Below are 1,153,433 nucleotides of genomic sequence, written 5' to 3' on the forward strand. Positions count from 1 at the left end.
GCATCAGCCCCAGACAGGGGTTGCTGGGTGGATCCCAGTCAGGGTGCATGTGGGAGTCTGTCTCACTATTTCCCTCCTCTCACTTAAAAAAAAACAAGAACCCCCTCCCCCCAAAAAAGCCCCCAAACAACTGGTGAATGCTATAGGAATGTAGACCCCTGGCCATGTGAACACATACAGAACTCTATTTCTTCTCTGAGAGATTTTGCTCAAATGCTCCAAACTTAGGCACAGCAGACCATGTGACATGTGACATGTCAATCTTTCAGTGTATTTGCTCAGAAAGTTTTCGTGCAGATATGAATTTTATGTGGCTACAAATACAGAATCCTGGGCAAGAGGAAATTATTGACAGCACTGCCATCACTCCTGAGTTAGTTTATGGCTTCGGTGTTACTGTCCGAGACAGCTCCCTGTCGGGCACTGCAGGGCAGATGGGCATGAAGATGATTTTAATAAACGAGATGGGGGTTCCGCCTCATTGGCCAGGGGCCTTCTACCTGCAGCCTCGCTCTGCAGATCATGCCAGTGTTCCAGAAGTAAGAGGGAGGAGTTCTCCAAGCAGAAGTCAGTGCTGCCACCAAGCCCAGGGATTTCTTCCACCCGGAAGGCACAAGGCATCTCGGAGCCTTTGGCTTTCAAACTGGGGCCCCGATTTAGACTTCGGTGTAAATAAACATTACTAATGAAATTTGTTTGATAGCAAATCTCCAAAAATCATCTTTTCTTCCCAAGGTACCGTGGGCAGTTGAGGGTCCAGAAAAGGGCAGTTGGACCCATTATGCTGAGAACCCCAGCTGACAGTGAGGAAGAGGAGAACCAGATTCCCACCCTCTCTGCATCTCGGGACTGCAGCCTGGCTCTCAGGACCGCACCGCATCACAAAACTATACTATTTTGAAGACATTGTTGAAAATGCTTCTGTTCCAAATCATTAAAATAGACGAAAGAAAGGGTTTATGCTTCAAGAAGGCATCTTATGACATTACAGCTGTGTCCTAATCTGTCTGCTATGTTACTGGTGCATGAAAGGAATGCCATTATTGTGTTGGAGACCTGGGTCCCTTTGCTATACGGGAGCATCGTTTATTTCATCTCCATTACCATTACAGGATGACGTGACTCAGTGAAGACTGCAGGCACTTTTTGGAAGAACGCTGTGAACTTGTTTTGGGAACTCCCTGTGAAATGGACCCGTGTGTTTAGGTGCCTGTGTTTGCATGGTCAACAGAGACACAACTGTGCTGGTTCTATAGGACTGGGTAAAAGATTCTAAACAGAAAAAATCAGGGGAATAAAATGTGTGCTGCTTGCGTGGAAAGGAAAGCCAGAGGTGACGGGGAGGGGGGGGGGGTGTCTGCAAACAAAGGAGAATCTTCCTCAACTGTGTTTGCAGAGACTGAACATGGTTGTATGAGGCACTTCACCTTGAACCCTAGTGAGGAGTCTAATGAAAAATCAAAGGGACATTGGCCTCAGACTGTGAGGCAGTTCCACCAGATGGCTCTTGAAGGACAGGATAGGGAGCCTTGAGCCGTCCTAGGATGTGTTTCCAGAGAGAAGCGAGAGCAGAAGCCATCGAGCCCGGGGTCTGCTCTGCGCAGCCCACCGCACACCGCATCGCTTCCACATGCGGCCGGCGCTGATTTCCTGAAGTGACGGAGCTGCTGCAGGAAGGTGCAGCCCAGATGTGCTTCCCACGCAGTCTGGCTGGAGCGGGAGGCAGACACGCCCTTTCCACTGCCTATCATGTCACCTTTCCACAGATTTTTTAAAAAATTTATTTATTTATTGATTCATTTGAGAGAGAGAAAAGGGGGAGGAGCAGAAAGCATCAACTCCCATATGTGCCTTGACCAGACAAGTACAGGGTTTTGAACCGGCGACCTCAGCATTCCAAGTCGACGCTTTATCCACTGCACCACCACAGGTCAGGCCCCTTTTCACAGATTTTATTCCAGGGAAACCTGCTCCTCACCTGCCAGCCCTGTCCTCATACCCTTTTGGATGGGTCTTAAATCTACTAATCCTTGAGTTACCAAGGGGCCTTCTATTCTACCACAACATCTCGTGAATCTGTCCCCTCCCTCCCTCCTCACTGCTGGGCCCCGCCCTGGTGTAAGCCATCAGGACGTCTGTCTCTGGTCTCCAGTGCTGACGTCTGTCTATCCTTCGTGCCCACGCCAGTCCCCCACACCCTGTGTGCTCCAGTCACGGGCTCCCCTTGCTGCTCCCTAAACAGGTCAGCATCTTTCATGCTGCCCCCTTCCTCATTTCCTCTTAGGGAGAGGTAGTAGCTCTTGGCTATGTGCATTCTATTTGTACCTTTGCGCCCTGCCTTGTGTCCCCTGGTTGGTTCCTGTCTATATCTTCTACCAGAAGGTGTCCCCTCTGAGGACAAGAGCCATGGTTGTTCCTCTCTAGAAGCTCAGCAGCGAGCACAGCTGCCTCGTGGCCGACCTCAGTAAGCACTTAGAGACTTACATTTCCCAGGCCGTGTCTTCCGGCAGACCCGCCCCTGGGTTTTAGCAGTCCTACCCCGTTCCCACCTGTCTTCCTTGGGTACATGCACCCCTGCCTCCTGACAGTTCTTCCTTCCTTGGTGAGCTGATTGCTGGGTGGTCATTCCTATTCTGTCGTAACAAGAGGCTGGGCTGTGGAGGGGGTGGGAGGGGCAGCAGGGATTCGGGTCTGGCGCAGAACACTGTGTGAGTGGACTGGCAGAAGGTCCGTGGGCTTGCCAGCTGGTACCATGTGTGAGAGCCAAAGGGAAAGTTCGTGTCTTCCTGCCCAGAGCTCAGAGCCCTGAGTGCAGTCACGAGCCTGAGTGCCAAAGGCTTAGGAGTGAGAAGTGGCACAGTTGCCTCTGCTTCTTGCCTGACCAGGGAGGGGCCATGCGGATGTGGTGTGTGTGTTTGTGTGGGGCGGTGTCGCCAGTCACTGGGCATGTCCTGACAGCAAATAACATGCCTCCACAGCAGAGCGAGAGGAAGAGCCCCTGATCCAATTTGTAGTTTATCTTTTGCTTTGATCCCAATGTTTTCCCTTTGTTTCTGACTCGATGCATTCGTCCGCAGGCTCAGTGAGTTCACTCTGGCAAAGTCTTGCATGAATAGAAGCGTTTAGCTGCTTGGTAGATCAGCTCATAGTCATGTGCATGCATCTGTGTGTGTATGTGTGCCAGGATGTGTGCATGTGTGTGCACACGTTCATGGATTATCCTTAACCCCTAAACGAAGAACCTTCCTTCCAGGTTGCTTTGTGCGGGTGGAGAGCAGAGAGCCAGTGGAGCGGGTTGGAGCTGGTTTAGGGAAAGTCTGGGGGCAGCCACACCGCAGTGCACAGACCTTTGCCCTGCGGGGAACAGAGGTAGGCACTTTGGTTGAAAAAGAAGTGGCTAGGACTTTTTCTGGACTTCATTCAAACTCTCTTCCATTGCAGTTTTCAGGCTGAAAAAAACCCCCCCAAAAAACTAGTCCAGTGGTTCCCATCTGAGTGTGTCTCAGTATCACCTAGAGTTACTCCCTAGGCAGTTTTATTGAGATTTAGTTGACATAGAACATTGTATCAGTTTAAGGTGTACCACATAGACATTTGATATCTGTTGAAATAAATACACAATAAGTTCAGTTAACATCCATCAGCTTATATAGTTACAATTCCTTTTCTTGTCATGAGAACTTTTAAGACTTAACTCTTAGCAACTTTCAAATACACGATATAGTATTGTTAGCACCACACATAAGTGAGATCATATAGTATATTTGTCTTTGTCTGACTTATTTAGCAGAATGTCTTCAAAGTCCATTCATGTTGTCTGAAATCTCAGAATTTCCTTCTTTTTATGGCTGAACAATATTCCACTATATATGTCGTATTTTCTTTATTCATTCATCTGTTGATGGACACTTAGGTTGTTTTCACGCCTTGGCTATGGTAAATAACACTGCAATGAACATAGTGGTGCAGATATCTCTTTGAAATACTGACTTAGTTTCCTTCGGATATGTACCCAGAAATAGAATTGCTGGATTATATGGTAGTCTTATTTTTAATTTTTTGAGAAATCTCCCTACTGTTTTCCATAGTGGCTGCACCAATTTACATACCCACCAACAGTGCACAAGGGTTCTCTTTTCTCCACTTCCTAGACGGCACTTGTTATTTCTTGTCTTTTTGGTAATAGCCATTCTAACACAGTGGTAGTCAACCTGGTCCCTACCGCCCACTAGTGGGCGTTCCAGTTTTCATGGTGGGCCGTAGCGGAGCAACCAAAGTATAAATAAAAAGATAGATTTTAACTATAGTAAGTTGTTTTATAAAGGTTTATTCTGCCAAATTTAGCGAAAATTTGACATTTTAAAGTACTTAGTAAGTAATTATTATTATATGCTTTAACTTGCTGTAACTCTGCTTTATAAATTTTATAAAGTAAAGTTACTTCCCTACTTTATAAATCACCATTACTGTGGAACCGGTGGGCAGTTAGAAAATTTTACTACTGACAGAGATACAAAAGTGGGCGGTAGGTATAAAAAGGTTGACTACCCCTGCTCTAACGGGTGTGAGGTGATATCTTATTGTGGTTTTAATTTGCACTTTCCTGATGATTAGTGATGTTAAGCACTTTTTCATGTACTTGTTGGCTATCTGTATATCTTTGGAGAAATATCTGTTCAGTTTCTCTACTTATTTTTTATTTTGATTTTTGTTATTTAGTTGTATGTATTCTTTATATATTTTGGATATTAACCTCTTATCAGATACATAATTTGTAATATAGTCTCCAGTTTCAAAGGTTGCTTTTTCATTTTGTTGATGGTTTTCATTGCTATGTATTACTTGTTTTAAAAAAAAATTTCCATTCATAGAGAAAGAGAGAGAGAGAGAGAGAGTGAGAAAGTGGGGGAGGGAGAGGGAGAGAGAGAGAGGGAGAGAGAGAGGCATCAAATCATAGTTCCATTTAGTTGTTCCATTTAGTTGTGTACTAATTGATTGCTTCTTGTATGTGCCATGACCTGGATCGAACCCTCAACCTCAGTGTGCTGGGATGACACTTTGTCCACTGAGATACCCAGCCAGGGCTGATAGCAGCACTTATAAAAATGAAGATTCCTGGGGTCCTTCTGGAGGTAGGGCTTGGCACTCTGTATTTAACATTAGGCTGGACCACCAAGAGCTGCCTAAGGCCTCAGAGCTAATGAAGGAAGATCCAAGACTAGACCCTGAGTCTTCTGACTCCATCTGGGGCGTTTCCTCTTACAGCCCGAATGTCCCTGGGGCTTAAAGCTGTGGGAAACAAGGCTCAGAGTGAATGCGGGAGAGTGTGTTGAGCGGATCTCTTACTCTGCAGATCCACCTAATTAAATTACTTCCCAAAAGGGGGGCTCAAGGGGCTTGAATTCCAGAGTGGGCAAAGATGGCTAAAATGGACCATTTGCCCTGGAATGACCTAGCTCCTGCTGGCACTGTCTTTGACACTAGGAAGCATTCCAAAGTCCTCTGTGGCTGCCTTTACCTGCTCTCTCATGAGACCTGCTCTGTTCTCTTGGTGACTTGGAAAAATAGGCTTGGATTTCTTTTCGGTGTATAGCTCTCCTCCAATGGTGGGATTCAAATAATTTAACAGCCAGTTCTCTGCCCTAATGACCGTTTTAAGTATAAAAAAATGATATACCGGAAGGTAGTTTAATATTTCATGCATTTAATACTTAAATAAGAACAATAAAAGAGATACACAAAACTAGGTTATAAGAGTTTTAAAATATTAATGAAAAAAATATTAAATAATACTTGACAAAAAACAATAAAATTTTTATTTAAGATATTTCCATATTGCTTCTTGATTGATGTCCTCACTTGCACTTTTTATCACCTATGGATGGAATGAACATTACTATGGGTGCTTAGAATACGCTGTTGTACAGATGAACGTTAAAAAAAGAGTAAGGAATGTAAATATGTAATTTCCACATTGGGCAGCTGCCCAGGCGCCCACCTTAGAGAGAACCCTGATTACAGGTGCCATTTTAACAACCAGTTCGCCGAACTCAACAAAAAATTAGGTATTGGTTCTGCCGAACCGGTGCGAACCGGCTGAATCCCACCTCTGTTCTCCTCTCTCCTTTCTTCCCTCCTTCCCTCTCTCTATCCATCCTTTCTCCTCCTTCTTCTCCTCTTTTGTCCTCTTTCTCTCTCTCCCTCTCTCTCAGCACAGGTAACAGTCATCTGCAGATCACTCCGTAGCTCCTGCCAGGTGGCTCTAGGCAGAAAGATAATTCATATACTATACAGTTCACTCATTTAAATGTATAAGTCAGTGGTTTTTAGTATATTCTCATTTTGCCACCCCTCAAGGAAACCCCATACTCATCAGCAGTGACTACCCACCCCCTTCCCAGCCCTGGGCGATCACTAATCTACTTCCTGTCTCTCTAGAGCGACTTATTCCGGACATTCCATCTAAATTCCATCTAAACCAGTGGTCCCCAACCTTTTTCGGGCCACAGACCAGTTTAATGTCAGAAAATATTTTCACGGACCGGCCTTTAGGGTGGGACGGATAAATAAATGTATCACGTGACCAAGACAAGCGTCAAGAGTGAGTCTTAGATGGATGTAACAGAGGGAATCTGGTCATTTTTTAAAAATAAAACATCGTTCACACTTAAATATAAATAAAGAGGAAATAATGTAAGTTATTTATTCTTTCACTGCAGACCAGTACCAAATGGCCCACGGACCGGTACCGGTCCGCGGCCCGGGGGTTGGGGACCACTGATCTAAACCACACAGTATATGGTCTCTTGGGACTGACTTCTTTCACTTATCAAGTTTTCAAGGTTCATCCCTGAGAGTGTCGTACTTTGTGTCAGTACTTCACCCCTTTTTTATAGCTAAATAATATTCCAGCATACGGATGGATCACATTTTGTTTATGTATTTATCAGTTGACAGACACCTGGGTTATTTCCACCCTCCTGTTGTAATTAAGCCTTGATTGCTGTTGGCACATCAGTGGGAGGGATTTACCCCCCCCCCCAGGCCAATCTGCTGCAAGGACTGGCTGCAACTACCTTGGAGGATCAGCTGTGCAGGGGCCCGCCCCACAGAGCAGCCCTGTGGCTTCAGCAGTGCTCTGGTGCCTGCTGAGTTTGCCTCTTGAGAGTGTCTCTTGTGGAGGTGGTTGGGTGGTACTTCAACATGGTCTGAAGCTGTCCACTCAGTGTGTTGGCTCTGGGGCCTTCCGTTAGGTGCAGAACAAGGTCCACTGCCACCTGTTTCCTGCCTGGATCCACCTGGCAGGAGCTACGGAGTGATCTGCAGACGGCTGCTACCTCTGCTGGGCTTGGAGGTGTCCAGCTAAGGCCAAACAGAGAACCAGGGCCAGCTGCTGGTAGTGCCGGGCCTGGGGCCACTTAGTGAGAGGTATGGGGCACACTGAGTCCAGATGCTGCTTGTTTGAGAGATTTTAGGAAAGTCTGATGCATGAGCCAAGACAGGCCAAAGCTACTGGAAACAACTTGGGTGGGCCTGCACTTTGGGTGGGCAGAGTCTCAAGGATTCACTAGGGCGGGGGAACAGTGTGACCCAGGTTGATGGAGACTCAGATATGGTGCCTGCCTGCCGGCTCTGTTTGGGGTAAGGCTCAGAGAGGGAACCATGGCCTCTGCCAACACTTCTGTCTCAGAGAAAACTGCCCCTCCAGCTCTTGCTCTGATGCTAGACAATTTAGTTCCTCCCCAACTGTCTCTGGTGCCTTTCAAGCTGCTGTCCCAGCGCTGGAGCCCAGAGGAAGTGAGTCTGAGTAGGTGCATGCATGGGCCCTTTAAGAGGAGCTGCCTAGGATTTTAGCAGCCCTCTGCCTCCCTCAACCTCAATCTCCGCTGATTTTTACAGCCAGAAGTTACGGGGGATCTCCACAGCGGAGATATCCCTCTTGATTTTTATCTGCCACATGTGGGTGAAACCAGCCTTTTCCACCCTTCTACCATTTCAATGTGGCTTCTTTAAACCCCTAGTTGTAGGACTTCCATTAAGCCAGGTTGCAGGTGGTTCTGAATGATGATTGTTCTGCAGTGTGGCTGTGATTTTGATGTGGTTGTGGGAGGGTGTGAGTACCGCGTTTACCTATGCCGCCATCTTGACCCTATTAGGAAGAGTTCTCTATAGACTGTATTGTAGATACAAGTACCTGTCAGCTCTATAATTTCTCAAATATTTTCTCTCAATCTGAGGGTTGTGTGTTTCACTTAATTTTTTTCTTAAGTGAGAAGTGGGGAGGCAGAGAGTCAGACTCCCACATGCACCCTAAGCGGGATCCACCTGGCAAGCCCACTATGAGACAATGCTCTGCCCATCTGGGGTTGTTGCTCTGTTGCTCAGCAACCAAGCTATTTTAGAATCCAAGGTGAGGCCATGAAGCCATCCTCAGCACCCAGGGTCAGCTTGCTGCAATTGAGTCATGGCTGTGGGAGAAGAAGAAAGAAAGAGAGAGAGAGAGAGAGAGAGAGAAGGGTGAAGAAGCAGATGGTCATTTTTCCTGTGTGCCCTGACCAGAAATCAAACCTGAGATATCCATATGCTGGCCAACTGGCCAGAGCCTGTTTCTTTCACTTTTTCACAAAAGTTTTTAATTTTGGTAAAGTTCAATTTATTTTTGTTGTTGCTTGTATTTTTTTTTTTTTTTTGTTATATGTGAGAAACTATTGCCTAATCCAGGGGTCGGGAACCTTTTTGGCTGAGAGAGCCATGAACATGAACGCCACATATTTTAAAATGTAATTCCGTGAGAGCCATACAATGACCCGTGTACGTTATGCATTATCCAATAAAAATTTGGTGTTGTCCCGGAGGACAGCTGTGATTGGCTCCAGCTACCTGCAACCATGAACATGAGCAGTTGGAAATGAATGGATTGTAATACATGAGAATGTTTTATATTTTTAACATTATTATATCTTTAATTTTTATTAAAGATTTGTCTACGAGCCAGATGCAGCCATCAAAAGAGCCACATCTGACTCGCGAGCCATAGGTTCCCAATCCCTGGCATAATCCAATGTCATGAGATTTATCTATATATTTCCTCCTAAGAATTTTATAGTATATTAGTATCTTTGATACATTTTGGTCATTTTGTATATAGTGTGAGGTAGGGGTCCAATTTCATTTCATTTCCAGCACCATTTGTTGTACAGTTCTTTCCCTCATTAAATTGTTTTGGTACTCTTGTTAAAAATCAATTGAGTGACCCTAGCCACTTGGCTCAGTGGATAGAGTGTCGGCCCAGGGTATGGATGTCCCGGGTTTGGTCCCAGGTTTGATCCCAGGTTCGATCCTGGTCAGGGCACACAGGAGAAGCTACCATCTGCTTCTCCTTCTCCCCCTTTTCTTCCTCTTCCCCTCCCACAGTCAGTAAGTAGCTCAATTGGTTCAAGCATTGGCCTGGGGCACTGAGGATAGCTCGGTTGCTTTAAGCATAGGCCCCAGATGGGGGTTGTTGGGTGGATCCTGGTTGGGGAGCATGTGGGAGTCTATCTTCCCCCCTCTCCCTTAAAAAAAAATCAGTAGAGCATAAAGGTATTGATTTAGATGTCTATCCTTATACTATCACAATTATTGTAGCTTTCTAGTAGGTTTTAAATTGGGATTGTCCACTTTCTTGGTCCCCCTTTCAGCACACACAGCAAAGGCTGGGATGTGGCTTGAGTGGAAGGGCTTGACTAGGTGGGCTGTGGACATACAAGGAGACGTAGGGCTGTGGGAATCACAAAGGACCAGGATTCAGGGGACCTAGTCTTTAACCCTTGCACTGCCATAGCACTATGCAACCTCAAGTAAGTCACTCGGTATTTCTGGGTCTCTGTTTTCTATTTTGTAGAGTGAAGGCTCTAGGCTGGTTGATTGTTAAAGGGATTTTCAATTCTAATAGTCTGGAGGCATGGGACACTCCATTTCCATAGCCAAAATCTTCATCATAGAAACCCTGATTTTATTGCAAAGAATTCATTAGACCTTCACTTGCTTGGAACTTCGGTGTGAGACAGGAAATGTACAAGATGATACTGCATTATCTTGTCTTACCAGGTAGCAGTGAACCTATCAAAGACTGCCAAGGTCGGGTCTAAAAGACTCAAGAGCCAACCAATAGGGGTTCTTTCTGGCTCCAAATGGAACACTTTGGAGATCAATAAGATAATAAATGTGATGCATTGAAATACACTAAATATATTTAAACTTCTGAGTATATAATAATCTTTCAGAAACCCCAAATATTTGCCACTGCTGGGTTTCGAGATCTCTGAGAGAACCCCCAGCTTGCCTCTTCCTGTTGGCCTGGATTTCACAGCTGCTCCACTTCGCCCTCGATGCCTCTGCCCCGGGCGTCTGTTCCAGCACTTTGCTTCCAGGTAGCTTTTAATGCTTCACTGTTCTGTGTTCATCTGTTTGGAGGAAGCGTGGGGGAGCTCCAGAGTCACTGGTAGGGGTCTGCGAAGCACTCCTTGCTAACAATAAATAACGCCTCACTCTGCTACGCATCATTGCTTCCCTTTGTTTCCCAGTTAGTAGCTTCTGTAAGGTGACTAATCATGCATTTTTTTTCAGAGTGCTGATTCTGTGGTCCTGTGCTTTTTCAAACAGAAGTTCATGGATTTTGGGGAGGTTAAAAAGATGACCTTTTATGCAAGGGGTGTGGCCAAAGGGCCTGAAGGGTGGGTGGTCGTGAGGACCTGGACTCCAGGCCCTGCTCCTCCACCTCTTCTCTGCCTTCCCCTGGGTCTCAGTTTCTTTATGTGTATAAACAAAACATCGAGGAATATATTGCTGACATGTGCAACAATATGCACTGTGTTAAGTGAGAGAGGCTAGACCCAAAAAGCCACATACTGTGTGATTCCCTTTATGTGACTTTTTGAAAAAGGCAGAATGATAGGGTCAGAAAATAGATCAATAGCTGTCTGGAACAGGCAGACAGGGAGAGGGGATTAACCATACAGGGACATCAGGTGACTTTTGGATGGTAGCATTACTCTCTGTCCTGATTTTTGGTATAAGTTGGTCAAAATTCATAACACTGCATTTAAAAAGGATGACATTTACTGTATGTAAATTATAGCTCAATAAACAAACGACATGTAAACACCCATATTCACTATTGGATCAGAAAAATCTCTAAGCTCCCTCTCAGGGATGATATTCAGAGTCTTGACTGAGGGCAGGGTCACAGGGCAAGAAGGCAGGGGACGATTCCAGGGCCTTGTCTCACTCTTAAACTTTCCTGCCATGATTCCTCCGACTCCTGCCCAACTCCAAAGTCTTTCCATGATGTGAAGGGAGAAGGAGGTTAAACAGGCTTTATTTATTTGATTGGCCATTTTAGAAACAAGGTACACGTGTTATCTGTGAGCGCGTGAGACATTCTGAGAGGCCAGGCTGTGCCCAGCCCTCCATCCCAGGTCTGAGGTTCGAGTTAGTGGCCTGAAATGGAATGTAATTTTTTCCCCTTCTTTTCCAAGTGAGAGGAGGGGAGATAGAGAGACAGACTCCTGCGTCCACCCTGAACAAGATGCATTTGGAAACCCCCGTCTGGGGCCAATGCTCTGCCACCTGGGGCCATGCTTACAACCAAGCTATATATATACATTTTTAGCACCTGAGGCGGAGGGTCCATGGAGCCATCCTCAGCACCGGGGGCTGATGCACTTGAACCAATCAAGTCATGCCTGCGGGAGAAGAAGAGAGAGAGAGAGAGAGAGAGAGAGAGAGAGAGAGAGAGAGAGAAGAGGGAGGGGGAGCAGTGGAGAAACAGATGGTTGCTTTTCCTGTGTGCCCTGACCAGGAATCGAACCTGGGACATCCATACGCCAGGCCAATGCTCTACCACTGAGCCAACCAGCCAGGGCTGGAATGTAATTTTTATTTATTTATTTATTTTAAAATTTCCCACTTACTGATTTTGAGAGAGAACAAGAGAGAGAGAGAGAGAAAGAGAGAGAGAGAGAGAGAAGCATTAACTTGTTGTTCCATTTAGTCATGTACTCATTGGTTGCCTCTCACACGTGCCCTGACTAGGGATCAAACCCTGATCTTGGTGAGCCTGGAGGATACTTCGTCCACTGAGCCACCTGGCCAGGGCCTGAAATGTAATGTTTTTGAACAAGAGCTCAGAATCCAAGTCCTGGTGAAGCAGCCAGGAAGCTATATCAGACTATGGGAATCCACATAGATGGACAGTGAAGACTTATTCAGGGTCTGGAGGAGGAGCCCCTGGCCTTCTATTCTGCTGTTTACTGAGGCCTAATGCAGGATTATTGATTGAGGCCGTGCAAGTGACAGACAGTAAGGGAACCAGGCCCCAGCTGGGGAGAGGAAAGCAAAGGGCTTGTCATAGCAAGAGAGGCTCCTACCTACACAGATAAAGCCCACAGACTCCTGCTGGCACTCAGGGTTGGTCTTGGGGGCAAGCTGTCCAGTGGGGCTTTGTAAATGTGTTCCACCTTCGCCACCCCTCAGTGCCTCTCTCAGGGACAACAGTAGCTAAACCCCAGCACAGTTTCATGAGCACTTACTTTGTGCCAGGCAGCGGCTAAGCCCTCTGTATTAATTTGCAACAAACTTAAGATTTCAAAATTTTATTCCTCTTTTACAAATGAGGAAACTTGTGCTCAGACTGAGGTGTGTGGCTCAGCCTGTCCTTCAGAAGCTGGTTTTGTCTGCTGAAGTAAGCCAGTCCTGGCTGGGCTAGCTCCACGGCTCCCAGGAGACTAAGCCCACGTCACTGAGGGACATGGAGCTCTGCAAAACGGAGAGCTCAAGCCGAGCTATGCCTCCCCACCCCCAAAGCCTCTCCTTGGCCAGGGAGGCCTGCCCCTGTGTGTGCGGGGTCTGGGACAGATCCTGTGGCTCCCACCTCAGGCACTAAAGGAGCCCCAGTAAGGAGAGGTGGGAATTCATGGGAGTGCTTTGGCTCAGGAAGGGGGGTTGAGAGAGCTCTGTGGTCCAGTAGAGACATGCTCCTCAGAGGGCTCCTTGAATGCTTCTCTAAGCCACAGAGTTTGGAGATTGCCACATCCCAGGAAAGGTCCTAGGATCACAGATGCCCATCAGAGGCCTTGATGGTCCCTTGGAGGCTGGGACCAGTGAGTAATTGGAAGCTGGCACCAAGGGAAGGGACAGACTCATACTCTTTATGCTAGAGGTCCCCAAAAGCATGTGCATAGAGAGAAAACAGGGTGATTTCAGACAGTCTCAATAGGCACGGCTTTTAGCATTATAAAAGCGGCCTCAAGTCCTCACCTCCACCCTGGACCTAAAGCAGATCTCTGTTCTTGATGGCTAGCAGGATTGTGTGTGTACACAGTGACAGCTTGCTAAACAAAGATTCTGGAAATAAGCCAGATGGCTTGAATGGGTAGGAGGAGCTCCAGGTTCCCTGGAGGTGGTGGCCATGATTGAGGAAGACGGGGAAACATGGTGATTTTGTGGTGGGCCAGGACCTGAGAGCGGGATAAACCGAAGACCTGACATTTCAGGTGTTGTGACAGGTGTAACCTTGGCCTTGACCTTGTGGGGCAGGATGTCCTGCTCTGGGAGCTGGCCTAGGGGTTGCGAGACAAGTTAGCTTCCGTGCAGATGTGACTGAAGAGTCATTTCCACGCCTCTGAGGTCATTTCTGCTTCCAGGAGCAAAATTTCTGCTACTGCAGCAAGCTGCTAGGTGCCAGCCCCCTTGTCAGAGGGACAGAAGTAGCGTGTTTGCTTTTTACCGTGTTCTCTTCCTCCTCTTGAGCCTGACTTCAGGCTCCTGAACACCCACTGCTTTGGCATTAGTGGGAAATGAGACTCTCGCTCAGGAAACCAGGACCCCGTGTAAGGAGCACCGTCTGTTTGCGGCAGACTTTGATCTTGGGACTTTATTTAAGAGCAGCGGAGTGGTATCTGGCCACTGCTGCTGTTCGTCAGGCCACTGGACTTTGCGGCTGAGCACAGACAATGGGGCATAGAGACCACCCAGCCACGGAGACCCTGGCAGAGCCAAGGGCTTCAGACCTCTGGTGAGGCAACGGTCCCAAGCTACCAGGATGAGTCCCACACCCCAGAGATCTGGCTCCCTTGAGCTGCTCGGCACCCTGCCTGGAGTGATTCCCCTCACTCATAGGTGGTGTGTGTGCATGCGTGCCTGTGTTTAATGGGGCAGGGCGAGCAGCGGGAGGTGGGGATGGGTGGTAGGTTTTCAGGTACATCCTGCCCAGCGATCCCCCAAACCAAGGAGCCACACAAAATTAGCTGGATTATAGTGGGTTCAAGTAATTTATTTTTAGATTGTACCAGCATGTTTGGTTCTGGGGTCCAATCCCCAAATTCCAGAAAAATAAACTAATAAGAACCACATGCACTACGAAAAGGCCATTCCGACGTGTCTGTGATCATGCGGTGAGTGGGCAGAGAATATAGACCAGGAGCCCTGGGAGGGGACAGGGCCTCCCTTCCCAGTCAGATGACAGCCCCCGGCTCGGAGCCCTCGTTGGGGTGGGAAGAGGACTGAGGCTGGGTCATGTGGACCCTGTCCCTTTATGGCCCTGGGCCTTTTATTGCTACATTTGCTACGTTGCTACTTTTTGGCCCCTGGGTTGTGCCCAGGGAATGCCTATCACCGGGCGGTATTAATGAGTAGGCTGCTGGCATCTGCTGTTGCCATAGTTACATGAGCACAAGCCTCTCTCCAGAGGGTCCCGTGGTGAGTTATCAGGGATTCATTTGGCCACTACCGGACTGCGGAACATGGTCCTTGCTACATCCTCAACTCGGCCAACCCCTTGGACACTGGTCACACGTTATCGCCTCCACTCCAGGAGGGCTTTCTAGCTCCTGGACCTTGCTGGAACACCTCCCTTCGATAACATTCTGTAAGACCTAAACACCAACAGCCCTCAATCCTTTCCAGCTTCTGGAAAGGCTTCCGAGTGGTATCTCTTAAAGTCCGTGTGTTCGAAGCACAGCGGGAGGGGTGCATTTTAGGAAAAACGTCAGCTCCCACAAGCAGCGGCCGTCGGGGGGCAGGCTCCTGGATCAGCCTTCTCTTGGTGAGGTAGTTTGAGCACACCAGCAACCTGCCAGGGGACGGGCCCCTGGAACATGTCCCTAGGTGTTCACTGGTCCAAGAAGCATCTCCGAGTGGTGAGAGTTCCCTCCTGGGTGCTGGCCTGTGCCTGCCCTTGGCACTGGTGGGCGTGGCCCTGCTGCTCCTGGGCTGCAGCAGCGCCTTCCCCGCAGGTCAGAGCATTCCTTTCCGGAAGGACGGGAGCCCCCTCCCTGGTAGGGCAGGTCCTCCGGCTGCTGCGAGGCATTTACTTGTGCCAACCTCCAGTCTCTCTTCCCTTGTGGGCACATACCCGACACTTTGTGTCTGTCTGGATGGGTGGGTGGTTACTTCTAAGCCTGTCCTGAGGCTTTGGCCATGGGGCTGCCAACATACTTGCCCATGGGCCCTTAGTGGGAAGAGTCCTGAGCCCAGAGACTGTGCCTGTCAGGGGAGCTGAGGAAGTGTCTGGAGGCAGGAGAGCATGCATGGTTGCAGAACTGCCTTCAGAAGTCTAATCTGGTCTGAATTGTTGGCTGTGTAGACCAAACCCAATAAGGAACTGGCCAAGACTGGATTTTCCAACTGTATTTTCATCCTAAGGTCTGCACAGTAGACTGACCTCGGACTGGCCACCTTGGGCAGGGCAGCCCCATTCCACTCTTTGCTGTTAGATGTGATCTACTAGGAGCACATGGTAGTGGCCACAGGACTGAGTGTGCCTGGCTGGGAGGTGAAGTGAGAGGGTTATTGCTCTGGGTTTGAATCCATCTAAAGTACCCTTAACTCAATTGAGCCTGTTGGCCGGTCCTCCCCTCTGGATGTCCCCAGAGGTATTGGGAAGCTTTCCGCCTGCTCTATCTTAAGGCTTTACATCACCTCCACGGCGGGCCAAGTCTTAGGCGAGCAGTGCTCAGGAATCAAAGCCAGGGGGTCAGGAAGTCAGCCCTGCCCTGCCCGCTGCCAGGGGAGAAGCAGGAAGCCTCGGGGCCCGTGCTCTGGGTAGCTGAGGGCACGGAGGCACCTGCTGTTCTGGAACTTTCTTGGTCCACATACCCTATGATGTCAGCACAGCCCGGGGACCAGCGCCAGGGAGGAGCTTCCTCTGGGCAATGCCGTGCACAGAGGAACTTTAACTGCAATTTGGGTCTGAAACGGGAGGTCTGGGAGAAAAGCAAGATAAAAAGAGGAGATGGAAGGGAGTAATGCTCAAAAGATCCTGTAAAAACAGGCCTTCATTTTACTTATGAGCCATATCTGCCAAGTGCCAGGCTCTGTGCTGAGGGTGCGTGGAACCTATAACACCACCTTTGAGACACCCTGAGACCTGAACATACGTCATCTAGTTTGTACCTCAAAGAGAGAGCAACTACTGCCAGCGGGGGAAACTGAGGCATGGTGGTCAACGAACAGACGAGGGCATAACCGTAACCAAGACTCCCGCTGCCCACAGTGGCCCCACTGGGATGCTGGTGCTCCGGGAACAGGGCTTGGCAGAATCAGACCTGGGGCGTGGCATGGGGGTGGGGGTGAAAGGCAGGTCATGGAGCACCCAAGAGGCAGGGTCTGCAAACGAGCTTACGTGCCTTTGGTCACCAGCTGGTGAACTGATCTATAGGAGTAAAGAAATGTCAGTGATCACGTCTTGGTTTCTATGTCTGATGTTTATATATTCCCAAGGGAGATTTTTTCACGTATGGCCAAAAATAGATCAAAGGAGGATAGTCATAGCGGGTGGGGGAGTGTCTGAATTCAGAAACACGTTGCTTAATACTGCTCTAGCTGTGGGTTCAGGGGAGCCCCGTGATAATGACGATGGTGAGAGCGGTAGCTACCATTTGCTAAGCACCTACTATGCGTCAGGCACCTGACTCGGTGCTCTACATACATGACCTCATAGCCAAGTTGGCAGATGGGCATTTTGAGACACACACACACACACACACACACACACACACACACACACACACAGGGAATAATGTGGATCTTTTGCTGGTATTCACAGGTGTTGGTTTCTGTCTATCTCTTCCTTTGACGACTGGCATTGTTCAGCGGGTGCCTTTGCTGGGCTGTCAGAGGGCCATCTGGCCCCGGCCTGGTCCTTCTGTCACAGACTTCCCTCCAGCTTCACACACCACTAGAACCTGGCCCAGCAGGAGCCTGGCCACGCCCACCAGGGTGCCACAATGGGGGGGGCTGCCAGCCCTGTGCCTTCCGCCTTCTACCTGGAGGGGAGGATCCCAAGGGCCCCTGAGTTCATGGCCATGTTTATTTGGAGTAAAACACGAGGGAACAAACCAAGGAACAGGGGCAAAAACCAATAAATTCCGAAGTTATAAAGTTTTAAAGAGACAGTCAGAACCTGTTCAGTTACAAGCTCTTTCATCTCCACTGGTGTTCCTTCTGGTGTTGGGCCCTGGAGACACCGGACGGGGCCGAGGGCAGCCGGCAGGCCCGCGGAGACCTCTTCAGGAGTTGGCCTCTCTGGGGATCGACAGAACTTGCAGCGATCCCCGAGCCTGCTCAGTGCGGATGACGTGATTAGGACGTGTTGCGTGAGAGCGGGTGGCCACAAAGACGGGGGAGGCGGGGGGCTATGGGGACACAGTGGCAATAACTGCGGTGGTGGCTTTGGGTGCACCAGAGAGACAGCGGGGGTGGGGCATAACACAGGATGTGCTCGGGGCCAGCTGGTCCTTCTTGCGTTTGCTGGACGGCATGATCCCCAGACGGTGGGAAGAGTGACGATAAGAATATATCTCAAGTGACGGTCGAACATCCCACAAGTGGTTCTCCCCTGAACGAGTTAGGGACAAGGACCTCTTAGAGAATGGGGTGTCGGCGCACAACTGTACAAGGACAGGAGGGTTGTAAACAGGGGCCGCTGCTGGGCCAACCTCAGGCTCTGTGGACTTTCTCTCAGGTCCCCCCCATTCACCCACTGAGTCTCCACACGGTCACCCTTCATCGCCCTCACTCCTTCTCTTTCACAGTGACCAGGTCGCCCCGTACGGAGACTCTGTCTGCGGATGTGGAGCGCCGCCGCCCGCCCGCGTAGTCCTCGGGCCCCGGCCCTGCGCTGGGAACGGTCAGGACGACTGCATCAGGCCGGTGAGGCGCTTGCCCGCCAGCGACTTTCCCTGCAGAGACAGGTGACAGAGAGGCACGCACAGGTGCAGGCACGCGCACACACACACACACACACACACACACACACACACACACACACACACGGGACAGAGACAGAGAGCCAGATAGGTGAATTAATTGTTGCACAAGCCATGGAGGCCAAACAACTTAGCGAACCGACCCCTTTGATCTCTGGGTTTGGGAGCCTGAGCTGCAGACATCTGGAACAACCAGGAGTCTGGGCAGGTGAGGGAGGGAGGGTACGCTGCTGGTATTCTTTTTGGGGGGTGTGAGAATTTTACTTACCCCAAACCAGGCATTTCAACTCTTAAGTAGAGCATCTCTTAATGCAGGGGTCCCCAAACTATGGCCCGCGGGCCACATGTGGCCCCCTGAGGCCATTTATCCGGCCCCCACCGCACTTCCGGAAGGGGCACCTCTTTCATTGGTGGTCAGTGAGAGGAGCATAGTTCCCACTGAAATATTGGTCAGTTTGTTGATTTAAATTTACTTGTTCTTTATTTTAAATATTGAATTTGTTCCTATTTTGTTTTTTTTACTTTAAAATAAGATATGTGCAGTGTGCATAGGGATTTGTTCATAGTTTTTTTTATAGTCTGGCCCTCCAACGGTCTGAGGGACAGTGAACTGGTCCCCTGTGTAAAAAGTTTGGGGACCCCTGTCTTAATGCCTGTGGGCTATCCCTGAACTTGATTTTATTCAAGCAAGGAAGGAAAAGGTGGATTGGGGAGTAGCAAGATCAGGGAGGGTGGACTGACCCAAACAGATGCAGGCTAGGGGCCTGGGTGGTTAGAAACTAATGAATGAATGAGTAGTCGTGAGAATGCAGAAGTCCTAGGCACCCTGTCTGAAGTGCAGGCGAGACACACAGCCTCTGGGTCCTCTTGATGACCCAGTTCTGGACAATGAAAGTGGTATTTGCCGTGGGCGGCTCAGAGAACAGGTGAACAGGGGCTCCCCGTGGGCCCGGACCGCGTGTTTTTGTCGTCTTCTAGATCCTCGGCTCCCTCTCTGCAGGACTGAGGGCCTCCACACCAGGAATTCTACACGCCCCTCCCTTAAAATCTTTGTCGCAGTTCTTCCTGAAAAGCAAGAAAATGAACTGGACTGGGAGGCCAGGTGCACGAGGCACAGAAGGCCTGGGAGAGGCCAGTTGTTCACATGCCTGGGAGGAGGTGACGGTGTCTACATCCCGCTACCCTCTTCAGAAATCCATGGTATCGGACAGGGGCCTGGAGGAGAGAGTGGCTGGACCCCGGCCGATTGATCACGGTGTCTGAGAGAGCACCTGGAGCCCGGCCTGTTATTGACAGGGAGTTGGCGACACCATCGCCATCCACGAAGGGCAGCGCACAGTGGCTCCTCAGACTGAGCGACCCCGTTTGCAGGGCCCAGACGTTCCTCCTGTTCATTTCCAAGCGGGGCGGGTGGGGGTTGTGAGAGCTCAGCGCGTTTACTGGGCTTGGCTGCGTGGAAGCTGGATGTAATTAAAAAAATTGATCAGGCTTGTGAAGCCTGGTGGGGTACTCAATAAACCTGCTGATTGATGAATTGATGGATAATGGGCATAGCTAACAAACGAACGACACGGGCTGTGACTTTGCGGGATGCAGCACCGTGTGTCGTCTGGCTGAGGGCTCGGTGGAGGGGCGTGGCTGCCTGACTCTGAGGATTGTGATGGCGTGGATGGGAGCTCGTCCAGGACGGGAACCGCTCTCAGGAGCTACTGGGAAGTCTGCATCGACCTCCTCCTGCTCTCTCTCTCCTTCCTTTCGCCAGCATGACTTTCACTCCTCATTTTCACTAGTGAGACAGACTTTTCATTTTTTTTCTTCCCATCTTAAAATACACTCATACACACAATCTCCCCATCATTCATATGAGGCTAAGGATTTTTAAAAATCAGATAAAAAAAAAAAATCCTAGAGGGATACAGTGGCAGTCTTTGCACACCACTAAGAGCAGGGCGGCTGCTCCCCTGTGTAGAGCGGGTCCGGTGCAACACCAGCTCTCAGAAGGCAGAGGCTGACCGTCCGAGGCTCCCTCCGGCCCTGGATGCTACGGCACACTCAGCCGGCTCTCCTTGACTGCCCTTTCTTGGATGGAGCTCCAGGCATTTGTCATTCAGTTGGTTCACCTGGGATTGTGCCTTCTCAAAGCAGGCCTGAAGGCAGAGAGCATGGTTTTGTGTGCGTGTGTGTGGTCCTCTCTGGGGAAATATGGGGCTGATGAGTCTAGGGACCCCATGGCTCAAGAGCTGTAACAACCTTCTCCACCCCGTTTACTGGTGTCCAGCCCTGCTCATATGAAAGGCACCTAGGAATGTTTCTCTCCTCTTGGTGCTTCTTATCACTGCGGTACCCATATACCAAATACCAGCTCCCCGTCCCCCTCACTTCCATCCCTCCTCCACCCGGGCCACAGATTACACATTATGTCCCCAAATACATATGTTCCAGTTTTGTCACACACACAGCATTTGGGGCTCTGATTTAACTAGTAAGTGTGAACAACAACAACAAAAAATCACTGAAGCTTCTGCATACTAGTCTGTCCAATGGTATGTTAAAAGCCCAGAGACAAAGGAAGGTGAGGTTCGCCAGGCACCCAGACCCTCATTACAGCTTCTTCCTCATTAGTGAGGTCATTTTGGCTGGAGAGGGGGCTGTGGGCTGAGGGAGGTTGGAGACTCTATTTCTGGAGGGTTGTGTGACTATTTGTTTTAGCTGAATTTGACCCTGAGGACCCCCATCCTCCATAACTCCCATGTCTATAGAGTGGGCTGGGCTTGGAGGCTCTAATTAATCTCTTCCTGCCTAAATCCTGGAGCTAGCACCACTGCTATGACTCCAAGGACCTCTGGCCAGCCCATCAATCCTGTCCCTCCCCTTCCCCTCCGCTGCTTCTATTTCTCCAGACTTCAGGGGCAGGGGGTGCAGATGGCCGGCCTAGAGAACACGCCCTGAGATTGTTCCAACCTCTCAGCAACCCAGGTGGTGCTCTTCGGCATTCTCTCTCCCTTTCCCCACTTCTGCACTCATGCATTTATCGAATGCCAGTTCCTGCTAAAGGAGGTCGTGAGGGTGAGGGTTGGCTTTGGGGGGGGGGGGGCGGGGAGGTGAGCCCAGCTCAACCCAGCTGCAATCTGTCTTCTGTGCAGTGACCTCCCGGATGAGGCTGGAAGGTGGTTACTCATGCAGGACGCAAGCAGAGCTAGATGCCTGGCCTCGGGCTTTGGGGAAGAAATCCTGCAATCACTCTGGCTCAGCAGCTGCCTCCCTTCTGAAGAACTGATATTCCTGTGGTTCCCGGGGATCAAAGTGAAATCTGACAGCAGAGGCTACCTGTGTTCCGAGAGGAGCTGCCCCAAGGCCTGTGCAGCGAGGGGCTTGCTGGGAGCTCCCGAGCTACCTGCTCAGCCCAGAGAGAGAGAACTCCTACCCACGCCCTCTCTTCTCCTCTTCGCCTCCGTCCCTGCCTCCAGTTTGGGTGATTGTGTAGGAAACGGTCAGGAAGGGAGGAGTAGTTTTGCCTCTGCCTGCCATCTAGCATAGTTACAGGGAGAGCCTGTTTTTTCAGGGTCTGAATGTGTGATGTTCCTCAGTGCCGGTCAGTTGGGAACAGATCGTGGTGCCAGGAAACTGCAGCCAGCTCAGCCTCAGGCCTTGGCATAGCTGAGCGAAGCAGCTGAAGGTGGTGGGAAATGCTATTAGCAGGCAGCCTTTGTCCAAGTGAAAAAATATACAGTGATTGAGGACTGAGCTGCAGAAGGTGCATTCCAGAGACATCAAAGCTTTGCATACAGACAAAGCGCTTTTCACCTTCAAGACCTTGGGCAAAGTTTAATCCATTGGAATTTGGGATCCTTCTCGGTTTCATGTGCTGGGCTCGCAAACACCCACACGTTCCATTCCCACCCTGGCTAATCATTTTAGCTCTGTGGCCATCTTGACGGCTAGAAGCCTGCAAGAAGGTGGTTATGGAATCCTTTGTTTCTAAAAGAAAAGGCACAAAAGGAATAAGCTTCCTTTTGGGCAGTGCTTTAAGGAAAATCAACATGCTGATTGACATGCTGTGGCTCTGGGCATTGCACCTGCAGATACTAGTCAACAAGCATGCACTATCCGGTTCCCAAGACCTGTCACTACTTACCTGGAAGACTGATGCTAAACTCTTTGGCTGGGACAAGGGCTGTGTGGCTCAGTGAGTAGCCCTGAGGTCAGATGGTATATTAGGGGCAGCAAAGCCAAGCACTATGGGCGTAAGCAGGACCCTTTACAATGCTAAGGGGACGGGGGAGAAAAGACATCTGAGCTGCTGATGGGACTATCTTGCTGATTTGCCCAGATGACTTAGGACCAAAGTTACAGCTCTCGGGTCCATCAAGTCTAAATCTACGCCACTATGGGGATAGAACTTGACTGCCGTTGCCTCTGGGGGAGAGGATGAAACTGACAGGATTGGGGCATGAGAGAACTTTCCAGGGTGATGGGGTATAGGTTACACTGGTTCATACATCTGTCAAATTCATTGGCCCATACATTTCAGATGTGTTCCTTTTGCTATACGTAGTTTTATCTCAAAAGAAATAAATTAGAAAAAAAAAATCCTAGTTATCACATTTCGCTTTGAAAGTCTTCACTCCTTACTTTTTCAGTCGCTGTCCCAGGAGCCTTTTAGCTAAATTCAGTGCTCTCCCTTCAGGATGGGAGGAGCCCGGGTCCTCCTGTTAGGGGGTCTAGAATTTGCAATGGAATGCATTGGGAACACTATTTCTAGTCTCCATTGATTTCCACTAATCACCCTGTTGTGACACACAGGCATTTTCATCCTTGCTAATGAAAAATGGTGTTTTGCTGAAGATGGCTCGCCAAGTGACTTCAGCAGATGAGAAGTGGGAGGCCCCAGAGATGAGCTGTCTGTCCTCCCAAGGAGACTGAAGGTCATTGAGGAGTAGATGACGCTCAAGTTTATAAATGATGAGCAGATGTGGAATCACAGCCCTGGGGGAACGTGCTGAGAAGAGAAGTCAGGAGCCTATGAGCCAAGTGGAGAGGTAAGGGCACTGACTTGGGTTTGGCAGGAGGGAGAGAAGCCAGGGACCCGCCTAACTTCATCAGGGGACTTCCCTGGAGGTTGGTGCCCCTGGGGCCCCTTCTCTACTGAGCAAAGCAAAAGAAATAATTTCAAAGGAGAGCATAATGGACTTCTGTGGAGGCTCCTTTCTCAATAATGTTTAAAATTGGGGAGAATGCCACTTGCTCGGGATAGTTTAGAAGTCTGAGGGACGCTGGCAGGGATGGTAGAAAAATCCATACTTAATATCGAATAGTTTCAAAAAACTTTCAACTCTTGATCTCTTGTCACCCTCTATTAGACTTTGTGAGGCAGGGCGGGCTGATGAAATGGGAAAACCAGGTGATGAGACAAGCCAACGATCGCAGGCTGCTGACCCTCAGTGCAGCTGGCCCAGAGCAGCGTGGGGCGCTGGTGCGGTTGTGTCCGGCTTTCTCACTCTCCAACAGTGAGGGGCAGGAGCCCAGTGGCCAGATCCATTCCCGGGGTCTATGTTACTTGCTAAGCTTTCTGATCTGTATGTTGAGCTAAATGGCATTTTATTTGGTTTAAAAATATTCTCTATTAGACTTTTAAAAAGTAAGATACCACAAACATAAAGTAACACCCAAATTAAAAAAAAAATCAAGAGATAGGTGAAAATTAAATTAATAAAATAGGTTCATAGGCTAAAGAATTAATATACATTCATGCACATTTAAACCTGTTAAAAAATAAAGACTATGATTAAAATAAAAACAATGGATTCTTCTGCAACAACCAACCCATCTTACCTATAGTATTATGTGATAAACAACCAAGTTTTGCCACATAAACAAACAGGTTTTTCCATTCTGTGGAATCTGCCGGCTGTCACGACTTCTGAAAGCAATGCTCACATGATGTCCCTGGGACCACAGCGGGTTCAGACACCTTGCTCTAGCCTGTATTGTCAACTATCAGTGCTTTTCATTTTTCCTTTCATTTTTTTTAATTTAGAAAAGGTGAGTTGCCAGCCCTTCTATCTGAACTAAATTGGAAAGGACCAGCCTATCCCCTAATCTCCCCAGGACTGTCCCTTTGAATTTTTTTATTCCCGCCCAGTAGGGTGGCATCAACATCTCATGTACACTCCCTTCTCAAGTGTCCTCCTCTTCAACTCACCCAAACCTTGGTGGTGGCAGGGTGGGGATGGTCCCTGTACAGAGACACAGGTTAGCTGCCAAGGACAAGCTGCTAACAGTCACCAGTGATTGAACATTAAGCAGCTATTGTGTGCCAAGCACACTAGACATGTCACCGACACTTGTGTTAATGTCCACACCACCCTTGCCACTTCGGTATTACATTATCCCCACTGGACAGACGAGGACACAGGCTCAAATAGAGCCTGAGCTGCTTGCCTGAGAGCATACAGCTGGTCAGTGGCAGAGCCGAGCGGGCTGGCCTTCATGACCCCTATGCCTTCTGCTTTGCACTTGACCATCGCTCTAAAAAAAAGCAGGCAGATGGCAACGCTCAGGGACTAAGAACTCCTCCATGTCCACCCACACCACACCAGTGATGGCTGCCGAACAGGCCAGGTAAAGCCGCCACTCGTGTTTGTGGCCCTGTGTTATCGGTGCCAATGCCTCTGGGATCCCCATAGCAACCGTTCCGGGGAGGAGAGAGGCAGGTGTGATGTTTACCTTTCTAAAAGGGGCTGGCAGAACTGCCTTACTCCAACTAGAACCAAGTGCCTAAATTGGGCTGTCTCAGCCAGGCTGGGGAAGCCCTCCCTGGCTGTTGTTCCCAGCATCTCTGACTCCTGTCTCCCACCATCCTCATCACTCACAGGGCTCTCTGCAAAGGCTGGCCTCTGCCTGTTAGTTTTGGTGAGTGGCGGGAGACCTTCCTTCCTGGTCTCCAGCAGTGCAGGGACAAATCTGGAACCCGGCAGGCATGCCAGGAGTGACAAAGCCTCAGCAGCTGTGCCCCACTCTGGTGGCACAGTGCCCAGCACAGACACCCCGGCCTCTGTTCCAAGTCGCGCACTCCCACTTTCCTGTTTGCTGTTTCTCATTGTGCAGGAGAAATGCCCCCTTTTTACTACCGGATCTCTCGCATCCCCTTCCTCTAGTTCCGACTGAACAATGCCGGTGCTCTTTCTACGCTCCGCCTGCAGGAAGTCCAAGTCGGACTCAGGGGTGGAGCGGAGGCGGGCAGTTGCTCACAGGTCCCTCAGCAGCGTGCCTTCTGGTAGCTGTGCAGTGCCTGCTTCTTCCTCTCCTCCTCCTCCCTAAATCTACTTTGGCATCTCATTTCTGGTTCATTCTAAATTAGGCAAGGTCAAAAGATGCAAAGGAAGAGAGTCATGGTTGTGTTGCTATTGGCAACAACTTGATGCTACATTTTTCCAACTAAGAAGTTCAAATGACCCCTGACTATGGCTACCGGGGTGAGTGGCACAGTAGTTCAGAGGACAAGACAGCAGGAGAAATCACGTGCTTGGCAGTGTGTGGTTCTCCCAAGGACTCTAAATCCACCCTCCTTAGGTAAGCACGTCTCATCCACAAACATATTCACCCAAACATATCCATTGGGGGGGAGGGTCCTTGGTTAAGCCAGCTGCCACGGCAGAGATTTGAAGTTACAGGCGGTCAACATGCTGACCACCCCCTACCACCCAGAAGCATAATCTTTCCATGAGTGTCCATCTCCATTCGGACACATATGCAAAGAGAGCCGGCTCCTTTCTCTTTCCTCCCTACCACCGGGAATGCAGTTTGGCGGGCATTTACCAGACATGTATTTCTAACCTGGAAAAGTGCAGCAGGTCAAGTGGCATTTTTGAAGAGATCTCTGGATAGAAACTTGGGTTGATGGAATTCCTAGCTATGGAGAACCTTCCTACTTCCCTACACATCCTTTTCACGTGTTGCTGCAATGCTTTTGGTCCCTGTGGGACAGTGGCTGGGTGGTTGCCCAGCCTTCTTCCCTATGAAGGGGCAGGCAGAGCTGCTTACTTCCATTAGAACCAACTATACAGAATGTGAGATTGCCGAGTTTCCCATGGGCTTTGGCTGTGGGCCGCGGAGGAAGGGTTATGGGAGCTGTGTCTGCCGTGGAAGCTGGATCTGGGAGACGAAGCCTAAAGATGCTGCTGTCAAATTTAAAAGCATCTTCAAAGGATGTGGGCCTTTCTGCTAGGGGTCCAGGAGAAGTGAGTTAAAGGACCAAGACCTAAAGACGCTATTGTAACACTGTCTTTGGGGCAAGGGATTCGGTGTCATCGCTGGACCCTTCAGCTTCTTGTTTCTTAAAAAGAAAATACTATGGGTGCAAAAAAATGGGCAGGAAAAATGCCGACACCAAAAAATGGGTGCCGCCGACTGTCCATGGAGCGAGGGTGTGAAACAGGAGTGGCGGGTGGAGACAAGGCCACGGACTAACAGATCCATCTCTTCAGATTGCTGGAGCACCTTCTGTGCAGAAGGATCCCAGAGGAGGTTAGAGAGTGCGGACGCCGGGGTCACTCACCCACTGCTGGAAGGAAGCCGCCTCGCGGGTGAAATGCAGCGGCCATTCTGACTCTGCGCCAGCAGCACTAGGCAATTGTGTTTTTAGGAAGGGAAGTGAAGAATAACTTATCCAGCTGAAACCATGAAGACCTGTGGCTTTAGGGGAGCCCCTGCCCAGACACGCACACAGCTGCAGCAGGCATGCAATCCATGCACACAGGACATGCAGGTCTGCAGCGTATGTTATAGACATACCATACACTGAACACGGAGGCGTCCATCAGGCAGGTAGCGCAGGCATCCAGGTGGACAGCTGTGCACATGCCCATGTGTACGTGTGCACCAGAACCACTCACATAAGCATCTCATGCAAGGTGCAGAAGCAACCCATGTGATTGGTAGTAGAAGCTCTAGTATCTGGCTCCTAAGATGCCAATCTTTGACAAACACTGCAAACTGAAAGCATTTACCTTAAGATACATATATAAAACCTGAATTCTCTCCAGGAAAAAGCCATTAGTGTCAGTGGAAATGACCTCCCAGCTTCTGTTTCTGTCAATACTACAAGCAGTAGGAGCGTGCACCCCAGGGGTCTGGTTTACTGGGATTTCCAAGCATCCCCTGTCACCTGCTCCTGACTCCTCCAACAGCCCCACCTTGTAGTTCATAATTAAAAAACAAACAAACAAACAAAACCAGAAGCCTTTGTCTATCTGGCAGGTGGAGCAAGTGGGCTTGGTGAGGCCATGTTGCTCAGGGTGGCCCCAGGCTGGCAGAGGGCTGGAGGGGACGGTCCCGGGGAGTGAGGCTTCTGCTGTGCTGAGTGCTGCATCTGAAGAACTGGGTTCTATGCTCCTATCACGGGAGACCTATTCCTGATCTGTATCAGGAAGCAGGAGAACTGGGTTCTATGCTCCTATCACGGGAGACCTATTCCTGATCTGTATCTGGAAGCAGGAGAACTGGGTTCTATGCTCCTATCACGGTAGACCTATTCCTGATCTGTATCAGGAAGCAGGAGAACTGGGTTCTATGCTCCTATCACAGGAGACCTATTCCTGATCTGTATCTGGAAGCAGGAGAACTGGGTTCTATGCTCTTATCATGGGGAGACCTATTCCTGATCTGTATCAGGAAGCAGGAGAACTGGGTTCTATGCTCCTATCACGGGAGACCTATTCCTGATCTGTATCAGGAAGCAGGGGGGAGGGGTCTTGGGGTCCTGCAGCTCAACAGGGGGGCAAATGCCTGATCCTGCATGCAACATTCAGGTGGCCTCTCCACCTCCTGCCACCACACAGGGGGGGGGGCCCACAGCTCCCACAGCTGCCAGGAAGTGCTTAGGGGACCCGGGAAATTGACCACAGGGCAGACGCTGGCTTGTTGGGCACCACAGTCCCTCCATTCCCAGGGACAACAGAGAAACTGGCTCTCTGGATCAACTTTAAAAATAAACCCACAATAATAACTGGTATTTGGCGAGTCGTTCATTGAGCTGGTCACTGTAATAAATAAATGTGCTTTGCACACATTGTCATAGATGAGAGATACCCACCCACCCATCCTGAACTACATGATACCTACCTTGCAGAATATTCTTGGAAATCAAATAAGGTCATAAGAGCTAAGCATGGGCTACAGATAATCATAAGAATGAAAATAATAATACAAAAAAAACACAACTATGCTTGAGCACACACACTACAAACACTGTGCTAGGCACCTTATGTATATTTTCCCATTTAATCATTTACTCTTCTCTCTCCTTCACAGAGGAGGAAACTGAGCTGCCCAAGTCACCCAGCTAAGTGGTGAGGCTGGAGCAGAGGCAAAGTACCTCTCAGGCCAAGCCCAGCATGAATGCAGACAAAACAACCATCTCCAAGAAATAAAAGCCAACGAACTGCCACTCGGGGCGGTAGGCTTTGTTATACCCATCAGGCAAGTGAGTAACTGCTGGGGTCTTACTACAATGTGAGGTGGAGAAACAGGATTCAACCAGGGCTGCCCATCTCTAACTCAGCCCACCTGTCTGTATGCTGGTGGGTGCAAAAGGGGCGTTGTTTTCAGTGGGCAAAGCCAGAGGGTCTTCAGTAGGGACTGAGAATACAGTTGGGGGAAACATCGCTGCCAGGTTTTTGACAATATTTAGCCCCGGCTGGTTGGTGGTGCTCAGTCACACCCCACATGGCTGGTGACTGACAGATTCAGGAGAGTCTGGATGGCTCAGGGCAGGCAGCCATGAAGGGCCAATCGGAGCCGCTTCCAGGGCAAGATGCACTCGCTGTGGTCCTGGGCAGGATGGGAGAGAAGAGGGCCCTGCCACCAAACCTGAGCAAAGCAGCTGAAGGGCAGTTTAGGGTCTCTGGTGGCCACCCCCCCGCCACCTGCACCCCTTCCTGGAGATCTTCTGATAATGCCCTGTAGATCTAGAAACAACCCAGGAAAGCTATGATTGAGAGCTGGCAAATGATGAGCTCTGCAGCTGTCATTACAAAGGAAACCTCCATCCAGCCTATGACCGCTGGGTGGTTATCACTCACAAATGCTAATGACCGACTCTTTCACATATTTAGAATTATGGTTGCCCTGGTACGGAAACTTCCCGCATCCTCTAGGAGAGAGAACCCATCAGAATTTCCCCGCTGGTTTTGCTGCACATTACAAGGTTGGGTTGTGTTTTTTATTGGCTGCTCCATCTCCATTTCTCAACTTAATCTGCAATGATGGAAAGGCCAGGCCCTCGATCTTCACTCAATGGTCCATCTTTCCCCATTAGGCATGGGGGTTCAGAAGCACCCTGCTCTCAGTGTAAATAAGAAAGGCAAGGGGAAGGGGCAAAGGGCTCTCCAACTCTATGAAAAAGTAGGGGTGTCCCCTGGACCCCCACATCTCTTTCCCCTACTTCTTAGATCCAGGCACCAATCCTTTCCTGACAGTTTTAAAGGATGTTTGAGAGAATACAGTAACAATTGACTCGAAGTTTTCTTCAGCTTTAAAATATGTCTTACTAAAACTTTACTGACATGATCTGGATTACCACGTTTAATGAAAGACCTCAAAGAATTTGAAAGCAAAAGATGAGGAGAGGAAAAAAGCCAAAAGCTATAATCACCGTTATTATACAACCCCATGATGAGCTGAGACAGCCCTGGTGAGGCCTGGGAGAGGGGAGAGAGTGTCTTTTGAATCGGGCTGGTCCTCAGGACTGCTGGGAAGAACGTGTGACCTGAGAGCCCTTCCCTTCCCCTGAGTTGGGTTGAAGAAGAGTCGCTAAGTCAGGACCCAGGAGAGGGGACCCAGGGAGGGCAGTGTCCCCTTGGTCTAAGGCTTTGGGGGTTTGTTCTGCTCCTTGCCAGCCAGAGATGCTTTTGGTGGCAACGTGCCCACTTGAAATCTGCAACTGGCTTTATCACCTTTTCTGCTTTCAACAAAACACCTTTTCTGGATGGGAGTAACGACAGGCCACGCCTTCTCCTACGCAGAGCCATGGCGCCTGCGCACACGCCCACCCAGCGGTGCTCAGTCAGACTGCGCCACAGCCGGGCAGTCTCCCTGTGCCAGCGGGCACTGTGTCCTCTGCTCACTGACCTCCATTCAGGCATTCGGGGTGGGGGGTGGGGAGAGCCCTGTTGTCCGGATCTCAGCTGCAGCAGCAGCAGCAGCAGTTGGCTTAAAAAAAACAACACCCCGAAACGAAAACCCTCAAACAGGCAAGGATGAGATGTGGAGGGCAGTAATTCCACTCCTGGACAGCCTCCCTTTGCTTTGTGTTTCGTCCCCTAGATTTTCACCCTCGAGGCAGTGTCTCATCTGACTTTAGGATCCCTCCCCTCCAGTCTCAGCAAACTTCCTCCTTAGGATCCAGTCTACTTTCCCAGGGCTTGTTTATAAACCAGAGAATAAAATGTGGGAGGATCCATTCAACGGAGGTTTACTGCCTTGGAGGATCCCAGCTGGAAGAGATGATGGAACCCCGTGCAGAGCCCTGCTCTACAACATCCTTGGCCCTTCAGCTCCTGAGCACGGAGCTCGCTGTCCCTCGGGGTGGCATAGCCCACTGTTGGGAAGCTGCTACTGTTAGACTACGCTTCAGTAGAGTGACCCTCCCCATATCTTCTCCCCTTTTGTTCTAGCTTTGTCTGGAATAATCCAGAAATGCTTGCTCACTCTGGAAGACAAACAAGTACATCTCACGATGGTTACGGAGTCTCCTTAGGGGCTAGACTTGATCTGCTTCACTCTCTGATGCCCCAGTTACTCCTTCTGAACTTCTTCTTGACTGCGGAAGTTCCTGATAGAGTGTGGAGGCTTAGAACCAAGACTCAGTGTGGTCTAGAGCAGAGAAACCTTTGTTTCTCATGCACTCATAAACTAATTACTAAAGAAAAAGGGGCCCTGACCTCTTCTCCCTTAGTAACTAATTTATTTGTGCCATGAGATGAAAATGGTTGTATTTAGTCAGGGGCACTGACCTTAGTAATTAGTGTGTGTTTGTGCCATGAAAAAAAAAAAAAGGTTGAAAATCACTGGTCTAGAGTGACACAGGAAGCCGTGAAATGCTTCTCTGTTTTTTGACCATGTCATGTTTGTCATCGAAGCTTAAAGTTGTTTTTAAAAAACGAAATGCATCCTGCTTTTGCTTATATTAAGCTTGCAGTCAACTACAACCCGAGAATGTTTTTTTAACTTGAATTTCAGTGAAGAATTCGCATGTCATCCTATAGTTGTGAGACTGAATTACTATTTTTTTAAACATAAATTTTATCTAGTTAAGTTTTATCTAGTTGTTTTTGACCCATCATTCCACCTCAAGGGGATACTTTTCAAATATAATTTCATTATCTATGAAATGAGCAATGCCTTCCAGGTTGGAGTCTTTGACTGGGAGGGCATATTTGTCTCTACATCCAAGTCGTCAGAAAGCATGTTGGACAGGCCAGGGTTGTGGCTGAACCCTGGTGGCCACAACCAGGAACGGTCTTTCCCACCGGCATAGACCTATGGGTGTGCCCTCTTTTTTTTTTTTTTACTTTTATTTATTCATTTTAGAGAGGCCAGAGAGAGACAGGAGAGAGAGACAGGGGGGAGGAGCTGGAAGCATCAACTCCCCTATGTGCCTTGACCAGGCAAGCCCACGGTTTCGAACCGGCAACCTCAGCATTTCCAGGTCGACGCTTTATCCACTGCGCCACCACAGGTCAGGCGAAACTGGGTGTGCCCTCTTACCAGCCACTGAGACACTGTTGGATGTATTGCTTCACCTAATTCCAGGCAAACATAGAGGGACTAAAGGTGAGGGGGAGAGGGGCAGAAATGGACTTTATTTTTAACCTTATTGCACTAATATCAGGTCACAAATAACTATTTTCTGAAGCAGAGGATGAAGGTATGATCACTATCCTTCTATAGTAACCCAGGCTGATGGGAGGGGTGGAAAGTTCCTGCCAAATATTACACCAACAAAGCCCATTCCTGTTTGGGGCTGTGGTACCATTACTCAGGCCCTGACTGTGACTAGGGGCCGTGGAAGAGCCACTGCAATGGACTCGGATCCAAACCGCGTCCCCTGCCAGCCCCTGTGAGGCAGGCTGCGGGCAAGCTGTGTGCGTGTGCGCCGGGCAGGAAGCTATTTCGGGAGGTGACCTGCAGCCCTTCGCCGTAACAGAGCCTGCCTCCCAGCCCCCACTCGGGAAAGACATCCTTCTAGAAGGAGCTCTCACTTTCCAAGTGGCTTAGGGGGTTGTGGGATTTCAGCCCGTGTCCCCTACACTGCTGGGTGGCCAACACTCCCAGCCCTGTCTGCCTTCCCGTCCATTAAGGAACTGCTGAACTGACAGCCAAGGGCCTTTCCCTCCTTGGCCTTTGGGTAACATCACCAACCTGAAAATCCTACTGCTCTGAGCTCCTCTCATTGTCCCATTCACCATTCTGCTTCATGGCAACGTTTTAACAGACTGTTCCTATGTACAGATTTGTATCCTGTCCTCCTCCCAGAATGCTATGCTTCCCAAACTCAATTACAACCAAAGATACTCATTTGCTGCTTTAAAAAGGGGAAGATTAGGCCCTGGCCGGTTGGCTCAGTGGTAGAGCGTCGGCCTGGCGTGCAGGAGTCCTGGGTTCGATTCCCGGCCAGGGCACACAGGAGAAGCGCCTGTCTGCTTCTCCACCCCTCCCCCTCTCCTTCCTCTCTGTCTCTCTCTTCCCCTCCCGCAGCCAAGGCTCCATTGGAGCAAAGTTTCCCCGGGAGCTGAGGATGGCTCTGTGGCCTCTGCCTCAGGCACTAGAATGGCTCTGATTGCGGCAGAGCGACGCCCCAGATGGGCAGAGCATCGCTCCCTGGTGGGCATGCCAGGTGGATCCCGGTCGGGCACATGCGGGAGTCTGTCTGACTGTCTTTTCCCGTTTCCAACTTCAGAAAAATACAAAAAAACAAAAACAAAAACAAAAAAACGGGGGGGGGGGGGAGATTCTGAGTAGTTTTCATCAGGAGCTCATTTTAGAAGGAATGGCAGGTGGTCTCCCTTCTAAGTCTCTGAAGTCCTTAGACCTGGGGCTCTGTGACTTCTAACTCTCCAGTTTGGACACAGGCAGAGTTGGGTCTCTCCTCTCTCACCTTGACTTTGGCAGCTGTGTCCCTTTCCTAGGTTCCTGCTGTTTCAAAGCCTAATGCCTGGCGGTTTCTCTGTCCTGCCCCTTGGGTGGTGCCATTGTCCCCTGGCAGGACAGGGGAGGCTCCGTCCTCTGTGGAAGTGGGCGTCCTTTTCCCCAAGTGGTCTGCCCTTCCTGCTGTTCATCCTGCCGAGGGCCCTGGAGTCACCTTCACTCTCTGTCTTCTCACTGGACAGATGGGAGCCCGGAGCTGTCAGAAGTCTGACTAGACGAGTGACAGGGAACAGGCTGAAATCCCACAACCCCCTAAGCCACTTCTAAAGTGAGAGCTCCTTCTAGAAGGATGTCTTTCCTGAGTGGGGGCTGGGAGGAAGGCTCTGTTATGGCAAAGGGCTGCAGGTCACCTCCCGAAATAGCTTCCTGCCTGGCGCACACGCACACAGCTTGCCCCCAGCCTGCCTTGCAGAGACTGGCAGGGGACGCGATTTGGATCCGAGTCAGTGGCTGTAAACACACAGCTGTGCCTTTCTGCCTCAGAGGACCTTGGTTTTCACATGACCGCTCAGCACACGGGGGTCTGGGGGGGGGCAGAGAGGGCCTGGGCAGGGGGAGAGGAGGCAGGGGGCAGCCCTGCAGAGCCTTGCTCACCCTGAGTGTCCCTGCGGGTGGGGGGGCTGAGTCACCGCTGTGTTTTTTTTCTCTAAGTGGCACTCTATGGGGAGCACGCCTTTGACTGCTTTTGGTTGACAGGCTGAACCATCAACTGCAACAGCTGGCGAGGGGGGAGGGAGGGGTGGTCCTTTTCCCCCAAAAGTGGCAGGGCCTAGGGCTGAGTTACTCAAAAATGACAATCACTGTCCCTTTCTGATGAACAAAAACTTCACCCCCCCCCCCAGCTGCGGAAGAACCTCCATCCCCGCCATGTTGGATCGTGCCTTCCCTTTGTCTTCTCTGCCTCCCTCCAGCCAAGCTGATTCGCTTGTCGTATGTTTCCTAGTTTGTTTACAAAAAACAGACATTTTCAGTTACAAACCTATGATGTTAAATATGCTTTCTCAAACTTTACTTGGAGCCAAGATGGAGAGAGGGAGAGCCCAGAGGAGACTTAACCTACCACTGACTGTAGCCGGGACTGCACAGGCTGGCTAACCTTTTTTTGCCCAGTTCTAAGACAGGACAGGGACAAGCTGGCCCAGAGTTCTCCAGGGAACCGGGCAGTGTGGCGACAGGTGAGTGGCAAGGTGATGCTGAGGTCCCCAAGTGCTCACATTTCGTTCCTTCCTATGCCCCACAATGCACCGCGATGCGGCCGCACCCACACCTCAACCCCCGCCTCCCCACGCACCAGACTGGCTGTCCATCCTGGAGGGAGGGGACTGCAGAACTGGCAACCTTGCCCTCCTGGGCTCACAGTGTGTGAGGGAGCCCTGAGCCGTGCACTGGTGGGGCGAGCCTGTGCCTTAGGCAGCCTGAGACACCCTTAGTTCTGGTGCTTTATCCTCAAATGCCCTGGCTGAGGGCTGTTCTAGCCATGGCTTCCTTCCTGGCCTCAGAGGCTGGTGGGCACTTCCTGGGCAGGAAGGCAGCTCCTCTCTCATTCTGAGAATGATTAATTAGCACAGCTCAGAAAATGGAGGATGGAGAGAAGCACAGATGTATAGACATAACCAGCTGGAAAAGTCCAAGCCATTGTACAAAGGAGAAAACCAGTGCTCAGAGTGGGCTAGTGATTTGCCTGAGGCCACACAGCTAGTAGGTTAAGGCTGGACACAGCAGCCACCCTGCACGAGGACTGCCAAGGAGATGGAGAGAGCCCCAGGAGAAGTCCTCGCTGCCCCGACGAGGAAGACTTTCATGCCTCCCCTCACAGATACTGCTGTGGAAGTCCACTTCTATCACCAGGCAGGCTGGCAGTCACTGCTGGACCTCAGGTCTCTCATATGGGAGACCCTGGCGGTCTAGTCAGTGGCCCAGTGGTCCCCAAGGGGCCCAAGGACTATTTGCAATCAAAACCAACCCTGCATAAAGATTTTTAGCCAATCGTCCCTTGCTGAGGGCTGGAAAGTATGTTTTTTCAACTGAAGTTGAAGCCCTCTGGAGGTTTTGCTGGGTCTAGGTATTTGAGAACTCATTCCAACAGAGTGCATGGCTGTTCCCTGTGCTTGGCTGAGGGGGAGGGGTCAGCAATGTCCGCCATCCTCCGGGAGGGAGCTGCTAATGCCAGCTTGGCTGAACACCCTGGGTGTCTGCCCTCCGCCTCGCCTGCCAGGAACCTCAGTCGTCCACTTCTGGTTCAGCACCTGGGCTTGGAGTGGAGGCTTCTCGCAGAGCTAGGTGGAAGGGCGTGTGTGGGGTGAGCTGCTGGCTTTTTAGCTCTCATTAGCTCCTCCTAGGCTTTTAGCTGGGGAGAGAGGAACGGGAGAGGGCGAGCAGGTAGGGGAGGGGGAGGGGTGACAGCTGCCTCCCAGAGCTTCCTGGTCGCTGTCTGACTGGCCGCTGCATTCCTTGGCAGGCAGGACAGAATGCCTGTCACAGAGATGCCACTTGGCACATGCCAAGCCCCCCTCAGCCCCCGGCCCTTGCTGTTTCAATTCCAAGGAACACCTCGACAAAGCTCAACTGTGCCGTTGTGTTAGGAGGGGGTGAGCATACCTGGTCCCTGTCCTCATTTCTGCTCTTCCCTGTGGCCTCTGTATCGCTGGCTCGGACACCAGCATCCCCGGTTCCCGTCTTTGGAACCCAAACCTACACTGAGGAGGCTCTCGAGGGAGCGGTCGAGGATTCAGTTGAGCTCCCAGGCAAAGGCGTCCTGGGAGGCTAATGCCAGCGTCACCTGGAGCTGCCACTTCTCCCGACTTAAGCGCCATCACTCTGTGGAACTGTACACAGGAGCAGGGGACTTTCTCTAGCCTCTCCTCCCCAGGTTCCAGTTCTCATTGGCTGACTTTGGCCACTACCCCAAAAAGGACAATCTAATTATTGCTGTTGAGTCTTAGCTAAAGGCCCTTTGCTTACTCTGCCTTCTCCCATCCCCCCCCCCCCCCACACACACACACAGCAGAGTCAGCTCCTGGTGCGGCCCTCCCCCCTTGGTGGTAGACCAGAAATAATGAGCATGCGTAAGAGAGAATAGGGAAGGGCGAGCCTGGCAGCTCTGGCCACCCTCACCCCCTCACCTGTCAACTGCAAAGTCAGGAAGACGACAGGGAACGGCAGCTTGGTCTTTAGTTTGAGAACCTTCCTCCTCCCCCAGTCAGCAATGCCTGGGACTTCCCCACAAAGAACCCGAAGAGGAGATGGCAGGTGATGGAAAGGGAACCCACAACGATAAGCCAGATGTTTCCTGCTGTGGCTTCACGTTTTACAGCCACTGGGAAAGGAAGCTTCCCAGCAGATAGGGCCAGGGAGAGACGGGCTCCATTCATTTGACCAGAGGCCATGCATGTTGGAGGCCCCCTTTGAGAAGCTGCTATGTGTTACAGCTCTTCCTGAGACTGGGGTTCCTCAGACCAGGACCACCACATACAGTGGGGTGAGTCATTCACTGCAGAGGGCAGCTGAGGGTCGTGTAGGAGCTGAAATCCAGCCTGTGCTTTGCTTGGCCAGCTGTGCTTGTGTGGAGCTGGGCCTATCAGAGGGAGTCCTGTTTTCTGCTTTTGATAAAAGTACAATAGGGGCTAGTTGTGCCATGCTGTAACTGTCCGTTATGTCTGGTTCTGAACCTGGGTCTTCCTGTCAAATAAGCGGGACTTTATGCGGGTGCGGTGGCTCCTGGCCGCCAAACCACACAATGTTTGGCACAGCAGATCCTTAGGCATTTGCTTTGTATGTTCAAGTTCTGGGTGACTCAGAGGGAAACTTCTACCAGAAAGAGAAGCTCACACGGCACTACCTCTTTTGGGGGGTTGCCAGGCCCCTTCTGCACCCAAACAAGCATGACCCTAGCCACTTCCATGAACTTCAGGATCTCGTGTAAGAGGGGGCATCTGTCACCTTGAACAAGTAACTCCTCCACTTATGATAATACACCTAAGATTTGGAAGGAATAATTTGCTTTCTCCCAATGTTTCTCCTTGACCAAGGCATGGGGGGAATTTTGGGTTCAGATTTAGTCTTATAAGCTAGCTAACTGAGCTAACCAACCACCTAGATCAATATTTCTTACCAACAATTAGTCCTAAATAGCAGCTGAACTCACATCCTTGATCCGCAAGCTGCCCTTCATTTTTCCATTGTTAGCCCCCTGACGTGGGTGGTCTTTTCATATGTCTTTCCCAGCACCATGAGAATGCTATTGAACTAGACTTTTATTGAGTTTTATAGTTCACAGCAGGCAGCAGATGAAATATTCGTGTAGACCTTTTATAGAAATCAAGCTCTTTATGCATATCATATCTAGAAAAATGGCTATCCAATTGCAAGACATATTGGTTGGTTAATTCCATTTGATTAGAACCCTGAGCTCTTGAGACCCGATTCTTGGGATCCAGCCTCACATGCCCTGAGAGTTGCCATTGTTCTACAGTCATGGGTTCTTCCCTCAGACTCAGTCCCTTGTGGGGATGTGGGGTTTTCCCAAGAGCACAAGGAGCAGGGGTGGGTGAGTGCAAGTCCGTCTCCATTTCCACCACTGGAACTGGAACATCAGAATGCACCGCCCACTAGAGTCTTCATAAAAGAACAGCAGGAAATTTAGGGTATTATTTTTTTGAAGTTTGGGTCTTTCATCACATAGATACTAAGAATTTCAAGAGCTCGGGAGATTCTCCTCCCTCATCCGGCCCTGAAACCACCTCTGTAAATTCTCTCATGGGCACACTCCAGACACGGGGAAGGTGTCTGGTGCTGTCTCATTCCAAACGCTTTGTTAACAGACCTTGGAGAACCACTGAAGCAACACCGCTTCTGGGAAGAAGGGACATCAATAAATGCTCTTCACAGTTTCATCAAGATCATTCTTGCCTTTCCTGATACCCACTTCTCATGCACTGCAGCCTGGAGATGGTTTAATGTCTCGTCCGAGAACCAGTCTCCTTCTCTCGCACCCTTGGCGCAGGGGGTCAGCTGGAAGGGCCTCCACGGGCCCTTTGTACTGACAGCCTAAGTGGCCTCACAGTACATGCTGAGGTTGTTGACAATATTTCTAAACATCCTTTATCCACACATCTAGGCCTCAAAAGACAGAAGAATGGGTTCCTACCACTCTATCAGACCACCAGGAGTGGAGGGACTTCTATAGGCCTCGCCTTTTGATGACATTGGCACCTTCTTGGGGTGGGCAGCCACATGGCCATGGCAAACTAGTCATGAAGACAGACAGGGGACCGGCAGGGCTTAGATTCTGCAAGTCCTGGCTTCTCATGAGGGAAGACCAAGGAAGAGAAAAGGTGAGCACCCACGTATTGTCATTGCCACCCACTAGGGCCACTAGGATGTTTACAGGTAGCGAGTTCACAGTGATGTTTAAATTCGGTTAAAGTGCATCTAGCTATGGTAGGTGAACAACTAGGTTGCTTTCAACCCAGAATGCTTAGATTTTTATGTTCAAAGGATGAAATAAAGATACTAATCACACAGTAGTCAGGTTTTACGGGGACTTTCCTCTTCAACAGAGTGGGAAAAAGGCAAGTTGGCATGAGCAGGCTTCTACCCTTAGGAAGAGAAGTGTGGCCAGTTCAGTTCGTGGGATCCCTGCTCTCCGGCCGCCATGTTGTTGGTTCCTTCTACTTTGAAATGAACAGTGCCGTCTGGGGACTGTGAACTCAGTGGAGATGGGTCTGTGCTGTGCTGAAGACCAGAGTACAGAATCTCTGCCGGGCACCAGGGGGAGGACCTATTCATTCAGCCCTCTCATCTGTCACCATGGGGTCTCCTATGTGCCACTCGGCTGGTCTCCACCCCATACAAACTGCAGGTGCATGGGGTAAGGCCACTTCCCTACAGGGACAGTGAACCTGTAGCCCATCTTGACGCCTGAAGGCTTTGTCCCCAGGAGCAAGGGGCCAGCACCAGGACCTGTTTCTCCCTCCACCCCGGGGCATCCTGCCCTCCTCTCCCTGTGACACTATGCAAATGAGGCTCACGAGGGCGGTAACTCATGCAGAGGCCACTAACACACACCAGCTAGACCACATCGCCACAACCCATGCAGCACGGCCACCTCCTGCACACGCCAAAGCCGCCTACGCAGCCACAGCAGCCGCCCACGACCCGCTCCCGGGTGACTGCCGGAGATCACAGAGGGAAATTTGGAATTTCTTTTTCTTTTTTTTTTTTTTTTAGATGAGCTACGGTGCTGAGCCAATTTATTTCACGAGACAGTTCGGTGGCCTTCTCCCCGGGCTGCTGCAGAAGATGCACAAACCGCGCAGCCCCCAGGGCAGCGGGTCCGTCCTCTGAGCCCCGCACAGAAGGTCAAAGGCGCAGCTCGAGGCTGGGCGGCCCTGTGTGCACCTTCTGCAGAGGGGGCCGCTCGGTCTTTTGCAAATCCATCTCTAGAAGTGAAGCTGCAGACACTTGCAAAAGAAAAGGGATGTGTTGAGGGGGAAAGCACTGGACTCCCTCCCACCCCGAAGGAAATGACAACAGAAAAGAACGGAGAAAACCAGAGAAACGAAATCAACGTGAGGGAACAGAGCCGGCTGAACTTACCACACTGCGAGTGAACTTTTCTAAGGAGGTTCTACGACCTTGCTCACTTTCTGGCTTTAGGAAAAAACAAACAAACAAAAAAGAAAATGGTAGGGAGAAAAATACAGAAAAAAAAAAAAATCTTCAGCTTCCACGTGGTTTCTCAACAGCGCAGCGGCAGCTAATGGATGGAGAAGCGAAAGAGGGCGCAGAAGACGGGACAAGAGAAGCGGCCAGTGCTGGGTGCGGGGTCAGTGGGAGGCAGAGAACAGAAGCCCGCAGGAAAGGGCGCCGCCTCCTTGGAGCAGTGAGGAGAGGGGTGTGTGCGTGCGCTTCTCCGGGGGCCGGACTGCTGCCTCGGGGCTGAGGGCAGGGGCCCGGCAGCCCTGCGTGGTCCACAGTCAGCCGCTGGAGCTGCCCGCTCACTGCTGTCCATTGGCACTGCGCATGTGCAGGAGCCCCTAGCGCTGTGTCCCTGATCCCAGGGGCCAGGCATAGAAGAGGTGAGCTCTCAGAGCCCGCAGGGTATGTGGGGGATGCTATGGGATGCCAAGAAGGGTCTGAGGGTCTGGGTTATAGCTTTGAGTGTCTCCTGCCCAGATGCAGCTAGAAGATTTGCTGACCTCAGTGACTCCTCATGGCTCCCTAATGGCCCTCAGTCTGTGTTCTTAGAGTTTTTTTGCGAAGTGTCTCGGGCTTCAGAAGGAGTATTCTGGAAAGAAATGCTCTCTTGGTACCCAGGCAGGCAACCCCTTCCAACGTTTGCTCATGACAGGCTGCAGGAGGCTCAGGAATCTTTCTGGGGTCTCTTAGCCGAGGGCCCCTAACAGGGGCAAGAGCAGGCAGACCGTGAACACGCTCTAGGGCTAGTCGCTCACTACTGCCAGAGGAGGAGAGGGTATGGCATGCAACTGACCCATTCTCCAACTTTCCTGCTTATTCAAGGAGTTTGGGGAGAGAATTATACCCCAATATCTGCTAGTTTATCCTAGAGCCCTGGCCCAGGGCTCTGAGCCCAAGACCAGGAAATCTGGAGAGAATACACACTCACAAGGACACAAACATACACACACACACACACACACACACACACACAGCAAATAATGGAAATTAAGGAGCTGAAGAAGGAGCCAGGTGTCGGTGGGTGTTCAGAATGTGCCGGAGCAGGGGTGGGGGTGGCCACCTGTGCATGCAGACAGGTCAGAGGGCTCCTCTGTTAGGCGTGCCCCGTCCCCTCAGCTGGCTGCCTGAAGACAGACAGGACACGGCAGCAGAAAAACACAACATAGACTACCCAGCACTGCAGACCCGGGCTGGTCTCTCTCCTTGCACAAGGGACCGAAGGACCCATGCTTGGCCCAGAGTGCCACACCAAACCTCTCTAGGGACAACAGAACTCAGCGGGCAGCCCGGTGGCATACATTTGGCTCGAGGCAGGCCAGTCCCACCCAGGCCCTGCAGCTGGCATTCTGGGCCTGTCATTCCTGCGCTCTGGCTTCTGGGTTGCTGCTCACACTGGCCAGACTCAGTCAGGTTGCTCTGACCTGCAGCGTGTCTCCAAAGCTGCCCTAGAAAATCACTGTCACTGGTACTTAATTGTACCAGAGGAGCCGTCAAAACGCAGCTCACTTGCGCCTTGGGAAGCTGGAACATCAAAGTGACTACTCTTGTCTTTGGAAATACTAGCATGGAAGGTGAGTTGGGGGTGCGGGATCAGGGGCTGTGTCTCCAGATTCCATCAGAGACTTTTCTGAGCAGCGAAGCGAGGCCCATGCTGATCCCCTCTCTAGCAGGAGGCTGTGACTCTCACATACCTTTATGCCCGGGACATTGGTGCCACATGGTAAGCCCATCCCTGAAATCAGAAGTGCTCTAGGCCTACCGAAAAGTGCCGTGTCACAAACCCAGTCTACACCTGGAGACTCACAGGTTGAAATGGGGCCAGGGAGGAGGGGAGTGAGTTTTGTCACTGTTTTTCTTGGGAATCAACGTCTGGCTGTCGAAAGGGTGCCGGCAAGAGCTTTGTCACAAAAAATCCCTTAATTTGGGGGCTGGTAGGATAATTTTAACTTATTTCATTCGTAACATTTTACAAGGAGGCCTTGGGTTCCTGTCTCACTCTAGTGACCTTCTCTGAGAAGGTCCTGTTACGGGAGAACCTGTAGGCACAGGGTGTCAGCCCCGCTCCCTGAACTGGGCTGCATTTTCCCTTTGTGCTCAAACCCACAGGAGACCGAACAGCCTCTCACTTCTGCTGGGGCTGCAGACAGGCCCAGAGGCGCGAGACTGCTGGAGTCTCTGCTTTTCCCCACGTTGTGATCAGTTCAGGGTCCTGAGCCACAAGAGATGAGAAACACTTACTTTGACGTTCTCCCATGAGATCTGGGCTGGAGATAACCAAAGTCTCCATAACCTTCCTTGAAAAAAATGGGTATCAGAGACATCTGTGGGGGTGTCAGCTCCCTCCTTCAGAGCCCCCCCACTTCCATCCTCTTGCCAGAGAACTGACAGGAGGCCAGTATTCACACTTGCCATCACATTTAGTGCCACCTGATGAAAAGGGATGCAGCCGACCAAGAAAGTGGGGTTTCGGACAGTCTGGGTACCCCAGAAGTCCTATACAGTCCCCCAGACTATCGGGATGTCCCTGAGGGTAGGAGAGCAGAATATATAGGCTTGTCGAGACTCTGGAGTCATGCGGCACCAACCAGATAGGCAGACAGGCTCCTGGCACAGAGGCGACAGTACGCAGAGAGAGAAGGGCGGCGTGGCTGAGAGGGCGCGCAGATGGACACCCACATGCCCGGGGCTGGGGCTGGGAGGCTGGGAAGGGAGAGGAAAGGATGAAGGTGCTGATGTTCCTTAAGTGGCATGGCACAGAAGTCGTGGGATTCGGTGCAGGGAGAGACACACGTAACCACACGTGGACCTCAGATCAGAGCAGAACAGTGCAGAGGGTTTGCAGGCACACTGGAACCATGAACCATCTCTCTTGCCTCCCGTTTCCCAGACCTCATGCCCCTCCCAGCTCTTCCCTCTCTCCTCCCAGGAACCCAGCTGAGTTCGTTCCTGCTTTGGTCACCCTTGTAGGCTGAGGGTCCCCAACGCCCCAAAATCCAGGTGCCAAGGGTTGCCAGGAACCATGACATAACATAAGTCCAAGTGGAGGAGAGGGAAGGAGCTGGGATGTGGTTACTTCTTGGTTAAAAGAGAACAAGAACACGTGGGGAGGGGGAGGGAGAGGAAGGGGGTGTCAAAGAAGAAACAATCCAAGCAACGGCATGGGTACCAGACGGCCCCCTTGAAACCTGTAAGTTTCCTGTCTTCTGAGGGGCTGCCCCAAATCCTCGCCTCCTACCCATCTCTGAGCTGGTCAGCGAAGAGACAGCCTGTGGGGCGAGGCCTGGACTCTGTGGTGAGAGGTCCTCTCTGGTGCCTAAGGGACTCACTGGTGTCACTGCCAGCCTGGCACTCCTGCACTGAGCCCCTGTGGCCTTAGTGTTTGGTCACACTCCCTGCTGTGGGCAGATGGAAATAATGAGCATGTGGAGACAGCACCGTGGACCTCGGGGTGGTGACAACCCTCACTGTCTTGAGTTGGAGTGGGAGCAGAGAGAGAAGGGAAAGAAGATAAGAGAAAGTAAATAAACCCCCCAGGGATGAAGTTCTCATTTTACACCAGCAGCAAGCAGCAGGCGGGGATTGAGAGCGCTAAGGACGGCAAGCCTGCCCTTCCCACAGATACCTTCTTCTTGGCCAGCAGCAAGTCCTGGTAAGCGTTGGACCGGAGGAAGCGGGCATAGCTGTCACTTTTCATCAGCTTGTAAATGTGTTCCTGGGAAAGAAGGAGGCAGAAGACACAAGAAGGAACTGTCAACTGATGCTACAGGGAATTACCACCCAACAGTCATGGTTTTGGGAAAGAAAAAACACACTGAGGATATCCACGTGCACCCAGGGACACTTCCACCATGTTTGTTTTGTCTGTGTGCCCTTCAGAAACACCAAGCAGAACGTATTCTATCCTTAGAGTAAAAGGCGTTGGAGGATCATGTCCTGGGTGCCGTGTTAGGACGCAGTATTGCTTAGTGATTAAACCACAGGCGGAGCAACAAGAAGGGACAAACTATTGAGGCACCGACCACTTGGGTGAATCTCAGGGAATTACAATAAGTGAAAAAGCCCCAGAAGGCTTACATACTGTATGAGTTTATTGATGTAACCTTCTTGAAATGGACAACAGGTGAGTGGTTATCAGAGGTTAGGGATGGAAGAAGGGTGAATGGGGGGAGGTAGGTGTGGTTAAAAAGACAATAGGAAGGATTCTTGCGGTGATGGAATTAGCTCTGTATCTTTTTTTTTTTTTTTTCTGAAGTTGGAAACGGGGAGGCAGTCAGATAGACTCCTGCATGCGCCCGACCGGGATTCAACTGGCATGCCCACCAGGGGGTGATGCTCTGCCCATCCGGAGCGTCGCTCTGTTGCAACCAGAGCCATTCTAGCGCCTGAGGCAGAGGCCATGGAGCCATCCTCAGCGCCCTGGCCAACTTTGCTCCAATAGAGCCTTGGCTGCAGGAGGAGAAGAGAGAGACAGAGAGGAAGGAGAGGGGGAGGGGCAGAGAAGCAGATGGGCGCTTCTCCTGTGTTCCCTGGCCAGGAATTGAACCCGGGACTCCTGCACGCCAGGCCGACGCTCCACCACTGAGCCAACTGGCCAGGGCCAAGCTCTGTATTTTGACACAGCTTATGCATGTGGTAGAGTTGTCCAGAATTAAACACACACGTTACACACGAGTACAAGTAAAATTAGGAAATCTGATAAATTCAGTGGATGTAACAATGTCAAGTATATGGCTCTGATCTTGTACTCCGGTTTTGCAGATGTTACCATTAGGGGAAACTGGACAAATGGTATATCTCTGTATTATTTCTTTCAACTGCATGTGAATCCAGGAGCATCTCAAAATAAAAAGTTTAATTAAAAAAACAAAAAACTGCACATGCAATGATACAATACAACTGGGTCAGTTGTGTATGTCCAGGCCACCATTTCATCCTGGAAGGGTGCCCTTGGAGCCAGATCATAGGGTGCATGGTAAAGAAGCTGGGCCTGAGGCTCACGCTCAGGAGGGCGGGTGCTGTGGCATGCTGTCTTCTCCTCGCCTGGGCCCGTGGAGGTATGTACATTCTGGCTTTGGCAATGAATTTCACCCTCGACAGCCAGCTAATCCCTATAGCCCCCTGGCCCCTTCCTGAAAGATCTGTCCTCACTAAGGGCAGAGAAAGCCCAGTCCGTTAAAAGAGGGTTTTTCCATTGAAAAAGGGTTATTTACTGGTTGAAATGGAATACTGCTCAGCTGCACAGGAAGGCCTGGTTGTCCTAGGAGAGGGCCTGTGAGGAGGGGTGGGGGATGGCTAGGCAGAGCTGGCCCAGGACGGAAGCATCCTCCCTGATGTACACTCAGTGCACCCTGTGAGGCTGCACAAGAGCCCCAGTGCTCGGGAGAGCGGGCAGCTGCTCAGGCCTGGTCACCGATGACCTCTTCCTTGGGTGCTCTTCCCAGGGGAGGGGTGGGCAGGAGGCGCGGTGTAGAGGTACCTGGCCAGACTGCTGACACATCCCAGACCAAGCTGGGGCATGACAAGGGCTTACCAAGACCCTCTCCTTACCCACCACAAAAGACAGTGAAAGAAGAAAGCCAGAAACCTCTGGTCACATGTGCATCCCTCTCTGCCCACCTTCCTTTGGAGCACAGCAGACCCGTGTCAGCATCAGCTTCAGTCTTCCTCATGTTTGCAAAAGCAGGGTGCAGCCCTGCTCAGGGGGTACAGCCCTCCTCGGGGAACGGGCCCCCTGCAAGGAGCCACGCGCAGTTCAACAGTAGCTGGCGTCTGAGATGACTTTGATCGCCCAGATGTGTTCTGATTTAATGCATTTAGTGAGAACATGTCTCACTAAGTGTTTTTGTACAAATTTCAGACAAAAATCCAGCCCACTCTAGTTTTAAGTTCCTCCAGGGAACAATATGTTTTGATCTCATATACGCATAGCATCCAACACAGGGTCAAATGTTAGTGGGACTTACATTGTTTCTTGGTTCACTGAAATGCTTGTTGGAATTTAACATTCAGCAAGTTTGCGAGCTCGATACTCGTTTTGGTTTACGGCCGGATCAATTCCTGCTCTGTAGGGAAGGAGAGTGTGGGGGGGTCACACTCAGCCCCCAGGAATTTCATCTGTGGGCATCTCGGCTGCCCCTCAAGGTCTCAGAGCCCAGCCTGAGAGACACCAGGGCTTTTTGTCTCTTTATATCGTTCTAACATTTAAATCTTTGGTACAGATGTTAACTCAGAGTACAGACGACTCACTGTCTCCTTACTCTTGTCTCAGGCATCCCTTGTGTCTGGCCAACACAGCCAGGTGAAGGTGACCCCTGAACCATCTGGAGAGGCCTATCAGTCACACCCGGATCCTCTCTAAATCCCGGTCCAAGGCGACAGGTCCCTGCTTCTTGTTCTGACTTCTCAGTGGGATCTAAATTCTCAGCTACGCCTCACAAAATACTTGGTACCAAGAGGAGAAAGGAAGTCTCTCCTAACTCAACCCTTCTGGCCTTGGCAACCAACACCACCCCCAATCCAGGGACTTCCTCCAGCCTCATCAGGGGCGGGAAGAGCCTAGTCCATGAAAAGACCTAACTTATCAAGTAAAAAAAGAACAGGATGAAGCAGATGCTAAACATTTTATCGGAACCACATTTCAGCAGTTATTTGCTATGCGTCTAGAAGGTGTCAGGCACTAGGATTACAGCCGGAAGAGACAGACGAGGTCCCTACTGTGTAAAGCATAGATTCCACTGGGCAAGACCGCTGCACAGAGCCCTTTGACTGCTGCTCCCGAGGTCGTCTCAGACCCTGGCCACTGTGTGATGTTGCGTGGCTCCTTGCAGGGGGCCCGTCCCCATTAGTAGGGCTGGGCCCTGCTTTTGTAAATATGGGGGCATATTTGAGCTAAAGGCTACAGAAGAATGCTGTGAATGGGTGTAAAGGAGTGTGAATGGGATGACCAACCCTGCTGGAGGGGGAAATCGCTGTCTTTCTACCAGAAGGGTCCTCAGCAGGTTGGGAAGATCTTAGCAGACAGAAATGGGAGTTGAGGCTGGGACAGTCTGGTCTTGCTGCTGGACACTTTGGTCAAGCAGAGCATAAAGGACAATCCAGGGGTCAGGAGGAGGGAGCAGCAGACAATGGTGGTCTACTCTCTGCGAGGGGAGTGGTCAACGTGGGTCCGAGGGGCAGTTTGGGCCCCACTGTCATCCGCCCCAGGTCACATGGCCAGCTGCAAAGCCAGAACTGAACCACGGTGGCGATGGCATGGGAGTGGGAACATGATGCGTTGCAGGTGGGTTGCAGAAGGTGATCTTGCTCTGCCAAGCGGGTTGCTAGCCCTTGGCCATCACTAGGACAGTCTCAATTTACGCTATGGGGGAACAACCACCAAAAAGCAACAACAGCAGATGCAAGGCCTGGCCTGAGAAAAGCAGAATCAAGAACCTTTGCAGGTCTCCCGTTCCCCCCGCAGGGCCACGACTTCAGGCCCCTCCGGGCTGGGCCTTCGTTTCCCACAGTCTGCGGATCCCGGACTCCTCTACCCGCCGCCCCTCCCCCAAGCAAAGAACCGGAGCCTTTGATGTAGCCAGTTATGGAACGCTGTTCCTTCCTCCTTGCCAGCTTTGTCTTGGAAACACAAAGACAGTAAACAGGGGTGGGTGAATGGCGCACTGAGGTTTTTCTGGGAATGAGAATTAAGATAGGACTCAGGGTCTTTGGCTAGTTCCCAAATGCAATGAGTTTATCACTGCCAGGGACAGCAAGTGTACAAAGCTCTTGGCAGTGACCTCTATTGATTTATGGGGGATTCTGGTTTGTTTCCCCTGCTCTGCAGACAACCAATCTTAAAGGGAAATGTATATCCAGAATCTACAAAGAGCAAGGGAGCCACTGGTGGAACCAGCCAGCCCCTCCAGGAGGGGTCCTGACGGCCAGAGAGGAAGAAGTTTGCTCTTTTCCTCTTTGCTTTTTTTTTTTGGTCTTATCTTTCTCCCTCCTTCTTTCCCTTCCTCTCTGTCCTTTTTTCTTTCTCCTCCTTTCTTCTCTTGTTACTTCCCTCCCCCCTCCTTCCCTCATTCTCTCCCTCTCTCTCTCTCTCTCTCTTTCTCTCTTCCTTAAAAAGAGATGCTTGAGTTGGCTGTGAACACGCAGAACGACCGGGGTCCACGTCCGTCTTCCTGTCACGGGGGCAGCACCACTCCAGGGTGAGGGTGGTTCTCTGTAGGTTGAGAAATGGATGCTCCTGGGCTCTGAGTCATTTGTCATCCCGGCCAGCTTAGCCATATTTCTCAGAGGGGAATCTCTTCTCCACCCTCGTCTCCCTCCTTGGGTCTGGCCCCGGGGGGCTGGCGGTGGGGGAGGACCACAACCAACCGGCATCTGTAGGGTCCACCGCAAGAGTGGGAGCCAGAGGGAGTGAGCAGTGCCAGCTGTCTCGGAACGGCATCTGTCACAAGTCACTGTTTTGCTGGGACAGTCCTCACTTGGGAACCTCCTTTAGTTTTAGACGAAACACAGCGGCCCTCACAAGCCATCAGACAGATGCCTGAGGTTTGGAACCCCCAGCAGGCTGGAGCAGCTGCGCTACCTGAGAACATCCCGATGAATCCTCTTTGCTGTGGGTTCCGAAAACAGTTCTCATCTCACCTCCCAGCTTCAGAACACCCTCCAGGACTGAGGGGGGGGCACTCGGCTGGAGTGTCGCGCAGCTGCCAAGAGCCCTTCTTGTGACTGTCAGGCGTCCTATTTTTCTTTCTGCAGATGGATGCGCCTTGTCTCTGCCCTCCATCCCCGAGCTTCCTGGCACAACACGCAGGAGGAAGGTGAGGCTGGGGCGGGGGGCAGACATCGCTGTGAGGGGTGCTGGAAGGGGAACTGGGCAGAATGAAGCCCAAGGCTGGGATGCAGGTCTTGACTCTGGCTTTTTTTTTTTTAATTTTTTTTTGTTTTGTATTTTTCTGAAGCTGGAAATGGGGAGAGACAGTCAGACAGACTCCCGCATGCGCCTGACAGGGATCCACCTGGCACGCCCACCAGGGGTGACCACCAGGGGGCAACGTTCTGCCCCTCCGGGGCGTCGCTCTGTTGCGACCAGAGCCACTCTAGCGCCTGGGGCAGACGCCAAGAAGCCATCCCCAGCGCCCGGGCCATCTCTGCTCCAATGGAGCCCTGGCTGCGGGAGGGGAAGAGAGAGACAGAGAGAAAGGGGGGGTGGAGAAGCAAATGGGCGCATCCCCTATGTGCCCTGGCCGGGAATCGAACTCGGGTCCCCCGCACGCCAGGCCGAGGCTCCACCGCTGAGCCAACCGGCCAGGGCCCTGACTCTGGCTTTTTAAAAAAATTTAATTTATTGATTGATTTTAGAGAGAGAAGTATGGAAGGGGAGAGAGAGAGAGAGAGAGATCAATCTATTCGTGTATGTGCCCTGACCAGGGAGCAAATCTACAACCTTTATGTATCGGGACGATGTTCTAACCAACTGAGCCGCACAGCCAGGGCCCGACTCTGCCTCTTTCCAGCCCTGCCTACCGCACAGTTAAACAAGGAAACATTAGTGGAAGCACTATAGAAACTTTATACGTGTAAGGTAATAATAATCATTGGCATTCATGGTGTGACTGTCCTTGCCCGAGATGGCACGGGGGTGAGACCGCCGTCCGAGGTGGCGCGGGGGTGAGACCGCCGTCCGAGGTGGCGCGGGGGTGAGACCGCCGTCCGAGATGGCGCGGGGGTGAGACCGCCGTCCGAGATGGCGCGGGGGTGAGACCACCGTCCGAGGTGGCGCGGGGGTGAGACCGCCGTCCGCAGACTCCAGGGCGAGAGGGAAAGTCAGCAGAGTCCAGCTATGTGTTTTTATTGTTGCTGCTGTTTGTTCAGAGCAAACCCATTTTACAGACGAGGATACGAAAACTCTAAGGGGTTAAGTGACTTGCTCAAGTACAGAGCTAGACTATGAACCCGGAACTGTATGACCCCAAAGCTCACAACCTTCCCTTGCAACATGGTGCTTTTCAATGTTCTTGAGTTGGGGTCTCCAGGGGAGTTAGTGTTGCCTGGCGGAAACAAAGTCCTCAACGTGCGTTCAGCAACCATGCAAAGGGCCTCTTCCCGAGTCCTAGTCTAAGCTATCCCATAGTTGATGCAGCCGCTGCTCACTATTCCCTTTCGGGGACCACCGGCTACCACCATTGTCAGTGATGGTAATGCACAAGTCACCCGGGGTGACACAGCCTCTGGCTTCTCAACTCACAGGTCATGTACAACTTGTCTTTCATACTGGAAGGAAAGTCCCAACCTGGCCAAGCTCTGGGGGCTTCCTGGGGCCCTTGGGAAGTCATAGGTGGCAAGTCTGTCTTAAAGAAAGTCATCTAGAAGATCCCTGAGTCTCACTTTTCAAGAGACTCTTGACTACCTTACACCCAAGGTCTCCAGACCTAAGGCATGGCTTGCTGAAGTCTAAGGGAAATGAACATTTTTTTTCCAAAATAGGTCCTGCAGAGGGACAGAGGGTGGCGCTGCACTGTGGTCAAGATGTGGCATGGAGGCCCTGGCCGGTTGGCTCAGTGGTAGAGTGTCGGCCTGGCGTGCAGGAGTCCTGGGTTCGATTCCCGGCCAGGGCACACAGGAGAAGCGCCCATCTGCTTCTCCACCCCTCCCCCTCTCCTTCCTCTCTGTCTCTCTCTTCCCCTCCCGCAGCCAAGGCTCCATTGGAGCAAAGTTGGCCCGGGCACTGAGGATGGCTCTATGGCCTCTGCCTCAGGCGCTAGAATGGCTCTGGTTGCAACAGAGCAATGCCCCGGATGGGCAGAGCATCGCCCCCTGGTGGGCATGCCGGGTGGATCCCGGTCGGGCGCATGTGGGAGTCTGTCTGACTGTCTCCCCATTTCCAGCTTCGGAAAAAAAAAAAAAAAAGACGTGGCACGGAGCTCGGGCCAGTGCCTGCTTAATAAACACAGGAGAGGCAACAGGAAAGATGCTGTGGCAACGTGGACACCCACGTGAGTCAGAGACAGTAGCTATTTTTCCTCAAGGATGCAGCTTTGGATGACCATCCTGGGTACATGTGGATCTTAAATGAGAAGCCACCATTTGGGTTTCTTGGTCCATGGGGGACCATTTTCGTGTAATGCAGCATTCTAATCACAGGAGAGTGTGGGAGTAAATTATTGCTTGCCACTACCCTGCATAGCATCCATATAAACGTGTTCAAATTAACTGAAAGGGCTCAGTACACTGATGCTGTTCAACCCCTCTCCCTAGATAAGAGTAACTTCAAAGACAGCTTTACATATTGCCTTTTACCTACCCAAACACCTGGGGTATTAACTGAGGTGTTTTCCTTTTCTTCTTCAAGGTTATGGGCTTGGTGCAAGAAATCTATGCTCTGAAGCCTCAACAAAGACATTTTGGAATTTGGTTCCCTGCTGCCTTCTCTCCAGAAATGACCAGTCTGTGTGCTAATAAACAAGACCTGACCACAAACAACGGATTTGTTCTTTTCAAAATGCATCCCTCTCTCTGCGGTTCATCTCTCCAAAATAAAACCACCCACAGGATGAAACGAATGACTCCGGAGCAAGCAGAGCCATGACATTCTTCATTAAAATATGTCTGGCATGGGAAGTCTACCAGGAAACACCCTCCGATCGAGGATTAGGACCAGGAAACTTGGTGCAGTCCCGTGATCCTGGCACACAATGCCACCGCCTCCACCAGTGGAGCAAAGACGAGGAGCGCTCACCAGGCTGACGACCTCGATTTCCGAGTCAGTGAGGTTAACCATAAACCCGAGCTCCACTGGGCTCTGGAGTTTAAACAGAGCGAGTGTCAGAAGCCTTGTGTTCCTTAATCTAGTGGTTTTTAAATATCTAAGTTTGGGTACTCATAAAAACTTTTGATTTAGGGCTTCCTGTCTGCTCAAGGTGGGTGTAGACGTGAGGGTGTATTTCTCAGCTCTGGTGTTGTCCAGACCTCCCTTTGGCCTCGAGGTTGTTCCCTGATCATTCCCTGCACAGATCATGGCCAAGGAGAGTTCTGGTAACTTAGACTGAGGTCTGCTTAAGGGAAGGGACCCTCCTAGGTATCAGTCTGTTGCAGGAGCCTAGAACATCTGTACCTTATGGATATTCCAAATTTTGCTGAATTGGCACATTGTAGAAATTTAATTTAGCCTGTATCGATTGATCACCTACTGTATGTGCTCCCTACGGTGGTTTGGCAAGGTTTTTCAAAGTGAAAAGGCAAGGGACAAATTGTCCCCCCTATTTAAATGATGGCTGAGAGGGTTATAATTCTGGGTTGAGCTGTCAAAGAAAAATTTTTTTAGACCTAACCATGTGCAGAACATTACTTTAGTGTTGCAGGGACTTATGAAAGGAATAGAAGACCAAATGCCTACTCCCATCAAAGAACTTTTATATCCAGAGGTGCTGGGGCTCAGACCCTGCGGGTACAGGGCACGGAGGGGCATCGCAGCAACTCCTGTGGATCAGGAAAATGGCGGGCCATGGACAGCTAGGGAGCTTCCCTGAGAACCTGTAGGGAACAAAGCCAACTGGCCTGGTTGGTCCCCTCCATTCAACTGTCAATCCATTTGATGAACAGATTTCCAATCCAATCCAATCCAATCCAATCTCAATGAAATGTTTCCTTAGGACTGTTTTTTTCTGTTTGTAAGGAATGAGGTGCTCTTAGACAAGCTCTGCCTACTGGCAAAAAGCCACTGGGCCTTCTATTTCCTTTGCAGTTTCCCTCAGCATAAGACTTCATAGTCCACAGAGCCAGGTCTCCCAACTTAAAAGGGTAGAGAGTGGATGTTCATGAGATGGATGGATGGGGAGAGATACGGATTGACTGGACCCAGTGACACAGTTCTTGGAACATCCTTGGATACTCTGAGCCTTTTTAAAAATGGGAGCGAGGCAGCTACTGCTCCAGTCAGCTGACTCTCACCTCCCTCCTGTCCCTGGGGAGGCTCTGGGAAGAGGTGAATGCCCTGAGAGGAAGCCTTCAGTTCACAGGCTTCCTGTGGTTTCAGTCTATCCTCCAAAACCCGCCAGCAAAGCTCTGGACCGCATGCCCCGAGAGGCAGAGGTCTCTTGACTGTAGCTCACTTTGCCCACCACCATCTGATTCACCCTCTTCTAGCTCAAAGCCTTCAAAGCTTTCCTACTGTCTTCAGGGTGAAAAAGTCCATATTCCTTAGGATGACACTCCAGGCCCCACAAATTGGGTTCGTATATACTTTTTCTACATACCCTCCACACCCTTCAAGAGCAGGCATCTGCTTGAGAGAACTCCTTTTTGACCTAGCTTGTGATTTCGAGACCTTAGGAAATACTAAAGCCATTAAGTTTTGTGACTACCCATGTACACATATGTAGCTCTTTTTACTTATTCAAAGAATTTTCTGGGCTATTAGCTCATCTGATTTCTCAAAAAACCCTTAGAAGGTTGAAGAGAAGACATCATTTTCATTTTACAGGTGAGGACTCTAAGGAGAAAGGTGTTGCCTGAGTGCACACACTAGGGGGCAGTGCAGGTCCTCGATGCCCCACAGCTGAGAACCGAGATCCCACTCCCTGGCACCAAGGACTGAGTCCTTTAAAAAAAAAATCATGGCCCATTTTTATTTTTCTCCTCATCACAAGGCTTTTATTTTCTAGGAAATTGGAACAACACAGCAAACAGCTGAGGGCTATGGTCACAGCCCACAGACCTTTATGGAAGATTTGGTCTTGGATCAAATTAAAAATAAATAAATAAATGAAGCCAAATGGATCAGCAGAACACAAGTGTAAATGCCAGGCCTGTGCTGACAGGGTATCTTGTGAAATATTTCCACAGGAAGCAAACCCAGGCAGTTAACTCTGCTATGACAATGCATGTGATCAAGTGCAAAGCAAATCCGCAGACAGGACCTGTACCCCACGCCCAGTCCCCATTTCAAATGAATACATGAATCTAGCCGGGCCTTCCTCTGGCTGTCGACCTCTACTAACAGGGCACATGCTCACACTTCCACCACCATTCTGAGAACTGTAGGGGACCTCTGAGAACCACTGTGACCAGCTGAGGAAGCCACTCAGAGGTCCTGATCCCAGGTGGGGTAAGTGTCACCATTCCCACTTTGCAGATGGGCAAACAGAGACGAGCAAGTTAGAAGAATTTAAATGGATAACCTCAGATAAAGTGTATGGCAGAAGCAGGGTCAGAGCTTGCTCTTCAGCTCTGGGACTTTATCTGGAAACATCTGCATCCCAGCTGTGTAGCTGGTGCAGGACACAGTGCTGGCCAGGAAGGCTAAGGCGGGGCGGGGTGGGGGTGTATATCTTGGTGCCTTCTCCTTGGTCCTCTCTGTAACTCTCGGCATTATTAGAGCCATATTCTCACCAACTGAGCTAACCAGACTCTCCACTGCATTACCCTTTACCCCGATGCTGTTATCACACCAAGACAAGTCTCCTCTAATCTACTCTTTCACATAAACCGAAGATTAACCACTCCTAACCCTTCATCTTCTACCTTCCTGGATTTCTTGAAGCATTTTAATGATTTTCAAACATGGGGGTCTTTTTTTTTTTAACATTTATTTTTAGATTTTATTTATTTATTTTAGAGAGAGGAGAGAAAGAGACAGAGAGAGAGAGAGAGAGAGAGAGAGAGAGAAGGGGGCGGGGAGGAGCAGGAAGCATCAACTCCCATATGTGCCTACATAGATTAAAACACAAATACTAGGTTTAAATCCTCGAATTTAAAAAGCTACTAAAAACATAACAACAGAACAATCCTGACTGGCCACCACTGAGTGATGATAGTAAACCACTCATTACTTTGGAAACTGGCAAATAAAGAAACATTTATCCTATCCATCCTATATTACTAGGTAATCAAATAATAAAGGTATTCTATCATTTGTATTTCAGTTAATAAAAGAAGAAAGAATAATAAGATGAATAATAAGATTAGAATACTACCACTTTATAGCCCCTAATTAACCAGTGGATAGAAGCCACGAACACAGGCAGCTGCTAATGTCACAAAATGAGAGACAACCGGACAGTACGATCTTCTCACAAAAGAGCACACTGCAACCTACAAGGTAGTGTTGCCCACAAAAATTAAACGTAAATATGAATAAATGTCTAAATCAAGCTGCCTGTTTATAAGAAATACAGATAGTACAAGAATATGTTAAATAGCACCACAAGATGGTAATCAGAACAATCAGACGGTGGGTCTCTCTAAGGACAAAGACTCCAGTTTCTCCATCAGATAAGCTGCAAGGTGGCAGGGAGAGGGCGGGGGGGGGGGGGCACAGAGACCTGCTGATTAGAGGTGCTTCCAAGACATGTCATTTCTCCTGGACTGTGCGGCCCTTATTGGGATTCTAATTTTATGTAAGAGTTAGAAAAAGGCATTTAGGGAACTGTTAGAAATTCGAACGCTTGCCTGACATTTGATGATAGTAAGAGATTATTGCTAATTTGTTAAGATGTGATAATGGTATTATGGTAATGAAATGACAGGGTCCGTTTCTTTTAGGAATACACACCCAAGTCTTTATAGATAAAGTTATATATATATGTGTGTGTGTGTGTGTGTGTGTGTGTGTGTGTGTGAAAAAATATACATGTGAAAATACATGTATGTCTACATTTGCTTTCAAATAACCCGGTGGTAGGAGACACAGTAAAGGGGGAACACAGAATGCGGTCAGTCTTGTGCGGATGCTCGCTGAGGCTGGAGGAGGGTCCTTAAAGAGGTGTTTGCTCTGTTCTTTCCACTTTCTAACATTTACAGGCTTCATGATAAAACATTAAACTCAATCCTTCCCAATGTTATGCTCGGGGAGATAACACCAGGCTTAGCAGTAGCAGCCCCTCGCTAATGTTTCGGGAATGATGAAGAGATGAGCTTCATGCTTTAGGCCAGTCCCCTAAGGAGCTTCTCCAGCCCCCACGGAGTGTCTCCACCCCTCTCCCCACCAGGACAGTCTGTCTGTGCTTAGGGGCATACACACCTACAGGTGCACAGATCTGTCACAACAAAATAAAAGACTTCTCATGACAAACGATGTTGCTTAGAAGCTGCAAAGGGTATGAGGGACCAGTGACTTCATGCCAAGACACTGAACGCCATGGAGCAAAAGCATCCTGGTACAGGCATGCCGTGGAGTTCATGGCCAGGGTGAAAGAAAAGATCATTATACTGTTGAGGTTGGTGGGCGTTTCCATCCTGAAGTTCTAAGCAAACAATAGGGCAAATCTGGATGACAAAGGACACTTGGTTGTGTGTTCATGCCATTATCTGTACCAATGCCTCAGTTTTCTAAAGTACATAATAGAGTCATCCCCCCCCCAGCCCCATTTATCCACGGGGGGATACGTTTCAAGACCCTTTTGTGGGTGCCCCAAACCGTGGATAGTAACAAACCCTAGTCAACCTCCTCAGCTTTGGTGGAAATACAGCAGCCCCTTCTTCATCGGCAGACACAGCCTCTCCAGTAATTTTCCTGTTTCCAGTTCAAACCTATTCCTGAATCTGTGAAACCACCCTCACTTGCAATAAATGGCTTGGTGTCATTCATTTCAGGGGATCCCTTGCTGAAGTCTGCGTATGGACTCACGCTTTCTGGCACAACACATTGATTGCCATCAGTCGGAACACGTTCTCTGTTCGTGTCTTCCACCCACAGATTTAAAGCCTTTTCCATCTTAACTAAGCACTTATCACGCACGGCGGCTGCAACTTTTGCAGCCTGAGGTGCCACAGCAAAATGAGCATGCATTTCTTTTCCCTTCTCCACAATTTCACGGGTAGAAGATTCATTCTTACCACAGATCTTAGCAACCTCAGCATACAATGTTTTTTCTTTCCTGATTAAGTGGAGAACTTTTACCTTAAAAAAAAAAAAAAAAGCACATTGTGGCTTCCTCTTCAGCACGTCTGAATTGCCGACATGGCTACTCTTGTGCTGTGGGGTCATGATCAAGTGAAATAAGGGTAACTTGAACAAAAGCGCTGTGATACCATGACAGTCGATCAGATAGCCGAGGACAGCTACTGTGGGACTAATGCATGAGGGGAGGGTGTCCACAGCATGGATACGTGGACAAAGGGGCGACTCGTGTCCCAGATGGGGTGGGGCGGAGGGGTGTGAGAGTTCATCATGCCACTCAGAACAGCACACAATTCAAAACTTATGAGTCGTTTATGTCTGAGATTTACCACTGACTATTTCAGGACTGCCGTTGACCAGCGGTCTAAGTGGAACTGCGGAAAGTGAAACTGAAGATTGTGGGGGGGGCTGCTGTAAATGGTGACTCTTTGAGGAGCACTATACTCCAGACCCCCCCCCCCCCCCCGCAATGTGATCAGGTGCCACAAAGAATGACAAAGCCCCTGCCCTCAAGGAGGTCACAGGCGAGTTAGAGAAAATGACAAGGAAACAGGCAATTTCGCCAGTGGATGAAGTGCCTCCAAGGTGTGAGTGTGGGGCTCTAGGGCTTAAGGAAGCCCCCAGGAGAGACCCCCCAGGAGGGACCCCCCAGGAGGAACCCCCAACCCTGCCTGGCACAGCGTGGGCGCAGGCGCGGGGAGGCTGGCGGGAGGAACAGAAGCCACGGGAGCCAGCCTAACCTGCAGGCAAGGGCCGGGAAGTGCCACTTCCAACAAGACGCATCCAATCTTCCTGGCCCTCAGGTCTGTCTCCTCCTACCATCCTACACCGGGGACAGAGCTGAAGGGTTTGCTCTCATCTCAACTGTTTTCATTTCTCTCACCTGTGGGGTCCCCTAGGGGGCCTGAGGAGTTCGCCTTCCCACAGACATCACAGCAGTCCCCAGATTTATAGTTTTACTTTCCGCAGTTTTTTGGTTTTTTTTTTAACCCATGGTCATTCGTGGCCTGAAAATATTACATGGGAAATTCCAGAGATGAACAATCCAGAGGTGTTAAATTGCCAGGGTTCTGAGCAGCATGAGGCAATCTCGCTCTGTCCCACCTGGGACGTGAATCCTCTCCTCGTCCTCATTGTAGATGCTCCCCGCCTGGTAGTCACTTAACTGTCTCGGTTATCAGATCGACTGTCCCGGTATCGGTATCGCAGTGCTTGTGTTCAAGTCCCCCTTATTTTACTTAAGAGCGGCCCTAGAGCGAGAGAGCAGTGTGACTGGCCATCCGGACGCGTCAGAGACAAGCTACAAAGGGCTTCCCTTAAGTGAGAAGGTGAAAGTTCTCACCTTAAAAAGAGAGAACAAAGAAGGTTGTTATGCTGAGGTTGCTAAGCTCGACAGGAAGAATGAACCTTCTGTCGTGAAATTATGAAAAAGGAAAAAGAAAGACAGGATCGTTTTGCTGCCACACCTCAAACTGTGAAAGTTACAGCCACCGGGTGTGCTCAGAGCTTGGCTAAGATGGAAAGGCATTCAACTTGTGGGTGGGAGACACGAACAGGACACGTGTTCCCGCTGATGGCCGTGGGTTGAGCCTGTGCAAAGACTTCAGCGAGGAAGCCTGTAAAATGAGTGGCGCCAAGCCAGTCAGGGATGGCTACACAGATTCAGGGATGGGTTGGACTGAAAAATATAGAAACTACGAGAGAGAGAGCACCCAGTCACATAACTTTTAGTATAGTATATTGTTATAATTGTCCTATTTCATTATTAATTATTGTTAATCTCTTACTGTGTCTAATTTATAAATTGAACTCTATCCTAGGCATGTATGTATAGGAGGAAACAGTATATATAGGATTTGTTCCTGAGGTTTCAGACATTCCCTGGGGGTCTTGGAACATATCCCCTGTGGATAAGCAGTGGGGGGGCTGCTGCCGTTGGAAATCACTATGGACGCAGTGTAGGGAGGTGGTTTGAGTGTGGGCTTCATGGTTCGGTGTGGGCTTGGCCCACGGCCCTGTCAGTTCTATACCCACTTTGATGATACTGTTATGGATTCTACTACCAATTTACTACAGGACTTCAGATTTTGTAAAACCCTTTGAAGTTTTTCCTGGAAAAGATAATGCATAGAACTGTAAATTTCTATTTCTATGTAATAATGTAACTAATCTAAGAAAACATTCCCCCGCCCCTCCGGAATTTCCTTGTGCACCTACCTGGAGTGGTTTCCATTGATGGCCTTACAAATAATAAAACCCGGAGCCCTAACTGCTACACACAGGTCTTGAACTCGTGTTAGAGGGTGGGGTGGTAGAGCGGACACATGGGCACCTTTTGCTAGAACCGTTTGAGTAGTTGAGCAAACCTGGGCATCTTCATATGTGTATCTCCCTCCATCTTTGATGTTTTGACTGGTTATCTCGTAGCTGTGGGAATCCAGGTTGATTGCACTTGGGGCCCCTGGAGACAGGAACTCTTGCCAGATTTCTTCCACCCTCTTGGCCACATCCTGTAGGGGTTGTTTCTTGAGATCTTGGACAGCCAACCAGAACCTGAAGTGGAAGTGTGAAGACAGTCAGTTCAGGGGACTGAGCCTCTGGACTCTACTGGGCATGGTCCCGGAATTGACACCCACGAAACCCCTTCTGCGGCATCCTCCAGGCTTGCCTGATGCCACTACCCAGGTCACGAAGACCATAAGGACTGCTGAACATAGAGATGGCGCTCTGCTCTTATGGAGAATCAGAGAGGTGTGCGCTAGAGGGTCACTGTGCTCTAGTCACCCAGAAGAGACTTCTCTCTTCTACACTGAGGTTTCTCGGCCACAGCATTGTCACCGTTTTGGGGTTGAATAATTATTGTGGGGACTGCCCTGTACACTGTAGGATGTTTAGCAGCAACCTTGGCCTCTCCCCTCCAGGTGCCAATGGCAAACACTCCCCAAGCTGTGACAAACAAACATGTTTACAGGCATTACCAAATGCCCCCTGGGAAGTAAACTCCTTCGTGGTTGAGAACCCCTGCTCTACACAGATGCCATGAAACAGACGAAAGAGAGCTCCTTTGTCATACCCGGTTGGGATCAGTGAGAGGCATTGGCATGAAGGAAAGGTCACAGAAACAGAGCGAGTCTTGGAATCATAGAGAACATCTGAGCTGGAAGGATCCAGCTCTGCATGCTACAGGCGCGCTGATTCCCAACGTCAGTGTCCAGCATGGTGTCTGCACGTAGTAGGCACTTGATAAATGGCCGTGGATGAAAGATGACCTCTTCTGGAACACAGCCGATGGGCATGCGTGGGCAGCTTCTGCCAAAAGACTCTCCAGAAGCTCCGGAGAGAAAAACCTCCGATTGACATCCACACGCGCCTCTCATCAACCCCTCAGTGTCAGACTGGCAGCGGTGCTGGCTGGGTGTGAGCTCCTCCTTTCTGCTGAGGGCGGCAACCAGAGCCAAAGCTTCCCCAGGTCCTGAGGATGGTTTCCAAGGCAGCCCTGGGGTGGGGGCAGGAGGGGTGGTTTCAGCAGGGCCCAGGTGTGGGCGGCAGGCTTTGTGCCCTGTGAACAAGACAGGCCAGTTTCCCTATCAATGAGACAGGAGGACAGGTCCCTGGCCATGCGATTCCCACAGCCTGAGGAATCACACACAGTCAAGTCAACGAAAGGGCAGGGACTAGAGAACCTGAAACACAACATGGTGGAAAGTGCATTCAATCTGTCATCAAGTTTCACCCGAAGTAAGATGTACTTTTTTTTTTTTTTTTAAAGGTTAAGCATGTTTTTCTGTTGCCTTTCAGAGACCTCTTTGGAGTGAAGTGTGTGGCCCAAAAGTACCACCCAGTGGCCAACTGAGGTACTGCGGCTCCATTTCCGCAAGGAGAGAGGACCGTGTTTGCGCGCGGTGAGCTCCAACTCGCTCTTGATTTGCCATCTGGGATTCTAATAATCGCCTTGAAGAAACCCTCCCGGCTCCCTTGGTGATTATGAAGAGCACATGGGAAAGGAAGGGAAAGAGACTTAAGGGCTGCACTCAACCGGGAGATGAGGCACGGTTCTGTCCCCGTGTGGCTATGCTGCTGTCTTGGAATCTTATCTTTCCCGGTGTCTCTTTCCCTCACCTGTAAAATGGGTACAAAGAGGGTGGAGGGATAACGCGACGTGCGTTTGAAGAACTTCCTCTTCAGGAGTAAGTTTGAAATGCGCATTCGGGTCCGTGGGTGGGAGCCGTGGAGGGATCAGTGTGTGGTCACATGCTCAATATCCGGGGCCAGTATGATCCCTCACATGCCACCTCTCTCTTCTCCATTGGCCTGGGCAGAAGGTGCCCGGGGCTCTTGCCACTGCTGCCCCCTACCGTTCAACACCAACCCTCCTCCTTTCTGCCGCAGGTCTTCAGTGCTGGCCGCCCCACACTGCCCGGGAGAGGAGAATGGGGATGGTTTTCTAACCGGAGTCTGGAGAGGTGGAGGTTGGGGTTGAAAAGAGCTGTAAACCTCACTGTGCAGGGGGGCCTTTATCGGGGAGTGGTCTCCTCCCTCCCCCAGACCCATTCCTGGTGCCTTAGGTCTCTCTGCTCCCCCCTCAGTGTGCCAAACAGCGAAGCAGGTGTCAGAACGTCGAGGGTGAAGGTGGTCCCCTGGTGATGGCAGTCGGTCCCTTTTCACCTGGAAGACAGTGTTGGACCAGCAAGTGACGTTTAGGAAACCAGCTCTAAAGGAGAAGCTGGTGTCGGCTTTCCAAAGGACTGGAAGGAGGGCGAGTGGGCAGCTCACTGGAGACCGGTGCGTCCCTGCAGCCCCGGGCTGGGCACAGGGGAGGAGGGCCCTCTCTCGGGGAGTGGCCGCCGGCCGTGTTCCCTGGCTGGCAGCCACTTCCCTGGACCAGTGTCCTTTGTCCTTCGAATGCCACCAGACCTTTAGCCTCTCACAGAAGCGGGTGACACCCCGGGGGTTTCCTGCTCCCTCAGTCAGCGTTTTCCTGCTGTCATCCTTCTTCCAGCCTGCTCTGACGGGGAGCCCTTGAGCCCGTCTGGGAAGGCCCTGCGGGTCCAGCAGCTTCTGCATGTGGCTGTCTCCCCATGGTCCCTGAGACCTGGGGTCCCTTCCACAGAATGACTTAGCCGCTGCATCAATGCATGTCACCCAGCGGGGTACGGAGAAGGTCTGCAGCGGACGTACATGGACATTTTGGAAACAAATTTAATAAACTTTTACATTAAAAATTAAAAGATTCCTTTTGTCAATAAGAATGTAAAAAGAGTGCGAGGAGAAACAATGGTGCACTGTAGGAGAAGGGAGGGGCCGGAGGATGAGGAGCAGGAAGAGGAGGAGGGAGAGGAGGGGGAGGGGAGGAGGGAGAGGAGGGGGAGGGGAGGAGGGAGAGGAGGGGGAGGAGAGGAGGGAGAGGAGGGGGAGGGGAGGAGGGAGAGGAGCAGAGGAGGGGGGAGGGGAGGGGAGGAGGGGAGGGGAAGAGGGAGAGGAGGGGAGAGGAGGGAGAGGAGGGGGGAGAAGGGAGAGGAAGAGGAGGAGGGGAGAAGGGAGAGGAGAAGAGGAGGGAGAGGAGGAGGGAGGGGAGGAGGGAGAGGAGGAGGGAGAGGAGGGGGAGGGGAGGAGGGAGAGGAGGGGGAGGGGAGGAGGGAGAGGAGGAGGGAGAGGAGGGGGAGGAGAGGAGGGAGAGGAGGGGGAGGAGAGGAGGGAGAGGAGGGGGAGGGGAGGAGGGAGAGGAGGGAGAGAAGGAGAGAGAGGAGGAGGGAGGGGAGGAGGGAGAGGAGGGGGAGGGGACGCCATTCTCCAGACAGGCGTTTTCTCTCCCGAGTGCACGGACACCCTCTCGGCCTTCTGTCAGCCTTGCAGATGAACTGCCTTGCTCCTCTCAGGTGACAGCAGAAACGCTGTCACAATGGCGTCCTGACATCCCATATGTGTTTACCATCACCGGCTTCGAGAACCTCTGTGTCGATTAGAAATTCAGAACAGGCTCGGGTGTGTGTTTGCCATCTGTGAGCCCACAGGCCCGAGCTGCGGCTCTGAGCCTGGCCGCCCGGCCGCTCTCTCCCCGAAAGAGCCCCACAAGCTCCCCACCGCCCGGGTGCCGTGGCTGGGAGGCCCGCCGAGGCCAGTGCAGCTTCTGTCCTTATCAGAAGCCTGCAGGTACCCCCGCCCCCACCCCCCGGGCCAGCAGCCGCCTCGAATCCAGCCAGCCTGCACTAAGCCCCCCGTGGCGTGTGGCAGAAGGGCTGTCGTGACTGGCAGGCCGCTAGGACTCGCTGCTATCAGGGAGACCACCTGTCCTGCCTGGCCCGAGTCATCAAGCGCAGGCAGGCGGCCCGGGTGCCGGCATGTGACCTGCGTCCCCGGCTCAGGAATGCAGGCTGTGTGGGGAGGCAGCCTGGGCTGAGACGCCACTGGACGGGCTGGCAGGCTGGGGCCGGCTCCCGGGCCGGGCTGAGACGCCACTGGACGGGCTGGCAGGCTGGGGCCAGCTCCCGGGCTGGGCTGAGCAGCAGGGGACTGGATGGGCTGGCAGGCTGGGGCCGGCTCCCGGGCCGGGCTGAGCAGCAGGGGACTGGACGGGCTGGCACGCTGGGGCCAGCTCCCGGGCTGGGCTGAGACGCCACTGGACGGGCTGGCAGGCTGGGGCCGGCTCCCGGGCTGGGCTGAGACGCCACTGGACGGGCTGGCACGCTGGGGCCAGCTCCCGGGCTGGGCTGAGACGCCACTGGACGGGCTGGCACGCTGGGGCCAGCTCCCGGGCTGGGCTGAGACGCCACTGGACGGGCTGGCACGCTGGGGCCGGCTCCCGGGCTGGGCTGAGACGCCACTGGACGGGCTGGCAGGCTGGGGCCGGCTCCCGGGCCAGGCTGAGCAGCAGGGGACTGGACGGGCTGGCAGGCTGGGGCCGGCTCCCTGGCCGGGCTGAGACGCCACTGGACGGGCTGGCAGGCTGGGGCCGGCTCCCGGGCCGGGCTGAGACGCCACTGGACGGGCTGGCAGGCTGGGGCCGGCTCCCGGGCTGGGCTGAGCAGCAGGGGACTGGACGGGCTGGCAGGCTGGGGCCGGCTCCCGGGCCGGGCTGAGACACCACTGGACGGGCTGGCAGGCTGGGGCCGGCTCCCGGGCTGGGCTGAGACACCACTGGACGGGCTGGCAGGCTGGGGCCGGCTCCCGGGCCGGGCTGAGCAGCAGGGGACTGGACGGGCTGGCAGGCTGGGGCCGGCTCCCTGAGCCCGGGATGCTGACAGGAAACGGGCTTTGCTCCTCACGGCTGGCCGAGACAAGGGAAACCATTCTTCATCTTGCCAGCGGGTCTGGGCAGCCCCTCCATTCCTCGCTTACACAGCTTTCCACAAACTAGGATTTTCATGGGTTACAAGAATCCAGCTTTTAGTTCATTTGCAGAGGAAAAGCGAACTCCGCGCCAAAGAAAGGGTTTCTGTGCCCTCTGCTGGTCGACAGGGACTCGGGAACGGGGAGCCCGCTGGCTGAGGCTCTGGTGGGGCTGAACCCTTCCGGTGCCAACATCTGTGAGGCCACCAGCACCACACCGCAGAAGCTGAGCTACGTTTGCTGGGCAGTGGTTGAAATGTCACAGACTGTCACGGCATAGCGTCCCCTCTGTCCCGATTATTCACGTTGTTTGGTTAGTGGTGAATCCCACCGGGTCTGGTGAAACTTCCGAGGTCTTTCCAGGACTTGAGGCCACTGTCAGAGAGGGGGCTCTCGACGCAAACCTGGCGGCTCCCCTGTGCTCTGTTTAATTGCCGCTCCCCTCGGCTGCCACAGTGTGGAACCAGGATAATCAATCTGCAGGTTGGAAGAACAACCCTGCTCTCTGGAGGCAGCGCAGCTCATAAAAAATGTACGGGGGGATGCTCTTTGCCATGGGTTTTGATTTTTAACTCATGCCCTGCCGTGTGGCAGAAGGTGTCAAGCCAGAAAGGACAAAGATTTGTGCAGGGGACAAATCGGGGAGATGGAGAGGGGGCAAAGGGGGCAGGGGTCCTGCCATCATTCTGGGAGAATGCGCAGAGCAGGGAGAAGGGCGGCCGCAGATAACTCCCGGGAAGTCCCTGCTTCCGAACCGGGAGGCGCCCCCCCTTGTGGGGGAGAAGACCTGCCCTCCAAAGGCCCCGAGCAGACAGCTGTCTCCAGGGGCCCGCCCGGTCCAAATGGAACCTGGGCTCAGCTCCGGGTGCCACAGACAGTATACCGTCTGCAGCACAATGCTCAGGCCACCCCTGCATCGCACAGGCTCATCCCCCCAAAACATGAGCGAAGGGGTCTTCGACTTACATTGTATTATCATAGACCTCTTTCCTTAAAGGAGCCAGGGTGACCCTTTGCTGTTGTAACAGCAATATTTTATGTTTCTCTAGAGCGCATCTGTTCTGCATTCTGAAGCTCTGTTATAAACTCAACTATTTGGCTCCTTAACTGGCACTCCAGGTGCTATGCAGAAATACAATGTTCTTAGTACCCCTCCCACGGGAGAGATGCAGGGAGCGCAGGAAGACAGGCGTGCTCACACGTGCTCACACACACTCTTTCATGCCAGAGTGAATGGACCCGAGGCCCTTCGCAATGTGTCCAGTTCAGCTCTGGTCAGTTTCCTCCTCTCTTTCCCTCCCATTGCTCCCATGCCAGTTGCCGGGGATCTTGACCAAACCCCAAAAGGGACAACCCCAGCAAGGCCAACACAACAGACGGGCAGGACCCGGGAGTTGTGCCACAGAGCACAGCCCCAGGGGCCGCACCACAGAGGAGGCACACCCGGACAGGGGGTAGAACTTATTCTGCTCTGAGTCCTCAGGACTGAGGTCATGGTAGGTGCTAAGCCAACCTCTGTGGCTGAAGGAACGCACACCCAGGGAAAGGGAGAAAACACCTGGTTGTGAATGACTGAAGAGTCCTGAAGTTGTGTGATTTAAAACTGAGTTTTGCCCCATATATCCAATTACGCTGAATATCATAAAAGTGGAATGGGGACCTCAGGGGAGGATTTTAGAAGCTCCTGGGCTATACTGTTTGCCTCTGGCCATTCTATATTTTCTTTATCCTTACTCCTGACAAGTCTCAGAGGGGACCTTCTAAGCCTGGATGTATGCATTCATGTGTAGATTAGTCACTGGCACACTCACACGTGTTCACACGCACCCTTTCCTCCGGACTAAAGGCAGCCCTCCTGGCACGGGAGGAAGTTGCTGGCAGAGAGGCTCAGGGGTAATGGCAGGCTGAGGCGCTGAGCACCTGCCAGGGACACACTCTGCCGTGCACTCTGGGCCTTACACGTAATATGGATTTTGTGAAGCTAGTCTGAACGGTTCTGTGGGTGTGGCTACACACGAGAGTGGGCAAAGCAGTGCGGAGGCAGCAGGTGCGCCTGCTCCTGGGCCCCTCACAGCGGCCAGGACTCTGTGGCCACTCTTCAAGTCTCTGTAATGGTGCAGGTGGCAGAGGGCCATAGGCCACTCATGGGCTGGCTGCGAAATAGTCAGGTGAAGGAGGCCTGCACCACTGCATCTTGAGGACACATGGGGGATAGGATGAGTGTCCCCAAGGGGGAGGTGGGAAGGACTTCCCGGGGTGGCTCATGGGGACCAAGCTGGGGTTGGGACCTGGGGCTGAACTGGCCACACAGAAAGGCTGTCCGGATGCCTCCTGCTGGTCACAGAGAGCGTGGCTTTCCAAGTAGGACCCACATCCAGGCACAGCCTGCGGAGCTGGTCTGAACTCCTCCCTACTGAACTTTAGAAGTCAAGCCTTTGGTTACAAATACTGATTAGGGACTGAAGCAAAGCTCTGAGGCATGTTTAGCATGTAACACCTCAGCACAAGGAAGGAATTTTTGTGTCATAACCTGGAATCAGATATCCAACCGTGTCTGGTTCACACAGGGCACATGGCTGCCTAGAAAGACATGGGGACATTGGCATCTACACAGCCTCCGGACTTACGGCTGGAGGGTCCCAGCCCCGCCTTGGCTCACAGGGTCGTCCAGTGCAGAATACACCCTCTTCCTTTTTCATTTATCAGTATCCAGTGCATTCTCCTACTCGGGCTTACATCCACCTCTCCCTTTTAAAAACTCTTCTAAAATGGTTTGTAGAGTTTCTACTTGTTTAGAGTCGTTTAATGAGTTTAATAGTTTCTTGTGTTTTTCTCTCAAGGACCTACAAGGTTGGTGTGGGCGGCGATCATGCACCCTGACTTCCTTGCGCCTACGTCCCTCGGCAAGGTTTTGTGGGCCTTGATGTGCCACAGGTGCGTAAAAAACGTCACCTGGTTGATGGACGGGGCTGATGCAGCCTCAACTCCAAATAAAGAATATGGACTTTGCATATTAACTCTGGAGGGGATAGTTTATACCCACAGTATTCATTCTGACTTCTAAAAGTTCAAAAACATTTAAAAAAGTTAATAAAGCCACTCTTTGAAAAAAAGAAATGCCATTGGAAGATGGAAATGAACCGATGTATAAAAGAGAACCAAGAAACAGCAGAGTTCCACCTTCCCTGCTGAGAGGTCCCTAGCTGGCTAAGAGTACTGCTGGTCTTAGGTAGGTTACACACTCCACAGGTCTCTGCTTCTAAGTCGAATACAGTGAAAGCCCAGATAAACCTAAGTTCCCAATTTTTCATCACCATGAGCCCTTTTCTTTGTAATGTATCCCCTTTCCTGCTTCTCTCAATGGGCCTCATGTTTCGAAAGCTTTTCTCCCCTACTGAACGGTCCTTGTTCATATATGACTATATATATTTTCCCCCTTGCCTTGACGAGCCATAGGTCCCGTTGGCATCAGGTGGCCACAAGAGCCACCACTTGAATTGATAGAATTCCCCCCCCTCAAAGAAAAGCATGTTGCAATGAGCTTTCGCAGTGATGCCTGTAGTTATTAAGTAATATTTGCTCTTGTTTTTTGAGATTCTGAAATGAGGCCTCCAACCCCTTTCTCTTCTGGTTGGCTTGTCAACCATTCAGGACCCCTGACTTGGGACGTTCTGAAGGAGTGGGCACCTGAGCTGGCTTTCACTGTGCAACTCCACAGCTCTAGGGGTTCAGGTAAAGGGTAGTGTCATCAGATCCATTTGACTGTTCTTGTTACCGGAGACCTGTTTCCGATAACTGGACGAATGTCATCTGCACTTAAAGAGCAAGAAGTGCTGGTGTTGGCAGGTGCTAACATAAAGCTTGTTCATCACCATTTCAGCCTCTGCCAGGTGAGCTGGAATTTGAGTTTGAAACTATAACATGTTCTTGAAGAAACAAAAGTAGAAACAGAGGCTAATTATGCAAATCCCCATGCACGCTCTGCGCACAGCTCGAACCTCTGAGAGATTTACCTGAGGTTTTCTGAACTGAATTCGGACTCCAGGAATCGTAGAAACTGGTCCCGCCCCACCTGGTCCTTCAGCATCTCATCGAAAGAGAAGGCCCATCTCTTTACTCGCTGCTGGCTGGGCTCTTTGCTTTTGGAGAGGAACAAACATTTAAAAAATGATCAACACCAGGCAGAAATCTGTGCCATATTCTCTCCAGCAACACAAATCTATTTTGCTTCCCTACACCAAAGGGACATTTTGCAAATTTAAGTGATAGACTCTATAAAAACCTGTACGAACTCTAACGGCACACTCTGTACCCCAGCCTCAGCCGGTGGTAACACGTCTCTTGAAGGAAGGCATTTAGGTCATGGTCATCAGGAGGTGGGCCAAGCGGCTCTTGTTTACAGAAAACACAACCACCCTGATCGGCTTCCCTGGACCACTCCTGCCAGTTACAGGCCCAACTCTTGACTCCATCATGTTTTACTTTTAAACTGAGGATGCCTTGTGAATCCAGCCTTTCATCAGAGGTATAGCCCCCCACTTCTCACCCCTTCCTCAGCCCACAGGGGAGAGACAGAGTCCTGTTTAGAGCCACGTGACAGCTGTTCCGGAATGAAACGGCTCATCCAGGAGAACACCTACTCACTTGTCTAGAAGCGGGATGTTGTGCTTGTTTATTTTATTTTTTTATTTTTTTTGTATTTTTCTGAAGCTGGAAACGGGGAGAGACAGTCAGACAGACTCCCGCATGCGCCCGACCGGGATCCACCCGGCACGCCCACCAGGGGCGACGCTCTGCCCCTCTGGGGCGTTGCTCTGCCGCGACCAGAGCCACTCTAGCGCCTGGGGCAGAGGCCAAGGAGCCATCCCCAGCGCCCGGGCCATCTTTGCTCCAATGGAGCCTCGCTGCGGGAGGGGAAGAGAGAGACAGAGAGGAAGGGGGGGGGGGGTGGAGAAGCAAATGGGCGCTTCTCCTATGTGCCCTGGCTGGGAATCGAACCCGGGTCCCCCGCACACCAGGCCGACGCTCTACCGCTGAGCCAACCGGCCAGGGCCTGTGCTCGTTTATTGATTTGAGCCCTGCCTTCACAGTGTGTGTGATGCTCTAGGCATTTTACATCTGTTTACTCACTGAGTCCTCACAACTGCTCTGTGAAACAGGGACGAGCGTGATCAACACTTGACAAGATGGAGAAACTGAGGCCTAGTGATAATTTGCCCCAGGACACTCTAGGAAGTGAGGGAGCCAAGACTCAAGTCCAGACAGCGAGGCTCCAGAGTGCGGCTCCTAACTGCTGTGCCGCGTCACATCCTCGGACCAGTGCAGTGGGCAGGGGTTGGGGGGGGTCTTATTCTTCTGGTTTTGGAAGATGCAAATATTTCCTCCAGCTTCTGTCTCTCCAGTGACACTTCACCTGCTGTATTTATTTTCCTGACCCTTCAAACAGCAATAGGATCCTAGTTCACAAGCCACATGCTGTAATCACCCACTCAAGGCGTGGTCTACGGACCTTCAGGGGAAGGGCTGGCCCCATCTCGACATGTGGAATCAGAATCCACAGTTTAAAAATATCCCTGGGTGATTTAAGTGCACATTAAACTCTGAGAGGCATTGGTCTAGCAATACTTATTTTTCCTCTTTTAAAAAACTGACACATACGTCTTATTATTTCTAACAGATACTAAGTAAATAAAATCGTTTCCTTGTGTTACAGAGTTGACATGTTCTCAATATTTATCTCAGAAAATCACACTTAGTAAAGCAGAACAAAAGCATGTGTGCTGAAAGGTTTGGAAAAACAAATAGCTCCAGACCAGTGCTGCCCCATAGAACTTTCTGGGGTGGTGGAAACATTCTACATCTGTGCTTCCAATATGGTAGCCACCAGCCGCATGTGGCTCGTGAGAACTTGAAATGTGGATATTGTGACCGAGAAACTGAATATTTAATTTTAAATAATTAAAGTTTAAATTTAAGTGGCCACATGTGACTAGAGGCTACTGTATTGGAAAGCACAGGTCTGGACTTAATTGAATCAAGGCCAACCCTTCTATTTCTGCACCGCTAGACCTACCAGTGCAGCAAGAGCTTCTCATTCTGAGACCGTGTGCTTGGGCTTGGGCGGCTCTTGTGCACGGCTCTGCATCTGCAGGCTCAGCCCAGTGGAGTCATCACAGTACAAGACTAAGTCCACCAGGTGAGACAAAGCGCCAGGCCGGGCTTGCTACAACGAGCCAAGAAGACAGGTCCTGGATTCTCTCCAACGCAAGCTACAGAACCAGTCCCACTCACCAGAGCTCCAGGAGACAAAAAGTACTGCTTATGCAGACCCCCCCCGCCCCCTCGGGTTGAGGCTAGCAGCAAATGTAAGCCCCAGAGAGCCACAGGATATCGTGTGTTTCTGCCAGGGTCACGCTGTCACCTGGGATGGGCTCAACTATCTGCTCTCTGTCAGCCAAGGTTGCAGGCTCTGCAGGGACAGTGCTGGTGGCAGCTGTGCCCCAATGAAAGGCTGTGCCCGGAGAGCCAGGGGTGGAAAGTCCCTCAGTGTTTGTAGCGATCATCTCTTGGACACACACCCACTACCGGTGCCACTGCTTTCCGGTACCCAAGCTAAGAGTCCTCATTCCATCCACCAGGTTCATTGGTGGTAGCAGGCGTGGGAGAAGAGCCCTTTTGGGGGTGGGCCAGAAATCTTGGGGTGTCATTATAGATGGAGGATCAGAGGCCTAGGACAGAGATGGGGACAGGTCTGGACTTAATTGAATCAAGCCTAACCCTTCTATTTCTGCACCGCCTAGAAAGCGGCAAGGCAGAAACCAGGTCTGGAGACACAGGGCACCCTGGTGTGGTAGCTTCCTAGGGTTACTGTAACGAAGAACCAGCAAACTGGGCGGCTAAACAGTAGAAAATGATTGTCTCACAGTTCTGGAGGGAGGAAGTCTAAGGTCAAGGTGTTGTCAGGGCTTTGCTCTCCCTGAAGGCTCTGGGGGAAGACCTGTCCCTTGCCTTTCTCTTAGCTTCTGCTGCTGCCAGCCACACACGGCCTGCCGTGGCGTGCACATGCATCCCTCTCACCTCTGTCCCCATGGTCACATGGGGTTCTCCCTGTGTGTTTGTGCCTCTGTTTCCTCTTCTTACAAAGACACCAGTCATATTGGAGCAGGAACCCACCCTATTCCAGTATGACCTCATCTTAACTGATTGCATCTACAACAGCCTTTTTTTCATACAAAGTCACGTTCTTAGGTTCTGGGGAGGGCATGAATTTTTGGGTGGCATGATTCAACCTAGAACATCTGGGGTCCTTCAAATATCCATTTGTCACAATCAGTCCCTTTTCTGTACCTGGGTGCTCCACCCCTGCTCCTTTTTTTCTGGTACATTTGGCTACTGGAATCTACTGTATGAAAAGCTCTTTGGATAAAACTCTATGTGTGTGTCACTTGCATTAGTTGAATATTTCCAAGCATCATCCCCTTTAAGGTTCAAGATCAGATCTGCTGCTACTACTGGAAGGTCTCTGCAGTTATAAAAATAATCCTGTAAACTAAAATATCTCTGGACATTCATCCCCAGGTGACTGGTCCAATGACTTTCCCTTGGCCCAACTCAGACAGATAATCCCTGGAACTGACGGCCCTTTTCATTTCCATCCGTTGTGTAGAAATGTGTCCTTATGACATGTTTTTGTTTTTTTTTAAAAATTTTTTTTCCTGTATTTTTCTGAAGCCGGAAACGGGGAGAGACAGTCAGACAGACTCCTGCATGTGCCTGACCGGGATCCACCCGGCACGCCCACCAGGGGGCGACGCTCCGCCCACCAGGGGGCGATGCTCTGCCCCTCCAGGGCGTTGCTCTGTCGCGACCAGAGCCACTCCAGCGCCTGGGGCAGAGGCCAAGGAGCCATCCCCAGCGCCTGGGCCATCTTTGCTCCAGTGGAGCCTCGGCTGCGGGAGGGGAAGAGAGAGACAGAGAGGAAGGAGAGGGGGAGGGGTGGAGAAGCAGATGGGTGCTTCTCCTGTGTGCCCTGGCCGGGAATCGAACCCGGGACTTCTGCACGCCAGGCCGACGCTCTACCACTGAGCCAACCGGCCAGGGCCGACATGTTTTTATTATAGTTCTGTAGCATCATTTAGCCTTTCAGGGTTTCTGTCATTGTCTCTCCAGCTGTCGTGTGAGCTCTTGGAGGGCAGAGACCACGCCTTGTGTGCCTTCATGGGCACAACAGTGCTTCTCATGCAGCAAGTTCAGCACTAAGAGGAACCCAATGAGAAAATGTGCATCGCGATGTGGGTGAGGTGTCTTTATCCTGACAGCGTTTTTCAACTGCTAGCTGGACGTCTTAATCTAACTCTCTTGGGTGCTCTGTGCCCGCTGATCTCACCAAATTCCTGACCCCGGTGGGCAGACCAAACCAACACATAACACACAAAGACAGGTATCTCCCCCAGGAGTCTATTTCATTTCTGCTGACCTACCAACTCAGAACACAGCACCTAGTAGGTTCTCAAAATAGATTTGTTGCATTTAATTGCAACTAAGAAAAAAATGGCTTAGTTTACTGGTCATCTCTAGCCTTTGTTTCATGGACAGCAACCATCTCTAGGCTGAATTGGGATGGCACTGACCCCCAACTGTGCACCTCCAAGAAAACAGGGTCCCAGGCACTGACTCCCAACTGTGCACCTCCAAAAAACAGGGTCCCAGGCACTGGACCCCAACTGTGCACCTCCAAAAAAACAGGGTCCCAGGCACTGTCAGCACTCGAGTGGGCGAGAATGTCGACCAGGAGAAGAACAGGCCTCCACACTCCCCTTCAGCTCCACTATGTGTAGATAAGCTGGTTCTGCTTGAAGGTGCACAGAGGGCTGTAGGTGTTAGGTTGGGCACTAAGATCAGAGTAGAAGCCTGAGCAGTGAGAGCAGAACCAGGGCACCAGCTGTAGGGCAGGTAGCACCCTCCCGGGGACTAAGTGCTGACAGGCTGGAATAAACCAATGGGTCAGGTGACCACCACCTCCCCAAACCATCACGTGCTTCTTTGCTGACTTTCAAGATAGGAGGGGGAAATCCAGTGTTACCATGGTGAATGAAGTTCACGTGCTTACCTCTCCTCCTTTCCCAAGCACCAATAGAGTGGCCAAAGAAATAGTCACTTCTCCACCTATCCTCCATCCGACCTATACTTTTTGAATGTTTACTGTGTGCCAGAGCTGGGTCTAGGTGCTAAATAATTTTAAGTCCTATTCAGAAAGAGAACCAGGGAGGAGGGTGTGATATAGAATGACTGGATGGATGGGGTGGCCACTATCCACTGAATGGTCACAGAAGACCTTCCTAAGGAAGGGACGCCAGGGCTGAGTGAGACTTGAATGAAAGAGAAGCCAGCCATGTGAAGATCTGGTGAAGTAGCCCAGGAATAGGGAACAGGTATTCAGTGAAATAAAATAAAAGGAAGAAAGAAAGAAAAGAATGAAGGAAGGGAGAATGGGAGGGAGGGAGGGAAGGAGGGAGGGAGGAAGGGAGGAAGGGAAGGAGGGAGGGAGGGAGGGAGGGAGGGAGGAAGGAAGAAGGAAGGAAGGGAAGGACCCAAAGAATGTAGAGGTAAAGAAATGTACTATTAGCAGATAACAAACTGAGAAATTCCAGGAAGGTTATGAAGTAGGTGAACTGAATTGGTGACAACTGATTGACAACTGCCTCTAGGATTTCAGTGGGTCCATCTGAGAAGAAAGTAGTGGGGTGTGCCCAACAGAAGCCTAGGAAAACCCCAAGTTCTGGACAGCAGAACTGCAGCTACAGGCTGTTGGTGGGCATTGGACAGGGGGCATATTGAAGAAACTCAGAAATGAGGAACAGTCTCCACATGGCAGAGGGGTCTACTAAGCCAAGGGGGAATGCTTTCTGCCAGCTTCTAATATGGGCAGCAAGACCAGGGTAGTGCCTCTGTAACCCAGGAGTGGAACAGCAAACAGAGAGGGAAAAACACATTTGGCCAAGCAGGGAGACTTCTAATGACATGCCAGCTTTCCCTGTTTCTCCTTGGCTTCTGCAGGTCTCCCCAGGTTTCCGGGATTCCTCAACAGAAGAAAGAGGAGGGGACTTACTGGGGGAGCACCATGTAGAAGAAACTGAAGGACTTCAGAAAACCCATCAGAGCACCTGGCAGCAGGGATGTCCCTGAGGGAAGGGGGGGCTCCGCTACCCATGGACCTCTGTCACCACCAGTCCCACTCTGAGAGAGGAACCAGTCTTTCAGTCTGTTCCTGGGCCACATGTCCAGGACCCGGAGAGGACCCTCACCAACTTACCTGTGCCCTCCCGTGCATACACACAGGTGGAGCCCTACAGTCCTGTGAACTGATCCGAGGAGAGCCAGCCCGGGGCGACTTCTGTGAACCACACCAGGAATTTTCAAACTGTGCGGTGTCTCAGAATTGCCTAGAATTCTTGCTGAAAACACAGATACCCAGAACCACCCCGAGGGCGTCTGTATTTTTAATGAGTGTCCTAGGTGATGCACCCAGTGTTTTGAGAACCGGTGACCTACACAATTGCTGAAAGAGCCCTCACCAGCTACTGACATAGTCTATCTGGACCAGGGTGCACATTAGAATCACTTAGAAGGATGTCAAAAAAAATTACCAATACCTTATTTCCAGAAATTCTGATTTAATTGGTTTGGGGAGGGAACTGGACATTTAAAAAAAACAACCAAAATATATCATCCCAAAAGATGTTCCAGTGACTCTAATATATGGACAGAGTTGAAAGTTGAGACCTTCATTTATGAAAACCCATAGTTCCCCAAATTGCTGCGTATACGAAAAGACCAATGTGCTGTCAACAGTGATTGGAGTAATGAAGCAATGACTAGAAACACTTCTCTGATCCATGACCCCCTGTGAAGCAGGCTAAGGTGCCAAATGAGGAAGAATATGGAAAAAAAAAATCTGTATTCCACCCTCAGGGTGATTCAAGAGGGTAAGCCTTAACAGAGCAGGGCAGGCTACTAAGAAAAGGAGTCCAAGAAATAATAAGAATTCCTAGAAATGCAAAGCATAGTTGTCACCACCCCTCCCAACACTCAGTAGGAAAAGAAAAACTCACTCAAATATAAAAATCACAGAATGAAGGCCCTGGCTGGTTGGCTCAGTGGTAGAGCGTCGGCCTGGCGTGTGGAAGTCCCAGGTTCGATTCTCGGCCAGGGCACACAGGAGAAGCGCCCATCTGCTTCTCCACCCCTCCCCCCCTCTTTCCTCTCTGTCTCTCTCTTCCCCTCCCGCAGCCGAGGCTCCATTGGAGCAAAGATGGCCCGGGCGCTGGGGATGGCTCCTTGGCCTCTGCCCCAGGCGCTAGAGTGGCTCTGGTCGCAACAGAGCGACACCCCGGAGGGGCAGAGCGTCGCCCCCTGGTGGGCGTGCTGGGTGGATCCCGGTCGGGCGCATGCGGGAGTCTGTCTGACTGTCTCTCCCCGTTTCCAGCTTCAGAAAAATACAAAAAAAAAAAAAAAAAAAAAAAAATCACAGAATGAGCATCACTGAACACAAACTGTGACTCTAAAGAGTAATTCCAAAGTTTTAGCCCTGAATATAGAATAAAAGGGTAACAGGGAAAAGATAAGAGACATGGTTCTCCACCCCAGAAGCCCAGAATTTCCTCAAAAGGACTTCCTGAAAAGGGAGGATAGAATGGAAAAAGAATAGCAGTGATTTGAAAATGGGAAGAAAACATCCCGAGTTAAAAAAAAAAAAAAAGATTTAAGTTCTTGGATCAGACTAGAAGGAATGACCGAGTATATCTGTTTATTAAAAAGTCAGGTCCAAACAACTTAATATGTACAGCGTTTCCATTCTAACAACTTAATAGCTATCTGACGTACATACACATGGAAAGAACAATGAATGTGTTTACTCCATTCTTAGATGAACACCTGCACTGTCGAGCCTGCACATCTTCCCAACCTTTGGAGTCAGTTTAGACCCCGCCACCCTCGCTTCCTGTTCCATGCTGATATTTGTAAAAAGTGCTTACATTTTATCTCAGCCAACTGCTCTGAAAACCCAGATTTGCAGAGATATGATATCACTGGAGGGACTGGAATGTGACCTAATGTTGAAAGCAGTGGACGACCCTAACTAGTAGTTTATACAGCATCTGACATACGACACATCATTGTGTTTCCCTCAAAGATTTAGACTGTCCTATGGTAGCCCTCTGAGGTCCCTGCAGTGGCTCGGGGTACCCGGGTGCAGTCTGGGAACCAGGGCATTGGACTATAAACAAAGTTCTTTCTATTATAGAAAATGAAGAATGGGTTGGAGGAAGAGAGATTTTCTTCATGACGTATGTCTGACTAGTTTAAATTTCTATGATGCGCACTTATGATCTTTATTTACTTTTGTAAGGTTTTTCCATTTCAAGAAAAGAATCTGGAAGAAGAGCCAGAGTGAAAGCGAGTGAGAGAGATGTGAGGAAACGAGAAGCAGAGGGGTGTCCGGCCGCACATCACTGAACTCATGTCACTGAGCACAGATCTGTCCATGCGTTTCCTCCTGCACTTGGGAACAAGGTCTAAGTCCCTCGGGCTTCGGTTCCTCCGCTGCTAAGCAGGCACCCTAGCTGCCCTGATGGGTGTAAAGCTACTGGATGGAGTCACCCCTGTCAGTGACTCAGAGGAGCAGCGATGAAGACCACGGCTCTGGAGCCTCCTGCTCGGGGTCCAATCTTAACTCTGCTACCTACTCGCTGCATGACCTCGAGCAAGTTCAGCAACTCCTCGGTGCCTCAGTTTCCTCATTTGTTCAATGGTGAGAACAATCATGTTTACTTGTTGTGGGTTTCCATGTAAGACACTCACTATGTGGCCAGTGCCAAGTAAGTGCTGGCTGTTATTATTACTGATTCTGCTGTCTAATGTGTGTGTGTGTGTGTGTGTGTGTGTGTGTGTGTGTGTGTGTAAAACAACCACAACAAAGTGGCCAACAGAGTTTTTTCCTCTGGCAATCTGAGCTAGGAAATATGAGTGGCTGTCCCTGTCATTGTGACATCCAAAGGGTCAGACAGAGCTCAGAGAGAAGGTGCAATGGATCCACGTACAGACCAAACTACACTGTGATAAAATATCCCCTAATTTTTGTGTGCAGTATATAAGGAGGTAGAAACCACGAGTTAGCAGACCCCAGTGGGGAGGTAACTTGAGGGGTTTCTGTCCAAGTAATAGTCAAATTAAGATTGGGGATAATGTCATTTCATGAACTCATTAATTTTTTCCACATTTATCCCACTCTCAGACATTTAAAAAAATTTATTATTATTATTATTTACCTCATCTCTATGTCCCATAAAGCGATGTCATCACTGACCCAGGGGTTGGACGGCTCGACGGGCGTTATCAAAGGATCGTAGTCCACATACTGTTCCGTGTAAGCAATCAAGCTGCAGGAGGGAAGCAGAGCAAAGAAGGCCACTGATTTCCTGTTAAAACATTTATTCTGTTTTACATGAATATTATATCAGTCTTAACATAACACTAAATTAAAGGGGGAAAAATGACCACCCCGCCTACTCTTGTCAGATGGAACAGTTTCATTTGCCTTTGTCCTCTTCTCATTTGAATATATTTTGCATTACTGCAATCATCATATACCAGACGAATGTATCTTTTTCCCACTCACTGTCTTCCTGAACCTTCTCTGCCTCCCTCCCCAGTTATGCTTGCCTAACTGATACACTGGTTCAAACCTGCTTGCATACTGCTCTCTGCCATAGACCACGGATCTCAAGACATCCGGGACTCACAGAGGATGCTGCCGTTCCTCCAGGCTGCCAGCCCAGCATTTCCAGCTGGAGGACTTTCTTATTGTAAAAGCTTTAAAATCCTTGCGGACCACAGGAGTTAATATAGTATAAGCATGTTTCCAAAAGGCAACATAGTAGTTTTTCTAGTTATAATTTAAATAGCCACATCATCTTTGTAAGCAAAATTTTACCAAAATGCATGCAGTTAAAACAATAAAATAGTACTAACTGACTTCATGGACCAAAAAAGCAATAGAAATGTTTTTATTCCTCCCTATTCCTTCTCACAGAGGCATCTATTTCTTGCCCTTCTGTTTCTTTTAACATTTACCTGTATATTTCTAAATTACATGTTCTTATAGCTGTTCTTGATGATCAATTTTAGATGAGGATTTAACTTTCTATTCACCAGTCTCCAATTCCCCCCACCATTTACTCCCATAATACTCCAAATAAACAATATAACCATTTTTGTTAAATCAATAGTCAGTGCCCATGTTACTGAACTAGATAAAAATTGTTTGCTGCTGAGCTAAGTGGCATATTACTTTTTTCAAGTGTTCCTCAAACCTATAAAACATCTAGCAATAATTTTTCCATATTTTAAACACAGCAGATAATCAATCAGTTCTGTGTTCCTGTCTCCACAGTTTTGAGTCCTTTGGCTCTACTCTGGACTGTTTGTTCTATAGGCTTGATGCGAAATCATCATCCTGGGGCTTCCTTCTGTCTGTTGGTTTTACTCCTTGCCTGTGTTGAAGCACATCCTTTAATAGTTTCCTAAGAATGGTTTTACTTTATCTTTATACTTGACTATCAGAACTGCAGAATTTTGAAGGCATTGCTCTACTTTTTTTTTTTTTTGCATTTAGTGTTACTATTGAGAAGTCTGGATCCATTTTGATTCTAACAGTTTCTTTCCTCTTTGGGAGCTTAGAATCTTCTTTTTATTGCTGTAGTGCTCTGAAATTTTACCAAGGCCCTTGCTGGTTATTTTTGTTCACTGTGCTGGGTACACTGTGCAATATACTTCCCATAAATATTATTTGTTTGCTAAGGTTATGCCATCGATTTTTCCTTTCTATAATGCTTTTTAGTTAAATGTCGGACATCTTGAATTGATTGATAATTTAATTTTCCCTCCCAGTTTTCATCTTTCTGTCTTTTTGACAGTTCTTCCAACTGTTCTCTTTCCTTATTTTTTAATTTGAGCTATCATTTCCTTAAGTTTCCACAGTTCAGGTGTTTTTATCATAGTATCTATTTCTTGTTTTATGGTTGGAATATCTTCTCATATTTCCAAGGATACTGCTTCTATGTTTTTATTTTTAGTTTCTTCTATTTCTTGAGTAGTTTTCAGTTCCTCGAAGATCCCTTTATTTACACCCCTTCACATTGGGGTTTTTCTTGAGTGTCTGGAAAATCTCTGACATCCATCTGTCCTTGAGTGAGGTACCAAAACCACTGGAGGCTCTGTGTATGTGTGGACAGGACCTGCCCACTGATGGCTTCATTGTTGGGTCACTGGGCAGCTTGCCAGTCTCTTCACTGGTGCTCCCAGCGGGGGACCAGGTATCTTTCCTCCAGAATACTTATTTTTCTGTAGAGTGGGATAGACATGCTTTTTCTGGAAGACCCAGATAATAAATATGTTAGGCTTTGTGGGCCAGGTGGTATCTGTGGCAACTACTCAGCTCTTCTTTTGTAGCACAAAAGCTGCCATAGACAATTCTTGAATGAATGCATGTGACTCTGTTCTATTGAAACTTTATTTGGAAAAGCAGGAGTGGAGTGGATTTGACCCACAGGTTGTAGCTTGCCAGTCTCTTGCCTGTGAGCATAGACATCTAGCTCCTGGAGGGCTGAGAACAGGACAGGGCGGGGCCGAGGGTCCCACAGTTCAGTATTAATTCTTTGGATAATTCTTTTGTTTTCAGCTGGCCCTTTCTAATATGATGTACCTAAGATCTGAGCCAATGTGGCTCAATTTCTCCAGAAAATAAACTACCTATCCCTTATGGTGGTGGTTACTGGGAAAAGATAGTCTCCTAGTAGAGCGGGGATCTAGCAATCCAAAGGCCCCAGAGACAGACTTTAAGCATCTTGATAGGATTAGCCTCATTCTTGCCTTCCATTGTGCCTGGTGCCTTTAAGAGCCAAGGTCACATTTTACTGGGCCCTAACACATTGGTTATAATGATCCTCACTCTGTTCTCATCCATTTTTTTTTAAATTAAAAATTTTCTGGCATACAGAAAGGTATAAAAGTAAAAAAGGTAAAAAAAAAAAAGGTATAAAAAGGTAAGAATACCACCCTTGAACTCATCACCTAATTAAAAGAGTAAAACATTACAAATAGAGAGAGAGAGGCCTCAGCTTATGCTCCCCAGTTCCTTAGGCTTCCAATTTCCAACAAATCTCTTGATACAATAAATTCAATAATTTGTTGGCTTTGAGTTCACACCATTTTAATTCATTTACTGCTATGTTGCCTTTCAGGAGGGAGAGAAGAGAAACATATGTCCACAATATTGGCTTGAGTAAATTTATGGTAATTTATATAATCATTTCCTTTCTATTAGACACAGACTTCTAATTTCTTTAGCATACATAGTGCTTTGGTAGAATATTATTTTTCACACTGGAGTTTCCATCTTTTGGGTTATTTATTTAGAATTGACCACTATAGTAGAATTATTGGGCCAAAAGGTATGAATATTTTTATGCTTATTGATCCACTTAAGGGAGGAAAAGAACCCTTTTCCCAAAGCACTGCCAACTTGATGTTATGTTTCCTCTGCAAGTGAAAATTCAGGGCTGTTACTCCTGAGACTGAGTCGCAAAGGGCAAGTGCGGGCCAATTAGCTTACTGCTGAAAATGTGAAAAAATCAGCCAGCAATTTTCCCTCATTGCCAGTCAAAGTGTGGTTCACAAACCAGTAGCATGGGCGTCCCCTGGGAGCCCCTAAGAAATGCAGAATCTTAGTCCCCGCCCTGGACCCACCGCCTTAGAATCAGGCTATTCCTAAGTGGCACTGCTGTCCTCCCCAGAGTTCAACTCTGCAATCCCTCGTATTCTGTGAGCCAACACATGCTCCTTTTAGCTGACCCAGATTCCAGTTGGGGCTCTATTGCTTGGAACCAAACTAGTACAGTTGAAACAGGGATGAGGGTGTTGGGAATGTGAAGGCCAAGTTCATCAAGGCATCCTTTGTAACGCTGGCCAGAGAGATTCCTCTCCCTTGGAACATGCACTTCCTTGCAGTGTACAGACAGCAAGATGAACAGGCTGCCCGATAAAGAGGCCAGGCAGGCAACGGGGGAGGTAGCAACGGTTGGGACAAAATACCGTTTGAGTCCAAAGTCAATATCAGTAACTATAGAAAGACTTGAGATAGGACAGGAAAGGCACAAAGGAGGAGCACGAAAAGAGCTTTGCAGAATGCCTGGCACACAACCCACAACCGCACACAAGCAGCACTGCCCCACAGAGCCGTGGGTGTCAGCGGCTTAACAGCAGAATGGAGAGGTGTCACAGACTGAACAGTGTCCCCCCAAATTTTATATGTTGAAGTTCTAATCCCCAATGTGACTTTTTTTTGGAGACAGGGTTTTCAAGGAGGTAATTAAGGTTAAATGAGTTCATAAGAGCCTAATCTGATAGAACTGTCCTTCTAAGAAGAGGAAGAGATGCCAGAGCTCTCTCCTCCGCGCGTGCACAGAGGGGAGGCTATGTGAGACGCAGTGAGACGGTGGCCGTCTCTAAGCCTGGAAGAGAGGCCTCACCAGGAACCGGCCCTGCTGGCACCTTGATCATGGACTTCCCGCCTCTAGAACTATGAGAAAATAAACATCTGTTGTGTAAGTCACCCGGTCTCTGGTATTACGGTAGACTATACTGATTAATACAGGAGATGAAAAAATAAAACATAGGAAATCCAGAGGAAGTCCATTAGAAACAATATTTCTCATCAAGTGATTTTAACATTCTTGTCCTCTTAACCCTGCTGCCTTCTGAATAGTATATGGTTTTGTTATTTTCAAGTGTCATTAGCAGATGCTGATATAACAACCATTGGCAAATGTGCTACCCATCATCATCAAGTGCTTTGGAACAGATCTTGGGTGGAGGTGTGGAGCTGGCTGATTTGTCCACAGACTGCTGCCCACCTCCTTGTAGTAAGTGGCAGAAATTTGCAACATGGTGGTGAGGGGTGGTCAGTCAGTCATTCAGCTGACACTATCAGCATCTATTGGTGTCATGTCATGAAATAGCGAACAGCTCTCTGTGTCACAAGGAGATGCTAGTGCTGAGCTAAGAGCAGTCATGGTTTCTAACTACATTAACCAGTCATAGGTTATTATATATCTGTATATTATATAAGGGGGTTATTATATATACATTACATATATAATGGGGGCTATTACTACAGAATCTTTCCAACTTAGATTGCTAATTACATCTAGCTCTGATAAACTTGGAGAAGGAAATAATAAAAAGAAATTTACCAAAACATTTAGTCTAAACACTTGAAAAATTCTGAGAACTTTTTAGATTTCATCCTCTCTCCCTAACAACAACAGAAAAAAGACTCATAATTTTGCTACAAATTGTATAGACTGTGGCAAAAAAAAAAAAAAGTGCGACAGGTGAGTTAGAGGAAGAGATGCTGTCTATTGTGGATTGAGGGGTGCCTAGAAAGAAATCTGTGAGGTAATAGAAAGCATAAATATTTGGCCTTTGACCCCAATCCCTGACACAGGGCTCCTGAAACCGTTGGCATTTCCTCAGTGATAGGAGTGTCTATGTTCCAATGAGGTAACTCTTGGTCAGCTCCTATATGGGGGCTGGCCACCAGAAAGATCAAGCTCGGATTAGAAGCTTGGAATTTTCAGCCTTATCCCCCATTCTCTTGAGAAGGGAGAGGGATGGAAATGGAGCTCGTAGTTGCTTGTGCCTATGTGAGGAAGCCTTCATAAAGTCCCAGCAGTATGGGGTTCAGAGAGCTTCCAGGTTGGCGGACACAGCCAGCCATGCACGCGGAGGGCGGTGTAGCCCAGCTCCACAGAGGCAGAAGGTCCTGCACTTGGGACCCTCCCAGACCGTGCCTTATGAACCCTTTCCTCTGGCTGTTTATCTGTATCCGCCAATAGACTGGTGAACAGAAGTGAGGGTTTCCCCGAGCTCTGTGGGCAGCTTTGGCAAACGGATCCACACCGAGGAGTGGGTAGTGGGAACCTCCGGTGTGCAACCACACCGGACAGGTGTTGTGGGTAACCTGGAGACCTGCTATTGCCACTGGCAGCTGGTGGGAGGGGTAGTCTCGTGGGACGGAGCCCTTCACTTGTGGCATCTGACACTTTCTCCAGGTAGAGAGGGTCAGAATTGAGTTCAATTGTAGGACACCGGCTGGTGTCACAGAATAGTTTGGTGTCAGAAAAGTTTTGATTGTGGTAGTAGTATGAGAGCAGAGGAAACACAATGGAGGGGAAGAGTGGGTTTTTCCTACCCAGATCCCAAGAGTGAAGTATGTATATGGAATGTGATCTACAGAGCGGGTGAGAGGGAAACGGGAGACACTGTTAGGCCCCTGGAAAGCCGGCCAGTGAAGGATGGCCTGCAGTGATTAGGTGAGGGAAAAGGAGGCATGGGATGCAAAGCATTATGGGATCATGACATCATTCCATTGTAGAAATACAATAAAAATGTGCTTTAGCGCTCATTAGGGAAATCAGGGTCTCTGCATGTGGAAAGGAGTGGACAGGAGGGTATGTTAGTGCCCCCTTTGCAGTTTCTAAATGATGATGCATCGAAGGAAACGGACAGGAAGAAGATCCGACTAGGAAGGGAAGTGAAGAGCAGAGCAGCATTGCGGAGACGAAGGGAGAAAGTTTAATTCTCATTAATTCATTGATTTATTAGTCTAATTTGTTTTTCACATTGTAGAAGGTGGGGGAGGAGAGAGAATGCAAAGAACTCCTTAATCCCGGGTCACTTGGAGAGAATGTAATCGACAGAGCATCTCAGAATGAGTGAGGGGATGTGAAGGGGAACTTTGCCCCTTGGAAAAAGAGCCTATGCCAGGCCAGGTGTTTCAGCCCTTCCAGGTCATAATCTGAATACAGTCACCCTAGCTATAACGATACCTCTGATCTTTTCTTTTCTGTCACCTAAGATGGACAGGGAGAAAAGAGAAGCAAGGACCCCACGGTGTCCGGAATCACATAAAAGCAAAGCTGTAACGACCTCTTTGGCTCCTTTCTTTCCTCCCCCCAAACTATCATTAGACATTAAGTTAACTATCATTAGACATTAGACACGGACTGCTATCACCTTAGCAGGCTTTTAATAGATCCTTAGGTTATGCAGTCCCTTGCTGTTTTATCTCATTTTATTAATTCCATTTCATGATCAGGGAGGGTAAGAGGCAGAGGGGGAACCAGCATCCAATTTCAGGGAGCAGCAGTGATCTCGAGATGGGCAAGAGGATGATAAAAAATCAACTCATCTATCAGCTGGGATGCACAACCAGCTCTCAGGGCGGGGTGAGGATGGGCCACGCAGAGGAGCAGCTATACGATGCCACGGTCTAATCTCTCCGTGCGTGGCAGGGGGGTGTGACTCCCACAGTGACCTGCTCAGTGCCTGTCCGGGTGGGGAGAAGTCTCTGGGCACACCCAGCAAAACACAGAGACTTTCCAGAACATTTGGACTAAAATGTAGATGTTTGCATTTTCAAAGTCAGTTAGTCAGGTGCTGTGGGGATTAGATGAATTAAATAGGGGCTCTTTGAGGATTCTTGCATAGAGCAGTAAGACCTCTTTCATTGGGCAACTTAAACTGGTGAGAGAACACGGGTGAGACACGTGACCAAAGGGTCTCTTTCCGCAGTGAGAAACTACCTCAAGGCTCATTGTCTGTCATTCAGAAGAGCATGTCTCTCAGAGAAGACGCTTGCATTAGGATCAAGGCTAAGGAACTTGGCTATTTGAGTTCCTTGTATGATAAATTAATGTAAAAAAACCTGAAGTCTGTTACTCCAGCCCTTGAACCTGGTCTGGGCTTGTGTCTTGCTTTGGCCAATAAAATGCAGTAGAAGTGACCGAGTGCCAGTTCCAAGCCTCAAGAGGCTAGACATACTAGACTGCTCTCTCTCTCGGAATCCTGCTATCCCCGTGTGAATAAGGTCGGACTAGACTGCTGGAGGATGAGAGAACATGTGAGGAAAGCGCAGCTGTCCCAGCTGAGGTTATTCTAAACCAGCTCACATCAAACATATGAGAGAGCCCAGCCAAGATTACCAAGCTGCCTACCCAACACATGATTGCATGCAGACATCAGGGGGAGCCAAACAGAGGCAGCTGGTACACAGACACACGAGCAGCAGTAATTTACCTGTTTTTTGAAGCTGCTATGTTTTTGAGGTAGTTTGTTACACAGCAATAGCTAACTGATACACCTGGTCTGCCACCGCTTGGAAATGGGAATTGGTAAGGGAGGAACAAGGGCTACTGGAGACAAGTATGCTGACAGGAACAAGAAAATAAGCCAACAACTAAAAAAGCAGAAACAGAGATTCAAAGTACATAGTGGTCTGGGGCTGGTTAGGGAAAGGGGACCAGTTTGTGGCACTTTATAAGACCCTGACCACTGACAGAGTTTTAGAGTACAGTATAAGAACACTGACCCTGATTCATCCAATAATATTAACTGAAATGTGAGTCCTTACTTTAAGAAGGCGAGTGCAAGAACCATACTGAAGACAGATTCTCATTTAAAATACTTAGAAAAAAAAAAAAAGCTCCAGGTGTTGAGCATTCTTTACCTGGAGAATTCATCTGTGTGTGCAAGCACTGTACTTTCCACAGCAAAAATTAGGTAACATCTCAGACTGGCTTTTGTACTGTTTCCAGATGTAAATGGCATCCTTGGGAAATGTAGTTTGGCTGCCATGATGTTGGCATTTTGGGAACATTTAACCACTCCTGGGGATAATGGGATGGAACAGTTGAAGCTGAGATGACCCGAGAAAATCTGAGCAGAAGAGTAGCCCCTTCATGCTTGGCCCTGCCTGCCCCCAAAACACCACATTATTGGTGCCAAAGGAGGCAGCCACTGGGACAGACAGGGTGATGGCAGGGCCAACCTTAGGCAGTACACAGGGCTCTCTGTTTAGGAGATGGGGAAGAGAGAAGGAGGGAAGAGCCACAGTAGCCCAGAGCTGTCACCTGCAGGTCTAGCCTCACTCCTTGGCTTGCCCTTCGGTCCTCTGAACACTGTGCACCCAACTCTTTCCATCTAACGCACTTGAATTTGCTCCTTTTCCAAAGCACCATTTAGTACCACACTGGAAAACAATCATCCTTCACATCTACTGGATGTATACTAAGTGCCAAGGCCTGGACCAAGCTCCTGCCATGGATCAACACGCTAACCCTGTAAGGTAAGTGCTACCGCTCTCTCCCTTTAAAGAGGCAGGATCCAAACGCCGTGGCAGCTACCCCCTAAATCCTGCTGTTCTGCCTGTTAGTTTGCAAAGTTTCCTTTTTCCCTTCCTGGCTGCGCCTGGCTGCACCTTTTGCAGCCCTGGCTCTTGCCTTTTTTGAACTGGACTTGCACCCTCAGCAGCCCTCCCACCTCTCCCAACATCAGTGCTCAGGGAGCCAAGTGAAAAACGGGGTGGACCGGTTCCCAGCGCGGATAAGGTCCTTTGCTCGACGGTGTCGGGCTAATTACCACCGCTCGCCAGGAGCAGGCCCAGGAACCCGATCCGGCGGGGGGGATGCGTGCGCCCACCTGAGACAGCTCAGCTCTCCCTTGGAGAGGAGCGCAGCGGCACCGAGGCCAGCTGCCAGCGCCACCTCCCTGTCCCCCACCCGGCAGAGACCAGAGACGCTGACGGACCAGGGCTCAGGGCTGCTTTATCTCCTGCGAACACCCGCTCCCCACCCGCCTCCCCTCAATCTGGGAGTTTCCTTGTGGCTCTAATGAAAAACTCTTGTGTCACATTGAAAAGTTGCCAGTTACTGCTGCTGGGAATAAGATCCGGTCTTGGTCTCGGTCCCTGCCGGGCAGAGACCCAGGAAAGCTTCACACTGGGGAGGGAGGTGTGGCCGGCAGGAGTAGTCTCTTCCAGGTGAGCAGCCTCTCAGGCAGAAGGTGGCAGCAGGTGGGGCCCTCCCTGACAGCGCGCAGACAGACAAACAATGGGCCCTGACAGGCGCCCCTCCCCCACCTCGGCTGCTCCCTGTCTCTCTTCCCTTCTCAGCACTCCGCCCACCAACTCCTCAGAGACCTGCTCAGTCCTCTTGCATATTATTCAAAATGCAGGTTCCTCAGACCTACCTGGAACCACTGAGTCCAGTTCCGCATAGCAAGGGTTTAGGAATCTCCATTGTTCATTCCCCTCCCCCACCTGGATCATCATGCTCAAAACCACTGGACCCCGCAGCAGACCCCAGGAAAGGCACCCCCCCCCCTACCCCCCTGGGACTGCAGACTCTGCCGTGCTCTTGGAGGGCCAGGCATTGCGACCCTCACAGTGCACCAGGACAGCCATTCTTGGCCCCGGTTCATAGAGAAAAAACGCTCGAAGCTCCTCACACCAGTGGAATCGAGGTCATCCCAGCCGTCTCTCACAGGTACTCTTCTGGGACAGAGGCACTCACAGTGAGACTTGAAAAGCAATTTTAGAGCCAGGTACTGCAAAGCTCCACGCTATGCTAGTGGGGGAGGTGGCCCCGCAGCCGACAGAGTTAGCGGGAACTGGGACTCCAGAGCAGTTGTTGTCCTGGAGTAAGCTGAGCCCCGGCCAGGACCACCTTCTGGAGCCTTTGCATCAGTCAGTCTCAACGGGGTCGATCCTGCCCTCCCAGGCGACAGCTGGCATTGTCCACAGACATGTTTGGCTGTCACAACTGTGAGGTGGGGTTTTGGCATTTAGTGAAACGAAGTCAGGGATGTTGCTAAATATCCTATGATGCACCGGACAGCCTTCTGCAACAAAGAAGTATTCAGCTCAGAAGGACAACAGCGAGACTCTTGAGAAACCCTAGGATATATACCAGACACCATCAAAGGCATGAACCCAGATCCAGGGTCGTCCTTGGCTACCCGAAGACTGAGGTTTAGGCTTTTGGAGTACGATTTTCTCAGCTTCAGTTTGTTATTTATTTAGAAGGAAAGGACCGGCAGAGAAAGGCTTACAGGTTCAACACACACCCAGTTCTCCGTGGGAGCTGGGCGTAAAGACTCATTCCACTTTGATAGCTAATAAATACTAGGACCCAGCTTAAGTCCTTGATCCCTCAGCTATTGGTCATCACTTGAACACCTAAAAAAAAAACAACCAACACAGAAAAAACCGTTCAGTTTGCCAGCTGCCTGATCAGATTTATTCCATACAGATTCCCCAGGTGGTCTCCCCTCTTCACCGAGAGTTCAAAAAACAGACCATTTAGTTGACAAAATTGAGTTTCCCACGAGTTAACGGAGCGGAACCAGCCCCTGTGCCGATCGCGGTGGCGGAAGCCCGGCTGGAGGGGCCGCTATTCTCTTTCCTGGTGATTCGTCGCAGTTCAGTGGATGATGGTGTGTGGAGGCGGAACGCCTCCCGACGGTCCAGTCCCCTCCTGTTTGCACGGCGAGCGCACAATTTCCTTCCCCCTATAAAGTGAATCTGGGCGTTTTATAGCTGAAAAGGGAGCCATTCCATTTAAATTAATTGAGGGGCTGAAGGCAAAAGTGCGCTATGGAGCTTTTATGGATATTTGACCTTGATCAGCAAGGTCCTGCTCCCCCCCCCCCCTTCCGAAAAGCTGTAGCGACAGAACACCATACACTGACTAGAACACTCTTGGTATCACTCAGGGGAGGTCTGCTGTCTTAGTTGTACTCACTTGGGCCCTGTGGGTTTTTTTTTTTCTTTCACCCATCAGTTAAAGAAATGCCTATGGCGGGCCTCCTGGCAGGGTACACACGTATCAGCCACAACTCTGTAACATTTCTCTTTTGTTAAATTAGAAGGAAGTGGTCATTTTATTCAGGGGAAACATACCTTTCTGCCACTTTCGACATTTTTAAACAATGTCTGTCAATCTGTGCATTCAAAAATATTATCTGGGGAAAGACAGAACAGAGGTATTAAGGACAAACTAGAATTGTTTTCCCCCTTCTACCCCAGGAACCCAAATCTTGTACTTCCACCGAGATCCTAACACCTCCTCTGGGCAGGCTCCAGCCCCCAGTTTGCCCTTTGGAAGATCCTGCCACCTTGAGGATTCCCAATTATCCTTCCTAATTTGTTTTCCAGCACTGTGTTAGAGCCTCGGTCTTGATTCCCAGAAGGGATTGCGAATGGAGAGGCAGTATATACTCTACAAAGCTTAGCGACGGCACGGACAGGCGACACACACACCGTCAGGCCTGGTTTGACTAATCTCCGGGGATCCCTCTCTGCACACCGTTCTCACCTGCATCACACCCGCGTGCTCCCGTTACTTGACTTGAATCATCAAACAGCTACTTTTATATACATCTGTGTCCTTTTTCCCACCCAATAATAAACTTGTCAAGGGCGGGCACCTAGCAGTTTACTCCTTGGGGTCCCCCCATCAGCAGCCAATAAAGCATAATGTAAGAAAGAGAGTCTGCAGTTACTACATTCGCTGTTAAGTCCTCATCAGGTAAGATAACTTTGAACCAAACAATGGCTTTGGGAGTAGGGCTTGCTTCATTCGTAAACTTTCCTTTTGGATCACAGCCACCAGTCGGTGGTCCCGGACTGGCTTACTCTGAAAGCACATGACAATTCTCAGGACCCTGTGACATGGGTCACTCCCCGCTCCAGCTCCTGTGGAAGACCTGACAATAGAGGCCGCCCTGCGGCGTTGGGGTAACGCATTTCTGTCCTTCTCTCATAACTGCTGAGGGAACGTGGTAGAGAATTTTCCCTCCCGTACTGCCATGCGTTGTTCACACACGGCGCTCAAAGTCACCTACAGCTGGTTCCACTGCGCTTCCCAGGAACTGAAAGCTCAACTCAGCTTCCAGAGGTGGACACAGAAAGGGTTTTCAAATTGGCCACACCTCCTCCCGTAGGGCAGGAGTCAGTCACCTGTTTCCGGATGTCCTCTTTCGTAGTTTTCCTGATTGGCTGACTGGGTACGTGCACAGGGCTCTGCGACTGGGACTCTTCCGTCACACCGTACACTGACTAGGGAGGAAGCAAGAAGGTAGAATCACGCACCCTCAGAAAGAAGTGAAGGGAGCCTTAGGGGTGGGCTATCTCCCCCACCCATCCGATGCTTCCGGTCCTCTCTGTGACATCCCAACCACAAATGGGCAGCCTCTGCTTGAATTTCTCCACGATGGGAACTGTCTCAGAGGCAGCCCTGTCCTGTCTGGGTTCCCGCTGCTAAAACATGCTTCCCTTTATTGAGCTGAAATGGACTCCTTGTACATCAGTGTTTCTCCAAACATGGCCCATAGACCCTCTGCAAGGAGTTATCTGGGAGTACTTGGCAAGGGTGCTCATTGCCGAGCCCTGCATGGATCTGCCGAGCCCGAATCTTTGGGGGTGGGGCTTACAAATCTGGGCTTTTATCAAAAGCCCCAGGTGATTCTGAGACACAAAGTAGTTCAAGGACAATTGCTGCAGATTATGCACAAAGGTCCCCTCTTATCTTTTCTGTTGGCCTGCAGGTGACAAGCTCATCTGGGGTACACTTGAGATGGCAGGGTTCCAGATGCTTTGCTTTTATGCTAAACAGTTTTCTGGCCTCAGTTTCTCCACCTGCCCACTTGTTACGGCTACTTTTTAAGCTGTTCCTCGTGTTAGAGACAGATTAAAGACAACCTTTGCTTTGGGAAAGAAACAAACCCCCCCCCCCCAGGTATAAAATGTATAGTTGAAATCAAGAAAGGCTCACTGAAATTCTGGAATAAAATTCTAATATAATTAGGGGGAGGGCCTTAAAGATTAAATGAGGCCATTTTAAGGTTAACATTATAAATATAACACAGTGGGCATCACTATCTCAGTGAAGACTAAAATGTGTATGTAGATTCAAGAAGTTGCGATATATGTCATGTCATATATATTATATGAGAAATTAGAGAGGATTGGTTGTCAGGGGATACCTCCTTAACCTTTTGAAATTAGCGGTGTTGAGGACAGACCTGTTCTCCCGCAGAACGATCCCTGGCGCTGTTGTGAGGGTGGAATGTACCGACGGTGGGGCGGAGCGAGTGTGGCGCCCTTGGATACGCTGTGCTCACTGCCCCGTGGGTCCAGTGAAACACCAGTGATCATCAGCTCATTCACAGCTGGACAAGGCCGTGATTTGAGTTGGGATGACCTAGCTATGCTACAAGACTTTCAATGTACTAAGCTCACTTTCACCTGTGGGATTTCCATACTTTTCTTTCTTCCTTATCTCTTCCCCATAGCCAACCGCCGTTCGCCCTTGAGAACCACCGCACACTTGGGCTAGCTTTGGAAGCCCGCGGAAAACCCCGGTCTGGCGCCCCCTCCTGGCGCTCCTGGACCATCCTGCACTTCCCTAACGCCGCCTGTTGGCTTGTTTCGTCTCCCACCAGGCTGTGGGCTTTGTGAAGACTGCGTTTTAGAAGCGTGCTAAGCCCACAGGAGCCACTCCACAAATATATGTAGGATAAATGAATAAAATGGTTTCAAAGGACGAAATGGGGTAGAATGAACATATAGCAAATTATTGTTTGAACAGTAGCAGAAATGAAAGGCCCAGGCACATCGAGACTTTCCGATTCAGCTAAGCTAGCGAACCTTTTTAACCTTTTGCGGGTTCTTCAAACGTCGACATTTCCTGATATCCATTTCTGTGGTGTTCACACAGCCTGGCTGAGGGGGAAAAAAAAAACACTACATAAATTACTGAGTGAAAATCACTTTTCCAGTTCAGTCCAAGCGACACCATCAGAACCAATCGCTAACTTTCCCATTACGTATAATGCATGATTATCTCCATTTGACCATTTACATTTCTTTTCTTTTCTTTCTTTCTTTCTTTTTTTTTTTTTTATTTTACAAAGATGTAGATGTGTTCCTCTATAAAGTTCTCAAATGAAACATAAAAGCTTATATTATCTCAGGACGGTAGGTAGAGGGTATCGGGCACAGCTTAGAAGAGCAAACCCTGGTTCCAAGTGGCAAGCTTGCTTCAGTCAGTCTTTGTTTTCTCACAGATCTAACCCACTAAAGACACTCCAATGTCAGGAGGGGGAATCATTTCTTTAGTTTTGCTCTTAACCAGTGCTTTAGGGTGGGAGGGGGGCTGAAAGAGTCTATTCATTTTAGTTCTATTTCATGAGGGAAAAGCAAGATTTTTTAAAAATAACGTGAAATTAGAAATACAGTCAAACATCATTATTCATGGGTTTTGTATTTGTGAATTTGCCCACCTGCTAAAACTTACAAAGAAGTTTATGAATACTTGCTGTGCATTCATGGCCATTTGTGGACATTTACAGAGCAACAAAAGATTTGAGTTGTTTCATATGCACGTTCCCAGCTGAGGTTGAACAAGGTGATGCCCGGCCTTCTTGTTTCAACTTTTCATACTAGAAATAAGTGTCCTTTTCAAGGTCTATTTAGTGCCGCTATTTGTATATCCCTGTAGTTTTTTGTTTTGTTGGTGATTTTGTTGTTTAAATGGCCCCCAAGCATGTGCTGAACTGCTGTCTAGTGTTCCTGAGTTCAGGAGGCTCTGATGTGCCTTACGGAGAATATGTGTGTCACATAAGGTTCATTCTGGCATCAGACATAGTGCTGTTGGCTGTGAGTTCAATGTTAACGAACCAACAATGTACATTAAGGTGTCTTTAAATAGAAACACATGCTAACCACGGTTATGCCTCGATCAACTGATGCAGGGGTTCAGCATTCGCTGACTCACTGTTCACGGCCACTTTATGGGATGTAACCATGAATAACAAAAATTGGCTGCATTCTGAATAGAACATTCTAACACAGGGGTCCCCAAACTTTTTACACAGGGGGCCAGTTCACTGTCCCTCAGACCGTTGGAGGGCAGGAGTATAAAAAAAAAATTATGAACAAATCCCTATGCACACTGCACATATCTTATTTTAAAGTAAAAAAACAAACCGGGAACAAATACAATATTTAAAATAAAGAACAAGTAAATTTAAATCAACAAGCTGACCAGTATTTCAATGGGAACTATGCTCCTGTCACTGACCACCAATGAAAGAAGTGCTCCTTCTGGAAGTGCAGTGGGGGCCGGATAAATGGCCTCAGGGGGCCGCATGTGGCCCGCGGGCCGTAGTTTGGGGACCCCTGTTCTAACATTTAGAGTCAACCACTAGTAAATATGGACATTGCTTATTTTGGAACTGTAAACTTCTGGGGCCCACAGGTCCCAGCTGAAATTCCCACAGCTCCCCTATTTCCAATTCCCTATTTGCATGGATGGGTAATTTATAAAAGGGAGAACTGACATATATTCCAGAAAACCTACTGAGATTATATGAATGAATGGCAAAACCATTGCACAAAATTTAGCAATTTTTTTAAGAATGAGACATCTGCTGGTGAAAGATAGTCATTTCTTCCAGGCGAAAGAAGTGGCAAAATAAGAAAGCCCAGAGAACCAAGTGGAGCCGTCTCACCACTGGCCTGTGGACATCCCAGAAGGCCCGTTCTTGACTGTCCAAAATTTTTCTTTCTGTCTTGTCCTTTTTCCGATCAATCCTGAAAGAGCAAAGGAAGGGAATCAAATGCTTTCGTCTTCTGTTTCCCCTGTTTTGAAGAGCTGACAGCATGCAGGATGACGGTGCCTGAGTGGTCCCTGCCCTGTGCAGAGCTGTAAATATGGTGGACAGGCCCCTCCAGGAAACCTCAAGAAGTTCACATGTGGGGAGCAAACTTGCTTTAGGCTAGACCAGCAATTTTCAACCTGTGTGCTGCAATCATTTTTTAAAACCTGCAACACCTGACTATTGAGTCAGGGGCACTGCCCTCTTTTTCTTTAGATTGTCAAATAAAAAGATGACAACAGCCAACACAACAATAGCCATCCAGTGTGAATTAATCAAAATCATACCTATTATTTTTTGTCAAATCAGCAAAAAATATGTTTTTTGGGAGTGCCTCAGAATTTTTAGTAATTAGTTTATGTGTGCCATGAGATGAAAAGGGTTGAAAATCGCTGGGTTAGACGGCACATTACTGTACACGTATAATGAACGTGGTGGGCCGAAGGACTACAGCACGGGACCGCACCTGTCCACTGGAATGGTTAAGATCTGGATTATTAAGAACTGAATCACCCACTGACATGCCCCCCTGTACCCCATCAAAGCGGATGTCGTGTACTCGAATTCTAGGAAGAAATAATCAACCATAGACTTGCAGCGTTTCATCCTCAAATTTGAGTTTGCTTTAGATTCAGAGTCAGTGGAAATGTCTTCAAAAATGCTGCAGTTATGTGTTTTAAGAGTCACTTAAGCCATCTGGCTTTCTAAAAGCAGAGTAATAGCGCTTGCGTGTGACAAGAGTCGGAAGGCAAGCCTCATGGGCCTCCGCTGGGGGAGGCCTGGATTGCAAGGGGGAAATTGCAGGTGACGAATACATATTCTATGTTCAGATCAGGGACGTAGATAAGAGGCTTTAAAATGAAAGGGCCTGTTCTACTTCGTATTATCTCTCAGGAAAAATAGTAACTCAGATAAACTGCCGTGTCACTCCTGGTTGCCGGCTCCCTTGGGAACACTTTAGTTTACTGGACTGAAATAAAGCCATTATCATCCGGTGATTTTTGTGATAATTACTGTGTATTTAAATGGCCCACAATTATAATGTAATCACAGAGTTAATCAAAAGACTTAATCAAGAAATACCACATATGTATTTCTTCTCCTTTTATAACAGCGGTTCTCAACCTGGGGGTCGAACGACCAAAACACAGGGGTCGCCTAAAGCCATTGGAAAATACATATTATACAATACATTTTTAAATATTTCCAATGGCTGTAGGCGACCCCTGTGTTTTGGTCGTTTGACCCCCGCCGGGGTCACGACCCACAGGTTGAGAACCGCTGTTCGTTCTATAACATGCGATGCCGTGTGACTCTGAAAGTACAAATCAGCGGTCCCCTTTGCTTCCCTTGTCACCCACTCAGCCACCCTCCCTCCTGTTTCCTCCATCCTCAGGGGCCTGGGCTCCTCCTGCTGCAGCTCAGCATCCAGTGCCTGGGGCCCCCCTCCCTCGGGGGCTGTTGGGGGCACAGGTGTGGACAGCAGGTGGCAGAAAGGCAGACACTGCAGAGGGAGGGTCAGAGTCATGGCACTGTGCAGGCCACTGGACCCAATGAGCTCAGGTCATTTTCAACCACACCTGTGATCAGTGCCCACCTACAGAGCTCGAGACTCGGCCCTAGGCAGTGTCCTGTAGCACTGCCCGGAGAATGCAGAGGGGGTCCTCTGAAGATCCCCCAGGGGGGTCTCTTCTCAGGTCCAAGTAGTGCCTAGAGAAAAGGTACTCATCTTCTCCCTGCTGGGCCTCCCTTTCTCTCCCCTCCTCTGACCCATTCCTTTTATTAACCCTTCTGGCGAAACCATGGTCCACAGCTGGAAAGGACAAGACGGGACCCAACCTGAGTAAGTCCACGTCCCAGAATTAAACAGATCTGGTCAACCATGTTTGTGGGCTGGGGGACACTCACCGCTCACTCTGTATCCTGAGAGAGGGGGGAATTTCCACTGTACTCACTGGGAGGGGAAAACATGGAAAAAACACTCCAACTTTTCCCCCCCACTTTCATCTTTTGTCCTCCCGGGAGGGAAGAGTGACTTAACTTATTGGAGGATTTGAGAGAAGAAATCGGACACCTGTCGTCTGTATGAAGTCAAGTTACTGGGATCAACTCTGCCCTGTTGGGGGCGCCTGCAGACACCCAGCTCTGCCCGGGATGGGTAATTTTAGTGCCAGGGTAAAGATCTATGGCCACAGACCCAAAGCCATGTGCTATATCTAGCTTTTATCAGTAATAATCTGACATTTTAGACTTCAAATATCTGACTTCTGTGCCTTACTTTTGATTGGTTCTGAACCTCTGGGGGAGGGGCTGTCTGTTGGCCTTCCTAAAACTCGACCATGTTGTCCTATGAAGATGAAATATCCAGATCTATAGGTAAAGTCAGTCTGATGTTTTTCAGCCTCTGAGCACAGAAGAATTGAACATCTCCTTGGAGAATAAATACGTCTTCACATAACCAAAGTTCTACACGTGGGAGGGACCCCATTGTCTACTGGACTACACATGTTTGAAATTATTTTAGGGTGTCATTGGTTACAAAGATGACCTTGATTTCCTTTTAGTTGCTCTCCTGAGAGACGACAGTGACAAACCACAGCTGGCCAGCTGTGGCAGGAAACCTCACTTTGGCCACTCATACCACCTCCAAATTACAGACATTTTTTTCCTCCTCACAAGGGTCTCTATTAAGTCCACCTACTTTACTTGTGCTTCTGCTTGCATGAAGATGAATTCCCACTTCCTTGCAAAGGCCCTCTGGAGTCTGGCTAAGTTTTCCTAACGAGAAATGAAAATGAACAGGAAGGCATTAATCATCGTAGGTTTGTACATCAACATCTATGCTTATTATAGGGCAGCCATCTATTTTGGTTACTCCCAACAAAATAGGGTCCCCCTTTCCATCCACTGGACGTGAACCCAATTTGACTTTGCACCAGACCCTTCTGTACAGAGCAGAGCTATTAATATTCATTTACCCACCCATTAAGTCTAAAGTCTCCGGATTCACCTGATTCCTCTTTTCTTGTATATTTTAGAAGAACACAACGCATGCAGCACTTGCCATACAGGCTACTGGAGATGGGGAGAGTGTTTTGCGGCTGTGCATGCAGGATTTGGGGAGGGGTTAAAGGCACTCTCTACAACCTACTGGACAGCTCTGAGAGCAAAGCTAAGAACAGATTTCTCAAGACTTGTCTCCCAGCAGGGGTCTTGGAAGGGGGCAGGAAAAAAGAACCCAGGGGACTTGACATTAGTATCTTTGAAAGTCCAAATACAATAGTTGGGGGGAAAAAAGGAATATCTATGTTTGTGATGTTCATAAAAGGAAGAACCCAAAACAGAAAGAAAGAAAAGGTTGCCTTAAGAGGAAGAGAGAAGCAGCCTTTTTTTCTCAGTCTGTAGGCTCACCTAGTGGCACAGTAGGACTGTCAGGAGGGCCATCTGACAGGTCCCCTAATGATCTGCTTAATTCTGATGGAATGCAAGGCTGGAGCCCACATTACGCTATGTATTTTCATAGAGCTCATGCCAACACTAATTGATTACTCTCATTAGGAGGTTATTAATATAAAAGGAGCTTCAGTTGAAGATCAACACATGAAAACTCAGTCATTATTAAGGCTTGATGTACAAGGACCTCAAAGACACTGTCCTTTTGGTTCTCCCATTGTTTATAGGAAGCAAAGCTGGTAACGCCTAAAAGTCAGTCAATTGGAGAGTGGTTATATAAATTATGATGCAGTCATGCCATGGAATATTAGGCAGCCATTAAAAATGATCATATAGATGATTATTACTGACATGAAAAAATTCCCAACATACTGACAGTATAAGATTGGGGAGAGAAGTGGCTTACACAGTGTTTATGGTATGATTCGTCTCTTTGTAAAGAAAAATATATGCACAGAAAAGCCTTCAGGGAGAAGTATTGCAGGTTATTCTCTTTCCTTTCTTTGCTGTTTGAATTTTTGTTTTTATCAAGGGCCTATGTAATGATAAAATTACTGTAATTTGAAACAAAATATTTTATTTATTTATTTACTTTTATTCTCTAACCACTTTTAGGCAGAACTTCAACCTGAAAGAACACTTTAATACCCTATTCTTCATAAATACCAAAGCAGAATATTGTATGGCAAGAGAAGAGGAAATTGAATAAAATACATTAGGAGTTGATGCTGTCTTGCTTCTGTTGGGGACCTTTTATAAAACATGGAAAATACAGGGGAGACAGAGGATGAAGGGTCCACATGCTCCTGCAGTCTGGGCTCTTCTAGAGGTCCTGTTAGGGAAGGGATGGAGTCATGTCGAGGCTAAAGCATTGTGCACTCAGAGTAGGAGAGCAGTCTTCTGCAAGAGGGGTGACTGCGGGCACAGGAGGGCAGCTGGGGTCAGGGCCTGGGTGCTCGGGATGCTCAGAGCCACAGAACAGCCGTTCCAGGGTTTGCTTGGGAAGATGTTCCAACATATTTATATATAATAGCTCCCACTGATAAACATACTTTAGCCAGGTTCGTGAGGCTCTATGTAAACCCCTGTACTGCATCCTCCACTCTTTCCCCCCCATACACAGGCCCTGTGACGCCAATGGCATGCACATTCCCCTTGGGCGTTGGAGCAGGGAGCACTGACTCTATAGGTCGGCTTGGGTACAGGTACCCAAGAGGGACAGGTCTGGTAGAGTGGGGATATCATGCTTGTTTTGGAAGACAGAGGAAGCAAAAGCAGATAAGACATTTCGAGAGTGGGAGGATCTGAAGCCCTTAAAGCAGCCCCCTCTCCTAGCCGCTGGTGGGACAGTCATTTCATGGCTCAGCAGCACCTCCTCTGGACAGTTTGTGAAAAGTTAGCTCATTTCCCTCAGACTCAGCAACCCAATTAAGAATTTGGTTTGGGGGAAGATTCTGCCAACAAAAATTTAAAATATTTTAAAAATTATCTGTGAATCTCCAATTCTCTTGATATTGGCTCTGTTACATGGGAATGGGTATGAGTGTTTCATCACTGCAGAAAGTTCCATCAACAGTGTCACTCTACAATGTTCAAGGCAGAGCTGAGCCTGGGATTTCCTCTTTGCTGAAGTGTCTAAGTTCTTTGCCCATTTTTAAGTTGAATTGCTTTCTTACTGCTGAGTTTTGAGAATTCTTTATATAAAGATGCAATTTTATTGTGGTGGTCAGAGGAGCTGAGAACAAAGGAGGGGAAATAGAGAAGACTTCCTTTCCACAGTCTCAAAAGAATTGAGGAGTGAAACGGAAAAATATTAGCTAAAACACTTGTTGCAGATGGGTTTGTACTCTCCTCCCACACTGACTCTGGAAAATAATCGTACTTACTGCTTCGTAGTCTGCCAATTCCAGCCTTGCTTTATTCTGCATTGTCCTCTTACAGAGATAGATGGCTAAGGGAAAAAGAAAAATTATAACCCAGAAAAAACCAATGTAGTGAAATCATAGGTCCTTCCATCCATCCATCCATCCATCCATCCATCCATCCACCCACTCACCCACCATCCATCCATCATCTATCCATTCATCCATCCATTCATCCATCCACCCACCATCCATCCTAGCTGGCTAAATGCTCAGCACTGTGCTGTGAAGAATATACTTCTATGTGGAAACCTATCCATGATACCACATCTCTAGAACTCTTTCTGCAGGTCAAGATCAGATGAGGACCCCATCCTCTCATCCCGACAACACCCCTCCATCCTCCTCACTCTCTTTCACCCTAAACATCTCCCATCAGGATGATCCTTCTCAAATATAACCATGCTACTCTCCTGCCTGCCTACCCGGTCTGCATTGACTCCTCAGTGGCCTCAGAAGGAAGGTTGTGTTCCTTAGAGTAGCATGTTTGGTTCTTTAAGATCCAGTCTGCTTGTCTCTTCCCTTCCTCACTCAGGCATGTGAAGCTACCAGATGTCTTTTAGCTCTACTCCTCTGCGTACGTGTCTGCTCCACGGGAGCCCCTTCCCTTTCTCTCTCCTTTCCCTCTATCTGGCAATCTCCTACTAATCTTTGAAGACTCGGCTTGGTGTTCCAGATAGTTCGGTGTCACAGCTATCTATTTTCTTTTTTTTTTTTTTTTTTTCATTTTTCTAAAGCTGGAAACGGGGAGAGACAGTCAGACAGACTCCCGCATGCGCCCGACCAGGATCCACCCGGCACGCCCACCAGGGGGCGACGCTCTGCCCACCAGGGGGCAATGCTCTGCCCCTCCGGGGGGTCGCCATATTGCGACCAGAGCCACTCTAGCGCCTGGGGCAGAGGCCACAGAGCCATCCCCAGCGCCCGGGCCATCCTTGCTCCAATGGAGCCTTGGCTGCGGGAGGGGAAGAGAGAGACAGAGAGGAAAGTGCGGCGGAGGGGTGGAGAAGCAAATGGGCGCTTCTCCTGTGTGCCCTGGCCGGGAATCGAACCCGGGTCCTCCGCACGCTAGGCCGACGCTCTACCGCTGAGCCAACTGGCCAGGGCCCACAGCTATCTATTTTCAACCATGGAACCTGACTGTAGTATAATTGTGGGTTTACTAGTCTGTGTCCTGCTCTAGGCTGAAGGCTCTTCAAGGGCAGGGACTATGTCCTACTCAGCATGAGTCCCTGTGCCTAGCACCAGGGCCTGGTCTGCCAGTGGAGTAAATGAACAGTAGAACAGGAAGACAATTTTGGTCTCTCTGACCAAGCTAAAAGAGGGTCATAGCCTTCATCATCCCTTTTCCTACCTCTGTTCCTTCAGTACCTCCCTCCTCCTCCAGGACCAAGTAGACCAATCCAGGGAAGGGAGGAGATGAGTGAACAATAGAATAACCAGAAGGGAAGACTAGAGAGGACCTATCTGTTGTTTGACAACTTAAGTACACTAGGATGTCTAGTCACCTCCTTGCTGAATTAACCAACTTCCCCAATGGGGTCTGAAACATTTTCTGATGTCAGCCTAGGCTACGTTAGAACCCCGTGGTTAGTAGCCTACTCTGGAATGCCCAAATTCTGCTCACACCAGTCAAGTTGCATGTGGATGACAGTCAATTGTGTTTGCTCTCAAATCTGTTTATGTTAGGCACACCTGTTACTTTAATAATGCAAGTGCACTAAATATTCCATACACTGATGCAACTAATGTGAAAGGAGAGAGAGTTGTTTCTGTGAAGCTGAATGGTTTGGAACAACTTGATAAAGGAGAATTGGCTAAGACCATTGCTGGTGAATTTGATACAGGTGAGATAACTGAGTAAATGAGAAAAACATAAAAATTTTTTAGAGAGGTAAACATACAGGTTGCTTCAAAAGTGTTTATAAATTCTTGATGTACTTTAAGATGTAGAAACTGGATGGTTTATTTTGAGTATGATTTATTGAAGGAAAAATAAAACCCTCAAATTATTGAGACCCTTAAAAGGCTGCTAAATGAATATTCCTTTGTATTTCTTACACAATTGGAAGGTCACTAAGGTGTGTATAGATTATTTTTCATGATTCTCTACCAACTATTTCAATGAACCAAGCAGCAGCTCCAGCTCTCTGTTGTGTCTGACAAAGGTACCTCTTTTGGTCTCTTGGACCACCAGTTAGGCAGCCTGTGGAATTGGGGCACCCTGAGGCAGGAAGCCCGGCACATTACCAGCCCCAGCGGGCCTGGCCTGGATGACCCGGGAGCAGTGCAGGTCATAAAATGGCAGCTGCTTCGACAATGCTGCCTTAGACGGTATTTGATATTGGCTAAATGTGAAACTCAGGAAAGTCTAAGTCAGACTGGGGCTTTATTTAGACAGAATTGTCCTGAAAAAATTTACAACCCATCTGGGTCAAAATGGGCCAGCTAGGTTATGAAGTACAAAGTGCCATGCAGGGAACGAAAAGCCTGTACCGTTCCTGACGACCATGAGTTACACGGGTGGGTGCTTTCAGCCCACTTCCTGTGGCTAATGTCACATGTTAGGAACTTTGTTCACCAAAAACTAGGGAGGCCGAATGCAGCTGTTGAAGGAACCTCTTCTTGGCACAGACCTTCCCTGGGCTTGTCTGCACTACCCTGTGCTCTAACATCTAACTAATCAAATGACCACCAGCAACAACAGTCAGTCCTACAACCGGGAACCTGAGGGACTTGCTCAGATATTGGTCTTTCTTGGATACTTAATTTCTCATTGAACAACCTTTGTCTTCTTGCCCTCATACCTCTCATTGAACAACCTTTGTCTTCTTGCCCTCATACCTGGTGTTCCCACCTCACCGGCATCTCACGTGGATGACCCACTGCCATCACGGCTCACCGTGTGTCACCATGACAAAAATAGAACTTGTCACAGAGAGCTAACTGATTGTTGCCAGGGGGAAGGGTGTTCGAGGGATTGGGTGTAAGAGGTGAAGGGATTGAGAAGTACAAATCGGTAGTTACAAAACAGCCACGGGGATGTAAAGTACAGCACAGGGAATATAGTCCATACTATTGTGAAATCTATGTGTGGTGCCAGGTGGGTGCTGGAAATATTGGGGAGGCCACTTTGTAAGGACATGACTGTCTAACCACTGTGCTGTAGACCTGAAACTAATACAAAGAAATATTAAAAGTAAACTAATTGAAAGATAAAATAAAGATGCAAATAGTAAAAAAATAAATAAATAAAACACATTAAAAATTTATAAACAGCCTAACCAGGCAGTGGCACAGTGGATAGCATGTCAGACTAGGACACGGAGGAAGGTTGCTGGCTTGAGTGAGGGGTCACTCGGTCTGTTGTAGCCCTGCCCCGGTCAAGACAGCAATGAGAAAGCAATCAGTGAACAACTAAGGTGCCACATCGAAGAATTGATGCTTCTTATTTCTTTCCCTTCCTCTTTGTCTGTCCCTATGTCTCCCTCTCTCTGTCTTTCTCTGTCTCTGTCACACACACACAAAATTATAAACAGAATGGATTCATATTCTACATATGTAATTAAACATTAAAAAAGGTACTATTTTAATGTACTTTAAAAAACTGACTTCTTTTCCAAAATGTCTCTACTAGTGACATAATTATTTATTTCAATCTTCTAAACTAGGGAACATATAAGGCATATATTTATGCATTTTCCTCATACCCTCTAATTACTTTTTAGGACAGTGGCATTTTGGCATTGAGTGTAACATTGGCAACCATCAAGTAAGGACCATTCATCAAAAGATGAGAAAACTGAAGGCTAAGAAAGGTGACTTGATTTACTCACCAGGTAGTTAGTGGTGGAGATGGAAATAGAATTAAGGTCTAGTTCAGAGCTTTTTTCACTATGACATTCATTGCCTCATTTCCTATTCATTTTCCAATTTAAAAATTTACTGAATGTTTCTTATGTGCCAAGCACTGTTTTAGGTGCTGGAGAAATCACCATAATAGCAGCTACCACTTACATGGAGCTCACTGAATGTCAGGCACCGTTCTAGGGGCCTTCCAAATGTTCACTTACTTAATCCTTAACATAAGCCAATGAAGTGGGTTCTGTTATTTATAGATGAGAAAACCTTTTCAGGTCATTTCCCATTAATGGGGCTCCATTATGGCTCCCTAAGATTGCTGAATCCATTCTAAATGTCTCTGCTTGACTAGGAAGGCTTTTTTATATGCGTCATACCATTTTTAAATTTTTATTTATTGGTCTTAGAGAAAGAGGAAGGGGAAGGGAGACAGAAGCATCAATTTGTCGTTCCATTCATTGATGCATTCATTGGTTGATTCTTGTATGTGCCCTGATTGGGGATTGAACTTGCAACCTTGGGGTATGGGGACAATGGCTCCAACCAACTAAGATACCCGGCCAGGGCTTGTAGGCATTTTTATAAACCTACCTCTCCCAAACTATTCAACCTTCTCAGTCATTCTTCACCAACATAAAACCTTTGAATACTCATATCAGACTCCTCACAAGGCCCTTCTTACCCCATCATGCTGTCTTTCTGGAATGCTTGGAGGGGAAGACTGTGACTCACTCAAATCTGTGACAGAGCAGTTGACACAGAGTAGGTGATCGGTAAACGTTTGTTGAATGAATGAAAGTTTCTGGTTCTTTGTCAATCCAAACCATGCCTATTCTGAATTCTTAGCTCCAGTTTCACATCCTCCCTGGCAAGAGGGCCACACACAACCAGTAATATCAAACATTACCGTAGGAGTGACAATGCTAACCCCCACCATGGTTTCATTGTCTCCTTATCACGTGCCACACACCAGACCTTGCTTGCATTCTATTTAATTCTAACCAAACAACACTAGGAGACAAGAGTATTGTTATTCTGCTCTTAATATGGGGTGTCTGAGGCACAGAGAGGTTAAGTAACTTGGTAAGATCACACAGCTAGTGGAGCTGGTCAATGCTGGGCCCAATGTGCTGAATTTCTCCTTGGTAAGTACTTATTTTCTGACTAAACTGCTTTGGAAATGCTGGTGATTGATTTTTGGAATCCTGCAGCCTGACTTCTCCATTTGATTTGCCAAAATCATGGCATAGGAATTAAAAATAATTTTGCTTAAATGAGAGCTGATATAAACCATTATTTCTATCCCTGTTTATGCTGCATAACTAAGGTTCTAAAATGGAGAAAACCTGTAGAGAAAGGAAAGTAATACCTGTTGCAATCAGCATCAGATGGTGTATGCTTTATATTCAAGTAAATATTTTAATTTTTCTTGGGCCTGGTTCCCCCACCCTCATTGTTGCCTGGACAAATACTGGTTTCAACATTCACAGGAGCACACAGCTGCTGCAAGAAACTAAGCTACAATGATTCAAATTCCAAGTTGGGCTTTTGTTAGCAAAATTTTAGCCCCTGAAACACTTGTTTTAGGAGCAGCCAAATGTAGCTCCCATTCTGAGCCAGAAGTCTCGCTGGATTCATGTATCACATCATTTAGGAAACAACTCAGTTCCAGAGGGCCCCAAACGGTGCCTGCAATCGCTGATGAGACAACAGAGGGGCCGTCCTCTGAATAAGGACCATTTTCCAGGCTTGGAAACAGAATATCCGTAACCATATTAGGCAATGACTTGTCCGCATTCTATCCCTGGGACTGGTTACCGATCGCTAGTTACCCCTCCCTCAAATGTGTGATCAGACGGTGTGGCTTATCACACAGGTTCCAAGCCAGAATACCACCCAGCTACAGCTGCCTCTGCCTTCCTGTGTGAACAATCCTAGAGAGCCTGGGAGAAGCTGAGGTCTCATCAAGTGTCCCAGGGCCAAGGAGAGCCACTGCGGACCGCCCAGCAGCTCAGTCAGTAATGAGGACACTGTGTAAAGGGACAGGGGCTGCCGCAATGAAACCATGCATGAGACCATGAGAGAAGCGTGAGCCTCAGAGCCACTCAGATTTGAGTTCAAATTCTGCTGTCTCTACTGAGTGTCTGATAAGCACCTTTAATAAAGAACTGGAACCACCAGCAAATACACAGACCAGCTATGCCTCAGGCATGCCCTGGGGGGTGTGGGAATGAACAAGGTGGACCAGCCCACCCGCATGGGGCTTCCAGACAAGTAGAACACAGTGTGGTGCATGTGAGGATGTGGCCTCTCTGGGCCTCGGGCTCTTTATCTGAAGGAGAGGGGCAATATCACTTCTTTAGAGGATTGGCGCATAGAAGTATTAAACAGTCTCCCCAAAGAGTATATGGTAAGCGTCTAGTAGAGCTCTCTCTTTATAAAGGAAACTCCCTGCTTTCCCAGCTCCCAACATCACCTACTCTTTATTTTCCTAGTCCAGGGTGTCTTCTGTATACCCCGCTCTGGTCAGTCTTCATTTTCCCTTAAATTCCAACTGTCAAAACCACCCCTGAGTTATTAATACGTCTTAACAAGTCTTCGAGACTAGACTGGGTCAGGGGGAGATGGCCTGTTGATCTAGTCCTCCCAGGAAGAAACAGTCCACAGCCACTGCCCTACGGCGTTGCTGTGAGACCCTATTTTCCACAGCCCTGCAGGATGAACATACTGGCCCCCTGTGATGGCCTTCTTCCTTCCTCCATTTCCTTCCAACGGCTGCATCTCTCAGTGTGCTCAGCCCTTCTTCATTACGTGCGACAGGATGTTGATTACATGTCAACTGTGTGACAGAGAATCTCCTCCCTATGCACACTGGTCACCAGACACCAAGCATCTATCTTCCACGCGCCCCGGACTAACACTCAGTGTGGGCTGTGGCTTCGCTGCTCACCGTAGTCGGTGTTTTCAGGCTCCCAGCAGTTCGATGGCCAGAAGTACGGAGCCTGCAAAAGAGAAGAGATGTCAGGACTCAGCAGCAGCATGCCAGCACTTGCCCTCCTATGCCTAGGGGTCAGGTCCTCTGCACCCAGTGAGGACCCCTCCCTAGGACAGGCTCTGCCCCCTCTCCTTCATGATGACACCACAGCCCAACCCCCATCCTGTTCTTAATGCAGCTGAGGCCAGTCAACATTTTGATCAAGGTGCTGAGAAGTGACTCCAGGTGAACAAAATAAATGAGAAACTTGGTTTATAGGGCCAGAATTTCTTACCCCAAGACAATAGAAGTCTAACTACAGAAGTCAGACTGGCACGGTTTAGTGGGTACAAGCCCCAAGTTCCTGAACTGTGTCCCTCCAAGTTCATATGATGAAGCCTTAATCCCCAGTGTGGCTGTATTTGGAGTAAAGAAATAATTAAGGTTAAATGAGACTCTTAGGATGGGACTCTGATCCCATAGGATTAGTGTCCTTAAAAGAGAAAACAGCAGGTCCCTCTTCCCCTCTCAAGCACAACAAAAAGCAGTTGTCTGAAAGCCAGGATGAGCATGCTCACCATAAATCAAACCCTACTGGCACCTTGATCTTGAACTTCCAGCCTCCAGAACTATGAGAAATGAAGGCCTGTTGCTTAAGCCACCCAGACTGGGGTATTTTGTTCTGGCAGCCTGCGCAGACTAAGATACCCTTTGGCCCTGTCTGAAGAACTCTGCTTCCAAATCCTTCGGTTTTGACCTTGACGCAATCCCTTATCCTCTGCCCCGGATCTAGGACAGGATCTGAGAAAAGGAGTGGAAATGGTGTGAAGGTTTAGTGGGTAGTGAATAGAAACTTCACACCAGGATGTCAGCATGATTCAGTAGAAAGATCAAGGACTTTGATCTATCAGTCAGCCATCAAGCTGACTTAGGTTCAAATCAAGGCTGTCTCTTAGATTTACTAACTGCCCCATTAATTCTCTGAACACTTCAGTTTTCACATCTGTAGAGTGGGTGATATTTGTCCCTTTCCTCCCAGAAGTTTGTTCTTCAACAATAAATGAGGAACTATGTTTGTTCTTCAGAATAAAAGAGGAACTATGTATAAATTGTTCAATAAATAGTAGGTTCTCTATGAGGGCTTTTTTTTTGTATTATTTGGGTGGAGCAATAAATGGCTCAGACAGAAGTTTTCTTGGTTTTCCCAGACCTGGTGGGCAGTAAGGGTTGCTCCCTTAAATACGCTCAGTGTTCGCATGTGGTTCTAATGTGAGATCAGAGGGTGATGGGAAGAAACGTTCTTCAGGAGGAGGAGCAGGCAGGCCCACCTGGAAACGATAAAAGGTGCCATCGTCCTTCATGCTGAGCACATGGTCCGAGATGGGAAAGATGTAGCCTTGGGCAGCTATTAGGCTTCCCAAGTGTATTGCTTCAACTGCGGAGACAGGGTATAAGAGAGAGGAGCAATTAGGAAGCTATCAGAGTGCAGGGCTGCTTGGCTGAAATGTAAGCTGTGAGAACAAAAAGGCAACCGGAAGTCATCTGTCATCACCTTAGACAAACGCACGACTGATTGATGGATGGATAGCTTTATGATATGATTGCATTGGGCCGGAGGGAGATGGCAATGCTTGGGAAGGGCTGCCGCATGCCTGGGACTCCTCTGGGTCCCCGCTCTGAGAATCTGACATTGTTTTACTCCCCCTCCCCCACCAACCAAAGACCTGCAGAGAAAGTGCTCACAGTTAAGGCCATGAGTGTTGGCGTAGATAAACCCGCACTTAATTGAGATTATTTCACATAAAGTGCTTAGCAGTGTCTGGTGCTCAGTAAGTGTGGGCAGGCCAGAGTCCCATTCTTATTCTCATCATTTCTTATCATCCGCAGCAATGAGCACTCAGCCTCACCGCCCTGGAGACGTTGGACTCACTCTGCATTCCTCACTGCCACAGTCCCTTCTCTTAGGGACACAAGGCACAATCTCATTTTTGTGTAGAGTACTGTGGCGGGCAATGGTGCCGGGAGGCCAAGCTGATAAAAATATTTGTATTTTTGCCACACTCAACATGTTGTTTTGTTACTTTAGCACCAACCACAGACAGATAAATCATTAAGAATTTATATTTATTCTGATTAGAGCTAAGAAAAATAATAAGTTTAAATGATTCTACCATGCACAATAATATAAGTTACCCTTCACAAATATGAAAGTACTCTTACTGGTAAAAATTGATTTTTGAATGTGGAAATTATTGAGACAAAGAGGAGTCTCTAGGAATTATTAATTTGACAAGCTCTAATTTGTGTGTGTGTGTGTGTGTGTGTGTGTGTGTGTGTGTGTGTGTGACAGAGAGAGGGACAGATAGGGACAGACAGGAAGAGAGATGAGAAGCATCAATTCTTTGTTGCGGTACCTTTGTTGTTTATTGATTGCTTTCTCATATGTGCCTTGACCGGGGGGTCTACAACAGAGCCGGTGACCCCTTGCTCAAGCCAGCAACCTTGGGCTCAAGCTGGTGAGCCTTGCTCAAACCAGATGAGCCCGCACTCAAGCTGGTGACCTTGGTGCCTCGAAACTGAGTCCTCCATGTCCTAGTCCGATGCTCTATCCACTGCGCCACCGCCTGGTCAGGCAAGCGCTAAATTTTTAAAGCGATTTGTGTTGGCTTTATATGCCAACTTTTCAAGAGGCTGCTTAGAATCCAAACATTTTGTTTATTTAGACCCGCCTGTCCTCCTTCAGAAGGAACGGACACTTACAACTGGTGGAATAAAAAAGAACAGGGTTTTATTTTCCTTGCTTAGTGATGGCCAGTTTGTGCTTTAAAGTCTATATGGCTTTAAGAATCATGGGTCCAGCAAACACGAACAGCTCCATCACCTGCAGCTGCTCCTTCCCAGGAAAGGGAGAACACTGTCCACTAAGCAGGGGCCTCTCCTGTCACCAGTCTAGGAGCTGGAGCTCACACCTCATTCTTTGAGCATTGGGGCTTCTGCTTAGAAGTGTGGCAGATGGGAAGAAGGAAGGGAGAGAGGGGTGGAAGTTAGACACGTCCAGCTTCCCAGGGCCCGAGTTTGCCTCATTCCCACCCTTCTACTCCTGGGCGCTGGATTGTTCTGAACTCCTGCTCAGCCGCCGCCCAGAGGCCCAAGCAGTTCCCAGCGCCTGGATGTTCTCTCGGGGCATCAGAGTCTAACAGACCTCCACAGACACGACCTTCGCATTCCGGATCTTTCACAGGAGCTTCTTGTACTAGGGCCAGGGAGGGTTCGTGAGCCTGCTCGCCTACCACTAGCTGGGGCAGGGTTCTCAGAACACTACTACTCACCAGTGCTATTAGTACTACTGCCACTACAACTACTGACGACACCAATAAAGTATGTCAGTAATACAATGACTTAGAAGGCAAGGAAAACAGTGCTCTTGGAAAAGAAGAGGCCACCATGAAGAAAGGTGGTCTTTAGTTTAGCATCATAACCAAAAACAATGTTGACTTTACATACATGTAACTAAGTGGGGAGAGACTCATTCAGTCCAATTTCTATTAGTGGACAATCAGAAGTCCAGGCTGCATAACACACAGGCTAGTTGTTTCAGGCTGTTTCTTTTTTTTTTTTTTTTCTGAAGCTGGAAACGGGGAGAGCCAGTCAGACAGACTCCCGCATGCGCCCGACCGGGATCCACCCGGCACGCCCACCAGGGGCGATGCTCTGCCCACCAGGGGGCGATGCTCTGCCCCTCCGGGGCATCGCTCTGCCGCGACCAGAGCCACTCTAGCGCCTAGGGCAGAGGCCAAGGAGCCATCCCCAGCGCCCGGGCCATCTTTGCTCCAATGGAGCCTTGGCTGCGGGAGGGGAAGAGAGAGACAGAGAGGAAGGAGGGGGGGGGGGTGGAGAAGCAAATGGGCGCTTCTCCTATGTGCCCTGGCCGGGAATCGAACCCGGGTCCCCCGCACGCCAGGCCGACGCTCTACCGCTGAGCCAACCGGCCAGGGCCAGGCTGTTTCTTTGAAAGGATTAACACATGTAGTTTTCCCCTGTGGATAAAGAACTGGGTGAGAATTAAGAATTTTCACGAGTCGTGAGAGTGGCCATTAATCAAGGTGGAGATAAAGGCTACTGTCACTTTCATGAATGACCTGCTTTTCTGGCACTCAGGTTTCTGGCAACTACATTTTATCAAACTCTAGGTAAGTTGGATTGTTTAGTAGTCAATAGCAGGGGTCCCCAAACTACGGCCCGCGGGCCGCATGCGGCCGGCCCCCTGAGGCCATTTATCCGGTCCCCGCCACACTTCCGGAAGGGCACCTCTTTCATTGGTGGTCAGTGAGAGGAGCATAGTTCCCATTGAAATACTGGTCAGTTTGTTGATTTAAATTTACTTGTTCTTTATTTTAAATATTGTATTTGTTCCCATTTTGTTTTTTTACTTTAAAATAAGATTTGTGCAGTGTGCATAGGGATTTGTTCATAGTTTTTTTATAGTCCGGCCCTCCAACAGTCTGAGGGACAGTGAACTGGCCCCCTGTGTAAAAAGTTTGGGGAACTCTGGTCAATAGTATATTAGCAGCATCAGATTAAAATATAGCAATGCCTGAGCTGACACACTGACCCCAGCAAAACAATCACAGCTGAAGGCCAGACACCTAGAAAGGGCACCTGAAAAAGACTTTAAAAAGCATAGTATTTGGAGGCCATTTAATTTAGGGCAAATAGGTCTAATCCATAAGACCCTCAGAATACACATGTGGGTATTTATAAATATGAAATATAGACAGCAAGAATACTCAGTTAAGACGGGGAGTGAATAATAAATTCTGAAAAGTATTAACTAACAACGCATGGGTCACAAGCTCTACTTATCTAGAATTTTCACTTTTCTGCAACTCCCCACTTTCTAATTATGCCATGAAAACAAATTTTACTGCTTATTTACTGGTGGGAGGACAGATTTGAAAACTGTTTTATTGGCCAGAGTTTTGTTGTTTTATTTCTGGTAAAATTTTCCTAATTGAAATGCATAATTAAAGTTGAAAAAAAAAATCATTCCTTCACTTCTTGCAGAAGCAGAAAACAGAAGGCATCTTAGCAAATAATTAAACATCTTAATTGTGGATCAGGCAATCTAATTTTAATAGCCGGCTCTAGAAGGCTGTTCAGTGACAGTGCTACAACTTATCTTTAATTGCTGTGGCTAACGAGACTTCATCTCATTTCACACATTATTATACTGGTCTCGTTGGCATTCTCAATGGTTGCTCATTTTCTCAAAGGGTGATTTAAATTTAAAGACAGACATTCAGTGGAGAAAAATAAATTAATTTTATCCGTAAGTAGAGTGATTCCACATCTTGGAATTCACATGGATAAGCCCAGTTCTCAGGAGGGTAGGAGAATCCAGTCTGGAGCCTGGTTATGGGATGTTCACTGATGACATGGGGGGATAAACTCAGGGTTGATGGTCAAGTACCTGGGTCTTCGATGGAAAGGTTCTTCATAAGCCATTGCACAATGTCAGTACCTGCAATGATAAAACAATTCGACTGAAGACCTCATAGGTGTTAAGCCCTGTGGCAGAAGAAATATGGTTACATAAGAGACTCCTTATTCAAATTAGCACACACCTGGAGACCTAGGTAATACTGATGCTTTTCTATCCTAACAAACTCCACCCATTGGTTTATGTCTGATGACTCAGAATGATCTTGTGTCCACATTTCTAGGAAGCACTGGTAGGGGACTTCCTGCGAATACAGATTTTGATGACTTCCCCAAGAGAGGCTGGTGAAGTTTTATCACGCCTGGCCCTCAGACCGTTTCCTGTGGGAAGAGGCCTGTTCAGTTCCCTCCTCATAATGACGAGGGCTGACCAGGTTCCTGAAGAAATCTCTACTTTCTTCTGGCATGGGCCCACGCTGAGAGAAAGCCTCCCTGGGGTCTGTGAGAGACACTTCTATATATTCACCTACTACATGGGCAACAGCTAGAGGACACTCCAGCCTTTGCTGCAGTTTGGTATGGGCTGCGTCCTGACAGCAGAAATGAGGGGTGGCACTTCTAGCCCCAGACTGTAAACACTCCCACGTGGCCCTCCACAGCTCCACACTCTGTTGTTTCCCGTCTGTTAGCTGAATGGACAGGACTTCCAGGGCCCAGGCACCGGCGGGGCCACGTGGGAAGGAGCCTGGGATTCTGAACAACCGTGAAAACAGATACCCATTTTGGGCTCTGACCTGATGGAAAGTTTGTCATGTTAAGCCTCAGAAATCTGGGGCTTACCTGTTTTGGCATCTAGTGTTCTCTTAACTAATCTAAAATCTTGAGAGTTAGAGGGGACTTTTTAAAACTTATTCACTCCAACGCCAGCCAAACACGAGCCCCACAGCAACACCCTGGACAAGAGGTGCTGTAATCTCTGTTTAGAAAGATCCGGGAACCTCGGAGCTCACAGATCCCCTCCTAGTCAGCCTGTCCCAGTTGAACTCTCTTGGATTTCTTTGAGCAGAAACTTGACTTACGCTGTGACTACTCTCTTTTGCTCTAGTTTGGCATTCTGACGCTAGAGAACCAAACCTAGGCCTTCTCACTCTACGAGACAGTTCTGCGAATATTTGGGCAGTTTACCTAACACGCTGTCATCGTCTCCTCGAGTGTCTCCTCCATGTGAAACGTGCCTGGGTCCCTCAGCTGTTCCTTTGTGTTTCCTAGGTCCTGGAGCCCCTTACCCCTGTGGTCACCACTCTCTCCTGTTTGCCTCCCTTTGAAAATGCGGCGCCTAGAACCAATGTTTCCTAGGGCCACGCAGTTCACCCTGGGGGTAGAAAAGTCCAGTTTTCTGGAGGATTCTGAACTTCTGATCAGTCCACCTTTGTCACCCCCCAAATCTCACTTTAAACCAGTGCAGACCTTTGATGGTGGCTTTGCCACTTCATGATGGGATGTGTGATGGAAAACAGCCCCCAATGGCAACATTTCTAGCTATCTGAGTCCTGGCATGGGTCTGAGTCTCAATGGGAGGGAGAGGGCCTGCCAGTAGCCCTCCTGCGATGGAGTCCCATCTGAAAGACTGGAGAGCCAGCAGGAGGGTTAAATATTATGTCCATTAAAAGATCTACCGTCCTTTACCCAGAAATAAAGTTTCCTGAAGTTTGACTGGTTGCCAGAGGGGAGACCGATCCAGGCCTGAACGCCTATAGATTTTGTTTCTCCTGGGCTCTTTGAAGGTCAGTGAACCCTGCACAATAAACTTCCAGGGTCCATCCTTCTCTCTTTCTATGTGCCCCCGACCCCTGGCCTCAGACCAGCCGTCACCGGCGTGGCCCTGTAAGGCCCCCAACACTTCAATCTCAAAAGCAAGACTTCTAAGCTTTCCCCCATCCTTGCCCCGGGCTGACATCTATGAGCTAAACTTTCTATCCTAAACCCTCCTCCTCGTTCACATTCTTTGAGAGAAAGGGAGCGCATGTCTATGTGTGCTTGTGCGAGTCGGGTCCATTTCCTCCAAATGATACAAGTTCAACATTTGTCCTCGGAAATGAAGAACAAAGCAGAAACCAAATAAGAACCGTAATCCCAAGTTGGGGGCGGGGGAGAGACTCTAACCTGTTTTTTCCTCCAAAGAAAAATAGTTCTTTTTTTTGTGGGTTGCCTGGAAACGGGGAGGTTTCCAGCATCAGCAACAGCTCTCCCCGGGGCGGACGGATTATCTTTCTGCTGAGCTGGCTGAACTGTTATTTATCACCTGCCAAGACTGATTACTCACCCTGGGACAATGACAGCCCTTCCTTTCCCCTGTTAATTACTGTCATCATTAATATCCATGTCACTAATTAGTATTCGCTCACATTGAAACTCCTTCCTCACTGTCATATCCGTTCCCCCTCCACCCCGCCCCAGCCGGCAGCACTATTGTCTGGGTTCCTCCCCTCTTTCGGCTCTGTGGGCTCGGTGTCTAGCCTAATTGTCTCCCCAGACCACCAGAGCCCCATCTGCATTCACAGAACCGAAGGATCCCGTGTAAGCTCTCTTTTTTGGCAAAAAAAAGGGGAAGTCACAGAGGCCCTTTCCCTTTTCCACAGGCCTCGGTTCCTCTTCCCAGGCACAGCCACCGTGACAGTCAGTGTCTTCATCTGGGGACTGGTGCGACTGTCCTCGGACCCAGGTTCAGAGGTGGGCCGCCACCCCCACTGCCCTGGGCCACTGCCCTCAGTCAGCGGCGGCCCCCCCTCTCCCTGCTGTCCCTCACACGCTGCTGGCACGGCGTGGGGACATCAGCAAACAGACAACGCCTAGGGCTGTGGACACTCGTTCTGTAGGAGTAGGGGAGTCTAGGCTTCCGAGGACTAATCCAGAAGGGGCCAGCCTCCAGCCTGGTGGCAGAAAGTAAACCATTGCGTGTTCAGTCCCAGGAGCAAGTAAGGGAGCAAAATCTTACTATTATGTCCATTAAAAGTTCTACAATGATTACACTGTAGAATCAGACAAGCCTAGTCCAAATAACCCTCAGGAGAACGTATTTTTCTCTTTTGTCTTCCCTCCTTCTTTCCTCTCTCCCCCGATCATTCTTTCCTTCTTATTCTAAAAAAAAAAATTTCAAGAAAATGATTTCTCTGGTCTATCCAAAATTAATCATCGCCCTTTGTAATCCCTATTGGGTTCTGGTTCTTATCTTAGGCTGCCCTGCCAACGACTTAAATCAAAATGAAAACCTTAGGACCAAATGTGGGATGGTTACCCGTTATTCCCAACGATCCTAAAACACTTGGTTTAAAGTTTTCTTTTAAAGGCAAATTTATCAACGTGTATTCCAGGGATATCCATGAAATACACCAGAGAGCACCAGAAGACTGATCCACAGTGTGAGAGGTTCGTTAGTGTATTTATGTACAAGTTTATAACACACAGCGGTGCTACTGTTTCTATATGTGTTGTATGTATGTATTCAATTATACCATTTATATATATAATTATGTTTATTGAAAGGGTGTTTGGGTACAACTCAAAAGTTCTTTAGTAGGGGAGTGAATACATAAATTATGGGTCATCGTTCAGCAACTATTTATTGAATACCTATTGTATTAAGTAAAGCATATTGAGAACAGTACATATTGTAAAATGACATTTTTATAATTGTATTTCTATATAATATTTGTATTTCTATCTATATATTTGTATTTCTATATTTGTATTGACTTTAAATACATGTAACTATATATTTACTATATTTATATTTCTATTTTACTACTTAAATATGTATAGATATATACAGATATGGAGAAGAAAAGTTCTGGATATTTAAACTGTTAACAATAGGTTGTCTTGGGGAGAGGGGTTGAGCCACATTATAGGAAATTCCCATTCTTCACATTTCCTTATTATTGGCATTCATAGAAGACTGATACTATATATTACTTTTGCACTAAGAGAAATACGTTTCCTTCTGAGGAGCAGAGAGGGAAGAGTTGGCCTCTGAGACAGAGGTGGAGAATCCCGGTTGCAGATGAAGAGTGGAGAGGATACGGGAACACCTCCAGGCCCCAGGATCTCTGCTCCCCAGGGAAGGGGCAGAAGAAAGTGAGGGCAGGACTCGCAAAGCAGCCTTTTTCCTGAGGAGTAACGAGTGGGAGGCGTTCCCATAGGTCTCAAATTATCTATCTCTGGCCACCTGACCAGCCCCAGGGCCTCAGAGTGGGTACCAGGCTGTTCACTACAGTCCTGGACTCAGGGTGACAGCCTGCACCCCTTCCTCATGTCACTTACTGTTCCCTTGTGCAGAGTGAGACTCAGTGATCTCTTCCTGGCCACTTCCCAAGTCGTATCAGCTCTAGATTGATGTAAACTGGATTTGAGGAAGCCGGTAAGATCTTCCAATATTGTAAGGAGCTCCCTTTCAGGTTTGGGGGAGACTCTTGTTATAAAAGGATTCCATTCTGGGCTTTGTCTTAAGGTGCCCTGAAGATTTAGGGATATACGGAACTTCCTCCCAAGTAAGTCAGAACACAGGCAGGTCCTACCAGAAACTTTCCCCCATTCTTCCCAAGGTATTGTATCACTCTGCGCCCAGATTAGATGATGGAAATTTGGAAAAAAGACAGGTTCCAGTCCCCTGCAAATTTCAAGTTACCTGAAACTTAGTAGCTTATATATCACAGTACTGATAGCCGAAGCCATTGATAACGTACTCATCAACCCTCCCCGCTGGGGAGAGTCACTTCCCTGTGGGTAAACAGTCTCCCGAGCCCAACAAAAGATAAGATGGCTCCAGCTGTGAGCGATCCCATGGCTCTCCTCCGTCAAGGTCATGGCTCAGTCTGACAGTGGATCCTCACCTACGTGCTGAGGTCTCAGCTGCACCTGCGAGTGCAGAAGGCAGCTTTATGCTCTCTCTTCTTCTCATGTAGGAGCCACGTGCAGGGCAATGCTCGTGAAGGGGAGTGACTCTCCCAAGTGCCCACTGTGCACCAGGCTGGAGCTGTGCACTTGACCCTGTTGTCACATATCCTCTTGACAATAATTGTGTAAAATATAATAACTGTTATATCCATTTAAAAAATTAGGCCCAGAGAGGCCCAAGGCCACATACGAGTACCTATCTGAGTGAAGGTTGACATCCAGACAATCTCATGCCAAATGTTATTTCCATTCCACCGTTCTGCCTCTCTTATTTCTGAATAATTTTCAGACTACTATATAGAAGAATAACTGGAAAATTGATATTCTGCTTTCATTTTTTCCTCTAATGCAGAAACATTAATTTAGTGATAATAATTGCTACTACATTATATCTATCTATCTATCTATCTATCTATCTATTTTTTTGCTATTATATGCTACTTAGCTAATCATTTATTGAGCACTCTCTATATTCAAAGCTTTGGAAGAATTCCTTGTTATAGATAAATTGAAGGATACTCTAAGTAGGACAGTCTTTATAGTTTTAGACCTTCCTTTTATGCTTTAGTTTAAAAAAAACACCTTTTTTTTTTTGTATTTTTCTGAAGCTGGAAACGGGGAGAGACAGTCAGACAGACTCCCACATGTGCCCGACCGGGATCCACCCGGCACGCCCACCAGGGGCGACGCTCTGCCCACCAGGGGGCGATGCTCTGCCCCTCCAGGGCGTCGCTCTGCTGCGACCAGAGCCACTGTAGCGCCTGGGGCAGAGGCCAAGGAGCCATCCCCAGCGCCCGGGCCATCTTTGCTCCAATGGAGCCTTGGCTGCGGGAGGGGAAGAGAGAGACAGGGAGGAAGGATAGGGGGAGGGGTGGAGAAGCAAATGGGCGCTTCTCCTATGTGCCCTGGCCGGGAATCGAACCCGGGTCCCCCGCACGCCAGGCCGACGCTCTACCGCTGAGCCAACCGGCCAGGGACAATAAAAACCACCTTTTTTTAAATGCAACTATTAAACTAGCAGAGAAAGCAAGAGGAACTGTTAAACTGGGCTTTGGAGGCGGGCACAGTGACCAGCGGCTAGGAGACAGAGGAAGAACAGGCGAAGGGACAAGTGTGAAGAAAGATCTAGTGGCATGTTTGAGGTGTCTAGTTCAGTTTTTTCAAGGAAAAGCATGACGAAGGTAACAGGTCCACACTTGCTTACCAAGCACATGCAGCCACAAGTTCGCAGCGTTCATGCGGTCAGGCAGACCCGGGTTCGATTCACGCTATATCATTTACAAGCTGTGTGACCCTGAGCAGGTTCCTTGACCACCACCCACCTAATCTCCATTTCTTCATGAGTCAACTGGGCGAAGAAAATACTGACAGGATAGAACAAGATCACACAGACGAAGCTCTCGCCACAAAGCCTGGCCCGTGGCGTTGCTGAAATGGGACTGTTTTATTATCGGGTCACTTTTCTCATCTGAGCCTTTGTTTCCTCATCTGAAAATGAGGATAGTGATAACTGGACCTGCCGTGTAGGCTCTGAGGGGCCAAGGAAAGTCTGCGAGTGCCACGCTAAACACAGTGCCTGCTACAGAATTCACACGCATTAGCTACCGGGACAGCCCACGTGTTAGGAGCCTTGTGTTGGAGCCAAGTGTCTAACCGAGTCATCGGCATGGCGGAGAGAAATAGGAGCAACTTAAAATTCTTGTGGTATTTGCCTGTTTTTCCATGTTAGGCCTTAGAGACTCTCAAATGTCTTCTGGTGCTTTTAGGAAGGGTTCTGCTGATGGACAGCTTGTCGGGCGGAAGGAGAAACATAGGAAGGAACAGCAGCAGGGCAATTCGAGGAACGGATGGGGCCTTCCTGAGGGAGCAGGACCCACTCCCGGCGGCTTCTCCGGCCCTGCCCCCTCTGGAGTCCGTGTCCCGGGACTTGACGATAGAAAGCAAAACAGGTGCCCTCACTCCACTGTCATTCAGCTGAGTGTAACAAATCCTGCCTCACATCATTCTGGTTCTCTGACCTCCTTACATCCCCTTCTCCCTCCTTTCTCTCCTCTTCTGCCCCGTGGACCCCCTTTCCACTCCCAGGGTGCACCCTGCTCTCCATTCCCCTGCAGGGCTTCTGCACACACTGTTCCCCCACCCCCACCCCCACCCCTGGCTGGTAGTGCGCTCCCCTTCCGCTAGTCCACCTCTCCCCTCCTGACTTCTGTCGTCTTTTGGCTCTGACTTCTCAGGACAGCCTTCACTGTTCTCCACAGCAGGTCTGCATCTTCTGGCTTTCATTTGCATAACGGGGTTCCTTCTCTCTGGAGCACTTACCTCGGTTTGGATTTAGACAGTCACGATGTGATTGTTTGATCAGTGTCTGCCTGCCCTCCATATTAGCTTCCTGATGCTGCCATAATGAAGTCATAAAGTGACTTAAACAAGGGAAATAAATGTGTTGTCCCACAGTTCCAGAGGCCTGAAGTCTGAGATCCAAGCGTCAGCGAGGTTGGTTCATCTAATGGCTGTGACGGAGTCTGTTCCAGGCCTCTCTTAGCTTCTGGTGTTTTGCTGGCAGATTTTGGTGCTCCTGGCCTTCACCCTGTGTGCACACCTCCAAATCCAAGTTTCTTTGTTTTTATAAGGATACCAGTCATCCTGGACTGGGGCCCACCCCAACTAGCTCATCTTAACTCATTACATGTGCAACGACCCTATGTTCAAATAAGGTCACACGTTCTGAGGTTTTAGAGGTTAGAGCTTCAACACATGTATTTTTAGAAAGACACAGTTCAACCCATAACAGTTGCTAAACTACAGCTCTAAGAGTGCAAGTGTCTGTGAGGCTGTTCTATTTCCGGCACCAACAGAGGCCTGGCAGAGAGCTGGGGTTTTATAAATACTTACTGATCAATGGTTACAGTCAAACTGACATCATGCAGTATGTACTCATCCACTTGTACATATTCACTACATTAAAAAATGTCTCTCAATTTTTGGGGGGCCCATGAAAACTTCATCACAGACCAGCACCAACCTTAGATGGACATTTGCAACCACTGCTTTAGATAAAAGGTTCAGGGTTTTTATCCAATGGCATTGGTTTCTTTCAAAATACACTTTTTTAGGCAGGGGGCAAAAAGAAATCTCAACAAATAAAGGCATTAAAACATATTAGGCAGCTATGCCCTGGCCGGTTGGCTCAGCGGTAGAGCGTCGGCCTGGCGTGCGGGGGACCCAGGTTCCTATTCCCGGCCAGGGCACATAGGAGAAGCGCCCATTTGCTTCTCCACCCCCGCCCCTTCCTCTCTCTCTCTTCCCCTCCCGCAGCCAAGGCTCCATTGGAGCAAAGATGGCCTGGGAGCTGGGGATGGCTCCTTGGCCTCTGCCCCAGGCGCTAGAGTGGCTCTGGTTGTGGCAGAGCGACCCCCCTGGTGGGCAGAGCATCGCCCCCTGGTGGGCAGAGCGTCGCCCCATGGTGGGCGTGCCAGGTGGATCCCTGTCGGGCGCATGCGGGAGTCTGTCTGTCTCTCCCCGTTTCCAGCTTCAGAAAAATACAACAACAACAACAACAACAACAACAACAAACATATTAGGCAGCTACCCAGACTGTCTGTTTTCCCTCATTCAACTCTGGCTGTCACCTGAAGAGAAAAGCCACTAGAAGGCAAGGTGAGGGCTTCAAGCGGCAGTTGGTCAGCCTGATGTCCCTGCTGCTGCTGCCGGCTCCCTGGCTTCCCCCTGCAGAGTGTAAGCTGCCCTGTGACTGGCTGCAGTTGTGTGTGATTCTCACTTCTGAACAGAACGTTTTCTGCAGCTGACTTGGTTTTGAACAGTTAAAGGAATTAAATCCAGAATATGGTTTTGAACCATATAAACAAGGAATATGGTTTTGAGCCCAGAGACACCAGGTATCACCGCCTTACCCAGTCCTAAGCCTGGCCCCGCCAGGGCCACCTCCCTGGGTCCTCTTTCAGGCCTGGCCAAGCGGCCTGCCGCCCTGTCCTGCGCGGGCATGTGGCGACTGCGCCCCCAGCGCCCGCGTCCCACACAGCAGGGAAGACACCGGCCCATGGAAACCCCGGGTGGGGCCTTCCTTCTCGCTCCATCCCCTGCGCTTCCGCCTTCTCTGAAATGTAAAGCTTCCGTCCGCATTATGAAAAATAATAGGGGGCAGGAGACCAGGCGAGGTTATTACCAACTCATAAATCAACCGGAGGCTCCGAGGGTTGTGGTGAGGCGTCCGGAATGGGCTCCCCCGGACTGTTATCTCACCCCAGCCCCGCGATTGATTCATAACCTCATAACCCCCCTGCGTCCCAATCCCACGTCTTCTGTGTAATTGTCAGCAGCCGAGTACATGATTTGCAAGAGGATGTGGGCAGCGGCAGATGTGGGGGTGGGGGAGAGATTAGTTTTGTCAATCAAAAGCGTCCTGGGCGAGGTGCAGAGCGCTGGGGATTTAGCCCAGTGATCAGCTTATTAAGGAAAAGGCTGACTGTGGCCGCACCGCTGGGGCCGCAGCGCGGGGAGCGGAGGATCGCGCCACAGTGGGTGTAGCGTCTGTTCTCCCAGGGCGGCCGCTGCTGCTGACTGCCCTCTACTCCAGCCAAAGGCAGAAATGAAAGACAAATAAGCAGAGCTGCGGCCCTGGAGAGATGTGATCTAGGGCCCGGGGTCCAGTGGCATCAGAGAGCATTATAAATGTTTTGAAGGCTGCTGGGTGCTCCCCGGAGGGCTGGAAGGCATCAGGGCTTTATATAGCCTTCTCGTGTTGTCTGGTGGTCACCTTATCTGTGCGGATTTGAGTCTAAAAACATGGTCTGTGGACACTTTACATTTAAATTAATCTATGGGGCTAAGACTTTCTTGGGGAGAGCAGGAGAGGAGAGTCAAGCGGTCGTCTCAATGACGCCCAGGCCTGCAGGCTGCAGTAGCTTGCCTGGAATGTCACCCACTACCTAACCACATTACTAGGGCAATACTATGGATACATGTCCAGAGCGTGCTTGAGGGCTTGCGACGGCCAAGTGCGCTGGATGTCTGTGCACACCTTGGGGCAGGCGAGGCGTGCACAGCAGGGAGGGTGAGCAGGCCAGGGAGCAAGCCGAGTCTGGGACACCGGGTCTTAAGGCAAAGGTTTTATTGATGATGCACTAATTCCAGTTCCAGTTCTCTGGAGCTCCATCTTGGTGAAATGAACTTAAGTTTTTGTAATCACTCAGACCTGAGTTCAAACCCCGGCTCTGCCACTTGTGAGCGCATCACCTCGGATGAGTTACTCAGTCCTCCTGAGCCCCAGTTTACCCACCTGCAAAACGGGGCCAATCTCAGAATCTACCCTAGATTCTGTTCTAAGCATAAAAATGAGGACATGGAGGCAGACACTGAGTGCAGTCCCTGCCCTGACTGGGCACACCACGGACTGCTGGTTATTCTCCCGCCCTTTCCACTTACAGCTGAGGCGCACCTCCCTCTGCCCACAGTGGGAGCTCGCACAGAGCTGATCTCCTGGGCAGAGATCCCCAACGTGGAATTACGCCTTCCTCCCCGCCTGTCCCCGGGACAGTTCGGAGCTCATTCTAGTCTGGCTCTCTCCAGTTTCTCCGTTTCATTCAGAGAGAGGATCTCATCCTTTCCAGTGTCAGTCTGGGATCTTCTCTGTCATTGATCTGCTCCCAGTTCAACTTCCAGTTCATGATACAAAAGATCAGAAAACCCCCAAAGAACCCCGAGATCTCCCCTTCTCCATCCCAGCTACAGCCACACCCTTAGCCTGGCTGGTCCCACAGGAGCGGCCAGGACGCAGGTGGCCTGGGTGTGAATCCAGGTCCCCCGCCCACCAATTCTGTGACCTCGGGGATGTGCCTTGCCCTTCCTCAGCTCCAGTTTCTATAAGACATGAGACAAGCACAGTCTGAGAACACGGACACGAGGGTGATGCTGGTAGGGGGTTCAGTCCCGTGTCCTTCAGCACACAGCAGGTGATTAGTAAATGTTGACTTTATCATCATCAGGCCATTATTCCAAATGGAGCATGTTCATTCATTTACCCGATGAATAAGACGGCCCAGCCCCTAAACAAAGAGGTGCGCTAGTGTGGGCTTCCAGGGCTCTGATTGGGGTATTTGCGGGGCACGATGTGGCCACAGACAAGGAGTGGTCAGTTTCAGCTGACTCGATGTCAGGAAAAGGTTCACAGAGAGGGAGGTTCTTAGGGTCAATGGGAAACAGTGAGAAGAGACAGATGGAGGAGGGAAGTATTAGATGTAGAGTCAAGGACTCTAACAGAGCAGCCTGCAGCAACCACACTAAGGACACAATGTGACATCGGACATTTATATCCAGATCAAGGAGAAGGCTGGACAGCAAGTCTCTGAGAATGGGAAAAGGGTCTTAGGAGAGCAAATGTCACCAGCAAGCGCTGGCTCCACCTATGTGCAAAGCACTGTGCTGATCTCAGCAGGGGCTGAGATCCAAGCATGACTCAGAAAAAGAACCAGGCTCAAGCGCTAAAGGGAAACGACCTCAGAGCTGCTGAGCAATGATCTCATGGTTTCCCGGCAGCAGGAGGCTGCCCCTTCCCTCCATCCCTGTTCTCATTCTGGGGCTCCTGGCCCCAGCCAGCCGTGAACCCTCCCTGCAATCTGCCCTGGTGGGTGGTGCACTGCTGGGCCAGTCCGCAGCCACTACTCCTCGGCTATGGGTCACTGTCCTGGACGGGCTTGTGTGCAGGACAGCAGCGCACCACTGTCTCCCCAGCTCCCCATCTTTCATGGGTGGACCAGAGGCTTTGGGCTTCTCTGGGGTCTTCTGATACCTTGCCTCCCCAGGGCCCTTCACCTTGACCCCACCCTGAACAACAGCCCCAAATGCTGAGGGCAGAGGTCTGGGCGGGCAGAGGGTGCGAAGTTGTCAACAACCACAAGACAGAAGTGGTGGCAGGCGTGACAGGAGCCGGTCAGAGGCTTGTGTGCCCTGCCCCTGCGGAGGGCTGGCGAGGGCCCTGGATAACCAGAGGCAGGTAGGATGGCACTCCCTGTCCCAGTCATCAGTGAGAAACCAGGACGCTGTCCACACTGCCCGCCTTCCCTGCCCCATTCACTCCTGAAATCCTTAGTCCTTTCCTTCTTCAGGCATTTACGTGAGGGGTCAGGTTCTGGCTTTGGAGGACTTGAGAGAAATGTGCAGGCAGCCACCTGAGACAGAGGGGAACTGGGGGGGGTCCCCAAGTCAGACCTCCACATTTGTCTCTCTGGCTTCTGCAGACTGACTCTAAGATCAATAATGCACCTCCATGAGGGGACAGGGAGGGACATGGTGGCCTGCAGGGGCTGGCTTCCTCCTCATCACTTCCCAGTCTCTCATCCCAGCTCCTCTCTCTTCTAGATAGACCATCACATTCCTGACCCCACCCTGCACCATCTGTGACTGTCTAATCCTTATTAACACACCTGCTACACACACATGTACATTCACACCATCCCCATGCATACACTCAACTCACACTCACACATTCACACCCGCTCAATACACAACTGCAGCACACCATGTATCACACATGCTCATACACACACATACCATTTTATACTTCACAGACATCTAATTGTTTCTTTAATGTCCCCATCCCTAAAATACAGAAAAGTGACAAGAAGAAGCTTAGGTTCAGAACAAACTTGGAGGAAAGAAACCTAAGGAACACAGAGCACAAGCCAGATCTCAGCAGTTCTCACGCGACCCACGACGACGAGTCCGTTTGCTAGGAACCTTGACTGCCCGCACACAGCAGCCAGAGCAAAACCAGGGGCCGGACTCAGCCAGGAAAGGGAGGTGTGAGCACGTTCATCTTCCAGATGCAGAACATGCCGCCTTCTGTTTCAAGCGTCTAGATGACCTGGGTCCCCTGTGGTTAAGGGGCGGTCTTGGCACTGAGGGGCAGAGGACGTGAGGCCAGACGGGAAGTGGAAGTCGAGAAAGGAAAGCGTGAGTGCTCCGGCACAAGCAGGCCCACTGACTGCGGAAAGCACGGTCCCGTGGACGCTGTGGCTGCGAGGTCCCGGACGGGAGCAGTGGGGCCCTACCAACACCACAGGTGGGGGGAGGGCAGTGAAGGCGCCGTAGTCCATGGTGTAGTCAGGTGAAGGGATGGGGGAGCAGCAAGGAGCTAGAGCATCAGCTGGAGAAGTTCTCACCGTGGTGGGAGGAGAGAGTAGTGCCTGGAGCCCAGAGGGGGTGGGTGTTCTAGGAGAGGGTGGGGGGACAGGAGCCACTGCGTCCGGGAGAACACAGCCACTATCAGACCAAGGTCTACCAGGGAGTAAGTGCTGTGAGCTCTTCTCTGATCTGCTGGTGCCACCCAGTGAGCCCGCCGATGCAGCCCGCAGTGACAGCTTTAAGGGAGCAGAGCCAGGAGAGGAGGCTGGAGGGTGGAGGGTGGCTCTGGAGGGACAGATGGAGAGGAGCCAGTGCAGGTGTGGAGGAGAGAAACATCAACTGCACAGGCCGATCCACAAAGCGTTGTGCAGGGGACGTTTACTATTCAGCACGCTCTACTTCAGGGGGAGTCAGGGCAGGAGGGTTTTGCTCTGACGTCCTGCTCTGATTCTTTTTTCTTTTTTGACAGAGACAGGAACACTGAGCTGCTCCTATATGTGCCCTGACCGGGGAATCAAACCAGCAACCTCCGTGCTCCGGGATAATGCTTCAACCAACTGAGCTATCCGGCCAGGGTGATTTTTAGAAAGACAGAGAGAGGAAGGGGGAGAGAGGAAGGGAGAGAGAGGAAGGGAGAGAGAAAGGAGGGGGAAGGGAAACATTCATTTGTTGTTCCAGTCGGTCGTGCATTTTTTGGTTGCTTCTCATGTGTGCCCTGACCAGGGATCAAACCCGCAACCTTGTTGTTTTGGGACGATGCTCTTAACCAACTGAGCTAACCGGCCGGGGCCAGGATTCTGATTCTGTACACCTAGAAGGAGATGCGGTGCTCACAAGGGCTCCATACATACCGGCCCTCAGGTCACTGTCACGACGCCCCTGAGACTTAGCACAGAGACGGCCATTTCACACCCGGGGAACCAAGGCTGGGGGAGCCTGGTTGTTTCTTCATTTATTCATTCCAACAGCATTTGTTAAGCTGCTACTGTGCCCAGTGCGGCTCCTCCCGGTGGGAGCAGTCCCCGCCCTGTCTGAGCTCACACCCTCATGGAGAAGCTACACAAGTAACCAGGCAGTCACACGAAACCAAGGAAGAACCGTGCAATAAGGAAGATAAAAATGGGGCAAAGAGGAGAAGGGGGCAGGGCCTATGGAGATCAGGAGGGAAGCTGGATGACATCTGCATGGAAGCCTGAACGGCAAGAAGGATGCTGTTGGGTGAGGATTTGGAGGAAGTGCATCCTCAACAGAGCGACAGCGGTGCTCAAGCCCCGAGATGGGAACTGGCAGAAGGAAGGCGCGTGTAACTGGAGACTGAGGACCAAGGGCAGTCCGAGACGAGACGAGCCTGCTCAGGCTGGGGTCACGCCCCCCTGGGGAGCCTCCGGAGGGCTCTGAGAAGGGGAGGGGTCTGCAGGGCTGCTGGGTGGAGAAGGGGCGGCGGAGGGACAGGAGGAGAAGCGGAGGGACCAGCCGGGAACCGCTGTGGGTGGGCTGGAGGGACTGAATGCTGGCCGGGCCCAGTGGCGGCAGTGAGACCGAGAGACGTGAGTGGGCTCAGGGTCTGCCTTGGAGGCACGGCCCCTGCTCCTCTCAGAGGGACGGGGGCGTGGAGTGTGAGAACAGGAGGGGGCGGGATTGGCTCCCGGGACTCCAGCTTAACTGGATGCAGGGCAGGGCTTCGGCTGACTGAGCTGGGGAGCAGGGTGGGAGGGAACCCGGCTCACTTGTTGGCCCTGTTTTCTCTGAGATACGTAGACCGTGTATAGTAGCCATCCAAGTAGAGATGCCAAGTCTGCTGCTGGACATGTGAGTCTGGATTTTTGGGCAGAGAGCAGGGTGGAGATGTTAACTTAGTCACTGATGTGTAGGAACGTACCTCCAGCAGCGAGGCTGGGGTGAGGTCACTAAGGAGATGATGCAGAAAGAGAAGAGAGGGGAGCTGGAATCCAGCCCTCAGCCTGTGGACAGTGCTGTTGGCAGGGGACCCTGTTCTTCCTCAACCTGGAACGCCTCCCATCACCCTGAGTGCCCAGGCCTCTCTCTTCTGTGACTTACCTTATGATCACGGTGCTCCACCCCCTCCCTCAGGAGACAAGAGAAACGAGCCCAAGCACCAGACCTCCAGGCCCTCCCAGCGCCTGCTGTGAGCGCCGCCTCCCTTTTCCTGCTCTTGTCTCGATTCAGAAGAAACATCCACCTGTACCACTGCTTCCAGCACCTGCCGGCTCTGCCCAGGGACCAAAGGGACCGCTAAGGATTTCCGTGTTCTCTTCTGATTTTTTTTTTTTTTTATTCTGAAGCTGGAAACGGGGAGAGACAGTCAGACTCCCGCATGCGCCCGGCCAGGATCCACCCGGCACGCCCACCAGGGGGCGATGCTCTGCCCACCAGGGGGCGATGCTCTGCCCCTCCGGGGCATCGCTCTGTCGCAACCAGAGCCACTCTAGCGCCTGGGGCCGAGGCCAAGGAGCCATCCCCAGCGCCCGGGGCCACCTTTGCTCCAATGGAGCCTTGGCTGCAGGAGGGGAAGAGAGAGACAGAGAGGAAGGAGAGGGGGAGGAGTGGAGAAGCAGATGGGCGCCTCTCCTGTGTGCCCCGGCCGGGAATCGAACCCAGGACCCCTGCACACCAGGCCGACGCTCCACCACCGAGACAACCAGCGAGGGCCCTCTTCTGATTTATAACAAGCTTATACTTGCTTCCTGGCTTTGCTGTCACCCAGTTACAGCAGATGCCCTGACAGCACGTCGTGTGGCTCTGAAGCCAGCCTGTGACTGGGCACTGCTGGGTGGACACAGTCGGTCAGCCTGGGGCGTGACTTTAAGCTCCAGGTCCCACCCATGTCAGAAGACTTCAAGAGGGGCATGTTGTCAGGAGCTAGGCGTATTTCTAACGTGCAAACCTCACTTCAAACGGGTCAACTCCACACCGAGAGAGGCTGGCTTTTGTTCTGAGAACATTCTGAGACTATTCCGAAATGGAGAACCCAATAACTAGGAAAAAGACAGAATAAATATAAAACCCATTGCGAGTTTCTTCTTCTTCTTTTTTTTTTTTTTTTTTTAAACGAGAAAGACAGACAGGAAGGGAGGCAAATAGGGAGCATCAATTCATGGCTGCAGAACTTTAGTTATTTACTGATTGCTTTCTCATACGTGCCTTGACTGGAGCGGGGGGTGGGGGGGGGGCTCCAGCCAAGCCAGTGATCCCTTGCTCAAACTAGTGACCTCTGGGCTCAAGCCAGTGACCATGGGGTCATGTCTATGATCCCATGCTCAAGCAAGGGACCCTGCACTGCTGGTGAGCCCATGATCAAGCTGGTGAGCCTCTGCTCAAGCCAGCAACCTCAGGGTTTCAAACCTGGGTCCTCAGCATCCCAGTCCAACACTCTATCTACTGTACCACCACCTGGTCAGGTGCAAGTTTATTCTTTCTGGCTCTGTTTCCTCCTCATGGCCCCTGGCCCAGGTGCTGGCTACATCCAAACTGGATTAGATTTGAGGCTGTGGACAATTAAAGACTTTGCTGGAATTCACACAGAGAGGACAGCAGACAGTGAATGAGGAGAGAGCTGTGTGAGGAAACCCCAGCGCGGGGTAGCTGCTGTAAAGGATCACACAGTTAGCTCCTGACTCCTGAGAAAAGTCAGACAAAACAATAAAGCCTTTGCACTCCTTTCTTGGCCTGTCAGCCTCTCCGTTAGTGCCTGTGAGGGGTTCTTAATGAGAGACCCTCCCCCACCTCTGTCTCCTCAGCTCTGCCTCCCTGACTCACTGTGATGGGCACATCACGGATTTTAAATAAACATCTGATCAACATATTAAGAAATGTTGATCAAAACTGATAATTTGCATTTTTAGGATAGCTAATAACTATGCTGGTTTTTCTTCCAAATGTTGGTTTTGATGGAGTTGGTTACTTCTTGGGGCCACTTCTGAATCTTGATAGTAAGACAGACCAGATCTTTGGTGTGGAAAGTTATCTTGTTATTTGTTATTGCAGATGATAATGTATGTTAAATAAGAGGGGTTGGCCCTGGCCAGTTGGCTCAGTGAATAGTGTTAGCCCGGCATATGGATGTCCCAGGTTTGATCCCCAGTCAGGGCACACATGAGAAGCAACCATCTGCTTCTCCACCCCCCCCCCCTTTTCTCTCTCTCTTTCTCTCTCCTCATCCTACAGCCATGGCTCAATTGGAGCAAGTTGGCTCCAGGTGCTGAGGATGGCTTCATGGCTTCCACCTCATGTGCTAAGAAGAGCTCAGTTGCTGAGCAATGGAGCAACACCAAGACTGGCAGAGCATTGCCCCCTAGTGGGTTTGCAGGGTGGGTCCCAAGTGGGGCACATGCGGTAGTCTATCTCTCTGCCTCCCCTCCTCCCACTGAATAAACAAAAAAGGGGAGATTAACACATGGCCTTATTTCAAGTTACTCAGGACTAGAACTCCCTGCTTGCCCTGGTTCTCCTGGTGGTACTACAGTCAAATGTGGTCAGAGCTCTGAAATATCACTGAGAGCCCGGGTTAATATTGAGGTTGCGCAGCTCCGCCTGCAGGAAGAGCTAAAGGCTAGTGTCTGGCCAACACATGAGAAAAACACTGTTCATCTTTCCAAAACTCTGTTTCAGCGATGGCTATATCCATGCTGACCAAAGGGTAGTAGTCCAGAAGATTTAGACTTGGAATTTCTTGAGAAAAGACTTGTGTTTAGTTTTGAGGGATTGGGATTAGGTTCAGCAGCACATGACAGAAAAACAAAACACAACAAAGTAACAGTGGCTTAAACAAGGTAGAAATGTATTTGCTAAAAGAAGTCTGGAGGCGGCCATATGGGGGCCTCGGGAACCCATGCTTCGCTGTTTCTCTTCCACCCACCTTCCATCCCCAAGGTCGCCTTATAGTTCAGAATGTTTGCCGAAGCACCAGCCGTCACAGCCCAGCTTCAGGCAGGAGGAGGGAGAGGCAGAAACACTGGAGAGTACCTTTCTCAAGAGAGACACCTTCCTTTAAGCCTAGTCTCCAAAGACCCACGCCCTACTCATACACTGTGTTGCGCAGAGTAGTGTCTCCAAAGATGTCCGGGTTCTATTATTCCCTGGAACTGTGCCTATGTACCTCACACAGCAAACGAGCTCTGGTTACATGAAGGCCCTTAAGAGGGAGAGGAGTATCCAGGCAAGACCAGTGCAATCAAGAGGATCTTTGTAAGGGACAGGGAGAAAGAGAGAGAGAGAGAGAAAGAGAGAAGGGAGGAGGAGGAGGAGGAGGAGGAAGGAAAAGAGGGAGGGGTGGCAGAGAGGTGGGGGCAAGGAGAGGGCACCAGCTACCTGCTGACTTTGAAGGTGGAGGAAAGGCCACGACCCAGGGAAGGCAGGCCACCTCTAGAAGCTAGAAAAGCTTAGGAAACAGATTCTTCCCTAGAGCCTCCAAAGGAAACATAGTTCTGCTGTGATTTTAGACAAGACCCATTTCTGCCTTCTGACCTCCAGAATGAGAAGGTAATAGGTTGGTATTGCACTGTGCTAAGCCACTAGGTTTATGGTAATTTGCTGTAGCAGCAATAAGAAAAACATAGTTATTTTCTTACCTCCTTAAGGTAAGTCTCTACAAGTGAAATTTCTGGGTCATGTTCAAGTCTCGGAACCTATTGCACAACTGGACTCGAGAACCTGCTGAGATGGATTCCCCTTCCCCTCGGGGGTGGGGACACTCTTGCTTCTGTCTCTGTACCCTAATCAGCACCAGAGATCTGCGGCTGCTCATCCTTGCTCATCTGATTGGGAGAAAGTGATAGCTCATTAAGAAAATGACTATGTTTTTAGAAGTGGGCTTTCAATGATTCTAATACCTTCAGTGACCATTTATATTTCTTCCATTGGGGTACCCATCTTTTTACATCAATTAATGGGAACTTATTCAGTATTAAGGATAGAACACTTTCTCCAAAATTTGTGCCATCTGATGTCCCCTTGTCATTTGTTATTCACATTTAAGATGCTTTTAGTGGTAGAGTTTTTAAATATTTTATGTTCAATATCACCAAGTCTTTGTTTTACAGCTTCCATTGGTGCCAGGCTTGCAATACTGTCAGGACATTTTAAGGGATGAGTTTTTGTAAGTTTTTGTTGAATTCATTTCTCTATTCATTCAACCAATACCTACTGAATGCTTCTGACATGCCAGGCACTGTCCTAAGCACTGGAGTGTCATCTAAAGCATGGAGCTATACCCAGAATAAGAACATTGGTCACTAGAGGGGCTATGGTTTGAAATAACTACAAACTCAAAAACACATCCAGCTATGGCTCTGGACAGTTGGCTCAGTGGTAAAGCGTTGGCCCAGTATTGGATGTCCTGGGTTTCATTTCCGATCAGGTTACACAGGAGAAACGACCATCTGCTTCTCCTACTCTCCTCATCCCCTCTTCTCTTCTCTTCTCTTCTCTTCTCTTCTCTTCTCTTCTCTTCTCTTCTCTTCTCTTCTCTCTCTCTCTCTCTCTCTCTCTCTCTCTCTCTCTCTCTCTTGCCCTCCCATAGGCATGGCTCTATTGGTTTGAGCACATAGGCCCAGGGCACTGAGGATGGCTCTGTGGAGCTTCTGCCTCAGGTGCTAAAAATAGCTCAGTTGCGTGCATGGCCCCAAATGGGCGAAGCATTGGCCCCAGATGGGGTTGCAGGGTAGATTCAAGTTGGGTCACATGCAGGAGTCTGTTTATCTCCCTTCCTCTCACTTGGAAAAGAAGAAAACACACACACACACACACAGACACAAACACACATTTGGCTAGATTGAAAGACCCGCCGCGCAGAAGACCTGGACACTGAGCGGAGATGTGAGTGATGCCACCAGGTCTCAGGTCTCAGGGCATTTCACAATGAATGAAATCTACACGAGCATGGCGATGTCAAGGAAACAGCAATGTGAAGTTCCATGAATGTGAGGCTTGAAATGACACTAAAAAAAGAATTAACAGCCTTTGTTCTACATCAGCCCCAGCGGAGCAATCATCATTGATATAACTTTTCATTTCATTAGGAAGTTAAATGCAGATATTATCTATCCCTCAGGACTCTTTTTAGACTCTCTGAGTCAAAGAAGCCCAGCAGGAGAAGAACTGCCCTTCTTTTCCGGTTTTCCCAGAGACGGGCTTCTAAGTGAGAAACAGCATCTCAGGCCTATTGCCCCTTGGCGGGACCCCATCAACGCTAGAGAAATCGACATGTCCTGAGGCTTGCTGACTGCACACTGAACAAGCTTCTGATTACGGTATTTATTTGTTTCTTTTACTTCTTTCTAGCCCACATTTTTCTTTTGACTGAAACATAATACATCCCCAGAAAACACACCTTAAAATTAATGCCCGGTAAGAACCGTACAGGACCCACGCCTACAACACGTGGGACATGCTAGCAAAGACTGCACAGGACAGGATACTCAGCCTGCCCTTATGGCCCTAGGAGAGGAGACACGGGCTTGTCAACATACAGGCCAAGAGCCAGGGCTGTCCAGGAAAACCCTCACACAGGTGGCAACCCAAGGAGACCCCGGCCCCTCCATTCACTGGAACTACCTGAAATGCCACCTGTATAGATTCATCACCGGAGTCAATATCCCCAGGAGAGGGACAGGGTCTAGTTCTGCTCATCAGAACTCCCATCTGGCACTGAATGAATGAACGGGTAGGAGTGAAGCTCTCAACTGGCCTGTGGATTCCTGGTAGTGGTGGCTGGGGCAGGGACCCGACTTACGACTTGTACACGATAAATGATTTTGGAATGAACACATTGCAACCAGTTAACTCTATCTCAGCTTACATCTTAGAAATAGGGACTAGCTATTTGCTTTTGAGAGGAGCAAGCCAGCCTGAGCTAGGCAGCCCGTGCACGAGGGACAGGGAAATATTACACAGGAGAGATGTGGGTGGAAAAGAAAAGGTCCTATATAAACAGGGCGTATTTCCGCCTATTTCACAATCCTGTCTAGAGCCAGCCCTGACACTGACGGTTCCTGAAAGAATCTTTCCAAAATCACGTTCCTCCTTCCACACGCTGCTGAAGGACCATCTTCTGAAGGGCAGATGAATTCAGGGTGTCATCAGAGCGGGTTCTTCCCGGAGGCTGCGTGGGAGGGTCTGCTCCTCCGCGCCTCTCCCGCCCTCTGGCGGCTCCTGGCCATCGCGACATTCCTCCGCCGGAAGATGCACCACTCCAATCTGTGCCTCTGCCTTCGTGTGCTGTCTTCTCTGGGTCCACTTTATGTTCCTAATAAGTGAGTCCACTTGTACTAGGCCTCCCACACCTGTTGAAGGGCAACTTCCTCTGTGCGATAGTAGCTTACTTGTTCCTTCGAAACTTCTCAGGTGAGACCCTATCCCACCTTCATATAGGCATCTGCTACCCTGAGTATACGGGGCATTCCCTGTCTCCTGGGCTGGTTCACTGAACTGGACCTGAGCCCTCCTAAATAAAGAGAGAGAGAGAGAGAGAGAGAGAGAGAGAGAGAGAGAGAGAGACTCTCCACATTTCTACAACAGAACTTCAGACTTCTCATTTCTCTAGATTTGGTTTCCCCAAGAATGTATCCACCAACATGAAATTACTGTCATCTCACCCTTTATTATAATATATGATAAATACATTTTATCTTTTTATATAATATGCATATATATATTGTTTATCAGCTATAAAGCTGCATATTACAGTTACAATGAAATATGAATCCATCCTTATGTCTCATTTATCCCTTGGAACAACTCTGTGAGGTCACCCAGCTTCCCCGTGGCATTGTGACAGGTTAAGTCAGACAGTGGCCTCCAAGGAGGAGGCTGTGGGGTGCAGGGTGCAGGCAGTTAGATGTGCTGTCCAGAGAGAATTTAAGAACATGGAATATCAGTGATGCATACCCTGCCGCCTTGCTACCGCACTGCTGCTGGGAACTGAGCCCAGCCCTGGGGGTTCAAGTCCAGTGTTGCCTTCAGAGGCCACTGGGGGTATGGTGAGTGTAGAGGTGTCCACAGGGCAGCATTTCCTACATTCAGCTCAAAGTCAGGAGGAACAAGATCTTTTTTTTTCCAAGTGAATGTGGAGGGTCAGCTCAAGGTGGGGAGGGAGTCACCAAAGGCGTCATATTATAGCTGGGAATTCTGAATTTTGGAGACGCTACTTTATTTCTAGGTACTGGGTATAAGATATGTCTATGAAGCCTTGGAGTTAGTTTAAAATACAAACTATGACTTTCCCCATTTTATTATCCAATAAATCTTATCCTGTTATTGCTCTGGTTCCCAGCCCGTCCTGCCACTTCTCATCTCTGTACTGATTTTCACACTGTCTGGCCAGCTCATTCCTCTCCCCTGTCCCATTCCTTCCACTCACCCACACTTTTTTTTTTTTTAATTCAGTGAGAGGAGGAGAGGCAGAGAGAGAGACTGCTGCATGCACCCTGCCCACCTGGCAAGCCCACTAGGGGGTGATGCTCTGCCATCTGGGGCATTGCTCCATTGTTCAGCAACTGAGCTCTTCTTAGTGCCTGAGACAGAGGCCATGGAGCCATCCTCAGTGCCCAGGGCCACCTCGCTCCAATTTAGTCATGGCTGCAGGAGGGGGACAGAGAGAGAGAAAGAGAAGTGAAGGGGGAGGGGGGAGAAGCAGATGTTGCTTCACATGCGTGCCCTGACCAGGAATTGAACCTGGGACATCCACATGCTGGGCTGATGTTCTACCACTGAGCCAACTGGCCAGGGTACCCCATACTTTCGAACTGTGACAATATCAACCAGCCCATGATGTTTTCTCCTGCCCTTTTCCTGGTTTCACAGGAAAAGCAATCCTCTTCAAGTTTGAAAACAGAATATCAGTACAATAGAATCTGACTGCACTTTTTTTTTTTTTTTGGCAGAGACAGCCTATTGGTTTAAAGCAGAAGTTATTTGAGGGTGAATCCAGGTCCTTGCTGGAAGCCAGAATTCCTGCCTTGAGTTTTCAACTGCGGCTGAGGTGCAATGCACATTTTCACCACACAGAGGCGCAGTTGCTCTTGAAAGTGACAATGCTTCAACAGGCAGTTGTGCGTCTCCAGTTAAGAAAAAAAAAAAAAAGGTGCCAGGATCCAGAATTGTGATTTTGATTTCTTACTTCTTTTAAGTGAATAATCATCGGTGTTCTGAATAACTGTTGAATTTCTTAGTTCTAGAGGTGGAGATATGAAGCCCGTTTAATGTTGGGTATAGTGTTTTCCAAAGGCTAATAATAACAACGAAGGCCGAGGGAAACCTTTGGTTACAGCTACAGCTACTTGTGCAGGTTTTCACAAGTTTCAAAGTGCTCCCGGACCTTCAGGTTACGCGTATTAAATTAACATGTTAGTTGTGGTGGTCCAAAAGATGAACAGAAATAACATCAGAGGGCAGGAAAGCAAAGTTTTGGATTTATTAAAGGGCGGTGGGAAGGGGAAGCAGAGTTAGCTGGAGCCGGCAGGAGCCCCCTTACACCAGGCCTCGCAAATTCTGCAGCACTGACGGCTGGTGGTTAAAGACGTGCAATTAAGCGAGCAGTTCCAGAATTTAGGAGACTATGAATCAGAATCCTCGATCTTCCAAACTGTCTGCAGAAAACTGGAACTCCCCCAATCCTCAGCTTCTCCCAGGATTCACCGGGTGCACAGCCCTGCCTGCAGACGGGTGTAGTGTTTGACTAATACTGACTTCAAGTACTTAACTCCAAAAAAAAAAAAGGCTATGTCGCTGGAGACCCCACAGAGAACAGAGTTATAGAAAGTGAAGTTCGTCTGGCATTGTGAAATCCTCACCACTCTCATGCTAGTACCTTCTGAGGAGTACAAAAAAAAAAAAAGGGGTGGGGGTGGTCGCAAGCCTTGGGTCTGAGACTCAGAGCTCTGCCACTGTCTATTGCATCGTGCAGATTACTCACCCTATGTCTCGGATCCATTGTTGTAAATGGAGGAAGTTGGCTAAGCTGCCTTCTGAGCCCATTCCGATTCTGACGAACAGTCTTTCTCTCTGCACTGGGTCCACTGGTGACAGCCTTCCTGGTCTTCCAGACCATCTCTGTCTTATACCCCAGGTGGCCAAACCGCACCATTTACTATGCCCTGAACTAACCCTCTTTTTCCTTACTTGCCCACTTTTGCTCAACTTCCCCTTTCCTGGAAAGTCTCTCCTCTCTCCACCCCATTTCCAAGTTTTACTGCTATTTCAAGTCCCAGGGCAAGGGCCACTTCCTCAGGGAAGCCTTCCCTGATACCACCCTGGGCACAGTCAGTCTCCCTGTTCCTCACGAATCGGTAGCATTTTATCTATCCTGCTCCCTTAGCATCTACCACTTTATCTCTCATGTCATTGATTTCTAGAACCTTTTTGTGCTACCTGAGTCCTCAGGGCCATGATTTGCCTATGAGCCATCCATCCTACAGGGCCCAGCCCAGTGGCCAGCACACAGCAGGAATCCAGGAAATGACCAATTTAATTAAGAACCATGAATGCACAAACCATTGTATTATGTGTCAAGGATTTGAACTTGACTTAAACATGCTGATGTTCAGCTGACGGGACTTGGTCTCTGGTGTCCTCACATTGTCTCTCTCCTGCAGCACAGGCAGGACTGCAGGGTGGTTAGTGCTCAGACTCTGGAGTCAGACTACCCGAGTTCATAGCCTGGCCCTCCCACTTCCAAGCTAGTGTGAACTTGGGCGAGTCACAGAACCCCTCTGTGTGTTTTGCCTCATGGACACAGTGGAGATAAGGACAGCAGCCACTTTCCAAGGGTGCCCTGAAGATGAAATGAGCTATAGCTTGGGGGAATGCACTTGCAGAAACACCCAATGCAAAGCAAGCTCTGGTAAATGCTAGCTTTGAATAGTATTTGTATGATTAATTACAATACAGACACCTCAGGACTTCTTGCCAATCAGTATCTTTCTTTCTTGGTAAGAAAAAATACCGCCTTGTGTTGATCCCTGTGCCTGTTCCCGCCTCTGGTTAGTTTCACCGGCACCTTCCACGGCCGGCTGGGAAATGCCAGCCAAGCCAGCCGCTCCCTGGGTGGGCTCCCGCTTTGCGTCTTCAGAGTGAGCGTTTGGCAAAGGCCTTGAGTGCAAGGAAAGCAGATTAACTCACTCTCGCTGCAGCCTGCCACCAACCATTTGCTAAATTGCACAATTTGATAATGGCGAGTGCTCCCCCGCCTCCTCCCCCGGCCCGTCCAGGCGCCAGCCTCGCTTCTTATCTGTGTGGTGTTTTGGCTGTAACTCACCCGAGCTCTTGTGACATGCATCCTCTCAGCAGATCTGTGCCTTTATCTGCTGGGATTCAAGGACAGAGAAGACAGCACAAGGGACGAGGAGAGGTGGGAAAGAACAAGCCAGCAGAATGAACATGTCTCCAGTCACCTTCTGTGAAGGGAGGCCTGGGACAGCCTCTCTCTCAGGCCTAGAGCTCAGCCCTCTATCTTGGGTCCGCTCAGTCTGTGGCCTGGCTGTACTATTATTTCCAAAAAAAAAAAAACCAATCGACCAACCAAAGAAACCAACCAACCACATTTTCCTATCTTTCTGACCCTGCTCTAATTTCCTTCTGCCCCCCCCCACCCCCCCATCCCATTTCCTGGTGAAGAGGTTTACTGGGAAGGTGGACATCGGCACTGAAGGAGGAGGCTGTCTGCTCCACGTGCCCCACACACCTGGACCCTGGACTGGGCAGTGGCTTCCACGGGGACGGGCAGCCTGGGGGCAGGAGGCGAGGGGTGGAGGACACGAGGGAGGGCGGTGGAAACAGGGGTAGCCACACCCATCCTCCAGGCTCCAAGCTCTCATACCTCCTCCAGCCACGTTCACCCAAAAGCACCGTCTTAGAGCTGCCAATCAAAAACCTGAGTACCAAAGGATGTGAGATTATGCAGCCCCCTTGCTCCTTATTACAGACGTGGAAACTGAGGCCCAGACAGCTGAGAAAGAGTAACAGTGAGCATCTACATACATGGGTCTGATGATGAGACAGGGGGTGTTCCCAGTGCTTTCCGCACATTAACTCATTTAAGCATCGTAACAAGGTACTATTTCAGGTGTATTTCGTTGGTGAGGAAACTGAGGTATAGCTCTGCTAAATAATGTGTCCAAGATCATCTGGCCCATGAGGGTCAGAACTGACATTTGAGCCCAGAACCGGCTCTGGAGTCCGAGCTCTCCACCAGTTACCCCGCCCCTCCAGGAGTGATTTACTTGTATCTGCACTGTTACTGTAGCGCCAGAGGGTCTAGAAGCATTTCTTGTCTTCAAATCGAGGCTCCCTATTGGCTGGAAAAAAATAAATAAACAAACTCAAGATCTTCAGCCTGGCTTTCTGCCCCTTCTAAACTGAACGCCAAGCCCCCTTCCCAGGCTCCGCTGTGGCCTTTCCCAAATGCACTCCCCCCTCCCCCAGCGCTCAGTGGGCCGAGTGAGGGAGTGGCTGAGACAGGCAAGTGCAAGCCTGACCCGGCCCAGGCCTGCCGACCAGCAGGCCCCAGCAGACGGGATGCTTGACAATGACACAATCAGTAGCTCAGTAAATCTTTCCAGCTCTCTCAGAGCCTGGCGCTTATCACATCACCCAGCTAGCAGGGAGCGTTCCCGAAACCAGACATCGGCGGTTCACCATCCATTTCTTCCCTTCACACCGATGTCAAGCTCAGGGTGCAATGCTGCCCAGTGCCCGCAGGGTGAAGGTCCCCTGCCCTCCTATGCAGCCACACCAGTAGTAACAAACAGTAACAGAAATAGTGACGTGAGCACTACTAACATTTACTGAATGTTTCCCACATGCCAGGCACTGTTTCAAGCAATTTATATGTACCATGTAGCCAATTAACCAGCACTGTGGGGGTACTTACATGACCCCCATACTTTTTCAGCTAAGGCACTGAGAAATTAAGAGCCACAGAGCTGATAGCAGAGGTGGGGTTTGAACTCAGGCACACGCTCTAGCTGCCTCAGAGAGCTCGAAGAGAGAGGCACTTGCTTCTTCCTGAGCTGGAGTCAGGAGTGGGGGGAGGGATCACCTCCCTGCTCAAAGTGAGCAGCTACTGACCCGGTCACATTAGTGCCAGCCCAACATCAGGCCCCTACTGCTACTCCCTCAGAGCAGTGGTGTAGTTTTTACCAAAAGTCCTAAGATACTAGGCAGAATGACTCGAGTTTAACTCTTGGGGGAGGGGGGGAGAGGTTCCAAATGAACTGAAACATTTTGAGAACTTAAAGTTAAGACAATCCACTTCAGTTATAAATACAATGCTTTATGAGTTTTAGGCTTCAGACGCAGTACCGACATATTTGCAAAACTTGTCCCGTTCAGGCTGAGAGAGGTGACAAGAAGGGAAGGAGGCCTGCTTTAGTGCCTGCTGCCAGGGCTGGGGACCCGCCAGGAGCAGGAATATTCAGCCTGGTGCTTCTCAGAATCGAGGACTGGAGTCAGAGCTCTGCACACGAACACGCTCTCGCGATGCTCCAGTGTTGATGATGTTATTTTTAATTCAGTGTTACTAATGTAAAACTAGGAATACACTCTTTACGCTCTTAGGTCCTATACAGCTAGACAACCAGAGGAGGACGTACACACAGAGAGAGACGGATCAGTACAGCTCTAATGAAAAAGCACCAGCTCTGTGACGCACGTCACCTTGCTGACACCAACGTGCCACTGTGGTGCTTCTTAGGGTGAAACCACGGGCAGATGCCATTGTCGTAGGTTGTAAATAACACACGGGCAAAAAAGAGTAGTTTCAGTGCTTCATTTGTGTTGACTCGAATCCTTGAACTCTGAACAAGATGGACCCTCTTCCCCAGAGTCTCTAATATTATTCTTATTATTTTTTACAATGTACTGGTTTTTGCAGAACTAATCCAAGTATACCTTGAACTCCATGACTTAAAACATTTAGTTTCATCAATATAAGGGTCATTTTATAATGACCTTTATATTTTATAATGACCCTTATATTGCTAACTTGGTAGCTCCCAAGATAGAACCCAAAGACGTTTGCCTACAGAGTAAACCAGGTCCTCTGCTACAGGGCAGATCGCCTGGTGATGACTCAATTCTCCCACCATTTTCATCCTTCCAAATTACTGTGAAACTTCCGTTTGTTCCACCTGCTGTGACTTCATTTCGCAGAAATGTATCAATTACCTACGATGCCCTTTTCTGTCCTTTATCATTAGACTGTGACACTCTGAGTAGTATATAACTCTGATGTACTATGTAATTTACACGATGCCAAATTGATTTATTAACGACTCTAAGAAACTATACTCCCGGTCTATAAAAATGCCACTGTACTGTGAACTATCATGACATGAGGGAAGTCTTGCTTTTGCACCTGGTGATAGATTTCAACACGGCAGAGGATGAGTACAAGGCGCACGTTGTCAACTGAATGACAGCCTGGTACGCCTTGCAAATATTTGAAGTTAAGTGATGCCAGTGGAGATGATGTCTAGGTTAACAAGAAACAGGACTGGGAACCCAGGCACTGAAATTTCATGGCAGTACTAAGTTAGAAGGTGATCGTTTATGTTATGTATATATACAATCTTCATAAACATTGAGAAAATTATCATAAAAATTGAAGACAGCGCTGGCAAGTTGGCTCAGTGGCATAGCGTTGGCCCAGCGTGTAGGAGTCCTGGGTTCGATTCCTGGCTAGGGCACACAGGAGAAGCATCCATTTGCTTTTCTGCCTTTCCCCTTCTCCTTTCTCTCTATCTCTCTCTTCCTCTCCTGCAGCCAAGGCTTCATTGGAGCAAAGATGGCCCGGGCACTGAGGATGACTCCAAGGCCTCCATCTCAGGCACTAGAATGGCTCTGGCTGCAATGGAGCAACACCCCAGATGGGCAGAGCATCGCCCCTTAGTGGGCTTGCCAGGTGGGTCCCGGTCAGGCGCATGCAGGAGTCTGTCTCTCTGCCTCCCTGCTTCTTACTTCAGAAAAAAAAATTGAAGATAATTACCAGAAAAAATAAAAACACAACATTAAGAAGGTAGAATTTGCAAATCCTCAAGCCATCTGAGAACCGCCAGGGCTCTGGGGATCCTAGTATAAATAGCCCCATTCCGTCTGAAACTGTTTAGTGCACGTAAGTCTTCACGTGAGAACAACAAAAAAGGGCTCTCCAACATTTTCTTTAAAGAGTATTATTAATTGGATCGATGAGCATGAGTCAGTTTATTAAAACTTAATTTAAATATAACTTTTTTTGGGTAAAGCGAGAGCCAATCCCTGGGCTAGTGGAGTAGAGGGGAAGACTTTCCATCTTTGGGATGTCAGAAAGCAAAGCCAAGCCAGCGGTTTAGTAGCTGATGTTATTTAGCCCAAGGGTCTACCTTCCTGTTTAACACAGACTGCAACAAATACTACAGTTAGAGTAGAGCCAAGTTAAAGACAATGACATGGCGATGGTGTTCCTGATCTGAGAGGCCATGAGATGGTTCCACATAACAGCAATGAGCTCTTTTCCTTGAGCTTCAACTACTGGGGGAAACTTTAACGTCATTGTGTCGGAAAGGCCTTGACATCTGTGTTTCACATAAGGTCAGAGCGTGAAAGGAAGTGATGTTTCCTGACAAAGGGGGCTGGCTACCCCAGCTCTCTGCCTTGAATAACACTGACCATGAAAGCGGCAGCTACAGAGTACAGCTCAAATGAGAGGGACAGAGAACAGCAATACTAGAGTGTTCCGGAGAGAAGCAAGACTTTCCATGGATATTAACCATTAGAGACCCATTACTGCAATACAGTTCTTGGCACAAGTGCTAAGCAAAGACTAGGAAGGTCACACACACACACACACACACCATATGTAGGCACTCAAGCATGGGACAATGCTGTGTGGGACATCCAGTAGAGGACTCAAATCATTCCAGCAGTGTTGATGCTCTACCGAATGAGTTAAAGGTGGTCACCGGTTTTTAAGAGGGGAAGACCTTGGGAGTTGGTATTAGAACCTTATAATACAATACAACATGTTACAATACAAATCAATATAATTAATTATGAACAGAATGTAACAATGTCAATGTAACTAAAGAAAATTGTATGTAGTTTTCATTACCAAATATGACTTTCGTCCCTCTCATGAGTTATTTTCATAAAGTTTGAGTTAATATTACATGCAGAGAGCTGAACAGCGTGGACCAACTCGACCGTGAAATCAAGACAGGATGCCACTGTGGGCAAAGCTAAAGAGGCAGCTGCTGCCTGCCCACCACCTGCCTCACCAAATACACCTTTAAGGAAGCCTATTTTCCCAAATCCGTTACCTGTAACCAACAGACACCTTTGCATGGTGGTTGGTTTGCGAGTCTTGGCCCTGAAACACTCAGGTCAACCCTCCTATGTAGCTGCACATCAACTACAAGGAGAGAACAGACATTGTCAAATGCAGAGAAAACACGACAATGGAACCGTCATGATGGATGGAGCTTTTCCCATCTATGGGATAAATCTGATGGCTGGTGATAGAATTAACACCACCTGTACCCCCCTCATAAACGACTGACAGCCCCTGTACGGTCTTGGTGCACAGCCACCAACACCCCCAGTCCACGGCCTCCACCTGGGTTTGTACAGCAATAGACATGCAGGTGCGACCAAGCGCTGAGCCAAAGTCCTGCTAAGTATCAGTGGCTCCTGCAGTCAAGCGCCCCCCCACCCCCCGGGCCTCTGGATCCACTGACACAACCTCTTTCGTTCCCCCTCCCACTACTGTCTACACTGACATAAAGTCTGGATTCAGGCATCCCCAGAAACCTGAGGATACCTTCAAAAGAAGGGGGCCATGTTGCATAGAAAACAGAAGCTCTGAAAAACGGAGGCGATACTAATTTTTTGAAAGAGGGACCAGGCAGTGACCACAGTCGGAAGCGAAAGCTGACTGCATTTCAGGAAGTAGGAATTACATCTCGCCACCAAAGGGAGTTCCTCCAGCGAAGGGGGCAGTCCAGGAGACCTAACATCGCACAAAGCTTTGGGCATCACAAACCTCTGGCCGCTGGAAGCCGCGTGCGATGACACGAGGCTGCGCAGGGTAGAGGCGGCCAGTCTGTCATCATGTCTAAGCTCTCAGCAGCCCACCTAGGGGAACAGCGCTGCTTTAATCAGAAGGAAGGTAAGGCTTTGGTGACAGCCACCACTGGTGGAGCCAGACTCTGAATCCAGTTCTTCTGAGAGTGAGTTCTTTATACTTTGCTGTGCCGCCATCATTTCAGAGGTTTAAATAGCTAAAGAAATGCAAGGGACAGTTTGCTATCCTGCTAAGAATAGAATGACTAGTCACTTTTTCAGGGAAAGGGACAGGTGAAAAGATATTGTGGAAAGGTCTTCTTTCCTCACGTTTCACACTGCCTCCCACGCTCCCTCAAGATGTATAGGCTCACGAGTGAGCGGGCTTGGGGGGCAGTAAAGCCCTCACCGGGATCAACTCCAGCCTCCCTGATGGTGTCACCCACCTTGCCCTTATGTTCTTACTATAGTGACCCCATCTCAAAAAACTGCGATTCTATTTTTTCGATGAGAATGCATTTCTGTCATAACATTCTGCATTCTTCTTTTAAATTTCTTTTTTTTTTCCAATTACTGTTTACATTCAATATTATTTTGTATTGGTTTCAGGTGTCCACGACCACGAAGGGTTGTGTAACCCCGGCTAGTTTCCTGGTTAGTTCCAGCACCCACCTGGCACCCACCATAGTTATGAGGAGCCCTGAGGAGCCATTGCGCCACCTCACCTGCAGGTGTTGTAAAGTACCAAAAGCTACAGAATCGATATTAATATTTTAAGAGGCTTGGAGAACATTTTATTAATTTGGGTTAAGGTGCACAGAGAAATTTTGTGAATAATCTCTGTACTGTGTGATTGGCATAAAACCAGGATGGCCCTTGGCATTGTATTGTAAATGCAAAGGGAAGGAAAACCTGGATTCCCTGACATTCCACCACACCTGTGGGGAAAGGGGTGAATGGCTAGCCAGGTGCAGGAAGAAAAAAGCCAAAATAAACCTTTTCTTATAGTAATGAGCCATTTGCGGGCATTGGTCCCCACGGAAACTACCTCTCCTATGTGAATGCATATAGTTAATGTGTGTGACTCTGGACAGAGAGATGGCGGATAAACATTAGAAAATATAGGAATGTCTCTTAATATGTAAAGAGACATTTTTCTATCATTGTGTTGACTTGTATATTTTGTTTTCTCCAAAATGATGTATGGCTTGCAAATTGAACATGGTCCTATCATGTTAAAGGGCATATGACTATAACCAATAGTGGTAAAGGGCTCCTAATTACAATTTTTGCTTCTATACTTCCCCCGCTTGCAAAATTATAAAAACTAAATTGAACAAAGGACCGGCGCGCTCTCCCTCAGATTTCTGTCAGAGTTGCCGCCGCTTGGCCAAGCTAGACAACAAAGCTTTGGTGTGTAATCGACGGATTTTGTTTGTGTCTTCATTGTTTCGAGTCCCTCCGGATTAGGCTTGACAGTTATGACAGCATTACTGACTCTACCCCCTGTGCTGTACTTTACGTCCCCGCCACCATTTTGTAACTAAGACCCCATCCTTCCCCCTTCTCACCCAGCCCCTTACTTATTATGATCTTTTTTTTTTTTTTTAATTTTTTTAATTTTATTTATTTTTTACAGAGACAGAGAGTGAGTCAGAGAGAGGGACAGACAGGGACAGACAGACAGGAACGGAGAGAGATGAGAAGCATCAATCATTAGTTTTTCATTGTGCATTGCAACACCTTAGTTGTTCATTGATTGCTTTCTCATATGTGCCTTGACCACAGGCCTTCAGCAGACCGAGGAACCCCTTGTTGGACCCAGCAACTTTGGGTTCAAGCTGGTAGGCTTTTGCTCAAACCAGATGAGCCCGCGCTTAAGCTGGCGACCTCGGGGTCTCGAACCTGGGTCCTCTGCATCCCAGTCCGACGCTCTATCCACTGCGCCACCGCCTGGTCAGGCTTATTATGATCTTAAAACCAGTTTCCCTGCAACTTCCTTTCACCTGGCTCCGCTCTCCTCAACTTCCTATGAACCCTTCAAGTTCTCTTCTCCTCTGGGGTCCCCACTTTCTCCCGCTGTTCCTCTTCTCTGTTACAGATCTCCTGGCCTCACCCTGCTGGTCACTCGCCCCCCTTCCAGTGAGATGCTGAGATTTGTCATTCAAATAGAGACACCACCATATAAACAGCACTTTCGATGTGCTCTGGCTATGTCAGGACACAGAGGACTGTCCCTGTCTTAATTTAGACTCTGTAGTTCCGCCTGTGGCATTCGCAGCCAGCGGTGGCAGCCCTGTCATGCTTTTGGCCTTGATTCTGGCCCATCGTTAGCATCTGATAGAGAAACTGGCTCCACTCACCATAAACACCCATTACCTAACATTTCATTTAATTTGGCCCATCAGTTGAGATCTTTTAAAATTCTGTCATGTGGCCTATTTGTCATGCTTGCCCGGTGGGGCCACATGGAGAGTCGGGCGGCAGGCTGGGCTGCTGGCCGCGACTCCGCCTTCCCGAGGACAGCTCACTCAGGCCCCGGTTAGCAGGAGAGGTGGACCGGCCACAGGGACTTCCCTGAGGCGTGACTGCCATTCTCGGGAGCTAGCTTCTGAAGTTCATTGGCTGCGCTGGTCCAAGACAGAAGGGACGTCCTGGCTCCGGTTCCATCCAGAGCATATCCGACAGACCCCACCAGACACCTTCCCTCAAGCTTCGCGGCCTTCCTCCACCCACCCAGCCTCTCCACCCCTCCGTGGCATTGGGCTCTGTGGCATCTGAAGGGGGTTGCTTAGAATTACTTTCCATTTCTGGCTTTGAATCATTCACAACTTTGATATGTACAACCTTTCTGTCTCTAGTCAAGTCCTCTACAAAGACTCGAACAGGGCTGGGTCCCCGAGAGGACCCTGAGCCCGCGTCCCTCAGCGCCATGTACGCATCACCACTAGCTAACATTCACCGTACGCTACTCTTCGGTCCGGGGTAGGTCCGGGGTAGGTCCACCCCTCCTGGGCTCCAGCGTTTCTCCAGGACATTCCCAGCCAGACTGGGAGAGGCGCCATCGAGAATCCCCCTGAAGTGAACATACCTTAGGTCTTTAACCTTCCTTTTCATTCTAGTGCTTTTGTCACAGGTGCAGTAACAGACTGTTTTGCCTCTGTCTAGAAATCAAATGTGATCTTTTTCAGCCCACTTAGGTAAAATTCATACAGGCTCACAGACCGAGCCGGCTGGAAGCGGTTAAGTGTTTGTTGGTTTCCTGTCTTGACCATTTCAGGCTTCATTTTGCCTTTGATCGGTTTGTTCTGTTCTTTTCAGTAAGATCGTGGCCTTTGGTAGGAAAGATACATTGAAGCAGATACTGAATTAATCTGTGTTCTTATTGGCAAGTTCTATAAAAACGCAGCCTCGTTTAGGAGTAAGCAGTGCTGTCCCCTCTTTGTCCTTTTTTCTGGGTATTGTCTATTCGTCCCTCCAGGAACATCACCCTTCTCCACCCTGCTCTGAGCAGAGAGAAGGACTGCCCTGGAGAGACTAAATCACTGGGTGCCTTGTCTTCTGGTGTCTGAGGTTAGTTCATGGGAGGCAGCCCCAGAGGGGGAGGGAGAGGAAAGACAAGGCGGGTCAACTCCCTCTCTGTCCAGCTGGCTGGGACTGGCGGGTCCACCACCGAGAGCTGCTGCTTCTGTCCAGTGTGCCTTTCCAAGTAATTACTCTCATCGCGTTCCACTTTGCTATTGGAACTCTCTTGTTGTTTTCCCCTCTTTGCTATTGTCCTCTCTTGTTATTTCCCCCCTATCTACCCACACCTTTTAACAATATTTTTACTAAAATCATAAGTATCCCAGTGAACCATCTGTTTCCTCTGAGACCTTCAATTCATCCTTCTTGTCATTCCAAATCTGTGTCGTGTGTGTGTGTGTGTGTGTGTGTGTGTGTGTGTGTGACAGAGACAGAGAGAGGGACAGCTAGGGACAGTCTAGGAAGGGAGAGAGATGAGAAGCATCAGGTCTTCATTGCAGCACCTTAGTTGTTCATTGATTGCTTTCTCATATGTGCCTTGACCGCTGGCCTTCAGCAGACCGAGTGACCCCTTGCTCAAACCAGCGACCTCGGGCTCGAGCTGGTGAGCTTTGCTCAAACCAGATGAGCCCGCACTCAAGCTGGCAACCTCAGGGTTTCGAACCTGGGTCCTCTGTGTCCCAGCCCGATGCTCTATCCACCACGCACCACCGCCTGGTCAGGCCAGATCTGTGTCTTTTTGTTGTTGTCCTTGACTCTGGATAGTTCACAAAACTCTGATCTTTCTCAGCAGTAGCCTGTCAGAACAGTATTCACTCACCTTTAGATGCTTTATGTTTATTTCTCCTTATCTTCCTTGCATTGTTAGATGTATCCTTTTACTACCTGAGCTCTTCAGAAAGCTCCCTATGTACTTTGGATTTATTCAGGTATCTTCCCTTTTCCTTCTCATTAGCGTCACTGGGGAATCCCCAAACTGCCGCAGGAGCTCAAGGTCAGAAGGGACCTGGGAGTTCCCGTAGCCAACCTCGTCTCATTTCATATCTCCCTTACTTGAGCAACATCTCACACAGATGAAACCACTGTCAATTTTGCTCTTTATTTCTAGTAACAAAGTGGTTTAGACACCCTCACCGATGGCGGAGTGTGCCGCAACAAGTCTTTTGAACCTACCAATTACCGAAGACTCGCCCATCTTCATTAAAACGCTTGGGGAGAGCGAGCCAGGGCAGGGAAAAAGATGGAGTGGAAATGATTCTTTAGGAGTTGATCCAACGTGAGCAGAAAAGGAAGATTTAGTTAGCATATCTCTCCCTCCATTATGATTTGATTTTTATATCAGGGATCTGTGTTCTTGACTGTATTTTAAAGTAAAGAGTAAGATTTTGGGTAAAGATAAGACAGCACAGATTGATCCTAACATTTCTATAACTTAATGGTAATTAATAAAATGAACAATGACAGCATCAAAATAGTGAAAACGAATCAGAATTTTTATCACCCAGGAACCAAATAGGGAAAGAGACATAATACAGAGTGCTACACACTTTGAAACCGGCAGACAAGGACCTTCTCCAGAGAAGTGGTGGAGAAAGGCTATAACTAACTGTTCCCGCCTCATTCCTGCTCCTTGAAAAGCAAACCTGGGACGTAGCACGGTGGGGAAACTTTCCTTGTGAATGTGGAAAGGAAATAACTTTTTCTTTTTCTAAAGAGGCAGAGTGGAGAGGGATGCAGGGAGAAATAAAGGTAAGAAGTAAAGGATAGAACTTTTAATGATGGAAATAAATTTATACTATCATCCCATTTTCATAAAAGTGTGTTTTGGCTATCTCTCGAGTCTGCCGAACTTCCACTTACATAGGCATCAAATGAATTCCAATATAGAAACGATACTGAGCACTTATGAGGCTTATGGCTGGGGAACAGAATCAGCACAGTTATCAAAAATGTAATTTTTCTTTTCTCGATTAAAATGTAAGAACCATGATGGGTGAGAATTTTATCTGTTCTGTCTACAGCATATAGCTCCAGGCCCAGCACCTTGAAAATGGTTTGCACAAAGTAGATTCTCAATAAACACTTGCTGAATAAAAAAATAAAAATGAACTGCGAAAATTGGGAGGTGGGGGAAATGGAGAAACAGGAAGTGTTAATATCCTTTTTTCATAGCAGGGAAATAGATACTATATAAAACTAAACTGTGTAATAAAAATACTAGACTTCAGTGACTTTTTAATTATTTTATTATTATTATTTGTATTTGTATTTTTCCAAAGTTAGAAGTGGGGAGGTAGTCAGACAGACTCCCACATGTGCCCGACTGGGATCTATCCAGCATGCCCACCAGGGGGAGATGCTCTGCCCAGCAGGGGCGTTGCTCTGTTGCGGCTGGAGCCATTCTAGCACCTGAGGAGGAGGCCATGAAGTCATCCTCAGTGCCCTGGTCAACTTTGCTCCAATGGAGCCTTGGCTGCAGGAGGGGAAGAGAGAGACAGAGAGGAAGGAGAGGGTGAAGGGTGGAGAAGCAGATGGGCACTTCACCTGTGTGCCCTGACCAGGAATCAAACCCAGGACTTCCACACACTACTCTGATGCCCTACTGCTGAGCCAACCGGTCAGGGCCAGACTTCAGTGACTTTTATCATCTCTTTTGTTAAGGCATCTTTAAGGAAATACTTGGTTGGGTAGTAAAGAAACACTTACATGAGTTTGGAATTCCTCCAGTGTTAACTCAGTTTCCCTTATTCTCTGTATAAGTAAAACTGATCTGAATATGTATATATATATATATATATATATATATATGTAAAATTGTATATATATGTATGTAAAATTTAAAAAGGCACTATGATCTCAATTTTATAGTTTGTCTATCTAGCCAGTGAGCTAGCTTCTTTTTCTTTTTCTGTGTATAGGTGTATGAATTATATATATAATATGTGCATATAATATATGCACATGTACAGGGTGGGGAAAAAAGTTTTATGGAAAACTACTTTTTGTTTGTATGGAAAATAACACAATAATTAATAGATAATACAAGAATAAACTGTTTCACATACTCACAATTGTAAACCTACATTTGCCTAAACCTGTATGGTTTTTTAGAAATGACACTGCAATTTTTCTTTGAATTTTTAAGGAATAAAGCAAGGAATTAGTAAAAGTAGATACTTGTATATCATGTTATTGCCACAAACTGAAAATGTCCAGTAACTGGATTTTGTTTCTTTTAAAAGAAATAATCGACGACAATTATGGGGACAGAGTGTCGGTTGGATGTTGCCTTGCTTATTTACAAAAGCCTTCTTAATCCAATTTACCATGTGTTTTTCCCCACTGCATGTCTATTGTGTTGTGCACATTGTCACAGAATCTCCTGGCTCAAGTCTATTTTAGACTGAGCACGTGACCACTTGCTAGTTAAGATGGCTCCATTTTAGGAGGCCTAATTATTGGCTATTATGACTCTCCTGTAATTTATAGAATCATTCCAAAATGCATCCCATTGAACAATACATTCCGAGATGCGTCTACTTTCCTTTCTCTTTCTCGCGCTATGGACAGGGTGAACTAACAGATTGAGACTGCCAGGAAGCATGACGACTGTAGGGTCACATGTGTCTGTCTTCACGCTTGAGGAGTTTGAGTGAATGACTGAGCATTAGACTCACCACCTGTCTTCTTTAAACAACATGTATTTTCTAAACCATCCCATTCTCAGGACACAGCAAAGAATGTAGTTTTAATTTATGTTTCTTTATTTTCAGTATGGCAGGACATACAGTGGGAACGAACGGGTTTAGGAGTCAGGAGACTTGGGTGCTATTCCTTGTATGCGCGGCTGGTCAACACACCAAATTTCTCTGCAATTTAGCTTATTACCTGAGAATAAGAGGATTAGACTAGATCCCTGGTTCTCAATCCCGCTTGCACATTGGAATCACCTGGGGAGTTTTACCAACTAGTGATGCCCCCTTCCAAATATCTCCAGGAACTTGGACATAGCTGTAATGCTCTGCAGGTCCTTCTCACATACAGTCAGGATTAAGCACCATAGGGCTACTCAACCACCGCACTACCCTTTCCTCACATCTCATCTCCCATCATAATATCTTGCTGTCGGCTCAGTCCTGGCTCTTCAACACTCTGAGAAAAGTGGGGGCCAAACTGTGGCAGAGTCTCATGTGTGTGTGTGGCTTGGAGATCCTCAGGTAGGAGAAGACAGAAAAACACCCTGCCGATCTAAGCAGATGCACTAAGGATACAGTGACATCAGACTCTTTGTTCTACCGACACGTCATGTAGGGCTTGGTATCAACTTCGGAAGCCTGCCACTTTTGATTTGATTTGGCCATTAAGAGAGTCTCTTTTCCCTCCACTTGCTCTAATTGGGATGGCGGAGGTTTGCACCACTGCCAAATGGACTTGCAATGTTATTAGTGTCTGCCTCCCAACCTCTGCCCTTTGGCAGCTCATCTGGGACTTCCACATTTTTCCAGTAAAACTGGTGTGCAGAGTGGAGAGGCTACGTCACCTGCAAGGGCTCAGCTGCCCAGGAGACTTGGGGAGCTTCCAGAGAGAATGTGGAAGACTTTGCACACCCATTCCCCACACCGGGCGCCAGGCTGCCGGGGAAGTTTTGGAAAGTGCCAGCTTGGCTGGACTGTACCACCTTCCTCAGACCCCCTCCCCGGTGGTTCTAGTTAGGGCGGACCACGGAGACACTGGTGTGAGAGAATGGAGAGCGGAAGGGAAGGGGCAGCTGGTCTGCAGCTCACACAGGTCGCTCACCTTGTTGGGGGTCCAACAGCCAGGCCTGCAACTGCCCCACGTTCTCCTGGCTCCTGGGCCAGGTGCGTACTTATCTCTGTGACGATGGAGCCCACGTGTCCTACAGGACAACCACATCACCAAGGGGAGCTGGGAAACTGAGGTGGGTTTCGGTTGGTCTTTATGAGTCTCTGCTTGTCCTCACCGTCCCTGCCTTACCTCCCCCTTCCCTTGCTGACTGCCTGTCCTGTGGACTCTGGGCTCAGATGTGAAGCCTTACTGCTTAACTAGCGACTACAGTTTAATGACGTCAAATGCCTGTCATGAATCTATATAGACAAAGGTGGGCAAAAGTAGGTTTACAGTTGAGCATGCGAGTTTATTCTTGAATTATTAGTATTGTATTTTTGTCTTCTTATTCTCCTTGTTATTATTGTTACTATTTCATATCCTTACTTATGCTTTATCTTTTAGGTCATGATGACTGGTAATTCACCCACTTTTGCCCACCCTTGTATATTCATATGCATACTTACAATGGTATTTGTTATAAGTATGTAAATGAATAAATATACACAGTTGATGCTATGTCCTAGTGGTTCTGCTTCTCTGATTGAAGCCTGAGGGACCTTCTCAAAATTCCTGTCTCATCATGTCACTTCTCTGTAAAACCTTCAGTGGTTTCCCACTGCTCCCAAGACCAGAGTCCCCATCCCCCCCAGCCTCATACCACACCCCGCCCCTGCCTTCTCTCTGCTCCACCGCCATGATCATCTAGCCCCATGCGGGTGCATGTGCTGCCTCCTCTGCTCGGCTCTCTCTCCAGCTGTCTTTACCTGGATAACACTTTACCGGGCAACTCGTCTTCACATCTGGCCTAACTCGCCTGTGGTGACCTTTTTTCATTTTTCTGAAGCTGGAAACAGGGAGAGACAGTCAGACAGACTCCCGCATGCGCCCGACCGGGATCCACCCGGCACGCCCACCATGGGGCGATGCTCTGCCCACCAGGGGGCGATGCTCTGCCCATCCTGGGCATCGCCATGTTGCGACCAGAGCCACTCTAGCGCCTGAGGCAGAGGCCACAGAGCCATCCCCAGCGCCCGGGCCATCTCTGCTCCAATGGAGCCTTGGCTGCGGGAGGGGAAGAGAGAGACAGAGAGGAAAGCGCGGCGGAGGGGTGGAGAAGCAAATGGGCGCTTCTCCTGTGTGCCCTGGCCGGGAATCGAACCTGGGTCCTCCGCACGCTAGGCCGACGCTCTACCGCTGAGCCAACCGGCCAGGGCTGTGGTGACCTTTTATATCACGGTGTACCTCTCCTCTGAGTGTCACTGCATGCACAGTTGTTCATCTATTTGTGGGATTCCTTGTCTAATGTTTCTTTCTTCCTTTGGGTTCTAAGTTCCAGGAGGGCAGGGAGGCCTACTTTTGCTCTCAGTTGTATTTTCCCTATACCTTCTACCTTGATTGGAGCGCAGTTAACTTTTCTTTTTGGCACAGGACGTGTCAGTGGGATAATTGAATAAATAAAAGATGCTAGACAGATGAAGATGGAGGAGGAGCAGCAGGAAATGACCAGGGGATGAGATGTAAAGGAAGTCAAGGCTGGGAGATCAGCTGGGCCTGCCTGGGGCCCATCAGGGTCAGCCACTGGGGCCAAGTCCGTCTTAACAGCAGTCAGGGGCCGTGATTTCTTCCAACAAGAGGGGAGGCATTCCAGTGCAAGATGAATACTTATTGTGAACGAGACAACGCTTTCCTTTTTTGCTAATGATTTTTCAAAGTCACAACAGCTGATATTCTTAACTATTGAAACATTCACAACGCAGTGTTCAACTTCTTTTTTTCTTGCAGTCTGAGTTTCTTTAAAGTAAAAGTAGAATTTGGAAATGTATCATTCCCTTCAGAGTAAATTAGTGAGTCACTGTGGAAGAAAAAACCAATTAACATATTCATGAATTATGGTTCAGTCTTCACCTTTTTATTCAAGGGCAATTTATATTAGAAAAGTTTTTCCTTTTGTAACCCCCATACTGATGGTGTCTGAAGGAGACAGACTTGACTTAGGGTGATGAACACACAATACAATATACAGGTGATGTATAATAGAATTGTACACCTGAAACCTATATAACTTTATTAAGCAATGTCCCTCCAAAAAATTCAATAAAAAAATTAAAGAAAAAGAAAAAAAAGAGAAAGGCTTTCTAGCCTGATTTTAGTTGTTTATCCATGAACTAGCATTTGCTGAGGCATGGTCAAATCTCTGCTTCCAGCTTAGCGCCTCATCCTCCTGAGCCTAGGACACAACTCTAGAGCATGAGGTCTGATTGGAAGGTTCTAGAAGACCTGTGGCCCCCAAAAGAAGTAGAAAATTTGTTTTTAGTTCCAGATTCCGGCACGAGCCATGAGACTTGAAGAGCTCACTTAACCAACTTCTCTGAGTCAACTGGACCAAACGGTCACAGAGGGCCTTAGGAGGCTGCTACCTGGTGATTGTGAGGTTCACCCTTCCAGTCAGCAATCACGGGAAACACTTTACCGGACAAATACAACCACTTTCGGGAAGACGAGGGTCATAGCTACATTTATGACATTACTATTTCTCTCGAGTGTTCCTGAAACATTATTTTCCCCTCAAAACATGTTACTTCTGAACATTTTCCATATAAACATTTAAAACCTAAATATAACAAAAAAAAATTTTTTTCATGAAAGTATCCCAAAACTTTCATGACAATTACGGCTTATAATTTAAAATTTTCACAACTGTCCCAATGTCCTCCTCCTTGTCCCCATGAAAACTTCTCGTCACATCCACACTCAGCACTCCTCCAGACCCCACTGTAGCCGATGTGGATTTCCACAAAGAACTGGGTTCCTTACATGCTTCTGTTTTATTTGGCGTTCATCCACTTTAAGAACCTGTTTATTTGTTATAGATTTTTTTTTTGCAGTTTCCTACACTCCACTGTTCCTACCATCTGCTGTTGAGTCTTTGCCTACACCCATCTGTGTATCCAGTGTGTGCTCTCCCTGGACCCTAACTTCCAATTCTTGTTTGACTTTTAGTATTTATTTGAAGATGTGCAATTGAATCAGAACAATTTATGAAAATAAATTCAAAAGACTCATCTAATTAATGTGACTCCAAGATTTTTATTCACATGGGATGGCCTTCAACTTCATTAATTTATACAAAGCATTTAAAGTTGAATACAAGCCGCTCAAACAGCTCTATTGTGAGATTTTTTTACCCTCCTTGGGTCTTAAAAAATAGCTTGTGTCTAAATGACTAAGAAAACCCAAACTAGCCATAATTATTGGTGGATCTTGGGAAGTAAAAATTTCCCATGCTACACTTCCGTCACCCAGTGTATCCTGCCCTCCACCCCGGGAGCAGCCACGACTACCTTACTTACTGCCTCAGGAAGAGGGGACCCAGCAGGACCAGGGGACCAAATGTCAGTCTTTCTCATCTGAGTCTCAAAAGCCCATTCACTCTCTGGGGGCCGCCCCGGCCAAGGAGTCTATGTGAGAAATGGTGGCAGAGGAGAGAGGGGAAGGCAGCTGAGGGGCCAGGCACCTCTGGGGGCTCAGGTACCCAGTGTATAGTTGACAGAACACAGATTTGGGCATCTGGGACACAGATGACTTGCACCCCTCCACCTCTCAAGGGCAGTGCAGGCAGGAAGGTTCCATAGCTCTTCACACCGAGCTCTACAATCTGAGTTCCTAGCTTGGTGCAGGAGCAGAAATAATGTGTCCAGTAGGTTGGCCCAAGATGCCCAGCAGACTTTCTCACAGCTAAGAGGGTAAATAAGTCTTTTATGCACTTTCAGAAAAAGCACCAGGGAAGCACATGAAATACCAAGAACAATACTACTGGCAACACGAACAACAGGAGACCATTACAAGATATATTGTAGCTTTTACTATGGGCAGACACTATTTTAAATATTTGTATATATTAACTCATTTAATCCTCCCATTATCCTATGAAGTAGGTACTATTATTATGAATAGCTATAACTTATAGATGAGAAAATTGAAGCACAGAGAGTTAAGTAAAATGGCCAGGTCACATAGCCAGTGCGAAGCAGGGTTGGGATGCAAACCCAGGGAGTCTAGCTCCAGAGTCAAAACTGAAGAGGCCTTAGAGTCGGAACACAAAGAATGCAGCAGTGACGGGTGTGGACTAGACACCAGGTGGGACGAGACTGTCTAAGGGACACCACTGTGCAGAGCCCTTGCTGGGTTTATATTGTGTTGTCCCTCTGCTCAGTGACTTTGCTCATATGCAAATGCTTCCCAATGCTTTAGGGAAATCCCCAGATATCATTTACTATGAAAGTAGGTCACCATCAGATATGATTCTGCAAATATTTTCTTATGGAAGGAAGTGAAACCAAAAGATAAGGCGTACCTCCTATGTCAAGACTAGAAATAGAAGGCAGGCAACCGCTGCTGCCCAAGATGCCAGTGACCCTCCCTCCGGGCACTCCCTGCGCATGCCCCTGACCTGGACTAAGAAAGTGCCGGGACCGTTCTCTTAAGAGTTGTTAACAGCCTGACATGCCCAAGGTTCGCCAAGCCCCGGCGGGAATGAGATCTCTTTCAGAACATTCGAGAGAAATGTCTCTATTCAGAACATTCTTGGTGGCAAAAATGAAATGTCAACTTGTGACCAAAGCTTTCTCTACCCTCACTCATGATTAAAGTGTACTAGATTGAAAATAGGTGTCGGCCATGTTAACAAATTCAAGGGCAGTTCGGGAAACGTTCTGCCTTCCGGCTTGTCCCATTGGAATCCTTTGCTCAGCATTCTGTTGAAGATCAAAGCCAGACCTAAACCAGGAGAGAGGAGGTGGGGAGGATCCTGATGGGCCCTGGGTGAAAATCCTGGCCCCATCACCAACCAGCCCGGGGTCCCCGGCAGGGCGAGTCAGTCTCCCCGACCCCCAGCTTCATTCAGGGCGAGTCAGTCTCCCCGACCCCCAGCTTCATTCATCTTCACCGAAAGGGCCCCCCTAGCTACACTTCACCTCATTGTTTGGAGTATTAAATAAGAAACACATGGCCCTGGCCGGTTGGCTCAGCGGTAGAGCGTCGTCGGCCTAGCGTGCGGAGGACCCGGGTTCGATTCCCGGCCAGGGCACACAGGAGAAGCGCCCATCTGCTTCTCCATCCCTCCCCCTCTCCTTCCTCTCTGTCTCTCTCGTCCCCTCCCGCAGCCAAGGCTCCATTGGAGCAAAAGATGGCCCGGGCGCTGGGCATGGCTCTGTGGCCTCTGCCTCAGGCGCTAGAGTGGCTCTGGTCGCAACATGGCGACGCCCAGGATGGGCAGAGCATCGCCCCCCTGGTGGGCAGAGCGTCGCCCCTGGTGGGCGTGCCGGGTGGATCCCGGTCGGGCGCATGCGGGAGTCTGTCTGACTGTCTCTCCCTGTTTCCAGCTTCAGAAAAATGGAAAAAAAAAAAAAAAAAAAAAAAAAAAAGAAACACATACTATGAGTACTGGTTAACCACGAGCGAGCGAGCTTCCAACAACATGGTTCCTTGCTATGTGATTTAAGGAATAGATCCCAATTGCCGGAAATTTCTTTCTCAAGAACTCTTTCACAAGGAGCATGGAGGAGACGTGGCTACCCAGGGCGGAAACGCCCCCACGTGTGCGCGCCCTCTGCTCACACCGATGTACAGCCCTGTCCTCAAAGAGCTTTCCTTATGTTATCCCCAAAAGGATTCTGAAAAGCTAGGCAGTTTGTTTCACAGATTTAACATAAACCTGAAACATTAAAAATGATGTTGAAGTGGACACAAGGATATAATTTCAGATGCATAGGACACCCAAGCTTTTAATGTATTTTTGATAAAACCTTGGAGATGCAAAGCCTTCAGGTTAGGGAAAAAGACTGCAATGTAAGCAAATGAGACGTGAACGCGTGCTCAGGCAGACCACGCTTAGGGAAATACGTGGAAGTTGAAGATTTCCTTAAAGCTATCCAAACCAAGTCCACTCCCATCAAAGGACACCCCCTCATCTTTCTCTGAGCTCTAGAGTGCCCCCCTCCCCAACAGCCTGGGGAGCTACAAGAAAGGCGGGTCCCGGGCTCTGACACATCACTTCTCACACCCTCTCCTTATTCACAATAAGTAACCAGTTTAGTAAAACGAGACACCTGCAAAAAGCACAATTAGGGGACCACTAAGTTACACCACTCAGTAGCATAACTGGTCATTTTCTTGATTTTTTTTTTTTTTACTTTTAAAACCAAAAAAAAAAGTCAAAAATGAAATTTCACTTCTAAAGCATTTTCTAAAATTCAGTAAATATTATATGCATACATTGAAACATATTTACCAAACGAAAAGTATGAACAGTAAAAGCAGGTTTTACTGTTTTCAACTTCAAATATGAAATTTAAGTAGGAATATAAACTACAAGTGGTCACACAAAATGACAGAATTGAAATAACCTAAGTTCTATTTCTTTATCTTTTTTTTTTTTTTTAAGTGAAGGAGAGAGAGAGAGAGAGAGGAACAGACAGACAAGAAGGGAGAGAGATGAGAAGCATCATCTTGTAGCTGTGGCACTTTAGTTGTTCATTGATTGCTTTCTCATATGTGCCTTGACCAGGGGTCTCTAGCTGAGCCAGTGACCCCTTGCTTAAGCCAGCTACCTTGGGCTCTAACCATGGAGTCATGTCTATGATCCCAAGCTCAAGCTGGCAACCCCCACTCAAGCTGGATGAGCCGGCGCTCAAGCTGGAGACCTTGGGGTTTCAAACCTGGGTCCTCAGTGTCCCAGGTTGACACTCTATCCACTGCACCGCTGCATGGTCAAGGTCTGTTTTTCATCTTTACAGTCACTGTGCTATCAGCGTGTACTCTATGGTATAAATAATGCCAATAATTTGAAACATGATTTGTTCCTAATTCTAAACTTTTAAGTATTCACTTTCACAATGAGAGCATTGGCCTGACCAGGCGGTGGCACAGTGGATAGAGTGTTGGACTGGGATGCGGAGAACCCAGGTTCGAGACACTGAGGTCACCAACTTGAGCACGGGCTCATTTGGTTTGAGCAAAGCTCACCAGCTTGGACCCAAGGTCACTGGCTCGAGCAAGGGGTTACTCGGTCTGCTGAAGACCCCCAGTCAAGGCACATATGAGAAAGTAATCAATGAACTAAGGTGTCACAACGAAAAACTGATGATTGATGTTTCTCATCTCTCTCCGTTTCTGTCTGTCTGTCCCTATCTATCCCTCTCTCTGTCTCTGTAAAAAAAAAACAACCCAAAAAACCAGCAACAACAAACAAACAAAAAAATGAGAGCATGTCGCTAAGTGTGTGGGAGGTCCCCTATAACTATTGGCTCTCAGAATTAACTTCCATGTAGAATATGAGGTTATTAAGGACAGGTAATTAAAATGTGCTAATTTGAAGCATATATATATATATATATATATATATATATATATATATATAATAACTCAGTAAAAACTGTGGCGATTAAGAACTCTAAAATCAAAAAAATAATTTTGGGGGAGGAGTATTTTAGCAACATTATTTAGAATTGCATGGTGTTAACATAAAGCAGACTGCCTTTTATTCAGTTTTCTTTTATTACTCTAAAATTCCCTACAGACCTGTCCCCCACCCCCGACCCCTCCTAAATGCCTGCATTTGGAGTGGATGGCTCCCACAGCCATACCCTGGGCTCTCCAAGGATAAATGACTTTCTTTGGGAAGGAGTAAACTAGAAGGAATGAGGTGAGAGAACTTGGCAATGAAGATGAAGTTCTCTGCTTTTTTTCATCCACAATCTTGTTTAGAGCAGGATATGTGATCCATCAAGGGAGGGCGTCAGCTCCACGCAGGAACACCGCGCATTTAAGGCTATTAATAAGGGAATAGATGGTAATTGGATAATAACTAGGGAGCAGTCGGGTGGATCAGGCTGCAGGTTTGTTTACAGGCAATGAGGGGGAAACACATAAGACCCAAAGAGAGCCTGCTGGAAAACACATAAGCTTGAGTAGTTTTCAATGGTCTCCTGTCTGTTAAAAGCCCAAAGTTCGATTTATGAGGCAGGGTATAACCCAAAAGCACAGCAAAGCCAAATTCATCTTCTAAAAGGGAACACGTTCATTTAGCTCCATCTTATAATATGATTTTATTTTATGTTCCTTTAAAATCTCTCCCTCTCTCCTCTCCCATCCACACACATCCACACACGTCCACACATACACATGTGCATATATACATAATTTTTACATGGTTGTAATTACTGTATGTATATACTATATACAGTTATAAACTCCAAAAATTTCATTGTGAAATATATCAATATGTACATAAAAGGAATGTCTACCAATGGATGAATGGATAAAGAAATTGTGGTATATATATATATATATATATATATATATATATATATATACACAATAGACTATTGTTCAGTCATAAAAATGAAGAAAACCCTGACATTTTCGATAACATAGATGGATCTAGAGGGCATTATGCTAAGTGAAATAAGTTAGACAGAGAAAGACAGATAACACATGATTTCACTTATACATAGAATCTTAAAACAACAACAGTGAACAAAAACCAAAAACATTGAACTCATAGACACAGAGAACAGACTGGTGATCGGCAGGTGTGGGGAGATGGGGGTGAAGTGGGTGAAGGGGGTTAAAAGGTACAAACTTGCAGTTACTGTATAAAATCAATAAGTCATTGCATCTAATGTATAGTACAGTGACAATAGTTAATAATACTGTATTGTATATTTGAAAATTGCTATACCTTAAAAATTTTCATCACAAGAAAAAATTGTAACTAGGTGCGGTGATGTTAACTAGACTTACATCACCTCACAATATATACAAATATTGAATCATTATGTTGTACATCTGAAGCAAATATGCCAATTATATCTCGATAAAAATACATACATACACAAAAGTTGTGAAGTATAGATGTATTTAAAGTATAGACATCACCATGCAATTCTAAACAATACTGGTGTTAAATATACAGGGCAGGGAGAAAGTAGGTTTACAGTTATTCGTAGGGAAAATAATACAATAATTAATAAGCAATAATACAAGAATAAACTCTGTTTCACACACTCACGACTGTAACCCTACTTCTGCCCCACCCTGTACAATGATAATTAAATGATATCCCTAGACCTACAATCCGGTTAAAGTGATTCCAGTACCTGTGCCCTGCCTTGCAGGGTTCCTGGCTTTTTATGAGAGCTAGTTCTGTTCTTCGAGTCTCTATTTTCTTTACCCCACGAGAGCTATGCTCTCCCTCCCAGAGCCAGTGTTTATAGATTTAGTTTTCTATTATTTTGTCTGGAGTTGTTTTCATCTATGTTTCTGAAGCTAACAGGGCTGTAATTTCCCTATGCCACACAGGCACTGTCTCGTTTGGATATTAAGGTTGAGTTACTCTCATAGAATGAATTGGAAAATGACCTGTCATTTTTTCTATTGTTTTTAAAAGTTCCTATAAGATTGAACATATTTGCTTATTGAATGTTTGTAAAACCTAGATGCAAAAACTTGGTAATTTATTTGTGAGGATATTTTAAAACATTCATTTAAAAAAGTTATATTTCTAATACCCTCTCGTTTCTTTAAAAATATTAGGTTAAATGTGTGAAAGTGCAGATGTTGCCCAGTTTTGACCTATCTACAGAGGTGGCAGTTTCCTATGGTTTGACCTAACAATTAGCCTGTAGGTGTACATAATAGTTCCAACATCTGCAGTCTTTACGGGTTGGATTTGGCTGGTTGTTCTTTCTTCTGACTTTCATTCATGTAGTTATGTTTTCTTACATTTCTAGCAATTTTTGTTTTTCCTGAGGATTCTTGAGGTCCATATGTATAGTATGCTCCTCCAGAGACGAGATGGAATTCTGCCAGGTAGCGCGGGGCAGGACTGAAAGGGAGACCTTGATCTTGTTGCTTGGCTCTTTTGGACCACACAGGGTTTGGGAAGACACCAGACCAGCAAGGGGAGATTTAGGATTTGGGATTAGCAATTATTTAGGGAGACATTTTTTTTTCTCCTTTTTTTTCACTCTAATAACAGTCAAGACTAAAGCAAGTGTTCCCTTTGCCCCCCTTCTGGAGGCCCTTTACCATCTGGTTCGCCCAGGGGTGGCTCAGAAGTGACCGTCTCTCTCTCGGTGCTGCTGCATGACACCCACATGTACCAGCTCTGCAAACCCAGGTTCTGGGCTGCTGGGGCTGACGCATGTCCTCAGAGAAAGGACTCATCGAACTGACTTCTCTGGGTTCTCACTCCCCAGGTTACAGCCTCTAGAGATGTCCCCGACTTTCCCACCAGTTCCGTGTTCTGCACCAATGGGTGTTCTTTGGGCATCTGGTTAGCCATCTGAGCACGCACAGAAGCCCCAGATTGCTTTGGTCACTAAGTACTATATCCAGTTTATTGAGGAATATGAACTCAGCGAGGTACCGACATGAAATGACTTTACTTGTCCCTAATTACTGTCCTCAAATATGAAAAGTCAAATCTCCTTTGCCCTCGTGTGCTCTTTTTTACTCTCTAGCTTTTTTTGGTCACTTGCAGTTAGTTCAGTTTAAAATATAAATCCCAACTTAACTCTATTGTTTTCCCTCCAACAAACCCTGTCCAGAGGGTCTTGGGGCGAAACAGGGTGAGCTCTGCTTCATTTCTCCTTCTCCACCTCTTCTTCTATCTCTGCTGAGATCCTTCCTTGAGCCTCCAGGGGTCACAGGGATTCTGGGGGTTGGAATTCCATATCTTTCATACTGAAATCTGATCCCTATTTGCTAGCCCTCCTCGACTTGGTTTGGAGGGAAGCAATATGTGGACTTACGGAGTGTTGTTTAGGAGACAGTGAGTGATGCTGTCTCTTTGGACCCCCCAGCCCACCTGCCACCCTAGCAGTTTGCTTATATACATCAGGATAAAGATGGGAATGTTTTTGACAATGTTGATAGTCAAGTGTTAGCTATGATGAACTCAACAAATGTTGCTGTCATCATTAGTTCTCAGGAAAAGAAACTACCCTAGGGGCATATTACCTAAAGAATAGGATATATTGGGGTAGAACTCTGCAGAAGATCCTGCGTCAATATTATTCTTGGATCTGGAAAAAGATGTCTTAAAACCCAAAACTAGATTAAGTGTTATAGTCCAAGTTTTATATAAAAATAGCTTCAAATTTCCTCTGGTTGCAACTGAGGGTAGAATTAGGCTTTATTTCTGCAGAACATGCCTTATTAAAGTCAATATTGTTTAAGAAGAAAGCCTTCATAGATGACACACTGACAACTTCTAAATTTGACTTTAAAAAATTTAAATATATAATACATGCCATAATTATTTTGAAATGTCAGTAAAAAATGTTTTGTGTTGCCATAAATTATAGCCCTATCTGGTACCACTGTACTCAGTAGAACAAAATGACAAAATCAACTTCATAAGGAGCTAGGCTGAAAATTAATGGTCTCCATGTTCACAATCTTTGCACAGACGTACTATTAGCAACATGATTTTGCTAGAGTCTTCCTACCAGCAATACATCCAGCCATTTTAATGTGTAGAATTCTTTGAGACAACAGTTAATCTAATAAAATCAATATCATCGTTGCTAACCCACAACTCTTTGTTATAGGGCACAGTGACCATAATAGTTTCCTGATTTTTTTTTTCTTTAAAACATCTCAGTGACCCCTGATCAATGAGAATTAATCTGGACTTCAGTCTCTTCTTAAATTTTATCACACTCTGAAACAGACTTTTTAATAGAAGTGTTTAAAAAGAAATTCTAAAGCACAAATTAGAGGGTTGCATGGTATATTTTCACTTCTAATAAATGAGCTGTCTTTTCCTTCTTTTAATCCACTTAGCATTTCTTCTCAAAGGGGAAAAAAGCAAACAAGAAAAGTAGGAAAAAGATGAATGAGTCTGACATTTAGAGTAAGATTTTAATGGCACAAAGACCAAGAATATCAGAGTTACGCCTTTTGCTTTCATGATATAACTTGACAGGATTTCAGGATGTTGTTACTAAAATGAACTTCATTAGAAGAAAGTAAAAAGGCATGGAGTTGAAGAAAATGTTTTACAGTAGAGTTATACTTGTTAAGGCAAACACAGCCTAGTCAATATTTACTTAAGCTTTGTTTTTTTCAGAGTTGGCCCCTCAGAGGCTATATCCTTATTTTGATTAGTATCGGCTGTACTACAAATGTTTTTGGAAACCCTCTTTGGAATTAAACTTATGAACCAGTTTATAAGCTCAATGAGAAAACCAGTTTTATTTATTCAAAGGCATACCTTCCATTTTTTAAATTTTTAAATTTTATTTTGTGACAGAGACAAAGAGAGAGACAGAGAGAGGGACAGATAGAGACAGACAGGAAGGGAGAGAGATAAGAAGCATCAATTCTTTGTTGCAGTTCCTTAGTCTCCTTAGTTGTTCATTGATTGCTTTCTCATATGTGCCTTGACTGGGGAGCTACAGCAGAGCGAGTGACCCCTTGCTTGAGCCAGCGACCTTTGGCTCAAGCCAGCGACCATGGGGTCATGTGGATGATCCCATGCTTAAGCCAGCAACCCTGTGCTCAAGTTGGTGAGACCGTGCTCAAGCCAGATAAGCATGTGTTCAAGCCAGTGACCTTGGGGTGTCGAATGTGGGTCCTCTGTGTCCCAGTCCAACACTCTATCCCTTGCACCACTGCCTAGTCAGGACAGAAGCATATTTTCTCTAAACCCACAATGGCACTTTGCATTGGCAATGGGCATTTCCTAAACCTTATTTGCTAACCTGACTTCAAATCACTTTTTATATGTAAAAGAAAGAAAGAAAGAAAGAAAGAAAACTAAAAAATCATAAAATATTACATATAAATATGTACTGTTTGATATTTTAAGAAAACATTCACATTACCATAAAAAAAGTTAAAAAGTTTCCCTAACACTCCAGGAGTTCCTTGAATATATTATCCTAATCACAATACACTCCTTGTTTTTTAGAGGTAAGTGGTGGTCACTGCTACATTTTTCTGATCACTTTTATCACTTATTATATATCCTTCAATACCATCATTCCATGGTTTGTTTTTTAAATTTTATATAAATGAATCACACAACATATAATCTTCTTCATTTGCTTTTTTTCTTCTTCTCAATATCTTGTTTATGAGACACCAACTATGGCCTGTCACCTATTTTTATAAGTACAGTTTTATAGAAACACAGCCACTACCATCGTGGTTTTATCTATGGCTGTTTTTGGATCGCAAGGGCGGAGTTGAATAATAATTGCAACAGATACTGTATGGCCCACACTGCCCACCATATTTGCCGCTTGGCATTAACAGAAAGTTTTCCAACTCCTGACTTAAATATATTATTTGACTCACTATGCTAATATTCTGTTTAAAAATTTTGCAGTGATTTTCAAGAGAGACACTGGACTTGTTTTTCTTTTCTTGTAATGTCTTGGTCTATTTTTGGTATCAAGATAATCTTAGTTTCATAAAAGGATCTGGGCAGTATTCTCACCTCGTCGATGTAGGACTAGTACTCCTTCCTTTAAATCTTTGATGGAATTTACCCAGGAAGCCAATCTGGACTATATAGTTTTGTTCAGGGGCAAATGATTAACTATGAATTAAATTCCTTTAAACAAGTATAGAGTTATTCAATTTTAAAATTCTTTATATGTCAGTTTTGATCATTTCTTATTCATTTTTATTGAATTGATTGGGGTGAGACTGGTTAATAAAGTTCTGTAGGTTTCAAGTGTACAGCTCTATAATACATCATCTGTATATTGCATTGTGTGTTCACCACCTAAACTCAAGTCTCCGTCTATCAGCATTTACCCCTGCCTTACCCTCCCCTACCTCTCCCTACCTGCTTTCCCTCTGGTAATCACTATATTATTGTTTGTGTCTCTGAGGTTTTGTGGGGGGTTTTTGTTTGTTTAATTTCTTCACCTTTTTCACCCAGTCCCCCAACACCCATCTCCTCTGACAGGTGTTAGTCTCTTCTCTGTATCTATAAGTCTATTTCTATTCTGTTTGTTTACTTTGTTCATTAGATTTAACATATAAGTGAAATCATATGGTATTGGTTTTTCTCTGAATGGCTCATTTCACTTAGCAAAATACTCTCCAGGTCCATTCATACTGTCACAAAGGGTAAAGTTTTCTTTTTCTTTTCTTTTTTTTTTTAACAGCCAAGTAGTAGTCTATTGTGTAAATATACCACAGAGTTTTATATCCACTCATCTACTGATGAGCACTTGGGCTGTTTCCAAATCTTGGCTATTGTAAATAACACTACAATGAACACTGGAGTGTGTATATTCTTTCAAATTAGTGTTTCTGGTTTCTTCTGATAATTTCCCAGAAGTGGAATAGCTGGGTCATAAGACAGTTCCATTATAATTTTTTGAGGTAACTCCACACTGCTACCCACAGTGGCTGCACCAATCTCCTTTAGAACAGAGATTTTCACTGGTGTGCCACAAGAATTTTTACAACATGCAATGCCTGACTATTTAGTCAGAGGTACTGACCTCTTTTCCCTTAGATTGTCAAATAAAAAACGACAACAGCCAACACAACAATAGCCATCCAGTGTGAATGAATCAAAATTATACCTGTTTTTTTGTCAGATTGGCAAAAAAAAAAAAAAAAAAAAATTTTTTTTTGGTGTTCTGTAGAATTTTAGTAATTACTATAGTTTACGTGGGCCATGAGATGAAAAAGGTTGAAAACTGCTGGTGTAGAGAGGTCGGTGGAGGCTGCTGAACGGGAGCGAAGGCCGCCATGTTGGCTGATGACTGTTCCGCAGACACAGCCTCCACCAGCACCGTGACAGAGCAGCTACAAATTCATGGTTTCAACCTTGGGTTTGGTACCCGACAGTCTCAGTGATCTAGATGTTTTCTGTATGCAGCTCTACACTCCAGGAGAGAGCAACTTTAGGAAGGTAAAGAGGAGTGAGGATTTCCTGAAACAGTAGCCCAGGCTTTTCCTCTAGAGGAGGTGGGCGGGGTGAAGACTTCGGGGCTGCCGGCACTCTGACTGTGGGTCGGAACACACCGCTCATGGGACTGGCTACAGCTGTGGCTCCACACAGCAACACTGCAGCTGGATTCGGAGTTAGTCTGTGACTTGGTGAGTGTCCGGTGGGGCAGACTGAAGTTCTGGTGTGCTGGCTGACATTGCCAAATATTTCCTGTGTTTCAACTGCTCGCTGTTCCTTGAGTCACAGCAGGCGCTGGCTGGATGCCTTGTTTGATACCTTGAGCAGGTAGACCGTGAGATTTATACTCTGTCCTGGAGTTTGACTGGTGTTAGGGGTCACTGCAACCCCAGCCTGAGCTGTGCTGGCAGTGTAGGACCTAATCTTGCTACAGAGTAGCCACTGAGTGAGCGATTGGCCCATGCAGCGGTGGTTAGGCAGAGGTGAGTTTTTTGGCAAAATGCATCCTAACTGGACAGAACAGTCTGCGGATGCTCCTTGTGTCTGAGCCATGTGAGGACTCTATCATATTGAAAGTGTTGCTTCTTGGCTTTCCCCACTGACTAGCAACAGTTAGCTTGTTCCGGGGCTGTGGTCAGCTACCGCTCATCTATCTGCGTTTCAGATTTCCGTAATTTGTTGTTAACGATTCCTGGGTGGGGAAACACCTCCCCGGGGCTCTCACATATCTGCATGTCTTGACAGTGGTGAAGTATGAGCTGCCTCTTGTACTGAACTATCTTTTCAAGGCTATTTAATCCAAGGATGTTTACTGTCCGTGTTAGATTGTTATAATAACGGCCTCCAAATTGGGGATTACATCTTTTAAAAAATTTGTTATGACTTTTGTGGGGGTTTCAGAAGAGAAAAGATGAATGTATTCAATCCATCGAGTTAACTGGGTAACTTGGATCCAATCTGGAACGAGTCACCCTATGCCGCACATCCAGTCACCAAGTCCCCTCCATCCCACGGTCTACCTTTTTGTTCAGGCGTCTTCAGTCCGAGTGCTCCTGTTTCACAGTGGTCCCCGGAGGCAGAGGTGCTGCCCTTGACTAGCTGCGTCTGACCTTGAAAAAGTGATGTAGGCTCTTGTAGTTTCCTCAGTTATAAAATGGAGATAAGAGCAGTTCCTATCTTGTAGGAGTTTTTGTGAAGACTAAACGAGGTGCAGCTCTAAAGCTACGGTTTCAGACGATGCCGTGTCTGTTGTTAAAACAGCCCTCCTTATTCTCTGCTTAGACCCCCTCATCCACAGATTCCTTAACTAGTCTCCGTGCTCCCTGTCTCCTCCTGCTCCTTCCTTCATCCACTTCTAGGACACAGATGTGATTCTCCTCCCATTTAAACCCTCCGACGGCAGCCCATTGCCATTGGGATCAGGTCCGCAAGGCAGAGCTCCTTTATAAACTGTTGTTAAGGTTAAGTCTCATATCCTTCTAATCCCTGTGGCTGTCCCGCCAACGTGCTCCTCTCCTCCAACACGTACACATGCAAAGGTGTTTGAAGGTCCAAATACATAAACAAGATCATTTTATTGACACCCGGTGTACTTTTCATGCATTTCGGCTTATGAAAACATCTTATTTTCTCCACTTGCAGTGGCTTTCTCCAGTTTTCTACTCATGGGTAAGGCCAAGTTCTGAAATCATTTCATGGGGCATATACTTATAAAGAAGGCTTCCCATGAATTATGTGTTCCTGGGTCAACCTGACATTGCTACTGCTACTCCACTCCAGGAGGTGGAGTTGGTTTCTCCACCCTCTTCAATCAAGGCTGGTCTTGGGATTTGCTTTAAAGAACAGATTATGGTGAACTTGACAGTGTATGAGTTCTGGAGCCTAGGCTTTAAGAAGTCTTGTGGTTTTCGTCTTTTCCCTCTTGGCCCTCTGAGACCATCAGGCAGTAAAAAAGCCCACTCTTCCCTACTGGGGGCTACAAGGTGACTCGGAGGGGAACTGAAACCCCAGCTAAAACTAAGCCCTGCTGCCAAATAAGTGCGTGCGACCCTGTGGCCTCCACTGAACCAGCAGATATCTGGGGACTCATGGCTGAGACCAGCAGAGGAACTGCCTGGATCGTGGTGGAACTGTGATCATGAGAAATAAGACATCGCTATGGTTTGGGGTGGTGGGTTATGCAGCAACAGATGAGTGATACACATCCTCAGAGAAATGTTCTGGACATACTCAGGAAAAACTCACGCTTCTCCCCTCTGGCTTCATCTTCTATTCTAGCACATAGCTCATATAGTTATTATTCTACCTATGTCTGTTTTTCTCACTAAACTAATCGTTTTTGAAAGTAGAGATCGGGGTTCTGTTCATCTTTACATTGCCTGTGACTGTTGTAGGCCTGGTACATAACACCTGTTGACATTCCCCAGGTCATATACTACCAATTCCTAAAATGCTTTCACTTGACCTCTGGAACTCATTGTCAATCATTAAGTACACATATTTATGTCCTCAACCTTTCAGTTAATATTGCTTCATCTTCTTGTTCTTCCTCAGTGGCTGAGCTCCCCTGCAACCCTCTTAGATGGTGTCTGTCTCCCCTCTTATAGCTTACACACCATGGGGTTTGAAGGCAGGTAAGCGATCTTATGGCTTATGTTTCCTATAGCTTCTTTTAGACCATCTTCCCTCCCTCCTTCTTCTTTAAGAAAACACTCAGCTTTGATTCCCATGACATCAGATTAAACCATCTAGACCTCTTGTTGTGAAAGTCATTTATTGACCCCTGGGCCCTCTGCCTCTCATTCTGCAGAGATTGTAACCACAGATCCACACCCACCGCCTCTATCACACCCCCAGTACTGATTTCAATATCCAGATAACCCAGTCTCCCCAAACCATGGCTTCTTAGTTCCTTGACCTTCTCTTTTCCGAAGTTCTTGATCTCCATCCTATCTCAGTCACTTATTGCTATGGTCAGACCTTACTTTTTGTCACCACCAGTATATTGTGACCCTACACATTCCACTAACCAATCACTAACTCCTATATTTTTAGCTTTTTTACTCATCTCCAACTCTAAAACTCCTTGGCCACTGGCCCTACAATGTATTGAAATACTACTACTCTTCACTCTTCCTCACCCATCTCATGGGCTCACTTTCCTCCTTATTTATTCAGTTTGTTTGTTCTCCTGCCTCTTTCTTGATTTATCATACTCTCATATTTGATGTAGCCTTAATTAAGTCCAACTTTCTCTGTGATATGTGCCCAAATCTAGGTAGCTAAATGTGGCTGGAGCCTCATTTAGGAAATGCCTCTCTTTAAATTCATAAATATAGTAATCTCAAGGGAATCCTTAATGCTACCTACCACTCAGAACTCTATTTCCCTAGCTAATTAATCTCTTTACTCGCCTAGATGACTATTTTATAGCTTCTAATCTCTCCCCAGACCTTCAACATTTTACCTTCTTTGCTTCCTCTATTACTAAAAAAAATAGAAATAATTAGAAGAAAACCTCTAAGTGCCTGCTACATTTCCACGCTTATTTGTACCCCTGTCCATCGATTATGGTTTCCTTTCTCTTTCTAGGAATAAGTTGTACATCTTCCTAGCCAAGGATACTCGCCTATCCATGCATTATATTCAATCTCTTACCTCCTTGCTGATATCACTCCTTGAATTTTCCTATTTCTCCTGGGCCACTTTTCCCTCTTGAGTGAGCGAGTCACACCATTATAAACATACTGCCGCTTCCATATTATTTGAAATCCTGTTAAGTCCTGACCCCATTTACCCATTAGATATTACTGCGTTTCTTCTTTTTAAGAAAAATTCTTTCAATGATTAATTGTACTCACTACCTCAAATTGCTCTCTTCCCATTCTGACTTGAATCAGTTCCAACAAGGCTTTTTGCCCTCAATGCTTCGTGCCGTGTGCACTTATCAAGGTCAGCAATGAATTTGATGTTGCTAAATTCAATGATCGATTCTCAATCCTTACGGTGCTTGACTTTTTAACAAATCAACTCCGCTCTTTCTTGAAAGTCTGGCTTCCAAGAAAACATATACTCCGGATTTTCCTCCTTGTCACCAGCTACTCCGCTCCTCAACTTCTTTTTGCTGATTCGTGTCAGCACCCCACCACCACAATCAGGACACAGAACAGTTCTATCACCTCCTAATATTCCCTAGCACTATTCCTCTGTAGTCACACTCTCCTCCCAACCCCCAATCCCTGGCGACCATGGAATCCACTCCTCATCACTGTAGTTTTTGTTTTGTAAAATGTCATATAAACAAAATCATATAATATCCAACCTTTTGAGACAGGCTTCTTTCATTCAGAAAAATGACTTTGAGAGCCATCCAAGTGAGTGCATTCACCAATAAATAGTTCACTCCTTTTCATTGGTGAATGAGCACACAGAACACACAACCCCACACCCCCTTCCCCACAGTAATGCAGAAACAACCTGAAACATTTTTGAAACAACTTCTTTTAGGAGTTCAAGTATAGTGAATTAAACAACTTAAAAGCATTTTGTAGAATCTGAATGTCAGACTTTCTTAAAGCTTGTTTAAAACTAAAGTAATTTCTTTCACATTTCTGTGCTTGTGTGCCCTGTAGGGCCAGTAGTTGCCGCCAGGCAACTTATATTTGAACAGATGGTAAAGAAACAGTGGAGCCAAAAAAATGGTGGGTATTCCTTTATCCTAGCCTTGCAACTGGCCAGCAAGTAAACCCCCCTGCCCCCAAACAGCCAGCGGGGCACCAAAACACACTCACACATTCTCCGGTTCCACAACCAGGATAATCTTTTCCGGTTTTTCCTAGAATCAAAGGCCCCCCCACGAGTCTCAGTCCCGTCTGGTTCCCATCTCCTCTCTGTACACACTGGCTTCTCCTTCAGCACCCTGGCATCTTGGCTGCTTCTTTTCTTCAGCACACTTCCTCCCTCCTCTCATTCTTCAAAAACATGGTATCCTTCTTCTTCTGAAAACTTTTTGGCACGAAAACCCCACTTCCAACACACATTAGCATAACAAAGCCCCTTCCCTAGCAGGAAGGTAATTAGCAGTTTCACCTGGGCAGCATCATTCACGTGGACAGTGCCATTTTTAATAAAGTGAGCATAAAAATCACATTTTACAAACTTATTTGCCCAACATGCACCCTGTAGCCAGATTGTTGATGGGCTCGCCTGTGCGTTCACGTCCTTGTCATTTCTTGGAAGCCTTAATCCATCTACAGAAGGGCTGCTCAGGCATGGTAAGACCATTCTTAATTATCGGCAAAGGGTAGCTGCTTCCTAGAAACCAGAACCAGAACTCAACTTTAAGAAGCATGTGCAAGGTATCATCTTTGCTAGTCACAAATGCTTAGCCACCCCTCAGGTCACAGTCAAGGCTACACAATTCTTCAGTAGCCTTTTCCTGTTGCCACCAAAAGGGAAGAAGAATGTTTACCTGTGACAACACTGGGGATTTTGGAGAGGAAGCTCTTGACTGTTCTGATGGGCACACCCCCTGTCTTGTCATCTTGCATCTTTGTAACGATGTCCTCAATCTGAAAGAGGTTAGAGAAATGTTATTTGTCTTTCACAAAGTCATAGTAAATGATACCTTTATAAATAGCCAAAATGTGACAATGTGGATACCAACAACAGATATCAGGAAAAGCCTCTGCCTGGTCATTCAGTAAACACAGTAGCAGCATCTCCTGTAGAATATGTGTTAGGGGTTATATACGATAGCACAAAGCTGGTCTACAGTGTGTCTGTAAAGTCATGGTGCACTTTTTTTTTTTTAAATTAATTAATTAATTTATTTATTCATTTTAGAGAGGAGAGGGAGATACAGAGAGAGAGGAGAGACAGAGAGAGAGAAGGGGGGAGGAGCTGGAAGCATCAACTCCCATATGTGCCTTGACCAGGTAAGCCAAGGGTTTTGAACCGGCGACCTCAGCATTTCCAGGTCGACGCTTTATCCACTGCGCCACCACAGGTCAGGCTCATGGTGCACTTTTGACTGGTCACAGGAAAGCAACAAAAGACGATAGAAATGTGAAATCTGCACCAAATAAAAGGAAAACCCTCCCAGTTTCTGTAGGATGATATGGCAGCATGTGCGCATGCGCAGATGATGACGTAACACTGTGTATACAGTGAAGCAGCCCACAGCCATGCCAGTTGAGATGTGGACAGTACAGAGGAAAGTTCAGTGTGTTCTGTGGCTCGCTAAATTTGAATCCGTGACAAAAGTGCAATGTGAATATCGGCGTGTTTATAACGAAGCGCCACCACATAGGAATAACATTACTCGGTGGGATAAGCAGTTGAAGGAAACCGGCAGTTTGGTGGAGAAACCCCGTTCTGGTAGGCCATCAGTCAGTGACGAGTCTGTAGCTATACGGCGGTGTTTCCCAACGTGGGGCCCACGCCCCACAGGGGGGCAATTCGGTAGTTAAGGGGGGCAATTTGAAAATGGACTCGACATGACTTTAACTCTTTCGCCCTGGGCCATTTAAATGCAATGCTAGATATCGGTGCCAAATTTAACAAAAAATGCAATTCTTAAATAATTGCGGTAAATAATTATTAAGTATAATTTTGTTTGATGAGACCAAAATATCAACTGGGTGATTGGCGTCGTCAAGTAAACTTTGTCCTGGGTTCACCGCGGAGCATGCCGTCTGCCGCGGGGAACCCCGGACATTTTAAAAACTCGCTAAACAACGCAGTTATTCTCACCTAATTGGCCCATCGCAACTTCTGTAGTGTTTCACATCATTCAGTTGGTGTTAATTTGAAATAAGTGTCAGTCAAAACTGTTGTAAAAGCTTGTTGTTTTAATAAATATACATATATATATTGTATAGATATAATTGGTATTTGATTTTATTTTTATCAATATTAAACTCTTTATTAAGTACTTCTTGCATTGGGGCTAGAAAGCACTAATATTTTATAAATATTATTGGGGCTATAATAGTGCATGCACGACAATTTTAATTTTAGAAGCATAACTTTCCAGAAAATTTTGTCAAGTGGAAAAAATATAGATACCTTTTGATTTGCGGTGGTAGTGTAGTAAATGTGTTATATACATTTAAATAAATATGAATTTTTAGTATATGTTGACTCTATGTCACATTGAATATATTTTAACACATATTTTAATATTAGTTTTTAATTGATCTTATTTTTATTTCTTATAGCCCATAGTAAAATGAGTGGTGCAAGCAAGAAAAAAACTCATCAATATTCAGAGGAATATTTAAAATTTGGGTTCATACCCGCTGTTCACGATGAGCGGATTTCTTTTTGTCTTTTATGCCAGCAATGCTTGACCAACGAATCAATGAAACGAGGTCGTCTTGAGGCGCATTTGAAGGCGAAACATAGTGCTCATATTAATTCAGATTTGAGTTACTTTAAAACTTTAAAGAAAAATTTTGAAAAAAAGAACAACATTAAAGTCTCTATTTACTGCTCATACTTCAACTAATAATCGTGTTCTTGAGGCTAGTTATCAAATTTCTTTATTCATCGCTAAAACTGGAGAAAATCACACTATAGGAGAGAATTTAATAAAACCGTCAATATCAGCATTTCTTAAAACGGTTCTTGAAAAAGATGACAAAGATGTAAAAGCTATGTCACTCAGTGACAATACTGTTAGCAGAAGAATAGACGAAATGAGTGAGGATATTGAAAAACAACTTATTGAAAAGCTGAAAACAAGAAAATTCTCCTTGCAAATGGATGAATCAACTTTGAGAGACAGTGAGGCAGTATTGATAACTTACGTAAGATATATTGATAAAGGACATTTTGCTGAAGAAATGTTGTTCTGTAAAAGATTAGAAAGCACCACTACCTCCAAAGATATATATAATAAGCTTAAAAACTACTTAGATGTCAATGATATACCAATGAAAAATATAACATCTTGTGCTGCAGATGGTGCTCCCAATATGATGGGCAAGAAAAATGGCTGCTTAAAATTGATGAAAGATGCGAATCCAGAAATGATTCTTGTGCATTGTGTTATTCATAGGAAAAATTTGGTAGCTAAAAACATCTTGCCTGTTCTGAATGAAGTATTACATACAGTAATAAAGTGTGTTAATGCTATTAAAGCTAGTGCCAAATGTGAGCGTCTTTTCAAGCTATTTTGTGAAGAACAAAATGAAGACCATGTGAGACTTTTACTTCATACTTAAGTAAGATGGCTATCTAAAGGAAACTGTTTGAAAAGATTTATGGAACTGTTTGATACTCTTAGTGATTTTTTAAGTGACAAACCTGAAATGAAGTATCTGTTAACAATAGATGGTAAAGCATTTGTGAGTTAGTTAGCTGATATCTTTGAAAAACTAAATATATTAAATAAGCAACTTTAAGGAACAAATAAAACTCTTGTCGATGCAAAAGCAAAGATATTTGGTTTCATTACCAATATTGAGTTATGTCAGAAACATATTAACAACAAAAACTTTAAACAGTTTCATTGGCTCCAAAAATATGAAGTAACTGATACCGCTTTACTTGTTATTGTCAATCATTTGAATATTCTATCAGCTGATTTAAAAGAAAAATTTTCTGATTTAAAACAAATTGATTTCCCAACATGGATGATGCAGCCAATGCTAGTGGATTTGTCTGATATATCAAATATGCAGTATCAAGAAGAACTCGCAGAATTGCAAAATGATGAGTCAGTTAAAGCTTTATTTAATATCAAAGGAGCGATGGCATGGCTTTGTGAGGAAACAGAAATCAAATACCCAAATTCAACCCAATGTGCAAGAAAATTATTGCTACCGTTTCCATCTTCATTTTTAGCTGAATGTGGATTTAGTGCTGTAAATGATTTACTGGTAAAAAAAAGAAATCGGCTGGATATAACACAACGTGAAGACTTGAGACTAAAGCTAACCAAATTGGAACCTAATATAAAATCTCTGTGCAGCAAGCATCAAGCACAAGGATCACACTAAATTAAAATAATAAATTAATATAGAAAAATCTGTATTAAAATTATTTGGAATTTAAATTTGTTTTTCATTATATGTTTTGAAATTTTACTTACTGTGTTTTGTTAACAATTTCATAGTGATTTCTTCCTAGAACCTATCATTTATGTTTATTAAGTGAACAAATCAATTTTTTAATGTTAAAAATTATGTATGTTACATAGGGGGGGGACATAAAAATTTTAGAAAGGTTCAGGTGGGTCATGGCACAAAAAAGGTTGGGAAACACTGCTATATGGGATAGCTACCTGAGGAGCCCTAAAAAATCTGTGCGTGAGCCCACATTGAACTGCACTGAACAGGTATGAAACTGGGAGAGTTTTCCTTTTATTTGGTGCAGATTTCACATTTCTATCATCTTTGTTGCTTTCCTGTGACCGGTCAAAAGTGCACCATGACTTTACGAACACACTGTATAAGAGTAACCCTCAGATCAGCAAGCTAAGGAGGGAGAAATATACAAGATTCTGGATGGGACCCAACATGTAATTCAATACCTATGTGGTACAATTCCTCCTCTTTCTTAAACTGGATTTACATATATGTTCAATCATATGAAATTGCCATAGTCAACCTAAAAAATGCAAATTGCCTATAGTTTAACCTAACATATCAACATGTTGCTAGTTAGAAAGTGTAGACAGGGCTGCCTTTGGGACCAGAGAAAGAGCCAGCCAGAGTCACATAGGAGAAGAAGAAAGACTACAAATCAAGGCACAGATAGTTCCGATCTGGAGAAACTAGAGGACAAGACTCAGTGGCTAGGAGTGGTGGTGTGAGGGAGGCCACCTTGAGCCAGGGTGAAGGCCACCTTGAGCAAGGACAGGACTCCCTCCTTTAGGACTACGGAAGACCACACTCTCAGGAGAAAGATCATGGCGCGCTATGACCTAGAGCCAGGTGAAATCTTACAGAGGAAACTGGATACTATGTACATATATTGAGAACAGAACAGAGAGAGGAGATGGACTACCAAGGAGGTAGGTTCCTCAACTGGGAACCAGTTAGAAGCTAAGAATTTACAAGGCTGGGCAGAAACCTTCAGAGTAGGCTACAAAAGAATCTGTAACAAGGACATAGACATTCTTGTTTGGGGAGTCTTGTTGGGGGTGGGGGAGGGCAACTGGAAAAGGGGAAAAGATAATGCTAGTTTTCTCACACATTTTGTTCTCTTGAGTGGTAGAGCGTCTTTGAAACACCAGGATGGGTTTTCTGAGTGCTTCCATAATAGATCCACATAATTTTAAGTCTAGAAATTTAAAGCTGTAGCTTATCTAGTCTAGCATACTAGCAATACAATTTGAGGGTAAGTTGGGTTTCTCAGTTATATGACTAATAGCTTCTTTGAGATAAATAGATAACTTGTTAGGATATGGCATAAGAATAATAATGATATATAATAGGCAAATATATTAAATTTTATTATATACTAGGTACTCTTTTAAGTATTGTACACATATTATCCTACTTAATCTGCACGATTACTCCATAAACTAGACTCTATTGTTATTCTTATTTTCAAATAAAGTAAATAAGCTTTACAAGTTGTATCAATCAGGGTAGACTAAGTTAAATTGTGGTACCAAATAACCCTCAAAAATCACAACAGATTAATAAAAAACAAGTTTATTTCTCTCTAATTCTTCAAGTCTATTGCAGGTCACCAGGGGACTCTGCTCATTGTAGTTATGCTGGGACTCAGGCTGATGAAACAGCCACCATCTCGAAAGTTGATGGACAATCTGACTTTGGGTGATGGGTATACAACATAATTGATTGACAAGATATCCTGGACATGTTCTCTTTGAACATATGTACCCTGATTTATTGATGTCACCCTAGTAAAATTAATTAAAAAAAAAAAAAAGAAAGTTGATGGTCACATGATAGAGGGACAAAAGAAAATTCTGGAGAATTTTGCACTGGTTATTAAATGTTATAGCTCAGAAGTTACACAGAACACATTTACTCATAATTCTTTGGCCAGAACTAGTTACACAGCCCCACCCAACCACAAAAGGAGCCAGGGGGTACAGTCTTCTGGGTACCAGGAGGAGAGGAAAACTGACCACTTGTGAGTAGCATCGGGAACCACCAGAGAGGTCCAACCACCTGCCCAAGGTCATACAGGTACCCAGTTGTGGATTGGAGTTTGAACCCAGCCATAGAACCCAGAACCCAGGCTTCCAACCTTGGGCTGTTCTGCCACCCAATAAGATTCCCAGAAAACCAGCCAAGCAGGGAGACCATTCTACCCTGGATATTACTGGGTTTTCCTGAGAGGTACTACTAGTGAGAGAGAATCTGGAATGTTTGATCCCTTAGGCAGTAGATGAATATATCATGCTAGGAAGCAGGTTATTCTCTGAAGACCTGAAATCCATTAAATGACAGGAAAGGAAAGATTTTCATTCATATTCATGTTAATCATTTATCTAGTACCCTGCCTTCTCTCCTCTAAACTCAACAGAAGAATTTAGAGTAGTTTTAGTGTTTCTGTTAGTCAAGGAGAGTAATTCCTAGAAAAATGGACATTTTTCAGAGTAATCTGTGCTTTGATCTAGTATGCTACCTGAGACTGAACATACAAGTTACACTGTTGCTTTTTATGAAATGGCCTGAAAATCATGGGGAATTGGAGGGAAGCCAATATTTCAATTCAGTTAAAACCCTACTTGTCATTAGATGGTAATAATTTCTATTCTCTGCTGATGTGAGCTGGCTTTAAAGATTCCCTGTGCACAGGGCGTCTCCATGCTTTATCATACCATTGATCTTTACCATTGTTATATAAGTTTTGGATGCATCACATTATAATTCATTATATAAGTTTTGGGTGTACAACATTAAAATTCAATATCTGTGTAAAGAACAAAGTGATTACCCAAGACCTATCTTCTTATGTTGGCTCACAATGTCCCAAGAGGTATATCACTCATTAGAGGCTGCAACTAGATCCAAGGGTCAATTCCCTTAACTGACCAGGGATTATATTCCAGCAATAGTTTACCACATTCTTCTTATAGAAGAATGTTTCATTGGTCCCCAGTTCTTGACTCCTCTGTATTATTAATATACACCTAAATCCTGGCCCTGGTCTCATGGAGGGCAGAGGGTCTGATCCTTGACTTTCTGTCTTGGTCACGTGACTTGCCTGGCTAATGGGACGTTATTGAACATGATTTGAATGGAGGCTTTCAATATACCTGCATGTTTTCTCTTGCCCTCCTGCGTCAAATAGGTGTTATTCCAAACAAGGTGAGAGACATCTGGAGTAGAAGAAACCTACCCCTAGCTAGATCAGTCAAACCTCAGCTGACCTGCAGACTCATGAGCAAGAAATAAATGCTTCTTGTTGTATGGCACTTAGTTTGGGGTCGTGTTCTATGCAGCCAAACTGTCGCAGTTGCCTCCTGATACAACAGGGCTCTGACAAAATGCATTTATTAAAAATTGCTGAAGCTGCAACAAATACTTGGTAATAAGAATCAATAAGCCTGACCAGGTGGTGGCACAGTGGATAGAGCATTGGACTGGGACACGGAGGACCCAGGTTCGAACCCCGAGGTCACCAGCTTGAGTGTGGGCTCATCTGGTTTGAGCAAGGCTCACCAACTTGAGCCCAAGGTTGATGGCTTGAGCAAAAGGTCACTCGGTCTGCTGTAGCCCCCCCAGTCAAGGCACATATGAGAAAGCAATCAATGAACAATGAAGGTGCCACAACAGAGACTTGATGCTTCTCATCTCTCTCCCTTCCTGTCTACCTGTCCCTAGCTGTCCCTCTCTCTGTCTCTGTCACACACCCCAAAAAAGAATCAATGAATCTTAGAAGTCAGATATCCTAGAATCTAACCCATTTTAAGAATGCAGAAATTCCATCTACACTATTTGTCATCTACTTAAATATTCTTAGGGTCTGTCCTACTCCATAGCCCACTTCTGTGTCAGGCAAATTTGTGAGAGCTGAGTTTGGAGTAGGGCCCACTGCAACAGCAGCTATAATACTGTGTCTGAATTTTTTTCCCACGTACTATGGAGAAACACTAGGAGTACAGACTGACCAAAAACTCAAAAGTGAGCTCCCAGGAGTTTATATGAATTATAATGACAAACATTTTCAGGACACCTACATTATGATCAATACTGTCTTAAGTATTTTCAATAAACTAACTTATTTCTCAGTCTTAAAAGTTATTTAATAAACATGTTAAAATTGAGGCTCAGAAAGATTAAGTGATTTATCACTAGCTCACAAAGCTAGTAAATGGTAAAGCCGAATTCTTACCCAAGTCTTCCCGACTCCAATGCCCAAGCTCTGTCTATCAAATCAAAGATTTATCTTTTTATCCTAAACCAGTGCCTGCCAACATGCTTTTTCAGATACAAGCACTTAATAGTGTTTGCATTGAAGGGAAAGTTTAGTTTAGTCCTAAGGGGGTAGAGGAGGAAACAGAAATTGATCTAGGTAATCAGATTATCAACCATTTCAGGATTGATTTGTTCCAATGACTGATGAGCTCAGCATTCTCTCTCTTTGTCCCAAGGGCTTAGTTGAATTTATTTTTTACCAGTAGATCACATCTTCTGGGTTGGGAACAGGGAAGTTAGGTATACCTATGTGTTGTTTTTTTTTCTTATTTTAAATTCTTTAGGCCCTGGCCAGTTGGCTCAGTGGTAGAGCATTGGCCTGGCTTGTGGAAGTCCGGGGTTTGATTCTTGGTCAGCGTACACAGGAGAAGCGCCCATCTGCTTCTCCACCCCTCCCCCTCTCCTTCCTCTCTGTCTCTCTCTTACCCTCCTGCAGCCAGGGCTCTATTGGAGCAAAGTTGGCCTGGGTGCTGAAGATGGCTCCATGGCCTCTGCCTCAGGTGCTAGAATGGCTCTGGTTGCCATGGAGAAACGCCCCAGATGGGCAGAGCATCGCCCCCTAGTGGGCATGCTGGGTGGGTCCCAGTCAGGTGCATGTGGGAATCTGTCTCTCTGCTTCCCTGCTTCTCACTTCAGAAAAATACAACAAAAAAATTCTTTAAAAATATTTTTTTCCATTAACTTGAAAGAGAGAGAGAGAAGCATCAACTTGTTGTTTTGCTTAGTTGTTCCATTTAGTTGTGCATTCATTGATTGTTGCTTGTATGTGTCCTGACTGGGGGTTGATCCCATAACCTCTGGTGCACTGAGTCAATGCTTTATCCACTGAGCCACCTGGCCAGGGCTACTTATATTTTCTTGACTATTCAGGTCTATCTAACTTCTGACACCTTTTGTTCCAGAATAAGAGCAACATCAGTTGCCTGACATTCTTTAATAAGAAGTTCAGTGTCATTGGGGAGCATGTTGGACCTAAGTTTCACTGTGCCAATCAATTAGCAGGTGGCCCTTATCTGACATCTGACAGCTAAGTGATGCAGAGAAGCCACTTGGCCAGCTTGGCTGGTTCTGCCCGAGTGGGTAACAACAACCAGGATACCCTACTCTAAGGAGGTCAAAGCTCCACACTGATACGCAGGTAAAACACTTTTCTAAACAGCAAGAAAAATCGCAATCATTATACCATAGGGTGGGTTTCTTTGAAAAGAGTGATATTATGAGATGGCAGAGATAATTCACTGAACTAGCCATGGAGAATAAGAGAGAAAGAGCAGAAGCAATCCTGTCTTTTCAAACTGAAGTCACAGCAGGACAGCAAGACAGTGGGTCTTAGGCTGGAGAGAAATGCTAGCCGAGCTTTACTGACTTGCTGTGTTGACCTTGGAGAAGTTACTGAACCTCTCAGCACTGCACTTCCCCCATCTCTGCAGAGACAGGGCTGGTTGCTAAACTAAGTTTCTTGTTATAAAATACAAGAGAGCCTGACCAGGCAGTGGCGCAGTGGATAGAGCGTCAGGCTGGGATGCGGAAGACCCAGGTTCGAGACCCCAAGGTCACCAGCTTGAGTGTGGGCTCATCTGGTTTGAGCAAGGCTCACCAGCTTGGACCCAAGGTCATTGGCTCGAGCAAGGGGTTACTCGGTCTGCTGAAGGCCCACGGTCAAGGCACATATGAGAAAGCAATCAATGAACAACTAAGGTGTCGCAATGAAAAACTGATGATTGATGCTTCTCATCTCTCTCTGTTCCTGTCTGTTTCTATCTATCCCTCTCTCTGACTCTCTCTCTGTATCTGTAAAAAACAAAACAAAACAACAACAACAAAACTCAACACAAGAGACTTTTCTAACTTGACAAATGCAAATCTGTGTCTGGGAGGAAAGGGCAGGACAGCCAATCAGGCCTGGGGTTCCCATTCCTCATGTTACCCATCTTCCCGGTGGATCCATGCAGAACGCTTTCCTGGGTTAAGAGATACGAGGTGGGGAAAGGGTGCTGGGCAGGACCAGGGAGTTCTGACGTTTTGAGAAATCATTTTGGACACATGGCCTCAGAAGCCAGACCTAGACATGACCCTCAGAGGCCCTGCCACTGGTACTTCAGGGCCAGCGCCACGCCTGTTCATCTCTGCTCATAGAGACGGCACACCTAACACTAATGACAAAGGGGCAACATCAGCTTTGTTGCTGAAAATTAATTATCCAATGAACTAATTTATTTAGCTCCTCCAATTTTTTCCTCAGTGAAAGATTAAAAAAAATTTAAGAATAAGCAAGCTATGTTGTTATGATTAAAAAAAAAATCCAGCACAACCTTAGCAAAGAAGGCAGAGTATGCCTCAGGCATGAAGGTTCTTTTTATTAAAGTGTTTCATCTTGGCTTTGCAGTCCGTTGCCTATTTCTAGCTACTAATGACTGTCAGTTCAGCTCCTGCATTTCATTAAAGACCCCTCCTGCTTTGGTATCTGTGAATGAGTGAAACCAACTGTTTGGGTACATCTTATCAGCCTAGAGGCAGAAATCAGAACTGGCAAATGGTAATCATATTTCTTAATCCAGAATGTGCATGCTTCACTGGGCATGCTCTGTCCCATATGGGTTCCATAAGATTGGGCCATTTCTCATTTTTATTTTTAAAAAGACTGTGCACCGCTGGTCTCAATTTTTCAACATAGTCAGCTTCACTTACGGTTTTAGTGGACATTTATTGAGCACCTACCCAAGACGGAGGATGGCACCCTGCTGGCTGGCCTAGGAGGTGCCAGTGGGCCCCGTGCCTTGGAAATCAACAAAATTATTTCTTTCTGGAGTGATGCCCATTCATGTATCAGCTCCCTGATGGTGGTGCAGCTGCCCAGGTTGGCTTTGCCCTGGGCAGTGATGTGACCAGGCACCAACACTATGATGAGGAGTGTGCCAGGGGGCACTGTTTCAGTTTCTGCGGCTATAAACGGAGGTAGGAGACAGATGCTGTTCCCCTTCATCATGAACTAACATTTTTTCAGAAAGATTCAGGGATGTAGGCTCACAGTTAAGGATGTGTTGGAGACAGCAGAGCCATGTATGGGTTCTAATGAAGCTAGGAGGTGAAATACTAAGGAGGACCGCTTTCGGAGGTCCACGGAAGGGGAACCAGCAAGGACTCCCTCCCATTTTCATCAATCCACCCAGATGACTGTGATTTCAATGGCAGGATGGAGATGTTCAGATTCCTTGTGCTAACTATGACAATGATTGAAATTCCAGTTAATTTGTTTTCATTTATACTTTTAAATCACTATGTATGTCAAGAATACTTTTGATAGAAAGTATATATATATTTGATAGGAAGTGTGTGTGTGTGTGTGTGTGTGTGTGTGTGTGTGTGTGTGTGTATGCAACCTCCAAACCCGGGGGGTTATCTTTCTCATGTAACAAGCAATCTGTATATGAGTGGCCACTTGCATTACTGCAGCTACTCAATTCTATGTAAAATATCATCTTGGACTTTCCCTCATGGTTGCCAGATAGCTGCCCCAGCTTTAGGCATCACTAAAAAGAAGAAAGGTGAAAAGAAGTGGGGAGTGTTGGTATAGCTGTACTTGTTTGTGTTATCCGGAAAAGTATATTTCCTCCCAGAAGATCCCAACAGATTTCTGGTCTAGTCTCATTGATCAGAACAGGGTCACATGGCTACATGTAGCTTCAAAGGAAGCAGGGAAGAGAGTATTTAGCTTATTCAGCATCTATACCACATGGAAGCACGGGAAGAGAAGAATGGAAATGGGGTTGGTTTAACCAAATAACACTGTCTAGTACAAAGACCCTGTATTAAAGGATGTTCCTAAAGGGTGGTTGGTCAGGCCTTGATTCCTCTCTGACCTGTTCTCTACACTGCAGCATGTGTCATACTCTATGAAAAATACGATCATTTAATTCCCCTGCTTAAAATCTATCTGTGGCTTCTCAGTGTTTATTTTGTTATAAGCTATTACAGAACTCCCTATCCTTCCTCTACATCAATTTTCACTTTAATTTGTTCTCGCATTTTTCATTAAACTGTTTTTCTCGCCACTTAATCCTAATGGTCGGTGCTCAGTAAATGTTTATTAAATGAATGCTGCAGTGAGTGAATGAATGAATAATATGAGTGCTCTATTCTTAAAGAATTTTATCTTGGATTTCAGCGTTGAATGGATGCTTAATATATTAGAATCTTAGGGGTGGTGATACCTGTCCTTTGGTATTTACATTTTTAAGACCATTCTGCTTTGGAAATGGGTTAAATAAACAGAAATCTCAAGAGTCCATAAACCTTAGCAACAATGTTCAAGGAATTGCTCCACCCCACTCATATGCTAGCTGAGCTTGGAGCCAGTTCCTCAAAATACCACGCGTAACATTCATTACCTAGGGCAGTGCCGGGGTAGATGGATGGAGCATCGTTATTTGTTTTGTCTCATGGAGTTTTATTTTTATGGTTTTAATATGACCATATGTAGTGCTTCAGAAATTGCTTTTATGGAAAACATTTCCCCCCATTTCACTGAAGAGAAAAACAGGCAAGAATGACGTTCTAGGTCAGTAAACAAAGGCTTCTTGACGATGCTTTAGGGGAAATTCTTTTCCCCTGAGCCCGGCTGGACTACCCAAGCCTGAGAAAGCACCATTTCTCTTTCATGAGAATCTACTGTTTGCTCAGAAACATGAGTGGAGCGGGTCCTTGGAGCAAACCGCAGAACAAGAAATCGCTGACTGCAGAAGGCCAGCGACAGTGCAAAGGAGGAAAATAGACACTGGCCAATGAAACACTCCAGCAAGATCAGAGAACCTAAAATCTCCTTCTTATAATCATCCCAAATTGCCCTAATTTGAGTATGCCATCTGTTGTTTATTGAGAACCATCCTCCCATTACAGATAAACACACTGATACTTAGAGAAGGTAAATTGTCCAAGGCCAAATGAGACTGGTGAATAATGAGATTACTGGAGGCAAACCCAGGCCGCCTCGCTGCAGAGTTGGCTCCCGGGATCACTACACCAGCTGCCAGCCGTCCTCCTGGGATGGCCTCGGTTCACCGAAGGCTTTAGCTGAGTGGAAGAGGAGGCAGAAGATGGGGCCACATCCTATGGTACAAAATTTAATACACACCGTGAAAGGCAGAAGAATGGTCCCTCCAAAAGATGCCCACATCCTAGTCTTGGGGAGCTGTGAATGTGTTATCTTACATGGCAAAGGGACTTTGCAGATGTCATTAATGTTAAGGACCTTGAGGTGGGGTGATTATCCTGGGTTATCCTGATGGGCTCAGTCTCACCCCATGAGTCTTTGAAGGATGAGGACTTTTCCCAGCTGCAGTCAGAGACATGAAGTATAGAGAAGGGATCAGGGCAGTGGGACTTTGAAGAAGGAGGGAGGGTTTATAAACTAAGAAATGTGGTTGGCTTCTAGAAGCCAGTAAAAGTAAGACAAAAGATGGTCCCCTAGAGCAGGGGTCCCCAAACTACGGCCCGCGGGCCACATGCGGCCCCCTGAGGCCATTTATCCGGCCCCCGCTGCACTTCCGGAAGGGGCACCTCTTTCATTGGTGGTCAGTGAGAGGAGCATAGTTCCCATTGAAATACTGGTCAGTTGGTTGATTTAAATTTACTTGTTCTTTATTTTAAATATTGTATTTGTTCCCGTTTTGTTTTGTGTTTTTTTTTTTTTTTTTTTACTTTAAAATAAGATCTGTGCAGTGTGCATAGGGATTTGTTCATAGTTTTTTTTTTATAGTCTGGCCCTCCAATGGTCTGAGGGACAGTGAACTGGCCCCCTGTGTAAAAAGTTTGGGGACCCCTGCCCTAGAGCCTGCAGAAAGGCATGCAGTTCTGCCAGCCTCCCGATTCTGGCCCACAGAGACCCATTTCAGACTTCTGTCCTACAGAAGTATAAGATCTGTATTGTATTCAGCCATTCAACCTGTGGTAACTTGTTATAACAGTCACAGAAAACTAAAACATACAGTGACCTCTTACTCATGAGTAACTATTTGAAAAATTAGTATTCCGCATTGCTTCCAAAACAGAGTAGTAGTTTCTCCTCCTGGGGAAAAAGTGGGTGAACTTCCTCTAACCCTACCACTCTCTGTTCTTTCTGAGCAGCTTAACAACTGAACTACTGGTCAACTGGGAGTTGTGGCAGTCTGCTTGGGGGAAGAACTCAGGGATAAGGACAGGAGAGATATCTATCTGTAACCTGAAGTAATTGTTTCTGTGGCATTTCCTATGCTTCAAGCGTTGGTCTACCTGGGACCAATTAGATGGGTGGCTCAGAGGTTATTTCCAGGAGCTTCTTAAACAGGTCACAGTAGCTCATTAATTCACTCTAACACCACGTTCTACATACAGAAAAGCAAATATCCTTTTCATTTCACATCTCAAATTTTACCTTGCCACATTCTTTAACCTAGCCCGCCAAGAAGAATTGTACAAGGAATACCACGTGGCAATGTAGCTCAAATAACTAGGCAGGCACTGTAAAATGCTCCAGGTTTGAACAGGAGGCCTTTCATATTAATTCCTACAGAAATATTCCAGTTTCAACGTGTATATCACCTTCCCCTTACTCCTGGAGAGAGGTCAGCATCTTTGTTTCCAAAGAAAAACTGGTCCATTCAGTATCGTGGTGTCCTCAATGGGAACTGGGTCCGGAGCAGGTCTGCCTAGAGCTGGCATGTTGTGTGTGGGTTCTTGACTCCGTGCAGGAAAGATTTCACCACATGAGTCCAGGTGATTTTGAGAGTACTTTTATCAGAGCTGGGGACAGTGAAACAAGGAAGGGCTTAGGATAGAAGAAGCAACAGGAGAGAGCTTAGGCAGTACTCTGCTTTGGCTCTCTGGAAAGTCAGAGAAAAGAGAGCCTTGGAGACAGGTACAGAGGGTAAGCCCGGGACAAGCTGCAACTGCCCACTGCTCCCCTGGTTGCAAGTCTCGTGGGGTCCCTTAGAGTTTAGGAGAGAAAAGTAAAGATACACACACGAGAGGGAAGAAAGGTGTGGGCAGGCTCCATGGAGAGAACCCTTCGTCTTGAGGTTTTTATTTCTCTTCTGGGGGGCAGGAATCCTAGAGGTTCCCAGGAAAGTGTCTTCAAAGAATACTCATTAGTTTTCCAGGTATGTCCCTTCAATATGTTGATTCGCCAAAAGAGCAGATAGGCCCTGGCTGGGTGGTTCAGTGTGTGAAGTGTTGACCCAGCATGCCAGAGGTTTTGGTCTGACTCCTAGTCACCCCCGCTTAGGGCAGATAGGAGAAGCGATTAATGAGTACACAGCTAAATGGAACAACTAAATGAAATAATGAGCTGATGCTTCTTGCTCTCTCTCTTGCCCCTCACCCCCTTTCACATCAATGGAAAAATGTTTTTAAAAATGACTGGATTAGGGGAGTTTGGGATTATTCCCTGGTCAGCGTCACTGCTTTCCTTTTATCTCGGGTCTGCCTGGCTCTGGTTGGGCTGTTTGCTCTCCCGACTTCATCTGTCCTTGTGCTTGGCTGGCACCAACGGCACTCACTGGGTCTCTGTCCTCTGTCTCCCCGACCGGGGAGATTTAAGCTGTTTATTCTCTGGTCAGAGAGGAGAGGTGCTCTCAAGTGTCCTTGGTTAAGGAAGATAAGGTTTTGTGATTCACTAGCTGGCTGTGCATTATTAAAACTCTTTGGCCTTGTTTAATGATCTTGTATCAGTTTCCCCATTTCATTTGCCAAGGAATTTTCCTCACCTCTTACTCCACAGCCTCATTGTAATAGTACCATGTTTTACTCCTGGTAGGGGGAGCAAGGAACGTAAGACTGGGTCCTGCCCCTGACCCCAAGGACATTCCCGATCCCACAATCCCTCATCCTTTCTGACTCACTTCCTTCCTGACTCTTCCTCAACACCTTCTGCTACTCCAAGCTGAACAACTGAGCTGGCAACTGGAGCGAAACTTCAAGCTTGGAATACTTTATGTAAATTATCTCCTCCTCAAAAACCCACTGTGGACTCCTGCTGCCACAAAATAAAAGCCAAGTTTCTGACAATCAAATTCAAGGTCCCTTCATGACTTGGTGTCACACCACCTTTCCAGCCTAACTTCCTGTTCCAGTGGGGATGTTGCTGTATACCCCACACAGCCATCAGGAGGAGGAAGAGAGGGAAAGGTTGTATGTAGAGCACCTGGTCTACGTGAAAAGGACCTGCGCCTTGCCCTCCTTGTGGGCTAGGAGGGGAGGAGGAACCAGGAGGTGGAGAGGAGAGATGAAATGGGGAAAATTATTGGATTTCAAAGGGTGCACTGATCCCAGACTTCCAGTCTCCAAAACTTTAAGGCAATAAATGTCTGTAATATTTGGTTATAGTAGCCTTAGAGAATGAATACACCTCTCATGACTTTACAGATTACAGAAATTGTCTTCCAAGTCTTTCTGTTCAAAGGGTAATAAAAATGATGTCCTCTCACAGTCCCTTCTTCTCCTCTTTCTCTTTCCCTCCACCACTCTCTTTTCTCTCTCTTTCTCTCTCTCTCTCTCTTTTATTATTTTTTTTATATAAGTGAGAGGAGGTGATACAAAGAGATGGATTCCCGCATGCACTCTGACTGGGATCCACCCTGCAACCGCATTTAGGGCCATGCTCCTAACCAGGGTGTTTTTAGTGCCTGAGGTGGAGGCTCCACAGAGCCATCCTCAGAGCCCAGGGCCAATGTGCTCAGGTCAATCGAGCCATGGCTGTGGAAGGAGAGTAGAGAAGCAGAGAAGGGAAAGGAGGAGGGGAGGAGAAACAGTCTCTTCTCCTGTATGCCCATACTTGGAATTGAACCCGGGACTTCCACACACTGGGTTGATGCTCTACCACTGAGCCAAATGGCCAGGGCCTTTCTCTCAATGATGACTAATTATTTCCAGATGAGACAGTGTTCTACATCCAAACTGATGAATTTGATGTCTTGTGGATTGTCTCCTTCCCAGGAAGCCACACACACATGACTTCAAAACTCTGGATTTCTACAAGCTGAGACTATGTCTAACACTAGGACTGGGGATGAATACAAGATACACAGGCTAGGTTCAAAACCAGGAGGGACAGGAAGACACTGTTTTCCAGTATTGGGAATGAGGAGTATATCAGGAATAAAGGTAAACTCTTACACGTAGGGTGCAAATACAGCGATAGAACACCGCACAGTTTGAGAGAGAAATGTTGTAGCAGCACAAATAAGATATTCTGCATTTGAATCAGCTGAAAACTTATAATGTGGCAGCAAAAAAAAAAAAAAAAAGTTAATTTGATCTTAGGATGCGTTAGCAGAGAGAGTGCCATGAATGAGGGGGGTGAGAGGGCCTGCGTCTGCTCTGAGGAGGCCACGCTTAGGAATACCAAGCTCCCTTCTGGCATCAGACTTGAGGGGACAGCCACAAACTGTAGTGAGCACAAATGCATGAGACCTAGATTCTTTTTGTGCCTTAAAATGCAGCTAAGTCAGTGTGGAAGGGAGACTTGTTAACCCTATCAGCCGAATCCTCCCTAGGATGAATTTGCTCATCAGATGAATTAACTCTTACCACGGAACCCAGAGAAAGGAGCATCTACAGGCCTGGGGACAGTGGGAGGTGGGGGGTGGAGTCTGGGGCTTAAACTCTTAAGGCAGGCAGGCTCAGGTGAGGGGTGACAGGTGAAAGGGGTGTGGGTGGCGGTGGGATACACTGGCCCCTTTAGAGCCAGGCTCATGCTGAACCCCACCTTTCTTCAGGGGCCATTGGTCATGGATGCCAGGGGCTCAGCATGAGCCTCTTTGGGGGGGGTCTGACACGGTTGGGGGATTTTCAGTTCTGAGATTGCCAGGCCCGGGAGGGTGGAGAAATACAGAATGAGGGTGCCATGGAGATCTCACCTCACAAAGCCCTCAGAGTGGCTTTTCTGTGTGTGCTTTATCTTTGCTCTGTCACAAGGAAATAGCTTCCCCTCTGAGGGCTCAGACACCTCTCTACATTTCTGCAGGATATACTTAAGAATGACATTTCTCATTTCCCATTTCCCTGAAATCCAAGCACCTCTCTGAGTGCTATTTGGGTTTCTGGGTGTTTTCAGGCCAATCCTCCCTGCTCCGACCTTCAAGGTCAAATGGTGATTCCACAGGGGAGCGGTGGGGGTAAGAGAGGAGAACTGCTCCCCAACCACCTACCCTGTGGCCTTCACCCCTGAGCCGCCCGTCTTGCGGTGAGCCACCCTCTTCCCCAGGTTAGCGTAGGGTTCAGACGACGTAGGCGGCAGTTCTTTCAGGGGCTGACGGCAGCTGAACTTGGTCCAGCACTCACCCAGGCCCAATGCCCCTGGCAGGGGCGCGGCATGAGTCTCAGGGGGCGGGGTGCCGGCAGGCTTGGGGGTGCTTTCCACCCCGGAGCCTCATGCAGAAGGACAGCACCATTAAGGTATGGGTTAGCTCTCTCAAAAATGACCTTTTTGTCCCTAAGAGGCCTCCTTTTGGACACCAGTTACACGCTTTGGACGGACGTTCTCCATGGGCATTTAGGAGCCTGGGGAGCCAGGAGGCGAAGGGGTTGGGGAGGGGAGGCAGAGGCGGCAGGAAAGGGCACAACCTGCGTCTGTGATAATGCGTGTGCCGTGGGGAGAGAGAACTCCGTTTGATAATAACTTTTGACAGTTAAAAAGCCTTTGCCAACATGTAGGTCATTTGGGGATGCAGAGATTTGATGGGAATAGAAATCTGGACTGTGTGTGTGTGTGGAGTGTGTGTGTGTGTGTGTGTGTGTGTGTGTGTGTGTTGTGTGTGTGTACTTGTTACCTCGCAGTGCTGGAAATAAAACTGAGCCAGTAGGCGTTTAGATTTCAGTTGCTTCTTCAGCAGGGAGGAAATGAGGGTGCCTTGAGGGGGTGTGATAGCGAGGGCGCTGGCCTCCCTAAGGTCCCCGAGCACGTTGGGAAGGGCCCTTTCCCACTATCTCTAGCATTTGGCGTGGTGCTCCGCTGGGGCCCAGACTAAAGCCCTTTGGGGTGTGAGTCCCAACACTAGCTGAAGAAAAGACAGTGCACACATCTAGCCACGCAGTGAGCGGCTGGGAGAAAAATGATTCTGATGGTGGAAGTTGTCAATGAGGCAAATACAGCAGTGGGGATGCGTCCAGGGGACAGAAAGAAGCCACAGAGCTCCTGAGAGTCCTGGGCATGTGCAGGAGCATGCATGGCAATGCCCCCATCTGCTGGAAGGCAGCGTTCTTCCAATGACACGCCAGTTAGGTCCCCTCCCCTCCTGGTCTCCCCCAAGCTGCGGTCCTACCCCACGGCCCAGGCAGGAGCCGCTTGCATTCCCAACTGTCTGTTCAGAGTTGGAGAAGCTCAGGGACAAAGCAGCAACAAAGACCTCTATTCAATCTCATGATACGAAGAAAGTTTTTTTTCCCCCTAAATTATAATTTGCTATGAATAGCAGTCTGATTCCTGTGCATCCTCCAAGGATATCCCACTCACAACCGGGGCGGTAGGGGAAGGGGCTGAGACCCACCATAGGGTGGAGCCCCCATGGACCAGGAGGCGGTGAGGTGGCCACCCACAGTGAGATGCTGCTGTGAAGAGCCCAGACGGAGGGCACAGCTGGGGCTCTTCACACCACGGGGAGAGCACTTGCTTAACCGATAAAGCGCCACACAGAAGTCAGCCTTGCCCCTCCCTAGCCGGGCAACCATGGGCAAGTCTGAGCCTCAGTTTCCTTCTGCTAATAAAAGGGTTTCGATGGCTTCTGTGATCCTCTTCGGCTGCTACAATCTCTGAGACTCTGTCCTCCCAACCCACAGCTTGTCCCACGTTCCCAGGACACACAGGGAATGCCGTTCCCCCTGAGGAAGGCTCCTTCCCTGGAGCCTGTATGTCTCTTGCCACTGCCGCCACCCCTTCCTTGACAGGAGAAGGGGACACTCAGCTAAAGAGGAGAGTCTGAGCCGGGGCGGCTTCTGGTTCCTGCCTCTCCGTAGTCTGGCGCTTGCAGAGAGAGTGGCTCATTTCTGCTCCCGGCCCCGGGGTAAAGGAACCAGGGTCCCGCCCCACAAGGGGAGGCTGTGGTTTCCAGCGATGGCCGGAGAGGTGTGCCACCACCCTGGGGTTCCAAATCAGGATGTCCAGTGTTGCTGTCCCCTAGCCCCCAACTCCATTATTCATCTGTCACCCGCTAATAAAGGTGCTATTTGGATCCTCATATGCCTCATCCTCTCTCTCACTTTTTCCAAATTCAGAGGGATCCTGGGGGTGTTATTAAACAGCCTCTCTAAATCCCCCACAACCACCCCGGCGATCACGGCGTGAGGGCAAACCTACCGCCTGGATAGAAATCGCCAACTCTCTCTCTCTTTTTTTTTTTTTTGGCAAAGATTTCAGGACTCTGCAAAACTCCACAGTAGTTTGTGAGCCATCTGGAGCCAGTAGGAGCTTAGTGCAAGTTGTTCTCGCGGAGACGGGTGCGGCCACAGCCCACAGTGTCTGCCACAGCTTCCCTGGCCTGGCCCGTGGAAGCTCGCGGCTGCCAACGGCACCTCCGGAGCAGGCCAGGCTGAACCGTGTCTGGCGGCCCACAGAGCCAGGGTCCACTCTTAAATAATTCACAGGTCGCATCTGGGTATGTCAACACAGCCTGGTCTAATGTGGGCTGACAGGTGATTTCATGCGTCATTTAACTCTTTGCATTGCCGAGGAATGCAAACAGAGATTAGATAATCAGAGTGACTTCACATTTGTAAGTGGCTTTCTATCCACCCCCCCCCCCCCACCAAGAAAAAAAAATATTGCAAACTAACTGTAAAAGAAGCATTCATCTGGGTGGCCCATGGAGAAAACCTAAACTGGGCCTTTGTTACAATAATAATTGGATACAGCTTCCCTTTCTCTACTCTGCGCAGGGTAAGCAGCCTTAACGAGAAGTTTCCAGAGGTCAATGGGAGGTACACTCGCCCTCTGCTCCAAAGCACCCAGAAGCAGTGAAAGAAAAGGAGAGAGAAAGAGTGAGTGGCAAGGAGAGACAGAGAACAAAACCAGGGCTGTGGACCTTGACCTCGGAGCCTTGGTCTGAGAGGAACCTGGAGGCTGCACGTCAGGAGTCCCTGCCTGACACTCGGGAGACGCAGTCTGCAGGCTGTCTGCCCCCGCGGCTGTCTGTCTGCCCCCGCGGCTGTCTGCCCCCGCGGCTGTCTGTCTGCCCCCGCGGCTGTCTGCCCCCGCGGCTGTCTGTCTGCCCCCGCGGCTGTCTGTCTGCCCCCGCGGCTGTCTGCCCCCGCGGCTGTCTGTCTGCCCCCGCGGCTGTCTCCGACGACTGAGCTATCCCACTCGGCCCTCGGTCACGACAATTCAGCTGGCCAGTCCAGCGTGCAGAGCAGAGGGCACAAACAAGCCCCTCACGTTTGTTCCCAGATTGCAAGTGAAATATGACAACAGGCTAGCATCAGAAAGGAAAGGGTTCAAGAGCCACGGGCAATATAGCACAGCTCTCCAGTACAGGTGCGATGGGGAAAGGGAACAGGTGGGCCCAGGTCCCCTTCTCGAGTCTTCTGACCTTCGCTTTGGCCAGGCGGCCTCTTCTCTGTGTCTAGCAGAATCCTGGGCCAGCTGGCGGCCTTGGCATATCCCTCTGCAGACTGACCCTCCGCATGGACTCAGCTTCAAGCCCTGGCGGGCCCTTGCTGGCCCGGGCCGGCAGCTCTGTCTGCATTGTCTATGATACAATAAATTGATTAATTGGGAACAAGGGCAGCCCTGCTCCAAGGCCCCTGCAGACCACTGGCCTTTGGAAAGAGTGCAGACCAACAGAAGCACTCCTGTAGTCTGGGAAGATGAAGCACCAAACACTCTTAAAATGTTGTTGCAGAAAAAAATCTTTGTAGGTGTTTAGTTGCAAGCTGAGACAGAAGCCCTGTCTCCACTGTCTGGCCAGGGGTCTCTCGGTCCCATGCGGGACAGCTGGGAGAGGGTTCGGGGTTGATTCTGACAAGCACGTGATATGAACTTTGGCTGTGGGCCCTGTGGATCCAGAATTAAATATCCTTTCGCTAATGTGGGTTTTTAAACCCCACCACTTAGCGGAGGTATATGAAAAGTTCATGCCCTTGCACATGAATCAAATTCAGAGAGAAACATGGAAAAAGCCTTGATTTTTCAACCTGCCAACAACCTCTCTGGCATGGGAAAGGAAAAATATGCCAAGAAGGTATTCATCCTCCCTTGGGTGCCTGTTTTCTCCAGTTCATGAATGAGCTGGGTGCTGCTGGCCTGAGGGGCGCACACAGGTTCTCAGATGCTTCCGCCGCACTTCCACCCGTCCTGACAGCAGAGGGCGCAGTGAGGCACGCAAGGTTATAGACAGGACAGGGAAAGAGGAGAAGGCTTGGAAAACTTGCTCTTTTGCAGAAGTGTTGTGCCTTCCAGGGGGGCCGCCCTCACACCTGCTGGCTGTGTGTTAAGCGCACATAGTAGGCATTGAATGCATTCGCTGTCATGGACCAAGGCTGGTAACTGTGGGGAGAAATGGACCGGAAAGTTGAAAAGCATTGCCATTTATGACAACATGGATGGACCTGGACAACATTATACCAAGTGAAATAAGTAAATCAGAAAAAGCTAAGAACTATATGACTTCGCATATCGGTGGGATATAAAACTGAGACTTATGGACATAGATAAAAGTGAAATGGTTACCTCAGGGAGAGGATGGGGGGAGGGGAGAAAAGAGAGACAAATATAAGGTGACGGAAAATGATTTGGCTTTGGGTGGTGGGCACACAACGCAACCAACAGCTTAAATGCTACAGAGATATTCACTGAAACCCTATGTACTCTTGTTGATCAATGTTATCCCGTTAAATTTAGTTTCAAAACAAATCCAAAAAGCCAAACCTCACTGTCCGGGTCGGGATCCCAGTGGCGGGTCCCAGCCAGGCTCCCGATGCTGGAGAAACCTTTGCACCTGCAACGTCAGTCCTTCACTAACATTTACTGTCCACCTGCTGTGTCTGATGCTGTGGAGGCCACGCGTGTACATGATGCCAGCAAGTTGCTGACAGTTCACCATGCAGGGGTCTTTATGCCACTTGGAAATTTGATTCTGAGGCCTCACACCTCCGACAGGAAGTTGGATAGTGCAAAGTGGTGAGAAAACAGGCAATTCTTAAGACCTCGTTTAGAGGACAGTCCTGTATGCCCCTCCCCCCCCAGTGCTGCATGCTTTGCACCACAGGTGGCCACCACCATCCTGGTGGTCCCTGCTTGCCCCAAGACCCCTCACTTCAATTCCCCACTTGATGTGCTCTTTCCTGAAAGGGCTCCCATGCTATGGGTTTAGCCAATCCACTAGTGACATTGAAATGAACCTATCCCAAGACCTGTAATTCTAGGACCCTCCTCTTTTCCTAAAATGAAAAAAAAAGTGTGTATTTCTAACCTGTTGATACTTGCCTTCCCTTCCCTTTTTTTTTTTTTTTTTTTTTTTTTACAAGGACAGAAAGTCAGAGAAAGGGTTAGATAGGGACAGACAAACAGGAACGGAGAGAGATGAAAAGCATCAATTATCAGTTTTTGTTGTGACACCTTAGTTGTTCATTGATTGATTTCTCATATGTGCCTTGACCGTGGGCCTTCAGCAGACCGAGTGACCCCTTGCTCGAGCCAGCGACCTTGGGTCCAAGCTGGTGAGCTTTGCTCAAACCAGATGAGTCCGTGCTCAAGCTGGCGACCTCAGGATCTCGAACCTGGGTCCTTGGCATCCCAGTCCAATGCTCTGTCCACTGCACCACCACCTGGTCAGATACTTGCCTTCCTTATCAAAGAATTTGCACAGGGACCTTCTGGCCATCTGATGCCAGTTAAGTCTGCCCAGGAGGGCATCTGCTGGAAGCTGCCCCTGGGTTTATTTTGTGTTTGTTTTTAATACCCCTCTGACTAGGCAATGCTGTGTCTGCTGGCACGCTGCTTGATACCTGGAGTGTGAGGGTCCCAAGAGACCGGGCACGGGGCATCGTTGGAGGTTTTCCTTGCTTATTGTTCCTCACCAAGATCACACCAAATTACCATTAGGGGCAGGAAGCGCCATGGAGCATGTACCCCTCCCTGAGTGTGCATGTGTCTAAGTGCACGAATGTGTGTGCGTTTGTGTGCACATGCATAGAAGGGAGTGTGAGCAAGCAAAAGAATTTGCTGGTGTCTCTCCTCCCTGGTTCTGTCTATAGTGGGTCAACTCAGCCACGAGTTCTCTGGGGATCACTCCATTAGTCCTGCTTACCTTCTTCACTTCTTACCACTAACTGGCTTGGTACTCTAGTCATTTTAGACATTGTTTCATCTCCCTGTTCATTTGTAAGGATGTTGAAGGTAGAGAAATCTGTTGCTCTTTGCACATAGTTTTTGTTTAATACTCTTTCAAACGTTATTTGTTCAGCACCTAGTATGTATCCACTGCTTTTCTACACGGACCTCAATTAACCCAGACAGCACCTCTGCAAAGCAGGTATTTCCATTTTAAACTGATGCTATCAAAGGGCAGAGAAGTAGTAAATCATCGTCAGTGATAAACACCTGCTACGTTGCAGTCAGTAGTGGCAGGGGCAGGTTTGACCCGAGGCATCTGAAATCCAAGGCCAGTACATAATTGTGTTTCCACAGCTATAGTTCTTTCAGTCTTATTCTAGTTGTGCCACTGACTGGTTCACACCCTGACTTGCCTCTTGAAATAAAAGTATGATGTGGCCCTGGCTGGTTAGCTCAGTAGTAGAGCCAATATTGGTCCAGTGTGTGGATGTCTCAGGTTCGATTCCCAGTCAGGGCACACAGGAGAAGTGACCATCTGCTTTTCCACCCTTCCCCTCCCCCTTATCTCTTTCCATCTCTCTCTTCCCCTACCATAGCCATGGCTCAGTGGAGCAAGTTGGCCCCGGGAGCTGAGGGTGGCTCCATGGCATTGCCTCAGGCGCTAAAATAGTTTAGTTGCCAAGCAACAGATCAATGGCCCCAGATGGGCAGAGCATTGTCTGGTAGGGGGCTTGCTGAGTGGATCCCAGTAGGGATGCGTGCGGCAGTCTGTCTCTCTGCCTCCCTGCTTCTCACTTAAGAAAAAGAGTAATAAATAAAACATAAAAGTGTGACATTCACAACAGGGAAAGAGAATATGCCTGACTGGTGTTGTAGACTGCTTACCCTCTGATTTAATTATGCTAAGGAAGTAAGTTGTAATACTTAGCTGCAGCTTACTTTAACTGTCAGAGAAAAGAGGTGGACGACATTTACTGAGCAACTACACAGTACATGTAATTGCCAGGTGCTGGGTTGGCTGCTTCCCCATGATTGTCTTGTGTAGCTCTGGTCACAGCTTGGGGATTAGGGTCATCCCTGCTCTGTAGAGACAGAAAGTGCAGTATAGTTTGCTCAAGGTTACAAAGCTGGAAACAGCAGATGTATTGTAGAATTTAAATTGGGATCTCAATTTATTTTAAATTAACTTCGTGAATACACATAGACATGGTACAACATTTAACAGATAGAAAGGGAACACATTAAGAAGTAAGTCTACCTCTCACCACTATCCCCAGCCAAGTCCCCTTTCAAGAGGCAATCACTGGCCCTGGCCGGTTGGCTCAGCGGTAGAGCGTCGGCCTGGCGTGTGGGGGACCCAGGTTCGATTCCCAGCCAGGGCACATAGGAGAAGCGCCCATTTGCTTCTCCACCCCCCCTCCTTCCTCTCTGTCTCTCTCTTCCCCTCCCGCAGCCAAGGCTCCATTGGAGCAATGATGGCCCGGGCGCTGGGGATGGCTCCTTGGCCTCTGCCCCAGGCGCTAGAGTGGCTCTGGTAGCCGCAGAGCAACGCCCCGGAGGGGCAGAGCATCGCCCCCTGGTGGGCAGAGCTTCGCCCCTGGTGGGCGTGCCGGGTGGATCCCGGTCGGGCGCATGCGGGAGTCTGTCTGACTGTCTCTCCCCGTTTCCAGCTTCAGAAAAATACAAAAAAAAAAAAAAAAAAAGGAGGCAATCACTGTCACCAGGCTCATGGGTATACTTACAGTGAAATTCACATACAACATACATTTCGTATATAACGATCATCGTTACTGTCACTAGTCTGTAGTAATGACAGTGTGTCCTATAGCACTGTCAGCATGTTATTTTCCTGGAGATCATATCCTTAAAGGACATAGTATTCCTTGGTGTAGCTTGACAAGATCTTTGAGGTAATGAGTCTATATTGATCGCCATTCAGTTTATAATCTTTTGTTCTTACAATGTGGCAAAGAATATTTGATTTTTTTTCCCTCCCAACCCACAGACTTTATTCAGGTTTTATCCATTGTCCTCACGTGTAGTAATAGTTTTTGGGTCCACGATCCAATCCGAGGTCACCTGCTGCATTTCAGTTGTCAGGTCTTGTTGGGCCTTCTTTAAGCAGGGTCAGTGCCAGTCTGTCTTTGTCCTCTCAGCTTGGACATTTCAAAGAGATGGGGCCAATTATTTTGTAGAATGTCCTCTATTTGGGCTTGTCTGACGCATCATTAGATACCAATTCTGCATAGGTGGCAGGAATCCTGCAGGAGTGATGCTGTGTTCTTCTCATTGATCTCATCAGGTGGCAGGCGATTGCTCCCATATTGGTGACATTAACTTTGATCACCAAGTCCTAGATCTGGCCTCCAAGTTTCTCTACTGTAAAGTTAGTGCTTTCCCTTTTGTAATAAATAACTAACCTGTGGGGAGATTATGTGAAGTTATGTGAAAACCCTGATCCTTAGAGTACATTGATGGCTCTTGCCTGAATCAAATTACTATGATTGCCGAATAGTGACTTTTAGACTCTATCATTCCTTCTGCATTTATCAGTTAACGTTATATTGAGAACACCTTTTCTTCTCTCTTATTTGTTTACTTCTGTCCATATGGACCCATGGATTCTGATGTATGGGTTATAACCCATTATCATAGTTACCGTGGTTATTTTGATGCTCCGGTTGTCTCAGAGTTGGCCAGTAGGAGCTCCTTCAACCTGACCTCTGTGCCTGTCACTCTTTTTTTTTTTTTTTTCAGAGACAGAGAGAGAGTCAGAGAGAAGGATAGACAGGGACAGACAGACAGGAACGGAGAGGTGAGAAGCACCAATCATTAGTTTTTCGTTGCGCGTTGCAACACCTTAGTTGTTCATTGATTGTTTTCTCATATGTGCCTTGACTGTGGGCCTTCAGCAGACTGAGTAACCCCTTGCTCAAGCCAGCGACCCTGGGCTCAAGCTGGTGACCTTTTGCTCAAAGCAGATGAGCCTGCACTCAAGCTGGCAACCTCGGGGTCTCAAACCTGGGTCTTCCACATCCCAGTCCGACACTCTATCCACTGTGCCACCGCCTGCTCAGGCTGTGCCTGTAATTCTTTGAGCACATTCTTACATCTGGAACAAGATGGCTCAGGCTTACTCTCCCATTTTGCTAAGGGACCCTTGTTCTTTTTAGCGGGGAGTGATGTATTAGAACTCGAGATCCAGAAGCTAAGTGTGCTCATTGCCCCTGAAGTACAAGGCAATGAATACTCATAAGTACACACAACTGCACACAAGTGCAATGTAGAATAAATTCCAAGAAATGGAATTTCTGAGTTATAAGGTACATACCATGATATTTTGATAAATATTGGCAATTTGTTCCTAATACACATTGTAACAATCCACAGTCCCATCAAAAATCTATGAGGGAAATAAGTAAATCAGAAAAAAGCAAGAACTGCAGGATTCCATACATTGGTGGGACATAAAAATGAGACTAAGAGACACGGACAAGAGTGTGGTGGTTACAGGAGGCTGGGGGAGGGAAGGAGGAAGAGGGGGAGGGGGAGAGGGAGGGGCACAAAGAAAACTAGATAGAAGGTGACAGAGGACAATCTGACTTTGGGTGATGGGTATGCAACAGAATTGAATGACAAGATAACCTGGACATGTTTTCTCTGAATATATGTACCCTGATTTATTGATATCACCCCATTAAAATTAATAAAAATTTATTTATTATAAAAAAAATCTATGAGGTAACCTTATTTCCCTACAATGTTGCCAACAATGTCTAAATAAAGCTTTCTGGTTCTTGTTAATCTGAAATCTGGTAGGTTTTTGGAAAATTGGCATCTCTCAGTAGTTTTAATGTTATAATTCTCTCATTCTGAGTAAGAGCTCTCATTTTTCAACTGTTTGCATTGTATTTCCTTTTGGGAAGCACCTACTTACATGTATTCATTGTCCTTTTTATTTCTATTCTTTTTATAAAGCAGCTTATTATGGTATAAGTGGTATACAAAAAATTAGACATATTGAACGTATACAGTTTGATGAGCTTGGAGATATGCCTCTAAACTGTGAAACGAGCACCACATCAAGGTAATAAACACCCCCATCACCTCCAAAGGATTCCTCCTGCTTCTTGTCATTCTTCCATTCCTCAGTGTATGTGTGTGTGGTAAGAACATTTAACATGAGATTTAACCTCTTAACACATTTTCAAATGTATAATATTGAATTAACTATCATTTTTAATATGTAAGAGGACCTTTGCAAATTATTTTTCTCAGTATGTCATTTTTCCTTTTATTTTATGGCATGTTCTGCAAGGCAGAAATGTTTTTTTGTAGTAGATATTAATATTTTAACTTCTGGTTTTTGTACTGCAGTCAAAAATAAAAAGGGCTTCTCCCTATCGGGTTAATAAAAATTTTCCATTTTTTTCCTAGCGCCTTGTGGCTTTATTTTATAAAATTTAAGTAATTGAGTCATCTGGCATTTATTTTGGTGTCAGTTTTGAGGATGGAATCCAGCTTCATTATATTTTTCCCCAAGAGATATCCAGTTGTTCAAGAGCATTTTTAAATAATCTTTCCCCACTGATAAGTAACACTACAGTTATCATATATTGTCCACTTTATCTCTTTTTTGTAAAATTGAATTTTTTTTTGGTGACACTGGTTAACAAAATTATACAGGTTTCAGGTGCACAGTTCTACAGCACATCTTCTGAACACTATTGTGTGTTCACCACCTCCCCAAGTCAGGTCTCCACCACCACCCTTGATCCCTCCCATCTGCGCCTCCAATTTCTGCCCATCCCCCAGCAATCACCACACTGTTGTCTGTATCCATGAGCTTTTTCTCTCTTTTTCATTGATCACCCTGGCTGGTCAGGTTTGGTATTCTATCTACCTATCCATCCATCCATCCACTCATCCATCCATCCATCCATCCATCCACCCATCCATCATCCATCTATCCATCCATCCATCCACCCATCCATCATCCATCCATCCATCATCCACCCATCCATCCATCCATCCATCTATCCATCCACCCATCCATCCATCCATCCACCTATCCATCATCCATCCATCCATCCATCCATCCATCCATCCATCCATCCACTCATCCATCCATCCATCCATCCACCCATCCACCCATCCATCATCCACTCATCCATCATCCACCCATCCATCATCCATCCATCCATCCATCCATCCATCCACCCATCCATCCATCCATCCACCTGTCCATCATCCATCCATCCATCCATCCATCCATCCATCCATCCATCCATCCACTCATCCATCCATCCATCCACCCATCCACCCATCCATCATCCACTCATCCATCATCCACCCATCCATCATCCATCCATCCATCCATTCATCCATCCATCCATCTATCCATTTCTACCTAATTTTTTTTTTAACTTTTGTAGCTTTACAATATATTTTAATGAGCAGGGCCAATCACACTCATTTTTTTATTGTTGTTTTTGTTAAAATTTTCAGGCTGTGCTTGCTTATTTGTATTTAAGCTTTAGAATTATCCTGACTACTTCTAAGAACACCTATGGGTATTTGATCACATTGCATTACATTTATAGTTTAGTTCAGATAAGACATCTTTCGGGTAAACAGGGTATCTTTCCATTTGCTTAAATCATCTCTTATTCTCCTCAGTAGCATTAAAAAGTTTTATTTGTACACATTTGGCACATTTCTTGTTATATTTATTTCTATTGTAGATGGAATATTTTTAGTTACATTTTCTAACTGACCTCTGTAGATGGAAGGCTATTAGAAGCAGTATCTTTGTGCTCCATCATCTTAATGAATTTCTTTATTGTTTTAATACTTTTTCATTTGCTTTTGTGTTTTATAGTGTATCACCTGCCTATAGTGATAATTTTAACACCTCATTCCAATTTTCGTGTTTACTCCTGTCTCTCTTCTATTTGGTCCATGCACTACTATCTCTTTCAGCATCATCTGCTACTACAGATGAAGGTCAGGTGGGTTATAAGGATGCTTCTGTTTGCAGTACTCTTGCCAGTTTTCAAAGGCTTGCTGGCTTCATCCTTTAGGGCACATCTGCTCTGGAGTGTCAATTTTGGAGATGTGTTTCTGCTCACTTTGTCACAATCTCCAGGCTGGTCACAGTCGCTTTCTCTTAGCTCTTCCTGAACTCCTGCTGCAATGCACTTGGCTAGTCTTATGTCACATGTTGTCATTCATGGAGACAGAATCTCCTGGCTTTGCTGAAAATGGAGTGTGTGCTTTCACTCTTGTTTTTCTGTTTAGGATTTTCAAGAGAAACATAGGAAGGGCTTTCTTTCTGATGACATTTTGAAAATTAAAGTGGCCCTGCTGTTTTTTACTGCTCCAGAGTGTACAGCGGACTGCTGCTGTAGGTCTTCTTTCCAGGTGAGCCTGTGCAACAGCTGTTTTACAATCAACACCACACAGGGAGGTGGAGTCAGAAGAAACCCAATCGAGTGTTGAATTCTAAGCCCCTAAGAGTGTCAGGAGACAGTTGGCTACAACAATTAGGTAACATGTCAGGCTTCTGACAATGGAGTAGAGAAGAGGAGCAAACATACTCACTGTCACCAATCACAAGGTCCCAGAGAAGCTTCTCCAGGATGAAAAATCATAGACCCTTAAGAAAAAGATTAATTTAATTCTGGGAGGATAGTAATGTTAGATTAAGTTAAAAAGAGACCATAACAGCTGAGTCCAGAGAGAAAATATTGGAACACTTGGATCTTGTTATATATTTTGTAAAAGTCCTCTCAATCTGTCTTTTTTTTTTATTAAGTGAGAAGCGAGGAGGCAGAGACAGACTCCTGCATATACCCTGACCGAGATCCACCCAGCAAGCTCCCTACCAGGTGATGCTCTGCCCATCTGGGCCATTACTCTGTTGCTTGGCAACCAAGCTATTTTAGTGCCTGAGGCAAGGTCATGGAGCCATCTTCAGCGCCCAACTTTGCTCAAACCATTTGAGCCATGGCTGAGAGAGAAGAAGAGAGAGAGATAGAGAGAGCAAGAGGTGGAGGGGGAGAGACAGAGAAGCAGATGGCCGCTTATCCTGTGTACCCTGACTGGGAATCAAACCTGGAACATCCATACACTGAGCAGACTCTCTACCACTGAGCCAACTGGCCAAGTCCTCAATCTGTAAATCTTGAGCAATCCTATTATTATTAGGAATGATATCACCAACTGAGTGCTCATTATGTGTCTGGTCCAGTGCCAAATGCCCCCCAAATCCCTATGAGGTAAAGCTATTATTATCCCCAGTGAAACTTAGCAAGTTTAACTAACTCTCTTGAGGTCACAGAATCAATAACTACCACAGCCAGCACTTGAACCCAGGTCTGCTTGACCAGTATATCTTTTACTTTAATCCCAATGAGTCATCAGTTACCTAATTTACACAATCACTTCATTGGAGGTTGCATGCAGTCTAAATCTAAAAGCAACACATCCATATAATCTTATGTGACCTTTCTCAGTTATCTATACCCAGTGAACAACTTATGTGCTAGGAGTGATCTGATAGTCACTTTCAGAAGTGCAGGTTTACTGATTTAGCTTTGAGGATAGGGAGGAGGGCAGAAAGACAGAATGTCAATTAATGGCTTCCTGAATACAGTAAGGGGTTATTATTTTTTTTATAAAACAACGAATCTGATATCAGGCAGTGCAGGGCAAGTGCAACTGGTCCAGCTGTACCTATTTGGGGGAAGAGAAGCTTTCCCAGGGAAGTCTGCTACACATCATTGGATAGAACTGTGTCTCCTGGCTACCCCAAGCTGAGCCACAGGAAGGCTGGGACCTCAAGGTTTCTGACCTCTCTGGAAGAAGTAGACAAGATAGAAGAGGTTGTAACAAGGGTGAAGAGAGCCAGTCAGTTGGCTCTCCCACATTGCCTGGGAAAACTTAAGAGGTGGAAGAACTTGAATCCTTCCCAGCTGTGATCTTGAACAACTTACATGACCTCTCAAGGTCTTCGTTATTCATCTGGAAAAACAGAGCTAAGCACTGCACTAGGGCTGGGTGAGACTTTAATGGTCTGATGCTTATAAAATTGCCTAACCCGGTGCCTAGCACATAAACAGCAGTTTTTAAACATTACCACTAGGTTTAATAACATTCTAATCTGTTGAAACTCTTAATTAACTTAGGAGTATCAACCACCCTAGCTAAAAATAAAAGATTCTCCAGGGAAATGCAAGGGGATTTATTATGTCAACACTGAATTACAGTTTTCTCCAGGGAAGCTATTATTCAGTTCACCTACAGATTTCATGATTTATTCAATGTTTCAGCTACTGACTAAACATTTAGCAGGTCCTATACTTCCAAGTTCTTGCTGGAAGCATTTAAAGAAAATACACAGAAATGCCTCACACAACATTCCCCAGCTCAAAAGGAAAAAGCTGGCAATAATGTTATTTCAAGTTTCTCCAAGAGAAATGTATTTACATTTCCAGATTCTGTTATTTCTCTACTGTAGACTGAATTACACAGCTCTGCTTCCCTGCTGCGGTAACTGCATTCGGTGATTACAGTGGAGAAATTCCATCTTGGCTTTTGTTTCTCATTTGTCAAACTGATATTAATGCATGTTTATGACTCTGGTCTTGCTTTAGCAAAGTGAGTTGAATAAATTACTAAAGGCATCCAACTGTGATCTTCAAATGTAAATAGTTCCTACCAACAAACAAGTCGGTTGTGAGGGTGGGAGGAGGGGCAGCTTCAGGCTGGCAGGGCACAGAGCCTAATGCAATTCACACAATTTCCATTATGTGTTTCCAAATGCAGTCGTCTCTGCTCCCATTTATACGTGGTTTTCCTTTCTGTTGTTTTAGTTACCTTCAATCAAACAAGATCTGAAAGTATTAGATGGAAAATTCCAGAAACGAGCAATTCAGAAGTTTTAATTTGCACGCAGTTCTGAGCAGCAAGATAGAATCTCATGTCTTCCCTTCTGGGACATGACTCATCCTTTTGTTCGGTGTCTCTACTCTCTATATACACTGCCTGCCTGTTAGTCACTTAGTAGTCGCCTGCGTTATCACAACTGTGCCGCTATCATACTGCTGATGTTCAAGTACCCCTTACTTATTTAATATGGCCCCCCAAACAGAGAAGTAGTGATGCTGGCAATTGGGATATGCCAAAGAGAATCCACAAAGTGCTTCCTTTTCTTGAAAAGGTGAAAGCTCTCTACCTAATAGGGTATTTTATCATCTCGCATCATCACAAGAAGATGGGTGAGGACAGGACTGTAAGAGATTTTGAGACAGAGAAAGATCAAGAGAGAGAGAGAGATTATGACATTCATATAATGTTTACTACAGTGCATTATGATAATCATTCTATTTTATTATTAGTTATTATTACTCTCTTACTGTACCTAATTTATAAGTGAAACTTTACCCTAGTTATGTATGTAGAGGAAAACACATAGCATATATAGGGGATGGTACTCTCTGTGGTTTCGGGTATCCACTGGGGGTCTTGGAACATATCCCTGTGGATAAGAGCAGGCTACTTATACATTATACCTGCTAATTCTGTGAAACTGCAACTGCACAGGGTTTCTTATAGGAGGAACAGATTCTCTGTATGCCACATCTCTCTCAGTTTTACATACCTTGAAGGAGATTGTCTGGGGAGCCTTAAGGCAAGGCACAGTCAATGCATGTCCTGTTTCTAAATTTCCGTAATACGGAGTGACTTCTATCCGCTCATCTCAGCAGGAAGTGGTCGAGTCAGATAGTGATGAATACATTTTTAAAGGAAGAGCAGTATGGCAGAGGGGTAAAATCACTCAACTCAGGATTGAAAGGCTTGGGTTCAGTCTCTGTCCTTGCCGCTTCCTATCTGGGTCACTAGGGCCGACGCTGTTGGATGCTTCACCCAAAAGTTGTCTCAACACCCTTCTCTCTCACCACCTGTGTAAAGGCTGGACAGCGAAACACCCACTTTCTCAGCCTTTTAAGTATTACAGCTAAGAACTTCCATGTGACATAGTTCTGGCAAGTGAGACATAAGCAGAAAAATCTGAAAGCCAGAGGATGCCTAAGAGAGTTTAACCTTCAAGAGAAAAGGAAACAGTATGGCTCTTCTTTTCTTCATCTTTTGACCGTGGCCATGATGCCTGAAGCCAAAGCAACCATCTTGTGACCTTGAAGGAAAGCCAAGTGCACAGCAGGAAGGAACCAGATTTGTGAGCTGTCCAACCCCTGGGGCAGCGCTCTGCTTCTAAGCCTCTTGTTAGGAGGACCTCTTCCCTCCGCGTACAGACAGTAATTTGTTTTCTGCTACCTGGAGCCGAAACATTCCCAGCTGACACAGTAACTATGGAAAGTTACTTTATCTCCTCCTCTACAAAATTAAGCTCTCAGTAGCATACCCAGAGACATATATACTGTGAACTCTGAATAAAATAATGCGTAACAAAATGCTTTGTCAAGTATAAGGTCGGGAACAAGGGAACCAAGCTCTTAGAAAATGTTTGGTTGCTTTATTTCAACTAATCTGTGTCAACTGTGCTTGGATATACGGTAGTGAAATGGTACCCTGTGTACAGTGCAGGCTCTTAAACTTCTTTAAATATTTTCAGCCCTGGCCGGTTGGCTCAGCGGTAGAGCGTCGGCCTGGCGTGCGAGGGACCCGGGTTCGATTCCCGGCCAGGGCACACAGGAGAAGCGCCCATTTGCTTCTCCACCCCTCACCCCCCTCCTTCCTCTCTGTCTCTCTCTTCCCCTCCCGCAGCCGAGGCTCCATTGGAGCAAAGATGGCCCGGGCGCTGGGGATGGCTCCTTGGCCTCTGCCCCAGGCGCTAGAGTGGCTCTGGTCGAGGCAGAGCATCGCCCCCTGGTGGGCAGAGCGTCGCCCCTGGTGGGCATGCCAGGTGGATCCCGGTCGGGCGCATGCGGGAGTCTGTCTGACTGTCTCTCCCCGTTTCCAGCTTCATAAAAATACAAAAAATAAATAAATAAATAAATATTTTCATTTTCCTTTGTTCTTTTCCTTTGCCTCAGTTTACCTCCTTCATCCTCCCCTGCATATCCATATTTATATTCTCTAGCCTCTTTCTATGCATCACCATGCTGGTAGTTCTTTGTTTTTTGGGGCTGCATTTCCAAGAGCTTAGGAAATATCATATAAAGACAGGGATGGCAGTTTGTGTAGATAAGTGATGTTCTCAGTCCTACCACCTGGCTCCCTGATCTCAGGGCCAAAAAGGGAAAAGCAATATAATCATCAAAGAGAACCATCCTAGGAAGCTTATGAGAGAAATTGCAGTAGGAAGTTTAAGAGTGAAACCAACTCTCCCTAGGGATGTAGAACTATAAAGAAAAGGAGAGAGAAAGAAAAGAAAGAAGAAAGAAAAGCATGCATTTATTGTCTGGTAGGTGTCAGGCTGCCACTGTGCTGGGCCAGCTTGAGGTATGACTTTTGCTGTGGCACTGGACCCCAGGTGTGGAAGGACCTCATGCTTGGTTTAATGCTGGGCTGTCGCCATCTTGAAATCGTGAATGATGTTTGAACAAGAAACCCTGCATTTTCATTTTGCCCTGGGCCCTGCAAAATTAGGTAGCCTCTTTTGACCGTGGTGTTTGTGTCATTTCGACCCATAGTTTCCTTCTAAAGAAGATACTATATCACACACAGATGAAGAAACTGAGGCACAAGGTACTGAATGAAGAAGGCTAAAGATCACACCCAGTAAGGAAGGGGCAGAGTGGGAATTCAAACACAAGTTGCTACAGTTCCAAGGTCATTCCAGCTCCAAAGTTGTTCTTCCTTAAGGCCGGATTCCCTCAGCGGGGATGGCTAAACTCTGCAAATGTCAGGATAGCAGGAACGTGAAGCTCCATAAAAAGCAAACTCTCCAAAGACAAAGAATATGTGCACAGAACCGATCTTTGAGGCTAGTTGGGTTCCGCTGCTTCGTAAGGGGGGAGGAGGTCACTGGAGGGGTTCGGGGAAACACCCCAAATGCTTGGTTTGCTATTTATGTGCCAGCGTCTCTTCTGAGCCCTTGGACATTTAATCCTCATAATCATCTCTTTGCCGTCAGAGTATAATTCATCGATTTACCTTGACATGTGAGGAAATGCTGTCTAAACATTTAGAATTTTGTAAACATGTTCGCGTCTGTGCTTTGCTTTACCCATACCACCATGTGTAGGTCAGTGGAAGCAGGCATTATTAGCTCCATGTGACAAATAAATTAATTCCCAGAAATGGTTAGACCATTGCACCAAGAAACATATTCAGTTAGTGGGCAGAGCCAAAACCAAGACCTGGCCCTTTCATCTTCCACAGAGTCTCCTCCCACTAAACCCCCAGGAAGTCCCAAAAGGCAAAACAAACAAAAAGCACAAAACTTTAATTGACCGCTTGATAGCTTTCTTCACTTATGTTTCTTGGCAAAACGATGAATGATAATAGAACTGCAGGAGAATTTATTCCAGAGTTTTCAAGGGGTGCATTTGTCTCAAAGCTATGGAACGATATTTGCGGGGAAAATGAGGGCTGAGGGCCAGAAAACGATCAACCAAACAAAGCAAGTCTATAATCTCATAGAGCAGCTTCATACTGAACACCAACAGGCACGCCCCCTAGAGGAACTCTGCGGGGGCCATCCTTGCCCATGCAGCGCACGCAAACCGGACCCGTACCTCCAGGCTGTCCCCAGGAGCCAGTGCCCTTTCATGGGCATCACATGGTACCCAAGAACAGTTGCTTCTTTTTTCAATTACCGGAAATCCTAGGGCTGGAGTTTTCTGCTGGGGCCTCTTCAGAATGCTGCCTAAAGAAAATGAAGAAATCGATCTTGACCCTTGTAAGCTTTTGATTTAGCAAGGGAACTGGGAGCAGAACTCTTCGCAATTTCCTACTGCCTCGCTGAAGGTCATTCTTCCTTTTCCCATCAGAAGCAGCGACTTCCCTTACCGCAGGCTCGAAAACCAAAGCACATTTTCATATGCAAACTAACTGTGCATGTCAACGATTGTAATAAAGCCCAACCGTGGGCTCTGGGAGTGACAATGAGAGGAGCACTTGGAAGATGGGGCACGTTCCAGAGATGCTTTTCATCATCGTCCTTAGAAACAAAGATGAGGAGAGAAGAGACAAACCGCAGGAACAATACACGGGAAATTGCCAGATCACCAGGAAATGTCTATCCTGGGCTTGCCCAGAATATGTTTATGCTAGATTCATTTGAGTGAGAAAAATACAATAATATTTTCTCCTCTATTAAAAAAAAACAAACCCAAAAGCTCTCTTGACATTCAGGAGCAGGAGTATCCCACTTCGATGTGAGTGCATTAAACATTAACAATCTTACCATGTTAGTCTCTCCCAGACCAAGTCTCATTAGTATTTAGTCCTGACATTGGTTCTTGCTGGTGAATTATTTAAAAAATGTAATAGTCTGAGATTGTGTGATAAAAGTCACATAGCCACATAATGGAGATTATTAAAGGCCTTTGAAGATGTGAAATAAGCAGGAAGTAGTACATGAGGCTCTTAGTCTCTGTTTTGCTTTCATTAAAACATTTGGTGAAGCGAAGTTCTGTTCCTTTTGTGATAAAATTCTGAGCAAGGCTCGGCACGTGTTACGTTCGTATCCCTTGTGGGACATCGGGACTAAAGAGTTGGACTTGCCCTCTCCGCACACTGGTTAGCTAGAATGAGCACACATGTCACTCCCTTACTTACTAGGATACTTCTAAGACAAGTTGGCTGGGTGCCTGGGACACAGCAGGGTCCTATTTCCTTATTCCATCAAGCAAAATGTCTGATTTAATTTCTGGAAACTGGGAAGTAGACATCTGATTGTTTCCTTCTAAAATTACCCTGGCCCCTGTAAATTCTGAACTCTTTAATATGAAATCTGACCATGGTGGGAGGAGCCAGACAGAGGAATCCCTGAAGGATCTAGTTGCTAACATTCCCTGAAGCAGCCCAAGCAGCCGGTGTCTTGCAAAGCTCAGAGGAGGGTGACTGTGGACACAGGGAAGAAGCTGGTGTGTGTAAATTATGCATACAGCTGTAAAGGTGGACATGTCCCAGTGGCATGGCCCCAGCTCTCTCTGCGGAAGCCTCAAGCAGAGGATTTGCTTCAAAAAGGGCACTCCGTGGAAATGATTCACTTCCTTGCATCTTGTCAAAACTTGGTAGAATGAGAAGGTGGGAGGCCAGTCGTAATTTCTCTTTCTCCGCTCCTTGTCCCCAGTAACTAAGCTAACAATACACATCAGCCTCCTTCGTCCTGACTGAGTGGTAGTAGAAGGCAGAGAAAGCCACGCTCAGGAATGGACAGCTGATGTTCGGGAGTAAAGGTCAAGAGCCCAGGGATCAGCCCACTCCAGAAAGATCAAGCTCAGAATTTCATACCCAGGGGGGTCTCTGAAAATGAACAGTGTAACCTTTGGCTTCCTGTGGAACAGAGGAGAGGAAGGAGCCCTCCGTAGTCCTGGCTGCCGCCACCACCGCGGGCCCATCTCCGGTGCCAGGCGTCCCCTCCGGCAGCCAGGAAGAGCAAGGAGCCCAGCCGCCAGGAGCAGCAGCCCTGGCCCCCCGCTGGACCCTGCACCTGTCTCTGCTCAGCGGTGCACAAGGGCTCCGGGAATACTGGGGCGGAGAAGGTGCGGGAGGGCCATCAATAATGGATGACCTACGTGCCGAGAGGAGGGAACGGGGAGGTGGAATGAGAGACGCTGACCTCTCAGAGCACAGACACAGGTGTTTGTGTGCCCACAAAAGTCCATTTGTACCAATGTGTGTGTGTGGGTGGGTGGGGGTGACAGTGCCAGAAAATTAAGGCTGGGACAACCTGACAGTCCCAATACCCAAGCTATGTCTCCAATCACCAAGTCATTCTTTCAGTTAAACACTGATATTATAATTGGGGCCAATGGCAGAAAAGACGATACAGGTGGCCAGTAATCGCGGGCTCTCTTCTCCACAGGTGATGACCAGAGATGTAAGGGAATGGTCTCTTGCCATCATCGCCAGTGATTTTTCTTCAACAGGGTATATAGTTTAAGAGGACTTACTGCTGCTCTCCGTGCATGTGCTCCTTCAAGTGCGTGAATTAATAATAAAACCATATTTACCAAGTAACCAACCTAAAGTTCACTATACTGCATGAGAACCGGGTTAAGGAAACTTCTCTAAACCAAGGGCAAACATGCAAGCTGCCAACTTCAATTACATTGAAAGACTAGAAAGGCCATTAAGTCACCTCCTGTTTGGGACACAAATGTTTTCACTTGTTCACTATCCATTTAGTCATTTATTCATTGAACAGACATTTATAAAGAGCCAAATATGGGCCAGCCAGTGTGCTAGGTTTTAAGGGCCAAATCAAGGTTGTCGGCCTTGATAGACTTTTTGTCTACAACGGCTTATAGCCTAAGGAGTCAAGGAATCCAAGTTTCCGCCCCCATTTCCCTGTGCCTCTTCTCACTCAGGCCTCTGCAGATGTCGGGAGGGAGGTACTAGCCAGCTGATGATAGGTCCTCCATCCACCTGAAAACAGCTTGAGCTCCACATAAATGGCTTTCTGTTGACTTATAAAGGTTGCGTGGATGAATCTCTGGGGTGAAGGGACCGAGTGAAAGCGAACACATAACACAGTATATGGAGAAGCTAAAAATAGAAACTTAAAAACCAAGAGGACATTCCACACCAGATAAAACCAGTTGCCCATCTCGAAGAAACCAAGCACTAACACTAAGGTTACTCACTCTATCATCCCAATGGAGAGAGGCTTTTTAGAGAACAGATGCTGAGGTTAAATGCAAAAGGTTAAATGAAATGACTTGAAGACTGATATCATTTTGTCTGCATTGAGAGAAATGATCAGGGTTCAAATGTTCCAACCTCTCCAGCTGCAGGTGACACTTTCCTTTCTATTTTGTTCCTTCTGTAACAATTCAAAGGTAAATATTGCACTCCCTTTTTAGATGGTATTGAATATGAATATGTGTACTTTTTTTTGCTGGATTTATATACTACTCATGGCTAAGTGCTCTATATAAGAATCTCATTGGTCAGAGGCTGACTCTCGTCTTAGTCCAGGAAAATCAAGTCCCTCCCTCTCCAACATGGGGTTGGGACAACAAGCAATAGACCAGTTGGGTGCTTGGAGGTAAGATGCCAATGCCTTTGAGCCACGGTGGGGTTGGACCATGTTTGAGGAGAAGTGGGTGAGAAAATAAAGGAATGAAATGAGGCAAGAATGAGGGGGACCATATGTGGTTTTACGTGAGGGAACAGACACACCTGTGCCACATAGCCTGCTGTGTCTTATCGTCTGTCCTCGCCTTTCTTTTTAGACCTTCCCTTGACTTGGGGGAATGAATGGGTTTCTGTTCCTTGCAGTCAAATGGTCCTCAGAGTAATTATGTCTAAAAAAGATACAGTGAGACCTTTCTTTTGAAAACAAAGCCCACCAATAAAAGCAAAGTACTTGGCACTACTGTACACAGGTGGCCCCTTTCTGCAAATCAAGTGTGATGCTTAATTTTATGGGTCAAGTTGACTGGGCCATGCAGTGCCCAGCAATTTGGTCAGACATTATTCTGTTTCTAGAGGAGCTTAATCAGTAGATTGAATAAAGCAGATCATCCTCTCTAATGTAGGTGGGCCTCATTCAATCAGTGGAAGGCCTGAATAGAACAAAAAGCCTGACTCTCTTATGAATGAGAGGAAATATTTCCTGCTTTCAGACTCAAAACAAAACATTGGCTCATCCTAGGTCTTGCACCTGCTGGCCTTCAGACTAGAACTGAAAGACACATCAGCTCTCCTGGTCCTCAGGCTTTTGGACTTGATGAGAGCTACACAGTTGGTTCTCCTGCATCTTCTGCTTGCTGACTCACACTGCAGATCTTGGGACGAGCCAGCCTCTATAACTGTGTGAGCCAATTTCTTATAATAAAGCTCTGTTTGTTTATACACATCCTATTGGTTCTGTGCCTCTGGAGAACCCTAATACATTAGACAAGGTGCTCCTTCTGGTTCGACACAGCCTGGGAGCAATGGCACCTTTGTGCAAACTGCAACAAGAGCTCCTTGTGGTAAGAGGTGGGGAGAAGCAGAGGATGGGGTGGATTTCCAGTCTGACTTGCCCCCTTGCCTCAGCACCGCCATGCAGGGACTAGCCTTCATATCTGCAGGCCTGTAACAGCTGAGCCCAGGGCTGCAAACAGGGGCGTGTGGGCCACATCCACCCTGCCACCCGTTTCTCTAGGTAAGCTGACTGGAACACAGCCGCGCCCACCTGTGTACTATTATCTGTGACTGCTTTTGCACAAGCAGAGTTGAGAATAGCTGCACCAAAGACCATATGGTTCACAAGCTAAAAATATTTATCTGGCCTTTCATGGGAAAAGTTCACTGACCCTTGCCTGAGCCCATGTCTGATACTCATTTTCTTTAGATCCACACTCCTGAGTAATGACAGGAGCCTGCCATTCGGTCCAGAATATACAACTCAAGTATTGGAATTGATTGAGCGCTTGGGCCACTTGGTTAACATTTGCTTATAAACCCAAGGCAGTGCTGGGATCCTCCCCTCACCCCCTGAAAAAGATTGAGCAGTGTGCTCTCAAGAAGGGTAAATCAGGTCTAACGATGAGAATATGTGTGATTCTGCTTCTATTTAAAGGAGGGTGGGTGAGGAGCGAACACAAGCAAAGCTCTAGCCCAGCAGAAGGAACTTGCAAAGCCTCACCCCGATCACAGTCTGAGGAACACTGTGCACCAGTTCTCAGTGTTTGGAAAACAGACCTCATCTGTGGCTTTACTCTTTTTCTGTGCTGCCTTAGTGATCTTCAACATACAGAGGGATCATGCATAATAACGGAGGATGGAAACATAGTATTTCTGAATTTGTTATGCGGTCATGGCTTAGAATGAGCCAAAATAGATGGGGGGGGGGCAGGTTCTGATGGAAATATCTAGAAACACCTGTTCGATGTGACTATGGACCTGCTTTTTGTTTAGAGTTTCTTTAAGAGGGATGAAAGAAATAATAAGCCCAAAGAAACTCTTTTTTTGTGGGGGGAGAAAGAATGAGTTGAAGCGGGATGAAATTTGACAGATGCCGAATAACCACAATAAAAACGTCACCTGAGAAAAACCAGTATGCTCCAAGAGCAGAGAGAAAGAGCATTTCATGCGAGACTAAGAGCTGTCAGCGCAGCGATGTGTTCAGGAGACGCTACAATGTTCTCAGTCCATTAGCTTGGTCAGGGTGTCCGCATCATGTCTAGCAGGACAGCGGGGGGTCTCTCTCCCCAGTTCGGGAGGTGATGACACTCAAATCCTAGTGGACTTTTACAAAGTAATCTCTTACAAGGGTGAGAGTCCCTCCCTCTAGTGAAATGGGATGGTTCACTTTTATGCTCATAAGTAGCTACAAATCAGTAATAGATTGCTTACGTCAAGAATGCTTTGGGTTCAGACCATCCTGCAGAAGGAATTCCTAAACAAGAAGTGGATGGAGGCAAGTAAGGTCTGAGAGCCCTGTAGTTTTACAAATGGCCTGTAGAGGGCACTATTAAGACAGTATGATGGGGAAAATAAAAGCAAATTGAATGTAGCGGGCAAGGGGTGGGGGGGAGAGAGGTTTGTTTTAATACCGGGACCAACTCCTTTCCCTCTAGTCTGCAGCTCTGAATAATTCTTATATGGGGTTCCTCAGCCATTTTAATTCCACTTTCTGTTTGCCTAGGCTCAGGCTTCCTCTGACTCCTTGGCTCTTCCTGGCAGTGGGGCATGTCGCTGTCACTCCTCCTCTGTGCATGTGGTTGGGGAAAGTGAAGTGTTATGACATCTGAGATGCAGATTCCAGCCACTGTGCCAGAGGAGAGGAGAGTAGGGCAGACGACAGGCTGTCCGAGGTGACCAGACAGAGGCATCAAATCTGTGCTTGTGACTCGAATATAAATTTCCCAAATGCAAGGCTCGAATCCCTGGTAGGGATTAACTTAATTCTGTGCTGTCAGGGAAAGCCAATAAACGGGGTGGTGGTGGGGGGGAGCAGGCTCTGCCTCTCCTGGTGCTAGGACCTCCACCCACACCTTCTTCTGCTCAGCACGGTCTGAATTATGCTGCTCTGTAGCATGAGTTCAATCAAGTTATGTTGCTCATGTCCCTTAGACTTGGTTCCTTTGGAATGTGCAAAATAACACCAGATTAAAAAGAAAACGCCACCACCTTGACATATATAAACACACATACACACACATACATATATACATACATACCAGTGCTTGTGTGTGTGTGTGTGTGTGTGTGTGTGTGTGTGTGTGTGTGTGTGTACAGCTAAACATTCATGGACAACTATATCAGGGTTAACAGTAGAACGCATTTTGGGGGCTTAGATGAATCATAGAAAAATGATCAGCACTGGCCCTGGCCAGATGGTTCAGCAATAGAGTGTTGGCCTGGTGTGTGAAAGTCCCAGGTTTGATTCCTGGTCAGGGAACATAGGAGAAGCGATTATCGGCCTCTCCAACCCTCTCCCTTCTCTCTCTCTCTTTTCTCTCACTCACTGTCTTCCTTTCCCACAGCCATGACACGAATGATTCGAGCAAGTTGGCCCCAGGCACTGAGGATGGCTTCATGGCCTCACCTCAAGTGCTAAAATAGCTCAGATGCTGAGCAACAGAGCAGTGGCCCAAGATGGGCAGAGCATCACTCTGTAGGGGGCTTGCCAGGTGGATCCTGGTTGGGGCGCATGTCGAAGTCTGTCTGTCTGCCTCCCTGCCTCTTATTTAATAGGAAGGAAGGAAGGAAGGAAGGAAGGAAGGAAGGAAGGAAGGAAGGAAGGAAGGAAGGAAGGAAGGAAGGAAAGAAGGAAAGAAGGAAAGAAGGAAAGAAGGAAAGAAGGAAAGAAGGAAAGAAGGAAAGAAGGAAAGAAGGAAGGGAGGAAGATCAGTTCTCAAAGTTAAAAAATAAAAGCACCTGCTCTTTCTTTTAGTGACTTTCCTATTATCTGCCTTACTTGGCCCTGTCCCATCAAGCACTCCACAACTAGTACTCATGAGCTCAGTACCGACTTTTGCTTTTTCAAACCTGCTACTGTGAAGTGACAAGGGCACTAAAAGAAATTCTTTCAATGAGATTTCAGTCAGCCTAGCCCTTCACATCTTTGGAGAAGCTAATCTGCTCACCTTTCCCAAGGTATCTTTCTAGCTCATCAGAAAGTTTGGCCCACTGTTCTCAATTCAACAAACACTTTTCAACACTGGGTTTGTGCAAAGAACTCTAATAGATATTGTGAGGTTACAGAGATGAAGGAGACATGAACCAAACCCTTGAAAACTTGAAATTCAGCAGGGAGAAAAGACGTACATACTCATCATACACAGCTGAAAAAAACACATGCTAGAATGCGGGTATAAGAGGAATCCTTTAGAAGCACTATAACAAGAACAATGAATTAGTCCCAGGGAGAGAAGGAGATGGATTTGAACACAACCATGAACAGAATTTTCCAAAGTGAAGAAGAGAGAAAAAGCAGGTCTGGGAACAGGGCAGAGACAAGCAACTGTCCCCCGTGGCTTGCCTACTAAATTCGTGGCAGGATATGGGAGATTGACACAGGGAGGTCACAGAGGAATGCCTTGCCAAGGGCTAGAGCTTAATAATAGAAGAAATGAGAAGTTAAAAAATTGGACCTGGAAGATGAACTGGAAGAATGTGGCCCTGGGCTGGCCAAGGCAGATGGGGAGGAGGGAGTGTGAGCTGGAGCACAGGCAGGGGTGAGGACGGAGTTGAGAGGCCCTACGGTCATCTGGGAGAGCAGAGAGAGGAGGAAAAGTCACACAACCGCACCTCCATATCTTGTCCCTTGAGATGCTGGCTTCCTAGATCTGCAGAATGAAGGGACCTCCTGCATTTAAAACATGCCCGATGCACACCCTCCTCCCCTTGCACGTGTTTGGTGGGGCAGACGATTCAACTCAGCCGTGAAGGTGCTCCTGGTGGGAGTAGACGCTTTGAATGAACTGGCGTGAGGACGCCGTACGACAGGTGCCAACCTGATGTTCCCACCAAGACCCTCGATGAGGACCGACTTCCAAATGAGCACAATGTCTCCTGCTCCATGCCTGGTTTCCCCTTGCGTCTGCAGCAACAGAAGCGACACTGATGTATCAGCACATCAGCCCTCAAAGGTGTCGACTGGAATGGAGTTTCCTCTGAGTCTAAGAAATTTTTAAAGTCTGAGACTCAAAGGTATTTACTGAGCAAGGGTCAGTTCCAAGGGGCTTCCAAAATCCCTTAACCCACAGCTGTCAAAAGGACTGGAGTTGGGGGAGGGAGGGGACCTGCAGGAGGTCTGAAGCCAATGCAGGCATTAGGGCGTTGTTGGGAACGGGGAGGGCAGAACAGAGCTGCCTGCAAATCCGGTGGCCGATAAAGGCAGGGGGAGGGGTGGTCAAGGAGGGGATGTGTCAGTGATGTTGACTTCCTGAGCATGAAGCCAGTCGGCGAACAGGGTGCCTGTGATATACTGGGTATAACCCTTGAATCAGAGATCAGTCCAAACTTAGCCTTTATGCCGCTGCCAAATTCTTTACAAGGAGTCATTTCTTTCTTTCCTCATTTTGAGGGAGATGTATCTTCCTCCGATTTCTCCGTTCCCTTTTTCCTATTTGTGATTTCCCATACCGAGATGAAAAGTTCATTCCTTTTGGAATGAAAAGTTCCATTTAGCTTGATGGTGAAGAATAAACGCATTTTCAATGCCTGTTTTCTTCATTCTTAATGTTCTTGGTATTTAGTCTCAGGAGTGGCAGGAAAAAACAACAGTTCCGACAAGGAGCAAGCAAGAACTTTCAGCAAATCCATTAATTAGGGTCATGTTTACACTTCTTGTCATCAACTAAACATCTGCCTAAATAGGTTTTCCCAGCATATAGAGTCATAACCATCTGTCCGCGTGAGGCAATGTACTCTACTTAACTTTTACAAGTATGTGGGAACAGCAGGCTTTTGTTGTCTGTCGGAAAGAGGGCTTTGGCTGCACAGAGTGCTGGACATGGACTCAGAAGACATGGGCTGTCTCACCTTTGACACCTGGTGACAGACAGGTCTCAGGCAAGAGGCCTCTGCTTCAGCATCTGTAAAAGGGAGCTGGTAACTATTTCCCAGGATGCAAGTGAATGTGCAACTTCTATGACATTAGGCATTGAGAAATTAAACAGTAATTTCTTGAGGAACATCTGCTAAGGGTGGGGGTGCGTAATACTACTTAGCTGTGCTGTCCAGGGAGCATATGACATTCATGCTTCTGTGGAATGGGCAGGTCATCGACAGATGGGCTTCTAAGCAATAAAGGACTCATCCTGACGACAAGCTTTCAACAGCACAACAACAACAACAGAGAGAGAGAGAGAGAGAGAGAGAGAGAGAATGCTAAGCCCATAGGAGCACATGGGAGCCAAAGAAAAGGGAGAGGGAGGAGAGAACATGATTCAGGTTAAGAAATCTGGCCTCAGCCACCACTTTTCAGATCATGTGAGTAGAGACCAACCAGCAGACAGTAAGAGACACAAAAACGAAGCCCCACAGTGGATTCCAAAGACTCTCGGAGCTGCTTTAGGGGTTAACACCACTTCCTTGGTAGAGAGAGTTTAGACTGGTGTCAGAAAACACTGTATAATCCCTTCTAGTTTATTATGTAAACACACCAGTTAGAACCATCACTTCAAAATGTGGGTTAAATTACTCAAAAGAGCCCTTTGCCATCTTCATAGCATCACAACTTCAAAGACTCCCCTAGATTTGGCACTTATAAATACCTCGGCCAAGTGGGCCTCATCTAAGTCTTAGAACCAACATTCAGGTGCTCAGAGTGAGACAAGCTAGGGAAACTTAAAAAAATCTGTCTTAGCTACTCATCTACTGATGGGCACTTCGGATGCTTCTATATCTTGGTTATTGTAAATAATGCTGCAATGAGCGTAAGGTTGTATGGACTTTTTTGAATTAATGCTTTGAATTTCTTTGAATATATACCCAGAAAAGGGATTGCTGGGGCCTAAGGTAGCACAGGCCTGGGCAGAGCAGGCGGCCGCTGCGCCTCTGCGTTCCATCTTCCAACCCCTCTCCTAGTGGCCTGCTACAGACTCGACAGTCCCAACTCTGGCAGAATCACATAGTAAGGGCATTTCAAATGGTTTAAGGAACCTGTTACCCGGAAATGGTAACACATTGACTATCTGTCATAAACTAGTGCTGACTACTGTCACCCAGTTACCAAGCCGCGGGAAGAGTTGTGTGCAGGTTAAGCATGTCTGATGGAGGGAGTACAACGGACCATCCTGCCCTCCCGTCCATCTCTCACGGATGCCACAACTCAAAGGTCCGCACCACGGCCAGCACCCTAGCAGTTCTTTACTCTTACTGATGTTCCAGAAGGTCCCCAATTTTTGTCATTTGACCCAGTTCAAGTCTTGAATGTATGAGTGATCCAGGGCTCAATAACCTTCAATTTTTAAAAATTGATTGATCTTAGAGAGACAGAGAGAGGAAGGGAGAAGGGAGAGTGAGTGAGTGAGAGAGAGAGAGAGAGAGAGAGAGAGAGAGAGAAATCGAGCATTCATTTGTTGTTTCACTTAGTTGTGCATTCATTGGTTGCATCCCGTGTGTGCCCTGACTGGGAATCGAACCTGCAACCTTGGTGTTTTGGGACGACACTCTCACCAACTGAGCTAACCAACCAGGGCTGGGGCACAGTAATTTTTTAAAAGAGAGAAACATCTAGAAGTGCCCTATAAGTGATGATTCCTTTATAACAGCCATAGTGACATTAAAAACAAAACAAAATACAAATAAGATAATTCCAGTCCTGCTTAAAATCTTCCAACTGCTTCTCCTGTATTTTGTATAAAATTCAAATCCCTCACTGTGGGCTACAAGCACTGGAAGGATCTGGTTCTTTTCTACCTTTCCAGATGCAGAGTTTACCGTGTCTCACTCACCAACTTGCAGACACTCTTCTTCCTGTTCCCTTTTAAACATTTCTTATTCATTGATTTTAGTGAGAGAGGAAGCGGGGCAGAGAGAGATAGACACGGAGAGAATGGGAGAGAGAGATGGCAACATCAATCTGTTCCTATAGGTGCCCTGACCGGGGATAGAACTGGCAACCTCTGAGCTTCAGGCTGATGTTCTAACCTAAGCATACCAAGCTCATTCTGTTGCTCCAGGGCCTTTGCACTTGCAGTCCCTCTCCCACAATGGGCTTCCTGCAGACTTTTGCAGATCTGCCTGCTCAGGCCCTGTCTCAAAGTCACCTCCTCACAGAGGCTCCCTCCTCCTCTAGCCCCTTCATCCCACCACCCTCTTATTTTCTCTATTGCAATTACTGCTCTAGTAGTAGACACCCAATCCTATTTGAATTCATAAAACAAATGAGCTCCCAGTGGTTTCTCTTGCCTTAAGAATCTTATTTTACTTCACTTTTTGGCTTGCAACATATGCCTTACTCTTTGCATTAATACAGCAGTAACTACTTCTGTATTCACAGCAACCAAGAACTTTCAGCAAATCTATTAATTAGGGTCATGTTTATAATTCTTGTCATCAACTAAACATCTGCCTCAATAGGTTTTTCAGTATAAAAAGTCATTACCATCTGTCCACACGAGATAATGTACTCTACTTAAGTTTTACACATATGTGAGAACTGCAGCTTTGTATTTCCTTTTGGAAGAGGGCTTTGGCTGCATAAGGAGAGTTGGAGGTGGAGGCAGAAGACCTGGGCTTGGTATCATCTTTGACATCCAGCAGCAGAGAGGTCTCAAGCAAGTGGCCTCTGCTTCAGCCTCTGTAAATGGGAACCGGTAACTACTTCCTAGGACGCAAGTGAATGTGCAACTTCTATGATACTGGACACTGAGAGACGAAACAATCAATTATTTATTAATTTGTTTTGATCTGTCTCTTCTTACTACACTGGGAGCTTTATGAGAGCAAGGACATGGTGTCTCTCTTTATTACTGTGTCCCCAGTGCGGGGGAGTAGTGTCTGGCATATAGTTGGTGCTAACGATATGTGTTGAGTAACTACATTAGCAGTTGGTTGTCACAGTTGTTCTGGAAGATAAATACATCCTCTCCACTTGACGTGTGGAGAGCCTGGCCAGTATGGCCAGGCTGAGACTTGATGCCTGCAACATGCACATCCTTTGTACCATGATGCCATGGCTCATTTTATGGGTCAACTTGACTGAGCCATGGGGTGCTCAGATGTTTGGTCAAACGTTACTCTGGGCGTTGCTGTAAGGGTGTTCTTGGATGAGTTCACCATTTAAAGCAAGAGACGGCATAAAGCAGATTGCTCTCCTGAATATGGGTGAGCCTCATCCTATCAGTTGAAGTTCTGAAAAGAACAAAACGCTGACCATCTCCTGAATGAGAGAGAATTCCTCCTGCCTGACTGCCATTGAACTGGGACACTGTTTTATTTTTTTCCCCCTTGCCTTCAGACTTGAATTGAAAAATCACCTCTTTTGAGGTCTCCAGCCTACTGACCATTTGACGGGAAAGGTGCCATTGGCTCTCCTGGACGTGCAGCTTGCTGACTGACTCTGTGACTCTTGGGAGTTGTCAGCCCCCATAACTGCATGAGCAATTTTGTATAACCCCCCATCCCCCACCACACATACACCTTTCTTTCTTCCCCTCTCTCACTGTGTATCCTACTGGTTCTCTTTCTGAGGAGAACCCAGACTAATCTAATACATATGAATGAGATGGAGAGAATTGTGAGCTTTAATCTCTAGACTACACATACAGCCTGTTTCAGGGGTCATTTGTGCTGTTTCCTTTGCCTTGCAGAGTTTTAATTCTAAAAGAGTATCAGTTGGTTCTTGTCTCCATTCCCCATTGTAACAGAAACATACCCATCTATTCTGGTGTTTGCTGTAATGTTTTAACCCTTCAGTTCTGAATTTATCCACTACCTTCAGCCCTCTCAAAAAACATTAGATCCTTTCCTTTTTGGGCCTTGGATCAGGTAAATATCTTCATTTTTCAGGATGGGGGGGGGCAAAGAAGACAGTACTGACTTCCCAACCCCTTCCTCAAATAATTTAAGACAGGAGTCATATGTTAACTATTTTAAGGGGCATCAAACACACGTCTAAGAGGCACTGCTAGTAGTATAAAAACATCAGTGAATACAGGAAAGAATTGTAGCTAGTTCCCACCGGTTTTCTCTTGCCCCAAGAATTTTGTTTGATCTCTCACTTGGTAGCTTGCTACATAAAGATGCCTTACTCTGTGTCAATACACGCTGACCACCCTGTTCCCCCCTTCTCTATTTTATAAGTCTGTACTTACTTTAGGCCCCCACAATGCCCATCCTCGCACCTTCCTTCTCGCTCTCCTGTCCTCACTCTGCACCAACACCCCATCACCACAGCCCTTCCTTCATCTGTACTGATAGCCAAGGATATAGTTTTGCACCAACAAATGAAAGGCCAAAGGACATAGGTCCATTCCTGGGCCATCAATGGCCTGACTGCCATCTTCCCTGACCCAAGACATATTTCTCGTTAGAGACTAGTGGCTTTGTAGGGTGTCCACATGAGTATGCTCAACCACAGGTCCCCATATTCCTTGCTCTTTATCCTTCTGACTAACTTGGACCAAGGAAGAACTCCATGTGTGGAATTTAGAGGGCAGAAGGGAAGCAGTAACTGCACTAGCGTGTCCTACGGACCCACCAATGGCATGACAAATCCTCCTCCTGCTTCAAGTCTGACTTTCTCTTTTGCTATTAGCCAAGACAAAATTCTGTGCTTTTAAATGGTTCATATACCATTTATTTATTTTTATTTTAAAATAAATTTTTATTAATTTTAATGGGGTGATATTAATAAATCAGGGTACATATGTTCAAAGAAAACATCTCCAGGTTATCTTGTCATTCAATTATGTTGCATACCCGTCACCCAAAGTCAAATTGTCCTCTGTCACCTTCTATCTGGTTTTCTTTGTGCCCCTCCCCTCCCCCCTCTCCCTCCCTCCCTCTTCTCCCTCCCCTTAACCACCTCACTCTTGTCCATGTCTCTTAATCTCATTTTTATGTCCCACCTATGTATGGAATCATGCAGTTCTTAGTTTTTTCTGATTTACTTATTTCATTCCATATAATGTTATCAAGATCCATCCATTTTGTTGTAAATGATCCGATGTCATCATTTCTTATGGCTGAGTAGTATTGCATAGTATATATGTACCATATCTTCTTTATCCATTCATCTATTGAAGGGCTTTTTGGTTGTTTCCATGTCTTGGCCACTGTGAACAATGCTGCAATGAACATGGGGCTGCATGTGTCTTTATGTACCAATGTCTCTGAGTTTTGGGGGTATATACCCAGTAGAGGGATTGCAAGGTCATATGGTAATTCTATTTTTAGTATTTTAAGGAACCACCATACTTTCCTCCATAATGGTTGTACTACTTTACATTCCCACCAACAGTGGATGAGGGTTCCTTTTTCTCCACAGCCTCTCCAACACTTGCTATTACCTGTCTTGTTGATAATAGCTAATCTAACAGGTGTGAGGTGGTATCTCATTGTAGCTTTGATTTGCATTTCTCTAATAACTAATGAAGATGAGCATCTTTTCATATATCTGTTGGCCATTTGTATTTCTTCCTGGGAGAGGTGTCTGTTCATGTCCTCTTCCATTTTTTTACTGGATTGTTTGTTTGTTTGTTGTTGAGTTTTATGAGTTCTTTGTATATTTTGGATATTAGGCCTTTATCTGAGCTGTTTGAAAATATCATCTCCCATTTAGTTGGCTGTCTGTTTATTTTGTTGTCAGTTTCTTTTGCTGTGCAAAAACTTCTTAGTCTGATATGGTCCCATTCGTTTATCTTTGCCTTCACTTCTCTTGCCTTTGGAGTCAAATTCATGGACCTTTAAAACCAAGGTCCATGAGTTTAGTACCTATGTTTTCTTCTATGTATTTTATTGTTTCAAGTCTTATATTTAGGTCTTTGATCCATTTTGAATTAATTTTAGTACAAGGGGACAAACTGTAGTCGAGTTTCATTCTTTTGCATGTGGCTTTCCAGTTTTTCCAGCACCATTTGTTGAAGAGGCTTTCTTTTCTCCATTGTGTGTTGTTGGCCCCTTTATCGAAAATTAATTGACCATATATATGTGGTTTTATTTCTGAACTTTCTATTCTGTTCCATTGGTCTGAGTGTCTATTTTTCTGCCAATACCATGCTGTTTTGATTGTTGTGGCCCTATAATATAGTTTGAAGTCAGGTATTGTAATGTCCCCAGGTTCGTTCTTTTTCCTTAGGATTGCTTTGGCTGTTCGGGGTTTTTTATAGTTCCATACAAATCTGATGATTTTTGGTTCCATTTCTTTAAAAAATATCATTGGAATTTTGATGGGAATTGAATTAAATTTGTATATTGCTTTGGGTAATATGGTCATTTTGATTATATTTATTCTTCCTATCCAAGAACAGGGAATATTTTTCCATTTCATTGTATCTTTTTTGATTTCCCTTAACAATACTTTGTAGTTTTTGTTATATAGGTCCTTTACATTCTTTGTTATGTTTATTCCTAGGTATTTTTTTGTTGTTGTTGCAACCGTGAAGGGGATTATTTTTTTTAGTTCATTTTCTAATGTTTCGTTGTTGGCATATAGAAAGGCTATGGACTTTTGTATATTAATTTTGTATCCTGTGACCTTACTGTATTGGTTTATTATTTCTAGTAATCTTTTTGTGGAGTCTTTGGGGTTTTCGATGTATAGGATCATATCATCTGCAAAAAGTGACACCTTTACTTCTTTTTTTCCGATATGGATGCCTTTTATTTCTTTATCTTGTCTCATTGCTCGGGCTAGAACTTCTAGCACCATGTTAAATAAGAGTGGAGAGAGTGAACAACCTGTCTTGTTCCTGATTTAAGGGGGAAAGCCCTCAGTTTTATGCCATTTAATCTGATGTTAGCTGATGGTTTATCATAAATGGCCTTTATCATGTTGAGATATTTTCCTTCTATACCCATTTTGTTGAGAGTCTTAAACATAAAATTGTGCTGTATTTTATCGAAAGCCTTTTCTGCGTCTATTGATAAGATCATGTGGTTTTTGTTCTTTGTTTTGTTGATATGGTGTATTACGTTAACCGTTTTACATATGTTGAACCATCCTTGAGATTCTGGGATGAATCCCACTTGATCATGATGTATTATTTTTTTAATATGTTGTTGTATTCGATTTGCTAGTATTTTGTTTAGTATTTTAGCATCTGTATTCATTAGAGATATTGGTCTGTAGTTTTCCTTTTTTGTGCCGTCCTTGCCCGGTTTCGGTATGAGGGTTATGTTGGCCTCATAAAATGTGTTTGGCAGTATTGCTTCTTCTTCAATTTTTTGGAAGACTTTGAGTAGAATAGGAACCAAGTCTTCTTTGAATGTTTGATAGAATTCACTAGTATAGCCATCTGGGCCTGGACTTTTATTTTTGGGGAGGTTTTTAATAGTTTTTTTCTATTTCCTCCCTGCTTATTGGTCTATTTAGGCTTTCTGCTTCTTCATGACTCAGTCTAGGAATGTTGTATTGTTCAAGGAATTTATCCTTTTCTTCTAGATTGTTGAATTTGGTGGCATATAGTTTTCTACAGTATTCTACAATAATTCTTTGTATATCTTTGATATCTGTGGTGATTTCTCCTCTTTCATTTTGGATTTTGTTTATATGAGTCCTTTCTCTTTTTTCCTTGGTGAGTCTTGCCAAGGGTTTGTCAATTTTGTTGATCTTTTCAAAGAACCAGCTCCTTGTTTTACTAATTTTTTCTATAGTTTTTCTGTTCTCTATTTCATTTATTTCTGCTCTGATTTTTATTATCTCCTTTCTTCGGCTGGTTTTGGGTTGTCTTTGTTCTTCTTTTTCTAGTTCCTTAAGGTGTGAAGTTAAGTGGTTCACTTGGGCTCTCTCTTGTTTGTTCATATGAGCCTAAAGTGATATGAACTTCCCTCTTATTACTGCTTTTGCTGCATCCCAGAGATTCTGATATGTCGTATTGTCATTTTCATTTGTCTATATATATCTTTTGATCTCTGCGCTTATTTCTTCTTTGACCCACTCATTTTTTAAAAGTATGTTGTTTAGTTTCCACATTTTTGTGGGTTTTTTTTACCTCTTTTTTGCAGTTGAATTCTAGTTTCAAGGCTTTATGATCACAAAATATGCTTGATACAATTTCAATTTTTCTGAATTTGCTGATGTTATTTTTGTGGCCCAACATATGGTCAATTCTTGAGAATGTTCCATGTACACTGGAGAAAAATGTTACTTTGGGGTGAAATGTCCTGTAGATGTCTATTATATCCAATTGCTCTAGTGTTTTGTTTAATGCCAAAATTTCTTTATTGATTTTCTGTTTGGATGAACAATCTAGAGCCATCAGTGGCGTATTGAGATCTCCAAGTATGATTGTATTTCTGTCCGTTTTTGTTTTTAGATCAGTCAGTAGCTGCCTTATATATTTTGGTGCTACTTGGTTTGGTGCATATATATTAAGAAGTATTATGTCTTCTTGATTTAGTGTCCCCTTAATCATTATAAAATGACCATTTTTGTCTCTGGTTACTTTTTCTGTCTTGTAGTCAGCATTGTTAGATATGAGTATTGCTACACCTGCTTGTTTTTGGATGTTATTTGCTTGGAGTATTGTTTTCCAGCCTTTCACTTTGAATTTGTTTTTATCCTTGTTGCTTAGATGTGTTTCCTGTAGGCAGCATACAGTTGGATTTTCTTTTTTAATCCATTCTGTTACTCTGTGTCTTTTTATTGGTGAGTTTAATCTGTTTACATTTAGAGTAATTATTGACACTTGAGGGTTCCCTATTGCCATTTCATATATTGCTTTCTATTAGTTTTGTATCTTGTTTGATTCTTCTCTTTTGATTTTTCTATCATTTGTTTTTGTTTGGTTGTAATCCATACTTCTTTCCTCTGTTACTACCTTTTTTAAGTCATGTGCTTCTGTGGTGGTTTTTTCAGGAGTGGTTACCATAAAGTAATGAAAAGGGTACCTACCATGTTCATTGTAGTACACTATCTTATGAGTGCTTCTGTACTCCATCATCCTTTGCTACTGTTAATCTTTGTCCTCTCCCCCTTTTTTTGTTTTTGTTGTCACAGTTTAAATTCGGTTTTATTGTGTTCTTAGTGGAGCTTTTACTTGTGGTTTTGTTTTGTTTTGTTCTTTGTATCTGGTTGGAAAAACCCCTTTAGTATTTCCTGAAGTGGGGATTTTCTAATGACAAATTCTCTCATCTTTTCATATCTGTGAATGTTTTTATTTCTCCTTCATATTTGAAGGATAGCTTTGATGGGTATAGTATTCTTGGCTGGAAGTTTCTCTCTTTCAGAACTTTAAATATTGGGGTCCACTCTCTTCTAGCTTGTTCATATACCATTTAAATGGGCCATATACTATATCCAATCATAGAAGTAAATCCATCATATTCATAGACCCAGAGATTATGCAGGGCAAGATTAAGGGACCCCCCTTTCAGTTTTGTCTACTTAACTCATGCCGACTGGAAATCAACAGACAAGACTCGTTGCTATGCCTTGTTCCTGGTATGTGAGGCAGTAAATTGCTTTCACTACAGGACTCCTCCTCTATTCTTCTTCCACTTATTATTTAGGCAAAAACATTCAATTTTACATTAATGATTAGGTAACATAGATTAGGGCTTTATAGAAATGACAAATTTCTCTTTTCCTTGAAAAATTGTAATTATTATGCCAGTTAATCACAAAATTAATATTTACTAAAAATATGTTTAGAAAATCAGAATAGTAGAAATAGTAACTGACCCTCCAAATACAGCTTTCACACAAGATACATGAGCATTGTGTTAATTGTAGTATGAAATAAATACAATAATGGGCATATTGACCTGTCCAGGGTTGATTTATGGTGGTGGCTTGTAGTATTCATTGTTACCAACTTCCACTCTGGTGGTCTAGGGTGTTTTCTGTGAGAAGGAAATGAATGTATATTTATTAATTAACTAATAAAGTGGCTAGTCCTGAGCAGGAACAAGGTAAACTGCATTAGTTTCCTGCTGCTGATATAGTAAGTCAGCACAAAGTAACTGGCATAAAGTAACACACATTTGTCCTTGTGCAGTTTTGGAGATCAGAAGTCTAAAATGGAGCTCTGGCCGGTTGGCTCAGTGGTAGAGTATCATCAGTCCAGTGTGTGGATGTCTCAGGTTCAATTCCTGGTCAGGGCACACAGGAGAAGTGCCCATCTGCTTCTTCACCCCTCCCCCTCTCACTTCTCTCTCTCTCTTTCTCTCTCTCTCTCTCTCTTCCTCTCATACATCCATGGTTCAATTGGAGTGAGTTGGCCCTGGATGCTGAGGATGGCTCCATGGCCTCTACCTCAGGTGCTAAGAAGAGCTTAGTTGCTGAGCAATGGAGCAACACCTCAGATGGGCAGAGCATAGCCTCCTAGTTGGCTTGCTGGGTGGATCCTGGTCGGGGTGCATGCAGGAGTCTGTCTCTGCCTTTCCTCCTCTCATTGAATAAAAATAAAAAAGAAAAGACAAAAGTCTAAAATGCCTTGGTTCTTTCTGGAGGCTCTAGACAAGAATTTATTTCCTTGCTCTTTTCAGCTTTAGAGGCTGCCTGAATTCTTTGGCTCATGGCCCCTTCATTCTTCAAAACCAGTAGTAGTATCACTCTGACCTCTTCTCCCATCATTACAGTCTCTTCTCTGACTCTGACACTCCCATCACTCTCTTATTGATTATACTGGACCCATGCAGATAATCTGGGGTAATCTTCCTATTTTAAGATACTTAATTGACACCTGCAAAGCTGATATATACACAGGTTCTGGGCATTTGGTCATGCCCATCACTGAGGGCCATTATTCTGTCCACTAAGTAAGCCTTGGACCTGGAGACAAATTCCTATATCCTTTGGGTTCACTCTTGGAGGCAATGGGAGGTCTGGAGTGATACCAGGGGTGGGCATTGAACTGCCTGAATCATGTGGTCACTAATGGCAGAAAGCAGAATCCCCAAGCCTTGGATGCAGCAATAATGGGCATAGGTTTGAGAGCTCATGGACATGTACTTGAGTGCCAATCACACTGGTGCATGGTGAGATGAATCAGGACTGACCTAAGAGTCTCATATACAGCATGATCCTCTTTAGTCCAGAGGGGAAAGGTGTTTCTGGGCCCAGAATAGACTGGTGCTAGATCTGTTCTTAATCCATTGTCTTGGCTACTGCTGGTTTGCCTGGGTGAAATGACTCTCTGGTAGAGTCCTAACTGGGCATGCCATAGAAAGCAATGGCCCCCTCCCTCAGATCTTCAGGAACAGTGTAGACATTACCATCAATTGTCCTAGTCCAATATTAGCACTGTGTTACAGTGAGGACTGCTGTTCAGTAGCAAATGAATGGTTCTAAATCATCTATACACCTGAGCAGTACATTTCCATATACACACCTGATAAAATTTCACTTCTTGCTGCACATACCAGGGTCAAGAACATCTTTTCTACATCTGCTTAAGCCGAATTAATGATAGCCTTTGCAAATGGATGCAACTCCTGGTACCTACCACACTAAATGCTTTCAGGTCTGCCCACAGCCACCCCAATTTATTTTGAGCAACTACAAAGGTGACATTTCCTAGGTGGCTTTGGGGATAAAGGTTACCATGCCAGATTGTCCTGGAGGCATTAGAAGTGAAACTAATGCCTTCATAAGGCAGGGGTGTTTATCAGCTGCTGGGAACCATATTTTCTCTCATTTCTTATTACTTTAAATGTTAATAGGGTCCTTGCACTATTCAACAGCTTACCAATGCTGGCTACTCAGTGTCGTTTATTTTCTATGTATACACCACTTGCTGTCTCCGCTGTCTATACTCATGCTGGGTTAGCTATTGACCCAATTTAATGTCTCACTGGAAATCTTCCTCTCAGTTGTGATTAAAGGGAAAATACAGCGAGAAGTAGAGGTGATCTAGTTACTTGCATATGTAGAGTTCTTTGATTAAAGAGAAAAAGGTTATGAGGGAAGAGGTTGTCTCATGACCCACATACGCATTATTTCTTTTTAGGCTCAGGTTTCTTACCCATAATGCAAGCTTTGAAAGCCTGAGTTAACCTTCTCAAATCACTCTAGGATGCTCCCTTTCAATTATATGTGCACCTCATACATCTCCAAGCTGATTTCCTTCAAGACGTGTCTCAACTGTAGAGCCACGATTTTAGCTCTAATTCATCTCATTTGCTGGCTACACTGTTTTGGTATAATTTCCAATTTGGGAAAGAAAGACTGGTGATGGAAAGTGTGTGTTACAGTCATCGGGGACAGGAGGATGGGGCTGGACCCACGAGGGAGGGAAACGGGTACAGACACTGTAATGTATACAGACAACACGTGGACACTATTCCCAAATCCTGTGGCTGCAATCATGGCAGTGTATTTTTGACAGACCATTCCTCCTCCACTTTCAGTACACTTCCCAGTGAGGAGTCAAGGAGGGCTGGAAGCTGAAGGGGGGTCCGAGAATATCTAATCCACCACCTCTGTTCTACAGAGAGCAAAATGGGAGCCCAGAATGGTCCACCTATTTGCCTACATTCAGCAGTTTGCTTACAGAAGAGAAACCAACATCTAAGTCTGTTGATAACGAGGCAAGTAGTGTTTCTATATAGTATCCTTTATCCCACCAGTGAGTAATCTCAATTGCATTGGGGATGGTGATATGAGGTCACTCTTGGCAAAGGCCGGGTAACCTTCCTCTGTCTTGAGCTCAGAGCACATATCTTATCAGTGGTTTGGATGAGAGTGTGGCAGGAAGAATTATATGTCCACCCCTAATCCTAATCCCTAGCACCTGTGAATATGCTAGGTCACATGGCAAACAAAAATAATGCTGCATATGGATATCAGGTTGTTGATCAGCTATCCTTAAAATATGAAGGTTATTTTAGATTATGCAGGTAGACTCAATGTAATTACAGGAGTCCTTAAAAATGGGAGGAGGCAAAAGGTCAGTGATGCCATGTGAGAGGGACTCGACTCACTGTTGCTGGCTTTGATGAAGGAAGGGGACCACAAGCCACAGGGTATGGGCAGCCTTCAGAAACAGGAAAAGGCAAGAAAACAGATTCTCTTAGAGCTTCTAGAAAGCCCACACCCTGTTAGCACCTCGTCCTCAACTCAGTGAAACCCATGTCAGACTTCTGACCTCCAGGACAATACAACAAGTGTGTATTTTTTAAGGGACCAAGTTTGTGGTACTTTGTTACAACAGCCATAGAAAATACAAAATTGGAATGACTCCACACAAACCCATCACATGTTAAAAGGCTGTGCTCTTATGTGGAAGGGGTGGCACCGTCTCTAACCAGCTCCTTTGGACTATTGACCAGGTGTGACCCTGGTCATGTCTATAATGGAAACAAGGGGAATGGGTGCAACAGTTCATCAGTCTCTCAAAAGCAGAACCTCTCCTGCCCCTGTCCTGTCCGATGCATTGTGGACACCCCTTTCTCTCGTACCTGAAGGGAAGACAGGGACTTTCCAACCACAACTTTCTCATCCATTATCTAGTATAATGCTTGGCATGTCGGAGGTGCTTAATAAATGCATAGCTGAAATACATACCTAAAGAGAATGCCCTATGTCTTCTTGCAGTTCTCAAGGAAATACATACATACACAGCGCATAAATAAGAGAAAGGCATCCCACTTCACCTCTGGCGCAACGAGGGCTGAGGCTGATTAAAGGTGGAAGTCATGGCCTCTGATGTATTATGGAACTAGCAATTCATCTTCCCCACCTGCCAGACAACAGAGGAAGATGTATTTGAAGGCCTGGTTGACAGGCAGTGTTGGGAGTCCAAACTCTGGTTGCAACAATGAAACAGCTTGTCACAGTAAACGAATTCATTCTCTTTCTCTGAAAGCCTGGCACAGGGCCTACCCCTGGAACTGCTTTTGTTTAAGGCTCAACTATTGCCACCAACCAAGCCAAAATGTGTAGTCATTGTGTGCGTCTGGTCGCATGCTAATAGTGGCGGTGTCCTCGGGTGACACCTGAAAGGCTGGACAGTTGACAATGAACAAACAACATGTCAGAGTCTTTGCCAGTTGTCCTCTCTTCTACCCTTCTCACTGGTGGGTGCCGGGATTCTGCCATATCATTTCCTTTCTCTCTATTTTTCTTTCTGCCCTGGAGAACTCCATTTGTTCTGGCTGTCACCCCATCTCATTCTTTTTCACGAACCAGCACCATGGGCACGAGCCTCATTGAGATGATGACCGACTGTAAGAAAAGTTGCATGGAGGCTGACATCTTGGAAACAAGAGAATTCTGAGTGCAAAGAGGGAAGGGGTGGCACAGGCAACCTCATCGAACTCATCCCTATTCACCAGTTCTCTAATTCTAGCCCCTTTTCCAGGAAAACCCTGAAGATTTCTGCTGAATCGTTCTCTCTGCACAGCATTAACTTTTTGTGTGTGTGTGTGTGGGGGGGGGGGAGGCATGTGGATTATGCTGCTACAAATTCTAGACTATTTTTTTTCCTCCTTCCAAAATGTAAAGTTCCTAAGGGCAGGACATATATACCCTTTATTTCTTCACCCTCTAATTTCCCTGCAAAGTAGTTTGCACACTAAGGACTAAGATCATATTTGATGAATTAAATTAAAGCTATATAGCACTTTACCGAGATAAAATGGGGGTGGGGAAGAGTCCAAGTGTGAGCTCTTTTTAATATGTATTTCTCTATAAAATTAAGGAATTGCTTCTTTGGAGGAAAAAATATTCTGTCCTATTGTAGAACATCAACTATAAAAACATATTAAAATAATATACATTTTTCAAAATCTCATAATTAAAGATAAATCAACAAATTCTTACTTATATACATATGATGACAGTGACATTAAAACACCTGTCCTAATTTATCGTTTAAAATCTAAGAAACAAGATCACAGTCATTGGAGGTCCATGAAGCTTTAAAACATTTTTTAATATCTTAAATACATAACCGTACTGAGGCTGTGGATATAGGACACTGAAGAGTATTTCCTTTCCCATACACACTTTTCCCTAATCATATGTAACAAACAATAGCCCCTGAAGGTTGAACAAGTCACGTTGATCCAGTCAAGTCAACACCCACCCCTTCATTTAAGATGGTTCTTGAACTTGAAATCTCATACCAATTCACAGAACCCTGTGATTTTTAGCATGAAGATTTCTAGTCTATTTCTAATATTTCTTGATAGCCTGTAAGGTTAATCTATATATAAAGCTTACTACATCAAACAGAAATATCTATTGATTACAGTGACTGTGAATAAAGCCATACGTACACCAAAGTGGCGTGACCTCTGATGTTGGCAACAAGGGCTAAGCTCTTAGAACTAATTCATCAAACAGACTTCAAACTAAGGGAGAGCCCAGCACACAATGCACTTTTGTCTTTAATTGTTTCAACAGAGCGTATTGACATGCAACTGAGGATAAGACGTTACATCTAGGACTCAGGAAATAAATCAAGTAGAAGAAAACTTAAACCTTTGATACACATCTAGAAGAAGCCCACACAAACTAAACAGCAGATTGTTTGATTTAAGTCAGTGGACCAAATGATATCATTTTAGAAGTGAAAAGAAAGGTAATTATTGCTTACCAGCTTGCATATTTTATAGACAGAAAAGTTAAGGACCAAAGAGATGACATCCCTAGCCCAAGGATGCCTCATATCTGGGAACCCATACTCTCTGACACAGAAACAATTTTGTATCATAAAATTAGCCTTTGTAATCATAGAATAACAAAGTCCAGATGGATTTCAGAAACCAGGAGCCAATTTTCTTTTCTAAAACATTAAAATGCATTCTTCAGCTAGTTCCTAAAATGACCTATTTCCTATGAATGTAATCATACAAAAGCCACAGCAGCATGGTGAGAATCTGGAAAGAGCAGAGAGGCATGGGTTTCAAGTCTTAAAATGGAATAATTCATTCATTCATTCAAATTTACTGAGCATCTACTATGTGTCAGGCACTCTGAGTGGTACTAGGGACTCAACCCTGAATAACACAGACAGAAATCATGCCCTCATGGAACTTATCGTCTAGTAGAAGACGGACAATAAATACATGAGTAAGATATGCAGATATCAGATTAAGAATAGTGCTATGGAGAAAAATAAAGCAGGTATAGGAAATAAGGAATGCTGGGTGTGGGGGGAGGGGCTGGGAAAAGTTCTTACATAGGACAGTTGTTGTAAATGTATCATTTCAGCGAAGACATGAAAGAGGTTAGGGAGTAGTAAATTATGCAATTCACTGGGAAAAGGCTGTTATAGGCAGAAGGAACAGCAGGTGCAAAGGCCCTGAATAGTTTAAAGACAGCAAGGAAACCAGGATGACTGGAGCAGAGTGAGGAAGCACAGGTGGGGACGGCAGCTAAGGCCAGAGGGACCACGGGGGTTAGGAGGCAACTGTAGTCCCTGCGGGGACTTCTGCTCTGATTCAGAATGAAATTGGATTTCCAGCCACAAGTCTGATATGACTATGGGCCTGTGTATTGGAAACTGACTTTAGGGGAGCGAGAGAAGAAGCTGGGAGACCAGGTAGAAGGATGTTACAATGGCCCGGGGTAGAGATGGTGGCTTGGGACCAGATGGGAGTGGCAGAGGTGATAGGATCTGGATATATTTTAAAGGAAACCCACAGGGATTCACTGCTGGACTAGAGCTAGAACACAGGAGAAACAGAACCACACCCAGGTGTCTGACATGGGCACCTGCGGAGACAGCGCTGACACAGAATGGAGAAGGCTGGAGGAGCATGTGCAGGCGGGAATTTTCTGATGTACATCACTGGGCAAGTTACTTCACCTCCCTAAACCTGTTTCTCTCCTCTGTATTCAGTAATATCTATTTACTTGACAGTTTTGTTGTAAGATTCGAGCAAGGTAACATGTCCGGTGGCATCTTTCCCAACAGAAAGCATGAAACATGGAAGTTGCGGCAGCCTGTGGGAGAGGTTCCACCACGGCTGGTCCGTCCACCCTCTCCCCACTCTCCACCACCCTTCTTCACCTAAAATCTTTTTCTCTCTGAGCCAAGGGTGAATGAGTCACTGCTGCAAGGTCTCTGAGCAGTCACGGGGAACCTACAGTAACTGGTGAATGAAATCCTATTTCAGGTGGAAGTGACTGAAAATTCACACGTCACAGAGCCGGTGCTCGGCACACGCACACAGCCTTGGTCTCCTTGGTTTGAAATGGAGAGTGGGAGAAGGTAAGAAAAGTATCCTGGGCTGTGCTAGTCCATTCCCTCAGGTAGAAACCACCCAGGAGAGAAAGTTCACTGCCTCTCAAACTACACAGGGAAAAATTACCATGGAATTAAAAAATATATAGCATAGGAGAGGGAAGGAAAACTCCCAATACCATATCTTTGGAAAAACTCACATTCAGGTATCCGCTTGTTCTTCTTACAGTAACAAGAGAGGGCCACCCAAGGGCCCAGTGGTGTTGCAGAAGGGTGTGCTCATCCAGAACAGGAGAGGGCTATTCTGAATGTCTCTTACAATGTTCTGGATACAAGAACAGTCTACAAGACAAACCTAAGTGCCAGAAAATGTTAATATATAAAATATAAATACTTTAAAAACCATTTGTAAAATAATTACGGGGAAATTATCACTTATAAAAGTTAAGTCCGATCCTTTGGATAAATGTTCCCACGTGTGTATGCAAGTGTGTGTGAACGTGCTAATGTCACTGAATCATCGGTGGCTCTGCAAACTAATGATAATGATAGAAATAATCATCTTCTATGCCTCAGGCTAGGAACTAATTGGCTATGGGGACAAAAGTACTCTTTTTTTTCCCCCTGCTTATATTAAGAATCACTAATATACAGTGGGCTGAAAGAAGAGATTCAATATTAGGAATATTCTAACAACAGAAGTCTTTCATTCTTTCTCCCAGTTCAAGTAATTAGTTTCTTCTCTGACTTTTAGTAAGTCATTTGCTTCATGGAGTTGAATGACAAAAAAAAATATATTCGTTGCTAATGCTCATAATGGTTCGTATCTTCCTCCCTTGTCACGTCAGCACCCAATCAGCTTACGGGTGACAGAAAAACAGGAGGCAGCCTGGATCTGGCCTGCGGGCTACAGTTTGCTGGCCTCCTGACCTGGGAGGTAAATGAGCCTTCACTTCACTCAGCCTGACAGAGACAGCTGCTCCCTGGCTCAGCCCTGACACGGTTGAGCCCTGGGTAGAAAGAAAAGACTGACACCTGGGAAGGAATCCAAAAATGACTATCAGCTTAATTCTGAGCCCTGAGCAATGAAATAGAGCATTGTTCACGGTGGTGAAGACATGGAAATAACCAAAATGCCCTTCAGTAGAGGATTGGATAAAGAAGATGTGGTACATATACACTATGGAATACTACTCAGCCATAAGAAATGATGACATAGTATCATTTTTGACAACATGGATGGACCTAGATAACATTATACTGAGTGAAATAAGTAAATCAGAAAAAGCTAAGAACTGTATCATTCCGTACATAGGTGGGACACAAAATTGAGACTCATGGACATGGATAAGAGTGCAGTGGTTACCAGGGGGAGGGGAAGGGAGGGGAGGGAGGGGATTGGGGGAGGGGGAGGGGCATAAAGAGAAACAAATATAGGGTGATGGGTATACAACATCATCAACTGTCCAAGTGATGTGGGAGATGTGTTCTCTAAATCTATGTACTCTAGTTGACCAATGTCACCCTGTCAAATGTAATTGTCTAAATAAAAAAATATAATAAAAGTGAACCTCAAATTCTCCTAAAAAATAAGAAGAGGTATCTACAAACTGTTCCCCAATGTCTTGCCATCTCTTTGAGAAAGTGGTCAAATGGGTAAACTTTCTTTCCTGCAAGTGTTTTCATTTCAATGATTATTTCTTAAATCCTGCCCTAAGTACCAAAAATGTACAAGATGATCTAATTTGGAGAAAGCAGCACAACTTGGCTATACCACTGTTAAGGTATAGTGTTAAGGTCTAGTGTCTCTTCCTTTAAAATGGGGAGGGCTTTGAAACCTGACCATCAGAATATGGCAGAAGTGACTCTACGCCCAGGCTTAGGAGACCTGTGGTTTACACTTCCTTTCTCTCAAAATGCTCACTTTTGGGGAAGCCAACTGCCATGCAAGAAGTCTAAGACTACCAAAGGTAAATTTCGTGTTCAGTGGCCATGCCAGCTGAACATGCCTTCCAGCCGCCCCCACCAGGTATGTGAGGGAAGCCATCTAGGATCCTCCAGATTACCCATCTGCCAACTGAAATCACCAAGTAACCTCGACTGACACCACAAAGAGCAAATGAATCTCCCAGCTGAGTTCTGCCAGAACGTGATCCCCACAACCATGCTATATGACATGATAAAATGTTTACTGTCTTAAGCCACTAAATTTTGGGGTAGTTTGTTACATGGCATAAGTAAGCAAAACAACATATATGAAGAGATGTACTCACCCCACCCTCCCCGAAAAAAAAGTGATATGATTGACATTCAGAGAAGGAAAAAGTCAGTATGGGCTGGTGTAGCTAGGGGAAAGCTATAGGAAGTAAAGTCACTGGAGGCTGGTCTTCCTCACCCTCAAGTTCCCCAAGGATGCAGCAGAAAATGCTCTATTTGAACCACTAGGCCTGTGGCTGAGCCAGGTGGAAGCATAACATGGAAAGAGAGAGAGGGCCAACGGGCTCGGCCCCCACACCCTGCCCTGCTGACCAAGTTCCTTGGCTTGCCAGTTCGTTTTCTGACGCCTCATTCATGCAAAGATGCAGCCCAGTGCTACCAACCTAACCAACCCCCTTTTTAAACACCACTCATTTTATCAATACCAGAGTCTTTTCCAAATTCAGACATTTCACCTGCACTTGGTCAACAGTAACGTCCTTGTACAGAGAATTTGAAAAGTAAAATTCCACAATTCTAACAAGACAGCCACCCCTAATGCCAATAGTGCAAGCGTATATGTGATCATCTGGATTTACCAGAAGTCTCTAAGCCACCCACCCCCAGCTCCCTCGTGGCAGGCCTCAGGGAGAGGTGCGTCAAAGCCATCCACTACAGTTGCCCAGCACCAGAACGCAGTGCTGAGAAGTTCTCGAAAACATGGTCTGTTGAAGTACATCAAAGACTCTTCGAGCTGACTGATGGGACAACTGAGACATCATGATGATAAGTGGTTGACACAAACCAGCAGGAGCATTAGCAAGACTGAGATTAATTCTGCCTTCTGCATTTCCCTGGGAGAGACCAAGTGTCGTAAACTTGAAAGTTCTCTTAAACTTCATGATTTCAAGCAGTAAGCTAATTTATTTTTGGATGCTTGAATTGCTTTCACTCCCGGTAAGTGTTCTCTAATTTCTGCGCTCAAAGACAAAAGGTTTGGAAAATCTTTTTGTGAAAACCCCACAAGGGTTGAAATGGAGAGTCATGAACAAGTTTCCTCTTGACCTCATTTCACTCGGTAACAGCCGTTTGCAGGGAGAGTGCTTTCCTCTTCCCTGGATAGTAAGTTGTACTTTAAAGAAATGAATCAGTGAAAACTTTCCATCTCAAGTACTGTGGCTTTCTAACTCTTTGCGCACCAAGAAGGTCCCCTCAGAACCAGGTGCTAGGAAAGGCATCTAAGACTTCGGCACGCAGCCTGCTCCTCCTCACGGTCATCTACCCATGCAGGTCCGCTTACATACTCAACATTGGAAAGGGCTGTTTTCTCTGCTCTAAGTTCAAATGCTTCTTAAGTTTCCAATTTCATGGAGGTCAGTCTGAACAACTGAAACGCCAACAAAAGTCATCACGAGCACCTATCCTGTACAAGCAAATACAGGCCCAGGACCTCTTGTTCACAGCTTTGAAACACAAAGAGCCCTGAAAACAAATCTCATCACTCATTTGGTAACCAGACTTGATGTGAGGTGAGGCTGCTATAGACGGTTGTTATTCGCACCTAGTGTGAACGTTCACATGTTGCTCTGTAGAAGTAGTATGAGCTGGATCTCTGGGTAGGGCCCCGGCCCCTGCTGAGAGTGTAGGTATACAGTGTATGCACAGGGTGACCTTTTTAAAATTAGAAATATATCCAACCCCAAGGCTTTCAGCTGAGTGATAAGGCACCTGCACCCACATGAGCAGGGCTGCCCTAGGGGTGCAGAAGGGGCCAGAGAAGGGAGGGGCTGGAGTGGCAGGGCAGAGACAAAGGGCACCCTGTTACCAGCCGGCAAGTAGCAAAGACACTAGGACCAAATCTACCGACAGTGACAAGGCTCTGTAATCTGCAGGGTCTGCAGAGAGACACCTGCAAAGGTCAACATGACACCCACTGGCTTTCCAGAGGATTCTAAGAACCTTAAAGTAGAATCTCTTAGGAGTATGCAAAAGATGAACTAGTTGGAACCCTCTCTGAACCATCAATTATAAAATTACAGAAGTTACAGTACAAATAAGTTGTCTTAGCTCAGAAACTTAGAAGGGGGAGACAGGCATGTCTCACAGTCTAACCTGCCCGCAACCTTCTCTGCGTGAGAGCTGGTCCTCCCTGTCCTGCCGGGGCTGTCAGTCCACAGCACAGAGGTGCAGGCTGCCGGCAAGTGTCCCCACTCTATGCAGGGACGGCCAGAGTTGTCATCTGGGAGACAGTGTCTCTATTCTTAAAGCTGCAAATGCTAAGGATCAGGTCAGCCTGGAGCTCCCTTGGGTCATCAATGCCACCACAGTGAGAGGACTCGCTTGAGGAGGAAGCCAATACAATGTAACCTAGGGCTGGGGGAGAGAACAGAGACCCGGTGACCACTGGAACCTGGATCCAGGCGTGGCTGACATATTTGAGTCTCAGTCATCTGCTATGAGCCAAAAAAAAAAAAACCAAACAAACAAAAACGCCCAGATTTGCTTCAGGTCGTTTGCGTTGGGTTTCAGTCACAACTCCCCAGGCAACTGGCTCTGGAAGTCTCCTAAATGTGATTATATTTTTTCAGAAATTCAACTTTAAGAAACCTTTAAACAAATCTCTTCCTTCCTCCCTGTTAGGGAATGAATTATGTCTTCCCCAAATTCATATGTTGAAGTCCTAGTCTTCGATGTGACTGTATTTGGAGAGAGAGCCTGTAGGGAAGTAATTAAAGTTAAATGAGGTCAAAGAGTGAGGCCCTCATCCAATGTGCCTGGTATCCCCATAAGAAGAGGAAGACCCCTACTTGCCTTGAGAAGAGGCCATGTGAGGACACGAAGAGACGGTGGCCGCCTACAAGCCAGGAAGGGAAACCTCATCAGGAATCAACCTCGGCGGCCCCCTTCTTGGACTTTCAGTCTCCAGAACGGTGAGAAAATAAATTGCTGTTGCATAAGTCACCCTGTCTGTAGTATTCTGTCATGGCAGTCTGACCAGGCCCCTGTTACACTCTGTGAAGGTTTGGAGGGAGCCAAACCCACCATCTGTCACATTGTGAGGGTCACCTTCAGTCCTATACTCTCTGCCACCAACACCCCCAAAATGAGAATAAGCAGGAAATTAGAGCCTGCCTTCTACAAACTACGAACACTGGAAGGCACCAGTGACTCTAACTCAATAAAGGAAGCAATCCAAGATGTTTTAGGCTGAGTTCTTCATATCTCCTACCAAACGTGACATTACAGCGATTTCACAATCTCATTTGAAATCACCATGAGGGAAGATCAAAATCCAAATGTAGTTTGGAACCATTATGTATCACGAGTCAAAATCATCTTTAAAATACATAGATTCACCTTTGGCACTGATTAATCAAGATAATTTGCTCTAATTCAACTGCAAGAGCAAAAACATTTTCAAGCAAAGTTTAGAAGAATGTAATTTTGACTTTTTGGCTACAAGAGTTCAATTTTGAATAAGAAACACCCACAAACACCTGGTTATAAGATACGGAAGACGGTAAGAGAAGGAGCCTCCTTACATGGAAAGATTCATATTAGAATCTCATCAAGTAACGTCTCAGTGTTCCTTGGAGTGGGTCCTGGTTTACTGAATGGTGGGAATTTCAGGGTCTGGTTTCATTTTTTTCTCATCAATACCTTTGGCATCAACTCTGTTGAATCTCCCTTCCCTGCAGCTGAACAGCCTCTCAGGAAGGCCCCACCATGTTCAGTCACTTTTATTATATAAGAACAGTCTTATTTGTGGAAGCTAAGGCTTCCTCATTTCATTAAAGGTCTGGTGAGCTCATATCAAAACTTCAATCAGCCAATTCATTGTTTCTCTCCTGCTGCCCCCTCTCGCATGAGCTGCAGTGGGGAGGTGTGGCCTTTCCTTTTACTCCCCCCACCTCTCACTGCTCCCTCATCCCCATCACGCCGCTGCTAGGAGCTCCTCCAGGGTGAACAGAAGGGGCAGTGACCTCAGTGGAGAAGGTGTTGGATATCTTTTCACATCAGTGTGTGCTGTTTGCAGTTCTCTTCCCGGCTCTCAAAGCCGTGAGGCACGCACACGGTCACAGGTCACTACTTTCCTGGGGTGCATTTTAGGTTCTTCAGAGGCCCCACATGGAATTGCCCAGACCCACTTTCCTAATATGGTTGAAGAACCACTTGATTGGACATTTGTGGCATCCCCTACCCTCCTCTGTGCACGCATGTGTGCTTGCGTGCACACCCACACACACACACACACACACACACACACACACACACACACACACACACACCCTACTTCAGCATACACTACGTGGGTCACCTTACCCAAAATGACTACCTTTCAGGCAAGGAATCGGCAATAACTGCTCAAACTCTTGGCCTTTCCCAGTGTTGCCTGACTCAGGGAGAACATACACATCTTTCCCTGTCGCATGCTGAAAGCTGAGCTTGCCACTGCTGACGCCTCTCTCCTTGCCTACCGCTTTCAGGGGCTGATTCAGCAACTTCCCAACTACCAAATTCTCCGCGTGGGAGGCAGGCCTCTGTCTCCATTCACACACCCTGAGCTCTTCTCTGTGCTCCACTCTGGTGGGCCGGAAGCAGCCCAGCAGGCATCCACCTGGGGAGATGCTCACCTCTCCTTGTTGCCATGACGCCACTCTTTAGACTAGAGCTCTTCTCCTTTGTCCCTCCTTCTCTCCACCCCTCTCGCCATGGCAGTAGAAGAGGAAATGCCCCAGCACTCTTCACAAGGCCCACGACTCTTTATGAGATGACTGTCTTCAGTCTCCATCTGAGTCACTAGTCATCTCCTCTGTAAGCTAGAGCTGTGACAGGGGCTGGTAGTCTTTGACATCTTTTGTTCAATGACCCCTAGCCATGTCTAGGACTTGCTTTAGAAATTAGATAATCAACACTCATTTTCAACTTTGGAGTATTAATTCCTTCTGATGATGGGAGAAGTCCCATTCAACACCATCATTTCAAATTATGCTTCTGGAAAGTTAGCAGCTCAGTACTGAAAACATCTGACCAAATTCAATGAGTCTAGAAGGCAGAAGTGGACCATGACTAAAACATCAACCTTACAGGGATTCTGCTCTAACTGTAATGACTATTACAACCACATAACAGAGCCTCACAGTCATACTTTATACATGTAAAGGCATACAGAAACCATGCTTTGCTATCATTTTGACTTTCTGATTAAACTACATAGCTATATAAATATTTAAATAAAACATTCTTAAATTTTTATTTGATTAAAGAGCAAATGGCACAGCAGACTCTCTGGTTAAGCTCCTTGCTAGGAGCTGAGAACTTTGGGAGATTTATAAGTTTGCAAAGATTGTTTTAATTAGCTATTTGAAACTCTTATCCAATAACCATTTCCCCGCTCAGTGACTTGACTTCAGAGTTCTAACAGCAACAACACTCTCCACTTCCCCGCAACACAGTGATGGGCTGGGGCCAGCCTCTCCCCTACACTCTCAATCAATCCTGTCAGGGGTAGAACATATTGCTGAGCCTACAACGAGGTTGTACCAGGATAGAATAAGAGTCACTAAGTCAGATGCCTAAGTGACGGAGCAGGGAGTGTAACGGGGGAAGTAAACAGCAGGGAGTTGTAGGGATTGTGGCCAAACCTGACAGCACACACCACACATGGAAAAAGAAAGCAGCAGCTTCCCAGTGCCAACCAGCTTTTCACACGCAGTTCCGGTGTTACCCAGTCATCTGATATGTTTTAAAAGAAAATTTGAAATTTTGTTTATTGTAAACTCTAGTGGTTTTTTTTTAAAACATTGGATCAAAGTTTTTAGACATCAAGCCAAAATGAAACAAAACCCCCATAAATGCTGACATCCGGGAGCTGCCAGTTTGCGACCTTTCTTTGTGACAGTTATTGTTGCGTGAGTTATGCCCAGTCCTCTCGATGCAGACCCCCGAGGCAGTCCCTGCACTTACGGCGTTTGAAAGAGGAGTGTTTCCCTGAGTTCCTTGTCTGTTGTTGGGCTTGTGAACATTGTAAGTAATGAAAATGATCGAGCTTTCATTTTCTCCTTGGCTTCCAGAAAGCACAGGTGCAAGTTTGTGGCCTACTCCTAGCAAGCAGATCTGGACAGAAGATATACTTTCTTGGTCCCATTTTATACCTTTGGCCTCTTTTTCTTTTTCATTTATTTTTAACTTATGTCATATTGCTGTGTTTTATACAAACCACTTTAAATCCTCTTTGGAACAAAGCAAAAATGATTTTCACTACTACCGCTGGGAAATAGACATTACTGATCCCATTTGACAGGTGAATGTAGATCGAGGCTCCACAAGGTTAACTGTCTTGATAATTAATCAACATTTAATTGAGAGGTATGAAGACCTAAAGTCTCTCTTCTGGCTCAAAGTCATGGGCTATCTTGACTATTTTTTTCAGAAGACAGTGAGAGAGACAAAAACATCAACCTGCTCCTGTATGTGTCCTGACCAGGGATCAAACCCACAACCTTTGTTGGTACCTGGTTGATGCTCTAACCAACTAAGCCATCTGACCAGGGCTATATTGTGTATTAAAAACAATGTAGTTAGGCTCCAGCCAGTTGGCTCAGTGGTAAAGAGTTGGCCCGGTGTGTGGGAGTCCCATGTTCAAATCCCAGTCAGGTCACACAGAAGAAGTGCCCATCTGCTTCTTCCCCCTTCCCCCTCTCTTTTTGCTCTGTCTCTCTCTTCCCCTCCTGCAGCCAAAGCTCCACTGGAGCAAAGTTGGCCTGGGCACTGAGGACAGCTCCATGGACTCCTCCTCAGGCACTAGAATGGCTCCAGTTGCAACAGAGCAATGCCCCAAATGGGCAGAGCATCGCCCCCTGGTGGGCACGCTGGGTGGATCCCGGTCAGGCACATGGGGAAGTCTGTCTCTCTACCTTCCTGCTTCTCACTTCAGAAAAATACAAACACAAATAAACAAACAAAAAAACAATGTAGTCACATAATGAGGATCTTAAACTGAGATACGGCCCAGACTTACAGACTGTAGGTGATGGAGAGGGCCTTGGCCAAAGCCACTACACTGTGAAGGGGCACAATAACCTAGAACTCAACAGGATCACAATACAAATGGTGCCCCCTGGAGTTGTGCCGCACATGCCCCTTCTGAAGGCATTCAATCCACTGAACTAACAAGGACAACAACAAACTAGTGGGCTGAACTGGAACCCCAGTTTGAGAACCAGGCTATAAAGTCTGGCCAAACTATAGAACACAATTGAAATGAGTCCTGTGAAGAGAAAGTGGTGCTTCCTGTGGCAAGTCCTAGAGAGGCCCTCACGGCAATGCTGTCTCTAAAATCAGTCAGGCAGGGGGCACCTTTGTGAGTGAGGGAACACACAGAAGTCCTTTGGATCTTTCTGCAACCAAATCCCCGGAGAGCGCTCCAAAATGAATCTGCTGCGCACAAACCTCTGTTCTTTGCCTGGAATTGGATTAGAGCGTGGTTCCAATGCACTTGGATTAAATTATAACTGTGTAAGAGCACAAGATGTTCCCAGGTCTTAAGAAATTAGTAGTTCAATTTCAGTGCTTTGCTCATTCTTTGTTTCTTTTCCTATAAACAACACCAGAGCAGTGGTTTTTAAACATTTTAAGCAGCAGAATTCTTTTTTCCCCCCTAATCACTTCATGCAACTCTGGTGCTCTGTGCTGGGTGACTATTGGAAGGGAGGCTGTGGACTGGCCCTGGGGTGGCTGCCCTTATTTGGATCAGAGCTGTTGTAAAGACAGCATGACCCCTCTTCTCTCTCCTTCAGGGTGGCTAACCCTCAGGCTTCCCCAGCTAATGTCTAATTACTGAGCCTGCTTTAATGGAATCCGAATGTTTAGGAAGGAAACTCCAAGTTGCAAAGAATTGTCAGGTTCCATAGACCACGACTCAGAAACCACTCCTTTTCAAGACATACTGTCAATTTCGCAACTGCCTGGGTGAGGATCTATGAGGAACAATATAACATCACTAGAATAAATAAAAAATACAGTGCCAGCTAATTCCGGTTTCCACAGCAACTTCTAACATCGCTGGCAAGACTCCCACTGAAGTAGGAAGCATCTTCATATGAAAAAAATTTTAAAAAGCACTCCTCTTTCTAATGTCAACACATCTCTGTGACACGTTTTGGGGGCACGCACATCTTAGCAGTGGTTGGCAAACTCATTAGTCAACAGAGCCAAATATCAACAGTACAACAATTGAAATTTCTTTTGAAAGCCAAATTTTTTAAACTTAAACTATGTAGGTAGGTACATTCCTTATCGAGGTAGCGCCCGCACGTGGTATTTTGTGGAAGAGCCACACTCAAGGGGTCAAAGAGCCGCATGTGGCTCACGAGCCGTGTTTGCCAACCAGGGTTATAGAGTATTGCTACAGGTCTTGCTCCAATCCCCAAACCAGTAAGTTGACAGCTGCCTGTAGTTATCAGTTAAGTTCAAATGAAATTCTAAAACTGAATAAAACATAATACTGTTTATGAGAAATAACTGGTTTACTATTTAAAAAGATGTCCCCCACCCATTGATTTGAATGAGAGAGAGAGAAGAAGAGGGAGGTGGGAGGGAGAGGGAGAGGGAGAGGGAGAGGGAGAGGGAGAGGGAGAGGGAGAGAGAGAGAGAGAGAGAGAGAGAGAGAGAGAGAGAGAGAAGCATCAACTTGTTCTACTTATTTGTTCTACTTAGTTGTGTGCTCATTGGTTGCTTCTCATACATCCCCTGACCAGGGGTCAAAGCTGAGACCTCAGCACATTGGGATGCTGCTTTATTTATTGGGCCATCTGGCCAGGGTCATTTTACTATTTAAATTCTTTTTTAAGTGAGAGAAGAGGAGATAGTGAGACAGACTCCCACATGTGCTCCAACAGGGACCCACCCGGTGATCACAGGGTGGGTGTAAAAGGATTTCTGGCAGGCTCAAATTAGACCATCATTTAAGGCTGGTGGTCAACACACTGCACAGGGGAGCAATTAACGAGACCGGGGTAGGGACAAGGACTGTGGAAGGGACGGCTCTGACACATACACTGCTGAGAAGAGACAGGGGGCTGTCTGTGTGAAGAGGGGATAAGACAAAGAAAGCCACAGGTGCACGCAGACCATCACACAAAAGGCCAGGACCTGATGGTGGTGGGGAAAGTCTGCTTCTGGTTATGTCATGTGATGACTTCAGTGAACTGACATTGTCATCACCTAGAGAGAATCCAATAATTAACCTTTTCACGCCAGGGAAAATGAGGCTCGTGTAGAGTCTCTGATTGGTGCTTTTTCAAACACTAGCCTTGTGACTCAAACTGCTAACAGATTTTAACTGCCACAAATTTACCTTACAAATCATTTCAGATGATATCACACTTTTAAAAATATTCAAAGGCTCAAAAAGTTAACTGACCTATTTATAAAATATTTGCAGTTGTGTTGGTTCAGTAGAACCAACCCCCTATGCACACACTGATACCACAATCCAAACATCATCTGTGTGAATTCTATCATGATGCACAACCCACACATTATAACGTTAATAATGTAGATGTCACATGCTATCCACTGGAATGGTAGTGATAAGGGTTCTTCAAAATGTAATGCCAGACAGACCTGTATCAGTAAAGCTAGGTTAGGTTAGGCTGTGGTAACTAACACCCCACAAGTCATAGTGGTTTAAAACAATAAGGTTTATTTCTTAGTTGAGTTCCATATTCACCATGGGTGGCTAGTCCTCAACTTTTCTAATATTCTTTCTCAAGACTCAGTTTGACAGAGTAGCCACCACTTATAGTACTTTTTAAAGTGAAAACAGCTTGTGCTTCACTAGCCAAAGCAGGTGTCATAGCCCACTTCACCGGCCACGTCCACCTCCAAGGAGCTAAGGAAGTAAAATCCTATTGCATAGCTTGGCATACAGCCCAGGGGGCAGGCACCTGTGTTTGTAAATAAAGTTTTATTAGAACATAGCCACACCCATTAATTTACATATTGTCTTACGACTGCTTTCATGGTCCACAAGCCTAAAACACTCTCTGGGTTTCCAGAAAAAATGTGCAGATCTCTGGCCTACTGTATTCATTAGCTTCTACCAGGTTATGTTGTAGTAACAAACAACCTCCCAATCACAGAGGCTTACCAAAACAACGGTTTATTTTTCATTCATACTGCTTGTCAGTTGCAGGCAAGCTATGGCTTTGATGGGGTCTACTTCGCAGGCAGATGGGGTATTCCCTATCACAATACGCCATTCACACAGCAAAGAAAAAGGAACACAGCTGAACCCCCACTATGACTCTTAAAACTTCAGCATGATGTGCACAATTATACCACTTCTGCTCACCATTTATTGGCTTACGAAAGTCACATGGCCCTCATCTTGAATGAGGAAATGCACTGAACACACAGCCCTTCCCCTAGGAGGCACTGTGAGTTCCCTGCCTGGCAGGGATGTGTAATACTTTTACAGAAAGGAAACAGTAACAGAAGTGACCATCTCTTTACCATATGAGCAGTTTAGGGGACAGCACCAGTAGCTGGCACAGGATGCTAACAAGGCACCCTGGCATGCTAGAGTCAGCTCATTACTGTAAAGAGATCCAGGACCAAGAGTTAACGGACTGGATTTACCACAAATCATTGTCTCTCTCTGAACCTCAGAGTCCTCCTCTATAAAGTGAGGTAATTGGACTACAGCAGTATTTTCAATCTTTCCATGCCGTATCAACGCATTTTGAGTTTCAACCCCTCCCCTCACCGCGACTATTGCTCTACTTTGAGTAATTACAGACCAAGACAAGGCATTTGGCTGAAACCATGACATTCATCAATTACAAGGCACTGTTTACTATATCCAAAGGTAATTTTGAGACAATTACAAATGACAATACTTTTCTTCTGGGATTGCTAATTAACACTTGAGCAGATTTGTACAGGCTAACAGAAAGGAGGAAACAGACACACTTGGCTTTAGAGGCAGTTTTTCTAGAATTACAGACACCTAAATTCATACCATAGATAGATATAATGGGATTGGCACTAAACTCACGAGCTGGCAATCATCTGTTACTTCATGTGTCTTATTCAGTAGTGTATTCTGGGGACTTAGTACACAGTTGATACTCATTAAATACTTCTGAACTAACTGATAAAAGGAATCATGTGTTCCATAATACTTTTAAATATTTTTTTTATCTTGTCTGTTGATAAGCCCATGTATCAGAAAAAGAATGGCTGACTTAACATGTGAGTGAATCATTCCGTTTACATTGCAGAGTGAATATAAATTACAGGTTTTGCTTACAGATAATGTTCAATGTTTGTATGGATTTGCATTACTGGCAACATCTCCTTAGCCCTCCAGGGATCTCTGGATCACTGGTCCAAAGAAACAAAGGTAAATCCATCCTGAAAGAATAAATCCAGTCTAACACATGCCTTCTAGTTCAGTTTAAAGTCCTCCTTCCAGGGACATTGTTCATCCAGCAAGTAAAGTATAATTGAGGAATTGAGCAAAATTCTCCCACCTTCCACAATGTTCCCATTGGGGCTAACAATCCGTCTAAAAAGTCATAAAAGATTTGTGTTAAACAGGATTTCAATTTAAATCTGCAGGCGAGCCCTAGCCCTGGATACAGGCTAATTTAACAAATCATTACATCCATACACTAAAAACTAGAATCTTTCTTGGTATCTGCTCACATATTTGATGGTGTCATCAGTTCTTAGTCCTTATTATGCATCAGAATCACCTCATTCAAACTTTAAAAATATAGGCGAGGTGCCTGGCCCCTACTACAGTCTGATTCCACTGTCCAGATATAGGTACTTTGTTTTAAAGCTGGCAGGTGATTCTAATGTAGATATTTCCAAGGTAAAACCCACAGGCATATATCAATGACTATTGTTTCAAGATTAAATGAAACCATTTAATTTTGAGAGTCACAATATTTTTTCCTTCTTTCTCAGATTTAGAGAATTTCTTTTATCATAGTCATTCCAGATGAACTTCTTTTTAGAGAATTTTGCCAATGTTTTCATATTGTATAGGGTTCTTTTACTACCTGATTTACATGTAAAAGCAAAGGTCGCTTCCTTGCAAATTCAAGGTGGAGGGTTTCTAGGAGAATATGCATAGAGCAAATTGGCGGGAGAGGTTGTGAGGATCATACAACAAGGAAACACAGGTATTTTTGACAGGTGCTTATGCCTATCTCCTCACTTGACTTAATGTGTCACCTGTCTGCTCTGCTGTATAAATCCAAAGGCCATAAGATATACAATTGCAGTCTGATCCTTCATTCCATTCACACTGTAGAGTGAAGATAAATGTCAGCAAGGTCAGCCCTTCGTCAGGTTTCATTAGAAGGTAAGCTTTACCAAGATACAATTGCTGAGTTACAGCTGAAAATCTGATTAGGAGATAATCAAAGGAAAAGAGTTGATTGAAGAAGTCAGAAAAAGATCCCAGAAAGTTCTGGAAGGTGTAGTGAAATATGACTTTAGATCACCCAGAGATGTAGTTAAAATACAGAAACCGATTCAGCAGGTCAGGGGCAGGACCTGAGATTCTACATTTCTGACAGTTGCCAATGGTCCAAAGACCAGGTTTTGAGTAGCAAGGCCAAAGAATGAACAGATGAGCTAATTGATCTTTCTGCGGCATTCAGTTGCAACAAATTGATTTGATTTGGAGCTAAGCAGCCAAAGACAGAATTTTAAAAACATATTTCTTAAAATATCTGTGTTGGTCTAAGACAGCAGCTTTCAAATGTTTTGTTCTTTACTCTCTATTGAGGACCCCAAAGAGCTTTTGTTTGTGTGGGTTACATCTTGTTTAATTTACTATATTCAAAATTAAAACTTGGGGATATAAACTTCAGGCATAAACTTTAGTTATAAAATAAATACAGTAAATCCTCACTTAATGCCATCAATAGGATTCTGGAAAGTGCAACCTTAAGCAAAAACAATGCATAATAAAACCAGTTTTACCATATGCTGACAAGTTAAGTTCTTACGACACACTTCTATTCACAAAAACATCACTAAATTTCTAAATAAAGACCCCAAACAGTTCTAGTATTAAACACTGAAATTAATGTAACCTAGATGTACATTTAAGAAAGATGAATAAACAACAAGTAAGATCACTCTTTTTCAACCCACTGATTCCAGTTCAGGGCTGTGGTGGCCAGTGCATCTCCCCGTAGCTCAGGGCACAGGTAGGAACCCACCCTGGGCAGGATGTCCTTCCATTGCAGGGAACAGCATACCCACAGCCATGCCCACGCAGACCCGACAACGTAAACACACCAGTTCATCTCGTGCGCACAGCTTTGGGGTGTGGGAAGAAACCAACATTGAATAAAACGTTATTGAAGAACATGCCCTAAGTCATGGGGATGTAATGTACAGCATGGTGACTATAGTTAACAACACTACTGCATATTTGAAAGTTGCTAAGAGAGTAGATCTTAAAAGCCCTCATCACAAGAAAAAAATCGTAACTACGGAAGGGGATGCATGTTAACTAGACTATCATGGTGAGTATTTCACAATATATACAAATACTGAGTTGCAATGTTGTACACCTGAAACTAATATAATGTTATATGTCAATAATATCTCAATAAAAATTTAAAAAATTAAAAACAAAAATTAAATGAAAACTGAGGAATTCAAAATATTTATTTAAAGTTCAACCCATCAAGTGTTAATATAAATAGAATATTTTTAGGACTAATAAGTATACTCTCCCAACAAAAAATGTAGTGAGGGCTGTGGCCAGTTGGCTCAATGGTAGAGTGTTGGCCTGGCATGTGGATGTCCCAGGTTCGATTCCTGGCCAGGGCACATAGGAGAAGCACCCACCTGCTTCTCCACCCTTCCCTCTCTCCTTTTTCTCTGTCTCTCTCTTCCCCTCCCATAGCCAAGGCTCCATTGGAGCAAAGTTGGCCCTGGCACTGAGGATGGTCCATGGCCTCCACCTCAGACACTAGAGTGGCTCCAGTTGCAATGGAACAATGCCCCAGATGGGCAAAGCATCGCCCCCTGCTGGGCATGCTGGGTACATCCCTGTGTGGGACACATGCGGAGTCTATCTCTCTGCCTCCCCGCTTCTCACGTCAGAAAAATACAAAAAAATTAAAAATTAAAAATAAAAAATGTAATGAGAAGACCACCATTGTCCTGCAATCTTTGCAAATCTCTTTCTTGCCTGCCTTCATGGATCTCAGCTGGATTGTCATATGTACTCCCACATTTAATCTATTATGCTGTCACATGTCATGTGGCATCTGGAAATAACCACTATATACTTGTGAGAGGGCTGTGAGAAAGGCAAGTATGTCTGGGTAATGTTATAAAAATCATTTGACCTCATGGGACCTCTGACAAGGTCTGTGGGCATCCTAGGGGTTGCTGGGTCAACTTTGAGAACTGCTGGCCTAAGGGCAAGGAATACAAATAAAGGCAGCTTTCACTGACAGAGTTGAGAGTCTGCTGGTATCTTCAATGAGTTCCTCTTCAGTGTTGCAAAAGTACCTATTTTGAGGGTAAGACCAGAAATTGACTGGGGCTATTGACCTTCAGAGAGGCAGAACCCATAGATGATTGATGATTGATTGATTGATTATAATTATGGTGGGTGAGAAGTCACATAATCTGCTGTCTACAAGCTAGAGACCCAGGAAAACTGGTGCTGTGATTCAGACCAAGTTCAAAGATCTGAGGTCCAGAGGACATGAAGGTATAAATCTCAGTCCCAGGGCAGGAGAAGATGAAATGCCTTTTGTTTTATTGAGGCCCTCAGTGGATTAGATCAGTGGTCCCCAACCACCAGGCCGTGGACCGGAACCGGTCTGTGGGCCATTTGGTACTGGTCCGCAGAGAAAGAATAAATAACTTACATTATTTCTGTTTTATTTATATTTAAGTCTGAACGATATTTTATTTTTAAAAAATGACCAGATTCCCTCTGTTACATCCATCTAAGACTCACTCTTGATGCTTGTCTCGGTCACGTGATCCATTTATCCGTCCCACCCTAACGGCTGGTCCGTGAAAATATTTTCTGACATTAAACTGGTCTGTGGCCCAAAAAAGGTTGGGGACCACTGGGTTAGATGATGCCTGCCCACATTGAGGAGGGTAAGCTACTTTACTGAGTCCATGGATTTGGATACTGATCTTATCCAGAAACACCCTCATAGATATACCCAAAAGTAATGTTTAATCTGGTCACCCCATGGCCAGTCAAGTTGACATATAAAATAAACCGTTATAGCCCTGGCTCGTGGCTCAGTAAATAGAGTGCTGGTACATCATATGAACCTCTGGGTTTGATTCCCAGTCAAGGCACTCAGGAGAAGAAACCATCTGCTTCTCCACTGCACCCTCTCTCCGTCCTCTCCCTCTTCCCCTCCCACAGCCAGCGGCTTGATTGTTTCGAGTGTGGCTCTGGGCACTGAAGATAGCTCCATTGGTCTAAGCGGATCAGCCTCAGGTGATAAAAATAGCTTAGTACTCGAGCATTGGCCACAGACAGGGTTACCAGGTGGATCCCAGTCAGGGTGCAGGTGACAGCCTGCCTCACTATCTCCCCTTCTCTCGCCTAAAAATAAATAAATAAATAATAAACCATCACACATTTGATGGTGTGTGGCTGATTCTATGTGTATAGGGAATCAAAAGATACATTGAGGAAGTTCTACAAATTAACTTCTAAATAGAATGCAGTAGTTCTTCAAGGATAAGTCATAAATGCGCTACTTTATTATTATTACTATTAATAAGACTCAACAATCATTGTAGCAACTGTTTAGAACTTAGGAACCACACATGAGTTTTCTGGGGAGGAATATCAGATCACTGACTTCATTTAGAATTATTTAATTTTGTGATAAATTAAACATGGTTATAAAAAGCTGAATGACTTTTAGTCAGTTTTATTATTGATTTAGAATTTTCCACGGGCAATGCACCCCATGATTGCCTGCACCTGGGGCTGACGGCACTCCTGGTCTCACCTGGTTCATCACCACATGGGAGGGAGGAGCATGAGGGGGGGGTGCAGGGGGGGGCAGCTTGCTCTAGGTCCCCTTAGAGCTCTCTGTAATGCGGAAGGCCGTGGCCAGGCAGGTTCACATTGGATTGGGCAGGTGGTAGAGGAAAGCAGTGGGCCATTCCCGTTTATTACTGTATCTCAACAGCGGGAGAGCAAACAGGGAGGGGAAAACCATTTCTCCCGGCAGCAGGCAAGCAATCAGGAAAATGGCCCCTCACCATGATAGGCTAGCAATCCTCATGAAGGGAAAGTACCTGTAGCCTTACGTAGGCTACCCACATGTGGCTCCGCCACGCACTCACATGCTACTCATGCAAAATGCTAGCCAGCAAGCCTAACACAGCTGTTTTCCCAACATTCTCCCTCACCTTTCTCCCCCATCAGTTACTTTGTGGCTCTAATTGGCTCCTTGGTGCGAGGGAAGGAGCCAGTGGAGTGATTGTTCTGGGAGCCACTTCCCAGTGGAGTCCCAAGGGATGTCACTGCAGCCAGTCCCCTGGAGACAGGGGAAAGTGGGAAACTCAAGTTAAGAAACAGATTGGCTTAGAAAGTAGTGGGAACTGTTACCCACCTGGTAACGGTTTTCTTGGGAAGTAGGAAGTGTGGCACGTTTGCTTAGAGGGAGGGAGGGAGGGTTGACATGAGGAAAATAATGAAAGTGTGAAACAGAAAAATCTACAAATTTTTTTTAAAAAGCTAGCTAAGTCATAACAAAAGCATGGATGGGGCCTGGGGTTGTCCTGGATGTGTTAATTAATAACCTTCCTTGCCTGGTGTTCTAGCTCTGTTGTGCTTCCTGGGCTATAGATATCAATCAGTAACATCTCTCAGGGAATAAACGAGGCCTTCGGAGTCTCAGGTTGGCTCCGTATGTTTCGCTTTTCCTAGACTGTGGATTTTTCTGACTTGCTAAATATAGCTGCTGTTTCTATCTTCTATATATAATTCGAGTCACTGATTCAGGCCAACACAAATGTTGAGGAATACAACTCAAAGCAAAGCCCTCACAAGCCTTTGGAGAACAACATTCCTGGTTCCTGAGTATCAGGCTGGTATTTTTCTAACAGAGTGAACGGCATTCCCTTTTTAGCTTCCTCTAGCTCTAGAAACTTGAAAGTTGCTTTGTCCCAGACAGGATAGCTGAATCAGTAGCACTGGGTATTAGGGTGAGGAAGATGGGGAAAAAAGGTGATTTTCTTAGAGGAAATGTTTAAATGCCTCTGTGGGGCAGCTGTGTTAGGCTTGCTTGCCGGTGTACCAGCTGCAAGCACTTTGCTTGATTAGCACGTAAGCACCTGGCAGAGGCACGTGTGCGTGGCCTAGATAAGGCTATGGGTGTTTGCACTCGACAGGGATGGGGGTTTGCAGATGGCGATTGCCTGCCTGCCTTCCCCACCACTGTGAGGGGCCATTTTGCTGTTTGTTTTTTGCCTGAGAGGTGGTTTCCCTTGCCTGTGTGCTTGTCCACCGTTGTGAGACTTTATTAAACAAAATGGTCCAACCCTTTCTGGCTACACAGTTTTTTTACCATCTGCCCGAATCCAATGTGAACCTGCCTGGCCTTGTCCACCGGCATGACAATTGGCATAGCGGGCAGGGTTCGGAGCAGGTAGGTACGAAGCTGCCGACACCCTTGAGGGGTAGAATAGAGGAGAGGCTGTTTCTAGTGGCTCTCCTGTTGGGGACCATTGGCTGGGTGTTTTTTTACAATCCTGCAAGAAGAAACTGAGAGCTCTGTGCGTGAGGCTGTGTGAGGTCAAGGGCTGCAAACCCAGCGGCAGCAATGGCCTGAACTGCAGCGAGCACTGGAGAAGGCGGCTGAACGGGTTCGTGAGCTGCCGTTTGCCCTGGAAGTCGAATGTTGGCAGCGGCAGTTGTTGGAGGAACAACTGTGGGTTCAGCTTCAGGCCGAGAGCCAGCAGCCACAGGAGCTGAAGCAGGCGCGGAAGAGGGAGCTGCATTCCTGCCAGCGGAGTGGCTCTGAGTCAGCGGGAAGCAGGCATTTCTGACTCTTCTGAGAGGGAGGCTCAGGCTGCAACTGCCATCTGCAGACTCAGAGCCCGGCCGGTGGTCACCAAGAAGGTAAAGACCCAGCAGCCAAGAGTCCCTCCGGGGCAGCCACAGCCTCCTCCCAGGTACTGGAGCACTCGGTGGTCTGGCCCTATGCCTCAACAGAGCTGATGCAGTTGGGGGTGAAATTCCGGCAGAAACCCCTGGAACCCTGGCAGCCTGCTTGGTGCGGCTACGGGACACAGGGCGTAGCTGGCATCATGCTCTCTGGAGCAGAGGTGGAGAGGCTGGCCACTGTTGCCATGTGCTCCTCCTTGGGCCCGTGTCTTCAGAGCTGCCATGATGGCAGGAATGAGGGGGGAGGCCGGAGGCTCTATGTGAACCAAGTTGCCTGTAATGGACGTTTACCTTGGTGATTTGCACAGACAGCTGGGCTGTCTATCATGGACTGACTCTTGGACTGCAACCAGAGGGAGGCACTGGCTCCCTTGTTGGATGGACATGCTGCCTTTGGACAGTATGAGAGACCCTGATGTGGAGGGCAGCTCCAGTGGACGCCCTCCTGCACCAGGAAGCTGCTCTCACCCAGTTGCACAGATGCACCAAGGACACTGTTTGGTTTCAGTGGACATGGCCCTGGACTGTACAGGCCCCCCACCTATGATGGCTGGCCTTGTTGGCACCGTGGGGTGGGGAGTTGGAGGTGGGCCTTCAGTTAACTCCCTGGGCAGAGTGCTCAAGGAGACATTGTGAAAGGCACCTTTGTAATTTTCCTTTTTTGTATGTATGTAATGTACCTATTGTGAGGCAAGCAACCCTAAAGGGGTGGAATGTGGGGCAGCTGTGTCAGGCTTGCTCGCCGGTGTACCAGCCACAAGCACTTTGCTCGATTAGTGAGTAAGCACCTGCAGAGGCACGTGTGCGTGGCCTATATAAGCAGAGGTGGATTAAGGTCGGTTGAGGTCCCAGGCGCAGAAGAAAATATTGGGCCCCTCACGTTAGAAAAAAGTATAAATTTGGGGTTTTGTGGGGCCCTTCAGAAGTGGGGGCCCAGGGCGTGCACCCAGTGTGCCCACTGTTAAATCTGCCCCTGTATATAAGGCTATGGGTGCTTGCGTTCGAGAGAGATGGAGGATTGCGGGTGCGCAGATTGCCTGCCCGCCACTGTGAGGGGCCATTTTGCTGCTTGTTTGCCTGAGAGGTGATTTCTCCTCCCTGTGTCCCTGACCGCCATTGTGAGACTCTATTAAATGGAATGGCCCAACCCTTTCTGGCTCCACAGTTTGTTTGTTTTTTTACCTGCATTGAATGTGAACCTGTGTGGCTTCAGCCACTGGCATTACAGCCTCCCCTCTCCAAATAAAAGGAGACAAGGTGGTAAAGAATGCATTTAGCTTTCCTATTACATCTATATGAAGGGGAAGGAGTTTATCTGGTTGAGATGGAAATATTCTCCAACTCAAGTGATTTATTAAGCCTCTAGGACTTGCAAAAGGACCTGGGAAGAGGTGGAAATCAATGAATATATGTGGCAAATAGGCAACGGAGAGCCCAAATGAATCGCATTGTCATGTATAATGAGCCTTGGCTTTGAGGTATGTAACCCATTTTCTCACTTGTCATGCCTTTCAATTATGTCTCTCACGCTGCATTATCCGCAAGGCTGCTGGGGGATGTTCAAATCAAGGGCGGCTGCAAAAGTCAAGATCCGAGGAATAGAAATCAGCTTGAATATTATCTGCAGAACAAACTACATCTTAGGCGAATATCAAACAAGGGGAAGTCAATCTAATTCTCCATCTCTGATACGTATGACTGTTTATCCCAGTGTAACTCAGAAGTTTTAAGCACATCCCATGACTGCACCTTAAATAAATGAACTCCAGGTAACTGAGGCAGGATAGTAAGAAGCTAGGGAAATTCCTTGGCAAGTAGAATGGAGAAACTGAGACAAATAGCTGAACAATTTTGTAATGCCAGTGGCGAAGGCCAGGCAGGTCCACACTGGATTTGGGCAGACAGTAGAGAAACTGAGGACCCAGAAAGCATTAGGGTCATTCCGTTTAATAAAGTCTCACAATGGTGGACCAGCACACAGGCAGGGGAAACCGCCTCTCAGGCAAACAAACAGCAAAATGGCCCCTCACAGTGGCAGGCAGGCAATCCGCCATCTGCAATTCCTCGATCTCTTGAGTGTAAGCACTCATAGCCTTATATAGGCCATACACACATGGCACTGCTACACATCCACGCACCAATCAGGCAAAGTGTTTGCAGCTGGTAACCCCATGAGCAAGCCTAACATAGCTGCCCCACAAATTTACAGCCAGATGCAGAATGTCACCTCCCTAGAGATAACACCTAGGCCTCAGTTGTATTTTAGCTTCAGGCCCCAGATGGGTGACAGGACCAGCTATAATGACTAATGACCCCCTCACCCCTGGTGTTAACATGAATATTCTATTGGAACCTTCCCCTAGGACCACCCCTAAACCCCCAATCTTTAAAAACCCTCAAAATAAAGGACCCAGTGCCTTTCCCTTCCCTTTTTTTTCACCCTCCACCTTGAATGTATTTCCTAAACTCTAAGGGTCCCCATGAGACTTGCAACCAGGGGAGCAGTGGGTAGTTGCAGCTTGTCCCGTGCTAAACCCCTGACCCTGTCTCCAAGGCCCCTTTTCTCTGACTTTCCAAAGAGCCAAAGCAGCCCCTCTAGGCTCTCTCCTGTTGCTTCTTCTATCCTAAGCCTTTTTCTGTATCACTGTCCTCAGCTTTACTCACTGTACTTTCAAAACCACCTGGACTCGTGTTGTAAAATTTTTCCTGCCTAAAGTCAAGAACCCTCACAGTACCAACTGGCCCCAGGCAGACCTGAAAGTCCAGGCCCCCTGTCCAGAAACAATACTGTGTCAAGCTCTACATTAAAAATTCTTTGAAGCCCCACAACTACTATCCTATCCTAACCCCAATACACTAGTCAATTTCTGCCCAATTTTCTTCTAAAAGGAGTTGTCAGTTCCAAACAAATGTATTTATTTCTGTGATAAAAATCTTTGGAACCTTTTTTCTTTCCCCCTTCTATCCTCCTATAACATCCCTCGCTGGAAATTTTTACCTATTAAAAATAGCAAAAAAACTAATTATTACTAATCTCCACAATGCAATGATAAATGAAAATGTATTTATCATTAAGCACATTTATTTGTGATGCTAAAAAAATAGAAAGTATGGATGAGAGAGTGTGTGTGGTGAAATAGCTATAACCCATTGGGCTACAGGGACTGTCAAGGAGATAGCAAGACCAACCCCCAATGGAGTTATGGCTCAGAACTGGCAGAGACCAGCTCCATCCAACAGGGGGACCAATCTCACCACCGGGGAACCCCTAGCCTCATTATACACTTGCTGCAATACATTAGCATATTAAATGACATACCCAGCTCCATCAAGATTGGAAATGGAAAGCCCATATAAGGACACAAAATGGCCAATGGGGCTCTTCCAAGAAGTCTCCAAAGATCTTGAGTATTCCTCTCCCTCATTGACTGCCCTATTCCTCAATTAAACAAGTCTCAATAAAAGAAGTAAATCTCACTAGGGAAGGGCTGCCCCACCTGTGGAGTAACGTTTTCTCTGTCCCTCTGCTTCAATACAAAAATCTCTTGCACTTTTAAGTTCTATGCTGGCTCAATTCTAACCACTGTTCTGTGTCAAGCCAAGAATGCACAGTGGATCACAGATGCTCGGGTCCACAGACCCCTGGAATGCCTGCATCATCTTGACACACTCAGACCCCTAATGTTAATATAAAGATGGTTTTAAAAGTGAAAACATTTGAACTACAAAAGATGCAGAAAGAAATCCTATCTGACCTTCCCTTAGGGCAGAGCCTCCAGAAAAGCAGCTGCCACGAACCTTCCTCTGAGGGAGTTTCCTGCAAATTCAGCTGCTGGCGATGGACTGTGTGTTTCCAATTTCATCAAAAAGCTCAACAGAATCTTCCATATTTCCCCATCAAAGCCCTAACCCACATCATTCCCAACCCCCTTATATCTAGAAGATTCTATCTCTTTTATTTCTGGCTATTCGGTGAGTTACTCATTACCGAGCAGCTTGTATGTATGCATATAAATCAGCGATGTCTTTCCTCTTGTCACTCTCTGTTGTTAGTTAATTTGCAGGATGCCAACCATTGGATCCAAGTTGGAAGAGGAAAGTTTTTCTTCCCAACAGAAGCAAAGTGAAGCTTTGAAAAGAAATAGGTCATTATTTGATATTCTGGTGTATTTTGTTCATCAAGTTTCTGACTTCAAAAACTATTAAGGTTGGAAGACAGATGGCGATGGAGTAGGCGGACATACTAACTTCCACCTCCCAGAACCAAAGTGGATTACAAACTAATTTTAAGAACCATCATCTGGAAAAACCAACTTTGGACTAAACTAAGAGGACTCTTCAACCAAGGAACACTGAAGAAGTCACACTGAGACTGGTAGGAAAAGTGGAAACGTGGAGAGGGCTGCCCAGCTCCCCAGAATGGAGCGAACGGCATCCGGGAGAGACTCGCATGGCAGGAAGTGAGTTTAGCAGAGAGGGGAGGGTCCTGAGTCCCAGGAACAAAGCCCCAGCCTGCAGCCCCAGAGCCTAGAAGAGGCATATGGACAGTATCATATTTAGCTGGAAACAAGATAGGATACTGTTTGTGAGAAAGAGACTGATTTCTCAGACCCAGGATTCTTCTTAAAGGGACTGCGCAGAACACCTCTCTCACAACCACTCACCCACGGCTCCAGGGGATGGGAAGAGAGGAGAGGACCGGAGTAGAAGGAAGAGAGTATAATCTAGGAGGCACAGGGAGAAACATTTTGAGAAACAGCCACCCTAACCCCTGGGACAAGTCACTCCCCAAATCTGAAGTGAATATTTCCCCTGGAAACAGCAATACCAGCAAAGGGAAGCAAGACACCAGCCAAAAAAGCTCTTCCGTGGCACTCAGAGCAGAGTCGCTTAGAAGGAGGGAGCTTTCGGGACTACAGTAGTGAGTCTTAGGGTCTGAGCTGCAGCACCCCACCCATATGGCTGGGGACTCGCCCGAGGGTGGGCGGTGGTGAGATGCGGAGGCGTGGTTCTGTTGGCAAGGGCAGAACCCGGCTGGCCACCACTGAGGCCCAGGTGTGAGCTCAGACTTGCCCGGCTGGGGAGGAGGGGATGTGCAAAAGTGGTCAAGCCCAGCTGCAGGCTGCCTGCAATCCAGCCTGTGGGGGAAGGGCAGGAGCCCCAGAAGGGGCGAAGACCCGCCCTTCAGCAAGGGCGCAGGAGCACAGCCTTGCCCTGCCAGCGGAACCGAGGCTTGTGGCCTAACTAGGGAGCTGGCTCCTCCCGTGGGGGTGGGGCCAAAAGCCGAGAACAGGCGGAGTCCCGCTACTGAGTGAGGGCATGCAGTCCCGCCTGGCCTGTGGAGCCAAGGCTTGCAGCCATCTCACAGGCGGGCTCCTCCTGCATTCCAGGGTGAAAGCCTGGAATCAGGCAGAGACCCGCAGATGAGCAAAGGTGCTCACCCCTGCCCTCACGACCGAGCATAACACCACCATGGGGGTGGGGCGAAGGCCAAAGCCACTGAGGCTTGTACACCCGAGCACGTGATCACAGCCACTCCCATGAAGGAGATGCAGAAACCACAGCAACAGCCCCAGTGGGCAGGCACCAGCAACGCCCATACCCGAACGCTCTAGGCAGAGGGGGTGGCAGGCCTGCAGACACACCAAACCTAGGGAACACAGAGGCCACAACCAGTGTACTCCAGTGGCCAAAACCTTCTTTTACACAGACAAAATGAGAAGGCAGAGAAATGCAACACAAATGAATCAAGAGAAATCCCCGGAAAAGGACCTCAATGAGTCAGATATAACCAAATTACCAGATGCAGAGTTTAAAATAACAATTGTTAAGATGCTCAGAGATATTAGAACAACAATAGATGGTCATTACGAACACCTAAATAAAGAGATAGCAAATATAAAAAAGGACATTGAAATAATAAAGAATCAGTCAGAAATGACAAATACAATATCAGAAATCAAGAACACAATGGAAGGAATTAAAAGCAGGATGAATGAAGCTGAGAATTGAATCAGCGAGTTAGAGGACAAGATAAATGAAGGCATGGAAGCAGAGCAGAAAAAAGAAAAGAGACTCAAAAAGTCTGAGGAAACTCTAAGAGAGCTCTGTGACAACATGAAGAGAAATAACATTCGCATCATAGGGGTTCCTGAAGAAGAAGAGAAAGAACAAGAGATAGAGACTTTGTTCAAACATATCATAGCTGAAAACTTCCCTCAATTAAGGAAGGAAAATGTCTCACAAGTTCAAGAAGCACAGAGAACTCCATTAAAGAGAAACCCAAAGAAATCTATACCAAGACACATCATAATTAAAATACCAAAGCTAAGTGATAAAGAGAAAATATTAAAAGCTGCTAGAGAAAAAAAGACTATCACCTACAAAGGAGCCCCTATAAGGATGACATCTGACTTCTCAACAGAAACACTTGAGGCCATAAGGGATGGCAAGAAATGTTCAAAGTAATGTAGAACAAGAGCATACAACCAAGACTACTTTATCCAACAAGGCTATTGTTTAAAATTGAAGGAGAAATAAAAAGCTTTCCAGACAAAAAAAACAACTCAAGGAATTCACTACAACCAAATCAATGCTGCAAGAAATGCTAAGGGACCTGTTGTAAACAGATCAAAGGAAAAAAAGAATATAGCAAAAGAGGAATACAGTTTTAAAGAATAAAATGGCAATAAACAACTACATATCAATAATAACCTTAAATATAAATGGATTAAATGATCTGATCAAAAGACATAGGGTAGCTGCATAAATAAGAAAACAGGACCCATACATATGCTGTCTACAAGAGACACACCTTAAAATAAAAGATGCACATAGACTGAAGATAAAAAAATGGAAAAAATATTTCACGTAAACGGAAATGAAAAAAAAAGCTGGGGTAGCAATACTTATATCAGACAAAATGGACTTTAAAACAAAGGCTATAGTAAGAGATAAAGAAGGTCACTACATAATGATAAAGGGAGCAATCCAACAGGAAGATATAATCATTATAAATATCTATGCACCTAATATAGGAGCACCTAAATATATAAAGCAGACTTTGATGGATTTAAAGGGCGAGATCAACAGCAATACTATAATAGTAGGGGATTTCAATACCCCACTAACATCACTAGATAGCTCCTCAAGAAAGAAAATTAACAAAGAAATAGCAGACTTAAAGGACATACTAGATCAACTCGATTTAATAAATATCTTCAGAACCTTTCACCATAAAGCAGCAGAATATACATTGTTTTCAAGTGTTCATGGTACATTTTCTAGGATAGACCACATGCTAGGGTACAAAAGCGGTCTCAACAAATTTAAGAAGATTGAAATCATATCAAGCATTTTCTCTGATCACAATGGCATGAAACTAGAAATCAACCACAACAGAAAAACTGAAAAATACTCAAACACTTGGACACTAAATAGTATGTTATTAAATAGTGAATGGGTTAACAATAAGATCAAAGAAGAAATTAAAAAATTCCTAGAAATGAATGATAACGAGCATACATCAACTCAAAATTTATGGGACACAGCAAAAGCAGTCCTGAGAGGGAAGTTCATAGCATTACAGGCATACCTTAAGAAGCTAGAAAAAGATCAAATAAACAACTTGACCCTGCATCTAAAAGAACTAGAAAAAGAACAGCAAGTAAAGCCTTCTACTGAAGGAAGAAAAAATAAAGATCAGAACAGAAATAAATGACATAGAGGCTAAAGAAACAATACAGAGGATCAATGAAACCAGGAGCTGATTCTTTGAAAAGGTAAACAAGATCAATGAACCTTTAATCAGACTCACAGAAAAAAAGAGAGAGGACTCAAATAAATAAAATTAGAAATGAGAGTGGAGAAATAACAACTAACACAACAGAAATACAAAGGATTGTAAGAAAATACTATGAAGAAGTGTACGCCAAAAAACTAGACAACCTAGATGAAATGGACAAATTCCTTGAAACATATAATCTTCCAAAAATTAATCTGAAAGAATCAGAAAACTTAAACAGACCAATTACAATAAATGAGATTGAAACAGTTGTCAAAAAACTCCCAAAAAAGAAAAGTCCTGGGCCTGATGGCTTCACAAGTGAATTCTACCAAATATTCAAAGAAGAACTAACTCCTATCCTTCTCAAGCTATTTCAAAAAATTCAAGAGGAAGGAAGACTTCCAAGCTCCTTTTTTGAGGCGAGCATAATTCTGATTCCAAAACCAGGCAAAGACAACACAAAGAAAGAAAATTATAGGCCAATACAGCAATCTATGAAAAAAATCATACACCATGATCAAGTGGTATTTCTTCTTGGGAGGCAAGGCTGGTACAATATTCGCAAATCAATCAATGTGATTCATCACATAAACAAAAGGAAGGAGAAAAACCACATGATAATTTCAATAGATGCAGAAAAAGCATTTGATAAAATCCAGCACCCATTCATTGTCAAAACTCTCAGCAAAGCAGGAATACAGGGAACATACCTCAACATGATAAAAGCCATCTATGAGAAACCCACAGCCAACATCATACTCAATGGGCAAAAATTAAAAGCAATCCCCTTAAGGTCAAGAACAAGGCAGGGATGCCCCCTTTCACCACTCTTATTCAACATAGTTCTGGAAGTCCTAGCCACAGCAATCAGACAAGAAGAAGAAATAAAAGGCATCCAAATTGGAAAAGAAAAAGTAAAACTATCATTATTTGCAGATGATATGACATTGTATATAGAATGCCCTAAAGTCTCAGTCAAAAACCTACTGGACCTGATAAATGAATTCAGCAAGGTGGCAGGATATAAAATTAATACTCAGAAATCAGAGGCATTTTTATACACTAACAATGAACTGTCAGAAAGAGAAATTGAGGAAGCAATCCCCTTCACCATTGCAACCAAAAAAATAAAGTACCTAGGAATAAATTTAACCAGGGATTAAAGACTTGTACTCGAAAAATTATAAAACATTGATAAAAGAAATCAGGGAAGATACAAACAGATGGAAGCATATACCGTGCTCATGGTTAGGAAGAATAAACATCATTAAAATGTCTATATTACCCAAAGCAATTTATAAATTCAATGCAATACTGATTAAAATACCAATGACATACTTCAAAGATATAGAACACATATTCCAAAAATTTATATGGAACCAAAAGAGAACACGAATAGCCTCAGCAATCTTGAAAAGGAAGAATAAAGTGGGAGGTATCATACTTCCAGATATCAAGTTATACTACAAGGTCATTGTACTCAAAACAACCTAGTACTGGCATAAGAACAGGCATATAGATCAATGAAACAGAACTGAGAACCCAGAAATAAACTCACACTTTTATGGACAACTGATATTTGACAAAGGAGGTAAGAGCATACATTGGAGTAAAGACAGCCTCTACAACAAATGGTGTTGGGAAAATTGGACAGCTACCTGCAAAAAAATGAAACTAGACCATCAACTTACACCATTCACAAAAATAAACTCAAAATGGATAAAAGACTTAAATGTAAGCCGTGAAACCATAAGCATCTTAGAAGAAAACATAGGGCAGTAGCTCTCTGACATCTCTCACAGCAATGTATTTGATGATTTATCTCCACGGGCAAGTGAAATAAAAGACAGGATAAACAAATGGGACTATATCAAACTAAAAAGCTTATGCACAGCTAAAGACAATAAGAACAGAATAAAAAAGACAAACTACACAAAGCGAGAATATATTTGACAATACATCTGATAAGGGGGTAATAACCAAAATTTATAAAGAACTTGTAAAACTCAATACCAGGAAGACAAACAATCCAATCCAAAAATGGGCAAAAGAAATGAATAGACACTTCTCCAAAGAGGACATACAGATGGCCAATAGGCATATGAAAAAATGCTCAACATCACTAATCATTAGAGAAATGCAAATTAAAACCACAATGAGATATCATCTCACATCAGTCAGAATGGCGCTCATCAACAAAACAACACAGAATAAGTGCTGGCGAGGATGTGGAGAAAAGGGAACCCTCCTGCACTGCTGGTGGGAATGCAGACTGGTGCAGCCACTGTGGAAAACAGTATGGAGATTCCTCAAGAAATAAAAAATCGAACTGCCTTTTGACCCAGCTATACCACTGTTAGGAATATACCCCAAGAACACCATAGCACTGTTTGAAAAGAAGAAATGCACCCCCATGTTTATGGCAGCATTGTTCACAATAGCGAAGATCTGGAAACAGCCCAAGTGTCCGTCAGAGGACAAGTGGATTAAAAAGCTTGGGTACATATATACTATGGAATACTACTCAGCCATAAGAAATGATGACATCGGATCATTTACAACAACATGGATGGACCTTGATAACATTATACTGAGCGAAATAAGTAAATCAGAAAAAACTAAGAACTATATGATTCCATACAGAGGTAGGACATAAAAATGAGACTTAGAGACATGGACAAGAGTGTGGGGGTTACGGGGTGGGGGGGGAGGAGAGGGAGGGAATCGGGGGAGGGGAGGGGCACAAAGAAAGCCAGTTAGAAGGTGATAGAAGACAATTGGACTTTGGGTGATGGGAATGCAGCATAATCAAATATCAAAATAACCTAGAGATGTTTTCTCTGAACATATGTACCCTGATTTATCAATGTCACCCCATTAAAATTAATAAAAAAAAACAAAAAAAATATTAATAAGTATTATTATTAGATTATTAAGTATACTAAGTGGTATGGCTGCAGTGAGCCAGACACTTTGAAATGCTTCTAATGGACTGGAAATTCATACAATTTCATGGAAAGCAACTTTTCAATATGTAGCAGAGAGCCTTAACAATGTTCATGCCTTTAGGCATAAAATTTCTTCTCTAGGCATCTAAGGGGATAATTAGAGATGCTCTCAAATATTTATTTAAAGAGTTCCTCAACACAATATACATTTGTCTTTACAAACAACTTAAATGTTTGATAGTAAGAGTTAAAGAAAATGTTAAGGGGTAAAATAAAGTCATAAAACTGTGTGTAATCTAAATTATGCTTGATATACAGTGTGTCTGTAAAGTCATGGTACACTTTTGACCGGTCACAGGAAAGCAACAAAAGACGATAGAAATGTGAAATCTGAACCAAATAAAAGAAAAATTCTCCCAGTTTCATACCTATTCAGTGCAGTTAGCTGTGGGCTCACGCACAGATTTTTTTAGGGCTCCTTAGGTAGCTATCCCGTACAGCCTCTACAGCTCTACAGACTCGTCACTGACTGATGGCCTACCAGAACGGGGTTTCTCCACCAAACTGCCGGTTTCCTTCAACTGCTTATCCCACTGAGTAATGTTATTCCTATGTGGTGGCACTTTGTTATAAACGCGCCGATATTCACGTTGCACTTTGGTCACGGATTCAAATTTAATGAGCCTCAGAACACACTGAACTTTCCTCTGTACCGTACCGTCCACATCTCGACTGGCATGGCGGTGGGCTGCTCCACTGTATACACGGTGTTAGGTCATCATCTGCGCATGCGCACATGCTGCCACATCATCCTACAGAAACTGGGAGGGCTTTCCTTTTATTTGGTGCAGATTTCACAATTCTATCATCTTTTGTTGCTTTCCTGAGACCGGTCAAAAGTGCGCCATGACCTTACGGACACACTGTATATACACTTGGAAAGGAGTCTAGAAGGAAAAGCATCAAAATGCCAATAGCTGTTTTCTCTAATTGAATAATATAGATGATTTTTTCCCCTTCTTAATATACAAGCAAAATCAAAGAAACAAAAACTCCATGGACCCAGTTAGCAAACATTGTCTAGAGAGCTGGGTCAAGGGACAGGAAAGGAATTTAAACTTTTTCAGAAATAAAAATATAAAGCAGATAGTACCATTAACTGGGGCGGTGGTGGGGAGATCCTTGTCCATATACAAATAGATGTGTTTCTATCCATATATGTCCAATACTGTTTGAGTTCCCATTGTACACAAAACCCCATACCAGGCTGTTCTTCTCCTTTTCTTGTAAATACATAATTTTAATTGTTGAAATTAGCCACAAGTCATCACTGAATGGGTTAAACGTTGAAATACTAAACCACACAGTCTAATGTTATAGAAATTTCTGCTGCAAACCACAAAGATAACACATTAGTAAGGAAAAAAAATGTGATTAAAGGCTCAACTCTCAGACCATTTCCCAATCTTTCCAATGTAGAGAGTCCTGGGGATAAAATCCCCAAACTCTTAATGTATCAACAAGGAAAGTTAAATATTTATTATTTCTGATTTTAATAGAACTTTAAAACAACTTTAAAAATATTCCCCGAGGAACAGCCTACTGCTTTAAATTTATATCGACATAATTAATAACAATAGGAGAGCCAGGAACTAATCATGAGGCTATAAACTTAATTAACAGCAATAGTTATGAAACGAGTGGTACTTTAATAGGCTGAAGAGCCTCTTGAAAGCGTTCCGTTGCTGCTCAGTTTCTGTGCTCTCGATCCAAATGAGAGTCACTTCCAACAGCCAAGAACCATCATCAGCGCTGCATTTAAACATCAGACCTTCATTTAAGAAATCCCCCAGGAATAAATTTCGGCAAATCCTTCCACTGGTTAACTCGCAGTTGGCTTGCTGTCCATGTGGGTGGGAGATGATGAGGGACATTAGCATGAGGGCCGGAGCTCCAATCACATTAAATGTAGAGGCAGAAAATCACACCGATATAAAGGATTACCTCAATCTGAAAACTCCACAGAAGTGGCCATACCACAGGGACGCAGTGGGGAGGGATAGTGGGAGGAGGGGGGGATACATGGACTCTTCTGACTTTCTGAGATAATCTGTGTTTTACATTGAGATACTTCACCATCTACAGTGAGTTTTATGTGTGTGGATTCATGTTAAGCCACCCCTGAGAGTTATTAGTTAACAATGAAGTAGCCTAAGCAGAGATCTAGAGACAGTGATGTTAGCGAGCTTTTGAAAGATCTCAAAGTTCATGTTCCTAGAGGTGGCTTTCTCAAAAGCTTCAAACACCCCTCTCTGAATCTGCGCCAAGAAGTTCAAAGGGATATGAAAAACCATTTTTCAGTAGGGAAGGGAAGGATATGAGAGATGGGTGGATTGACTCAAAGCCTCAAGGTTTGAATGAAGGGGATGTCAGGCGTGGCTAGCCCAATGACCTAACACCTTCAGAAGGGCACTGAGGTCTGGAACTCCACCTGGGTCTCTATCTTGAACAGCAAGCTGTTGTTGGACCAAGGTGCCCATAGAGGTGCTCACTGGGGCTCCTAAGTGACAGATGGGAGACTCCGGGAGGTTACAGAACAGGTTGTCTGAGTGCTTTCGAATCTGCTTGGTAATAAATGTGACTATGTATTGTAGAATCAGGTCTGAGGCTGGTTTTCATTGTCACAGACCAGCTGGTGGGGAGATGGTAGAGAAAGAAAGACTTAGAGTCCTCATGGCTGACTTCTCTCATCAGAGGTAAATGACAGCCACTGACAAGAACTGCCACATTGGCTTAGGTCACTTCTCAACAGCCCCCCTCCCCCGAGGCTCTCCATCCACCCCCTCACACAGGGAAGGCCGAGCAGTGGGTGAACAAGGGGATGGAGAAGAGAAAAAAAAAAACCCCTACATCCAGGAGCTTAAATTGTAAGAACCATTAGTTCTCTGTTTCGCCAAAGTATTCAATACAAACCAGAAACGATTAAAGGCCATAACCATGGTGCAGAGCCTTAGGGGAAGAACGGAAGCGTGTGAAGTGGAACACCCTGAGCTGGCCCTGTGACAGCAGCCAGAACAGCACAGGACTAGGAGGGACAGGAAACCTAAGGTTACTCTCACAGTTAATGAGCAGGTGCCTTAACTTCTCAGCTGCCATTTTGTGGACTGCCTTTGCCTCCGTCCCAGGTGGTTATGAAGCTCATATGAGAATAGACAGGGAAGAAAGTGTCTGTAAAGAGCAATGGGAAACCCAAGACATCGTGCACATTCTGTGCCAGGTCACTACACGTTAGTTAATCAAGTATTTATTCTGTTTAGACCAGGGGTCTCAAACTCGCGGCCCACAGGCTGCATGCGGCCCGCCGAACAATTTTGTGCGGCCCGCAGACTAACCCATGAAGTTCAAAATATTTTGGATAAAATTAAGTAAGCCTAGGGGCCTACTTGTATTTTTCATTTCTCTAGCATCCTAGCTAGATATTAGCTTAGTTAACAGCAGTTGTGATGCGAACTACAGTTTCTGGTCGTTTTGTGACACTGAGTAAACTGCATGTACGATTGTGCTTGTTGTACTGATTTTTTTTTTTGTTTTCAACTGCAGTGAGAAAAGTGTTGCGTAACAGTTGCCTTTTGTAGACCTAGTGTGGCCCGCCGAAAGGCTGTGATCTTGCTCTGCGGCCCACATGCTGAGTTGAGTTTGAGACCGCTGGTTTAGACCCTCTGCAAAGCGACATATTCCAGGGGTTCCAAAAGTAAGCAAAAAGACATATACAAGAATGTTTAGAACAACTTTAGCCTCAATCTGGAAACAGTCTAGGTGACCATCAAAAGGAGAATGAAATTGTGATATATCCATACAAATGAATATTATTCATTATTTTTAAAAGTACTAATTACTGATATATGTGAAAAAGATATGCTGAGTGAAAGGTTATACCAGGTAGTATATACTATATTACTTATCTAAAATAGTATATAGTATATACAATATGGTTCTAGAACTGCATGAAGTTCTAGAAGAGGGTAACCAACCCATGAGAAAAATCAGGACTTTGGTAACCTTTGCCCATCTGGCATTACACAGGTGTAATGCGTTCATCAAAGCTCAGTTGAATGGAATATTCATAATTTGTGTATACCACCGAATGTAAGTCTCATCTAAAAAAACCCTCCATAAAACAAACACTGAACTCTAATTAATAATATGCAAGCTAAAGTGTTCAGTGGTGAAGTGTAGTGATTTCTGTAACTTACTTTAAAATGCATCCAAAAATAATAATAATGGAGAGATGGATAGATAGACCGTGATAAAGAAAATACAGCAAAATGTTAACAGTAAGACACAGGTGGCTGGTACGTGAGTACGATTCCTTCAGATAATTCTGTTCGCTCGAAAATTATCCTAATAAAATGCTGGAAGGTTCCCGATCGCTCTCCTCTGTCTCTCATTTTGCCAAGCAATTTTAAAATATTAAGAAAATGAAAGTGTATAATAAACACAGCTGCTGTAAGAACACATTTTTTTTTCAATGCATCATGAAAATTGCATTGCCTATAAATCTTGCTTGCTGTCTTTAATTATTGAAGAAGGTACAAAACTCTCTGGCAGTAAGTAGCTCCATTTGAGCTGGAACAAGATATTTTAATGGGCTTTAAGAAGATTTAGAGAAAATAACCCTACTTTGTGATATAATAAGTGCAGGGCAATTTCTAGAATTCATGTAGCTCTCTGTATCAAATGTGCATTCCATATGCAATGCCAGACATGAGTTAAAATTTTGTGGGTTAGTCACAGGATGAAATATGTAGAATACATATGTATATCCATCAACCAGCTATTAACAACTAACAAGTTAGCAGATCATTTTGAGGCCACATAATCATATCCTGGGTTAAGGGTTAAAAAAAAGGCAATTATTTTGTCGATTTCTTTTCTCTTAAATATTAATGCCTGAAACTCAGGGGATGTCTACCAGGAAAGTGTTATCACCTTAGGAAGCAACACTGTAGATGGGAATACACTTGCAATAAAAATGATAAAGGGAGTAGAAATCGTAAATGATTCACCTGGTTCCAGATATCATCTATAAAGATATTAAAAGCAAGGCAAAGTGTTTTCTTCCTAGCATCAAAGTTTATTGCAATCATCCAGAGAAAGGCCTTCAATATCCTTGTGTGTCAACAGTTCCGGTCCCCACCATGCCAGGCTGGTCCTTTAAGAAACCCCCCCAGAACATGCTCTGAGTAGTCACTTGGTTTTCATTTTGGCTCAGTCACTCGCAGATTTCCCTCTCCTACACTGTCTCCCCAAACCGAGGTCGGGATGTGGCACAGCATCGTCAGCACCAGACAGACCTGACAAGTGTCTGGTCATTCATCCATCCCATGAGTATTTATTCTGTCTGCCTGTGTCTACAGCTCTGCCAATGCACTGTCCCAGGTGCTGGGAATATGGTCATAAATCAAATAAAGACCCCCACTTTGGCGAAAGTGATATTTGAACGGGAGAAATTGGCTATAAACACCTAAATAAATACTGCATGGGGTGGCAATGCCGCTCGGACAGAACCCAGGCAGAGTGACCTGGCTTGCCCAACTGTACAATCAGGCGGACAGCATCTCCTCCCAGGTGGGGGGTGGGGCTGACAGTACGGTCCCTCCTTCCTTTTTTTAATCCTTCCCCACAAATTTGGAAATGGAACATTAAGATTTCTGAAAAGCTTATGGGCATCAAACAAAAATAATGGATACAGTGATAAGCAAAGACACCCCAAAGAGAAAACTTACTCCTCAAGGTTGAAGGCCCAGTATCAAAATGTCTGAAGAAAGCACGTATCAGCTCAACTGGGTGATGGTCAGTGTTGGGGAGACAGAGAGGGACTGGGATTGGCAGTGTCCTCCTCCCTGTGGCATCCAGCCTCACAGCAGGCAGGGCAGTGTGGGAGGTCTGTGACCCAGCCCCCGCTAAGATGTGACCCAGTAAGATTCCCTGCTCCATCCGGCCAGCACTGCCCCCCACCACCCCATTCAGAAGTAACCTTATGATCTTAAATCGTGTTCTAACATAAACTTGCCCTAATCAGAGGACAATGTATCTGGTTCACTAGATTTTCTTTCTCACTGCAAAATAACTGGCTGGCCTTCCTCATTTTATACATCAGTCTCTTATGAGTCAGAATAGTGTGTGTCAGTCTTCTAAACACCCATTTGCCGCTGGTTATACAAATCGGAGTTTTGAACCCCCTCCGCTGAGATCCAGACCTCAGGAAATGGTTACGCCTCTGACATGCAGTCACTCTGTGATCCTGTCAGGGCACCAGCCTGTCTTAACTGCTTACCCTCCTCAAAGTGCAAAGTGGAATGACTGGGAAAATTAAAGGCAATGCATGCTAAATGCTCATCAGAACACGGAGCATATAGCAGGTGCTCTGTAAAAGATATAAGCCATCCAGCAAAATATAAGGATTCAGCTTTCACCCCTGCTGGACAGTGAACCTTGCTGTCCAATGTACCACAACACTGTCTCTCCATCCCTTTAACCAACCCTAAGATGTCCATCACCCCTGAATGCTCTGATTGGAATCTCCCTGCATCACAGACATTCAGAAAAGACTTCTAGTTGTGCTCATCACACCATCATCACTAAAAACCATGGTCCTGGAGACAGGACTTGCTCTTCACAGAGCCCAGTTTTGCTGACTCTCATGTCACGGGCAGAGAGGATCACGGTACTGCCGTGCCTCTAGCTTCTAGTCTGTCTCACGCAAGCTTGTGCCCTGCTCCCTTACAGCTAACTGGGAAGCCACAGAGCTAGGCACCATGCTGTCCCTCTAATCACTCTAAAGGTTAATATATAACCACTTTGCCAAACATGCACTAAAAAACATTTACTGAGTCTGGAACTATAAGCATTGTGCTAATTATAAGTACACAAAGAACCAACCCAGATCCTCTGGTGTGGACTTCAATGTAAGCTGTATGTCATATTTGGAGGTTGTGGAATTCATTCTTAATACAGTTTCCACACTTATAAATAATTGTTAAAGTCCTACAAGCCTGCATTCCATAAACAGTTTATTCACCTGTAACATGCCTGTACTCTATCATTATGGAGATAAATACTGGGGCAGCATTTGATAGCCAGAGAATCACAGATGCTCAAGGCCAAGTAGAAAATAAAGGTTATCTAGTTCAGCCCCCACGAAGTGCTCTCTGTTCTGCACATTCCTTCCAACTGCTGTCCACTTACTTACTTAGACACCTCCAATGATAGTGAACACATCTCTCTGCAAATACAAGGGCAAAGATTACAGCACTGAACATGGGGAAGTTCATGTACACCTGAAAGTAATATAATAATGTATATTAACTGTAATTGGGCTGGGTCCCCCTGTGGCCTATGCCAATTCTACCTGGTTTGGATTCACTCCTTCAAGCTCTTCTAGGCCAGAGCCCATTTACTGGTTCAACATTCAAAGAGCTCTCTGGGCAGCATGCTCTCCAGCACCTGGTCAGACGCTGCTGGCTTGTACCCCTCACGGACACTCATATTGTGTCTGGGTCCCCAAGAGGGGTGTAGGCTACACACACTACCAGCCTCAGTCTCGCCAGGACCTCTACATTAGTTGATGTCCCTCTCTGGGGTCCTCAGCTCCTGTTCTAGCACCTGTCCCTTCCATTCTTCTCATTACTTCCTCCCTGTTTGATTCTTTCCTCCTCTCCTGACTTCCCTCAGACACAGTTATCCCCACTGTGCCTGCTGAAACCCTTGGCCCATGGTCAATAAAGTCCCTGGCCTTCTCACCCCATTCCACAGGGTAGCCCTTCCGCCCTCTGACCCCACCCCAGACCTTCTCCTTCCCTAAGGACATTGCTTCCACGTCAGACTTCTCAGGGGGAGGGTACTCATTCTCCCACATTCCAGCTGATGCAGGGCCAGAGGGAAGACTGTTTTCTAGGTTCTTATATGTTCTATTTTCTGACCAACAGTCTTACAGGAACCTGAAGAAGAAAGAGAACAAGTCATGTGGCTATTAGGAAAAGAATGTTCCAGGACAAAAAGTAGTATGTGCAAAGGCCCTGTTGTAGGAGCTTCAAAAGCCTACTTGACATTCAGCTTAAACCCATTCTTTATCCCCTTTGCAGCTGTCCTCTGTCTCTTTCTTAGTCACAGCTCTCACTCAGAAGGACTTTAGAACCTGGATCACAGTCTATCTCCCCACTTGTATCCATCGTGCCCCGTATTGAACAAGTTCCATGTCAATGCAGAAAACCCTTCTAGAAATGCTGTTCTAAGGTCCTGGCCCATCTGATCTTTGCAGACAAGCACTTCAGTAATGCAGCCCCATTGCCAGCGCCTGCCCCCATTAATGCCCAGTATTGCTTTTAAATCACAAATTCTTCTTGCCTTGATTATGGCAACAGCTTCCTAACTGTTCTCCTCATGTGACCTCCAAATAACCCCTATAAACAGTCAGTCAGATCATGTCATTTCTCGGCTCAAAAAACTCTCCATTGGCTTGCAACCTTAGAGTGAACTCTGGATAATTTATTGTGACCTACCACATCCAACTAGATCTGGCCCCTTGCCACCTACCTTTTCAATTTAAAGCAGAGGAAACATTTATTTATAACTTCAAAAGGTTTTAGGATTTGATCTTTTTATCTTATAAAAAAGAGTTAAAACATAAAATAATACAAAAAATGAAACATATTTTGAGTACAAGCTGGCCCAGGGTAGGCAGTCATGCTGATTACAAGTAGGACTTTCTGGACACATAGGGTTGTCACATTTACACAACAGAGTATCTATGGTTAGCATGACAGAAGAACCTTCTCCTCCTGAGCTCATGTCCCACCACTCTCTTCCTCACAGAGAGGAGCAGTCTCCTGCCTCAGGGCCTTTGCACGTACTGCATTCTGCCCCTGGAACACTGTCTCCCTTCATTCCTTCAGGTTCGTATTTAAATGTCACTTTATCAGAAAGGCTTCATCATAACTCTATCATCCTACCCCCACCAACCCTGCCTCATCCCATCCCTCTTTATTGCCTAACTCTTATTTTATTTTTCTTCATAGCACTTTGACCACAGGATTGGGTGTTGTTTTGTTTATTGAAGCTGTTTGCTTATTAGCTGGTATTTCCTGCCACTAATAGAATGTAAGCCACATGAGGGCAAGCAGACTTTGATCTGTTCACTCCTGTATCTCCAGCACGTAGAATAGTGCCTGGCTCATAAACAGGCTTATTAAACTATCATTGGGTGATCAAATAAACTCTAATATACCACACTAACCTCATTCTCTTACTTTCACTAAATCTACTGTTTGACTTTATGGACACTGTCAATTCCTTGACAGTTAAATGAAACCACAACAATGATAACAATTTAAAATTAATGAGGTCCTTAGTTCAGTGCCCAACATAAATATTTTTCATGCATTATTTACTTTAACTGATGGGGTTGATATTCTTATGATTGCCACTCAGTAGCTGGGGAACTAACTCCTCAGTCCAGCCTCGACCCTGAGGTACATCACTCAACAATTCTTTCATAGCAGTGCCCTCTCACCTGCCCCTTAGCCTCTAGTGTTCCCCACCTTGAAATTACCCGCAATCTTGAATCAGCTTCACAGTTCACCTTCTCTTCTCCTATAGGCTGGACACTTGGCTCTGCTGAACTGAAGAGGAGAAGAAATAACCAGGTATTGTGCAGATCAATTCACAGTGTTACAGTCTCTGTGACATGTGGTTTTATGTGTCAACGTATCTAGTTATTCAGTCAAACACAAACCTGTGAAGATATATTGTAGATAGGGTTAACACCTCCAATCAGTTGACTCTCAGTAGAGGAGACTATTCTCAATAATGCTGTTGGGCCTCCTCCAGTCACATTACCCTGAATAAGAAATTCTGGCTTAAGATTGAGGCATCTGCTCCTGGCTGAGGGTTTCCATCCTGCAGGCCTGCTCTACAGACTTTGGAATTGCCAACTTCACAATGGCATAAAAAAATTACTTGAAATAGATCTCTCTTTGTGTGTGTGACTTTGCATGTACATATGTGTGTATATACGTATGCACATATATATCCCTATGCACGCATCCTTTGTGTATCTACATATACATATATGCTACTGGTTTTGTTTCTCCAGAGAACCCCGGCTAATAGTCTCAGTCTTAGTTGGGTCTCCAGTATCTCTTGGTAGTTCTTTTTTTTTTTTGCATTTTTCTGAAGCTGGAAACAGGGAGAGACAGTCAGACAGACTCCCGCATGCGCCCGACCGGGATCCACCCGGCACGCCCACCATGGGGCGATGCTCTGCCCACCAGGGGGGCGATGCTCTGCCCATCCTGGGCGTCGCCATGTTGCGACCAGAGCCACTCCAGCGCCTGAGGCAGAGGCCACAGAGCCATTCCCAGCGCCCGGGCCATCTTTGCTCCAATGGAGCCTTGGCTGCGGGAGGGGAAGAGAGAGACAGAGAGGAAGGCGCGGCAGAGGGGTGGAGAAGCAGATGGGCGCTTCTCCTGTGTGCCCTGGCCAGGAATCGAGCCCAGGTCCTCCGCATGCTATGCCGACGCTCTACCGCTGAGCCAACCGGCCAGGGCTCTTGGTAGTTCTTTTTAATGTCACTGATCCACTACACCTCTCCTTCCTCAAAATCCTCAACTAGCTCTTCACACTCCGCTCTCTGCCCTGTTCTCTTTTAGCAGGTGATATGTTTTCTATTTCATGGACAATTAAAGCTATTAGTGCTACATGTATAACAATATGGTAAAGAACTCTCTTCCAAATTCAACTCCACACATATCAGCATCTCTCTGCTTGTCTTTTTCTCTCAACACTGACCGTAATTCTCGGAAGGGACAGCTATGGCACCCCATGACATTCCGCATCTCCTCACCACAGAAGGTGCCCAACCCAACCAAGCTAAAATGGACATTGGTTGTTTGGCCCAGGCCAGCATTATCCCTTCCTCTGGGAGAATCATTTCTCCCTTTCCATTTGCATCTGTCCAGGCTGTGAACTTAGTAATCCAATCTCAGGACCAGTAGATCAGTGGTCCCCAAGCTTTTTTTGGGCCACGGACCAGTTTAATGTCAGAAAATATTTTCACGGACCAACCTTTAGGGTGGGACGGATAAATGCACAAAATAAAATTATGCGACCAGCGTAAAAACTGTGGTATTTTTAAATATAATTGTCAAACTTACGAGACACTCATCAAGAGAGAGTCTTAGACGGATGTAACAGAGGGAATCTGGTCATTTTTAAAAAATAAAACATCGTTCAGACTTAAATATAAATAAAATGGAAATAATGTAAGTTATTTATTCTTTCTCTGCGGAATGGTACCAAGTGACCTACGGACCGGTACCCGTCCACGGCCCGGGGGTTGGGGACCACTGCAGTAGATGATAAGGAGCTCAGGTTGAATTATTTATAATATCCTACATGCCCATGGGATTGGCACAGGATGTAAATTAGGTCAAACTGAGCTCTTCCCCAGTCAGGTCCATCACTGATGGTGGAGGGGTAAGTCTTATTCCTCATGCATCCCTTTGGGCTGTAAGGATATGACTGCAGATCCACCAATGGCCATTTAACCACACCATGAAGGGCATGAGGTCAACACACAGCCAAAAGGGGAGAGGAAGAGAGAGCCCCGGTCATATTACTTGAGTTCCAGGAACCTCTGAGGGGAGCTTTATTTATCCCTGGACTTCCCACTTCAATAAGCAAATACACTCATGTTTCTTAAGTTAATTTGATCTTGTATCTGTCACTTACATACCAAAGTCCTAACTACCACAGACACAGATTTCCCAGAAATTTGAAACAAGGAACTAAAAAGACTCTATAAGTCATCTGGGGACAGCCAGGGTCAGAATCAGTGTCCCGAAGTGCCACATGTTTAACAACGTGGTAAAGAGCACTTTTTTTTTTTACAGAGGCAGAGATAGACAGGGACAGACAGACAGGAACGGAGAGAGATGAGAAGCATCAATCATCAGTTTCTCGTTGCGCGTTGTGACTTCTTAGTTGTTCATTGATTGCTTTCTCACATGTGCCTTGACCACGGGCCTTCAGCAGACCAAGTAACCCCCTGCTGGAGCCAGCGACCTTGGGTCCAAGCTGATGAGCTCTTTGCTCAAGCCAGATGAGCCCGCACTCAAGCTGGCGACCTCGGGGTCTCGAACCTGGGTCCTTCCGCATCCCAGTCCGACGCTCTATCCACTGCGCCACCACCTGGTCAGGCAAGAGCACTTTTGAGGCTTTAGTCCCTATAAACAGATACCCAAGGGTCACTCTGGAATGAGTGGGGACAACAGCTTGCAGTGGCTAGTGGGACACTGCAATAGCTTACAGTGGGACATAAGGTATCTAGTGACCACCAGGGACATGATTTTCCCCACCAGGGTCAAGATCTGCATGACCAGGAGAGCTTGGGGACAGGAAACCACTGGGTGGGGGGGGGGTATAGGGAAGTTAGGAACGTATTTAAAAATCAGCATAAAGCATGAAAATGTATGGATGTTTTTAACTCAAAAGGATCATGCATCATAACAGTTTTAGAGGGGCTTGTTTTACAAGACCATACCATTAGAGGACATTGGGTACACCAATCTCTTTGTGCTGTTTCCTACAAATGTATCTACAATAATTTCACCCGGAAGGGGAGTTGTAAACACAGAGCAAATGTAGACAAAGAAAAGTGGAAAAAATAGGAAAACACCTTAAATTTTCATCCTAATTTCATGGCACCGAGAGCCATCATGTTACCTAGCTAGAATTTCAGCCTTTCTTGTCTTTTTCTCTCTCCCAATCCCAGCTCCTCGCTCCATCCCTAATCCTGTCAATTCTCCTGTCAGCATCTCCCTGAATTCAGGCCTATCACTACTATTGCCACAGTTTAAGCTCATCTTCTATCACTCACATTATTGCTAAAACTTCATTATTGATTTCACTACGTCTGACTGCACCTCGTTCTATTTTTGCTGAATACCATCATTACCTTTTTCAAATACAAATCTTATCATGTCCTCCAATGGCTTAAAATCCTCCAACTGCTTCTTACTATCAAGAGGATAATGAACACATTTATTAACATGGAACCCTACCTTTCTACTTTTATAGTCATCTTTATAGTTATCTGATATGTTCTTTCTTCCTGGTTTCCTTGGGGAATCCTACTTATTGAGCAAGATTCAGGTCAAATGTTGCTTCTATTGTTCAGCTTTCTTGGTGCCCTCATACAAAATTAGGTGCCCTCTTTAATCCCAGGACACATGTCTTTTTTTTTTTTAATTAGTTAATTTATTTTATTTATTCATTTTTAGAGAGGAGAGGGAGAGACAGAGAGGGAGAGACACACACACACAGAGAGAGAGAGAGAGAGAGAGAGAGAGAGAGAGAGAGGAGAGACAGAAAGAGAGAAGGGGGGAGGAGCTGGAAGCATCAACTCCCATATGTGCCTTGACCAGGCAAGCCCAGGGTTTCGAACCGGCAACCTCAGCATTTCCAGGTTGACGCTTTATCCACTGCGCCACCACAGGTCAGGCCCCAGGACACATGTCTTTATCATTATGGTACATGAATTGTTTTCCCTCCTCACTCAAGATACCAGGGGTTTGTTGAGCACCATAATTTGTTCTTTTCTTCACTCTAATATTATATACTGGGATATTTTTCTAAATCTAGAAACATCTAATATTATTATGAAAGTAAAGTGAGAAGTAAAATTATTGTAAACTTTTCTGTGTCAGTGTGATTGATTGATCATATGCATTCCAATGTTAAGGCACACACGTCTTCATATTTGAGGTCACTTTACAAACACTGCTGCAAAAATTAATTCCTTTGAAAGAAATGCTATCTATCTAATGGGCAACAATGGGTAGACGCTGTATATTTATTTGGTTGGTCTGATTTATAGGATGCCCTCTCTAGCAGTGCTTCTCAAACTTTAAAGTGTATAAGAGTTACCTGGGGAGCTTGCTAACGTGCAGATTCTGACTCAGAAGGTGTGGGGTGGGACTCACTGCTCTCAGCTCACAAGCTTGCAGGTGGTGCTGATACCGCTGGTCTGTGGACCAAATTTTGAGTACTGAAGTTCTACAGGGCTTATGTGAAGAAAGTGGTAGCTCTGAGCCCCCAAGCATGAGATGAAGCCATAGTTAATAGAAAAGTTTCCCTTTCCTACCAGAGAGCCACACAGACACATCTAGTTATATGTTATGGTTTAGCTTGTTAGAAGACAGAAGTCATGTTCTTAGACTGGTACACTTTGATATGACATCTAAACTCTAAAACTTTGCTGTCTGATATAATATGCTAAACAAGAATACACCAATTAAAATGCTCCTTTCTTTAAAAATGCTTTTGCAGGCCAATTTATAACTTGCTGTAGGAGCTGCTAAATGCCTAATTAAAAATGAATTCGTTGGCATTTTCAGTGTGTTTCCTTTGAAATTTCAGAGACTGAGGCTGATTACTTTCACGAATGGGGGTGGGCATTGGTTATGGATTTGGAATGCTAGATATTTTTAGAATAAAGTGTAAATTACATCTAAACACCCTTGACTCTGAAGAATTTGATTTTAAGCAAGAAAATTGGACTCCACAAAGCACTTGTTTCTTCTGAGACTTCAAGATTAACCATAACAGCAGCAAGAATCCCAAATGTTAATGATTATAAGCACAGAAAGACATTAGAATTTGTGGAATGAGCCTAATCATACATTAATGGATACTTACTTAAGTCAAGTATTATATATACATCATATTTCAGAACATCAGCTACCAGTAAATATGATCAAATCAATGTATTGATTAATACAAACAAATATTTATATTTAAGATATATTAAGTGAAAAAAACCAGATTTGATTACACTAAGTTTAGTATAATCTTGTTTTTGTAAAAAAGTATAGAACATATGCAAGAGTAACACTCTAAAGTAAGAGTAATATTAGGTGTTTAGGGTAGTGGTATTATACAACTTTTTTTTTTACCAAAGTGAATAGTTTTTAAAAACTCTAATTTATAACGGGCCCAGACTAAGCAAAGGGTCACTTCCACATGTCCCTAGACTAAACTCTGAGATTATAAAATGCAAACGCTAAACACCCTCCTTATTTTTTGCGGCACAATATAAATACAGAGGCTAAGTCTGACCAGGAGCCTACTGGCATTAGTGGAGAGCCCTAAATGCATTAAAACTGCCTTCAGTGATGGTTCTGTCCAAGACCCAATGAGCAAATAGGGGGAAGTCAGGGACTTGCAACCCAAGATAGGTAAGCCTTTAATATTCTTGTGGGGAAGCCAGTCGATGTGAATGCCTGGGTCAAGGCCTTGAGGGATGCTGAATTCCTCAGGCTTGCTGTCATCCCTTTGTCCCACACAAACCGTGCCCTTTTCTCCCTGCTGTGTCTGTGTGACAGGTAGCTGCTAAAGTCTGTGGAACAGTTGATTGGTTATTAGGCTCAGAGCAGAGCTTATTAATCTAGGCTCCATGGATCAGATGGAGAAGAGTCTACAGATCACTGCAGAAGTTAAATATAAAATTTTATCCATTCATGTACATGAGTTTGTGAATCCATGTCTTTCATTGGCTTCCCAAATTGCAAAGTACCCAGAAAAATATTGTGAATTACAGATGCACAACTTTTTGGAAGTAGAAAAAAATTTCAGCATATCCTTGTTCCCTATATTCATAATGAAAAACACAAAAATTTTGTTATGCATCAACTCAAATATATATATATAATGAAAAGTAAGACCACATAGAGGGAGAGAATAAAAATGGAGACCTCTAAATGACAAACAAATCCACTCTCTTATGACCTGTTACAAATTTGACCCCTGCCTGCTTAGTTTATCTCAGGTGGTTAAGGCAAAATCCCAATAATAAACACAAGTAAAAAGTTCCCCAATACTTTATTACAAAAAGCTCGGATGTTTTTGCTACAGCTAATCGGCCTCTTTTTGCAGGCATCCTCTGTGGCGGTTCTCAGACTTGAGTGAGCCCAGGGATAATCTGGTATGCTTATTAACAACCCAGATTCCTGGGTTCTATCCCCAGAGTTCTGCAGTGTGGGCCAAAGGCTGACATTTTTTATAATCTTCCCAAATGATTGTGATGCAGGTAGTCTTAGCAACATATGTGGAACAAAACTGGCCAGATTAACCTTTTTTTCCATTGCAGGAGCCCCTTCTGCATAGCTTGCCACTTTCCTTCCGGACTTTGGAAGACCTGGCCTTTTAAATTGTTCTTTTCTATTACTAGACTGGGTGGTGTCACCCTGTCTCAACTGTTCCAGTCCAACTTCCCAGGCTGTATCTGCATGAATGATTTTTAAATGGGTCACCCCTTTCATCCGGAACCACAATCCACATGTGTTCTAAGTATAGATACCACTTAACACACTGATTAGAAGTCCAGCACAAACATTTCTTTTTATAACTGACAGGGAATAGTGATTAATGAATAGACACTTTAATTCAATCTATTAGGGGTGACAACCAGAGGTGCGATCAAGACCCAACCAATGACTCTGCTAATTAAGCTTCACCGCTACATTACAGTTTGGTTTTAAATCATTACAAGCCTCTCTTTAAGAGAGTGAGTTACCTGCAACATGTAAAACCAGAAGGCTAGATTTCTTTTTTTTTTTTTTTTTTAAATTTTATTTATTCATTTTTTTTTTTTTTTTTTTAGAGAGGAGAGAGGGGGGGGGAGAGAGACAGAGAGGGAGAGAGAAGAGAGAGAGAAGGGGGAGGAGCTGGAAGCATCAACTCCCATATGTGCCTCGACCAGGAAAGCCCAGGGTTTCGAACCGGCGACCTCAGCATTTCCAGGTCGACGCCTTATCCACTGTGCCACCACAAGTCAGGCAAGGCTAGATTTCTATGCTATTCTGTCACTGACTTCCATGTAAAAACTGGAAAGAGTATCTGTTTGGTTCCCCCCCCACCCCCAGGATTGCTAGGCTGATCATTTGCTTCCCAAACTCGTGTGAAGACTAATGAGAAAATTTCATCAACAAATATGAACTCTTGAAGGGAAAGTCTTTAACAAATTCTAAGGGGTTTTAATTAGCATGCAGTTAAACCTCATTAATTTGGATTCCATAAACACAAAATGTTATAATTTGTTTAAAAACCACAATAAATTTGGACTTTGTGCTAAGAAGAAAGGCCTTTTCAAATAAATGAGAAACAATGCTGTTCAGGAAATATCTAACCTTAATGAGTACTCAGTTTGGAGCTCACAGGAAATGTGATGACCATTTAATCAAGGTGATTTATTCACAGTTGCTCCCTAGTAAACAAAACGAGTACTTAGGGCTTCTCCTTGCCAGTCAGCCTCCCTGACTCAAGACATGGGTTATTACAGGCAAACCAGAGCCGTATCTTGCAGCTGGGAGTGGAGGACTCACATTAACTAAGCTCAGAGATGCCAATTCATGAAACCGTGAATGAAAATGTTCTAACTAAAGTGGCAATCGGACCACCAGGCTCATATTAATAGTGTCTATCGCTCTGGTATAAATCACATGGAAATCAAATCTAAACAGCAGATGGCTCAGTGTTCATGATAGCAGAATAAGAGCAATTTGTAATAAATTTTAATGGCGTGTCCACAATAGGTATGGAGGGGACATGGTACCTGCCTGCTTCACAGCCAAACCTCCCTTTCTTATTTCTGTCAGCACTTCTCCCCCATGGAGCTGCAAACAGGTGGGTTTAATGGGATTGGCCTCAGCTGATTACTACACAGCATTTCTCTTGCCCAAGTAATTGGGTACAGGGTTGGTATGAGATGTAAGTTGGTCCAATCAGTGACGTGAAAGGATTTTATTTTTTTAAGGGGGAAATAGATGCTTTTCATCTACCTCATGACCTGTTCATGACTGTGGCTGAATGTAAGAGTAAATGCAACTAAACTATGATTAAGTAGATTCTATTTCTCCCCCACCCCCCATTCCCAATTAAGTAATAAGAAAGGTAGTAAGTGATCAGGGCTTAAGAAAGTCAGATCTAAAGGTCAATTCTCCTGGCCTTTCCCTCATGAACACAAGATGACCTTCGCAGTTCCAGAAATGGTGACCACATCCAGGTAGTAAGAAGGAGGAAGGTATAAGAAAGAAGAAAAACACTTTGGGAAGCAAAACTTAAAAAAATATATATATCAGCAGACCTACACTTGTGTCTCATTGGTTATGTCATATGTCCACTCTAGATGTTAGGGAGTTTGAGAAATGTAGTATTCTAGCCGAATCATGCAAAAACAAAAACAAACAACCCCCCCCCCCCAGATGTTTCTTTCAGGAAGAAATTAAGGTGTGAAATGTATAAAATTATGTAAACTTTGCAGATATAAATTGAAAAATCATGCAATTTCTTTTTGTCATATAAAAATTATACTAGTCGTAACAGTAATAAAAGAAATATTTTTGCCATGGTCTGACTTTATGGTTAGTCATCTGGGACATACTGGGATCTGACTTCAGAAGAAGGGCAGCAACGAAGGGGTCATAGGAGCAGGTAATGAGGAATCAGCGTCCTTTAGAAGCGAGGCAAAGCCTTCCTTTACAGGGTCTTTGGGTATGAGTCAGCTATGAGTCATCTACATCCTCATAAATGTCTCCATCTCAATTTGCAGAGTTCCATTCTTTTTCTCTCAGTGCCCTAACTATCACTTAAGAAACCTAGAAAGTCTGTGAATTCATTTTATATTATAACTCGACAGGCCACAGGATCACAGCCTACGTTTGATGTTAAACTTCGCTGACCCTATGGCTGTAAAGGATGATATTCTTCGAGGCCAGCCATAGAAATTCCCCTGTTTTCTGAGCATACAATGAGTTAACAATTAAAAACCTTGAGTCTGTTTTCTTTCTTTTTTTAAAGCTCTCTAGCACCATTCTAGATAGCCAGTGCAATCACATTAAAAAAAGTATTATGTGGAAGGAGCCACTTGAGCCCACCAAGAACCACACTCCAAATCAAGAAAACGTTTCATTCCACATGCCTTCAAACCCAACCAGATCAGATCACTTAATCTCAGGTTCTCATTTCCTTGACAGTCTATTATGTGCCAACATTTCTAGCACCAACTACTATTCTTCACTGCAAAAACAGATTCCACTTTAATCAGGCTAAGTAGAGCAAGAGCAAGAAAGGATATCAGGTAGTGCACAGGGTCTCTGGGAAGGCCTGGAACCTGGCCTGGATGCAACAGATCCAGGAAGGATCCTGACAGGAAGAAACATTCAACCACGTCACAGACTGACACTGATGCTTATAATGTGACACCAGTGCTACCCAATTCTAGATCCTGAGAACTGTCATAACCACCTCAGAAAAAAATCATACCAATGTGGAAATAGGTTCACCATTATGTATGAGTGAGGAAGAATGTAGCCCTCACTGCTGTTGATAAACACTTCGGGACATGAGGAAAGCCAGTGTTAGGCTCAAAGCTGATACGGAAGAAGGCTGAGCACAAACAGAAACTGGGTCTTTGAAATACCATTGCACTGCCAGATGAAAGCAAATTGGAAACCCATTCTACCTAGTATTCTACCTTGCATTTTCCAGCGAGGTGGGTGAGTGAATTTGTTATTAGTTATGCCATTTGAATTTGGCTAATTTTGCAACAGGGGATCCTAATTGATTTAAGAGCTACACTTACCACACAGACAGACAGACAGACTGTATCTTTGGGCTAGGAGGTTATTCCTTTTCTTCCACAGTGCTTGAATGAATGCTACCAACTTGTGACTTATTAGGTTTCTATGTTCTGTCCCATGGGCTGCTTGCTCTCAAAGTTAATTAGCAATAGAACAACTAGAAAATGTTCAGCTGGAAAAAAATAGACAAACATAGACCCCCCAACCTAACACCATATATAAACAACATTCTAGATAGATTCAAGATTTAATTGCAAATTACATCATAAAACATTTCAATAAAAATTTGAAGTCTATGTAATCTTGGAGATATAACAAAATGGGAGAACTTACATCACAAAAGGGAGACATACATACTTGATTATTTAAAAATATAGAAAGATACTCAAACCAAAAATAAGACAAGCAATAGAATGGGAAAATAGTTGTGTAACACATATACAGATAATTGTAAATCCTAATATACAGTTTCTACAAGTTGATGAGAAAAAATAAGCCACTTAGAAAAAAGGACAAAGTGTGTATATATATATATATATATATATATATATATATATATATATATATATATATATATATACCGGTAAATGGTCAAAGACTGCCCTCAAATGTACAATAAATGCAAGAAAATATGCCCAACCTCACTAGTAGTTAGCAATAAGAAAATATTTTCTCACAAAGATTTCACAAATATTTAAAAAATGATAACACTTTGTGAAGGTATAATGAGCATGACAGACACATTGCTGGTGGGAATATAGTCAGCCCTTGTTATTTGTGCATCCTGTATTTACAAAATTGCCTACTTCTACCCAGAAATACCTTTTCTGCAAATCTATGCCTTCCACCCCCCCCCCCCCATAAAAGCATTCTTTGTAATGGCAACAAAATAAAACACAGCAAGAATAAGGAACTATCTGAATGTTCACTGATGAGGAAATGCTTGAATATCTAAATATATCTATACTTATACCATGAAAAATTATACAACAAAATAAAAGAATTTATAAATTTACACAGACACACATTTCTTCAAAGTTTTTTCAACTTTCCATCATAGTTCTTGTTACCTACCGTGCCAGTATTTAGCCTTAGCTGGAGTTGACCATTTATTTTGAGTTTCATTTTCAAGCACAACCTGACACATATGTGAGTGTGCATGTGTATGTATGTATGTGTATACATACATATATATACATACATTTTTTAAACCTGGGCGGGTTTTCTATTATGACTTGAGAAAAATTAATTTGAAAATAATGTGTGTAATATAACCCAGATTATAAAAATAAATAACAGAAGCAAAAAGAAAGGAAACCTTTTAATAAGTGTATGTATGTCCGTGTGAGGCGCGTGGAGAACGCGGTGGGAGGGTGCTCACCAGGCCACTGGTCTTCTTCTCTCAGGTAGACGAGGCAGGGGTGCCAGGTGAGATTCACTTTTCTGTTCATCATATCTGCACTCTTATTTACGATGCATACATAGTTTTAGTTTTAAAAAATTTGTGCAGCAAAGGCCGGCTCAGCGTTTCCCAGGCTGGTGTCTCCTCCCACATGGTGGGAACCCCAGCTCTGGGCTGACATCACCCTTCCCTCTACACACTCTTCTGGTGGGAACACAGCGAATGAGGCTGTTCCAGCTGAATGCAGCCATCATCAGTTCTACTTCCACGAGCTTGCTCCCCCATCACCTGGGAGGGAGTTCTGGGTGTTCGCGAACCTTTTCGCCATCCCTGATTGCAAATCTCTTCCTTTCCCACCACAGGTAGTGAATGGCATCCGCTGTGTGTGCGTTTAACCTCATCTAATCTTCGGAGCCATCTTGATTTTCCCTACCTGCAAACTGCTAGGGATAAAGGTCTGCTGTCAGCCCCCTGAACTAACTTGTTTCCTTGTGAGGTTCTTCTCAGGAGAAGCCACCACTGCCAATGAGACCCACGGCCGCGGTGTGTCTGTCTTCTCCATGGCTGAAGGACGAGCTTGGTTGTCTTTACCACAAAATCAACGTTTGCCTTTTCTTCTCTACATTTAGAAAGTCTAGGTTTCTTCCCTCCAAAATCAAACATGTTGTCAGTCTACATGATTATTATAAATGACTGTGACCTTGTTGCCCAAAGTAAAATATTCTATGTCTCATGAAAGGCAAAGAAAGAGGGAAAGAAAGGGGGGGATGAAGGTAGATAGAAATAGAGATAATTAGATGAAAAGTGTGAAACTCCAGGATTCTTTTTTTAAAACATATTTTATTTTCTGTCCAAGTGAAAGGTTCCCATTATATTCTACCCAGATGAGCTCAATGCAACTCAAGAACATGTGAAAGAAAAGTAGCTGTTCTGTCCCAGAAATAAAGTGCTCATTTTTAGTGCAAGGCCCGCCCATGTCCCACCCAGAATCGGCTTCACCATCCACAGCTGCCTCTTTGGCACAACGCCGTGACATATACATCAAGACAAAGTCATGTTCAACATAGCATTAAATAATAAAGTGGAATGGTGTCAAAAAACAACAAAGCTGGACTTTGATAAAGGAAAGACTTTATTTTAAAAAGACTATTTCAAAAGGGGAGGGGGAACTAGGGCAATAGGCAGACTGCTCTGACCATAAGATCTACAAACATCTCAGAGGTTATGCACAGAGGGCTTGATCTTTTTAATAGGGAGGAATAAACAAGGCTAGCAGGAGCCGGGGGACGGGGCAAGCAGGTGGCACGATCTGACAGCTGAGCTGGAAGGGTTTCCTCTGCAGCTAGCAGATTCTCGGGAAGGGCCATTAAGGATGGATTGTTCCAGATTGGAGTGCTTGCTTAACCTCCGGGGGAGGGGAGGCCTGTGGATTTAACTAAAGTCTGGTCAAGTCAAAGTAGTAGGCATCTAAGCATTTATGAGACAAAGAATGGGACTTCGGAGGGTCTGGGTCTGGCTGTTGCAAGTAAAGAAAGGAGTCATCCATGCGCTTTATGTAAGTCGTATGGGGGAGGCGACTCTGCAGTAAGCTGTTTCCCAGAACAAAAAAGAGGAGGGAGATTTTTTAATTGTTATTCTTGGACAGAAGCACAGGGCTCAGGTGAAATTCAACATCTGCAGTTAAGAAAAATTTCCATTTGAACCAAAAATTGCTGCTGTTTAGAAATAAACACTCACCTACCTACAACTGTTTCCTATCTAAACTTTAGGCAATGCAGCTACCAATGTGTCTGTATTATGGTTTTAATAATAATCTAAAAGTCTGCCCTTACACCTCTGTCTCGAGATGTTATCAATGGGAATTGGATGATGATGCGATGTCTTTGGGAAGAAGGGCTCCTTTCCCATTCGATGGTGCTGTTACTTGGAGGGTTTCATAGGATGCTCTGGCTTGCTTGGTGGACCACATCACACAGTGCAATCGAGATGGGAAAGAGAAGTGTGTGTGACTTAACCTCAGTACACTGTGGCTGCGTGGCATCTCTACTCATTTTAGAAGCTCTCAGAAGTAACATCGAAGAGGCATAGAACTAGCATCAGACTCAGAGAAAGCCTTGAACAGCCATCCTGCCCATTTCACAGCTTCCAAGGGGGAATGCACCAGAGTAGGGTTAAGAGTTAGGAAAGCAGCAAAAAGATGATGGTCAGATCATCCCCCCCCTCCCCGAAGAAGAAACCTAGTTTACCACATGCCTGGTAAATAAGCCCCTAGGACTAACGCAAGAAATTATAAAATAATCCAGGGGAATTCTGGTTTCACCAGCTGTGGTGTCCTCTCCCACTTTGCTCCTTTACCTATGTCATTAAATGCAGCTAGTTTACAGACCTGACGGGTGGGGCTTTCAAGAGGGACAAATGGTCCTGACTTTGGATGCTCTCAGTCCACTCAGAAAATGATGTAAACAATCAAGAAGAATACTAACTGATATCTGCTGAAACTTGGCTACCCACCAACAGGGAAGTTTAATTCTTTTATTCATACATGAGCCTACAGAGGGAATTATTTTGTGGGTTGGTGTCCAGCTAAAGGACTAGAGGATCACTCCGAGAGGGCGTATACTCATTTGAGGTTTTTTTGTACCTTCCAAAATTAAGAGCAGTGACAAACATGTATGAAGAAACAAGCATTGATTAACTATAAAGAAGAGAGAAGACATTATTAATTTATTTTTTCACCGGAGAATTTCCAAATGTAACATGCCTGCCAATTAAAAAAATACCTCAACCACATCCAGCTACCCACAACATCTACTCACAGCTCCCACTGACAAAAACACTACCTTCATGGCCCCCACATTAATCATAACACAATCTGCCTCCAGTACCCCATGACCCATCTTCCTGATGAAATTGTTGGCGGTCAACACAAGCAATCAGCAAGGTCAGTTTGGCTGAAGTGAGTCTTTGATTAGGTTAAATGAACAATATAAAAATAAGGTGAGACAGCCAATCATGGGTATTTAGCATAATTAGCACTGTCATGTCCACAAAGCTTTCCCCAGTGATTCATGCCTTACAAGTCTTGGTGGCGAGCCCTTAAAATACAATAGATGAAATAATCAGTTTCAATAATTCTCACATACCATATAGATACCCAAATGATTAATGACTGCATTTACTTGGTCAGTATACTTCTGTAGATTGCTTTATGAAGAGTAATTACACAAGAAAAGAGCAAGACTGGCCTACAATCTTTATTCTTATGCCCTGAAAAACTAACCTAAAAAAATCAATTGCAGGAGAGGTTCAGAATTACAATGTAGGTGTTAGGTGTTCTCAGCACTACATGCTCAAGACTGTCCCCAAAACTGAATGCTACTGTGTAAGGGACAATCAACCAGCAGCCAGGAGAGGGTTTTCTGTGACCTTCAAATTGGCCTGTCCATACATAACGACAACATTTTCCTCACCTAATTCAGGGGCTGAATACAAGCACATCACCTTCTGTAATCTTCAGGGAATTTTGAACAGAAATGTTTTGCAATTAAAATGGCATATTTGTAATGAAATCACTTTTTAAAAAAAAAAATCATTTTTAAAGGCTAGCATCTCAGACTCCAAACAACTGTTTTCCTTTAAAAAAGAGGAGTGTGTACTTTTTATCTGCATTTCATTTTTCTTATTAGGTGCTTAAAGAGAGCTCATATGTTGTTCTTATTTCATCGATAGACAAAATTGCTCACCTATCATGGGAAAGCTCAATTAGGCTTCATGATTAAATGGCATATGTAATATAAAATATATACATTGCTTAGCTCCTCATAGGCATTCAATAATGCTAATCCCTTCCCTCTGTTCTATTAGGTTTTTCTGATAGAATCAACAGAATTTTAGGTAGGATAAGCCTGCAGCATTGAGCTGGTTATGTTAAACACTCAAGGTGGCCTCTGGGGCATTTTATTCACTCAACAAATACTTAGCATCTAATGTACTCAAGCACTGTGTTGGGAGCTGGCGATACCAAGTTAAACATGACCCAGGCCCTTTCTATACATAGCTTAACAACTAATGAGGAGGAGAGATCAGGAGACAGAGTATTTACACTAAGATATGATGTTGGTTAGACATGGGATACATGCCTTGGAACTCTGGGTCACATGTGACAGCAAACTCAACCGCAAGTGGTTTAACTTTGGCTCAAATGACGGAGGAGTGGAAGTAAGAGCTGGCCAGATATGGCTCCACAAAGCTCCCCATGTGCCACCAGGACATCACTTCCCTGTCTTTGCTCTGCTCTGCTGGCTTTTATGTTGGCTCCACTCAGAGAGATTCCCACCTGCAATCCCTGGGCTGTAGCAGCAAAAAGCCTGGCATATCTTACGCTCAAACCTACAGAAAAAAAGAGAGAGAATGTCTCTCTTTCAAAAAAGTAAAAGTTTCATAGTGACTATCGCTGCCTTAAACTGGGTTCTGTGTCCTCTCCCGAGCCAATCACACAAGCTAGGGGCAGGAGATTAGCCAATCACTTTATCTAATCAGGAATCTATCTCTAGAGCAGAAGGCAGGACCAATCGCAACCAAACCAGATGGACTGAATTAAAGGGGGGTTGATTCCAATAAGAGTTACTGGAGCCACAGACACAGAGAGCCCTTACCAGACACCAGGCACTTCTAAACCACTGAGATGTATTTGTTCCTTCCCTCCAATGAACATCCTTAGGAAGTAGATGCTATTATTACCCTATTACCAAATGAGGAGCTTGAAGCATAGGTTGCTTAATAACGTGGCTCCAGGTCTCCACACACGATGAACTACTTTGTCAGGAAAAGGGAGAAGGCCTGTTGAAGGGCATAGGCAAGAGCTGCCCAGGACTAAGAGTAAGCACAGGACACTGTGGGATTCAGCCAGGAATGGAGGAATGGAAGCTGAAACCTGAAGGAGGAGTGAGAGCCAGGTAGGGTGAGGGGGGCAGGCTGACAGAAGGTAGGAGTAAGCATATTAACCAAAAATTGCTGGCAGATAAACAGGTGCCAGAAAATCCATATAAAGAAGATGAAATGTTATCTTTGTTCCTCTGTTTATTGATTTTATTGGGGTGACACTGGTTAACAAAATCATACAGGATTCAGGTGCACAATACTACAGTCCATCATCTGTACACTGTATTGTATGTTCACCACCCAAGTCAGGTCTCCCTCCATCACCAATTATCCCCTTTACCCTCCTCCACCTCTTACACCCCTATGCCCCCTGCAGTCATCACTCTGTTGTTTGTGTCCATGAGTTTTTTTCTCTTTTGCTCAATCCTTCCACTCCCAAACCAACCCCCAGCCCAGCCCCCCACCTTCCCCAACAGCTGTCAGCCTGCTCTCTATCTATGAGTTTGTCTATTTTGCTTGTTAGTTCATTTTATTCATTAGATTCCATATGGTACTTGTCTTTTTGCATAATGCTCTCCAGGTCCAAAACATGAAACTAAGCCACCTTCTTACACTATACACAAGAATAAGTGCAAAGTGGATTAAAGACTTAAATGTTAAATTTGAAACCATAAGAATCCTAGAAGAAAACATAGGCAGCAAAAATCTCAGACAGTTCTCATAGCAATATTTTTTTTTCTGATATATCTCTTTGGGCAAGGAAAACAAAACAAAAAATAAGTAAATGAGACTACATCTAACTAAAAAGTTTTTGCACAGCAAGGGAAATCATCAACAAAATGAAAAGACAACCTGTTGTACATTCACCAATGATACATCTGACACGGTCTTAATATCCAAAATTATAAGAAACTTATAAAACTGAACACCAAAAAACCCCAAATAATCTAATTAAAAATGGGCAAAAAAACATAAATAGACACTTCTCCAAAGAGGATATACAGATGGCCAACAGATATATAGAAAGATGCTTAATGTCACTAATTATCAGAGAAATGCAAGTTGAAACCACAATGAGATATCACCTTATATCTGTCAGAATGGCTTTTATCAATAAATGAACAAGTGTTGGGGAGGATGTGGAGAAAAGAGAACCTCCATGCACTGTTGGTGGGAATGCAGACTGGTGCAGCCACTGTGGAAAGCAGTATGAAGTTATCTCAAAAAATTAAAAATGGAACTGCCTCATGACTGAGTGATTTCACTTCTGGGAATATATCCAAGGAAACCCAAAACACTAATTCAAAAGAATATATGCATCCTTGTTTCACTGCAGTGTTATTTACAATAGCTAAGATTTGGAAGCAGCTCAAGTATCTGTCAGTAGATGAGTGGATAAAAAAGCTGTGGTACATTGGCACAATGGAATATTACTCAGTTGTAAAAAAAAAAAAGAAGAAAATGGAAATCTTACCCTTTATGACAGCAAGAATGTTATCTTGAGAGCAATGAGCAGCCACAAAAGATTATATTTAAGACAGTGACAGAGCATAGGTATTGAGTGTGGGCAGTGTGGACACAGGGATACACAAGACAATGCAAAGAACCAGGTAACAAGGCCTTGAATTAAAAGTTTACCTTGCCCCATTTTTAATTCCTATGTTCCAGCAACTTGATGTACCTAAAAACTGTAAAATATAACTGTAAGACATACAATTGAATATCTATTGACATATAAGTGTGTTTCTTGTAACACTTTAGGGACTAATATTTATCATATATTTTAAACTAAAACAAGTAGAGTACAAAATAGTCTATATGGAATAATTACATTTTGTATTGCATGTGTAAGAAAAGGTATGGAAGGAGGCTTGTAGACCCCTGCACATGAACACAGCTCCTCCTGTGGAGGAGGGGTGGAAACTGCAGTGACAGTTGCAGCTGGCCAGTGCTGGCAATGCCCATACCCGAATGCCCTAGGTAGCGGCAGGCCTGCAGACAGACCACACTTAGGGAACACAGAGGCCACACCCAGTGGACTCCAGTGGCCAAAACCTTCTTTTACACAGACAAAATGAGAAGGCAGAGAAATGCAACACAAATGAATCAAGAGAAAAGGACCTAAATGAGTCAGATATAACCAAATTACCAGATGCAGAGTTTAAAATAATGATTGTTAGAATGCTGAAAGATATTAGAACAACAATAGATGGTCATTATGAACACCTAAATAAAGAGATAGCAAGTATAAAAAAGGACATTGAAATAATAAAAAAGAATCAGTCAGAAATGACAAATACAATATCAGAAATCAAGAACACAATGGAAGGAATTAAAAGCAGGATGGATGAAGCTGAGAATCGAATCAGCGAGTCAGAGGACAAGATAAATAAAGGCATAGAAGCAGAGCAGAAAAAAGAAAAGAGACTCAAAAAGTCTGAGGAAACTCTAAGAGAGCTCTGTGACAACATGAAGAGAAATAACATCCACATCATAGGGGTTCCTGAAGAAGAAGAGAAAGAACAAAGGATAGAGACTTTGTTTAAACATATCATAGCTGAAAACTTCCCTCAATTAAGGCAGGAAAACATCTCACAAGTTTAAGAAGCACAGAGAATTCCATTAAAGAGAAACCCAAAGAAATATACACCAAGACACATCATAATTAAAATACCAAAGCTAAGTGATAAAGAGAAAATATTAAAAGCTGCTAGAAAAAAAAGGCTATCACATATGAAGGAGCCCCCATAAAGATGACATCCAACTTCTCAACAGAAACACTTGAGGCCAGAAGGAAATGGCAAGAAATATTCAAAGTAATGCAGAATAAGAACCTACAACCAAGACGACTTTATCCAGCAAGGCTATCGTTTAAAATGGAAGGAGAAATAAAAAGCTTCCCAGACAAACAAACAAACAAACAAACAAACAAACAAAAAACTCAAGGAATTCATTACAACCAAACGAAAGCTGCAAGAAATGTTAAGGGGCCTGTTGTAAACAGATCAAAGGGGGAAAAGAATATAGCAAAACAGGAATACAGCTTTAAAGAATAAAATGGCAATAAACAACTACATATCAATAATAACCTTAAATGTAAATGAATTAAATGATCTGATCAAAAGACATAGGGTAGCTGCATGGATAAGAAAACAGGACCCATACATATGCTGTTTACAAGAGACACACCTTTAAAGAAAAGATGCACATAGACTGAAAGTAAAAGAATGGAAAAAAATATTTCATGCAAATGGAAATTTAAAAAAAAGCTGAGGTAGCAGTACTTATATCAGACAAATTGGACTTTAAAACAAAGACTATAGTAAGAGATAAAGAAGGTCACTACATAATGATAAAGGGAGCAATCCAACAGGAAGATATAACCATTATAAATATCTACGCACCTAATATAGGAGCACCTAAATATATAAAGCAGACTTTTATTTATTTATTTATTTTTAGATTTTATTTATTCATTTTAGAGAGAGGAGAGAGAGAGAGAGAGAGAGAGAGAGAAGGGAGGGAGGGAGGGAGGAGCAGAAAGCATCAACTCCCATATGTGCCTTGACCAGGGAAGCCCGGGGTTTCAAACCGGCGACCTCAGTGTTCCAGGTCGATGCTTTACCCACTGCACCACCACAAGTCAGGCATAAAGCAGACTTTGATGGATATAAAGGGCAAGATCAACAGCAATAATATAATAGTAGGAGATTTCAATACCCCACTAACATCACTAGATAGATCTTCAAGAAAGAAAATTAACAAAGAAACAGCAGACTTAAAGTACACACTAGATCAACTGGATTTAATAGATATCTTCAGAACCTTTCACCCTAAAGCAGCAGAATATACATTCTTTTCAAGTGCTCATGGTACATTCTCTAGGATAGATCACATGCTAGGGCACAAAAGCAGTCTCAACAAATTAAAGAAGATTAAAATCATATCAAGCATTTTCTCTGATCACAATGGCATGAAACTAGAAATCAACCACAACAGAAAAACTGAAAAATACTCAAACACTTGGAAACTAAATAGCATGTTATTAAATAATGAATGGGTTAACAATGAGATCAAAGAAGAAATAAAAAAATTCCTAGAAATGGATGATAATGAGCATACAACAACTCAAAATTTATGGGACACAGTGAAAGCAGTACTGAGAGGGAAGTTCATAGCATTACAGGCATACCTTAAGAAACTAGAAAAAGCTCAAATAAACAACTTAACCCTGCATCTAAAATAAATAGAAAAATAACAGCAAGTAAAGCCCAGAGGTAGTAGAAGGAAGGAAATAATAAATATCAGAGCGGAAATAAATGCCATAGAGGTCAAAGAAATAATACAGAGGATCAATGAAACCAGGAGCTAGTTGTTTGGACAGGTAAACAAGATCGATAAACTTTTAACCAGACTCATCAAGAAAAAAAGAGAGAGGACTCTAATAAATAAAATTAGAAATGAGAGTGGAGAAATAACTGACACAACAGAAATACAAAGGATTGTAAGAAAATACTATGAAGAACTATATGCCAAAAAACTAGACAAACTAGATGAAATGGACAAATTCCTTGAAACATATAATATTTTTAGAAATCAATCTGGAAGAATCAGAAAACCTAAACAGACCAATTACAACAAATGAGATAGAAACAGTTATCAAAAAAAATACCAACAAACAAAAGCCCAGGGCCCGATGGCTTCACAAGTGAATTCTACCTATATTCAAAGAAGAACTAACTTCTATCCTCCTCAAGCTATTTCAAAAAATTCAAGAGGAAGGAAGAATTCCAAGCCCCTTTTATGAGGCGAGCATAATTCTGATTACAAAACCAGGCAAAGACAACACACACACACACAAAAAAATTATAGGTGTATATCCCTGATGAATCTAGATGCTAAAAACCAGGACAAAATATTAGCCAACTGGATCCAACAATATATGAAAAAAATCACACACCATGATCAAGTGGGATTTCTTCTTGGGAGGCAAGGCTGGTACAATATTTGCAAATCAATCAATATGATTCATCACATAAACAAAAGGAAGGAGAAAAACCACATGATAATTTCAATAGATGCAGAAAAAGCATTTGATAAAATCCAGCACCCATTCATTGTCAAAACTCTCAGCAAAGTAGGAATACAGGGAACATACCTCAACATGATAAAGGCCATCTATGACAAAACCACAGCCAACATCATACTCAATGGGCAAAAATTAAAAGCAATCCCCTTAAGATCAGGAACAAGGCAGGGATGCCCCCTTTCACCACTCTTATTCAACATAGTTCTGGAAGTCCTAGCCACAGCAATCAGACAAGAAGAAGAAATGAAAGGCATCCAAATTGGAGAAGAAAAAGTAAAACTATCATTATTTGCAGATGATACGATATTGTATATAGAAAGCCCTAAAGTCTCAGTCAAAAACCTACTGGACCTGATAAATGAATTCAGCAAGGTGGCAGGATATAAAATTAATACTCAGAAATCAGAGACATTTTTATACATCAACAATGAACTGTCAGAAAGAGAAATTAAGGAAACAATCCCTTTCACTATTGCAACCAAAAAAATAAAGTACCTAGGAATAAATTTAACCAGGGAGATTAAAGACTTGTACTCGGAAAATTATAAAACATTGATAAAAGAAATCAAGAAAGATACAAAGAAATGAAGCATATACCATGCTCATGGTTAGGAAGAATAAACATCATTAAAATGTCTATATTACCCAAAGCAATTTATAAATTCAATGCAATACCAATTAAAATACCAATGACATACTTCAAAGATATAGAACACATATTCCAAAAATTTATATGGAACCAAAAAAGAACACAAATAGTCTCAGCAATCTTGAAAAGGAAGAATAAAGTGGGAGGCATCACACTTCCTGATTTCAAGTTATACTACAAGGCCATTGTACTCAAAACAGCTTGGCACTGGCACAAGAACAGGCATATAGATCAATGGAACAGAACAGAGAACCCAGAAATAAACTCACACCTTTATGGACAACTGATATTTTAAAAAAGGAGGTAAAAGCATACAATGGAGTAAAGACAGCCTTTTCAACAAATGGTGTTGGGTATATTGGACAGCAACCTGCAAAAAAAATGAAACTAGGCCACCAACTTACACCATTCACAAAAATAAACTCAAAATGGATCAAAGACTTAAATGTAAGCTGTGAAACCATAAGCATCTTAGAAGAAAACATAGGCAGTAAGCTCTCCAACATCTCTCGCAGCAATATATTTACTGATTTATCTCCACGGGCAAGGGAAGTAAAAGACAGGATAAACAAATAGGACTATATCAAACTAAAAAGATTTTGCACAGCTAAAGACAATAAGAACAGAATAAAAAGACAAAATACACAATGGGAAAACATATTTGACAATACGTCTGATAAGGGGTTAATAACCAAAATTTATAAAGAACTTGTAAAACTCAACACCAGGAAGATAAACAATCCAATCCAAAAATGGGCAAAAGAAATGAATAGACACTTTTCCAAAGAGGACATACAGATGGCCAATAGGCATATGAAAAAATGCTCAACATCACTAATCATTAGAGAATTGCAAATTAAAACGACAATGAGATATCACCTCACACCAGTCAGAATGGTGCTCATCAACAAAACAACACAGAATAAAAAAGTTAAAAAAAAGAAAAGGTATGGAAGATTCTGGGTGGAGGGATTATAGTATTCTTTTTTATTTTCTTTGCTTTGAAATAAACATGTTACTTCTATAATAAGTTTAAAGGTAACTTTTAAATTGTTGCGTGGAAGTGCCTGACCAGGTGGTGGATCAGTGGATAGAGTGTAGGACTGGGACACAGAGGACCCAAGTTCGAAACCCCGAGGTTGCCAGCTTGAGCTTGGGCTCATCCAGCTTGAGCACAGGGTTGCTGGCTTGAGCCTGGGATCATAGACACGACTTCATGGTCACTGGCTTGAGCCCAAAGGTTGCTGGCTTGAGCCCAAGTTCACTTGCTTGAGTAAAGAGTCACTTGCTCTGCTGTAGCCTCTCCCCCCCACCCCTCGACAAGGCACATATGAGAAAGCAATCAGTGAACAACTAAGATGTAGCAAACGAAGAATTGATGTTTCTCATCTGTCTCCCTTCCTGTCTGTATGTTCCTATCTGTCCCTCTCTCTGTCTTTCTGTCTCTGTCAAAAACAAACAAACAAACAAAAAAATTGTTGCATGGAAGTTATAAAAACAATGCTAATTGTAAACAATTCAAACAATATGCCAAGGCTATACAGTAAAATGGGAAGCAACCCTCTCATCCCTTAGAAAATTCTATTCCTTTCCAAGAAGAAGAGTAACCACTATATATATTATGTCATATACATGATTTCATGACATGTAATTGATTTACCTGGTCTATTTGCTGAACATTTAAGTTGTTTCTAATTTTTTTTAATTGAAAACAGTCCTGCAACAAAACTCCTTGAATATATACCCTTTTGTATATGAGCAAAGATGATTTAAGATAAATTTTTCAGGCCAAAAGGTACATTTATTTAAAATCATGACACAAATAGCCAAATTGACTCTAAAGAGAGGAGTTCCATTTATATTCCCAGCAGCAAACAGTTTATGACTGTTTCATATATTCTCATTAAACCTAGAGGTTATCAATTTAATTTTGGTCAGTGGGCAAACAAATACCATTTTATTCTATAGAACACATTTTGGAAAACATTGTTCAGTAATTATTTTTGCTTTTTGAGTATTAGCCAGAAAACTATTTTTATTTCAAACATTTTTAATAGTCTTTCCAGAATAATAATAACTGAAAAACAGTACAGAATATTAATTCCCTTCTTTCACTTAAATGGACCATCATCTGAATTAATTTTTAGCTAACTAGTTATGGATCTAAATTGATAGTGTCCGACAGGACTATGGAAGATGTATAAAGGTGAAGCTGGAATGTATGGAGATCTCAGAATATACCTGTAAGCTGGTGTTTGGAATGAAACCCTGATCTGTGTAGGAATTATTTGTGAGAGGGACAAGAACAGATATATATATATTGCCATTTTGGAAATGTTTGAAGAATAATTTTAAAAGCAGCCTGCTTGCTCATTACATAATCCCGTGCACAAAGCTCGGAGGAACTGTTTCTTATTCACTGCACAGGCCAGCTCACCAGGAAAGAGAAGAGATACATTAAAGAGATGTTTGGGAATTTGCATGAAGAAAGAGAGGAAACCATAATGGAAACAATGATAGCATCGTGGTGGTGAATATGAGCAACTGAGGGTGGATCAGGCCAATTCCCAGAGGTGGTACAATGAGAACACATGAGCCGCCAGGGCAAGCGGCTTCTTTAGAGGAAACTCCATTTTGCATAAAGATTATACTATGAATATTTATGGACCATATTCTACATCTCTATGGTTCTGACTCTGCTTCTGTCTTCTCTCTGCCCAAAGATATAACAGTTATTGAACTATCATGGAGAATTCAAGAGGCTATGCAGGAATACATAATCTGGAGTCTAAAGTAATCAAACCTCATGGCTCAAGGTCATGCATTTAATCTCATGTTGATGAGTAGAAAGTTTGGTAGTGTTCCCCTTGCATATGAGCATAGTTCTTTGAGGTAGATATCACCCCTGTTTTACAAAGAATAGAAGTGAGGCTTGCTGAGATTCAGATACCTGACCAAAGTCACATAGCCTCTGTGGAGTCAGCCTCTAGGGTGGCCCCCAAGGGATGCCCACCCTGCGGGTACTCTCACCCTGTAACCCTCTCCCCATGAGTGTGGGCTGGATTTAGTGACTCACTTCCAAGGAATAGAACAGAAGTGGTGGTATGTCACTTCTGAGATTAGATTGTAAAAAACACTTGCCATTTTGAGTTTGTGTTTGAGGTTATAAAGATTTGGAAATAAATAAAGAGTGATGAGAGTTGCCCAATATTGTATAAGCACCGAATGTCACTGAATTGTACTTAAAAATAGATAAAATAGCAAATTTTATATTATAGACGTATTTTTTTTTACAACAAAAAAATTTCAAAACAAATTTTTTTTTTCATTTTTCCGAAGCTGGAAACGGGGAGGCAGTCAGACAGACTCCCGCATGCGCCCGATCGGGATTCACTGGGCATGCCCACCAGGGGGCGATGTTCTGCCCCTCTGGGGTGTCACTCTGTTGCATCCAGAGCCATTCTAGCGCCTGAGGCAGAGGCCAAGGAGCCATCCTCAGCGCCCGGGCCATCTTTGCTCCAATGGAGCCTTGGCTGCGAGAGGGGAAGAGAGAGACAGAGAGGAAGGAGGGGTGAGGGGTGGAGAAGCAGATGGGCACTTCTCCTGTGTGCCCTGGCCGGGAATCGAACCTGGGACTCCTGCACGCCAGGCCAACGCTCTACTGCTGAGCCAACCGGCCAGGGCTCAAAACAAATTTTGACAGAAACACTGTCGCTTCCATCTTGGGACTCAGATTCCTCTCTCCGGGAGGAGCTCGCTGCCATGTTGGGAGTAGCCTTGTGGAAAGGCCCAGGTGACAAGGAACTGATGTCTGGCCAAGAGCCATCAAGGATCTGAGGCCTGTCAACAGCCACAGGAGGAAGGTTGAAAATATGTCCTCCCCACAAGCCTTCAGATGATTCGGGAAGGACCCTGAGCCAGAGGTACCCAGGGAAGGCATGCTCAGACAGCTTACCCTCTGCAACTCTGAGATAATAATTTAAGCTGTTAAATTTAGCATAATGTGCTGTGCAGCAATAGATAACTACCCACTGTTAACTGGAAAGCTGGGATTTAGATCCCATTTTGCCTGTCCCCAGAGTCTGAGGTCTGAATTCACTCTTTATTTATTCATTCACTCAAATATATACATAGTGTATTTGTGCCTATGTACCTGGTATTCACCATGCTAGAGGCCATATATGGAGTGACGCACTGACAGTCTACTTTATCTAAACAGGATCCATTCTACATAGCGACTTCAGATCATGGGACCGATCTGCCATTTAAGCAGAACTGAGCAGTTGCAGCAATACATGTCTCCATCCACTACCTCTGTGAACCATGCCTGCTCTCCCCCTTCATTCCTTTCAGGGGTCTTTGTCTCTGCTCCCTGTAGAGAAGTGGCTCTTCCAGATGATAGCAAAACTGGAGGCAAAGACCCCGCAGGGACACCTGGGCACTGGTCTTCTCTCCCAGAAGAAGAAGAGGCCTTTGGCTACAGAAACGGTAATGTCAGTTGCTTTATAATGTTCAGTGAAACACGGGGCATAGATTGGTTGTGTAAGTTCTTCCCAAAGTCTATGAAAATAAAGGGGGAGGGATGTGGCATAGGTAAGAACTGAGCTTCTCGGAGTCAAAAAGAGGCCCTCCTGCAGGGTGGACTCCATGCAGGTCCACAGGGGAGTCTGGAGGGCCAGGGAAACTTTCTGAAATACTCTCTCTGTGCTCTCTGCTTGGACATTTCTCCTCCAAAAAAGAAAGAGATTTTGGAGCTCAGCTAATGTGGCCTTCCCTCTAATACTGCAGTGAGGGTGATGATGCCTGATCTCTTTCCTTCTCCCCTCCTCTTCAGTGGTGTAGGTACCACTACTCTCCTGTTGGTGAAGATGGCCTGCTTCATAAAGGGATTTAGTAGTTAGTCCCTAACTTGTATAAGTAAACACTTATCAAAACAAGATAAATGTGAAGTACATGAGTGCTGACCATTCCTCGGTGAGCTAATAACCACGCTAATACTTGTCATGGAAGAGGTGAATATTTGATTTTAATTTAAATCTGAATCTTTCTAGAGTTTAAACTTTAAACCAATGCCAAACTGTACCAGTGTATCAGTTATGAAGTAATTTATTCATTAGAGGTGCACACTGTGGCCAACCTAATCTTTGTAAGGGTGGCAATGCCATCATGATCAGGAATGACCCAAGTAGGTAAATAGCTCTAGTGTCCTTTTGATTGCTCCCAACAACAATTCCTTTTCTTCCCTTCCCTGCCCTCCCCTCCCCTCTCCTGCCCTCCCGCCCCTCCCTCTCTTCCTCCTTCCTTCCCTCCCTCCTTCCCTTCCTTCTTTAAGCAAAGTACATTCATCAGTAAATACAACCTTTTAGGAGCTATCCCTAAATCACACCATATCCCCTAGCCCTCGATGATCTCCCTAGGCATGGCTAAGTAAGAAGTCATCTCCAGTCTAGTGTCCCAAACAAGCTCTGAGTCGTCTGCTTATTGTGTTAGTCTTAAATAAATCAACCACACTGACAGAATTTTTTTTTTTTTAAGTCTGATACTTAAAGTTTGATATGCTTGAAGGTTTAGGGCTACTGAGGTGAAGGAGGCATAGATGCTGATCTTCACAGCAACTTCAAGATCTGAGGCCCTGCGTCCCACAGTCATAGCAAGAGACCTGGCCACGTCCAGGGAAGTCCCCATCCCCAGCCTTCCTCCTTATGCTTTCTCTATTCTCCCAATCTCCCTCAACACCGCTAAGTTGCTCAAATTTTTAAGAGTGACCAGAGCTGCTTATTTCATGGTACAGATAAAAAAGCCTCAAGTGCCAATTACTTTTGGAGGAAATAAGAAATGAGCAAACTAAATAAATTTAAGTGAAGATAAAAGGGAGGTGTCAGCACCCTTGGTAATGTGGCTAAGGCCAGAGTCAAAGGGCACTGCCTCCCAAAGATGTGCGAGATGAGCATGGCGAAGGCGAAGGCGAAGACTCAGAGAGGGAGGGCTGACAGATGGAAACAGGCAGCCAGTTCACAACTCAGCCTCGGGCCTGTTCCACCAGGTACGTATCAATGATTAAAGCGGCATCTCATCAGCATCCAGTTTCCTACCTATTGTAAGAAAGCAGCAATCGATGCTGAGCATAGGCTAGATTCTCTCATTAGAGAAATCAAAGAATCTTGCACAAAGCAATGGCCATTTAGAATTTCCTAATTGTGACAACAGAATAGATTAATGAAATCACTTTAGAGAATCGAATCACTGAAATGTGCATAAGCTGAAAGCACCGTGCAGAAATGGTTGTATTTAGAAGGCATGTACCAGGGGCCTGCGAGGTAGGAGAGACTAGGCTTTGGGGGCCATGATGTCTCTATTGCAGCCACAGGCAATCTTTATACGGATGGGTGTGGCTAACTTTCTATAAAACTTTACTCATATACCTTTTCACCACTCAAAACTTGTCTATCATTATATCTTATAAAGGGTTAGGTTCTAAAGTTAGCAAAACAATAGTCAGAAATGCTTCTTATAAGAAGTCCAAAACACTAATTCAAAAAGATATATCCATCCCTATGTCCATTGCACCATTATTTACAATAGCCAAGACATGGAACCAACCTAAATGTCTACCAGTAGATAATTAGATAAAGATGATGTGGTGCATACACACAATAGAAAATTACCAGGCCATAAAAAAGAATGGAAGCTGCCTGACCAGGTGGTGGCGCAGTGGATAGAGCATCAGACTGGGATGCAGAGGACCCAGGTTCGAGATCCCGAGGTCGCTGGCTTGAGCGCTGGCTCATCTGGTTTGAGCAAAAGCTCACCAGCTTGAAAGTAGGTTGCTGGCTCCAGCAAGGGGCTACTCGGTCTGCTGAAGGCCCGCTGTCAAGGCACATATGAGAAAGCAATCAATGAACAACTAAGGTGTCACAACGCGCAATAAAAAACTAATGATTGATGCTTCTCGTCTCTCTCTGTTCCTGTCTATCCCTCTCTCTGATTCACTCTCTGTCTCTGTTAAAAAAAAAAAAAAAAAAGAAGAAGCTAATTATTTGTGATGACAATGGATGGACCTAGAGGACATGATGCTAAATGAAATAAGTCAGACAGAGAGAGACAGATACCACATGATATCACTTATATGTGAAACCTAAAAAACAAAACCAAAAACAAAATAAATGAACGAACAAAATAGAAACAAACTCAGAGACGCAGAGAACAAACTAATGGTTGCCAGATGGGAGGGAATTGGGGGATTGGGTGAAAAAGGTAAAGGAATAAAGAAATAAAAATTGGCAATTACAAAATAATCACATATATGTAAAGTACAGCATAGGGAATATAGTCAATAATATTTTAACAACTATGTATGGTGCCAGGCGGGTATGAGACTTATCAGGGGATCACTGCATAAGTGATATAAATGCCTAGTCACAATGCTGTATTCCAGAAACTAACATAACATTGAATGTCAATTATAATTGAAAAAAAATTTTTTTTAAATGAAGAAACTGTCTCAAGAGGTGGGAATGATCAACTCCATTAAATGAAGTTGAAAAAATAGGAAAAAAATTACCTCTTGGATTCTAGAATTGCCTGTGGGAATAGTCACCTAGTAAAGGAAGAGCATATGCCCCCCCACCCCAAGTTCCTCTGAGTAATTCACTCTGACAGCAGAAAAGCTCACACCCCTGGAATTCTCTCTCACGCCAATAGTTTCTCATAACTTAAATGGAAATGAGAAAGGAAGTCAGTGTATATACAACAACGTTGAATAATGCATAGACTCCTTTCAAAGATAAAGTCTCCTGGACCTTCACCATTGTTTTAGATTACTTTTATTGCAGTGTTGCTTAAATATGCATAAAGCTAACACAAGTCCATGCAAAGTGCTTTTGCTTATAGCTCTTATACAATTCCAAAACCAAAATAAATGTTAAAAGGTAAATGCAAAACTATTTATATATATAGTCAGCTGCATTAAAATAACACAGTGGGTCCTGGTGCTCTGCTGTAATGAAATCAGTCTGCAATGTAAACATGTCACTGTCACAGCCCCAAGCTATGGCAAACTGTGATCATGTCCACTGGGCTTTATCAGTGCATACCCACCATTTACAAATCAATCCCCCTTCTTTGCCTTCATTGGCCAGGACAGTGACATGCCACTCAGAGAAACAAACAAAATTCCTGAAATTCAGCAGCAGCAGATGATCAAAGTAGTTGCACATCCACCGTTTTGCAAGGGAATCCCAAATCCCTGAGCACGCACCTGAGCACCCCACTTAGAGATATTGCTGTGGACGCTGGATTACTTAAACCCAGCTATGTTTTGTGTAGTGATTTCTGTCTTCTTCCAAACCTCTCTAGTATTTATTATTTCCACCATTCAGGTGACACTGGCCTTTACTTTACTCTTTCCTCTACCCTGACCACTGCCTCCTGTAGACTAGAGATCAAGGTAGGCAGGCTGTCCTCTGGATGCCCAGGTACAACTGTGCAACTTCAAGAAAGTCGCTTCTCTTCTCTTAGCCTCAGTTTTCCCATCTGCCGACTCCAAGGTCTTTCCTATGTCTTACATCCTCCGTTGCTATGAGCTAAACGAGAGGGAGCTGAACAGAAGCCACTGCTCTTATTCAGTTGTACAGAGAGACCAGCAAAGCATGTTACTCAGAGTAGGCGCCCATGAATACCTGCTCACTTGAAGAGAAACATCAGAGCAAGAGAATATTACAACTCAAACGGACCCGAGAGGTCATTTAGTCTACTGTGCCTAGTTTGTAAATTAATTTACTAGAGTGCCTGCTCGGGGCTGGGCTTTATATAAAATGTTAGAGATATAAAGCAAATACAACAAGGTACTTGCTTTTATGGAGCCTAAATTCCAGTGAGGGAGATAGGTCGGCATGCAATTACATATAAGAGTAAAAATACACATACAGTAACTCCTCACTTAAAGCCAGTGAGACCTGTGACATTAAGCAAAACGACATATGTATAATAAAACCAATTTTATCACAGGCGAGTTGATATTAACAAGAGTTAAATTCCTAGGGCAGCTCATCAATGTCATAACAAAATAATGTTGAATGAAGCAATGCCATCCAAGGACTTGCTGTCTATATAAAATAAAAAATAGTAAACATTTCCATATATGTAAAAAGTGTTTATATTTATATAACTTATATATACTATATAACATATCTAATTCTTGAATATAATATACGTGTAAGTAAAATTGCTATGATGATTTCAGAAGTGTTGGTGGGCATGCAACCCTGACCTGGGGGACCAGGGAAGGCTTCTGGAAGAACATCACTCAGCAGTGAGTCCTGAGGGACCTCAGTGCTATGGAGACCGCAAGGCGCGATGGGAAATACGACCCTCTGGGGCCCACACCTACCCTGAGTTCTGAAGGACACCAACTCATCTCCAGCTGATGGCTGCCAAATGGAGATTTTGGCTCTGGATGTGCCATGTCTTCTTATTTTTCAAGAGAAGCAGGAATATTTGCACTTTTAAGATAAAAACGACTGAATTTTAACTCAGCATCCCTCCTCCCACCCCACAGGGGGCAGGCAATAGTAGTCATCAGCTGCTGCCTCATTACCAGCTAACTAATTAGTGAGGAGGGGAGCTCCCAGTTCCCTGCTGTGTCTTAATAATTAATCCATAAACTGGTTAATCTGTCAGCCCCTTCCCTTGATCTCTCCGCAAAAATCCACAGTGGGCTCTTCCAGTTCCACCAGAGCCAATCCTGAAGGTTGTCTTCAATATTTGCTCTCTCCATACCCCCCTCCGTCACTTCTCAGAGGCTGTCACTTCTACCTTCTCAAGGTCTCTCCTATCTGACCTCCCCTTTGTATTCTCGCCGTTTCTCCCCTGGTGCAGGCTTCCCCACTTCACGTCTCAACTACCAAAACACTCTTCCAACTAGGTTTCCCAACCTATCACCTCTTACCCTCCCCCCAACACATCCTCCCTTTTACTCCCCAAAGGATCTATTTGAAACGGGCTACACACAGTATGTCATTCTTTTTTTTTTTTTTTTTTTTTTTGTGTGTGTGTGTGTGTGTGTGTGTGTGTGTGTATTTTTCTGAAGCTGGAAATGGGGAGAGACAGTCAGACAGACTCCCGCATGCGCCCGACCGGGATCCACCCGGCACACCCACCAGGGGCGACGCTCTGCCCACCAGGGGGTGATGCTCTGCCCCTCTGGGGCGTCGCTCTGCAGCGACCAGAGCCACTCTAGCGCCTGGGGCAGAGGCCAAGGAGCTATCCCCAGTGCCCGGGCCATCTTTGCTCCAATGGAGCCTTGGCTGCGGAGGGGAAGAGAGAGAGAGGAAGGAGGGGGGTGTGGAGAAGCAAATGGGGGCTTTTCCTATGTGCCCTGGCCGGGAACCGAACCCGGGTCCCCCGCACGCCAGGCCGACGCTCTACCACTGAGCCAACCGGCCAGGGCCCAGTATGTCATTCTTTCTGCTTAATAATCTTACTGAAATCCCCACTGCCTGTGAAATTAGGAACACGCCTTGTGTGTGGCATTCAGGGTCCCCCAGGATCTGCACCTGCTGTGCTGCTCTGGAGAACAGGCACACGGAGAAAGCACACCTTTCTGTGACCCTACACAGGGAGAAGTTAACTGGCAGCCACAGGCTTACCTGATTACTTGCCACCCCAAATGTAGCCTGTACCAAAAAGCTCCTTGTCCATGGACCCCGACGCATGCACTACCTTACATGATGCTTTGGACACAGCTGATTTCTCTCTACTCTTTAGCTCGACTTTCACTTATCTTTCTTGCACACTCCTCGTTTTTCTCCTGCCTTCCCAACTGCTCCTTCTGAGTCTCTTTGGCTAATTCCTTGTTTCTTTCCTTCCCTTGGGGGACCCAGGCGCCCTTGGCCCTCTTTTCAATCTCTACACTCATGTCCTTGGAGCTGTCGTCTGGTCTTGTGGCTTCAAAGACCTTCTAGGCTCTGATGATACTGAAATTTCCATCGGCAGCTCTGACCTCTCTTTCTAAGGTCCGGATTTGAATATCCAATTGATATCTTCATTAAGAGGCAGCTCAAACTCAATACTTGAAAGACAACCACCTGTTTACACCACCCTAACCTCCAACCTACTCCTGTGTTTTACTATTTATTCTTTTCAGACATCTCATTAAATAGCATAATCATCTATCTGACTACTCAAGCTAAAAACCTAGGTGACTTCTTAAGCTGAACTGCTCCGACCACCTGAGCTAAAATTGCAACTACTTCCCTCTCTGGGTTCCTCCTCTGCTCTATTTTTTTTTTTCTTTTTACCATATGATGTATCATCCTCTGAATATGCAATATAATTTATATTTTACCTTTTTATTTTCTGTTTGTCTTTTCCCTGCAAAAATGTAAGCTTTTCAAGGGCAGGAATCTTCGACTGTTTTGCTCACTGGTATAGCCAAGCACATAGAACAAAGGCTGCTCCATAATAGGTGTTTAATAAGTACTTGTATGTGAACTAAGGAGTGACACTCGACTCACCTCTTCCCCTCAGAGCCCACGGCTGGCCCAGCAACAGTTATGAATGGACTGCATCTTCAAAGTACACAAAGATCTGACTCCTCCTCATTAACTCCACTGCTAACACCTATTCCAAGTCACCTTCATCATCTACTCGGATTATATTCGAGTAGCCTCTCACCAGACTTCCCAGTCCCACTCCTCTCTTGCCCCCTGGAACCCATTCTTGATGGCACCCAGTAGCTAGAATGGTCATTTAAAGCATACATCAGATCACGTCCCTCCCCTGCTCAAGTCTCTCCAATGCCTTTCCATAACAGATCATGGTCTGCCTACCGCCCCTCCTGCTTTGGCCCCAGCCCATATCTCTGGTCTCGCTTCCTGCCCTCCTCCTCCCATTCACGCCTTCCAGCCACAGTGGCCTCTGGTCGACTGTTGAACAATCAACCTCACTGGTTGACTCAGATCTTTATACATGCTTTAGTCTATACCTTGCCTGGTTAAATTTCCCCCAGACATTCATGGGGCTCCCTTTTCCTATCACTCAGGCCTCTGTTCACATGTCACCTTTTTTCTTGATCACCCTGTCTGGCACCTTCCACCACAATCAAGCATAATCTCTATTCTCTCTAATTAATTTTTCTCCAAAGCACTTGACTGGAAATAAAACTGACTTGATTACTTGTTCATTGACTGTTTTCTCATGAGAATGTAAACTCCAAGGGGACAGAAACCTTTGGGCTGTTCACCATGTATCCCCAAAGTCTAGGCATGCCAATGAGTACATAGGGGAAGCTCAGTGAATATATGTTGACTGAATGAATGGAAACCCAGTCCTCTCTGGGCATGCGCTGTCTATGGGGGAAAGGGTGTGGCCTTGTATTAGAGGAATCGCTATTAATGAAATATTTCTGAGGCCTGACCTTTTACCACAGCAGGGTTCAGGCAGAAGTGCAAACGGCAGCCAAGGACATCCACTGTGGCCACAAGGAATCATTCAGACCAAGTGCTGGGCCCTTACACTAATGAATACTTCAGTCTGTGCTTCTGCAAAGGTCTGTCAAGTGAACAAGACCGATACGAGACTGTGCCTCTGTGGAAGCCAATTTAACTTGAAGGCTAATAAGAGAGCCAGTTCCAATTATGGTGCAGAGGGTAAAGTAAACCTGGGAGAATGAATAACAGAAAGAAAATGATATTCTTCCAGGAGATGCCTTCTCTACTGCCACACATTTATTTTATTGCTTTTTATTCACAGTGGCACTTACACCAAACACTCAGCCTCTAAGAGCAAAGACAGGCAAATTGTATGCTTTTAAGGGGTTAACAAGAAAAGGAGGTATAGAACTTGGCAAACGATTAATGCTAAGAAAAGGTTCCTAATCTCCTTTGTCTTTTTGCTGGAGAGTGAAAGGGAACCCTCCCCTGGAACCTTCCCCTGATAGAGTGAGCTCAGTGGGGGTAGAAAGGCCACTCAGAGTCACAGAACCCACCGTGAGTTCTTGCTGTGTAGACTCCTGGGCAAGCTAGTCAGTTAACCTCTCTGAGATTCATATGCCTCCTCTGTAGAGCAATGGCCTCATTTTCCTTCTTACCATCTTATTCTCTCCTCTAAAGGATTTGTTTGAAACAGCTATGAACAGAGATTATGACACAACCTAATTAATCTACCTGCTAATGTTACTGTGAGGATGGGAAAGCACTCCACAAAGGGTGAACAAGGTGGTATTGTTGCACCCACAACCAGGAAAAGAACAGTTTTAAGTCTCCATATCCTGACTACACTTTGAGTGGTGAGCTCATGATAGAACAAAACAGATGTTGTGTCTGACCAGGTGGTGGAGCAGTGGATAGAGCATTGGACTGGGATGCGGAGGACCCAAGTTTGAGACCCCAAGGTCGCCAGCTTGAGCATGGGATTATCTGGTTTGAGCAAAAGCTCACCAGCTTGGACACAAGGTCGCTGGATCGAGCAAGGGGTTACTCTGTCTGCTGTAGCCCCACAGTCAAAGCACATATGAGAAAGCAATCAATGAACAACTAAGGTGACACAACGAAAAACTAATGATTGATGCTTCTCATCTCTCTCCACTCCTGTCTGTCTGTCCCTATCTATCCCTCTCTCTGACTCTCTCTGTGTCTCTGTAAAAACAAAACAAAACAAAACAAAACAAAAAACAGATGTTGTATTATAAAGTTGTACACCTGAAATGTTTATGTTACTTACCAGTGATATTCCAATAAATTTAATAAGAATTTTAAAAATAATAAAGTCTCCAGGTCCAATATCATGGGGTTACCCTGGAAGCACTTCAGATAAACACCCATTAATTAATCGTTAATCATCAATAATCAAGCCACTGTGCCATGGGAATCATCAATGCACTTGGTCCTGCTCTTGTAGAACTCAACTGGAAAGTTAGATCGTGTTGAGCAAATAAGTTTGTAAAATGTGATTTTTATGCTCACTTTGTTAAAAATGGTGCTGCCCACATGAATGATGCTGGCAGGTGAAACAGCTAATTACTTTCCTGCTTGCGAGGGCCATTATTATGCTAATGTATGCTGAAGGAGGGGTTTTCATGCCAAGAAAAGTTTGTGAAGAAGCAGGAGGAGGAAGGAGGCCATGTTTTTGCAGAATGAAGGAGGAGAAGAAGAGGCAGCCAAGATGGCAGAGCGCTGAAGGAGAAGCCAGTTTGTGCAGAGAGTAAGAAGATGGGGAACCAGAGAGGACTGAGGCTGGTGAGGGGCCTTTGATTCTAGGAAAACTCGGATGTGTCAGTAGCTTTGTGAGCACTGAATGAGTGCGTTTTAGAGCCCTATGTGTTTGTTTTTACTCGCCTGCTGGGTGCGAGGCTAGAATAAAGGCATGGCCCACAGTTTTTGGCTCTGCAGTTTCATTACCATCTGTCCGAATCTAATGGGAACCAGCACCTGCCTGGCGGCTGTGACGGCCGTGACTTCTGGGCCTGCAGATTGTAATAAACAAACTGACGCAATGCTTATCTACTGGCCAAGTGCTCTCAGGGAAGGGCGTTCACTTCCTTGAGGACAGAGAGGAGAAACCTGACCTGAGAGGGACACTGAGTGAGTTTTGAAGGACACTGAGTTAGTTTCCAATGGCCTGCCCTGGACGGTGTCAGAAGGTTAACAACCATGCAAGGGCCTGGGGGGAAGGAGCACTGTGATTTCCAGAAAGGAAAGTGGCCACAAAAGTCATGTGAATGGGCCTGACCAGGTGGTGGCACAGTGGATAGAGCATTGGGCTGGGATGCGGAGGACCCAGGTTCAAAACCCTGAGATCGTCAGCTTGAGTGCAGGCTTGAAACCCCGAGGTCGCCAGCTTGAACGCAGGCTCATCTGACTTGAGAAGAGGCTCACCAGCTTGAGCAAGGGGTCGCTGGCTTGAGCGTGGGATCATAGACATAACCCCCTGATCGCTGCACTTGAGCCCAAAGGTTGTTGTCTTGAAGCCCAAGATCGCTGGCTAGAGCAAGGGTTCATTCGCTCTGCTATAGCACCTCAGTCATGGCACATATAAGAAAGCAATCATTGAACAACTAAGGAGCTGCAACGAAGAATTGATGCTTCTCATCTCTCTCCCTGTCTGTTTGTCCTTATCTGTCCCTCTCTTTGATACTCTGTCTCTGTTCAAAAAAAAAGTCACGTGAATGGAGTCTAACGGGAAGAAGACAGGCACAGTGAGGTCTATGGTGGGTCAAGACCCCCTTTACAAATGCAGATATGAACCATAGTGTGCCTATTACATTTCTAGAAAACAGTGTATTAAATATTTTTTATATTGACTACTGACTTTTTGACACTTTTTTACATTTTTATCCTAGCCTTGGCCCTGTTAATCTTAACATCATTGGGGAGCCATGAAGGGTTTTAAACAAAGGATCACATTATTGGTTCCCCGCCCCCTCCCCTGCTTTAAAATATCCTATGAAATTCACTGGGAATTACATTGATAACTTTTAAAATACAGTAGTGAGGAGGCTTATTCATGGCAAATGAGAAAACGGTAACAAAACCATTGCGAAAATAAACATATTGCTAGTGAGGAGAGAGAAATAATCTATAATTATTTACCTGATACCTAGTGGTGGTTTGACAAGTTGACTTTATGGGACAAGCTGTGTTTCTAATCTCAAGGATTTACAGAGATTTCAGACGGACAAATGTAAGGATTGAACAACTAGAAAAGAGGAGCTACCAGGCATGTCTGCATGTTAACAGTATATCCCATGTTGCATGTTAACAGTATAACCCATACTTTGATGGGCCCACAGCCTGTTGGGAAGACAGGATCATATACATCAACAGTAATAAACTATATATCTCAATTTTCTCAGGAGCCCCCTAAATAGTCCTCCATGTAATTCTAGAACTCCCTGGCCTTTTCCCATGCATGTCCACCAACACATCTCCTCCAGGAAGCCCCTCCAGGTGCCAGGCCCAGGCCCAGGGCTGTCTGTGAAGAATTATGGTCTGGGGGTGACTCTCCACTGCCCCTGAAGGACCGGAAGGACTGGCCAGCTGCAGTTACTCAGGGGGCCTCTTCCTCTGCGCAGTCACCTCAGGTCATCTGTGAGTGGTCACAGTGCCAGGAGCAGAAGCCGTCCCCTCCTTCCACCATGCACACAAGGTCTAAGGCAGGGGTAGTCAACCTTTTTATACCTACCGCCCACTTTTGTATCTCTGTTAGTAGTAAAATTTTCTAACCGCCCACCGATTCCACAGTAATGGTGATTTATAAAGTAGGTAACTTTACTTTATAAAATTTATAAAGCAGAGTTACAGCAAGTTAAAGCATATAATAATAATTACTTACCAAGTACTTTATGTCAGATTTTTGCTAAATTTGGCAGAATAAATCTTTATAAGACAACTTACTATAGTTAAATCTATCTTTTTATTTATACTTTGGTTGCTCTGCTACTGCCCACCATGAAAGCTGGAACGCCCACTAGTGGGCGGTAGGGACCAGGTTGACTACCACTGGTCTAAGGTGTCTCTCTCCCCACACAATTCACAGACTCAAACCATACTCGAGGGCCATGGAAACCATGAAACCACTACCAACAAGCACAAAAATGTGACAAATGTGGTACCAGATGGAGATGTGGCACCAAACCACTTATTTACAGCATGAAGGCTGCAACAAGCCCACAGAGGGTCTTGTTCAACTTCGCCGGGAACATGCAACACTGAGAAACTCAAAGTTTTCGGCACCCGGCACATGCATGCAAAGGAGCAGGAAAGCCCTGCACACATTGGCTTCTGGGCTGCATGCGAACCTCAGTGGGCAGTGAATTACAGATGTGACATCCGGGAGTAACGAGGACCAGATGTGCAAAGGTAGGTTGACAGTTGTTCGCATGGAGAACAACACAACACTTAATAAATAGCAATACAAGAATAAACTGCTCATGTCTTCACAACTATAAACCTCCTTCTGCCCCACCCTGTCTTATTATTTTCTCCCTTTTACAGATGGGGAATCTTTGAAGAAAGGGAAAGGAAAAGGGAACAGGAGGGAAGAGGTGAAAAGGGAAGGGAGAAGAAGAGAGCAGAGAAGGTTTGTAAACACCTTTCTTTGTTTTGTTTTTTTGAGGGAACATTAGTGAGTGTTTAAAATCAGGAAGTCCTTCCAAATCTTGAACTATCCTTTGACTGAAATTTTAAGCCTGTTCTTCGCTTCTCTGCCCACTGCGGAGACAGAAAAAAAGCCACTAATCTCTGTGTACACATGAGCACTTAAGTCCACTGCCAACTTGGAAGAAATCTAATCTAAGGCACCAAGTCACATTCTTGCGGCAGAACTAACAGCCACCTAGTATTAGTAGAATAGTATTGTTAGGGGGACAAGTCACAGGACAGAGCACCTTTGTGTCAGCCACGTTCAGCATTTGCAATTGTGCGCAGCACTGTAGTTTCCCAACATAGGACATATCCAGCAGGTGTCTGGAAGGCAGTGCCCATTTATTTAGGATCAAGATTCTTAATGTGAATTGCACATTTAAAAAAATTAATACCTATAATTGAATAAACTAGGACATTTGCTTAGCAAATAAAAATCACAAAGCAATACAATGGCTTTACATTTTCTTTAGAGTTTCTGAGGTTTCTTATTCATTCTCTTTGAGGCCCTTGTTGTGATTATGAAGCAAAAAATCCAAATAGCCATTTTTTTGGACGTTTTCCATTCAGGGCCAAACTGCTCCTTCCAACTGCACGTGCGTGATCAGTCTTGCTGCCTCTGAGCAGGGTCCTCTCAAGGGCTCAGAAGTAGCTCTGTTGCCCAGGGACAGACATGAGTCCCATGCCTGTATGCAATTCAGATCCCACAACTGCTTCCACTGACTCGCTGAAGCTGGGACACAGTGTTCGGCACCTATTTAAATAGCACTCATTGCCATAGTAGCTAGGCCCCTGGACAAAGTCTGCTATTTTGTACAAGAAAATAGGAAAACAATGTGCATGAAATAAAAAAGGGTTGGAGCTGAGGCCTGTCAGTGATCTTCTTCTTTGGCAAGCAGAAAGGGAAGCTTAGAGTTGGGTCAAACTGTCCCCCCAAAAAAGGTGTCAGTCATATGGAATGTTTTTGTTATCCCAGACAGAAATAGGTCACCTCAGTGCACTCCACATTGGCCAATTCAAGCCCTTGTGAAGTAAGAAATAAAAGGCATAGATACTGAGCAGAAGACCTCTCCCCTCCCAGAAGAGACAGACCCAAATTCCTGGAGAGGATTAACACATCAAAGCCACTTACACAAAGCTACCTCCTTCAACCAAGGACAACTTGCAGGCTCGCATGGAGGTGGGGGTGGTACTATGCAGTGATTATGCAAACTCTGGCTGTTTTTCATCTGTACTAATGCCCAGCAAAATACACTGAGAACACAGGGCAGGAGAGCAGACAGATTTTGTCTACATTGAGAAGGATTCCTAGTCTCTGTCTGGTTCAGCGACGGAGAGAGACGGGATCAGGTGGTGGTGTCTGCGTTGGACTGGGAAAGAGCAAGGGCAGGAGGAGCCCTGACCAACATCTCCAGTCCGGGCTTTGGAGTCAAAAAGCACTGGCTACTCTCACCAGCTGCCTAACGGCCAATTCCTTCTTAGAAACCCATGTCTTCCATTTATAGAAAAGAGATAATAACTATACTCAGAAGGATTATATTTTGAGGATGTTGGGAAAGTGGTCAATACCTCAGAAAACTGTGTACAAATGCTAATTTTTATTATTTCGAATTACTGAAATTTCTTTCATGTGGAACATTTATTTCTTCTTCACAATCCAGTTCAAATATTTCGTACTAATAGGATGTCAAACCCATCGTATTCTTTATAGTACTGTCATTTGCGGTATTAACTATTGATACTGGTTGCAATAAATGTGTTACTGAGAGGTCCTGGACACAATCATTAGTGTTATCAACAGTTTTCTATGAGGGCATTTTAATAGGATTAGACCTGTCACCAAATGAAGAACGTCTTTAACAGAAACAGTCAGATAGGAATACACATATAAATACGTTTAAGAAAAGTTTACATTCGAACAAACAGTGCTTGTGCCAGTGGAAGAAAGATGAGTCTTCTTGCTCTTAGGCAAATAACAAACTTTGCCAAATAACAGAAAAGCAAATTTGACATTTTTGCATCTACTCTATAAGAAATTCAAGACGAATTACATAAAGGAATATACTTATGTTGTCCTCTACTGCCTATTGTTTCAAACAAAGCATTTCTAGGCCTGGGATATCTGTTATAGGCATAGAAAAAAATCATAGTTTACTTGTTGCTGCTACACAATGAATATAATATATATTCAGGGGAAAGCACAAATGAATTATAAACTCAGAAACTAGCAACAATTATACCATTTTAATGGTTTCCCTTAAGTGTGTGTGTGTGTGCATGCGTGCACACACACAAGAGTAGGCAGGCAGGTAGGTAAAATACCTCTGTGGTATGAACAGGTAATCAGTAAATGCCCGTACCTTTATCAGTTTATTAAATACCTTAAAGAAGGTATTTGTAAGCATCACAGACTCTTGCAGTAAATCATGTGCTTCATTCACTCAATAAATATTTGTGGAGAGCACCATAAGTGATAAAAAGGTAAATGTGGTCTAGTTCCTGCCCATAAGAGGCTTCATAAAAGACAAACAACAGCTGACCAGGGCCACAGAGAACGTGTGCGATTGGGCTACGTAGACACAAGACGTAGGAACAATGAGTCTGCTTTAATTAAAAAATTCCTATCAAAATTCAATCTCTGACTCTAATGTTAGGAAGTCTACAGAGGGTACAAACTGGCAGGAAATATTTTAAATGTGTAAACAATCCCATAAATGGTTAGTTTGTTGTTTTTTTTATATCGACCATCTAGAATATCTACCCAGAGAAGACCCAACACATGCAATTATATTTTCCAAGCTGAACAGCCTTTATTCCCAAAGCCTACTACACCCCTTAGTCCCCAAGGTACATGCAGTCACAAAGCGGCACCTCAGATTCATAGAAGAAGAAAAAAAATTCCTCACATCTAATTTAAGACACAAGCACACTTGTCTTGATATTTTTTTTTTCTTCTTTGCTTTCAAACTTCTCTGCAATCTCTTTCTCTACTTGCTGCATGCCCCCCTCCCTGTTACCAGGTTTACTGTATTATTTATGTCCTTTAGAGTACACTGTCCACACTCCCATCTCAGTGTAAACTAATGTACTATTTATGTGCCAAATTGGAACTGCGTGTCCTGCCTTGAGATTAAAGATTCATAATTGTTCTTAGTGAATGAATGATATAAAACCACAGAGAACCAGACAGATATAAAAATGTACCTGCAACTATGCCTATATTATTATGATTATTTATAGACCTACAATACAAGTAACAGGCCAGGCCCAGAGTCCATTAATCATACAAATTATACCAGAGGCTACACTAGGTCTTGGATCTACATGCAGGAGAGGTGTATGCTGTGAATGTAAAAGATAGAAGACAGCTTTGCAGAGACAGAAGCAATTTGGCCACGTTGAGCATTACAATGCAATTACCTAAGCCAGGCTTTCTCTGTCCCCGCAGAAGTGGAGAACTGCCACTGAATACTTTATATCTTGCAGTACTTGGCTTGACCTCATTCTAAGGTTACATAAAGCAAGGCTACCCTACCAGATCAAATAGAAGAGAATTATTGAACCTGTAATTAATAGTATATCTGAGGGCCAGGAAGAATGCATTTCCGAAATCACAGCCACCAGAGTATTTACCTCTGACCTGGGTGGTCTCCATCAAACACTATGGAGCACTTACCATAATAAAAACATGGTTGAAGAAAGTAATGGGTCAAGGTGGGCCATGGGAATGGGATGGGGGAGGGCACATTGTCCTATTGTCCTTTTGTTCCCTCACACAGGACCTGAACAAGAGACAGTATGAAAAAAAAAAAAATCTTTGACAACATTAACACTAGATGACTTACACAGGTGCTTCAAAACACATTTTGTAAAGTTCTGCTAAGCCTTGCTTCTTCTAACCTTAACTGAAAACAGTCCCTGGCAGGTCTCCCAAGGATAGCTCCACCCTCTTAGACACTAGAAAATTGCTGCTGACCTAATCGACAGTGTCTTGTGCTTCCCTGAGTCATTCCTCGCTTCTTTGACAACACAGTCTACACTTTAATTGGCTAGACTATGTCTTTACTCAACTTTCAACATGATGGCTGTTCCCGTGGGGGGAGGGCCCTGCTCACCATTTCTCTCTCAGTAAATTAAGAAGCACAGTAGGGCTGCACAGTACCCTAGAACCAATCCAGCGTTTTAAATTTTATGGGCTTTTTTTTTCCTATTTAACAGAAAAATAAACTTTACATTTTTTGAAGAAAAGAAATTAGGGGAAAAAAAAACCCCTCAACCTGATATTGTTATGGACAGGACAATTTTCATTCTGAATTGTTAGGAAAAGCCAAATGGAACCATAATGTAAAATAAGGTGCAGAAAAGAAACAACTCTCAGTAATTTTCCTTTCTTCTTTTTGTGATAAAATGGTTACTTAGCATAATCTGTGAGTATACACACATTTATTAATGACAATCATTGTATTTGTATAATAACAACAAATTGCTGGTAACTCAAATTCATGGTAATGTGAACTACTCTTACGTCCTGTGTTAGGCTCATGGAGGGCACTCAAACATCGGTTAGAAAATAAAGGACTTTTCATTGTTAGTAGAACTATCAAAGACACAGCTTGCTTGTATTGAAGGTTATCAAGAACCTGATTATTTTACCATATTGTAAAGATAGTTTCAAGAAAAAACTCCTCTTCCGAATCTGGTGTGGTTCATGCCACACAACGCGGGTTGGAATATAGTACATTATGCAGAAGGAATCAGCTTAGTCCCGCTAAGCCATGTTCTATGGCGTGCATCAGTTTCCCGAATCCGACACCTAGAGGCTCCAATCCCAGTGGTGTCAAGTCAGCTTTTTATTCTTCAAAGGCAGACACATTGAAGTAATAAGCAATTTGCTCTCTTGTAGAGCTGTGAATGAGGACAAAAATGAGTGTCCTGTCAGCACCTTATGGTCAGGAAGGCTCTGGCTTTGAACAGTGTCTGCACAGCAATTATAAGCATCTAGTTCAAAACATCAGGCAACAGAGCCTTACGTGGCCCAGTGGCATAACCAGCCGGCAAAGCAAGTTATTTCATCTGCTACTCACCTAGTCACAAAGGTCAAGGGTGGAAATTCCCATTCTCCACATTGAATTAACCAGAAAGACCCAGCAATGGCTTTCTAAGATATGAATTATTAATAGGGGAAAAATAAATCGGAGTATTTTTAATTAAAGCAGCACTACAGAGACACTAAAGGGATGTATTACTAAGTCAAGTTTCTATCCTCCAAACAGACTTTCCAAAATTAAGAGAGCACTTGAGTACAAACAGAGGTAGAGAATTATGAAACAGTAGGTTTCCTATGCTCTGGCTATCTTGGGTATTTGAAACAGATAAAATGAATTTTGAATTTTTAAAATTGATGATGAATCTAAATATGCCCCGGAGGAATAGATTTGGGGGAAGTTCTGAGACAGTACCTCCCACGATAGCCAACAGAATACATAATAACCCAAGATAGACTTTTTACAAACAGAAGTTAGAGAAGCTATGTATCATGAAGGTTAAGATCAAAGTTGCACCCTCTGTCTTTTATAAAGTTTGGAGTGAGCCTCTCAACAAGTGTGTCCATTTTATTCAATTAAATAAACATTGCTTGAGCATCTTTTACGTTCAATCCCAACAGCAGCTGCTATATGTAGAATGCCTTTGTCTGGTCCAACTTATGATTTCTGGTTGTGAAGATTTCATTTACTGGAGGACGCGTGTTAGGTAAGCACTACCCCCAACATGGCAGCTCAAATGAAAGCAGAGATGTAATGCACTGAAGTTTTAGCTGATCACATCAGTTCTTGGCAGTTTTAGTCACCGTATAAATAATGCGGAAGAAATGAACTTGGCTTATGATTCTCCCACCAGTGGAAACCCAAACTTCCTTCTTAACCTTCCATTTATTTCTTCGCCTCTGAAAATCCAGGTAATTACCGGTAGAGATGATCTGCAGGAGAACCAACACAGAGAGCGCCTGACCTAGCAGAACAAATAAGTGTAAAGCTGTGTTCTTCTGACAGTGATGCTGGACTGGTATTGATCCTCATGCTGCAGTGGTTCATGAACCTGACTGTGCGTTAGAATCATCTGGTCCGCTCATTAAAACACTGCCCCCCTCGCCCCGCCTCCGCTCCCAATGTTTGATTCCTAGGTGATGGCCCCCTGCTGACTCAGGGAGCACATTTTGAGAATCACTGTTATACTAGAGTATTCAATTCACAAATAATCTAAAAGTAGAGCCTCTTCAAAAATGGGGTTAACAGCACAGTGGGGAAGGGGGCCCAGCTAGGAGATATAGAATTGGTGCTGGTAGAGGCCAGTATAAAACAGTTGGCTAAGTATGCCCGACTTGCTTTGTGACCAGAGATATGCACTATATGTAGCAGGGGCTCAGAGACAGCTGCCTTTCCTGTCCCTGTTGTCGGGTTGTGTTACTGCTAATCACCCATGCTGCTGCCCATGCCTGTTAGGAATACCTACTGGTTCAACCAACACTGAGCTCACCACGTGCCAGGCACTATTATAAACGGAGCAGTGCTTGCCAGCCCAGCGTGGCTGAGTACAAATTGTGGAAAATGAAATCTAGCCTGATAGCCTTTCTTAACCAAGCCAGCTGGATGTGAAAGATCCCAGAAGGCCGACCAGACCGAGGGCCCGCACTCAGATGCAGATTAAGCATATATTTCAGCCCTAGAAGAGGAGCAAAGGAGATAAAATCGTAAAACAGGATAAAATATTTTTGCTTGCTATTTTTGGAATAATCTGTTCCAAGGCTAGGGCTATTTGTCTTTTTTCATTTCTCAAAGTAGCATCTTAATTCTGTAAGAAACAGTTTGGGGCCAGATTTCTGTTTTAGACTTTTCTGATTATTTTTATGACTAATCTTCTCTTAGCTTTTACCAGATCAGAACAATGTGCTGGATTCCATATGACCAAATGTGGAATATAAATGTTTAGAGATTAGATTTACTGGTGTTAATAAACTTAGGGGAGAGACTTTCTCCAAGACCAGATCATATCGAATCTTTCTTAATCTATACAGGATCATTTCAGGACTATCTCTATTTAAATCTGAAATGTTAAACTATTTATAGAAATTATAAAGGCCTTTTCCCATTTAAAAATTCTGCAGTATTACCTGAGATGTTCACCATCAATATCCTGTCTGGCTGCCTATTCCTGCAATTTAGGTAGTTTGTTACTAGGTAGCAGTAATATGTCAGCATCTCTCAGCCTTGAGTAGGGCTCTTGGTAAAACTACACTGCTCACAAAAATTAGGGGATATTTTATTGCTTCATATTCATTTTGAAATATCCCTTAATTTTTGTGAGCAGTTTACTTGCAGCTTTGTCTTTAATTCCATATGAAGGGTTTGTATATACCACAACAGATACCAAGATAGGAGCCAAGAACAGGAACACAGACCTGGACTGAGAGGGCCCTTCCTCTATGTCAAATATAAGTCTTGATTAAAAACAGCTAAACTTCAACAAACCATAAACACAAGCTGTAAAGATATTTTAATGCAGCTCTTAAAAGAAAGAACTAAAACTCCACTCCACGAGGTCTAGAAGTTCTCAAGTAGGAGGAGGTCAGGATGAATGGCCTCCAGTAATGTAGGCTGATTCCCAGGACGAGGGAAGTCCTAAGAGAAAGGGGTTTCCCTCCTGCAGCAGGTTGGGCTCCTCGGGTGGAGGAAGCAGCCTAGGCGTCCCAAGAGTGGGTTCCATCCAGTAGGCTGTGGATTCGCAACCCCTTAGGGGCCCATCTTATTCTCTAGCTCCTTCCCGTCTTGGCGGGAGGGTCATTTCACAGCCCTGCTGAGGAGTCCCAGCGGAAAGGCGGGGCTGAACTGCTTTCTCCAGTCCCTGAGCAGACAGGCTGGGAGGGAAGCAACAAGAGTGTCTTCTGGGAGTTCCTAATTTTTTATTTATTTATTTTTGTTGGTGATTTGGCCCAAGAAAGGAGAGTAGGAGAGTGAGGTCTGTGCCATGTTTGGGAGCGGGCAGGAGCTGGGCAGCCATGCTGCAGATAAATGTCAGGAAGAGTATCAGATAGCTCAGTGTGCAAGGTGCTGGTTGCAGTGGCCATAACTAGAGTTACTTTGTGAAGAGATGAATGATGGAAAGAAAATGGTCTGCCTGCCTATGGCCGTCCTGAGACGTGGTTTTTGGTGAGAGGGAACCACCAGCAGACCAGCCAGGAGCAGTGGCTGAGGCAGTGAGAGCTGGGAGGAAACCGTCTAGCACCTGTGGTTGACTTGGCATCAGGCTGCCTCCGGGGTTTGTCCGGCACCGCTCTTCTGCCCCAGCACAAGCCGCCCCCACACGTGGCTCACAGGAACCTTACCGACCTCCCTGCTCTCAGGCACCCTGTTTACTACCTGCGTCCTGGGCAGAAAAATAAAATGAACCGTGTATAAAAGACATGCACAGGGATGTTCACAGCCGTTTAATTCAGAAGTACCAGAAATGGGAAATAGTTTAAATGTCCATCAGCTGGTGAATGAATAAACAAATTATAGTTAATTCACGCTATGGAATCAGAGACAGCATTAAAAAGGGGGAAAAAGAACATTACTGATATATGTAACATGGAAAAGTCTCATACACATGATGTTAAGGAGAAGAAGCCAGACACAAAAGCATGCCTATTATGTGACTTCATCTATGTGAAGTTCAAGGATAAAGACAGTCAAAATTATCCAAAGGTGAGGAAAGTCAGAAAAATGATTATCTTGGAGAGATGCTGACTGAAGAAGAGTGTGAGGGGTCCCTTTAGGTGGTGGGATGCTCTATATCCTGACCCGTGTGAAGGTTATAGGGGTGTGTGTGTGTGTGTGTGTGTGTGTGTGTGTACACTGAGACAGAGATGACTAGTGCACTTTGTATTTTCAGCCTCTTCTAATTTAAAATACGCTTTCTTGGTAAATTTTCAGGCAGATGCCAATATTCTCATGGACTCACCACTGTCCATGGCCCCACGCTGGCTCTTTCCCAGCCTCCTGCTCCACTTCCGAGAGCCTGAATTCCCAGCAGGCCTCAGGCTCGCTCTTTGCTCTGTCTTGGCAGCTAAGACAGAGAAGAGTCTGGCGTGTGGGTAAAGGCACGTCAGGGGAAACAGAACACGGCACAGCTGGTTCATGGTCACACCCTCAGCTGGCCCTGTGCACCAGCTGGAATCCTCACCCCTTTGGTGGCTCTGTAGGACCCCACCCTCAGAAAACCCAAGTGACAAGCAGAAAGCCACCCTCTCCTTCTTTCAGAGACTTCCTCATGCACGGGAAGCATGCCTTGTGCTTCTCTCCCCATGGGGGTGAAGGAAGGGACAATGCATCCCGTTTTGGGATTCCTCAAATATGGTTCTCTGTAATGCATGCTTCCCTACTACCCAACCAAACTGCTTGAAAACAAGTGATTTATTTTGCAGCTATGGGACACCAAGCAAATTCGGCTTCATTCTAACTAACATGTAGAATCTGCACAATGACTTTGGGCTTCACATGAGATTTGCCACTTGGAATTATTGTCTTTGTTTTCAACTGAAAGCTCCGTCCACAGGCTCCTCCTATTAGTCCCAAGACAGGGAAGAGGAGAATGTTGGCTGTCACCTGGAGTGGCAAAGAGGGGCATCTCCCAGTGATATTTCACTGCTTGGGATACAAATAGATCCACTCACACCCCATGGGCTGAGTTCATTCATTGCCAGATTAAGAAAGAGTGGGGTCCAGCCCTGCCCGTCTTTGTAGGTCAGTCTCCTCAACTCCTTATCCTCTGTGGATCATTCCAGGAGGCATCTCCCTCTTCCTTCCCCCTCAGCACTGCTAGAGCAGTGCAGTTGACACTTACAAAGCCTGTACCCATGACATCTCAGGACAGTCCCCTCCCTCCAAGAACCTCTGGTCCAGTATCACTGTGAGCATGCATGCGACAGTCGGGCAGTACCTTGTTTCATCCTCAACCACCAGCTGCCAGGAGAGTTTGCAGTGTGCTAAGCCAATATCTAGCCTTCTCCATGCTACCCAAACTTGCTGAAAAGGAGGAATGTGTCTTTTCTCATCTTGTATTTCTATAGGATCAGCCCAGTTCCAGGCCTAGACAATAATATGCACTCAACAAAGTCTTACTGAATATGTAAATCAATGCACACATGAAGAAAGTTGAGACCATGAAACATGAGTATGATTAGCTAAAAATTCTAAAAGTCAGAGTGTGTTCAGACATACCCCCTTCTTGCCTTCTTTTGCTGGCATATTGACCAGAATGTGAATTCCCGGTGTGAGGCATAAAAATGGAAGACAAAGTGAGGGAATTATCCAGGGTTCTGAAAGGATACATAAGATGCGTGTGTGTGTGTGTGTGTGTGTGTGTGTACTCCTGGTCAAAGCAAAGACATTGCCAGGAAAACGTTTAATCGCAGGACAGGAAGTTTCATTTGGTGAATGACCATCCCATGATACACAGTGCAGCTTCTCCAGCAAACCCGGAATAGCTCCCAGGCAGGGGAAACCAGCCATTTAATGAGTCCCCCAGGAAGCAGAACTGTCAGGGACCTGATGGCCCAGGCAACCCCGCTGGGAGCTTTCCTCTCAGTGCACGATTGAATATCCTGAATCCCTTCCCATTTCCTATCCAGTGAGAAAATGTGATGGGTCTATTTCGTGAGAGGGCCTCTGCGAGGGCTATCAGCCACCCAAACTGCCATCTGGCAATGTCACTGTGACCCTCAGACTCAGAGTCATGCACCACCTGGTGGATTAGCTCAGGTGGGATTAGCTCAGGTGGTCCCCTGAAGCTCTTTCCAGGTGCCAACTCCCTCCTGATCTGGGTGTAGCTGAAAGGGCTCCGGGCCGGCAGGAGGGGTGGGGACCGGGACATAAGTCTTAGCCAACTGTCCACACGTCCTGACCAAGTCCACGTCAGACTTGGCTACAGAGAGTGGTATTTCTAGCAATTCCCCCCCAAGACTAAATTACATGGGATATTGTAGGGACCTTTTCCTGAGACCCCCTTCTCCAGTTTAGTCCTGGAAATCTCCTGGAGCTTTCTGGCTTTCTGGCTAGGAGGCATAGGAACTGTTCCAAGAATCACTGAAGACCTGAGCACCCCCTCAGATCACTCTGTAGACCGGCAAGTCTAGCAGTTGAGGGCCAATTATCAAGAGGATACAAAAGAGAGGAGGATGAAGAGCTTTCGAAAGACAAGTGAACCTTTCATGATCCTTCAGAGCCACAGTCATAACCAAGAGGATGCTCCTACTTAACTACTCTATTGAGCAGAAGGGGCAGGAGGGTGCCAATAGGTTATTCCGATTCTAAGAATTTTGGGAGTTGTAGAGTATTTTAAATAAAATTCACCAGTCAGACCCCAAAACCAGGCCAGCTCCTGCTGAAACGTCCATCACCTGTTCAAGGCACGAGGTTAATGCAGAAGAATGGAAAAAATGAGTCATCACGATGGCTCTCTCTCTAGACACACATCTTATTGGTGAGTATTCCTGGCAAGTCTATGCACAGGGGTACCCTCCTGGTGCCAGTAACACTGGGGCTCTACAGAACATAACATGTCACTCAGACGGGCTCTGGCACAGGTTCTCCTGAACTAGAAAGAGGGATCCCAGCGAAGGGAGCTTGCTTTTCCATGCCCACTTTGGAAAGACCCCTGAGTGTGGCTCCAGGGAAGGGGGCCTCCACTTCGGCACTGTTGACACTGAGCTTGGTGATCCTTTGCTGTAGGGGGCTGTTCTGTACACTGCAGGATGTTAGCAGCATGCCCAGTCCCTACCCACTAGATACCAGTAACATCTTCTCTCCCAGCTGTGACAACAGATACTGCCAAATGTCCCCTAGGAGGCCCACACCACCCCTGGTTAAGAACTGCTACTTAGAGCAAGAAGACCCTCAGAGAAAGTGAGAGTTGGGAAGCAGCCCTCGGCCAGATGTCACCAAAGCTCGCTGCCCTTTATTTTCCCTCAGAAGCACTTATCCCCACCTGAGAGGTGACATACTTGTTTTCTCTTGGGCTCTCCTGACTAGACGCTCAGGTCCTCTAGTAGAGTAGCTCTTAGTTCCTGTTGGGATGTCAGTGCCTGGAACAGCTGGCACCCATTCAGTATCCACTGAGTACGTGGAAAGGATTCTAGGACACAGTGCTAGATCTAGTGCCAAGGTGCTAACTTTTTATGTAGCTAAAAAGCATTTTAAAATCACAATTGGTAGTAGTTGCAAAATATCAGAAGAGAGTCAGCAGGGTACAGCCTGAGTTACACCCCCAGATGCCGGGGAGTCCCTCAGTGCCATGTTTCTCAAACAGTAGGTTACATCACATTCTGAGGTAAGGAATTCCATTTTGTGGGTCACAAGCAGCATTCTTCCTAGGGAAAAGGAATGGAACAGAAGCAATACTCCAAAGTATATGACTTATACCAAGACTAAGTTTCTTGAAACTTTTACAGATATATGTATATACTTATAAGATATAATACATAATATGTAATATTATGTAGACAGTATATACATAGAGGGGTGTGTGTGTTCTGGTATAAAAATAAACTTTAGAAACCACAACCTAATTGTTATAGTCCCCCAAAGGTAAGTAAATACCACTCACTAAGCCTCAAGGGTGTTGTAAGGATAAGCAAACATTTGTAAAATACATTGGTTTCCTCTCCTGGAAGGCAATACTAGCTTACACAGAAGAACCATGACATCATCTCGGAAGGACTGCTGAGTGAGGTTCTATGGAAATTTAAAAGAGCTCAAACACATCTTAAATCATTCCAGTTCTTGATTTTTGCAAACAGCACAGCCCATTAGGGAAGGAGTGAAATTGATTTCCTTGGACGCCCTACCCTGCCCAAGAGCCGTTTTCATATCCCTGAGCAGTCTGAATCTTTGTGAAACTTCCAAATTTGAGTTAGCCAGACCCAGAATCACAAAATGCAAGGCCTAAGGGAGCAACCTCGAGGCAGAGGCGAGCTCATCATCACAGAGGAAAGCGGTTAAGAGCAGTTCCTGGAGCCAGAGGCCCTGGGTGAGAATTCTGAGAGACGGTGCCTCGCTTTCCTCCTCCGGGGATTGGTATAATAATAGTACCCGTCTCAAGGGCTGTTGTAAGGATTGAATGAGAAAATGCACATAAAGTAATGAAAGTTCCAGCTAACTGACCTCATGTTTAGAGGTTGTTTTACGTTTCCTCTCCCCTGCCGCTAATGATAATAACCGTGAGCCTAAGGTGCTCTCTCAGGCCGTGAAGCCTTACAGCAAAACCCAGAGAACACGTTCCTTCTCCCCCTGATTCAGAAAGAGCCATCTCCCCCTTAAAAATAAGGTGCCCAATCGTCCTCCTCTGGGGAGGACAGTCCTTCTTTTGTAAGTTCCGTCCTCCCTCAAAAAGTGTCCTCCTACATGTCCTCCTTTTTGATATTGGAAGACTAATCTATAAATGTCTGTATTCAGTCGATGCAGAGTTGATTCATTGAGTGTTATGTGACGTATTTGTATCTAAATGAGTACTTTTTTTTCCTTACAGTTATTATTAAAAATTAATAGGCATGTAAGCATAATTACAATATAAAATATCACAAATGTTTTTATTATGCATTTATCATATTATAGTGTATTATTATTGCAAGGAATAAAATGTTTATTTTATTTATGATAATGTTTTCTTCAATTTATTTTTGTCCTTTTCATTATAAAAAAGTTGGTCACCTTATTAAAAAAGAATCTCTTCACATACCACCCCCAAGGTTTTTTAGCTGAGATATGAAGGAAAGCTATATAAAATTTAGTAAAATACCCATCCCAGTGGTACCTAATCTCTTCAGCACTCGATGGGACCCTGTGTTGAGAAACACTAGTCAATTGCTAGTGTAGACCACCTGTCAAAAATTTCAAGGACTCTTCTTTTCTCTACCACTAGGCTGCTGGTTTTTGAATATTATATTCTTCTGCTTGCATTTTTGCAACAAATGGAAGTTGTCATTTCTGTCTACAATGACTGGCTGGAAAAAAATGATGATGAAGGGATGTATGTTGAGCTTCTTTTCTCTTCAGCATGTGTGCACATGTATGCACAGGAGGGTGTATTCATTCATGTGTTTCTATATGTGTGCACACATGTGTATGCACACATGAATCTAATTAAGGAAAACAATGAGGCTTGTACATACTTGTGCTTTAATAATTTAGCTATATGCATAATGTGAGCAAATAAGAAAAAGTTACCTAGATTTCTTAAATAAAATGTATAAATACAGGGAATTCTGCTGAAGGTTTTTAAATATTGACTTTGCACAATCCAACACAAACCGCTACTCAGCTACACACACACACACACACACACGCATGCAAGCAGGCACACACACACACACCCAATGAACTCATCCATCTTGTGACTATCTTGAATCTGTAGAGAGTAAAAAAATCAGTAAATCTCTTATTAACACCTTATAACCTTAGAGGTGGATCCCTGAGGGTTTTTCTTGCCTGTCATAGGTACAACAGATTGTTCTTGGTTGGACTTGACTCTATCCTAGGAATGAATAAAATACTTTATGAGTATACCAGCCAGGGAAGGCCTACTTATGTAGCAAATAACTCACAAATCTCAGTGGTATTACTAATAAAACTTCACTTCTAATGCATGGACCAATCTAAGGTGGCTACTCCTAGAGGTAGCTCTCCCGGGTGGCTGTCCTAGGAGCCACAAGGCCAGGACCCATGCTTCGCCCATCTCGTGGCTCTATCATCTCCTAGGGCAGTGTTTCTCAAACGGTATTGTGCATAGGTATCACCTGGGAGTCTTGTTAAAACGCAAATTCCAAACCTGTTCCCTGAGTATTCTGCATCCACAGTCAGGAGAGTAAACGATTGTTTGGGTAGGATTACATCACTTTCGCTAACATCCGTTGGCCAGTATCAGTCACACAGCCACGCCCAATGACAAGGGAGTCTGGGTAATGCAATTCAGCTTTGTGTTCAGGAGGAAAAGCAGTTTTATTAATAGTTAGCCGTTCTTTGCCACAATAAGAAGCAATAAACTAAAGAGATTTCAAATATCTAAATCATTAATCCTTCCTACTTGTAGGTTCAATTAAATTTATTCAGGAGAAAGAGCCTAAATAAGCCATTGTGGCAGTTGAAACTCTAAAGCCATAGTCTAAAGTATTTATTATGAATTGTTAAAGCTGTCACAAAGAAATACACTATAAGCATGAACTTTTTAAGCAAGTCATAAGGGACTGTCTAGAGTTTCTTCCTCTAGAGACTGGATAAGTAAATTTTCTTCTTAGAAGTATCTGTATTATAATTCAACAGAGTTTATGTTAACCCTTAACACAGACAGAAAAATGCTCACCCCTTGAATCCAAAAAATATATACCCAATCTTTATGCCACCATTCTACTAAAAGAATTGATTCAGAAAGACAAATGTGTTTCCCAAACCAAAGGGAGAATGAGGAAGAAGGCTCAATGGCTACAAAGAATTGCTTCATGATTGGACTCTGCCTTATCCAAAGAATAACAGCTTCTCAAAAGATAATTCTTAATACATAACTTTACTTCCTGGGCATGGTAGATATTGATTCAAAATAGCCGTAGTGTGGCAGTGGGTGGGGCTGGGGGGAGACTATCTTCTTGTGTCAGGTAAGGCCACCTGTGAGCAAAGGGGAAAGGGGAGAGAGATTTGGAGGTCATTTGGCCACAGAGGGTATAAGAACAAATTAATTATGAGCATCACCATGAAGTGAAACCACCCTCAGGCAAGAGGGGCTCCTGCCTGGGACCCCATGCTTCAAAGGGCTCTGCTCTGGCTCCCTCCCCCCCCCCCCCCCACACACACAGGGCAAGGTGCCCAAGGTTCCCAGGGCACGGGCCCTGGCAGACTTCACTTCTTCCTTCCAGACCAGTGCCGCCCAATGGAAATGTCAGGGGGCCCACAAACACAAGCTACATATATCATTTTAAAGTTGTTAGTAGCTACATTAGAAAGTGAAAAAAAAAAAAGAGGCAGATCAAATTAATTTTAATAATATATTTTATGTAATCCAATATATCCAAAATATTATCAATTCAACATGTAATCAATATAAAACTATTAATGAGATCTTTTATAGTCTTTACTTTTCACAGGAAGTCTTCAAACTCCAGTGTGTGCTTTATATTTATAGCACATCTCAGCTAGTACACAAAGGCCACATGGTCTGGGTCACAGGAGCACAAGTCCACTCCCAGGGCCTGAGGAAGCCCACTCCAATGTCCAAGGAGGACCACAGAGCAGGTGTTTGAGGAGCGTGTGGGTGGAGCCTCAGTATAGGGCTGGGTCCCACCCAGGTGTGCCAGGCACTTCACAGTGCGGGATGGGCAGGGGTGGGAAAAGAAGGGAGGTGGGATGTTGGCCGGGAGCTGGCTCCGTCCCCACCCACCAGGCACTGACACGAGCCTTGAAAGCATCCAAGAATTCCAAATTCAAACCTGGCCTGCAGGTCCATATAAAGGCACATTTGCCAAGATGAGGGGATAGAGCACATTTATTTTGTTGGCATGATTTATATCTTTTAACTATTCAGCCTTATGGCATTTGGTCTCCTGTTGTCTCTTAATACAGGCCCATAATATTAAGAGAAGGGGAAGTCACTTTAAAAATCTGGTAAAAACAATAACAGCAGCAGCATAGACGAGTCACAGAACCTGCCATCATTCAGGGGAGAAGGGAGAACTGCACACTCTAATTCCAAACAAGATAGTGGACTGGCCCTGGCTGGTTGGCTCAGTGGTAGAGCGTCGGCCTGGTGTGCGGGGGACCCGGGTTCGATTCCCGGCCAGGGCACATAGGAGAAGCGCCCATTTGCTTCTCCACCCCCCCTCCTCCCTCTCTGTCTCTCTCTTCCCCTCCCGCAGCCAAGGCTCCATTGGAGCAAAGATGGCCCGGGCGCTGGGGATGGCTCCTTGGCCTCTGCCCCAGGCGCTAGAGTGGCTCTGGTCGTGGCAGAGCGACCCCCCGGAGGGGCAGAGCATCGCCCCCTGGTGGGCAGAGCGTCGCCCCTGGTGGGCGTGCCGGGTGGATCCCGGTCGGGCGCATGCGGGAGTCTGTCTGACTGTCTCTCCCCGTTTCCACCTTCAGAAAAATACAGAGAGGAAAAAAAAAAAGATAATGGACAATCTGAGACATTTGCGAAGCTCTGGGGAGCTCCCTGCGTGATGATGGACAGCTCCCTAACACCTGCCTCTCCCGTGGTCAGAACTGGGCCTCTGTGTTACATTGTTTGTAATGGGCTCCAACAGGTAAATGCCACGAGGTGTCAGATGAGTCAGTGTCCTCAAAAGCTTAGGGTTAAAGATAGAAATTAAGCATTACAATTCAAATATGCCTTCATTTCTTTGTTCATTCCCTCATCCCTAGTAACCAGAAAAGGACCTGGCACATTGCCGGGTACGCAACAAATATTTTAAAAATATATTGTCCTATCTACTACTGGCTCTTTATATGAAAAGCTATAAATCACATGGCCTGTTAGCCCCTCTAACAGAGCTTAGACACTCGCATAGGCTATACTGGCTGCATTCCCTTTCTGTACATTACAAATATTATATATTTTTTAAAAAGCTCAATAAGAATTAGCTATTATTATTAGCTATTAATAAGAGAACTGGTACTCAGGCAGTATGTGCTTGTATAGCTATCCTGATTATTAAAGTATGAAATATGTCCTTAATGGTCAATAAATAGTAACTGCCCTGAGCTCCCCGGAGCCTTCCATCTCCACCACTCAGACCCCTTCCCCAGAAACCCCACCTGACATTTCCCATTACTCAGCAATGGGGGGCTGATCCCATGCACAGATAGGGCCTTCCAGGCAGGTGCTTCACTTGGGCCAGAGTCACCGGTCAGTCAATGCCCCAGCTTTCTAGGCGGCTCAGCATTCTATCACCCCTAGCTATTTACTATACGCTACTCTATTTTGCATATTCTGACTCATTTCTTTTGACAATAAAGTTTTAGTTTCCCCACAATTAAGAAAAAGTCCTTATTTCATGTTGGAATAAGAATTCTCTTTTACCACTGATATGCTCTAAAGTTTTGTAACTTGTGACCACGGCTGGGGTAAGGAAAGGTAAAGAGAGAAGATCAAAAGACATCATTGGGCAAACAGCAAAATTTCCTCCGCAGAGCACTGTGATGTAGGTGAACAGATGACGTTCATATTCAATGATAAGATAAGCCAGAAGAGAGTCTAACATGGTCCCCAATGGTCCCCAGCTCTAGGTATTCATACACTTATATAATCTCCTCCCCTTAAGAGTAGGCAGGACCGCCTGACCAGGTGGTGGCGCAGTGGATAGAGCGTCGAACTGAGATGCGGAAGGACCCAGGTTCGAGACCACGAGGTCGCCAGCTTGAGTGCGGGCTCATCAGGCTTGAGCAAAAAGCTCACCAGCTTGGACCCAAGGTCACTGGCTCCAGCAAGGGGTTACTCAGTCTGCTGAAGGCCCGCCGTCAAGGCACATATGAGAAAGCAATCAATGAACAACTAAGAAGTCACAACGCGCAACGAAAAACTAATGATTGATGCTTCTCATCTCTATCCATTCCTGTCTGTCTGTCCCTGTCTATCTCTGCCTCTGTAAAAAAAAAAAAAAAAAGAGTAGGCAGGACCTGTGACTTGCTTCTAACCCATAATATATGACAAAAGCAATGGGATGCCAATTTGTGATTTATATTACATAGAACTCTAACCCCTGTCTTCCTAGCAGACTCTCTTCCTTGCTGGCTTTGATGGAGCAAGGTGCCATGATGGGGAGGCCCATGTGGTGAAGAAGTAAGAGTGGTCTCTGGGCCACAACCAGCTAGGAACTGAGACACCTCAGTCCAACAGCCATAGGGGAGCTGAATCCTGGTAAAAACTATATAAATGAGCTGATACATGGACTCTTCCCAGTCAAGCTTTGAGATAGGACCCAGTCCTGGGCAATACCTTGATGGTAGCCTCATGAGGCAGAGGACTCAGTTAAGCCATGCCCATATTCCTAAACCACGGATATTGTCAGATCACAAATGTGTATTGCTTTTAGCATCTACATTTGTGATCATTTGAAACACAGCAATAGCTAGCTAACCATTGGCAAATATGTATGGGTTAAAATGTACAAGTATGCATGTATACACATATGTACACATATAAATTTGTGTATGTGTAGAAAATTGTTAGAATAAAAAACTCTCAACAGATATTACCTTGAGAGAAAAAGACTTTGATTCAGAGGGCGAGAAGAAATATTTTACTTTGTACGATTTTAATTTTGTAGCTGTGTTCCTATTTTATTTTTACAAATTAAAAAAAATCTAACAAGTGTACAACAGATTTGAGACCATTTCATTTCAAATACTATAATCTAAGAAAATAGTTTGATTTTCAGAACTTCAATCCTATATTTCTAACTTGGATCAGATTGTTAAGCCAATAAAATATGAATCCACTAGTTCTGTTATGCTAACTTGTTAAGAAAGAGGCCCTTGTTAAGAAAGGGGCTACCTTGCTGATGTCACAGGTGGCCCTCAGGTGAGCGGAGCAGGAGTGAGCTTCATTAAAGAACTCACATTGAGTTGGGGGAGGAGGGACTCTGGTTAAATAATGCTTCTTATTTTTTTTTTATCAGCTGATGCTTTTAACCCCCAGCTGACATCTCTGGAACTTTCCCTCTAAGAACAAGCAGAAGACACTATCCTTCACACTTAACAAAAAAATATTCTCCCTTGGAAAAAAATTTTCTCCTTTAAAAATGACTTATTCATATGAAATGTGTAAGTGGGACAATAAGAAATCAAAATAAACGACTGAATCTGAAGCCATGCCCAACATTTAAAACAGTACCCGGCATAAACCCACACAAAATGACATGATGAACGAATGAATGAATACGGACTAAATCTGTCCGGCTACCAGCCCTCAATCACCGCCACCAAATTTAGGGAGAGAACATACTCACAATAAAGTGAGAACATCTGACAAGGAAGGGGACAGAACTGTGGGAGTGTGAAGGGTGATCACTGCCCTCCACCACCTGGGTCACAGCTGCTAAAATCAATAGGTCTATAGAAATGTGCATTCTTTGTCCCTTATGACATTTTCAAATTATGGGAAGGACCCACTTGCTACCAATTATTTTTTACCTCAAACCTGAAGAATGGCTCTCATGCCTCCTTAGATTTCTCAAACTTCCTCCTCGTTTGGTCTATTTCTGAAGTCATGGACAAACTTCAATAACACGCTGGGCTAGCTAGTGTCACCACAGAGCAAAATCGTCCCCATCCAGAAATTCCTGAATTGGAAAGCTCTTAAGCATGTGAAACAACCTAGTTCCCTATAAATTCTCTCTTCCATATAAATTTGCTCATCTGTATTCAGGATCAACACTGGGAAAATAAATATATAACGGAGCTTATAAATACATCAAGTAATTGAAAGCCCTTTAATTTCCACTTAACTATATGTTTTTGAAAGTAAGAAATATAGTAAAAGAAACAGGAAAGCAGCCCTGGCCGGTTGGCTCAGTGGTGGAGCGTCAGCCTGGTGTGCAGGAGTCCCGGGTTCGATTCCCGGCCAGGTCACACAGGAGAGGCACCCATTTGCTTCTCCACCCCTCCCCCTCTCCTTCCTCTCTGTCTCTCTCTTCCCCTCCCGCAGCCAAGGCTCCATTGGAGCAAAGTTGGCCCGGGTGCTGAGGACAGCTCTGTGGCCTCTGCCTCAGGCGCTAGAATGGCTCTGGTTGCAACAGAGCAGCGCCCCAAATGGGCAGAGCATCACGCCCCGGTGGGCATGCCGGGTGGATCCCAGTCGGGCGCATGTGGGAGCCTGTCTGACTGCCTCCCATTTCCAACTTCAGAAAAAAAAAAAAAAGAAAGAAAGAAACAGGAAAGTACAACAGAAGTTAAGATTTTGAAGGCAGAAAAGTCACAGAGAAGAGGAAATTATTTTATCATTGGTTAAAAACCAGTAAGGCAGGATGGGGTTCCCCTCTCTCTCTCTCTCTCTCTCTCTCTCTCTTTCTCTCAAAAATGGAGATAATAAAAGGTGGGAGCGTGGAGGGACTTACATAGGAAAGATGAATTTTAAAATATTTAGATTAGGTAGGTTGTTAACTCTAGGATCTCTTAGAATATGTTCTCTAAGGAGTTTTGATAAATTTAGTAATATAGGGAATTCATAAAAATGGGTTTTCTGAAATGTGTGATAAATTTATATCAGTGCATTATTACATGAAGCATAGTGGGAATGGCCTGAAAGGGTTTGAACTCTCAAAATAACAGCATGTCAACAGCGGACAGGTTCCTTTGGGGTAACAGGGTGCCGGAGAACCAGGCACAGTGAAGAGTGTGATTCTGAGCCAAACCCCCAGGAAGAGCCAGTTCTGGTGGTCAGCTGCCTGGTCTCCCCGAGCACACGGCTCATCCCAGTGCACTTGCGCTTTTCAGCAGAATTTTCGGAAAACGAAGAGCTGGCATTTGTAAACATGTTCTTGGGTGGAAAGATGCCAGTGCACCCAGTAAGCTATATGAATCCATGCAGTACGTTTTGCCAGAACCACCAGGCCACAACAGACAAACACAGGGCCCCAGAGGAAACCCAGCAACACTCCTTAGAGTCATGAGCTAGGAGAAAGCTATTGGGCATGAAGCATAGCTTTACCTGCATACTGCTCTTTGCGTGGAGCCAGCTTTTAAGAAATCCCACTGCTGCACAGTACCTCTCCTCAAGATGCCACTATGGAACTGCTTACTCCTCCTCCTCACACTCTTGTCCCCAGAAGTGAATCACCTGTTGGGTCAGGTCCTCCAGGAAGTCACCCTTGCATCTCCAGGCTGAAACACCCCCACATGCTGTGACTTTTCTGTGCCTGAGTCTGACTCATGCTCTAGCCATGGTGAGTCACCCTAAGTGAGAGCCCTGGTCTCTTGGCTTTTCTGTCCCTCGTGTGGTTCCTGGCTTCTTGTTGGGACTCCTCAAGTATCAGTCGAGCTGCCACTGCAGTAGGGGTCCCTTAGACAGAAGAGGTGGAATTGTAAGGAGCTGCCTCCTTCCTGGTCCCACCCCAGCCCTGGTGGATTGCTGACTCCTCGTCCTTCTTAGAGATACACAAATTTCCCCCAAGTGTCTGAATAGAAAATGAATGACAACGGCCAGAGTCATACACCCCTTTGTCAGGCCGGCTGAAAAATAACTTCCAACACATTACCTTCATTAACATTCTACAATAAAATATGGTTACAAGTTTAAGTAAGTCATTATTTGTTCAAAATGTACCTTTAACTACTTCAGAGTTATGACCATTCATCTTAAGAGAGACAATAAAAAAGAAAGAAGGAGGAATGCAGGGAGGAGTAGAGAAAGGGGTTGGAAGAGGGGTGGAGAGAGGGAGGGTTAAGTCACTGAACTTCCCACTTCTGACAAAAGAGCATGGTTTGGGGGGAATGCCACTTCATAACTGTGACCCGCTTGCTCCGTGTTTCTGATGTCCAGTCTCCCCATCTACAAAATTTAAGAACATCCCTATATTAAAGGGTTGCGTAGAAGATTCCATGAGATGATTCATTTAAGATGTCTGACAAAGAGAATGTCTCCAACAACAAATTCCAGGTCCCTCTCTCTCCCTCTTCCGACCTCCCACTTCCTTCCTACACCCTCGGTGGTGGCTGGTCAGGCAGAGGCTGCAGTGACAGCCTGACACCTGCTCGGCCTGACACAGGCTCGATGAGAGTCCATCTAAATTTCACTTGATACAAACGACCAGCAAATCAGAGACTTAGCTTGCTTTCTACCACTGCAGAACAGCAGAGTTCTGAAACCCTGTGTCCAGAAGGCAGACAATGTCATCCGCTCCTGGGCTCCCTCATCTCCTCACAAGAAAATGTATTAGCATAAAATACCAAATGCTAAGAGCAAAAGACACTTGAACAGAAGCTTACTCTCTTCCCACCCTCACAGTAGGATTTCAAAGCTTCTACCACTGCAGTTTTGCTTAAGCCTGGGTCTTCCCAAGATGTCCAGCTTTCTAGGTGTTACTTTTAATGCATGTATGTTTAGTGGCTCAACCCAAAACCTCCCGACTCTCACGTACCTGTGGAGCCCAGTGCCCTCCTCAAAATGTGTGTGGATTCCTGGTGGGTTTACAGTCTCTGCTATTTGTTGACTTAGATTTATGGGTCCCCCTGAATCTCATTTGCATCCCATCTCCTGTAGCAATTCTTCTTTGCCACCTCATACTATCTCTAATTTGGAAAGCTTCAGAGTTTTAATTATCCAGAAACAAGGCTCTAGAATGCAGAGTAGTCTTTTACTACGGTTTTGGGGAGTGTGATGGGCAGCTACAAAATAGCAAAGTTCCCTTTTGCCCTGTCTCACACCTTAGGGACCCTCTCCTGGCTCAGCCCCTTAGTCCCCCACTTCAGAAGTCATATTATCCAGACCCATCATTCTTGTTCCATATCTCCATAGTTCATAAAATTCCTCTGACTCCATTTTGTAGAGTAATTCAGCTTTATTTCTATTCTAAAGCATCCTTCCTGATAACAGCAGGGAATGGAGTGGGGACAAGGTCTATTCTTTTCACTCTGAAAAGCCCATCAAAGGTACTTTCCTAAATAAAGAATCAAAATAGGCCCTAGCCGGTTGGCTCAGCAGTAGAGCATATGGGAGTCCCTAATTCAATTCCTGGTCAGGGCACACAAGAGAGGCGACCATCTGCTTCTCCCCCTCCTACCCTCCCCCTCTGTCTTCCTCTCCTGTAGCCATGGCTCAATTGATTTGAGCACATAGGCCTTGGGTGCTGAGGATGACTCCATTGAACCTTTACCTCAGGTGGTAATAATAGTTCAGTTGCAATCATGGCCCCAGATGGGCAGAGCATCAGCGCCAGATGGGAGTTGCCTGGTGGATCCTGGTCGGGGCGCATGTGGGAGTCTGTCTCTCTATCTCCCTTCCTCTCACTTAAAAAAAAAAAAAGAATTGAAATAAATCTGACCCTTCCTTCAAATGGGTAACAGAAGAGCAGTCATTCCCCCCCCCCCACACCATGTAGCACTTTCCCCCCTTTTCTGCTGCACTAATTAAACATTTTATGCTGGTTAATGTAAATTGACAATGTCAAGTGCATGCAAGTGGCAATTATGGGCTAGATCACTGACAGAGTTTTTATTCTTGGAATTTTGACAAGAAATTCACCTCACAAGTTTCATAGCAGAATTCTGCTCTGTCATTAATCTCGCCCTTGAGTATATTATAAAAACATGGTGGCACAGATGAGAGGAAGAACAAAAGAGATGAAATGGTTTGAAGTTAAATAAGCTGGATAGAACCTCTCACTTCCCATGAGTTTCACGCAGAATTTAAGAACAAGAAGAAAACAAAGAAAATAGAAATGCCGTTCTACAGTGTAAGAGAGAACTCACATTTAGTTTTTCTCACTCATTATCCAGCACTCTAGTTGGTAGATATGGTTTAATTCAAGCAAGGCTGGCCATAAACAAAACTCCATGCAAAAGGAATCGTTACTCAGCACTCCTGTAGTTTTGTGAATTGCTACCACTAGAGGAAGAGGACGCGGGACAGCATGCAGAAACTTCATGGGAACAGAATATTTCAATCACAACTTCACCTGCAAAGTCTGTTTGGAGCCACCTAGCTCATGGTGCCCATGCGGAAGATCTCATTCAGCCTCTTCCAAGACTGGTTTTGGGGTCAGAATTGAGAGATATAAGTAAAATTCACCCAGATTCTTTCACTGACCATGGTCACATTTCCAATACTTCCATCAACCCAGAAAAGGTCCACAGCCCTTACTATCACCTCCCCTTTATTTCTCACATCCCCTACTCCTTGTATCCTGCAAGATGCTGAAGAGGGGGTGGCTGTATTAGGCTGCTCCAGCTGCCATGACAAAATACCACCGACTGATGGCTTAAACAACAGACATTTATTTTCTCACAGTTCTGGAAGCTGGAAGTCTAAGATCAAGGTGTTGGCAGGTTTGGTGTCTTTTGAGTCCTCTCTTTTTGGCTTGCAGATGGTACATTCTTGCTGTGTCCTCCTATAGCCTTTCCTATGTGCACACACACACACACACACACACACACCCCCGGCCCCTGGTGTCACTCTATGTGCCTAATTTTTCTCTTTTAATGAGGACACCAGTCAGATTGCATTAGGGCCCACACTAACCTAATTATCTCTTTGAAGGCCCTATCTCCAAATACAGTCACATTCTGAGGTACTGGGGGATAGGGCTTTTACATATGAATTGGGGTGGGGGCACAAGTCAGCCCACAACAGTGGTCAAGATAAATAATTCACCAACAGGACCAAGCCATTCTTCACCTGTTACTACCTCTGATCACTTCTGCCACATGCAATTGAATAGTAGGGATAGGTTTGTAAACCAAATGGCCCTCCTTGCCTTTGGCATTTGGTGACACTCATTTAGTCACTTACAATTTTTAATTTATTCTCAGCTACAGTTGACATGCAATATTATATTAACTTCAGGTGTACAAATAGTGATTATACATGTATATACCTTACGAAAAGTTCACTCTGGTTAGTGCACATCTGACACCTGATGACTCATGTTTATTAGCTTCCAATTTCATAGCTTGTTTTGATGATGAGAGGGGGAAACAGCTATAATTCTCCCTTTATCAAAGCACATTGGGTTTGTCAAAATAACTCCTATTCTTGAACCTGTATACAATGTACTTCAAGGCATAATATGGGCATTACCAGTTGCCCAGGAAGATAGTTTAGATTATGTGATCTTTTCTTTATTTAAAAAACAAATTTCCATCGATTTGAGGCAGGGTGTTGGGGGGGAGGGAGAGAGAGAGAGAGAGAGAAGCATCAACTCATTGTTTCACTTAGTTATTCCATTTAGTTGTGTACTCATTGGTTGCTTCTCTCATGTGCTCTGACCAGGGATCCAACCCACACCTTGGCATGCCAAGATGATACTCTATCCACTGAGCCATCTATTCAGGGCCTGTATATAGTCTTTTAATTCAGTTGAACAATATTTACCACTTACTGAACAACTCCTATTTCCCAGGAATCATTGAGATCTTTGGTACAAAATTAAACAGGTCTTGGTGCTCACCTGTGAGTTGTTTCACAATCTAATGGCTAAAAGGCACATGCATAAAGAACTATAATTCAATATGATAAAAATTATTTTATAAAGCATTTTAAATGGAATTTAAAATTTTGAAATCAGCAAGATTTGTCAACTTTATGGACATTTGCAAAATTCTAAGTTGGCAATACAGGTCACATTAACGATGTCTTCCTGCAACCCTGCCTTATCACTAAGAAAATAGTGATTTCTCTCATTTATTTTTTATGTCCATGCTCGAGGATGCAATAAGGACCCTCGTGAGGACCACACTGCAGAAAACAGGGAGGAACTTTCTCCAGCTGAGTGAGCTAAGTATCTCATTGAAAGTCCTAGAAAAAAATCATAGGCTGTGTGGTGAATACTAGAAACATCATAGAACCAACATGTAGAGTCAGCTGGTAGCTCTGGCACAGGACTGGGGAGTTCAAGGCAACTGCAGTCCACAAGTGTGATCTAAGAAACCATCACACTCAAAGATTACCTTTAGTGTCAAATAGCAGAGAAGGGGCCCTGGCCAGTTGGCTCAATGGTAGAGCATCAGCCCAGGGTGTGGATGTCCCAGGTTCGATTCCTGGTTAGGGCACACAAAAGAAGTGACCATCTGCTTCTTCACCCCTCCCCCTCTTGCTTTTCTCTCTCTCTCTCCCCCTTCTGCAGCCCTGGCTCAATTGGAGCGAGTTGGCCCTGAGAGCTAAGGATGGCTCTGTGGCCTCTGCCTAAGGCACTAAGAATAGCTCAGTTGCTAAACAATGGAGCAACACCCCAGATGGGCAGAGCAGCGCTCCATCAGGGGCTTGCCGGGTGGATCCTGGTCAGGATGCTAGTGGGAGTCTGTCTCTGCCTCCCCTTCTGTCAATTAATAAAAAATAAAATAAAATAAAATAAAATAAATAGAGAAGGGTTCAAAGGGCAGCCACTTGGATAGTATCACATCCCATGCTGCACTGACCAAGATGCAAAGTTCTCTGAGATCCTTTTCACCCAACACCTGCCTCTTTCATCACTTCTCTTCTCAGGATGCCTTGCTCCAAAGAGCTTATGCATTCATTCTGCCTCATGACCCACATCCTGGCTTCACCTTCCTGGGGAAAACCCTATACTTTTGGAGTTCTATTTCTTTTCCAAGAGGCATCCTCAGTGCTGAAATAGAATTTAGAAACACTGTCATGTACTCTGGGATGGTTCATTTAATATCTTAGAGCCTCAGTTTCTTCATGTGTAAAATAAGACTAATTCCTCTTATACCACAGGGCTGTCATGAGGGCAGAAAAGAAAAGAGGGATGTGCTTTGTAATTCATAAAGCATTATCACCACCACAACAGTAGCAGCTAACATTTATCAAAACCTGACTACAGACAAGGCACGTTACACGTGTTAGCTCATTTATCTTGTAAACAACTAGTTGAGGCAGGTGCTATTATTATGCCCATTGTTCAGATGAAGAAAAAAAATCAGAGAGATTAAGTAATTTCCCTAAGGCCACACAGAGAGAAAGGGGCAGAGCTGGGATCTGAACCCAGGCAGACTGGCTCCAGCACCCTTGTTATTTCCTACATTAATGGGACATTGTAAAATTTCTGGACTGTGGCACACATCTTAGGTTCCCTCGCTAAATATCATGCCTTAGTACTTGTTTGTAATTTGATAAATTCATCCAGTTCACTGGCTGCCATTATTACTCCTCTTACATAAAAGGAGTGCGTGTTTATAGAAATTATCTTAAAACACTGTTTTATTTAACCAAGTGATAGGATAACAGGTACCAAAAGATGATAAATATACTTTTGGACATATGGTGTGTGGGCAAGGGGGTTGTTGGGTCTTGAAATATCCTTAAATAGCTTATAATTACTCAAGTGTAAGGCCCCAAAAGAGAAAGGCTCCAAAAAAAAAAAAAACTGGTTGTTAAGTGCTGAACTGTGTCTCCACTCCACCCACTCGAATTCATATGTTGAAGATCTCATCTAAAGTGCCTCAGAATGTGACCCCAGGTTGAGATAAGGTCTTTACCTTATATACCTCTTTTAGAGGTAATTCAATTAAAATGAGGTCACTAGAGTAGACTATAATCCAATAGGATTGATGTCCTCCTGAGAGGAGGAAATTGGGAACACATGCACACAGAGGGAAGACACTTTGGGGACACAAAGACACAGAGAGAAGACAGCCATCTTCGTGCCAAACAGAGAGGCCTGGAACAGCTCCTCCCCACATGGCCCTGAGCAGGAACCAACCCCGCCAACATCTTGCTCTCAGAGTTCCAGCCCCCAGAACTGTGAGAAAATAAATGTTCGTTGTTCAAACCACCCAGCTCATGGTACTTTGCTATGGCAGGTCTAGTAAACTGATAATACCCTTCAAGAGAAGATCTTGTGTTCCTGGGGGCACCAGCCATAAGAGACAGTAAAAGAATGCATAAAGGAATGGTGGTCCTGCATCTTCACATCATTTCATTTAGTCTTCACAACGAGCCAGCGGTTAAGTATTATTATCCCCCACCTACACATGACCGCCAAGTGCATTTTCCTAAAATATTTCCTTCAGCATGTTGCCCGCCTGTCCAAACACCTCCAGTAGCTCCCCCATCTCAAGGAAAAAGCTCAAATTCCTCCCAAGTGGTCTCGAAAATATATTGACATTGCTAAGCCACAGAACAAGAAGCGTGCTATCCCAGCAGCACACGTCCACAGCCCTGTATTGAAGGAAAGCTGGAAGCTCGTCTCCCAGAACAGGGAGGAGGTTCTGTACCGTCTACAACCACCCGTGCTGCTCAGGGACAGGAAGCAAGGTTTTCTATACCAAAGATGCCCTCTGCTTTCAAGTGAGCAACAAACATACACACCTGGAAATCAAAAGATTCTCAAACTTCTAGTGCTGCGAGCCCTAAGCTACATCCCTGTCCCCACGGGCCAGGTCTTCAGGCTTCTCATATTGAATCCCTTCCTTCTGGTTGCTAGGAGTCCACTTCGAGGTGAGTGCTGAGTACCACGGTTCAGTGTTTCAATTGCATTTTCTTTCCTGCCTAGGCATGATGTTCAAATAATCCTGTTTCTTTTTTTTTTTTTTTTTTTTTCCTTCCTAAGAAATCCAGAGAGATTTTTTAGAGACATTACCTAATTCAACACCTCCCATATGACAGCTGAAGAGCCTTACCAGCCTGGTCTGGGAGATAAAATTACTTCCACAAGAAGACACAACAAAGAACATCTTCACCTTTCCAGTCAGCCCTCTTGATGGCCCTGATAATTACAACAGACTGGGAGCCAGCCTTTTGATCTAGACTTCCACTGGTCCCGAGTCTGTCAGTCTCGGACTGTCTCAGTCTTGGTCGGTGTAAGACTTCCATGTCTTTGTTTCCCTGAAGGCTCAGCCTGGAGCCTGGAGGTCAATGAGGAGCCCCTCCACCCAGACAGAGCAGGCTCCGGGGTCAGCCTCGCGGGCCCGGAGAGGGGCCAGCCCAGTGTGAGCACCACACCGAGGCTGCAGCCTTTTGTTTGACCACAGCTCGGACACAGCCCACCCCTCCTGTTCGAGCTCCTTATTTGACTTTTTTCTGCTGTAACTGCAGATTCCATCTTACCTGCTAAAGAATTGTCCATCTGCCCAGTCCCTGCCATCAGTCTCTTACCAGCCACATCCTGTCCGTGCATCCTCACCAACCAAATGAGTCAATATCCCCCCCAAACTCCTGCTACCATTTGATTAGACCTCGAGGGTGAAACACTGTTACATATCACAGCTTCACGTCTAAGTCCCTGCGGCTGTCACTCTTCAGACTGCCCTCCTTGATGCCCAGCCCCTCCCGTCACTAGCTTGCAAACCGGCCTGCACACAGTAATTACTCATGGAGATTATAAATTGCCGAAGCCCAGGCTGTACCCCAGACCAATGATATCAGGATTTCCAGAAGTGGAACCCAAGCGTCGGCATTCCTACAGAGATTCCCCTGGCGATCCTAACGTGTAGTTAAGTCTGAGAACAACTGCTCTAGGCCCTGTCCCCACTGCACCTCAGCTCTTCACTGGCATGGAGCGGAGGTCCCAGCACGGCACAGGCTGCACCCCCATAGGTAATGACAACACCAGAAAATAACACTGCAGTGAGAGGGTGAAGATAAAGTGGTCCCCAGACACCTCAGGAGGTGTGATGATTCCAACAGCTGGCATTAGAGGCAGAGATTGCTAGTTGTTGGACATTTGCCATGGTACGATGGAAAGCAGGTCAGAGCTTCATGGTGCACTAAAAAAATAACCTATAGTGAATCATAATTGCTAATCAGAAAACCCATCATAAGCTTAAGGACTCCAAACCGCTCATAATTACGGTTGGAAACCGAAGTAAACCTCCATCATAGCTCAGCTCACTACCGTGGATTTCAGGACACCCTGGGGCTGGGTCATTTCTCCAGAAATGACACAAAGGCACTGAGTAACCACATGTAATATTACCAATCTGCAAGGTGGGTGGTTAGTTCTGGAAGGCATCTACTGGGTGGGAAGTTGATGAAGCTGACCTTTAAGATCCTCTTTAGTGCTGATGAATCTTTGAGTCCGGGTGACAAGCCCTCAGGCTTCTAGGGAGCGCTAGGAAGAAAGCGACCTGTTATTTGGCTGAGCCACTGTTCTGCTCCGCAAGTAAACCAAGCAGGGGAAACAGAAGCCCCCGCTGTTCAGACAGTGTCACAGGTTGCATCTGGCATCCTGCAAGACCTGAGCTAACTAGAGACAATCATTCCAGTTCCCGACAGCTGGGGGTGTGACTCAAAGTGACAGCCGGGAGGCCTGTGTGGGCGCGCGGGGCCCCTTCACTCAGGAGGTGATACTTCATTTCTCTACCTTGTTTACCCACTGCCCGGCAAATCAACAACAAAGCCTGCAGAGTGAACCATGTTACGGTAGAAGTGTTTACTTTGAGGAGCCACTGAGCCATTTCACCCACAGGTGTTATAAAGTACCAAAGGCTACTATTAATTACTATTAATATTATAAGAGGCTTGGAGAACATTTTATTAATTTGGGTTAAGGTGTGCAGAGAAATTGTGAGCATAGTCTCTGTACTGTGTGATTGGCATCACCAGGATGACCCTTGGCATTGTATTGTAAATGCAAAGGAGAGGAAAACATGGATTCCCAGACATTCCACCACACCTGTGGGGGAAAAGGGTGAATGGCTAGCCAGGTACAGGGAGAGAAAAGCCAAAATAAACCTTTTCTTATAGCAGTGAGCCATTTGCAGGCATTAGTCCCCACGGAAACTACCTTTCCTATGTAAATGCATGTGGTTAATACGTCTGACTCTGGACAGAGAGATGGAGGATGAGCACTAGAAAATATAGGAAGACCTTTTTTATATGTAAAGAGACACCTTTCTACCATTGTGTTGATTTGTAAATTTTGTTTTCTCCAAAATGATGTATGGCTTGCAAAATTGAACGTGGTCCTATCATGTTAAAGGACATATGACTATAACCAATAGTGGTAAAGGGCTCCTAATTACAATTTTTGCTTCTGTTCTTCCCATTTATAAAACTACAAAAACTAGGTAGAACAAAGGTCCGGCGTGCTCTCCCTCAGATTTCTGTCAGAGCTGCTGCCGCTTGGCCAAGCTAGACAATAAAGCTTTAATATGTAAATGACGGACCTTGTTCCTGTCTTTCATGTTTTGGGTCCCTCCGAATTTGGCTTAACAACTTCACTCAGGATCACCTTCATATAGAGGGCCAAATTCTCTCTGGGTTTTTATGGCTCTCCACACCCAAATGGTACATCACCTCTCCCGGGCTTGTAGAGCGGCTCTGAGAAGTGTTTTCTTAGCACGGTGATTAGCAACATGGCCATGTCCTTATAACTCACCAAGGTCCCCCGGTGACAACCAGCCTCACCAGGGAACACCAATAGAGGAGGGATGTGGGGTCCTCCCATTTACTGGGAAAGCAGCAATTAGAGCAAACAACATAACAGCTAAAGACAGGCATTTGCAAATAATAATAATAATAAGAAGAAGACAGTCAGAAGGAACACCTAGTATCTTTTATCTATCTAGAAAGGGAAGATTTGGAAATTTGAGTTAGCTAGGACTAGAGGTAAATTAATTAAAAATAGCTTTCCTGTGAGTTGGCTGCAGCTTGCCACCAAGGCCAAAGTCAGACGTTGGATCCCCATACAGCCCGGCTAGCACCATGCAGAAAGCGCCAACTCCACCCACACGAACAACCCCCTAACCCACATCAAATGGGCCCCCAATGTCTTGTTGATAACAAGAGGGATAGACAAGCAAAACAGTTAACTGTGCTTTTCAAATAAGTGGGTCAGTATTCATCCAAATATGGTTCCCAGTGAAAAGGAGGTAAACTACCTTCGCCTCCCACCACTCTCCACGCACTCTGCTCTCTGCCGGTGGCCCAGTCCTCCTTCTTCCTGACACTCTGCTTCACACTGCGGTCACCAGGGAGTACCAGGATGGAAGGAAGGGCGACCCTGCATCCCAGAGGTTTCCAAACCGTGCTCCAAGGAGTCCTCGGGGCTGACTCAGGGGGATCATCAAGATGCAGTGTTTCCTAACAGAGCACTGTTGGCTTTGGGGTGGGATGACTTCTCCATGGCTGAGACCGTCCCACTCATTTCAGCATATTTTACAGATCTAGTGCCCACCCCCAAAATGCCAGTCATTAGAGGAACCTAAATAGGCCCCCATTTCTTTATAACAGGCCTAGGGATACAGGTGACAATAAGGTCTTTGGTAGACCTGCTCCTATATGTCTTGCTTGTATGTGCTTTCTGCTAAAACTTCCTTCAGACAGGGGCTGATAGTTTACAAAACAAATGCATGCTGCCACTGCTCCACAGGGAGCCAGTCATCCCGGCCCCCAGCTGACCCAGGTGGCCACCGGCAGCTGCTCCAGGACCGCAGCGGCTCTAATTGCTCCAGTGCTTCGGAAGGAACTGCCCTGTGAAGGAAGCCAGTGTCACCCGTGGACTGCTTGTTAGGAAATTCCACTTTGTACTGCATTAAAATTTATCTCCCCGTGACTTCCACTGCCACGCTTGAGTCTGACCTCTCAAGGCCACCAGAAGTACGTCCGCTACCTCTGCCGCACAGCTGCCCCTTAAATGTCTGAAGAGAGCTGCCTTGTCTCCCAATATAGCAAGCAGCCTGATTCATCTCTTACGCAGTTTCGTCACTTGCAGTCACTTGCTCTACCTCGGTCCCTTCACCAACGTTCTCTGTGCTTCTCACAAACCCTGCCAGGTGAGCTGTTCTCTGTGCTTCTCACAAACCCTGCCAGGTGAGCTCACCCTCCTGGGCTGAGGGAGGAGGCCGGCCGTCAGCTTGCGCCCCCACGAGGAGCAAAGGCACAGCCCAGGTTTACTTGTCTCCCAGTCCACGTTCCTTTCATTTCCAACCTGCCATTCCCACACCCGACTCCCAGAAGCCCCTGGGAAGGTTCAGTTAAAAAAATAGAAACATACACGTTCTCCAAACAGATTTAATGAATCAGAAGCACATGGCTCTGATAGAACCGACCCAGAGACTGGCATTTAAAAACTGCTGCCTCATGTGATACTTCACCTCCTCAACTTTCTGTTTCCCTTTCTTGGGGGGGGGAATAAATTTAATTTCTTTTAAAATCAAGCTTCTTCCTAGCATGTGTACCCAAGTGTGGCTTGACCAGTTCACTCCAGAACACATCCACTACCTGCCTTCCCCTGGGCTGGGTGTCCCCCATAGCACCTGAGTTTGTGTCCTGTCACCCAGAAGAGTGGGAAAACCCCACCTCAACGCAGAGCTCCCGCTGTCACCAATGCTGGCATCCAACATGGCCGCTCGCCTGCCCCGGTGTCCCTGTGGCTCCCTTTCCTCCTCGCCCGTCTTCACGGAGCACATCTCTTGCAGGCAATTAAAATGAGGCAGTGCCCTGATTTCAATCCTCCTGTAACCATGCTGCATATTTTCCACTTTAAAAAATTAAGTTTTAATTAAGTTTTCTTAACAAAACACCAGTCTTGCTGATAATGTCAGGAAGGTCTGAGAAAGTAATTACGTGAGCAATCTGTTTTTGACACACTTCATTCTCCTTTGGGACGTTTCTTCTGTCTCCTTTACTTCATTAAAAATCCCCCGTTGTACTAGGAAGAAAGGCTTGCTTTCTCCTCTATCTACCGTCAGAGAGAGAGAGAGCCGGGCTCCCTCCTTCAGGGCACAGCTTGGACAAGTCCACACGGAGTGAACTCTGTGAGGCATCAGGTTACACACGCGAGTCTTCCTTCTACTGCATCCTTTGTTGTGACATCTACCAATGCAGATGGAGGGGCCAGCCTGGTTACAAGAAAGGCGCTTTAGTGGAACCCATAATCTATGCTTCTTACCCCCTTTCTCAGTCGAAATGTTTAGACATTTCATTAAGAAAAGAAATATGCAGAACTCTCATTCCTTGAAGGTATCAGTAATAGAATTAATACTCAATTAGCGATAGGATTAAAACTGTTTCTGTCTGGCATCTTGCAAATGAACACCCATATTTTCTATGCCTGACTCTTAACTCCTTTATATCCATTTCCTAGGCTGCCATCACAAACCATCCCAAACTGGTGGCTTAAAACAACAGACATTTATTCTCTCAGTTCTACAGGCCAGAAGTCTGAGATCGAGGTGTCGGCAGGTCACACTCTTGCCAAAGGTCCTAGGGGTGGATCCTTCCTTGCTTCTTCTGATTTCTGGTGGATCCTGGGCACTCCTCAGTTTACAGACGCAGAACTCTAATCTCTGCCGTTACAATGTCACATGGCCTTCTTCCCTCTGTCCCCGTGTCCTCTCCTGTTCATATAGGGACAAAAGTTATTTAGATTTAGGGTTCACCCCAAATCCAGAATGATTTCATCTCCAGATCCTTAACTACATTCGCAAAGATCCTACTCCTAAATAAGGTGACATTCTCAGGCTCGGGTGAACATGAATTTAGGGGAGGGGACATTATTCAACCCACTACAGTTGTTCTGATGGAGTCCTTTTTATGAGGTAGTACAATAGTGAGATGGGAGGAATTTAAAGCTACAAGAAGAAAAGGAAAAACCAAGATCCCTGAAGTTAACCCACTAAGGGATTAAGGAAAAACACCTCCAGATAGAACCCCCGGGCATGCTTTTTCTGACTCATATTTCCATCAGGGACAAGGCAAACCACAAAGCTCCATGAAGATATTTGAGCATGTTCAGAGCTTAAATTCAGAGACTTTTGATCCAAAATTTATAGACCAGAACAAGGAAATACACAGACCTGCCATCCATAGAAGTGAGCGAGATTTCTGATGATTCCAGCGCCCAGCTTTTAGGCCACCCCAGCTTACACCAAGTGCAGCAGAGGCAAGCTATTCACACCAAACTCTAGCAAAACTGCAGACTAATGAGAAAAACAAATATTGTTTTAAACCATCACTGTTGGGTGTTTGTTATGCATCATTAGATAACTGGAACATTCAACGTCTAGCCCTCTTGACCTTTCTAAAAGCCATTCACTTTTTTAGACTATGGAAAAAGATCTTACTTTTTGACACTGTTTAAAAGTTCAAATTCAACCTGTCCAAGGTAAAACTCAGCTTTACCTCCAATTCTTATTTTATCCTAGTTTTCTATCTCAGTGAATGGTGGTCCAACTTCATCATACTGGGCAAGCTAGAAAATATGTGGGGTCATGCTAACAACCTTGTCCCCAATCGGATTCAATAAATACCAAGTTATGTTGGTTCTACCTCTTCCATACAGCTAGCATCCATTCATAGCCCGCTTCTCTGTGATGTCCCCCTGGGTTACTGTCACCTTTCCCCTGGATGCATAGTGCCCTACCTGATCTTGTTACCACTCCACTCCAATGGCTCTAGAGTAAGCTTTGCAAACCGTAAATGTGTTCCCTTAACCTTTCCTTCTTATAACCCTTCAATGACTTCCCACTCTTCTTAGGGAAAAAAAACTTCAAATCCTTAAAGTAGTTATAAGGTCCTGTATGGTTCTTCCTACCTCCCCCACTCCAGACTCATCTCATCATGAGCTCCCTTGTTCTCTGGACTCCAGTGCAATGATCCAGTAACTCTTCAAGTTGTGCTGTGCTCTCCCTCACCACAGACCATTGGTACCAGCTGCTGCCTCTACCTACAATACAATTGTGCACCACACTCCTTACTGAGTTATCTTCTCTTCATCCTTCAGTCTCTGCCCAAATACCACTTCTTTACAGAAGCTCTTTTCCCTCGGACAATGTGACTCTTCTATTTTATATCTCATATCACACACTACAGTTGTAATTTTACATTCACTTGCGTGATCTTTGATTCATGGTTGTCTTCTCTGGTAGACTCAACTCCAAGAGGGCAAGAATGGTGTCCTTTCTTGCTCTCTATTCTATTCTTGGTTCTTAGCTACATGGTGTGTACATAATAAATATTTGCTGACTGAATGAAGTCTACCTTCAAATCTAGGACAATATCTTGCCCCAAATAGATTTTCAATAAATTATAAATGAATGGAGAATACTATTTCACATCATGCCAAAGGGTTCTTATAGGATAAAAGACTTAGGAGAGAAAAAGTAAAACCTCAGAGCTCAAAAATACAACCATTTTCCAACTGTTGATCCATGAGCTCATGAAAGAGGAGGTTCTCCTGGGGGCGTGGCAAGGTCCATTGGGGAAATGGGGTAAGAAACAGAAGATGCAGCTTTACAAAGTTTTCCTTAAGGACCTAATAGCTTTAGGTTTCTTTGGTCAGTTATGACTCTAAACTGTTAAGTGGGCAGTAGTTGAAAACAACACTGAACAGTAAGACATGATGAGAGAGTGCATGACCTGAATCCATGCACTTCAGACCCATTTATTATAGTTGTAATTTTTCTCTAATTTTTACAGATATTTTAAAAGACTTTATTTATTCATTTTTAGAGAGGAGAGAGAGAGAAGGAGAGAGAGAGAGAGAGAAGGAGAGAGAGAGAAGGAAAGAGAGAGAGAGAGAAGAGGGGGAGGAGCAGGAAGCATCAACTCCCATATGTGCCTTGACCAGGCAAGCCCAGGGTTTCCAATTGGCAACCTCAGTGTTCCAGGTCAATGCTTTATCCACTGTGCCACCACAGGCCAGGCCCTCTAACTTTTGAGAGTAAATGTTTTATAGACTAAATGCACCAAGAAACATGCTATCTCTCTAAGTCACATAATACTGAAATGGTCTGATCACAGAGCAAGCATCACTGGCTAAAGATTCAGAAACAGTGTTTCCAGTTTGCCAATGTTTCAATGGTGATTTTGAAATTTTCCATAGATGAACCCAGTTTTGTCTCTTTCATTTCTTTGGTCTTCTTTATCTACCATCGCTAGAAGGCCAGTGACTAAGAAGCTACTTACTAAGCTAATGTTAATTTGATTCTAATCTGAAGGCAATAAATATTGACAGTAATGAAATATTTGTATTAAGCCTACCTGCTGAGTGAGAAGTATGATATCATAACCTAAACAAACCAATGAAAGACGTTTCTTGACAGGTCTATGAAAGGCTAAGGGAGACTATTCCCTTAGCTCAGACCACATTCCTGTTTGCTGAAGGCTTCATTGCTTCTGCCTTGACATTAATTGCTCCCCAAAAGCTATTAATCATGATGGCAAAATAATCTATTTTAGAACCGATGACCTACAGTACTCACACTCTTCATTTCCACCCAAACAACACAAGGCCGTGAGTCTCTCATGCGCAACACTGCGTCAGAAATTAATGTTATTTAATCAACTGATCAAATGAAAGGCAAATGGAGGGCAGAGAGGAAGAAACAGAGCTAGATGTTAAGTTTTCCTCTTTATCCAGGCCGCCCCCTCCTCTTCCCCAGGTGCGCGTCCTTCTGGTCCCCGAGAGGTTTTCTCTACCACCATCACCTCCCTCCACGTACCACTGGTGCAGTATGAGCTTCACTGTAAGTCCGAGAAACGGGAAAGAAGGATCCTTATAAATGATATTAATTAATATTGACTAGTATCTATCAGAAATTGTGATCAGCTCTGATTTCAGAGTAACAGTCTTCAAGACTCTCCAGTTCATGGCTTCTCCTGGAAAGTGAAGGACCCCTGAAACACCTGCCCCAGCACCTGCTCCCCGCTGCTACTAAATTGGGCCTCACCTCTGTCAAAAGGGAATGAGACTGTCCATGAACGTGAAGCGGTGGAAATCAATTCCTGAAGGAACAAACTGTGGATCCGCTCCTATGAGACCATTACTACAGAGACGAGTCTGTGAAGAGACGGAGCCCAGGGCCCTTGTGACCATCAGCAATTGGCTGGTGAGTCCCCTGGAAGAAAGAGCTCCTCTCCTCAAACCCACTGGAATAACTGGAATAACTGGAATGGCACTGCCCTTGGTTCCCTCGGATTTACAGCAGAGCCACACATGAGACAGATGGAAGTGGTCTCAGAGACCCCTGGGGCCTCCCCTGAGTGATTTTCATGCAGACCTTGTGAAGCAATGATGCAGGGGAGGAGACTGCATCAGTATATTTATTCTAATCACCGAAAAGTTTTCATTTATAATTCTTAGATACTTACACTGCTTAGGATGCCTTATTAGAAAGGAAGTCATTTTTTTGTTTTTACCTTTTTATAACCACAGGAAAGAGAAACCTCTTAAATGCTGTATAAGAATAAATTGTTACCAAAATAGAAGCCGGAGCCCACTAATTACAGTGTTATCCAACCGGCACTTACAAAATCATCATCATCATCGTATAAAGAGAGGAGCATATAATTTAGCCTAAGCTAGTACAATGAACAGGTTTTTAAAAACGTGGCACCATAACAGGGACTAGCCGATGAGTGCTAAATATATCAATTCCTCTCGGCAAGTACTGGCTGAGTAGTTCCCAAGTAGGGAAGTTAATAATAGAGATCAAGAGATAAACAGAGAAAAAAGATACTTCAATATATATTTCATGAATGCCCCATTGTTAAGAAGCATTTATTAAGGATCCAGCATTGTGCTAGATACCTTGGGGTATCCTTTTTTTTAAAATGTAAAATGTGTAATTCAGGAATGGAAGCTGAGTCCATAAGGAATTATATGGAACATGCACATTTGAGGTTATTTCTGGCACTAAAGTTTACCCTGAGTCCCTATTAGGGAATAGAGCAAAATGTGTTCAGGATTGATTCAACACACTGGAGGAACCCATGTGGGGACATAGCTAACACGCGATGGGCTCTTAAAAAGGACATCAGGACCCCTGGCTAGTGGCTCAGTGGACAGAGTGTTGGCCTGGAGTATGGATGATCTGGGTTTGATTCCCAGTCAGGGCACACATGAGAAGTGAACATCTGCTTCTCTCCCTCTTCCCCTCCCGCAGCCAGTGGTTTGATTGGTTTGAGCATCAGCCCTGGGCACTGAAGATAGCTCAGTTGGTCCGAATGCATCAGCTTCAGGTGCTAAAAGTAGGTTGGTACTCGAGCATCAGCCCCAGATGGAGTTGCCAGGTGGATCTCAGTTGGGCGCATATGGGAGTCTGCCTCACTATCTCCCCTCCTTCCACCTAAAAAAAAAAAAAAAAGCCAGGAAAGGGTATCTTCACAGAGTATAAGAATTTACCTTGTGTCAAGCTCTTTGACTGGCCTGTGTCCTTCCTCACTGTCCAGTGGAGGACAAGCTCAAGGAGAGCCACTAGGATGTCAATCGTGAGACTTATCAGAGATTTTGTTCTCTCTCAGCTTTAGAACTTAAAATATTTCTCAGAGAATCAACTTCAACAAAGAGGAGTGGAAACTCAGAGTTGTCCCTACAGGGCCCACTGGGGCCCTGTGACTGGCCACTAATCATAGAGAGAGTGGAGCAACTGCAACAACGGGACAGACTGTCAGATGCAGCAGCTCCAGTGCCGGGTGCAGAGCACAGAGAGAACCCAGGGAGTCGAGGAGCCAGATTCCTACGATCAATCCTCACTGTGAGGGAATCCACATAAAGACTGGGGTTCCTGAGTCACAGATGAGTCAGCAAAATGGGAACTGGGGTACTAAAAACCAGTGCTAACACTCTTTAACTGAGCCAATGTCCCTCCCTGTGCCAATGTCACCATCTAAGTGAGTGAGAGAGAACGGCCCCAGAAACTCCAGGTGGAGGCTCTCATCAATAGAACAGGCTAAGAACAGAGCCACATCTCTGGATGCCTGCTTCTGATATAAACAAAGCATGACAGGGTCTCTGCCCTCACAGAACTTACTGTCTGTACACAGCAGTCAATGGCAAAGCAATGTTCAGATATAGTTTGTCATGTCTTGTACAACAGAAAGAGTTAGGATGGTCACCCTACCTCTCCCCACTCAAAGGGCAGACAGCGGAGGTCAAGTTCATGCTTATGAATGAAAGATGGAGACCGGCCTACCAGCAGCCTACAGCAAAGAACCTCAAAATCATGTGTCTGGCTCACCCCTACACCCAAGGTCAAGGTCAAGCCTGCTCAAAGCCCAGCTGAAAATTCTCAGGCCAAGACAAGAGGCCAGCACAAACACCATTCTGGAAAGGGGCAAAGCCACACGTGATCTTGGATGCCGGCTGCATGCTGGTCGATGTATTGAAGCTTGCTTTTCCATAGGTATGTGCTTTGAGAAACCCTGCTTTAATTCTGTAACAGACTCCTGCCAGCATATCTAATGAGGGCTTTGGAAGTAACCTTTTTACTTACAACAGTCATAATCAAATCCTCCCCTCCACCCTACCTAGACCTCTACAAACGGAGAGAACAGCATGGGTGCCCAGGCTGTGGAATGAGACTTCTGCCATCACCAGCTCACCACCAATTAGCATCCCATGTCAACTCCATCTCACTAACTAGGGTTTTCGTAGAACAAGATGCCAGTCACATCACACCCGGGGCTTGGGTGAGCAACCACTAATTAAAATGATTGTAAAGCCCTTTTCAACTATAAAGACTTGATGTATAAAAGCTGAGCTAGTAATAGGGTATAGTTCCTTTTCCGCCTACAAAAGATCTTGCCTAGAACTCAAGCTAAATGCGAACGTGATTTGAAACTATTCCTGCCCCTGAAGGTGCTCTGCACCTTGTATAAAGATGTGCCTGTTTCCAGGGGAGCAACCTGCATGCAGGTGAAATATCGCTGGTACAGGGTCACAGGCCAGGCCCTCCAAGAAATGCCAGGGCCTTGTTAACTTGGCGTGGGCGAGATAATTTCTAATCTGTACTCTGGAATGACTTGGTGGCATTTACAACTTTAAATGGCATCCTTAACAAGTCTCATTAAATTTAAATAACTGAGAGTCAAATGAGAAAAAAGGGCCTGACCACTCTTGGTGTGGTTTTAAATTTGTAACTTACATATGCACGTGTAGGCAGAGAATACCAACCAAGTAGAGGGAAAATACACCCACCTGAGAAATGTGAAGTGCTCTCCTACTGGGTCTTAATATTTGTCCCAACTCATTATCTTTATACTCTTGGATGCTTTATTTTCCCCTTGCCGTGGGTTTTACTAGTTCCTATTGTTGAACGGATAGGCAGGAAACATAAACAAGCCTTTGCAGCTTCACTGAAACTCTATCAACCGCTTTACTTCCTTATATTTTAATGCTTACTGCCAAGAGTATTTCTTTTTCTTTGTTTCCTTCTTTTTTTTTTTTGTATTTTTCTGAAGCTGGAAACGGGGAGAGACAGTCAGACAGACTCCCGCATGTGCCCAACCAGGATCCACCCGGCACGCCCACCAGGGCGATGCTCTGCCCACTAGGGGGCGATGCTCTGCCCCTCCGGGGCGTCGCTCTGCCGCTACCAGAGCCACTCTAGCGCCTGGGGCAGAGGCCAAGGAGCCATCCCCAGCGCCCGGGCCATCTTTGCTCCAATGGAGCCTTGGCTGCGGGAGGGGAAGAGAGAGACAGAGAGGAAGGAGGGGGTGGGGGGTGGAGAAGCAAATGGGCGCTTCTCCTATGTGCTCTGGCCGGGAATCGAACCCGGGTCCCCCGCACGCCAGGCCGACGCTCTACCGCTGAGCCAACTGGCCAGGACCTCTTTGTTTCCTTATTAAACAAGCTCAAATCAAAATAATCCTGCTTTCCTCATGGAACAAGTTTTCACCATAAAAGCCGAATTAATAGTGATTCATATGGGCCACGGATATGTCCAAACTGCCGGAGCAGAAGGTAGTTTATGCCAGATGACTAAGCAAAGCCATAACAGTGACTGAATTACACAGGGTCACTGCTTGTGAGCAACAGCAGTTCTGTCTGGCTACCTCAAGCAAAAAAGGAATGTGTTGGGAGAACATTAAAGAATAGAGAATGGGCAGAAATGTTAGAAAATGAGGCAGAAACTAAGGGTGGCTGTCCCTGGACTCCCTGCCTCAGGTGTGGCAGTCAGCACCAGCACAGTGGGCTGGACTCCAGGATGCTTCTCTCGCTGCCCAGTGACACCACTGCCGTGAAACTTCTTGCACGCAGTTCTTGGTCCCTACGACACTTCCTCCAGATCCAACGTCCAGAACGAGGGTAATGCTTGGCTAAGCCTCAGTAACATACTCTCACTCTAGCTGCAGGGCAGGAGGACAGAGTATCCAGCCATTTCAGCTTCTGAGATAAAAGGACTCTCTCTCAAAGAAAAATCCAGGTAAAGACCCACTGCAGTGACATACCCGTTCCCATCAGGGAGGATGTAGATGCAATTCTACCGCCGGAAGAGTGCTACCTCAGTGAACTCATGACAGCCATTTTTGTGACGCTGCTGGACAGACATCTCTGCAGAGGTCATGATCAATTCTGCACTTGCACTCTGGTTTTCAATAAGAGGTGACATAACATATCCTCATTCGTGGTATCTGGCAGGTCCTTGGCATTTGATGATTCCAGAAATTTGTCTTCTAAGAGTGTAAACTTTATATGCAGAACCTTCTAATAGCATTAATACTGACTGTACAAGGCTGTAGGAAGGACTTTATGAAATAATCTATGTAAGGCCCCCAGCACAAATGTGCATGTGGACAACTGGAATTCTGATACCAGTGAGGAAGCCCAGCTTGACTCCCAGGGGCTGCTCCTTCATTTGTAATGGCTGAGAATTTGGGGATCCCCTAAAACTTCAGCATGCCCCTCACTGATGTCCACGAGCTACTGCAAACCAAATGGCTTTCCTTTGTTGAAAAGTATCTGGGGTGGGCGATAGATAGAAAACAGGTCCTGGAGCATGGCTGGGATGAGAGAAGTGACAATCTAAGAGAGAAGTGACAATCTAAGATAGCGATTTTCAACTCATGTAAGGTGGCACACTAGCGTGCTGCAACAATTTTTACGACATGCAACACCTGACTATTTTGTCAGGGGTACTGACCTCTTTTCCCTTAGACTGTAAAATTCTGAAAAATTACAACAGCCAACACAACAACAGCCTTCTGCTGTGAATGAATCAAAATTATACCTTTTTTTTTTGTCAGATCGGCAAAAAAAGATATTTTTTGGTGTGCTGCAGAATTTTAGTAATTCGTTTATGTGCACCATGAGATGAAAAGGGCTGACGATCGCTGGTCTAAGGCATACCTCTCCCCATTTCACTCCCAAATTACGTGGGATAACTGTAACTGAATGTTTGTGCAATGATCCACTGAACTGACAATGTGATGGGCAGAATACTCCAATGAACAGAGCAAAAGATAGTCAAAGACTGCTTCCCGAAAGGAGCTTGATGAGTTTCTTTACCTCCTCATAGCTCTGTTCTCTGAGGGTTAAAAAAAATTTTACTGATCACCAACATAAACCATATGCTCACTCCACATTGGCAATATGAGGTGCTCAGGCTACAGTGTCAGTTCCTTCTTTGTTGTGATCAACACAGAGAGTGCCTCTCCTTTTGCAGAGAGTGGAAATGTGAAGTAGATCCACCCAGAGTGTGACACAATTCAAGAAAGGCTGTGTCATCTGCTGTGTTTATGACATGGGCAGAGGAGGTCACTTGAGCAAGGGAGGAGGCTGCTCCTGCAAAACAGGACTTAGCAAAGGGATATGGTAACTGCCGGGAACATGGTGCAACAAATGTCCCTGTGTTCAGTCTCCGGTACACACCACTGTCCACACAGCTGCTCGGGAACAATAAGGAGATGGAGATCATGCAAAAGTGTTCTCTCTCACGAGGTGTTTCCTCGACTCCCTGCCCTCCTCCCTTTTCTAGTTCCACAGTAGATTTAAACCTGAACACAAGACATGCTACTGTTCAGAAAAATAGAGTTGTTATTTTCATAACCCTCCAAAAATGGAACCATAGACCCATCTGTTCTGAACCCGTGCAATCCTGCATTCTCCTCTCCTCTCCTCTCTGAATATCAATATCACTACGGCCACCCACCATCCACCCACCCCCCAAAGAAAAGTTGACGAAAGAGGAGGAAAGAGAAGTCTGGAAGGAAAAAAATGTCTTGGGCTATTTGGAATACATTTTGGCCACTATTTCTCACCTCTATGAACAGCTATGAATAGCTTTTAAAGCGAGGACAAACTTATAACCCTAAATACATAAGACATGCCAGGAAGGAGGGGCAACTCATCAGAGGAAAAGAGGACTCAGAGAAGTCTAGAGCTGGAGAGGAGTTTGGTCATCATTCAAACCCCACCTCACATTACACAGCTGGGAAGACTGAGGCCCAGGTGTGCAGGTGCGCCCACAGTGGCAGCCAGTGAGAAACTGTGCCAGGTCTACAACCAAGGGAAAGTTCTGCCCCACAGGCCAGGAAGTCCTTCAAGACCTCAAAAACCATGACCTTTACCATAAAAAAAAATTACTTAAGGATGAGTTTTTGTGACATTGTATTGAATGCCATAACGAGAACCACATGACGTTGACCTACCCTAGTGGCTGGCGGACTCAGGTGAAAAGATAGTAACTCAACCACTGCGTACATCCAAGAAATACAGATTGAAAATTAAACTACTTATAATACATGCAAGTAGCATATTAAATGGCATGTTCCAGCTTCATTTTCTGAGCCCAGAGATCTAATTAATGATTATGTCTGTGTACGGAGCCAGGGAAATGGAAATGCCTCTGTAGGATTAACTCTGAAGCCTCAACACTGTTGAGTGTTAGAACATCATGCCAGGCGACTCCAGAACAATTAGGTGTGGTCTTTAGGGAAGGGAGTTATTAACACCATTTCTAATGAATGGTACATTGGGCACCACATACGAGAAGATAGTTATAGACCAACTAGAGACAAAAGGACAAATGCCTCAGTGAATGTGGAGTGTGTGTGTGGAAACATGTGACATCTACCCCCTAGAGATGGCCAGTACACTCAAAGGCAAGTGGGTGCAGCAGGTAATCACCAGAGAGCTTCAATGGCAGGGGAACCAGGGCAGTGGTGTAAATGTGAAACTTGAGAGGGTTGATGTACATGGTTAGGGAACCAGTGCTGAGGAATGACCTAGGCAAGAGAAGAGTAGCTACTAGGGATGCCAAATGGGCTTCATTCCAAATGACAATGACAATCAGTTGAAAGTGGTTGCCTAGAACTTTGTGTTGAAAAAGATGCTAAGTGTGTGTTGGGAAAGAGTGTTGTGATCTGCCATGGAGATAACCAGTTCCATGAAGTCTAGACCATAACGTCACTGATAAGTGTAGAAAGACAGACTTGATATGAAAGATGTCTTTTAGAAAGCAGCAATGTGATTTGGCCACCAACCATGCAAGTTTCTTCCCTTGCTTTGAGAGATGAGTGAACTGTTTACTACAATAGCCAAGGAGGGCTTATGGCAGAAGATAGTCAGAGAAAGTAGTGGAGCCACTAAATGCAGGGACTTATCTGATGGTGGAAGAACTGGCAATATCAGTCATATCCATCCAATCAGACCCTGTGGCTCCCCAACATATAATACCTTCCCATCCTCTGAATGGACGAAACACTTAGAAAAGGCATATGTGTAAGGCACAGGTTTTAAAAAAGAAGAGGGTTACTGCAAACCAGGGGACAGTAGCAAAGCCTGGGAGAGGGAAAGTCCAGTAAATCCTCTGAAGGAGAGAACCAGGAAGTATTAACAGACTTCGCTGCTCAGCATGGTCCACATTTACATTGACCAGAGATGTGCTATAAAGCTCGGGGAACATGTAACCACAATCATAGTAAGTAATTCTTCAAAACAGCTGAATTTCTCAATTGTCTATAGGAAAAAAATGAGTGTTAATGCAGCTACATAATGATTGACACATGAAATAAACACAAAAAATATACACAAACTGAGGACTGTCTTCATCCTCTGAGACACTAGGACCAAAGACAGTGCCTGGTACAAATCAGATGCTTAAAGTGATTTAAGAAACAAATGAATCCAATAATTCCCACCACAGAGTTGCTCAGCTCCAATAGGAAAGACAAGTTCGTAAACAAATATAATGCTGACAAAAAGTAGGGAATATTTCAAAATAAATATAAAGCGATAAAATATCCCCTAATTTTTGTAATTATAAGATGATGTCTAAAGAGTTGGCACATAGCTGTGCAAAAAGTTACATGAGGTACAGATGAGGGATTGACTAATCCTGGAAAGTTCTACATGATGGTGGCCTCTGGGATGGGTCTTAATGACTGCCTAGGATTTTACTGTCCATTTTTAAAAACATATCTTACTTTATAATTACAGTTCAAACATCCATGAAGCCCAGTCCAATTGTGGGCCCAGAGTAAGGACCAAAGTAAATTAATCATATCAAATTTATAAAAACTGGTTTACTTCTCTTTGAGTTGCAATAATGGAGGAAGAGATGCTTCAACTCAACACCCCAAATTTTCTTCCCTATATAATTCAACAGAACTGTCCTTTACATTATTCAGCCTAGCTTAATTACCTCTCCAGAGAATTCCCTTCAAGGCACAGTTAGTTGGTTATGGCCTCAGGCCAAACTCCAAGCAAACTCAGATGTGGGAGATGCTAACGTACCTTGCTTTGCATTTGAAGATTTCAGTTATGCTGTGAGAGAGGAGCGAATAAAATCACCTCATAAAGATTACTGTTTAACCCGAAGGGGCACATGGAATTTCACAATTATAAGTTACCACTGGCAGCTTATCAGAAAAATGTCCTTTATAACATAAAACTCCAGTATTAGGGTATATAACACATAAATGATATTTAAATATCTGAATGGAGACAGTAAGGCTCTTCCTGGCATAAACTGATTTTCTCAATGCTGCTAATGCAAACCGGGGAATCCTGAATGACGCAACTCCAACAAGAATGCCCAGAAGAACCTCCAAGCCAGACCTGGTGAGACAGCCATGCCAAAAGCCACAGTCAAACCAAAACATTGCTTTTTAGCAAGATGGGATTGAAAAGAAACAACAGCTGAGAAGCCAGAATAAGAAGATCAAGTGGGTGGGACCTAGGAATCTGGCCCAAGGGAATAATCTAGGAGCAAAATAAAACAAATAGGTAAACACAAGGTCTGAGTCAGGCGTGGGGGAACAGAACACAACCCTGAGCAGGGAGATGATGAAGACAGTCAAGTTTAAGGGGCAGAACAGTGTGAGCTCACTTCTGGGGAGAGCCTAGTGGGCAGGAGAGATGAGGGGATCAAGGAAGTGGCTTCCAAAGGAGACTTGGGTGGGGACAAGAGTCTAGCACTGAGGTTGTTATAAAGGACCGTACCTTACTTCCACGGGTTTACATAGAGACACCAAGTCCAAATAAATTTTTGAGGAGTTTTATTGACTAAGCTGGCTGCCTATGACAGGGTATAGCTGACCCAAATCATGCAGTGTCAAATATAACTCTGAGGCTGGTTATATATCCTTGACCACATACAGATTGGGGGGAGCATGATAGTATGACATAATCATTAACAAGCTTATAACATTTGTCTAGAGGATCTATAAAAAACATTAAAACTTTCAAGGTAACACAATAGTGATGTTGTTGTATGTATCAAAGACATTCACAAATCTTTTAGTGTCTATCTCCCCTCCTTTGCCTGGAGGTATGTTACTCTCAGGATTCCAGGAAGGGAGGGAGAGTTAAAATCAGTGTAGGGTGGTATGTAAATTTTGTCTCTTATTGAAAGGGAAAGGAAGTTCTTCAGATAACCTTTATCCTTTCAGAGAACTATAGTTAAACTAAATGACCCAGTCATCTTTGTAAGTCAGGAAATTCCCATATCCTTCTCCCTCCATTCTCTAAAGAAAGGATGGGGCAAGAATCCTGACTATCCTGACTTTCTTTCCTAAAATACTAATATTAATTTTTGCAATTCTTTGGTACCTTACCACAAGGCTGGTCCCAAATCCTGTTGCCATCCTCTCCCCACCTCACACATCAATTGAACAGCTCTTTTCTGATGAATCCATTGACATACCCGGCATGCACACACACAGTACAGCATCAGCCTCCCGGGTGCCTACGCTAGCAGCAATAGGGATAAATAGGGTCATTTTCCAGGTAACAATAGGAAAACAGTCACTTAAAATTCCCTCCATTTTGCACAAGGTAACAAGCCAGCTTGAGCCTATGGAGCAGGGGTCCCCAAACTTTTTACACAGGGGGCCAGTTCACTGTCCCTCAGACTGATGGAGGGCTGGACTATAAAAAAAACTATGAACAAATCCCTATGTGTTGGGCAGATAAAATGTATTATGCTCACTTTTTTAAAGTGGCGCTGCCCACGTGGAGGCCGTTGCCCAGGTGATATTAATGTGTCTCTCTATGGGCAGGCAGAATCCCTGTAGCCTGGGGCTTGGTTTTGGGATTAAGCCTTTCCCACCTGTTTTGATGTGGGGTGGTACAATCCAATCATGCCTCAGAGAAGTGACTTTGTATTAGAGACTTCCCTATTTTGTATATTGGATTAAGGGTTTGGATTTCTACACTATAAAATGGGGATGGAGCGGGAGCTTGCGCTCTTGGTTCCTGGGATGATTAGCATGAGAGAGCAGAGGGAGCAGAGCAGAGAGCAGCGGAAAGAGGCCATGTGGCCAGGAGAAGCAGCCAAGATGGCGGAGTGCTGAGTGAGATGCCAGTTTGTGCAGAGTTTCTATCTGGGAGAAGGAAGGAGATGGGGAACTGAGGAGAATAAGGCTGGTGAGCTAGAAACCTTTGATTCTAGGAAACTCGGATAAGTCAGTGGCTTTGTGAGCACTGAATGTGAGTGGGTTTTGGAGCCCAGTGTGTGTTTTTACTTGCCCGCCGGGTGCAAGCTAGGATTAAAGACTATGGCCCACCAGTTCTTGGCTCCATTGTTTCTTTACCGACTGTCCGAATCCAATGCGAACCTGCATGGGCCAGGCTGCTGTGATGGTTGCCCTGGCCTTAGATACTGGCTTTACACTATGCACACTGCACATATCTTATTTTAAAGTAAAAAAAACCAAAACGGGAACAAATACAATATTTAAAATAAAGAACAAGTAAATTTAAATCAACAAAGTGACCAGTATTTCAATGGGAACTATGCTCCTCTCACTGACCACCAATGAAAGAGGTGCCCCTTCCAGAAGTGCGGCAGGGGCCAGATAAATGGCCTCAGGGGGCCGCATGCGGCCCGCGGGCCGTAGTTTGGGGACCCCTGCTATGGAACAGTGTGGTGGGTGAAAGGTGGCATAATAAAAAATATATCTTTGCCTTTGTCTCCAGTTCGTTCCTGGTACAGAGCTTCAAAAACCCTTGGGATTTCCTGGGTGTATGGCCAGTAGCTGCGGCCACCATCACAGCCACCTGGATCGCATTTGATTCGGACAGACGGTAATGAAACAATGGAGCCAAGAACTGGTGGGCCATTACCTTTAATCCTACCTGGCGGGCAAGAATTACACACAGTGGGAAAACACTTCCCTTTCCATTCAGGGCTCCCAAAGCCACTGACTCATCTGAATTTCCTAGAATCAAAAGTTTCTACCTCACAAGCCTTATTCACCTCTATTCCCCATCTCCTTCTCTCTGCACAAACTGGCTTCTTCTTCGGCACTCTGCCATCTTGGCTGCCTCTCCTATGCAGTGCTAATTTCAGGAACCAAAAGAGAGGGAGAGAGAAAGAGAGAGCCCCTGGTGACCCATTTTATAGTGTAGAAATCAAAACCTTTAAGCCAATATACAAATAAGGAAGTCTCTGATACAAAATCACTTATCTGAGGCATAAATGGAATTCCTCATAAGAGTGCACCACCCCACATCATGCAGTAGTCAAGGGTGTGGGGAAAAGCTTAGTGTTGAGAAGATTTTAGCATCAAAAGGGTGGGAAAGGCTTAGTCTTAAAAACTAAGCCTGGAGTGACGTCACAGAAATGGCGCCGTGAGCAGCGCGTCCGACAGATCTCCCCAAAATCTCAACAAATTTGTCAACTAGAAGCAGAAAAATTTATCCTCGGAGCATCCACACTGAAAGCAGAGGGACTGTTGCCCAGGAGGGAATATGCCTGGGGTGAGTCAACCCACACGTGCAGCTGCCCCCGCTGCGTCCCGGGGAGTGCGGGCAACCACCGGCGTGCTCTGAAAAGCCACGCGCGCGCGCGCCCCGAGCCGCGTCCCAGCGTCCCAGCACCCCGAGCTGCGTCCCAGGGAGTGCCGGCAACCACCGGCGTGCTCTGTGCTCTGAGAGGCCGCGCGCCTGCGCCCCGAGCCGCGTCCTGGGGAGTGCCGGCAACCACCAGCGTGCTCTGAGAAGCCGCGCGCGCGCCCCGACCCACGTCCCAGGGAGTGCCGGCAACCACCAGAGTGCTCTGAGAAGCCGCGCGCCCGCGCCCCGAGCCGCGTCCCGGGGAGTGCCAGCAACCAACGGGTGCTCTGAGAAGCCGCGCGCCCGCGCGCCCTGGGGAGTGCCAGCAACCACCAGAGTGCTCTGAGAAGCCGCGTGCTCGCGCCCCGAGCCACGTCCCAGGGAGTGCCGGCCACCACCGGCGTGCTCTGGGAAGCCGCGCGCTCGCGCGCCCCGAGCCGCGTCCCGGGGAGTGCCGGCAACCACCGGCTTGCTCTGAGAAGCCGCGCGCCCGCTCCCCGAGCCGCGTCCCGGGGAGTAGCGGCCACCACCGGCGTGCTCTGAGAAGCCGCGTGCGCGAGCCCCGCGTCCCCGGGAGTGCTGGCCACCACTGGCGTGTTCTGAGAAGCCGTGCGCGCGCGCGCCCCGTGACGCAGTCCAGGAGGGGCGCCAAACCTGTCTTTCCTAGTCAGGAGATTCTCTCCGTGGACGGGGCACCTCACCCAGCCATTCGAGCTAACAATCAAGCGTTGGGGGAGGGGCGCGCAGGCAGCCTGAAATACTCTCTGGAGCACAGCTGCGGATCCAATCACTGAAATTAGCTAAACCCACAAAATCTACGCACCCACGGGGCTCTAATTGATAAGATCTCTCCCAGTTCAGCGATCCAAGACAAGAGGCATAATATTTTTCAGTGCCTTTCGCTAAAGGGGCGGGGGCAACTTCTGATTGACAGAGCCTCCATATTCAGGGATATACCTAACAAGAGGGACTTGGCAGATATTAAGATCTATATAGCAAGCAGCGAATAGTGCATCTTCTTTCCAGCCAAAACAGGCTACCAAGTGTGGAAAGCCTGGGTTGAGTGGTCCAACTGAATGATAGGCGCTGAACAGTCACCTTGACAACAATTGACTCCCAGCCCCGCCTGATTACGCTGGAGGCTCTGACTGCCAGAGCCTTACCCAGAGCCTTGCGCTGAGTGAGGATAGAGTGGGGATTTCCCAGCTCTTTGAGCCTCTTACTCCCCAGACAGAAGCAGTGGCAGCCTCATAGCTGGATCACCAGGCTGCTAATTCAGGAAGGGGAGACTAGGGGAGAGACTCCAGGAAAGCAAACTCTCTCTCATTGTTGGACTCTACAAACGCCAACAAGCCTTGACTACCAGTGAGACTAAAGCCAATTATATGACATTGCCATAGAATCCCATCAACTGCAAAATCCCTACCTAAGCGTGACACAGGGGCAGAACCTGGGGTACAGAGTCACCGACCAGGAAGAGGGAGAGAAAAGAAAAAGGAAGAAGTTAACCTCTCAAAATCAAGAAAAATCCACAGACTTTATAACTTGTTCCACTAATTCTTTGTTGTTGTTGTTTCTCTCTTCTTTCTTATTGTCTTTATTTGTATTTCCTCCACCTCGGTCCTTTTATTCTCTGCCCATCTTATGCTACCCTTTTCTTGAACTACACTACCCATAAGTGTTACATTTTATTTCTTTTCTTCATCCTTACTCTCCCTTAGGGTTACACTCCAAAACCCTTAACTCTCACTCTCTCCCCTTTTGTTTTCTTTTTGTTTTTTTTTCCCTTTCCTTTTTTTCTTCCTTTGTTTCTCTCTTTTTCTTATTTTTTCCTTTCTATTCGTTCCTTCTTTTCTCCTTTTACTTTTCCTCTCATTTAATCCTCAATTATGAACAAATTATTTAATTTGGGACTAAAGTTTTTTTTTTGTTTTTGTTGTTTGTTCTTTTTTTTTTTTTTCTTTTCTTTTCTGCTTTTGTTCTTGGTTTTCCTTTATTTGTTTGTTTTTGTGGCATTTTGGGTACTTTTTACATTGCTTTTTAACTCACTAGCATTCCTCCCAACCCAAAGTCTCCATTGTATTTAGTCTTCACTCCACTTAATACAACAGATTTTTACTTATTATTTTTATTTTTTTCTTCTTTAAATATTATTTTTTCTCTCCTTTTTTCTGTTTCCCTCTTATCCCTCTCATTATATCTTTTAGTCGACCATCACTTACAAGCAAATCATTTGATGCTTGTCTAAGATATCCTCCTTTTTTTTTTTTTTTTTTTGCATTTAGTAGGTCCTTACTCCCTTTTTTGCACCTTGAACTCTTCACCCCAAATCAGGCCCTCCGTTATAGGCAATTTTTGTTCCATTTAGCATAATATAATTCACAGGTCATCACGATATTTACCTAAAGAGGTGAGAGGAGGGAAGGAGAAGAAAGAAAAAAGGGGGAAATAATAAATCATTACTTTTTTTGTGTGTGGAGTGTTTTTTTTGTTTGTTTTTTTTTTTTGTTTTTTCTTTTTCTTTTTTTTTCCCTTTTTATTCTTTATTAATTTTAATTAAGAATATCAACAAGACCACCTTCAGATGCCAATAAGAAAAAGGAAATCAAATATTATGGTTACAAAAGATAGGTAACACAAATAGATGTGGAAAAAATCTATGGAGAAAAGATTTAGCATACTGGAAGCCTTGGAGCCAAATGACAGAGAATTTAAAATAGAAATCTTAAAAATACTCAGAGATATACAAGAAAACACAGAAAGGCAATTTAGGGAAATCAGGAAACAACTCAACGATCACAAAGAATATATTACCAAGGAAATTGAAACTATAAAAACAAATCAAACAGAAATGAAAAACTCAATTCACGAACTGAAAAACGAGATAACAAGCTTAGCTAATAGAACAGCCCAGATAGAAGATAGGATTAGTGAAATAGAAGACAAGCAACTTGAGGCACAACAGAGAGAAGAAGAAAGAGACTCAAAAATAATAAAAAACGAGAAAACCCTACAGGAATTGTCTGACTCCATCAGAAAGAATAACATAAGAATAATAGGTATATCAGAGGGAGAAGAGAGAGAAAATGGAATGGAGAATATACTTAAACAAATAATAGATGAGAACTTCCCAAGCCTGTGGAAAGAACTAAAGCCTCAAATTCAAGAAGCAAACAGAACACCGAGTTTTCTTAACCCCAACAAACCCACTCCAAGGCACATCATAATGAAGATGACACAAACCAATGACAAAGAAAAAATTCTCAAGGCAGCCAGGGAAAAGAAGAATACAACATATAAAGGAAGACCTATTAGATTATCATCAGACTTCTCAGCAGAAACTCTACAAGCTAGAAGAGAGTGGACCCCAATATTCAAAGCCCTGAAAGAGAGGAACTTTCAGCCAAGAATACTATACCCATCAAAGCTATCCTTCAAGTACGAAGGAGATATAAAAACATTCACAAATACAGAAAAGATGAGAGAATTTATCAGCAGAAAGCCCCCACTCCAGGAAATACTAAAGGGGGTTTTCCAACCAGATTCAAAGAACAAAAGAAAACAGAACCCCAAGTAACAGCTCCACCAAGAAAACAATAAAACCAAACTTAAACTGTGACAACAAAAGAAAAAAAAGGGGAGAAAGGATGAAGATTAACAGTAGCAAAGGACGATGAAGCGCAGAAATACTCATAAGAAAGGGTACTACAATGAATATGGTAGGTACCCTTTTCATTACTTAATGGTAACCACCCTTGAAAAAACCACCACAAAAACACTTGACTTAAAAAAGGTAGCAACAGAGGAAAGAAGTATGGAATACAAACAAACAAAAACAAATGATAGAAAAACAAAAGAGAAGAATCAAACAAGATACAAAACTAACAGAAAGCAATTTATAAAATGGAAATAGGGAACCCACAAGTGTCAATAATTACACTAAATGTAAATGGATTAAACTTACCAATAAAAAGACACAGAGTAGCAGAATGGATTAAAAAAGAAAATCCAACTGTATGCTGCCTACAAGAAACACATCTAAGCAACAAGGATAAAAACAAATTCAAAGTGAAAGGCTGGAAAACAATACTCCAAGCAAACAACACCCAAAAAAAAGCAGGTGTAGCAATACTCATATCTGATAATGCTGACTACAAGACAGAAAAAGTACTCAGAGACAAAAATGGTCATTTCATAATGATTAAGGGGATACTGAATCAAGAAGACATAACAATCCTTAATATATATGCACCAAACCAAGGAGCACCAAAATATATAAGACAGCTACTTATTGACCTTAAAACAAAAACTGACAAAAATACAATCATACTTGGAGACCTCAATACACCGCTGACGGCTCTAGATCGGTCATCCAAACAGAGAATCAATAAAGATATAGTGGCCTTAAACGAAATATTACAACACCTGGATATGATAGACATCTACAGGACACTTCATCCCAAAGCGACAGAGTATACATTTTTCTCTAGTGTACATGGAACATTCTCAAGAATTGACCATATGTTGGGCCACAAAGACAATATCAGCAAATTTAGAAAAATTGAAATTGTACCAAGCATATTCTCTGATCATAAAGCCTTGAAACTAGAATTCAACTGTAAAAAAGAGGGGGAAAACCCCACAAAATTATGGAAACTAAACAACATACTTCTAAAAAATGAATGGGTCAAAGAAGAAATAAGCGCAGAGATCAAAAGATATATACAGACAAATGAAAATAAAAATACGACATATCAGAATCTCTGGGACGCAGCAAAAGCAGTAATAAGAGGAAAGTTCATATCACTTCAGGCCTATATGAACAAACAAGAGAGAGCCGAAGTAAACTACTTAACTTCACACCTTAAGGAGCTAGAAAAAGAAGAACAAAGACAACCCAAAACCAGCCGAAGAAAGGAGATAATAAAAATCAGAGCAGAAATAAATGAAATAGAGAACAGAAAAACTATAGAAAAAATCAATAAAACAAGGAGCTGGTTCTTTGAAAAGATCAACAAAATTGACAAACCCTTGGCAAGACTCACTAAGGAAAAAAGACACAGGACTCAAATAAATAAAATCCAAAATGAAAGAGGAGAAATCACCACAGACATCATAGATATACAAAGAATTATTGTAGAATACTATGAAAAACTATATGCCACCAAATACAACAATCTAGAAGAAATGGATAAATTCCTAGAACAATACAACCTTCCTAAACTGAGTCATGAAGAAGCAGAAAACCTAAACAGACCAATCAGCAGGGAGGAAATAGAAAAAACTATTAAAAACCTCCCCAAAAATAAAAGTCCAGGCCCAGACAGTTATACTAGTGAATTCTATCAAACATTCAAAGAAGACTTGGTTCCTATTCTACTCAAAGTCTTCCAAAAAATTGAAGAAGAAGCAATACTTCCAAACACATTTTATGAGGCCAACATAACCCTCATACCAAAACCAGGCAAGGATGGCACAAAGAAAGAAAACTACAGACCAATATCTCTAATGAATACAGATGCTAAAATACTAAACAAAATACTGGCAAATCGAATACAACAACATATTAAAAAAATAATACATCATGATCAAGTGGGATTCATCCCAGAATCTCAAGGATGGTTCAACATACGTAAAACGGTTAACGTAATACACCATATCAACAAAACAAAGAACAAAAACCACATGATCTTATCAATAGACGCAGAAAAGGCTTTCGATAAAATACAACACAATTTTATGTTTAAGACTCTCAACAAAATGGGTATAGAAGGAAAATATCTCAACATGATAAAGGCCATATATGATAAACCATCAGCCAACATCATATTAAATGGCGTAAAACTGAGGACTTTCCACCTTAAATCAGGAACAAGACAGGGTTGTCCACTCTCTCCACTCTTATTTAACGTGGTGCTAGAAGTTCTGGCCAGAGCAATCAGACAAGACAAAGAAATAAAAGGCATCCACATCGGAAAAGAAGAAGTAAAGGTATCACTTTTTGCTGATGATATGATCCTATACATCGAAAACCCAAAGGACTCCACAAAAAGATTACTCGAAACAATAAACCAATACAGTAAGGTCGCAGGATACAAAATCAACATACAAAAGTCCATAGCCTTTCTATATGCCAACAATGAAATATTAGAAAACGAACTCAAAAAAATAATCCCCTTCACGATTGCAACAAAAAAAATAAAATACCTAGGAATAAACATAACAAAGAATGTAAAGGACCTATATAATGAAAACTATAAGGCATTGCTAAGAGAAATAGAAAAAGACACAATGAGATGGAAAAATATTCCTTGTTCTTGGATAGGAAGAATAAATATAATTAAAATGGCCATATTACCCAAAGCAATATATAAATTTAATGCAATTCCCATCAAAATTCCTATGACATTTTTTAAAGAAATGGAACAAAAAATCATAAGATTTATATGGAACTATAAAAAACCCCGAATAGCCAAAGCAATCCTAAGGAAAAAGAATGAAGCTGGGGGCATTACAATACCTGACTTTAAACTATATTATAGAGCCACAATAATCAAAACTGTATGGTATTGGCAGAAAAATAGACACTCAGACCAATGGAACAGAATAGAAAGCCCAGAAATAAAACCACATATATATGGTCAAATAATCTTCGATAAGGGGGCCAACAACACAAAATGGAGAAAAGAAAGCCTCTTCAACAAATGGTGTTGGGAAAGCTGGAAAGCCACATGCAAAAGAATGAAACTCGACTACAGCCTGTCCCCGTGTACTAAAATTAATTCAAAATGGGTCAAAGACCTAAATATAAGATCTGAAACAATAAAGTACATAGAAGAAGACATAGGTACTCAACTCATGGACCTGGGTTTTAAAGAACATTTTATGAACTTGACTCCAATGGCAAGAGAAGTGAAGGCAAAGATAAATGAATGGGACTACATCAGAATAAAAAGTTTTTGCTCAGCAAGAGAAACTGATATCAAAATAAACAGACAGCCAACTAAATGGGAACTGATATTTTCAAACAGTAGCTCAGATAAGGGCCTAATATCCAAAATTTACAAAGAACTCATAAAACTCAACAACAAACAAACAAACAATCCAATAAAAAAATGGGAAGAAGACATGAACAGACACTTCTCCCAGGAAGAAATACAAATGGCCAACAGATATATGAAAAGATGCTCAGCTTCATTAGTTATTAGAGAAATGCAAATCAAAACTACAATGAGATACCACCTCACCCCTGTTAGATTAGCTATTATCAACAAGATGGGCAATAGCAAATGTTGGAGAGGCTGTGGAGAAAAAGGAACCCTCATACACTGTTGGTGGGACTGTAAAGTAGTACAACCATTATGGAGGAAAGTATGGTGGTTCCTCAAAAAACTGCAAATAGAACTACCTTATGACCCAGCAATCCCTCTACTGGGTATATACCCCAAAACCTCAGAATCATTGATACGTAAAGACACATGTAGCCCCATGTTCATTGCAGCACTGTTCACAGTGGCCAAGACATGGAAACAACCAAAAAGCCCTTCAATAGAAGACTGGATAAAGAAGATGTGGCACATATACACTATGGAATACTACTCAGCCATAAGAAATGATGACATCAGATCATTTACAGCAAAATGGTGGGATCTTGATAACATTATACGGAGTGAAATAAGTAAATCAGAAAAAAACAAGAACTACATGATTCCATACATTGGTGGAACATAAAAACGAGACTAAGAGACATGGACAAGAGAGTGGTGGTTACCAGGGGTGGGGGGAGGGAGGACGCAGGAGGGAGGGAGGGAGAGTTAGGGGGAGGGGGAGGGGCACAGAGAAAACTAGACAGAGGATGACGGAGGACAATCTGACTCTGGGTGAGGGGTATGCAACATAATTTAATGACAAAATAACCTAGACATGTTTTCTTTGAATATATGTACCCTAAATTATTAATGTCATCCCATTAACATCAATAAAAATTTATTTAAAAAAAAAAAACAAACAAACAAAAAAAAAAAACTAAGCCTTAGGCTATAAGGACCCTGCCTGCTTACAGCCTGTCCCCCACACTATAAGCAAGCAAACATATACGTCATATTTGCACACTTATTTGACCCACACTGGGGGACAAGAATGTCTTTTGTAATTCATAATGCACCCCTTTGGACTACACCTCAGTTTATGCTACCAAGGTGACACAGGTGGGTGCTTAGATAGTTGCAAGGGAGGGGCTGGTCACAGCAGTGATTACAGGGTTAGCAATTTCAGCCCCAGCCTCTGGGGAAGAAGGGAGGCTGGAGACTGAGTAAAGCCACTAATGGGAGTGAAGCCTTGATAAAACACTCCTGAGCAAAGAGGTTTGGGGAGCTTCCTCGTTGGTAAACATACTGATGTACCAGGAGGCTGGTGCATCCCAACCTCAAGGGCATGGAGGCGTCTGCACTCAGAACCCTTCTAGCCCTCACCCCACATTCCTCTTCATCTGCTCGTTCAGTTGTAGTCTTTATAATAAACTGTACAGGGGGTCCTTGGGTTATGACACAGTTCAGTTCTTATGACAATGATGAAACCCGAATTTTGCTATAAGTCAAAACACACCCTAGCCTAACACAAATGGAACTCTTGCACTTTTAACAGCCCAAAATGGTGTAGGTAAGCGTACTGGGGGACGCCAACTCCCTCACTCCTATGTTGCATTACTGTGTATTCTTTCGCCTCACATAACCAAACCTGTTCGCCCACATAATCCATAAGTACAACACTAATGGTGTAAACAGAAACACTCACGTCTCAATTTTCTTAAGTTTTTATGGGAGTGAATGTTGTAAACTCAAAAAGTTGTATGTCAAGACTGTCGTAACCCGAGGACCTTCTGCAATCCTATAAATTGCACATACCTGAGTTCTGTGAGACGTTCTTGTGAATGATTAAAAATGAAGTGGGACTGTGGGGAACCTAAATCTGCATCTGGCTGGGCAGAAGGAGGGGATAACTTGTGAATACCCTACTTGTGGCTGGTGTCTGAAGTGGTGGACTGAGCCTTTACCCTGAGGGGTCTGTGCTAACTTCTGGGAATTAGCACTAGAATAGAATTGAATTGTAAGACATCCAGTGGTTGTTGGAGAATTGTTGCTGGTAAAACACAGTGGAGCCCCATGAAGAGGTGGCGGTCATTTCCCCTCCCCTGAAATCTGGGCTGGCCCTAGGACTGCTTACCTAAAAGAAGCCAGTCAGCTCTTCTGTCCCCTCCAGGACTAATATGGAGCATAAGTGCATGTGCACAGATACGAGGGAGAACAGACAAGCCTTTTTTCTACTTCCTACCGCCAGAATCACGAGTTTCTGAGTGTCCCACAATTAATTACCTACCATCCATCAAGGAGCTGTAAACTTCCACCGATTGTTCCAGGGTTGGCATGTCTGTTTGTAACGAAATGTTTAATTAAGCCTCTTCATCAGAAGCACTGAACGTACACGGGTCTTTAATGTTTTTTAATATCCAACAATTGGGTTTGACAGTAAAACATCAGCCAATCATGTGCTATCACATTGCCAGAAACACAATAAGATATATGAGCAATGCTTAATAAAAGTGAATATTTCTAGTGCCTACTGAGCAATCAGTTAGGTTAAGAACAGAAATAAAAATATGGGCACAATATAACTATTTGCAAATAGTGTCAATGGACATTGGCCAATAATAAACTTAAGTTTGATTAAACACATAAACTACACTTATAAAATCAAGCTTCTCTGAGCTAGACTGGCATAATTTATAACATTTGTTTTAATCCTACATGACTCTAAGCCTTTAACCTTACTCTCCCTAGCTAATAAATACTCTATAATAAGACACAGTCATAAGCATATCTATAACTGTGCTTTTTCCAAAAGTCCAGCTTGCCTTTTTTTTTTTTAACAGGCAAAACTGGAAACAGCTCAGATGTCCTTCAATGGACGAATGGTTAACCAAATAGTCTACATCCACACCATGGAATACTACTCATCCAGAAAAAGAAATGAACTCTTGATTCATGCATGAAGAAATCATGAGGCAATGGTGCTGAGGGGGGTGGGGGGAAGGGACTATCCTAAAACATTACATACTGTAGGATTCCATTCTTTCAATGACAAATTATAGAAACTAAACAGATTCAGTTGCCAGAGGTCAGATATGGGAGGGGGGTGTGTGACCACAAAAGGGCAACTCAAACAAGCCTTGTGTAATGAAACCCGTCTGTACTTGTATCGTGTCAATAACCTGGTTATTACACTTGGTCATGCTATCACACCTGGTTGTGATATTGTACTATACCAGTGGTAGTCAACCTGGTCCCTACTGCCCACTAGTGGGCGTTCCAGCTTTCATGGTGGGCAGTAGCAGAGCAACCAAAGTATAAATAAAAAGATAGATTTAACTATAGTAAGTTGTTTTATAAAGATTTATTCTGTCAAACTTAGCGAAAATCTGACATAAAATACTTGGTAAGTAATTATTATTATATGCTTTATTATTTATTTATTTATTTATTTTTTCTGAAGTTGGAAACGGGGAGGCAGTCAGACAGACTCCCGCATGCGCCCGACCAGGATCCACACGGCACACCCACCAGGGGGCGTTGCTCTGTTGCAACCAGAGCCATTCTAGCGCCTGAGGCAGAGGCCACAGAGCCATCCTCAGCGCTCGGGGCCAACTTTGCTCCAATGGAGCCTTGGCTGCGGGAGGGGAAGAGAGAGACAGAGAGGAAGGAGAGGGGGAGGAGTGGAGAAGCAGATGGGCGTTTCTCCTGTGTGCCCTGGCTGGGAATTGAACCTGGGACTCCTGCATACCAGGCTGACGCTCTACCACTGAGCCAACCGGCCAGGGCCTATATACTTTAACTTGCTGTAACTCTGCTTTATAAACTTTATAAAGTAAAGTTACTTCCCTACTTTATAAATCACCATTACTGTGGAACCGGTGGGCAGTTAGAAAATTTTACTAGTAAGAGAGATACAAAAGTGGGCAGTAGGTATAAAAAGGTTGACTATCCCTGGACTATAGTTTTGTAAGATGTAACCATGGGGGTGGGGGACTGGGTAAAGAGAAATACAGGATTTGTTTGTATTATTTCTTACAACTGCATATCAATCTACAATTACTTCAAAATTAAAAGTTTAATTTTTTAATAAGTCCTGGTGAATTGTGTCATGTGCTAGAAGTCTGCTGACACTTTATGCGAATACTACTTTTTCATCACCTCACATTTTAAAATCATTAGTGTGTTCTACTAGAAAATATTGTTTCCCAAATTCAGGAAACTTGGTTTAAGAATTTATTACTAAGAACTCATAAAACTCAACAACAAACAAACAAACAATCCAATAAAAAAATGGGAAGAGGACATGAACAGACACTTCTCCCAGGAAGAAATACAAATGGCCAACAGATATATGAAAAGATACTCATCTTCATTAGTTATTAGAGAAATGCAAATCAAAACTGCAATGAGATACCACCTCACACCTGTTAGATTAGCTATTACCAACAAGACAGGTAATAGCAAATGTTGGAGAGGCTGTGGAGAAAAAGGAACCCTCATTCACTGTTGGTGGGAATGTAAAGTAGTACAACCATTATGGAAGGAAGTATGGTGGTTCCTCAAAAAACTGAAAATAGAACTACCTTATGACCCAGCAATCCCTCTACTGGGTATATATCCCAAAAACTCAGAAACATTGATACGTAAAGACACATGGAGCCCCATGCTCATTGCAGCATTGTTCACAGTGGCCAAGACATGGAAACAACCAAAAAGCCCTTCAACAGATGACTAGATAAAGAAGATGTGGCACATATACACTATGGAATACTACTCAGCCATAAGAAATGATGACATTGGATCATTTACAACAAAATGGTGGGATCTTGATAACATTATATGGAGTGAAATAAGTAAATCAGAAAAAAACAAGAACTGCATTATTCCATACGTAGGTGAGACATAAAAACGAGACTAAGACATGGACAAGAGTGTGGTGGTTACGGGGGGGGGGGGGGAGGGAAGGAGAGAGAGGGGAAGGGGGGAGGGGGAGGGACATAAAGAAAACTAGATAGAAGGTGACAGAGGACAATCTGACTTTGGGTGATGGGTATGCAACATAATTGAATGACAAGATAACCTGGACATGTTTTCTTTGAACATATGTACCCTGATTTATTGATGTCACCCCATTAAAATTAATAAAATTAAAAAAGAAAGAGACATAGACTGATAGCTGTCGGGGTTCAGAGGGGGTGGAGGCTGGTGAGAAAGGTAAATTAAAGGTGATAAAGATGATTGAGAAGAAAAATGTCATAGACACAGATGACACTGTGGTGATTACAAGAGAGAATGGGGGTGGGGGAGGTAGGGGAGGGGAGGGGGATAAATGGTAATGGAAGGAGACTTGGGGTAGTGAACACACAACACAGTATACAGATGACGTATTACAGGACTGAAACCTGTGTAATTGTATTAGCCAGTGTCACCCAATAAACTCAATAAAAAATTTTTAAAAAACAGAAAAAAAAAAGAATTTATTACTTGTTTTCAAATTGGAGCTTAAGAAAAAAAATTAATTAAATATTAAAATGTATTCAGGCTGTGCTTAGGTGACATAAATCTCATAATATAAAAATTAAAGGTGAATATTTAGTGTAGTAAACAAAATGTTCCTTTCACATTAATTTCAAAGTAAAGGTAAGAACTCTTACATTTTCTAGGAATACTGCTGTTTTCACCCACTGTTCTCAAGGTGGCTTACTAGGTCGGTGGCTTCACATCTAAAGTATTCTTTTTTTCTATTCTTATCACTTTCCCTATCATTTTTAATCTTACATCACATACCCAAGGCCTTCACCTGGGCAGGCCCTAGCGTTCACGGCAGTCTCCTAAAACAGGAAAATGCAAAGGCATAAAATATTTTAATCAGACAATTTTAATGCATCTCTTTCAACTTGGGGATTTGTTAATAAAACCTAAAAGAAAAAAAGGAAGCATTCCACTTTTTCTCTTCCAGGTAATGCATAATCCACACATGCACGCCCAGGCTCACGGCTCCCCTGTACCTTCCCATGGTCCCAAGATGCTAGGGTGTGGAGTCAGGGGTAGGGGCTTAAAGTGGAGTAGTGTGGGGGTCATTTAGTACATTCTCAGTCATTTAAAGACAAGCAAGCACTATGCTTTCCTTACTGATTCAGCTGCATCAGACCAGCCGGACAAACGTCCTCCCGATCACAACAGCCTCCTGGATGTAGCTGTGTACAGTCAGTTGGCTACAGTCAGTCACTTCCAATGCCCCAATTTAAAGACTGCTGTGTACCAAAGACAGAACTCACGTATTTTCTATTTCCTTAGTAAGAACTGCCTAAATAGCATCCTCCCCAAAAGCCTGACGGAATGCAAAGGTACCAGTTAACCAAATACACAATGAGACAAAAATGCTCATGATGCCTCAGGACCAGCCTGTGGGACAGAAAGCCATCATAGGGTCACCTTTGTAGAAACCAACTGCCACCCTTTCCCAAAGGCCCTGGGTGAGCTGGGGGGCACCCTCCAGAAGGCAGGGGACAACTCTGAGTAGACAGAGCCAATCTAGCTGTAACCTCCCTGTGCTCTGGAGCTGGTGGCTGGAGACGGAGTTCCCGTGGAATGACTGTCTTTCTCCCTCAGCGGACGGAGCCGCCAGGGGGCCATGGCCATGTCACTGCATGGTGCCCTCTGCCAGGAGGTCAGCCAATCCCAACAGGCAGCCCTTCTCCGCACACCTGCCGCAAAGCTCTAGTAACAGCAGACTAATGAACATGTGAGGAAAATGAGGACTTCCGTCTCCACAGGGGAAACTGAGAAGAACAAAGAGTCTCACTCAAAACTCTCAGAGAAGTATACAGCAGGTAGCTGGATCCTGCTCGCTCACTGTACATGTTGGGCAGAATGTTGCTTATTATACTTGAAAGTGGGATGGAGTGGGAGCTGGTGTTCTTTGAAAGGTAAGGAGGCAACTCACCAGCACATACTCAGCATCCAAATGCAATACATAAAACAGATAGTTTAGCATTTTTACAGCACTATTGAAGAAGCACAAGGTGCACAGATCTCCCCCAACCAGGTAACCACCATCTGGAAAAGCTCTGTTCAGCGCCTGGTGGGTGGTCTGATCCCTTTTGGTACCTCCCTTGATGCCAGGCTACACTAGCTTCCCCAAGTATTATGAGTGACTCAGCCTGGGATGCCAGCGAGGACTTCCCTGGCAGATTGGAAAGGAAAGGTTGGAGCGCTTTCTAATGCCATTACAAGCATGCGGAGTCTCAAGGGAGTGGACATAATTTATGTTTGTTGACTAGTAAAAAGAGAACCTTTGAAAATGATTATCATTAAAAATCTTTGGAAAATGTCAACTGGTGTCTTTCCATTACAGAGGACAGACTCATTCTGGTCCCCAGTGCTGTCACCTTCTCTTTGCACATTATTTTGTCTGACTTTTGACCTTTACTTAGTATTGGATAAGGGCATGGGGGTAGGAGGGTGGGGCAAAAGGCTTCAGTCAGTTATTCAGACCTTAGTTCCCAACACCTGTGTCACTGGCCTGTTCCAGACACATGGATGTAAACTGAAAAAAGAAAAAAGATTTCTTTCTATAGTGATAGTTATTAAGGAAAGATAAACAATTTGTAATTCAAAAATTATACAAAAGGAAATTACTTTGTATTTCTGTGGCTACAATAATAGCCAGTACTGCAAATGTTTTTCTGTTTCTGTTTTAAAGAAACCAGATTCACCAGCAGTGAATTGCTTAAAGCCTAGGGCAAACTGTCTACAGATTAAATTCTACTTCAAATGCCTGGGACACCCTGCTATTTAGAAGGCATCCTACGGTGATGTTTTTTCCTGTACAGTTAAGAATCCTATTATAGAGCCCTTAATTTAAATATAGATTTTTCAGAGAATAAGTCTTTCCCTAGAATCACAGGCTCATTTGTTGCTATGCTTTCCTGTGTATTGAGTTCATCATTAAGAAACAACTTTGATTAAGCCTATCCTTGCCTGTAGTGGTTTGCTGCCAACTGCACAAGCAGGTTAAATTGATGAGATTGCTGGGAGTTTAGAAAATGAAAAAATTCAGCTGTAGACACAGTGACATTTTTATAACTAATATCGCAAGCTCATATGAAATAAAAAAACATAATACAGCAGAGGAGACTGTACTGGCCCAGAGATTAAATGCCTGTTCCTATGATTAGACAGCAAGCAAAAAGACTCAGCTCTCCACCCACGCTGCAGGTGACCACAAAGCCGGTGACTCCCGGCTTCTGGCTCAGAACTTCATTAGTGCGTTAGCAGGCAGTTTAAGGGGAAATTTTAAGTGGATGCTATAGACTGTGACTCTGTACATTCTGCTACTTATTGATATTTTGGGGTCATTATAGTCATTACACAAAGTAATCAAGCTGTGGCCAATTTTGAAATAAGGTCAAGTCCTTGAAAAGTCCAAAGACAAGGAACATCTATTATGGAGTCAAGAAGAGGGCATTTCCGTCTCCATGTTTTTCATTGGAAGCTTCTGAATGTCTTTCAAAGTTCTGAGCAATATTTATTTCTCAGTAAAGCTACACCACCCTTGCTTTACATAAGGTGCTTGTAAAAAGTTTTGTGGAGGTCACTTTTTTGAAGGTCACATTGCTTAAAGTTCAATGCTGGGTCTGTTATTTTAAGAAACCCTCTTAGGAATTTTATCAGCATTACCAATACTTTCTAATCACAAAAAACAAAAGGTGACTTCTAATTTAATCAGATTCTAAGTCTGATTTTTTGCCACACCAGTTTTCCAAAGTGCCAGCCATACTTTCAGTCCAACCACATGTTCTGTGCGATTCTGGTCTGGGCTGGGTGTCCTCAATGGAACGTGCAGAAATTGAGGCAGAGACCATCTAAGAGGCAATCGCTCTTAGAGAAATAAAAAAGTTGCTTCCCAATCCACAACCAAAGTTTAAAATTGTATTTCAGAATATCTACTAATTGCATGGAAACTTGTCTTTTCCACTATAAACAGTTCTTTTTTCATTCCTATACTGTAAGCTGTTGAGTACTGAAATGTTAAACCCAGAAAAAACATTAATGTTAAAATTTTTAAAAATTAGTTCTATGATGATGAATGTTAAGATCAAAAGGGAAAAAAAATCTTGTTAATCGTTTTAAAGACGAGAGATTTATAAGCGACTTATCCTTAGTCACACAGTTAATTAGTAACCTAACTAGAAAATGTTTGGCTTTCCATTTCATTCCTCTTTTTCCTACATATCCCTTTTTACCTCAGACACATGAAAGATTCTTAGGAAGACTAGGGAGTAAACAAAATGGTAAGCGAGAGCCCTGAGTGCTAGCCTGATTCGGATTCAGAACAGAGAAGGCTATATATAGCTCATGACAAACACGGCGATGTCCCTGCATTTATTAAGCTATAGGCCAAGATTCTCAGAGAATATGTGACAAGGTCAAATCAATTTTACTAAAGAGAGGTGGGAACATGTAATGACATATAAGAAACCTAAAAAGGAAACACGTGTGACAAATGATGGCTTTGGGAGCCTTCAGAAAACCTAGATTTTAATCTGGCACCAAAACATACTAGATGCGTGGCCCCGGGCAAGTCAGTTTCATCTGAGTTCATTTTCCAGCCCCAGAGACTCCTACCAAGCAGAGTGGACAGAGATTCATAATTTATGCCAATTATTATTACTATGATCCCAGCTACAGATTAAGGCAGTGGTTCTCAAACTTTTTGAAGTCGGGGCACATTTACAATCCTACAAATAATTGTTGGCGCACTATATACAAATTTCTGAGAAATATGTTATAATATATAATTAAGTCAAATATTAAAGAAAAAATATAAAGTCCAAGCGTACTTTTATGGTAATTAAGTGAAAAAAATATGACAAAATTAAACATTAGAAAACATTCTGACATTAGAAAACATTTTTATGTTACATTTTTTGAGTTATGCTTTTTAGAATTTATAAAAAAAGAGGGGTTAAAAAATAAAAAAACGACAAAAAAGTTATCTTTTTATATATGTAGATCCATTCTTAGTAAGATTTAGTAAATTTGGCAGGTCCTGGTGCAAATGTGTTAAGTTTTTTCATTCTTGTGTTTATGAGAAACATAAATAATATCATGATGTATTAATAATAAATATAATAATGATGTGTTAACAAAGAGAGTGGTATTTCCGTAATGAAATGGTATCATAGAGTAACTATATTTATTTTTATATCTGGGCACATGCCACGAACCAGCACAGCTAGGAATTCCAGGTCCTGAGTGGGAACAGTGTGGAATTAAGAAAATATGCAGAATTAAGAAAATACGGGGTCAGGAAGGTCCTGTAATTGCTGCTGGCAAGAACAAAGCGCGCCCCAAAACTGCATCTTGCTTTATTTATAGGGCAAAGTGAGGTCATTAGCAAATCAATGGTCTCTGATCACGTTTCCAAGGCAACCCAAGAATTTTACCAAGTACAGAAAACCCCCACTATACATATCATCTTAACTTTACACCAAACAAAGGATGGAAGAAACTTGCCTCCAGTCTTTCCGGGGGAACATAGGGGGTAGTGTAAACAATCCAGCACCACAGCTTAAAAGCCTTTTGCAACCTAATCAGGCAAGTGAGGTGGAGGATTGGGCAGACTGTCAGTTTACAGCAATTCCCCATACTTCTGTCCCCCAAAAATCTAAACTCCAAAATCCCTGTTGGTTTTTTTGGTCCCCAACAGGCACATATTTCTCTGGAATACCATAGGCACACCTGGAAATCTTCTAGGGCACACCAGTGTGCCCTGGCACACACTTTGAGAACCACTGGAATAAGGGATGAGACAGCCAAACCAGAGTCAAGGCAACTTTGGCTTAAGAGATGGACTGGGTTCCAACTCTGCTGAAAGGTTATCCCAGTTTGGCTCATGATAACATGATTCCGATATTCACTATCTTAAAGAGTTTGACAATGATGCTTAGAGAATGCAAAATGGTAACAGAAGCAAAGAGACCCATCATAACAGAAAGCATCAGCCCCCAGCTCTGCATCAGCAACAAGTCCATGATGTTGATGAACTATGATCTTCTGTACAGTAAAGTACATCCTAGACCAGGGATTCTCAACCTTATCACTATTGACACTTTGGAATGGGTCACTTTCTGTTGTGGAGAGCAGCTATCCTGTGCACACTAGTATGATGAGCAGCATCCCTGACCTCCACCCACTAGAGGCTAGTAACATTCTGCCCCAAGTTTTGGAAGACCAAAAATATCTCCAGACATTGCAAAATGTCCCCTGGGGTGACGGGGGGAAAACATTTCCCAGTTGAGATCTATCTTTCCAGACTAAGGCACTATAGTAAGTATGGGTATTAGGAACACAAAGAAGATGAAGATACAATTCCAGTCCTTGAAAGAGTTCTCAATAAAGTGAGAGAGTGACATGAATATGTGAGATATTATGAATAGGCGATGTAACCGAGCACATTCCAGGCAGAGCCTACTAACAACTAGATCCTCAGAACTAGCTTCTCTTGAAGAGCAGTCAGTGACCAACCGGGACTGCCTGGTTGTCCAGTGCTTCCATGAGTGAGGAGGCAGAAAAAACCCCCACCACCTTCCACCCTCTCCTGGAATGATGCTGTGAATATATAGGCCAAATAGTATATCCTTGTATGGAACGTTGTTGGTACTCATGAATGGAGTTAAACTGCACGTCTGTGGAGGTGACCCTGTAGATTATGCAACAACACGATGTGCCTTGAGAGTTGACAGTCCACCTGTGTAGGCAGGCCTATAATGAGAGCAGTTGTCCTCTGCCCCATTCCCATCTAGCATGGCTAAGTCACACAGCCCTCATGGCTGGGGAACAGAGCACTGTTTTTCAGTTGGTTGGCAAAAAATAAAGCATGGTATAAGAAAAGCAAGGCTGTGTTTGCCAGTTCTGACGTCACTATAGGAAAATGAAAAGGCTGAGTCAGAATCTCTTACAGTATTGTCAGGTTGACAGCTCTCAGCCATGGTGAGGTTTTTGAGCTAGTGGTGGAGGTGGGGTGGGGAACTTGCGGGTGGTGGTGAGTCAGTCTTGACGTTGTGTTGGTGAAGAGGCTGCGTGACTCTGAGGGAGGGGACTATGGTGGAAAGCACTGGACCAGCACACATAAACTCCAGGAAATCTAAGCTCTGGCTTCTCACGGTCTTTCTCATAACTGGCTTTGAGTACAGGGCAACTTTCCCTCTGAGGACCTTTGATAACTCAACTTTTGTCAATTAAGGTATAATTAACATACAGTAAGATGCACACATCTTTGGGTGCAACTGTGCACACACAAATGTAACCATGCAAAACAAGATACAGAACATTTTCAACACTCTAGAAAGTTACCTTGTGACCCCTTTTGAGTCCATTCTCCTTCCTGCCACCCAGCAGCCCCTTTCTAATATCTTTCCTCATAGATTTGTTTTACAAGTTCTTGGATATCATTTAAATGGAATTAGAGAGTGTGTAGTCTATTGTGTCATGCTTCTTCCACTTTGCTATGTGTATTTGGAGGTCACTCCTGCTGCTGAGTAGTGTTCCACTGTTTATCTAATATCCTCCTGATGGGCATTTGGGTTGGGTCCAGTTCTCAGCAATTATAAGGCTGCTAGTAACATTATCATACATGTCTTTTTGCAAATATATTTTCATTTCTTTTGAATTCCTTCATCTTTTTTTTTTTGTATTTTTCTAAAGTTGGAAATGGGGAGGCAGTCAGACAGACTCCCACATGCGCCCGACTGGGATCCACCCAGCATGCCCACCAGGGGGTGATGCTCTGCCCATCTGGGGCGTCACTCTATTGCAACCAGAGCCATTCTAGTGCCCGAGGCAGAGGCCATAGAGCCATCCTCAGCACCCGGGCCAACCTTGCTCCAATGGAGCCCCGGCTGCGGGAGGGGAAGAGAGAGACAGAGAGGAAGGAGAGGGGGAGGGATGGAGAAGCAGATGGGCGCTTCTCCTGTGTGCCTTGGCTGGGAATCGAACTCCCGCATGCCAGGCCGATGCTCTACCACTGAGCCAACCGGCCGGGGCTGAATTCCTTCATCTTTAAAATTCAGGTTGTCCTATAAGTGTGAGCTCTCTGTGCAGATACCTTGGGGCGTGCCTCAGAGGTGAAGGGAGGAGAAAACAGCAAATGCAAGACTCTTCTCATTTTGTTTCCACTGGAATAGCTCTTCCATCCGTGTTAAAGATGAGGCACTGTGTACAATGTCATTTGAAGAAAGGGTTTCACACTATATTTGAAAACCACCTAATAGATAATTTTTATCTCCCTTTTAGCTCTAAGAATCTATGATGCTTTAATAGTTCCAAGGACATTATTTCAGAGCTTATATCTAAATTACGTCCTCTAAGTCTTCCATGACAATCTCCTACTCAAATTCTTCTAGTGGACCCTGCGTTGCATGGAAAATACAACACAAATCCATCAGCAAGACCTTCACAATTGCTCTCCAAGTTGGTCTGGATACTTTTCAAGGACTATCTCCAATACTTCCGTTTCCCGCACTGCCTCAATCACAGAAATCTATTGTTCTCACAGAACAGGCAATACCCATCTCTGCACTTTTGCCCAAGCTATTTCTGCTCCTAGAATATTCCTGCTACCTTCATCTGCCAAAGTTCCATCTCTTTGTTTTTCAATCAGATTGAAATTTATTCCCTTCTAGAAACCTTCCTAAACACACCGGGATATTTTTGCACGTCCAGTAGAACCCACATGACGCCCATGCATGCAGTATTGTGGTCACTGGTGCATGGACCTCCATCCTTACTTACAAATCACAAGAGCCTAACACAGCCAGCCTCCCCCTCTCCCCCTCTCCCCGACCCGTGATTCATGCATAGTGCCGAGGACAGTTCTTGCTCATACAAGGCTAAAATCAATAGTGGCTGAGTTTGATTTGTGAGTACAGAGGGTGGTTATTTTCCTAAATCTTTAACCTAAAGGAAGATTCAGGCTGTTCACAGAAAGGGCCAGACCTAAAGGAACCACAGCAGGCCCTTCGCTCACAAGCTTACCTTCCTCGATAACCTTTCAAACGCACGGTCAATTTTGTAAATCTTTCCTGCTACAAAGCTACCCTGGGCACAAATGGGTCCTGGAAAACTATTGCTGATTTTTTTTTTTTTTTTAGGACAATTGCAGGGTGATTTCCTGCCAAGGCCCAATAATATCTAACAAAATAATGCTCCTTAAGTGCTTGCGCTGCTACTTTTTCCATTGGTCCAAGTCGACCACTCTCCGGAACTGTGCTGAAAAGCCTAATCTGGCTCCCTATTGAGTTGTCCCTCAGCTCAGATGCTTCCTTCCTTAGCTTCAGATGCTGTCCCTTCCCTTCCTTTCTGTATCTCTTCAGGAAAATGGAAAGAAAGCCACCTGCATTCATTGAACTGCCTCTCAAAAATCTATCTCATTGCTCTATAGAATCATTTTTGCATTGACCTTGTATCCTCCAACTTTTATGTGTCCTGGAAACCTTACAAAATAACAGAAAAACAGATACTATCCATCAAGAAAACATGCACTGATGCAAAAGAATGGATTAATGTCTTTTGGAAGATACCACTGAAACCTATGTTAAATAATAGAATTTGGGGTAACCTTTAGAGAAACCTTCTGATGATTAATTGTCCCCCCAAATAGGTCTTTATACATTGAAGCCAGTAGTATCTTCTTTATCATTTTGAACTAAAGTATAATGAAGAAATGTAATATTTTCTTACATTGCTAAATAAACTATGCAATATATATATATATATATATTAATTTTAAATATACATAATAGATACAGTTTTACCTCAATGTCTCATGACCTTTATCAGGAGATCCATTACCACGCTGGCCTGTCACACAGAAGCGCCTCAGGATGACTTCGGGATGGTGGTGACCAGGCCTGCTGACCCTGCACTGACCTCAGGGAGATGTTTTTGGACACCGGGTCTGCTGTCCTGCTCTCAGGCTGTCAGGTGCCACCTCGTGTCACTGCCTGCAGCAGGACTCCTGGTCCATCGACTTTTCTGCTTCCACTCAGACAACCAGGTGTGTTCAGATAGTATCCAACATGAAAGTACATCATTTTCCCAGGAAAAACAGATCACTTCTTTGAGTAAAGACCACACATTCTCCCGCTTGTGTAATTCAGATGTAAATGGGCAAAAAAAAAAATAAAAATAAAAATAAAATAAAAACAGCAAAGAGTAAAAACCTCCTAAAGGCAGGGGGTATGTGTGGGAGGGAAGGGAGGTAGATGGAAAGAAAGAACCCACAGAGTAAAGGCTTTGTGATCAAAAAGAAAAGAACATCGCGGGCAGAGTCAGGCAGGAGACGTTTTTCACTTCACTCAAACTCAGAGTCTCCAGGGCCCCCAGTGACAGCAGAAGGGGAAGCTGATGTTCACCAAAGGCTGTAGAAGGCCTGTCTGTAAAGGTGGGGGGGGGTGAGGGGGGGGCCCCACACTCGCAGCCAGATTGCTATGCACACCCGAGGACGAGAACAGGAGTAGCCAGCCTTTAAGAAATGTCGATGATGAAAGTGCCATATTTTCAAGTCCAGTGTTAATCACTGGGAGACACAGAGACACGACACTCTCTCCCATGAGGCTGTGCAGGGCTGGAGGCCACTGGGAGGGGGAAGCAGAGTACCTGACACGGCAGGACAGTGAAGCACCTGTCCACCTGCCACACAGTGACCAGCATCTTCTCAAGAGTAAACCAGACTACTTCACTCCCCTGATACAGTCTCTCCCACAACTTCCCAGAGCGGTCAGGGTTAAAGGCAGACTGCACCATCACCCTATAACACAGCCCCCACACCATGGCCCATCCCTCTTCTTCATGAGTGCTCCACACCTGAAGGCTCCTGGCACTTCTGCTCCCCAACACCCCAAGTGTGTTCCCACCCAGGCCTGGACAACGGCTCTTCCTTCTGCTCGAGGCATGCTGTCCTGAGATCTCTGAAGGGCTGCCTGCATCTCAAACCAAACACCAATTCCCCTCAACGCCTTTCTAACCTGCCCTGAATGTGGTCGTGTATCCTCGTTGTCCTACATTATGCTCTTAACGGCACATATTAGTGCCTGTAAGTATCTCATTGTTTTTTCACTATCTGTCTTCCCTTTGATACAGTGGCTCTCAAGGGACACTGGGCAATGTCTAAAGGCATGTTGAGTCACCTCGAATGGGAGAGGAATGAGGAGGAACTACTGCCATCTAGTAGATAGAGACAGAGGCCAAACAATGCCGTTAAACATTCTGCAGTGCACAGAACGACTCTTACAACCCAGAATGACCCAGCAAAAAATGTCAACAGCGTCATGTTTGAGAAGCCCTGGAATAGAACATAAGCTCCTTAGGCCCAGCACTGTTCCATCACTGCTGTGTCCCTGTGTCTTTAGGCTACTTGACACCCAGCGGGGGCTCAGTCAACATTTCTCAATGGATTAGCCTACTCTTGATTCTGGGTTTTGCCGATGATGTCTGCCATCATCACTAGACCATGTTATACTAATATTGTATTTAATTTGTAGCACAGATGTGTGTATAATATACATATCCACTTATGTGTATGGAGAGCTGCATCAGATAGAAGTGCAGCGTGCTAGACTGTATTACAGTTGTTCTAAAACAATAGTTCTGGTGTCATTACAAACACAAGAGTTAAAAGACCCCTATTAGCTAAGTAGAGCTTTAACAGGCATACAGAACTGATGTTTGCACCTGAGAACCTAGTGCCCTAACTGGGCACACTAGGTCAGGAGTGGCCCTTACAAAATGGTGAACCAACAAGGATTATTCCGGGCAGGATGGGCCACATGTGACAGATGGGCTTAGTGAGACTGACAAATGAGTTAGATTTACGTCATGTTAACCCATCTCAGCTGGCACTGTGTTCCCCAGCTTCCTCTCCCGCAGAGCTCCGGGTCAACATGGACCACACAGGCATTCTAGGTGGGATCTGAAAGGAGGCAGGGAAGCAGCAGGCACAGTCTGTGCATTCGGAAGGTCAGTGCAGCGTGCCAGGTGCTCTCGTGCATCATGTATCTGCTGGCCACCTCGTTGTCAAGAGGCAGCAGAGGGGCTGGTCCAGCCCTTTCCGGATCCCCTCTTTCACTTTCTCTGAGTCCTGGCCAGGGACATGCTTAGTTCTCTGAGGAAGGCTGCTGTACTTCCCCTGGAGGCCGTACCAGCGTGGGAGTTGCCTGAAGGCAGGAACAGACCAATGTGGATTCCAGGCCATCCCTGTGGATTCTGGCTTGTCCTCTGGGGTTCAAGTTTGTCTTTGCTCCTTCCACGTCATGGTCATCTGTCCTTCCCCTTGCCTGCCCTGCCAGCCTCAGGCACCAGCATCAGACACAGATGCAGTAACCTTCCATTCACAGTTTAGCCAGATCCTGCAACTGCGTAAATAAAATCCAGACACTAAACCCTGGTAGCTCGGCTTCTCTGATCAAGCCCTGACTGAGACACTAGGGTTGACAATCCGAGGCCTTCCCACATCCTGTCATATTCGTAGACATGCTGCACATTGACAAGATTGCCACATAATTGAGATCCCGGTGAATGGGACCTTCTTAGAAGGACATCGACTTTAGCATGTAGCTGCCCTCAGCTTGGACTCCAGATAATTAGAAAATGATTTGCTAAATCAGATAAAGTGGTCATCCTTACATAGTGCCTGTGGTTAGGATTCTCTCCTTCTTTTTTAAATGTCACTGATTTTGACTAAACAGAACGGATGCGTGCCTTTACGCGTCACCTGATGATTTTCTTGCTTCTCTTTATCATAATCACTTGTCCCATAAGGTCCCACTCAGATGTCTGGTGAAGAGCCCTTGGATCACTTGGCATGCGTGACTTGCAGTGTTTAATGACTGTCACCCAAGTAATTAAACTTACTGCGATAAACTAAAATGGGGAGGCCAACGGCCCCAATTCTCTGGAATTAATCTTTATACTGACTGTAACTCTATGCATTTCAATACTCTGCATTTGTCTTTATAAACTCCCCAAGGAATCCGTTTTAATAAATATTTTACTTGGTAATTCCTGCACTGTTTTTTTCACTGGTAAAATAAAACACTCCTGGCACGTCATGTTCCAAGGAAGATTTCTCATTGTTTGGCCTCTTCCCCATTTTTCTTGAACCACATTATAAGGGAGACAGAGGTAAACAACCTTAGCAGAATCGGACAGCTTATGAAGGCAAATTTGCTAGTCCAGGGTCAGAAGGTACAAACCACCCAGGAATGGCTTTTAGCAGGTAAAGACTTAGATCTCACCGGGTGCGGCTGACACCAGCCACACAGGAGACGGTGGCAGAGGAGATACTGAATCTCTAGACCAACCTAATATGAATGCTGAGGAAGGCAGAGACAGGAGGGGGAAGGGTAAGGGCAGGAATCAAGCTTTTGGCTAAAACAAGGATGGAAGCTGGCAAGGTTGATAGGCACCTTTGTATTTTGAGCCTCTCCATGAAATACACTAACCAGCTCAGGCCCTAAATCCCTTTTTTTTTTTTTTTTTTTTTTTTTTGTATTTTTCTGAAGCTGGAAACAGGGAGAGACAGTCAGACAGACTCCCGCATGCGCCCGACCGGGATCCACCCGGCACGCCCACCAGGGGCGACGCTCTGCCCACCAGGGGGCAATGCTCTGCCCCTCCGGGGCGTCGCTCTGCCGCGACCAGAGCCATTCTAGCGCCTGGGGCAGAGGCCAAGGAGCCATCCCCAGCGCCCAGGCCATCTTTGCTCCAATGGAGCCTTGGCTGCGGGAGGGGAAGAGAGAGACAGAGAGGAAAGAGGGGAGGGGGGTGGAGAAGCAAATGGGCGCTTCTCCTATGTGCCCTGGCCGGGAATCGAACCCGGGTCCTCTGCACACCAGGCCGACGCTCTACCGCTGAGCCAATCGGCCAGAGCCAGGCCCTAAATCTCTTCTCTGGCAAGGTCACTTCCCTCCCTAGACCCACTGTTAGACACACATACACAGGTAAACATCACCCGACCTGAGCAAGCGATAAAAGCATGAGGACACCAACCACGAGCCAGACTGGCGGTCAGTCACAGCAGCATTCCTGGAGCTCGACTGTTTCTGGGTACACGTCTCCTGTCCTTTGCCAGACAGCGGCCACCTCCTGGGGGTCCTCCAGGATAGGCAGCTTGATGAACTTGAATCACTCTCAAAGTTAGGCAGTACAGGAATATTACCATTTTTGAAAGTAGCTGTGATAGACTGCATTATTGGCTCCCAACTCTTTTTTAATATTTTTAAAACTTTCATTTATGGATTTTAGAGAGAGGAAGCGAGAGGGAGAGAAAGAGAGAAACATCAATCTGTTCGTGTATGTGGCCTGACCGGGTATCAAACCCACAACTTTTGTATATTGGGACAATGCTCTAATCAACTGAGCTATCCAGACAAGGCAGCTGCCCCCAACTCTTCATCCCTCTCTGCACCCATGCCCTTGTCACAGCCTCATCATAAGCAGTGACTTGCCTGGCATATGACTTGCTCTGGGACTGACAGTATGCCAGTTCCAAGCCTAAGGCTCAGCCAGCCCGCTGGTCCAAGGAGGATGAGAGGCCTCTGCAGCACAGCCATCCTGCTGAGGCAGCACCTGCAGCGGGAGGCAGAGCTGCCCATGCACAGCGGGCTGAGCCCACCCAGCCCCCTGCCAACCAACACGTACACGCACAGTAACAACTGACTACATTTGGGTAGTGGTTTGTTACACAGCAATAGCTGACTGTTAGAAGGCCAGGACCTTTTCATACACCAAAACCTCAGGCAGACCCCTCCCATCAATCAGATGGAAGCAAGACGTATGTCCTCAAGCCCCTTGTCCCCACTCATTATGATAGTTTCTGAGGCAACTCCACACAACACAATTTGAAACTAGCACTCTAGCAGAAAGTGCACTAAATCAGAAAACAGAAATCTTTGGTTTGAATCTACCCTACGCCACTCAACCACCCTAGAGATCCAGTTCCTGCATAGAAGAGGAACAAGGGAGTAATAATGCAAATGTGTGGTTATCCCTAAGATTAATCAGATTTAAAAGTGTGTAAAAATTCAGGGTATCTGGATATAAGGTACCATTGCCACCATCATTGCCACCACTCCCACCAGAACTACCGCATGGATCGGGTAGACTTGCCACTCCCTTCTCTCTATTCTAAGTAAGAAGTGGGGGAGTTTGGGGGCTTGACCAAGGCTTTGGCTGGTAGTCTTCACCATCCCTCCCAAGCTCGCCACTGACTTCAAATGAAAAGTGGGACAACACAGAACTATTTTCTACAGTTTGATGTAGAGATATGACAAATTATATATATATATTTTAAAAGTCTGCTTATCTCTTTATGTGTTTCTTACACTTAAAGCAGCAATAAATGACCCACAGAGTTTGGGCGTCCATGAAGCAAGACAGATGCATGCAGGTAAGGGCTCCCAGCCTGGGCTGCTCTCACCTGTCCAAGCCCATTGGTGCCAACAGGTGCTAAAACTTAGCAGACAGACCAGGGTTCTGGTATTAGACCAATCTGGGTTAGAGTTGGAGCCACTTACTAGCTGTGCAACCTGGTTGGCAAGTCTTTTAATTTCTGTGAACCTCAGTTTCCTCATCGGAAAATGATGGTTATACTGTCCATGCGTAGGACTTTTGGAAGGATTAACTGAAATAGTATCCATAAAATGACTAGTGCAATTTCCAAGAAGCCAATAAACAATTACTATTGTAATTATCATTGGACGATGGACTATTTCACGCCCATTATTCTGCCCTCAGAGGACCATAATGATTCCTATGACATGACAGGCCTTCTAATTAAAAGCCTGGGCTTTCGAGATTGATGAATAGGCTTTAGAACCTGGCAACACTGGCACTCAGCTGCTTGGTGACCTTGAGCCTGGTGCAGAACCTCTTCACCCCTGGAGTAGAAGTCAGGTCCCTGCCCTTGAAGACTTGACAGCCTCACAGGGCACATGCATCAAGACAGGTTGTCATAACCACCATCAATGGATGGCATGATATACAAGCACACGTGCTCTGGGAACAAACAAAGAGAGCAGCTAACAAACCACCACAGAGGATGTTGGAGGGGATGAATGGGATGCTGCCAGGAGGGCCGCCCGTCCAGCTGGGGCTGTGATCGCAGACACTCCTTGCCCATCAACATGGTAAATGGCACCATCTGCCCAGTGTGACAAGTTCCATCGGCATAAACCTCCTGCATTTTACAGCCATATTTCCCTAAGACCCAGAGCCCTGCCAGTGGATTCTGGCCTCTCAGAGGGATTAGATCAAAGAGACAATTGGCATGGTAGCCAAGGAGGAGGGCAAAGCTGAGAAACTGGCAGTAACACGAGGCCAATCCAGCTCCTTTATGTCTTTAGTTAGAAATACCCTGGACCTAGATTAAGTACTGGACTGCTGGTTGAAGCTACCACGGCTTCCGGTCTTCATGGGCGTACAGTGATGTGAACAAATGATCTAAATGCTCCTTGGAGGCTCCCTTTTTGAGTCCACCCTGAATGAATGGCTATTTGAAGCTTCCTCAGACCTTGTGCCCTCCCAATGCCCCAATGCTATTGGCCACACACATACAAATATGGTCCTTCCCATATCTCTTAGCCTGTGGAGGTGACAACCTCTATTAGGAAAAAGTATCCTATCAAAACCCCATTGAGAGTGTTCTGAATAATAATATAGAATGGCAACTGGAATTTTTGAGGTCCTACTATGTTCTACATATTTTTATACCAAATTTATTGGGATAAGATTGGTTGAAAGCATTATGTAAATTTCAGGTGTACAACATTATGACATCTGTCTACTCTATGGTGTGCTCCCCACCCAAAGCCTAGTCTCCTTTTAATATACCTTTTTATTTTTATTTTAAAAATTAAGAGGCCTTTAAAAATGTTAATGGCTCTGTTATTCAAATTATATTTTTAAAAGGGGACAAGGAATGTATGACCCATCCTGTCTTTCCATTTGAGATTCCACTAGATTTTCCATTTGTAAATGGCAAATTATATAGAAACGCTGTAAACTCTGCTGGGAGGTGCAGCTCTCTGGCGTGACTTCACACTTCCCTTCCACGGGGAGTGGCCGCTCGCCAGTAAACTTGTCTCTGATCCGCCTGGAGGAAGAACAGCAAGAGCATCTCCCAGGCCCAAGATGGCATCTGCCAGCACTTGAGCGCCGTTCTCCATGTAAGGAGAGTTGGATGTAATTTCTTTTAGCTAAATAGAATCAATCTTTTTAAAGTAACCGTGGAAAAGAAAATGTTACTCATTAAAAGCAAGGGGGGGGGGGGGGAGGGGGCAGAGGGAGACAGGGTGGAAGGGGGAAAAGGATTATAGACCATGACCTTAGGCCCTCCGACCAGGCAGGCAAGGTTAGAAGGTCTTGAGAGTCAGGCAGAGAGTTGGATTTGATGTGGGGAATAATAAGAAAGTATCAGTGGGTCTAGGGAGGGAAGTGACCTTGCCAGAGAAGAGATTTAGGGCCTGAGCTGGTTAGTGTATTTCATGGGTTTGAGAAAGAACAAGGTTAAGACAAGGAGATCAGGGAGGTAGTTAGTGGACGCGACTAGCCCTTCAAAAGATGAAGGCCTGGCAATGTGTGGGCCATGCCTCCTGCCCCCTCAGCTGCACGTGGTCCTTACGACAATTATTTGGGCCAATGGATGTAAAGGATAGACAAAAAGTTCTTTTGCCCGAAACATTTTCTGTTTTTGGTGACTGCTGATTCTACATCCCTACACACCAAAGCAACAGGTTTTGAAGACTGCAAGTAGAAATTCTTCCCTGAAAATGGCACAAGACTATACAAATAGAATGAAGAAGGTACATGGGACCTACACTCTGATTCTCCCATCTGAGTACTAACCAGGCCCGACCCTGCTTAGCTTCCAAGATCAGATGAGATCGGATGCGTTCAGGATGGTATGGCCATAGGCTACACTCTGATTCTCAAGGAGCTAATGGCTAAGTACAGAGGGAACAGGAGAGAGAAAAGGCAGGGGAACAAAAGTGGCTGCCTCTTTCTTATAAGACCCATTAGACAGGACAGACTTCCTCCCATGCCAACCATTCAGGATACTTCTCTCTTTCCCCCTCCTCTCCATGTGTGTATATGTGTATATGTGTATGTGTGTACAAGCATGAGCACGCAGTGAGGTGGAGGAAAGGGCAATGCAGCACGCAGACCATGGTGTCTACAGTGGAGGAACAGAGGCTGTTCTTCGCTGCCCAGAACGCTTAAAGATAAAAGGATGTCTATTCCCACAGGTCCACAGTGTATTAGTGGGATAATTCTGGGCAACATACTCCGTATTGTGTTAAGTCTCCTCATATATAAACCAGGGATGATGTTAATACTTTGTCACCTGGCGAGGATTAAATAAGAACGTGTAAGCAAAGCAGCCAATGAGGATTGAAAGACAGCAAGTCACTTGTTGAATGGTGACAGCCAGGTAGGGCTGAACAAAAGAACTCTAGTCATAGCAGCAACACTGACTTTTAAGAAAGGGAGATTCACAGTATTCTTCAAAAGATGGCACACAGTCCATCTCAGGAAGTTTTATTTTTGTCTTGCTAACCCATTTTCTTGACACTTTGTGATGAGACAGAAGGTTATAGTAAAAAGAATGTTGAGAGAGTCAAGGAAATGCCGACTTGAGGTTGGATTCTCAGAGCGCCTGTGTCATGTGTCATGTTGGGCAAGTCATTTCCCTCTTATTTCACTTCCCCACATGTCTCAGGTCCTCTGGAGGTGATTTTGAAACAAGGTAGCATTGTGAGGTTGGTCAGGTGGGCAAGGGTCAACCTATTTCTAAAGCACTTAAGACAGTATCAGTTCATTGTCAGGAACTATATACATTTCTTTACTTTATGAGAAAACAAATAATGTGCATTCCTGAAAGGGTCACTAATCTGCACTGAGTAACCTACTTCTGCTTTAGATCCCATTTACTTTTTCTGTATTGTCATCATTATCCTTTTGCTCTGCAATTGGGCAAGACAGAGTAAATCTACCCATTTCTGCATTAAAATCCATTACATTTTAGAAGACAATTCTTCTTTATTACTTCTCATAATTGCATTTATAATTTTTTTTTTGTCCTGGCTCCAAAAATGCTTTATCTCTCAAGTTTTAGAGTCCAAAGTCCTATAATCATCATTTTAAAGCCTAGGGAGTTCTGTGATGGCAATGGTAGGTGGCAGCAACGGAGGTTTTGATCCCCTGGAGTCCCCACATTTAAACAGAGAAAATAAACAGAAAAGTAAAAAAAATCATGGACAACATTTTAAACAAAACTAGGTGACAAGGTACCCCCACAAGTACCAAAATACAAGCTGGTAAGAATAAACCCCTAACAGCTCCATGACTAGCCAACACCTATACCCAGACAGACTCTCACAGTAGACAGAAACTACTGGGAGAAAAATCAAAATTGAGCAAAAGAAAAAAAAAAAGACGGAAAAAACAGAAAATATAAATAAGAGTGGGGAAGGAGGAAAAATGAACAAGAAATTTCAGATAGCATGTTTGTTTGTTTGTTTTAAAATATACTACATGTATAGAGGGAAGCTCTGTGAAGGTAGGAAAAGTTGTCAAGTTTCTAAAACTTCTGGACAATGAGCAAAGATTTGAGATTAAATTCCACACAATGTTACTATAATAAAACAAAAAGAGACAACAGAATAATATAACATTTCCACAGGCAATAAAAGACCAAGGAAAAGAATTTCAAAAATCATATCTCCACTGTAACATGCAAATTTACAAATTTGCCAAAGGCCTTCAGAAAATATACAATATATAAAGGAGCAAGAATAAATAAAAACTAGAACAATTCAATATAAGGTGAGAAAACTCGAACTGGGAATTTTAGAAATAAAGACTTAACCAGGGCCCTGGCCGGTTGGCTCAGTGGTAGAGCGTCGGCCTGGTGTGCGGGGGGGGACCCGGGTTCGATTCCCGGCCAGGGCACATAGGAGAAGCGCCCATTTGCTTCTCCACCCCCTCCCCTTCCTCTCTGTCTCTCTCTTCTCCTCCCGCAGCCAAGGCTCCAGCCAAGGCTCCATTGGAGCAAAGATGGCCCGGGCGCTGGGGATGGCTCCTTGGCCTCTGCCCCAGGCGCTAGAGTGGCTCTGGTCGCGGCAGAGTGATGCCCCGGATGGGCAGAGCATGCCCCCTGGTGGGCAGAGCGTCGCCCCTGGTGGGCGTGCCGGGTGGATCCCGGTCAGGCGCATGCGGGAGTCTGTCTGACTGTCTCTCCCCGTTTCCAGCTTGTATTTCAGAAAAATACAAAAAAAAAATAAAAAAAGACTTAACCAGAAGGAATTTAAGAGTGCACTTTAAAATATAATCCCTTAAAATATAATTATAAATAGGGGAAATGGAATGTTTTAAAAATTAAAAGAAATGAAGATAAAAATGTTACAAATAAAAGTGACAAATTTTGAAGATAAACAAGAAAAATACAATAGAAGAATAATAGGAGACTCTGAAAAGGGAAAGAAAAAAACCAGAACCAGGGAACATAACAAATATAAAAAAGAAAACTTCAATGAAAAAAAACTTTCCTGAATTACGAAAACATTTAGAAACTACATATTAACATGTAGTTTAAAAAGAAATTACAAATGTGAGAATAATGACCCAGAACTGCCAACACCAAGATATACATGAGTAAAATATCAAAACTTTAAAGAAAAACAAAAACTTCTTTGGGCTTCTAGGCAAAAAGAGAATGTGACTTAAAAGAGAAAGACAACTGGATTATTGTCAGACTTTTACAGCAATTACTTATGCCAGAAGAAAATTCAGAAACATATTTAGGGTACTCAAGGAAAGAAAATATAAGCCAAGGATTTTTTTTAAATGTTTATTTTATTGACTTTAGAGACAGGAAGGGAGAGAGAGGGAGAGATAGGAACATCGATCTGTTCCTGTATGTTCCCATGACCCGGGATCAAACCGGCAACTTCTGTGCTTCAGAATGATGCTCTAACCAACTCAGCTATCTGACCTGGGCAAACTAAGGATTTTATTTCCAGCAAAATTGAATCATAACCCCTTCCTAAGGAATCCACTAGAGAATGAGATTCAGACAACCAAATGACTACAGAATCGTTGACACAGAGATGGCTGTAAGCATTATATGTATAAAATTAAGAGTTAGCATTAAATGAGGGTTAAAGCAGGAAGAATATTTAACACAGCATGTAATAACTATTATCTGATGGCAAAGATTAGAATAACTAAAGTATTGGGGGAAAAGAAAAATAACATGCACGAAAATGTTGAACTTTTTAGTAAGTATAATTGGTGATGGTGGTAATACTATTGCCTGTATAATGTGGAATAGGAGTAATTACAAAATATTCTAATCTAGCATCCTCTGTGTCTTTGAGAACTAAGGTTATTAAAACAGAAGAAAGGAGCTACAGATGTCGTATTAGGAGGTTAAGTAAAAACCCTGCACTCCTGAACTGTAAATATCAGGATGAACTTACAAAGTATTTTTACATATTTAATTATAATATGTATAAATTAATTATATCCATATATAGGTATTAAAAAAGATACGTAGATATAAACATTTCCTAGCTTCATCATGGAAAAGATGCAGAAAAAAAGAGAAAGTCAGTAACCTTAAGTGCCTCCTCTGTGGTTTTAGTTCTCATTAAAAGACACAGAGGTTTCTTGAAGAAATGGCTGATTCCTGGTCAGGGGAAAAAGAAAAGGTACAAGGTGAGCCTGGAACAAAGAACAAAGGAACCAGAATAGTGGAGTCATATGAAAAGGAATCAGGAACCAAGCTGAAGAGGCTCCCACTGACCAGAAAAAGGGGATAATTTGAGCCTTAAAAAGATAAGATTTGGCATTGTTTGATACACTTCCAATATGTTTAAACCTAGTAGTTCATAATGATATATATTTTTAAAATCAGTAATCTTCTAAACATCACAGGGAAGCAATTTACCATCTTGAAAACTAGATAAATAATAAGAAAGGTGAGCATTAGATCTGCTTTTCATGCAGGAATCTATCACTGGGTAGCTATATAGTAATATACATTTATTCTACATAAATTATTCCAGCTAATAAATAAAAATAAAATGACATAGCATTGCCAATATGTACCTCCCAATAGATCTAGGTATTGTATGGTTGCTAATATGCAAAAGCAATGAAACTAGACATCATGTGCCTTCTGATGAAAGAACTTAATGCCATCTATCCCTTGTCTTGGTAAAAGGAGCCAGCTTGGGTTTAATAAAAACCTCTGTATCCAGCTGCCAATATGCAGGAAGTGCAGAGGAACACACTGAACTGCACCATGAATATGCAACCAGCAAAATCTATACTCCGGGAAGTTCCATTTAGGTAGATCTAGGTTCTTCAATAGATATAATGTATGAAAAGGAAAGCAACAGTAATGGGAACCTGTAGATTGACAGACAAGAAGTTATTATCAATGGAAAAGATTAAACCATAGTATCTGGGTATATGGAACTCAGTTATAAAACTCTATATAAACAAGAAAGCAATCACTGTAAAACTCAAGAGTGTGTTTTTAGAAGGAGGGAGGAGCTGTGGCTGGTCAGGGGAACAGGGAGTGGCTTCTGAAGTGACTGGCAATGTTCCATTTCCTAGGTGGTAGTGTCAAAAATGTCTACTCTGTCATAGCTCACTAAGCCAGGGGTTCTCAAATAAAAGCACTGATGGGGTTTTTCAGGACGGTGTTAAAATAGAGGCTCCACCTCCATAGTTCATGGTTGAATTAGTCTCCATAGAAGCACAAACATAATTTATAGCAAGTTCTAGGACACTGTGGTGTTTCACCATACTTAAGAATCTTTTCACTGAGCTATACTTGTTTTGTATGGGGTTTTCTTTTTGTCTTATTTTTCAATAAAATGTTGGATGGATGGATGGATGGATGGATGGATGGATGGATGGATGGATGGATGGATGGATGATGGATAGAGGGATGTGTTGGGTGAGTGGGTAGATGGAGTTAATGGGGTGGATGGATTGAATGGATTGAATGGAATAGGTGGATTTGGTAGGTGAAAAGATAGGCAGGCAGACTGACAGACAGAACTAGGATAAAAATCATATCAGTACATGAGAAGATCGCCTCGCCACTCATATATAATATTATAAACTTGGTCTTTCTTTGTTCAGTGAGTGTCTCACAACTTACTCATATGTTTGCTGGGTATCCCACTCTGACCTCTGGATATTTTTCTCCCAATCATTACCTGAGAATTTCTCAATCCAAAAAAGAGAAGAGGAGAGAAAAGAGAGGGGAGGGAAGGGGAGGGGAGGGGAGGGGAGGGGAAGGGAGGGCAGAGAAAAAGTTGAAATGTACTTGGCACCCATGTTGAAGACATCTTGTAACAGGTTACTGATAAGGTTGGGCACTGCCTTGATTGTCCTCACAGGAAAGACACTTCATGTTTCTACAACACTGTACTTTTAAATTAAAGACAAATTTACTGTATTGCATCTTTTGACAAGACTTCTCTCCAGACACTGCTATGAAACTATATATTTAGAAAAGACAAATCCTGATCACACAAATTATCAACTAAATATCTACAAGCATTTCTTATCTTCTCAACATTTATCCTCAGACCAAAATGAAAAGCAAAGCGTGCCTGAGAGCCGAGAGTAAAAATGTGGTGTTCAAACATCAGCGACTGAGCTTTAGTCATTTAAGTTTTAGAAACATTTCCTAGAAAACAAAATGCAGAAGTGGTAAATAAAGGAACAAGTATTCTGGAATATAAAAGAGAGTGAGAAACAGAATTTAAAGAAAAATCAAACCTTGGTTATGCAAATAGCAAAAAGCACTCACAAGATTTATCTAGCTATTAAATTCAATTCTCCAACTGTTTATACGCCTGCTGTGTGAAAGGACAAAAATGAATAAGAGCATAATCCTTGCCCTCAGGACATTAAAATTGAATAGGAAAGCACCGCCACGTTTTAAACTCAAAGACCAGGCAAAATGTGAGTGGTGACTTAAGAAAGGTGCCACAAATTTTGGCTCGGGTAAAAAGACAGAGATTCAATTTATTAGAAGCAAGAACACAGCTGGCCTGTGCCACTGGTAGGAGAGTCAGCTACGCATTACCGTATTTCCCCATGTTTAAGACACACCTTAATTTTGGGGCCTGAATTTTGAAAAAAAAAAAAGCATTACATAAAATTATTGAACTCAAGTTTTATTCATCATAAAATTCATACAACTCCTCAGCACTGTCAAAACTCCCATCCATTAGTTTGTCTTCATCTGTGTCTGATGACAAGTCACTATCTTTAACAATGAGCACAAAAACAAGGGCAAAAATGCAAGAAATGCAAGTATAAAAATCTACAACCACTGTATAAGATCCACCCAGTTTTTAGACCCCAAATTTTCCCCCCAAAAAAGGTGCATCTTATACATGGGGAAATACGGTATGTCTGGGATGTCCTGAGATGGATTCGTATAGTTCTCACTTCCTCCTATATAACTTACTGGCTGATGTCTGACATTCAATACATGTGGCCTCATATGCAGTGCCAGGATTTGATTCCAAGGGGCCCATATAACACTCTAATAACCTGGCGGCCTTTTGTGTTTTAGTTCAGTGATTCTTCGACTGGGGACTGTGGACATATTGCTAGACATGTGAATTTTCTACTGACAAATGTGTGTGTGATTTTGCTAAAATAATAATCTAAGAATATTTACACAGGCATAATCAGGTTCTTGTACTCAAAGTAGTCCTGGGCCAACAGCAGGAGCTTCACCTAAGAGCCTGTTTGAAAAGCAGAACCCTGGGCCCCACCCACCCCTCCTGAACCAGGGTGCATTTCACCAAGCTCCCAGCTCATTCACCTGCACACTCAAGCTTGAAAGGCTCTAACTTAGGTCTTATAACCGAGCACTGCTAGGTGACTTCCGTGTTCACATTTGTGCTTATAACCAATTCAACATCAAGAAGTGCCATGCTGATTAATGTAGGCTTACGAGAAGTGAACAGATACTGTCATGCCAAACGAAGGCTGGATAATGTCACAGACCACTGTGAAATGGAAGGGTGGACAGCAGTGGGGGCATTCAAATAATTTAACAACTGATTCTCTGCCCTAACAACCATTTTAAGTATAAAAAAAATGATATACTGAGAGGTGCCCTATTATTTCATGCATTTGGTACTTAAATAAGAACAATAAAAGAGGTATGCAGAAATAGATTATAAGATACAGTTTAAAAATATTAATGGAAAAATATTAAATAATACTTGACAGAAAACAATAAAACTGTTAGTTAAGATATTTCCAAAGACAGCTTGTCAACCCCTGGTTGTTTGGCAATTTTTCTCTTTACTTTATATCTTTGTTTACTGATGTAACAAACACGAGGGAATTAAATGTAGTATTTCATCAAAGGTATAATAAGTTTTATGAAGTGAATAAAAAAAATATTACAAGCATAGTTCCGTCAAATTGCTTGTACCTATGGATGGAATAAACATTACTACAGGCGATTAGAGTACACTGCTGCACAGATGAACATTAAAAAAGGTAAAGAATGTAAATTTGCAATTTCCACATTGGGCAGCTGCTGAGCTGCCCAACTTAGAGAGAACCCTGATTACAAGAGTTCTTGTAATTTTAACAACCAGTTAACAGCCAGCTTTCTTCAGTGAGTGCCCCATGACTTGCTCATATGTTTGCTGGGTATCCCACTCTGACCTCTGGATCTTCTTCTCCCAATCATTACCTGAGAGTTCTCAATTCAAAAAAGCAAAGAGGAGAGAGAGGGGAGGGGAGGGGAGGGGAGGGGAGGGGAAGGGAGGGGAGGGGAGGAGAGGAGAGGGGAGGGGAGGGGAGGGGAGGGAAGGGGAGGGGAGGAGAGGAGAGGAGAGGAGAGGAGAGGAGAGGAGAGGAGAGGAGAGGAGAGGAGAGGAGAGGAGAGGAGAGGAGAGGAGAGGAGAGGAGAGGAGAGGAAGTTGAAACATACTTGGCACCCATGTTGAAGACATCTTGTAACGGGTTATTGATAAGGTTCGGTATTGTCTTGTCTGTCCTCACGGGATCATTTTAACAACCAGTTCATTGAGATTAACAACAATTTAGGTATCGGTTCTCCCAAACCAGTGCAAAATGGCTGAATCCCTCCACTGATTGACAGTCATCTTAACAGAGAAAACTGTGGCACATCTAAGGCACCATAGGCCATGGTCATTTTGAGTCAGGATGTCATTTTAGCAAAAATAACATCATGTTTTCATGTCAGGTTAATGCTGTTATTTTAAGAGTTTGAAGTTTTCCTTGCCTTTCATTTTTAAATGTGTTCTGTTAAAATTTTATTTTCAGTTTTTAAACATTTTATAGATGCATAAAAGCTATAGGCCAGCATAACTAGTTTATATGTAGCTTGGTGTTTGTACACATTTAAATAACATTAGAATAAAAACAGAAATCCATGCCTATATTTGCAAGACTGCTTTCCTTTAAAAGGAAAATATCACTCATACATGGTGAACACTACAATGGTAAAAATAAAGGAAGGGAATTTGTTTTGACGGAGAAGAAAGGAAAAAGTACGAAAATAGAGGCTAGCTGGGAATCCCCAACAGCACCACCTAGAGGTGGAGAAAGCAAAATAGGGAACTGGTCTGTGGGAGGAGAAAGAAACACCTCTCCTACCTTGTACCTTTGGGGTGGCAGAAAACATCAGCCCATAAATAACATTGTCAGGGCGTTAAAAGTCACTGTTGTTCCTCCCACATCATTTTATAACACAAAAGAAAATTAAGATTAAAGGCTACTCAATAAGCCATAAGAAAATGTCTAGAAATAATAATTAATAATAATAGCAAAATAGCAATTATGATATGCCAGGCATTCTTCGAAGCACTTCACTTACATTAGCTCTTTTAACTTTATTTATTTGTTTATTTATTTTTAGTGAGTGAGACAGAGAGAGAGAGAGTCAGAGAGAGAGACAGACAGGGACAGACAGACAGGAAGGGAGAGAGATGAGAAGCATCAATTCTTTGTAGCAGCACCTTAGTTGTTCATTGATTACTTTCTTTTTTATTATTATTTATTCATTTTAGAGAGGAGAGGGAGAGACAGAGAGAGAGAGAGGAGAGACAGAAAGAGAGAAGGGAGGGAGGAGCTGGAAGCATCAACTCCCATATGTGCCTTGACCAGGCAAGCCCAGGGTTTTGAACTGGCCACCTCAGCATTTCCAGGTCGACGCTTTATCCACTGCGCCACCACAGGTCAGGCCGATTACTTTCTCATATGTGCCTTGACCGTGGGGCAACAGCAGACTGAGTAACCCCTTGCTCAAGCCAGCAACCTTGGGCTCAAGCCAGTGACCTTGGGCTTCAAGCCAGCAACCTTTGAGCTCATGCCAGCGTCCATGGGGTCATGTCTATGATCCCACGCTCAAGCTGGTGAGCCCGCATTCAAGCCGGAGATCATTTAATTAATTAATAATGTAGGACGAAGCCACTCCTTTGGTAGACTGTAAAAATGGCCACATTCCTTCACTCACAGGTGGAATCTGTCTCTCCATTATTTAAATCTGCTTGGTCCTCACAGCTTGCTTTGAACAATGGAATATGGAGGAAGTGTTGGTGTGCCATTTCTGAGTCTTGGCTTCAAGTGGCCTCACGTGCTTCTAGCATACTTCCCAGAATACTATCTGTACCCTGGGAACAAGCCCAAGCACATTCAACTCAATCTGAAAAAAATAACAAACTTCCACAATTTGATTTTCTTTATTCAGTGGGTACAATATAATTATGGTTTTCTGTAATTCTTTTTATTTAGGAGAAAAGCTTTCTTCTACTCTTATGTTTTCCCCTAAGTTTTTGTATGTGCAAAATATATGAGACGATTTAGAAAAGATAAAGAGAACAGGAAGGGGTAGACGTTCAGTGGCCAATTGCTGCTGTTGGGAGGAAAAGAGACACAATGCAAAGTTATTGTTTTTCTTTCCTCGTGTTTTAAAGAACTTGGTTAAAATTGCACAAAAGGTATTTATCGACATAGATAGGACAGAAATTTTCCACCAAAATACTCATCTAAAAATCGTTTCAAAGTACTGAGGTTTTGTTTTTTTTTAAACTGTTCCTAAGTGGTAACTACATATCGTGTATGCCACAGCTGACACTCAGACATACACATGTTGCAGGTTGGTGATATTTTAAAAGGTGATTCGAGCTTGGATTCCTGTGGGAAAGGATGGCCCTGGAATGGCTGTAAGGCAGCGGTGAAAGGGCCTGGTTGGCTACGAGACAGGTAAGATTGTACAAGAGCCAGGAAAGGGCTTTTAAATAATTGAGTTTTCAGATTCCTCCTAAGATATTTTGTACCAGTGTTCAACGCTGAGAAGCCAGCCAAATCTTTGGTTCTTCTTCTGAAATTGTGGCAATCTTCTACTCTGGATTTTCTGGGATATTTTCTATTTTATTTTTTACTTTTTTATTTTCATAGAAATAGAGAGAGACAGAAAGAGAGAGAGAGAAGGAGGAGAGAGATGAGAACCATCAACACGTGGTTGCTTCACTTTAGTTGTTCATTGATGGCTTCTCATACATGCCTTGACAGGGAGGTAAGAGGACCTCAGGCTGAGCCAGTGACCCCTTGCTCAAGCCAATGACCTTGGGATCATTTCAATTACCTGTACTCAAACCAGTGACCCTGCATTCAAGCTGGCAACCCTATACTCAAGCCAGCGACCTTGGGGTTTCAAACCAGGGACTTCAGTGTTCTGGGCCAACGCTTGTCCACTGTGCCACCACCAGTCAGGCTTGGAACATTTTCAATTTTAAATATTCCATTCTACTGTCATATTATATAGGCCCTTAGTCACAAACCCCAACTTTTAGGTTCAGAAAATAATCCAGGGTTTCCCAGGCCTTGTGATTTCATCAAGTAGACTTTTAGGAGAAAAAAAAAAAATCTCACTAGATTGCCATCTTTTAAAGCCAATAAAAATATTTTTTAAATAATAAATAAGTTTTTTAAAGTGAATTGTATTTCTGTCACTGACTCATTGTATAATCTTGAGTGAATTACTTAACCCATCTAAGCCTCTATGCATGTACCTATAAATAGAAGAATAATAAATATCTATTCCTTAAGTTTGAGAGTGCTCACTCTAACATCATACACTATAAATGCTCAATAAAGTTGGCCATGATTACTACAGTGACGACTACTATTATCACTTTCATAAAAGGGAATGAGCCCCAAAACAAACAACCCAAGCCACACCCACAGGGAAGAGAGGAGGCCAGTTCCTCACGAGACCCATGCAGAGGCGTTTTAATACACATCTGACTCAACATTTTTTCTAGATCAGCAGCAGCTCCCAAAGAGAGCAACCCCAGACCTACTAAACCAATCAAGTGGATGAAAGGGTCTCCAAAGAAGAAAGAGAAAAAGCAGTCTTTCCTTTGGGAAACCAGTTGTGACGGGGACAGGATCTGGATGTGTGGGCTGCAGACACTGTGTCAAATCTCATTCTCAAATCAGTAGGACCGCCATCGTCAGGACCTTGCACGCCTCTACAGCACTTTTTTTAAAAAAAATTTTTTATTTATTTTTATTTTTTTATTTATTTATTTTAGAGAGGAGAGGGAGAGATAGAGAAAGAGAAGGGGGGGAGGAGCTGGAAAATCAACTCCCATATGTGCCTTGACCAGGCAAGCCCAGGGTTTCAAACCGGCGACCTCAGCATTTCCAGTTTGACACTTTATCCACTGCGCCACCACAGGTCAGGCCTCTGCAGCACTTTTTGTGCCCACCTCCTGGATCCTGATTCAAGTCAGACCGTTTGTCTAACTCCACTGTAGCATTATGTTCCAGGTAAAGCATCCTTTGACTCTGCTCACTTATCACACAGAGGCTCTGTGTCTGCCTCTATCAGACCCTTGCCATGGTGCTATTATTAAATATTCAAATCTAAGCTATTTGCATAGATAATGCAATCACAAATTTATCATACAACCAGGCTCAACATAATAATTAAATAATCATTTTACATCCATAATCGCACACCTAACATAATAATTGTAAACATTTAGCTATATTTCCTGTCCATCTTCTTTTTTTTTTTTTTCTATGCATTCGTACATAGTTTTGGTCAGAGTGTACAGTTGTTTTCATACTTTTCAATTAATGGAGCGTTTTTCAAATTACTTCACTGTCTTCAAGATCATCATTTCATTGCCACATAACATTCCACCATAATTTTTGTTTGTTTGTTTGTTTTGTGACAGAGACAGGGAGAGAGAGACAAAGAGAGGGACAGATAGGGACAGACAGACAGGAAAGAAGAGAGATGAGAAGCACCAGTTCTTCATTGTATCTCCTCAGTTGTTCATTGACTGCTTTCTCATATGTGCCTTGAACGGGGAACTATAGCAGGGTCAGTGACCTTGGGCTCAAGCCAGCGACCTTGGGCTTCATGCCAGCACCATAGAGTCATGTTTATGATCCCACACTGAAGCCGAATGAGCCCTCGCTCAAGCCAGCGACCTCAGGTATTTGAACCTGTGTCCTCTGCGTCCCAGTCAGACGTTCTATCCACTTGCACCACTGCATCACTGCCTGGTCAGGCAAAGAAATGCTTTTAATTTATTTAAGCATGTCCCCCCTATTTGGGGCTATTATGAAAAAGAACTAAAATGAATAATTCCTGTGCATATGGATTTTTCCATACTTTGAATATTTTCTAAAATTCTATTTCCAGAAGTTGCATTACTGGATCAAAGGGGATGGGCATTGTGATGGCTTTGGATATATATATCATCAGACCATTTTTGACAAGAATGTAGATGTTTCTTGTTATAAATATCTATTTTTATCTTAGTCATTTTCCAAGCAAGTCATTCTAGCAAAGTAGCTCTTCACTCACGCTATCTACCTACTGCTGTCTAGGGTATTGCCTCTAAAGAACCCATTCTGTACCAACACAAATTGTTCATAGACACTCAAGAGATCTTACCTTGGTCCAGGATTCCCTGCAAATTTGTCCCTTAGGTGTACCTTGGGGTCTCCCTTTCTCTACAGGGAACTTTCTTATGGATGGAATACTAAACCATGCCTACAACTCAATGGACTAATGCGTTTTCAGTGAAAATATATTTTGAAGTTCATGATAGTTTGAATTTTACTTTGGATTATATGAAAATTATACCCTTTTTAATTATAAAATATTTTCTAATACCACTAATATATAAGAGGACCCACATCATTATAGCTTTGCCAGTGTTAGGAATCATTTTTTCTGTTTATCTTCTTGAGCATATAACAGATAAAAAATGATACACTACCATGTGCAATTTTTAAAAAGCAATTCTTTTATATGTCTACCTGTCTCTAGTAACTAAATCTTTCCAGAGTAAAAACAATCATACTTTCCCCTGTAGCACTGGCACTCAACAAAGCTTTGGCAGAAGTGAAAAGGGAGGAAGGAGAAGACAAAGGGAAGAGGAGAAGAGAAAGACAAGCAAAGGAAACAGGGAAGCTGGAGGAGAGGAAAGGGAAAACAACCCGTCATTCAGGGACTTTGCATACAAGTGTGTGGCTTCAGAGAAAAGATTCAAAAATAGGATTAGGATTCAAGATATAACTAAATCATTGTCACTACTAATTTCTCTTTTATAGTCAAGCAAATAAGGTTATGGCTTCTGAAGGGCCGTCAATTCTATACTTTAAACATTAGGACCCCCTGCCCCCACCCCGCCAAGTTTAACTTTCTTCAGAGCAGACTACCTACCAACAAGATAGATTTGACTTCAGCGTGGTCGTCGATGTGTTCTATTCATGTCACAAGTTAGCACTGTGGACAAGCAACAGGAACAAAACTCCCAAGAGCTAGATGTCTGTCTCTGAAAGCTCATTTAAAAGCCCATAAAGAACTGGTTTGAGCCCAAAGGTTGCTGGCTTGAAGCCCAAGTTGAGTCCAACCTCACTGGTTTGAGCCAGGGGTCACTCACTCTGCTGTAGCATCCTATTTAAGCACATATGAGAAAGCAATCAATGAACAACTAAGGTGCCGCAACAAAGAATTGATGCTTCTCATCTCTCTCCCTTCCTTTCTGTCTGTCCCTCTCTCTCTCTATCTCTCTTGCTAAAGAAAAAAAAAAAGCCCACAAAACAGCCACTTAAAGAAAGTTATATTGTCCGAGAAATAAACTTTAAAGATGTGTAAGCTCCCTCCACCTGTGCCGGAGTTCAAACCTGGCGGGGCCTCTTCCTGGCCATGGGACCTGGTACTTAAGCTCTCAGTGTCTCATCTGTGGAGTGAGGAAAATGAAAGCTTCTATCTCACAGGGCTGTTGTGAGATTAATGAGTTAGAATACGCTTTGAGCAGTAATGAGTACATAGGAAGTGCTCAATAAAAAGGAAGGTAAAATGGTTATTGTTAAATAAACCAACTAATAAAGAAAACACCCATGCAATTCTAAGGGATACAGAGAAGTCCGAAAACCTCTTACAATGTGTACAATGAAAAGAAGTCCACACTTAAGCTGTTCGCATACCAAGTTTCCTTGGGCAGCCCCATGTGTACTGGGGCTCTATGCATTTAGCAGTATTACGGCATATTTAACAGATGTTTTCTGGAATAATTGATCTCACAACTAGAAAGGTAACACAGATGAAAAATGAGGGTATAGGGTACAATTTCATAGAGAATATAAGGATAGGGGGCTCATTCTGTTGAAAGGGAACAGTTACCACTTAGTTAGAATCAATTACGGCTAGTTGGGAATCAAGGTCCAATTTTGCTGAGTCTCTAAGTTTTCAAGAGACACTGGAACTCTGGATTCTTTTGTACAGTCTCCTGATCATTAAATGTTGACAACTCTTTCAATTGTTTCTCAAAAGAGCCTGTGTAGGTCAAGCAAAATATGTCTGTGAGACAAATTTAGCTGAACTCTGACAGTGTGTACTCTTTAAGCTTGAAGAAAAACAATGTCCCTAAGCCAATGTCTCCCACATCCCGCACCTTCCAAAGAACCAATTCCCACCACGGGAAAGTATAGAGAATGTCGGTGCGCAGCAAATGTCCACACACTGCACAGGCTCCAGGGAGTCAAGGGCAGGCCCAGGAGTGCCTGCCACATCTGCACATCACTTCGCCCTTTGGGGGACAGCAAAAAAGTAAGGACAGGCACTTCCATATGAATGAGCAAAGAAGCAAGTGAAATGACAACAAACGTGAAGTTATCCATGCCTGCTCAATTGTATGGTGCCCACTGGGCACACCACCAGGATTTGGGGGAAGAGAGACTCCAAGAGGACCTCAAGGAGGACGAGGGTCCTGAGCTGGACCACAAGGATGGAGGAGCCTTTGGAGAATATGGAGGGGTACGCTTTAGGTAACAGAGGTGAAGGAGCAACAGCACGGCTGTCTCAGGTTATTATAACGTCTCTCCCATCCTTGACAATGAAAAAAATTGTATAGTCCAGTTTGGGTTTTTTTTGGTATTTGTTTTTTTCATTTGGGTCAAGACAAGGTATAAGCTACCTAACACAATTGCCACCAATCATCATAAATATGACCCAAATGTTGGTGAAGTTGACCGTGTGTTCTTTCAAACTTTCCTGAGCCTCTGTATACTCTCATTTCTTGGCTAATGGCACCAGACTAAGAGGTGGTCCCTGCTCAGAAGAAGCCACAATCCAATGAGGGAGTCAACAACACAGATACAAGGTGACAGAAACGGGCATCACCCTGTGGAGCAGCCTGTCCACCCAGCCACCAGCTGGGCTGCATCTAGGGGTGAGTGGGAGTCTGACAGGCAGAGAAGGGGGAGGAAGGGTGTTGCAGGTAGCAGCAACAACACAGGCCAAGGCTTTAGAATGGTGAAAGCTAGTACTTTGTAGCAGCAAAAAGCCCACCCTCCTTTCCACCTCTTCATTCTGGGTTTGCTAATTACCACTTTCCTGCATCTCAGCAAGATGGGAATCTCTGAAGAACCCTAAAGTATCGTAAAACTTGCTCTTTGGTTGTCATCCATTCACATGAAATGGCAACAACGTTGAAAAACCAAGACTAATGTAAAGAGCCTATGTTATATTCATATATATATATATATATATATATATATATATTTATATAACTAAAACTGGTCCCTATAGTCTTGGCACAAGGAAAGGCAATGCTGTTAATAATATCAATTTTGATCTCATTTATTTTGGAATAGTGTGTTCTCTGTTTGGCTTCCAACACAAGAGGAGATAGTCATATATAAAGAATAGAAATTGCACATCAAAGCTCAGAGTTAGTTTTGATTTGAGCTTAGAGTTGTCATACGCTTTGTAGTTTTGTTTTCAACTATTAGTATTAAAATAAACATTTTAAAGAATTTAGTGTTTACTTCTTTTTGTTCTGAAATGGAAAAAATTAAAGGTCCAAGCTAAAGATTTCAACTCTACTCACAACTACCATTGTCGTGTTTCAAAACTGCATGAAAAAGATACTCTAGGCCAGGCATGGCCAACAGTTTTTGCCCCTGGGCCAGATTAGAAAGAAAACTTTTTTCACGGGCCGGACGAAATATTAAAATTAAAAAATGTTAAATACAAAAATGATTCGTTTAAGTAAAAAAAATTTTATTATGTAATTTTTTAATGAATAAATGTGAGTGAAAAAATTTTAATATACAATATTATTTTAATAAAAATATAATTATATACCGTATAAATACCTAAACTATATCACAATCAATCAAAACAATATTTAATTAATAGAATGATCTTGAAGGGGTTATATTGCAAATAAAACAATTACAGTGGTACTGTGAGATACAAACAGACCAACATACAAATATTTTAAGATATGAGCTGCGACTTGGTCCATATTTTTGTTCAAGATCTGAGCAAAATTCCGAGATACGAGTCGTGATTCAGGAGCTGCCATTAGTTGGCGCGTTGGCGCATGGGTCCAGTATCGGCAGTTTGATATGAGTTGACTGACTTACGAGCTTGGTTACAGAACGAATTAAATTCGTATCTCAAGGTACCACTGTATTTCGTTTTACAAACAGCTGGACACGTTTTCAGTTATCAACTGCAGCTATTATCTATGCTACAATGCCACTTGATTCAGCATACCTGAACACAAAAATAACAAATTGTTTGACCTGGGTGCGCACTGGCAAACTCTGCCTAAAAGAATGTGGGTTTCACATTGCCGCTAAACATCAAACAGTTCATATTGAGTACAGACGAGTACAAAAGTTGTAAATCTTTATAATGGAATTTTTTTAAAAAATAAAGAAGTATCGCGAATCCATTTGACCAATTATTGGAAGTTAATCTTAGATTAGTCACATGCAGAATTCTTTTCTGAATATCACTATCTTCTTAAATATTTTGATTTCCAATAATCAAAGATGCTTTCGCTTCTGAGTAGCTGAGATTTTAAAGTAGTGGAGAATATTAAAAATGTAATCATGGGCCACATAAACTCACTACGCGGGCCTGATACGGCCCGCGGGCTGTATGTTGGCCGTGCCTGCTCTAGGGTATAGAGTGGCAGCCCTTAGGCACCCTAATGGATCCTGCATCCATTACCTGCTCTATGCAGCAATATGCTCACTTTTCTCTTCTCTTCATGACTGACTTCAGATGGACTTTGAATCTCCAAGGGGAGGAAAAGAAGGAGATTGTGGTAGCTTGTCTCCAAAGATGGTCCCCAATGGACCACATCTCCTGCGGCCCTTTGTCTAGGCTGCCCTGCGTAACCGACGGGAGGTGGATGCTGCATGACTTTCAAGGCTAGATCAAAAGAAGCCTTGCAGCATCCACGTGGCTCTCTTGGACTGCTCAGCTTCAGAGCCCAGCTTCCAGACAGTGAAGAGCCCGTGCCCCATGTGGAGGCCAACCTGAGATCCACTACCAGCCACATGAGGCAGCTTGGATGTCTAGCTCAGCCAACTTTTCAATTACACTTGAGGGCAAAAACCATGAAAGATCCCAGCAAGAACCTTCCAGGGGAGTCCAGTCTGCCCAAGGAACTGTAGCTTATCACACAGCGAGACACAATGAGAAGACAAACACCAAAAAAAGAAAAACCTGAAATTAAGGAACAGCCTTTTCCACCTGTGGCAACATGGTAAAGTAGATTGAAATGTGTGGCTTGATTGAGGTATTTTGTTTTCAGTCTTTTTAATTGAGTGTATTTATGAATTACCACTGGCCCCTTTGCTGGTGATCACCTAACAATCATTAAGGCATAAAAGGATTCATTTTCTGAGAAAAGACACAGAATTAACAAGCTCTATTTCATGTCTATTTTTCTTATCTATCTTCAAGGTTCAATTTTTAGCTGGGAAAAACTTAAGCCAAATCTTCTGAAACAAACCAAAATTAGCTTGTCTCCCTCAACATCCTTTCTACGGTATAGTCAATAATCAAACACATTGATATGGGCAGGCCACCAGCATCTCCTTTCTTTTAATTTTAGCAATGGAACTGACATGACATTAGAAATGCAATAGTTTTCCATTTTCACGGGAATGGCATTCATTTTTATATTTGATATTTAATAGCAAAACCCTCATGTGCAATATATGATGGGCTACCGTTGGCAGTTAGTTGCCCCACCAGCATCCATCTCCTATGTGTTCCTTGTGAATGCCCTCCACTTTATTTGAAACTTTAAAGTGTCAGCTAAATACCCAACTTTCTGAGCTTTCCTTAAAACCGGCACAGCCATGTGACACTGTTCCAACCATTTAGAATTAAGAGCACATCTGCTGGGAAGTTCTGAAGAGACTTTTGCTATCCTGATAAAGGGGAAGAGAGAGCTATGGTCAGCACCACCACTTCACATCTTGCTCCTGGAATACGGACATGATGCTTGCAGTCACAACAGCAGCCATTTTGCAACCATGAGGCAATAAGCATAAAGATAAAAGCTAACACATTAGGAAGAGCTGTGCAGAAAGCCCAAAAGAACTGGGTCTCTGATGGCGTTGCCATGCAGCTGGTGAAGCCTAGCAACTGCCTATGTCTAGCTTTGTCACGTGAGAAAAATAAACCCTACCTGTCACAACCACCATTGATTCAGTTTTCTATTACCTGCAGCCAAATGCATCCCTGCTGGACAGTGCTAAATGTTTTATTAAATCCAAATAAGCTTTTGTAAAAGTGAGTTTAATCATAGCTGCTCAAATATAACTTTTCTTCAGAAAAAAAAATATTCTAAGGTCCACTTGGTTGATGATGAGGTATGTTTTGTCCACTTCGACCATTCATTTAGATAACTGACACAGCCATACTGAGAACCTGGCCTTTAAATAGCATTTTGCCACAGAGAGCCAACTATTCAGACAGACAATCAAAACAAAACAAAACCATGCCATATTAAAGAGCATTAGACTTTTAAAAACACAGTGGTTAAGAGAAACAGAGTGATCTGTGGGAGGTATTTTCCCCCTGCTTGTTCTGTACTAGCGTAATATCCCTGCCTTTGGAGCACACTTGCAGAAACAACTGTTGTGGTTATCAAACATATCAGCTTTGCTTTTGCATTTAATCACCCCAAAACCCCATTTATTGTCTCTCTACTCCTCCATGGTTATCAGAATCCCCTAATTAAGGCATAATGAAAGTAAACAGTGCCACGGAAAACTACATCTTTTAAAGGAGAGTAGTTAAGGCAAGACAGAATGTTCCTAAAGATAGCAGTAGAGCCAAGAGGAATTGCTAAGGAGTTCTGTTTGTGTGTGTGTGTGTGTGTGTGTGTGTGTGTGTGTGTGTGTGTGTGTTGGTGGTGGTAATTAAAAAAAATCATCTAAATGAAACATTTAAGGAATCAGTTGCTTTGATAAGTGGATAGTAAATTAATTTGGAGACTGCGTATTGAAATCAAGCAAGCACGCCAAGACAGAAAGACCCCTGCACAGATATCGAAAACCCCAAGAGAAGGAAGGCTGACTGTCTCTGAAAAACTGAAGTGAGGCTGACCGACAGCTTTTCGATATCTTGTCTTCCCTCCAAGATTTGTTTTTACCTTAGTAACTATCAGAATGATATGGCATGCAAAACAAGACATATACAAAGAAAAGAAAACCCTTTATTTAAAAAGCCAAAACATAAATAGAATATTAAAGGTAACTGGGATGTGTGGGGCCCTGCAGCTGGGAGGTCCATTTAGGTGTGAGATTCCTGGTAGCTGAGATGAAAAGAGAAACCCTTCCCGTTGCTTCTGTTGCTGGAGGAAAGGTAGGAAGCACATGCATTCAAGAGGAGGGCAGTTGTTTTCCTGGTAGGGATCCTTTTGGTGATTTATGATTCAAGAAATATTAAGGCCCATTGTCTCTCAATAACCACCATCTTTCTTCTCATGGCACACAACACATTTATTGTTCTATTTTTTTATTTTTATTTTTGGTATTTTTCTGAAGCTGGAAACGGGGAGAGACAGTCAGACAGACTCCCGCATGCACCCGACCGGGATCCACCCGGCACGCCCACCAGGGGCAACGCTCTGCCCACCAGGGGGCGATGCTCTGCTCCTCCGGGGCATCGCTCTGCCACGACCAGAGCCACTCTAGCGCCTGGGGCAGAGGCCAAGGAGCCATCCCCAGCGCCCAGGCCATCTTTGCTCCAATGGAGCCTTGGCTGCAGGAGGGGAAGAGAGAGACAGAGAGGAAGGAAGGGGGGGGGTGGAGAAGCAAATGGGCGCTTCTCCTATGTACCCTGGCCGGAAATCGAACCCGGGTCTCCCGCACGCCAGGCCGACGCTCTACCGCTGAGCCAACCGGCCAGGGCCTATTGTTCTATTTTTAATAATACATATATGTAGTACATATGTATCTTTAATTACTTTGTCTGTTTGTCTTCCCAAATAGTAAGTCCCATGATAAGGGAGGGACTGTTTCTGTTTTGTTTATCTCCAGAGCCTGGCTCAGTTTCTGACCCGTTTTAGGTGCTTGATATATAACAGATGAATGAATAAACTGTTTTGTCAAAGATAAAATTTGAAACCCAGAAATCCCCCACCACAAACCCCAAGGTAGAATGCTTGCGTATGTGCATGAGGCGGTGCGTCAGGTATAACGGCTCGGCACCGTCTGCAGTGACCTCGGCAACAATGGAAGGGGGAAAACGCCAAAATGTCCATCGCTAAGACACTGGATTCACCATGTGGAACCTGATGGAGAAGTTAAGTAAATTGGAGCAGAGCAGATCAAAAATATTCTCTGAAAAAAAGCAAATTATCGAACAAGGCTTATAGGAGAACATTCATATCATCTTAAAATATGCAAAACAACACTATCTATAGTTGTTTCACATTTAAGATGCTGGGTGTCTTTGGAGATGGAAGGGGAATGGGATCAAGAAAGGTACACAGATGTACCTGCAATGTCCTGCTTCTGAGACAGGCGGTGGTCATACTGGTCACACACACACGCTTTTCTCTGCCTGGAGTACTTGATAACGAAAAGGAAAGTCTGAGAAAATGTCATAGACTACAAGAACCTAAGGAGACATGTGATGACTGAGTATATGTAATATGGTCATCCGGGTGGGACACTGGAAGAGAAAAAGGACACTAGGTAAAAAAAATGGGGAAATAAGGGGAAAGTATGGACTTCAGTTGATAATACTGTATCAGTATTGGTGCAATAATTGTAACAAATGTATTTTTTTTACATAAGATGTTAATAAGAGAAACTGGGTGCAGGGTATATGGAAATTCTTCTTCACAATTTTTCTATAAATCCAAAACCATTCTAATAGGTCTGTTTTAAAAAGTAAACAACACAAAACCATTCTTCAAGTGGGTCTTTCTTACCACAATCCTTCCCAAAAGGCGTAAGCCGCAATTTACTACTAAGCTTAGCAAAGGCCTTTTTATAGGAAGCTAAGATAATATGGTCTGATTATGTTATTTTTAAAGATTCTACTTATTCATTTTAGAGATATGGGGGGTGGGTGGGAAGCATCAATTCATAGTAATTGCTTCCCATATGTGTTTTGACCAGGCCCCAACAGGCGACCTCAGCATTCCAGGCCAACGCTTTATCCACTGCACCACCATGGCAGGCCAGGTTCGACTCATATAGAAAAGAATTTAGAGAACAGTGGTTGATACAGTATTTCCCTCAAATATCAGATGGCTCAAGTTTGCCTTTTGTAAGGGCTGGATAGCAGTCCAAAGTGATCTCGCTCCCAAGAAGTGAGGAAATCTGAGAATGTGGGCCGGCGGCAAACCGCTAATCAACTGGAGTGGCTTCTTTCTGCTCCCAAACTTCTCTCCTTGCAGCGTCTCTGCCCCGCCTGCTTGGGCCAACTGTATAAGTACAGCCAAATGATTTATATCTTCTCTAAAGTAAAAGAAAGTAAGAAAGATTCCACAACAATGCGAGTATACAACATGGATGCCAGTATATTTACAAGGGATTGTATGGCAAGGGCAGAGTGAGTCTCTGTATGCATAGCAGTGTTCATTGACCAAATACAGTGTACAGGTTGTTGATGAACATGAACACTGGCATGCACTGTGTTCATGAAATCATCTGGCCCTGGCTGGTTGGCTCAGTGGTAGAGCGTCGACCAGGTGTGTGGATGTCCCAGGTTTGATTCCCAGTCAAGGCACACAGGAGAAGCAACCATCTTTTTTTTCTACCCTCCCTCCCCCTTCTCACTCTCTCTATCTCCATGGCTTGATTGGTTTGAGCACACTGGCCCCAGGCACTAAGGATAGCTCCATGGAGCTTCTGCCTCCGGCATTAAAAATAGCTCTGTTGCAAGTATGGGCCCAGATGGGCAGAGCATTGGCTCCAGACTGGGGTTGCTGGGTGGATTCTGGTAGGGGTGCATGTGGGAGTCTACCTCTCTATCTCCTCTCCTCTCACTTGAAGAAAGAAGAAAAAAGAAATCATCCCCTCTGAGGAAGGGATGCATTTTTCCTAACTGGGACAGTGGTACCCAATATGCTTGTGAAGAAACCAAAGGTGTCAGTGGAGTGGAGGGGGCAAAGCCCTATTACAGTGAGGAGAAGACTAAATAAGAGGAGAGTCAGAAGGTACATTCCAGGGTCTGAGCTCAGGCCTCCTAGTAGGCAACTCTGACCTGGCAGAAAGAAGGATTTTTGCTGTGGAGGAAAGTCATGAATCAGAGAAGGTTATAAGAACAGATGTAATAGAGGAAAAGGAGAAGGTACTGCGGTGGGATATGGGTCCTGACTTTTACTGCTAATAAATCCTAGCTGTTTATTCTGTTAATTCATATGTTTGTAGAACTCTGCAGAGTTTCCAAAGTTGTTTCACATTGCATTTGAATTCTTAAAATATCCTGAGAGGTAGGTAATGCAGCATTCCTAGCCCCCTTCTAAACACGAAGAAACTGACGTGCGAAAGGTTTAAGTGATGGAGCTAAAGAATGCACAATATAACGGACCAAGGATGGATCTTGCCTGCAAACAATTCGGTGCCCATTCTACCACTGTCACCTAGGAGCAAGTCGCATCAAAGCACCGAGCCTCTGTTTGTACAGTTGTTAAGTGAAACGTGTAACATCTGCCTTAGACAGACACAAGGATGAACCAAGTCGAGATGTACAAACACTCGGCACACACAAATCCTTTTCCTCTCCTCTCCACCTGGAACTCATCTGACTCCTGGTGGGTCAACTAGATGGCTACTAGGGTCATTTACTCATTCACTCATTTTCAAGTCAGGGTAAACTTCGGTTTAATGAGACTCCAAGAGCATTACTTTGTAGAGAAATTAAGTCCCTTAAAGAATTTTTATTGCCAATAAAATCTGATGTGTTGTATCTGCTTAACATCTTACAACATGCCCCATAAGAGCACCAGTTAACTATAGGCTATTTCCAACCTCCCTACCACTCAGCCCACTTGGGAACTGATGTCCTCCTGTGTGGATTGGTGAAACGGGGACTATCCCTTGGGAACCCAAAGAGCTCCCTCCCAAGCTGAACTGTTGGCTGGGGACAGACAGGAAGCCCCAGCCCTGGCCAGGGAAGGAGGCTGGGACAAGGGATGAGAATCGTCCTGCTCATTCTGCTTTATGCCACAGAATTACCCCTCGATGAAAAGGAAAGGCATTAGCATATGAAAAACATATAAAACAATATAATTATCTGGTTTGGTAAATATTTATTCCCACCACACCATTTCCATCAAAAGATCAGGAAACAAGGCCAGGCAGGTCTCTTTTAAAATTCATTAGTGGTTTCTCCACTAAGGAAAAAAAAATTGGATAGAGCAGATAATCTTCATTTCCCTAACAGGAAAGACATAACGTAGACTAATTAACCCAGTTTTGATCATCAGGAAACGAATACACAAGGTGTAGAAATAAAAACTCAGATCATCTTCTGTTGGCCTAATTCTTTTGGCAATATTTATCGAAATGTACACTAGTGGGTCACGGCATTAATCGTGTCGTTCCGGCTGTGCACCCTTATTTTCCATCCTTTGCCTATTATTGCAGAAAAATGGGAAGGTTTCCCCCATGCTCAGTGGAAATGATCTAGTTTGATTGTGTATGTTTGGCTTATAAGAAAAATATGTGTGTGTCATTCATTTGAATCGAGAATGGGACTGCCAGCTGGGAAGCCTCCCCATTCCCATTTTCATATAAATATGCCATCCGGCTCCCTGAGTGACTGACTTTCAGTCCCCAGTCCTGCTTTTACCTCCTGAACATTTCCTGTTTGCCAGGTACTGGTCTAGGCACCAGGCATTCGACGGTGAACCAATTAAGATTCCTAGTTTCCTTGTGGAAATTAATCTCGACAGGGCAGCTATGAACACGCATGTGACCAGAATAATTTCAAACAAGAGGTAAATGCAGTGGAGATAACATTAGGGTGCAATGAGATAGTATCTCTCGAGGTGGGGCTGGGGCTTCATTAGACACAATGGCCAGGGAAGACCCTTCTGGGAACAATGAGAAGATGACAGTTTTGCAAAGATCTAGAAAAGGGACATTCTAGATGGAGGAACAGCGTGTGCAAAGGCCTGGAGGGGGAACGAGCCCAGGGTGACAAGAACATAATGAGCAAGAAGAAAGGGGCACCAGATGAGCTGGGGAACACAGGCAGAGGCCCACTAATCATGGGGCACACAGGCGAGCCCCCTAGTCATGATGAAAATGCGGATGGTATTTATTCTGAGGGCAGTGGAAAACCACTGGGGAGTTTTTAAGCGAGAGAATGATCTTGGTCTAATTGAAGTCTTCAAAAGATCACCCTGGCGGAGGAGACAGAACTGGGCTGGGACAGCATGGGGTGGGGGCAGGAGAGGGGCAGAGAAACCTCACAGTTGTCCAAACAAGAGATGACGGTGTCTTAATGTCAATAACTGTGAGTGAGATGGTTTCCTTCCTCTTTGGAGCATTTCAATGAATCATTTCAAGTGAAGTCCCACTTCTGTTCCACCAAGTGTAGAAATGTAGGGATGCCTGGTGAATGCTGAGCCAAGATAACCACTCAGCCGGAGAAGGAGCAGCCCGTGGAGTCAGGGAGCCGGACACTCAGCAGCGCATTTATGTGAAAATGGGAACGGAGAGGCATCACAGCCGGAGGCTTACTCTCAATCCAAATGAACGGCACCCATGTTTATTTCTGATGAACCCAACGTGCCCCAAAGATTACTGATGAGCAAAGCATACCATTTCATTAAAACCCCACCACCAAAGGCCTTTCAGACTGCTGGCAACACAGGGGGATGCGGCAACCATATATATATGTATTAGATTTTATTTACTCATTTTTAAAGAGAGAGGGTAAGAGAGAGAGAGAGAAAGAGAGAGAAAGAAGGGAGGAAGGAGCAGAAAGCATCAACTCCCATATGTACCTTGACCAGGCAAGCCCAGGGTTTTGAATGGCAACCTCAGGGTTCCAGGTCAATATTTGATCCACTGCGCCACCACAGGTCAGGCCTATATTTTTAAAAATTAAGTTTCATTTTAAATGCAGAGAGAGAGATGGTTCAAAAAGACTCCAGTCTTCTCTTTGCTCAGCCCACAGCACGCACTCCTCTTCCCGGGTGCATACATACATATTGGATCGCCAGTCCCACCCGGCTTGCCCCACGGTGCCAAGATTTCTCAGACCTTTATTTCTGCCATTCGTAGCCAGAGGCCTGTTTGCTCTGACAAAAACTCTCTCCTTGACCAAAGCAGAGTCAGGCTCCTCTGAGTCTTCTCTGTGATCAGGCCTTCCCCTGGGCCTGCTTACTCCAGTTTCAGTAAGAATCCTGCTATGAAGGTTTAGCAAAAGTCCTTCACCCTCGGTATCTGACCACCCTCGATATCTGATCAAATTAGATTATTCATCTCCCACCTTCGATGTCTTAGCGCCCGGGGCTTTCCTGCAGCAAGGACTCTGTTGAATTGCCAGAATTGTCCAGCCTTAACACCCCTTAATAATTTTCTGTTCGCTGACCCTCCCCCAGACCCCTGGCTCTACATTCCTACTTGTCCTTGTTGTAAAGTCATCTTTGCTCTTTTTCCATAACAAGTACCTGAATAGTTTTTTCTTTAGTAGTTCCCTGAGGATCATGGTTATAGATACAGAGAATAGGGAACAGCAGACATTTAAAAAAAAACCCAAATTTGGAATGGCTGAGCTCATCCACGTGACTTATGTCAAAAGATCTTGGATGATCAGAATTGATTGATCAGAATCAGGAGAAACTATGTTCATTGGTCTAAATGTGGGCCTTTAAAAAAAAATCTGTTTTAGTAATATAATGAAGAGCCGTGAACCTATGACTTAAACCCGAAACTAGAACATTACCATATTTACTTAGGTGCTCGTCCCAACCCCTGCCCTATCACCCTGAATTTTGTGTTTGTTTACCTTATTAAAAAGAGGGGGAGGAAGGGCATGGGTGAAGTTGGCACATTTCTAAATTTTATTTAAAATGTATCATACTCACTGGGTTTTTCTGGAACTTCCTTTTTTACTCATTGTTACTAAGATTTGTCCATGTTGAGTATATCTATCTACACTTTATTCATGTTTTAATACTTCATAATAGTTCACTATGTTCCCTATTTTCTTTTAAATGTGTTCCATCTTATCTGATGAAGGAGACTAAAGTATTCAGAGCAAAATATTTTAAGTCTTCCTAATTCGGTATTGTATAATTATGGTTCTAAGAACACACAAGAATACATACTTCAGGGGAGATGGGGGTTAGGTATTTAGTGGTTAGGACAATTAACTGTTTCAGAGTCCTTACTCATTCTCTATAAACATTCAGATACTATGTAGCTGATTAGAAACTAAATCAAGAGGAAACTTTTACTTTTAACTTTCAGTTAGAAATCTTATATGTATCATCCCATGCTTTAAAGAACCAGTTCACAAGATATTTTTCTCTCACTTAATTGCAAAGGAACTGGTCAATCTCAGCAGTGTCGGGGCAGCCTTGACACAAACCTCCTACATCTCCTGGTCAGCGTTTGGGGGCAGATTTTTGAGGGGGAGGAGAAGTAAACATGGTCTGATAGAGGGTATTAGGTGGAAACAGAGCTGTAGGAGAAAAGAAGAAAACCTTTATCGAAAGCAAAAGACCGCTGAGAACAGTGTCACTGTTCAAGAGTAAAAAACGCCCAGCCTTCAAGCAAAATATCTATACTCCCGCTTTTGTAGGTCAGAGGTCAGATGTGAATGCAGAGAGAAGAACCCTCAGCAATCAGGCTGTCATTTATTGAAAATAACAAAGCCAACCATGGTGGGAGAAAAACTCTGGTGCCTTTAGACCCAGGGAGGGCCCAGGCGTCGTTCGGCAAATGCCTCCGGGGGCCAGAGCACTGGGGACTGGCTTCATCTCCCAGCATCTCACTGGGAGGGAGCTGGAGGTGAATCGGGTTAGCCAGCCGCTCTTCTGGACGTGCACACATCCTCATCTGGGCCTTTTCTAGGACAGTCATCATTCCGTGTGCTTCATTTCTTAGATTTTTTAAAAGTGACCTTAGTATGTCTCTAAGGAAAAAGAGGAGAAATGAATACCACAGCCTTGGTGTGTTGTAAGCAAGATGAGGAGGGGAATCAGACAAATAGGAACAAGCCCAAAGAAGGCAAACTTTTCTCATTAACTGTGAGGGGAAGTGAAGATATGCTGTGAGTCAGGAAATTTCTTCCTCATGAGGGTCCTTTTAAGCCTCTTGAATGCTGGTTCTCATCCTTTTAAGCACAGCCCCAATCTCTGGACTTTTGGAAATAACCTGTGCTTGCTGGAAGAAATGATGGTCAAGGAGAACCTCCGGACAGGGACCCCATCTCATATGTGGTGGTCTCAGGCGCGTTTAGACTGAGACCAAACCGATGGAGCTAGAGATCTCTGGGCTGGAATCTCTGCTTTGCAGATTAATACCTAGAGACAGCAGGCAAGATACTTCACTTCTCTGGGCAAGAATTCCCCTCATATATAAATGAAGGTGATAATAATGACCTAATATGATTAACATAAAATTTCTCAGGGGCAGTCCTGCAGAAGGCACCCAATAATGTTCATTTCTTTGCCATTTGCATTCTTGATTGCCTGCCCTTTTGCCTTACAGTTGCAAAGATAATTACTCTCAGTCATTCTGCATATGTGGAGTCTCCCTTATTCTGTGAGGAAGAAAGTTATTCCAAATAAGGCACGCTAAAGGTAATTAGCACATATCTATGCTGACAGTAAAGATGACATTGCCCAAGGTGGTAGACTTCCCCTTGAAACAAATCAGGAGTGTGGCCAGGGGATTTGAGATTAAACATTGTATATACAAACCTATGATCCTTCCAGAAAGGCTTTCCACCTGGCCAAAATTTTAAAGATTTTCCAGCTTACTTTATTATTTGAGAACAACTTAGGCTTCAGGGAGACAATACTATACTATTCACAATACTATACCTTGAGCTGCTGAAAATTAACTTTGGTCTCTTTATTTCTTTTTCTCTATATCTGTAAGTTTTAGAAGAAAAAAAAATCAATAAGCGAGCTTTGATCAGATATATGCAGGCTTGAGAGATTTCACCTGATGCACTTCCTATTGATTGCTAAAAACAATAAAAGCATGAGCATATGCTCACTGTAGCTGCCATCAATAATCCTGCATTCTCGTGAGTGGAGGAAGGGATCTATATTTTATCTGAAGTGAGGGGAATTACAGGTCCTGTGCTATTTTATAATTCAATTTCTGTATTTTATAGAAGGTGTACCCAAAGCTGAAAACAGTCAACTTCTCAAAGTGGAGTGGTCAAACTGGGATTTGCAGAAGGCCCTGAACGGCTTAATCCAAAATGCTCTAGTATGCCCCTAATTCTAAAACCACAGTGTTTTCAGGAGGAAAAAATGCAAAGGCCTATGTAATGTGGAACTTCCATCACGTGACTACTACCATTTCTGACGATGAGAATTTCTCGCAATTCTCCACCCCGATGCTTAGAGGTACACGTACCAGGAAATGTCTGTTTAGAAGTCTGAATGACTTCCCTACCTAGCTTCCAGACTGCGCCAGTCCCCAAGTACAAGGCTGAAGGGCAGTCTTGTCAAACAACACACAGGCTCTCAGATGATTTTCATAAGTACCTCTTTAACTCATTAAAAAGATCTTGAGCAGAAAGTTATGCAAACAAGAAGATTGGAAATGAATTAGAAAATAGCGTGCAATTCAATGTGGTCAGTTAGTTTTTAGTCTTCAACTCAAACCCACAGCTCCAGAGACGGCTTCATCAGGGGAGCACGGCTGGAGTGGGCGCTCTTAGTGGTCTCTGCAACACCCACGCAGCCTCTTCAGCTCTGTGCTTCCGTGCAAAACAGCCCTCTCTCCCACTCCGAGGGGCAAAATTCTGTCTGTCAGGGTTTCTCAACCTCGGGACATTAACATCTGGGGTTGGCCAACTCTTTGTTGTGGGGGACAGACCAAGGGGATATTTAACAGCATCCCCTAGGTGCCAATATGGTACCCCAAATGTGACAATCAACATTGTTTCCAGACTTGGCTAAGTGTTCCCTGGGGATAAAGTAATCTCTGGTTGGGAATCACTGGTCCATGGCAGTTGTGGAAATTCTGTTCTTTCTTACCACTACTTGATCTAAACATGTGAATGAATCCTGGCTATTGAGACCCCACAGACAAGCTTTCGAGGGGGTTTCTGGGAAAACGTCTTCTAACTCTTAAACAAGAAACATGAAAGGCAAATGGCACTTCTCATTCTTGAAGACACTTATGTCTGGAGGTCTGTGCCCAGGTGTGTGTACACCTGGAATTGCTGTACCCACAATGTGACCATATGAGGGGGCCTGGCCTGAAGCTAATTTGAGCCAGGGTGTTCTGTAACTTGCAGCCAAAGCATCCCGATACAATATTCCTCCTGCACTGCATATTGCAAACACTTAGAAAACAATATTCACATCCAGGATTCAAGAGCCATGACACTTTAAAATATGCTTATTTCCCACCAAGACTTCCTTCCGCTGCTTCTGTCAGCCTTCATATTTCATTACCCTCTAATTCAAAACTGAGTACTATTAAAAGATGATTAAGTGGCTAATTATAACTCCAGTCTTCAGGATGATATTTTAAAATATACTACACTTTTAAGAAATATTTGAAACAAACACGACCAAAGGGTATGAGTTAACTCTTGCTTAGGCTAAATGAGAACTTACTGAATTATTTCCTTTACTTTCTTGTTGTTGTTTTTTTAAGGTAAACAAATATAAGAAGAAAAAGTAGGTGTGGTAATAACTTTTTAAAGTAGAGAAAGTATCACTATTTTAAAACTTCAGTTTTCAGACAAAAGATTTATTGAGTTGAAGACATACTTGTATTTTCAGAACAAAGAAACTCAGAAATCCTATAAGGCTTAATAAAAAAGAAGTCATCAGGATATACTCTGGAGAGATTTATTCAAGGACAAGGGGGAAGATTCTGCCATCTTCCATAAAGACAGAGCAAGTAACTTATAAAGGAAAATATAATTCATCTAACTTCAGACCTTTCTCCTATAACACTGCATGACAGGCAACAACCAAACAGGATTTACACACATGCGAAGGAGAACTGAAATTCAAGAGCACAGAGCTGAAATCAGTATTTGAGGGGGGAAAAAGATGTTTTTGGGAACAAACTCAAAGTGTAGCAACACTGGGCTCTAAAAAAGCATCCCAATCAAAAATTAAACAAAAGCAAAACCTCAAGGGGAAGATACGAGTGTAAAATTAGTGCCTAGCAGTACTTTATATAAAAATAGGTTAAGTATATGATAATATAGTTAAATCAAAATAGGTAATATAAATGTAACCAGTTACACATTTAAAAAGCTTTGATTCGCCAAACAATGGAAGCATGCCACAAAAACAGTAAAACATTTGCATATCTTGAAACTAAAATTCTACATTAATTCAGTTAGCCCCAGAATTTTCAAGACAGAAATGGGGGGTTGGGAGAATAAGGACATAAAAGCCTTCAAAATGCCCCACCTCAATTCTGGGATAGTGTGTGGGTTGGGAGCATGGTAATAAACACTTTAGTTGAGAGAGGATATCTAAGATTTTTTAAAATTTTGGCATATCAGTGGAGAAATATCGTTTGATATCTGGCTGTTAAAAACAGGCAGATGAAAATTCCCAAAACAGATATATTTAATGGAATTAACAAATTACTAGGGGGAGAGGAGATTTACAAATTCTGATAATAAATCCAGTAAAAGTATAAAAAGAAAATAGAAAACAAAATACTGAAATAATAACTGTTGGAAGAAATAAAATCAAAGATATAAGCTACAACCACGATGGGCAGATGAACTTGGACATACGAGCTCAGAACAGCAGTGAAGGGAAGTCTAAGTGTAACCACAGGCTGGGACACTGCAGAGTCCTGGTGGAGGGGACTTGAGGATTTTAACACCATTCCTGAGAACCAGAAAACACTTAAGGGATAAAGACTGACAATGCCTACATGCTAGCTTCATATTGTGATGATGCTAATTTTCCATAATTGGCTAAAATTTTAATGATATTTAAATACAGATACCAATGAGATGGTCCTTGGAACTTAAAAGAAAAAGATTAGCCTGACCAGGCAGTGGTGCAGTGGATAGAGCATTAGACTGGGAGGTAGAGGACCCAGGTTCAAAACCTTGAGGTTGCTGGCTTGAGGTTTGAGCAAGGCTCACCAGCTTGGACCCAAGGTCGCTGGCTTAAGCAAGGGGTCACTCGGTCTGCTGAAGGCCTGTGGTCAAGGCACATATGAGAAAGCAATCAATGAACAACTAAGGTGCCACAACGAACAATTGATGCTTCTCATCTCTCTCTTCCTGTCTATCTGTCCCTCTCTATCCCTCTCTATCCTTCTCTGTCTCTGTCACAAAAAAAGAAAAGAAAAAAAGATTAACATTCATTTAAAAGAAACAAGGATAGAGTAAAAACAAAATCTCAATAATAGTAATGGGTATGTTTGCTATACCTGTGTGCCTTTAAATGTAGATACAAATATATATCCTGCTGTAGTCACAAAACAGTAGGGAACAGACATAGGAAAAGACAGGCAGATTAAAGGAAGAATTAGAGTGCTTCAACGTAAACCAAATTATGCAAGAGCATTTAATAAATATTAAGAGTGGCATTTTGGTCCTGGCAGATTTGCTCAGTGGTGGAATGTTGACCCACTGTGTGGAAGTCTCGGGTTCAATTCCTGGTCAGGGCACACAGGAGAAGGGACCATCTGCTTCTCCTCCCCTCCCCTTTCTTTTCCTCTCTCTCTTCCCCTCCTGAAGCCATGTCTCAATTGATTCAAGGGCGTTGGCCCAGGGCACTGAGGATAGTTCTGTGAAGCCACTGCCTCAGGTGCTAAAATTGGCTCAGTAGAGAGCACTGACCCCAGACGGAGGTTGCTAAGTGGATTCCGGCCGGGGTGCATGTAGGAGTCTGTCTCTCTATCTCCCCTCCTCTCACTTAAATATTTTTTAAATGGCATTTTAACATTATTTTCTAATAGTTTTATAACTTTGGGGTGGGAAAGGGCTTTCTATGTACAGCATCAAAGCCAGAAACAATAAAGAAGAAGACTGAAAGAGATGATGATATAAATTTTAGAACTTGGAAGGAAGAAACAACTAAACAAAGATTAAAAGACTAACGGAACACTGGGGAGAATATCTGCGCTATGCAAAATAGGTAGAAATTAATGTTCTTACTGTGTACAGAGACATTAAAACTCAATAAGGAGAACAATTCAATGGAAGAGTGAACAAAACTACAAAGAGGGAGTTAATATACAAAGTCTTAGAAAGATATGTTAAGATTCTTCACGTCACCGGTAAACAACTATCAATCAATGTAAGGATATATTTTTATTTAATTCCAAAGCATGAAAGGATTGTAAGTAATGAGTGTTGGCACAGCTCTGGGAAAAGAAAATTGTAACGCCCTGTTTGCAAGCATGTAAACTGGCACAATTCTTCTGTGGGATAATTTGGAGATATGTTATATTAATATATCACAAACACATATAATATATGTTATGCGAATGCCTCTTTTATTCCAGCAGTCTTCCATGCAGAAATAAGTCCCAGGTAAAAGGATATCCATTGCAGTGTTAGGATATGGAAAAACTGAAAATAACTTAAATGTTATGCCAGTAGATTATATAAGTAATGGAACATCCATACAATGGAATGTTATGTAACTATTAAAAACTATTTTAATATAGTTACAATGACACAGAGAGGTGTCCGTTAAAAAATAAACAAATAAACAAACGAAAGCATCAAGTATAACATGACCCACTGCTGTTGAATGATCAGAGGAGAAATTCAGATTAAAACTACACTGAGTAGGATAAATGAAAAGAACTTAGATTAATATATGGAAAACATAAAACTAGCAAGATTACTAATAAAGTTAGAGTGAGGAAGACAAGACATGAACAATAAAAAGGTATGGCTACACAATATTTTATCCTCTTTTGCTGAAACAGGGATTTAGCCATGCAGGATTAAAGTGCCTTTGAAGGGTGCACTTGAACTGTCACCTCCAGTGTGCTCTGGTGGTGGCCTCCATGCCCCTTAGTAATGGCATTAAAGAAAAAAGAAGCAAAATACAAACTTGAAAGACAGAGGTAAATTCACAGTGCTCCAGCCAGAACCGCTTGGAGAGAAGGTCTATGTAGGAGTTTGGGGTACATTTTCCTCCCAAAAAGAAAAGACTTAGAGCCCTGGCCGGTTGGCTCAGCGGTAGAGCGTCGGCCTAGTGTGCGGAGGACCCAGGTTCGATTCCCGGCCAGGGCACACAGGAGAAGCGCCCATTTGCTTCTCCACCCCTCCGCCGCGCTTTCCTCTCTGTCTCTCTCTTCCCCTCCCACAGCCAAGGCTCCATTGGAGCAAGGATGGCCCGGGCGCTGGGGATGGCTCTGTGGCCTCTGCCCCAGGCGCTAGAGTGGCTCTGGTCGCAACATGGCAACGCCCAGGATGGGCAGAGCATCGCCCCCTGGTGGGCAGAGCGTCGCCCCTGGTGGACGTGCCGGGTGGATCCCGGTCGGGCGCATGCGGGAGTCTGTCTGACTGTCTCTCCCTGTTTCCAGCTTCAGAAAAATAAAAAAATAAAAAAAAAAAAAGAAAGAAAGAAAAGACTTAGAATAATAGTAATAAATTTTATCAGTTGAATATTTAAAATAGTAATAATAAGTATTTATTGTGTGCCAGTCATTACTCTAAGCATTTTACATCTATTTTTACCCATTTTATCCTCACAACAATGCTTTGAGATATAGATGTTACTATCATCATCATCCTCATTTTATAGATGAAGAAATTGAACCACATCTTGCCTAAGGTGGCAAGATCTAATGAGTGGCAGAGCCAGGATGAGAATCCCATGGGTCTGAATATGGCACCTAAATAATGAACTATTATCAAGTGATTCTCAACCTTGTCCACACTTTAGAAGCCCTTGGGGAACTTTTAAAACTGTTGGTCCAGGCCACACCCACACTACATACATCGTGGTTTCCGGCAGTGATTCCCAAGCAGCAGTCTTTATAAAGCTCCCCAGGTAGGTCTAATGTACAGCCAAATTTGAGAACCAGAGCATGATGCAATGTTGCTGTAGTGATTACACGGATTACAAGACCAACCTCAACTCTAAAGTGATCCACTTAATGTATCTTGACATGAAAATTAACATCAATTTGAAACTAACTTAATTTATAAAACATACATTAAGTTGCTAATTGAATGGAAGACTGGTGATTACCTGAAAGGGCTGTAAACCACTGATTTCCCAGAACACAGCTTCTGCCTCCTAATTTAAAATACATCAAGCTTCCCAGACCTAGATTAGAGCAGTAGTTATGTGAATATGGGATCATGGGGTATGTAAGGTCGGTGGATAATGGGGGATGGTCACCTGGGGAACTCAGAGGCCCGGGAACTTTGGCTAGGACCGCCCACAACCAAGTGTGCCAAAAGAAACTTCCCAAGATCCCTTTGGAAAAGAGTGACACCTCCGTCAGCCAGTGAGATTTCACCATGTCATATTAGCTTGACCACCCTAGAGACCCTTTAAATATCTCTCACGCGGGTCACTCCTTGAGACTTGCCTAGCCTCTGTCCCCGGGGCTAGGAACCTCGTCGGGCAGGATGCGCGCTGTGCTCAATAAAGCCTTTTATTACTCCACACTTCATGGCTCTGGCCCCCTTCTTTCCTTCTCGGTGGGGAAAAATACCTTACAGGGTCCAACAGCACTAAAAGGAGCTAATTATATTGACCAATCACCCTGTCATTATTATCTCTTTAAATGTTTCTTACATTTACCTACTCTTTATATATATATTATATTTACATAGATATATAAATATATAGTATCATATATACACCTATGTACACATACACATTTATATACACAGCAGGTCCTCCAACAAGGTCCTTTTGTTCAACGTAATTTCGTTATAACATTGATAAGGAAAAAAAATCAATCCCCAGTCGGGGCCACTGTCTGGGAGTTTGCACGTTGTCCTTTTGTCTGCATGGGTTTTCTCTGGGTATTCTGGTTTCCTCCCATGCCCCAAAGCTGTGCACGTGAGGTCAAGGGGCGTGGCTCCATTGTCCCTGCCTGAGTGTGGGTGTGCCTGTGAGCACGCCCTGTGACACTAGGACGTCCTGTCCAGGGCTGCTTCCTATAAGCAGCGCTGAGCTGGGGGACATGAGCCAGCCACATAAACTCCAAACTGGAATAAGTGGGTTAGAAAGGAATTATCTTACTTGTTTTTATTCATCTTTCTTATATTTTCATTTACTCATTTTATTTTTAAAATTTTATGTTTCAATTACAGTCCATATTCAATATTTTGTTATTCATCTTTCTTAAATGTAGGTCTAGCTCATATTTACTTCAATGTGTAATATTAGAAGTATTTTGGATTTTTATTTAGAAGCTTGGTGATGTTCTTGTGACCAGAAAAATGTCAGTAGGAACTTAATTCTTGTTTATATCAATTAGCCTATGGTAAAATTGGTTTTGTTAGATGTCATTTCACCTAAAGCCACAGTTTCCAAGAACCTATTAACCATGTTAAGTGAGTACTTACTGTACACACACACACACACACATACACACACACACACACACATCAGCGTGTGATTCCTATGAAGACAGCTAAGTGTTGAAACTGGCTTTTGCCTTGAGGCCACTTGTCCAGCTCCAGAGTCCCTGAGCTTTGGCTTAAGGTTCCACAGGCAGGACCACAGCAAAAGGGGAAGTTGCTCAAATCTAGCCTGTGTTTCCTTTAACAAGGTCCACGCCCACATGTCCACACTTCTCAAGAATAGAGCCTCACTTCTCACAGAGGAGCCACATAGGCTAGCAGAAGCACTACTCAAATGGTTCAGGCTTCTCAGAGAAAGCCCAGGCCTGCCAGAGACAGGGTGGCTAACAGGAGACCCTTCCAACACCACCGTGTCACCACCAAGAGCAACTCATCAGCCTGTGCTCTCTGATGAGTGCAAGGAAACATGCCTGTCTCCAATCCTGGCCAAGGACGGAAAAAGAAAAAAACAAAAAACAACCCTAAGACTTCATCACAACAAACCCAAACTCAGTTTACAGTACAAATTTATACAAAAAGGGGTCCCCAACACCCTACAGCAGAAGATTTAATGTTAAGGGTGACAGTTGGTAATACCTCAGGCATATAGCAGAAGCAAACAAGTTATTTTCTGAAAGAATTCATCTATAACCTAAACATGAAAGAATCTTCACAAATAGAATTAAGAGAAAAATGCCCTGGCCGGTTGGCTCAGTGGTAGAGCATTGGGGACCCAGGTTCGATTCCCAGCCAGGGCACACAGGAGAAGCGCCCATCTGCTTCTCCACCCCTCCCCCTCTCCTTCCTCTCTGTCTCTCTCTTCCCCACCCACAGCCAAGGCTCCATCGAAGCAAAGTTGGCCTGGGCGCTGAGGATGGCTCCATGGCCTCTGCCTCAGGTGCTAGAATGGCTCTGGTCACAACAGAGCAACGCTCCAGATGGGCAGAGCATCGCCCCCTGGTGGGCATACCGGGTGGATCCCGGTCAGGCATATGAGGAAGTCTGTCTGACTGCCTCCCCATTTCCAACTTCAGAAAAATACAAAAAAAAAAAAAAAAAAAGAATTAGGAGAAAAATGAAAAGCTAAGCCTGACCAGGCAGTGGAGCAGTGGATAGAGTGTTGGACTAGGATGCGGAAGGACCCAGGTTCAAGACCCCGAGGTCACCAGCTTGAGCGCGAGCTCATCTGGTTTGAGCAAAAGCTCACCAGCTTAGACCCAAGGTCGCTGGCTCAAGCAAGGGGTTACTCAGTCTGCTGAGGGCCCATGATCAAGGCACATATGAGAAAGCAATCAATAAACTACTAAGGTGTCACACAAAAAAACTGATGATTGATGCTTCTCATCTCTCTCTGTTCCTGTCTGTCTATCCCTCTCTCTGACTCTCTGTCTCTGTAAAAAAGAAAAGAAAAGCTGACAGTTTTAAGTGAATCAACTAATTTAGTTAATTCACACACACACAAAAAGCTAAGAAACCACACAGGCTGATTAACAGCCAGTAGATTCAGATTCACAAAAACTTCAGATAATGAAATTATCAAATTCAGAATATAAAAGAATAGATTCCATGCATCTAAAGCAATAAGAAATTTGCAAATATGGTCAGTAAAAATCCTGTTATGAAAAATATCCAACCAAATATTAAGAAATAAAAAAACCCCACTAGGTTCTAGAAATAGAAAATACTAAAATTGAAATAATAGCAAAAACGGATAAATTTAACAACGAATTAAAATAAGGGCAAAATAAAGACATTTTCAGAGAAAAACTGAGAGTTTTTCTCACTTAAGGGAAGTCTACAAGTTTCTGGTGGAAAAAACTTACCTCAGATAGACAGTCAAAAATGCCAAAATTATTAAACACAAAATGTGGCAAATATGTGGATAAATGTAAATAAAAATCCTCTTTAAACAATAACAAAATCTTATGTGATTAATAATTTTCTTTACATAGACTAAATACACAATAACAATAGCATGTGGCAAGGGAAAGTAATGAGTTAAAATGTTCTAAGGCAGGGGTCCCCAAACTTTTTACACAGGGGGCCAGTTCACTGTCCCTCAGACCGTTGGAGGGCCGGACTATAAAAAAAACTATGAACAAATCCCTATGCACTCTGCACATATCTTATTTTAAAGTAAAAAAAACAAAACGGGAACAAATACAATATTTAAAATAAAGAACAAGTAAATTTAAATTAACAAACCGACCAGTATTTCAATGGGAACTATGCTTCTCTCACTGACCACCAATGAAAGAGGTGCCCCTTCCGGAAGTGCGGTGGGGGCCGGATAAATGGCCTCAGGGGGCCGCATGCGGCCTGCGGGCCGTAGTTTGGGGACCCCTGTTCTAAGGTATTATTTGGGAGAGAGAGAAGGGATTGGCTAAATTCAGACTTTTATAGTAGAATATACATGCTAAAACTTCCAGGATTGTGGCTAAAATACAGAAATCAAATAGGCAACATACTAGCACAGGAAAGAAGATGCTGAGAAAAATAGTACAAATACAAAAAAGAAAAATACAAGAAAGAAAAGAAAAGCAGAACACGTAGAAAGTACACAAAGAAATAAATCCAAATTCATAAAGAATAAATGGAATAGATGATCCAGTTAAAAGTCAAGTGTTGTCAGACTAATTTTTCTAAAAAGAAAGAAAAAAGAAATACTGGATATGAGTCAGTTATGTTAGGGTCATCAGGAGAGAAGGTAGGACTATGGGAGAGGAGGGGAGAAACAGGAAACTTAATTCTACCAGGGTTCCAAAAGCTAAAATAGTCCCATGTGAGCCTTTGCCTTGCCCAGACTTCAACTCTAAATTAAGTCCAATGTAGCACTTGATCTTGAACACACAAAAATCGCCTGGGGATTTATTCAAATGCAGATTCGGACTCAGCAGTTCTGGGGCGGGGCCTGAGAGTCTGCATTGCCAGCAAGACTGCATAGGAAGCAGAACTTACCTCTATGGTCGTCACCATCTCAGTACATGAATATCTATCTATACTACATCTTAGTGTAGATCTAGATATTCATGTGTTTCACTGTGGAGATCCTAGTTTGCTTCATTAAAAAGTGCTGCCCTGCTGAAAAAAGAACCCCAGTGTCTTGAATTCCAAAACACATCTGTGCGCCAGAGGTTTGGGTAAAGGACTGGGGACCCGCAATGCATTTATGTCATTCTTTGATTAATCAGAGCTTTTGCAGTCTTTTAAAAAACATTTGCCTCTAACGTACAAGAACACTGGGATCAGGGAAGAAAATATAATTATTCATTAGTATATTAATTATTCAGTCTCAAAATCTGTTTTCTCAGGAAATTAAGTGCTTAAATAAAATTCCAAGTCATTACTCACTTGGGGTTTTATTTTTGTTACCTGAAGACAAAATAACACCGACTTAATTTCAGATTTTAAGTGGATAGCCAGTGAGTATCTTCTAGGAGAGCTCTCTCCTTAGATACGCCATTCTTTGAAAAGAGAGAGATTCTACATTAGCTTAAAAAACTTTTGACACAATTAAATGAAACATTTTATTTTATTTTAAATGCAAAACGTAAGTCATATGACAGTGCTATTATCTTGCATATTTAAAGAAAACACACTCTCAATGATATCAAAATAGCCAGTTGCTGAGTTTGAAGTAGTAACATGTACAGCTATATATAGACATGAAAACCTGTAGAAAAATCTTTGGTCCCATACAGGGTTTTTCCAAACTGTTATCTACCTTTGATTCGCAAAGCATGAAACCTAGAGAGACAGTAAAGGTAAAAATCTCCCGTGACCTGTCCCTTCCCCACAGTCAAACCACATACATCAGAGATCAAAAGTCCTTCAAAGGCAGCATTAAAGTGGTCACACCAGGAGTTGCTACATTTGTTCCTTTTGAGATCCCTGCACATATTATGGAGAATTTAAAAATCTCCCCTGCACAGAAAGAAGACATACTTCCAAACATTTACGGTAGACACTCTGAACCCAGTCCACAAAGTGAGCTACAGCAACCGTATCAATCATCAGAGACATGATTTAGTAATGAGGGCCACTTCCGAAAGTCATGTGGCGCACAGTGCCTTCCACTCCCTTCTCCTTTTAAAACGGTCAATTTGAAAACCCTCAGCGTCAAAAGGAGGCTCTGTCAAAGGTTTAAAAATAAACATTCTGATGATCCCAGTGATTTTTGAGGGTTTTTGTTGTTGTTTTAAGAACAAGAAGAGAATGGCAATAGAAAGATCACTTTAAAATCATTTTTATTGAATTATTTAATTAAATTTATTAGTGTGACATTGGTTAATAGTATCAGGTGTACAACTTTATATGTCAATACAACATCTGTGCATTGCATTGTGTGCTGATGGCCCAGAGTCTAGTAGTCTCATTCCACCATCATGTATTTGACCCCCTTTTCCCTCTTCATCCTCCCCATTCCTCACCTTCCCCTGTGGTAACCACCACACTGTTGTGTGTGTGTGTGTGTGTGTGTTACTTGTTTGTTGCATTCTGCATCCTTTGATGAATGATTGGCTAAAGAACAGGTGGAACACATATACAATGTAATACTACTCAGCCATAACAAATAATAAAATATTGCCATTTGCAACAATATAGATGGATCTTCAGAGCACCATGCTACATGAAATAAATCAGCTGAAAAAGGACAAGAACCATCTGATTTCACTCATATGTGGGCTAGAAAGATAATTTTTAAAGGGAGAGATTTCATTGGGAAGTATGGATGGACTAAACAAGGAGTGAATCTCCTCCTCACTCTACCACCTTAAACAACACTTGTATTAAGACTTAAGATAGTGTATACTATCAGTCCACCCCTAAACCTATGTTTCTGTAGGAATCAGTCTAAAATTACTTCAAGAAATAGTTGTTGCCCATAAGGATAAAGGTGTTGCCAATGGGATAAAATCCCTGACAGATCCATAAATCTTGACTTATGTCCTATTTTATAAAAACCAGTAATGGAGAGAAAAAATACCCCCCCACACACACACAGAAAATAGAATAAAATAAATAGGCAAGTTGGAAGCCAAAATAAAACCAATGCTAGATTCTGAGATAACATTTTCAAAGTGTGTCAGCTGGCTATGTAATAAAAGTGGTAGTTATCATATTTTAGTGTCAATTCAGAGACTCTCCTTCTAGACAACATATGTTAATCATTGGTAAAATTTCTGCTAAAACCACAATATAAGTAAGAATGTTTACAGTAGATTTTTCAATAAGTGGAAATAAATCTATTGTAATAGTTCTAGCCAGTAATGCCCTAGAGTCTGTAAAAAATAAGAATCATCTGTGACAGCAAATATATTCACATATACAACATACTTGACAATTGCTATATCTTTGATGAGGATGTTTTTATATTTTCAAGCAAGTTTTTTTTTTATTATTCACTGATGCTTCACAAGATAAATACACGTGACAAATCTACAGAAGAGAGATTTCTTTGTGTGCTATTATTTAACAACCAAAGAGATGACATCTATCTAATGATCTCTCGTTTGTGACACACCAAAGCATCTTTTGTTGTGTCAACCAAGACCCTATCTTCCAATTTTATCCCCTTATGTGAGGCTTGGTGGCCCAATGAAATGACATCCCCACAATTCTAGACTGTCAGTAAAACTGCAACACAGCAGTGTGATTCAGTGGAGTCTAACAATCACTGAGCATTTGGTTCTGCTTTCTTACTCATCTCCTTTTATGGGTGAAGACAAAGAAAGAGTTGCCTAATTTTCATGACCTGCTCAAGAACATCAGCGTGACTCTCCTGGTACAAAATGAGTTGAACTCATATTTGAAAAACACATGTTTCTCAGCCATGTAGCAAGAATAAGTAATTTTTTTAAAGGTCTCTTTTTGAGATTAAGCTTGAGGAAAGCTGCCAACATTTTATTTCAAAAGCATTTCCAGGTCATTCCCTACAGTGCCCCAACTTCAACCTATCTGACATCAGTGGCCTTTGAATCCATTGACTTGACCACCTCTTCACAGTCATTTACCTGCCCTCTGGATTTACCTTCCTTGTCATGCAGCCTGACCCAGTGGCTACACAATGATCACTCTCTTGCCTGTGTCCCCAATCCATCTCTGCCTTTTTCTGCTTCCATATTATTCAGCTGGCAAAACTACAACCCTGATTAAATACAATTATCCTTGATTATTTTCCCACACCAGAGAAACTGACCCAATCTAGAGAAAATAATCAACTATACCAGCAGGTCCTATTTAAAGATAGGACACTGATCTCAAAGGACTTTCAGCTCTGCTTAACAATCATACCAACTTCTTTGGCCAACTGACAATCCTACTGTTAGAAAACTATTTTTTATTTATTCATTTTAGAGAGGAGAGGGAGAGACAGAGGGAGAGAGAGAGAGGAGAGACAGAGAGAGAGAAGGGGGGAGGAGCTGGAAGCATCAACTCCCATATGTGCCTTGACCAGGCAAGCCCAGGGTTTCAAACCGGCGACCTCAGCATTTCCAGGTCAACACTTTATCCACTGCGCCACCACAGGTCAGGCAAAAACTATTTTATATATCTACCTTTTCTTTACACTCATCTACTCTTCTCAGTTTATTTTTCTTAGAAAACGGGAGCAAGCAAAAGATAACACAGTATCTTCCCACAGCTATGCATACTCACCTGTACGTATCTGTACAAATCTAGAACATGCAGTGCTTAGTTTCAGCTAAAATGCCCAAATTCCGACTTGATTCACCAGATTCACATCCCCTCTTGCATTCTGAAGGAGTTCCTTTTATTCTTCTTTTATTTCTACCGAATCCTTCCCATCAGTGTTCAAATGTGTTATAATGGCTCTCATCTTTAAAAAATATGCTAAATATTTCTGGCCTCATATCCTATATAACTACTCACTCCCATGCTTCCCCATAGCAAAATATCTCTCAAGAACTATACATCCTGTCTCCAGTTTCTCATCTCTCATTCTCACCCGAACCAATTTCAATCAGGTTTTGCCCTCAACCAACTACTGACACTGATATTGTTAACATTACCATGATCTCATGCTGCTATACCCAACGTTCATGTGTCAAGGTCTTCAGCCCCTCAGTAGCATTCCCACGGTTCTTCACTCCTCCCTTGTTCTTGGCCCTCTCTTCTTGCAGCTTTGAGACACTTCACTTCACTTGCATGATTGTTCCCTTGTCCTCAATGGTTATTCCTTCTCAGTCTCCTCTACTGGTTCGTCTTATTTCCTCAGCACCTAAATATTGGGAGCATCCCCCAAAATCCAACCATATTCCTTCAGCCCTAACCTCTCTTCTGAACTCCAGCCGCATATATGTGATGGCCACCTTCCCCAGAATAAGTCACAACATCTCAAACATTTTCCTCATGAAAATGGCATCATCATTCAGCCAGATGCTCAGGCCAAAGTCCACATCCAATCAGCAAATCATAACAGCAATACTTTCAAAACATATCCTGAACCCAACCACCTCTTACAACCAACACTTACCAAGTGCACCCAAACCCACCTGGACTCATATATAAGCCTCTTAACCTGCCTTCATGTTTTTCTCTTACCTTTTATGGATTACTCTAGGATCATCCATTTAAAACAGAAAGATCATGGCTCTTTCACATTTAAAACCATGATGGCTTCCCGTAAGATGTAAAAAAAGGTCCAGAAGACCCTCGTTATCTGGCTACTGACCACCTCTGTGGCTATATCTCCTCCCAGATTCTCCCTAGCTCTCCTCTCTCCAGCCACAGTGACTTGCTTGCTATTTTCCAGACACCCTATAATGTCCCTTGCCTTCACAATTGCTATTTTTGTCCACTGACGTATTCTTCCCTAGGGTATTGACATGGCTTTTCCCCCTTCACTTCCTTTAATTTCTTACTCAGATATCACCTTCTCAAGAGGGTTTTCTTGACCACCCACCATACCTACAATCATACACCTTGCCATTCTCTATTCTGACCCCCTGCTTTGTTTGTCTCCATAGCGTTTGTTCACTAATGCTATGCTGTATTTTTACATGTTTACTTGTTTATTACCCAACTCCCTCACTAAAATGTAAGACTCATGACTTTGGAGACTCTGTCTCATTCCTCCCTGTGCCCCCAGCATCTAGAGTGAGGCCCTGGTTTATACCAGAAGCCCAAAAAAATGTTTGTTGATCAAATTACCAATATAACAAATATGAGCTATAAGTATAGATAGTCAGGAGAGAAGGAAGGAAGGAGGGAGGGAGGAAGGGAAGAGAAGGATAGAAGGAAGGAAGGAAGGAAGGAAGGAAGGAAGGAAGGAAGGAAGGAAGGAAGGAAGGAAGGAAGGAAGGAAGGAAGGAGGGAGGGAGGGAGGGAGGGAGGGAGGGAGGGAGGGATGGGAGGGAGGGAGGGAAGGAAGGAAGGAAGGAAGGAAGGAAGGAAGGAAGGAAGGAAGGAAGGAAGGAAAATTTATGTTTCAAAAATAGAAAGCAAAACTATAAACAGTGCTACATTTTCTAGGAGTCTCATAATAACAACCAAAAGATTCTATCACTACCACATAAAGTTTATTTTATAATAAAACACCTGTAAACAAAATTCTGCTCATGCTTCCTTGGTGATGCTTCTAATGTCTTTGTAGGCACTTGATAAAAGATCTCTCTTGACTTGTAATCTTAGCTGTGCCCACCTATATGGATAAAACGAGCTCTGACCTAGTGACTGCAAATGCAGCTGAAGATGACCCCGAAGTCAAGGAGAAACATGAGGTTAATGAATAGCTAAAGTGTATCAGTCTCTGCAGAGATCTGTATATGACAAAGTACTCTTTATAAGAAAATGGACAGATGTGACAGATAAAATGAAAGTGGAGGAATATCTGCAATATTCCAGCCTTTCATATTTTTATAGTTCAGGTTACATAAAAGTGTATAGACCATAGTAAAAATAAGGGGGGGGGACAGGAATGCTAAATATAAAGAAAAAATTATTAAAAATTATGAAAATGAAGAGTAAATGAATGAATACTTACAGAGAAATTATTTATATACCATACAAAATAACTTTATTTTAAAATGTTCTATGCAGACCTGTGAACGTCTACACTTTCCCAATTCCTTTATTTGTATAAGAGGAGATTTTAAATTGCCAAAGACCTGATGGAAAGAGGTTTGATGACTGATGTTCCTTTGAGTACCTGGCCCAGTATCTCCTCACAGCACAGGACACTGGTAGACAGAGAAGAGAAAATTCTTGATGCATCTAAATAGTCATGCTTCTTCCATCATGGAGACTTATTCAAAGTGTGCAATTTCGGCAAACAAGGAAGTAGACAGCTGAACAACACATACTCCAACAGAGGCATCTTACTCTGCTCAGACTTACGCAACAAAATCTCACAGACTAGGTGTTTAAACAATAGAAATTTATTTTCTCACAGTTCCGGAGGATAGAAATTCCAGATCAAGGTTTGGCAGGATTTAGTTCCTGCTTGTAGATGTCCAACTTCTTGTGGAGTCTTCACACGGCCTTTTCTTTGTGCTCAGACACAACCATTCTTTCTCTCTCTCTCTCCTAAGGCCACTAATCCAATCAAGAGGGTTCCATCCTCATCAACTAATTTAACTCTAATCAACTCCTGAAAGCCCCATATCCAAACACCATCACTTTGGAGGTTGGAGTTTCAGTATATCAGTTGGCAGGGGGACACAAACATTTAGTCCAGTGGCAGTCAACCTGGTCCCTACCACCCACTAGTGGGTATTCCAGCTTTCATGGTGGGTGGTAGCAGAGCAACCAAAGTATAAATAAAAAGATAGATTTAACTATAGTAAGTTTTCATAAAGATTTATTCTTCCAAACAACAAAAATTTGACATAAAGTACTTGGTAAGTAATTATTATGATATGCTTTAACTTGCTGTAACTCTGTTCTATAAATTTTATAAAGTAAAGTTACTTCCTTACTTTATAAATCGCCATTACTGTGGAACCAGTGGGCGGTTAGAAAATTTTACTACTAACAGAGATACAAAAGTGGGCGGTAGGTATTAAAAGGTTGACTACCCCTGACTTAGTCCATACCGAGAGGTAACATATGCCATGACTAAGTGATAATGAAACATGGGTTCTCCCCTGCAGCATGGGTTCAAAAGACAGTGGCAGGTGTAAGACAATATGGTGCCTGTTGTAAGCACTCTGGAACTTAACAGTTCAATGAAAGTGCACAATAAGAAAAATGACCTCATCCAGCTTTTGAGTGAACCAACACACAACAAGTTCTCTCTCATCAGACTCGCCCAACAATGCCCCTGCTCCTTTTCCAGGGTAGACCCTTCTAAACTGCCTTTGGAGGATTTCAAATGATGGAACAGGCATGTAGATATAGGCCTTCCAAACAAAGGCATGGTGAAAGCTAAAAAATTACCATCCCGCTATTGCCCAAGATCCTTGAGAAAAGAGTACTGAAAAGAAATCCAGCTGTGAACTGCTGACATAGATTAACTGCTTACTTAATGCAAGGCACTGGGTTAACTGCTTTTTCAGAAACAGTCTAATGTAATATTCACAATAACCCATCTTACAGAAAAAGAAACCAAGGCCCAGGAATGTTAAATAATTGGAACAATATTACACAGTCAAAATCATGAAAATCAGGTCTCAAACACTGTGATTTTATCCATAAGACTGTCTTTGAACTGGGAAAGAATTTGTTGAACCAAAACTAGCTAGGGAACCAGAAACGAGTGTCTTAATTTCTCTGGAATTCAGTTTCTTCATCTGTAAAGTGAAGGAATTAGAGCAGATAATCACTAATTAGGTTTTCCTTTCCCATGTTTTAGGATTACTTTTAAATAATACTTGGCTAAAAACAAACACAAAAACACTTTTTATACCTACCTTACAGAGGCTGATTTAAAGAATAAATGAGTTACTGGATGCAAAAAATGCTTCTGATGGTGAAGAACCACGTGATGTTAGAGTGTTGCTATCATCAGTTTGTGACCAAAAAAGGAACTCTCGCTCTAACCAGCTCTCTTAAAATATTTAGCACAGAAACCCTGGAGAGAGAGTGAGGATGAGCACACACTCCCAGTAAAAGAAAACCCCTCACGATGTGTGCTCAACCAGCAGCTGTTTCATTCCATCAACTTCAAAGAACATTTTCTGAAGATGTGTGTCTCACAAGTTTTTAAGACCCTTGTTGAAGCCTCAGCATATCTTGGAAGACTAGGTTGATTACAGCCACGCCTGTTGCAAGTCAATGCCTGCGCTCTGGAAATACTCACATGGAAGATGACAAGCGAAAAAAATATCATGAACTGACAATATGATAAGCAGCATCATAGACCAGCAAATGTTTTCATCGCAGCAGATTTAGTGGAAGTCACTCATATGTATGTCATTCTTGCCTCATGGTACCCAGAGATGATCTGATCCTGAAGTGGAGCCCAATAAAGAGGTCAGCATAGCCTTCAGGAAACTCAGAGAACATGTGTGGAGCTAATTGCCAAGCCAGATGGAAATTCTGAAAAGAACGAAACTCTAACTTTCTGAACATACTGATAACTTGAAGAAATCATGGGTGACAGCTGTTTTATGAGAAGCTGACTTTGTACCATCTGTGAGCATCAAGTCAAAGCATAAAATGACCCTTAAAAGGTCCTTGACATGAAACCTTTGCAAGTCATTCAAGAATTCACTGCAGTTGAAGAATGTCAATTTGGTAACCAGTTAAAATGAGAATAATTAAAGGGGGAAAGGTGATTGTGAAGCCAAAGTCCCTATGAAGTAGCTCAGGGGTGAGTAGTGTAATGGAAAATGGCATCGACAGACCGGTAGGTAGACTTTGCATGTAGTCAACAAACACAGTGGCTCTTACGAAGCCATTGACCTAGGAAATAACTGCATGGGAATTAAGCAAGAGCATAACCATGGACCCCATGCCACCCTTCTCAAAGCAGCTGCAGATACAAACCAGAATACACCCTCCACATGTCACACAGTGCAGACAGAAATGCGCCTCCAGCAGCAAACATTCCTAAGAGGACAGCCTTTGCATACAAAGGCTATATGTCCCAATGCCAACACAGATGATGGCACTGCATTTATCACAGGTAGCATGAGAAGGATGTGTAATCACTGAGAGTGATTATGACGAGGTTTTCCTGGCAAAATAGGGACACAAACATCATCATGAGAAACGTAACTGTGCTCCATGTAGACACGCAGCTCCAGTTCCGGCGGCTGCAGAGGCGGACACAGTGTATGAGGCACGGGCTGAGCCCCAGACTCCAGGGCGAGGTCCTAATCTGGGGGAAGAACATGCACTGAATATAAACTTTCAAAACATGCACAGAAATACTTCTATTCACTGTACACATGTTTAGAAAGAATTCTTAAGGCTGCATGGAAGTCATTGTCAACTGAAGCCATGGTTTTAGGGCCAACTCTAAGCAAAAATACAGCACATTTCATTTTTTTGCGAGTTCAGTTTTTAATTTAAAAATTTCTCTCTATATATAGTGTTCTCAGAAAAATGAATCCACCTCTAAATCAAAATCGAGATCTCTGAGCCAAGGGCAGGCGAGAAAAATATTCTTAGCCCTATCTTTGGTTATCTGTGGAGATGGGCATGCATAGAAATCTCAACATTTCACTGTACAAAAGGCCAAATACATCAAGTCACTATGCCCTTTCAAAATGAGCCTCACACACACCAAATTAGACATCAGTTGCTCTGACAGCCCAACAGCCCCCTTATTCAGGAAACATTACCCCCACTTACAGGAAGATGGCGCCTTTCTCCATTCCCACCGAGGGGTTGACAGTCGTAATGCCCCGCTTTCCACGCACAGTTAACTGATCCCAAGTCAGGTGTGCAGCCAACACCAAGGCAGAGCCTTGCCAGGGTGATACTCTGGACCCGGGACAGGCAATGCACTCCCCTCAGTGCAGCCAGGAGGACAAGGTCGTCCTCTAACTGAAAGCCACCTCTGCCACTCAGCAGGAGAAGCCAGTCATAGAAGGATGCAGAGAGGGACAGAGGCATGGCGTCTGGGTGCTGAGATGTCCCCAAACCTCAGCGGTGCCCCCTGCTCTGCTCTTCGTTACAAAAACCAGGAAGTTCGTTTTTGTTTGGTTTGGCTTGGTATTCACTCTCTGGCAACCCAAGTGTCCCAAATAATCAGAACCCAGACGTGAATGAAACTTTTCCCTTCAAGTCTAAAAGAAAACGTTTACTCTTGGTTACAAACCTATGAAATGAGTCACACTGGACAGTCCAGAACTCTACCCAGAATGCAGCCCGCCTGAAGGTTCACAGGAATGAGGTGGATTGCCATAGGACATTAAAGGTCATGTTTTTGGTGGAGAGAGAACCATTCCCAGATTAGGAAAGAACGTAAATGTGGCGACAATTACACATGTTCCAAACCCGGGCAGACTTCCTGCCACCCGGGGGCCTTGTCAGCAGCATGTGTGAACAGGGCTAAGAACAAGCAGAGGAAAAGCTTGTTGTTGATCAGGAGGCAACTTGCGACCTGGTTCATGTTTCTTAGCTTCTCCGAGCTCCAGTTCCCTCACCTGAAAATGGGAATAGCACCTACACGGCAGGATTGTTACGGGGCAGTGTCTCTCCAAGGGTGCTCCTAGAACCCCAGCATCATAATCGTGTGACATGCTTGGTAGAATACAGATTCCTGGGCTAAAACACAGAACTTCTTCATCAACTTGCTATTTCATTCAACATTGTAAATAAAAAAATTCCCAGGTAATTCTTACGTACACTAAACTTTGAGACCCACAGTTGCAAATATAAGTGCCAAGCACAGTTGCTAGTCCATAATAGCTTTGACTGAGCATCTACTATTTACTTCTACTCACAGCAAACACACAAACACAAATCTCCAGGGCTGCTGAACCTGAGAGACTTTCAAGTTCCAGAGAATGCTTCAAAACAACCCAAAATTTATACTTTAGAACGGGGGGGGGGGGGGGGGGGAATGAAAAGCATTAGGCTACCCTGAGCCGAAACTTGTGTATCAAGATTTCTATAATTTTAAGCAGAGATTCTCAACTTTGACTGAACAAAAGACTCACCAGGGAAAGTTTTAACATTTCTCTCCCCACCCCGCCATGTTCAAAGCTGTACCCTGGACAAATAAATCAGAGTCTCTGGATGTGAAGCCAAAGCACTGGTATTTTTTAAACTTTCTCAAGTGATTCCATTGTACAGGAAAAGTTTTCATATTTTTAGCAAGTATGAGAAAAGCATGTCAACTACATACAGAGATAATGGGGAGGAAACTTTGGGCACCATCAAATGAATCAAGCATGATTAAACAGGAACAGAACTGATTCTCATCCCCTACCTTTTTCTTTAAAAGTCTATCGGTATATTTATACCCACAAATGTGGCAATATTAAATAATTCTGAAAGTACAAGGTTTGGAGAAGATGTAGACTAACTGAATCTCTTCTGCACGGTTGATGGGAGTGTAAACCGATGCACCCACTTTAGAAAGCACTTGCACATTGTCTTGTGCAGTTGGACAACCCCACATCCTGCAACACGGCAGTGGTTGCTAGTCTACCTATAGACACACTCACCAGGGGAACCTTGGCACAGGCATACCACATAGCAGCCCCAGTCACAGAAGCAAAAGCTGGAAACACCCAAAATGCCCAGGGACGGAAATAGGGATGAATCATAGCATAAATCATATGGTAATTTATGGATGAATTGCAATATACTTGCAGAACAAAATATTACACAGCGGGGACAGGTCTGTGGATGAATCTCAGTAATGCAACGTTGCATGAACAAGCAAGTCACAGGAGACTGGATAAAGCAGGAATGATACATCTTCATAAAGTTCAAAGCCAGGCAAAATAAAGCAACGTGTCACTTAAGCATAGCTGCAGATAAAGAGGGTATAGAACAAGAGAATGACAGTGATCAGAATAGCGGTTTCCTCTGGTGGCAGAGTGTGGGGAAGCAAAGGAAGAAGATACGGAGATAAAAGGAAAACACAAATAATGTGCTGGTTCTTGGATTAGACATTGGGTTCACAGGTCTACATTTAAAAAAATAACAAAATTGAAATAGACCATGAATGGACAGTTGGTATGTCATGAACCAAGCATGATGATTATTCTAATTCTGTGCACTGGAGTTCCAAAGAATAAAGGAAAAGAAAATTCTATCAGAAAAGGCAATAGAACCCAATACTGGTGAGAAGGATATTCAGGGGAATTCTTTTTTAATTTTTATAAGTTTATTTGAACCAAATTGATGACATGCCTGGAAGCAAGATGTCACATGCTCCCAGGGGACTTTCAATGAGTCTAAGTCAAATACTAATAAGCTAGACTCATTCCATCTTCTGGGGTTCATCTTATTTTAGAAGCAAGAATCTCAGCTGTCAGGCCAAGGTACTGAACTGTCACCTTGGAGCACAGTGGCTCCTTCACCCTGCCAGCCAAAGGTGGCTCTGGTGTGGCTAATGGAGAATTGTTAAGAAGGAAAGGGGGAAAAAACCTCCAAAATAACGACTCCCCCCAATTCAATATCTAATGTCACCATTCCCTGTTCTTAAAGGGTTGTAGTCTCCATATTTCTATAAGAAATTAATGCCAGAGCAGGCACCATTGAGTATAATGATTCTATCTAATACTTACTGTTGTTTGGGGAGGGAGGAGGTGTTTATTTCACAAAACCTCCCCCAAAGGATAGTTGATAGCAGTTATGAAAATATTTATTCTCTTCTTTCTCTGCTTGTGTAATGTAAAATGTATCTGAACCAATCTGTTTTATCTCAATTTCTTCCTTTTAAAACCAAGTGACAGGGTCAGTCCTCTTCCATCAGAAACTGTGGAAAATACATTTTAATGTTCAGGAAGCATCTGAAGACATAAGCATAAGGTCAGCAAGTATGACGCAGCCGTTGGAGAGACAACAGATCTGTTCAGCAGTTGAGTCAGCGGGTCTTTTAAAGATCAATTTCATAGAGGAATTTTGAAGAGACTATTTCCCTTACACAACATGGCTCTTGTTAATTGAAAGACACTGTTCCAGTTTCACCAAAAATAAATCCTTAGACTCCTACTCTGTATGACATAAAATGAAAACAGAAAAACAGGTTTGCCTGCAGAAACATAATGGCCCTTAGTAGCGGTTCTCACTCAGCCTCTGGGATGCCTACAAACTTCCTGCAAACCGTGCTAAAATACAGACTCCTAAGTGTCGCTCCAGACATACTGAATAGAACTTAGAGGACGGAACCAGGAAACTGCATTCTTGACAAGCCTTCTGGGCCATTCTACACGAGGGACCCCTCAACCAACTTTGTAGAAAAAACTGCCCTATAGCTTGCAATGAAAGCCCGAACAGAAACATGTGCTCTGTCCTGGACATTTGACACACTGAAAGAACCTCTGGGGGTCTGAAATTGTATCCACTCAACTCCATCAATAAGTTTTAGCTTAAGATACTCTGGTGGCTTTTAAGAGTTAATACACTTGCAAAATGGTCTCAGCTTTCTTACCTAAAAAAAAATAACTTTTAAGAAACTAAACAAAGCAACAATACAGTGTTGGGCCAGTTTTAGTCACTTGAAAACGTTACTTTCCTTAGTTTGAGGAAAAGTAAGTTCCCCTGATGTTTGGATTCAAATAAATTATTGCTGAACACTGGCATTAAAAAAATTCAGTAAGAAAATTTTTCACACTGGAAAACATAATTCCTTGAGATCTTTTTTTTTTTTTTTTCCTGAAGCTGGAAACGGGGAGAGTCCTTGAGATCTTAATGGATTAAGACATCTGAATAGGCACAACTCAGATCACTGATGTGCCCTGTTTCCGTGTGTTAGAATGAGTCTCGCACTCCATCTGACATCAAGTCCCTCCGGAACGAGCCTTCTCATCGCCGCAGCCAGACTCTGGGGAACAGTCGCTCAAGAAGTTCATTTGTCCGTATTCATTTCACAAATGTTTCAGATCAGTACATTAGGAAAGGCTGGTGGAGAGGAGGGTTTGAAAGCAAGGAACTGCCACCATGTATGCTCATTCTGGATGTCATTAATAAATTCCTGTAAAAGTTTCTGATAAAACAACACATGAGCATGTTCTATGCTAAATAGCCAATGTACTGAAAATACCTATTGTCCTAAAATCATAATAAGATCACAATGCTATTTGATTAAAAGATATTTGCCAGGCAGCTTTCCTTCTTTCTTTCTTTTTCAATAAGATGCACTCTTCTGGCTTAGAAGTAGATTTTTCTTCCAAGTATCTAGAGCCAGAAAAGCTTTTCCTGATGCTCAAAGCACAGCTTCCTTCACCCCCTGCCTGCCTCCTCCCCACCGCTCCACCTGACTGACATTTGCACAGGTATCTCACAGACCTCCTTTTGCTTGCAAACTTAGCTTCCATTAGAGGAGGCGAGCCGTGCCGCTAACATTTTTATATTGGCTGGACTCTACAGAAGCAGGAAGGGCACTGGAGTTGGAGAAGAACGAAGGTCAATACAATTGTGTTTTGGTTGAGTCACTCTGTTTTACTGAGCTGGGAAAATCAGCAGCCTTACTTCTCCGTGACTTGGTGATAAGAACAGAATTTAGAGCTCACACACTAAAAATCATGACAGTAGTGCCTGATAAGATCCTTATCTCAAAGTTCTCAATTTTATGGAATTTTACCATGAAAAAGTGTCACAGAAATAAAATGTTTCCTTCCTTCTACTAGAAAGTGGCTGGCACCTACGATTAGAACAAACTGCCTGTACCCCCACCTTCCGTTCCCCCACTCCCAAGTGCACTGCCATTCAAGATTCCTTTATAGATGCAGGCTATTGTTTAACTATATTCTTTATTTCTGCATAGTAAATGAAGTTCCAATTATCTATGTCCTAACATTCTCTTACCTCATTCTTTAATTCTTTTATCTCCCAAGAGTTTGAGCTTTACCAAATGCTGTGCTGTTTTTTCATGTGTAAAGGTCCGTAATGATAGTGATTTTTGGATGGACTGTAAATTTTACTATTATACAGTATCTCTTCTGACCCACTTACTGCGTTTTGCCTTGAAATTGTCCCAGGCTGGCACTGCCAGCCCTGCTTCTGTTTTGCTTGCACTTGCCTGGACTCTGCACCTATTTACTGTCAAACCTGGTGCCATTTTGTTCAAGTACTTCTCTTGTAAACAACAGAGGCAGAATGTGCTTGTTAAATGCATATGAAACTCTTATTTCTTCTAATAGGGAAACTTTTGACATGTAATTGCTTATCGCAGTTTCTAATAGGTCATGTGTTTACCTTTGGGTTTTTATTTCAGAAGATACACATGACTCTTTAAAAAAAATTAAACAAGGACACAGAGTGAAAGGTACAAACTTGCCTTGCTTCCATATGTGCTTCAATACACTTTGAAGGATCATATTAATTGCCTAGTAGGAGAGAAAGAGATTTTAGGATCTAGTATCTCCTTCCTTTGTGTCGTCTTCATTGATATCCATTATGAAGTAGGAGAAAATGTATGCCCTTATGTATCACTCCAACCCCTTGGATTTCTTACATCTTGTTACTTTTATCATTATTTCACAATGTCAAGCTTACAGCACTTCAATTTTGTTCAATAAATGTAATTTATCTTTTATGCTTTGCAGATGAGTTAATACTGACAATTGAAAACTAATACAATGTTTCTAATATTACAATTAGGTAAATATTTTTATTCTGTACAGAACCAGATAGCAAGACTAAATCAGTTCAAGGAGACAGAATCCTTTGTCACAATACCAGTTCCAAGCATCAAGTCAAAGGTGTTCTTTTTTCTTACACTTCTACAGTTACTCAGAATTCTTTCACATTTTTAGTTTGCTTCATCCTCGAATTGGGATTTCCTTTGTGCCTTTTTGTTTTTCCAAGAATTTCTAATTGCCTTTCTTTTTTTCTCACTGACAGAATTTATTTTTTAGTCCATCATCAAGATCATCAAGCTGGTCGGTTTGGGACAGCTCTGCTATTTAGCTGTCCTTTTTTCTTTTTTCTTTTTTTCTTTTTTATTTTTTCATTTTTCTGAAGCTGGAAACAGGGAGAGACAGTCAGACAGACTCCCGCATGCGCCCGACCGGGATCCACCCGGCACGCCCACCAGGGGCGGTGCTCTGCCCCCCAGGGGGCGATGCTCTGCCCATCCTGGGCGTCGCCATATTGCGACCAGAGCCACTCCAGCGCCTGAGGCAGAGGCCACAGAGCCATGCCCAGCGCCCGGGCCATCTTTGCTCCAATGGAGCCTTGGCTGCGGGAGGGGAAGAGAGAGACAGAGAGGAAAGCGCGGCGGAGGGGTGGAGAAGCAAATGGGCGCTTCTCCTATGTGCCCTGGCCGGAAATCGAACCCGGGTCCTCCGCACGCTAGGCCGACGCTCTACCACTGAGCCAACCGGCCAGGGCCTGTCCTTTTTTCTAGTGTCACTTCTTTATTTTAGGTTGCCATATTTTCCACTTTCTTAAATTGTTTTTGTGATATAGAAAGTCTTCAGAACAAATTTTTAGAGACTATGGATGGTAGCTAAAATTGCTAGTTGCTTCCTGTCTGAAAAGTAAGGATAAGTCAAAAGACATTTCCCTTCCAGAGTTTCAAGAACACAAACCCAACAGCAAATGAGGCAGATGACTTCAAGAGGGCAAAGCTCAGAGACAAAGTGCCAACAACATTTAGCTGTGATCACCAAGGCCATCCTAGGGGCAAATGTTGTAGCCAGCCACTCTGTGTGGGCTCTTGGGGTGACACATTTGTTTGCTTCTGGCTGACTGCTCCTGGCTCTCACCCTTTCACTTTCTACTACTGGAATCTTAAGGCATTTGCAAAATATTACATCTGTTTTTCACTTTACTGGTAGCTATAAGCTGTAAGCTTATCATCCTAACACATCATAATAGATTCAACATCATTTTGTTGAACTTTCCCTATATCCTGACCTGTGGCTTGAAGCCCCTCCCTCATTTTTGAACCTATTAACGACAAGGAAAGCCCAGGGTCAATGTCATGGCCAGCTCGTCTGTATCCCAAAAGATGGCAGTTTCCAAATTAAAATCTTTCAACTTGCCACTTCCCACTCCCATATTCCTCTTGCTCTCACCGTACCTCTCTGCTTGGGTTTTGTTAAGGTTCTGTTGGAAAAACAATTCTCCTTATTACTAAGAATGAATCAAGAAGGAAGGACTTACAAGTTTTTCTCTGTCTTGAAATTAGAACCACCCAAGACAAATACACACTTGGAAAAATGTTCCCAGAGCTACTACACCTTTTATGCTCTCTCTACTTTCCAATTGAAAACATCAAATCCTGACTTTCTATCATGGCCATCATTTCCAATTTCTGTGAATCACCTCTGGACAATTATTTTAAAAACACTGATAATAAAATTCTTATTAGTCTCTTAATATATATGTAATGCGTGTAGGCAACACAGAACGCAATAGTTACACAGAACTTGCGAGATAAACGGGGTCAGACCTTACCTCTGGGTGGTGAAATTCTAGAGGCATTTATTTATTTTTAGCTCGTCTCTATTTTTTAAAAGAAATTCACAATTGCCTTGTAATTTTTGGTGAAATTTTAAAAGTGTTAACAAAATAGTAATGATACCAGTTAGATCTGTCATTACAGAGATTGAGGAAACAGTTTTATATCTTTATTTCATCTGTTTAGGAAAAAAAAAAGTCTGCCTAAAGGAAAAACGCCCCCGTAACAAAGGACAGTCTACACGGAGAGCAGGCTCACCTAGGTCACCTGTGAGAACCACTGATAAGAGAATGCTGATTGCCTAAAAACTTGTGAATACTTGATGGAATGCAATATGACCCTAAAGCTCCATTCTGATTCAAAAGGAAAATCAGCCCAGAAACTTCCCCATTTCATACTGCTACATGATCTCTCTCTCTCTCTCTCTCTCTCTCTCTCTCTTTCTCTCTCTTACATGCAAGGAAAGGCAGAAAGCAGTAGGGTATCCAGAAAAATGAAAAGAAAAATAAGTACTTTCCACTAAAAGTATATGAAAAGAAGGTGGTATAGACTCAACTTGGGAATAAAAAGGACTTTGGGAGGTAAAGTACCTGGAGAAGTGGGATAAACCGCTCACTAATTCAAATGAACCTAGAACAGACTAAGAAATAATTTGTGGTTCTGAAATTCTTTGATGGAAAATCAAAGTCAAAGTGCCATTTGGTAACCATGTGAACGCGAGAGCATTTAAAGACGGGTGGTGATTAAGCAATCATTTATCCCAGGGCGTGCAACGATGACCTGTTCAGAAGTACGGCTACACAGAAAAATCTGAATCAACATTCTCTCTTCAGTTCAGTCCATTCCGCCTGGAGAATTCCCGGTTCAGCAGAACTTGAGGTCTCATTTAGAGGTCTTACTGCTCTAAGGAACTAAAGTAAGTGCTACCATCTTAATCTATGGCGACTACAGTTCTAGGACATATCCTAGAATGTGCTCTGTGTGCCTGTGTGAGTGGGGGGTAGCTATTGTCAGCTTAATTCAATAGTGGGTTTTATACACACAAGGTGATGTCCCCATCTAGAGTTTGCAAATTCAAACTATGATGGAAAGACAAAGGTCAAAGATCACATTTGGAATAAGCCAATTAGTCATTGTTGCTGCCACATCTGCGAGACATTATTTCAATGCCAGACTCACCCTTGTATAAGAAATAAGACTTTCTTTGCCTGACCAGGTGGTGGCATAGTGGTTAGAGCATCAGACTGGGACATGGAGGACCAAGATTTGAAACCCCGAGGTTGCTGGCTTGAGCACGGTCTCATCCAGCTTGAACGCAGGGTCGTTGGCTTGAGCATGGGATCATAGACATGACCCCATGGTTGCTGGCTTGAGTTCAAAGGTCACTGGCTTGAGCAAGGGGTCACTCGCGCTGCTGTAGCCCCCCAGTCAAGGCACAGATGAGAAAGCAATCAATGAACTAAGGTGCCACTACAAAGAATTGATGCTTCTCATCTCTCTCCCTTTCTGTCTGTCTGTCCCTACCTATCCCTCTCTCTGTCTCTGTCAAAAAAAAATGAGACTTTCTTCACTCTGTATTCTCACACATTACTTACCTCTCTTTTCCCCCATTACCACAGCAGTCACTTGACTGACTAATCTGATAAAGTGTGTTTATATGATGAGTTAACACATGTTGGTGGCTAGAGAAGGACTTATTTGCAGCTCTACTTATTAGTTGTTTGACCCTCAGTGTCTTCATGTGCAAAAGGGGGATAATGCCTCCCCAGTGTGTTGAGGACTAAACAAAATAGGCATGTATATCCCTCAGCTCTGGACCTGGCACCCAGTAAGTACACACTACATAAAAGCCATTGTTGATGACTTCATTACTCTTTCCAGAACATGGACTTCCATGGCTTCATAATCCAAAGTGGCTAGGAAGAAATTCCAGATATCAGCATTTGGCAAAGTAGAATAGTCCCCGGAACAGCCGTAGTTCTTGGTTAACATTATATTATAATGTCATGTGAACAGCTCCCTACTCAAATTATGACTAAAGCTGGTAGTTTGCAGGAAGCCTCTACTATAATGAAAATAAGGATTTACTCTTTGAGCATTTTTCAGCCATCAGATCTAATTGGAGGGCCGGCCATAAGACTAGGGGAATAAAGGTGTTATTTATCTACAGTCCATTTTTTAATATTGGAAGGCCATGAGTTGCTCAGAATGGATGAAAATGACTATGACTTCAATAGAGGGAGATGAATTTCTTGCTATGTCCCGACACAAAGAGGCTTATGCTATGTAACATTTGTCCTCGAATCCCCTGTAATCAGTTGGCAAACTCTGAAATGATAATAATATCTGAAATGTGTAGTCATTAAAAGAGATTTCTAATGATAGCGTGACTGCCTTGAGTGAGGTGGGGGAGAGACAAGGAGAAGGGGCCGTGGGAAGAGGAGAAAGAAGAAGGGGGGAGGTGGGGCAGCTGTTCACTCCGTGCACACACACACACACTGCACCACACCCTGTAGCCTTTCAACTTCCTCTTCCTGCATCAACCAAAATTACTTACTCACTCTTAAGAAACAAAACACAGCACTAAGCATTGGGCCCTAAACTCTCCCCAATTGATGTCTTCATCACAGACCATGTAAATTCTACATCATTAGAAAATTAATTTTAGAAATAAAATGTTTCAGGTTGTGCTGAGGTTGCCAGTTCAAATCCCTGGGCTTGGGCTTGCCTGGTCAAGGCACATATGGGAGTTGATGCTTCCTGCTCTGTCCCCCTTCTCTCTCTCTCTCTCTCTCTCTCTCTCTCACTCACTTTCTCTCATTCTCTCTCACCCTCTCTCTCCCTGTGCCTCTCTAAAATGAATAAGTAATATATTTTTAAAAATGTTTCAGGTTGCCAAACATAAGATTAAAAATAGACACTGGACATGGAAATGTAAAAACCAATTAAAATATAACAAAATGAGAGGCATGTGTATGTGCCATGTCGAAAAGTCCAAAACTGAAAATTCAACATTACAGCCACAATCAGGTAAGAAAAAACAAAATTCAAGGGGCAAATTTGTCTTTAACACTTGCCTGGCAATTAAAAACAAAACAAAAACAAAAAAACCTACTCCCGGGGGAAATGCTGACGTTTACAGTTTGCCCTCCATCACCAAGAATGGATGATGTCAGTGATGTCAGTGTGACCCTGGAGCACAAAGAGAGACTCGAGACCTCCCAGAACTCCAAAACTACCAAAGTCTTTGGGAAGAGTTTGAATATCCAGAGGAGTGAATTACAGCCCATCAGTTGAGTAATGCCCTTGGAGTTGTGTGACGTGGCAGCCTTGATTGGAATCTGTAAGAGTGAAAGAACGGAATCTCAGTGTTTTCAGAGAAAATCTAGAATCTAAGATACAGAAGTCTAGGCAGATAAGACTTGGCGAGGAGACCACATTTTCTGGAGTCAGAGCTGGGGACATACCATCTTGGCATGTGCACCAAGTGCCATCCTGAAAAGTTGTATCTTTGGCTGTGCTGCACGCTGCCTTGCTCTCTCCACCTGAAAATCCCCCGGTGTGCAAGCACTGCCACACGCCCGTGCCTCTGGGCAGGCAGCACTCTCCGCCCAGAATGCATTTCCTCCACTGAGGTCCTAGACCTCCATCAATTCGGTCCATACGCTTTCTCCTTCTCCCCTCTCACATAACAACCCAACCACACCACTCTCTGGGTCCCTGTGGGCCACACTCCCACCAAGGCATCTACTGTGCACATCTCTCTCTCTTTTTCTACCCTAATTCTTGAACTTGCTGATGGTCTAATTCATCTTTATGTTTCAGGGGCCCAGGAAAATGGACTGTCAAATTATAGGTATTTGACAATCTATTTAATGAGACTTACAGTGTTCTGGCACTGTTCTAGCCTCAGGCAAGGCAGTGTGACTCAGACGAAGTTCTTGCTCGTGGGGCAAAAAACACACCTATAAAATAGCATCTGGCAGTGATAAACACCATGAAGAAAAGCGCTGTCAGTGGGGAAGAAGGAAGCTTTTGGATAGGATGGTCAGAAAAGGCCTCTCTCAGGAAATGAAATTTGAACAGTCATTCAGGCAAGATGGAAGCCAAGTTCAGCAGGAAAATATGTGGAGAAAAATATTATAGAATTTCTTCTTAGGGAGATTTAATCTATTTGTCTGGAAGAAATGTCTTGGTAAGCCAGTTGGGAGTAGCAGATGGGACCTCCACAGGGCTGACTCAGAATGATGGAGAGGAGCTGGTCTGCTCCGGAGGCACAGTGGGAAGAAGAGAGACAAGGGGAAAGGTGGGAGGCCCAGCAGTAGGGAATATGGTCCTCTCTGTGGCTTTGCCCCCAGCGTTCAGAAGTCTCTGAACCCACGCAATGCTCGGTGGGCACAGGAGAATCGCAAACGGCACATGTGGCTATAAGAGCCCCACTGTGAGGCAGACCTTGGCTGAGTCTCAGCATGGGCAGGTGGACAGGAGGTTATAGAACGCAGGCAGGTGAGACCCAGACAATCCCAAAACAGGTCCAGGGACTGAGTGGAAGCCCAGAGAGTAGCAGTGGAAGCTGGGGCGGGGGGTGTCAAGGGCAAGTCAGCACTGCCCAGCAGCTCCTTTAAAGAGATTCCTAAATTTAAACTAAGTCATTGTAGCTGCTTAACAGATTGTGAGTATGTAACCAGGAGTTGCTCTTAACGAGTTATGATTCAACTGCATACAGTTTGTACCAGAAACTTCTTCTCAGGGTGTGGAGTTAAATTTTGACTACAAATAATAAGCCAAATACATTATGTACCTCCAAAGTGCTTTACGTATATCACTTCCAATCCATGTAACATTTCTGCAAGGTCCTAAAAAAAATGGAGCTCTGAGAAGTTAGTAAAATTTCCAAGATCACACAATATTCAAATCCAGAACTTTTCCAAATCCAAAGACATGAGCTTTCTTCAACCTTGAGCCACTTCCCAAAGCAAATATTCTGGTCCAGGACTGAGATAGCAGAAAGGGCCAAAATACCTCCCAGGAACCAGGAGGTAAAGACAATCCAGGCTTGAGGGAGAGGGACAAAGACTGGAGGGAAAGTTAAAGTGGTCCAGACCCCAGGTATGGAATCCCATGATACAGCACTCCACCTAGCTTCTACCTCAAGGACCACCCCTACCAGCACCCTGCCCCACCTATATCTCTGACTTCTCCCTCCATCTTCTCATTCAATCACTATTCTCCAGCTGGTCCTCCACTGCTCCTCTCTCTGTCACTCCAACATGTCAAATTCTTTCCTTTGCCTTTGTCATTCCTTCTCCTGGGAACAGTCTTCCTCTTGATCTTGAGAGTTGCCTCCTCTGCATTACCCAAGTGACTCGGAGCAGCCGTTATGGGCAACCTTTCCCAGTGACTGCTGTTGAAGGAGCAACAATCTCAAGTCATTCTCTGCATTACCCTTTTCTTTATCCTTTGCTTATCTTTCATCATAATCATTTATTGGAGGTCCTGGCCAGTTGGCTCAGTGGTAAAACATTTTTTTTGTTTGTTTGTTTGTTTGTTTGTATTTTTCCAAAGCTGGAAACGGGGATAGAAAGTCAGACAGACTCCCCCATGCGCCCGACCGGGATCCACCCGGCACGCCCACCAGGGGGCGACGCTCTGCCCACCAGGGGGCGATGCTCTGCCCCTCCAGGGCGTCGCTCTGCCGTGACCAGAGCCACTCTAGTGCCTGGGACAGAGGCCAAGGAGCCATCGCCAGCGCCCGGGCCATCTTTGCTCCAATGGAGCCTTGGCTGCGGGAGGGGAAGAGAGAGACAGAGAGGAAGGAGGGGAGGGGGGTGGAGAAGCAGATGGGCGCTTCTCCTGTGTGCCCCGACCGGGAATCGAACCCGGGACTTCTGCACGCCAGGCCGACGCTCTACCACTGAGCCAACCAGCCAGGGCCTCAGTGGTAAAACGTTGACCCAGCATGTGGAAGTCCTGGATTCGATTCCCGGCCAGGGCACACAGGAGAAGTGCCCATCTGCTTCTCCACCCCTCCCCCTCTCCTTCCTCTCTATCTCTTTCTTCCCCTCCCACAGCCAAGGCTCCATTGGAGCAAAGTTGGCCTGGGCACTGAGGACGGCTCCATGTCCTCTGCCTCAGGCACTAGAATGGCTCCAGTTGCAATGGAGCAACGGCCCAGATGGGCAGAGCATCGTCCCCTGGTGGGCATGCCAGGTGGATCCCAGTTGGGCACATGTGGGAGTCTGTCTCTCTGCCTCCCTGCTTCTCACTTCAGAAAAATACAAAAATAAAAAATAAATCATTTATTGGCTTATTTCTCCCACCCTCAATCCCAACCAGACACAAACTAGAATACATGCTCCCAGAAACCCAATAAATTGTCTCACTTCCTGCTTCCTCCCCAGTGGATGGCATAAAGTCTACATAGAATAGATACACAACTGTTCGACTTTTATGCCTCTTGAGAAGTTAGATAAATATATAGAATTTGCAATAACTCATTCTGTAAATAAAATTTCTCCAAAAATTCAAATTTGTATTAAATTTAGATTTGAAAAGGTAATAGAATACCCAGCACCCAGATTTTAGCTCCTAATACCACTCTCCAACAAAATTGTAGATTCTACAGTTGGGCAGAAAATATATAAGATGGGCTTGTAGCAACTTCTTTTTTAAATCTTAGTTAGAAAATTCCCAGCAGAAGGAATGACAAAGGCAAAGGAAAGAATTTGACGTGTTGGAGTAACATTGATCAGTAACCCTGTAGTAAGCAACTTTTTTTTTTTTTTTTTTTTTTTTTTTGCATTTTTCTGAAGCTGGAAACAGGGAGAGACAGTCAGACAGACTCCCGCATGCGCCCCGACCGGGATCCACCCGGCACGCCCACCAGGGGCGACGCTCTGCCCACCAGGGGGCGATGCTCTGCCCATCCTGGGTGTCGCCATGTTGCAACCAGAGCCACTCTAGCACCTGAGGCAGAGGCCACAGAGCCAACCCCAGCGCCCGGGCCATCTTTGCTCCAATGGAGCCTTGGCTGCGGGAGGGGAAGAGAGAGACAGAGAGGAAGGCGCAGCGGAGGGGTGGAGAAGCAAATGGGCGCTTCTCCTGTGTGCCCTGGCCGGGAATCGAACCCGGGTCCTCCGCACGCTAGGCCGACGCTCTACCGCTGAGCCAACCGGCCAGGGCATAAGCAACTTTTAACAAAGAGATGTAGAAAGTGTTCAACAAATACACACATACAAAATGAGAGGGGTTTGCCAAAGGCACATAGACAGCTGAAAGCACTTCCAACGGCCAAAGCTGGAAGAATTGGAACAAAACAAAACAAAAAAAGTGGTATTGGATTACAACCCAAAGTATAAAATAAATATTCATGAATTCATACTCATATACATAAATGATTAAATAAATAAATGGGGAGCAGGACAAATCTTTTATAAGATCCCCAATTAATTTAGGTACATGCTCTGCCATTAAGAAGAAGACAACTGTGCAAACCTTAAGTGTGGACTGCACATAGGACTTGCTTCCAAAGATAAGGGGAAAGGAGTAACTTGATAGTAGGGAAACATGGCAAGCACTACGTCTGCCAGATGATCAAGGTCAACAGCCATAGTGATAATTCATGTTACTAGTATGTACTTGTGATTTGATGTGATAAGAATGGCACTTTACCTCTGTCATCTTCCCTCCAAAAAAAACATAACTCCAGTAGACTCATGGGAAAGTCCAAATGAGGGACATTCCACAAAATATCTGAGCAGTACTTCTCAAAACTGTGAAAATCATCAAAAACAAAAGAAGTCTGAGAAACTGTCATAGCCAAGAAGAGCCTAAGAAGACATGACTTACTAATTGTGAGATGATATTTTAGGACTAAATAAGGTCATTAGGTAAAAACTAAGGAAATTCGAATAAAGTGTGGGATTTAGTTAATAATACTGTATCAATATTGGTTCATTAATTGGGACAAATGTACCATACTAATATAAGATATCAATAATAAGGAAAACTAGGTGTCATACACCCACCCAAATGTTAATAATGATTATCTTTTGATGGGTGTGTGGGGAATATTTTCTACCTCTTTTTTAAATAGCATGCCTTCATAGATGATCTCTAATGGGTAAAATAATATTCCTTAACAGCACAAAAGTCACAATAAAAAAGTTCAGAGGGAAATTTTATTATTTAATATTTACAAACTAGAATTTTCCAGAAAGAGGAAATTATTCCTTCACAAAATTATGCTCCACTGAAAAATAGTACTACAATTAATCTCAAACTGTAGAAATTTTTTTTATTGCCATAGATCTTATTTATTCTTCTTTCTAGATTCAATACCTGAGTGATATTCAGGCCCCAGAATCCTTATCAGCTACAAATGAATCCAATTTAATCTTGCTTTAGCTAGAGAACATCACTGACCTGTTTTACTAGGAAATAAGCTAAGTCACTGGTCAGGAAAAAATGACTCTACTTTTGGCTCTATAGCCTATTCCCCAGAGAACTTGATTTCCACTGCATGCTCACCACTCCTCTAACCATTAAATAATAACACTGTTAACACAAGATGTTTCCAATTAAATTACAATGGCTTAAATAAAGCATTTATGTTCTACTTATCTTACTTACATAATAGTGCATCATTTACATTATGATTGAAAAGCCTCTTCAGATGCAGTAAAATAAGCCTACATCTTTTTCAAAAAGAAAAAGAAATCAGCTACAATTATGAAATGTTTTCTAGTAATCATAAAATTTGATCATTTTATTTTTTTCTAACTATAAGACACTCTGATTATGAAAACATACAACATAAAAGCATAAATCCATACTGTAATCAACTGTCCATGATACGATCAACATTGATATCAATCAAGCTACATCTGCTTTTCTTTGGCTACTATTTGCATAACATATTTTTCCACCTTTTTATTTTTCAAACGTTTACTTCCTTATCTTTTAACTGTCTCCTGACATTTTTAAAAACCTATGACAGTCTTTGTCTTTTAATTATAGCATTTAGTCCATTTACATGTAATGCAATTGCTGAAATATTTCGGTTTATTTTATCTAACATTGTATGAAGTCCTTTTGTCCCAAGGTTCAAATTCTCCTCTTTTTTCATTGCCATTGACTCATTTTTAATTATTTTATTTTTAGCATGTTAATGTGGAAGTTTTACTACCTGTTGGGGGATTATTTTAACAACTAAAACATCTGTTATTAACTTATCAAGGAGTGACATTGACTGATATTTCTTCTCCTTCCCAGACAACGCAAAGACCTTAGATCACCTTATCTTTTAACTCCTTCTAGAATGACAGGGGAGCAATAGATAATGAAGAATTAAAGAAAGAGAAAAAGCTGAAGCCCAGCTTCCTATTCTACCTATAAGAGCAGACTTCTGGCCTCCTCAGGGAAAAAAACACAAGTTCCATCATTACTTAATCCTTTGACACAGTCCCTAGTTAAATATGATAGTCAGCATTCACTTTCAGTTCTCATTATGAAAGAATAAAACACTTGATCTTTCCCCATCTTGAAGTCCAACAGCATCATTCTTTTCCTTCTCCTTCCAAATCCTCTCCCTCTATCAGAAAGAAGTGCTTTTCATCACATAAATGTGGAAGGCACTTCCATAGGCAATGCATTGGAGTTTACTTATCACATCATATCACTAGTTAGCAGGAACCAGGCAACACATTTCTCACCACATCTGCAGTTCAAGTCCGTTCCTGCTGCTGCAGCAAAGGAGAGCACTGGTGAGTGCTGGATGCAGACTGTGTGAAAAGAAGGTCCTCTCTGTAAGCATGTACCCTTAGAAGCCCAGCAGACTAAGCCTTGGGAACTTTCCTAGCAGGTGACATTGCTGAGCATCAGGTGGTTGGTCTTGATACCCCCATCACCAAAAAGTCAAGAGTTGAATCACATTCAGAGGGCATGGTATTGGCTAAAATTTTCTTATTTGTCCAAGTGACAAGGTGAATGAAGGTCATTAATCAGCAAGGCCACTATTATACAATTTTGGGGAAGACCTGAAGTCTCTGGCCCTGGACAGTTGGTTCAGCGGTAGAGTGTCAACCTGGCGTGCGGATGTCCTGGCTTCGATTCCCAGTCAGAGCACACAGGAGAAGTGCCCATCTGCTTCTCCACACCTCCCCCTATCGCCTCTCTCTCTCTCTCTCTCTCTCTCTTCTCCCCTCCTGCAGCCATGGCTTGATTAGAGTGAGTTGGTCCCGGGCACTGAGAATGGCTCCATGGCCTTCTCCTCCGGTGTTAAAAAAATGGCTCCGGTTGCAACAGAGCAAGGGCCTCAGCTGGGTAGAGCATCGCCCTGTAGTGGGCTTGCCAGGTGAATCCTGGTCAGGGCGCATGCAGGAGTCTGTATGTCTGCCTCCATTCCTCTCACTAAATAAAAAGAAATAAAATAAAATAAGACCCAAAGTCTGTGGGTAGTAAGAGTTATACAGTTGCCCCTGCACTTGAAACTATACTGAAGACTTCCAGGCAGAGACCCAGCTAGTAGTCACTGCAAGAGAGATCATGAAAAAACTAGTTCCTGCGAAAGATGACACTTAACAGTATTAACAAATGCTCTGTGACTTACAAGCAATGTCCATATCCGATACATGATATCCATCCACTGCTGACTATTCCCAATGGTAAGAAATTCCTCACAGAATATAATCCTACCTGATTTACCCATAGAACCCAAACAATAAAAGTCAGTATTATGATCGAAACTGGCTAATGCGTCATAGCCAGTTTCATGACTCCCAACTGTTTATGTCCTATTTCAATTACAACTTGAGCTGTGAGGAACTGTCAGAAAGACTTCAAAGAGACTATGTTGGGTTTTTTTGATTCACTAGACAACCAAAAGCAACAAAGGGGAAAGTCAGCCCACGTTGATTTTCAATGACATCTTCTGAGAATTTCACCATAGCCACAAAGTCAAACCAGCACTCAGTCTCCAGCTACCGCAGTTACCCACACTAAATCACATCCGATTTCCACACCCATTAGTGGAGCACAGGCACAGGTCTCTCTGTGCTCTTTTTTTTTTTTAAGTAACAACTATGTACATTAACACCATGTTCCAGAAGGATGCATGTCCTTTGAAACCATATTATGAGAATATTTCTCTAAAGGTTTAGTCACTGCACTTGGAACTGTTACATTAGCAATGTTATCATCATTGACAAAAATAAAAGTCACTGTCCACAGTGTTTTGTACATTCAAGTAAATTCTCCTTTCAGAGGTAACCATATGATGAACGGACAAGGAAGAATGGTAAAGCGCTGCCCTCTTAGCTCTCCTGGTTCCTTGTCTTTTTGTTTCCCGCCACTCAAAGTAACTGGTACGTGGGAATGCTGCAAACAGCTGCCTAAATCTAGGGAGAGATTATCCACAAATCAGGCTGCAACTCAAATGTGAATAAGCAAAACCCATCCCCAAGTGTCCAAGGCCGTCTCAGGCTGTGACGGAAGGGCTGGATTCAATCGTTGGGAATGATGAAAAAAAGAATGATTTTCAGTTTAAATTGAAGGGCTGCTTTGGGAAGAGCAAACCAGCCAGGAATTAAAGAGTAGCCTGCCCACTCGCACAAAACGGAGAGGCTGGTCTTACTGCACAATGTAAATCCAATGTCAGTGCCAGCAAGAGCCGGCAGCACAAACCTGCTGTCACCCCATGCAGCAAAACAATGAGCATATATGGCATTTATAGCCTAAAGTCATTTAATGATGTTTCAAGAATTAACAAAAATTCTCCCAACAGAAGATAGTTGGGTGATCTGGCTGAGGAAACAACTGTGCAAAAGGAATACAATGGAGCATATTTTATTCTTCTGATTGGCATGTACCCCCATCTGTAAGATCAGGCTAAACTCATAATTGAGAAACACAGGCATTGAGCTTTGCATGTAATGACTGAGAAAAACAATTGGCTAATATCTTTAAGAGTAGATTGACCCCTCCTCTGACCCCTTCACAAACTATTGTGAAGCTACCCAAGTAGCCCTACACTGACCCCAGCCTCCTCATACTCTGAACCTGAGAAAATGCAGCAGCTTTAGCACGACCTGAACAACTTTTCAGAACCCATCACCAGACTACATCGATAGGGTTAAAATCACCTCATTTAGAGGACTCCCAATGGAAGGGGCTCCCAGGCTAAATAGCATGCACAAACTCATGTGTTCAATGGCATAAACACTGTAATAGATCTAAAGGATCCTTGAACTTGACCTCAGAATGTGTGTGTATGTAAACAGACACGCAAGTTCATGCAAGTAAACAGACAACACAGACATCATTTTTAGAGCAGAGGAGGACATGGTCCATTCCTGGGTCTTTCGTGCTTTTTCATTACATTTGGAGCACAATCCAAATCCCCAGGCTCTACCCGTTTCCTTTCCAGCCTCACCTTCGCCTCCTTCCCCACAGACACAGGCATCCTCTCCGACTTCGAGGCCTCTTCCCGCTGTATGTGTCTGGACCCTTCTCAAGTCACTCTGGTCTCTCTGCAAACATTCTGCCACCAAAGAGGCTGACCTGAGCTTCCCACCTGAAAGAGCTCCTGCCTGTCCTGCTCCAACCTCTTACCTGTGCTATTATTTTCATGGTAGCCAGGCACCACCTGGCATGTCTGTACTTGTTTGTTTTGTCAGAGGACAATGAGACCACCACTCAGTCTCTGAAATCAAACCACACGGCTGAATTTATCGCTCACTCATAATAAGGACAAGCCCATGCTGGCAGAAGGATCATCCTGAGCAGAGCAGATGGCTGACCTCCGAGAGGAGGTTAGAAAGCATAGAGTTCTGTGATTGGTGGATATTCAGAGGCAAAGGTGAACGCTCAGGTAGGGCTGTTGTGGATTGGCTGGAACTTAGGGGCAGGTTTTTCTGGAGAGTGTCCATCTCTGATTGGCTGACTTTCAAAAGTGCGGGGGCTGACACTAGCTGGTTTGAAAACTAGCTTTTACTAAGACAAGTTATTGTTGACCAAATGAACACATTTAAAACTGGTTCTGATAGCTACTTGTCACCATGGCTACAGATCAGGCTTTTTGTAAGTTTGTGGATATTTTTCACTCTAGTATTCTCTGAAGGTAAACTCCATGGCGATCCAGCTTGTCTGTTTTTATTTATCTTATATCGCTAATACCTCCTATGGACCCTGCACATTTACTAGTATCAAGTGAATAAACAAATGGTTTTTTCAGATTACTGAAAATGAGTGCTTTTGTTTTAAGGTTTGCCACTATTCTCACAGCGTAATTATAGTGGTTAAGAGCATGGCTTTATAATTACATGGCACCACTCTGAATTTTCGCTCTGCCCTGAACTAGCTTCTGGCCCACTGAAGCTCCACATCATAAGAAGGGTAGGAAGAGAGAATGACAGTCTCTACCTCCCAAGGCTCCACTGAGGATTATGGAACTACTGCCCGGTTTCTAGCACAATGAGTGTTCAAAAACATGAATTGTGTATTTTACTACCTGGGAAATTTCTAAAAGGCTCAAAGAAGACATTTCAGACCATAAAAACCAGGATAATTAGGTTTAGCGCTATGGAAAGGCATAGAGTAAGGTCTGAGAGAAAAGACTACAAGGGGGTGCTCCTGACCCCAATCCTCCCACCCCCTTCCCTGCCATCCTGTCTTACACACACCGCACCTGGGCTTTCACCTTCCTTCTCCTCCCTCGCGGGACAATCACTCCTAACATTCCCTGCATTAACATCTCTCATGCCTGGAAACACATGAACTGAGTTAAATCATGTTCTCCTAAAAGGAACACTATTTAGCAAGTGCATTATGCTGATATATTTAATTTACCTTGTCCAATTCACTGCTACTTATCATATACCAGAAACTTGAGACAGTGAGACAAAGGACAGATGAGTTTTGAACGGGGCACTCAGACCCTAAATTGGCCCTGCTGGGGAAGAGGGATGTAAGGGTCATACTCTCACCTCCTTTCCTTTCCCCTCTCCTCCATATCTCTCTCTCTCTCTCTCTCTCTCTCTCTCTCTCTCTCTCTCTCTCTCTCACACACACACACACACACACAGGAACATGCAATAACACTCAGCTTCTCCACCCTAGCTCTTGCCAATCAGAATCCCTAGTACCTTTAACTAGGTTTATGGACAACACCAAGGAATCTCAAGCTGAGTCTTTATTCCTTTGGATTCTAAAAACTGACAAGACTGAGTGTGTCTCTTCACATTGACAGTGAGCTATACTCCCTCTAGAAGACACTGCCACACACTACCTGAATTTTGTTATATCATTATTGTACCTGCATCTCATTAATACCTTTAAATTAAACTGCTCTCTATGTAAAGTGTAATAAAGATCCCAGCAAGGGCTGTGGGCAGATGGCCCTGGATTTGAATCCTCTCTCTCTCGTTCATTAGCTGTGTCAGTCTGGGAAGGCTGCCTACGCCTGCTGAGCCGGTAGCCTCAGCGATGCCCATCTTGTGGAACCAGCCTGAGACTTCCAACATATAAGCCACAGGCACAGAGCAGGTCCCCATCAGGTAGCAGCTTAAAATACGCAGGGGTCCCCACAGGCTGCCAGACCATGTATAAATGACTTTGGGAAAGAATTTCAGAATAATACTAATAAAAAAAAAAAGTGACTTCAGGGAACAATTTCAGAGGAAACACTGAATCAGTGGGAAGATAACTTCTCTCGGAGAACAAGAAACAACTGGAACCCACTTGACAGTGGTCAGGCCTGAGGTAGAATTGATTTCACATCCCGAAGTGTAGCTAGCTGTAAAGGAAAATCTTCCGAAGGATTCTCGCCGGCCTCTTGTGAAACTGATCCAAGTGAAGGCACTAGGTGCTAGCCACTTACCTGAATTCTTCACACAAGTTCAACATCAGCCACAGGGAGTGTGATGAATTAATTGCTGCTGGGCGTGCTCTGCCCCGGCGGGTTCTGGGTGAGACCTAAAGCTTCCCCTGGAGCCAAGATTTCATTTGCTCCTCCTCTTATGAAGGCACCACCTGGTGGCTGCTACCAGAAATGACAGTGCAGACTAAGTCTCAACCTCTTCCAGCAACCAATTATTTCTTATTTATTCGCTACACAAATATTTATTGAGCCCTTCTCCCATGCCAGACAAGTGCCGAGTGCTGAATGCGCACAGGAGAGTAAAAGTTAGAGGTAGTTCTCAATGAGCTCACTGTCGAGACATCTGTTGAGTGATCTAACTTGGACCAAGCCCTCTACATCTCAGTCTCCTTGTCTGTGATAGTCTCTCCCTTGTCTCTGGATAATTATTTGCAAATAAATGTCATTCTGCTATGGGAGGGTATCTAGGTCTTTATACCTTATTCCTCCTGCCTCTCATCCATCTTTTCAACCACACCAGACCAGGGCCAGGTCTCATTCCATCTTCCAAATGAAATTTCCTGCTCAAGCCTCCTGAGGAAGGCTTGGGTTTAGGAGGGAGTGCTGTTCATCTTCTTTTTTGTAACTTTTAATTGCTTCCCACGACTCAAGACGGCCTCTGAGTGCTTCCCCCTTCACTCCATGCTTCTCATTTCTCCCTCTGTTTCTGCTTAGCAGCAGAAAAGTGAGGGACAATGGGCTAAGAAATCAGAGTAACATTTCAGTCCTGCTTTTCTCCCAGTTTCATCCCCTGACATTCTAAACAAACATTTTTCAGAACTCTCAGCTCAGAACTTCCTGTGGCATGTTCTGGCGAGGATCCCTTGAGGATGGATTGGATTTAGGGGAACAGTCAAATTTTAAATGGAGTCCCTACTGATGACTCACAGGGGTGACTGAACTGGGTTCACGTCACCAAGAGCCCTGAAATGAGCTGCAGCTAGTAAAGAAGGAATCGGACTTTCCTGGGTAGCTGGAAGGCAGCTGCGCAGAGGGAGCTCCTCCAAATGTGGGTGGAGCTCTGAGGAACTTGCGTGAAATAGGGGTATGCCACACTTTCCCATGTATAAGACGCACCCTAATTTGGGGGGCTGAATTTTGAAAAAAATATATATTACATAAAGTTATTGAACTCAAGTTTTATTCATCATAAAATTCATACAACTCCTCATCACTGTCAAAACTCCCACCCATTAGCTTGTTCTCATCTGTGTCTGATGACGAATCAACTGTCTTCAACAATGAGCGCAAAAACAAGGGCGAAAAACAAGGAAATGCAAGTAAAAAAAAAACCCTATAACCACTGTATAAGATGCACCCAGTTTTTAGACCCCAAAATTTTCAAAAAAGGATGCACCCAGTTTTTAGACCCCAAAATTTTCAAAAAAGGGTGTGTCTTATACATGGGGAAATACGGTACATCCCAAGACCTTTGCTTAGAAAAGTTCAACTCACTTTGGGTGTACAAGTTTTCTCAGTAGTTGATGATCACACGTGAAAAGGGACTAAGGAAATCAATGGGAATGGCAAGTTGGTGATCAGGACTAAGGAGGGCTACAGGTGCTCAGATGTGGCCCTGGTATCCTTGGGAGGCAGGACTGGTCAGAAGTAGGTGGGTCACCCTTCCAGACGAGCGGAGGTGTGCTGGAGGTAAAGGTAGACATAGGTGAAGGCAAGAAAGGAGGTAGAGTCTGAGCTGGAACATGAAGAAATAGTAAGTTTACGTACAAAGAATGAAAAAGCACTGACATGGTGAGCACAGGTATAATTGTGTTTACCTACATGAAACTTCTGTATGTGCCCAGCATGCACGGGTTTTGTAGGCAGCAAAACTTTTCCCTTTTTCCCTTCTAGGTTCTTTGGCTAGTATAATAATTAAATTGATATAAGACAGATTAACAGGAGAGAAATTTAATTTCATACATAAGGGAGCCCCAAAGATCTGAATCAAGGGCAAGTCAGGGAGTTGAGGTTCACACGCCACCCTGAGCTAGGGAATGGGATGGGGCTGGGTAATTCACAAGATAATAAGAAGAACAGGTGTTTGGTAATTAGAAATTTGCCCCTCCAGGTAGATAGGTCATTCAGATAAAAAGTTCCCTCTGGTAATAGTTCTCATTTTGAGCCAGGCTCTCTAACTAACTCCTTTTTAGATAGTTAAGGGAAAGGTAAAAGAATTTTTTCTGAGTTCGCTGGGTCTTGGTTGCCTTCAGTTCAAAATACTGCTATAAAGCCAGTAGCCACGGCCACATCACAGCCACCTGGCCAATGCAGGTTCGCATTTGATTTGGACAGATGGTAATGAAACAACGGAGCCAAGAATTGGTGGGCCATTAGCTTTAATCCTAGCTTGCACCCGGTGGGCAAGTAAAAACACACACTGGGCTCCAAAACCCACTCATTCAGTGCTCACAAAGCTACGGACTTATCCGAGTTTCCTAGAATCTAAGGTTTCTAGCTCACCAGCCTTATTCACCTCTGTTCTCCACCTCCTTCACTCTGCACAAATTCTGAACAAACTGGCTTCTCCTTCAGCACTCCACCATCTTGGCTGCTTTTCCTGGCCTCCTCCACGTGGCCTTTCTCTGCTCTCCTATAGCATAGCCTCCTCCTAGAACATAATCACTCTTCTCCCGGAACAACATGATCTCTCTTCCTTTTACAACCTTTTGGTGTGAAAGCCCTCCCCCAACACACATTAATATGTATATAACCACGCCCATCCCAAGCAAAAAGGGCAAGTAATATTATCACCTGGGAGACAGGCTTCCACGTGGGCAGCGCCATCTTTAACAAAGTGAGCATAATATATTTTATCTGCCCAACAGCTGCACGTGCCAAAACAGTGCATTTTGGGGTGGCCTATTCTGCTCCCCTTCTACTGTCAGATGTAAAACTGGAAGTCAGGAGAACGTGGCTGAGTGAGGAAAGCCTTTGAGTACTATCCTGAAACACTTGGACTTTGCCCTGTAGATGATGGGAAACACAAAAACATTCTGAGCAAAGGAGGAAGCAATCAAAGCAGGGTCTTCATCAGATGGAGCCCCCGGGTAGAGGCAGCTCAGGCGGGTGGACTCAGTCTGACCTGAGTGAAAACCCTGGCTTAACCATTTCCTGAGTCAGTGAGTGCCCCTAAGAGAGTCTGCTTCCTCATCTGTAAAATGGGAATAATAATAATAATAATAATAATAATAATAATAATAATGGCATCATACGGATCTTGTGAGGATCCTGTGTCTGGCACAGAGTAAGCACTTAAATGATGGCTGACGTGTCCCAGCATTTGGGTGGGAACAGGCTGGTGAAAAGACAGAGACTGGAAACCAAGAGACATGGCTTAGGTGGCTGTGCAATTAGTTCTGAAATGGAATGACAAAGCACTCAGCAGGCAGCGGCTTCCTTTCCGTAAGGTGGTGGGAAGGCAGGTGTTACTGCCACAAGGGATTCAAAGGACATTCAGGTAAGGGAAGGGTCAGGGTGCAGGCGTGGAGCCTGGCTCTGGGCAGAAGTGGTGCCATCAGCACAGATGGGGAGGGGGAGCGGGACTCCACATCCCACAGGCTCTGTCTGAGCCTGTGAGACTCAGGAAAAGGAAAGTGGGCTTGCGCTTTCATTTCCATGGAGACTCTGTTCTTCTCAGACACCGCGGCATCAGCGCGGCCTTCCCTGGCCAGCCCCTCCACACGCTGTCACTCGACCCCCCACTTCTTCCTGGAGCACATAGAGCCACCTGACACAGTACATGTTTGTTTGCTGATGGGTTTTCCTGTCTGGCTGCAGGCCCAATAAAACATATGCTTCAAGAGGAACAGCCTTTGTTTTGTTTGCTCCACATTCCCAGTGGTCAAAGCAGTGCCTGGCACACAGTAGATGCTCAATAAATATGAGTTGTTGTTATTAAACAGTTTTCAAAAGTGCCTGGTGCATTAAACTTTCAATAAACATCAGCATTTATTGGTGATTATCTCAAAAAAAAAAAAGATAATAAAGCCTGCAAAAAGAGCAAGGCAGATGGGAAGGGCTGAAGCTTAGAGAAGTCACACTTTGTGGGCAGCGGCAGCGGAAGAATGAATAGAACACCTGGAGTTACCGCAGTTAGAAAATCTGGGTCTCAGGGCAGGGAAAAGAGGTGAGCCCTGCCTCTTGGGGAGGCCACACCTCAACCATGTAGCCAGAGGCTTTTCCAAGAGTGAATCCTGAAAGCAGAAAAGGGCAGCAAAACTAAATAGTTCTTCCTGGGACAGGTCAGCAGCTCTGAAAGGCGGAGAATGGGTATTTTCTGGGAACAGAAGAGGAAGGCGCTTGGACTGAGCAAACTTCTGACTCTAGAAAATTGACCTGCAATGATCTCTTTGGCCCAATCTTCCCCTTTCCTCTTATCAAATCATTTGGAAATACAGATTCTGGCAGAGTTCACAAGAGCTCATTTAGCTGGGAGACCAAATATCAAGCTAATTAGCAGATTCATAATTGACTGCTCCAGATATACAGGGATTTCAAGATCAGCTCGTCTGGCAAATATGCCTACCATGCCTTGAGAAAACCCTTGGCAGTGTCGCTAACACAACCTCGTAGGCTAGGGAGACAGTCCTACACTGCTGGTCGGATAGAAGTCCTCCCACTTCTCAGCCTCTCCCAGGTCACAGGCCAGGGCTCAGAGCAGCTGGGGCCGCTGAGCGCACCTCCCTCCCAGGTAGCGTCAGGACACAGCAGTGTTCCAGCATGCTCTTACAAGCACCGGGCGAGAGCCCCCAAGGCAGCCTTTCCACTCAGATCCAGATGCTGTCCATCAGACAGTGAACAAGGGTGAGCTGTGGCGAAGTAACCCTAGTGTCCACCCTCAGCCACTCCTGAGATTAAAGTGTCAGCCACCTGCAGCCATCACAAAATGAGATGACTACTGATTCCATCTCTACGGGGGTCTTAATTTCAGAGTACGAGTTAATAAACCAAGAGGGGATATAAAAATCCACCTCTCCGAGGCCTTCCTGAAACCACGTGCCAGTACATCCCTAAATATGTCTTTAGTCGACCTGGGAGTAAGGTACAGTTATCTAAAGTCCTGACAACCTGAAAAAATAAAATAAAAATAATATAAATAAAATAAAATCTCGGCAACATGAAAAACAGCAGGCCCCTATTAACGGGTACCTGGAGCCCTGTATTCCTCAGAAAGAAGTCCTAGTGATGTATCCATGTTCCTTTTTCAGGTGCTGAAAACTCCTAATTTAAATGCACCTCAAATGGCAAATTCTCGCAGACCAGCACAATCACGATTAGACTCCAGAATTACCAGGTGAGAGAAATGTGTGCTTACAGTAGGAATGTTCGATGGGAAATAATGTTGACCTTTACAGGAGTCACCTTGAGAAGGAGCACACTTAATACCTGGTGTTACCGCTGCTCCTGCCACTGAAGAGGAGTACGGTCAGGCTGAGTCCCCGCTCGGCTCTGCCTCTGACAAACTGCTGGGCCCGTTACTTACCTTGTCTGTGTCCATAGAGTTACAGGGGCTTGGAAAGAATTACACGAGCTAATTTGCACGCTGCCTGATTCACTGAGGAGTCCAATTTGGGGGTTTTGCTTTTTTATTTTTTTTGTTTGTTTGTTGAATTCTGAAATTGCATTTACAGAGCAGCTTCTCATTCCAGCAAGATAATGAGCTAAGATGACACATTCATCCACTCCTAATACAAGCATCTGGAAATGTCAGATAAGATATATTTTTTAAATGCATAGTTAAACCTGCGATTAAGAGGGGGAGTTACCCGGTGCCAGAAACAAGGCAGTAAGTGGAGGAATCAATTGGGTGGCTGCCCCGGGGGTGAGGGGAGACAGGGAGGAGGTAGGAGTAGGACAAGTGTTGATCCTGCGTCAAAGAACCTGAGGACCAAAGCCTCCGGCCGGTTGATCACAGAGACAGAGTTTTGGTTAAAGTAGAGGTAACATCTAGGCTTCAGGTGCGTTTTAGTCCTAGGCCCAGAAAAGCCGCAAGGCCAGGCGGGGCGATATCGTGGTTGACCTCGGGACCAGCTGTGATGACTAATGACCCCTGCCCTGGAGTTGACCAACCTGGCAGGGGTCGTCAAACTTTTTATAAAAACCGCCCACTTTTGCAGTGCTGGTAGACCTGGTCCCTACTGCCCACTAGTGGGCGTTCCAGCTTTCATGATGGGCCAATCGCAGCACTGTTTGGTTGCACGGTAGGGACCAGGTTGACCAGCACTGCAAAAGTGGGTGGTTTTTATAAAAAGTTTGACGACCCCTGCTAGGGACTGCACCCCTGAAAGGGCATACCTGGAAAGCTAACAAATATTTTATAGGGATCCTATGCTGAGACCCCCAGATAAACACCCTTAAGACAAGGACCCAGGTGTTCTTCCTCTCCCTCCTCCCCACCCCCCTCCTTCTCCCTCTCTTCTCTCCCTCTCTTGGACACATCAGTGCCTTTCCCCCTCTCCTTCCTCTAGGCATCGGGTTTTGTTGTTGTTGTTTGTTTGTTTTGCCTTTCTTTCTCCTAACCTCCCAGGGCTCCTCTTTTGCATCAGTAACTTGCTTCCTAAATGCTCGCAGCTTAGCTGGCTCACTTATTCCACCTCTGCGATTTTCTATATAAACTTTTGCCTGTATTTTAGTTCCTTGACTCTGAATTATTTTTGTAGTCGAATTCACGGACTGAGATCTAACATCTGGTGCCATTTGCCATTAATACAACCACAGGGGAAATGGGCTTAAAAAGCATTCTCCCATCAGCTCTGGTCACTAGTCTATCTCTGGCTTCAAGAGAGGTGAGCAAAATGTTCCTTGCAAAATTCAAATGCTAGACCTTTGCCTCTGGATCACTTGGGGTACAACTTTAGGCTACTTGCATGACCCAGAAATGCCCATCCTGGTAAATTAACATAAAGTCGGTCCTGAGCCAATGATGGCATGGGAAAAGCTAGAGCAAAACTTCCACAACCCATACTGCAGACAATTCCCACAGAAAAAGCAGGCCCACTGAGCTCACTAGCTATAAAAACACATTAGAAAGAAGGATTCTAGCCTCAAGAACTGGAAATAATAGAATAATCTGAAAGAGAATATAATTTTGTTTAAAAGGAAAGAAAAATGAGTCCTCTCAAATGTCAAACACACATTTGATAAAATGATAAAACAAAACAGAGAAGTAAACACTTCTTACAAATATAAGAATAGAAGGACATTCTAAGGTGCACGCCAACCAACCTGCAGGTCCGGCGTTATAGCTCTCCTTGTTAAAGTCAGAAGTGATACAAGAAGGTTACTATAATTACCTTTGTTCAACACCATGTTGAGAGGGTTGGGCAACTTTCTGTAAAGGGCCTAAGTGCAAATACTTCAGGCGCTGCAAACTAGAAAGTCACTGTCCAAACTAGACCAGCCTGCCATCGTAATGCAAAATGAGCCACAGACAATGTGGATGTGGCTGCATTTCAATAAAACTTTATTTAGGTCCTGGCCGGTTGGCTCAGTGGTAGAGCATTGGCCTGGCGTTCAGGAGTCCTGGGTTCAATTCCTGGCCAGGGCACACAGGAGAAGCGCCCATCTGCTTCTCCACCTCTCCCCCTCTCCTTCCTCTCTGTCTCTCTCTTCCCCTTCCGCAGCCAGGGCTCCATTAGAGCAAAGTTGGCCCGGGCGCGCTGGGGATGGCTCTGTGGCCTCTGCCTCAGGCGCTAGAGTGGCTCTGGTTGCAACAGAGCGACGCCCCGCCCTGGATGGGCAGAGCATCGCCCCCTGGTGGCATGCCAGGTGGATCCCTGTAGGGTGCATGCGGGAGTCTGTCTGACTGCCTCCCCGTTTCCAACTTCAGAAAAAAAAAACAAAAAGAAAAAAAAACTTTATTTATAAAAACTGGTGGCACAGTGAAAGTCCAAGCCAGTACATTAATGCAAGAAAAATAAGTACAAATCAAGATGATATTGTGATATAATTCATATGAGGGTCTTTGTCCCTGGTGACTGGCACAGACCTCCTAAAACTCTTGGATTTCCTGAGTGATAGAGGTGAGAGGAGCAGCTTTTGTTATTCATAATAAGCCCCTTGTGGCCATCTTGAATTTATGCTAATGAGATGACTTTTGAAGGATAGTGCTGGTTATCAGAGGGAGAGGGAAAGGGGCTGGAGATTTTCAATCACTAATGGACAGTGGTGGGATTCAAATAATTTAACAACTGGTTCTCTGGCCTAATGACAGTTTTAAGTATAAAAAAACAATATACTGAAAGGTAGTTTATTATTTCATGCATTTAATACTTAAATAAAAAATAAAAGAGGTACAAAAAACTAGATTATGTTATAAGAAAGTTTTAAAATATCAATGAAAAAATATTAAATAATACCTGACAAAAAACAATAAAACTGTTATTTAAGATATTTCCATATTTCTTCTTGATTGGCAGCCTCACTTGCAATTTCTTTCACCTATGGATGGAATGAACATTACTATGGGCGCTTAGAATACTCTGTTGCACAGATGAACATTGAAAGAGTAAGGTATGTAAATTCATGATTTCCACATTGGGCGGCTGCCCAGACATCCACATTAGAGAGACCCCTGGTTACAAGTGCCATTTTAACAACCGGGTCTCCAAACTCAACAAAGTTTAGGTATCAGTTCTGCCAAGCTGGTGCAAATCAGCTAAATCCCACCACTGCCAATGGCCAATGACTTACTGTATTTTTCGCTCCATAAGACGCACTTTTTCCCCCCCAAAGTGGAGGGAAAAATGTCCGCGCATCTTATGGAGTGAAAAATATGCTATTTTATTAAATATTTTAACACACTATTTGGTCCAGAATATTTTTTTCTTATTTTCCTCCTTAAAACCCTATTTTAAGGCAAAAAGAAAGGTGTGCCTGACCTGTGATGGCGCAGTGGATAAAGCGTCGACCTAGAACACTGAGGTTGCCAGTTCAAAACACAGGGCTTGCCGGGTCAAGGCACATATGGGAGCTGATGCTTCTTGCTCCTCCCCCCTTCTCTCTGTTTCTCTCTCTTGCTCTCTCTCCTCTCTTTCTAAAAATGAATAAATAAAATCTAAAACAAAACAAAACAAAACAAAAAAAAACCCTAGGTGTGTCTTATGGTCAGGTGCATCTTATGGAGCAAAAAATACAGTAATTAATCATTCCTATGTAATGCGACTTCCATTAAACCCTAAATGGTGGGTGCAGAGTGGTGGACACATGGAGACACCAGGAGGCTGGTATGTACCAAGGGGGCACAGAGCTCCATTTACCTATGCCCCTATACCCTGTCCTGGGTACCACTGCCATCTGGCATTTCCTGAGTTGTATACTTTATCATAAACCAGTAATAGTAAGTAAAGTCTTTTCCTGAGTTCTGTGAGCCATTTGAACAAATTATCAAACCTGAGGAAGGCACATGGCTACCCGCAATTATAGCCCATCTGGTCAGAAATATAGGAAACCGGGACTTGTCGCCGACAGCTCAAGAGGGAGCAGTCTTGCGGAACTGAGCCCTTTATCCTGTGGGGTTTGCGCTAATCCCAGATGGTTAATGCCAGCATTGAACTAAACCATAGGGTACCCAGTTTGTGTCCATAGAGAACTGGGTGAAATGTGAGGAAAGCCCATACATTTGGTGTCAGAAGTGTTTTGAGTAGGGAAACAGTTTTCCTTTAGTCACAACTTGGAGGAAAGAAAAAGATCTATCATAATCAAGACTATATATCTGTCGGCATAGGAAACGCAAGAGCATCTGCAGATAAATCATGAAAATTAATGAGCTTTCAGCAAGATATACAAAAACAAATATGTTCCTATCCACCAGCAACACCTGGAAAAGATTAAAAAAAAAAAAAGATGCTATTAACATAGTAATAAAAATTTTGGGAGACTTAGGAATATACAACACAGATATGTAGGTAAAAAGTATGGCATATAAAAGTCTAGTGAAAGACAGTAAGAAAAGCTAAATATACAGAGCTATCTCATGCCTGCAGATGAGAAGACTCAGTATCATAAGAGGGCAAATTCTCACAATACATCTAAAAACTGGCTGAATAATTCCCATAAAAGTGAAACAAGGCTTCCACATTCCTGAAACATATTTGGAAGTATCAAGAGCCTAGTACAGCCAAAACATTGTAAAGGTGAAACCTAACCTAGGCGTGTAAGCCTAAAGTCATTAACATAGAGGAGCAGGAACACGGAAGACAAACACACTGACAAAGAACACAAAGCCACAGAACACATCCACATAAGTAAAGCAACGTAGTGTTTGATGGTGGTGAGAATTCAGTATATGGAACTGAGACAACTGGACATCCATATGGAACAAGATAAAAGTAGACTCTAGAGTCATACTGTACACAAAAATCAATTCTGGGTCACTGTAAAACATGACATATTTCAAAACTTCAAAGGAATGCATGGAAACTATTTCTACAACATTGGGATGGAGAGCAGGACTTGATACACAAGACACACACACAAATCACGCACCAGAAAAGAGAAATTGATATGACTATTAAAACTTGGTACTTCTGTTGAATAAATGGCATCATAAGAAAACGAAAACATGAGCCACCGAGCAGGAGGAGAGATTTGCAGCTGACAAAGAATTAATATCTAGAATATAAACGATTCTTACAAATCATTAATAAAAAGGCCAACAGCAGTAGAAAAATTGGCAAAGGATACGAATGGGCGATTCACAAAAGAGGAAACTCAGATGGCCAGTGAACAGAGAAAGAGAGGCGTGGATTGCACTAGTGAGCAGAGAAATGCAAACTGAAATGACGGCACGCCATTCCCTGCCAGTCAGATTGGCAAAAATCAAAAGTATGATAAGCCAAGAAGACATGGGGAAACAGTAACTGCTAACGGGAGCATTATGACAACTGCTTTGGAGAACAGCTTGCCAACACCCACTGAATGGAAGACATGTGTATTCTGGAAGCTAGCAACATCTCCTCTAGGTGTTTGCTTTAGACAGCATTTACCACAGCGCTATTTGTAAGAGCAAAGAGGTGAAACCAGCTTAACCTTCTCTTAGGTGACTGGATAAATCAACTGATGTATTCAAACACTGGAATTCTAGAGGGCAATTAAAACCAATCAACACGGATAAATCTCAGAAACATCATAAGAATATACACAGGATAATACAATTTGTGTAAATTTTAAAACACCTGGGAATCAGCATAGCAGTTTTAGCAGAGGTCTGACTCTAGGATGGGGGAAGGGGAAGGGGAAGGAGAGAGGGAGGGAGAGGAGAGGGGCAGGTGGCAGGGTATAATATAAAACTTTTTTTTTTTTTGAAAGAATGAGGAGGAGGGGAAGATCAAAGAATACATGCCTACAAACACAGTAAAATATTAACGTCTATTTACATCTGTGCTGGGAACATGTGTGTCATCTACTGTTCTGTAGTATTCTATGGGCTTGACATATTTTATAATATGAAACTTTATTTCAAAAAGAAATCATGACCGAAACACACATTCAAGTCTCGTTACATAATTACAAGATGTCCAAAACCCTACATTGTCTTGGGTGGAACCATCTCTCCCTGGTCTCCTCCCCCACCTCAGCTGCTAGACTCGATGCCAATGCCAATGACTTTTTCCTTTTTCCAAAATCACAGCCTCCTACAAAGTATGGATATTTGTCAGACTTGAAAATATTCAAGAGAATGTGCTATAGGCTCTGAAGGCAACTTAAAAAGGATTCCAGAAACGTTTGAGGCAATAGCAACATCAATGGAAGTATCAAAGGATTCCATCTCTCCCAGGGTCACTACCTTAGAACAGAGTAAAATTCGTTTATACTGAAAGTCTGATTTTTTTTTTAATTCAGCAGCAGCAACTAACGTCATTCCTTTCCTGACTGTCAACATTATCCAATATGGAAGTCAACGCACTACACTGAGAATGTGCAAGGAGTGGACATGGTGCCCGCATTATAGATGACACACCACATCCTTACAAAGAGCATGTCATTCAACACAAGGCTCACATTGTGGTTGCAAATTATTGCAGATTTTTGCATCAACCAAGGTGGTATTTTGCCTGGGTATTTTGCTCAGAAAATGGCAATTCTTAATCAAACACTGAACCCCATGGGTCAGCAGAAAGGAAACACTATTTTCACAGCAAAATCAGCCCCAGCATCTGCAGCAAGTCCGGGGCACACTAGAGGGAACAGCGATGGAGTCAGAGGACCTGACCAGCATAGAGTGAGGCATCACTAGCAGCTGCCTGTGTTATTTCTGAATCTGTTCACCTTCAGATCCAATAACAATCAGGAGAAAAGCCCAAAAGCCCCCTCCCACTCTGCAGACAAGAATTCCATTGTTGTCAGTTGATCAGACAAAGCCTTCGTTATGTTTAACAACATGCATTGCAAGATATTCAACAAAGCACAGACTTGTTTGTTCATGAGTATAGACTTATTTCATGAATATGTACTGAGTGCCTCTATGGCCAAACGCTGGGCTGGTAGACAAATGGTGAACTGAAACAGCCACATACCTGCCCTCCTCTAGTGACAAATGAACTACATTGTTCACAAAACAAACGACAGATTTCTTCTAACATGACTTTAATGTCCTCCTCCTTTGCCACTATCTGAATCTGCCCACAAAAGGGCTCCTACTGACCTTCAAAATCTGCCAGATGACACACTATCCCTATAAACCACCACACATTGAGATCTCTGTGTCAATGACTCCTGAATATTACAACTGATAAAATGGGGCCATTAATGTGTAATTCATCTTATTGAAGAATATAACCATGCTTTATTTTACAGAGCTTCTTGGTGATTAGCTTGGTTTACTTGACAAGCGACAGACACTGGAAATAATTGCTACAATTTATTGTTGCTGATGTTATGTCAAGCACTAGTGAGTACTTTCCACTTAACTCATTTAATCCTCACAGCAACTCAACCATGGGGGTATTATTTTTACCCCCAATTTACAGATGAGGGAAAAAGAGGCACACAAGTCTTCGCAACTTGCCAGAAGTCACAACTAATACGTGGTTGAAGTACAATTCAAATTCTGGCCCAAGCTCTGCACCACCACACAAAACAGCCTCAGAAACAGACACCTCCCCCACAAAGAAAAGACGGATGTAAAACCTTAACTCCTAAAGCAAATTGCAAGTTTTAGGAGTTTCTCCTAAGGAAACATCCCAGATACATAAAACATGGTTAACAGTATGTTTTACAGAATTGTTTAAGCAGCAAAAAAAGAAAAAAAAATACTGAAGGAGCCCAAAAATCCAATAAGACAGGAATTAAATTAACTAAATAAATTATTTTTGTATCTTTATAAATTAATGCCATTAAAATACGTTTAAAAGAATATTTGTTGTCAAAGGAAATGGTCATAACATTCTTTAAAGTTCAAAGAGCAGTGTACAGAATTTTTAAAAATTATAAATAACATCATTAAAAAATAATATTCATAGGTATAGAAAACTAAAATATACAGTAAAATTTTAACAATAGTTCTGTGAGTTGTCAAATTACAAGTGATTTTTAATTTATTAACTTTTGGTTGTCTAAATTTTAAATTTTTTCTCTACAAAGCAGAAACTTTTAAAATAGTCAGTTAAATGACAGATGTCAGTGAAATCACTTGTCTGCAAAATTAATCTTAAAAACTGCTTATAAAATACCTTGTGTTACATAAATTTTGTTGGCCTCCAAATCTTTTTGCTGGTTTTCCCCAACCACTTAAAAAATCTGGGTATGTACTTCCAAAACATGAATATTTCATTATTTTGAAATTACTTATACTCTCTGACCTTAAAGACATTTTAAAATTTCATAAGCATAAAAATTTTTTAAAATAAACAACAATCCTAATGTCTTATCCTCACGTCCTAATGCATTATCATACATGAATCCTGAGTACCAACAGAGCATGAACACACTGTGTCCTCAGAGTCCTAGGCACTGATCATGACATTATACAGAAGAAAGTGACTATCACCACTGGGGGAGCATGAAAGCCTTCATAGGAAAAAAAAAAAATCCACAAACTCTTAACGTGAGGATGACGTCAATAGGCAAAAATGGTAGGCATATACGTGTTTCTTCAGTAAACATTAATTTCCTCCAAACTCCTGGTTTTCTGTTTCCTCCCTAGAATTGCCTTCAAAGCTGGACTCTCCTCCTGTTAGCTAATTTGAGGGAGTGTCCTGGGCAGCAGGGAGGCAGGAAGCTGGGCAGGTAAGAGGGCCGTGTGCACAGGGGAGGAGTGGGAGAGAGACTCGCCCTGTGTTGGGAAACAATCAGTGACAGTTTTTGAATGATTATATAACGGGCTGAGAATGTCACTTCTGAAAGAACCTGAGTACTGTATATAGGGTTGAAAGCAGCACGGGGGACAGTAATTAGGAGAGCGCCACAGTGGGACTGGGAAGAGAAAGATAGCAAACAGGGGAATGCAGTGTAGGTGTACTGCTGGGGCAGGACTTGAGGATTGTTTGGAATTGAGGGAGAAGAGGACAAAAGTGGATCCTGATTCTAGTAAAGAGAGGTCACAAGAGGGAACTGTTCAGGGGAAGGAAAATAAAAACTTTTGTTCTGGTTAGATAGAATTTGATGAGCTCAAGGGACATTCACCTTTTGGTTGAAATACGGGACTTGAAATGTAGAATTTTTAAGTCATATCCAAACAGAGGAAACATGACTGTTCATCAACATAACCTACGCAGCATCCAGAGAGCATGTTCAGATGTCATTTCTCAAACTCTGTGTGAGAGACTGCGCTCCGAGGAGTGAAAAATTCTGGGGAGGGGTCAGACATTTGGAAATGGACCGCTTAGTTCTGAAACCAACTTCAGTCAGTTTGGATAAGTCTGAGTTGATTGGCCATTAGTCAGTAATCAGATCTGTAGTTATGAAAGATAAGAGAACCAAGGAAGAAGTGTCAGAAATCAACTGAAGAAGAAAAAGAAGTTTCAAAGAAGGCAGCAACAATAATAATGAATGCTTCAGTAAAGTTAATAATCTGTGTGTGAGTAGGGGTTGGGGGGTTAAGATACTCAGTCATTAAAACTCTTTGGAGGGGGCTTGCAGAGTGGGAAGGGTAACATGTAGTTTTAAGTGTGAAGTCATCAATAGGGGATGAGGAGGTTGAGGCAGTCAGCAGAAGGGACTAAGTTTGAGAAGCTTGGCAACAAAATAAAGGAAATGCATAGAATTAAAGCTCCAAGAGAAAGCGAGGCTAAAAAAGGGTGGTGTTCTACTTAGTGTTAGAGAAACCCAAGCATCCTTACACAAATCGGTAGCAAGAGGAAGAAAGAAAATGCAAGAAGAAAAGAAAAATAATAGATGAACAACGTTCAGGAAGAGGAAGGAAAGGGCAGAGAGGGAAATCCTTTGACAGAATAGGCAAGTTTTTGATATAAGAGGAAAAATTTTTTCTTAAAAATTAAATGGAAAGGAAATCAAAGGAGAAAGTTCCTGTTAGAGTTCCCTGAGACTATCAGGAAAATGAGAATCAAGGTCTCAGGATGGAAAGTACAGCATAGGGAATATAGTCAATAATATTGTAATGACTATGCCCGGTCCCAGGTGGGTACTTGAAATATCAGAGGACCGCTTTGTAAAGTATATGATTGTCTAACCACTATGTTGTACACCTGAAACTAATAAAGAATAATATTGAATAAAAACTGGAATCAAAAAAATAAAATTGAAAATAAAATGAATAAATGAATCACAAGATAATATTGTAATAACTATGGATGGTGCCATGTGGGTGCCAGACTTCTCAGGGGATCATTTCATAAGTTTGTATGAATGTCTGACCACTGTGCTGTATACCTGAAACTAATATAATATTGAAGGTCAACTGTAATTGAAAAATTAAAATTGAAATTGAAAGAGAAACGGCTCAAGGAGACTTGAAGGGAGGGAAAAGGTTCTAACAACTACCAAAAGATGAGTCACAGAAATCAATACGGAGTGCGTGCACGCACATGTACACAAGCACACATATATGCTTTGATTAAAATGCTTTGGGGCCCTGGCCGGTTGGCTCAGTGGTAGAGCGTCGGCCTGGCATGCAGAAGTCCCGGGTTCGATTCTCGGCCAGGGCACACAGGAGAGGCGCCCATCTGCTTCTCCACCCCTCCCCCTCTCCTTCCTCTCTGTCTCTCTCTTCCCCTCCCGCAGCCAAGGCTCCATTGGAGCAAAGATGGCCCGGGCGCTGGGGATGGCTCCTTGGTCTCTGCCCCAGGCACTGGCTGGAGTGGCTCTGGTTGCGGCAGAGCGACCCCCTGGAGGGGCAGAGCATCGCCCCCTGGTGGGCAGAGCGTCGCCCCCTGGTGGACGTGCCGGGTGGATCCCGGTCGGGAGCATGTGGGAGTCTGTCTGACTGTTTCTCCCTGTTTCCAGCTTCAGAAAAATATATAACATAAATAAATAAATAAATAAATAAATAAATAAATAAATAAATAAAAATAAAATGCTTTGGAAGAAACTACTGCTCAGTGGGGAAGAGAATGGTTGGGGGTGGAAGAAGGTACAAAGGGGGGATAAATGGTGATGGAAGGAGTCTTGACTTGGGGTGGCGAACACACAACACAATATTCAGATGATGTGTTATAGAATATATACCAGAAACCTATATAATTTTATTAACCAATGTCACCCCCAGAAATTCAATAAAAAATAAAATACAAGACATATTTATAAGCAAAAGACAAAACAATATACTATAAAGCAAGTATCTCTTGGCCGTGTCTATAGTGTAAGGATATACAGTCAAGGCAGTGGAACAGATGAGGAAGTCCAGAAGGTAGTCAAAATACACATAAGAATAAAACCCAAGAAACTGTAAATAATGCAAGGAAGTCTACATCTAGTATGCATTTTAGGTTTTCCTCCCACGTTAAAGTCATCTTAGCGTGAATGGCTGCTATCTTTGTACATAAGTCTATTTCAAGATAGTGTACAGAGGAGGGGCAATGTAAAACAAAATAAAATTCATTTGTCTGAATGCCTATCAAGACAATTATATGATAAAGAGGCAAGTCTTAGTAAGTATTAATATCTTATAAGGCCCTGGAACACTTGGTAATTAATATTTCAGCAGGAAGAAGGTTTTATTCCGATGGGAAGAATAGCTATCATCACCAAGGCATGGGCTTGGGGGATCAAGGAAACCAAGAACGTGAGAGAATCAGAGAAGAAGCATGGTCACACACAGACTCCTATACACATGGAGCTCATCCAAAAGGGAGACGGTGGAACCGGACAAACACAAGGTGGGCTGCTGCCACCAGGACCGGGTCTTCCAGACAAAAGGAGGCAAAGCCTGCTTCATGGCACCACGCCAGGATTTAGATGTCTCCTGCAAAGCAACCAGATGGACTATAAAATTCTCCAAAGGCAGAACTATCAATTCACTCAACAAATATTTCTTTAACACCTATGTTCCAGACACTAAGCTCAAAGCTGGGGAGAGAGGGAAAAAGAAGACTAGCTTCTTATATTGTTACCTATTGCTGGGGTTGTGGGGGAAGACACTACTTCAAAACTCGGTGGCTTAAAGTAACAAACACTTGTTATCTCACAGTTTCTGAGTAGGCGGTTCTGGCTCAGGGTCTCTGTGATGGGGGGTCCCCAAGAACACTCCCAGGTTCAGGGATCATGAGGAGGATTCACAGGACTTACGTATACTATTACTCATGGCTATGATTTATTACAGCAAAAGGATATAAGGCCAAATCAGCAAAGGGACAAGGGACATGGAGTAAAATCTACAGGAAACCAGGCACAGGTTTCCAAGAGTCCCCTCCCCATAGAGTCACACAAGACAGGCTTAATTCCTCCAGCATCAGATTGTGGCAATGCACGGTGAATTGTCATTTACAAGGGAAGCTCATTAGAGATTCAGTGCCCAGGGTTTTGGCTGGGGGCTGCTCATGCACACACCCCTCTGCCTCTCACATACCGAAGTTCCAGACTCCAAGATAGAAGCAGGTATTCATCATAAATGATACTGTTTGCACAGTTTGGGCACAATGAACCATTCGTCATCAGTTAGAGAATGAAGGGAACCCTTCCTAAATCCAAGTTCCCATGTGCGAGCCAAGAGCCTATCTCGTAAGCGGGCCCTTCTAAGGATAGTCGTCTCAGGCCTGCTATGTTTATTCTTTCCTGCGCGGTGGCTCATGAGGCTGCAGCCAGGCTGTCAGATGGGGCTCCACCACCTAGAGCCTTGACCAGCGCTGGAGGGTACACTTACAAGAGGGTTTGCTCGCATGACTAGAGGCTGGAAGGTCTTCACCATGTGGGAGCATGCCCAGATGGAAGCTGCAGTCTTTAATAAGTCATCTCAAAGTGACACACCATTACTTCTGCTGTTGGTCACAAAGACCAACCCTACTACCATGTGGGAAGGGGAGGGATTAACGACTCTGAATGCCAACAGTTTAGGGATCACTAGGGGCTGGCTGTCCTGGCGGCTGGCTGCCTACCACAGCCCCACCTTCTGGTTCCCAACCATGCACACCTTTCACATGCAATATACATCAACCTCTCCCCTGGTCCCTAAAAGTCTCATCCCACTACGGCGTCAGCTCCAAGTCTAGACCCTCAACATATAAATCAAGCCTAGGGCCTGACCTGTGGTGGCGCAGTGGATAAAGCATCGACCTGGAAATGCTGAGGTCGCCAGTTCGAAACCCTGAGCTTGCCTGGTCAAGGCACATATCGGAGTTGATGCTTCCAGCTCCTCCCCCCTGTCTCTCTCTCTCTCTCTCTCTCTCTCTCTCTCTCTCTCTCTCTCTGTCTCTGTCTCTCTCTCCCTCTCTCTCTCCTCTCTAAAATGAATAAATAAAATAAAAATTAAAAAAATAAATAAACAAAAATTAAAAAAATAAATAAATAAAATAAAATAAATCAAGCCTAGGTGCAGATGAGGCTCCTTGAGTGTAGTCCCTAAACTATGGATCCTTGAACACGACTTCTCTCAATCTTTAATCATGTGCAACTAAAGCAACAAGTTATCTGTCCCCGCATACTCAACCTGCAATGGTGGGACAAGCAGAGGATAACTGCCATACACACTCCTGCTCACGGAGGGGGGATGCGAAGATTGCAGAGGGTAGCGGTTCTGAAACTGCACCAAGCACATGTTTCAAGTTCCTTGCTTAGGTGTTGAGTTGAGGTCTGAGAAGAATTCTCTATGACCCTTAACCTCCCCCTCTGGTTTTGGCCTCTTGGCCATCCTTCTATTTTCATTAAAGGTCATAATTGCTTGCAGCTGACTAGTCTTCTCAGCCTGTTTCCTATTTGTTGATACTTGGGGGTCCAAATGCCTCTTTTCATTTTGTCCTCTCCACACCCCTTTCATTTCAAGCTGACAGTGTCTCTTCCAGTATAACTCTCTTAAAAACTTTGAGTGTCTTCAGTGAATCCTTTCAGGGTTCACTCCATTAGACAAAAGCCACACCCGTAAATCTCTTTGTGATGGTGTTTCCTCACTTTGAGTTTTTGCTGAGAGACAATGTCCTTGAGCTTTTAAGAAGACTTGTTGTTTGATTAAGAGAATGTATAAGACAATCCTTAATCTCTTAAGAAAGCCTTTTGGCTGACTCCATGGTACTCTGAGATACCATCTTTGATGTTGACGATCTTAAGATTTTAGAGGGGAAGGAGTGGGGGGAGGCCGTAGAAGGTACAGGGGGAATAAATGGTGACAGAAGAGACTTGACTTGGGGTGGTGAACTACAACACAGTACAATGTAGATGCATTATAGCGTAGTACACCTGCAACCTATAAAATTTTATCAACCAATGTCACCCCAATAAAGTCAATTAAAAATAAAATAGAACTAATTTTCATAAAAGTGCCCCAAATTTGATCTTTGCTCAGAAGCCATTTCTTTTTCTTTTCTTTTCTTTTTTTTTTTCAAAGTTAGAAGCAGGGAGGCAGAGAGACAGACTTCCGCATGCGCCCAACCAGATTCACCCAGCATGTCCACCAGGGGGCGATGCTTGGCCCATCTGGGACTTTGCGCTGTTGTGGCCAGAGTCATTCCAGCACCTGAAGCAGAGGTCATGGAGCCATCCTCAGCACCCGGGCCAACTTTGCTCCAATGGAGCCTTGGCTGCAGGAGGAGAAGAGAGAGACAGAGAGGAAGGAGAAGGGAAAAGGGTGGAGAAGCAGATGGGTGCTTCTCCTGTGTGCCCTGACCGGGAATCGAACCCATTACTTCCACAAGCCAGGCCGACGCTCTGCCGCTGAGCCAACCAGCCAGGGCCAGAAGCCATTTCTTAATCTTAGCATCATGAGCCATGTGGAGAGGATGGAAATAAAAAACAGCAAGTCCTGGCTCCTTTTTGTCCACTTCTGCCTTCAGTTTCTCTTGTCTTGAAACTCTACTATAAGCCACAAGAAAAAAAAAATAGAAGGTGTTTTCAACACTCTGGTTAGAAATCTCCTTAACTATATCACCCAGTTTCATTCGCTACATTTCCTACTTTCCACATTACTGCAGGCAACAGCATTGCTAGATTTTTGCTGCTATATAACAAAGACTCTCCCTTCTCCAGTTTCCAACATGATTTTCCTCAGTTCCTTTAAGTCCTCATGGGCAGCCTCCTCAACGTGCAAATGTCTATAGGCAATGTTACCAAGGCCCTTCAAGCTTTTAGTAACACGTCCCTCAAAATCCATCCAGCTATACCACTGCACACTGCCTACATTCAAAGCTTTGACCACATTTTGGGTTTCTGTGACATCAGCACCCCACTTCTAAGAATGAAAATCTTCTTAGTTCTCTACTGATGCACAATAAGTGACCCTAGAATGGAACACTTAAAACAGCCAGCATTTTTCGTCTCACCTGGTTTCTGAGGGTCAGAAATTGGGCAGCATTTCAATGGGCGGTTTTGGCTCAGGGTCTCCCAGGAGACTGCAGTCAAGCTGAGGGCAGAGCCTGTAACATCTAAAGGCTCAGCAAGGGGAGGATCTGCCTCAAAGCTGGCTCACCTGGTTGCTGGCCAGCCTCTGCTGTGTACTAGCAGTTGCCACATGGGCCTCTGTCCCCATGTTGCCTGACTGTCTTCATAACATGGCAGCTGGCTTCCCATGGAGTGAGTGATCCAAGAGAAAGAGCTCAGTCTTTCGTAACCTGATCTTGGAGATGACTTATCATCACGTCTGTTATAATTTATTGGTCAAGGGCATGGATACCAGGAGGCAGTGACCACTGGGGGACCCTCTTGGGGAATGGCTACCACAATTTCTATTTGGAAGTCTAATGAGATAAGAGACATCAGCAACTACTTACAACTAAATGTAGTAAAGGCCATAAAGAAACATAGGGCAAGTCAGCAGCAGCGTATCCTAGCGGAGTCGAGATGACATGACAGAGGAGACAACGGTTGGTTTGGGGCCGAAGGGGGTGAATGAGGTTTGTCAGACACAGAGAGGGCCCCCCATGGCTAAAAGCTGTCCATGCATTTCTCCGTGGCATATCCTCCCTGCTGGTAAGTCTGACAACCTCAAACTCTCCCTACAAGCAAACGTGGAATGACTTAATTTAATATCAGTGTTTTTCGAGGACACATTCCCATTAAGATGCATCAAAGGCATGATGGTAGATGACGGATGCTATGCCTGGAAACACTTCTCTAAAGGTCACACGTTACTTGGGGGGGGGGGGGATGATGAATAAAGTGAAAACGCACAGCTTGATAACAAACGTGGGAGTCGGAATAAACGTCCATAATCTGATAAAGTGCCGAACAGTTCAACACAGAAGAGTGATTATTCCAATGAGAAGACAAGAAGAAAGACATGGGAAAGAAACGGGAACCAAAGGACCCTTCACATGAAACGGATGCAGAAGTGGATGGAAAACTAGGTCAGGCAAGCACACTGAAATATTAAAAGCTACTCTTTTTTTCTCATTATAAGAGTGATACAATCTCATCATAAAAACCTGTAATGAATATAAGAAAAATAAATAAAAATCACCTATGGCTCCAAATTCTTGGAATAACCACTAATTGGATTACATATACTGTCCCTCACACACACACACACACACACACACACACACATCATTTTGGAAATATATAATTTTTGGAAACAGCTTTATGTTTTTCATGAATATAAAATTAACACATAAAAGTTAAATTCATATATGGGTAATGTTTTTAGAGTCTAAATATTATGGAGAGATATGAGGTGGAAAGAAATTCACTTGTAATTCTTTTATTCAGGGGAAAAAGCAGTTTACTGTTAACGTTTGGTATTTTTCTTACAGACATTTTTCAATGCAGATTTGGTTTTAATGCAAAAATAGGCTCAGATGTTTCGTTAACTGCTTCTCTTCTTGAACACGTCATGGTGTGGCTCTCTTCCTCTGTTGATACAGGCACAGCTACATTATTATTTTTAATGACGACATATTCCAGAATAGGTACGTACCTTATCTTATTTAACCAAGGCCCCACTACTGAGAGTTCCTGCCACTCCCAATTTTCCACAGTTTCCAACAATGCTTAGCAATTACACTTCTATGCAAACATCTTTTTATTTTATTGATTGATTTTAGAGAGAGAGGAACGGAGAAAGAGAAGAAGGAGAGGAAGAGGGAGATGAGAGAGAGAAGGAGAGAGAGAGAGAGAGAGAGAGAGAGAGAGGGGAGAGCATAGATCTGTTCCTGCGTGTGCCCTGACCAGGGATCGAACGGGCAACCCCTGTGCTTCAGGACGGTGCTCTAACCAACTGAGCTATCTGGCCAGGGCAGATGTAAACATCTTTATATGCTTATCTGTTATTTCCTCAGGATAAACTTCTAGAATCAGATTTTTTATGTCAAAAGACATTCAATTTGTGTGTGTGTGTGTGACAGAGACAGGTAGAGAGATACAGGGAGAGGGACAGATAGGGAAAGAGAGACAGGAAGGAGAGAAATGAGAAGCATCAAGTCTTTGTTGCAGCAAATTAGTTGTTCGTTGATTGCTTTCTCATATGTGCCTTGACCGGGGGGCTACAGCAGAGTGAGTGACCCCTTGCTTAAGCCAGTGACCTTGGGCTTCAAGCCAGCAACCTTTGAGCTCAAGCCGGTGACCGTGGGGTCATGTCTTTGATCCCACACTCAAGCCAGCAACCTCACACTCAAGCTGGTGAGCTGCACTCAAGCCGGCAACCTTAGGGTTTGAACCTGGATCATCTACATTCTAGTCCAGCACTCTATCCACTGCATCACTGCCTGGTCAGGCTAAAAGACATTCACTTTGTAAAAATTTTATGTATCCCTGGCCAGTTGGCTCAGTGGATAGAGCATCAGCCTGGTGTGCAGGAGTCCCAGGTTCCATCCCCAGTCAGGACACACATGAGAAGCAACCATCTGCTTCTCTCCCTCACCTTTTCCTCTTTCTCCTTCTCTCTTCCCCTCCCGCAGCCATAGTTTAACTAGTTGGAGCATCAGCCTCAGGCTCTGAGGATAGCTCAGCTGATTTGAGCATTGGCCCCAGAAGGGGGTTGCCGGGTAGATCCCAGTCAGGGCACATGTGGGAGTCTATCTCCTCTCCTCTTCTCTCCCTTTAAAAAAAAAAAAGAATCTTATGCACATTCCTGTATGTTCATCATACATGTTATAACAACATACACTGACAACAAGAATAGGAAAAGTGACCCAGCTGCCACCTTTATTACTGACTACTCGAAGCAAATAGTCTTAGTTTTCATCTCTTCAGACATGAAAGACAATGAAGACAATTAATATATTAAGACAATGTGTTTTCAAATGTTCAAAGACTATTTAAACTTTTTCTTTATTAATCATGCATTCTTGGGTTTTTTTGGTCAAATTTCCATGGAAGCGTTCACTGTGTCTGCATTGATTTGTAAGTGCCCTCCCACCCGAACGCACATCTGTTCATACTTTCAAAAGCCCGGTAGCAACGTCTTATCAGCAGAACATAAATAGGAACTCACAGCATTAGTTGAAAGAACTAACTTCCAAAAATGACTGACCCACGTTCAAGGTTTCCTGACACCCCCGGGGATGCACACGCTAGGCCGACGCCTCTTCAGGACCGAAGGCAGGCGCTCCAAAACCGGGTGCTCCTTAGAATCACCAGGGGAGCGTTTGAAACTCCTGCCGCCCACTTCCCACCCCTTCAGCATTTCAACCAGGGGCAGGGCGTTTGTGAGGATGCCTAGGTGATTGCAATGGGCAGCAACAGCTGGGAACCACTGGCTGAAGATCTCACCCCCCGGCTCCCGGGACTGCTGCCGGTTCAGAGCCCTCGCCTGTCACCCTCCCCTGCACTGCCCTCGCTCATGTTTCTTCCTGGCCTGCTGTATCCTGTGACCGGAGGAGACCAAGGCGCCCCCCTTCCAGGGCAGCCACTGGGTAGGATGAGGGGGTTCTAGGGCGACAAGGCAGCCCACCTTCTCCTGCCCAGCCCTGCCTCCCATCCTGCGCCACAAGGGTGGACCCTGAGAGATTCCCTAAGAACGTTCTGCTTACTAACCTCAGAGCCTGTTCCCGGAGGGAAACCAACCTGTGTTACATGTGACGTGGGACTTTCTCTAAAATAAAAAAAATAAACGAATCTTCCTCAAAGGCCTGACTACAGCTGAAGGTAGTTATCAAAGCATATTTCAACAGTCTTTTATGGTGGCATTGTTGTTTAACAAGCACAGAGTTTCTGTTTGGAGTGCTGAAAACTTTTGGAACTAGAGGTGATGGGTACACAAAATGGTGAATGTAACTGATACCACTGAATTATCCATTAAAAATGGTGAAAATCACAAATTCTGTGTTGTATATATCGTACCACGATTTTCAAAAATTAATAATGTAATAAACTGAAAACCATTGAATTGTATACTTTAAATGGGTGAATTGCTGATATGTGAATTATATCTCAATAAAGCTGCTTAAAAATCCTCTCAATGCTGTGTGAAGACATGGCTGTCAATGAATGCACAAAACAGTAGCCTCTGACCTATTCATCCATAGGATAATAACAATATTTTTAAGCCCTTATCGGGGGATTTTCTGACACTCATTGTCTCATTCCTTAAAATACAGAAACAAAATGCCTATTGATTTGTACTTTACATGCCTTTGATCAGCAGTAAGTCAGGATTTATGTGCTGAACGGTACAGGAAAAACAAGAAGCAATTTCTTGGGCTTAGAATATCCCAGGGTTAAGAATATTTAAAGAGGGCTGAGATATTCGCAACGTCACTGACTTCAGTTCTGCGGTAGTACAAGCGTTCAATTTAACTGAAGAACAGGCTCAGGTACAGAGAAAACCACCATGACGCTAGCTAGCAGACCACTTCTAAAAGAGAATCACAGCAGACTTATTTATAACAACAATGTTCCAAAGACAGCAGTGTCCAGAGAATGACAGATGCAAAAATCTATCTCCCCAGGAGACACACCAGGCTTTCTGAAGTACTTCACATTTGCAAACTCTTCCGTAATCGCCATTAGCCACTCATCCCCAAGGAGCCCAGAAGTTTTCATTTTTCCATTTTTTGAAAGATTGGCGGGACTCTTTTATCACTATACCTTTCTTTAACAAGAGGCCTCTGATCAATAAAGGCCAAACCTCCAATAAGAGTAACTGTCATTTAAAGTCTGTGGTTTCAGCTCTTGGCCCTCCACAATCAATGTACGACCAGAAACCAACTTGATGTTATATGAAGCTTATACGTTGAAAGAGAACACTAACATCAAACATGCCACTCAAAGCATCACGGAAAAAAAAATAGTGAATTCGGAACTGGAAAACTTGAGCTTCTGCCTTAAATCTGCCGCTCACCACCTGTGTGATCCTGGGCCAGTTGCTCAATCACTCTGAAACTCAGTTCTTTTATCTGCAAGATGGGCTGCATGATGACATTTGTGCTATCTATCTACTAGATTATTGTGAGGTCCAAGGAGATTAATGGATGTCCAAACACTTCAAAAAATCAAGTTCCCTATACTTCTAATCCCTAAAGAGCTACAGAGAAATGTAGTTTAGAGCCACTTAAGTATAACATAGCTGTTTAAATATGTGAGTGCGGAAATGAATTCCACTGGGAAAAAAATATTCAGCCAAGTAATCTCTTCTTGCATCGATTTCATAACCCATCTGAGATTAAACTGATTATGTTGTGAAAGTCACAGATCAAGGTGTGAAAGGACATAAGAGCTAGAATACATCTTTAATTGAGACTAATATAATCCTTTCCACCCGAAACTAGAGTTTGTTGGGTTTGCAGTTTCTGTTGCTGTATGCTATTTTGTTTATTATCATAGAAAGCACTGATATATAAAATAGTTCCTTTTGGGGCTTGGGCATACCTACTTTTCTTTTTTCTTTTTTTTTTTTTCTAGAAAAGACCCTGGAGAGAACTAAATTTCCACAGCACTGCACAGAAATTCTCTAGTGGCTTTAAAAGGAATCCCGGGAGGTAAGACAAAAGTCATCAACTTGCTGATTTTTATATTCCACAAATGTATAACCTCTGAAATTTCAAAGTCGGGGACTTATTCTTCCTTCACTAAGTGATTAGATTGGGACTAATACGTGTTCCAAATTTAGCAGAACCACAAAGACAGTTTAACAACTGCTCCCATTTGTCCATTACCTCACAGGTTGCCAAGAGAGGCCACCAGTGGAGCCAAAAAGCAGAGGCAAGCCAGACACAAACAACAGACCAAAAAAAAAAAAAAAGAATCCTGAACTCCAGAGAGCTCCAGATGATGTTCCTCTTTCAACCACTTTTTTTGTAGGAAGGGCTGGTGGGGGAGGGAGAGAACGCAGGATATATTCTGATGAGTGAAGTCATTTGTGGTATTCAGGCACTGACGTCTTCATCAACTTTAAAATAAACAAAAATCTCAACCTACCGTCCTCTCTCCTCCTTCTTTTCAGCCTCAAATTCCTCAGAACAGTCTACAGCTTCTGCCTCCCATTCACTAACGACATAGTCTACAGTTCTCTGAGGAGTCACCCATCATGATCACGTGGTCACCAAGTTCAGGGGCCTTTCACGACTACTTTTTGACCTCCCTGTGGCCATTCCTTTTTCTGGAAACAGCTCCTCCCCAACTCCTCTGGTACAACAGCTACCCTGGCACTAGGCCTACCCCACCCACTCCATTTCCTGCCCCTGCCCCGCTCCTGGTTCTCGGTTACCTACGTCCCAGCTTCTGCTTTGAGCATCCTCCACTACCCACACTCCCTGGGAGAACTGAGATCTTCTGTGGCTCTCTGTCCAGCTGTATGTGACAACACCCAACCACCTCTCTCTTAAAGATCACACCTACATTTCCAATTGCTGGACCCATATTTCCATTTCTCCCCTCAGCACCTTATATCTGACACAGAACCCATCACCATTCCTACAGAAACAAGCTCCTGCTCCTAGCTTTCCAAGTTTCGTTATTCTTCTCATTTCTCGCTATCATAGCCATCCTTCTACTTCACCTACATGTATGAGTTTCCAAGTTCCACAAATGGCTCAAGATGTTCCTCATATCTACTGCTCCTTCTGCATGGTCTTGCAAAGACATTGCAGTAGCTTCCGGTGTGAATTCTTGTTAGCAGTATCTTCTAACTCTCAAAAAATTCAGTACCACAATCACACATCATTCCTCCTGAAATAATGTCTTTCTCCTAGCCCTGTTCAGAAACACCAGTGCTGCTGCTTTTCAAGTCTAGATTCCTCATCCTAACATCTCACATTTTCCCTAATCCAGCCTTATCTCTGCTGCCACTCAAGAAGGTCACAATGTTCAGATGAGTTTGGGTTCCGACCTGTTTTCCTGAACGTGTCTTAAAGTCTCCAGCTTTATCTGAAATGCTATTTGGAGCCCTACCTTCCCCTGCCCCCCCCCAACTCCCCATCAGTTAAAGTTATACCTTTCTTCAACACCCAGCTAAAATTTCTTCTATAGGAAAATGTATCCTGATCTCTCCTGTCAAAAATGCCTGATACACAAAAGCATTTTGCCCCATTCCTGGGGTCTTACCATGGTCTGTAACAAGGAAGCACCATTTAATTTCCTCTGTTACGCCACAAGTCCCTCCAAGGGAGGAGGGTTCACTATCATGGTGTACTAAAAAGAGCATGAACCTCGAAACCAAAATAACCAGGATGTGTTTTCGCTTGCACTTAGCTATATGACCCTGAACCTAACTGGTTTTAAGTTTCCTCGCCTATAAAAAGAACCTATGAGAATTGACTTACCTCAGGGGTGGGCTAACTAAGACCCACAGGCCAAATGTGCCCATTACACACTTTTATAAATAAAGTTGTTCTGGAATACCACCATGTTCATTCATGTCTGTACTGTCTATCTGCTTTTGCACTATAATGGTAAAGCTGAGTTGCTACAATAGAGACCACAGGGCCCACTTAGACTAAAATATTTACTAGCTGGCCCCTTCTTTATCTCCATGTCACTCTCCTTATATAAGTGGAGAGTTGGTACAGTTATAAGTATTTTCCAAACTTCCCTGAATGTAGGTGTGGCGGGGTTAACTGGGCTCCACTCATTACACGCACTCATACAAAGAGTTCTAGAAGGTGGAAGTGAGATGAGGGCCCTCTTCCGGCTCCTTGTTGAGTGCTGTCAAGAAAGGCCATGGAAACCTGAGACTTTAGAACCTGTGTCCCAGGGTCCTCCTCCAGCTTTCCAAGGGGCGCAAAGTGGCACGGAGGTGGCAGGGCCCCAGCGGCGTTCCAATCCCAGGTTCTGGGGTGGGCTCTGACCTTGGTTCTCTTCTGTTCTGGAAATCTCTTCCTGAGGCTCACCCTTCCAGTGGTTTGATAAGCACCTAATTCTCCACATTAAATCCCTTCTTGTCTAAAATTTATAGCCAAGTTTCTATGTCTTGTACTGAACACTAACTGACACAGAGCAAAATGATAAATATCTAGTTGAGTTACTGAGACGTGAAATGACAATGTCTGTGAAAGTGCCTTATGAATAGTAGAGCTAAGGTTTTCCGTAAATCTTCATCTTGTCCTCCAGGCTCTGACATCGCTCCCCCTCCACCCTTGACTGATCACATCGCCTCCCAACCTCTTCCTTCTCACTCTGCTTCAGGAATCTCATCTCTCCTTCCAGCTGCAATAACCACATAGATCAAGAGGTAACTTATGTGGGGACACGGACATTTGGAAATGTTGATACCAGGCTAACTCTCCAAGACAAATGCACATGCAGTAAAGTTTCAATATAATTTCCAAGATTCATGGGGTTTCTGAATTTTATGCATGGGCCTCTAGGCTATAAAAGCCTAATCTTAAATGTTAATGAATGTCTAAAGCTCTATCTCAAAGCAGATCATTCTCACGAGTTAAGACCGATGTTTACTCCCTGGACTTCCCACAGGCAACTCAAACTCACTGCGGCCACATGTGATTTTACCTCCTCATTGAAATTCTTCCTCTGTTATTTATCATGTAAGTGAATGATTCCAGCACAATCCAAAGGCGTGAGCATCCTTCAGATATCCTTCCTTCCTTCTCCATAGCTAGTCACTCTGGAATCTATCCACATCCCTGGCTCAGATACAGTAATTTGTCTAGCCACCCCATCTCTAATCAAGATTGCTGCAGAAGCTATCAAATTGGCCTCTCTGCTTGCGCTCTGTCCTCTCCAATCCATTTCCTGGACCTTAAAACTTGTACATCAAATTTAATGTCTTTGCTTTGTTTAAAATCTTCAATAACTTCCCACCATCAGCCCTCCCCATGCCTCTCCAAAATGGTTCTATTACGCCTTTGCCATTTGAGCTTTCAGTTCCCAGAACTACAGTCTTTGTCACCCCCCAAGGAGCACATGCTACTCCCTCCCTATTTAATTTCCTCCTGCTACTCACTTTTACCTCCCCCATACACACACACACGCACATGCACACACTCATGCACACACTTCCTCCTGACTAACCCATTATCCTTCAGTTCTCAGCTTAGATGTCACTTAATTCCCTTATTCATTGAATGTTTATTGAGACTCTACTATGTGCCAACCACTGGGCTAGCACTAGAGACAGAGCAATAAAAAGACAGTCACAATCCTTGTCCCGGCAAAGCTCAATGTTTAGGGGCATTAGATGAATAATGACCAGTATGATGATCTCTCAGATGCCACCAGTCCCAACCTCAGGCTGAGTCAGAGTCCCCCCACTCTGAGATTCCATAACCCACATCTGTGGGTCCCCGACCCCATCACCACTATTGGCCCATCCATCCATCCGTCCCAATGACTAGACTATACACTTCTTACAGAGAGGACTGTGTTTTACGCATCATTTCATTTATTGTTGATACCTGATACAGCACTGTATCTATCACTTAGGAATTGCTTAGTGAATCCCTATTGATTAGGAGAGTTCAGTGAGCAAATATCCGCTGAGTGAGTCAGCTCTGCTTAGAAGTGGCCCTATTAGGGGAAGACGGTGGAGACAATGGGGCGGGGGAGTCCTCACTGCTTCCTGTCTGGGCTTTGTCAATGTCTCAAACCATAGGTAACATGCTTCTAACACCGGACTTGCTGCCTGCATTTCCTGTCAAGCAGCCATTCCCAGCAGCCCTTCTTGCCTCCAGGATAAATACTTGTGCGCTCAACAGTGTCCCTAATTAGAGGCACCCCCTGGCAACTCTGGAGGCCTCCGGAGGCCAGTCACCAAGCTGTACCCTTGGTCACTGGAACCTAAACAACACAGAAAGCAGGTAAGCACAGGGGACTTGGCAGCCAGGAGAGGCCCAGGAGCTCAGCTGAGCTAGATTCCCAGGAGCTTTGCTCTGAATTCCCTGCTCGGCAAGCCATGAGAGAGAGAGACAGAAAGAGAGAGAGGGAGGGAGAGAGAGAGAGAGAGAGAGTGTGTGTGTGTGTATGTGTGTGTGTGTGTATAAACTATCGCCATGTTTCTGGATGTATGTGAAACTAGTGGGGGATTGGCAGAAGCAAAGAAAAACTAAGGAGTAAATACATGCTTTATGAAAAATAGTAGGGCAGTAGGGATAAATGCTGATGGGATTTTCTTGCACACACAACAATAGAAGCTAACATTTATGGAACGCCTACTATGTACGAAGTTCTAACCATTCAATTCCCTCCAGAACCCTATGAGATGAGCACCATTATCATCTCATTTACAGGATAGTAAACTGAGGCCCAGTGAGAGGAAGGCGCCTCCCATGGCTGCCCGCCAGCTAATGACGCAGCAGAATGCAAATCTCCCACGTGACTCAGAGCCCAGGGCCGGGAGCTCTGCACTTCCATCGCTGGGGTGAGGGGCGGTGGTCTCACCTCCATCCTGCCAGTGTGCCCGTCTCCAATGCCAACGGGGCCCAGGCCTGTGCCAGCACTCATGGCTGAGAACACGTTCTCTGTGTTAAGGAACAGCTCCTCAGTCTAGTCCAATGATTTTCAACTTTGTCATCTCATGGCACATTAAAACTCATTGCTGAAATTCTGAAGCACACCAAAAAATATATATTTTGCCAATCTGACAAAAAAAAAGGTATAATTTTGATTCATTCACACTGGATGGCTATTGTTGTGTTGGCTGTTGTCATTTTTTCATTTGGCCATCGAAGAGAAAAGAGGTCGGTGACTCTGACTAAATAGTCAGATACTGCATGTTTTCAAAATTCTTGCAGCACATTGGCTGAGAATCCTTGGTCTAGTCAGTTACTGGCATGCAGTAATGAGGGTCTAATGTTGCCAGATCTTCCTATTTTTTAAAAGACAGCAGATGTCCAGATTTTTTTCTTAATTGGGAATGAAGAGAGGGGAGGGTCACAAAGTTTTAGCCAAAGGAACTGAGAGGACTGTAATAATAATGAAGGTGGACTTCTGAAGCAGGGAAAGGTTTGCAGATGCAAGAGTGTGCACAGAGTTTGTGTTGCTAAAGGTGTCTGGAAGGCTGTAAGAACTCTGGAGGCAGGCTGGAGCTGCTGACCAGGGTTTATGGTGACAGAGACGGCTCTGGTGACTCTGGTATCAGGCCATCCCACTTCAACCTCAGTTCTACCTACAAAAAGATGATCTAAAATAGTGTTTTTCAACCACTGGTCTCTGGACCGGTCTACCAGAAATTTCACACCAGTTTGTGAAAGAGTTAACCACCCTGACTGACGTATGAAGATAATAAACCCCATGATCTTAGTCAAATTCGCTTATGCTCAGGGTGATTTCTACCTTAGTGGTCCCCAAAATAATTCTCCTATTGTCACTGATCCCCAAGTGTAAAAAGATTGAAAAACTGATCAAAAACACGCCCTCTTTTCTTTGTGAGGATGATGGGAAACACAGGCTAGTATTAGTTTTCTGGGTTTGTCATCACAAAGTGCCACAGATTGGTGGATTAAACAATAGAAATTTATTATCTCGCAGTTCTGGAGACCAGAAACCTGAGATCAAGGTACCAGCAGGGCCCTGCTGCCTCTGGAGGCTCTCGGGCAGAAATCGGTCCAGGCAATTCTCCTAGCTTCTGGTAGCTCCATGACTTCTGGCTGCACAACTCCACTCTTCACATGGCATTCTCCTTGTGTGCCTGTGCTCAACTGTCCCTTTTCATAAGGACACTAGTCACATTGGATTAGGTGTCCATGTTACTCCAGTATGACCTTGTTTAACTAATTATATTTGTAATGACTCTACTTCCAAATATTTTCAGGTAAAGGGCTTAGGATTTCAACATATGGCATTGGAGGATGGGGAAGAGGGGTGCATAATTCAGTCTACCATATTTCCCCATGTATAAGATGCTCTCATATATAAGACGCATCTTAAGTTTGGGGCCCAAATTTGAAAAAAAATGTATTAGGGTACATAGAGTTATTGAACTAAGTTATTTTATTTATTTATTTATCTATCTATCTATCTATTTATTTATTTATTTATTTATTTATTTTACAGAGACAGAGAGAGGGATAGATAGGGACAGACAGATAGGAATGAAGAGAGATGAGAAGCATCAATCATCAGTTTTTCGTTGTGACACCTTAGTTGTTCATTGATTGCTTTCTCATATGTGCCTTGACTATGGGCCTTCAGCAGACTGAGTAGCCCCTTGCTCAAGTCAACAACCTTGGGTCCAAGCTGGTGAGCTTTGCTCAAACCAGACGAGCCCATGCTCAAGCTGGCGACCTCAGGGTCTTGAATCTGAGTCCTCCGCATCCCAGTCCAACGCTCTATCCACTGCGCCACTGCCTGGTCAGGCTGAACTAAGTTTTATTCATCACTAAACAATGAGCACAAAGACAAGCATGAAAAGCAAGCAAAAAAAAATCTACAACCACTGTATAAGATGCACCCAATTTTTAGACCCCAAATTTTTCAAAAAAGGGTGTGTCTTATACATGGAGAAATATGGTATAACAAAGCTCTAAATTGAGATTTCCTTTCTTCCAGAGTCAGGATTCCTAAGAACAGTATTAAGGCATGTCATCATTTATCTTTGGAAAACTACTATGTTCAAGGCACCATACTAGTCCTATAGGGAATACAAAAATAAGTTAGATCTTAATTCCTAAGGGCCTGTCAATGAAACTGGAGAGAGAAGACATGTACAAAAACTATCCTATGAATAAGTAGGTTATAATTAACTTAAAAGCAATTACAATACCATAAGAATTAAACAGGGAGAAAAGTCATTTTTTAATGTAAAAATCAGAATTGATCCTTAGGTAGTACAGTTGACCCTAGAACGACATGGGTTTGAACTGCACAGATTCACTTACATGCAAATTTTTTTCAATTGACCTGCATAGTTGAATTGACTGTAGTTCAACTGACCCACACAATTCAAACCCATGTCATTCAAGAGTCAATTCTGTGGTTAGGGATCCACATATGCCACAGGCTAGTTGTAGTTACATGTGGATTTTTTGACTGTGTGGGAGGTTGACACCCTTACCCCTCGAGTGGTTCATGGGTCAACTGTATTTGATCCCAGTATTGAAGGAGGCCCCCAATACTGAGAGATGGAGACCTGGGGTTGGGACAGAAAAACTGACAACACTCCAAGAAGATAGAACGGGTTGCACAAAGGAGAGAGAAAGAAAAGAAAAAGCTTGTTGGATTAGATCTGTTTTTCCAGAGAACTCGGTATTTCATGTAATTTTAGAAGGAAAATTGGTAGGAAAACGTTTGGATGTCCAATGTCTCTTTATTGATTTTTCTGTCTGAACTTAAACCACATGTTAATCAAATGGATCTCACAGACTTATACAGAAACTTTCATCCAACAGAAGCAGAATACATAGTTTCCCAAGTGCACACAGAATATTCTTCAGAATAGCTCATCCATTAGGCCTTACACAAGTCTTAACAAATTTAAGAAGATTAAATTCATATTATATAGTCCAACCACAACAGTATGAAACTAGAAATCAATAACAAAAGGAAAACTGGAAAATTCACAAATATGTGAAAATTAACACGCTACTAAATAGCCAATGTGACAAAGAAGAAATCAAAAGAGAAATTTTTTAAATCCTTAAAATACCAAAAGTGAAAACAAAGCATACCAAAACCTATGTGATATAGCAAAAACAGTTCTATAAGAGAAGTTTATAGTGATAAATGCCTACATTAGGAAACAAGAAAGATTTCAAATAAACCTAACATTACACTTCGAGAAACTAGAAAAAGAAGAACTAAAGTTAGCAGAAGGAAGTAAATGACAAAGATCAGAGTGGAAACAAATGAAATAAAGTCTAGAAAATAATAGAAAAGAAAAAATTGACAAAATTTTAGCTAGACTGAAAAAAAAGAAAACTCAAACAAGTAAAATCAGAATTGAAAGAGGACATATTACAACTGATAGTGCAGAAATGAAAGGATCATAAAAGAATGAACAGTTATACACCAAGTTGGATAAACTAGAAAAAATAGATATAAGTTCCTACAAACATACAACCTATCAAGATTGAATCATAAAGAAATACAAAGTCTGAACAGACCAATAATGAGTCAAGAGATTGGTTCACTAATCAAAATAACCCCAACAAAGAAAAGCACATGACCAGATGGTTTAACTGGTCAAATCTACTAAACATTTACAGAAATAATAACAATCCTTTTCAAACTCTTCCCAAAAAAATTGAAGAGAAGGAAACATTCCCAAACTCATTTTATGAGGCCAAAGATACCATGATATCAAAGCCAAATAAGGACACTGCAAGAAAAGAAAATTGTAGGTCAATATCCATGATAAAGATAGATGCAAAAATCTTCAACTAAATACTAGCCAACCAAATTCAATAGCCCACTGAAGGCTCATACACCACAATCAAGTGGGATATATCCCTGGGATGCAAGGATGGTTCAATATCAATAAATGCGATGAATCACAGTCCAAGGTCACTGGTTTGAGCTTGGGCTCATCTGGCTTGAGCATGGGCTCACCAGCTTGAGCACGGGGTCATTGGCATGAGCGTTGGATCATAGACATGAGCCCGTGGTCACTGGCTTAAGCCCAAGGTCATCAGCTTGAGCAAGGGGCCACTAGATCTGCTATAGCCCCCCAGTCAAGGTACATATGAGAAAGCAATCAATGAACAACTAACTAATAGAGCCGCAACAAAGAATTGATGCTTCTCATCTCTCTCCCTTCCTGTCTGTCTGTCCCTATCTGTCCTTCTCTCTGACTCTGTCTCTGTCAAAAAAAAAAATTTAGGCCCTGGCCGGTTGGCTCAGTGGTAGAGTGTCAGCCTGACGTGCAGGAGTCCTGGGTTCAATTCCCAGCCAGGGCACACAGGAGAAGCACCCATCTGCTTCTCCACCCCTCCCCTTCTCCTTCCTCTCTGTCTCTCTCTTCCTCTCCCGCAGCCAAGGCTCCACTGGAGCAAAGTTGGCCTGGGCGCTGAGGATGGCTCTATGGCCTCTGCCTCAGGCGCTAGAATGGCCCTGGTTGTAACAGAGCAACGCCCCAGATGGGCAGAGCATCGCCCCCTAGTGGGCATGCCAGGTGGATCCTGGTCAGGCGCATGCGGAGTCTGTCTGACTGCCTCCCCATTTCCAACTTCAGAAAAATACAAAAAAAAAAATTTTAACATCCTTTCATGAGAAAAACTCTCAAAAAAAGTAGGAATATATTCAACATTATAAAGGTTATATATGACAAGCCCACAACTAACATCATATTCAACAGAGAAAAACTGAAAGTATTTCCTCTAAAATCAGTAAGAAGATAAGGATACCCACTCTTACCACTTTGATTCACCTTAGTACTAGAAGCCCTAACCAGAACAGTGAGGGAAAGAAAGAAAGAAAGTAAGAAAGAGAGAGAGAGAGGGAGAGAAGAAAGAAAGAAAGAAAGAAAGAAAGAAAGAAAGAAAGAAAGAAAGAAAGAAAGAAAGAAAGAAAGAAAGAAAGAAAGAAAGAAACTGAAGGATATTATTCTAAGTAAAATAAGCCAGACAGGAAAAAACAAATATTATATAATCTTGCTCATATGAGGACTCTTAAAAAGAAAAAAAGTTGAACTCAGAACCACAATTGTGGTTACCAGGGCTTGAGGTGTGGGGCATTTAGGGAGGTTTTGGTTTAGGGGTACAAACTTTCAGTTATAAGATGAATATGTTCTGAGGACCTAATGTACAGTAGTGATTCTAGTTAATAATACTGTATTGTATACTTGAAATTTACTAAGAGAGTAGATCCTAAGTATCTATGTATCAGTAACTATGTGAGATAATGAATTTCAATTAAACTTGATTGTAGTAACTTCTTCACAATGCATGCATATAACAAGTGACCATGCTCTATACCATATATAATATTGAATGTAGTATATTAAATATTTAAAAATATATAATTTTATTTGTCAATTATACCTCAATAATGTTGAAAGAAAAAAAAGGTTCTTTTTCTGCCCTACTGACTAAGAAGCCTTACGACTCTTTTTCTTATCAGACACCCTTTTCCAATTCAGTGGCTCTAAGGAGAAGTCCAAGAGAATACACCATGGTAGCTTCCCTTTGAGCTCTTTATATCCAATAAAGTATAATAACACTGATCTTTATAAGAGCATAAGTTATAAAATCCTGGGCCAGGTTCACTATAGCCCATTGATCCTTGTTTTGTCTTAGTCTAGTATTGCTTTGACAATCAAGATATTTGCCACACATGTTACCACTGTTGAAGTAATCATGTCCCCCAAATTTCTTCTGCAATAAGTCTGTAAGATACAAAGGCTAGAACATCAGGGTCAGCATCAAGCTCCACTACTTACCATCTGTACGGCCCAGGAAAAGCCACTTAGCTTTTTGGTGTCTAAGTTTCTTTTCATATAAAATAAGGATAATAAGAATATCTATGACCTAGGATTACTACAAAGATCAAATGAAACAGTAGAAAGTAACATTGTGGCTGGAATACAGTAAGTGATTAATAGATTGTAACTGTTCATTTCAACATTTTTATCACTGTTATTATTATATAATTATGGGTCTGACACCCATTAATTAATCTAGAGACTCTCCAAGAATATGCTGGATAATAAATTCCATCTAAAAGCCACTCACGAAAAAAATATTTTGTCAAGGTGTGTGCTGTTTATGGCAGCTAAAATGTGTTGCCATGACCACAGCAAAGCAGTAGTTCTGATTAAAGAATATAAATCCTAGTGACTTAGATGAAAATTAAAAAGACAAATTTCCCGACAGAAATAAGTTCTCTCTTACCTTACAGAGCAGTTTGTTTGTTTGTTTGTTGTTTGATTAGAGAAGTTTGGCTAGTGCTTTTATGTTAAAACTGGATAGTTTTCTGTTTAATTCTCTCCAATTGTAAAGACAATATCTCTTTAAAGTGAATTGGTGATTTTCATAACAAGCAATCTAACTTCAACTTAAATTACAAAAGAGGCCCTTATATGAAAGGCTCCAACTGCCTTGCCTGTTGTGGTACAATGGATAGAGTATCAACTTAGAACATTGAGGTCCCCAGTTCAAAATCCTGAGCATGCCAGGTCAAGGCACCTACATCAAGCAACAAGCAAGCAATTAACAACTAAACTGAAGCAACTATTAGTTGATACTTCTGTTCCTCTACTTTTTCTCTCCATTAAATCAATAAATAAAATCTTTTTTAAAAAGGCTCCAACTGCCTGACCAGTGGATAGAGTGTCGGACTGGGATGCAGAGGATGCAGGTTTGAGACCCGGCTTGAGCGTGGGCTCATCTGGTTTGAGCGAAGCTCACCAGCTTGGACCCAGGGTCGCTGGCTTGAGCAAGGGGTTACTCGGTCTGCTGAAGGCCCGCGGTCAAGGCACATATGAGAAAGCAATCGATGAAGAACTAAGGTGTCGCAATGAAAAACTTATGATTGATGCTTCTCATCTCTCTCCATTCCTGTCTGTCTGTCCCTATCTATCCTTCTCTCTGTCTCTGTAAAAAAAAAAATTAAAAATAAATAAATAAAAAAAAAAGGCTCCAACTAATCAATAGAAAAGACAAATGCTCTTATAGAACAACGGAGAAAGGACAAGAATGGGAAATTCACCTAAGAAGAAACAGATGAGAAATAAACATAAGGTAAGTGTTCATCTGCATTTATAATTTTTAATATAATTTAAAACAATGAGGTATTATCATGAAGGTTTAAAAGAGTTCCTGATAAATTTGAGGATAGTAGGAATACTGTCCTGTTACCTAAGAAATATGACACTCATACCTACCAGCCTGGCAACACAGATCAAAGGCTTCAAATGCACTTGTAATTCTAAGTTCAGGAGTTTATCCTAAGGAGACAAACACCACTGTGCACAGAAATAGAATGAGTAGGTAAGATCTTGGGCTCTAAAAAAACCAAACATTTAAATTTTGTCTTTTCTACTTACAAGCTATTTAACCTAAGGCAAATTCCCTGCTTCTTCTCGAGCTTCTTGATCTATTAAATAGAAAGAATGGCACCCACACGTCACAGAGCTGTGGGCATGCGGGCAGGAGAAACAGAGAGAACAATCCACAGCAATGTGCCAAGCTCGGCCTAAGGCCTCAACAGCATCAGCTATTATCTGATTGGTTAGGTAAACCATGATGTGTTGACCAAGTAGAATACTGTTTAGCTATTAAAAAGGGTGCTCTAGCCCTGGCCAGATAGCTCAGTTGGTTAGAGCATCATCCCAAACCACAAAGGTTCCTAGTTCAATTCCTGATCAGAGGACACACAGGAACAGATGACAGAGAGACAGTTGCTGTCTCTCTCCCTTTCTCTCTCTCTAAAATCAATAAAGATTTACCATTTTTTTAAAATGGTATTCTAGAGCAAGTGTAGAAACTACAGCCTACCCCATGAGCCAAATTTGGCCCACAGCCTGTTTTTCGTAAATAAAGTTTCATTGGAACATAGTCATGCTCATTCATTTGCATACTGTCCGGGACGGCTTTTTCAGTGCAATTGCCGAGTTAGGTAGTTCAAACAGAAACAGCATGTCCCGTAAAGTCTAAGTTATTTACTACTTGGCCCTTTTCAGAAAGTTTGCCAACCCATGATCTAAAGGAATATTTACTATCATGGGAAAACATTCTCAATCTATTAAGTGAAAAGAAGTTTCACAATGGTAAGAATATTTAAGTCTCCACTTGTGTTAAAATGTGTATATAGAAAAAAAAGTATGGAAGTAGGTACTTTGCTAGGTAACTTTAGCTCTCTGAGTGGGGTGAGGAAGATGTTACACATTTGTTTCCTTCTTTGTGTTTATCTGTAATTTCTGACTTTTTTTTATAGTAAACATGAATCATTCCTGCAATAAGAAAACATTTACAGAAAGAAAGTAAGAAGAAGAAAAAACTGTTTTAATTGTGACACTGAAAGAGCATAAGTAACTCATTTCACAGTAAAACAAAAATGGGCAGATATTTTTAATTGGTGACAGAAATATGGGTTTGTATTCTTGTCTTAGTTTCTTCTCATTCTCTCTCCCAAATAGGAATGTGAAAAATGGGGGAGGGGGGGAAGAAAGACACAGGGAGAGAAATGTGATAGCAGAATTGTTACAGGATTCGGACAGCAGCCAAGCTCAATAAATCTTAAGATAAATGCGTTTGCAACGCTTAGAGCAACACTACCAATCTGTGCACCGAAGATTGAGTTACACAACCTGCCCAGTGTAAGAAGTCAGGCGGCACCAGGTCTCACCTGGGAAAGATAATGAGGTATGTTTCAGGAAGGCTTAATCAACAGGTCTGTCAACCAAATGTTTATTTATTGCTCACTTGATGCCAAGCATTTCCAGTGGCACAGGGAAACACACAAAATGTAACACACACAAAAATAAAAACAGTGGCATGCCATAGAGGCGTGGGTGAGTGAGATTCTTGTCAAGGGGAATCAAACTGGGTTTTTACTCAGATGCTAATGGGGTGAATTATGTTATACCAACCACTGAATCCAAAAAAGAGAACGGTTTCAGGAGGGCCAACACGGAGTTATGTGGTGAGTCTGCAGTAAGTGAGGAGGATTCAGAGATGTCCCTTGGGCAGCTGGATGTGGGCATTCAGAGTTTGGGGAGGGGACAGCATTTTGGGAAATCCCCACAACAGTGCACAGAGAGCAGAAGTTTGCTCCAGATAGCACGCAGAAAAAGAGGGAGTCAGGGATTCATGGCATGGGGAGGCTACCCTAGGGATGAAGACTGAGGAGGAAAGTGTAGAAATCAGGGCAAAACCAGTACAGAGTGCTTGTTACATGTGCTCAATAATGGTCTCCTCCAGCATTGAAAACTTGCCTAAAATAAGTTGTTTTAAGAACTTGTGCAGCTGTAAACAGCAGTTGTGATGAATGACATATTCCCATGTCCCAAAGAACACAAGCCTTCTTTGAAAACACCTTTTCCTACAAATTTTCCTCCCTTCTCTCAGTGGAACCCATGCAGTCTGCCCTTCCTCATTTGGAGCCATATGGCAAGAGGCATATGAATGGGAACCCATTTTTGGTTATGTTTTGTTATGTTTGGGGCTGAAAGGCAAGCAACAGATGTGGCGGTGAGGAAGAAAAAGGGATCCAACAGTACCCTGCACTCAACACAGACACAACTTTCAAGTGATGCCAAAAAAACACTTAGGATGTGAATTTGGTCTTTGGAGGTCAGCTCGTGGCCACCATTACAATGAACCTGAATACCAAACGCCTACACTGTAGCACAGTCCTTCGCTGAGACATGTAAGTGACCAGTTCCAAGGCTGAAGGCCTGGCCCTGCCTCACAGAGAGCGATGGGAAACAGTGTGCAGGGCGCCAGGCCCCAGGCTGGAGGTCTGGCCCGGCTACTAACGGCCGGTTGGCCCCAGACACATGTCTCACTCTTTCTGAGCCTCAGTTTCCTTATTTACAAAGTAAAGATAAATAATATCTCAGGGCTTTCATGAACATAATATGGAAGGTATGAAGTGCTAGAAGTAACTATAAAATGGAAGTTAATATTTTTCTGATTTTATTAAAGTAATATTAAATAAAATTGTATGCATTTAAGGAATACAACATGATGATTTGGTATACACACACACACACACACACACACACACACACACATTGTGAAATATTGCCACAATAAAGTTAACTAACATATGCATCACCTCATGTAGTTATGTGTGTGTGTGTGTGTGTGTGTGTGTTAAGAATGCTTAAGATCTACTCTCTCAGCAACTTTCAAGTATATGATACAGTATTATTAACACTAGTCATGGTACTGTATGTACGTTAGATCATCAGAGCTTATTCAACTTATAACTAGAAGTTCCTACACTTTGACCAATATCTCCCGTTTCCCCCTCCACAGCCTCTGGCAACCGTCACTCCACTCTCTGGTTCTGTGAGTTCAAATGTATTTCTTTTTCAGAATCCACATAGAAGTGAAACCATACAGTATTGGCCTTTCTCTGTTAGGCTTACTGCTACATTTAGCATCATGTCCTCGAGGTTCATCCACGTTGTAATAAGTGGTAGGAGTTTCCTTTTTATAACTGAATACTATTGCATTGTATATACACACTGATTTTCTTTATGCATTCATCCACGGACAAACACGGGTTGTTTACACATCTTGGCTATTATGAATGCAAATCAAGACCACAATAAAATATCAATAGCATACCAGTACACCTGTTAGAATGGCTATTATCACAAAGACAAGAAATAAGTGTTGGTGAGAGTTTGGAGGAAAGGGATCCCTGTGTGCTGTTGTTGGAAATGTATCAATTGGTATAGAAAGTATGGAAAATGTAATGGAAATTCCTCAAAAAAAAAATTAGAACTACCATATGACCCAGCAATCCTCCTTCTGGGTATAAATCTGAAGGTGGGGCTGGGGAATCAGCACCCCAAAGAGCTATCTGCACTCCCATGTTTGTTGCAACATTATTCACAACAGTTAAGATATAGAAACAACAGTCGTTGATATTATCACTGAATACCACACCTCAGCAATCAAAGCTTTTTGCTCATAAGGTTGTGAGAGCTGTTCTAACCTAGAGAAAAGACCAGGAAGAAGCAGCCCCCGGGTGGCTGGCCTGGTCCTTCCAGGTCTTGTAAAAAGGGCACAGACTGGGAAGAAGAGGCTGCGCACGTACAGTGGAGCCCCACCCAGGATTACCCGCTGTACACCTCTGTCCTCGTAGGCAGAGTGGGGATGACAACAGTGAACTTGCAGGGGTGCTGTCAGCATGAGCAATCACATGCCAGAGCACTGGCCCGGTGCCTGACTGAAGTGGGTCCCGGAGAAACGAGAGCCATTTGGACATTGCATCTGAAATGGAGGTAGCTGGCACTTCTCCTACCGGGATATTTCAGAACATAGCTCAACACTTCCAGCAGCTCAATATGCTCCTTTTTTATTTAAAAAACAAACCAAAACCAAAAATATCTTCAATAGTGTCCTGGGATAAACTCTGTGACCTCACAGTAAGGGAATCATACTGTTCAAGAAGTACCTGGCGGGGTTTGTGCATTATCCAGAGCATGTGGACATACCCCAGTTTCTGAGTTATCTCGTGTACCCATTCTCCAGGGAGACCCTCTGTGGGTTCCTGGAAGTGAGTCAACACTAGGCAGAATCACCGGGTCTTGGTTCCTATGGAAATATTTTCCCAACAAGTATGTTCGCAGATGCTTTTTTAGTCTCTTCCAAATTCCCAAAAGTAGAGCCTGCAAAAACGTCTCTATAAAGGGCCAGTTTGTTTGTTTTTATTTTTCAATATTTTAGGCTTTTCTGATCATATGGTCCATCTCCAAGACAGCCTCTCAACCTCTCCGTGGTAGCCATAGACAACTGGTAAACAAATGGCATGGCAGTGTTTCCATAAAACTGGATTTATGAACACTAAAATTTGAATTTCACATACCTTTCACATGGTGTAAAATATTAGTTCTCTCTTTTTCTTCTCCCAACCATTTCAAAATGTAAAAACTATCCTTAGCTTGGGTGCAACACAAAACATGGCCCAGGGAAGGGTTAGGCCCATGGGTGAGTAGTTTACCGACCACAGTCCTAAAAGTGTGGATATCAGCCACAGAGGACAGTGGATTGCTTTTTTGTTGTTGTTGTTGTTTTTAATTTTTTCTGAAGCTGGAAACGGGGAGAGGCAGTCAGACAGACTCCCACATGCGCCCGACCGGGATCCACAGGCACGCCCACCAGGGGGCGACGCTCTGCCCCTCCAGGGCGTCACTCTGTTGCCACCAGAGCCACTCCAGCGCCTGGGGCAGTGGCCAAGGAGCCATCCCCAGCGCCCGGGCCATCTTTGCTCCAATGGAGCCTCAGCTGCGGGAGGGGAAGAGAGACAGAGAGGAAGGAGGGGGGAGTGGAGAAGCAGATGGGCGCTTCTCCTGTGTGCCCTGGCCGGGAATCGAACCTGGGACCTCTGCACGGCAGGCCAACGCTCTACCACTGAGCCAACCGGCCAGGGCCTGGATTGCTTTTTAAACTACTGACCTCTCCTTCCTAGGAAGGCAGTGAAGGTAATGATATTAATATATAATTCCTTTCGTGAAGGCAAAGCTCACTCCACTCCACTCCCCAACTGACAGGTAGCCTTTCACATCTGTTTCCTTGACTAGCTCCTTGGAGGGGCCCATCTGCCTTGCATCATTTTAGCACCTAGGCCCATGCTATTCCTTGGCAGTTTTTCTACCAACCCTATCACTTGGGCACCTTTCCTTGGCCGTTAGGTGTCGCCCCTCCTTCCATGAAAAATGGTGGAATGAGAGGCCTCAGGAGAGGCAACAAGCAGACTCAATTTCTATCAGGCTAAGGGGAGTGCATTTTGCCAGCACTCTCTTAATTGCTCTAAAAACAAACAAATAAAATTTAAAAAAAAGGTATGGTCTTTTACTGTACTAGTTGGCCAGCCATGAGGAGCATGTTTATTAATGATATTACTTGATACTAGAACTGTTATATATTCTAAACTATGATATAACTGGGGACAGCACAATTCTGTAAGGAAGCCACACTATATGGGGCTATGATAAAGGAGACTTCCCTTCATTTATCTTGAATGTACTTGCTTGGTCATTTCCTCTCAAGGTCATTTCCCTGTTTGTGCCCCAAGCGGGGTTTATTATGAGCACCCAGTAAGGAGGAAAGAAAGGTTTTTTTCTTATTTTTAATTAATTAATTTATTTTTTAGGTAAGAGGAGGGGAGATAGTGAGGCAGACTCCTGCATGCACCCTTATCAGGATCAACCTGGCAACCCCATCTAGGGCTGATGCTCAAGTAGCCAACTATTTTTAGTGCCTAAGGCTGATGTGCTCCAACAGAGCTATCCTCAGTGCCCTGGGCCACATTCGAACCAATCGAGGCATTGGCTGCAGGAGGGGAAGAGAGAGAGAAGGGGGTGGGGGGAAAAACAGATGGTTTCCTGTGTGTCCTGTGTGACCTGACTGGGAATCAAACCTGGGACATCCATACGCCGGGCGGACTCTCTAATTACTGAGCCACTGGCCAGGGTCAGGAAGGAAGGTCTTTAACTAAGATGTCCCCCCGCTCCTCACTTCCTGGCCACTGAACGGCTCCTCTCTCCTGCCCTCAAATGGACTTCGGCTTATACGAACCGATGGCCCAGACTTAATTTAGGTTGCCGCGCACCTGCATCCCAGACACTGAAAGGGAAATCAGTGCTTCAGTCTTTCCCTCCCTAGCTATGAAAGAAGTAAAATAAAATTCCAAGATGATTATCTTCCCCTTTTCTAAGGTGGACATTGTGGTAGAGAGGATAACTGCCCCCCCCCAAAGATGCCCATATCCTAATCCCCACAACCAGCGAATATGCTGCCTTCTGCGGCAAAAGGGATTTGCAAGTGTGAATACAGTGAGGATTCTGTGGCGGGAAAGTCACTCCGGGTTATCTGGGTGGGTCCCGTGTCCCCACAGTTTCTGTAAGAGGGAAGCAGGAGGGTCAGAGTCTCAGAAGGAGCTGTGAGGACCGAGACAGAGGTCAGAGTGACGCAGGCTCCTGTGCTGAGGAGTGTGGGCAGCCGGTAGGAAATGGATTCTCCCCTAGAGCCTCCAGAAGGAAGGCAGTCTTACCAAATCATTGTAGATTTCTGACCTCCAGAAATGTAAGAGAATCATTTTTTGTTTGTTTGTTTTAAGCCGCTAATTTTGTGGTAATTTGTTGCAGCTGCCATAGAAAACATACAGGCAGCTACTAAAAATGTTACAGGGCAAGTGTAGTTTCTCACCAGTCAGCCACTCTAGCTCCTGACACCTACCTCTGTGGAATGAAAGGAAAGTTCTACTCCCCTCTTTTGCAGGGAGGGCCCCTAAACTCCAGAACTCCTGAACATTGAAATAAAATGGGATACCAAATGGGAGACTGCAAGGGGCGAGTGAGCAGTTAAGAGAATGCTACAGTCATACACAGAATGCGTTACCCAGGAGGGCTGCAAAGGATGAGATAGGAACGGAATGTGACTTATTTATAGCAAAGCCTGCCTCCCATCTCAAGTGTGTGACAGAAGAGCTGTTTTAAAGTTTTATTCCTCAAACTTGGCTACAGAAAGATCTTGGCTGCTTCTCAGAACTGTGCTTTTGTATTTAGCCTTAAAATATAAGAAGCAACCCCATGGTTAAACTGCAGACAGAAGTGGCGCGGGCCGGAAAAGGGCCATGGGGAGTGGGAAGAGGTTGAAATGTTATTACGCTTTAGTTAGTTGCTTAAGAAAAACAAACAGAGAACAAAATAGCCAATGGCTTGGACAGAGTCCAAATTGAAAACTTCTGAACACCACAGCACTGGGGCTCTCGAGAGAAGGGGAACACTGTAAAGCTGCTCAGACACTGGGCCGGGGACCTGGTTTAGAGGCAGGGAGTAAAGAGCACACGGGCTCTAATTATTAGTGAGGGGGCACCTCACTTGCCCCCATCTCACTTCACTCTCATCCTGTACAAATATCGATCGACTTACGACCTATGCAACTTATGACCATTCGACTTTACGACCATAATCGCTAACCACGACTGCTCCACGTCTGGCAGCGCAAGGGTTGCCCAGGTGGGCGTACGACAGTGCGGACCAGCTTCCAGCAGCACTACCATCTCCGCGTGCACCATTTCAACTGTTGTCCCAGACTCGGTACAGCAATTTGTGTTTTGTGTCTTGGATATTTTTCATCAAACCCCTCCCAAGATGTCTACCAAGAGGAAATTGTCTTTGCAAATATTAAACCAGTTGTACTGGTAATGCAGTGTTTTACTTAAACCTGATGAATGTAAAAATAAGAAACAAAATGGTGTAGAGGTGATACAAATAGCACAAAATGAACAAAGAAAATTACGATATATAACAATAATGTAAGAAAATTATGATAAAATATGATTTAAGAGACTTTTATAACATCATTTCACAGTACTGTACATATAGCCTACTCAACTTACGACCAAATCCTGTTATGACCAGTCTGTCGGAACCAATCGTGGTCGTAAGTCGAGCACTAGCTATAATTCAATGGCACTGAATACTGACAACCACCCAGGGAAGCCCAGCCTATCTATGCAGAAAACAATATTGATCTTCTAGAAAACAGAATATATCAGGAGCTGTGAAACAGTTAGTGCCTTTTGACCTAGAGATTCCAACTTTTGCTATTAATAACAAATAAGAGAGTGAATAATTAAATTATGATACATTAGTCACTTAGAATATTATGTAATCATTAAAACTACAATTATGAGGACATATTGTGGCATAGATTAATACTTAGGATATGATAGGGAAACATAAAATAGTACATCACTATGATTAACCATTAGGTTAACATGTTATATGTTATATATTAATTATATATTATATATTTTTATATATGCATTACTGATAAGAATGAAAAGAATAGGATGAAACAGACCAAAATGTTAACTCTAGTCTATTTGTATGGTAAGAATATGTGCCACTTTTTCTATAGTTTCTGCTTTGATTCTTTAGAATTAAATTATTACTTTTAAAATAGAAAGCAATTTTTTTTTTTTTAAGGAAGAACAAAAATCAGTTGGCAGGAAGCTCAGCTTTTCCAATATCTGACCATTGTGAGTTTCAGATCTAAAAATGTTTTGTTTTATTCCTTCAGGGTTTCCATATGAAGAATGAGGCGATTGCTACATCAGGTACAACTCCTAGATTTAGTAATAAAATATACTGTTTCCTATATGCCCTATGCTTTCCATCACCACACCTTTGGTCATACAACTTCCATCATCTGAAATCATTTCTAAGCTCTTTACAACTGAGCCAAATCTTACTCTTTCTTAAAGACACAGTTCAAGTAATTTCCTTCAAATTTCTTCCTCTTTGGTAAGCCCACCCTGTACACGCCAATTCTCCTATCATTAATTATGAACAGCCTTGAGATCTCCTTATTCCAGTGGTTCTCAAAGTGTGCACCAGGGTGCACTGGTGCGCCCTAGAAGATATCCAGATGTGCCCTATGGTATTGCAGAGAAACCTGTGCCTGTTGGGGATCAAAAAACCAACAGGGTTTTTGGAGTTTAGATTTTGGGGGGACAGAGGTGTGGGGAATTGGCTGTAAGATGACAGTTCACCCAACCCCCCACCTTACTTGCCTGATTAGGTTGCAAAAGACCGTTAAGCTGTGGTGCTGGATTATTTACACTACCCCCCATGTTCCCCAGAAAGACTGGAGGCAAATTTCTTCTATCCTTTGTTTAGTGTAAAGTTAAGACACTATATATGGTAGGGGTTTTCTGCACTCAACACAATTAAGAGTAAAAAAAGAGGAATTCTTCAATGTATTGATGAGGAAATGAGAGTTTGCCTTTCAAATTTATGCCCAAACATTGAAGAAATCACTAAGACACATCAGGCTCATGTTTCTCATAAACACAAGAATGAAAAAACTTAACACATTCATGCCGGGACCTGCCGAATTTACTAAATCTAACTAATAATGTATCTAATGTATCTATATATATATAAAAAGATAACTTTTTGTTGTTTTTTTATTTTTTAACTCCTCTTTTTTATGAATTCTTAAAAGTATAACTCAAAAAATGTAACATAAAAATGTTTTTTAATGTCAGAATATATTTAATTTTGTCATATTTATTTTGTTTAATTACCATAAAAGTACGCTTGGACTTTATATTTTTTTATTTAATATTTGACTTAATTATTATATTTCTCAGAAATTTGTATATAGTGCACCTACAATTATTTGTAGGATTTTTAAAAATCCTACAAATTTTTGTACATAGTGCGCCCCAACTTCAAAAAGTTTGAGAACCACTGCCTTAGTCTCTTTTTAAATAATTCAATTAAACACACACACACACACATACACACACACACACACACACACACACACACACAGCTTTAGCATAAAGCAAACCCAGATCAGATCCCAATACCAGTTATCTACAATGTCTGATCCTCAGGTTCCTGATCTATAACAGAGAGCGCCTGCCACTTACCTAACCAACTATGCTGATGAGTACTTGATTCCGTATATGTACAGCACCCAGCACAGTATCTGGTGCACAGCTGGGAGCCAAAATGTTTATTTTCTGTCTCAATCTGGCACCATTCTTGATCTCCCCAACTAGACTGTAAAGCTGCCTAGGACAGGGACCATGTGATATCCTATTTTTTTATTCCCCATAAAACGGTGTATAGGGAATAAAGTACTGTGCCCTACAGCAAAGCAAAGGTTCAATAAATACACCGCTTATTGATTTGTTTTTTGCAAGGAGCGCTAAAACTCAGGCAGAGATGAATTAAAAAACTGTTCTGGGTTAAATTGTATTCCCAAAAGATATGTTAAAGTCCTAATTCTTCTATCTGTGTAGGTGAGCTTATTTGGAAATGAGATCGTTGCAGATATAATGAGGTACGTGACACTGAGATCTGAATTAGACTGGATTAGGGTGGGTCTTAAATCCAATGACTGGATCAACCACCCTAAGTTTTTTATTTCTAGTTGTGAAGGGAGTCATGTCTTTATTGCTTGAGCTATTTGAAGATTGTCCCAAAATTTACAGTGCAAAATATTCTAATGGATATGTGGAATAATAATATTGTAACTGGGAATAAATATGATATATTACTGGTTTACTGATATTAGCCTGACTAGCCATAAAATAGAGCTAAGTAAGAAATGTACTAACAAAGTAAGCTTACAAAAGGATTCCTGAATACTGTTAAATCCAGTTTGTTGCTCTTATAACCATTATTCAGTACTACTAGTTTAGTGGTCACAGTTATATATTCTGTAACAAATCAGAAGTATATAATCAATCCTGTGTTTTCATCTCTGGTCAAGTTTCTTGTTACAGTTAAAAGGCCTGTTCCCCTCTGGCTGATGCACATCAAGAGTTAACATCAGAATGAGATGAATGAACTCTTACGCCCCCTCCCCTCTCTCTCCCACCATGCTGCCAGTAAGGCCAAGAGGACAACCTGACTATGGGAATATGTGGAAACCTGTTACATAGAACAAAAACCCTAATTTAGAAGTTACTTGCTAGCTTCAGTTCCTATACAACCAAGGAAACAAACTCTGGCCTTCAGATGTGCCAGCTCTGGGAGACGCACTGGCCTTCTATCACTTCCCTGAACAACTTGTGCTGAGTCCCCTCAGCAAAGAACTCTCATCCCATCCTTTTTACTTTTTTCCTTAAGTGAGAAGTGGGAGTGGAGGGGCAGAGAAACAGACTCCCACATGCACCCTGACCAGGATCCACCCAGCAAGCCCCCTATGAGGGGATGCTTTGTCCATCTGGGGCCTTTGCTCCGTTGCTCAGAAACTGAGATATTTTATCACCTGAGGCGAGTCCATGGAGCCATCCTTAGTGCCCAGGGCCAACTTACTCCAACGAAGCCATGGCTGTGGGAGGGGAAGAGAGTGATAGAGAGAGAGAGAGAGAGAGAGAGAGAGAGAGAGAAGGAAGAGGGGGAGGGGTGGAGAAGCAGATGGTCATTTCTCCTGTGTGACCTGACCAGGAATCAAACCCAGGACATCCACACATCAGGTCGACACTCTGCCACTGAGCCAACCAGCCAGGACCAACCTTTTCCTTTTGAGTCTTTTGTTCTAGGTTTGCTTATTTACCCTCCTACTCCCTCCTTATAAAAACCCCTACCTGCACCTGAAGATAAAGATAGGGTTTTGAGGATAGGAGTCCCCCCATCTTCTCAGGTGCCCAGCACTTGAATAAACCTCTTCCCTTCTCACCAGCAACTGTGCCCTGTAATTGCTTTGCATTTTTCCAGTTTCACAATTATCCTCAAAGTTGGGGGAGAGCCAATTAAGATAAAATGCATATAGAAAGCCTTTGATAAATTATTTTTTAAAAATAAAAAAGAAGGCCACATGAGAACAGAAGTAGAAGGCCATGTGAGGGTGGAAGCAAAGACTGGAGTGAGGCAGCCATAGCCAAGGAACACGAGGGGCAAGTGGCAGCCACAACAAGCTGGAAAGGAGCAGGACAGGATTCTTCTTTAGAGCACTGGAAGGGAGCACGGCCCTGCTGATATCGTGATGTCATACTTTTAGCTTCTTGAACTATAATAGAATAAATGTCTATTATCTGAAGCCACACAGTTTGCGGTAATTTGCTACAGCAGCCACAGGAAACTAATACAGAATGTTCAGCAGAGTCAGACTGACAGCAATATATTACTTCCTGACTGTTTTCAGACCAAAAAGGTCTCTAGCACCAGATGAGAGTTCCCTCATTCTTTTCAGACCCATTTCATATTAGAATTACTTGCCTGATCTATTTTCCCCTTCCTAGGTTTCTGAAGAATGAGGCTGGTGTGAATAAATGTCATTCTGATACTGTGGTGACATTACACTTGAGTGTCATCCTCCTCCTTCTACTTACTCCAGGGACTGGTGCCACCAGGCCCCCAGCTACCCAGGGCCAAATTCTGGTCATCAGCCTGAATCCTTCTCTGTTACCCTCCATGCAGATTTCACTTCCTAAATATACTGTAAGTTCCTCTCACTTTTCTCTACCTCTACCACCACCACCATCCCAGACCAATAAACCATTTAGGCAGTGTCTTTTCTAAAACAATTGAAGGGCAAAATAAGATTAGAGAGACACATCCATCTTTTTTCAGAGCCAGTGTTCTGATTTTCTACTTGTAGCAGTGACAAACTAAATGTTTCAGAATAACCCTCTTGTTGAGAGTAACTACAAAGGCTGAAGTGTGTTTTGTTAAATGTGGTCAAAGGCACTGGAGAGCTATCAAGGGAGTAAGAATTTTGAGGCCGAGATCTGAAAGAAAAAGACAGCTAAGAAGGTAAGGCTAGCAATCAGAGCTGTTGTTCCTCTTAAGAGCACTGGCAAAATCGTAAGCAAAAGGCATGACTGAGAAGTTGACCAGTTATTTTTGCATCCTCATGGAGCTTAAGGGACAAAAACTAGGAGATGGAGTGAATATCCAGGGTTTTGGTTGTGACCAGAAGAGCTCACACCCAAGAGGAAAAGTGATCTATAAATATACTAGATATACTAGCCCTAACAAGAACTAAAATCTAGGTACATACACTCTCTGTGGCTGATTAGATTAATGTAATCTGCTCTTAGCCTAACTCAGTGGTCCTCAACCTTTTTTGGGCCATGAACCGGTTTAATGTCAGAAACTATTTTCACAGACCAGCCTTTAGGGTGGGATGAATAAATGCACAAAATAAAATTATGCGACCGCCTAAAAATGGTGGTATTTTAAAATATAATTGTCAAACTTACGAGACAAGTGTCAAGAATGAGTCTTAGACAGATGTTAACAGAGGGAATCTGGTCATTTAAAAAAAATAAAACAGCATTCAGACTTAAATATAAATAAAATGGAAATAATGTAAGTTATTTATTCTTTCTCTGCAGACCGGTGCCAAATGGCCCACAGACCTGTATCGGTTCGCAGCCTGGGGGTTGAGGACCACTGGCCTAACTGAGTGACAGAAAGGAAAAAAAGAAACAAAATCAAATCCACTCTGGAGTAAGATAACATTTCCCCAGAACCTTAAATTATTTCTCTAATGTTAGTTGCATAAACAATGTCCAGGACTTAATTTAAAAATTAGTTACAAGAAGTAATAAAGAGTTTGAAGCATCATGTATAGATTTTAAAATAACTGTGATTAATTTGTTTAAAAAATTAGGTGACAAAATAGAGAATTTTAGCAGGAAACTACAAACTATGAAAAGGAATTAAATACAAATTTTAGAATTTTAAAAAAGCAATAACTAAAGTTATAATTCAATGGGATGGGTTTAGCCATAGATTAGATACCGTTAAGGAAAGAATTAATGAACTGGAGGATAAGTCAATAAAAAATATCCATATTGAAACACAAAAAAATTAAAAAAAAAACACTGAAAAGAGCATAAGAAACATAGGAAATGTAGATAAAGTCATAACCTTTGAAAAGAACCCCAAAAAGAGTAAAAATAGAAAAGTAGGCATCAACAATATTTGAGAAGTAAGTGGCTGAGAATTTTGCAAGCATTAATCGAATTTTAAAAATTGCTATTAACTCTAAGGAAAATATAATAAGTAAGCAAAGAATACCTCATAGTGTAATTGCTAAATCTAAAGTGAAAGAAATCTTAAAAGCAGTCAAATGCAAAGAGAGATTACATTCAAAGAAATGACAATAAAACTGAGAGCTAACTTCCCAATAAAAATAATAGAAGCCAAGAGTCAATGAACGTTATCACCAAAGTCTGGAAAGAAAATAAGTAACAATCAAGAATTCTATATCTAGAAAAAACACCTGTCAAAAAATTAAGATGAGCCCTGGCCAGTTGGCTCAGCAGAGAGAGTGTTGTTCCAATGTGCAGACATCCTGGGTTCAATTCCCAGTCAGGCATATACGATTGACCATCTGCTTCTCTTCCCCCTCTTCCCTTTCTCTCCCTCCGCCCCTCTCGCAGCCAGTGGCTCGATTGGTTCAAGCATTGCCCTGGGCGCTGAGGATAGCATGGTTGATTCAAGCAATGGCCCCAGATGGGCAGAGCATCACCCCTTAGTGGGCTTGCCCTGTGAATTCTGATCAGAGTGCATGCTAAAATAAAACAATTTTTAAAGAAAATAATAAAAAGCAATGAAACAATAATATTGGTAAATATACCTAACCCATGTATTTAGCAAATAAAATAAAATTTTATAAAACAAGAATGGTAGCCCTGGCCGGTTGGCTCAGCGGTAGAGCGTCGGCCTGGCGTGCGGGGGACCCGGTTTCGATTCCCGGCCAGGGCACATAGGAGAAGCGCCCATTTGCTTCTCCACACCCCCCTCCTTCCTCTCTGTCTCTCTCTTCCCCTCCCACAGCCAAGGCTCCATTGGAGCAAAGATGGCCCGGGCGCTGGGGATGGCTCCTTGGCCTCTGCCCCAGGCGCTAGAGTGGCTCTGGTGGTGGCAGAGCAACCCCCCAGAGGGGCAGAGCATCCCCCCCTGGTGGGCAGAGCATCGCCCCTGGTGGGCATGCCGGGTGGATCCCAGTCGGGCACATGCGGGAGTCTGTTTGACTGTCACTCCCCGTTTTCAGCTTCAGAAAAATACAAAAAATAAATAAATAAATAAATAAATAAAAATAAAAAAAATAAATACAAAAAAAAGAAAAAAAACAAGAATGGTAAAGTCTTAGAAGGTTTTTTAAATAAAGCATAATTAATCTGACTATATATCAGGATGCCAGTAACCATCTTCTTTTCAAGACAATTATATTCACCAAAACAGAAATCCAATAACCTAACTGTGAGATCATCCCCAATAAGAATCCTGTCCCCCTATAATTATTTAGCAATTTCCTTTCAATAAATAATTCCATTTATTTCTACTCTGGATATTATTCACCACAGAGGCATGAATATTCTTTTGGAGTAGATGAATGTTTATATCTATATTTCTATCTTTGTATATTTTTTATTCCTTTATTGTAATAACATTTTAGAAGTAGATATGCTGACCAAAAAATTTATCCATTTCCATCTTTTACTTGTATTGGAAAGTTAACAGATTTTTTAAATATAATGCTCCCATCCCTTAATTATTTTAACAGGTTTGGTGTCTAGTCACCAGTATCTACCAGCTTATAGTTTTTCTTGTTCAAACTACTGAGGATGGGGAATTTCCTCTGTGGCCATGCATGTCTTCCATAGTGTAAGGATCCAGGAGTGTCCACAGCTAAAGTAAGAAACTGCCAAAATGTAAACTCTTAAGAGTCGGAAGTGAAATAAAAATTTTTTTAAATGAAGCCTTAAACACACCAGAGGCTTTTCAAATTAGAAAGTTATGCTGATAAAAATGCATCATAAAACCACACTGAGCTAGTGTCCACACTACAAATAGCATCTTTCATCTGTGGACACTGATACCACTAGTCTAGTACTGGTCTGTTCCAAGATAATATGATGGGAAGGTTTTCCCTTGGCAAGCCTAATCCTCACGGAAAAGAAGAACAGAACAGTCTCTTCTTAAGGCAATAAAAAAAATTACTTCAAAATAGTTAAAGAAAGGAATCTTAAAATGCAGATTGAAAAATTAAATTAGTTACCCAGAACATTCTCTGAAGTTTGTCCTTGAATATTTTATTTAATGTTAAATAAAAAAAAGAGAGAAAAGAATGGAAGCAAACCCTGAATGTTCAAGACCAAAATGCACTTACTTTAAACATAGTTACCTGTTTTTAAAGTTTTGCTTGAGTTTTAAAAAAAATTATAAAGAAAGCAAATAAGCAATAAAGGCTATAAAAGTATAAACAAGTGATAAAAGGTCCTTTTGTTTTAGGTAATGAAAAACCTAGAATGTTAGAACTGGAAGTTCTCTTGAGATCACCCAGCCTCGCTCTCCTCTCACGTTGTACGTGACAACTGGCCTTAGCACAGAAACCTAGAAACAACGTGTGCAGGACTGGAATTCAACTAGAGGTAAGGCCACAGTAAATACCCAGATCCCCTGGTCCAGTTGCGCTCTTTCCATGGCACTCCTGCTTTATCTACAGACAAGGGGGAGAGGGGCAAGCCATCCAGTTCTACAGTGAGCATTTGGTTCAAAATTTCATTGGTCCAGAGAGACCTTTAACAGCTCCCAGGTATAACCTGGTAAAAAGACCCTTCCTCATTCCCTCTTGTTACCTGCAGATCCTCCCTACATCTCAACAGTAAACAAAACCTGTCGATGCTGCCCCTGACCATCTCTCAAACACGTCCCTTCTCCATTACCACTGCCACTGGTTGGGGCTTCATTTTCTCCTCACCTGAATTCTTGTAAAATCGCTCAACTATCCTTCCATTTCTCTTCCTTCCATAAGCCCATTCTCCACCTTGAACATTAGACTTTCCTGTTTCAAATCCTTTCCTGGAGAATTTCCTTATGAAGAAAAACAGGGTCCCAATGGTTTTCCTTTGCTTTTGGGACAATACTTGCATGAGTCAGAGGCTTATCAGTAAACAGATGGCACACATAATATAGGATGATTCAAGAAAATTTATTTCAATAAGGATCAAGTACAACACGAGGAAATAGAATTGTGTGGTGCGTGGCTGCTAAAGTGACCCACAGAGATCTCTACCTCCTGCACTCATGCCCTTGCATAAACAGCCTCCCCTAGTGATGGACCTAGTGAATTGCTCCTAACAAAGGGATGAGATGCTATGTCCAACATTGGATTATAAAATAGTGAAACTCTCACTACCAACCCCTAACCCCCTGCCTCCTCTCCCTGGCTCATTCTGATGAAACAGGCAGCCATGTTGTGAGCTGTCTGAAGGGGAGGCATGTGTGGCAAGGAACTGACAATAGGCTTTGTCCAAGAGCCCAGGAGGAAGTGAAGCCATTCTTCCAACAGCACTCAAGGAACTGAATCCAGCCAACAACCACATGAGTGAACCTTCTCAACTGTAGCTTCCAATGAAGCCTCAGCCCACATCTTGACTGTGGCCTTGTAAGAGACCCTGAACCAGAGGACCCACTTAATCTGCTCTAGGATTACTGACCCATAGAAACCATGACATAAATGTGGGTAAACCACTATATTTGGGGGTAAACTGTTACAGACAGAGAGATTACCAATACGAACTGGAAGCACCCCAGGGCCCCAAAGGACAAGTAGAAGAAAGGTATATTAGAACCCAGAAGAAAAGAGTAGTCTGCTTTGAGAGAAGCAATGGCCTACAGTCAAGGGACACAGCCAGGGCAAGACCTTGCCTGGAGGGAACCAGGGAAAGAAATACCTTGACTCTGCGCCTCTTCTTCCCTCCCATCTCTCCCCAGGCTTTTACTGGCCAATTTCAATGGAAAGTCAGAGGTCACAGAAGGCTGGTAGATGTCCACATACCAGCAGCACATAGAGAGGTTGAACATGGGTGTGGAGGCACAAAGGGAAGATGCCTGCACAACATCCAAACTCTTTGCGTGATGTACAAGGTCTTCATGATCTGTACCTAATGTCCCGTCCAGATCTGTTCCTCAACCCTTCATCACAGAAACCTAGCTCCATGGAAACAGCCACTTGAAGTTTCCAGAACTTGGTATACAACATCACAACACTATCCCTTTATATGTGTTGGTCCTTCTGCCTCCTAGAGTTTTTCTCTCTTTCTCTACCAGGTTAATTCTAATCATATTTCAAGAATTAAAGCAGGTGCAAAACCCTCAGGTGTCTTCTATGACATCATTCTCGCTCCTGATATGAACTTCATGACCTTTCTATCTCTTCCCAGACCCTTCAGCTGGCTTCTAAGAGTACTGCGATTGTTAGTCACCCATCTCCGCCCTAATGGCCTGTAGGTTCATTCAGGGAATAGCCTTCAACTTGCATTCCTAGCATCTAACAGCATCTTGCACACAAATTATGCTTAATACATATTTGTGGGTTAGTTTCTAATTTTCATCATGCTTTGGTCACCAGGGTCTGTGGATTCCCTGATTCAACTGTGCTGGCCTCTACAACTGCCTTTTATGAATTCCAGAATGATGCCCTATTCCCAGCTTTCTCCTTACCCTTGCCTCTTCCAGGCTAAATTTCCCCCTTCTTGATGCATGCCACTGCCTATGTAACTAAAATAGTGCTACATTTACATTCTGCAAGTATGCCTAACCCAATATCTATCCAGGACTTTAAGGGTCCTAGATCATTATGGAACATGACCTTGGGGTATCAGAACAACACAAAGGTGAGATCCAAATTCTAGCAGAAAAGGAGTTAATAACCTCCTTAGGAAGCTAGCAATGGCATGCTATTTAACAACCCCTTTGATATACAAGGTCATTGGCTTTTTATTCTTCCTCTAAAACTTTTAATTCATAGGTGACACTACATATTATTGACAACACCCAGTGCTGTTATTTAAACATTGCTGCTGCTCTCTAACATACAGCTGGTACTGCAAAATGTCCTAAACAAATATCTTAAATGTTATTTAAGATATTTCATCTTAACAAGTCACTACCAAGAAAGTACTTTAACTGTTGAATGTGAAATTATTACAATTAAATATTTTTTTCTTCTGATGCCAGACTACAGTGGGTATTATCTTAATCCAATTTAGGTTGCCTAGAAATGTCTAAAACATTTCCAGAAAAGTTCAAAACACACACACATATAGTCACACAACATTGTTCTGACATCAGGGAAGTCTATCAACTTCTGAACTATAATAAAGTTATAGAATGAAACTTCAAAAGCACTGCAGAAAGGTATTTGCACATTGTTTAATCCAACCCCCTTACTTTACAGAAGAAGAAATGAAACCAAGGTAATAGTTTATTTTTTAAGTTCATGATAAGTGCATAGGGTTCATTTTATTATGCTTCTTTCCACCCATGTGAAGACTGAATAGATTATTTTTTGTGTAAGGAGTACTTCATAATTGGGAAGGAAGGAGAGAAAGAAAGAGGAAAGAGAGAAGGCAAAATAAGAAACAGAACCAAAAAGATAAAATTTCCCATCCAGAGAACCAGTGAGTATGGGAGCTGGGACCAGATGTCATATCTCTCATCTCCCTGCCTGGCATCTTCCATCACACTGTCCCGCCTCCTGACCCTAGCCTGGGTCACGCTAAGCTACAATTTTCTCTGTCTACCTACCGTCGAATAACCCAGAATTCTACCAAATCAAATTACCAGTCTAGTCGGAAGTTTGTCAAGAGACATTAGGGAACCAAACAAAATCAGAAAGTACACACTTCAGAAAGCCTATCCTCAGGAAACAAGAATGCCAGCAAGGAGAACGAAGTTTCAGCATCACAAATGTTCAGAGTAAAACCAAATCAATTCTCGAAGAATAACCACAAAAACCAAAGATCTGCCACATAGTCATTTCATTTATTTACTTTCATCAGTGTCTGTTGAGCCACAACAATGTGACAAGGTGGTGTAGAAAGGACTTCAACCGGGGCGGGCAGGCTACCTGGACATGATCACGGGAAACTTCATGGGGAAATGGCTGAACAACTTAAAGCAAGTTACTCATCCTCTCCTTACTTTCTCACCTATAAAATGAGAATGTTGACCTAGAAAATCTTTAAGATGAAGCTACTAAAATCCCCAATTTTAACTTTATGACAAGAGCCTGGTTCTTCTACATCTTGAGAAATCTACAAATAATTATAAAATCAAAAACTCACTTCAAAACACCAACTTTCCCATTTCTTTGCAATGTGTACTCCACCTGGATGTTGTAAAAGACACTAAATAACTGCATTTCAAGCTTAGTTGGGTATCAGATTCTCCTGGAAACATTATCTATCTATCTATCTATCTATCTATCTATCTATCTATCTATCTATCTATCATCTATCTATCATGAGATGTGTTTTATTTTTTTTCTTTTTTGCTTATTCCCTTCACCTTTTTTCCAAGCCCTGCAACCTCCCTTCCCTCTGACAGCTGTCAGTCTGTTATGAGTCTGTTTCTATTTTGTTTGTTAGTTTGTGTTCATTAGATTCCACATAGAAGTGAAATCTAGGGTACTAGTCTTTCTCTGACTGGTTTATTTCACTTAGCATAATCCTCTCCAGGTCCATCTATGCTGTCGCAAAGGGTAAGATTTCCTTCCTTTTTACAGCTGAGTAGTATTCTGTTGTGTAAATGTACCAAACCTTTTTTATCCACTCATCTACTCATGGACACTTGGGCTGCTTCCAAATCTTGGCTATTGTAAATAATGCTGCACTAAACATGGGGGGGGGTACATATATTCTTTTAAATTAGTGTTTCAGGTTTCTTCGAATATATTCCCAGAAGTGGAATCACTGCGTCATAAAGCAGTTCTAGTTTCAATCCTTTGCGATAACTCCAACATTTTAAAACTCAGATTCTTAGGACCCAACTCAAACCTATTAAACAAAAATATCTTTTGGGGGGGAGTCCTTTATGGAACAGCATTTTTACAATTTTTATAAATGATCTGATATACATCCAGGTTCAAACAGCATCACTACATTGGGCAAGGAAATGACCCAGGGTCTTCTGGATCCAGGAATATAAAAAGATTAACAGGTCCAGGCAACTTAATGAATAATTAAGCTTTTCTTTTAAATAGATTTTTAATGGGACCAATACATTTTTCATACACACCTCTAATCTAAAATGTGAATATGGAGAATGAAAAATGAAATTAAAAAAGTCTGTTCAAGTCAATAAATAAATCATGCTTTGGGAAAGTACAACTTCTTATAGTTAATGACAGAAATAAAAAGAGAATAAAGAGTATTCTGAAATGTGGGAGCTGTAGAAACGTACCCACCATTAATTACTCATATGGTAGAGGGTTACCCCCCCAATGGCATTTAAGAGTCACAGCAACATCATGGACATAATCATCCTGCTTATTACTTGGAAGTTTACCCACAAGCTCCATTTCTCTAGATTTGGCTTTTTTAAATGTCAGCATCTGAATCAACACAACATAGTCCAAGCAAAAATTTCACACTGAAAATATCTGACAAGAGAAAGAAACAACAAACAAGAGAGAAAATGAAAATGAAAGCACTGTTTGCACAGTTTCTTTAAATGCAAATTTTTGTTGTAGACCTCTAAGTCAAGGTCTGGTTTTATAGCTATGACCTTGAATAAATTGTTACACAGATGACGTCCATAGCAAATGTTTTGAATTGACCTTGGTTTCAAGGACCAATTTTTAGTTATCCCTGAGGATAGTGTCTTGCAGTAGGTAAGTTGTCACCACAGCCAATAGCTAGTCTGTCACTGAACATAGAGAACAGAACTAGGTGAATATCCCATGTTTCCAACACAACCATGGCTTACGTTAGTCAACCTAACACTAGGTTTAAATGATTCCAAGTCCTGGACCCATATTGGGCAATAAGTGTGATTTCTTTCTTTCTAATAGATTGAACATATCCAATATCCCTTTTATAGCAATAACCAATATGTCAAATAACATGTACACATACCTAGCCTCACCAATCCACAAATCAGTCATGAGGAATCAAAATATATTTCCAATATAGAAAACAAATGATTAGTGGTCATTTCTTTAAAGAACTACAGCAATTGACAACTTTGTTTCTAAATTAAATTTTAAAAAGAGTCCCTTGCTACTACCTAAAAGGTAAAAATCAAGTTCCTATAAACTTGTAGAAAGTCTCCCCTTCAACATAACAGCAGCACCATTCCAGAAGAAAGGTGTTTGATGCATGACCTTTACATTTCTTATTAACCTTTAATAATTCATTGATTCTCAATCTCCTGAATAAGCTAAATATGTTTGTAATGTTTTCCTGTGTCTTAAAAAAAAATGCAACTCACTGCATGAATGTACTTTACTCAACTTATTAACAGCATCAACATTTATACATTTTATGATTCATTTCCTCTCCAGTGTTACCGTCTCTGTTAAGACCTAAAGATAAAAGAAAAAAGAAGCAAGCATTCATTATGGGCCACCTCCCAGCCAAGCAGGATGTAAGATGCCTTATTTACTTCATCTAAATGAATCTTCACAATAACCCCATGAGGTACTATCCTTCCCTCCGGGTTATTTTTCTTCTTTTTATCAATGAAGAAACTGAGGCTCACAGTAGTTACATAAGTGACTCAAAGTCACGCATCCAGAAAGCCACAGAATTATAAATTTAACTCATGTCTGACTCCAAACCGCAAGTCACTACATGCCTGGTATAAGGTCCCTTCATTTGGGGTGAGTTAAAATGTAATAATGAATGAAGTTCTTTCTATCATCCTGTATGACTAACTAACTGGCTAGCCCCATTCAACTATTTTTCCTTTACCACAATTTAATAGGCATCTCTCTTAGAAACAGGTCATCGAAGCATTCTCTTGCAAAGAATTAAGGAATTTGATGCTCAAAGCAGGTATAGTTTGAGAGTTCTATTTTTAGGCAGAAAAAAGAAAACTCAGCATACTGATCATCCAGAAATACCTAGTTCAACACTACCCATATGATTGACAGAGATCGAACAGAGACCTGCAGAATACACAGAACACAGCAGACAACTCAAATATTTAGCGAACTGATTGAACATTATTTCATTTTCTGTAATATGTAATACAGTTAGGTTCAATTTTTACAAACAGACAAACATTAAAAAGGTATATAAGAAGGAATTATTTCCTTATATTCAATAAATGCACAAATAAAAGTTATGTGCCATATTTCCTTCCTTTAAAATGTATTCTTCCAAATGCCCCCAGGTGAATTAATAACATCAATGTCTTTCTATCCCAAGGTCAAAATACCCAGTCATCTTTCATTCTCTGTTCACCTCCTAATTCCTTATTCATTCAGTTTCCAAGTCATTTTTAATTCAGACTTTTTAATCCCTCTACTCAGTTGTGCTCAGTTCTGAAGGGCATGTCCCTTGCTAGATTAGTGTCCCCCTTACCTCTCTCACAGACACAAAAATATCCCCCCAGGAGCCTCCAATCTACCCTGATAACAATGCATTTGTCACACAGGAGGCAAGACTCATGATTCCAAAGAGATATTGATTTTACAATTCCCAGCACCAAAGTTTCCTACGATTAAATTGCCTGTGATCCCACATTCTAACATTTGGACCATCTAACCTGTCTTCCCAACATCTTACTTCTAGTATTTCATCCTAAGGCCAAGCCAACCAGTTCTGGTTGCTGTTCATTTTTTCCAGTTGGTTACTCTGCAATACAAGGCTCACCACTTAGAATGTTCTTCTTGCCACGTAAGCAATATTACCCATTTTTTAAAACTGAGTTCAAAGGTCACTCCTCCACAAGCGCATTCCCAACCAGTTAGTTTTCTGAGATTATATGTATATAACAATCTACCCACACTTCTCTTTTGGAAATGAGAACTTAGATACAGTCATATCTCTCGCCAACTGTAAACATCTAATACATACATGCCTCTGTATCTCCCACAGATACATACACAGTATGTATCTAGACCAGTTCTTGTACACATTATGGGTTTAAAGAACATTCAATTAATAAATATTATGGTGAGGACTTTCTACCAAAGGAGAATATGTCTCCGTCTGTGTTGCTTAGACCATCTTGGAGTTTGTTTATTTTTAAATCACATAATATTTTTCCAAGTATTCAATACCAAGTATGACAAAACCTAATTTCCTTGCATTTTAGACTTAGAGAATCGGAGGATAGAAGAAAAACGATGTTCATTTATCAGTCAAGGCAGTTTAGACAGAAAACATTTGTCGAGCTCTCAACAACTTTGGGTCAGCCCCACCCAGAACACAAGCACACACAGGCAGCATCGCACCAGATGCCTTACTTTGCGGTAGACGATCATATTTGGAGAACTGTCCTCTGGGTCAGCAGTCCCCACTGCTCTTTGATCCCCGGATCCCTGAGCCATTCTGGATGTCTTCACTTATGCTGCAAAATTAAATGAAGAGGCCATTAAGGCATGCAAGAGTTATATAAAGAGAGCTTTGTAACACAAAGAACTAAGTATCTTTTGGCAGGTGGCTTGGAAACAAAACAATGTGATTTCTTATTTGCCTCACTAGTTTCAACAGTATTTTTTTTTTAAAGTTAGGGGGTAACTGTGGTCTTATTGTCCACATACATCTTTTTTAATCCCAAGGCAACGTGTCCTTTATTATTCAGCCCAGAATTGTGCACCCTAGGGGTAATAATATGCCAGTTTTAAGTAATCTCTTGAAGACAAATGAAATCACTCATTTTGATGTTGATTTTGTTTGTTTTACCAAAGCTCATTTTATGATTAATTCTATGCATTAAAATGTGGATATTTCATCAGGGGAATGCAAATCAAAACCACAAGGACTTACCACTTCATACCCACGAGGAAGGTTATAATAACAAAAACAAAACCTCAAATAACAAGCATTGAAAAGGATGTGTGGGTAAAGCAGTACTCTTGTACATTATGAGAGGAAACAGAAAACAGTTTGGTGGTTCCTCACAAAGTGAAACACGGAATTACTATATAACACGGTAAGTCTACTCTTAAGAACTGAAAACAGGTATTCCAGCAAATACTTGAACATGAATGCTCATAGCAGAACTATTCGCAATGGCCGAAATACGGAAATAACTCAATGTCCGTCAATTGATGAACCGATAAACAAACTATCCCTGCAGTGGGACATAATTCAGCCATAAAAAGGAATAAAGCGCTGATATAGCATAGATTAATCTTAAAAAGCACCATGCTAAATAAAAGGAGTGAGACACAAAACGTCAGTGCAATTGACTGAATGTTCATATCCTCTCAAAATCCGTATGTTGAAATCCTAACTCCTAATTTATTTATTTATTTATTTATTTATTTATTTATTTTGTATTTTTCTGAAGCTGGAAACGGGGAGAGACAGTCAGACAGACTCCCGCATGCGCCAGACCGGGATCCACCCGGCACGCCAACCAGGGGCGACGCTCTGCCCACCAGGGGGCGATGCTCTGCCCCTCCGGGGCATCGCTCTGCTGCGACCAGAGCCACTCTAACGCCTGGGGCAGAGGCCAAGGAGCCATCCCCAGCGCCCGGGCCATCTTTGCTCCAATGGAGCTTTGACTGCGGGAGGGGAAGAGAGAGACAGAGAGGAAGGGGGGGGGTGGAGAAGCAAATGGGAGCTTCTCCTATGTGCCCTGGCTGGGAATCAAACCCAGGTCCCCCGCACGCCAGGCCGACACTCCACCACTGAGCCAACCGGCCAGGGCCCTAACTCCTAATTAATGGCATTAGGAGGTAGAGCCTTGGGGCAGTGATTAGTGCTCTTATAAAAGAGATCCCAGAGAGCCCTTTGCTGAACCAGGAAGCCATTTATGAACCAGGAAGCAGGACCTCACAAGACACCAGTCCACCCAAGTCTTGATCTTGGACTTCCCAGCCTCTAGAATTGTGAGAAATAAATTTCTGTTGTTTATAAACTATCCAGTCTATGGTATTCTATTATAGCAGCCTGCTTGGACTAGGATAGTGACATATTGTAGGATTCCACTGACGTGAAATATCTAGAATAGGTCAATGTAGAGAGACAGAAAGCACATTGGTAGTTAGCAGCAGCTGGCGAGAGGAGGGATTGGGGTGACTGCTTAATGAATATGAGGTCTTCTTTAGTGATGATCAAAACATTTTTCAAGTATTGATAGATAGGGGTGATGGCTGCAGAATGCTGTGATGGTATGAAATGTCTGTGTTAAAACGGTTAATTTTATGAGTACTGTTACAAACACAGGAGATGGGCTATGATGAAGGCAGTGATGCAGAAGAGAGGCTATTACAATTTAAAATAAAATCTCATATATTTGTGAATTTCACCTCAATTAAGAAAACTAAATGTTTTTAATTTGACCTTTTAAATGCCATGAAAGTTAGCAGTGAGACAATGACAACCTATGGAATATTTGCATAAAGAAGCAAGTTCGATTCTCAGTATGACACTATATTTGCTGGGTGACCTCAAACAAATTAAATAACCTGTTGGGTGTTGGGTTCCCTTGGTTACTTTTCTTTTTAAGTGTACATGTTGAACACCTGCTATGTACCCAGAACCATGCCAATGCACCTTTCTCTACCCTGCTCTCATCAATATAAGGTGAATTCTACGGACTACCCACAGGTAACGGTCAAATAAACTGAGTGTAAAAGTATCGTATAAAGCCACAGAAGTCCTATACAAATGTTATCACTAATCTAAGAGCCTGCCTGGGTTATTTGCACAAAATTCACAGGCTTTTCATCAAAGAAACTTTTATGAATACCATATCAACAGAAAAGGCCATTACAATTTTTTTAAAAAAAAACTCAGGAAACATTTTATTATAAAACAAGTTGGTACAAAAGGCCATTCCATAAAAATAAATTTGGGCAACAAATGGGGAAGAGACAGGAATTTGTAATTTATGCTAAGAATTTAATTACTCGAAATATCCCATTTGAATAATGCTGTTTGCTTTCTTCATTGTTTATGAATGAGAGGACATTTTAAAGGCTAGATTACACAAAGAGATAAAGAGCATCATTCTATCATCATTACCCACTGCGATATTAGTATTTCTATGATTATAGTACTACATGGAAACACTGATTATTATTCTAATCAGTAGCTTGTAAAGTTAAATGAACAACACACTGCTTTATTTATAAATAACTACTTATTTGCCTACTCCTTTGCCTTAATATAGGATATGACTGAGCATGAAAAACAAAAATTGAGTCCATTTATAATGCCCATTTGTCTACATAACAGAGCCATTTTGGGTTCCTAGTGCTTTATTTTAAAGTGAACACTTTCACTTTAATGAGCATATTATCTTCCACCTAGAAAACTGTGTTATAACAGGAAGGTGGAAAATGACCTAGAAACAATTATGTCAGTCCTCCGCTTGCCTTCCCCTGCCTCTCCGCCCTATCCCCAACTGAAACATTCTGGTGTGTGTGACAGGCTGATGTCCCAGGATCTGGACTTTGGACTGCTAAGTAAATGCAGTCAGGGATTTTAGTGAGTCTAGTATGTAGTAGAAACGCTTCTAGTTTTGATTCCTCCTTCAATTCAGTTTGTAACTCAATCAAGTCATTTATTTTTTCTGTGTCTAGAAACAATCATTTCCAAAATACTTCTTTGTCCTTATGAACAGTTGTTAGAGAGAACTGGATGCAAAACTGACCTAAGTAAGGATTTTTGATTAAATTAGTTGACCATAAAGCCAGTGCTCATGAAATTAAAGGAATAAATTTTCATTCATTACAATATAGTCTGAAATGTTTATTTGCAATGAAGTGCAATAGAAATAGGAATATTTTAAAGTCATTGGTAGAGAAAAACAAAACTTTCTTCATGTTATTTATATATCTACATACATGCAGAGTACATAATTCAGGGACTTTGATTTCAATATTTGAAGAATGCGAGTGTTTTTCTGAAAACACACAACTACATTTCAATAGAAAGAAAATGTGGTAATATTTTTTTCCTATAGTGGCTTAAAGCTAATGAAAGAGGAAAACTGAAAATGTGCTAAGAGTGCATTTCATACTATCCAAGAAGAGACGAGAGGGCAGTGCAGTTTCTCTGCACCTCCATTGGACGTTAGCTGTCACACCCAGCATCCTTAGCATTCCCTCCAGTTCTGACTGAGAAATCAGAATTTCACATTTCTAAATTTCCTTCAAAGACTCATCAGAATGTTCCACACCACTTCTATTCTGTCATCACTGCCTAGCTCCTAGCTCAACCCCTCTATTCATTCATAACAGAGTTCGGTGCTGAACTTCTCAAAAAGTCACAGAACTGGGGTTAAGCTTTCCTTCCCAGATTAGCAATTCCTCCCTCTGAAGCAATTCCTGTAATACCACCACCCACCACTAGGTGCCATAGGACTCAACATTTATTCTCGGAGCAAACACTGAGCATCCACTCACAAGGCTCCATGCTAGGCTCTAAAGAGACAAGGATAAATCAGACACAGATGCTCTCATTCAAGTGTTCACAGTCCAGGAGGAGCGACAGGCATTGTCAGGTATGGGTACTCAGTTAATGATGACACAGAGCAGGAGGAGGTGGCAACTGAGATCAGAGAGGAAGGATGAGTAGGAGTCTGTGGTAGGCAGAAGAGGACACTCAAGCCTAGGTGACAACATAGGCTTGAACAGCTAAAGACCCCAACATGGACACTCAAGGGAAAAAACTCATGAAGATGATCTACTCTCAAGGAGATTAAGCGGGAGAATGGTCAACTGTGGGGAGTGAAATAGCAGGGATTCCCACCTATCTGGATTCATGACCTCGTTTACTGGTTGATCAGCGGTCTCCTCTACTAGAAAGCCAGTTCTGCCTGTGTGGAGTCTTTGTCAACAGGGCTCACCCTCTACCCCTGGCACCTAGGACAGGGCCTGGCACATAGTTGGTTCTCAAATATTGTTGAATGAATGATGGAACTGGTAAGAGTCTACAAAGATGCAGTATACTCCATCTGGAACACTCACCAGAAGAACAAGCCATTAAAACAGCCCATCAAAGAGGACTCGCTATCAACAAAGACCTATGTATGGAATCACTCGTGAAGATTCCCCCCAGGGTTTATTGATATGAATCAGCTCTGAACACGGGAATCCACTTTTGAAATCCATGAGCTACATTTAGGAAAGGAGGAGTATGTGGGGGGGTGAGGAGTATAGTGAGGGGAGATCCTTTGAATAACAGAACAATTAAGCATCTCTGACTCAAACTCTGATTAGTCAATCTCTTGAAAGTCGGGATTGCAATTTACTCCAAACTTACATTGCATTTGCAGCTCAGTTATGACCAATGCCAGCTGTTTTCCTTTGCAATGACAGCTTCTCTGGAGCACGTAAAACCTAGGGCCCAGCAGGTAACCATGCTGAGTGGAGCAGGTAGGAAAGACCCAATGATGTGGGAAGGGGCTTTGAAGTTGGACCAAGAGTTGCATCTCAGCTCTGGCCCCACCAAGGCTGCTGTGGGCCTTTAGCAATTAACAACCCCCCCCCCATCCTAAACTTTCAGCTCTTCTGCTGGAAGAGGAGAACCCTCTACTTTGCAAGGTTGCTTTTGAAGAGAGAATAAGTCACATACATTCCCAAGCACAAAATGAATGTAGCATCTCACCAGCAGTCTTGTTCTCGGGGAGTGTTTGACGAAGTGAAATTCCCAGGCCACCTGCACCAGAATCACAGGAGAAGCCCTTTCCTACCTGCAGGTGTTCTGACCTGTACATATGAGATGAAGCCCAAAGCAGTTCACCAAGCTCCTCAGGTAATCCTGAAGCCGAACCAAGAGGTGGACGACTACGATTACACTACAATCCCACGAAAATCATTGTCCCATGCAGCTAAGAGCCTTAAGACGTCATCCCACTGCTTTTAGTGCCCAGCTATCAAAAGTCTATTCAGGGAAATATCTTGTAGAAGAGGTAATCAAATACTGACTGCAATATAGTGTGAATATTTATGCTGACAAATAAGAATTCTGTTGCTGTTATTTTCTCTCCTCCATATTATATCACATTCACATTGTTTGCCTCAGCTCATAAAAACTCTGTGATTTTTTTTTTTTCTGACATTGGAAATGTTAAGCACTTAGGGGAAAAAAAAGTTTTCAAGATGTGTGCTAGCTCCGTAGTACAAGCTTGGTTATATGGTTCTAATCTGACTAAGTGGGCAGGAGTCTCAAGGGGGAAGAAGGAAGAAAACAGCTGTAAAGAACAAATAACTCTTCCTGTTATAGCAGTCTGCCAACTTGACATTTCTTATATACTCAAAGTTCAGATGTTCAGTGACGGATTGAGCGTCTGTTTCAGGTAACACCCCAAAGATCTTAAAGCAAGGAGACAAAGCTCAGCCCCCAGGGGCCAATTTTGATGATAATGCCCTGTACCCACTGTTTTGCTGGGATAAAAATGCTGGATCGTTTTGAGAGACTTCAGTTGGAATTCAGTGGTTCCCAACAGCTGATTCAAGGATCCGAACCAGATGAGCAACCTCAAAATCACCTGGGGGAGATTATAAAGATGGATGTTCCTGGTTTCCATGCTCCAGTGACTCTGAGCAAGTCGGCCTAGGGTGGTCCCTAGAGGCTTAAGATTTAAATGTTCCCCCGGTGATTCGGAAGCATGGGCCAGGTTAGGAACCAGTGACCTGGATTCATGGAGCCTGACTTCTCCTCACCTGACCCCTCTGTCCCTCCTCCCATGCTGCACCACGCTGAGGTGGGCTCCTTTAACTCCCCTTGTGTTTAGGCAAACACTTCCTAATGGTTAAAGCAAGGGTCATGGGATCAAAGGATTGGCTCTCATCCTGGCCGTGCCACTTAATTGCTGTGTGACTAACCAGGAGCAACTTGTCACCACATTTATTCAGCCATTCTGAGACTTGGTTTCCTTGTCTAGAAAATGAAACACTAATCCTCTTGTATCCATGGTTCTCAGCCTTCTTGCTCATCAGTCCCCTGGGGTGTGCCTCACGGCAGTGGTAGCAAGCGAATATTATTTTTCCTACTCTACAGATGACAACACTGATGCTCAGAACATAGGTAACTTGCCTGAAGTAACACAGCTTGTCAGCCAGGAAACTGAAATTCAAATTATCATTGACTCCAATGCCCACAGACTTCGCAATGTGTCAGTCTTGGTCTTCAGGGAAATCATCTATATAAAGTATTTAAAACAAAATTGTGTAAATATATAAAATTTAAGTATGTACCTAAATATAAAATACTTAGCCCCCAGTGGATAAAGTGTCAACCTGGAACGCTAAGGCCGTCAGTTTGAAACCCTGGGCTTGTCCGGTCAAGGGACATATGAGAGTTGATGCTTCCTGCTAGCTCTCTCTCTCTCTCTCTTTTTCCTCTCTAAAATGAATAAATAAAGTCTTTAAAAAAACCTGCACATTATGTAAACTGAGCCTTAAAGCCCTTTATCAATTTACCTCTTCCTCCTTACTAAACCAGTGTTTCTTTTTAAAAAAAAAATTGATTGATTTTTAGAGAGAGAGAAAAAGGAAAGGAAAGAGAGAAACACTGAATTTTTGTTCTACTTATTTATGCATTTATTGGTTGATTCTTGAATGTGCCCTGACCGGGGATTGAACCTGCAACCTTGGCATGTTGGAACAATGTTCTAACCAAGTGAGCTACTCAGCCAGGGTATTCTTTATTTTTAAATACTGGAAAATTTTTGTTTAATGTTGAATGCTCTTATCCTTAACTAGTTGCTATCCTGCATCACTCAAAATATGAAAAAAAACATTATCTTGTGGAAAAATCATAGCTTAATAAATCAACTTTTTAATTCGTTTCCACATTCATGAATACATAAAAGAGTGTCATATACCAGTGTCGTATATATTCAGTAACTCTACATTGCTACAGCAGACAATTGGTTAGTTGAAATTCTTTTTTATCTTTTGACTATCATCACACAAAAATAAAGTGCATTTTACTTGTGTTCACATTATAGAGTATTTTTCTTCAGGTAATTAACCAAAGCCACATTGGCACCAGAAAGGTAGCAGTATACTTACAGTATTAACCATTACTAAAACAGAAAGTCTTGTTCTAGTCACCTGGTAGAAGCTGTTTCACATCAGAGAGCACAAAATGATGAGGTTATAACTAAAGTTTAGCTATCTGTCACAAACTTGTCCTCTTAAATAAAATAAATGTGTTCCAAATGTTTGTGCTTAAAACCAGGAATAAAGGTCTGATTGTTGCTTTAAAAAAATACTTAGCCCCTACATCCTAGATGTAAAGTATTCAGTAGTAGGTACTGCAACTGGTACACAGTAGGTCCTCAACTACTTTGTGGTTTCTTCCTCCTACTTCCTAGTGTATCAGCGAAGCTGGTTTCCCCATACCAATTCTATCTTAAGACACAGAAACAAATACAATTCTCTCTGGGTTCCCACAGCTGCCTGATAGCCTAAACAAACTAATCTACTAAAGCCGCTTATAAAGAAAGATATTTTTGCATTCCCTATATTAAACTGTAATCCTAAAGATTAAGCTGGGATGGAGAAGTAGAAAGTTCTTCACATAATAGAATGTGCTTGGCCAAACGATGGGACCCACAGTCCCATTAATACAATCACTGCTTGAAGTTCAGGTCCACCCAGTCCTGAATTTCAGGTCTCCTCTAACCAGGGCTTTGGACTCCACACTGCTCTGGACACCTTCAGACTCTACCAATCCCCCTCTGACTTTTCCTGACATTTGAACTCTTCTTTTGTATGCAGCATGCCCACTATGTGCTTCCACCTCCTCTCTAAACTTTAACCTTCTGTAACCCTAATGGAAACTTGGTTTCCTTCAAGCACATCTGCCCGGTAATCCCTTGACCTCACCCCATATATCTCAAGGCCAGGAAGGACAGAAAGCATCTTCCTGGTTGTCAATTACTGTTTTAAATGACTCTCCTTCCATATTCCTACCCAAATTCCTGCTCATGGACACTCAGATCATCAGGCTATGCCACTTCCGGCCCATCCTCACTGACGTGTCCTACCTCCCTCCTGCTTGTGCCCTTTCATTTCCTGTAGACGCCGGGTTCCAGTTCTCAGAGATTTACTCCACCCCTTAGTCAACCTCAGTGACTGTTAACATCAGAGCCCAAGACCTAATTGAAAAACTGGTTTCTCCATCCTTTCCATTTCCTCGCCCGAACCCTTCCTCCATACCTCCTCCCCAGCCTCTGCCCCACATGGCCACATGCTGACCTTATCATCCCCAGTGCCTATGCCACTGCAGGCCACCCCCTCTGCCTACCTTCCCGCCTGACTGTGCCCTCTGCGTTCACTGCAAACAATCTTCAAACTTATTCAGACATCCAAACTATAACTTCTTTTAGTTTCTTCCTTCTCTCACTGGTTCCATCATTATAATCACTCAACACTCCCTTGCAAATACCTTCAACTCCCTCACCTCCCCCTTTCTGTGTCATATTTCCTGGGAAATCTCCAACATTGACAGAGCCTGACTATCCACTATATCACATCCACAAAATATCTGAATATCCAAGTTCACATCCATGCAGTTGAACACTCTGGGGTGGGGTGGGGTGGGGTGAGGAGGAGATCACACTCCCAGGCTGACTAGTGGTATCTGAAATTAATGAGTACAAACTTTATTTATTTTTGTATTTTTCCGAAGCTGGAAACAGGGAGAGACAGTCAGACAGACTCCCGCATGCGCCCGACCGGGATCCACCTGGCACGCCCACCAGGGGGCGACGTTCTGCCCACCAGGGGGAGATGCTCTGCCCCTCCAGGGCGTCGCTCTGTTGCGACCAGAGCCACTCTAGTGCCTGGGGCAGAGGCCAAGGAGCCATCCCCAGCACCCGGGCCATCTTTGCTCCAATGGAGCCTCGCTGCGGGAGGGGAAGAGAGAGACAGAGAGGAAGGAGAGGGGGAGGGGTGGAGAAGCAGATGGGCGCTTCTCCTGTGTGCCCTGGCCGGGAATCGAACCCGGGACTTCTGCACGCCAGGCCAACGCTCTACCACTGAGCCAACCGGCCAGGACCATGAGTACAAACTTTAAATGAGTTAGGTAATACTCCCTACCATATTTGATACATTTTTCTCCTAAGTTGGATCTCCTTTGCTGAATTGGTTATCTCATATGTTCTGCTTGTTCAAACTTTACACACAGTAACAGTTGATGGGTCCACTTTAACCTTCAGGGAAGAAATGGAAGCCAGCAGAGGGCAAGGCTCTCATCTTGGGCTACCCTCCCCCAGAGCTCCTGTTGCTGCTCATTTCCTAAAGAAAAGTTGCTCTATGGATTAAAGTCTCAAATGTTAGAGACTCAAAATCATAAAAATTCTAGAACAAAACATAGGCGGTAAAATCTCAGATATGTCTTGAAGCAATACTTTTTTTCTGATATTTTACCATGGGCAAGGAAAATAAAAGAAAAAATAAACAAATGGGCCTATATCAAACTAAAAAGTTTTTGCACAGCAAAGGAAACAACAAAACGAAAGGAGAGCCCATTGAATAGGAGAATGTATTTGCTGATATATCTGATAAGGGTTTAATATCTAAAATTTACACGGAACTTGTAAAACTCAACACCAAAAAACAAACAAACAATCCAATTTAGAAACGGGCAAAGGACCTGAACAGACACTTCTCCAAAAAAGACATACAGATGGCCAGTAGACATATGAAAAGATGCTTAATGTCACCAATCATCAGAAAAATGCAAATTAAAATCACAATGAGATATCACTTTACACCTATCAGAATGGCAATCACCAATAAATCAACAAACAACAAGTGTTGGCGAGGATGTGGAGAAAAGGAAACCCTCTTGCATGCACTGTTGGTGGGGATGCAGATTGGTGTAGCCGCTGTGGAAACAGTATGGAGTTACCTCAAAAAATTAAAAATGGAACTGCCTTATGATCCAGTGATTCCACTTCTGGGACTATATTCAAAGAAATCTGAAACACAAACTCAAAAACATACATGCACCCCTATGTCCACTGCAGCGTTATTTACAATAGCCAAGATCTGTAAGCCGTCCAAGTGCCCATCAGTAGACGAGTAGATAGAAAAGCTGTCATACATTTACACAATGGAATACTACTTAGCCATAAAAAAAAAAATCTTACCTTTTGCAAAAGCATGAATGGACCTGGAGATTATTATGCTGAGTAAAATAAGCATAATTTTTTAGGCAGAGAAAGACAAGTACGATATGATTTCACTTATATGTGGAATCCAATGAACAAAATAAACTAACAAAATAGAAACAGACTCACAGATACAGAGAACAGACTGACAGCTGTCAGAGGGGAGGGGGTTGGGGGACTGAGTGAAAAAGGTGAAGGGATTAAGCAAAGAAAAAGAAATTTATAGACACAGACAATATTGTGGGGATTGCAAGAAGAGAAGGGGGTGGTTGAAGGGGGAGGAGGGCCGAGGGGGGACAGATGGTGACAGAGGGAGTCTTAACTCGAGGTGGTGACACTCACAATGCAACATACAGATGTTGTACTACAGAATTGTGTGCCTCCAAACCGTATAATTTTGTTAATGTGTCACCCCAATACATTCAGTTAAAAAAATTTTAAATAAGAGCTAAAAAAGAAAAGGAAAAGATGCTCTACTTTTGCTCTTAAGTTGAAAGTCATAGACCATTTCTCCTCTTCTCACCCTAATATCACACCAATGGGGATCTAGTATAATAACAGCGAGTTACAGCAAAAAGACCTCCACAACACAAACTCTCTGAGGGGCACTTAGGAAACCGAAGTCAAGAGAGAAGACGAAAACAGGGGAATTTGAGGCTTGTGGCACCTACAGCTGCAGCTAACATTAAATGCAGCTCAACTCCTAGACGAATGAGATAAAAGCCCACACTGCAGGCCTCGCTATCTCAGCTCCTGGTACCTGACGCAGCGTGTCTGGCTTTCAAGCAGCCATCAGGACCAGACTCAGATATGACACAGACGTTGAAATTATCAGAAAGAAAACTCAAAATGACAAGGATTGAATACGCTAAGAGTTATCATGGAAAAAGTGGGTGGTAATTAAAACAGAGAGACAGAAACTCTTTAAAAAAAAAAAACCTTAAAAAGGGAAATGCTAAAAGTCAAAAATACTGTAACAAATTAAGAATGCTCATTGGTAGACTCAAAACAGCCAAGGAGAGAATCAGTGAACTTGAATGAAGGTCAATAGAAAAAAATGAAACAGAACATCTAAGAACTATGGTACAACATCAAAAGATGTAACATAAATGTAATTGGAACAACAGGAGAAGAAGAAGAAAGAGGAGTAAGGGAAATATTTGAAGGAATAATGACTGACAGCTTTACAAAGTTCATGAAATACATCAAACCACAGATCCAGGAAGATCAGAAAACACCAATTGGAATTCCCAACAAAAATAAAAACTAAAAACCACTCCAAAGCCCTGGCCTGATAGCTTGATTGGTTAGAGTGTCATTCTGGAGAGTGGAGGTTGACAGTTCGATTCCCCAGGCAGGGCACATAGAGGAACAGCTCAATTTTCCTGTCTCTCTCTCTCTCTCTCTCTCCCTGAGTCTCTCTAAAGCAAAACAAAACAAACAAACAACAACAACAAAAAAAACTAGTATCCCTAAGCATATTATTTTCAAACTGCAGAAAATCAAAGACAAAGAAAAAATCTTGAAAGACACCAGAGGAAAAATAACCTTACCTATAAAATAACAAGGATAACAATTGCAGAGGGCTTCTCATCAGAAAAGACGCAGGCAAGAGAGTGGAAAGAAACACTTAAAATATGTTTTAAAAAAACCCCACAAGCCTAGAATTCTACATCTGGTGAAATTATCCTTCAAAAGTGAAGGAAAAAGAATGACTTTCTCAGACAAACAAAAACTGAGCAAGTTCACTAGCAAATCACCCTGCAAAGAAATGCTAAAAGACATTCTTTTAGCCGGAACATTATACAGGTCAGAGACTTGGATCTACAAAAAGAAAGAATAAGCACCAAGGAAGAAATAAATAACGGAAAAATGAAAGCTTTTCTTTTCTAATTCTTAATTAATCTAGGAGAAAGGAGTAATGTTCATAGGAAAGAAAAATAATATTTCTTAAAAGACTACTATATCAGTGTCTAACATAGAGTTCTAGAATAGCCCTAGTCTAAGGTTAGCAATGTAGTCTGGGGGCCAAATCTAGCCTGCTGCCTGTTTTTATATGATCCCTGAGCTAAGAATGGCCTTTACATTTTTAAATTGCTGGAAAAGTTGGAAGAATAGTATTTTATAACACATGAAAAATATATAAAAATCCAATTTCTGTGTCCACAGAGTTTTATAAATAAATGCCCATTTGTTTACTTCCAGCCTATGACTGCTTTGATGCTCCAACAGCAGAGTTGGGGAGCTGCTACACAGACCATATGGCCCGCAAGGCTCAAAATATTTACTACATGGTCCTTTACATAAAAGATTTTGTGAAAATGAAAACATAAACCAAAAAAAAAAATTTTTTTTTTTTGCATTCCGTGAACAAGCTCAATCATTTCATTTTTCAGATGATGAAATTAAGTGCTGGAGAGAATAAGTTATATTCTAATATTATCTTGCTAGTTAGTAATAGACCCAGCCTGAGACTTTGGGTCTTGAGATCCTAAATACCTCTCCGCTCGCATGAGAGTACTTACATTTTTTAATGTATGGGTTCTGCGATTATACTAATGCTCCTAATACTACTGACGCGACGGATGGCAGAAGTAGCGTTTTATTATTCTCTCGCACTTCATGAAAGACTGTGTGACTGCTCGAGAAGATGTAGGAGTGACAGAGACGCTTTGCCAGTTTTGATACACAAGACGGGGATGACTCAGAGATAAAGAGGATGACGCGGTCCCAGGGGACCTGAGAAGAAAGGCTTCTCCTCTTGGCTTCTTCCTCTTCTTCTTCAAAAAAGAATGCCAGGTTTATTCCTTGGAATTTTGTTGTTTTCCTTCTTCATTTTTTTTTTTTAAAGAACAGGTAAAAATCAGTATCTTTTTTAACCCTAAACCTAGGTATTTAAATATTGGTGCATCTCTCCTGTGATCCATAATGCATGAGCTTGGAGCAGCAGTAGTAGGCTTTTCCTCCGCAGAAGATAGCAGACTTGACAAAGGAAAAATATATTCAGAAAGCTCATCAGGCAGAAGCAATACACGTCAAAGAAATAACGATTGAATAGGTTTCTGAGGGGGGGGTTTGTTACAGTGTTACTCACATTATGTAGATGGAAGACAAACACAGCACAATTAGAATGTACCACTTCCTACAATGAGGGTCTAACAACAGAACAACCCTCACGAACTAGAAAAGCTTGATAAAAAAATTTTAAAATGGAACATCCAAGGCAGTGAAGTACATAGGGGACCACCATCCACAAGGAAAGGGGAAAAAAGGAGGCGAGCCAGACATTCCATGCAACTACAGCTTTAACCATTTGGTCAAATTCAACATGTGTTCGTGAAAATACCCTCAGGCAATTTTGAATGTTAAGGGAGCTGCTTAATCTGATAAAGGATATGTATAAAACACAGCACCCCTAATATTTAATAGTCACAATTTGAAAATTCTCCCATGGAGATTGGGAATGAGACGAGAATGCCCACTATGATCACTTCTTTTCATTATATTAGAGGCCGTAGCCAGCACAACAGGCAAGGCAACTAAAGGAAAGGCGTCATGGTTGTAAAGGAAAAAGTAAACACTGTTTTGCTGGTAGTTTGATCGCATACATAGAAAATCCATAATAATCTAAATGGAGCTATTAGAATTAATAAGTATATTGGGCAAAATCACTGGATACAAGATCAATAGATAAAAATTGATTGTACATACCCACAACAAACAACTGAAATGACATTTTTAAAAGATATCACTTAAAATAGTATAAAATAACTTCAAACACTAGGAATATATCTCAAGATGTACAATACTTTTAGAACATAGAGAAATATAAGAAAACACTAACAGAAATAGAAGATCTAAATAAATGAAGAGATATAGCATAGTAATGAATTGACATAATCAACATTTTATATCTGGGTTAGAGAATTAATGTAGTCCCAATCAAAGTCCCATCAAAGAATGATTTTATAATTTATACAGTAATGCAAATGGCTAAGAATAACCAAGCTCTTCTTAAATAAGAACATAGCTAGAGGACATATACCACTGGATATCAAGACTTATTATTAAGCAATATTAATTAAGACAGTGTGATATCAGTATAAGAACAGACAAACTGGGCCCTGGCTGGTGGCCCAGTGACTGAAGCGTTGGCCCAGCACACCAAAGGTCTCAGGTTCAACCCCAGGTCAGGGCACATACTAGAAGCAGTCAATGAGTGTACAACTAAGTGAAACAAAGAGTTGATGCTTCTTTCTCTCTCTCTCTCTTTCTGTCTCTCTTCCTTCCCACTGCCCCCCCCCCCCCAAATCAATGGAAACTTTAAAAAAAAAAGGAATAACAAACACAACAATGAAAGGGGCTAGAAAGCAGAAGGAAACCCACATATAAGTGATCACCTATTTATAACAAAGGTGACATTTCAAAGCAGTGGATAAAAAGAGATTTTTCAATAAGTAATGTTAGGTTAACTGGATATACATGTGGAAAAACAAAATAAATATGGCTCTCCTCTTTACACCATAGATAAAAATCAATATCGGGTGGATATTTTTTCCTTACCTAAAGATTAAAGGCAAAACAAGAGGGTTTCTAAAACTGGGAGAACAGCTTCATGACCTTTGGGTAGGCAAAAATTTCTTAAGCAGGCACAGAAAAAAATAACCACAAAGGAAGTGGCTGAAAAATAGGATTACATTAAAAGTTAAGATCTCCTGTTCATCCAAAGAGAGTCAAATGTCAAGCCACAGAATAGGAAAAGATATTTTAAATACACATGACTGCTAAAAATATGTATATTAAATAAAGAAAACTCCCACAAATCAATAAGAAAAGGATAAACAATCAAATTGAAAAATAAGTAATGAATTGAATGGGAGCTACAAAAGATTAAATAAAAAATTACAAAAAAAATATCAAAAAGGCATGACATCTTTAGTTACTAGGGCAAATTGAAATCACAGTGAGATACCACTACATACCTACCATAATGGCTAAAATTCAAAAGTTTGACAATCCCAAGTGTTGACAAGTACGTAGAGAAATTGAAACACTCACAAACTGATGATAGGAGTCTAAACTGAAACACCACTTAGGAAAACTCTTAGTAAGGACCTACTAAAGTTGAACATATGTACCAGCAATCCAGTCTTAGGTGTATATGAAACAAAAATGTATTTATATGTGCACTAAAAAATACACACACAAAAGTTTATAGCAACATTTTTCATAGTAGCCCAAAACTGGAAATTTCCCAAATGCCTATCAACAGTAGATGAAGAAACAGTTTGTGTAATATTACAGAGTAGATCGCTATACAGCAATAAAATAAATAAACTACTGCTACACATCACAACATGGATGAGTCTCTCAAACAATGCTGTGCCTACAAAGCCACAAAAGAGTATAGACATATATATAATGCCACATATACTTCATATATTTCAAAAATGAGAACATACGGTGATAGAAAATAGGTTAGTGGTTACAACTGTGGGAAAGGGAGTGTGTAGTTACTGGGAGGGCATGTGAGGTAGTTTCTGAGGGAATGGTAATATTCATCTCTTTTTTTTAATAAATAAATTTTTATTTTAATGGGGTGGCATCAATAAATCAGGGTACATATATTCAAAGAAAACATTTCCAGGTTATCTTGTCATTTAGTTCTGTTGCATACCCATCACCCAAAGAGAGATCGTCCTCCGTCACCCAATATTCATCTCTTGATCTGGGGGAAATAATGTGGATTAGTGTTTGATTTGTGTGCTTTTCTGTAAACATGTTATACAGTGGAATTCTATGTTTTAAAAAAAAGAATAGTGCAAAGATTCTGGAAGGATACAGCATCTCTGGTCCGCAAGGTGGCACTTGAGCCATCTCAGAAAGGGCAATGAAAAATAATGATATAATTGCAGGCGTGTTTGCAGGGATGGTGCAGAAGCCAGAGGTTGTGTCTGTCACCACTGCATACACTCACCCTGATGTCTGTGCAGTAGGCACAGACCAGAAGCAATAATCATTGAATGAGAGAGCTGGTGTAGAAGTGAAACAAGATTAGAAACACCCTTGAAGGAATGCCTCACATTATCCAAAAGCAAATAAAACCCAAAGTTCTTCAGCCAGTTTAGACATAGGTACTGTTTCTGGTTGTCCCATATGTTTGTTTGTTCTTGCTATCAAATTTGCTTCCTCTGACAGGGAATGATGGGCCTGTGAACCATCCTGGCCAGCATACACTGTATCACTGGACATATTGACTGGATCGAGGTAGACATATGACTCTAGGCAGGACTAATCAGGGTCCCTCTCTGACATTGAGATTAGGATACTTTAAGAAAAAAAAGATCCATTCCCTGTGTTGAAAGAACGTAACAGTAGAGATATTAATGAATATATACATTTTCTCTAGTGTTACAGAAGGAGAACATCAAGATGATAAGGTATCAAGTAAGAGTGCTGAAATATCATTTAAGTCCCTGGATCCAGCTATGCCTGAATTCCAAGATATATGAGTCAGATAAATTCCTTTTTGCTTGGATTGGTATGAATTTTGCTTTAATTCAGTTGTGGAGTTTTTTGTTTTGTTTTGTTTTTATCCACATCCGAGAGACCCCTAAAGAACCACCACAGCCACCATCATCATCATCATCATCATCATCATCATCATCATCGTCATCATCTATGTGGCATTTAAGTTCCTCAATAGACTGGCCCTAATATGCATTTCTAGTCTTGTCAATCACTGTTTATATTTATATAACTAACGACAGGACCCATCCTAACCACAGGAAACTTTCCCCCCACCAAGAATTTCCAATAAACAAAATTCAACTTAAACCAATCTACTTTCAAATACACTTTTGAGACCCAACTGGTTACTCCTGTTAAGGACAATTAGAAAATATAAGAAACTGGAGATTAAACAGGTTTTTTAAAGTGTGGGAGGGGTTGTAAGGCAGAGAACAGGCAAGAAAAGTAGTTTTTGCAGAGATGCTTTTGAAAGCCAAAGGGAGCCAAAGAAATGGAAACCTGGAACTGATAGTATGCTTTGGCATGAAGCTAAATCGTCTTTGCATTGGGAGAGATACCTGAGAACTTCCTAACCAGTCCTGCCAACCGAGTTATATAAAGTTTGTCCCAGGATTTATCCACTTTACCCTTGAGCCACAGAAAGATCCAGGCGTCCGTTGTCGACTTCTCTCGGTCTGAAAGTCTAAAAGCCATTGAACATTTGGACAGAGAGCTGGACAGAGTGAGGAAATGCCCATTTGCATGGGAATTGTGTGTTGACAGAAATAAAGCAAAATCACTAATAAGTATTCCACTGCAAGGGAGTGATCTCCTGAAAAGAGTAAGAAGTAACTAGAACTTAATTGTGGCCCACCCTTTCATTACCAAGATAAGGTGAGGTGTATGTCACTTGTAATCAGCTTTGTTTTCTCATTTTTCTTTTGGTAAACATAAATATTTATTAAACAGTTTTGCTTGCAACATACATTTTGGCTATCCCTGTTTCCCCTTTAGTTTTAAGTTCACCAGCAGACTTCTCCTGCCTGAAAGATTTTTAAGGATCTGACTCTCGGTGGGGTGGGAGGGGGTACTAAAAATTCTTTGCAACTCTGTCCTTCTACTTACATTGAAACGCCTTGCACACACTTTGCCACCAAGCCATTGGCCCAACTCCTCCACTCACCTTCTTCAATGAAATCTCTCAGTGGGAAGCGACCCACCCTCATTCCATTTATACGTGTCTGTCTTACCACATTCTGTTTCTCTTTTTCCCCCCACGTAATTTTAAACTCCTTGGAAACAGCCATGTCTGATCATTATCATTAGAGAAGTCCTTTGGTGGTAGGACTTATTACCAATGTGGACAAGCAGGCTGAGGAGCAGGGAAGAACAGTGACAGTGAAGACCTTAGACCAGTGAGGTAACCTGGAGTAGGAATATCCCTCCCCTCCCCTCCTCTCTACCCCCAGACTAAGAGTGGACTAGACCAGAGATTTCCAGGAACACTGTCTCCTTCAGTAATGCCCGGCAACAAATCAGTTTCTCAGCCCTCTTCTGCACCTAGGGAGATGCAGATCACTAAGGCTAAATAAACTACTTTGTCTAATGTCACATACCCCTGGGTATGGGCAGAAATAGCAGCCAAGCCCCTAAACTACCTGCCATTCTAAAAGTTAAAGTGCCTTCTCCTAAAAAAAAAAAAATCTAAAATATAATCAATAAATTTATTCTTTGTGAATGCATACTTTCTATTTTGACCCGCTGCTGAATCAGTCTTTGTTTTAGGATGTATGGTCAGCAAAAGAATATAATAGCATCTTCCTGTTTGGTTTGGAATCTGAACACAGTAGCACTTACGTAGCAGCTTAAGAGAAAAAGACACTGGGCATTTTAAAGAGTTGTTGTCTTTCTTCTAGAGAAGTCACAAACAGAAAAAAAAAAAAAAAAAACAGTCAGCTCAAGCAAGGGTTTGGTTTGGATTTGGCAGTGTAGAGCTACAACATTTTTCCAATTGGAATTGATTGTTAATGACTGAAAATGCATGTCAACAACGGGGCCTTCTGAGCAGCACACACTCTTTGCTTTACCACAGCTCACACCCATCCCTGACACTTCCCAACCCTGGGACCAGTGCCAGGTGCCATTCACCATCACACATGGGTATCTGTTTTGCTATTAGAAAAAAAAAGACAAAAGTGTCCCTATCAAAAACGAGTCAGAGGGTCCCATGTTTCAAGAAAAATGGGTTCTTACTCTGAAAGCAAACAAGACTTGGTTTAATGACCGGTTATTTATCCATGCCTCTCACCTAAAAAGCTTATTCCTCTCTTCCACCTGTGAAATGTCTACCTATTTCCCAAAGCCTGTCTCTTCCAGATCGGATTATACAATGCTCTCTCTCTGAATTGCACTAGTTACTATCTTTGTTATCTACTTGCTATTAAATCTGACTTATAAAATTCTACATATTCTTTTCACTTAATATCCTTTATTTTTAATTTTTTGCTTATTTCTATCATCTCCAAGACAACTGAAGTGATGATCTCAAGGCAGGGTTTCTTGTCTATCCACCACATTGTGATGCATCAGAGAGACACAGGGCTTTAGGGTCAGATAAGAGCTGAGTTTAAATCTTGGTTTCTCTACTCACTAACTAACCTCAGGCAAGCGGGTGAATATGTGTTTCAGTTTTGCTTTCTTCATCTGCAAAATGGGAGTAATACCACCCAATTATTCTTAAAAGGCTTTGATTTACAAAAAGCTTTACAAGTCCTGACTGTTATTGCATAAAATCAGTACCCATTGCTATATGACAGATCCAGAGCTTTGTAGGCTTGGCAACTTTTTTGTTTAGAAAACCAGTTTTTTTCTCAAGCATTTAACTATGTGTGTGGCTTTGTGCTAGGGCAGGATGACATATGGTTTAAAAAGAACAGACTGCTGCCCATTGAGAAAGACATTAATATATAATTACAAAATAGGATTTGAGGTGGGTCTAGCTAGGCAAAATCAAGTAAACAATAAGAATGAGGGTTATAACTGTTTGCACCTTGCATTAAGGTCCATGCACCCACACACCGACACACAGGCATCCATACTGCACTTGTCCGTACCTGCACCCAGACCAGTCCGTGCCACACCCACACCTGAAGTAGTCCGTGCATCTGCACCATCCTTCTTCCCATTTTCACCCACCCATAGCTGTCACTCAGAAAGTCAATAACTCAGCAAACATTCACCCTCTCCTACCAGCTGCCAAGAACTGTACAAGATACTAAGGGCATAGGGAAAAAATAACACATGGCCTTGTTCCGGGTGTGGGTCACAGTCTGGCACAAGAGATATCAACGCAGCAGCAGTCCCTAGGTTTTGCATCTCTTCCTGCCAGTGACTAATGGCCTTTAGGCTCCAGGAAACAGATATCATTGGCTACCACAAAGGAAGATCTTTCCCACTCCACCCTCTCTACTCAGGGTCTGGGATACTTGCTTCCTGCAAGCCTTCTCAGATCCAATGTTACAACTATGGAGCAGGATTCTCCCAGGCCCTCAGGAGTTCCTCAAATGCTAGGCTAATATAGCAAGTACTCAGGAATAGTCCAGAGAACCATTACCCCGAAATACTTATTTCCCAACAGACTCCTATTGGTAGAGGTTATCGAGTGGATGTGACTGCCAGTAATCCAAGAGCTGAATCCCAGCAAATGGAAGTCCCTTGCCCCTCCCCTGCCCCTGGAATGATCAGTCTGCCCACTGTTTCCACAGTGGGAGCCATTTTCAAGAACATAGTCTTGAGACAATGAGATGTTGTTGAGACCATTGGTCAGTACATGTGACTGAACCCTGTGAAGGCCTCTATATAAACTTTTCAGATTCCAGGGGGTGGCTGTGGAAATCTACTCTTGCAGTTGCCCAAGCCTCATATGTAAGTTTCTTTGCTTATTAAACCTGCCAGCTACTCATCTAGAATGGCCCACCTTTCTCTTTGGTCTCTCTTTGCCCTCGGTGTATGGGAGCCAGTTTCAGATTTCACCCAGGAAACTCCTGAGGTTGCGAACCAACAACTGATTATCAATATTATTAGCAATTAGTGTGGTGTGACAGGGTCCATCTTTCCGAGTTACCATGCTTCCTCTGCCCAGTACATGTTCTCCTCACAGCCACTCACGCTCAAGGGATATATTTTTTTATTCCCATTTTACAGATGAAGAAATTGAGGTTCAGAAACACAATTAACAGGGTTTAAAATGTCTGTTGTATCCCTGACCAGTGGTGGCACAGTGAACAGAGCATCAACCAAGAACAAGGTTGCTGGTTCAAAACCCCGAGGTGGCCAGCTAGAGTGCGGGCTCTAGGCTTGAGCATGGTTGCCAGCTTGAACCCAAAGATCACTGGCATGAAAAGCCAAGTCACTGGCTTGAGCCCAAACATCTCTGGCTTGGGCAAGGGGTTACAGGGTCAGCTTGAATCTGAGATCTGATCCCTGGTCAAGGTGTATATGAGAAGCAATCAATGCACAACTAAAGTGAAAGCAACTACGAGTTGATGCTTCTCACTCTCTCTCCTCCCAACTAAAGTGAAGCAACTATGAGTTGATGCTTCTCATTCTCTCTCTCTCCTCCCAACTAGAGTGAAAGCAACTATGAGTTGATGCTTCTCGCTCTCTCTACTCCCAACTAGAGTGAAAGCAGTTATGAGTTGATGCTTCTCACTCTCTCTACTCCCTCTCTCTCACTCCTTTTCTCTCTCTTTCAATAAAATAAAGTAAGATAAGATGCCTGTTACACTATTTGAAGAGTCACTGATGACAGTTCTCTGTCAGGGCTCGGGGCTGGCTGGATCTCAGTGCTATACAGATGTCTTGAGTACTTTTGAGGGGTATTACCACTAGTTCACATTCATCCAGGACACTCATCTCAGAAGGCTTTGTTTAATGTGCACTTTCTCCTGCAAGAAAATAACCTAGTGAATAAGAGAACTCTCCCATGCAAAAACTTAAAGATGGCTTTTCCTTTGATGGTTTTACCTAAGAAAAGCCAGGACAGCTGATCTCCACCACAACTCATTTGTAGTAGCCTCAGTTACACGAGCATCTACTTTGCTCATATTCAAATATTTACACATTTTTTAAAGTTGCCATACATAAAAATGGCTGTACCCTATGTTTCTAACACCTAAGTAGAAAGGAAGGATTCATTTTCTAGACACAAAGTAGGTAGCCACACAAGGATGACCAAAAGATGGGTATTTCAGCCTGCTGGAATCTCCTAGTTATCAAATGCACCCTCTCAACACCCTCTCTTAGTGTCCTATCTCATAGGATGGTGCGGGTTCTAATGAACCTTTTTCTGCCTTTTGAGTTTGACTGTGTGTGTGTATGTGTATGCATTCGTGCATGCATGCATGTGTAGGGGTGTGTAAGGGGTGGTGTCTGGACTATTGCTTTCTTTAGCTGCTGCTCTGGTAGTTAGGGTAATTAATAGTGAATTTCCTCCCTCCCCCCTTTATGGGAATGTAGATGTGGCAGAAAATGAATTGCCTCAGGGAGGCAACAGTAAAGCATTTGATAAGCTTCGTGGTTTGTAACATCTCAAGCAGGTACTCTGAGTTGTTATTTAATGTAACTCATTGGGTTTAATGTTCATTTTAACTGCCTACTTGTGGGCATTTTTGCTTTTCTTGCAGTTTGAAGAACTTCGTTTCATGACTGATTATTGCTCTCATTACAGACTTAATAGTGCCAAATTCTGGATTATCTCTTTTCTCTTGACTACTTCGTAAAGCCGCCTCCTCGCCCCCGGAGAAACTGATATTGGTTCAACCAGCACGTACTGAGCACCTACTGGCAAGAACACTGATAGGCATGGAGCAGGTGGATGCAAAGGGAAGGGAAACAGTCAGTGCTCCTGCCCCCAAGTTCTCCGTATGGTCCCAGAGCAGCAGAGTCAATGTCATCCGAGCACTGCTTAGAAATGTACATGTTCAGGCCCCACTCCAGACCAACTGAGTCAGAAACTCTGGGGGTGAGCCCAGCCATCTGTGTTTTTAAAAACCCCACTTCAAAACAAACATTACCTTCATCAATTGTCAAAACCACAAATATGTTGCTAGCTTATTGAGATAAACCTGAAAGTGTCATTTGTCTTTTGAGGAAACAGAGACCCAGAGGCCAAAGACCATATGAGGGAGGTGCAGGAATTGAAACCAAAACTAAGGTCTCCCACCCAACATGGCCAATGTCCATTTCTTTTCTGATGGTTTAATCCCTAAAGCTTATGGGGAGTCCCAAGTATCACTGACCCAAAGTACACAGATTGCTTTTCAAAAAAACCCAGAAAAACTAGTCTTTGAAAGTTAGGACCATTAACAAAAATTAAAACCTAATCTATCAAAAACATCCAGAAAACTAGCACTAATTTTCCAAACCTTTAACACATATCTGAGTTCCATTTACAAGATCTGAAATGTGTGTGTGTGTGTGTGTGTGTGTGTGTGTGTGTGTGTGTGGTAGGGAGGATTCAATGAAAATGTGATTAGAATAAAGTCTAGAAAAACATATAGTACGCCAAAATGTCAACAGTGGTTCACCTTCTGTGGGACCATTACAAAGGATCTTGCTTTCTTTGTAGTTTCCTGCCTTTTCCCTATAGTTATATATTATTTTTGTAATTAAAAACAAATTAAAGCTGGTTTTTGAAAGGGGACATCCATATCACTCAACATGAAAGTTTATTTTGTAATTCTATGTCTCTCCATACCGCAGGATAGCGTATGTATAGTAATTATTTATATCAAGCCATATGTTACAATGAAGACGAAGTTTGGTAAATATATTCCTTGCAGCTGACACTGAAAATGAAGGGGTTAAATGCTTTCCGAGGTTCAAAGCACCATGAAGACAAGCCAACTGTAAGGCTAAAGGAAAATTAATCCTAGCACTGAGATGTCTGAGAGCATCCTTTTTGAGAAATGTTGATGCCACACAGAGCTCCTTACTCATATCTCCCTGACATTTAACCCCTGGCACAAAACAGAATGTTCAGCAATTCCTGGCAAAGTCGAAGGAGTTCAGGGGATAAAATGCAAGGGAAACTCTCAGAGAAATAAGAAACAGAATGATCCCACTTTCACATAAAATTCTGTCCCTGTGGACAATCAGACATACAAAATCACTGGCAAATTATATTGTCCTCAATGTCCTTTTAGAGGGTAACTAGACTTATTGATCATAGCACAGTGCATACAAATGTTGAATCATGATGGTGTACACCTGAAACCAATATGAATTGTATATCAACTGTACTTCAATTTATTTTTTTTCCTTTCACAAGAAATATTTGCTCATTTAAAAAAATATCTATGTTGGTTATCTTATTCCACAAATCGCTCATAAATAAATGTCTCATTTAAAAGCACGGTTGTAATGTTTTACTTGATGAGAAAAAAATTGTCTCTTGAAGAAAAACTAGCATTGTTTTACTGAAACTCTCAGCAATATGTCAGTGAATGTTAAGTTTCTTAAAGGAGACAGAGAAGTTAAGGACCAATGTAAAATTAATATGAATAAGGAAGCACCAGTGGCTACCAACGTCATCAAAATACCTCACAACAGCTGACATTTCTAGAATTTACAGGCACTTTTAGGAAAGGACAAGTTAGTGGTAAGGATATATATGGTATACCCAATTGTATTTACACACAATTCAGCTTGACAACAGTATCAGACAACTCAAAAAGAATCTATCATTTTGGTTTTCTTGTTCAGCATGCAAGCTTTTGCTTATAAAGGTGAATCTCCAAAGAGTGTCAAATTCCCTTCAATCCTCAACTTCCTTTGCTCCCAGGGCTAGTCCCACCTATTGCAAAATTAGTAAATTAATAAGAAGAATAAAAAAATCAAAAGCATAAAGAAAATACAACTTACAGAAAGTTCCACGCTGACTCCCCAGTGCCCACTCCATGTAACTACCCATCTGCCTATGAAAAATCGATGTATAAATGGCTTGTTTAACATATTAAACTAAACCTTACTGTTTTCTTTCTGTCTACTCCTTCTTGACAACACACACACACACACACACACACACACACACACACACACACACACACACTTGTAGCTCAGTCTTTAACTCCATTCGGACACTTGCAAGCTCAGTTCTTATGCTTCCATCTGTCAGCCCTCCCTGGTGAGAAACGGGTTCAGTGTTAGGCTTTACCTAACACTGCTTATTTTGGCAGTTTCACTTTGGGGCTGCTAAAAGGTATTGATTAGAAATTACCTGCAGATCCAGCTCCTAAGCACTGACAAATGCTGAGGGAACAATTCCAAGCCAACAATAAGATCCAAAATATCTTCAATTTGTAGCATGGAAATGCCACTCCTCTCAACAAGAGAGAAAGAAATGATATTCTTTCTTATTCCATCACATTTAAAAAGACAATAAAACACAGCAGCTTTCATTCTGAACAAAATTAAATTTTCTGGGTCACTTTCCCTGTCTCTCTGGGCCACTTTCAACGCAGCCTGATAGAGACTGTGAATACCGTCCCTAGGGCACCCAGCTTAGTTGTCCTCCAGAGCGCTTACCTACCTCAGTTCCCTTTCCTGCCGCAGTTCCCAAAAGCCAGACCTGGACACTCACCCCTACCACTCGCTTTCTTTTCCTCCAAACCACAAATGGGCGAGCTTGTTCGGAGGAAAAGTTAATGACAGTCTGCTTTTGAAGTAAAGCTGCCCTACCTGCGATCCCCAACTGGTCGGAAGACTGGAAGTCCCTAAAAGCACGTACCCTCTGCACGCTGGTCCCAGTCGGTGAGCGCTTCACACCCCGAAGCCCGGGAACATGATTTCTATGCAGACCTGCGCCCATCCCACACAAGTCCCCACGCCAGCTTGCCTTCCACTTATGTAAGCTCGTGCCTCTACAGTCCCAAACTGCGCGCGCGCACACACACACACGCGCGCGCGCACACACACACACACACACGCCCTGACACCTGTCATGCATCTGAAACGGACCAACATCCCACACCCAGGCGATGAAATGACATCAACACATAGGAATTGGGGGGTGGGGGGGGGGCATGCCGTTTTAAAACATCTTTTCTCCCACTTGTTTCTTGCCCATTTTTGTCACAACTAACAATTACCTTAGCAACCAAAGAATTGCCTTGACTCCCCCTCCGGCTTCTGAATTTGTCCTAAAGCCAAGCTTGAGCCAGGTTCATGACAAAGCTAGAGAAGCCCAAGAAACGGGGATCCGCAGCCTCTCGGGGCCCGAGGAGACGTCTGGGTCAGTCTCCGCGATGCTCTCCAACGTCTCGCCCCGTCTTTGCGAGTTTCCGGGGTGGCGAGCGCAGGGGCTCAGCGAGCGGAGAGCGAAGCCGAAGGCTGGCGAGGAGGCGCGACGGGTCGCATGGTGCCAGGGCGCGGGACGCTCGGCTGTCCCCGGCGCGCTCAGGGCCGGCCCGGCTCCCCGCGCTCCCCGCTCGCCCGCTCTTCTTGCCCCAGGCTGGCGGGGTCCGCGGAGGTCGGTCTGCGCCCTCAGCGCCCACCCGCTCCTGCCGCTGTGGAAAGCCGGCGCCGGGCGGAGCTCTCGCCGCAGAGCAGAGCCGAGCGCAGGAGCTGCCCCAACTAGCGGAGCGCCTCAGCTCCGCCGCTTGGAGCCGCGGCAGCGGCGCCCGCTGTCGGGTGTGCAGTGGAGCTGCAGCCCGCGCCGCGCGCACCTGGGCGCTGGCACCTGCGCGGGGACTGAGCGCTCCTGGAGGGCGAGGCGAGGCGAGGCGGGGCGGCGGCCGGGGCGGGGCCGAGACACCTGGGAGCGTCCACCCGGCGGCTTACCTGGTCCCAGAGCCGGGGAAGGTGGTGCAGATAATGATGTGCCCAAGGAAGAGAAACCCTAGAAATCCCAGGCACTTGAGCTGCTGCGGAGAAAACTGGCCAATTGGCTCAGCAAAGCGAGGTTCCTCCCGTCAATTCCGAGAGCTGAGCGCGACTGGGAACTTGAGTGGCGTCAGATTTGTTTTAGGGATTCCTGGTTCCGAGTGGCTTACAGGGCAGCCTTTGAACCTCTCTTTGACGCAGGTAGCTGGCGCCCTCTAAATTAAAAAGGGCCACCGCAATCATAGTGATACTGCTACTAACCCCCTCATTTTTATTGATCCAACATTCACACTACATTCTGTATTTAGAGCGTTCGTGGTTATTTTTATCTGAAACACAAAAGAACTTTTGAGAAAACATTAGCTCTGCAGGTATTCTTGGGGAAAGAAGAAAAAAGTTGAAGACAGAAAATGAGAAAGGGCAACTTGAATTGATGACATTTAGTATGGGAGCTTTGAAATTTGATGTTTAAAGATCCAGGAAGTTGCATGTGAAAATAAAGTAAGATTGTGGGTGCTAACTGGTAACTGTAAGATTGGTGTGCAAACTGGTAACCATAAGACTGGTATGCAATATCAATGTTATCAATATCAACAATAAATTAAAGATTTATTCTTGAATTATATTGGAGGGGGGCACTTGAAATAAAATACCCAAAGGCTTCTAAAGATGGATGACTTAGACTGTCTTTATCCATGTGGGACCGAAGGTTGAAATTTAAGGTCTCCTTTTCTACCTACATCTCTCTTCCCACCATTCTGTATTGATCAATAGTTGTATTAGTTCTTTCACCCAATAGACAATAATTAGTACCTTCCCTGTGTTAGACCCTCTGCTAAACACTAGAAATGGATGCAGAGTAGATGTTAAATATTATACACACACACAAATTGCAATTATGTGAGGGGGTTAAGTGTTACCTAACATTATTGTAGTAATCATTTTTGCATTATATATGCCTATCAAATCACCACATAGTTTGCCTTAAACTTTGTGTTATATGTCAAAAATATCTTAAAGCTGGGGAAAAAACATATAAATGAAATCAGATATATGTATTTACTTATACTGCTATATTTCATGTATTATATCATACTATTTTTAATATATGCTACATAATTTCTTTCTTTTTTTTATCAAGTGAGAAGCAGGGAGGCAAGGAAGCAGAGAGACAGACTCCAGCACCCTGACCAGAATCCACCTGGCAAACCCCCTACAGGGTGATGCTCTGCCCATCTGGGGCCACTGCTCCATTTCTCTGCAACTGAGCTGTTATTTCAGTACCTGAGATGAGGCCATGGAGCCATCCTCAGCACCTGGGGCCAACTTGCTCAAACCATCCGAGCCATGGCTGCAGGAGGAGAAGAGAGACAGAAGGGGGGGGGGGAGTACATGGTTGCTTCTCCTGCATACCCTGACCAGGAATCAAACCCAGGACTTCTACATGTGGGCCAACACTGTACCACTAAGCCAACTGGCCAGGGCCCATAATTTCTTATATACATATGGAAAATATTTAACATTTGATTTCATATGAAATATTTGATTACATATATACACAAATGTATTATATAAACATACACATACGTACATATATTTTGCTATATATGATTTTTATAAATATAATTTTCACATAATTTATGTATATGTAAAATGATAAATATAACTTAATAAAGACAGACCACACTTTTTTCTGCTATTGCCAACAAATTGGTTTATATACCAGGAACCTGAGCAAACAAGTGAATATATTAAAGATATTGGAAGGCAGGTTTCACATAATTGGAGAAGAAAATTACAGATAGAGGAAGGGGAAGATTAGAATAAACCCAGTGATGTGGCTTGAAATGAGAGGTGATGGTGTGAAATTATTTCTAATATAGATAGATAAATAGACAAAAATATAGGTACATGTGTATGTGTATACATGTTGATATATATCCTAAGTCTGCCCATTAAAAAAGCCTAAAAGCAATAGGTTAATGTTGTCTCCCATTAAATCCTGAAAAAATATGAATTTCCTAGTTAGATATTTTAGAAAAGGGTCTTTATCAAAGGCTGGCTTGAAGGCCACAGTATCTACATTATCTGGTGTACTCATTAAAGATTCTTGAACCCCATCTCAAACCTGTTGAATTGAACTTTCTGATGACTCAGAAATCTGCTTTTGAACAAAAATTTATGTTGGTTTGCAAACTGGCTCCATACATGGTAAGAAGAGGCCACAGAAAGAGGCAGACCACTGCTGATTGGTAGGTGGCATGTTAATTAAGCAAGGGAACTTACATACAAGGCTGCCTTGGGTGAATGCAAGGCAAGTAGATCTCCATACCCATCCACCAGAATCTTAAAAGTATGTATGAAGTCCTTAACAGGGTTCAATCACATATACATGCCATACAGATGGTCTCAACAATACTGTATTCTCTTAGGGTTGTGTCCTGGGAACACTGTGGGAACAGTGGGCAGAAGTATATTCCAAGGACAGGGAGAGGGTGAGGAGCCACTGATTGCCTGGGTCCCTTGGTAGACAGGTGTTCAACAAGCAGTTATGTCCTCTTGATGACCTCCTCCAAAAATTTGTGACCAACCCACAACATGTGGGGTGTTTACTTCATAGAATGCCAGCATTTCTGTTACTATTAATTGTGTAATCTCCTTCTCAGGAGGGGTCTATGGCAGGCAAGCTGATTACAACATGAAGTGGATTTTTCTCTTTCCAGTGTGATGACAGGTTAGCACTTGATCTGTGGCTTTGAAAATCCTGTGTCTGGGAATGGTTGTATTTATATCATCGTGCTGGAATGGTAATATTTTGAAAATCAGAAGTAATGTAATGTCACAGTGGAATGTATATTTACAAAGTCCCAGTGCTTAATAAACAGGATGCAGGGATACATATGTGTAAAATTAATGCATATGGAAGAAAATTTATATCGACAATGGCAAGTCTTTAAAAACCTATACCAACCCCCAAATAACCTACTATTCTCCCCACACCAATTGTTTGGACCAAGCTTCATCAGGTCACATCCTGGGCACTATTTCAGGCACCACCCTCCAGGATCTGTGGTCAAAATTGTCAACAGAATTGGAAGCTGCTTGTGTGATGTGATTTGAAGTGTTGGACAGGTCCCCTCAACCAAAAATATCTGCTCCTCACCCCTGGCCTCCCCCTCCTGCCAGATGCTGGGCTCCCCACCCTGTGTCAGAATCAGCCGCAGGCACATTTGGTTAGGACCATGGTAAGTACATAGTTTGAGTGGGCTTCAACAAGAGGGACCCTTTACTGAGGCAAACACAATCTGTTGGTTACAAACTCTATCAAAGTCCCAGACTTATAAGACCAGAGGTAGCCCCCCAATAAAAGGAACATGGAAACTGAACACATAACACCCTCTGTAAAGCACAGCAAAGCTTTCTTCTTATGGAGAGCCATGTTTTAATTCATGTAAAGCCTTTTGCAGGTATTTAAGAACCGGCGCTCCGTTCAAAGGGTGTTCTCAGCCCTCTTCAGAGTCTGTTGTTTGCCAACTCCTCACTGATATTCTAAAAAACATAGGAATGAAATTTATGCCATTTGCCCCAAAGAAATCTTGAGCAAATAACCCTATTTCTCAAGACAACAGAATTGTACCTTATGCTCAAAATAAACTTTCCTGCAATGTCCTTTTGTCCCTTTTCACACCATCACCCCAAACCCAATAGTAATTTTCTCTTTAATCTGTAGAAGATCTTCATCATCCCCAAAAGTTCCCTCAATCCCCTTTGTATCCGGTCATCTCCATCTACCCTCAGCTCCCAGCCACCCCTGATCTGTTTGTTGTCCCTATGGTTTTGCCTTCTCTAAAATGTTACATAAGTGAAATCAGACAGTACACAGTCATCTGCCAGGCTTCTTTTACGTGGCATAATGCCTTGACATTCATCCATGCTGTTACATATATTGGCAGTCCACTCATTTTTAGTGCTTCATTGTGTGATATACCACTATCTATTAAACCATACCAGCCATGTGGTGATAAACAGCATGCTTTTGATATGCTATTTGTCTAGGAATCCATGACCCATTTGAACTTTACTGATATATATAATACATATATAGACTTCATAACAGACACTGTTTCTGTCTATCAAACCCATTCACTATCTCATCCTCATCCCTGACCCCGCCCCTGAATTCCTCCTGTCAGCCACGACTCAGGAAAGAGGACCTATTCCCACTTTCACCCGAGCGGATCTTCATTAGACTAAGCTGACCAGGGTAGTTCCGTTTCTGTGGCCATGTTGTAGTAGTTATGACAAATGAGACTTGATAAAAAATCTCCTAGGGCAGGGGTTGGGAACCTTTTTGGCTGAGAGAGTCATGAACGCCACATATTTTAAAATGTATACATAATTCCGTGAGAGCCATACAATATGTTTAACACTAAATACAAGTAAAATGTGTGCATTTTATGTAAGACCAACACTTTTAAAGTACAATAAGTCTCTGAATTCTCTTTAATAACATTGTTATGCTGTTGCTAATCAATGATGAATAAAGTACTTCTTACCATTAATGCTACTTCTAGTGCTGCATGGTTTTGCTGATGGTTTTGTAGTCTGGTTGATATGTGGTGAGGTTAAACTTCATGCAGGCGTTGAGACTTACATCCATTAAACATGATCTTAGGTTGGTCTTAATATTCCTTAGATGTGAGAAAGACTGCTCACGTGCTTACGTAGAGCCAAACATTGTCAATACAGCAATACTCACATGCTGCAGTGTGTGGTATGTGATGGGAAGTGCATTCCAAGTTTTGACAATCAGCTGGTCCATGGGTTAAAGTTTTTTCATTTCTCCTCACTTGTGTTAGCTCGCCAACTCTGCTTGCTGTCGTGCAAGTCTTTCCAAATCTTCATTCAATGACTTGAACTTATTCATCCACATGTCTGAGGCCTTCAGGTCAGCAGCTTGTAGCTCAAAATCTCTGATGGAGACACCAGGGATGTAACTCAGGTTGGCGCTGTCCACTGCACACTCATGTGGATGGGTGATGAACTTAAAAAGACAAGTGCTCTCGGCCCTGGCCGGTTGGCTCAGTGGTAGAGCGTCGGCCTGGCGTGCAGGAGTCCCGGGTTTGATTCCTGGCCAGGGTACACGGAGAAGCGCCCATCTGCTTCTCCACCCCTCCCCCTCTCCTTCCTCTCTGTCTCTCTCTTCCACTCCCGCAGCCAAGGCTCCATTGGAGCAAAGTTGGCCCAGACGCTGAGAATGGCTCTGTGGCCTCTGCCTCTGGCGCTAGAACGGCTCTGATTGCAGCAGAGGGATGCCCCAAGATGGGCAGAGCATCGCCCTCTGGTGGGCGTGCCGGGTGGATCCCGGTCGGGCGCATGCGGGAGTCTGTCTGACTGCCTCCCCGTTTCTGGCTTCGGAAAAATAAAAAAAAAAAAAAAAAAAAAAAAAAAAAGACAAGTGCTCTCACGAAATTCTCCAAAGTGCACTTTAAATGACTGCAGGAGATTAGATGTGAAGCCCACTAGCTGCTGGAGATCAAGATGTTGAGCAGGGTCACTTGCTGTGCATGCATATTTAAACTCTCCCAGTTTTTCAAAGTAAAAACGACCTGTTTCATAGTCGTTCATAGTCGTTACCCTTTCATAGTAAACGACCTGTTTCAATGTCGGTGATGAAGAGTTACTGCTTGTTGAAGGGATAAGACTGTATTTCCAATGCCTTGCATTTTCACATTGAGCTGGTTAAGATGTTCAGTCATGTCCACGAGATAGTAGAACTTCAGGAGCCACTCAGTGTTAGCTAACTCAGGATGCTCGATGTTTTTTATTTCAAGGAAAGTCCGGATTTCGCTCAGACAAGCCGCGATACGGCTGAGCACCTTTCCTCTTGACAACCAATGCACATTGTTGTGCAGAAGCAGACCAGGATAATTATTCCCAACTTCATCCAGCAGTGTTTTAAACTGGATCATTTAAAGCTCGGGCAACAATAAAGTTGACCACCCAAATGACTGGCAACATCACCTCACCAAGCTGCTCACCACACATCTGAGCACAAAGCGCCTCCTGATGTAGGATGCAGTAAAAACTTAGAATGGGTCTCTTTTCATGTTCATGAAGAAGCACTACAAATCCTCTGTTTTTCCCCACCATGCATGGAGCACCGAAATAAGTTTATCCATCGGTAGATTTTTTTCTTTAGTGAACTCAATGAAAGACTTGAATAAATCCTCTCCTCTTGTTGTCTCTTTCATAGGCAAAACAGCAAGACTTTCCTCACGTAGTGTATCACCGACAGCACACCTTGCAATCACACTGAACTGAGATAAATGGCGTAAGGTCTGTTGACTCATCCAAAGCGAGAGAAAAGAATGGTGCTGCATTTATGTCCTTCACTTTTGTTGCCTCAATTTGATTTGCCATCATGATGGTACGATCGTGAACAGTTCTTGCTGACAGAGGCATGTCTTTTATTTGTTGGATTATCTTGTCTTTATCCGAAAAGTCATCAAAAAGTTCATTGGCAACATCAAACGTGAATGTTTTGGCATACTCCCCATCTGCAAATGGCTTTCCATTTCCACAATTGCTGAAGCACCAGCAAAGCTAGCTGAATTCCAGTCACCTTGTTGGATCCAAACACGGAGTTGCTGCTGACTAGCTTGCACTCTGCACAGTAGCTCTTGACATGCTTTCTTCCTGCTGTCCCCCACTGGATATTTCGATGCAAATGTAGTATGGCGTGTGTTGAAGTGCCGCTTTATATGTGACCATTTCACCGATGCAATTTTATCATTGCGTATTAGACACACTGCAGAACCCGCTCTCTCCACAAAGGCAAATTCCTCTGTCCATTCCTGCTGAAAAGTACGATACTCTTCATCTTTTTTTCTTTTAGCCATCTTCTTCGTCAAAAGGGGTTCTGCAATTATCTAGCTGATTACTTGATTAAAAGGAGGGAAGTTTACTTCCTGACCTCACAATGACCCGTGTACGTTATACATTATCCAATAAAAATTTGGTGTTGTCCCCGGAGGACAGCTGTAATTGGCTCCAGCCACCCACAACCATAAACATGAGCGGTAGGAAATGAATGGATTGTAATACATGAGAATGTTTTATATTTTTACCGTTATTTTTTTTTATTAAAGATTTGTCTGCAAGCCAGATGCAGCCATCAAAAGAGCCACAGGTTCCCAACCCCTGTCCTAGGGGTTCTGGAATAGAGCTTCTTAGCTCTTAATCTCTCTGCTGTCCCAACCTCTTTAATCCCCCCAGTCTCCTGATGTGAGATCCGGAACTCATTTACATAGAAGTCTATAGAAGGCAAGCTTGAGCAAAATTTTCAATGTGCTGTCAGGTTCCACTTTGTTGGCTTCCTATCACACTGACCTCTGTGGCAAACAAATGAAAAGAGCATGATGCATTCTACAAAATACCTGACCAGTGCTGTTCAAAACCGTAGAAGTCATGATAAGCAAAGAGAGGCTGGGAAACTGACACAGATAGGAGGAGACTAAGGAGATATGGTAACTCCGTCATATCCTTCATTGAATCTGGAACACCAAAAGGAAAATTATCCAGACGAAGTGTGTAGCTCAGTTAACAGTGTTGCACCTGTGTTGATTTCTTAGTTTTGACAAATGTACCATGATTATGTAAAGATGTTGACATTGAGGAAAGCTGGGTGAAGGGTATATGTGGGAACTCTGAACTATCGTTGCAATTTTTATATAAGTCTAAAATTATTACCAAAAGTTTTTTTTAAGTTTTAAGATCATAGACTATTTTGATTAATTACCTAAAGAGAGTATCTCAACTGTTTAGGGTAGTTTTGAGAGTTTATGAATTTATTCTTATATATCTTACTGTACAACAGGCACTGTTGAAGTGCTAGGGATATGCCATGTACAAAATAGACAGGAATACAAAAGACCTTTTTATAAAACAAAATACTATTCTACAAAATGGGAGGTAGTTCAGAGAAATGCCTAGGGCTCTGGTCATTCAAGGCCCTGTAGGCCATGGTAAAGGCTAGATATTAAGTGTGAGGGAAAGGTGTTGGGGGTAAAAAAGCTTTGAGTAGGAAAATAACCCAATCATATTTATTATTTAAACTCTGGTTGCTGTGTTTAGAATAAGCTATGGGGGGGGGGGGAGGGAGGGACAGGGTACAGGATTGTTACTGTTGCAGCTACCGAGCATGGCAAAGGTGACGGTGTTTGTCTTAGATTAGAATAAGAGAGTCATGGGAAATAGTTGAGTTCAGGATATAATTTAACTGAGAAACCTTGTTGAGAAATTGAATGGGGATTGTGAGAGAGAGGAGTCAAAGATAATCCCAATGTTAAATACTTGGAAACATGATAGTCCATTCACCAAAGTGAAGAAGAGGGATGGAGCAGGCATGCTGGAGACCAGCACCCAGTCTTGGCCATGTTGGTCTGACACGTCCAGTGGGAAGTTGAATGTTTATTGCAGTACTCTGGGGAAGAGATCAAAGCTAGAAATATAAAATAGGTGGTATTTAAAGTCATGGAATTTAGAGAGTTTCCTGTGGCAGTCACAGTGTCTACAGAAAGCAAAACAGGTCAAAATGCTTGGGAGAATCCTCCAAGCATACAGTTTGTGCTAATTACACACAGTGCCCCCCCATACACACACACACACACACACACACACACACACACACACACACACACACCCTGATACAAGCAATGGGCCTTCTCCTCCCACTGGAAATTGCTGTTCTAGTCGCTCCTATGCGGCATCCAGCTGGAGCATCAGGAACTAATGCATTTTTTTTAACCTGCATTTCAGCAACACATAACTATGTCCATTAGGTTTTATATACACATGAGCAGACAATTAGCATTTAAAATACCCTAATCAGGAATGCTATTCTAAGGGTGGCTGCCCCCAGTCAATCTTTTCACAATTTGTAGGAAAGAATTATGAAAAAGGTCTTTTTTAAATTTCTTTTAATTAACTTAAAATGCTTTCTTTTTCCTATTTTTCTTCATTTGGCCTCCCTCTCTGAAGAAGTCTTTATTTCCTAGCTCTTTCTTTTCAGTAGGTCTCAGCTCCACATTGGATTTGTGACAGACATCAGCCCTCCCCACCAATCCCCACCCTTGGTTGTTCAGGTTTGGGGTTTCCTTCCACTTGACTTCCCCACACAGCTGACATTACAACTCTCCTCATTTGTAAGAAACACGATTATTCTACAGCAAACTGAACAGCAACCAAAAGTAGACCCTAAATTTTTTTGGCCTCAATGATAATGCTACTGAGCTGTCTTGAGTATGTGAGCCACTAGCACAGACACCGTCCCCTCAGTCCCAGGGCAACTGACCTCAAAGACCTGGGTCTGAATGAACAGGTATCATGGGTGTGCCTAAACCTATGACGGTGAGTATACCCTGTTCATGGAAGAGTGTGATGACAGTGTCATAATTAGAGCTTACCTTCATATCTTGAACCACACTCATTTCACCAATGAAAAAGATATTTTTAAGAGCATTATGCTAATTAACAAATCTTCTGGTGTTGATGGGAGATAAAAATAAATGAAGCTGCTTCCTCCACTACACACACACACGCGCGTGCGCGCGCACACACACACACACACACACACACATGCATGGGCTCTCGATGAGAGTATCTGTTATTCCTGGAATAGGTTTTCTGACTAGGGCATTTCAAACATCACCTGTTTGTTTCTCTGTATGTTAATCTTAACTAACCCATATATATCTTGTTGACATGCAGGTAAAAATGCAGGTAACTCATCCCCAAAGGTCTATTGAATCAAAAACTCTGGCATTGGAAACTGAAAACCAGCAATATAACAAGTTCCCTGGGTAATTCCAGTCATTTTGATACACTCTAGATTCAGAGGACTCCCACCATAGAAAGGAAGAGGAGGGGGAGCTCTGCCCTGGCCCCCACCTGCCCTTTCTTTGGAAAACTGTGCGCAAGGCAAGGGAAGAACCAACCACGTTCTTCTCCCCTTCAGAGGCTGAGCCTGTACCAGGCACGGTGGAGACTTAGGGAAGAACTCAGCTGGACAGAGTGACAGAACCCACCCCTTAACTGCAGTTTCCCAAGCCTCTCTAGGCACATGGCCACAAGGGACACAGGCCCGTGTCACTTTCCTATTTCCTGCAGCAGTGGGACCAACCACATGTAATTCGTTTGGGAACCATACTTTCTGAGAAAAGAAAAATGATTCTCTAACCAAGAAAAGGTTTGAGTACTTGAAACACAACTGCCTAGAAACCACAGCTGTTCTGTATCTCAGGTACCTGCATCCTAGTAACTCAACTCCCTCGCTACTTACCATATATTATGTTTGCTTTTCATCCAGATCTCTGTCTTAATAGGCAGTAAAAATCATATCATCCCTAGAACAATTGAGTAAAATGAAAATTAAAAACCAATCCCCCAAGGAAATCATGAGTGTGCTTAGTTTTGAGGACAATCAGTCGCTTACCAGAATTGCATACCAAGAACGAAAACCAGTTCACGTAATGGAAAAAGATTGAGGTTTAAGAAGATATACACATATATTTATACTGACAGAGTATTTTAAGGAGGAGACTTTTTTTTTAAAAAAAAAAAAACCACTTCTGTATCAACTCAAGTGGGACACACATTATTTTGGGATAAACTAGATCTGTTTGTATCTCCTTCCTCTCCATTAATGAAGAATTTCAGTAGTTAAATCCCAATCCCAAGAAACTGCATTTTCATTCTCTTGGGAGGCCTCTAAAATTAGGCAAAATTAAGAGAAGGCATCTATTAGCTGATCTTTTCATGGGGTCAGGGTTTAGCCACTGATTTAATGAGCGAGAGGAGGCCAGCCGGCAGGTGGTGCGTGCAGCCTCCCTAACCCTCCCATTTCCCTGTGTTGGTAAATATCAGAAGTGTTTTCCAAAGGAGATAAACTCAAACTGAAAGATCCAAGAACCACCAGTATACAGCATACAATAAAAGCATTCTTCTAAGTCGGCCTTGCTTTGGAGAGGCTTAGATCGACAAGAAAACACAGACACTGACTTTAGAAGTCCTAGGGGGTAACATTTGCAGTTGCATTTCTGCTAGTGGTTTCGGCCATGAAGAATTAGGCCCAGATAGAACCTGGAATGCCATAGGATCGCAGCTGGAATGGGCTCAGTTCTCCCCGTTCCAGCCCAGCATGCTTCCTAATGCCACTTTTCAAAGTTTTTTGCTACTGTTGGATTTATGCTGCTTTTTAAGCTAAAGGACACTCAGGACTGAAAGGATGACAGGAGCAGGAGCAGGAGCAGCCGGGCCACGTGGGAATCTGCAGCTCAGGTCATGCCTTCTATTAACCTTGAAGGGTCACAGGTAGAAACCACTGTGGTTCCCATGTCTTCCAACTCCCTGTTTCTTGACTGTGGAATAGTTGAAGAATTCAGTGCTTCTGTCTGCATTTGTCAGCAGTGGTAAAAATCTTTCCCCTGCCAAACTGCTATGCATATACTTTCAAAAGCAGCAGCAGAAGAGGGGATGTGACAGTAACCCAGTACCCTCTCTGTGATCAGTTCTGTCACATGGACTATGTGACCTCGACACAGGCCATGGAAGCTCTGACAATATCAGGGCCTGTCATCCAACATCTCAATGTCTAAGGTCATTGGAAACACTAAAGGTGGTCCTAATCTCAAACACATTGACAATGAACTCTAAACCAGTGACTCTCAGCCGATGTATCCCAATAATTATTAAAACATGTAACACCTGACTGTTTAGACAGGGGCACTGACCTCTTTTCCCTTAGATTGTCAAATAAAAGAATAACAATAGCCAACACAACAGTAACCCTCTGGTTTGAATGAATCAAAATTATACCTCTTCTTTGTCAGATTGGCAACAAATATATTTTTTTGGTGTGCTGAAGAATTTTAGTAAATAGTTTATGTGAAGAAGGTTGAAAATTGCTGCAATTAACTAATAAAGATCTTTTCTGTCCCAGGATTTTAAGCCAGTCCGACCCATGAGTGTACTGTCCAAAGTGATGACCAATGGCCCTGGCCAGATGACCCTGTAGAGCCTCGTCTCAATATGCAAAGGTTGGGGGTTCCATCCCTGGTCAGGAAACATACAGGAGTGGATCGGTGTTTCTGCTTTTCTTTCACCCCCTCCTTCCTCTCTCTCTAAAATAAATTAATATCTAAAGCACAGAAAATCTACCCTACGTTCAAAAAAACAAAGTGATTACCTGTGGCATTCTATTTCTGGATCTGCTAGAACCCTGACCCTGTGCTTCCTTGCCACCTGTTTCAGCAGCCATCCTCCTGCCTGGCTGGGGACAACTAACCTGAGTTTTTTTCAGTTTAACCCTCGGCACACTCTAAGGCAGGGGGCCTCAAATGGTACTCATCTGAAAACTAGCTGGGATGCCGGGCACCTTCTGATTCAGTGACTTTGTCGTGTCCTAGGACTCTGCATTTTAACAAAGAGCTTGATTGTGGTTCACGGGTCCCCCTTCCACCCTTTGCCCTGCATTGCTGACCTGAGATAAAGACAAGGCTCATGACAGGGCTAGCAGGGACCTCCATGGCTCTCTGCCCGGCTCCACCCCATCCCCAACCTTCTATGCCCTAATTGCCTCTCCTTTCAAGCCCCTGCTAGGCCGGCCCCTCAGAGGCCTCATGCATCTGAATGGTGTAGGCTCAGCCTCCAGAGAAATGCTAAAACACTGTTGCCTCGCAGGCCTGCAGCTCTGTGCTTGAAATCAGGCTAATTTTCTTTCCAACCCTGCAAACACAAAGGATTCATTTTCCTCCCTTTCCTGACCAATAACACTTATTTACCTTGAGTAACCTGGACTTATAAAACACAGAGGCCTATTTACAAAAATTTCTTGGGGGCAGCTTCTTCCTCAGCCCATAAACACAAAGGGATAAGCCATTCTGTCTTAGGGTCTTAAGTTGCTGCTAATGGAAAACTCAATCAACGATGAAGAGTCCAGAGGCCAGTCAGGCTTCAGGCCTGGCTTCATTCAGTTTCTTCCCATCTGCTTTTTAGTTTTGTTTTCAGTCTCTGGAGCTGGCCTCCCATTGGGTAAGCAGCACCAACTGCACATCTACATTCCACAGGCGAGAGAGTGGGCCTGCATAGCATCCTGAGCAAGAGTCCTTAGAGTCATCCTGATTAGACCATTTCTGCCACATGCCTGCCTCTGGATCAATGACTGCAGACCAGCTGACCACCTTAATCCCACCCCGAAGCTGGGGCGGTGGCATCAAAATCTCCCCAAAACACAGGCCATCTGGAATAGGATTGACACTAAGTCCCCTTAGGTTTGGGGAGTGTTACAACAATGGCTAAAACAGCTACTTCCAGCTCCAAGTTCACCAACAGCATCTCTCTGACTATAAGCAGCACAAACCAGGTACAAACTTAGTCTTTGGTGGTTAATCGGCCACCCATGAATACAGGTGATGGAGACATGACGGGTAATGGGAAGGGCAGGGCTTCCATCAAATGAAGAAAGGATGTACTAATACACAAGTTGCCCTCCTCTCCTTATTCCTCCAATTTGAACCTTGAAGTTTTCCCTGGATAAAAGCCTCTTCACATTTAATTGCTCTTATTCCCTAAGTAACTTTGTATCAATTTTTTAAAAACTGACAGATATCTACTCTTAAAGGTTTGGTACTGGCCCTGGCAAGTTGGCTCAGTGGTAAAGCATCAGCCCAGCGTATGGATGTCCTGGGCTCAATTTCCGGTCAGGGTACACAGGAGAAGCAACCATCTGTTTCTCCACCCTCCCCCCCCCCCCCATTTCCCTTCCTGCAGCTATGGCTTGAATGGTTCGAGCAAGCTGGCCCCAGGTGCTGAGGATGGCTCCATGGCCTTGCCTCAGGTGCTGAAATAGCTTGGTTGCCATACAATGGAGCAGCAGCTCCAGATGGGCAGAGCATCACCCTGTAGGAGGCTTGCTAGGTGGACCCTGGTCAGGGCACATGCAGGAGTCTGTCTCTCTGCCTCCCTGCCTCCCCACCTCTCACTTGATAAAAAAGGGGTGGTTGGTACCTATTTTTTCTGTGAGCATAAAAATATGCTCAAGAAGAACAAATAGAAGTAAAGCAATTTTTAACCTTTCATGTTTTCATACAGTAGTGTGTATATCTACATTTTTTTCCATGAAGAAACTGGTATCCTAGTACTTTAAAAAAAACAAACACCTGTTTTAGCCTGATCAGGTGGTGGCTCAGTGCATAGAGCATTGGACTGGGATGCAGAGAACCCAGGTTCGAAACCCCGAGGTTGCCAGCTAGAGTGTGAGCTCATCCAGCTTTAAGTGCAGGCTCACCAGCTTGAGCACGGGGTCACTGGCTTGAGTGCGGGATCGTAGACATGACCCCATGGTTTCTGGCTTAAGCCCAAGGTTGCTGGCTTGAACAAGGGGTCACTGGCTCTGCTGTAGTCCCCCTCCCGGTCAAGGCACATATGAGAAAGCAATCAATGAACAACTAAGGCGCCGCAACGAAGAATTGATGTTTCTCATCTTTCTCCTTCCTGTCTGTCTATTCCTATCTGTCCCTCTCTCTGACTTTCTCTGTCTCTGTCAAAAAAAAATACCTGTTTTATAACTTTGTGGGGGGATTAAGAACCCAGAAACAAAAAAGGATTGATTCTTTTAAGACAGTCCAACTAATATAACGAAAGCAACATTTTGTCATCTAGGGCCAGAGTGAGTTAAAGCTCAAAGCCGAGCTAGAAGGGAATACAAAATGAGATTCATTAGGGCTCCCAGAGAGTCTAAGGAGAAAACAAGCTCACCAGGGTCCATGAAAGATCTCTGAGAATAGGAACAAGAAGGTGATTAACTCCTGGTTCTTTAGAGTAGGTTCCTCCAAATCCATTCCAGCCCAAATATAGCCCATGAGGATGGCAGCAGAAGTAGGGTGTGAACTCAGCTTTTCACCATTTTAAACTTTGGCTCTTTTTACTCATTTGTAAATATATATGTAAAGTATTGTACAATTTTATAGAAATTTATTCTTTTATTTAACAACTATTTATTGAGCACCTGATGAATGTGCAGGGCACTGTTCTAGGGACTACAGGGTCTGCATACAAAAATGCCACAATGCCTTGCTTCAAGTCTACCCTATAGGAGTGCACACTAGCACATTAAAACCTTCAGGTCATTTGAATTCCATCCACTTGTCGGCCACAGCTCTGGGTGAGTGCTACCACCCAAGGGCTCTCTCTACTCAAGACTTGAGGTGGCCTCACCCGTTCCCCTCCTCCCGCTATAGACTAGGAATGTCCTTTCTCCTTCACACACACCCCGGTCAGAGTGTAAGCAGGTCATTAAGAAATGTGCTTCTCACATGTTAAGCTATGACCCTCTCTTTGGCTTATTTGTATTTTTAGAGAATAATCATTATGAGAAAAAAAGCCCATGCAATCCAATTACCTAATTGGAAAATCACCTGTCTGTAGCCATCGCTACCCAGGTAGGTCATTCCTTCTTCCCTCCCACTGCTCCACCCGAAGGCAGCACAACTTCTGATGTTTCCCAGACTTTACTCATTCTAACACAACCTTTCTATTTTTTCTATACTCTATTATCTGGATTTTTTTTTTTTTAATATTTTTTTTTTCTTTAAAACACTGCTCTAGGATAGTGATTTCTAACCGCTGGCCCATGGGCCAGTCTATCAGAAATTTCATGCTGGTTCGAGAGTTAACCACCATGATGCTGTATGAAGATTGAAGACCCAATGATCTTAGTTGAATTTGCTTATATTCGGCGTGATTTCTGCCTTTGTGGTCCCTGAAATAATTCTCCCTGGTACCCATGTGTAAAAAGGTTGAAAACTACTTGCTCTAGGATGTGGGCTCTCTCTCCTCCTAGGAAGTGAATTAGCATTTAAAACACTCTGACCAGAGATATTTATTCTAGTTGCTCCAAGTCAATCTTTTCTCAATTGCAAAACAAGATTATAAAGTAAGGGTCTTTTAGTTCATTTTAATTAACTCAAATGCCTTCTTATTCCCGTTGTTCTCCATGCTGGACTGTTTTTCAGGTAGATCTTTATTCTGATGTCTAACTCATCAGCAGATCTCAGTTCCGTCATGGACACTCAACCCTCAGGCTCCTAACTGGCCCCCACCCTCGGCTGTTCAGTTTGGGGGTTTTCCATTTATCCTGACCCTGCCCACACTGCTGACATTACAACTCCCCTCATATATAGAGGACATGATTATTCTTCAGCAAACTCTGAACACAGAGGCAAACAAAAGTAAATCCCAATTTTTTTTTGTCCTGGATGATTCTGTTACTGAGTTGTCTTAGGTATGTGAACCACTAGCAAAGACTCCTTCCCCTCAGCTCTGGAGGCAACAAGTCTCAAAGGCCTGTGTCTGAATGAACAGGTGTTACAAGTTCGCCTAAACCTCGAGCAGTAGTACATACCCTGTCGATGCAAGGATGGACTGGCTGCCTGTGTAATATTTCTAGCCGACACATCTTGAACCCCACTCATGACACCAGTGAAAAACGGGATTGTTATGCGATCCAGTGGAAATCTCAATTTTGACTGAAGATGAATGTTTTGCCCACCTTGGCAAGTAGAAATAAAGAAATAATTTAATAAGATTTAGAAAAAAGAAAGAACGTGTAATGTTTCTTAAATTGGAGTGTTGTAGAGCGAAGTAATACCATTTCGTCTCAGAGAAATGAAGCCATCGTGGTCAGAGGACAAGTAGTGATGTTAGCAGTTTCACAGAGAAATCTCTACTGGATTCTCTGTCACAATGCAAAGCAGCCGGTCCCTATTTATAAGCTAAATGTGCTTATGACTCTGCTTTTTACATCTTGTACTTTTCTGGAGACATAAATATTTACTTTTGTGAAGACATTTACAAAACACTTTCACATATCTATTCTTTTTGAGACCTCAAATCAAGCCAGGGCTGGTGAGCTATCTTAGGGACAAGATGAGACTCAGGGATGTTGGGAAGTCAATCAAGGTCATAGCAGCAGAGCTGGGGAAAAAACTCAGATGTCACTGCTTCATACCCATCATACCCGGTCACTTTGCCATGCAGGCCCCAAGGAGTACAGTTTTAAACAAAATTCTTGTTTGCCCAAATCACATCCTTCCTCTTGTGTCCCCACACTGTGGATGGCACCACTACCCAGTCACCTAAATTGAAAACCATGACATTTTCCTAGATATTTCCCACTCTCTCATTATCATATCTCTTTTAACTCACAAATCTGTCCCTTCTCTCTCTACCTACTGTGGCTGTCCTCATCACCTCTCACCAGGACCCTTGTAATAGTGTCTCAACTGGTCTCTTTGCCTATAGTTTGAGAACCCCTCTCAATCCAGTTATCCACCATCCAGCTGCCTGAGTGAGCTTTTAGTATACCGTTCTGAACTTATCACCCTCATGATTAAATGTCTGCAGTGGCTCCTTCTTAAATATACTGGAGTCCAATCTCTCTCTCTCTCTCTCTCTCTCTCTCTCTCTCTCTCTCTCTCTCTCTCACACACACACACACACACACACACACAAAGCTAACTAGATGTTCCACCCTTAATAAATTGCATTCACTTTCCTGAATATGCCAGATAATTTTGCCTGTTTATTCTCCTTGAAAGGGCATTCCCTCCTATACTAACCAATACTGTTTACACATCAAGACCCAGCTTGTAGGTTGCATCCCCTAAGAAGCTTTGCCTGATTTTTCAGTTGAACTGACATTTCCTCTCCTACAGTCACATTGTGTCCTGGACATACTTCTGCTTTGGGGCATGCTGTGCCTTATGACACTCACTTACTTTTTTGCCATTTCCTGCAAAACACGAGCTCCTATAGAGAAGAGAACTGTCTTAATTATCTTTGTATATCCAGTGTCTAATATGGACTAAATATTATAAAGGCATATAATTTATATAATTATAAAGGAATTAACTAATTTCTAGAGTAACTAATGTGATGGTCTGTGAGCTATCACAGACTATGTAAATTATTTCCCCTTCCTTCCTCTTTCTTCATCCAAATGTATTGGTGATTAGTCACCAGTAATTTTCGAACCAGATCTCTTCTTTGTTAGATGAGGTTAAAGAAACCCAGGAGACACTCAGAAATGTGTTAAGTAAATTTGCCCAAGTAAATGGGTAACCCTCTTTTTTGAGGAAAAATAATAGCTCATGAATGACCAATACCTCAACTCTTTATATTTGACCCTTACTCAATAGCCACCAACCCCCTAAGGATTTTTTGACCTGGCAGTCAAGGGTAGCTTGTCAACCCAACCACGTGCTTTCTCAATTTGTTCTTTCTTACTTAGATCAGGGTTTTTCTTTCCGTAGTAAATTATTGATTCTAGATGAAGGGAACAGCGTGCATATACTGTCTACAAGGAGCAACAAGGACACTGACTTGGCCAAACTTGAGGTTTTATTTTAGGAAGCCATAAGAAGTAAGCCTGGGTAGGTAAGGCTAGATGTGACCAATAATACATTAGCACTTCCAGAGAGCTTAGAAATCAGCTTGGCCAAAGTTTCCCAGAATGGGATCTATATATCACCATGGTAGAGTGTAGTTTGAATTCACTTATATATAGAAACCTTTTTAATTTTAATTATGCACTTATTTATGTGTATTAGAAAAAGTCATTAGCACATCTGCCCCATGATTTCCTACATAGTATAGATAAGACTTTTTTTTAGAAAAAATAAAAGACTTGGCCCTGGCTGGTTGGCTCAGTGGTAGAGCATCGGCCCAGCATATGGCTGTCCCAGGTTCAATTCCTGGTCAGGGCACACAAGAGAAGTGACTATCTGCTTCTCCACCCCCCTCTCCCCCTTCTCTCACTCTCTCGTCCCTTCCCACAGTCATGACTTGATTGGTTCAAGTGAGTGCATCAGCCTAGGTGCTGAGGATGGCTCCATGGAGCCTCCACCTCAGGCACTAAAAACAGCTCACTTGCGAGCATGGCCCAAGATGGGCAGAGCATCAGCCCCAGACGGGGGTTGCTGCTGGCTGGATCCCAGTCCAAGCCCATGTGGGAGTCTGTCTCTGTATCTCCCTTCCTGTCACTTGGAAAAGAAAAAATAAATAAATAAAATTAAAGAAATAAATAAATAATTAAAGGACTTAAACAAATGAGTCAGTGTAGAGGGGAAATGTTAAGGAAGTAATTATAGAAGTGAAAAGTCAACATAGCCAATATTATGAAGGCGATACCTAAAGGACTGAAGCTGGAGAAATGCTGAGCTAATACAACACCTCTTCACATCTCAGGCAGGGGAATCAAGACCCAGAGAAGCTACATAATGTGCCCCAGGCCAGGCACATGGAGGACCTGGTATGCCAACACGATGATCAGCTCAGTAATAATTCAGACACTGACTAGTCTGTGTCATTTCAACTGAACGAATTTTTTTTTTTTAAAAAAACATTTTTGTTGCTGTTACATAAAAATATTTTTAAAATAATTTTCCCTCCAGGAAACACTTGCAGGCAGAAAATAAAGGTAGAGAAGAAGAGGAAAACATAAAAAAAAAGAAAAAAGAAAAAAAAAAGAAGAGGAAAACCTGTCTACATCACCGCGGCTGTTCCAAGTAGCCACTCCCTACTGTTCCTGCTTCAAAGACAGTGGGAAAGCCCCGCGTTGGAAACTCCTGTGAAGGACACCCTGAAATGACCAGTGACTCTGAGCCGTCCTCACTCTTCCGCTCTGTCACACTCCAAGTTTTGCCGGCTGGGATTTTTGCTGTCTTGGCAAATGTGATGACAGTGTCAAACCTAATGCTGCCTAAATTTTTGCAGAGACGCTGAGAAGACTTCCAATGGAGACCTATTGCCAACTACTTGGAAAAAGAGAACTTTGCCGACATTAGAAACAAAAACTGTGTGGGGTTAGGCTCTGGGTTTTAGTGAGAAGGATTCAAATGAGAATGTTGGCTATTTCCTTAGGACTTGCTAAAAATAGCCTGGGGGCCTGCTTCCTTCCCTGGCCTTGTGGACGCAGGAGGCTGGAGATGCTCCCCAGACCGGCACCAGGGCTGGGGGCCTGCTTCCTTCCCTGGCCTTGTGGGTGCGGGAGGCTGGAGATGCTCCCCAGACCGGCACCAGGGCTGGGGGCCTGCTTCCTTTCCTGGCCTTGTGGAGGCTGGAGATGCTCCCCAGACCGGCACCAGGGCTGGGGGCCTGCTTCCTTTCCTGGCCTTGTGGAGGCTGGAGATGCTCCCCAGACCGGCACCAGGGCTGGGGGCCTGCTTCCTTTCCTGGCCTTGTGGACGCGGGAGGCTGGAGATGCTCCCCGGACCGGCACCAGGGCTGGGGCCTGCCTCCTTTCCTGGCCTTGTGGACGCAGGAGGCTGGAGATGCTCCCCAGACCGGCACCAGGGCTGGGGGCCTGCTTCCTCTCCTGGCCTTGTGGACACGGGAGGCTGGAGATGCTCCCCGGACCAGCACCAGGGCTGGGGGCCCGCTTCCTTTCCTGGCCTTGTGGACGCGGGAGGCTGGAGATGCTCCCCAGACCGGCACCAGGGCTGGGGGCCTGCTTCCTTTCCTGGCCTTGTGGACGCAGGAGGCTGGAGATGCTCCCCGGACCGGCACCAGGGCTGGGGGCCTGCTTCCTTTCCTGGCCTTGTGGAGGCTGGAGATGCTCCCCAGACCGGCACCAGGGCTGGGGGCCTGCTTCCTTTCCTGGCCTTGTGGACGCGGGAGGCTGGAGATGCTCCCCAGACCGGCACCAGTGGGCATGCTGCCTTCAGGCTCTTGTCAGACTCACACTTGGGGAAGCCTGAAGGTGAAAAGGGAGGTACACACCCAAGCCCTGTTGATTTTACCTCTTAAATCTCTCTTCCCATCAAGTCCATCTTCTCGTCCCGAGTGACCATTGTCTCTCGCCCGGGCTACTAAAGACCATCCTGCCTGCTCTTTCTACCTTGAAGCTTCCCCTGTCCTCCAAATTCTAATCACAGTGTAGCCAGAACAATCTTTCCCACACAAATCTGAACATATCCCACACCATGACGGCCACCACCACCACCAGCTCAAACGGTTCAGTGGCTTCCCATTTGCTTGTATGAAAAAGACCCAGAATCCTCGACGTGGTCCACAAGCAAGGTCCTCCCCGATCTGTGTCCTAGGACCCCTCCAGCCTCCCTTGCTCTCCCCTCCACTCTCCCTGCTCCAAGCCACTGTCTCACTCCAGGGCCTGCTGCTCACCAGCCCCTCACTTCTGCTTATGCCCTGTCTTTCCTGTTCTATCTATCTGATTCCTCATTCAGGTTCAGATCATACAGATCTGAACCCAGTCATCAGCTTTTCAGAGGAGCTTTGCCTGACCCCTCAGACTAGGTCAAAGCTTTCCCCAAGTGGCCTCTCATAGGAGCACTTCGCACTGCCCCATTTGCACAATTATTTAATGATTAATTACTAGCATTAACCCTCCCAGCAGTAGCTCCACGAAGGCAGGAGCCCTATCTGTTCACTCGTCCTTGTCTCCTCCGCCTCTAATTCCTTGCATGGCACATACAGGACATTCCATATTTGTTGAAGGATACAAATGTTAATTCCCTAGACGGCCCAAGCCTCCCTCCCTTGCAGAGGTCCTTACTAAGAGGAATAAAATTGTTACAACTACAGCACCTCCTCAACCTCACCTGGCTGGTGACCTCCCTGGTTTCCTGTCCCTTACCGTCCTCACATCAGTCCTTTCTCTGGGAAACTTTCTGTAGATACTACATTAAGGGGTTTTTTCCATGAATTTCCCTAAAGTGCTGAGAATACATTAGTATTATGCTTTCCAGCACAAAATGGTCTGACTTCTGCCTGGGTCTTCTATAGGGAAGGTCCCTAAATAAACCACATTACCACTTTCCATGTCTCTTTTCAAATGCAAAAGCTCACATATCATTTTCTTCACTAAGCTAAAAATACATATTTTTTAACATCTCAATGCAGACAAAGTCTTAGATGCTCACTTCTTTGTGGAGGAGACTTAAGGAAACAAGGGCAGAGGGAGATTTAATTGCACCAAGGGAAGTGACTCAGAGGTTTCTGATGCCTTGGCTGGATAGCTCAGTTGGTTAGAGCATCATCTCAAAGCACAGAGGTTGTTGGTTCAATCCCTGGTCAGAGCACATACAGGAATGGATCAAAGGTTTCTACATGGAGTTTTAAGGAAGTTTCAAGGGAAGTAGGGAGGGACAGGGATGGTGAGATAAGGGCAGGACCTTCAAGACAATGAAAGGCTGAGAAAAACTGGTGTCAAAAGTGAGATTAACCCTGGCCGGTTGGCTCAGTGATAGAGCGTCGGCCTGGCGTGCAGAAGTCCCGGGTTCAATTCCCGGCCAGGGCACACAGGAGAAGCACCCATCTGCTTCTCCACCCCTCCCCCTCTCCTTCCTCTCTGTCTCTCTCTTTCCCTCCCACAGCCAAAGCTCCATTGGAGCAAGGATGGCCGGGGCACTGGGGATCGCTCCTTGGCCTCTGCCCCAGGCGCTAGAGTGGCTCTGGTCGCAACAGAGCGACGCCCCGGAGGGGCAGAGCATCGCCCCCTGGTGGGCAAAGCGTTGCCCCCTGGTGGGCGTGCCGGGTGGATCCCGGTCGGGCGCATGCGGGAGTCTGTCTGACTGTCTCTCCCCATTTCCAGCTTCAGAAAAATACAGAAAAAAAAATGAGATTAACTTCCTCGCCCACTCTGCCCACACCTGGAACTCCCTGACCTGCAGTGGACTAGCGTTGTGGTTTAGAGTGATGTAGGCCTGGGGCCAGGGTGGGAACAGTACCCCTGACCTGCTCCTCACCACCACCCTGCTTACCTCCTTTCTGTGAGGAGCTGCATTCAACAACTGATGCTTTAGAGATTCAGCCCAGCCTGTGATTAAGGGGTGGTTATGAGCACATTCTTGAATTTTATCTGGTGCTTTCATACAACAATTATTGCAAGGGTATGCAGAAGTCCAACAAAGGTCTGTAAACACTGGGAAATTTATCTGCTTGCTCTGTGACAGTTGGGCCAGCTTCCACATGCCAAATGTTTGGGGCAGGGTCAGATCAAGGCTGCAAACAGTTGCTGGCAGGGAGCTGCTATTTTAAGGCCACAAGTCATGGGAAAGGCTTACAGTTCGAAGCTGGCGTCTATGCTGAGCCCATAACTTTATCTTCAACTTCATGTATCACAATCATCAACAGTCCCATCAAATTTGTGGAAATCCTTGGATGTCTTTGTCGAAAGACCCTGATGTGGCACTGTCGTAGAAGCCCAGAAGATGAATGGGCTCACCTTACAGAAGGGCCAAGCAGCCTCAGACCTCTCATAGAAGGAGGAAGAAAAAGGAAAACATTTAAAACTCTTGTTATATCCTGTTTAAGTATTTTTCAATTTCTGGTCTGGGCTGAGTTTTAGGAATTCTGAGTCTTTTGTAGATCTACAGCTGCAAAATACACAGAATATACATGAAGGTACTTTGTTTGAAAATATAAGTTCAGATTTCCAAAGAGCAAAGAGTTGGGTTTTGAGATGGTTTATCTGGGACAATTTCCCAGCAAAGTGAATGACAGGGAAGGCTCGGGGCCACACTGGCCAATGAGAAATCTATGTGGCTCTACTGTTTCCCATTCATCTTCTATCCATGGATGGGAGGAAAAGTAACTGATCAAGGACAGAGTGACCTCAGGGTTTGGGGGAAGAGCAGAAAGCATCATAGATGAGGGGCTAGTGCTAGGACTCTGGTTTTCAAACTTTAGCTCATAACAGAACCACCTGGGGGTGTCTTAAAAATGTAGATTGCCAGACCTTCCCAGCATGTGGATCAGGCATCTGCATTTACAATGGGTCTTTCATGTGGTTGCAAAGCAGTTTGAAAAAAAACTGTGCTAGGATAGCTAAGATACAATGGGGGGGGGGGGGCTGTATCCAGAATATATTATGTTGTTAAAAGTTTAGGGATAAAAGGTAAAAATTAGGTAAAATATAAATAAATAAATAAATAAATACATACATACATACATACATACATAAATACAGGATATTAGAAAGTTAAGTTCCATTCAAATATCAAGCAAGACTATGGTCGGCCTAGCTAGAGTGTAGCTGCAAATTATCAATTGTAAGTTAGGGACCAAAGTTTGGTTGTTAAGTAAGAGAAAACCCAACTCAAACTGACTTAAATGAAAAAATAAAAATCTATTGGTCCTTGAAAATGGAAGGTATGGTGGTAGAGTTGGTCTCCAAGAAATTCAGGGGATCAAACATCATTGAAATTCAGTTTCTCTGTCTTTGCCTCTTAAATACTTGATTCCAAGTCTGTAGAAAAGAGAACTCATCTTTTCAGGTTATTCCAGAAAAAAAAAGAAACCCCAGGATTACCTTTAACTGGGGTTACATAACTACTTCCGAAACAGTCCCTCTGGTCATAGATTAAAAAACAATATTGCTTAGATCTGGATCATTTTCCACCCCTAGATCTAGAGAGAGGAATGATAGAGGGGTCACCAAACCCCTCTATCATTGGGAAAAGGGAGATAGTGTCCTAAGAAAAAACTCAGAATGCCCTCCCCAGAAAAGAGATAAACACTGGGTAGCAGACACTATAGTAGTTCACTACAATGGCTGAGAAATAGTCTCATCTGTTAAATTATACAAAAATGTTACTGTCAGTTAGTATTCACTTAAGTATAGACTTCTATATTTAAATATGGGTGTTGTTTTATTGTAATGGCCTGCTTTGTTATTAATATTTCCCCAGTGGACTATAACCTCTGTGAGATCAGAGACTGTGCTTAGCTTGCTTTTCCATATGGAGACAAGCAGTCTTCAAAGAGGATGTGCAAAAAATGTGTGTTGCATGAAGACGATAGTAGAATTTCTATATATGTTTCTTGCTTAATATGTTTTGAGACAAAAGGAAGTGTTAGTAACATTCAGATATGAATCTATGGGTTGGCAATGACAGCCTCACTACGTTCTTCAGTCAGATCCCCATCATAATGGAAATGAGGGATCCCAAGAGCAGAGTGTGGACTCCACTTATTAATTTGCTCCTCCAGCTTCCAGCCTTCCACCCTGCACTCTGTCTCTTCTTCCTACTCAGCACCATGCAGACTCACTACCTAATACTGTGACTTGTCTGACTGATCCCAGGACCTCTCTCTCAAGAACTGCCCTCGTCCACGTGGGACACCCACCTTCTTTCTGACACCAGCAAACCGGATGTCAGACACTGGTACGACAGTCTGTTAATCCCCAGTGATCTTTATCTAGAGCCTCACTAATGATGAGCTCAATCTTTCAAAATGTAGATTGGAGAACAGGCTGACCCCATCATCAGCCAACTAGGAACTAGCAAACACCTACTACGTCCAGAGCACCATGCCTGCAAGAGAGACTCACAAGGGAAGGGCCTTGCCCTCAAGGAGCTCAACCAGTTAAGAAAAGAAGTCATGTAACTATAAAGATGGCTGACATGTAGAGAGAGCAGATGGTGGCAACATCTGCTTTCTTCAAAAGGCATCATTCCCCTTCCGCAGTTTTAAAAGGAGCACTGCTGTTAACAGGGCCAGTTCTTCCTACATCCCAGGTTCCTGCAGTTTTTTTCAACATAGTGTTGGACTTAACCCTGCCAGGCCTAGACCAATGTCATTATTTTCTCCATAGTCGGAACCAAAGAAGGCTGGAAATGCACCATGTCTCCCCGAAAATAAGACAGTGTCTTATATTAATTTTTGCTCCTAAAGACGCGCTAGGTCTCATTTTCAGGGGATGTCTTATTTTTCCATGAACAAGAATTCACATTTATTGTTGAACAAAAAAATCAACTTTTATTATTATACTGTAGTCATGTCATCACAAACATCCAAATTCTGACTTCCATCAAGAATTTCTTGTGACTCTATTTCCATGTATAACAATCATCTACCCTGTTTCCCTGAAAATAAGACAGTGTCTTATATTAATTTTTGCTCCTAAAGATGCGCCAGGTCTTATTTTCAGGGTAGGCCTTATATTTCTCAGCTTGAAAAAAAAAATTGCACTAGGTCTTATTTTCGGGGGATGTCTTATTTTCGGGGAGACAGGGTAGTTTATCCAGTGAGTGAGGAAATCAGCCCGTCATTAAAAACTAAGGAATAAAGATTTGATTCCCGCATCAGGCATTAGATGCATCACCTCCCTGGGCTCATTTCAATAAGGTAAGCTGACTGGCTGCATTACTCGTCAGTTTACAACGGTTGCAGGCAATCTCACCAACGCCCAGTTCTGTGTTTGTTTAGGATTTCAATTAATGTCTTCCCATTTAGTCTGGAATAAGGATTGATCTTCCTTCAAGTCATTACCAAACAATCTTTTCCTATCAAAAGTCATGCCCTGGCCAGATAGTTCAGTTGGTTAGAGCATCGCCCCGAAATGCCAAGGTTGCCGGTTCCATCCCCGGTCAGGACACAGACAGGAACAGATTGATGTCTTGCTTTCTCTCTCTCTACCTTCCTCTCTCTCTAAAATCAACAAATAAAAAAATTTTTAAAGCCAAATAAGTTTCTGTATTTATTTCCTTTGTCATAATATGGTCCAGAGACAGCATCAATTCTATTTCCTCTAACCATACTGACTTTGCCAAAGTTGCAGCTCCAACAGTTTTCCTTCCTGTCCCTAAGAAAAAAAATTTTCTCTATCTGAATCTTATATCTCCAGTGTAACACCTCTCTGAGGAACACATCTCAAAAGCGCAGCCACTGTTTGTGAGTATTCAAACTTTTACAAACAATATGGATCAAGTAAAAGGTCCCAAGAGATACCTAAAGTTTTCTTTGAAGTACACAAGGCTGGATACCTAGAAGGAACAAAAGGTTTAGCTTTTCCTTTAACCCTAATAATATCTTTTTTTATTATTATTTATTCATTTTAGAGAGGAGAGGGAGAGACAGACAGAGAGAGAGAGAGAGAGAGAGAGAGAGAGAGGAGAGACAGAAAGAGAGAAGGGGGGGAGGAGCTGGAAGCATCAACTCCTACATGTGCCTTGACCAGGCAAGCCCAGGGTTTCGAACCAGCAACCTCAGCATTTCCAGGTCGACGCTTTATCCACTGCGCCACCACAGGTCAGGCCAACCTTAATAATATCTGATGTTACTCCAGTGACTATGAAAATAGTAAGTTGCCATAAAGAACCTTGGACAACTTTTTGTTTATAAATTGAGTGTAGTGATTCAAGTTTTTCCACAACCTGCTCCTCTCTGAATAAAAAGAACACTTAAGCAATAAAAAGATTTAATCTAACAAATGCAGGGTTTAGAACACTGGTGGTAAGGATCCTTAATGATCTCAGTGAGAATGTCAATAAAAAGATAGGAAACATAAAAATGGAACTAGAAAACAAATAACCAGTCAGAAATGAAGAATACAATAACTGAAATGAAGAATACAATACAGGGAATCAAGAGTGAAGCGGATGAAGCAGAGGATCAAATCAGAGAGAAAATTAGGAAGCAGAAAACACCCAATCAGAACAGCAAAAGAAAAAAGAATCCAAAAGAAAAATGAGGATAGTAGAAAGAGCCTCTGGGACTTCTTCAGGTGCATCAACATTCACTTCATGGGGGTACCAGAAAGAGAAGAGAGAGAGCAAGGAATTGAAAACCTATGTTTAAAAAAAATGAGTCTTGGTCAGCTGGCTCAGTGGATAGAGCATTGGATTGGCATATGAATGCCCCAGGTTTGATTTCTGGTCAGGGCAGATAAGAGAAGCAACCATTTGCTTCTCTCCCCCACCGCTCTCCCTCCTATCCCTCTTTCCCTCCTGTTGCCAGTGGCTCAGTTGGTTCAAGCATCATCCCCAGGTGCTGAAAATAGCTCAGTTGGTCTGAGTGTGTCAGCCTCAGGTGCTGAGGATAGCTCATTTGACTTAAGCATCAGCCTCAGACGGGGGCATTGCCAGGTGGGTCCTGGTTGAGACACATGCAGGAGTGTCTCACTATCTCCCCTCCTCTCACTAAGAAAAAAAAAAAAAGACAGAAAAATTCCCTAAGCTGGTGAAGGAAATAGACATACTAGGCCAGGAAGTATAGAGTCGTCCTAAACAAGATAAACTCAAAGAGGGCCACAGCAAAAGACATCATAATTAAAATACCAAAGGTTAAAGACAAAAATAGTATCTTCAAGTCAGCAAGAGAAAAGCAGTCATCTACGAGGGAGGTCCCATAAGACTCAGTTGATTTCTCAACATGAAGTTTGCAGGCCATATTCAAGGTGATGAAAAGCGAGGACCTATAACCAAGATTAGTCTACCCAGCAAAGCCATCATTTAGAATCAAAGAATGGATAAAGAACTTCCCAGACAAGTAAAAGCTGAAGGAGTTCATCACCGCCAAACCAGTATTACAAGAAATGTTAAAGGTCTTCTTTAAGATGGGAGGGGAGATGGAAGATGGGTGAACAAGGTGACGGGACTACGAAGTACAAATTGATAGTTACAGAATAGTCACAGATATGTGAAGTATTGCATAAGGAATATGGTTAATAATACTGTAATAACTCTGTATGGTATCAGATGGGTACTAGGTTTATCAAGGTGAAAATTTAGTAAGTTATATGATTTCTAGTCACTGGGTTGTATACCTGAAACTGATATAATATTGCATGTCAACTGTAATTGAAAAAATAAAAACTATCTAGCCCTGGCCAGTAGCTCAGTTGGTTGGAGTGCTGTCCTAATACAGCAACATTGTAGGTGCGATCTCCTGTCAGGGCACATACAAGAGTCAACCAATGAATGCATGGAGAACAACAATTGACAGTTCTCTCTCTCTCTCTCTCTCTCTCTCTCTCTCCCTTTCTCTCTCTCTAAAAGTCAATAAATAATAAATTTTTTAAATTATTTAAAGTTAAAAAATAAAATCATCTTTTAAAAAAAGTACCCACATAACCAATAACTGCAAAATTTTAGATTTCTGTTAGCAAGGAGAATGATTATTTTGTGGGTAATCAACAGCTTCTGTAACCAAAACCCAGCAAAAAGCAAGGAAGTGGTGGTAGGAATAAGCATTGACCCAAGAAGCTTTGAGGAGCTCATACAACTCTCACTTTATGGTGGTCTGGTTTTCAACCACTGGAGTTATTTCTTTGGATCTGAACTGAGTATATTGTCTCTAAAAGATCTTGGTTAAAACACACATATATTAATTAGGAAGAAGAAAGACCAATGGGTAAACCATGTCTGTTTGTATAAGTGGGCAAGAATTTATCAATCAGATTAAATATAATTAGATTGGAAACATTAATAATTGTGTTAGACAGCACATGCTCACTATGTTCTGGCATTGTATAAAATACTTTGCATGATTTTTATAGGTTACAAACATGAAAACTGAGGTCAAGAGAAACCAAGTAATTGCCAATATTCACAGAAATAGTTTGGGCAGAGGTAGGACTTGAAATCCAGACAGTCTGACTTCATACTCTTGATATAGGTAGTTAATCCCTGAATTGATTGGGGGAAGCCATGAATTTGGAAATGTATGGAGCATGGGACTAGTTACCTGACCTAGTTCTTCTCACTCTGAGAAATATGAATTGTGCATCTAATAGGCACTGTTGTCTGTGCTATCCATGATAGGTGCAAGTAGAGGAACCAAATACAAATACAACATAGTCCTTGCTCTCATTTACCTTGTAATCACTGAAGGAGAACATAGTCAAGCACACCAAGAACAATCATATTTCTAGTTTCAAGATATCCTAATGAGTACACATGACAGTCATTCTCTGCTCTAAAATTATAGAAGTTTTTTTTTTTAGCAGGAGAGACAGAGAGATAGAGGGACAGATAGGGACAGACAGGAAAGAGAGAGATGAGAAGCATCAATTCTTCGTAGCAGCACCTTAGTTGTTCATTGATTGCTTTCTCATATGTGCCTTGACCAGGGGGATCCAGCAGAGTGAGTGACCCCTTGCTCAAGCCAGCAACTTTGGGGTCAAGCCAGGAACCTTGGGCTTCAAGCCAGGAACCTTTGGGCTCAAGCTAGCAACCATGGGGTCATGTCTATGATCCTACACTCAAGCCAGCGACCCCCATGCTCAAGCCGGTGACCTCGGATTTCGAACCTGGGCCCTCTGCATCCCAGTCCAATGCCACTGCCTGGTCAGGCTAGAAGAATATTTTTAATTTAACACATGGTCACATACAAAACTAAGATGAGGATGTTTATAGACCTGAAGCTGTAGGAACTATCTGAGAGACCAAAAGCCAACAGACCAAATAGAACAGGGAAATGACAGACCAGGACATGCAGTGCCAACTGTGACTAATAAAAAAGTAATGCCAAGTGTTTTCCACATTTAGAAGTGGTACAGTCCAGGGGCTCAGAGTGAACTAAGACAGGAATTTGAGTACCTGGAGGTACCCAAAGGGCTAGGGGACATTGAATCCTGGATGACTATCATTGAGATGCCCCACTAAACAGTACATCTGGTCCATTCTCACTCTCCTAGAAGCAGAGCAGTGTTCAAGCCCCAAAGCGGCTTCTCTCCTTTTTCCGGAAGAAATGTGTAAGCAGAGGCAGCAGGCAGTCTAATGGGGAATATCAGCTGTAAAAATGTACTTACAATAAAGAGTCAACAACGTTTGGAGAATTCCAGCACCTCAGGAGAAGGGTAATAAACCCCACAACAGAAAACATAGTTGAAGAAATAGAAGTTAACAGTACGATCAGAAAAGAAACTTAAACTAAGTTTAACGAATGTCCTCTAAGATATGAGAGAGTGGATTGTATCCTTGAAACAGATGGTTGTAAACAGGAACAAGAAAGGGACTAATTATATACCTTGGACATCAATACAGTCGATCACTTTTTAAAAACCTCAGTAGAAGTGCCGAATAGCAGAATGAACACACTGTAAGGTGATCCATTTTTATTAAAGGATAAAAAAAAATAGAATTTAGGGCTGGCTTTCTTAATGGAGGCTAACTTGCTATAGAACAGGGGTCCCCAAACTACAGCCCGCAGGCCCCATGCGGCCCCCTGAGGCCATTTATCCGGCCCCCACCGCACTTCCGGAAGGGGCACCTCTTTCATTGGTGGTCAGTGAGAGGAGCATAGTTCCCATTGAAATACTGGTCAGTTTGTTGATTTAAATTTACTTGTTCTTTATTTTAAATATTGTATTTGTTCCTGTTTTGTTTTTTTACTTTAAAATAAGATATATGCAGTGTGCATAGGGATTTGTTCATAGTTTTTTTTATAGTCCGGCCCTCCAACGGTCTGAGGGACAGTGAACTGGCCCCTGTGTAAAAAGTTTGGGGACCCCTGCTATAGAAGTTCTAGGTTTTGAGTTTATATTCCACATGCAAGAGAAAACTTTGTATCCCAGAAGTCCCAGCAAAAGTCTCAAATTAACAGCTTATTGGATCACCTGTGAGTCAGTCCCTATGGTTAAAAGAATAGCACACTCTAATTGCTTCAGGTTTAGGTTTCTTGAATCAATCACTTCAGTGAGGAAAGATAGGGATTACCTGGATTGGCCCATCCCTAAAATTGAGGGGTTGGGTCAATCCCACCTAAACAACATAGTTGTTACCTACTGTAGAAGAGGTTTAAAAAATAATTAATGTTGGAGAAACAATCACAGGTTATTTTTAACTTTTTATTATGTATTGTTCTGGGTGTACAGCTTAGTGGTAAGATACTCATACCCTCGCTTAGTGTTCCCCTCAGTATTTTCAGTACAACCCTCCATAGTTATCACAACGTTACTGACTCTATAGCTTATGTTTTAGTTCATTCCCCATGACTGTTTTGTAACTGCCAATTTGTACTTCTTAGTCCCTCTACCCCCTTCTCCCACAGCCCCTCTGCCCTCTCTGTGTATCTGTGAGTCTATTTTGTCAGTTTAGATTGATCTTTATTTAGACTCCATATATCTGTGAAATCATATGGTATTTGTCTTTCTCTTACTGGCTTATTTAACTGAGCATAATACCCTCTAGGTCCATCTATGCTGTTGCAAATGATAATATTTTATTATTTTTTTAATGGCTGAGTAATATTCCATTGTGTAAATATACCACAGCTTTTTAATCTGTGCAGCTATTAATGGGAACTTGAGTTGCTTCCATAGATTGGCTATTGTAAGTAACACAGCAATGAGCACAAGGGTGCATATAGTCTTTCAAATTAATGTTTGAGGTTTCTTTGGATAAATCCCCAGAAGTGGAATTACTGGGTCATAAGGCAGAGACATTTTTAATTATTTGAGAAAACTCCACACTGTTTTCCATAGCGGCCGCACTAATATGCATTTACACGAACAGTACACGAGGGTCCCCTTTGCTCCATATCCTCGCTAGCATTTCCCATTTGTGAATTTATTGATGATATCCATTCTGACAGATGTGAGGTAATATCTCATTGTGGTTTCAGTTTGCATATATCTCTGACAATTAGCGACATTGAGCATCTTTTCATATGTTTATCTGCCTTATGTATGTCCTCTTTGGAGAAGTGTCTATTCAGGTCCTTTGCCTATTTTTTAACTGGATCGTTTGTTTTTCTGGTGTTGAGTTTTATAAGTTCCTTGTAAATTTTAGATATCAACCACTCATCAGCTATTTCACTGGCAAAAATCAATGCTCTCCTGTTTACTAGGTTGTCTCATTTATTTGATGGGTTCCTTTGCTGTGCAGAAACTTTTTAGTTTGATGTAGTCCCATTTGTTTATTTTTTCTTTTGTTTCCCTTGCCCAAGGAGTTATATCAGAAAAAAAATACTGCTAAGAGAAATGCCAGAAATTTTACTAGCTATGTTTTTTCATATGATTTTTATGGTTTTGGGTTTTACATTTAAGCCTTTAATACATTTTGAATTTATTCCTGTATAGGTGTGAGTAGCCTCAATCACAGGTCCTTATCAGTGTTTTCTTGGAGCAAGAAAGTGGGGAAAATTTGCAAAAGGAACCCATTTTACAAAAGTACTCTCTGAAACCAGTGAAATTCTGCTGATACTCTAAGGAGGAGAAAGTAGCTCAGATGAAGAATTTTCTTATAAAAGTCTATAAAGAAAGGGGTCAGTACAAATTAGTTCTTAAAAGCTGGATTCTGGGTGAGTTTTACATTTTTAAAAATTATATTTTGCTCATTTGCAATTTCTATTTTTTCTATAGTAAATTTGAATGGTTTCTAAATGATTTTAAAGGTCACTTCTAAGGGGAGAGTGGGCGATTTATTGAGAAGTACTTGGAAAGCCAGCCCAGAAGACATCACCAGCATATGGATTTTCTCACATCAACATTACTGGAAGGAAATTGGATTTTTAAAATAATAATACTGGATTCATTCTTAGCTTTAGAAGAGAATTCATCACAGGATGAATGTTTCTTCTACATTTAATATATGTTGTAATTAATAAAAATGTGCCTACATATTTTTAGTAACATTTCTATTGCATATACCCTATGCAAATTTCACAGGACACCTTGTCATAAAAGCTAAAGGCTTTATTTGCACTTGGCTGAATGTATCTCCACCAGACTGTACTCACCACCAGTGACCACTGATCATTTAAAAGAGCTTTCAATAGCCTTTTCAGAAAGATGGAGGCTTTATATTCTCTGCTAAGCCCCTGTTTGTTCCTTCAAGAAAATTATTTTTTAAATGAGCATTACTCACTTGAAAGGAGTCCTCCCTTCCTATCAACCTTCTTTACAAAACCTAACAATAGATGGATGAGCCCAGCAGCAGGTGTCACACTATTTCCCCTCTGTCTTCCTTCCCAGCCCTGCTAGGCGCTTAATATTCTAACTCAGACCTTAACAATGAAGTGAATGAAGTTTATAATCATCAAGTGATAGAGGAGGAAATTGCAGCTTTGAAAGGTTAAACACTTTGCTAAGGCCTCTTGACTCCGAGAGTCAAACCTAATTGTTCCTCATTCCAGAACCCATACTCTCTCTGCCTCACTAACGCCACCTTACTGACAGATAATGAGAGTGTCCGTTCATTCACTCATTCATTCACCTAATGTACAATAGTTGAGCATCTACGATGTGCCCGGCACCCTGTGGGCAGTGTAAAGGAACACATCCCTTGGCCCTCATGGGTGAGGGTAACTGAGTGGGATGACAGAGGCAATAGACAAATCAGCAGACAAATACATATATTATTACAAGTGGCGATAAGCGCAGAGAGGAGAAAGAACAGGGTGTGGTGTACAGAGATGTAGGGAGCTTACCTGATCAAGTCTAACCCTGCACAGGTACGAGATACCAAGAAGATAATCTTTTCCTAATAGCGGCCCATACTCAGAGGTAGATGAGCAGTAAGTCTCCTACCAGGTGCTGATTTACAATAAAAACCATTTCTGCTATACATCCTGAGAAAGAAAACTGTCTATGAACTGAACTTTATGGTCTGATGTGATTAGTGGCCCCTTTGGAGAGGTAATTACCATTCCTAATCAATCAAATAAGCTACTTTCTGATAGAGTCCAATGAACTCAAGAGTACTTTCTGGCCCTGGCTGGTTGGCTCAGTGGTAGAGCATCAGCCCAGCATGTGGATGTGCCAGGTTTGATTCCCAGCCAGGGCACACAGGAGAAGCACTCATTTGCTCCTCCATCCTTCTCCCTCTCCTTTCTCTTAATCTCTCTTTTCCCCTCTTGTAGCCAAGGCTCCATTAGAGCAAAGTTGGCTCAGGAGCTGAGGATGGCTCCATGGTCTCTGCCTCAGGCGCTAGAATGGCTCCAGTTGCAATGGAGCAGCACCCCAAATGGGCAGAGCACTGCCCCCTGGTGGGCGTGCCGGGTGGATCCCAGTTGAGCACATGCAGGAGTCTGTCTCTCTGCCTCCCCGCTTCTCACTTCAGAAAATTACAATAAAAAAAGCTTCTGGAAATTTTATTGTACTAGATCTTCCATTTGTCTTTCAGCTCCACTCCACACCTTCCCCCGCCCTCCTGACCTAGAAGCTGGCCTTCATGAACTGCAGTCCTGGGCTCCCTAGCCCTCCAGTTTGGGGTGGGTTTGGGCCAGTGAGAAGCACCAGTAGGAGACTGGAGGGTGAAGGGCAGCAGAGAGTGAGTTTGGATATAAACACACCCCGATTCTCTCTCTGCAGAGATGCCATGGCTCAGCTCTGCCCCTCCACTGAGAGCACCTTCCATGTAGCTCCCTTCTTCTGGTCTAGTAGCAGTTTCCTTTTCTTGCCCGTTCAGTCCTAAGAGTAGTAATAGCTCCCATGCTGAGGACCACACTGCACCCCCCACTACCTCTTATTAATATCCCCAAACTCCACACCGATTTCTACAGTCTCGCTTCCACTGTTTCCACACTACCTTTTGAGTGAGTCATTTCTTTCTTTCACAATGTTGACTAACACATCCACCAGTACGCTCAGCCTTGGGAATTGTCTAGCAACCTATGACCTGTCTCCCAGGGTGTCTAATGATCTTTAACTAAACATTCTTTTAAAAATAAAATTTCTTTTTTTTTTAAAGTATAGTCTAATAGTGATTACCTAAACATTTTTTCCTGCAAAATATGTACCAAGTACGAAGTATTTGCTAGTGTGTTCAAGCAGCAAGTTTGAAAAATACCTTTAATATATGTTCGCCTTTAACATACCTGAGAAGTTACTTTAACAGTATAAACATTAAAAGAGTCATGCATCCTCTTCCACAACCTCGATGAAACCTCAGCTCTCTGTCCTTTTGGGTATTAGGATAGCATCTTTCCTGAAAAGTTCACTCAAAGCCCATGTGGTAATATTCTAGCAGCAGATTTAGCTGCCAAGTCAAAGCAGGGTCACAAAATTTCTCCAATCAGCACCTGAGCACAAGGCAAGTCCAGAATCAAAATCCCAGAGAGAAGGTCTTGGCCTGCTAGATCCTTGTACTCTGTTTATATGAAGGGGGAAGAGCCCAAGCAACATATCTAGCAAGGCCACACATTGGGAGACCACTCATCTCATCAGTGACCAAATCCTATTTACCAGCCAGTATGTTGAGCAAAGCCTCTAGTGTGGATCAGAAGTAAGGAATGCTGGGGTCCCTCTACTAACAGCTGTCTCTGGAGCGTGGACTTTGCTGAGAACGTTCAAATGCTAACAAACCATCCCTTTGGTGTGTAATTTTTTATTAGAGGACTTCAAATACTAACTAACTGCCTCTAAAGTGTAGATAAAAGCCAACTAATACAGATTTCACAATGTCTACATGAAAGTGTTTTTAGAGTAAATTACAAACAATTAAACAAATAAATAGCATTGGGCAGAACAGTGCCATCCATGGGGCTGCCTCTGGTTACTTACTCATCAGTACAAAACAATCATCTTGTCACACTGCACCTATAAGACAAAACTGCATACAAAACATTCATACAAAACCACCATGAACAGCCATAAAACGCCACTGTCGACCATATTATAGTTGTAAATTCCCAATAATCCACTGTCTTACATAAACTACATTTTCTAAGAAAGTGCTCAGAGTTTATTAAATAACCCTATTGCCACCTCAGTGGCATGCTATTCCTTCTAAATTTACCAGTTCTTTTTGTCCCAATAATTTATTAAATAGCTTGCAAATCAAAGTGAAATGCAAAATCAGTGTGAAACGCTCAGGTTCCATGGTGACACTTGCTCCTCACTGGCACCGCCGGCTTCAGAGCTTCCGCCTGTGGAGGAGAAATCACTCTGGCATCCTAACTCACTCAGGGGGAAGCGGGTGGGATCCAGCCTATCAATCTTAGTTCATTCATTATTAAGCAGCTAATTCAAGCATAACTCTCAGGCTGACCTGGGAAGACAGAAAAGGAAAATTTAAGGTGACTGCAGGAAGGCTGTCACCATCTGGCTGAAGAATATTGGCAATTACCCAGTTTTTTAAAGCTGGGAAGAATCTATTTTTAGGAGGCTTATTGGTGGCTAATTGCTTGAGGATGTTAGAACACAATACCTCAAACATTCAGCCAGCTCCTGTTGCTTTCCTTCTGTAACATGGGCCCAGCCCATCACAGCAGGTGCCCATGGACTGTCCATAGTACTCTACGGTGAAGGAATTTCATTGTTTTGTTTGAAAAAGCAGGGTAATTAAATGCTGTTAAGATGAAAAGCACAGACTGTTTACTAAAATGATGTGTATTATAAGGCTCGTGTGTAATGTAGTCATGTGAAAGATAGTTGAAAGAATGAGCTATTAAAATCTCTGTCTTGTAATAAATATAAAAATAACACTTCATGACAGACATTCCACCTGCGAGTTAGAAATCCATTAACTGACTAGAAAGAAATCAGTGGCTCTGGCCAGTGGCTCAGTGGACAGAGTGTCAGCCTGGCATATGGACATCCTGGGTTTGATCCCCAGTCGGGGCACACAGGAGAAGTGACCATCTGCTTCTCTCCCCCTCTCTCCCCCCTCTCTCTCTTCCCCTCCTGCATTCAATGGCTCAGTTGGTTTGAGCATGGCCGTGAAGATAGCTCAGACAGAGTGTGACAGCCTCAGGCACTAAACATAGCTCAGTACTGAGCATTGACCTCAGATGGGGTTGCTGAGTGGATACTGGTTGGGGCGCATGCGAGAGTCTGTCTCTCTATCTCCTGTTCTTTCATCAAAAAATAAGGAAGGAAGGAAGGAAGGAAGGAAGGAAGGAAGGAAGGAAGGAAGGAAGGAAGGAAGGAAGGAAGGGAGGGAGGGAGGGAGGGAGGGAGGGAGGGAGGGAGGGAGGGAGAGAGGGAGAGAGAGAAAGAAAGAAAGAAAGAGAGAAAGAAAGAAAGAAACAAAGAAACAAAGAAACAAAGAAAAAAACAAAGAAACAAAGAAAGAAACAAAGAAAGAAAGAAAGAAAGGGAGAGAAAGATGGAAAGAAATCATAGAAAGTCCTTAAAGAGAAGAAGAGATACCTAAGATGATCTGTCTGAATAGATAGGAAGAAAAGGAGAAAAATATGACAAGGAGGTGCTGGGACGAAGCTGGAGCAGACTACTAAGTGGACATCACAACGCTGACAGAGTTGGACATGAACTTGATAAGAATCCCTAGAAAGGTGTTCAGGGAGATCTTAAGTCTGGCTGAATACAACTGCAGTGGTTTGCTTGTTTTTTGTTTTTCTTTTTTGTTTGTTTTTTAGTGACTGCAATTTTTCTGATACTGTTCCCATCAAGAGTAGGGTCTCTGCCTCCTTTCCTGAGTGTGAGTGGGACTACGACTGCTTCCACCAATACAGTCACCATGTGACTTCTGAGGCTGGGTTGGAAATGGCCATATAGCTTCCACCTGGCTTTGTTGGGATGTCTGCTCTGGGGGAAGCCCACTGTCATAAGAATTAAGAAGTCTAAACACTACTCTTGAGATTTCCCTGCTTAAGCCACGTGGGAGGTCATGTGTAGACACTCTTTTCTGCCAATAAAATAAAATGTTGTCTTTACATCCCAACTCTATATGGTTTGAGAAAATGATGTAGTGGTCAGCCGTACTTCTGGTAAAATAAAATGAGAACGTTGATTCCAGAGGTATGGGTGACTCACTTTACTTTTATCTGACAGCTGGAAGAGTGCTGTCTTTTCTAGCTCTGGAAAGAAAAGAAGACTCCACAGTGACGAGGACAGTTTGGCATCCTTAGAGGCCAACCACGTGATGAGCCACCCTGGATATCTAGCCCAGTCAAACCTTTGGACAACTGCAGCCCCAGTAGATATCTGACCATAATGATACGAGAAACACCGAATGGGAACCACCCAGCCGATCCCATCTGCCCCTGGGATAATCTGTCTTATAGTAATGGTGACCAGAACAGGGATTGATTCAGCGATTTACAGGAGATCTGGCTGCAAATTTTATAAACTAGAATATTCTGTGAATTGCATTAGGCAAACTTCAGTAAGACAAATAACTGAGCTTGCTGTCTGGTTCTTGCAAACTGTCCTCATCACTGTGGAGTCTTCTTTTCTTTCCAGAGCTAGAAAAGACAGCACTTTTCCAGCTGTCAGATAAAAGTAAAGGGAGTCACCCATACCTCTGGAATCAACGTTCTCATTTTATTTTACCAGAAGTACGGCTGACCACTACATCATTTTCTCAAACCATATAGAGTTGGGATGTAAAGACAACATTTTTATTTTAAAAGTATTTTATTTTTAAGCCCAAGCCGAATTGAATCCTTCTTAGTTGCTCCTGAACTTAACCTCTTTCTCCAATAACACTTTTAATCTTAAAAGTTTTACTAACTCTGAATCAGGTTCTGTTGCGACTCATGTGGTGTGTGGATCGCAGCTGAAGACTTTCTGGAAGGGTAAGTTACTACAAGTGAAACACACCAGATAATTTTGAAAAATAAGTTGCAGCAGTTATAAAACATCCACGGCACAGTCTGCAGACAGCCCTACCATGAACTGCACTGGGGATTAACAGTGCACACTAGAAAACAGTATTCCCTTGAGTAGGTTAGGACAAAGGTCTTATACTCATAAAAAGAACGTCTGACAATTGTCCTAACAGGTGGACAGGTGCCAGAGACTTGAGAGAGATTGGAAGGAAACCTGAAATCCAGGTCAACTCTTGTTCAGCATCTAGACAAGATCTCTGTCTATCTGTCTGTCTATCTCTCTCATTCACACACATACAAAGAGAGAGAGAGAGAGAGAGAAGTATCTCAGAGCTATAAAATCAGACTAATATTACTTACTGCAGTTTTTCATGGCGAACCTCTCCTGCTCTGATTTACCCCCAGAAAGCATTAAAAGAACTCAACATAAATCAGGCTGACCAAATCTTTGGTCTCCTCAGCGCAGAAACTTGGCAAAACTACCACAGAGAAGAATGATTTTCATTGCCCTCCTGTTTTTCCCGTTTCCACTCTACACCCCCTGAGTGCACTGCCCCAGAACCCACCTACTGAACTGTCCTCTCACTGACCATATAAGGGTCACTTGTGGATGAAGGGTCTTTTTTAAAGGACAGTTTCCATAGTGGAATTTTTCCAACTCCCTTTCTCCAACCATCAAAAGTTGTCCCTCCAGGTTTTCATTCCCTGCGTGCTAGAAGTCCCTCTGCTGAGTCTCCAATGCCTTAGGGGAAAAAACCCACACTCCATACCTCCGTATTTAAGAATACCCACAATTTAAGCTCCGATCTGCCTTTATAACTATGTTTCTCACTCTTTCTTGCTCCAGACAAAGGCAGATGTTCACTGTTTCTTCTTCTTCTGTTGTTTTTGGTCACCATGTACTTTCCCACAACCATAACTTTGTCTGTGCCTTGCCCCTAATCCAGAATGCCCTCTACCCACTCCAAACATATCCAAGTCCACCTGTCTTTTATGGCTCAGATCAAATCAGATCTCCACAAAGCATTCTTCTCTGACCCCTAACACGAGTGGTTGTGTCCTGCTCTGAATTCTGTATCAGTCATTTGGCCCTTAGGCCGAGCTGTGTTGTAATGCTATTCACTTGTTTATATTTTCTTTCTCAGTGTGGGTAGTGGCAATATTATGCATCTCTGGTGTCTCTGGTGCACCATGCTCCACACCCCGTCTATAGTAGAAAATGATAATGCTGTAGTCTAGAGGACAATCTACATCAAGAACTCCTGGGCCCTGGTCGGTTGGCTCAGCGGTAGAGCGTCGGCCTGGCGTGCGGGGACCCGGGTTCGATTCCCGGCCAGGGCACACAGGAGAAGCGCCCATTTGCTTCTCCATCCCCACCCCCTCCTTCCTCTCTGTCTCTCTCTTCCCCTCCCACAGCCAAGGCTCCATTGGAGCAAAGATGGCCCGGGCGCTGGGGATGGCTCCCTGGCCTCTGCCCCAGGCTCTAGAGTGGCTCTGGTCGCAGCAGAGCGACGCCCCGGAGGGGCAGAGCATCGCCCCCTGGTGGGCAGAGCGTCGCCCCTGGTGAGCGTGCCGGGTGGATCCCGGTCGGGCGCATGAGGGAGTCTGTCGGACTGTCTCTCCCCATTTCCAGCTTCAGAAAAATACAAAAAACAAACAAACAAACAAAAAAACTGCTGACTTGGTACTTTCCCACAGAGGTAATGCATTTCGTTGTTGCTTTCAACAATGCAGTAACTCTTAGAAATAAGTGTAAGAATATATATAGCTTTGGCTCCTCAGCAGCCAAATGAAAAATATTTTGAGGCAGCTCAAATGAAAAATATTTTGAGGCAGCTCAACTGACCCTTTGGACTAAAGTAGGTCTTCTTGAACTCTTACGGTCCTATATGTTCTTGTAATTATGGCAGAAACCTATGCACTTTCTCAAATTGCCTGGACCACCTTTGTCTTCTCTCTGGTGTGGTGTCTTGCCTGTACTAAGTCACCCCTCCAGTTATGGACTTAAAAAAATCTTAATGCAGAGCATGAGATCTGGCCAGCCTGAGTGGCAGTGTGGGGCCGGCTGGTCCACCTGGAAGGGAGGGAGAGTTAGTTTCCTGGGGGGGGGGGTGAAACTTGACCAATGAGAAACAGGAAATGGGAGGAAGCAAGACAGATACATTCTCCCTCCTCTTTTTCACCTGTGAGCTACTCCAGCTTCTCCTTGCACATGTCCCGGGAGAAGTCCTGCATGCTGAATACACACCCGCCACACAGCCTGCTGTGTGCCTTGCTCCGGTGTAGCTCGTTGGGATGTGTTTGGCTAGGGTGGAAATACATTGTTCACATAACGTCCTCTCTTCCTCGCATCACTCATCTTCTTCCTTTACTCTTCCTGCTGTGGGTTTGAGGAAGGATAGTCAACCCTGGACAGAATGATGAGACTTTCAAACATTGATCAGGATGTTAGGCAATGGAGCTCCTTTACCTGGAGCATTCAGGGAAGGCTGTATTTAAGCAAAATTTACTGTCATCATACCAACATGGCTTAAAGCTCAGTCACTTCAAGCTAAACAGTCCATGTCTTAAGAACTGTTTTCTAATGACTAGCAAAAAAAAAATGTGGTGGTCAATTTCTCTTCTTTGAATTTAGGATCGCTTGCATTTTTGAGGAAAATAAAAGAGGTGAGGGAGAGAAAGAAAGAAAAGAAATGTGAGAACCAAGAAAGGGAGGAAGGAAGGAAGGAAGGAAGGAAGTGATTTTATCCCACTACTAAACAAACTTCTTCCGTGGCCAAAGAGAGAGGCTGCATGGGTGAAAAACAAGGCCAAAGGCCAGGTCTTCCCTGCAGGTAGACAGCCCTGGAAAGAATTGCTAATACCCATGAGGAGAGCCTTTGAACTCTCCTATGTTTAGAAGAGCGGGTTGTATTATTAATTTCACAGACCTTGTGTGTGTTTCAGACTCTCCAACAGCCTCAACCACTGTGACCCCTCAAATCCCCTCAGGTTCTCTCATGTGATTATGGACCCCCAAGTGAGCCCTCAGGAAATCCTTGGAGAACCACCCAGACTTTCCCATGCACTCTGCCCTCTTTCCCCTACCCGAGCTCTCAAAACAAAACGAGCTGCTCTCTTTAGAATTTGCTCTGGTAAGAACTGAAGTGAAGAAAACTTTTAATTTCTAGAATCCGGAGACTGCTGCAACGTCACTTTACACAGGCATTCTAGAAGTTAATGTCACGTGTCTTTATACCCCGAATTAGTACAAAGGGGGGTACATTTCTAACTGGGTTGTTTGTGGAGTAGAAATGTTTGTTTACCTACTTGACTTTTGGTTAAACAATAATTTGTTTACAATTTAAATACAGTTGTCTCTTTCAGTAGGTGCCTTAAAGAATGAAGGTTAGGCCCTGGCCAGTTGGCTCAGTGGTAGAGTGTCGGCCCAGAATGTGGAAGTCCTGGGTTCAATTCCCAGCCAGGGCACACAGGAGAAGTGCCCATCTGCTTCTCCACCCCTCCCCCTCTCCTTCCTCTCTGTCTCTCTCTTCCCCTCCCACAGCCAAGGCTTTATTGGAGCAAAGCTGGCCCCAGGCGCTGAGGATGGCTCCATGGCCTCCGCCTCAGTCACTAGAATGGCTCTGGATGCAACAGAGCAACACCCCAGATGGGCAGAGCATCGCCCCCTGGTGGGCATGCTTGATGGATCACGGTCAGGCACATGCAGGAGTCTGTCTGACTGCTTCCCCAATTCTAAATTTGGAAAAATGCAAAAAAAAAAAAAAAAAAAAGAATGGAGGTTAAGGGGAGTAAAGGAAGGATGGATAAGAACTATTTGAGACCAGCTGAGGATTGTATTAAGGGAGGAAACTTCAATTGGACATGAAGCTTCTATAAAGTCAGTGCTATCAGCTTCCATAGGATGGGATAAGCAGGACCAGGACTAGGATAAGCTAATCGAGCATCGAGAGTGCAAAACATAAGGGGGTCCTCACTCTCAGGTGCTGAGCCTGCACTGGTAACACACGGAGCATGAGGCCTCCTTACTCATTGCACCCCAGCACCCACTCCCTGTATCTCATTACTAGCTCTGGTTTTGGGGGTTGAGTTCTGTTAGGGCTACAAGAACGTAGGTAGATCCAAGCACAGGTACTCTTAGTCTTGACAGATGAGCATGGAAAATGGGATTTGTGAGAAGTTAACATATTTACTACTTTAAAAAAAATAGACCTCATTCTCTGGCTGAGAAGACCAAGTGTTCTTGGCTTAGAAGAGAAAGAGCCACTTTCCTGAGACAAGACAGATGGTTATAAAAACCCAGTCTGTCATTTTGACCCCTACCCTGCTCATTCATGCTCTTCTCTCTCTCCCACACCCTGCCCATCACCAAACTAAAAAATATGCATACATAAGTCAAAAATGAAGTAGGGCAGGAAAGTATGTCTGAACTGTTCAATGAGAGAGAGCAGGATTTTCCATAAGAAGTAAAGATTCCAATCAAGGATAAGGGTTCTTGACCCAAACAAAAAGCACCATGGGAGGCGGGGAAGGCCTCTGACCACTAAGTCACCTCCCTGAGGTAGAGTTCACACCCTCCTTGGAATTTCACCCACAAGTTCTTGAGCTTTAAGACACTGTGCTCTCTTCTTTACCTCTTAGTATAAGGATGTGTATTTCTCTTGATAGATTTTAAGCTCTTCAAGTGTAGAAATCACCTCACCTTTGCCCACATTCCATTATAACCCAGCAGAGTCCTTGACACATAGTAGGTGCTGTTTTAAAAGATTGGAAGGTTCTTTATAATAATGGGACACCACACAATGACACTGGAATAGATAAAAGGCAAAATTCTTACCCATGGTTGGGTAGCTCAGTTGGTTAGAACATTGTCTCAATATGCCAAGGTTGTGTGTTCAATCCCTGGTCAGGGCACATACAAGAATCAACCAATAACTGCATAAATAGATGGAACAGCAAATTCTCTCTCTCAAAAAAATAATCAATAAATAAAAACATTTTTTAAAACGTAGAACTCTTTGTTACAGGCTATCCACACAGGGGCTTGCACCTGAGCACAGGGGACAGGGTGACAGCAAGGGGAAGCCATAGAGCATAGCTCAGCCCGGTTCCTCAGGCTCCCTGTGGATGGGTTAAGGCTTCAGGGCAGAGGGGCTGTCCTTATTTGTCTAGTACATGGCTGTGGGATTAATAGGGCCTGTGTACACCGCCCTGGAGTCTGAGCCACACATGGGAAGTGGCTGGCAGGTGGACTTAATCTGCTCCTCAGAAAGGGGAACTTATCAGCCTTAATATTGAGTGAAGACAGCATTTAAAAAAAATAAAATCTATTTACAAGTGCTTAGTAAATATCTGCTGAATTATTGTATTGATTTATAAAACTTGAAATTTATCTGTGCTTACTCAGTCACAGTTAGAAAGCTTAAAGTGCATGTGCCCCTGAAAGAGGGAATACTGCCTCAAACCACGCTATTCTAGAAAAGAAGAGGCTCAGCCAAGAGCCTGGCACAAGAACAGGCTTTGAGGATGTCACCAGTACACAAACAAAGATTTCTTTGCTATTTTCCCAGAACCAACCATGACCTAAAGAAAGGCAATTTAAGGGAAACTGAAATTTCCCTTAAATTTAAGGGAGTGATAATTAGGTCCACCAAGCAAATTCTGTTGTGGACTCTGGAAAACTGAGCAAGATAGACCAAGAAGCAAAAATTGTCCAACCTAAAATGATACAGAATCTCTTTTTATTATTCACTGCCTTTGTTTAACTTGCTAAAATACCCCACCAGGCATTAACTGACACCTTTGCCTTAACTTTCTTTCCTCCTGGGCAGAAATCATTTGCATTACCATTGGACAAGAAATGACTGGTTTTCCACACACTAACATCTACCCTTCAGAGTTGTAAAAATCACTGAATCAACCATAAATAGAAAATCAAAAAAGGATAAATATCTTGAAAAAAACCAGATCATCCTGATGCAGGAGGGACCCGTCGAGCAGCACCCAGCACTGCCTGAAAGGACGTCCGGTCAGCCCTTTGCAGAACTCCAAGTGTTCAATAATTTTTTTTATAACAAACCACATCTTTCAAAACATAATAGAGAACCCAGAAGTAAACCTATCCCTATATAAATTAATATTTGACAAAGAAGGCAAGAACACACAATGGGGTAAAGACAGTCTATTCAATAAATGAATGCTGTTAGGAAAATTTGGACAGATACAAACATACCAAAAAATAAAAGTAGACCACTTTCTTACACCATATACAAGAATAAACTCAAGGAAGATTAAAGACTTAAATATAGGATCTAGAACTATAAACTCCTAGAAGAAAAAATAGGCAGTAAAACTCTCTGACATTGCTCTTAGTAATATTTTTTTCTGATATATCTCCTTGGGCAAGGGAAACAAGAAAAAAAAATAAACAAATGGGACTACATCAAAATAAAAAGTCTTGGCCCAGCTAAGGAAACCATTAATAAAATGAAAAGACAAACTAGTAAATGGAAGAAGCTATTAGCCAATGATACATCTGATAAGGGGTTAGTATCCAAAATTTATAAATAACTCAAACAACTCAACACCAAAAAATCAAACAATCTAATTAAAAAATGGACAGAAGACCTGAATAAATATTTATCCAAAGAAGACATACAGATGGCCAATAGACATATGAAAAGATGCTCAACATCACTAATCATCAGGGAAATGCAAATTAAAACCACAATGGGATATCACCTCACACCTGCCAGATGACTGTCATCAATAAATCCATAAACCAATGTTGGCAAAGATGTGGAGAAAAGGGAACCCTCCTGCACTGTGGGTGGGACTGCAAATGGGTGCAGCCACTATGGAAAAGAGTATAGATGTTCATCAAAAAATTAAAAATAAAACTACCCTTCTCTCCCTGGCTGCTTGAAGATTGGCCACCATCATGGATGACAGAGGAACTATCCAGATGTGGAAGTTCATAAACAAAAGACTACTTCAGTGGTAACAAATGGTTATAGACATCCTTCACCCAAGGAAGACAATAGTACCTAAGATAGAAATTTGGGAAAAACTAGCCAAAATGTACAGGACCACACCAGAAGTCTTTTTTTTTTTTTTAATTTGGATTCAGAACCCATTCTGGTGGTGGCAAGACGACTGGCTTTAGCATGATGTATGTATGAGTCTTTGGATTATTCAAAGAAAAATGAACCCAAACATAGACCTGCAAGACATGGCCTATTTGAGAAGAAAAGGATCTCAAAACAAGACAAAACAAAAGAAGAAACAAACAATATAAAACCAGTGAAAGGGACGCAAGAACAGAATGAAGGAAGTCAGGGAGACTGAAGGTCAGGGTTGGTGCTGGCAAAAAACAAACTGGAGATTAGACATCAAAAGGGGTAAAGATTCTTTAGTGACTTTATCTGTGGTGATTGGGCAGATTTTTCATGAGAAGATTAATAAAATAATAACTTTAAAGAAAATAGAACTACCTTATGACCCAGCAATTCCACTTCTGCGTATTTATCCAAAGAAATCTCAAACACTAATTCAAAAAGATACATGTGCCCCTGTGTTCACTACATTACTTACAATAGCCAAGATACAGAAGCAACCTAAGTGCCCATCAATAGACAAGTGGGTAAAGAGATGTGATACATATGTGCAATGGAATATTACTTGATCGTAAAAAATGAAATCTTACCATTTGTAACAACATGGATGGATTTAGAAGGGCATTACGCCAAATGAAATAAGTCAGGCAGAGAAAGACAAATGCCAGAAGATTTCGCTTAGATGTGGAGTCTAAAGATCAGTATAGATGAACAAAATAGAAATGGCCTCATAGATCCAGAGAACATTTTGATGATTTCCAAATGGGAGGGGAGTGCGAGGGCCGGGTGGACAGGTGAGGGGACCGAGGAGTACACATTGGTAGTGACAAAGTAGTCACGGGGATGTCATGTGCAGCATAGGAGATAGAGTCAATAACACAGAGGTGGGCAACAGTAGGCTTTACAGTAGTTCGTATGGAAAATAGTATAATAATTAATAAAGAATAATACAAGAATGAACTGTGTTTCACGTACTCACAATTGGAGCCACCTTTTTCCCACCTTTGTATTGTGTAACTACGTATGTTGCCAGTTAGGTACCAGACTTATTGGGGGGGTCACTTAAAAAAGTATATGAATGTCTAACCACCATGCTGTATACCTGAAACTATTATAAAATAATATTGCATGTCAACTGAAATTAAATAATAAAAATTAAAAAATTTTTAATGTCCAAATAAAAAAAATTGTTTTTAAAGTGCTGTTCGGAAAACAGGAGTTTAAACAGGCAGTTGTTGTTCACAGCAGCATATTCACAACAGCCAGAAGGGGGAAACCCATGTGTCCATCAATAGATGAATGGATGAACAAATTGTGGTCTAGCCATACAATGGAATATTAGCCATGGAAAAGAAGGAAATTCTGACCCATGCCACCACATGGATGAAACTTGAAGTCGTGATAACTGAAATAAGCTAGGCACAAGAGGACTGCATGTGCTCGGGTTCACTTAAACGAGGTAGCCGGAATAGTCAAATTGATAGGCACAGAAAGTGGAATAGTGACTACCAGAGGCTAGGGGGAGGGAAGAACGTGGGCGATGTTTGAGGAGTACAGAGTTTGTCTGAGAGGATGAAAACATTCTGGAGGTGGAGAGTGGCGGTGGTTGCACAATACTGTGACCGTACCTAATGCCACTAAATTGTATGCTTGAAAATGGATAAAATGGTAAATTTTGTGTTATGCATATTTTACAAGAATAAAAAGAAAAGGAAAGAAGGAAGAAAAGAGAGAAGAAAGGAAGGAAGGAAGGAAGGAAGGAAGGAAGGAAGGAAGGAAGGAAGGAAGGAAGGAAAAGAAAGGAAGGAAGGAAGGAAGGAAGGAAGGAAGGAAGGAAGGAAGGAAGGAAGGAAGGAAGGAAGGAAGGAAGGAGGGAAGGAAGGAAGGAAGGAAGGAAGGAAGAGGGGGGGGAAGTACTGTCGAACAATTGGACCCCCCTTTAGTTTGGGGGGGTTTGTAATTTTGTCTGCTACTATGTATCAGGCTCTGTACTAAATACTGGCATTTAACTTTCACAACACTGTAGAGATTTATCCCATTTATCTGATACATGAGAATACAGAGATTCAGTGAGGTAAAATCAGTTCCCATAAATCACAAGAGTCCAATCAAAACCTGTGGTCTTAACCACTCCTCATTGTGCCTCTTCTTCTAGCCAATCAAATCTTTAACTTCTCAATAAAGCAAATTTCAGAATGACCTGTGATATCTCCAAACTCTTTTATTTTGTGTTTTCAAAGAGGGGGAAATGAAAATAGCTCTCTCCCATAGATCTGCAGTTAAGGCCTGACAGCTTACAGACTGGAGTCCCGGTGAGTTCCTGCTCCCTTTTCCTAAGCCCCGGGCTCAGCCTATGGCAGGGGTGAGAACCCAGATGATCTGTGTAGCGCAGAAGAGAGAATGGACCCTGAAGTGGAGGACATCCAGAAAAGCAATCAGATGTGCCGAATGTGCCTGGTTCGAAGGCACAGAACCAGACACAGAAGCAAAAGCTTGGTGGGGCTCAAAGAAACAGAATTCTGAATCAAGGAGAGGATAAAATAAGCTGCTGAATTTAAAAACAAAAACAAAAACAAAAATAAAACCTCTTTTCTATTGGGTTTTGGAATAAATTTTCTACATTTACACATCCTATCATTTTCATTTTGCTAGGTTCTACCATATTGTAGCACTAGATTGAAAATTCCCTTTAAGACCAGGAAAGCCCTAGGGCTCCCACACAAAGCTGTGGCTAGAGACCTCTGGACCCACAGCAGCCTGCAAGCTGTCCTTAAACCAGGTCAGGCCCTGGGGGTAGAAAAGAAAGCATTGCATTGAGCAGGAGATGAAAAGAGTTATTCCCTCTCCTTCCCGGTCAGAGCGCCCAGCCGGCCTCAGGGATCAGGAACCTAATCCTGGGAGACTCTGTGCACTGCGGGCAGCAGGGTGGGATTGTCCATGGGAGTAGGAAGCCCTGAGTCACCAAACTGATTCCTCTTTTATCCGACTTTGTGGGCGGCAGTGTGGAAAACTGCTCATTTCTCAGCTCCTCTGAGCGAGAGTAACACGAGTTAGTGGCTAAGGAGTGGGGGTGGCCGTTGTGTTCACTTGTAATTAGAACTGAATAAACCTCAGTCTAAACCAGAACCAGCCTCTGCTGGGCGGCTGCCCACGGGCTGCTCCCCGCCAAGCTGTCAGGAAGGGGAGGGCTGCCTTGGGGCTCTCCACACCTGCCCTCTGGCCTGTGCCCCTCCAGCCCCATGCCGGTCAAGCTCAAAAAGTCGTTGGAGGCCTGGCTCTATGTGAGTGACAGGACACGGTGAAAGGTGTTCAGGGAAGATTCGGCCAACAGGCAGGTGGAGAGTGAGCTGTGATGGGAAAGGATGCTGTTGGCCAGGCCCCCTGACACCATGACTCAGGGGCCGGAAGATGAGGGCCTGGGTCAGGGTGACAAAGGAAGGGGCAAGAGGAAAGCACCTGAACTCGGTGGCCCCTGGAATGTGCCGGGGGGAGGGGGCAGTGTTCAAGGAGGACACCAGGGTTCTGAGTTTGTTGGTGACACCTGGGTCACAGGAGCATCTCCGTGGACAGGTGACAGGAAGGCAGGAGGAGAGGCAGATTTAGAGGAGTCTGCAGAGGTGGCCTCTGGGGAGTGGCTTCTTCAGAATTAGTTCTCAAAAGAGAAAAACATCAGAGCCAAGACTAAACACTGGGAATGCACAGAGTGTGGTGGGAAGGAGGGAGGGGTTGCCAAGTACCGGACAGGAGAAAGAAAGGAGAAAGAAAGGGGAAGTTGTTCCGGGAAGAGCCATAAAGGGATGTTGGTGCCTTTGGAAGGTAGTTTGGCTTCTATCATCGCGGGCCTCCATTTTTGTGACTGGAAGATTCTAGAAAAAATGTTTCAAAGGCTGAAGTTTGGTTTCACCCTTCAGACTACCCTGAACTCACCCCTGCGGAGGCATGGTCTCTGCATACAAAGGCCCCCGGGTATGGGGGGTTCCGAGCACGCATGGGGTCTCCAGAGAGGAAGCTGTGTCCGTGCTGTCTCCTTCTGACTCAGAAGTTAGCTGGCCCCGGGGCGAGAAAATCCTCAGCAGAACTGGTAAGCCGCTGGTTTGACTTTAGTGATCCCACCTCACTCGTATCATTTTCCCCACCTCCCAGGAGGACTTGTGTATGGCCCCTGTCATTCCCCACAGAGGCACAAGCATAAAACTACGCCTTACAGAGTGACCCAGGATGGGAGGCCTGAGACCCCGTCCCAAGTGCAGCCCTGAGCTGGGTGACCCGCGTGAACAGCGCTGGCACCCTGGGCACACACTGGGCAGGACCCCAGCCGCTGGTTATTATTGCCACCTGCAAGTGGCCTCCCTGCCGATGTTCTGCGCCAGAGCCTCCAGGGGGCTGCAGAACCGGGTGGTGACAGCAGCCAACCCCCATAGTCTTTCTTCTGGGGACTCCTGGCAGCCTTGGTGTGCTTCCTGTACAGCAAGCCGGCATCAGACGAGGAGGTGCCTCACCTCTCGCCAGCTGAGGCAGGAATCCGCCCACCCTGACGGCCCTCCCTGGTGAATTCTCAGACTCCCCAGATGTCTTTAACATACATGCCTTCAACTACTGCTTTGGTTCCCTGGGCAGTACCCAGGGCCCATCTGTAAACATCACCCTACACTCTTCTCCACTCCCCAGCCCCCAACAGCCTCCGGCATCTCCCTGGGAGGCAATGATGCCGATTTGCATTATCAACACTGAAGATTGGTCCATTTCCTCTCTTTCAAAACGGATATTTTACTTTTAATTTAATGCATTGACTGTTAAGCCATTTTCCTTTGTTTGGAAAGCTTGTTGCCTTTAGTTTTAGTCTCAGCAGTGACTATAGACACAATGTCTAGAGAGTGGTTTTGTTTCCCCAGAGACTGTCATTTTAACCAAACTGCATTTGCAAAGTGAAGGATAGTATTTCTTCACCTGGGAAAGGACCCGTGGAATCATAGTCCAGTCCCGGCAGTGGCACTGGGGTTGGGGCCTAAGAGCATTTCCAATTCCGCTTTCTCCTAGAGGACAAGTGGGCACTTGGTATAATGCCGAGGAGAAACCTGCCTGCTTGAGTCTCATCGGCGACACCTTCAGCACTAACACAGCATTCAAGCTGATTTTCTTTTGTTTTTGTTTCTTTTTCTTAGATTTTATTTATTCATTTTTAGAGAGAGAGGAGAGAGAAGGGGGGGGGGAGGAGCAGGAAGCATCAATTCCCTTAGGTGCCTTGACCAGGCAAGCCCAGAGTTTCGGAACCAGCGACCTCAGCATTCCAGGTTGATGCTTTATCCACTGCGCCACCACAGGTCAGGCCTCAAGCTGATTTTCAAGGCAAATCGGGTATAGAAACTGAAGATACAATACTTTGAAAATCTAGGCCGGTTGGCACACCTGTCCCAGCCCGAGTTCCCCAGAAGCGAGCCTGAGGCAAAGGCTCATGTGTTACTTGTTAAAGAGTACAACCCCAGGGAAGTACGAGCGTAGAGGAGGAGGGCTGAGGCAGGAGAGGAGGGAACACGGTGTCAGGGCCACTGATGGCTCAATCTCAAACGCTAGACTTCTGAGGGACACCGCAAACTGGAAGCCAAGCCAGTCTGTCCCTGGAGGAAAGGAGGATGTATCCGCAGGTGCCATCTCTCTCTGGTCAGAAGTTCACCCCACGGGGCGTGAACCCCACACTTTCGGGTCATGCCTCAGCACCTCAGCGGATCTCACAGCAGAGTCGTGGCTCCCTACCAAGAGGGATGCCCTGGGCAGGAGTTAGGACTGCAGTAAAGCCAAGGTCAAGGGGCTATGGACTTGTGCCCTCCTGAGAGCACCTGGAGTCCTCGAGAATATATCTGCTGGAGCAGTCAAGAGGCCAAAGGTCCTGAAGACTGGTGACATCCAGAAGGTCGGAAATGATTCACGAAATGTATCTAACACAACGTACCACAAGGTGGCTTTCTAAAACTTTCTTCCTACCTGCGTTTTGTGACCATCTCATTACAAGGTCCCCTCAAGCCTTCAGGCTGGCCTATCATTTGATTTGAATCATCATCAACTGGGTGATTTTTTTAAAAAGGAATATAACTGGTGCACAAGGGGGACCCCACACCGGAGCGGAGACACGAAGTGGGGCTGCTTTCCCCACGCCTGCTCCCCAGCAGGCTCACTGGAATATCCTTCCCGCTGGGGCAGTGAGCTGCCTTAATGGTATTTCAGTTCAAGTCCAGAGCTCTTCAGCTACATTCAGTTATCAAAATCATCTCGTTTTAGTCCCTAAAATTCAGTCCTGTTTCTTTCAAACTTTCCATTTCAAGTTCAATTCAAAGCTCCCCGTCCCCCACCACCACAAAGCCCAAGCTAGATTGGAGTATGATGGCAACATGGTCCGCACCTCCTGACACCCTCCTCCACTCCAGTGCTCTTCCCTCTGGTCTTGGGGCGAGAAGAGACGGCAAGAAAATGTCGCTGTCTCCATAAAGGCTAGTGGATGTATGACCCTTCCCATGGTTTGCTCTAGTTAGTTTTCTGGCTGTTTTCTATGGTCTGTACATTGATGGGTGATGGTCACAACAGGTGTCATTGATGTAAGACAGTTTCCCAAGCTGTCTGGGGTATCTCAAGAAGAGTGATTTCATATCCAGGAGGACCCTCAAGTGGAAGTCTAAGCTGTACTTGTGGGAGGTTCATTGCTCCTCGCTGGGATGGTCCCCAGTCAGCCTATCCCTGCCTCGTCGATTCAAGAACGCAATCTATTTTCTGTACCTCTAGGCATGGAAAATTGAAAGGGATGGTGCTGGTTCCTGCCTCGTCTGCTTGTCTCTCATCATCGTCTCTCCCAGGGCTCTTTCTCCAGTCCCGACCAGCAGATGAGCTACCAGCCTTCCCTTGAAGACACTCTCCAGATGTACGAATGACTGTCTCCAGGTCCTGCTCCTTCTGCTTGTCTTAGAGCTTACTCCCCATTGCCATGAGGGGTGAGAGAAAGGTGAGATATCATAGCTTCTCTTCATATCTTCCTGCTGAAAAGACCATGTCTCTCAGTTCAAGTCCTATATTGGAAGATGGTGGGGGGGGGGTCCAGGATGGGATTGGAGGAACATCGGGAGGTTTGGTTGGTGGCGGTATGGGACCTGTTGAAAGCATTGCCTTTCAAGAGGTCATTTTGGAATGTTGCCATTCCCCGTAGCTAGCCATTCTCAGCACGTACGGGGAAACTCAAGGTCTTGTCTTTGGCTGTTAAGGTAGTCCAACCAATACAAGAAAAAGCCCCCACTTGGCATCTATCTGCATCCTGTTACATAAGTATCCCCAGTCACTGACATTTCTTTTCTAATTAAATTTATTGGGGTGACATTGGTTAATAAAACCATATAGGCTTCAAGTATATAATTCTGGTGACTTTTGGTGTGATTTTTGCAGCCTCCACAAATTTTTGTTTTTCTAACTAGTTTACGGCTTTGGCAAGGGAGGTTTGCTGCCTTTTTCTTCATGCTTTCGTTGGTTTTCAGTCCGTTCTCCCTGGCCTTAGCTGTGGGGGTGTCAGCCATCATATCCAAGTTCCAGGCAGCAGAACAGAAGATGGGAAGGCCCGCTCCACCCCTTTTAAGGAGACGTTCTCAAGGGATCACTTGCCCTTCTGCTAAGGTTAGAATCTAGTCCCAGGGATCATCTGGCTACCGGGGAGGCTGGGAAAAGCAGTCTCTGGCTAAGTGCACTGCTGCTCAAACACCATGATGATGATGTCAACCAGCCACTGAAAGTTTCACCATGTCCCCAAAGCATGACCATTCCAGGTCATTCTCTTTCATCATTTATTTTATTAAGGAAGTTTCTCATATTATTTTTCTTATTGAAAAAGCCCTGGATGTTTCTAGAAGGAAGTAAATAGACAAACCAAAGACAACTAGAAAGAATCCCCATACAAAGTCTACCCATCAGAAACAATCACCAAGGTGATGTCAGGTTTTTTTCTGTGTGTCTCTATATCTGTGTTACAAGAATGGGTTGATTACACATCCATAATCCTTTGGTCTGACCAGATAAACAGCTAATTTGGGGGCATCGCTGAGGATTTTCTTACTTCTTTGAAACACACTTTTACTTAAGCAATTCACCTAGTTGGACATGGAGGTTATTTCAACTAATTTTCTTTTGGTAAGAATGTTTCCAATTTTCATTACCATACACAGCACAGGGCTGGAATAATTGTCTAAAAAATAACCCCACATTTAAATATCAAAATAAAAAGATTAAAAACTTACTGCTCTTTAAAAAAGGAAGGGAGGGACAAAAAAGCTCCCCAAAATGCATTAAGAGTCACAAAACCTCCCTGACAGTCTGCTGAAATAATTGATACATGAAAAATCAATGATCAAGAAGCATTCCTTTTCGACCAAAATTATCTTATTGCCAACTTATGTTCAACCATATTGCTTTTGCTCAAATTGCTTTCCGCCAAATCTCCCGGAGCGGAGTTAAATAATTAAACCCGCTTGGAAGGCATGTAGGGCAACCCACTTAAACCAGCATCCTTTTCTGCAAGGTTGGTAGAATGCGCTAGTGCCCTTTTCATTGTAAAAGAGAAGGGAGACTTTTAAGACCCATCTTTTCATTTCCTCATCCCTCGGGTTTTACTCAAACAAGATTCCAGAACCTATAGGGTGGGTGCTTCCTCAGAATATTAAATTAGAGATTTTTCTGACATGCCACAGACCTAAAGAAGGGACACCCAGCAGCCCTGGTTTATTAGAGACAAGGATGCCGACAGCATTCACTCCTTTTGAGTCGTGTGCCAGCAGGAGAAAAAGAGCCCTGCTTCTATCCATCTCAGGATGTCTCCGGAGCAAATTAAATGGAGTCTCTCACACTCGCCTACCGGGTTCATTTCTCCAAGGCGCTCTCACCTTGCGAGGCATGAAAATAACATCGTATGGCAACAATAGTCTGGCCCCTTTGTCCTTGTTGGCCTTTACCTCATTAACTCCAGTAACAGGGCCCTCACCAAAGGTAACGAGAAATCTGTGTTGGGGATAAAAGGACCAACCTGGGTCACAATCGTCAAGTAGGCACTTGGGGGCCAAGCATAGCCCGGATACCCAGCATCCCTTGGCCACCAGGTTCTACAGAAGAGCTTAGTGCTGCAGAGACCTGAGAGGGCTCCCTGCTACGTACGCATGAGCAGCTTTGGTTCTGCTTAAGTCATTTGAGATGGTCATCTTTGTCAACATACATTTTACACTTTCTGATTTTTTAAACAGAATATACAGGGGTGGGCAAAAGGAGGTTTACAGTTGTGAGTACACGTGAAACAGTTTATTCTTGTATTATTATTTATTAAGTATGGTATTATTTACTTGTACAACTCTAAACCTTCTTTTGCCTCCCCCTTGTATAGAACATGATCAAGACTTTTCTCCATAAAGGGGGAGTTCCCTTATGGAACATCATGTTAAACATTTCTTGGGAGCCATTTTTGTCCCAAGAACTCTGCCCAGGCAATACAGATATCAATTAGACAGAAATCCTATGGCAAAAGAATTCAGACTGCTGAGAGAGACAGAACGAATCAACAACTAGCTGTGAAACTTCCTGATAATTAAATGGGTTGTGGAAAGGATGGTTTTCCAACAACAGAAAGTAACATCTAACTCTCCCTGATGGTCAGGGAGATGTTGAGAGAGAAATAGATGTCAAGGACAAGTAAGAAATGCTCTGGTTCAAAAATGATGAGGATGAGGGAGAACATTTCAGGTAGAAAGAGCATGTGCAAAACCCCAGACTTGGAGGGCGTGTCTTGGAGGGAACTCCCAGCAGTTTGGGAAAGGCAGCGGAAGTGAGCATTGGCGAGCGGGCAGGACACAGGCCAGCTCTCAGAGGGGCTAGCTAGTGTGTTATGCTGAAGGGTCTGGATATAACCCTCGAATTCATTTCTCAGAAAGATAATAGATAAGCCTGCGGTGCTCTCTGGGGATTTAATAATGTCATTTATATGTGGCACATGATAAAGAAATATTTTTAAGTTTAAAATGTTTGTAGATTACAAGTTTTACTTTTTAATGCAATCTTGAAGACAGATTCTTTCTTTTTCTATTAATAAGCAACACATGCTCCTTAATTTACCTTATTAATTATGTAAGTGTGGTTTCTCGACCCATACATTTAACATTGACCTCTTGTATTGTGGGTCTTTTGAGATTGAACACACCTAATATAGCCTGGGCTCTGACTACATTTTATAGGAGCAAAAATAGATTAAAACTGCTTTCATGACCTCATGTTGGAATGCTTGCCTTCACTATGAAAAAAAAAGGGAAAAAAACCAACTGGTTTATTTTTGAAAGTTCATGTTTGTTTCTAAACGATGAAATTGGAAAGGGCTTCCTTCCGGAGGCTCTTTCCCCGCTCTTCCTAGCAAAGAACACGTGATGGTTGGTAAGGGTCCTTATACCCAATAAAGTGGGCTCACAGTTGATTCAACAGCCACCAGTGTCACAGACAACTTGGTACACTATAGAAGTTTCATTATGTAACTGAAACTTCTAGATCTGAGGAGATCATCTTGAAGAGATTTAGAGAATGTTCTTACATGTCATTAGTCTTTGCATTTCGACATGCATACCTCACTGGGTCCCACCTTCAGCCATTAACCTATTGTAGGTAAAATTTTAAAATATTTGACCAAAAGTGTAATAAAAAATACACTTAAAATAGTTGAACAGCTAAAACTCCCATTGTGCAAACCCGTGTGCTCCGGTATCCCAGTAGAGCGCATGCCTCGGGGGAGCCCTCCCCGCTCCCAGCTTCTGACCCACCGCGCATGCCCACTCGGAGGGGAGCGCATGCTTTGGCTATAGCAGGTGGGAATTTAAGTCATTCTAAAATTCATATTTCAAATTCCGAAAGATAGAAACTAAAATAGAAAATTTTAAAAAAACTTAAAGGGCATAGGGCCTCTGGGACATTCCCTGGCTGGGTATACTGCTACTAAGGGATTTTAAGCATGGTTCTGTTTGCACATTAAAATGAACTCCCTGGCCGCGACAGTTGGGATGAGTTAAGGACAGGGGAGACTGAAGCCAAAGAGCCCAGGGGCGTGGCTGCTCCAGTGATACAAGCAAGGGGCAAGAAAAGCCTGTCCCTGCGAACAGTAGTGGGAACCCGATGATCAGATCTGGTGAGAACAAGGACTTAGAAATTTGAACAGTTTCATCTATAATCCTGTCTTTTACTGTTTGTTTATTTATTTATTTATTTATTTTTAGAGAGAGAGAGAGAGGAAGGGAAGGAGAGAGCAAGAAAGAGACAGGGACACTGATCTGATTCTGTATGTGCCTTGACCGGGGATCGAACAGCAACCTCTGTGCTTGAGGGCAATGCTCTATAATCAGCTGAGCTGTCTGGCCAGGGCTCATCTATGATTCTGTAAATGCTGATCCATTGGAGCCACCTGAAGTGAGTAGAGCTGTTTATCCAAAACTGAATGCCCACCCCTGCTGTGGATACCAATAATCATAACTGCTTATTTTTTAATCATGTGTTTGTCCTTCCCATGCATTTGTGGTTTTTAATTCTTTTTATGCCTTCCTGTAGCACGAAACTACTCTTTTCTAATTTATAACTTCTAATCTGTTCTGGGTTTATAAAACAGATTATCCCAGTTTGTTAGAATCGATACAAAGCAGTAAGAGCTAAATCATTAGTGGGAGACTCAGGAGCCCTCCTAAAAATAAATGTGTGAAATTAGCGGTGTCTCTTGCCTGCTTGGATGGGCTACTTCTCATAGCAGTCTCAGTGGGGAACAGGCTCCCATTGCCATGCCTGGAGCTTATTCCTGCTGGGGGGACTGGCAGCCACTGTCAAGTTCCTGCCTCAGAGTTACCCTACCCAAGGGGTGACTCGTACACTGATTCCCACGAACAACTGGGTGAGGGCTGCTCCTGGGGAGCACTGATTCTTTGACTCTTCTGGCCTGCCACGTAAGCAGCAGAGTGGGTTCCAGTGGCAAGAGCAGGTCCTCAGGCAGAGGAATGCAGGCGCTGCCCTCGAGGAGTCTGGAGCGCACACTCCGCGGTGAGAGGGGCTAGGGCCGGAGATGCGTCAGAAGCGAGGTGATCGTATCTGTAGATGACTGAAAGTCAACATGTTTTATTATTGTTACCACTATATTTTATCACATTAGAGCCCTCCAGATTCGCTTAGAGCTCTCTGGCTTCTCAGTGCCTCCCACTGCTGCACTGAAAAGCCCAATAAATGCAGGTCGTGATGGTTCATTTCAGGTGTCAACTTGATTGGGCTTAGGGGTGCCAGATAGTTAGTAAACTATTTCTGGGCATGTCTGTGATGCTGTTTGTGGAAGAGAGTGGGATTTGAATCGGTCGCCCACATGAAGAAGATCATTCTCACCAGTGCAAGCGGGCATCATCGAAGCCATGGGGAGCCTGATAGAAGAACAAGGTGGACGAGGAGCAAATCTGCTGTCTGCCTGAGCCAGGACATCCATCTTGTCCTGCCCTCAGACATTGGCTCCCCTGGCTCCTAGGCCCCCAGATTTGAACTGAATCAGACCACTAGTTTTCCTGGTTCTCCAGCTTCCAGATGGCAGATCATGGGACCTCTTGGCATTTACATGAGTAAATGCCCATTTTTCAATATATATATATATATCCTAGTGGTTCTGTTTCCCTGAAGTACCCTGACTGATACACAGATATATTTTCATATTTTACTCACAACCACATATGGGTCATCACAGCAATAGAGAAGGAGGGGGAAGATTGGAACTAAAGACACAGCTGGAAGGAAGACACATAGTTGGGTGAGAAAAGAGGAGGACAGTGAGAGACATTTCCCTCAGGAATATGTAGCATGCAGAGATATCAGAGGAGTACGTTCTTAAAAGGAACAAAGGACGGTGCTTTGGGAGAATGGGAACTTTGAAGACAAACTTTGCACATATCCCACACTATCTAAGACTAGCCGGATCTTCCCAGTGGAGAGGAAATGAGATAGAAATGGGTCAGAGGAAGAGCTGATGGAATCCTACGCTCGCCACAGTGTGCGGGAACCCTGAATAACAAACAGCCCAGACTCGAGCCCCAACCATCGGACAGTCCTACCTCTTCTGCTAGGTCGAAGGCTACACTGTTCTCAACTCAAGCAGGACCTATTCATATAACATATAGTTCTTCCTAAAATCTCCCAGGAATGGAAGACACTTTTCATTCTAAAATACTAACAAATTGTAAAAGGTTGGGTCTCCGTTATGTTTAAATCACTGTGGTCAAAAGAGTTCCTGATTGAAATGCAAATATATTTTAATAAAGTTAGAGTGACTTGTTACTCTTTCTCAACTTATCTTCTTGGCTCACACATTAAAGAAATAACTGCTTCAATGATAAATAAAACACCTACCTCTCTCCTCTCTCTTCTATAATCTTTCCACTATTTGAGATTGAGTTTTTGACACTTTATAGTATTGTAAGCAATTAAATTAAATATAGATACAGCTCTCCTTAGTGTTTTCCAAAGGAACTGCTTGATAAAAATCAGACACAGAACTAGAAGAATCTTGGGGGGAGGGGTCATTTTACCTTGATTGGGCCATTTAGTCTTAATTTCTGATGTTTAGGGTTTTTAATTTCATTAATTTCTACTTTTAGCTTTATTTCCTTCCTTATAGTTGTTTGGGGTTCATTTCACTCTTATTTTTCTCATTCCCTAAGGTAGAATTTGAGATTATTAATTTGAAACCTTTATTTTCTAATATAAATATTTAATGCTGCAAATGGTCCTCTAAACACTGCTTTAGTGGCATTCCACAAACCTTAATATGTTACCTTTTCGTTTTTATTCAGTTCAAAATATTTTCTAATTTCTTGAGACTTATTCTTTGATACATGGATAATTTAGCAGTTTGTTCTTTGATTTGTCACGTCTTTGAGGAGCTTCCTTTTATCTTCGTGTTATCTATTTCTAGTTTAATTTTATTACGATTACAGAACATACCTGTATAATTTCAATTCTTTTAAATTTGTTAACCTTTGTTTTATGACCCGGAATATGGTCCATCTTGGTGACTGTTCCAAGTGCACTTGAACATATATCTGAGCTCCAGTGACTTAGCAATGCGACATCTTGTATATAATCTTATCTCTCATGGCCCTGAGTTTCCATATCTGTTAGATGATTTCTAAAAGTCCTCCTCTGTCCTTAAAATGCACTTCTATGAATAAACAGAAATGAGCCCGCTTCCTGCTTATCTACCTTCCATCAATCACAAAACAGTTTATCTGCTTCTGAATGAATGAACATAGAAAATACAACCTGCTTGCAAAGCCCTATCTTTACTGACCCAGAAGCCATGGGGTTTGAGGAACTGCATACAAAAAAGATTTTTTTCCTGTGAAGCACTTACCACCACCTTTGTGGCATTAAGACAGGAGGATGTGAATCAGTTCATTTTTTTTTTCTGAACTTGAAAAGATACTGCAACTTCTTTAGTCTCTTGTCAGCCAGCCTTCGTGGTACGATTTCTGTTCTAATCTGGAATCAGAGAAGTGATTCCGTCAGCTCCTTGGTGAAGTGCCAACACTCTAGGATTCTGCTGGGTGGTAGTGTGGGTGCTCTGCCCAGTTAGACTGCTGTTAGCTTTTCCGGAAGCCAGAAAACCAATCAGATGTGGGCATCCACTACTTCCCTGGGGCTAGCAGACCTCCACACACCCTGCAAACAGAGGCTCGCACTCTTCAGCAACCTGCAGCCAGCTCTTTATCTCTCCCTCGTCCTTCTCGAATAGGCATTCAGTTTACAAATATTTCACCAGCATCACCATGAAAGCTGAGATGAAATAAAAACAGAAAGGATGGGATTTCAGAACCATATCCCAGAACATGGCCATGAGTAGAGAACTGAAGGAATCAGAGGGGTGAGACCGAAAAGGAGGGAGTCAGCCCCAGTGGGGTAATTTATGAGTCCTCATCCCCAAAACTTGAACCGCAAAGCAGAGTTTTATGTCTCTTGTACCTCCCCACATGCCATTTCGGTGGGCCCTTGGTGCTTTGTAAAAAAGCTGGCGTTAAAAGTTCTGGAATAGAAGGAACATGAACTTATTAAACATCATCTGAAATCAAGAGGCAGATCTCTCTCTTAAAACCTTCAGTGGAGGGAGTTGACAACCAGGACCCTCTGACATGGTGGAATGTTTTTAACTTCTGACACACAACATGGCAGCGGCCAGCAGGGGGCAGCAGCGTGGCAGCAATATTGAGGCAGGCCTGGGGTAAAAGAGAGGCAAATGAAACTTTGTCCATGGGGAAACCATTGTGCTCTGCTCTGGGAAGAGCTCAGGTATAAGCTGGGGTTTCCCATAGTCTAAATGGGAATTTTATTTAAGTTCAAATTTCTCTTAAGTTTTTATTATTAAAGTTTTTGCACATGTGCACGCACACGTACACACACAGAAACAGAGGAAAAGGTTTTATAGTAAACCCATGCGTGCGTTCTCCAGATTCATCATATAGCAGTACTCTGCCATAGTTCCTTGCCTAAATCTATTTTCTTTCTGAGTTTAGAGACAATTGGAGTTTTCAATTATAGATTGTGTATTCTCTAAAAGATGAGACTCTGGGTAGTCCAGCTCTGGCATAGCTCCACATTGCCATCAAGGACCCCGGCGTCTCTGTCTTCCTGCCCTGACACCCTTAGGCTGTAGGGCAGTGGTTCTCAAAGTGTGCGCCAGGGCGCACTGGTGCGCCCTAGAAGATTTCCAGGTGCACCCTATGGTATTCCAGAGAAATATGTGCCTGTTAGGGACCAAAACACCAACAGGGTTTTTGGAGTTGAGATTTTGCGGGGACAGAGTTGTGGGGAATTGGCTGTAAACTGACAGTCTGCCCAATCCTCCACCTCACTTGCCTGATTAGGTTGCAAAAGGATGTTAGGTTGTGGTGCCGGATTGTTTATGCTACCCCCCTGTTCCCTGGAAAGACTGGAGGCAAGTTTCTTCTATTCTTTGTTTGGTGTAAAGTTAAGATGATATGTATCGTGGGGGGTTTGGATTGATGATTAAACATAAGGAATTTTCTCTTGAAGCCTTTTGGATTTCTATAAAAGAAGAATATGTGGCAATATCTAAAAAAGCTTTGAACATTTTACTACAATTTTCAACATCCTATTTATGTGAATTAGGATTTTCTACCCTCAACACTATTAAGAGTAAAAAGAGAGGAATTCTCAATGTATTGATGAGAAAATGAGAATGTGCCTTTCAAATATATACCCAAACGTTGAAGAAATCGCTAGGACACATCAGGCTCATGTTTCTCATAAACACAAGAATTAAAAAACTTAACATATTTGTGCTGGGACCTGCTGAATTTATTAAATCTTACTAAGAATGTATCTATATAGAGAAAAAGATAACTTTTTTGCTGTTTTTTTTTATTTTTTAACCACTCTTTTTTATGAATTCTAAAAAGCATAACTCAAAAAAATGTAACATAAAAATGTTTTTTAATGTCAGAATAAATTTAATTTTGTCATATTTATTTTGTTTAATTACCATAAAAGCTCGCTTGAACTTTATATTTTTTTCTTTAACATTTGACTTAATTATTATAACATATTTCTCAGAAATTTGTATATAGTGCACCTACAATTATTTGTAGGATTTTCAATGCACCCCGACTTCAAAAAGTTTGAAGAGCCCTGGCCGGTTGGCTCAGCGGTAGAGCGTCGGCCTGGCATGTGGGGGACCTGGGTTCGATTCCCGGCCAGGGCACATAGGAGAAGCGCCCATTTGCTTCTCCACCCCCCCCCCTCCTTCCTCTCTGTCTCTCTCTTCCCCTCCCGCAGCCAAGGCTCCATTGGAGCAAAGATGGCCCGGGCGCTGGGGATGGCTCCTTGGCCTCTGCCCCAGGCGCTAGAGTGGCTCTGGTCGCGGCAGAGCGACACCCCGGAGGGGCAGAGCATCGCCCCCTGGTGGGCAGAGTGTTGCCCTTGGTGGGCGTGCCGGGTGGATCCCGGTCGGGCACATGCGGGAGTCTGTCGGATTGTCTCTCCCCATTTCCAGCTTCAGAAAAAATACAAAAAAAAAAAGTTTGAAGAACCACTGCTGTAGGGTAATCTTCAGGACGGCAAGATGGCTGCTATACCTCTAGGAATCACATCAACATTCCAGGGGGAAAGAAGATCCAATTTAAAAAATACATACCAATGGGTCAGTTGTTGCATTTGAGATGAAGACAGGGTAGCAGAGGGACCAGTAAAATTTGAAGGTCAAAAATGAACTTTACAAACCACCTGAGAAATAGTGAAGAATACTATGAAGTTTAGCATAGAAAAAAAGAATGCAACTAACATTTATTGATCACTTCTCACAGCTCCCAATGAGACCAAGCCGTTATACAAATTATCTTATTGAAGCTTCACAGCAACCCAAATGAATAGGAAAAATAATTTTACAGATGATAAAAATATGACCTCAAGAGACCAATAGCGGCCTGACCTGTGGTGGCACAGTGGATAAAGCGTCAACCTGGAAATGCTGAGGTCGCCGGTTCAAAACCCTGGGCTTGCCTGGTCAAGGCACATAGGGGAGTTGATGCTTCCAGCTCCTCCCCCCTTCTCTCTCTCTCTCTCTGTCTCTCTCTCCTCTCTCTCTCTCTCTCTCTCTCTGTCTTTCTCTCTCCCTCTCTCTCTCTCCTCTCTAAAAATGAATAAATAAAATTTAAAAAAAAATTAAAAAAATAAAGAGACCAATAGCTCTCTCAAGGCTACACGGCTGATAAATGGAGCTCCAAAGCTATCCCTTTGTATTCTCTCATTTCCTTATTACTGATCCTGTCGGAGAGAGGGTGGGTCCCTCAATGAAAAATCTATAATCCTCACACTGAAGGCTGTTGTATATACATGATTCTGAACCCAGGAGCACACAGGTGCAGAGTGCTGCCCACCAGGCTGGGGGACCCTCTGGGTGATCACATGTGCTGCCTTCCGGCAGAGGCGCCTGTCCCTGGGCTCAAGTGCGTCTGCTTAAAGAAATGGAGTAAAATTTCCAAGAAGCCAATAAAAGAAATGTATTAAATCCACTGGGCTCAAAGTGACCTTGTGTCAGGGCTTCTGAATTGTCTTCAAAGAGGGAAAATATTGCTTTGTGCACAGCTCTTGGGATAGTTTAATCATGAGCTGAAATTCACATAAAAGCAAAGATAAGAGATGTGATGAAGTCCAAAATTCTTTAACTTTTTTAATGAAAGTTTTCAAAAGTACACAAAAGAAGAGAGGATAATATAATGAGTTCTATGTACTCAACCCTCAATTCAACCATTATTCACTTTTTGTTCCACTTGCCTCATCTATTCCTTTTTATCCATCTTTCTTTTTTGCAAATATTTTTCAAGTAAATTCCAGTCATCAGGTCATTTCTTCCCTAAATCTTTCTATATGTATCCCTAATAAATTTTAGAATTTTCTTATATAAACAAAAAACATTTTCCCGAAGTGGTATTACCTAACTCTATATTCAAATTTTTAATTGTCTCAAAAGTGTCTTTTTATTTTTATTTATTTTTTATTTTAGTGTGAGGAGAGGAGACACAGAGACAGACTCCCGCATGCACCCCAACCAGGATCCATCCAGTAAACCCACTACGGGGTGATGCTTTGCCCATCTGGGGTGATTGTTTTATTGCTTAGCAACAGAACCATTTTTAGTGCCTGAGACAGAGGCTACAGAGCCATCCTCAGCACCTGAGGCCAATTTGCTCAAACCAATCAAGCCATGGCTGCGGGAGGGGAAGAGAGAGAGAGAGAGAAAGGGGCAGGGCGGAGAAGCAGATGGTCGCTTCTCCTGTATGCCCTGACCGGGAATCAAACCCGGACATCCACACGCCGGGCCTATGCTCTACCACTGAGCCAACTGGCTAGGACCTCAAAAGTGTCTTTTTATAATTGATTCCTTCAAAACCAGATCTAAACAAAATTAAGTCCCTGCATTTGACTGGTATGTTGCTTTGAACTCTTCTAGAGACTTGTTCTAGAGCAATGCTAACAAGTCCTCATCTTTAGCTCCTCAAACATACTCTCTCTCATTTCCAAGACTCTGCACTTGCTGTTCTTCTTGAAAGACATCCCTGGGCCCACACACATCACCTCAAACTCTCCTCCACATTCTTCAGCTTTCAGATCAAATGTTCTTCTTTTTATGAAGTTTCTACCTTCAGAGCTTCTCATATTAAATGTAGGCTCTGGTGCCACAGTTCTGGGGCAAGGTATGAAAGTCTGCATTTCTGACAAGCTCCCTGGTTATGTCAGTGCTGTTGGCCTAAGGACTATACTTTGAGTAGTGGGGGACTAGATTATTCCCCATGTCCTCGTCCTCTATCAGAGGCTCTTATCATACTGTATTGTAAGAGCCTTTTTGAATATGTCCACATCTGGAGCAGGGTTCAGCAAACTGCTGCAGCTTTCGGAGCACAGCCATATCCCTTCGTTTATGTCTTGTATATGACTGATTTTGAACTATAACAGCAGCACTGAGTAATGAAAGAGACTAGGTCCCACGAAGCCTAAAATATTTACTCTCTGGACCCTCAAGACAAATGTTTGCTGAGCTTGCTCTCAACTACAAAGCAGAGATCATAGCTCTATATTCTAGAATACCCCAGAACCCAGCCCAGGGTGTTGTACACAGAAGGTACTCAGTAAGTGGTTATTAGATGATGAGTAATGATTGTAGTTGACAATCAGGAGCTTACCACATGCCAGACATTGTACTCAATGTGCTACATGCAGCATCTCCTTTAATTCACACACTAACTCTATGTAGGAAGTAGAGTGTCCTCATGTTTCAGATGAAGAAACAGAGGCTTAGAGGTTTCTGTCCTAATAAACCATGTAATCTGACTCCATTGCATTTTAAAAAAAAAATGTAAAAAGATGCCTATGGAAAGCCCAGCGAAAGCTGTTTATACTGGGATCATTTGGGGCAGCCTGAGTCACTCTCTCTGTGAAAATGGCTACCAATAGGACTAGGCTGAAAATTCAAAACATTCTTCAGATTTAAATCCAAATATGCTGGGTCATACATAAAATAGAACATACACACAGGCACATAGAAGCAACCCCTTTGTAGTAAATACTGTCCAACTGTAATGGGCCGCAGTAACTATTCTAAGAGGCCAAAGCAGGATTTTCATTTAAGAGAATAGCATTATGTAGGGTTGATGCTGGACACGGCCCTTCCCTCTCCCCAGCCTCTGGTGCCACAGTCATGGATCCTGGCCACAAGCTACGGAAGAGAATGTAATAAAACTGAAGCTGAGGTTTTACTAAGGACAGAGGAACTGAGACAGCAGATATTATCAAGGAGAAACAGCCCAAAATGACGTGTATGCATCCCCCTACCCCTGCTTGCCTTCTTACCTGCTGGCGTGCCTGTAGACAGATTCACTGGAGCAACTGCCCAGGGCTTAGCTATAAAACCACAGCCCCGATATTATCAAGGAGAAACAGCACAAAATGACGTGTATGCATCCCCCTACCCCTGTTTGCCTTCTCACCTGCTGGCGTGCCTGTAGACAGATTCACTGGAGCAACTGCCCAGGGCTTAGCTATAAAAACCACAGCCCCCCTCAATCAGGTGCAGAGCTTTTGCTGACCTGCCATCAGTGGTGCTCCCCCTGTAGGTAAGTAATAAAAGCTATGTGGGCTCCATGTGGTCCTCATTGAGGTGTCTGGGATCTTACAACAACACCAGATAGATTTCCCAGGTCTGGACCTCCTGCATTACACATAAGATTGTAAACTATCTGAAGCTCCTTTCTTCCCTTGGTAGTTCTTTCCTGGCTCATCCACCCCGAAACCTCTCCTAGTATAGCACTTTACACAGCCTTAAACCCCTGTGGGCACTTAATAAAAAAAAGAGGTAGTCTTATGTGGCAGGATTCAACAGATAAAACCTGTTAACTTTGAGAAAAACTTTACCTTCATGCCCCATCACCTAGTACCAGATTCCCATCAGATAGAGAAGTGGCAACTAATTTAACCCTTATTATTCTTTTGTTAAAAGTCAATGGGTGTTGCCTGATCAGGCGGTGGCACAGTGGATAGAGCATTGGACTGGGATGCTGAGGACCCAGGTTTGAAACCCCAGTGTCACTGGCATGAGCACTGACCGGCTCATCTGCTTGAGCCAGGGGTCTCTGGCTTGAGTGTGGGCTCATAGACATGATCCCATGATTGCTGGCTTGAAGCCCAAGGTTGCTAGCTTGAGCCCAAGGTCACTGGCTTGGGCAAGGGGTCATTTACTCTGCTGTAGCCCCCCAGTCAAGGCATGTATGAGAAAGTAATCAATGAACAACTAAGGTGCCGCTACAAAGAATTGATACTTCTCATCTCTCTCCCTTCCTGTCTGTCTATCCCTGTCTGTCCTTCTCTCTGATTCTGTCTGTCTCTGTCACACACACACACACACACACACACAAAGTCAATGGGTGTTGATAGGGCTTAGCTAGATTTTCATGGCTATAGTACTAATTAAGAAATAAAATGCACATCTTTTGTTACAATGCAGTGAGAAAGAAAAATTGAAAGAGAAAGAAGAAAGAGATAGATAAACACAGAGAATGAGGGGGAAAGAGAAAACATGAATAAGACAGATAACATCCTGCCAGAGAAACTGAGCAGGCCTGGATGCAGTGGGAAGAATTGGAGGGAGAGAAATCTTAGTTTGCATATTGATTGCTATATTTGTTCAGAGCTTTTAGATTTTACAGGGGAAAAAAAAGGAAACAGGATTATACATTTAAGAAACTCTTGAGTCATATTGATTATCATCATTGAAGAGATTCCAACTGGAGAAAAGAAACGTATTATTCATTATTCTCAATCTACAGAATAACCCTGACATCTAGTCTCAAAAATTACTGTCAAATGAAGTATTTCCCTGCCCTTGTGGAGAAATCTGTTTTGTGGCTCTAAATGTTCATCTCAATCAGTAATCCAGGATTGACAATGAAAGAGTTGAGGTCCTGAAGTAATCCTAGGTATGATCTCCTTGGGATTAAATTTGACTGTGACCAGTCTGTTTTCTAGGGACTTGCTGAGGAGATAAGTATGATGCCTTAAATCTATAGGTAAAAAACAAAACAAAAACAAAAACCCTCAGACTTTTAATTCCAGAGCAGATAGAGTTAAGAGGGACTTGAATAACCCTTCATCTTAAAACAACCAAAAAAGTGGGGAAAAATCTTTTTAAAATGATATTTAAGACACTGTGCATCAGAAAATGAAGGACTTTGAAATTTTGGAGGGCTAACACGACCTAATTTCAAGATTTAGTCTAAAACTACAATAATCAAGGCAATATGGTATTGAAATAAGATTTTAAAATATACAAATGGCACAGAATACAATTTATAAATAGGGCCACACATACATGCATAACTGTGTTTTGACAAATTCACAAAGCAAATGCAGTGAAGAATGGTAGTCTTTTCAACCAATGGTATTAGAACAATTGAATGTTCATAAGTCAAAATATAAAACTTCCATTTAATCCTCCTCTGGCATATACAAAAATTAACTTAAAATAGATCACAGACCCAAGTACAAAAATTAAAACTATAAAATTTCTAGAAGAGAACATAGGAGAAAATCTTTGTGACCTTGAATTAGACAAAGATTCCTTAGACATGATATCAAAAACACAGCCCATAAAAGCAAGAATTTAGTAAATTGCTCTTCTTCAAAGTTAAAATTTTCTGCTCTCTGAGAGACAATGTTAAGAGAACAAAAAGACTACTGAAAGATTGAGAAAAAAAATATTTTCAAAGCATATATTTGATAAATGGCTTATATCCAGGTTATAAAAAAAAACTCAACTCAAAAATAAGAAAACAACCCATTTTTTAATGGGCAAAGGATTTGAATAGACATATCACCAAAGAAGGTATACAGATGGCAAATAAGCACATGAAAAGACGCCCAACATCATCAGTGATTAGGGAAATGCAAATTAAAACCACGAGGAAATATCATTACACACTTATAGAATGGCTAAAACTAAAAAGTGTGACCATGCCAGATGTTGGCAAGGATGCAGAAAAACTAGAACTCTCATCCACTGCTGGTGGAAATGGAAAATGGTATATCACTTTGGAAAACAGTTTGCCAGCTTTTTAAAAAATTAAAATATACCTAACATATGATCTAGCCATTCCAGTTCTTGGTATTTACCCAAAAGAACTAAAAGCATATGTCCACACAGAGACTTATACAGACTGACACATGAATGATCATTGCAGCTTTATTTGCAAGAGCTCCAAACTAGAAACAATCTAAATGTCTATCAACAGGTAACCAAATAAACAAATTGTGTCATATCCACACAATGAAATAAAAAAAGTCACGGGCTATTAATGCATGCAATATGGTTTAATCTTAAAATGATTATGCCAAGTGAAAGGAATACACACAGTATAATTCGATTTATGTAAAATTCAAGAAAATGTAAATGAGCACACAGTGATAGAAAGCAGTTCGGTAGTTGCCTAGAGAGAGGGGGTGGTAAGAGGCAGCGGGAAGGGTTTACAAAGAGGCAGGAATAAACTTTTGGGTTGGTGGATATATTCATTATCTTTATTGTGGTGATAATTTCATAGGAGTATTCATATATCAAAATGTATTTAATTGTACACTTCAAATATGTGCAGTTGATTGTATGCCAGTTTTATTTCAATAACGCTGTCTTTTTAAAAATCCCTGATTTCAGATAAATAGAGGTAAGTTAGAGGTATGTGCAGGTCATTAAGCAAAACTGAATGAAAAAGAGAAACTTGTCCTTGGGGACATTGTGAACAAGATGCAGTTCCTTTTCCTTTTCTTCTTTTTGTGTTTTCCTGAACTAAAGACCACCTCACTCCCCCCAGAGGAATCGGTTTCTTTATGAAGCTTTCCTTCCTGCTGTTACAGTAATATAATGTTAGAGTAAATAAATACATAGAAATATAGAAAATATATAGAAATAAGTTAGGATATAATATTAAAAGCCATTAAAGCAAGTGAATAAGGCTATGCCCTCTGAATAAGAGCTAGTCTAGTATGTAGAGAGAGATGATAGGCAGACTATGCCCTCTGTGCCCGGCCCAGTCAGTGTGTGTGGGAAATGATATGTAGATAAAAAGAGCTCCTGGCAAGGAACTCCCCAAAAGTGGCTTGATGTGATAATCCCATAGATTAACACCTGTTAGAAGTCTTATGCCAGAAAGGGTACTTAAACCGAGGGGGGGCAGCTGCAGTTAGTTGTCCAGACTCCAACGTTGAATGTGGATAGGCTCCACCTCCACGTCACTCTGACCAAGAACAGCCAAGAGGAGCCCTCCGACGGGACCCCATTAAGTTGCACCCAGGCATGCCATAGGATGTGAGTAATAAACTGCCTGGGTGATTTCTGCAACTAACTTGTGTGTTGGTCATGTCTTTCCTCTGGTGGCGATTGGTCTCAGTACCAATAAGTAGAATCCTAACAGCCACTTCAAGAGTAATCTTGAAGAGGCCACCAGCCCTGCTGTTAAGCAGGAGTGTCCCACTGAACGGGGAAGTCAAATCGGGGACACCTGATGGACATAGAGCTCAGGATCTACTGGGACAACTGCCTACACCGGATGTCCTCCTTTCCTGGTGTTGGACAGCGTTTCCTGCTCACCTGGTCCTCAGGGCTCACCATCCCTTTCCCAGGAAGGGTCACCTGGCAGTGACTCCTTCTCCTGTCTTCTCTCTCTTTTATTCCTCTTGGAAACTATTCTCAATTCATCTGTAGTTTGGGAATAAGATGATTTACAGATCCACACAAAAGTGTGAAAAAATACAAATGAAACTAAAAGGACTCATGGCCTTATCTCCTTTAGCTCCACCCCCTCATTCCCTGGTTATTTTTGCATTTCAAAAGAAGCCATTGCTTTCGCCCCAAATACACCTGTGCTACAGGTGGAACTTGAGGCAGCATCCAGGAAATACTGCGGGGTGTAGGGGATTTGCTGTCATCCACTTCATACTTTAAATCAATCCCTGTATATATAATATTCCCTATACCGTCTTATTGGTTTAAACAAATTTATTTGGAATCTGAAAAAAGGATTATTTATTAAGTTTGGCCATTTTTTTTCTCATAAATATACATGAATTTGCATTTGTATGTTCCAGATGGGACTGGACTCCAGGAGGTCAAAATACCAGAAGAGATGCTTCTCGGACTTTTATCAAGCAAAATATGCCAGAAATCTCATTCCCTGAGGGTTGGTCCCAGGAGAAGGCCGACCTAATTTTAAGATACTGAGTTAAGTCTTGCATATGAGCCCTATAAAGTGTCCTAAGTGTTTATAAGACAGCTCAAATTCTCAGAAGCCCTGGGCCTAGAGAGAGGAGAGAGGACTGTCTCAACGATGCCTGTTTTACTTCTAGGACTTAGGTAAATAGTTTTAAAATATTTGTTTTGGGATGTTCTATGTTAAGCCCTTCATTGAGCAATAGGGACCAAGGTTTGACTAGGACAGCCACCATTCCTGGCCTTATTGAATTTACAGTCTAGGAGAGAAGACATGCCCTCAACAAGAGGTTCCAAGAATGATAAGTGTTAGAGCTTGCTGTGAGCTAACCAAGGAGCATCAGAGAAGGCTTCTTAGAGGAGGTAACTTTTGAGATTTAAAACATGATGAGCCTGACCTATGGTCAGGTCATGCAGTGGATAAGGCATTTGACCTGGAATGATGAGGTCGCCAGTTCAAAATCCCAGGCTTGCCGGGTCAAGGCGCATACAAAAACTAACTACTACGAGTTGATGTTTCCCTCTCCTCTCCACCTTTCTCTCTCACTCTAAAAGTCAATAAACAAAACCTTTTAAAAATTAAAAAAAATAATGCTTGACTGGTGGTGGTGCAGTGGATAGAACATCAACCTGGGATGCTGAGGTTCCAGGTTCGAAACCCCAAGGTCACCAGCTTGAGCGCAGGCTCACCAGCTTGAGTGTGGGGTCGCTGGCTTGAGCAAGGGATCATCGACATGATCCCATGGTTGCTGGCTTGAAACCCAAGGTCACTGGCTTGCACAAGGGGTCACTGGCTTGGCTTGAGCCCCCTGGTCAAGGCACATATGAGAAGCAATCAATGAACAAATAAAGTGACACAACTACATGTTGATGCTTCTTATCTCTCTCCCTTTCTCTCTTTTGCTAAAAATAATAATAATAATAATAATAATAATAATAATAATAAAACCTAAACAAAAAACATGATGAGGCAAAGATAGAGAGGAAAAGAGTTTAGAGAGTCCCAGGCCTAGGGCCCAGTATGTGTAATGTTCTTGGAGAAGGAGAAACTATATTATATTTGACATGCTTGGAGATGAGCAACTCTTTTGAATGAGGTGGACCAAGGGAGAAAGTAACTCTAAATGAGGCTGGGGAAGTGAGCAGGAGTTAAATCTTACAGGAACATGTAAAAAAAATGTTGGTTTTAAACCTAAAAATCATAACAAGCCATTGAAAAGATTTGAGTAGTCCAGGGTCATGATCAGATCTGCGTAACAGATTCAGAATCTAACCGTTCACTTGTGAGCACAACATAACCAAACATCCAGAGGGGTGCAGCACCGGGGCTCCTGAGCCTCGGCGCCTGGGCTCCCCACTGCTGTCGCTCTCCTCTATTAGCTATGAAAGCAGTTGAATGTCTCGGAGCTGCAGCTTCCCATCTATCAAAGAGAATCATTAAGTTATCTTCCTCGTATGGCTCTTACAAATATTATATTTACAAGTATAAGTAAGTATTTGGGATCACGCTTGTCATAGAGACAAGGCTCAAAAATGATTTCCACTTACGTTTGTATGACTCTTAGGAATCTCAAATATAACACATCCATACCAACTGAAATGACCATTTTTTAAAATTTTTGATTGATTGATTGATTGATTGATTTTACAGAGAGAGAGAGAAACAGGAACATGTACTCCTGTATGTACACTGACCTGGAATCAAACCAGCAACCTCTGGGCTATGGAACTATGCTGTAACCAACTGAACTATCAGGCAAGGTCGGAAACTACCATTTATAGAGACAGAGCCCCAAATAACTACATCATTAGTATAAGCCTGAGCCATTCTGTCCACACAATCAGGAGACCATAAGGAAAATGAACTGTCTTGAACATTGGGATTAGGTAGAGGAGAGAAAAATCACAAGGATCAAGACCAGAGATAAAGAGGGACATTTTATAAAGGTAAAAGGATTAGTTCATCAGGAAGACACAATCATAAGTTTTTATGTCCCTTGTAATAGAGTTTTAAATGCAGAGAGGAAATTTAACAGAACTAAAAGGCGAAATAGATTTGCAATCATAGTTGGAAATTTTAACACTTCTCTTTCAGTGACAGCTAGACCAAGTAGATATTTTAAAAATCCATGAGAGTGCCTGAGCAGGTGGTGGCGCAGTGGATAGAGTGTCAGCCTGGGATGCTAAGAACCCAGGTTCAAAACCCTGAGGTTGCCAACTTGAGCATGGGATCATAGACATGATCCTATGGTCACTGACTTGAGCAAGTGGTTACTTGCTCTGCTGTAGCCCCCAAGTCAAGGCATGTGTGAGAAATCAATCAATGAACAAGTCAAGTGCTGCAACAAAGCATTGATGCTTCTCATCTCTCTCCCTTCCTGTCTGTCTCTGTTCCTCTCTCTCTTTTGCTTAAAAATAAATAAATAGGCCTGACCTGTGGTGGCACAGTGGATAAAGCGTCGACCTGGAAATGCTGAGGTCGCCGGTTTGAAACCCTGGGCTTGCCTGGTCAAGGCACATATGGGAGTTGATGCTTCCAGCTCCTCCCCCCTTCTCTCTCTCTCGCTCCCTCTCTCTCCTCTCTAAAAATTAATAAATAAATAAATAATAAATAAATAATAAATAAATGATTAAATAAATAAATAAATATCCATGAGAATACAGAAAATATGAACAATGTCAACCAACTCAACCTAACTGACGTTCAGAAACAAAATGACCAAAAATGATAAACATACTCTGAAGTGCCCAGAACATCCTTCAAAACAGCCACTGGCTGGGCCATGAAATAATCTCAAACATATTTAGAATATTAAAATCATAGAGGTATGTTCTGACCACAATTGAGTTCTATTAGAAATCCCTAACAATAAGATGTCTATAAAAGCTCCATATTTAGAAATATTATACAACACACTTCTTAGTGACCCATGAGCTAGAAAGAAATCATAAAAGAAACTAGAAAATATTTTAAATTGAATAATACTGAAAATTCAACAAATTTGTAAAGTGTAGCACTGTTTAGAGGGGAATTTATAATTATAAATGCCAATCATTTAAAAAATGGAAGGTTTAAAATTATGATCTAAGACTAAGAGCTAGACAAAAAAAAAAAAAAGAGCAAATTAAACACAAAACAAAGAAGGACATGATAAAGGTAAGAATTGAAGTTTATTTTTTTTATTTATTTTTTTTTTTTACAGAGACAGAGAGTCAGTGAGAGGGATAGACAGGAACAGGCAGGCAGGAACGGAGAGAGATGGGAAGCATCAATCATCAGTTTTTCATTGTGACACCTTAGTTGTTCATTGATTGCTTTCTCATATGTGCCTTGACCGTGGGCCTTCAGCAGACCGAGTAACCCTTTGCTCGAGCCAGTGACCTTGGGTCCAAGCTGGTGAGCTTTGCTCAAACCAGATGAGCCTGTGCTCAAGCTGGCGACCTCGGGGTCTTGAACCTGGGTCCTTCTGCATCCCAGTCTGATGCTCTATCCACGGCACCACCACCTGGTCAGGCAAGAATTGAAGTTTAAAAATGAAAAGTAGAACAGCAAGGAAAATGTTAAAAGTCACAGTTGGTTTTTTGAAAAATTAATAAAACTGATCAAAACTAGCAAGATTGGAAAGGAAAAAGAGATAGAAAGAAAGAAAACTTAAAATCTCAGTATTGGAATGTAACTACAAATGTTACATACATTAAAAGGATATGTGAACACTAAAAAAAACAACTTTATGTCAACAATATAAGTTACCAAACATAAAAGAAGAGAAAGAAAATCTGTTTTAGAAGAATGAATTTGTAATTAAAAACTTTTTCACAAAGAAACTCCAGGCCAGCACATGAGGCCAACATTGCTATAGCAAAACTTACAAAGATTAAAATAAAGGTAAATTACAGAGCGATACTGCTCCTGAACATAAACTCAGAAATCCTTAACAAAATATAAAACAAATCCGTCAATATAGTAAAATGGCGACCCATCAGGAACAAGGGGGTTTTAACCCAAAATAGTTTGATGGAATTTTCTAAAAACAAATCAATATGATTTATTAAATTAACAGAGGAAAATGTATAATAATATGGATGCAGGAAAAACAACATTTGACAAAATTTAACATGTATTTATGATAACAATTCTCAGCAAACCAGAAAGAAATGGAAATTTTCTGTCTTACAGATTATCTACAAATAATCTATAGCAATGTTGGTTATTCAACATGATTGAACTGTACACTTAAAAATGGTACAGTTTGCATCAGAACTCCCATTTCTGCTCTTAGGGAACTGGACCTAAGACAAACTCTAATATCACATTAATGGACTTTAAAACAAAAATCTTGCTTGCGATAAAGAGGGTCACTTCATAATTTTTAAAAAGGATTTCATTTACCAGGAAGTTTTAAAATATTAAATTTGTATGCATCCAGTAATACAGTCTCAAGTAAGTAAGGAAAAAATTGACAGAACTATAAGAAGAAATATACCAATCCACTATCTCAATAATTGACAAAACAAGCAAAACAAAAAAAAAATCAATAAATCTATAGAAGATTCAGCCAGCACATTTAGGTTGGTTGGTCACTTAACTTCTGTTCTTGCTCCATTCCGGGCATTCTGAGCCCTGCTTTGTTTCTCAGTCAGCTTGAACCCTACAAAGTACATTTGAAATCTCCTTTGTCAGTTGGCTTCAGTTTATATCGTACCCAGGGGAGGCACTGGACACAGATTATAAGGCAGAAGGGAAAGAGAACCCCTTTTTCTATTCTGTTTCTGATGGCAACTCTGGCAACAGCGTCAATAATCCATGTGACTTCAGGTGGCTGGGCTCCTACATCATCTGTCACTGTGCAGGCTCCTAGTTTGCACAGAACAACAGCCATGGTTCTAATGGCAGTAGTGTGTGCTCTAGGACCCTCAGAGGTCCAGGGACCCAAGGCTCTTGGGACAAAGCCTTTTTCACTTTCTCTTCTGGGGGGAAGGGAAATGCTAATTGCTTTCTACAATTACTAAGACTCCCCTTTCTAATTTTTGTTATTTTAGCCCTTCTAACACATTTGTAACCAATTTCCTGTATTAAATTCTCTCTGCTTGAAATGCCTCGAATGGTTTCCTTTTCCCTGAGACACTCCTGACAGCTACAACAATAAAGTATAACATTGCACTTAACACTGGGTTTCACTGGGTCACTGATGATTTAACTGGGTCATACAGTAATTGAAATCAAACAGAAAAGGTTATCTGATCACAATGCAGTAAACCCAGAAATAAACTGTAAAGTATCACTAGAATTAAAACCTGTTTAAAATTAAAAGGTGGTAATAAATGAATTGAAGAAAAATAACAGCTAACTCATAATAGCTTACAGTGACATTGCTCTTACTGTATCCAGGCTCTTTTTTTTAATTTATTTTAATGGAGTGACATTGATCAATCAGGGTCAGGCTCTTTTTAATCTGCATAAAAATCCACCTGAGGTAGACATTATTATTATTTTCTACCATTTCTACAAACAAAGGAATCAATATCCCTAAGGAGTTTTAGTGATTTGCCCAACCTCACACAGCTGACAGGGCCAGACCTAGATTCCACACTTGTAATCAAAATGTTGTACTTTTTCTCATCATAAAGGAAATTAGAACTATTTAAAGCTGAATGGTCATAAAATAGCACTACATATAAAAACTTAAAAGATAAAATAAAACTGAACTTATAAGGATATAAATATATATATATATATAGCATTATATATATGAAAAGATGAAAGGCTGGGAATTATTGAGTTCTAGTTAAAAAATGAGGTAAAGATTTAGAAAAAGTTTAGCAAAATAATCTCAAAGCAATGGAAGATAATAAAGATAAACATAGAAATTGATGAAATAGCAGATAGAAATAATCAAAAACCCAAAGTTAATTTGTTGACAACTCATCAAGTTGATAAAAATCTCTGGAAAAACTCCTAAGGGAAAAAAAAGAAAAGACAAAACAAAACTAGGGAAAAAAGGGAAACACTCTAAATAATGCAGTCATTAAAAAGATAATGAAATAGTATAAACAACTTTGTGCTCGTACATTTAGAGATGAGTGAATACTTAGAAAAATATAACTTAGCAAAACTGACTCAAAAAGAAATAGAAAATCTGAATGTCCTAAAACCATTAAGGAAATTTAGTCAACTTCATAAAATCCAGCAAGAAAAAACTGAACCACAAGTGGCTTCCTAGCTAGTTCTACCAAATTTAAATACAAATAAAATAACAATTCTGTGCAAGCTGTCACCGAGTATAGGAAAAGACAGAACACTCTCCTATTTATAAGACTAATGTAATCTTGAAACCAAAATCTAACAAGGAAAATACTGTAAAAGATAACTCCTTCTTCTGTCATCTCCATTCTGCTATTGTATCCATCCAGGGAGTATTTATTTCACTTATTGTATTTTTGTGCTCTAGACTTTCCATTACCCCCTTTAAATCATCTGTTTCTTTGATTAGCCTTTCTATCTTTTGATTCATTAAAAGAATGTTCATGCTTCTTGAAGCAATTTCTATCATTTGCTTTTAAACCCTCTTCAGATAATCTCAATATCTATCAAATTTGTATGTGTCCAACAAAGCAGTCTCAAAATAATTAAGGAGAAATTGATGTATTTCTCATAATCACCAACATTCCAGTTTGGGGGTCTGTTTATTGTCTTTTTCTACAAAATTAAAATTTTTCTGGTTGTTAATATGCCAAATAATTTTTTATTGTATCCTGAACATTTTATTTTATTTTATTTTTTTAAAGATTTTTATTTATTCATGAGAGGTGAGAGGGAGAGAGAGAGAGAAAAGAGGGGAGGAGCAGGAAGCATCAACTCCCATATATGCCTTGACCAGGCAAGCCCAAGGTTTCAAACCAGCGACCTCAGCATTCCAGGTCAACGCTTTATCTGCTGCACCACCACAGGTCAAGCCTATCCTGGACATTTTAAATGTTATGGTATGAGACTTGATGTCTTGTTTAAATCTTATAAAGAACATTGATATTTTTGTTTTGCCAGAATATAGACCTGGTTGGCTTCAGGCATCAATCTCTGACCATCCTTCTATGAAATGTAATTTTAGTGTCATTTCCATTTCCAAAGCTTTCCCGTGCTGGTCACATCTGTCACGTGCGTCACCCCATGACCAGTCTGGACTTAGGTGGGTCTATTCAGTAGTTCACTTCTCCTGTCTGTGGTAAGCTGTGTGGTCATGCCCATGTATACACAACTTGAAGGTGAGCCTAGGAGCTTTATAGGGTTTATTTCCCAAGCTCCCCGACTCTGTGATATTTCTAGAACTTCCTGGAGCTCCTCTTTATAGTCCACTGGCCAGAAAACTGGGGCTTTTGTATTTTATTCTGCTGTGGATTTCCTACAACTGTACATATAACAGACTAAGTGGTGGAAAGACAGATAGACAAAACAAAAGGGTGGTTTTCCCAACACTTTTGGGACCACAACCCATTTGCTCAGAGAGGGAAGTTTCCCTTCCTCAATGCTAGGTACCTGCAGGTCCTAGAGTGAAATTTCAAGACCAGAGGGAATGTTCATTTAAAACCCTCACAAGTAAGACCACGCTGTCCTCCAAAGAGACTGCACTAGTTTACATAACCTCCAACAAATATGCCATTGCTCGTTCCCTGCCTTCCTTTTATTATGATGTCCTTATGTTTTTATACCCCATTCATGTCCTTTAAAATCACTTTTTTTTAATTTACCTGTTCTCGCCCTGTGCCTACTGTTGTTGTGTTGTTTTGGGGTTTTTTTAGATTATTGGGCTTTTTCTTATAGTTTCATAATAGCACTTTACTTATTGTTAAAATTGGCCCTTTGTTTAGGACAAAAAAAAGTGTGGACTTTGTGCCTAGCTAGGAGTTCACATCTGGAATCTCCTCCATTTACTGGCCACTAGAAAATACTCAGTAGGCTTTTGTTAAGGGAGGAGCAATGATCCTTTGGGCAAGTTATGCAGACTCTCAGAGCTCTAGCTTCCTCGCTGTAAAATGAGAATTGAATCTATCATTCAGGATTTTTCTGAGAAATAACATGGAATAGATAAGTAACTTAATAAATGTTAAGAGGCAGTGATGAGCCTGACCAGGTGGTGGTGCAGTGGATAGAGCATTGGGCTGGGATGCAGAGGACCCAGGTTCGAGACCCCAAGGTTGCCAGCTTGAGCGCGGGCTCATCTGGTTTGAGCAAAAGCTCACCAGCTTGGACCCAAGGTCACTGGCTCCAACAAGGGGTTACTTGGTCTGCTGAAGGCCCGCAGTCAAGGCACATATGAGAAAGCAATGAACAACTAAAGTCTCGCAACGAAAAACTGATGATTGATGCTTCTCATCTCTCTTCGTTCCTGTCTGTCTATCCCTCTCTCTGACTCTCTCTCTGTCCCTGTAAAAAAAAAAAAGAGAGGGGGGGGAGAGACAGTGATGATTACCCCTGCCTTTCTGAGCTCCACTGAGGCCAGTCTAGAGTGAGTTTTTAGAACCAGCCTTGTTTCTATAGCAGCCTCCACTTCCATCCAGAAAAAAACAAACCAGACCTTTTGCTTCTGACCTGGTAGACTGGCCACACACCTTCCTCCCGCCCCAGGGCTGCCTCGCAAATTACTGGCCACAGGTGAACAGTTTCTGGCTTGTTCATCTTTCCACAGCCTGAAACCCCTCATGGTTCTGCATGTTAATCGCTGAGGCTCTTGCGATCTAAGATATCCTAGTTAATAACTGAGATGACTGTTCACCTTATCATTCTTGTCGCTTGGCCTGTGGCTCTACATATATTAAATATGATCTTCAAGACCATTGAGGGTTTGATTATATCCACTTTTTTGCTTCCTTCTCACCCAGAAATCTCCCGTGGATTTGTATGTGTGGTTTTGTTTGTTTTGAGTTTACTTGTTGTTATTGCTGTTGCCTGTCTTCTCCTCTTTCACAATAACTCCTAGCCGGAGCAGTTAAAAGACTTTGCATCTCTTTGAACTCAAGGTTTTAGCAACTTGAGTGTGGACCTCACTCACCCCCTGCAAGACCTCCATGGCTGGCCCCTGCACAGGATCCCCCCAGGAGGCAGCCTTTCAGTGTGAAACGACTTCCTTATGTCCTGTCAAGGTCTGCCTCCCATAGCTTCCGCCCGTGAGTCCCAGTTTTCCCCATAGGAACAACATTGCCTCACCAATGGTGTTGTCTGATATAAAGAACTACTTGGGGGGTGGGGGTTGTTTAAAACAACAACAACAAATAAACCACAACAAAAAACAGATTCTCTAGTCCTCCTCCATACCCAACATATCAAAAGTCAGGGAAGAGCTGGAGATTCCATATGTTTATGAAGCTTCTTAGGTGATTCTTATACTGAAAAACATTTTTCTATAAGATTAAATTTCCTCTATTTGAAAGCTATTAATGTCTATATCTAAACCTTCTCTTTTTCCAAAATGAAATATCCCTTATTCTTAACACCAAGCCTTCCAAGAACTAGTATCCAGATCTCCTTCCAACCTGTTTGTTCTCGGTGCAAACAAGAGACCCTTACTGATTCCCCTATAGCAATATAGGGAAATGATAACCATGTGTGAGAACAGTCTTCACTTACTAATGGATCCATTCTCTTAACAAATGCCTACTGAGCACACATTAATGGCAGTCATGCTTTAGGTGTTGAAGATAAAGAACATGATAATTACAGTACTACTAAAACTCATAAAACAAAAGAAAAAAGAGAGAGTGGGAGGAAGGGAAGGAAGGAGAAATAAGTAAAAGAAAGAAGAAAGAAGGCAAGTAAAAAGGAAGAAGGGAAAGATACAGGAAATGACAAAATGTATGAAGTATCATGAGAGAAACAAATGTAGGGGAGGAGCAATAATTTTCCCTTTATCTTTCTTAGTACTTCATGGAGACCCTGGTAATAACAGAGAGATTAACAAGAGAAAAACAAACAGAAGATTATTAACATGAATATTTACTGTATACACGGGAGATACCCAGGAAAAATGAGTAACTCCCAGAGGTGGCTTCAAATTCAGGATTAAATGCCATTTTATGGGGAAAGGAGAGAAGGTATGCAGATCCCTTGGGGGAGAGTAAATGGTTTTTAGGGAAGATGGATGGGCCCTTAAAAAAATAGATGGGAGGTGTGATGGTTTGTGACAAGGTGTTTGGGTGTGGTGCCAACTTCTAGTCTCCTCTTCTATGATAAGTCAATCTTCCCAGGTTAATAAAAGTCCTGTCAAGGGGACGCATGACAAGTGAGGTCCTTTCGAAGGCTCTGTCCTTAGGCAGATGAGGAGAGTTCAAAGAAAGTCTCTCTGCATTTGCTGATTTTCTAAGTGCCTATTGCTCAAAACAATCAATAGGCCAAAGTGGCATATTTTTGTGTGGCATGTTTGCTCCCTTCCACAAACAAGGAGCTGAAATGGAGTGGTTAGGAAAGACATCTTTGAAAATATGTTATTTAAGCTCAAACCTATAAAGTGAGACGGAGCTAATAATGTAAAGAATGCTGGGGCCAGAGGAGACAGGACAAAGGGAATGTTTTATAGACAAAGACCCTTAGGTGAGCAAGAACTTGGCATGTCCTAAGAGTGTCCCAAAATCAAAGTGGCTGGAGCATGGTGTGCATGAGAGACCTTAAGGTGAGGTTGGAGAGCTAAATAGAGACAACAACACAGGCTTACCATTTAAAGGGACTTGGGTTTTATTCTGTCTGAAGCGTAAAGCCACCAAATAATTTTATGTAGGCCCTGGCCAGTTGGCTCAGTGCTAGAGCATTGGCCTGGCGTGTGGAAGTCATGGGTTCAATTCCCAGCCAGGGCACACAGGAGAGGCGCCTATCTGCTTCTCCACCCTTCCCCATCTCCCTTCTCTCTATGTCTCTCTTACTCTCCAGCAGCCAAGGCTCCATTGGAGCAAAGTTGGCCGGGGCATTGAGGATAGCTTCATGGCTTCTGCCTCAGGCACTAGAATGGCTCCAGTTGCAACAGAGCAATGACGCAGATGGGTAGAGCATCACCCCCTCGTGGGCATACCTGGTAGATCCTGGTCAGGTACATACGGTAGTCTGTCTGTCTGCTTCCCTACTTCTCACTTCAGAAAAATACAGAAATAAAAAATGAAAAAGAATTTTATGCTGAGAATGACCAGTTTTTATTTTAAGGAGGTCATTCTTCAGAACTTCTGATATAACCAAAGTTATGCAAATCAGTATCTTTTTTTCTTCTCCTGAAAATTGCACAGAAGCAATAAAGAAAACTAAAGTCCACAAATTCAATTTCAGCTGTACAGGGAAACAAATATAAATCATAGCCTTCAAAATAAAGACTAGAATTAGAATTACAAGGGGGGGAGTCTATCCTATCTGTGAAAGTGCCATGAAATACTCTTCTTGAAAATGACAGGCTCAGACAAAATGCAAAACTCCATCTCTTATTTACAACACAGGTATGGAAACTGAGATGAAGAAGGCTGGTGACAGGTGGCCTCCAGGGTCTGGCTTGCAGCCGAGAGGCAGTGAGGACGGAGTACGCAAGGGAAAACCCACTGAGCCATGTTTGCAGCATGCAAGCTCTGAGGCAGCAGAGAGTAGAGACTCTTTGAATTATGAAGCCTTAAAAGTTACTTGCTGCCATACCCCAAAGGAATCGCCTACAAAGAGTGTCTGCAAAAATACATCACACTCAAAGGTGAGTCATCTTAAAGGAACTGACACAATATTGATACAAAGATACCATAAAGGGGGAGAAAGATGCAAAAGAGCAGTAAAACTTGCCAGCATTTAAAATTGCTCTCTGAAAATTATTAAATGAAATGGATAGAAATTGTGAACAAGTATTTTGCTAAGAATTCAAATAATTTATGAAGTCATTTCTTCTACAAAGGAAAATCCACAAAGCACAAATGGAAGATATCAAAGAAGAGATGGCCGACTTCAGGAGGAGTTAACATTGAGCTAGTAAAACTCAAGAAATTATCAAAGGAGGGTAGAAAAGCAAAATTTGGAAGGGGCCTAAGAAACATAGGTATCTCAGGAAAACATAATCAGGGACACAGAGGATAGAAATAAAAACAAAGGCTAAAATGAAATGCCAACAAAGGAATAACTGAAAATGTTTTAAAAAAAAAGTAATCAACATAGAGAACAGATCAAAGAAACGCAATATATCTTTAATTGAAAGAAAGAAGAAAACCAAGACAATGAAAGAAAAGAGCATTTAAACATAAAGTTCAAGAGAGCTTTCCTTGATCTTAAAATTTGCATACTGAAATAGCACACTGTATGTCAGAGGAAATGCTATTCTTGGCAACGTAAAAATTATACAATAAAAAAATGGGAGATAAAGGGGGAAAGATGATAGGAGGTAAAATAAGTTCACAGATGGTCTCATCTGTAAAAATAAAAGCCAAAGATATTATTTAAAACTTAAATTAACAAGTAATCCAAATATATATATATATATTCTAGGTCAGCTAGAATCCAAGTCAAACACACATATATAAAATGGTTCAAAAGAAATGCTAAGAAAGATAACCTTGACAAAAAAATCGGGTGATGGAGAAAAGAAAGAGGAGGAAAAGTAAAAAGAAGCATGGTGACTTTATCCTTCTTTTGTTAAGCAATTAATAGTTATTTCAAAAGAAGCAAAAGACTAAGGGTATTAAATAAAATTCTATTATACATTATTAGTTATTAACAAACCAAAAATAAGTATTTTTCTAAATATTAGAAGTACTGCCCAGAGAACCAATGAAAAACAATAGGCCCTGGTTGGTTGACTTAGTTGATAGAGTGTTGACCTGGCATGCAGATGTCCCATGTTTGATTCCCAGTCAGGGCACACAGGAAAAGTGACCACCTGCTTTTCCACCCCTCCTCCTCCTCCTTCTCTCTCTCCTTCTCTCTCTCTCTCTTCTCCTCCTGCAGTCATGGCTCAATTAATTCAAGCGAGTTGGCCCCAGTGCTAAGGATGGCTCCATGGCCTTGTCTCAGGTGCTAAAAATAGCTTGGTTGCCAAGCAATGGAGCAACAGCCCAAGATGGGCAGAGCATCCCCTGTAGGGGACTTGCTGGGTGGGTCCTGGTGGGGTCACATGCAGGTGTCTGTCTCTCTGCTCTTCCCTGTTCTCACTTAATAATAATAATTTTTTTAAATGACCATATGCTAACAAAAGATTTCTAAATACATAAAATCTAATAAAAATTAAAGTAATAGAACTGAAACCAATCACATCAATTAATAAAAATTGCTTAATTTATCTATTAAAATAAAAAGATTTTCAGTTGGGATTACAAAGCAAGAACTACATCTGTGCAGCATACAATATATACACCTAAAAAAAAGTTCTAGCCTGACCTGTGGTGGCGCAGTGGATAAAGCGTTGACCTGGAAATGCTGAGGTCACCGGTTCGAAACCCTGGGCTTGCCTGGTCAAGTTACATATGGAAGTTGATGCTTCCAGCTCCTCCCCCCCTTCTGTCTCTCCTCTGTCTCTCCCTTTCCTCTCTAAAATGAATTAAAAAAAAAAAAAAGTTCTATAGCCAGGTTGGAAGAGGAAGTTTGTGCAAAGATATACTAGGCAAATGCCAATGGACAAACAACAGAGGTCACACTCTTAAATATAAGGTCAGCTAGAATCCAGGCCAAAACACAGTAAGAGGAACTAAGACTAAATAAAATAGAGAAACTTAAATAATTAATAAAGTATATATGAATTGATGTACATCAAACTGTATATCATAAAAATAAAAAATATATCTTCTTTTCAAGCACTTAGAGAACGTTCACAAAAATTTACTGTATATTAAATTCATGAAGAAAACCTCAGTAAATTCCAAATAGTAGAAATAGTACAGACTGGCCAAAAGCAACAAAATAAAAAATGAATACAAATAAAGATAAAAAGTTTCTTCCATTTGCAAATTTTGAAATCTCTTAAACAACTTTAGCATCTAAAAGTAAATACTAAGAGAAAGTGTGGACTTCCTAGAGTGGAGGGGGGGATGTATCAGAACTTACAGAATACAGCTAAAGTCATACTCAGAGGAAAATATTTAACCTTAAAAATACTTACAAAAATAATCACAAAAGAAACATTTGAATTAGGCATCTGACTCAAAAAGTTGGGGGGGAAAGCTGAAAAAAAGCAAAAAAAATTAATATAGACAAAAGCAGAAATCAATATGTTAGAAAAAAACAGCAGGAGCAATAAACAAGTAAAAAAAATAGAACTTTCAAGAAGTAAAAAGTTGATTAACTGCGTGGGGTAAATCGTGTGGGGGACACTGGGAAGGGCTTGCCCCAGGTGCCAGAGGCCCTGCAGGCAGAAAGCCTCAGCTGTCAGCAAGTCTGGGATTGCCTCAGCTGCAGAGAGCCACCGGACTCACGGCCGCTGCCCTTCTGGAGTGGACCATAGCCACTAACTGCTGGAAGCAGGAAGGGAGGCTTGACCATCCAGTCCAGTGGGGGACAACATGGAAGGGCTATTCTAGCTCTAGATCTGCCCAAGAAGTCACCAGGGGTGGTTTCATCGCATAACAGAGCAACTAATTCCTCTGCCAGCTCCTGCCCCCCCCCCCCAGGTATTGGTTCCAGCAGGGTTCTCTAATAAGCATCTTGTGCACTCCACACCACCTAATGGCCCACTCCCCGGGAACCTGCTCTCGTGGCACAGTGCTAGCCGATTGATCAGGAGAGGAGGCACAAGCACACAGGCCCAGGATAGTCAAGGATAAGAGGACAGTACCATAGAGGCAGAAGAAATGAAAAGAATGACAGCATCTTAATATGAATGGAAGGGACAGTTCTCTAGGAAAATGTAACAATACAGCTCACCCAGAAGAAAGAGAAAATCAAAACAGGCCTACTGTATAGGACAGCGGTTCTCAACCTGTGGGTCGCGGCCCCGGCGGGGGTCGAACGACCAAAACACAGGGGTCGCCTAAAACCATCGGGCCCCTGTGTTTTGGTCGTTCGACCCCCGCCAGGGTCGCGACCCACATGTTGAGAACCGCTGGTCTAGGAGAAGGAGAGAAGGTCATCAGAGTTGACCCCAAGGTGGTATCAGGGAGTTCAACAGAGGAATTCTACCAAACCCTCAAAGAACAGATAATTCTGATGCAAATTATCACAGAGCATGGAAGAAGGAGGGAAATATTTGCTTTTTAAAATAAAACCAGCAGAAAATGATAGTCTGTCAAAGCTTGTACAAAACAAACCAAATATAGATCAACTCATGTATGGATAGCAATTCTAAATTAACAACTCATTTAAAACTAATACATCATGAGCCAGTGGAGGTTATTACTGGACTACCCAGATAATTCATTATTATGAAAACTATTAAAATGCTTTATCAGATGAATAGTTCTAAAGAGAAAATGACGTAATTATGGTCACAATGCTTGAAATGGCATTTGACAAAATCAATAAACTAATCTGATGAAAACACAATCAAGTATGAGTACTTCTTAACATGTTTTATCTATTTCACGACTGAAGTAGAGGTAGTGGGGACTGTTTTTGCTATAAAGCAGTCCCACTAACATTAGGAAGAAGCAAATATGCTATCACCATCATTAGTTAATATTATCCTGGAGGTACAGCCAACAGTCAGAAAAGAGGAAGAAATTAAAGTATAAAAAAATTAAAAAGGAGAAGCTAAAATTATCATTATTTGGAGATATTACTCTATATCTGTTAAAAACAAAGAAAATCCACTGCTAACAGTAAGAGTTTAGTACCCTACAGGGATGTAAAATAAATATGCAAAATCAGCAGTTTTCACCTATACATAAATGTAAACAGCAGCTAGTTAGTAGAAATATTGGAAATTTTTTCTTTTTTTTAAGTTGTGACAACAATCAAGATACAATACCTAGCAATAAGCTTCACAAAAGATATACAAGGATATATAATAAAAACATTTAAATGCTCCTACAAGACAGTGGTGGGATTCAAATAATTTAACACCCAGTTTTCTGCCCTAATGGCCATTTTTAGTATAAAAAAAAGATATACCAAAAGGCAGTTTATTATTTCATTCACTTAATACTTAAAGAAGAACAATAAAAGAGGTATACAATACGCTGTTGCGCAGATGAACATTAAAAAAAAAGAGCAAAGAATGTAAATTTGTGATTTCCACATTGAGCGGCTGCCCAGGCGCCCACCTTAGAGAGAACCCTGATCACAAGTGCCATTTTAACAACTGGTTTGCCAAACTCAACAAAATATTAGATATCGGTTCTGCCAAACTGATGTGAACCAACTGAATCCCACTACTGCTACAAGACCCCAAAGGAGCCGTGATCCAGCAGAAATGAGAGGGCTGGTTGGGGAGGTTTCGCACTGATCCACCCAGGTGATGTGCTCTGAGCAGCACAAGAAGTGGTGAGACGTCTCGCCCTGTGGTCCGGGGCTGCAGATATCAAGCGGAGAAGAGGGCCTCGCCTTACCTGAACCGGGATGTGACTGAAGACCCCACAGGAGAGCTGGGCTGGTGCTCTGTCAGCTCAGAGGTGAACAGAGACCATTAGTCGGGCCTGAGCACTGGGCAGAAAGCCCATCACCCTCGGCCAGGCTCAGCAAGGAAGGTGAGTGGGGCTGGGTAAGCAGCAGGGGGAAGGGGATCTCATCGGGTCAGCAGAACAGAGGGCAGGCCAGGCTGGCCCGGCAGCCACATGTCCCATACCCTCTCTGTGCCTCAGTGTGCTGCCTGTAAAATGGGGGCAATAAGAGCGCCTTCCACATGGGGTGGTGGTGAGGATTAATGAGATGATCTATTAAAGTGCTTAGAACAGGACCCAGGTCCTGTGAGCATCATAAAGTATTTACTATTATTGGTAGTGTTATACCACAGATTAAGACAGGGAGGGGGAGGGGAAGGTAGAGAACTTAATGTAGTACAGCACATTTTCAGTTGGTTGAAATCTCTGCTGGCTGGCCATTGGGCCCCCTTCCAGAGCCTGGGAACCAAGTCTTCTGTGGATATTTGAGTGGAAATGCGAAGGAGGCCAGTGCCTCTCAGGAGGGAGGCTGGGGAGACACCATGTGTTTCCCCCAGTTCCCTATGAGGGAGGATCAGTCACTGTTGTTAAGTGAAAGAAGCAGGAAACCTTCTCTGGACCCAGTTTATGTGCCTCCGAATGACCTGGGTGAGTGGGGAGTCACTGCGGGGAGTGCCTGACTTTCCCCGGAGCTCCAGACCCACACATTGCCCACCTCCCTGACACAGCCCCCAGAAATTCCCCTGAGGGACACGCCAAACTGACAGGGGTCAACCCAGACCTCCTCCCCAACCTGCGGCTCCCACAGCGTTCCCCTGCCCGGTAAATGGCAGTTCCGTGCATCCAACCGCCCAGCCCCCAACCTGGAAACCATCTTCAGAGCTCTCTCTTTCACTCCCCGCAACTCATCTACTGGCAAAATCCCGTGAGCAGTGCCTTCAAAATGCCTCCTGCCCTCAGTCCCCTGCTTGCCTTTGACCACAGAAGCCGCAGCCACGACCTCCTGCCCAGACCCCCTGACCACCTACCTCCCTCTCAGCCTTGCCCTCAGGCAGCCAGAGCGGCCCTTCTCAATCAACGTTAGAACAACGCCTGAGTCCCGCCAGAGCCTTCCAATGGCTGTTCTCAGCCTCAGAATATAATTCCAGAGGACAGGGCTTCCTCTGTCCTGTTTACTTCATAACCCCATTACCTAGAGCAGGGTTAGAGCTGTAATAATATTTGTTAAGTGGATGAGTTAATGAACGAAGGAGTGAATGTATACATGAATGAATGACTTACAGTCCTTTCCAAGCTCAATGTCTCTGTTTCACTGGGAATGTGGTCAGGCTAAGAACAGCACTGGCGAAGTTTTTGCATCCTGTATGGAAATAACCTCTCAATATCATCGAACCTGTTGCAAATTATTCAAAATCAGTATAAAACCGGGTCAATGGGCTATATTTTTAATACCCACTTATGCCTGCAGTTGTTCAGCCATATCGTGGCTTTAAACATCTTGAGAGGCAATGTAGGGATATTACCTTTTCACCATGGGCCAGTAATCACAAGACTATTAAATTACACGCTCTACGGTGGGATTTAATAACGGGCCGGCAAGGGCAGCCGGGGTGCTGTGGCGGAAGGAGCATGGCGGGCACGGGCGGCCCGACCTGGCGTGGACCCCGGCGGCAGCACCTGTCGGCAGGCTGCTCGCGTGCATGGCTGCGGAAGCTTTGGGCTGAGGCTGATGCCCACTCCAGCCACTTACTAGCTGTGGGATCTTGGGCCAGTCACTTGGCCTCTCTGAACCCCAGCTTCCTTCTGTTTGAAGTGGTGGGAATAATAGAATCTACCCCACAGATGTGTCATGAGAACCAAATGAGGTGGTACACACAAATCACTTTAGCAAAAACTGGGTCTTTAGTAAGATGGTAAGTGCTCAATAAATACTGGCTGTTATTAACCTAATCTTGGCTCTGTGAGCATTAATTAAAATTTCAAGTCAAGTCCAACACATTTGTTCTTCTCTTTCAACCCCAGCCCCACACCTCTCCCACTACCTACACGAAGACAGAAAACCAAGGATACTCATTGCACAGATATTCCAGTATTAGGAAAGGGACATTTGAGACTATATGGACACTAGTTAGGGGGGAAATGTAAAAGAGTTACAAAACAAGATTTTAAATAAAGCAAACAGACCCACAGGAAGCCTAGAGATTATTTAAAAGGCCACTATTGGAAACCCAAGAAAAGGCTTGTGCCAAAGACCAAAAATGCCAAGCACTCAAAACCAGCAAAGTCAAAGCGAGGGTCCCAGGGAAGGACACTCAGTCCAGGAGGGAGAGGGGAGCCCTGGGTGGGAAGGCCCACAGAGCAGCAGCAAGCGACCGGCAGCCGGGGACCTGCAGCCAAGTGCCTCCCCTAGCAGCTGCCACCTGGGCCCAAGAGACTTCAAAGAGCACTTTGCAAAGGACTCCTGGGTCAATAAGGAGTCCTTTCACTACATCACAAAGAGGACGGGATTATTGTGTGACCCAGGTTTGAAAAAGAGGGAGAAAGCAGCAGAGAAACGGAGCTGAGCAGCGAACACCAGGGGCTGCCTGGGCGGGACAGAGGTCCGGCTGCTCATGTCGCATGATGTGCGGAACCTCTGTCAGATTCGTGAACTACCCCAGAGAATATTAAGTGGTTTCCCCATGATAACAGATCCCTGCCCATATTCCTTATTTTACCATTAATGCTGTAATCTGGATGCAGATAGTCTTCAGTGACTCAGAGGCCTCACAATCAACTGCCTTTATCCAACTCTCAAACTTCCTTTCTTTTTGAGATCTATCAAGTGTAATTAAAAATATTGATTTTTGTCTTCATGTTGAATGAGAGCGTTCAGTGTTGAAAAGAATATCTGCTGCCGAAGGCAACGCTGTGAGTCACTTACCATCAAGTTCAACAATAAAATCAGCAACGAGTGCATGCGTTTACCTTGGCCACAAGGTCTTACGTCTTCTCCACAAAGACAAACAAGGGTTTAGTTCCTCACCTGAAAATTTGAGCAAGCACCTTTTCTGAGCAGAGAGAGCACACAGAGGGCTGGCAGAAGGCTTTCTACTTTCTCTAGAAAGGTCAGTGTGCCAATCCCTGGCCTTTGCCCAGCTTATGTATTATTTGGCCAGTGAGCAAACTGAGAACACTGGTGCCCAATGGGAAGGTCAAGGCAGACCCTATGATGGTTCATTTTTTGTATCAACTTACTGGGCTAAGGGATGCCCAGGTAGCGGCTAACCCGTTATTTCTGGGTGTATCTGTGAGGGTGTTCACAGGAGAGATTGGCATTTGCACTGGTGAAATGAATAAAGATCACCCTCAACAACACAGGTCAGCGTCCTCCAAGTCACTGGCCCTGAACAGAATAGAAAGTGGAGAAAGGGTGAATTTGCTCTCTGCTTGCTCGGGGACATCCATCTTCTCCTCAGATATCAGCAGTGCTGGTTCTCAGGCCTTCAGACTTGAATGGGGACTTGGACTATCAGCTCCCCTGGTCTTCAAGCCTACAGGTTTGGGCTGAAACTACAAGGCCAGCTTTCGTGGGCCTTCAGCTTGCAGATAAATCAAAGGACTTCTTAGCCCCCGTGATTGCCTGAGTCAGTTCCTAATATTTTTCTTTCCATGTCCTATTGGTTCTGTTTCTCTGGAAAGGCCTGACTAATACAGACCCTTTGAAGTAGGTGATCTAAATAATTGTGGTGTGACTGTTGGTGTGTGGCCATGGCAACAGCTTTGGTCTGGGCAGCTTTTCCTGAATTATGAGTGTCCGCGAGCACGTGCTTATGTTAGTTGAATGTGCCTCTTCAGTAGAATCCTATAAAAAAGAAGAAGATGGTACTTTCAAAACCATAACCAGTAAGCTTGGGCAATTTAAAAAATGTAGGATGCTCTTAAATGCCTATTTTAAATCTGAGTTTTATAATTGTGGAGATGCAAATAAGCCCAAAAATGTTATGTCTCTGGTGTGCTAAAACTGATCAAGGAAGAACCATTTACTGCAGTGACATTTAAAAATCAATTATGCAAATTTTGAATGAGTCTCAGAAACTCTGGTGGCTAACAAAGAAGATGATGTCTGGGCCAGAAATAATGCAATGGAAAGCAGATAAAAACTGGTGGAAGCTTCTTTCAAAGTTTATTTCAGAATTATTTAGTAGGAGAAAGATTGGTAGAGGACTATGTCATGGACCACGTGAATGTGTTTAGGCTCATGAAGAGACAGCCAAGCTGAAATGATGCATTTTTACATGTTCAAAAGACACACCTGAACCCTGACTAAGAAACCAAAGTCAACCCCATTTTTACTTCTGATTGGACTAAAGCCATGAATGAATCTGACATTATAATGTGCTTGGTTTGTTCCATCTTAAATGACGTGGGGGCGAAAATGTGTTGATTTGTAAACTTTTCTTGGGCAAACTAAACCAATTTTCAATCAGCTATGTGAGCTGCTGGTTATGGATTTGGTAGTGCTGTCTTCGCAGCGCACTGTGGAGCCAAAGACCACTCCATGTCTGCTGTAGTTATCATTTACTTTAGTTTGTTCTAAATGTTCCCCATTGTCATGTGGACAGTACAGCTTACACTTTCCATGTTTACAATTTTTTATTGATTGATTTTAGAGAGACAGAGCGAGAGAGAGAGAGACAGAAACATGAAATCTGTTTCTGTCTGTGTCCTGACCGGGGATTGAACCAGCAACCTCTGTGCATTGGGATGACAATCTAACCAGCCAGGGCACACTTTCTATGGTTTTTAATCATCTCTCTGTGCTCCCAATTGACATTTTAAAAATTATCCTACTTAAAAATATAATGACATTGCCTTGGTCGGGTAGCTCAGATGGTTAGAGTACTGTATTGTCCCCATATGTCAAGGTTGTGGGTTTGATCCCTGGTCAGGGCACATACAGGAGTCAACCAGTGAGTGCATAGGTAGGAGGAATAACGCATTGATGTTTCTCTCTCTCTCTCTCTCTCTCAAATCAATCAATAATTTTTTTAACTAGAATGACCTTAAGATCTCTCTCTCTACACACACACACACACACACACACACACACACACACACAGAGAGAGAGAACTTTTCATACTTTGTCTTGTCTGGAAACATGCCTTGTAGGTTAATTTAGGAGGAAATTTAACCCAACTTTGGCTGGTGGAACACCTAACCTGAACTGGATTAGAAATCCAAGCCATATTCTATAACTGTATTGTCCTTCCGTAAGCAGTTTGCCCCTCTGCTGCTCCAGGCTGGACACACACCATTCAGAGTCAGCAAAGGAACACCTTATTAGCTCCTATTGCAAGACATAAGAACACAGGGTCAGGACTTGTTTATTTTGTAGGAGGGAATAAAGATCTGGAGGGGTGGTGGAAGGCTGCGAGAGGGAGGGTTGGGGGATGGCCGTGGTGGAGGGCGGGGTGCACTGGGAGCCACAGGATGGACCTGAAGCAGGAGGGAGACAGAGGCACTGAGCTGTGAGGAGCGATGCACTCCGGAAGCCTGCGAACAGTAGAAGGAAATGAGTGAACTGAAAGGAATAACAACTCCTAGACCTCTGACTCGAGTTCTTTGGGATGTTTATTTGAACCCTTCAGAGACGAAAGGCGTAATTGTCCATCTAAGTTTAACCCATGTTCTGTCTAGGAAGGAGGGGGTGAGAGTCCTCAGCAGGCAGGCTGCAGCCATTCCCCAAGACAACTTGGGGTGCTGGACCTTCCCTCGAGCACCACAAAGTGCCCAGCCCAAGTTCCCAAGGCTGGTTCCCCTGACGTGCATACGGCAACTTCAGGGGGGGGGGGGAGAGACACCTGCCTCACTGCCGACAAGTCTGTCTCTATAGGAAGACACCTGTGGGAAGCCTAGGGTACAAATCCCCAAAACCCCCAAGCCTTCACTATCCCCACACACACCCCCTCAGGGCAATCCCTGTTCTGTGTGAAATGCATTTCCTCTTCCAGTGTGACAATGGCCAGCATGAGCTGGGACTGTTTCCAAAGAACTTCAACAAATCTCATTTAGGGCTTCACAACCATGGCAGGAGGCAAGGCTTAGTGGTAGGCCTGGGCTACGGTTGAGGAGGCCCAGGTTCTAACCGTGGGGTCAGGTTGGGAATCCAGGTCTGATTCCAAACCCAGCACTTCCGGTTACACTGCCTGTCTGTCATCCTTGAGAAACGTTTAATTCTAGGCCTTCTCTGGTCTGGACTGCTGGACCTATCCCTCATGATTCTCTCTTTACCTCCCCCCATCGGCTATGCCCCCCAAAACATTCTGTGAAATGCTTTTTAGCAGAAAAAAAAATATTTCAGTGGGTTTCAGGGCCCAGGAACATCGTAGATGAAAACTTCACTGAGCTTTTGCCGAACAAGGCTCTTGCAATCTAACACTATCTGACCCCTTCCCCAACCTTCTGTGTATTGAACAGAACTGGAATGTGCTGTTTACCAACTGAATCACAACAGAGTCTTTGTTATAATTTTTGATCATCACTCTCAGAATTAGGCAGAGCCCTAAGAGGAGAATGCAAATGGGTACAAATGGATTTGCGTTGCTACTCTGCCATTGTGAGTGCTGCTTTGTTAACTGAGAGTACCCTGGATGAAAACACAGTCGGGCGTGCCCTCTGGTCCGTCCTCGGGCGGCAACGGCCAAGGTCTTCCTTTGTTAACTGAAGCTGTCATTCTAGCTTGCTAAACATATAGGGGAAGCCTCGTGTCTTTTTCATTTCCATCCCCATTTCAAGTTCAAGAGGATTTCGGCATTTGGATAAATACAGGAGAGAAGAGCACGGGCAAGGGCGAGAGGAGGGAAATAAGAAGAAGAGGGAGATACCAGACTAATTCATACTCTATGTTTCTTAGAGGGTCACTCTATAATAGAAGATGAGCTAAAAACCAGCCGGGAAATTTAACATAACAATCAGACCTGGAAGGAACCCTAGAGATCACTTACTTAGACCATTCCAGGCTCACTTCCCAGATAAGGGAGCTGAGGCTCAGAGAGGCGAAGGGACTTGCCCAAAGTCATATGGCAAGTTACTGAGCAGCCAGAGCTGGTATCAGAGTGGGAGCCACAAAGGCGCTGTCACACGGCAAGTTACTGAGCAGCCAGAGCTGGTATCAGAGCGGAAGCCGCAAAGGCGCTGTCTTCCCTCAGTGGGTACCAGCTTCCTCAGTAGTCAGTCCTGTGCAGTCTTTCTTCCAAAAGCCAAAGGCCAACTTCAGTTTATTTCAGAACGAAGAAACAAGGAAGTGGGACAGAATACACCCTATTTCAAATAAGCCACTTTTCTGGTTTCGTGCCAATAAGAATTTTCAAGCTGTCATACTCCTAATGTCACTGTGACTTCCTGAGGATTTAGGCCTTCGGTTGTTGCTGGGCTCCTGTCTGGATTATGAGCTAAGCCTCTACTATTGCAAATATTTACTGTCTCCGTCTCTCCGCATCCCATCCCCTCTCTCCACACTTCCTCCACATGTAAACACACATGCTTGTCTATGTTAACCAGATAATCTAGAAGCGATTTGTCTGTTTACTCTGCTTAATTTATAATTGCAGCTGTACAGCTGGCCCCAGGGCATGCCTGAACCAAGCTAAAAGTAGCCCCTGTGAACATTAGAAATCTAACTTCCTGCTCTGGCAACCCCCAATCATATGATGCTTCTTGGCCTTAGACTTTACATAATATCATAGGAACATGAAATAAATGCAAACCTACCGTGGACCTCTAGAAGAGGAGTGTGTTGGTAACGTACAAAGGAACCATGCTGTAAGTATAACCAGGATGTTAAAATGCCCTTCAGATCAAGTTTTTGCTTAGTCCCAAGATATAGCAAGCAGACAGTCACTCTAAAGGACTTGCTCGGGACCTGGTTCAAAGCCAGTCTTGCAGTTATGGAATGCAGGTACATAGTGCTTAAAGGGGATTTCATCACAGTGGAAAAATAAGAGCAAAATAAATGCAAAGTAAACAAAAGAAAGAATATAATAAAGATTAGAGCAGAAATAAAGAAAATAGAGAATACAGAAAACAAACAAATCCAAAACTTGGTTCTTTGAAAAGATTAACAAAGTTCCAAACCTTTCAGTAGATTGGCATAGACAAAAGAGGGAAAACAATATAAAATGAGGAATGAAGAGGGAACATTACTACAAACCTGTTGGGCAGATAAAATGTATTATGCTCATTTTGTTAAAGATGGTGCTGCTCACGTAGAAGCCCATCGCCCAGGTGATATTAGTTGCCCTTCTTGCTTGGAATGGGCATGATTTTATTAATGTGTGTTGGGGGCGGGCTGTGGGCAGGCAGGATTCTTGTATCCTGGGGCTTGGTTTTAGGACTAAGCTTTTCCCACCCTTTTTGATGTGGGGTGGTGCACTCTCATGAGGAATCCCATTATGCCTCAGATGAGTGACTTTGTATCAGAGACTTCCTTCTTTGTATATTGGATTAAAGGTTTTGAATCTACACTATAAAGTGGGGCAGACCGGGAGCTTGCTCTCTCTCGGTTCCTGAGATTAGCATTAGGGAGGAGAGCAGAGAAAGGCCACGTGGAGGAGGCCAGGAGAAGCAGCCAAGATGGCGGAGTGCTGAAGGAAAAGCCAGTTTGTGCAGGGTTTGTGCAGAGAGAAGGAAGGAGATGGGGAACAGAGGTGAATAAGTCTGGTGAGCTAGAAACCTTTGATTCTAAGAAACTCGGGTAAGTCAGTAGCTTTGTGAGTACTGAATGAGTGGGTTTTGGAGCCCAGTGTGTGTTTTTACTTGCCCGCCAGGTGGGAGCTAAGATTAAAGATGATGGCCCACCAGCTTTTGGCTCCGTTGTTTCTTTACTGACTGTCCGAAAACAATGTGAACCTGCATGGGCCGGGTGGCTGTGATGGTGGCCCTGGCTTTACAAAACCTTACAAAAGTAAAAAGGATTATAAGAAAATATTAACAACTGTAAACCAAAAAATTAGATAATCTAGATGAAATGGAAAATTTCTGGAAAGACACAACTACCAAAACTCACTCAAGAATAAATTAAATATCTGAATAAATCTAAAACAAGTAAAGAAATTGAATTATTGGTTTTTAAAAACATAGCAACAAGAAAAAGCCAAGAGCAAATGGCTTCATGGCTGAATTCTATCTATGAAACATTAAGGAAGAATTAATAACCAATCTTTCTCAAACTTTTCCAAAGTATAAAGGAGGAAAAACTACTTGCCCAACTCATGCTATGAGGCCAGTATTACCCAATATCCAACCAAACAAAACATATCACAAGAAAATCACAAACCAGTATCTCTCATAAATATGGACACAAAAACCCTCAAGAAAACACTAGCAAACCAATCCAGTAACATACAAAAGGAATCATACATCACAGCCAACTAAGATTTATCCTAGAAATGCGAGGTTGATTTGCCGTCCCCAAATCAATTAATATAATATAGCATATTGAGAGAATAAGGATAGAAACCACATGATCATATCAGAAGATGCAGAATAAAATCTGAATAAATTAAAAGACCTTTCATGATAACACACTCAACAAACTAGTACTAGAAGGGAACTTTCTAACCTAAAAAAAAAAAAAAAAGACATCTATTGGCCCTGGCTGCTAGTTCAGTAGATAGAGTGTTGGCCCAGCATGTGGATATCCCAGGTTCAATCCCCTTATGTGTTCACACTGAACACATAAGAAGTAATCATTCCCTTCTTTTCTCTTCCCTTCCCTCTCTCCTGCCATAGCCAGTGGCTCTATTGGTTTGCGTGTGGCCCCGGGCACTGAGGATAGTTTGGTTGGTCTAAGTGTGTCAGCCTCAGGCACTAAAAAGAGCTCAGTTGATTCTAGCATTGGCCCCAGATGGGGTTGCCAGGTGGATCCTGGTCAGGCACATGAGGGAGTCTGCCTCACTACCTTCCCTACTCTCACCTGAAAAAAAAATGACATCTATGAATAACCAATCACTAGCATCTTACTTAAATGTGAAATATTGAATGCTTGTTTTCTAAAATGAGGAATAAAACAATGATGTCCTGTTTGTCACTTATATTCAACATTGTGTCAGAGGTTCTAACCAGAACAATTAAGGAAAAAAGGAAAAATGTATCCAGATTGGAAAGGAAAAAGTAAAACTCTTTCTATTTACAGATGACATGATCTTGTATATAGAAAACTATTTATATAAAGAATCAAATAAAAAAACTTTAGACTTAACAAATGAGTTACAGGATAGAAGATCAATATATAAAAATCAATTATATTTCCATACACTTACTTTGAAAAATCCAAAAATGAAATTAGGAACACAATTCCATTTACAATATCATCCAAAAAATACTTAGGAATAAATTTCAAAAAAGAAGTACAACATTTATACTTAGAAAACTACAAAACATTGTGAAAGAAATGAAAAGAAGACCTAACTAAATGGAAAAATATCTCATGTTCATAAGTCAGAAGCTTTAATAATGCTCAGATGGCAATAGTTCTTAAACTGATTTACAGATTCAATACAATCCCTATCAAAATCTCAGCCAGCTCCTTTGCAGAAATTGACAAGTTGATGCTAAAATGTGTATGGAAATTCAATGGACCTGGAATAGCCAAACAGTCTTGAAGAAAAAAAACAAAGTTAGTTTTGATTTGAAATTTTATTATGAAGTTACAGTAATCAAGACAGGGAGTTTACTGGCATAAACTAGACAATAAGTCAACAGAAAATAATTGACAAATAAACCATTACATTTACAGTCAATTGATTTTAAACAAAAATACCAAGGCAATTCAATGTGTAAAGAGTAATGTTTTCAATAAATAGTACTAGGACAACTGATATTTAGTGCAAAAAATAATAATAATTTGGACCCATACCTCATACCATATACAAAAATTAACTCCAAATGCAACAAAGATCTCAATGGGAAAGCTAAAACTATAAAATTGTTTTAGAAGAAAACATAGGAGCAAATCCTAAGTGACTTTGGGTTAGGCAAAGTCTTCTTAGATACAATGCCAAAAGCACAAGCAACAACAAAATAGATATATATAGATAAATTGGACATCAAAATTAAAAACACGTGTATCAAAAGACACCATAAAGAAAATGAATAAAGCTGATAAAGAACTATTATTCAGAATATAGAAAGAACTCTTACAGTGCAATTATAAATGGATAGATAACCCAATATTTAAGGCAAAGAATATGAATAGACACTTCTCATGCAATAGAATATTTTTTGGCAATAAAAAGGAGGGAAGTATTGCCTGACCAGTGGTGGTGCAGTGTATAGAGCATCAACCCAGGACACTGAACCAGGTTCGAAACCCCAAGGTCACTGGCTTGAGTGTGGGCTCAACAGCTTGAGCGTGAGGTCACTGGCTTGAGCCCAAAATCACTGGCTTGAGTAAGGGGTCACTGGTTCAGTTGGAGCCCCTCTGGTCAAGGCACATATGAGAAAGCAATCAATGAACATCTAAAGTGCCACAACTAGGCCCTGGCCGGTTGGCTCAGCGGTAGAGCGTCGGCCTAGCGTGCGGAGGACCCGGGTTCGATTCCCGGCCAGGGCACACAGGAGAGGCACCCATTTGCCTCTCCACCCCTCCGACGCACTTTCCTCTCTGTCTCTCTCTTCCCCTCCGCAGCCAAGGCTCCATTGGAGCAAAGATGGCCCGGGCGCTGGGGATGGCTCTGTGGCCTCTGCCTCAGGCGCTGGAGTGGCTCTGGTCGCAACATGGCGATGCCCAGGATGGGCAGAGCATCGCCCCCTGGTAGGCAGAGCTTCGCCCCTGGTGGGCGTGCCGGGTGGATCCCGGTCGGGCGCATGCGGGAGTCTGTCTGACTGTCTCTCCCTGTTTCCAGCTTCAGAAAAATGAAAAAAAATAAATAAAAATAAAGTGCCACAACTATGAGTTGATGCTCCTAGTCTCTATCCCTTCCTCTCTCTCTCTCAGCAAAAAAAAACAAAAAAGAAAAAAAGAGGGAAGTACTGATTTGTGCTATAAAATAGATAAATCTGAAAACATTGTGCTGAGAATAAGAAGCCAATCACAAAAGACCTCATATCATATGACTCTATTTCTATGAAGTATCTAGAATAGGGAACTCCACAGAGACAGAAAGTAAAGTAGTGCTTATCTAGGGCTGGAGGTGTTAATGGGGGGAAATAGGGAGGAACTGCTATTAGGTATGGGACATATTTTTGGTGCTGATAAAAATGTTCTACAGTTGATTGTGATGATGGTCACAAAACTCTATGAATATGCTAAAACTCATTGAATTGTAGACTTTAACTGGGTGAAGTATATTGCATGCCAATATATCTTAATAAAGCTGTTACTTTAAAAAAAGAAAAAAAGAAACTTATGCAGCCCTTAGCTGACCACCACCTTCCAGTCTATATAGATCAACTAGTGAGACTGCACCAAACTGAAAAGCTTTGAAACAGCAAAAGACACATCCAACAAAATGAAAAGGCAACCTATGCAATAAGAAAATATTTACAGATATCATATCAGATAAGGGATTGGTATCCAAAATATATCATAGAAGGCACTCATAAAATGTCATGTCCTAGTCCTAGCCCTGATGCCAGTCCTATAAGGTAAGACCTCTCCTGACCTTTCAATAGAGTGTAAATTTTAAAATCAAGAAATGCCTCCAATGATTTTCTTTTCTCCTTCCCCAATTACAGTATTTCCTTTTCACTCTCATTCAATATTATTTTGGTTTTAATAGCTTTCCCCCTTCAACTGTATTCCACAATAATTTCCTAAGGGAAAGCTGAGACTTCTGTGTTCCATATCTCTGTTAGCTTTTAAGTGTCTTATTGCCAGGAACACTTCTAGAGCAATAACCCAATTTTTCCAAGGGAGATTGGAAAAGGAAAAGGTACCAGTGAAGACAATTATGCTTGTGTGAAGCGGAGTTAATGTAAGTGGCTTGAAAAGTTTCGTGAGAAAGGGAGTATAAGAAAGAGACTAAAGAGAAGGCCACCTTCCATGCCAGGAGTTACAGCCTGTGGGTGACACTTATCACTGTCACGCAGCCAAAGCAGGGATCTCAACCCAAGCAGTCTACTCAGGGGTTGCATATTCCATGCCTACAGGACCCCCGGCCACCAAGTCAGTGCTGTCTGTATCTAAGACAACTCTGCATGTTACAAAACATAGGAACAAAGACCCTGGTGGGGTAACTCAGTAGATAAAGTGTTGACCCGGGGCATCAGAGGTCATGGGTTAGACCCCTGGTTGAGGCATGCACAAGAAGCAATCAATGAGTGCACAACTAAATAAAACAACTAAGTGAAATGAGTTGATGCCGATGCTTTTCTCTCTCTCTCTTTCTCTCTCTCTCTCTCCCTCTCAAATCAATGGAAAAATTAAAAAAGAAAAAAACAGGGATAGATTGTATTTCCACATAAAAACATGCGCTCTCTTTAATTTCTTGAAACAATTCTTTTGGTCTTTTATTTTTCCATTGTTGATCGAATCATGAACTTGTTATTGCTACTGTAAAAAGAATAACAGAGTGAGTTGGGAGCAGCAGCTGACGCTCAGTGCCAGTGTAGAAATAGGGCAACGATGTGAGGATTGGAGAGTACAAGCCCCATCTAGTGGGCACAGCGTTGTCACTATATTGGAACCCTGGTTGCATAGCCAGGTATTCCTATTGTCAAGAAAAACAGTTATTTATGGGCTACCTTCCTACTTCTAAATTTTGGTTCGCACGTGGGCATGTGTGTGTGTGTGTGTGTGTGTGTGTGTGTGTGTGTGTGTGTTATATTTCTTAACACCAGAAATTTCATCCTCTTAAGAAACCTTTTTATTGAAATCTCTTCCGTGTAAGAACATTGCCACGGCAAGGCTGGCTGTATGCAACCCGGGACTAATTCCATGGGGAGGACTGAGCCCTGCCTTGAAGGTCCATAAGGCAATCAGCATTGGGGGGGGGGGCATATTCTCTTGGAAGAGAGGGAGAAAAGAGCTATAGTCACCAGCCAGCCACTCCCAGATGTTGCCCAGAGGCTGCCCACCAGGTCAAAGGGGGAAGGTTTTGTGATGGAAAGAACTCTGGGGTATCATCAGGTTAAGTGACCATGAAAACCAACAAAGCTCTAAACCATACAGAATCCAAACAGATGTCATTTAATAGAAAAGTATTTATTCCATGGGATTGGGGTACTTCATTATCTCAGTCAGTCACAATCTTCCCCAGGCAGTTATTCCATCCCCAGGGTGAGATGATCATCTCGGTGATCTGAGGTTGCTAACGAGGGCTGTGAAGGACTTGGCCATGATGGGCAGTCTAGAGCAGCAGGCACACAGGGGAATCCTTCTGGGATGCACACTCCATCTTGAATGCTTTCAAAACTATTGCTCCAATAGGCTAGTGCAGGGGTCCCCAAACTACGGCCCGCGGGCCACATGCGGCCCCCTGAGGCCATTTATCCAGCTCCCGCTGCACTTCTGGAAGGGGCACCTCTTTCATTGGTGGTCAATGAAAGGAGCACATTGACCATCTCATTAGCCAAAAGCAGGCCCATAGTTCCCATTGAAATACTGGTCAGTTTGTTGATTTAAATTTACTTGTTCTTTATTTTAAATATTGTATTTGTTCCTGTTTTGTTTTTTTACTTTAAAATAAGATATGTGCAGTGTGCATAGGGACTTGTTCATAGTTTTTTTTATAGTCCGGCCCTCCAACGGTCTGAGGGACAGTGAACTGGCCCCCTGTGTAAAAAGTTTGGGGGCCCCTGGGCTAGTGAGTCTTGTAGCCTAATTTCTCTGGCTTCAATGATACATTCTTTCTTTTGACTGACCTCCTCATTCCCTTCCCACTCTGCTAAGTATGCTTTGCAAATTGATTGGATTTACTGCCTTATTGTATTCTGAAACTTCCCCCTTGTTCCTGTTGTCCAAGCCCCAACTCTGATAGATATTTAAATTCAACAATAGGTTTTGTGAACATTGGTGCGATCTGTGTATATTTGATGCTTGAAATGTCTAAAATGGGGCCCTGGCCGGTTGGCTTAGTGGTAAAGCATCAGCCTGGCATGTGGAAGTCCCTGTCAGGACACACAGAAGAAGGGATCATCTGCTTCTCCACCCTTCACCCTTCGCTCTCCACCCCCACCCCACCCCAGCAGCCATGGCTCATTTGAGCAAGTTGGACCCTGGTGCTGAGGATAGCACCATGGCTTCGCCTCAAGTGCTAAATAGCTCAATTGCTGAGCTACAGAGCAACAGCCCCAGGTGAGCAGAACATCGCCCCCTACTGGGTTTGCCAGGTATATCTTGGTCCAGGCACATGCAGGAGTCTGTCTCTCTGACTCCTTGCCTCTCACTTAATAATAAATAATAATAACAAAGGTGTCTAAAATATTTGAGAGAATTTGGTATACTAGATAATAAAACATTACCTTTTAATTCTGGTTTAAAAAGGAAGATTGAGTAGTTAATTTTAGATTGTGATTTTTTTTTTAAAGATTGTTAAGAGAGCCCTGGCCGGTTGGCTCAGTGGTAGAGCGTCGGCCTGGCGTGCAGGAGTCCCGGGTTCGATTCCCAGCCAGGGCACACAGGAGAAGCGCCCATCTGCTTCTCCACCCCTCCCCCTCTCCTTCCTCTCTGTCTCTCTCTTCCCCTCCTGCAGCAAAGGCTCCATTGGAGCAAAGTTGGCCCGGGCGCTGAGGATGGCTCTGTGGCCTCTGCCTCAGGTGCTGGAATGGCTCTGGATGCAACAGAGCGACGCCCCAGAGGGGCAGAGCATCGCCCCCTGGTGGCCATGCCGGGTGGATCCTGGTCGGGCGCATGCGGGAGTCTGTCGGACTGCCTCCCCGTTTCCAGCTTTGGAAAAATGGAAGAAAAAAAAAAAAGATTGTTAAGAGAATTTTACAACTTTCCTGGAGCACTAAAGGTTAATAGGCACTGGTAAGTCTGGTGCGTGTATTAGATCTGTTAATGTTAAGTACTTGGAAATTGTTTTTAGTTCAGACATATAAAACCTTTAAAACTAAAGGTGGAATATACCATCTTTATAACTAATACCTAAAAAACTTAAAAGAGTTTTATTACCTGGGTTAAGCAGGGCTGTTTCACAAGTTAAATTATTGGACCAAACTCGAATGGAAAAGTTAAGAGAAAAACCAAGTTTTTTCATTTGTAACACTGATAAATCAACTATTTATTTTAAATCCCCCCAAAGAGACCTCGAGGACAGTGGAAAGGGAGCTCCGGCATAGCACAGGGACTTGGGAAGCCTTCACCCTACTGTCCTTCCGTTACTTGCCACGCGACCTTGGCTAAGCCACTCTAGCTCTCTGGTCCTTAAGTTTCCCCCCAGTTATAAAATAAGGGTGATAGCCGAAGTCTCCTTCCAGATCTAACATTCTGGAATTCCATGACTGCTTGCTTCATTTGCAGTTGGTTTTGACAGGCTGCTGACTGCTGGCCGCTTGCTCTCAGGAAGGTGGCCACACCTTGGTAACAGTCCCGCTGGCTGCTTCCCGAGGACTCTTTTCATTCATGGCTTTTGATAGCATCCTACTGACTTGTTTATTTTTAAGCCCAAGGAAAATGTTCTCTTCCTCAAACACAGCTAGGACAATAGGACAAACCATAAACAGGGAAAGCCTCCTGATCTACAAAACATTCTGACTCTTCTTAACCCCCAGATGTTCGACACAGACCGTATCTTGACCCGAACTCTTTGGATCTGGAGTTCATTATTTAGTTCACCTTGCCCACACAAGGTCAGAATTCCTGAGCAAGGAAGTCAATTTCACTCTCAAGTCAGTCCAGTCTAGTCAAGGGGTTCAATCAGACTCTATCTTACAGGTAAAACAACCAATTGCTTGTCCTTCAGGTTGGTTATTAGCTGAGCCAGCTCTTCCGATGGCTAGGATTGAGCCCGTGCAAAACTATGATGCTGGAGGGGTTGTTCCCAGCCCGGGTGGTATCTCCCACTTCCTTCAGGGCTTTCTCGCAAATCCCTCCTTGGCATCCTCTTGTCCCTTCACCTGTGTTCCAACCTCCCTGATTTTGCTCTGGGTCAGTTCTCAGCGTCACCTCCTGTTAATTCTGAACAATTGACTAGATCGGGCACCACCTAACTGCACGGTCTGCAATGTCACTGCACATCGGGAATGCACAGTGGCCCTCTGTGTAACCTTGGACAAGTCATTGACTTCTCTGAGCTTCAGTTTCTTCATCTATGAAAAGGGGCAATGACACCTACTTCATAGGACAGCTTTGAGGATTTCCTTAGAAGATGTATACAAAATGCATAGCAGGGAGCCTAGCACAAAGCACACAGAAAACAGCATCTCTTTTAATAATTACATACTATGAATAACACTTGAATTGGAAAGACCTTCAACACATATGTGGAATTCCCATCAGAAAAGCCAGCTCACTTACCATCTAGCACACCTAGTCCTCAGACAGCCCTGCGTGGGATGGGGCTCAGCCATCTGTACCCAGTCAGACACTGAAGGTGACAAAGGAGGACCCACGGGGCCTCCAGAGAGTGGAGGTGGGGTTATCCGATCTTCATTAGTCACAGTTTTCTCAACCAAATAAAACAGAAATCATTATAATATTGGCTCCACAGCATTGGCCTAAAGATGAAGTGAAATATTTACATCGAATGCCTTCCACAGAACCAGCCGCGTTGGAAGAGCTTGATGGACATTGGCAGTGATTAGAATGCAAGCTTTGAGCTCTGTCTTGTTTCCCAGTGTGCCCCAATGCCCCTCCCAGGGCTGGGTTCATGCCAGCAGCTCGAAAAACCCTTGCTGATGGAGTGAATATGATTCATGTTGCCATTGTCACCTTTGGAAAAAGAAATCAATTCCTAATGGATAAGATTGCATCAGCTTGGACAAAATGTTTCTGAATCCTTAGGTCACAGCAGGGGATCAGTAAAGTCTAAATGGGGAGTGAGAACGCAGTCCAGCAGATGTACAGAAAGGTGGGGCCTTAACCAGCAAATGCCATGATGTCAATAACCTGTTGCCAGGGAGGGTGGTTCCAGTGAAACCTATGGAGCCGAGGCAGACAGGACTGTGTACCTGGACCAGAGGAGACGTCAACCCTTCCTGGCAGGTGCGTCCCTGCAGAATGAAAACGTGCATCCAGCTTGTACAGTTTGATAACACTAACCATGGAGGTTTACCAGCTAACTCCCTTGTCCTGAACTTGGCTCTCAACACAGCCTACTGGCTATGATTCCATTAGGGCTTGCAAATGAGAGGTGTGTGGGTGTACTTGCCTTACACGATGATATTGGAAACTTTTTTAAATTACCTGCTAATATTTATAATCAAGAAAATTTCTCATATAAATCTGGATCTCTAGCTTCTGAATAACTAGAATCTCTCTTTTTTTAAATTTTATTTTATTTTTTTGACAGAAACAGAAAGAGAGTCAGAGAGAGGGACAGATAGAGACAGACAGGAAGGAAGGGAGAGAGATGAGAAGCATCAATTCTTCATTGCGGCACCTTAGTTGTTCAGTGATTGCTTTCTTATATGTGCCTTGACCGGGTGGCTACAGCAGAGTGAGTGACCCCTTGCTCAAGCCAGTGACCTTGGGCTCAAGCCAGCGACCATGTGTTATGTCTATAATCCCATGCTCAAGCCAGTGACCCTGCGCTCAAGCTGGTGAGCCTTGCTCAAGCAGGATGAGCCTGCGCTCAAGCCAGCAACCTCAGGGTTTACAAACCTGGGTCTTCTGAGTCCCAGCCTGATGCTCTATCCACTGCACTACCATCTGGTCAGCCACCAGCATATCTTGACTCACCAACCCCTAAACAGCAACAATCAAGTGGAGATCGCACTGGTTGCACGGGTTAGAAGGGCAGTAGGTTCCCCCAGCCATACGATCCCTATGGTTTACTCCCTTTCACCTCACTGTGTCAGTTCATTTCTTTACCTGCCTGGCCTTATCAGCATTGGAATTTTCCATCCCTGCAGTGGCCCAACATGCCAACCGACTGTCATGTTTCTTTCCTTTTTTAAATTTTTTTTTTTTTAATTTTTGAGAGAGAAAGAGGCAGAGAAAGGCAGACAGGAAAGGAGAAAGATGAGAAGCATCCACTTGTAGTTGCAGCACTTTAGTTGTTTATTGATTGCTTAGCATACATGCCTTGACTGAGGGGTGGGGCTCCAGCCAAGCCAGTGACCTTGGGCTTCCAGCCAGTGATCTTTGGGGTCAAGCCAGCAACCGTGGGGTCATGTTAATGATCCCATGCTCAAGCCAACGACCCTTCACTCAAGCTGGATGAGTCCACACTCAAACCAGCAACTTCTGGGTTTCAAAACTGGGACCTCAGTGTCCCAAGTCAATGTTCTACCCACTGTGCCACCACTGGTCAAGCCAGCTGTCCTGCTTCTTGATGCAAATTAATGAATTGTCACTCTGGCTTTTGCATCTGCCTCTTACAGGTTTGATTAGAGTGAGTCAGTCTCTTAAACAATGGCTCTAAACACTCAGAGAAAATCAAAGGTGTGGACCTGCTCAGTGTGAGGCTCAGCTTCCCCAGAGAGGTTCTGCCTCAGCTGACACCAGGTATTGCTTGAACATCATTCTTCAACTTCCTAATTATCTTCATGAATTTCTCAAAGCCCAGGGAACAAACTGCAAACAGTGACTGAAAGGCAGGGGCGTCGGTCACCTGCTGAGTTGCAAATGAGACACGGCACCCGCTGATCTGTGAACCTTCCGCAGAAGCCAGAAAAGCTCTGCTTGTTTACGGCTGCCCTTGAGGAGGCAGCCTTAGATGTCACCAAATTATCTTAAGGACAACAAACGCTGGTGGAAAATTGCTATTGACAGACTCACTCCTCGTTGGTTTCCTCGCCACCTCTTTGTGGCTTCCTTCATTAGCGCTCCTTTCCTCTCAGAGAAAGCCCGTGATGTGGGTGGCTTCTGCACTTCCTCTCTGAGTCTGTGTCAGCCCCCTAATGAAACGAAGGTGCCCTTCTGCTGCCCCAGGATCTGTGGCCCAGGGGAGGCCACAGATGCCCTCTCAGCTTGCGGCCCATCCTTCTGTTTGATCTCAGCAGGAAAAGGGTCTTTGCAATCCACACTTTTTCTTTCTCTCCTCACATCAGAGCAAAGGCAAATAATAATTTAAACAGCATCCTTTTATAATATGAAAACCTTGGGCTTTCAACACAACTCGAAAGGAAGCCATTCGTCCCTGCCTCGAATGAGCTGTCATTGCTTTTTCACCGGAGGTGATGGACATGCCCTGAGCCAATGCGAGACACTGCCAGTCACAGCAAGCAGATAATTTAATAATTGGCCCCTTTGAAGCTAACAGGGTTGAGTATGGACTAATCCTTTGGTTTTGTGACTGTAGTTCCAGTTGTCTCAGCAACCAGCCTGGACATCCACGCACTTTCACAGGCAGAACACCTCAGCCCCTTCTCCTGTGAAATTCGGTATTGAAAAATGCATACTCCTTGGCTCTGGTCACAACATGGCGACGCCCAGGATGGGCAGAGTATCGCCCCCTGGTGGGCGTGCCAGGTGGATCCCGGTCGGGCGCATGCGGGAGTCTGTCTGACTGTCTCTCCCTGTTTCCAGCTTCAGAAAAATGAAAAAAAGAAAAAAAAAAGAAGAAAAGAAGAAGAAGAAAAAAAGAAAAATTCATGCTCCTATATGTGTGTGTAGAGAGTAATCCTGTATCGTACTCTACACACAGGAAGCAGAGTGTCTGCAGTGTCAACTGCTACGTTAATGGATTCTTTTGCAAATGTCGAGGTTGATTTATCCGCCCAAGGTCTGGTTCATAAATCCACTTACCACCCATCCGTCCCCCGGAGAGACAGAAGAATAAAGGAGCTGGAGGAAAGTAGCTCTTGAGAGCCGCTGGGAATGGTTACTCTTCTGCTCCTAGACCACTTAGATTTCTATGGCTCACTTAACAAAGTTTCCAAATTTTATGGAGTCTTTATTCCTCAGAAATGCCTGAAACATAGCCATCACTTCATTGGCTCAAAAGGCTCAGGACCGAGAAGAAGAATAGGAAGTCCAGGGGCCTGGAGTTAAAAGGAACTTTCCCCTGAGCCCTTGTGACCTCAAGATGCAGAAGGAAGTGAACTGTTGACCGGAAAGGTAGGAGTTTAAACGTCTTTGGCTTCTGAAAATGGGGTGCGCCCTCATCTCTTGTCAGAAGTGGAATAACTGCAGTAGAAAACCCTAGAGAGAGAACACGCTTCCCGTCTCTGCAGAATGTTCGCAGCCGGATTCTTTTTCCACGGTTTAAGATTTCTAAAACCTTTACATTTCCGGCGGAAAGGGGGTGTGCTCAGAGGGCCCAGGACAGTGACAAGTGTGTGCAGGGCGACCCAGATCTCATCGCCACCTCCCAGGACGGGACAAGGACAAGGAAGTTCCTTACAGCTGGAAAGGGCTGGTTCTGTAGCTCATACAAGAGTTAAACTCTAAAAATAGAGTGAAGGTGCTGGAAACAAGGAAATCAAGTGAATGGTGGAAATAATAACCAGGCAAACTCACAAACAAATGAACAGATAAACTTGTGGAATTCCTGAGCCCAGGAGGAGGGCTGGGCTGAAAGTCACGGCTCCCACAACCGCTTTCGTCTCTCGTCCCCCACAGCCGGACTCCTGTGTGGCTGAACGGCCTCAGACATCTTCCCATTCCCATTTCTGTCACTAGCTGAGTTCGCTGCTTTCTCTCCCACACGGGGAAAGTCCCTTCCGGCCAGCCTGCTCTGCCTCGGTGGGCAGAAACATTGTCAGGGCTGGCCACGGACACCTGCCATGCTGCCAGCTCACCTGCCCTGCCTCCATCCACACATCTGTGAGGCCCTCCGGGCACTGGACCGACAGTGAGGCAAACATCCCTCTCTTCCTAATTCCTCAAGGTCACGGGGTCTGTCCCCAGACTCAGCTCCCAGAAAGGAGGGACGGGGTGAGAGCACGGAGGGCCCCATGCCGGCGCCTGGGCTCCACGCTTCCTTCCGACCCCTGGCTGGCAGACCCTTGGACAAGCGCAGGGCAGGACAACCGGCCGTTACAGCGCCGGGATTCCTTCCCAGGCCTGTTGTGTACGGCACCACTTCGGCGTTGGTTTGCAAAAGTGATGTTTCCTCCCAACTGGCAATGTAAAAGTCCATTTGGACATTCAAAACCCACGATATATGTAGCTTTTTACATTGCCTTTTGCCCTTCGTTCTGACAACTCTCCCGGGAATGAAGCCTTTAGTGGTGGGAGCGTGGGGTTAACAGGAAGTTAGGGAAATGAGAAAACACTGCCCCACTGCACTTGCCGAGCAAGGAGCCTCTGGTAACCCAGGGGAACAACGAGGCTGCCTTTTTATAGGAGGCCTTCCCACCCACTATTTACTGTGAGTAGGATGTCTCTTCCTGCTGCCAGTACCCACTGTCCCCATTCCTGCCTCTGTCCCCAAGCACCCAATCGAGAGTCCTTCTTGCGCTCTCAGGGATCCTGGCCGATACGCTCTCGGGGGTCCTGGCCGCTGCGCTCCAGGGGGTCCTGGCCGCTGCGCTCTCAGGGATCCTGGCCGCTGCGCTCTCGGGGGTCCTGGCTGCTGCGCTCACGTGGCCCCACACTCAGGATCTGTCCCTGCTCAGCTGCTGTTCCCCAGTCTCACGCGACCCTTCCTGTGTTCTGTGCCTCTGCTCTCTTCTCGGGCCTTTACACCCTGAGTGACGGCCCTGAGGCTGGTCCGGAGAGAGGCCAGATCGTGGGCACTGCCCCCTTGTCCCAGTCGCACCGGCGAACACCTCTGATTTCCCCTCCCCTGTCTTCTCTGCTCACCACAGAACCACCTCCCTGACGGCTCACTTTGGGGAAATATCACACTCCATTTCCTTCTAAGGGGAACCCCTGGCTTTACTTCCCATGATGAGAAGTAATCAGGAGGCTGAGGGTGTGAACAGGAAGGAGATCAAGTATGTGTGATCCAGCTCCAAGGCCTCTAGACAGCCCCCAGGTTTTCCTCTGGTGGAAAGAGAGCTTGGGTTTTTTACAGGAGCGTTTCCCTCCAGCCCTGTCCTTTGTCCTCAGGACTCGGCCTAAAGATGTCATCCCGGAGAGTTAAGAGTTTTAACGTTTGTTGCTGGTTTACAAGGAATCCTATATGGTCTAATTACGTTGCAATTATTTAGATTTCCATTCTTTTTCTGTAAAATAAGATTTGAAAACACAAAGATGAATGCAGATAAATACTGATAACCATGTAACCAAATGCCCAACTCCGTTGACTCAAGACATCACATAATATTACTCGTAATAAAAACTATTAATTTCAGTGTCAAATATGAGTTAAAGGAACAATGTTTTAATTCATTGATTATGTGATAACACTTTTTTCATCCACATGAAATTTAAAGGATGTCAGGCTGTTCAGACAAAATCTTTCCTACTGGGCAGGAGACCCTAAATAGGAGTTTCTTAGCAAGACAATCACTGCCTCTCAAAATTCTCTTTAAAGGGGTTTCCGAGTTCTCCTGTGCCTCAGGTGATGGATTGGGTTGGGTTGGTTCTTCCATCTAAATGATTGCCATCTATCTCCTTCTTCCCTGTCACCCAGGAGAACCATCCCAAGAGGCAAAAGTGAATTTGGGTCCCAGGGAAGATTTGGGGTTCCTGTTCACTGCGATGAATGACCCTCTAATTCTGAGAATGTAACAAATGTACCTGGCTTCAGTTGTGGGTAAGAACAGACCTAAATAGGGAATCTGGGGCTGTATGTCTGTACAGTGGATGTGTGTGTTCTGCAAACTAGCGATGGGTAAGAAGTTTGCTAACAGGAGACTAAACAGTACAGGGAAGTCCAAGTGTGACCCCTTTGGGCTGGAGCAGATGCGATCCCCGGCAGACACCTGGGGACAGAGTGAGACCAACGCCGGGTTCTTCTCCATGGCAGACACCTGGGGACAGAGTGAGACCACCGCCAGGTTCTTCTCCACGGCAGACACCTGGGGACAGAGTGAGACCAACGGCAGGTTCTTCTCCATGGCAGACACCTGGGGACAGAGTGAGACCAACGGCAGGTTCTTCTCCATGGCAGACACCTGGGGACAGAGTGAGACCAACGCTGGGTTCTTCTCCATGGCGGACACCTGGGGACAGAGTGAGACCAACGGCAGGTTCTTCTCCATGGCAGACACCTGGGGACACAGTGAGACTAACCCCGGGTTCTTCTCCGTGGCGGACACCTGGGGACAGAGTGAGACCAACGCCAGGTTCTTCTCCGTGGCGGACACCTGGGGACAGAGTGAGACCAATGCCAGGTTCTTCTCCATGGCAGACACCTGGGGACAGAGTGAGACCAACGCCAGGTTCTTCTCCGTGGCGGACACCTGGGAACAGAGTGAGACCAATGCCAGGTTCTTCTCCATGGCAGACACCTGGGGACAGAGTGAGACCAACGCCGGGTTCTTCTCCATGGCAGATACCTGGGGACAGAGTGAGACCAACGCCGGGTTCTTCTCCATGGCAGACACCTGGGGACAGAGAGACCAACGCCAGGTTCTTCTCCACGGCAGACACCTGGGGACAGAGTGAGACCACCGCCAGGTTCTTCTCCATGGCAGACACCTGGGGACAGAGTGAGACCACCGCCAGGTTCTTCTCCATGGCAGACACCTGGGGACAGAGTGAGACCAACGCCAGGTTCTTCTCCATGGCAGACACCTGGGGACAGAGTGAGACCAATGGCAGGTTCTTCTCCATGGCGACCACAGATAGCAGGAGTTCGTGATTAGGCAGAAGGTATTTGGAATTAATCCAAAGATGGATCTAGCTTTGGATTAGGGTGCAAAGGAATGGCAATTTAAGAGAGTCTGGATTTGGAGAGAAGCAGCTGAGAGAAAAACCGGTTCCAGGTATGAGGTGCATGGTGTGTGTGTGGGGGAGGGGGAGGAGGTTCAATTTCCAAACTGAATTCCAGGAGGGAGGAAAGTCAGAAAAACATGTTCTTGTGCCAAACTGCGGCCATCAAGAAGGAAGTGTAGCTGGCCAAGCTTCAAAAGTGAGTGAAGGACGTGCAATGAGGAGCCAGACTTCCCTGTGAAGTGGCCACTACGTGGAAATAGCCCAAGTGCCCACCAGAGAGCCATAGTTCACTCTACTGATGCAGAATGAAGGACTTGCCCTCTGACAGCAGGGGTTGGGTAGTCCGGAATGAGTTCCTGTGGAGGAGAGAAGGGAATTGTGGCAGTGTGGCCTGGAAGAGAGGGGGTAAAATGACATGGGGCCTCATCTCAGTTTTGCCATTAAGTAGCAGAGGACCCCAGGCATGCCACTGAAAGGCCTGGGGCCTCAGTTTGCTCATCTGGGCAACAATCAGCCCGTTCATTGTTCAGGCGGGCAACCATCTGATTGAGCGGAGACCTGGGTTTGGTCTGGGAGAAGCCCACGTGCATCTTAAGGTCTAGTATGAAACTGGGTGATCTCTGAATTCCCTCCCAGCACTACAGCTTCACCTGCTATAGAGAAAAAAGCCTGGGATTTGTTGCTGTGAGACAAACCATTTGATTCCCAATGCTGACCATTCATTACTAACTGTGAATTTGGGAAAGTTACTTAACCTCCCTGTGGCTCAGGGAGCTGTCTAAATAGGCACGATAATAAGCTTCCTGCCAGTCATTGTAAAAAATACAGTGACATATTCCCCTTCCATACTACAGGTTTGCTACTGGGAGGCCACTATGTTCCCAGCGCCCCAGCTGCGAACTGGCTAGTTCTTGCCAGTTGAATAAATAAACCACCGTTACCAATCACAACTTCAAACTTGATTTATCCACTCCATCATGCCTCTTATTTCTTGTTGGTTATTGTTCTTTAATAGTTTATTGGGGTCTAATTTCCATACCATAAAATACACCCACTTTGAGTGTATAAGTCAATGCCTTTAAGTAAATTTATAGATCTGTGTAATCATCACAAAAATCTAATTTTAAAACAACTCCCACACCACAAATGCTCACACATCCCGCCATAGTGAGTGTTCCCACCTCCAGGCCCAGACAAACATTAATCTGCTTCCTGTCTCTGCAGATCTGCCTCACAAGTCTGTGTGTGGACAGAATGCTTTTATTTCTCTCGAGTAAATACTGAGGAATGAAATTGATGGGCCATGTGGAAAGCTAATGTTTAACATTTTAAGAAATTGTCAAACTGTTTTCCAAAATGGCTGTATCATTTTACGTTTATTCCCACTACTGATGCGTTAGTGTTTCAATTTCTCCACGGCCCCTCCATACTTGTCATTGTTCGGCTATCTCACTGTGGCTTTGACTTGTACTGCCCTGGTCGCCAATGATGTTGAGTGTCTTTACATGTTCTTATTGGTCATCTGTATATCTTCTTTGGAAAAATATCTATTTGGATCCTTTTGCCCATTTTTTAGCTAGGTTATTATTGAGTTGTAAGAGTTCTTTCTATAATCTAAGTACACATCTGTTGTCAGATACATGATTTCCAAGAGTATTCTCTCATTCTGTGGGTTTTCTTGTCACTTTAATGGTGTCCTTGGATGCAGAAAAGTTTTTAATTTTAAGGCTGTCCAATATACTTTCTCTGTTACTTATGTCTTTGATATCATACCTAAACAAGCCATTGCCTAGCTGAGGTCATAAAGATTGATGTCTATGCTTTTATCTAAGAATATTGTAGCTTTAGCTTTTCCATTTAGTTGTTCCATTTGGGGTTAATTTTTGTATATGGTGTGAGATAAGGATCTAAATTTATGATTTGATATGTGGATATCAAATAGTCCCAGTACCATTTATTAAAAATATATTTCTTTACTGATTGAATTGCCTTTGGTAACCTTATCAAACACCAGTTGACTGTAAATGTGACAGTTTATCTCTCAATGACATTCTCTTGGCCTCTATGTACATCTTTATGAGCATGTCGCTTCCTTGGTTACTATAGCTTTGACATAAGTTTTGAAATTAGGAACTATAAAACTTTCTTCTTATTATTCAATAATGTTGGGCTATTCTGGGTCCCTTGACTTTCCATGCAAATTTTAGAATTAGCTTTTCAAGTTCTGTGAAAAAGCCAGCTGCCATTTTGATAGGGATTGCATTGAATCTGTAGAACAAGGTGGGGATAGTGCCATCTGAACAATATTAAATCTCTGTGAGACAAAGTAGCTTATTCTAGGGCCCTTGAAAAACTCTAGAATCTTGTTACCCCTAATTCTAGACTAATGAAATCAATCTTCTTTATACAGGGTGGGGCAAAAGTAGGTGTACCGTTGTGAGTTCCTGAAACAGAGTTTATTCATGTATTATTATTTACTAATCATTGTATTTTGCCATCTAAACAACTGTAAACCTACCTTTGCCCTACCCTGTAATTACAAAACTGAAAGAGACTCACAAGAAACCCTTTGGACACAGGGAATGATTTCTGTCAACTAAATAAATAAAAATAAACCAAGCTATATACTTATCGATAAATTGAGAGAAAAAATCCCAAGGAAACTACAATAATACTTTTATATGAAACAACCTTTTAGAGATCAATCCAAAGGAGAAATAAGGTTGTCTCCGTGATTTCCTTACTTGTCCTGCTGAGTGCATAACACTGTAGAGGGGACTGCCTGCAGGTGTCTTTCCCAAAATATATGTAATCAATTTGGAAGTAAAGTCAACATTTATATATACTTGATGTTGGTCAAAAACTACATGATTCTGAAGCTGATGTTTAATTTCCTTTGTAATTAGTAAGATATAGCATTAAAAATTGTGTTGCTTTAGGCCAGACCTGTAAAAAGGATAAAGTGTCAACCTGGAACACTGAGGTCACCGGTTGAAAACCCCAGGCTTGCCCAGTCAAGGATCTATATGGGAGTTGATGCTTCCTGCTCCTGTCCCCACTTCCCTCTCTAAAATGAATTAATAGCAACTTTAAAAAAAAATTGTTGCTTTAGCCTTGGCTGTACAGCTCAGTTGGTTGGAACATTATCTTGAAGCACAGAGGTTGTCAGTTTGATCCCTGGTCAGGGTACATACAGGAATACATGTTCCTGTCTCTCCCACTCTCTCCCTTCCTTTCTCTAAAATCAATTAAATAAATATCTTTTAAAAGTTGTATTGCTTCATAAAATAAACCAAATTCCTTCCGTGTTAAATTCCCTGGAGGGCTCTATTTCGATTCCTAAGGCAGCTCAGTCTGGGAAGGCTGACTGCTCAGCTCATGGTGCTAAACTATATACTCTGGTGCTGTACTTAAGATGCTGGGAGTAAGTTAATCCACAGTCACTGCTAAGTGTGAGCTCACCGATAAATGAAGCACAACAAATCCGATTTTTCTCCTGTAAGTGGTTTTGGCTGCTGTCTTTCCCCCCTCCCCTCTCCCCCCTCCTATGCTTGTTATCTTTAAGAAATCAAACCTACTTCCAGAGTAAGGATTTTCACTTCTCTTGTGCTCATTACTATCTGTCCCCCAATCCCCTACTCCCCCCCTCAGCTCTTGTTGCAAACACAGGGGTGACAGACACAGAAATCACCCAGCTGAGTAGCCGGTCACTGTAGCTGTGATGTCTATGCACTAAGCCCAGCTCTTGACTCTTTCAAAGACTTTCTCTCTTAGAATCTCTTGACTCTTTTAACATATAGTTAGGACAGTTCTAGTTAGCTGCATTCCTAGCTACCACAAGTCTAGAAGTAGCTACCCGGTTATTGCAGGTAGGCGCCTGTCTGAGACAGTGAGGGACAGATAATAGAAAAAGAGAAGATTGAAAACCCTGGACTTGAACATCGTAGCAGTCACTGGATGCCGGTGCCAAGAAACTTGTCTCTCAACAGCCTCTTGGGGGCTAAGGGCCGTGGTCCTGAGATTTTGAAAGATTACACCATGCTCAAGATATTCTATTTCAAAGAGTGCAGAAATACATATAATAAAGTTATATATCTATCTATGTACTAAAAAGTTTCAATCAGAAAGGTAGAATGATTTTCTTAAATCATGGACACTCAGAGAAGAAAATGGTGCTATGGAAGCATTACGCTTTTCACACAGCCCATTCTTGGTTACTTGGACTTTGATCCAAGTAAGCCAGATCTTGAAAACAGCTACAGAGCGGAGCGTTAGTTACTAACATCAGTGATATTTGGTGACGTGCCAAAGTCTCTTTCCTAAACACAGACGAATTCTCAGGATGCAGAGAGTGTCACACAAGGGGAGGCGAGACAATAAAAACAAGTCAGACGTGGCACATGCCTGGGCGAGCCTGGGCCCCGTGAGGGGACTTCTGGCCTGGGACATAATTGCCACACGCCACGGTCCCACACAGAGCACTTCAGCACCAGGAAGTGGGCCGCTCCACCTGCTCAGAAGGGACGAGAAAGGCTTCAGAGGGGGTGGAACTCTTGAAATGTGCCTTATTGGGGATGTAGGGATGATGACAAACCTTACTCTTATTCCCCTTGGGGTGTGAACCAATTTAGATAGAACAGGGAGTAAAATATTGTGGGTAAGACCGGATGAGAGAATGGCCTGTGGGAAAAAATATATTTTCTCCTCACATCTCTCTCTGAGTCTAGGCCTCAGGAACGGCACACCATGCACAGGAGAGAACGTGGAAGGTATTTTCACCAAAGAGAAATAGGAATGTGAGGGCGGCTGTCAGACTCCTCTGACTCTCCAGCCAAGGAAATCATGTCCAGTTCATTAACACGGGGTCACTCCAATACATTCAACTAGAAAAAGGATATTAAAATCCCCCAAAAAAAGAAGGAAGGAAGAAAGGGAGGGAGGGAGGGAGGGAGGGAAAAGGGAGAGAAAGAGAGAGAGAGAGAAGGAAGGAAGGAAGGAAGGAAGGAAGGAAGGAAGGAAGGAAGGAAGGAAGGAAGGAAGGAAGGAAGGAAGGAAGGAGAGAGAGAGAAAGAAAGAGAGAAAAAGAGAAAGAAAGAAAGAAAGAAAGAAAGAAAGAAAGAAAGAAAGAAAGAAAGAAAGAAAGAAAGAAAGAAAGAAAGAAAGAAAGAAAGAAAGAAAGAAAGAAAGAAAGAAAGAAAGTCTGACCAAGTGGTGGCGCAGTGGATAGAGCATCAGACTGGGACTCGGAGAAGCCAAGTTCAAAACCCCATGAGGTCGCCAGCTTGAGTGTGGGCTCATCTGGTTTGAGCCCAAGGTCACTGGCTTGAGCAAGGGATCACATGCTCTGCTGTAGCGCCCCCCCGCCCTCCGTCAAGGCACATACGAGAAAGCAATCAGTGAACAACTAAGGAGCCGCAACAAAGAATTGATGCTTCTCATCTCTCTCCCTGTCTATCTGCCCCATCTGTCCCTCTCTCTGTCTCTGTCACACACAAAAAGAGAGAGACAGAGAGAGGGGAGGGAGGGAGGGAGTGAGGGAAGGAGGAAGGAAAGAAAGAAGGAAAGAAAGACAGACATCATGCCTCCTTTCATAAGGAGAAGAAGCAAGCAGACCAGAGAGTTTCTGCAGCCCTCCTCTCTTCCATGGACACAGGGGAGCCTTCCGTCCCATCACTGGCCAGCAGGTCCTGCGGGATAAGCAGAGATCTGACAGGTAGATAGAAGGGAGCATTCCAAGCAGAGGGAAAAGGAAAAGCTAAGCGGGGCGGTCCCAGGCTACCTTGTGCCTTGGGAAACGGGGAGTAATGACTGAGGGTTTCTTAGACTATGTGCTAGCTTTCTGTGCACCCTGACTAAACATTTCTATTCCTCTGCGTCTAAGCCCTATTTCTTATTGTACTCTGTCCAGCATCTACAATCAGACCCAAAGGGTTCCACAGTCTGTCTTTGCCTTACTTAGGCTTCACAGAGCTTTCTGAGTCTGTGAAATGGCGTGTTTCATCATTCTGGGACATTTTTCAGTCCAGAATCCCTCTAATAATTGTTTCTGCCCATACCCCTCCCTGATCCTTATGAGTCTCATTACCTGACACGTCTCACCAGCCAGAATTAACCGGCATGAGCCAAGAGTTGGCCAGATTTAGGCAATTTTAGGATTTGTGCCACAGAAGTGTTCCAAGGATCACTAGAGGAGAAATTGTTTTTGCTCCTCAGTATTGAGGAGAGAACTTGGGAAGATGGAATGGCTCTTTTTTCAAATGACTAACCCATCTTGGTGGGTAGCCCTGGGCAAGTTGCGGTCACAGGTCATAGTTTAAATTCTGGCCTTTAACTGAATAAAAAAATGTTTGACTGAAATATTTTTAGATTGGGAGATTTCAGTCACAACCTCCCCCTGCCCCTTACAACACATACACACTCTTCCAGATTCCTATTGTTTCTTGAAAACCAAGCCATCAGGTAACTGGGCTCACAGGCTCAGCAGTAACTCTGTCCTGAGGCGGACAGGGCTCCTCCTCCGGCCTGGGGTCCCGCAGAGTCAGCACTTGCACGACCGTAAGAGAGAGTGTCTCCGCCAGTTCCCGCCCTTGCCCTGGGTGCCTCAGTCCTCACCTGCCATCACCGTCACACACACCCCTGCTTCTCCTAACAGCAGACAAAGCACCTGAGCAAATCCTTCTCAACCTTCCCCCCCTCCCCCGCTCCCCTTCACTGCTGCTTAAACGGAGTATTTGTATTAATTACAGACAATGTCATTATCCAGTGGGAAAGTGGACATGTGCCTTTCCGTGTTCTGTGTCCCCAGACAGCTCAAAGGGGACCCCAGACAAGAAGCCAGTTGCTAGGAGACCAGCAGGCAAACTTCAAGAGACAAGCAGTTTCTATTTCTCTGAAGTTCTGTAAGCAACCCCAGCCCGGGCCAGCCGACTGGTACATTTAGAAAAATAAAAATGGAAAACACACACACTCTCCGTTCCATAACTTCAGAGGCAAGTTTGCACGTGTTATTAGAGAACTAACGCGACTGTTTGTGAACAGACGGTGAAACAGGGTCTCGACTTTGTAAGTTTTACTTGTAGCTCGGCCGCCTGCTTTCTTTAGGATGAAGATATGGTGTGCTGGAATAAAACCTCCCGTGAAGTTGTAAAGGCTTTTTTTTTCTTTTTTCTTTTCATGTTCCTTCTTCTGGAAATATGACAGGGATGAGTTGGGCCACAGAGAAAAACCTAAAAATTAAAAAATAAAAGAACTAGGCAATTCCTCCACACGGCATTAGCAGTGTCAAGACTCGGCGGTCAAATCCCCTGAGATGTGGGAATCCAGCTGAATGACCCAGGTCCTAAAAATACTCACAAAGAAAATGTGCAGCATCGATAAGAGGTTATGAAATAAAATGGGCCACAGCACGGCTAATTCTGTGCTTCCGGGGGCAGGTGGGGAACAGGATGTTGACAAGTCGAGACTGGGGTCCCTAAGTCTGCAGGAGCTTCCTAGTGTTACACGTTTGTAAACAGGAGCCTGCCAGGCGTCCTGGGCTGGGGAGCCTATGATCCCGGTCAGCATTTCCGGAAGATGGCCATCTAGAATAGGCTGGCTCCGCTATGAATGCAGGACTGCTCCTTCTTGCCTGAAGGAGCCAGGATGATTGGAGGCACAGTCCAGCTTGCAAAGACTTAAAAAAATACATAAATAAATTATACATATCAATATATACTGAATTATTTACTTTCTGCTCCTTTCCACCAAAACTTTGCAGACCTCTGCTTTAAGGCAATGCCTATTTGGGGAGGGGACACAGGGACAGACAGAAAGGGAGAGAGATGAGAAGCATTAATTCTTCATTGCAGCACCTTAGTTGTTCATTGATTACTTCTCATATGTGCCTTGACCGGGGGACTATAGCAGAGCTGTTGACCCCTTGCTTAAGCCAGTGACCTTGGGCTCAAGCCAAGGACCATGGGGTCATGTTTATGATTCCACGCTCAAGCCAGTGACTCCACACTCAAGCAAGTAAGCCCACGCTCAAGCTGGATGAGCCTGTGCTTAAGCTGGCGACCTTGGGGTTTCAAACCCGGGTCCTTAGCATCCCAGGTCGACGTTCTATCCACTGCGCCACAGTCCGGTCAGGCTCAATGCCTAAAATTGAAACATTGTTAGTTCTTCACTTAGAAAAAAATATATATATATATTTACAATATTTGCAAAACCAACGAGAAACATTCATTAACTTCAACGTCTTTGTTTTCTTCTTAGAGTTCAGTGGTGTGTGTGGTACATGTTAGTTATTCACCACAACTTTTGTCCCTAGTAAAATTTGCTAAATCAGACAGATGTATGATTTCTCACTTTATGACTCATAAATTAATAATCTCATTTTATCCTTCACCCGAAAGAGAGGTTATTTCTTTCATTCTTATCCAAGTTACATGTTTCGGCTGCTCTAGCATCCAATTTCAAAATAATTTCTCTTGGAACTTAATAAACATCCATTGTTATCTGTAAATATTGCAGTGTAAACGCCACTGACAATATCGTTACATCTGCCTAAATACTGGACACGTGATACTAATTCAGGCCTTCGCCTCTGCGTCCTTGTCTCTTCGAATCCCCGACTGCCGGCTTTGTCTGGCTCTCTCATCAGTTTCAGTAACGGCACGCGTGCATTTTGATCCCATCTGTTCATTTTCAGTGTTTCCAGGTTGTAAAAATTCACAAAGTCCATTTCCTTGAAGATTTTCTTTTCTCTTTTCAGCCTTTTTTCTTCTCTGAGCACCTCTCTCATATGTTTTATTTTTATCATCATCTTGGCTTGTTCTCATAGCTACGAGGATCTAAAACAATGAAATGTAGTTGTATCTCAAGTGCACACAATTTTAATACGTATTCCTCCAAAGTGCAAATTACCATACATGTAACAATAAAAAGGAAACACTTTAAGCGTGTTACCACTAGACACACACACACGGTAACTATGTCCTGTCTCACATTACAGAATGTTCCTCAGCTGCCAAGTACACCAACTGTCAATGTCGCAGAGCTGGAACCATGAGTTGGAACCAAAAAAAAAGCTAGTAAGTGGACTTTTGGACTTTTCTCACTACTGAGAAGCAGCACTTTGTTGTGCACAACACTAGTCCTTTGATGCTGTCTAAGAAGAAGTACTTGCCAAGTTAATTACAGTAAGTCCCCCCAAGTTACAAACATCTGACTTAAGTATGACTCGTACTTATGAACAGAGTGCCATAAGGGTTATTGGTAACCAACTGCAGTTGGACATCAGTGAAAATGACATTATAGAGTTATTCAAATCCAATCACACAGAACTAACCAGTGAAGACCTTATGGAACTAGAACAGCAGATGACAGCATTTAGGGAAGAAAACAGGGACCCAGGAACTCCAGAACCGGAAGTTCTCTATGAAAGAGATAGCTACTGGTTTTCCTCTCATCGCAGCAGAAATCGCAACATTAGAAGAGTAAGATCCTGATACAGGGCAGTTCACCAAAGCTTACTGCACAGTTACTGAAGGCCTGAGAGGCTGCAGGGTCACTTAAGATGAGAAAAAGAAAAGCTCTGTACAAACCTCCCTGGATGCCACTTCAAGAAACTGACTCCAGCAGCAGAATCAAACCCTGATTCTAACATCAGTCCCATCCTGTCTAACAAGTCCATCTTCTTCTTCATCCAAGATTGTTTAAGGTTGTATTTGAAAATATTTTAAGTGTTTATATGATCAAAAGGGCAAAAATAAATACTATGTTAAGACAAACTATCTACGTTGCATTTAATAGATAAATGTACCTATTCCAACTCACATACAAACTCAATTTAAGAACAAACCTACAGAACCTATTTTGTCCGTAACCCGGGGACTTCCTGTAATCTGTCTTTTCATCACCCTGGGCACTCCCAATGCTGAAGTCCTTCCCATATTTCAGAGGGGTATCCACGCCAGTGTCCAACTCCAACACCTGCTGCTGGACAACCCATAAATCTCCAGGCCGTCCTGTCACAGTCGCCTGTAGTTTTGAAGGCACAGAGCAAAGACTAAGGACAGGCATTTCTGCGAGGCCTGATGATGTTAGTGAGGAGAGCGGTTAGGGTTCCAAGTGACACTGTGACAGCACTGGGTCACATCCTGAGTGACCTAGATGTGCTCTTCCACACTCTGTGTGTGGTCTGTGCACACATGCTCTGAGGGCCCTACTCAGATGGCACCCCTGTTGCCCAGGTGTACGTGTGGCCTTGCAAGTGAGGGGCCCGTTCTCTTGAAGCCCTGGCCTCGGGCTGTGCTGGACATGGAGACGCTGGAGGACCGGCCTGAGATGTTGTGAGCCTTCCTCCAGCCCGGGAAGCCTGGGACAGGTGTTCCCAGGTTCCGAGCACAGTGCCCCAGGGATGTGGCAGGGCAGGGGTCTGCTGAACACGGCAGGGGCCCAGCCTGGCCAGTGGCCTTCAAGCCCTGCCCCAGCAGGAGACACCACACAGGGACAGGGGGAGCAGAACACCTGGAACCCTCCCTTTCTCGGGACCCCAGGACCTTCATATGAACCTGGTAGGAAAGGACAGATCGTCAGTAATTACCAAAATGGAATTTGCTTTCAACCTAGCCAGATTAGACTCGATCCGGAGCCATAAGGGAAGAAGTGACCTTTCTCCCACACCGTCTTGTTGAATGAAATCATAACGCACGATGCAGATACGTTTGGCGAGGCCCGACACTCTTCCCTTTCTCTCCCCACAACCACCTTGGCGGAGGAGCTCGTGGTCTGGGGAAGGGTGGACATCAGGGTCTCACGCACCGGACAACCTTGATGCCTCTGGAACTTACCTTACGGGACAAGGTCTGTTTCTGCATCTGGGTACCATCCCTCGCTGATCGAGCGCTCTGTGGAAGAATTCCTGGTCAGAGAACCAGGCCCCTGGGGCCCCGCAGAGGGCAAGCTCCTCTCTCCGTCCCTGTGCTCAGTCTTCCCTGCAGGCAGGCTCCCTGGGCTCTTTCAGCTTTGGGCGTTCAGGGGTTGTAAGTGGTGGGAAATTTGCCATCCTTCCCCGGAGAGGCAAACGGAGATTCTGGGCAGAACGACTCAGAACGTCCTCTCTTCCCTCTGAACGCCTGCCAGGTTGAGGCAAAGTCTTCATCACCTGCTCGGCGCTCTCAAGACCCCTTTGCTTTCTAAGACTCCCTCTTCTCCCGCCACCCCAGGCACCTGAAGTCTTTGAAAGAAATAGTGCTCTGGAGGTCATCTGGTCAATGAATGGGTCACTCCCAGCCCCAACCGTTAGCTCAGATGTTGACAGAGCTACAGGTTCTGCTCAAATACAGAATGAGGGGCAGGGAGCTCCTGGCTCCCGGAGAGCCCCAGTTTCTGGGCCCATCTTTTTGCCTTCAGGGGTTCAGAACAGCTCTCCTTCGCGTGAAGGCAACGCCCAGAAGCGGACAGCAGAGGGCGCCCGCAGCTTGCTGTTGGCGCTCAGACTAAGATTTGGAAGTAGAACTTCCCCAAGTTTGCAGGCTCTTCCCGCGAAAGTTAGGGGACACAGAAAACACGAAGTTACTTAAGCGAATGCCTCCCGAGAGCCCACTCTCGTTTCCTTCCAAGACCCCCACCGAGGTTGCTCTCACATGTCCACCCACCTTCTCATGGTAGCTGTGCTCCTAATAGCAGGTCGAAACAGCTTTTGCCTATTAAATCTTGTTGGTTTTTTCTCGGATACTTCCAGAGGAAATTTACCTTCATTTATGATTCTTTTGTAGTAAAGAAGCCTTCGCCGCCTGGGAACTTAAACGTTTCCCTCTTCCTTGGGGCCCATGCTGAATGGTTGGTTAGTCTGTGGCCACGTGACCACACCGCGGAGGATCGCTCTGGTTCTGAGGGCACTGAATTGTCTACAAGAAGCACCTTTCAGTAATGAGGCTAATCAACTCCTTAGCTAACGATCTGATTTTGAAAAAGGAGTTCTTAAAGTGAGGCCCCCTGCACTTTGTGCTACGGTCTGTAATCACTGCCAAAGAGGGGTGAGCCCCCACGTTTCTTGAGGCAGCCCTCAAGAAACTAAGGAAAGAAGGGCAGAGGCAGCCCCCACTCCCTCCCCAGCGCCACCCGAAGGCGGTGGGCGCCGCCAGGCCGGGGTTTCTCGCTCGCTTTTTCTGCAGAGGAGTCTGAATTCTTGGCAGCTCCTGCGCGAGGTCCGCAGGTCTGTGGTGCAGGTGCTGCGCGTTCCCGAGATCAGCAGCACGAGGTCCGCTAGGTCCACACTCCGGGAGAGCTCCTGCCCTTCCTCTTCCGCGCCAGCACTGTGGCAACCTGGGTGGTTTCGAGGTCCTCTCTCTGTGGCATCACAGAGGTGCCAGCCCCACAACTTTCAACTCCTGTAAGGAGATGCCACAAAGAAACACTGATAGCTAGTGATGCGGGCAGGTGTTGCGATCTTGCTCAGACACAACAGGGAGCATGGACTGAAGGGTGGGGAGATGGCGCTGGGGACCTGGAGGGGCTCAGGAAGGGGAAGGGTGAGGATGGAGGTTGGGTTAAGTGGGGGATTCTGAACTGGCTGCAGGATGCTTCCCAAGGAGCCCCACTTACAATGATGGATGCCAGTCTGGCTGGCGGTGTGTGGTGGCTGCAGGCGCTGCTCCTGCCTCTGCGCTGTCATCAGTGTCCTCCATGAGGCATGGGAGTCACATCTGCATGTGACACACTTTGAGGGATAACTTGTGCTGAATGCCAGAGTCAGCATTGGTAAAAGGATTCAGCAGACCAAAAGAATCAGTCACTTCTCACAAGATGAAATTTAATTGAAGTAAATGTGAAGTTCTGAGTCCAGAAGGAATACTCTAAAAGGCTGCGTGTGAGTAGGTCACGGGTTTCTGAGTGGCCTGTGAACTGACGTGGGACGGAGCGGGAGACCCACAGACAGGGATCTTCTCCTGCACCACGAGGGGCCCGGGGTCTGGAGGGGGAGAGGTGTTTTCCAGGGCTGGGACATCGCGTCCACTTCTGCCTCTTGCCTTTCAAAGGGCACCCAAGGCAAACAGGTCACCAAGATGGTGAGTGCACAGACGTGGCAATGAGAAGCCCAAGGGTGCTTGGTCCCGGAGGAAAGAATGGTGTGTGAAGTGGCCCAGGAAAGAGGGATTTGGGGATTTGGAGGCTAGATCCAGGCCCGACAGGCTGGGAGTCACCGTGGTCCAGAGCACTGGGATCCCACAAACCTGTGGTCACGCCAAGCTAAGTGACTCAGTGGTCTCCACAGCTGCCCGAGCCTCGGGTTCCTCTGCTGTGAAGCGGGGAGGCTGGTAGCAGAGCCCCCAGACCTGCCCAGGATAGGACGACAGTGAACAGCTGTGAAGTCCATATTAGCAGAGGGCCAGAGACACTATCGGTGCCTGAGCACAGGGACCTCTGGTTACTGCTAGGTAACAGCTAGAGGGAGGTGATGTTTGCTTTAGGTACAAAAGAATCTTCTGGCATTCGGAACTTCCCTTCCACGGAGCATCTCTAGGGCAGGTCCCGGACACTCCAGAGATTACAAGACTGAAGACAGACTGCTTTGTGCCCTTGGCCACCCTGGCTGGATTGACTGCAAGCATTTCCCTCCGCCTCAAGGAACCCCCTTGGTAGGGCTCCCAGCTTTGCGAAAAGGAGAACCGTGCTTGGCCCCTGACTCCCCCCTGCAGACCACCCCCCTGCCTCTACCCTGCAGAATAGCCCATCAAAGGGGAGGGTGAAGCCCCCACAGCTGGGCCCCGGAAGCTGTCCCTAAGCGGGGCAGTGGCTCCCATCAGCCGAGTGAGGGAGGAAGTCAGAGACAGGCTGGCCTTGGCTGGGAAGGTTACAGGCGTGTAGGTCTCGGGGGGAAGGTGTGGGAGCTGTCCTGTTTCTTAAGGTCACAGTAACACCAGGAGATGATCACTGCGAACCCCACCCCCACCCCCTGCCCCCGCTGAGGGCTTTCCGTGATTCCACTTTCTGCGCCAGGTCTCTGTTCAGGACTCGGGCCCAGCTGCGGGGCTGTGGCCGAGCACAGGCTCACGGGAGGGGGACGGCCAGGGGATTACCCTGACAGATGTCCCGCACACCAAGCTCACCCCGGCTGGAGGCACAGACGGCAGGGCGGTCGGGCTGCCTCCCATTCCTCTAGCTGACAGGCAGAGGGTGTCGCGGCCCCACAAACGGGAACCTGGTGCATCGCTGCCCGTCACTGGTGCTGCCGAGGAGCCAGAGGGCTCTCCTCCGAGCAAGCGCCGGCCTCGGGCTCCGCCTCCGGCCTGAACCGCGGCCCCGGCTGGGGCTTCCGGCCCTGCTCCCCCCCAGCACCCCCGGACGCCTGCTCACTCTCTCCCCGTGGCCCTAGCTGGTCTTTGGTTGGTCGCAAGGGGCGCCCAGAGCGCAGAGCAAAGCCCGCGTTCTCAGGATGCGCTGAGAACCCCAGGAGCCAGCTCTCGCTTGAGCCCCCTCAGGACCCAAAACAGCTGTTGACAGTAGTCAGGGGTTTGGGGTGGGGATTCTTGGTCTTTGTAGGAAGAGGGGCTGGGGTGAAGGTGGATGTCCTGTTCCTCTGCCAGTCCCTTCTGATGGCACACCGTGGCACTCAGACCAGCGGGTGGTAAAAATGGAAGGGCTGTTTGTTTGTTGTCCGGAGACTGCGGACACGTGGCTGGGGGAGGGGCAGGAAAGGAGGGATAAGGGGCGGGGATTCGTGCTGGGCCCCGCCCCCATGGCTGCGTGAGGCGTGGGGAGTCCGTCCTCATGGATGCCAGGAGTATTCATGTCCCTCGCGGCTCCTGGTGAAACATCCAATGTCCTAGGCTTTTTACTGAGCTATAGTGACATGTAGCACTACACTAGTTTCAGGTGAGCAACAATATGATCCAATATTTGTGTACATTTTGAAATGACCGTGACAATAAGTTAGTCAACATCCATCGCCACACATGCAGTATTTAAATTTTCATGTGATGAGAGCTTTTAATATCTAGTCTCTTAGCAACTTCCGACTAAACAATCCAGTGCTATTGCCATCACCAGGCTGTACATTACATACCCGCGACTTATTATATAAACTGGATGTTTGTATCTTTTGACGCCCTCCCATCGGCAGTGGCCTCCTGGCAGCAGAAGCTTACTGATCAACCCCGCCCTTGCTCCTGGTTGTTCTCAAACCTCTAAGATGTCTAAGAAGCCTACTTTATTGTTGGTGGCTCCCAGTAGGGGAGGGTCTGCCAAGCCCATCAGTGGGTGGGTCTGTCAGCGCCCAGCTTTGGATGATTGTAAGCCACACCTTCAGGCAGCAGATGTCTTTTTATTTTATTTTTAAATTTTTCCATTGATTTGAGAGGCAGAGAAGCATCAACTTGTTCTACTTAGTTGTTCTATTTAGTTGTGCACTCATTGGTTGCTTATTGTATGTGCCCTGATCGGGGATCAAACCCACAACCTCAGCACACCAGCATGGCGCTCTATCCATGCTGAGCCACCCGGCCAGGGCCTGGCAGCTGCTTTTAAAGTGTGCAGATCTACCGTTCTCACGAGAGGCCTGGGAGATGAACCTTTCTCTCACTGCCCATTGTGCTGAGTCCTGGGGTGATAGCCAGTTAAGAAACTGTTTCTTTCTTTGCTACCAACCCGTTGAACACATGAACACAAGTCTTGCCAGCCATCAGAGCCAGGTGATCAAGGGGCACCCCCTGGGCGGCAGCCATAAAAATCAGGGCACCAGATGCAGGTGGCTTCCCAGGAGATGCCAGCCCTGGAAGCTTGGCAGAGGCATCGTGCGCAGATAGCTCCCACCCTCCAACGTCTTTGGAGAGGATTACAGTTGGCCCTTAGATGGGCATTTAATTAGAAGCCTATGTATGTTTAATTAGAAGCCTGCCCCTCAGGCCACAGCTATGAAATAACCTAATACTCCTTTTTCACAGAAAGACTGGGTGTCTCTCTACCGTGCCCTGGGAGTGGTAGCGGGTTGAGAACTCCATGTGTTACCTCCTGTGGGGTCCATGGGCATAATACCACTGGCCACTAAAGCCAGGCGATCTAGATGTATCTCTTGGGTGTCTCTCTACCGTGCCCTGGGAGTGGTAGTGGGTTGAGAACTCCATGTGTTACCTCCTGTGGGGCCCATGGGCATAATACCACTGGCCACTAAAGCCAGGCGATCTAGATGTATCTCTTGGGCAGAAACTGCAAAAATTGGAGTGCCAGATAAGGGTACAAGCCCCTTTCTGGGAGCTGCCGATGAGCTGGAGTGAGACGTAGGGCGGGGGTGGAGACGGTGCCTGCCGGCCTCCGTCTTTGGAAAGGCACAGCAGGCTTCTCCATGTGTCCAATTAGATGCCTGCTCCGCAGGTCGACACTTTAAGATCAGCAAATAAGATCAGAAGGACTGGGTGCTTTCCAGTCCACTGCCTCTTTGCCTCGCGCCCGGGGCGGGGAGTTCCCATGTGCGAGCCCTTTAGGAACTATTGCTTAGCTTTCTGCAGCCTTGTGGGTCCTATGAACACAAGCCCCCTTCACTTTCAAAGCCAGGTGTTCTGGGGGCTTGGCTCTTAGGTGCAAGTCTGAGAAGCTAGGGTGCCAGATGTAGGGCTCAAACCTTTCACTCCTCAGGAAGATGCTTAAATGTGTGGGTTTCCCCCTGACACTGGGGTGCCTGGCTGGGGGTGGGATTTATGAATAGTTATGTCTCAGGCCTCTCCTTGCCATTTGGATGTGAGTTTTTCTCACTTATCCAATGTGTAGGAGTTGCTCAGCTGGGGGTTTTTTTTTTGGGGGGGGGAGGGTTGTCTTGTTTTCTGCAGAGGAAATTGCTCTGTATGTAGTGGTACATTTGTTGTGTCCATGGGAGGAAGTGAGTTCAGGATCTTCCCGGATCGCCATCTTGAACTAGAACGTGGTATTCTAGTGTGGGCTAAAGGTGTAGGAGTCTGTGAGGTGAATGACCCTCACGTGGGAACCAGAGAAGAGGCTGGCTGGGGGGGGGGGGTAGTGCACATTCTTTGACAAGCTTCTCCTGGAGAGGTGGGGTCTGTTTCTCTTCCCTTTGACTCTGGGTTTGGCAAAACATGGGGCAGTGACATTATGCCGTTTCTGGACCTAGCCTTTAAGTTAACTGGCAGCTTCCACCTTGGTCCCTTGGAGGCCTGAGCAGCATGTTAGAAGCCTAACCACCCTGCTGGAAAAGGCACATGAGAAGCTCTGAGACTAGAGAGAGGGTGTGGGGCCCTGCCAAGCCCAGCTTTCTGCTGGCCCCATCGAGGGGCCAGGAATGAATGAAGCCATCCTGGACTCTCTAAACCAGCCCAGCAGAAAACCACTGGGCCGTCCCAGTCACTGTCACAGTAAGCAGAAGAATCACCCAGCTGTGCCCTGCCCAAATTCCTGCACCATAAAATTGTATAAATAACACTGTGGTTGTTTGAAGCAACTGAATATGCAATACAGGCATGCCTCATTTTACTGCACTTGACTTGGTTGCATTTCACGGATATCGTGTTTCTTACAAACGGAAGGCTTAAAACCCTCCACCATCAAAAGGATTTATGACTCGCTTGATTGCTGCGGTGCGGAACCTGCAATATCTCTGAGGTGCGTCTATAGTTGAAGTGGCCATCGATAACTGGTGCTCTGGCTACAGGAAGAGGACCTGCACAGGAGCCCTGCTGGGGCCTTGGGAGGCAGTCAGGAGGCCGCTGGGTTTCTGCCGGGGTTTACACTTGGGAGCCGGACCTGTTTTGTTCCTCTCAGTCTGTTGCTTTAGCAAGCAGACTGCAAGGACCTTGGGCACGGTTTTCTAACAGATGGGCTTAGAAGTATAAACTGGAACACGCTTCTTTGTCTTTCGGTTGCTGAAAACAGTGACCAACTCTGAAATCCATGGCGCCTCTCTGATCACTGACAGGACACGGCACTGGTGGCAGAATATTACAGCAAGATCAGTGATGAGATCCAACGAGACTGGAGTGTAAAATTAACATCATTGCAGTTTATCCCTAGGAGGGAAGGGTGTTACAGACAATATTTAGAAGTTGGTTTTGAAACAAAGAATTTAATTGGCTTCCACAAAGCAAATGCTTCTTGGTTAAAAAAAAGAAGACCTGGGTGTAACATGGGCTGAGAATTTATCAGCCCCTGAATTAATGGCTCCCCACATGACGACGCTACCCTTCTCTCATAGATATGCCTGCCCCCAAGCTGGGTTAGCCGGCCAGTCTCCACCTATTAGGGAGCAGCTAAGTATCTAGCTACCTCAAGCCAGATACCTGCTCCTATAACACCTTGCCTTAACTCACTGCTACCTGGTCAGAAGAGCTGTCCAGGGGCTTTATACAGCTTAGGGTGGAGTTTCTCAAAGAAACAGGTTCAGGAACCACCCATTCCATAAACTCTTGAAGTGCTTATTAAAATAAAGAGTCTGTGGTCCACCCCACACCTATTAATGCCAAACCTCTGAGTCTAGAGCTGAAGAATAGGAATTTAAACCACTTCTCCAGGTCTAGGAATCTACAAGGGGCATCCCCTTAATAGCTTGGGCTATTTGAAGCCTTTGATACCTCCAGATTTGGTGGAGGGTTGGACAGAGCAGATGTTTTCTTTAACTAAAATTCATTGGGGAAACACCTGTATTGTATGAGAATGTTGAAGCCCTTCAAAGTCCGTCCGTCCACTAAGAGTCCCCCAAAGACATGGTTTCCTCCTCATCCTCTGGCTTTAAGGTCACTATTCGTTGATTCCCCTGGCCCCCGGCCCACCCCATTTATGACCCAGTGTCCATGATGCTCACTGTTCAGGTCCCCTCATCAAGGATCCAGGCCATGCAGGGGACCCATACGTTGGGACCAATACAATCGAGAAAGTACGTATTAAATATTGGCTCTGGAATCACAGGCCTGGTTTGAATCCCAGTCTACCGGTCACCGGCTATTTTACTACCAACAAATCATTTGACCTCTTGAGGCTTCAGTTTCTGGTTTTGTAAAATGAGGAAAATAATAGCTCCTACCTCATAGGACCATTGTGAGGACTCAAGGGTCTAATGAATGTAAAGCAACCATGTCCTTAATACATAATATATGATCATATCATTGTGGCGAAGGGGCCAGAATCCGTGACACATGAGGAAAAGTTAAAAAAATAGGAAATTTTTGTCCCAGCAAAAATCAACATTGGGAAAACTTGGTATTTTTTCAAATATTTTCCAATATATTGATGGTTATTACTTGGAAAGAAAAATTTATTTTGTTCATATAATTTGAAGTGTAAAGGAAGAAGTAGTTATAAAAACTAAAGGAAAGTAGCCTGACCGGGCGGTGCACAGTGGAGAGAGTGTTGTACTGGGACACGGAGGACCCAGGTTCAAAACCCTGAGACCGCCGGCTTGAGCGCGGGCTCATCTGGTTTGAACAAGGCTTGCCAGCTTGAGCCCAAGGTCGCTGGCTTGAGCAAGGGGTTACTCGGTCTGCTGTAGCCCCCCGGTCAAGGCACATATGAGAAAGCAATCAATGAACAACTAAGGTGCCACAACGAAGAATTGATGCTTCTCATCTCTCTCCCTTCCTGTCTGTCTGTCCCTATCTGTCCCTCTCTCTGTCTCTCTCTGTCTCTCTCTGTCTCTGACACACACACACACACACACACACACACACACACAAAATTTAAGAAAAATAGATGTTCCATGAATAAAAGGAAGGCCTTAAAAGAGAAGTGGAAAGCCAAACCGTGCTGCCTGAGGGAGTAGTGGGTTCCCCATCAGTGGATGTATTCAAATCCAGGTGGTTGAACATGTAGCTGGGCTGGGAGGGGAAACTGTGTAACTTCACATGTGGGTCCCTTTCCATCTTGAGTCTGTGACTCATGATTTCAAAGATGGAAGGATGGCATTTTCAAAACAGTGGTTCCTGGTCTCACCCTTCTTGGCTCCAGGCCTAGGAAATCACCATTGATGTTGGGGTATCAAAGACTTAAACGCCCTGGCCGGTTGGCTCAGTGGTGGAGCGTCTGCCTGGCGTGTAGAAGTCCTGGGTTCTATTCCCGGCCAGGGCACATAGGAGAAGCGCCCATTTGCTTCTCCACCCCCCCCCCCTCCTTCCTCTCTGTCTCTCTCTTCCCCTCCCGCAGCCGAGGCTCCATTGGAGCAAGGATGGCCCGGGAGCTGGGGATGGCTCCTTGGCCTCTGCCTCAGGCACTGGAGTGGCTCTGGTCGCGGCAGAGCGACGCCCCGGAGGGGCAGAGCATCACCCCCTGGTGGGCAGAGCGTCGCCCCCTGGTGGGCGTGCCGGGTGGATCCCAGTCGGGCACATGCGGGAGTCTGTCTATCTCTCCCCGTTTCTAGCTTCAGAAAAATACAAACAAAAAACAAAACAAAAAAGACTTAAAGATGGTGGTCAGTATCTCCATACCCCCCTGCCCTCCTACCCCCCAGCATGTCTCTTCTCTTTGGGGTGGAAACTGCTTATCCCAGTGCCTATAAGTGAAGTCCCAGTCCTACTGTGGCCGGACTCTTGAGCATTAAGCGAGACTGCATTTACAGTGCATATTTCAATAGTCATGGCCTCATTGATTTGGAATGTGCCTACATCATAAGTCACTGCTCCCTGGTTTGTCTTTGTACTAACTAAAGCAAGCGTTTGCTAAGCATATTCATTGTGTTAAAAATTGCAGAGCAATACTTAAGTTTGTTTAAGAGAAGAAACTGTGTTTAAATAGGTTAAGCTCTTGAGAAAAAGTACAGGTCGGGTACAAATCCATTCTAGGGACCACCTCCCGGCAACCATTAGCTCCTTCTTGTTTGCTATTTGAATTTGAATAAAATTCCTTTCTTAAATGTATTTTCTAAGAACTTTCACTCCCCAAATCACAGCGTCAGTGAGAGTGGAGGTGTGTGGTGTGTGAATGTGTGTACACATGCATGCATGTGTGTATGTGTGTGTGTATGAAGTATGGGGCCTGGGGTGGGGAAAGTAAATGGATAAGTTGGTTTTGGCGTTGGGGTCCAGAGGATACCAGCCCAAATATCTACCTGGTGGGCCGGTTACCTAACTGCGGTGAGCTGGCAGGATGCTGGGCAGTAGGGAGGGGAGGTGTTAATACTGAGGTGGAGAACACATACGGTCCCAAGCCACTTCTTTTTTTGCAAAGGGAGCTGGATTTTGTTGGTGGATAGCCATTTTATGGTGCTTTTCTTACATGCTGACTTAGAGAGGCAGAGAGGGGTGTGTCTGGGTATCTCATTAAGAGATTCAGGGAAATACTAACAAGATCTTTAAAAAAAACAAACAAAAACGAGAGATCAGTCCATTTAAAAGAACACAGCACTTCAGTTATGGAAAAAACATGATAGATGCATCTCCCTGAACATATAAGATCCCTTACAGAATGTAAAGATACAGGGTAAGACACCCAAAGGGTACTCTTTTTTTTGCCTGGGAGAGCATTCTGTTTGAAAATGGACCACAAGGTACAAACTGAAGGACAGCGAGCTGCCTAGGCGGGCCTGCGCCTGCGCAGGAGCTGATCGGAGGTGTGATGAGATGTGCCCACTTAGAGCAAAGGAAGGAAGCGAGAGGTGTGCTCACAGACCGAAGGCAGTGTGGCTGAAAGGGTGTAACGAGGTGTAATGAGAAGGTGAAAGCTCTCCTGGGTCTCAGGTGTGATAAGTCAGATGAACGAAGGTAAGACAGGAGAAGATGTTGGATTTGCAAGGATGGAGGACTGGAAAAGCACTAACGGGCCAAAGCACTACGAAATAGATCCAAGTGTATAGAGTATAATGATCTCAGAAAAAGCAGCCAGTGTCTCCAGGGGTCTGAGCTGCAACTTATCTAAAGGATATAGAGCAGTGGTTTTCAACTGCCGACCCGCCAGAAATTTTAGAGTTCACCACCCTGATGTTGTATAAAGATAATAGACCCTAGAATCTTCGTACAACATCAGAGTGGTTAACTCTTTTGCAGACCGGCAAAAAGTTTTTGGCACGTTGGTAGTTGAAAACCACTGACGTAGAGGATAAGCAACCCTTCTTTCTGTCCATACAGTAACAAAGTGTTACTTTGGCCTGACTCGGTGGTGGCGCAGTGCATAGAGCGTCGGACTGGGACGCAGAAGACCCAGATTTGAAATCCTGAGGTCACTGGCTTGAGCATAGGCTCACCTGGCTTGAGCATGGGCTCACCAGCTTCAGCACAGGGTCACCAGCTTGAGCATGGGGTTGCTGGCTTGAGCGTGGGATCACAGATATGATCCAATGGTCGCTGGCTTGAGCCCAAAGTTTGTTGGCTTGAAGCCCAAGCAAGGTTGCTGGTCTGAGCCCAAGGTCGTTGGCTTGAGCAAGGGGTCACTCACTCTGCTGTAGCCCCCCCCCAACCCGTCAAGGCACATATAAGAAAGCAGTCAATGAACAACTAAGGTGCCACAACAAAGAATTGATGCTTCTCATCTCTCTCCCTTCCCATCTGTCTGTCCCTCTCTCTGTCTCTCTGTCACAAAGAAGAAAAAAAGTGGTTTGCTTTGTAGCAGAAGGATTTAGGTAAAGATTTCTTATGTACTGCTTGTTTAATTTTTATGGACATTCTTTATAATAGTTGACATACAATATGACAGTAGTTTTGGGTGTCCAATCTAGTTCTTCGATAGTTATATATCTTACAATTTGGTCACCACAAGTCCAGTAACCACTGGCACCATATAGTTATGATATTATTATCCTCTATGCCATGTATTATATCCTGTGACATATTTATTTTATAACTGGAAATTTTTTATGCTTCTTCCTATTTACCTTTTCACCTATCCCCTCCAGCCCTCTTCCGTCTGGCAACCATCAATTTGTTCTCTGTATTTATAAATCAGATTTTTTTTGTATGTTTATTTTTTTTATTAGATTCTACATATAAGTGAAATCAGACCATATTTGTCTTTCTTTGTCTGACTTATTTCACTTAGCACAATGTCCTTTAGGTCTACCCATGTTGCAAATAGCAAGATTTTGGGGGAGGGTGTGACAGAGATAGAGAGAGACAGAGAGAGGGACAGACAGACAGAAAGGGAGAGAGATGAGAAGCATAAATTCTTCATTGTGGTACCTTAGTTGTTCATTGATTGCTTTCTCATATGTGCCTTGTCTGGGGGGCTATAGCAGAGCGAGTGACCCCGTGCTCAAGCCAGCAACCTGGGGTTTCAAACCAGGGACCTCAGCATCCACAGCGCCACCATTGGTCAGGCTGTTCATAACATTTTTAAATGATCCTTTGGATATTTTTGGTGTTGGTTGTCACTTTCCTTTGATTTCTGATTTTACTTATTTGGGCTCTTTTTTTCTTGATGAATATGGCTAGAGGATTGTCAATTTTATTTATCTTTTAAAAGAACAAGCTATTAGTTTCATTGACCTTTTCTGGTTTATTTTAGTTTCTACTTCATTTATTTCCATTCTGACCTTTATTATTTCCTTCCTTCTACTTACTTTGGGTTTTGTTTGTTCTTTTTCTACTTTCTTCAGGTATAAAGTTAGATTATTTGAGATTTTTCCTGCTTCTTGAAGTAGGCTTGTATAGCTATGAACTTCCTTCTTAGAACTGCTTTTGCTGCATCACATACATTTTGGAAAGATTTTCATTTTCATTTGTCACAAAGTAGTTTTTTAATTTCCTGTTTGATTTCCTGTTTGATCAATTATTTGTCTAGTAGTGTGATGTTTAACCTCTGCATATTTCTGTTTTTCCATGTTCTTCCCGCAGTTAGCTGACTGATAGTTTTATGCCCCTGTGGTTGGAAAAAATGTGCTTGATTAATTTTCTTGAGTTTGTAGAGGCTTGTTTTGTGGCCTAATATATGGTCTGTCCTAGAAAATGTTCTATGTGCACTTGAGAAAAATGTGTATTATTCAGTTCGGGGATGAAATGTTTTATAAATGTCTATTAAGTTAATCTGATCTGATGTAACATACAAGGCCATTATTTCCTTATTAGTGTTCTGTTTGGATGATCTATCATTGAAGTAAATGGGCATTAAAGTCTCCAACTATTACTGAATTAACTATTAATTTCTGCCTTTTTATCCACTAATATTTGTTTTATATACTTGGGTGCTCCTGTGTTGGGTGTATAGATATTTACAATCATGATATCTTCTTCTTGGGCTGACCCCTTTATCATTATGTAGTGCCCTTCTTTGTCCCTTCTTTTTTCTTTTAAAAGTCTTTGTTTTAAAGTCTGTTTTGTCTGATATGAGTATTGCCACCCAGCTTTCTCTTCAGTTCTATCTGCATGAAATATCTTTCCCACCCTTTCACTTTTGGTCTGTGTCTGTTAATCTGAACTGAGTGTTTTGTAGGCAGCATATAGATGGGGTTTGTCTATTTTTATCCATTCAGCCTATGTCTTTTGATTGGAGCATTTAGTCTATTTACATTTAAATTATTGTTAGGTATGAACTTATTGCTATTTTGTTAATTGGGTTTTTCTAGTTTCTTTTTTGGTTGTATTGTAATTCTTCTCTGTTCTTTCCTTCTCTTGATCTCTTTCCTGTGGTTTGCTGGTTTTCTTCAGTGTTATATTTGGGTTCGTTTCTTTTAATTTTTTGTGCATCTTTTGTAGGTTCTTGGTTTGTGGTCACCATGAAGTTCACAAAAATCACCCTATGTCTATTTTAAGCAGTGTACTTTAAACTGATAGGCATTTAAGTTCAAACACATTGTAAAATCATTGCATTTTTACTCTACTTGTCCTCTTTTTTTTTCAACATTATCTCCCAGATCTTTTTGTCTTATGTATTCCCTATACTTATTGTACTTCTAGTTGATATTCTTTTTTCTCTTTTTCCAAGTGAGAGGAGGGGAGATAGTGACACAGATCCCACATGTGCCCCAACTGGGATCCACCCAGCAACTCCTTTCTGGGGCTGATGCTCTGCTCATCTGGGGCCATACTCACAACTGAGCTACTTTAGCATCTGAGATGGAGGCTCCATGGAGCCATCCTCAGTGCCCAGGGCCTGTGCATTCGAGCCAATTGAGCCATGGTTGCAGGAGAAGAAGAAAGAGAGAGAGAGAGAGAGAGAGAGAAGGGGAGAGGTAGGGGTGAAGAAGCAGATGATTGCTTCTCCTGTGTGCTCTGACCAGGAATCAAACCCAGGACATGCACAAGTTGGGTCAATGTTCTACTACTGAGCCAACCAGCCAAGGCCAATAATTTTTTTCTTTTAAACTTTGTCCTAGCTTTTTAAATGGCTGATCCACTGCTTTTACTATGTTTTTTTTTTTTTTTTTACCGAGATATTTTCTTTCACCTATTTTACTTCTGGTTATGGCCTCCCCCTGCCCCCTTAAAGAAGACCTTTTACCACTTCTTGTAATATTGACTTACTGGTGATGAACTCCTTTTTGTTCTGCTTATCTTGGAAACTCTCTCTTCTTCAACTCTGATTGATAACCTTGCCTGGTAGAGATACTCTAGATCACGGGTAGTCAACCTTTTTATACCTACTGCCCACTTTTGTAACTCTGTTCGTAGTAAAATTTTCTAACCACCCACTGGTTCTACAGTAATGGTGATTTATAAAGTAGAGAAGTAACTTTACTTTATAGAATTTATAATGCAGAGTTATAGCAAGTTAAAGCACATAATAATAATTACTTATCAAGTACTTTATGTCAGATTTTCGCTGTTTGGCCAAATAAATCTTTATAAAACAACTTACTATAGTTAAATCTATCTTTTTATTTATACTTTGGTTGCTCCACTACCACTCACCATGAAAGCTGGAACACCCACTAGTGGGCAGTAGGGACCAGGTTTTCTACCACTGCTTTAGATTATAAATTCTTTCCTTCAGCCCTTTAAATATATCCTGCCTCCCCCTTCTGGCCCACAATGATTCTGCTGAGAAATCAGCTGATGGGCTTTCAGGGATTCCTTTTTAGGTGAAAATAAAAATCATGCTGCCTTCAAGGTTCTCTATTTTTAACTTTTGCCATTTTAATGATAACATGTCTTGGTGTGGGTCACTGGGTTCATCTTGTTTGGGACTCTCTGTGCTTCCTGCACCTGGATGTTTCCTTTCCCAGGTTAGGCAAGTTTTCAGCCATTATTTCTTCAACTAGATTTTCTGCCCCCCCTTTCCTTCTGGTACCCCTATGAAGTAAATATTAGTACACTGGATGTTTTCCCAGAGGTACTTTAAACTATCCTCATTTAAAAAAAAAAGTGTTTTTTTTTTTTCTTTTTGCTGTTCTGATTGGGTGTATTCCATTATTCTGTCTCCCGGGTCACTAATTTGTTCTTCTGTATTATCTGCTGTTGATTCCCTCTAGTGGACTTTTCTGTCAGTTATTGTATTCTTCAGCTCTGATTGGTTCTTTTTATTATATATATTTTCTCTTTGTTAAAGTTCTCACTGTTTCCTCTATTCTTCCAAGTTCCATTGGCATCATTATGACTATTACTTTGAATTTTCTATCAGGTAAATTATCTCAATTTCAGGGCATTTTTTTCTGTTGTTTTTTTCCTTGTTCTTTCTTTTTGGAACATTTTGTTTGACTTTCTGCATTTGTTAATTAGGTGAGACTGCTACTTCTTCTGGTCTTAAAGGTGTGGCAGGTGGCTTTGTCAGGCTAACTGGAATCGAAGAGGTCACTGTGGTGCCAGGGGTTCTGTGGTAGGCCAACTAATGAGAGCTGGGGCTGGGGCTTGTGCTGGCTGTTCCCTGAGGCCTGTGGTTCTGGGATGTGCTGGTGGGCCAGCTGGCTGGAGTGGGAGCAGGTGCAAGGCAGAGCCATTTGATTGCTGTGCCCCAGGGTAGAGTAGTCTGCACAGGGGCCCTTCAGTGATACCTCTCTTTATGGTAGGTTGCCCCACTGGGGTAGTGTCCTCACAGTTAGTCTCCGTCTCTCCTACCCTTTTCTATGTGGCTTCTCTCTCTCTCGTTTGTGCAGAAGCTGTTTAGTTGGCTCTCAGTTGTTCTTTAGGAGGAAATGCTCTATATGTGCATGTATATTTGGTGTGTTTATGGGAGAAGGAGGTGAGTTCAAGTTCTACCCTGCTATCGTGAACCCTCCTCTAAGTAAGGATTTCTTAACAGTTGGGGGCAGGGGTGAGGGCAGTTGGAAAATTCTGGTTGTCTAGTAAGTTCGAGGTTAGATAGGCTCTTGCAGATTGGGGTTAGCTGACTGAGCTGGATTTGGAAGCCAGTGATTAGAATCCAGCACTCCGAACCTAGAACCCAGTTCTCAGTCTTATAACCCCTGCATGGCCACCCACTGTGGGCCTGGTGGACAGTGCCATCCAGGCCCTTCTGTCCTCAGCAGCACGGTCATCCAAACTGGCAGTCCCCAAAGTTACCAAGGTCTTTCCTTGCCAACCCGGTAACTAGTCTCACACTGTTAATGGTAGGTGGTAAGGAACCCCCAGTCCTGTCCAGGTAACATGAATTAAAATAGTCAAATGATAGAAACTTCCATGCAAAGGGGTCTAAATTACCTTAATAAAAATAAAAAAAAATCTTTTAACTAAATTGTTTCTCCTGCAATGTGTTCTGTGGTCAGCTAACCTGTCAAAATAACACTCACATATCTGAACAGAGCCCTGCCCTGGGGCACTTATTCATTGTAGCTATTAATGGGTATCGTTGTCCTTCTGCTAACCCTATTCTCCAAAAGCCCTGCTTCTAAATAATCACCTGGAGAATTGTAAAAACTATAAATTCTAAGTTCCCACTCCAGACTCGCTAAATTACAGACCCTGGGGATGTGGCTGAGTAAACCTGTGGTTTAACAAAGCCTCCACGTGATGCTGACACAAGCTCAAGTTTGAGAGTCCCCGTCCCAAGATACACAGCAAAGCGGTCAGAGCCCCTGAGCCACAGTAAGCAGAGTGGACGAGCTCGCTGTGGCTCTTCCATCCAAACCCTGCCATCAGTAGTGGGGACTCTCCTAGGAAAACAACGTAAGAGCCTTTCCAGCTTGGAGAGGGAGGGCAAGAGAAGACATGTTTGTCTTCAGCTTCCAGTCACTGGCTTGACACACAGGATCTCGTTTAGTACTGAAAACACTATGTCTATAAGGCTGTTACTACTCCCGCTGATGAGAAAACCAAGCTCAAAAAAGATTGGCTAATTTACCTAAAGACATAGAATACATAATGAATGGCTGAGATTTGAGTCTAAGTGTCTTTTTTTCTTTCTTTTTTTAAATCAGAGTGGGATAATTCCATTTGTGTAAGTCATTGGTGGCATCATTCATATGGGGGAAAGGTATCCAACATTATTGTGGTATCATTCTTTTTTAAAAACACAGTTCATGTTTAACCATGTACAAGGCTTTACTGGTTATGTGTGTTTCTGACCAAAAAAGTGCAAGATTCATCTGTTTTGTTGGACTCAGGGAAGCAGCACCAGCTTGCTGCTGGAATGGACCTACTGTGAGACTGCAGTCTGTTCAGGTCATCACTCCACATTTCACTAGAGGCTAATGACTTAAGCTTGCTGGGCCTGTCTCTTTTGCCCTTGGACTATCATTTTTATCTCCTGATGACAAGTTATTAATCCAATCCAATCCAATCGGTTTATAAACTGCAGCAAATCTGGAGTGCACCGTGCTGGCCCCTCCTGTCAGCTCCTGAAAGAGGTGCCTCCAGCAATGTAGGCCAATGGCACCTTCTCCCAGGAACGCCCAGCCAATCGGTGCCCAGGTCCTTCAGAAAGAATGTATAAATCCTCCAAACCGGGTGAGAATCGGGTTCTGAATAGACTTTTTTTTTTTACCTTGTTAATCAGAGTACCTTGTGGCGTCCAGCCTTACCGTGTGTTGTTAATTCTAGAATTTGTACAGTTGCTGAACCAAATAAAAGAGGCTCTCCCGTTAGCTCCCAATTAGCTGCACCGCTGGAGGGGAACCGTGACGCGGCAGATTTCAGAAGTTTGTTCCATTTGGCTCGGGACTGCATTTTTTTTTCAGTAGATTAACTTTTCTAATTATATTTTGCACTGCCTAATATTAACTGGCATTGGTATTCCCTGAGCATGCAGCATCTAACATTGAGATCGGGGGGACACAGCAGAGACAGTCCAGAAATGCGCTGGTCTCAGGGAGTGACGGTGTTGTTATGGAAAACCCACACATGGAGAATGAAGAGAGAACTAATTATAAAGTGCTCCGGAAATATTAAATCATATGCAGAGCAGGCAAATTAGGGATTCTCTATGGACATGTGAACAGAGAGTAAAAAAGCTTATTAAAATTCTAAAAAGGGGCAGAAACTCTCTGGAATCCTCTTTAGTTAACATGGAGCCGGATGAAAGATGAGACGGCAAGGAGGGTGAGTTACTGGGTGGTCTTGCAAACAAGAAAACCTCGAGCAATAACACTGATGCGTTTTAGAAGAGCGTTTAAAATGGATTTTATTGTTTGAATTTTACAAGTAGTCTTTAAAGGCTTCAAACAAGAACTCTAATATATAGCTTGCCCCAAGTCCCCGAACAAAATGTAAAACAAAATAAAAACTAAACCCGGAAGGATAAGCAAGCCTTCAGAATGCTTAAATGTTAGTGATATTTCTCATTGATAAAGAGATATCAGGCAATGTACAATCTCCTTCATACAAGTCAAAGAGGGAAAGAGACACTTGAGATCTTTACGAAGCACTCTGAACTCTTTCTAGTTCCGTGATAGAAATGTCACCAGAAAAAAAGAAAAAGAAAACCCCATGGGAAAATCACAATCATGACTGAAACCATAGCATAAAAGTCTGGTGGTGGGGTGGGGAGAGGAGAGGAAAGGCCGTCCCATTTCTTGCAGGGATGGAGAGAGGAACGGGAGGACTTGGGGCAGGGGACGTCCAAGCAGATGACACTAGATTGCTGCATGTTCCCTCGGAAGGGGCACACGTGTCAGTTTAATGACAGTTATGAAGGCTACAAGCAGGGCCACCAGGGGCTCCCCTGGGGTCCCTTCACACTGGTGGGCTCAGCGCCTCTGTGCTCTGCAGGACTCAGGGCCCCGGAACTGCAGCCGGGTGTCCAAAGCAGCTGCACCACGAGACGAGAAAAACTGCACACCAGCCGTGTCTGCAGCAGCACCCTCTGCTGGCCGGAAAAGGGTGCGGAAGAGGCCGTGCGTAACGTGCACACTGGGACATGCGGGTTTCACAGGCCCGTTCTGCCGCCGTGGTCACTGCTCCTAACAAGCAAATACTAAAATTCACAATTTAACATTCACTTTTTCTAGTGACAAATACTGGTGAAATCTTGCTTTGGAGGCAAAGATTTGTTAAGTTTTTAAAATGGTCTTTTTGAGTGAGCTAAAAATAAAATTTTGCTGCGTTTTCATTGTAAAAAAAAAACAAAACAAAACAACCAAAACTCAGACATTGTACTTTTGACCAAAATACATACAAATAATATTTTAGGTTGAAGGAATTCTGAAACCCATTAATGTTGGGAGCCAGGAAGCTTAGAAAGGACGATGCCAATTTGGTGAGATTCACTTACGCCAAACCAAAAGGGCTTCAACTCTGCGGAGCACACAACACTGGAGACATCTCTCTGGAGGAGGGCAGGGAGCCTGCACGATGTCGCAGCGCGGGCTGACGTGGCCCACCTGCAGGCACGACCTCCGCCTTGCTCTGGCTCACCCATCTGATAGGATAAACAACCCGGCCTGGTCTCTCTGCAGGACAGGTAGAGACAGCATTGGCTCCTACACAAGGCATTCCAGAGAGGTCGGCCCCTCCCTCCCAGGCCTTTCAGGAATGAAGGGAAGGAAATGCCCCTCCCCAAATTAATCATAAAACCTTTTTATTTTCCTAGGAACAATGACATTGGTCGGTATAAGGCGGGAAAGCTTGGGTTACCTGAAATAGTTGAAGAGTTGTGGGAACAGAGGCAGATGGACCAGGGGAACCTTGTCCTATGCCCAGTTTCTTTTTAAATACATAACAGATAAAGATATTGTGCAAAAAAATAAAGACATTCACATTTTAGCAGTTAAACTTTATTTTACTTTTTAAAATTTTTACTTTGTTTTTCTTTTCTACAAAAGGCAGACAATGATTGTTGATCTGCGATTGTATTGTGTTCCTCCTGAAAGAGGGCAGGGAGGGAGCGAGGGGGAGGTCTGAGAATGCAGTCCAGGCCGGGACAGGGCTCCCAGGCTCACCGGAGGCTGCCCCGCGCCGGCGGCCCTAGCTCAGGTCTATGGTGTTGAAGACCCACTCCGTGAACTTCTTCAGCTTGTCGGAGGCACTCTGGGACTCCTCCTGCAGCCTCAGGTTGTCCTCGCGCAAGTGCTGGACTTCTGCCTGAAGGTGGGCTTTGTCCTCCTTCTCCTGAAGGCAGAGCAGAAAAGGCCTGAGAGGGTGGGCCCACCTGGCCGGGCGTGCGGGACGGGTGCTGAGGCTGTGTGCGGACCCTCTGCCCGCGTTCATGTCCCATGCTAGTGAACACCACGTATGCGAGCCCTGGTCCTGGGGGCTGAGATACTCTAACCCAGGGAAATGGACTTCCCAGGGATTCGCTCTAGTTTTATTTTGGAATACAAATAATGAGTACTTTCTTGTCTTGTTAAAAGGACTGTCGTACATTTCAGACTAGTGTTTTAGCGGTTGCTGTCTGAATCTAGTCAAAGTGGCTCAAGAAACAAAACAAGGCGTGGGTCTCCCCGCAGGACCGCGTGGATCACAAAGGTGACAGGTGGGTCTGGGCTGACCCATTATACAAGGTGGGAGGCTGGGGGAGCGCCGAGGGCCTGGCCGCGTCCGAAGGCTTCCACAGAAAGGGGACAGCTGCAGGCCCTGCACACTGTCAGGGGAACTGGGCTCCACGCAGCCCCCTACACCCGCCCCTCACTGCACTGCCGCTACTTGGAAAGGGCCGTACCACAGCTGGGCCACCTGCTCTGAGAGGACGTGTTTACCTTCTTCAGATCTTCCCGCAGCATCTTCAGCATCCCTTCCAGCTGGTCCACTTTAGAGGCCAGAGTGGGCGAGGAATCCTTACTGCTGGGAACAAGAAACAAAAGACCATGTCGGCAGGGGCCTCCCTGGCTGGGTCTGTTGGCCCTTTTTAACACGAGGCCACGGCTGTATCTGCACAACGGTTTCAATGTCAGAATATTCAGGACGGCAACCCAACGGGCATTTTCACTTTAGAAAGGAAAACAAAAAGAGGGACCTAAAACTAGATTATGTTATAAGAAAGAGTTTTAAAATAGTAGTGAAAAAGTATTAAGTAATACCTGACAAAAAACAATAAAACTGATATTTTAGATATTTCAAAAAAAAAAAAAAGGAAAACGGTAATCTTGACAAAAGGTCATAAAAGTGTAAAAACCACAGCCAATCAAGAGCTCCCTTTATTCAAGACGCCGCATTTTTGTAACAAAAGAATAGAGGACAGTAAGTGAAAAGGTCTCTTCGGAGGCGGCTGAGGTACTTTTCTGGCAGGCACAGCCCTCAAACAGTGAAAGGATTCCTATCTGTTTAGTGGCTTTCAGAGGAGGAGAGGGTGGGGGAAGGGTCCGTGTGAGTTTCACCTCAGGACACCCAGGATAGGGCAGGTCTCTGGATCCCCAGGAAATAGTCTGTGACCCCTAACCAGCTGCAGGTAAGTTCCTGGGCTCATGTCTTAAAAACTTTCCTAAATATCTTGAAAACTTTTCTTTTTTTAAAGACTACGTTTCAAAAGCTTGTCAGTGCAACCGTAGTACCTTACATTCTTTGCTATTACGATCAGTGAACTAGACACACAGTTTTCTTATTTTCGCCCATTTTATTTAAGTGCTCATAATGCCAGGCTAGAGGATGAGAAGGACACACAACTGGCTCGATAAGTGACGTGCTGGGCAAGGGCTGAAGACCCTTGTCAGCTGTTCTTCCCTCACGCTCCTCGATGTGAAGTCAAGCTGTGCCGAGTCTTCAGGCGAGGTCCAGCCGGGCACCACCTCAGACCTACACGTCCGAGGATCTGCGGCCGCCCCCAGGACAATGTACAGCTGCCTCCTCCAGAGGTCAAAGGGGAAGAGTAGTGAATCTTTCAAAATTGTGGACTAAAAGGTATTCTTTACCTTAAACAGCAAAGTTCATGTCTGAATTCCTGACCTAAAATGAGCTGTGTTGCTGTCTTCTGCTATTTCTAGGTCTATACCAAGCCCAAAATGTAAACAATTCACAGAGACATGGAGTGTTACAGGCTGCAAATAAATGGCAGGATAGTGATCTGCAAACTTCTAAGAAAGGACAACCAATTAAAAGCTGACAACAAATGGATTTTCAAAGGTAAGTGTCCAGCTGTGATCACAACCACACAATAGGATACAATAAGCCGGTCAAGTCTAGATGGGTTGCAGGCCAGCTGTGGATGAGGAAGGGCCAAGGAAGGGACAGGAGGGGTGCCCTTCACGAGCCCACCCCCAGCTGCCGGCAGGGCTGACGTGGCCACTGGAGGCTGTCAGGACTGAAGCAATTCTCGGTAGCCTGTCTTGACTTCTAGAGGTTTTCAGAATGGATCCTGTGTCTGGGTGTGCACTGATAATGGACTTGGCTCCCTCAGACTCTCTTTGTTGGGGACCCCCTCCTATGAAGGTATGTTCTGGACTCCCCCGGCCCTCACCTGCAGTCTTAAAGCTGTCAACAGCCCAACTAACTGCCTCCTCTGTCCCCAGCTGTCCCACAGTGACGGTGGATCAGCCTCTGTCCATTGTGCGCCTGACAAGTGGCCCGTGACTTGCAGGCCTTCTGGGCAAACAGCGCTTCCTCGCAGACTTGCTCTGGGAGGTCCGCAGGCCCAAGCCACAGTCTGAGCAGCCTACCTCGCTTTGCCTGTGACTGTCTGTTTCTGGCAAGGTTTCATAATTCCTGGATTCTTAACCATCCTCTAAAGGTTTTAAGGGATGAGATTTCAAACTGATGGAAGTATTCCGCATCAAAGAGTGCTTCCTACGTGTTCCATGGCTGACTGCGGAGACACTTTAATGAACAGTAAGCCCTCACGTAATGCCATGCAAAGGTTCTGCATCGTCCACAACCAATTTTACCGCAGGATAATTGACACAACCAAGAGTTAAATTCCTACAGCATCTCATCAACAATATAACAAAACGATGTTATTTAAGGACCTTGTGTAGAAGAGTATCACACACACGTCCATTATCCTTGCCACCTGAAGCTGAGGAGGGAAATGTCGGCCTCTGCACAGTGACACAGAAGTCCAAGTCCATGTTCTTAACTCACAAGAAAACACTCTGGGTCTCAGTTATAACTTATTTTACATACAATCTGAACTATCCTGTGACCTAGGCCTAATGTAGATTGGAAGCAGCATGTTGGAGTGACTAAGACACAGACACATTTATAAACGTGGCCAACAGGCCACTGTGGATGAGACTCGAGGATTAACTGCAGAGAAATCTGGGGATATTTTAGTGCAAATGATTTTTCTTACCTTACCTAATAAGCCCCAATGGTATAAATGCATTATGGTATTAAATAACAAAAAAAATAAACCATCAACAAAATGAAAAGGCAACCACTGAACGGGGCGAACATATTCACCAGTGATACATCTGACAAGCAGTTAGTATGTGCCCAAAATTCATAAAAAACTCATACAACTCAACACCAGGAAGACAAACAATCCAATTTAAAAATGGGCAAAGTGCCTGACCTGTGGTGGCACAGTGGACAGAGCACTGACCTGGAATGCTGAGGTCACTGGTTCGAAACCTAGGCTTGCCTGGTCAAGGCACATATGACAAGCAATCAATAAACAACTAAAGTGTCTCCACTCCCCTACCCCTGCTCCTCTTTCTGTAAGATCAATAAATAAAATCTTAAAAAAAAAAAAGGCAAAGGACCTGAATGGACACCTCTCTAAAGAGGACATATAGATGGCCAATAGACATGAAAAAAATGCTAAATGTCAAAAATCATCAAAGAGATGAAAATTAAAATCATAATGAGATCACCTCGCATTTGCCAGAATGACTATCATCAATAAATCAACAAATACCATGTGTCTGCTAGTATGTGGAGCATGAGGAGAAAAGGGAACCCTCCTGCACTGCTGGTGGGAATGCGGCTGGTGCAGCCACTGTGGAAAGCAGTATAGAGGTACCTTGAAAAGTTAAAAATGGAACTGCCTCTTGACCCAGCGGTTCCACACCTGGGAATATATCCTAAGAATCCTGAACCACTACCTGAAAGCATATATGCATACCCGTGTTCATTGCACACCTGTGGTCATTGCAGTATTAACTCAAAATAATAGCCAAGATCTGGAACTAGCCTAAGTGTCCATCAGCAGATGAGTGGATAAAAAAAAAAAATCAGTGGTTTATTTACACAATGGAATACTACATGGCTGTAAAAAAGAAGAAACTCTTACCCTTTGCAACAGCCCAGACAGACCTGTAGAGTATTATGCTAAGTGAAATATGCCAGACAAAAAAAGACAAATACCATATGATCTCACTGATGTGAAATCTAATGAACACAGTAAACTAATGAATAATATAATAACTGAGGCACGGACACATGGGACAGACTGACAGCTGTCAGAGCAGAGGGTGTTGGGGAGACTGGCTAAAAGAAGGTGAAGGAATTAGCCAAAAAATATATATACATAAACACAGACATAGTCAACAGTGGGGTGACGGCCAGAGGGAAAGGGGGTGGGGCGGGCAGAGGCGGGGACATGGGGACTGAAAGAGCTGCTGCTAGGAGCAGAGGGCACATGATGCGGCAGATGGTGCACTTGAAACCTGTATGGTTCTGCAAACCAATATCATCCTAATAAATTCAATTAAAAAACGAGCAAAACAAACAACCCCCCCCCCCCAAACTAAGCCAACTAAGCAATTAAGCCGTATCTGTAAATGGTTACTTTTAACTTGTTAAATTGCAAACTGAATCAAGACCTCTGAGGGGCCAGGGGGGAGGTATGTGGAGGAACACTAGAATCTATGTACACCCAATAAATTCAAATAAAATATCAATAGATAAAAGACCTCTGAAACTAAAATAAATAACCAAATAACTAAATAAATAACTAAATAAAAGCACAGCAAAGGACACCATAACAAAATGGAAAAACCACCCACTGAGCGGGAGAACACATCCACGGAGACAGCTGATAAGGGGTTAAAATCCAAACTTTATAAAGAACTTACAAAACTCAAAAACACAAGCAGTTAAAAAATGGGCAAAGGATCTAAACAGACACTTCCTCAAAGGGGACACAGATGTCCAGTAGACAGATGAAAAGATGCTCAACATCACTAATCATCAGAGAAGTACAAATTGAGACCATAATGAGATATCACCTCCCTCCTGTCAAAATGGCTGTCATCAATAAATAAAGCAACGAGCACTGAGGATGTGGAGAAAAGGGAACCCTCGTGCACTATTTATTGGTGGGGATGCAGATTGGTGCAGTCGCTGTGGAAAACAGTATGGGGTGACCTCAAAAAATTAAAAATGGAACTTCCTTTGACTCAGCAATTTCACTTCTGAAAATATATCCAAAGAAACCTGAAATACTAATTCAGAACACTATATGCACCCCTACGTTCACTGCAGTGCTATTTACAATAGCTAAGAATTAGGAGCATCCCAACTGCCCATCGGTGGATGAGTGGATAGAAAAGCTGTGGTACATTTACACAATTGAGTACTACTTGGCTGCAAAAAAAAAAAAAAAAAAAAAAAAAAAAAAAGGAAATCTTACCTTTTGTGACAGCACAATGGACCTGGAGAGTATTATGCCATGTGAAATAAGCCAGTTACAGAAAGACAAGTACCATATGATTTCACTTATATGAGAAATCTAATGAACAAAATAAACTAACAAACAAAACAGAGACAGACTCATACAAATGGAGAACAGACTGACAGCTGTCAGAGGGGAGGGGGTTGGGGACTGGGTGGAAAGGTGAAGGGATTAAGCAAAGAAACAAAATTCACAGACAACAGAGTGGATATCGCAGGAGGGAAAGGGGGTTGGGGAGGTGGAGGAGGGTAGATGGAAGGAGACCTGACTCAGGCAGGTGGACACACACTACAATACACAGATGATGTATCATATTGTAGAATTGTTCACCTGAAGCCCATATAATTTTATTAACCAATGTCATCCCAGTAGATTCAATAATAAAAAAAGAATATCCATAATTGCCACTTCAAGCCATCAAGGGCAGTTTAGTGGAGTTACAGTATTTAGTTACACGGCGCTCTAACTGAGACGTGAAGTGCCTAGCCCTGCGGTGCCCAGCTTCAGTCAGCTAATCCACGTGGCCTCCGTCTCCTCTTCCCCACAGCTGTGGCAGCGTGGGTGGCGTGTGGTGCAGAGTGGTGACCTCAGCACTGGGTGACCAACCTGCTGTAGGACTTCATCTGCGCCAGAGCTTGGTCCTCCAGCTGGTCGCTGTTGGATGCAGCACTCAAGGGGCGATGGTTTTCATCACTAGCAGCAAAGAAGGAGGCTCTCTGGACTGGAAAGGAGGTACGAACCCACTCAGTCGTTTGCAAGCACATCCTGCCCCCCAAAGTCAGCCCGCTGCCCACCCAGATGTTTAATCAGCGTGCAGGGGAGCACTGCAAACCTGCGCTCCTGGCCCCCAAAGGGAGAAACGACTGTTTTCAGCTATAACAGCGTAGCAGCATGGTGATATTCCTTTAAAAAATAGTTGTTGTGCCCTGGCCGGTTGGCTCAGCGGTAGAGCGTCGGCCTAGCGTGCGGAGGACCCGGGTTCGATTCCCGGCCAGGGCACGCAGGAGAAGCGCCCATTTGCTTCTCCACCCCTCCGCCGCGCTTTCCTCTCTGTCTCTCTCTTCCCCTCCCGCAGCCAAGGCTCCATTGGAGCAAAGATGGCCCGGGCGCTGGGGATGGCTCTGTGGCCTCTGCCTCAGGCGCTAGAGTGGCTCTGGTCGCAATATGGCGACGCCCAGGATGGGCAGAGCATCGCCCCCTGGTGGGCAGAGCATCGCCCCTGGTGGGCGTGCCGGGTGGATCCCGGTCGGGCGCATGCGGGAGTCTGTCTGACTATCTCTCCCTGTTTCCAGCTTCAGAAAAAAGAAAAAGAAAAAAAAAATTAAAAAAAAAAAAAATAGTTGTTGTGCCTCAATTTTAGTCCTCCCTTTCTCTTACTTATCAAAGTTGCATTCTGTTAAATGTTTCCCTGGAAACAGGCCTTGTGCCAAATTTCCAGACCAAGGCTTTCAACTCAGTGATGACATCTGATACATTAAAGAGCTAGAATTAAGCTTCCTGAGACTTCTCGAAGTATGTTTTGCACAAGGCACTGGCCACCGTGGTGGGCCGTGACCTAAGTCAGTCCACACCTTGTGTACGTCACGCTGTACCAACTTAACACTTGTGCAAAGAAACAAAATTAAAATTTAAAAAACCTCCTGTTAGAAACACAAAACTTCTACCATGAGAGTGAGCAATAAATTGAAATTTAAAATCCAGTTAGTAGTCAGATTGTGGTCAGGGAATGCTGACTGCTTCGCGGCTGCCTTCTGCATCCTGTACCTCATCAATTCCTCCTGGAAACTGGAGCTTGTCTGAATAGCTACTTTCAGTTCTTCGAGGAAGAGCAATAAAAACAAAACAAAACTAAACAAACAAAAAAAGCCACAAAGAAATCATCTGTTATCATCCTTATTGTATGAAGCACCTACTTAACAGCAAAAAGTTTGGAATGACAACCTTAGAATAAAGTCAGTCTATTCCAAAGAAGGGACCCAAGGACCTCTGTCAACGTACAAGAGGACAACACGACTGTCGGTTTCACATAGGTCAGCACCAGCCCAAGGACCTGCGTATAAGAAGCATGGGCCTGAAGCGGGCACTTGGACAGCAGGCGGCCCAGGAACAGCACAGACACATGTGCTACCACCCTCGGGGTGAGTAAGAAGGGCAAAGGGAGCCTGCACTGTCGGGGTGGGGGCAGGGCCCAGCAGGGCGAGCATTCTGATGGATCCAACTGTGCGTTTAGCAACGATGCCTTTACAACGGGAAGGGCCATGTTCCTTTCAGTCCAGTGACAGCTGGGACTCCCCTACCACCGGCCCCTCCCCATGCACAGGGAGGGAAGCACCCATACTATGAATTCCTAAGGAGAGGAAGAACCAGGTTCCATAGGATGGAATAAGATGGCGTGTGCCCCTGCAGGGCTCAGTCACTGCCAGCTCAGCTGGTTTCTGGCTGCGCCAGTGATGTGCCCTCACTGCATCCAAAGTGGCAGAGCGAACAGAGACGGGACCAGAGCACTCACACGGCGGTGTGGCCCCGCCCAGGTCCTGAGCTGGACTGCCCGGCCCTTCAGTGGACTCACCCTCGTAGGCCTTGGCGGCATCCACCAAGTTGGACCAATCCAAATCCGCAGCGGCGTCAGGCAGGGGCATCAGGCCGGGATCGGGAAGTGGCCTCCGGGTCTCCTGCACGTCGGTGAGGGAGCTGTCCGAGGCCGAGAACTCTCCTGAAGGGCGAGACGGGGGCTCAGAGACTTCTCCTGCTCACAGGCGAGGCACTGAGGAGCTCATGCCTTTACTGCCACCACAGGTTTGTGAAGTCATTCGGTGCCTAGGTCAGCTTCTAGTCTAGTGGGCCACTGGCGGCCATTCCAAAGCCGAGTTCAGCTATATGCTGGCTCCCTCCATCTTAAGTCATTTTTAAAATAACCTCCTACTATCTCGTTTCTAGTCGTGTGACTAATGGACAAGTGAGCTGTCCACCGAGGCAGCGTATCTGCTGCTGGCAGAGTAGTTTGCCCAGTGGGGTCCAGGCAGTGCCAGCATCTCACTCTTCTTCACAGAGTCAAGGGACTCAGGCCGGAGGAAGAGACATTGTTCTCTTTCCCAGGAAGGACACGGTAAGCAGCTATTGGGGTCAGTTTGGGGTTATAGCAGTCCAACATCCAGAGCCCCTTCTAAGGTGACAATTTTAAAAACACAAATGTGAAGCCATCGTAACAACTGACCTCTGCTTTGCGGGGGGCAGGGGGAGTGGCGAAGGAGCCACGCTCTGCCACGTGAGGGCACGCCGTGACGTCACGGCTAGAGTTCACGTGTGCGGAGAATGCGGAGGGAGGGCTGGCGGGGCTCGGAACTGAAAACTCTCTCCACAGGGCAGAAGGCGGGGTGGAAACAGGGCAGAGTGGGCACTTCCACGAGAAGGGCCGCCCCCAGAATAAGACCGTGACATGAAAACCCACACAAACACAGAACGAAGGTGACGCTCTCAGCTGGAACGTGTAAGCAGCTCCAGCAATACCTGTTCACAAGGAGTTAAAAAGTTCCGTCAATTATGAGAGCCCGATAAACCAGAGTATATTTAGTGCTTGTTTTCCCTTTCAAATTACATAAAGAACTGCTCTGAAGTGCAGCTGCTAGTTATTAATGTGCTTAAAATTAGCAAAATTATGAGTAAATGGAAATCAACAATACTGCCAGATATTAAACGCTCAGTTCTATTTAAACTTGCTCCACCAAGGGGAAGTAGGTGGAACAGATCATTTTGCGTGTCACTCATAACTCTGCCCTTTTATATCCGGGGCTCAAATTTCCATATGGGGGGGGGTCACCCCTCTGCAATGCCCAAACACATTTCAGTGGTGGTAGTTAGTACACCAAACGAGGCCAGGGCTGAGGGTTCAGCCCAACTGGGACAGCTCTCGGTAGGACAGAGCTGGCGCTGCCGCCTGACTTTCAGGAGAGCAAGACGAGGTGACGGCAGGTGCGGAGAAGGGAGCTTGTTCTCTCTCCCTCCAAGGCCGGGCCTTTACCCCCAGGCTTCATCGGCCGCAAGGCCAAGGTGTGTGGGTTTTCTGGGCTGCTCCCTAGAAGGCAAACTTCTAGAAGACAGGGCCAACGGTGGCAGACACAGGCAGGGAAGCCTTCACAGATGTTTTGGAAAAGTGCAGGGAAGTTAGAGAAGTGCTCAGGGTAGGCAGAGAGTTGTAGGGGCAATGGAATTTGGGGGAGAGTGGCCGCAGGTGGGACAGAATGGGAGAAAAGGTTTCTGGCATAGTAGGGCACAACTAGGTTTGTTCTAGAATCTGGATGGTAAAAAGTGGCCATTTCAAGTGACATTTTGGTTCTCTGGGATTGACTTCCTCCCAACCTGCAGCTGGGTGGGGGAGGGAGGGGGGAACCGGCAGGACCTGAGGGATGCCTGCCAGTGAGAAGAGGGGAGGGGCAGTGAGCAGCATGGAGACCACGGAGGATCAGTCCTGGTGAGTGTGGGCGAGAGCTCACGAGAGAGGCAGGAGAAAGCAGACCAGGAAAGCAGCAGATTTAAAGAAAACACTGCTCCAAGGAGCAGCAAAAAGAACTGTGAGTACGAATGGACGCATAATTCCGGGGGGCGGGGGGAGGTAGCAGGGAGGTGGGGTTAGAGCTCTATGGATAATGAACAAGCAGCGACACAGGGTCTGTTACAGTATCTGCTGTGCCAGGTCAGAGCAGGGTACACACAGAACCCAGGAATGGAGCTGGACACAGAGAAAAGGAACAAATTTAAATCCATAGTCCCAGAATAGGGCCCTTCATAAAACTGGGATCTAGTTAGGTCACAGAGCACACAAGGCAATTATGAAGCAAAGACAAGAACATGGAGGTAACCCGTCCGCAATATGCCTTCTCCTGACAGACCTGCTCACTGAGTGAATGGAGAGTGAAGACCCAAGGGGTTGGCCCCACAGCCAATACCCTCACAGCCTGGGGAAGACAGGATGAAGGCAAGCCCAGACTCCCTGGTGGCTAGAGGGAGGCAGCAGATACAGCATCTAAGAAATAAACTACTGTTAGCCAAATTTACCCAATCATCACTGAAGCTGGGATGTTTGCTAAAAATATTAATTCTCAAAATAGACCTTTGCATTTAAATTAAAATTGAGCAGGTCTTGAGGAAGGTCTGGAAACCAGTATTTTTAATAAAGATCTGATCAGGCAGCCTTTATACGCATATGGTGCCCAGGTTTTGTGCCTGTCACCCAGGCGGTCCCTTGATTGCCAGGCTCTGCTGGCCAGGGAGCCTGTATTCCTGAGTCCCTAGGACTGGAAGAACCAGAGAGAGAGTTCTTGGCAGTGCATCACCACCAGGGCGCTGCACAGACAGCAGACTGAAATAAGCTCCAGGCTTTCTGTGAAAGAGGCGTATCTGCTTCTTCTGGAACTTTGGCACACGACGAGGGGCTGGCCTGGGAAGGGCTCTCAGGCAACAGTCACTGACAGAAGCCAGCTTGCTTTTTTTCCTCACTCCAGCTCACCCAGTATCTTCCCAAAGAAGTTAAACACTCACCTGGCACCTACCTCTATTTTGTAACTGCCGTCCAGGTGACACCACTAGACTGCCTGCTTCTAGAAGCCAGCAGGGCTTATGCTTGCAATCCCACGAGACTATAATATTTGCATACTTTAAAAGCTGCTGCCAGAGGGCCCTGGCCAGTTGGCTCAGTGGTAGAGCGTCGGCCTGGCGTGCGGGGGACCCGGGTTTGATTCCCGGCCAGGGCACATAGAAGAAGCACCCATTTGCTTCTCCACCCCCCCCTCCTTCCTCTCTGTCTCTCTCTTCCCCTCCCGCAGCCAAGGCTCCATTGGAGCAAAGATGGCCCGGGAGCTGGGGATGGCTCCTTGGCCTCTGCCCCAGGCGCTAGAGTGGCTCTGGAGGGGCAGAGTATCGCCCCCTGGTGGGCAGAGCATTGACCCTGGTGGGCGTGCCGGGTGGATCCCGGTCAGGCGCATGCGAGAGTCTGTCTGACTGTCTCTCCCCGTTTCCAGCTTCAGAAAAATACAAAAAAAAAAAAAAAAAAAAAAAAAAAAAGCTGCTGCCAGAGGATCTGGCTTCCTATCAGTCTGAGTCTAAGTACTGACTGGGTCCTCCCCTCTGGAACACTGACAGGTCTCGGCACACCCTCAACCACAGGGAGTCCCTAAAGATCAAGCTGGCTGCTTAGACATGACTAAGGTATGAGAGAAAAGAGCCAGGGTGGGGAGGAACGATAAGGTTCATCCCTCACGAGGCCACTCCTTTAAGACTTGGAGAAGGGGGATAAATGGCGATGAACGAAGACTTGATTTGGGTGGGTGAACACACAAAATGGTTTACAGAGATGTGTTGTAGAATTGGGCACCTGAAACCTGTATACTTATGTTAACCAGCATCACCCCAATAAAATCAATTAAAATAAAAAAGACCTTAGAGAAGTGGCTGTTTCATCTAGTGTGTAGAAACCAACACAGAGCATTAAGGAAGATACATAGAAAAATAAGTTCCAAACAAAAACACAAGATGAAACCTCAAAAAAGGTTAACAAAATGGAGATAAGATATAACCTGAAAAGAGTTAGATGTAATGGTCACAAAGCTCACTAAACTTGAAGAATGGATGAACAAAGAGAAAACAGAAGAAAATACCAAACACAAGTCACAGAGCCAAAGAATAAAATAACCGAATAGAAAAACACAATGGAGGGGGTTCAACAGCAGGCTAGAGGAAGAGGACTAGTGAACCCAAAGACAGGGCAATAGAACTCAACCAGAGCAGCAAAAAGAAACAGAGAATTAAAAAAAATGTAAAGACAGCTTAAGGGACTTAAAATACAACATCAAGTGGACCAACACTGACATGATAAGAGCCTTGAAAGGAGAAAAGAAAAAGAGGGAAAAAACTTATTTGAAGAAATAATGACGGCCCTGGTCGGTTGGCTCAGTGGTAGAGCATTGGCCTGGCGTATGGAAGTCCCGAGTTCGATTCCTGGTCAGGGCACACAGGAGAGGCAACCATTTGCTTCTCCACTACTCCCCCCTTCCCTCTCTCTCTCCTCTTCCCACAGCCATGGCTCAGTTGGAGCAAGTTGGCCCAGAGCACTGAGGATGGCTCCATGGTCTCGCCTCAGGTGCTAAAATAGCTCAGTTGCCGAGCAACGAAGCAGTAGCCCCAGATGGGCAGAACATTGCCCTGTAGGGGGCTTACCAGGTGGATTCCAGTCAGGGCGTACGTGAGAGTCTGTCTTTTGGCCACCCCAAATGGACCCACACCACATTATAATTAAAATAACAAAAGTTTAAGAATTTTAAAAGCAGCAAGAGAAAAACAATTTATTAGGTACAGAGGGGTGCACATAAGACAATGACCTTATTTTCCAGCAGAAACTCTGCAGGCCAGAAAGCAGTGGCATAATATATTCAAACTCCTTAACAAAGAAACTTCCAACCAAGACTATACGACTTTAACTGTTACTCAGAATTGGAGAGAAAAAGAGTTTTCCAGACAAACAAAGCTAAAGGAGTTCAATACAACTAGATTGGCCTTACAAGAACTATCTAAGAGGTATCTTTATACTGAAAAGAATGGGTGCTGATTAATAACAAGAAAACATGAAAGTATAACTCTCAGTGGAAAAGGTAGTAGATCAACCACTTATAAAATTAAGATGAAGGTTGAAAGACAAAAGTAGTAAAAATATACATAAGAAAAGATAAATTCTGACACCAAAACAAAATATCAGGGGAAAGAGTAAAGTATAGAGCTTTAGAATGCATGTAAACTTAAGTTGTTATCAACTAAAAATAGACTTATAAAAATAAGTTGTTTTGTGTACGTTTTATATCAACCACAATGCAAGAAAACCTACAGGAGATATAGAAAAGATAAAGAGAAAGGAATCTAACCATACCACTACATAAAGTCATCAAACCAGAGGAAGAGAGCAAGAAAGAAGAAACACAGGAGTTACAAAAAGACAGAAAACAATTAACAAAATAGCAATAAGTATATAACTTTTAATAATTATTTTAAATGTAAATACACTAAATGCTCCATCAAAAGACATAGAATAGCTGAATAAGTGAAAAAACAGATCCATCTATCTGCTGCTTTTATAAAAGACTCATCTCCAATATAAAGGCATACACAGACTAAAAGTGAAGTGATGGAAAAAGATATCCCAGGCAAATAGAAACCAAAAGAAAGCTGAAGTAGCTATACTGATAAAAGATGAAAAGAAAAAGGAGGGCATTACAGAATGATAAAGGGGTCAACCCAACAAGAAGTTATAACATTTGTAAATATTTACACAGTAACAAAGGATAATCTAATATGTATATAAAGCAAATATTAAGAGGCCTAAAAGGAGAAATAGCAATACAATGACAGTAGGGGACTTTAATACCCCACTTACATTAATGTCAGCCAGGCAGAATATCAATATGAAAACATTGTCCTTAAATGCCACATTTAGACCAGATGGATTAACAAATATATTAAAAATATTTCATCCAAAGGTGACAGAATACACAATCTTCTCAAGTGCACATAGAGCGTTATCCAAGATAGATCATATTAGGCTACAAAACAAGTCTTAATGAACTTAAAAAGACTGAAATCATATCAAGTATCTTTCCCCATCACATGTTATAAAACTTAAAATTACAAGAAGAAAATGAAAATTCATAAATATGTATACTTTAAACAACATGCTACTGAATAACCAACAGGTCAAAGAAGAATCAAAAGGGAAATAAAAAATGCCATGAGACAAATGAAAATGTAAATACAACATACCAAAACTAATGGAATGCAGCCAAAGCCGTGTTAAGAGGGAAATTCAAAGTAATAAATGCCTTACATCAAGTTATAAGAACAATCTAAAACAACCTAATTTTACACCTCAAGTATCTAGAGCAGGGGTAGTCAACCTTTTTATACCTACTGCCCACTTTTGTATCTCTGTTAGTAGTAAAATTTTCTAACTGCCCACTGGTTCCACAGTAATGGTGATTTATAAAGTAGGAAAGTAACTTTACTTTATAAAATTTATAAAACAGAGTTACAGCAAGTTAAAGCATATAATAATAATTACTTACCAAGTACTTTATGTCGGATTTTCACTAAGTTTGGCAGAATAAATCTTTATAAAACAATTTACTATAGTTAAATCTATCTTTTTATTTATACTTTGGTTGCTCCACTACCCCCCACCATGAAATCTGGAATGCCCACTAGTGGGCGGTAGGGACCAGGTTGACTACCACTGCTCTAGAGAAAGAACAAATGAGGCCCTAAATTAGAAGGAAGAAAATAAATAAAACAGAGATTCAAAAAAAATCAATAAAACTAAGAACTGACTGTTTGAAAATATAAGAAAAAAAGAGACAAACCATTAGCTAGCTAGGCTTACCAAGAAAAAAAAGAGACCAGACTCAAGATCAGAACTGAAAGAGGAAACATTACAACTTATACCACAGAAACAGAGACTCATGAGACTATTATGAATGATTATACACCAACAAACTGGACAATCTTGAGGAAATGGATAAATATCTAGAAACGTATAACCTACCAAGACTAAATCATAAATAAAAAATCTGGACATATTACTAGTAATGAGATTGAATCAGTAATCACAAACCTCCCAATAAACAAAAGTCCATGACCAGAGGGCTTTACAGGTGAAATCTACCAAACATTGAAAGAAAAATTAAAAATTTCACATACTCTTTCAAAAGAAATAGAAGTGAAAGGAACAGTTCCAAACTCATTTTATGAGGCTCTGACCCAAAACTAGACATGGATGCCACATGAAAAGAAAATTACAGGCCAATATCCTTGATGAACATAGATGCAAAAATCCCCAACATAATATTAGCAGGCTTAATTCAACAAGACATTAAAAGGATCATATACCATGATAAAGTGGAATTCATTACAGGGATGAAGGATGGTTCAACATGTACAAATCAATGTAATAATACTACGTTAATAAAGTACAAAATAAGATCATAACAATAGATGCAGAAAAAGCATTTGACAAAATTCATCATTCATTTATGATAAAAACTCTCAACATAGTGGGTATAGAGGGGACGTACCTCAATATAATAAAGGCCATATACCAGCCCAGAGCTAATATCATACTGAGTGGTGAAAAGATGAAAGCCTTTCCTCTAAGGTTAGAAACAAAACAAGGATACCCACTTTCACTACTTTTACTCAACATAGTACTGGAAATCACAGCCACAACACTTAGAAAAGGGAAAGAAATAAAAGGCATCATTAAAATAGGAAAGGAAAACCTAAAACTCACTATTTGCAAATAACACATTCTATCAGAAAACCCTCAAGACTCCAGCAAAAAACTGTAATAAATAAATTCAGTAAAGTGGAGGATGCAAAATCAATACATAGAATTTGTTGTGTTTCTATAAACTAATAAACTATCAGAAAGAGAAAAATATTTTCAAATAATATATCCAATAAGGGGTTAATATCCAAAATATATATAGAACTCACAACTCAATAGCAAAAAACAATTTGATGACAAAATGAGCAGGGGATCTAAAGAGACTTTCCCCCAGACATTCAGATGGCCAAGAGGTACATAAAAAGGTGCAGAGTATCTCTAATCATTAGGAAAAGGCAAATCAAAACCACAATGAGATATCACCTCACACCCATTAGAATGGCTGTTATCAGAAAGCCAAGTATACGTGCCGGCAAGTATGTGGAGAAAAGGAAGTCCTTGTGCACTGTTGTCAAGAACGTAAATTGGTCCAGCCAGTATGGAAAACAGTACAGAGGTTCCTCAAAATAAAACTACCATATGATCTAGCACTGCCACTTCTGGGTATTTATCCAAAGAAAATGAAAACACTAACTTGAAAAGAGAGAAGCATCCCCATGTTCATTGCAGCATTATTTGAAACAGCCAAGACATGGTAACAAACTTAAGTTTCCATCGATGAATGAATGGATAAAGAAAATGTGGTATGTACACACACACACACACACACAGAGAAATATTATTTAGTCATAAAAGAAAGAAGAAATCTTGCTATTAGCAAACACATGCTGGACCTTGAGGCATTGTGCTAACTGAACAGTCTGACAGAGAAAGACCAGTGATGAGGATGTACAGTACAGCATGGTGATAACAGTTAATAATACAGGGTGAGAGGCCTGACCTGTGCGGGCGCAGAGGACACAGCGTCAACATGAAACACTAAGATGGCCAGTTTGAAACTGGGCTTGCCCAGTCAAGGCACATACGAGGAACAATCAACTATGAGTTGATGCTTCTCAGTGCCCCACCCTCACTCTCTAATATCAATAAATAAAATCTTAAAAAAAAATAATACAGGGTGGGTCAAAAGTAGGTTAACAGTGTGAGTACGCGAAATACAGGGTTGGTTCTTGTATTATTATTTAGTAATTACTGTATTTCCCCATGTACAACACGCCCCCATGTATAAAACGCACTTTAATTTGGGGGCCTAAAATTTGAAAAAAAAATGTATTACATAAAGTTATTGAACTCAGGTTTTATTCATCATAAATTTCATACAGCTCCTCATCACTGTCAAAACTCCCATCCATTACCTTGTCCTCATCTGTGTCTGATGACAAATCACTGTCTTCAACAATGAGAGCAAAAACAAGCACAAAAAAGCATGAAATGCAAGTACTGGATCTACAACTACTGTATAAGACGCACACAGTTTTTAGACCCCAAATTTTTTGAAAAAAATGGTGCGTCTTATACATGGGGAAATACGGTACTGTATTATTTTCCATACAAACTGTAAGCCAACTTTTGCCCCACCCTGTACTGTATAGCATAGTTAAAAAGTTGCTAGGAGAGTAAATTTTCAAAGTTCTCACCACAAAAAATTAAAAACTTTGTAACTATGCGTGCTGACAGATGGTAACTAGATTCACTGTGGTAATCAATTTGCAATACAGTATAAACAAATATGGAATTATTATATTGAACACCTGAAATTAATAATGTTATATGTCACCTATACCTTAATTAAAAACAAAAGCAATCATCCCAAGTGGCTCTTCCGGTCCGGAGAGGCTGCATGCTGTGCCCTGTGGTCTGGGTTACCGGTGGAGGCGAAAGGAGGGAGGTGTTGGTGACCGGAGATACCCTGAGCGTGCTGTCATTCTCTGAGCAAACTGAGTGACGGCTGTTTCTGGGGACACTGGCCATCATGAGCAGGGCTATACAGATGTAGTTAAAATCAGACTTACCATGCAACGACTTCATGCCCAAGGTGTAGGAAGGCCTCCGCAGTGGGAGAGACTTGGGGAGAGAAGGGTACGTGCTACTGAAGAGGACGTCGTTGGGCAGGGCCTGGTCCAGGAGCGAAGCCCTGGAGGTGAAGAAGTGCTCCCTCTGGCTGCTGTAAATGCTCTCGTCAGACAGCGTCCTGTGCAAGGCCCGCCTCGAGGTGGGAGTGGTAGGGAAAGGAGACTGAGGCGAGGAGAGCGCGTGGAACTGAAAAACAGGGCCAGGACAATGGGAATGGGGGTCAGTTGTCTGGGTCACACATCCAGACGCGGGCTGGGGGGAGTGAGTGGGTCCGTAAAATCATTGCTCGTGGACACACTCTGTCAAATCCTAGAGCCCAACACCTCTGTCCACATCCTTAGAGCCAAGATGAGAGTTCCTGGTCATCATATCCTCACAGCCCAGCACGCTGCCTATCAGTGCTCCGTGTATCTTTCATCTGTATATTAAGTAGTATCTTTCATCAGCACTGTGTCATGGTTAAGAACAGCTCAAGGCTCAGACAAATGTGGTCTGTTTTTGAATCCTGTGTCATTGACCAAATCATCTTAATTTCTTTGAGACCAATTCCTTGTCTGTGAAATGGGAGCACACACAGCACCTCCGGATTAGTAGGAGGTTAAAGAAACACGAGACTGATCGTGATGCATATGTCAGTGACACTACTAAACAATGTCTTAGCCCCTGGGGCAGAGCCACCGATGGAGCCAGGAAGGATTCCTCAGATGCCTGTCAAATGACAACGTGTTTGATGGGCAACAAGAACATTTGATCATCACAATGTATTAACTCAAATAATAGGTGCCTCTTGATAAACATTTACTACTATAATTATATTTAATGAGCTTTGGCAATAATTTATTTTTTGAGACAGATTTCTACTCATGAAATGAAATCAGGGAAACCATCCTTATAAACGACAAATATTTATACAGTTATAGAAAAATGACACGCGTTCCAGATAGCTGTATCTCTTATTGATGTCTTCTGCCTTTGTGACCAGATTTGATTTTACTTGAGATTTTTCTGCCAAGAGCAACCTCCTGAGAATCCCATTCACTGAGAAATAACAACAGACACTTTAACAATAAATATCCAGCATCCTGGAAAGCCAACAGCGTATTTGGTTCATTAACAATAAAGCTATATTTATTCAGTTCCTCCTAGACTCCCGTTCACCTTGGCAGGAAGAACGGTGTGAGAAAGGTGAAGATGTGTGTAGGAGGGCTGAGTCACTGCTGGCAGGAAGGCCCCTGTCAGACTCTCCACGACACCGGAGGGGCAGAGAGACAAATCACACAGCAATGGCTCCCTTCGGAGTGCTGCGGGTTAACCAAGTCAACATTACCCACAATGTGGTGTGCACAGTTGCTGCATAAATATTAAAAAAAAAAAAAAGTATTCATCAAAGGCATTGTGAATGAGGCTCAGGTGTAGCCAACTGTGTAAAATTGTGCTCACTTTAAAAAATTCATGATGAGCTAAAACCCAAGGTACGCAGGTGCTTGCCTAGAAAACTAAGCTATGATAAATGCTTTCTGAGTCTTTAAGTGGAGGGAATGTCATATGGAAATAATGGCTTCTCTTCTTACTCTACAGAAGAGTGGGCATTAGAGAGATTAAGTGCCTTGCCAATTGTAATTAAGAACAACAAACCAGGCCCCTGCCCTCCATCTGCCAGGCCCAGGACCATCATACGGGCGTCTTCCTACCAAGTCGGGTCTCACTCTCTAGTCATACACTGCTGTCCACCTTTTACAGCACCTCTGGGCTCCGCAGAGGGATTTCCTTCTGCAGTGAGGATTCCCACCCTGGTGTTTTTATAGGAGAGGAATTTTCCACCAATTCTGGCTTCAGCCTCTTTGGGAAATATTAATCTACTTCATCTCAGTAAACAGCTGCCTTCAAGAGGCCCTCTGAGCAGTGTGCTTTACTAAACGTTATAAAACCCTGCAGAAAAGGGAGGGAGGCAGAGTAGGAGGTGGAAGGAAGCCATCTGCCTCTACGCTCGCTGCCCACTGAAAAGGAGCAGCACCCAGTCCTGTCCTGGCTCGCAGCAGGGGTCCTCACCCCAGCCCTCCTCAGTTCCAGTCTTAAAGGTGTGCACACTCCTCCGGTTCCTGTAAGCGCCCTCTCCCTTCACGTGCAGGTCAGACCAGAAGTAGCAAAATGTCCCCGTCCAGGGCTGCCAGACGCTGGGAGAGAACCACACAGAGCTGGCGGTCGACAGGGAAGGGATCTGAGAGACCATCAGGCCAGGGGGTTTCACACTGTACTGCACGGAGCCCTAAGGGGTTCATCATGGCATCGCTGCGCAGGGGGGAGGCCCATGACATCCACCCCTCCCACCACAGAAACACTGCTTTCTCACTTCTGCATATTGGGCTTGCAGGTATAACTTTATTCAGAAAAAGGGTTTTTGAGCTTTAAAGTCGATTGGGCACCAATGATCTACTCTGGTCCTCTGTTTCAAAGCCAAGGAACAAGGCCCAGAGAGGCAGCCCCTTGACCCAGGTCAGTCTCCCTTCTCTCACTTTCCCAGCCCTCCTGGCTGTCACCCGCACCTGCAAAGAGCAGGCATCAGACCTTCCTGAACACTGGGCTGCAGGAGGCCTCTCCCTTTGGTCCACACCTGAGAGTGTGGGCAGGAAAACAGAACTACTGGCTTGCACAACTGTCTGTACACTTGCCACTCTATGGATCCCTCATGGAAAATAAGGGCATCCCATCTCTGCCTGCCATGGAGGTTACAGCTCTGCCATTTTCCTGAAAGCAAGCGCTCTGTGGGCTCTGCGTGCGCCTGCAGCCACCTCCTCTGCGCCCACCTGCCCAGCACGACACTGCCAGATGTCGGCCTCGCACTTTGCTGGCAAGTGAGCCTGGGCGCAACCCTGTCATTTGATGGTTTCTCATAGGTAGCGCTTGCTGGCCAGTAAAGCCAACGTGGTATGAGTGGGTTCCAAGTCTCACAGCCTGAAGCTGGTACCCAAGCCTGAGGCAGTGGCTAGGAGCCGTTTCCAGCTCTTGCTTCCAGTCTTTCCTCAGTAAGTTTCACCAGCAGAAGCATTTTCTTTGCAGAGGGTCCGACAGTAATATAATCACACAAAGAATGTGCACCCCTGTTTCAAAGAAGAATGTTAAAGTAATTCATTTTGGAAATAAAAGCCGAGACCTAAAATCATGGCGAAACAGACATTTGCTTTCAATTATTTCCATTGCACGAGAACAAAAGTGTTAGGCTTGCCCCTTTCCAAAAATGTTGAACCAAGGATTGGAGAAAAGATTCTTATCACGGCAAGTTTTATTTTCCTCTAAATCAAAGGAAAACTGTGAAATAATTTTTATTTTTAAGCTGGTCCTGAAACACTGTAATACACCTCTCTGGGTTTTGATGGATAAAGAAGGAGATTTCAAGTACTATCTTTTGCGAGGTTGCTAAGGAAACCATTCGTACCCTGGGTGATGAGTCAGAACTGCTAAGCACTGGCTTATAGAACAGAAATTACAGAAATCAAGAACGCCAAGTCTTTAAAATGATTTATGATCTTAAATGTTTGTGTTAATAAATCATTTCTTTCACAAAACTACAGAATGGTTGTTGGAGAACATTTCAGTTCTGCGAGTGTTGATTTTAAGTTTAGGAGGTATAGGAGGTACACCTGACCCACCTGGAGGAAAATGCTCACGTGTGCGCCTGCAGAATGGTGCTGAGAAAGCCGGAATGGGACAGGACCACACGGCTCCCCCAGAGGGCACACGTCCTTGCATTCTGATCACAATTGGAGGGTGGTGAGTAGTTAACAGTCTAGCTTCCATTTTCAGTCGGTTCTCAATATGACTAAATTAAGCTTGCTAGTCACTTCAAACAGACTGCAAATCATTTAACTACAAAACTAGTGAACAGAACACATCAAAGTTTATTGCCATGACCTTCCTGGGGGTGGACACCTGTCTCCTGGGGCCACCTGATAGACTGCAGACAGAAGTGCCTTACACTCCCACTCAACACACACCTGCTCCGGGTCCTGGAGCGTGAGACTGCACACCTCAGAGGACAAGAGCGAAGAGCCTGAGGTAGGCTGCAGGGCTCCTCCACGCTGAGGTGAGCGGAACCGCCCTTCCACGTGGCAATGCAAAGCTGTGGCCACTGACACACAGACCTAGTCTCAGAGCAGGTGCTCGGGACCTGGCGGGGAGGGAGGCCAGGTTCTAGAGGAGGCAGTTGCAGTCTGGACTGCTGAGACATGGCGGAGAGAAGGCTTAAGAGCCTGGGAAGTTCTGAAGGTTGGTGTGCAGACTTAGTTTGTGGGGCCAAGGAGCACACATGGTGTGGCCTGGATGTCTGCCCGGCCAGGTCAGGCACGGAGCACTGTGGGCGCACGAGGCAGGGGCTGCTTGTGCGAGAAGGGGAACCCTCTGACAGCAGGCACAAAGGCCCTCACGGAGAGATTTCTGTTGGACAAGGGGCCCGCAGACACCCTGCAGAGCTCTGAGGAGCAATGGCATTGGAGTTATAATGTTCAAGAAAGAGGGTCACATGTGCACTGTGAGTAGGGTACGCTGGAAGAAGAAAGAGCCATGGGGAAGGGAGGGCAGGTGAGTATAAACCCAGGCTAAAGAGATGTGGCTGCAGGCACAGAACACCTGGACAACGCTGTGAACCAATTATCGCAAAGGTTGGGTGATGGTGGGAAGTGGGTCCCAATGAGGTGCCGCGAACCCCACTTCCTGGACGGTGTGACTGCGGTGAGCAGCTCCGTCCCATCTGACCCCCCTCTAACTATTTACCCCAAGCTCTGTCTTGTACCTTAAAGCTCTTCTGGGACTCCGGAGTTGGGCTTTCAAGGTCAATGAGTTTCTTGAGATCCTCCTCAATGGTGGACTTGGCGGCTGGCTTAGGAGAAGCTCGGAGGTCCCTGGTTGAGGCCCGCAGCCTGGTGTGGGCTATCTCATTACCATCACTCTGATGACGCCTGGAATAAAAGGAGAGAGATGGTGGGCACTAAGTCAGTAAGGCTGACTGGAGGGCACCATGGGCTCTGAAGGACATAAGAAGTAGAGAAATGTTACAGGAGAGAAACGGGAATTACTTCTGTTTCAATTACATCAGGAGATACTCAGATAAATTCTTGTTAAAGAAACAAAACGAATTTGAAGCACAAAATAAAATGTCTGATGGAAAAAAATCATTCTTTTACAGGAAACAATTAGCTCTGCTAATAAAAGACCATAGGGTATGAATCCGAAATGCAATCTTTGTACAGACAAAAACAAAATAATTGAATGAATCATCTATTCTTTTCTTTTCTTTCTGTACTACTTTGTAAAAAGTCCTTTCTATTCAGTCCTTTATATACATAGTCACTTACTTTCTAATACTCACTCTGGTGCTGCCTGGCCCAGTAAAGAATTAAATGGGAAGGCTGTGATTAATATCATTAAAGGGACATGGGTGCTTTCTTTCTGCACCAGAGGGCTGATTATTCTGAAGTTCCTTCTTCAGACATACCACAGTCCCCCCTAATCCAAGGTTCTGCTTTCTATAAATTACATTTACCCATAGTCAACTGTAATCCAAAAGTATTAAATGTAAGAATCCAGAAATAAACAATTCTTACATTTTAAAGTGTGTGCCATTCTGAGTAGCGTGACTGAAACCTGGTACCTTCCTGCCCAGGACGTGAATCATCCCTTTGCCCAGCACATCCACACGTGTATATACTACCCACTCACTAGCCACTTAGTAGCTGTCCTGGTTATCAGATCAGTTACCACATTCACAGAACTGATTACACTATATTGTTATAATCATTCTATTTTATTATAGGTTATTGTTGTTAATCTCTTACTGTACCTAATTTAAAAATCAAACTACCAAAGGTATGTATGTATAGGAAAAAAATCTGCAGTAAAAGGTCCAGCTGTCTCAATGGCTGTCTGTCTTGCCTTCCTCAGAACTAGGGGTCATGGGGACACTGCCCAGTTATTATCCGCCGTTTCAGGCATCCACTGGGGATTATGAACGTAACCCCTCTGGATAAGGGGGAATAAGTGTATTATTTCCCAGAAATCTAAGATTCTCAAATCTGAATATATTGCAATACATCTTATTTAAGGAATGAAGTGGAGAAGTAACTTAAGACAAGTTACACTTAGAAAAAATAATCATCACGCCCCTACCAAACCAGTTCTTCCTGACCTCCCAGCCTGGCCACCTCAGTTGTAGAAAATTGCCCCAAACTTTTCTGTCCTCTGCCACGTTAAAAGCAAACCACCAACTGAGAGAAGCAAAAGAATGCTTACTTTCTCGTGTCCATAAATCCCACGGAGTTGATGGTTCCTTCAGGTTTTTTCCACCCGATCAGGTACTTGCTAGTAGCACCCTGGCGAGGGTAGAAAGTCCTCGGACCGGAGGAGGAGGAGGATGACGAGGAGAAGGAAGGGGCAAGCTGAGAGGAGGTGGCAGGATGCAGTTCTTCTTTAGGTGAACTTCTGGCACTGGTGAAGACGACGGGGCTGGCAGAGTGCCGGGAGCTCATGGTACTGAGGAGAAGCAGGATACAGACAGAATGACCCATGACTGCATGTCAGCGTCCAGGGTCATCACGTCACTTACAAACGTGTCACCCAGAGTAGGGGTTATGGCCGGGTTAAAGAACAATGAATAGTAATTAAAATACTAATGGGGATGGCTGGCAGCCTTCCTTGCTTTCTTACTATAATTTAAATGCCTGCTGTCAAAATGAAAGATGGTCAAGGGGCTCAGTCTGCACTTTACATTAAAAAGTAAAACTAGCTGAGGCTGTCAGGGCCACTGTGACACATACTGGCAGCACTTACATTTGTCAGAGTGACGTCTACAGGGGGCAAGTGATGGGAAACCTGCAGTAAAAGGTCCAGCGGTCTCAGTGGCTGTCTGTCTTGCCTTCCTCAGAACTAGGGGCCATGGGGACACTGCCCAGGTCCAAGCCAAGAACAGGAGAGGAGACAGGATGAGGCATACAGCGTTCCATCCACACACTCACGTCCAAGGTCAAAGGGGGACACAGCGTCCCATCTACACACTCACATCTAAGGGGGACACTGAGGTCCCCTTTACCCATGGCATCTGGCAGTAATATTGACTCTCTAAAAAGCTCTTCCTCAGAATGAGTTATCTTACACTATACACGAAAATCAACTCAACATGGATTAAAGACAAGTATAAGATCTGAAACTATAAAACTCCCAGAAGAAAACATAGGAGTAAGTCCCTTGACTTCAGTCTTGGCAATAATTTTTTCGGATTTGACACCAAAAGCAAAGGCAACAAAGCGATAAACAAGTGGGACTACATTGATTTAAAAAGCTGCTTACAGCAAAGAAAACCATCAACAGGATAAAAAGGCAACCTACGAAATGAGAGAAAATGTCTGAAAAGAGGTAAATATCCCCCCCCCCCCATAGAAATATATAGGGAACTCGTACAACTCAAACAGAAAGAAAAACAAATCAATTAAAAAATGGGCAGAAGATCTGAATAGACATTTTTTTCCAAAGACATACAGATGGCCAATAGGTACATGAAAATGCTAAAAATCACTAATCATCAGGGAAATGCAAATCAAAACCATAGAAAGGTATCATCTCCTACCTGCTAGAAGGGCTATTATGAAAAAGAGAAGAAATAACAAGTACGGGCATGGATGTGGAGATAAGGGGACCCTTGTGCACTGTTGGTGGGATTTTAAATTGATGAGACCATTGTGGAAAACAGTACGGAGATTCCTCAAAAAATAAAAAATAGAACTATCACATGATCCAGCGATTCCACTTCTGGGTTTTTATCCAAAGAAAACAAAAATATGCTAAGTGAAACAAATCAAAGAAAAATACTGTATAATTTCACTTATACATGTAATCTAAAAACAGAACAAAACAGAAACAAAAAACTCTCTTAGAAACAGAAAGCAGATCGGGGTTGCCAGAGGTGGGGGCTGGGGGTGAAGCAGGTGATGGTGGAAAAAAAGTATGAACTCCAGTTGTAAGATAAAGAATGCCCAACATGTGACTATGAGTAAAAGATAAAAAACTACTCAGCATAGCCCTGGCCGGTTTGCTCAGTGGTAGAGCATCGGCCTGGCGTGCAGAAGTCCCGGGTTCGATTCCCGGCCAGGGCACACAGGAGAAGCGCCCATCTGCTTCTCCACCCCTCCCCCTCTCCTTCCTCTCTGTCTCTCTCTTCCCCTCCCGCAGCGAGGCTCCATTGGAGCAAAGATGGCCCGGGCGCTGGGGATGGCTCCTTGGCCTCTGCCCCAGGCGCTAGAGTGGCTCTGCTCGCAACAGAGCGATCCCCCGGAGGGGCAGAGCATCGCCCCCTGGTGGGCGTGCTGGGTGGATCCTGGTCAGGCGCATGCGGGAGTCTGTCTGTCTATCCCCGTTTCCAGCTTCAGAAAAATACAAAAATACAAAAAAACAAACAAAACCAAACTACTCAGCATCAATGCATTTTACACTTTGGTTAAAGATCATAAAAGTCTATAGGACTTAAGGAGGTTACTCTTTACACTTTTAAAACCAGAGAGGCAGAATATGAGGGGTGAGAGTTTACTTGCAGGACTTCCACACTTCCAGTGATCTCACAGGATCTGAGTTCACACTGCTTGAGCCCTGAGTTCCCCACGGCAGGCAGAGACCAAGGACAGCAGACTCTTACTCTGACAGACTTTGTCTATGGGACCTCTCTGTACCACCTATGCAACTTTTCTGTAAATCAGAAGCTATTCTAAAGTAAAATAAAATCTAAGAAAAAATACCCAAAACAAAAACAAAAAGAAAGAAAAAAAATAAATAAAAAACTCAAACTAATGGTCCTGAGATAACACATGTAAGTGAAAATTAATCTTAAATCCCCACCTTAGACCTAAAAATAAAATTTCCAGCTGGACTGTGTATTTAAATGTAAATCTAAAGATCCTGGACTATAATGTGGAAGAACATTTTTATGATAGAATCAGAGATTCTTTTTTTTAAATTAATTAATTTATTTATTTTTAACAGAGACAGAGAGAGAGTCAGAGAGAGGGATAGACAGGGACAGACAGACAGGAATGGAGAGATGAGAAGCATCAATCATTAGTTTTTCATTGCGCGTTGCGACACCTTAGTTGTTCATTGATTGCTTTCTCATATGTGCCTTGACCGTGGGGCCTTCAGCAGACCGAGTATCCCCTTGCTCGAGCCAGTGACCTTGGGTCCAAGTTGGTGAGCTTTTTGCTCAAACCAGATGAGCCCACGTTCAAGCTGGCGACCTCGGGGTCTCAAACCCGGGTCCTCGGCATCCCAGTCTGATGCTCTATCCACTGAGCCACCGCCTGGTCAGGCAGAATCAGAGATTCTTTAATGGTATCATAGAGAATGGGATTGAACTCCATTATAAAAACTTCTATTCATCTATTGATAAAGAATAGAATATATGTAAAATATATATCCAATTATGGACTCCTATCCAGAATATACAACTCCTAACTAAGACAACCCAGGAAAACGATGAGCAGAGATGAAAAGAAATTTCACAAAAGAGGGTATCTAAAAAATACATACATAAACAAACACCAGTGCTCAGTATCATCAGTTATCAAGAAAATGCAAATTAAAACCACAAGGAGGAACCACTACACACCCACCAGCATGACCAAAACTAGATTTACAATATTAAGTGCTAGAAAGGATGTGAATCATTAGAACTCTTTCTTTTTTCATTTTTCCGAAGCTGGAAATGGGGAGGCAGTCAGACAGACTCCCGCATGCGCCCGACCGGGATCCACCCGGCATGCCCACCAGGGGGCGATGCTTTACCCCTCTAGGGCGTCGCTCTGTTGCATCCAGAGCCATTCTACGCCTGAGGCAGAGGCCACAGAGCCATCCCCAGCGCCCAGAGGGGAAGAGAGAGATGGAGAGGAAGGGGGAGGGGTGGAGAAGCAAATGGGCGCCTCTCCTGTGTGCCCTGGCCGGGAATCGTCATTAGAACTCTTATACATGGTTGGTGGGAGTGTTACCTGTTACCACCACTTCAGCAAACTGGCTCACAATCTCTGCTAAAGTTGACTGTGTGTGTGTGTGTGTGTGTGTACTATGATTTAGCACATACACCCAAGAAAGTCATATACATTGTATACCAAAGGACATGTACAAGAATCTGTAATATCCCCAAACTGGAAACACTCAAAAAGTTCAACAGCTGAATGGATAAATGAGTTGTGGTGTCTTCCCACAATGCAATGAAACTACAGCAATGAAAATAAACTAATGGTACCTGCCGCGCACGGATGAATCTCACCAACATAACATTGATGTAAAGACACCAGACACAATAAAACATATGGTGTGATTCCATTTATATAAAGCCCCAACACAGGGAACGTGAGTCTAAGATTTTAGGACCCAGGGCTGTGTTTACCTGGGCAGCAGGTGGGAGGGCCTGGGGAGGACTGGGGCAGGGAGGGTGTCTGGATGTTGGTAATGCTCCCGTTCTTGATCTGGGTAGTGATTACATGGGTATGTTCACATTGTGCAAACTCATCGCGATGTACACTCATGATCCGGGCCTTTCTCAGTGTGCATGTTGTACTTTAATGAAAACACACCCACAAAGATAAAGCAGAAGGAGCTCAAGGGGAAGGAAAAACCCCTCACAGTTATCTCTAACATAAAAAAGCAATGCAATCTCATTGAGTTCTTACCTCTTGGTAACAAATTATCCTGTTTGGCTTTAAAATTAAGAAAAGAGAATGTAAAACTCTTGCATAAGTTCTGTACGTTAGATCAGTAAGAACAAAATGAGAGTCTGTTTCTGTTACAGAAAGAGACTGAACGGGGAGAGGTGAACCAGAAGTAGAGAAAGCGGGGACAGAGGCAGACAGGCTCACAGAGCAACAGCGGACATCCATGAATTAACAGCCACATGGATTAACACGGGGAGAAGCTTCTGAAACGGTACAAGCCAGCGCAGCCTTGGGGATAATTTAAAACTTGAGGAGCTTGTGGCTATTTGTTAGTTACTTAGCAACAAGATCTAATCTCTGCAGACTTTTTTCACCCGATGTATCTACCCCACACACTTTTATAACGCAGAGGTGGGGATGTGTCAAGCCTCCACCGCAGTTACTGTCTGAAGCAGATGTCAGCAAGGTGAAATGCAGTGAATCAGGATCTAACATACACATCTCTCAGCTGGGAAAACTGTGCTTGCTTTAGCTGCCTTGGTTAGTATCCACAAGTACAAGTGTGTTAGAATTACTAGAGCTGGATCTCATACTTTATTTTACTTATTTATTTTTTTGAGAGAGAGGAAGGATGGGGGGAAAGTGAGAGAGAGAAAGAGTATCAACTCCTTGTTCCACTTTGTTGCACACCCACTGATTGCTTCTCATATGTGCCCTGACAGGGCTCGAACTGGTAACCTCGGGGTCGAGCCTGCGTCTTCGGGATCAAATCAGCAAACTCAATGCTCAGTGCCCAATGCTCTATTTACTGCATCACTAGCCAGCGCTGGTCCTCACAACTTAAAGAAATGTTAAAATAGAAATGGAAGGGCCTGACCAGGTGGTGGTGCAGTGGATAGAGCATTGGACTGGGACACAGAGGACCCAGGTTCGAAACCTTGAGGTTTCCAGCTTGAGCACAGGATCATAGACATGACCCCATGGTCACTGGCTTGAGCTCAAAGGTCGCTGTCTTGAACCCAAGGTTGCTGAACCCAATGGGTCATTTGCTCTGCTGTAGCCTCCCCTGCACCTCCGTCAAGGCACATATGAGGAAGCAATCAATGAACAACTTAGGAATTGATGTTTCTCATCTCTCTCCCTTCCTGTCTACTCCTGTAGGTAGGTAGGTAGGTAGGTAGGTAGGTAGGTAGGAAGGAAGGAAGGAAGGAAGGGAAGAAGGAAGGAAGGGCCCCACCTGAGGTTCTGATTTGGAGGCTGGGTGGGTTAGAGGGCCATGAGAATCTGCACTTCTAAGGCATACCCAGCTGAGATGTGATCCCTGACTCACTCTGAAACCACTGTACTAGAGGCACATCTGAATTGCCCATGTTTTATCTTTCTCAGTAACAAATATATTGACATGATAGTGTCAGTATTCAAAACTCTGAGGTTTTCGAAGGTTAAATGTTTGGTCAGAGCAGAAATTATTAGCCATGAGAATAAAAAGTATATTTGCATCCTCTCTTAATTTACAAATCATTCCTCCATGTTTTACAGAATAGCTATGCTGGTTTCAGCCAAATGTACACGCTGCATAAGAGGGAAAGTTACAGAAAAGGCACAGAAATGGCAAAGGAGAGAGCAGCATAATAGTATACATGGTTTTTGGAACACTTTCCTTCCTGTCTGGATTTAATTACCAACATTACTTCTCTGAGAGGCAGTTACGTTTTTGTACTAGATTATAAACTCTTTGAAGACAGGAATTTACCCTTGTATATCTAACGATGCTAGAATACAGTAGACTCCCAGTAAAGTATTTGTTGAACAAAGAATATCTTTTTAGCACTAACGTAGCCCACTACATATTTAACTTCTTTATCTGGCTCATAGTCTGTCTCCCTGTTTAAATGTAAGCTCCATGAGGGCTGAAATTTTTGTTGTCTTTCTCACTACTATACTCCATGCCTAGACTAGTCCCTGGCCAGAATAGGTACAGAATATTTGATGAAAGAAACTGTTCAAAGAAATGATAAACTGCCTGACTAGGCGGTGGCACAATGGATAGAGAATTGGACTGGGACACAGAGGACCCAGGTTTGAAACCCTGAGGTTGATAGCATGAGCAAGGGGTCACTTGCTCTGCTGTAGCCCCTCTGTCAAGGCATATATGAGAAAATAATCAGTGAACAACTAAAGTGGCACAACGAAGAATTGATGCTTTTCATCTCTCTCCCTATCTGTCCCTCTGTGTGTGTGTGTGTGTGTGTGTGTCTCTCTCTCTCTCTCTCTCTCTCACACACACACACACACAGAAATGATATATAAATTAGCCTATTTTAAATGTAAGAAAGAGTTATGCATGAAGATAGCCTATTTTATTCATACTGTATTTAAAACTGATGTTGCTTCATTTTTATTGCAAGAAAGTGACTGTTATACTTCTGTTTGCAAGTGTATTCTTAACAGGATAACTGCTTAAATAAGACCACAAGCCCTAATAATTAGGTTTATCTGTGAACATGACAGCTGACAGCAGCTCCCAGGCGAGAAATGCCGGCACACTTCTGATCACTAACAGGTATAACTAAGAGAGCCCTACTTAACAATGGATTAGACTTGGGAACGAAGGTAAAAACAAATGAATAATTCATTAATGTCTCTAACTCCCGCAGGAAGGTGAGCAATTTGGTATATTCTTGGCTTCAGTAGGGAATGGCTTCATGAGGGTCACCTGGAAGCTTTCAAAACACACATTCTTGGGCCCTAATCCCAGAGTGTCACGGAGACAATGACTTCTCAGAGACCACGTGGTGTGTGCCAAGGGACCAAGGGGAGACCGCCTCACGATCCCCATACAGGTTTCATGGGACGGCCCTGATCCCCAGTCCTTGCGGGTATTTACTGATACACACAGAATAGAAGCAGGGACAAGAACAAGGAAGTCAGGAAGGGCAACTTCTTTAGCGCAGATGAAAGGGCAAGCAAAGTAGTTCAAATGTCCCCACCTATTGATTAATCAGAACTGCATTCCCTATTGTGCTGAGTCAGTACTTTTGTCAGTAAAGTCACGGTGGCTTTTGCCTCAGGGCACTGGACTCTGTCCCTGCTCCATGTTCCTATTCAGGGCCTCTGCACCAGAGGTTTTAATTTAATCAACCAGGGGAGGCACCCAGGCTGTGTATTTTGTCAGCCTCTCCCCGAAGTGTGCACACCAATTGAGAACTACTGCTTAAATCCACTGAATTACTCATACTGTGACCACAAAATCCTACTTCCTTCGGTCAAGATCAGGAAGGTGACGTCACGGGAGCAGTGCACCTGCAGGTGTTGATGTCAATGAAGATTCCCTGGACACAGCAGACCTTCTAGAGCCCTAGATATCTCTGGATTAACAAACTCTCAAAGGACTCCCCTGTCCCTAGAGTTGAAGTCCTATTGCACAAGCCCCTCAAGCTTCCCACTTCAACGGGTCGTGTCCTCCTTCCTTCGTGACTCCATCCCTGGCTCAGCTGTGGGTGGGGCTCCTGGAAGCTGCCCAACCTGCTGCCCGTACACCACCTGGAGGGCAGTGAACCAACACACTTCCCCTCTGGAGTGGCTTTAATGACAGAACTAAAATGAAGTTGTCAGCTTCATATTTTCCAAAGGGAACTGTGTGGCCAGGCTGTTTCATTCTCCTGGAGATTTCATGTTAATTCCATACAGCGCAGTTTTACCCATGGCAAACGAGGTCTTCCTACAGGGATTGTGTAAGGGAATGAGCCAACAACATAGAATAAAAAGAGAACAGCAGTAGATACGTTACGAGTGACAATAGCAATGTCTGCTCTTTTCTCATTAGATCAAAAGTGAGTTTAACTATGAGAATGGCCAAACTGGAGGAACCACTAAAAAACGAGGATGTTTCTGGATTCCATATGCAGAGACTACGAGGTTTACCAGCTTTACATGATATTAACGATAGGGCATTTCCCCTTTCCTAAAAACAGACCAACTTTTGATTTGTTTGTTCATTCCACAACATGCATTTTGAAAAGAAGGAGAGGATACACACATACACATGACACCTCACAGAGAAAAAAAAGAGGAGGTAACGAAGTAACAGAATCCGGGGCAGTCTCAATCTGTCCAAACTGCTCATCCTGACCTGATGAAACTGTGATCCCAGTGCACTGCGGCCTGGCCATTTCACGGCCCTAGCAGTGGGAAACTTTGCAGGAGAGGATGCTAGATGACCCATCTGCAGAAAGGGGTGCCAGTCACGGAAATGCCACTTTACAAGCAGGACATACATCTGTTCGTGGACCTTGCAAAGGGATGAACCACTCATAATGGGGTACTCTGAATATTCTAAGTCTGAACCCCAAATGCCGAAGCTATGAGGTCCTGGGAACAGCTCTGCATCGCCACAGACACCACCTCCTCCCGGGGACACATGTGCAGCCATGCTTTGAGCTGCTGACAGCCACTGAAGGAAACACGTGGAGTCACCTGCTATTCAGACATGACACAAAGGGATGGATTTTGGACAGGCGGGGCCTGCTAAGAGTGATATTTTCAGGAAAGAGAGTGCAGCAATTAGTCACCTGCCAAACGGCTACGGCAAAGGCTGGGTGGTGGCCTAATAGCAAGAGGAGGGGAGCTGGTAGGGTTTCCTGTGATTACTTGTACAAATAACAAATAAGCCTTTGGGTGGCAGATCATGTGGAGGATAATGACTGAGGGGGTCTCTGTCCCCCCCCTGTGTTCAGCACTAGCCAAACCTATCCAACACTGGGCTCTATAATTTAGGAGGGCTTCAGAAGACACTAATTCTAAACGATTAAGGGGAAAAGAAATAAGTGAGGTTGGAATGATTAAGCTGGCAAAAGGGACAGCCTAGTGACTGCTGTAAAGAAAACTGTTCGTCTACAACAGGGGTAGGTAGCAAGTACAAGAGCATACTAATACATAAAGTATAGGGAAATGAGGCTACACACACGCAGCAGAAGAGGCCTCAGGGGTCATGGTGGACCCCAAGCTGAATGCATCTGCAGTGCTGAGCTACTCAATAGGAAGCTAACAAGATAACTATAAATATGTATATTATCATTTTATTAGGCAAAGCTGAGAAGAATATCATGTCCACGTGTGGCATCTCAAAAGGATAGAAAGACAAAGAAGGAAAACTGAGAAGTAAAAAAATATGATTATAGGATCAATCACATGAAAGAGGAGTTGAGGGAGACACATATTTGTCAAAGAAAAAGCAGCTAGTTAACTGCATTAAGGTAGGTGATGGAGGGCTTGGAAATGACAGAAAATGTCCTAAAAGGATATTTACAGTTTGCAATACATTTGATAACTAGTTTTACCCTCAACAAACACATAAAAATAACCATTTAGTAAGCGGCTCGGGTATTATGATGTACCAGCTCAGGGACCAGCAGAGTGGAATAGTATGACGTCCAAAGGCAACTGCACTGGTCAGCTAGACTGAGACTTGGACCTGGGCCTCAGGATCCAAATCTACTTTTCCTGCACTTCTCTCTCCACTTGCCTGGAAGTGAAGGGCTGTTACAAAGTTTCTTTCTTTCTTAAAAATTGTTTGCAAATGGGCTCTTGTTGGTACAAATTTCATAATCTTAAGTCTTCAAAATTTTTCATGTTTAGAAAAGATTCAGACCAAAAAGAAAACATTTATTCTTTCTTAGTTGTATATTTAAGCTGCAGCTAGAAGAATTTTATAGAGGTAGACACGGGACAAAGTTTTGCAGAGGAAGAGGACTTAAATACTAAAATTACTCAGAAAGGTTGTGGAATCTCTATTCCTGAGATTACCCACCCGCACCCCCTTTTAAATTGCATTTACTGGGGTAAAGGTTTCAGGTGTGCAACTCAGTAAAACCTCATCTGCACACTGCATCTTGCACCCACCGCCCCAAGCAAAGTCTTGCTCTGACCACCTGCCCCAGCCCCCTCCTCCCTCTCCCTCTGGCTATCACCGCATTGTCTGTGTCTTTGTGTCTGATAAATCCTCATCCCGGCGGGATGGTTTAAATATGACAAGGAACAGACGGCCCGTTCAGAATCCTCTTGGTCTCATGATTTAATGGCATTTGGAGCATTTGGGCTTTCCATATCAACTGAATACATGAATTAGTTGCTTCACAGAACAAAGTAATGGTAAACTTGGTCAGTGAGCTCTGCAACAAGCAATCTGACATTTGTGGCTTCACAAAGGTCTCATTTTCTCACTGTTCACTTGGAATTTCAATCACAGTGGGTCTGTTTTTTAGTCTTTGAGATTAGCTGGACATCATTAAAGTTTTGGATAAAATAACCACCCACTTCTGTAAGCTAGAAGAAATGAGGGCCAGAGAGTCTAGGACAGATCACCTGTAGTTCTGCTGTACAAAAGCAAACTGAAATAGAATCGTGAATGCGAACTGCATGTGGAACCACAAAGCAGGAATTCCCAAGGAAAAGGTTCTGTAAATGTAAGGCAAGTCGATCCCACCACACTTTGGAGAGAAGTCCTGGGCCCTTCATTTTCGAGGCTGCACTTTCCAATTCTGAATTAGCCCATAAAACTTAGAAAAAAACATCATATTCTTACCTTAAGAAAATATAGATGAGAGGCAAGTAATTGCTAGAAATTTTCTAAAAACTCCAGGAAGAAGAGATTTAAGAGAGAAATGTTAAAAGATAAAGACAATGGAATAGTTTTTAAATGAAGAAGGCAGGTGCACACACAGGGTGCCAGAGATGGCAGAGAATGAAATTTAACCCCTCTGTCGTGGCCAGAGAGCTCAGTTGGTTAGAGAGTTGCCCCGAAGTACAGAGGTTGCAGGTTCAATCCCTGGTCAGGACCCATACAGGAATAGATTGATGTTCCTGTTTCTTCCTCTCTCTCTCAAATTAATAAAAAACTTTAAAAAGGAAATTTAAGCCCCCAGCTGTAACACACACACACAGAGGCACACAGAGCAGCCCAAGACATGCTTTCGTGTGCGTGTAAACTAAACAGAAAGAAGCCCTTCTTTCCCTCTCCTCTCAAGAAGTATGCAGTCTTTCTGGCATGAATAGTTAACTTATTAGGTCAGCCAGAAAAAGCTCATTCATGAGACTGAACTGTACTGACAACCGAGGGCAGGCATTTCTCCTGCCCTTTAATCCTCCCCTCCAGTGAAGAAAAGTCAGACACTGTCCAACTTATATCCAGATTTGATTGATATTTGCATATAAGCCGCAATAAAGTACCTCTTTATTATATTTTGCAAGTTGTAAAGAAATCTTACATAGAAATAGCTTTACTAAAAATTCTTGCTGTGCAAGGACTTTATATATATGCTCTCCTATACATACCTACACGTGAAAGCACTATAGCTCTCTGCAAATGCTGACTCTTCTATACAGAAAGCTTTGAAACATAATAGAGGTTTTCTAGCAGTGAGGAGTTGGGGATTTCTGCTATTTTTGAAACGGTTTCTCAGTTAGGGGCCTTGAGTCCTCACACGAAGAGTGGGAACACTGAGAAAGAAGTTATTCCTATTGGTTCAGCACAACGAACTGAGCAGCTTCTATTATGCTCACAGTGGCATACGCGATGCAAAGGTGCTCAGGATGCAGATAATGGGTGAGAAGTATTTTTGAACTGGATGGCCGTAAGGACGTACATATGATCACACTGTGGCAGTAACTGGCTACCTGAGGGACCTATGGGCAGCAACAGGCAGAGTGGCTGGCTAACGAGGGTGAGTGTGAAGTGTGGACACTCAAATAGGTCCGATCAGGGCATTGTAGACTAGATTGTACCTGCAAGCATGCGGTAGGGTTTTCAGTTTCATCACGTGCATTCCTTAACCTCATTCTGACACTGGCGACACCAGGTTACCAGGACTACAGCTAAACCAACTAAGGAGGTCTTTGGCCACCCTATAGACTTGCACTGCCTATGGCCAAGTCAAGAACTCTTAGAAAATAAATGAACCCATTTGGAGAAAGTATATTCAAATTAGAACTATCTTTACTTCTCCTATGCTCACCACAAATCATTTTTTTCATGTGATCCATTTTAAGACTAGAAAGTGAAACAGCCATTCCAAAAAAAATTAAAACCTCTCCCTAACTTTCCAAGCCTTATAGAAAATACATATTTTTTTTTTGTAGGGAGCAACATCTTAGATAAATTAATAGACTTTTTAATTGTAGGAAGTTAGAGTGCATGGCTTCTGTTAATGACATTCAAATATAACAACCCTATGTAATTACCAACCTACATTAAGCAGTTCGCATGGGGTGCCACAAAAATACCCCTGCACAATCATCAACAGGGAGACAGGAGGACAGGGGGCAGGAACACCACCCAGGCAGAAATACACAGTGGAACTTAATCACTGTAATTTCGATTTTGTCACCAACTCCCAGGTACAAGCTCTTTTTTTGTGCATTGTCAAGAGATCTCCACATTAATTGCTGTTCCTGTCTTCTGAGGACACAAACACTCTAATTTGCAGTGATTTTCATTCTTCCAGCAATGTGCATTTGGTGGCTAAGTCCTCCTTTCCTCCAGGAGAGGAAGGCTGCTCGAGCTGACTACCAGCTCACTGCCACGATCAAACAGCCTGAAGTCGCGCAGCATCCCGACCACCGGAATCAAAAAACCAATGTGACTCAACCTACCAGTGGGTGGGAAGCCCTGCCACCCTCCCTGGAAAGCTACATTCTTCTCTTCTCCGGGTAGTTTGACTTTCAACAGAAGAGTTACTTCTCCATGATGATTTGAATAATTTCTGCATGGTCAGTTTGAAGCAGAAAATTTGGATAATCCTCTGAGGTGCGCAGGCTGCCCCAGTCAGCACATTCAGATAACGCAATCTCGGGTGCCTGCTTTTCAGTGGGGACTTTGTGGATCCCCTGGGATTTGTCAGATTGGTTAGATGGTGCAGCTGATGTTTTTTGCTTTGGCTTTGAAGCCCTTTCCAGCCTTGCGCCATGCCACTGCCGTATCAGGCAAGCCCTCTATCACTGATTTTCTTTTATCCCCAGATTAGACCACAGATACATTCCCCAGATGGAATATCATTCTTAACAAAGACATCCTCCTTTCAACACAAAGAATTGAAAACCAAAGAAACAAGAGTCCGTCTAAGTTGAGAAACTACTCTGAACTCAAGGATGTTCTGAGTCAGTGCACGGGCTACAGTTCCTGAGACAATGGGGTGTGCCATAAATGGCAAGCGAGTGTCCTAATTCTGTGCTATGTGACTCTGTATCATATTATTATGGGACTGGATGCCCAGCTCAGACTTTTCCAAATGCTTCCGTAACCCACTTGAGTCACACACATTCTATCTGCTGCACTGTGGAGGCCTGGTGCTCAATACTGAGCCGACTCCGCCAGTGTCCTTTCTGTTTGGGGCCATGTAGTTTCCAGACATACCACAAAAATGTTTTACTACTGGAAAGTAGGCGTGGCAAACAGAAACAAACATATAAAATGCGAGACCAACCTGGAATTTTAAAAGATGGGAAGCTCAAGAATCTTATCAGTAACAATATAGAGGCAATGAGAGAACAGAGTATTTAACTGGTCAAGTTAAATCCAAATTAAGTGGAAGACGTCCTTTCTCATGAAGGTTATCTGGAGTGTGTTGACAGATTTTGTGCCTGGATTCCTATTTAAAAAGTAAAACTAAATTCGGCTTCTCTATAGGGTATCATAAGAAATGAGGCCCAGAGGACAGCAGGGTTAGACGCTGTCACACAAGCTGACCAATGACTGACAGAAAAAGGTAAAAGGAGAAACCACCACAAAAATCAACAGGCCCCAAAAGGTAGTAATGGAGTGTTTCCTCGCCAAAAGGGAGAATCTTGTCATACTCTGGATTTTAGGCTCAAATCAAAAGGAAGACGTAAAAAATGGTATTTATTTTGTCTATACAAGAATATTTTTGCTCTCGGTTCCTGAGATTAGCATTAGAGAGGAGAGCAGAGAAAGGCCACGTGGAGGAGGCTAGGAGAAGCAGCCAAGATGGCGGAGTGCTGAGTGAGAAGCCAGTTTGTGCAGAGTTTGTGCAGGGAGAAGGAAGGAGATGGGGAACAGAGGTGAATAAGTCTGGTGAGCTAGAAACCTTTGATTCTAGGAAACTCGGATAAGTCAGCTTTGTGAGCACGGAATGAGTGGGTTTTGGAACCCAGTGTGTGTTTTTACTTGCTCGCCGGGTGCAAGCTAGGATTAAAGATGATGGTCCACCAAAAAAAAAAAAAAAAAAAAAAAAAGAATTATTTTGAAAGGTATATAGGATGTCTAATTTTAGCTACAACTTTTCTGTTGTATACCCCCATGCTCAACACTTTACTGTCAGGAGCCAATTAATGAGAAAGATCACCATGTAAACACGGGGTAAGTGATGCCTCGGAAAGACAGGCAGCGTAAAGGGCGTGCTTGGCATCATAAATAATGCCACGTTAGTTTTAGAAAAGCCCAAGAAATACAGTCTTTTCTTTTAATGTCTTCAAAAGACTGTTCCGTTCTACTGCCTCTATCACTAGCTGAAAGACCAAATGACAAAATTCCTCTAATTCTGGTACACAGGAAAATGTTTATGAAGTCAAAAACAGCTTCACGAAAACTAAATCTGCCAACTTTTCTCACAGTTCAAAATAATGCATGCGGACTGGAGGAAGAAAGTATTCTGGTAGCAAATACAAGCGTACTAAGTATGTAACAATAGCTGTCACTGCCTGAGAAAGGCCTTCCCTTCCCCATTATGAGCCCAGCATAGTGGCAGGAGGCTGGGGCAGCTTCAGGGCGGGGCTCTAGGGCGGGGCTCTGGGGCGGGGCTCTGGGGCGGGGCTCTAGGGCGGCGCAGTTACCTCGTGTGGGAAGAGGCGTCATTCATGCTGAAGGTGCTGTTCTCCCTGGTCAGAGGGCCGGCGCCGGCTGGGCTCTTGCTGTGGAGGTCCAAGCTCAGGGAGGACTCTGTTTTCCGGTCCATGCCATGGCTCTCTGCCTCCAAAGTCCGATCGACCATGGAGATCACTTCACTGGAACTATGCCACAGGGGTGCCACTTTCTCCTTGCCTGGCCCCGAGCGGGGCGACGACGTGGCCGCCCCTAGGGAGGCTGTGCTGCCGTGGCTGGGGCCATAGGAGGTGGTGTCGATGCCGCTGTCGGCAGAGGTGCCCTGCAGGTAGTTGTAGCTGTTGAGCTCGGACTCCGTGCGGTCACCATCGTACCACTTCTCGTCACTGTGGGCGCTCGAGGCGTTGCTGGAGAGGGTGTTGCTGCTGGAGTGGCTTGAGTAGTGGCTGTCAGACTGCAGGGGAAGCGAGACTTACTTATTAACACACAGGTTTTGCTCCTTGAACACCAGGAAAAAAAGATGGCAGAATGACCCTGGGGCATATGTCTAGTTACGGGGTTCTCAGGCACGAACGTTCTATTGATGACAAACCAAAGTGAGCTGGAGGCGCCTGGAAAAGCCCACGCAGACGTTTCGACGGCAGAGTGCCAGAAATGGTTTCTTCAGAATCCATTTTTCATTATTTGTCTTATGCCAGAGTTGGAATAGTTTTGAGATCATTTCAATCAGAAAAAAAATCTAAACTATCATTAATCTTTTACCTTTGGATCTTAAAAAAAAAAAAGATACTTCCAAACGGCTTAGAATTAGAAAAAACCTACTGTGCTCAGGGGAAACAGAAGGCAGCATGTAAGACTTACTCTTAAAGAGAGCTCCTTTCCCTCACCCCCCACCAGCATCTACTTAGGAGACAGCCTTCTGAGGAGTGCTCACAGGTCTGATGTCTACAGAGGTGCCAAGTCAATTAAATGGGGAGGGAGAAGAGTCTTTTCAACAAATGGGGCTGGGACAACTGGATATACACAAAGAATGAAGCTGGATCAAAGACGTAGAAGGAAGAGCTAGAGCCATAATACTCTTGGAAGAAAACCTAAGTATACATCTTCATGACCTTGGATTATACAATGATTTCTTAGACAGGACAGCCAAAGCACACACAAAAAAAGAAAAACAGAGATCAACTGGACTTCATCAAAACTAAAAACGTTTATATTCCAAATAAGCATAATTTAAAAATGGACAAAGGATTTAAATGGACATTTCTCCAAAGAAGATACACAAATGGCCAACAAGCATATGGGAAGATACTCAGTCTCTTCAGTCACTAGAGAAATGCAAGTCAAAACCACAACAAGATAAGACTTCACACACTAAGATGGCTGCAATCAAAAGGGCGGACAACCATGATAGCTGGCCCCACTGGTGGGAACGTGAAGTGGGGCAGCTGCCATGGGGAGACAGTTACAGTGCTACTCTTAGTATCTATTCAAGGGAAATGAAAACATCTATTCACACAAGAACTTCCATATGAATGTTTACAACAGCGCTGTTCATAACAGGTAAAAACTAGAAACAACCCAAATGTCCATCAACTGATAAATGGCTCTGGAAATGTGGTATCTATACAATGGAATATTATTCAGTCATACAAAGAAATGAAGTACTGCCACATATTACAACAAACAGAAACCTTGAAACATTATGTGAAAATAAGTGAAAGAAGCCTGTCAGAAAAGGCCACCTATTCTATTCCATTCATATGAAATGTCCAGAATGGACACTTTAACAGAGACAGAAGGCAGCTCAGTGGTTGTTGAGAGCTTGGTGGGGATAGGAAGAGTCACAGAAGGATACAGGGTTTCTTTTTGGGGTGATACAAATGTTCCAGAGTTAGATCGTGGTGATTGCAGAATTCAATGACTATATTAATAACCACTAAATTGTACACTTCAAATGGGTGAATATTATGATATGTGAATTGTAACTCAATAAAATGAGCAGAGAACCTTTTATACACAGTGGCTTAGAGTATTTTATAGTTTATCAAAGAAATAATGTTTTAAATTGGATGGAGGCAGGAAGCCCCAACACATGGTGGGGATTAAGAGAAAAGAGGAGAGAAGGAATTGTGTGTATATGTGCATGTGCTTGTATGTGTGGGTGGGGGTCTCTCTCTCTCTCTCTGTCAGCTGAGGATAGAGGCAGGAAGAGGACACTCAAGTTTCCCCTCAACATGCAAAGATAAAGACCTCTTCTCCTTACACAAGAATCCATCCCAGTTACTTTACCAGTGCTACTCTAGTTTTTCTCCACAACTGCTGCATTATAGGCCTTTGTTTATTTTTAATACTTGTAGGCTGGAATTTCCCTAGCCCTGTCTCTGTGCTGTGGACTTTGGTAGCCACCAACCCTATGTAGCCACTAAGCACCTTAAATGTGACCAGTCTGAATTGAGGTGTGCTGAGAGCGTCAAGTATATAACAGATTTCTGCAGAAATATTACCTGAACCACATCTGTAATTTTAAATATTCTAGTGGCCAATTTTTAAAAAGTAAAAAGAAACAGGTGAAATCAAGTTTAAGAATCTATTTTCTCTAATCCAACCTATACAAAATATAATTTTATCATGTTATCAATATAAAAATTATTAGTGAAGGTGGGAAATGGACAGACTGACGGGGCAATCCGTCATTTACTAGCAGTAGAAGCGTGACAGCATCATGTACCATCACCAAGCTCCGGCACAGCCCGTGCAGCGTGCCAGCACAAGACGGGTTCTCCTTCTCCTCTCCTGCTTTTAGCTTCAATATTCATTTCACTCAAAACTTATCAGAGCCCTGTCGTTAAAACCTCTCTAGGCACTTTATAAATTAGTGAATACAAAATACAGTATTTCCTTGTCTGACAGAATGACATAAATATAAACAGGACATTCCAGTGAACAGACAGACCAAAGAAATCAACTGCGTTTAAAGGGGAAGGAAGTGATAACCTCCTATTCCTGATTCCACCTGTAAGTGAGAAGGAATTGTGTCGAACTACAGTAAAAGGACAAAACTGTGTGCAGCTATGGAAGATAAGAGAAGCAGTAGGGGAGGTGGATTGTCAGGCAGTTGTTTCTCCATTTGACGGATGCTCCAACCATATCTCATGCTTGTAACTGTGTAAGCAAATAATACCGTTCTCTAACCCATTTCTGTCTCTAACGTTCCAGGATTCTTTGTGATTGGATCACACAGCCTTCCATCCAGACAGTGGGGGAAGCAGGTGCATACCAAAGAGGAATTCCAATTTATCTCACAGCAACCTTACGGCCACTGGCAGCAGAAACTCCAGGACCAGGAGAGCAAACACCCACCTTCTGCTAGGATGACTTCCTCTTTGACCATGTGGAAAAAAGAGCAGAGCAGACCTGTACCATTCTCACACTGTAAGGAAGGTCATTACTGGGAAGCTATCCTTCTTATCCTTTTATGGCGAACTTACATGGCCTTGCTTGTTCGGAGACAGATGAACCACCGGATCCTGCCGCATCAGCCTCCCGCTGGGGCTCTCCCGGAAAGCTGGCAGCACCTTGGACACTGCGGGGAGATGGCACGTTGGCTCTGGAATACAGCACAGGACATTATGGTGCAGGCACCAAGCAGATCCAAGCACATGTTGACAAATAAAGACAGCTTGCCACTGCATCTCTTAGTTCACTGATCAGCAAACTCTGAATTTCAGCAATGAGCTTGTTGAGAATTTACACAATAGGCAGCACGTCAGAAACTAAGTGGCTGATGGGTAAAGCTTGCAGCTAGTGACCATGTGTCACGTCATACACATTAGCAGAGCCAAGTACCACCAAACCAAAGGCCATGAACAATGCGGCTAAGTTAGGAATCAACTTTTATAGTTTGGGGAGAAAGTCTAAAATACAAGGACTGAATTTATGAAATTCATTCATTGCAAAGTGTAGCTAACCTAAGCTTGATCTACGTTACCTAGACAGGCACGGATGCAATCATGTGTTACTTACCATGACACTTTGGAAATATTTTACCTGTATATTCATGCTGCTCGAGGAAAAAAGAATTGAAATCCTGAGGTCCTCTATAACTGTAAGCTAAGCACAACAGAAAAGACACACAGCAACTAGTTTACTTAAAACAATTGCTTCCTTTTGGCTTCCACGTGGTGTTCATGATGGGGTTCCAAAGGTGAAAGGCAAGCAACTTCACTTCTTTAACACACCTCTGGCTGGCAGCAGCGACCCTAGGCTTCTGCCACACCATTCCTACCACGTAATGGACTGGGCAACATGCTCTTTTACTCTGAGCCTCAACCATCTCCAAATGCAGAGAGGCAGAAAAATGAACATCCACTGAGATCAGTGAGTCAATTACGCACTCAACTCCTCACCCCCACAGGGGCACCCAGTTGATAACACTGATGTACGGAGGCAGGGGAGTCTAGCTAACAAGGAACACTCTCTACAACATTCTCAATGAGTGACCTGAGAGTCGTTAGAGAATTCTGTTCATACAAACCGGGTGCACAAAGGTCAGACTTTTATACTCGATACAGTGAACTGAGTAATGAGAACATAATTATTTTTATCGATTTCTCCCCAGCATGTCTTATACCAACTAAGCCCCAGAGATTCCTTCTGCTGTGCCAATTAGAAAAGGCTGGGTTATTCTACTGGAACTTAAAGACTTATACAAATCTATTTTATTGTAACATTTTATGCCAAGCCTTAGATTTTGGATAGAAAGGTTGGTGAAAAGCCTTCTCTGGCCAGCACCAGGAGTATCTTGCAAAAAAAAACCCCAAAACCTCCCCCCAAAACCCACCTCTCTATATATATCTTACTAAAAAGATAAACAATGTGTTAAAAGGATTCTCCCATATTAATTTCAGAGTCTTAGCTATAAAAGCGGGATGCCACGAAACTAAAGGGGATGCAAAGGGAAAAACCAGGGGGCGGTTTATGTGAAAGGTTGAATACGGTCTAGGACGAACCTTATAATTACCCCTTCCAGTCCCAAGATACCTTTTCATCCCTCACGTGACTTCACATGGGCAGGAAGTATGACACTGAACAAACACTACACAAAGGGCTTGCTGGTAGCTTTGTTCAAAGCCTGCACTAGAAGCCAAAAAAACCGCTACAGTCCTGATGAAGGGATCCTTTGCACATGTGTTGTTACCATCTCAACAGTATCAAAACATATGGGATTAAAAACGTCAAGAGCAGTGCAGCAGATCAGAATATGCTCAGGTTCTCTGTGTTGTGGGTGGGTGGGTGGGACGAGAGTGGGGATGACAGATGGCTTCAATAACAAGGCACATCTCACTGAAGTTACTGGAACAAAGCCTGTCTTCAGAACCTGGGGATTACATTTCTCTTCCTTCAGGCACGTCTTAGCTCAGCACCTCTCCACTCCCTTCTATGTTCGTGGCTAGTACCTTCGCACGGGCACATCATTAAAACAGAAGGAGACCATGCATTTGCCGAGAGGACAAAAAGATGGGCCTTTGTCTTAAAAAGTATATATTTTTTCAGGCCTGAAATTTACTTCTTTTTAATCCCACACTAATGGTAATGCTACAAAAGATAAAGGAAAAAAATAAATAAAATATCTAACATCAAGACCCTGATGAAGCAGCTTTGTGGACACTAAATTTCTGAAGCTACTAGTGTTGAAATTTAATCACATTTCATGGCAAATTTTATTGCATCAACTAGTGTTATGGTGGCATTGTAGCAAACTGCATATATACAAAGACAGAAAGGGCTATGCACCAGAAATCCAAGGCTCACTAATGCACATCCTTCCCACATGGTGGCTGTTTCCCCCGGGCTGAGACCTGTCCTTAGCTGACAGCTTAATAGCAGAGTGGGGGCGGGGGGCATATAGGGAGGAAAGAGATCCTAACCACGCTAGATATGTGACTAAGCAACAACTGTATCTCTTTCCCACTTTGTACACAGTTGTTTTTTCTCTTAATAAACTTAGTAAGCATAACAAATCTCTCAGGGTACTGGTAAAAGGCAGAAACAGACAAACAAGGGGAGAGGGAGAGACTTGGGACACATGTGGTTTGGCAGTCTGGTATTTTAATTTCAGTCCTGAAAATAATTCCTATGTTATTTCTATTTTTAGATTGGGGTCCCCTAGAATTCTTTGACTTCTAGATCTTATTGGCTGTTTTCCTTCACACATAATCTAACCAAAACCTAGTTCTCATTCACATGTATTAAACAGGGCTATATTTATTATAGAACAGAATGCTTTGATGACATCATCAAGAGGTAGCCAAAGTCACCTTGGTATAAAAGCAACTTGCTTTGGGTAGAAATTCAGTTACTCACCCATCTGGTCGGCAATGCTGTCCTCACTCCTTTGCCAACTGGGTGTGGATTTTCCGCTGCCACCAAGATCTGAGTGGGTGTTCTGCCTATCGATGGAGGCTGGGGATCTGCGGCTCACTCCAAACCTGTGGTGATTTCCCCCCAACAAAGGCAAGAGCGACATCAGCAGCCTCACTCGGAAAGGGAAGGCCGTCCCGGGCGTAGTGAACTGCACTCTAAGGACAGGTACTACTAGTTCTGCTTGCAGGTCCGTACTTGTGTACTCATCCTTACGCATGTGAACATGGGTGCCGGAACTATGTTTGCTGTAGTCAAAATACACCACGCTGTTCAGACAGGTATGTAGGCTAAGCCTGTAAGTGTAAACAAGGCCGGGAGCCATTAGGACTGAGCTAACCTAAGATAATAGAGTAAGAAACCAAAAGCTTCTAGCCCTTGTCTGGCCAACCTCAGACTGCCACTTGCAGCCAAAGGAAAAATTTCGGCATCCTAATGTTCTGTGTGCATCTTCCAATTTGGTACATTTCAGGGGTCTCTCTTAACTCAGTAATCTGCTAAATCACTAAATCTGCTAAGTCATTCATTCTCAGAACAAGTATTCTCTGAGCACTCTAAGGTCTGAAAGACAAAAATTGCTTTTATTTACATAACATAGAGACCACTTTCAAAATGTATACATTTTAAACTGCCTTGGGGAAGGGCAACTTAGAGGTAGGTAAACTGGCATATATAAAGGCAAATGTCTATTTCTGGAAAGAATATTTAGCTATTTAATGAGCCAGTTTATTTTTCCCTGTGTAGAATAATAATACAATATATGCTTAATTAATGCCTGTGCCTTGAATAGTATATCAGCAGAGTAAGTCCTGGCTGAGCCCGGGAAAAAGGGCCAGAGTATAAAATTCAAATATTCATGTGGAGTTGACAAACTTGTGTATGGTTACTAATGAGCTCATAAGTGATCTATATAATAAAAGAATAAACAGGGCCTGACTTGATCAATGCACGTGACAGATGTCTTCTTTACTACAAATTGGTGAATGCATGGGAGAAACACCGCGTGGTGTTGGAAGGGGCAGAGACTGGGAGAAAGGCCTGGAGCCAAGTTCCAGCTCCGCTACTCCAAGTCACTGGAGTTCCATCTCCCTTTCTTTTTTTGGAAAATGGCAGCTCTGTTATATGAACCCAAGGAGAAGAATCTATATAAGAGAGCATTTGCAAAGCGGAGAAGGCTGTAACATGTTTCTGTAAAACTCCTCCTATACCACCTCCCTAGTTGCTTTTGCATAAACGACAATAATTTACAATCTCAGTCTAAAGCCTCACTAAACAAAGTTACCTCCATTATTAAAAACAAAAACCTTGATTTATTAAAACCTCATTACTGTGCATTTACACACAAGAACGGGGGAGGGGTTCACTGATTATGATCTCTGCCCTCTCCTTCCTAAGTAGGGTCCTTGCTTACTTTAGAACAGTGGTTACCCTTGAAATTGCCCTGTGACTTGACTCTAAATTTGCACTAAATTAAGATGCTTCCAAAAAGGCACAGAAAATAATATTAGACTTGGATTCTAATTTTGCTTTATTTTGGAGGAGCAGCGGAAACTAAAGACAATTTTTCAAATGTCTTTCTAGCTGTCTGATTTTAAACGAATTATATAGAAAAGCTGTCTTTAAATTTTGCCTTGAAAAGTATTTTCATGCCGTTTTTATGTGTGAGGACTTTTCCTTTCGGTCTTCCCACACTCTCACTTGTTGTGTCAGTGTACCAGGGGCACAGAGACCCTGTTCCTGCGAGCTCAGCCGAAGCCCGAACCAGGAAGAGCTTCCTCGTACCTTTGTTCCGAGGAACACTTCAGTTTAAGAGTCACTCACTGTTAGGATGTGCCGGCGTTAAGTAACCATTCCGGCGTTAAGTAACGCTGGAAACACTCCCAGGGACAGGAAGCCTCTCCCGCAGGGGCCAGTCCACTGCTGAGCTGAGCAGGCTGACGCTTGGAAACAGCCCCCTCAGAGGCAGCCGGAAACGGCCACTCTCTTTCATTTATTGAAATGCCCTCACAGACGAGTTTAATCCTTCCTCTAAGAGTGCCTCCTCGCCTCCACAATTCTCTTCATGGTGTACCCCTGAGTTATGTTTCTCACACCTTGGTCTCCGAATTCCTCATTTACCCAGTCCCTCCCTCACTCCCCTCTGGACATTCCTGTTCTGTCACCAGTCCTCAAAGTGTGGCCCTAAAATAAATCTCCAAGGGTGGCAGAACAGACCCTCTGTCTTTTCAACAGAGTTGTTCTTTAACTACCTCTCATTCCCACTCTACCTTGTGCAGGTGCCCACCCCCCCATCAAGTGGAGCAGGCGTGATTAACCACCCTATTAAATTTCGCCTCTCACCTGCCCTGGATGGTTTCAGTACCCTCACGCCTGGGAGTGGGCAGGCACTGAGCCCACTGAATCAGAAAGAGGACAGCAAAGGAGCACACTACATTTGTGGACAGTGACTGCATACTGACCTACTGTTATGACCTCATGCTTTGAAGCTCTTTAAAAGTTTGACACTGATTTGGTAGCAGACTACATACACTCCTGTTTAACTGTCAGCTTGTACCTACTCATCTTTACTGGGCCGAGTTGTAGAGCAGATGCATCATTTTCCTCTTGGTATGGGCAACTTGAGGATTAAACTTGGCCCACGAGCAACACATGTGAGTTAGACAGTGAACCAATTCCTCTTGTATCCCTGACATAGGCAAACATGCCTGGGATCAGAGTGAGTCACCCCAAGATGTGACTCTGTGATGTGGATTATTTTTGAGCTAAAGACAACTGAGACCCTTTGGGCCCAAGAGAAACTTCAGTCCCCTCTTTAACCATCTAGAAAAACTTAAATTAGGGCCTTTGCCCATAAGAGATTATCACTGACAACTTTCTATAACCTATGTATAAGGTGGGGCAAACTGCTAATACTGAACATCTGCTCTTACTGTCCTGTGAGCGACCTTCCTCCTTCTGAAACGCCAAGGTGCCTTACCTTCGCTGAGAATGTCATATATACCTCACTCTCCCTTATGTCTCTGAACCTCCCATGTGTGTGGGGTTCCCATAATTACATGTGTAGTTAAATTTGATTATTTTCTCTTGTTCACCTGTCTCGTGTAGATTAAATTACTAAACCAGCAAAAGAACCTTGAAGGGTAGAGGAAAGCTTCTTCCTCCTCCTCAGGATCATCATCCTGTAAAATTCCATCTGCATGAAGGAGGATGCTATGCAGTGTGGCAAACAGTTCCTGGGGAAGCTCACACACAACAGAAAAACCCTCAGCACGATCAAGGAGAAGAGTTACCACTTCATTAAAAAAACTGTGCAGTGTGGGCACCGGCACCGTGTTTCTAACATAAAATTCAAAAACATTCATGTTTCCATTTACATTTTTGAGATACATTAAAAGTATATCATAGCCGGAAGAAAACAATGCTATTTTTGTTATTGTTGCTAGCTCATTTATATTTTATTGTATTTTGTTGCTGTACTAACATTGAAGTTGCAGTGAATTCTTATTTTTGAAGTCTGCCCAGGCCATTTAAAATCTGCTAATTAAAACAAGAACTAATTAGCTGGGCTTGTGGTATGATATAATAATATTTAACTCATAAAACCTTTTATAGGAACTCATGAATAAGAATTTTTTTTTCTGTCACTGAAGTAATTAAAATAAGACATGTACATTTTAGATATGCTACCAAGGGACTCCTAGGGGAGATAGATACCAAGGATGGGTGGTGGGCAGAGAGCATGTTTTATAGTGGTTTTATTACCTTCTTTCTGCTAACATAAACTTTTTGCAACAACAAAGAAATCAAATTTAATAGCTGTATAAACCACTATAGCTGACAAACCACTAACAATAGCTGACAAAACACTACAGGGTAAAAAAAATATACCCTCTACAAAGGTATTCTTAGTAATAAGCACCATTATTTTATAACATGATAAAATCTCAAGAAAATAAATCGTGTGCATTTGTTAAAATATGTATTTGGGGAGAACACAGAATAGAAACATCAGTTCTTATAAATCCCTTTCATTTGATCTTCAAGTGGATTAGAGTCTTTGACAAGTTTTCCCAGAGAGATGCCCCAGCAGGAAGTCATTGAGGGTCCCTTTACTTTCTCTCTGGGCAAAGGCTAAAGCTTATGTGTACCACGCCATGTTCTGTTGCTAATTACCTTCCATCTTCAGACATATCAATTTTCGCCTTTTTAATAACCCCTAAAAATCATGTGCATATTTAGCTTTTCACTTTTGAGTCTTGTCAGAAGCAAATAGTTGCTTTTTGTGTGTTCAGTGTTTTAAAAAAAAAAACATGAAAAACAAACAAAAACCAACCCAAAGGCTGAAATCACAGAAGACTTTTTAAAATGTGAAGAAATAATTTTAAGCTTTGGATATGATGATCATTTCCCCTACTTTAACAGCAAAACAAACTCCAACCAGTGCAAGCAGTACACTGCTGAGTTCACTCTGGAGGACATTCTACGAAGTAACAAAACCTGTACTATGAAAATAGACAACATAGATCATGGAGAAACAGGTGTAATTTGATTTCTCGGTCATGGAGTCCTGAGACTAGAAAATGATGTACATCCTAAGAAGTGTTTTGAACCAGCCATTAAAACATTTTTCTGTCTGAAATATTCACCTCATTTTCCCTTTTCTTACTTTGTAAATTGATCGAGGTTGCCTGAATAGAAATCATTTTACACATCTGAACTATAGAGGAAAGACAGTAATGTCAACTGGGACCATTTCCAACAGGGCGAACAGCACACCTACCCTTCAGGCATGGATTTCTGCCTGTACGTGCCCCCACCAGAGCCAGTCTCGCTGGACGAAGACAGGTTGCTGGGGGAGTTACGACACTGCTGGGATCTTGCTAACGCCATGGATGAGATCGTCACATAGATGTCCGAACCAGGAGACAGGCTGCATGAACAAACCAAAAATATAAAGTCAACAATTCAAAGGGGAAAGTCCCAAGGCAGGCATGATGGATAATATCGAATAAATGTGACAAAGGCAGCGACTTCACGGAGATAGTAAAAATGAAGCCAGCTGGATGCCTACAATAGACACTTCCCCATAAAACTACTCCCTCAGGGAACAGCTGGAAGACTGCCTTGAAGGGGGTGGGGGCAGGGGGGGTTGTCAAAAAATAACAGTGGGGAAAATAAATGTATGTTTCTAAAAGCTGCCAGAATTCAGTGGGCGGAAGTGCACATGCAGTTCCCTCGCACGGCAGTGTGGAACATAACCGAGCCCCAGTGACACCGCAGCCATTAATCCCACGTTTCACACTGTCCTCCCAGTGTATGACCCAGAGAGCCCGGTGCATTGTACGCTTCTTTGTTTCCTAATTTTATTACTCAGAGTCTGGAATGAATATCCAGATTTTGTTATTTAGTATTTATGAATCTGGTTGATAATCGCATCACCGTATAAAAACCTTCATGAAAAAAAAAATGCCTAGAACTGAAGTTGTTGCATTTAAGTGGAATTAAGGAATTTTGGTGTGCTCCACATAGCCACCTAACCTATCTATCTCTAAAGCTATGGCTCCTCCTAAACCCTGCTGACTGGCTCCTACAACAGAAACCGGAGCTTTGTAGTCAGGACGGATGTATTTTTCCCTCTACCGCCTCTACTTGAGTAGGCAATGAGGCAACCACTGGAATAGCAATGCGATGCTAACACCTATGACCAGGGTGAGCTACACCTTAATAACAATGATTTTTTATTCCAGAACTGGAAGCTGGCACAAAGCATTTGACTCCTGTCGCAAGGCAGGCCATTTCCCTTTCATAGCTGAGGAAGTGGAATCGAAGTCATCCGTTCAATAAGCCAGGCCTCTTGTTTCTACATCCGCTGTGCTCGGTGCTGCACTACTGCTGTGCTCCAGAGAAGGCTGGGCTTTCTCTTCTTAGTAATTGGACAGTTGGCAAGGGGTCGGCACAGTCAGACAGTTTTACACATAAGGGTAGCTTATACTCCAACCAGAGTTCTGAAGCCTTGGGGACAGAACCCGATTCACTGCAACACGGCAGGTTCCCACAGTGAACCTATAGACTTTTCTACAGCAGTCCAGGATGGGGTTTCAGACACAGGAAGTAGATGGAAGGCATAACAGAATCACAATGAGATTTTCTAATAAACAAAGAATAAGGATAGATAGCTACAGTATGACTCCCAAATCCACCTAGCCCGAAAGGGCAGAGCTGACTTGAGAACCAGCTCTCTGTGACAAACCTGTTGTGTCCAGCTGTCTCCTAGGTATCTCTATGGGCCACCCTCACCAGCAATTCCAATCAAACCTCTTAAAATCTGATTAATTCCCACCCCTCATGCCCCCAAACTGTCCCTATTATATTTGTTATTCCCAGCTAAATATTTTGACATCCCTCTCCCACTTCCCTCATCTTCCATAGTCAACTGTTCTAATTTAAGTTCAACTATGTACTGAACACAAACTGTGTGGTCAGGCACCTGGGTGCTTGTCTGGAAAACATAAAGACAAAGAAGATGACTGGTCTCCAACCTGCTGACTGCCCTCTAAGCTCCCCCATTTCCACCCTGGATCAGTACAACAGTGCTTTCTCTTCTTAGTAACTGGTCCTCCGACTTCCATGCTGTCCACCCCACACCTCCAATGCCCCCTCCACCCCAGGTCACCTGACTGCTAACACCTCTCCATAGCTTCCCTCTGCCTCCAAGTGAGAAGACCAAATGCCCGGCACCCTCTTCCGGGTCTGGGACCATCTCGCCTGAGCCCATCCTAACATCCATCCTAACCTCCATGCTCTCCACCCGCCTCTGAGCATCCTACACGGTGGTCACACCCAGCATGCTCCAGTTCTGACTCACACACCAAATTCATATCTTTACTCAGCTTCTCTCTCTGCCTGAAATACCTTCTTCCCTTTCTATTCACATAAAGTGCTTTTTATCCAAGGCCTAATTCCAACAGCATATGCCTAAATTCATAGATTAATTAGAACCCCAAGTCCCACAGCAATCTGTTCTTTGCACCATTATAGCACATCCTATGGGATGATTACTTTTATGTGTGTCTATATCCCCACCTAGATTCTGTCTTTAAAGGGCAGGACTGAGCCTTATTTATCTGTGTATCTCTAGCTGCTTACTGCGTGTCTGGAGGAGAATTCCCATCAGCGGTGTAGAGAATGAAGTACTGTAGGTGGTTCAGGATAAGGACCCACAGCTACAACAGGTGCCCTAAGCCAGGGATCCTCAACCATAGTGAGTTGCTAATAATAAAGTACCAAGATGTTGTGAATAATTTGCTAAAAACAATCATATCAAATTCAAAGTTAATATGCTTTCTCAAATGCAAGAAAAGGGGATGATGGAATTACGCCCAGGCACCCCTGTACTTATAGCATCAATCTGACACATAAAGGCCAAGAGAGCTTTTTGGCAATGCCTCCCATACACAGTGCGACATGAGCGCTGGGTCCTTGGGCAATGTGATGAGAAGCTAGGAAAAGAGGAAGAGCTCCTAAGGTGCCCCTGTGAACTATCATCACCAATACTGATGCACAGATTCAGAGAAATATGGGCTAACCGAATGGCTGGCATCCTCACTAGGACACCAGGGTCAAGAGAGGGATATGTATGGGGCTGTGAGGATGAGATCACAGACTAGTGGGGTCTTGGAACACCAGCTCACCCCTACTTGGGGTAACATGCTTTGACAAAAGATCAAGATATTTATCTGGGTACCATAAAATGGACATCCCTTTATTCTTGTCCATTAAGAGATCTCCTAGTGTGACCAGGCGGTGGCGCAGTGGATAAAGTGTTGGACTGGGATGCAGAGGACCCAGGTTCGAGACCCCGAGGTAGCCAGCTTGAGCGCAGGCTCATCTGGTTTGAGGAAAAGCCCACCAGCTTGAACCCAAGGTCGCTGGCTCCAGCAAGGGGTTAGTTGGTCTGCTGAAGGCCCGCGGTCAAGGCACATATGAGAAAGCAATCAATGAACAACGCGCAATGGAAAACTAATGATTGATGCTTCTTATCTCTCCGTTCCTGTCTGTCTGTCCCTGTCTATCCCTCTCTCTGACTCACTCCCTGTCTCTGTAAAAAATAAATTAATTTAAAAAAAAAAAGATCTCAGGATTTAATCTGGAATAACTGGAAGGAGATGGGGGGGGGGGGGAGGAAATGAGAAGAGTAGAGCACAAAGAAGAAAATGAGGTAAGGATTAAGGAACGGCATAAACCCAGAGGTAACAAGAGACCACACTCTTTTCTGCCTTACGAGTTTGGCTTTTATACGCACCTAATATGGAGAAACTTCAAATACAGTTTTGTTTGTAGCTGCTTTGATTTCCTCACTGCGAAGAGGAGGAGGTGTTATAGAAAGATGGGGGAAAAAGGAGACAGCAGTAGAATGTTAACATGGTTGGGGCCTGACGATTTCACTCTCTTCAGGGTAAATAAGTAACGCCAATGAATTATATTTATGGTAAATGTGAAAATGTTTATGCTTCAGTGAAGAAGTGACAACATGATTCCATAGGGAAAATCAAGATGTAACTTTTATATTTGTATTTAGAGCTTGCTATTCTTACACTGCTCTACAAAACGTACGCTGAGCTAAAATATCTCATGCTCGTTCTCAACCTCAAGCTCTTTTATTTGGCAAGTATACCAGAAAATTCTACTTGGTTACTGGAGTTATCCCAAAGTGAAAAAATAGCATTTCCAGAAGGCCAGCATTCATTCCCATCCCTTTTCTGCATTTACATAACTCAATAGTGCCTTTGTTTTCTGACTGTTCACAGAGAACACACATACAGCAGCGGATGGAATGGCACCCAAATGTTTTTTACGACTTTAGATGCATGTATGGTGGAGGGGGGAAATCAGAATTATCCTTTATTCTGATGCCTTACAATTCTTTCCAAATACTCTGAATTTGATACCATCACACAAATATTATTTGAGAACAGACCTTGTTCGGGGGGGGGGGGGGGGAGGGACGCCTGTGGCTGATCATTCCTGGAAGTTGAGCTGGTTGCTGTCCTGCCACTTGAATAAAGAGTACCCCCCAACACCGGCTCTCACAGGAAGAGCAGGTCGACCTCCTGAATCTCCATCCTCCCACCCACTCTATTTTAAGGGGTTGCTGAGCCCAGTGAAGAGTTAGCACAAGATCACCAGTCTTTCCTTCTCTTTTTAGATAAACTCAGACTTTTGTGCTTTCTCTGAGTCTTAACAAGCCTAGGAGATGCTGGATGTTAGGGGTCAAACAGGTCAGGAGGACTAAGATGAATACATCTTTCAGTTGCTGTGAGATCTTTCTTTTCTCCCTGTGGAATATAAGAAATAATCTTTTTAAAGAATGCTCTGGCCAGTGTCAGAAAGGAAATTTCTAAGCCTTTAAGCATTAATTTCAGTAGATTTTCTTCCCTGCATTTTTATAAATTTAGCCAAGAAATAACTGTTTTTAAAGTAACTGATGTTAAACATTCTCTTAAATGCTTTCTATTAATTCCCTCTGCAGAAATAAAACACCAGGGTTTTATTTATTTATTTTTTACTATTGCACAAAGAACGCAGCGATGGAAAAAGTCATGCTCATCAGTCCTACAGACAATACTCCCATAGTCTGCGGGAAACACGCCAGCTTTTCATTTACATGCAATGCATTCTGCTGCAATGAAAGCAAGGAGTTGAAGGGGATGGACATTTAAGAAGACATGGCCCACGATCAGTATCAGTTTCCTCATTCTGACAGAAGCCTTCTCACACTAGGATAAAGGAAAGAAGAGAGCTGCTAAAAAACATCCCAGATTTCTAATAAAATAACCCCTGTCCCCCACCACGCCTTTCCCATGAATCAATTCACAGGACTATGCACACATTGTTAACATGAACAGACTCCTATTAAACCGATCTCTTCAGATTGTGACTGATTATAACTTATCAATTTACGAATAGGGAATTCTCAGGATCTGTGTAACTGATGCCAAAATTATTTTCCTGAGTAGTTATGTGGTAGAGGTTTAATTACGCCTCTATTTCTGGCTTTCTGCTCCAAAGTGACAGCACTGCTTAGATGTGTCCAAGGAGATAAGACCCTCTGTAATTCAAGTGCAAACAGTGGATGATGGGAAAAACAACCGAGAGGGTTTCAAATAGCAGCAATGACTGACAAATTAGACACTTGAGTCTATAATTAAGCACAGCATTTTACCACAACTTAGCAATTAAAACACTATTCATCTAGGGAACAGGACTAAGTTAAAGTCTGTCTTCAGCCATGTATATCAACCAGGGATTCTTCCAGAACTGCATAAAATAAAATAAAATAAATCTTGAAATGATTCAAGGTAATGAATGCTATTTCGTGCTATAATCAGAGTATATGCCAAGTCGTGTTCAAATCCTAACAACTCTTCCCTCTGTCTTTTCATCTTTTCCTAAAGTGTACTTTGAGAACCAGAGCTACCCTGGGCTTGCTGACCATACGATTCATAACAGCTCTTCAGACGGGATCATGGAAATCCTGTTCTGATGAGCCTCCTGTGACAAGGTCGATTTTTACGACAAGGAATATGTCTCTTGTACGGTTAGGGAAATACAGCCGCTCATCACGCTGAGATAAATGGCTCCACACTCCACAGCTGTTGGCAAGCTGTTGGAAGTTCGCAGCCTGGCATACATTATGGGTGCCTCGGGAGAACAATCAATTTGTTATCTAAGGGTAATTGTAAAGAACAAAGTATAAAACTGGATTGCCGGTAGGACCAGCTACATAATCTGTGAGGCTCAGTGTAAAATGAAAATATGGGTCCCCCCTTGTTCAAACTCTATTACAGATTTCACGGCAGTGACAGCAGAGCACTAACTCTGGAAGGAACCCTTCTAGGCATGGGAGCTGTGCAGCTGCTGGCCCTGCCCGTGGCGCCAGTGACTGGGCCCTCAGCGGGCTAGCACGCATGCGCCCACTAGGCAAGCATTTCCCGTGTGTTTCCTGTGTGCAGCGGTGGGTTTACTTCATAGAGCATGGTGGCTGAGAGAGGGGCTCTAGAGTCTGATGGCCTTGAGGCTCGTCTCAGCTCCCCACTCACCAGCTATGGCTTTGCACAAAGTATTTCATCTCTCAATCCCCGGGCTCCTTATCAATAAAAGAGGTAAACAGCAGCCAACTTATTGGGCTGTTGTGTGGGTTAACTGAGCAGACTTGCGCAAAGAATTCTGAACAGAGCCTAACCTAGAGCAAGAGCCCAATAAAAGCTATTTAGTTTTTAAGAGAAATACAAATAAAATGTGACCGTCATGAAGGCAGTACAGAAAGAATGTAGAGGGGTTCAGTCAGGTTAAAGGTCAAATCCTGTTGGGAAAACCGGGAGGGGGGAAGCTTATAAAGAAATGCACTTAAGATGGGTCTTGTAAAAAACTAAGGACTTTCACAACAGTCGGGAGTCAGGACACAGGAATGTGAGGCCACCATGATGTCATGTTGATGGAAGCACTAGTCATGGGTGGGAGATGGTGGGGGCCATGACCGAAAGGATGGGTGGGTCTTGCAGGCTGAGCCCCCGTGGAGCTGGGGAAGAAGACATTCACCTACGAGGAAGCAGGAAGCACGGAAGGTTCTGCAGAGAAGAAAGGTGGGGTCAGAGCGGACCCAAAAGACCTGGGTCAGCAAGGGGATGCCCAAATAATGCCTCGGTTTTGTCTGTTTGTTTTTGCGGAAGTACAAGACAACTGATGAAGTAAGTCTAAACTTTGAGAAAGAGATACAGATAGACAAGAACCATAAAGTCCACCACAAATTCTAACCTCTTTGGTGAGTCCTACCCTCTACCAATATTCACAAATATTTCACAAAAAGAAGTCAACAACCAAATCTTTTAGTGATTATTATTATTATTATTACTATTATTTCTTCTTCTCCTCCTCCTCCTCCTTCTTCTTTCTTCTTTTTTCTTCTTCTTCTTTCTTCTCCTTTTCCTTCTCTTTCTTCTTTTTTTGGCATGCTAGGGTTTTAAAGACTGGAAAATACTAAACAAATTCTCTCCCTATCTCATTATGCAAACAAAAACAAGAGGAGCAGAAGCCGAAACACAGCATGCCACGCTGGTCCGAGCGGCTGCCCACGTGCACCTACTTCCCATGGTCTTTGAGGCCCACACCCTGCACCCCTTTACAGCTGCCCTAAGCTGGGAGGAGAGAAAACACCAGACAGGCGACTTCCTTTCCCATAGACTTCTACCAGCTCCAACGCTCTTTTCAGAAACGGTGAGTTCTACAATAAATGCCATTTGCACACTAGCCCATCAATTACTTACAAGTACATAGTGCTGGCCAGGGTTTGGGGCTACATTATGCTTTTATCTCTACATCCTGCTTTTATTTTGTGCCATTTTGGTATACCATCGTCATTTGTCATTTTCTAACTGTGATGGGAAACCAAAGAGTCAAACGAAAAGCAATACATTGGGAGAATACAGGCTACTTCAACAGGCTGGATTCGGATTCTCTCCGGGTGTGGAGACTGGCAGGGAGATCATAAACTCCTACAGGCACTGCAAGCAGAGCCACAGACATACGTGTAAGCTCTGTCCTCGGCTGTCTTTCCTTGTGTGTTTGTGCTTGTCCCTTAAAATGAACATAAAGATCCTAAAGAAGTGGGCCCACAGAGAACGATCCAAGGCATCTTTATGTGGCCTGAAGCCGTGCCTGCCAAGACTTCTTATGGTCCAGCCACCAGCCTAGAGCCCTGTGGTCAGAGCACAAACACACCCAGCCCACAGAAAAACACACCTGGGTGCAAGGTCACTGAACTCTGCCCGCCAGCCCTGACGACTCTGCTCATCTTGTTCTTCCATAGCCGTTGGTCCTGCAGGCTAGAGGAACGGAAACCCCCTTTCTCCTCAAGCACTTGATGGCAGATCCCAGACTGCTACTCTGTCACCACACTGAGGGATCCTCACGAGTGGAAGCAGACCTCGGTCAGACCGTCGTTCAGTGTCCAGGACTCTGAACAAGAGGCTCGTGGGGAAACTGCACGCAGACGATTGTTGGGGTGGGTCTACAGGGGTCTCAAACTCAACTCAGCATGTGGGCCGCAGAGCAAGATCACAGCCGTTCGGCGGGCCGCACTAGGTCTACAAAAGGCAACTGTTACACAACACTTTTTCTCACTGCAGTTGAAAACAAAAAAAAAATCAGTACAACAAGCACAATCGTACATGCAGTTTACTCAGTGTCACAAAACGACCAGAAACTGTAGTTCGCATCACAACTGCTGTTAACTAAGCTAAGATCTAGCTAGGATGCTAGAGAAATGAAAAATACAAGTAGGCCCCTAGGTTTACTTAATTTTATCCAAAATATTTTGAACTTTGTGGATTAGTCTGCAGGCCGCACAAAATTGTTCGGCGGGCCGCATGTGGCCCGCGGGCCGCGAGTTTGAGACCCCTGGTCTAGGTAGCTAATCGGTCTTGATTATCACTAATTTCTACACATTTAAAAATATGTTGTACAATCAATAGATCTTAAAGAAAAACATCAGTGATTTCAAATGTAAAGCAGAATATTCTTTTTCCCCTGGAGAGTAATTTAAATTCCCAAAGATGGAAGTGTTCCTGTAGCTGATGTCCAGTCACCAGGCAAGCAGCCCAGCACTCTCCCTCTCTTCTCCATGTGCAGGAGGGTTATAGCAGGACACGCAAGGTCTGGCTTCTGGAAAGGCTTCCCCATGTTGCGCATGTACGTGAGTGTGTGTGCATGTGTGTGCATGCATGCGTGCAAGCGAGCGTGTATTAAGGGAGGGAGAGGCTCGAGAAAGCCCCAGGGCCACTGTGGGCCTCCAGACCCTCTCGTAAGCTGTGACTAGGCCAGGCCTCCCTGGGTGGTCCTAAGGCAGACCACTTCCTTGGGCTGGGGAGGAGGGCACAACCCTTGCTGGGTGTACAGAGAAGTCCAGTTTCTTCCCGACACAGAGAAACATGACCGCATGGCACCTCGCTGCTCTTCTCAGACAACATACAACTGTTTTTTACAAGATTATCTCTTAGGAGATTGGTGAAATTATATATACATAACACAGCGTTATCGAGAGCAGGAAAGCAAATCCTGGAGGGAAGGGGGAAGGGCATTGGGGGAAGGGGAACAAGGGGGATGTTGAGGGGAACATGGGGGTGGGGGGATGTATTCAGTGGGACACTTGAATCTATATAAACACAATAAATTAAAATCAATAAATGAGAAAAAGATTATCTCTTAGGGTCCATTCTAATTCACAAAAACGGTTTTTGCAGGAATTACTACAACCTCTGCATCTGCACAGTTCACCATGACTGTTTTCAGCACAACAGGCCTCCTGAATTCATCTTCTCTGTGTCACCAAAGTTAACCACGACACTGTCACTGAAGATAATACCACATGCTTGTGGAAATCCTGACCTCCCACCCGGGTAGCCAGTACGCTGAGGACGGACTCACCAGCCCAAGCCCAGTTCTACCCATAGCCCTGCAGTACACCACCTGAACAAGCTCTGTTTGACTTCCCTGTGGCTGTGTTGGGAAAAGCATTCACAAAATGACAACAACGACACACTGCAGCTACCCTTCTCTACACCTCACTGTGTGTCAGGTCTGCAGGAAGAGCTCAGGTTGGACAGAGAGGAACTGTGTTACCTTAACCTTCATAGGGACTCCGAGAGGTGGGGCCAGAGTCCCAGGGGACTCTTGGGGACACTGAAGTATAGAAGGGATAAGAACTTCTCCCTGTAACATCACTCCCAGGGGGTGGGGCCAGAATGCAAACCAAGGTCCCTCGACAGCAGGGTTTTCTGGGTGGCTCTGCAGGAAGGAAGTCCTGTGGGAACACTATCCTAGGCTGCTTTCGAGGCCCGGGGAGCCACAAACAATTCACAAGCAGATGCAGACAAGCTGGGGCCACACTGACAAATCCTGGTCTGGTTCCGGGGGCCACTCTGGAGCTTGTACAGGAAACTGGGAGGTGTGCCAAGCTCAAGCCACTGTGCCCATTTCCTGAATCTTCAATAGGAAACACCTTTGTACCATTATCCAAAAATGTGAACTTGCAAATCATCTGAATTCTAATTTCAGTTATGGATGCCGAGTACCCTAGCTCCTTTGAAGAGTTGTGAGAAATACTGTGTGTCCGTAAAGTCATGGTGCACTTTTGACCAGTCACAGGAAAGCAACAAAAGACGATAGAAATGTGAAATCTGCACCAAATAAAAGGAAAACTCTCCCAGTTTCATACCTGTTCAGTGCAGTTTGATGTGGGCTCATGCACAGATTTTTTAGGGCTCCTTAGGTAGCTCATGCACAGATTTTTTAGGGCTCCTTAGGTAGCTATCCCGTATAGCCTCTACAGACTCGTCACTGACTGAAGGCCTACCAGAATGGGGTTTCTCCACCAAACTGCCGGTTTCCTTCAACTGCTTATCCCACCAAGTAATGTTATTCCTATGTGGTGGCGCTTCGTTATAAACGCGCCGATATTCACATTGCACTTTGGTCACGGATTCGAATTTAGCGAGCCACAGAACACACTGAACTTTCCTCTGTACCGTCCACATCTCGACTGGCATGGCCGTGGGCTGCTGCGCTGTATACACAGTGTTACGTCATCATCTGCACATGCGCACATACTGCCACATCATCCTCCAGAAACTAGGAGGGTTTTCCTTTTATTTGGTGCAGATTTCACATTTCTATCATCTTTTGTTGCTTTCCTGTGACCGGTCAAAAGTGCACCATGACTTTACCGACACACTGTAGAGCATTAAGAGCCTAGTGGGTTTAAGTCAAGTATGACCTTCTGCTTTTCCTCCTGATCTTGGTGGTGAAAAAATAAACATCCCCTCCCCCGCACCACCCATAATTCAATTCCAAATTAAAACATTTTATAAGAAACTGAATCCAGAACGACTCACACTTCACTTTGAATCAACTTTAGACAGCTTTACCCACAATAAACTTTTAAAACAGAATTGAAAAATTAGCCAAAATGTTTTTTAAAGACTTCTACTTAGATCTAGCTTTAATTCTAACTTTATCTGACTACAGTGTTTCACGTTTATCTATCATTTATTTTTTATAATAAATAGATTTACCCTCATTTCCACTGACAGATGAGTTGTTGGGGAAATGAGTTTGAAAAATTTGTATTTTTTGAGTTTGCTCGCTTTTAGTGTTAAAAAAATGGTGCTGGGCAGCACCCGGTATGTGATCTGTGAAATTGCAAATTACCTTCCTGCTTGGAAAGGGCCATTGTCTTACATTTGCTGGAAGAGAGGTTTTTTCGAGCCAGAAAGTTTTGCAGAGAAAGAAGCCATGTTTGCGAGTGAGAGCAGAGAGAATGCAGAGTGCTGAGGAAGGAGCCAGTTTGTGCAGAGAAAGAGAAAGAGGAGGTGTGAAAATGGGGAACCAGAGGTAAGGGGCTTTGTGAGCTCCACTGAGACTGATGGGGCCTTTGATTCTAGGAGGAACCGGAGAAGATTCTCCTAGTTGTGGAACCGGAGAATGTGTCAGGGCTTTGTGAGCTCTGAATGAATAAAGAGGGAACTGTTTTCCCTGTGTGTTTGCTCATTGGCCAGTGCGAGGCTTGAATAAAGGAATGGCCCACCATTTTTGGCTCCACTGTTTCTTTACTCTCTGTTCGAATTCAATGAGAACCTGCATGTGCAAGGCTGTGACGGCTATGACTACTGGCCATACATCAATGGACAAGCAATATGTGCTACATATGTACACTAGAATATTAAGAGTATTATTCAGCCTTAAAAAGAAAAGATGGACTGAATGTACCCCTCGCCCCCCCACACACACCAAATTCATATGTTAAAGCCTTAACCCCATTAGGCATTAGGAGGTGGGTACCTTCGGGAGTTAATTAGGCTTAGATGAGGTCATGCGAGTGAAGCCTCCATGATGGGAACTGTCCCCTTCGAAGAAGAGGGAGAAACACTAGAGTGTCCTCTCTCTGTCACATGAGGACACAGCAAGAAGTCAACTGGCCTGCAGTTCCCAGGAGGATGGTTTTCATGAAGAACTGCATCTGCTAGGGCCCTGGTCTCGGACTCTCTGCCTTCTGAACTGTGAGAACAGAATGTCTGTTGCTTAAGCGTCCCGGCTATGGTATGTTGTTATAGTAGCCGGAGCTAAGACCGGAAGGAAAATCTGACATATGCTACCGCATGAATGAACCCTGAAAGACATTATGCTTAAGTGAAACAAACCAGTCACAAAAGGACAAATATTATATGATTCTTCTTACATGAGGCACCTAGAGTAGTCAACTCCTAAACAGAAAGTGGAATGGTGGTGGCCAGGGCGAGGGGGCGGGAGGCGGAGAGGGCTGGGGGTGGAGGAGGCCACTACTGTATAGTGGATACAGAGCTGCCGTCAGGGAAGATGAGTTCTGCAGACAAATGATGGTGAGAGTTGCACAACAACACTTACATGCATTTAATGATCAAAATGGTAAATTCCATTATGTATATTTTAGCACAATAGAAAATAAAAAACTATTTTCTCATGAATTAATTTACTTCTGTTCCCACTTCTTTAAATAAGCTCTTTTGCATATTGGTTTAGTTACTAAATAAAGTGTTTTAAAAATTCATTAAGAGTCTGTTAAATCACAGGCACCTGAGGCTGGTTGCGGGGATACGACCTTGACTAAGACAGATGGCCTCAAGTGGGAAACATGAAGATTATAATGAAGAAGGAGTTCTGTGAAGAAAGATGTTTAGTGATAGGGACAGTCCCAGGAGGGGCAATTAAGGGAGAGGTAGGAGAGGGTGTTTGGAGACATGAAAGCCACGTCTTGGAGGCGGTGGGGCGGGGCTTGGTGTGGAGATGCCAGCGGCTCAGCTGCCGGGAGAGGGAGCGGAAGACAGGTCAGCAGAGCAGCAGGTGGAAAGGTGGCAGGGAGAGTCACGGCCAGAGTCATGCACAAGCCTAGAGCCTGGGGTGGCAGGTGGGAGCAAAAGAGCAGGCAGGGAAGTCGGGGGAGATGGTAATGAAAGGCACAGTCCGAGGAGCATGTCCATGTTTATTAGGCTGTCCCCTGCATACGCAGCATGGAAGGATGGAGAGTTGTTTTAGGCAGAAAACCTTTCTGGTGATCCCCTAATGCAATGACAAGGAGGAGGCTTAAAAAAATACCAACAGGTATGACGAACCCGATAACTCAATGGTGTGAAGATGTGGATGCGGGCGGAGGGGAAGGTAGTTATGACCCCTTGTTCTGCTCTGGATACTCAGGTGGGTGGCAAAGTCCTTCAGTGAGGTGGGGAACACGTGAGAATGAAGAGGTGGTGGGGGGCAGGAAAGAAACTGAAGTCAGTCTGGACTCATAGGAGACACTGAGACTGTCAAGTACAGGTAGTTCTGTCAGTAGGTAGGCGTACGAATGTAAAGAGTAAAAAAAAGAGCCTGACCAGGTAGTGGCGCAGTGGACAGAGCATGGGAATGGGATGCGGAAGACCCAGGTTCAAAACCCTGAGGTCTCCAGCCTGAGTGCAGGCTCATCTGGTTTGAGCAAGGCTCACCAGCTTGAACCCAAGGTCTCTGGCTTGAGCAAGGGGTCACTCAGTCTGTTAGTAGCCCCCAGTCAAGGCACATATGAAAAAGCAACCAATGAACAATTAAGGTGCCGCAACAAAGAATTGATGTGTCTCATCTCTCTCCCCTCCTGTCTGTCTGTCCCTCTCTCTGACTCTGTCACAAAAAATAAAAAAAAAATAAAAAGTAAAAAAGAGATCAAGGCAAAATATAGGCTATTAAGGAACTGACCACATACAGATGATAGCTGAGGTACCTGAAATAAACTCTTCTGAGATACTGTACCGTGTGGGATTAAAAGAAAAATGAGGAAGAAATCATAGGGCACACAAAATTTGGGGGGTGATGAGACAGGTTTAAAGAAATAACAACAACAAAAAAGGTTTTGGAAAACAAGCAAAAGGAGTTTGAAGGAGAGCAGCTTTGGCCTCACAGATACGGTCGTCAGAGGAAAGCAGCTGAGCAGCCCAGGGAAGCTCAAACATTCCACAGTTCAGGGTCCTCAAGTCCACCAGCCACAGTCCACGTGGACAGCATTGGAAAGTACTAGTCCTGGAACCTCTAACCACAGCTAATGCTCTAAATAAACCAAGAGTAAGAATTAACCAGCTGCTTGCTTTGTCTCAAAGTAGACAATGACGCAGTGGAAACTAGCACAGAACCTGCACAAAATAAATTTAGAAAAGATTTTCTTAAAAATAAAGATCAAATGAGCACATGACTAATAATGCTCTCTGAGAGAACTCTAAGTTTCTTTGAACAATATTCACCAGGCACATTGCTCACACCCTGTATGCTGCTAGCCTGCTGAGGAGGGGTGGGGGTGGGGCCGCAGATGCAGCCGTGTATGACGCTATGTAAATGAAGAGGAAGCACTCTCCATTCAGCTGCTTAGAGCTAAATGCAGGGGGAAAGGGGAGCAGTATGGCATGCAGGTTAAACTCAGAAGCACCAACAGTTCAGTAAGATCCAACACCAACTATTTATATAAAAGCTGGTAATACTTCATCTAAAAACAGAGAAAGGAACTTTCTTTTATATGCTAAGATGCCTGTTGTTTATGCAAAGCCCCTGAACTAGCTTAACTTTTCTGAGCATATTAACACAGCTCAGGGTATTAGTACTGATCCTGCATTATGAATAAGCAGCAAAGCTCCATGTGCTACGGCCAGCTATTTTTATTTCAGTCCTACCCTTACACTCTAGATACATTTGAGGCCAAAATGATGACTGCATCATAGTGCCTATTTTTGTGGACTACATATTAATTCTGTTAATAAATATCAGCCCCACAAATACTATAAAATTCCATACCAAAAAGGCCACCTGGATAGCATAAAAGCTCATATATTTAAACCAAAAAGAACTTAGACTTTATTCTATTTAGATGGCAAATGAATATTCTGTTCTTATTGCATCAGTTTCTCTTCATGTATAGAGAGAACACAATTCAACAAAGTAATTCTTGTTCAAAACTCCAAATACTAACACATTTTAGTATGTTATAAAAAACTCTGATCTTGATATTAAAGAAAAAAGGATAACCTATTTAACTAGTATATGTTTTAAAAATCCTAATGACCTTTAAGTCTAGGATTTTACATCCAATTCGAGTAAAACTGTGGTTTTACAAGCAGTAAACTAAGGTTTTTGTCTGCCATGAACCATGCTGGATCCAGTCATGGTGAACAAAGCAGGCAAAGCCATGTGTGTCTCTCTTCCCCACTTTTTTTTTTGTGACAGAGAGAGAGAGAGAGAGACAGATAGGGACAGACAGACAGGAAAAGAGAGAGATGAGAAGCATCAATTCTTCATTGCAGCACCTTAGTCTCCTTAGTTGTTCATTGATTGCTTTCTCATATGTGCCTTGATCACGGGGCTACAGCCAGTGACCATGGGGGCATGTCTATGATCCCATGTGCAAGCAAGCAACCCTGCACTCAAGCCCGTGCTCAAGCCAGTGACCTTGGGTTTCAAACCTGGGTCCTCCACGTCCCAGTTCAACACTCAACACTATTCACTGCACCACTACCTGGTCAGGCTCTCTCCCCCACCACTTGATAGATAGATAGATAGATAGATAGATAGATAGATAGATAGATAGATAGATAGATAGATAGATATAAGATAACAGAGACTGCCCAGGCACGCAGGTGGCACCTGGGGCAGGGCTGGTGTGGAGGGGAGAGGCAAACAGACAAGCACCCAGCCAGGGTCCTCACTTCCATATCTCAACAATGTATTTTGTGCTCAGGAAGATGATAAAAGGAATGTTTAAAACTTTCATGTATATTTTAATATATTTTTTGAAAGAAATTATATTCCCAGGTAAACTTTATGAGTCTGTGAATTCACAAAGGGCTCAGGAATTATTCTCAATGAATGTCACGAGTCTATTTTACACCTGAATATTCCTGAAATAGCAGCATATGAGTTTCTCAACTATTACTTCTACTTACAACTTGAAATTTAAACTTAAAGAAGAAATACTGTATTACTAAAATTTAGGAATGATGGGCTAGGAAATTAAACCCTTAAATTATCAGAGAGGAAGAATATTCAGCCTGTGGCTCAGCAGTAGAGCATCAGCCTGGCATGTGGAAGTCCCAGGTTTGATTTCCAGTCAGGGCACACAGGAGAAGCAACCATTTGCTTCTCCACTCCTCCCCCTCTCACCTCTCTCTCTTCTTTCTCTCACCGCTTCCAAAGCCATGGTTCATTCGAATAAACTGGACCCAGGTGCTAAGTAAGGCACCATGGCCTTACCTCAGGCACTAAAATAGCTTGGTTGCTGAGCAATGGAGCAATGGCTCCAGATGGGCAGAGCATTGCCTGGTAGGGGACTTTCTAGGTAGATCCCAGTAGGGGTGCAGGCGGCAGTCTGTCTCTTTGCCTCCCCGCCTCTCCCCAAAATTTCAACAAGTTCTTCAACCAGTGACAGAAAAATCTATCCTTGGAGCATCTGGAAGTCCCACACACTGAACATGAAGTGCTATTAACAAAACCACTCTCAGATGCCATTAAGGAAAAGGAAATCAATTATTATGGATTAAAAAAACAGAGATGTAGCACAGATAGATGAGAAAAAATCTATGGAGAAAAAATTTAATATATTGGAAACCTTGGAGCTAAATGACAGAATTTAAAATAGAAATCCTAAAAATACTCAGAGATATACAAGAAAACACAGAAAGACAATTTAGGGAGCTCATAAAACAACTCAACGAACACAAAGAATATATTACTAAGGAAACTGAAACTATAAAAACAAATCAAACAGAGATGAAAAACTCAATTCATGAACTGAAAAACAAGGTAACAAGCTTAGCTAATAGAACAGGCCAGATAGAAGGTAGGATTAGTGACATAGAAGACAAGCAACCTGAGGCACAACAGAGAGAAGAAGAGACTCAAAAATTTTAAAAAATGAGAAAGCCCTACAGAAATTGTCTGACTCCATCAAAAAGACTAACATAAGAATAATAGGTATATCAGAAAAAGAAGAGAGAGAAAACGGAATGGAGAACATATTCAAACAAATAATAGATGAGAACTTCCCAAGCCTGTGGAAAGAGCTAAAGCCTCAAATTCAAGAAGCAAACAGAACTCAGAGTTAAGCAAACAGAGTTTTCTTAACCCCAACAAACCACATTATAATGAAATTGGCACAAACCAACGACAAAGAAAAAATTCTCAGGGCAGCCAGGGAAAAGAAGAATACAATTTATAAAGGAAGGTCTATTAGATTATCATCGAATTTCTCAGCAAAACCTCTACAAGCTAAAAGAGAGTGGACCCCAATATTTAAAGTTCTGAAAGAGAGGAACTTTCAGCCAAGAATATTATACCCATCAAAGCTATCCTTCAAATACGAAGGAGAAATAAAAACATTCACAGATACAGAAAAGATGAGGGAATTTATCATCAGAAAACCCCCACTCCAGGAAATATTAAAGGGAGTTTTCCAGCCAGATACAAAGAACAAAACAAAACAAAACCATAAGTAAAAGCTCCACCAAGAACACAATAAAACCAAATTTAAACTGTGACAACAAAAACAAAAAAAATGGCTCAGCGGTAGAGCGTTGGCCTAGCGTGCGGAGGACCCGGGTTCGATTCCTGGCCAGGGCACACAGGAGAAGTGCCCATTTGCTTCTCCACCCCTCCGCCATGCTTTCCTCTCTGTCTCTCTCTTCCCCTCCCGCAGCCAAGGCTCCATTGGAGCAAAGATAGCCCGGACGCTGGGGATGGCTCTGTGGCCTCTGCCTCAGGTGCTAGAGTGGCTCTGGTTGCAACATGGTGACGCCCAGGATGGGCAGAGCATCGCCCCCTGGTGGGCAGAGCGTCGCCCCTGGTGGGCGTGCCGGGTGGATCCAGGTCGGGCGCATGCGGAAGTCTGTCTGCTGACTGTCTCTCCCTGTTTCCAGCTTCAGAAAAATGAAAAAAAAAAAAAAAAAAAAAAAAAAAAGGGAGAGGATGGAGATTAACAGTAGCAAAGGACGATAGAGTGCAGAAGCACTCATAAGATAGTGTACTACAATGAACATGGTAGGTACCCTTTTCATTACTTAATGGTAACCACTCCTGAAAAAAATCCCACAGAAGCACATGACTTAATAAAGGTAGCAACAGAGGAAAGATATATGGATTACAAGCAAACAAAAACAAATGATAGAAAAACAAAAGAGAAAAATCATACAAGATACAAAACTAACAAAGCAATTTATAAAATGGCAACAGGGAACCCACAAGTGTCAATAATTACAATAAAATGTAAATGGATTAAACTCACCAATAAAAAGACACAGAGTAGCAGAATGGATTAAAAAAGAAAATCCAACTGTATGCTGCCTACAAGAAACACATCTAAGCAACAAAGATAATAACAAATTCAAAGTGAAAGGCTGGAAAACAATACTCCAAGCAAATAACATCCAAAAAAAAGCATGTGTAGCAATACTCATATCTAATAATGCTGACTACAAGACAGCAAAAGTAATCAGAGACAAAAATGGTCATTTCATAATGATTAAGGGGACACTGAATCAAGAAGACATAACAATTCTTAATATATATGCACCAAACCAAGGAGCACCAAAATATATAAGACAGCTACTTATTGACCTAAAAACAAAAACTGACAAAAATACAATCATACTTGGAGACCTCAATATACCGCTGATGGCTCTAGAATGTTCATCCAAACAGAAAATCAATAAAGATATATTGGCCTTAAACGAAACACTAGAGCAATTGGATATGATAGACATCTACAGGACATTTCATCCCAAAGCAATATTTTTCTCTAGTGTACACGGAACATTCTCAAGAATTGACCATATATTGGGCCACAAAAATAACATCAGCAAATTCAAAAAAATTGAAATTGTAACAAGCATATTTTCTGATCATAAAGCCTTGAAACTAGAATTCAACTGCAAAAAGAGGGAAAAAAACCAACAAAAATGTGGAAACTAAACAACATACTTTTAAAAAATGAATGGGTCAAAGAAGAAATAAGCGCAGAGATCAAAAGATATATACAGACAAATGAAAATGACAATACGACATATCAGAATCTCTGGGATGCAGCAAAAGCAGTAATAAGAGGGAAGTTCATATCACTTCAGGCCTATATGAACAAACAAGAGAGCCCAAGTAAACCACTTAACTTCATACCTTAAGGAACTAGAAAAAGAAGAACAAAGACAACCCAAAACCAGCCGAAGAAAGGAAATAATAAAAATCAGAGCAGAAATAAATGAAATAGAGAACAGAAAAACTATAGAAAAAATTAATAGAACAAGGAGCTGGTTCTTTGAAAGATCAACAAAATTGACAAACCCTTGGCAAGACTCACCAAGTAAAAAAGAGAAAGGACTCACATAAACAAAATCTAAAATGAAAGAGGAGAAATCACCACAGATATCATAGATATACAAAGAATTATTGTAGAATACTACGAAAAACTATATGCCACCAAATTCAACAATCTAGAAGAAATGGATAAATTCCTAGAATAATACAACCTTCCTAGACTGAGTCAAGAAGAAGCAGAAAGCCTAAACAGACCAATAAGCAGGGAGGAAATAGAAAAAACTATTAAAAACCTCCCCCAAAATAAAAGTCCAGGCCCAGACGATTATATTAGTGAATTCTATCAAACATTCAAAGAAGACTTGGTTCCTATTCTACTCAAAGTCTTCCAAAAAATTGAAGAAGAAGCAATACTGCCAAACACATTTTATGAGGCCAACATAACCCTCATACGGAAACCTTGCAAGGACGGCACAAAAAAAGAAAACTACAGACCAATATTTCTAATGAATACAGATGCTAAAATACTAAACAAAATACTAGCAAATTGAATACAACAACATATTAAAAAAATAATACATCATGATCAAGTGGGATTCATCCCAGAATCTCAAGAATGGTTCAATGTACGTAAAACGGTTAACGTAATACACCATATCAACAAAACAAAGAACAAAAACCACATGATCTTATCAGTAGATGCAGAAAAGGCATTTGATAAAATACAACACAACTTTATGTTTAAGACACTCAACAAAATGGGTATAGAGGAAAATATCTCAATATGATAAAGGCCATATATGACAAACCATCAGCTAACATCATATTAAATGGCATAAAACTGAGGACTTTCCCCCTTAAATCAGGAACAAGAGAGGGCTGTCCACTCTCTTCACTCTTATTTAACATGGTGCTAGAAGTTCTAGCCCGAGCAATCAGACAAGATAAAGAAATAAAAGTCTTCCATATCGGAAAAGAAGAAGTAAAGGTGTCACTTTTTGCAGATGATATGATCCTATACATCGATAACCCCAAAGACTCCACAAAAAGATTACTAGAAACAATAAACCAATACAGTAAGGTCGCAGGATACAAAATTAATATACAAAAGTCCATAGCCTTTCTATATGCCAACAACGAAACATTAGAAAATGAACTCAAAAAAATAATCCCCTTCACGATTGCAACAACAACAACAAAATACCCAGGAATAAACATAACAAAGAATGTAAAGGACCTATATAATGAAAACTACAAAGCATTGTTAAGGAAAATCGAAAAAGATACAATGAAATGAAAAAATATTCCTTGTTCTTGGATAGGAAGAATAAATATAATCAAAATGGCTATATTACCCAAAGCAATATACAAATTTAATGCAATTCCCATAAAAATTCCAATGACATTTTTTAAAGAAATGAAACAAAAAAATCATCAGATTTATATGCAACTATAAAAAACCCCAAATAGCCAAAGCAATCCTAAGGAAAAAGAATGAAGCTGGGGGCATTACAATACCTGACTTTAAATTATATTATAGAGCCACGACAATCAAAACAGCATAGTATCGGCAGAAAAATAGACACTCAAACCAATGGAACAGAATAGAAAACCCAGAAATAAAACTACATATATATGGTCAAATAATTTTTGATAAAGGGGCCAACAACACACAATGGAGAAAAGAAAGTCTCTTCAACAAATGGTGCTGGGAAAACTGGAAAGCCACATGCAAAAGAATGAAACTCGACTACAGTTTGTCCCCTTGTACTAAAATTAATTCAGAATGGATCATAGACCTAAATATAAGACCTGAAACAATAAAGTACATAGAAGAAAACATAGGTACTAAACTCATGGACCTTGGTTTTAAAGAGCATTTTATGAATTTGACTCCAAAGGTAAGAGAAGTGAAGGCAAAGATCAATGAATGGGACCACATCAGACTAAGAAGTTTTTGCTCAGCAAGAGAAACTGACAGCAAAATAAACAGGACAGCCAACTAAATGGGAGATGATATTTTCAAACAACAGCTCAGATAAGGGCCTAATATCCAAAATATACAAAGAACTCATAAAACTCAACAACAAACAAACAAACAATCCAGTAAAAAAAATGGTAAGAGGACATGAACAGACACTTCTCCCAGGAAGAAATACAAATGGCCAACAGATATATGAAAAGATGCTCATCTTCATTAGTTATTAGAGAAATGCAAATCAAAACTGCAATGAGATACCACCTCACACCTGTTAGATTAGCTATTATCAACAAGACAGGTAATAGCAAGTGCTGGAGAGGCTGTGGAGAAAAAGGAACCTCATTCACTGTTGGTGGGAATGTAAAGTAGTACAACCATTAGGGAAGAAAGTATGGTGGTTCCTCAAAAAACTGAAAATAGAACCACTTTATGACCCAGCAATCCCTCTACTGGGTATATTCCCCGAAAACTCAGAGACATTGCTACGTAAAGACACATGTAGCCCCATGTTCATTGCAGCACTGTTCACAGTGGCCAAGACATGGAAACAACCAAAAAGCCCTTCAATAGATGACTGGATAAAGAAGATGTGGCACATATACACTGTGGAATACTACTCAGCCATAAGAAATGATGACATTGGATCATTTACAACAAAATGGTTGGATACAGAGTGAAATAAGTAAATCCGAAAAAACTAAGAACTGCATGATTCCATACATAGGTGGGACATAAAAACGAGACTAAGAGATATGGACAAGAGTGTGGTGGTTATGGGGGGGGGGGGAGGGGGGAGAAGAGGGAAGGAGAGGGGAAGGGAGAGGGGAGGGGGAGGGGCACAAAGAAAACCAGATAGAAGGTGACGGAGGACAATCTGAGTTTGGGTGATGGGTATGCAACATAATTGAATGACAAGATAACCTAGAGATGTTTTCTTTGAACATATGTACCCTGATTTATTTATGTCACCCCATTAAAATTAATATAAATTAAAAAAATTGTAAAAAAATAATATCCATCTAAATTGTCACATACCTCAAAATGAAGATGAGCCAAATGACCTGAATAGCCTGAAAACATAGGGCTGGGGTTTTCCAAGTAACCTACATCCTCCAGCATAAAATCTAAAATCCGAGTCGTGTTCTGAAGAAAACCTGAAGCTAAGGCGCATGAGAAGTAACTGAGAAGAGGTGGAATTTCCCTGAAAACCACTGGTGGCCTCACTTCTGCCACTTACCCATAGGTTAAGAGGTTCTCAGTCGTCTATGGTGAGCACCCCGCGACTGCTTTCCCTCTGGGTGGAGTTGAGATGAAAGGCAGACACAAGCACACGCAGAAATGACCTCTGCAACTCAAAGTGCTCCATCCGGGAAAAGATGGAGCCGATTCCCTGTCTAGCACTAAAAGCTGCTTATATCATAGATGATCAATTAGCTACAAAAGGTATTTTCACATTTGGAGGTCAGTATGTTCAGCAACAATCTTCAGTTCCTGTTGCAGAAATTAAACTCAATGTGGAATTGAAACATATTCTGCTACTGCGTTATATGGAATATTGTGTAAAGAAAACAATTCAATTTCACTTGTAAAAGCCCGATGATTGTTCTGGAGAGAAAGAAAATAGTATTGAGAGGAAAAGATGTTCCTTCTTTAAACAATGGTTCCCTAGGTTCATCTTTCAAACTGCAAGCCAAAGTAGGAATTAACACACACCTTAGAGAGAGCCAACTTGGAATGTGTAGAACAAAGAATTTATTCAGAGATCTCTTGGATGTTTTTCCTCAAAAATAATGAAAATGAGAGGAGTCCAGATGGGAATGAAGCCACTTTGGGAGAGGAATCTTTTGAGATAAATAGCAAGGCTCTGTAAATAAATCTCTAGGATTAAATGAGAAACTTTGGAAAGACAAACGCATATTTTTTTATTGTTTTTTTACTAAATTATTTATATATGATATTCTAGTATTTCTGAAATATAGTAGCTAAGTGACAATGTTTTATGCAATAGCTCAAAAGTTTAAACTAAGAGAAAAGACACCATATAATGTGATTTTTTAAAACCTCTAGCTTTCTGCCCCCAATCTGAACCACTGACGACATAAGCCTTGCTAGGCCCCATCTTCCTTGCCTCCCTGATCTCGCGGGACCTGGTCCCCGCTGCTGAACCACTGACGACATAAGCCTTGCTAGGCCCCATCTTCCTTGCCTCCCTGATCTTGTGGGACCTGGTCCCCGCTGCTGAACCACTGACGACGTAAGCCTTGCTAGGCCCCATCTTCCTTGCCTCCCTGATCTCGCGGGACCTGGTCCCCGCTGCTGAACCACTGACGACGTAAGCCTTGCTAGGCCCCATCTTCCTTGCCTCCCTGATCTCGCGGGACCTGGTCCCCGCTGCTGAACCACTGACGACGTAAGCCTTCCTAGGCCCCATCTTCCTTGCCGCCCTGATCTCGCGGGACCTGGTCCCCGCTGCTGAGACGAGCCAGAGCCAGAGTCACGTTTCGGCTCCCAAACACAGGGACCTTCCTTCTACCTAGCACAGCTCCTGGCACAAGGGCTTCTCGCAGCTGAAGGATCTGATCCCTCTAGTGCAGGAGCCACAAACACACTCTGAGGTGAGATCAAGACAAGCAGAGCGCAGGGGAAAGGGCAGTGGGTGAACAGAAAGAACTGGCTTCTTCTAGCATGTGACTAGCAGGTTACTGACTTAAACTGTCCCGTTCAGTAACATAAGTAAGGAGGGCAACAAATTTGTAGAGCAATTTAAAATTTCATAGCCATCTCTATTTACATTTTTTAAGTACTTAATCTGGTATAATTTTTGGCCTAGATTGTATTTCAAAGCACTGCATTTTAGCAGTGAATTCCAGACAAAAGTGCGAAGGCATCCCTGTTAAGGATAACAAGTTATCATTTGTGAGGGAATCCACAGTGACTTATTTAACAACAAACCTTGGTTTCTCGCCTTCCGGGGTCCCTCTTCCTTTTGCTTATTTACTCCGGGCTGAGTGTTTTAATACATCCCCTATCCCCAACCCCCCCAACTTGCAGAGCAGCGGAAAATATGCTTGTGTTGTACTGGCTGTTTTCATTTCTCACAATTATTAACACAGTGACAGAAAATTCAGCCAAAACCTGCATTCTGTTGCTATATCACTTATCCCCAAAAGACAAAGACTGCCCAGGATAATAATATGGTCAAAGCCACCTCAAAGCGTCTGCTGGGTTCTAATCCACATGGCTACTCCATGTGCAGGAAAGATTTCTGTCGATCCCACATGAAACAGCAGAGCACCAATGCCATCTCACAGGCTGAATGCTCTGAGGGAAGAGAGCCTCATCCTTGCATACGGCTGTGGGAGGCTCCCATGCTCCGAAGGCCGCTTGGTCGTGCATCTCAGTTTTAATTCTTGATTTCTAGTCCAGTACGGGGAGCCCTAACAGACAGTGCTATTTAAAGTGGGGGCAGAGAGACAGCCAGCCTGCGGAGGCACACTCACCGCCTCTCCAGGGGGCGCCCGTCACTGGAGATGCTGCGAGGAATGTTGGCGGCTCTCTCCGGGGGAGGCATCTTCCCGTCTCCTTTCCCGGCATTCAGCCTCGAGGTCATGGGGCTCTGCACCTGGGACGGGACTTGGGCAGCATGAGGCCCCTTGTTGGCGTTCCTCTGCCACTTGTTATTATTTCGGAAGGGAAACTTGAATTCGTAGGAAACGCCTTCGTTCATTTTGTACTCCATCACAGGCATGCGGTAAGTTTCAGAGCAACTCCTATTGGGGGGAGGGCACAGAGAGAAGAACAATTAATACTGTGTTTGCTCGTTGGTGCAGCTACATGGATTCTCATTAACAGTTAAAATGGATCAAACACTCCACCCTCTGTTTGAAACCATCTTTTAATCACTGGGCCCTATAATTAGTTTCCTTTCAAAAACAAGACCCCCAGGAAGTCTTACACTTCCTTTGCTCCAATCCTGACTGTTGAGTCTGAGATACAGAGTCCTTGAAGAACAGAGACCCGAGGTCCCCCTGGTGGGGGCTGGGGGGGCCTTCAGTACTGATACTTGAGGAGGGAAGGCCACCAGGGCAGCATGAGAGGCAGGGGTGCGGACCCCCTAAACTGGGGCTCAGAGGAAACAAGCAGTCAGCTTCACACACCCTTCATTGCCTATGACAATCGGGGATCCACAGGGGTGTGCAGTTTTGAATTTGTTGGGATCCTGGCCGTCAAAAAATTAAATGAGGAGAAATCTTGAAATCTAAACTGAGAGCTGAATTTAGTTCAGAAGGAGGGAAAAAAGCCAATTATAGAAATTATGCAATTATCAAATTACCAGGGAACAAGACATAATTTGAAATCAGGCTTCCTCTTCTTTCCCCCAAAGTTAGAATTCGCCCATAGCAGGGCTGTCCCCAGGCGGTGACGTTAAGGGCAGGCACAAACGTCTTGTCGCCTTCGCCCCTTTTGTGCCAGCATCCCAACCCCCAAATCTTAGGTAATGCAGAACCCACTTTCCATTCCCTTTACCCCAAACAACCAAGGAAGTCATCATTAACTTGATAACTGACAAAATACTGGGAAAAACCTATTTCCACGAAAGTATTAACTCTAATTGTACATTTGAATTTCACCACTAAGTGAAAAAAAATTGACTTTTTTTCTCAAAGGAACTGCAAAGGAGGCAGGTAGGAAGATCTGGAAAGGAAAGGGCAGTGAAGACTGGAACAGCAGTGGAGAGGCACTTCAGAGAGAGCATAAAGAGCGCCCAAACCAGCGCGGTCCAAAAGAAGAAAGTGTGAGCCACAGACACGGGCCACGTATGTAATTAAAGAATGTTCAGTATTGTTATTTAAAAAGGAACACAGGTGAAATTAATTTAATGTTTTTATTTAACCCAATATATCCAAACTGCTACCATCCCTGTTACAAATAATGAATGAGGTATTTGACATTCTTTTAAACTCGGTGTGTATCCTACACTCACAGCAGGTCTCAGCTGGGACTAACCACATCACAGGGCCCACCAGGTGGCCGGTGACTCATGGCTCCCGCACTGGACGGAGCAGGTCCAGAGGGCCTCCAGCCAAAGGCCTGTCTTGATTTGGGGAAGGGGCTCATGTTGGTGTGAGAATAAGCACAATGGAAGGTGCCACCCTTTCGTGACCTTGTCTAGGTATCACCAATGTACCCCACACATCTGTGATAGCAACCATGGCTTCTGAAAGTGCTGCTTTTGGAGCACGTATGTCTGCTGGCGTCCTGGCCCGCCTCCGTCATAGCCCAGATCTCCAATGGGCACCTTTCCTCGGAGTTTCCTTACCACTCCTCAGCCCCCCCAAAAGCCTAGGCCAACGATGATCTGACTCTGCTTTAATGACAATGGCTTTCAAACTTTTTGGACCACAATCCCAACAGGAAATACATTTTATGCTGTGACACAGCACAACCACAAACGCACACACATACACATCCTTCCTGTGAGAGCTTCCGTTCTGCTCGATTCCGTTAATACATTTCACTAAAAAAATACACTGGGTCCAACCTCTTAAAGTAATTTTTATGATCTACTTGAAAGTTATGATCTGCAGTTTGTAAAACATTAGAGAACATTTGACATTACTTTTAGTAGTTAATAATTTATGTAATAAACCCTTTTCTCTAATGAGAAAATAGCACCTTAGGTTTTGATATGAATTCCAGCTTTGATTCTGAGATTTTTTTAAGAGAGAGAGGAAGAGACAGGGATAGACAGATAGAAGAGAGGAAAATGAAAAGCATCAACTCCTAGCTGTGGCACCTTCGTTGTTCCTTGATCACTTTCTTATATGTACCTAACTAGGGGGCTCCAGCCACTATTATGACTACTTGGCTCAAGCCAGCAACCTTTGAGCTCAAGCCAGAAGTCATGGGGTCATGTCTATGATCCCACGCTCACAGTGATGAGCCTGCATTCAAGCCGGCGACCTCGGGTTTCAAACCTGGGTCCTCAGAGTCCCAGGCCTATGCTCTATCTGCTGCACCACTGCCTAGTCAGGTGATTCTGAGATTTCTGACAAAAATATACCACTGCAACATTTGGGGGGGGGGTTCGGAGGTATTACTGCGGTATGGCCTGAAATCTTCCATTTCTAACGACACATGGCACCTTATACTGTATCTAGTGCTTTGGATCTGCAAATATAATGTCAGAATGCTGTAGCTTGCCAAAAGAAGACTAATAAACATTTACAGTGGTCTATGGGGAAACTCTCTAAATCAGCACAAGCTTAGCTTCCCCTCAGCAATGGTCTGTTTTAACTTGCAAACTCCATGGATTATACCACCTCCGCCCCTTCCTGTTGGCTGCTAGGAACTGCCACACATACAGAACTTTATTATCATGTATTTTGGACACTAATTTTCCAAAAATTTCCCCCTAGGCCATGCTTTCCTGTCATCCTCCCCTGCCCCCGCCACACCCACAGAGACACCTGCACTGAGTTTTAATTTTGTGACACTCTACATTCCACAGGTACCTTCATTGGCTGCCTTAGGTCCACACACAGCATCAGGTAAAGGATAACAACTAATGATGACGGACATGGTAATGATGTAATATGAAATAGACAAGCTGCTTTCAATTTCAGGACCTTGGTTTTGGAAATTGATAACCGTTAAACTTTCTTCTAGTTCAAATGCTCTTCAAAATAATCTTTCAAGCTGTGTAACATTTCATACTAAAACTGGTTAAAAGAACCCATAGTCAAAGCTTTTGTCTTTTTTAGTCTATCCTTCATTTCTACCACTCTTAACATATAACTAGAGACCTTCTGCCTATTCCGTAATTGCAGACGGCAGTTTGGCAAAGCCTAGGAAGGGAGAGAAGAGTCACTGGTAGAGAATGGAGGACAAAGCTTCCGCAGAGCTGCACGTCAGCCGCCCCGCCGCTTCCGACTGCTTGCCGAGGCGGGGTGGGCTACCCACTTGCTCCCGGACCCTTGCTGACCTCTGTAAAATGGAAGAACAATATACAGAATGTAGGAGTGAGCAATACACTGATGAACAAAAATGAAAGTTGGCTTTTAATGACGTGCATGAAAGTTCCTAAAAGGATTTTTATCATATCATCCCAAGTAAAATTCGCTGTTGAACAACAATAACTAACACTCAGAGCTCACATGGACCAGGCACTAGTCAAGGCTCACTACGACTCTCTGAAGTGCATATATCAGATGAGAAAATGGTGGCTCGGAAGGTTCAGTTGCCCACAACCACAAAGCCAGGAAGCAGCAGAGCCAAGATCTGAACTTACAGAATTCATCTACTTTTGATTAGACTTAGTTCAGTCACTAACAAAAGTATACTTCTACTTCAAGTCCCCAAATTTCTTCATCTTCTATGAGGTGGCTCTCACATTTCATTCAGGGCAGAGCCCATAACAAAATGGAAAACTCGGCAATTTTTATGGTCAATAGAAATTGCAGCTTCAGTGCTAAAAGTGACATGCTGAACCCTAGGTTAACTGAAAAATCACTCTATCTCCTTACGTTTTTTCAGTTTTTAAGTTATTTCTTTTAATTTCTTATTACCCATTACTCTCTCCTTTTTTCTTAAGACACTAAATAATACAGAGAGAAAAAAAAACAATTGAACAGTATATTGAAGAAAACATCACAACACTGGACTCTTGACCCAGAAAAACCAGATGTTTGAGGACAGGTAGGTCCCTGATAAGCCATGTGATTCTGGCTAAGGAAAAACACTCACCTTGATTAGAAAAGGAGATTTGGACCAGATGATCTCTTAATAGCCGCCTTCTAGTATTTGCATTTTGAAATACTTGTTTTTTAAAAGGAAGAAATAAACTTTGTGACCCATTCTTACTTACAAGGCAGTTTGGTCCTTTTATATAACTTGTTTGTTTTTCCCTCTTCCTTTTGAATGGCCCTTGATTGCTTTCTTTAAAAACTGGAGACTACCAGCTCTCCAGGGCAAAAGGTTTACCATGCCCATGCAGCACCATCAGAATTTCACAATGTAATCTGTTATCTGGGCACTTTTCATCTTGCCAAGAGAATGGCTGTTGAAGATTCAGAAGTCATAGACACCAACAAATGAACGCTGGTCGTGAACTCCAGAGTCTGTGATGGAGGGGGCTGACAGGCTCCTCCTGCAGTCTGACGTCTCACTCCAGGGAGCAAGCCTTCCACTGAAGTCCACAGGGAAGTACCAAACCTGTTTCCCAGCAGCTGGGGGCTTGGCTCTTTGGGCAGCTACCGAACCTTTCCAGACCTTACTCTCCTCATTGTTTTAATGAAAATAAGGCTGCCATGAAGATTTTTTTAAAAAGCCTGTCCCTTCTTCTCCTTAAATCACTTTCGTTTGAAAGATATTTGTTGAGGCGTCCTTTATTTCCCAAGTACGGGTAAAAGAGCACTATTTTATATTTGTTATTGAAGCCCCACTTTGTTGTTGTTAAACTGGCTTTTTCATGAAAGAACAAACAAAACAAAAAACCCTGCCTTTTTTCCAAACCAATGACTTTCCCATGTGAACCCACATGGGTGTTTGCGATTATGTACACTCCCCACTGCAGGTGCCTGGTGACCCCGAGAAGGGGCTGGGGGTGGGGGGCAGCGTGCCTCCAGGAAACCTGTTCTGCCTCATGCTGGCGCTGCAGCAACAACTGACAAAGAAGAGAGTGCCTCGTCAAGGAGCCGAGTAATTAGTTGCTAGGAAAACAGCAGTGGGAGTGAGAACTGCGGAGGAGAAGAAAAAAATGACAGAAGAGAGTTCTCTTATTTTGCTGAAAATTGTAGCAAGGTGTTACTGCTTCAACTGTTCCTTTGAAGTCATCCAAAGGAGGCACAGGGATAGCTGGCTCTCAGTCCTACCGAGCCATCATGGCATCACGTGACACTTGCTCAGGTCCGACAGGGGCATTTCGGATGAAAACTGGAGTTAAAGGAGCAGAGTGCGTCTCTGAGCCCGTGGGGCTGTGCAGTGCACTGATCCTTCATCCCAACCTCCCACCCCACACCCTAACACCCTTGGTCATGTTGCTACCACTCTGCTGCCTAGGCTAGGATGGAAACTAGTGGCTTAGAAAAGGTGCTGGGAGAAGAAAATAAATACAGATCATTCACTCAGAAGCAGGTGGGAGCCACCTGTCCTGGGCCCCAACTTTGCGTTCAGTAGCATGAAGTTGTTAGTTTGAAATTGGCTGCAAAAGGAGTATTTAAACCACTGGAATCAGCAAATGTTCCAAATCAAGGTTTTTTTTTCCCCAACAGAAAGCCAGTTCACCCACAAGTCCTTGCTCATGCTGGTATATGAGGAAAGAATTTGTACCCCAAGCATACATAGTGGTAGTTAAGGGCTTGGATTCTCAAGTTAGACCTAAATTTGCCAGATGATCTTAGGCAGTTGCTAACCTTCCTGAGTCTTAGTTTATTTATTTATTTTTTAAATTTTATTTATTGATTTTTAGAGAGAGAGGAATGAGAGAGAGAGAGAGAGAGAGAGAGAAGGGGGAGGAGCAGGAAGCATCAACTCCCACATGTGCCTTGACCAGGCAAGCCCAAGGTTTTGAACCGGCAACCTCAGTGTTCCAGGTCGATGCTTTATCCCACTGCGCCACCACAGGTCAGGCTTAGTTTCCTTTAAGTAGAAATAACATTAACAATATTACCTCATGCACTAAGGACTAACTGCACTAATCCATATAAAAGTGCTTTTTCCAGGACCTGTCACATTAAATACTCAGCAAATGTTCGTTCTTACCAACACATCACAGAAGACATACCTAATCTAGTATCTTGTGGTAAACTACCTCCTATCGTGGACCTTCGTATCCAGACCAAGGCCTCTGGACCCATCTTCCTAATAAAACTTATCTCCAATTCAATGCTAGCAATGTTGTCCATTCCATCCTGTTTCCTCACACACATTCACAGACATCCATTTCCCTCCACCCCCCCAATACTAACTGAGGACTAGAAACAAAGGGAAAGATCTCTGAGCAAACAAGATGGTGTCGTAAGATCTACAGGCTTCATTTTCAGTAGATTAGTCTATAGACCAGTAGTTATAACTCTGTACTGTGTGTAATTAAGGTTGACAAGTTATAAAGCTTGGCTGATCTCTCCAGTTTACAGCTGCCTGTTTAGAAGCAACAGAGAAGGCAATCTGTAGGAGAGATCAGGGACAGAAGACAGAGCGACAAGAGGAGAAGCACAGAGCCTGGAGGGTAAGAACCTCCCTGCCCTTCTGATGCACCTCAAGAGCCATTCGTGAATCCTAGGTCAGCAAAATGCTGACCCTAAATGATGATGTGCTTGAAGAATCCAGAAAAGACCCTGTTAGCTCACAGGTAGGGCATGTGTGTAAGGCAAGTACAGAATGTTTCCCCCCACCCTCAGCAATCGCTGAAATATTTTTTGCTGATATATATTTTGGTGCCCAGAGAAATTCATTCATCCAAAAATGGAGTATTTCTTATTGAAGCTGTTAGACAAGGGATTTCACCGTATTCTGAAAGAGGCACACAACCTCCAGTCCATCAAGAAGGGAAGCAGTATTAAGATATAGTATCACAGCCTGACCAGGCGGTGGTGCAGTGGATACAGTGTCGACGGAGCCGTGGAGAACCCAGGTCTCCAGGATGACCTGAGGTCACCGGCTTGAGCACGGGCTTACCAGGTTGAGCGTGGGGTCGCTCGCTTGGGTATGGGATCACAGACGTGACCCCATGGTTGCTGGCTTGAGCCCAAAGGTCACTGGCTTGAAGCCCAAGATTGCTGGCTTGAACAAGGGGTCACTTGCCCTGCTGTAGCCCCCCAGTCAAGACACATATGAGAAAGCAATGAGTGAACAGCTAAGGTGCCACAACAAAGAATTGATGCTTCTCATCTCTCTACCTTCCTGTCTGTCTGTCCCTATCTGTCCCTCTCTCTGACTCTCTATCTCTGTCAAAAGAAAGAAATACTATCACAGTCTATTCTGTAATGTTTGGTTTGAAGAACTGAAGTACACGTAGACTGTCACTGCTGCTTCCTTTTTAAAGAACACAATGACTCATCATATCCATACATTCTATCACCTGATGTTCACGAATCTGTAAGAGCTCAGATGCAGACTGGTCATGTTTTGGGGGGAAAATAGAATAAAGAATATTGTTTCGGCTTTAGAAGACCTAGAAATTAATTGACAAATAATTAAGAAAAAGTCTTAGAACATAACAGGTTCAAAGCAAATTAACAGATTTAAAAAAAAAAAAAAAAAAAAAAAAGAAAGCCCTGGCCAGTTGGCTCAGTGGTAGAGCGTCGGCCTGGCATGTGGGGGACCCGGGTTTGATTCCCGACCAGGGCACATAGGAGAAGCGCCCATTTGCTTCTCCACCCCCCCTCCTTCCTCTCTGTCTCTCTCTTCCCCTCCTGCAACCAAGGCTCCATTGGAGCAAAGATGGCCCGGGCGCTGGGGATGGCTCCTTGGCCTCTGCCCCAGGCGCTAGAGTGGCTCTGGTCATGGCAGAGCGACGCCCCGGAGGGGCAGAGCATCGCCCCCCGGTGGGCAGAGCTTCGGCCCTGGTGGGCGTGCCGGGTGGATCCCGGGTCAGGCGCATGCGGGAGTCTGTCTGACGGTCTCTCCCCGTTTCCAGCTTCAGAAAATACAAAAAAAGAAAAAAAAAAGGAAGCAAAAATACCATGTGTGTGTCCAAAGAGGAAAAGAAAGAGTTGATTAAATTTGTTCTATCAAGAAACCTCCCCAGAGACAGAGAAATTAAATTTTCAACAGTGCGGCTGGCTCAGCAGGAGCTGGGAGGGGCAGGGAGCTCCTGGTCTTCCCTCTGGGAAAAGACCGGAACCAACTGCCAAGAATGAAGAGCAGGATCAGCTTATTTGAAGCCAATTCCTGACACATGACTGCAGCTCAGAAAAAGCTTGGTCAGTCACGTTCAGCCCTCCAGGCTGAGATAGTTGGGGTCAAAATGGTATGTGGGTGTTGGACTGGAATTGGGTACAAATGGGAGATTCAGAAGAATGAGAGTGTTATGGAACTTAAAAGAAAAAGTTTGACAGTTTGTGATGCTGAGCATCTTTTAACGTTAAATGTGCATGCTTCCCAGCTACTGGTGCAAGATGTTCAAGACTGCTATTACCAGACTTTTCTATCTGGAACAGCAACTTTATAAATTGAGAGATGTAAATCCTGGGAATGGTCCAAGTTAGTCATTCTTTCCAGCTGCTGCTGCCACATGCCGAAGGGAGCTGTGTCCTGAGTCAGACTTTCCGTGGACCTGTCAGCACACAGGCAATCTAGTGCTCTCCACAGCCCCCTAGTCCCGTACCCAGGAGGGGACCTTCTACATGGAACACACACTGGACGCTCAGACCTACCTCCGTGGGGTGCAGTCATCATGGGGGGGGATAATGACAACCTTCACTGTGACGGATGTTCTCAAGAGATCGATCATCTGCTCGTGGCTCAGCGTGGCCACAGCCACCTTGCAGATCTCCACCAGCCGGCTGCCCTGCCTCAGCCCCGCCTGCCAGGCGTAGCCATAGGGCTCCACGTCTGCCACGATGCCCTCGTAGTTGACATGAAATCCAAGCTGTCCTAGCCCATTCCTTCGCAGGGTCATCTCCACCGATTCACAACCTTTTGACACAAACTAGACAAGGAAACAAAAGGTAGTATGGTTTAACAAAACAGGGTATTAAGTGCCAGACAGAGCTGGCAAAACATGGCAAGCAGGGTCATTTCTGAACATCCTCCAGCCCGCAGAAATGTGGTCTGATTACTTCCCCTTCACTAGTCTCCATTCATTAGGGCAAACGGAACATACTTCTTGCATCCAAAGAACTCAATAGTCTCACTGAAGTTACAAGGAAACCTCTAACAGAGACCTACAGGGAGCTGGCAGCCAAGAGAAACCGTATTCTGCTCATTTTGTCCCTAAAAAATTCAAGGCAGCAGATAGATACTCAAACAATTCTTTTCAACAAGTATAGCAGATTGGCTGGGCTACATCCTCAGTCATCAAGGCAAGGGGGATCAGGTCACATGCAAATGGGCTTCCAACACACACACACACACACACACACACACACACGCAGGCACGCACAGTAAGGGTGTCTCCCCCTGCTTGTTCTACTACTTTTCTTTCTGAAAAGTGACAGAAAGCAAACGTAAGATAAACTTGGTTGGTCCTTCACATCGTCAAGGGGAGTGTTCAGAGGCGCTAAAAAGAGTGCGTGTGTCAGTAACTTGCTTGGCTCTGGTCTGTACTGGGAAAGCTGTGCAAAAGGGAAGCTGCACATAGGGAAATGGGAGGAAAAGACTCACCTGCAGCCTTTTGACAATCTCCTTGATATCCTCATTGTTAATGAAACTCTCCACCGAAACACACTCTCCTCGCTCATAGAAGATTTTGAGGCTGGTGTCAGTTGAGGTCCACCCTATCACATCTCTGCAGGAACAGTTGAAAACCACACTTTTTGTCTCCTGTTCAATGAGGACGATGAACTCATTGGAGATCCCTAGGAGGCAGTCTATTTCCATAGCCTTGTTGTAGTCTTTGGCACGAACGGCCCACACAATGGCCCCCATGCTGCTGAGCTCGGCTCCTGGATATGGCTTAGACTTTTCCTTCTTCTTGGAGGCCAGAGAGATGAACGGGAACTTGCCAGATGGATCAATTGGGGTATTGGTGACATTCTTTTCTGCTAGATCTTTCAGGTATTCCTGGCGTGTTCGAGTGGCCATGGCCCGGAACTTTTCCGATTTATGAGCAGCATTTTCTGCATTTATCACTTTGGCCAAAAGGAAGTCCCTGAACACATTTGACTTCGGGAAAGTGACCCCTTTGGGGATGGGAGGTCCAAAGGAAGGCACATCTCTGGACCTTGTGACAGCCACACTAAAAGAAAGAGCAAAGAGTAAAGAGAAAGAGGTGGATCACCACTTCTCAGTCTCAAAGCATGATAATAAAATATGCTTTGTCTAAGACATAGATGCCCCTCAAAAGGAAATAACTGTCATTGTCCCACAAGAAATAATGCACATTTCCACTTAACACGAGCACATTTTTTTCAATCAACCATATTGAGGTTTTACAGAACAAATTTTTTTCTGGGCCAAACAAACCAACCCCCCAAAACTTAAAAGTATTATTTTCATTTATAGATAGTAAACTAACCATAACTCTATGAAAAAAAATTACTGACATATTCTTTATAAAAGACAACATTTTAAACACCTACTGAAGATTTCCAATGGGGGGGAGGGTTACTACGTATAATTACATGATCTTTCAGAACAAGTATAGACTATAAATATTAATGTGCCTTCCATTTTAGATATAATGCCTTAAGTGGACAGCTTATCATGAAATATCAAAAGGCAACTGACATAAGAGAGATGGATTAAAAATTCCTTCTAACAAAAAAAAACATTAGTTGTTCTTTGTGTCAGGCATTATTCAACCAAACTAAAAGCATAATTTAAAAATAAAAATTGACATTTCAGTAGGGTATTAAAATGACTGATCTTTATAGTAATAGCAACAGCGCTTTAAAATCTTATTTTTTAAACTGAGCTATTCTTTGGTCCACATTCTCTGTTTTTGGTGTTTGACAATTTGTTGTGAGAAACATATTTTCTTTTTCCTCTTCCTTTAAGCAAGATTGATTTAAGAAAGCTTGTTCTACACTTCTGTATATTGCTAAAATTGGACCTAACAAAAGGACCATATGAGCATCTGTAATCACCTATTATTTTTAATCTCAACAGAGGTGAACAAAAACAAAGAAGTTATGTGTTTTATATCATATTTTTTAGGACCACAGCAAAGTTTGAGAAGGCTGGAAATGATGATTCTAACAGATCAAACATCTCTTTTCAAATTACCTAAATTATTTAAAAGTGAATCCATTATGCAATTGTACTAAGTATTAGAAAAGTGCTACAAAATCTATTTCATCTGAACTCCCAGAACGGAAAGAACATAATCAGAGAGCATTTATCTCTCAAATTAAATTGAAGAGCTCTGTTTTATTTTTTATCTTTATATATTTATATATTTGGCTTTGCTTTTCAAAAAAAGATTACTTCTTATAAAAACAATAAATTAAAAATAGCAACCTCAGGGTACAAATTATATATTTTGTCAGAAGGTGCCATGGATGGCCTATTTGTTGCTTTTCAGAAATTTATTTATTAAAAGATTACCTAGTTCATCACAACAAAGAAAGGTAGCAAGCAACACTCCATTTTCCAACTAGAGAAGAGAATTCACAGAAACCTCCATGTGTATTATAGCCTAATTACACCAGTGTTAGAGAGGCAATTTTTCTTGTCTATTATGAACTCTCTGGCTTGAATACTGACAGCTGTATAATTTAAATTTGATCACATTTTTTTAAGTCAAGCAAAAAATACTAAAATTGAGATTTGCTGGCTTTTCTAAGAGGAATCCTGTAAGGCTCCAGAAATATTTTACATTTTCATTTTTAAATTGGCGATTTCTTTTCCTGCTAATTTCACTTCAAATCATTTTTTTTTTCTCAAGCAGCAGCTGTGATTTTATTTAAATAAGGAGAGGAAAGTGCTTAGCAGGGGGTATAAACACAAGCACCATCCATCCACTTGCCCCTTAAACTCACTAGATTTCTACAGACCTGTTTATTAACTGATAGAACTTTAGACAAACATATACTGAAAGCCCACTAATAATTAGCAGCCTCTAGAATGAACTATGAGGAAAATAACTGAATCCTTGACCTATAATTATCACTGATTCACCATGGTCGGAAGGTAAATGACAGACACTAAAATCAGCTTTACATTATTAGAAGCAGAGTCCTCACTGCAGAAGATGAAGAAGATGAAACCCTAGAATGCTCTTTTCAAATAAAGGGGTTTGTTTTGAGTAAATCTAACTTTCAGGGTTTTCTACAAGGTTAAAAGCTCATTAAGTTATATGTCACAAATTTGGAACTCTTATTTATAAGTCTGCCTAAAGCTAAGTAGAAAGAATATTTCTGCCTCTATAAGAAACCTTTCTAGAATTTCAGTTTGCTATATATAGATACTTACAATGTATTAATTATAAATGGTTCTTGCTATTTTAAAAAGCAGCTTCCAAAGGGCACTCCTATGTTTGCCTTGTATGCAATATTGTATCTCCTTAGAAATTATGCATTCTTTTTTAAAAATAATTTAAGATTATATTTATTGATTCAGGACCGGCCTCTGAAGAGAGAGAGGGAGAGAGAGAGAGAGAGAGAGAGAGAGAGAGAGAGAGAGAAGAGGAGAGGAGAGCTGGAGGAGCTGGAAGCATCAACTCAGAGTTGCTTCTCATATGTGCCTTGACCGGGCAAGCCAGGTTTTTGGGCCAGAGACCTCCTCGGCGTTCTAGGTCAACGATTTATCCACCACACTGTCACATTATTTAGAATTATAGCCATGCCTTACTTCCTCGGAACTGTGGAGGACTGGGGTGTTCTACTGAAGAGGGTTATAGAGGACAGAGCTCAGAAGCTGAAACAGTGGTGGCAAGTGAGCAACGGAAGGAAAGGAAACTTGGAAAACTTAGTGTTTCTCAAACTCTGCCAATGAAATCTTGAGTTTCATTTTGAAATTTGTCTTGATTTTGCATTCTACTGAAGAATATTTGTGTTCCTTCTAACACAAAATATGTTCTGTCTCCAAAATCTTGGAGTAACAATTGAGGGACCAGGAAGATGTTCTACATCTTAATCGGTCATTTGACATATCCTTGAACCTGCCTTTGAACAGCTGGTACAAATTCTTCACTTGTCCAGGAAACAGACTCAGAGAAGTAAGATGATTTGCCCAGAGCTTGTTAGATCCAGGACTGGAATCTGAGCTTCGAGACAGCTGACAGCTTGCTTTATGACAAGACCACACTATTTCCTCTGAAAGAACATTTTTAAACCTCTCGCTCTGGAGGTACTTGCAAAAGGGACCATCCATAAGAGTCACATGGCCAAAAAGAACACCCTAAAGCTGTTTGTTAGTGGGTCTGGACCTTGTAACATTTGCTGATATCACAGACTTCGGATGAAGTAGCAGTGCTTGATGCCCAGAGACAATTTCAGGGTGATGCATGGGAATGTACAGAGACCTCTGCATGGAAGGCTCAATGGAAAAAAAATGAGAAGAATGACAGCTAAACTTCTGAAACATGATGGGAACAGCAGTAAATAATGCCTAGCTCAAAATTTAAAAGGAAGGGGATTTAGCATCAAACCCATATAAGTAAGTTTCCCCTTCTTGGAGCCTGAAACATATTTCCAGCTTGGTGAGCTTTCTGAGAAAGCAGAGCTGGGTAAAGGACAGAAAAGATCAGTGACAGAGCAAATGTGTGCCCACCATTCCCTCCCTGGGGGCTTTCAAATTCTCCTAACATTCATTTGCCAGCACTCACTGAACACCAGCTATACACTAGGTACTATGTTAATGTTGAGAATCAATGATGACATGACACAGGCTCAGCCCTCCAGAAGCTCAAAGTCTGGTGGGAGCTACATTCAGTAGTTTGCATGCTCCCCGGGGGAGATGTGAGGTGCTACAGGAAACACTTAGGAAAGGCACCTGAGCTAGTCCTGGGGAGGTAAGGGGAGCCCTCCAGAGAAAAGAAAAGCAGGAATTCATTAGTGAAGGAGGGTAGGGCTGTGTGTGAGGAGAGGCACATGCCCAGTTAGCAGCATAGGCAAAGAGGAGGGGAGAGTACAGTGATGTTCTCAGAGCTGAAAGTAGCTCCAAATGTCTCAAGAATGAGATAGGGGTGAGGAGAGGATTAGTAGAAGTGCTGGGGGAGGTGAAGGAGAGGCCAGACCCAAAGGATTCCATGCTGTAGGCTTTGCTAGGCAGTCTGAACTTTTTTTCCCTAAATGGTTTAGGTATGCATGAAGAGTGACATGTTCAGATCTTTGTCTTAACAAGTTAATCTATATTGGACAATAGGAATGTGAATGAATTATAGATTGGAATAGACTTTCTGAAAGAAATATCAAACACTTGTCCCACTTTGGTTTTTCCCACTAGTTGAAGTTTGCATACTTTTTATTCAAGAGAAGAAAAGAAAAAGGGCATGGGCATTTAATGTGCACATTCCATACTCCCCGCCTACATATGAGATACTTGTTATGGGATCTTCAGTAGATGTCAAACAACCTTCCACTGAACAGGAAGGAAAATTAAGATCTGAGAGGTTTAACAATCTGGTCTTAGTCCAAGTGCTTTTGGGGATATATCATACTAACTCCTTTCAACATGTACTACATTTTGACCACTGAATATAGAAATCTTTTAAGAGTAACATATATTTCTACCATCCTAAACATAGGAACTGACTATAATTTAACATTTCAAAGACAGATTATTATTATAAACTTATTATTACACTAGTTCTAAATTGAGTAATTCTTTAATTTTATGAAATAACAAGTCAATGTTCCAAATTTCAACTGTTTAAGACAGCGATTTTCAACTGATGTGTCTTGGCACACCGGTGTGCCACAAGAATATTTAAAACATGCAATGCCTGACTATTTAGCCAGGGGCACTGACTTCTTTCCCTTTAGATTGTGAGATTAAAAAAATGGCACCAGCCAACACAACAACGGCTGTCTGGTGTGAATCAAAACTATATATTTTTTCTTTCAGATTGGCAAAAATATATATTTTGGTGTACTGCAGAATTTTAGCAATAGTTTATACGTGCCATGAGATGAAAAAGGTTAAAAATAGCTGGTTAAAGACATTCTAAGATTTATTAATTACCTTTTTTTGTCTCAATTTGATCCAAATAAAGCCCACACATTGCAATTAATTTTTATCTTAAATTTTTAAACGTTGTTTATTCTCCTCTACTTCTCTCACTTTCCCTTTTGTTCCTTGCAACTTATTTTTTGAAGAAATTAGGCTGTTTGTTACAGAGTTGTCCAAAGTCTGAATTTTGCTGAAGACAAACACACTGTCTTTTTTTTTTTTTTTTTTTTTTTTAATCTTCTGAAGCTGGAAACGGGGAGAGACAGTCAGACAGACTCCTGCATGCACCCAACCGGGATCCACCCGGCACACCCACCAGGGGGCGTCGCTCTGCCGTGACCAGAGCCACTCTAGCACCTGGAGCTGAGGCCAGGGAGCCATCCCCAGCGCCCGGGCCATCTTTGCTCCAATGGAGCCTTGGCTGCTGAAGGGGAAGAGAGAGACAGAGAGGAAGGAGGGGGGGGGGGTGGAGAAGCAAATGGGCGCTTCTCCAATGTGCCCTGGCCGGGAATCAAACCCTGGTCCCCCGCACGCCAGGCCAACGCACTACTGCTGAGCCAACCGGCCAGGGCCCACACTCTGTCTTTTATATTTCCTGTGTCTTGGCTTCTCTGGAGGTTTGATCAGACTCAGATTCAATTTTGGGGGTAGGGTGGGGATAGGACTAATTTATTCACAGAGCTGTGTTCATTCATTATTCAAGACACACTTTTCTCTTTTGGTGATATCTGCAATAGTCTTTCATGATTAATGCCTAGACTCATTAATTCGTTAGTTGTTTAAAAATAGTGAAAAAAAGTTTGCACTGTTTTTGCAAAGTGAGGCCCTCAGGGGTGAAGGAAGTATATTTGGTTGTTTGTTTTCAAACCAAATGCCCCCAGACTGCAGTGCTTACTGCATTTGTAGTCTTGATATGAATCTTTCTGCTGCATCTCCCTTAACAATCACTTACTGATGTTTTCAGTACATCCTAGCCACTAAATGGCTCCTTTCTCTTTTTGATTTGTGGCTTCTAATCTGCTCCATAACTGGGACCAGACAATTAAGCTCATTGTAATGATACAAATAAAATAATAGAGACCGGAGGGCTCTCTTCTCAGATATGTGCATAACCTTTAGTACACAGACTTAGTGATTCTTTCTTAGTTCTTAGCTCTGTCTAGTACTCAACTGGCCTCCGGAATTAGTCTGAATTAGTCAGTTTTTCCTACGTGAACTTTCCAGGGAGATAGAATACCTATTAGGGCCTCATTTCCATATCTACTTGAATTTTTCTCTCTGGTTCTCCTGTTGCATCCCAGGGCCCAGAATAATGCAAAGCATGTATATGACAAAGGAGTCAAGAACTGGTGAAAAATAATGGAATAACAATAATAAGCTTCAAATTTATCTTTTTGAGATTACCTTGTATGGTGACATAGGGTAAAGTGTCCTAAAATTCTATTCCTGTTGTACAGTGTTATTTGATAGCCTAGGACTCGCAGGGCCTCCACTGGCCAGTGAGTTTTCCTACAGTGTAGTCTTCTTACTGTCCTTTCCACCTTCCTGTAACTACACTTCTGGATATACCGCTGGCCACTCCTAGAATTATTTCTTTTTCCCACTGAATTCCATCCATCTGTGCTTTGAACCATACACTAAATCTCATTTTCTCATTAAACATTACTTATGATTTTGGTCTATAATGACCACACACTTCTCTACACAATTAAAACAATAAGCTCCTTTGAGAAAACAACTTCCTGTACTTTCCTCAGTGCAGGCTCCAAGTAGATGTCAGTAAAAAATATGAGTGTTCACAGTGCAGAAAGTTGGGAACAAGAGGCTTTAAATGACAAAAAGCATTTCAATTACTTTATATCACTTAGGGATATTTAAATACATAAAATTTAATAAAATTAAATATGAGCATACATAAAATTAAATAAAATTAGTACATATCAATGTATCACTAAACTTTTCAACCAAAGTACTCCTAATGAAAGAGGCCTGTAAATTCATATCCCTAGGAGTATGTGGAGAGGCTAGGGCATGAGGAAAACTCACAGGTATAAAAATTCTTTGAAGACCCATGCTTTATCTTAAAATTGATACAAACTTTCAAAGACTCATGCTTTATCTTAAAATTGACACAAACTTTCAAAGACCCATGCTTTATCTTAAAATTGATACAAACTTTCCATTCTACTTCATAATACTTTTCATGAGAAAATGTGTGTGTGTGTGTGTGTGTGTGTGTGTGTGTGAAAGAGAGAGAGGCAGACGGGAAAGGAGAGGAGAAGCATCAACTTGTTGTGGCACCTTAGCTGTTCATTGACCAGGGGGCCAGTAATTTTGGGCTTCAAGCCAAAGACCTTTGGGCTCAAGCTGGTGGCCTCGGGGTTTTGAACCTGGGGCCTTAGCGTCCCAGGCTGGTGCTCTATCCAGTGCGCCACTGTTTGGCCAGGCAAAAATAAACTACTTTATACCCCTTTCCTCCAGCATTAAGACTGTAAGAGAGGAGCCCTATTTATTCTGGGCCTTTAAACTTCTTCTGATCTTGCCACATACCCTAGGAAACAAGCTTACCTCAGTTGGTGAAAGACTGAGAAAAATTACTGTACTCAAAGGCTACCCTAGGAAAAGATCACTACTTTAGTTTTTTGTGATTTCCTTTGGTGATGTTACAAACTGATATGTTGTTCTGGATTTACAAAGGGGCAGCATTCAGTTTATAAGCAGTGAATTGGGCCTTCCAACAAGCTTGGCAACTAGGAAGTTCTAGACTAGCTTATGTATCACAAGTAGGCTCCAGCATCACGTGGTGGGGTTAAGATGGGCTCTCCAGGCAGAAAATTAAAGATAGAAAAAAAATCATGATTATCAGGATGGAGGTGGGAGATGCAGCCTTGAAAAGAAAAAAACAGGTGTCACCTCCTCATTGAGCCAAATACTGTGAAGAAAGCGAAGATACCTTCCCTCCTTATCAGTCTATTTAGACTAGCACTGGCCACATGTGGATACTAAGTACTCCAAATGTGGCTAGTGTGACCAAGGGGTGTTCAATTACATTAAATTCTAAAAGCTTACACTCGACTCAGTTACCTGAAAGCTTTTTAAAAGTATGTTTAGAAAAATCTGAGTATATGAATCTACATTTCCAATTGCAAATTTTATGAAATCTAAATACAGATTATTTCCAATGAAAATTGAGCATCCTGAGATTAGAAGTAAGTCTGAAATGCACCCTAGATTTCAAAGTCTTCATCCAAAAACTTGTAAAATGTCTCAATAATTTTAAAATTGAAAATTTACTTGTTGAAATAATAGTTGGATATTAGCAGGTAAATAAAATATATTATTGGATCAAAAACATATATCATTAAAATTTCAACTACTTATTGTTACTTTAAAATACATAAAAATTAATAGAATTAACATGTGGCTTGCATTATATTTCTATTGCATAGCACTTTATTTAGACAAAGGCTTTTAAAGACGAATCCCTCCTTAAATGAACCTACATAGTTTCCCACTCCCAAACTTCCTAGTAGTAACCATTCAAAAGGGTTCAGCTTCTGTCTACAAAGTAGCATGAAGTCCTGTGCATGAATCCAGCACATAGCATGTTTTATGGGTTTAGGATATTTTCTAAATGCAAACAGTATCCATCCCAATTATTGTTAAATGTCCGACCTTTACTCCACACCTAGCAGCTTTCAGAGGCCATATTCTTGAGAAGAGATCTAGGTCCCCTCTATATGCATTTCCACCCCTGAGCCTAGAGGGCACCACAGACCTCCCTGGTTTTGGATTTTCACATAAATTTGGCATCCAAAAATTTCTGGAATAGCTGGTATGTCAGCGGCAGGGGCAGCAAAGACCTCGGCTTCACATCGCATGTGAGGGAGGCATTAAGGGGCTGGGCTCTAGAATCAGACTCAATGCATGTGACTCTCAGCTCTGCCCAGGACCAGCTGACCTCAGGCAAGGTACCCCTCCCTGTGTACTCAAGTTCCTTCATCGGAAAATGAAGGTGAAAAGAGTACCTACCTCACAGGTTTTTCTAAATGAGGGAATCCATGAAAAGCGCCTAGAATAGTGCGGGGCTGGCTTATAACAGCTCGACACATGTAGTTACTGCGGGATGTGCAAGCATGGTGGCCGTCAGAAGTAGTCCAAAGTACTTTGTTCCCTGAACTTGCTTGCTCTATGCCTATAATTATCTTGCATTACACTTAGAACTAGACAGTTGTGGCTCTCACAATAATCCAATTACCAGGCTGTGTTGGCCACTTTTTGCACAGGTGGCTGTTTAATTCAAAAATAAATATTAACAAAGCCTCATATTCCAAATTTTCAGGATTGAAAGATATGATAGAATTTCACATTTTGAAAAGACAGAATCATGTTGGAAACATCTTGCTAAGGCTAGAACATCCTTACACATCTTCTTGGCACCACGCCCCTCTCAACCCAGCATCTTGTCCCCAACGACAAACCCCTCCCACGTTCTTGCATAGGCCTTCACAGCTAGATGCCTGAATCCCGAGACTTCACGAGACCAGCTCAACGAGGGACACTGAAACAATTCCACCAAATGCTGAATAAAGCACAGCAATGCCTCTAAGACTGTAATCAGAGATGTTAGCGTGAATCAGTTCTAAGCAAGAGTTTGGGCTTTTTAAATATTTAGGAAAAACAAACCCCTCTTCCCTGCTTACTAGGATCATTCTTCTCTGTTCTTGCCATGCCAACAGCAAAATATAATTAGCAGTATGAGTAATTAGCTGGTGACCAGATGGCATGGAGGAAGGATACCACCTAAGGAGGAGGTGCAAATGGAAACGGCAGGCGTCTAACCAACATGTCTGGGGAATGTCAATGCCATCAGGTTACGTCATCGTGTGAATTTAACCATCCACAGGCACAGGTTAAAGACAAAAAAAATAAATAGTAATAGACTTCCCACGGCCCCTTAAGAAAGCAGAGCTAGGTGGTGCCCTCGGTGTGACCCAGCCAAAGCACACCCAGCCACTGCGGCTGCACCAATACCTGTAACAGACACTGTCCGTGCAGGGGCTGTGAACCCTGACGATGACAAAAACGTGCTGAAAGTGGGATCGGATGTTTTTCGGGCTGAATGGCTGTGCTCCAGGCTCTTGGAAAACAATTGTAACAATATCATTTCCAATGTGCCGTTTCCGTAGGAGCTATAAAGAAAAAATAAACAACATGAATGACAACCCTTTGCTTTTTCCTCCTCAGTTCCCTATGTAACAGTATTGAAAACATTAATCAGTACTTATTAGCGTACATAATCCACAGTTATTGTCACTATTTTAGCCTGTCTCATTCTCACCAAGGAAGAATATGGAAATGAATATTCTGAAATTTGCATAACATATATAGTCCATTCAAACAGATCTATCCAATATCTGGCATATTATGCTAAGTCCCAGCCTCTCTAAATCCTTAGTTTCCATAACAACAGTTTTGTTCCATTTTCATATAAGAAAGGAACTTGCCATAGGGAAAATTTTTTAGAGATGAGAATGGCAGAAAGTAATTACAACACAATTTATGGTCTGGTGTAAGTAGCTTCATTAAAGAAATGTGGCTAAGGTGTTTTCTGATACACTTTTTGTGTCACAAGCTGGGAGTGTAGAAATTAATATTTCAAAATGTTGCAACAATTTAAAAGCAGGTTCAATTTCAAGTTTCAAGAGCTTCTTTAATTATAGTGAAAGCTACTTAAGACCACCTTCTGTTTCACATTATATGTTGTTTGGGAAAAGGCAGCTTTCAAGTTCTGGCATCCGGATCATCCTAGGCTGCTGCCTTTCCAAGAGGGACTTATTAGAGAGTTTAATTCAATAGTGGGAAAAAAATTAAACAAATTTTGTATTTCTCCTGTCTATTACATTGAGGCCTTTAAAAGAAGGAAAATAACATGATTTTTGTCTACTCTACCCACCATTAGACACAAACTTGCATTTATAGAACTTTTACAAAATTCTCCAGTGACTTTAACTTACATAAACTACATACCAGTAAAATCAATGGTCTAGTATTGGCTGCCAGCTGGGGGAAACAATGGCCTTTTAGATTAGGGTTGAGAATTGGGAGTTAGAAGGCTCAGGAAATGTACTTTTGATCTTAGGAATTTTAAAGTGTCCCAAATTATCTACTAATGAGTCCATTTACTTCATTATAAACAGGATATATTATCAAATGTTACAGAAATAAAGGCTGGTCTGTATTGATTGCTATATAGAATATACCCATTATTAAAGATGACTTATATATGCAGGATCACAGACATACCAAAAACACATATAATTTGTGTATTACGTTATTCCTGCATACATAAAGTCACTGTCTTTTTGATACATTCTTTCTGCAAAACACAGTTTGAGGCCCTGGCCAGTTGGCTCAGTGGTAGAGCATTGGCCTGGCGTGCAGAAGTCCCGGGTTTGATTCCCGGCCAGGGCACACAGGAGAGGCGCCCATCTGCTTCTCCACCCCTCCCCCTCTCCTTTCTCTCTGTCTCTCTCTTGCTCTCCCGCAGCCGAGGCTCCATTGGAGCAAAAGATGGCCCGGGCGCTGGGGATGGCTCCTTGGCCTCTGCCCCAGGCGCTTGAGTGGCTCTGGTCGCAACAGAGCGACACCCAGGATGGGCAGAGCATCGCCCCCTGGTGGGCATGCCAGGTGGATCCCGGTCGGGCACATGTGGGAGTCTGTCTGACTGCCTCCCCGTTTCCAGCTTCAGAAAAATACAAAAAACAAACAAAAAAACAAAAAAACACAGTTTGATAAGTAATATTAATGTCTGTTGGGAAGATGTTATTTTATGCTCACTTCATTTAAGATGGTACTGCCCACGTGGATGGCCATCGCCTAGGTGATAATATTAATTACCTTCATGCTTGGGAAGGGGCTTGGTTATGCTAATGTGTGCTGAGAAGGGGCTTTCCCACGGAGAAGTTTTAAAAGGAGGAGCTAGGAGGCCATTTCTTGTAGAGAGAGGAGGAGCCCATGTTGTAGCAGGGCAGAGAGGTCACGTGGAGGAGAGGAGCCAGCCAAAATGGTAGAATGCTGAAGGAGAAGCCAGTTTGTGCAGAAGGAGTTGGGGAACAGAGGTGAATGGGACTGGTGAGGGTCTTTGCTTCTAGCCAAAAAGGAGAAAGTCAGTGGCTTTGGGAGCCCTGAATGGAAAGGGAAGTGTTTTCCTGCTGCGTGTATTTTCTCGCTGGCTGGTTGAGAGCAGGAATAAAGGAAAATGGCCCACCAGTTCTTGGTGCAATTGTTTCTTTACTATCTGTCCGTATTAAATGCGAACCTAAACCTGCACGGGCCAGGCGGCTGTGATGGTGGCCACAGCTGCTGGCTTTACAATGTCATAAGAAAGGACTCAAGTAGAAATAAATCTATCTAATCCATCTCACATTAAATATAACAAAAATATTTATAGACAAATTCCTTAAAAGGATTTAAGAAGATACATTCTTTCTGGTATTTTTTACCCCAAGCATAAAGTAATCTATATAGATGAAATAAATTCTTCAGCTAGAAAATTAAAATTTCTTAATACATAACTGTACCAATTACTCTTTCATTTTGATTTAGGAACATAATACTTTTGCCTTGATTGTACTCCAAAATTAAATAATTTAGCTAGCTGTCCATTTAAATGGCAACTCACTCTGCTCAGAATTTCAACTCATTTAGTTATAAATAAACAAGTAATTAGCCCTGGCAAGGTAGCTCAGGTGGTTAGAGCATCATCCAGTTATGCCAAGGTTGTGTGTGTGTGTGTGGGGTGGGGTGGGGTTCAATCCTCAGTCAGGGCACATACAGGAGTCAGCCAATGAGTGCATAAATAAGTGAATAAGCGGAACAACCATACCCCACTGACTAATTAGGTAGAATCAGCTTTTATCTCTCCTTTAAAGATCATTTATTAATGGTATTAAATTCTGGGTCTACTGACTGGTCAGAATTAGTATATTTTTCTTAGCATGATGTTCCTCTCAGAGTTATCTAGGAACATGGAATTTGCATGAAACAAGTTGTCAACAAATTCCAGATCAGGGAATTAGTCAGAAAAATCAGTTTATTTCAAGTTATAGCTGACTTATTGCTTTGCTTCCTATTTCTGATTACTTTGGTAATCATAAGAGGCAAAACTTTCTTACCTATATTTGTGACTTAAACATAAAGTGATGGAATGTTAGATTATATCTGTGTTTGGTTCAAGTCTATGAAAGAGGATATGATTCATTCTGCAGCAGGCCTGTGTTCTGTTAGTATAATTGACAATAACAAAATCCATAGCCATTTCAGGGTCAGAAGTAATGCTGGCATGCTTATGTTTATAATAGCTATTGAAAGGAGAGTAGTTCTGGTTCTTCAGTTTGGTAATCCTTTATTTTGAAGGATGTTTTCAAAACAACTTCCATACACTCTAAAACAATGCTGCCAGCCTCCATTTTGCTCCGTAACAATCTGTCACTTCTTAGTTTCTGCACTGTAGTTTCTCAGTGGCTACATTTTAGTAATAGGCATTGTGCTTTCTAGATGTTTTACAAAGAAATTCTGTGTATGATATACATAAATATAATTGTTATTTATGTTCCTTGCTATCTCCTGACAAGCATGTTAAGAAAGAGCATTTTTCAGAGATCCCACGGACACACACACCCACACACGCACACATACTTTTTTGTGAAAGAGACAGAGAGAGGTACAGATAGAGACAGACAGACAGGAAGGGAGAGAGATGATAAGTATCAATTCTTCATTGCAGCTCCTTAGTTGTTCATTGACTGCTCTCTCATATGTGCCCTGACCACAGGGCTACAGCAGAGCAAGTGATCCCCTGCTCAAGCCAGCGACCCTGGGCTCAAGATAGTGACCACGGGGTCATGTCCATGATCCCACATTCAAGCCAACGACTGCACTCAGCTGGTGAGCCCGCACTCAAACCAGATGAGGCTGCACCCAAGCCAGCGACCCCAGGGGCCTCAAAAACTGGGGTGCTCTGCATCCCAGTCTGCTCCATCCACTGAGCCACTGTCTGGTCAGGCCCATGGCCACTTATTCTTTTTCTCCATATTCATATACCAAACCTCCTTGGCAGAAGGAAATGAAACATCAATACTTTCCTGCTTTGTAAATTGGCCTCTTAAGCTGAAACTTCACCCACTCATATACGTTATTTGCAATACTAACAACAGTCATCTAAACACCATAGATTTCAACTTGTTCTCTTCAGATTTCATGAAAACCTCAAACCCCATGGGTGAAGAGCAAACAATTAATTCACAAAGCCATCCACCGGCTGTTCACCTAGAATTTGTGTCTCCTCATTTGTTTTCAGCTCATTTGCTATTCCTTACTTCTACAACAGTACAGTTTCCTGCTGCTGCGACAGGTGCAACAAAAAATGCTGGTTTAAGATTTTACAAACTTGCCACTTAGGGTCCTGGGGGAAATGAAACAAGGGTGAAGAAACACAGATAACACAAAGATCTCTCTTACCTGTTGCTTGTTGTTAGGTGTGTATGGCAGCATGGTAGAAACATGGAACATGATTTCATAGTCTTTGTATGTTGTGTACAGAGAATGGGTTCCAGTGGAGTCAGCTACAGTTAAAAAAAAAAAAAAAAGAATGGTAAGATGATTATAAGAATAGGAAAAATAGTTAAGAGAAATATCTCAACAACAAAAAATGATGGTTTAGGACAGTGGTCGGCAAACTCATTAGCCAACAGAGCCAAATATCAACAGTACAATGACTGAAATTTCTTTTGAGAGCCAAATTTTTTAAACTTAAACTATATAGGTAGGTGCATTGTTATTAACTTAATTAGGGTACTCCTAAGCTGGCCAAAGAGCCACACTCAAGGGGCCAAAGAGCCTCATGTGGCTCACAAGCTGCAGTTTGCTGACCACTAGTTTAGGACAAAATGATCCTAAACGAGAGCTAAGTGTTCTCATCCATTTTATTTGTATCTGATTCCCTTTGACAGTTTAGTGAAGCTAATGGATGCCTTCTCAGAAGAATGTAAATGCATAAAGTAAAATACATAGCTTTAAACAGAAATCAATTATACTGAGAATCTAGTTATCAAAATAACTCTAAAAGATGATACACCCTAAGATTTATATAACAAGTTTTTGTAGTTGGTCTAATATCTACTATAAATTTAAAGTAGTGATACAATATTTTGAGATGGCTACAACAACAAACAGTATGGTATGAAAAGACCTGTGCTTTCTTTTGGTAATAGAATCACAGGGCGAGCTTATACTAATTATAATTACTGTGGCTTGTTGACTACCTTCATAATTGAGGAAAATGCTAAATTTCAAATACGGGTATGGACCCTGAGAAAGAAGATTACCTACACCAAGAAGGACTCCTGATGCCTAAAAGGGCTGTTTATTAAAAATATTTATTGATTTCACAGGGAGAACCAAGGGTGGTGGTGGGGAGACAAGAAGTATCAATTCATAGTTGCTTCACTTTAGTTGTTCATTGCTTGCTTGTTGTATGTGCCTTGACCAGGCAAGCCCAGGGTTTTGAACCAGCAACCTCAGCACTCCAGGTCAATGCTCTATCCACAGCACCACCACAGGTCAGGCCTAAGCTCAAATTTAAAAACAGAGTCTAGAAGCTGTTTCTAAACATAAGCCTCTTATGTAAGCCATCCTTTAGGGAGAAGCCTGAACTAAACTGCCTGCCTGTGCTGTGTTCCTGTCACCTAGCTAACCCTTATAAAGGTGTTCCTGAAATCATTTCAACCAACAGAGCTAAGACTTTCCCTGTCCAATCAAAGCTGTGTAGACATAGCTCCATTAACATTTTCACTGACCAATTAGGACAGTGCTTTTTGGACTAATCAAACTGTGAGGATTTGGAGTTCTCATTTGCATGAAGATGGGCCAATCAGGAGCTAGGGGTGGGGACTTCTCTCAGTATAAGTCAGCTTCCAGCTGGCTCAGGGAGTGCACTTCCCTTTCTATGGAAGACAGTGTTTTCCCAGCTGGAGCTGAAACACTACAGACAAAACACCAAAGACATCCTGCTGGACCAGAGTGGAGAAGAGCAGGCAGAGTAGAGCTGTCTAGCTGGAGAGGGGCCTTGCTCCAGGACTACTTCAGCCCAGGGCTACCTTATAGCCACATCATTCCACAGCGTACTGTTTCAATATTGAGCTGTAACACTGTTGAGCTGTTTGCACTGGATCAAGTTTCCTTTTTTACCACACCCCAAACTGGGGATCTCTGCTGGTGTTGAATTGGCACCGCAACCACTGTTTGACAGGGTCAGTGAAAATAAATGTAAAATTACTTCCCATTCAAGTTCACAAATTCCTGAATTCTTTGCACAGACATCAAGAACATCTTTTCCAATATATGTCATTCAAGCAAGAGATCTATTTTGTTCTTAACAAATAGATGGAAATTTAACAAGACTGTATCATTGAATAACAAAGGTATTATAACAAAGCCCAACAATTGTTTAAGTATGTTCTGCCCTTACCTTCCTTAAAGGAGGGGGACCTCTACCCCCTTAATCATTAACAAATCAATGTGCCCCTAAATACCTGGAAACCAGAGAAGAGAATTATTAACTGCCCAATTGAGAGGCAATATCTATAGATTTGAAGGACCTGGACTTACAGGCTGACAAATGAACTGAATGCATTCATTCTGGGTCAACTCAAGCCCCTCTCAACGATATTTTTGAGGACCAAAACACTTCCCTGAAATTTAGGGAAAGATGCTCCAAGACAAAGCCTCTGGCCAATACCAAAAGGCAGTAGTAGGTCTGGGAACTTAGTAGGCAGTCTCTTGGGGAGCTGGTTTAAAAGGCACATTCCCATGCCTCACCCCCGGAAACACTGCTCACTGGGTGTGGGCTAGGCAGAGAAATCTATTTTAATCAACACCCCCATGGTGACTGTAATGCAGTAGCTTCATTGCCCTTAGGTGCTGCTCTAAGAATAGACCACAGGGGTGACTTGCAGACAGACTTGCAGAGAACTTCTAGATCCTTGAGTTTCAACCTTGAGCTTCCTGGGGGATCTTAATTTTGAAGCTGACATAACATGTGAAGGGTTTTAAAAACAAGCTGAAAGAAAAGTCAAGACTATTTTTCAAAAAATTGCAAAAATATGTGCCAACATGTAACTCTTAACTCTCTAAGAAAAAATATCTTCTAAATGTTAATGACTACCACCACACCCACACAAAAACTACAAATTATACAATAAATTACCGAACTATTTAAGACAGGTCTTGAGTCAGAAGAACTTACCTATTGCTAAGGGTCCCTTGCTATAAATATCTCTAGAACAAATTAGTACATTTAAAAATTTTAAAGTGAATGTGTCAGCTTTGATGTGTACTTACATGTGTTTCAAGTCAATTTTAAGCAAAATTAATGAACCCCTAGAAAAAGAATTTGTCATTCAGTATTCATTTATTACAGTTTGTTTTACACATCTGTTTTATTCTGAAAGTATTACTGCCAGAGAGGAAAACTGAAGACAACATTGCAGATAATTTGTTTTTCTACTTTTCAGCCTTTCTTTTTTTCCCCGTGTGTGCCTCAGTTTACATAATGTGTGCTCCTTGATCAGCCTTATTCTGGGGACCTTAGAAAACCCCAGTTTTGCTACTAATTTAAAACAGTTTCAGAAGTTTTAAAGATGAAGCTAGAACCAAAACAATGAAATTTTCCTTTCTAAGAAAGGAATTCCCAAATCCTGAAATTGCTATATACATAATAGAATTGCTAAACTTTACCAGAGAGAATGGAAAATGAAGGTTTGCTATATTCACTAAACAATAAGGCATCCACTGTTGTTGTTATATTTTTAATGACCTTAAAAATCCTAAAATCATAAAAGATTTAAAAGAACGAAAATCAGGAAAATGACGAAAATCCTTTTATTCTCTGGTTGGGGAGTATACTGAGTAATTTCTACAGGAAAAATATGCTTGTAGAAGAGGAATGAAAAGGAGATAATGATGCTTCACATTTGTATGAAGCTTTAAAAGTTAAAAAGTAAATTCAGGCATCATATAGGTCATCTTAATAATCAAGTGATTTGCCTCCAAATCAACCTACCAGAAAGTGACATACTATATCCATTTGTAAAGTCAATACTCTACACGAAACTATAGAAAGCAAAATTTCTAATATTTAAACTAGATGATAAAAAGACATTGAATAATTGAGGAATGATAAGAATATTCTTCTCTGCTGCTTTGGAAAGTATAGATAAGTGATAATAGCCTACATTAGGCACTTCCATTGGAAGACAGTATGAACAGGTTAATGAGTTTGCAGAGTAGTTTCAGACAAAGTCAATGTCATATTCATCCTCGACATAATGCTCTTTTGACTCAACTCTTTTAGTTAATCTAAAACTTGGATGATAGAGGTGAATGTGAATGAATCTGAATCAGGAAGAGCTAATTAGACTTTTATATAACCATTTTATGGTCACTAATGGATATATTTGAGTTAAAAAAAAGCTAAATGAAGGAAAACAGGCCTATGCAATTGATTTTTGGAAAGTCCTTAGTTTTAAAGATTTATGAACACAAGGAGAAAAGTAATCTCTTTAAGTAAATGCATGTAGACTAATAAAGTCAATAGAGTGAAGAAAGCTTAAGCTCAATGTATTAATGTCCTCACCACTATAGAACACATCAAATATAAGACAAAAAAAAAAAAAAAACAGGCTGTGGGTCTGACTCTCACCCATAGTTTGAAATATTATAATACGTAGCTGGCTGTTGGGGGCCATCCATTTAAGACCCCCAGATCTCCCATCTATGCAACCTTGCCTCGGGGTTTGGAGATGCATCAGTTAATGCTTGGCAACACGGCCAGGGGCCAGTACTGACCTGGAACACTGGCATGTATCTGTGCTGAGGCGCACGTCTGCCCTTATGGTACTATTTATCCTACTCACTAACGAAGTATTTGGGAAAGCCAGAATTCCACCTGCTCTGGCGTTTACCATATTTACTAATATTTTTTCAACATACCTTTAGCCATGATCAGGAGATAAGTTACCTTACTTCAATGAAGATAGGGTCAAGAAGAGTCCCTTCCCCATGGCAGGAAAATTCATACTGTGTCACCTCAAGGGATCTGTGAGTGTGCATGTGAATAAACATGGTAGTCCAGGCTTTTCAAAATAGCTAACATATTGAGAGGAAAGGACAATAGAAGCTGTGAGGCTGGTGCTTAGGAATCAGCCACTGCTCTTTCCTGCCTACTGCTCACTTTGCAAGATACATGCAATCACCTGGATTCCTACCTTGGAAGTAAGAAGATCTGAACTGAAATGCTGGGAGCATCATCTGGAAAATTACCACAAAACAAACTAGTCACTTCACTTCTCTGCTCCTCTATAATCTCATTGTTCTGAGGATTAAATGAAATAATGTATATGAAAGTGCCGGCCCTTAAAAGATATGAAATGTGTTAATTAGAATGTAGAATTTTCTGCAGTTGAGGTAAAAGAGTATAGTTTCCTTAAATAGGGTCTTTTTATACATTTTCATTTCTTTGGCAAGTGCATCTCGGAACACTCAAAGGAAAACCTTACACTAGAACACAATTCAGTTAATGAGGTGAAAAAGAATCCTTTTCTTCATCAGTCTCTAGGACTCCAATAGCTCTTTGCATGTGCAAAGCCTTTAAAGATGCTAGTTTTATCCTTTTCCCTATCAAAGTTTAAATATTCCAAATAAAGGATTTATTTTCTTTATAAAAAGTCTTACCTTAGTCTATCTTCTAAGACCCGGAATTCTCAATGGTTTTTTACAATGAACATTGCTAAAAAAAGGAGAAGCAACAAGCATTCACTAATATTGTTGCAAATTAACAAAGGCTTTGAAGGAATGGTTAACAAAGGACTTCTAAATCTCCTCTGTGCTGACTTGATAAACAAGCCTCAGGCAGAAAAGAATGTCCTAAATATTAATCCATATGCAGTTTAAAATGAGGGTGGTCTCCAGCTTTCAAATAACTAACTGCCTGGTGGGAAGTTTATTTTTGTATTTACTGCAGTGTGAGAGGATTCTAAGTATCTAGAGGTTATGTCATCCAAATAAGAAATCAAGGAATCAAAAAAAAAAATCCACTACTGCAAATTTCCTCATTATAGAACTGTTCCAACCCCTGACACATTTGTAGTTTGTTAGCTAGAAATTCTTATTTCTGAAATGGGAAAATAAACTTTGTACAAAAAATTGGGGGGGGGGATGGTTCAATAATTCCATCAATTCTTCCTCTCCTGAGCCTCTCTCTCCCTTTACCAAAGTACTAAAATCTGAATATAGTTATAACACATGACAAGTAGAGCTGTCTCCTGAGATGGCTTGGGTATTTTTAGCTCAAGAGCTGAGAGAGGGGAAGACATAGCCACAGGCAGAGCGCTGGGCTTCACTGTGCTTAATCCCACATTTATGCTTTCTCTGAATACTTCATTAACTGCACCACCAGGATCTGTTCATTTTCCCTAATGCTTACTAGCTGTCTAACCTTGGACATGTTAATATAAAGAAGCCGATTCTGTAAAACGGTGTTAACTAATATCTAGCTAGGTTTGTGGAGATTACAGGAGATGGCATCTATAAAAAGTATCTGGGACTTCCCTTTCCGGCCATACAAGGACTTTTAGTACAGAACTTGCTCTCCCATTGTTAATTAGTAGAAAGTTGACAATGTATCTGAAGCAACTGTTCAGACATTTTACAACAGGCAGCATTGGACAGTGATCCCTGAGAAAAGAAAAATCAAAGGTGAGTCCTACGATTCTCCCTGGCTTTCTACCGGGAGGCACTTTTGGAACAGGGGCACAGAGCAGGGCTTTGAGGAGGAGAGCCTAAATAGACTTGTGTGTAGGAGGCCTCTGGGGGCTATTTCCTGAGAACAGTACCAAAAAGGAGGAAAATACCCAGTGAAAGAAGTTTAAAATCTGCATAAGGGTCCCCCTAATATGCAGGCTGAATATTAAATTGCATATAGAATGAGAGTCCAAAGCAGTCCAAAAAATAACTATTAGTGAAAGAACCACTACCAGAGAATTATAAGCAAAATAATTCTCACAGCTCACATGGGGATGACCACCCAGAATAGAGATAGTTCCTTGAATATGCAGGTATCCCTGTGCAAGAAAAGTCTTGCCCTAGTAGTAGGGCTAAATTAGAGTACAAGATTCATATACATTAGGCTGTTCCGTAAGTGATTTAACTATCAAAACAAAACTCAACACTCTTTAAAGACAACAAAATCCATACATTCAACAGTGAAACTTTTATAATGTCCACCATCCAATCAAAAGGCTTAATATCCAAAATTTACAAGGAATTTATAAACTTAATACCAAAAAACCAAACAATCCAATTAAGAAATGGGCAAAGGACCAGATTAGAGGCTAACAAACATATGAAAAGATGCTCTGGCCTGACCTGTGGTGGCGCAGTGGATAAAGCGTCAACCTGGAAATGCTGAGGTTGTCGGTTCAAAACCCTGGGCTTGCCTGGTCAAGGCACATATGGGAGTTGATGCTTCCTGCTCCTCCCCCATTCTCTCTCTCTCTCTCTCTCTCTCTCTCTCTCCCCTCTCTATAATGAATAAATCTTAAAAAAAAGAAAAGATGCTCAATGTCACTAATCATCAGAGAAATGCAAATTAAAATCACAATGAGATATCATCTCACACCTGGCAGAATGGCTATCATCAATAAATCAATAAACAAGTGCTGGTGAGAATGTGTAGAAAAGGGAACCTTCCTGCACTACTGGTGGGAATGCAGATTGGAGCAGCCACTATGAAAAGCAGTGTGGAGTTACCTCAAAAAATTAAAAATGAAATAGCCTTTGACTAAGCAATTCCACTTCTGGAAATATATCCAAAGAAACCTGAAACACTAATCTTAAAGAATATATGCAGCCTCGTGTTCACTGCAGTGTTATTTATAATAGCCAAGACTTGGAAGCAGCCCAAGTGCCCAAAAGCAGAAGACTGGATAAAAAAGCTGTGGTCCATTTACACAATGGAATACTACTCAGCTGTAAAAAAGGAAATCTTACCCTTTGTGGCAGCATAGATGGAGAATATTATGCTAAGTAAAATAAGCCTGTCAGAGAAAGTCAAGTACCATACGATTTCACTTATATATGGAATCTAATGAACAAAATGAACTAACAAACAAAATAGAAACAAGATTCATAGAAAATGAAAACAGACTGACAGCTGTCTGAGGAGATGGGGGATGGGGAGTGGAGGCTGGGGGTGAGGGGTGGGTGAGAAAGGTAAAGGAATTAAGCGAAGGAAAACAGCTTACAGACACAGACTACAGTGTGGGAACTGCAGGAGGAAAGGGGGATGGTAGCAGGGGGAGGAAGGCTGGGCACGGGTAAACGATGATGGAAGGAAACTTGACTTGGAGTGGTGAACACATAACACAACAGAGAAGGAACGTATTATAGAATTGCACAGCTGAAGCCTGTATAATTTTATTAACCAATTTCACCCCAATAAATTCAATAAAAATTTTGAAAAAAACCCGACACATAAAGCAGAAAAATGTAACTTAAAAGTAGGAGAAAAACCCCAAATGACAGGAATAATGGAATTAGCATGAGAAGACTTTAAAAACAACTATTATTTATATATGTTCAAGGATTTCAAGGATAATATGAACCTAATAAGGAAAAAATGGAAAATAGAATCAAATTCAACTTCTAGCCTTAAAAATTAAAACATCTGAAATGATAATTTCATTGAATTGGATTAATAGCAGATTAAAACACCATAGAAGAAAAGAAAAACAGTGAACCTGAATAAATATTAATAGAAATTATCCAAACAAAAGCAGAGAGAAAAAAAAAGGGTTAAAAAATTAAATCAACAGTCTCTTTAGTCATCAATACACTAGTAAGTGATCTAATGTATGTGTAATTCCAGATCAGATTCTGAAGGAAGGGGAGGGCAAAAAATAGAGAAATAAAGATGGACAAATCATATTTTAATTTGATGAAACTACAAATCCACAGATATAGATGGCATAATCACTTAGGAATGCTTGCTCTGGAAAGCATTTTCTCTTTTTAAGGATTATATTGAAAGAAAAAGGTTCTTGACACAAAATAAAGGTAGACAAAATGTGGTGATATTTATTATCTGCCAGCACACAGAACAAAGTCTCATCTCATCTCTGGCCGTGCTACAGCCAGTAAGAGGCTGCTGGGAGTGCCGAGACTTGTTTCACCCTATTTCTACAGCCTGTTCTTAATACCTGTGTAAATGATGACACTAATGGTCCTCTCTAGTTTTTGACCCTATTAGCTTGGAGTGAGAGAGATAAATGTGCATATTGCCTTCTTCAGGGCTACAGAATAAAAACACTTTCCTACTTTTCATTCACTTTAGGAAACTTGGCTCTGTGAAAAGAACAGAAAAGAAAAACTATGAATTCTTCTGCTCCGAAGCTATGCTCTGAAAGGTTACCAGGAACCTTAAAGGAGAGTAGTTTAGTGAAGAGGAACCCTCCCTTCCTGAATGTACTACACAACTGGACAACGATGTAGTCAGAGGTGGACTGCTCATCTGGGCTCACCTCCCTCTAGGCTTTACAGTCACTAGGATATTGAGATGCACCATATTGCTGAAATAGGGCCTTGCTATACATTTCTCCCATTGTCCTTCATCAAGAGGTGGCGGATAATGTATAAACACACAAATAATACATAATCTTATCTACACTCAATCTGGCTGTTACTATAGAATCAGGGCACGTATTACATTCTCCTAGACCTTTTCAATAGTTCTTTGTGGTGATGATAATTTATACAACACAACAAACTGGGCCAACACGAATGAATTATACAGAGTAAATGTCAAAATATCTGGGTAAAAAGAGTTTAAGGGCATATTGAGATTTAACATTTTGTGTAGTTGCAGGCAGAGCATGGAACGTTAAAATAATATTTAACAGTCTAGGCTATTTATGGGTTTTAATAGTCTCTCTTGCATGTTGCTTCCAAGTTGGTAACAGCAAAACCATGGCAACAGGAAATTCTTCCCTACAGTAGTTTACGAATGCTTTTCTGTTTTCATGACTCAATTCCTTATTTAATTTCCTGTACAGAAAATCAGAGAGCTTACTATAGACTGCAATAAAGATCTGCTAATCCAAAGACCTTTTCAAAGAAAAAGGTCACAGATGTCCATGGATGGATTTGGAGATAAAATGTAAAACTGCCTCCACACAAACACACAGCAGTAATCAGCACACTCTAACCAAAACAGATACTTGAGAACTTAATTATTTTATTAATGACTTGGGGAATGGAAGTGGACAACCTTGTATCTTCATGAACTGTAAGTAAGCAGACTGCTTCACTATCGTGCTTTGAATCAACACATTGTATGAGCTAAATTGATAAAAGCCTCTTTTCTTAAAGATTAAATTAGACTATGGGCAATAATAATAGAAAATAGGCAAGCAAAACCCTCTGAGATATTAAGATACAAAAATGAATAAAAAAAACCATACAAAGACTGACTCAGAGATAAGCATGAGGATTAAAGAATTAATGGAAGTTGAAAATTCTAGGACTTACGACCAGATGGTTGTAAGTTGCTAGAGTTTTTAGTCACTTTAACATTCAGCTAAATATAGTGAAATTTATGCCACACTATCCAGAAGCAAATCTGTACCCACTGCCTGATTACATCCACACCTCTGATAACACTTTTTGTGCAGTCTAAGCCTAGCTACTCCGATTATGGTCTGCCACTGTTCTGGGGCCACAGACCGCCCTCTCTGGCTCTCTCCTCCAACACCAGCAGTTTTCTGCAGTAAGTGGCAATGTTGTTTTATAGGCAATTTAGCAGGTGAACATCAAAGGAGCAGGAGGAAAATAAACCTAGTAGGAGGGTGCGAGTATTTCTTACTTTTGGTGTCAAGCTGTGCGCGATACTTCTCAAAACCTTTGAGCCGAACACGTTCTCCCAACAGCTGAAGGAACTCCTCAAAGGCTGGGCCAGCTGATTCATTGTTGTACATCTCTTCTTCCGTGCTCTGTCCAGCTTTGCAGTACATGATGCCGACTTTTTGCTGATAGTTCAGCTGTGAAGGCAGACAACACAATGCAAATCAACAGAAGCTGATGTACTTTGGCCCACTTAAATGTTAATAAGTCCTGTAGAGCAAAAACCCATCAAATAGCTAACATCCCTATTCTCTTGAGATCCTTCTTTTTTAATTCTTCTGTCTCCCACCCAAACAATACAATACAGCAAGCATCTGTAATTATGAATTAAGAGGAAAGGCCAGAAAAGTAAAATCTCATGTATGTGAAGATCAGGCATCGTCAGAACAGATGTTGCTACTCTAGGGAATTTCTGTTAATGGATTACAAAATACAAGGTAAGCCTATAAAAAACAACTTGACAATGAAAGGCAATTCTGTTTCAATGACCTCCCCCCCCACACCGCCAGCCTTTTACAAATGGAGGTTTTGCAAATTTAAAAGCAAAAGCTCACTTTACAAAAGATAGTTTAAAATAAAATCTTTTGCCCTGAAAAGCCCACTAATGTCCTTGCAATTTGGTGGTGGTGGGGGGGGGGGATTGGAAAAGATATCTTCCAATGCCATTTTTCCAATACGTATATTAAATTTATAAACCTCAATTAGGGTTACAATGTCCTTTTCAAATAATTTTCTAAAAGATGAGTGCCTAAATAGAAACTGTAAAAGGGGCATCATTATGGCAAATTAGCAAGTGGCAAATATCCCTTCCTTAGGACAACAGTTAATACAAAGTAGTCTGAAGATTTAAATATAATGTTAATCAAAACATTTATTCATCACTGAAAAGCCTAATCATTTTGCAAAGGAATTTTAAGGCAGTTTTAGTTATTTAACAAGAAATGAGTTTTCAGTATAAAGAGTCAGCGTTCTAACGCGCCATGAAAGCAGGCTAACCTGTATCCCTCGGGCCTGTCGCCCAAGCAGCACTGCAAACCTCTGCTTCCCTAAGTTTTCAGCTAAGGAGAGGAAAGGGGGGAGGCACGAGGCAAAATTTTAATAGCTAACGTTTAATAAACACTCATTATATGCCAATCACTGTGTTCCGTGTTTAACATCAGCTTATCCCTCCAACAGCCCATAAAGCAAATATTACCTGTTTGACAGATAAGCACAGGTATTGGAAGAGAAAGTGCCTGGCCCAGTGGGGAGTCTCCGATCACCACGGTCAGACCTGTGATTCAGCTCTATAAACATTACCGGGACTCAACCAGGCTTGCCCTGCTCCATTTCTGTCACTGCGACATGTCCACAGCCCCTTACTTGCAAGTCAAAAGTTGAAAGATAAAAACCAAATTTAAGCAAACACATTTGGCAGCAAACCTTGAAATGAGCTGACATAGTACTCTTAATTTATTCCTCTTTGAGTGAATATTCATTTTTTTTTCTTGTAGGAATATCAATGTGTTTGATTGTGGGGAACTGTCCCTGATCCCACTGGGAACATGACTACATGGTGTGTGCATTTTATTTCCCTGCGAAAGTCTGGACATTTCTGAATCCTGAAACACACCCAGCACTTATTGTTTCATACGAGGGGCTGTGACTCTGGACAATTCTCTCCAACCTTCCAGAGCAAATGTTCCAGAACAGTGATATCACAGAAAATGTCATGGGGGGGAATTCTTTCTTGCTTCCCCCTCCACTGCATGCTCCCTAGTTGACAAGGAAGTTCAGTGGCCTTTAATGCCCCGTGGCCATGGCCATGAGGGCTCCCCAGAAGGTCTGTCTGCCTACTCCAGGGAGTGGGAGGATAAAGCTTCAGTCTGAAACTTGCAAATAACTGGATATACAGATATACTGGAATATTTTTTGTGTGTGTGGCAGAGACAGAGACAGTCAGAGAGAGGGACAGACAGGAAGGGAGAGAGATGAGAAACATCAATTCTCGTTGCAGTTCCTTAGTTGTTCACTGATTGCTTTCTCATATGTGCCTTGACTGGGGGGCTACAGCAGACTGAGTAACCCCTTGCTCAGCCAGCAATCTTGGGTCCAAGCTGGTGAGCTTTGCTCAAACCAGATGAGCCCGCACTCAAGCTGGCGACCTCGGGGTCTCGAACCTGGGTCCTCCACATCCCAGTCCGACGCTCTATCTACTGCGCCACCGCCTGGTCAGGCTATACTGGAATATTTTTAAAGCGGCATACAGCCTTACATTATTGTGGCTTCATTGTAATTATTAAGAGAAACAGATTTAGGACTTAATCATTTTGTATACCACATGTAGGAAAAAACAAACAAAAGAAAACCCAGTAAAACCTACTGCACACCACTGACATTTCAGCCTTATCTCAGCCAGCCTGCTTCAAGTGTCTGAATGTGGCTGATGCTTAGAGGGGAACTCCCACAGGTAGAAATTTCATCCTGGCTTTAGAATTAAGCTGAGTACCCACCCTATCAGGTCTCAACAAATAAAAAAGTAGTGGTAAGCTCTGCATCTATTACAATAGGAGTCCTCAGTACAGTCAGGTCCTCACTCTCTTCCTGCAGGGAGAACGATCAGAGATGAAGCAATCCAGAGAAAGGAAGGGGCTTTGAGTTATTTGCCGTCTGGCTCTGTGCCTCCCAGATCAGCCTTCTCATGCAACAATGTAGGACAAAAGTCACCCTGTTCGATAGAAAGCATCAGTGGCATTGGATTTGTGGATGGCTTCTTTCTTTTTTAACTTCTTAGATAAAGGCCTAAGATTTCACTGTGCAACATTCAAAAGAAGTCATTTATAACAACAAAAAGAGAAAGAAGAAGAAAAAGAAAAGAGTTCAGAGGAGAGAAGATAAGTAAAAGAAACTTCCACCAAACGACTGGAGAAGCAGAATCCAAGGACAATGAGATTATGTGCTGTGCTGTTTGGACTGATTTCTCACAGTCTAGAGAACTCCACCTGCAGACAGAAGAACAAACTGGGTTTGCTGGTTGTGAAAGGAAGACTCCTTTAAGAGGATTAGGAAATTTGTTAGAATGTCAAGTTTCCTCTGGTTTGAAACTGTGCCAAATGTCACTGCTCGGTGACGAAATGACTTGATCCACTCCAATTAAATCAAGGTAGGTGGCATGCTCTGAACTCAGGCTCTTAGAATCCTCTGTTAGCAGCTATGCTCCCCTGCCAGAGCGAGAAGTTGTTAAGGGGGAGTTATGTAAATGCAACAAAGGAACACTTCAAGAGAAAAAGCAAATGTAAATGCAGTTAGAGCTATCATTGGAGGGCTCTGAATTATGAGTTATATAAAACAGCATTTTTTGGAGACACATCTGCACGGGTTCATGCGTGTAAACATACAGTACTTTCATGCAATGCTCAATATGGAGCTGTGAAGGCACCAGAAGGCGTCCTGGGAACAGACTGGGTTTCTCTGCACTGTAGGGCTTTGCTCTGGAGAGTCCGGGGTGATGCTGCACAAACCCATGCTTGCACAGCAGCTGTTCACAGGGGGCATCGATGGAAGGGCCTCGGCACTCAACAAATGCTTGTATTAGAAAAAGGAATGATTTTTTGTTATTATAGATAAGATTATTCTGAAATTTATATGGAAAGGCAAAGAAACTATATAACACAATTTTGAAAAATAACGTGGAAAAAATTTCTTCTACCTGATTATAGGACTAAGATGATATCTGAGATGAAGGTGAATCTCAATAAAGCAAAGTGCTTTTCAACACCCATCAAGAGCAGCATGGCTTCCCACAGCTGGGAACAAACAACACATAAAATTGCTCTTCCTCTCATAAAAAAAGACACTTTAACATCAAATCAAAGAAACAGGAAGTGCAATCTAACTTCCACAGCCCTGAGTTCCTGGAAGGACGGATGAGAAGTCGGTGTCCCCTTCCGGTGGAAACAGATGAGAACCACCAAGTTCTCAGAGACCTCTCCAGAAATGCGGCCTCTGTCACCTTTTCTTCCTGGTGTCCTGGCCAGAGGAAGGCCACTGAGGTGGCCCAGATCATGGGAATGACCTGGTTCCTACCGTTCTTACAAAACCACCAAAATGTCCGATTTACTTAAATAGTCACGATGAAGTATTTCACTGTATAGCGTTCTCACCCTGGAGGGGTGCCTGAGCTTTGTTCTGGGGTATGGTTGCTTAGAACTAGTTTGATCCTCTCAGTTCTTGCTGTCAGGTCGCACCAGAGCAGAGTTTGAGGATTAATTTGCCCCACTACTGCAGCAAAACCATTCTGGGACTCTGCCCAATGCCATGTGAACTCAGAGCAGAAACCGTTCTGTTTGGACTGATTTTTCACAGTCTAGAGAACTCCACCTGCAGACAGAAGAACTGAGGATTTGCCCTTCTCTACCTTTAGGGAGATTTTTACCCTGGCCTCAAATGCACACACTTATCAGCACTCAGCTCTGTGAACACAGCTTCCTTGGGTCTCACATCTGTCTCACCTCTGGGCACTGCAGCCTGGAGACCCCCTTCAGGCAGAACGCTGGTGTGATCTTAGGGTCCACTTTACTCATTTCCCACCTACCAAAGATCACTGCTCTTCACTGCCTGATGTCCAATGTTGTAAAAATCAGTTTCCTTGTTTTATCTCGTCTTTAGGCTGTTTCAGATAAAAGGATAAATCTAGTCCCTCTTTCTTAAATGGACAAAAGTAGAAATCTGCCTTCTAAAAGTTGTTTTTTCAACCAACCTTATTGGTATATAATTGCTAAACAGGAAACGGCATTCATTCAAGCCATACAATTTAATGAGTTCTAATAACCTCCACTAAAATCAAGGTACAGAACACTTCAATCACCCCAGAAGTTCCCTGGTTTCCATTTGTAATGTACCCCTGCACTAACTAAAAGCCTCAAACAACCACTGTGCCATGTTTTCCCACTATACATTAGTTTTGCCTACATTTAAAACCAATGTTTTTGTTGGGTAAACTTCATTGTGAGAGTTGTTCTCTTTCAGCACTCTGCATATGTCTGATTTCCACCTTTCCTTCACGCTGTATAGCCAGCAAGTGCTAATTTTAACAGCCAACTGTCTGTCCTTCTTTGAAGGTACTTTATTTTCCTTTGGCTATTTTTAATATTTGTCTATTTTATTTCAGAAATATTTTATTTTACTATAATGGGCTTTGATCTGATTTTCTTTGTATTTATCTGCAGCGCTCCTTGATTCTATCTTAAATCATGAATTTAATCAGTTTTGGAAATTTCTCTTTATTAAAAAGAATTCTTCAAACACTGATTCTATTCCTGAATAATGCTTTAATCTCTCTTCTCCTCTTGGGAATTGTATTTTATATATATATTCCACTGTGGTTCACATGCCCTTTTGGGCTCTTTTCTGTATTTCTTATGTTTTCTTGTCTCCATTCTTCAGTTAAATTTTTTTGGTAACCTGTATTCAATTCATGTATTTTCTCTTCTGTTGTGTCAAATAAGCTCTTAAACTCATCTACTGAGATTTTAACTTGTGTTTCTTTAGTTCTAGAATTTCAATTTGATTTTTTAACAGCTCTGAGTTCTCCAGTGACCCTTGAACTAGTTTTTATTTCTGCAGCCACCATGAAATCAATGAAAGTTGATTGGTCACCGAACTTTTTATCTGTAGTTTGATACTATGTTTTTGTCAAAATTTTTTATAGTTTTACATTTCAATCTATAATCCATTTGAGTAATTTCTTATATAATGTGTAAGGTTTAGGTCAATTTCATTATTTTGTCTATGGATATACAATCGTCTCATCTCCTTTGTTTAAAAAGTCCATCTTTTCTCCCTTGTTTTCACACTACTTTGTCAAAAATCGGTTGGATATATTTGTGTGGGGCTACCTCTGGTTTCTCTATGCTGTTTCATTGATCCATGTGTCTAGCTCTCCAATAAAAAAGACAGTCTTGATTACTGTAGTTATACAGTAAGTTTTGAACTTGGTAGAATAATCTCTCTTCTTCTTTTTCAAAATTGTTTTAGCTATTCTAGTTCCTTTACCTTTCAATATAAAGTTCAGAATACTCTTGTCTATAATTACAAAGATTCTTGCTAGAATTTTGATACTAATTGTGTTAAGACTGTATCGTAGGGCCCTGGCCGGTTGGCTCAGTGGTAGAGCGTTGGCCTGGCATGCAGGAGTCTCGGCCGGGGCACACAGGAGGGGCGCCCATCTGCTTCTCTGCCCCTCCCCCTCTCCTTCCTCTCTGTCTCACTCTTCCCCTCCCGCAGCCGAGGCTCCATTGGGGCAGGGATGGCCTGGGCGCTGAGGATGGCTCTGTGGCCTCTGCCTCAGGCGCTAGAGTGGCTCTGGTCGCAACAGAGTGACGCCCTGGATGGGCAGAGCATCGTCCCCTGGTGGGCATGCCAGGTGGATCCAGGTCGGGTGCATGCGGGAGTCTGTCTGACTGCCTCCCCCATTTCTGGCTTCAGAAAAATACAAAAAAAAAAAAAAAAGACTGTATCATAGGTCTTCTTTGATTTCTTTCATCAGTTTTCAGCAAACAAGTACTATACATATCTTGTTAGAGATATACTCAAGTATTTCATTTTTTGTTGAAGGATTATAAAAGGTATTATATTTTATTTGCAGTTTCCATGCGTTCATTAAAATAAAACTAACTGATCTGAGTGAGTTGATGTTGAATCATATACAACCTCGCTGTACATGCCTCATAGTTCTAGGAAGATTTTATAGATTCCATGGAGTTTTGTACATAGACTATTATGTTATCTGAAATAGTCTTGTTATTTTCCTTTCCTTTACCTATATGTCTTTTATTTCCTTTTTCCCCTTACTGTGCTTACTAGAACTTCCAGTACTATGCTGAATAGCAGTGGCGAGGATCCATCCTTACCTTGTTATCACTAAGCCTTTCTTCATTAAGTATGATATAAGCTATAGAGTTTTTGTAGGTTCTTTTTTTAAATCAAGTTTAGAAAGTTTCTCTGTATTTTCAGCTTTGATCATGAATGACTGCTGGGTCACTCCTCAAATCCTAAGGTCACTACCTAATTGGCTTTCTTCTCTCCACTGTTCAGATTCACTTTGTACATCACAATGCACAAGGTTTTTAGCTGCATGAAGCAAGAAGAATAGGAAAGATATATCTACTCCTTATTTCCAGAAGTAAAGTCTAAATTTATTTTTTTTAAAATATTTTATCTAGTGTTCCTGGTTATTCTCAGTAGGTGGGCTAGTCTGAGACAAGCTGCGATATTACTGAACATGAAGATCTTGGTCATTTAAAACAATTTTTCATGATTCACACTGGTAGCATTTATTTTGGTTTGTTCCCCATAAAAATAACTCTTAACTACTTCCTAAATACTCATCGTTATACTGACCTTCACAAACAATGTCAAAGAGTCTGAAAAAATTCAGTGTTGGAAGAAAAAATGCTAGTTAGAAAATATATCCTCATTGGAAATTACTAAGAAAAATCAAATTGCTTTAAAAAATGACATATGGATACTGGGTAGGACAGTTATTTTAAAAATCTGACAAATGCTGTCAAAATTATTTTTATATATGTGCATAGATATATTCTAATCTATTTTTATCTGTGGCATACTGTATAGGAAGTATTCTATATACATAATAATCTCCATCTTCTCTAAAACTATGCTGTGCAAAATTTCTCACAAAATAAGAAAGCTTCGTATTAGGTATTAAACTGATAATAAATGCACCCATTTTGATTTGACATTGAGGTGAATTTCAAGGATGTAGAAAAATGCCTTCATTGCAGCACTGTTGGTAATAGGAAAAGACTGGAATCAACCCAAATGCCCACCAATAGGGAAACTGATGAAATAAACTATGGTATAGCAATAGAATAGAATATTATGCAGCAGTCAAGACAGTGGGAAAGCAATCTATGTACTGGCACAGAAAGATTTCCAAAATATTTTACTAAGTAAAAGAGCAAATTTCTATAGCATGCTATTACTTTGTATAAGAAAGTGGGGAAGTAAGATTACATAGGCCTATTTGGTGAGATCTGTATAAAGAAACAAAGAAATCATAAGGAAAATAAAAGTGGTAATTTATGGGGAAGAGAGGACATAGGACAAGATAGAAACGGGAGCCCCTGATGTAAACACAATTAGTTTGATTTTTGGATGATTTGAAGCTAACAGCTAGTTAAGTCCTATAGGAAAGAAAATTAGTTTAACTTTATATTTTAAATTTAAAACACAATCCACAACTTAAAATTAAGGAGATTGAAATATCTACAATCAGTTATTCTGTCTTTTTGGATTGTAAACCAAAGAACCCTTCCTGCATGTCTTAGCCATGTGGAGCTCCATCCCTCAGTGTCCAGTGCAGCCCTACCACAGCCAAACGACTCCCAAGTGCTATGCTATCCATCATGATAATCATGGGATCTTATCACTAGAAAGGACTTCATCCAGTCATCCAATCCAACCGCAGATGGGGACAGAGCATGGAGGAGCCAGTGCAGAGTCATCTTGACTTCTGAACAGACAAGACAAGGCTACCAATGTCATTGCCCTCTTCCCCTGACTTGACGACTGTCGGGTGCACTTCCTTCCTGATAATGTTTATACAGGTCCATGAGTAGTCTGGAACCAGTTTGGTGACCCTCGGAAGCTTAAACATGCATTAGCTGATATCATAATCTAAGAAAAGATTAAAATTTCAGGAATGGTAATTATTCTGCCAAAACATCATTCACAGAAAATGGGTTTTGGAAAAAAATATTTTTCCTATGGTTCATTCTTTAAATTTAGCTGTCTAAATCAAAGAAGACAGTGGCTGGTCAAACTCGTTTATCTTCAATAAAATAATTCACCAGGACAATGAATAGGCTAAGTCAGCAAAGAGTTTACCCATGTCCTTAATCAAAGGATGAGTGCTATTCATTGTAAAATAAACACTGCTTCTTTCCTTACATCTATTTTTGAGATGCATATTGCAGACCTAATTAGGGACTTTTCCCCTTTAACTTCAATAGCTCAAAGGTTAACTTTTAAAGAATAGAGAATTGAATAAGTGTTTTCATTTCTTTGTACTTTAAATAATAATCTAAAAAAAAAACAGTGGAGATATTCATTTAGGTAAAATCACTACTGTGTACCTAAAACTTGGCATCTCCTAATGAAAACAGGACTACCAATTTCCTTTACTGCAAACTAGCACTTGTACTTTAAATATTTTTAAGCTCTATTCCAATTTTATTTGGGTTTAACAACTTTTACTGAATGTTGGGCACTGAAGCCAGCAGCAGGGAGCCATCCTTCCGGCTCCTCCTCCCTTTCACGAGGAGGGAAGGACAGCGGTTGTGGGGGGTGTTGGTTACAAGTGTGGGCTCTGCAGTTGGAAGGCCTGGATTTGAGACCTTCCTCCACCAGATTCTACTTGTGATCTAGGGGGTCTTTCAGCCTCTCTGTGCCTCACTCAGTGCTCCTGTCTGTAAAACAAGGACAACAGGAGCACCTACATCAAAGGCTGCTGAGAATTCATTAAAATAATCCATGAAGGTTGTACACATAGTATCTGCCTTAGTCACTACTCAATAAGAAATAGTCTATTTTTACTAATCTCTTACAAGTGCCTCACACTCCTGATCGGCTAGACTGCTTGTCGCCCTTTTGTCTCTCTAAGCTTCGTTCTTATCATTCTGAGAAGCACTGTGGTGCTTCTTCTCTGGCCTGACAAATATGTCTTTCCCTCCAAGGCCCATCTCCTCCTGACCCACCTGACCAATCATGACCTCATCCCACTGGTTTGCACCTTCTTGGCTCTTCATTTGCAATTCTTTTACTATATTCATTACATTAACCCTAACTTCCATTACAGTAATTTATGACCTTGTCTCCTCCATGGGTAAGGACTATGTTTTACCAGCCTATTTATTCTCTACAGTATTTAACAATCCTCAAAGAACGGTTACTCAATAAACCTTTATTAGTTTGAAACAGTGACACTTATTTTGGAAAGCCTAGTCCATTCGACTACCTATAGTAGCAGCTCTCCCACAGGATACTTGTAAAGATCAAATGAGATAATGCCTGTAAAAGGCGACTAATGAGTTAGCATTTTATCATTGTCGATTGCAGCTACTATTTCTTCAATATTCACCATGTGCCCAGCATTGTACTAAGTGCTTTACACGTGTGAACTTGAAACAGGACCTAGCATGACAACCTTACATGCCCCTCACACTGAATACATGAGCTAAAAGTGTTTTTTAAATGACTGATGAAGAAAAATGGCAAATTTGAACGTAACCAAATTGGCCATATTATTAAAAAGTTGGCTTGAATCGAGAATGAATGAAATTCCTGATATGTCACAGTGCAGTTTTGATGCTTTATAAAAAAGTGTATGGAATTGCAAATCTTAAAAACAAAAGGTAGTATTATGCAAATTTATATTCAGTGTTCAAGATTACTAAAGAAAAATGTTCTGAGAACTTCTCCAAGTCTCTCCTCTCAACTATAAAACAGGCCAATAACAGGAACCTACGACACAGTGTACTCTGTGGGTGAAGTCCGATGCCGGTGAAGGGCTTAGAACATTAGAACAGGATAACAACTCTTAGCATATCTAGAGGTGCTCTCAATTATCTAATAAGGGAAGATCTAGGATCATGATGGATAAACTAAGTCCAGACTGGAACCAAATTTCCTGAGTCACAACCAGTTCTAAATTCTTGACAGTGTGAAATCATCGACGAGTCAGTTTCATCTTCTTATTGACCTTTCTAGGATAATGGAAGTGAACATCGATAAACAGTGAAGGGCCCAGAAAGTTTTCAGAAAGGAGACTGTGAAAGTTTATGTCACAGTCATATATTCATTTCCTAAAATTTCAGGAATGAAAATGTCAAACTTCAGATCCCATATACGTGTCAGAGTCTAGTCAAATAAAAACTGATTTTTAAAATATTTTTGTGAAAGGCTTTCTTTCATAATTTATGGATAAAATTTTCATTTGTTCTTAAGTTCACTTGTTTTTAAAAATGGTAAATTGAGAAAATAAGGCACCAAAGATCAGAAAGGCAGAATGTCACAATATAGCAAGCAAACAGTGTTTTCTTTTTCCAAGCATAATTATGTAAGTCATATAGAGAAGCTATTAAAAGAATCATTTAGCCTGACCAGGCAGTGGCACAGTCGATAGAGCGTCAGATTGAGATGCAGAGGACACAGGTTTGAAACCCCAAAGTCACCGGCTTGAGCATGGGTTCGCTGGCTTGAGTGTGAGATGATAGACATGACCATGACCCCATGGTCGTTGGCTTGAGCTCAAAGGTCGTTGGCTTGAGCTCAAAGATCGCTGGCTTGTAAGGGGTCTCTCACTCTGCTGTAGCCCCCTACCCCCTGCTGCTGGACAAGGCACTTATGAGAAAGCAATCAATGAACAACTAAGGTGCTGCAACAAAGAATTGATGCTTCATCTCTCTCCCTTCCTGTCTATCTGTCCCTGTCTCTCTCTGTCACAAAAAAAATCATTTAAGTAAACGTTAAAAGGAGATTTAGAATCACCTTTTAGCGAGTCCAGTTTCTGAGTATCATACTGTGAATCTCTTCAAATATAAGGATGTACAAAGCATGAAATTTTAAAAAATGATGACACATATGAACCCAAAAGTGCTTTGCAATGATTCAAATGCATAAGCTATTGCATTTATAAGCATTTCTGTTTTAAAATCTGTATTTGCAAAAGCATCAAAATAATCATTCTCAAAATGATACCAAGGCATTAATAAGATTTGGTACCAAAAAAAAAAAAATGACTCCCCAGACTAAATGCCTAAGTTATATGCCTGTTTTTTTTTATCAGTCTAATCCTGGCTTTGAATGCTATGAAGATATAAATGAAAAGACAGGGGCTAAGTGGAGGTGCCTCTTAGTCTAGATGTATTGCTGCTCGTATAAAAGGGCAGGTTTTAAATTCCTAGACTACAATACCTAGTAAAAATTCCAAAATAAAACTGGGGAAACTCACTTAGATTGCCAAATTTTAATTCTGCCAAGAAATGCATTAAAGAAAACAACTAACACATATTATCAATATTTTATGAAAGCAAGTATATTTTAATACCTCCCAGGAATAAAAAGCCCCTAATTTCAGAATAATGGACAGTTAATTTAAATTTAGCTTTAAATTAAACTTATAGTGTTAACCTTCCTGTGTTGATGGGACCAAGGAATGTTCCTCACAGATCAGCCCATCTGTGGTCCAACATTTGCAATTATAAAGAGATGGCATAAAATATACCGCACCCATTTTTTACTTACTATGGGTAAAACAAGGGGAAACTGACAATAACTCCTTTATGTAATTTGTTCTAATGTAGAATTTGGAATATTCAGTATATAATTATACTATCAATGTCTAAATGTTGTCATTCCCCTAAAAATCCATGGTAACTAAAAAGACTAAATCCATCAAGTTGAACTTAATCTTCCTTTTTCTCCTACTCCTTTGTTAGAATCAAGGTTTAAAATCTTTACTGAAAAAACAACCCCTCAAATAGTTAAGTTTATGCATCAGTCGTCTTCTAAAGCATTCAAACTGCTTCATGAATGCTCACAGCCTAACTGAAATCTATATATGGAATAGATGTTATCTGTGCTTTATGAAAGTGAACTGAATAGATAGAACAATGATTAGAAAAGTTATGTCCAACTATTGGTTCATAATATCCTATTGAATGAATTAAAAGAATAAATATACCTTGAAACTGATTTTTTGAACTCCTATTTATTTTAATAAAATTGAAATGTTTAATTATGGAATGACCACCAAAATTTATTCACAAAATGGCATTTGCATCGTGACCAAATGGCCCCCACATTAAGTTTAGAAAATATGGAAGTGAGAAAATTTTATTTTCATTTTGTGAAACTAATTAGATCTCAAATTTTTAAAATTTTGTACTTAGTCTCATCTAAAATACTTTGTAAGTGGTACTAATAGAGTTCAAAATGTTAAGCTTTGATGACAGTGTGCTGTAGCAGCTAACAGTACAGGCTTTGAACTTATTAATTGTGTGAACTTGAATTTACTACTTAATCTCTCTGTGCCTCAGATTCCTTGTCTCTAAAATGGATAATAATAGTACCATTCTCATAGGGCTGGAAGATTAAAGGGAATAATATATTTAAGGCACTTAAAGTAGAGCCTGGATAGCTATTATCACTATTGCTATTGCTAGTACTTATTCCTAAAGTCCTTGAAAAATTCACGGCACTTATGGAAGATTACCAAAAGTGTTGAACATAGTTTAAGTATCCTATCTATCAATTCTGGCATAGAAAATTTTATCAGATGAGAGATGTTCAGAGTTCAGAAAGCCAAGAAAAATGAAAATGAGTAATTGCAAAGAGAATATCCTTCACAATAAATGACATCACTTTTCTTTGTCAAAAAAGAAATATTAAGGCCTATACTCTGGAAGCCTAATGGGAAACATTTACAATAGCATTAAGAATGTTCTCGGGAAGCCACACTCACCCCTTGTTCATCAAGTTTCATGAGCTGCTCTGTGACTTTGGGCGTGTTGAAGGCCAGCCGCAGGCACTGGACGTTGAGCTCGGGAATCACGTGCTCCAGCACTTCCTTCAGGGGCAGCCCTCTGGCTGTCGAGTGCTTTGCTGTTGAGGGAACGGCATCCTCCAGGACTGAGCCTCTCAGTGTCATGAGCTGAAGGAGAGAAACGTGTTCTGGTGAGAGAAGTGAATCTAGTGGGTTCCCCTGATCCAGTGAGGATACACTCCAAGACGCCCGCCCAGTGGATGCCTGAAACTGAGGATAGCACTGAACCCTATGTGCACTGTTTTTTTTCCTATGCATAGAGTTTAATTTATAAATTTGGCATAGTAAGAGATAACAGCAATAACTAATAATAAAATAGAATGATTATAACAATAAACTGTAATAAAAGTTATGTGCCCATGGTGTCTCTGGCTCTTTCAAAATATTTTACTGTGCTCACCCTTTTTGTATGATTTGAAATGATAAAATGCATACATGATGAGATAAAGTGAGGTGATGACGTAGGCACTGTGACGTTAACACTGAGCATCTGACGATGTCAGAAGGAGGATCACCTGCTTTGGGTGATCCTGGATCATCGAGCCATGGTGATGTTGACGGCTGGATGTCAGGAGCAGACCATGTTGATGGTTGTAGAAATTTAATATTTTCAGACTGCTGTTGACTGGGGGTAACTAAAACTGTGGGAAGCAAAACTACGGATACGGGGATGGCTACTGAACATCAAATGCACTGAAAGCCTAGACTGTGCTCCTCCTTAGTTATCAGATATTTGGAAATGACTTCTGATTGGTCAAGCCAGTGAGGGAGAAAGGGTGAAGGAAGTCGTATAAGACACTTTGTATATGAAAATTAGGCCAACACTTTCAAGAAGACTAAGGCAAGTCCAAAGGAACTCAGGATCAAGACTTCTGCAGACATTTTACTTAAAGATCAAATAAAATGTTTCCCCTTTTTGAATGATGAAAGGTAAGCAGAGGAAGAATTTTTAAATTTCATAATGTACTGCTGGCAAGCATAAACTATTCATATTCCCAAAGGCTTCGATAAGAGGACAATGATTATATATAGTTTGGCAGCAAAACTGACAGCACTGAAATTACTTTAGGTTTTCCCGTATTTCTTAAAACATCTCCCATTAGGATGAAATATAAACATAAGCAAAGAAATTTCTCTATGTAACAATTGGTTGGAGCAAAGTTAACCAGACATGTAGCGTAAAGTACTCTTAATTTCCAAAAATGTTCACATGGCAAAGTTGTTAATATAATTAAAACACTGTACGCTGATTTATGGAAAACACCAGCACTTGGAACAAACTCCCATCCAGCAGGCAGGCTAAGATGCTGCCCTGCAACATGAGCTATACCGGTGCTAACAGGAGGAGCACCTGCGTGCGGACGGGCTGATGGGCTGATATGCGGACGGATGGGTGGGTGGCTGGGTATGGTGTGCCACTGGGTGAGAGGTAGCAAATAAAAAGTTGCAACTCAGGAAGGATATATTTACTAAGAAAAGGGCAGCAAGTTCAAGTTCTAAAATGGTCCAAAGGCAGAACATGGAGAGTTGTGGTTCCAAGCATAAGAAAAGGCCCTCATGAAAGAGATGGCTAATAAAGGGGCCATGAAATCTAGAAATATTTCTACAAAAAAAATAACAGAATGTCAGAGAGCAGCAGTATGGAGATGAGAAAGAACAGGCTGTAAGCATGAAAGAGGGGTTGCTAGAGCTCAGCCTGACCTACAGAGCGCAGGGGAGGGCGGGTGGTGGGAGGAGCCCCAGGACCGGAGACCCTGATGCCAACTGAGGGGCGTGCACCTCATCTGACTCCAAGCGCAATCTCAGAACTCCTCTGAACTGAGATGATGACAATGACACACGTGTTAAGGAAATTTCTTTTTAAAGGATCTTGGTTCTTTTTTGTCCCCCTTTATTTTTGAGAGGGAGAGGAAAGGATAGAGAGAGAAAGAGAGGCAGAGACACAAACAGAAACATCGATAAGTTCCTGTATGTGCCCTGACCGGAATCAAACCAGCAACCTTTGCCCATCAGGACTATGCTCTAACCAGCCGAGCTATCTGGCCAGGGCATGTTAAAGAAATTAAGCTGGCAAATAACAAACAGCAAGAGGAAGAAACTGTAGGAAGAGAATTTAGTTAGGAGGAAGTTGTAACAGTGTCCAAGTAACAAGCACCGAGGGCAAGATACAGGACTAGCAGGTAAATAGAAACACAAGAAAAATCACCAGGGATGTAAAGTCTGTAATATTTGTTAACTGACTGAGAAGAGAGAGGAGGGGAGGCAAAGTGAATTCACTAACACCTTATTCTTAATACAAGAAAAGGGCACTTGAGATATATGCAGTCAACTCATCTGATTAGCATCTTTTCTTCCATTTATAACATTTTCAAACACTTGTGTAAAAAACATCAATTTTTTTTTTTTTTTTTTTTTTTTTTTTTTACAGAGACAGAGAGAGTCAGAGAGAGGGACAGATAGGGACAGACAGCAGGAAGGGAAAGAGATGAAACGCATCAATCAGTTTTTCATTGCGGCTCCTTAGTTGTTCATTGATTGCTTTCTCATATGTGCCTTGACCGCAGGCCTTCAGCAGACCGAATAACCTCTTGCTCAAGCCAGCGACCTTGGGTCCAAGCTGGTGAGCTTTGCTCAAACCAGATGAGCCCACGCTCAAGCTGGCGACCTTAGAGTTTTGAACCTGGGTCCTTCCACATTCTAGTCCAACGCTCTATCCACTGCACCACCGCCTGGTCAGTCAAAAAAAATCAATTTCTGCCTGACCAGGCAGTGGCACAGTGGATAGAGCGTTGGACTGGGATGCAGAGGACCCAGGTTTGAGACCCCGAGGTCGCCAGCTTGAGTGAGGGGTCACTCGGTCTGAAGGCCTGCGGTCAAGGCACATATGAGAAAGCAATCAATGAACAACTAAGGTCTCGCAACAAAAAACTGATGATTGATGCTTCTCATCTCTCTTCGTTCCCGTCTGTCTGTCCCTGTCTATCCCTCTCTCTGACTCTCTCTCTGTCCCTGTAAAAAAAGAAAAAAAAAGAATTAAATAAAAAACCACATCAATTTCTTATGACTTAATATCTAATATAACAGAAATAGTTTCGCTTTGTTTATTAAAACAAGGAAAACCACTGAACAACTCAGTTATCACACTTCTTGCATGAGATCACATGTGACTGCGGATAGGAAGCTACAAAGGCTGAAGTGTTCTCAGTTGAGAAACCAAGTCCAGAAATGCTAATTATTGCTAATTTGGTGCCACACAGATAGTTGCTCGTCTCAAGAGCGACAAAGCCGATGAAAATTTTAGAGAATGACTAGTTTTTCTACCTGAATCACTAGTATAACTGATATTTCCCTTAATGACTTCCAGGAAGTACAGGATCCTTGTAAGTTCCTGTGCACCAAGGCTTAAAAGTACACTCATGCCCTAAGATTGCATTCATAAACACACTGTCATGCTTACAAATATATGCAAGTTTAAAAAAAAAATGTTATGCAATGATTACTTCTACTGAAATGAGAGAGATCTGTATGTATTTCTCTTATCTTAATGCTAATTACTGAAGCAACTGGAGAGGCACTGTAGTGACCATGTTCTTTTTTCTCAATGTATTTATTAACATTAGAAATTAATAGCATGAGAAGTCCTGAAAAACCGTGAAAACTAAGTCTTATTTTATTAGATATGCCTGTCCCACAAAGTCCAGGAGCTATAGACTAAAACCAACATCCAGAGCATTTCTACGCAAAGGAATTTTGTTAGTTTCTTTCTATGAAGAGCCTCATGAAGATATTACAATGAATCCACATTTAAGGATTTTTTTGTGTGTGTGAGAGACAGAAAGAGACAGAGAGAGGTACAGATAGGGACAGACAGACAGGGAGAGAGATGAGAAGCACCAATTCTTTGTTGCAGCACTTTAGTTGTTCATTGATTGCTGTCTCATATGCACCTTGACTGGAGGGTTATAGCAGAGCGAGTGACCGCCTGCTCAAGCCAGCGACCTTGGGGTTTCAAACCTAGGTCCTTTGCATTCCAGTCCAACGCTCTATCCACTGCACCACCACCTGGTCAGGCTTAAGGATTATTTTTATTGGAAAGAAAAAATTACACAAAAGCTAGTGGCAATTAAATAAATATCAGAGAGAGAGGAGGGAGGGAGGGAGGGAGGGAACTATTTGGAGCATTACACATGTAGTAATACACAACTCAGAGAAAAGTCCCATCCTCACTGGGTTTATAGTCTAGTGGCAGAGACAGATACAAAAAGAAAAACAAAAACTAAGTACAATATGTGAAATAGTGTCAAGTATTCATGAGAAAATAAAGCCTGGAATTAGATATGAAGTGGGGTATGAGGGAGCAGAAACTTTAGATAATTTATGAGGAAAAGGCCAGAGCCCAGTGATTTATGAGTATAGGCCAGAAGGACATGAGCGCCGTAGCCAAGAGTATGCCTGGGGAAGAACACGACACCACAGAGGAACAGGGAGCACCCAGGACCTGAGGCAGAGGCGCCCTGAGGCTGCCCAGGGAGGAGGAGGCCGCTGTGGCTGGAGAAGACTAAAGAGGGGCCGGTGGTCACGAGGTCCCTAGCAGAAGCGCATGGTCTCCCGGCTACCACAGAGACTGGGTTTCACTCAGAGGCAGATGAGAAACCATTACAGGGTTTTAATCAAGAAATAACAAGATCTGGATTCCATTTCAAAAGGATCACTGCTGGACTGCAAGAATGCAGAGTTTTAAGGCCGAAGCAGGAAGAACAGTTCTCAGGGAAAGACAATGTTGGCTTGGTCCTGGCCTAGACCCAGGCAACGGGATGGGAGATGTGGTTAAATTCCAGACATATTTTAAAGAGAAAGTCAACAAATTTTGCTTATATTTTGGGGGGTTAGAGAGAGGAGAAGATATTAGGAGAGGGTAGGTTGGAAGAAAAGAGTTAAGTATGGCTTCAAGATTTCTGGCCTGAACAACTACAATAATAGAGTTGTCATCAGCTAAACTTTAATTTGAACATGAAAACAAGTGGTAATGGTTTTTTGAGCCATGAACAACATTTGACTTGGATGTTTCAATCAAAGGCTACGGAAGTGGCCCCAAGGGACCTAATTCACTCTAATGGGTTAGCAGGAAAAGGACTGAGTACAAGACCAGAGAATTGCAGGGAGGTGCCGGTGGGGCATACCAGACGGAGGTAGCAAGAGATGCAAGAACAGAGGCAGGGAAGGCAAGAGTCGGTGTGCTTCATCCACCACAGTGCAGGGCTCATGTCACCGTAGGACAGGGGCTTGGACAGCGAGGCTGGGACCAGGTGTGGCATGCCCGCGAGGCCGGCTGAAAGGGACAACCCTGGACACCAGCGACAGGCGCTGAGACAGTGCTGATTTAGAAAATGTCGACTTCTGGCATGAAGGATGATAGGACAGTAGCTGGCAAGAAGTGGAATTTCAACGGACTGAAAACATAAAAAAGGAAGATGACAGGGGGCTTAAATCAGAGTGGCCTTGGGAGGAGAAAAATGATGAGCAGGGATTCATCGAAATCTGGTGGGATCTGAGAAGCTAGAAACGACCAACTACCCACATCCAACTTCAGAAACACAGGGTGGCCCTGGCCGGTTGGCTCAGCGGTAGAGCGTCGGCCTAGCGTGTGGAGGACCCGGGTTCGATTCCCGGCCAGGGCACACAGGAGAAGCGCCCATTTGCTTCTCCACCCCTCCGCCGCGCTTTCCTCTCTGTCTCTCTCTTCCCCTCCCGCAGCCAAGGCTCCATTGGAGCAAAAGATGGCCCGGGCGCTGGGGATGGCTCTGTGGCCTCTGCCCCAGGCGCTAGAGTGGCTCTGGTCGCAACATGGCGATGCCCAGGATGGGCAGAGCATCGCCCCCTGGTGGGCAGAGCGTCTCCCCCTGGTGGGCGTGCCGGGTGGATCCCGGTCGGGCGCATGCGGGAGTCTGTCTGACTGTCTCTCCCTGTTTCCAGCTTCAGAAAAATGAAAAAAGGAAAAAAAAAAAAAAAAAGAAACACAGGGTGTTCTCTGTGTTTTTCATGTTCAACAAAAGAATTTACGCTGCTGAACAATTAGCTCCGGCATGGAGAAAAAGTACATTGGGACATGTTAGTTCTTCATTTCACTCTGGCCGTTATATATATAACACATTAAATATTAAACTCATGCCTTTAAAAATCTTATTTTTAATTTCCCCAGAGTTCAAGCTTAGAAACAATGACTAAGTGAGGCCAACCCCTGAAACTCAATGAGGGAAATAAAGCCAAATGCCCTATTTGAACGAGTTTCAAAACTATTATTTTCTAGATAGCCCAAAGGGGTATTAGACATTAATGTATAACAATTCTAAAGTGCTCAGAGGCAATAAATGGATAACTGGCACAACTCTACATGTTTAGGCTGAAAAGAGAACTTTATAATCCTAGATTGGTTTGTGAGTTTTTAAGAAATGCTTTGTTGACTATTTTTTCCTTTTCTTTTTTAACCTGAATTTCATTTAAAAATAAAAACTCATATTCAGTGTAGATTTCCTAAATTGCCCCAAGAGCCTTTTTCATCCACATTAGATAGCCTGTGTTTCTAAGAGTTCATGTTCTAGGCCTCAGAAAATAGATCTAAAAGAGATAATGCTATGAAAGTGGTAGAAGAAAAGTCTTTCCCCCTCTTCTTGGGCCAAGAAATGTCCTAAGCAATAGTTTGGAAGAGGGAGTTAAGTCCTGGGTGACCCTCTTTCTATGTAAGTACCTTAGCACCTCAAGTGGTTGTTCAGGTGTTTTCTGGCTGACCGAGCAGGATAGGCAATATCCCATTTGGGATTGAGGGCTCTAATTTCCTCGGGTCATATTTAATGGACATATCTTTCTCTGAATCAAAACTCCCATTCATTTACTGGATCTATCCAGAGCTAAGTGGAAAGAAAGGATCCAGATCTAGCCATTACGTCCACCCTTATCACCAGCAGAATGAATGAAAGGGGACTTTGTTTCTTCAGAAGACATTTGCAACCGTGCGATATTAAATTTAATTGCTTTGCTATTGCTACTGCTGTACTTTTTTTTCTCACTTCCATTAAGCCTCATCTTTCTCATTTGCAACTTACCTCACTGGTTCTAAATATTATTCGGTAGTTGTAAGGAGATCCATTTTCTTTCATTTCTTCTGGCTTTTCTCTTCGAATGCTCACAGCCACTGGACCAAGATTCTCATCAGCCCCAAAATAGTTCCAGTGTTCTTAGGTAAAATAAGACAAAATTAAAATGTTATGTTCTGCTTGACATTTACAGCACTCAGAAATAACTTTGACTTTTAATAAAATGTAAGCACATTTAACAAATATTGATATTCTTCAATGCATTATAAAAACAAGGACTTGACTCCACAGGTTTAGTTTCAGAGCAGGTAACACTGAAGAGAGGTGGCCTGTTCAGCTGGCATTACTACTCTCCAACTTACTACTGCATGCGCACATATGAGCAAGCGTGCTCGCGCTGGCATGCAAGAGAGAGAGAGAGAGGGAGGGAGGGAGGGAGGGAGGGAGGGAGGGAGGAAGGGAGAGAGATGAAAAGCATCAACTTGTAGTTATAGCACCTTAGTTGTTCATTGATTATCTCTCATATGTGCCTTGACCATGGCCATGGGGGAGGGGGGGGTTGGCAAGCTAGCAATCAGGGACTCACTTCTATGATCCCATGCTCAAGGTGGGGACCCCACACTCAAGCCAGATGAGTTCACGCTCAAGCCGGATAAGCCCGCGCTCAAGCCAGTGACCTCGGAGTTTTGAACCTGGGTCCTCAGTGTCCAGGTCAACGCTCTATCCACTGTTCTACCACCTGGTCAGGCTGTACTACTTATTTTTTTAAATTATTTTCTCCCTATATTCTACTATTTAAATAGGCTACATTGCGTGTTCTTCCTTGCCTAAGGGAAAGTTTGTGTCTATAAAATCAAAACAAAACCCTAAATCTACTGAAAATAGAGTTTGAAGAGAGAGGGGTTTCCCCCAGATTAAAAAGAGACTTCCCTGGATTGGAGCAAGAAGAAAGGTCTGTGAGTCACCGAGCAGCGTCAGCTCTGGGAGCCCAAGTAAGATGGAGCAGGAGCTCAGAGAAAAGAGCTCCGTGCCCTTGGGAGGCAGAGCCCAGGCCCTGAGTCCTGGGCCTCACCAATGGTTGTTTCCATGTAGTGAGCAGAGGAAAGCCTTCCACAAAGCTACTGGACCCAAAGGGCATGTGTGGCCGGGGACAAAGGCCTCTCCTAGGTAACCTGTGTGGCAGGTGATTTACTATAATGTAGGGAAAAACTCTCTTCAAGACTTCAAACCTTATCAGAGCCTAGGGAGTTAAGGGAAGTCTCTTTATGTCTGGTGCTGAGTCTACTTTCCTTCTGACAAGAACCACGGTCAGGATCAAAATTAAATTTGTTTACAGAAAATTTAAAAAAATGATCATTTACCATGCACCTGAGTATGTGTGTGTAAATAAAACTTCCTTTAAAAAATTAAAATTATTTCCTATCCTGGACATGACACAGTGGATAGAGTGTCGAACTGGGCCACTGAGGACCCAGGTTGGAAACCCCAAGGTTGCCAGCTGGAGTGTGGGGTTGCCGCCTTGAGCATGGGGTCATAGACATGACCCCATGGTCACTGACCTGAAGCCCAAGGTTGTTGGCTTAAAGCAAAGAATCACTGGCTTGGCTGGCGCCCCCCCCCTCCGCCCCCCAATCAGAATACATGTAAGAAAGCAATCAATGAACAACTAAAGTGCTGCAACAACGAGTTGATGATGCTTCTTATTGTTCTCCCTTTCTGGCTTCTGTTCCTGTCTGTGGCTCTGTCCCTCTGATTCTCCCTTGCTAAAAGAAAAAGAAAATTATTGATGTATACATGAGATGTTCAGAGATGAGGAAGTCCATAAAACATAGAAATATATGAAAGGCTAGGGTAGATCACTTATTTTTCAAACTTACAAAATACTTTATATTGATCTATTTCATTTAAATGTGATATGACTAAATGACTGAGTTGTGACATGGCATGGTATTCTCACACAAAATGCATAAACGTTTGAAAATATATGTTATGCACATACAAAATATTTAAGTATTTGAAAATCCATGAGAATAATAAGAAATTACAGTAAAAACATCTGTAGTTTTAAAACAGTGCATATGAAAATACTTTGCAAGCACTAAAGAACAACAATAAAAGATATAATCATAAATACTGAGACCTCCATAGGAAGACTATCATAATCCACGGAGATTCAAAAAAGGAAAGCACGTGGGAATACATACAGGCAATAAACACCTCTACATGGACAACTGAGAAACAACCTGCTAAATGTTCACAAAGTTTATGTACAAATGCTCATGTACACCCCCAAAGCACAGCACGTAAGAATCGCACTCAGAGGTGCTTCACTCTTAACTTTGCACATTATTGTAATAAGCTTGGTTATCTGGTCTTCAAGCCCACAGCTTTATTTCAGAGGTATGATAATTCCAGATGTTGACAAAGTCCAGATTGTAGGGCTGATAGAGACTTGCATGCAGACAGCAATGTGATAGAACAACTGACAACAAGGAAGAAAACAGAAAGGGAGGAGACATGTAGTATAAAAAAGCAGACAAGAACTTAAAAGAAATCCAAGACAGCAGTCTGGGGCCATTTACTGAAGGAGCAAGAGCTTTCACACACTTCAGGAACTTCCGAGACTAATTTAGTACTGCAGCACAGAATAACAGCGCAGGGGGTCAAAGATGGGTGTGAAACACATGCATTATAATCTATTCTTGCGTGTCAGGGACTCAACTGAAACCCTACTCTCTAGAAACTCTTCAATACTCCAACAAACCTCAGGAAGGCCAGGTGAGGCTGCTATTCTCTGCCACTGAGGAAATTTACAACTATGTAGATCTGGCCACTGTCAAATTACCTCCAACAACCTCAACTCATTCCCAAGGTAACCCTGGTCAGCTTCCCCTTCTCCAGAGCAGGTGTGTCAAACATTCTCTATCCTCCTTCAAACCCCACCACCACCACCACCTGCTTTCTCTTCAATTTCAACAAATAATAGTGCTGTCTAAACCGCGGAGAAAATAAAGAAGTCACTTCAGAAGCAAATGTTTTCATTTTCCATCATACATACAAACTTACATGGACCCAGACTTCCGCTTCCTTTTCTTTACAATCCAAAACTCAATCTCACTCTAAGTTCTGGCCTCCGTGAAGTCCATCTGCCCAGGGACTCTGCCTTGACCATTCTCTCTTGATCTTCCACTTGTCCCTCTCTACTCACATATTCCCATCATTTCATCAAGCTCAAGACTCATTTCATAGTTATTCAATAAATATAACAACACATCCTCAAGTCCTTTCCTCCCTCAGGATAACTCCTCTTTTTCTTCCATTGGAAAATTCTTCAAAGAGCAGCCTACTTCCTCACCTCAGAATCACTGTAATCTGACTTCCATCTGCACTAACTAATGATAGCCTTTAGGTTAGAAACAATCAGGTGTGTTAGTCCTTACCTTGCTCAAACTCTCCCTTACATATGGCACAGTTGATCATTTCATTTTTTTTTTCTAGAAACACCTTTCCTGGCTTCTGTGACAGCATCCTCTACCGATTTTCCTTCCACCGCTCTGGCTATAACTCAGTTTCCCTTCCTCTTCCCATCCTCAAAATTCCGTCCACTCTCAGAACTTCAACTGCCGTCTGGACGTTGACTCCATGCCTATTCCAGACTGCTCTAAAGCCATCAATTTCTATGTCTGTCTAGTGGAACTCTATCTGTCTGTCCCAAAGGCTTCCACAAAAGTGAACCCATCACCTTCCATCCACCAAACCTAAGATGCTCTCCCTGCAGTCTGATTTCTACCGACTACTACCACATTCACTAGTTTCATGCCAGATCCACTGTTATCCCCTGCAAATGGTAGTTCCTAAATTTCTCTCGAACCTATCTACCTTTTCTCCATTCCACAGCCAGTGACTTCCCTCATCATCACTTGCCTGAATGTAAGTCTTCTCACTGCTTTGCTTTTATCCAGCTCATTTATACAGCTGCCAGATGACCCTGCAAATCTGACCACTATTAAATTTAACATCCTTCCTGGGGGTTTCCCAAGGGTCCTTGCATATTTTTCATGGCTTTATAAAGGCCCTCACAACCTGTCCCCAGCAATCACTGAAGTTTCAATTTAGACCTTTCCATCATTCTTCTGAACTCTGAAGACCACCTATACTGAACTTCTCTCACTCTGCCCTTTCTCACCTAAAGAAATACCTAGAATACTCTTCCCACAACTCTTCTTTATTTGACTAAGTCCTCTAACCCAGTGGTCCCCAATCTTTTTTGGGCCACAGACCGGTTTAATGTCAGAAAATATTTTCACAGACCGGCCTTTTGGGTGGGACGGATAAATGTATCACGTGACAGAGACAAGCGTCAAGAGTGAGTCTTAGATGGATGTAACAGAGGGAATCTGGTCATTTTTAAAAAATAAAACATCGTTTAGACTTAAATATAAATAAAACAGAAATAATGTAAGTTATTTATTCTTTCTCTGCGGACCAGTACCAAATGGCCCACGGACCGCTACTGGTCCGTGGCCTGGGGGTTGGGGACCACTGCTCTAATCTGAAATATTACTTACAAAACCTCTAAAATAGTGATTGAACACTTGAGCAAAATAAAAGTGTTTACTTTGTATATTAATACTAATAATTTTAAAGTGTTAAGACTTTTTTTTTAAGTCAGAGAGAGGGATAAACAGGAAGGGAAGGAGATGAGAAGCATCAATTCTTCCTTGTAGCTCCTTAGTTGTTCATTAATTGCTTTCTCATATGTGCCTCAACTGGGGGGCTACAGCAGAGCTAGTGATCCCTTGCCTAAGCCAGCGACCTCTGGGCTCAAGCTGGCAACCACGGGGTCATGGCTATAATCTCACGCTCAAGCCAGCATCCTTCACTCAAGCGGGATGAGCCCTTGCTCAAGCCAGTAACTTCAGGGTATTGAACCTGGGCCCTCTGTATCCCAGGCCAATGCTTTATCCACTATGTCACCACCTGGACAGACAGTGTTAAGAATTCTTAAAAATACAAATAGTGAAACAAAATATTTACTATGTTTCAAATTTAAAAATTTAGAAATGTTATAGCACAAAAATGTAAATTTATAAAAATATAAGTATTAAACACAATCATTATAGTATAAATTGTCAGATAAAATAATAAGTGTTATTTTAAAATGAAACTAAACCCTATACTAAACTGACAAATGTTAATTTAAAAAAAAAACAAAAAAATTAAAGATCATTTAAATGTTTTGTGTGTGTCATCATCAACATCCAACTGTATTTTTGTGTAATTTTCTCCAGCTGCTTATGAAGTACATTTGAGTTAGGGGAATGGTGATGAGATAATTGTAAACCAACTTCTAACACTTTCTTCAGACTATCTTTAAACAAACCCTTCTCTGGTTTGACAACTCTGAGATCTTCAGAACTTCTCCGTGTGTTTGTGCAGAAACAGCAATCTTTCTTTTTTTAAACTAAAGGAGAGCCTTAGCTATTATTTCCAAAAAGCATTTCCCTTTAGTCTTCATCTATTTCAGTCTCATTGGTGTGGATGACGATTCTGGTCAGGTTTCCTGTGTTAAATTCACTACTTATCATGATTTAACTCGACTTATTCAAAAAGTCAACCTGAGTAAGAATCAGTCTTACAACAAAAAGCCTTTTCTTTGTCCACTGTTTATACCTGAACATTACTGAGGTGTAGGGAAAAATCCTTTTCTACACAAACAAAACTTTATTTGATTCAAAATCCTAATGCAGTGGCAGAAGAGACTAGTTCACAGCAAGTCACCTAAAATTGAATTTGAGTCCTTAAAATTTTATCTCAAGATAAAAAGATTCAGATTTTTTTTCTTTTAACTAAAAATACCCTGCCTTTCGTAGTTAGCCTCAGTCCCGCCCTCCTGGCTGTTCTCTGCTCCACCTGTCCTTCCTTCTCCTTGGACAGCAGCACTCCCCACCCCCGACACAGCCTTGGGTAGAGCGCTTCCTGCTATGGGCTGCAGCCTTTTCCATGTATTCCTAACCTGTCTCCCCACTTTGTTAATGGGGTGGCCCATCAGTTCCAGGGAGCCAGATCCACTATCAGCTGTCTTTCGGGGAAGGGGTGCAGAAGGAAAGGAAAAGAACAAGCTACAGCCCATGAGTGCTACAGAAAGGCTGGGAAGCCTTTGATGAGAGAATTCAGAATGACGAAAGTCAGAGGAAGGGAAGAGGAACTGGCTAGTAGAATGGACGAATACACTGAAGGATGCACTGAAATGCAGGTATTACAGGTCCAAAAACTGCAGTCACTATTAGAATGATATAACACAGCAGCGAGGCACTTTGCCAAGCACTCCAACCTTCACATCAACCATGAAAATACAGGTATTTCCTTCCTTTTTATAGGTATGGAAACTATAACTTAGAGAGTAAGTTACTTCCCAGCCACACTAGTCAAGAGCAGTGCCAGGGTTCACACACATTATTTTAATTACTAATCCTAGCCATCATATGTAATAGTATCTTCCCAAAAGTTTCCCAAGTTATATTGTAAATAAAATAATTAAATGAAATTTGGTACCTAACGGGATTAACTAGCCAGAACACACATAGAGCTTTATTTATTGATGTATTATTGGGCCAAGGTTTCACTATGTGTAAAGGGAGAAATACCTGTAGCAATGGTTTTTTTCATATATGAGTGCTTTCCCCTTGCTTTATTTTCATATTTAACAGCTAGCCAAATGTTTAGCCTGAAGTGTTCTTATTAGTTCTGGTTCTTGAGTTTTAACAAGGATGTACAAAGAGTGCCAATGAGTAGCTCTGCCATCACCAGAATTTTCCACACAAAGAGCTACATTTTTGGTTGACACATTTATAGTAATAAATAATAATTTGATATTCTTATACAGGGGAAACAGTAAATTGTTCAAAGCTCCAAATAATTAGAGCAAATACAGCTCCTACCACCTGGTTATGATCTACAGGTAAGCATGTGCACACAAGGCCAAAAAAAAAAGTGAAGCCTGGCATTTTAACTGCAATAAAGGAAAGAAATATACAGTCACAAGAGTTGTAGGGCTTCCACCAGCAATTTCTGATTGCTTACACTGGCTTTTCCATGATAGTTGCAGACTTTGCGTTAACGTTCAGTTGTACATTTCCCTAGGGAGACCAGCATAATGTGGACTGTATATAACAAAAATATATTTTTATTTTTTACTAAAAATATGTAAAGTTATACTTAATGGCTTAAATATTTCTTTAGAATTGTTAACTGAAAATTTTAAATGTGAAAAATAAACTGATAAATTTAAAACAAACAAAAACCAAAAACCAAGTACTACTTAACCACTCTCCCACACCTAAGAAAATCAGTGACATTTCTGAAGTGGGAAAGGGGTCCTCAGAAGAGGTGTAATGCACTCATTCATACACTCCTGGTGGCACTGAATTGTTACCAAACATTTCAGAAAGTATTTGTATATGTATGGCCATATGTTATATATAATAAAGCAACCGATGTTAAAATCACAAAAAAGGTTCATATTCTGCTCTTAGTTGCCCTAATTGACCATACAGAAGGAAAAATAAAAACTTTCATTTTCTCTAGGAAAGGTATCTAAAGTTGTCATATAAGGGAGGACACTAAAGATACTAGGAAAGACTGGAACAATAACAACTGAACTTTACTAGCTGAAATTAAAATTACTTCACCATTTTAAACTATACTGCTCACAAAAATTAGGGGATATTTCTAAATGAATATGAAGCAATAAAAAAAAGTATTTGATTTTTTTTTTATTAAACAAGAACATCAGGAAAGCAAACAAGCCCTGGCCAGCTGGCTCAGTGGTAGAGTGTCAGTCCAGTGTGTGGAAGTCCCAGGTTCGATATCCGGACAGGGCACACAGGAGAAGTGCTCACCTGCTTCTCCACCCCTCCCCCTCTCCTTCCTCTCTGTCACTCTCTTCCTCTCCCGCAGCCAAGGCTCCATTGAAGCCAAGTTGGCCGGGTCACTGAGGATGGCTCCATGGCCTCCATCTCAGGCACAATAATGGCTCCAGTTGCAAAGGAGCAATGCCCCAAATGGGCAGAGCATCACCCCCTGGTGGGTGCATGCAGGAGTCTGTCTGTCTGCCCTCTGCCCACCCACCCCCGCTTCTCACTTCAGAAAAATACAAAAAGAAAAAAGAAAGAAAAGCAAACGACAAGTCCAAGAAAGTTGTTTGATTATGCAAATGAGATGTAAAACCAACTTTTATTTCATTGGTGAAAATGCACTATTCAAAAGGCTGAAAGTACTGGAGTATCTGTATGTTACCTGATCCTCTATATTTTTTCTTAAAATAGTTTACTTGTAGGTGATAAGTAGGCACTTGTCAGTGCAGTCAACAACATGAATTCTGACCCTCAATATTCTCATTAGCTCAATATTTTTATGAGACAAAAAAATTTGATGAAACAAGGAAGAATTGGGATGAAACCAGTCCATGCTTCTGTAAAGCTGCTCATCTCCACTTGCAGGGTTCAAGTTGTTAAGCTGTTTTTGTTTTTATACAACTTATTGCATCTTAACATGTATAACTAACAACCAGATTAGAAAGCAAGGACAGGTCCAAAAGTTAAGAGAACAAAACAGCAGCATATTCTGCTCTTCAAATGAAACATGGGTTTGCCAAAGTGGAGGGAATAAAAGTCCAACTGTTCATGAACAATTTCTTCAGAGATGTTTACCACTCACAGGTGCTCAGACTCTCTTCCTCAAAGGGCTCACCTAATTATAAGGGTGGAGGTTCCTTGAGAACTAAATAGCCTAAGACTGTGCATCATAATCAAAAGCAGGTCAGAAAAATGGATGGGGAAAACATACACAGGATTGGCCACATGCCAGAAATTGGTCCCAAAGCACTCTCCTAAGCTTATAATTATTGTCACATAAGAGTCATTGTCCACATTTGCAAAGTGTACAACACTCTGAAGTTCAATTCTTCTTTCCCTAAGTAATTTAAAGAGTAGGGTGGTCGCCTGACCAGGTGGTGGCATAGTGGATAGAGAGCATCAACCTGGGACGCTGAGGAACCAGGTTTGAAACCCGAAGGTCACCGGCTTGAGCGCTGGCTCATCCAGCTTGAGCACAGGGTCGCTGCCTTGAGCATGGGATCTTAGACATGACTCCATGGTTGCTGGCTTGAGCCCAAAGATTGCTGGCTTGAAGCCCAAGGTCATTGGCTTGAACCCAACGTCTCTGGCTTGAGCAAGGGGTCACTGGCTTGACTACAGCCCCCTGGTCAAGACACATATGAGAAAGCAATCAATGAACTAAGGTGCTATGGAGTTGATGCTTCTCATCTCTCTCCCTTCCTGTCTTTCTGTCCCTATCTGCCCCCTCCCCTCTCTGTCACACACAAAAAAGCCAGGTGGGTAGTATACTTATCAGGGGAATTACTTCATAAATTATATAAATGTCTAAACCACTATGCTAAACACCTGAAACTATTATAAAATATTGAATATCAACTATAATTAAAATATAAAAATTAAAAAAAGGAAAAGTAGGCTGGTCTATTTGCCAAAACTGCATGAAATTGTGGGGCTTAAAACTGCATGTGACTAAACAGCCTGTAACAGTCCCCTAACTTGCCAATAAAAGGTAGGCTTTAATATAAAGTTATGTTGGCATTAATAAATTTTATCTATGTAATTAAAGAAAAAGGTAAAAAAACACACCTATTTGAAACAAAGAGAAAATAAAGAGTAACAGATACAAAACGGGAGATTTTTTTACTGTACATTATTAACCTCAATCTCACTAGTGGTCAAAGAAGTAAAAATGTTTTGGGCCTAGAATAGATGTTCAAAAATAAAAGCTGTAAATATTCAAAGCAGGCAAGAAAATGTTAAACTACACAGTCTTAAATATACCAGTCAGACCTTTCTGGTCTAAGCTTTCTTATGAACTCCATTTCATTTACAGAGCTTTCTTTATATTATGGAAATAACTGAACATGTGGAAAAAACCTTATATAATCATTTATATAAGGCCAGAGGTCTTAAAACTTCTCTACGGATAGAAATAAGGGGTTCCATGAACTTCAATTAAAAAATTAAATAATTTCACTAACTTTAAATGAAATGCAGCATTTCTGTTCATTATAAATGTAGGCAAAAAACTAAAATAACATTAGCTATATATGTGATTTTGACACCAATGTAAATCATATATATTTTTATGTCTCATTATACTTGTTACAGACATACCAAAATATTGATTATGCTTATCACTACTTTGAAATTATGGTAGTTATCAGACCTGAAGTTAGATCTTTTTGTTAATGCAATAAAAAGTATAGATGTCACAAAAATTTAAAAAATTTTGCAAATGTATTTTAATATTCTGTGTTGCTTTGTACTTTTATTTAATGTACTTTAAAAAATTATTCTAAGGACCGTCCATAGATTTCACCTAACAGCAAAAAGGCTCAATAAAGGGAAAAGCAAAAAACTTAAGAACATCTGATGTAAGCATTATTATTATTTATAATAATGAGAAACTAGAGAATCTGAATTTACAACAGATGGGAACTTTAAATAAATGATAGCATAACCAATTATGAAATCATGAGGCCCTGGCTGGTTGGCTCAGCAGTAGAGCATCGGCCCGGTGTGTGGAAGTCCCGGGCTCGATTCCCGGCCAGGGCACACAGGAGAAGCGCCCATCTGCTTCTCCACCCCTCCCCCTCTCCTTCCTCTCTGTCTCTCTCTTCCCTTCCCACAGCTGAGGCTCCATTGGAGCAAAGTTAGCTCGAGCACTGAGGACGGCTCCATGGCCTCTGCCTCAGGCGCTAGAATGGCTCTGGTTGAAGAGAAGCAATGCCCCAGATGGGCAGAGCATCGCCCCCTGGTGGGCATGCCGGGTGGATCCTGGTCAGGCGCATGTGGGAGTCTGTCTGACTGCCTCCCTGCTTCTAACTTTGGAAAAATACCAAAAAAATCATGAAAAAATATATAAAACTGTATTTAATGATCTTTATTTTACTTAAAAAATAAATGCATGTATCAAAAATGATGAGAAATAAAATCACTAGTAATCAAACAAGATTAATTTTCTTATTTTCTAGACTTCCTCATTTTTCTGTAATGAACACTATATAACCTTTATAATAGGAAGATTTTTAAAAGTATAAAAATGTATTTGGTTTGCAAATGGTCAATGAGTAAAAAGTATTTTAAAAGGTTGCATACTCATGCAACTCCACTTTTAATGTTCAAAACTAATACTAATTCAAATGCCAGCTCAGGGGGGAAAAAGGTATTTAACATCCAAATGAAAGAAATTACAATGGGGCACCTGTTCCTAACTCAATTTCTTTCTGTTTAAAACTTTGTTACCCCTTACCAGGGGTATTGAAGCAAGATATCTTGCTATATAACATGTTTTTGAAGGATTTGGAAGGAAGTCCCTCAGAGACAGAAATTCAGTCAAGGCAGAAGTCACTGCTGCCCATGAGGGCAGACACCACGCATAGTCTACATGCTTGTCTATATTCACACTGTCCATATGAACTTAGAGGTTGCTTCAACTGGTGTTTTGACATCATCAAATGCTTCTACTTGACTTGAATTCAGTTAGGAAGATCTTTCCTCTCACTGCCCTGCAGCTTCCTATGAGAAGAGGAGGCTCCAGGAGAAGACCAGGACAGAAACTGATAAAGCCAATATGTATTTACTGAGCACCTAAATGTTGATGCTCAGGATAAGGGGCTCACTGATGTTTGAAGTTATAAAGAAGTTTGCATTTGGAAAACCGGTGACAAGCTCAATTTTATGTAAACTGTACTAAAATAACAGGTGTAATGGGCCCTTATTTCCTTGAGACTACAAAACAAAGCACAGAATTCTTCGGAATATGGGAATCAGTAAGCATGGCTGTCACACTGATGCACTCTGACACAGCAAGTTGAGGAAGCATAGCCATTTTCATGCATACAGTTCATATATTAGTCACTGCTATTGACTGTACCTGAAGGGTTTCTTTGTTTGTTTTTCACTTTTTATCTTGACTGCTTTTAAAAGATTTCCAGAAAAGTTGCAAAAATAGTACAGGGAGTTTCCATAAATCTCTAACCCAGTCTCCTCCAAGGGATGTTAACATCTTATGTAACTAAAAACGGTACAATCATCAATCAGAACCAGGAAATTAACATTGGCACAATCCCATTATCTAAAGATATGGCTCAAATTTCACCAGTTTTCCACTATGTCCTTTTTTTGGTTTTGAAATCCCACTCATGTTGCATTCAGATGTTATTTCTTAGTCCCCTGCTTTCCAATCTTTACATCTTTTATGACTTCCACACCTTTGAAGAGATTTTACTACTCTATTTGGATTTGTTGATTTCATGATTGGTCTGAGGTTACGCACTTTGGGCAAGAGAACCATAGAAATAACGTAACTCTCTCAATTCATCATTTCATGGGGTTCATGAGACAGACCTTGATACATTTGGTTAAAGTGGCATCTGCCAGGTGTCTTCAACACAACATCACTATCTTTCCCCTTACAGCCTACAAATATCTTCAAGGAGATAGCTTTGAAATTATTCAAATTCTGCTTCTCCCGTTTCTGCTCAAACTGTCACCCCTGATTTTAGCATCCATCAGTTGTGTCTAATAAAGTTTACAATAACAAAAATCAGTCTCCATAATGATGTTTTGGGCCTGTGGGGATCAATTGGTGGTCTTGGTTAATTTCCACAAAACCACCGTGACCACACAAAGACTTGTCTGTGGTCTCATTTCCTGAAAAGAGAGGAGAAGGAACTATAACATTAATTCCATGTCTGGCACATAACACAAAGTCATAGACACAGAGGGCTGGCCCTCAATGCCTCTACCTGATGCTGCAAATATCAGATACACTGGCTCCTCAACTCAGTAAATCTTATACTTCACAGCAGAACCAAACATTCATTCAACTGTGGAACGTATCCTGGGCCTGCCTTCAAGTAGCACTTAAGACTGGTTGAGAACCAGTGCACCATGGAAAGCACCGTGCAGAAGAGGCGCAGTGCGACTCAGAGCAGTGGTGGGCGAGCATCTGCACCTTGGGAGGAAGGGGGTTACATAGGTATCACAAGCCCAGGAGGAGCAGGAGCTTGTCACCTGGGTAAGAGAAGAAGGGAGAACAGCCCATCCTAATGCATGCATTTGGGCAGAGCAGGAGGGGCAGCTCCATGCAGGAGTGGAGCAGAGAAAGCCCCCCAACTCTGGCACCCACTTGGGTTTGCATATTCCACCTGGTTCACTGGCCTTCTCACTCTGAAAAGACACTGTTCCCTGTTGCCTGTTCCGAAGTCTCACTACTTTGCTGGTGTTGGCCTCCAGCCCTCCCTGTAAGGCAAGGCCGGGTGGGGAACGCGACCCACAGCGCTGCGGGAAGCCTGCTCCCTATACCAATCCTCCTCGGTCTTTGTCCATAAATGTGATTAGATCAGTAGATAACTAAGGAAAACCAATAGCACGAAAGAAGAGAAAATACAGCTCAGAGGATACAGATCATTCAAGGGAAAGAACTGCGATAAAAATTTGTAATTAATACTAATGGGGAAATGTGAGGCATATAAAATAAAGATAGGCTACTATGAAAAATAACTACAGAAAAACAAAAATAATACGTTCCTGGGGAATAAAAACAGTATTGCTGAAATAAAGTGAAAGGATGAGATAATAAAATGCAGAGAGCTACATACCAATCTTTTATCCATAACATAAAATTGATAAATATAAAACAAGAATGAAAAGAAATTAAAATTACTAAAGATGAGATTACACCATCCATTGAAATGGAGTTCCTGACAAATGGAACAAAGAAATTGTAGAAGATTTTTAAAGTATACTTTTTTAAATCAGGAAAAAAAAAATAAGGTTCAATATCTTCTCACGCATCTTAACAGCACAAATGGCAGACACAAGCACCATGAGGAGTGTACCCGCTTTGTTCTCCTCCAGGCACGGCAGCTGCCACCAGGTAGGTGCTTAAGAAATATTTTTATCAAATCAATGAGTATAAATGTGCAACTGTTCATTTTTAAAGTTACTTAAAATATGAAAGACACTCTTGTTAATTACAAATAAAATGTGATGATAAATTTGTGTGTATAAGAAAAAGTATAGATTACAAACCAAATTAGAATAAGAGAATTACTTTCTCCATTTTTGTATTGCTGATTCTTATAATTAGCATACACACACACACACACACACACACACACACACACACACACTTTTGTGTGATTTATTGTCTGTTTCTCAAAACCATGCCAAGAAGGCGTAGGCACTCACGCACATGTGGCAGCTTGGAAGGTGCAACACAGAGCTCCCTTCCAGAAGGGATTTGCAACTGATTCAACCATGGGAAATACAACCAGCTGACATCTCTGGCTGTAGCGTCTTTGAATCCGCTACTGTTTTCCAGCCCAACAACACTCTTCCAGAGCAGCTCCATCTAGAAATGAGCATGCCCATGAGAGCAGGGCCTGGCAATTCCTGCCCAACAAGGGACTTCTCTAATGCTCCCTCTTTGCTCCCCTGCACTGGCTGGGTCTTTGTCAGATCTGCATTGTGGTTTGAGGTGTCCTCTGTCCACTTTTGCGTCCCTTCCTTCCTCCCTGCTTGGTGTCAGATCTGCACTGTGGATCAAAGGCTTTTCCCCGGTAAGCTCTGCTTCCTCCTTTTTTCTTTCACAAGCCCCTAACAAACTATCTGCATGCCTCTAATGTAAGCGTCTGCAACCCAGAGGGCTCAACCAACACAAAACACTCGTCACATGATTAAATCATAAATTTAATCATGTACAATGTAAATCATTCTATGATTAGACTGTCTTTGGCAAAGGCAAGAGGTTGGATTTTGAGTACGGCAGGCGAGAGATGGAGACACTAAGACATCTATTGCTAGAATTTGAGCAAGAGGCAACAAGGGCCTGAAGTTCTAGAACCAGGAATGAGACATAAAAAACAAAGTCAGCAGCAATTCTAAGGCTGACTGAAAAACAAACAGCGAGGCCTCAGTGCTGCACATCCAAGTAGCTGATAATAACGGTGGCATTTACAGCAAGAGGGCAATGGCGAGGGAGGCTCGTTTGGGAAGAAAAATGAAGTCAAAATTTGTGTGGATGCTTCCGAGTTGCCAACCAGATACCCATCCAGGTGGAAGCAGGTAACAGTGAGAAATGCAGCCAGAACTGAGGAGAAAGCAAGGAATAGAAGTCTTTTATTTGAGTATAAGTGTGTACAGATTATCTTTTCCAAAAAGAATTTTTGAGGTCATTAGTAATAAAAGAAATATATAAAACATGCCAACAAAAGAAATAGAAAAACTAAAAGAGGACAAGTGGAAACAAGGGCATTAATGAAGGTTGTCTAGTTGAGCATCAAATCCGGCTCTGGGAGTTGAGGTCAAACAGAAAATACAGTAAAAATAAACCCAAATAAGCCAGCAAATACAACATGCCTATCATCAGAAAGGCAGGCGTTTGGTAGCTACTAGAAAACAATTCCTGGCATCAAATTCTAAAACGCTTCTCTCACATGGAACTTTCCACAAGGGCTGAAGAAGGACATAACGGCAATGTCTTCATCGGTTTTAATGCAAATCGTTCTTACATGACTGGGTCTTAAAAAAAGATGTCCTTGACTAAAGTCAAGTGTTTAAATAAATGTGGCCTTCTGACAGTCTAGCTTGATTTTAAAAATAAAACATGAGGAGGAGGCGAGGCACATGCCCTTTCAACCAACTTCCACGAGCCTCTGAACTGACGTGGCACAGGTGACACGTGCTGAATGCGTTACAGGTCAGAGTTCAGACAAGGAGTGTTGGGACTCAGGAGATCCCAGCCACGAAGGGAGAGGATGTTTGTTTTCAAAGGAATAAACGTGCAAACTTTCATGTATATATAACGGCCTCCTTGCCACCAGAAGCCCTGGGAAGGTTAAAGACAGCAGCAGACCATGCTAGGTTAGTGTCTCAAGAAGTTGGTGCCCCAGATCTCCCTGAGGACTACATAACTAGAGCGCTTTATTCAAACAAATTATACACAGTTTACGTGATCACGATAAAAAAAATTTTAAAGATAAAGATGTTAAAACAATAAATTACACAACCTTTCCTTATTCATTTTGGCAGAAATTAACTATTAAGTTCAAGAGCATAGAGTACAATGTGGTTTCAGTGGGACAGACTTGTTGACTTGCGTCTATCACTTCCTTGAAATAACACTGTCTATCTCAAAAAACTAAATATAGAATAATTAATTATCTTTTAACAATGCTGAATTATAAGACATACAGCATAGTAGTTTCAAGCCGAATGCTGCTATACTCACAGGATTAAAAAAATGAAAACGAACAAAATGAGCAATATTTTTACAAAGAAGCTTAGCTGTATGCGGTGTTCCTTGATGTTCTATTGTACATAGAATACTCCACTAAAATATACAACAGCTACTTAATAATACTCACTTAACAAGCTGGAACTTGAAGCACAGCCTCTGAGAGCAAAATTTAAAAGTACACGAGAGTGCTAAAGCTGTCACTTTAAGCACAAATGAAGGTGAGTAAGTATGCTATTAAAGATGGCGGATTACAAGAGGGTGAGAGGTGAATAATTAAAACTGGGCATTACAATAGCAATTGTGGTCCATGTTGCTGGTGAACCTGATTTGTGTGTGTGGGTATGCACATGTGCACCCCAACATGGGTGTGGGGTGGAGAGAGGTGGAGGTGTAGGAGGAAAGTGAACAATAAAATCAGATCTAGTGGTTTCAAGTTATCAGAAGAATAATCAGGTGCACCAGCATAAATTTTCCCTCTTTTCAGGAGGGGAAAAATATTCTTGGATGAGCTCTGGACTAGATAATGGCAGTATCTCCCAGCCACTTGGCGGCAGGAAGAGGCCCTTCCCTATCAGAGCATTTTCAATAACTTGACTTTGACATGGTGACACCCCACCTAGCATCAGATAAGCCTATCAACATTTTGGTCAATGGAGCAACAAACACCACAGCCAAGGCAACTCATGGGCTCCTCTCTTTTCTATTAATGCAGCTCTCTAGATGGGACTTGGGGAGCTCATGCTTAAAGACAATTGTGTACTCAGTGCAAAATTGGAAAAGCCCTGTATGGGCACAGCAAGTAAGGTCAATAATGGCCAGGAAAAGGTTTCCTCAATAAGCCGTGTCGGCTATAGGTAACAACTCTTCTACAACTCAGTAGTTTCTGCTCACACCTTCCCTTGGTACTCTGATCATGGTGACTCTGTAAATAAAAGCTAAATACAGAATATATTTTCACTCAAAGGGAGATGACCAGATTAATTTTAATGCTATCCCACTGCCAACTTTGTGCCTCTCTAGGAAGTCTGTGGTTGCATCACTTGGACTTATCACAATGACAGCTTCACCCTGGGGACCTATGAGCACTAAGTGAGGAGGTCTGCACAAAGCACATAGTGGTAACACAATAAATGTTAGCCATACTATCATTTAATCCTCAGTGAGTCTCAGTAGACACATCACATATACTAGCAAAACAGCAAAGAGAAGTGGGCAAGAGAAAGGATTGGGAAAAAGGGCACAAATGTTGTATTGCTCCTTTTAATAAGTGCAAACAGTGGGCACTTACTGGTCCAGTTATCTTTCCAGCAACAGACTGGGCTTACATGTTGAAGCCAAATATCCTCTAAAGACTAAATTTTCAAAATAATGATGTTTATAAAGAACATAATATTAAAAAGTGACTGCAACTTCATCAGCCAAAGACAATTAAATTCTTCATATAATGTTGACAGTAGAGTATGGTTAAGGGGACTGTTTTCCCCAGAGACGTAGTCACATGAAGTCAAGAATGCATTACACAGAAGAATGGAACATATATGGTGATAAAGAGGTTAGAGTGACAACCAGGTCAGGAGCACGTATATACCTATTATTGGAAGGTAAATCACATTGGGCATTGATGTACTCCTTCAAAAGGATTGATTCGCTTTAAGGTTCTGATCAGGAAAAATGAGTTAGTGCTCTAATTTTAGTGAATCCATTTCTATATAAAAATTATAGGACAGAATTAACTACTTTATACAGTGATAAAGAATAGATATTATGTTTTTAATATGCAGCTATACTTTGGGGGGCTTAATATCAGCATCAAATGATGTTATTCATTATAGTCATAATTTGTTGTATATTATCATATTGTGACAAATGACCTGTTTGATATAAACAGTCTAAGTTATGTGGCCCAAGAAAACACAGCAGGTGCTCTATATAACTGCATTTCATTGAACCAGCTTCCTGGCCTGCCCTGGGTCTCTCTGTGAACCAGGGTGATGGCACTCAGTGGCACTAGCAGGCAAGCTCCAGCACCACACGTAGGATTCCGGCTCCCACCAGCTGAACCTCGTGCTGACAAAGTCAGCTGTGTCTTCCCAAACCTGTTGATGTCAGTTGACCCATTACTGTAATTATGCAATTTAATTAAATACTATGAAAGTTTATGGAATATGAGTACAAATGATAAATCTTGTTTCTACTAAAAACTAGTTGACTCTGGAAAGACTTAAAGGCAAGTCACTAAAAAGAAAGCTGGATTAGATGTGGGTGAGACAGCTACAAAAAAAATGAGAGAAAATATGAAACCTAAGATTTTATAATATTCAGATTGCCTTGCTAGTGTCTCTGCTTTTGCACTTTTGGTTTCTACTATTAATACAATCTAGGATTCAAAATAGTAGAATCACTGTCAAAGAAAAGCCCTCAACCTCGCAAAAATTTGGCAAACATATTCTTATGTATTTTAATGATAAGAAAATATTTTGAACATGTACACTTTTTAAAGATTTCCTGATTTAACCGTTATTTTCAATTAACCAGTTCTAATTATGTTGGGTAAGAGAGTAGTTTCCATGCTTCAAATTAGAAACTAGTTTGAATTGGTGGCTTTTAAATTTATGAAGTGTCATGAGCTATGTTGGATAACTCTGGAATATAGGCATTCAAGTTTTTATCCCAAACTTTGGAGAGATAAAAATACTTGAAACAAATTTCTACCAAATTTAACCATAAAAATATACTTCCCTTTAGACTCATACAGTAGAGAGCAGAGCAGAGTGACTCTGGTCGGACACAGCAAAGAAATCCTGGTTCTAGTATTAATAGCTCCATGACAGCTTAATTACTAACATCACCTAAGCCCAGTTTTCTCATCTGGAAAATGTCATCAGTAACAGTACCTACCTCAATGGGCAGAGAGAGGTTGAAATGAGAAAATGCATGTCATATCAAAAGTTCAGCAAAGTTCCTGGTACATAACAAGTGCTCAGAAAAGTTCATTATTAATATTACCATACTGGCCTGCCTCCTGGTAAAAAGTGCCTACCGCTACAGAAATAAGATTATAGTTAATATGTTCTCTCATGTTGGACTTAAAATATCAGTTTTTAGCAAGGTGACCTCCACCTACAGACAGCTCAGAAACACCTGTGGAAAACAGCTCCAGGTACAAGAAATCAGGCATTCTTGGCTAGGTGAAATATTGCTGCCTAAAGGGTATTTGTCAATACCTGGAGACAGTTTAGGTTGTCCCAGCTGAGACAGAGAGAGGGGACACCTCTACCTCTAGGGTGGAGAGGCCAGGGTGCTGCTAAACATCCTACAATGCAGAGGATACCCCTCCTCCAAAGGACTATCTGGCCCTAACTGCCAAGATGGCAACACTGAGAAACCCTGTATCTTAAAGGACAGTATAAGAAAAAAGTGGTCTCTAAAATCTGAACTCCAGAAAACTATTCTGAGAGAGTAAAGATTATTTAAAAATAAAATTGGGATTTTCACTACTATAGTGATTCCAGGACCACTGCCACAGATATTTAAATGACATACATACTTGTGACATGATAAGATCCTTTTAGTCAATAAATCCTCTTAAATGAAGTCTATCATGCAATAACCTTACGGTAAATTTTATTCTAAAGCTATAATGAGTACTGGAAATGAAAGGTCATTTGGAAGACTGGATCCAAACAACATTTAAAAACTTCAAAACAGTAAATGGGAAATCAAAACACTGCTGTAGTCATTTGCATACAGGGATTACTGAGCCAGCCAATGGGCCACAGGTGTGTGTCCTCCCTTGGTCAGCATCCTGCATCCTGCATCCTGGCATGGACGCTTGTATGATAAACTCCTTCTTCAACTAGTAATGCTGCTCAAAAGCACTATTCAAAAGCTCTTAAGAGTTCGTTTAAACTACTGTACTTTTTAATAAATCACAGAGCCTTTCTTAAAAGTATGTATGAGATAAAACTGCATATAGAGTGTAATCCAACAATGTATGTATGTATTTTTCCCCGAAAGAACAAAAAGGACTAGGATTCCTTCTGAAGGAAGTCAACACGTAAGGGTACTTATCTCTTTAGTGCTTTTTCTACTCAAATACAGAAGACCTAAATTTGATTCCTGGCTCTGAAGCTTATTGGCTCTGTGACTTTAGTCAAATAATGAAATTAATTCCCATTACAATTCTTGTGAAATGAACAGAAATGTATTACAATTGCCATTAACTGATCCTTTATCCCAAAAGGTAAAACTAATTTTCTACATGAAGACTATAATTTCATCCACTAAATCAAAGGGTTTATTCTTGAAAAAACAAATATTTAATATATACAAGACATTTAAATACCTAAAAGGAAGATGTAGCTCAAAAAAATGCAAAAAAATAATACATTGCAATAAATACCTATCTATTTTACCATCAAGAGAAAAGAAGGAATACAGGAAAATCTTACGACATAATGCTAAAATAAACATATAGTACTCTCTTTCAGAAAGTACAGCACAGAAAATTAAACCATGAAAGATCTCTACTCACCCTTCTGATAGAAGAATTTCCTGTAATAGTAAGCGCCGAGATCCACGTGTTCCACAATGTATCTTTTCACTCGATCCAGATGCAACACCAAGTTCTCCTTGGGCACTTCAAGTACTGCCACTCCTGCATTCGTGCAATGGGAGCTGAGTGCAGACTCAAAGGAGGCACTTTCACACCCACTAAAGGAGCCAGAATTTGATTTTGAGAGGCTGATTTTCCTTTCACCTTCTCCCCCAATCTCATTTCGAAAATACGGGCAGCTCATTACAAGTTCATTGCTTTTGTCATCTCCCTGGTCCATGCCGAGGCTTCCTTTGGAATTCAGGTCCTCCGTGCTGCCCATTGGGGAGCTAAAGCTGGTCGAGTGGGACAAAGGTCCTGAAACCAAGGACGCGACAGCAGCTGCTGAAGCCCCCGTGGTGGTATTTCTTCTCTTAATAACATTGTGCCTGTTCATAATTGCCTCATTCAAGTCAAACAATATACTCTGGACATCATAGTGGGCAAAGCACTTTGGACATGTCCAGGGTCTGATGGAGTCTTCTGATCGGTTATCTTCAAGATCCGATGATTTCCCAAGTTCATCACCTTTGGCATTGCGTAATTTACGAAAAATGGATGAGTCTCCAGTTTCAGACTTGGACCGTCGCTTGAGTGGTTTTTCCCTCTCCTTAAAGAGCCTGAGGTTCTCTCTCTGTGAGATGGGCCCATCTATAACATCCAAAGAGAAACCAGAACCCTTGCCCCCACTGGTGATGAGGAAGTCACTGAGTTTGGTTGGAGTTGGACCTCGATCAGATTTGTCATCTTTGTAGCCCTTTAACAAGTCAAAGAAGCTCTCTCCGGACGTTCCCTGCTTATCAATGGAAGATGTGCTACCATATTCCCTGTGCAATGATGGCCCAGTCTTGTACGTGGGCGAGATACATTCATCAAAGCTATCCACATCAAGTTCACTTATGGTGATATCGCTGTTGCTCCGCTGTCGTATTCTGCGCAGAGCCTTCCTCGGGGAGCTGGGGTAGGCTTCGGGCATGAGAAATCTGGAGTCCATGTTCTCCGACGGTCTCGTCTTGTTTTTCAGCGTGTTCTGTATGCTTTTTAACATGGCTGAGTCACTGGAATTGAGGCTAACAGAACTTCCCTGACTCACAGGACTGCTTTTGGAGGACATGCTCTCAAGGCAACTTGAGGTTTCTATTTCCTGGCTTGAACGACTAGATTCTTTTACATTTTCCTTCCTTGGGGGCCAATCTGCGATCCTTGCCCTAACCCCCATCTTTGGGACTCCTGGGGTCAAGGTTATATGGTGAGGACCTTCACTGCGGGGGGGCCCTACAGGAGCCATGACCGATGATCCCAAGCTGCCATTTTGGGACCTGAAGCGTCGCATGTAGAAGTCGTCAGTGTGGACTTTGGGAGGGCCATCTGTGCCGACAACGGAGGCCCTTTCAGTGGCGATAGGCCTCTCCGTCTGCGACCGTTTCAAGCTGGTCATGATGGGAAAGCAATCAGACTTAAATCCCTGCAGAAAGGACCATTATATCTAAGTTTTAAATGTGCACTTCCCTTTTGGAAAATGGTTTCCAGCAAATACAGCAGTTGCATAAGATCTTAATCTTTTTCATTTAAAAGGTTAAACGATGCCTTATTTTCAAACTTCTGAAAATCCAAATCTTCAAAACATTATAATCCACAATAGTTCCTTTGCTTCACTTTAACAGACGGCTTTCTTTCAGAAAAAACTGAATGGAACTTGTATTACTGGGACTCTGTGGTTACCATAATCCCATGCTTTCTCTAAAAGAGAAAAGGACAATTGGAATTAGCATTTGATAAATACATATAAAAATAAGGATGCAATTGCCAAAACCAGACTCATGAAAACAAAAGACTTGGTAACGAATGTGGTTCACAGCTCATAACCCAATATTTTAGTAAAGCAGGTTTGAAAGAAAGTAAAAGTGTTTAATAAAAGCCTATCTTTTAAATTATATGTATTTTAAAAGACTATTGCTACTTGAGCTTAATTGAACTGTTTCATATAATTGGGGGGGCAGGGAGTATCTCGTTCCAGGACACCAAGGCTCCAACCCCCACTACAGACCAAGTAAGAATTACAATGACCTCTAACAATGTAGAATACCACGAACCACCGTGCTGACCAAAAGTTTGAGACATAGCCAACACAGTCAACAGAGTTCAGCAATTAGAGCAAACACACAGTTCGTTAACAAGATTAAAAACTGAAAATTATTTTATTTAGTAGGTTGCAACACTCACTTTTTTAACACCTTCTATATTTCAAAATCCTAACTTGTCTTCCATATCTTTACAAAGGCTAAACATAGTTGACAAGAGCAAATACAAAACAGAAAATAAACGGTGTTTTCCCAGAGCCATCACATCCCTGAGCATTCCTCTGCATGTGCCTCTACTTGATTACTTACCCCGACCAGGAATAGTTCAGAACGAATCCAGCCTTCACCACCACCTCTTCCCATGCTCTCTCTCCTGCTTCATCTACTCGGACTATTTCACTGATTAACAAAATGCCTGCATTTCCTTACGCACTGCAACCTACCCCACCCTTTGGCGCTAATTTCTGAAGAGAGCAGAAACAAAATGCTGCTGTAGCTAGACCTCTGCATACTCCCCCAGAGACGACAGAGAACTGCTAACGTCCTTCCAGGTGACTGCCGAAGAAAACCAACTTCCTCGTGGGCACATCAGTCGGGAGGCAAGAGGCACAAATTCGGAGCACAGAATCCTGCATGGTGGCGTACATCCTGAAAAGAAAGGCAGAGGACCCTTTTCCAAGACTCCACAAATGACACCAGAGGTGGCCTTTAAATTCCTGCCAAATCCACGTTGGGAAGATGCTGCTGAACCAGCACTGCGCCGACAGGGCTGCATTGTCTATAAATCACGGCTGACACCGCGAGGACGGCCCGCGCTCCCCGCGCTCCACGCAGCAGTAACAAGCACTTACTTCCACGATAATTAAGCATCTCGCTCGGCAGCTTCCTGCTTGTGAGGCAGCTGCTTTCATTTCTCTAACAGTGCGCAGCATCACTTTGGAAGACTCGCTGCTATTTAAGGGCTGGAACATTGAGGGGTGTTTCAAAAACTGCACGCTGCCTGCAGAATGCAGGGCCAGCCGAGCTCCAGCTGGGCTCCCGGGCTGCGCTAGGCAGCCTCAGAGAGACGCCAATTGTTCTCACCCCCCTCCCCTTCCCCACCTTTTGTTAAGGGGATAATGGCTTCGTACTGATACCTAATTAAACCTGGCTTTTGCACTTTCTAGAGTTCTGCTGTCAGATCGCTCTGATTTACTTTCCATTTCAGAACTTTACAGGTTCCTACCGAATGGTAAGCCTTCAAGTGGAAGAAACTGCTAACTGTTGCGTCCAACGGCAGCACATGTGGACACAACTAAGAATCAAGAGGTGCCACTCATAACATGGAAGAAAAACCAGTCAACTAAACCAAAATGCAAGGTAACCTCCAGTCCATCTCCAAAGGAAAAAAAAAATGCTATTCATTTCAATGAAATATCTTTCAGAGAAAGACTACACAAGCATAAAGAATAATTCTAAGTAGATTCTTATAAAAACCAGATGCTTTCAACAGTTCTCACAATCTCAGAAATCAAGAGACATCACCTATTATTGCCAGAACTTTCATTTTCAAAAAGGCCAACACACCAGTCATAAAAACTCCTTCTTGCCACATTTCATTTCTCTTAGAAAATAGTTTGTTGCAAGACTGTCTTTTTAAAGATATGTGAAGATATACCCATTGTGGGAAGAAACTAAAAGCCAGCACTAATATATAACAAATTGAACTGACTTGGAAAAGCCTGATCTTGGCCATTACTACAGAGTACTAGTCTTCAGAACATCTGGTATGCTTCCAATATTTTTAATGGATTTTAAAAATCTTATTTTAAACATAAAAATCTGTTCACAATTTAAAAGAAATGCCAAACCTCCCATTGTAACTACAAGTCAATATTTGTTTTTGTAACTTCAAAATATAGATGGGGAAAAGGGTGGATTAGATTGTGTCCACAGTTTAATAACTTGTAAAAACTAAGGAGGTTCAAGATAGACAACTAAGTTAAATAATATTTTCACCCTTCTTTCCTACTTTCTTTCTTTCCCCATCCTTATTTACATCAATATATTCCTTTTGGTGCAATATAAACTTTGGACATTGACTAACATATATAGAAATATGTATGCTGTGGACTTATTAAACTACTAGTAAAAACTAGAGCTGTCACAGGCATACCTTGGCGATCCTGCAGATTCGGTTCCAGACCACCGCCACAAAGCAAGTACCGCAATAAGTGAGCTGTAATCTTTTTGCTGGGGGAGGGTCTTGCCCTCAATTTGTAAAAAGCGCTTCATCTGTGAAGCATAGTAAAGCAAAGGGCAATCAAATGAGGTATGCCTGCATGATGGCAAATCAGTAACACTTAAAACCTACTCCTTAGGATTGGGGGAACTAGCAAACATATGCTGACAATTATTAGTAATTCTACTGATTATCAGCAAACCTGCCTAAGCATCACTAACTATGGCAAACAGCAATAGAATTAAACAGAAGCGCAATACTAATTTTGACACATCACCCCCATCTGTTGAAAGAGCAAGCTATATAAAAAATTTCCTTGTTATATGTTTAATTTCACAGCTGTAGATACTATTTGAATCAATGGCAGGTCCATTTAGCTAGAATACCAATCCCACTTTTAGTTCAGTGAGTTGTTGGAAACTACCAGAAAACGAGAATATCCATTCAAATTCTACTACTTGAAAGTCTGTCACTCAAAGCTTAGCACAACATAACCTACCACCCTTTTCTGATGTAGGGAAAACAGCTCTGTGAGGCTCGCTCACTTGCATTTTGCATTAGTGCATGAGCACGTGGCAGAGCCACGTGTGTCTAGCCTACATAAGGCTACGGGTGCTTTCTCTCAGAGCAGTGTTGAGGGATTGCTTGCCCGCCACTGCGAGGGGCCGTTAGGTGGATCACTTGCCCACCACTGCAAGAAGAGGTCTTCCCCTGTCTGTTTGCTCATCCGCCATTACAAGAATCTAATAAACAGGAATGGCCCACTGCTTTCCAGCTCCGCAGTTCCTCTACCATCTGCCTGAATCCAATGTGAATCTGCTTGGGCTCAACCACTGGCATTACAGGGAGCTATGTGCATGGTAGCCAGTACCATCTGGTGATGTTATAGGTATCTGCAGCTTTAAATATCATCTCTATGCAGTTACTTCCAAATCTCTTCTCATGATCTTCTCCCCTGAACACCAGATCAAATATATGCAAGTGCTCATTTGATATCTTCTTATTTACCTATTTTCTACAATCAATTAAGAAGGAAAAAGAAAACAAAATCATTTTTTCCCCAGAAATGAATAGGTGGTAAGGAAGTGAGAACAATAAATAATTCAAGGAACCAAATGAAAAGAACAACATGGGAAACTTTCCGTGTGCCAAGGGCATTAAGAACAGTCTAAAGGCTACACAAGAAAAGTGGAAAGGAAAACCAAAACAAAAATAAAAAACACTAAGAACTACATACAGTTTCTTTCCCAAATATTTTATAATACAATATGATACATTCACCAGAATGATGTGGCATTCCTCATCAAATGTTTCAGGGCAAAAGGAGTTTTAACGATAACTATTGAAACACTCCAATATTCAGAGCTATACAATCTTAGAACATTTATGAAAATATCATTGTAAACAAGTTTATGAAGTTGAATATACAGATTTAGAATACTCTAAAGTAGTCTTACTTTAGAATATAATAGGAAACTTTATTTTAAACCAGAAATTTAATTTCACAGTGCTTAAACATTACATTAGCTAAGATAACCAAGTAAGGCAAACTATTTTCTTTATGTTCCTTCTTGTCTTTTCTGAATTTCACTCAAATTACGTAAAAGTAACATCTCAGATAAAGGGACGTCATACTCTTTCAAGTTAGCCTGAAACCCATACAAACCTCTCAAGTACAATGTCATGAATAATTTAAGCTTTATGAATCAGCACCTAACTTTTTAGACTGGAATTTCCCCCTTCAACAAAAAGCATGAGGGACTGGGGAAAACGGAGTTGATAAATCTAGTTGATAAATCAAGTGTTGAAAAAGACAACATTGATTTGAAAGCTGATTCAAATAAGGTGCCCTGAAATTAATCAAATGAATAAAAGCAGTATGGATACAAAATGTATGTAACAGGATAAGAGTTACATTTAGATTTAGACATAAGAAAGCAATTTAAAATATGCCTGTTTGGCCAAGTAGGAACCAAAAGAGAGAATAACACTTGTTTCCCACCTACTTCTCTAGCTAAAAAAGTTCAGCAAGTAAAGGTGCATTTCAAAGGCCTCCTAAGGCTTGAATATACTCTGTACTTGGGAGAGTGAGGGAAAACACAAAAAATGGCAGAATGCTTGAGGGCAAAGAGGGTGATAGAAACTAAGAAGGTATGGAGCAAGTTACATGGTAGAATTCTTGATAAGGAGTGAAATGATCCAACAGCTGGCAAAATAAAAAAGAATACAAATTAGGAGTATTTATCTCATACTAAATATGACTGCAATTATTTAATGCCAAAGAGCTAGGTTTGAGAAGCTTAACACAGGAAGAAGGTAAAAGGTAGAAAGTAGAGTAAAAGGCCTGACCAGGCAGTGGCACAGTGTATAGAGTGTTGGACTGGGATGCAGAGGACCCAGGTTCGAGACCCCGAGCTTGCCAGCTTAAGCGCGGGCTCATCTGGTTTGAGCAAAGCTCACCAGCTTGGACCCAAGGTCGCTGGCTTGAGCAAGGGGTTACTCAGCCTGCTGAAGGCCCGTGGTAAAGGCACATATAAGAAAGCAATCAATGAACAACTAAGGTGTCGCAAGGGAAAACTAATGATTGATGCTTCTCATCTCTCCATTCCTATCTGTCCCTATCTATCCCTCTCTAGTAAAAGGCAATACTTAGAAAGTTAACAGTGAATCAGAATTATCAGAGGGGAAAAAAATGCATGTTTGAGGTGCAATAAACTAATACTTTCAAAGAAGCAGAATCAGAGCTCACCAACTCATCAGGGCCCCAGGATATTAAGCAACCAGACTAGATCAATAAAGCCAATGAGTGGTTTTTTTTAATGTACTAATTTGTAAATTAATATTCATTTAAAATACATTAAAAATGTAGTTATGACCTGGCGGGGTAGCTGAGTTAGTTAAAGCATCATCCCAATATGCCAAGGTTGTGGGTTTGATCCCCAGTCAGGGCACATGAGAGAATTAACCAATGAGTGCATAAATAAAGTAGAACAACAAATCAATGTTACTCTCTCTTCCTTCCTCTCTCTCTAAAAATAAAAAAATACATTTAAAAAGTATTTATTTAAAAACGTGTTTATCAATACTATAAGCTGTGACCTAGTACTGAACAGCTGATTATCAGATATGATCTGATACAGAACAACTCATAACCAAGTATGATGTAAGGAAAAGAGAATATGAGAAGCAGGCACCAGGGCAGATAGTCAATAAATGTCTCATATCCAGGCGAACATGCCTGTCAACTTTTCCCAAACTGCTTCAAATTCTTCAAGTTATTAATTCACATGAAAAGGGTTCTATGATTAAATAAGGCAGGAAGACACAATATATCACCTCCCTTAGGACATGATAATACATGTTAGTATTTTAAAGGCTCCATGGAATCACCAGTCTAAAAAAAATAAAAAGGCCCTGGCTGGTGGCTCAGTGGATAGAACGGTGGCCCAGTGTATGCTATGCACGTCCTGGATTCAATCTCTGGTCAGGGCACACATGAGATTGACCATCTGCTTCTCTCTCCCTCCCTCTCCTCCTTCTCTCTCTCTCTTTTCCTCCCATAGTCAGTGGCTCGAATGGTTCAAGCATGGCCTTGGACACTGAGGATAGCTCAGTTGGTCTGAGTCCGTCCAATAGCTTGGTAGTTGAGCATCAACCCCAAATGGGGTTGCTGGGTGGATCCCAGTTAGGGCACATACAGGAGTCTGCCTCACTATCTCCCCTCCTCTCACCTAAAACAAACAACAACAACAAAAACAATAACCCAACAACACTAAAACTAAGAGGTTTCTTAAATGATCTGACTATGAACTCATTTAAGAAAGAAACAGAACATTTTTATATTGTGTATCCTATTGAACATAATTGGGGACAAACAGGCCCAGTTTTAGAAGAATTCAGAATACAAACAAATTTGTAGAGAGATTGTAAATTTAGCTATGTGTTTTTAAAAGTTACATACAGATATATAAGTAAGCCAAAGAAAGTTCATCAAAGGATGTATAATGCTCATCTTTAGATAACTGAATTATGACTAATTTTCTTATATCTGTCTATATTCTTCCCTAAAATTAGCATATATAGTTTTTATAATCAGACAAAAAGAAAACAGGAGAAAAAAATAAACCCATCTTTCTGTTGCTAAAAAACGACAATAAAATATGATCTGGGAATGTGGTATAATGAACATACATTTGAATACTAATTATAAAATACTGCTCCATATTAAACCTCTAACTTTGACCATTCAAATCACCAAACAAGTCAAAATTCAACAGATGTCAGTTTTTTCCAATGAGATGATCTTGTGCTAAATCCCCTGATCAAAGAGAACTATATAAAGAGTAGAGTACTGAAGATTATAAGATTACCAGTACTTTTAGGATTTAAATAATTACTTCATAGAGGATCGTATTTCCTCAATTACAGATGCTTTATACTTAATTTTGACATAAAAGTCCCCTCATGTCCAAGAGTCTCATTTCATAAGGCTGTGATGACCTGGGAAAACCAGGTAGGCTGCGTAGACAAAGCAGAGGGTGAGCCATCATCCCTCATTCCCCTTTCCTGGGACACATCTACTATCCCGTGTATATCTCACCTTTTGTCTTCACAAACCAGCTGCGGAGATTTGGGCTAACTCTGAAGGTTGTCACCATTTGGACTTCTAGGCCAACACTCTGGAAAGCATTATTAAAGGACTGTGGGGCTGAAGGAACTGAAACCGTGTATTTAACCTGGAGAGGAAGGGTCTAGTGGTATTGACTTTCACCTCAGAGGTCAGAGGGCAAGGATGGCCTCAACTGTTTTGTCAGATTTAAATGGGATAAGCCATGAAAACTGCCTTTGATTCACATGTGTAGACCCCTGGCTGAGAATCTGCATTACTATGACAACTTTTTTTAAGTGAGAGCAGGGGAGATAGACAGACTCCCACATGCACCCCAACTGAGATCTGCCCAGCAACCCTTGTCTGGGGCCACAACTCAGACCAACCGAGCTATCCTCAGCACCTTAGGCTGACATTGGAACCAATCGAACCACTGGCTGTGAGAAGGGAAGAGAAATAGAAGGGGGAGAGGGAAGGGAAGAGAAGCAGATGGTTGCTTCTCATCTGTGCTCTGACTGGGGATTGTACCTGGGACGTCTGCATGCCAGGCTGACACTCTATCCACTGAGCAAACTCTCCAGGGCCCTAAGACAACTTTTAACTGCCAACATGGGCTATCTGAGCACTGGTCAGTGCTTGCTCTAAGGCAATGAAAAGAGGAGACAGAGAGGGAACAGTCCACCCTCAGGCCCCTGTATTATAACTGGTAAAAGAAGACTAGAATGAGGGAAACCAGAGGATACAGGATTCAGTCAAGAGAATGTCACAACCAGTTTATTAAAAATATCATGGTTTTCCCATTTGAATATTTATATTCCAAAAAAAAAAATTTAAGGGCACTTGAAAAAAAAATACTTAACTTTACCTTAAGAAGAGAGCAGAATGTAGCATCAGTAGGAAGAATGGGTGAACACAAAGTTCCTTCTAAGCACAACTCCAATATCCAAACCATTATTAATCATGATTAATATCAATAGTAACCATATTTCATTTAGCAGATTTTAAAATACCACCCAAGGACCGAAGACTTAAAAAAATTACAAAATAAAATCATTCCACATTGCCTTAGCATTTCCTTAAATACAAACTGCATCACATACAGATGGCTTGTCCCTGTCATTGCACTCCTATTTCTGACTGACTCTGAGGAAGCAGAACCTGTCGTCCACCTCACTCTCTGCCACCTGTTCATTCCTTCAGTCCTCACCAGCACCTGCGAGCTGAGTGTCTCCACTTTCAGTCAGGCAGGCAGACGGTTTCCAACACAAAGTACTCAGTACATAGTGGGCTCTCTCTCAACAGATACTGGGCTGGCAGAGAATTCATGGCAGAAAAACTACTTTGAAGATAGGTTCTAAAAGGAAAAAGGGCCTCCCCTTACAGCAGGGTATCACTTCTGAGTAGAACCCTGACATGAATCTCTACCTCCAGCAGAAATACGTCCAGTGGGGGGAAATACTGATAGTGAACTTCGTCTCAGTGCTGCAGTGGTCATGTCACTGTCCTTTCAGGAACCTTCGGTGGCTCCTCAACTGCAATTTGTTGTCGTGATTCAGGCCTGGAATTCAGAACCACTTGACACCTGACCCCAAAGTGTTTCCTTCTTCTGGTAACAGCAAAAAATAGGTCAGCCTTACTAACACTGTGGACCTTGTCATAAAGCTCTAGCAGATGACTAAGCCTAAATTGAGGGTGTCCCTCTCGGATTTTGCACTCAGATTTTTAAAATTGTGAGTTATTAGAAAGAAGATGTCTCAGGGCCAGAAAGTATAAATATAAGTCCACCAAAGGTTGAACAGTGAGGAGGAAGCCAGATTTCGTCTTTCATGACTTCCATCCTGTCTGCTACACCATGCTGTCTTTCCAGAATATGCTTTTCCTACAATCTGCTGCCACCACTGTCACTACAGTGTGAGCACTCACCATGCACCTGTTCCTGCCCACCACCTCATTTATCCCCACCAGCAATGGCAGGGCATACCCACTACAGTCCGCACAGGGACACCCTGCTACTCAGAAGATCCTGGAGGTCTGATCCATCACGTTCCTTACACAAGAGGGTCCGCCCTCCTAAAAATGCCTCTCCTTCTACTACTTTCTGAATTTCTGTGACTCATTCCACACGTGGTTGAACCTTTTCTCCACATTTAAATTTTTAGGTACTTGAGGGCAGAGATCCGTCCAATCTTATCCCCAAAGCACCTAAATTCAGTGTCCTTTAAATGGAATCATGAAAAACAAAAGTCATACAGTCTCAGCTAAGATGAATTAGAAATTAACTGATACAGTAATAGAATTTATATTGTAATGTAAAATGTAACTGTGGTTATCTCATAAACATTAGTGTGAGGGAAGCATGTCAAAAAAAAGTCCACATAACAAAACTTTAATATAGATTTCAGCTTCGTCTTTCTCCCATAAAGAGTTTGCTCAACAGCAGTGAATGAAAAATAACTTCTCTGACATCTCTCACAGCAATATATTTGCTGATTTGTCTCCACAGGCAAGTGAAATAAAAGACAGGATAAACATATGGGACTTTATCAAACTAAAAAGCTTCTGCACAGCTAAAGACAATAAGAACAGAATAAAAAGACAAACTACACAATGGGAGAATATATTTGACATAGTGTCTGACAAGGGGTTAATAACCAAAATTTATAAAGAACTTGTAAAACTTAATACCAGGAAGACAAACAATCCAATCCAAAAATGGGCAAAAGAAATGAATAGACACTTCTCCAAAGAGGACACACAGATGGCCAATAGGCATATGAAAAAATGTTCAGCATCACTAATGATTAGAGAAATGCAAATTAAAACCACAATGAGATATCACCTCACACCAGTCAGAATGGCGCTCATCAATAAAACAACACAGAATAAGTGCTGGCGAGGATGTGGAGAAAAGGGAACCCTCCTGCACTGCTGGTGGGAATGCAGACTGGTGCAGCCACTGTGGAAAACAGTATGGAGATTCCTCAAGAAATTAAAAATCGAACTGCCTTTTGACCCAGCTATCCCACTGTTAGGAATATACCCCAAGAACACCATAGCACTGTTTGAAAAGAAGAAATGCACCCCCATGTTTATGGCAGCATTGTTCACAATAGCAAAGATTTGGAAACAGCCCAAGTGTCCATCAGAGGACGAGTGGATTAAAAAGCTTTGGTATATATATACTATGGAATACTACTCAGCAATAAGAAATGATGACATAGGATCTTTTACAACAACATGGATGGGCCTTGATAACATATACTGAGTGAAAGAAGTAAATCAGAAAAAACTAAGAACTATATGTTTCCATACATAGGTGGGACATAAAGATGAGACTCAGAGACATGAACAACAGTGTTGGGGTTACAGGGTGGGGGGAGGAGTGAGAGGGGGTTGGGGGAGGGGAGGGGCACAAAGATCATGGCTTTTCAGCATTTGCCATATTGCCCCCCTTAATCTATAGACAGACAGCAAATATTTACGTATGGTGTTCCCACTATAAAGACTGCTGTCTTAGGGAAAAATGCTGATAAACTATTTCAGCAGTTCCTCCTTCTTCAAAGACTTATATGTAAACATAGAGCTCCATGTTTCATAGGACATACTCAAGCTCACTCCATGCTCCCTGGAGCTTTAGCACAAGGGAATGCCCCCCCCTTTTGTGTGTGTGTGTGTGTGTGTGTGTGTATTTTTTCTTTTATTTATTTATTTTTTGTATATTTCTGAGGGTGGGGATGGGGAGGCAGTCAGACAGACTCCTGCATGCGCCTGACTGGGATCCACCTGGCATGCCTACTGGGGGGAATGCTCTGCCCATCTGGGGTGTTGCTCTGTTACAACCGGAGCCATTCTAGCAACTGGGGCGGAGGCCATGGGGCCATCCTTAGTGCCCAGGGTGGATTTGCACCGGTGGAGCCTTGGCTGCAGGCGGGAGGAGAGAGACGAAGAGGAAGGAGAGGGGGAGGAGTGGAGAGGTAGATGGGTGCTTCTCCTGTGTGCTCTGGCCAGGAATCGAACCCGGGAATCCTGCACACCAGGCCAATGACTCCGACGGGTCTACCACATCATGCTTTTTACTTAAAAAAAAAAAAATTTACATTTCTTTTGAACGCTGATGAACAGGAGACACCAAATCTTTTTCGCCTGCAAACTACTACCTTCTTTATTAGATCTAGCTAATAACACTGTTCTGTCTTTTTTCCAAATAGCTCCAGATATATGGAAAAGATTTATATAGGCGGATGGGGATCCTCAAACCCCTCAGCGAGATCTTCTGAGAATGGCTTTTAAGATACCTAGAGGCAGAAAAAGCCCAATAGAGATCAGGGGAACTACCAGCTTTTAGGATATACCCTTAAAGGCTCCAACACCCCAAAGGGGTCTCATAGGATGCCATATGGGTACTGCTTCAATAGTGGAAAGGAAGGTCATTGAGCTAAAGCCTGCCAGGCTTACACGCCTCTGCTGTGAGGAAACAGGGACACTGGAAGGTGGGCTTCCCCCTTGCTCCTCTAAGGGAGGGTTCAGTCTCTTCCAGCCCTGCTCCAGCCACCTATGACCTAACCTTGCCCAGAAAGCTGGGGTTTGCCACTGAAGGCTGAAGGTGCCCAGGGCCGTCGGCCCCATCTACGACACTGTGGACGAGCCTAGGGTATTCCTTCCAAGAAGCAGGTAAACTGATCTCATTCGCACAAGGGCCACCTAACTATGTTTTGCCTGAACAGTCAGGTTTTTTATTCTTCCCTCAAAGATCTCTGTTGTGGGTGTTGATAGTCCTATTTTCTGCTGCTTTGCTTAATATATAGTGTTTCCTTTATCCCTCCTACCTCAATGCCCCACTCATATTTCAGGCTGGGACCTACTCCTAATTTAGAGCTCTCTTTCCTCCTTTTGCCAACTTGTATTATGAATTTACCTTTGCCACCCAGCTTAGTGTATCCCAAGGTTCTCTTTACCATGCCACAGTCGCAGAGCTCCAGGGAAAAGCAACCTGGTCTCAACTCTCCAGGCAGAGGAGAACAGAAGCTCCATATCCATGCATGCTGCAAATGGCTTTTTCCAGTCTACCTGAATCATTACCAGATAGAAGCAGCGATCATTGGGACTTGGACATGAGCTGCAAAGTATAGAATGGTGACAACAATTCCAGTGCCATGCGGACTTTTCCTGTGGGAAAATTTCCTGGACTCCTGCTCCCTGTGACAGCTCCTAACAGACTGAACTGGGGTTGGGTTGCATTTTTCAGGGATTTGGCATGGTGATGGAGCCAACTTGGACTTGGGGAACATGTTAAGGACACTACTCTTTTAGGGATTCTTGCTGTATTGGCCAAGAGTTTGCTTAAAGGCTTTTAATCACTGTAAAAAAAATAGAGGACTGGATGAAGAAGATGGGGCACATATACACCATGGTATATTATTCAGCTAGGAGAAATGGTGACATTGGATCACTTATAGAGGAATGGTGGAGTCTTGGTAGCATTGTGCGGGGTGAAATAAGCGAATCAGAAAAAAACAGGAACTTCAGGATTCCATACATTGGTGGGACATAAAAGTGAGACTAAGAGGCATGGACAGGAGTGTGGTGGCTATGGGGGTGGGAGGAAGGAAGGAGGGAGAGGGGGAGGCGGAGGGGTACAGAGAGAACTGGATGGAGGGTGGTGGAGGATGATCTCTCTTCGGGTGATGGGTATGCAACAGAACTAAATGACAAGATAACCTGGAAATGTTTTCTTTGAATGTATGTACCCTGATTTATTGATGTTACCCCATTAAAATAAAAATTTATTTATAAAAAATAATAATAATAATAATAAATATAATAATGATGTGTTAACCAAAAAAAGAAAAATAACTGCAATATGATCTTCCCTCCTCTCAGCCACTCACCATCAAAGGCCATGAAACATAACCATAAAAAGAAGAACAAATCCTTTAAAGAGCAGTATGAAGTGAGTCAGAACTGGATAAGTCACCACTGCAAAGAGATAACTAAAAGGTAAATCAGTGCACAATTGAGTCAGTTATTAAAAATCCTAGCTGAGTAAACAAACACACTCACAGGAAAATGGAAGGAGGGGTGGTGAGCAGGGCACTGGTGGTAGAGATGACAGGAACCAGAATTTTAAAAGCATCGCCATCATATTAAGGATCGTCAAAATTATTATCTTTTACCCACAAGTTATTTTTCTCCCATCGAAAAGTCTTCCCCATTGCTGCCTTTTTCAAAATTGTTTTTAAGTAAATGAATTATATCCTCGTTTGAAAAAAAAAATTTTTTTAAAATAGTACAGAAAAGTGAGTAAGATACCTTTCCTTCAGGACAGCCCACACTGTGTGTGGGTGGAACACACACACAAACCAGGCGCTGAGTAAGAACAGAGGAGAGAGAGGAACCCGCGAACAGAATAGCCCATTTCAGCAGAGACTTAATCCAGTACTTATGGAGCCAGAGAAGAAAGGCCGAGGGGTGGATGAAGAAGAATGAAAATGCCTACCAAGCCCAGGACAGGTGAAGACCCTCCCAAACTAGAGTAAATTAGCTGATGAAACATTTCACAACTGACACATTTTCAGTCTTTTATATATACTCTGGTTCTGAAAACAGAAGCCCTAGACAAATGTTTCTGACAACTTATTGAACAAATTATGTACGAGAGCAAATGAAATAACTTTTAAACAAAGCACATTTTTTACTAAGTATGTACATACACAAATATACATACACAATATATGTAACCTTCAAATAACATTTTTACTTATTCCCCCAAAGTCAGAAATCTCTGATTTCTAAAGTAGATTTTACTCAAAAATGTATTAATGTTCTTATTTAAACTCTCACTTATAACCTAGAAAAAAAGTTAAGTATAAGGCAAACCAACTATGTGTCCAAAGATCAAACCTTGTGACAGAATGTTCTTCTGTTTCTTGGCAACCCTCTTTCTTTCTTTGTGGTAAAGTGAAATAACTCCCCTACCTGGAATGGTAAGTTTGATCATAAAATGTACTTTTGTGTGTTTGCAGACCACTTGCTTTAAAATTCGATCACTCTGTCTCTTCAATATTTATTTCTGTGCGAAGTGCATGCGTGCGAGCACAACACTCACACTCTCTTGCTTAAAACCCCCTTAGAAATTCCCTCCACTTTTGAGATAAAGGAATTCCTCACATGCATGACAGATCCGCCTAATTAAGAGCCGGGTCTCTTTATACTCTCTGAACTCTAGCTCCAATCAAAGGGAAAAGGATCCAGCAGCAACTAGTTGGTGCGCCTTGAATGCACGCATGTGCTGTCAGGAGAAACCAAGTGGCGACTTCTGCTGGAACACGACTTCATACACTTCTCTTTCCTCCTTCTCTTGGCGTGTTCCTACCTCTCCGTTTCCCCAACTCTTCTCCTTCGAGATTGCATTTGGGTGCAGTCTGTTCTGGGAAGGGGTCCGTACCCTTCCCCACCCCCTGCCATGTCACCTTTTCTACAGCCTCCCTTGAAAGAACTGCAGGTGACTAATTGAAAATCAAGATAGGGGTTCTCTACCTCACAGAAATTATGATTTCACTATGTCACATTACCTTCTAATATCAGCTCTGCTCACAATAACAAAAGAGGACTGTCAGTTTGAAATTTTCTGACAAAATAACTGATTTTGAAAGGTTTTTGGTGACAAAACTGTAGTTAAAGCAAGTTTTTTAAAAAAGAATATGTTGGAATAAGAAATAAGAATTTCAAACAAGCACAAGAAAAAGCCTAACTAGTGTTAGAACAATCATGGGTATAATAAGCTACAAAGACACACAGATCAAAACAACACTGCATCATTTTACAGCTACTAGGAAAAATGCTTGGAATGCCGGTAATGCTAATGGTGCTACTGTTAAAACCAACATCTTTATGTTGCTAGAAGCAACGGAAATGGGGAGAACCCTTCCAGGGGGAAAAGTGGGGGCAAGCCAGGAAATATCCATCTTGTTGGGCTCTGTAGTCTCTCTCTGCACATTTGGAAGTACTCGGTTGGCCAGAAGCAGAAGGGAATGTCTGCCGCTGGGCCCTGGGACTCCTCCTCACATTCACGCCAGCTCTCCGTGCCCTTCTCTCCTACAGCAGGAGACCAGGGCTCTGCCACCATCTCCATCCGGGAAGCTATTAGTACTCACTCCTTCTCCTCAAGTCCCTACTCCCCCACCCCATACACATGCTTGGTCCCCAAAAGATAGTCAGTCATATAGAACACCTTTCATTTCTTTTTCTTTTGGGTACTTGGGAGAATTTTTAAAATTTTCTGACTATTTAATTTTTCATATTGACTTCTAGAACTCAATTTTGAAGAAATTCTGTGTCCTCTGATAGTTTCTTCACTTAAAAAAATTCTATTCATGTTTGATAACTGCAACATTTTTGCAATCCACTTTTCTTCTGTTTGTGGTGATCACTGTGTTTTCACATGGAAGGCCTTGCTTATATGTCTGCTATCACTGACTATCCTTTTATATTTACTATCCATGTGGGGGCTGGGCCTGTTGACTGTTAGGTAGACTTTCCTGCAGGGAGCTGTATAGGAATCCAGTTGTTTTACTTGGGAAAGCTGGACACAGGGGGAATCATAATTATGACTGCCTAGGGTCTGTGCAGTCTCTGAGCTTTCCTACATCCAGGGAAATTCCTTGCCTTATATTTTATATAGAGTCTGTCTTCCCAAATAGGAGCTGAAAATGCCACATTATCACTTAACCAGCCATTCTCACAGATAGAGTGCAGACATACAGCCTGACCCTCAGCCTCTGGGATGTTTAACATCCTGGACTCTGAATTGGAAAGTTGTGTCCAGAGAGGGAAAGAGGCAGCAAACCCACTGACGTGGCGGTGGGTGGCAGCAGTGGTGGCTCTGGCGTGCAGAGGCACCTCTGTAAAGTGTGGTGGTGGCCATGCAGAGCTGACAGCGGAGCTCGGGCAGCACTGCGGCTTCTTGTGTGGTCTGAGCGTTATCCTGGCCACTTGGCATCCCCTGTTCTTGCCCATTTTCCAAACCTAGTTCTACTGCCTTCTCAGTGATTCTGCAAGTCACTAAATACTATTTCTATACATTCCTTTCCTGCTTACATCAGAGGGTTTTCCGTCTATACTGGGCAACCCAAAATGTCAGTCTTCATTGGTCATTTTTAAAATACACTCAGTTTTTCTAGAGAAGAATGGTTCCACTGCCTGCCTGGCTTCCAGCATTCTGGGAACCAATCTTAGCAAAAATGTTTCAAATAATTCCTCCCTGTTTCCAGAGCCTTTATAGTAACACTGGATTAGGGAAAGGACCCAACTATCTACCTATAACCAGTCCCACCTCTCAGTCCAACCTTCCCAGCCAACTGGCCTCCAATTCTGGGGTTGTACAGGTCAACATGTTCTAGAATCTCTCTGCACAGGGATTCACATTCAGCTCTCTCTCCATCTCTAACTTAGTTACAATACATCCATCTCTGCACTGGCCAAAACTGTACATCATTCAAATTTGCTCCTATTTCTGTTGCTATAATTTATCCTTGTATATTTGTATCTTTTTTTTTTAATTTAAGTGAGAGGAGGGGAGATATACACCTACATGTGCCCTGACCAGAATCCACCCGGCAACCCCCATCTAGGGCCGATGCTCTGCCCATCTGGAGCCCAAGCTCACAATTGAGCTATGGTTAGCACCTGAGGCAGAGGCTCCACAAAGCCATCTTCAGCTCTCGGGGCCAACACACTTGAATCAATCGAGCCATGGCCATGGCTGCAGGAGGGGAGAAGAGAGAGAGACAAGGGGGAGGGGTAGAGAAGCAGATGGTCGCTTCTCCTGTGTGCCCTGACCGGGAATCGAACCTGGGACTTCCACACACCAGGTTGATGCTCTTCCAATGAGTCAACCAGCCAGGGGATATTAGAATCTTTTTATATCCTTTAATAACACTGGGGTAGGGCTTGCAGAAGAGAAGTAAATAACTCCAGTATGTGTACAATCTGATGTTTGGGGACTAAAAACTTTCAATTACGAAATATTTGAAACATGCAAAAACTTAAGAGATACTAATATCCATCACTGGAATTTAAATGTTAATATTCTGCCAAATTTGCTTCAGATCAAAAGGAACTACAATGTTACAGATACAGCTAAACTGTATTTCATTCTTCTCTCAGTGTCTCCAGAGAAACTTCTGAAGATGCTGTGCACCCCTCCCTTGAGTGCTTTGCATGTTTATGAAATCTCTACGGAAATATCCTTTGGCACACATCCTTTTCCAACTTTGCTTTATTTTTCTTTTTCACACAGAATTGTCTTCCAGATTTATTTATGGTGACACAAAAAGATATAGATCCTTTATAATAATCTGTGTATGTTTTCCATTCTGTGTATATACTAGAGTTTGTCAATTAAATCTAGGTTATCTCCAACTTTTTGCTATTCCAATGATGGAATGGCCATTTCTCTCAGATCATTTTTGGGAAGATGTGTAAAAGTTTCTCTAGAGGATTCTAGAATTGGCAACTGTTGCAACCTTGCGTTAGAGCATCTTCCAACATTAGTAGATACTGTCAAAATGCTTTTCGAAGTGGTTCTAACAATTTTACAGTCCAACAGTAACATAAATATCATTTGCTGCTACATCTTGCCTTTAAATTACCACCAGAAAAATGGTACAAAATATATATTATCTTGTTACTTTCACTGGCATTTCCCTGATAACTAGGGAGAATTTTTACTTGTTTATTGCTCTAATCTACCTATGTTTTGTCCCTTATTCTCCTAGGTCCTTGTCTTCTTTGTTATTGATTTGTAGCACTCCTTCATTTACTATGGATATTAATCCTTCATTAGACATATGTATCTGAATGTATTCTCATAATTCTGTAGCTTGTCTTTTACTGATGTTTAAGGTAGTACTTAAATTTTCTCAAATAGTCTAATTTATTGCTCTTCTTTATAGTTTGGGCTTTTTAGAATTTGTTTTAAAAAATCCTCCCAGTACCCAATATCATAAAGAGGCTCTCCTATATTTTCTTCTAAAAGTTTACAAGTGTCTCTTTAAAATGTATGTCATCTAGAATTTAGTTACAGGAATATAATTTTATTTTAACCACACTGTCCCATCATTCCTTTTTGAAAAGCCTGCTTTTCCATAGAGATTTGTAAAACAATGTCAAAATCAAGTTCCCATGTACATGGAGGTCCATTTGTGTGGTCTCTCTTCTGTTTGGATGGATGGTCTGTTTTATATCTGTGTGGCATACATACCACAATTCAACTATCACAGAATTACAATAAATCTGGCTGCTGACCCCATTAATTCTGTTTCTTCAATTAATTTTAGTATTCTGTCAAGTTTCATGGCAAACTCTCTTTGTTTTCTTGCTTTGTTTCTCTTTTTGCATCAAATTTAAAAATTAATTTAGGAAACTTTATGTTCTTTTTAATATTAAGTCTTCCCATTCAGTATCATATATAACTCCTCTTTATTCCGACCTCCTTTAAAATCTCTTAATCCACAGTCATTGTATATCTTTGGTACATTTATTATGAAGTACATTATAATATTTTGTTGTTCTGACTAGGATCATTCATGTTACCATGTTTTCTAATATATTGGTGCTAGTATACCAGAAATCTATTGATTCTTTGTTTATTTGGTTCACAGCCAGTAGTCTTACTGGATTCTTATTAGTATTAATAGTTTAATAGTCCTCTTTAATTTTTCTAGTTAGACAACAAATCACTTGCAAAATGATCATTTTTTCCTTTTGTTGCTTTGAGTTGGCTAGTAGTTAACATGGTTTAAATTACAATATTATTTAGAAATAGATCTGTAAACACTTATACATGCGAAAGCACAAGGACTTCAGGGGAATATGAGAAAATAAAAAGTTGATTTGTTTGGAAGAAGGGTTTATTTCTTTATAAATATTTGCTAAAAAGTAGTTTTTGAAAAAAACATAATTACTTTCGAAGTAATGTGCAAGAAAGTAAAATGTTCTCTAAAATGCTTATGAAAAGTAATAGAGAACTATGAGAAAGTCATGGAAATAGGCCAGAATACTTTTAAAAGTACTAAATCTTAGCATATGTGGGTAGTGGTGCAATGACAAAGGGACTGCCAGTTAGCAAGCCAAATGAGTCTACTCCACAGAGCCCACCATATTACTAAATCCAATTGCAAAGAGTACAGTATAGTGTTATTACAGCCCAGTGCCATAATGTTAGCAGGATAAATAAATAAAAATAAACACCTTTAAAAAAAGAAATGACTTAAAAAGGAGTCACTCTAGGTGACTAGGTGTCTAAGGCCTAGTGAGTTAATTAAAAACAACAACAAAAAACAAAAATAACAAAAATAACACTCTGACCCAACTGAAAAACTGTGTACGGTAATAAAACAAAAGTTAAGCAATAGAATGTGAGGGGGGGAGTATCAGAAAAATCAAGTGAATTAAAGACATTAGGATATGAAAATGAAAGATGTTAGCAAACCAAATGAGTCTACTCCATAGAGCCCACCATATTACTAAATCCAATAGCAAAGATAAAAATAAAAATTTCCAAAAAAGAAAATATGAACAAATAGAAAAGAATCAATGTTCTTCAAGAGACAACCCATTGCTCCACATTCTCTCCCAACAACTTTTAATTTTTCTGAATTTGATGACATAAAAAGCCAATTCATCTTTCTATAGAGAGAAATGGAGGCATGATTCAGAGAATGAGGGGAAAAGATTGAGTGGAGAAAGGGTGAGGATAGGATAGAAAGAAACAAGAACAAGAACTGATGACAATGAGGAAGGGGAAGAAACACTGCCCATCTGTTTAAGTCAAGCACATGTTGAAACAAATGAGGCCTCCACATTACAAAAAAAAAAGTAAAACCTCCTAAGAATGAAATCATTAATTCATATCAAGCTAAAGAAAACTGGGTTTAAACTTTAAAGTATAGAGAACAAAAAAATGCAACTATCTTGTAAGTTACAAAAATAGTATTGAGGAAGAAGAAAAGAAAAAGATAGCAATATTTACTGAGCACGTAGTGTATGTCAGAGACTATAGAAAGCACACTTGAACTCTCAGAAGAAAATGACAAGAAATATACACATAGTACAGTAAGAACACACAGGATAAATACCTAAGATTTGCTAGACAGTTAGGGAAGGCTTCATAGAGAAAACAATTGAGCTGAATCTTGAAAGTAAAATTGGATATAGCTAGGATGTAGAGTTTGGAGAGTATTTCACTAAAAAGCATGTACTGTAGCAGAAAGAGATGAATCAAAACACCATTGTGAGGTCTATAGAATAGAATAGTAGGAATAAAAATGTGGATGCAGTAGCCCTGGCCAGTTGGCTCAGCAGTAGAGTGTCAGCCGGTATGTGGATGTCCCAGGTTCAATTCCCAGTCAGGGCACATAGGAAAAGTGATCATCTACTTATCCACCCCTCCCTCTTCTCTCTTTCTCTCTCTCTCACACACCTGCAGCCATGGTTTCAATTGGTTTGGTTCGAGCAAAGTTGGCCTCAGGCGCTGAGGATGGCTCCATGGCCTCTGCCTCAGGAACTAAAAAAAGGCTCCGGTCCTGAGCAATGGAGCAACAGCCCCAGCTGGGCAGAGCATCGCCCCCTAGTGGGTTCGCCAGGTGGATCCAGTTGGGGCAAATGCAAGTGTCTGTCTCTCTGCCTCCCTGTTCCCCTGCCTCTCACTTAATAAATAAAATAATAATAATAATATAATAAAGAATGTAGATGCAATATATAAATAGGTCATGAGAAATGGTTTAATCCAGAGATTATACTACAAATCACATAAAGATATAAAGGAAAACAAATCATGGTCAAACAAACAATCAGAAGGGACTGATTATAATCCTTAAGGATTCACCGCTCTAAAACCATCATACAGGTTCTCAAATTTAAGGGAAAAAAACAACAACTTAGAAATATAAACAGGAAAAACAAAAGCAAATTACTTCAATTTATTGAAAGAACCTCAGTTTGTAATAAAAAGAAAAACAAAATCCAACATGTTTTCAAGATGTTTAAACAAACAAACAAACAAAAAAAACAACAAAAAAAAGAAAATCAAAACAAAAAACCCAGAGAAAATTTTAAGGTTAATATTTAACAAAATTATATCTAAAAAAAAACAATGAAACAGAGGAAGCAATATTATTGGGTGTCAAGATAAAAAGAAAAATATCAACTAGGTGTCATGATAAAAAATATTTGTAATAAAATGTTATGCGTCAAGTAGTAATAAATGAAATCAAGGCAAAATTGGGACATAAAGGAAAAAATCAACTGAAAAGAGTCAATTAGACAAATATTTACTGCGTTTCTACTCTATACCAGGCGCTATTCTTGGCACCCAGGCTATGAATGAAAGTGATGAAATTCTCTGCCTGCTTGAAGTTACAGTCTTGAGAGAAAGGCACACAAAAAATAAAAATAATTTTGACATGCTGCAAAGTGTTATAAAGAATAACAAAGCAGGAAAAGGAATCTCAGTTCTAAAATCGGTTGGGAGACAGAACAGAAAAGTGGACATTTCTGCCAAGAGCAGGAGGGATGGAGGAAGGCAGTCACAGCATCACACAGACCCACTGCTCAAACTCAGTAATGACAGAAGGAAACTAAGGGTGAAAGTAATGAAACAAATGTTATACTGATCTCGGAGCCCTAAAAAGTGAGATCAACTTTCAGGTCAATTAATGGTCTATGGTATATATATAAAACTGAGCAAATGTTAAGTATTTTAAAGATCTAAAAAATAATTATTTTTAAAACTCAAGTCTATATTTATTCTTGGATCAAAGTTCAATTTTAGAAATATCCAATAGAAATAAAATAACAACTATGTGTAAGAACACACTGAAACACAAAAAAGATTCTTTAGAATCCCCAGAAATGACAAGCAAAATTTCTAACCTACTAGATTAAGCCAAAATCATACACTGAAATAAATTCATAACTTTTAATATAAATGCTAAACTAAGTTCAACTCAAAACCCCAGAAAAGTACCAGAAAATAGAAATAGGATAAAGAGTAAAATTTAATGAACTATAAATATATATCAACTGATAAAATAAATATTTATATATACATATAAAGGTGATTCTTTGATAAAAACGGTAAAATCTTTATATCCCTAGAAATTCACATTAGTTGAAATAAGAGAGAAGCAAATTGAAGATTGGAATACAGTAAATATTTTTTAAATTTTGAAAAGGAATGATAAGGATATGGATGGTTTCCTATTTAAAACACAACAGCACAAGAAGTAGAATAACAGAAAAGGCCAATCAAACCAAAGAAGAAACAAAAAATTATCAATAAAATACTTTCCAAGTTTAGGGTACAGAAATTGCAGGCAATTCTTTCCAACTTGAAGAAACTTTAATTTATTAATTAAATAAAAAATCATACATTATGTGCTCTATATACAGTGGAAAAATACAAACAATAAAAAAACAAAGTAAAATAAAAACTAGCAGGTTATCCCATCAATTTTAAGTTAAATAGATTCCAATAGCAACACTCAAGACATTAGAGAAAAGTAAACTAGGTTATTAAGTTTATTTATTGAGAAATTACTTTTTGCCAAGCACTGTAATAACTTTACATATATTACTGATATACATAAATAAAATTTTAAGCAATATTATTAAATCTGTTAGTAGTCCACATAAATAACTGAAACAAGAACAAAATTATAAGATCACTTAATAAACACAAAGTAGACATTTAATAGCATTCTGTACAAATTTCTATGGGAGTGGGTTCTATTTTTTATAAAAGTACCTATTTTAAGTAACAAAAAATCCATTAATTATTATTAAAGATTTTTCATTCACTATAACCAAAAAAGAAATGACAAACACCAAATATTTCTTTAAGTGAGACAAAAGTAACATTTTTCTGAGATCATTCACATGATAGCTATTATACTGACTATAGTATTCCCATGGTCTAATACATTAATCAGGCACATAAATTGAGACAAATGTATAGTATACATATAATGAATAAAATATATATATAATTACTTACATAAAGAGCTTACACAAATTGCTTAGAAAAATATTAATAGCTGTTCTTGGTGAGGTGATAACTATGGCTAACAATCGTTCTATAGTGAGAATATATCATTCTACAATGTAAAACAATATGTTGTTACTTAGAAAAGTAACAAATTGAAAAGAACAGGAAGAGTTGATTCATAAGAGAAAGGAAATTTGAAAGAAATGTTTCACTTTAGTACAATAAATACATTTTCAAACTAATTGTTTAGTATAATGCTATCAGAATGCAATCAGCAAAATGTTTCAAAAGCCATTAAAATGTGGAGATTCTAAAGAAAATAATCCACAACATTAAAAATTAATCTCCACAAATAAAAATGTAAATTATAGCATTATTATTAGCAGCACAAAATGGAAGTAAACTAAATGTATAACTGGAAAATAGTTCAGTAAGTTATGATACCAAGCCAATTTACCTGGAAAACACTTTATATGTTTTTGTTTTTGTTTTATGGGTTTTTTGTTGTTGTTTTTTCCAGAGACAGAGTCAGAGAGAGGGATAAACAGGGACAGAAAGACAGAAATGGAGAGAGATGAGAAGCATCAATTATCAGTTTTTCATTGCGGCACCTTAGTTGTTCATTCATTGATTGCTTTCTCATATATGCCTTGACCATGGGCCTTCAGCAGACCAAGTGACCCCTTGTTCGAGCCAGCGACCTTGGGTCCAAGCTGGTGAGCCGTGCTCAAACCAGATGAGCCCGCACTCAAGCTGGTGACCTTGGGGTCTCGAACCTGGGTCCTCTACATCCCAGTCCAACGCTCTATCCACTGCACCACCACCTGGTCAGGCAACACTTTGTATGTTAAGCTTAAAAAGTAGAATTTGAATTTGTACATATATGATGATGACCACTGTCCATACATTTTGAAAATTAATCATCTTTTTCAAGGTATTCTAATCCTAAGTAAAACAAAATTAACCTTCTAGATAGCTACTAAAATGAACTTTTAAAAAGTACAAATTCTTCAAACAGGTTTCAAAATTCAATTTTAGAGTATTATGACTGAAGTTCCATTTTTTCATCATATTAAGGAAGACTAAAACAGTATTTGCTGTCATAATATGAGTCGCCAAAAAATGTGACAGGCTATTATGACTAGATGAGAATATCTGAAATAAAAATTTTTTTTTTAATTTTAAATGTATAATTTGGCCCTGGTCAGTTGGTTCAGAGGAGAGTGTCAGCCTGGAGTGTGGATGTCCAGGGTCTGATTCCTGCTCAGGGAACAGAGAAGAGACCATCTGCTTCTCTACCCCTCCCCTCCCCTTTTCTCTCTCTCTTTTCCTCCCGCAGCCATGGCTGGATTGGTTCAAGAGCATTGGCCCAGGCACTGAGGATGGCTCTGTGGAGCCTCTACCTCAGGTGCTAAAAACAGCTCAGTTGTGAGCACGGCCCCATACAGAGGTTGCCAAGTGGATCCCAGTTGGGGCACATACAGGAGTCTATCTCCCCTCTTCTCATTTGGAAAAAAGAAAAAAAAAGTGTAATTAATTCTAGGAAATCAAGGATTCCAAGGAAGTAAAAATGCACAGGACTTACTAGTACATACTGTCCTCATTCCAGCAGGTGTGGCAGACACTAGCTATTACTTACTCCATATCTATCCCTCCCAATTCTTCCCTATAATAGTCTCAATTTGTTCAGGCAACTCTGGATCATCCTGTCACAGATCCCCTATCCTAGCCCCAGGAGGTAAAAGAATTCTCTAGATCAGTCCTGGATTCTCATGCCCCTTGGCTAGTGACTCATGTTGGGGTAATTACCTAATCTAGTTCTGACCAATGAGAAATAAGCGGATATCCACACCATGTAACTTCCTGGAAAATTTTAGCTTTCCTGATAGAAAGTAAAAAAGTAGCAAGCCTTTTGCCCAAACCCTCCTACCTCCGCCTCATTCTTCCTGGAGTATAGGGAGCCTAGAAGAGCAGCAGACATATTACAGTCATAAGGCCAGCTTGAGCAAAGACACCAGTGAAACAGAACAAAGATCCAGGGTGCCTTGAGGCATCCCTGCGCATATGCACCTGCCCTAGAGTGTTGACTTCTGGTGCTGCTTCTTATGTGAGAAAATAAACTTACATTTTGCCTAAGTGACTAGAGTATTTTATAATGCTTGTAGGTGATCACATTCTTAACTGATATAGCAAATAAACCTGAATAGGTAAATTCATAAATACTTTCCATTTCATTTTTACGAAGAGCAGACAATATTTTGATCAAAGATATTTAAACAAGAGATTACAGGCAGAATAAAAGAATAAAGAAACGTATAAGTAAATGAGAGATGACAACAGGATCTTTAACATGTATTTCTAAATTTAGTCCCCATAGTAATCAGAGTCCATTAAAAATGCACAAAAATCTTACATATGAAGCATAAATTTGGGGTGTTAATATAGAAGTCTCATTTTCCCAGCCTATATTTTAATGATTAACTAAGAAAAAGTACTTCACATCAAATATGACTCAGGAAAATGAAGAGAATATTCACATAAAAATATAAACTTACATAATTTTACCACTTTAAATGAGAGGGAGTAGACTCTTATTTTTTCAACAGTGAGAAAACCAGCTTTTAGAAATTTCAAAAAATAAATTTTATATTTGGTAGGAAAAAATGCATAAACTATTTTTAAGAGTTGTGTTTACAGAAGCCCATCAGTAAGAACTGCTGCTGGTGGGTAAGAAACAGCTGACCATGCATCAGCCCTGCAACCAGGGGTCTCCGGTTTAGGATTACGTATAAAGAACCTTTAAAATGTTTACATACTTTTACCCTGTTATTTTATTCCTGACAATCTCTTAAGGAAATAATCCAAAAGATAAAACTGTATGCAGAAGCTATTCATCACAGCATTATTTACTAAAGAAAAGAACTATAAACAACCTAAAAAGCACCCAAACTATATAAATTATGGGCTGTCCACAAACGCAATATTATATACTCATTAAAAATATGTTCAAAGTGTTTTAAATTACACAAGGGAACACAATATAATGTTAAGTTTAAATTTAAAAAGCTATATGCGTTAATATGATCTCAACAATGTAAAAAGGGAAAAAAAAAACAAGTAACAATAGCACATTCATGGATGGGGAAGAATATTACCAGCAAGTAGTATTTTAGCTCTTTCTACAGAAGGTCACCTTTGGGGAGTTTTATTCAAGAATGAAAAGAATGTCTCCTCAAGTTTCATACTGGGAGTCACTGATAAGGAACTAGGCGCAATGCAGAAGAAAAACAGCATCTTTTCTCAGTAGTCCATATTTCAAAAGCAATACAGGTTTTTAAAATTTCTGTTTTTTAATCTTTGCAATTATTTTTAAGACTCTGATGTTCAAATTTATAGTTTTCTTAAATTCATCCAATTTTAAATTTAATGTTTTATTCATGCAAAAGGAAGGAGTAACATTGTTTTAAAAAAAAAATGAGGTGTCTAAACTTTCTGAAATTGATGTTTGAAGGTTTCAGCACAATGAAACCACTACTGAATTGATAATTAATATCAAAGACATTAATTTGTTTAGAAAAAAGTACTCTCATATTTTAAACAGAATAATTTTTCACACTACCTTTGCTGAACAGAAATAATGTATTAGTACCTGTTCCTACAAACCACAGAAGCAGCCACTGTTTATAAATATTAAAGAAATTTTCCTCCAATTTGATATTAATCCTCGGTACATTTGAATGTTCCACTGAAATAGGCCATGGCTTAAAACCATACATGGGTGAGAATATGAATTTCAAATAAAATCCTCAACTTAAAAAATACAAAGGACAACCAGAGCCACCTTTTGAATTTTCTATGGCAATTAAGTCATTGGTTCAAGAATGATGCATCTAACAATCTCCAACATCTCCATTACTAACTGAAATGAGAAACTCAAACTCCTCAATAGACTCTTTGTGATGACCTAGTACTTCACACACAATACTGTGTCAAGGTCTCAGTTTAAGAAAGCTGAAGCCTGGCCTGTGGTGGCGCAGTGGGTAGAACGCAGACCTGAAATGCTGAGGTCGGTCGCTGGTTTGAAACCCTGAGGTTGCCTGGTCACGGCACAAACAAGTAACCAATGAACAGCTAGAGTGAAGCAACTACTTCTCATTCCCCATACACCTGGGAAAATCAATAAATTAACTCTTAAAAAAAAAAAAGCTGATAAGAATGTCATTTGTTCAAACTATCAATCAGCCCTAACACTAAAAACTAGCATACAGATATTTTGATATTTGTTTTCTCTATCAAAAAAATTCTGTAAGATGTAGAGGACTCCTAAGCAATTTAGTATGACCTTTGATGCACATAAATCTTTAAAATGGGTACAGACTGTGGAAGAAGGCTCACTCTCTACATAGTTCTGGGACACGTTCCCTTATCTTTGAATATCAATTCATAGTTCTGCTCAAATTATGCTTAACATATTCCAGTGTGGGAGTGGGGTGAAACTGCTCTGAAAAACAATCTTTCCAAGCCTTGGTGCCCAATTTTAAAACATTCACATTAAATACCCAACTCAGTTGACTGAAGGGTGAGGAAGGAGTGAAGAGAAAAAAGCAGAAGCAGAAAACACTTCGTCCTCTTCTGCCATCACTGTTTTTAACCTCACGTGTTTCCCAGAGCATTTAGCTCCATGGTGATGGGAGCAGGCAAAAAATATAGAAACATTGCAAGAACAGATTCCCTCAGGGTATTTTAGGATTTTAAACACAAAGCTTGCCGTGGCATTCCAGAGGCATACTCTGAAAACAGATTCTTATAATTTAGTAATCATGTAAAATGAACAATCTTCTTTTATAATAGCTTTTTAAAAATCTGCTACATTCCCTCTCCCTGCCCCAAAACAGCCTCTACTTGATTTTTTAAATTAGTAATTTACCAATGTAAAGAGCATAGGGGAAAAAACCGTGATTATTGTTTAGAACAATGTGTTTCCATTTTGACCCCCCAAAGGGACATTTCACAGTATCTGGAGACATTTGTGGTTGTCACAACTTGGGGGGTTAGGGGGAGGGGTGCTACTGGCATCTAGGGAATAGATGCCACAGATACTGCAAAACCTTCTACAGTGAAACAGCCTCCATAGCAAAGAATTATCTGGCCCCAAATGCCAGAGATCTGAGGCTGAGATCTAGTTTCAAAGTATCTTTAACACTGAAATGCAAACAATTATTTGAAACCCAAGGTCCAAACCACAGTAGTTTAGGTCAAAGCAAGTGAGGAAGGCTCCCGGGCTCTCTGCACTCCCTACAGGCTGATATATGTGAGGGTTTCACCCTCACTCACAGGTACAGTCCTGAAAACTATAATAGGAAAAGAATTCATCAGTGACTAACTTATCAACTTAAAAGAAATATAAGGTATAGGAAAATTCATTTGTGAATAAACCTGAAAAGGTTTTTCAAAACATTTTAGCTAACAAAGTATGACAATGTATTATGCTACTATACATTTATATCATAGTAGTAGCAACAGATATCAGACAGTTAATTTCTACTTATTGATCCTTGCTTACTAAAAACCTTTCAAAGAAATCTTCTTTCCCTCACAGTATGAATTAGATGGCTTGGATGATTAAGTTTATTTTTTTACTTTAATTAATAATATTTTCTGAGCACCTATTCTGTGACCTCTTCTAAAGCCAGGGTAACAGGGTGGTGAACACAGCAGAAAAATCCTTGTCCTTCTTGAATAACTTAATTTTAGTAGGGGAGAGCAAGAACAAGCAAGTAAATAAATAATGGAAAGGTCAAGTATTAGAAAGTGCCATCCAGAACATTAAAATTAAAAAGAAATATGGTCAAGATGGCTGGTTGACTATTCTTGCTAATAGGATGGTCAGAGAAGGCCTGTCTGTGAAGTAGTCATTTAAGATAAGAGGATCTGAGTGTCAAGATGAATCACCTATACAAAGAAAGGTCTTTCCAAGAGGATGAAAGAACAAGGAGAAAAACCTATAATCTGAGCCATCTCAGGATGTCCAAGGCAAGGAGAGCCAATGTGATTGGAGGGGTGGGTGGGGTGACACGGAGTAGAAAAGACAGCTGGCAGCAGACTGCAAGGAAGCTTGGAGGCCTTGGTAAGAGCAGCGTTAAGCAGCTGCAGGGCTCCATGGCCTCAACTCATGACAGGACCCAGCCCGAGATGCAAACAGCTTGCATTAAGGTGAAATCAGCAGAGATGGAGAAGAGAGGCGAGTTCAGTATTTTTGAACATAGACACAACAAGGTGGATAGCTGGACTAGCTGTGGTTAAGAAACATGACATAACGGTGGATTTAGAAAAAGATGAATCAGGAGAACTCCTGAATATTTACCTGGAGCAAATGAGCAAATGGTCCTGAGGAATTCAGAGTCAGAAAGAAGTGATTTTAAAAACTATAAATAAGATACCAAGCATTCTGGCTCATCTGAACTGAGTGCTTTCCTAGAATGTGGGACTTTTCAGTGTCAAAACCGAGAAAGTCCTGGGAAATCAGGAAAATTTGAATCAAGGGTTCTGTGTTGACCATGTCTATCAGACATCATTCTGGAGATACAAGAGAGGTACTTAGAAATACAAGTCTGAGCTGGAGATACAGAACCAGGAATCACAGAAGTATACAGATGACATTTTAACTCACAGAACAAGAAGACATCACCCCAAGAGAGAGGGAAATGGGTTCAGAACAGAGGTGGTATTTCTCTTTTTCACATATAATATACATAAAGAGGCCATTGCCTTTCAGACTGAAGACTTGATGTTTTTGATTCTTATTTCCCAGACCACCCCAGAAAATCAGAAATACAAAGTAAAATTCACGTTTCATATGCTCTGAGAGACTTAAGTTACTGAGCTCCTCCCCTAGGAGTCACAGAAGAGCCCAAATGTACTGAACAGATTTATAGTCCATCCCGTCCTTCTTTTCCCAAAGCTTCACTGCAAATAAATCCCACTATTGTTTGGCCTCTTTTTCTTACTCTCAATCCCATTCCCCCCCTTTTCTAATTATCTTCAACAAGCATGACCCTCAAATTCCACAATCACAATCTCACCATTGAGAGAAAGGAACACAGAGGGAAGTAAGTGGACAATAAAAGCTCTCCAAGGGCAAGTTTCAGTTGAGAGGAACCCACAGTTCAGGGCATTAGTACCTTTGGAAAGACTCCTAGCATCCTTGGCCGCAACTTAACTTGGGCACATCGGTACTCAAAAAAGGAACAATTACCAGAGGGACTCAACAGATGGCTCATTTAAACTATGGGATTAATACAATGTGTCTGGTGACCTAGTTCAAAGTAACTAAAAAATCTCCCAACTGGTTAACTTGTGACTGAAAATACCGAATGTTTGCCACTGACCTTGCCCAATCTTACTCTGCCTGGACAATCTATGTGGATATAGAGAATAGCTATAACATCAGAAATAATCAAAAGGGGTCCCAGTGCCTGGAATGGACATTTCTACTTGTTCCTCTATGGGACAGTTCTTCCCCAGGGAAGGCTAGCATCCTGCTGAGGGACAAAGAGACTCGGGGCAGTAAAAAAAAAAAAATCTCTCACCAAATAAGACAGTCTAAAAAATAATCATTGAAAAGGTAGAATATCAGAAAGAAGTAATTAATGGGAATAAATTATACCTAATAAGTCCCAATCTACTAATGAGTAGACCCTCCATAAGGCCAAGGGAGCTACTGTGGTCACCCTTCAAAAGGACTTCCGAAGGCTTTGTCTAGCACTTAAAAACACTCATATGCTGAATCAATCAATTTGAACTCTCGTTAAGTTTAATGAAGGTGAAACATTTTTAATCCTATGTAAGAAAAAAAAAGAAACAAAAGTGCAGACTTTAGTTTAAAAATAAAAACAATATTCTGACCAGGCAGTGGCGCAATGGATAGAGCGTCGGACTGGGATGCAGAGGACCCAGGTTCGAGACCCCGAGGTCGCCAGCTTGAGCACGGGCTCATCTAGCTTGAGCAAAAAGCTCACCAGCTTGGACCCAAGGTCACTGGCTCAAGCAAGGGGTTACTTGGTCTGCTGAAGGCCTGCGGTCAAGGCACATATGAGAAAGCAATCAATGAACAACTAAGGTGTCGCAACAAAAAACTGATGATTGATGCTTCTCATCTCTCTCCGTTCCTGTCTGTTTGTCCCTATCTAGCCCTCTCTCTGACTCTCTTTCTGCCCTGTAAAAGAAAAAAAATAAAAATAAAAAATAAAAACAATAATAATAACCTCTGAAGGGCAAGGCTCAACTAACTACTAATGGTCAAATAATTTAAGTAAAAGTTCATTATATAATCATGCCTTTCTTATCACTTTCATACTGACTACCAAATTTACTTTCTTTTTAATTAAGTATCAGGGAGGGAAACCCCTCCACACACACACACATACACACACCCTTCTTGGTGTTTTTGGCTGATCTAATAATTATATTGACACAAGACAGATTAACGGAAGAAAAAGGTTTTTAATTTGTACATACAGAGGTCCCATAGTTATAGGGCCTAAGGAAATAACCAAAGCAATCAGATTTTATACTTTCTTAGACAAAGAAACAATAAATTTGTAAAAAAAAACAAACCAGACAGGTCAAAGAAACATAGGCTTGAGAGCATAACTAATGAGGAATCAAAGCAGACTTTGGGGCTAGGGTAGTGTAAAGCCAGGAGGCACGGCCGGGGCCACCATCAGAGCCACCCGGCCCATGCAGGTTCGCATTGGATTCAGACAGTTGGTAAAGAAACAACGGAGCCACAAACTGGTGGGCCATAGTCTTTAATTCTAGCTTGCACCTGGCAGGCAAGTAAAAATACACACTGGGCTCCAAAACCCAGTCACATTCAGTGCTCACAAAGCCACTGACTTATCCGAGTTTCCTAGAATCAAAGGTTTCTAGCTCACCAGACTTATTCACCTCTGTTCCCCATTGTTGGACAGATAAAATGTATTATGCTCACTTTGTTAAGGAGGCCGACGCCCAGGTGATATTAATGAGTGTTGGGGTGGGCTAAAGGCAGGCAGAATCCTTGTAGCCTGGGGCTTGGTTTTGGGATTAAGCCTTTCCCACCCTTTTTGATGTGGGGTGGTACAATCCAATCATGCCTCAGAAAAGTGACTTTGTATTAGAGACTTCCCTACTTTGTATATTGGATTAGAGGTTGTGAAGCTACAGTATAAAGTGGGGGCAAAACGGGAGCTTGCCCTCTTGGTTCCTAAGATTATCATTAGAAGAGAGAGCATAGGAGAGCAGAGAAAGGCCACGTGGAGGAGGCCAGGAGAAGCAGCCAAGATGGTGGAGTGCTGAGTGAGATGCCAGTTTGTGTAGAGTTTGTATTTGGGATAAGGAAGGAGATGGGGAACTGAGGAGAATAAGTCTGGTGAGCTAGAAACCTTTGATTCTAGGAAACTCGGATAAGTCAGTGGCTTTGTGAGCACTGAATGTGACTGGGTTTTGGAGCCCTGTGTATATTTTTACTTGCCCGCCGGGTGCAAGCTAGAATTAAAGACTATGGCCCACCAGTTTGTGGCTCCTTTGTTTCTTTACCGACTGTCCGAATCCAATGCGAACCTGCATGGGCTGGGCGGCTGTGATAGTGGCCCTGGCCGTGGCTTCTGGCTTTACACCCATCTCCTTCCTTATGCCAAATACAAACTCTACACAAACTGGCATCTCACTCAGCACTCCACCATCTTGGCTGCTTCTCCTGGCCTCCTCCACATGGCCTTTCTCTGCTCTCCTCTGCTCTCTTCTAATGATAATCTCAGGAACCAAGAGCCCAAACCCTCGTTCCGCCCCCATTTTATATTGTAGCTTCACAACCTCTAATCCAATATACAAAATAGGGAAGTCTCCAATACAAAGTCACTTCTCCAAGGCATGATTGGATTGTACCACCCCACATCAAAAAGGGTGGGAAAGGCTTAATCCCAAAACCAAGCCCCAGGCTACAAGGATTCTCAACACACATTAATATCACCTGGGCGACAGCCTCCATCTTTAACAAAGTGAGCATAATACATTTTATCTGCCCAACAGGTAGTAAATGAGAAAAGAAGTAACAAAGTTTGTGTATACAGGCTGTTTGGCCCTAAATTCTCTATGTTTGGTGATAAGGATGTCTTACTTCCTGGTGTAAGTAAGAAAGGTACCTAACATATGGGAGATTTACTTCCTGCTTTCAGGGGGACAGAGGGAAGCATGTCCTTCTTATATTGACTGTTTTTCAAATAATTTTAATTCAAAATAATCAATATGCCATTGCTGCATACTTTGGGGCAGCCTGCCTTGAGCCCCAATGTAAGAATAATTAGAAATGTAAACATCCTAGTGCAAATTATACTTAAAACACTGATTCTCCTGTTGACTGAATGTTGGTAACAGCATTTTTTCAGCATTTAAAGACATAATCATAAAACATACTCATATAAATGGATTTTATTTGGTATATAAATACTTCCTATAATTGCCACATTCCTCTATGTAAGGATATAAATTTAAAAATCCATCAGTGATAAAAGATAACTTTTTTATATTTCTAAATAATTTAAATTTTATAATAATAGAAATTCAGAAAATTAAATGCTGATAGCAGACCTTTCACTTCACAGCTGGATTTATAGGCCTCTGACATCATGCTTAAGCGCAGTAAGGCTATACAGACACATTTCATGGATGCTAAGTAGCACAAATTTACCTGAAACAAGAAATATATAACCCAACTTGTACTATTTTTTAAATGTTGAATTGTTTCCATCTTTATCACAGTGAAATCACTAAACAATGCTACCTACATTTATTCCATTAGCATTAAAATACTATTTATGGCTTTATAATTAAGGATTTGAAAATACATTAATCGTTAGTTTGTACCTCCTTTTAAAAATACGTTCTGTGATGTCGTTATAGTTTTACAAGAATAAGGAGCACTCTGATGAACAAAGACAGAGAAACATAGATCGTTTGGGTGAAGAAATGGAATGAAAAACCCTGGGTCGGAATCATGAAGAGGTAAGGTAGCTCAGGAACACTGGCTGGCAGAGGACAGACGGAGTCAGCTCTGTCTACATAACAAGCCGAGCCATCTCGCTGCCAGCCGCTGGGAGGGAAAGCGGCCCTCCACAGGGACAGTTCAACAAAAAGTCATCCTTCAAAATTATTTTCATAATAAACATTCCATTTTGTAACAAAATAAAAGTTAGATATGAACAAAAAAGAGTTCAATGAGTTCACTTATTCAAAAACATTTTTTGAGTTTCTGATATAAATAAATTTCTACAAAGTCTCTAAGGATAAAAGATAAGTTACTACCATAGTATGCTAAAGAGCTATTAGGGGAGCTCTTTCCATAAAAACTGCATAGGGCACAGGCCCTGGCCGGTTGGCTCAGTGGTAGAGCATCGGCCTGGAGTGCAGGGGTCCCGGGTTCGATTCCCCGCCAGGGCACACAGGAGAAGCGCCCATCTGCAGCCGAGGCTCCATTGGAGCAAAGATGGCCTGAGCGCTGGGGTTGGCTCCTTGGCCTCTGCCCCAGGCGCTAGAAGTGGCTCTGGTCGCGACAGAGCGACGCCCCAGAGGGGCAGAGCATCACCCCCTGGTGGGCAGAGCGTCGCCCCCTGGTGGGCGTGCCGGGTGGATCCCAGTCGGGCGCATGCGGGAGTCTGTCTGACTGTCTCTCCCCGTTTCCAGCTTCGGAAAAATACCAAAAAAAAAAACAACTACAAAAAAAGCTGCATAGGGCACAAAGCAATGAGCACCACAGTATAATTCTGACAATTACGCTTGGGCTGGATTTGGAAATTGGAGCTGGCATGGAGACAAGTGAGAATAGGTGTGATCACATGCAGAGGAACCAAGGAGAGCCAATCCCTAACGCTGGGCAGCTGCACTGGAAGAGGAAAGAGGCAGTACAGTACTATCACAGCCCCCAGAAGGCCGTCTCTCTGACCACCAGGCCAGGTGAAGTGTCCATCCCGTCCAGGGAAGCCCAAGGAACCACCCATTCTTTCAAAGCACTTCCCACGCAGTCTGGCGAGCTCTTTGGGGGTCTCATCGACCTGTATAGCCCAGACACCAGCAGGCTGTCAGAGTGTATCTGCTCAACACATATTTTATATAAGAATAAATGAATAATAAAAAGGAAAGCCAGTAAAAGACAAGCAGCTATTTTCATGAAGTTACAAACAAAAAGAAGGTGGGAAAGTAATTTCTTGGAAAATGAAGCAGAAAACAAAGAAAAGAATGAGGATAATGCAGTAATGTCACAAGCAAGGAAAAGCCCAGGAATATGTAGAATGAGAAATGCTTACAAATTAGAAGATCAAAGAATTATAGGGCTCTAAGAGCAGAAGCCACAGTATAAAACATTAAGGTATAAACTTAACAAGGAAACAATACTTTTCCCCTATGATCAGGAACAAAGTAAGGATTCCATTCTCACCACTTCTAGTTAGCCTTCTACTTCAAGTTCTAGCTGGTTCAGTAAAGCCAAGAAAAGAAATTTTAAAAGGTATAATTATGGGAAGGGAAGAAGTAATTTTGTCATTATACACAGGTATCTATTATTATTATTATGTCAATAACCCTGTAACACACACACACACACACACACACACACACACACACACACACACAATATAAGATCTACTGAATGATTTAGGAGTTTTGGAGGTCAAGATATAAAAATCAATTAGCCCTGGCCAGGTGGCTCAGTAGATAAAGTGTTGTCCGGATGTGTCAGAAGTTGCAGGTTTGACCCTGGTCAGGGCACATACGAGAAGCTATCACTGAGTACACAACTAAATGAAACTAAGTGAAACCACAAGTTGACGTTTCTCTCTCTCTCTCTTTCCCTATCTATCTCCCCCCACCCCAAATCAAAGGAAAAATTTAAATTAAAAAGGGAGATAATCAATTGTAAGTTTCTATACTAGTAAGTAAACAACTGAAAATGAAATTTTATAACAGTATTATTTACAGAATCATAAAAAAATCTAGTATCTCTAGTGAAAGATGTGGAAAACATCTGTATTAAAAACTATAAAATGCTGCTGAAATTAAGTGAAGAGTTAATAGTTCTGAAATTAAGTGAGAAGACTCAGTATTACCAAAATATCTATCTATTCTCCAAAATTGAAAAATAGGTTTGATGAAATCCCAGTCAAAATCTAGCAGCCTCTTAAGAAAAAAAAAAAGACAAGTTGACTCTAAAACTCATATGAAAATGCAAAAGATCTATAATCCTCAAAACAATCATAAAAAAACAACAAAGTTGGAGGACTTAATTATTTGATTTAAAAACTTAGAAACTACAGCACTCAAGACAGTGTGCAATTGGCACAAGAATAGAGACCTGTGAACAGATGAGAGTAGGAACAGACTTACAACCATATATAGTCAATTGGTTTTCAACCACAATATCAACTCAGAGCAACTGGAAAAGCTGTTTTAACACATGGTACTAGATATACATAAGAAAAAAAGATCCCTCAACAGTTATTTCATTTCATATACAAAAAAAAAGACGTTATTAATCTAAGTGTAAAGGATAAAAGCCTAAAGCATCTTTAACTAAATATAGGAAAATGCATTTACAATAATGCATAGGCAAACTCTTCGTAAAAAATACACAAGAAAGCACTAAGCATAAAAAGATGATAATTTAGACTTAAAATTAAAATTAAATTTCTGCTCATCAAGAGATACCACTGTGTATATTTATTATTTAAATATAATATATATTTTTAATATATGTATTCAAAATCTTATAAATCAACAACAAAAGGATAATTCAATAATAATTTAGAAAAGGGGTCAAGACTTGAAAAAGACACTGTGCAAAGAAAGATATATGAATGGCCAATAAACACACAAAACGATGCCCAAAATCATTAGCCATCAGGGAAAAGCAAATTAAAATCACAATGAGTTACTGTTTCACACCCCACCAGAATGGCGAAAGTTAAAAAAAACAAGAAAACAACCTGACCAGGTGGTGGCGCAGTGGATAGAGCATCGGACTGGGATGCAGAGGACCCAGGTTCGAGACCCCATGGTCACCAGCTTGAGAGTGCGCTCATCTGGTTTGAGCAAAAGCCCACCAGCTTGGACCCAAGGTCGCTGGCCCCAGCAAGGGGTTACTTGGTCTGTTGAAGGCCCGCGGTCAAGGCACATATGAGAAAGCAATCAATGAACAACTAAGGTGTTGTAACACGCAATGAAAAACTAATGATTGATGCTTCTCATTTCTCTCCGTTCATGTCTGTCTGTCCCTGTCTATCCCTCTCTCTGACTCACTCTCTCTCTGTAAAACAAACAAACAAACAAACAAAAACAAGAAAACATAAAACCCTGATAATACCAAACACTAGTAAGAATGTGAAGCAACTAGAACCTCATAAATTGCTGACATGGGTATAATGGCACAAGCACTCCAGAAAAACAGCTTGGTAGTTTCTGATATAGCAAAACATACATTTACTCTAAGGTCCAACAATTCTATTCCAAGGATTGAGTATTTATCCAAGAGAAATGAAAATATATATCCAAAATATGACTTTATGATACTGCATATAGCCGCCTTATTCATAACAGCCAATAACTAGCAACATAAATCTTTTTTTTTTTTTTTTTTTTTTTTTTCCCCATTTTTCTGAAGCTGGAAACAGGGAGAGACAGTCAGACAGACTCCCGCATGCGCCCGACCGGGATCCACACAGCACGCCCACCATGGGGCGACGCTCTGCCCACCAGGGGGCGATGCTCTGCCCATCCTGGGCGTCGCCATATTGCGACCAGAGCCACTCTAGCGCCTGAGGCAGAGGCCACAGAGCCATCCCCAGCGCCCGGGCCATCTTTGCTCCAATGGAGCCTTGGCTGCGGGAGGGGAAGAGAGAGACAGAGAGGAAAGCGCGGCGGAGGGGTGGAGAAGCAAATGGGCGCTTCTCCTATGTGCCCTGGCCGGGAATCGAACCCGGGTCCTCCGCACGCTAGGCCGACGCTCTACCGCTGAGCCAACCGGCCAGGGCTCTATAAATCTTAATACTTAAGATCTATGCATTTATTTTGCACATACATTATATCTCAAAAAACAAACAAACTCTGAGACAAAAAAAAATAAAGATATAAAAGAGTGAAAATGTAATCCTTCCCCCTCCTCCACACTTTGATTTCCCCATATTAGAAACAAGAACGAAAATGAGAGGTATATAGGGGTGGGGGGTGGGGGGGGTTGTGCTGGACAGAGAAAGGGAGCTGACGATATCCACAGGCAAAGAAAAGGCATGAGAGATGACGGGAGGAGAGAATGGAATGGCATAACTACAGGACTAACCTAGAGAGGTGAGAGAGCACAGGGTAGACAGCATGAAGAGGGTAACTGTGGAAAGGAGCAGGGTGTCATAAAGCACGGAGTAAGATAGAAAACAGAGGAAATGAAGGTACTTGGGTAATGGAAGTAGGTTTATTTTCTCGCAGGTTGGACCCCCCTGAGCTTGCCAGAAAACTGTCTTTGGCTCCCTCCTCTCTCTTGACCGAACAGTTAGGCATTGGCTCAACATGGATTACAGAGAGTATGCAAGGGCCCATCTGTTTCCTGCTCTTTAAATGACCTGTTTTGCTACTTTGAACAAACGACTATGCATTTGGGCCTTTATTTACTTATTCTTAGAATGGAGATGTCACAGATTAATAAACATGAGAATCCTTAGATTAGCCAAACATTCTAAATACGGAACATGCTCTCTAAGTTAATTTACTCATCAACAGGTGGAAGTTAATGTTTAATAAACGGTCCAACAAAGGAGCTAATTCATCTCAGATGGAGTATACTCACTAGAGGTAGGGATAACAAATTATCTTCCATGTAATGTGAACAGGTCTGGGTGCTGTGGAAGCTACAACTTCCTTTTCCTTTTCTCTGTGCTTTTGAGTCCTCTTTGAGAACGACATGACCAAAGAACTTGAGATGCCTAAATAACTGATAAGTTTAAGTCTCTCTTCTGAAGAATTCTATTCCAAGAATTAAAATGTTCTCTTTTTTTTTTTTTTTTTTCTGAAGCTGGAAACGGGGAGAGACAGTCAGACAGACTCCCGCATGTGCCCCACCGGAATCCACCTGGCACGCCCACCAGGGGCGATGCTCTGCCCCTCCGGGGCGTCGCTCTGTTGCGACCAGAGCCACTCTAGCGCCTGGGGCAGAGGCCAAGGAGCCATCCCCAGCACCCGGGCCATCTTTGCTCCAATGGAGCCTTGGCTGTGGGAGGGGAAGAGAGAGACAGAGAGGAAGGAGGGGGGCGGGGTGGAGAAGCAAATGGGCACTTCTCCTATGTGCCCTGGCCAGGAATCGAACCTGGGTCCCCCCGCATGCCAGGCCAAAGCTCTACCGCTGAGCCAACCGGCCAGGGCCTAAAATGTTTTCATTGGGGTTGAGCTGTTTCCATTGCTCCTGTATCCTTCTTTTTCTTTTTTTTCTTTTAAATAAGAGTTTCTTTGAGCCAAACTGAGGACATGTGCCAGGGAACAAAATCTCAAATACTTGCTCTCTCTTTCTCTTAGAAGAATCTTGCATCCTCCTTTTTCTTATTCAGCAAAGACATCTCTTGGAAGATAACTGATAACTTTTGCATTAGCCCTAGGTACAACAATACTACCCTTTACAAAACAGAAAAATTCCTTAAAACAAACACTATGAGTCACCTTGATTACAGTCTTTCACAGAATTTGATTTCAACATATCCTGGAAAGGAGAGAACAGACGTGAGCTGGGAAACGTCCCTCTAGTCAGGCAGTCTTATGAAACATGCAGTCATCGGCCCAGCTCTCCCCTGAGCAGGACACACTGCTGACGGCGCCGATTAGTGTTAGAAAACTACTGGACAGCTCCAAGGACTAGCAAATCTCCACGAGGCCGTACCTTCAGAGCTCCCCTTCCACAGCAGCACAGGTTCGGTAAGAAATGCAAAAGGCACGTGTGATGCGGTGTTGCGGTCAGTGCAGGAGCAGTTTGGGGCCCGCTCCCAAAGGTGACATGGCATCGTCCCACAGGACGAGGCACCACTCGGATAGTATCTGCAGCAGAAGCAGCATCTCTTTACCCACAGGGGCTTGGGGCTTAAATCACAGTCCCGCTTTCTAATTCCTCTGGGAGCGCGGCGAAGGCAATGTCTTTCCCCACTCCTAATTATTCTTGCAAGTTGTACTGTCTATAGTCCAGGGCAAACAACGCTCAGTGAGAGTAGCCTCTCACATCCATTTGTACAAATTGAAAAGCCTGAGGGCGAAGAGTTAAATCACTAAGAAGGCAGTATTCTACACAGAAGCTTAACCAAGGCAACAGGTCTAGCTCTCAGGGAAGCAGTGCTCTCGCGGAATGAGAAGCGAGACTGAGACTCTGAAACAGGAATTACAGAAGCCAGTTCTTTTCCAGGCGACAGGGAACTTCATGGTCATTGCTGACAGAAACTCGCTCCTGTACATAAAGGGCAATGACTCCTCTGGCTGCGTTATGAAATACCAACTCATTTTAATGCAATATAAGCTACATTCGTTTCATGTACAAAATGTTTTCTTTTGAAAAACGTCCAAGCAGGTAAAAATAGCCTAATAAAAAAATAGCTCTTCCCTGGAAACAGGATTGTCAAAAAGCAGCTGGTTCTCAGTGGAGGTCATGAACTAAGCAGAGAATATTTACAGTAAGCCACTCAAGCAGAGCATAGTAGTAACAACAATACCCTCTCCCATTTATGACACTTGACAGTTTACTAGAGAGCATTTTTGTGTTCATTATCTCATTTGGGAAAATGTGCCAAGCGCAGCCAGGACTGCAGGAGCACCCTGGCACCAAACAGACCCACGTGGCCTTATAAAGGGCACAGAATAAACAGAATAGCCCCTCTGTCGTTGGAGGAAAAATATCTAACAAGATCAAAAGAATTGCATCTTCTCTTTTGCTGAGAAACAATAACTAGAAGCTATTTTGTAGACCATGTTGTCTCCCAGATTTGAAAGCAACGCCCCAGGACTACAGTTAGTAGTGCCCTACATTCAGCAAACGCAGCCAATAAAAGCGGGTTTGAAAAAGAAAGAATGCAACTACTTAAGAAACCTGACTTTGTTTTTCTTTCATTGTTCTTTCTGTTTTGTTTTACAGATACAAACTCCGAAAAGCACCACAACCGTGCCTCTGTTTTCTAACAATAGGAAGAAAGTGAACCTGACAATGAGGTTTAGAGACCTGGTAACCAGGACAGATAGATGTGAAGTAGCAAACTAGAGGAGGCAGAAGAGAAATGAATGCTCAAGGGTCCAGATAGATCCCATTCTGCCAGACAAAACAGATGAACTGCCTCCTTACAAGGGATGACAGCCCACATCCCACGTGAAAGGATTATCCCTGAGGCAGTGTTGATGTGAGCTGTGGTTTCATATCACTCTGGGGGGCTCCAAGAATCTCAAAGAATGGCAAAATTTCAGGACAAAATTTTATTTCAACCAATTTATGGAAGACTGATGTGCTACAAACACTGAGTATAAGAATGATTGGAAATCACCTCTCTAGGAACTAGCCAACAGTGTACCCTCTTATTTTGAAACAAAGAGAAAAGAACTCATACTTCTTATTTCTCTAGAGAAAAACATCCCAGTATATGTATATAATAATAGGAGAAAAGATTCAATTTTTTAAAAAAGTATTCAATTTATTTCATAGACTCCTCACAGAATTAACAAAGGAGGGATTCATCTGAAAGAAAATCACCAGAGCTATTTTAAGGAAAGAATGAGTCTATTTTCCTTTTCCTGAAGTTAACAAGTCAGGAAGTCAGTCTCTCACAGGAAAAGGACTGGCCTGGAGGGGGTCTGCCTTGGGCTGGCCTGTAGTGTGAGGGCTCCTGACTTCATGCTGGAAAGATTTCACAACATGAATCCAGGTGATTTTGAGGGTACGCTTATTAAAGCTGAAGACAGTGAAACTAAGAAGGGCTTAGGATAGAAGAAACAATAGGAGAGAGCCTAGGCAGGGCTGCTTTGGCTCTCCAGAAGTATTATAGGAAAGAAGTGAGCCATGTGGGGCTGCATGGACTCACTGAGAAGTAAAAGTTACAGTGACAGAAGTGAGCCAAGGCGGGGCTGCTTTTAGCACTGGAAAGTCAGAGACGGGGCCTCAGAGACAGGGGCCTCAGAGACGGGGCCTCAGAGACAGGGGCCTCAGAGACAGGGGCCTCAGAGACAGGTCCAGGATGAGCCGCCACTGCCTGCTGCTCCCCTGGTTGCAAGTCTTGTGGAAAACCTTAGAGTTTAGAAAAAAGAGAGCAAAAGTTCAAACCCATGAAAGGAGGAAGGGGCTTCCTTTATACTGAAGATTTTTATCTGTTTTCCAAAGACAGGAATTTTAGGAGAGGTCTCCAGGAGGATCCAATAGAATATTCATCAGCTCTCCAGGTGCGTCCTTCAATAAGCTGATTCATCAAAATGAGTGTATAGAGGGGTCAGGGTCATTCTCTGGTCAGTTTCACCTTCAACATATGTCACTGAAGAGGCACTAAGACTGAGATGGGTGTGCCCTGCCGCATGGTCTGGAACCTGGAACCATTTGCTCCTAAGTGTTCTTGGTTAGGGAAAATAAGACCTTGCGATTTATTATCTGGCTATATTGCTGGACCAGTTTGTTCAGCTGTCTGGGTTTGCCCCTTCCACATGAAAAGGAATTGTACTAGCTTCTTACTATCTGGCCCCAAGCTCAAATTTCTATTAACTGAGCATCTACTATGGAAAGAAAACTGAAAATTTAGGTACATGTATTGCTCAGAGCTGTCCTCAAACCTTGTTCACAAAATGGTAGCTACCTGGTATGACTCAGTTCAACAATAAAACAGTTAAAGGGCTAATGACAGAATTAGAAATTTCTCTTTGGTGTTTTAACCTCTTAGACCACAAATTTCTCAATCTCTTTTCTCTCTAATTTTCTTCCCAGCTAAGGTACACCTCTTCATTCTTTCCCTGAACTTAATTGTATTCCCATCCACCACTGAGAACAAAGTCAAACATCTCTCTCCCTCTCCCTCTTCCTTTCCCTCTGTTACCAGAAAAGGAGAAGAAAATGGAGACAGACAGGGAAAACAGTAACTCACTTTCAAGGAACAATAATGAGAATTGGGAGACCAATTGAAAATGACTTATCCAAATCCTTTTCAAAAAGAGATTATAATGGATTCTTATCTAAAATGTAAAAATCCGCCTGTCTTTGCATCTGAGTAGTAAACTTCACAGAATCAGTAACCCACTGATGAAGAGTTTAGTAATTTGTTAAGAATCTGGGTAGCAAATAAACAGAGAGAGTTCTCTTCTTCTCTTTTTTATTTTTTTAGCAAGAGAGACAGACAGGAAGGGAAAGAGATGAAAAGCATCAACTCATAGTGCAGCACCTAAGTTGCTCATTGATTGCTTTCTCATATGTGCCTTGACCAGGGGGCTCTATCTGAGCCTGTGACCCCTTTCTCAAGGCCAATAAACTTGGGTTTCAAGCCAGAAACCTATGAGCTCAAGCCAGAGACCATGGGGTCATGTCTATGATCCCACACTCAAGCTTGCAACCCTGCACTCAAGCCGGATGAGCCCACACTCAGCAGGCAACCTTGGGGTTTCGAACCTGGATCCTCAGTATCCCAGGCCGATGCTCTATCCACTGCGCCACCGCCTGGTCAGGCTAGAGAGGGTTCTTTATTTCTGACTGAGAATAGTTCTCTGCAATAAATCTGAGTACTTACTATACAAGAAAAGCAACTAATATACAACCCAACAGTGGATAAAAACACAACAGTTAAGAACTACTGAACATGGTTACATGACATCTAAATGTCCCATGAAGCAACCATTAGTAAAATAGGAAAGTTAGGATTATTATTAGTAATGACAAAATTTTATGAACAAATTAAAATTTGCTTTTTTTAACCATTTAAAAACTAAAATTTCAATTTGGTGCTTAAAACTAAAAACATATTATGAAAAAAAGTTTGAGTGTTTTCCAACACTCAATACAACAATACAAACTTATATAATAAATCTAAAACTTGGCAACATTTGCCTACTATACTCCAAATTAGTCTCTCAGTGGAAGAGACTATGGTCACAAAAGTGAGATCCAGCAAGCTGCTGCTGTCTAGCCAGAGATTCTTCAAAGACAGCACCATGCTTTTGCTTATATTAACAGCTACTGAAACACGTTCTTTTACAAATCCTCACTTTAATTCCAGAGGTGGAGTTTCCCAAAGAATTTTAGGCGAAAATCTGAACACAGGGCCAAAACTGAATGATACCACAAAATACAGACTTCCTTTAAAACAACTCTGACACTCTTGACTTGAAAGAGAGGACAAAAGACAAAGCTCTCATCATTTGCTCTGTTTACACCACAGTGGCTTCAGGACAAGAAACTGTGGGGGTCATCACTGGCCAGCTGGCTGAAGTGCATCACTGCTCCCAGAGAATGTCTCTTTTAAAGACGGACACTTAAAAGAGCCCACTGGAAGTTCAGAGGGCTGCAGCACATCGAGTTATTTTGAGCCTCAGAGATGGAAGCCTGCAAACAAATGCTCAGAAACTATCAAAACAACGGACAAATACTTTCAGATCCAGGGTGATGTCTGTTTGGTTGAGTCTTTGTGGTATGATGATTTGACAACCAGACAATAACCAAGTAATTGTAAACTGCAGCATGAAGTGGGATAATCAGAAATCTGAGTTAGGGCAGAATTCCGTAAGTTCTGCAGAATTCCAAAGTTTTGCAATGGTGCAGTTAGGTTACGCGGGGCTGTTCCAGCATGTGGGAAGAAGCAGAGAGAGAGAGCATGAGAGATCTTAGAATGTGGCTGGGGACAGATACACCATAGTTACAAAAAAGAAATCCAGCAGGGACTCTGTCCTACAATAACCCCCTTGAGAATTACCATGTGCAGCCTTTGGTCACTTACCTTTCCTCTCCTATCTTTCTATCAGGGGAACAGCAGACATTTCTTTTAAAAGTATATTATTCTTCTACTCTTCCTATATAGCAGCTTATTTCTACATGACTCTTTCACTTAAAAACAAAATCCTTGTGCCTAGTTAGAGAAATACCCCTCTACACATGAAAATCTGTCCTTAGAAATCACTGGAGCCTGACCTGTGGTGGCACAGCGGATGGAGCGTCGACCTGGAAACACTGAGGTCGCCAGTTTAAAAACCCTGGGCTTGCCTGGTCAAGGCACATATGGGAGTTGATGCTTCCAGCTAACCAACCCCTCTTCTCTAAAATGAATAAATAAAAAATATTTAAAAAAAAAAAAGAAATCACTGGAAACAAAAGTTGACCAGAAGAGGCCAGAGTCCAGTGTCTCTTTAAGGAGGCTCTCTCCTTATCCTGTGATGAAATGGTCACAGCCTACAGACATACATACCTGTAATTTAGAAGATACTAACTTTAACACGTAGTATCTAAGTATTTAGATTCTGACTGCCATCACCTCAGTCAGTCCTTTATTAATAATCAGTGTGAGATGGTTTCCCCTTTTTTACTGAAATGCGCTGTGTTCTGAGCACACATTGCTAGCGAACGTTAGAAACAGCCTCTCTGGATGGTAAAACTGTAGATGGTTTTAATTTTCATGTTTATGTTTACAGTATCTGCTTTTCTATATTTTCACATGTATTGTTTTTATAGAAGTACTTTGCTGGGAGACAGAGTGTAAACTGTGATTTTCTTGATGCTTCAAACAAATACAACTGAATGGATGTTATTCTAAAAGATCAGCAAAATATTATTAAAGGATCAAATTATAGCAATAATGAATGCTGGACCTTAGCCTGAATCCTTGCAACCAACAAGCTCTGCACTCTTGCAGAGTGAATGGATATATACTCATGTTTCCATCTTTAAAAAGAGGCCACTACGTAATACAATGGAGATATCAAATGTTAGGGATGGGGCCGAATATTGAGACAGAAATATAAACAGCTGGTCTATCTTCACACAGTTTTTCAGAGCTTTTCAGATTACAAAGAGGGCACTTAACCCAAATGACCAGACTAATGCTATTTATTTGGATTGAGAAGAATTAAAAAAAACCCACATAAGCATGGGAAGCTTTCATCAGAGATTAGCACTCATTCAGAAAATAAAGATTTCATTTCCACAAAGTTAGAAGGCATCTGCTACTGAGGGGATAAGATGGAATCAAACATGAAACTCCATTTAGATATTTTTACACTCATTAAGAAATTCAGAATGCTTGATTGGCCGGAGGTCTTACAATCACTGCACACATTTACAAAAGACACTGACTGCCATGAAAGAAATATATATAATTTACCTCAAGTAATCTAGAAACCAGAGTTGTTAAAGTCTCACTGAAGGTAAACCTTTCACACACCCCTGTTTAGGTGTTGGCTAATAACCCATTATTTACACAATATGCAAACTAAGGATAATAAGGTTGGGAGATTTGTATTTGGTACTGAAGCATGATCTTTTGGCTCCTACTTGCAAAGTGATGAAGTGAAAAGGTTAATTGTGCACTAAGCAACAAGTCTATCTGACAAACAGGATCACAGTTCTTAGTGGGTAGACACTCTTTACAAACACAGCCATCTGAAGATCTTCGGGATTTATATCAGAGAAAAGTGCTTAACTAGTCATGTAATAAGGAATTTTATTTGCTATGAAATGATTTTCCAGTCAGTTTCTTAGAAACTCACTCTAAAATCTTTCAACTTCACTCAGCAGATGTGCTGAACAATTTTATAATCGGAACATCAGATTTTTAACAACTTCAAAGTGAACATGGCAATGTCTAACAATCAGCAATGCCACAGATAAAGACGACCTAATTCACATGCTTGTGCACATCTACCCACAGACACAAAGCAGTAGTTACTCCTGCAAAACACAAAATTACACTGCAAGCTATGGCTTTCTGCTCCTTCCCATCGAAAGATGCACTCCTCTGACATGCCCATTGACACATATTCCAACATGAAAATAAACAATTTATCCGCATATTAAAAAGTCAACTCGCCCTGGCCGGTTGGCTCAGCGGTAGAGCGTCGGCCTAGCGTGCGGAGGACCCGGGTTCGATTCCCGGCCAGGGCACATAGGAGAAGCGCCCATTTGCTTCTCCACCCCTCCGCCGCGCTTTCCTCTCTGTCTCTCTCTTCCCCTCCCGCAGCCAAGGCTCCATTGGAGCAAAAGATGGCCCGGGCGCTGGGGATGGCTCTGTGGCCTCTGCCTCAGGCGCTAGAGTGGCTCTGGTCGCAATATGGCGACGCCCAGGATGGGCAGAGCATCGCCCCCTGGGGGGCAGAGCACCGCCCCTGGTGGGCGTGCCGGGTGGATCCCGGTGGGGTGCATGCGGGAGTCTGTCTGACTGTCTCTCCCTGTTTCCAGCTTCAGAAAAATGAAAAAAAAAAAAAAAAAAAAAAAAAATTAAAAAAAAAAAAAAAAAAAGTCAACTCACATTACAAGTTGAAAATCTGGTGTTTTTGCTACATATTGAATAAATCTGCCTGTCTTTTTCCCTTTAGAGCAGACAAAGTAAAATAGTAAGTACTGGGCAGGACCCTTAATGTACCATCAGAGAAAACCCAAAAGAAGAAGAAAAAAAACTCATTAAAAGGTTTATTTTCGCCTGACCAGGCGGTGGCGTAGTGGATAAAGTGTCGGACTGGGGATGTGGAGGACCCAGGTTCAAGCCCTGAGATCGCCAGCTTGATCACAGGCTCATCTGGTTTGAGCAAGGCTCACCAGCTTGAGCCCAGGTCGCTGGCTCAAGCAAGGGGTCACTCAGTCTGCTGTAGCCCCCCCCCCCCCCGTCAAGGTACATATGAGAAATCAATCAATGAACAACTAAGGAGCAGCAACGAAGAATTGATGTTTCTCATCTCTTTCCCTTCCTGTCTGTTCCTATCTGTTCCTCTCTCTGACTCTCTCTGTCTCTGACACACAAAAAAGGGTTTACTTTCTAAGAACAGTCTTTATTTTACTCTTATTTGTAAATGACTTATATATGTCCTCCCCTTCAGAATGAATGATTTTAAAGTTTTGTTATAAAACAAATTAAAAGAAAGTCAAGTTATTATTTAGTAAAGAGAGAAAATGACTTTCACCCACTTCATTGCCAGGTGCCTAAGAAGGTTTCAATAAATTTTGGGAAAGGGATTATCTCCCAAATTTGAGAAATAATGATGAGTAGAGCAAGTTATAGTAAACAAAATAGATATAATACGAACTCCTAGAATTCCCTCCTCCCTCCAATGTGCTTGCTGTGGGGGTTAAGCTGAGGCTTCAGCAGCAAGACAGCCCCTGGACTTCCCTTTCTGAGAGCCGTGGGGGTAGGGGTCGCCCTGGAGCTAGGAGGCAGAAACACTACCTTCTTCCCAAAGGAAAGGATATAAAGTGGGGAGGAATGTTGCAACACAGACCAGCAAAATCAGAACTGCTTACAAATGTCAGCTCCTCTACTCTGCGTTCTATCTGGGGAAGACATTGCTTTCACAGACATAAATTTACCCTCTGGAATACTCTAAACTCAAAGAACAAGTCTCCCTTTCTAATTCCCTCAATCAGAATAGAGAGTAGAAAGCGTTTAATAGCATTCCAGATAATTTGTGCCAATTTAGATGATTCATGTACTGCTTTCCCAGACTAAATGGTCTATGGCCAGCACTTTCAAGTCAACAAGGGTGCGGAGAGCAGGACCTAATTACAGAGCTGAGTCACTGTCTATGAGCTCCCTCAGCCCAGTGGGCCATCCCCCACAAAGGCACCGTTTCATTTTGAGGCACAAAAACAAGCCAAGTCTACAAATACCTTTATCTAAAAAATAAATAAGATGTCATTCCACAAGAAACAAAAAACATCAATTCACTGAATTGATTTTTTTTTTAATTTTTTCAATAGGCTTTTTCCCTTTAAAAGTACCCATAACATTCAAGTTTTTAAAATAAAATGGATATTACATATATATGATTACAGCTTAAATATCTTGCATTTCTCTTGTATTTGGCCTGATGTGCATACAACATGACATACTATCTTGAATATTGGTCATATCCCAATGAGAGAGACTTAGTAGCTCTTTTCATAAGGGCTTTATCGATTCTGTGTTTCAACTTGATGGCTATAATCTTCTAACATTGGCAACACTTTAATTTAATATCCTGGGTCCATATTGAAGGGGAAAAACCTAAAGATAGTTACATTTAAATAAAATTAAAAGAAGAATCCATTTTTTAAACAATAACAAAAAAATGCATGTACAAGGAGAAAAAACCTAAGTTTGGTCAACAAAAGATGCTACTATTTTCCTTCCTGTAAATATGGATACAATATATATTAATTAAGGGGTAAATACCTCTTGAGCTTATTTTCTGTTCACCTAATAAACATTTAAGCAAAGATAACACTGTAAAAAGAAGAAGAAAGTCAGCAACCCCCTTTCGACTGTCATCAATCTTTCTCTGGCACTTTTTCAGTAATGATGTTCCCCAACTGAAAGAAGTAATGATCTCTGAATGGAAATGACTCTTCAGTTTCCAGTTCCAACAACAACATTCCAAATGAGAACAAGGCGTAATAAGATTCCTCCAACAGAAAAAAAGAAAAAAAGAAGAAAGAGTTTTTTGAATGCAGAAGTTAAATGATACATTTCAGAAAAGAACGATATAAAATGATCTCCAAGGCTCACATTGGGGCACAAAAGGAAATACGATACAGCAGAGATTTCTGAGATTCACAAGTGACTGAGATTCAAGGGAAATCAGAATCTGCCACCCCAATACATGCCTTTGGGGATATTATTTTAAGCTGGTATTTTTTAAGAAACAGAAGGCTCATAAAGAACCTTTAACCTTCCTACTAACTGCCTAAAAGAATTTAGATAGAGGACTTGCTTCAGGAAGGGAGATATCATTATAGGTAACTATAGTTTAATAGAAACCAGTATGTGATAGGGAGGAACATAGCAAGGCCCTTTTGATCAAAGTCCTCTGTGTTCCATCAGGATGGTCCAGCAAACATTTACTTATCAAATATTTGCTTTTATCTCCATGTGAATTACCTTCCTGCCCTCTGAAGTCTCAAACCTCAACCCCCCTATTGTCCTTGGATGGCATATAAGCTTTGAGCACCTGATCTGTCCTCTGGTTTCGTATTCATATGGTACCCCTGTATGTACATACGTGATAAATTTGGTCATTTTCTCCTTTTACTCTGTCTCATGTTAATTAACTAGTCCATCCAGAAGAACTTAAATGAGTAGGAGAAGTCTGACCGGGCGGTGGCGCAGTGGATAGAGTATCGGACTGGCACTTGGAGGACCCAGGTTTGAAACCTCGAGGTCACTGGCTTGAGCATGGGCTCATCTGGTTTGAGCAAAGCTCACCAGCTTGAGCCCAAGGTCGCTGGCTTGAGCAAGGGTCAGTTAGTCTGCTGTAGTCTACCAGTCAAGGCCCATATGAGAAAGCAATCAAAGAGAAACTAAGGTGCTACAACAAAGAATTGATGCTTCTCTTCTCTCTCCCTTCCAGTCTGTCTGTCCCTATCTGTCCCTCTCTCTGTCTCTCTCTGTCTCTGTCATAAAAAAAAAGAGTAGGAGGAAATGTATTTTCCCCCCACAATTTTGGGGTGTCAGCCAGGACACTTGAGTGGCTGGACACTGTTCTTTGGGAGATTTCATTATTAGAGTAGTGAGAAGAACTTAGAAGGGTAGCAGTAAAATTATTTTTTCCTCCCCCACAGTATTATGTTTCCAGGTACCATGCTTCACTGTCTATTCATAGGAGTGGGTGCCCCTTTTATAACTGCTGCTAGCAGTACAAAGAACAAACCGACAAACTGACAAATTCAGAAAGCACAGAAGCAACTTCTGAAAGGTATGACAACTAACTGTCAGAGTACAGAAAAATGCATAGATTTACCTAAGTTTACCAAAAGCAAGCATATTGACCACGGGACGAATAGAGCTACTTAAATCAAAAAGTAACCAACACATTCCGAAAAGCTCACTGATGACACAGTTGGCTTAAATGTGTCTTACATGTGCCAAACCCGCACAGGAATGCAGAATCGCGGACCGGAAGTGAGCTCAGAAGCCGCCCAAGCCCCAAATTCCAGAAGATAAGATACAAGGCTGTCAGCATGTTGATTAAACTCATCAACCTCTTAAAACTGAACATATTTCAGTGCTGATCACTATGATGCCTAGTAATCAATATTTGGGCAAGAATCTGAGAACAAATTTATAGCCTCTTTCCATGATCCTGTATTTATTCTAAACTGAGAGGTTGAACAACAGATGCACATAGTACCTACATTGCCTGAAATTAAAAGCATACAAAAATTATACTACACACGTGGTAAACAGACAAACAAATGCAAGAGGAGAATCAAGACCAAAACCAGGACCGTGGTCCCTCAGAGGCAGAGAAATGGCGCTGAGGTTAGAGAGACTTACCCTGGGTGTTTTTTTTTTTGTTTTTTTGTTTTTTTCATTTTTCTGAAGCTGGAAACAGGGAGAGACAGTCAGACAGACTCCCGCATGCGCCCGACCGGGATCCACCCGGCACGCCCACCATGGGGCGACACTCTGCCCACCAGGGGGCGATGCTCTGCCCATCCTGGGCGTCGCCATGTTGCGACCAGAGCCACTCTAGCGCCTGGGGCAGAGGCCACAGAGCCATCCCCAGCGCCCGGGCCATCTTTGCTCCAATGGAGCCTTGGCTGCAGGAGGGGAAGAGAGAGACAGAGAGGAAAGCACAGCGGAGGGGTGGAGAAGCAAACAGGCGCTTCCCCTATGTGCCCTGGCCGGAAATCGAACCCGGGTCCTCCGCACGCTAAGCCGACGCTCTACCACTGAGCCAACCGGCCAGGGCCTTACCCTGGGTTTTTAACTGTTCAGACAACTTGTAAACATTCCAATTTTCTAGTGTGTTATAGGAGGGCACAAACGAACATCTGTTATATTACTCCTTACGTAATTTTTGTGATTGGAATATTCATATTAATTTTTGAAAAGCAAACAAGGAATTAGAAGTTTGGATACAGACTGTTTAAGAACAGGTCCAGGCCCTGGCCGGTTGGCTCAGCGGTAGAGCGTCGGCCTGGCGTGCAGGGGGACCCGGGTTCGATTCCCGGCCAGGGCACATAGGAGAAGCACCCATTTGCTTCTCCACCCCCCCCCTCCTTCCTCTCTGTCTCTCTCTTCCCCTCCCGCAGCCGAGGCTCCATTGGAGCAAAGATGGCCTGGGCGCTGGGGATGGCTCCTTGGCCTCTGCCCCAGGCACTAGAGTGGCTCTGGTTGCGGCAGAGCGACGCCCCGGAGGGGCAGAGCTTCACCCCTGGTGGGCTGCCGGGTGGATCCCGGTCGGGCGCATGCGGGAGTCTGTCTGACTGTCTCTCCCCGTTTCCAGCTTCAGAAAAATACAAAAAAAAAAAAAAAAAGAACAGGTCCACACTGCCAAACACACCTATACAAGGGGATGATTTTCAGAGTGGTAGTCCAAGACCCTTTTTATCCTTCACAGCTCAAGACGGTTGATTAAAAGGTAAAACCTTCAGGGGGAGAAGGGAAATCTAAAAGCAACATGTTTTCTTCTCCTGTCTTTGATTACAAAATTACTACCTGTTAAGTGTGAAGAGGGTGCCAGTCAACACTAACACATCCTGCCAGTTTAATTTAATGGTACTATTCTGCCTCCCTTTGCAATTACTCCCCACATTCCCCAGGGGGAAACTAATGGATTACTAAAAATAAAATGGAGATTAAATGAATCACTTGGGATGTTTTGGCTCCCAACACAAACTGGCTTAAACAAAAAGGAAATGTATTGGCTCAAAAGCTTGGACTTTGGAGAAGACAGAGGCTCCAGGGCTGGCTTCCCTGTCCTCCCCGCTGTGTGGCTTCTTGCTCAGGCTGCAGACACACCAGACCTCACACTAGCACAAAACAGCATCCAGAAGAGATGACGAAGAAGAGAAAGGCAGGCTCTCCCTACAGCTCTAAGACTTCTGCCAGAAGCTCCTGGGAAACCTACTTGGGAGTCTCAAGGGCCGGAAACAGGATTACTAAACCATTCCTGAAACCATCCCTCTGAGCCAGGTCATACCCAACACCAGCCGATGGACAGAGCAGAGACAGGACTGCCCTAGTCAAAGGGCCCGCCCTGGACAGAGCAGAGACAGGACTGCCCTCGTCAAAGGACTCGCCCTGGACAGAGCAGAGACAGGACTGCCCTCGTCAAAGGGCCTGCCCTGGATAGGCAGTCAGCTCCACAAATCCATAATATGGAGGGTCAACTGGATACCTGACAAGGCTCCAACCCTAATTCCATTCTGCTAATATGTCTAGGGAATAGACTGAGCAAGACTGTGCTTACCATAATCACAATATATATTTGTATATAAGGCTCAAGTCTCAAGAAGCAGATGACCAAATGAACTGATCCCTTTGAGAAAAGTAGATTTTAACAACTTTGTTTCTATATTTCTACTATTCCCATGAGAAATTTAAAGACAAAGTCACACATTTTAAAGCGGGTCAGTCATAGGAAGTATAGTAGAGTACTTACTGTAGTCTCGTGCCATTGCTACAGAAATTCAGACAATTAGCATCCAGTGATAATGTACAATCTGAAAAAACAGAAATAAAAAGTTCATAATTTAAAAATAGAAAAATGCTAAGTATATAAGAAATTTTACTAAAATATATAAAATAGTTGCATAAGAAAACTTTTGAGGGGAATACGGGGAGGGGGGATGCATTAGGGCAACACTAGGATCTATGTAAGCACAATAAATTAAAATCAATAAAAAAAAACTTTTACCTTTTTTCTAAAGAAGCAAACCAGCCCTTTTAAAGTAAGTAGCTGCACTTAAATTCAAAATTAGATTAAAGTATCTGTAATATTAAAGTATCTCTAGATATTTTCAATTTCAAATCATCTGTTTGTATTGTAGATATGACCATAAAAAAACACAAAACAAAATATTTATACATTTTAATCAAGTAATACTGCCCTGAAATTATATTTATAAAATTTAAACAAAAACAGAATTATTAAATTGACCTCAAACATCATGTTGTCTAACCCTACAACACATATCAACCTGATTCAACTTGATACAACCTAAAGTTAGATAAACTGGCTTCAATTTCTAAATTTCTAAACTTAGGGACCTAAGGAAATAATAGTTCTCAAAAAAAATTACACATAGGTGATTCAAATATTTGATACTGCATCTTAAAGTCTTTGAAAATTCAGCATGGATGTGGAATGCAGCATTGAACTGGGGATGCTAAGACACTGGAATGGCTTTTAATATTGAAAAGTGAAAGATAAAAAACTTTGTCTCTACACAGACCCCAGGACAAATAACAATATAGCAATCACATTATTAAGTAAGCAGGGCTTAAATATGTACATAAAACCTATCGATGCTGTAGTATTTCTGGGGACAGTGTGCTTTGAGGGGGCTGAGGACAGGTGCTGCCCACCCATCTACAACTAGCCTGTCTAGTTTCACCTTCCTCAGTGTATGAAAGATTCAGCCATGTGGTTGGCTTTAGTTATTGTTTGTAGGGGAGGAAAAAACTTCTACCCTTTCAGGTTCAGTCCCTGGGAGCATACAAATTAAACTGACAAAGAGAAATTAACAGGAAAAAGGGCATATATTTTATTGATTTTAATATTTTTACATGTGTGGAAATATCACAGAAAAAAAGTAAAAACCCAAAGAGGCAGTTAGACTCAAGGACTTATATACCATTTTAACGAAGGACAGTAAGTCTTAGAGACGTGGCTAGACAACGGAAAAGGTTTGGATTCCTAAGGATGATAAATTGTGAAAAGACGAGTAGGAAATGGTATGGTTCATCAGAACTGGTTAGTAAGATCTGTTATGCAGACTTAATTTCTGGTGATAAGAATCATTTTCCTCTTCCTGGTTTAGAAGACAGGTGCACCTTGAAAAATGGAAATGCATGCCTCGCTTTCAGGCAGATAGGGAGAACACAGAGTTCTTCCTGTGTTTGCTACTTCTCAATTTCTCAATTTCCTCCAGTTCAAAATATGGGCAGCATATCCTGATCCCCTTCAGATTCGTAAAAATAAAAACTCCTTAAAAATATGAAGGAGGCAGAGTAAACCCACCCATCTACACCTCAGCCCTGGCTCTTTGCCTGGTCTGTATTGTGAATGGGGGGACATGGGGTAAAGGAATATTATTATTAAAGAAAAAAAATACGAAGGTACAAGTCTCAGACTGAATGAAGATATTTTCAATACATATATCCTCCAAAGGACTCACATGGACTACAGAAAAAAGTCACATGAAACAGTAAGAAAAGAACAGGCCTCCCAAATAGGATATCCAAACTGTCAATAAGCATACGAAAAGGTACTCAACCTCATTCATTACCAAGGAAATACACATTAAAACCACAGTGACACGCAATGGCATGCTGATCAAATGACCAAAAGTGAAAATCTGAGGACACGGAGTCTCAGGATCTGAAACAGGGAAACTCGTTCAGCAATGTCTAATAGAGCAGAGCACAAATGCACACTGTGGCCCAGCGACACCACTCCTAGGGCGATGCCTACTAGGAACGCATCTCCAGACACATCGGTCCCCAACACACATACAATAATATTCAAAGAAGCCAAAACTCAGTAACAAAAAAACTGTATAGCCATACAGTTGAATACTAAACAGCAGGGGTCAGTCAGCTATTTTTGCAAAGGGCAAGAGAGTAAGTATTCTTGGCTATGCAGGCCATAAGGCTGCTGTGCCCTGTTGCAACTAAAACAGCCACAGTCAATATTTAAATGAAAGGGTGTGACTGGTTTCCAATAAAACCTTATGCACAAAAACAGGCAGCCAGCATAGGCTGTAGTTTGATTGCTAAGGAGTAATGAATATTAATGAACTATGTAGAATGCAACAACACAAATGAATCTCATATGATAGAATGTACTGTATAAAGCCACTTTGTAAAGTTCAAAGATAGGTAAAACTATTTAAGTCAGGAGTTACCTTTGAGTGCGGCGGGATAATAGAGACTGGGAGAGGGTGGGAGGGGGAGTTTGCTGGGCTAGTGGTATTGGATTCCCTGGTGTGAGTGGTAGTTTCATGATTATGTTCGATTTGACAAAACTCATCAAAGTGTTTGTTCACTTATGATTCACTTATTCTTATATGTGGTACATTTGAATTAAAAAGTAGTTTACTTTAACTTTTTAATAAACAGAGAATATGGGCCAATTCTATAAGTGAATGCTTTCTCCTAGCTCACTCTCCCAGACATTGAACACTCTGAGGCACCAGCAAGCCTGTGTCCCCACAAAGCACAAGCATGCAGCCTCCCTTTATTTCACCTGAGGTCTACATTGCAGGTGACCTTCTGTTCTGAGTTCCAGGTAGGACTGAGGAGAATGAGCTGTGACTGGATGGAGGAGAATGCGATACAGAGGGAGCAAGGTAAAGGACAGATGGTGGGCGGGCAGATTGCTGGAAATAAACCCCTACCTCTTAACATAATCTGTTGAATAATCTACACAGAATAGAGGGTAACACAAACAGCTTAGGAACACAATTCAGAAGGTCACTGAACTTGCATTTTGGACAAAAATAACGACATTTAAAAGCTAACTCGAGTTCTTAAAAGACTGTTAAAGAAGTCTGTTCCCACTACAACAATTTCTTCCAATCTAACAGATTAAGTGGGCAGGAAGTTTCAGCTTTTCAAGCACGGGGCAACCCTGGCAGATAAAGTAGTCTTGGCTTTCTAGCCCTGCATATTTTAAACCATTTCTATACCTTGATGTCATCTGTCCCTCTATACCGTGTCTAAAACTTAATTGAATATTGTAACTTTCCAAGGATCATTAAAAAGCCATTAAATTACCAGAGTTGTGCACAAATATATTAGGAGAGGCCAAGAACCTAAAATTCCCAGAACAACAAGATCATGGGTATCACATTATACGGATTCACATTCTATGAGTATGAGCTTTTATCATGAGTGAAATAAAGAGCAAAGGAGTAAAGAAAAAAATAAGTGAAAAGAACGGGAACCCACTCACTATACTGCATTTACTGTATAACTAACTGACATGTGTGAGAAACTGAACTAGAGGCACAGATATACTTATGCATCAAAAATTAAAATTAAATGTCACAAAAATTACACAATATTACAAGTGCTATAGAGCCATAAATTAACAGGAGAGAATTATTCAATGTAGGACAAGTGAAATGCAAGTGGGGAGCAGAGGAGTGGAAAAGGAAGTCTTCATATAGTACAATGGTTCTCAAAGTGTGTGCCAGGGTACACTGGTGCACCCTAGGAGATTTCCAGGTGTGCCCTATGGCAGTGGTCCCCAACCTCCGGGCCACGGACCGGTACCAGTCCGTGGGTCATTTGGTACCGGTCCGCAGAGAAAGAATAAATAACTTACATTATTTCTGTTTTATTTATATTTAAGTCTGAACAGTGTTTTATTTTTAAAAAAATGACCAGATTCCCTCTGTTATATCCATCTAAGACTCACTCTTGACACTTGTCTTGGTCACGTGATATGTTTATCCATCCCACCCTAAAGGCCGGTCCGTGAAAATATTTTCTGACATTAAACTCGTCCGTGGCCCAAAAAAGGTTGGGGACCACTGACTACCCTATGGTATTCCAGAGAAATATGTGCCTGTTGGGGACCAAAAAACCAATAGGGTTTTTGGGGTTTAGATTTTTGGGGGACCGAGGTGTAGGGAATTGGCTGTAAGCTGTCTACCCAACTCCCCCTCATTTGCCTGATTAGGTTGCAAAAAGCTGTTAAGCTGTGGTGCTGGATTGTTTACACTACCCCCCATGTTTCCTGGAAAGACTGGAGGCAAGTTTCTTCTATCCTTTGTTTGGTGTATAGTTAAGATTTGCTAATGGCCTCACTTTACCCTATAAATAAAGCAAGATGCGGTTTTTGGGTGCGCTTTGTTCTTGCCAGCAGCAATTACAGGGCCCTCCCTACCATGTATTTTCTTAATTCTGCATATTTTCTTAATTCCACACCGTTCCCACTCGGGGCCTGAAATTACTAGCTGCGCTGGTTCGCGGCATGTGCCCAGATATAAAAATAAATATAGTTACTCTATTATACCATTTCATTACGGAAATACTGCTCTTTTTGTTAACACATCATTATTATATTTATTATTAACACATCATTATACTCTTTTTAGATAAATACACCCAAATAAAATGGATAGATTTCTCAGAAAGAACCGTGATATTGAAGAAACCGATTCTGGAAGTGAGCAAAAGTTAAGTGTAAATAAAATAGGACTTGAACGCTGACGGGCAGAATTTAATTTATAGCATTTTCCATCACTTAACACTGAACAATACAATTAGATTAGAAACCCATTCATGGAAGCTTCTAGTGATTTTGGTTTAACATGAACAGAAGAAGAACTGGCAGCTATATCCACTGATCATGGATTGAAGATTAAACATAAGGAATTGTCTCTTGAAGACTTATGGATTTCTATAAAAGAAGAATATGTGGCAATATCTAAAAAAGCTTTGAATATTTTACTACAATTTTCAACATCCTATTTATGTGAATAAGGATTTTCTACCCTCAACACAATTAAATGTTAAAAGAGGGGAATTATTCAATGTATTGACAAGGAAATGAGAGTTTGCCTTTGAAATATATGCCCAAACGTTGAAGAAATCACTAGGACACATAAGGCTCATGTTTCTCATAAATACAAGAATGAAAAAACACATTCGTGCCGGGACCTGCCGAATTTACTAAATCTTACTAGGAATGTATCTATCTCTATATATATATATATAAAGATAACTTTTTTGTCTTTTTTAAAAATTTTTAACCCTTGTTTTTTAAGAATTCTAAAAAACATAACTCAAAAAATGTAACATAAAAATGTTTTTTAATGTCAGAATAAATTTAATTTTGTCGTATTTATTTCATTTACCATAAAAGCACGCTTGGACTTTGTATTTTTTTCTTTGATATCTGACTTAATTATTATAACATATTTCTCAGAAATGTGTATATAGTATGCCTACAATTATCTGTAGGATTTTAAATGCGCCCCGACTTCAAAAAGTTTAAGAACCACTGATATAGTAGGTGTTAAAATGAGTTTGAATAATTAAAGATGAGCAAGGTAAGAGGAAAGAGAGCATCATTCTAAGCAGAGAGAGAGAATGCCCAACAGGTTGGAGGCATGAATAAGCCAGTCAAGTTTGAAGATCAACAAGAAATCTGGGGCAGCGAGAACGTGGTGTGCAGGGACAAGCTAAAACTGAGATAATGGGGTGACTTGTCAGTTGTGCTGTTTGATTATCATCCTGGCATTATGAGCCATTGGGGTAGAAACTAGGAGAAAGAGAACGGAACACAAGGAACAGAGGAGAAGTGACAGTTCTCCAAACATATCTTCTTGTGTATTTTTGAGATTTATAGCCATGGGAAGATTTCACAATATTTAAAAAGTAAATAATTAAAATCAGCCAGTATATGGTTTTAACTCAACATGAAAACAATCAGTAACAAAGGAGCTGCATTACAAATGTATCACATCACCACACTTACAGGAGTACAAAAGAAAAGAAGTCACCTAACCACTTTGGAAACCAGTATCTGGACTATGTATTCTGAGGCTAGAGACAAAACAAATAAAGGAAAACGGCCAGAAGGAACTCTATGGTGTTGAACTTGAATCAGAGATATCATGGTTTTTAATATATATATATATTTCCATAGATCAAGATCGATGTAGGTACGTGTACAAGTATACATATATTCCCTAGTTCCGTCCTCTGAGAGAACTTATAGCAATGATCTCCCACAGCAATGAACACACCTACCACCCAGACATTGGTTTCTAAACACTATATTCCAGTTAAAAACAAAACAAAACAAAAAGACCTGGCCTGTGGTGGCACAGTGAATAAAGTGTCAACCTGGAATGCTGAGGTAGCCAGTTCAAAACTCTGCACTTGCCTGGTCAAGGCACATACAGGAAACAACCACTACAAGTAGATGCTTCCTGCTTCTCCCTCGTCTTTCTTACTCTCCTTCTCTTTTTCTCTCTCTCCCCTTTCTCCAAAAATCAATAAATAAAATCTAAAGAAAAAAGACTTCTCTTTAAGGTTAAAAAAATAATAAGGTCAACTTGAAGAAATGTCTGCCTGCAAAGCCGGAGCAGAGAAAACATCAGATGAACCTGGAACATCTTGTGTATGAGAAACTGAGGAAGGGCTCAAAGGAGACGGGAACTTATCAAAAGGACACCGGAACCAACCTGAAGGGGTCAATTCTGGGACAATTTGAGAAATGACATAACATTAATAAATTATAACACATAGGCTAAGACAAACATTCATGAGCCCATACTAGTAACAATAAATACCTGAATACTTAAATAAGTGGGGGGAATGAAATTTAATCCCTGTTTTGCTCTCTATATAAATCAATTCCTTTTTTTTTTTTTTTTTTACAGGGACAGAGAGAGAGTCAGAGAGAGGGATAGATAGGGACAGACAGACAGGAACGGAGAGAGATGGGAAGCATCAATAATTAGTTTTTCATTGCGACACCTTAATTGTTCATTGACTGCTTTCTCATATGTGCCTTGACCACGGGCCTTCAGCAGACCAAGTAACCCCTTGCTCAAGCCAGCGACCTTGGGTTCAAGCTGGTGAGCTTTTTCTTTTTCTTTTTTTTTTTTTGCTCAAGCCTGATGAGCCTGCGCTCAAGCTGGCAACCTCAGGGTCTCAAATCTGGGTCCTCCGCATCCCAGTCCAAAACTCTATCCACTGCGCCACCGCCTGGTCAGGCTCAATTCCATTTTTAAGATTTGCATGTAAAAGGCAAGATTACAAAACTTTTAGTAGAGAATAAAAGTATATTTCATGGCCCTCAGAACAGGTTAACAATTCAAAAAAGAAAAATAAAGTCATTCTCCATTAAAATAAAGAAGTTCTGTTCATTAAAAAATACCATAAAGAAAATAAAACACAAATTAGAAAACCTATATATCTCTTATAAATTTTTAAGAAAGATAATCCAAGAGAAAAATGGACATAAGTGACAAAAGAAAAGGAAATGCAAAAGGTCCTTAAATACATGAAATGATGCTTAGTTTCTTTGGTAATTAGAGAAATACAAATAAAAAGCACTTTTACACACCTCTCAGCTTATCTAAGTTTAAAAAGTCAGACAATGTCAAGTGTGTGGCAAAGACGTGGAGGAATGGAAGCGTCAGTCTCTGCTGGGAGTTGTACCATCACTTTGAAAATCGTCAGTGTGTGAGCATAACCTACACTGCTAAGTTTACGGTCACAACTGTCTCCCCGAGACAAATACAACTGTGCAGAACCACAGAAAGCTGCAAACAACCCAAATTCCCACAGAATAGGAAAACAAAACGTGGCTTGCAGCAAAACCAGTGAGCTCTGATGCTAAATGCAACAGTATGGGAAAATTCAAGGGAATAATATTCCTAAATACTTTTTCAGAAAGAAATTGGTTATAAACTACATTTTTAAAAATTAGTGACAAGCTCGCTGAAGGCTGTCTATACTACCTAATACTCAATAAAAGCTTCCCACGGTTTTGTGCTCGGCTTTGTGGATCTTTCTAAGACATACAAATAAGTTCTCCAAGAGATGCTAACATAATTCCCTATAGCTTTGAACACAATGTTGAGCCAAACATTAGGTAAACAAAACAAAATTGTAGTTTTTATTTGTTTATTTGTTTTTTAAAGGGTAAATTCCCAAATTCTAAGTACTACACTTGAAAAAGCATCATCCATGTCGTGGCTTTTCAAAAGAAAAAAAACATTTAAAGAAACCTCCCCCCACCCCCAAATCTGTTATTTTGTTAGTCAGCTACCACAATAGGTATGTTTGCTTATTTAGGCTCATACCAATTGGACTATGAATTCATTTAAAAAATATATTTTATAGAGAGATAAAATCATACATATGCTGTACTTTCTACCAAAAATTATATATGTAATTTTACACATATTTATATATATACCTTTCCCACAAAAGTTAAACAACTTCTAAAATCAATACAACTGGATTAAAAACAAAACACTCCTATGAGCAGAACTACTCACAGTTGTATCTATGATCCCCTGGCAGAGATCAGCCGTCGTGACACCATGAGCTAAACAAACTGACCTGGCCAAGCCCAGAATGAAGTGCACCCAGGAGCCTACTAACCACCCTCAAAGCAAAAGGTTCCTCACACCGTAGATGGTTAACAAATTTTAACAATGGGGAAAAGCATAAGAGACATATTTAAATTTGGCATCAAACACGAAATCTATATTTCCAGATTTTAAATGTTATATAATAGTGTTCAGAATTTAGACTATTATGGTCTATATTTTATATGGGTGAGAGTACATACAAAATCTTTACAACAGATGGTAAATTACATAAAGACGTCAACTGACAGTTCTAGCTGATTCAGCTCTAATTCATCTTGTTTGCTTTCTAACAGCACTATTTTAAAATTGTTTTAAAAGAGCAGTTCTATGGTCCATAGAACAGATTTCTATTTTAAGCAGAGGTGACAATCTTTACTTATGTAAGAGGCAATTATACAGGTTAACAGAGGAAATGAACTGCAATGGAATACACTAGAGATATGTTAGGGGAAAGCATTAGTTTTCATTCTCAAGGGCACATACTAAATGTATCCGTTTAACAGTCATTGAATTTATTAAGCCATAATTTTGCTACATGCATTCTCCGTTCCTTTTTTCTCTGAGCACACTGAATAATCAGAAGGCAGTGTTTTCTTTCCTCTCTATAGTCACAACTGTGCATTTGGCCTGCATTCTAAATAACCAGGTTCTTTACAAAATTTTTGACATTCAGCCAATATACGGATCTTTTCACTAAAAATAAGCATGAAGGAAACAAACTCAAACCATAACTGTCATATTTACTCAAAATGGGGAGAACATTCTTCTCAGACAAGTTGGATAAACATGCACAGAACTCACCATCACAATACATGCTCTACTGACACTAAAAACAACACTGATGTTAAGAAGTTGAAGCATGAATATTCAACCGGATGCTTGATGACATCAGTATCGATGGCCTAAAGTCTACTGATGTAATACTTAACCAATCAGGTAGTGTCTTTATACACTGGCAAAGCCTAAACAGCAGGTATGATGATTGGTTTAATATGTTAACTTGGCTAGGCTAAAGTGTTGTTATTTTAATCAAATTCTAATCTAGGTGTTGCTGTGAAGGTATTCTGTAGATGTAACTAACAGCTACAATCAGTTGACTTTTAAGTAAAGGAGATTACCCTCAATAATGTGGGTGGGCCTCATCCAATCAGCTGAGGGCCTTAATCTCAAAGACTAAGGTTTCCTAAAGAAGAAATTCACCTGACCAGGTGGTGGCGCAGTGGATAGAGCATCGATCTGGGATGCAGAGGACCCAAGGACCCAGGTTCGAGACCCCAGCTTGAGTGCAGACTTGTCTGGTCTGAGCAAGGCTCACCAGCTTGGGCCCAAGGTCGCTGGCTTGAGCAAGGGGTTACTCGGTCTCCTGAAGGCCCGTGGTCAAGGCACATATGAGAAAGCAATCAATGAACAACTAAGGTGTTGCAACAAAAAACTGATGATTGATGCTTCTCATCTCTCTCCATTCCTGTCTGTCTGACCCTATCTATCCCTCTCTCTGACTCTCTCTCTGTCCCTGAAAGAAAAAAAAAAATTCTACCTCAATACTTGAGCATCAACTTACATACTTTTATTGGTTCTGATTCTCTAGAGAATCTGGATTGATACACTAGGCAAAATGGGAATTTCATTATAAGTTTTAAAGACTTTTAAATGTAAAGTTAACCTGTGGCTGGATAACTCAGTGGGTTAGAGAATTGCCCCCATACAAGAGGTTGCCAGTTCAATCCCTGGTCAGGGTACATACAGAAATAGATTGATACTTCTGTCTATCAGTCTCTTTTTCTCTCCCTCCCCCCACTCTCTAAATAAATACATAAAAAATAAATCAAAAGGGTTTAGAATATGACACCCTCAACTGTGCGGATCTGGGGTACTATTTTGAGTTAAAGGGACTTAACCCTTTGAGTAGTATGAATGTTCATGTACGTCCCTGTGCCTCCTGACCATCCAGAGTACAATCGATTTATTTTAAAAATGTGTAAGGCAACATTAAAAAAAGGCAAATGTATGTTCTTCTTCTTTCCATAAATCGGTTAACAAGTAAACATGATTTTAAGTTAATGAAGCTGGAACTGGAACTAATTCCATTTCTTGAAAAAAACCTCACTCCTGAGGATCAGAAAGCATGAAAAACACTCACTACTCAAGAGGTTCAAAAAAACAAAAGAAAAAAACAGGTGCATAAAGGCACTCTGACCTCCCTTTTCTTTCAGAAACCAGAAGATAAACTCCCACATGAAAGACGTGCTCCCTGCACCTGGAGGGAGAATACACTGATCATCAGTGACAGGGACTGAGGCTGAGAAGAATCTGTGCAAACACAGGTTTTAAAGATAACCCTATCTCCCTCTTTAACATCCCCATATATGATATTTTCTTTTTCACTATGACTACTCTTCGTTCAACCTAATACATAAACATTTAGACTAATTGGTTTTCTTGTGTCTTCATTTTCCTGTGAAAACTCCCATGTACATTTTTTTTAATTATAGGCTATTCCGCTGTTAATCTACGTCACTATACTTCTCGGGCCCAGCCAGAGACTCTGGGGGACAGAGGAAAGGTTTTACTCCCCAATGCATCCATTCTTAGAGAACCAGCAACATGCTAAGGAAAGAAGTAGCAAATGCAAGAATGTCTAAGGCAAATAATCAATATGGGAAAACAAAGAGCCTGTTTTAAAGTATAATAAAGTTCCTCGAAAAATTCAAGGAAAGATGACATCCATACACACACACACACACACACACACACACACACACACACACACACAAAGGCAATAATTGCCTGACCAGGCGGTGGCACAGTGAATAAAAGCATTGGACTGGGATGCAGAGAACCCAGGTTCAAAATCCCAAGGTCGCTGGTTTAAGCGCAGGCTCACCAGCTTAAGCGCAAGCTCACCAGCTTGAGCGCGGGGTTGCTGGCTTGAGCATGAGATCATAGACATGATCCCATGGTCATTGACTTGAGCCACAATGTTGCTAACTTGAGCAAGGGGTCACTCGCTCTACTGTAGCCCCCCGGATATGAGAAAGCAATCAATGAACAACTAAGGTGCCACAATGAAGACTTGATGCTTCTTATCCTTCTTATGTCTGTCTGTCCCTCTCTATTGCAAAAAAAAAAAAACAGAGAGAGAGAGAGAGTAATTATCTTGGGTAAAACCAAGATCGTTGGGAAATAAAATTACGAAAGGTAGATCGGCATCAAGTGATGGAAGGGGCAGCTGGATCCTACATCCTGGATCCCATCCCCAGTGGACACACCTCCGGAGCTCTGTCCATTTTCCTCTCCCTTGGCCTCTTCCCTCCTGTCTATAAACATGTTCTGATGTTCCTTAATTTATAAAGAGCCTTTATCTTAACTCACATCTCTCTCTGGAATTAAGAAGCAATGAGGGAGAATGGTATCAATGATGATTTGGAAGTTCCTAGCTTAAATAACTGGGTGGATGGTTCTCCCAGTAGATGAACAAGAAAACAAACGGGGAGAATGGGAGATACAGGAGTCTTCATAATAACATACAACAATTAAAGTGCCTTCATAGGACGAGGTTATAAACTGAGAGTCTATAAACTGAACTTGGACCATAGGCATATTTTCTTTGGCTCATGCAGTGTTTTACAAAAATTCAAACCATCCCTTAAAATTCAGAATATTTACCATGCAAGTCCTGATTTACAGCTTCTCTTGAAAAACTGAGAGATCTGGTCATTTCAGGCTCATATTCCCAAATAGCAACAATGGCCAGAGCCAAACAGACTGTCCAGGACCTGCAGTCTCCCACTAATGTCCCCAATACTGTCTTCCTGACCGTCTGCCTATGTCAATGGCCATTTATCACTCCACTCTTTCTGTATTTTTTCTTAGCATAGAAAACCATATTTTCTTACCCTAGGCATGGCTTTACTCATTTACATGGCTGGCCAGGCACTTAACCTTGGAATCTGCTGTAAAAGGACAGAGTCAGAAGGGAATTAAAAATAAGGCTCGTCAGAGAAGCCAGGGCTCGAGTTGTGGCTTAAAGTGGGTTTGAAATAGGCAAAAATGGAAGGAGGTGCAACTCACAAAAAAGAACATAAAAGGAAATGGGACTATGGATGGAACTGTAGGAAATACCCATCACATCAATAAAAGAAAGATAACAGTAAGTAACAAAAAGTGAAAGACAAGTTCAAGGAGTGAGAGGTTCAAGCAAGATTTCAAAATGAGCTAAAAGTTGATGATTCTCAGATTACAGCCCAAACCTGCTCAGCTGTAAGACTAGTGCTATAGAAAGAGACTACAGTCCATGGTTAAATAAACAGCCAAAAAAAAAAAAAAATCAAGTCTGAACTACCCATGAAACTGTACTCCATGCCAACTGGTTAAGGTTAATTCAGAAAGATGTGTCTCTTTAATTATTGTCAACATAAATGTTATGGCAAGTACTTGAAAGCCATTTTTCATTGACTAGAATTATCATGTGATATCTAGTTACTTAAGTTTTACCCTACATGTTAAAAGCATTTTCAAATAAAAAGCAAAGGCAGAAAGAAATATTAGGCATAATCTAACAGCATTTTCCTCAGATTGTTGCATATAAGAGAATCACTTATACTACCATAATAAGAAAACTGGCCAGTTAACAAAGGGATAAAGTTACAAGGTTTTCCTCCAAATTTCTATGTAACGAGAAGAGGAAAAATGTCCGTTAACATGAGATGATTTACAAGAATTTAAAGCATCACACTGGCAAAAGCCAACAGTCTGTGCATAAGCGTGGTTGCCTCTGCACATCTGGTTTTTAAAAAAAGACAATTTAGAAATTCTACAACCTAAGATAGGTTTCTCCTGTTAATGGCTTTTGTGCTAGATTACTAGGTAAGTAAACGGGACATAGAACATAGATGGAATTCATAAGGAAATACCAATTCAATATTAAACACAACAGAATTGCTCAACTCTTCATTAACAATCAAGAAATAAATATTAAAGCAAAAATGAAGTATTCATCATTTTAGAACTATTAAATTACCAAAGTAATATTTCATAGTTATAGCTATTAAGTTAGCTAAATAATTTTTGTACATTTGATACTGTTAAGTCTGAAATAAAACTACTGTGGCCCTGTAAATTGGCATCGTACCTTTAACAGGTAGATAAGGTTTAACAAAATGTTCAAAACCCTTATAATCAATGGCACTCCCAGAAATGGACTCTATGTAAATGATGCAACAGAAGCAAAAGGTTATATGAATGAAAATATTCAGTACTACAATGTTATTTTAAACAAAAAAAGATAAAGAATATGGAAATAGATCAGCTGTCCAACAACAGAAATAGTATATAGAAAATTATAGTGAATCAACACTGTAATCTATAATAATTATTGTCCTTTAATGTGATAATCATGAAGATTAAGGTAAGGACCATGGGAAAACAATCAATATCATGTGAAGGTAGAAAATAAAACAATATGCTTAACAAGATTACAACTAGGTAAAAAGAAAAAAATGTTTTTATATGTGGTCAAGCCAAAAATAAAAATACTACTCAAAAAGTGGAAATTTTTAATAATATACTGGAATGATACATTTTTGGGGCGTTTCATGTTCCAATATTATTTTAATAATACAGTAAATGAAATAAATAGGAAAAAATATCTGTCATCATGGGATTATAAAATTGGCACTAAGACAAAAAAGAATAGCCACAGTGCTCAGGAGAGGGGGGAAAGCAGAGAGAGAACCACATGTAAGAGCAATAGAGTTTTAACAAATGAACTAAAATTAGAACTCTACTGGGGGCCTCAGAGAGCACTTTCAGCAAAATGGTAGAGGCATACATCTTATGCAAAGAACTGATTAAAAGTAACAGAGGTGAGGCAGTGTCTGGGACCCAGGCAATGCTGGGAGAGAAGAAACGAGTGATAGATGACCAGAGGGAAAAAAGAAATGGAATAATAGTTCAGGGAAGAATCAGGGTGGAGAAAAGTTTTGTTTAGGCTAAAACCTAGGAGAGCGAATAATCAATCAGTAAAGAGAAAAACTGAACCTTGGAAATGATGAAATGCCTCTTGGAGGCTACATGACATAGAAATTCAAGTTGCATGGAGCAGAATTTGGTTTTTCTCTGTCCTTGAAAAGCACTCAAATTTATCTACAGAAATGATACTTCAATGAAAATTTTTATATTTTCTTAAAACAAAAGACCTCCAACAGTATTTGAGCATAAAAACAAGGAACACAACGCAAATGACTCTCATACTGACTTCTTAAGAATCTAGAGGTCCTACATTAAACCCCAAGTAAAATAATTGTATTAGCATGATGAATATTTTGCGTGGATCCAAAATTCACATTTTTCTGCATTTTAACTTCGCTGAAATCAGGATATACCTTATCATCGGTGACTTCTTAGCATTGTACCACAGTTTAAAAGGCTGTGGTCTTTTCTCTTAATGATATGTAAATTAATTATGTCTTACAATTGAAAGCATCTTAAATGCAATAAAGCATGGCATCTTCCTATCCTCACAAACTACTCTGGCACTGTTACTATACAACTACAGTAGAAAGGAGAGGGGGATAGGAACTTGGCACATACTATCTTAAACGACTTTATTTTATAAAAACATAAAATTGTGAACACTTTAACAGACAGATTTCTAATTCTATAATTAAATGATCCCTGTGGTTCTGATTCAATAGTTTATTGATGCTCATAAATGTAGAACACGAATCATATGTATACACATTTACGTTTGCCAGCTCTCAGTGTAATTCCTAGCCTATTTTACAATGCAACGATATGCTTTAAAACAAAATACTTTTCCACCGAACAAAAATCAGAAGCAAGGAAGGGCATTTCTATTTAAAATATTAAACTTTAATAGAAATACTCATTAAGGAACTATCACTTGGGCCCTGGCCGGTTGGCTCAGTGGTAGAGCATCAGCCTGGTGTGCGGAAGTCCCGGGTTCGATTCCCAGCCAGGGCACTCAGGAGAAGTGCCCATAGGCTTCTCCACCCCTCCCCCTCTGCTTCCTCTCTGTCTCTCTCTTCCCCTTCCAGAGCCAAGGCTCCATTGGAGCAAAAATGGCCCGGGCACTGGGGATGGCTCCATGGCCTCTGCCTCAGGTGCTAGACTGGCTCTGGTAGCAACAGAGCGACGCCCCGGATGGGCAGAGCTTCGCCCCCTGGTGGGCATGCCGGGTGGATCCTGGTCGGGCGCATGCAGGAGTCTGTCTTACTGCCTCCCGTTTCCAGCTTCAGAAATATACAAAAAAAAAGGAACTATCACTTGGGGAAATTGAACATTCACATCTTACCAAGTTTTTTGTAAACCTAAAGTTAATCCAAAATAGTTTTTACTAAAATCAATAAGTATATATGCATATTAACAATTTTTACTGGCAATTTCGTTGAAGTTTTAACCTCAACAAATGGGCTATCTGGAAAGGAAAAATACTTATAAAACATTTACAGCATCAAACATCTTTGGAGATCACCATAATCACAACAATTAGCCACCCCCAACTGCAATGTACTACACATTTTTTAATGTTTTACAACTAAGGAAACCAACCTGCCAACCGATAAATTTATTATACCCCCACCTGTACTCCTGGAAATGCACAAGATAATCAAATCAATGAAATTAGCATCTTAACATGTTTCTTTAGCATAATCAACTTATGTTAGGCCAGTGATTTACCCATAAAACACTTTAAGGTGATTATGAATATAAGCATGGGTTCAACATCAAAGCAAAAATAGGTACCATGCCAGAAAATTCCTTCATGATCTTCTAGTTGTACAACTTCGCAATTTACAAAGCACTTTCCCAAGTACTATTCTTTGAATAAAACGGGCTGCACTATCAAACATACCTCCAGATGTTCCCAGTTTTAAATAATGTTATCTAGACTGTTTGAGGCTAACCTCAGACAAAGTTCATCACACAGACATATATTATACCATATCTACATATCTTTTTAATGGAGATCACAGCTATAATGACTTCAAAATTTCAATACCATCAACCAGGACAGATGTTACATGATCACCACCTAAGACATTGCAACTAATTTTTTTCTATATAAGAGGGAACTATAGAGTAAAATTCACAACTTTCAGGATTTTATCCCTATCTTCTATAAAATGTTAAAAAAACTGCCATTTTCTCTTTTTCTTTAGTTGCTAACTGATTTTCATTCTTTTTTAAAAACATGTCTTAATTATTTAATATAAAGCAACGCATTACGTTAGGAGAAATAAATAATTCCTGCCCTCAAGAAAATTATAGCATACAGGGGAAAGAAGTTCAAAGAACCTTAACATATGGCAGAATATGTTAAGTGCTAGAGTTTTAGGAAAACACAAAGATGACAAATTTATATTAGCTATGAAGTATATTATACCATAAGTAGAGTTACATTATTGCAAATAAAAAATATTCTCTCTGGACTAACAAGATCACTAGTAATAAAACCTTATTTATCAGTACCTTATTACAGTTCTCTGTAACATTTTTAAAATATTGACAGGTTTCATATCTTATAAGCCCACTGTAATTTATTTCTAACTTAACAGCTATGAAATCTTGTTTATAAATGTTTTTTGCTAAAGTCTGAATATTTTTTAATAAGTATCATTATAGTTGTACTATATTATGATATATAAGAATGACATAGTCATTCAGGTGACCAAATACATAGATGGTCTTTATTCAGTCACCTTCCCAGTTCACAGCTCCCTAAACTCTTGGAAATTCTCAAGTGATAAGAGCTCAAAGGTGTCTCTTATTTATAATGAGATGATTTTTGGAAAGCAATCAGAGATAGGGGCTGGTTGAAAATGAAGCCAACCATTTGATTAGTCCCACCCACCCCCAACATCCAGGGAGGGGGCAAGGGCAAAAGACTGGTCAATGATTTAATCAATTGTGCCTATGTAATAAAGGTCCATAAAAATCCTCAAGTTCAGGTTTGGAGAGCTTCCAGGCTGGTGAACACTTGGAGATCTGGGGACAGTGGCTTGCCTGGAGAGGACCTGGAAGCACGGTGCCCTTTCCTCATTCCGGACCCTACGTATCTCTTCATTGTATCTGGCTATTGAAAATCCTCAAGTTCAGGTTTGGAGAGCTTCCAGGCTGGCGAACACTTGGAGATCTGGGAGAGGGGCTTGCCTGGAGAGGACTTGGAAGCACCGTATACCCTTTCCTCATTCTGTACCCTACGTATCTCTTCATGGTATCTGGCTATTGATTCGTATCCTTTAATATCCTCTGTAATAAATCAGTAATCTAGTGAGTAAATGAGTTTCCCAAATTCTGTGAACCATTTTAGCAAATTAATCAAACCCAAGAAGGGGTTTGTGGGAACCTTTGATTTACAGCCATTTGGTCAGAAGTACAGATAATAACCTGAACTTGGGGCTGGTGTTTGAAGTGCGTGGGGGGGAGGGCGCACAGGAGGGAAGGCAGTCTTGTAGGATTGAACCCTGATTCTGTAGGATCTGACAGGATTTCCAGGTCGGCAGTCATAAGAATCGAGTTGAAATGTAGGACAGACACCCTTTTAAAGAACATTTTATGAACTTGACTCCAATGGCAAGAGAAGTGAAGGCAAAGATAAATGAATGGGACTACATCAGAATTAAGTTTTTGCTCAGCAAGAGAAACTGATATCAAAATAAACAGACAGCCAACTAAATGGGAACTGATATTTTCAAACGACAGCTCAGATAAGGGCCTAATATCCAAAATTTACAAAGAACTCATAAAACTCAACAACAAACAAACAAACAATCCAATAAAAAAATGGGAAGAGGACATGAACAGACACTTCTCCCAGGAAGAAATACAAATGGCCAACAGATATATGAAAAGATGCTCAGCTTCATTAGTTATTAGAGAAATGCAAATCAAAACTACAATGAGATACCACCTCACCCCTGTTAGATTAGCTATTATCAACAAGTCGGGTAATAACAAATGTTGGAGAGGATGTGGAGAAAAAGGAACCCTCATACACTGTTGGTGGGAATGTAAAGTAGTACAACCACTATGGAGGAAAGTATGGTGGTTCCTCAAAAAACTGCAAATAGAACTACCTTATGACCCAGCAATCCCTCTACTGGGTATATACCCCAAAACCTCAGAATCATTGATACGTAAAGACACAGGTAGCCCCATGTTCATAGCAGCATTGTTCACAGTGGCCAAGACATGGAAACAACCAAAAAGCCCTTCAATAGAGGATTGGATAAAGAAGATGTGGCACATATACACTATGGAATACTACTCAGCCATAAGAAATGATGACATTAGATCATTTATAGCAAAATGGTGGGATCTTGATAACATTATACGGAGTGAAATAAGTAAATCAGAAAAAAACAAGAACTACATGATTCCATACATTGGTGGAACATAAAAACGAGACTAAGAGACATGGACAAGAGTGTGGTGGTTACCAGGGGTGGGGGGAGGGAGGACGCAGGAGGGAGGGAGGGAGAGATTTAGGGGGAGGGGGAGGAGCACAGAGAAAACTAGATAGAGGGTGACGGAGGACAATCTGACTCTGGGCGAGGGGTATGCAACATAATTTAATGACAAGATAACCTAGACATGTTTTTCTTTGAATATATGTACCCTGAATTATTAATGTCATCCCATTAACATTAATAAAAATTTATTTAGAAATGTAGGACACCCACGCTGGTGTCCAGAAGATTACTTTTTAGTGTGGGGAACCTCACCCCCCCAGTAGAACTGGGTTCTGGGACCCAAAAAGGAAAACCAAAATAGCCAAATAAAAGCATCAGTCCTTGAAGGTAAAAAAGGTTTATAAATAACAATGACAGCAAATAATGCAAACCACTTGTTCCCATTTCAGGATGTAACATGCATGTGGGGAAAAAAAAAGGTAATTTTAATGGATTTTTTTAAAAGTAAACTTTTATAAAAATTGAATCCTGTGAACCTCATTTATGTTGTAACATGAAGCATTAGTACCATTATATAAACACACTACAATATATTTCTCCATTTGCTATTGAGAATGTTTTGATTTTTTCTAGTTTGGCATTAGTACAGATGATACTGCTATGAATTATTTTTCGACTTATTATTTGGGGCACATGTATGTGTTTCTGTTGAGATCACACCTAGGAGTGGAATCACTGGATCCAAAAACCCGCTGCTATTCCCACTAGTAGCGTGAATAAGTTCCAGCTGCTCTATACTTGGAATTATCAGTCTGTTCTACTCTGGTGAGAACATAATGTTGTAGCATTATAATTTTAATCTGTAATTTTCTTATAAGAAATGATTCTGAAAAAACTTATAAAAGGCTGATTGGCCAGCCTGAGCATCTTCTTTCGTGAACTACCTATTCAAGCCTTGCATCTTTAGCCAGGGGAAGGGTAGGAGGGAACAGAGGGTCTAGCTAATAGTGCTTTGTAATTCTTTATGTCTTCTGGATATGAGTCCTCTGGTGGATATGTATCAATGTAGCTCTCTCTATATATATATGGTTATAGCTCATATAAAGCTACATATATAGATATATGGATATATAGAGCAAATCTCTTCTGCCACTGTATGGTTGTCTTTTTGCTTCCTTAACAATGTCTTTTGATAAAGAGAAATTCTTAATTTCAATGTGGTTCAACTAATCAATTTTTTTTTTTTTTTTTTTTTTTTTGGCGAGAGACATAAAGAGAGACAGGAAAGGAGAGAGATGAGAAGCATCAACTAGTACTTGCAGCATTAAGTTGTTCATTGATTGCTTCTCATATGTGTCTTGATCAGGGGGCTCTAGCCAAGTCAGTGACCCCTTGCTCAAGCCAGCAACCTTTGGGCTCAAGCCAGCGACCACGGGGTCATGTCTATGATCCAATGCTCAAACCAGATAAGCCTGTGCTCAAGCTGGTGACCTTGGGTTTCAAACCTGGGTCCTCCGCATCCCAGGTCAATGTTCTATCCACTGCAAACCACCTCATCAGGTCAATTTATCATTTTTTTTTCCTTCTGGTTAATCTCAATGGAATTCAAATGCTACTCTCAAATATAAAAAGAACACTTAGACTACTTTCAATTAATATACTACCATATTTAAAGTTAATTACTGTAAACAAGTTTATAGAAAATTTTATTCTCTAACAAACTAAGTATAGGTAATTGTTCAATAAAAACATCTTAGCGGTCCTTTTAGTGTGAAATAATTAGGGACTGGATCCCTGGTTTCTGGTAGGGCACATCCCATATTAATTACCTCCATCCCAGTAAGGGGAATTTTAAATTTCTACTCTCATTTGAACAATTGTAAACAATAGTTCTTAAAGGTACGTTTTGCTTGACTATCATAAAAAAATCTGGAAATTTAATAAATATGATAAAAAAAGGGCTGAAAAAGTAAATTATATCTCTGAATATCTCATAACTAAAATTAGGATGCTGATCATTTAGTACATCAACAACCTTTCTCTTGTACTTCTGCTCAGATCATTTCTATTAACATAAGAGAAATTACTCTTACTTCATATCCTGAAATGAGAACCAAAAATAACTGAGGAAAATAAAGCCGTTAGATTAATAATTTAAGATATGACATATACATAACAAATTATCAAATTATGATACATTCACATATATTTTTAAGAAGAAACTTGCTTGATAATGTAAGGCATGCAAAGCAGCAAAGTACTTTAGAGACTTAAGTAAGAAGTTGATCAAGAATACACAAGCAGACATTGTGCTTATATAAATTACATACATGGGAACAGTTTCCTTTTCTATTTTTATAACCTCTGTGTTAAACCAACAAGCCACTAATCAAGTTTTATTTATAGCAAATGCATCGAATGACATGATGAATATGGGAAAAGAATCAACCCTGCAAATCATGACTTAAACATTTCATTTAGGCAACAATGATTTGAGGAACGCACTTTTTATTATCACTTTTTAGTTTAGTTTAGGTTGGTATTAATAACCATTCACATAGGCCTTCTTGTTTGAAAAATTCAAAGAGTTTACAAGTATCTTAACTTTCTTTTTTAACTTTAAAAAAATTTTTTTTAAATTTATTTTAGAGAGAAGAAAGAGAGAGAAAGGGGAGGGGGCAGGGGGAGCAGGAAGCACCAACTCCCATATGTGACCAGGCAAGCCCACTGGGTTTCGAACCGGCAACCTCAGTGTTCCAGGTCGACGTTTTATCCACTGTGCCACCACAGGCCAGGCCATATCCTTTCATAAAAGGATTTTCAACAAAAATATTCCACACTACATGTTGTAAAGAACATTTGGTTAACCACCTATATATGGTTAAACAGCACAAACTAAAAATCATATTCAATACTTCTCCCTGTTCTGCCTAGTCATGAACAGCAATATCTAACTTATCAGGAAAGTCCATCTGACAACTTCTGTTCACCCCACAATGGCCAAAAAAAGAAAAAAAGAAAAAGAGGTAGTGAAAAAATTATACTAAAAACAAACGACAACTACAAAAAAAAAAAAAAAAGCTATTATAATGAATCCAGGATTGTTCAGCAGCATTCACAGTACCTCTAAAAAATAGTAGAATATATTATATATTACAAGTTTTATTGTTTACTCAGTCTATAAACAATGCTTACTGCCTACAGATTCACAGACCCTGCACATCAATTTCATGGCCCCAGTTCGAGAAGCACTAAAATAGTTGTCTAAGAGTTTAAGTACTTTACTTAGAGAAGAGCCCCCGCAGCATTTACTGAGCTGCCCTTCACTGTCCTTTCTCACACCAATCCTAACAGGCTTATTCACAATCACTTCATGAAAGTCATGGACCAGAAAGGGAATGGGAAGTGGGGCTGTGGCCAGAGGCAGGCGCACCACCAGCAGAAACCTGGGAGAGACATAAGCAGCCTCGCTCCACTCGACAGTCCCTGAAAGCTTCCCAGCAATTCCAAACCCATGTAACAATCATAGTTCATGACAATGACCTCCGTTATCAAGAAAAGATTACATTCAGTGTACTTAAAATCATTTTTCTCTGAAATGGTTAACACAGAAAATTTAAAGCTTAAGGAGGACACTTCACCAAAGAGGATAAAAGGATGGCAAATATATGAAAGATGTCTAAAATCATTTTCCACTAGGAAAATACAAATTAACGCCACGACAAGGTACAGCCACGCACCTATTGAAATAGCTAAAATAAAAAATACTGGCAATGCCATGTGGTATGGGAAGCAAGGGGAACTCCCCAGCATCGCTGGTGGGAATGCAAAATGATATATTGCTCTTGAAAACGGTTTGGCAATGACTTACAAAGTTGAACATGCACTTACCCTATGACCTATAAACCACACACCTGGGTATCTACCCAAGGGAATTGAAAACTTATGTTAACAGAAAAACTTGAACACAAGTGTTTATAGCAGCTCTACTCATAATCACCTCAGCTAGAAACAACCCAAGTATCCTTCAATAGGCAAACATATAAACAGGCCGCCATGTCCACACAATGGCATGTTCAGCAGGCAAGGAGTGAATGTACGCAACAACTCTGATGAACTTCAAAGGCATGCTAAGAAGAAAGCTAGTCTCAGAAGGTTAAATACCAGAGGACTCCACAAGACCTTCGAATTCATTAAGTTAATATTATTAAAAAGACAAACCCTAGGAATGGAGTACAGACCAGGGGCTGCTGCAGGATACTGAGAGAGGAGAAGGGGCTGTAGGGGATTGCATGAGGGAGTGTTCTGGGGTCATGAAACTGTTCTGAATCCTAATTGTGGTGTAAGTTACAGGAATCTAAATATGTATTAAATTTTATAAAATTGCACACATGTATGAAAAAACTGTGTAATCATCTAAGAACATTTTCCTTTCACTTTAACTCATTATCATGTATATAAATAAAATGCTATGAAAATGTGGCAGATTTAAAAAATATACAAAGGATTTACATTGTAACACTCTTATTAACACATGACTCTAACTCCTATAGCCTTCAAACATAGAAACACATAGACCATAACCAGCAACCATAGAAAGCTGAAGCAGCTGCTATTATTAGGCAAAGGGAACTTTAAAATAAAAAGTATTATGGAGGAAAAGATGTACAGTTTAAAATGATAAAACAGTCAATTAATTAGGGAGGTATAACAATTATAAACACGTGTGCAATGTAACAACAGAGTCCCAAAACAAATGATATGAAGATAGAGCTAAAAGAAGAGACAAATTAACAATAATTAGAGTTCAACAACCCATTCTAAATAATTGATAAAAGAACTAGAAAAAAGTCAGCAAGGTTATAGGTATAAACACTTTAATAAGCACTATTAATCATCCTGACATAACTGACATCAATAGAACACTCCATCTAACCACAGCAGAATACACATTCTTTTTAAGGCTAAACACAGACCATTTGCAATGTCACAAAACATGTCTCAATAAATTCAGAAGAACTAAAATAATACAAAATATAGTTAGGGCTCCAAAGAACTAAATAAACAACCAAAAGAAATTTAGCAATCTCCAAATACTAAGAAATTAAACAATAATTTCTAAATAATCTACAGGTCAAGAAAAAATATGTAAGCAAAATTTTAAAATATTTAAACTGAACGAAAATTTAAAAATGTTAAAATTCATAGGATGCAGCCAAAGCAGTTATTAGAGACAGTTTTATAACATTGGACTTAAACCTGTTAGAAAAAAAAAAAATCACAATTCATTTCCACTTTAAGAAACTAGGTAAAGAGTAAAATAAACCCAAAGCAAGTTTAGAGAAAGAAAATCAACACAATTGAAAACAGAAAAACAATAGAGAAAAAACTGAAACTAAAGTTGATTCTTTAAAAAGGTCAATAAAATTGACAAATCTTTTTTAGATTGATCAAGAAAAACAGAAAAGGGCACCAATTGCCAAAATCAGAAATAAAAGAAGAAGCATCATTACTGACCCTAGAGAAAAAGATTATAAGAGAATATTATGAAAAACTATATGTCTCTGAATTTAGATGAAATGGACAAATTCATAAAGACATAAATTATAATAGCAATACTGATTTAAGAAGAAACAGAAAATCTAAATAGACATAATAAGAAATTCAAAGCAATTTAAAATCTTCTCACAAAGAAAATCGCAGGCCTACATGGGATCACTGCTGAATTCCATGGTATATTTAAAGAATAATGATAATTCTTCATCAACTCTTCCAGAAAATAGAAAGAACACTCCCAACTCACTCGATGAATTCCATACTAGGCTAATTGCAAAGCCAGTCATCACACACAGAAAAAGAAATCAAATGGATCAATATCCCTCATGAATATGTACACAAAAATTCTCAATTAGTAAGCCAAAGCCAGCAATATATAAAAAGATTAGATACTATTACCAAATAAGATTCATCCTAATTATGCAAATTTAATTTAACTTCTAAAAACAGGTTAATATAACATCTGAAAAGTAATTAATACAATGTTAATATAGAAAAGGACATAAAGCATAATTATATCAATATATTCAGACGAAATTCAACACCTGCTCATTATCTTTCAAAAATCCTCCGCAAATGAGGAACTGAAGAGAGAGCATCCTCAACTGATTAAGGATATCTGTACAAAACCTACAGCTAACATCGTACTTAATGGTAAAAGTTTCCCCCCAAAATGAGGAAGAAGATAAGGATGTCCACTCAGCATTTCTACTCAACGGTCTACTGGAGGTTCTAGCTAGTGCAATAACGCAACAAACAAACAAAAAGGCATCCCATTTAGAAAGGAAGACTTAAAACTGATAGCTTTCAAAACCTCAATTTTCTAGATTTTTAAATATGCCCACACAGGTACTACCCAACTAGGAAAACCACGTTTAAAAACAAGAGCCATGTACTTTTAGTGTTGTAAATACTAAATCACCAATTTCCCTTAGCCTGGCTTGTCAACATAATCAGTGAACAGGAGCAAAAATGTTCTTTGATGAAATTAACACAAACAAGAAACTGGATACATTGACCTGAAGACTAAAAGAAGAAAATATTTGCTGAATTTAAATCTTCATCTTAAAATATCTGATATGTTTTCCAAATGTAGATATAGTTTAATGTTACCTTGGTACATTTGCATAAAATTATATAGGCTTTATAATACGTATCAGCTTCACTCCTGATATAGCATGTACAACTTCTTCTGTTCCACTGTTTGTGAGAGAGAAAGCAGTAATACCAGTTTTCAATAAGAACTCAATTATATTGATATATTCTGAGGAGGCCTACTTTCACAGTGATACTCATGATAAAATATTCCTTTTTTCTTTGCCATTACTGTATCCTTAGAGAGACACAGTAAAGGTCTCCTCAGTCACCGGGGTCCATCAATTTCATTATTTCACTAGTCCTTAGTCTTATACTCAAAAATGTAACTTTGTATCATTCAAAGACATAGTTATAAAACAATACCTGGCACCTACCCAAGTAGTTTTTCAGTAACTATTTTGCAGGGAGGGACAGAAGGACAGACATATAGATGTTCTCCTCAGACAGAAACTGTGTTGGAGCCTGGAGAACAGTACAGAAGGAAAAGAGACCATGGACGCTGTCTCCCAGGGCAACAAAAGGGGAGGCCAATGTATGAAAACGCCATTTACTTCTCTCAGACAAAGAGGGAAGAAATTGATCTTAAGCTTTGCAGATACAATTCAAGCTACTTCAGAGCCATCTATGGAGCAAGTAACCACCTTGTGAGGCCGAGCAAACGAAAGCAGAGGGGACGCACACGGCAGCACTGCCCACAGCTCCCAGCCTCCAGGGTGATGCCTGAACCAGTTCCTCAAACGCTTCCCTCCGAGGCTGCTCTCACACACCAGCCCTTAGACCATGAAGAGAGGATGAACAAGATGGGCCCTGTCACACACCCTCCGTGTCTGAACGGGAAAGCAGAAATCGTTTATACTCAGAGTTCATATTAATATGAGCCACAGCCGAGAACAAAACTGCTCTCTGCCTCAACGGATGCTCACACGATTAAAGAGCTTCCTCTGGTAAGCTTCTTCAAAAGTTTCTCCGAACCCTCGACTATTCACTGAGCACGCAGCCTCTCAAACCTTCCTCTTGATGCTGCTGCTTCTTTATTTCTTTTAATAAAACATCAAGTTGGTCCCTTCTACTGATAGAAAAACATGATTACACTGAAATTTAAAATTTTTGAACTTAACCAATACAGTAAAGTCACAGGATACAAAATCAATTTTAAAAAGTCCACTGCTGCCTGACCTGTGGTGGCGCAGTGGATAAAGCGTCAACCTGGAATGCTGAGGTCGCTGGTTCAAAACCCTGGACTTGCCTGGTCAAGGCACATATGGGAGTTGATGCTTCCTGCTCCTCCCTCCCCCTTCTCTCTCTCTCTCTCTCTCTCTCTCATTCTCTCTCCTCTCTAAAAATTAATAAAAGTAAAAAATTCTTAAAAATAAATAATTAAAAAAAAAAGTCCACTGCTTTCCTATATGCCAATGATAAAACATCAGAAAATGAGCTCAAAAAAACCAATTCCTTTTACAATTGCAACAAAAAGTAAAATAAAATACCTAGGAATAAACTTAAAGGATGTGAAGGACCTGTAGACTGAAAACTACAAAACATTCTTGAAAAAGATACAATGAGGCCCTGGCAGGTTGGCTCAGTGGGAGTGCAGCAGCCCAGCGCGTGAAGTCCTGGGTTCAGTTCCCAGTCAGGGCACACAGGAGAAGTGCCTATCTGCTTCTCCACCCCCTCCCCCTCTCACTTCTCTTTCTCTCCTTCTCTCTCTCTCTTCTCCTCCCTTCCTGCAGCCATGGATCAATTAGAGCAAATTGCCCCCGGGTGCTGAGGATAGTTCCAGGGCCTCCACCTTAAGCTCTAAAAAATGGCTCTGGTTGTAACAGAGCAAGGACCCCAGATGGACAGAGCATTGCCCCCTAGTGGGCTTGCCAGGTGGATTCCAGTCGGGGCGCATGCAGGAGTCTGTCTCTGCCTCCCCTTCTATCACGAAAAACAAACAAACACACAATGAAATGAAAAAATATTCCATGTTCATGGATTGGAAGAATCAACATAGTTAAAATGGCCATATTACCCAAAGCAATATACAAATTTATATAATCCTAATCAAAATCCCAATGTTGTTTTTTTAAAGAAATAGAACAAAAATAATTACCAGGTTCATATGGAACCATAAAAAACTCCAAATAGCCAAAGCAATCCTGGGAAGAAAGGATGAAGCAAGAGGTATCACACTACCTGACTTCAAATTATACTATACAGCCACAATAATTAAAACAGTATGGTATTGGCAGAAAAGCAGATATCAAGACCAATGGAACAGAATTGAGAGCCCAGAAATAAAACCACATATATGTCGACAAATCATCTTTGACAAAGAAGCCAAGAACACACAATAGAGAAAAGAAAGCCTCTTTAATAAATGGTGCTAGGAAAATCAGAAAGCCACATACAAAAGAATAACTTAACTACAGTTTGTTCCCCTGTACAAAACTTAATTCAAAATGGATCAAAGACCTAAATAGAAGATCTGAAACAATAAATTACATAGAAGAAAACATAGGTACTAAACTCATGGACGTTGGCCTAGAGAACAATTTATGAATTTGACCCCAAAAGCAAAGGAAGTAAAGGCAAAAATAAATGAATGGGACTATATCAAACTAAAAAGTTTCTTCACAGAAAAAGAAACTGACAACAAAACCAGTAGGCAGTCAACTAAATGGGAGATATTTTCAAACAACAGTTCCAATAAGGCGTTAATATCCAAAATATATAAAGAACTCACAAAGTTCAGCAATAAACAAGCAAACAATCCAATTAAAAAATGGGGAGAGGACCTGAACAGACACTTCTCCCAAGAGGGCATACAAATGACCAACAGATAAATAAAAAGCTGCTCATCTTCAATAGCTATTTGAGAAATGCAAATCAAAACTACAATGAGATACCACCTCACATCTGTTAGTTTGGCTATTATCAATAAGACAGGAAATAACAAGTGTTGGAGAGGCTGTGGAGAAAAAGGAACCCTCATTCACTGCTGGTGGGAATGCAAATTAGTACAACCATTATGGAAGTAAGTATGGCAGTTCCTCAAAAAATTAAAATTAGAATTACCATATAACCTAGCAATCCCTCTACTGAGTATCTACCCCCAAAACTCAAAAACATAAAGATACATGCACCCCTATGTTCATCACAGCATTATTTATAGTGGCCAAGGCATGGAAACAACCAAAGTGTCCCTCAATAGAGGATTGGATAAAGAAGATGTGGTACCTATATACAATGGAATACTACTCAGCCATAAGAAATGATGACATAGTAACATTTACAACAACATGGATGGACCTTGAGAACATTAAACTGAATGAAATAAGTAAGTCAGAGAAAGCTAAGAACTGTATGATTTCACTCATAGGTGCGATATGAAACTGAGACTTAAAAGTAGATAAACGTGAAGTGGTTCAGGGAGCAGGGAATGTGGGGGAGGGGAGTACAGGACTAGGGGTGATGGAAAATGATTTGACTTTGGGTGATGGCTATACAACATAATCAACAGTTCAAATGCTATAGAAATGTTTACCTGAAACCTATGTATTCTTATTGATCAATGTCTCCATGTTTAATTCTCTAAATAAAGTTTAAAAATTAAAAAATTTTTTTAACTAATAAAGCCAACACCATGTTCCCATATTCTGGAGTGCCTCCTGTCCCCTTGAAAGGTCAAGCACTCCACACTTGCTCCTGTCTGCCAAGTCCTTTCTGTGCTGGGCCACCAGGCTGCCAGCATACAACATAAAGCTACTTATACTACTTGCACTTCAGCCCTGGTAATCACCAGTATTTCCCAAAGCATCCAAACAAAGACCTTGTTGTCAAGAACAAGAGTCCTGGCTGCCTTGGCCAGTCACCATCAGACAGACTTAAATACAGTCAGACCACCGGCTGGCAGAGGAGAAGGTGCTGACAGACTCAGATGCACAGAAAACAGAAGTGCTTTTTCCCCAGGTCATCAGTCAGTCAGTTTAGAAATACACATTGAGCACTCTCTCTGTGTCAAGGTCTCTCAATGTTAGGGTCACATCGCAGGGAATAGGAGCAAACCACAAGATCTCAAGGAGCCTCCACTAAAGCTCATCCAAAATGTAAAAACTAAAAATTGCAGCTGTAGTTTGGGAAAGAAAAAAAAAGTAGTTAACCCCTTTATGCCCCAGAATGCCATCAGTAAAAGACTGCTTGACTGGCCTCCCTGCATCTACTCATGCTACTTTCTAATACATTTTCTCAACGCAACTGACTAGCCTTTGTAAAACACTATACAGTGCACACCCTTGCCTAAAGCCATTCCGTGACTTCTTGTCACACTAGGCATAAAATTTAAAATTCCTGACATTGTCTAAAAGCCCCTGCATGATAATCCAGCACCATCTTCCTAGTGAGGACACTCCTGCCACATTAACCTTTAAGCCTGTCAAATACATTCAGCTCTCCTGTGTGTATTAGGGAATGAGGGGTCTGAACCATTTCTCACCTCCAAATCAAAATTTGGATCATTCCTAGTTATCTTTGTTACAAGTGCATTCTGCCATTCCCCCATATCCTCCTCTCCCACTTTCACCCCAAACAGCCCCTGAACTAAATGGGGATGGACATCAAGACATTCTCATATTTCTAAATAACTTGCTTTCATGTACCATTTGCTGAAAACGTAACCCATAAACCCTACCTCTTGCAGTTTGTTTGTTTCTTTCTTTGTTTTAATAAAACATCAGGTTCCTTCTTTATACTATTGGAAAGACATGGTTATGCTGCTTCCACAGCACTTATTACAGTTCAAATGTACATAGTTACTTGTGTGACCATACTATTTGTTCGTGTCTCTTTCAGTCAGCTAAAAATCCCAAGAAGACAAGAACAATATCAGTTTGGGGAAATACAACATTCCCAGAGCCTACAATGATGCCTCACACATAGAAGGAACTCAAGGAAAAGAAAAAAAAAAGTGAATGGTGATTACTGACCAGTGGTAACAACTATAATTTAAACTTCAGAGAACTGTGCCCAGATGATAGCTCAAAGATTCCAAAAGCCACGGTTAGTATATTACTTGAATTTTCCATTATAATGAAATCTTTACTGAGAAAACAGAATCCAGACTGATTAAAAAACTGAGAAAAATCTAGTAATTGATAGTTCCTTTCCAATCAGTTAGAAATGTATCTACTGACCCTGGTCAGTGCTTAGTTGTAGAGCATCGGCCCAGCGTGTAGATGTCCCAGGTTCGATTTCTGGTCAGGGCACACAGGAGAAGCGACCATCTGCTTCTCCACCCCTCCCCTTCCTATCTCTCCCTTCCCCTCCCACAGCCTTGGCTCGATTGGCTCAAGTGAGTTGGCCTTGGGCGCTTAGGATGACTCCATGTCCTTCACCTTGGGCACTAAAAAATGGCTCCGGTTACAAGACAGCAAGAGCCCCAGCTGGGCAGAGCATTGCCTCCTAGTGGGCTTTCCAGTGGATCCCACTCAGGGCACATGCGGGAGTCTGTCTCTCTGCCTCCCCTCCTCTCAATAAAATAAAAAAAAATAAAAATTCTACTATGTAGAATTGGTTTCTTTTTGTGGGTTTTTGGGGTTTTTTAATAGACAACTTTATTGATTGATTTTAGAGAGAGGAGAGATGGTGAGGAGAAGAAGGGAGAAGCATCAACTCATAGTTGCTTCACTTTAGTTGTTCACTGATTGCTTTGCATATGTGCCTGGACCAGGCAAGCCCAAGGTTTTGAACTGGTGACCTCAGCATTCCAGGTTGAATTCTATCCACTGCACCACCACGGGTCAGCCTCTTTGTGGTTTTAAATGTGATGGTCCTGTCTATTTGAAAGGATGACTCTTAGGATCAAAAAGGATATTAATCACTTAAGTATTCAGCAACCTACAGAACGTCATAAAAAAATTAAGATATTATAAATATTACTGTTACTAAGTTAAACTTCCCAGTACTGGGAATAGGCATCTTTATTCCTATTAAAACACTAACTTTAAGTATGTTCTCTCAAGTGTATATACATCATGATCAGGTAGCTACTCAATAACCTGCGACTGCCTTTTTTTTTTTTTTTTTTTTTCATTTTTCTGAAGCTGGAAACAGGGAGAGACAGTCAGACAGACTCCCGCATGCGCCCGACCGGGATCCACCCAGCACGCCACCAGGGGCGACGCTCTGCCCACCAGGGGGCGATGCTCTGCCCATCCTGGGCGTTGCCATGTTGCGACCAGAGCCACTCTAGCGCCTGGGGCAGAGGCCACAGAGCCATCCCCAGCGCCCGGGCCATCTTTGCTCCAATGGAGCCTTGGCTGCGGGAGGGGAAGAGAGAGACAGAGAGGAAAGTGCGGCGGAGGGGTGGAGAAGCAAATAGGCACTTCTCCTGTGTGCCCTGGCCGGGAATCGAACCCGGGTCCTCCGCACGCTAGGCTGACGCTCTACCGCTGAGCCAACCGGCCAGGGCCGCGACTGCCTTTTTAAACAAAATTCTACTCATTTCAGCTTTTATGTTATAAAGAAAAACAACGATTGCAGTGCTTTGCTTTTGTCCAAACAGGTATACAACAAAGAAAATATTTTTATATATGTAAGTGCTTCCACAAATGTGTCACACAGTGTCGCTGTACGACATTTCTATACTAGCTGTGAGCATGGCATGGTAGTTTTGGAGATATCCAAACATTACTTGTACAATGCAAAAATATTCACTGTAGCTATGAGTCGAAAACACATCAACGATTGTAATAACATGGGCTACATACACACACAGTACATATACTCTGACCTTATAAACAGAAAGGAAGCAAAATTTCCACATTTTCTCTTAAAAGATATTTGTTTTAATGTAATAAATAACATCACAGACACAAGAGGGTCACCAAATAATATATAATTTGTGTTGCTAAATATACCAAAAAGCCTTAATGTTAAACACTAACTCTGTTTAAAAGTTTAAGCCTCAAAGAAACTATCATATAAATGTGCTAGTGAAGATAATAACCATTAAGACTATAAGAAAGGAGCCTGACCAGGTGGTGGCGCAGTAGATAGAGCGTTGGACTGGGATGTGGAAGGACCCAGGTTCGAGACCCCGAGGTCGCCAGCTTGAGCGCGGGCTCATGTGGCTTGAGCAAAAAGCTCACCAGCTTTGACCCAGGGTCGCTGGCTCCAGCAAGGGGTTACTCAGTCTGCTGAAGGCCCATGGTCAAGGCACATATGAGAAAGCAATCAATGAACAACTAAGGAGTTGCAACGCGCAATGAAAAACTAATGATTGATGCTTCTCATCTCTCCATTCCTGTCTATCCCTCTCTCTGTCTCTGTAAAAAAAAAAAAAAAAAAAAGGCCCTGGCCGGTTGGCTCAGTGGTAGAGCGTCGGCCTGGCATACAGGAGTCCCGGGTTTGATTCCTGGCCAGGGCACACAGGAGAAGCACCCATCTGCTTCTCCACCCCTCCCCCTCTCCTTCCTCTCTGTCTCTCTCTTCCCCTCCTGCAGCAGAGGCTCCATTGGAGCAAAGATGGCCCGGGGGCTGAGGATGGCTCTGTGGCCTCTGCCTCAGGCGCTAGAATGGCTCTGGATGCAACAGAGCGACGCCCCAGAGGGGCAGAGCATCACCCCCTGGTGGGCATGCCTGATGGATCCCAGTCGGGCGCATGCGGGAGTCTGTCTGACTGCCTCCCTGTTTCCAGCTTTGGAAAAATGCAAAAAAAAAAAAAACTATAAGAAAGGAGATGTCCAGAAATAGATTTTAGTATATAAAAATAAATGTATATTTTAAGTTTTTATATCATGAAGAAAAAATGCCCTTAATAAGAGTTTAATGTAGTCTAAATAATTCAAGTATTTATAACTTTATACTTACAATTTTGTTTCATCTTCGAACAAAATTTTAGGCAAACATATCCATAGAAGCTCAACATATGCTTGATTCTATGACAATTAAAAAGTTAATAATAAACTTCTCCCCAACCCAATCTTACCCTATTAACTTTTCTGTTGAATACATCCTCTGTAAACCTTAAGACTTGGGTGTGATAAGAGACATGAAAGAATTACTCCGTATTTTGATAAGTGATTATTCACTTGCATATTATAAATATTATCATAATTACATCCTTTGAGAAATTAAATTTGAGCCCCAGATGAGAACAACCAGTAGCCTTACCTTTCTCATCACTGGCTTTACCAACATTTACCCTGACCCCTGGGGAGTATTTCCAACTCACCTAAATAAACTGAAGAATATATCATATGATGGTCTTTTTTGTTTTTTCAGCAAGAGAGAGACAGAAAGGGAAAGAGATGAGAAGCATCAACTCATAGTTGCGGCACTTTAGTTGTTCATTGATTGCTTCCCATATGTGCATATTGACCAGGGCACTCCGGATGAGCCAATGACCCCTTGCTCAAGCCAGTGACCTTGGGTTTCAAGCCAGAGACCTCTGGGCTCAAGGTAGCAACCACGGGATCATGTCTATGACCCCACACTCAAGCCGGCAACCCTGCTGGTCAGGCCATATGATGGTCTTGTTACCTTAAAATTAACCTGTTAGGTTTCCTTTGTATGTTCTGTAGCCCTTCCTAGTTAAACTAGAAAACATCCAGTAAAATTAATGTACAGATATCAGATCCCCCTTTATGATGCACAGTCTCTCGTCTTGCACGAATTCCCTGGAAGTGATGAGCAGGGACTGAAGGAAGTGATACATAACATGAAGACTGAGGACCCAAGTTACGAGGACATTGCTTCCATTTAGCCTAAATGTGCACTGCCTTTCAGAGTCTCACACAGGGCTCATCAGACTTCCAACCCAAAATGTACCAGAGGTCAGCTTTCTAAAGGCAGTGTCTATTTTTAAACTAATATAAGTTGGGTTCTAAATTTGACCTGCATTTAAATTATCATCTGGTGAGGAATGTCCAGCTGGACTCTTGTACACTTGAAGTTGCTTGAGGGAGGTCCAAACAAAGTTCATTTTATACGCAACGGACAAAGCCTTCTCTTAGCAACTGGCACCCTCCACAAAGGAAGAGCAGCAGCTGTGAAGAAAGGCCATCCTGCAGCTGAGGGTCCCTGGAATTTACTTCTTCACATAACTAATAAAAGCAGGCCATTCTTCACATTTAGATGGTTTGGGAAGACCAGTTTCCGATTGCTCTGCACAACAGAATAAAGTAATAGGACATATTTTCAGTGGGGTGCAGAGTACATGACTGTTGTCCCAAAGATGCCAACAAAAACCCATTTTGAAGACTCCCCACAGTATACATCTCACTAGAAAGTAAAGTTCACAGGGCTGTCTATACTGACCAAAATAGTCTCACTGACAATGAATAAAGAGCTTTCTTTTTTTTAATTCTGTGTTCAGAAATGGGAAGATAAAAGAAAACTATAAATATCCTATCAAAATATCGGTTAAATAATTACGGCAGTGATTACTGATAATTTTGGAAACTGCTCTCATCCTCAATTTTAAGGATGCTTCAAACACTTTGAACTTCCAGAATTTTTTCAAAAAGTATATTTCAAGGGTACTACAGCAATCCAAGGTTGGCTCTAGTCTACTGTACTGCTGTGATAATTATGTTCTATTAGTTTTGGTTTCCACATTAGAAAAATCACTGCTGGGACTTTATTATTGAAAAAAATAAAACAAATAAATCTCTGGAAAAACATCTATAAATATGAAACAACATAAATTCTATATCTATTTCTATAAACCCAAATAACTGTATTTCAGCAAAAACTACTTAAATAAATTAAGCTACTGATACTTAAGAATGAACATAAAATACCAGAGGTGCCCATATGTATACGTCTTATATGTATATGTCCCATATGTATATGTCCCATATGTATATGTCCCATATGTATATGTCCCGTATAAAAGCCGTCCCCCTCTCGGTCACTTACACTTCCAGCCCAGTCCACCAGGCCAACAGAGAAAATAACAGAGTGATTCAGAAGGCAGAGCAAACCCAAGTATTTCATTTTCTAGATATCTGAGAAATCTGATTGTAAGATTCAAAAACTATACCATGAAAAGTATGTGCAGAGCATCTGCAGCAACGCCTTGATCCCGTCAGGCTTCGTTCCTTCGTTCATTAAAAGAACAGTTATTGAGCGATGTAGCTGAGGCTGCTTGGTGCTGCCCAGCATCTGCTCTCCCCTTGTTCCTAACAGAACCCCAAATTTACCGCTGGGAAACAAGGCACCTAACTGAAAGACTGCCTATCATAGTCTCCCTTGCAGCCAGATGAATCCACATGACTAAGCTCTGGCCAACGAAAAACAACCATGTGTGTTTTGAGAAAAGAAGCAGAGACAGGTTGCTCAAAGGAAGCTCTGTTCAGATTGAACCCTTTCCTCTCCCACTTTCCACTTTTTAGAATGTGAAAGTGATGCTTCCATTAGCCACACACCATGCAAGCACTTGAAGGATGCATGCAGAGAACTCAAGGAGAAGGTCTAAGCAGTATGTTTTTAGTATTTCACATCATTTAGTAATGGTCAAAGATATCGTCACTGCAGAGTATTATCACCTCTGATGCTATTTCTGCTTCATTATTGCTAGCAACAGTCGGGTGTCTCGTACATATAAACAAGCTTATAAAATCTCTGAAAGAACGGGGCTTAAGGAACAGCACTTACCTTCCAAAATGAGAATTTTATGGTCTTAAGGAAGAAAAACGATGTTAAGACTCACCAATCCCCTTCATGATTATAACTTTAATCTTTCACTTAAACACTTACACACTAAGGACGACGGGTTGTGGTGCGTGTGTGTGGTCTGTCTCCCCCACTTTCCTGGTAGACCTTAACAATAAGAATTGTGCCATTACTCTCATTTACTTTTGCAGATACTCAATAAGTGTTAAGTGAATGACTTAAAGCAAATGAATACAGAGCTCCTAACTGAGTCTTCCAATGACAGATAATTCTATAGTTGGAAATTATATCATGGTGTCTGCAGAAGGGCCAGCTCATCCAGTAAGACAAAGAGCAGTGGGAAAATTGTTGCTCCCCGTGGAGCTAGGTTCCCTGCCCTTTACTCTGGTGTGCAGACCTCTCTAACTCACGCTTCCACAGGCTGAGCAGGCTGACGTGAACTCTGGTCTTTCTTTCCCCTCTTCCTGCTTACCCACTCACACTTGCTCATTCATTACACACTTACTTAGAACACACTGCAGGATGCCAGGAACGGTTCTAATGAACAAAACATGGCAATTGTCCTCAAGAAACCTATGATGCAGGAAAAGCAAGAAAGCAGTTACAACGCAATGTCAAAAAAGGTGGATATACATAATGTGTGTTTCCTCCGGGGAGGCTCGGCACCATTTGGAGTGCTTTACGGGGACTATCTTATCTATTCCACACCCTCACTGCAGGACTTCCGCTCTGTGAGGCAGGCAGCCAAGACCAAGAGAACACTCCGCAGGAAGGAGTGCCAGGTCACTACACCTGTCAGGAGGCAGCGGGACGGGACGGAGAGGGAAGGCAGCACAGCCTGTAGGACAGGAAAGGCTGAGCAAAGGAAGCAAAGTCTGAAGGAATAGAATTTTCCCAGGTTGAAAGGTAGAGGCAGAACTCTGCATGCAGAGAATTTACACGGGAGAACAATCCAGGAGCAAGAAACACAGTACATCAGAACTTGCTACTAGATCGTGAGTATAGCTGCCAAAGCAGCTTTTAACACCTGACAGATGGAGCTTTGGTGAGTTACAGCTCAAGGATGGACTCAGTCAGAAAGAGAGACCTGGTGGTTTTTCATAGATATTTCTAAATCACGTTGCCTTTAAGAGTAGCATGAAATAATTTTTTAATCTGCTAATACATAATATCAAGCCTGTTCTATTTTTAAGACTAGATCATTCATATTTATAATTTAAAATTTTTTAAAGATTACTTATTAGAGAGTAATTAAAGGACATTAAGAATTTTACAAAAAGCATAGCAGCAGATTGGAAAAATAAATTCCCAAGACTGAAATATTTCTTTAAAGTCTGCCTATATAATATACTTCCCTTTAAACTCTGAAAAGATGATTAGGCAGATGCATGGCTCAAGAAATAAAGTTTGCATTTGATGGCAGAAAGTCAACTATTCCAAACCTAACTTCTACTCCTCTCCAGCTCTTTCTTAGTCATTGACATCTAATTTTATTAGGGCTGGCAATGTGCCCACATACACATCTTATTTGAGTCTCCCTTGAAGACAGCAGTGGCCAATGAGTTTTCAATGAAAGGTCCATGGGTGGACGTTCCAGAAAGTCCCTCTGACCCTTTCCTTTCCCCCTCTGCTTGCAGACATCGTGGCTGCAGCTCCAACAGCGACCTGTGGTTGCATGGACGAAGGCCTTATGCATAAGATGCTGAAACCCAGAAGGAGCCCAAGTCCCTCCTGATAACTTGGTTTCCCTACAGACATTTTATATGAGAAAATAAAACCCTGTTTAATCAGATCCCTCTTCCTAGTAGTCAACACAAATTTCATTGCAAATGCCAGAGACTATTTAAAGTATACATGGCAAAATTGGGCAAAAGATATTCCAAATAAATTTTCAGTATTAAAACATATTTCATGATTTACTGTCTTTTTCCATCTAAGTCACACATCCACATCCTTATTAAACATCCTTTCAAATCCAAATAAGCCTTTTCCAGTATTTCTCTTTGGGCATAAAAGGCATCTGGCTCTTGACACGTCGGATCTGCTCCAGGAGCTTAGCTGGGCAGAAGGAGGGAATGACCTACAGAGCGATCCCAGAGAGCAGATGTGTGGGGCAGTGCGCAGGGGGAATTAAGTTAAACAACAATAACACATCACAATGAAGGCTGTTTATAAAAAGCTTCTTTGTATTTTCCAAGCCAGGAGAACTGTTAGCCAACATTCAATTCGTTCTCTGTGACCTGAACTACTTCTTGGCTGTCACAGTCTAATACCAAAGAATCATGTTGAGATTTAAAATCAATCATATTCTTATTCTCCGTGATGCCCCATCTTGTTTTTAAAAGTTATAGTTGGCACTGGCTGAGGGCTCAGTGGGTAGAGCATCAGCCCAGTATATAGACATCCCAGGTTTGATTCCTGGTCAGGGCACACAGGAAAAGCAACTACCCTGCTTCTCACCTCCATCCCTTTTTTCCCCTCTTCCTCTCCCAGAGCCAGTGGCTCAACTGGTTGGAGTGTGGCCCTGGGCGCTAAAGATAGCTTGGTTGGTCTGAGCACATCAGCCTCAAGCACTAAAAATAGCTTGGTACTTGAGCATCAGCCCTAAACGGGGTTGCCGGGTGGATCCCAGTTGGGGCACATGTGGGAGTCTATCTCCCCCCTCTAATTAAAAAATATATAAATAATAAAATAAAATAAAAATTATAGTTGCTTTATAGCAATTTGCCAATATAGGTAAGATACATTATTTTATTTTATTCTTTGGAAATGCTATTGTACTCCTTCCTGCACCTCCACCATCAAAATAACTAAAAGATTATGTGCAATAGATTATGCCTTACATAAACAGAACAACTCCACAGAGCTGGGATGGGGTGGGAGAGAAGGCTTCTGTCTTTGAGGAGAATCAGAAATTCACCGACTACAGACAAGTCAGGATCAGCTCCTCCACTTCAACTCGATGTACTGTATAGGTTTTATTTAAAGCTAGAAACAAAATCCAAATGAAGAAACTAAGCACAGAATAATATATTTCCATTTCTGTCTTCACTTTCTTAAAAAAGATCACCCCTTTATTTCTCAAATAGTTTTGCCCAACTACACAACAAGCCTACTTGCATCATGGCACCACTACCTGGCACCTGGGGCGTTCCTGCTGTACGTTAAGGTATCACACAAATGCAGTTTTCTTTTTAAGCAAAACAACATAGCAAAATGTGCATAATGGCTAGATTGAAACCTAGATTTGAATCCTGGTTGTAATAATTACTAACTGTAAGTAAAATCCTGGGCAGACCAATTCACCTCTCTCTGGCCTCAGTACCTACCACTCTAAAATGAAAATAATGCTACCATTCTCCTCCTAGCATTGTTGGAAAAGTTAGTGCTAATGTGAATATTAGGCATTTTGTAGCTATTAATATGATGCTAATTACTAAAAGGTTATATTTGTTTGATTTTCAAAGATAAAAATTTTAAATTAAAAAGAAGCTAACTAAAAGCATCAAGTAAAATTAAAAAAACAAAATGAGAGGTAGAGCAACTTGTGAGTAAGAGTCCTCTCGGGTCCTGCCTGAAACACTGCTAGTGATGGGGACCCACGGCCTCAAAAGGCACCGCCATTATTCACGCAAGGTGGCATGAACACACATGGAGGATGGTGTCTGCTACCGGGATGTGTCAGTTTCTGTCTCAGGCTTGAGGGAGCAGAATATTAAGGCATGGTCCGCTGCGCTCCAGGAATTCACAGCTCCCTCACATGAACAGGCAAATACAGTACAGTGCCGGGCAACAAAGAGAAAAGCACAGCATGCCACAGGGTGCAGAGGTGGGGCTCACCGCCCAGCCCAGAGGCGCCAGAGGAAGGAGCCCCTGAGTAAAACCTTACAGAACAAGGAGGTGGAAAGCGCTGAAAGGGAACAGAACAAGCACCCTGAGGTGAGAGAAGCGTGGTGTGTCAGACGCACCAAGTTCAGAGCAGGAAGTGTGGACGATGTGGTTGCCCAGGTTCCCATCAGAGGGCTGGAGGGCCACATGAATAATCCTGGACTTTCTCCTGCTGTGTGGTGCACTGGAAATGTGCTAAGCAGGAGAGTGACACGGTTAGACATGCTTTTCGTACAGAAATTATGGTGACAATGTGGAAAATGAACTGGGTGCAGGGAAAGAATGTGACAGTAAACCAGGTGAACAAGAATAAGGCCACAGAATTAGAATTCACATATTAAGCTAATCCAAGCTGTTACAGAATTTTGTAAGGAATTATAAGTAAACTGGATCTTCCTCGGCTTCTGTAGAGGTTTTGTACATATGTAATCTCCCAATGGCTCCAGAAGAATGGAATCAAGTGATCTGGTTTTAAATGCTCACAAAGTATGAAACAATGTGAATGAAAGGTGAATTCAGAGACACTCTCATAAAGAGGAACGAACAACTTCACAGTGAGATACCACAGGGCGCATTCCCCACTCTGTTTCACACCCAAATGCCTCTACATATGAGCAACTATTAATAGAAATAAAAACTAAATCTTAATCATTTGTCAATGTGATGTGGGTAAACTACTACCTATATAAGTTTAGATTTAAAGAATACAATTCTGACACTAACAGCCCACAATTTTAACCACTTGTAAGACCCCCCCCCCACTGACACCCCAAAGACTTTAGTATGTCTTTAGAGTAAAACTATGAAGGCACTTTTCAAAAAGACAGCAAAACAGCTCCGTGGGTCTTACTGAGTTGAGTTTTTGGCCGGCATTGCTCATGAAAAGGAAGAATACCACACAAGTTGTCTGGCCGACTCTGAGTTGGCTGCTGCCTGTACGTTCACACACAAAAAATGTGTATAAACATGAATATCCAGGCGCAAATATTCAGCTGGACAGGATGTTAGCACCATTCCTCAACTCCTTCAGAGTTTTATTCTCTCTTAGAAGTATAAGATCAACCAACAGGTTTAAGAGCATTTTAATTAATTTGGGTGAGCGGGAGGGAGGACACTGAGAAAGACATCTCTTTTGAACACAAATAAGGACTCATCTCCACAAGATCAGGACCCTACATTATCCATATGAAAAAAGTACCAAATTCTTATTGCCTTAAACCTCTGGATTTGGTCCCCTGACACTGGATTAACACAGCTCACTGAAGCACGGTTCTACTGAGTGAGACATACTCAAGAAAAGGGTGGTGATTCAGAGTGGTTACTTACACCAAGCTGACATGGGGAGAATTGGCAGAAGGAATGTCCTGATGACATAATGAATCATAAAACCAAGCCTGTTCCCATTCTTTCTTTGGTTGAAATTGGATAATCACGAAACCAGTAGATTTTTGAAGTTCCTGCATACCTAGTCAAAATGCCCTTTACTTTTATAAAATGCATAATTTTATTGAGATATAACTGACCTACAACATTAGTTTCAGATGTACAATATAATGATTCAATATTTGTATACACAAGGTAGAGCAAAAGTAGGATTACAGTTGTGAATACACAAAAAAGTTTATTCTAGTATTATTATTTATTAATAATTGTGTTATTTTCTCATACAAACAACTCATATAAACAATCTCATACAAACAACTACATATAAACCTACTTTTGTCCTACCCTGTATTGCAAAGTAACAACCACACTAAGTTATCCATCAATATACACAATTATAAAAAAAAATTACCTTCTTGTATTGAAAATGTTAAAGATCTATCCTCTTAACAACTTACAGTATTAACTATAGTCACTATATTATACATTATACCCCTATAATTATTTATAACCGGAGGTTTGTACCTTCTGACTTCGTCCACCCATTTCACCCCTCGGCCCCCACCTGCCACCTCTGGCAAGCACCATCCTTCTCTGCATCTATGAGCTTGGTTTTTGTTTTTGTTTGGCTTCTCTAGGTTCTGCATATAAGTGAGATCATTACAATATTTGTCTTTCTCTATTTTACTTAGCATAATGCCCTCAAGGCCCATCCATATTGTTGCAAATAGCAAGATTTCCTTCTTTTTAATGGCTGGATTATATTTCATGGCATATATACCACATTTCTTTACCCGTTCATCCACTGATTGACTCTTAGGTTGTTTCTGTATCTTGGATATTATAAATAATACTGCAATGGACATTTTTAGTATTAAATTTGGTCTTCTCAACCCCTTCCTTAAAAGAGCGAAGTCTCAAAAGTGGTTAAAATTAAGAATTTTTCCCCCATGCAACCAATCTGATAGCTGAAAGGTTAAGAGCAAAAATAAGCTCTAGAGCCAGACCATGTGGATCCATCCTTAGCACTCTGCCCTCGATGCCATTTCTTTTCCTGTCAATCATGACAGCCTCACAGGGTTCTGGCCCAGAACCCTTTTCACATTTCCATTGTTATTAGTCTTAAATAATATAAAGCATGGCAAGCAGTAGGAGAGGCAATATTCAAGTCCCTAAGACTTGACCATTTGGGAAAAACAGATGCCAAAAGCATGAAATCAATAATAACAATCATTGTGCTGTATCTATAAAGGAGTAACAAGATCATTCAACTACCTTTCATATTCATATATCACTGTCACTTTCTGTAATTTAAATGCCAAATGAGTTATTCTTAATTATCTTCAACCTGGCCTTTCTAATTGTCTAATTGTCTACTCCTATATCCTGTTGTGATCCCATTAACATGGCCTCCTGAGGTTGATTTCAAGAGATTTATGATCACCTAGAATGGATTCTCCCCTCACTAATTTTTAATAGATTTCTACTGATAATTACTTTAAATAAATTTGCTAACTTGTACACTATGTCATTGTTTTCACTGAGAATACACTGAGCTATATTTCTTTTTCACCAGCTGTCTGAATAATTATATTTAGTTCACATTTTTTTAAAAGTCAGTGGAAAATGAATATGTTAATAATTAACATCTCCTTGGACTTCCTTAAATCCTCTAAAACCTCCTGGGGCTTACACAGGGGTTCCGAATGATGACGCATCAACTCCCATCTCAGAGGCAACCCAATACTGACTACCGAGGGCTTACAAGCTGACATATTTCATGTAATGAAAGAAGAGAACTCCAAGGTCAACAGTATAGTAAATGACTACAGGTTTCCCAGGTGCATTTCTGTACCAAAAATCAAATGGTACTAAATGGAGATTTGTACTGTGGTACTAAAATGTTTATCTCTAATTGTTAATTTTTTATTATGAAAGAGGAACAAGAGAAAGAGCCCACTGTAATCTTAACACAGGATTTTCACAAAACTTTGTTCTCATATTTATAAATGTAAATCAATTCAGTCAAGATAGTATGACTTTTGTTGTAAAGTCTAGGAGAAACAATTGTTCACAGAATATCTATTGTTTCAAGATTTACGTAATTCACCCAAACCACTATTCCAACAAAGAGGGGATTCTGGTTCTGGGTAGGATGAAGGAAGCGCACTCCCTCATGTCTGTCACTGAACGCAGCTGTGGTACCTGGACAGGATATATGAAGTAGCTCTTGAGGGCTCTGAAGAGAAACATGATAGCGAACTGACTGGGAGAGAAGAGGAAAATTCAAAGTATCACCAAACCAATGATGGATTTCCCCATATTTCCCTCCAAAATCCCCCAGCCTGGACTCAAGGCAGGCAGACACCTAGAAGTAAGCACCAGGTTGTAGACAAGGAGCAAATCCATAAATCCTTTTAGTTCTAGCCAGAGAAGAAAGAATGGGCATTCCTAACCCTGGAGGCACTGGTGGAAATCCCCCATTTTTCTTCTCTTTTCCTCTATTCCCTAGCTTCCCAGTCCAAGGCAATCTCAAGGTGGTGGTGAGTGGATGGATCCACAGTCACCTCAAACTGAGGAAACAGAAACTTCCTCTCTAATCAGAGAAATTATGATCTCAACATTATAGGGCAAACATTTCTAGCTTTTTTTCTCTGTCTTTTTGAATCTCAGTCCAGATTGTGGGCAGTCATAGGAAGTGCACTGCCCCATTCTAAAGCCCCATTTTCATGACTGGAAGACTAAAAAAGGGAACCTTGGGGAAATATGAAGTATCATCGAAACTGACCTATGCAAATACAGCCAGTTAATTTCTGACCAATATACAAAGGCAGTTCAATGGAGGAATGACTGTCTTCTCAATAAATGGTGTTGGAACAATTCAATAGCCATGTTCAAAAAGAAAGAAAGAAAGAAAAGTATGGAAAGAAAGGAAGAAAAGAAAAGAAAAGAGAAAAGAAAAAAGAGAAGAAAAGGGAAAAGAAAATGAAACTTGATCTAAACCTCAGACTTTATGCAACTATTTATATTAATCCAAATTGATAAATAGATCGTGTGGATCTAAATATAAAATGTGAAACTCTAAAACTTTTAGAAAGCAACATACAAGAACATATTTATGACCTGGAGATAGGCAAAGAGTTCTTGGACATTATCCCCAAAGCACAATCCACTAAAATAATGAAGAAAAAAAACCCTGCACTTCTTCAAAATTAAAAATTCTTGCTCTGAGACACTATTAAGAGAATGAAAAAATAAGGGACACACTGAGAAAATCTTTGCAAATCAGAAATATAACAAAGGATTTGTGTATCCAGAAAATGTAAACACATACTATTCCCTCTGAAAACTAAATTAAGAAAAGAAACAACCCAACTAAAAAATGAACTTGAACATTCACCAAAAAGTATGTATCTAAATGGCTGCAAGCACGCACATCAAAATAGCTACAAGTAAGCTTCAAGTATGCACATGTAAAAAATGTTCAACATCTTTAGCCATTGGAGGAATGCAGATTAAAATCACAACTAGATACTGCTACACATCTACTTCGAATGACTAAAAATTTAAAAAAAAGAAAACTAACAAAACCAAGTGCTAACAAGGACACCAAGCACCTGACACTCTGGAAAATTATTCAAAACTTCCTTACAAAGTTAAATGCACACCTATTTATTATATAATCCAGCTATTCCACCCAAGAAAAAGGAAAGCATATATCCAAACAAAGAATTGTTCACAAAGGTTCACATTAGCTTTATTTGTAATGGCCCAAAACTAGAACAACTGAAATGTTCTTCAGAGGGTTAATGGATAAATATAGTACAGCCACACAACAGATCCTACTCAGCAAATAAATGGAACATACTATCCATTCCCACAACAACTTGTATGAATCTCTAAGGGATTATAAGAGTGAAAAAGTCACCCTCAAAAGATTATATACTTGTATGCTTCCATTTAAATGACATCTTTGCAAAGCCTAAACTCTAGGAATGGAAAAAAGATCAACAGTTTGCAGGGTTTAAGGGTGGGAAGATTATATAGTAGGAGGAAACTTTTGGAGGGGATGGAACCTTGTGAGGATGATTATACAAATCGAAGTGTGTTAACACTCAGAGGATTGTATATCAAATGAATAAAGGGCATCTTACTTCATGTTAATTTTTTACACCAACATAAAAATACCTCAAATTTACAGTAACATCTTGCATAACTAATTTATGTAAATATTGTATTGAATATTGCCACAGAAATGGGGTTTAAGACAATGGAACAAGGTGGTATTAAGTACCATTTAAACCAGGTTTACTTGTAAAACATTTTAAAAGGCAACACAAGATAGTTTCTTTCCAAATGGAACAGCTCAACCACAAAAATACAACTGTTTAATAGCAAGAAAGCCTATATTCAACAGAACCCAACAGTTCTAGTCATTTTGGCACTGGCTTTTGAGCTGTTGATGTTACAAAGCAGGTGAATCATCAGGAAACAGATGCATGAACTCCCAGTCATCCAAAGTTTGTCCATTACAATCCGATCCCAACTCTACCCCATGGGGCTTCACACACCTCCTACATTTCCTCAACAGGAAGCACTCAATGCACATACAGTTTGTTTTAGAACTTGAAGAGCTTGTATACAAAAGGGAAAGGTCAAGGAAACCAGTTTCATTGAGAAGGTCTGCACTTTGTCATCACTATCGCTGTAAACGTCGGTGCCTCCAGTGTGCTGGAAACAGACCCGAGCTTCTGCACACCCCACGCTCCTTAGCAGCTCTCAACTGCACTGCTAAACTGAAATGATCCAACCCAGGTTCAACTGCTATGATAAAATCACTTTCTAAGACACATCTCTGCACTACTTCTGTCAAAATGTTATTCTTCCATCGCCTCAGAGCATTGTTTTTATGGAGTTATTTTTGCCTATTTCAAAGACAAACAATAACCTCTAAAAGGATGGTAGAGAGTGACCCCATCTCATTTCCACCGAGACTGCTTTCCCCTCCAAACAGCCCCTGCATGATCTAATGCCAGCCATTCAAATGCATAAAATAATCACAAATGTGTTATTTTAAAAGATAATTTTAAAGTAGAATTTTTACTTTAATGATAAAGCTCTGGATAATTTTTTTTCTTTCTATTTTCTCTACTTCTCAGAGGTTCCCTAACTGAAACATCACGATAGTTGAAGAATTCCTCTCCTCTACTGCTGACATAATTTGCTATAAATTATGGCTATCACTATTATGTTTTCATTTTTAACACTCGTGGGGAAATTTTAAAGGCTCTAATATCCCACCACCACCACCCAGAAAGTGGGGGAGGACAGAAAGATGCGCTAAACTTTCAGATAATATTGCTCTCCAATTATTACAAAAGTAATTCAGTCACACACGTAAGGAGAGTCAAGTCATTTCTTACTGGGAGAAACTCCTCCTTGATCTCTTTAGCTCGGCTGAGATCAGTGCACAGGAGCAGATGAGCACTTAATAAGCCTGTTGTGATTATAATGTTTCAAGTTAAAGTATATGCTTCATGATTCTTTAGAAAGTGGTACTTCTTGGGGTTCTTTCAGACATATATTAAAAGTAACCTGTTGTCTGTACTTGACTGAACCTTGACTCAGGCATAGGGAAGGCTGCTTTTTGTTCGATGTCAAAATTGAAAGGTGATATCAAATGATACCGTCACAGCAGTACTCTCCCTTCTGTTGCCCAGGACGCTATTATTTCTATTGGTCTGAGTGGCCAGCAAAGATACTTGCCTTCAAAGTAAAATACACAGAATTTCACACACATACATACACACACACACACACACACACACACACACGCACACTTTTAAAAAGAAAACCCAATCATTTTACATGACTTAGAGCCCTAAGTTTAAGGGCTTTTTTCAGACTGGCCTATGTTATCCAAGCCTACTGGCTAAAATTTAAGTTAGAAATCAGGCCTGAGTACCTAATGGCAAATAGTCAAATGAAGAAAGGAAAAACTGGTGCCATTCTGTGCAGCCTGATGATGAAGTCTGAAGCTCCCAGGTGCTCAGAGCAGGTCTGCGCCCTGTGCAGTGCACGCAGAGACGTCCTCACTAAACAATGGGCTTGAATGAGATACTCCACATCTCCCTTACAACTCAAGTCTCTTTCTATAATTTTAGCACAACATTGAGACCTCTGTACACTATGAGCACCTTGTCTTCTTCATCATTCTAGCACGGCACCTGCTACCTCAGAGAAACTCAATACACGATTGCTGAATAAAAGAATGTTTAGCTCTGGCCAGTTGGCTCAGCGGTAGAGCGTCGGCCTAGCGTGCGGAGGACCCGGGTTCGATTCCCGGCCAGGGCACACAGGAGAAGCGCCCATTTGCTTCTCCACACCTCCGCCGTGCTTTCCTCTCTGTCTCTCTCTTCCCCTCCCGCAGCCAAGGCTCCACTGGAGCAAAGATGGCCCGGGCGCTGGGGATGGCTCTGTGGCCTCTGCCTCAGGCGCTAGAGTGGCTCTGGTCGCAACATGGCGACGCCCAGGATGGGCAGAGCATCGCCCCCTGGTGGGCAGAGCGTCGCCCCATGGTGGGCGTGCCGGGTGGATCCCGGTCGGGCGCATGCGGGAGTCTGTCTGACTGTCTCTCCCTATTTCCAGCTTCAGAAAAATGAAAAAGGAAAAAAAAAAAAAATTAAAAAAAAAAAAAAAAAAAGAATGTTTGATAAATTGCACTACATGAAAGAACCATGACTTCTGATGGACATTATCCACTGGTCCCCTGAAGCACACAGATCACTCCTGGTGCTGGCCACCAACACCATCTCCTCCACTTTGCAGAATTTTTGCAAATGCGTAACGAATTCACAAAGGAGAACTAAATTTTCTTAGACAAAGTTTACTTTTCAGCTAACTTCACAGTTGGTGATAGCTCATACTGGAAGAAGTCTGGACTTTGCCAATTCCCACAGCTCATTTGCGTTTGCATTATCAACAGTTCCTTTAACCACAGGAATCTTTTTAAGTCAATTGTCAATTTTGTAGCTGTTGTTTTAATTAAAACTGGTTAACATAATCTGTAAGTCTACTGAGTAAATGCAGCATGTCACAATAGGCTGAAAGCAAACAAAAGAGTGGGGGCCCCTCCCCACCCCTCTGCCTAGTGAAGTCCCATACAATCCCCAGGCTACCTGTGTCCCAAAGGGGACACCTATCATCTAACACAGGACCCCAACAAGAGTCTAAGTTTCAATCTCAATGTTAATGTTAACAAATGTTAGTTTATTTCTTCAGACAGATTAATAATAGCTCTAATATTATCTTCCATATTGTCTTCTCTGATCCCATCCCTTTATCCCCCTTCCCTCTGACAGCTGTCCCTCTGACCCCCGTGACCCCACATCTGCCTCTATTCTGTTCCTCAGTTTACCATGTTCATTAGATTCCACAGCTAAATGATACTGATATTTTTCTTTCTCTGCCTGGCTTATTTCACTTAGCATAGTAATCTACAGGTCCAGACATGCCATCACAAAAGGTAAGGTTTTCTCCTTCTTCATAGCTACACAGTATTCCATTGTGTGTATGTACCACAGCTTTTTTGTACACTTGTCCACTGATGGACACTTGGGCTCTTAATAGATCTTAGCTATTGTAACAATACAAACTAAAAAAGTTTTTGCACAGCTAAAGACACTATTAACAAAATAAAAAGACAACCCACACAATGGGATAACATATTTGCCAATACGCCTGATAAGGGGTTAATAACTAACATTTATAAGAACTTCTAAAACTCAACACCAAGAAGGTAAACAATCCAATTAAAAAATGGGCAAAGGAACCGAATAGATACTTCTCCAAAGAGGACATACAGATGGCTAAATAGGCATATGAAAAAATGTTCAACGTTATCAGAGAAATGCAAATTAAAACCACAATGAGATATCATCTCTCACCTGTAAGAATGTCACTCATCAACAAAACATCACAGAATTAGTGCTGGCGAGGATGTGGAGAAAAGGGAACCCTCCTGCACTGCTGGTGGGAATGCAGACTTGTGCAACCACTGTGGAAAACAGTATGGCGTTTCCTCAAAAAATTAAAAATGGAATTGCCTTTTGACCCAGCTATCCTACTCTTAGGAATATAGCCTAAGAATTCTAAAACACTGATTCAAAAGAAGATATGCACGCCCATGTTTACCACAGCATTGGTTGATTCTTATATGTGCGCTGACAGGGGATCCAACTGTAATCTTGGCATGTCGGACGACGCACTAACCAACGGAGCTGGCCGACCAGGTTCCTAGGCTCCTTCTGATAGTATTCCTGCTCTCCAGCTCCTGTTTCAGGGAGGTTTGTACCTCAACCAGTTTATTCAGCCTTCTTCTAGCCACAAACAGCTCCTCGGTTCGAGACTTGTAAGCCAGATTCCTACAATTCCTTCTTTCCATCCTTAACTACTGAGAGTGCAGTGCCAAGAGCAGAAAGACAACAGATTCAAAGTCGGAAAATCTGGGTTCAAGATCTGCCATTAGCAACTATGTAACTTGGGACAGGGCAGGAAAACAACCCTTTCTGAGACTGTTTCTTTCTTTCTAAAATAAGGAAAATTCTATTTGGTTCAATGTCTTGGTTATTATAAAGATTAATAACTATTATCAATGAGTACTAATACTTATAAATAATGAAAGCAATCATCTTTCTATACTTATAAACATTAATCATATATTATCTTTATTATACAGATGAACAGAAATTTTATTTATATATGCATATATTTAAGTTCTAAAATAAAGGTGATTTGTTTATATATTTAATTTTAAGTAATAATTATTAAAAAACTAAAAGTTATTTTTACCATTTCCATTCATTCTCTTTCTAGTGAGTCATTCTATGAAATACCAACTCTCAAGAGCAACCAAACTCAAAGGGCCTCTTTGTATTTCAAGTCATCCGTTAGTATAATAAGGTTAGTATGTACTTACAAAAATAACACCTGTTTTTAATTTGTCAAAATTCAAAATAAGTATAAAATATAAACTCAAAAGTCACCCACCATCTTTTTTTTTTTTTATAGAGACAGAGAGGGATAGACAGGGACAGATAGACAGGAACGGAGAGATAGAAGCATCAATCATTAGTTTTTCATTGTGCATTGCGACACCTTAATTGTTCATTGATTGCTTTCTCATATGTGCCTTGACCATGGGCCTTCAGCAGACCAAGTAACCCCTTGCTCGAGCCAGCAACCTTGGGTCCAAGCTGGTGAACTTTTGCTCAAACCAGTTGAGCCCGCACTCTAGCTGGCGACCTCGGGGTCTTGAACCTGGGTCCTTGGCATCCCAGTCTGATGCTCTATCCACTGCGCCACTGCCTGCAGTTACACACCATCGTACTAGCCTGAGATAAACTCCATGAATACTGTGATAGTTTTTAAAATTGAGATCATAGTATACAAAATGCTTTGTAGCCTTTGCAGTGGAGCATTACTCTTGCACAATCCTCCATGTATGTCATTTAGGGTTCTTCAAAAACCAGATGCTCACTCACTGTATAATAAATAGTCCTCTAGGAGCACCTGTCACAAGTTAACCATTTTTGACATACAGGCTGCACTCTATTTTTATGTTACAAACACTAAAGTAATAAACATCCTTGAACATAAATTTTTGTGAATTTAAAAAAATGTTTTTCCATAAAGTCCCAGAGGTGGTAAAGTAGTATATAACCATTTTGAAGGCTTTTGACATATACTATAAAACTAGTTTGGTTTTTTTATGAAGTTCATAGAACAAAACCTCACTTAACCAAGGTAATAAGATAATTGGTTTAGAAACTTAAAAGGCTGCTTTTGAGTAAAAAACCATAAACACACACACACACACACACACACACACACAGACATACACATTTTAGCCATTTTATATGTAATTAACATAATATACATTCTTTTGCCAATTTCCTGATGTGGAGTCAATGTCTTTTCCATAAATAATCAGTCTCTGGATTGACTGTTAGGTTAGTCATTCTTATACAAACTATACCCCAAAAAAGCATCCTATACAACTTCCAATTTCCCTTATTTATTAGAGTGGACTCAAAGGCTCCCCAGAAGCAAGCCAAGAATCCGTACAGAGTATTATTACTCCCCCAATCCTTTACAGCTGCCAGGACCACACCTAACTGAGCAGCATTCTTCTTGGAGGCTTGCCTTTGGAGGCCTTCCAAAGTATTTAGCATATTTTTGTAAAAAAAAATAATACTCATATTTAATTAGAGTACATAAGATTTTAATTATGTAATTACAAAAATAAGGACCACTGACAAAAATGGGTTTTTGTTATAAAACACAACTAACTCCTGCTCAACATTCGACCCAGGAGAACATGGGCATCTAGAGTGGCCGCCAGCATGGAGGTGGTGGTGCCGCAGGCATCAGTGTGTTTGACAGGAGGAGGAGGTAAAGGAGCTGGAGGTCACCGTAGAGGGCTCTCATCTCTAAACACCTTGCAAGTATTGAGTATTATGATCTTAAAAGTTCTTTATTAATATATAGGCACAGTATAAACTGACAGACATAGGTTGCCCCTAAGCTTAAAGGAAGAGCAGTGTAGGTCAGTGTTTAATACCAATCTGCTGAATGGAAGCCAGGAGCAACCCACACGGTCTCTCTATTCTGCTCCTCCACCTGACCTCCAAACGTTGGAGCCCAAGATTGGTCCCCAGCAGTCCTTCCTTTTCTATCTAAATTCAGTCATCAGCTGATCTCATCCAGTCTCAAAGCTTAAAATACCATATAGAGAACCAACACTCACAAATTTAGAACTCTAGATAACTTGTCTCCCAAGCAGGTCATACTCAGAAGAATATGAATTCACTAACCCATCCCATCCCACCCCTGGCCTTTCCATTTTCCAGATGTAATCACTACCACCCTCTGCTCAGGCTAAATGGCTCAGCTGTCCTTGACTTTTTCCATTTGTAACCCCACATCCATTATGATAATAACTCCTGTCAGCTCTCCATGTGTTTGTGAGTTTATCTCCTGTCTCTTCTTGAAATGCAAGCATCTAGAGGTAGGGGACCCTGCCTTGTTCATAACTGTACTAGCTCTCTAGCCCCCAAACTCGCCCCAGACACACAGGTTCTTAATAAACACTGTTGAATGAAAAGAGCTCCTAAAAATGTCAGACTCCTCCAGGAGATTTTTCCATGTATAATTAGAAGACTAGGAGAAAAGTTTACAACCCCGTTTAAAATATGCAATTTTCCCAACTTGGGAATAACAACAAGCCACTACCCCAACACTCTAATTTTACAGATGTGAATCTTAAGGTCCAGAAATTACATAATTTACCCAAGATCACAAAAACACAGAGCTTCAAATGCAAATGTAAACAGATGTACAAGCAGCCCCACCAAATGATCACCCTTAAATCCCCCTTCCTTTTGTTTATATACAACACATCTGTTTTTTGCAAGTACAGGGAGAACTGAATTCAGTTAATATCCAGAGGCGTGTATTTTGTCATTTTGGATATGGAAGAAAACATTCAGCAGGAGGTATCTCACAATGTCCCCAATTACACAGCCACTTGAAAAGCCCACACGAGCTTCGAGGCTGCTGGAGTGAGCGCCAGAGAGCCATTCAGAGCAGAAAGAACCTAAGTCAAGTTGCCCAGATTCAAAATCCCAAGGTCACTGCAGAAAGCTGCTGCTGCTACTTCACTTCCTCTTTCACAACCCCTTTCCTACCAGAATCTACAGTCGATTTCCAGTGCAGAGAGAGAGAGAGGCCAGGTGTCCACAAATTGGTCATTGTCATCTGGTTTCATATTCATTGCTCAATGGTTCTTCACAAAATGCAGTAACAAAAGCCCTCACTCGGAATGCAAACTCCTCAGAGATGTAAAGTAATGTCACCTCCCCGATTTTATCGTTTCCCCATCTCAATCTGAGCACCTTGGCATTCACAAGCTCCCGGAGCGCCCACACCAGCTACCAGCTGCTGCCACCAGCTTAGGATCAGACCCCGTCAAGGTCAGCGAGGCCTCCCCTCAGCTCCTGTCCCTACTCACCTAACCTTATCAACCTCCTGGCTAGGACTGAGCATGATGTCTGAACTCATCCAACACACGATCAGAAGTTCTGCCTAACATTTGCTGTTTGTTTTTCAAAAACAACTGATAAGTCCTTTAAAACTAACAAAATGTTTTTTTCCGCATTTCTTCATCTACGCCTCACAAACACCACCTATGAAGTTTATAGCAACATGGCCTTCCTCACCATTCATATGAGAATGTGAATGGTCAGAGAAGTTAAGACCAGGGTCAATGTCACACTGTGGTAACATCCACACCTGCACCAGTCTGTCACAATGAAGCCCTTGCTCTCTTGCCTGCACTGACTACAGAGCCACCTGTAAGAGCCGCACCTCTGTCCCGTGTCCACGCCCCCCACCTCTTCTACATCGAGCAGAGCACCCTTCAGTTCACTCAGTCAATACAGCTCCCTATTGCCTTGATTTTCTTCTAGCCTAGGATGGGTTAACATAAAACTTTTGACTTCTAGGAGCTGTCAGTTAATTGGGGAGTGGGAGGCGGGGTGGAGAAGGAATGACAGGTTAAGCATACAGGAGATAAAAAATAATGCAAGAAAGAGAAGGCATTGTTGCCCCTACATCTGTACTGTACTTCATAGTTACAAAGAGCTCTCACAGAGATTTAACATATACCCAGAATAATACCTACGCATCAAGGCTGAAGCCTGGGAGGCTGGGACTCAAGTCCAGTGGTGGGACAAGGTTTCCTGGAGCTGAGACACAGGTGGACTTTGAAGAATGGGGGAAGGTCTCAGAGAGGTTGAGTGAGAGAGGTGAGCATTCCAGAGGACTCCAGAATTAACACATAACCATGACGGCCTGAAAATGGAAACTGGAAAGTCAGGAAACTCTAGGCTGGACCACTTGGGTTTTTATTGCAGAGTAACAACAGCTCAGATGAAAAGGGAGGGAGATGACTGAACAAAAATAGAAGAATTGAGAATACATCTACAATGAATGACTAGCTCTGTAAGAGAACAAGCATGAGTTTCTTCCATAAGGATAGTGGATCTCACAGAACCAAGCCCAGACTTCCTGTGATCGGATTTCATGTTTTTGTCCTCCAAAACCCAAATTTACCTTTTATGCTTCTTCATCTCTTGAGTTTTCACTGCAAAAGAGTCATATCTTTGACCTGCACACTGCTATTTAACACTTTCATTTGTGTACCTATTTAAATGTGCAAATTTTCAAAGAAGGGACTATGTCTTTTATTCCTTACGAATGCCCGGGAGAATAATACCATCAAAGTTACTCTTCAAATATATATCATTGGCTGATCAGGACATCACAGACTTACTTGAAAAAAAATCCTAGGCCCTGGCCGGTTGGCTCAGTGGTAGAGCGTCGGCCTGGCGTGCAGAAGTCCCGGGTTCGATTCCCGGCCAGGGCACACAGTTCGAGAAGCGCCCATCTGCTTCTCCACCCCTCCCCCTCTCCTTCCTCTCTGTCTCTCTCTTCCCCTCCCGCAGCCGAGGCTCCATTGGAGCAAAGATGGCCCGGGCGCTGGGGATGGCTCCTTGGCCTCTGCCCCAGGCGCTAGAGTGGCTCTGGTCGCGGCAGAGCATCGCCCCCTGGTGGGCATGCCGGGTGGATCCCCGTCGGGCGCATGCAGGAGTCTGTCTGACTGTCTCTCCCCGTTTCTAGCTTCAGAAAAATACAAAAAAAAAAAAAATCCTGATACAGGAGAAGCCACTGTAACACACACAATCCACCGTTTCAGCCTTCACAATCTTGCTCATTTGTCCATGCTATGTGCCTGGCACTGTTCTAGGTTCTTATTCATCATCACCTTATAGAACCTCCTAACAACCCTTATAGGTACACAGTATTATCAGTATTATTATCATTTTACAAAGGAGGAAACTGAAGCACAGAGTTTAAGTAACTGACCACCTTCCTAAAGCTGGTATAGGCAAGAACTGAATCCAGGCAGTCTGGTTCCAGAGTTAATGCACTAAGCCTCCAGTAGCACATCATACTTGAAAACACATGCCCAAATTTTGCTTTAGTTTTTAAGCTATGGCAGCAATCACATTTTCTTTTTTAAATTTGACACAATGCAAACTGCAATTACCTTCTTAAATCACAAAACAGACAAAGATTTTAATATGCTTCTAAATAATATATGTAGATTTGGGCTTGCATGCTGTTTATACTAGGAAGTGCATCTGCTCTTGAAATCAAACAAAACAAAATTAGCTATTTTATGATTACACAATAAGAATGTCAGTGTCATCATCTGATCAAACAAAATAGCAAATAATACCTCTTCAAAGAGAAAATTCCTTTTAAATACATTAATGTATAAATAGCTAAACAAGCATTACTTGATTCAAATAATACGATTATCTACAAAGACAAGAGAGAACTTTACCTATAAATAGTAGTTAACACTCACTTGGCCAAGGTGGCATCCAATATTTGTAAATACCCACACACAGTGTTGACTAAGGGTCCCCATCAAGAGTAATTAATGCTGCCTTAAATCTGGACACCGAGGCGGCAACAGACAGAATGGCTGTGTTCACATGACACTTAAAAGTATTGTTCCCAGCAGTCAGACATTTTTCTGCAGCAATGTTCTAAAATATTATCTATGGGTTATAAGACAAAGCCGGTTTAACTCAAACCCCTAAAATGATTCACCACTACATATAGCAAGTGACTGACAGATCAAAAGCATTCAAACATGACTTCCTTCAGTTAAAACGGAGAGAACAAATATGAAGGAGGAAACTGTAATCAAAATATACTGAAAAAGCCTGACCAGGCGGTGGCGCAGTGGATAGAGCGTTGGACTAGGATGCAGAGGACCCAGGTTCGAGACCCCGAGGTCACCAGCTTGAACACAGGCTCATCTGGTTTGAGCGAGGCTCATCAGCTTGGACCCAAGGTCGCTGGCTCGAGCAAGGGGTTACTCGGTCTGCTGAAGGCCCACGGTCAAGGCACATATGAGAAATCAATCAGTGAACAACTAAGGCGTTGCAACAAGAAACTGATGATCGATGCTTTTCATCTCTCTCCGTTCCTGTCTGTCTGTCCCTGTCTATCCCTCTCTCTGACTCTCTCTAAAAATACACCACATACACACATACACTGAAAGAACAAATAAATAAGGCCATTAAATCTGGTTCCAGTGCACAATACAAAATAATTCATAAAAACTAACTGGTCAACATGCTTGAGACTAGAAACATCAATCTTAAGCCATTTTAATAAAAGGAAAGTAGCAAACTCTGAGCAAAACAAATACTATTTAAGAAAAAGCATTCGATTTAGTTCATAATGTATATACATCTCTTCTTCAGGCACAGCTTTTAGATTACAAAATTAATATAACCTTGCTGAGAGGATATAATTAGAACACAATGTATTTTATTACTGTTGCTTTCAGCATGGTTCTATTAATGCCCAGTTGTTTATCTCTACAAATAAAGAGCAGCCTGGGAACTGTCCTAGTTTCTTTGAGAGTTATCAACTGAAGCTAATGTTTCCTTAGTAAGAAGACCATTTTAAAAGGGTATTGCCATGAACCTGGCCAGTTTTCTTTGCTGTTAACACAGACACAAGCACAATGTGCAGCATGGGCAACACTAGCATTGCAATGAAATCCGAGCATTACTCCAATGAGGTCTCTCAACAGTCCCCATTATGTTCATTTGCTCAGCTAAAATAAAGCACAGCCTTTCCCCCAATAAATAGTGAGTTTAAAATGAGTGTAATCATACATTTTAATGGATGGCATCCCAACAACAAAGTGAAGCTCCCTTTAGGAGTAGCATTAGCTCCTTCCTGTCCTGCTCATACTCACATCCAATACAGGGAGTCTTTCCTTGCCCCCAAAGTATCCACACATCTCAGAATTGTCTGAATTATCAATATATTGTAGTGTTACCTAATGAGACTCAGATACTAGAAAGGGCTTGTAAGAAGCCACCATTCAGAGGATTTACTAAAAAACTACTGTATGCCTGCCTATACTACTCCAATTGTGTGCAGTGAAAATCTTTCTTAATTTCCTATTTAAAAACAATATTATTAGAAGAAACATAATGCTTGCAGCAAGCTTTCACATAGGAAGAACCCAAAATATATACCATCAACAAAGCCACAGCAATTGCTGAGAATTCTCTTTAGCCTGAGATGCTGGTACTTAGTGATGTTTCTACAATGTCAGAGGGAATACCTTAAATAGTAGGAATAAGGAATATAACCCTGAGAGAACTGAAAACTCTCAGCAATTTTGAGCCCATCCTATATCTAGTAAAAACAACTAAGTAGGCCAGGGTAAACAGGCTCAACACATTTGATTGTTTCACTTCAACTTCTTACTGCAATATGATTTAGTATCTTACCAGGCAAACCACACCAGGTCAGCCTGATAGGACACGTGTACAGCAGTACACCTCCACCTGGTAAAACGTATGCACACCGAGGCTGCAGTCTGGTTCTGCACCCAGTATCACCAGTTTCATTATGGGGATGAACAAGGAATATTCATTTGTTAATAACAATATTTTGTGACACAATGGAGTTAAGTCTCAAAAAAGGTTTTGAGGCCTGGCCTGTGGTGGCGCAGTGGATAAAACATGGACTTGGAACACTGAGGTCACTGGTTCACCGAGGTCCCTGGGCTTGTCTGGTCAGGACACATATGGGATTAGATGCTTCCTGCTCCTCCCCCTGCTTTTCTCTCTCTCTCTCTCTCTCTCTCTCTGTCTCTCTCTCTCTGTCTCTCTCTCTCTCTTTCTTTCTCTCTCTCTCCTCTCTAAAGTGAATAAAATCTTTTTTTAAGGATTTTGACCAAAACACTCTAACAGATGTGACTTTCATTGTGATCATCCTCAAAAGGTTCTAAAACTCTAAATCAAAGTTACTCTTACATAAGTGCCAAAATCCTCATATCTGAAATGGAGGTAATATCCCTCTTAAAGGCTGAATGCTCATTCAACAGCATGTGAAAAACATTAATTCAAGACTGATCATAGGCCTAAACAGATGCTAAAACCATAAAGCTTTCAGAAGAAAACATGAGACTATTTTCAAGATCAGAGGGTAGGTAAAGGCTTCCTAAAACACATAAAGTGATAACCATTTGAAAAACTTAAAAAGAGATTTATTTAATCACATTTAAAACTTTTGATTATCAAATGACACTTATTTTTTAAAAAAGTAGGGAAAATCATGGCAAAATAGAAATCTTTAAAAAGGAGGGCTGGTATCTAGGCTACATGAGAAACTCCTACACTCAACAATGGGACTTTCACTGCGGCTCGTTTATAACAGCCTGTTTGGGAAGGGAACAGCTCAACAAAGGAAGAGAAGATGGCGGAAATTTCTCTCCTGTGAAACATTAAGGGTCAGTGGCTAGAGAAGAGTAGAAAACTACTTAAAGGAGATGAAGAAAATAAAAATTAGAAAGATGCCTGGAGAGTTAGAACTATTAGAACATACAGTGTGCTCAGTGCCAGTAAAGTCTACATTTAAAAGAAATTTGGATTTAAAGTGGCAGTGTTGCTGTCCTAGTAAGCTAGATTCAAAAGGCTTCTACCCAAATTTAATGCCGGAGCAATAATTTTTATTTAGGTTTATGTAATTCGCCAGCTCAAGAGATATATACTTTTGTGGAAAATATGTTTTGGTTAAAGACCAGATTCATATTATATCACACTTTGGACATTTTCTGTTTTGTCTAAAAATATACTTGAACTCTTCTACAATAAGAAGCTGAGAAAACAAGGATACAAAGTAATATAACATGGCATAGACTTGCCAATAATTATTAAAGTTTTTCAGCCATCATTTCTGAGCTGTGTTTTTACATAATTACACATTCAGTTCTGTCTAGACATGTTATTCAGTTGGATTTGTAAAGCATACCACCCTTCCCCACAAGCACTGGCAGCCCAACATATAATAAACAGTTGTCCACTGTAGTATTATAGAACACAAAATTGATAGCTATGTTTTTAACATGTAGATGTTAACTACTTACAACAATAAGAATTTTTGACATTTACTGTTTTTCAGATGCAAATCTAAATGCATGGTAGGTGGTGGATCAGTTCGTGTGCACCCATACTTTCTCATTTAATTTACCCTTCTCTTTGCTACCTGACCATAAATAAGTGTAAAGGGGCTGCTTTGCTGCTATCCATGCACTGTGCCCTTGCACAGTTATAACACACGCACCTTGAGGTGCTGTTTTGCACAAATTAGTAAGAAATGTCTAAACTCCTGGGTTCTGTCTAAGGACTGTTAGAATCTGTTTAGACCGAACTGCCAATCATAAAAATATGACACATGAAAACAAAATAATTTACTTTCTTCCTTTTAGCTGTTAAAATACACAATTTCTAAGTATCATATACAATAGTAAATGAAAGAGTTTTGACCAGAACAGCTAAGATGTCAAACCAACAAATATTACTATGTAAAGATTTAGTGACAACCAAAAGTATGTTATTGTAAGCTAAAACAAGAATGCATCCTTCCACCATAATATGTGAGGGGATAAGCATAAATATATAGAAAAACCAAGGAACAACAGTTAAACATAGTGGCTCAGGCACCGAAAGAGGACAGATGTGGGTTCATATCCCAGCTCAGCCACCGACACATTTTATGTGACCCATAGAAATACTTAGCCTTAATAGTAACATGAGTATACGTGTCAACATCTCACAGGATGAAAATAAAGATTAAATGAGATACTGCAAGCAAAAGTCTTAGCAAAGTTTTGGGTCCAAATTAAATACTCAAAAATATTAACTTATTGTTTAATTAACTTAAAATTTCTTCAATAAGGACTTGCAGTTACCAAAAGGCCATAATGTATATAAAAGAACCAAATTTTATCACACAAAAAATATATATACCAATCAAGATTGGTTTCCAGTTTAGGACTTTTTTCACATAGTCTGAACCAATAACATTGTGGAAACCAAGAGAATTTTAAATTTTAAGCAAGCAATACAGGGAGCAGAAATAAACCCTTCTTTTTTCCTGGTCCACAACAAATTTTAAGAAAAGAAATGAAGGGGGACCAAACAAAAACAATCACTCAAAATCAACCATTATCAGCAACCATTCCCTTGGTCAAACAATGGCACACGGGTGATCATGGCTAAAGATTTCTGTGAAAGATTTCTTTAACAATTTCTGTGTAAAGTTACAAATCTACACACTCAGTTCCTCTTCCTTGCAAACCAAATTGTTGCACTTACTGTATTTCGTCATGTATAAGACACATTTTTTTCAAAACATTTGGAGTCTAAAAACTGGGTGTGTCTTATACAGTGGTTGTATTTTTTTTTACTTGCATTTCCCGCTTTTTCGCGCTTGTTTTTGTGCTCATTGTTGAAGAGTGTGATTTGTCATCAGACACAGATGAGGACAAGCTAATGGATAGGAGTTTTGACAGTGATGAGGAGTTGTATGGTTTTTACGCTAAATAAAACTTGAGTTCAATAACTATGTAATATATTTTTTTCCAAATTTTGGGCCCCAAAATTAAGGTGTGTTTTATACATGGGAGCGTCTTATACATGGGGAAATACTGTATACTACAGCGATTTTCTAGGTCAGATTGAAACTAACCTGAACAAGTACCTGTTCGTAATAAAAGCATGAACTCTGTGAAAAGGCACAATCTTTTTCATTCAAGCCTTCATTTGTGCATTCACTCACATAGGATCTATCAAATTCTCAGTCTGCTCCAGGCTCTGTTAAATACGTACATATTAACATGACACCAAGGGCAACTCCAGCTCCTGCAGGGAGAAGAGCACCTGTAAAGAGTTACGAGGAAGGTATGGCATAGGGCAGGGGTCCCCAAACTACGGCCCACGGGCCACATGCGGCCCCCTGAGGCCATTTATCTGGCCCCCGCCGCACTTCCGGAAGGGGCACCTCTTTCATTGGTGGTCAGTGAGAGGAGCATAGTTCCCATTGAAATACTGGTCAGTTTGTTGATTTAAATTTACTTGTTCTTTATTTTAAATATTGTATTTGTTTCCGTTTTGTTTTTTTACTTTAAAATAAGATATGTACAGTGTGCATAGGGATTTGTTCATAGTTTTTTTTTATAGTCTGGCCCTCCGACGGTCTGAAGGACAGTGAACTGGCCCCCTGTGTAAAAAGTTTGGGGACCCCTGGCATAGGGTGTCTTGCCTCACATAGCTCATGCTTCTTAATGTACAGAGTAAAGGACCAGATAAAGAGGGTGACTGGGCTGGCATCTACTACACAGGGCCAGAGCTTAAAAGGTGCTTTACCTGATCTTCATCCTAAACACTGTTTTTACAACACATACCACTATGTTGTTAATAGGTGAGTTTCTTCTTAAATTTTGTTTACCATACTCAGTTCATCAGCATTTATTCAGTTAGGAAAACATAAACTCAGTAGTGGCTCTGCCCCCAACCAGATACCAACTTCTAAGTTCCAACACCCCCTTTTCCAGAAAGCATTTCCATAGGCTTCAGCTGAAAACTGTCTCTCTTGTTGCTATGAATTCCTATAGCACTTTGCCTATACCTGCCTCATGCCAGTTTTCCTTTCTATCTCTAGAATTAAGGTTATCTTCCTATGCAACATAGATCTCCATAACGTTCAGGTTCCCTGAGAGCCCTTCAGAAGCCACAGTCAAAAATAAACATTAATAAATGCATTCTTTATATTTAAGAGGGAAGTTCAGGCACAAATTTCTCTAATTTCATCACCACTCTTGTTGGTATTGACTGATATATTCACCTTTAATCAGGATGCTTGCTTGAGAAGCTTTACATAATATGAGAAACAATAAACCCAGAACAACTCTCTCCATAAAATATACCCTATTTAGTCTTCATCTGAGATTCAATAACTATCACTTCATTTTTATATATTTCTGGTGGCCCCAGAACATCTAAAGAGTTGACAGTTGTTTGGTTTAAACCAAAGGTTATAAATACTATAGTTTCCCATCAGTATAATCATAAAATCAGAATTAGGGACTTGTCACTTACCCTTACTAATTATGTTATTTATTTTAACATCTTTCAGCTTCAATTTACTCATATATCAAATGGGTATAATATTGTCTGTCTCATGTTATTAATGAGAATTAAATGTGAACAGAAAACATGTATGACAATGCCTTGGCACCAAATCTGGGCACATGGGACACTCTCGGTCTCCATGTTATATCAAGACACAGCGCAATATGGCGACGCCCAGGATGGGCAGAGCATCGCCCCCTGGTGGGCAGAGCATCGCCCCTGGTGGGCGTGCCGGGTGGATCCCTGTCGGGCGCATGCAGGAGTCTGTCTGACTGTCTCTCCCCGTTTCCAGCTTCAGAAATGAAAAAAAAAGATAAAAAAAAAAAAAAAGACACAGACTGAAGTCCTACCATGAAGCCTCCCTGTTCTAAGACCAACAATTTGATAATTAAAGGATCTTTTAGTTTCATTTCATGATCAAAGAGAATTTAATATTAAAATCTAGGAACTGGACTCTAGGATTACAATTCTGCCACAAATATTCTATGGAGCTGTTAGACTCAGACTTAATTCTCAAATTCACTTTGCATCTACATGAAACTTACTTGTAATTTTCTGTTCTACAGTAAGATTCTTTTCAAAGTTACTCTGAATAGAAACGGGGATGATGAGTCACTCCTGACATACTGGTCTAGAGAAAATTATGGCACGAAAGCCAGAAAGTTTTTCCTTTTGGATTACTTAAGTTGAATTCTTTGACCAACATCTTAGTCAGAATATAAAGCAGATAGGGAACCTGAAATATTTCATGATTCAAACACAGAACAGAAATCACATTAAATTGGATTATCAAGCAGCAAATCTAGATGCAGAACAAGCTGAATCTATTGAGATGCCCTACTTAAATCATGCAGAAGAGTAAAGTGCTGGATCTGGTGATCTGAAGAACTTAATGCACGATACATCCTCAAGGCCAGTTTCCATTAAAATTGAAATAAAGTTGAATTAGCACAATATTTAATAACAGAAGATTTCCTCAGAAGGGAAGTTCTTCAGGAGAACCCTGTTATACCCACAAATATTGAGCAAAAGAAGCCAGAGCAAGGAGTACATACTATATTATTCCATTTTTATAAAGGTCAAAATCAGACAAAACTAATCCGAGGTGCCATAAGCCAGGAGGGTGGTTACTTCGGGTAGTCATGGAGGCGGCAGCAGTCAATGGGAGAGGACATGCAGGAGCTTCTGGACCGCTGGCAACATTTTAACTTTTAACTTATACATGTGTGTTGAGTGCAAAAATTTATCAAAGGTGAAAACTTAGGATCTGTGTGCTATTCTGTGTGCATGTTACATTATTTTTTATAAGAGAAGGCATCAAATTATTTATGAGTGCATGTATCTATATATTTTACCTAAAGATAAAAATACAGAAATACATGTCAAAGAGTAGAGTTTTTTTTTCTTAATAAAATTGGCACGTGTATAATTCCTAACACACCTTTTTGTCTTCCTATACTATGACTATTTCCCCTTCTCTCAGATATTTTAAAATTAAAAGTGATATGGCTGCATTACTGAATGCTGTGTTGGATATAGCCATAAACTGCTGTACAATATTTTCAAATATTTACCTTCAAAAGCAATGTGGCAATGAACACCATGGTGTCGACATATTTGTTCATGTTTCTGTTTCATGAGGATAAATTCCCTCGGCCAAATGTGTGCAATAAACTCTAGAAAATTCTCCATCAACACTGTTAAAAAATTCTTAGTATTCATTAGTTAGATGAACATTTAACTACATGGAAAATCTGGCTATCCAGAATCAATAATTTCTCTGAAGTTTTGCTTTATTAACAGACTCAGCTTCTTATAAACACTTAGAGCATTTTACAGCAATGAGTACAGAGTATTAGAAAAAAATACTCTCTAGCCCCAAGTGGACACCTGGAGAAATAAATTAAACCTATGGCATTAGTGCAGCAGTCATTAAACAAACAATAAAGCTTCACAACAAATATGACAGAATATAAAATCAAATAAAAAGTTGTATATATGTATTTTTATATGTGTAAAAAAATTATATAAGAATATTTTACAAAAATGTTAAATACATCTCTGTGTTAGGAGCTGGGTAAGTTTTACTGTAAGTTTTCTTTATTGCTTGCATTATTTACAGTAAACATATACCAACCAGTTTTAAATCTTGTTTGTTTTTTTAAAAAAAAAAATAGACTTCTTTCCTATTCACAAAACAAATTAAATTGGTAGGAAAGAATGTTCTCAATTTTGAGATTTTTCTGTTATATATATATATATATCTCAACATCAACTTTCTGGCTTCTGCCACAGACTTTCCACTAGCAAATACCAACAAAGTAGAGCAGCAGAACAAATAAGGAAAGAACAGTAGCAGAAAACTGGCACGCCCCCCCCCCCAATCATACCTAGCCCAGGCAGTCGTGTGCCCCCCCCCACCCCGCACCACTTCCAATCCTCACCCAGGGGTTGTGATTTCGCATCACATAGGTGGTCATTTCCTGCTAGTAAGTCTGTACCTAAGACTTAATTAAGCATATCAATATTTCATGGTTCTCTATTAAAATCACCATGACTTCCAGGTGTTCTGTGTCTGAACAACAACAACAAAAACAACCTAGAGACTTCCCTGTTGCCAGAAGTATAGCCTCTGGTCTCAGGCTAATTATATCCCAGAGACCCATGAAGGTTAATTCAGCACCCTAGGAAAACGGGATTAATTTTACCCATTATCTCAATTACCCTTCCCAAGATAACTAATGTCAATTCATTTGTTCAGAGAGAAAAACAAAAGCCAAGTGGAGTTCACTTTCCCAGCCAATCAAGCCATCCACACTGTACTACAGAATTAAAACCAAAATTAGGATCTAAATTTCCTGATCCCTTTCTTCGAGGTAGCGTCTTGCTTATTAATGATCACTTAAAAGCAGAGCCTTGACAAATCAAAGATCAAAACCCTAGGGTCAGAAATGGCAGCGGCCTTTTTTGGTTTCCCTATGGCTTCAATTGCCGCAAAGGTCCCTCAGTTTTGACTCCATCAGAAACTCTCCCACCTTGGAATAAATAGGCTGACTCAAAAAGTAAACATCTCACTGAGAGTAAGGACCTTAATCTCTCAGTCTAACTTCAAAAGAAAGAAAACTAAGAAAGTAAACAGCTACACTTACACTGCTATCACTTTTTTTTTTTTTTTTGGTACGATTGGATTTGAAATGCAGGCAATTATGAAGAGTCTCTTGACTCCAGTTCAAGAGAAACAGAACATCCTAATGCAAAAACATTTTCAGCTTTCCCAAATTCCTTTTCAGCCAATTTCAGAACGTTCTCTTTATCTCAACTTGAAGATCCATGTTATACTCGTTCTGTCAGAGGATTTTCAGAATACAGAATTCCAGTGGCTAGGGTTAGCACAAAGGTTGCTCTAAGTATTTGCATGCCTCAGAACACAACCAGTCATGATGGGAGAGGCTAAGGAGGTGGGTGGCCACTTTGTAGGCATCTATGGGTTCAAGATAGCAATAATCTATACAAGTTAAATATGACAACTTGATTAACCTAGCTGATTAAACAGCTGCTAGAGAACATAACTGATATCAAACCCTAAAACCCAGATACAGCTACATATACATTCAATGGACCACTCAGCAGTAACAATACCACAGTACCAACTGTGGACAATGAGCTCGATGGCTAATGAGGACTGATATATAAGAAGAAATTATAACTATCAATATATACATGCTATAATCATCACAACATTTACTGAGAGCTAAGTACCTGCTTAGAATTTTTCATATATGTTTCTCAATAACATTGGCATAAGTATTAAAAACTGGGCAAGTTACTTATCCTCTCTGTTCCTTGGTCTCTAAAAAGAGAACAATACTATTCTATAGGCTCGACGTAAGGGTCAAGGTATGGAAAGCACTTAGAACATTGCCTTGGATACGGCAATTGATCAATAAAGCTCAGTTCTTGTTATTACCATAATCATTGCTATGCAGGCGGTTTTACTACTGGAAGACAACCACAAAAAATAAAATAAAGGAAAAGAAAAATGGCAGCTCCCATATAATAGCCAAAGGGCAGGCAGTCTTCCTCAGTTTTCTCATCTGTAAAATGGGAGGACACCCCCTGCTCTATCCTCCTCCCTCACAGGGCTATCCTGGAGGCCACAAAATAGCATCTTTAGCCACAAAACACAAAGCTAATGTTTTATGTTGTCTTTGACCAGAGGACCTCACAAATCATGCGAAACAATAAACTTTTACAGTGAGTCCTAAATCAAATAATTGTGGGTATCTAAATGAATATTCTGGACATCACTCTCTCACACACACAAAAGAATCAAAAGTATATGCTTTTTAAAAATCCCACAATAGCTGTAATAGATAAAAAGTGCCTGGTGCCTCACCGATGTTGGCACAGTGGATAAAGAGTCAACCTGGAATGCTGAGGTCACAGCTTCGAAAAGCCTAGGTCACTGGCTCTGAGCGTGGGCTCATCAGCATGGGGTCACCAGCTTGAGCAGGAGGAAGTGTCCAAGTGATCCCAAAGCTCGTCAACTTGAGCCCAAAGGTCACCAGCATAAAAAGCCCAGGGTCTCTGGCTTGAGCAAGGGGACACTGGCAGGGCCCTGACCAAGGCACGTGCGAGAAGCAACAACAAAAGCAAAAGCAACCAAGAGTTGACGCTCCTCACCTTTTCTTTCCCTCCTGTTTCTCTCTCTCAAATAAATTTTTTTTTAAAAGTAAGGGCCTGGTACACTTTCCACTGCCTAATGACACCAAATATCAAAGTTGGAGCCTTTCACTAGCAGAACAATCAGAATTTGGGGGAAAGCATTTGACACCATTTTAAAGGCAACCCCGTGCTGAGAAACATGACTGAATCGAGATGCCACATGGATGTCACAAACAAATACCGTACAGCAGATCTAAACCTCATTTTATTTCAGATGTGAACTTTTGAATAAAGTGATTTTCAAGCTTTACGCTTTGTTTTGTCTTAGAAAGTTTCCTTTCAGTACACTACTAAAGTAAAAGTTAATACAATGTAAAGTTTCCAATTCAGGCTTCTACAACTTCAAACACATATACACAAACGCTTCTGGCACGATTTTAATCTTGTGGTCAGTGTTGTAAGATCACAGACATCAAACAGAGAACGCCTGTCCCGTCAAACTTTCTGAGTAGACGCCAGGCCTCCTTAGCCACAGGACCTACTCAACTCATTAACCAGTAATGTGCTTTCAAATATGGTTTTAATATTTTAATTAAGAAAATATTAACTTTAAGAACATAAATGAGAATTTTTTTGTCCTTTCTATTTTTCCAAATTAGCTAAAATTAGTATCTATTACCCAGTCAACAAAAAGAAATCCTTTAAAATAAAAGGCATGAAAAAGTATTTGATTTTAATTGAAAATTCTGTTCAATTACTTAATATCTATATTACTTCTTTTTAGCACAAATACTACAACAGCTGAGAGGGAAAAAGTACTCTGCAATAGCAATTCAGGCAAATATTTGTCATGCAACTGTTAAAGTCAACAAAGATTTTTATATGCATCAGAGTATCACACACTTAAGTAGGAGATAATTATACTAAGCAATATTAATGTCAGATGCATATCTCCATGTAGCACATCCACATTAAATAGTTAACCACCACTACAGCCAGTCAGGGAGACTGTCCAGACTCTCTCCTTGTTCCCTCTCTGAGAACAGAAATTCTGCTGGGCTAAAATCAGGTTTTGTTTTTAAAGATAATCCCTAGGGATAAAACAGTGACCACTGTAAGTGTGCAGGATTCGGCATCAGCTCTGGCTGACAATGTCTCCCACCTCAATACGGGAGAGATAGAGGAAAACTGCTTACCTTCCTTAATACGTGGGGGAGACACACATCATCAATAAATCTGGTCTTCAAATGGGGGTACAATGCATCTCGATTTTAATTCTAGACTCTTATCAAGGCCTCAAGCGACTGAGAATCCTCAACATATCAGGGAATATGGAGGAGGCCAGACTTTCTGAAGAACAGCTTTCGCCAGTTTACCTTCTCTCTCCCTGTTCAGACATGAGATTGCAACTATTTCACATGCAAAAATTTTCTCTCCCCAAATAGAATGTAAGCCCAATTTCAAAGTTCATCACCACAAATATTTTATACTTAAACTTGAAATCTGCTAGCTTTTGCTCAGCCTTTTAACTCTGGGCACCCACTGGTCCTGGGGTGAAGGTACTCCCCCCCCCCACATTTAGGAACTGGCTCTATGGGAGCGCCAGAAGCTAGCTCCCCATTCCAGACTTTAGTAGCAAGGACCACATAATCGATTTCTCTAAAATCTCCCAAAGCTCCAAGTGTCATTCCCAAATTACTTCACATAATACAAAACTACAACTCCACAACACGTGGGGGGTAAAGTCTAAAGAGTCCAGCTATGTTGTCTCTCTGTGCAAACAAAGGAGTGGGCAGCACACACTTCCCCGGCCAGGCTCAGCAGTGTCTAATGTCAATATCATTCTCCAGGAAGCAAAGAAAAAGAGGTCAATCTTGTTTCTCACAGTCCTGCTCAGTACATGAACTAATTGCAAAAAAATAAATCACAGCTCCTGATCTTCCAGGATGAGCAAAAGAAATACACCTGGGAACTGTAGATGGAAAACAGTCTCAGGCATTGAAAAAAGTGATGTGCTTTCATCCCCTGTTCTAAGAACCACGAATCTGCAAAGTCTGGGAATTTTTTTAACTTCTGTCTTCTCTAGTTCCTCTGATTTCAAAACATTCTCCTATAACCCCTAGGAAAAGTACAGAATGGCATACTTCTATTTTTTTCACAATGAATGCTAATTTGATTGAGAATTTTATACTGGTCCCATTGAAGTAAGTAAAGTCATTATTTGTGTCCCAGAGGACTGGGAAGGGCTATAGCTCCACACTACCTGTAAAGGCTCTGGGCACCTAAGAGGTGGCGGTGGATATTACTTTCAGGGACATGAATTGCCTGGCTCTGTCCCTAACACACCTGCTAAGCACACACAGAAACTAGAGCCCCAGCTTCAGAGTATCTAAATACACAAAACAAGGATCATTCTAACACTACTGACATCTAACCTTTAAAAATGCCTCATTGTGTTTTATTTCAATGACTATAATAAGATTGCCTGGACAGAAACTGATAAGCAAAGAAAAACATGTTCAAGACTGTCTGGATTTCACAGGTTATTTATCCCCTGAGGGTGGTCTGGGCTCTTCTTCTCCCACCAACCAATGCACGCGCCAAGGGATGGACTCCCCAGAACTCATGCAGAGGGGTTCCCATGCAAGTGCTTTCCAGCACCAGCAGGATGAGCGTGGGGCTCCGCTGGGAGAGTATGGCACCACTGGACAGACGCAGTCCCTACTGACTTCCTTTCTCTCTAAGAAAAGGCCTGCTGTAACTATGGCTACAGAATATGTATATGCCACAATATTATGGGTTCAGTTTGGTCTTAAAGTCTAAATTCTACACAGTAGAAATTATTCTGTTTATCCCGCTTAGTATAGCAACATGTAAACATCAAGAAAATCCTTTAGTCGTGACAGAGTGCATCATGGAAGGGTTCCTGCCAATGTACTTGTTGGTCTTCCAAGGGTTCTGTGGTGTAAATCATCTTGAGTACATTAAATATCAGTGACATCTGCTTCAATCTGATAAGTGGCTTCCATTTGAAACCAATTTCATTTTGGTTTCAACTCATTCAAATCCCACCGGAAGGATTATGAGGAACTACAAGTCTAAAAAGGTAAAATTCTTTACTAATGATTAAATTGACCGATTTTCAAAATTAACATTTTGATTGGTCTGAAAGATCATTTCCTTAAAAGAGCATTAAAAAACAACAGACAGTATCCAGAATTCCACTCAGGTCTTATATACAATGCATCAGTTACCCCCTTCACACTAGACACTGGGCTGCAAAATTACAAAACGTTTTCAGAGACAGAATGACACTGCGGAATTTCTTGTAGTATAAAAATAAAACCTCAGGACTTTTTAACTTAAGAGCTGTAAGAATAAAATTTACCTCCCCACCGACTACTCTATACTGGCTCCGAGATGAATGGTGTTCAGAGCTTCCCAAAGATATTCCAATAATCACTTCATGTGCAGCATATCATATTGCGATGCTACATTATACTGAAGATAACATACGGCTCTATTAGGATGATCAGATCTTCAAATGGTGACCTTTTCCTCATATTTTGCTATCACTTTATCAGAAAAATAAATCATTTAATATTCATGCACATTAACGTTTTATTACATGTTAACAAGATAACTTTTTTCATACTTAATTACTAGAATTACAATAGTAAATTCTAAGATGCTGGGAGCAAAATAAACCTCATTACTGTTCCATGCTTGCGCAAACTTCCTTGCTTGTGCAAACTTTCCATCTATACTCTGGGCTTTGAGTCAAGTAAGTGAAATCTTGGCCAGAAGGGAGATCAGCGACCCTTTCAAAAGAGAATGGAAGAAAATGTAATACTGTGGGTTCTTTATTTTTTTAATTAGCCTACAAGATTTTATATTTTTATTTCCTCTGTCCTATTTGGTTATTTTATCTTAAAATAAATTTAAAGTGTTATTAATATTTTGAAGCAACATATCAAAAAAGCATTTAAAAATCTCTATCACTATCAAAACCTATAAAACCAGGAGAAAAGATTAAATTAAATAAAAACTTCAGTTTTTCCATCAACAGCAATAGCTACTCCATAGCAATAATCAACCAAGATTCACCTAACATTTACTTAGCAAGCGTTTATTTAGGACTTACTGTGTCCCACGCACTGAACTCAGCCATAAAAGGCAATTACAAACAAGACAAACTTGGCACCTGATTGTAGGAACCTTATAGACCACCTCCTTCTGTGCCACTGCCACTAGGCTCAATGAAAATACATGCTTCACAATCAGCCCTAACTAGTTTTGAACAACTTTTCTCCTTACATTGATATTAATAAATGAGAAAATTTTTATTTAAAAGTATAATCCTCTCCAAATAGCAGTATGATGGGTATATTTTTACAAATAACCTAGATGGCTAAAGCTTCAATGAGAACCCTCTGGGAATTCCTGGCCAATAACACAAGGAGAGCAGCCACCAGAGGTCTGGCTGGAGCTGACTCTTTCCCGGGACTAGGGAAGCCAGCCCAGAGAAGGCCATACAGGAGGAGTCCCATCTAAACCCTTGGCCGGCCTTACGCCCCACCCATGGGAAGACTTCCAATGCAAGACTTTGGATCTGAAACAGACCCATAAATAACTGCCATTTATGGCAGACTTAGTGGCTGTGTAAATAGAATAAGTCAAAGAGTTACCACTCTTCAAATAGATTTATGGGAATACCATGTTTCCAATCCTCTCACAGCCAGGAACTCACCAAGCTGTCAAAATTCTGAAAATTTATACAATCAGAATTATAGACCATAAAACAATTAGGTTTCACAATCTTTCCTGGACAGTAAATCCTACCTTTTTCCCCCTACTGAATCTTAACTTTCCTTAGTCCTATTTTTTAAAGAATTTAGGAACAATTTCAATTTCATTCAAAGATATAGCTGGAAATAAAATTCAAATTCATTATGAAAAATAAATCGCATCAGCCATCTTTACAATCCCAAAATGATCAATGACTTCCCAATACTATCTCTGTAAAAAGGATCCAAATTCTTTAATTAGGCATTCCAAGTCCTAGACGGGTCAGTTTCAACCCAATTTTCTTTTTTTTTTAAATACTTTGTACTTCTTTATTTTAATTAATTCATTTTTAGAGAAAGAGAAGAGGAGAGAGAGAGAGAGAGAAAGGGGAGGAGCAGGAAGCATCAACTCCCATTTGTGCCTTGACCAGGCAAGCCCAGGGTTTCAAACTGGCAACCTCAGTGTTCCAGGTCAACACTTTATCCACTGCGCCATCACAGGTCAGGCTCAACCCAATTTTCAACTCATTTCTTCCACAGAAGCCACCACTCCAGGCAAACTGAACTATTCTCTCTTACCTCAGCACATTCTTAATTTTCTTTTTTCCATGCATTTTCTCACTGATTCCATCAGCATTAAGTGCCCACTGACATGTATTTATAACTCTCTCTACCCTACTACACCTAATTTAAGGGCTGCCTCTTTGAGTCTCTGTTAGTGCCTCCTCTGACGAATGTCCACAGGGGGGTGGGGGAGTCTCTCCATGTGGAAAGAGCATGTGCTGTAGACACAAACATCACTCAAATCTCAACTCTGCCATGTACCAGTTAGGCCTTGAGCAAGGTACTTAACTTGCTAACCTCAATCTGAATAACACAGGAACGATAATAACTTCTCTGCAAAATTTAAGGCAGTGGTAGTCAACCTGGTCCCTACTGCCCACTAGTGGGTATTCCAGCTTTCATGGTGGGTGGTAGCAGAGCAACCAAAGTATAAATAAAAAGATAGATATAACTATAGTAAGTTGTTTTATAAATATTGATTCTGCCAAACTTAGCGAAAATCTGACATAAAGTACTTGGTAAGTAATTATTATTCTATGCTTTAACTTGCTGTAACTCTGCTTTATAAATTTTATAAAGTAAAGTTACTTCCCTACTTTATAAATCACCATTACTGTGGAACTGGTGGGCAGTTAGAAATTTTTACTACTAACAGAGATACAGAAGTGGGCGGTAGGTATAAAAAGGTTGACTACCCCTGATTTAAGGGCTTCTGAACAACATCTGTTGCCCTGGGTTTAAATCTCAATTCTAACAACTGTAGATGGTCTGACCTTGGACTTGGCTTGGGAAAGAAACTGAAACACCATGGGTTCTCAGCTCTCTCACTGGTCACCTGGGAGGAGCTGCATCTATTGCACAGCAGGGTCACAAAGGGAAGGGATCAGTGAAGAACCCCGATGCCCATGCCTGGGCACCGGGCCCCTGGGCCCACCTAGCCCATCCGCAGGTCAGTGGCCCTTCCTCCCTCTGTCATGGCATGGCTTGTCCCCTCCATCAATGCTCCCATTCTAACAGCACCTTACAACCAAGCCTAGACTGCCTGGCAGACTGCAGGCCCTCTGATGAACAAATACACTTGAAAAAAATGTATCTTGCCTGACCTGTGGTGGCGCAGTGGATAAAGCATCGACCTGGAAATGCTGAGGTCGCCGGTTCAAAACCCTGGGCTTGCCTGGTCAAGGCGCATATGGGAGTTGATGCTTCCAGCTCCTCCCCCCTTCTCTCTCTGTCTCTCTCTCCTCTCTCTCTGTCTCTCTCTCTGCCTCTCTCTCTCCACTCTAAAAATGAATAAATAAAAATTAAAAAAAAAAAGAACAGAGGGATTGTATCTTAAAAAAAAAATGTATCTTTAGGTTTAAAGTGCTCCATAGATATAAATCAAGGCACACCAGTAAAAATCTGAACATTGAGAGATTCTAAGGCTGATAAAAAGGAAGACAGCTATTGAAATGCCCCTAGATCTTTTTTTTTTCAATTTTTACTTACTGATTTTAGAGAGAGAGGAAGGGAGAGAGAGACAGAGAGAGAGAGAGAGAGAGAGAGAAACAGCCATCTATTGATACACTTATTTATTCATTCATTGATTCTTGTAGGTGCCCTGACAGGGGATCAAACCCACAACCTTGGCCTACAGGGACAACACTCTAAACAACTAAACAACGTGGCCAGGGCTAAAATGCTCCTCGATCTTTAAGATCCAGTTCAAACAATAATAGCTGTGACTTATTAAGTACCAGGGGTGGAGAACAGCTCCAGGCGCTCAATGCTTCCTACTTTATGGTGGCTCGGAGGTTAAAGTCACTAAACTTTGGAGGCGCCACCACCACACTGCCTCAGTTCATCTCAACACACTCTTCCTGTACTTTCTTTTCATCATCTTTCCTCCTTGATCAGAAGCTAGAGGAGGGCAAGGCCTGTGGGTGATGACCTTTCTTTCCAGCTTTAGAAATGAATTACCCAAATCATGAGACACTTCACCATTGGAGGATGCTCTGCCAGGTGACTCATCACCACTGAGACCCCAAAGTCAGGGTGTGAATAGATCTAGTAGCTGTCTTATATCTAGGGAAGGAACTTAACAAAATCTCTCAAAATAAATTTTTTTTTAAAAAGTTTTCACTGAATAAGGTTTTCATTAGTGGTAAAGAATCAGAAACAACAGAAAACAGTAAACTGAAACCAAAACTATCAGGGGGGGAACTTTCTGTCCTGTCAAACTTTATAATGTCCATCATCCTTTCATATTTTCCCCTCCTCAAGACAAATATTTTTCTTAGAAAAATAAATCAGTGCTTTACATTCCATATTCATGAGTAGTTATAAAAATAAACTAGCATATATTATGGTAAGGCTTTTTAAAGTCCTTGATTAATCAAATTAATGAAAGTTGACTTATAAAATATATTCTGAACTTGCTATTTTCCAGTGTGGATATCATCTTATTAAAACATCTGTTTTCTGTCTCCAATATTTCAGAATCAGCAAACCTCTAACAGAAACGGAACACGCCCCCCCCCCCTTGTGTAGGGGTGGCAACCATGAAGAAGAGAGAAAGGCTGTGATTCAGGTATTAAATACCAATTCCCCCTCTCCTGGCCTGTAGCACACTCCCAGACAGTATAAAAAGAACCAGAAGCTTTAATTTAATTCTGAATTCACCAAAGCCTGAGGAGCCAATTGCTCCAACAGATATGCATCGGGCAAGCTAGTTATCCTTGGTGTTGTCCTCCTCTCGGTGAAGTCCGCCTAGGAGGGGACTGCTCCACCTCTCCTTGGGACCCCAGTAATGAGTGATTGGAAATGCTCTCGTCAAGCTAAAATATCAAGTTCATTAATCAAGGCAAAGAACAGTAGGCAGGGAAGCCAGAGGGAGGGAGAAAACTCTGTGCTTCTATGATTTCTGAATCAATTCCAGGAACTTTCCTTCTCCCACTGCCAGCAGCACCCATCAATTCCCATAGTAACCAGCCCACGGATTTCCAACTGGTCCAAAAGGGAGGCATGCACACTGCAGAAAGAAGCGCAGGAGAGCATGACCCAAGCCCCAGGCACCAATCCAATAGCTGCTTAGTTGTTTAAACAGTCCAGTTCTACCTCCCTGCTTCCCTTATTCCCAGGTTACCAAACGGTTCTCTCCTCTCTCCCTTCAACAAAATGTTGAGACGATGAAGGAGACTTTTTTCTAGGACTCTGCATAAAACCGTTTTCTGATGCAATCTTGGTTCAAGTCTCTATGATGTGAAAGCAATCATGTCCCCCCACCACAGTGCACAAAAATGTTTGCTTAATGAAGGAATCCCCTGGTATAGAAATAAAGACTTCAAATATAGGGGGGATAGATCTGAGATCCAGGCTAGGAATGAAGAGGCTGTACTCCCAAAAGGAATGAACAACGGATGAAAGGGCTACAGTGGGTGGGGCTGAGCTTATCTTTGTGAAGAACAGGATTCATTACGCTGACTGAGCAGGAGTGAGAACAGGAGGAAGACCACAGGGGACCGAGTATTTCTGTCCCCAACGCACTCATCAAGGATACTGCAATCAGGAACACTGGCTAATGATGGTGATTTTCACCAGGGAAGGGTAGATGATCAGAACTGGGGGAGGTTGTGGGTGATGATTTAAGAAGCTTGAAAAGAAAAAAATATTTAGCTGATTCTAACATGTTTATCTAAGGGATTATCATGCTGAAGAGGTTCTTTTTCTTTTTTTTTTAAGGAAAAACTAAAAGGTAAGGTGGAGAATCAAATTAAAAGTGCTCAGCATGGGCTATGACCTAGTTCTACAAGATTTCACAACTTCAGCAGAATTTGATGGCTAAAAGGAGAGGAGCTAAAGGTAAGGGTGACAATAGATGCTGTAATATGCCGTACCTGGCACTGCCCATGGAGCCTCCGATTGATAAGATGCACGTTTTCCTTAGGGTAGGTGGTGAGTAACACAACTGAAGGGTCTGGTGCATGTGTGCACACACATTCCATTTAATAGGTGCTCTCAAATCACTTTCAAGTGAGGAACCCACAGTACTCTGAATGGGTTTGTTTTCTACACATTTGCTTACTGTATGCATGGCACTATGCTAATTACAGAACATGAAGTAATAAAGACTGTAAAACATGACTTAGCATCACCAAAAGTGTAGGGAAAATGGGAGGAAGTATATGAAAACAGTAAAGTTTACAGTGCTAGGAAGGTGAGATTATATATAACTGCTATTTATATCATCAGTAATGAATCTTTCTAATAAACTTTTTAAAAAAGCAAAATATAAGAAATATTTGAGCTATATACCAAACAAATTCCTAGAGGACCAATGCTTTCAAGAAAATCTAAAGTAATATGTAAGTTTATCACAATTCCAGTAAAATTAACAGGATATTCTTTTGGAAATTCAGAATCTAAGTGTAAAGTTCAGACTTAGGTCGGGCAGCTCATTTGGTTAGAGCACTGTCCCCATATGCCAAGGTTGTGGATTCAATCCCTGGTTAGGGCAGATATAAGAATCAATCATAAAGGCATAAATAAGTAGAATAACACACCAATGTTTCTCTCTTGCACAAGCACATGATCTCCCCCTTCCTCTCTCTCTCTAAAAATCAATTAAAATTAGAAGAAAAAAAACCAGATACTAAAAGTACAACCATAAACTAGAATGAAAGAGAATGAAAGCATAGTACAGTATGCTGCCATTTGTATAAAATTAAATTTCAAAAAGCATACATACTAAATACAATATGACATTTCTGGATTGGATCCTGGAAAAGTAAAGGATAACAGCAGAAAAACTAGTGAACTCTGAGGAAAAGCTATGCGGTTTAGTTTCCAATATAACTCTCTGAATTTTACCCTATGGGCATTTATTCGCTATTTAAAACATAAAATTTAATTTAAAAGAAAAATCCCTAATTACTTTGCGATTGAACTTACACTGTCCATGGTATTTGTATCCTTCCATACAGCACTAATGAGAAACATCAAAGGTACATCTATTGCTTCAACACTTCTAATACTTCCACTACTGCACCCAAATACACATCTGCCTCACCCACTAGATTTAGGTCTTTAAAAGCAGGGGTCAGGCCTGACCTGTGTTGGCACAGTGGATAAAGCGTCGACCTGGAAATGCTGAGGTCGCCGGTTCAAAACCCTGGGCTTGCCTGGTCAAGGCACATATGGGAGTTGAGGCTTCCTGCTCCTCCCCCTTCTCTCTCTCTGTCTCTCTCTCTCTTCTCTCTCTCTCTCTCTCCTTTCTAAAATGAATAAATAAAATAAAATAAAGCAGGGGTCATATTGACTCACCTCTATACTCAAGAATATACCCATCTCCTATACTTGGGCAAAAGTAGGTTTACAGTTGTGAGTAAGAGAAACACAATTTACTCTTGTGTCATTTATTAATCATTGTATTATTTTACACACAAACAACAGTAAACCTACTTCTGCCCCAACCTGTATTTGCTACGTGGTTAAGACTTCAACAAACCAGAGCCGAAAATATGTTCTGGCCCAGTGATGTAATATTTATTTAATCGGTAAGAAATTTTGTATTTCAAATATCCAAATAATTCTTGGTGTTTCCTTCAATCCTCAGTTCCCAATGATATGAAAGACAAAAGCGAGAGGCAGAGGCCCTGGCCAGTTGGCTCAGTGGTAGAGCGTTGGCCTGGCATGCAGGAGTCCCGGGTTAGATTCCCGGCCAGGGCACACAGGAGAAGCGCCCATCTGCTTCTCCACCTCTCCCCCTCTCCTTCCTCTCTGTCTCTCTTCCCCTCCCTCAGCCAAGGCTCCATTGGAGCAAAGTTTGCCATGGCACTGAGGATGGCTCTGGTTGCAACAGAGCGACACCCCAGGTGGGCAGAGCATCGCCCCTTGGTGGGCATGCCGGGTGGATCCCGGTCGGGCGCATGCGGGAGTCTGTCTGACTGCCTCCCTGTTTCCAACTTCAGAAAAATACAAAAAAAAAAAAAAAAAAAAGCAAGAAGCAGAGAAGGGTGAAGTGATTCTTACTGAGGATTTGGGTAGGAAACCAGAGAGAGACAGTTCAGATAAACTACCATCCAACTAAACTTTCTAACCATTCTGCTCTGGGCGAGGAGCTGCAGGGACTATAAAGATAAGACCGAGACTTCACAGTAAAAGTCAGGCATAATTAACGTAAGGCAACACTTGAAAAGGTGAAACTGCCTTGGATTTTCAAAAATGTTTTACACAAAAATTATTAAAGTGCTTTTCAAAAAATTACTTATTTTTCAATATAAGAAAATAATAAAACTCCAATTTAGACAGATTTGGTTTTCTATGATGTCTCAGAAAAGTAAAAACCTTGAGGGTACCATGCTAAAGAATTTTCAAAGAAAAAATTCTAGCCTCAAACCCCATCAACTGATAACTTAATGTTCTAAGTATTCAAAATACAAAAGACAAATAACTTAGGAAATATTCTGAGGTCCCCAAATGAGGAGGAAAACACCACAGTTTCTCAGAAAAGCATCAATAGTGACATTCCATCTCCACAAACTCAGAGCTCTGAGCCTCAGCGTGATAAAGTAATAAAAACTTGGGCAAACCTTTTGATCTCTGTGAATACCCATTTTTTATCTATAAAATGAACAGATGACAGCCAAGGCTCCTTGCCGGTCTAAAATTCTATTAGATCTCTTTCTCTTCACACCCCAAATATAAACTAAGACCTTGCAGTCCTTTCATACAAACAGACACACCAACACACAAATCTGTCTGTGTAGATAGGGGAAGGAGCTACCTGTGATACACCCAACCTATTACCGTACCAGCAGAACCTAACACAAAACATAAAACATCTGGTTACACATGGATGCCATATATAAGCAGCTCTCTATTCAATTCTACTTTGCAATTACACTAAAATGTGTATGCTGTACAATGGAACATTCATTCAATTGTGCATGCATTCATGTTTAGAATTATAAAAGTTTCAAAGTTGGCTTTCATATGATCTTTTATGGACTAGTCAGCTCACACATAACTTCTGCAAGTTATCTTGACATTTTTATTTTGTTTACTACTTTTCATAACACAGGAAAAAGAGGAGAACACAGAGAGAGATGCAGGCATACTCATCCATATGTAAAGATATCAATCATCAGTAGAGAGTATTGTTCCAATTTATTTAACATAATCCTTAGCTCTGACCTCCTGGCTTGAAAGGTGACTGTAAAAAGCAGAACAAAGGTCTGTACATAGGAGACAATATGCTAAACACATGGTCCAATATTTACTGAGAGTTTAATTTTACATGACATCTAACATTTTCTTTCAAAACACAGAGAAAACATTGCACTGCTAACAAATATGGGTTTCTTCTAATGATGTTCCTTTTCCCTAAATAATCAGCATTTTATGGTACAGGACCTTTCTAAATCCTAATGGGACAGAGAAGAGTTTTTTAAGACATATATAAATAAGTTCAAATGTCTACAGTGTAAGATATACTTGGGTAAATGGGGATATGAAATAATATCCACCTGTAGGATTAGCCAGCAAGGCCTTCCTGAGGAAATGAACTTGAATGTGTTTCAAAGGATGATAAGGGCGCTGACAGGTGGTGGGAAGAAAGGGAGATTCCAGGCAGGGAACGAGCTGTGTGAAGGCCGCCCCTGTGGTTTCTCAGGAAGCGGAGCCACCAGTGACCTGACGTGTGGCAGAGATCATCTCAGTAGGTTAAACAAACTGAAAGAGGGTTGACTATGTTACTTCACACTCCTAACCTCAGTTTTCTCATCTGTCATAGAAGGTTGCACTAAATGATGCATCTGGCCCTGTGCTTCCTTCCAATGAGGCACCGCCTGGCACCCAGCACATTGGCAACCTTGCATGACACCCATCAGACAGAGGACAAGAGTGAGGCTCAGAATCCTGAAGAGGCCTCTAGTTACAGGGTTTTAGAAATTAAAAGAAATATGCATAACTTTTGTAGAGAAGAAAATAGCATATAAAGACTATTTCAAAAATCAGAGCTCCTGACCATAATCAATTGAGAATAATGTTTACATTCTTAAGAGATCAAAAACTATGGAGCTATATCAGTCGTCCCCCTCATGACAAGCATTCAAAGGAAAGGAAAATGGTGTATGCCATCTTTGTGTTGAAGAATGATGTCCTTTAAGAGAAAGAATAGGAGGCATCGTGCCTATTCCTGCCCAGTAGCTGCTTTCACTTAATTATGTATTCCCTCTACCTGTGGTGTCCACACTGAGGTGGGTGTTGCGCTGAATAAACAACACATTCCTTAGCCATTAGAACAGAGGTGAGCAGTTAACTGAGGAGGCCTTCCAAACCTCAGAAGCAATTAAGACAACCCTCACTCACATCCAACTTACCACCAATGCACAAATTTTCAAGTGAGGTGCTACTTTTATACAAAAGGTCAGTGGACATTATCATAATTTATTTGTAATGATTTCATTGCAGAATTCTCCATGTATAAATAAATTCATATTTGGTAACAAAATGTAGTCCAAAAACTGAAACCAGTCTTAACGAAAATTTTCAGGACCAAATACTAGAATTTAATGAGGTCTACTTATTTATAAACAAGTTGGACCTTCAAATTTAGTCCCTGCCCATCCCGTTTCTTTAGATGAACATGTGGAACTGAAGAAACTGTCCAGTGCTGATGCGAGTCCCTCTGGTAAAACAATCTGGGACTATCTATTACCGTATCCCCTGACCAGACAACAGCTTAGAGAAATATATGGCCATGCGCATAGAGCCAAGGACAAAACTATTCTTTGAAGTCTTATTTGTAATGAAGACCTATCAAAAACAACCTAGAAATTTAGCAATAAGAAAATGGTTTTAAAAAAAACAACAACTATAGAATATTCCTGTGACTAATCTATACAGCAGTTTGAAAGGATGAACTAGATTTACACGAACTAACATAGGCAGATCCAAAACATGTCACTGAATAAAAAAAAAAGTTACTGCTATTCAATGTAATACCAATTTTGTAAAGTTTCAAAACACAAAAATACAACACTTTTATATTATAAACAGCAAGTCAACAAAGTGTTTGCTCTGGAGAACTAGTGGGGAAACCAGGAAGGGGGGGTATACAGAGTGGAGAGAAAACTTTATAGACTCATTTATTACTTCTATTAAAAAAACTAACTTTGAAAACATATCACAAGGACTTTATAGGGTTATTAAGTGACCTAGTGTATGGCCAGCAGTCACGGCCGTCGTGGCCATGCAGGTGCAGGTTCTCATTAGATTCGGGCAGACAGTAAAGAAGCAGTGGAGCCAAAAACTGGTGGGCCATTCCTTTATTAAGGTCTCGCACAGGCCGACAAGCACCACGTAGGGAAAACACTTCCCTTTCCCTCACTCAGAGCTCCCATAACCCTGACACATTCTCCGGTTCCACAACCAGGAGAATCTTCTCCGGTTCCCCCTAGAATCAAAGGCCCCACCAGTCTCAGTAGGGCTCCCAAAGCCCCTCAGCTCTGGTTCCCCATCTGCACACCTTCTCTTTCCCTGCAAACATGCTTCTTCTTCAGCACTCTGCATTCTCTCTGCTCTCCCTGCAAAACATGGCTTCTTTTTCCTCACTTCTTCTTTTCAAAACTTTCTGGGCTGTGCAAAAACCTCTGCTCCAGCAAACATCAGCAAAACATTGGCCCTTCCCAAGCAGGAAGGTAATTTGCAATTTCACAAATCACATATACCTGGTACTGCCTAGGCCCCAATGCAAACTATTTATATAAGTGAGCAAACATAAAAGTCATATTTTACAAACTTATTTGACCAACACTTAGTATTAAAGAATAAGGTGAAATAAAGGTATCTCTGCAGCCACTGCTAAATTAAAAGCTAATCCAATGCACAAGACAAACTACACCAGGGGCAACTGTAACATCACAAATGAAGTGAGGAGGTTTTTGATGAAGAACAGAAGAAGACTGTCAACTCAAATGGCCACATGAGGCTTCAGTTGGTTAATTAATTATTACTAGCATGATCCTGCACACAGTCTTTTGCTTAGGCAAGAAACTTGGCAAGAACTGAAAGAGAACCTAATATAGAAATGTTAAAATTATGTTAACACTATACTAAAACAATCCTTCCCCACCACATTGATGATGTCACCACATGTGAGAATGCAAACTTAGCTTTAATAAAGGTCAAATTCTGATAACAATAATTAGGTGGGTCCCTTTCATGTAGTGGACTCTCCAGAAAATCAGGGTCTGGATGGGCATCATTTACCTCTTCTGTTTCCAACCCTATCAGCAAACCATCAACCAGGCTGTCTCTACACAACCATCTATCTATAGGTACATTCCTCAGGCGAAAAAATGGACTCTCAGGCCAGAGAATTGTATCACCAATATTATATCCATCCATAACTGATGCTGGAGTGAAAAAAGAAGAGAGGGAAGGAGGGAGGGAGGGAGGGATGGACGGAGGGGTGAATTTGTTGTAATACATATCATTAATGTACGATGTGCTTTAAATACAATCAAATGCATTCCTTTCATTTTCAGTAACTATAATGCCTTAAGACTTAACAGTAAATAAAAATTATAGAAGAGTAAATATCATTATATCACTAAAAAGTAAACCCCGTTTTTGTGTTTAAAATATATAGAAGGTTACATAAAAGAACAAAAGTAAAACTATTAAAATGTTAGCAATCTTAAAAGACAAATGACCCAGTTTCTTCTACAATTAGTTGCATAAAAAACAAAGGGAGGGAAGGAGATACATTACAGATTAAGAAAGACTTAAAAGAGAGGAATACAATGTGTTAATTCTACTTGGATCCTGATTCCAACAAGCTAACTGTAAAATGACATTTTTAACAAAATGGAGAAAACTGAACATTGACTACAGGACTAGTTAGAAAAATAACATTAAAGAATAATCATTAATTTCATTAAGGTATTGATATTGTGACTAATTTTTAAGTCATTATCTATTAAAAATACTAACTGAAGTATTTATAGGTACATGGTATAATGGTATAATATATTTGGGCTGTGTTTTAAAACTCCTATCAATCAGTCAATCAAAGCAAATGAAGACAGATGGAGTAAGAATGACAAATGTCTGTAATATAAAACTAGATGATGGGCACATAGGGTCTCATTGTACTATCCTCTCTAATTTTGTGTATGTTTGAAAAATCTCACAAATAAAAAGTAAAAATGCTAGCAGGGACAGTTATTTCTCAGTAGTGTAGACTGAGTGATCTGGTAGGAACTGGGTGACTTTTACTTTGATCGGTGTGCTTTTAGAAACATCCACATTTTATACAACAAATATGAATTACTTTGGTTACTTGGAGAAGAAAACGTTCCTCTTTTAATGGATGGATGGATGGATGGATGGATGGATGGATGGATGGATGGGTGGATGAATGGAAAGATGGTTCTTTCCATGCCTACCACCATGGATTTAACTCTCTCTAAAAACACCTCAATACATTTTACTTCTATTTTGACTACAGGGCTCATTACACTTGGTAATTTATTATAACAATTTGTAATTATGTCTTGTCTCCCCCTCTAGAAAAACAACTTGATTACAAAGTGAATGTCTTTTTGTACTGCTATCCTAAGCTAAAAGATCTCTCTACATAACAGGTGTTATTTACTTAATTGAATTAACTGTTCCATTAATAAATACAGGGAGGAAACAAGAGGCAACAAAAGTAGAATATCTTACTTCTTGTAACTATAAAAGCTTTAAGTCTAGAATATGCCCAGAGGTATTGGTCTTTGTATGGGGACCTATACAAAGACCAATACCCATCAAATGTTACCTAGTCAATTTCTCAAACCATTTATTTTCCAACTAACTGGGGGGGGGGCATTATTAGTAGTAAAGGATCATTTATTGAATTAAGTTACAGACAAAAAAAAAAAAAGAGAGACTCCCTGAAAAGAAAATCAATTCACTATTTCTTCAGAAAGCATTCATTATTTAACCTGAAGACTCATGGAAGCATCATAAAACTCCTACCCATACAAATTCTGGGCTCAGAAAAGATGACTAGGTATGTGCTAAGAAATAAGGCACTCCTCCAAGACGACTGAATTCCATTCCTTTCACCATGTGTCTCTTTGCTGCTAGAATGAGTTTGAAAGAGGCAATTCTCTTATTTGATGTGGGCAGCTGCACTCTAAATTTCTGAAGAATGTCAAGATAAGACTTCAGTGAGAATAAATTGTTCTTGTCAAAGAGAAAAAGGATATAATGACACTAGTAAATGTGAAGGGGTCATAATAACAGTTCTGCAGGCTGGTAAAAATGTTTGCAAGGCCAAAGAATGCTTTGCATAATAAATAAGCATAATGAAATAATTCTGGGGTGACTTCAAGGCATGCCAAACTCAAGTCAAATTAGTCATGACCAAAGATAAAAGGAAACTGCAATCCCCCTTTTGCTATCCCCCTTTTGCTAAATTTTAAATATTTTCATATCAACTTAGCATTTAGTTCATAGAATTCCATCTAGTATTTATCTTAAAAAGCTGTCTCCATTTTGAACCCTTAGGGACCATAAGACTTCAATTTAGGTTGACCCCAAAAATCTAACAAGTTCTACTAAGGTAAACATTTGAGTTCTAGTCTTCTTAGAGTTAATATATTCAAAGTCTTGTTATTATTTAACCTATTGTTCTTGTCACTGGACACCATGCTGAATGTGAAGACCTCTTTGTTTATGTTTTAACAAAGATAAATTTGTTAGAATAATGAGGAGAAAAGAGATGCAGCCCAGATAATAGGAAGTAAGTGCTTTCCAGGTTTCTGATCTGCTATGGTCATTCTATTGCCTGGACGACCAATGAAAGACATTATGATTATTAGGTTTCTTGCTACCACCACATATAATGCAAGTGAAGTCTAGGAGAATGCACTAACATGCATTTTTCTCTTTATTTTTCCACTTACTAAATGGTTGGAACCTCCCATGAAACCACATAAATATGTCTTTACTTCTATGTATTACATCAGCAAACTATTAGTCTAAGTAAATGTGATCAATGTTATTCTCTTTTCTTTTCTTTTCAAGAACAAAAGTGGAGAGGTTTTTAAAATTTCCTCAACTAAAATCTGAACACTGGGATGCAATAACTAAACTGAAATAACTGAAAAATTTAAATAATATCTCATCCACCTATGAGTATGTAATTATCTATATAAGAAAGGGAAAATCCAAAGCAAAAATGTAATACTTGAGAAAATGCTGAAAACATATAATTTAGTCAGAGATCATAACCAATTAACATCACTCTGTTTCTCACTGGATATTTACAAAGCCTATTGAAATTTTAAAAAATTTTAAAGGGAAAATGTGCTTTCTTAATTCAATTTTATAATTCTGGAACAATACTACTCAAAAAACAAATAAAAAGATATAAGAATGATAGACTTAATTAGATCCACATAGAACTGCATATAAAATACAAAGCGGGAGGGGGGTATGTATGTCACTTTGGATTTTTGTTTTCGTTGGAGAAAAGGAGTTGTTTTAAGTGTCCCGTAAGTAGTAAGCACTTCGTAAAGAAGCACTATGCATTTGGGCGGCCAAGAAAGAGTCATTCTGCCAGCAGGTCTGGACAGTTGTTCAATCATGTCTTCCCCCACCTGCTGTCTGAGTAGCCCTGAGCAAGTATGAGTGCCTAAGAGAAGACTCTCCCACCACACCTAACAGGTACACACTACTAGCCTCAGCAGATACTACTGCCATTTAAAAAAAAAAGTCATTTAAGCTCTCAGGTTTTAAACTAAGCAACTAATTCAAAAGACAAAGACAAGGTATATAGCTGCTATGACATCGAAGCTTAAACAAGCTTGGTCTCATAATACAGCTAAAACTTAAGGCTTGTGCCAAAAACTGTCACATTCAACCAGCAGTTATTTATTTAAAAGTGTTTAAAACACCATGAAACAGAGAGTGCATTGAAGGTGTACATCTTTACACAATACAAATTTCCAGAGGAGAAAGATAAAAAAAGCAACCTTGAAAACAGCGTACAAGATTGAGGTGAAAACCAGAGGGCGCTCAACAACATGCACTTCTTTCTTCAGGAAGCAGCTGATGATACACAGCTGCCTTCCAGGAGATGCCTGCAGGCTGCTTGCTCATCGCCAAGGAACTCTTGATGGTTTCAAAGACGCTACAGTCTCAAAGGCAGTTTTCATTTGTGTGGCTAATAAAAAAATGTGGGTTCTTTATGGATAAAAATTACAGAGATCTAAAATTCTTTCTTAGAATCCACCTCTATCAAATAAAGGAATGAATCTGGGAATGATCAAATGAACGCTCCCTGGAGAGTGTCTTAATGTCGTTTAAAAATATTTTCAGAGATAATCATTCCCCAATTTCTCTTACTGAAATTCAGGGAAGGTCAGAAATAGCAAGCCACTTTGAAAGCAGTGCTCTAATTACCCAGCAGGCTTTAGGAAAGAAGCCCTAAGATCTGCACAAAGGCCTAAGGAGGCAAGATGCTCAGATAACCTTGACCATCCTTGGTATGATGCAGCCAATCCAGGAGAGCTGACTACTTAAGCAACTGGCGTCTGCTCCTACAAAGCAGCAGATAAGGAGAATCCCAAGACCTTTGTTTCAGCATCTGGTTAAGATGAACGTTAAGGACAAAGGAAGAAAACCAAAGAAATATACTCAACCCCAAACCACTTGTCTTTATCTGAATTTACGAGTTTAGCATATTACAGCATTTTCAGCCTATTAAAAAAATCTCTTTCAATCAAAGTAAGCTGTTATTTTTCTCAGTGAGAATACCCATTTACAACTGATTAAATATCTGAGTGTGGACTGAAACATTAGGATAGGCCTAGGACAGAACTGGGTTTCTACCTAGCAGTACCCACATGCAATCACTACAAGATCAAATGTAAATGTCACTCAAACTGATCATCCAACCATCTCTCAATTTTTCAGGATAAACTTAGTATTCTAGATTATATACTAATGTATCAGGGTTAACAAGATTCTTACTTAGCACATGGGTTGAGGTATAAACTCCCATCTATTTTTGAGGAATACATAGAAGATTTTTTGAAATGCATTTACAATGGAGTAGAAACATAAGAATGAACAAAAATCTTCATAACATTAATTTCAGTAGTCAGAAAAATATCTGAAATATTTTATCTATAAAGATGACAATGAATAATTGCACAGGAGTTGACCCCCTTCTCTGTGTTCATTTCTGCCTCCGAAGGAAGAAAAATCAATGGAGAAACATATAGAATCCTCATATGCTAAATCAAAACTTTGAGATTAAGCAGCAGGTCTTCTGAGAATGAACATTTGAGTGACATTCCCTTCCCCCAACATGACCTTGTGACTCATCCACCAACTCACCCATTTTCACTTCAAAGTAGTAAATCCGGCTTGAGTCCAACTTGAGGTATTTTTTCAAAACCTAGATTAAAATAATTATAAACTTTAGTATAACAAGGTTATTTTCAAAGTTTGAAAAACATATAACTGTATCTAGAAATTTCTGGTTGTTACATCAGAGGGAGGGGATATGCTACTGGCATTTAGTGGGTAGATGCCAGGAGTGCTGCCAGCCCTGCAAGGCACAGCACAACACCCCACAACCTACAAGGCACAGCATAGCACCCCACAACCTACAAGGCACAGCATAGCACCCATAACAAAGATTTGTCTCACCCAAAATGTCAAGAATTGCAAGGTTGAGAAACTCTGTTCCAAAGTAACCTACCATTCTGATTATTTAGAAATTCTGCATTTTCACATGGGTCACTTCAGATAGATTTGTAAGTCCCACTACCACCATGACCATTTCCTGTGGCTTTAAGCTTATTGTTAATTAAATAAATATATATAATAGTTAATTATTAACATTGGACACAGATATGTATTCTTTTATGTGCCTACTCTGAAAATTTTAAAATAAATCAGACTATACATGTCCAAAGGAGCTTTCAAGAAACCATTTTTAATTTTTGCTGAAATAGAACAGTATTTCAAACTTCATTAACTCCCAAACCCTGTCCCCAAACATTAAACAGAAGCTAAGAGTAGGAAGAACCAGAACTCAGTCTCACAAATATTCCCAATTCCTGTTAAGGACAAGAAGAAAAGTTCCTCTTCCCACCCTCTCACCTTGGATATCAGGACTCCCATCTTTTATTCAGCCAAATATAAAGGTATTTCAAAGCTTAAGAAAACTTTGAGGAAAAGGAACCTATAAATGATATTCTGAGTTAATATCCCAGATAATAAAACTTGCATTTTTTTATTTTTTACATAATTGGCCTACCGGTTACACAAACAGAATGAGTCAAGAAACTTCTAGCCCTGGCCGGTTGGCTCAGTGGTAGAGTGTTGGCCTGGCGTGCAGGAGTTCTGGGTTCGATTTCTGGCCAGGGCACACAGGAGAAGCGCCCATCTGCTTCTCCACCCCTCCCCCTCTCTTTCTTCTCTGTCTCTCTCTTCCCCTCCCGCAGCCAAGGCTCCATTGGAGCAAAGTTGGCCCGGGCGCTGAGGATGGCTCTATGGCCTCTGCCTCAGGCGCTAGAATGGCCCTGGTTGCAACAGAGCAATGCCCCAGATGGGCGGAGCATTGCCCCCTGGTGGGCATGCCAGGTGGATCCCGGTCGGGCACATGCGGGAGTCTGTCTGACTGCCTCCCCGTTTCCAACTTCCAAAAAATACAAAAAAAAAAAAATTTAAGAAACTTGTAACAATTGAAGTATATACTTTGTTTAGTTAATCGAAATTAATGAGCTATAACTGTTAACAGCGAACAGCACCAGATGTTACCAGAAAAGTTAGATCTGAGTCCTTGAGTTTGGCTAAGAATTCAGAGCCAATTATGCAAATACAAGTGAATGTTTATTTAGAAAGTCACAGAGGTAAAAGAAGTGAGCCAGCTGGGCTGCATGGATTCAGGAAACAAGTTCAGAGGCAAAGAAGGGTCCTTGGAGCTTAGGAGAAAGGAAGTAAGGGTACACACCTCGAGGAAAGAATGGGGGCGGAAAGGCACCGCATGAGAGAGAGGGCGCGCCTGAGGGAAGAAGAGGGTGAGGAAAGTGAGGACACGCTCGATAGAGTGTACAAGCACACTAGGTCCTTTGTCTTAAGGGGTTTTATCTGGTTTTCCAACATGGGGATTTTGGGAATTGTCTCTGAAGAGAATCTCAACAAAATATTCATCAGCTTTCCATGTGTGTCTTTTCAGGGTCATGGTCTCTACTGACTGGTCAATGTTAGGGTAGGGCTGCACTAGTGACTGCAGCTGGTCCAGATGTCAGCCATGGCATGACTTTGTCTGGTTTTGCTGCTTTTCTGGGCCTGGAACTGAAATACACCTGAGGCCTAAATGTTATCTCTACTTGGAAAAAAAGTCTATCTCTGTGGACAAAATTATTTGATTCAGGCCAGAATCCCATTGTCCAGGGAGCTTATGTTTAAGGGAGTGGTCATGCAAGGGCTTGTACAGGAGTCACGCGAAGCTCTTCTCCAGCCCCCTGTTCCTCCTCTAACAGGGTCGACTACATGACTAGCAATATGCCAGGGGAGAAAACATCAGGGAAGTGTCTGAACTGTATGTCCAGCGATATACTTGAGGAAGTCCCTCCCTACATTTACTTTCCCAGTTTTGCCCATTGCTAGGCACTCAGGGCTTTCCACTCTTGTTGGCCTTCTGCACCTAGTCTATCATTCCTACTCTAATCATGTCTGTCTAACTGCCTACTATATCATAACTTGCTAATTACATACATAAAACATACCTAAGAGCTGATTTATACTAGTAATCCACTTAGGTACATGAACAAACATGCAAATTTTAAACTCAAATGAAAGGGTATGATTTCTAAACACACTTAGAAAGATTCCATCACAATTATTCCATTCCACTGGGAAACATTTTCATGAGGTGGCATACGGGTTTATATTCTAATTATAGACTGATTTCTTCCTCGGAACCCCCAGTGCTATAAAGGAACTACCCAAATCAAACTCAAGCACAAGCACGCCAGGCAGAGAAGCACCTGGGCGGATGGTGGGCGGTAGGTAAGATGATATTCATATCCCAAAGCACTGGAGGTCTGGGCAGTCCAGAAAGAATGTGTGGCAGAGGCAGGGTTCCGATCTGGGGCTCCTGGCCAGGCTCAGGGCCCTGCATACTGGCCTAATCATTATATTGAATGGTGTGCTTTTCCAAAGGCAGGCTAACGTACACTCTAGATTCAAGGTGTGTGTTAAAGCAGTGTAGAGCCACCCCACCTCCACACAGACAGAAGACAACTGGGGAAGGCAGCATCATACAAAAGCCAGAAAAATAATGACTTGGTCAAACACAACTTCTTAACATCCATCAATGGCTTAAAAAAAAAAAAAAAAAAGGCATTTTTGCTTTACGAAGCCAAGTAACATTGGGGCCTTCAGACCTTCCCCTTTTCTACCAAAAAAAAAAAAAAAAAAGGGAAGGCCCAAAAATTACTAAGAAGGTTGAGAAATATTAGTGCACAATATGAAATTTAACCTCTACTTCCATTTTTCTAGATTTAAATTGGTCTTTAAATCAAAACTCATCATAAAATTTCAAACATAAACACTTAATATTTTTTTCACTCTCACCAGTAAAATATACTCTGTTCCAAAAAGAAAGGTTGCTCAATTTCCTGTCAAAGGCAATCCGGAGAAGGCCACCTACACTGTAAAAGCAGTGAGAAAAAATGAAATAAAATACTGAAGAAAAGCCGGTGTGTGGGGGTGTATTCTAAGTGCAATGGAACTGCTGCTCGAGATTTTTAAAAGCTTCATTCCCTGATCCTTCTGAGAAACATGAAAATTAGTATAACTGCTCAAGAGAAGTTTGTCCTTCACACTGTTTCAGAAAAACAAGCCTCTGATGGTTCTACCATAGAGAAGAACGTAAGGAGCGGGGGTGGGGGCAGTTCAAGACCTTTACCGTGACTTTCTGTACCGAAGGGTAAAGGTAGATTCTACCAAACAGACAACTGACATCTGATGTACTCTGAGAGAGAGGGCTGATGAGGAAGACCTTCTCTCCACCATTCCGCATCACACAGGTTTCTAGATTAGGATCAGCCTGGTTCTAATATGCTCCGTCCTAAACCCTTGGAGGCTAACCATGCATAAACACAGGCATAAGCTGACCAGAGTATGAATTAGTACAGACTCACATTTACCACTCTGTCTACCACATTTCCCTGACGTGCTAATACTTTCTGAAAACTCTAAATTCTAAGATAGCAATCAACCAGCCCAACACTTGACTAAAAGCCTCTTGAGAGATTTCCTAACATCTCTCAAACAAACAGCATCTGGATTCACTGTGCCCCATACCTCTCGCTAAGTGTCCCCAGGCCCAGAACTAGTAGCAGCTGGCCTTGGTTCGCAGCCTGGCCTCTTCTGAGCACTTCTAAGCCCAGCGCAAGCAGCAGCCATCTGCAATTCACTGTGTAGCTCAAGCTGGGTGGCCCTGGGCAGAACCCAGGTGGTGGCTGACCTTGGCCTGCACCCCCCCAGGAAGCCCCAGAGATAGCGCACCCAGTGGACAGCTTCAGACCACAACCAAGCACCACCAACCACCTCCACAAGTGACATACTCAAGGGGCAGAACAGTGGGCACAAGAGCCCCACTGAACTAATTCCTGCTCTGTGGGGTGGGCCCCTGCACAGCTGAATCTCCACAGCGGTCAGAGGTTGCAGCCCGTCTGCAGCTGGTCAGCCTGGGAGTAACTCCCTCCCACTGACATGCCAACAACAATCAAGGTTTAACTACAAGAGGAGGGTGTGCACTGCCCACATAGGGGGTGAACCTCAAGTGCCCAGCTTGGGTGACTGGGGAGACTATGCCGTCGGCCCCTACAGAACACCTACTACATCAGGCCACCCTGTCAAGCCTGGGGGACAAGGCAGCTCTACCTAATGCATGGAAACAAACACAGGGAGGCTGCCAAAGTAAAGAGACAAAAAAACATACCCCAAGTGAAAGAACAAAACACAACTCTAGAAAAAGAACTAAACAACATGGAGACAAGCAGTCTACTCGATTCAGAATTCAAAACACTAATTATAAGGATGCTCAGTAAACTTAGTGAGGACCTCAAAAGCATAAAGAAGGACCAGTCAGGGGATCTACAGAACAGGAAATGAAACTGAGAATCAAAGCAGTGCTTTGGAATATAAGGAAGAAAAACAGCACCCAATCAGAATAGCAAAATGAAAAAAGAGTCCAAACAAATGAGGACAGTGTAAGGAGCGTCTGAAACAACTTCAATTGTCCCAACATCTGCATCATGAGGATGCCTGAAGGAGAGGAGAGAGAGCAGAAACTGAACACTTATTTGAAAAAATAATACAGAAAACATCCCTAACTTGGTGAAGGAAATAGACATATAAGTCCCAAAAGCGCAGACTCCCAAACAAGATGAGTCCAAGGAGGCCCACACCAAGACACATCACAATTAAAATACGAAAGGTTAAAGACGAAGAGAGATTCTTAAAAGCAGCAAGAGAAAAGCAGTGGGTTACCAACAAGGGATCTCCAATAAAACTGGCAGCTAATTTCTCAGCAGAAACTTTGCAAGCCAGAAGGGACTGGCAAGAAATAAAGTGATGAAAAGCAAGGACCTACAACCAAGATTACTCACTCTACCCAGCAAAGCTATCATGTAGAATCAAAGAACAGATAAGAGATTTCCAGACAAGAAAATACTAGAGTTCATCACCATGAAGCCAACATTATATGTAATGTTTAAGGGTTTTCTTTGAGAAGAGAAAGATAAAAGATAAAAACAATAAAACGGCAATAAATACATATCTAACAACAAATAATTGAATCTAAAAATCAAAGTAAAGGAACAAAGAGAAAAAAAAAGCCTACTGAAACATGCTCAGTTCCGAGGTAGGCACAGGTCTGAGGTGGCAAAAACAGAAAGGAAGCTTAAACAGCTCCATTGAAATGAGGAGAAAAGACTAGCATAGCAAAGTAAGGTAAAATGAGATGCAGCATTATCACAGAATTGAAACAGTGAAATGCCACACTTTTGTAAACCATACTTCCCATTGAAAGAAGCAGCTTGTCACAAAAGCAAAACATGGGTAATGAGATATAAAGAATGGGCAGGGGGAAAGAATGTATTAATGAGGTGATGAGAAATAGCTAAAAGCAGAACACCAAATGACAATCAAGATGTACCAGGAAGCCACACTGACAGGGCAGATGCAAGTCAAGACAGCAAAGAGAAGCAAACCCCTTAAACCTTACAAATGGTTTGCTTGATAAGCAAATGACTTTCAGCTACTAAATCAACTAACAGACAAAGGGTTTTGTTTAATAATCTCAAACCAACCTATAAAAACAAAGAAGTTGCCAGATGAGCACAAATAAGTTGATTTCCCTGAATCAGTTGAAAGTAAGTAGTTAACATCATGCTCTATCACCCCTAGAGAGTTTACTGAGTAACTTCTATACACAAGGACTCTCTCCTACAAACTACAATAATTATGACCATAAAAATCCAGAAATTAATGCTAATATAGTACCATCATCTAATCCACAGACCACAATGGACTTTCTCCAATCATCCCAATAATGTTCATTTTTATTTTTATTTTTTGTATTTTTCTGAAGTTAGAAGTGGGGAGGTAGAGAGACAGACTCCCGCATGCACCTGACTGGGATCCACCCGGCATGCCCACCAGGGGGCGATGCTCTGCCCATTTGGGGCACTGCTCCATTGCATCAGAGCCATTCTAGTGCCTGAAGCAGAGGCCATGGAGCCATCCTCAGCGCCTGGGCCAACTTTGCTCCAATGGAGCCTTGGCTGCAGAAGGGAAACAGAGAAATAGAAAGAAAGGAGAGGGGGAAGGGTGGAGATGCAGATGGGCACTTCTCCTATGTGCCGTGACTGGGAATCAAACCCAGGACATCCACATGCCGGGCCTACGCTCTACCACTGAGCCAACCACGAATAATGTCCATTTTTGTAAGAGGACCCAATCCAGAATCTCCCACTGCACTTAGTATTCATATCTCATCAGTCTATTTCAATCCAGAATTCCTTAGATTTTCCTGGACTTTCAGACCTTGACCATTTTGAAGATTCCAGGCAAGTTTTTAGAATGTTCTTTAATTAAAGCTTGGCTGATACTTTCTTATAAACAACTCTAATAATGAATTTTCAGCATGAATAGCACAAAGGAGCTCTTCTCATTGTATCCTATCAGGTGGTACGCCATTTCAATTTTTTCCCTGACTGGCAATGTGAACTAACATCCCTTGATTAAGGTAATCTCTGCCATATTCCCCCACTGTCAAGTTATTCTTCTTCCCTTTATAATTCAGTATGTTTTCTGCAAAGTGATACTTTTAGACTACATAAATATCCTACTTCTCAATATCCTTCCGCTCAACACTTTTCGTGTCCATTGATAATTGTTGGCCAAATTAATTATTCTATGATAGTTGCCAAAGTGATGAGTTTTCTAGTCTGATTATTTCTACCATGTTAATGAGAAAAAAAAAATGGTATTTAGAAACCAAGATCTGAGTGTGCTTATTGCATCTGGGTTCCGACTGTTCCTGTCGTCTGAGTGAATAGAAACACACACATATAGGCACACACACTTTATTCTTTATTTCCTTCTATATCTAGGTATACCATAAACCATGCGCTCATACAGAAACCCTGACCTCCCACACGACACCACAGGGCTCACTCCCGTTTTCACCTCTCCCTTTCCTGTAAGAGCAGTAAATCTGGCTCCATTACCCTCAATTTATTTCCTTATTGGATTCACATAATGTTATCCCTACTTCTGATCCAGTACTAGAAAGAAAAAAAAAAAAGCCTGCTCTCTCTAACTAAAGGGTCAGTGAGAGGGAAGCCTAGAAAGACAAAAACATTTTAGATAAGTCACTCTACTCTACTCCAGCCAAATCCCACAGAAAAGAACTGCAACCCTACACTCACCCTCATCAGCAAACGCTGAGTAAAGAGCCAAGAGCGCTACACTCCCCTGGGTGAAATGAAGCACTCTTATTAGAGACTACATAGGGTGGGACAGAAGTAGGTTTATAGTTGTTCATAAAGAAAACAATACAATAATTAATAAATAATAATACAAGAATAGTTTATACTGTTTCATGTACTCATAACTGTAAACCGATGTTTGCCCACCCTATATATAGTAAGATACCATTTCAGAGCCCAAATGGGCAAAGCTAAACACAGGCTGTTTACAGATACACTTATGTTAAGAAGCAAGGAAATGCTGAACAAAGAACTCAAGACAGTGGTCACCTCCAGACGGGGGAGAAGATGAGATCATAGAGGAACACAGTAGCTCCTGTACTGGCCACATTCTAGCTCTTTGGGAGCACCTACAAGTGTTAGGCACAAACCCCTTGACACATACATGTACAACTGGGCCTCACCAAACCTCAAGGCGGTCATTAGCAGTTTCAATTTTACATTTGAGAGTTGAGGCCTAAAAAGGTTAAGTATGTTGCCTACGGTCACACAACTAACACGCAAGAACTCAGATGCAAACCCAGGCAGGACTGACTTGCACCTTTTAGAAGGGCTCAAACAGAAGGAAGACAGGCAGGAGAAATGGAATTAGGATTCTGAGGTAAGACTCCCTCAGTGCCTCTGAATCATTTTCAGGATGGCTGTCTGGGCAAGTCTAAGCCCCGAACCAGGAGGGCCAACATCTTCGCTGAAGGAAGGGAAGGAGACAGAGGCACAGTGTGGGCCATACCTGACACTGTGAAAGGAACAGCGCTTCCACCACTGTCCAGAAGCTGCAAACACTGCTTCAATTCAGTCACTACATAAATCTCCTCTGAGGGCCCAAGTAAAAGCTTATTACTAATTACTGTTTTGTTTTGAAATCGGGACAAGGGAGAGAAGACAAGGAACCCATTCATTAAATTCCAAACACAGCTGATGGTAAAACTGTAAATCAGCACAGAGCATGAAACATGAAATTAGTGACAAAATGTCGAGGCCCCTTTAAAGGACATGTATAATGGGATACTAAAGGAAAGACATCTTGGAAAGCTGAGATACCCCTCTACTACCCGAGGGTGTTTTACAACTGATAAAACCCAAAAACATGGATCTCCATGAAAAGAAAATAGTGTATTTATCTTCTCACAAAGTCAGAAATAACTGCATTTCTGGTACAAATATTCCCAGAATCTATTAAAAAGTCATTACTAACAACTCCAATGCCACCTGAAAATGTTTCATGATCAGCACTAATGAGTTTGCAACCACAGTTCATGCTTTCTTGTCTAGCTTTAAAATGGGGTAAGTTTTTCCGCTGTTGATTTTCAGCGGGTGGTGTATAAATTCAATCAGAAATAATGTTAAACCTGGCCTTCCCCCCAACCAAAAAAAAAAAAAAAATTGCTAAGCTTTATCTTCCCTCTCCTGTCAACCTTTTCTTCCCAAAGAGGAAAACTAGACTTAGGCCGCAGACCAAAGGGAATGCTACAGAACAAAAGAAATACAAGGACACATGCAAGTTGGTGCGAAAATAATCCACACCTCATGCAAACTTCATGTGGTAGCCTAGAACTGTCCACAACACACAGCAGTTAGGAATGGAAATCATCCAGTCAGTGCTATGCGCACACAAGAAGCACACACAAAAAATAAATCTCACAGGATAACAAGGAAAAGGCATTTTCCAGAACTCTTCAGGGCCAGGGCTTCTTTTTTTTTTTAAGCTCTTTTCTTTACTTATGAAAAGCAAATCAGGTGCTGTTGAAATCAGCATCTGGCACTGGGAAGGCAAGAGGAGTTGTCCTGAGGAATTCTGAATGCAGATAACAAACTGAATAAATTAATCCACAGGCACTTGTTTCTCTCACCCTACTGTATTAAGCTTACACGATCACAAGACAAGCAGTAATTATCCTTGAGAGTTAAGGAAGAATAGCCCAGCTTTAAAGAAATTTAAAATCTAAAAATTAAAAAAGGAGAAATAAAAAGGTATTATGTTAACATAAAAAGATAAATAAAAGGAAAACCTTGAAACACATTAAAGAGTTTAATGGTAAACTCCCAAATAACAAATTTTGAGTAAAAATCATTATAATTATTTGAAAAATAAATCCTTCCAAGCTAATGTCACTTACTTGTTATTGAGACAACCCACTTATTAAGTACCACAAGACTTGTATTTTTTTTTAAACTTTAATGGGTTTGACAACTCATGAAGACATGAGAAAAATGTTCTTCCCAGAAAAGTACATGCCAGTGGTTCTTTGATCCCAAGTGGCACAAACTACTTCTTATTCTTCCTTGCCCTAGAATTCAAAGGCTAAAATTCTACGTAGACAGAGAGAGGCAAGCAAATAAAGTGTCTAGAAAAAGGCTGAAGTGGTGATGACTAAAGAAAGAAGTCCTTTTACAGGCTTATTATCTTCATCTCGAGGCTTCTCCCACTCGGTTAGTCACCTCTATCCACCCCATTTACTTAAGCCAAAAATCTAGGATTCAGTCTCCATTCCTCTCTTTCACACCCCGTGTCCATTCTGTCAAGACCTATAATCTGCCTCCTGAAGACGATCTGAATCCTTCACTCCTCTCCATCTCTCCACTGTCCCCACATGGGTCCAAGTCACTATTGTCTCTCTCTCAACTAAGACAACTGCCCAGGTTCCTCATTAGTCTCATTTCTTCCCATTAGCATTTTCCACAGAGTAGTTAGACTGATTTTTTGAAGGTTTACCTCTTGTTAGGGCACCTTTCCAGAACAGACAGTCCTAATCCCCCACAGGAAGGCACTGGTTCTCATGACACCTTGCAAAGTGTGCCACCTACTCTTCAGATCAGAAAAGTCACTTTGGGTATTAAAGTGACAAGAGCATATATTAATAGCAAGCTTGTGGCCTGAAAAAGTAAAGATATCTATATAAAGAGAGTTCTTCTCATTGAAAGAACCAGGAGCAGCATCTGCATAGTGCTTTGGACTCCCTGGGCAAAGGCACAAGTGGAAACTGCTGTCATGTACAGGAAACAGATGGGGTGGATAGTGCAACTAGATAATCAACTGCCTCCCTCTTCCCTTCACTAGAATTTAAAAAACACCCAGTCAATAAGGAAACAAACTAGAAACATAGGAGTTTATAGCAGAAGCAGGACCTGGAACATCAAGGAACAAGTTTGAAACATCACAAAGTGGTTAGAACTAAGTAACAAAGGACATTTCAGCTATGTGTTTTTCTTAGTCTCAAAAATGAATATTATACTTCTAATGGCCTCAGTTAGAACTGAGATCCATCTGTAGCCTCATCAGACAAGAAAATCAGATCTTAATTGTGGTACAATTACTTGCTGTGTTTAAAAACAAGTATGTACTTTTGATTCAAAGTCTTCTTAAATATTGATGAAGTATAAAGCTCTAAGCAAAACACTTCCGAGTTCCAAAGATTATAAAGGCACAGACTCTCCTTTCGAAAAGTATCAAGGAAGAACAGGAATAAGTCTCCAATGGGCAAAGAAGAGAACAGAAGAAAAGCATGTCAGGGGAGGAAACAGAATAAAGACAGAAAAGGCTGCTATACGCGTAGTGTTTGAGTAAACAAAGAATATACAACATGGAAACACCTTTTAAATAACAAATATACAAAGAAACAAACTAAAGGCTGAGTAGCAATTCTCCCTGAGAGCCACAGGAGATGAGTTGGCTTTACTCTCCATTCAACATCTGTCATTTAGCTTTGGCCTTACTCTTCATAAAGCCAGGGAGCCGAATGCCTACTTCAGTATCATTTCTGGCATCCATGTACTTGTGTGGAAGCAATCATCACACGATTACAAAGATAGATGACCATCAAATCTCATCATCCTACCAGTGTCAGTTATCAGCACATGGCCTCACATTCAGAGTTGCTGCTGTAGTGTGAATAATCACTTTCAAAAACAGAGATGCTTCCAGATGAAACTGGGAGGATTTATAATTCAATCCGGCAGCTGAAGTATAAATGAGCATTTTTTTTTAAACCTACGGTGGTGCTAATGCCTTATGAAGCTTTGTGACGACGTTCACTGTATAAGGACATGTAGGATATCAGAGTAAGTGAATAACAGTATGTGCGGTTTATTCCTTCCAGTTTTATTGATATATAATTGATGCGTAACATTGTATCAAAGTGTACAACATAATGATTTGATATATGTATATATTGGGAAATGATTACCACAATAAGTTCAGTTAACATTCATCTCCCCATATATTCCAAATAAGTATTTCTTATTGCAAAAGAAAATGCTATAATTCTAATGACATTTGAAAAGTTAACTTATATACCAAAAAATAGTTTAGAACTTTCAAATAGTGTCTAAATTGGAAAAATAACTTTTAACACAGTCTAAATAACAGCAATTAAATTTTAGTTATTTCATTCCATGTAGAACATAAACCTTTCAAGGAAAAAAAAATTCATTTTGAGAATTTTTCACATCTTGTAAAGCAGAATGCAAGTACTGCTACCTTAGATGATAGAATTGTGTCATCGTGTACTTAAATAAGATGTTTAAACAAGATGAAATAGTGGCTTTTAACATTTATAAGGCTACCTGGACAAAAGAAAGTCTGAACATCATACCTGGCAAATAATACCAACAAAACATCCCTAACAATCAGACTGCAAAGGAAGCAGTTCGTTGACCAGAACCAACCGGAAGGACAAGGACTGAGGGACTGGTGCTGGCGGGCTGGAACCATCCCACAGAGCTTTTCAACAACCTGCTAAGAAGCTGAGATCACCCTACAGGCAACAAGGAACCACCAAAGGTGTATTAGGGGTTGTCACAACCAGAACCAATGTGTGTGCACACATGTGCACTGCACCCACACTCATTTTATCCCTAACCCCCCCTCCTCCCAATTCAACAGTGCTGTGGAAGAAAGTCTGAAAGAGGAAAGGCACTGAGTGAGGACATGCTGGCGACAAGGCTGCTGCTAATTTCTAGCCAAGACATTGGGCTGACCCAGGAGAGCGGAAATAGAGAAAGGCATTCCTTTCTCTACACTATAATAATAGCTACACTATTCTCAAAAATAATATTTATATCAAGGTTACATCTAATTGATCTTTGAGATTATTAGTATTTATCTTCAACACCATCTGAAATCATTATGATCCACACAGAAACCAGTACTAGAAATAGACTCAGCTCTAAATGCACATTCTGAAATGTGTCCATTTAGTTTCCATGAAAGATCCATCAGTAAATAATTTAGATTTATCAAAAGATGCAAGATATTCTACAAAAGAAACATTCCAAAAACGGGACTAACTTGAGCTATGAATAGCATTTGCTCAATGAATTTACTTTCTAATAGAATATGTTTTATGTCCTGAGTTTTAGCATTAGCTCATTACATCACACTTTACAATACAATGAACCTTTTCCAATGACACATGCAATATAACATATGGTAAATTATTAACAATGCTACTTAAAACAATACAAAAGTTTATATACACAATGCCGTCAATGGTTAATGCCAAATACAATAGCTAAACTGATAATATTTTCACAAAAAATATATACCATTTTTATCATACCACCTTCCTTCCTCCCTCCCCCAGATTTCCTGAGGAATACTTGACAAATAAAATTGTAGAATAGTTAAATCGTACAACTTGAGGATTTGATACACAGGGTGGGGCAGACATTGGTTTATAGTTCTGAGCACACGAAACAGTTTATTCTTATATTGTTTATTATTGTATTATTTTCCATACAAACAACTGTAAACCGACTTCTGCCCCACCCCATAACACACTGAAAAAGGATTCCTCCCATCAACTTGATTACCACATCCATCACCTCACTTATTTACCTTTGGGGGTAGGATTTAAGTTCTACCCTCTTAGCACATTTTAATTATACAATACAGTGGTATCTCACCATGTTGTATATTAGATCCTCAGACCATACTCATCTTATAACTAAAAATGGATATCCCATACACCTTGTTATTATTCAAAATCAGAGTAACTGATCACTTAGACTAAGTTTTTTTGTAGAACATGCTGGTTTCTAAAGATGAATAGACTGATCTTGAACTGTGAAAAATACAGAAATCCCAGTCAACAATTCAAAGTACAACCATAAATGAACAAACAGGGAACAATAGTTGGCCAGGGGCATAAATATTAGGTTAAAAGGGGAGGGCAAAAGAGACTAACACTTGTTGAGGGCCTTCTGTAAGTCTGGCACTGGGCTAAAAAATGCAGACTCTCTCCCACCTCATGCTCACTGTGTAATGAATGAGTCTTTGGATATTGGGTATAGTTATGAAGGGAGAGAGGGTTTGGAAACCAGCATAGCTCCAGATTCTCAAACAGCTTCTAGCACACAATAACTATTCAATAAACATTTGTTAGATGCATGTATGAATAGATAGATGGCTACATGGCTGGTGGATGAATGAATGGGTATTTTTTGTGTGTGTGTATTTTTCTGAAGCTGGAAACAGGGAGAGACAGTCAGACAGACTGCCGCATGCGCCTGACCAGGATCCACCCGGCACGCCCACCAGGGGGCGACGCTCTGCCCACCAGGGGGCAATGCTCTGCCCCTCCGGGGCATTGCTCTGCTGCGACCAGAGCCACTCCAGCACCTGGGGCAGAGGCCAAGGAGCCATCCCCAGCGCCCAGGCCATCTTTGCTCCAATGGAGCCTCGCCGTGGGAGGGGAAGAGAGAGACAGAGAGGAAGGAGAGGGGGAGGGGTGGAGAAGCAGATGGGCGCTTCTCCTTTGTGCCCTGGCCGGGAATCGAACCCGGGACTTCTGCACGCCAGGCCGACGTTCTACCACTGTGCCAACCAGCCAGGGCCTGAATGGGTATTTTTAATAACAATGTTGATCTGACCCATGAATAGAGAAAGAGATCCTGACACCTTAGGGAAGAGGGAACAGAAAATGTTATTCCAGCCACTGTGTTTCCTTCTTCTAGCACAGAATGTTATAGCAGAATGGAAAATGCATGTGGGAAGCCAAGTTTCAGACCTGCCTTTAGTAAGTCCCTGGACAAGTTACTACTCTATGCATGAAATGCATATACTAATTCATTAATCTTGAAGTTGTAAAAAGGCTTAACTGAAAATAACATCTATAGAATACCTAGCAAGTACCTGGCACACAAGGAGTTCTTAATAAATATCAATCTCTCCATGTACTGGCCAAGGGAAATGAGCCTGGGAGCTGACAGTCACAGCGAAAGGAATTCTAGTGCAATCCACAGCAGGACAGCGTCAGTCATTTTTAGCCATCAATCCAAAAGTCCGGCTCATCATATCTTCTAGGGGAGTAAACAGTCAGAGCAGAAGCCTCCACAGAGTTCAAAGAAGAGACGGACTCTGCCAGTGCAACCAAATGCAACCCCAAAGAACTAGCCTGTGCTCTGTGCTTCCCGATTTCACACTTGCCGAAATTAAGCACATTTTCTTCGCTATTATGTCAGAGCTACTTTATTGATAATATTTGAAGTATAGTTTACTGAATTGATGAAATTATGGATCAGCAAGGACTCATTTTAAGAAAAATTTCCTAAGGGCGTCCTCCAGGCTTCACCTCGAAGAGACCAAGGGAACTGTATGTTTGCTTACAATCAGTCCCCAATCAGTCCCTTACATGTGTTCTCTTTCCCTATTCACTAGCATTATAGCCTACAGTGCAGCCCAGACATGACTGAAACCCCCAAACTTCTTATCCATAATTAAAAAGCTGAAAATAATTCTTGACAAGTTCTAATATAGTTTCTTCTTATGAGTCAGTAGCAAAATAAATCACACAGATTATTTTACCTATCTTTCCAGTTACTGCTTAACCATCAGCTGAAGTCAACAGCAGGTCACCTTTCCTCTTAATGAGTTAATAAGAAATTTACCTTAACTTTAGAAGTTGCTTTGAACATATTGCTCAGCAATGAGCTTCAGGAAGATCAATATGGAATTCATATCACTCAACTGAAACATGGATCCAAATCACTAAATTCAAATATGCAGTTAAATAGTTTACTTCTGGATGAAGGTAACTCTACTTACTGCTGATCCTAAGTAAACATTTTACAATGCATATATGTTGCTGGAGAGAGGAAGAATAGAACAAATTTGATCAGAGGGAGACAATCACACCAGAGAAAGATTCTCAAGCAAAAAGTTACTTCTTATAAATAAAAATCAGGGTATCAATCATCAAGTCTAGAGAGTAGATCAATGGAATAAGAAGAGATCAATAATATTCTATGACCTTAAACTAATTTACAAAATCTCTACCTAGAAATAGTCCCTTACAGAGAGTTCTAGATAATAAATCAATATTGAATATGAATACTGTGTGATTTAGTGAACAGGGGAACTGAAGCTATTTAGGAAAGTAGGGGAGGTACATCCTATTTTGATTAGAATCAGCCAGAAGCAATGAGAAAAAGGATTAGGGCCTAGTAGAACAACTCCCTGAAAAAAAAATCTAGGACAATATGTTGGCTGGGAACAAAGAACCAAACTTGGGAAGCAAGTCTTAAGCTCCACCTGTGGGAGTATCTGATCGGCTTTACAACCTTTATCCGCCCTTGCCAGTCTAGATGCCACACACTTACCACCTGGGAACAAGACTCGCCTATTGCACTATAAAATACTTGTCTGCTTGGAAATCTATTTTTCATTGCATGACAGTAATTTATTTTCTAGTAGACATCATTGTTTAGAAATGTCTGTTAAGCACATCAGATTTTCCAAAGTCTCAGCAGCCTGCCTAGCCAGACCCCTGGTATTGATGAATTACAAAGCCTTTTTTAAAGGAAGTCATGCAAGCATGAGTGTGGTCCGGTAAGAGCTTTCTTATAAATTGGCTTTTGGCAAACTACGAGCTCTGCACCACATTAGAATGTTATCTGTTCTTTAGCTGCCCATAATGCACATTCAATTTTATTTGAAACTCTTTTTTTTTTTTTTTTTGCAAGAGGGACAGAGACAGAAGGAGGGACAGACAGACAGGAAGGGAGAGAGATGAGAAGCATCAATTCCTCATTGCTGCACCTTAGTTGTTCATTGATTGCTTTCTCATATGTGCCTTGACTAGAGGACTGCAGCAGAGGGAGTGCCTTTTGCAAGCCAGTGACCTGGCTCAAGCCAGCGACCATGGGGTCATGTCTATAATCCCACACTCAAGCCAGCAACCTCAGGGTTTCGAACCTGGGTCCTCTGAGGCCGGCACTCCATCCACTGCGCTACTGCCTGGTCAGGCTGAAACATTTCTTACTACAGATTTCCTTTACTTCCAAATATTCATATTTTTCTATAAACACCTATCACCTCTTTATCACAACTACCTAAAAAAACAGTGATATTAATTTTTCCCTAGCCTCACTTTACCCTTTCTTAGTCCTGTTTAAGATATGGTTCTTCTTGAAAATATGAATACAACAATTTGATAACTCTTAAGGAGCTTTAAAAGAAGAAAACCCAAAATACTTTTAGCGGAAACTAGGAACACTTCACTATATCATGATACTCTCCCTACTGTCATCTTTAATAAAAAGGTTTTAAAAAAATGCAATCCTACACTTCTCAAGATTTTAATCATTCAATCATAAGTACGGCTATTTACTTACTTCATGCATGGTAAGTTCCAAAGCCAAAGCCACAATAAGTAATCAACATGATAAAGCAAATGAGAATCATATTCATTTATCCAAAAATTACTGAATGCCTAGGAAGTGCCATTTACTGAGTACCTTTGAGATACTGAAAAGTCACACAGAATACACAGTCCCTATTTTCAAGGACTTTACCGCCTAGAGGAGCAAGCTAAACAATTAAATAAAAATTTTCAGTAATACTTTTAACAGAAACATACGCTATGAACTAATGCTAGGAAGACAGAAAAACTGCAGATGCTAACATTTAAGCTGGTCCTAAAAAGGAAAAAAATTTTTTTAAAAAGAATGTATTCAATAATAGAAAGAAGTGCTTAAGAAAAAGAAACAGCCCTGGCCAACTGGCTCAGTGGTAGAGCATTGGCCCAAAATGTGGATGCCCTGGCTTCAATTCCCAGGGCACACAGGAGAAACAACCATCTGTTTCTCTACCCCTCTCCCTTCCCCCTCTTTCTCTTGTTCTTTCCCCCAATCCCTCCACTGACCCCGGGCACTGAGGATGACTCTGTGGAGTCTCCACTTCAGGCGCTAAAAATAGCTCAGGTGTGAGCATGGCCCCAGATGGACAGAGCATCAGCCCCAGACGGGGTTTGCCAGGTTGATCCCAGTCATGTTGCATGCAGGAATCAATACTTCCTCCTCTTACTTGGAAAAGAAGGGAGGGAGGGAGAGAGGGAAGGAGGGAGGGAGGGACCCAACATGGCCTCGCCCACCTCCACCCTCCCCAGTCACTCTCAGATCCAGCCTCACCACATAAAACTGCCCCAGCCGGCACCCGGCCACCTTTCCCTGCTCCATCCCCGTCCATTCCCTGCTCCATTCCCTGCTCCATTCCCCGAGGGAAGGAGGGAAGGGAGGGAGGAAGGGAGGAAGGAAAGGTAACAGCAAGGGCACCAAAGGACAAGGCATCACATTATGCAAGGACCTTCCACATCACGGGAACAAGGCTTGGTGAGGCAGAGTCAGCAAGGAAGGTGGCCTGCAACCACTAAGGCATTTGGACTTCACGGGTTTGGGGAATTCCTGACACATTAACCTGTAGGACCTGCCCTCGGGAGATAGCGGTGATTGGGAGCCACAGCTCTTTCTGAGGTCCCCAAGCCTTTGAGGCTTCCTCTTGCCTAGAAGTTGGAGGGGTCACTGGGCAGGAAGACAAGTGAACACTCTTCCTCCACACATAAATTTACCCACATTGAAAAGACCTCAGGGTCTTCTTGGTACTCATTAGATACTGAATGGCTGCAGGTAACCTAAAAGCTGTGGGATCTTAGAACAGAAAGGGTGCCAATAGAGCAGTATCACGCCCATCAACTGTCAGAATCCCTTCTATATATACCCTGATAAATGACTACATATTGGACAATAGCTAGTGTCCTCCCTGTGTCTTCTTTTCCATAGAATCACTTGCTATAGCTCTTCTACCCAGGCATCATTTGAACTCCTTTCTAAAATCTTCAGTGTGGACCCCTCCTTTGAATGGACTCCAGTTGGTCAGAGCTGGGCACCAAGAACCTCAGTGTTCTCCGACAAGAGCAGAGTACTGACGGCACGTCAGGTGCTTGGAGTGCACAAGGTGTTTCTTGGAGGCAATGACCTTTATAGAAGCGCAAGGCCTGGGTCACATTAAACCTGTGTCAATAAACCACCTTGTTCTTAGTTGTCCGCACTGTTCTCACAGCACCACTTGCCTCTCCTTCAAACCATTTAACACAGTTGTAAGTCAACTTTATTTGTGTGATTATCTGAATAACGTCTGCATCTCCCCAGTCTGCGGACTAAGTATGCTGAATGCAGGTACAAAACTTGTTTTTTATTTCCTTTTCACTGCCATCGTATTGTAAGGTCTTACCATAGTACCTCTTCAAAGGCAGGGTTCAATAAATGCTAGCTGAAGAATTAGATGCATACACAAAAAACATTACATGAGGCTAGATATAGTAACCGTGATAGGAACATTAAAATCAATATTCTGTGGAAACCCGGTAGATTCTTTTTTTTTTTTAATTTACTGACTTTAGGAGAGAGGCTGGACACGGAAGAGCTGGACACACCTGCCCATTAGTCTGTCATTCTACCAAAGGTAGGGCCCTGATCTCAGACAAATCAATAAAAAAATGGTGAACTAGGCCCTGGCCGGTTGGCTCAGCGGTAGAGCGTCGGCCTAGCGTGCGGAGGACCCGGGTTCGATTCCCGGCCAGGGCACACAGGAGAAGCGCCCATTTGCTTCTCCACCCCTCCGCCGTGCTTTCCTCTCTGTCTCTCTCTTCCCCTCCCGCAGCCAAGGCTCCATTGGAGCAAAGATGGCCCGGGCGCTGAGGATGGCTCCTCGGCCTCTGCCCCAGGCGCTAGAGTGGCTCTGGTCGCAATATGGCGACGCCCAGGATGGGCAGAGCATCGCCCCCTGGTGGGCAGAGCGCCGCCCCATGGTGGGCGTGCCGGGTGGATCCCGGGCGGGCGCATGCGGGAGTCTGTCTGACTGTCTCTCCCTGTTTCCAGCTTCAGAAAAATGAAAAGAAAAAAAAAAAAAAAAAAAAATGGTGAACTATAACCGTGGCATCTGAAGGAAAGACAGCTCATTCCCTGTTGGGCACTTCTGAGAATGTGACCACTTCTACTGAACACTTAGTAAGGGAGAAGGCTTTAATTTGGGGCAAAGGTAGTTTTAAGACATCACTCTGAGTGCTTTGGGTTATGCTTCAGAAGCACTTTAAAAGGTTTCCAATTGTTGAAGATGTTTCCTTGCAAAGATACCAACACCGTGGATGGTGGATTCCAACACTGTCCCTGATCACGACAGTCCTTTATCGCTTTCCTCTCCACAGGGCCAGGTGACTGCCTCTCTGCAGCACCTTTAGTTCCCCGCAGCCCGGGCAGGGTGCTGCTGCAGGGTCAGGTGACTGCCTCCATGCAGCACCTTTAGTTCCCCGCAGCCCGGGCAGGGTGCTGCTGCAGGGCCAGGTGACTGCCTCTCTGCAGCACCTTTAGTTCCCCGCAGCCCGGGCAGGGTGCTGCTGCAGGGCCAGGTGACTGCCTCCATGCAGCACCTTTAGTTCCCCGCAGCCCGGGCAGGGTGCTGCTGCAGGGCCAGGTGACTGCCTCCATGCAGCACCTTTAGTTCCCCGCAGCCCGGGCAGGGTGCTGCTGCAGGGCCAGGTGACTGCCTCCATGCAGCACCTTTTGTTCCCCGCAGCCCAGGCAGGGTGCTGCTGCAGGGCTATGTGACTGCCTGTCTGCAGCACCTTTAGTTCCCCGCAGCCCGGGCAGGGTGCTGCTGCAGGGCCAGGTGACTGCCTGTCTGCAGCACCTTTAGTTCCCCGCAGCCCGGGCAGGGTGCTGCTGCAGGGTCAGGTGACTGCCTCCATGCAGCACCTTTAGTTCCCCGCAGCCTGGGCAGGGTGCTGCTGCAGGGTCAGGTGACTGCCTGTCTGCAGCACCTTTAGTTCCCCGCAGCCTGGGCAGGGTGCTGCTGCGTAAAGAGCACGAAGCTGACCTCGAGCAAGAGACACCGTGAGAGCCACCTGAAAGTCCCTACTGGGGTAAAGAAGACAGTCAGGAAATGCAAGTCAGGCTGACTACGTGCCAGTTACATGGGAGGCTTCTTGTGTCAAGACTTTAAGGAATTTCTGGAGGGCAAGTCTCATTTAGACCAAATGGACCTATTTTTCAATAGCACTTTTCCTCCCAAAAAGGCATCTTAAGCATTCGAATTTTATATTCCATGAGTTAGGAACTTACCTTAAATTCAAACGACAAGAAGGCAAACATTTTGCTAGCCCAAACATCTTTCTGGCAGACTATAAAAGAAAATCAGGGCTTTCAGGAGAGTCTCTGTGCTGTGAAATGCTCTAGTGCAGGGGTAGTCAACCTTTTTATACCTACCGCCCACTTTCGTATCTCTGTTAGTAGTAAAATTTTCTAACCACCCACCGGTTCCACAGTAATGGTGATTTATAAAGTAGAGAAGTAACTTTACTTTATAAAATTTATAAAGCACAGTTACACAAGTTAAAGCATATAGTAATAATAATTACTTACCAAGTACTTTATGTCGGATTTTCACTAAGTTTGGCAGAATCAATCTTTATAAAGCAACTTATTATAGTTAAATCTATCTTTTTATTTATACTTTGGTTGCTCTGCTACTGCCCACCATGAAAGCTGGAACGCCCACTAGTGGGCGGTAGGGACCAGGTTGACTACCACTGCTCTAGTGAGTGTAGCAGGAAACCAAGGGACTCACGTTTCAAGGCAGATAGTATTATTTCATATTTGACCCCGTGTAGGTCCTCTGATCATGCTGCTCTCTCAGCTGGGCGTGCCCCATGCCCTCTGCCAATGTAAATGGTACACCTCCCTGAACGTCAAGCCATAGCCCAGCCTCACACAAATTGTCCCAGTAACCCGAAATCCAGGATAAGTTCTCTCCTTCATTCTCACAGGAACCCAATCAACTAAAACATTGTGTTGTATATTACTTTACTTCTTCTCTAGGTATTTCAAACACATATAACTCAAAAGGAAAGTAATAAAAGGAAGTCAATATGATGTCCAAAAATTTATCAGCTGAGATTTATCTGAGCTTCCTTCACACACAGAGATGAGCCCAACACCAGGGATACAAAAAGGATACATAGTCCAAGTCCCTTCTTCCATGGTAATTGGGAAAACCCTCACAGAAAAGATAACATATGAGCAAAGAATTGAAGACTGTGTAGAGATTAGCCAGGTAAAGTGGAAAAGATATTTAAAAGGCAGCAAAACATGGCACATTGAAAATAATAAAAGAATGTGATTAAAAACAAAACAAAACAAAAAAAAAACTATCACATAGAACCTTTGAAAAAAACAGTATCTTCCAATATATTAAATTATTCGTGTGGGTCTTCACGGCTCTATATGAACCGACTCCCATCCACCTCTGCTACATTTCCCACAGCACAGCAGAGCAAGTCCGGCTGGGCTCTCTGCAACCAGCCTGGGGTCAAATTCAGTAAATTCTACTCAGAAGATGTTTCCTAGCCCTTTCAAGTTTCTTAGCCTACATGTACATCAATTTCTGCATCTGTAAAATAGGGATGGTCTACCTCAAAGGGTTATTAGGTTATTGTTATAAGGAAATAAAACAAATAATTAGAATAAATTAGGCATCATCCTTTACTTCCCATGGCAGACACTGTAGCAAATCTGAAATTCTTATTCCCAATACTTGGCCATGCCTCCATCTGAAGAGCTCTTCATATGCTCAATTCCCACCTAGCAAGACACTGCTTAAATACCACTTCCTACAGGAAGCTTTATGGAGCCTGCTCTCCTCACTCCTAATGGAAATGAGTGTCTTTCTCTCTCCTTCCTCCAAACTCCTGGCCTCTCTTGGGGCACTCATCACTCCATTATCATTATGACCGTGTCTGATTTCCCCTACAAGGCTAGAAAACAACCTTTAAGAACAGGGACTACATCTATGTCTTCCCCAGAGAACTTATAACACTCCTTGTCTCATATGTGCACTCAATGTTTGCTGTTCAACAAATTAAAATACTCTTCTCCTCTTTAATTAAGTCAAGAATAGACTAAAGCTTTTTAAATGCTGTAACATCTTCTCAGTTACTCTTCCTAATAACAACCTTTACCCAGAGAGAAGCTCAGTGCAGTTTCCTTTGTTCCTTTGTTAGTGAATCCTGAAGAAAAATTAGTAATAAGATGGTGTTCTTAAGTAACTGACAACTGACAAACCTGAGTCACCTTTGGGCTGCTGCTAGGTAAACAAATCTTTCTTAATTCTCTGAGCAAGTTCTAATGTAAATTTGTTTAGGCTATTGTTCCCTTTCTGTTACATATTTGCAAAAGATGGAACAAAGGTTCCAGAGAAATGCCATTTTCATCCTTTATCCAGATTCTAAAGCCTCTTCTGTCTGGATTTTACTGCTTTCTCGCCCATGTGAAAGGAGGCTAGGCTGGAACAACCCAGACTATCTGGCTTATACAACAGTAGTGTCAAAACCACACTGCACAGAACTCGTACCTTGGGTGCCCGTTCCTAGTAAGATATACTGGAAGACCAGCATTATCCTTCTCCTCCTACACTGCCCTAACTCAATAACATAATTATTGCTAAGTATAACTTGATTAAAATTCTAAACTTTAGCAAAGAAAAGTGTTAACTAAAATTGGCTTTCTCTTACAATAAAACATTTTGACATTCAAGCACATGCAAGCAATTTAAAGACAGTCTTCATTTACTATTCAGTATTGGTGACTTTTCTAAAAGGAGAGCCTTAAAAAATTAAGATTAACAAAACAGAGAAAATAAAACATAATTTAAATGGTACTTCCCTATCCATTTTTATTTAAAAAAAAAAACAAACTGAGAGGCAGGGAGACAGACAGACTCTCCCATGTGCCCTAACTAGGATCCACCTGGCAAGCCCCCTACCAGGCAATGCTGACCATCTGGGCCACTGCTTGGCAACTGAGCCATTTCAGCACCTGAGGTGAGGTCATGGAGCCATACTCAATACCCGGGGCCAACTTTGCTTGAACCCTTTGAGCCATGCCTGCTGGAGGGGAATTGGGGGGAAGGGGTGGAGAAGCAGATGGTTGCTTCTCCTGTGTACCCTGACTAGGAATCCAATCCGAAACATCCACATGCCGTGCTAACACTCCACTGCTGATCCAACCAGCCAGGCTCCCTATCCTTAATAAACTGCTCAGTGATAAATATTTCAGCGATAAAATATTCCCTAATTTTTTTTTTTATTTTTTTTTTGTATTTTTCTGAAGCTGGAAACGGGGAGAGACAGTCAGACAGACTCCTGCATGCGCCCGACCGGGATCCACCTGGCACGCCCACCAGGGGCGACGCTCTGCCCCCACCAGGGGGCGATGCTCTGCCCCTCCGGGGCGTCGCTCTGTCGCGACCAGAGTCACTCTAGCGCCTGGGGCAGAGGCCAAGGAGCCATCCCCAGTGCCCAGGCCATCTTTGCTCCAATGGAGCCTCGCTGCAGGAGGGGAAGAGAGAGACAGAGAGGAAGGAGAGGGGGAGGGGTGGAGAAGCAGATGGGCGCTTCTCCTGTGTGCCCTGGCCGGGAATCGAACCTGGGACCCCTGCACGCCAGGCCAACGTTCTACCACTGAGCCAACCAGTCAGGGCCAATATTTCCTAATTTTTGTGAGCAGTATATATATTATATATATGCTATCTATACACAACAGTGTACAGATGATGTGCTGTAGAACTGTGCACCTAAAACCTGCGTAATTTTGTTAACCAGTGTCACCCCAATAAATTCAATAAAAATAAATATTTTAAAAGCTGCAAAACTTATTCTCCAGCACATCGGAGACCTTGGTCCCCAGCATATATAATTAGTTTGGCTCAAATAAACTCATAAGAATTAAAAAAAAATAAATAAAGAATTGGACATAGACGAAAGGTAAGGTTACCATACCAGGAATACATTCACAGAGACGAGGGTACCAAGAATGAGCAACCTGACCGGCATACACCAAGTATACCAGAAATCTATGAAAGTACCACACTGTAGTTGCCCACAAAGTAAGTCTGTTCAATTCAATAATAATGCTATCTTATAATAAAGAATTTGAATATTTCTAGGACCAAAAAGATCATAAGCAAACGAAATGTACATGAATGGCTTCTAAAACCAATACCCCCAAGATTTTTCAAGCACTGAAGTATTTACACCTTATGTCAATAAATATAAAAGTTCGTAGCTAGACGACTTTATTTCCTATTTTTAAAAAGATGTATTTCTCGCCTGACCAGGCAGTGGCGCAGTGGATAGAGCGTCGGACTGGGATGCAGAGGACCCGGGTTCGAGACCCTGAGGTCTCCAGCTTGAGCGCGGGCTCATCTGGTTTGAGGAAAAGCCCACCAGCTTGAACCCAGGGTCACTGGCTCCAGCAAGGGGTTACTCGGTCTGCTGAAGGCCCGCGGTCAAGGCACGTATGAGGGAGCAATCAATGAACAACTAAGGTGTTGCAATGCGCAATGAAAAACTAATGATTGATGCTTCTCATCTCTCTCCGTTCCTGTCTGTCTGTTCCTGTCTATCCCTCTCTCTGACTTACTCTCTGTCTCTGTAAAAAATAAATAAATAAATAAATTTTTTAAAAAAAAAGATATATTCGTCGGCCTAGTGTGAGGAGGACCAGGGTTCGATTCCCGGCCAGGGCACACAGGAGAAGCGCCCATTTGCTTCTCCACCCCTCCGCCGTGCTTTCCTCTCTGTCTCTCTCTTCCCCTCCCGCAGCCAAGACTCCATTGGAGCAAAGATGGCCCGGGCGCTGGGATGGCTCTGTGGCCTCTGCCTCAGGCACTATAGTGGCTCTGGTCGCAACATGGCGACGCCCAGGATGGGCAGAGCATCGCCCCCTGGTGGGCAGAGCGTCGCCCCATGGTGGGCGTGCCGGGTGGATCCCGGTCGGGCGCATGCGGGAGTCTGTCTGACTGTCTCTCCCTGTTTCCAGCTTCAGAAAAATGAAAAAAAAAAAAAAAAAGATATATTTCTCATGCATTGATCACTATTATTTCAAAACTGACAAAAATCACAGTAAATTTATCATTTTCTCTATAATCTAGCTGCTTCCAAATAATCAAAACAAGAGCGGAAGAGGCAGGGGAAAAGGAAGATTGCAAACTCATTGAATAAGTGACATATCAATTAATGCTTAATGCTTTATACTTTTTTCTAAATGCCAACTGTGCTATGGTAGAAATAGACAAGAAACAAGCGTTAAGAGGTTTACCTGAGGATCTTAAGTGTTGCTAAATTGCTAGTACTTATTAGACCTTTGGAATTCAAGTGCCATGGATTTTATGCTTGAATATGACCATAACCATATAAGTACTACAATGATTAAGAGATCAGAGAGGGCTGGATCTAAAAGTACCACAAAACAGCCATATTATCCCTACCCTACTTGAGATCATTTCCTTGCTTCCCAAGGCTAACAGCTATGGTTCTCTACCAAGGCCTACCATCCTGACACTGCTCTAAATTTTAGATTTCTTTTAACTTCCCTTCTAAAAACAGATCTCTATCCTATTTCCTGTTCTCCAGACAAACTAAACCGAGTGGGCATGCCATAGGCAGACACTATCTCAGGATGTGACTTCTCCAGGGATAATACTGGCAACTTCACAGGAATCTTTGGAAAGCATCCCAAAATTCCATTGAATTCCATTGACGCTCCACTGAAAATGGAGCAATTTAGAGGTCTGTGAGTTCTTGAGCCTCCCTTAAGTAACAGCACTGAGGCTGTTGTCTAATTCAGTCTTCACGCAGGACCGAACCCTGGACTACAATGGTATCATGAAATGAGCATCATTTTGCAAAGCACAGGACAAGTTTTACATCAAGAGTATTCAACTAAAAGCTATTTGCGTGGTGGCGTAGTGGATAAAGCGTCAATCTGGAAATGCTCAGGTCGCCGGTTCGAAACCCTGGGCTTGCCTGGTCAAGGCACATATGGGAGTTGATGCTTCCTGCTCCTCCCTCCCTTCTCACTCTGTCTCTCTCCTCTCTCTCTTTTCCTCTCTCTCTCCTTTCTAAAATGAATAAATAAATAAAAAATTTTAAAAGCTATTTGCAAGAAGCAGTCACTTATCAAAGAGCATAAACACAAATAGTTATTTAATTCCTGACTGCCCAAGAAAACATTAATTACCGTTATTTTTTGCTCCATAAGACACACCTTTTCCCCCCCAAAAAGTGGAGGGGAAAATGCCTATGTGTCTTATGAAGCAAAAAATACAGTATTTTATTAAATATTTTAACACACCATTTGGTTCAGAATTTTTTTTTCTTATTTTTCTCCTTAAAACCATAGGTGTGTCTTATGGTCAGGTGCGTCTTATGGAACGAAAAATACGGTACTCAATACACCACCTTAAACAGATGTCCTACTTCATAATTTTAAAAGTTTCCTGTCTATTATCTTATAAGTAAGATACCCTTAATAGTCCTGTAGATTTGTATTTCTCATTTATATGTAAAGAAACTGGCAGTGTATTTAATGGATTTACCCAGATTAAAACAGCAACTCAAGTCAAGGAGCTCTCTATTTCATACAGTAGGTCTAACGTGTTTATTTCCAAAAAGGAAGGCATTTGAAAGAATATAGCAACAATAATGCATACTCAAAATACAAAGATAAATCATTTATAACATTTTATGCAATTATTAGCCCCTCCAACAAAAAAATGATAGTACTGTGAAAACTGTAAAATTAAAAATGTGTAATTATTGCTCAATGTCTACCAAATCAAGCATAAAGAAAGCAAACACCACTAACACTTTCTAATGTAAATAAAATCCACAGCAAGAAATACCGTATTTCTCCATGTATAGATACACCTTTTAAAAAAAATTTGGGGTCTAAAAACTGGGTGCATCTTATACAGTGGTTGTAGAAGTGTGGCATTTCAAATGCCATAGATGGAACTGAGGATGAGGCAATATATGAGGACAGTGATTCGTCATCAGACACAGATGAGGACAAGCTAATGGATGAGAGTTTTGAGAGTGATGAAGAGTTGTAGGAATTTCATGATGAATAAAATCTGAGTTCAATAACTTTATGTAATGCATTTTTTTTCAAATTTCGGGCCCCAAAATTAAGGTGTGTCTTATACTTGGGAGCATCTTATACATAAAGAAATATGGTACATTAGTTTTCAAATCACTAAAACACAATGCACACACATACACTTTCTTTTTTCCAAATATAGCAAGAGATAACACTGAATTAGTATTTTACAACCTAAAGATCAGGTTAACAATAATGTATGTCAATTACAAGGCTTCAGATAAATCAATTAAAAAGTTCCTACAGGATAAAAGTAGATGATTGAATATATGCTTACCTTCAACCCTCCAAAAATGACAAATTTAAAAAAAATGGGAGAAGAAACAACAGAATATGAGAGATGTCTACAAAATTCTGAAAGATGGATAAAAAACGCTCAACTGGAGTCTGATTCAGCAAACTGAAGAATGCTGAGACCTAACTGCTGGGGTTGAGGTAAGGGGGTCACCAGGAAGAAAATTCAGCCAAAAAAAATTTAAAAGTCTACTCAGGATGCAGAATTCCAGAAAGGCTACAAAACTGAGGTAGACTGTTGAAAAGGGTGAGGTTGCAAACAAAAGGGATTGGTTTTAGGGTCTGTGTAAAGAATCATTTAATTTCCTAACTTGCGGTGGTCGGCAAACCACGGCTCGCAAGCCACATGCAACTCAATCAAATTAAGGATGTTTTTAGCCAGGGGTCCCCAAACTATGGCCCGCGGGCCGCATGCGGCCCCCTGAGGCCATTTATCCAGCCCCCGCCGCACTTCCGGAAGGGGCACCTCTTTCATTGGTGGTCAGTGAGAGGAGCATAGTCCCCATTGAAATACTGGTCAGTTTGTTGATTTAAATTTACTTGTTCTTTATTTTAAATATTTTATTTGTTTCCGTTTTGTTTTTTTACTTTAAAATAAGGTATGTGCAGCCCTGGCCAGTTGGCTCAGCAGTAGAGCGTCGGCCTAGCGTGCGGAGGACCCGGGTTCGATTCCCGGCCAGGACACACAGGAGAAGAGCCCATTTGCTTCTCCACCCCTCCACTGCGCCTTCCTCTCTGTCTCTCTCTTCCCCTCCCGCAGCCAAGGCTCCATCGGAGCAAAGATGGCTCGGGCGCTGGGGATGGCTCTGTGGCCTCTGCCCCAAGCGCTAGAGTGGCTCTGGTCGCAACATGGCAACGCCCAGGATGGGCAGAGCATCGCCCCCTGGTGGGCAGAGCATCGCCCCATGGAGGGCGTGCCGGGTGGATCCCGGTCGGGCACATGCGGGAGTCTGACTGTCTCTCCCTGTTTCCAGCTTCGGAAAAAAAAAAAAAGATATGTGCAGTGTGCATAGGGATTTGTTCATAGTTTTTTTTTATAGTCTGGCCCTCCAACGGTCTGAGGAACAGTGAACTGGCCCCCTGTGTAAAAAGTTTGGGGACCCTGTTTGTAGCAAAGGTCAGTTTAGGAGTACCCTAATTAAGTTCATAACAACGTACCTACCTATATAGTTTAAGTTTAAAAGCTATTTGGCTCTCAAAAGAAATTTCAATGGTTGTACTGTTGATATTTGGCTCTGTTGACTAATGAGTGTGCACACCACTGCCCTAACTCAACAACTGAGCAATTTAGGAGCATGAGACTAGGATTTATCCTGTATACAACTACGAGATGTAGCCAGGCATACCTGAGAGGAGGCATGCATCTCCACACTGAAAACATGGGGCATCAGCTAACAGTCGTCACCCAGCCCCCTTCCAATTGATAGACTGGGAGACTTTCTAGAGAAACTGACCAATCTGAGAGAAAAGATCAATAGAAACTGCCTTCAGAGGACTCTCAATGAATAGCAGTGCCCAAGCTAATCACTCGGAGAACACCACAGACACCAGCATCACCAGGCGTACAGTGTCCAATCAACTTTTCAGACAAAGAGTATTACGGGGCAGGGGGGATTGTAATTATAAAAGGGACAATTTATCACAAAGGCATAACAATTATGAATATATACACACCCCAAAATACATGAAGCAAAAATAGAATTAAGAAAAGGACAGTGACACAACTATAGGAGATTTATATGTTTCATCTCAGTAACTAATAGAATAATTAGACCAAAAAAGAAATCAGGCCTGACCTGTGGTGGCTCAGTGGACAGAGCATCAACCTGGAATGCTGAGGTCGCCAGTTTAAAACCCTGGGCTCGCCCAGTCAAGGCACATACGAGAAGCAACTACTATGAGTTGATGCTTCCCACTCCTCCCGGCCACCCACTCTCTTCTCTCTCTCTCTCACCACTCTCTTAGAAACAATAAATAAAATCTCAAATAAAGAAATCAAGAGAGACAGAGAGGATCTGAACAGCACCATCAATTGACCTTACTGACATTCATAAAAAATCTAACAACTGAAGAATATGCATTCCTTTCAAACGTACATGGGATATTACCAAGACAGACCATGTGATACTCTATAAAGTCTCAATAAATTTAAAAGGATTAGAGTCACACAAAGTATATTCTCTGCTCATAATGTAATTAAATTAGAAATCAGTAATAAGATATCTATGAAAATTTCAAATACATGAAAATTGAACAACACACCACTAAAGGGTTCATAAATCAAAGATATTTTTTTAAATTAGGAAGTATTTTGAATGAAACGATAACAAAAATAAACATCAACATTTGCAGACTGCAGCTAAAACAGTACTTAGCAGGAAACTTAAAATCTTAAATGCCTAGCATAAGAAAATAATGTGAACAAAAAGAGGGGGCTACATCACAAACCTAACAAGCTCAGAAGGCTACAGGGCAGGAATAACAAGCTCAGTGACTGAAAGCAACTACACAGGATGATTGGATCATAATTTCCTATGTCCCAGGCCCATAGCTTCCTTAGAAAGGTCAATCTCTGCAAAACCAACATCACAACTAAAGGTGAAAGATTGAACTGTTTTCCCCTGGGGTGAAAAATAAGGCAAAAGTGCTCATATTTACCACTTTCTAGTCAATGCTACAGTGAAGGTTCCAGACATTGCAGTAAGGTAAGAAAAAGATAATAAAAGGCATAAAAGGAAGGAAGAAAGGAAAAAAGGAAGGAGGAAGGGAGGGAGGGAAGAATTAAAACTTATTTGTAGATCATATGATCTGTTATGTAGAAAATTCCAAGAAATGCATAAAACTACTAGACCTAATAGATAAATTTATCAAATTGCAGAATACAAAGGTGATATAAAAAGCAAGCGTGTTCTTACATACATACTAGCAGCCAACAATTAGAAAATAAACTTCAGTTTTAAATCTCACTCAAGGATGTATGCATATTGGATTGATATGTGTGTGTGTGTGTGCGTGCCTTGTACACACACACACACACACACACACACATAAGGTCTAGCGGAAAGTTCTGTCTGTTTTTGGAATAAAACAAAATACAAATTTTTCTTACCATCAATAAACTTTATTAAATAATATAATTGCCATTATTATTAATGATTTCTTAACAGCGTGAGGGCAATTTTTTATCCCATTTTTGAAAAATGTTTTATCTTTTGATGCGAAAAATTGAATCAGTGCTTGTTTGATATCTTCTTCATTTTTTAGTTTTTTGCCCTTCAAAAAATTTTGTAAGGACAAAAACAAGTGATAGTATTATTCCTTCACCAAACACTTTCAATAAATTTCTACATGCTTCTGTAGCATTTCTTCCTTGTTGAAATTTGTAAAAATTACAGTGGCGTAAATGAACTTTATCAGTAGCCATGGGTACACTATGGCTTCACACATAAGACTAATGTGAATCAACTTTGTTTTAGTTAATTTGCTACGTCAGTATGTATACATTAAGTGATAAAGATAGAGAGGCACACATGCGCCAAATAAATGTGCTTACGTGTTGAAACTTGTTGTGTTAGAAACAGACAGAACTTTCCGCTAGACCTTATACATATGTCTCCCACAAAAAAAAATAATAATAATAACACGAATTCCAGAAAATAGAAGGGTGGAGCCACAAAGGAAAGCAACCCCAAGGAAACCCCAAGGTGCTGGTAAAGAGACATTCCAAACTGGCGGCTCTGCAGAGGCCAGACAGGAAAAAGGAGCTACAGCCTCTTCATCTGTAGGAAGAAGTCAAAAGATAATGCTGCCTGACCAGGTGGTGGTGCAGTGGATAGAGCGTTGGACTGGGATGCAGAGGACCCAGGTTTGAGATCCCGAGGTCGCCAATTTGAGCGTGGGCTTATCTGGTTTGAACCCAAGGTCGCTGGCTCGAGCAAGGGGTTACTCAGTCTGCTGAAGGCCCACGGTCAAGACACATATGAGAAAGCAATCAATGAACAACTAAGGTGTCGCAACGAAAAGCTGATGATTGATGTTTCTCATCTCTCTCCCTTCCTGTCTGTCTGTCCCTATCTATCCCTCTGACTCTCTCTCTGTCTCTGTGTAAAAAAAAAAAAAAAAAAAAAAAAAAAAATGCTTAGAACTGAAAACTTAAGCTGCAGAACTAAAAATAAATTATTTAGATAAATGGCAGTAAAGGCCAGAGAAACATTAAAAAGAAAAACAAAAACCCTGCAAACAGTTGCCTCTGAAGAGAGGTAAGTAGAATGGAGCACAGGGAGTTTTTCTTTTCAGGCCGTATTACTATAGTACTCACTATTTAAACTTATTTTAAACATTATTCATTACTTTACTAAAAATACAAATTAAATTTAAAATAATAAAGAACACCACCAAAAAATCTATAGTTCCCAACCCTGGGGCCTCTGCCAAGGAAATATTTCAACTGAATTTGCTTTCTCTAAAGACAAGATTACAGACAGTATCAATTTGAATAAAACACATAAGAAACATATGTTAATGGTTACAAAAAATTAAAACTCTTACTTGTAAATTAAAGAACAAGTGGTTTAAAAAATTTAGTAAAAGTCAAGACTATGGAAACACTGAGTACCATCTCAAAAATATTCACATAAGGTTTAAAAAAAACTAAACAATATGCCCAAAAGGCTTTTCTACCCACTGTAATAGGTATTTGTTTCATTTCTTCAGCTGCCCACAGTAACACGGAGCATTGTCCATAGTACCCAAGAGCAGGTCCTCACATCCAGAGTAGAGGTGCTCTGAACAGACACATCACAATACAGTGACTGTAAACCCACTTCATACAGTCTCTAGAAGAGAGTAAATTACTTCTGAGGTACCTTTTGCAAAATGGCTTTCAAATCACAAAAATACCAGGAAGGGGCCCTGGCCAGATAGCTCAGTTGGTTAGAGCAGAGTCCCGAAGTACAGAGGTTGCCAGTTCGATCCCCACTCAGGGCACATACAGGAACAGATCGATGTTCCTGTTTCTCTCTCTCCCTCCCTCCCTCCTCTCCCTCATGAAAATCAGTTTTTTAAAAAAACACTAATGGATAGTTTACAGTAGATTGCACTGGTAAAGAAGGAGAAAGAAGAAAATATAATAAAAAAATTTTAATCTATATAATCATATTAAAAACAACGGTAACATTTTAACCTATTCCTTTACATGTCAGGTGAGGGACTTTCTGGAAACATGAAAAGTTATTCATACATCCATGCAAACAAAAACATTCTAATTGAATGCTTAATATCAATTATAATTGTCTAAGAAAAGACTCCAGGGAACTCTACAGATGGTTTCTAAAGAAGACTCAATCCCATGGGGCAGTTTCTTACTGAAAATGTATTCGGCCCATGTCCTCATTCCAGTGTTTGTAAAGTGTAATCTGTGATTATGCAACTGAATATTACAGTCACCCCAGGCCATTCTGTGTTTAAAGAGAAGTGTTTATGGCCATGCCCTGCCAAACAACCGTAATACCGCTTAACCTCAAGCAACCACTGCTTGAATGAACTTGTTGGGATTACACTGAAATACAGATGCAAAACAAATACTAAGCCAAGGAATGCAATGTTCACAAATTAAAAGGGGGTGGGGGGAGCAGGGGAATCCTTACACAATGTCCCCTCGTCACTAGGACAGAATGCACAGGAGTATTTAAATTTTAAAAGCTGGAAATGTAAGTACTGAACACAGATAAAAAGAACAAATACTAAATTCTGGAAAAAGGAATGAATTCCTCTGAAGGGTGGCGTGTGTCAGCTCAGAAAGCAGCCCCAAGTAGGTGGTAGTAAAATACAATGTTGTTTCTGGATCTAGCCAAGCAAATTAGCAAGTCTAAAAATAGGAGAAAAAGACAAATCTGAGGCCATTTTTTAAATGTATAGTTTAGAGTAGATTGCACTGGGTATTGATGTGACTCTACCACATATCAACATTAACTAAGAGTCACTACCACCCAATTGCTTTCTGTGATTTACACCCACTTTGTGGTGCCAGACTAATTCTTAGTCAACAAGTCAACACAGGAAGGTGAGCCAATGCACTCACTCTTTTCTGTCAGCCAATTATCAAACATGTACTCGCCAAAATGTTTCTTTTAAAGAATACTCATAAGTTAAAAACCGGAAATGAGACAGTACAATCATGTCTGAACTGTGGTTTATCAAACATTTTCTCACTTGTTAATGAAATACAGAGTTCAGTCTGTAAGGCTGAGGTTTCACCCAAAGATCTGTTTCAACCATTCAGACACCGTATTTCAAGGTTAAAAAGGAGTCCTGTTCGCTGAGGAGACTGAGTAAGGATAATGAAGCGACACCAGGCCGCGCCACTTAAACCTCCATTATATTTTATTATTCAAATGAAATGTGACACAGCAGTACGTGAAGGATATATGTGAAACCATATATTTGCTAAAATCCCATTTATAAAAATCATTGAGAAATAGCTACCCCTGGCTCCTTAAAACACTCAATTATGCCTATAATAAAATTAGGAGAACATACATTTCATTGTGTTTAAAAACTTTTGAGGCTGCCTTCTGGTATTTCCATCAATAGTGACATGTCATTTTAATCCTTTATTACTCATGAATAAACAACACTTCCGGAAATGTTCTCCTTAATACTGCAGGTAAGGGGAAGTATTATTAGAATTCTATTTCACAATTCATCCAGATTACCACTGCCAATGTTCTTGCCAGTATTTCTCATTCATACTAATACTACTCAGGATTGATGGCAGCTTAAGCATAAAATGAATTATTTAGTCCACTTTATTTACCAGTGAAGAATAGCATTGTTTTATCAAGGTCATCTTGTTAAGATAATAAACAATTCAAAATCAACTTCTCATTTAATGGCAATTTTCAATCCAAAATACCATTTTTATTAAACTCAGTAGGAATCGGTCTGTACTGTACTATATTAATATATTGCTTTTATTATAAATGCTTTCTATAAAATGGAACTCCACAGCATGGACTATTTCTGCATATGCTAAGTTATTACTAGTATTACAAAGCAAAATATACAAATATAAGTAGTTTAGAAAGTAACCATGATGTCATAGATGCAAAGTACCACCTCGGATTCAGCAAAATCTTTACATAAGAGGTGGAAGCAGAATCTTTAAATCTTAAATCTAACCCTGACAAGTGACTTGACTTCTCTGATTCTTCATTTCTAAATGCTTAACCTGGAGAATACCACCAACTGCACCGGGTTAGTGAGAGGAAGAAACAAGCCCTTGTATATGAAGAGCTCTCAGCACAGGGCCCAGCCTAAAAACATAATGGACACTGCTATTGTGCTGCCCTCATTATAGAAGGAAAAAGTATGTGGCAATCAATCACACCTAAAGGAGTTAAACTTAAGCAATACACACATTAGTCTTTAAAAGACTATCCAAAGAGTGAAAGGAGACCACCACAAAAATAAAACATGCAAAATTTACAAAAACCATATGAGTAGGTTCTCCAAGGTTGAGTATATTTTACCACAATTAAAAAAATGTCTAAGTTCTGTTCTGACTTGAGCACACAATGTCTAAGATTTCATACATAAGACATTTACTACTTCATCTCTCAATGCCCTGAAAATAGAATAGATCCTTTAATAAGAATTAAATAATAATCCTGCCCTGGCTGGTTGGCTCAGTGGTAGAGCGTCGGCCTGGCGTACAGAAGTCCCCGGTTCGATTCCCGGCCAGGGCATATAGGAGAAGCGCCCGTCTGCTTCTCCACCCCTCCCCCTCTCCTTCTTCTCTGTCTCTCTCTTCCCCTCCCGCAGCCAAGGCTCCATTGGAGCGAAGATGGCCCAGGCGCTGGGGATGGCTCCTTGGCCTCTGCCCCAGGCGCTAGAGTGGCTCTGGTCGCGACAGAGCGACGCCCCCTGGTGGGCGTGCCAGGTGGATCCCGGTCGGGCGCATGCGGCAGTCTGTCTGACTGTCTCTCCCTGTTTCCAGCTTCAGAAAAATACAAAAAAAAAAAAAAAAAAGAATTAAATAATATTTCAGTAAGAAAGAGCTAAGAATGTTCATTAGCATTTTTGTGACAGTAAAAAGTTGGAAACAGGCTATTGTCTATCAATATGGAAAATATATGAAAGAATTAAGCACTTATAAACAGAATGAGAGGGATTTATATATACTAATATAGAATAATCTAAGACATTATCCAGTTAAAAAAATACAAAACATACAAAAGTATAACTCTTTGTTAAAACAACCAAAAAGTAACTCATGTTACATGCATGCCAATTTATACACTTAAAATCATACCCGAAGAATTGAAGCTGTGCAACCAATGGTGACTTCTTGGTTTTACTCTGCATAATTCTGTTATGTGACTATTTCAGCACTGGGAATGCTGACACCTAGACCGAGGCTCTATATCCCTGTAGTAGTACTTCCATTCATGTGCAAGTTCGTAGTATGGAAGAAAAAGGCAACAGAGAAGGAGTCAAAGACCTGGGTTCTAGTCCTGACTACATCACCACTAAGTCTTCACGGTAACTCAAACTCTGTGCCCATGATTTTCTGTGGGTGCACATCAGATTCCACAGTGAGATAGATATATATATATATATATATATATATATATATATATATATATATATATATATATATATATATATATATATATATATATATTTTTTTTTTTTTTGTATTTTTCTGAAGCTGGAAACGGGGAGAAACAGTCAGACAGACTCCCGCATACGCCCGACTGGGATCCACCCGGCACACCCACCAGGGGCGAAGCTCTGCCCACCAGGGGGCGATGCTCTGCCCCTCCGGGGCATCACTCTGCCGCAACCAGAGCCACTCTAGCGCCTGGGGCAGAGGCCAAGGAGCCATCCCCAGCACCCGGGCCATCTTTGCTCCAATGGAGCCTTGGCTGCGGGAGGGGAAGAGAGAGACAGAGAGGAAGGAGGGGGGGGGGGGGTGGAGAAGCAAATGGGCGCTTCTCCTATGTGCCCTGGCCGGGAATCAAACCCGGGCCCCCCGCACGCCAGGCCGACGCTCTACCGCTAAGCCAACCGGCCAGGGCCCAGTGATACTTTTTTAAAATATGAATACCCAGGGCTGACCTCCAGAGATGAAGACTTAACTGGTGAGCTATTAGCACAATTATTACAAACGCCCAGGTTATTCTAAGTTGCAGCTTAAGACTACAACTTTAAGGCTTAATATCCTTAACTGAAAAAAAATCAGATATAAAAATCATTTGTGCTAGGTATTTCACAAAGTTGAAATGAAGAATGAATGTTAGATGGGAAAGCCTCTTGTAAACAATAAATGCCTCATAAATGTAAAGGAATTATTTATTCATTCGAACATGCACTGCATCTGCTATATGCCAGGCATGTGCCTGGGATGGAGAGGAAAGGCACTGCCCTCAGGAACTGGGAAGCTATCATATCCTCAAGTAACCACCGAGCAGTGGGGGAAGCACAGCAACAGCACGCAGAGAGGGGTGACCAGCCCAGCCTTGAGGCCGGAAGGCACATGGGGTGATGGTAAGAAGAGGCTTCAGAAAGGCCTGCACAGAGGAGACCTTTAGGCAAGATGCTGGCATTCACATCACACCCGGGCAAATATTCAGGGTGGCCAGAGGTTTTCAGAGAGAGGTGTCAGGATCCTGGAGGTACCTGAGACCTTTTCAAGGGGTCTGTGACGTTAAAACTATTTTAACAATAATATTAAGACACATCACCATTGAAAAATAGAAGCAATCCAAATTCCCTCCAACAGGTAAATAGACAAACTGCAGTATATTCATACATTGGAATAAGACTCAGCAATAAAAAAGAAACAAATCAGTAGTTTATACAACATCATGAATATCATGAATGAATCTTAAATATCAATACATTATGTTTAATGAAAGAAGCCAGATTCAAAAGGCTACATACAGACTGTGTGATTCTATTTATATAACACTCGGGCAAAAGCAAAACTATAGGACTGGAAAATAGGTCAGAGGGTACTGAGACTAAGGGGAGGAGAACATTTTGGGTAATGGAAATGTTCTAGAACTTCATTGTACTTACACAACCATATGTGTTTGTCAAAACCCAGAGAAGAACTACACACTAAAAAGGGTAGGTTTCACTTGATGTCATACCTCAACAAATCTAACTTTTCAAAATAATACCATGCTCTTTGCCCTGTCCACTCTCATTTTCTCCCAAGTATAGCCTGTTCTCCAGAAGCTGCGAGACTGTGACGATGTCATCACTCTGCACTGAGGTAATGCAAGCTTTATACAGACTCGTGCTTTAAATTTTTCTGTTTTAATTCCTAATACAGTAAATAGTGAAGAATATAATCAACCTAAGTAAGCTCTCTTGGGGCTTCAATAATAACAGTATAAAGGGTTTCTGAGATGAAAAAATTTGAGAATCACTGCTATAGATAATGGGGAGGCCCTGAAGTGTTCTAAGCAGAGAGGAGCAAGACCCAACTTTACAAAGAGTGGTGCAAGGAAAATTAGTGGAAAAAGTTACCACAAAGCTCTGGATAAGGCTGACCCAAGGGTGCACTGGCAAGAAATTATGTCCACACATCATCTGCAGTAAATCCCAAGCCAGTTTCTCTCTACTGAGCTGTCTCTTGGTTGGTGTGCTAATGTTGGGCAGACTAAACCTTAACTGGTAATATAGGAAACTGAATTTTCTAGTGACTTTTGGTTTATTTGCTCAATTGCCACTGCCCCTCTTCAAACAATGCCAATCATTTAAAATTTAGTTTCACATATTTTAAACTTGAAAAGTCACCATCCTAAAAAGGCATAAAAACTAATTTAGAAGAGATTCAGTACCTCAAAATCAATTAAGAAAATTAGGTAACTGCTTAACAAGCCATTATTTCTCTGAAATGTGCTTTCTTTTGTATCCAGAAACACTATGACAATCCCAATTCAGCACCATTTCTCCTGTGCAGTCAATACGGGGTGCCCGTTTTGGGTTTGGGTTGTGCGAGAAGAGGTGTTTGTTTCTGGACTGCACAGCCCTCTCCTCCAGGGGAAAATTCATTTCTAAGCACTAACTTGGTAAATGTAAATTATTTCCAGTACAGATCTTTTTCTCTAACCTTCTCATGCCCACACTATTATAAGTACTCTGAGATTCCATAAAGGTAAAGAATTTAACCTTAAAACCATCCATGTCTTAAGTTTTAAATATATATAGAAAATACAGAGATAGATAAACAGGCAGGCAGGCAGACAGACAAGTGATAGATATTAATCAATCTAGAAGGGAAATGGTGGATATTAGAGGAAAGGATGATTTCTTTCCCCTAACAACAACAAAAAAGTGACTAAATACAGTTTTACAAGTTTTACAAGTTTTAAATGGTCATTTGTGTATGTGTGTTAACCGCCACTAAATACTGATTCTCTAAATGTTCTAAGCAGCCAACCCCACTGACACCTCTTACGTAATCCCAAACAGGTGAAAACCTGTCTGGAAAATTCAATTTGTCACCTTTTCAAAAATTCACCTATACTTCTATCCATGTGAAAGGGGTAAAGGTAGTTCCAGATTTCGGCCGAAATACCTGTGTACTATTAAGATAAAGAAAATTAAATTCTTACCTGAATGTATAGTCCTTTTGATCTAAAAATCTTGGAAATTAGGTTACAGTCAGCACTACAGGAAATTCAGATTTGAAACTGAACCTACAGATTGAAAAGAGAGAAATAATTAATTTGAAATACAGACACAATGAAGATTTTTTAAAAAAATCAATCTGATCAAACACGAAATTTCTGTACACTTGTTAAAGCCAAATGGTTTCTGCAGGAAACCTGTTTTCTGTGACTCAAATCCCAAATGGAAAACGTGGGTGGTTCTTCCTGTCTTACCATTAAGAGCCAGCCAATTGGCTGAGGAAGTTTTCACAGAAGTGAAGCTCAAACTCTAGCCTTCCATCTGCTCTAATACTATCATACCTTAGCAAAGTGAAAAAGGAATAAAGGTTTTCTTCAGCCTCAGAAGTCTTTAATGGAGTACCTTGACTTATTCTATTTGAGGAAACTGCCAAGTTCCTGAAAACTTCAAATCCAGAAGATGTAAAAAATAATGAAAGCAAAATCACAAAATAATCCAGGGTCTTTGGAGCTATGGTTTCTTTAAAAAATGACGAGTGAGCCTGACCAGGAGGTGGCGCAGTGGATAGAGCATCGGACTGGGATGCGGAAGGACCCAGGTTCGAGACCCCGAGGTCGCCAGCTTGAGTGAGGGCTCATGTGGTTTGAGCAAAGCTCACCAGCTTGGACCCAAGGTCGCTGGCTTGAGCAAGGAGTTACTCGGTATGCTGTAGCCCCATAGTCAAGGCACATATGAGAAAGCAATCAATGAACAACTAAGGTGTCACAACGAAAAACTAATAATTGATGCTTCTCATCTCTCTCTGTTCCTGTCTGTCTGTCCCTATCTATCCGTCTCTGACTCTCTCTGTCTCTGAAAAAAAAAAAAAAAAAAAAAAAAAAAATGACGAGTGAATCTCTCTTTGGTACTAAGCTATAATAGCAGCGTAATTGTGAAACGGGGGCTTCCAAACCAGTTAGCTTAACCATAGCTGCACTTGTTCCCCACCCGTAAGTCACCATTGCCAGGACGTGCTTGCCAACACATATCATATATAAACTTCCACACACGACTGTGCCAGATTGGGATAAGAATCCCATTATTCAGTAGGGTATTTCTGCATTTCCACCTAGAAGTAGTAAATGAGCTGGTGTGATACAGATTTAACTGGAAACACAAACAGTATGCCTTCCAGGAGCAAAAGACCACAGGCATATGATACTAGCATGGTAAAACAATCATGTACAGAAAGTCCTTGCTTAACATCATCAATAGGTTCTGTAACTTTAAGTGAAATGACATTTAATAAAACCAATTTTGCCATAGGCAAATTGGTACAAATAAAAGTCAAGTTTCTAAGGCATCTCATTAATGTTATAATGAAACATTATTAGAGGACCTGCTGTACACACGACTGCCAAGGTCTCCTTACATTTACATCTACAATCAACAAAAAATCTGCAACCACAAGGCAATAAAAATTCAGATGGCTACTTCCAGGATTAATAGTAAGGCTCCAAGTGGCAAACTGCTCAGGGGTAGCAAATGCCAAATATGAAAATTCCTCACATCTTAGGAAGTTGTCTCAAAAATGCTAAGAGGGGCTGTGGCAGGTTGGCTCAGTGGTAGAGCATCGACCCAGTGTATGGATGTCCCAGGTTCAATTCCCAGTCAGGGCACAAAGGAGAAGTGACCATCTGCTTCTCTCCACCTCCCTCTACCACTTCTCTTCCTCTTCCCCTCCTATAGCCAGTGGCTCCCAAGCATAGGCTCCAAGCGCTAAGGATGGCTCGGTTGGTCCTAGCGTGTCAGCCTCAGTCACTAAAAATAGCTCGGTTGATTCAAGCATTGGCCCCCATAGGGAATTACAGAGTGGATCCTGGTCAGGATGTATGCAGGAGCAGGAGTTTGTCTCAGTATCTCCCCTCCTCTCTCTTAAAAAAAAAAAAAAAGATAAGAGACCATACAGTTCATATATACTGCTCACAAAACTTAGAGGATATTTCAAAATAAATATGAAGCTATAAAATATTCCGTAATTTTTGTGAGCAGTATCGCTTACCCTGCTTAGCAGAGAAGGACCTTTCATGAGCCACCAGTGACTGCTCAGCAAGTTCCTGCATGATTTCCCTGGTAGTCACTCAGGAAAACCCACAGATTAAAGCAAAGGGTACTGGCTCCCCAAATATTCACATTTTGTGTGGAGACAATGGAACTTAAAGTACACACAACTGTATGTTTAAATTTTAGAAAATATGGGTACAGTATTGAGGAAGTAAGTGGATCATGAACAAATACAGATTATAGGTTTTTAGAGCTGAAAGAGTCCTCGATATCCCATTTACCACTGTAAAACCCTCATTTTACAAGCAATATTAAGTCAAAATCTCCTGGTTGCCAGCTTAGAGCTCTTCCTATGACACCCTGCTCTCTAATCAATTGTGGAAACAATATTTTGGAGCATATTAAAATAAAGTCACTACTCAGTTGCATGATAAATCTCGTTTAACCATGTATCACAAAAGAAACAATTTACATAAAAGATTAAGAGGTAAAAACCTTTAGAGTATTCCCTGCTGGAGAAGGCTTGGGCAGGGGTTAGCTGTCTTTTTTCCATACAAGTATGGTCTAATTTCATGGTCAGGAAAAAGTACGGTACATACTATATACACAAATCATCTCCCTCTCTCTTATTTTTTTTCCTTAACCACTTCCAAACCACTATCTCTATCAAATATATATATATATATATATAACAATATATATATATATATATAACATGGTATCTTAGTTCACTTGCACAAAATGTTGAAATGACAAAAATTGTAACCCTTTCTTCTTAAATTGAGGTTTAAAATATTTTCTAATAAGGTATTTTCACTGTACTATACCTAATTCCCTCTAATATATTTAACATCAAAACACCAAGTAGGCCTGACCTGTGGTGGTGCAGTGGATAAAGCGTCGACCTGAAAATGCTGAGGTCGCTGGTTCAAAACCCTGGGCTTGCCTGGCCAAGGCACATATGGGAGTAGATGCTTCCAGCTCCTCCCCCTTCTCCCTCTCTGTCTCCCTCTCTGTCTCTCTCTCTCCCTCTCTGTCTCTCTCTCTCCCTCTCTCTCTCCTCTCTAAAAATGAATGAATAAATAAATTAATTAATTTAAAAAAAAAAACCAAGTAGATTTATTTCCCTGCTGTAATTTTCTTTAAAACTCTGATTTTTTTTAACACTTCTATGACAACAACCCAAGGTAATCTTTCATTCTGTTCATTTCTTCAAATTCCCAATAACAACTCCTCAAATAAGCACATTTCTTACAAACAAACAAAACAACAAACAAAAAGGCATGCTTATATACACAAAAAGAGAAGGCCATAAATAACACTGGGGAACAAAATTTTTGTTGCATCCACAAAAACCCTTGTTCTTACCTAAATCGAGTGTGTTGATCTCAAATCTGACATTAGTTTTCCTCTGTAAGCTACAGTTCTTTTTGCAATTCAAGATTTTAGGTTTTCATCTTATTGTAAAATTTTCAACATTTAGTTTAACATAATGAAGTAGAATGTCTTCTTGGCTATCATCTTTGTGAAAATATAATAATTTATATATTATATTTATACACTAAAAGATATGATTGCATCAGAATTTGTCTACAATTTAGAAATAGAACACATTAAAACACTCATTTTAATCATAAAATTTGCGCAAAACTTATTTAAATTCTATTCAGGCAAAAATTTGCATTTAAAGCTCTTGTGTGTGTGTACTTGTTGAGAACAATCTCGTTTGATGCTCCAGCAGTAGTCTGCTCATCACTAACATCTCCAAGATTTTCAGGAAACTTATCAAGGTGACTGTTAAGAAAATGAATCCTCTTTTTTTTTTTTTTTTTTTTTTTTTTTACAGAGAGAGAGTCAGAGAGAGGGATAGATAGGGACAGACAGACGGGAATGGAGAGAGATGAGAAGCATCAATCATTAGGTTTTTGTTGCGACACCTTAGTTGTTCATTGATTGCTTTCTCATATGTTCCTTGACTGTGGACCTTCAGCAGACCGAGTAACCCCTTGCTCGAGCCAGCTACCTTGGATCCAAGCTGGTGAGCCTTGCTCAAACCAGATGAGCCCGTGCTCAAGCTGGCGACCTCATGGTCTTGAACCTGGGTCCTATGCATCCTACTCTGATGGTCTATCCACTGCGCCACCGCCTGGTCAGGCCAGGAAGAGAATCTTAACACTCATATTAAATCCAATGTTGCGGAAAGCCAACAGCATCCTTTGAACAAGAAGTTCATAGTTTTCTGCTTTTTTGTTGCCAAGGAAGTTCTTTATAACTGCCACAAAAGACTGCCATGCTGCTTTCTCCTCCTTATTCATCTTCCTAGCAAATTCTTCATCACATTTGAGGGCTCGAATTTGAGGTCCATCAAATACACCTGCTTTTATCTTCTCAAAAGACAAGGCAGGAAAAGCAGAAATAATATGTTGAAAGCATTCACTTTCTCTATTCAAAGCCTGAACAAACTGCTTCATTAAGCCAAGTTTGATGTGAAGTGGGGGGAAAATGATCTTATCTCAATTAACTACAGGTTCATTCACAATACTTTGCTTCCCTACTTCCAGAACTTCACGTTTCGGCCACTCCTTCTGTGTCCAGTGTTTCTCCCAAGCTCAGCTGTCCCACAAACACAGAAAGCAGGGATACTTCGTGAAACCTCTCTGTTGTCCTAGTAGGAAGTTTATCATTTTAAGATCCACACAAATGATCCAGTTATGCTCCTCACACTTCAGAAAGTCGAGGAAAATTTTTATGTCATTATAATCTTCTCGCAGATGAGTTGAATAACCAATTGGAACTGCTGCATAAACATTACCGTTGTGTAGAACACATTTCAGACTCTATTTAGAGCTGTCGAGAAATAGCTGCCATTCTGTTGGACTGTAAGTGGTAACACCTAGCTGGTTGAGAAGACTACTGATATCATCACAGTAAACAAAGTGTCTTCGGAAAAAAAGTCTACAAAAATTTGTTCACACTTCCTGAAATGGGATACTTTAGCTGACCGGTGAAGCACATTCTTTTCTTAAAGCCTGGAGGCTAATAACTCAGCTACTTTCTTTGATAGGCCCACATCTCTTATTAAGTCGTACAATTCGGGTTGGCTAAACCGCCGAGGGGTTAATGACTGCTTGGCACCAGAGGAAGACCCTTCAGATCTACAACCATTTCCTCAAGCATCTTATCAAAATACACTTGATCACCATGTTCACTTTCTTCGTCCTTAGGAGAAATAAAACCATTGAAAACTGGAACCGGGAGTGTCTCAGAGTGTGGGATAGGTCGTATTGCTGAAGGAATATTAGGATATGCGATCATATGCTGTTTTTTCTTGCCAATGCCCTTTGTATCGATCAGACAGAAATAACAGTCACTGCTGTGGTCCTTAGGTTCACGCCAAACCATGGGAATACCAAAAGGCATTCCTTTGCATTTTCCTTTTGTTCAGTCACGAAGCATTTCCTCACAATTATGACACACAATATGAGGAGCCCAATTCTTGTCTTGGTCGTCAAGGGGAACTTAAAAATAGGCAATATTTGCACATGTCACAAATGATAAAATATTGCGCCTTTGACGTTGAAGTGTGTAACAGCCACATATATAACAGAAGGTGTCAGGACTATTCTTACATTTACGCCTACTCGAAGAAGCCATGATTCAATCTTAAAACAAAATAAGAGGGTATTTTTATCAGATAATAATTTTTTACATTTAAAACAACTATAATTATGTAAAAGTGATGTTTGTAAACATTAATTGCCTTGTGGGTATGTTCAATTCAAGAGTCGTTGCCTTTTAACTCCAATTTAAAAACCAATGCATGGCCCTGGCCGGTTGGCTCAGCGGTAGAGCGTCGGCCTAGCGTGCGGAGGACCCGGGTTCGATTCCCGGCCAGGGCACATAGGAGAAGCGCCCATTTGCTTCTCCACCTCTCCGCCGCACCTTCCTCTCTGTCTCTCCCTTCCCCTCCCACAGCCAAGGCTCCATTGGAGCAAAGATGGCCCGGGCGCTGGGGATGGCTCTGTGGCCTCTGCCCCAGGCGCTAGAGTGGCTCTGGTCGCAACATGGCGACGCCCAGGATGGGCAGAGCATCACCCCCTGGTGGGCAGAGCTTCGCCCCTGGTGGGCGTGCCAGGTGGATCCCGGTCGGGCGCATGCGGGAGTCTGTCTGACTGTCTCTCCCTGTTTCCAGCTTCAGAAAAAAAAACCAATGCATGCCATTAACTGTAACAAAAAGAAATTAAAATTGCATAAAAATTAGAGCATGCACCAAAAAACAGATTTCAGATTTGGAATCAGTGGTGCAGAAATATATAGAAACAGTTCTAAAACCTCATGCAACAGAAAATGAAAACAAAAAATTGTTCCCCAATGATCGGTATAGGATGAAATATATCCATGAATTTTTGAGATTTTTAACATAAAACATAAATCTCTACACAAATTCATAATTGTTCCCTGGATTCTTTCCAAAGACAGGTCTATACACACCTCTCCTATTAAGGATACTTCAGAGAAAATTTGCAGCAAAAATCAGTACCAATTCTGCCATGAAAATAGTGTGTGATGTTAGGAAAGTCATTTAAGCTTTGGGCTTATCATCTTCCTAAGACATTAAGAATCACCTTTATTTCTCTTGAATTCTGAAAGCCAAATATATCCTTACATAATAAAATAAGCCTTTATAAACTACATTATACCCCAGAACGTACTAGGAAACTACCACCAGCTTCACGAAGTGAAAATTTTAGAACATTATAGACTTTAACTGCATGACATGTATCTTTTTCTCTCATGGCTCCACTTTTCCAAAAGGTTCAGAATGGACTTTCAGCTCTGGATGCCTGCAGAAGCATCTTCCCAGCTGCGGAGACCTTGGTTCCTCCCTCTCCCCTCCCCATTGCCTCAGGACTCTAACACTTAACCCTGTCTGTTTCTGTCACAATGTTGAAAATGAAAATAGATAGGTAGATAGAAGGAAAATGAAAATCTTATTTGTTTAAAACCAGATACTGGCCTGACCTGTGGTGGCGCAGTGGATAAAGCGTCGACCTGGAAATGCTGAGGTCACCGATTCGAAACCCTGGGCTTGCCTGGTCAAGGCACATATGGGAGTTGATGCTTCCTGCTCCTCCCCCTTCTCTCTCTCTGTTTCTCTCTCTCTCTCCCCCTCTCTCTCCTTTCTAAAATGAATAAATAAAATAAAAATAAATATTAAAAAAAAAAACACCAGATACTGTCCAAGTCTATATTTGAAAAACTGTGGGTATTTTTATCATTTAGTAATCTAGATTTTAGTAGCTAAAGAATGTGTTCTACTGATAATATCTAAAACTTAATGATTTTTTTCTTCTGAATCCAAGTTCCTTGTTTATTGCTAAAAAAGCAAGGAGGTTCCAGAATACTGTCTATAACATGACTCATACACTTATTTTCTTTACATTCCCACTGACGATTCTGTCGTCCCCTGTAAGCTCACAAATCATCACTAGGGTTGAGAGTCTGTCTTTTTACTAGAAATCCTAAAGAGTAGCTGCTTTTGCCAGAGTTCATTCATTCGACATGTATTTATGGAGTATAGAGCAGGCACTATTTATTCTTTTTTTTTTTTTTTAGAGAGACAGAGAGAGACTCAGAAAGGGTTAGACAGACAGGAACAGAGAGAGATGAGAAGCATCAATCATTAGTTTTTCGTTGTGACACCTTAGTTATCCATTGATTGCTTTCTCATATGTGCCTTGACCGTGGCGCTACAGCAGACTGAGTAACCCCCTGCTCGAGCCAGTGACCTTGGGTCCAAGCTGGTGAGCTTTGCTCAAACCAGATGAGCCCGCACTCAAGCTGGCAACCTCGGGGCCTCGAACCTGGGTCCTCCACATCCCAGTCCGATGCTCTATTCACTGCGTCACTGCCTGGTCAGGCGGCACTATTTATTCTTCTTCCTACAGATACACAAGCAAACTGAGAAAAATCTGCTTTATGGAGCTTGTAGCCTGGAGGAGACACACCATAAGCAATAAACATAATATATAGACAAATTATAGAGGACATACATACATAATGTTAGGGGGTACGTGCTATTAAAAAGAAAAGGCCAGGATGGCAGAATAAGAGGGTTCAGGAATGAATGCAGGGAAATCTTAATATGCAATCTTAAATAGGTCAGGGTACAATGCACTAGAGGCAGCTCTGAGCAGGACTTGGAGAAAGTGACAAACGAGCCAGACTGAAGTTTCCTAGTAATGTTGACCTTGTACTGACTATGCCTGTAATGATGAACGCCTTATCCAGAGTCGTGTATGAGCAAATTTATGAACAGCCCGAAAGAGTCAACGGAAGAGAGCTATGTGTAAAACCCCTTCATTTCTGATGCTTGGTTTACCCAGTGAAACTTACACCTTCAATTAGGCATGCTCATTGTGCATTTTCCCCCAAAGTGTGGTTGTGAACAAAATTTTTATTTCTGTGATTCATTTTCCTTAAAACTCAAGAACAAATTTCCAAGTATTCAGTTGACACATAAAAGCACACCAGTGGCACTCAACCAACATCAACCACACGGAGACAACCCAACTAGTATGTCAGGACTTAAATCTCAGGATGGGAAACCAAGAGGCATTGAAGACTTTCTCTTACAGTGGAAAAACTTCTGTCTTCCTAAAGAGTTTTGTAGGAAAAGGCCTAAAGGGTTTTGTGGGCTTCAGTTCCTTAGCTACAAAATTAGGGTACTGGACCATGTGATGTCCAAGTCCCTTCTCTAGGGTTAAGTTCATTTCAGAAAAACACTTTCACTAAATAATCACATATTAAAATTTTTAATAATGTATGCTTTGTAACTTTGCTAACCCACTATCACAGACCCATACACTTTACCTTGTTCTTCTAATAACAGTAATAATTTATACTGACCATTCATAAAGTCTCGACTCTCCCACTCTGATCAAAAGCACAGGTTCACAAGAATGGGTCTTGACTAGTTCACCACGGGAAAAACCTGCCAAAGAATGGTATTCTTGTCTTGAGTTTATTTTTTTTAACTTTTTTGTATTTTCTTTAATTGATTTTTTTTAGAGAGAGAGAGCAGAAGGGAGAGAGTGCGGGAGAGACAGGAACATCGATCTGTTCCTGTGTGTGCCCTGACCGGGGACCAAACTGGCAACCTCTGTGCTTCAGGATGATGCTCTAACCAACTGAGCTATCCAGTCAGAGCTTGTCTTGGCCTTATTATCAACATGCTCTTATTAGACTAATATAAAAATTCTAATGTAACACAAGCATGAAACTGCTAGGGTTTTAAACATTCTTTATGCACCACCACCTCTAATTTTTAGAAGTGTGTTTTTAATAGTAAGATTCCTTAAAAGTTACTTACATCTCCAATTAGGCATACTCATTGTGCGTTTTCCCCTCAAGTGTGGTTCTGAACAAAATTCTTACTTCTGTGATTATTTTCCTTGAATCTCAAGAATAAATTTCCAAGTATTCACTTGACACATAAAAGTTTTATTATTTCAAATAGGTGCTATAATGAGCATCTGTTATTCAAGGGACAAAAATCTTTGTTCCATTCTCCCCACAGTGTAATAGTTCCCTACTATGTAAAAGCCCACCTCCTGCACACAGAATTTTAAAAAGAAAACAAATAAATACATCAGGGATGGGAGGACTGTTTCCTGCCTCCCCACCCAACAGTACAGGACTTATGAATTACATTCTGCCAACCAGACACACCACAGGGGACTCCTTTCGCACGGAGGTACTTGGGGAAAGCAGCAAGGTGGCACAGAGTGTGGCATCTGCTCTGCTGGCAGATGTGAGTGATTCTGGCTCTGCTCCCCGAGCGGGAGCATCCTGAGCCAGGCCGGGGCAGCAGCTCCTCCCAGGGCCAGCGCCATGGGGCGGAACTGGCAACCATTCCCAGACACTCGGCCTCCAGTCTCTTGCTTCAGCTCTCCTGATGATCTGCTAAGCTACCTACCACCCTTAATAAATCCCTCTGTGTTTACACCATCTAGAAGAGATCTTAGAATCTGTAACTAAACACCCCGACAGATTCACGTCGTACGTATTCCTCTCATTACTTCACATACAAGAGCTGGGACGGAAAGAAACGAGTGATACGCGGAACATTCCACTATAAGTCAAGAGTTCTTTATTCCGAGCCAGGGCTCACATCCACAATCAACACTTCTAAACCTTTCCTTATACGTACTTTCTCATAAATTTCATCACCTCTGCCATGCAAGGAGAAGAAAATGATTTTTGCCTAACTAATTTTCTATCAATAAAAAGTGTGATGACAGTAACTTGGCAAGCTATTTGAGAACAGAATACAATAAACACCACTTTTTTTTTTTTTAACCAGCTCGAGTTTATGGAGAGTCCTGCAGCGTTAGGTAGCACAGAACATTCCCAAGCTGCAGACAAGGTGATCTAATGCAGTGTCTGAATGCCAAAATGATCAGCACTCTGTGCCAAGGCACAACTTAATTCACAAAGCAGCAATGAACTTTTCACTTATTTTCTCCCATCCCTCAGGGCTAGACAGTCAAGTTAAAACCGCAGACCCATCAGGTAACTAAAATGTGACACTACTACCTATCACCAAAAGCAGACTGGCAATGCTGAGAGGTGATTATGCATGTTCAAGTTCTCTTCTCGGTAGACATTAAGTTCCATAAAACCAGCTGGCAAGAATGAGAAAGTTGTTAATACTGTTCTTTTAACATGGCCACAGAGTTTTACAAAGGGCATTTGGTATCTCTGAATAATCAAATTACTCTGTACTATCAAACTGCACAAAATATTTCTCAGGTAATACTCAAAGGCAATGCTTTTACATAAGGGATCACTTACACACTTCTGAAGCCAGTTAATGATACTGATACTCACTGAGAAGGCGTCTCAATGCTCTGCCAAATATAAGATGGGTATTCGATTCAAAGGAAAGCGCAAGTATGCCTCCATGGAGATTCAAGACAAGTGGGCTTGTTAGTGCCAACCAAGCTCTGGGTCACTGGCTCTCACCTCCACCTCTGTCCCTGCAGTTCCACCCCACCACCACCACTGACCAGAATGGCTTTTACCAAATACTTTGTAGTGCACTTAGCTCTGGGGAAGGGTGGGGGGAGGGCGGGTAACATAACTATACTTGTCCCTAAGGACAAGGCAAATCAATTTGCTAAAGAAAACTTTGAGCTTGGCTAATTCAAAACAAAATTTTAGAAATATCAGAGCCTGTTGCAAAGGAGTTACTAAGACGAGTATCAGCTTTACTATGACTGCACGTGTACCATATGTGTTCTTTGGAGGCATCTGGCTCTGTTTTTTTTTTTTAAGAAATGGAAGTATTTCTGGGCTAGAAATGACACATGGCCTGCTCTCAAGTTTTTTATGGTTTCTCATATTTAGACTCTAACCTCAGTCAATCTTTCTGCAAGTTTCAGGACTGATATGATGCCCATTTATTAACAGGATTGAAACGAAAGGATACATACATTATGCTACAGGATGAGTGATTACCAAAGTTAGTCTGCAAAACAACACCAGCGTCTGTAGGTCCTCAGAGAAATGAGAAAAAAAGTGTTCCTGAGTATTTCATAAAGCTAAATTTATCCAATTTAAAGGCTTGCCTTTTATCTTGAGATTATGTTCTTTACATATCTCAATGTTTTTGGTATTCAAATGACTCTTTTAAAAAAAAATGCGGAAAATTTTAAATTACATGTATAAAATGCAAAAGTTTGGGTACAATTAACTCCAGATTTTCTTTGCCTTTCCTGTCTCCCACATCCTGACTCCCCTCCATCTGGTTGCTCAGACAATAAGTAAAAATAAATAAAATAAAACCTAATACCATTGTGACTCCTCCCCCACTCTGTGGTAGGCAGTTAGACAGATATGAGCCAGGCCCAGAAGATCACAGGGTGGAAAACGCCAAGTGCCTACCATCAGGCAAAACTGGGAAAACAAGGACCTAGCCCCCAGGGTAACATTCCTTCCCCTAGCAGATAGCAGTCACTGGTTCAGACCCTCCCCTAAGCTTCTTTCCTTCCCAGGCATGTCACTAGTCATGTGGCAGATCCCTTGGAGGAGGAACAAGGGGCAGAGGAGTGACCTCATGTGACTACCATGCAAGCCCTTGCATGACCCCTCCCTTAAGCATCAATCCCGTAGGGATAACGTCCAGCTCTCAGTTGTACTTACTGTATTTCCACTCCAGGCCCCTAAAAGCAGCAAAACCAGACAAGCGATGCCATGGCTGACACCAGGACCAGATGCTTTGACTAATGACCACCTGCCCGGAGTCAACCAATCAGTAGAGACCATGCCTCTGAAAGGACACACTTGGAAAGCTGATAAATATGCCATTGGAATCCTATCCTGAGACCTCCAGGTAAATACTCTCAAGCTGGAGGACCCAGTGCTGCTCTCTCTATGGAGCCACCGGTGCCTTTCTCTCCCCTCTTCCCCCAGCGCATTCTCTAGGCCTCTCTCCTAAGCTCCAAGGGCCCTTCCTAACTGTAACTTGTTCCCTGAGCCCACAAAGCTCAGCTGGCTCACTTTTCCACTGTTCACCTCTTCTACCTCTGTGACTTTCTAAATAAACTTCTGTTTGTATCTGAGTCTTGGTTCTGAATTCTTTCTTAGCCAGAATCCAAGTACCAACGTTGCTGAACTGAGGTCAGGTCTAACACCATTTTGCTGCCAACAAACCTACTTCCAGACCTCCAGTCAGCGTCTTTAAAAATACGAGGGGGCCCTGGCCAGTTAGCTCAGTGACTAGAGCGTTGGTCCCGCATATGGATGTCCCAGGTTCGATTCCCAGTCAGGGCACACAGGAGATGCAACCATCTTCTTCTCTTCCTCTCACTCTCCTCCTTCTCTCCCTCTTTTACTTCCACAGCCAGTGGCTTGATTGGTTCAAGTATAGGCCCCAGGCACTAAGGATAACTCAGTTGGTCCAAGCATCAGCCTTAGGTGCTAAAAATAGCTCAGTTGATTCAAGCATCGGCCCCAGATGGGGGTTGCCAGGTGGATCCCAGGCAAGACACATGTGGGAGTCTATATCACTATCTCCCACTCTCTCACTTAAAAAAAAAATCCAAGGGAAAGAGAAAAACTGAAAAGCTGAGAGGCTTGTAAGAAGGAAAGATGGGTAGCCGGTACCTACCTCCTGGACATCTATTACATGTCAGGCATTGTGTGTGCTGTCATACAACTAATGGCATTAGCTCTCCCATCTACTGGTACTGAATCCAAACTGTAGAAGGGCATTACAGAAACTGTCTCATTTTATGGTGACAATAACCTTCCAAGTTAAACATCACCACTGTTTCCCATCTCAAAAGGAAGAGAGATTAAGGAATTGCCTGAGATCACAGGAGCACACACTGCTGTTTTCTGAGGGCCTCTTGCCTTCTCTCCATCAAATTTCACCTTCAAGCCCTCTTCTACTGGACAGATCTCTGTGTTTGGCTTATTTTTTAAAAACCATTTTTAAAAGACAGGAAACATGAAAATGTTAATGGCAATATGTAAGGCCAGTAGCCACAGCCACCATCACAGCCGCCTGGCCCATGCATGTTCGCATTTGATTTGGACAGATGATAATGAAACAACGGAGCCAAGAACTGGTGGGCCATTATCTTTAATCCTAGCTTGCACCTGGCGGGCAAGAAATACACACAGTGGGAAAACACTTCCCTTTCCATTCAGGGCTCCCAAAGCCACTGACTCATCCGAGTTTTCCTAGAATCATAGGTTTGTACCTCACCAGCCTTATTCACCTCTGTTCCCCATCTCCTTCTCTCTGCACAAACTCTGCACAAACTTGGCTTCTCCCTCAGCACTCCACCATCTTGGCTGCTTCTCCTCTCCTCCACGTGGCCTTTTTCTGCCCTCTTTTATAGTGTAGAAATTCAAACCTTTAAGCCAATATACAATCTAGGAAGTCCCTGATACAAAGCCACCTATCTGAGGCATAATGGGATTCCTCATGAGAGTGTACCAGCCCCCACCATGCAACAGTCAAGGGTGTGAGGAAAAGCTTAGTTTTAAAACTACACCTTAATGACTTTGCCAGCTTACAGCCTATCTCCCACACACAATGCAAACTATAAGAGAGCAAACATATACATCATATTTACAAATTTATTTGACCCACACAATGATATTCCTTGGATGGTGGGAAGACAGATGACACTTTTTTCTTCTTCTCCAGCTTCCTTGTTTTCCAAATTCTCCATAAAACCTTATGCAATGCATGCATAATAATAAAAATAAAGTAGACAACACATTTAAATTATTCCCTTCAATTCCCACTGTATGCTTTTCTCTATTCTTCCTGAGTTCCGATGAGCTGGAAGCACCCTGAGAACAGGACTGCTAAATTTTCTGCACAAACCTCAGCACAATCCCTCATCCACAGCAGGTGCCTGACACACAACAGCTCAGGAAGTCTTTGTTAGGGACATGATGACTATCCAGGTAATATTTAGAAACAAACTTTGCCAACCAATAGCAGGTAGACCAAGGTAAGAATGGGGCATGTCCTTAATGGACTTATTTATTACAATTATGTGTCAGCATTAAAAAGGGAGGTTTCGAACAATCAAAGCATTTAAATTAAACAGGAAAGACTGCAACCTCAAGACGAGGTGACTACTCAAGGTGATTCGTTACTGCAGTGGTCAATGAAGAACAGGATGCTGAACAGACCTAAGGCCCTTGTGCATCCTGCTATAACAGGGGCACCCAGATTTGAACTTCTTAAATAGCCTCCGAGCTTGCTGCCCTGTTTAAAAGGCACATAATAACCTGGGTCAGCAGTCAAAGTTTAACAATACTCTTTAATATTAATCTTTGGGCCATGGCCCATTGGCTCAGTGGTAGAGCATTGGCCCAGCGTGTGGAAGTCCTGGGTTCAATTCCTGGCCAGAGAACATAGGAGAAGTGCCCATCTGCTTCTCCACCCTTCCCCCTCTCCTTTCTCTCTCTCTCTCTCTTACCCTCCCGCAGCCAAGGCTCCACTGGAACAAAGTTGGCTGGGGCGCTGAGGATGGCTCCATGGCCTCCACCTCAGGTGCTAGAATGGCTCCAGTTACAACAGCAATGCCCCAAATGGGCAGAGCATCGCCCCCTGGTGGGCACATGGGGTGGATCCTGGTCAGGCACATGTGGGAGTCTGTCTCTCTGCCTCCCCACTTCTCACTTAAGAAAAAATAAATAAATAAATAAAATTAATCTTTTTTTAAGATTAAATAAGCCTAAATACTAAAGTAAACAGGGGATTAAGATAAAAACCACTCCAGCCACGTTTTAAGCCACCAAAAATCCTTATCTTATCAACCAAAGCAGAAAATCTTGACTATTTATTTGACAGGAAAGAGAAGTCTTAAATATTTAGTTCAGAGAAATGACCTGTAAATAAAGTTTAAAGAAAGGTATAATAGATTCAATAAACCTACAAAGAAAAGTTCAACAGAAAAGTCAAGGTATTAAAAATGTTCTCCTTTTTCACCATGATCTACACTAATTTTTACTAATGACCTCAGTTCTGTTTGGTGAATCAAATGTATGTTTCCTAAAAGCACACTTGATTGCCAAGACTGAACTTACACCTATTTTTTTTTTCTTTTTTTGCGAGAGAGACAAAGAGAAACAGTGAGAGAGCCAGAGAGAGGGACAGACAGACAAGAACGAAGACAGATGAGAAGCATCAATTCTTTGTTGCGGCATCTTAGTTGTTCATTAATTGCTTTCTCGTATGTACCTTGACCAGGGGACTCCAGCTGAGCCAGTGACCCCTTGCTCAAGCCAGTGACCTTGAGCTTCAAGCCAGTGACCTTTGGGCTCAAGCCAGCAACCTCAGGGTTTTGAACCTGGGTCCTCATCATCCCAGGCCAATGCTCTATCCAGGCATCTGACATCTATTTTTAAATTTTCAATTAACTTCAGGTCACTAACCTCTCTAAAAATCTATATATTTCTAACATGCTTCCAGACTCTTAAGACACTTATTTCAAAACAAAGAAGATGGTGACTTGATGAGAGCATGATCATTTTAGGGCCACAGACGGAAGTCAATGACAGGATGACAACTTCACGGCAAACCCATGCTGCAAGATGAGAAAGTATCTCACCCAGAATATAAATTTCTCCTGTTTCCTGTCTTATTTTCAGCTAGAAAATAAAAAAAAAAGTGTTCTTACTAGAGAGGGAGGGTAAATTATGTGCTTATTACAAACTCTCTGAAGATTTCTAATTATTTAATCACAACTACAGATATTTACATCTCATCTAGCAACCTGTACTAGAAACGTCTGCAACTCCGGGTCTTGAACTTCCCTGGCACACGTGAGCCTACCGTGTGAGGTGGTTGCTCAGATGTCAGTTAAGCTCAGTTGGTCAGAGAGAACTAACAACCATTACTCTAACTCCACTTAGAAGGGTGACAATTACATATATTATCCAACAATTTTTTCTAGGAGCCTGAGGTACACATTACTCTTCTTCACCTCCTAAAGTTTACTCGTCTACCACTAAATTTTTCTTACTAAAGTCAGCCATAGGAGGTGAGAGAAATTACAAGAAGAATGTCACTCCTTTGCAAGCCCCTAGAAAAATGCAAACAGGTGGGAGTCTCAAAGCCAGGCAACTTACTAACCTTCCTAAGCCCCAGTTTTATTGCCTGTTAAATGCTGATATCTATTTCACAAGGATAAAATGACATGGTACAAATAAAGAACTGAACATAGAATTAATTACTGCTGAAGTTCAGCAAAAGACATTTATAACCATTATTAGCTGAGCACTCTGGAGGTTTATTTGACAGACTAAGTCCTACAAAAGATACAGGAGGCAAAAACATGCCAAATGGGTCACATGCCAATTCTGGGAAATCCTGATCATCACTGAAAACACAAAAAAACAGTCTCTGACTCTCCACTGTGGCTCAACACAGACAAATGATAAACTACGTAACCAGCTTTAAAATCTACCAGTAAGATCCAGCTTTCATTGGAGAATTGGGTGGAGAGCTTCCTATCATCAGGGTGGTACAGGGACTAAAACAAATTACCAGTTAACTAATAGGGTGCTACTCATAGCTACCCTATTATAAGCAGACAGGCTCTGTGGCATTCCAAATAATGAGATATATTCTATACACACAGCTAATACTTGACTGCCACTACCCTAGTCCCAACAGATGACTATTCTAGACAATTTCTCAACTCAGTAGCTGCTGCAATATATGTTAATACAAGAAGAAATTCTGTAACCGGGACTCAACATCCTGGCTCCACTTCAAAGTCCCAATGTCCACCTTTCAGCCTGTTATACAGATTAGCAGTGATGTGACATGAAGTGCCCGGCACACCAGGCACTCAATAAATAGTAGCCAATGTCCATTTTATTACTAGGAAGCAACGAAAGCAAAAGGCTATACCTGCCATGAAGTAACTGTAGATGGAGTGGCTCCTTTCCAACCAAGAAACTCAGCTGTAGGAAAACCACCAGGAAAAGAACAGAAGCAACAAGCCATCCGCCAAGGAGGAAGCCAGGAAACAGCAAGTTTACCCGCCAAGAATAAAATGTCAATGTGCCCATTCCTCCAGGGCGAATGAACAGACACAATTAGAAATGGTCCCTATCCTCAAAGAATCCACATCTACCTGACAAGAAATCACATGGTTTTATCTGTCATTCTCATTTCCAACCCCCTCTCCCCGCCCCCCACTCTAGATGCTTTGAAGTTAAAATCCACAACTTTACATTGCCACACATACAGGCACTCAATAAAATCTGGTAAACAAATGAGACACTCACAGGATCTCAGCAGTTTCCAAGCCTGGCTTCACAGTGTGCTTAATCTAAACTTTCCAAAAACCGAGACTGTGTACTTAAAATGCTCCCTAGGTAGTTGTGACACTCTATGGAGTCTGAGAACTACTAACTACTAACTACTAATTTCACTGACCCCCATGAATCATCTGAATGCACTTTACAACACCCCGTCCAGAAAGATCTAGCCTGTGCATACCTGTCATGCATGCATGCAGCTCTGCTAGGAAAGTTCTTTCAGCGTTCAAATATCTGTATTTACTCATTACTCCACTCTTTGGAGTCTGAGAAGAAAAAGGTAATCTCTCCTCCTTCCAGATGACAGACTTTCAACTCCCCTGACAATGGACGATGTCCCTTCTGAGCCTTCTCCCAAGATAAACATCCTTACTGAATCATGCATGAATTATTAAATGCTAAGCCCTTTAAGTATACAACACAGTGCTACAGCATTTCAGCGAAGGGAGAAATCAAGGTGAGTTCCAGAAACCAGAGAGAGCTCAGTGAAGGAGGAGGGCCTTGAAGGATGGGCACGATACAGACAGATTTCCGGGGCTGGCCCTGCGTCAGACGAGACAGGGAGACAAGGTGATGGGAAGGGACATGATATGCAGGGAAGGGGACCAGAGAGATAAAGTTATGAGTGAGAAACTTAGTACATGTCACAAAAATTTTTAATGGAATAGAACTAAAATTGAAAATGAACAAAGGCTCAAAGGAAGTCACAAGAGTAGGGAAGAGGAGAGAGCAGGGGCTCAGCGGATGAAGGCAGTGACAGTCCTGAAAAGGCCAAAGAACTCAGAGAAACAGGAAAGGAGAACGGTCACAAAAGCAAGAAGCAGAGTATGAGTCTGATGTGGCGAGGTACTGGGACCACTTTAGTTCCTCCACGGTGGCACCTGTTCCTAAGTGGTCCATTAGAAATAATCAGACAAGGCGGGCTGGAGACAGGCAGCAAGTGTAAAGGTGGTCCGAAAGGAGAATGCTACAGCCACCTAGATATAAAAGTCCAGGGTCCACTCAAAGATAGTAGTGATAAAACTAAGGAAAAGTTGAAAATGTGGGTCAGTTCAAAAGGAAAACAATGGCAAGGCTTGGCCCCAGACCAGACCACAGGTAAAAGAAAGATAAGAATCAGAGCCCTGGTGGGTAGCTCAGTTGGTTAGAGCATCATCCTGACACACCAACGTTGCAAGTCCAATCCCTGGTCAGGGCACATATAAGAATCAACCAATGAATGCATAAATAAGTGGAACAACAGATCCCTGTTTCTCTTTCTCTTTCTCTCTCTCATCAATAACTTTAGCTCTCTCATCTTTAGTGCACAGTGGATAGAGCATCAACCTGGAGTGGATAAAGCGTCAACCTGGAATGCTGAGGTCACTGGTTCAAAACCCTGGGCTTGCCCGGTCAAGGTGCATACAACAAACAACAAGCAAGCAATGAACAACAAAAGTGAAGCAACTATGAGTTGGTACTTCTTACTCCTGTCCCCCCCCCTCCCCATAAAATCAATAAATAAAATCTTTAAAAAAACTTTTAATAATAAATTAAATAAATAACTTTAAAAAGAGAGAGAAAGAAGAATCCGAGATGATTTCTAAGAGGCGTCTAGAAAACTCAAGGAAGAGTGGCCCATGCTCAGGCAAGGAGCACTAGCACCAGGTGGCTTTTTGTTTGGGAAAGCTGCTAAGTTCACTATCCGCTCTGCAAACACACATGGTAACGTGGCTTTGCTATTTTTCTCTGGTACCAGCACAGGCCACAGTTTCTGTGTCAGCAGACAGGAAGTATCTGTTTTGGAATTTGAAATCTGTAACATTACCACCAAAGTTAAAATTCTCCAAAAGAATTAAATATGCTTTGATAGAGCTAGGTGAAAGAGGCAAGTCACAGAAGACCATATTGCATGACCCCACTTACAGGAAACATCTAGAATAGGCAAATCTATAAAAATGAAAATAAAACTAATGGTGGCCTCAGACTGGGGGGTGGGGAGGTTAGGAGGGGGTGGCAAGAAATGGAAGTGACTGCGAATGGGATTGGAGTTTCTTCTGGGGGTGATAAAGGCATTCTGAAATTGTTTATGGAGACGGTTACACAATTCTACAAGTGTACTCAAAACTACTGACTTGAGCACTTCAAATGGGACAATTGTATAGTAAGTAAACTACCTATAACACAATAAGTGTTACTAAAACAAAGCAAAAAAGTCTTAGGCGTGCATAAATAGGTACTGTGACTTCAGAAACGTAGAGAATCTCCCCAGTAAAAAATGACTATCAGATAGACTCCAGTTCAAACAAAAGCCACCAGGTGATCTGGAAAATATTAAAAGGTATTTTAGAAAGTCTAGGTAAGTTGTATTCCTTCCAGAGTGAAACAAGCATAGAAAAGACAGAGATTTAAACATAGACATTTCTTTAAAATTATTTCTTACAACTGATCTAGACATTCTAATATGTTCTTCAGAAGGAAAGACGAGGAGATGACGTCAGAGTAATGGCGGGGTAGGAAGCGATACCGATAAATCTCCCCCAAAACTCAACAAGATCTTCAACCAGAAACAGAAAAACCTATCCTAGGAGCCTCCAGATGCTTCGCAATACACCCGAAGGTATGGTCGACAGAAGGAAAGACAGTGGCATGGGGTTTTCTTCCAACAGTTATGTCAAGTGATATTTTATCAGATACCTACAGTTCGGTTTTTTAGAAGCTGAAGTAAAATGATGTATAGTAAGTCAATTCAGTGAAAAGCAAAATATTGCGTAACATAACAATTACCAAGCAGATGAGTAAATCTATTTTATAAATTTGAGGACCTCATGAAAACATTAACATAGAGAGATGTTCTCATTAGAAAGATACCAGAGAACAACTCAAATACTTTCTGCCTCTACCATCATCTACTGACAGAGCTCCTGCCCCTCTGCCGCATTCCCTCATTAAAGCCACCACTGTCCTCTTCCCACTGAACACCTGGCACACTTACTGAGACAGAGTTCCCGACGACTGTCAGTTACTCATCAACATGTGTCAGGCCCTCACAGGCACGTAACTTCACTTTCTAAGTCATGTAACCAGCACCGGGTACATACAGCCAACACCCAGCTGAATCTTGTGAACCAGCAATGTTCAACACTTTCCATCTCACGGTACAGATTAATTACTAAAATTCTGCAGCACATCAAAAAATTATCTTTTTGGCTGAACTGACAAAAAAAGAGGTGGGGGGTGTGTATAATTTTGACTCATACCAAACAAGTTATTGATGTGTTGGCTGTTGTCACGTTTTTTATTTCACAATCTAAGGTAAAAGTCATATACCTAACTAAATAGCCAGGTGTTGTGTGTTTTAATACATCTAGTGGCACCCCACCCCGCTGTGGTACCCCAGTTGGGAATCGCTGTTGTAAATGATGATGAAACTAGCAGGGCGGGGAGAAAGAGCAGCAGTATTTCTATTCAAACTGCCTCATGGATGAGAACGAGAGCCAGCACCACATCTCTTGAGTGCAGATGTTCCTAAAGCAACATCTCACTGTTGGGAAGACATCAATTATCAACAAATAACTGCATTTTAAGGATACAACTATTTATTACAACCTCTAAAGAGAGACATTTAATAAATTCCAAATACCACTGATTGAAATATAAAACTGATGCTTTCAACATTTTCACTTGTATCTTAAACAAATTTTAATTCAGTGGGTTCAAATATGTATTTAACATTGTTCATCTGCTTATAACAAAGTTTTAAGCAATCATAAAAAGTAGGAGGATACAAACAGTTGCTCTAAACCAAGACACATGGAGAGCCGTCTCCCCAGTAAATCCGATCTATGAGACTGTACTTGTTAACTGAGCTAATTCATGGGAAGCCTAAAACAAAGAAGACTTTGAGAAAGGTAAGGACCTTTTTGTTTTCCCACTACAACATCCTCCCACCTAAATAAAATTACTTTCGCCTAAAACTATGTCTACTAAGGGGCAAGTCTGGAGTCACACATGTAGTGCTCCAATGGCTAGGCACAAAATGAAGCCCATGACACTCTGGAAGGAACCAGAATGCCAAGTTCTGCCAGAAGCTGCCCAGGAATCACAGAATAGATCAAAGAAAGCTTCCCATCTAGTCAGAGAGAAAGTCAGCCTTTGGGGGGCAAATGCCAACTCTCTATAATACATTCTGGGCTGTGAGGTAAGTTGCTCAAGAGAGACCACAGAGTACAGAAGATGGTAAGTCTACTTTCCAGAAATAATGTCAGCACTGTAGGACATAACTTTAGAAGCTTTAACTTTTTCTTTTTCTCATTGGATCTCAAGAATTCCAAGAAGGGCTCCCCATTTCACAAATGAGAAAACTGAAGACCTACCCAGCTGCCAACTTTACTTCTTCACTTGCCCATCTACTGGCATCTCAAACCCAACATGTACAAATCAGCTCTTCATTCCCCACCCAAACCTGCTCCTCCAGTCTTCCCCACTTCTATAAATGGCACCTCCATTACTCCAGTTGCTCAGGCCAAAAACCCTGATGTTATCCCCGACTCCACTCTTCTTCACTCCCTATCATCTCACCCTGCAGTGAGTCACACCAGTCCCACTTGGGTTACATCCAGAATCCGGCCACTTCCCATCACTCCTACTACTGCTATCATCACATCTCACCCAGATTATCGCTAGAACCCCTTCATACCTCCATTTCTACCTTTGCCTCTTCTCACCCCCACTTTATTCTATTCTCTATACAACAAATCTTCCAATGTTCTTTAGTGACAATGAGACCAGATTTTCAACAGCCAACAATCCACATGACAGAAAACTTTTGTTTTACTTTGCATAACTTAATCTTATAGCACATAAGAAATATTCTGTAGAATTTCTAACAACAAATTAAAATGAAAATATCACTTTATAAAGCCACAGAAACTCACACTGGGTTATCCAAATATCACGTATTCAGCAGCATAGGCAATTGCCAGCTAACTTTCACAGTGCTGTTACTAAGTTCTTCAGTGGGACTTCTGCATTCAGTGACACAATGTCACCATATTTCAAGTCTACCACACACATAAATGACAAGAACTCTAAAAGATCCGGAACTAAGCACCAAAAAGAAGTGATAAGTATTTCTAAATCCCCCACACTGGCACTACACCAATCATCCGAAATAGGAATTAAGTTTCTAGGGTGTACAAGTAACAGTAGAAAGGTTAGATTCAGAACTAACTTATACCAAAAATACAAGGAAAGACTCTCAAAGTTAAGTTAAAATGCTGACTGTTTTCAGGTCAGAGTGAAACTAATGTTAAAATTATCCAGCATTATAAAATTTTCCCATTAAAATGTTTTACAGTTAAAAACAAAAACTCTACATTTCTATTTCTTTAGTTCTTTCAAAAACATTTCTACTATCTGCAGAAAGCCCCAAATCTCACTAAGTCACACTAATAAATTCACAGAATTTTAACAGCTGGCCTTCAAGGAAAGTGAATTCAAACGCCAACCTTCATTCTTTTACAAATGAAAGAGTACCTGGTATATAAGAAAGGCACATGGAAAATTTGTTACACGAATGAACAAATGAAAGAGGATCCAAAAAGGGTATATGGTTCTTTTACAATCTGACAACTAATGGAAAAATTCAGAATTAGCCAAAACTAGGTTTCTAGATTCTCTTGGCACAGGCGTGAAAGAAGAAACCAAGATTTAAACACCTTATTTGGCTCCTCAGGAAAACCTTAACCAAGATTCATTAAAGCCAGTTTCCTTTAGTTGTTACTGTACTTAGAAAAGCACTTGATAAAATAAATTTAGCCAAGGCATATCTCCTTGGAAACCAAAAGGCAGAACTGTCTAGTGTTTCTTCCTTCCTCTACACAAAGAATATTTAATATAGGATAATTTTCATAATAAACTACAATTGTTTCATATCATAAGCAACACAGGTGGCCTTCGACTAAAAGAAAATATCCACCAGGACGACAGGATAGAACGCTGGAAAGGACAACAACCCCCAGAAGAGGATCTGCCTCACGAGAGCCAGAGCCACATGTCTGTCCTTCCTTCACCAGAAGAGCCACCAGCCCCTGGCACATGGTGGGAGTCGATAAATACTTATGGGATAAATGAGTAACTTACTGCTGAAGAACCTCCCGTGTAGACATATATTCATTTGGTCATCACTGAATCACTCTTTACTTCAGGCCTACTATATGTAAGCAGACTACAATATTCCTCCACAGAAAGTCTACTGAATCTCCCTTCACGTAATACCCCTGACCAAAAGGATCCTCACAGCTTTACTAAGAGAGTGAGAAAGTAGGTTTTAAGTATCCTAAATTACTTATCAAAGCAGCCACTCAATTTGGTACTCTGGCTCCAGTCTCTCTCCTTCAGTTCATCTATACAACCCAGGTTAGTTTTCTGTTGTTTTCACTTTGTACAAATTAAAACAGTGTGGTGGCTAAGTACTCTGTCTCTGTATGCAGCCCACTGCAATTCAATGAGCAGATATGAAAAATCAGAAACTACTGGATTGGAACAGGAAAGGCAACATAGTGTCAAGGAGAAAAGTCACAAGTGACAGTTCTTTTTTTTTTTAAGATTTTATTTATTCATTTTAGAGAAGGTGGGAGAGAGGGAGGGGAGGAGCAGGAAGCATCAACTCCCTTATGTGCCTTGACTGGGCAAGCCCAGGGTTTCGAACCGGCGACCTCAGCATTCCAGGTCGACGCTTTATCCACTGCACCACCACAGGTCAGGCACAAGTGACAGTTCTTATAATAACAGATCTCACGGCAAATCTTTTTTCTAGGGGGTAGGGGGTTGTTTTTTATTTATTGAGGTAAAATTCACATAAACTAAACTGAGCACTTTACAGTATACAATATAGTGACAGCACATTCACAATGTTTTATAACCATCATCTTTATCTCCTTCCAAAATGTTCCTGATCCCCTCTCCACACAAAAGGAAATGCATATCCATTAAGAAGTCAGTCCCTCTCCAGTCTCCCCACTCACAAGTCCCTGGCAACCACTAATGTGTTTTCTTCTTAGCTTTTCTTTTTAATTGAACTTATTGGAGTGACACAGGTTAATAAAATTCTATAGGGTTCAGGTGTACCATTCCAGAATACATCATCTGTACCCTGCACCACACATACACTACCCCAATGAAAATCTTGAGATTACAACTAGAGGGGTTCATTAAAGACTTCCCTACAGCACTGGGATGCAATTGCTATAGATGGTTTGGGGTATTTATACCTCTGACATACACATCTAACCTTCAAGATCAATTCAAAGTCCACCACCTTTTAGAAGCTTTCCCAAACCATTGGATTAAACATCTGTGAAAGCACTTTGTAAACTAGCAATTGCTAGCCCACAGCTCTTACTACACCAGTTGCTAATTGACAGCCTCACATAACTTCTGCCATTTAAATCATGTTACCTCCTTTTTTAGGTGTGGCTAGTTCCTTCAAAAAAAGTGAAAAATTTCAATTGTTTTCTCTATTGTCAACTTCTCTATTACTTCTCTATTACTCAACTCCTACAACAGCATAAATTAAAGTAAATGGCATTCACACTTCCTGATTTCAAAATATATATTACAAAGCTAATGTAATCAAAACTGGTGACGCTGGCATGAAGACAAATAGAGCAGCAGAACAAAATAGAGGGCCTAGAAATGAAACATCACTCGTGGTCAACTGGTCATCAACAAGGGTGCCAAGACCACTCAGTGGAGAAAGGACAGTCTCTTCCACAGCTGGTACTGGGGAAGCTGGATATCCATGCAGAAGAATGAAGTTTAAACTCTTATCTGATACTATATATAAGAGCTGAGGATAGCTCGGTTGATTTGAGCATTGGTTCCAGACAGTGGTTGCCAGGTGGATCCCAGCTGGGGCACATGTGAAGTCTGTCTCTCTATCTCCGCTCCTCTCTTTAAAAAAAAAATGTATTAAAGACTTAACATAAGAACAAAAACTACAAATCTCCTAGAAGAAAATGTAGGGGGAAAGCTTCAAGCACTTTACATAACATTCATTTCTTGAATGTGACACTGAAAGTACAGGCAACAAAACCAAAAATAAACAAGGGAGACCACATCAAACTTAGATACTTTGGTGCATCAAGAGTGATCACATTCAAAAGGGTGAAAAGGCAACTTACAGAATGGGGAAATTATATATTTGCAAGACAAAAGGGGTTTAATATACAGAATATATAAAGAACTCATACAGCTCAGCAACAAAAAATCAAATAATCCAACTGAAAAATGGGCAGACTTGGATAGACATTTCTCCAGAGATGATATATAAATGACCAACAAGCGTACGAAAGGTGCTCAATATTACTTATCATCAGAGAAGTACAATTCAAAACCATAATGAAATATCATCTCACACCCACTAGGATGGCTACTATCAAAAAAACAAAGCAAGTGTTGGCAAGGATGAGGAGTAATTCTTATACATTGATGGTGGGAAAGCAAAATGATACAATCACTATGAAAAATAGTATGAAGGTCACTTAAAAATTAAAAATAGGGGCCCTGGCCCCCTGGCCGGTTGGTTCAGTGGTAGAGCATCAGCCTGGCGTGCGGGAGTCCTGGGTTCAATTCCCAGCCAGAGCACACAGGAGAAGCGCCCATCTGCTTCTCACCCCTCCCCCTCTCCTTCCTCTCTGTCTCTCTCTTCCCCTCCCGCAGCCAAGGCTCCATTGGAGCAAAGTTGGCCCGGGCGCTGAGGATGGCTCTGTGGCCTCTGCCTCAGGTGCTAGAATGGCTCTGGTTGCTGCAGAGCAATGCCCCAGATGGGCAGAGCATCGCCCCCTGGTGGGCATGCCGGGTGGATCCTGGTCGGATACATGCGGGAATCTGTCTGACTGCCTCCCCGTTTCCAACTTCAGAAAAATTTTTAAAAAATTAAAAAAAAATTAAAAATAGAACTACCACATATTCTGGCAATTCCACCTCTGGGTATATACCCAAAAGAATTGAAAGTAAGGTCTCAAAGAGATACCCATCTTCATAGCAGCACTATTTGCAATAGTCAAAAGGTGGAATCAACCTAAATGTCTGGGTAAACAAATAAACTGAAAAACAAAAATGGAATATACATAAAATGGAATATTATTCAGCCTTAAAAGGAAAGAAAATCCTGTCACATGCCAACATGTATAAACCTTGAAGAAATAATGCTAAGTGAAATACTCCACAGAAAAACAAATACTGCATGTTCCCACTTATGTGAAGTATCTAAAAGAGTCTAATTCATAGAATTAAAAATCAGAATGTTAGTTGCCAGGGATGAGGGAAGAGGAAATGGGGAGCTGCTTAATAAGTATAGTTTCAGGGTTAAGAAAAAATTTTTTTTTTATCGAGAGACAGGAAGGGACAGAGAGTGAGAGTAAGAAGCATCAAATTGTAGTTGCTTCACTTTAGTTGTTCATTGATTGCTTTTCGTGTGTGCCTTGATGGGAGGGCTCAAGTAGGGCCAGTAACGCCCTTGCTCAAGCCAGCAACCTTAGGCTTCAAGACAGCAACCTTTAGTCTCAAGCCAGCAACCTTGGGATCACCCTGCAATCAAGCTGGCAGGCCTGAGCTCAAGCCTACAGGTCCACGCTGAAGCTGACGGCCTTGGGGGGTTTCAAACCTGCAACGCTGCCCGGTAGACACCGTAACCACTGTGCCACCACCAGTCAGACACAAAAAAAATTTTTAAGATTAAAAATATGACTGTTAGAGGAACTGTAAGGATCTTATAATGTATCAAACTGGAATTCCTACCTAGGCAAATAATTGAGAATATGAATAAAAAAAACAAATTATAGAAAAATAGTAAAACAGCCAAAGTAAACTGATCGTTCAGCACATCGTCCATTGCTTTTTATTTCTCAACAGCTTTATTCTGAGAAGTTCAGAACTTACTCTAAAAGGAAGCAAGACACTGAACCACAAAAACCAGTCAATGACTGTACTTGTACCTTTGGTAAAAGGCGTTGTGGAAAAAGTGGACCAAGAAAAGATTAACCAAAATTCACTACTGGGTCTGTGAAATTCATTTAACCTGGACCTGCTCTGGGGGAGGAGACAGGAAAAAGGAGTCCAGTGCCGACTCTGGCTGGATGTTCTGTCTGCTCAAGTTGCCTCTGAGTGACCTCTGTGTTTGTACAAATGTAACTCTCCCTCTCTAAGCCAGCATTCTCCAACAAGCATGCATTCTCCTCCTGCCTCTCCTGAACTGAAAAAATGGAAATCTAACATTATGTAATTGCCCGTTTCCCACAGTTTAAAGTTAGGCATACTACAATCCTAATTAAAGGGAAAACTTAGTGCAACATGACAAGTAACAAATCAGAAATCTAAAGGCTGAACAGTCTCATCACAGACCTCCAGAGGCAAAGAGGAATGGCTTCCCTGAGTCTGTGGCACACCCACCAGGCACTGCTATTCACTAAGGTCCAACTAAGGAAACCCCTGACAGTCCCCCTGTGTCATTTTGGTGTCATCTCTCTAGATCTTCAAGAAAACAACTCGTGTTCTATTTGCAGCTAGATTTACCTTACTCTCCCCAGGCCAAAATAAAAGGAGAAAGTAGATATGGACTGGCCTTTTTAGCCTCAAAGGACACACGAGATAGACTGGCTTACCCTTATGATCACAAACCTGATCATACTCATGTCGGTCCATCCCTCACTCAAATCATCTGTGTTTAAGAATGCCAAACAGCCCTGGCCGGTTGGCTCAGTGGTAGAGCATCGGCCTGGAGTGCGGAAGTCCCAGGTTCGATTCCCGGCCAGGGCACACAGGAGAGGCGCCCATCTGCTTCTCCACCCCTCCCCCTCTCCTTCCTCTCTGTCTCTCTCTTCCCCTCCCGCAGCGAGGCTCCATTGGAGCAAAGATGGCCCGGGCGCACTGGGGATGGCTCTGTGGCCTCTGCCTCAGGCACTAGAGTGGCTCTGGTCACGACAGAGAGACGCCCCGGATGGGCAGAGCATTGCCCCCTGGTGGGCGTGCCAGTGGATCCCCGTCGGGCGCATGCAGGAGTCTGTCTGACTGACTGCCTCTCCATTTCCAGCTTCAGAAAAATACAAAAAAAAGGGGGGGGGGGAAGAATGCCAAACAAAAGGGAGTCTTACCCATGTTTCTCTGACTCATTCTAGGGCTCATCGAGAGCCTATAAAATAATTAAATTAGCTTCATTTAAGAATAATTGACTTATATACAGTAGACCCTTGAACAACACAGAGGTGAGAAGCCCTAACCACCACCACCCCCAGTGCAGTCAAAAATCTCATTATAACTTTTGAGTCTCTGAAACCTTAAGTACTAGAAGTCCACTGTTGACTGGAAGCCTCCATGATAACATAAGTAGTCAATTAACACATATCATGTATATGTACTATATATTATATTCTAGTAAAGTAAGCTAGAGAAAAGGATACATGATTAAGAAGATCTTAAGGAAGAGAAAATACATTCACAGAATTTACTGGGGGAAAAAAATCTCCATATATGAGTAGACCCATACAGTTCAAGCCTGGTTGTTCAAGGGTAAACTGTATAACCTTTGAGGAAAAAAAAAAACAAAAACACACACACACACAAAAAGTAAAATTCCAGTGAGGCCAATTTATTTCCCATACCCCAAAAATAATAGAAGTGCAGTGGATACAAGTTTAGATTTTCAAGCTCAAGTGATAGTGAAACACCCACATTTTAAAAAACACAGTACGTGGAACAAGACACAAGTTTTTGTGTGAGCATCTCCCGGAACAAGGAGAGCCCCTCATTTAAAGGGCAGCCACCCAACGAGCAGGAATGTTTCTTGTGGCCTGGCTCAGATTACCCCTCTGGAAGGTAGGGTAATGCTATATAAATCAGTCACGTTCTCAACAGGAAGTTCCTACAACATTTTCCTGTTTTCTGCGCCGTTATCCTTCCACCTGACCGATCCTCCCTACCCCCACCCCCTGCCCCGGCGCTACCCCTACTTGTAGCTGAGAAAGAGGTCTAAAAGTTGCCAAGGCTCCAGAAATAAGGGAGACACAACCACTTCTTTTACAAATGAAAAATGGGTATAAGAAGAGAAGAAAATGGTAAACTAGAATAAATTAAGTTTGGCTTCTCTAAAGAACATACAAGTACATTGTGCTCTGAGTTAACAAAGATTCCTTTTTAAAAAAAAAAAAGCCTACAGGCTCTACCACTAAATACTTTAACTCATAATTTCTTTTTCCATAACTTTGTAACTTGAGTAACTCTAACTAAAGCTTAGTTACTGAATACGACATCAATGCTGTTTTCATACGTTTCCAACCTTTGTGTAGATTTTGTTTCCTTAAGTTTTGCTGCTTCTCATTTTAGATTTTTAATGAACACTGAACACTTAAATGTAAGGGGGGGGAAAGTAGTAAACAAGTTTTAACATAACAGACTCTAAGGTGGGGGGGGGGGGAAGAAACAGGAAACAGGAGTACAGCTAACTCTGCAAACCTGCCTTCCTATCACTGACTAGTTCTATAACCTTCAACAAATCATTTCACCTTTCTGGTCTTCAGTTTACCTCTCTGTAAAATGGGGAAGATGGACCACATGAGTTTTGCTCAAAATCCCTTCTAGGTCCAACATTCTATGAATCTGTTCATCAGAAAAAAAATGCAATTGCAAATAAGATTTTATGGTTTACACAGTACTCTCACACCATTTTTGCGGCAAAGCTATGAGGCAAGTATTATGTCCATCTCTGCAGAAAAAGTTTTTCAGACTGTTCAGAAAAAGGTTCAATTATATATATATATATATATATATATATATATATATATATATATATATATATATATTTTTTTTTTTTTTTTTTGTATTTTTCTGAAGCTGGAAACGGAGAGGCAGTCAGACAGACTCCTGCATGCGCCCGACCGGGATCCTCTTGGCATGCCCACCAGGGGACGATGCTCTGCCCATCCGGGGCGTCGCTCTGTTGCAACCAGAACCACTCTAGCGCCTGAGGCACAGGCCATGGAGCCATCACCAGTGCCCGGGCCATCTTTGCTTCAATGGAGCCTTGGCTACGGAAGGGGAAGAGAGAGACAGAGAGGAAGGAGAGGGGGAGGGGTGGAGAAGCAGATGGGCGCTTCTCCTGTGTGCCCTGGCCGGGAATCGAACCCGGGACTTCCACACGCCAGGCCGACACTCTACCACTGAGCCAATCAGCCAGGGCTTGGTTCAATTATATTTTAAGATTATCATAGCTGGCTGGCCCTGGCTAGATAGCTCAGTTGGTTACAGTATCACCCCAAAGCACAGAGGTTGTTGGTTTGATCCCCAGTCAGGGCATATACAGTCTCTCTCTCTCCCTTTCTGTCTCTCTAAATTCATTAAAATCAAAATATCTAAAAAATTTAAAATATATATATATATATTTTATCATAGCTGGAAAATTTAAGCCTAGGCCTTCTGAGAACAAATACTGTAGTATTTCATTATTTCAAAATCATTTCTCAAAATATTTTTTTCTTCTTTTTTATTTTTCTTCCTTTCCAAGTAAGAGGTAGGGAGGTAGAGAGACAGACTCCCGCATGCACCTGAACCAGGATCCACCCAGCAACCCTCATCTGGGGCCAATGCTCTGCCTATCTGGAGCCATGCTCGCAACAGAGCTATTTTTAGCACCTGAGGCAGAGGTTATAGGGAGCTATCCTCAGTGCCCCAGCCAATGTGCTCAAGCCATTCAAAAACTATAGCTATGGAAGAGGAAAAGAGAGAAAGAGAGAGTGAGAGAGAGAGAGAGAAGGAGGACAGAGGGAAGAAGCAGATGGGCGATTCTCATGGGTGCCCTGACTGGGAATTGAACTCGGGACATCCACATGCTGGGCCGATGATCTACCACTGAGCCAACAGACCAGGGCCCAAAAAATTACTCTTTTTTTTTTTCTGAAGTTGGAAACGGGGAGGCAGTCAGACAGACTGCCGCATGCGCCCGACCGGAATCCACCTGGCATGCCCACCAGGGGGCGATGCTCTGCCCATCGGGGCGTCACTCTGCTGCAACCAGAGCCATTCTAGCGCCTGAGGCAGAGGCCATGGAGCCATCCTCAGCGTCCGGGGCCAACTTTGCTCCAATGGAGCCTTGGCTGCAGGAGGGGAAGAGAGAGACAGAGAGGAAGGAGAGGAGGAGGGGTGGAGAAGCAGATGGATGCTTCTCCTGTGTGCCCTGGCCGGGAATCGAACCCGGGACTCCTGCACACGAGGCCGACGCTCTACCACTGAGCCAACCAGCCAGGGCCCCCAAAAATTACTTTTAAAGTATTTAATTATTAAATTATTTCAAAAATTAATTTAAATAAGTTAAAATTCAAAACTAATTGCCTGCTATGCAAAACCTTCATGGGAGCATCAGAGTATCATTACACCAAACCGGGGAAAGTTACTACAAATGGTCCTACTGCACAAAAGTTCCTTGAGGCCAAGAAGACAGTTTAACATACCACTGGAATCACAGAATCCAAGAAAGAGCATGCCTTCCATATAGAGAGGCACTCGGTAAACACTGTTCGACTAGCCACAAATCTCAAAAGTTTAAGAATATAGTTATATTACAGGGGGAGAGGTCTGAATTTGAGATATGAGTTTCTGTGATTTGAGTCAAAAGAAAGAAAAAAAGCATGCTGCTTCACCGGAGCTCTGACTCTACATTAATGGAGATGAGTCTATTTGTCTTCCTCAGAGAGAGTCCAATTTGGTCACTGAACCAGAAGGCCCAAATCTGAGATTCCACCAGAAAATCTTCGGACTATTCATACTTAAGTGCACTGATGTGCACAACAGAGAGGACCAACAGGAACACAAAACCAAATTATCATTAACCCACGATATACTTCCCTCTAAATGGGAAAGATTCAGGGAATCTGAACTCTTATATGTTTCCCCTCTTCTCATGTTCCTGATTCACAGGTCAAAGAGATACAGGACAGCCATTTAAAAAAAAAAAAAAAAAATCAAACTGCAAACTTGAAAATATACAATTTCGACTCACAGTCAACCAAGATCCCTCAAAGTCTACTGAATTGCTAATTTCAAGCAATCTTCAATCTATGACTTCAATGAAGTTACTAAAAGGTAGTTTTTTTTAAGAGTTGTTTTAAAATGGGGGGTCGGAGGACATATCAAAATTATACACCTAATTCACAGCAAAAGCAAATTATAAAAGCCAGAAAAGAACAGTGAAAGGATAGAGTTAAAGAAAATCTCAATGGACAATTTCAGTATGGTGCTCTGGAATTATTACTAAGAGTTCTAGTCAACCCTGCCATTAAATTCCATGACGAAGTCACAGGAACACTGCCTGACGCTTCGGAGCTAAGTTCACTGTATCAGAACTACAATTTCGAACTGGAGGAGCAGTACCAGGAACTGCAGAGAAGCTAACAGCAACACCTACTGACTGTCTTGAGCCACTTGCCAAACTTGTTCTCTCAGTCAACCAGAGAAATCTAATGATACAGTCAACTTCAAGAGTTCTTTACTTAAACATAATGAAATTTTAAAAATAGCCACATGAAACCATTCATCCCCCCCCCAAATCTCTTATTTTCTCCCTAACGATTTATGGGCAAATCAACCCCCAAGTTATTTTAAATGCAATGTTAATTGCTAATGCTTTAGTATAAATAATTTATTCCATGGGAAAAAATGCTTTAATATTAATATTCTTGTTAATAACTGTATGTCATCTAATAGTCAGAGACATCAGTGACCATAAACTGCTTTATGTAAACCTTTTATTTGAAACTACTGCTGTTACCACTGTTCTCTACTATTTCCATAAGTTTTTTTTTCCATCCTTGTAAAAGTGGCTTAATTGCAGCTTTCAAAAAATGAAAAAGTAAAAAGTGAAAGTCATTAAATCAAGATTATATGAAGTAAAAAATACCGTTACTAAGCTACAGAGAATAGATTCCATAGGACTTAATTTTGTACTTTCCCAAAAGATTAGATCAGAGGATCTTTGCCCAGAACGAATATTCCATATGAGAAAACAAGAGAAAGTTGACACTTAACTCCCACAGAGTACCAGTATAAAAACAATGGCTTTAAGAGTCTGAGTCAGAGTTTCAACATGAAAGGTTTGCTTTATAGAGGAAACGCCAACCCCAGTTCATCCAGATAGACCTGGAACCTGATGAAAGTCGACACCTTTACTCTGAAATTTGCATCGCATCACTGGCTCCCAGTTTAGAAATATAATCGTCCAGCAGGTAGTAACAATTGCAGTGACTGCTGCCTCCCGTCATGAAAAATAAAATCTATAAGGTAATGCCGTCTTGGAGTGATTTGTCCCCTTCAAAACGAATACCAAACGACTCAATTAAACGACATCTTCCCTGAAAGTGAGCCACTTCCCTTGTCTATATGTTTTCCAAACGGTGAACCTGATGAAATTTCAACCTGCCCAGCAAGATTACTTGTCTTCCCAGAAATGTCGTGCAGCGATAGCGAGATTCGCAAATTTCTTTAAGGTCAGGAGAGAAGTTGGAAACAGATGGGGCGAGGGAGGAAAAGTTCTTTTTGCAATACCCTCAAGCCTACCCAGCCCTCTTGTGGTGTTAGCCCTCGGCAGGTTAGAGCATCCCGAAATTTCACTTCCCCCTCCCCAGGCCCGGGGTAGAGAAATTAACCACCGAACTGCTTGTCTCCCTATCTCACGATTATACCTCTCGGCCTGTGCCCTCCCAGATCAGCCTGCAAAGCGCTCACCCAGGTGACTGAAATGAAAAGGTCGCCCGGTAGAGACGAGAGCAGCGGGGTGGGCACAGCCACCCCAACCGGGACGCGGGTCTCCCAGCCTCTCCCACAGGCGCCAGGCGGACAGTTGTGCAGATTCGGATTCCAAGGTGCGCGCGCGCGCGCCGGACGCGGTGCAGCCAGGACTCGCCCCCGCCGGGCTGCGCTATCAGCACGCCACCAAATAGGAAATAAAACTTTGACCAGCTTCCCGGTGTCCTACTCCGGGCCCTGGACCCGAACCCTGGCCAGAAATGGAGTGGGGGGGCTGTCAACAATCCTGCACCCCCGCTCCCCTGCCCGGACCCGGGTCGCGGGAGCCACTTACCGCTTGGGCCCGGCCTCCCGGTGCCGCCGCGCGTCCCGGGCGGGTCCGCCGCGCGCTCTCCCTGGGGAGAAAAAGAAACCGTGTAGACCGTCGGCGCGCGCTCACTCACCGCCTCTTCTGCAGAGAACGGGAGGCGGCGAGGCCGGGCCGGGCCGGGGCGGGCGCCGAGCTGAGGGGGCCCCGAGGGAGGCGGGGGCGAATCAGCCCTCCACCCGAGCCAGGCGCTGAGGGGGACCCGGAATGTAGACTGGAGAGCAGCCGGCGGGGGACGCGTTCTTGGCTGAGTGGGGGGCAGAGGTGCCCCGTCCCCGGGCATCAACTATTGTCTGGGCGCTCGGATCCCCGCTCGCACAGCCTCCGAGGCTCAGCGTCCCCCATCCCGCCCGCCTGCGCTCAGGAGAAAGAGCTGAGGGGGCGGCCGGCGCGCGAAACCAGTGCGGGGTATCTGGGGCCCAGAGGTCCAAGGTGGGCGCCAGGGAAAGTGGAGGTGCGTGTCGGGTGGGGGAGGGGACAGGTAACTGCAGACGGGGACAGGAAGGCCCTGGGAGGTCGGTAGGGGGAGGAAACCGGGAGGGAGCCACGAAGGCAGGAGGGGATGCAGTGGCCGGAGTAGGGGGCGGGGGTGGCCTCTGAAGCTCAGACCTGGCCCTCCCCAGGGACCCTTCTCCCCGGTGTTCAGCGCCGCACTGACTTTCGCTCACTCGTTCACGCACGCACTGAACTCGTTCACAAAGTTGCCAGCGGTGGCGGAGCAGCACTCGCCCTTCCCGTCCCCTCGCCTCTCTCCCCTCCCCAACCCCCCGCCCCATTCCGTCCCCTCCTTCACAAGCTCCCTCCCCGGTATCGGGTGAGATCACCGCTGAGCTTCTCAGCTCTAAGCTCAAATCTCGCGAGAGAAGCGGCAGTTCTACCCATCCGACAGGGGAAGTGGAAGGAACTGGAGGAAGGTGGGGGGCCGCGAACTCCTAGTTGCTATGACGACGGCAAAGCCCTGGATTCCTGTCTCCTGCAGAGAGCAGAGGCAGCAGACGTGGGTGCAGTTTTCAACCGGCCGTCTCCGTTGCCCGACGCCCTAATGTTGTGGGAAAGGCGAGGACTAGAAGCGGGAGGAGGATTTTTAAACCTACTCAGAGAAGACATCTGCAGAAGACCAGCATCATGATAGCTGGCCAAATCTGGCATATGAGGCTAATTGTTTTTTAAGAGGTTCTGGGACAGATTTCTGCGAAGGAAACCTGCGCATATCTGTGCTCTTAAATTTATACCATATATATATATTGTTTTTTCCACCACCTTGTCTAATCTCATCCCTCAACCCACCCACTCCATACTCTCCCTCTCCCCTCCCCACCCAGCCACCCTCTCAGCAGGTTAGCCGCCGCCACCACTCTTGCCTGATTCATCTTTGTAGTCTAAGCCCTTCCACAGGCTTGGTACACAGTAGGTATTTACTTACTGTCTACCAGGGGGTGGGGGTGGGGATGAACACAACAGTCTGTACATGCCCTCAGTACTTTTCTTTCACCCTACCCTGAAAAAATACTTAGGCTTAAAATATAAGTTTTTGCCCCACAGTTGTTTTTAACTACTAAACTAACCTCCCAATTCTGTTCACATAAAATGTATCTGTTTTTAATAGTTATACTCCCTCCTTTTTTCATAAAAACCCTAATCACCATGGGGGGCATTTTATTTTATTTTTTAAAGATTTTCTTTCTTGGTTTTACAGAGAGAGGAGGCAGGTGGAGGAAGAAGTATCAACTCTTAGTTCCTTCACGTTAGTGCTTCATTGATAGCTTGTCCTAAGTGCTCTGACTGGGCAAGCCCAGGTTTTCCAATGGGCAATCTCAGCACTCTGGATTGCAGATTGAGGCGCTATCCATTGCACCACCACAGGCCAGGGTGAGGGGTATTTTAATCATTAAGTTTCTTCAGATGCCTTCATACCTACTCCAAAATGCTGTTAAAAATGAACATGAGGCCCTGGCCGGTTGGCTCAGTGGTAGAGCGTCAGCCTGGTGTGCAGGAGTCCCAGGTTCGATTCCCGGCCAGGGCACACAGGAGAAGCACCCATCTGCTTCTCCACCCCTCCCCCTCTCCTTCCTCTCTGTCTCTTTCTTCCCCTCCCGCAGCCAAGGCTCCATTGGAGCAAAGTTGGTCTGGGCACTGAGGATTGCTCCATGGCCTCTGCCTCAGGTACTAGAATGGCCCTGGTTGCAACAGAGCAACGCCCCTGAGGGGCAGAGCATCGCCCCCTGGTGGGCATGTGGGGGTCTGTCTGGCTACCTCCCCGTTTCCAACCTCAGAAAAATAAAAAAAAAATTTAAAAAAATGAACATGAAATCTTTTCATCCCCAGTTTTCACTTTTAATTTTAGAAAGTTTTCTTTGGGGATTTGTATACCCACTGCCTAAATAAAATAGATACTGTAAACAGAAGTTAAGTTGAAACTTTAAATTTTAAAATGGATTAGTAAACATCGATTCCATGGTATATGAATTACATCTCAATTTTAAAAATAAATTCCAGGCCCTGGCCAGTTAGTTCGATTGGTGAAGAGCGTCATCTGGAAACAACAAGGTTGCGAGTTCCATCACTGGTCAGGACGCACATGGGAGCAACCAAAAAATGCACAACTGAGTGGAACAACCAATGCTTCCCTTCCCCCTCTCCTCTCTCTCTCTCTGTTCCTCTCTATCTCTCTAAAATACAATAAAAATTAAGCCCCGGCCAGTAACTTGGTTGGATGGAGCGTCGTCTTGGATCACAGAGGTTGCCAGGTTCAATTCTCTAGTCAAGGCACGTGCCTGAGTGGCTCGATGTTCCTGTCTCTCTCTCTCTCCCTACCTCTCTCAAAAAGATAAATAAATAATAGATTCCATTTCTTTTTACATCAATATGGGGAAACCATTATTAACTCAATCCCAAAGAACTAGGAACTTTAAAATGTACATGAAGACTCTTTTAGGTTACATACAAGCTTAAATGCTATATGGGTGAAAGTTTTCTATTAGAAACCTAGTGATACAGTAATTAAAAGCACTAGGAAATGAGAGTTTGAGTTTTATTCTGTGTCATTAGTATTTGAGTCTCCTTGAGAAGTTATTTAATCTTTCTGATTTTTTATCTGTAAAATGAGGGGTAGCCCAGATGTTAGGGATTTACAGGTTTAAAATTCTGTATCTCTTAGGCCTAGAAAAAGTTCCAGTAAATAACAGATATTTTCCTTTTACATCAAACAATAAAAAAACATGAGTTTCATTTTATAGTAGGTCACTTATACAAAGTTCAGCTATATGTTGACAAGTTGATTTGAAAGTTCTCTTGTCTCAAGCATAAAACCAACAAACTATTGACCATGTTACAGTAATTTCAAAGGGAATCCATTGTTCCTGGTTTGCTTTTACATTAATTCAAAACAGATTCCTTGTTACTTAATAAATACTCTAACTCAAACCAAAGACCCAAACTAAATACATCCACACCCCCACGCAAATAACTTTAAAAAGGAAAGAGGGAGGGAAGAAAGGGGAGAAGGATTGAACTAAAGAAGGCAGGCAGGAAGGAAGGGGGGGAGGGAGGATGGGCCTTAAACTCACAGACATATTTTTAATATCATATTTTTACACACAATGGAGCATCTCTATCAAGCTGTTGATCTGTTTTAAAGAACCATCTTTTATAGCACAGCATACAATCAGCTGTTCATTTGCTCTGGCTCAATTTTTAACATAGTTTTGTCTTTAAAGGATGGCTGCCAATCTACAACCACCAGACAGTACAATTTCAGGGCCACCTGTTTTATGTCTCCCCAATAGCCATTTGATACATTTGAAATAATTGACCCAAGTGCTAGCCAAATCTATTAACTTTATTCAGTGCTTCTTATGAGGCTTGAGAGATGGGTATTGGCCTCAAATTACAAAGATAACTTCCCTAACCTTCAGGCATACTAGAATAGTAGGAACTGTTCCAGAAAAAAAGCTGCTCTCTCGAGGCCCTGGGCTACTATTTATCCCTCATGGGTGGCAGAACTTTTCACCAGTGTTTCTGAAGGTAATAAAAGACAAAATACACCAAAGTTACGGTCCCAAGTGCACATTCTCTAGGTCAGGGGTATCCTCCCTGACCTTCCAGAGGTTTCAGAATAGTAGACAAAAGGCAGCAGAAGCGGGAAATGAAGAACAGAAAGTTTACCAAACACAGATTATATCTCAACCCACTTCCTGTCTGCTCCCTTCTTGGCGCCTCTATCTCTGCACAACCCCTCGCCCACACACCTAAGGGATGTATAAACTTTCTCAGTGATCAGGTGAGCATCCAGTTACTTACCGTCTTTCTCCCTGTTTGCTTCTTAGTTTAAGTGCAGCTGAATAATCTCTCTGATTATTCACTTCTACTCAACAACACACCCCATATAAAATATGGAAAGAACTTTGACACAGGCCTACCAAGCAAGAAAAATTGATATATTCTTTAATAATATAAACATCAAGTCACATCTGCATGTTTTGCTGTTGAAATCTGATTTATTCATCTATAATCATAAATTCAGAACAAGGGTCTCATAAGAGGGTGGTAGGAAAGTTAGTTAGAGTCAGAGAAGATATGACCATGGAGAATGAGTCAGAAAGAAATTTGAAGGCCCTGGCCAGTTGACTTAGCAGTAGAGCATCAGCCCTGCATGTGGAAGTCCCGGGTTCAATTACCAGTTAGGACATGCAGGAGAAGCACCCATCTGCTTCTCCACCCCTCCCTCTTTCCCTCTTCTCTCTCTCTCTCTCTCTCTTTCTCTCCTCTCCTCCCACAGCCATGACTCCAGTGGTTCAAGCAATTTGGTACCAGGTGCTGAGGATGGCTCTATGGCCTGCCTCGGGTGCTGAAATAGCTCAGTTACAGAGCAATGGAGCAGCGGCCCCAGATGGGCAGAGCATCGCCCTGTAGGGAGCTTACCTGGGCACATGTGGGTGTCTGTCTCTGCCTTCCTACCTCCCTGCCTCCTGCCTCTCACTTAATAATTAAAAAAAAAAAGATTTGAAGATGCTACACTGCTGGCTTTGACACTGGAGGAAGGGGCCACAAGCCAAAGAATGTATGTATCCTCTAGAAGCTAGAAAAGACAAAGGACATGATTCTCCCCTAGAGCCTTCAGAAGGATTAGAGCCTTGCTGGCATCTTGATTGTAGCCCAGTGAAATTCATTTTGGACTTCTGACCCTAGAACTGTAAGATAATAAGTTGGTATTGTTTTAAGCCACTAAATTTGTGGTAATTTGGTACAGCAGTAATAAGAAACTAATACACAGAGTTTTCTCAGCATGCAAACTCATTGTAGGCAGGATATGTGTCTTGTTCACTCTTAAATCCCTAATGTCTAGCACAGTTCCTTTCACAAGTAAGGCACACAATAAATGTTTGTGGAATAAATGAATGAAGTTTAATAACACAGCAAAATCAGAGCTTCCATCCTGGTGGAGTGCTGAAATCACTTACCTGGCTTTACCTGACCTCAGAAAGGGAAGAATAACACACCTTGCTATTAGGAAGCCTCCTTGAGCTTTTTGAGCCATGAAAATAATAGGGGCCCAGGGCAGGGAGACAATCCAGGGTTTAGCCATCAATGTCAGCAACAGAAACATGACAAGTCACTGGGGCTTTGTGTGATATATGTTAAGGAGCTTGGGCTTTATTCTGTAGGCAAAGGGAGCCATTGAAGGATTTCAGCAAGGCAGAGACATTCAAATTTGCCTTTAGTAGGAATAGCACACTTAAAGCATAAGATTTAGAAATTCATGGATCAGAGAAGAGGTCAGAGCTAGAGTCATAAATGTAGGAGTTAGGAGCTCATAGTTGCTGACATATGTTTGCATTTGGATAACATTTTAATTAAAGGCACCCTCACCAATTTTCTTTCCTGCTTATAGTTATCTTCTGTTGTAACATATCCCAATGAATTATGGTTCATGCCATCCCTGGTTTTCTCATGATTTTCTTGTTAACATATGGGCTCGATAAAAATCCCACAGCTCACCAATCCTTTTTTTCTCTGTAGACAACAGCACATACTATTCCATCTTTAAGTTTTTAAAGAATTCTTCTCTGAACCGTTTCACAATTTTTTTATTCATCCTTCCACTAGTGTTTCCTCTCAGGGAGTTGTTGGCACTGTTTAAAATAATTTGAATATTTTCTTAGGAGCTAGAATTTTCCTTCCAACTAACCCTTGTCTCTTTATTCCTTTCATCAGATTTCCTAGCTGAGCGAGTGTCAGGAAAGGAAGGTAGAGGAAAATGATCTCTCCCCATTCCCTTGTCGTTTTTAAATCCCTAGAAATGAGAAGAGGCTTGCTCATGACTTGGAAGCGGTGGGCTGAGCCTCCTAGAGCCATCTGGCTAGTTCCATTGCCAGCTTGAGTCAAGGCCACATTCGCAAGAACCCGGGAGCTGCAGGGGCGCTTGAGCTGCGGCTGCCTAGTGGCATCCAGGGGGAGCACAGTGAGAATCTGCAGGAGGAATCAGCCCTTGCCTGTTCCTGAGTGCAGGAAACATATGTCATGAGGGTTTATGGTCACACCGTGGAGCACGATTGGAACATTTAAGCCATCAGAGGCTCCGCTGAAGGTAAAAGAGTAAAAAATGACTATGCTGATACTTCCAATATATTTTAGGACCTTAAAACAGCTTAATACTCACCTTGAATTTTACAAATCAGTTTTCAGAAATTAAAGTTTTTTAACATCTCTTTCCATTTTATTTGTTCTTTTCATTTGGGGGGTAGGGATAAGTATATTTATTCAGGTATGAGAAATGGCCAAGGCCATTACATGTTACTTTTTATAGATCCTATAGATACACAAACATCCCGCAGTGGAGTGGAAGAAAACCTACTGCCTGAGTGAGGTTCTGGCTTGGGTTTCTGGATTCTAACTCAACCAGCTCAACTCTAATAAAGTTACTTAATTTTTCTGGACTTCTCTTTCTTTAAATGCAAAAGAAGAGGACTAAAGGCCTATCCTTCTGAACTAAACATCTGTGTGTTGACATGGTAGCATCTTTCAGGGGTCTATATATGCTCTTGGTCAAGGTCTGAAAAAGAAAAAGTTTTCTGAACCTCCCTCCATTCCTATTGGTTTTGCCCTTCTATCCTCCCCTTACCCCTTCTGCCTCCTGCCCACACGCCCATTCCACAACCCCATCTCAGATATCAAGGGCAACCATTCGTCATGCTGGTAGGGTGGAGAGGGGTGGAGACGCCTGAACAATTCCAGGTCACCTCCTTGTGATCTCTTGGTGTCTGTGGCTGGCGCTGCTGGAGTGGACTTCAATCACTGCTTGTGGCAGAGCCAGCCCGTACTAGCTACTTGGGCTGCAGTGGAAGTCTCAGGACTGCTGCACCCAGTTGCTCCCACCTCTACAGGTTTGGCTCCCAGCTGCTTACTAGATCCCTGGGCTGCTGGGTAGTTACTTGTTGCTTGTTTCATACTTCCTCTAGAGGGCAGCACAAATCACAGTCCCTGCCAAGAACTGTAGATGGGGACAACTCAAAGAGGCAGGACTGGCTTGTAGGGTTCATTCAAATCCCCCTAGCCTGGGTTGATGTAATAATAATAGATTTTTAAAACACATGATTATTTTGAAGATTAAGTGAGATAACATGTTTTGTTAGACTCTGTGGATTGTCTACCTAACAGCCTTCCACACCTACCTTTCTCTTGTTCTCATTCTTTCCAAACTTCCTTGAGGCCTTCAGAAGTAGCTTACACAAAACAGGACTTTATTCTGAATATTCTGAGTTTCAATAGATTCCCAGAGATAGAAATGTCATGCCCCTTAAACTCTCTCCATCACTCACGTGCCCCTCTCCCTACAACTGCCTCTAGAGCACCCTTCTCTCTCTCTGTAGAATGCTTTCTTTGACTTTTTTGGTCCACGTAGGAAAAATACCTCCTGGATTCATTCTGAACTCAAACATCTTCAAGGTTTACAAAATACCTGGAGAGAAATGGACCTGGCTGACCGGTTGTCTGCCTCTAGCCCAATCAGCTGTGTCCAGGAGTCCTGGCCGTGTTACATAAAATGACATAGAGGACCCATGAGAATTCTGTGGGGGTGGCAGTTCCCAGAGATGAGGAACAGCAGAAAACAAGAAATGTGTAGGGTGGAGGAGTTACATAAGAGGCACAAAACTAGGTTTTAGCCCTTAAGAAGATTATCATGTATTTGAGGAACATTAAGAAACATTAAGTCTTCAGATAAAATAGATTTTGATGCTGAGGGTGTTAATATTAAAAAACAAACAAAGGCCTGACCAGGTGGTGGCGCAGTGGATAGAGCGTCGGACTGGGATGCTGAGGACCCAGGTTCGAGACCCCGAGGTCGCCAGCTTGAGCACAGGCTCACCTGGTGTGAGCAAAAGAAGCTCACCAGCTTGGACCCAAGGTCTCTGGCTCAAGCGAGGGGTTACTCGGTCTGCTGAAGGCACGTGGTCAAGGCACATATGAGAAAGCAATCAATGAACAACTAAGATGTCGCAATGCTCAACGAAAAACTAATGATTGATGCTTCTCATCTCTCTCCGTTTCTGTCTGTCTGTCCCTGTCTATCCCTCTCTCTGACTCTCTCTCTGTCTCTGTAAAAAAAAACCCCACAAAAAACAAAAAAAGCCTCCCAAACAGTCACTAGTGATAGAAGAAATCCTGTACTTTTTTAGATCCAGTCAATGAAGCCCAGTGCAGTGTTGGATGTGGAGTGTAGGCACTGCCCTTTCTTCTGCCTTGGAAGAGAAGAAATAAGAGCACTTATTCAAAATAAAAGATGGCTAAGAAACAAGCCTACTCTGAGAGGGGAAACATTTAAAGAGGGATCTATCTCCCCTGGGCAGGAATTAATGGAATTAAGCCATGAGGGGGGGATTTACTATACACATGAAAGAGGCTACAAAATAAGACAGGATTGAGAAGCATAATTAGAGGCTATGAAAAAGAGATGGGGAAGTCTGGCTCTGCGAAGCCCACGGATCTTGGCCTGAGTGAATAGTGAAGAAGGCAGAGGGGACTAGGGCGTTCCTGGAGGGGACACGGTGAACAAGGGAACTGATGTTGGAGGGAAACATGTAATGGGGCACAGAGCAGAAGTCCTTAAACTGTGGGATGCATGGTGAAAACCTCCAGTGTGCCTGTAAAATGCAGATTCCTGGGCTCCCTGTGCAGAGATTCTGATTTAGTTGGTCGGGAGTGGGTCCCAGGATTGGACAAGCTTAGTGAGCCCTTTAGTGGACATGGTTAGTGAGGCTGTGCCTCAGGGGTTCTCAGAGCACAGCTTGAGAAGCACTGGTCCTGCCTACTGGGCAAAGAAATGGCTTCTCCTTTTGAGTATGTGTTCCCTTGGTGACAGCAGCTAACTACCAAACTATGCAGTCCCTTGTGATGGCCCAGGACAGCTGCTCTCAGCCAGTGTCACCATAGCCACCTCATAGGCTTCTTCATGTCCTCAGTCCCCAGAGGGGCTATTTGGCCACCAGTTGATCTTATCTTTATGACAGAGCCTGTGCATTGTGAGGTATTGACACCCAGCTCAAGATGCAACAGAAACTGTCTAGGCTTAAATTCTTCTTAGACGATGTTGCTGTTTATATGTCTCGCTAATTCATTCAGTTACCTTTCATTATCTACTCAGAGTTAATTTTTTTATATAAACTTAATAATCAGCATTTATGTAATAGTGAAAGGGTGATTTGTTTATCTTAATTTTTATAAAAGAAGTTGTTTGTTTGAAAAGGAAGAGTTTCTATTCTAAAGTTCTCATTATTTATTAATCATACACTATGTCTTTTTTTTTCTAAGCCACTTTCTGTCTCCTCTCCTATAATTCAACCCACATAATTTCTATTAAATTTCTATTAAGGTATTATTTTACAATAAGAAACAAAATTAAGAACAAGTCAGATCACTTTCAAGGTGTTGGGACTGAAACTGAGTTTTCTTAACACCCCCTCACCGAAGGTTTTTTTTTTTTTTTTCTGAAGCTAGAAACGGGGAGAGACAGTCAGACAGACTCCCGCATGCGCCCGACCGGGATCCACCCCGCACACCCACCAGGGGCGACGCTCTGCCCACCAGGGGGCGATGCTCTGCCCCTCCGGGGCGTCGCTCTGTTGCGACCAGAGCCACTCTAGCGCCTGGGGCAGAGGCCAAGGAGCCATCCCCAGCGCCCGGGCCATCTTTGCTCCAATGGAGCCTTGGCTGCGGGAGGGGAAGAGAGAGACAGAGAGGAAGGAGGGGGTGGGGGTGGAGAAGCAAATGGGCGCTTCTCCTATGTGCCCTGGCCGGGAATCAAACCTGGGTTCCCCGCACGCCAGGCCGACGCTCTACCGCTGAGCCAACCGGCCAGGGCGGGTTTTTTTTTTTTATTAAACCATTATCTTTTCATTATTTTATTCTTGAATTATTCCCTTCACTTGTTTTCAGAAAAATTTTAAATGCCATAGGATGTTTTCCAGTTACTTGAACCAGAAATTCCAAGTACACACAGAATGATTAGACCTTCCTCCTTCTCTGCTCAAACTGATTTTATTTTTCATCTCATTCCCAGTGTGATTTTTGCAACCATATTTTTCTGGACCTATCATTAGGATGAGAATGGAAAGGTATTTGCCTTCTGTTGTCATATTCGTTTAGTCCAGTGGTCATCACTCTATCATCAACATGTATATAGTCTTTGAGTCTTCTATTTAATTTCCATCTAATCCCATTCTATTGGAAATGTTATTTCTATTCAGTGGTTAACTGGTTAACTCTTCCAATAATCAGAAGAAAGAACTATGATGACCCAATCTGCTTGTGCTCCAAGGGCCAGACATAATCCTATTTGAAATCTCTGTGTCGTGAGGTTGGTCTGGTTCTTTGGCCTACATCATCCAGGAGTACACAAGGTGAGAAACAACATTTATCGGGCCATCGGCATCTGTAGTGCATTAGCCCAACTTTTCTTACATGTGAACCATACCAGTCTAGCCAGGCAAACAATACATAATACAATAGCTGTAAGTACATAAGTTGATCTCTATGATTCTGAATAATATACACAAAGCCTCCCCCAGGATGGTGTTCTGATTCTTTATCATTGTATTAATAAATTACCCTAAAACTTAGAGGCTTAAAGCAACAGCCATTTTATTGTAATCCCACGATTTTGTGGCTCACAGCATTCAGGCAGAGCCCAGCCAGTCAATCCTTCTGTTCTCAGCGATATCCAGTCCAGAGTCTTTACTCACAAGTCTGTACCTTGATAGGAATGGGTGGAAAGCTGAACTTTGCCGGGAATGCCAACTGGCTTCTTCAGCAAAGTAGTCTCAGGGTAGTCATCTTACCCAGCAGAGCTTCCGGAGTGTTCAAGGCACAGGAAGTAGAAATCACTAGTTCATTAGGACCTGGGCCCGGAATTGCCACAATGTCACTTCTACAATATTCTATTGATCAAGCAATTGCATCCCTTCCTGTGCAGCAAGAGAGAGGAATAGTAAGAACATGTGGCCATCTTTAACCCATCACAGAGATTTTTTACCATGCGACTGTAGAACATGTAGCAAGGCCAGGCCCAGTGTAAGACTCTGGAGGAAAGTTAACTTGCTCCCTGCCACTAACAAGCTCACAGCCTAGAGGAGAAGTTGATGTGGTATATAGTTCCTACTCACAGTCTTTCAGGAACTCTCTGAAACTATAAATCAGTGAAATCAGGAATGAATTTTAGAAGGAGATAATTTTAAAGGTAAAAGAGAAAAAAATATCCACTGTCTAATCATCTCCAGTTGCCCATAATTCAAATGTTTATCTAATAATACTTGGCATACAAATAAACTGTGATGTGGAACTGAAGCTTGAAGGACTAAAAGGGAAAAAATGGCAGAGATAACGTCTTTGAGGAATAGATCCTGGGCATGCCAAGAAGAAATTGTAGTCTAAGCTCAGTGATAGTGGAATAAGTTCCAAAGGACTTCAGTTCTCATCTGTAAGGCAAGTGGTTAGGCTGGTTATCACTCTTGGCAAATCTGTCAATCACCCATCAGAAAAGGCTTACTCTTGTAACAAACCGTTAGGATTATAGAGGAAAGGCAGAGCATCATCTTGTAAGAAGAGAGAAGCTGATGTTGCCAGTTCAGCAGCCTTGCATCGAGGATGCTGCTTCACCCTAAAGCAGAGCTGTTAGGCATGAAGCCACTTAGCTTAATAGACTGACATGTCACAGTTGGCTGACGTTTGAGATTTCTAGTAAGAGGTGGAATAATACAGTCAGACCAAAATAGGATATTGTATTTATAAAACAAAACTATGGTAAAGATTTTGACTATAGAGAAACTGGTTTAGACTCTGCTTTTTAGGGATGTTTCCTGAGAGGACACAGCCATCAAATCTCTGACCTGCAAACTGTCCCCTGAATGCCTTATTTTGGGACTCTGGCCTTAGCCCATGTTGTTCTTACACCTGGAACATGCGGGTCATACTGGAAAAGGGAAAGGAAAACATAAGAAGTTGGTTGGGACTAAAGAAGTGGCTCCAGTCATCCAGTATTTGGAAGGCACACATTTTCCCAAAAGGGATATAGAAGACAACTGCTGTTGTTTAGACAAGAGAGAGATCAGTGAGGACCCACCTTGTGGAAAAAGCCTTTTGTAGGATATATAAGTTTTAGCTAATTCGAGATGTTGAAGAAGATTCCAGACTGGCAAAACAGCACATGTAAGAAACAGATGTGGTTCCGGCCGGTGGTGTTTGTGTGCCTACTCGGTGGCAGGCACTGGCTGCTGATAATGAGCAAAGCATGGGACCAGGACACATTCGGGAGACCTTGCGTCTAGCCCAGTACCGGTGTCTATGGGTGATTGAAGAATGTTGGGAGAGGGGGTTAGCAACATAGGCATGGCCAAGTTGAAAGAGATATGAGTCCTCTACTGAAGCCAGTATTACCCATACTAGAAGTAGAAATTTCTTTGTTTGCCTCAAAGAGCTCTTGATAGATTCTTTTCCACAAGCATAATCCATATTTCACAGAAAAAAAAAAAATAGCACCTGCACAATATATCTATCTCTGTTGTCATCACTGTTAAGCATAACTTATATATGAGATCAAATATAAGCCTACTGGTTCTTGGTATGCACTGACTTCTAGTTCTTATATATTTCTTGGTTTAGATGTGATCTGAACTGTGTTTTGTTTTGTTTTTTCTGAAGCTGGAAACGGGTATAGACAGTCAGACAGACTCCCGCATGCGCCTGACCGGGATCCACCCGGCACGCCCACCAGGGGCGATGCTCTGCCCACCAGGGGGCAATGCTCTGCCCCTCCGGGGCGTCGCTTTGCTGCGACCAGAGCCACTCTAGCACCTGGGGCAGAGGCCAAGGAGCCATCCCCAGTGCCTAGGCCATCTTTGCTCCAATGGAACCTCGGCTGCGGGAGGGGAAGAGAGAGACAGAGAGGAAGGAGGGGGGGTGGAGAAGCAAATGGGCACTTCTCCTATGTGCCCTGGCCAGGAATCGAACCCGGGTCCCCCGCATGCCAGGCTGACGCTCTACTGCTGAGCCAACCGGCCAGGGCCTGAACTGTGTATTGTACAATGATTCTCAAACATCACTGGATTTGCTTAGATGAGCAGTGATGAAATAAGGGGTAAACTATTTCACATGCTATGTTTCTCTAAATCACATTATTAAAATATTCAGTTTACTCCAAGAATATGAAGCTAGGAGAAGGAAGAATAAAAAATATGCATGAAGTAGTCTTTTGAACAGGGAAGATAATGATAATCCCCTGTCCCCTCACCATTATCACCAGTATTCTCACTCTACCCAGCACTTAAGTACAACTTCCTCCACGGTGTTTCCTTTAACACTTCATCCTCAGCTGATTATTTCTCTCCCTGATCTTTCTTGTACATATATACATATAATTTTTTAAATTCTCTCATCAATTTTTAGAAACTAAAATAATAAAAATTTTGAGAATAAGAAGTCAATCCTATACATTTTATATTGCTCAATATAAAATTTGAGCTAATAATAAAAAAATAATAAAAACCAGCATACTTACCTGTGCCAAGAGCTTCAATTACACTATTTGATTTAATTTTTACAATCATCCTTTGAGCATGGTATTCTCATTACCCCCACTTTACAAATGAGGAAACTGAGACTTAATCAATGTTATATGGACAAAAAATGATAAATTTAGGATAGGAATTCAGGTATTCTGACCCCAGAGTCCATTTGCTTAACTTCTCAAAACAATACTGATAACATTTATTGAATATTTACTGTGCTCCAGGCATTTACCCCTTTGAGTAGTGAATTTTTTTCATGCTCGCTGACCCCCAGGAGTGAGGTTTTTTAAATGAAATTAGTTACAGTTACAGTTTTATTTACTTAAAATCATGTTTGTTTGATAACCAATTTATGAAAACAAGAACATACATTTGCCTTTTTTTAATGTTGCCTTACACATTTTTTTTTGTTTTGTTTTGTTTTTTTATAAATTTTTATTAATGTTAATGGGATGACATTAATAATTCAGGGTACATATATTCAAAGAAAACATGTCTAGGTTATCTTGTCATTAAATTATGTTGCATACCCCTCGCCCAGAGTCAGATTGTCCTCCATCACCCTCTATCTAGTTTTCTCTGTGCCCCTCCCCCTCCCCCTAACTCTCTCCCTCCCTCCCTCCTGCGTCCTCCCTCCCCCCACCCCTGGTAACCACCACACTCTTGTCCATGTCTCTTAGTCTCGTTTTTATGTTCCACCAATGTATGGCATCATGTAGTTCTTGTTTTTTTCTGATTTAGTTATTTCACTCCGTATAATGTTATCAAGATCCCACCATTTTGCTGTAAATGATCTAATGTCATCATTTCTTATGGCTGAGTAGTATTCCATAGTGTATATGTGCCACATCTTCTTTATCCAATCTTCTATTGAAGGGCTTTTTGGTTGTTTCCATGTCTTGGCCACTGTGAACAGGTCTTACACATTTTTAAAATAAATTGATCATACTCTGGATGGTCAGGAGGCATGAGGACGTACATGAACGTTCGTACTACTCAAAGGGTTAATTAAATACATTACATGAATTATCTTATTTATTTTTTTATATGTATCTATGAGGTAGGTATCATTTTAAGGATGAGAAAACTGAGAGGTAGTGAGGTTTTTTGGTTTTTTGAGTGCATTTAAGTTCTGCTCTCTTAGCAAATTTCAATGATATTATTATAATACTTAGTTATCAACTCTTTTCACCATATTTTACATCAGAGAGACAGTACATTTTAACAGCTTTGTCAAAATCATATAGCTAATAGGGACTGGAACTCAGAATGTGACTAGCTATATATGACTCAGTCTAGAGCAGTGGTTCTCAACCTGTGGGTCGCGACCCCGGCGAGGGTCGAACGACCAAAACACAGGGGTCGCCTTAAGCCATCGGAAAATACATACAAATTTTAAATACATAAATATTTTAAATAAAATATTTATTTCCGATGGCTTTAGGCGACCCCTGTGTTTTGGTCGTTCAAACCTCGCCGGGGTCACGACCCACAGGTTGAGAACCGCTGGTCTAGAGACTAAACTGCTGCCTAACATAAAAAAGGTGAAGTACATAGAATGCTTCACCTACTGTGGGAACGCCTTTCGTACACTAACATCCTTGTTGCTAGAATTCTCTTACTTCAACCATTTCTTCCATGACATACTTTCCAATGTCTTGACTATATTAGGCTTATTTTAAATAATATAATCTTAAAACAGGTCTTCTATGTGAAAGCAAATCGTTCAGGTAGGATTTGATTAGCCTGTGTCATCAGTCTGGGCTGCCAAACAAAATTCCTAAGCTCTTAAGCCAAGATCATTGCCACTCCCCTTTCCACGGCCCTCAGCCCCAAGCAGGGATGTCGGTTGGTTCCCATCTTCTGCCACAAGTGCGCTCAGCCCGTTTCTGAATGTAATCGTGCTTAGGATCTCCATCTCCATTATGACTGGGGTATCAGGAATGCTTTCCATTTTGAACGATGGAATTTCTATCAATCACTTAAACAAAGGGGCTTGTAATTCTTATATAACAGCAGACAAGACAAAAATGGCTGCTGTCCTTATTTTAGTGGCCCAATGATGTCAGGGCTAGTGTCTCTTCAATTCCCTCAGCCTTTTCTTCCCAGTTACAAGTGCAGGCAAGTCAAGGAAAAAAAAAGTGAAGGTCTATGCCTGTTGTGTTCCTTTTAAAAGAACAACAAATCTTCCCAAAGGCATCTTCAGCAAACTTCCCCTCTGTCATTGGCTACACTTGGATCACATGGTACTTACTGCTGCAAGGGGCTAACATGACTGCTAGGAAGCAGGAGGACGTGGCTGCTATGACTAGTTTAGACCTCTCATAATCCATAGCCTAGGGCTGGGCACATTGCTGCCCAAAAACAAGGAAGGGAGGGAAGGGAGGGAGGGAAGGAAGGAAGGAAGGAAGGAAGGAAGGAAGGAAGGAAGGAAGGAAGGAAGGAAGGAAGGAAGGAAGGAAGGAAGGAAGGAAAGGAGGGAGGGAGGGAGGGAGGGAAGGAAGGAAGGAAGGAAAGAAGGGAGGGAGGGAGGGAGAGGAGGAAGAGAGGGAGGGAGGGAGGGAAGGAAGGAAGGAAGGAAGGAAGGAAGGAAGGAAGGAAGGAAGGAAGGAAGGAAGGAAGGAAGGAAGGAAGGAAGGAAGGAAAAGGTCTTGGATACCAGAGAGGCATATAACAGTATCTGCCATAGTGGAGTATGAAAATCATCTGTGGCCCTAGAGCCAATGTCTAACTTGTTTGGGGATGAAATTAATCTTTGGGCAGCAGTATATAAGTCCAGTTACAGCCTCCCTCACTAGCATGTTGGTATCTATTCCAGTTTCCTGCTGGAACTGAAATCCAGCTGCAAACAGAAGCCATGAATTCAGCAAATTCTTGCCAATCTCTTTTTCGGAACCCTGCAACCAGTTATAACCTTCAGCAATCTCAACAGATATCCCCGATCTTGGACTTAGACTTGACCCTTACGAACCAGAGCTGTTTGTTGCTCATGAGTATCTGCTTCATGCCCCATTGTACCTTTCCAATTCAGTCTTCTTGAATTTGGACTTGGGCCTGAATTGAGTTTTGGTCTTGGCTGGCTTTAGCTCAAATCCTCTTCCTAGCTGGGAACTCCCAGCATGCCTTGACGCTCAAGTCACATTGTTTATGACACATAAATAGATTACTAAATAAATTCTTGTTGAATTGCTTTGAATATTTAAATTCCTAGGATGTCAACTGCTGTTACTAACAGCAATAGCCATCTGTCAGAAATGCTATTAAGGAAGTAACCTCATTCCATGAAGATTTGCAGCAAGGCAACTTTAATTTATTAGACAATATGGTCAAAGATAAATGAAGTTTTGTTTTTAAGAAAAACTTTTGAAAGTTCCATACATTGAATAATAAACCATAACAATAATCGAACAGTGATAAAACAGGACAAGTCTGAATATGGGTTGATCTTGTGCTATACGGCCAATCTACACTGAATTTTTTATAACTAAGCTTTCAGATAAAAGAAGTAAAAGCATGAAGTCAGAAGACTTATAGAATAAATGAGCAAATATGATAGCATCGTATATGAATCCTGATATCTATATTCCAGGAAAATATCTCATCTGAAAAGTGAAAATACTTTCTTTTACCAAAATAATGAGAATTATTTAACCTACAATATTTTCCATAGCTCAGGGCTAAGAATAATTACAATAACCACATTTTCCTAGAGTCCTGGTACTTTTGCATAATTCTACAAAGCTTTTGATATTCTGGGTTTTTTTAAATTGGTTTATTGTATATATAGCCTATTGAAAGTCATCTGAAAGTCTTTTTACAAAAGACAATTTTTGGTTTATTTTTTTAAGGGGACTGCCCAAAGGAAGTTAATCATTTCCTGGTATACAAATTTTTTGTCATCTAGCTTTTTACAAAATGTAACTTATTAGAAAAATGAAAAATAAATAGGTAGATCACATGTGACTTTCATACTCTGTCAATTGAGTATTTAATATGAAGATTTGAATGGCAATGACATCAAGGTTGAGTTGACCAGCAAAAAGCACTACAGACATCGTGCCTATGTTGCTTACTAGGGGAAAGTTTGTATACTGTGGTTACTGGGTATGCCTATATCAGGGATGATATTTGATTATAAAAGTTCAGAAATCCAACCTATTTTCTTACTGTCCTGAGGGTCTACTGACCTCTTAAGGTAGAGCCACAACTTTCCTTCAGGAAAATCTTTATTATATGCGGCTTAAGTGTCTGTTTGTCGCCGATAGCTTATTGGTTGCTTGCATAACTGTACTAGCCAATGGGGTGAAGTTGCCACGGCTGAACGCAAATTGAGTGGGTCAGGGGGAAGGTGAACATTTGTTTGCATTGGCAATAATCTGTTTTACATAAAAACTACTACGTCTTAATGTAATTTCTTTTAAGAATGCCTCCTAGAAAATACAGCACTGAAGAGGAGAGAAAAGGAGCTAAAGCTGCACAAAAACGGCTTTCTCAACAAAAAGAAACCACTGAGCAGAGAAAGACAAGGCTTGCTTCAGTTGCAGAGCAAATGCGTCTTTCTCTGCAAAATGAGACTGATGAGCATAGAGAAACAAGACTTGCCTCAGATGCAAGACAAAAAAGCCTGTCTCGACAAAATGAGTCCCTTGAACAAAGGCAGGAGAGAAATGCAAAAAAACGACAAAGTAATGCTGACCGAAACGCAAAAGAATTGATTTGGCTCCATCTCAAACAGGGTTGCCATTTCAATTGAGACGTAGACAATATCCTGTAAAACTTGCCTTTGCTATGACCATCAATAAGTCTCAGGGCCAAACGCTTAAGCGTGTTGGCATTTTTTTTACCTGAGCTTGCATTTGGACACGGTCAACTTTATGTTGCCTGTTCAAGAGTTCGAGAAAGAACGGATGTAAAATTAAAAATAATTGATGGTCCTCTGCAAGGCGAGCTTAAAAATGATGGAAAGATCTACACAAGAAATGTTGTGTACAAAGAGATCTTTGACATGTGAATTAACATTTTATTATTTAAATCACCTTTATTTATTGAGCTAGTGGTGGTTCTTAAGAAATGTACCGCCAGTGGTTTCCTTCATTGCACTCTACTTTAAGCAATTAAGCAAGTAGAAGGGGGAAACCCCGTGGGGCACTAAGCAAAGGGGCATTCTCGCCGCCTGCCCTGGGTAATTCAGTTTGAATTAGCAGACACCTTTGCACAAATCATTTTAATTACAATTTATAATATCTAGAACAGCGGTCATTTTGTATGACCGCTGGGCTTTCTAGTTTAAGTATAATTGAATGAATGCTTACTTGAGACCTCAGAGTACCATCCCTTGACCGGGCATGCCAACTCTGATTGATTTGTAGTGGCTGTGGACACTGTGCTGGAAAAGGTTCTGAGATTTCATCCAGACTCAATGGGAAACGTGTTCACTTCATTATGGTATCTGTCAGGGATGGAGGGGAAGTGAGGGTGCAGTTGGCTCTTTGGGCTCTGCAGAAATTGATGGCTTGAGTGCATTGTACAGTCATGAGTATTTGAACTCTAAAGAAATATCAGCTGAAGACAGCAGTTTGGTGTGTGGTCTAACTAATATAGAATTGTTCTCTCGGTGCTAATTAGATATTAGGAGAAGCTGCACATTGAGCCTACTCTTGGTTCATGGATTGTGTAATCAGAGTAGAGCAGGACATCTGTCCTCCTATCTGCTGGGCCTGTGGAGTGGCACCCTGCTCGTCTAACAGTTATTAATAACTGAGTGTATGTGAGGCAGATTGGGTTGTACTTATATTACCTCATTTAATATGTTATCACATTTAATCTCATGTCAACCATTTTCCAGATGAAAAATATAGAGGCTCAAAACAGTTCAGAAAGTCTCTCTAAGTCACAGACATAGTAAGGGGTACAGATGGGACTGAAACCCAGGCAGTCAACATCTAGGGTTGATACCCTTAAGTCCTACAGTAGTCTGCAACTGTAAATCGAATTGAATTAAATAAGTGTTGGTTGAAGGGGAAAAGACTAGGGTACAACCTGGTTTTATAGCATTTGAGTCAAGCATTGGATGTTCAAAGATGATTTCTCCACTGTGACTCTAGAAATACTATTTTAATGCAACCTCGGTTCACCTGGATTTCCGTTGTCCTTATCTGGTAAGGCCACCCCAGGGACATGTATAGGATGTGTTACCAAAAAATTTCTACATAAGTCATGACATTGTCAATCATATCTCCTTTTAAATATGCCCTGGGAATTGGTTATTTTTAAAACAAGAAAATCTGTTGGCAAATGCTCTTTAATTTTTTAATTTTGTATTTTTCTGAAGCTGGAAATGGGAGAGACAGTCAGACAGACTCCCGCATGCGTCCGACCGGGATCCACCCGGCACGCCCACCAGGGGGCGATGCTCTGCCCACCAGGGGGCGATGCTCTGCCCCTCCGGGGCATCACTCTGTTGCGACCAGAGCCACTCTAGCGCCTGGGGCAGAGGCCAAGGAGCCATCCCCAGCGCCCGGGCCATCTTTGCTCCAATGGAGCCTCGGCTGCGGGAGGGGAAGAGAGAGACAGAGAGGAAAGAAAGGGGGAGGGGTGGAGAAGCAGATGGGCGCTTCTCCTGTGTGCCCTGGCCGGGAATCGAACCCGGGACTTCCGCACGCCAGGCCGACGCTCTACCACTGAGCCAACCGGCCAGGGCGGCAAATGCTCTTTAAAAGGAAAAATCTTCTTGTAATGAAAATAATCAGCCCCTGTTCTGTTTTACAGGTTTGATTTTTTTTTTAGCACCACATTTTTATTTTTATTTTATTTTATTTTTTGGCAGGTGGGAGGTGATTGTTTTGAGAGGGGAGAATTTAGCCCTGGAGAGAAATCAAGAGCCAAAGCCAGAGAAACCCATTTGCTTTTTTTATCCTTCTTCTTAAATCTAAGAGGTAAAGTGGGATTTAGACCAGGACTGGACATGGTTGCACTGGAAATGAATTTCTCTGCCTGGGTAGTTACTGTCCCCATGCCAAGGGACAGTGACCTACCCAGCAAGACTCCCCAAAGTAGACTCCATAGCAGCCTGGTCAGCACCCTGAACCAGACCACCAGCATATGGAAGGCCAGCATCATTCAGTTTGGGGGAAAGAACAAAGACAGGAGAGAAAAACATTCATCAGTCCTGATACGAAGGCCAAAGAGATCCTTCATAACCTCTCCACACATTCATCCAAGGGTGAACTCTCAAAAAGGTTCAGTGGCACTTTCTCACAGAGAGCCCTCATCTTGGGAATCTTAATGGGATTCTCTCCATGCATGTTGAGTTTGCCTGGATTTGTCTCTGTTTACTTAACTGATTTACAGAGCCATTTCGAATTGTGAAAACTCTGGAGCCAGGAATTTGAAAGGGGAGGGAGACACAAAACCCAGACTGAAACCTGTGCTCCTGGAATAATTGTTTGCTGTGCCAGCTGCTTTATAAATCTTCCCTTATTGTTATTTAAATTGTGTTTTAAGAAGGTGAAAATTTCTCCCTAAGCTATATATAGATCAGTGCTTCTCAAACTTTTCAGCTGAAGGGCCTCCAACAGCAGCAGGCCTGAGCCACACACTCTGCACCAGACCCCACTCACTCTCCGACATCTGAGGCTCATAGAAGGAGCCTGCGCAAAAGCACATCTTCCTCGAGATCTGTTTTAGCTATTAAAAAAAAAATCACCTAGATTTTATACCCCTGCTTTGGCCCTGGGGGTATGAGTTGTGTATAGCATGGGAAGATGGGTACAGGTCATGTGTCCGCCTACTGAGCCATTAGATCAGCACCCAATCATCTAGTTTGAGCTTGGAGGTCACGTGGAGGACCAAATGTCATAGGCCTGTACACTTTACTTAAAGTAATATAACTCACCGAACTGTGTGTGCTACAATCAGAATTTCAGTTCCTTTCTCAAATTCAAAAGAATACACTGAAGTGAAGGTAAGTTGAACTGATTATGGTAAAGACAGAGGAGACAGGGAAGGGAGAGGATGATGTGTGTACCTTCAGCCTGGCAGAGGCTCCGTGGAATGTGAACGTCTTAAATGAGAGGGCTGAGAGGGGAGAATGTGGTGTACAATAACTATGCAGCCACGCGCCGCGGAACAGTGTTGGTCAACAACAGACAGCATATGCCACAGTGATGTACCACATAGCCTAAGTGTGCAGTAGGCTCTCCTATCTAGGTTTGTGTAAATACATGCTATGATGTTCACACAACAAAATCACCTAATGATGCATTTCTCGGAACATATCCCCGTTGTTATTTATGTATGACTATATTCTGAATCATATATATCATAGTATTTTTACAAGAAGGGTTATGGAGAGCACAGGTACAAAAGTGATGTAACTCTCTTCAGTGATCATAATGGTGGTGAGAGCACTGGTGTGTTACCCTGAGTCTGCTGTGTATACTGTCAGACGAAGCTGTAGCTTTCCAGAATGTCCCACAGTTGTCTGAGTCCCAGCATCTGTCTTCTAGATCAGTGGTCCCCAACCCCCGGGCCGTGGACCGGTACTCGTCCGTGGGCCATTTGGTACTGGTCTGCAGAGAAAGAATAAATAACTTACATTATTTCCGTTTTATTTATATTTAAATCTGAACGATGTTTTATTTTTAAAAAATGACCAGATTCCCTCTGTTACATCCGTCTAAGACTCACTCTTGATGCTTGTCTCGGTCACATGATACATTTATCCATTCCACCCTAAAGGCCAATCAGTGAAAATATTTTCTGACATTAAATCGGTCCGTGGCCCAAAAAAGGTTGGGGACCACTGTTCTAGATCACTCGCTGTGTTTGCACTGAGGACATGTCCCCCAGGGCTGCTCCCAGACAATGAATGAGCATGATGGGGGTACATTAGTGCAGGCTTGTTCCTGCGGGGCACCTACAAGTGGCCGTTTTGGCTAGAGGGCTCCCCGTTTGCCTGGCCAAAACTTCCTTAGAACCCAGCAGCAGTCTGAGGCTCTTCCTGCCAGTCCTCCTTCCCTTCCCCATCCCTCTCACAGGCGTTAAGACTTGCCATTGTGTTCTGCAGACTGCTACCTTGTGTCCTTCCCTTTACTATTTGAAGTGGTTCCCCTCCAAAATCTCTTGCACGTCTGATCCCGTCTTGGTGTTTGCCTCTTGCAAGACCTGAACTAACCTAGAAACAAATGAGTAATTATGAGATAGTCTAATTGCTAGGATTCTCAGTATGAAAGAAAGAAGATATAATATAGAATTAAGAACCCTGAGTTCCACCTGTAAAATGGAAGTATCGGTATAAAGGTATGAGGTATTTTATCTTTAAATACCAACCAACCTCCAGGATGGTCCCCAGTGATTCTGTTCTCTGGAGGGTCACGGCCTCGTGTAGTCTCCACTCCTTGCCTGACCTGTGCAGCCAGTAGGAATAGCACCGTCTGACTTCCAAGGTTGATCATAAAAGACATTGTAGTTCCTGCCTTGTTCTCTGGGATCACTTGCTCTGGGGGAATCCAGCTATCACATCATAAGGACATTTAAGCAGCCTCTGGAGTGGTCCTGGTAGGTAGGAACCGAGGCCTCCTGCCAACAGCCAGAACCAACTTGCCAGATTTAGAGGGCACTGTCTGGGGAGCGGATCGTGCAGGCAAGCCTTCAGATGGCTGCAGCTCTGGCCAAGGTCTTGTTTACAGTCCGTGAGAGACCCGAATCACAACCACCCAGCAAAACCATTCTTGGATTCCTGATCCACAGTAACTGTTTGAAATAATAAATGTTTATTGTTTTAAACAGCCATGTTTTGGGATAATTTGTTACATAGTACTAGATAACTACCACACACACACACACACACACACACACACACACACACACACACACACACTTTATAATTTTGTCCATTCATTGAAAAGGCATAGGCCCTGGCCGGTTGGCTCAGCGGTAGAGCGTCGGCCTAGCGTGCGGAGGACCTGGGTTCGATTCCCGGCCAGGGCACACAGGAGAAGCGCCCATTTGCTTCTCCAGCCCCCCCCCCTTCCTCTCTGTCTCTCTCTTCCCCTCCCGCAGCCAAGGCTCCATTGGAGCAAAGATGGCCCGGGTGCTGGGGATGGCTCCTTGGCCTCTGCCCCAGGCGCTAGAGTGGCTCTGGTCGGGGCAGAGCATCGCCCCTGGTGGGCGTGCCGGGTGGATCCCGGTCGGGCGCACGCGGGAGTTTGTCTGACTGTCTCTCCCCGTTTCCAGCTTCAGAAAGATACAAAAAAAAAAAAAAAAAAAGAAAGAAAAGGCATAAAAAAATGTTTCTCCCAGCAGACTCCGCTAATGCTCCGACAGGCCTTGAAATACCATTTTGCTCTAAGAGGATCCAGGATAGGAAAGGTACAAAAAGGTCCTGAACATCTAATCATTCCAGCTAGCAAGGAAGTTACCAAAACCCTCTAGGGTCCTCCCTGAAGGACTTAGGAGTCAATTTCAGTGATACCCACAAGCCCAAGATGGGATAAGAACTTCAATCATAATAACAACAGCAATGGATTGAAACTTATTAAAAATATATAAATCCATGAATCATTATGATGTTAAAAATAATTGTTCACCTTCAGAGAATAATGGGGAACAAAAAAAGAAGCATTTATTACCTTCTTATATAAATTGTACCACTGGCTTACTAGAAGAGGAAAACATCTCTTTATAAAAGTATTTCAGCTAATAAATGACAAAGAAATGATAGACTTAGAATTTTGCAACCCCTAATGAATGAATGAATATAGACATTACTAACAGCTTCTGCCAACACAAAAGAGAGATAACTATACATTATGTACCTCCTGAAGAAAGAATAGTATGGCACCTGTAGTCTTGCCAACTAGATCAAACTGAAGCCAAATTAAGCTTCTGGATCCAGCTGCCAATTTGTAGGAAATACAGATAGCAGAAGAATATGTTGAACTGCACCATGCATTCAATCAGCAAATTCACATATTCAAATTTAAATTGTGTATTAGTCATCAAAGTCAAACTGTGGAAAACTTTACAGGTCACGCAGCCTGGGTTCTTTAACAGAACAGATAAACTGTAAGGGAAAGATAGGGCTGGATGGGAAAACTTCAGATTGAAAGAACTTAAAAGACACATTAAATCTAAAAAAAAAATAGATGAGAAAATACTACAGTATTTAGAGATGCATAATTTGGTGATAAAACTATAAAGCAATACAAGGAAGTGATTACCATAAAACAATGGTCCTCAAACTTTAAACAAACCGGAATCACCTGGAGGATTTTTCAAAACATTGATCACTAGGCCCTTCCCTTAGAGTTTCTGATTTAGCAGGTCTGTGATTAGGGACCAAGAATTTAAATTTACGTGACAGTTAAGTTCTCAGGTAGTGATAAAATGTCTGGTCCAGAGACCACACTGCTACAAATCAGGATAGTGGTTACTTGGGATGGGAAGATGACAAAAAAATAAAAATAAAAAAATGAGCCTGACCAAGTTCTATTTCTTTGGTGTTGGTTTTAAGAATGTTAGCTTTATTGTAATTCATTTAGCTATACTTTTTTTTTTTTTTAAGCAAGAGAGAGAGAGGGAGAGGGAGGGGGAGGGAGAGAGACAGACAGTAAGGGAGAGAGATGAGAATCATCAACTCATAGTTGTGTCATTTTAGTTGTTAATTGATTGCTTCTCATGTGTGCCTTGACGAGGGGGCTCCAGTCCAGCCAGTGACCCCTTGCTCAAGCCAGCAACCTTGGGCTTCAAGCCAGTGACCTTTCAGCTCAAGCCAGTAACCTGTGGCTTTAAGCCAGTGACCAGGGGATCATATTGCTGATCCCACACACAAGACAGCAACTGTATGCTCAAGCCAGATGAGCCTGTACTCAAGCTGGTGACCTTGGGTTTTTTTTTGTTTGTTTGTTTGTTTGTTTTTTACAGAGACAGAGTCAGAGAGAGGGATAGACAGACAGGAATGGAGAGATGAGAAGCATCAATCATTAGTTTTTCGTTGCTTGTTGCGACTTCTTAGTTGTTCATTGATTGCTTTCTCATATGTGCCTTGACTGCGGGCCTTCAGCAGACTGAGTAACCCCTTGCTGGAGCCAGCGATCCTGGGTCCAAGCTGGTGAGTTTTTTGCTCAAGCCAGATGAGTCCACACTCAAGCTGGTGACCTTGGGGTCTCGAACCTGGGTCCTTCCACATCCCAGTCCAACGCTCTATCCACTGCACCACCACCTGGTCAGGCGACCTTGGGTTTTAAACCTGGGATCTCAGCATCCCAGGTTGACACTCTATCCACTGCACCATCACCATCAGGCATCATCTAGCTATACATTTGTTTTGCATAGTTTTTTTTTTGCATGGTTTTTTTTTTAATCTGAGTTTTATTTGATAATAATGAGGTTAAAAAATTAAAATTCTGTAAATTAAAAGGCAAAAGATTTATATAATCTGAAGGGAAACCAGAGTATAAAACTCTGCAAATTAAACAAATATATAGACTTTGAATTTTTACAGTCCAGTTGAGTGATTTCTTCAGGTTCTAAAACTAGAGTCTAGGTATGGCACATCTGTCTCATATATTGCACACACAGTCTATAATTTAGCTCTCGACTCAGAGTAGGCTGTTACGGTTCTTCCTACAAAAATTAGATAGATCACTGAGAAATGGAACCATCTCACATAGGAGAGACATTTAACAACCTATTTATAACGAGGCACTTCTCATTTATCTTTACCAGTGATATTTCTGAAGCAGCAGTAAAAGTAAAGCCCTGTACTCTATATAAAATGTTTGGAGGCCCTGGTTGTTTGACTCAGTGGACAGAGCACTGAGACAGTGTACACGTCCTGGGAGCCCATGTCCCAGGTTTGATTCCCAGTCAGGGCACACCTGCTTCTCTCCCCCTTCTTCTCCCCCTTCTCTCCCTCTTCCCCTCCCAAGCCAGTGGCCCAATTGGTTCAAGTGTTGGCCCTGGGCACTGAAGATAGCTTGGTTGGTTCCAGCACATCAGCCTCAGGTGCTAAAAATAACTCAGTTGATTCAAGCATCATCCCAAGATGGGATTGTGGGGTGGACCCCGGCCTAAGTGCATGCAGAAGTCTGTCTCATTATTTCCCCTCCTCTCACTTAAAAAAAAAAAATTGGAGTTAAGAACAAAGCAAAGCATAATGTGCATTGGTGGAGTGGTGGAGTGGTGAGCACAACTGCCTTCCAAATGGAAACATGAATTCTCAAGGCACTTTTGGTCTCCTGTGGATTTTTTTAAGCTACAAATAAAGCTATACAAAGTTAGAAACATTGACTATACTTTTCATTGGTTTCCTTCAATATATTTCGTTTTTTTAAAAAAAATTTTTACAAGAGTATAAATTTAGAAGTCATATTTATAACCCAAGCCCAAAACTATTCCTGAAATATTTATGACAAAATTAAGTTCAGGCAAAACTTTTATGGTGATTATCTTTATAGTACCTATTTTCATTTTATCCTAATTCCTTCTTATCACCATCAACTATTTATTATCTTCTCTTTGTTAGGCCCGCATTAAGGGTTTTACAATAGCTTGATTACTGTTAAGTTAAAATAGATGAACTGGGCATATTGCCATATAGCTATGGCTAGAGCATAATATTAATATTAAGTGATCATCTTCCTATCTCTTGCTATGTCAGTGTCAACAAGATGTTCAACAAGACGTTGCCATAGTGTTCAACTCCTTTCTATTTTCACCCTTTGAATTTGGTATTAAGTGGACTTCCAGGCATTTATCAACATGCATGGACTTCCCACTGGGTTCGCGGACTGAGCAGAGTGTATCTGTCCTCATTCTGCTGTACTCTGCTGAGTGTTGGGAAGAAAAAGAAGTAAACAAAAGGGTCCCTGTTTTCAAAGAGCTTTTACCCCCGCACGGAACAAAACAGGCAAAATATTTTCATTGCAGTAAGATCATGTTTTAATTGAGCTATGTACAGGTAAAAGCTTTTCGGTAAACGACACTATTCTTTTTTATAGGCTTAGACCTTTTTCGAATATGCCTTAGAGCTCTTTATAAACCATATTTCCAGATGGAAAAACAGGGAAGAAAGATTCTGAGCCTGCCAAATATGACTCAGCAGTCAATGACATGCCTGGAAATGGAAATGAGAAATGAAACAAGTTTTCAACAATCTACCTTGAAACAAGCACTCTGGCGGTTAACTCAGCACCGCAGTGGGCGGGAGGCAGCGCTGACCCTGGAGGAGGAAGCCAGCCGGTCTGCTGAGCGGGGAGCAGGAATCTGAGGAGATGTCCTGGGGAGCAGGGAAGAATGCTGACTCCTTGCCTGAGTCACTTCCTCCCTCCCTGGGGGCTGGAGAGACCTGACCACGCTGCCCATCCTGCCACCTGTGTTTCCTTTGATCTATGACACAGAACTTGTCACTTCTGACTTCTTAGAACTTTTCCTGTTTCCTGCAGGTAGACAGACTGGCTGGAGGTTTAGGGTGAAGTTGGGTCCTGCAGACATTCTGCGGGTAGGGGGTGGGGGAGGGGAGGTGTCTTGCTGACCCTGAGAGCTTCCTGGTGAAAAAAAAAATCTTCAGAGAAAATGACGTGTTTTTGTCCCTAGCGCCTAGCCTGGGGTCTAGCTCACATGTGGATGCTTAATAAAGATGTACTGTAAAATTGAGTCATGTAAAGTCATAAAATCCTGTAACCATACTTATCAGAATGGGCTACAGCTGTGTGCCTAGTATTCTCTACTAAATTGTGGTTTCCTAAAAGGCAAATATGACGTTTATTCATTTCTGTATCCTAACAACTGGCATATGGCCTGGAGCTCAGTAGATGCCCAATCAATGAATGAGTGAGTGACTGCTGGATTATGGACAGTGAGATGGGGGACAGAAGGGGATAGTTCCAGAAGGGAAGGGTTCAAACCAAATTGTTCAACTCAAGCTTAAATGACAATGATAAATGTGTGTTTTAAAGAAAAACAATTTGTTAAGGGCATTTTTTATTAGACGATCACTTCTTATTTTTTAAATCCAAGCTAAAACCAAAAGTACAAAGGATAAAGTAATCACCTCACCCAAACCGCCTGAGTCCCAAAGTAACCATGATTAAGATCTGGTTGCTATTATTCCAGACATCTCTTAGCACATAGGTTTATGGATAATGTTTTAAAATATTAAACTGATCCATCCTAATGCTCTCCTTTACTGGCTCCCCTGCAGCCTTCCATCTTTGGGGTTGAGTTGTTGAGTTACAAGGCTTATTGTCCCAAGGAGATTACAGATATTTCCTGGAACAGGGAGATGGATCACAGCTGACTTCCTTGACCTCTCAGTTTCAAACAAGAAAATATTCATGAACACCAGACATTATCAAGAGAGAAAAGGATGTTTAAGCCATGCCATCTCCCCCATTACCATCAACACTAGATCACAGAGCTTCTTCCTCAGCACAGAGGGGCCCTCTCTCCTTCCTGGGATGGTCACACCACGAGGCTGGCTACTCTAGGAAGAGTACGTTAGAAGGAGGATGTGCTACGGATGAAACGGAAGCTCTCAAACCTGCCCAACTCTGACCCCAAGAATTGTAGAAAAAGGAAGGTCAGACAGGGGTTGAGAAGGTCAGACACAAGGTTCTGGTTTTTCACCTGCCTCAGAACCAAACATGTATGCACAGAAAACGATCTGGATAGCTAAGAGGAGTCCAGGAACTCACGGGCTTCCCCGCCCATTCTACAAGGAGGCCACCAGCTCCTAGGGCAGCCCTGCACACCGCCACCTCCAAAAGAGCACCAGGCAATAACAGTGCAGCAGGCTTTTCTACACACACTGCTGTTAACCCATCTCTCTCCTATCTCTTATTTGTGCAGTTGTTCTTTTGCTGTTGTTTTTGCTGGTTTGTTTTGGTTGTGGACCTTCAGTTTACTCATTCTGTGAGCATTCATCATTTGGTATATCATTTTGAACTGTTGATCTTTTGGATAATAATTTATTATCTGAGCCTGACTTGTGGTGGCGCAGTGGATAAAGCATCGACCTGGAATGCTGTGGTTGCAGGTTCAAAACTCTAGGCTTGCCTGGTCAAGGCACATATGGGAGTTGATGCTTCCTGCTCCTCCCCACTTTCTCTCTCTCTCTGTCCTTTCTAAAATGAATAAATAAATTTTAAAATAATAATAATAATTTATTATCTTATACATTAGCCATGCCTGAAAGCTACATGTCATAAGAATGTCATCAATGTTTTGATCTGGCTATAGCAAAATTATCGGAATCCGTTAGGCACAGGTTTAAGTCTTGGCTTCCCTACATACTAGTTACGTGATATTGAACAAGCTAATTGTCCCTTTGAGCCTCAGTTTTCTTATCTATGAAATGGTGATAAAAATAGTATCTGCCTTTAGGATTAAATGTAGTGCTTAGCACTTTGCCTGGCAAATATTGAGTATCAAATAAAAGGCAGCATTGTTAGCATTATTGATTAAAGTGCCACTAAGGAACTGATGATGAAAGAACTCCATGGCCATTAGAAATCCCACCAAGGTTTGCATAAGCTCTTTAACCAACAACCTTTGGGGATGGTCTTCAAAGTGTTACATCGACCTAACGGCACCATCATTAATAGATAAAATAGAAACTTAATTTTGTTTGTAAGGTTATAATGAGAGATGTTGTCAAGTCCAGATGAACACTATTGTGACATCTCACCCCATAGCCTATGGAACTGAGGTTGGTCTGGCTGTACGGGGGAACCCTTGCTTGCTGGTCTCCAGAGTTCACTGCTTCCCTTCTGAGGAAGCAATGAACGACTTATTCAGCAAATGTTCCCTTTACTGATGCAGAGATCTGGTTTTCACCCTAGGGCTCAACAGAGTGCCTGAGGGTATGCTCCCCTTTCCAGGGAAAGAAGGGGGAGGCTGCCTGGGGGTGTCCCTAGCCTTCCTCTCCCTATGACACCCAGAACATCTCTACTTTTACATGTTTTATATATATATATATATCTGAGTCCCCAAGATTTAGATTGCATTTTTTTAAAAGGGCATCAGGAGGGATCTGAGAGCTAATATTTGGAAACAACTTGTCTTAGCTATTTCAAGACCTGGCCTTTTCCATCTTTGCTCCCCTTGAGTTTAAGAACAATGTTTCAGTTCTTCAGTAGTTTATCAAATATCACTGAAAATAGACAGCAATTTTATCTGCAACAAGTTCTTTCTGATCTCTGGGATGTAACTCACTGGGGCTGAGAGACTCAAATCCACCTAAGATGCGGGGGGCCCTCGGCTCCTGGCTCTCCTTGGCTCACCACCTCCTACAGCTCCCCTTGCAGGATGGAGAGCTTCCTCTCTCCCTGGAGGTGGCAGGTCAGGACCCAGTAGCTCTATTTTCTCTGTCCTCTGTTATCATGACATATCTTGCCCTAAGCAGAGACTGTGTCTTCCCTGTACTTCTTCCTCCTTTAATTGAAAAAGCCCTTTTCATTGTCTTAACATGTTACGCTGGACCCAGCTAGCTGTTCTGGTTGAAGAATCCCTGTGGATTTTCTGAGTTGAGGATGACTCCTCCATCTTTCCCCACCCAACCAAGCAATCTTTCTCTCATTTCCATCCTTGCTCTCCTCTTTTGTTACTAAATCAGGTATAGATGGCTGGTCTTTCTCATCTTCTTTGGGTTTCTAAGACTTTCTTTCCTCCCTTGTGTGTGGGCTTCTGTTTGTTGTTCTTATGCTAAGCTTCTCACAGTTGCCCCCTGTATAATCACATCTAATTTTTTGGTTATCCCACATTTTCCTCACCAGTCTCCTTCATTCATTGAGGAAATATTGACCAAGGTTGAACTGTGTGCCCAACGCCGGCTGAGCACTGGGGATACAACTCATTACTCCCATTCTCAAGAAGCTGAGCAATATAGAAACATGACAGGCAGTTACAATGGAGTGTGTTTGCTTTGTCACAATTCCATTTTTGATCTCTTTTCTCTCTTTTGAGCCACTTCCTTAGTAGAACTTGAGGACATAGAATAAACCAGAGGCAAGTAATGACCTCTATGAGTTGTGAAAGAATGCTGACTTTACACTGATCGAAGCTTAAGCAATGAGTTCCCATTAAAGACTGGAAAGAGAAAGAACTAGAATGTATTTAGTGCCCACTGCATGCTAAGTGCTAGGCTGGGCCCTCTAACATACATATCTATCTTATTTATTCTCCATAATTACTCAAGAAGGAGATACATCGTCATTTTGAAAGTGAGGAAATTCAAGTTTAGAGAACCCTAAGCTTACACAGCTATAAAATGAAAACATTGGGATTCATATCCAAGTTTGTCTTTCCAGTGTCTGCAATATCTCGCAAAAGTTAGCTTCCTTTGAAATGGTGCCCTTAACCTTCCCTGTTCCCTTTCACTCAGTCTCCATTTCTCATCCCCCTAGAAACTCAGCCCAAACTCACTCCTTCCAGTAGTCTTCCCTAACTGCCCCAGAACACTCTTTAGTTCTATGCAACCCTTCTTTGGGGCTTTTCAGTGTGGTATACTAGTTGACATTTGCTTTATAGCTGTTTTGGCACTATTTCATACTTGTGCACTTGGCTTTCCTAAGCGGATTACTAATTCCCGGAGGGCTGATCTCAGTTTGGTGACTAGCGCAAGGTGTTCAAGGTGTGGCTTGTGATCTCCTGCAGACTCGGTCTTTATCCTTTCCCTCCTCTCCTCCTTCACTGGACTTCTCTGTCCTTATCCTCTCATTTATTTATGTGTCCTTTAAACCTTCTGGGTCTCTATTCCAAGTACATAGCAAGATGGCTTCAGAAGTTCTCTTTGTACGCTCTACCCATATTGGGGACAGTAAGCGGTCTTAACCTCCCAGCGGTAAGAAGCCATGAGGAAGGCCAGAGGCCAGAGTGCTTGTTTCCCTCCTTCCATAGAGCTGTAGCCTTCCTGAGCACAGCCCGGTGTCACTCGGTCCCCTTGATACCCTCCAAAGCCACAGCTAGCACTCTGATGAACTCTGAGCTCTCCTCTCTCCGCTGTAATTACCCCCTACCTTTCATAACAGCCAGAACTGCTGCTTAATTCCTGAGACCTACTGCATTATCTTATGCAGCCCGTAAGCTTTATCCCACCACTCTCCTTTTTATCCATTCACAAACATTTTCCAGACCTTGTCCAACGAGTAAGGCCACAGTTTTCATCGCCGTCCCTGCAGGCAAATTCTTCAGAGGGTGAGATAACAGGTATTGGTGCCATATGATACAACATAGTGGGAGTTGGCTATGTTTTTTTTTTTTTTTTTCTCTCATATCCTCACTGCAGTCTGTGAATCATTCGTCTTGGAAATGTGTTCCTCACCCCTGACATCATTGTGTGGCACCACTGCCATTGTCACCGAGCTGGACTAAACAGATAGTCAATGCAGGGCAAAGGGATAGCATTCACACCAGCGCCAGGCTTCTCTGTCAGTCCCTGAATCTACTAATGAAGTCCCTTCCCCACTCTCATGCATGCATCCCACACTGACAACTCTCTGAGCAGGTGTGTTGGCAATTGTTGCCCATCATTCTGTAAACAAAGAAAGTAAAGACTCTGGATAAGAAACGTGTTCAGGGACACATGAATTAGTGACACACAAATGGTTTCTGGGGTCTAAACTCTGCCTGCCCTATGTTGCCTGTCCCAACTCTACCCTAGGCGTCCGGAAGTGCAGGGCCCACCCTGCACTCAGACAGAACTTGGGAATCATTCACTGAGCACTTCCTATGTGTTGGACACTGTTCTAAGAGCTTTACATGAGTTTAACCTTTTTTTTTTTTTTTTTTTTTTTTGAGAGAGAGAGAAGCAAAGGAGCAGATAGGAAGGGGGGTGGAGAGAGAGATGAGAATCATCAACTCATAGTTGTAGCACCTTAGTTGTTCATTGATTGCTTCTCATGTGTGCCTTGACCAGGGGTCTCCAGCAGAGCCCTTGCTCAAGCCAGTGACCTTGGACTCAAGCCAGTGACCTTGGGTTTCAAGTCAGCAACTTTTGTGCTCAAGTCAGCAACCTTTGGGCTCAAACCAGTGACCTTTGGGCTGAAGCCAGCGACCATGGGATCATATTGATGGTCTCGTGCTCAAGTCAGTGACCTCATGCTTAAGCTGGTGAGCCAGCACTCTAGCCGGTGAGCCTGCACTCTAGCCGGTGAGCCAGCACTCTAGCCGGTGAGCCTGCACTCTAGCCGGTGAGCCAGCACTCTAGCCGGTGAGCCTGCACTCTAGCCGGTGAGCCAGCACTCTAGCCGGTGAGCCTGCACTCTAGCCGGTGAGTCAGCACTCTAGCTGGTGAGCCAGCACTCAAGCTGGATCAGCACGCACTCAGGCCGTTGACCTCAGGGTTTCAAACCTGGGACCTCAGCATCCCAGGTTGACACTCTATCCACTGCACCACCACCACACAGGCTGTATTAATCTTTTAACTTTTATAAAAGCCAAGAATAGGGTCTATTATTATCCCTATTTGGTATATGAGGAACTAAGGCACAGAGATGCTAAGTAATTTGCCCAGAGCCACACAGGAATCAGTCACAGAGCTGAAACTTGAACCCTGGCAGTCTGACTTCAGAGTCTATAGTAGCCATCTGCAAGTGGATATTCTGTTCTCAGAGTTAACATGTCTCTCAGAGGAAGTGACATGGGGTCTGTAGCCAGCCCTGCTGTTTACCCAGAAAACCATTCTCTCCCCCCCCTCTCACAGAGCTCCCTCTCAGTCACTCCCTGGAAAGGCATGCGCTTCAAGGAGCAGGGACTCCAACATCCCACAGCAGCACTGCTTCACAGCCCGCTGCACCACAAGGGAGCTGTCTGGCCCTGAATAAAGTTTCCTTCTTCACCGCAAACCCCATCCCCTAGATAAACTTTACTACTTTTACCATTCTAGGGCAATATTCTCAGGTATGTGGTACACCTTTTCTTTCTTTTTTTTTAATTCAGTGAGAGGAGGGGAGGCAGAGAGACTCCCGCATGCGCCCTGCCCAGGATCCACCTGGCAAACCCACTAGGGGGTGATGCTCTGTCTATCTGGGGTGTTGCTCTGTCGCTCAGCAACTGAGTTCTCCTTAGCACCTGAGGTGGAGGGCATGGAGCAATCCTCAGTGCCTGGGGCACACTCACTCCAATTGAGCCATGGCTGCAGGAGGGGAAGAGAGAGAGAGGTGAAGAAGCAAATGGGTGCTTCTGCGTGACCTGACCGGGAATCAAACTGGGACATCCACATGCTGGGCTGATGCTCTACCACTGAGCCAACTGGCTAGGGCCCACCTTTTCAATATATAACTTACATCTAAAAGAAAGAAAGAAAGAAAGAAAGAAAGAAAGAAAGAAAGAAAGAAAGAAAGAAAGAAAGAAAGAAAGAAAGAAAGAAAGAAAGAAAGAAAGAAAGGAGGGAGGGAGGGAGGGAGGGAGGGAGGGAGGGAGGGAGGGAGGGAGGGAGGGAGGGAGGGAGGGAGGGAGGGAGGGAGGAAAGGAACAGGTGTCTCGGTTACGGTTGGTAAGTCATGGTGGGTCTAACTCCCAGCCTGATTGGGTAAGAAGTGGACATGGAAGTGACTTGAGGTTATCAGAGGTTCCCATGCTCTTGCCAAAAGTCACACAAGAAGAAGCTGTCCCTTCCTGCTGTGAGCAGGTAGATGTCAATGCTGAAGCTGCTGTAGCATCTGGGGACCACAAGGGTACAAGCAGGGACAAGGCCAGTGCTACACAATGGAGCCTCCATCAAAACAAAACAAAACAAAACAAAACAAAACAAAAAGACCCCCAAAGGATGGAATTCAGAGATCTTCTGGGTTGATGAACATGTGGAGGTGCTGGGACGGTGGAATGCTGGAGAGGGCTGGGAAGCTCAGTGTCTCCTCCCCAGACCTTGCCTTGTGCACCTCTTTTGTCCAGCTGTTCCTGAGAGATACCATATTTCCCCATGTATAAGATACACCTTAATTTTGGGGCTCGAAATTTGAAAAAAAAATGTATTACATAAAGTTATTGAACTCAAGTTTTACTCATCATAAAATTCATACAACTCCTCATCCACATGAAAAAGTGGGAAATGCAAGTAAAAAAATCTACAATCACTGTATAAGATGCACCCAGTTTTTAGACTCCAATATTTTTCAGAAAAAAGGTGCATCTTATACACAGGGAAATATGTTATCCTTTGTAATAAACTATAAATAAAGAAATCTAGTAAATAAACTGTTTCCCTGAGTTCTGTGAGCCACTTGAGCAAATTAACCAAACCTGAGAAGGGAGGGGTGTCATCGGAATATCTGATTTATAGCTGATGGTCAGAGGCACGGTGACAACCTGAAGGTACAATTGGCATCATCCGAAGAGGGGAGGACAATCTTGCGGACTGAGCCCTTAACCTGTGGGATCCGATGCTACCCTCAAGCAGACAGTGTCAGAATTGAGTTAAACTGTAAGATCCCCAGTTGGTGTCAGAGAATTGGTGTGGGAAAAGCACCCATAACATCTGGCCACGGAACATTTCAGTATGAGTAGTAGAGATGAGGAGAACAGAGTTTTTCCTTATACTAACACTGAATGTTTACTATGTGCCAGATACTGTTTTAAGCTATCACTTAATCTTTGCAACAAACTTAAGTTGGTGGGTCTGATCACTTCCTCATTTTACAAGTGAGAGAGCTGAGGCCAAAAGAGACCAGTAACTTGCCCCAGATCTGAAATCTGGCGCAGGACAGAGCCAGGATCAGAATGCAAGCAGTCCAGCTCTAGAGTCTATGCCCTTGACCACCACGCTCTCCAGGGTCTGGGCTTCACTTTACACAGGAGGAGGCAAAGCCCGGAGGAAGTTCAAGAACATCTCCAGCTGAAGCAGCAAGTCAGGGCAGAACCAAGAGGAATGCGGTCAGCTTCTGTTGGCCGAAATGGGTTCAGCTCTGTCCTAACAGTTCTCATGGAAATGCTAGGAACCAGACTCCGCTTCTTATCTGTCTCTCCATTCCCCGTCTAAACGGATGTGAAACCTCTCTCCTTCCCAGTTCATGCCTGATCTACCACTTGTCATTTCCAAGTACAGGAGTTCCAGGAAGCTATCCTGACCCTCCAGTGCTATCCTTTACTCCAAACAAGAAGAAAGAAAGGAAACTCTCTTTATTGGCTTCTACTGAGCAAATACGGCTATGCTCATTTACTTTCACATTCCCTTTGTTTACCAATAGAAATTACCTGGGCATGTTATTTGAAGTAAAAGTAATTTCTCCGGGAAGAAAGAGGATGAAAGCAACAGCACCGCTGACCATCGGTATTAAAGCCTCTTTACATCTCCGGAGAGAAGGCACAGCCCGGGCCGACTGCGCAGTCTCCTCGAACCCTTCCATTTCCTCTTGTCAAAAGCTGCTCCTAATTGTCCGTTTTGAGCGCTGGAACGATGGCCCAGGGGTCACTGTTCTCCACAAGAAGATGAATTAGTGAAAAAGTTGAGTGGACAGGGTTACAAGGATATTACCAGAAAATACAAGTAACTGCATCACCCGGGGGCACTGTTACTAAAAATAAGAAGCCATGCCCAGGAGCCATGCCGAGCCTCCTCCTGGCCCTCCCTGGAGTTCAGTAATTGAGTACATCACGGTGAAGGGAATGCTATTAAGCCAGGTGCCGCTCTGGGTGTCAGGGGCACAACGGCGCTCAAAATAGATGACATCCCTGCTCTCGGGGAGCTCATCTTCTAGAGGGGAAGAGACAGGCCATAAACAAATGAACCGAGAAGCACACCATTTGTCATGCAGCGATAGCGCTGCGAAGAAAAATAAAGCAGGATGTGGGAGAAAGATACTGACAAGAGGGGCATTTGGTCGGGGTGGTGCAGTAAGAAACGTATTTGGTCTTTGTCCCTGGTTCCTGGCACAAAGCTCCTAAAACCTTTAGAATTTCTTGAGTGATGGGAGTATTTTTTGTGACTCATATGGAGCCCCCCAGATAGCCTCAGGGTGGGGCTGGTCAGGGGAAGGATCAAGTGATTGGAAGGTCAGAGCTTTCAGCCCTACTCACTGACCCCAGAGAAGGGGAAGTCGGGGGCCGAATATTAAGGTCTATAAAAACGCTTGAACAATGTGATTTGATGATCTTAGGGGTTGGTGCATGCATCCACGTGCCAGGAGCATTGTGCCCTTCAGTTTGCCCTTCAGTTCCAAGGGAACAGAGGCTCCTGTGCTTGGGACCCTCCCAGACCTCACCCTTTGTATCTCTTCATCTGGCTGTTCATCTGTATTCTCTATCATATCCTTTGTAATGAAGTAGTCAGTGTAAGGAAACATTTCTCTGTCTCTCTCCTATGAGCCACTCCAGCAAACGAGTCAAACTGAGGAGGGAGTGGGGAAGCCTCCCATTTATAGCCAGAAGATCTGACGCACAGGAACAATTTGGACTTATGATGTGTATATGAGTTGAGGGCAGTCATGTGGGATGGAGACCCTTAACTTGTGGGACCTGACACTATCTCTTGGTAGATAGTGTAAGAATTTAATCACATCTGTAGGACACCCCATTAGTGTCTACTGAGAATTAGTGAATGGCTTGATGGTGTTAAAAAAAACCCCACATTGGGGTTAGATAAGGTGGGCCATGAAGACTTCCCTGATAAGGTGACATTTAAGCAGAGGTCTGAAGAAAATGAGAGAGTAAATGTGGTTTTCCTGCTGAAGAAACAGCACATACAAATGTCCTGGGGCAGGACTCTGTTTGCCATAGTCAAGGTAGAGCAGAGTAAGAAAGGGCAGAGAGAGATGTCAGACATTGGAGGGCTCAATAGACTGAAGAGACTTTTCAAGTTTATTGAGAAAGTAATGAAGCCATTTAAAGTTTGGAATGGAAGAGTGATCAGAATTGACTTCCCTTTTAGAAGGACCTGCTTTAGAAGGACCTCTGGCTGCTGTGTGGGGAGTGCTATCTCCAGAGTCTAGCATTTCTCACCATCAGCGGTGAGAAAGCCGATGCCTTAATGGGGAAGACAAGTAAGGATAACTGGAAAGGGAAGAGCAGAATGTTTTGCAAAATTATAGTACCAGATCTAGTCTGAGGACCCAAGGGAAGGCTTCTTGAAGGAAGTGATTTTAACCTGAGATTTAAGGGATGAGTAGAAGTAGAGGTGATACAGAAAGGAGGGGAAGAGCTTTCCGGGGATAAAAAACACACATGTAGAGACCCTAGACATGAGAGTGCAGGCTCATTGGGGGAGCTGAAACAAGACCAATGAGGCTGAAGCGCAGTAAGCTGGGAGCAAGGTGGTAGCTTCACGCTAAGGAAGGGATGGCCTGTTCCTGCAGGGCTATGTCCAGAATGGTGAGGATTGATCATGATCCTAAAGTTACAGGGAACCAACGAAGGGTTTTCTTTAAAGAAGCTACATGATGAGATTTGCATTTTCAGAGGAAGACTGGATGACTTTTGCCCATGGGCACCTGGACAGATAAAGATGCCATTCATGAGAAGGGTAACCAGGAGCAGTCGTATGGTTTGGAATTCTAGGGCCTTTGCACATGCTGGCTTCTTCTCAAGAGCAGAGCCAGCTCTGCCCCGCAGCCAGAGAGTGCTGGAGCCAGCTTGCACCTGCTGGCCAGTTGTTCAGCTGGTGGTTGAAATCGTCTGTGGGGGTAGAATTCACACAATAGGGGAAAACACTACAAATCACAGTGTTCCTTCCAGAGAGCACACCACTGTCAGCAGGAAAATTTGGCCCTGGTTTCAGACTTTTCAATGACTAGTTGTTGGTACTTCAATAATTTGGGAATACGTGTCATCATTCTCCAAATTCATTATAAAATGTCAACCTTCCTACTGGATTTAAGGCACAGGTACCGTCTTATGTACAGATGATCTTCTTCAGGCTCTTGCCAGAGCTGAGAATGGAAGCACCGGTGGGACACTGGAAAGAACTCCAAGTAACCTTGAGGCACTCCCAGGAAACCAGTCTTAGCTGCTTTTCTGTTTTATGACTTTCTGGACTTACTGCCCGGAAACCTTACCTCCCTTTGACATTTTATCTGATGCCAAGATTCCATGATTAGCAAGATATTTGAGAAGGAGGCAGATATTGGAAAGCACAATAGGCAGGATGCCAGGGGTTTCATTCATCCATCCATCCATCCACTCATCCAACAAATATTTGCTGAGCATCAAGTACGTGGCATATGCTCCCCAGTGCTGGAGATATAAAATAGAAGAAGTCCTTTGGGGCTATCAGTGTCAATGGGAAGAGAGATTCATAAATAACTCTAATGCCAGTTTTTATCAAGATGTATTCCGCTACAAATACAGAAGACCTAATTCAGAATGGCTTGAACAACAAAAGCATTAAATGTCTCAAATATCAAATAGTCCAGAAGTAGGGCAGGTGCCATGTGCATTACATAAAGTTCCATTTCCTCTTCTCTGCAATACTCTTGGATTTGCCCTGCTCTGTGTCTATTGGTATCTAAACCAGGCTAGAAGTAATATGGCTGCAGTAGTTCCAGCCATCATATCCTATATCCAAAGGAAGAAGAAAAACAACTTCTTCCTGTGTCTCTCTCTCTTTTTTTTTTTTTTTTTTTTAGAAGAAAGGGTGTAACGCAGGAGGTCCAGACCTGGAAAATCAGTCTGGTGGTGTTGTGGGATCCCAAAGAAACTACAAGGAGGACCAGATAGAGTATCCATAGCCTTTATTACTTACATACGGGAGCAGCCCCAATGGCAAAAGGTCAGTGAAAGCTTCTCGCCCCATTGAGGGGCCATGGTTTTTGTAGCTAAGCCCTTGGCAATTGCTCAAGCAAAACTCTTTGTCTACAGGCAAACAAGCAGGCAAGCAGAGGTATAGGGGGAGAGCACACATGTCATTCTGTGCTGTCTCTCCTTGATAATATCTGGTGACTCAGTTCCTTTGTCCTCAGTAAAACCTCAGCTGCAGTTTTATGACCCTCTCTTCCATAGCTCGTGTCCAGGATCGTGATCATGGTGCCAGGGACTGGGAAGGGGGAAGGGCCACGTCCAGTATCAACCCTATGGAGGGACTTTTTTCACAAATTTTAGGGGAGATGCTTCTTTATGCCTCAGTTCTCAGAATTGGATCATGTGCCCATTCCAAACTTCATCACTGGCAAAGGGAATGAGATAGACTTGATGGGCACAGACTGATGCTGAGAATGGGGCCACCATCCCTGAGTCTCATGGGGGAGGAGTGGATACCTAAACAAAACTAGTTCTCTTAGTAAAGGAGAATGGGGTGAGGGCTCTGGGTGTTTGGCAGCTAGCTGAGAGTGTCCACTACACAGGGTAGGGAGATGCAGTATCAGAGGTGTAAGTGCATTGCATGGTGGGAGTTCAGAGGAAAGGACAAAGTCTTTTTCTCTGGATGAAAGAATGGAGGAAACAGTTGGGAAGGTTTCAAAAAGGAGGTGATTTGGGACCTGGGCTAGGTATAAAGAATATGAGGTTGAAAGTTGTGCCAGATCCAGACTGAGAGGGTCTTGTCAGCCATTCTTGAAGGAGTTGGCTTAATCCTACAGGAAGTATAGACTTACTATGAGTAGTTTTTAATATATATATTTTATCATGTGAGAGGCGGGGAGGCAGACAGATAGACTCCCACATGTGCCCTGACTGGGATCCACCCAGCAAGCCCCCTATGGGGCAATGCTCTGTCCGTCTGGGGCTGTTGCTCTGATGCACAGTAACTGAGCTATTTTAGCGCTTAAGGCAAGGCCATGGTGCCATCCTTAGTGCTCAGGGCCGACTTGCTTGAATAAGCCATGGCTACAGGAGGGGGAGAAAGAGAGAGAGAGAGAGAAAGAGAGAGGGAGAAGGGAGAGGGCAGAGAAGCAGATGGTCATTTCTCCTGTGTGTCCTGACTAGGAATTGAACCTGGGACATCCACGTGCTGGGCCAATGCTCTACCACTAAGCCAACTGGCCAGGGCCAGTAGTTTTAATATTTTAACATCATATTTAAAATATATAAAACAGATTTAAATGATAAGAACTGGGAAAGGGAAGGAAAAGAATAACATATTAAATGCCTGTTGTATGCTAGAGGCCATTAGGACTCTCTATATAGCCTAGACTCCCTGCTTTAATCCCCACAACAACCCGAGTAGAAGGCTCTACTTACTCCATCTTATAAACGGCTCAGGGACCAGGAATCACAGCCTGATCAAATAACAGAAGCCCTCACTGACTGATGTTTGACACAATCGCAGGTGTGGCAGTCCCCGAGCCCCTGACAGTGGGGGTAGGACAAGGCATTATAGTGGAAAGGGCATGACGGGGCTGCATCACCCTTTAGTGGGCTTGCTGCAGAGATCCCGGTCAGACACCCTTTAGTGGGCTTGCTGCAGAGATCCCGGTTAGACACCCTTTAGTGAGCTTGCTGTAGAGATCCCGGTCAGACACCCTTTAGTGGGTTTGCTGCAGAGATCCCGGTCAGAGCTCATACAGAAGTCTGTCTCTGCCTCCCCTCCTCTCACTGAATAATAAATAAATAAATTACCATACATAATTTTAAGGGCTTCTATGATATCAATTTCTAAAACTGACTTTCTTCGAAGTTTGTAAAAACTTCTTCAATAAAGCTAGCACCCTTCAGAATGACCCAGTGTAGGCCCTGGCCGGTTGGCTCAGCGGTAGAGCGTCGGCCTGGCATGTGGGGAACCCGGGTTCGATTCCCGGCCAGGGCACATAGGAGAAGCGCCCATTTGCTTCTCCACCCCCCCCCCTCCTTCCTCTCTGTCTCTCTCTTCCCCTCCCGCAGCCAAGGCTCCATGGGAGCAAAGATGGCCCGGGCGCTGGGGATGGCTCCTTGGCCTCTGCCTCAGGCACTAGAGTGGCTCTGGTCGTGGCAGAGCGACGCCCCAGAGGGGCAGAGCATTGCCCCCTGGTGGGCAGAGCATCGCCCCTGGTGGGCGTGCCGGGTGGATCCCGGTCGGGCGCACGCGGGAGTCTGTCTGACTGTCTCTCCCCATTTCCAGCTTCAGAAAAATACAAAAAAAAAAAAAAAAAAAAGAATGACCCAGTGTAGTATATAGAAAAAATACTGTCCATAAATATGTTTGATAAGGCTAATGAGTACATCAAATTCTAGTTTTTCAGAGTTAAATATTCATCTATGAATAGTTCTCTAATATAGACAGTAAAAACTGCAATTTCAAGGTTGAAGCTCATGGGCTTTAAACAATTTAACAGAAAAGATTGAATTGCCCTCCAAAAAGACTGTACCAATTTATGTTCCTACCAGCAAGGTACCAGAATGTCAGTTGCCTTAGCAGAAAATATATATGTAAACATAAAAAAAATAAATATAGTATTATGAATTCTTTTATTCTTTGTCAGATACTGACATATGGCCTTTACAATTGTTATTTTTCTCTAACTCTTCTGGCTACCCTTTGAAGTAGGTGGCATTATTATGCCCATACTAGAGATGAAGAAACTGAGGTTCAGAAAGGATAAACAGCTTGCCCAAGGCCATACACTTAATGATTGAGAAATGAAGACTAGATTGTAGGTTTGTCTGACACCAAACCCATTCTCTTAAACCCCAAACTCTACTGCTTCACAATTTCTTCCTACTGGGTCTATAGTATATACATGGAGAAACATAGAAAAACCTCTCTATTTTGCCTAAAGATTCTTCCCAGAAGCCCTAATACTGCAAAGGCTAGAATTCGGTAAAGAACAGTGTTGCTTAGAATAAGCCCAAGACACCACAAAGCCACAAAGTGGTAATATTCACTGACAAAAGCTTCAGGAATCATAAAAGGTCTCCCTTTGATGGTTTTCAGCAGTGTGAATAGCATAGGAGAAAAGGCAGTTTATTTTCACCTTTTCTTACCTTTACTCAGGAGAAACCAACTGTATCTTCTGGTTACATTTTTAAAGAAAATCCCAAGCTCTTCATGTTCTTTGTTGTAGACCTGAGGTGAAGTCCCCACAGGTCCTGGTCTATGCCTATTTGATCCTCCCTGGATATGTGCTCACTCACACATCTAGGTGCTGAACTTTGTTTTGTTGTAACACATAACCACCACAGGAGGGAAAAGAAACCACTGAATGGACTGAACAGGTCTCAGAGTATGGATTTTGTTGTAACAATGTGAACACGCTGTAGAAACTATTAGTCATTGACTCGTTCTCAGAGTCCTGCCAAGACAGAAATGGCCAGCACAAGTAAATCTTCAGAGTTTCACCTGGGACTTTGTAAAGTGCATAATAAAAAGGGGTAGTAGCAGGGTTGAAATGGTTTATTATAAATCATGGAGTACCCCGATAAGAGGTAATAATAGCCTTTGAAAGGTGGACACTCACACAGTGGACATATGGGGGCAGGGCAGGCGTCACTGTTACCAACTAGAAGGAAACATGTTTAGATCAGTTTGAATAAAACTAATTTAAGACTCTTCTAGCTCAAAGCCCGGAGAAATGGCATTGACTGATATAATCATACTTTAAAAAAAAAAAATCTATTAATCAGGTAGATTACATTGATTGCTTCTTTTAAAGCTTAATTGAGGTATAACTTGCTTATAGTCAAATCCACCCATATTAAGCATCTAGTTTAATGAGTTTTGGCACAGGTCATACAGTCATGCAACCACCCCAGTGTCTGTAGGACTTTACTCTTTTATTCCTAATATAAGTAATTTATATTTTCTCTTTTTTATCACTCTTGCCTGGTATATACCACTCTTAATAATCATTTCAAAGAACCAACTTTTGGCTGTATTTTTTCTATTGTTCATCTGTGTTCTAGTTCATTGACTTGTGCTCTTTATTGTTTCCTAATTTTTATTTACTTTGGGTTTAATATGCTCACTTTCATTCTAGTTTCTTATGTTTAAAATTTATATATTTAGGGGGGAGTAAGAGCTTTGTTGAGATATAATTCAAATACTATTAAATTTACCCATTTATAACACACAATTCAATGGTTTTAAGTATATTCCCAGAGTTGTAAAACCAACATCAAATAAATTTCAGATCATTTTCATCACCCCCCTAAAAGGAATTCTGTATCAGTCACCCTACCCCTTGCTAGCCCCTTTCCCCAGCTCTAAATCGCCACTAATCTAATTTCTGTCTCTATAGTTTTCCCTGTCTGAACATTTCCTGTAACCGGAATCACACAAAATGTGGTCTTTAATGACTCACTTCTTCTACTTAGCATAATGTTTTCAAGATTCATCCATGTCATACCATGTGTCATACTTAATTATTTTTATTGCCAAATAATATTCCATTGTATGGATATACCACATTTTATGCATCCAGTCATCAACTGATGAATAGATGATTGATTTTAAGTTTTCTTCATTCCTAGTATAAGCATTTAAAGATTTAAAATTCACACTGAGCACTCCTTTGATGCATCATAGAGACTTTGATATTTTATATTTTCATTATAATCTTATTTAAATATTTCCAAATTTCATTTTTGAAACAAATCATATATTTTTATAAATGTATTGATTAACTTCCAAATGCTTGAGACTTTTATCTATATCCCACGGATTAAATGATCTCTATTGATCTATCTCCAAGTTTACTGTATTTTTTTTTTCAGATGCCTCCAAAATTTTGTTAGAAACATCCCAATAAAGTTTTTCATTTCATTATTATACTTGTTAGCTCTAAAATTTCCATTTGGTTCCAAACAAGCTGCTCTGCCATTATCAGAAGTCACAATTTGTTTTTAAACAATTCTTAAAAATCACAACATTTACAAGTATCTTAAGGGGAAGAGCTCTAAGTATGACATCTCCTAAGAATGTGGTTTTGGGGAAAAAAAACAATTTATTAAGAATAGTATAAAAATTAGGGAAATAGAAATCTTTATGGAAAAATCACATTCATCTCTCTCAGGTGCATTCATTAGTTTTTAAAAGGGAGAGAAAAGTGAAAAGGTAATAGACTATATCATTTTAAAATAGGTATTTTTCAGTGGTAGAGCGTCGGCCTGGCATGCAAGGGGTACCGGGTTCGATTCCCAGCCAGGGCACACAGGAGAAGCGCCCATCTGCTTCTCCACCCCTCCCCCTCTCCTTCCTCTCTGTCTCTCTCTTCCCCTCCTGCAGCCAAGGCTCCATTGGAGCAAAGATGGCCCGGGCGCTGGGGATGGCTCCTTGGCCTCTGCCCCAGGCGCTAGAGTGGCTCTGGTCACAATAGAGCGACGCCCCAGAGGGGCAGAGCATCGCCCCCTGGTGGGCAGAGCGTCGCCCCCTGGTGGGCGTGCCTGGTGGATCCTGGTCGGGCGCATGCGGGAGTCTGTCTGACTGTCTCTCCCCGTTTCCAACTTCGGAAAAATACAAAAAAAAAAAAAAAAAATTAGGTATTTTTCATAGAAGACTCTGTTTAACATCGAAGAGATAGGTGCATTGCTGCATTTAAATCAAAGTCCCAAATTATAAACAAATTGAGATAGACTGATATGTTAGATGGCTTCTAGTTTGATCCCACTTCATTCAGATTATCAGTAGCTATAAATGACACACAACAGGCACCCCAGAGGCGGTGACTGAAGCAAGTGCCACACAGCGAACAAGGCTGAGGGCGGTGGGGCACTGAGGATCCCAAAGACTCAAGGTCTAGCTGCTGGGTGTCGGGGAGGGCAGCCGCACGTGAAGGTTGGCCTGTTTCATGAGCAGAGGTCACGACAGATTTTGTCCCCACAGAAAACCTCAGGTTCACTCTTTGGCAAGAAAATGTTATAGTAGATATCTTATGCAAATTGAAAATTTTAACATCACATAATTGAAGCTAATCTTCCAACCAGGTTCCTGGTTCATGGATTAGTAAAATGAGCCAGTTAAAAACTCCAGTATTATCATTGAGTCTTTAAGGGCTACGAGTGTTCTCTCAGATATCTCTTTTGAAAATGAAGCTCCTCTTGCACAGGATAAAATGTCTTAATCTTTTGGAGTAATATTTGAAAAATCTTGCCTTCTTTAGAACTGTGTTAGAGGAACATGGGACTATTGTGTTTGAAGTACCATAATTTTTGTCCTGATATAACTGATCAAAATGGTCCTAATTTAGTTTTTTTTAAAAAGCAAGTTCACATGATTCAATGAGCCCTCAACAGTCAGAGGCAGCCAAAGAGAGAAAACCCTAGTTTGCAGAGATAAGTTGAGATCCCGGCTGAAAGCCAGGAGGGATGGGAGTAAATTAGGAAAACATCATGAGATGGGAACAAGAGTGAATTCGAAGAAGGCAAAATTAAAACTCAGTGTCATTTTAAAGATCCACCAACATTTAAAGTTCAAAGTGTCATGCCATGTTAAGTGGTCAGTGTTGCTGATATTTTAAAAAACTAAAAAAATATTTAAATTATGGTAAAACATATAAAATATGTCATGTTCACTATTTTTAAGTGCTCAATCCATTGGGATTTAAGTACATTCACATTATTGTGCAACCATTGGTATGATTGAAAAGTTATAATTGTTATGATAACCCTGTGATAGCATTTCTTAATGCCTACTCTCTCTCTAAGGCTAATGGTTTTACTTGGAGAAGAGAGGACTCAAGGAGAAGACCTTGCTGGATAATGGGTAAAAGTAGCAGGAAGGAAGAAATTGGCTGAACATTAGAAAGAACTTGCTATATTTAGATCTGAGCAGCAAAGGATCTAGAGGCCTGGGAGCTCCCTTTGAAGGTGAAGAGTATTCACACAGGAGCCCTTAGGCCATCTGTTGGGTGTGTTTTGCAAGAGACTTCCAGTCCTGGGAGGGATAGGGATCTCTGGGCTTCCGTTCAACTATGAGATCCTACAGTTGAACTGACTTAGAAATTGCTACATACTCAGGTTTCAGATGAGCTTATTGGAGTTCAAGTATACTAGACTTGGGTTTGAGACAGTCCCACTTAGCCCTGGCTGAATAGCTCAGTTGGTAAGAGCATTGTCTCTGTATGCAACGGTTGTGGGCTTGATCTCTGGTCAGGTTACATACAAGAACAGATCAATGTCCTATTTCTCTTTCTGTCTCCCTTTCTTTTTCTATAAAATCAATCAATCAATCAATGGATAAATCAATAAAAGTTAGTCCCACTTAAAACCACTTATTGGTAGATTTTATCCTTTCCTGGCAAGTTGGCTGCTGGTTTTGTCTAAACTATGAAAAAATAATTAAAAGTAGGAGATTTAGGTGTTAGGCCGGGTCCAACCACATATTAACCAAGGATGTGGGGCAGGTGACCTTCACAAAAAGCCAGTTTTCACTTAAATGGGCTCTGCTGCCTTCAGATTTACCCCATTCCAATCCCTTTCCACAGCACTGTCAGAATAATCTTTCTAAGATGTAAATCTGAGCATATTTCCTTCTCCCACTTAAAAAAATCTTCAATGGTACCCCTTTATTTTCAAAATAAAGTTCACATGTCTAATCATGGCAACCAAGACCACCTTGTTGACTCCTCGTGACTTGCCTCCTATCATTCCCTCTCTAATGTGTTAGTCTTTAGCTGGAATTTATTATTTCAATTCTCCAGTCCTTATTTGTCTGGCTAATTTTTACATATTCTTTAAGACTCAGATCAAGTATGGTCTTTTACAAGAAAATGTTCCTGTTTTTCTTTACACCTTAGCCAGAGCTCATTTCAACACCCTCATCCTTTGTGACCATAACCATGAGCATCATAGAAAAAGCACCTTTGGTGAAGTTTTCAGCTTTATGGAGAAAAAGATAAAATTGGATCCCTACCTCATTCCATACATCATAGTAATTGCCCAGTGGGCCAAAAGGTAGGAGGATTAAAATAATCTTGGAGTGGGGAAAGTCTTTAAATATATGACATAAAACATAAAAGCCACTTTAGAAAAACTATGAATTTCATTTCAAAAAAAGAAATATATATAAAGAAAAAAGACTATTGAATATGATTATATAAAAAATTAAATTCTCCATGTCAAAACCATTAACAAAAGAAACTGACAACAAATAGCCAACTAAATGGGAGATGATATTTTCAAACAACAGCTCATATAAGGAGCTAATATCCAAAATATATAAAGAACTCACAAAACTCAGCAACAAACAAGCAAACAATACAATAAAAAAAAATGGGAAGAAGACATAAACAGACACTTCTCCCAAGAAGAAATACAAATGACCAATAGATATATGAAAAGATGCTCATCTTCACTAACTATTAGAGAAATACAAATCAAAACTACAATGAGATACCACCTCACACCTTTTAGATTAGCTATTATCAACAAGACAGGTAATAACAAGTGCTGGAGAGGCTGTGGAGAAAAAGGAACCCTCATTCACTGTTGGTGGGAATGTAAATTAGTACAACCATTATGGAAGAAAGTATAATGGTTCCTCAAAAAATTAAGAATAGAACTACTATATGACCCAGCAATCCCTCTACTGGGTATATACCCCCAAAACTTGAAAACATTGGTACGTAAAGACACATGCACCCCCATATTCATCACAGCATTGTTCACAGTGGCCAAGACATGGGAACAACCGAAATGCCTTTCAATAGAGGATTGGATAAAGAAGATGTGGTACATATATATGGAACACTACTCAGCCATAAGAAATGATGATATAGTATCATTTACAACAGCATGGATGGACCTTGAGAACATTATACTGAGTGAAATAAATAAATCAGAAAAAGCTAAGAACTGTATGATTCCACACATAGGTGGGACACAAAATTGATACTCATGGACATAGATAAGAGTGCAGTGGTTACCAGGGGGAGGGGAAGGGAGAAGAAGGAGGAGGGGGGCATAAAGAGAAACAAATATAAGGTGATGGAGGATGATTTGACTTTGGATGATGGGTATACACATAATCAACTGTCCAAGTGATCAGGAGAGGTTTTCTCTAAATTTATGTTCAGTGGTCTCAATTCCCAGGCCGCAGACTGGTACCGGTCTGTGAGCCATTTGGTACCGGTCCACAGAGAAAGAATAAATAACTTATATTATTTCCATTTTATTTATATTTAAGTCTGAATGATGTTTTATTTTTTTTATTTTTTTTTTATTTATTTTTATTTTTTTATTATTATTATTTTTTTTAGAGAGGAGAGGGAGAGACAGAGGAGAGACAGAGAGAGAGAGAGAGAGAAGAGGGGGAGGAGCTGGAAGCATCAACTCCCATATGTGCCTTGACCAGGCAAGCCCAGGGTTTTGAACCGGCGACCTCAGCATTTCCAGGTCGATGCTTTATCCACTGTGCCACCACAGGTCAGGCCGATGTTTTATTTTTAAAAAATGACCAGATTCCCTCGGTTACATCTGTCTAAGACTCACTCTTGATGCTTGCTTTCGGTCACGTGATACATTTATCCGTCCCACCCTAAAGGCCAGTCAGTGAAAATATTTTCTGACATTAAACCGGTCCGTGGCCCAAAAAAGGTTGGGGACCACTGCTCTAGTTGACCAATGTCACCTTGTTAAAATTAATTGTCTAAATAAAAATCAATAAATTTTAAAAAACGTTAACAAAATCTAAATATAAATAGTAAACAGCAAAAACTTGAAACGTATTTCACATATCAATGAAAAATTGATGTATTTCACACATCAGTGAGTCTCTACACATAAATAAGAAAACAAACACATTAAAATGGCAAAGTAATATGTATAAAAGAACTACATATGGCTTTTTAAAAATGAAAAGATAAATTTTATTATTCATAAGAGAAATACAATTAAAACTACCATGGAATATCAGTTTCTATTGCTTAGTTAGCAAAGATTAAAAATTTTGAAAACATTGCTGATAAGAATATGTAAAAACAAACATTCCATTCATACACTGTGGATGGAAGTATAAATTGGTGTGATCTTTATGTTAACAGGGATCAAGTGCACAATACCCTTGACCCAACAATTTTATTGCTGGGACTTTATCCATACATTTGTACATGAGCAAATTGACAAATTGAAGATAAAGCTTTTCTTCTATTTTTATTCTGAGAGAGAAAAAAAGATTATCTGCTTCTTGAAAGTCTCTTTAAAACTTGCCTGAAACACATTTGATGCTTGTAGTTGAAATTACTGATTCACCTTTTCTGGTGGGTATTGGTTTATACAAATATTCTACTTCTTAGGTTAATTTTAGTAATTGTTTCTTAAAATACATATTTTATTTGTATAAAATATGTTTTTAAAACTTAATAGCAACATTCATTTGTATTATTATATTCATGATTTTTAGTACATCCACAGTATCTATTATCTCCTCTTTTTAGTTAATATTGTTTATTTGAATTTTTAAAATTTTTCTAATGGGTGTGTATTGGTATTTCATTGTTATTTTAATTTGCAGTTCCCTAGTGCCACATCATGGTGAGCATCTTTTCATATGCTTATTTGCCATCTGTATATCTCTTTGGTGAAGTGTCTGTTCAGATATTTTGTCCATTTTTAATTGGATTGTTTTCTTATTCTTGAGTTTTGAGTTCTTTGTATATTTTGTCTACAAGTCCCACAGGATATGTGTTTTACAAAGATATTCTCCAAGTCTGTGTCTCGTTTTTCTATTCTCTTAATAATGTATTTCAAAGAGCAAACAATTTTCATTTTAATGAAATCCAACTCAATCTGTTTTTTTTCTTCATGGATTGTGTTTTTGGTATAAAAAAAAAAATATCATTGCTGAACCCAAGCTTGCCTGGATTTTCTCTTATGGTATCTTCTAGAAGTTTTATATTTTACATTTAGAGATATGATCCATTTTGAGTTAATTTTGTAAAAGGGTGAGGTTTGGGTCTAGGTTTATTTTTTTGTATGTGGATATGCAGTTGTCCTATAATCATTTATTGAAAAGACAATCTTTTCTCCATTGGATTAGTTGTGTTCCTTTGTCAGCGATCAGTTGACTATATTTGTGTGGGTTTATTGCTGGGCTCTCTATTTTGTTCCTAATCTACTTTTCTATTCTTTTATCAATGCTACATTGTCATGATTACTGTAACTTTGTAGTGAGTCATGAAGTTGGGTTGTGTAAGTTCTCTAACGCTCTTCTTTACTATTGTGTTGGCTGTTCTGGGTCTTTGGCTATCCCATATTAACTTTAGAATCAGTTTACTGATATCCAAAAAAATAATTACTGAAATCTTTATTGGTTTGTGTTGAGTTTATACATCAATTTGTAAAGCATGTACATCTTAATAATGCCAAGTCTTCCTATCCATAAACACAGAATACCTCTTTATTTAGCTTTGATTTCTTTCATCAGGGTTTTATAGTTTTCTCTGAATAGATCTTATACATATTTTGTTAGATTTGTACCTAAGTATTTAAATTTTATGTTAATGTAAATGGTGGTGATTTTCTAATTTCAAATTCCAGTTTTTTATTTCTGTTATATAAGAAGTTGACTTGTGGTACCTTGTATGCTGCAACCATGCTCTAATTGCTTATTAGTTCCAAGGTTTTTATTTGTCAATTCTTGGGATTTTCTACATAAACAATCATGTCATCTGCAAACAAACATGGTGTTACTATTTCCTTCCTAAATCTTTTAAATCTTTCTTCCTAAAGAAAAGTAAATAGAAGTAAATACCTTCTATTTACTTTTCTTGTCTTAGCACATTAACTAGTACTTCCAGGATAAAATTAGGACATTACGTATAAATACCTATATTTCTTGCTTCTCTTGAAAAAAAAAAAAAGTAGAGAGCTGGGCAGCCTACTCAGGCAGCCTTTGCCTGGAGTTAATGAGTGGAGCTTATTTAGACAGACCACGGGTTTCTAGTTCTCTACAGTTGTCACCACTTCCTAGTAGCAACACTTTGTTCCTTTACAAAAAATGGCAATCAAAAGAGGGTTAAGCCCTGGCCGGTTGGCTCAGCGGTAGAGCGTCGGCCTAGCGTGTGGAGGACCCGGGTTCGATTCCTGTCCAGGGCACACAGGAGAAGCGCCTATTTGCTTCTCCACCCCTCCGCCGCGCCTTCCTCTCTGTCTCTCTCTTCCCCTCCCGCAGCCGAGGCTCCATTGGAGTAAAGATGGCCCGGGCGCTGGGATGGCTCTGTGGCCTCTGCCCCAGGCGCTAGAGTGGCTCTGGTCGCAACATGGCGACGCCCAGGATGGGCAGAGCATCGCCCCCTGGTGGGCAGAGCATCGCCCCTGGTGGGCGCGCCCCTGGTGGGCGTGCTGGGTGGATCCCGGTCGGGCGCATGCGGGAGACTGTCTGACTGTCTCTCCCTGTTTCCAGCTTCAGAAAATAGCCAAAAAAAAAAAAAAAAAAAAAAAAGAGGGTTAAAATTTCTGTTTAAATTGAAAATACAGCAAGGGTATACCAAGATCTTCACAAAAATTAGAGAAAAACCTCCATGAACATGTGATTTAGAAGAAAGCCAGAGTCTCTATAAATGGCTCCCTGTTTATATATTTGGGAATTTTAAGATCTCCAAATATCTCCTTGTGAGTGTCAATGGTTTACTAAACAGGCAGCCCCTCCGTCAGACCGCCTCTCTGATAGCTACCCCATCCTATCCCTTAGATCTTAAAATTAAGCTCCTTTGCCCTCCCTCCTTGGTCTCCAAAGCCATTTCTCACCATTGAGCTTAATCCATCCCTTTCTCCTTTTCCTGTGTTACGTTACTTTTCCTGCCTCTACTATCATTCTTTCAGGGAACACCTCAATATGTAGGAATCCAGCAAAGTGGACCCATGCTGGTAATGCTCGAAATCTACAGCAATTGCCCTAGAGCTGTATTGTGGGTTAAAAGGCTGTACAAGGCAGACTTAGGAACATTATTACCAAGATCACACCATTTCTATGGGAACATGTGTTGGAATTCCAAATAAACAATTTAAGATAGAATACAACTTATCACTAAGTTGAGGCCACCCGCAGCCCAGTAAGGGCAGGAAGACCATTTTGATAGATCCCAGCTGCTTCAGTGTTTCATGCCAAGTGGGCCACAGCTGGAAATTGCGTGTAGAACTTAGTATGTCACTGTGAGTGTGTATGTGTGTGTGCACATGTGTGCAGGCAAGCATGCATGCATACGGTAGCGGGAGGGGGAGGAGGGAAGGAAGGAGCATCATAATTCATGAAGTGTTCAGATTTGAACATTTGACTTTTCAGAACATCGGCCCTTATAGGTTTCAGTGTTACATTTCCTTTCTCTGCTGTTTTTGGGTGTCATCAGCTCCAGATAGGCAACCATCCAAAGAATATCTTTTGAATTTCAGAAGAAATTTACCTAGTTCACGGGCAACAAATCCAGGCATGGGCAGACTTCTTCTTGAGGCTCTAAGCCAAGTCATTCTCAACCTGGATGCATTTTAGAATCAATAGTGAACTTTTAAAACCTACTCATGCCTGGCCCAACCTCAGACCAACTGAATCTGACTCTCCAGGGTGAAGCCCAGGAAATCAGTGTATGTGGGTGTGTGTATACACACACACAATCCCCCAGGTGATCCTCAGGTGCAAATTGGGTTGAGAAGCACTGCTCTAAAGGTGTGATGTTCAAGCATGTACTTTTTCGAATGTGATGGTAAGACCTAATAATCTTATCTGAGCAAGGATCCTTTACCATTGCTGCAGACCAGGCTGTTTATAGACACTTTTTTTTTTTTGGTGACATTACAGGCACCTGATACTTTAGAAAGGAACTGGATCTCCTTATTAATAAGCAATGTTCTCTCTTTCAGGGAAGAGGAGGAGGTAGAATTGAAATCCAGTAAGATAACTGAAGCAAATAACTCCAGGCACAGATGACAAAAAGTTCTTCCACATATTTATTACATAAAGGCAACTGTTGTTTATAGAAGAAACAGAAATTTGTACTAAATCATCCTCTCTTTGGAATTATCTATAAATTTCTAAATTAACTTGTAGTTACTGAGACAGTTCTTATTTCTGAGAGAACACCTCCTTCCCCTGTCCCTGTCCCTGTCCCTGTCCCCGTCCCCCTCTCACCATGCTTTCTTTTTGTTTTTGCTTCAAGTTGAGAAGTTGAGAGTGGAGGGGGGGGGGGGGGAGGAGTCTTTTAGTGTTTATTTTAAAGGCAACACGTAAAATCTTACCAAAACGGGAATCTAATTGAAAATGCTTTCTCTTTGGCTCATTCAGCAGTTGATAAGGGGATAACAGGGAAAGGATTTAAATGTTCCTTCCCTTGGAATGGAATAGGTCAGTATCTGGCATACCTATGATGACTCAAGTGGAATTTGTAGAATAAACAACCAGGAAACAACACTCAGGGTCTTAAATAATCAAAACTGGAGGCTATATCAGTTACTGTCTCAAGGTAAGTTAGAGTGAGGAAAACTGATCTGCTCTAGAAACTAAGCTGGTTTTCTTGTGGGGTTGGGGAATGGACTCCACCCTTATAAGGTTGTGGTACCTGGTTAGATGTGCTGATTCATTTTATCTGAATCCACAGATAGGGGCCTGCGAGTTAAGGGCTCCTCAGTAAGGAGAGGGAGAGGAGGGCAAAGAGCTGAGGCAGAGAGGATAAATGGGAAAAGGTGAGGAGCAGAACACCGTAGGAGTAGGAGTGACAATGGGCGATGTGAGAAAGGTGTACATTTAAACATCCATACTCAACCGATCCCATTTGTAATTCATTTATTCTTATGGCACGCTGACTTGTCTCTGAGCTAGGAGAAACTTGCGTGGACTGCAGATGTTTGGCTCTTGAGTTCAGAACGGAATAGTGACCTGTCATCACTCGCTGGTCATTGATGAGTGCAGGGAACAAACCATTGAAAGGTCAGCTGGAGTCAACATCACTTCAAGATGCACACACGATAGATACTGTCATCATAGCAGAAGACAAACGGCCTTCCATAGTGTCATTACCACAGCTCTGTCAGACTTGTTTATTGAGTGTCTGGCTACACTGACAGGTCAATGTAGTATGAGTAGAACTCATTTGGCACCTAAAGACAGTTTGGGTGGGGGAGGCATAATGCATCTACATGGACAGAAAGATCACAAAATCATTCTAAACACACTTCTCATAGGTTTCCTCAAAAAGCTGAATTTCAGAAGATAGTAATTTTCCTTTAGCATGCCTTGATCTCTAGATGAGAAGAGAAGAGGAGTGGGAAGGCCAGGAGCCATGTTCCCTACCATGTGGTCTAGTATGCTGAACTTGTGGAAATCTAATTTTTCTTTTTTCCAAGCCTTAACTTCAGAATTCTGAAAATAAAAATAATACCTATTTATATCCATACATCCAGTAGTATATGTCAGGCACATACAACTGTACTGGTTATTCTCCTTTATAATACTGCTCCCCACCCATCCATTCTCTACCCTCCTTTGTCCCTTTGGATCCTTATTGGATTTGGCCAAGGTGGGGGGATAGTAGCAGAGATTAGAGCAGGGGTCCCCAAACTACGGTTGTGGGCCGCATGCGGCCCCCTGAGGCCATTTATCCAGCCCCCGCCGCACTTCCGGAAGGGGCACCTCTTTCATTGGTGGTCAGTAAAAGCGCAGCGTCACCCATGTACAGTACTACTTACAGGGACGCAGGACGTATGCATCACGGCTCCAGAAGCATGTCATATCACTTGTTAGGCTAGCAGTGACAAATATGGAACCGGACATTGACCATCTCATTAGCCAAAAGCAGGCCCATAGTTCCCATTGAAATACTGGTCAGTCTGCTGATTTAAATGTACTTGTTCTTTATTATAAATATTGTATTTGTTCCCGTTTTGTTTTTTTACTTTAAAATAAGATATGTGCAGTGTACATAGGGATTTGTTCATAGTTTTTTTTATAGTCCGGTCCTCCAACGGTCTGAGGGACAGTGAACTGGCCCCCTGTGTAAAAAGTTTGGGGACCACTGGATTAGAGGGTGGGAAGACAGAAGAACAGGGACATTTGTTTCCCCTGCCTTCTTGTCTGTAGCCCCTAGGCCAGCACTGTTTATTGTTGTTGTTGTTGTAGACTTACAGAATATTTCGTTCATTGCCATGGTACCTCTCACAACTCTGCCTCCCCTGAAAGAACTCACATGCCAAAGGTGTTGTGGTGATTAAGATGGGTGTAGAGAAATGGAGTAATTAATTGCCCACCACCTCTCAACTAGAAAATAGATTCAAGAATAAAACCACGTCTGTGTGATTTGAACTTCTTGCTGTTTCCACCAAAATCACATCTTATTATCACCACGTTGGATATGTTTCAATTTTAATACATTTCAATTTCATGGCAAAATAAATTTTCCCTGACCTGATAGCATTATAGACTGAATGAAACTAACAGACATACTAGAACATTCCAATGAATACTAGAATACACATCCTGAAGTACATTTGGAACATTCTCCAGCATAGAATGTATGCTGGGTCATCAAGCAAGCATTAACAAATTTAGGGTTGAAATTATGTTGATTATCTTTTCCAGTCACAATGGTATAAAACTAAAAATCAATAACAAGGGGAAAATTTTTTAAATGTATAAACATGTGGAAATTAAACAATACATTCCTGAACAACCAGTGGGTCAATAAAGAAATCTAAAGGGAATCCAGAAAGTGTCTTGAGACAAATGAAAATGAAAACACAATATACCAAAACTATGGCTCGCAACAAAAGCAGTTCTAAGGGGGAAGGTTATGGCAATAATCGCCCATATTAAAAAAAGAAAGATCTCAAATAAATATAGCTCTACATTTCAAAGAATTAGAAAAAGAAGAACAAACTAAGCCCAAAGTTAGCAGAAAAGAAATAGTGAAGATTAGAGCAGACATAAGTCAAACAAAGAGTAGTAACACAATAGAAAAACTAAGAGTTGGTTCTTTGAAAAGATAAAGTTGACACAACTTTAGCAAGACTAACCAAGAAAAAAAAAGAGGAGTCAAACAAAATTATAAATACAAGAGGAGACACTACAATGCATACTTCTAGAAATATACCAACAAACAAGATAACTTAGAAAAAATGGATAAATTTCTAGAAACATACAACCTACCAAGATTGACTCATTAAGAGATAGAACATCCAAACAGACTAATAATGACTAACACACTGAAGCAGTTATAAAACCTCCCAACAAAGAAAAGCCCAGGACCAGATGGTTTTATTGGTGAATTCTACCAAACATTTAAAGAAGAATGAATGCCAACATATCTCAAACTCTTCCAAATATTAATGAACACTCCCAAATTCATTTTATGAGGCCAGCATTTACCCTAATACCAAGCCAGATAAGGATGCTATAAGAAAAGAAAACTAGGCCCTGGCCGGTTGGCTCAGTGGTAGAGCGTTGGCCTGGCATGTGGAAGTCTGGGTTTTGATTCTAGCCAGGGCACACAGGAGAAGCACCCATCTGCTTCTCCACCCTTCCCCCTCTCCTTTCTCTCTATCTCTCTCTTCTCCTCCTGAAGCCAAGACTCCATTGGAGCAAAGTTGGCCGGGGTGCTGAGGATGGCTCCATGACCTCCACCTCAGGCAATAGAATGGCTCTGGTTGCAACTGAGCAATGCCCTAGACGGACAGAGCATTGCCCCCTAGCGGGCTTGCCGGGTGGATCCCAGTCAGGCACATGCAGGAGTCTGTCTGCCGCACCCCGCTTCTCACTTTAGAAAAAATACCAAAAAAAAAGAAAAAGAAAAGAAAATTGTAGGCCAATATCTTTGATGAATATAGATGTAAAAATTCTCAACAAAATTCTAGCAAATTGAATTTTTTTAATTGGACAACACATTAAAAGAACCATACACCCTGATCAAGTGGGATTCATGCCTGGTATACAAGGATAGTTTAACATATGCAAATCAATAACTGTTATACATATTAATAAAATGAAGGATAAAAATCATATGATCCTCTGAGAAGATGCAGAAAAAGCATTAAACAAAATTCAACTCCCTTTCATAATAAAAGTTCTCAACAAATTAGGTATAGAAGTAACAGCTCTCAATATAATAAAGGCCATTTATGAAAAATTCACAGCTAATATGACACTCAACTGTAAAAACCTAAAAACTTTTCCTTTAAAATCAGGAACAAGACAAGGGTGACAACTCTCACCACTTCTACTCAACATAGTACTGGAAGTTTTAGCCACAGCAATTAAAATAACAAACAAACAAAACAAAAAAATAGAAGCCATTCAAATTGTAAAGAAAAAAGTAAAATGATCTTTGTTTGCAAATAACAAGATCATATATATAGAAAATATTAAAGGCCCTGGCCGGTTGGCTCAGTGGTAGAGTGTCGACCTGGCATGTGGATGTTCCAGATTCAGTTCCCAGTCAATGCACACAGAAGAAGCAACCATCTGCTTCTCCACCCCTCCCCTTTCTCTCTCTCTCTCTTCCATTCCCACAGTCATGGCTTGATATGTTTAAGCGCACTGGCCCTGGGTGCTGAGGATGGCTCCATGGAGCCTCTGCTTCAGGTGCTAAAAATAGCTCACTTGCGAGCATGGCCCCAGATGGGCAGAGCTTTGGCCCCAGCTGGGGGCTGCTGGGTGGATCCTGGTTAAGGCACATGCAGGAGTCTGTCTCTCTATCTCTCTTCCTCTCACTTGGAAAAGAAAACCTTAGGGTTGCAGAATACAAAAATCAACACACAAAAATTAGTTGCATTTCTATACATTAACAATGAAATAGATAAAACAGAAATAAAGAAAACAACCTCATCCGCAATAGCATCAAAAACAATAAAATACTTAAGAATAACTGTACCAAGGAGGTGAAAAATCTGTACACTGAAAACTCGAAGACATTGATGAAGGAAATTTAAGAAGATACAAATTAATGAAAAGATGTACTGTGTTTGTGGGAGAATTAATATTGTTAAAATGTTCACACTACCAGAGGTTCTATATAGAATCAATGCAATAGCTATATCAAAATTCCAGTGGCATTTTTTTTCACAAAAGTGGGAAAAACTATCCTAAAAGTTTAATGAAACCATAAAAGATCCTGACTAGCCAAAGCAGTCTTAAGAAAAACAAAGTTGATAGCAGCATAAGACGTGATTTTAAAATATACTACATAACTATAGTAATTAAAATTATATGGTACTGGCATAAAAACAAACATATAGACAACTGAAATAGAATCAAGAGCCCAGAAATTAACCCATACATATACAGCCAGATAACATTTGACAAAGGAGCCAAGAATACTTAATGAAGGAAAAGATAATCTTTTCAATAAAGAGTGAGGGGGAAACTAGATATTTACATGCAAAAGAATAAAATTGGACTCCTATCTTACACCACTCATAAAAAGTAACTCAAAATATGTTAAGACCTAAGTGTGATACCTGAACCCTAAAACTTCTGGAAGAAAACATAGGGGAAAACTCCGGGTCTTGGCAATGGCAATTGGTCTTGGCAATGATTTTTTTTGGATGTGACACCAAAAGCAACAAAAGCAAAAATAAATAAATGAGATTACTCCAAACTAAAAAGCCTCTGCACAGCAAAGGAAACAAACAACAAAATGAAGAAGTGACTTATGAAACGGGAGAAAATATTTATAAACCATACATCTATCACATAAGGGGTTAATGCCTAAAATATGTAAGGAACTCATACAACTCCATAGCAAAACCACAAATAATTTGATTAAAATATTGGCAGAGGAACTGAATAGACATTTTTCCAAAGAAGACATATAAGTGGCCAACACATGTCACATATATTAAAAGATTCTTAACATCACTGATCGTCAGGGAAACAAAAATTAAAACTGCAATGAGTTATCACCTCATACCTGTTAGAATGGCTGTTATCAAAAAGATAAGAGTCAGCAAGTTTTGGCAAGGATGGGGAGAAAAGGGAACCCTTGTGCACCATTGATAGGAATGTAAATTGGTACAGACATTATGGAAAACTGTATGGCGGTTTCTCAAAAAGTCAAAAATAGAGCTACTATACGATCCAGCAATCCCATTTCCAGGCACATATCTGATGTAAATGAAGTTACTATCTCAAAAATATATTCACACGTCCATGTTCATTACAGCATAATTTACAATAACCAAGATATGGAATCAACCTATGTGTCCATTGATGGATGAATAGATAAATAAAATGTTACACAGAGAGAGAGAGAGCCTTAAAAAGAAGGAAATTCTGCCCTTTGTAAAAATGTGGATGAAACTTGAGCGCATTATGCTAAATAAAATAAATATCAGACGAAGACAAATACTGTATGAATTCACTTATATGCGGAATCTAAAAAAAGCCAAACTCATAGAAACAGAGTAGTATTGTGGCTGAAAAAATAGGAAGATGTTGGTCAACAGACATAAACTTTCAGTTATAAGATGAGTAAGTTCTGGGGATCTAATGTAGAGCATGATGACTATAGTTAACATAACACTGTATTGTATACTTGAAATTTGCTAAGAGCAGATCATACATGTTCTCCACACACACACAGCGATGGATACATTAACTCACCTATTGCAGCCATCATTTTGCAACACATACGTGTACTAAATCATTGCATTACACACCTCAATGTTACACAATGTTATATGTCAATTATATCTCAATAAAGTTTAAAAAAAAATTTGCCTTGCATTGAGCCTTAACAAAGATAGTTAAAAATGATACCAGCAAAGAGCAGTGGTGTGGTAAGAAGGGCTGAGTCGGGGGTGAGGTGTGAGAGCTGTTTCTTCCTATCTGAGAAGCCCCGATGTGTCACCTAACTTCTTACAGCCCCGCCTTCTTAGCAGGCCTGGTGTGGGGACCCACTCAGCAAGCCCATAGCCTTTACCCAGAGCTGTTTATTTCTGGTGCCCTTTGGATCCTCAGTCTTCCTTCACAAACAATCCCGGGTCTGTTCTCAGTGCCTGAATGGCCCTGTGCTATAGGGAAAGACCCCGCAGAATGAATCTTCATCAGTCTCTGCCAGTCTGTCTAGTGTTTCCCTCTCCAAAGGATTGCTCCGGGCAACCGCAGGGCAGTGTAATGTAATTGTGGCTGAAAAGATGGGGGGGGGGGGGGGCGTTGTAAGAGTCAAGTCCGGGGAAGGGATTCCTTGCTCTTAAGAAGTTACACAAGGGAGGGGATTTCTTTTCTTTTCTTTTCTTTTCTTTTCTTTTCTTTTCTTTTCTTTTCTTTTTCTGTCTTGAATATTATAACCTACAAAGATGCCTAAAACTGCAGAAGCTACGAGGACAGCCATCCAAAGCAGACACCAGTCTGAGGATGAGAGAGGGGGAAAATGGGGGAAATTGGGTCCTTGCAGCAGGTATGGGGCCTCTGATTTGGAAGAACCCTGGCACTGCCCTATCTTACCTGACATCTTGTATTGTGAAATAATAAATATTTTTTATAGTTCAGACTCCTTTTTGTTGAGTCCTGTTTCTTGTGGCCAAAAGTACAATGAAGACAGATGCGGACAGATTGTTGTTCTGGTGTTAACTTCTAACATCCAAGGACATTTTCTAAAGGAAATAATTTCATCCTGATCCCACGTGGATCCTCTTAGTCCGCTGTCTTTGTCCAAACCTCGATACTGTTCCTTTAAATGATCACCCTCGTTTTATGAGGTCAAGCATCATATAAAAGAACTCTAGAGATTTAAGACTGACCATCTTTGTTCTGAACCTGCTGCCTGTACCCTCCCCTGCCCTCGATTCTCCCAGCTCTTGACTTCTTTGTTCACCCACTAATATTGACTCCCCCTCAGGCTTGACCTTGAGTACGGCCTTGTCCATTACAGTTTAGACCTCCCACTGGTTAAGATTCAGGGTCTCCCTGCATCCACAGGGTCCCAGCAGGACCGAGGTAAGTGCCCCTGCGATTTCTCCTCTAATCTCACACCTCACGTGGGTGGTCTCAGGAGGTTTGCTTCTTGTCCTTTTTGGCTTGAGTTTCTCTCCTGGGCTGTCCCGCTGCCATGTCTGCTTACTCAGACCAGAGGTTTTGATCCAATAGCTGTGACACTTCAGTCTCTGTCTGAACTGGCTCAGAGTTGACCCGGTAAGTCCTGAGTAGTCTTCAAGTCTTATTCCCACGAAGGGTAGCTTCCCTTCAGTGTGCGCCTTACGGAAAACGCCAGCTGCGGCTGCGACGGGCAGAGTTCTCCCCTGCCCAGCTCGGGGCAGGTGCCCCTGTCCCAGACAGACAGAACTGAAGCCTTGCTATGTGGCTGGTTTGGGTGGAAAAGGGAGCACTTTCAGACTGAACACAATTCTGTGTTGCACTCCCGACACACTCCTCATTCCCAGTCCTAGCAACCAGGGCGTTTCCGTTCAGGTTTTCAGGCCTGCAATCTGAAAGCTGCGTTAAGAGCTGAGAGGTTTGCGGGAAATGTACACGGAGTGCCCCTGCCCTGGTTTTATAGTAGGAGTGCCTGCCCACCTTGAAAGTGCCTCCCAGATCCTAAACTCCACGGTTCCAAATAAGATAGTAAAAATGCAACCTCGGGATTGCTAACAGATTCTTGGACTGAAGCATGAGCCACCCCAACACGCTGGCTTGGATAACCGTGCAGAGAACAATGGTGTAACATATGCAACACATTGTCTTTCCTTTTTAAAAAACTCATTTTATGAAACCCCTTAATTGAATCAGGCTTGAACTTCCTGTGGCATAAAACCAAATAGAATTACACTGATTCTAAAAATGTAAATGTATCCCAGATACCACTAAGTGATGCTTCACGGGAACACGCAAGCCTGAAGCCTTGCCTGCACACGCTGTGATGATAAAGCAGGGCCCGGAGAGCAGGCAGTCGAGACATAAACATTTATGGGAATATTTTTAATTTCCTGCTTTCTTAGGATTGTAAAACTGGTTTTGACCTTGGAATCTTAGAATGTCAGACCCAGGACGACCTCCAAGAGATCATCGGTTCAATCTCCAGATGATAAACAGAATGGCTGGAGGGGTGATGAGACACACTCAAGGGCACGCAATGAGCAAACAGAGCCAGGGCCCGGCTGTACGTCCGCGTTGTGCCGTCCCTGCCCCGGGCACGGCGGTCCTGAGTCAAGGAGAAGCAGCCAACGCTCTCAAGGTAGCCACAGGGGCTCGGGTGTCTGGACCAGGGCTGTTTCACTTTCTCCCTCGTTGTGAATAGATTCCTTGAGAAATGGGAAGCTGTGGTTAGCAGCACATGCCTAAGAGACCAGGGCTTCCCAAGCGGAGTCCTACATTTAGCCAGAGTGTCAATGAGCTGGGGCCCCTCGCTCTTCGTCTCCGCCTCCCACTCCATGGCGGAAGCTCATTTCTTATTATTCATTCACAACATGCCCACAGCCTGGTGACATTTCAGCTCATCAGTCTTCCTGTTCGGTGGCAGGTCAGGGGATACCGTTAGAGAATGCATGTGATAAACACACGTTTTTTCCTTTCCTTGTTTTTATTTTTTGTTCTTTTTGGTTGTTTTTTTTATTTTTATTTTTTAGGAGTGTGGTCAACTGGTCAAGGAGGACAGCTGTGTCGTGTGATGCAGCCACCAATGTGCAGAATCCGGCTCTGGTGCTGGTATCTCTTTCCTGGAACTGTTGCCAGGCAGACTTGCTCCTGACACTCATTTGCTCCCTGAGAAGCCGAGCTCTTCCCCCTCCCGACTGCATTATGCCTACAGCCAGAGCTCTGCTGCACAGCAAGTCATGCCAGACACTGTACTCACGCTCCGAAAATATCAGCCCAGCCCGGGTATGCGAGCGATGCAGTAAATCTGGAAAACATAAATCAGACTGCTGGGCGCGGTATCTGTTCACGCACAGAGGCTGCAGCTGGCACGGTGGCGTACCCTCCGACTCTCGGAGGGCTGCACCGAGGAGGAGGGGAAAGGACACAGCTCCCAGACCTGCGAGAGGTGGGCGAGGGAGTAGGGAGCTGACATGCAGAAGAGGCATTAAAGCTGTTGTCGTACATCCCACATACCAGACATGAGACTGAAGCGCAGCTGGGCTTCAGAGATGCAGGTGAAGCTGGGAAAGGGAGCCGAGGAGAGGCCGCAGGGCCAGCAAACCTTCCCATAGAAAGAACTCATCAAGTCCCTGAGTCTGAACATCAGAGGGAAGGTTGGCTGCAGCTTCACTAGGAAGCCGGTCAAGATGGAAATCTATCAGGTTGGCAGATTCCTGAAAGAACACTTTGGAAAAAGTCAACCAACCAAGTCCTTCTTTCGGTGAACAAAGACAAGTGCCTCCATTGAGCCACTCAATCATGCCAAGGCCCAGAAGAGAAGGACCTTGTCCTCTGAGCTGAGTTCAGGCCGTGCAGTCCCAGGGTTTTTTGATCAGGGCCTTGGGACAGCTGGCTTGATACCAGCGGCAGTATTCCTCTGGGTTGGACATGCCAGGATTCCTAGTTCTAAAGTAGTTTTTAGAATCGCATGAAGTCATTATGCCGTACACCTTAAACTTACACAGTGCTGTGTGTCAATGATATCTCAATAAAAGTGGGGAAAATTGAGACTTGTGGAAAAGTAGGGAAGGTTCATACCTCAGATTCCTAACCCTCGATCGTTGCTCTGCTAGGGTCAGGTCCTGCTGCCTCAGTGTGACTTTTATACTGAAATCAGGTCAGATTCTCTGGGGCTTTGGGCCTGGGGGTGCAGGAGAATGACTAGGAGTAGGCGGGAGACAGAGTGGGATAAGGTGGGAAGTGTCACCTAGGAGCAGTATTGAACATAAACTAAAGGAAATTAAGGAGCAATTAGTAGCCCACCCAAAAGTGTCCAGGAGTTACACCCTGGGGAACCAAGAAGACCCATGAACAGACTGACAGGTAGAGCCAATGGCTCCATCATGGTAGCAGATGAGTGAGCCCAGTTGTGCAGGTGAGTGAAGCCATCAATGTGCAATGAGGTGAGGTATTGAGAAATTAATTATAGCTTATCTTCTTTTGCTTCTCTGACTTATCAGCCAAAACAATGGAAAGATAATTTTCCCCTTTCCCTTCCAAGTAAGGCAGCCAGGGCTCTGTGTTCCCAGACCTGGGTGCCCTGACCCCAGGCAGGGAATTCCCAGCTCAATGTGAGTCAGGCCCACCTGTGGGAACTCAGGAGCCTTCCAAGAGGGGAAGAGGGTAGAGGTTTTGTGTATTGTGGGTAAGAGAGTGTCAGGGTCTGACTCCCGGGAGGTGGTTGAATCCTGGGAACTTGGCAAACAAGAAGGGATGGATAGGTTAGTGGGATTCTTCATATAGCCTGTCCTCTCCATTTTGTGCCCCCGCCATGGCCAGATGGGAGATGGCTGTGGATGCTATGGACACTAGACACTTGTGACCTTGGGCCAGGGTCAAACAGCCTATGTGGGGACCCTGGGGCTGTGAAAAGGAGCCGTGAGGACCATCTTTGTGGTTGTGTGGATAGAAGTGCCCAGTAGGAGGCAGGGGACCAGCACATGGCAGACGCTTCAAAGAGCAGAAGTAGCCATGGTGACAAATGTGACACACACCTATTAACTATGTGAATAAGTTGACTCGGACGATCTTCCAGATGCAAGACATATAAATGCTACATTCCTTCTGTCTCTTTTGCATAAGCTGACCTCCCGCATCCCACCGCTCAGTGACTGACACAGCACCCACGGACTTCCAGTTCACAGACACACCCTGCTTTCTCCTCCGCCCAGGCCAAGGTGATGGTGTACAGCTGTGCGCTGTTGGCATACCATCACCCCCAATAAGTTCATGCATACGGGCATTGGGGGAAGACGTGGGCTGCAGATTGGCTAAACCCCAGATGCCAACAAAAACATGACATTGCTTTCGGAGTTAATGAAAAAAGCTTCTATTCTTTTCAGTATTAGACTACAAAACCAACAGCTGCCCACAGTCAGGCACCGACATGCAGGTAGCCATCTCCCTGTTTGCGCAGGAAGCTCTGGCATGCTCCATGGAACCACACCGGAGAGCCAGCCCAGGTCTCAACCCTGGCCCAGACACACGGCTCGCTTTGGCTTTGCTTTCTGAGGTCAGCCCACTTCCTGGGTCATCTCTCCAGCAAAAAACAACACTGCCACGTGCGGGCCTGAGTTGGCCTTCCTGCTGGCCGTCAGCCAGACACGTTCAGAGTCCCATGAAGCCCTATGACTTGGTAGAGGCCTCAGGGAGCGGCATTGGTGGGTCACTGGTTCCCTCACGTCCCAGTGCTGTCCCTCCCTCTCTCTCTATTCCACTCTCTAATGTGTCCCCATATTTACACCTTCTTCTTCATTGGTAAATTCCCACATGTTCTTTAAGATCCAATTTAAACCCTGCTTTTCTGGGAAGCCTTCCTAACTGCCCGGCCCAGATTCACTGCTTGTATCTCTACACTTGGCCCACTACCTCATTTCTCTGGGGACTGTAGCGAATTGCTTACCTGTCTTTCCCACTCATTAGATAGCAAGTCCTTGGAGAAGAGAAGCCATATCTTATTAATCCCTGAGCCTTGTGTAATACGAGTATAGTAAGTATTTTTCCTTATGTCATTTGCAAATTTATTTTACAAGGAATACTGTATAGCTAGAAAGCCCAAATTAGGGAGATATCTGGTATTCAAAAGAGATCACAGCTATCCAATCAAAATTTCTTATAAAATTGCCTATGGAAGGATAAGTTTAAAGAAGATTATGGTAAAATATCCATACCAGAATTTACCATTTTAACCGTTTTTAAGTATACAGTTCAGTGGTAGTTAGTAATGTACATCGTTGTACAGCTATCATCATCATCCGTCTCCAGAATATTTTCATCTTTGCCAATTCAAACTCTTTCTCACTGAACGTTAACTTGCCATTTCCCCCTTCCCTGGCCCCTGTCAACCACCATTTCACTCTCTGTTGTCATGAATTTTACCACTCTAAATTCCTTACGTGAATAGACACGTACAATCTTTGTCTTTTTGTGACTGGCTTACTTCACTCAGCATAATGTCCTCAAGGTTCATTCATGCACATGTCAGAATTTCTTCCCTTTTAGGCTGAATAATATTTCATTATATGTCTATGCCACGTTTTGTTTATTTGTTCATCTGTTGATTGACATTTGGGTATCTCTCGTCTGTTAGTTATTGTGAATAATGCTGCTATGAGCATGGGTGTGTATGAACAGCACTGTGAGACCCTGCTTTTAATTCTTTTGGTTATAAACCCAGAGGGTAACTGCTAGATCATATGGAAATATGATGTTTAACTTTTTGAGGAACCACCATACTGTCTTCTATGATGGCAGCATCATTTTACATTCCCAGTGTGGTCAAGAGTTCTAATTTGTCAAGGATATAGACAACACTTATTTTCTGCTGGTTTTTTTTTTTTTCTGTAATAGCCATTCTAATGAGTATGAGGTGGTATCTCATTGCAATTCAATTTACATTTCCCTGATATTCAATAAAGTTGAGCAAAAAATAAATTCCTTTACTATGTTTTTTTCCCAGATTATTAAAGAAATAAATCATGTCGTATAAAAAAATATGAGAACAAAAATTAAAGTCCAGAAACATAGAAGAGAAAAAAAACCGCTTGTAATTTGGTTACCTGGAGATGAACACTGTTTGACATTTTGGGAATAGACTTCCAGTCTTTCTTTCTATGTAAATGTATTTTTATGGCAAAACTTTGATTTTTTTATTGAGTGACACCCCACCCAGGTCTGCCCCGAGAAGAGATCTGTTTATTCAATGAACTATTTGTTAAGTTCCCTGAGGAGCATGTTGGAAAAATATATATATGGGGTTTTTTTTGGTATTTGTTTTGCTGAGTGAGCCTATTACAAAGAGCAAGAGCTGAGTTGCTCAGGCAAGGAGAGATTTTCGGGACTGGGAACAGTGGGAGTGGAAGGGAAGCCTGTCTCCAGAGAAGAGTAACAGGTGAGGAGAGACTGATGACATGGGAAGAGTTTTTGTGGGAAAGAGCAGATGTTCATACAGGAATTTGATTACACATCTGTCCCCATACAAGGCCTTCAGTAAAATCTGTACTGCTTCCCAGCGGATGATGGAGTGTGTTTGCAGACAGGACCATCAAGAGTGCAGGAGAAGCAGAACGTGGCCCGGGCAGAGCAAGAGTGAGGGCCCACCATAGTGCTGATGCCTAAGGAGGCAGAACTTCCGCACTTCTAGACATGGGCCTTTAGGAAAGTTGGGCTGATACTATGCACACTGCTCTGATAGCGTTTTCCCAGGTATTGTAACAATCTCCTAAAGTATTCCATCTAGGTACCGAAAATCCACTTCTTACTTCTGGTCTCCTTTGCAGTGAGATGTGGCTATGTGACTTAAGTTTTAGCCAAGGGAAGATGGAAATGTTTTGTGCCATTTCTGGGCCAAAGCTTTTAAGCAGGGCTGCCCCTTCATTCTCTCTCCCCTTCGGCCAGCTTGATGAGGAGGATGACAAGGCCATGGGGGGTTGGGGGGGCCAGAGAGGGGAAGAAGCCTGGCTTCCTGGAAAACCAATTGAACCATGTGGAAGAGAGCCAAGTACTGACTAGGAACCCTCGCTTCAGACTGCTGTGCAAGTGAAAAGTACATTTCTGTGTAACAGCCTAATCTGTCCTAGCTGATACACCGTCAATGGATACAACTTAATTACCCAATATGCTGTTGTTAGAACGGATAAACTGCATTTTGGTATGTAGTATTGGATTTTAGTTTAACTGCCCAGGAGTTGGGTGCATTTGGGTTGCAAGTAACAAAAATGCCTAATCAAAACTCATGATCAAGAAGGCATTTATTAGTTAACTGGGAGTCTAAAGGTACATTGGACTGCATTAATTACTAAAATGATGTGGAGACTCAATTTCTTTCTACCTTGCTTCTCTTGTATACACAATGTATATAAGAGAAGGTTGCCATCTAAGGCTAACTTCCTGATGATGGTAGGAGGACTGGCTGCAATCAGGCCTACACACTGCCTTATTCCCAGGAAACAGGACAGGTTGTTGCTCACAATCAGTCAACAGCAACACAAAGCTTTGTGCTGATTGGCTCATCCCTGAACCAAATCCTGTGACCATAACAATTGGATTGCCAGTGGCCTAAACCAATCAGGGCCATCTGCTGGAGCTGAAGGTAGGCTTGGTCCCACCCCCATTACACAGCTGCTGCCTGTAAGGCCAGTGGCCCTGGCCATGCAGGTTCACATTGGATTCAGGCAGATGGTAGAAAAACTGTGAAGCCAGAAAATGGTGGGCCATTCCATTTATTAAAGTCTCTCAATGGTGGATGAGCAAGGAAGCAGGGAACAATCACTTCCTGGGATGACAAGAGCCGAGGAAACAGACCCGAGGAAAAGAAAAGCCTTCTCCAGCAAACAATAGCAAAAATGGACCATCCCAATGGCGGCAGGCAATCCGCAATCTGCAATTGCCGCCCTGAGGGCAAGCACCTGCAGTCTTACATAGACTATACCCACGTGGTACTGCTCGTGCTCAGGTACGAATCAGGCAGAGTGCAAGTGAGCAAGCCTAACACATTTGTTTGCCCAACACTACCAACAATGCTTATTTCCGTACGGGGATAGAGAGGCTGGATTGCCTAAATATAGAGAAAAAGTCACCTGTTTCTAGCTTTCTCTGAAACAGAAAGTTCTTTTAGAGATGTTAAATAAAAGTCAGGTCATTGCCTTCTTATATCCATTAAAATACGGCTTTAGGAAAATTATTTTCTGCACAAAAGCCAAGAAGATTGAAATTGTGAAAGAGATAGATGATTTAAAGACAAGGACATAGAACCAGTGACCTGGGGAGAAATGAATGACTTGCAAACAAATTCTGGATATTTTAGAAAGAATATTTTATATGAGGTCCTTTCATGGGGGGGGGGGGGGGTACAAGGAGAAATAAAAGAGGACAGGAGTGGCCCTGGCCGGTTGGCTCAGCAGTAGAGCGTCGGCCTGGCATGCGGGGGACCCGGGTTCGATTCCCGGCCAGGGCACATAGGAGAGCGCTCATTTGCTTCTCCACCCCCCCTCCTTCCTCTCTGTCTCTCTCTTCCCCTCCTGCAGCCAAGGCTCCATTGGAGCAAAGATGGCCTGGGCGCTGGGGATGGCTCCTTGGCCGCTGCCCCAGGCGCTAGAGTGGCTCTGGTCTTGCAGAGCGACCCCCCGGAGGGGCAGAGCATCGCCCCCTGGTGGGCAGAGCATTGCCCCTGGTGGGCGTGCCGGGTGGATCCTGGTCAGGCGCATGTGGGAGTCTGTCTGACTGTCTCTCCCCGTTTCCAGCTTCAGAAAAAAAAAAATACAAAAATAAATAAATAAATAAAAGAAGAATAGTGTTTAAAAAAAAAAAAAAAGAGGACAGGAGTATATCCAGATGTCATGTGTAGGATTTTTAAGTTCACATCTGTTGTTGAAATACTTTACTCCCCTATTGTGTGCATTAAGCATTACGGTCAAGGACATTGTCCCAATGCTAAGGTCGGGCTATGCTGGTCTCAGCTCTTTCTCCAAACAGTATAAATTCCTTTTCCTGGACATCATACCATGGACTAGAAAAAAAAAAAGAGGTAGTTAGCTGAATGCTTTCTTCCTTTACTACATTACTTTATCTCTAAAACAGGAATTAAATAGATTTTACTTGTTGGTGCTAAGAAGAATTGGGCCAATTATTTTATGCACACAAAAATAATTCCTTTCAGCACAGGTGCTATTTGATTGACTTAAAACCCCTACGTGTAAAATCTACACAAACAAAAGAAATGTGAAGAAGTTTGCTAAAATAAGATTAAGCTCTCATGGCAAGGCAGGTGTGGAATTTGAAATTGATTGGTAATGCCAACTACAAAATCGCCCAATGTACCTTCTCCGCTGCTCTGCAGGATAAAAACAGAGGCAAGAGAACCTGTTGTCTTTGTTTTTCTGCCCTACATTCTCCCCAGTGCAATTCTCATCTTCCCAATGCAATCCTCAAAATCCAGTTCAATTTCCACTTCCTCCATGGACTCTTCCTGGACTCCTTCAGCTCCTACCTCTAGACTTCCCGGCACTCACTGAAATGGAACTGAAGTCTAGGAGTTAGAAGCTCAGACTGTGAATCAGACCTGCAGTCAACACAGATCCTCAGGCTGATAGCTGTGGGACCTGGGCTCATCCACTCCCAGACTGTTTCCTCCTCTGAAAAAAGGGGACGCAGAGGGTGACAGTGGAAACGAAATGAGATGATGTGTACAGTGAGATAATGTCTGACTAGCAGCAAGCATGAACAAATGTGACCTATTATTAATATGTAATATATAGTCTTCTCCCCCCTATTTGGAGTAGCACAATATTGGACACATAGTATCTGCTCAATCCATTCCTGTTGCCCAGAACTAAAGGAAATTGAAAATGTTGTTCAAAGTGGAGGATCATTGTGGAGCAGGTTGGGACAGGAAATCCAGTAATTGCAGGGCAAGGGTCACACGGCTTTCTTTTTCTTTTTTCTTTTTAGCAAGCGAGATACAGAGAAAGATAGAGACAGAGACAGAAAGGAAGAGAGATGAGAAGCATCAACTTGTAGTGGCAGCAGCACTTCAGTTGTTGATTGATTGCTTCTCATTTGTGCCTTAATTGGGAGGCTCTACCAGGGGTCCCCAAACTTTTTACACAGGGGGCCAGTTCACTGTCCCTTAGACCGTTGGAGGGCCGCCACATACAGTGCTCCTCTTACTGACCACCAATGAAAGAGGTGCCCCTTCTGGAAGTGTGGTGGGGGCCAGATAAATGGCCTCAGGGGGCCGCATGCGGTCCGCCGGCCTTAGTTTGGGGATGCCTGCACGGTCTAGCCAAACCAGTGACCCTTTGCTCAAGCCAGTGAGAGACCTTGGGCTTCAAGCCAGCGATCATGAGACCATGTTGAAGATGCCACACTCAAGCTAGTGACCTCAGCGTTTCGAACCTGGGACTTCAGTGTCCCAGGTCAATGCTCTATCTACTGAGCCACTGCCTGGTCAGGCGAGAGTCACACTGTTATTAAGCCTGCAACAAATACTTCACAAATGTAGCATGAAACAACCACTGAACTCCAACCAATGCAAGTGACTGGAAGAAACTCCAGGGCTGCTGCTATCAGAGAAAGAGCTTAAACAGGGACTGTGATTGTCAACACACTGTTCAAAAGAGCACTGCTAGTAAGAACTTCCTGTTTGATGTTGGTCAAACAGAAATTTGGGTCTTGTTGGCTCTTAGAAATGAGTCAAACTCACTTATGAAAATTTCATTTGTTAGATTGTAATGGGGTTGGATGAAAGAGGCTGTACTTAACATTCTTAAGAGAGAACAACCAATTTTTGATCACCTAAAAAAAAAAAAGTCAACAAACAAGTGATTTACAACAGCTCTGTATGTATTTGTTCACTGAAACAATCTGTTAGGCCCTGAATTGAACAACACAAGCTCACCAGCACTTGTGGTTGGCATGATGGAAGTGTACTTCTTTCTAAAATACGAATGTGCATTGCTTGTTCATCGCCAGTGGTAAGAGACTGGACCACAGAGCAAGGTAAGTCAGCATCAGAGTGTTGGCTCTGCTTCCCACTGGGCGCTATCTTGAGAAAGTTATGTAAGCTCTCCAAGGATCAGTTTCCTCATCCATGAAATGGGAATACTAATTCTCCCTACTTCAAATGGTTGCCGTGAGGATTAAACAAGCTCATAGAGGCAAATAACTCAGCTTAGTATCTGATATATAACAAATATTCAATAAATATAGGCAGTTATGTTAATAATTATTCCACAATTCAGATTTCTTACTATTTTTCCTTTAGCATTGACTTCAAGTGCTGACAAATGTGTTTAACCATGTCTTTGCATGGTCCTTATAGACAGCACCATGCCATTTAATGAAATTTGCATTTTTTAACCAATAAATCTTCTGAATGGTGCTCTGTGGATATCAAGAATAATAAGGGCTGTCACTGAAAATCTGTGTCAGAGATGGGAGAATTAGAACAAAAGGTGACAGAGATTGATATAATTTACAAGTACTTATTTGAGAAACCAGCTCCTCTCTCAAACTGGCTTGCCTTCCTAACCTCAGCAAAACATGCTTCAATTTCTTCCCTGACTTAAGAAAACATTGATAAATGAAATAACTACCAAATCATCTGTGTGCTTGAACTGAATCAGGGAAACTGTGATATGATATACCTAATACAGCAAGAATGAGCTTAAAACACTTCCCCTTAGAGAGCTTTACAGAATAGGCTGTCCTTTGTACATATTTGGAGGTGATGTCATTGTCTTGCTGTCATTGGGAGGGTGCCAGGAGTTGTGATAGGGTTGGGTCCCAACCAGTGATGGATTGCGCCTCTCACCTGAACTCCTCTTGAACAAAAACGCCTTTGTGAGGCCACTGCCCAAGCCTTCCTGCTTGTGAAAGGTGGCACAGATACTCGACCTGCATGAGGACTGGAATTCCCATCAGCGTGATTATGAGAAGATTAAAGCCATAGCCTCAGACAGGCTCTAGTGAGCCACTGAGAATTCACTGAGCAAGACAGACACAGCTGTTGCCTTCCTGGAGCTTACAGTCTATTGGGAAAGACAGCGAGTGAATAATTGGGCGAATGTGAGTGAATTACAATTACAGTTACAATGAGCCCCATGAGGTACAGAGCAGTATTGGATTTTATACTGGGGAAGAGGAGGGAGGGTTAGACATGAAATTGAAAACACCTTTTTTTTTTAATGTCCATACAAGCACACCTATATGATGCAGAACACAAACTTGGCCTCAGTGTTAAAGATAAAGCTGGAGACAGCAGAGCGCTACCTCATTTGCTGGGGGTAGGACTGGCTATGCCTCTGCTGATGTCAGGGATGAGACTTCCAGCTGCTAGGGGTCACTGTGGAGGGAGAGTCAGAGAAGCCGGGGCCGGGACAGGCCATGGGCTCCTGAGGTGAAGCCCTCTAAAAAATTGTGAGGGGCACTGACTGGCCAGCTGCAGGGCAGTCACAGCCTGAGGACCCTGGGCCCAGACGGTCAGCCACTGCCAATGTCAGGGTTGTCTGCTCAGCCCAGGCTGCTCCTATTATTTTAAGTTGTCATCTAATCTTCCCTCAGGGTATTGAGGAAGCTACCATATTCCCCACGTATAAAACGCACCTTAATTTGGGGGCCCAAAATTTTATTTAAAAAATGTATTACATACAGTTATTGAACTCAAGTTTTGTTTTGTTTTTATATTTTTCTGAAGTTGGAAACGGGGAGGCAGTCAGACAGACTCCCGCATGTGCCCGACCAGGATCCACCCGGCACACCCACCAGGGGGCAATGCTCTGCCCATCTGGGGCATTGCTCTGTTGCAACCAGAGCCATTCTAGCGCCTGAAGCAGAGGCCATAGAGCCATCCTCAGTGCCCAGGCCAACTTTGCTCCAATGGAGCCTTGGCTGTGGGAGGGGAAGAAAGAGACAGAGAGGAAGGAGAGGGGAAGGGGTGGAGAAGCAGATGGACGCTTCTCCTGTATGCCCTGGCCGGGAATCGAACCCGGGACTCCTGCACGCCAGGCCAACGCTCTAGCACTGAGCCAACTGGCCAGGGCCGAACTCAAGTTTTATTCATCATAAAATTCATACAACTCCTCATCTGTGTGACAAAGCAGGAAATGCAAGTAAAAAAATCTACAACTACTATATAAGATGTACCCAGTTTTTTTACCCCAAATTTTTAGAAAAATGGTGCATCTTATACATGGGGAAATATGGTATCTATCTTGGGACACTCAGGAGCTGGTGTGCACACAATAGAAGGAGAGCTGGGGGGCCCCACCCCCCTTTCCTAATGCACTCTCTTCATCTCTCGATTTGGGTGTCTGTCTAGTCATCTGTTTATTATCTGGTTGAATTCCTTCCCTGGGACACAGTGGGCTCCAAGGCAGTGACCAGTAGCATCAGCCACACCCACTGCCCTCCCCAGCCCAGCGCCTTCCACCTTCTCTGACTAGACTGCATGAGGCATCTGAGGTGTGGAGAAGGGGCGTTCAGATTGCCGTGGGATGAGGAGCGACTGATGATGAGAGGAAGGAATGGAGGTAGGGAGGGCAGCCTTCAATTTCACAAAGGAGGAGGGATGGGAGCACTTGGGAAGACCTCCCCTCACTGGCCCCAAAGTGGCACCAGTTGCAGGAGAATCTCTGAATCTCGGGGACCAGGAAAGCTCACCATCCAGAAGAACCCGAATGCTTACAGGGACGCACTTCAGGACCCTTGAATTCTTGAACATCATTAAACCTATAAAAAGCCCTAAGTAAAACATACTAAAGGATAACTAAAAATTAAAATGACCCCTTAAAAACCTTAATAAGCTATTACTGCAGGACTCTAGTTATTTATAATTATATTTCACACTCTTAGATCTCTTGACATGCAGCAGTAGCGGTTGTCTTACTATCAGAATAGTTTGTCACACCTAGAAGAGTTTTTACCTTTGTGACACTAATTATAGAATGTCTGTGTTGATACACAAATGTTTCATTAATCTCATGGGCCCTGAGATTTGTACTCCTGCTCACCAGCTCCACCATTAAGAGTGTGCCTTAAGGCCCTGGCCGGTTGGCTCAGCGGTAGAGCGTCAGCCTGGCGTGCGGGGGACCTGGGTTCGATTCCCGGCCAGGGCACATAGGAGAAGCGCCCATTTGCTTCTCCACCTCCTCCCCTCCTTCCTCTCTGTCTCTCTCTTCCCCTCCCGCAGCCAAGGCTCCATTGGAGCAAAGATGGCCCAGGCGCTGGGGATGGCTCCTTGGCCACTGCCCCAGGCGCTAGAGTGGCTCTGGTCGCGGCAGAGCGACGCCCCAGAGGGGCAGAGCATCGCCCCCTGGTGGGCAGAGCATCACCCCTGGTGGGCGTGCCGGGTGGATCCCGGTCGGGCGCATGCGGGAGTCTGTCTGACTGTCTCTCCCCATTTCCAGCTTCAGAAAAAAAAAAAAAAAAAAAAAAGAGTGTGCCTTAAGATACAGAACACATTTGTTAAAACACTGAAAATTTAATATTTGGTGCATTTCAAACCAATTAGAGAAAGGAGGAAATAATTCAATAAATAGTCTTGGATTGAAATGGCACCTGTTTAGAACACAGATAAGTTAAACTCCCTCTACCTCACCTCACACTTTACCCAATAATTAATTCCTTATGATTGAAGAACTGGACACAAAACAAAACTAACACCTTTAAAATATATGTATATATGGCTATATAGACTTGCTTAGAAATAATCCTGAGATAGAAAAATTCTCCTAAAGCAAGATTCCAAATCAAAAAACTTTAAACAAAATAATCGATAGATTTGATTACATGAGAATGGCAAATTTTGCAACTAAAAAGATGCCAGGAACAAAATTAAAAACAATAGTATAGCTATTATGGAAAAAAGTATGGGGGTACCTTAAAAAATTAAAAATAGAACTACCATGTGTCCCAGAAATTCCACTTCTGTGTATATATCTTAGTGAAATGAAATTAATGCTTCCAAGAGATATCTGCCCTCCCATATGCATTGCAGCATTATCACAGTAGCCAGGACATGGAAACAAGATAAGTGCCCACTGATAAATAAAAGGGTACAGTAAACGTGGCACATATATACAATGGAATATTATAATACTTGGCCATATAAAAACGGAGAAAACCTTGCCATTTGCAAAAACATGAGTAAACATTGAAGGCATTAACGTAAGTGAAATAAGTCAGAGAAAGACAAATACTGTACATTGTATTTTTTATATGGAATCTCAAAAAAGCCAAATTCAGAAACAGACAATGGGATGGTAGTTGCCAGGGGCTGAGTGGTAGGAGAAGTGAGGAAATGTTGATGAATAGATACAAACTTCCAGTTACAAGATGAGTAAGTTCTGGGGATCTAATGCACAGCGTGGTGACTATAGTTAACAGTACTGTATTGCATACTTGAAAGTAGCTAAGAGAGCAGATCTTAAATGTCCTCATCTCATATGTACCCACAAAACATAATTATGTGAGGTGGATATGCTAAGTAACCTTACTGTAATGATCATTTTGCAGTATATACATATATCAAATCATCACATTGTACATCATAAAGTTATACAATGTTATTGTCGATTACATCTTAATAAACCTGAGGTGGGGGGGGACTCAAAATAATAAAAACCAAACAGCCAGATTGGAAGCCAATAAAGCTATATCTCACCAGCTCCCTCCCCAGGAAATCTTTTCTCAGTAAAATTCTTACCTTTAACACTCAAACTCTAAAAAACACACATATCTCTCCAAAACGACATGTTTGGGGCCAAAGTTTATATAGTAAAACTTATTTGTATGTGCCCCAAACTCAATGTAATATTTTTTAAAAAGTAGTATGTGTATGAGGTGGGAGGATTGTTCCAGGAGTTTCCAAATATAATGGAGGAGTGTCAAAATCATATGCAGGTGTTTTGAAAAGCACAGAATGTCAACAAAGTGAGGTGAGCTGCATGTTGATGATGCTCAGAGAGACGCTGTTCGGCTGCACACGGGCAGATGACTGTAAAAATCAGATCCCCGGTTCAGTCATCAGGAAGCAATGTTTTATGCATCTTACATACTAAGGAATTTGTTATACACACATAGACATTTTTCTGTGTTTTAGGAAACTGGTTTAGTCGTGATGGATTGACAGGAAAGTGGCTGCTGGTTCCTATTTTCATTCAGTTTCTGGTTTTTTGGAAGGGTCCTGATGGTAAAAGAGAAATGATTGTATTCACAACCAGTAGTACAGACAAAAGATTAATATTAAGCAAAAATATAAAATAGCTCATTCAAATGTGAAAATAAAACAACCACTAAAGAATGAGGGAAGAATGGAACCAGACAATTCATATAAGGATAATTATGAAATTGGCAAATAAACACAAACAATATCCAAAATAAACTTTGGTTCATCAGATAGACAAAATATAAAAAGTTTGATAATACTAAGAGTTGTTGGCCCTGGACAGTTGGCTCAGTGGTAGAGCATAGGACTGGCGTGTGGATGGCCTAGGTTTGATTCCCAGTCAGGGCACACAGGAGCAGCGACCATCTGCTTCTCCACCCCTTCCTCTCTCCCCCCTCTCTCTCTCTAGCTCTTTCTTCTCCTCCTGCAGCCATGGCTCAGTTGGAGCAACTTGGCCCCCGGGTCTGAGGATGGCTCATTGGCTTTGCCTCAGGTGCTAAAATAGCTCAGTTACTGAACAATGGAGCAACGGTCCCAGATGGGCAGAGCATCACTCCATAGGGGTCTAGCAGGGCAGATCCCGGTCAGGGTGCATGTGGGAGTCTGTCTCTCTGCCTCCCTGCTTCTCACTTAAGAAAAAATAAAAATAAAAATTGTAAAAAGAGTTGTTTTTGAGGATTTGGAAAATCA

General features: G+C 43.0%; 2 protein-coding genes, 2 non-coding genes and 1 pseudogene across 20 annotated transcripts; 2 read left to right on the plus strand and 3 right to left on the minus strand.

Moving 5' to 3' along the window:
* Positions 1-15,685: 15,685 nt before the first annotated feature.
* RGS6 (regulator of G protein signaling 6) lies at positions 15,686-558,243 on the minus strand. 10 transcript variants are annotated; one of them, XM_066388419.1, is made up of 20 exons: positions 557,715-558,243; positions 556,489-556,541; positions 531,215-531,318; positions 171,567-171,666; positions 111,668-111,718; positions 107,526-107,632; positions 106,174-106,225; positions 99,327-99,391; positions 96,689-96,765; positions 93,841-93,922; positions 91,976-92,050; positions 90,287-90,385; positions 89,228-89,289; positions 77,697-77,807; positions 68,382-68,507; positions 59,409-59,595; positions 43,777-43,866; positions 40,053-40,106; positions 26,806-26,872; positions 15,686-18,221 (listed from the first exon to the last, which is right to left on the minus strand). In XM_066388419.1, the coding sequence occupies exons 3-20, from the start codon at positions 531,296-531,298 to the stop codon at positions 18,055-18,057; spliced, it is 1,656 nt and encodes a 551-aa protein (XP_066244516.1). In that variant the 5' UTR covers positions 531,299-531,318; positions 556,489-556,541; positions 557,715-558,243; the 3' UTR covers positions 15,686-18,054. The 10 variants fall into 10 exon arrangements, with proteins under 10 accessions (XP_066244516.1, XP_066244514.1, XP_066244515.1 ...); XM_066388417.1 differs by lacking the exon at positions 556,489-556,541; XM_066388418.1 differs by lacking the exons at positions 556,489-556,541; positions 557,715-558,243 and adding an exon at positions 557,354-557,472.
* Positions 558,244-601,157: 42,914 nt separating this feature from the next.
* TRNAS-AGA (transfer RNA serine (anticodon AGA)) lies at positions 601,158-601,233 on the plus strand. The gene has a single exon. It is a non-coding gene; the product is annotated as a tRNA-Ser (tRNA).
* Positions 601,234-701,966: 100,733 nt separating this feature from the next.
* SIPA1L1 (signal induced proliferation associated 1 like 1) lies at positions 701,967-1,074,951 on the minus strand. 8 transcript variants are annotated; one of them, XM_066344442.1, is made up of 25 exons: positions 1,074,855-1,074,951; positions 1,074,164-1,074,224; positions 1,039,134-1,039,217; positions 999,263-999,323; positions 911,023-911,083; positions 855,380-857,179; positions 834,487-834,617; positions 827,306-827,494; positions 813,743-813,917; positions 803,287-803,390; positions 798,799-798,956; positions 788,314-788,887; positions 787,365-787,639; positions 778,488-778,757; positions 753,388-753,537; positions 748,551-748,675; positions 745,676-745,770; positions 742,199-742,641; positions 726,954-727,193; positions 725,458-725,623; positions 720,611-720,857; positions 710,910-711,053; positions 708,947-709,061; positions 703,491-703,575; positions 701,967-702,903 (listed from the first exon to the last, which is right to left on the minus strand). In XM_066344442.1, exons 6-25 carry the CDS (start codon positions 856,875-856,877, stop codon positions 702,760-702,762), a joined length of 5,328 nt encoding a protein of 1,775 aa, XP_066200539.1. In that variant the 5' UTR covers positions 856,878-857,179; positions 911,023-911,083; positions 999,263-999,323; positions 1,039,134-1,039,217; positions 1,074,164-1,074,224; positions 1,074,855-1,074,951; the 3' UTR covers positions 701,967-702,759. The 8 variants fall into 8 exon arrangements, with proteins under 8 accessions (XP_066200539.1, XP_066200537.1, XP_066200532.1 ...); XM_066344440.1 differs by having other exon boundaries at positions 703,491-703,572; positions 745,676-745,794; XM_066344435.1 differs by having other exon boundaries at positions 745,676-745,794.
* On the plus strand, positions 912,565-912,662 carry LOC136377956 (small nucleolar RNA SNORA51; annotated as a pseudogene).
* TRNAT-CGU (transfer RNA threonine (anticodon CGU)) lies at positions 1,071,262-1,071,337 on the minus strand. Its single transcript has one exon. It is a non-coding gene; the product is annotated as a tRNA-Thr (tRNA).
* Positions 1,074,952-1,153,433: the final 78,482 nt, after the last annotated feature.

The sequence above is a fragment of the Saccopteryx leptura genome, chromosome 6 (assembly GCF_036850995.1).
Source record: "Saccopteryx leptura isolate mSacLep1 chromosome 6, mSacLep1_pri_phased_curated, whole genome shotgun sequence".
Classification (NCBI taxonomy): domain Eukaryota; kingdom Metazoa; phylum Chordata; class Mammalia; order Chiroptera; family Emballonuridae; genus Saccopteryx; species Saccopteryx leptura.

Bases quoted from the DNA above. Each gene is read 5' to 3' on its own strand.
- RGS6 (XM_066388417.1), bottom strand. From the start codon at position 531,298: ATGGCTCAGGGATCCGGGGATCAAAGAGCAGTGGGGACTGCTGACCCA. The intron at 89,290-90,286 runs GTGACTGACTCC...GTCTTTCCCCAG, and splicing joins AAGAGGACATCCGGAAACAG to ATAATATTTTTGAATGCACA. The intron at 40,107-43,776 runs GTATCTGTGGGA...TTTTTCCTAAAG, and splicing joins TGCTGCTGGCCAAGAAGAAG to CCAGAAAGTGAGCAAGGTCG.
- SIPA1L1 (XM_066344443.1), bottom strand. From the start codon at position 856,877: ATGACCAGCTTGAAACGGTCGCAGACGGAGAGGCCTATCGCCACTGAA. The intron at 778,758-787,364 runs GTAGGTCTGAGC...TCCCCCCAATAG, and splicing joins GATGACTGCACCCCACGGAG to GAGTTGCTCTGAAACTTACC. The intron at 702,904-703,490 runs GTAAACACGTCC...CTCTGCCTTCAG, and splicing joins TGCGGGAAGATCTGAAGAAG to GAGAAGGAGGACAAAGCCCA.